Source organism: Leopardus geoffroyi, chromosome B3 (genome assembly GCF_018350155.1).
Source record: "Leopardus geoffroyi isolate Oge1 chromosome B3, O.geoffroyi_Oge1_pat1.0, whole genome shotgun sequence".
NCBI lineage: Eukaryota > Metazoa > Chordata > Mammalia > Carnivora > Felidae > Leopardus > Leopardus geoffroyi.
In genome coordinates this window covers 2490266-3643698 of record NC_059337.1, presented here as the reverse complement: position 1 = coordinate 3643698, position 1153433 = coordinate 2490266, and the positions used below count along the sequence as shown (strand labels likewise).

Sequence of the window (1153433 nt, the reverse complement as noted above, 5' to 3'; positions counted from 1 at the left end):
GAAAATTAAAGGCTGCTCCCGAGATGAGCACAGTCATTTGGATGAAAGAAAACACACAGTTGCATTTAGAGATCAGATCTCAACAAGACGGGGCACCACCTCCCGCCCAGGGAGGACCGGGCCACAGGAGGCAAAACTGGAACTCATGCGAGAATCCTTTGCCCCTATTACAGCACCTCTCGCCGGGGATCTTGACACACATTTCAGGCGCTAATTAGTTCTTGCAGCTATTGCCACGGGTGCATATTACACATGCCCATTTTCCTGATGGGAAAACTGACAAGGACATGGACAGGAGAGACGTTCTTGGAAGGAAACCATCCTACGTCTGCTTAACCGGGTTTGCCCAGGGAGAGCTGTGGCCTTGTCGCTTTGGCCTGGGGGCACTGTTTGCTGCGGAGCTCAGAGGCTCTGCCCTCCTGGGTCTGGTGCCACCATCTGTCCCCGAATTGGGAATAAAAATGGCAAAGGTATTCTGGAAGCTGAATGCTCACGGGAGTGCTGCCTGCGAAAAATAATGCCGTGGCAAAGGGCATGACCTCCGGAGCCAGCTTCCGTGGGTTTTTCTTTTTCTTCTTCTCCTCCTTTTTCTTTTTCCTAGCTTCTGTGGGTTTAAACTCAGGCTCTGGCACCTACCAGCTACGTGATGTTGCTAAGTTTCTCCAGTAAGAAACCAGGCCCAGGTTTCCTCAGCTGGAACACAGCCTTGATGGCAATAATAATTCTTTTCTCACAGGATCCATGAACCTTTACGGAGTTATTTGTGGAGGTTTTGAAACAATACCTGAGCCACAGAAAAAGTTAAGCATTGGGTTGACACGTATGGAGTCACCGGCATCTTGAGCACAAGAGCCCCAGCTCCAAGCCACAGCTCATTCTAATTCAATAACAGAGAAAGGGCTTTATTTAAATATCATTTACAAAACAATTAGATTTCTCATATTTTCATATCTCATTGGTATTCTATTAGTCACTGCCAATTTATTACTGTATTTATAATATTGGTTTGTAGTATGCTTTTTTAAATGTTTTTTGTTCACTCACTTATTCAAATACACTTTAAACTAAAAAAAAATTTTTTAATGTCTATTTACTTTTTGAGAGAGAGAGAGAGAGAGAGAGAGTGAGTGGGCGAGGGGCAGAGAGAGAGGGAGTCACAGAATCCGAAGCAGGCTCCAGGCTCTGAGCCGTCAGCACAGAGCCGGACGTGGGGCTCGAACTCACAGACTGCGAGATCATGACCTGAGCCGAAGTCAGACGCTCAACCGACTGAGCCATCCAGGCTCCCCCAAATATACTTCAAAAGCAATGTGTAATACCTCCCCCCCTTTTATTTTATATTCATAATGATGCATCACAGGACGGTGTTGGGTATCATGTGCCTGAATTGGTAAGCCAAGCTGCAGGTAGGAAATGAAGGGATCAAGGTGCCCGCATTCTAGGTTAGAGAACCACGGCCTGGGGCTGCTGGGGGAAACACTGTGGCAGGAAGTGTGAGCATCACCCCCACTTCCCCCAGCCGCAGCCCCCCAACAATGGCTATAGAGACCGCCAGGCCAGATGTGCCCAGGGAGCGGGGAATGGAGAAACTTCTGTCTTTGAAGCAGGGGAAGGAGGCTCGGGGAAACCTCTGTCACACTGGTGGGGTGGGGGTGCGGTGCACTCCTGGCTCACGCAGGGACCAATGGGAGCCCTGACCCAGCCTGTCACCACGGTGCCTGGGGTGTGTAGGAGCAATGCTGGGGGCAGCTGCGTGTTGGGAGCCGTGGGTGGGGACCGGGGGTGGGACCCACCCCCCCATCTGTTGGCCCCTGATCTGGAGTTTCCATCCCAGCTAGAACATGTGATTGATTCTACATGTGCCCACGGGTCTAAGAGTTGGCCTGCTGAGGGTACGTGTGTTTGGGAGCCCGTGACCACACTGAGGGGAGCATCAGATCTGCACCAGGATGCTGTGAGCTGGCCAGGAAGATACAGGCCCCAAATCTAAAGGGACCATCGATGGGGGGCTGCCCGGAAGGGAGCCCTCCTCTGGGGCCTCCTGAAGGCACCACTGGCCAGCATCAAGGCCATGTAGAGTACAGTATTGCTGGGTGGGAATGATGTCCCCTTTGCTGGGCCAAGGGAGATGATAGCTGTCTTCCACGTCTTCCTCTAGGCCCCAACGCCGGCTTTGTCGTGGAAAGCCGGAATGAGAACGAAGGAGGATGAGAGAGATCACCAGAACAGCCAGCAGACACAACCACCGGCCCCGCAGAAGGAGAGGAACTCTGGGCTGGGTATAATAATAGCCAAACTTACACAATGTTTCCTTTGCGAGCTTGGCACTCTTCTTTGAGAGCTTTAATTGTAGCGACTCGCTTACCCCTGGCAGTACTCCTTCCTGAGAGGCAGGCACCATCATCATCCCCATTTAACAGATGAGGAAACTAGGGGGCACAGAGAGGTGAAGTAACTTGCCCAAGGCGCTCAGCTCGTTAAGTGCAGAGTTGGATTCAACCCTGGCAGCTGGCTCCAGACTCCGTAGTTTTTCACTGAACAACACTGAATCTTAAAAAATAAATAAGACCGTTGGAAGCAATCACAACCAAAAAAAGAGGATGAACCAAAAATAGCCAAGAAGTTATAGAACTGGAATGACATACCATCATGGCTGCTACTCCCCAACAGGAAAGGAGGGTTTGACAGAACATGCCTAATGGCGAGCTTTAGATAAATAAAACAATTCCTTGTTTACTCACCCCCGTGAGTTGAGATTCCCTGATAAACTGCCTTCCCACAGCCTTCTCTGTTCCTTCCTGCAGGCCTGTGAGGCAGGCACTGCCAGTATTCTCACTTTACAGACAGGGAGACCAAGGTTCAGAGGGGTTAAATGAGCTCCCAGGGTCACCCAGCTACAAGGTGGGTGTTTGAAACTAGCTCTTACTGGCTTTAGAACCTGAGCTCTGGGGAGCCTGGGTGGCTCAGTCGGTTGAGTGTCTGCCTGTTAATTTTGGCTCAGGTCACGATCCCACGGTCACGGAATGGAGCCCGGCGTCGGGCCCTGCACTGACCAAGGAGCCTGCCTGGGATTCTCTCTCTCTCTGCCCCTCTCCCTGGCTCGTGTGCTCTCTCTCTCTCTCTCTCTCTCAAATTAAAACCAAACCAAACCAAACCTGGGCTTTGAACGTCTTTGGTGCTGTGGACGATACCAACATGAAGCCAACGTGGATGGTGCCATGTTTCCGGTCTAGTTATGTGAGGGAGAAGGCACAGACAGGTGGTGAGAGTGACACGTGGGGCATCCGGTTGGGCCAAGGGAAAAGAAACTCCAAGTGGCACTTCCCCAAAGGACTTAGAAATGACAGGACTAAGGACACTGCGGGACAGTGCAGTGATGGCTGACATTTTGAGCCCTTTACACTAGATACATATGGCTTCACGGTGACCTGAGGACAGAGGGAGTGTCCACTCCATGCTGTGCATGAAAACCCAAGGCTCAGTGGTGCACCCAAGGTCACACAGGCAGAGGCAGGCCCAGACGGAAGCCAGGCCACTGCAGTTTCCCTGACTTGACCATCCACAGGGACTGGAGGCAGAGGAGACCCTGTTATTCCCACCATGCGGGGCGGGCGGCGCTGGACCTCTCTCTGGCCGAACCTCTCTCTGGAGCTCGTACCTGCATGTGCAATGACCCGCTGGACATCCTCCACCCGGATGCCCCCTGCAGCTGCCTTCCGCCCACCACAACCTGACACGTCAACTCGTCTTCCTCCCAAACGATTCTTTCATTTTCCCATTTTCTCGTTGACCTGGTCAACAAAAGCTCTCCTCCCCAGGCTCTGGAGGAAACAGCGAACATCTCTGTGGCCAGCAATACTTTCCGCCTGGTTGCCTTAGCCACGAACATGGAGACGTTCCTGCACACCCCACCCGCCAACCCTCCACGGCCAATTATTCACAAGTTCTTGTACTGCTCCTACGAGATGTCTCTGCAATCCATCCATACTTCCCCAGCCTCAGTCACCCTCTCCCTCCCCGGGCAATTTCCACCGGGTTACGCTGCACTTTTTTTCTTGTTTTGGTTTCTGGAGCTTTGTCACAGCACTCTTGCCCCCCCCAGGGTTTCACACATCCTGTCGCCTCTGGCAGAACACTCCTCTGACTTCTTCACCTGGCTGATACCTGTGTGTTCGTCTGATTTCGGTTTAAACGTCTCCTTCTCAGGGAGTCTTCCTGGACCCCGTGTATTGGCTGTCCAAGTACCCTGTATATTTCCTATCCTGCCGGCCATCACTCATTAATGTGTTAACTTATTCAGCACATCTTCTCTGCAAAGACCATTGTCCTGCCCACCAGGGGATCCTTAATGATGGAATGAACGTATGAACGAATGGATCAATGAGTGGATGGATGAAGGCCCAGGCTCGTTAAGATCCATGACAAAGTCAGGACAGAGGAAGGATCTCTCGGGGCTCCGGCAGGGAATCTGGGGGGAGGGGCAGAAATGCCCGGTGAGGATGGAGAAGTAAGCAGGAGCTGGAATAGGGTGGTCCTTGTCAAGGGTTTGAACATCATCTTGCAGACAGGAGCGTTCTGTTCACCGGAATAGATGCTCGCTCTGGAGACAGATCTGCCTTCCTCGTAGGCAACACTTCCGCCAAAATTACCATCTGTGGACTCACAGGATGCCTCATCCACCGTTGTAGTATTTCACGCGGCATGGTTTCTGAACAAGAAACTCACTTCATAGCGAATGAAGTATGGTAATGGCTCACGCTCGTGAAATTCACTGGTTTTGTCACGTCCCCCACCATCCTGAGGTGGCTGGGAGACAGTGGAAAGGCCTTTCTAAGACTCCGGTAGAGCATCAGCATGGTGGCAGTACCTTGGAGGCCGTGGGCCAGGTTCTCCAGAAGGCTATATAGCCTCTGAATCAGTGTGCAATATATGGTGATGTTTCTCCCCTGGCCAGGATTCACGGGTCCAGGAAGCAAGGGATGGAAATACGAAAGGCACCATTTACCCAAGCATCACTACTATGGCCCAGACCCTTCGCAAATGAAGGGTTGAGTCTTTCCACCAGATAAAAAACCATGACCGACAGAGGTGCTTGCAAAGGCATATGCAATGGGTAGAGGAAGAAGGTGTTGTATATAACTACCAGCTATGACCATGTAACCAGTGACAGAAATGAGTATTTCTTTCTTATTCTGTTATGAATAGGAGTGTGTATCATGTAACATAAGATGGATATATTGACTGTATAGGATAGTATTTAAGTATTAACAATTTTTCCCAGTCTTATTCAGATATAATTGACACAAAACATTGTGTAGTTAAGTCTTGCTAACTTTACATCACAGTATTTAAGATATAAGATATCAAGAAGAAGAGTAAACATCACTCAAAGAGTTTGTGCCCTCTTCTGGGGAAAGGGTTAGTTCTTTTTTTATGTTTATTTATTTTTGAGAGCAAGCAGGGGAGGGGCAGAGAGAGGGGGGCAGAGGTAGTGGGCTTTATGCTGATAGGAGTGAGCCTGATGTGGGGCTTGAACTCACCAACAGCGAAATAATGACCTGAACCCGACTGAGTCACCCAGGTGCCCCCCAAGGGTTAGTGTGATTTTGGTTGTATGAAGGATAGTTATATTATGATAGGCATAAGTGTGACCTTGTTATTGTCTTTATTCAGAGATTATTTTTTTAATTCTTTTAAGTTTATTTACTTTTGAGAGAGAGAGAGAGAGAGAGAGAGCAAAGGAGGGGCAGAGAGAGGGAGGGAGAGAAGGAGACAGAGAGAGAGAGATTAAGTAGGGTTTAATGAGATGTGTATGCCAAGTTGACAAGGGGTTAATTTCATGTGTCAGTTAGGCTGGGTCATGGTGCCGTAGTATTTTTTCAGACATCATTCTGGATGGCTCTGTGAGGATGTTTCTGGATGAGAATAATGGTTAAATCAGTGGGCTTTGAGTAAAACGTATTTCCCTCTATGATGTGGGTGGACCTCATCCAATCAGTTGAAAGCCTCAACAAAACAAAGACTAGCATCCCCTGAGGAAGAAGTAATTCTGCCAGCAGACGGACTTTTGGACTTGAACTAGAGCAGTGGCTCTTCCTGGAGTCTCCGGCCTGCTGGCCAACCCTGCAGATTTTGGACGTGTTGGCCTCCATAATTGTGTGAGCCAATTCCCTAAAATCTCTCTCTCTCTCTCTCTCTCTCTCTCTATATATATATATATATATATAAACACATACACATCTTCTGTGTCTCTGGAGAACCTTGACTTATACAGTTGTCCCTTCAGACCGTGGGACAAGCTGATCCTCTCCGCCCCTACTCGACTCATCATTCTCAATCCCTCAATCTGTCCACATAAGTCCCAACAAAGTGCCTTTGGGAGCCCCTTGTCCGTGGGGCCAGCTCTAGTGACCGAGTCCCTGCTGCTTCCTGCATGAACAGAAGATGTGTCCTGATGTGTAGCCCAGGTAGGTTCTTCCCTAAGAGATCACTGGACCGTCACTGTCAGTTCTCAGATGGGGAAACCGAGGCCCAGAAGAGGAGACTTACCCAAGGTCACAAGTCAATGACATGCAAAGCTAAGTGAATTACGTGTTAGAAGCAAAACCTCCTGCCAGGTTCTTGCTCTAGGGCAGGTGACATGAATACATCATACTGCTCATCTGTTTTATCTCAGTTTATTTAGTGTTTCCTTCAGAACAGGCCCCCTACACAGAAAAGCACGGAGCTAGACAGGAGCAAGTCCAGTCCTTTGCACTCAAAAGGTGAGATTTTAAAATAGTCAAGGGATGGTTAGTGATCGAAAATACTTCACTGTCTCAGCACAGTAAACACTTAGATTAACAGTGTGATAATGGGTTGTAATTCATAATGTCACAAGGTGGTTAACAAGAACTTGGAAACATAATCCATGACAAGTGCTCTTTAAATGGTTGTAAATCTAAACTGGGTTTCCTTTTGTGTTCTAATTGCAGGGGTGTTCAAAGTTAGTCACACAGCACAGTAAAGATTTAATGCCACTTGGGCTATATCACCAGAAATACATACAAAAAATCAAAAGGTTGTACTGACATTTTAATTGATGATAGTGGAAGTTTCTCTTCAATATTATTTAATAATAATATTGAACAAAGAATATGAAAAGATACGGGTGCCTGGGTGGCTCAGTCGGTTAAGTGTACGATGTCGGCTCAGGTCATGATCTTGTGATTCGTGAGTCCGGGCCCTGTGTGGGGCTCTGTGCTGACAGCTCGGAGCCTGGAGCCTGCTTCGGATTCTGTGTCTCCCTCTCTTTCTACCCCACCCCTGCTTGCACTTGGTCTCTGTCTTTCAAAAAGGAATAAACATTAAGAAAACTTAAAATAAATATTAAAATAAAAATAAATAAATAAAAATAAATAAAAATAAATATTAAAAAATAATAAAAAATTATTTAAGTTTCTCTTAAATATTTTCAGGCACAGCCACCTTACAGTTGAAGTCCAGGTAAGAGCCTCTCTTGAGAGTATCAGGCTCTTGTATTGAATAATTCTGGAGATTTTCTATTTTCCCTAAAATCTAACTGCGGAAATTCTACGTTTACCAGACAGGATATGCTGTGAGAACTGTATTGAATATTTGATCAAGTCAGGGTTAACGAGATAAAACGAAAACTTACCTATGTCAGGTTCCACCTTAGAATAGGACAAAAGCTGTTAAAATCTTCCAGTAGTCCTACCATTTTTATTGCTATTGAAAATGTTTTAAATTTTAGCATTTTTATTATATATCTTTCGATTAAGAGGTATCTTTGTTGAGAATTTTCATGTCTGTGGGGACTGTAGTGATGTACCCTTTTTCATTTCCAATATTGGTTATTTGTGCCTTTTCTCTTTTCTCCTTGATGAATATTGCCGAGGGTTTGTCGGTTTTGTTGTTCTTTGTGTGGACTCAACTTTGGGCTCCACTGGCACTCTCAACTGTCCTTCAGATCCTTATTTTACTAATTTGTGCTCTTATCTGAATTCTTTCCATAATTTAGTTCTCCAGCTTCCCACAATAAATACTCAAATAACTGACCTCCTGCTCTCCTAATAGGTGCATGTAAAGCTATAAATTCCCTTCTGAACCTAGCATTAGTGGCATCCCATGCGCTGTGATGTCAGATGTGACTTATCATTTAATTCAAAATATTTTACAATTGCTATTGCTATTTCTTCTCTGACCTATGGGTCATTTAGAAGTATACTACTTAATTTCCAAACATTTAGGGGATTAAAAAAATTTTTTTAAAAAAAAAAAAATTTTTTTTTTCAACGTTTATTTATTTTTGGGACAGAGAGAGACAGAGCATGAACGGGGGAGGGGCAGAGAGAGAGGGAGACACAGAATCGGAAACAGGCTGCAGGCTCTGAGCCATCAGCCCAGAGCCTGACGCGGGGCTCAAACTCACGGACCACGAGATCGTGACCTGGCTGAAGTCGGACGCTTAACCGACTGTGCCACCCAGGCGCCCCCCCAAAAATTTTTTTTAACATTTATTTTTGAGAGACCGAGAGAGAGCATGAGTGGGGAAGGAACAGAGAGAGAGGGAGACACAGAATCCAAAGCAGGCCCCAGCCTCTGAGCTGTCAGCACAGAGCCCCATGTGGGGCTCAAACTCACAGACTGTGAGATCAGGATGTGAACCGAAGTCGGAAGCTTAACCGATTGAGCCACCCAGGTGCCCCATATTTGGGGGATTTTTTTTAAAAGCTATATTTGTGTTACTGATGTATAGGTACTTTTACTGTGATCTTACAACATATCCTGTATAATTTTAAAACTTTGAAATTTGTTGAGAGTTAATTTTTGACCCAATAGAATATGGTCAGTTTTGGTAAATGTTCCCAGGTATACTTAAAAAAGAGGGTGCCCTCTGCATGTAATAGGTAGTGTGTACATTGTGTTGTGTATAACAAGATCAACTTTGTCCAATTCTTTCCACATCATATCTTCTGTCCGCTCATCATCAGTTACTACCAGAAGCATGTTGATATCCCTTACCACGAGGCAAAGCTGGGCTGGCTTTAGGGCTGGTGAGTGCTGGCTCTTCCTTATTCCTAGAGCTCCAGTCCTCCAGGAGCCCCGGATGAAAGCCTGGATGCTGACCACAGCCTGTCCTCCTTAGTGGGCCCTGAACATTTGTTCCTGGCCAGCCCCGTGAGGCTGCTAAAGGTTCTGCTCAGCTTCCCAGCTGCCCTGCCCCAGCTTTCTGCTCTGCTCACAGCTCCCCGGCGGCTGCCTTCCAGGGGACAGATGCCTCCTGGGGAAAAAGTGTGCTTGCTTCTCTTCTCACCAGGATCCTGCCCCACCTCCACTCCACCCCCCACGCCACCCCCCAGCTCGGCTGCCTGCATAGCTCTTGGGTGACTCCAGAGAGGTTGTATCTTCTTAGTATTTATCTGGCTGATGTCGATGGAAGGTCGGTGGGCAACAAGATATCTGCCATTGCTGGAAGGAGACCTCCTTTTTCTGAGAGTTTTTATCTTTTGGAAACAAATATGAGGATATGAGATTCAAAAGATTAAGAGGAAGCTGACCCCACGTGGGAAACAGTGCCATCTTGACATCGTTCAACTAAGAGCCTAAATCTCGGGTGTGATAACTGATAACTGATTTTTCGCTTTGGGTTCCTCCTCCCCAGTTTTATTCATTACAGAACGAATAGTAACAAAGAAAAGCAATCAATTACCCACAATCTCATGCTCCCAACACGCTGCTATTTTAATTCTTATTTTTGAGTATGTATGCTTATAATCTGTACTTGTGCATAATTTCTACCTACCGTGTCCTAACCTATATATTTTTTCACTCAACATCACTTCATAAAGATACCATAGCAGCTTATGCAATCCTAACTTTAATAGCTATGTACTCAAGCTGAGTTGCTTTGTTTTTTTTTTAATGTTTATTTATTTTTGAGAGACAGACAGAGTGTGAGCAGGGGAGGGGCAGAGAGAGAGGGAGGCATGGAATCCAGGCTCTGAGCTGTCAGCACAGAACCTGATGTGGCGCTTGAACTCACGAACCAATAGATCACGACCTGAGCCGAAGTTGATGCTTAACGGACTCAGCCACCCAGGCGCCCCTCAAATGGCTTTCTTTGAAAATCCACGCTATTTTAAGGGGCGCCTGGGTGGCGCAGTCGGTTGAGCGTCCGACTTCAGCCAGGTCACGATCTCGCGGTCCGTGAGTTCGAGCCCCGCGTCGGGCTCTGGGCTGATGGCTCAGAGCCTGGAGCCTGTTTCCGATTCTGTGTCTCCCTCTCTCGCTGCCCCTCCCCCGTTCATGCTCTGTCTCTCTCTGTCCCCCCCCCCCAAAATAAATAAACGTTGAAAAAAAATTAAAAAAAATAAAATCCATGCTATTTTATTTACCAAGGTGTTTATTTTTTTTTTCTTCGCATAGTTAAATCTGTCAATATGTTTCCCTGGTGATTTCTTTGATTACAGAGAAACCAAACCTAGCTGGCCCCTTGCATTTGCTGAGGATATACTTTAGAGTCCCCCCCCTCCCCCCGACTTTACAAGAAATTCTACGGGTATTGCACTAGTCCCCTCCTAGTATAATAAGGGAGAAACAGGTGTAGGTACACAGAGGAGACAAGGGTGGAGACAGGCTCTTGCCAGGGACAGGCTTGCCCTCCAGGCAGGAGGGCAGGGATGGTGAATATTCTTCGCACACAGCTACTCATGCTAATCCAGTTGTGATGACGATGTAACAGAGGCGTCAAGAAAGTAGCCAGGAAACAGTGGAAGAAGTTAGGGGAAAACAAGGTGAGTGTTTTGCTTTCTTACGGCGCTTCACACCTGGAGGAATCAGGGCAGACTTAGCTGAGAAGGTGAGTGAAGTAGGAATGGTCAGTAGAGAAATAGAGGGGATTCTAGGCAGATAAGGAGCTCATGCCAGGACACGGAAGCCTGTGACTACATCAAGGAGCTTCTGGTAAGTCCAGGAGCGGCGAGCGAGGCACACTTCACACCCAAGGCCAACGCGGGAAAGTGGTGGCCAACGCGGCCACAAGGATAGGCTTGAAGCCTCTCTTACTTCTTTGCCCATCAAAATTCCTCTTCTCCAGGTGCTGACATCAGCAGGGATTGACTGCAATGAGGTTTGACGCTAAGGGCTTTTGAATTGTCATCCAGATTAATCTAATTGGTGGAGAGCATATGGAAAATGTTTTCTTGAGCAGGGCACCTCCTGTACCTACTCCAGACGACCATCCCCTCCTCTCTGGGGGAAACCATTCCTAACCTTTCCTTTGCAGTTTGGACTCAGGAAAAATATTTATTGCTTAAAGTTGGCACCGGGAGCCATGGACATTTTCATCCGTCGGTTAATGAGAATTTCCGAGTGACTCTTTACGAAGAGACCCAGAATTAAATATTAACTCAGATCACTGTTTTCAAGAACTCAACCATACGCCTATCTACACCATTACACTGGATTGGGTGGTCACAGAGAAGTCCTTCGGTTACTCTTGGCAACTCTAAATCAGCATTAGGGTAGTAGAACACAATTTATTTGTTTGTTCTTCAAGGAGAAAAACCGGAAAGAAAAAGACACCACCGTTTTCACCCTACTGACGAACTTTTGTCACGCTTAATTCTCGCTTCTTTCCTGTTGGCATTGCACCACGTGGGTCTCCATTCTCCCTCCCTGTGTCCTGGCAGATGTCACCGGTTGATCTTGAGGACTTTCCAGCTGAGCCACAGTGGGGCCTCAGACGCTTCACAACCTTACTCCCAAACATCACAGTCGTCGGATGCTAGGTGTTTGTGACATGAAACTTACGTGCTACCCTAGCATCGTCTCTGCTCTCTGACACAGGAACCGGTGTACTTAGAACACGAGTCTCCAGCTCTGTGACATGCATGCGTCATAGCCCGGTTCTGGCTACATTCATAATTTTATTTTCCCTCTCATTCTCTGACCACAGAAGAGTCTCCTAACATCCACGTGACAGAAACATCGACGGCAAAACAGCCAGGTTGGGAACTTCTACACCAGCAATGAATCACCCACATAGCAATCTCTTCTAAATCCCAGGAGAATTAATTCTAAACAAGAACACGAAGAAACCAGTCTCTTTCCCAAAATATTCCTAGCGGTGAGATTCCCTGAAAAGACTTTTTTTTTTTTTTTTTTTTTGTGTAAATGATGGTAAAGAGATGGCCCTGAAACAGCCCCAACTTTCTGGCACAGAAGGCTTTTCTTTATACAGCTTCTGTCTGAACTCACACCAGACTATTTACATTACAACAACAGTGCATATGTGTTTATTGTAAAAACAGCCACAAAATATAAAGTAAAATGCAAAAGTCCCCACTCTCCTTTCCAATTCCCTAAGGGTAATTACTGTTCAAAGATCTTTACGGCAGTCTTCTATGCACATATAAATATACCCCTATGTGTACTGAGAACAGTTTTTTTTATTTAAAAAATTTTTTTAAAATATTTTTTTAACATTTATTTATTTTTGATATGGAGACAGAGTGCGAGCGGGGGAAGGGCAGAGAGCGAGGGAGACACAGAATCTGAAGCAGGCTCCAGGCTCCGAGCTATCAGCACAGAGCCTGATACGGGGCTCGAAATGTGAGATCATGACGTGAGCCGAAGTTGGACGCTTAACCAACTGAGCCACCCAGGCACCCTGAACAGTTTTTTTTTTTTTTTCCAACAAGAATGAGAATATATCATATATTATTCTGAAATTTGCTTTATTTCCTCCACATGATCAATATGTGTGTGTATAGAAACATATTTTTCCACGTCAATACTTATATCTTCCCCACTCTTTTAATAGCTGAATAGTTTTCCACATATAGACGTACCACAATTACTGAACTACTCGGTAACGACTGGACTTTCACACTGTTGCATATTGTGCTGTGAGACCAGCTTTATGTACTTGAGTGTAAATACTTTTCTACTTATGTGATCGTTTCTATAGGACAGACAACCAGAAATGACATTTCTGGATCTCAGGATACGTGGCAGATTTTATGAGAATGTGCCCTCCACTTTTACTAACACTAGGTATTATCAGTCTTTTTGATCTCTGCCAAAATAGTAATCTTTAAAGAAAAATCTTTACATTTCCCTGATCACTAGCGAGGTTAAACATTTCTCCACACATTTATTAGCCATCTGTGTTTCTTCTGTTTCTACCCGTTTTACGTGCTTTGCCCATTCTTCTATGAGGTTGTCTTCTTATTGTTTTGAATGTGCTTCACTGTGTTGAGCCCAGGGGTTCTGGGTCGCAGCTGCCTGGTGGAATCCCCTAGGACACTTCTCGATCCAGGTCCCCCTTGAGGAATATTCTTTTTTTCTTAAAAAAATTTTTTTAATGTTTATTTTAGAGACAGACAGAGTGTGAGTGGGGGAGGGGCAGAGACAGAGGGAGACACAGAATCTGAAGCAGGCTCCAGGCTTTGGGCTGTCAGCACAGAGCCTGATGTGGGGCTCAAACTCACAAACCATGAGATCATGACCTGAGCCAAAGTTAGACCTCAACTGACTGAGCCACCCAGGTGCCCCTGGAATATTCTGATTCTAATGGGTTGTGGTGAAGTCCAGGCTTCCCAGGTGAGTCTGAAATGCAGTCAGGGCTGAGAGTCACTGGCCCAAGGTGTGGCCACAGCAGTGGGTGGTTTAGGCATGGAGTTCAAGGTCACAGGAAACAAGAGGTCAAGGCACTGAGAGGCCAGAATGTTGTGTGTGGGGTTGGAAGTCTGCTCTGTTGAGGTACCACAGCACAGTACCACAGACTGGGTGACTTAAACAATTGTGGAGGCCCAGGTCTGAGATTCACACTTCTGGAGGCCAAGGTCCAAATTCACACTCCTGGAGGCCAAGGTCTGAGATTCACACTCCTGGAGGCCGAAGGTCCGAGATTCACACTCCCGGAGGCCGAAGGTCCGAGATTCACACTCCCGGAGGCCGAAGGTCCGAGATTCACACTCCCGGAGGCCGAAGGTCCGAGATTCACACTCCCGGAGGCCGAAGGTCCGAGATTCACACTCCCGGAGGCCGAAGGTCTGAGATTCACACTCCCGGAGGCCGATGGTCCGAGATTCACACTCCCGGAGGCCGAAGGTCCGAGATTCACACTCCTGGAGGCTGATGGTCCGAGATTCACACTCCTGGAGGCTGAAGGTCCGAAATTCACACTCCCGGAGGCCGAAGGTCTGAGATTCACACTCCTGGAGGCCGAAGGTCTGAGATTCACACTCCTGGAGGCCGAAGGTCCGAGATTCACACTCCTGGAGGCCAAGATCCGAGATTCACACTTCTGGAGGCCAAGGTCCGAGATTCACACTCCTGGAGGCCGAAGGTCCGAGATTCACACTCCTGGAGGCCGAAGGTCCGAGATTCACACTCCTGGAGGCTGAAGGTCCGAGATTCACACTCCCGGAGGCCGAAGGTCTGAGATTCACACTCCTGGAGGCTGATGGTCCGAGATTCACACTCCTGGAGGCTGGTGGTCCGAGATTCACACTCCTGGAGGCCAAGGTCCGAGATTCACACTCCTGGAGGCCGAAGGTCTGAGATTCACACTCCTGGAGGCTGATGGTCCGAGATTCACACTCCCGGAGGCCGAAGGTCCGAGATTCACACTCCTGGAGGCCGAAGGTCCGAGATTCACACTCCTGGAGGCCGAAGGTCCGAGATTCACACTCCTGGAGGCCGAAGGTCCGAGATTCACACTCCTGGAGGCTGAAGGTCCGAGATTCACACTCCCGGAGGCTGAAGGTCCGAGATTCACACTCCCGGAGGCCAAAGGTCTGAGATTCACACTCCTGGAGGCTGATGGTCCGAGATTCACACTCCTGGAGGCTGATGGTCCGAGATTCACACTCCTGGAGGCTGATGGTCCGAGATTCACACTCCTGGAGGCCGAAGGTCTGAGATTCACACTCCTGGAGGCCGAAGGTCTGAGATTCACACTCCTGGAGGCTGAAGGTCTGTGATTCACACTCCTGGAGGCAGAAGGTCCAAGATTCACACTCCTGGAGGCTGAAGGTCTGAGATTCACACTCCTGGAGGCCAAGATCCGAGATTCACACTTCCGGAGGCCAAGGTCCGAGATTCACACTCCTGGAGGCCAAGGTCCGAGATTCACACTCCCGGAGGCCGAAGGTCCGAGATTCACACTCCCGGAGGCCGAAGGTCCGAGATTCACACTCCCGGAGGCCGAAGGTCCGAGATTCACACTCCCGGAGGCCGAAGGTCCGAGATTCACACTCCTGGAGGCTGATGGTCCGAGATTCACACTCCTGGAGGCCAAGGTCCGAGATTCACACTCCTGGAGGCTGAAGGTCCGAGATTCACACTCCTGGAGGCCGAGGTCCGAGATTCACACTCCTGGAGGCCGAGGTCCGAGATTCACACTCCTGGAGGCCAAAGGTCCGATATTCACACTCCTGGAGGCCAAGGTCTGGCAGGGCTCGGCATCTGGTGAAGGGTCTCCTTCCTGCTTGCAGACTGCTGCCTTCCTGTTGAGCCCACACAAGGTGGGGAGAGAGCTCTGTTTCTCTTTTCCTTCTTCCAGAAGGCAAATTTCAAGGTGGGGGGGGGCTGCATCTTCACAACCTCATCTAAACCTACTCACCTCCCAAAGGCCCCGCCCCCACATACCGTCACACTGGGCTTCAGCGCGCGCCTTTGGAGAGACACAGACATTCAGTCCATCGCAGGGCATGGCAGTGTCCGTTCGTGCATTACTTACGTTACTTTGAGTTTACTGCCTCTTTTTTGCGAGACTAGGTAAGTTTTCTACGTCAGTGGTCTGGTCTTTGCGTCCTTATTCCCTACATCCCCTCCGTTGCAACGCACTTCTGTTCCCATAGTCACGCTGAGACGAAGTTCAGGTGGCAGCCAGTTTGGAAGGTCTCGTTCTTCAGCGTTTACCCCGACGTTCAGATAAATAAAAATGCTGGTGAGTGGACATTAGTGGGCAAAAATGCTCTTGTACTGTTTATTCTCAGCCACCCTCAGTAGACCTAGACAGTACCTAATTTTGAGGAGAGTTCTGGGGGGCAGAGGGACGTAGGAGTGACCAGGTTTGGACTGGAGGTAGGAACACATGCCTGCAGCCACGTGGAATCCTTACACCTGATACGTGGTTTCAGTTTGATCAAAAACGCCCTCAGGGGCACCTGGGTGGCGGATTCATTCAAGCGTCCAACTTCAGCTCAGGTCAGGGGTCTCACAGTTCGTGAGTTCGAGCCCCGCATAGGGCTCTGCGCTGACAGCTCAGAGCCTGGAGCCTGCTTCAGATTCTGTGTCTCCTTCTCTCTCTGCCCCTCCTCCACTCATGCTCTGTCTCTTTCTCTCTCAATAAACAGTACAAAAAAAAAAAAAAAAGCCCTTGGCTGAAGGCAAGAAGGCCAATAGCAGTGAAAATAAAAGGGAAAGTCAACAGGGAGATGTGAGATGCTTGCTACACAGGAAGTCAGGAGGGTGGTCCCAGACTGGCCCCGTCCCTAACTGCTCCCACTGGTAACAGAAGGGGCTAGTGGGATCTCCAGGGTCTCTTCCAGGCCTACGTGCCTTTGGCCTGGAAAACCACATCCGTCGCAATTCTGCGTCTGGAATCCAGTTGTGCCGTGATACAGGCTATAATGAGATCTGCACGGTACCTTCTCCCCACTTTACAGGGCTTTCTCAGAATGAAATCCTTCAGTCGAGAGGAAAGAATTGGGATGATGTGATCTAATGACATCCGATGACATCTTTCCATCTGTCCGTGGTCCTAGCAGGGGCAATGTTTGACAAGTACCGGCTGCTTGGTATGGGGCCATTTTATCCCATGGTGGTGTTGAAAGTGAAGAGGAGTGGCTTTCAAATATGAATATTAAAATGTTTATAATACGTACGTGTAGGTCTATTTTTAGAAAATTTAAAGGAAAAGAGGGTTTTGTGGCACCAAAATTTTTTCCCGATTTCCTTGCCTGCCTTCCTTCTATGCACAAATACATGAGTGTCTTCTATGTGCCTGCAGGGTGACTAATCCCCCCAGGTTTCCCTGGACAGTCCCCGTGTTAGCACCACATCCCACGAACACCCTCCCTCTCAAACAAATGGGGCAGCTGTTCAGGCACTCTACAAGGCACCGGGCATCTAGCGGTAAAGGGACAAAACCCGAGCAACTATAATTGCTCCTATGTCCCAGCCATTATTTCAAGATAAAATCTGTACGAGGGAGAGAAATCGCTTGCACCAGACCACTTACGTTCCCACGGAGAGCTCCTAAGCTCTCCTTCCAGCGCAAGTCTGCAGATTACCAAAAGGCGGATCTCTTGTATTTGGCCACGGTAGCCTGAAAACACCGAGATTATGAAGGAATAATTAACACAACGTGGAGTCGTCCCTGGGCACCGACACGGCCAGGTCCCATATAAACTCAACATCTATTCAAGACCGTGTTAACGACTCACGGCCAACTCTACTGCGTTCTTTCATCTTTTTCCTCAACGAACAGTTTAATAACGATACCGCTGGCCATGTCTGTACAGAGCGTTAACTTATAAGGAGTTTTATAGATAGATGTGTGATACATACACACAGGTACCGTGCAGCTTGGAGAATTGGGCACAGTGAACACACTGGGGTGACCCTTTGAAAGCAGGTGCACCTACGTCATCTCATTCACCTGTCACAGCCACCCTGCAGGCAGGCAAGACAGATACTATTATTTCTGGTCCACGACCCAGCCACCTGAACTGGTGCAGGGTCTCCCTGCTGGGATTTGACCCCTGGTCTCCCTGATTCTTGCTGTCAACCCATGGTCTCCATTTCCTGTGTTGGATAATATATATGCGGCAGAAAGAAAGGGGGAGAGGAAAGACGGAGAGGCCTTACCAAATCACATTTCTGGGCAATGGGGCCCCAAGGGGAATAACCGCTCATTTGCTTTCGGGAAAGAGAAAATTCAGATATTCAGCACAATCGGACTTAACATTAAGACCTCTTTCCTTAAATCTCACCAGAGTCTATAAACAATAATTTGTCCTCAAATGTTCCCAGGGTGGGACCCACACGGAACGGGCACACACAGAGCCTGTCTTCAGTGGAAGATGACAGTGGACACAAAAAGATTAAGGACGCACGGGGACTCCTTGGGGACGTGGAAACTCGTAGGTGACACATCACCCAAATGGCCGCGTCTCAAGAGCGGCGAGGGCAGCTCCATCAAAGTGGGCTAGTGGGTGAGCTGGGCCTGGGAGGCATTTAGTTTGAGAAGGGGCGGGGCGGGGGGAGTGGTTCAGGAGACAGGCCCTGGGTGGGTGAAGGCCGGGGAAGAGAAAAGCAAAGCACCTGTTAGGAAACAGTGCCTCCGTTGAGCTGGGGGGGCCGGGCTAGAGGAAGACGGTGCTTTGGTTCCTCAGCACATCCCAGCGCTTTGCCGGGACACTTGGGCCGGAGCTGTCCCTGCACACACCTCTGCGGATGCAATTTACCTTCTCCCACGGGGCTAGCTGAGGGAGCCTGTGGATTCATATACCTGGCGGCTGGAGAACGAAGGGCAGACACAGCCTGAGGTCACAGAGTGAGCTGGTAGTAACATCGCAGATTCCTAAAGGGAAGGGCAGTCGGGCTGCAGCTGCAAACCCCCCAGGGCAGGAGGCAGGCGCTAGCTTGGCCTCCAACACGCGCCCCTGAACACGCTGTTTCTGACCGGAGCAGCCAGCGGGCTCGGTACACAGGGGAGTCCTTCCGTGTGGCCTGATCCGACGTGCTTCTCAGTCAAGAATCAAACCCACAAGGGTGTGCCTCCCCGGGGACACCTACAAACGGCCAGTGCCATGGGCAAAAGGCTTCCTTCCCCGGCTTAACGGGTCTTGAAACGGTTGCTAATTCTGGCTGCCTTCCGGAGATCACGGCCCGCCTGGACCGCACCGGAGAGCGTTGGTACAGATGTGGACGGATTTAAGTGGCCACGCACGCAAGGGAGACAACCGTGCCCGGGCCTACTAGTCAATGTGCGTTTTGCTTTAAAAACAGAAACCCATTTAGAACCCGAATTCAGCCCCGTGGCCCATGACCGAAAGTTAACAGGTCTACCTTTGAACAGAATCAGAATCCAGATGCTGATAGCTTGTGTCTGGTGTTCATCACAGACAATGAGCTTCGCGGGAGCGTGGCCTTGGGTACCTGGTTCCCTGCCATTATCTCCAACGCCCAGAATAGGTGCTTAGCTGTGGCATGAACTACTGACTCGTTCTGAGTAGCGGAAATGACCGAGGGGACTCTGGTCCTTTCTTGACCGCCGACGCTGAAGTTTTCGCTTCAGGTTAGAACACATCCCCTGATCCTCCTCGAACATGTTGTGGTCCACAGGCTTCTCCAGGACAAAGCGGGTGTTTTAGGAACAGAAGCACGTCCGCACCCAGACAGACACGCATCCCCTCCGTCTCCCCGACACGGTTCAGAGACGGGCACTCTGTGGGGTGCCCTGCTTGCAGATTTACATCCGGTTCTCAGCTGCCCCGGCGGGGGGGGGGGGGGGTGCTGGTCGGGATTCTGGCAGGCGCTCTCTGCGGTCAGAGCCTGCCCCACAGGGTGACAAGAGCGGAGGCCCTCTGGGCTCCGTCCTGGGGCCTCCGGGACCCAGGTGCTAATTCACAGGCCCAAGATGTAAGTGCTCTGCTCCCCTATTTTACAATAGTCCAAAAAAAAAAAAAATACACTTCGCATAGTATTTTTCTCTCACGTCATCCTGAAATTGGAATCAGCGCACACAGCTCAACTCAGAAGAATTAAACGCACAGTCGGGCCCTGCCTCAAAGTCAGCCTCGTTGCTGAGCCATCGGCCCCCCGCGCAGCCTGCAGACCTTCCCGGGGCTCACGGCCGGCTGCCGGGGAGGGCTGAGGCGGGATGTGGGATCGTGGAGCCTGCTTGGAGCCTCACCATCAAAGTGTGAGCCTCTCCTCTCCCCTCCCCTTCCCTCCCCCCGCCTTCCCCGTTCTCTTTGGGGCTCTCTTAAAGCAGTCATGTCTTCTACGAAAGGCAAGGCCTGTCTGGACACGAAGCAGCCACGGAAGGTCCTCCAGGCAAGGCTTCCCATAGACAATTTGGCCAAATTCATAAATTAAGTTGAAAATTTGATCCTGCTTTTGCTGCCAAGCGGGGCTAATTAATTTCTGTAGAGACTGACGAACAGGAAGCACACTATTCATATTATTTCATCAACAATTAATTCACTAAGCTCGGATTCATTAGTTTCTTGGCATTCGCCATCCTAAACAGTGTTGGAAGGTGTTTGTGGAGGGAGCCCGGCTATTTTAAGCCTCCTGGAGAACACCTGAGGCTTAGCTGCCTCCTTGCAGGTGACTTCACCCTCCCCTGGAGAGGACTCATTAAGGATTGTTTTGCAGCCCCGGGAGGCAGGCCTGGGTGGTGCTTCATTCCTCCCTGGGACGTTCTGGAACTTTGCGGCCTCCCTGGCAGGAGGAAAGTCATGCTCTGGGCCTCATAGTAATCGCTGCCTCACTAATGAGCCTCACAAAGGCCCCAGGGTGCTCCCAAGGACAGGAAGCTGGGGGGAGTGGCACTGTGGCCCAGTCTGCTTCAGGTTGGTCTCCTCAGCCCCTTCGGCCCTCCTCAGGCTCCCAGCGTTCTAGAGCAAAAGGTCCCCCAGTCAGAGCCATCATCAGTCAATCAGTAGGCACCAGATGCAATCATGGCTGCAGCCCGGGAAGACAGAGGAAGAACAACATAAATGCTCTGTAAGAAAGTAAGTGCCACTAGGGTAGGGACCTCATCTGTTTTATACCTGTATGTCCAGCTCCTAGCCCAGGTCCTGATGTATGGTAGGTGCTCAACAAATATGAGGGACAGGAGGAAAGGGAGGGAAGTAGGAAAGGAGGAAGGACAGAAAGAAAGAAGAAAACATAATGATGAAGCCAAAAACTGAGATGACTATGAGCTACCCCCAGGCAGGAGAAATGGGGTGGAGATGACAGCCAAAGCCATGCTGTACAGTTGTATAGGCTGTGCACTGCATATTTCTAAGGGTACCACTCACACCTCTGTAAATCTAGAATTATGCAGTCTGCAACCTGCACAACCGTTCACAGCAGTCTTAGCAACATGGGGATAAAGAGAGCATTTCGGAAGCACCTGGATGGCTCAGTCAGTTAAGTGTCTGACTCTTGATTTCAGCTCAGGTCATGATCTCATGGTTCGTGAGCTTAAGCCCTGTGTTGGGCTCCACACTGACAGCATGGAGCCTGCTTGGGATTCTCTCTCTCTCTCCCTCTCTCTCTGCCCCTTCCTCACTTGCACTCTCTCTCTCTCTCTCTCTCTCAAAATAAATAAGTTACAACGAGAGACAGAGAGAGAGCATGCACATTTCAGGCCGAGGGCACTGCGTGTGCAAAGGCCTGGAAGTAAACAAGAAAAAACAAGAGGGTTGAGCGACTAACAGAAGCTCAGATTAGCTAGAAAAAAAAAGCCTTGAGGGTGGAGATTGGATTTTCTACTTCCCTGGTCTTCCTCACGGTACCTGTCACACAGCGGCAGGTGAGGGATGGTTCCTGAATTTCAGTAAACCTCAGGGTTCCTGCCAGCACAAAGAGATCCTAAAACTCCATACTGAGGTCCAGCCCTGTGATCCTTCCCAGCACCACAAAGGGGATGCTCACTCTACCGGGGACCTCCCACAAGGGAGAAGAGAGGTGTCTCACATCTAGGCATTGTGCTACAGCCCTAGGAGGAGAAAGAGAACTTTCGGGGTTCCCTGCTTTCCCTCTCTCCCTTTGGCACAGTGACTTTTAGGTACCCACGGTCTGGGTTTATGCTGTACTGTCTCAGTGTGTTAGAGCCATAAAGGGCCGTGGAAATGGTCTTGTCCAGTCCCCATTTCACTCTGCAGGAGACGGTAGCCTGGAGGGGGAAAGAAAGTCCCCAGAGCCACCCTGTTAGTTAACAAAGGAATCAGAGCTCCAACCTTGTCCTTTGGAAGTTCCCATATATCACAGCCTCAGCAAACATTCCTCCCCTCCCGCGCCCGCCTCCCCCAAACAGGCATGGCCAGCCTGAGGCGGGTAAGGTGTGGCCATCTGTCCTAATCTGCTCTAAGTCAGGAGGGGCTGTCTTTTCTTGGGTCCTGAGTGACACTGTGAAGGCCCATCCCAGTCACGTGGCCCCCTAGAGCAAGCCTCTTGACCTCAAAAAGCGTATGCGAGACTGGCTGGCCGAGTGGGCCTTGTAGGAGAAAGGAAGGTGACGAGGTGTGGACAGAGTCACAGCCGGCCCCTCCCAACCCCCAGTCCCCAGGAGGCTGCACAGGACAGGCAAACCTGGCTTGGTGACCACGGGCATCCTCATTCAGGCTGGGGAGCAGCCGTAAACAGCCCTGCAGAGACACGCTTCCATTGGCCGGCCACGGGCTTGCACACAGACAGCTGGTCAGGTTGGTTTACCTGCTGGGGCTCCACCCTTGTCAAAGAGGAAGATTCTGGCTCTGCCTCTCGGAAGCAGCCGTCCACCATACCCTTGACCTCCTCTCTGCTCATGGATTTCCTTTTGGGTCTGTGCATAGTAGAGTGTTGTGGCTGCAGCGGGCTTGGGCCCATGGAGCGGGCAAGTCCGAGCCCTTGATGGTGGCTTTGCACAGAAGCCCTGACTTGCTCAGACCCTGCATCGCTGCGGAGAAACCACTCACATTTCGCCCTCCTGTGCTTTTTTTTTTTCCCCTGGGAGGGTTTCTCTCACCCCTGCTTCCCCATTTCCCCCGGGTGGTGCCAGAAACAGCATTTTACTGAGGCTCCGATATTTGAAACATTTTGCAAGAAATATTAAATACCGCCCTCTCTCTCCCATCTCAAGCAGGGAAGAGAGGCTGCGTCGCAAAGCTGAAATACTTAAGAAAGATTTCGGGTTGAACAAGCAAAACACGGCACCCTCAGCTTTACGGGTAACATGGCCCCTCTTCACAACTGGAAAATTATGGAAGAGCCATAAAAATGGGGGGGGGGGGGGGAGGAGTCTGGATTCATGCTCGTAGCTGGGTACAGGGTGCCAAACGAGTATCAAAAAGTCTCAAGGGGTTTCTGTTAGGTTGAGAATAAATGGTACAAAATGAAAAGTTCACCCTGTAACCAACCGAGTCTCCTGATACAGGAGCAAAACTTCGGGGGAAAAGGGGGGCAGGTCCTGGACCTCGTGAAATGTCTTCTAGTTTAAAGGGGTAAAAGGTGGAGGGAGAGGAAGACCCAGGGGGGAGCCCAGGCTCAGAAGCAGCACAAAGCTGGAGGCCTGGGGGATGGGGAGGGGTGTGTGTGGGGGGCGGTGAAAGGTACAGCAAATGTCCCAGCAGCAGCCCCCCCAGAGGCAAATGAGCTGCTGAGCTAGAAGAGGGAGTATAAGGCAGCCTTGCTCCGCCTCAGGCCCCCGGAGACAGGGGGTGCTGTGGAAGCTGCCAGCCCAGGCCCAGGGTTGGGGGGCCACCGAGCAGAGAGGCTCACGGTGATGGCAGGAAGGGAGGGCTGTCTACGCACGGAGCCCAGGGTCCCGGTGGAGAATCTGGTAGCAGAAACATGCAGTTTCAAGAATCCCTCCTCTCTCTCCCTCCATATACTCCGGCGGCTGGGCCCCTGTTCTAAGATCAAACAGCAAACCATGTCAAATGGCAATACTGAGGCCAAGGGGACGGGAGGGAGTATTCTGGAATCACCGAACACCAGGTTTGGTTTATGTTTCGTGGGAAGAGGGGAAACAGGTCTGAAGAAAACTCTGTGCAAGGGTGAGAAATACCCAAAGGAGAGGAGAGTCTACGAAGAATCTATAAAATAAGGAAGGTGATGCTACTCCTGAAATCATTATTATACTATATGTTAATTACTATGGATTTAAATAAAATAAAAAAAAACAAGAAAGTAAAGATGATCGTAACAATAACAATTCTAGCAGCAGCAGCTAACACTTGTTACAAGTTACTAAATGCCAGATACAACATTCTAAGTGTTTTAGTCCTCAAGAAAAACCCTATGGGGGCGCCTGGTTAAGCATCCGACTTCGGCTCAGGTCATGATCTCACGGTTCAGGGCTTCGAGCCCCGCATCAGGCTCTGTGCTGACAGCTCAGAGTCTGAAGCCTGCTTCCGATTCTGTGTCTCTCTCTTTCTGACCCTCCCCCCACCAACTCACACTCTGTTTCTCTCTCTCTCTCAAAAATAAATATCAAAAAAAAAAAAGCCCTATGAGACTTCTTAGTGTCGCTCTCCCCATTTTATGGATGGGCAAATAGAGGCTCAGAGAGGTCAAGGAACTTGTAGGAGGTGGAGGGGAAGGACTCACTTCTGAAAAAATATTCGTGGCAAAAAAAAAAAAAATAATACATCTCACATGGCATCCGCTTTATTCTCTCTATAAAATTCAGGAATGCCTTCAAGACACAAAACCTGAATTAAGATGAAAGAAAACATAGGAAGGAAGTCGGATGACATAACAATAAAACAATGTGAATCTCAAATGTTACAGTGGAATTTGGAGCCTTAGAAGCAGGAAAGAACAGAATTTATCCCGGAGAAAATGAAAATAGAATCCATTTCATCCTCTGCTGACGGCCTGGACAGAAGGAGGGGCGAGGGGGCCAGGCTAAGGTTTAGGATCATTAGAGGCTCGGGCCCACGACTTGATTCTTTCACTGGAAACATTTACACACTTTCATCCGCCTGGAAGGATCTGGAATTGATCCCGCCCAAAGAAAGAGGGTCAAACTAGATGACTCGGGTTGCTTTCCAGCCCTTCTAGCCCGTGAGTTTTTCTACCAAGTCGGGTAAATGGGTCCTATCAAAAGTTAGGTTTGAGGTAGAGTGATGTTTGCGGGGTGGGACTCTTTACTTTTCTTAGATTAAGTAAGAAGTCCGGGACCTTGCTCTTTCGATGGGGGCTCTGCCTGGCCTACTCTGTCTGTGGTTTGGGTGGGCCTCCCTCCCCACCTTCCTCTGGCTCCCAGGGTGGACACAAGCGTCTTCAGTTCTCTCTTTCCCGTGGGCTGCAGTACATGTCTTCTGACCCCCCGCAGGAGACCCCGTCTGAGAACAAAGTCAGCACACCGCGAGAACGGAGCCGGGCTGAGTCAAACACAGCGTTTGGACCCTGCCTGCTCGACGGTCAGCTCACCACTGAGCCCAACTACGCCAGGACTGTCCAGTTAGCACGGGCCAACAAACCCCCTTTCTGCTCGAGCCAGCTTGAGTTGGGTTTTCTAGCACTCGTAGCTCCGAGAGTTCCAACCGGTTCCCCCGGGGGCAGAAGAAATCAATCCTGGAGTCTAAAGGTAACCTTACTTTCCTGAGAGCCTGCAGGGTCCGATGCAGCATTAATCCTGACGTCCGTGCGTGTGACAGCACTCCATCTGAAGATACTTTTTAAGAACGATCCACGGAAGGAAAATCAATGAGCTGGACAGAAATGGCACGCACAGAAACACCACGCCACTCACGTGTGCTTTCAGTATTTCAACGGTCCCCAGGGGCGGCCTTCCTAACCAGGTTACCGACCCTCAGGGCCTCCAAGACCAAAGGAAGTAAGAAGCTGGATGAATTGAAAGTGACACGTCCCCCTTCCCCAGCACCAACCCCACCCGGTCTGCAGAGGGGGCTGGTGGGTTTCCGAGTGGGCAGAAACAATCTCTCTCGAGCTACGCGTGGCCGTGCCCGGAGAGCGCAGAGGGACAGGGGAGACAATGTCTTCTGTTCGTGGACCCAACATTCTCCCACCCTGTCACGGTGCTCCGGCCTCACCACCTCCTTCCGCTCCAGGGTCCTTAAATTTTCCCTGCTTTTTTCTGCTTTTTCCTCCACATCCGTGTCCCTTCACAATGTCGCCTCTACTCTAATCTCAGAGGGTAGCCTAACAACAAAGCACCTGTTGAATAAAGCCACGTAGGAATCCGTGCTTTTTGCCTTCTTTGGGGTTAATAAGGAGGATGAAGGAGAGCGTTTCTTCGTACATTAGTTTTGAACTGAGATTTTTTTTTTCTTTTCCTGCTAAAAAGCTTTTTCTTTACTGAAAGGCTGCTATACTATCAACTGATCTTGATCTTCTGTTTCTTCGGAGGAGGGGAAGGGAGGTAGGCGTGCTCGGAGCCGAGCGGAGGAAGGAAATAGGGACCGGGTGCTGCCTAGAAACAGGGTCTGTGAGTTTATCTTTGTCTGGATGCTTGGGTGGCCTGTTTGGAGGAGGAAACAAGAACCATGTGGATCCTACTTCTGGAAGGGAGTCTGACCTCTGCGGCCGGAAGTCAGGTGGTGGGTTCTGGTCATCGGTTCGAATTCTGAATTGGAATAAAAGAATGTTAATCCATCTGCCCTTCTTACAATCTTCCCATTTGCCACTCTCCCAAGGCCCTGGAGAACTCTGAAGAGAGAAAAATGTGCAGGACAGAAAAACAAGCCCTCTCTCTCTCCTTTAAAAAGTTTTTTTTTTTGGGGCACCTGGGTGGCGCAGTCGGTTAAGCGTCCGACTTCAGCCAGGTCACGATCTCGCGGTCCTTGAGTTCGAGCCCCGCGTCGGGCTCTGGGCTGATGGCTCAGAGCCTGGAGCCTGTTTCCGATTCTGTGTCTCCCTCTCTCTCTGCCCCTCCCCCGTTCATGCTCTGTCTCTCTCTGTCCCAAAAATAAATAAACGTTGAAAAAAAAAAATTTAAAAAAAGTTTTTTTTTTTTTAATGTTTTCATTTATTTTTGAGAGAGAGACAGAGAGAGAAATAGAGCACGAGCTGGCAGAGAGAGAGGGAGACAGAGAATGTGAAGCAGGCTCCAGGCTCTGAGCTGGCAGCACAGAGCCCAACGTGGGGCTCGAACCCACGATCCGTGAGATCATGACTTGAGCCGAAGTCAGACGCCCAACTGACTGAGCCACCCAGGCCCCCATCTCCTTTTATTTTATTTTATTTTATTTTATTTTATTTTATTTATTTATTTATTTTTTTTGAGAGAGGGAGAGGGGCAGAGGAAGAAAGAGAGAGAGAGAGAGAGAGAATCCCAAGCAGGTCCCAGGCTGTCAGCAGAGCCCAAGATGTGGCTGGATCTCACAACCATGAGATCATGACCTGAGCCGAAGTCAACAGCCAGATGCTCGACTGACTGAACCACCCAGGCGCCCCTCTTTCTCCTTTTAAATAAAGTAAATGATGCCTCATCCATTGGGGGAATATTATAGATCCATTGAAATAGTTGATAAAAATGTGAAACACGATCATGCTATAGAATTAAACCCGAAAACAGAAACAGAAGCGGGACCCAATCTTTTAGCTACAGAACAGTGCACGGCAGGGCCTGGCTTACCACCCCTCCTCCTGGGGGCCCTGCCCTCTGCCTCCACCTTCTACACCCACATTTCACTCACACCTTCCCCCCAGGACTACCTCCCTCCCCATCATGCACAGCTGCCCTCGATGCTGCAGGCCTCGCCTTAAACATCTCTCCCGCCGGAAACCGTCTGCTATACCCAGGGCCTGAGGAGGTGCCCGAGGTCAGGTGCCTTCCCCATGTGACTTCAGGCCACCACACTGGACAAGGGTCCCCCTCTCTCTCCATATGTGACTTCAGTCAGGGAGCACAGAATCCTTCACTGGCCTAGCCCCCAGCACCGTGCCTGGCACAGGGTCTCAGGAAGTATTTGTGGAACACAGACCGGAGGGAAACAGCCCAGAATGTCGCCAGTGGCCGCCTCCAAAGCGGGGCAACTCACGCCGGTTTATGTTCCTTCTTTATCCTTGTCTGTATTCTCCAAATTTCCTACGATAAGCATGCATTACATCTGGGATCGAAAACAACAGCCGCTCTTTGATCGTAAAATATCTGGGGAGTACGTGAATAGGGGGCAACATTGAGAGCGTTTTCTGTTTTCACGGGACAGTGGGGTTTAGGTCCCATCTAGGAAAAACACACACACCCGTGAGCGAGAGTAATGGAGCCAGCGGGCTCAGCGAGGACATTCTCCCAGGGAGCTGCATACACTGGCAAGCCCCACCCTGGCAAGAACAGGGGCTTCCTCTCTGTTCCTCCAGCACCCGACTCAGGGTCTGGAACAGAGCAGGCGCTCACACACATTTGCCGAATTCCCTGATACCAGTTTTAGGGACAAAACGAACTCAGGCGATGCAAAGAAACACACTGTGTGTTTCGTGCCGTCGTTCCGGAAGTCTGGGCTACACGACAGGGAAAGTTCCCTCTGCCACAGAAATACCAGCACGACGGGCAGGTGTGTAAATGCAATTACACTCCACTCACCTAGAAGTAAGATTTAGGGAACCTCAATCGTCCAGACGATGACTGAAAACAAAAACAAGCAAAAAAAAAAAAAAAAAAGAAAGAAAGAAAGAAAGAAAGAAAGAAAGAAAGAAGGAAGGAAAGAAAAAGGGTACAAGAAAAGAGGATTAAAAAAAAGAGAAAAAGGAAAGAAAAAATAACAAAAAAAGGTCACAAGGGCATGGTTCATGCCCTGGAAATGCCCAAGAGCTTTGCAGAGCCTCCTTCTGGGACTATGTGTGGGGACCTTGGGCTCCACTGTGAAAGCAGGAGTCCCAAGGGGTCCCAAATCGTCACACCCTGCAGATGTTGCCACAGGGGACACCGCCTTCCGCTGCAGAGGCATGCAAGGACTTCAAATCAGACGGCCGAAGCAGTAAAACTGTGCCGTACAACTAACAGACCAAAACATCACAGGCTCCCGGCTCCCTGTGCCAAGGAGGGAGCTGAGGGTCGGCATGACCGAGTGAGGTCAAGGACGGCAGGGGAGCGAGCCCTGTGTCGTAGGGTGATTCCCAGCAAACATTCTTCTCATAGTTTTTTAATTGGTTCCGGAGGCTGATTACCCTCAGTCGTCTGAAGTTCTGACTTCTGGGCAGAGTCCCTCTGCCCCACGTTGCCGGACAGAAAAAGTACTCCTTAATAGTCATGTTCTCCATCCGTTGTTGCAAAATGGGTTCAGAACAATCCCTCCCCCCCACGACACACACACACACACACACACGCACATACACGCACGTTTTCGATGTCAGCCCATTGGGCAGACTGGGTGCTTTCTGAAGGCAGGGTCCGACACGCCTATTTCCATACAGTGTGCCTGGGGCAGTGCTTTTCCTGGGTGAATGAACAGATGAGTGAACAAATGAACGAACAGTGAAGTCTTAGTCGTCCATGCAGCACGCCCATGTCTCGAGGCCAATTCTTAAAATCCACAATGTAGACACATTGGGTATGACAGGAAGTAATTAACACAAACCCTAAGCACTGAGGGGGAAGGTTGTCAACGCTCATTTCTTTAACCAACGAACAAAGTGGAAACTGCATTTTTCCCTGTAAACGGGGCGGGGGGGGGGGCATGCTGACAAGCAGAAACGCGGAAAAACCCTAACACGGTATGTAAAATCTAGTCGGGAAGAAAGAAACCACACACGGTGGGGATCGTCTGTATTTTCAACGCAAGGTTTACAACCATGCAGTGTTTTGGGGGTTTTTTTCGGGGGGGGGGGGAGGAATTTTAGGCTCTTTATTACATGACCTTTATTTCATTCCTTCAGTCATTGTTCTATCTTTCCAAATAACTTTTCTCAGGTACAAAGACATCCACGGCAACCATCTGCAACACACGTGCACACACACACACACACACACACACACACACACGTAATTTTGCGTTTCTTTTGCTAACTCACCTTTCCCTCCACGTGTAACTGTTAAAACCATTCTCCTCCCTAGGTCCCTTATTTAGCACGTCCTTAAACGTCAAGCTATTATTTCTCTTAATGAGCAAAATTTGGGGATATTATCCCACTCATCTGCTCTTTTCTGAGACTACAAATTATCAGGACGCACCTCATGTCTAGACATCCACAGGTGTCATTTGAATCACTGATTTAAGCTGTTTACACCCCACATGGTTTTATTTATCCTTCAACATCAGGTCTCTGTTTAATTAAAATTTTGCTTTGGTCCTCCCGGCGAATGCCGGCACCTTCTCCATCACGGTGCCCTCCTGAATTCCAGCTTTGCCTCTGTGTGTTCTAGAAGGTTCCCCGAGCTTGCTTCCCCCGAGTGCCCAGAGTCCTGAAAACCACAGGCACTTGCCAAGGATGCCTCCCATTTACAAGCTGTTCTCCAGCTAACGCTGATCTTCCCCAGACGCTAAATCATAATCTTCATGTTTTTCGTATTTCACATTCTAGCCACAATTTCAACATCCCATCCCCGTGACATTAGGGAATGATAAATCAGCAGGCGGGACAGTTCCCCTGCACAGACTGGTACGGGCGGACCGGGCTGTGCCAACGCCCTCGCTCCCGCCAGATGTCGGCGCCCGCGGGGTTAACCCTTTCCCGGAGCTCTGCCTCGGCCAGCCAGCCAGCCAGCCCCCCCGGGAGCTACCCCGGGCGGCTATTTTTAACAACATGCAATAGCTTTTCTCTTTTCTTTTTAAACTTGCCTCTTTTTCTCCCCTTCCCTCCTCTCCTTGCCTTGCTAAACCTCGAGGTACTTTTAAGGCAGATAAAAATGCTCTCAAACCACAGGCAACGTAAACATAGTGTTTTCTTACACGGGTCCGTCTGTATTAACACCTGTCTGCTCCGCTCTCTCCTCTTCACCGAAGGGGAGGAGGGTGGATAAAGCATATTTGAAGGTGGGGAAATGCCTAATGCTAATAGTTGGGTGATGGTGTTGCTTTTTAAGGAGCTTTACTCAAGTATGACTTACCGACCGTGGAATTCATCCATTTTACGGGACAATTCAATGGTGTGGGGGCATATTTATAGAAGCGTACAACCGTAACCATAATCTAACTGTAGAACATTTCTACCACCCCCCCCCCAGCACAAACCCCCCATTTTCAGTACTCGCCACCCCCCTCCCTAACCTCAGGTAACAGCTAATTTACCTTCTATCTCTGTGGGCATTTCGTACAAATGGAGACATACACGAGATGCTCTTTTGTGCCTGGCTTCTTTCATTTAGCCTAATGCTTTTGAAGTTCAGCGCTAATGGCTTTTATTAGTTGGCAAAGCCGTTTGGACCGGCCAAACTGTCCCAGAAGACTACATAATCTAGTGTGTACATGCTAAAGTGTGCTCTCAGAACACACTCTGCATACATGTGTCCCATGCAACAGAGTGAGAAGCTCACTTTTTCTGTGTAGGGTCAAGTTCTAAGGTGCTGCAGGGGAGGACGGCCAGCCAAAGGGCCGTATGCAAATAGAGAGCGTCTCGATTACCAGCTGGTATGGGTTTTGACTTAGAGAAAAATCCAAACCATTCGATTCACCTGTTGCTTAAATGACGGATCAGGGCCCAGGGACTTCTAAGATAAATCTAAGGGCCTTTAAGTTTTCTCCTTTTCATATTCTCTAGTGAGATTCTATGTTAAAGTACTTTGTATACAGCAACGATATGCTCATGGGGAGAGTCTTTTTTTTTTTTTTTAATGTTAGCTAAGATCATATATCTTTGGAGCAGTGAGAAAAGAGAAAGTAAAGACAGAACGAGAAGTCAAAGGCAAGCAGAAGGAAGAGGGAGGGGTGGGAGGGAGGCAGGTCTGGGGGCAAGCAAGAGAGCAACCTTGTCTGTCCCTGCCCCAGCGGCTCTCAGCAGCGAGACTTTGTAGCTTTTTGGCTGCTGTTTCAAACTTTCACCATGGAATGTTCACAGCAGGCGCCCTGACAAGGAGCCCTTCTCCTACCTGGAGCTTATGGCTCCGAGCACTGGCTTCCAGCCACGGCTGCACATGAGAACCCCTTGGAGAGCTTTTAAAGTACACCCAGGCCCAGTCTCACCCTAAATCTGTTCAATCAAAGTCTCTGGAGGTAGGACCTGGGCATAAGTAGTTTTGAAATCTCCCCAGGTACTTCTAACTCAGGGCCAGGGCTGAGAGCCTGTAGGCTACACCGCTTATCAAACTTATATGCATACGTGTCACCTAAGGATCTTATTAAACTGCAGATCCTGATTCAACAGGTCTGGGGTGGCTTTGAGAACACGCTCTCGGGTAATGTTGATGCTGTTGGCCCCCAGAGCACACTCTGAAAGGTGGGGAGCTAGAGAAAATGGTTTTGCAGGTACAGGGCATTCTATCATCTACTTCTGTTGCCGACCAGCAAGCAGGATCAGCATCATCTGAGAACTTGTTAGAAACGCAACTCCTTGGGCCTTACCCCAGATTCATTGAAGCAGAACTCTGGGGGCAGGACCCAGCAGCAAACCTGTTTTCATCAGCTCTCCAGGTGATTCTGATGCACGTTACAGTTTGAGAGCCACTGATCCGCTTGTATTTCCTAAACACGAAATGCCCCTATTCGTGTATCCCTTCTGGCTAGATGACTTTTCTTCCTCCTGATCCTCCCTCCACCAAACTCCTATTCATCCTTCAAAACCCATCTCTTCTGGGATACTGTCTATCTAGTGCCGCACCAGTAAAGTGTTTAACGATCGGCTCTCCAGAACCCGCTTTTGGAGCCTTTGTCAGTTTCAAGCTATCAGTTGAAGATTCAGAAGGCAGAACTGGGATGAGACTTGCTACCAAGACATGGGCTCTGGCCAGCGGCCTCCAGCACACCACTCCCTCGGTCCTATTCATAACCCACTGCAGTAAGTATCTGGCTGGGCCGGCTGACTTCTTGCTGGACGGTGAACTCCTTGAAGGCTGGTTCCATGCTTTTCCTCTGCCTCCCTCCGTCATCCTCAAATGGAGGTGGGGGGGGGGGACTACATATAGAAAGTCCTTCATGAACCTTTCCCGAACCGAACCCAACCTCTGTTGTGACAACAGCATATACCCATCCCCTCCCCCAACGCAACTGAAAATTTCAAAATGCAAATTGCTCATTGGCGGAACGCCTCGGGGGCTTCAAAGCGTCCGACTTCGGCTCAGGTCGTGATCTCACGGTTCGTGGGTTTGAGCCCCGCGTCGGGGTCTGTGCTGACAGAGCAGAGCCGGCTTGGGATTCTCACTCTCACCTCTTACACTCTGCCCCTCCCCTACTTGCCCTTTTTTTTCTCTCTCTCTCTCTCTTAAAATAAACTAAAAAAAACTTAAAAAATTAAAAAATAATTTTAGATTGAGCATAGTAACAGGTACCATCTAGAATTTATTCCAGGATTTGGGCACACGATGTATAATTAACTATGATGGTGGTCACTAGAAGTCTCTTGAATTAGAAGCACTGCTTTGGTGTAAAAGCATGCACAGAAGTGCGGGGCTGTGCATGGTGTCCTCATGTGGTGGAGGGACCTTGGGGCCAGGAGACATATCCCAGGCTCTGCCACTGACCTGGTCTCAGGGCTCCCCGCCCTGCTTCCCATCTGCGAAGGGAGTTGCCTCACCCGATTACTAGCTCTCAAGATCTGTCTCTAGATGTTAAATAAACAATTTAGGACTCAAATGCTTTTTACGTAGAGAAGAAAGTCTGAATTCAGAAATGTTTTCCCCATTAAAAAAAATAATAAAACTTCCTATTTTTTGGGAAGGGTTAAGTACCTAATATGCCCTCAAGCATTAAGGGCTTGGCATCTTGTCTTTCCTCCTGATGAATTGCCTGACACTTCCCTGATCCCACAGATCTTTTCCTTAGAAAATAACATTTGGCTCCAGTCATGGCAGAAGCCTGGGCTTTGCTGATTTAATGCTATAAAGGAATGTGACAGCAGATTTAAATACTTTCCTATCTACAAAAGCATGGGGTCCTGAAATACACATGTTAGCGGAAAACGCTCTGTTGGTTTGTTACGCACAATAGAGTTATCTCCAATCGCCAGTGGTTCATTTGTCACTTGCACGCCTGTCATTCTGGTCACGGCGCAACTTCAGTTCGGGGATCGTTTTCTGTATTGCTAGACCATGTTAAGACTGGACTGTAATTTCCGAGCTCAGATCTCAATGGACTGACTTTACAGCATGAACGACGAGGAAACACGTTTGCTCTTTTTACTATGGCTCTGCATCTCATGAGTGATCACAGCACGGCTTCTGTAGAGAAAGAATTTATCGATACGCTGTGTTGTGTTTGAAGGCGCAAGTAAGCTGTGCCGATAGAAGAGACTGGTTTCCAAAGATTCTCCGAGGAGGCTTCAAGATGTTTGGCAAGTGGGAAGTGGGAGTTTAGGGATAACTATTCCCCCTGCAACTCAAAAATATAAATTAGGATCCTTGCTCTGGAAAACAGAGAAGGAGATGTGCTGATAAGTTTGAGCTCCAATTAAATACTGTCTTTTTCAGCTCACGCTTTGACTGTAGCTACGTCTCCCTCTTGGGAGTTAACACTGTCCCAAGACCCACCGACGTCAAGATCATTTGTCTTATCCCTTCCTCTGGGTTGACAACTCGGGTTTCCTCGTTAGGTAGAGGAGAACAGAAGATGTTTCTGAACTGAAACTACATGGGCTCTGGCCAGTGACTTTCAGAAAAATACCACCGCAATGGGTTTACTCAGTTCCTACTGGGGTCTCCTTAATGCGTCAAACTGAAGGTGTGACAACTGAACTTTCTAGCTCACGCATGAAAACCAGGTCAGGTTTCTGCAGTTCACTGGGATGCCTCTTTCCGCTTCACATTCCAGAGGGCTTTGCTTTCTTTCCTCTCTCACCTTCCATATCCAGACCATCATTAAATCCTGGCCAGCTATTGCTTGTAATGCGTCTAGAATAGACCCTCTCATTTTTTTGTTCCTTCTCAGTGTGAGAGTGCATCATAATCGTCTAGGGAGCTTCGTAAAAATGTACGACTCCGGGACATCCCCCCAAGATTCTGATTCAGGACGTCCAAGCAAGGTCCCGAGAAGTCTGTATTTGTAACAGTGCAGACAGGTGACTTGGGGGGCCAGGGAGGGCGAGTAGTGGCAGCCAGATTCGGAGGGAAGAAGCATGTTCCAGACAGTGAGGCCAGAAGTGAGAGCCCTGGGCGGAAGGGGGGGGGGGCCAGGAAGGAGGGACAGTACGGACAGAGGGCAGGGAGTAGCCTGATGGTGACCTCCCATGCGGGGGCCTCCCAGACCATGTGAAACAGGCCTAAACAGTGATGTGGGGGGGGGGGAGGGGGTGGTTCCTGAGTGGCTCAGTTGGTGAAGCGTCCGACTTCGGCTCAGGTCATGATCTCACGGCTCGTAGGTTCGAGCCCCGCTTCGGGCTCTGTGCCGACAGCTCGGAGCCTGGAGCCCGCTTCGGATTCTGTGTCTCTCTGCCCTTCCACCGCTCGCACACTCTCTCTCAAAAATAAATAAAAAGCGTTAAAAAATTAAAAAAGAAAATAGCGATTGGGGAAGGTGAGCCAGCAGACAGTACAGGAGGAAGAGAGAAAAGTACTGCAAAAACCAGGAAATCAAAGAGAAAGTGGTTAACTATGTGACCGTCACTCTAGCATTTCTCTGTGCCCTAAATCGAGCAGGTATATGAAAAAAAGTTTTCTGAACGGACTGGAGAGGCTTCCAGATCTCAGCAAGGTAAGAACTATGGGGAGGTTGTTGAATGGAGCACGTAGAGGGTCCCTGGGCCCTCCCCCCCGCCGACCCAGGCAAGGGCAGCCTCAGTGGAAGGGGGGTGAGCGGCTCATAGGTGGTCACGGAGGAACGGAGTGGTGGGGTGTGTGGACGGCAAGTGTAGACGCAGAATAAGCCTCTGAACAAGGGGAGGAGAGGGGACGGCAGCCGGGTGCGGAAGCGGAAATGAAGGCTGTTCGATTTTTCCCTGGATGGGTGACCCCGTTCCATCTGGGGTACCTGGGCTTTTGACCCCTGAGCTAACGAGAGACCTTCCCTTACCGGCCTCCCATCTTTGTCCTCACTTGCGGGCTGTTCAAATGCTATCGTCAGGACTTCCTGTGTCGAAGAAACAGTTCCTTAAATGGCCACGACCTCTGCTTTCCGGACCCACGGGATCCCTGAGCTAATGTCGTCTGACCGGGATGCGTGTGTGAGGTGCCTCTTCGGCAGGGCCCGAGGTCATCCCCCGAGGGGGCGGGCTTTTGTCCGCACTCCTCCAGGAGGAAGGTGGCCTGCAATGTCCCTCCTCCAAGAGGTGGTCAGGCTGGGATCCCAGCCAGGCTCTGTCTGACTCAGAGGCCTCGTCACCGCGCCGGGCCTGTCCCGGCTTCGACTGGGTGCACGTTCCACAATGACACCACCGCCGTTCCTCCAGAGTCCCTGACCTTGTTGCATTCCAGACAGTTCTCCGCGATGGAGGTGGGGTTTCTCCCCCTCCGTCTGCCTCACCCCTGCACACACCACACAGGGACCCGGCCGAGGGGCGCTATCTACCGCTCCCCGCGCAGAAGCACACGGCCCGCCCACACCGCACCGCCCCGCCCCTGCCTCACCCCTACCTCACCCCTGCCTCACCAGCGCAGCGTGCCCGGGGCCAGCCTCGTGTGTGGTCCCACGGCGCTCACAAAGCCCCTCCCGTCTTCCAGAGAAATCGCCTCCATGTAGTACCCTTGTCAAGTTGCCTGGAGGAGGGCATCTCGCTGCGCCTGCCTCCTGCCTCGAGCTAGATACTGGCATGTCCATCCAACATCCGAGGCGATTACACCTGCGAGGGGGGAAGTCACTTCCAGGGACACCTACTCAGGGGGGCAGAGCTCGGACTCAATTCTTGCATCTTTTTTTTTTAATGTTTAGTTTTGAGAAAGAGAGAGACAGACAGTGAGAGTGCATGCACGGTGGAGGGGCAGAGAGAGAGGGGGGCAGAGGATCCCAAGTGGATTCTGTGCTGACAGCAGGGAGCCTGATGTGGGGCTCGAACCCACAAGCCGTGAGATCATGACCTGAGCTGAAGTCAGACACTTAACGGACTGAGCCACCCTAACCTTCAAAATATATCTTTTTTTTTTTTTTGAGCAGAAGATATTTTTATTTTTTTAATTAATAATTTATTTATTTTTTAATTTACATCCAAGTTAGTTAGCATATGGTGCAACAATGATTTCAGGAGTAGATTTCTTCGTGCCCCTTACCCATTTAGCCCATCCCCCCTCCCACAACCCCTCCAGTAACCCTCTGCTTGTTCTCCATATTTAAGTCCCTTATATTTTGTCCCCCTCCCTGTTCTTATGTGATTTTTGCTTCCCTTCCCTTATGTTCATCTGTTCTGTGTCTTAAAGTCCTCATATGAGTGAAGTCATATGATTTTTGTCTTTCTCTGACTAATTTCACTTAGCATAATACCCTCCGGTTCATCCACGTAGTTGCAAATGGCAAGGTTTCATTCTTTTCGATTGCGGAGTAATACTCCATTGTATATATATATATACACCACATTTTCTTTATCCATTCATCCATTGATGGACATTTGGGCTCTTTCCAAACTTTGGCTATTGTTGATAGTGCTGCTATAAACATTGGGGTTCATGTGGCCCTTAGAAACAGCACACCCGTATCCCTTGGATAAATACCGAGTAGTGCAACTGCTGGGTTGTAGGGTAGTTCTATTTTTAATATCTTAAGGAATCTCCATACTGTTTTCCAGAGTGGCTGCACCAGTTTGCATTCCCACCAGCAGTGCAAAAGGGATCCTCTTTCTCTGCATCCTCGCCAACATCTGTTGTTGCCTGAGTTGTTAATGTTAGCCATTCTGACAGGGGTAAGGTGGTATTTCATTGAGGTTTTGATTTGTATTTCCCTGATGAGGAGTCATGTTGAGCATTTTTTCATGTGTCTGTTCACCATCTGGATGACTTCTTTGGAGAAGTGTCAATTCCTGTTTTTTGCCCATTTCTTCACTGGATTATTTGGTTTTTTTTGGGTGTTGAGTTTAATAAGTTCTCTGTAGATTTTGGATACTAACCCCTTATCTGATAGGTCGTTTGCAAATATCTTCTCCCATTCTGTCGGTTGCCTTTTAGTTTTGCTGATTGTTTCCTTCGCTGTGCAGCAGCTTTTTATTTTGATGAGGTCCCAGTAGTTCATTTTTGCTTTTGTTTCCCTTGCTTCCGGAGACGTGTTGAGTAAGAAGTTGCTGAGGCCAAGGTCAGAGAAGTTTTTGCCTGCTTTCTCCTCAAGGGTTTTGATGGTTTCCAGTCTTACCTTTAGGTCTTTCATCCATTTTGAGTTTCTTTTTGTGTCTGGTGTAAGAAAGTGGTCCAGGTTCATTCTTCTGCATGTCGCTGTCCAGTTTTCCCAGCACCACTTGCTGAAGAGACTGTCTTGATTCCATTGGATATTCTTTCCTGCTGTGTCAAAGATTAGGTGGCCATATGTCTGTGAGTCCATTTATGGGTTCTCTATTCTGTTCCATTGATCTGAGTGTCTGTTTTTGTGTTAGTACCATACTGTCTTGATGAGGACAGCTTTGTAGTACAGCTTGAAGTCTGGGATTGTGATGTTTCCAGCTATGGTTTTCTTTTTCAAGATTGCTTTGGCTATTCAGGGTCTTTTCTGGTTCCATACAAATTTTAGGATTGTTGTTCGAGCTCTATAAAGAATGCTGGTGTTATTTTTATAGGTATTGTATTGAATATGTAGATTGCTTTGGGCAGTATCGACATTTTAACAATATTTGTTCTTCCTATCCAGGAGTATGGAATATTTTTCCATGTTTTTGTGTCTTCTTCAATTTCTTTCATAAGCTTTCTATAGTTTTCAGTGTATAGATTTTTCACCTCTTTGGTTAGATTTATTCCTAGGTATTTTATGGTTTTTGGTGCAACTGTAAATGGGATTGTTTCCTTGATTTCTCTTTCTTTTGCTTCATTCTTGGTGTATAGGAATGCAACTGATTTCTGTGCATTGATTTTATATCCTGCAACTTTGCTGAATTCATGGATCAGTTCTAGCAGTTTCTTGGTGGAATCTTTTGGGTTTTCCATATAGAGTATCATGTCATTTGCGAAGAGTGAAAGTTTGACCTCCTCCTGGCCGATTTGGATGTCTTTTATTTCTTTGTGTTGTCTGATTGCTGAGGTGAAGACTTCCAATACTATGTTGAATAACAGTGGCTTCAACAGTGGCTTGAATAAGAGTGGCTATCCCTGTCTTGTTCCTGACCTTAGCTTAGGGGGAAAGCTCTGTTTTTTCCCATTGAGGATGATATTAGCGTTGGGTCTTTCATATATGGCTTTTATGATCTTGAGGTACGCCCCTTCTATCCCTACTTTCTTGAAGATTTTTATCAAGAAAGGATGCTGCATTTTGTCAAATGCTTTCTCTGCATCTACTAAGAGGATCATATGGTTCTTATCCTTTCTTTTACTGCTGTGATGAATCATATTGGTTGTTTTGTGGGTATTGAACCAGCCCTGCATCCCAGGTATAAATCCCACTTGGTTGTGGTAATTCTTTTAATGTATTGTTGGATCCTGTTGGTTAATATCTTGTTGAGGATTTTTACATCCATGTTCATCAGGGAAATTGGTCTCTGGTTCTCGTTTCTAGTGGGGTCTCTGTCTGGTTTTGGTATCAAGGTAATGCTGGCTTCACAGAATGAGTTTGGAAGTTTTCCTTCCATTTCTATTTTTTGGAACAGCTTCGAGAGAATAGGTGTTAACCCTTCCTTAAATGTTTGGGTAGCATTCTCCTGGAAAGCCATCTGGCCCTGGACTCTTGTTTTTTGGGAGATTTTTGATTACTAATTCCATTTCTTTACTGGTCATGGGTGAAAACATATTCTAATCGGAGATGTTACCGGTGGCTTTCACTGCCAGATGTGAAGCCACTGATCCAAAGACCAAAGAAGATTAAGCTTGAAGAGAGGACAGAGAAGAACCACTGGGGGTGGGGGGGTGGGGAGCAGAAATGTTCAGGTCAACAACACTCATCTGCTGGGCCACCCTCAGCCTCACTCATTCTGGAATTCAAGCGGAGCTGCACAGTCCACAGCCTCACAAACATTCAGTGAAGGTGTGGCTTAGGGTGCCCACACCCCCTTCTCTGGAGTGGGCGGTGCCAGCGTACTTGGGTCTCAGGACCTGTGGAGCCTCCAGCTGGGAGGTGTGCAGCTGCCCAGGACCACAGCCCGGACTCCAGCAACCTGGTCGGCCAGGGAGCCTCCCTTCGGCCAGAAGAGCAGATGCTGTGCAGAGCATTCAGCACCCTGGCTGCTGGAAGGGTCTGGAAGGGTCTGGAAGGGCCGGAGGGAATCCTCCGTCATCTCCACTCCCCTTGCCAAGATGGGGGCAGAGGAGGGACGAGCCACAGCACACCTGTGCCCAGCTGGGAAGGAATTCCCAAACATTTCTCTCCCATGTGGAACCCCTCTGGATTTTCAAGTGGAAAGCAGAGTAAATTTATGAAAATTTATAGAGCTTTCCTAGTCTTTTGGTCAAGCAGTGAAGGGGTTCCTCAGGAGTCTCCCAGGCAGTGTGTAGTAAGATGCCCCTGGAAACAGGGCCCGAGACACCCTCTTTCTTGAGTTGTTCTGGAGTCATGGATCCTAGCTGGCCATCCAGCCCCGAGGTAGAGATCTAGACCTGAGATTCACGACACAGTACTGTGGGCTTCTGGAGCTCTGGGGACCCTCCTCAAGCATATGTAGTATGTTATACACATTCTTTTCTCTGTAACCATCACCGGAGTCTCAAGGGACCCACAGACGAGGAGGCCAAGTGCTATGTGCCTTGTGTTTTGTTTTTTATTATTTTTTTAACGTTTATTTATTTTTGAGACAGAGAGAGACAGAGCATGAACGGGTGAGGGTCAGAGAGAGAGGGAGACACAGAATCTGAAACAGGCTCCAGGCTCTGAGCTGTCAGCACCGAGCCCAACGCGGGGCTCGAACTCACGGACCACGAGATCATGACCTGAGCCGAAGTCGGCCGCCCAACCAACTGAGCCACCCAGGCACCCATTGCCTTGTGTTTTTGAGACAGTGGTCAGTGGGGCTGTTTACAAATGGGAAAGAGAAGGCTGTCAAAAGACTTGGATTTTATTGCATTAAAAAATTTTTTTTTCTAATGTTTATTTTTTTTATTTATTTAAAAAAAAAATTTTTTTTTTCAACGTTTATTTATTTTTGGGACAGAGAGAGACAGAGCATGAACGGGGGAGGGGCAGAGAGAGAGGGAGACACAGAATCGGAAACAGGCTCCAGGCTCTGAGCCATCAGCCCAGAGCCCGACGCGGGGCTCGAACTCACGGACCGCGAGATCGTGACCTGGCTGAAGTCGGACGCTTAACCGACTGCGCCACCCAGGCGCCCCAACTAATGTTTATTTTTGAGAGAGAGAGAGAGAGAGACAGAGAGCGAGTGGTGGTGGGGGGGAGGGGTGGCAGAGACACATGCACACAGAATCTGAAGCAGGCTCCAGGCTCCCAGCTGTCAGCACAGAGCCTGACGGGGGGTTCAAACCCATGAATCATGAGATCATGACCTGTGCTGAAGTTGGACGCTTAACCAACTGAGCCACCCAGGCGCCCCTATTTTTATTTTGAGGACCCTCCATACTCTTTTCCAGAATGGCTGCACCAGTTTGCATTCCCACCAACAGTGCAGGAGGGCTCCCCTTTCTCCTTCCTCACCAACATCTGTTGTTTCTTCAGGGTGTGCTTTGATAAGCTGATTTTATTTCTGTTCTTCCTGGTACTGGGAGGGGGGGAAGGGGAAGTCAAAAAAATCCCCTGAGAAATCCTGCCTCCTTTATAACCAAGCTTCTTTAAAGAACTGCCTATCCTGGATTCTCTCCATTTGTTCCCTCATTCATCCCTTAAACCTCAGTGATTTGACCTCCTCTCACCTGTGTCCTGAAATCGCCCACTCCAGGTCACCAATCCCACTTTGCACCTAACTGTCCTTAAGATGCTTTCCAAGTCCTGCCCTACCTGCCTTGCTTGTAGTTCTTTCTATGGACTTAAATAATTAATCTGTATCTATTTTTCTCAAAGCATGCACTGTCTACAACACTATCAGCCATCATTCACAAACTCCCTAGAAAAAACAAAGATTCTTAACTAAATTTAACCACAAATTCTGACCCTGCTAAATGAACTTGGTATCAGTATTCATCCATTCCTTAAATAATTGTTGAGGACCTAGTGGGCGCCCGTCACTGTGCTGGGTCCTGATGATGTAGCGCTGGCCCACCCTGTGCCAGCAAAGTAGCATTCTAGAAGCTTTCTAGAAGGAGTGAGTGACGTCTGGGTGCTCTTAGGAGAATTGCTCTGTGGTTGGGATCTCAGCTGCTCCTACTGGAACTACATCATTCATCTGAGCTGGTCTAGGCTCCCTGGAGTGTTTAGTCCTCACAAAGTTAAGACAATCAAAAAGTACTTTTCCATTATACACACACACACACACACACACACACACACACACACACAGACACGAGTCAGCAACAGTTCAATAGTTGGGCTAAAGCGACCAACAAGGCATCAGTTTTCTAAAGTACTCAAGGGACCCCAAAACAGATATAGATATAGATATAGATATAGATATAGATATAGATATAGATATAGATATACATATACATATACACATACATATACATATAGATACACACACACACACAAAGAGAAGTTTGGCCTGAACTACTTAAAGACTCAGAAAATACAGCATAGTTGCACCTCCAACTTGAGAAGTTTCCAATCCGTCAGCAAGAGAAGGCTCAACGTGTTGCCACTGTGGATGTGAATGCAGGGACAGTGGATGACTAATCAGGCAGTAACAGGATGAGAGAGGGGTTTTCCTGTTGTCTTGGAATCACAGTGAAGTCAGCAGCTGAATCTCGAGAGGATCCAAGGTCTTCCAGGGAGAGTGGCCACTATCAGCAAGGCTTGCTGGGAGGTGCAAGGACCAATCCCACTTTTAGAGACTCACTTGCTCTCCCACCCCCAACAGAAAGGGGCAGGAGAAGGTTTCTGGCCTCAAGGAGGTTGTAATGTATGGGCTATTCCTCCCCTTCTCCATGTGGAAGGGGGGAGAATGGAGGTACTCCCCTGAAGCCAAGTGATGGAGACTCTAAGAGAATGACCACTGAAGACCGCAGGGTCTAGGCAAAGGGGGCTGGAGTGAGGGATGGTGGTGGAGCGGGGCTTCAGTTCCTGCTGGCTGCAGGTGGTCTGTGGAGGAGAAGCGCAGGGGCGTGGGGGGTGGGGGCGGAAGTCCCATGGGGAGAGAATCCTGGGAACGTAGGCGCTTCAAGAATTGTCTTTTTGTCTTTTCAGGTCCTATCTACCCACTTTTCCAAGTCCTCAAGACCTCCAGACCCGTTTCCCAGGCTACCAACCCTCCCCAGCTGACTAGAGGCCACACTACATGACCCCTGGGGCATTTCCACTAGACCACAATGCGAGCTGTGCAAATGGCGGCCCTGCCCATTGTGCCCGCTACGATGTACTCGGCTGCAAGTAACAATAAACCACAAATGGCTTCATCCAAAATGGCGTTTGCTGTTCACTTAACAAGAAGTCTGGAGCTAAGCATACCAGCCATACTCTGTCATTCTCAACATGTTGGCTTTTTAGCCATTGCCTGTCTCCTTGGGGTTGCAAACGGGACTGTGGTAGCTCCAGGTATTATATTTTGACATCAGTGGCTCAAGGTGGAAGGAGAGGGGCAGGGAGAGAAAGCTATGTCTTTTGACAGAAAAGGGCTGTGGTCCGGAGTTCCTTTCTGTCTCATTGGCCAAAACAGAAGAGAGAATAGGATTGCTCTAAATGGTTCAGGCCAACCATGGTGCTTGCCCTGAGGTCAAGGACCCACGAGCATCCTTTTATCAGTAGTCAATAGGTTGAGTAAATTGGCTGAACAGGCAATGACCAGACCCCTGTTTCTGCCTTCAGTTGTTTTCTTCATGAAGCCGGAACACAGGCTCATTTCAGGCATTGCCTCCTTCACTCATGAATTCGACGACTGTTCATGGGATAACGTCCACATGGCGGGCTCTGTGCCAGCCAGGTCCTGGAATCATGGGTCAGTCTCTTTAACGACACACTCAGGAGCTCCCTCGGTCTCTCGGCCCTATCTTCTTCTTCTTCACCACCTCCTGACCCATGCCAATTCCGGTCGAGCCTCCTTGGTTCTCACTCCCGGCTGGAGCCTTGCTGACCAGCCCATTGAAATACTAGATGTTCAGCCTCATAACTGGATTCCTGACACATCCCAGCAGCTCTTACACCCACCCCCAAGGCGGCCATTCCAAACGTCCCCCATTGCCCACCAAACCCCACCCTACTCTTCTCATCAGATATTTTCTAGTTCCTTCCTGGGCAAGCTGAGGTCACGAATGTGTTCTTTCATCTTTACTCCCCTCGAGAGGCACACTTAGTTACCGTAAGTTCACTCAGTCTCACCTGGAGCTACCCTTTCTTTTCTGGCCCTTCCTTTAAACCCCAGCTCAAAGGTCACCTCCTTTTTTATGTTTGTTTATTTATTTATTTTGAGAAGAGAGAGAGGAGGAGAGGGGCAGAGAGAGAGAGAGAGAGAGAGAGGGAGAGAGAGGGAGAGAGAGAATCCCGGGCAGGCTCTTCACCGTCAGCAGAACCTGATGCGGGGCTCGATCTCACGAATCATGAGCTCATGACCTGAGCTGAAATGAACAGTGAGATGCTCAACCAACTGAGCCGCCCAGGCGCCCTGGTTACTTCCTTTTCAAAACCTTAATAGGAATAATCCCATCACTAGCATTTACTGCATATGTGACCCTGGGCTGAGCATTTGGCATGATTTACCTCAATTTTATCCTCGCACGAAACTGCGGGGGGGGGGGCATCATGTCCATTAGGGAGACAAGAAACGGAAGCTTAGATTAAGTTATTCCAGGGTGGGGCTGGGATTCAAGCCCGGATCTGCCTGGAACTCGAAAAGTCCTGCTCCTCAGCACTGAGCGGAATCTCCTCGGGCTCACCCAGTCCCTGTCACTTGTGTCCGCCCTGCACATGCACACACATCCTCTCCGCAAACAATCACCCCACTGATGACACCTGTCTCTCTTCTTGTCTGTTTCCCACCCTGGACTGGGAGTGGCCCCGGGGGCGCAGAGATCCTGTCTGATTCACGGTGTCCTCCCCGACACCTGCCATTCCTGTTACGCGGCAGCCACCGGTGGAGCCTCAGTCATGACCGAGGGGCTGAGTGACGCCAGCAGAGACCTGGGCTGAATCAGGACTGGTTCCCAGCAAAAGGGGTGCTCTGCCACGAGGCCCACCTCCCTGCATCATTCACTCAGCAAATATGTGCTGGGTGTCTTCTGCATGCCAGGCACTATTTTAGGTGCTGGAGACAGAAAAGCAGATAAAGATCCCCGCCCCTCAGCAAGCTGACAGCCCAGGGGGGTGTGGGCTCAGGCTTTCTCCAGGCACCGTGCTCAGCTTTCTACTGCCCTGTTTCCCCATTTCCCCTCAACGCTGGGACACTCACAGCGTTTACTGTCAATCTGTCGTGTATCTCCTAAGACTTCTATCTTCTAAGTTCATCACTCAGGCTAAGCGGCTGAAGGACCTTCAATAAAAGCAGGTACCGAAGGGACAAAAGCCGGAGGCTTAAAAGAACCGCCCTGCCCCGGCCGAACTGCCACCCTCCACAGGACTCCTTCTCTAGCCGCTGTCTGTGATCGTGAGTCGTCCACTGAGCTCCCCGGGAGGGCATGGGGTGCAGCTACTGCCTTTCCCTATGACATCAGGTCCCCTTCCACCGTCCCTCTTGAGGATCAGATCACCTCCGTTCTGGAGCGCACCCATTCCCCCCCCCCCCCCCCCCGCGCTGGGGGTGAGAATTTGCCCTTCAGGACTGGGTGAGACGAGGGGCTGCTTGCAAACCCCCCAGACCTGGACCAGAGACGGCCCCGATGGTCATTCCACCAAGACATCCGTCCGTCTGCAGCCCGACCGTCAGGTACGTTCTCGCCACGCGTCTTCAGGAGAGACCGCAGACAAGGAATGCAAGTCCCCACGGGGTAGCTGACCCCCCAAGCTCTTCGCTCTGGGTCACACCATCTGGTGCACCTCCCTGGGGGTGCGGAGAGGGAGGTGCATACGGCAGAGGGCTCCGTCCGTGAGCGCTGAGGCCACCCACCTCTCCATGCCGCTCGTGGCTTGACAGCCAGAGGCAGGGGGCACTGAGCTCAGAGTCTCTGCCTCTCCCAGGAGCCCGTGTTCCCGCCGAGGAGGACGACTCCAGGGCCGGGAGCCGTGGGCTCCACCAGTGATGGCGTGTCTCAGGCCGAGCCACCTCCGCCCGGAGCGTGCAACCCCGCCCTTGGCCCTGGCCCAGGAGTCCCTGCCACGGTCTGCCCGCTTCTCGCCCCGCTTTTCGCGGAAGGGACGTTCCCACGCTGGGCATGTCCTGATTGCTGATTCCAGAGTTACGGGTCCAGGGCAGGGCTGGGGGTGAGCTGAGCCACAGACATGTGCCCAGGGCCGCCCAGGTGTGACCGGACAGGCATCGGTGCTCTTCCTGTTCTATTTTTTTTTATTTTAATTTTTGTAATGTTTATTTTATTTTTGAGGGAGAGAGAAAGAGACAGCACGAGCAGGGGAGGGGCAGAGAGCGAGGGAGACACAGAACCGGAAGCAGGCTCCAGGCTCCGAGCCGCCAGCACAGAGCCCGATGCGGGGCTCGAACCCGCGAACCGCGAGATCATGACCTGAGCCAAAGTTGGACACTTAACTGGCTGAGCCACCCAGGTGCCCCAAGTTCCCCCCTGTTCTAAATAGGGCAGTCCTGAGCCTAATTCTCCTGCCAGGCCACCCTTCTCACCTCCCACCTCCACCCCCTGCCTCCAACACCCCTGTAGCCCCGTCCAGGGGTCCGGAGTGAGCAGGCCCACCGAACCCAGGCTCCAGTGGAAGGAGCTGGTTTTGCAGCCACGTGGCGGGGGGTGGTGGTGGGGGGGTGTCTGGGTTTCCTAAGGCACCGCAAGAGGGCCCAACCTCACAGGAGGGGACGCAGGAAGGGTTTGGATGGGCAGCAGCCTGCATGCCAGATCCAGGCTCCGGAGTCCGCAAGGACATTAAGCCTCCAGGATGCATCCTCCTGGGAACAACCTGCAGGCGGTGGCCTCGGCACGTCCCAGGACAGGCCACTGTGCCTCTCCCAGACTAAGCCCCAGGCAGACGCTCCCCAGCCCCGTCAGCATGAGGTCACCCTGCCGGTAGGAATTTCCTGTCCCCCAAACACTGAGTGGAGACGGTCCCGCCCTCCACCCCATCCGTGGGCTCCCGGACTCACCAAACACCTCGGGCATTCATTGCCAGGCAGCGCTGGATCCTGGCCTCCGGGCCTCATCGAGGCTGGAGACAGGACAGGGTCCACCGTCCACGGCAGAAAGCAGAGCCAAGGGGGCGGGCCTGTTCCGTGGCCGGTGTTCTGTGCACCAGACAAGCCCGCTTTCCTGAGCAGCAGACCCACCGAGCCCCATCGTGATTGCACCCTCCCGGTACTTAGCACAGTGGGTGGTGTGGGATCCCGGGTCTCTGGGGAAACTGACACCTAAGCGACAAGGTACACGATCAGGTGAATCCTAGTCAGATGACGGTGACAGAAACCTTTCCCGGCTGGGACGCGAGCCCAGGCATGCACTTTGCCACACGCTCCGCGAACCCCGCGAACCCGCGAGCCCACCCCAGTGTCCGCTGCGAGGAGGGGGGAGATGGTCTCAGAAGAAGCAGGCCGTGGTGGCTGGGCTGGGCCAGGACTCGGCGTGAGGTTCCCCGAAAGCAGGACCGAAGGCAGAAGTGGAGGGGCTGTTTGCATGCGTGGGTGGAGACGCCGGGGGACAAGGGGGCCCAGCTTTCAAAACGTGACCAGAACAGGAGAGAGAGGCTGCTGTTCACTCTGGAAGGGGCTCGGCGTGTGAGGACACCGGGCGCCCAGGCCTCACGAGGGCCTGCTGTTTGCACTCCCGGGACGCCGAGTCCTTGGATGGGCGGGCGTCCTGTCCAGACAGGTCCCTCCGGTCACAGAATCAGTCACAGGCGCCCTCAAGTGGATTCACAGCGGCAAGAGGAGGGCGGACAGGACGGTGAGCATCTGTCACACCCTCCCCCCCTTCCGGAAATAACCTAGCGGGGCTTCCAGGCAGCCAAGAGTGGCCCGAGATGGGTCACGAGACACTGACACAGAATGACCTCTGATGGTGTGTCCACATTTGTGTCCACGGGCCGGAGACATCAGAGAGAATCGGAATATTTAAGCAGATGGGTTTTAGTCCTTACAGTTCTCATCTGTCCCCCAATAGAATACCACTCGCTACGTGTCTTCGGATTACAACTCCGTATTTGCTCGTGAAGGAAATGTGGACGATACAGAGGAACCAGGAGAGGACGACAAAGGTTACTTGGAAGCGTTTCTCCACTCTTCACTTTCCGTGTTACGTAAACACACCGCGTTGTGATTCACTCTATCCCCTTAAAAGTACACCATGAGTCGCTTCTCGTGTCAACAAACGCTCTTTGACATTCTTTCCTTTTTTTTTTTAATTTTTTTTTTAATGTTTATTTTTGAGACAGAGAGAGACAGAGCATGAACCGGGGAGGAGCAGAGAGAGAGGGAGACACAGAATCGGAAGCAGGCTCCAGGCTCTGGGCCATCAGCACAGAGCCCGACGCGGGGCTCCAACTCACGAGCGGTGAGATCATGACCTGAGCTGAAGTCGGACGCTCAACTGACTGAGCCACCCAGGCGCCCCTCTTTGACATTATTTTCTAATGTCACTTTAGCATGCCTTTCCTATAAGCCTGACAGAAACTGTGTAACCAATTCTTCTATTGGCCACTAAGGCGGCCTACAACCATGAGCCGTACAATTAAAAGCTGTGTTGACCAGCCAGAGAAATCTACACACACACACACACACACACACACACACACACACACACACACACACACACACATCCTCATTCTGAGGATGAATTCCTAGGAAGATACTTGCTGGGCAGGTGGTATGCACATTTTTAAGGCTTTGATACACATTGGCGAGTTGTCTTCCAGAAAGGTTGTTTCAATTTCCATTCCCACCTACAAAGCTGGAGAATGTCTATAGCTCCCCAGCCTCCCCCACAATCCCCTCCGGACCTCCCCCCTGCACCCCGCAAATGGGTATTATCCATCTTTTATAATATTTGTCAACTTGCAAGTAGAAAGTGGTCATTTTTAGCTGTTTACCCATTTCTTTGATTTTTAGTAAGGGCAATCAGAGCATCTTTTGACTATTTTCATTTCTTCCTATGAAATTTGCCTGTTTACATAAATTATTTTATTACTGGATGCTTATTACGTCCCAGACATTGGGCATTCTCTACTTGGTGTGTTCACCTTTTCCTTACCAACCTTTAGGAGCTCTCTTTTTTTTTTTTTAATTTTTGTTTTTCAACGTTTATTTATTTCTGGGACAGAGAGAGACAGAGCCTGAACAGGGGAGGGGCAGAGAGAGAGGGAGACACAGAATCAGAAACAGGCTCCAGGCTCTGAGCCATCAGCCCAGAGCCCGACGCGGGGCTCGAACTCACGGACCGCGAGATCGTGACCTGGCTGAAGTCGGACGCCCAACCGACTGCGCCACCCAGGCGCCCCTAGGAGCTCTTTATAGGATATTAATATTAGGCTTTTGCTTGTCATGCTATAAAGACTTCATTCCTCTTTGTCTTTTTAAAAAATCTTTATTTGTTTTTGAAAGAGAGAAAGAGAGAGACAGAGTGGGAGCAGGGGAGGGGCAGAGAGAGAGGGAGACACAGAATCCGAAGCAGGCTCCAGGCTCCCAGCTGTCAGCCCAGAGCCCGACATGGGGCTCGAACCCACAGACCGTGAGATCATGACCTGAGCCGAAGTTGGACGCTTAACCGACTAAGCCAGCCAGGTGCCCCAATCCTGTTTGTCTTTTAATTTGGATTTTTTGGTCTTATGTAAATCTTAAATGTTAATGTAGTCAAAACTGTCAACTTTGGTGTTACACCAAGAAGAGTTTTCTCCTTATCAACAATATAAAAAACACAATTTTCTATATTCCCTCATTTATAATTTTCTTATTTACTTTTATATTTTTAATTCCTCTTGCATTTATTTTGATGTCCGAATTAAACTGAGGAGCTAATTAACTTTACTTTTTCAAAAGTTTGGCCAATTTTCCCGACTTTATTGATGGAGCACTCTTTTCTTTTCTTTTCTTTTCTTTTCTTTTCTTTTCTTTTCTTTCCAAAGATTTAAGACAGGATTAATATTTTCTTGGTTTTTCATGTTTGTTATATTTGCATTTCTTCCTCAGTAAATGCCTACGCATAGGTCCTTGTCTGTTTTTCTCTGTGCCTTCCTCTCTTGTGGACTCAAATCCAGGACACTCATTTTGAAGACACAGCTCCTTTTTTCCTCACTGATACTGCAAATCCTTTCCCCAGTGTGAACTCAGAGAATTAATTTTCATAAAGCTTTCTGGCTTAGAGAGAGGCTTTACATTTCCTCTGCCCATATTAATCTTCTCATTGATGGCTTCTGACTTGGTTGTTGGGCTTGGGAAAGCCTTCCCCTTGCCAAGATCACATACATTGTCACCTCAAGTTTCTTTGGTTTTCCTCCTCCTTCTTACCTCACTGTCTTCTGCATTCCCCTCTGATTTATTTACAATTTACTTGGATATATTATTATTATTTTTTAATTTTTTTAACGTTTTATTTATTTTTGAGACAGGGAGAGACAGAGCATGAACGGGGAAGGGTCAGAGAGAGGGAGACACAGAATCTGAAGCAGGCTCCAGGCTCTGAGCTGTCAGCACAGAGCCCGACGCGGGGCTCGAACTCACGGACCGCAAGATCATGACCTGAGCCGAAGTCGGCTGCTCAACCGACTGAGCCACCCAGGCGCCCCTATTTGGATATATTAGGCAAAAATCTAACTTTACCTTTTCCCCAAAGAGTTACCCAATGGCCCCCAGTAGTGTTTATAGAGTAATCTTTTCCTTTCTTATTGGAACTGTCACTTTTATCACACACTAAATTCCTACAGGTACCAGGTTCTGTTCCTTGGCGATATTCTGCCTCTGCCCTGCTTTTAACTCTGAGATTTCCACCCTACAAAACCACAGTCCTGGGCCGGTCCAACCTCTGTCTTCCCACACCTCCTCTGGCTGCCGAGAGCTGATGGGAAGTTGCTCGATTCCTCTGGTTGGTGCCGTCCCGCGTCCACCGTGTCCAGCCTCAGCTGGGCCCCAGCTCTGCCTTGCAGTCAGGCCGCCTCCCACTCCCAATCCCGTAACAGCCATTTCAAACCCCCATCTCCTTCCTCCTCCACCCCATCGCCAAGATAACCTTCCCTTCTAGCTCAAGAAACAATATAAGCCCTATTGGATCTTTCTCAACTTCTGTACCCACCAACCTTCCCTCCTTGAGGAAAAACAATCGCCAACGTTTGCCGAGTCCTCACCGTGTTCCAGGCACTGTTTTAGCCACTATACGTGCGGTCCGTCCTCACAACAACTCTGTGGAGCTGGTCCTCTTATCCCCAGATAACAGCAAAAGAAACCGGAAGCCAGGTTACGTAGTTTGTCCAAAGTCACACTGCTAATAATGGCGGAAAAGTGTGACTGGACTCCCGGGCAGTGCCTTGAGAGTTCAAGTTCCTGACCACTCACTCTTGTGTGGTCACACTCAAGACTTGCTTCCTGACCACTCAGTCTTGCTGTGCGTTAGCACGTGGGGAGCGCGGATTACCGCGACTTTAATCTTTGTTCTCTGGTGTGGTAGGAAAATCATTCCCTTTTTCATTTATTCCCCAAATACTGGAGCCCCTCCTATGTGCCAGCCACGGTGCTGGGGATCCAGCAGGAGGCGAAAACAGACACAATCTCCATCCTCCCGAAGCTGATGGTCTGTTGGGGTCAACAGACATTGACCAAAGGATCGCATCGCCACCAAGCACAAAACCACATCCCAAGCAGATGTCCCAAAGGACGGGAACGTGGCTCTGTGGGAGTGGCCAGTCAAGGCTTGAGCAGCAGGGGTGGGGGCGCAGGGGGAGAGCCTTCCTGAGAAAACGGCCAATGAGCTAAGGACCTAAGACCGAAGGTGAGGAGGAATCAACAGGCAGGATCCAGGCGAGGGCAGGGTATGTCCCAGTGTTCCCTCCACGTTTAGCGACATGCCGGGAGAGGCCTCCAGGCAGACGCGGACACGGGACTGTCCGGGACCCCCCACCAGGCTCAGCCCACGGCTGCCCCAAGCCGTGGTCAGGAGTCATGAGTCGGATTTGCAAGGTGTGGGACGAGGAGGTGATCTCCCTGTCCAGTAGTGTCATTAGTGACTGCAGCTGTCGGCCCCGCGACTTGTACCTGTATATGATGCCACATGACCTCAAAATATGATTAATTTTGAGAGAGAGAGAGAGAGAGAGAGAGAGAGCGCACACACAAGTGGGGGAGGGACAGAGACAGAGGGAGACGCAGAACCGGAAGCAGGCTCCAGGCTCCGAGCTGTCAGCACAGAGCCCAACGTGGGGCTCGAACTCATGGACTGCAAGATCATGACCTGAGCTGAAGTTGGATGCTTAACCGACTGAGCCCCCAGGTGCCCCAAAATGCTAAGAACTCTTATCAGAGAGTCATGATGATTCTCTGTGGGGGGAGGAGGGATGTCAGGGTCTAAAGCAAACCTGGCTTTCATCCACGTTTGGGGAAGACCATCCATTCCCTTGTTGTCATGTTTTCTAGTGCAGGAACTTCTTGCCTCTAATCCTGATCCTTACTCTCTTCGTAGGGATGGACCGAGTTACTGGATCAAAAAGAGGCTGACATACGCTGGTTCACATTTGGAGGAACCAATCTTTCAAAAGCCCGTTACTCTCCTTCCCTCCACCTGGGCCAGGTGCCAGGCTGCCATCCTGGGTGAGTATATGTCGATTACTGACCTGAACTTTCCCCACGTGGGCTGTCCCGACGCCTGTCCAGGGGCAACATGGAGGGGCACGTACGTAGCCAGGGCTGGTGAGCCCTTGTGGCCAGGCGTCTCAAGATGCATTTTCCAATCAGCTCGTTAATTACAAAGCTGATGGGTTAAGTCTCCACCCATCTGTTTCACATGTCTTCTATTTATCAATTGGTTCCATACTTGGGAGAGGGGAAAAAAAAAAGGAGTATTATTTATCCATCGCCCTCCCCACCCCAACCCACCTGTAGGACACATATTGAGAGTATTTTCCCCGTTTAAGGCTCTGAGGTCCTAAATCAACTTCTGTAACGAAATGCAGGTGAAGATCTCTTAGAACCCAAGGATCAATGCCCACTCCCTTCCTCCACCCTCTGCTTGGGAGGTGATGGGGGATCTGAGATGGGAAACCCCGAGACAGCAGTTCAAGCCTCCGACGTTATGTCTGAAGCTATTTTCCAGGGCACCCTCAGTTAACCACCACCAGCAACACACAGGCCGTCTCCCCATGATTCACGATGTTGGATCATCTGGGCCTCTTCAGCCCTCTATTAACACAACTACTTGGGAGATGTTTCCTGTGGCCAAGAGGCCAAACCAAAGGCGTCCCAGGGTCCCTCGAGGGAACTGGAGGCGGGGGGAGACCCTTGCCCTCGTCACGGGTCCTGCCTCGCATCTGTCAGTAGGCGACAGAGTTCTCACAGGTCATCTGGTCCCATGGCAGAGGGAGGGGCTGGCGCTAGGGACAGCGGCGGCCGGGGGAAGAGAACAAGGTGTGACCCCTGAACAGAACCTTACGTAAGGGAGTAGGCACTCAGAGGGTGCTGTGGAGAGACAAAGGGCAATTGTCCACCATCAGAGTCACCAGGTGGAGACAGGGTCGTCGGCTAGGGGGTGGGAATGGTACTGAAACCTCGAAAGGGGCTGGTTGACATCATCGTCTCTGGGCCCCCCTTTGCCATTCTGCATTTTGCCAGTGGGAGAGGTGGGGGGTGGGGACTGACGAGAGGTGGAGGGCGGGCGCTGAAGACGACTGACCTGAGTCAGGGCTGCCTGTCTGGGAAAACCCATCGATGTGGAAATGGATGCTTGGTGATCTTTAAAGGCTTTGTGTTTGCACAGCTGGCAAGGGCGGGCCCATAGCAGCAACAGCGGCTGGCATTTTTGAGACCTTAAAAGTATGCTAAGCATCATGCTAAGCCATTACATTCCGGAACGCTTCCCCTGGGGAATAGCAGAGGGAGAAAAGGGGCGAGGCTAAGGTTTGGCTGAAAACGCACTTTTAGGAGGAAGGTCTGGCCTCTGCCTAGGGTGCCAGGGGCAGTCCGTCACTAACTCATGAGAAACATCCTAACAGCCACTGTCTGAGGCTGCATGGCAGCCTGGGGACTGTCTGGCAGGGAGTGTGACTGGAGGACACCAGGTGGTGAGCAGGCGGGTAGAGGCATCCACAGAGGCCTGCCAGCCCTCTGCTCCACCATCCCGGGGTCCCCAGCATCTCCTCTACCCTGTGCCCTCCCACACGGGACAGGGGGCTCGCTGCCACCTCTTGGCCTCAGCTTGGGGCAGCTCTCCCATCTCAGAGGAAGGGCAGCCCCACCCCCACCCGTGTTTGCAAACGCAGACTTGAGAAGTAGCAGGTTCCTGAACCTCTCTGGACACCTCCCCTACCATGAGGCCGGCTGATGACCCCAGGACTCCCCCAGCCCGTGACCTCCTCTTCGCAGGAGAAATGACAGCCCCTCTCTCCTGCCCCTGCTCTGGAGGAAACACGACCTGGTGTTTCTGGAATCCTAACAGGCACACGTAGGTCCAAGCTCAGGTTCAGGAATGGGCTCCTCCTCTCAGCCAGAGAAGAGAAAAGAACCAAGACCTAGAGGGGCAAATATCCCTGTGGACGCTCACGTTTTCCCTCGGCTTTATTTATTTTAAGAATAGTTATCTCGGACCCCCAGAGTTTACGGTGTTTCAGTCGGCTGCAGGGCTCTGACGCGGAGCCTGGTGTGCAAAGCACACACACGAGGGGGGAGGCTGCCTGCAGAGGGGGGAGGTCGTTTTAAGGGTTTTAGGGAAAAGGTAGAGCCTAAGCCTTCTGGAACCTTAATCACCATTTATGGCTGGGATGCTGATGTGCCCGAGAAGCATCAGGGCTGCTGCTGGCAAACAAAACCAAATTTATAAGCAAACAGGGCACCGCCACGGCCGTGTCAAATACTGGGCAAATTAACGTATTGCTAAGTCTTGAATACCGCAGGCCTTAGCCAAGCCTCTCCCTCTTTTTCTCCGTCCCCCAGACTCCATTCAGTCCCTTTACAGTATCTGAGGAGGAAGCACTCCTAAGCCCAGAGAGTCTGGGTTCTCTATTTCAGCTTCTTGAATTTAAAGTATGTAATTTGTTCGCTCAGCAGTAGTCTTTGACGGGGATGTTTATCTTGTCTGAGAAGTGTTTGGAAGTATGAAATATCCTAGTCATACTCAAAAGTCAACTTGGCCTGCTTCTCTTCCAGGAAAGGAACCCCCTCTGTATAAGTTCTGTTCCAGGTTGAAACACAGAAAACCCAACTGAAAGTAGGCCAAACAATAAAGGGTTTTATTGGCTTTTATAACTGGAAGCCCAGAAGTAGCTGGGTGGGCTTCAGGGTCGGTTTGATCCAGCAGCTTAGTGAGGAACTTAAGGATGGTAATTTTTGCTATCTTTATGCTCTTGACTTCACCCTCTCTGAAAGCTTCATTCTAAAGCTGGTCTCCCTCATGATGACAGTTCCTGACTTCACAGGGGCACACCATGCCCTCTAGAAGATCAGAGAGTGACCTTGCCTACAGTGCTCTTGGAAAGGTGAGCATTTTTATTTTTTGGAAGTGCTTCATCTCATGGTCCAGGGAACTAAATTGGGTCACAAGCTCATGGGAGAGTGCTATGGACTGAGTAGTTCAGGCAATCATAATGACAAAGGATGTGTGATTGTCCTGGTTGGCTTAGACCAAAAAGAACTCGCTCTTGGAGCACTCATATCACACGTGCTACACCGTGGGGTGTGGGTAAGGGGTGGACGTTGCGGACATTACCACACGGTCCACCCCATTCTCCCTGGCACTGCTGCCATCTTTGGCAAGGAGTTACTCAGCTTTCCGTCTCATGGGTGGAAAGCATATCACTGCTGGGACAGCTCATGCTGTGGTAGGTCAGCTGCGACATGGTCCCTTCTCGTGCGGAATGTGGCTGCCTCAACCTTCTCGCATCTCTACCTTCTGAACCATCAGAGAACAAAGCCAGCTCCCCATTTTCACTGGCCCTTCTTTCTTCTGAGCAGAGGAGCCGGTGAGATACTGATTTTTCAGGGACTAGGAGGAAAACGAGTTAACTGTCCTTCCTTCCACGCTTTTATCAGGGTTCTGCCTTAAGAAGGCAACTCTTGGGGCTGTGTCTTACACCAGCACCTGTGGCCAAGGAGGCATAGTAATGAGACCCTAAAAAAGGAGGGGGGAGATCTTGAAGATGCTTGCCTTGGGGTGATCTTGTGGGTTCCTTAAGCAGTGGCCCTGCTTCTGGCATGTCTTGTCCATGTCTATGGATGGGATGCAGTTCCTCTCCCAGAGCCAGTTTGGGGAGCACAGAATGTGGTTCATTCAGAGACTACAATTACTCCTGACGGTCACGTTTCACCTGGCCTTGTGGGTGCCACACAGACAGGTCTTTGTAATATTCTCGTCACTACAATTTCAGCAATAAAATAAGTTACTTCCTGCCCTCCCCTATCAACCCACTGGCCTAAAAGCACGTCTTGCCCCAGAGGCTAATACCGAAGACGGCAATGAAGCCACATGAAAATAATGACATGGGTAAACTTCTTTTCCAATCTTTGCTCCCCATTTCTTTTTCATGTCTTATTGCATAAAAGAACCTTTCTATATTAATAACAATGGTAACGACTAGACAGTAGGCTCCCTGAGAGCAGACATCACTTTTATACGGCTTTGTACGCCAGCACCCGTGTGCACACAGACAATGATGAGACCAACTATAAAAAACAGAACTGTGACTTCCATCCTGCAGCAACGCACCCAGGAAACCAATCATTCTATCTGCAGTAATTAGTCTGGGAAGCTGCTAGAAGCCAGACATGCAGGAGGCCAGACTGCTGTCTCTAGCAGCAATCCAGGAAGCTAAGCTCTTTCACAATCAGCCCCGAATGGCCAGACTTCACGAATAACTAAGAGCTTCCTTACATTTTGTCTTTGTTTCCAACTTAGGACCAACCAGAGCCAGCCAGATATGACCCCTAACCGATCACACCGGATGTCCTGCTTCTGGTTAGTTCACCTGCCGCCTCCCCACTCCCAGCAGCCTCCGGTCGGGCCACACCTGAAGCCTTGCCTTTCTCCATGGTAAATCTTGCTCCCTGCCCTGCCTGCCTTCGAGTCTCTGCCCCGATGCAAGTGACGGGGATGCACTCCCGTTCTACAGCGGGTTCAGAATAGATTTTGCTTGTGTTATTTGGATTTGGCTTATTTCTACAGAGTCGGTTCTCAATAATTGTTGAGTGGAGGAAGAAAAGGGTTAAAGATGTTGAGGAAATATATATGGCATACAATTATCCCCAGCTTTACTGAGCTACAACTGCCACCATGTTGCGTAAGTTTAAGGTGATTTGCGACACGCACAGCTACATAATTTTTATTCGCCAAGCACATGTAACAAAGCTGGGAAAAATCCACATTAAAAAAAAAAGAACAAAGGAAGGAAGTAGGGAATCTGTTCTGTTTCTTTGTGTAGAGGGACTACTAGATTTTTGCCATTGGACACAATTTTCTCCGTTAAAAACAATCAGGCTGAGAAAAGAAAAGAATTCAACATCTCACGTGACTGAACCATGAGGTTAAAATGTGGGTTCTGATCCAGTAGGTCTGGGGTGGGGCCTGAGGTCCTGCGTTGTGACAAGGTTCCACAGGGAGCCGGTGCTGCTGGCTTATCCCGCTCTCAACGCAGCCAGAGCTTCGAGGTCTGGGAGGTAACTCCAGGCAGACCGTGCCATTTCTGTCCCCAGCATCTCAAAACCAAGATGGGAGAGCCTACGTCTCAGATAGAGAAACTGTATGTGATGGTCCCCGGTGGAAATCAATTCCTCTACAGGTTACCAAGAACACAGAAAACAATGTATATTTTGATTCCAATAAAAAAAGGAAATGATGTTCCCCGGCAGCCTTCCTGTTCAGAAACAAAAACTCCTCCTCATGCTTTGATTAAAGGTAAGGTGCTTTCTTAATCTGGACTTATTGACTGCACAGCTGGGCAAATCCCGCTTCGGCAAATTATTGCCAAATGTTGCGGAATCTCCCTTGCCATGCTGGTTCGACGGTTTGGTTGGAATTCTGAGCTAGGGGGAGAAGGATATTTGGGAAATTGTTTTGCCTCGCTGAACGTGACAGACCCTGGGACTCGTGTGTGATGATTACCAAAACCAGTACTGACGAGCGCTTTCCCAAATTAGGACTCACTCCCCTGAGCCGACTCTTTACGACATGCGCTGAGCCCGACCCATCCCGATCGCCCCGTTTTGTCATCTGACTTGCAGACGGGTGCCTGATCTCCTTTGATATACCGTACATGACATCCTAACAAACCCTTCTCTCTAATCAAAGGGATCGGACATATGCCACCATCAGGAGCCGGGCGAGGGGAACACAGACCAGATGTGCTCCTACAGGTCTGATGGAATGAGTGGATTTGGAACATACACTTGGCATAGTCTTGAAATTAACCCTAGGATCTAATTTTAAAACAAAACCCCACATTTTTTCACAAGACAGAGACAACACAGCCAGCCAGCAGCTTTCAACAGCAGCAATACAGCAAAAGTCCTGGGATGACTTTTCAGGCATCCGCTTAGAAGTAAAGCATCATCTGTGAAAGTTCTTAGGCCAGACGGTCTCTAACGGGACCATTTTAAAATATCTGACGGGAAAACACTTCCACAAACACCAATAGGCATATGTATCTACGGGTTTTAAACCAGCCTTGCAAATAAAGGTAACTATAATATTCGCTCACACGTATTGATTTTTAAAAATCTTATTGCCGCATGGATGTCTACAATAGGATAAAAGTTAGTCTTTTCTAACAATTCTGTCAGACTGTTTTCTTTCAAAAGGGGAATGAGAGCTCAACAAGGAGGCTGTGCCAACGGATGTGGTCAAGGAGTGCCAGGATGAGAGGAGTCCCTGGGGGGGCTCAGTCGGTTGAGTGTCCGACTTCGGCTCAGATCACGATCTCACGGTTCGTGAGTTCGAGCCCCGTGTCAGGCTCTGTGCTGACAGCTCGGAGCCTGGAGCCTGCTGCGGATTCTGTGTCTCCTTCTCTTGCTGTGTCCCTCCCTGCTTGTACTCTCTCTCTATTTCTCTCTCAAAAATAAATACACACACACACACACACACACACACAAAAGAAGTGCTGGGATGAGAGGCAGGTGGTGAAGTGGTGAACCAGAGGCTGGTTGAATTATCTAGAAGGGCCCTTGAAGCCGGAGATGTCTGAGATTCTACATCTGACATACCCACTCATTTCCTCCACTCCAACTCAAGACTGTCGCACGTGGCCAGGGAAGGGCCGTGCTGGCCCCTCGGTGTCAGACCAACTGAACCGCTTTCCTAGACCTTCTCTCCCTCACCCATCACTGTCACTTCTGGGAGGCAGAGCAAGAAAACAGTCTATATTCTTTGCTTGCACAGATCTGAATCCTAGCTCCCCACTTATCATCCAGCGACCTCGAGAAGGTCGGCTACGGTTGCTCCAAGCTTCTTCAATCGTCTTGTTATTTCCGTACGTATTCAGTGCGTACTGAGTGTTTACTGCATGTCAGGGTTGACTGTGCCGGGTTTGGGGAGTGTGGCAGTGAGGAAGACACCGCCCCCCGCCCCCACGCGGAGGAGATGGAAATAAGGAAGGAAACGGCAATGCAAGGTGTCGGTGACAGCACGGTCGGGGTGACAGGACGCAGGACGACAGCCAGCCTCCTCTTCTCTAAAGAGGCAGCTTCTGGTGGCAACGAAGCGTCAGTGCCAGTCGGACAAAGGATGGGGCGCGGCAGGCGGAGGGCACGTGGGGAGTCCGGGGGACGGCACACTGTCCGTCGTGGGCACAGCCCGGCATCGGGGAGGGGATGCGGAAGGCAGGGAGACGGAGCAGAGAAATGCAGCTGGCAGAACAATCCGGAAGCAGAGCGTAAGCCTCGAGATGAGGACACGGGCTTGAGGCATCTCGTGGGGAGTGACAGGTCTTGGTTCCTCTCCTTCTCCGTCCTGCCTCGTCCACGTCCACAGAAAGTCCCGTTTCTCTGCTTCTACAACACACCCCAGGCCCCGCTCCTCATACCCACGGCCCCCTGGTTCTGGCTGATGCGAGTCCAAACAAGCCCCAGCCCAGTTCCTTCGGCCCGGGTGACAGACCCTGCCGGTCCGAAGCAGTGGCAGGGGGGCGGGGGCCAGGGGGTCCACCCCCAGGGGGCAGGCAGCCTGCTAACACTGAGCTGGGCGCTGCAGGTGAGGAAGCCGGACCCGGTCCCTGTTCTAGTGCACGTTACTGTCCTCTGGAGGAGGGAGGAATTAATAAAAAGTCACATAAGTAACCGTAAAGCTCCAACAGTGACAAGTGCTCTGAGGCACCTGCCAGGTACAGGGAGCATCTGGCCCAGTCAGAGCCTTTGACGGAGGATGTGTCCCTTCTAGACGGTCAGGGAACGCTTCTCCAGGGAGGTGCCCGAGCTGGAAAGGGAAGGGGCGGGCATTCCAGGCAGGGGGACCTGGAGAGGAGGACACGGGAGCCCGGGGCGCCCAGAGCACGGCAGGGGCCGTGTGTGCGAGCCCGGGCTGGAGAGGCGCGTCGGGCTCGGGGGCCCGAAGGGGTTCGTCGTCCTCCAAGGAGCGTGTCACAGTGGCTGACGTGGTGGAGACGGCTCGACTTTTGACAGGCACACTGCTCCTGTGTGGACACCGGGTCCGGGGTCACTGGCGGGCAAAGGGGGTGCGGTGAGGAGGCTGTCGATGGGGTTTAGGGGAAGAATCATGGGGCCCTGGAGCAGAGGTGTGACGGGGGAGCTGAAGAGAGCGGATGGTGTCTTTGGGAGAAACTGAGGTAAGCCCGACAGAACCTGGGGATGGAGAGAAGTGTCCACGGTGAGCCCCGGAGGTGCCTCCCAGACCTGCCATCTGATACGTGGAACCCGGTGCACCGAGCTACGGGGGGGTGGGCTGGGGAGCCCATCCCCAGCTCTCTGGTCAAGTGTTCCGTCCACACGCATGAAGTTCTGTCATTGAAAGGAAGGAGAGAAGGGGTAATAGGGGACAGTCAGCATTTTCCATCGTAGGGAACCCACTAAACACTGGTAGGAAAATACCACACTCCACTCCAGTGTGGTCCTCGAAGACCTTGTGGCCTTTCCCTGAAGAGTGGAAGAATCCGAACCCCGTGTCGGGGCCGAAGGAGGGCCACTGTGCTCCTAGAGGAGATGCCCGGGCTGGGCCTCCCGAGTCCCCTCATACCACGGCTAAATGTCTTCAGCACTTGAGCTGACCGGTGGTGGGTTTCTCTAATGAGGGTGGGAAGGGAAAGACTCCACTGGAGGAGAAAAATGGAGAGGATGCGGGGCGCCTGGGTGGCTCAGTCAGTTGAACGTCCGACTTCAGGTCAGGTCATGATCTCACGGTCTGTGAGTTCGAGCACAGGGCCCTGTGCTGACAGCTGGGAGCCTGGAGCCTGCTTCGGATTCTGTGTCTCCCTCTCTCTCTGCCCCTTCCCTGCTCGTGCTCTCTCTCTGTCTCAAAAATAAATAAAAACGTTAAAAAATAAAAATAAAAATAAAAATAAATGGAGAGGGTGGCATCTCCGATGAAACTTGCTTTGTGTTTTACGGCCGTCGTGTGCTAATGCCCCCGGCAAGCTGCCGCGAGGTGGAGACAGGCCTTGCAGCGGGACAGGCAGTTCATCTAGACCGTGCCGCCTCCTGGGCCTGCACAGGGACAGTATTTTATTTTATTAAAAAAAATTTTTAACGTGGGGGAGGGGCAGAGAGCGAGGGAGACACAGAACCCAAGCAGGCTCCAGGCTCTGAGCTGTCAGCACAGGGCCCGACACGGGGCTCGAACTCACAAACCACGAGATCATGACCTGAGTCGAAGTCAGATGCCCAACCGACCGAGCCACCCAGGCGCCCCTGCAGAGGGACAGTCTTTATGCCACAAGAAACTATTCATTAAGCAACATTCACCGTGAATACCGTTCAATGCCAGCCAAAGACACTAAATTGTGCCTTAATATTCCATGAGGACAGGCGCTCACACTAAGAAATATTTCAGGACCCCCCAAGATAAGAGCAACCTCAGGCAAGTGAACCCTCGTTACATTTAACTGCTGCATCTGGCCTGACATGTGTGCCATCTCATACCCTGTGCCTTAGCTGTTTACGCACGTCTTCATTTCCCGTTCTCGGCAACCTACTTGGACGAATGACATACCTGAGTAAATGGCACATGAGTTGAACGGTTTTCTATTTTTTTTTTTTTTAATTTTTTTTTTCAACGTTTATTTATTTTTGGGACAGAGAGAGACAGAGCATGAACGGGGGAGGGGCAGAGACAGAGGGAGACACAGAATCGGAAACAGGCTCCAGGCTCTGAGCCATCAGCCCAGAGCCCGACGCGGGGCTCGAACTCACGGACCGCGAGATCGTGACCTGGCTGAAGTCGGACGCTTAACCGACTGCGCCACCCAGGCGCCCCTGAGTTGAACAGTTTTCTAGAGAGAGAACCACAGAATGCTCAGAGGTGTGGCCTGGCTGCTAAGACTGTAACGTACACAACGTGCCATGGGGTTTGGGTAGAAGAAACCGAGAGAGGAGCAGTTGACCCTGAGGGAGGGAAGGCCTTTGCTGAGCTCACGTAAGGTCCCAGGCAAAGTAGCTGCTGGGCATATATTCATTTTTCCTCTCTAAGCAGAATTGAGGGGACAAACTGCCACCACATGGAAGCATTTCCACCTTGCAAAATTATTCCAAGGAAAGAAGAAATGGTTGGCCAAGAGCAAAATGCAGTGTAGACTTTCAAACATTGCCAGAACCACAAAACCCGTCTGAAATTAAGAAGTGTCCCAACGATTTGAAAAAGAAAACCCATTCAGAATGGAAGTGAGGGGACAGAGATGGGACAACAGTCTTCCCACTATCCCTAGTCCAGAAGTCCACTTCCTGCAGCCACATCATGAACAACTGTCCAGTGAGCATCTCCATGGGACTAAAATCACAAACAACGAATACAGACTCGTCACGTTCAACTGTTCTGTTTGTAGACAACACCCGAGGCTTTGAAATGGGGTGGGAGACCCAGCCATACTCATGCGAAAGCAACACGCTTTTTCCAGAAGACCACAGTCAATAATGGGAAATGCCTGCTAGCAGGAAGCTTTTAAATTACCGAGACCATTAGATGCAGTGGACATGACTTGAGCACACATACGTCTCTTGGAGTCAAAATATGAATGGATAATGGAATCTATGAAAGAAGGGATCAATGAAGCATTGCAATCTGCAAACAAAGGGAAGTGGACAGATGCCAGAGGAGACAGGTGAATGTTGGGATTACACCTCGCCCAGCTTTTTTTTTTTTTTTTTTAAGTTTACTTATTTATTTTGAGAGGGAGAGATATGGAGAGAGAGCAAGGCAGGGCAGTGAGAGAGAGGCAAAGAGAAAATCCCAAGCAGGCTCCAAGCTGTCAGCACAGAGCCCGATGCGGGGCTTGATCCCATGACTGTGAGATCATGGCTTAAGCCAAAATATGAGTTGGTGGCTTAACCAACTGAGCCACCCAGGCGCCCCATACCCAGATTTTTTACAAAAGCCTTGAACTAGGAGTAAACAGACTGGCTGTAAAGAGTAGCAGTTATGAAATATTTGAAATCTTTTGTAAGATTTCGGTTTTATATACACAGTGGAGTACTACATGGCAATGAGAAAGAACGAAATATGGCCCTTTGTAGCAACATGGATGGAACTGGAGAGTGTGATGCTAAGTGAAATAAGCCATACAGAGAAAGACAGATACCGTATGTTTTCACTCTTATGTGGATCCTGAGAAACTTAACAGAAGACCATGGGGGAGGGGAAGGAAAAAAAAAAGAGGTTAGAGTGGGAGAGAGCCAAAGCATAAGAGACTCTTAAAAACTGAGAACAAACTGAGGGTTGATGGGGGGTGGGGAGGGAGGGGAGGGTGGGTGATGGGTATTGAGGAGGGCACCTTTTGGGATGAGCACTGGGTGTTGTATGGAAACCAATTTGACAATAAATTTCATATATTGAAAAAAAAATAAAAAAACAAAACAAAAAAAAAGATTTTGGCTCAAGACAGTGTTTCTCAACCAGAGGCACTTCTGCCCCAAGGGGACGTCTGGCTCTATGTAGAGGGATTTATGGTTGTCACAACTGGGGGGCGGTGGGCTCCTGGTAGAAGCCAGGGATGCTGCTCAACATTGTACAATGGATGATTGTTCCATTCTCTGCCACCATGAATTATCCAGCCCCAAATGTCAATGATGTCAAGGCTGAGAAACCCTGGCAAAAGAGGAAAAAAAAATGCATGCAAAATTTAAAAAGGGACAATAATCCATGATTCCTTGAAATAGGATGTGTATCTGACAATATGAAGTTGGACCCTACTAAGGATGAGGGAGGAAAGTTGCATTCACGCTGGAAAACTTCAGGACCAAGCAAGAAGCAAAGACTTCAAACCCCGGGCAGTCCCTGCAGTTAAATTACTTGGTTTGTAGTTTATTCCAGTCACACTTTTCACTTTTTGTTGCCACAAAAGTTGCTTTGGAGAATCTTGAGTACACAGTAAAGTAATAGAGACAATATGGTATTAAGAAACTATAAAAGGGGCGCCTGGGTGGCTCAGTCAGTTAAGCATTCGACTTCGGCTCAGGTCACGATCTCGCAGTTCATGGGTTTGAGCCCCGTGTCGGGCTCTGTGCTGACAGCTCGGAGCCTGGAACCTGCTTCGGATTCTGTGTCTCCCTTTCTTTCTCTCTGCCCCTTCCCTGCTCACACTCTGTCTCTCAAAAAAAAAAAAAAAAAAAAAAAAAAACACACATTAAAAAAAATAAAAAGAAAAAGAAGAAACCATAAAGAATGTTGCTTGTCAGTCATGTGGGCCACCTCAAGTCCCTTGGGTCCAGGTTCAAAGGCAGATGGGAAGTTTGGAGGGCCAGCTACTGCACGGTCCAGATCCTAGGATGGGTGGCAGGCGGGGCCACGGTGCTGGAAAGGCTCACTGTTATGGCGCTGGGCTCAGGAGCCCCACCTGGGCATACTCTTCCACCAACAGACATCAGGGGGTCTGCTTTTACTGTGCTACCTAGCTCTTTACCGTGTCTTCTGCAGTACGTGAGAGAAACTCATCCGTGCTCACACATCACACGATAAACCAGGACTGGGAGCTACAGAGGATTTTGTCTCAACACCTATTTCAAGTTTTTAGATGCCCATGAATGAGCTGTCTCATTTTTCCTGGTTTCCTTACTCAAAAGTGACTCATCCTCACTTTCCTGTTAAGCTCAGAAGAAGTACACCACATCTTTCCAAGTTTGGTGTCACAAAGGATTCTGAACTGGGTCTCTCTTGGAGACTTGTATCAACTTTTCTCTTTTTTCTGACTTCTCTTGTTCCATCTCCTTCCTTGGAGCTCATTCAATGACTGTTGATGCAGGGACATAAAGGGCCAGCCTCCTCATCTGAACTTGGAACATCTGGAAAGGGCCATCTGGGCTCTAGGGATCCCCATGGGAAGGACTGAGGCTTTTGTCAAGAGAGCATTATGGTTCATTTTCTTTCTTTGCCCAATCCTGCTTTCCTCCCCTCTCTTCAAGAGGTGTTGATAACCCTAGGAAGGGTCCTGAACTCTCCACTCTGTCTCAGATTCTGTTTCCCAAAATACCCACTGGAGAAGCATGTTCTGGCTCTCAGCATGATTTCCTGTCTCCATCTAGATTTTGCAGATTTGGACAGCTTTGACCCATCAAAGATTACATCTTTTCTCTATTTTTTTTCCCCATGAATTTTGAGATTTGGGAAAAGAATAAAAATACATTAATTCTTGCTGTAGTTCAGAAGAATACAGAATCAAAATAACTAACTCTTAAAACTTAATTTTGATACAATTTCAAACTTGAAAAGTTTGCAAAAATTGGACCAAGAACTGTATCCTTTACCCAGATTTGTCAATTGCTTGTATATTGCCCCATTGTCTTTCTTATCATTCTCTGTGTGTATGTATACATATGGGTGTGTGCCATATCTTTATGTATATTATTACTTGAACCATTTGAAAATAAATAACAGACATTGGCCTCTGTGATAAACTCAGTGTCTGTGCCCCCCCCCCCCAATTCATATGCTGAAGCCTAATCCCCACTTTGATGGCATTAGGTGGTGGGGCCTTTGGGAAGGGATGAGGTGATGAGGGTGGAACCTTCGTGAATGGGGTTAGTGCCCTTAGAAATGAGCTCCAGAGAGTTCCATTGCCCCTTCTGTTGTGTGAGGACACAGTGGAAGGACGGCCATATATGTACTAAGAGGTCCTCCCCAGATACCAACTCTGCTGGTGCCTTTCTTGGACTTTCCAGCATCCAGAACTATGAGAAATAAATTTCTGTTGCTTTTAAGTCGCCCACCGTATAGTTTTCTACTAAGGCAGCCCAAACTGATGAGGACAGCCCCCTTATCCCTGAATACTTGAGTGTGTATTTCCTACGAACTAGGACATTCTCTTACGTAATCACAGTGTAATGATCCTAATTGGGAAGTTAACATGGATGCAGTATCGTCAATCCAGGGTCCATATTCAATGTGTTCAATTGTCCCAATTATATCCATTATAGCTATTTTTTTCTGGTCCAGAATAAATTTTTTTTTTTTTTTGCATTTAGTTGTGAAATTTTAGCCTTTTCAATCTGGAAGGGTTCCTCAGTCTTTGTTTTTGTTTTTGCCTTTTTTGACTTTGATGTTTTTCGAGAATACAGGTCAGTGATTTTATGGAATGCCCCCCCCCCCCCCATTTGAGTCTGTTCAGTGTTTCCTCATGATTAGATTTGGGTTTTTAGTTTTTGGCAGATATGCTGACAGTAGTGACTTGGGTCACTGTCTGTGTGTCATAGGAGGAGGGACAGGATGTCAGTTTGTCCCAGTGCTGGTGACGTGAATTTGCTCAGTCGGTTAAGGTGTCCACTAGGTTTCTTCTCTGCATTTAATATGCGATTTTCTGGGGCGCCTGGGTGGCGCAGTCGGTTAAGCGTCCGACTTCAGCCAGGTCACGATCTCGCGGTCCGTGAGTTCGAGCCCCGCGTCAGGCTCTGGGCTGATGGCTCAGAGCCTGGAGCCTGTTTCCGATTCTGTGTCTCCCTCTCTCTCTGCCCCTCCCCCGTTCATGCTCTGTCTCTCTCTGTCCCAAAAAAAATAAATAAACGTTGAAAAAAAAATTTAATATGCGATTTTCTAATTAATTGTAATTAATATGCAATTTATGGCAGCTCCTTTGACATTATGTAAATATCCTGTTATTCATCAATTCTAGCATCCACTGGTGACTTTAAAGTTATTCCTACATTATTTTTCCCACGTGTAGGGAAGAGCGTCTGTATATATTTACTTACATCAGAGTGGACTAGTGGATTCTGACTTTATGCAGGGGGTTAGAATTCATTCACTGGGATGACATTGTTTCCTCATGATTATTTAATTTGATTCCCAAATGGTTTGAGATTTGGCCAGTGGCAGCCTCTTCAGGTAGGCTCAGGCTCTGTGTGCCGTAGACATGTTCCCACCATTGCTTGAACACATCTATATCTTCTAGTGGGACAAGACTTTTCAGGTTCATATCGTACTTTCCCTTCCCTATCCCTGGAATCAGCCCTTTCTCCAAAAAGCCATTATCCTTTCGGGAAGAGCAGTATTTAGACATTAGATCTGGGCACTGGGTGGGTTCATTGCTACTGGTATCATGGCTTCTAGGCCCTCTCGGCTGTCAGGGCTAGGAAATACACACACATACATATTTCTATTTATATATCAACGTGTAAATTAAAAGCCATATATCATAAACCATTCATACAATACCTCTCCATACCAACATTATTAAGATTTATTGTAGTCTTTCTTTTTCCATATTTTTAACTCCTTTCTTCAACAGTGAGAGATCTGGCTTCCATAATCCTCAAAAAATGGACATATTTGTTCCAGCCTAGAATACACAGAAAGTGGCTTCTGAATTACTAACGTACCCCACTGTGAAAAAGCAAACCCACTAACTAGAATGGAATATGTGTTTAAAGGTCTTTCACTTTGTTAGGTAAAATTTACATACAGTAAAATGCATAGATCTTAAGTACACAGTTCGATGAGATTTGATCAGTGTGTATACCTATGGAACTCTCATTACGATCAAGACATAAGATATTTCCATTGGCCCAGAAAGTTCCCCCATGACCCCTTTTAGTAAATCCTATGCCCCAAAGGCAATTACTGTCCTGAATTTTATCACCACAGATGAACTTTGCCTAGTCTTGAATTTCACAGAAATGTTAAAAAAAAAAAATTGTGATAAATGGGATAAGTGTTTGGCTTCTTTTATGCAACTTTTTTTTTTTTTGAGATTCACCCAGGATTCTCAAATTCATGTATAAATGAACTTATTCATTCGTACACGTTGTGGCATGTTTCAGTTGTTACAAATAAGTTGGGATTGCTAAAAAGGAGCCCGTAGTGTGAATATATTACTCTTTGCTTATCTTTACTCCTCTTGATGGACATTGGTTGTTTTGGGTTATTACGAATAAAGTCGCCATAAACATTCTTCTACAAGTCTCCTTGAAGAAAAATGTTTTCATTTTTCTTAATACCCTGCGTGTCTTACGACAGTTGTGTGCTTAACTTTGTGAGAGGTGGCCACGCCATTTTCTTTCTTTTTTTTTTTTTTAATTTTTTTTTAAATTTTTTTTTTCAACATTTATTTATTTTTGGGACAGAGAGAGACAGAGCATGAACGGGGGAGGGGCAGAGAGAGAGGAAGACACAGAATCGGAAACAGGCTCCAGGCTCTGAGCCATCAGCCCAGAGCCTGACGCGGGGCTCGAACTCACGGACCGCGAGATCGTGACCTGGCTGAAGTCGGACGCCCAACCGACTGCGCCACCCAGGCGCCCCGGCCACGCCATTTTCAAAGTAGTCATTTCTTTGTGTATCCCTACCGGCACTGTGGGAGAGAATTCCAGCAGCTCCACATGCTTGCCAATACTTGGTGTAAATAGTTTGCTTTAATTGTGGCCATTCTGGTGGATATAAGAGGGTGTCTCATTATGGTCTGAACACCCACCTCCCTGATGACAGGTGATGATGAACATCTTTTCCTAGGCTTATTGGTCACTTGTAGATCTTCTTTTGTGAAATACCTGTTCAAGCGTTTTGCCCATTTTAAACAGAGTGCTTTGTCTTTCTATTATAGCTGTGTAGTTCTCCATATTGTCTAAATACAGTTTTGGGGGTCACATATGTGTATTGTGATTATATTCCTTCAGTCTGTGGTTCTCTTTCTCATTTTCTCAATGGTGTCATTTGCTAAGAAGAATATTTTGATTCTCATCTGGTTTATCAAAATCTTTTTTTTAATGTTAGTACCTTTTGTGTCCTTTATAAGAAATCTTTGCTTAGCCTGTTTTTATTCTAGAAGCTTCATACTCTTAGCTTTTTTATGTTTATATCTATAAATCCACCTCAAATTAATTTTTGTGTGTGGTATGCCTAAGAGGTCAAAGTTCGTGTTTTTTTCCTCCTGCCTGATTGTCCAGTCGTTCAACTCCATTTATTGAAGAACTTTCTTTCTCTCCACAGAATTGCCTGGGTGGCTCAGCTGAAAATCAATTGGCTTTATATGTGCAGACCTATTACTGGATTCTATTCTCTTCCATTAACCTATTTAGTCCTATGCAGATACCATATTCTCTTGATTACCAGGGCTTTATAATACATTTTGAAATCAGGTAGTGTCTTTGTTCTTCTTTTTTCAAGATTGCTCTGACCATTCTCCGGCCCTTTGCACTTCCATATATAATTTATAATTAACTCATCATTTTTCAACAAAAATCAGTGTTTCAACAAAAATCGTCCTTTGGGATTTTGACTGGAATTAATTTACAGGTTAATTTTGGGAGGGATTAAAGTCTTGACAGTAAGGTGTCTTCCGATGTTTGGACTTGGAGTGGACTTGATTTAGACGGTGACCCTTTGTATTTCTCTCTCACAAGGTATGTGCGCACGTACGCATGCATTTGTGCATATGGCGGATGGTTCTACTCGATGGGGTTCCTTTAATCTTCTTCTACTGAGCTGAAAACTAATTCCAGCTGCTAGCACCTGTCTGCCTGGCTTGGAAGGAGGGATATTATGTATACAAGCTGATTCTGGGAAGAGTGGGCAGTAGGGGTGATCGGGAGACAGGCACGGCTTCCTCTGAACTTACAGGCATCACAGTTTATGCGTAGCATGTAGCACTGGTGGGAAACAAACGGGTAGAAATGGGGCAAATGCTAATGTGATGGAATGCGCTCGGCGGGGGGAGAGAGAAATTGCATACGTTCTGGCTAAAGTGACCGGTTATTTGAGGAAGTTGATGGAAACAGTAGCCGCCATAGGCAGATACACCCCCTGTAAATATATCTTCCTCAAAGGGACTTGTATCCCATTTGAGGCAAGTCTGTCTTTGGGTCTGAAAGATAAGGAGACTTTGACTTCTCAGAGCTGGGCACCTGTGGGGATATTTCCCTGGAGCAGAGAACACCAATACTATAACATAATATAAAAATAGCTACTATTTATTGGGCACTCATTCTGTGCCAGGCCCAATACTGCCATTCTACATTTCCTTTTCGCAACCCTTTGGGAGGGGTACTATTGGCGGTCTATCTTACAGATGAAGAAACGAAGGATTTGAACGGTAAAGTGCACCCGGACCCCACAGTTAGCAAAACAGAGACCTGGCTCTCAGCCCCGACCTCCTGTCTCTCCGCACAGCTCAGCACTGATCTATATTATCACTTTGAATCTCACAGTCCTGACGCCCCTGGGACCTCCTCATCCTGGGGGAAGCCCCGCTGATGTCTGATTCGCCTTCTTGGCAACTTCTCTTCTCCATAAATCTAGACCAAGGCCGGGGCGAGCTTCTCTGTCAGCTTCTGTCTCCGCCATATGCCTTAATTAGCCAGTGGATGTGGAGCACCACGGCCGTCAGGCCTGGAAATTAGACTTGGGGAATCCCTGGTGGTGTTTGGGCCATTATTACCCAGCCCGGGCTTGCTTCTGGGCTTTTAAGTGCATTAGCGCACCCTGCACTCACTTGCCTGGCTGTTCCAGGCTGGCTCGCCTGTCAAATTACCTCTCATTTGTACGGCTCACCTGATGCTGTTGGAGCACTTTCCTGGCAATGGGAGCTGCTGGTTCATCCTGAGGGATCTGGGGACCGGGCCTAGTTTTACAGACGGGGAAGCCGAGACGGGGCTGTATTGAGTAAGTGTGTTTTTGGTCTCCTTCATATGCTTAATGTTTGCAACTGGAGTGATTTTTTTTTTTTTTTTTTTCATGTGGCTGGATCTAACGTTTCAATCTGGCAGTTTAATGAGCCTCTGAGCAAGGCTATGTTCGGAGTATCAAAGTGAAGCAGAGGGAACTGATTGATTATTGAATATGGGCCCTTGTAGACCACTCAAAAGAATACCTCGGGTTTGGGGGCTGACGGGCATTATCTCAGTTATCTGGATGCATGCGCTGGGGGTCTCAAGTTACCCAGCATACTCTAAATGGAAGCTGTTTCCCGGAGGCCGCCCAGGGGTGGTGGCACAATGAAGACAGCCCTGTGATCTTATGATGTCACCTGAGATGAACACTACCTCTTTACTTGGTAGGAGAAGGGGCCGGAAGAAAGGGAAGGGACAATCTGTCCGTCCGTCTGTCCGTCCATCCATCCATCCTTGTAACCCTACAGTATGCTAGCTTTGGGCACCGGACAGACACCTGTGATGAGGCTGGTTGGTTGGCATCTGAAGACAATGGGCAACCAAGCAGAGTGCCCAGAAATGCTCCAGAAACAACCAGCAATCGGGGCGAGGCCCTCAGTCCCCCAAAACACTAGCAGTGACACTAAACAAGGGACAAAGCAGCGGGCCATCTGGGCTGGATCACATATTGGAGGTGGAGCCAAGGTTGCTGGAAATGCCTCGTCCTGGTGACCCTACTCTACATCCTTATCCAGGGGAGGAGGGGAGCCTGTGGACTTCCCACCTCAAGTCTGCATTCTGGGGTGTAGGAGTCAGGCTGAGCTTTTCAGTAGGGACACTAGGCCACCAGGAAAGGGAGTGCGGACGGCCAACATCGGGGCATGAGATAAGGGCTTGTCAGTAAAACTATCCAGATTGACCAAGTTGGAAAACTGCTGCTCTTGATTGCTATTCTGCTATCAAGAATGTCCCCCCCTTGCTAGCTGCACCCAGGTACCCCCTCTGAAGGCACAAACCTCTACTTCAGTGAAGTTCTCAAAACTGACCTTTGCAAAAATAATGGTGTGCAGCTGCTGTGAAAATGCTTTTATAATTAAAAAAAATGTTAATTATTTTCAGAGAGAGAGCGAGAGAGAGAGTGAGAGTGCGCACAAGTGGAGGGATAGGCAGAGAGAGAGAGGAAGGCACAGAATCCGAAGCAGGCTCCAGGCTCCGAGCTGTCAGCACAGAGTCCGACACGGGGCTCGAACTCGTGAACCGTAGTGAGATCATGACCTGAGCTGAAGTCGGACGCTCAGCCGACTGAACCACCCAGGCGCCTTGCGAATCTGTATTTTAACAAGCCAAGCAGATTCAGGGGCATATGGGGGAATCTATGGAGACATTTCTAGAAACACCACCAAATCCCACTGGCACTCAGCTCTGGCCAGGGCCAGAGGAGGAGGAGAAGCCCTCCATGTGAGGTTTGGCTGCAACTAGTTACAAGTAATACTTTGAAACTGAGAAACTTGTAAGAGCCAATGGTCTGGGAAGACGGCACTTTTGCACCCAATTCTGAATTGCTGGTGGAAAACAGAAGTTGAAGTTTCATGACGTTTCTCTGGCTTTTTCTTCCGGGGAACACGGTTACATCACAGCAACAAGAGAAGGATAATTACAAAGAACTTGTGAATTTTGTTCCACAAACCTAGGACCCTGAGATTGGGTATCATCTGAATGAGACGTGCCCCTGTGTACGTCGAGTCTAAATTTCGCAGGAAAAGCTCTTTTCTCGGAACCCAGAGGCAGCCCCGGCAGGAGGTTTAAATCTGTGAGACTCATTTCTTGCCCCTCACTTCCTGCTCAGAACTATTGTCTGACTTTCCCACAATCTCTAGGACTCTCTGCTCAATTCATCTACAAACTAAATAAAGGAAGCAACCAAGAAATTAACAGCATGTCAACAATGAATTCAACGTGTAACCACTACCAGGAGCATGTAGGCTTTAAAAGAGGGTCCAGGCTCCTCCTCCTTCTTTTTTAAACGTGTATTCATTTTTGAGGAGGGGAAGGGACAGAGAGAGGGAGACACAGAATCTGAAGCAGCCTCCAGGCTCTGAGCTGTCGGCACAGAGCCCGATGTGGAGCTCAAACTCATGAACCGCGAGATCATGACCTGAGCCAAAGTCGGATGCTTAACCAACTGAGCCACCCAGGCGCCCAAGAGGCTCCAGCATCCTTCTAAATTTTCAGAGCCCACTGGTCAGTGTCTGCCTCATCTGTCATCCAGCGGTGACAGCTCAGGGTGACACTTCGGAAGGCAGTGACCATGGCAGGTAGCACCTATGGTTGAGCGCGAGCATTGACGCCTCCTGCACCAAACATTCTACACCGTCCTCCTGGCCTCAAGTGACTGGTCTGTTGATGGAGACCTGACATACATCGGGGGTGAATCAGAGCCCTTTGGTGGGGCCCCAAGCCTGCCAGTGATCATGTTTCCAGCTCCTTCGGGAAGCTGGGCTGAGAGAAGGAAGCCAACAATAGGGAGAATCGTGAAGATAGAAGACGAGACAGAATCTTCCATGATCCTCTGGGCACAGAGCGACTTCAGGGCTGAATGAGTTTGCTAGGGCCACCATGACAAGGTACCACAGGCTGGGGCATCACCAGCAGGAATTTATTTTCTCACAGTCCTGGAAGCTGGAAGTCCAAGATCAAGGTGTAGAGAGGGTTGGTTTCTTCTGGAGCCTTCCCCTTGCTTTGTAGGCAGTCGCCTTCTCCCTGTGGCTTCACGTGCACGTCCTTTTGTGCATGCCTATGTCCAAATTTCCTCTTCCTCTAAGGACACGTGTCATATCAGAGTAGGGCCCAACCTAATCACTTCACTATAACTTAATTACTTCCTTAGAGACTCTACCGCCCGCGACAGTCATGTTCTGAGGTCCCGGGATTTAGCACTTCAATATAAGAATTTTAGGGACACAATTTGGATCGTAACAAGGGTCCAGTGACAAAGCGTAGCACGTTGACTCTTCCCACCTATATGTACACCCCAGCCTCTCTCTGGCACTCCAAGGGGTCAGTGGCCGCTACTAATGGTATTTTTTTTTTCTTAGTATATTTCTACTTGGGTATTGTTAGTATGTAGAATTTTTTGCAAAGTTCGTCAAAGAAGGCCACTGTTTGTGACACAAATTGCAAATATTTTCCCAGTTTGTCATTGGAGCTTTGCTTTGTTCGTTGTTTATTTTTTATTCAATATAATTTGTTGTCAAATCGGTTTCCATACAACACCCAGTGCTCATCCCAACAGGTGCCCTCCTCCATGCCCATCACCCACTCTCCCCTCTCCCCCAACCCCCATCAACCCTCAGTTTGTTCTCAGTATTGAAGAGTCTCTTATGGTTTGCCTCCCTCCCTCTCTGTAACTTTTCCCCCTTCCCTTCCTCCATGGGCTTCTGTGATAAAAAGCTTCTGCACTGCAAAGGAAACAATCAACAAAACGAAAGGCAACCGATGGAATGGGAAAAGATATTTGCAAATGACATATCAGATAAAGGGCTAGTATCCAAAATCTATAAAGAGCTCACCAAACTCCACACCCAAAAAACAAATAATTCCGTGAAGAAATGGGCAGAAGCTTTGCTCATTGTTTAAACCATACAATTAAAGAGAAATTACTGCTTCGGGTTTGAGCGAGAAAGGTAAATAAAAATAAGAAGGCAGAGAATGTTGGAAGATGGTTATAGCTGGGGTCTGGGAGTACCAGACGGAGGAGGTCAGAGATGTGGCTGAAGCAAGTGAGCCTCTTGGGGCCTCAGTTTCCCTTCTTCTGGGATACATGCTTCTCCTTCCACCTTCCTATTCCCAAGCTCACCCTAGGAATAACCTTTGAAAAAAGTAGCTCTAAACTTTCCAGTGTCTGTTTGTTTCTGTCCAGGAATCTGGGGGAGGGGAACCTCAAACGAGTATATAGTTAACAACCTGTCAAATTTCTTTAGTTTTCCATCAAAGCAAGTGTGGCCCAGAACACAGATCCTATCACGTTAGGAGTAGAAGAGGCAGGGTTCGAGGACCCAGACTGGAAAATCATTAGTTGCCCTCCTGCCTGCTGTCTGGGACTGTAAGATCCAAGCAAAACTGGCCAAGATGTGCTGTTCTCTGAAGTAGGCTCAGCTCGGGGAAAACTATTGATTCTGACCACAGCCACCCCTGTTTCAAAAGCTATTTCACGTTCGAAAGAAGTGATGTAGTTGATGAAAGGAGATGAAAATGTCTCTACGTGCCATGCAGTGTCCATGAAATTGTGTGCTTAAAAATAGAGCTTTCGTGACTGCTGCCTCTAAAGTTGTCCCTTGGGAGGGGACTGGACGTTTATCCCCAGAGGCTGCCTCATTTCTAAAACTCCTGCTTATGAGTGACGTCCTTCGAACGATGTCCACACCCTATGAGGGCAAAGCAGAGTTTGGGGAACAATCAGAAGGCCTTCGGGGGACAGGGAGGTCAGCGCTTCTCCTCTGTGGTGGCAGCGGTGGGCTGATGCTCAAGTTAATGCCCCTCACTTGCTGGGGCCCCCCCAGCCCAGGATCTGCAGGTTCCCCTCCAGGACAAAGGAAAGAAAACAGTCAGCACAGCACATCTCCCCTCAGGGTGCTGCCTGAGCCGGGCTCCCTCCTCCACACGTGCCGCACCCCCAGGGCAGCCTGCTTCCTGCTAGGAGGCCACCTCTGTGTCCCCCCACCCAACACCCAGCAACACCCAGACCCTCACTGAAGACAGGGGTGTGTGATTCCAGACGGAGCGTTAACACGAGGCTCTAAAGCTGATGCAGACTGTTCCTAAACTATCGATACTAAAAAAAGTACATTTCTATCAAGCATGCTTGAGGAAAGACTGACTTACTTTTCTATTCTCTCTAGAGAACACAACAGCACAAGATCGGCGTCATCCACCAGCCCAGATCACGGAGGGGACGTTTCCCAGCAGGAGGCAGTTAATCCGGAAGGTCACCAAATACCCACCAAGGAACTTCACCACCTCAGATTTGAATCTGTTCATGACAAAACTATACACCTCTTTTCAAAAATTAATAGGGGCCCCTGGGTGGCTCAGTCGGTTGAGCGTCCGACTTCGGCTCAGGTCACGATCTCGCGGTCCGTGAGTTCGAGCCCCGCGTCGGGCTCTGTGCTGATAGCTTGGAGCCTGTTTCAGATTCTGTGTCTCCCTCTCTCTCTGCCCCTCCCCCGTTCATGCTCTGTCTCTGTCTCAAAAATAAATAAGCGTTAAAAAAAACAATTAAAAAAATTAATAATACACAAACGATTGCTCCTGAAGGTCGGATTTCCAAACAGGATAACATTTTGGAGAGGAGATTAAATGTGTCATGGAACAGTGTGCGAGTTGTTTTATTGTCGACCGGTTTTGACGGCCAGTGAAAATATTTTCTACGGATGATCCATCCCGTCAAGAATTTGTCCACGGAGGGTGGAAGATTTATTTATTTATTTATTCAGCTTTTAATGCCTAAAACGCCAAGGATGAGAAGTATCCCAATGATCTTCTCCTTTAACCAAAAAGGATTTGATTACAAATGCATAGGGGTCTGCATGAATGAATGAATCAGTGAATGAATGAATCCTGGGGGCACACGGAGGTATTTCGTGTCGGGAGTTTTCGAGGTTGGCCGATGAAAACGTTCATGAGTTTCTTGTCTGTCTCTCCCCAAGAGAATGTGAAGATTTGGATCTGTTTTGTTCACGGTTTTATCTGCAGATGGTGCTGACATATAGTAACTACTTAGTACGTCTGTATTAAATGAAAACAAAACAACAAAACACGATCAGCGCATTATTAAGAGGTATTTGAAGTGTATGAGGCCAAAAGGGGCAAGAGAGATATACAGTAGGGTTGTGCTGAGCTATTAATGGATAGCGACAATGACAATGGTGTAATTTTTCTAGATGTTGGCGTTGTGCCAGTTATCACTTCCTTGTCTCTCAGCTCCCACCCAGCGTCCCACGCACCAGAGACCCACGGTAAGTAGTGAAGAATGGCAGCGGCGAGATCTTGGAGGCAAAGAAAACCCCGAATGTGAGCTCAGCATTAGAGGCTGCCTCCCCCCCGCCCCCCTCCGGGAATGTGCCTGTTCCAGAAGAGGCAGTTTGAGGAGAGAAGCCAAGCTCTTGTAGCCTCAAAGGCTAGAGGGTCATTGCTGAAACCTCCTTCCCTCACTCGGTCTGTCACCCAGTCACGTCTCTGTTGCCCGAGGATGCCTCTGGAGTCCATTCACTTCCAGCTCGTCCCCCAGGGCACCATGTCTGAAGAACTGCCTCCCCATCGGTGCCCCTCTGAGCTGTTATCCATGCCACGGCAACCCCACCAATGCAGCCAGTGTGATCAGGCCGCTCATCTGCTCACTGCTTTGAAAAATGTCAATTCCTCTCTATTTCAGGATTCAGACCCGGATCTTTAACAGCACCCACAAGGCCGTGTGCGGTCTTGCCTCACCTATGGCTCCAGCCTCATTTCACGTCACACTTCCTCTGACTTCAGACGTGGCCCAGCACCCTGGCTTTCTTTCAGGCCTGTGTCCTCTCCTCAGCCACAGGGCCTCTGCCCATGCTCTTACTTCTGTCTGGGAGGCTCTTTCCAATCTCTGGCCCTATCCCTGGAGGGCATCCTGAAGAGGAAAAGATGAGTATCCTCTCTTATCTAATCAGCTTTCAGGGATGGAAGAACCATCAGGACAAAGCAAAGGCTCCACCATTGACTGGTACAGGGTTATCTTGAGGGGCCTTAAAAGGGGAATACTCGGAGTGAAAGGGACCAAGTGCCATAATCCGAAAGACAAGACACATTTGAAGTTGGCCTCTCCTTTTCCTGAGAGAGGTCCGGTATTTTCTCTGGAAGCCAATGGTTGTTGCTCTCACAGGGGCTCTTCCCTGCCCAGCTAACTCACCCCAACTGACTCGACTGGACCCTATCAGGCTGTACAGTGTAGAAACGGAGGAACGTTAAGGGAGAAAATGAGGTGACTTAAACACTGGAGGTCCTAGGCCGTGCAGGCCAACAGTTTCCTCTAGTTGCCCTGGGCAACCAGGGGGCCACAGTTGCTGGGGGCAGGGAGGGGAGGCAAAAAAACCTCACAGGAGCGAATGGATCTTCTCCCCAAGCCTGAGAGGTGATCACGTGCGTTCCTGGGAGGGGGGCACGCTAATTGGGGTCCGTGAACGTTGGCATTTCCGGCATGGCCCACGTGCACGTTGAGCATCCTTAACAGAAAGGCAATTAATTGGTCATGTGTCTTACTTGCTCGCGCCTCCCTCAGGGAGACGACAGGAAGTACCCGAAATGGGGAAAAGCCGGGCTTGAGGGATTTCTAGGGGAGCGGGGCGTTGACACAGCGCAGGAAAGAAACGTGCCGTCTCTGAGAAAATTCACAATGGTTTCTAGATGCCAGATTTGCTGTTCCATCTAGAAAGGGGGACGGGGGTCTGCACCGTGTCCCTGAGTCTACTGGGAGCGGCTGCACGTCTGAGCGAGCCCTATGAAACCAGTGCCGGCCCTCCACTCGCTCTTGGTGGGACATCACAGCCTCAGAGGCACGTGAGCCTGTACCCTCCCCACGGTCACAGCGTTGTACCGCCGCAGTCCAAGGGCAAGGGCCACGGGATCAACCACAAGGGTGACTGGCCTGCAGCACTGCAGATTTTAGTAACAGCCTCTTCCAACGGGGTTTCAACGCACATCCAGACTTTCATCTCTTCAAGTTCAGAGTCTAAGCCCAAGTTTTAGTTCACTGTTTTCCACAGATCAAACTCTCTCATTGAAGCACTACCTGCCAAAGAGCCTGCACTGCCGGACTCCCCCAGATCAGGTGACACCAGATCCAAATGCTCCCACATGAACAACACTCTAAGATTTTACTGCATTGAAGGTGACGGACTCCTCAACCCGGTCCCGAGCCTTCTTTTCAGCTTTCTCTTCCTCTGATCTATTTCCTATTTTCTTTTCTTTCCTTTTATTTTTATTATAGTTTTATTCTTTTCAGGCCTACTGTTACAGTTGACCCCTGCATAGCACAGGGGTTAGGGGTACCGAGCCTCCATGTTGTTGAAAACCTGAATATAATTTTTCGCTCCTCAAAACTTCACTAGTAATAGCTTACTGTTGACTGGAAACCCAACTGATAACATAAACAGTTGGTTAACACATATTTTGTGTGTTATACGTCTCATATACCATCATCTTGCAGCAAAGGAGGCTAAAGAAAATGTTATTAAGAAAATCGTAAGGAGGGGCAATGGGACGGCTCAGTCGGTGAAGCATCTGACGCTTGATTTCAGCTTGGTCTTGGCCTCAAGGTCGTGAGTTCAAGCCCCTCATTGGGCTCCATGCTGTGTGTGGAGCCTACTTAAAAAAAGTTGTAAGGAACAGAAAATACACACACAGCACTGTACCGTATTTATTGGGGGGAAAAAAACCCATATGAGTGAACCCATTGTAGTTCAAACCCATGTTGTTCAAGGATCAACTGTACGTTTTCGTGGTGAGAATATGTGAGAAGTACTCTCCTGGTGACTTCAGCTCACCATACAGGCACGCCTTGTTTTAGTGGGCTTTGCTTTTTCGGGCTTCGCAGATACCGCATTCTTTACAAATCGAAGCTCTGTGGCAACCCTGGGTCGAGCAAGTCTATTGGCGCCATTTTTTTTCAGCAGCATTTGCTCATTTTGTGTCTCTGGGTCACATTTTGGTAATTCTCACACTACTTCAAACTTTGTCATTATTATTATATTTGTCATGGTGATCAGTCATCTCTGATGTCATGCAACGTTTTGTGTGTTCTGATTGCTCTGTCCACTAGTTGTCCCCCCTGACCCGCCCCGCTCTCCCCCGTCCTCGAGTCTCCCTGATCCCTGAGACACAACAGTGTCGAAATGGGGCCAGTTGATAACCCAAAGTGGCCTCTACATGTCCAAGGGAAAGGAAGAGTCACCCGTCTTTCACTTTATAGGATTTTCTTTTTTTTTTTTTTTCAACGTTTATTTATTATTTTTTTTTTGGGGGGGGACAGAGAGAGACAGAGCATGAACGGGGGAGGGGCAAAGAGAGAGGGAGACACAGAATCGGAAACAGGCTCCAGGCTCTGAGCCATCAGCCCAGAGCCCGACGCGGGGCTCAAACTCACGGACCGCGAGATCGTGACCTGGCTGAAGTCGGACGCTTAACCGACTGCGCTTAACCGACGCTTAACCGACTGCGCCACCCAGGCGCCCCACCCGTCTTTCACTTTAAATCAAAAGCCGGAAACGATTAAGCTCAGTGAGGAAGGCATACTGAAAGCCGAGATAAGCCAAAAGCTAGGCCTCTTGCCCCAAACAGGCAGGTCGTAAATGCAAAGGAAAAGTTCTTGGAGGACATTAAAAGTGCTACTCCAGTGAACACACACGTGGTAAGGGAAACAGCCTCTTTGCTGATGTGGAGGAAGTCTTAGAGGTCTGGACAGGAGATCAAACCAGCCACAACTTTCCCTTACGCTGAAACCTAATCCAGAGCAAGGCCCTGACTCTCTTCACTTCCGTGAAGGCTGAGACAGGTGGGGAAGCCACAGAAGACAGGTTGGAAGCTAGCAGAGGTTGGTCCATGAGGTTTAAGGGAAGACACCGTCCCCATAATATAAAACTACAAGGCGAAGCAGCGAGTGCTGATGTAGAAGCTGCAGCAAGTTCTCCAGAAGCTCCAGCTGCGATCGTTAATGGAGGCGACTTCACTAAACAACAGGTTGTCGATGTGGATGAAACAGCCTTATCAGAAGAAGACGCCATCTAGGACCTTCAGAGCTGGAGAGAAGTCAATGTCCGGCTTCAAAGCTTCAAAGGACAGGTTGACTCCGTTGGTGGGGGCTAATGCAGCTGCTGGCTTTAAGTCGAAGCCTGTGCTCATGTGCCATTCTGAAAATGAAAACCCTAGGGCCTTTAAGAATTATGCTCAACCTACTCTGCCTGGACTCTGTCAAGGGAACAACAAAGTCTGGATGACAGCACATCTGTTTTTTTTTTTTTAATTTTTTAATGTTTATTTTTGAGGGGGGGGGGCAGAGAGAGAGAGAGGGAGACACAGAATCTGAAGCAGGCTCCAGGCTCTGAGCTGTCAACACAGAGCCCGATGTGGGGCTCCAACTCACAAATGGTGAGATCACGACCAGAGCCGAGGTCAGACGCTCAACTGACTGAGCCACCCCGGCACCCTGAAAGCACATCTGCTTATGATGTGGTTTCCTGAATGTTTTAAGCCCACTGTTGAGGCCTGCTGCTCGGGAAAAAAAAAAAAAAAGATTCCTCTCAAGGTACTACTGTTTATCGGCAATGCATCTGGTCACCCAAGACCCAAGAGTTCTGATGACGATGTTTCGTGGCTGTAACACAACATCCATTCTGTAGCCCATGGATCAAGGAGTAATTTTGAATTTCAAGTCTTGTTATTGGATAAATATATTTCATAAGGCTACAGCTGCCATAGACTGATTCCTCTGCTGGACCTGGACAAGTAAAACGAAAACCTTCTGGAAAGGACTCACCATTCTGGATGCCTTTAAGGACATTTGTGATTCGTCACACGATGAAGGGACACCCATAGTTTCTCTGGGCCACCTCCCCAGGCATATCCTCCGGGAGGTCTGCAAAGCATCTCCTATGTTGCAAAATCAGGTGTGATCCCAGTCCCCAGTTGACATATCCATTCCCAAACCAGGTGCCCTTTTAGAAATTGCTGCACAGGTTATCATTATCCCTTGGGCTGGGGCCACTTTTACCGCTGGTACCAAGGCAGGTACATCTGGACTCAGTCTTATGGAATTCAAACGGGCGGGTCAGCGTACTGCACCATAGTTCCACGATCCTGGACAGCCATGGCCTTTAGGTTGGAAGGAAGGCTGGAGCAGCTGACAACGGAAACCAGTCTTACTGGTCAGCTGCTAGGCTAGCCCCACGTTGGGGTCTCTTCAAATTCCTCTCGTCTATGCCGAAGAAATCCTCGCACCTGCTGGTGATTGGGGGAGCAGAGGGGTGGTCTAATCCTCTCCCAACCAAGAGCACACACACACCTAATTCTAAAGAATGTCCAACGAACTCTTTCTAAAAATGTCATTTAATTCTCACTAAAGCAAGATGTGTACATAATTTTAAAAGTCAAACGATACTCCATGACTTAAAGGAAAGTAAGCAGTTGTCCTGCCCCAGCTTCCGGAACCTCAGTTTCTGTTTCCCATCTCCACTGCTCACTGGAAATGCTTTAAAGTCTTTTAGCCTTCTCTTTCTTTCTCTTTAAACTTTGCTATTTCTATACAACACATTCATATTACTAATTGTGATTTGAAAAAATTTTAAGAAGTCACGTATTCTTACTTTTGAAATTCTGTTATGTTTTCGAGACAACCATACATCCCCTGTCCCCATCTTGCCAATTTACTTATATCACAGGTTTTTTGGGTCAAGTTAATATTTTGTATTGTCATCATTATGGTTATGCAAATGTTCACAGAGACCACGCACCATATTGTGAATTTACTTCCCTTGTTACACCATTTTTATTCATTGCCTTATTTTCTTGCTGACTTAGTTTTACAGCAATTACTTATCACTGATCCATTCCCAAGCACTCTTTTTTTAAATGTTTTTATTTATTTTTGAGAGAGAGAGAGAGCGAGCGAGCACAAGTAGGGGAGGGGCAGAGAGAGAGGGAGACACAGAATCGGAAGCAGGCTCCAGGCTCCGAGCTGTCAGCACAGAGCCCGACGCGGGGCTCGAACTCACGAGCCCTGAGATCATGCCCTGCGCCGAAGTCGGATGCTTAACCGACTGAGCCCCCGGGCAGCCCCATCCCCAAGCATTCTAAAAGAATGACTGCTCTGTGTAGTCAAACATGCCTCCTAACCCATCAGCTGCATGGTTTTCCCTTTGAGCCAGCCCTTCGGGGGGCTGGCATTCGCGGGACTGAGTGGGGTGGCGGTCTCCCTGCACAGTCAGCTGACGTTCACTTCACGCTCAGCCAGCATCTCTCTGGTCCAGCCTCCCCGGAGACGAAGTCTTCTGTCTCCTGCAAAGACAGGCAGGGTCATTCCCGCAGCTGTGTGGGCTGGGCTTGGAATCCGGACGCCCAGCTCCTCTTTATTCAAGCTTCACCCCAGTTCTGCTTTCTGCCTGCGCCACGAACCCTGCTGTTCTCTCTCTGTGAGGGTGCTTGTGCCTCGGTTCCTGAAACTTCCCAGGCTTCTGTACTGGGAATCGGGGTTTTATCAGTTTTGTCTCCTCTGCCAGTAGTCAGAGTCCTGCTTTCACAGCTCGGCCAAGTCAGTGCCATTTATTCACTTCCTCCAAACTCGGTCGACGTCTCTGGTCTGTTGTCTCTTCTCATTCTCTTACTTAGTGTCCTTTGGTAAGACTTTGGGAGGAGGTGGAGATAAATGCCTTGCTCAGCCGAAAGCCTCCTTCCATTAATTCTTAACCTCATGTTCGAGTGATAGAATCAATCTGTTTGGCATCCAAAGGGGTGGTGGGGACAAGTCTACTTGGTTCATCCGCACAGACCATTCAAGAGTAGCAGTTTTTGTTCCTAGCGTTTTAGAGCAACCCTACAGGCAATCATGCCTAATTGTCTGCTCGGGATCTCTTCCACACTTGTTCTCAGTCTGCAAAAATCCAGCTCTGTGCATGAGCGGAAACAGATCCCTTTGGAACTCCTCCTGGCCACCTAGCATCCCCACCCCCCACCCCCCGTCCTTTTATCCCTCATCTCCCTAACGTGGCTGCTCTGGCCATGCATGGCCTTGGTGTACGTGGGGCCTTTGGAGTAAACGTCTCTGGTTTTCCCAGACCCGCTGCTGGAGACAGGGTGGGGGGAGCCTCAGATCCTGCTGGTGGGATGGAAAAAGGCCATTATGGTCATCTGGTCTCCAGGTGGATTATCTCAAAAATGTCAGCTACCTTGTGCTGTTGGCATATCTCCTGTATTTTATTATCCTGAAGCGTGTCTGCCTTTTCCCCAGACTTGGGTTATATTATGAACACTCTTCTCAGTTATCCTCCTTTTGGAAGGCGCAGGCTTTAGAGAGAACAGAGGACAAAAAAAAAAAAAAAAAAAAAAAAAATCCCACAAAAACATTTCTTAAATTTGTACAAATAATTTTGGAAGTACTGATCAGTATTTTGTGAGCCCTAATTCATTTATGTTTACATAGCTTTTTATTTTTGTTTTTTAAATGTTTACTTTTAATTTATTTTTTGAGAGAGAGAGAGCGAGTACACAAGGGGGGAGGGGCAGAGCAGAGAGAGAGGGAGACACAGAATCCTAAGTAGGGTCCAGGCTCTGCACTGACAGCAGCAAGTCTGATTTGGGCCTTGAACTCATGAACCGAGGTCATGACCTGAGCTGAAGTCAGACACTCAACCAACTGAGCCACCCAAGTGCCCCATTTTTTTTTGCTTTAAAAACAAAGTGTAGTGGAGCTTAATATACTTATGACTCTTCCTTCTTTTCATTTTAACCATTGGGCAGGCCTCACCAACTTGGCATAAATCCTCCGTATGCTATAATTTACTTAATTCCCTATGGTGTACCAAGTTCTATAAAACTCGTATTTAAACAGTAAAGTAGAATTAAGGCACTCCCCAAAGATAAATCTGATACTTTGGGTATCTAAGATTTCTGTCAATTTGTTAAATACACCCTAGGAACATGAAAGTAAAGTTGAAGAATCCTTAGAAGGAATGGCTAAGACATAGTCACTGATATGATCGAAAGTAGAGTTAGACAAAAAGAGGAGACCCAGAATATGTCCCAAATGAAGGAACAGGACAGCCACAGCAAGAGGCCTAAGAGAAATGGAGATAAGTAATATGCCTGATAGAGAATTCAAAGTAACGATCATAAGGATACTCACTGGACTTGAGAAAAGAGTGCAGGACATCAGTGAGGTCCTTAACAAAGAGATTAAAAGGAACCTGTCAGAGATGAAGAACACAATAAATGAAATAAAAACTATGCTAGGTGGAATAAATAAGAGACTAGAGGAAGCAGAAGAACAGATTGATGACCCGGAGGACAGAGTAATGGAAATTAATCAAACTGAGTAGGTGAGAGAAAAAAGTTATGCAAAATGAGAATAGACTTAGGGAACTCAGTGACTCCATCGGGTGTAAGAACATTTAAATTATAGGTATCCCAGAAGAAAAGAGAGAAAGTTTATTTGAAGAAATAATAGATGGAAAAATCCCCAAGTCCGGGGAAGGAAAGATATCCAGATTCAGAAGGCACGGCGATCCCCTTACAAAATCAACCCAAGGAGATCCACACCAACACACACAGTAATTAGAATGGCAAAAAGTAGTAATAAAGAGAATTTTAAAAGCAGCAAGAGGAAAGAAAACAGTTATAAATAAGAGAACCCCATAAGGCTATCGATGGATTTTTTAAAGTTTACTTGCTTATTTTGAGAGAGAGAAAACAAGCAGGGGAGGGGCAGAGAGGGAGAGAGAGAATCTCAGGCAGGCTCTGCACTGTCAGCACAGAGCCTGATGCAGGGCTTGATCCCACAAACTGTAAGATCATGACCTGAGCTGAAACCAAGAGTCGGATGCTTAACCAACTGAGCCACCCAGGCTCCCCTATCAAGGGATTTTTCAGCAGACACTTGGCAGACCAGAGGCAGTGGCATTCACAGTGCTGAAAGGAAAAAGACTGCAGCCAAGAATACTCTATGCAGGAAGGCTATCATTTAAGATAGAAAGACAGACAAAAGAGTTTCCCAAACCAAACTTAAGAGTTCATGCCCACTAAACCAGTCCAACAAGAAATGTGAAAGGGGATTCTGAGTGGAAAGAAAAGACCATAAACAGGAGTAAGAAAAGTAGGAAGCATAAAAGCAGTAAAAATCAGTATATCTGTAAAAATCAGTCAAGGGACTCACAAAATAAAAGTTTGTAAAGTTTGACACTTTATACCTCAAATGTGGGGGAAGAGAGGAGTAAAGAATGGGTTCAACCTTAAGCAACCAACAACTTAATATAGACGGCTATATGAGTAAGATGTTGTATACAAACCTAATGGTAACCACAAATCAAAAACCAGTAACAGATATGCAAAACATAAAGAGAAAGGAATCCAAGCCTATCACTAAAGAAAGCCAAATAATCATGAGAGAGCAAGAAAGGAACAGACAAGAACTACAAAAACAACCATAAAACAAGTAACAAAATGGCAATAAATACATACCTATTGATAATTACTTTCAGTGTAAATGGAGTAAACATTCCAATCAAAAGACACAGAGTGATGGAACAGATGAAAAAACAAGACCCATCTATATGCTGCCAACAAAAGACCCCTTTCAGACCTAAAGATACCTGCAGATGGAAAGTGAAGGTTGGGGCGCCTGGGTGGCACAGTCGGTTAAGCATCTGACTTTGGCTCAGGTCATGATCTCATGGCTCGTGGGTTCGAGCCCTGTGTGGAGCTCTGTGCTGACAGCTCAGAGCCTGGAGCCTGCTTCGGATTCTGTGTCTCCCCCTCTTTCTGTCCCTTCCCCACTCAGTCTCTCTCTCTCTCTCTCTCAAAAATAAATAAGAACATTTTTAAAAAAATAAAAAAAAAAAAAAACAAAGTGAAGGAATGGAAAAGCATTTATCATGCAAATGGAAGTAAAAAAGACAGCCGAGGTAGCAATACTTATATTGGATAAAATAGCCTTTAAAACAAAGGCTGTAACAAGAACACAGAAAGACACTATATAATCATTAAGGGGATAATCCAACAAGATGGTAAATATTTATGTCTCCAACTGGAAAGCACACAAATACTTGAAATAGTTAATAATAAACATAAAGAAAGTGATTGATAGTATTACAATAATGGCAGTGGACTTTACCACCTACTTACATTAATGGACAGATCATCCAAACAGAAAATTGACAAGGAAAGAGTAGCTTTGAATGACATACTGGACCAGATGCATTTAACAGATATATTCAGAACATTCCATCCTAAAACATCAGAATGCACATTCTTCTCAAATGCACATGGAGCATTCTCCAAAAAAATCACATATTAGGCCACAAAACAAGTCTCAACAAATTCAAAAAGATCAAAGTCATACCATGCATCTTTTCTGATTACAACACTCTGAAATTAGAAATCACACAAGGAAAAATCTGAGAAGAACACCAATACATGGAGGTTAAATACTATGCTACTAAACAATGAATGGGTCAACCAAGAAATCAAAGAGGAAATCAAAACATACAGGAGACAAATGACATTGAAAACAAAGTGGTCCAAAACCCATTTTGGGATGCAGCAAAAGCTGTTCTAAGAGGGAAGTTTACAGCAACACAGGCCTACCTTAAGAAGCAAGTAAAACCTCAAATAAACAACCTAAACTTACACCTAAAGGAGCTAGAAAAAGAACAAACAAAGCCCCAAATCAGTAGAAGGGAGGAAATAACAAAGATTAGAGCATAAATAAATGAATTAGAAAAAAAAACCCAAAAAACCAATAGAACAGATCAATGAAACCAGGAGCTGGTTCTTTGGAAAGATCAACAAAATGGATAAACCTTTAGCCAGACTCATCAAAAAAAACATCAGAAATGGAAGGGGAAAAATAACAGCCAACACCACAGAAATACAATAAGTAATTCTATGAAAAATTATATGCCAAAAAACTCGATAACCTAGAAGAAATGGATAAGTTCTTAGAAACATACAACCTCCCAAAATTGAATAAGGAAGAAATAGGAAATTTGAACACAGTGATTACCAGCAATGAAATTGAATCAGTCATCAAAAACTCCCAACACACAAAAGTCCAGGACCAGATGGCTTTCCAGGTGAATTCTTCCAAACATTTAAAGAAGAATTAATATTTTTTCTTCTCAAACTATTCCAAAAAAAAAAGAAGAGAAAGGAAAATTTCCAAATTCATTCTGTGAGGCATGCCTTACCCTGATACCAAAACCAGATAAAGACACTACAAAAAAAGGGAATTACAGGCCAATATCTCTGATGAATATAAATGCAAGAATCCTCAATAAAATATTAGCTGACTGAATCCAACAACACATTAAAAAAATCATTCACCATGATCAAGTGGGATTTACTCCTGGGAGGGCAAGAGTGGTTCAATATTTGCAAATCAATCCATGTGATACATTGCATCAGTAAGAGGAAGGGTAAAAACCATATGATCATTTCAATAGATGAAGAAAAAGCATTTGGCAAAGTACAACATCCATTCATGATAAAAACCCTCAACAAAGTAGGTGTAGAGGGAACATAACTCAACATAATAAAGACCATATATGAAAAGCCTATCCTAACATCATACTCAATGGTGAAAAACTGAGAGCTTTCCCCGTAAGGTCAGGAACAAGACAAAGATGTCCACTGTCACCACTTTTACTCAACATAGTACTGAAGTCCTAGCCACAACAATAAGAAACAAAAAAAGGAACAAAAGGCATCCAAATTGATAAGGAAGAAGTAAAACTTTCACTATTTTCAGACGACATGACACTCTGTATGGAGAACCCTGGAGACTCCATCAAACTGATAATGAGTTCAGTAAGGTTGCTGAATACAAAATCATTGTACAGAAATACGTTGCATTTCTATAAACTAATAATGAAGCCATAGAAAGAGAAATTTAGAAAGCAATCCCAATTACAACTGCACCAAAAATAATAAAATATTATTAACCAATAAAATATCGTTAACCAAGAAGGTAAAAGACTTGTACACTGAAAACTATAAAATACTGATGAAAGAAATTGAGACACAAACTAATGGAAAGATATTCCATGCTCACGCACTGGAAGGCCACATATTGTTAAAATGTCCATACTACCCAACACCATCTACAGATTTAAATGGAATACCTATCAAAATACCAACAACATTTTTCACAGAACTAGAACAAATAATCCTAAAATTTGTATGAAACCACGAAGGACCCGGAGTAGCCAAAATAATCTTGAAAAAGAAAAACAAAGCTGGAGGTATTACGATACCAGATTTCAAGATATATTACAAAGCTGTCATAATCAAAACACTATGGTATTGGCAAAAAAAAAAAAAAAAAAAAAAAAATAGATGCACAGATCAACAGAACAGGATAGAAGGCCCAGAAACAAACCCATGATTATACGGTCAATTAGTCTTTGACAAAGCAGGAAAGAATATGCAATGGAAAAAAATACAGACTTTTCAACAAAGGGTGTTGGGCAAAATGGATAGCTACACGCGAAAGAATGAAACTGGATCACTTTCTTACACAATATACAAAAATAAACTCAGAATGGATTAAAGACCTAAATCGGAGACCTGAAACCATAAAAATCCTAGAAGAGAGCACAGGCAGTAATTTCTCTGACATTGGCCACATTTTTCTAGATAGGTCTCCTGAGGCAAGAGAAACAAAGCAAAAGTAAACTATTGGGGCCTCATCAAAATAAAAAGCTTCTGCACAGCAAAGGAAACAGCCAACAAAACTAAAAGGCAACCTACTGAATGGGAGATGATATTTGCAAATGACATACCCAATAAAAGCTTAGCATCCAAAATATATAAAGAATTTATATAACTCAACACCCAAAGAGCAAATAATCCAAATACAAAATGGCAGAAGACATGGACAGACATTTTCCCAAAGAAGACATACAGATTTCCAACAGACACATGAAAAGATGCTCAAGTTGAGTCATCATCCGGAAAATGCAAATCAAACCTACAATAAGGTATCACCTCACACCTGTCAGAATAGCTAAAATCAAAAACACAAAATACAGGGGCGCCTGGGTGGCTCAGTCGGTTGAGTGTCCGGCTTCGGCTCAGGTCACGATCTCACGGTTTGTGAGTTCGAGCCCCATGTCGGGCTCTGTGCTGACCGCTCAGAGCCTGGAGCCTGTTTCAGATTCTGTGTGTCTCTCTCTCTGCTCCTCCCCTGCTCGTGCTCTCTCTCTCTCAAAAATAAACATTAAAAAAAAATTAAAAACACAAAATACAAGTGTTGGCGAGGATGCGGAGAAAAAGAAACCCTCTTGCACTGTTAGCGGGATTACCAACTGGTGTAGCCACTCTGGAAAACAGTATGGAGATTCCTCAAAAAGTTAAAATAGAACCACGTTATGATCCAATGATTTCACTACTGGGTATTTACCTAAAGTACACAAAAGCACTAACTCAAAAGGATATATGCACCCGTATGTTCAGAGCAGCATTATTTCAACAGCCAAGATAGGGAGGCAGCCCAAGTGTCCATCAGTAGATGAACGGATAAAGAAGATGTGGTGTATACATGCAATGGAATATTACTCAGCCATAACAAAGAATGAAATCTTGCCATTTGCAGCAACATGGATGGACCGGGTGAGTATTATGCTAAGGGAAGTCAGTCAGTCAGAGAAAGACAAATACCATGATTTCACTCATATGTGGAATTTAAGGAACACAAATGAACAAAGGGAAAAAAGAGAGAGACAGATGCGTAAACAGACTCTGCACTATAGAGCACACCAGAGGGAAGGGGGTGGGGAGACGGGTGAAATAGGTGAGGGGACGAAGGCGTGCACTTGTTGTGATGAACACTTGGTGATGTATGGAACTATTGAATCACTATACTCAAATTACACTGTATGTTAACTATGCTGTAATTAAAATTAAAAAAATTAACAAAATTTAAATAATAAAATAAAAAAAATAATTAAAAAAATGCAGAGGAAGCAGAAAGCTGTCAAAAGTTACCCCAAATACCTCCCAGAGAGTGGGCAAGGGTTCCATGGACAGTTGTGCAGGTTGTGCCCTGGACAAGGTGTCCAGCTGTGGAAGCAAGCTTACACTCCCCTCCCCGGGTTAGGTAACCATGGGAATGCACAGATGCCGTCGGGGATAGAGGAAGTCCTGAGAGCAGAGGCTACTTCATCATATGTGAACCACAACAGATATACGACTATACATTTTGGGGAAATTAATCATTAGGGAATTGATGCTTTGGCTTTTGGGCTAATTGGGCTTCTGGGGGGCCCTCCAGCAGTTTGGGAACCGGATCGAGTGGTGCCTGGAGCTTCCCTGCTGGATGCTTTATCTCGCTCTTGTGGAGGACCGAAAGGCCAGGCTTGGACCTCCAACTCGCAGGCTGCATAACAAAAGTGCCCCGTTTAGAGAGCTAAGAAGGTTCTAGGTACTCAGAGAAACTCAAGTGTTTCGGTCCATTTAATTAAAGTGTTTTCAAGAGCTGAGCATCCAAACTTTCAAAAGCACTTAAAATTAGGTCCCATAGATGTCTGGAAGACTAGCAAATGCAAGGCAAAAAAAATCAAACTGTCAAGACTATAGAAAAAGTGGCCTCACAGATCTCTGGGGAGGGTCCCGCCAATGTCCCAGAGGGGTGTGAAGGGAGTTCAAGTTATTTGCCCGAATTCAAAAGCCTTGGGAGTGAGTGGGAGTTGGGGGGGAGAGGGCAGGTCTGGGAGATCCTGAATTTGCTGCCTGTGGGGAGGGGCTGACCTTTTGGGAAGTTAGATGCAGAAAGGCAGAGAGGAGATGGGCTCCTTGCCCCCAGGCTCAGGGGGAAAGATGGGGGAAAACGGGGCTTCCCAGGATCGGATCGCATTCAGGTGGAGATGAGGGGGGCTGGAGGGAGCTAACACCACATGGACTCAATTTTCTATATAAAAATCAGGTGAGATCATCCAACGAGTGTCTGTGGGGGGAGGGCAACGCAGAATGGAAAACAGAGAGAAGACGGGCCGTTTTTGAAGTTTTTAGCCTTAAATGTGTTGCATGGGGGTGGCCAGGATTAGGTAATTGGTGATTTGTTTTGTTTTTAAGCAGAAGCATTGGGTCTGCCAAGGAGAGAATTCAGGGCATTTGTTCATCGTCATTGACTTAAGCATTATGATTTCATTTCTGCTTTTAAAATTGCTGCTATATGTAGTCAAAACCTTTCAAAGTTATGAACTCCATGATTTTTTTTTTTTTTTTTTTTTTGCATCTAGAAAGTGCCCATATATTTTAGGAGGACAGCTTAACGTTTTCTCACAGCACACACCGTCTTACGTGCCCTGCACCGAGAATGAGAAATCCGACATCAGCAGCCCCCAGAAGCCTCATGGGTCTTTCCAGCCAGGACTGCTACTCCCAAGGGGAGCCAGCACCCCGATTTCTAACAGCATAGATCAGGTTTGCCTAAACCCAATGAACTCTGAGGTCAATGCCTTCCTGTTCTTCAAAACCACAGGTCAGATCTTGAGTCATTCACTTACTTCTCCAATGTTGGGGGATAACAGAGTTTGGTGGGTTCTCGGCTAGTCAGAGTGGGTGTGGGTGGGCGTGTGTGTAAGGGTAGAAAGACACGCTTCTTCCAGAAGCTTGCTCCAGGCGAGCTCACATCACAGTCCGTGAGAAGGATGGGTGGCAGGTGGGTGCACAGCAGTATGCAAGGTGCAAGTCGCAAGGAAGGGATAGTGCCAGTACTGACACATGCTTACTCAGACTTACTAAGACTTTTTTAAAATTCCAGCTCCGAGATTCATAGGAGAATGAAGCCACAACTCAATACAATGAGATAAGGGTCACATTAGTGCGTAAAATAACCCAGACTCCAAATACACACCATGTGATACCACGTGAATATTCCTGAGTTACCCTGCTCAGGGGAAACACCCCAAGGGGTCTGCGGTAGGGACACCCATCAGCCAGCTCCCTAGACTCTGGCTTTTCTTTCTATCTCTCTCTCTCTCTCTATAAAATTTATTGTCAAATTGGTTTCCATACAACACCCAGTGCTCATCCCAACTCAATGCCCTCCTCAATGCCCATCACTCACTTTCCCCTCCCTCCCACCCCCCACCGACCCTCAGTTTGTTCTCAGTATTTAAGAGTCTCTTATGGTTTGCCTCCTTCCCTCTCTGTAACTTTTTTTCCCCCTTCCCCTTCCCCTTCCCCCTGGTCTTCTGTTGAGTTTCTCAAGATCCACATATGAGTGAAAACATATGGTATCTGTCTTTCTCTGCCTGACTTATTTCACTGAGCATAATACCCTCCAGTTCCATCCATGTTGCTACAAATGGCAGGATTTCACTCTTTCTCATTGCCAAGTAGTATTCCATTGTGTATATAAACCACATCTTCTTTATCCATTCGTCAGTTGATGGACATTTAGGCTCTTCCCATCATTTGGCTATTGTTGAAAGTGCTGCTATAAACATTGGGGTACAAGTGCCTCTATGCATCAGCACTCCTCTATCCCTTGGGTAAATTCCTAGCAGTGCTATTGCTGGGTCACAGGGTAGATCTGTTGTTAATTTTGGGGGGAACCTCCACTCTGTTTTCCAGAGCGGCTGCACCAGTTTGCATTCCCACCAATAGTGCAAGTGGACTCTGGCTTTTCTTAAGACTGTATGGGACTCTTCGTGGAAACCTGCCCACGCATTTCAAATGTCAGCCCCCACAAGACAAATTCTGATTCATCTCTACTGGCCCAGCCCCCAGCATAAGGCCAGGTATACAGCAGGTGCTCAATAAACGTATGTTAAATGAATAAGCCCGAGTGACCTCAGAGCAAGGATATTCAAATACATCCAAGTCCTGATTCTCTCCAAGGCCAAAGCTTGAGAGGTGGATCAATTGCATCTTGTTGGGGGACAGTTCTCTCTCTGAGTGGGTCTCTACTCCCTGAATCGGAGACCACACATATCTCACTTCTCCCCCCCCGCCCCCCCCCCCCCCCCCCGGCACGTGCAGGGGCCGCCTAGGGCGTCTGCCATGGCAGGTGACTGAAGGCCACCAGTTCCAAGCTTCAGGGGTGAGGGCACATTCCACTCTTAGGGTAAAATCTGGCAAAATCAGGCTCAGAATTCTACACCTACAAGGGGATGACAAATAACATTAGCCTCTAAAGTTTACCAACAGCGTCGCGGAGCCACAAAGGAGAAAATGGCACCCCCAAGGTCAAGGGAGAAGACACTGCTGAAACTCAGTTGTTCTCAATCCAGCCAGTTCATCAAACACAGGATCTGTTGGCTGTGCAAGTTCACGATTCACATGACAAATGTGTGTAAAGAACACTGCACCCTGGCCCGACAAGACTGTCATTTATAGCCTTGCAAGTCAAAGTGTGGTCCCTGGCCCTGTAGCGCTGGCATTGCCTGGGAGTTCGTTAGAAATGCAGAATCTTGGGCTACTGCAGACCCAGGGAATCAGCCCGCATGCTAACCAGATTCCCAGGGGACATGCGCGCACCTTGAAGACAGAGGAGCACTGCTTTAGACAGCCAGGGAATCTCGTGTTTGACCATTCGGAGCTTCACGTTCTGCTGTTTCACTCTGAGGTTCCTACTGCCCCCTATAGACCACAATGACAATAGCAAAGGACTAACAAAAATAACAAATCAATCCAGGGATAGATGCTGTATGAACCTTTCTTTTATGATTAGAGGCACATACAGCACAAGTGGCAGATTCTTGAAATGCCAGATGCTGAGTGCATGCTGTATCTGTAAACACAGCCAATCCTACACTTACAGGGAACCACGATCTCTTAACGCAAGAGCAGGAAAAATAGGAATAGAAACCCCAATAGAAATAGGAAGTCGATCTGGGGATTGACTTTTCCCCAGAAAATGGGGGCTCACAGGAAAATAGGTGGACAAAAGTACTTTTTAATAGCCCAGAAAACATTCTTTTCTTTTTTTTTAAGTTTTATTTGTTTAATTAATCTCTATACCCAGCATGGGGCTCGAACTCATGACCCTGAGATTAAGAGTCACACACCCCTCCAACTGAGCCAGCCAGGCACCCACAGATAGTCTTAAGATTGAATATCTGTGGGGGCACCTGGGTGGCTCAGTCGGTTAATCATCTGACCTCGGCTCAGGTCATGATCTCATGGTCCGTGGGTTTGAGCCCCATCGGACTCTGCACTGACAGCTCAGAGCCTGGATCCTGTTTCAGATTCTGTGTCTCCCTCTCTCTCTTCCCCTTCCCTACTCACACTCTTTCTCAAAAATAAATAAACGTTAAAAAAAGATTGAATGTGTCTTCCCTTTGGGTTTTCTTAGAATAAATCAGTGATCTACAATTCTATCACTATTATTGCTGAGTCTTGAGAATTGGTGGCTTAAATGTATTCGTTCAGCACATTTTACAAAAGGAATGTGTTTCCCGCCCCCCCCCCCCCCCCCGGAGTAGAGACAGGTAGGGAACACGAGCGAGCCTGGACTGATGAGGTCTAGGGCCAGGATCCCCCCGGCCGGTGAGGGTGTCCGCACTTCGACCCAGCCCTGAGCAGTGACCAGGAGAGGAATCAAGCCACGAGTGATAATGATCCTGAGGAAAATGTCTCCCGTATTGAACAAAACTTCTGCAACACCTGTGAGAGCATTGTGATCAACCTCATGGTCCCCTTAAAGAGCTAGTCAGGGACAAGGTCACAACCAGATGGGAACTCCCCACCTCCAGCCTTCCTGTGCTCCCCACTCCGCGGGCCGTCCAGGCTCTGGCTGCAGAGCGTGTCCACACTGTTCCATGGAACAGCTCCCGTCACCTCGCCTACGCAGCGACACCTCACCGTGTCCTTGGCTCTCGGGGCCATCCACTTCCCACAACCCTTCCCTGACCACCACCCCAACTTCTTGCTGGTCTACATCCTCAGTTTCCCTCCTCAGAATCATATTTGTTCCTGACGAATAGTTATGTGTATTGAGCAGCTCCGAGAGGCTAGTGTGAAAGCAGTAATCACAGGGTTAACACGACTAATCACAGCTCTTGCCTAACAAGTGCAGCTGCAACTATTTACCCAGACCTTTTGCATTTGCCTTTTCCTTCCCCGACTCGACTCTCCTCCTTTGGGAGGAGGATTTGAGGCTTCCCCCCTCCCCCCGTGTCCTTGTCTGGCCGCCTTTAGAAGAAACACGTTCCTTGCTGCACACTCGCTATCTCAGTGATCGTCTTTTTTTTTTTTTTTTTTTTTTTTTGACACAGAGAGGGAGAGAATCCCAAGCAGGCCCCACACGGTCAGCGCAGAGCCCGGTGCGGGGCTCACAAACCGTGAGATCATGGCCTGAGCCAAAATCAAGAGTTGGACGCTTAACCGACTGAGCCACCCAGGCACCCTGGAACAGTTCTTGAGACTCATACAGTGAGACCCGTAAGAGATTTCTAATTCACGGAAGTCCCGGATGTGATCTGGACTCTCAAGGTAACCAAGCTGTAGCACATGTTTACATTTAATGCCATCCAGATGGGCTGCTGTGACCTGACTGGAGAGGTAGGAGTGTGCTTCCTAAAAGCTCTGAAATACAAGGAACTCGCAGGTATGGAACCACCGGCCACCATGCTCATGGCTCCCGAAGATGGACTCTGCCACTTCTCAGGAGCACCACAAGGTGGCAGGAGTAGTTTACAAAAGCCGCGGCTCCCATTCCCCGGCCCCAGGCGCAAACTGAACAATCCTTTATTAGAAGGGACAAATCAGTCCTCTGGGGTTAAGTGTGAACATGAAAATGGCATCTACGTAATTAACAAAGGCTAACTAGAAGAGCCGCGCGACCCAGAATTCTAACTGAATGTGCACAGAACCCAGAATAACGGAGTGATGTATTGGAGAGAACTGATATGCACTGATTCACTAGGTAATTATATTTGCTTTCATTGTTGAGAAGGTGCCCTTCACCCAGTTTCATTTTTGCAGAAATGAAAACACTTTGGGTTCCCCCCCTCCCCCACTCTACATTTAAAAATGAAAAGATTTCTTTGGCCTTTTCTTGACCGATCAGTTGGCTGTCCATTAGCTTTCTGTAAAACGATAAGTGAAGAAAATCTATACGTTTGTCCCCAGTGGTGATCTGGCAAGTTCAAGGCAAATTGCCATGTTCGACATGTGGGATTCATCATGTCTGCCGTTACCTCATCGATGGGCACATATCTTTCCCAGATGTGCGAAATAAAAGGTCTATGAAGTTACGAGGAGAGCAAAAACAGTATTCATGCTCTCAACATCCTGCTGCAGCCAGGTAGGTGGCGGTGGTGGTATACTGGGGCAAGGATGCTTCTAGGTCTGGTTAATCCCAATACGTGACCTAATGAACAAACTCCGTAGAGTGGCCCCAAGCTGCTCGGTAATCCAGGATGCCTCTCTGGAAGGGCGAACGGGTGAGCGCTTTCTTTAGGGAAAAAGAGACAGAGAGAGAAAGAGAGCAATCTGGAGATCGAGAGAGGTCATGGTTAGCCTAAGATCTGAGGATTAATGTTTATTTTTGAGAGAGAGAGAGAGAGAGACAAAGTGTGAGTGGGGGAGGGGCACAGAGGGGGGGAGACACAGAATCTGAAGCAGGATCCGGGCTCTGAGCTGATAGCACAGAGCCTGACGTGGGACTCGAACCCATGAACTGCGAGATCGTCACCTAAGCCGAAGTCGGATGCTAAACCAACTGAGTCCCCCAGGTGCCCCCTGAGGATTATTTAAAACATCAGGATCTGAAGTCAGCTCTCCAAGTTCTGCCTAGAAGTGCAGTCTGGGGCTTGCATCAGGCCATACGTTTAAAAACATAAAGTTCAAGGCAAATGGAAGATAAAAATCCACACTTCTTTGTTCCCTCCCTCCCCCCCTATTTTTACAAGACTCTCCTCTCAATGACCTTGGATCAGGGAGCAGTATGTTATCAATTTGCACTTAGAACTGTTCCAGTCTAGGGGCGCCTGGGTGGCGCAGTCGGTTAAGCGTCCGACTTCAGCCAGGTCACGATCTCGCGGCCCGTGAGTTCGAGCCCCGCGTCAGGCTCTGGGCTGATGGCTCAGAGCCTGGAGCCTGTTTCCGATTCTGTGTCTCCCTCTCTCTCTGCCCCTCCCCTGTTCATGCTCTGTCTCTCTCTGTCCCAAAAATAAATAAACGTTGAAAAAAAAATTAAAAATTAAAAAAAAAAAATTAAAAAAAAGAACTGTTCCAGTCTTTCATGCACTAATTTTATATCTGGGAATCCATTCTAAGGAACTATCCCTAAATGCAGAGAGAAATACTAATATGGAAAAAGATGTTTAGCGTGGCATTTAAATGAAAAATTTGGGGGAAAAACTTTTAAATTGAGTAGTGACAGAAAATAATAAAATTTAATGATACATCTACACAATCGGTTATTCAGCTGTCATGAAAATGATGTGCGTGAAGACTAGGCAGAATAAAAAGTTGCTCGTGTAATTAAGAGAACAAAGAAGAAAATAAGGTAGTTTGCACAGTTGTGACAGCATGTTTACATTTTGTGTCGGAAATCGACTGTAAAGGAAAAAGGTGCCAAAGTATTGAGAGTACTTATGCTTCAACAGTGATTCCGAAGGTAAATTTGCCTCCCCTTTACCTTCCCGTAGTCTCCAATTTTTCTTTAGGTGTTACCGTATGATGGAATATACATACTTACGGAAGCTTTTACTTTGGATTTAAAATAATTTCACAATGCGTCCATCTCAAAACTCTGTCCAAATGGTCTCCTACGCAGCTTTGCCTCCCTGACTTGGAACCAACACCTTGCAGCCCAGTCTTCAGTGGGTTGGTGTTCTGTTTCCCATGAAGGGAACTGGACCCCAGGCTCTGCTGGAGACTTCTCAGATGGCTGGGGTCGTTGCGGGAGCCAGTCTGAGTTGAAGGAGGAATGAGCAAGACACAGTCCGGGTGCCCTGGCTCATGGTCATCACGTTATGGCTTTGACATAACGTTTAATTATTGATGTTGACCGAGACTGTAAGTTCAAATACTTTATAGAACAATGGTAACCACTGGTTGAGTGAAACTGGGTGTATAGTTTCCAAAAACAAAGGGGAAGAAGGAGTAAAACAGATACTAGTGATAGAAGCAACTATTTGAAGGGGGGGAAAAGAAACCCAGATAACAAGCCATAAACTGACAAAACCGAGACCAAATCTATCCTTTTCATAATAAATGTGAATGCTTGAAATCTTTCTAACAAAAGGCAAATACTTATTTTGGCCCAGAAGCAAAATTAAATTTTATTGTTTATAAGAACACATGCCCAGGGGCACCTGGGTGGCTCAGTCGGTTAAGCGGGCAACTTTGGCTCAGGTCACGATCTCGCGGTTCGTGGGTTCGAGTTCCACGTCAGGCTCTGTGCTGACAGCTCAGGGCCTGGAACTTGCTTCGGATTCTGTGTCTCCCTCTCTCTCTGCCCCTCCCCTGCTCATTCTCTCTCTCTCGCTCTGTCTTCCTCAAAAATAAATAAAAGCATTAAAAAGAGAACACATTCTTGAAACAGGCTGAAAGGTCAAAGGACCCATACTTGAAAGGTGTTAAGAGAGTAGGTCTTAAATGTTCTCACCATTAAAAAAAAAAAAAAAAGATAATTATATGAGGTGATGGAAGTGTTTACTGATGTCATTGTGGTGATCATTTCATAATATATACACATACCAAATAATCACATTGTATGTCTTACGTATACACAATGTCATAGATCAATTATACCTTAATAAAGCTGTTAAAAAAGAGGACAAAAAGAGGACCAGTTAAAACAGATGAAACACATATAAACAAAAAGTAATACAAAAATTGATATATGACAAAGTACAATGGAAGCAAAAAGTCATAAATGGAAAATAGGTTACTTTCTATGGATAAAATTCCAACCCACAAGGAAGACACAACAGGTATACACATGGACAGACTACCATAGCACTGAAAACCATTCAAAGCTCAACTCCCAAACATAAGGCACAACAGACACAATCCTAATCAGAGACTGCAGACAATGGCCCTCGGTCTTCCAGAAGTGAAGAAACCACTAATCAGGACAGATCATTTGAACGGTAAGTCCAGAAGACTTGATTTATGGGCTACATACTGGGATATGTTATCCTGCTTTAGACAATCACTACGCCCCCTCCCCCTCTGCCCCTACCCAGAGCTCTCCTGCTCCCATCCACACAGGATGGTCGTTCACCACAGGACCAGATACAAAGGTTGCAAATACTGGACTCAGAAGCGGGTCTAAGCACGAGAGAGAGAAAGGTCAGTGCATCCCAGCATAGCACTCTGTGCACCAGGGAAGGTACAGGGGGCGTGGGAAGCAAGGACCACAAGAAAAGGAACAGGAGAACACCTGTGCCACAACGTGGGCCATCTATCCAGACTGCCAGAGACAGCCACGGCATCCCTCTTGTCGCTGATGCGTGACGACCACCGAATGCCCCAAGATTCTTCAGTTTGGAGCGATGCTTATCTGTGCCTCAAAGCTCTCCTACTCCCACGCAGGCAACGCCACCAAATAGCCCAAGACGTTTGTTTACGCCTCCCTAAACAGATTGAGGAGCTGTGGCCCTTGGGTCATTGGAAGGTGACATAAAGGCTAAGCCTTGAACTGGCCAGTGTGACTCTAGCTAGTATGAGTTTGAAATCTCCCCCTGAGCTAGGAGCTTCAATGGAAGGTGTGCCCTGTTATGGATAAACAGAAAAACTGAACCACAAAAACAGAATACACATTATTTCAAACCTCTATGGTACGTTTATAACATATAACATTTAACGTAATAGGCTATGTAAAAAAAAAAAACTTTAAGATATGTTATTTGACAACTGTACGAGCCTAGAATATACAATGAATAAAAGAAACCACCTAGAAAAGATTTAAAAAAATTTTTAATATTTATTTTTGAGAGAGATTTAAAAAATTCGAATATTTATGAGAGAGAGAGATTAAAAAAATTCTAATATTTATTTTTGAGAGAGAGGGAGGCACAGCGAGTGGGGAAGGGGCAGAGAGAGAGGGAGACACAGAATCCGAAGCAGGCTCCAGGCTCCGAGCCATCAGCACAGAGCCCGACGCGGGGCTCAAACCCACGAACCGCGGGACCGTGACCTGAGCAGAAGGTGAACACTTAACTGACAGAGCCACCCCGGTGCCCCCACCTAGAAAGGATTAAAAAAAAAAAAAAGTCCTGAACATTTAGACCAAAGAGGACATTAAAGATGCAATCACAAGTCTATTTAGAAAACAATCAGAACTGTACCACATGATGAAAACAAGGTATGAAGCCAAAGCCATACGCAAGGAGAAAATCTGTAGGTTTATATGTGCTGATTATCAAGACAGGAAAGAATAAAAACGAGTAAACCACATGGTCAACTGAAGAGGTGACAGGTCCCCAAAGAAAGGTTAGTGGGCATTTGTGTTATTGTTGGTTTTTAGATCGTTGTTTCGGCTGCCTAGCCCGTGAAGCTGCTTCCTATATTAGGGAGTTCCATCGTGGTGTACGTTTTGGACATCTAGAGCCGGGTATGTATATCGTCGAGACTTAGCCAATCAGATGCTGCCCCCTGGAACTCTGAGTCTCCAGTGAGCGCCTGAAACAAGCAGGGAGGAGCTTAGCCTTCATTCTGGTAGCCACAGCCAGCATTTAGTGGCCGAGCCAGCACCTCCCAACAAACGCCCCCACTGGGCGTGCTGGGGATCTGACCACCCAGATTCCTCATTCCTGCTCATTCCCCGACCCGGTCCCCTAGGCCCCTCTAAATCTCTGGGCCACCTGATATCCTTCTCCAATACATTCCTTTCCAGCTTACACTAATCAGGACCAGTTTCTGTTGTTAATAACCGTAACGTCCTGAGCAAAACAGAAGGAAACAATATATAAAAAAGGAATTAATGAGAGAACAAAAATCCATGGCAATGATGAGTCAACTCAAGAACCATTTTAAGAGACCAATAAAACTGGCAAACCCTCTCATGAGCCTAAGTTACTGAAAAATTAAGATCGCAAATACTTTTACAAAGGAAAACACGTACATGAAAGATTCTGACGTTGAAACATTATGAGAATATGATGTACAACTCTATACCTGATGAAATTAAGAGATAAATTACCAACATTAACTGGAGTAGGAAATGAATATACTATCAGCAGTGGAAGAAATGCCAAAAAAGTTGTTTTAAAAAATCACTCCCTTCCCAAACGGCCAGAGTTGGATTGGGTTAGGGTAAATTCCTTCAAATCTGTGTTATTTAAACCATTCGGGGTCACGGAGAAAAAGGGCAGATGAGCATGCTCCCAGGCAGTCCTGAAGTAGCCCAGGACAAAGGGGACCCTGACTCCAGTCCCTGCCCCCAGCTGCCTTTGCCTCAGTGGGTGGAGCCTACTGTTGAGTGGGGTTCAACCCGCTGCCTAGACAGATCACCTTGCTATATTATTCTGATCCTGCTATGTTACTTGTCTGTGGCCGTAGGCCAGTGAAGCCTACGCACTTACCTAAGTCATACTAAGTAATCCTTGGGATGGCCACCTTTATCTCCCACACTAAGTTCATTTTCTCCCGTATCAGAGAAAGGATGCTTCTGCTCACTCCTGTCCACACCCTCTAAGGGAAAGCGAGGAAACATTACCCACTAATCCTCACTGGCATGATGTCAGGGATAAGGGAGTCCAGAGCTAATGGCAAAGGACTTTTTCTGGAGAAGCGCAGGACGCCCACAGCGAACGCCAGGGCACAGCAGGTGTAAACCAGGAGGGTCCTGGGCACACCATGGCTCTTGGTCATCCCAGGTGGGGCCTGTTGAGGGTTCAGAGAAGAGGAACTCCTTTTTCTTAGGTGGAGCCTGGAGGGGGAAGATGTCTGTTTCATTCAGTGCTAAGCATGGCTAAGAGTGGGTTGCACGTCTTGGGAGCCCCCGGGGGTCCTTTGGAGGCAGGGCTCAGGTCAGATGCCGGCCTGTTGGGGGGCAGCTCAGGCGCAAGAACCTACAGGACGCTCCAGGCCGCAGACTGGGCCTCAGCTGTGCAAAATGACGCTCAGTAACCGACGACACAACTGGTAGAAATCACGGAGGGGGATGGGTCCCGCGTGCACTGCACTCACGAGGGAGGGTACGGAGCGCGCTGTTCACAGCTCCCTGGAGACAGGCGCTCTTCTGCAGTTGACAGTGGGCTTGGCGCTCCGTAGAGGCGAGCACCACATTAGCAAATTACCCAAGTGTTGCCCCCCCTGTTGGCCAGAGTCATGTGGGCGGACTGCACCCAGGGCACCGCGCGGGTTAATAAGAAACAGCCCCGCCGCCCTCCTGCCGCAGGTCCGCCGTCTGGTCGCATTTCTGTCCCCCTAAGCTGACCTGGGAGCGTCCCTACCCAAATTGCGCCTGAGGGAGGCGATGTTGCCCGCGAGCAAAAGCAGGCTTCGCACCAAGTCCCAAAAGCGCGGAGAGGTGAACCCTCTCCCCGCACCCGTGGCCGCGGTACAGCCTCCACCCCGCAAGAGGACCCGCGTGGGCCTGCCCCCCACGCACCCGGGAGCTCCGCACGCCCAGCCCCCCAGCCCCGGGCCCCGCTTCCCGGTGGCTCGGCCCCCGGGTCTCCACGCAACAATGAGGCGTGGGCGGCCCCGGCGGCCTCATTTGCATACCGCCTCGGCTCGGCCAATGGGCTGCGCAGGGGCTTTGGAACGCCGTGTTGCCATCTGCGTGCGCGCGTGTGTGCGAGTGTGACAGCGGCGGTGGCCGTGGCCCTGGCCGTGGGAGGCGGGCCCGGCGGAGCCCAGCCGCGCGGGGACCGGCCCCGGCGCCCGCTCCCTCAGCGCGTCGCGGCCGCGCTGACCGGACGAGCCCGGAGACCGCCCCCACCCCCGGCCCCGGCCCCGGCCGGGCGCAGTCGCGATGTCGGTGGCGGGGCTGAAGAAGCAGTTCCACAAAGCCAGCCAGGTAGGGAGGCACGGGGGAGGGCGGGAGCGGGGGGAACCCGGGGCTGCGGTCCCCCGAGGCTTCGGGGCTTCTGTTGGGGGCGCGGACGTGCAGTGGGGGCCGCCTGCTCCCCCCGCCGCCGCCCCCCGCGGCCCCCCGGCTGTCACTCGGAGGGCTTCCGGGGACCGGGGGCACCAGAGGTGGCGGGCCGAAGGGGCTCGCGCGCGGGAGAGGAGGCGTCCGGAGGCCTGCGCGCTGCGCTCGGCGCCGGCCCCCTCCCCCCCCCCCCGACCCGCGCTGGGCCGGGGCGCCCGGGCGCCGCCGGTCGCCTACCTGGAGGTTGGGAGTTCCCCGGGGTGCGTCCTGCAGCCTCGCGGTGGGTCCGGCGATGCTGGGCCCCGCGCGCTCCTGGAGGTGGACCCCGGCGGACCGCGCCGCGCTCCGGGGCTCCCCATGGCGGTGCCTCGCCAGCGCGCCGTCCTGGCGGCGCCCGCCCGGCTCCTGCCCCCGGAGAGCGGCGGTCTGGCGCGGAGACGCGGGCAGGCGCGTAAACAAACAGCGTGAGACGCACCTCCGCGCGCAGAGCGCGGCAGACAGCGCGGCGGGGGCGTCCGGGAAAGCTTCCCGGAGGAGGAGACGCGTGGTTTGCGAATTAAGCACGAGCAGGAATTGTGGTTGGGGGTGGGTGTGGGAGGGGAGGGGGAAGGGCGCTCTGAGCCGAGGAGACAGGGAAACAAGAAAACAAGCGGTGGGGGTTGGCGGGGAGGCACGAAATTGCTGTGTGTGCGTGCGTGCGTGTGTGTGTTGACAAGCACATTTGAATTCCAAGATTGCGGTCCCCTCCGGCCCCGAGAGAGCTCAGATCGTAGAACCTGTCCCCCACCTGCAGCCCTGGGTCTGTTGCTCTGTCCCTCCGTCCCCTCCAGGCCCCCAGTTTGGCAAGCACCAAGGTAGACACATTTCATTCACGACCCACATTTATGAGGAGATCTCATCCTGCTCCTCCCACAGATTGACAAGCAGCTGAAATTAGAGCGTTCTCTCCTTCTAGCCTCAGTCCCAGGCTGAGGGCACTGCTGTCCCCTCACACCCCTCCCATGAAGAAACTGGGCGATGCGCTAATTCTGGTCGGGGACACTGGGTGAACAGTGGTGCTGTTCAGGGGGATAAGGAGCCCTAGGGGAGGGGTCAGCTGGGTGACTGGGGAGATGGTGTATTCCTCGCTGGCCATGGGCCCTTTGAGGGGTCTGTGTGACGTTGAGATGTCACTGGCCTGGGGGCAAGTGCATGTCCTGATCTGGGGCTCAGGGCATGAAGCCAAGATTGGAACTAGACTTTTGGGGATGTAAGCCCTAAATGAACATCGAAACATGTAAGTACAAGAAAGTCAGTGCAGGATGAGCTAACTATAGACTCTAGGGAGCAGCCACATTTAGGGACAATGTTTAACAGTGGCCACTCAATAAATATTTATTGAATAAAGGAAACTTTTGGGGTGGAGGAGCACAGGAAGGAAAGAGCTGGTGGAAGGCAGGCAGGAGAAGAATGTCATGGAAACCGGCGGGGGGGGGGGGGGCATTTAAAGGCAGGAGCTTTCAACAGGTGCTGCTGTGAGCTAAGAGCTAAAGCAAGCTCTCAGCCTAGGCAGTGGGAAGGCTGGGTGCCCCTGTGGGCAGACCAGGGCCAGAGTAGTCTCTGGCTGTGCCTCTTTTCACTGCCTTCCTTAGCTCTGGCAAGGAACTGGCCTCCTTTTTTGAAGATTTTCATTTATTTGGTATGAACTTCATAGGAGGGCATCTCAGAGATGATGGAGACATAAGCCCTAGGATGATTCAAGTTGGTTTTGGGTTTTTTTTTTTTTTTTAAGTTTATTTATTTATTTTGAAAGAGAGAAAGAGGGAGGGAGGGAGGAGCAGAGAGGGAGAGAGAGCATTCCAAGCAGGCTCTGCACTGTCAGTGCAGAGCCTGATGCAGGGCTCGATCTCACCAACCATGAGATCATGACCTGAGCCGAAATCAAGAGTCGGACGCTTAAACTGACTGAGCCGCTCAGGTGTCCCTCCAGTTGGTTTCTGACCACTAGCCAGAGTGAATGGTTGAAATCTTAGCAAGTAATTGGCATTGGAGAAATGTCATGCTAGCAATGAGGTCGTTTAGTTTAACTCCCTGTAAGCAGTCCATTATTAAAATGAGAGTGGGTCTAATTTAGGCTTTTTTTTTTTTTTTTTGGCATGAGCTGAGATCTTTTGTGCATTTATCTGAAAAGAAAGGCATCACAGATTCTCTGTGTGCTTTATAAAAACCACATTTTGTGGTCAGAGTGCCCAGTAGATACATTTTTAGCTGTTCTAGAAGTCTTTCTAAGAAATCTTGCAATGGGACAGATTTCGTGGAGAAATTACACTGGGTTTAATATAAGACGGAGCACGACATTAAAACATGCCAGACATTCATCTCAGGCAGCGTCGTAACAGCAGGTTTTAATTCATGTAGAACATTCCCAGGGCAGGGGAAAGGAGTCCCAGATGATGTCAGTGGCTTGATAATTCCCAGGGATCCAGGCCTGACTCTGCTGCTGACCAGCTCTGTGACCTTGGGAACGTGACTTAACCCATCTAAACCTCCGTTTTGTCTGTACCTCGGATTAGAGGATTTGGAAGCTATGTCTCTTTTCTAAAATTGATGGTAGTTTTGCTTGCGCAGCTCTGTGACTATTCCAAAACCATGCAATTGCATGCTTCCAATGAGTGACGTGTATGGTATGTGAATTGCATCTCAATAAATACCTCCCAGTTATGAAATTCTTAATTCACATAAAGTATGTCAGAGAAAGATGATAAAGTGGATATTTTACAAGTAAGAGAAGAAGGACCGTGGTGAATGGAGATGATTTTACTCTACAACAGGCAAGGTAAAATAACATATAGCCTCCTGATGAGCTGATCCTTCCTTCTCGGTGCCTCACCTATCTCCGGGGGAGAAAAATTCCCCTTATTTCACAGAGAATTAAGAACTGTAAACCCCAGGGATGATGCATCATTTTGGCAACACATGGAGACCAACAGGGAAGAAGGAGAAATAAATGGCAAGAGTTCAAGTCGAGTTGATCACAAAATGTAGTTAATTGTTTTCTTCAGCACTTGGGACTTAGAACCCAAGTGTCCCTAGTTCAGAATTAAATACATCTTTCCTCTTGGAAGGATTTTTTAATTTGCCCTTCTACTGGTAGGGGTATAGACTGAGTTATTAGAGAAAAATACAAATTGCTTAGAGATGGTCTTATGGTTTCTTATTAAGCATGGTGCCTGATTAATAAAAATGCAACTTAGAGCCCTTGCATTAGTGTTACCGCTGATTGACTTGTATCAATTATGTTTATTTCATGGTAGTTTTCCCGACAGTGGTTATTGTTGGTGCAGGATGCTCAGGCCTCACCTGTACTTCCTCTGGCCCAGACACTGTGCGAATAGCCGTATTCTTTCTCTTTCTGGACTTCAGAAGACTTGTTCCTCATCCAAGGAAAGTCTAGAGAGCAGTTTTTTTTTTTAATGTTTATTTAATTTGGGGGGGAGGGGCAGAGAGAAAGGGAGACACAGAATCTGAAGCAGGCTCCAGACTCTGAGCTGTCAGCACAGAGCCGGATGCGGGGCTTGAACTCCGGATCATGAGATCATGACCTGAGCCCAAGTTGGACGCTTAACCAGCTGAGCCACCCAGATGCCCCCTAGAGAGCAGTTTATCTTTCCTCTTTTGCTGCTTCTCTCCTCAGATTAACCTTAGTAGTGATGACCCTGGATGGTGGTGAATTTACTTCTTCTTGCCCTTGTGTGGTGGTGCCCTTTAACCTTTGTCCTGTGACCCAGCAACAAGAGGGAATGTGTGGATGCAACACAGTGTTTTGGGGGTAACTCCCCCCTTTCTCTTTTAATGCATTAACCAGAAAAATGATGAGCGGTCATAAGGGGCCTAGACAGTTTTCGTTTGACAACTAACTGCCCATATTGGCCATTTGTGGGTAAACCCTTCAGAGAAGGATAGTCTTTGTAAATTATGAGAATCTCCAGGGAGGCAATGAATGTCTCTTGTTTCACTGTCTCGTTAGAGAGAAAGATAAAAATGCACTTTACAAAATCCATAATGATTTATTTTTTTCTCTTAGATGCATCAGAAAATATATTGAGCTAAAACATTCTTGCTCCTTTCCGCATAGACTGCTTGATAAATTCATCTATAAATTTTTGCAGTTTTTTTTTTTTTTTAAGTCAGGGTGCTAGAATAGATGTCCATGCCAAATTGATTTTGATTTTTTTAGACAAGATAATCCAAACATTTCTTACCTCTGGTGACTTTTTTCCCTCTAAAATAAACGTAATTTAGGATATTACTTGGAATTTGGTTTAAAAAGGCACTTGCAAGCAGGGATCTATTTTGGCTGTTTTTTTCAGATTAATTTTTTAGCTTTATAAACAAATTGAATGTAAATTACATTTCTCAAAGTTAAGCGTGTGTGTTTGGTGGCGGGGGGTGGATCTTGTGTATTTGGGGGAACTGTTATTGGCATATTTTATTTTTTATTTTTTTTTTAATGTTTTTATTTATTTTTGAGACAGAGAGAGAGCATGAGCAGGGGAGGGGCAGAGAGAGAGGGAGACACAGAATCTGAAGCAGGCTCCAGGCTCCGAGCTATCAGCACAGAGCCAGCTGTGAGCTTGAACTCACGAACCGTGAGATCATGACCTGAGCCGAAGCTGGGTGCTCAACCGACTGAGCCACCCAGGCGCCCCTTGGCATACTTTACCCAGGAAATAAAACTGCTGGTAAATAAACACTACTCCATTTGGCTAAATAATAGACAAATGTATCCTGGAGATTCTACATCAACAAAACATGGACAGTTGGATTTTGTTTTTCAGTAGAAACCCAGAAAAGTGTTGAGTTGGGGAAAGGGTCTGGGGGAAGCACTGGGGATGGGATTAGGGAGGTTTTATTGCAATTCTAACCATTCTACTTCTGTGAAACTTGCCTTCCCGTGCAATTCCCAGGGTCTTCCCCACGTGTTTTTATCACCGCACCAGCGGCAGTGACCTTCCCGGGCCCGGTGTTGTTCCTTCCGGCTTTCTTTCTAGTCCGTCAGATGGTAGCGCCTTGCCCCCTGGCCCTGGGTAAATCTTTCTCGACCGCTGATGCTCTCTTTGCCTGCTCAGAGCATTTGTCCCTGGCAGAAGCTGTTGTTGCTCCCCGCTGGATGATTTTCGTCTGGCCTCATCTTCCAGTCTCCACTGCTATTCTCAGCCCCCTCTGGACATGCCCGAGGGCCCCAGGGCTCTGGCTGGGGCACCTCTCCTTTTCCTCAGCCTCCACTCTGCCAACGTGTCTTATCCAGCCCCTCGGATGTATAGGCAATCTATATGCCGATCACTCTGTAAATTGCATTCTCGCCCGGATGCTCCTTCTGAATACAGACTCCTGGCAAACTCACACGTCTCACCACCTACATCACCTCCCCCTCCTTGCATATTTAAAAGGCTGTCGAGCTTAAGATATCCACACTTGAACCCTTAATTTTCTCCACCCCAACTTGTTCTGCTGGCGGTCTCTCTCTCAGTAAACCACGCCAGTGCGTGTGTGCTCAGCTGCTCAAGTAGAACAAAAGGCAAACTGAGAGTCCTCTTTGATTATTTTTTCTTTCCCCCCGTGGAAAGGAAGTTCATCAGAAAGTCCTTTCTCTTGGTTCTGTGTTCAGAATATACCCTAGTCCATTCATCTTTCTCGTATCTCTGCTGCCACTCTCCCCTCCTGGTCCTGGCCATGGCCTCCAGCCTTCCCCACTGGAGCCTCCCGCCCAGCTCCCAGACCTTTATTCCTACCGGCTGCAATCCTACCCACCGTGGTCAGGACGCTCTTTTTAAATTGTGTCCCACACCATATCATTCTGCTTCTTGCAAATCTTTAGTCCTTCAGCGGCTTCCAGTTGCATTTAGAATAAAACCCAGACTTCCTCCTCTGGCCTGTGAAGCCACACACATCACTTGGCCTCCCGCTTCCCTCTCCTGCCGACGCTCAGACGCGCTGACCTCTCCGTTCCCTTAATGCGCTGAGGTTCTTCTGATCTTGGTGCTTCTGTGGGGTAGCTGTTTCCTCAACCTGGCATGCCTTTCCTTTTGTCTTTGCAAGGCATCTCCTTGTCACTGAGATCACAGCACAGATTACCGGTCTGCCTCATCAGATGATTCTTCCCTGACCACCTGATTCAAATAGGTAATATACCTTTCCTATCACATCACCTGGGTTTGTTGTTGTTTTTTTTAAAACACGCATTACAAATATTTTAATGTTTTGACAGTTGTATTCAGTATGATTGGTTTTCATTATAATCCCGTTTATTTTTAAACTTCTTATTTTGAGATGGTTACATGTGTATAAGCAGTCATGAGAAATAATGCCCCTGTACTTTACAGGTTTGTTTCCTCCCCAGGTGACATTTTGCAAAACTATAGCACAGATTATAAGCAAGCTACTTACCCTGATACAGTCAGGCTGCAGAACAGATCTGTCACTTTGAAGATGATGGCCAAACCCACTTCCCTCCTCTCACTCCCCTTAATCCCCGGCAACCATTCATTTCTTCTCCTTACTTTAAATTTTGTCATTTTGGAGGTGAAATAAATGGAACCATGTGGTCTGTAACCTTTTGGGATTGGGTTTTATGTCAGCATAATTCTGTAATCTGGATTACATTAATTGACTTTTGAAAACTGAACCAACTCTGCATCCTTGGAATAAAATGCACCTGGTCATTGTGTATATTTCTTTTTCATACGTAGAATAAATTTAGAGGAATACAAGAATTTATTTGCTCATATTTTGTCATGGAATTTTTGGGTCTGTATTCATGAGGGATATTGGTATTTTGGTATTTTTTGGTACTGTGTCTATATATATATATATATATATATATATATTTTTTTTTTTTTTTTTTTTTTTTTTTTTTTTTTTAATTAAGTAGGCCCTATGCCCAAGGTGGGGCTTGAACCCATGACCATGAGATCAAGAGTTGCATGCTGTACTGAGCCAGCCGGGAGCCCCTGTCTGTGTAGTTTTGTATCAGGCACTGGCTTAATAAAGTTACTGAATTGGGAAGTATTCTCTCCTATTCTGTTGTCTAGAGGAGACTGTGTAGAATCGGTGTTAATGTTTTTTTAGACATTTGGTAGAATTTTCTAGTGAAACCATCTGGGATTAGAAATTTCTCGTTTGGGGGTTTTATTAGTTTGTGTTTTTCAAGGAGTTGGTCTGTTTTATTTAGGTTATCAGTTTTATGTGTGGAGAGTCAGTGTTCTCGTATTTTAATGTTTATTTTCGAGAGAGAGAGAGAGAGAGAGAGCATGAGCAGGGGAGGGGCAGAGAGAGAGGGAGACACAGAATCTGAAGCAGGTTCCAGTCTCTGAGGCATCAGCACAGAGCCTGACGCGGGGCCGGAACTCAGGAACCATGAGATCATGACCGGAGCCGAAGTCAGAGGTTTAACCGACCGAGCCACCTGGGTGCCCCTCCCGTATTATAATTTTGATGTCTGAAGGGTCCCTAGTAATACTAACATTGGTAGTATCTTCTCTCTTTTTCTACCAGAAGTTTGTCAGTTTTATTGATCCTTTCAAAGAACCAGGTCTTTGTTTTGTTTTCTCCATTGTTCGGCTGTTCTCCATTTCGTTGATTTTGACTTATTTCCTTCCTCTGCTTGCTTTGGCTTATTTTGTTATTTATTTTATTCTTCTGTGTTCTTGAGGGAAATCGGGTCATTGATTTTGAGATTTTCCCTCTTTTCTAACATGCATCGGTGCTCCATATTTCCCCCTCGGCACGGCGTTAGCTGTGTCTCACTAGCTTTGGCAATTTGTATTTTAACTTTCATGCAACTCAGCGTACTTTAATTTTACTTTTTATTTCTTTTGAGAGAGAGAGATAGAGAGCAGGTGGGGGAGGGCCAGAGAGAGACGGAGAGAGAGAGAATCCCAAGGTGATAGCACAGAGCCTGACACGGGGCTTGAACTCAACGGAACCGTGAGATCATGACCTGAGCTGAAATCAAGAGTTGGATGCTTAGCTGACTGAGCCATCCAGGCGCCCCAGTTCAGTATACTTTTTGATTTCCCTTGAGACCTTCCCTTCAATCCGTTGGTTATTTAGAATCATGCTTTTTAGTTCCTAAGTGCTTGGCATTTTCCTGTTACATTCCTGTTATTGATTCCTAGTTTGATTCCATTGTCATTAGAGAATGCACTCTGGGATTTCAACTTTTAAAAATTTGTTGAGGTTTATTTTCTGGCCCAGGATATGGTCCCCCTTAGTGTATATTCTGTGGGCACTTGAAAATGACATGTATCTGCTCTTGTTGGGTGGAGTATTCTAAATATTGATTAGATCCCCTTGGTCAATAGTGTTGAATTCTTCTATATCCTTATTGATTTTCTTTCAAGTTCTATTAATTGTTGAGAGAAGTCTCCTTGCACAGAAGTGTAGATTTGTCTTTTTCCTCTTTCACTGCCGTCGGTTTTTGCTTTGTATAATTTGCATCTCCACTATTTGATATGTACACATTTAGGGTTGCTGTGCCTGCTGGGTGGATTTACCCTTTTAAATTGATTGTCACTATAAAATGTCCCTCTCTGTCTCTGGTAATATTCTTTGCCCTGAAGTTTCTTTTATCTGATATTAATGTAGCCATTTCTGCTTTCTTTTGATTAAAGTTTGCATGATACAAATTTTTTCCATCCTTTTACTTTCAACCTGCCTATACTGCAATATTTGAAATGTTTCTTGCAGACACCATATAATTAGGCCATGCTTTTTTTTTTTTTTTTTTAAATGTTCATTTATTTTTGAGAGAGAGAGACAGAGCACCAGCAGGGGAGGGGCAGAGAAAGTGGGAGACACAGAATCTGAACCAGGGCCATGCTTTTTAATCCAGTTTTCCAGTCTGTCTTTTAATTGGTGTATTTAGACCATTTACATTTAATGTAATTATTTATATGTTAGGGCTAAAGGATACCATTTAATTGTTTTGTTTTTTTTTGTTTGTTCTGTCTTTTATTTCTTGTCTTTTCCCCCCTGCCTTCCTTTGTGTTACTTGAAGATTTTTAGAATTTCATTCTGATTTATATACAGTTGACCCTTGAATAATGCTGGGGTTAGGGGTATCCTCACAGTTGAAAATCTGCATATATGTTTTGACTCCCCTAAAACTCAATTACCGATAGCTTGCTGTTTACCAGAAGCCTTACCAATAACATAAGTCGATTAACGTATAATTTGTATGTTAAATGTATTATACACTGTAGTTTTACAAATAAAATAAGCTAGAGAAAAAATGTGATGAAGAAAATCATGAAGAAGACAAAATACGTTTATAGTCCTGTATTTGTATTCACTGAAAAAAAAAATGTGTACAGGTAGGGGAGAGAGGTACACAGTGGTAGCAGGGACAGATGTGATCCCAGGATGCTGGTCTTTCACAGCTTAGTGGCCTCAGCTAGGCAGTTGCAGCCCTGGGTGGCCCCTGGGCCGTATGATAGGGCTGGGGGTACAATACAGGAGTCCCATCTGCCTGGAGGTGTACCACTGGCTTGTGGCCACTGGCGGCTACGGGCATGCGTGAATGTGCCAGCCTGGGGAAGGTGACATGGCTGGTGGGAGGGGTCTGCACCTGATGGGGAGGGGCTGAGGTGTTGTGGCTTCCCCGGTACAGCCCTGGAGCCCAAGTGTGTGCAGAACTCTGGTGGCAGGAAGGCCAGGGAACCTTCTGGACCCAATCACCCCCTCAGCACACCAGGGGACCTGTAGCCATGCCCGGTTCTAGATCCATGGGGGAGCTGTTAACGGCCTCCACCAGGTCCCCCTACACTTAGGGCAGCAGGACCGACCTCTGCTCAGTCTCTTTGTTTAGGTCCCATGGAGAGTGGGGTGGACAGTTCTCCGTAAACGTTCTGTGGCTTTTGCCGTCAACCCTTAAAAAAAATCTGCATGTAAGTAGACCCCTAGCCGTTCAAGCCCGTGTTGTTCAAGAGTCAACTTTATAGTGTGTTTGAGTGTATCTCTTTGTATAGCGTTTTCAGTGGCTGCTCCTGGTATCATATTCTATCTACATAATTTATCACAGCCTCCTGGTGTCATCATTTTACCAGTTTTAGTGAAACGTAGACTTAGCTCCCTTTATGTCCCATTAGCCTCCTCCATTTGTAATATAATTGTGTTAAATATTTCCTCTGTGTTGACTATTTCCTGTGTATGTTTGGACGCACATCAGACAGTGTCCTGTGGTTATGATTTAATTGTTGTGATGTAATGAGCATCAGTGATTGCTTTAATCGTCAATTGTAATTTAGAAAACTCAAGAGGAGGAGCCTATTCTAATTACTCATATTTTTGCTTGCTATGTTCTTCCCTCCTCCTTGATGTTCTAGGGTTACTTTTATCATTTCCTTTCTGTTTCGAGAAATTCCTGTAGCCATTCTTTTAGGATAGGTCTGCTGGCAACAAATTCTCTTAGTTTTTATTCATCTGAGGATGTCTTGGTTTCCCCTTCATTCCTGAAGAATATTACTCTGGTTATAGGATTCCTGGTTGACAGCTCCTTTTTGTGTCCAGCACTGAAAATTGTGCCACTTTCTTCTGACCTCTGTGATTTTTGATGAGAAATCTATAATTTGAATTTTTTTTCTTCTGTACATTAGGTGTCATTTCTTTCTCCATGCTTTTAGAATTCTTTCTCTTGTGGTTTTTAGAAGTTTGACCATGTTGTGTCTTAGAGTGGGTTTCTTTTGCTTTATCCTGCTTGGGGTTCGGTGAGCTTCTCGAATCTGTAGGTTTATGTCTTTTGCCAAATTTGGAAGTTTTCAGCCCTTATTTCTTCTAGTATGTGTGTGTTTTGTTTGTTTTGTTTTGTTTTCAGCTCTGCCCTCTTTCCTCTCTCCTTTTGGGATTCTGATGACATGAATGTTAGATCTTTTGTGATAGCCCACCTGCCCCTGAGCCCTATTCTACCTCCTTCCCACCCCCCCACCCCATTTCCTCTCTTTTGTTCAGATTGGGTAATTTCTGTTGTTCTACCTTACAGGTCACTGATCATCTTTCCCCTCACTCTGTGGTTGAGTTGAGGGTTGAATCTTTTTATTTTAGTTATTGTGTTTTTCAGTTCTACAATTTCTGTTTTGTTCTTTATCTGTTTCTTTGCTAAAACTATTTATTTTGAGAGAGACAGAGATGGCGTGAGTGAGGGAGGGGCAGATAGAGAAGGAGAGAGAGAATCTCAAGCAGGCTCCGTGCTGCTGGCACAGAGCCCGACCTGGGGCTTGAACTCACCAAACTGCGAGACCAGGACCTGAGCTGAAATCCAGTCGGGACACTTAACTGACTGAGCCACCCAGGCGCCCCTGCTGGAACTTTCAATTTCTTTGCTGAGGCTTTCTGTTTTTTCTTTAGTTTCAAGCACCGTCTTAATTGCTTATTGGCTCTTTTAATACCTTTCTCACATAATTTTGATTGTTCTGTCATCTTGGTGGTGACATCTATCGATCGTCTTTTCTTACTCTGAAATCTTGTTGGTTCTTGGCACAATGGTGATTTTTTACATTGAAACCTGCGCATTTTAAGCATTATTTTATGCGCCTAGGTCTTATTTAAATTGTCTGTTGCTACTGGCCTTCTTTTCCACTGCTCCAGCAGGGGAAGATGGTGACACTGCCTTGGTACTTCCAAGTGGGGGTGGATACGCTGGTTCCCCACTCAAACCCTTGATGCTCAGTGTGAGGGCTCCTCCTTCCTGTTGAGCAGGAGTTGGAGTTCTGGCTCCCCACGGGGCCTCTCACCGATACCTTCCTGGCTGGGACAGGTAGAAGGGCCTTGTGACTGCTCCCCAAGTGGCCTCAGCTAATGCGGTGAGAGTGGGTGGCCTCATTACCACTGGACGGTGGTGAAAGTCCTAACTCTCTACGGGTCTCCCAGCAGGGAGGGATGGGGCACTTCATTACCCCTTGGGGAAGTCGAGGCTCCCTTCATAGTCCACTGACACCAAAGGTGAGAGCAAAGTGGGAGCTGTTACTCCCTGGTGGAGATGACCGTCCCAGCTCTCTACTTGGTCGTATCTGGCATGACCCCAGAGTTAAGGATGGGGTGAGGGTTTGGTCACCTCATTACAGCCTGGCAAAGGTCGAGGCTTCCCACTCACCCTATACTGGTGTGGATGTTGCCAGGGTCCTGGTTCTTTCTGTGTGTTTGGAGTAGAGCTGGAATAGCACGGTTATTATCTAAACATTTTTTAAATGTTTATTTATTTATTTTTGAGAGAGAGAAAGACAGAGTGGGAGCAGGGGAGGGGCGGAGAGAGAGAGAGGGAGACACAGAATCCGAAGCAGGCTCCAGGCTCCGAGCCGTCAGCACAGAGCCCGATGCGGGGCTCGAACTCACGGACTGTCGGACGCTCAACCGACTGAGCCACCCAGCCTCCCCAAGAATCCAGATTTTGTATAAAATGTCCTACTTTTAAAATCCTGGCAATTTAAAAATTTAAAAAGCCATGCAGGTCAAAAGGAAAATCATGTGTGTTGAATTAATTTGGTCTATTGCCAAACGGTTGGCAACTTTTCCTTAAAGGTCTTAGACCAGCGTATGTTGCTTGAAGGTTTCCTCTACAGGTCGGCTTTTTTCTCGTTTGACTAGGAGATGGGGTGATTCCTGGTTGCCCGTGCCGTTGCCGGGACTTGCTTAGGAGCTAAACGTGGTTTCTGTCAAGGCAGCTCTTGGCTTTTTGTCTGGGGATGTTCCTGGAAAGTTCGTTGGAAGGCGTATCGGATGGAGCTGAACTCAGCATTTGCCCGTGTGCTGTCGTGTCAGGCTCTCCAAAGGAGCTTGGCTGGCATAATGTGGGGACTGTGGAATGATCAGGTGCAAGGGCAGAGAGCTGTCGGGTCGTGGTACAGATTTGACAGTGCTGAGTGGGCAGGGTGGCAGAAGGCAGGCTCTGCAACGAGTGGGCAGCCTCACGCGGCTGTGCAAACGCTGGCAAGACATGAGGAGGAGCTAGTGCCTTGCTTGGAGTGACCTATTTAGGAATATTTTGAGAAGAGGATGCGAGAAAAGGTAGTTTCTAGAATGTTCTAAGGCAGATAAGACCCCTTGTGTGGTGTCCTCGTTGAGCATTAGCGTGTCGTACGTAAAAGTCATGTATCTCAGAACAGTGGTTCATACATGTTTTGTGACCCATAAAATTTGTTTTAAAAAAGTTAACCAGCTGGGGCACCCGGGTGGCTCAGCTGGTTGAGCGTCCGACTTCGGCTCAGGTCATGATCTCACAGCTTGTGAGTTCGAGCCCCACATCCGGGCAATGTGCTGACAGCTCAGAGCCTGGAGCCTGCTTTGCATTCTCTGTCTCCCTCTCTCTTTGCCCTGCTCAACGCTGTCTCTCTCTGTCTCTCAAAAAATAAAATGTTGAAAAAAAAAAGAGTTAACCAACAGCCTTGAACTTTATCCATCCTTGGATCCCAACTATTCAAATTGATAGCTTAGACCAAGTGCTTTTTCCAAGTCTAAAACACACGATCATGTCTCATTAAGGGCTAATTTCTCAACACGATGGAATGACATCTGGGCCATGAGTGATGTTGTACAGTTAGCATAGAAGAAATTTTGGACGGTAAATAGCATATAAAATCCCATAGTTTTGGGCATAAATAGCGAGGGTTTGGGCCCTTGGAAGCTCAAGAGCCAAGAATTCACTTCTTTTATTTCTCTTGCTTTTCAGCAGTGGCATCCTGTCCTGGGGACGGCGGGGGCGGGGGTGGGGGGTGGGGTGGGGGAGACCCAGCTTTGCTTTGCCGGTGTAGTAGTGGGAGTGTGTGCGATTAGGAAAATAAAGGAATTTCTCTTTTCTTGCCTTTTTCCCCCTTGATGGCCATTGTTCAATCAAGTATATTAATTGTGCCTTTCTTTTTTTTTTCTTTTTCTTTTTTTTAACGTTTATTTATTTTTGAGACAGAGAGAGACACAGCATGAACAGGGGAGGGGCAGAGAGAGAGGGAAACACAGAATCGGAAGCAGGCTCCAGGCTCTGAGCCATCAGCCCAGAGCCCGACGCGGGGCTCGAACTCGCGGACGGTGAGATCGTGACCTGGGCTGAAGTCGGACGCTTAACTGACTGAGCCACCCGGGCACCCTATTGTGCCTTTCATTCAACTACATGCTACAGCGTCTGGGGGCTAACCTTCCAGGGCAGAGTCTATGTTGATGTTGGTGGAAAAGCTTGGACGTGCAGAGGCCGGGTGTCGGGGGGGGGGGGGGTCTGCCCTTGAGTAGCGGTTGTGCCAAGATGAAGGAGCTTCTGGCTCCCCCAGCCTGGGAACCCTGTGAGGGGCGTGGGCCAGAAGGCAGCTAGCAGGGAGCCCCCAAAGAGGGTGGGATTTGGGGGCGGAGGGAACGGGTTTCCCCTGTTTGCCGGGAAGTGTGACTTCAGGGGAGAGTAACTTAACTCCCCTGGGGGTTTGAAGCCCTCATCCCTGGAGGGGAATAATGAGACCCTCTCTCAGAGTCTGTTTATTGAGCGATTTTTGTTTGCACGGACTCTAGGTAGGTACTCAACACACATACATAACGTTCACAGCAACCTGTTCGAGTGGTTGCTAGTTTCACCATGTTAACCAATGAGAAAAGATGAACATCCTCTCCAGCGCGCCTGGACCTCCTTCCTCCCTGCGTCCCCACGTCTGCCCCGGGGTCTCGTCCACCTACCAGATGAGTGAGGAGCCCAGAGAGGTGGAGGCGTGTTCTCAGGCCCACAGAGCTGTCTCATCTTTGAGCAGGGGCTTGAACTCAGCACCTATGAAGGCCTCCGCACGTGCTGCTTTTCTCCGTGTAAGGAATACGATCTCTTAAGAGTGGACGAATTAATGCGCAGGCCCGATAAATGCATTCTTCTGTGGGATAGAGAGAAAAGGTTTGCGATATTTTTGTTTGCTGTCATAATTTTTTTGTTTATTAAAAAAAACCTTTTTAATATTTGTGTTTGAGAGAGAGAGACACAGAATGTGAGTGGGTTAGGGGCAGAGAGAGAGGGAGACACAGAATCCAAAGCAGGCTCCAGGCTCTGAGCTGTCAGCACAGAGCCTGACGTGGGGCTTGAGCCCATGAACCATGAGATCATGACCTGAGCCGAAGTCAGATGCTTAACTGACTGAGCCACGCAGGTGCCCCTGCCGTCATAATTTTTAAAGTAACAGGTTAAGGGGCTCCTGGGTGGCTCAGTTGTTTGAGCATCCCACTCTTGATTAGCTCAGGTCATGATCTCACGGTTCATGAGATCGAGCCCCACCTTGGGCTTTGTGCTGATAGTGCTGAGCCTGCTTGGGATTCTCTGTCTCTGTGTCTGTCTCTGTCTCTCTCAAATAACTAAACTAAAATAATGGGTTAAGTGAAAAATTGAATCATTTTTATGCATTTTATTGTCTGTAGCAAGGTTTCCAGGAGCTACGTAAGGAGCGTGTACGGCATATTCAGTGAGCAAGCGATACAACAGGGCGTCCGTGAACCTGCTGCTTTGGCTGATGGTCGTTGTTTCCCACTTACCTGCACATGCCTGGGAGGTGTGGTCTACGTGTGTGTTTTCCTTGCCTCTTTTCTTCTTGTTCCTTGGGTGTTCCTGGCTTCGAAGCTGGCATCCATCAGCCCCCTCCACCCTACCCTGACCACACACACACACACACACACACACGCGCGCGCGCGCGTGCACACACAGTGATTATAGACCCGCAGAAAACGCCATCCGTCTCTTCTCTGTTACTTCCGTCTGGAACATTCCACTCTCATCTTTGTAGCCTGCATAACTGGCTTCCTCATACTCTTCTTTCGTCTCTAGAGCCCTTGCTTGCCTTTACGCTCCCCGAGCCCTGAGGCACGCTGCTCTGCTCCATAATGCCATGTTTATTGTGTTGAAATTATTTTGGTTACTTGTTGGGCCCCCATACTAGATACTGTAAACTGCTCTCACACAGAATTCTTTGGAGGTGCTGGCTGAATGAATAAATGATTATTTATGTTGCATTCTTTTTCCACGAGTTCGAGCTCACAACTTTTCCAGAAATCTGAGGTTTCTATGTTTCCGAGAGCTGGATAACTGAGGTGTTGTACCAAACCAGAACGCCCTTGTATTGTATTAGTTTTGTGTTGAACTCTGGCCACCTACTTTGTTTGGAGTTTTGGCTTTTATACATTAGGAGTCGGGATTTCTAAAAATCTTACCTTCGTATCCAGGAAAAACGATTTGCAGTCGACCAATCTAGCATTGCATGAGTATTATTGTAATGCTCATTGAGACTGGCTTTTCTTTGCAGAGGGGCTGGGTGCTGGGCAAAGTATTTTTAGAGGCAGGATCTCACTTCACCCCTACTGTAACTCTGTCAAAAGGGTACTTTTGTTATCTCCCTTTTACACAGGAAGGAATGAAGGCTGGGCAAGTTTAAATAAAACTTGTTCAAGGTCACGCAGCTGGAAAGTGGTGCTTGCGGGCACTCAAGGTCAGGCCCGTGTGATTCCAAGACAGGACAGTATTTGTCACCATCATATGAGACAAATCCATTGGTGTCCTCCACCCGTTAATATCTGCGTCAATTGCAGCTGTTGTCGTCATCCTTCGTTTGAAATACATGCTGTCTCCTTAGACCCTGTGGGCTCAGTACAGCCCGTCACCTATTTTTTTGGACAGATTGGGAACTAAGAATGATTTTTATATTTTTGTCACGGCCGAAGAAAATAAAAAGCAAAACAGTATTCTGTGACCCACGATAATTACATGCAGTCCGGACTTCAGTGCCCACAAATAAAGTTTTATTGGCACACGGCCACGCTCCTTGCATGCGTGTTGCCTGTGGCCACTTTTGCCCTCTCATGGCAGGGTGGGATAGTTGTGACAAGTGGCAGCCCGCAGCAGAGAGCCTGAATTATTACTGTCTGGCCCTTTGCAGCAAAAGCTTGCCAACCTTGGCTCCGAACCGTTAAGTCTGGGGAATGTGTGTCTGCTGGTATGCATGTTTCTGAACACCTGGCCAGAGCATTAAAAACATTGTGTCCGCATCTGCAGTCGGGCTGTGCATCTGCAATGGGGCTGCGCGTTTTTTTTCTCTGGAGGCTCTCCAAGCACTTAGCGATTCCGATTCATCCCCGCGACCTGGGAAGGGGCTTCGCTCTGGAAATATATACTTACTGTGTAATTCAGGAGACTCCCGGACCCAGAAGTCACCTGTGCTAATGCCTCCCCTGGTGTCACGCACCCCTCCCCAAAGTTTACGGCGCTGGAGAAGAATGACCACAGTATACTGGGACAGGGAAGCAAGGACCTCAACGTGTCTTCTGGTTACAGGCTGTTTGGCGTTTTGTCGTGCGGCTCGTCGCGATTCCTCATACAGGGAGACCATGGTTGCTCCCCTGGCCGGACTCCCTCCACTGCCGTCACTTCCTTCTTGTTTTAATTATTCCGACTTTCTTTTGCTCCTCCTTGGCTTCGTTTTGAAAGAGACCCAATTTGCTTCTCTTGCTCTCTCCTGACTTCTCGGGCTCAAAACTGATTCTCGAGAGTGATGTCATTTCCATGTTTCTCTTTCTCCTCTAGCATGGCTTTGATTAAATATGTGTATTTTAATGGGTGAGCTGTGTTCTAAGGGAGTTGAACGCTGTATCTCCTCGCAGGGACCGTGGCCAGTCTTTGCCTCAGCTAACCTCAGTTGCTTTGTACAATAGCAGTGGAATGTTCTGGCTTCCGTTGCAGCAAGAGTGGATCATGTATGTTCCATAGGCTTTTCAGAAACCTCATGCAGAAATTATGTGAACCAGATGGTACCCTTTTGAGTTGCCAGACATGCATATTTTAAAGAAATATGGTGTATTTATTCTCCTTGGGAGACTTGGGGGGGGGTTCTTTGGAGATGGAAGTCAGCTAAAATTGCCATAATTGAAGAATTTTTGGAGCTTGTCATCAAAACGAGGAGTGTAGTAATATCAGGAGGCCAGCACAGATTGTTAGGAAGCAAATATTATTGGATTTATTTAATTTACTTCTCAGAACGAAAGCCCCGTAGACTTAGGTAAAAAAGGATTAATCCATGATGTTTTTTCTTTGATAAGACTAATGATTTGCTCACTTCGAGCTCTTAGGGGGCTTTTGGGGGGGGCCCTGAGAGTAGGGGGTAGGAGGTGGGTTAGGCTGTCTGGGTCCAGAGGGTAAGCGGGGAGGAAGGGCCAAGGCATTTAACTGCAAGCTAACGGGGCAGGGTGAGGAGAGGTCGCTCTGAGACAAGACTTGGGAGAACTTGCAGGTTATGGAAGGGGCAGAGCTAATGGGAGGCCCGCCGGGGGTTTCCCTGTGAGCTGGCAGGAGAGGCAGATCAACCGGAGCCCCCCCCACCCCCCCACCCCAGCCCTGACTCTGAGCAGGCACCGCAGGGGAGGAAGCTGCATCCCTCTGCACACGGTATGAAGAGCATAGTGGCCCAGCCAGCGAGGGAGAGCACAGCCTCCCTGGCTCTCTGCACCAGCACCTGCTGGGGAAACGTTTCCTGGTGCCTCAGTCTTCTTGCCTGTAAAACGGAGGTGATACTTGGTGGGGCCGATGTGTGTGTGAAGCTTACGTTGTATCTGTTGTCATTCTAACTGGTAGGCTGTGGTGAGGCGCAGTCATTACTTATCTAAAGTGCTTTGCATACAATACACGGTTCAATGGGAGGTGATTTTCTGATAATGATCACTGGGGCGGGGAGTTGTAGAACCTATTGGTGACGAATTTGGGTTCAGAGTCAGGGAGGCCTGCTGGGCGTTCCAGCTCAGCCAGTTAGTAGCTGTCCGACCTTAGACCAGTCACTTCCCTTCCGCAAGCCTCAGTCTCCCTCTCTGTACAATGGGGTGAATAGCAGCTCCAGCCGGGAGGACTTGCTTAGAGGTGACCTAGTGACCTAGTGCACGTGGAGCGATGAGCACAGGGCTCGCACGTGATACACATGCCATGACACCAGCCGTGAGCTTTCTCTGCTGGCCTCTTGCCTGGGACAGAAAACCAAACTCCGCTCCTTCAAGCGAAGTTTGCCCAAGAGTCACCCTCGCAAGCTCCTTATCCCCCGCGAGAACCCTCTTCTGGGTTCTTGGGGAGCGGAAGACCTCCTTGGGTGACGACTCGGGGCTCTCCGCTCCTCCCAAGCCCTCCACGATGCCACATGTTTCATATTGCGTGTATTGAGTCCCGCACTCACCAGTTTATGATTTAAGGGCTAGGTGCATAATTTTGGGGTCCTTCAAAGGTGAGCACATTTGAGATCGACACTGAAGGAGCACTCCCTGTTGCTTCATTTAAATCGTAGGCAGTGTAGCCTGATGGTTAGAGTATTTGGGCGGGCGGGGGGGGGGGGTGTCAGGGTAGTATATCACTAGACTGTGTCTGTGGTTTTTCTTGGTTTGGAGGTCCCAGAGGCAGACCTTGAGACCAACACTTCTGGAGAGGTAGTTTTTTTTTTTTTTTTTTTTGGTTGTTGTTGGTTTTGAGGTAATCCCAGGAAAGCCAGCGGGAGAGTGGGGAGGAGAGACCACGGGGATAAATGGCTTCCAGTAGGAAGCCACCAAGTTAGTTACCTGTGAGGGCGCCTGGGCTCGGTCCTGCTGGGGAGGGGACTCCCAGAGACGGCGTGGAAGCCACCGGAGAGGTACCCAGCCAGAGGGAGGAGGCCGGGGGCGTCGATCCCCGACCTGCCCTGGCCACCATTGGCCGAGAGTTGCACGTGGGAGCATTGCCAGTTTGCCCGCCACGTGGGCTGATGCCGTTCACGTAGCTGGGAGAAAGCCCAAACGAAAGCCAGCCGAAAAGTTGCAGGTGCTTAGGGGCGCCTGGGTGGCTTGGTCAGTTACGGGACCAACTCTTGGTTTCGGCTCAGGTCACGATCTCGCGGTTCCTGAGATCGAGCCCCGCATTGGGCTCTGTGCTGACAGCGTGGGGAGCCTGCTTGGGATTTTCTCTCTCTCCCTCTGTGTCTCTCTGCCCCTCCCCCGCTCGCACTGTCTGTATTTCTCTCTAAGTAAACATTTTTTAAAAAGTTAAAAAATTTCAAGTGCCTGCAGCAAACAGTCTGGGGCATCTAGAAGCGAGTCCCGGGACGGTGGGCAGGGCGTGCATGGCACAGCCCTCTGCCTGGGAGGCGGAATGTGCCTCTCCCAGCATCTGATCTTGGGTATGCTGTTGATTGTGCCTTGGTTTTTTCATCTGTAAAATGGGAGGTAACAACAGTACCTCCTTCCTAGACTTGTGAAGAGAACTAATTGAATGGATATGTTCAAGGCGCTTGGTAGAATGCTTGCCATATAGTAATTGCTAATGAAATATTAGCTTGTATTATCGCGTGATTTTTCTCCAGGTTTCTCTGGGTTGTTTGTCGGTGTAATTAAATTGGCCATGTTCACTGTGATGTAAGATGAAAATCCTCTGAGGGAAAACTAATTTTTAGCTGTTTCCTTGGACATCTAAATAATTTCTCCAATTTTTATTTTAACACTATTACAACACCAATGAAAAAAATGTAAGGTTAAAAAAAAAAACCTCTTTAATCCTATCACCCTTATGCTCCCATTTTTATCTTTCTGTTTCTCTGGAGTTTGTCAATATAAATCCACATATCTACACCATTGTAGCAATTAGGGACCCACTCCGTTTTTATCACTGATCTAATACTGAAATAACAACCATGTATTGGGCATACATTCCAGGCTTTATCTCATAAAGTTATAGCAACTCTATAAAGATGCCACCGCCCCCGTTTGACAGATGGGAAAACTGAGGCACACAGAGCTTATGCAGCTTTTTTCAAAACACACAGTTGGCACTTTGTGGGGCCCCTCATGTTGCGTGAAATAGAACCTACATTAGAAGTGTGTATTTGGGGCACCTGGGTGGCTCAGTTGGTTAAGCGTCTGACCCTTGAATTGACCTCGGGTTACGTCCCACAGTTCATGGGATTGAGCCCCACATTGGGCTCTGTGCTGGCAGCATGGAGCCTGCTTGGGATTCTCTCTCTCTCTCTCTCTCTCTCTCTCTCTCAAATAAATATTAAAATAAAAAAGAAGAGATAGTCACTAGGACATACTGCCTTTCGTGGTGCCTGTTTATTTGCTTGTTCTGTGTGGATTAAGGGAACTAATTCCTACCACAGAGAGTTGAAACACACTGAAATGACCTTTCAACAGCTGACTTTGCCCCTGACCGAGGCGACCTGACACTAGGACATTAGGCGGGCATTGGATTTCCAGTAACTGGTCCGTTTTGCCCCACTCAGGTGGAGCTGTATTTTGACCACCTTTGATATAGTTCATTTGAGAAATGGCTTAATTTGTTGAGTTCCATTCAACCAGGCAAGCATATTTTCTAAGAACAGAAATCTCAGGCTGGAAAAAGGGAACAGTGCAACATTTTTCTTGAATCACACATTTGAAAGAGCACAATAGTGCATTCTGACGGCAGAACTTCATATCCTAGAGCTGTGTGCTGGAAGGTTCTGGGAGACTCAGGGGTTGATCGTTTTTTTTTCTGAAGTAAATAACCTCCTTCGACTCTTGCAGAGAAATCTGTGGTTTGAAATATGCGCAAGGAAAGAAAGCTGTCCTTGCCAAATCTGTCTGGCAGGAGTGGTGCTCTCAGAGTTGCTGTTTTCTACCTGAGACCATCTGTCTGAGAGACAACACTTGCCCTTGGAAAGGCTCTGGGGTCTGGGGTGGGGGAACCCCCCCGGAGGGGTGCTGGGGTCCAGGGTGCGGAGAACCCCTGGAGGGGTGCCAGAGTCCAGGGTGGGGGAGCCCCCGGGAGGGGCGCCGGGGTCGGGGTTGGGGGGAGCCCCTGGAGGGGTCCTGGGGTCTGGAGGGGGGAAGCAGTCGCTTTTCTTATTAAAAGAATAGGACAGGGGAGCCTGGGTGGCTCAGTCGGTTAGACGTCCGACTTCAGCTCAGGTCACGATCTCGCGGTCCATGAGTTCGAGCCCCGCGTCGGGCTCTGTGCTGACAGCTCAGAGCCTGGAGCCTGCTTCCGATTCTGTGTCTCCCTCTCTCTCTGCCCCTCCCCCGCTCATGCTCTGTCTCTCTCTGTCTCAAAAATAAGTAAACGTTAATAAAAAAAAAAAGAATAGGACATTAAAGAGGGGACAGTCATTTCCAATGTATCATCAAACCAAAAAGATGATTCTAATGCATCTTGTCACTTCGTGTTGTTTGAGAGGGCCTCGTTTGGCATATACCCTTGCTAACCTGGGTTCTGTTATTTCCTTCTTTAAATTTCGCCATGATGATCGACGTAAAAACACGTTATAGTGTTTGGATTTGGTATACTGATTTCATAGACGTGCTTTTCTTCTTTTACAAGTTACCTTTATAGTAAATCTTTAAGTGTTTGGTTTTTTTTTAATTTTTTTTTTTTAATGTTTATTTATTTTTGAGAGAGACAGAGAATGAGCAGGGGAGGGGCAGAGAGGAAGAGAGAGACACACAGAATCCGAAGCAGGCTCCGGGCTCCGAGCTGTCAGCACAGAGCCCGACACGGGGCTCGAACCCATGAACTATGAGATCATGTCCTGAGCCGAAGTCGGACGCCCAACCGACTCAGCCACCCAGGCGCCCCAATGTTTGTTTATTTTGAGGCACTCCCATCGTAAATCTTTAAAGTCGGATACTGGGGTGCCTGGGGGGCTCAGTCGGTTAAGCGTCCGACTTGGGCTCAGGTCATGATCTCACAGTCAGTGGGTTCGAGCCCCGCGTCAGGCTCTGCGCTGACAGCTCGGAGCCCGGAGCCTGCTTCGGATTCTGTGTCTCCCTCTCTCTCTCTGCCCCTCCCCTGCTCATGCTCTGTCTCTCTCTCAAAAATGAATAAATGTTAAAAAAAATTTTTTTAAATAAATAAGTAAATAAAAAATAAAGTCGGATACTATCAGTCCTCCAACTTTGTTCTCCTCCTTCAGTATTGTGTTAGCTCTTCGGGGTCCTTTGCCTTTCCAGAGAAAACGCTAGAATCCCTGGGTCGATATACCTCGGCCCCGTCACGTACAATTAACACCATTAACACTTTGCCGTCTTGGCTTCACTGCCTTTTTCTTTCCCGAGCTATTTTAACAAACATCCTAACGTTTCATTCCCAAACGGTCCAGACTGCACGTCTCAGACGTTAGGGCATCTTTTCTGCTTAACTGCGCCGTGATCATACCTAACAGTGCTTCTTGGTATCATCCGACGCCCAGCCTGCATTCAGACCTCCCTTCGTGTCCCCAGACGTCTTTTCTAGCGGGCCTGGACACACGGCAGTCTAATCAAGGACCGCGTATTGTGTCCAGTCGTCGTGCCTCTTAAATCTCTCTCTTTAAAAGAGTCGGGGTGAGATTCACGTGACACGCTTCGCTGGCGTTTACTACCTTCACAGGGTTGTGTTCTCTCTGGTTCCCAAACAGTTCACTCCAGGATTCAGCTGCGTGCCCCCGAATGCCAGTTACCCTCCAAGCCCTTCCTGCCCCTGGTCCCCGGTGACCACTGGTCCGCTTGCTTTCTTTATGGATTTGCCTCTTCTAGATATTTCACATAAGTGGAATTTTCCAATCCGTGACCTTTTGCGTCTGCTTCTATTTGCCGTGATAGTTTTGAAGCTCATGGCACGTTGCATCAGGGCTTGATTCCTCTTTATGCCTGCACAGTATTCCATGGTATGTGTGTACGTTCGTTTATCCGTTTATTTATTGGTGGACATTTGGGTTTTTCCACCTTGGGCCATCGTGAGTAGTGCTGCTGTGGATCCTTCTCTTTATTAGCTTGGGCTGCTGGAACTAGATGCCATGGAGACCGGATGGTTTTTTTTTTTTTTTTTTTTTTTTTTTATAATTTTCGTTTGTTTGAGCGGGAAGGCTGGGAAGCAGGGGTGACAGGATCCGCCTTTTTAATTTTGTTTAATGTTTAGTTTTTTTTTTTAATGTTTATTTATTTTTGAGACAGAGAGAGACAGAGCATGAACGGGGGAGGGGCAGAGAGAGAGGGAGACACAGAATCAGAAGCAAGCCCCAGGCTCTGAGCCATCAGCCCAGAGCCCAACGTGGGGCTCGAACTCACGGACCGCGAGATCGTGACCTGGGCTGAAGTCGGACGTCTAACCGACTGAGCCACCCAGGCGCCCTTAGTGTTTAATTTTGAGAGAGAGAGAGAGAGAGAGAGAGAGTGCATGAATGGGGGAGTGGCAGGAAGAGAGGGAGACACGATCGGAATCAGGCTCCAGGCTCTGAGCCGTCAGCAGAGCCCGACGTGGGGCTCAAACTCACGGACCGCCAGATCATGACCTGAGCTGAAGTCAGATGCTTAGTTGACTGAGTCACCCAGGCACCCCCTGAATGGTTTCAAGAACATTTATTTCTTACAGTTCTAGAGGCTGGGACACCCATGGTGCCAGCAGGTCTGGTTTCTGGTGAGACCCCTTTCCTTCTTGCTGTGTCCCCACATGGTGAAGAGCCCGAGCTCTGGTTTTCCTCTTCCTATAAGGGCACTAATCCCATGAGGAGGGCCCCACTCTCGTGACCTCGGATAAACCCGATTACTTCCCCAAAGTTCCACCTCCAGATACCATCACACTGGGACTGGTGCTTCTGCATACAAATTTGGGGGGAGATGCAAACATTCAGTCTGTAGCATTCAGCTCCCTTGTCCCCTAAAACTCATGCCCCTTTGGTATGCAGAATCCATTCATGCCATCACAACAGCCCCAGAAGGCTTCATTGCATCGTCAACAAGTCTATAAAGTCCAAAGTCTCACGTAAATATCCTCCCAATCAGGTGTGGGTGAGACTCCAGATACGAGTTATCTTGAGGCAGAATTCCTTTCCAGCTGTGAGCCTCTGAAACCAGGTGCATTGTGTGCTTCCAAGTTATGAAGTGACACAGAAGAGAGATGCCCAAAGGACGAGATCGGGAGGAGGGAGGGGGTGATGGGTCCCAAGCATGTCCCAAACCTAGCGAGGCAAATACCATTTTATCTTAAGCCTTAAAAATAAGTCTCTTTGGTTAAGTGCTCTGTCTTTGGAACCCACTTGGGTGCTGATCCCACCTCCAGGACCCCCAGGGTGGCCCCATCTCCCTCCATCCCTCTGTCAGTTAGAGTTGTGCCCCCAAGGCTCCAGGGACTCCCCCAACCATCCCACCCCACGTTGAAACTGAGCACCCAGCCCTCATCACTCTGAATTGCCTTTGGAATCATTCTTGGGTTGGCTTGCAGACCAGTGCATGTTCACAGCTAAATAGCTCTATGGTCCAGTCCCGTAGGATCTAAGAAGCCCCTTCATTTTGACCTTACCCCACTTTGTTTCCAATTGGCAGTGCTCCTGCTGGGTGGCTGACTCGGTTCCTGGTTCACACCCACGCTGATCGCCTAATTAAATGGCTCGTCAGCCACACCGCTAGTGAGCTCTCAGAACGAGCTTTTTCTTTTCTTTTTTCTTTTTTTTTTTAAATTTTTTTTTTTTTTCAACGTTTATTTTTGGGACAGAGAGAGACAGAGCATGAACGGGGGAGGGGCAGAGAGAGAGGGAGACACAGAATCCGAAACAGGCTCCAGGCTCCGAGCCATCAGCCCAGAGCCCGACGCGGGGCCCGAACTCACGGACCGCGAGATCGTGACCTGAGCTGAAGTCGGACACCCAACCGACTGCGCCACCCAGACGCCCCTTTCTTTTCTCTTTTCTGTTCCTTTTCTTTTTCTGCTTCTTTTCTTTTTCTTCTCTTCTCTTTTCTTTTTTCAGTATGGATAGGCTGAGAATTGCCCAAATCTTTAGGTTCTGGTTCCTTTTTGCTTAACAATGCGTTCTTCAATCAATTTCTCTCTCCTCCCATTTTAACCATAAGCAGTCAGGAGAAACCAAGCTGCTCGTTCAATATTTTGCGTAGAAATGTCAGCCAAGAATCTGCTTTCTTCGCTTACGCGGGCTGCCTTCCACAAAACACTGGAACGTAGTTTCAGCCCCATTTCCTACCACTTTCCATCAAGGACCGCCTGTGCCCCCTGCCCACTAACATGTTCCTTCTTTCCGTCTGAGGCCTCCCCAGAGTGGCCTTTACTCTCGCTATTTCTGTCGACATTTTGTTCATGGTTATTTCTGTAGCTGTAAGAAGAAAGAACCATCTTTTCTTTCTCAGCTCTTACCAGAATCGCCCGTACGCCCGTATTTCCAGTGGGCACCTCAGACTCCTTGAGCCTCGACCCGCCCAGTTCCAAACATGCTTGCACGTCTCTAGGTATTTGTTACAGCAACACCCCACTTCTTGGTGCCACTGGCTTAGTCCGCTTGGGCCGCGTAACAAAATACCTGTCGGCCCGATGGCTTAAACGTCCCTGGCTAGAAGCGCAAGATTCAGTTCCTGGTGAAAGCCCTGTACTGTTTATCATCTTGCTGTGTCTTCAGACGGAGGAGAAATAGAGCTCTGGACTCTCTGCATCATATGAGGATACCAGTCCCATCTTGGGGGGGGGTGTCTCACCCTCATGACTTTATCTCAGTGTAATAATTATCTCTCAAAGGCTCCACCTCCAAATACCATCATTTGGGGGTTAGTGCTTTTAGGTGTGAGTTTGGGTGCGGACAGAAACATTCAGGACACAACAGTACTCGAATGTACGACGTGTAAATGTTTGAGTACCTTTTCAGTTCTTTGGGTCTATGCCTACGAGTGGAACCGCTGGGTCATTCTTAAATCTCATGATCCAGAAGAGTTCCCTTCACTTGATTTCTTTCTTTCCTCCTCCCTTCCTTCTTTCCTTCCTTCCCTCCTTCCTTCCTCCCTCCCTCCCTTCCTTCCTTCCTTCCTTCCCTCCCTCCTCCCTTCCTTCTTTCCCTCCTTCCTTCCTTCCTTCCTTCCTTCCTTCCTTCCCTCCCTCCTCCCTTCCTTCTTTCCCTCCTTCCTTCCTTCCTTCCTTCCTTCCTTCCTTCCTTCCTTCCCTCCTTCCTTCTTTCATTCATTCCTTCCCTCCTCCCTTCTTTCTTTCCTTCCCTCCTTCCTTCCTCCCTCCCTTCCTTCCCTCCTCCCTTCCTTCCCTCCTCCTTTCCTCCCTTCCTTCCCTCCTCCCTTCCTTCCCTCCTCCTTTCCTCCCTTCCTTCCCTCCTCCCTTCCTTCTTTCCCCCCTTCCTTCCTTCCCTCCTTCCTTCTTTCATTCATTCCTTCCCTCCTCCCTTCTTTCTTTCCTTTCCTCTTTCCTTCCCTCCTTCCTTCCTCCCTCCCTTCCTTCCTTCCTTCCTTCCCTCCTTCCTTCCTTTCCTCCTTCCTTCCCTCTTCCCTTCCTTCTTTCCTTCCTTCCTTCCCACCTCCCTTCCTTCCTTTCCTCCTCCCTCCCTTCCTTCCTTCCTTCCTTCCCTCCTTCCCTCCTCCCCTCCTCCCTCCCTTCCTTCTTTCCTTCCTTTCTTCCTCTTTCCTTCCTTCCTCTCTCTCTTTCTTTTACTCTCTCCATTCTTTCCTTCTTCTTTCCTTTTTTTTTTTTTTTTTTTTGTTGCTTTTCTTTTTTCCCTGTGACCTCACTTATGGAAATGACCAGGCCAGCTGTCCCACCTTTCACCCTGGTCTAATGGTTTCCTCATGCTGCTTTTCAGCATGTTCCTTGGGCGTCACATTTCCTGCTCTTTGACGACAATGTTTTCATTTTCTCTGCCATCTCTGCTTTCCTCCCTCCATTCTGTTTGACAGACTTGAGCCTTCTATTTTGTCCGGGGCCCGTGTTTGGGGAGTGCGTCCTTGTTTCCTGCCGTGGACCCGGAGCAAATGCTGCAGTAAAGCTTTGTGCAAGGGGGCCTTTGCTCTCAGTCCTCGAGGGGCTATTTTTGTCCTCCTGTGCTTCAGATTCTGGTCACAGGCCTCAGACTTGTGCTTGTATTACTTACCCGTGAATAGGCCCAGTGTCGGCTCGGGAACGTGACACACTGTTGGCTCACAGCGCCTCCCTGTCCTCACGGACAGGCCACAGGCCGGGGTCTCCAATGGGACCGTTCTGGTCTGCGGCACGGCACGGGCAGGTCTTTCCTGGCTGACATGGTTTCTCTCACCGTCTGTGTTCTGACAAGTGATAATATGGATGTGGGCTGTGCGGGACCGGATGGGTCTTTCCTGCCGTGAAGATTTCCACCTGCTTGCAGGCGCTCCTTCCGGTGCGGAGGCCCCACGCCCGCCCAGGAACGCAGCCGGCCTGGTCACCCCCCTCCATGCTGCTCCCTCCACAGGAGCAGTAGATTCAGGATGGACGAGGGGTACGAGTTATTGACGAGACAGGGGCTCAGCCTCTTTGGAAGGTGGTTCCCAGCGGTGTTGGCCTGGGGGGTGTGGCTTGGATCGAATCCCTTGGGACTCCTGTGTAGCGGGCAGCCGGCGAGGTAGGATGCTAACCCAAGTGGCGCTCTTTTTTGTGAATTAGACCTCAAGACCCTTTACTGGCACGAGGGGCGGGGGGCGGGGCGGGGAACACGGTCACGCTGGGCTGAATTTGTTAGAGCGGGTCTTTGCCATGGGCCACAGCACACACAAACCTACATACGGTACCTGCGATGGAGAGGCCGGCCCGTGTGGCCACAGTGCCACATGCTCAGCTGCACACGGCAGCCACTTCGGGTTTGGTGGCTGGTGTGCGTGGTCAGTGACCGGATCCCCGTATTCCTTCCCATGAGTAGAAGACCTGGTTTTGCCACGTGTTCCTTGGATTCTTACCTTTTTGGGACCTGTTGCTACCTGGTTCTCTCCAAACTTTCATTCGTTTTCGCGAGGACATCGGTGAGCATCCTGGCACTGTTGGTCACCTGCTTCCCCTAACCCAGACGGACCGTGGTGACTTCTTGACAGAGGTCCTGGCGAGCTCTGAGGCTGTAATGCCATGTGGCAGGGATGGGGGGGGGGGCCTGACCAACCGGCGTTGTCTGTGCTGAGTCGGGTCGCTGAGTCGGTCGCTGGTCTGTTTCGTGGCTTAGGAAGTGCTTCCTTCCTCCCGAAACCGTTCTCCAGGCACATGTTCCGTCCTGTATGACTCCCGGGAGCTGAGGCTGGCTTCTGAGTGGGTCTCCGGGAATCAGGCTCACTGGTCTACTTTCTCTGATAGTGACGATCCGTACTCACGCGTGAAGAAAATTGAAGCACACAGCAAAGCTGAAAGGAGAAGGCAAAAGACCACCTCAGACTTCCACCATCCAGGGTCCACTGCTGTTACCTGCATTTGTCCGTCTCTGCCGCGTTCCTTGTTTCCAGGATGACTCCTGCTTCCTGGGATGGGCTGAGGCCTTTTCCTAACCGCCCCCTCCCCAAGTCCGTGCCTGCTTTCCTCTCACCCGGGCCTTAGCTGGCGTTTGATGGCCCAGGGGCAACCTCAGGTGTTGCAATTTGCAATTCTCCCGCAGTCACAAACACAAGGCTCCTTTAATGTTGAATGACTCAGTGGCCCTGGGGCACAACAGTGGTAGATGAGATTGCCGTGTGTTCTTGGGTGAGTGCCTTCACCCCTCTGGGGCTCCACCCCTCAAATGGAGAGGCTGTACCAAAATACCCTTTCCAGGCCAACTCAAGCAGGGAGTTAGGCCTGTTTGACAGAGAACAGCCTGTGGGGCACATTTATTCCCGTCGTCCGTGGAATCTGGTGGGAATTGTCTGAAGCCACGAGAGGGAGAGCTAGCTAGCTGGACAGACAGATCGAAGGGAACTGAACCGTGTCTCTGTGACTTGGGCATTTCTTGGCGGGCGGTGGGGATGGGATCACTGGGGACACGCCTGTGTGGTTCACAGTCTGCTGAGATTACCGAGTCTGCTGAGACTGATGGCCTTGTGTGAGAAGCAACCTCCGGGAGAAGGACAAGGTCGGGGCTTCCGGAGGTCTCCCCGCTTGATATCTGGCCTGCCCTTCTCTGTGGGTCTAGGCTGCCTCCTGTCCACTGTGCTGTTATGTAAACACACGCCCGCTGGCGACCTCTGCATGCTTCTTTTGTTGCTGTTATCTTCAGAGGACCTTCCTCAGCGGCCGCTTTGCTCTGCATACGTCCTGGGTGACCCTTTTCCTTTTTTTTTTTTTAATTTTTTAAGTGTATTTATTTAGAGAGAGAAAGAGACAGTGTGAGCAGGGAAGGGGCAGAAAGAGAAAGAGAGAGAGAATCCCAAGCAGGTTCCGCACTGTCAGCGCAGAGCTAGACTAGCAGGGCTCGAACTCATGAAACCGTGGTATCGTGACCTGAGCTGAAACGAAGAGCCGGACGTTTAACCGAATGAACCACCTGGGTGTCCCCTGGGTGACTGTTAACATACTGGTCACTGGTGGACAAAGTCTAGAAGGACCCGGCCAGTCGTCAGGCTGATTCGGTCTCCACATGGGGAGGAAGCCAAGGATGTCTTTCAGGGAGTCTGTTGGGGATAACAGGTTTTTTTGTTTTTGTTTTTCCTGGTAAATGTATTGGGTAGAGAATGTAATTTATAGGTTCTGAAATATCCATAGGCATAGTGAGGAAGGGGACGGTGCTCTGTAGGCAAACAGGAAGCTAGTGGCCACTCCCTCCGCCCAGAAGCAATGTGCTGACTAACCCAGTTCAGCCTAAGGTAGCTGTGTATACGAGTGCCCCTGGGTGTCTCTCTAGGGGGGCTGGCACCCAAATATCTCGGCAAACAGACCGAGCTCTCTTCAAGAGCAGTACCGGCCTCTGGAATTTGTTTGCCTTTAATTACAACTTAGCCAGGAGTTTTCATGTTAAGACGACCATCTTCCCGGGAAGGGCAGTGTCATAATTGTGAAGGACTCTCTTGAATCAGACGGCGAACGAATGGACGACATCCCCACCGGGATAATGTGAGAACAGCTGGGCCTGCCGCCGGGTCACGAATGGATGGACAGAGGTTGCGGGAGGTGTCGGGGAAGATGCATACCCTTCCAGAACCCATCTCGTCGGCCCAGAAGCACTGAAAGGAGAATGGACCCGCGGGCACACCTCACGTTCCCGTGCTCTGCCTCATTCTGCCGCACAGGCGTCGCGTCTTCCAGATCGAAGGTGTGCGGCCACCATGGCGTGAGCAAGGCTGTGGCGCCTCCTCTCACTTCCTGTCTCTGTCAGTGTCTAGTAATTCTTGTAATACTTCATACCTTCCCATCGTTAGTTGTTTTGGTAATCGGTGGTTAGCGATTATGACTTGCCGAAAGCTCAGGTGATGTAGTTCGCATTTTTTTGTTCTTTGTTTTTGTTTCAGCAAGAAGTGCTTTTAATTAAGGTTCGTACGTTGGTTTTTCAGATATAATGCCGTTGGGCACTTAATAAACCACAGGATCGCGTAAACATAACTTTTATCTGCCCCGGGAAACCAAAATTCGCGTTCGACCCGCTGTGTCGCCGTGTTGGCGATATTGCGGTGGTCTGGAACGGTTAACCCGCCCCGTCACCAGGGTGCACCTGTCCCTGCAGGCCTGTGTGGTGAACGGGGGCAGCCCTACATTAGCAGGGAGTGATGACAGAGCGAGAACTTAGTGTGCTGGGGCCCAGGCCCGCTGGAGACCGAGGAGAGCGAGAGGTGGTACCTGCCCTTGAGAGGTCGCCGTGTGGCTGTCAGGAGACGAAACCGGAAGCGGGCAATTACGGTGTGAGGGGAGTGCTGGGAGAAGATGGCAAGGGCCGTGGCGCTTGTCTAGAATGAGCCCCGCTGCACCTGGGAAGGGGCTGTGTTTTGTATAGCAAGGCTTCTCCGTGACGTGACGTCATTGGACGTTCTGTAGAAGATAAGCAACACCCAGAGTGTCTACAATAAAATGAAATAAGGAAGTGTTTGATCTTTGTCCCTGGTTCCTGACACACAGCTCCTAAAACCCTTGGAATTTCCTGAGTGACAAGTGTCTTTTATACGCACTTGGTGAGCGGGGGCTGGGAACCCCCAGATAGCTTGAGGTGGGGCCGGTTGCCAGAAAGACCACAGTATGATGACGTGGTCGGGGCCTTGAGCCCTACCTTTGACTTTGGCGGGGAGGGGGACAGAGGGGCTGGAGATGGAGTCAATCACCCGTGGACCACAATTTAATCAATCATGCCTACCTGATGAAGCCTCCATAAAAACCCTGAAATGGAGATGTTTGGAGAGCTTCTAGGTTGGGGAACACATCGAGGGTGGAGTGGTCTGCCCACAGAGGGCATGGATGCTTCCGCCCCACGCATCTTTTCAATCGGGCTGTTCCTAAAGTGTATCCCTTAGAATAAACTAGTTAGTAATAGTAAAGTGCCTTCCTGAGATCTGTGAGCCATTCTAGAATTATCATACCTGAGGAAGAGACTTTGGGGAACTCCCAACTTATACGTAGCCAGCTCGGGCTGAAGCATGGGTACCCGGTACCTGGGACTGGTGTCTGAAGCGGGGGGCTGAGCCCTCCAACCGTGGAGTCTGATGCTAACTCTAGGCCATTACTGTCAGAACTGGATGGAATTGTAGGACACTAGTTGGTGTTGGAATGTGGAGAAATGATTGGAGGAAAAACCCACACCTTTGGGGTCAGAGTGTTTTGAGTGAAAACAGATCTCTAATGGCTTTAAGACGTGGAGACTGGAACGCTGTTGGTCTGGGGTGACGTTGAAGGCGTTGGCCTCATCGGGGAGGTCAAGCAAAACTGTCCCACCGGAGGTCAGCATGGTTCCTAAGCTCATCAACACTTTAGTAGGTGTTTCTTTTTTTTTTTTTTTTTTTCAACGTTTATTTATTTTTGGGACAGAGAGAGACAGAGCATGAACGGGGGAGGGGCAGAGAGAGAGGGAGACACAGAATCGGAAACAGGCTCCAGGCTCCGAGCCATCAGCCCAGAGCCCGACGCGGGGCTCGAACTCGTGGACCGCGAGATCGTGACCTGGCTGAAGTCGGACGCTTAACCGACTGCGCCACCCAGGCGCCCCAAGTAGGTGTTTCTTGAATGAGTGAACTGGAGGCAGGTGGAAATGACGTTGGATCGTTAACCAAAGTACAGTGAAGATCCTTCCCAAACCTCAGTGGCTGTGGACATTCCGGATCTTTCACTTGTTAGGGTTGCATGAAACACCGCATTGGACCAGATCATTCTCTGAATTTAACGTTTGCGTTCCTTCAAGAGCCTTAGTCTGCTCCTTTAGTGTGTACTCTGTGGCGTTGCAATCAGCCGGGCAGACTTTCCTTGTGAAATACTGTAGATAAGATTGAGAGGCTCGGACTGCCTCTGTGCCTCGGAATTTGTGGAAGCGACGGTGTAAACGGATTCACACGTCCCAGATTCAAAGTGAGAAATGTGTGCGGTGCTTGCACAGCTCTGGGGTGTGAATTGATCTCAAGGGAGCTTGATGTTTGAAAGGTGCTCTCAGGAGCGAGAGAATAAACGACACCTTCAGGTGAGCGCGCCAAGTCACGAGGACACCTGCTCGAAGTCCGCCCGCAAGGCATCTGGATGACCTCGGGCCTGATTTGTTCACTTTGGATTCGCCTGGCTTCCAGCACGGGGAGGTGGTTGGCCTGCTTGCGAATATGTCGAATGAACCAACCCAACCAACCAATGAAACAGGAGGCAAGCTCGTCTCAAGCGAGATGACATTTAATTGTTCGAGGACCTTCCTGGCGCTGTTGGAGGGAGGCAGCATCACCTATAGGTTTCCTCGTCAGAAGTTAGAATCAGGATCTGATCGACCTTGTAATTATTCAGTTTACGGTAAATATGCAAGGGGACGCATGGAAACAACGCCAGTCTGGGGGTGCAATCTGCCAAATGTAGAATGTGGAAATGATAAAGGATAGAGGACACATTTCTTCAGTAAGTGAGCGGCAAAGAGCCAGACGGGGAGGGAGATAGAGGGGAAGTCGACTTGCAGGACTTGGGCTCATGCAGCTGGTGCTGCCCCCACTCTGCACCTGGACGGCCTGGGGGCCTGCTGGCTGGGGACATGGCGACCCTCTGCCTGAGGGCTGTTCTCCAGCCTGGCAGAGCATGCCTGGCAAGCAGAGCAGAGCACCAGAGAATTAATGGCCTGGAGGGTTAATGTCCCTCAGCCTCAGCCCATGATGGACAGGGAGGTAGACAAATACCCCAGTGTCCTTCCCCCCTCCTGGGGTTGGGACACCCTCAGGGGCGCCCCACGCTTACTCCCGGACCTGTCCAGAGGAGCTGTGCTCCATTTGTCCCTGTGGCATACACCCTTTGTCAGCCTCCTTTCCCTCCCTGGCTCATGTCCCTATTCTCCCACCAGTTTTGCTGGTGTCCCCTCCCAAATGGACTGTTTGCAACCTAAGTCATTGCCTCGGGGCCATTTTCCACGGGAACCAAACTAGGACAGAGGCATATCCAGTGCAACTTGCAGACCTTATCTGCACCCCACATTAAACAGACCATCTGTACAAAAGGGGAAATATGAGCACCAACCCGGATGTCAGATGATATTAAGGAATTATGGTTGGATTATTTTAGGTGTGAAAGTTATTTCTGCTGATGTTGAAAAAAGAGTACTTACCTCTTGGAGATACGGACTGAAGGATTTGCAAGTATTGGGATCTGCGCTGGAATAATCCAGTGGTGGAGGGAGGGGTACGGGGGGAGCTGGCGAAATAAAGACCATTTCGAAGAGTTGTTGAAGCTGAGTGATGGCTCCGTGGCGGTTCATCACACTGGTCTGTCTGCTTTGGTGATACGTTCAAAATTTTCCATCATCAAATGTGACGATGGAAGCGTGGGAACACCCTTGTGCCCCCCCCCCCCTCTGTGGCAAGTTTATGCTCTTCCAGTCTTGGCTTTGGTTTGAGTGGGACGGGGGCTCATGAGCTCCCAGCATCTCTGTTCTAGGCCCGTCTCACGCTGGCAATGCTTTTCCCCCACTGCATTTCCGTAGCCACGATAGAGACTGTGGCACCACTCAGACCTGCTTTATTCTGAAATCTTAAATCCCTTCCTACGAGCTTCTGCCCGAAAATCAACCTATTCCTAGGGCGCCTGGGTGGCTTGGTCGGTTGGGTGTCCGACTTTGGCCCAGGTCACGATCTCGTGGTTCATGGGTTCAAGCCTTGCCCTTGGGCTCTGTGCTGACAGCTCGGAGCCTGGAGCCTGCTTCGGATTCTGTGCCTCCCCCCCTCCCCAACCCCTCCCCTGCTCGTACTCTGTCTCTCTCTCAAAAATAAAACAATAAAAAAACTAAAATCAACCCATCTCTCTGGTCCTGTTATGTCTACTTTCCAATCTGCAGGGCCCTTTCCCCCCGTGATGCATGCGGTCTTGACTGTTACATGCCAGAACCGACAGGCTAGGTGGTTGGGTGTGTGTCTGGGGCCTGGGGGGTCAGGCCAGATTGTAGGGCTTCTCCTTTAAAGTGGCGGTCAGTAACTCCAATGGGATGTCCAAGAGGATGTGATGAGTTTGACCTTGGCAGTACTCCAGGAGAGTCATGGGGGAGGGACAGAAAAGGGGGATGTGGCACCACGATTCTAAGAGACAGGATGGAAACCCCAGAGGTGGAGAAAGCTAGGGTTGCAGCCGGGGTATTAGCCAAGTGGCCTGGACTTTTCCAGAATGAAATAGCACAATCAGGAAACTGAAGCAGAAGTCTGATCTTGAGCACATGGGTCAAGTGGCGGGTCTACTGCCCAGGGCTTGCCACAGGTAGTCTGTGCTTTGGGGAGCAAACAGAATGGTAGCACTCAGCGCCTGGACGGGTTGGTGCCAGTGCCCCGTGGGGCTGGTTTCCGATGGGCTTGGTCACTGGAGCAGGTGCGTTGAGGGTGGCCACGGAGAACATACATGGAGGCTGAAGGTCTTTTATGTTTGTCTTATTTACGGAGAGGTCTCAGCTCTGTACGTAAATAGAAAGCAGCTTTATCTTTGTCCATCGCTGGTTTCCGCTGTGCTGAAGTGCATTCTTCTTTGCTTCTGTGGAGGGACCCTGCGGATACCATGGACAGAGCCGTAGCTTTCCTGCAATGCTCAAGTTTTAAGACATTTTTCATTTCTGTAGTTGTGACTTAGCCTGGTTAGAGGCAGGCTCCAGGCTGCTAAGGTGGACGAGGGGCCGTGGTCGGGCTTTCTGGTGCTGGGTGCAGGGGCACAGCTGGGGAGGCCCAGTTCCCAGTGTCTCCCACCTGGGATGGTGTGTGTTCAGGGTCCCTGGCCTTGCCCTGGGTGAGTGGCTTTGCCCTATTTCCTCAATTGCTGACGGCCCCCTCCTCCAGAGTGGTAGCTGTGTCTTCTCCCATTGGTCCCACCAGTGGTATATAATCCCCCCTCTTCTCTGGTTTCATGTCCCATCACTCATCCCTGAAACTACCTGGAGAGCCCCATGGCCCCCCTTCTGCTGCTCCCTGCCTTGTGCCTTCTTGCTGAGTCAAGGGAACTCCTAGAATCTTCTCTCATACCCTCTGAGGACCACAGAGAACAGTACTCCTTCTTTGAAGGCATCTGCTGTCTTTGCGTGCGGTTTTCCTGGAGTGCTCTCCTGGCTGGCTTTGGGGAGCGGAAGGTATTTCCATCAGGTTCCCACGAGAAGGGGAAGAAATAGGACAGTCAGCTAACGCTTGCATAGTGTAATTGATTTAATCATTGTGACAACCATACTGAGTAGGCATTATTACCTCCATTTGATAGACGACACGTCTGAGGACCAGACTGGGTATGTAATGTCCTAGGTCACCCAGCTTATGAGTCGCAGTTCTGGGACTTGAGCCCAGCTTGTCTTGCTTAGCTGTTGCATGTTGCTCTCACCCTGAAGGGCCCTTCTCCCCACAAGGCCGGCCGCCCCCTTCCTCTTGTGTGTCCTCTCCCTAGATTGATTTGTGGAGTGTTTGGGTGGGAGGTGGGGCAGTTGTCGGGGATGGGGCCGGGGCTGGCATTGCTTGGTAAGTACGGTGTGGAGGCTTTGCTTGTGGCTGGAAGCTTGTTGGTAATGCTCCGAATGGGGGATATTGTTAGCCTTTGATCTTCAGCTTTGACCTTAGCTGTGATTCCAGTCAATAGGAAAGTTCCACTCAGCTTGCTGTTTCTGATTTATCTCAGCAGCATGACGGCCCCTGCTCTTTTCCTGGAGCTCTTTCCCCAGAGCTGGGTACCTTATGGCTTCTCTTCCTCTCCTGCCTGCTTAGCTGCCACGCGGGGCAGACCCCTCCATACACCCCTGCAAACCCCTCCCTGCATCCCCTTTCATGGTTCCTGCAACTCTTGAGCCCTGGAGCAGCCTGACATCTGTCTGCCCTCTTGCCAGGGGCTGCTAAACAGTGCCAGAGAGAATCTTGTAACTGTGCTGAGGTTCCAAACGTGTGGCTTCAACTTCAGGATGAGTCACTAATCCTTATTATGCCCCCGAATGGCTCCCTCTTCCGCTCTCCGTGGTGGCTCTTCCTGACCCCCTATAGCCCCGATACCTCTGGTCATCAGTCCTAGCCTCTCCTCCTCATCTTCACCCTCTACTTCACAACGCTTAGTCAACCCTCGCTTGACTTGGTCTCCCTCCAGCCCCTCCCAGCTCACTTCTTTCTTCATGCCAGACTTTTACAAAGTGGGTCTCCACCATTGTTTCCCCTTTCTTACCTTATTGTCACCATCAGCCCAGTGCAGTCTACCTTTCCTTCCATTCTCGCTGGAGAAATGCCTCGGTTACGCCCACCACTGTCTCCCTAAGAGAACCCAGCAGTCATTTGTGTCTTTATCTTGTTTGCTTTATTGTGCACGTTGACGACTTCCTCCTTGAAACACCTTCTGCTGTGGTTCCCACTGCACCACACTGCCGGGTAGACTCTTACTGCTCTGTCCACTACATTTCGTGGGTCCTCTTTCTCCATCCATCTCTTTAACTTCCATGATCACTAGGAGTTGGCTCCTGGCCCTCTGTCCTCTCCCATGGGTGATCCCGCCTACTGTCAAGGTGATGCATGTGACCTCCTTCTGATAATTCCCAAATCTGTATGCCTCCTGACATTTCTCCTGAGCTATAGACAGCCTTCCTAAACATCTCTGCCTGGGAGCCCCACACACATCTCAAACTGTCCAAAATTGTGCTTTTTTATTCTCCCCCCACCCAACCCTTTTCATCATTCCAGTTCTAGAAACCATGCAACTGTTGTTCCCCTTTGGAAGCTTGATTACCCAGGTTTCAATCCTTCCTTCTCCCTTGAGTGGCTGGGTGAGCTCAGGCAAGTAATATAACCTCCTTGTGTCTTGATTTCCTCATCTACAAAATAAGGACAATAAACATTAACCTGCCTCAGAGGATGCATGTAAAGATGAAATTAGGTAATAAAGGCAGACCTCTTGGCAAAGGTCTCAGTGTGTAGTGATGCCATGTTTTGTTATTGTCGCCATGATTCTATTCATCATTCGACATTTGTTGATTGTCCTTATTTACTTGGCACTGTGTGGGGCACCCACTCCACACCCGCATTTCTCCACACTGTCCCCCTCCCCCGCATGCTGTAGATTTTACTCCCTAAGTATTCTAAGATCTGTTAACCCCTCCCTGTACCCATTACTGCCTCGCTGACTGTCACCTACATGGCTTATATACTTTGCTGTGTTTTCTTCTTCTCCAGACCATCTTCCTTCCCTATGCTTCCAGAAGGATCTTCTGAAAACACCAGTTATGCAGTACACCGCTAAAAATCCTCCAGTGGCCTCTCAGGGTAAACCTCTACCCTTCCCATTGCTTCCAGGACTTGCCCACCCTCTAGCTGTGTCTGCTGACCCAGCTCTGGTCATCCAGAACCACTTGTGGTTGGGTTGAGTTACCACTTTGGACCATACCCATGCTCTTCTCTCTACTGATAGAGGCTTCCCTTCATCTCCCTTCATTGTCTGCCTGGTGATTGTCTTCTCTCCTTTCAGGAACTTATGGAAGCGTCACCTACTGTTTTTGTCATTTTTGCCTCTGTTTTCTGCCCCCTCCATCACCCACTGGGGGAGGTTGGCTGCTCCATTGCCAGTGTTCTTACAGCACATACATGTGTATAAATGGACACACCTGGCCTGTTGTGATCCAGGAGCTGTGACTTTCTTGTCCCTTGGTTTTTAATGTCTGAAGGTTCAGAAAGGGAGATTTATGCTGTCTGGTATTTTATCCAGTGTTTGATTCATTAATGTCATCAGTGTAAAAACTGATTGTACGTTAAACTTTTAAAAACAGCTTACACATGTTGTAAATGCATGTGTAAACCTAGTAATATTTGTGTTAAAAAGAAAAGCACTCATTTTATTTGCTCTTTGAATAATGCTCAATGTATAAATTTAACCAATTAAGCCATCCAAACAATTAACACCATTTATATGTTCCATTGGTTAATTTAAACATTTTACAGTATAGCTACAAGTTCAGTGTGTGTAACTTTCATAAGGCTTAAAACTCCGTAAAAGGTAGACACACATACACATATAAAAATGCCTACAAACATTATTACTATTATTGTACCTTACTAATCATTATATCCAATTCAGAAGCATTCACACTAGAGATTTCTTTCTTTTAAAAAAATATTTTATTTATGTTTGAGAGAGAGAGAGACAGAGCACGAGCAGGGGAGGAACAGAGAGAGAGGGAGACGCAGAATCCGAAGCAGGCTCCAGGTCCTGAGCTGTCAGCACAGAGCCCGACGTGGGACTTGAACTCACAAACCATGAGATCATGGCCTGAGCCAAAGTCAGACACCCAACTGACTGAGCCACCCAGGCGCCCCTCCACCAGGGATTTCTTTATCCCAGTTGTGGCCCCCTGCATTTTGAACCCAAATGCAGTCAAGCTCCATGTTACCAGTTGGAGATTGGGGGGATCTGGCCAGAGATTGTGGGGTTTCCTTCTAGAAGGATTATCGAAGCTGGCATCTTTGCAGTGGGCGCCCCTCACTGGTGTCAAGTCAATATCAACAGTCAACAGGGCTTCCCCACCCTGTTCCTGTCAGTGGGATCTTGTCCAATTTTATTTATTTTTTTTTTTAATTTTTTTTTTTTTCAACGTTTATTTATTTTTGGGACAGAGAGAGAGACAGAGCATGAACGGGGGAGGGGCAGAGAGAGAGGGAGACACAGAATCGGAAACAGGCTCCAGGCTCTGAGCCATCAGCCCAAAGCCCGACGCGGGGCTCGAACTCACGGACCGCGAGATCGTGACCTGGCTGAAGTCGGACGCTTAACCGACTGCGCCACCCAGGCGCCCCTCTTGTCCAATTTTATATGTCAATTTTCAGCCAATGGTTACCTTTTCCTTAAATGACACATCTTCTAAATTATCAGGGACTTGCTAGGCTCTTGGATTCTTAATTTCATTTTCTAGAAGTTTTCTCAGATCTCCCCATTCTGTGCCCAGGTCCTGTTGTGTTGTATAGTTGCCGTGTATTTGTTTGCACCTAAAGCCCTGAATACTGATGGGGTTTCATGTATGTTACTCAGGTTGCAGTAACGCTAGTTACAACACTGGCGATCGTTTGCTCAGGTTTATGATCAGTATCATTCTCATTGTTTATTCTGTGGTCATTTTATTGATTCTTAATCACCGAATCTCTGGGCCCAGAGCAGTGTCTAGAGCACCTGCTGGGCTTTCAATCCACATTTGTCTAGGAATGACGTCATTCCTTGAGTCTACTCATTCCTTGAGTAGACTTGGATCTCTGTGAGGAGTGGGATTGTCTTATTGTTTTGCTGGAACCTAGTACGGACTGGGCCGGATCGTGGTAGCTCCTCATTACGTACACACACATGAATGAACGAGGCAGAACTTGCTGAGTGTGATTGCTGACAACATTAAAACAATAGGACAGGGGTGCCTGGGTGGCTCAGTCAGTTAAGCGTCCAACTTGGGCTCAGGTCATGATCTCATGGTTCGTGGGTTTGAGCCCCACGTCGGACTCTGAGCCTGCTTGGGATTCTGTGTCTCCCTCTCTCTCTGCCCGTCCCCTGCTCTCACTCTGTCTCTCTCAAAAATAAACATTAAAAATTTTTTTAAAATAAATAAAACAATCGAACAGAGTTTTATTTTTTTTTGAAACACAGACCTCAAGCATCTCATGAGATTCTCTCCCTTGCTGACTCCTTTTGACCCTCTCCTTCCGAGCACCTGACTGCTGCCTTGGCAGGCCCCTTACAGAGCTCTCAAAGCAGGCTGGTGTTCGCAGATGAAGCCCTGGGCCAGCGTGGCCTTTGGGCCCCACAGGCTGAGCTCTATCAAATGCCAAATCTCCCTCCACGTTTGGTCGTGGGTGAAATGCCACACTGCAGAACACGGGGCCTGCTTCCTGAGTGGCTGCTAATAAGGGCTGGATGGTGAAACCAAAAAGGTTGGGTCCTTGGCTTCCTGTGGCGAGCCTTAACCAATGGGACACGCTCAGAGGGAGCTGCACAAATAAATTTTCCTTTCTTTCTCCCTCCTGTGGGCTACTCTGAGGTACAGCTTGTTCTTACAGCTCTTTCTGGGAAAGTCTCAAGTACCAGGTGGATAATACACCTGCCCAGTGGCCTGCTGCCTCTTCCCGGCTTATCTGGGAGACGCCCAGCACCATCACCTACTGCATTGCAGACTCCCTAGTATCTTCCCTGGTGACTCTCTCCCTTCTTCCTCAATCTCACAGTCCTGCGTTTGTGCCTCTCAAATAAACTTAACCCTTGCCTCAGGCTCTGCTTTCTGGAAGACACAAGCTAAGAGATACACTTTGGTAAAAGTTAATAGTCATGAATTTCAGAGTATTTCCCTTTGCCTTCTCGCTGTCTCTGAAACTTAGCACTCTGGGCGACTGGTTAATGCAGTCAATGACGAGAAAATGTTACCTTTTTTGTTGTTTTCATCTGATTTGTTTTTCGATGTTCTGAAATTGTTATATGCTGATCAGAAACAGGCAGGAGCTCTGCAGTTCTCTGAAAGCCAACAGTTTTTTACTCTGTTGTGGCACAGTTAACAGTTTTATGAAGTTTGTGAAAGTAAATTGAATAATTTGAAATTGATGAATGGATAAAGAAGGTGTGTGTGTGTGTGTGTGTGTGTGTATAAATATAAATATTTGCAATGTGGATGGCGTTAGAATGTATTAGGCTAAGTGGAATAAGTCAGGCGGAGAAAGACAAATGTCAGATTTCACTCATATGTTAAGAAACACAATAGATGAACATAAGGGAAGAGAAGGAAAAATAAGATAAAAACAGAGAGGGAAGCAAACCATAGGAGACTCTTCATGATGGCGAACAAACTGAGGGTTGCCAGAGGGGAGGTGAGGGCGGATGGGATAGACAGATGATGGGCATTGAGGAGGGCACCTGTTGGGATGAGCACTGGGCGTCGTGTGTAAGCGATGAATCACTGGGTTCTACTCCCAAAACCAATACTACATTGTATGTTAACTAACTTGAATTTAAATAAATAAATTTAAGATAAAAAAAGAAATTATTTTCTGAAAAAAAAAAACCCTGTAGTTTTACATTCTATGAAACCTAACAGTGTAAGCAACCCAAGTTATAAAGGATATAGTTCATATCTTGAGAAAAATTCTAACTTCATATTTGTAAAGTGCATCATAAGAGTACTTTTTGACCTAATAATTGTTTTCTCCTCCTGACCTACAAATTAAAAAAAAATTAATTTTGCTAATCTTGATCCCGTTGAATATTCTTGGAACAGTTAGAGGTGGTATTCAGAGTAGGATTATTGGTCACAAGGGGAAGAGACATTCAAAGGTCAGTTTACTCATTTTCTTATTTGAGTGCAAGATCTCAATTACTCATCCTGGACATGTGGGGATCTATTTTGCATTTAAGACTTAGCAGCCTCTTTGTGGACAGTTTGTAGGAGAGGAAGGAAACCCAATGACTCATTAGAAAAATAGGGGTTTTATAAATCATGTTAATTGCAGTATTTCACATGCAGACAACTCCTATAGAGACCAAATTCCTCTCTAATTCCAAATTCCTCTAATGTTAACTCATTCTACAGATGAGAATAGTATAAATTTCTCATCTGTAGAATGAGTTAACATCATCACCAGATGTGGTTACCTTTTTAGACGGAGTCACAACTATGTGTCTAAGTTGTAGCGGAGTCACAACTATGTGTCTAAGTTGTAGCGTCTCTCCTAGAGTCTAATTTACTGTTTCAGGATGACCTTCTCCCGGGTAGGAGACATCCCCTTCACCAGTGTGCAGAAGTGGAAAACAGATCAGAATTGCAGAGCTAAGGTTGTAGAGCCTTTATAGGGCATGTGATGACCCTAGACAGGTCGTGGTGCTGCCTCAGAGGCGGTTCTGGTGCCCGGGGTGAGTGAGGTCTGTAACAGCTGCTGTTATCGGGAATCTAGGTATAAACCGGTAGGGGAGAGGGTGAAGCCATGACCTCTGTGTTCAGCCACACCTGCTTCCTGAATTCAGTTGGGGTTGATTTTTCTTCTCCATACCTCTGTCTCCTGCCCTGCTCAGGACCGGGGCTTAACCCTTTCTGCTTTGTCTCCTGGAGCACAGGGCTCTGCACACTGGAGGTGACCTATATATGAATGAACGTGTGTGAACGATTGGGCCTGAGGTTCTCTTACAGGTTGACTTGCTAATTGTCTTTCTCCTGGTATAACTCGTTCACGTTGCTTGCCTGTTCATACGTTGAAGTCCTAAGCCAATTCGGATGAGCTCCCAATATACATATCAGGGGCTTCTGTGACCGGAGGCTGGCAGGAACCTAACCTCTATTTCCACTAGGAGCAATGGCCCGGTATTCACTAATTAGGGTTGGAGCTGACGTTGTAGAACATAACTACTGAGAATAACGAGAATCCGCTGGGATTGGGCCTCAACGTCAGGGGCTGTGAGGGAGCCAAGGTTGTGTGAGATCCCACTGCTTCGATCAGTGGGCTGCGGTTAAATACACGTACTTAAAAAATGTGACCCTCTCTAACATGTGATGGGGTGCTGAAATTTTCAAACCTGTAGGTGACAACTTCATACCTCTTGATTTTTCTGTGTGCAGCGTTTTGGATCTTTTAGTTTTTAAATTAATCATGTATTTCACACATATCTTGTTCATTGAAGAAAAATTATAAAACACAAGGAGAAAAGAAGAAAAAAGGCATCCGCATCTCATTACCATGCATTTATGTTAATCTTCATATTTGGTGTATATTCCGTATGATTACGTTTACATTTGTTTGTGAAAATATAAAAATAACATATACCAGTTTTAAGCCTGTTTTTTTTTTCTCTCACCTAACACGTTGTGACCATATTTATACCCTGATAAGTACAGATCCACATTGTAATTTTTAGTGGCTGTGTAATAGGGATGTCCTATAATTTATTGAAGCAGTTTCTTATTGTTGGATAGTAACTTTGTTTCCAATGCTTTGCTGATAATCAAAGTTGAGTGTGGTGTCAGGTGATGAATTAGGATGTTGCTATGTGTTGCAACCTCACGAGACCAGAGCCGGAACCCCCCAGCTAGGATGCTTCTGGATTCCTGAGCCTCAGAAACTTTGTGAGGTAATAACCATTTTCAGTGTTAAGTTGCTGAGTTTTGGAGTAATGTTACATAGCGATGGATAACAAATACAACTATTCTGACTTTTTATACTAATGATTGCCTGGCTTATAGTTTTACCAGCTGTGTGTGTGTGTAAACAATACAGTTTAGTGTGGCATACAACTTTTAATTTTTATGCATGGGACATACTATGTGTGTGTGTGTGTGTGTGTGTGTGTGTGTGTGTGTATAGTAATTTAATGTTTATTTAGTTTGAGAGAAAGTATGCAAGAACAGGGGAGGGACAGAGAGGCAGAGAGAGAGGGAGACTGAGAGCGAGAGAGATTCTCAAGCAGACTCCATGCTGTCAGTGCAGAGCCCAATGCAGGGCTTGGTCTCATGAACCGTGAGATCGTGGCCTGAGCCGAAATCAAGAGTTGGTTGTTTGAGCCACCCGGGTGCCCCTCATACTATCTTTTTTAATTGGGTCTTCAGTATTATGCATATATGTTTATCCACGTAGTTTCGTTATTTTTTAAAATTATTTTACCTGCAGCCGAGAAATCCACCGTATTTAGGTAACTTTTCTCCTGTCGATGTTCATTTACGTTGTTTTCCAGGTTGGTGGGCTGTTACTAACAGTGTGGCGGTGAATATTCTGCACACATTTCCCATGGACATTTCACAGGTTTTCGCTGGGCCGAAGGGTGTGGGTACCTTCATCTTTCCTCTAACTTTCCCAGATAATGCCAGATTATTCTAACGCACCCTTCCACCCTTAGGATATGAGAGTTCCCCGCGTTTCGTGTCCTTGGCCACACTTGGTATTGTGAGACTGTCAGATTTTTGCCCATCATGTAGTGATGACTCATTGGGATTGCAGTGCACATTTCCTTGGAAACCAAGAGGTTATAAACTCTATCGTTTATGTGGTGGCCACTTGAATTTTCTTTTTAGTGACCTGCTTGTTCAACTATTTTGTCCGTGTTAAAGTTGGCCGTCTTTTTCTCATATGTGGCAGTTCTTTATAGATACTAGATACTAGTTCCTTCTGTTGTATGTTGTGCATATCTTTTCCTACTCCATAGCTTGCCTTTTCACTCTCTAAAGACAATGATGTCTTTTGATAAAAACACTTTTTTATTTTAATGTAGTAGGATTTTTTGTACTCAATTTTATTAGTCTTTCCCATTATAGTTTCTGATTTTGAAATTATATTTAGAAAGGCCTTTCTGCTCAGATTACAGGATTACACAAATATTTACCTATGTATGGTGGTTTTATTTTTGTAGTTTCATTTAAAAAATGTTTACACCATTAGTTCATCAGGAATCTTTTTGACGCTGGGTTGATGGCAATGTTGTTTGTTTGTGTTTTTTTTTTTTTCCTCCAGGGTCATGAACTTGGTTAGTGAGGTTATAGACTAATTTGACCTCTTGCAATAAATCTTAAATGCTACTTGTATTGTAAAATTGCATCCTGGATGTATTGGCTTTATTTCTGAAGTTTCTGTTTTGTTTGTTGTCACTTTTGCTGACTTAGGCACTCTCTGCTTTTTAAAATTACTGTAGCTCTATGGTACATCTCTAGTAAAACCTGTTCCTATTCCTTGGTGTTGTTCTGCAGCATTCCTGACTTTTTTTTTTTTTTTTTTTACATACTTATTTTCAAGAAGAGTCCTAGGATCCTTTTGTCCATTTTCTCAAAATATTAACATCAGAATTATTGGGGTTGTTATAGATGTATCTGTGGGAAAACGGACTTGTTGGGGATTTTGAATCTTCCTGCTTATGAATGTAGCATGCACCACCATTTACTTTCAAATTCTTTTATGTCCCTCAGTATGAAATCTTGCAGATTTTATTTCAACATGGGTCTGGCAAATTCTTCTTCAGTATTCTTAGTATTTTCTGCTGCTGGCGTGAATAGCCCCTTTTCTTCTGAGTGTTTTCTTTTAAAAAATTTTTTTTTTAATGTTTATTTATTCTTGAGACAGAGAGAGACAGTGCATGAACCGGGGAGGGTCAGAGAGAGAGAGAGAAACACAGAATCCGAAGCAGGCACCAGGCTCTGAGCTGTCAGCACAGAGCCCGACACGGGGCTTGAACTCACGGACCGTGAGATCATGACCTGAGCTGAAGTCGGACGCTTAACCGACTGAGCCACCCAGGCACCCCTCTTCTGAGTGTTTGCTAATGCGTGGCTTTCCAACCCCTTCTCCCACCAAGACCAAGGGGTTCTGAGAACTGGCTGAGACGCTGGGCACCACCCCGGTTCTGCCCTTACCTGTTTGCCATAGTAGGTTTTATTTGTATAAACAATTCTGTTTAAAGCAATGTTTTCCTGACTGGTTATTGGTAATATTTTAAAATCTATTTTTGTGCATATTATTATTATTAATTTAAAGTTTATTTATTTACTTATTTTTAATTTTTTCATGTTTATTTTTTGAGAGAGAGAGCACGAGAAGGGGAGGGCCATAGAGGCACAGAGACACAGAATCCAGAGCAGGCTCCAGGCTCTGAGCTGTCAGCACAGAACCCGACGTGGGTCTTGAACCCACCACCCCTGAGATCATGACCTGAGCCGAAGGTGAATGCTTAACCGACTGAGCCACCCAGGTGCCCCACCTGTATATATATTATTTTTTAACAAATGACCTTTGTTGATTTTATTTTTTTGTGTGTGTGACTCATCTTGGATATCTAGGTATTCATTCATTCATTCATTCATTTGAAGTGTATTTATTGAGTACCCACTGTATACCAGTACTGTTTTAGGTCCTCGGAGTGTATCTGTGAACAAGACAGATGAGTGTATTGTGTGGTAAGTTCAAAAGCGATAAGGACTGTGGACAAAAAGAAAACGGAGGGAAGATGGATAGGAGCGTTAGAGGCAACTGTGGGGCAGTCGTGTTTAAGATAGGGTGGTCAGGGGCGCCTGGGTGGCGCAGTCGGTTAAGCGTCCAACTTCAGCCAGGTCACGATCTCGCGGTCCGGGAGTTCGAGCCCCGCGTCGGGCTCTGGGCTGATGGCTCAGAGCCTGGAGCCTGTTTCCGATTCTGTGTCTCCCTCTCTCTCTGCCCCTCCCCCGTTCATGCTCTGTCTCTCTCTGTCCCAAAAATAAATAAACGTTGAAAAAAAAAATAAAAAAAAAAAATAAGATAGGGTGGTCAGCGTAGGTCCCATTGACAAGGTGAGGTCTGAACAAAGACTTGGAGGGAGGAAGTTGGCTGTGCAGGTATCTGCTGGAAGGGTGCCCTAGGCAGAGGGAACAGCCTGAGTGAAGGCCTTGGGGCGGGCGCGTACCCAAGGAGTTTGACGACCAGGAATGAGAGCCGCTGGAGGAGACCGGGTGACGGGAAGCAGGGTGGTCTGGGAGGATATGGGGGACTCTTCATGTGGGGCTCACTTTAAAGACTCTGATTTCACACCGAGTGGTAAGGGGAGGCTTCTGGAATATTGCAGGAACAAAGTAGATGGACATTTTAAAAAGATCATTCTGGGGTATGTGGGTGGCTCAGTCGTTAAGCATCTGACTTCGGCTCAGGTCGTGATCTCACAGTTCGCAAGTTCAAGTCCTACACCAGGTGAGCATGAGCCCTGCTTCTGGTAAAACACGAGTCCCAGGTGAGCCTCAGTTCTCTCTCTCTCTCTCTCTGCCCCTTGCTCACTTGCGCCCTCTCATCTCTCTCTCTCAAAAAGATCATTCTGTTTGTTCCATGAAAATAGACTTTACTGGGGCAAAGGTAGAAGCCAGGAAGCTGTTAGGAGGCCGCTGTTGCAAAGGCCCAGGATGTTCCTGTGAATCAAGCACTTGGCGAGCCTTTATAGAATGAACACTTTGATTTTTTATACACATGGAGTATTTTAGTGTGCTTTAAAAATGCCCACACATTTGGGGCACCTGGGTGGCTCAGTCGGTTGAGCGGCCGACTTCGGCTGAGGTCGTGATCTCACGGTTTGTGAATTCGAGCCCTGCGTCGGGCTCTGTGATGACAGCTCGGAGCCTGGAGCCTGCTTAGGATTCTGTGTCTCCCTTTCTCTCTGCCCCTCCCCAACTCGTGCTCTGTCTCTCTCTGTCTCAGAAATAAACATTAAATTTTTTTTTTTTTAAAAAGCCCACACAGGGGCGCCTGGGTGGCTCAGTCGGTTAAGTGTCCAACTTCAGCTCAGGTCGTGATCTCGCAGTCCGTGAGTTTGAGCCCCACGTCGGGCTCTCGGCTGATGGCTCAGAGCCTGGAGCCTGCTTCTGATTCTGTGTCTCCCTCTCTCTCTGCCCCTCCCCTGTTCATGCTCTGTCTCTCTCTGTCTCAAAAATAAATAAACTTAAAAAAAAAAAAAAGCTGCTGAGGATTCAACTCAGTTTAAAAAAATAAAAATAAAAAAGCCGACACATTTAAGAAATATACATTTTTCTTTGTAAAGTTTTTATTGATTGATTCTGAGAGAGAAAGAGAGAGGGTGAGCCGGGGAGGGGCAGAGAGAGGGGGAGAGAGAATCCCAAGCAGGCTCTGTGCTGTCAGCACAGAGCCCATCATGGGGCTCAGTCCCATGAACTGTGAGATCATGACCTGAACCGAAATCAAGAACCAGATGCTCAGCTGACTGAGCCTCCCAGGTGCCCCAAGAAATACACATTTTTTTAAGGAAAGAGGTGGAACAGAAGAGTGAGGGTAGCAGGGTTGTCTGTGGAACAGGGCGTCATGCTCGAGCCTTGTCTTGCATGGGGAAAAGTAGGGAAGGGAGCTCGACAGGCGTTGGAGGCCAGGAAGCAGGAGGCGTCCCCTGCATGTGCTGGGATCAGAGCCCAGGGATGTTACTGGGGTGGAGTCCCTCTCCCCAGCCCCTCCCGGGGCATGCCAAGGACTTACTCTGAAGTCCGTGTTTTGCTACCAGATGATCCCTGTATATCAGCTTTAAATTAGTGTTTATTTTCTGCCATCTCACTTGTCTCGAGCAATTCACCCAGAAGCTCCGAACAGCTCGGTAATTTGTTGCTCAAGAGTGGGAGTAATGAAGAACTTTGTTTTTAAGTTAGGACGCCCTATTTCAAATCCAGTTTTGTTCGTGTGATAAAGGTTGGTTTCTGTTAAATCCAACAGGTTGGGTCCATGCTGGTGCCTGTTAAACTTAAGAACCGTACTGACACTTTAAGAAGACGATTTAAACTTTTGGACAAGGAAAGAGGGCCAACTTCTTTAAAGGAAATGCTGTTTTCATAATGCCTCTGAGATTATCAAGAAATATGAATAATTCAGGGGTTTACCCCTAGAATGAGTAGAAACTAGTTTTCACCGTCTTAGAGGAGCTCACCATCACTTTGGGGAGCTCACACTTTCCGCCCTCACCTCCAATTTTATTTCACACCCTTGGAAGATACTCAACCAAGAACAGCCTAGAAACATTTGGGGTGGAGTTTCTTTGCCTTGGTCCTTTTGCTGTGGGCCCACACACACTTTCTCCACCCTTCTGGGGCATGCCCCGTGCTAGGCTCGAAGTGAATGCATATGACGTATGGGTTCGCCAATTGGCCTTATGTTGAAGGAAAGACAGAAAAGAGTGTCATGGAAGGCTTAAGGATTTCTTTTCTTCTTTGGTAGTACAAAGTGCTTTTTGTTGTTAATGCATGTGCAATCAGACAGCTTCATCCACAATGCACAGCAATTCAGTAATATGGCTCTGCCTGGTGCAAAAATACCTCATTTTGTATAGAAATGCAGAATCGCTTCATGTAGATAGAATAGAAAGAATCTTTGCTTTATTCACATATGAATAAAACGTCTTTGTTCATGGGAAAGAAAAGTGCCTCTTATTGTTTAGAAGCTCTGTGAATTGTAAATTAAGCTGATGGCCCGCTATATTATATCTTTCAGGGAAAAAAATAGCTTTTCTTCATACGGGTTTGGGCCCCACTACCTAATATGGTGGCATAGAATGATTTTTGCTTTGCAGTTTGGTTATTACATAAAAAGGCCTTACGTTTGCCTCAGCTATCACCTCTCAGCGAATGGTTTTAGCAGAATTTTATAATTTGAACTCAAAAGTTATTTTTGTTTATATTCTCTGTCCCACGTAGGATTTGAAGGAGCTTGTAAGAAATTTAAAAAGTAAAATGTTAACTAGAATGATGAATCATGATCAGGGAAGCTATAAATACATCATGGTAAAGTCAAGGCTCGTGGGGGTCTGTGGGAGTCGATGTATATGTAAACACATCTGTAAAGAGGTCAACAGAGTTGCTATCATTGATCCTCAGATTTGATGTTGAGCTTCCTATCAGCCAAAGGGAAAAGAGGGAAGCGGTCGGTTAATCCTCTCCCTGGCTCTGCAAAGGACTACTTTCGAAGCATGCCCACCACCCAGCAGGGGTAAGGCGTTCAGGCTTTCCCAGAAGGGAACTGGCCAATCAGAAGAGCAGAGTGCATAAAAGAATGCCTTGGACGCTGGCACCCCAGGGTGCATGCCGGCCTCCCCCTCCATAGGAGGCATCTGCTCCGGAGAGCCCCCCGAAGGACTACAGGTAGAAACAGGGCTGGCACGAGTGCCTGGTACCCAGTCAGACGAACTCTCCAGCTCCACATGTGGATTCCTTCTCTGAAGTGTTCACTGGTCCTCTGCAAAATGAGGAGAGTTAAAGACAAATACGGAAAAAAAATGAGTTTCTGTCGAATCTGAATTTCCTTGATTTCGGAGATCATGATCTACTTATAATTTTAGTATTTAAAGGAAGCAGCAGTTGTTAAAAAAAAAAAAAAGAAGCATTGAAGTAGCCTTTCCTTTTTTTAAATTTTTTTTAATGTTTATTTATTTTTGAGAGAGAGAGAGAGAGAGAGAGAGAGAGAGACAGAATATGAGCAGGGGAGGGGCAGAGAGAGAGGGAGACACAGAATCCGAAGCAGGCTCCAGGCTCCGAGCTGTCAGCACAGAGCCCGACTCAGGGCTCGAACCCACGGACCGCGAGATCATGACCTGAGCCGAAGTCGGACGCTCAACCGACTGAGCTACCCAGGAGCCCCTTAAAATTAAAACAGATTTTTAATGTTTGTTTATTTTTGAGAGAGAGAGAGAACGACAGAGCATGAGTGGAAGAAGGGCAGAGAGAGAGAGGGAGACACAGAATCCGAAGCAGGCTCCAGGCTCCGAGCTGTCGGCACAGAGCCTGACGCGGGGCTCAAACTCTCGAACCATGAGATCATGACCTGAGCTGAAGTCAGACGCTCAACTGACTGAGCCTTTCCTAAGAATGAATAGTTAGAAACACTTTGTTGTATGGAAAAAATAATAGTAAATTATTAATAATTACTGTAATGTCTTATATTTATTCTATAAAATAAATACATATTTATAATATATATTTTATAGTACCTATGTAATACATTTGTAATAATATATTTTTTATTATTCTTACGATTACAGTACTACTGTTGTTATTTACTGCCTTTAAAATCCCAAAGTTTTGTGGGGCGCCTGGGTGGCTCAGTTGGTTGAGCATCTGACTCTTGACTTCGACTCGGGTCATGATCTCACGGTTCGTGAGTTCAAGCGCCAGATCGGGCTCTGTACTAACAGCACGAAGCCTGCTTGGGATTCTCTCTGCCTTCTCTCTGCCCCTCCCCCCAACTCGCTTGCTGATGCTTCTCTCAAAGTAAATACACATTGAAAATGTTTGCGACATTTAAACATTTAAAAAGTTTGCAAACTCCTGTTCTCTTGGGCTGTGAGCATCCCTAACCACCTGCTGTAGTCTCCAGGGTCATGATGAAAGGGCTCCATTTTGCTCTCCCCAGGTGTTCTGCATGTCTGGTCTCCCCCCCCACCCCCAATTCATGATGGCTTCTGAGAAGCCACACCCCCTTACCTTTGCCACCTGTCCTGGGATTTTCTCCTAGCGCCCCCACCTCAGACCTGGCGGGCGTGGGGTAGTGCCTTTGCCTTAGGGTTGCATATGGATAAGCTCATGGGGGTCCCAAAGCAAGAGGGGGCTTTGTCACTTGGGGCGATACTGGACCTAAAAGGGGCCAGGCCCTCGGGTGGACAGTCACTCATCCTGTGGTTCTGTGTGGTGTCGGCAGGACAGACTCCCTGCCGTGGGAGGGTCACGTGGAAAAGCAGTGGTACACGATCTTCAGACCAGGTCCCACGAGGAGGTCTGGGATGTCCCTGATAGGTCCTCCCCAGGGAGGCAAACGCCACCTGTTCCTTAAGGGACGTGACCCGGCCCTGCTGGGGGTTTTGAAAACTCCTCAAGAAATCTTACTACCAGCGTTGGGGCTGTGGGTGAGGTTGCCTTCCTGGAATGAGGGACGTGGACATTAGCTCCGTACCAGAGTAAGACACAGTCTGTGTTTAAGGCAATTAAAAAATAAAAACAACCAAAAAACCCACCTTGGGTAAAATGTGTTTAATCTTTGCTTTCTTAACAATTCTCTGTTTATTTAATATGAATCTAATTTCTTGCCTTCTCTGAGGTCCCCTGACTCTTGGAGTCAGAAGGCTTCTGGGAGGGGCGCCTGGGTGGCTCAGTCGGTAAAGCGTCTGACTTCGGCTCAGGTCACGATCTCGCGGTCCGTGAGTTCGAGCCCCGCGTCGGGCTCTGGGCTGACGGCTCAGAGCCTGGAGCCTGCTTCGGATTCTGTCTCCTTCTCTCTCTGCCCCTCCCCACTTGTGCTCTGTCTCTCAAAAATAAATAAATGTAGGGGCGCCTGGGTGGCTCAGTTGGTTAAGCGGCCGACTTCAGCTCAGGTCACGATCTCGCGGTCCGTGAGTTCGAGCCCCGCGTCGGGCTCTGGGCTGATGGCTCAGAGCCTGGAGCCTGCTTCCGATTCTGTGTCTCCCTCTCTCTCTGCCCCTCCCCCGTTCATGCTCTGTCTCTCTCTGTCTCAAAAATACATAAACGTTAAAAAAAAAAAAAAAAAAAAGAAGGCTTCTGGGAATTTAGGTTCCAAAAAATTTACTTCCAGCAACACACAGAGCGTGAAAGCGTGGTGCTTTTCTTGTCCCCGATGTCAGCAAAGCTGCTTCTGGTTCTGATGGAAGCTGCTTCGGTTCGGTTTTCAAAACCTGCAGATTGGAATTAGGAAGGTCTTCTGTCTCTCCGTTCCCATGAGGGCAGGCAAACTGTGGTCCTGTGCTGGCCATCTTCTCCCTGACCTTGGCTGTCTTCTCCTGACCTTGGCCGTCTCCTCCCTGACCTTCACGTCTCTCTCTCTCTCTCTCTCTCTCTCTCTCTCTCTCTCCCTCTCACACGCACACCCTGCAATCCTCCTGCTCCCCCGCTTCTGTCTGGCTGTCACCCTGCTTCATTTCTCTCCCCACGAGCTCCCTCCAGGCACGGTGCCCACACGGTGTCCTTCTGCATGAACCCTTAGAGAATACTCATTACCTACACGAGGGAGCCACCAGCAGCATCTTTAAAAAGATTGTGTCTGGGGTGCCTGAGTGGCTCAGTCGGTTAAGCGTCCGACTTTGGCTCTGGTCACGATCTCGCGGTTCGTGAGTTGGAGCCCCGCGTCGGGCTCTGGGCTGACAGCTCGGAGCCTGGAGCCCGCTTCCGATTCTGTGTCTCCCTCTGTCTGCTCCTCCGCTCCTTGCACTCTGTCTCTCGCATTGTCTCAAAAATAAATAAACGTTAAAAAAATAAAGAGATAAGAACAAAAAGATTGTGTCTTTCTTCCTTCCAGAGCAATGTGAGAACAATCCTCTTTAGAAAAACTTAGACACCACCAGGCCTTACGACACATCCCATGCCCTTTCTCTCCAGTCAGGTCTCAATGGCCGTGCGATGAGGTAGAGTCCGCAGTCCACAGAAGTTGTGCTTTTCCTGTCGTGTGTCTGTCTCTCTTTGAGGGGCGTGTTTGTGATGTCTTCCTTGGCCCACCTCCTCCCAGTGGTCCCTTGATCCCAGCAGAGTTCAGAGGCATGCAGTTGGAGGGAGCTTGGAGAAGTTGTTTAACTGAGATACGACTAGGTCAAGGTTTTGAATTTTAAATTTTTTTTTTTTCAACGTTTATTTATTTTTGGGACAGAGAGAGACAGAGCATGAACGGGGGAGGGGCAGAGAGAGAGGGAGACACAGAATCGGAAACAGCCTCCAGGCTCCGAGCCATCAGCCCAGAGCCTGACGCGGGGCTCGAACTCACGGACCGCGAGATCGTGACCTGGCTGAAGTCGGACGCCCAACCGACTGCGCCACCCAGGCGCCCCAAGGTTTTGAATTTTAAACTTGTAGGGTGTGAGGCACCTGGGCGGCTCAGTCGGTTAAGCGTCCGGCTGTTGGTTTCCATGATCTCACGGTTTTGTAAGTTCGAGCCCCATGTCAGGCTCTGCGTTGGTAGCACGGAGCCTGCCTGGGATTCTCTCTGTCCCTCTCACTCTGTCCCTCCCCCACTTGTGCTGTCTCTGTCTCTCACAAAATAAATAAACATGAAAAACCTCACAGGGTGTTAATTACTTGGTGATGGGAAGGAGATTTCTTTCTCTGAGAGCGCGATCGTGACTGTGGAATAAAGACCGCCAAGTAATACAACATGGCGTCACAGCTTTCCTGATCTACCCAAGCCCTCCATTGTTGAGCCACATCGGGTGTGTCACCTTCTGTGACACACGCGGCCCCTGCATCCCGTGGTGCGTTGGCTCATGCTTTCCCTTCACTGGGAATTCCCTTCCCCCTCCTCTCAGCCTCCCCAAGTGGCGCTCAGTCTCCAGGGCCTAATGGCCATCCTGCTCCCGCCCAGAGCGCTTCCCTCACCCTCTGCCCTAGACGTGACTTCCTGTCGCTGTGCTCTTTGGGGTTTGCACGTCTGTCTCTTCCAGCGTATGCTGACCTTGTGTTGATTTCTGCCTCCCACTCAACCCAGGGCACGATGAGTCTTTGCCAACTGGAAGTTTTTCCATTTCATCCCCAAAGTGACCAAGAGCAGAAACGGTAAATGAGTAAGGATCAGAAGGGGTGATCGTCATCGTACGTGGATGGTTATGAGACGGACAGGAGGTACGGAGCGCTGTAGGCGTGGTGGAATAGCTCTCATCCCAGAGGGGTTTCAGTTTACTTAGGATTCGCACGTCGAGAAAATAATGTGCAACAACCCATCCCTGAGGGTTGTTTTCCGTCGTTGTTCCTTCTGTGGTGTTCGTAGGCGGCTTTGCTGAGCTCCCGGTGGTGGAGGGAGACGGTGTACTGCAGAGACCAGCTCATGAGAGGTCTGGGGACCCAGGGCGTGGGACGAAATAATGGGAAAAATAACTTTTCTGAGATACAGTGAGGTGTGATGCTCCACTTTCCAGAACGATGGCTCATCTTCTTTGAATGTTGGGACCTGAAGAGACTATTTCCCTTGGAAAACTTTTCCCACCGACATTTCAGCCCAGCAAACTCTTAAAAGCTAAAGTGCACGGGGGTGTGTTTAGGGGCGAAGGGGGCATCACGTCTGCCTATGTGCTCAAAATGGCTTAGGGAAGAGAGAGAGGGAGGGAGACAGAGGGGCTTGGGGACTAAAAGGACATGAAGTGACATTTGGGAATTGGTGAAGGGTATTGGAGAGCTCTGTAGCACGGGGGAGCTCTCTGTAAGAGTCTCGCAGCTTCCCTGTAAGCCAGACGTTTATTTTAAAAAAACTATTTTTAAAAATTGCTTTAGCGAAGCAAAAGAGAGGGGCGCCCGGGTGGCTCTGTCGATTTTGCATCGGACTCTTGATTTGGGCTCGGGTCACGATCTCGCCGAGGTGAGATCGAGCCCCTTGGCGGAGGGCTCCATGCTGGATGCGGAACCTGCTTGGGATTCTCTCTCTCTTCCTCGCCCTCAGCTAAATAAATAAATAAATAAATAAATAAATAAATAAATAAAAAAGCAAAAGAGAATTCTTTGAATTGTTTTCCAGTTAGAAAGAATGTGGCAGTTGTAAAAATGGTGGTTGTTGTTGTTGTTTTTAATCTACGGTAGTGCATTGTAATTAAGAGTTTTTCCAACATCATGAAGCAGTGAACTCAATTCTGACACAGTCTACCTGCAGGCAGCGTCACACCCCACAGGTGAAGGGCTCCGGCCCACGTGACCGTCCCCTCGCTCCTACTTCTGCCACCAACTGCAACTCCAGGCTGTCACCTGTGCTCCTGACTTACCAGCTGTACCTAGGAGGTTCCCACACCCCCTTCTTGGGCTCATCAATCTGCTAGAGCGGCTCACAGAACTCAGAGAAACTTTGTACTCACTAGATCACCAGCTCATTACGAAAGGATGTCACTCTGGAACGGCCAGATGGAAGAGATACTTGGGACAAGGTATATGGGGAGAGGAGAGGAGCTTCCGTGCCCTCTTCGTGAGCCACTGTCCCCAAATCTCCACGTGTTCATCAACCCAGAAGCTCTCCGAACCCTGTTCTTTTGCGTTACTATGGAGGCTTCATTAAGCAGGCTCAACTGATCACATCATTGGCATTTTGGCAACTGATTCTCCCCTCCCCTGGAGGTTGGGATTTGGACTAAAAGTTCCAGCCGTCTGATCACTTGAGCTTTCTGGTGACCAGTCCCGTCCCAAGGCCCCCACCCTAAGTCCTTCATTGGCATAAACTCTGGTGTTGCTCTAGAGGCAGTCCTTATGAATGAATGACCAAAGATGCTCCTATCGCTCAAGAAATTCTGAAGGTTTTCAGAGCTCTCTGCAGGAACCTGGGAGGAAGACCACATACATTTCTGCTACCACAGTAGTTGAATGTCTGTTTGTGCCTCTTGTTGTGTTTGTGCCTCTTGTGACCCTGTCTTAGGTCAGACCTCTGCTACCTGGGTGTGAGCCCGTAAAATGTCCGCGTCCTAATCCCTGGAACCTGTGACTGTTACTGTATATGGCAGGGGAATTTTGCAGACGCGAGTAAATGAAATCAAATTAATTAAATTTAATTAAATCAAATCTTGAGAGATGGGGCGATTATCCCAGATGACCTGGTTGGGGGTCTGATGTAGTCACAGGGTCGTTACAAAACACTGGAAGAACAGAGGAGAAGGTAATGTGAAGATGGAAAGAAGAGGTTGGGGTGATGTGATTCAGGGGCCAGGGGCCAAGGGATGCGGTGGCTTCTAGAAGCTAGAAAAGGCGGGGAGAGGGATCGTCACCTGGAGCCTCCAGAAGGAACAAGAGGTGTGGACACCTTGATTTTCGCTCTGGGAGACACATTCAGACTTCTGACCTTTAGGACTGTAAGGAAATTCATTTGTGCTGGTTTAAGCTGCTAAATTGTGGTAATGTCTTACAGCAGCTGTAGAAAACAAGTATATTGGGTGAGGGCTTTTCTCCATGGGATCATAATTAAGCCAGGAGGACGCCTAAATAGGAGCCTGAGCTTGGATAATCATCGTAAGCATTTCAAATACACTGTTCTCACACTTCACTTACTCCCTGTGCCTTAATTCGGTCCCCACCTTTGTGATCACCTGTATGACAAATGGAACTGGAATGAATTTCAGAGTCAACAGGCAGAGAGCCTGTCATCACCACACGGAAATGATGTGGTTTATTTGGGAGGTGCTTTGCTTGAGAGGGCCTGGCTTTTGGTGGCAAGTTGTGGCCCCTGGGGACGACGTGGGGAAGGGGGAGGTGGCAGAGTGAAAGCTGATTCCCAGGCAGGGTTTCTCAAACCCGTGTGAAGTAGGGACCCGGCTTAGAAGGAATCCCTTGTGTTGAGTTAAATTTAGTTTTATTACGAATATTGTTACTTAAATATGTGTAAACATAAAAGTGAGTGTGAACTTATACTTACGGCTTTAAGGCAACTATGGAGTCCAAAGTTGTTTCGAATTAAATGCAAATAAAACTGCCAACCCAATTTTGCATTTATTTTATTTGCCGAGTCTAAATGGATGCTCTCGACGTGACCTCGCACACGCTTGTGAGGTTCTAGCACGCTCTCGCCGTTCCAGCGGGACCACATTTAATTCTCTACAGAGATACTATGTTGAAGGAGCGTACGCATCACGATAATTCATTGATCCGTCAAGAGCAGTTTTCAAACCCAAATGCAAACATTAAATCGATTCCCATTTGTATACAGATCAAAACAGACTGAGGCGAACTGTCGTATTTGCTGGTGTCCACTTCGCGGGTAAAAGTCAGGAGAGTGGCAATCTTGGGGGGGGGGGAGATGGTTGTACCGCAAAGGGGTGCGTGGGGACCTTCTGGGTTGCTGTTGGTGTTCCATGTCTTGACCTGGGTATTGTTTCTTTAGTAGTTTTTTTCCCCCTTATACTATGTTTTTAGAGTATAAAACACATGCGTGCAGACCTTTGGATTATTATAAATTGAATAGTCAGAAATCAGAAATAGAACATTACAAGCACCCCCCAGAAAATGTACTCTGTACTCCTTCTATTTATAGCCTCCTCATTCCCCCTAAAAGTAGCTCCCGTCCTGCCTTCAGTAGCGGTCACTGACTGCTTTTATTTATAGTTGTACAACCTAAGTGGGGACCCCCAAATACTATGGTTCCTTTTACCTAGTTTTGAACTTAAAGAAAACAGAGTCACGTTGTGGGCCGCAGGACAGCTGGCCGCTCCGAATCTGTGCTGTCTGTCTGTCCACGGTCTCTCAGGCGGTGTCGTACCCTGCGGAGGTGGGGCTGACGGGGCTCTGTGGATGGTGGGGGGAGAGGGGGGGTACCAAAGAGAGAGGGTCAGGAGGGGAGGAGTCGTCTTCTTCATCAGATCTTCAAATGTGTTGGTGTCCACCCAGAGAAAAAGCCACCATTTAAGACAGGCCCGCATTCCTCTTCACCTGTTAAATGTTCCGTATAAAGTTGACTTGAGAATCTGAAAGTTGAGTCATGGGGAGTGTGGGGCCCAGAATTAGCTGCCTGTCCGGCTGGCCTCTTTCTGAGGTTTTAGTTCCTCGTTACCGATACTGGTTCTTCCCTTTCCAGTCTGAAAACCCGTCTCCTTGGCAGAATAGATGGTAACCAAATGTCCAGACTTCTGCGGTGGAAAGTGAGGTTTTGTGAGTAAGACTTGAGATCTGTAACGGGAGTAAACAGACGATCGAGCGAAAGAGATCGTGTATCGTAACTCACGGAGCAGGTGGGCTGCAGGAACCACGCTGAGTATTTCACGTACGAGGGGTTTCTGCTCAAATGGGGGTTGGGGGGCTGAAGGAACCAGCATGGAAGCCGGAATCATCTAGAGGGTAGGAACTCAAGGAAGAGGCTGCTGCCTGCAGGGGTGCGGGGCAGAAGGAAGGGGCGGTACTAAAAGCCCCATGCGGTCAGAGGAGAGGGGAGGAGAGGCTGTCCTGGGCCGTGCCCGCCTGCAGGGATGGTTTGAGCTGGGACACCAGGTGCCCGAACTCCCGGAAGGGTGGAGGCGGGACGCAGAGACAGCACCCTTTTCTTCCCTCTGCCTTTGTTTCCGCTGTTGGAACATAACCAGAAGCCCGAGCGATGCAGATTTTGGGAGTCCCGTCCCAGAGCCACCAAGCAGACGCAGAGGGTGGGGCTGGAGTGGAGACGAGGTCATCGTCCTGCCTCAACACGCGTCGATTGCTGGTTCCAGAGGCTGTGGCCTGGGGGTCGTTTTGGGGTGGTGGCCAGCTCTCTGGTGTGTGCGCGCCAAGTAGTGGCTCCTGGCAGGGGCCGTGTCCGCGCTGAGGCCGGTCTCCCGTGGTCAGCAAGGGGGGCTCGGGGGCAACAGTTGCGTCTGATCATTTCCCAAAGGCAAGTTGGATCGGTTTGAGATTTTTGTGCCTTTTCCAGGTCAGAGCGACAGGTCACGACATCCGAGGTCTTGTTCTGGGCCCTCTCCCAGCCCCCTGGGTCTGTGTGGGTCTGGAGCTGTCTGGGCAAGGGGGCCAGGGAGAACAGATGCCGGGTGGAAGGGGGGATGAGGGGTCTGGGGCATGTCGGCTTGGACATCCAGGAGGCAGCTGGGTGTGTGCATCTGGAACTCAGGAGAGTGATTTGGGGCTGGAGCTGCTAATTTGGGTGCTTGGTGGTAAGTGAACCTTTGAGAGTGTGCAGAAGTTTCCAGGAGTGTGAGAAGAGGTGAGGGGAAAGTTGAAACCCGACCTTGCAGGACCCCCAGCATTTTCTTTTTTAAAAAAAATTTATTTTTAATGTTTGTTTATTTTTGAGACAGAGAGAGACAGAGCATGAACGGGGGAGGGTCAGAGAGAGGGGGAGACACAGAATCCGAAGCAGGCTCCAGGCTCTGAGCTGTCAGCACAGAGCCCGACGCGGGGCTCGAACTCACGAACCATAAGATCATGACCTGAGCCAAAGTCTGACGCTTAACCGACTGAGCCACCCAGGTGCCCCGAAAAACTATTTTTTACAGAGCTTAACTAATTACCTTTTCCCCTCAATCATAAGAGATGTTCAGCATTTTGAGAGAAGCTGATATACCCACATATGAATTTCTATGACAAATAGAAGGGCGATTTTTGCACCCTTAACACCCTTTCATTTTTTTAGCAAAGGATTCTTCGATGACACTTTTAAGCCTCTAAAGTGAATTTAAAATGTGTTTTGAATGATGAAAACCAGGTTTACATGCAATTCAGGGACACATCCTGGAAGTACAGGTGGGAAATGTTGCGCAAGGCTGCGGAAGTTTTCATAGGAAGGAAGAGAATGCAGTATTCATTTCTACCTTTCCTTTTCTCTTATCAGCATCTCAAAATAGACCGACCATACATTTTATTGTTACTGTTTCTTTGCTACTACATCAATGACAGTTCACTTGATTTTAGCCCGGTAGCCTTGGGCTAAGATGACATCGTGAAAACAAATTAGTATTTATTCATTTATGTATATACTTATGTATTTATTTATAGAGCGTTTGCACGCCCAGGAGCGGGGGAGGGGCAGAGAGAGAGGGAGAGAGAAAATCTCAAGCAGGCTCCAGGCTGTCAACGCAGAGCCTGATGTGGGGCTTGATCTCATGAACCGTGAAGTCATGAGCTCAGCCAAAACCAAGGGTCCGACGCTCAACTGACCGAGCCATCCAGGCGCCCCTCCAAACAAATGAGTATTTTAAGGTGCCCGTCCTTGGAGGAGTTTGGAAGGGCAGGGCTCATGGGAGGGTTTGCTGAGAGGTGTGGGGTGGGTGCCCAGGAGAGTGGCAGACCATGTTGGAATAGAGTTGGGAAGGAAGGTCCCGAATGGCACATGGTAGGACCCTAACTGAGGGTGCCCTGTGATGGGTGTGGATCCCAAGGCATTCCAGACAGCGCTGTTTCCTAACCCGAAGTTTGGAGTTAGGAATGAGTTCACATCCTCAGTTTTGGGGAAACTTCTACGAAATCCTGGAGATGTTCTGGCCTTCCTCACTAGGTGCAGACCCAGCCTTAATTTATGCATCTGGGATGGCCTATGTTTTGTTTTTGCCATTATTCTTCTCATCCCTCACTGGCCTCGAATCTCCAAAAACAGCTGACTGTGAAGTCGGAAAAGATTGTCTTCCCGGCTACGAGAGCCACGTGCTGGCAAAAGCAACAGCGGCCCCCAGAGATCACCAAAACCCTCTGGCAGTGAACTGGGAAGGCCAGAGTTGGTGCCCAGCAGTGTTCAATGTAACCAAACAGCAGAGGTCGGAGGGCATGACCAAGGCCATAGAAAGTGATCATACTACACAGATGATGTCTTCTCTGCCTGTTGGGAAGCTATACTTAAGTCTGCCTATTTTTTTTTTTTTTAATGTTTGTTTATTTTTGAGAGAGAGAGAGAGAGAGAGAGAGAATCCCAAGCAGGTGCTGCATTGTCCACCCAGGGCCCAACTCACGGGGCTCAAACTCACGAACCGTTGAGATCGTGAGCTAAGCCAAAGTCCGATGCTTCACTGACTGAGCCACCCACGTGCCCCAAGCCTGGCTTTTCTGAGAGTCTCGGGGAGTGAGGCAGGGGAAGGTGCCAGTGGGTCACATGCACCGGTCGGGAGCTCTGAAGGGCCTCTGTGGCCCCAGAGGCTTTCATTTGCAAGGTGGTAGGTGAATCAGCTTTTTCTCCCCAAAGCTTCAACACATCCAAGTTGCTTACCTACTGTCCGTTTTCTGTAAAAAAAAATCTGGGTTCTGTATTCTTTGTCATTCCGTTACGAAGGATGTTTCTTCCCATGTCCAAAGAGAAATTGTGTAGCTACGTGCCTTTCACTGGTTATTTCTGTTCAGCTGTTTTCTTTTCATAGGAGGAATTTTTCAAAAAGCTTTTTGGGATTATATCCCATATAACTCGTGTATGCAGATAAAATCATAAATTACTAATTCTATGCTTTTTTTTCTTTTTTACTAAAGTTTACTAAAATAGTAGGTTTGCTTTCCTTTAGTGAATAGTCATGATTTTCTCTTATTACCATCTAGCAACTCTGTGATGAGATTTTTTTTTTTTTTTTTTAATAATCTTTTTAACTTCACTGAAGGTCTCCAGGCCAGGAGACCACATGTTTTAGAGATCTTATGGTTATTTCCTTGCTATCATTCAGGGCCCGATTTCCCTGGACTTTAATTAGAGACAAGTGTCACTAATAGAAATTCAAACAATATCGTTTAACGTGCCCTTGAGTGCATTTTGGGGCAGTGGTCTGTGGTCAGGAGTCAGGACAGACCTGTCTGGTATGCACTCTTCTGATGGTGGGGACACCATGACGAATTAGGCAGGCACAGTCTTGTTTCCAGGGATCTCAGAGGCCATTGCGAGAGGCTAGCACGTCATAAACTGCTGCGTGGGGTGATAAGGGGTGATAAGGGCTGCGTGAGCACTTACTGTATTTTGGTTTTGGTTTATTTAAATCCAAGTTAGTTAACATATAGTGTAATAATGGTTTCAGGAGTAGAATTTAGTGAGTTCGTCACTTACATATAATACCCAGTGGGGCGCCTGAGTGGCCCCGTCGGTTAAGCGTCTGACTTCGGTTCAGGTCATGATCTCGCGGTTCGTGAGTTTGAGCCCCGCGTAGGGGTCTCTGCTGACAGCTCGGAGCCTGGAACCTGCTTCGGATTCTGGGTCTCCCTCTCTCTCTGCCTCTCCCCCACTTGCGCTCTGTGTCTTTCTCTCTAAAAAAATAAACATCAAAAAGTTTTTAACACCCGGTACTCCTCCTGACAGTTGCCCTCCTTAATGCCCATCCCCCAGCTAGCTCATCCCCCTACCCACCTCCCCTCCAGCAACCCTCTGTTTGTTCTGTTTGCCTCCCTCTCTGTTTTTATCTTATTTTTCCTTCCCTTCCCCTGCGTTTATCTGTTTTGTTTCTTAAATTCCACATATGAGTGAAGTCATATATTTGTCTTTCTCTGACTTATTTCACTTAGCATAATACACTCTGGTTCCATCCACATTGTTGAAATGGCAAGATCTCATTCTTTTTGATCGCCGAGTAGTATTCCGTTGTGTATATACCACATTTTCTTTATCCGTTTGTCACTTGTTGGACATTTGAGCTTTTTCATAATTTGGCTATTGTTGATAGCGCTGCTATAAACATTGGGGCGCGTGTGCCCCCTTCGAATCAGCATTTTTGTATCCTTTGGATAAATACCTAGTAGTGCAATTGCTGGGTCATAGGGAGCCCTTATTGTATTAAGGGGACCCACAGGAGGGGCCCCCAGCTAGGTCTCAGTGATGCAAGCTGGCTCAGTCCAAGAGCCCTGGGCCCTCAGGACCACCCAAGAGGGTTCTTGGCTTTGCACAGGACAGAAATAAAGTGTGAGCTGAGGGGAAGTGAGGACAGGTTATTGAAGTCATAGAGAGAGTGTAGATATAGACAGGGCATCCGGGAGACTCAGAAAGACCAGAAGAAGGAGTCTCATCTTTGTGTGGGCTCTGGGGTTTTTATTGAGGATGTGGTCCTTCTCAGGCATCCACAAACAAAGGTGTCCTCCGTAAGTCACTTGTGCCCTGGAACCAGGGGTCTTGGTGAGTCGGTGGTCTTGGAAAACCAAGCGTCGTCATGAAGTTCATGATGACTCTGCCGGGTCACTCCTTATGTTACCTGTTGTGCTGGAGGACTGCAAAGAAACTCGGTGACCTTTATGAGGAGGACATCCATATCTGTTCTATGCGGCATGTGTGTGGCAGGGGCATAGTCCTAGCAAGAACAGAGCAGGAAAAGGAGAAACAAAAGCAGGTTTTCATGGGGTCCCTTTAGTTTTCCCTGCCTTATCAGGAGGCAGGCCACACATGGCAGTGACACTTGAGCTGAGCCTTGAAGGTTCGCTGGGTGGGAAAAGGCTTGTGGATAATGGAAGCAGCACGTACAAAGGCAGGAAACAACAGGCTACTTTGGGGCGCCAGGGTGACTCGGTCGGTTGACTGTCTGCCTTTGGCTCAGGTCGTCCTCTTGTGGTTCATGAATTTGAGCCCTGAATCAGGCTCTGCAGCTGGTGGTGTGGAGCATGCTTGGGATTCTCTCTCTCTCTCTCTCTCTCTCTCTCTCTCTCTCCCTCTCTCCCTCTCTCTCCCTCTCTCCCTCTCTCTCTCCCTCTTCCCCTTCTTCGCTTGTGCCCTCTCTCTCGTTCTCTCTCAAACTTAAAAAGAACAGGGTGCTTCTATGTGACTCAGAGTTTAGGAATGGAGGAGTGTGGGGTGCTTATGCGGAGTGGCAGTGAATGAGACTGGAGAGAGGTAGGTGGCGGCCAGATCACGGAGGTCATGGTATGGTGTGTTTAGGAGTATGGGTTTTCTTTTAAAGGCAACAGGGGCCACTGAGTCAGTCTGGGGGGTGACATTACCTGGTTGGTGTTTTGGATATCTCACTGGCAGCCGGTGGAGGGGAAATGGAGGAGCCCGTTTAGGAGGCTGTTAGAATAGTTTGGGGGTGAGGTGATGGTGGCCTGACCGAGGATGCATTCAAGGGGATGGAGAGAAAGAAATGGAATTGGTGGCTGATTAAGCGGCAGGGTGGGGGGGGAGAAAGCGTGGGACAAGTGAGAGGGAAGACAGATTGGTAGCATTTCGGCAGCTGCTCACTTTCATTTCTATGAGACACATGCGTGCACGCACACACACGCACGCTCGTTTTTCTGGGAGTCCCTTAGAGTTTCTGTAAAGTCTATGACAACTTTATCAGATTCCAGACTTTATCAACTGTGTGAATGGTGGTTCCACCAGTTGAGAAAGGGATATGGGCCAAGAAGTCAATTTGAAGAACAGAATGATGAGTCTGTTAATTTTTAAATTGCGTGTTTGAGGTGTCTTTGGAATATCCAGAGAAAATGTCTGGCAGACACTTGGGGTGTGAAAAGAATTGAAGTTTAGGAAAGAAGTTTGGGCTGGAGATATAGATTTCCAAGTCAGCAGCATATATAGGCTGATCTAGATGGGTAAATCCATGGGAATGGGTTGAAATACCTGGGAAGATCCTGTAGGGCAAGAGAGAGAGGGAAGGCCGAGGCTGTAATCATGGTCGAGTAACACAAAATCATGAAAGTACTTAAGGAGTGTCTGGGGAGTAAGGGGAGAACACTTAGGCCACGGAGGCCAAGAAAAGGAAGACTTTCCAACAAAGAACGGTCAGTAGGGTCCGAATGAAGGCAGGCCATGTAAGCGAAGCGCTGAGATTTATTTGGGGGATTTAGAAATGAGAAGATCCCTGAAGAGAACAGTTTAACTGGAGCCAGATTGTAAACTGTACCGATTAGGAACAAGTTTGGCTGCAAGTAACCCCAACCACGTACAGATCTGGGTTTATTTTATTCAGATAACGCCAAGTCCAGAGGCGGGCGGCTGCTGGTGTGTGTTTAGCCGCTTAATGATTCCACGGCTGCAGTTCTTAAAGCCTTTTCCTGGGGCGCCTGGGTGGCGCAGTTGGTTAAGCGTCCGACTTCAGCCAGGTCACGATCTCGCGGTCTGTGAGTTCGAGCCCCGCGTCAGGCTCTGGGCTGATGGCTCAGAGCCTGAAGCCTGTTTCCGATTCTGTGTCTCCCTCTCTCTCTGCCCCTCCCCCGTTCATGCTCTGTGTCTCTCTGTCCCAAAAATAAATAAAAACGTTGAAAAAAAAAAAGCCTTTTCCGTGTAGTCCCTACTGGTTGCTGCAGCCTCGGACACCAGGGCTCACGCTCAAGGCCGGAAGAAGGAAGAGGGAGTGTCACCCCAACAGCTTACCTTTACACCAGAGTTACCCGGAACCTAACCCCCCCCCCCCCCCACAGCCCACGTCCGCTCGGGTCTCATTGGCCCTATCGGGTCACGTGATTAGCTGTGGTCCTGAGGGATGCTGGGAGAGCGGGGGGCCGGGAAGGCACCTGCCGCCTAGCGATCCTCCGCCCGGCCTGGGCGCATTGCCACCTGGAGCGAAGCCTGGGCGCCGCGGGCACCGGCGACGGATGGAACCGAGCGGGCGGCCGGCCTGCGGTGCTGGCCCTGGCGGGCGGGGACGGGACCAGCCCGTAGGAAGACGGGGATGATCCGCGTGAAGGCTCCCGAAGAAGCGGTTCTGAGAAGTAAGAGCTAGACTGGCAGCGTGCAGGGAATGCAGGGAAACGGTGCGCGGATCCGTGGTAGGACGCGAAAGGCGTGAGGACGGTGAACGTTGATTCCGGGGAGCGGGAGACGTTGAAGAGCCACGGTTGGTTTTCACAGCCTGGACCGTCTGCCGTGAGATGGGGGTCGGGGGAGCCTGTGCTTTGCTTCGCCTTTGTCCAGGGGCCTCAGCGGCCTAGGAAGGCGTGCACACAGGTTGCGGGTGTGGCTGTGTATCCCCCTAAAGCTGTCCACCCCCAGCCTCCACGTGTTCCCCTGTGAAGGCCGCTGCTTACGCGTGGCACACGGGGTCAGCCTGGCCGAGAGATGTTGCAGGCCCCTGTGAGCATTGCAGCCCGAAGGGTGCCTGGAGCGGGGCTTCTCCCCTAGCCCGGCCGAGGCCGACCTCTGCCGGTCCATTGCCATCCGGGAGGGTGCGCCCCCATTTTTCTCTCTGAGCCTCCTTCCCCAGAGCTGCTGGCCCCCAGGAGTTGGAACGTGCGGTGGGAGAAGGGGACAGTGGGGCGGGGGAGCTTCTGGGTGTTGTGGACGATGCACATGCCTCTTGTTGGTCCCTGACGGGTGCTCAGAGCAGACTTGCTTCACTCCTGGGCCTCTCTGGTTGGTGTTGGCTTGACCCCTGCCAGGAATGCACTTTTTTAATGCTGGTGACACTGGCCCGCTTTTTCAAGATCCTCACGGGGAGGGTCCCTTAAAAATATTTTTTTTTATGTTTATTTATGTTTGAGAGAGATGGAGTGCGAGTGGGGGAGGCGCAGAGAGAGAGAGACACACACACACACACACACACACACACACACACACACACACACACACAGAATCCGAAGCAGGCTCCAGGCTCTGAGCTGTCAGCACGGAGCCTGACGTGGGGATTGAAGTCATGAACCGGGAAATCATGACCGGAGCTGAAGTCGGACGCTTAACCGACGACTGAGCCACCCAGGTGCCAGGGAGGGTCCCTTTAATACCACCGGCCGCACTTCTGGCCCCAGGGTGTGCTGACCTTTGATCTGCCCTGAGTTTGGGGGTTCGGTTACTTCCCAGAACAGCAGTATCTCTTCTCTCTTCCTCATGTTGGCACAGGACAAGGGACTCTGGACCTTTTCTTCTGTCTCTGGGTTTTTAAAAAATCCATAAATTAGTTGACCTGCTAATGCAACTCGCAGGGGCTCCATGAAGACTAAGAAAAACCGATGGGAAAAGCCACTTGACTTTATAAAAAGAAATTAATTTTTTTTTCCAGGATAAAGAGTTCTAAACATGAGTATCAGAAAGAATCCTTCCCTTAGTCTTTCCTCAGTAACATTAAGTGCCAGAAAATACTATAGCTCGCAACATCTCCAAAGTATTGAGGAGGGAATAGATTGACCTCCAAATATTGTATGTAGCTTGGTGCCTAGAGGGCACTCCAGTGTTTTCTGTTGAATGAATTCCAGAATGCGAAGGTCTCTTCTTTGGGGTGGTTATAAATAAACATGTATAACTTCTTGTTACTTTTGTAAACAGAAATATGTGTGTGTGTGTGTGTGTGTTTAAATTAGGTAAGAGGTGGGAAAAACTATCCCTACTGTTAACAGTGATTATACCTGGGAGTAGGGGGACTTTTGCCCCTTAATTCTTGTACATAAGTCAGATTTCAATTGATAATGTTTTACATTTTGTATTTCTCATTATTTTAATCTTACAAAATGCCATCTACATAAAAGAGCGCTATCATAGGTCAGGGCCTAGTTATGCAATTTTAAAATTCAAAACAAGGGGTTCCTACTTATTAAAAGAAACACAGAGGTGTATCATTTGTGCCAGAACTCTCTTTAGACCGACATTTATTGGTGAGCGTTAGGAATAAAACATTCTCAGCATCAACTTCCTACGTCCTTTTGAAGGTGGTGAAATTTTCCTAGGATGACCCAGGTGGCTTGATAAGAATGAAATACCTTTTTTCCAGCCAGACTGTTTCATGTGGTTCAAAACGTATTATCTCATCTGATCTTTTGTAACTCCCCTCAAGAGCTATTTGATCCTGTCCTCATGAGGTCTTCGCCTACTTAGGTCAATGCAAAGGGTTCGTAACAGAACAAATCAAAAGAAAGGAAAAAAGGAAAAGAGTAACTTCCTCCCGAAGTCCCAGTGGAACTCTGGGCTCCAAAGTGGGCCTGTCTGTGGTCTGGGCCCCACGCACAGGGCCCCAGAAAGAGAGCAGCCTTCTTGATTAATTACATTCCTGAAAGACTCTGCCTTAACCGTGCAGGGTCTTTTACAAAGGAAATCCTGCAAGATCACGTTTTGCTCTGAAAGGGATCAAACACAGGATACAGGCTAGAATCCAACTTTTGGAAAGGTCAGACTCATAGAGCCCTATAGCTAATGATCATTGGATTGGGTACATGTGAGCAAACTTTTAAAGAAACATAATGACATTTATGGGGAAAAAATGTCAATCTCATCCATCAATCCTAATTGAAAATGGCCAAAGAAATATAAAAATGGATGGAAACCGGCATCAGTGCTGGAAATAGAGAAGTCCTCCATTTATATGTCTTCAGCTTGGAGGAAATTCTGCCCAACAGAATGCAGACTTTCTCGTTGGCCAAATCATAGCTGTCTCTTCTGAGAAAAAGCGAGGGTGTGCAGAAAATGAGTAGAAGAGATTCTGGTACACTCTGCTCTTAGTGATAGCCTCCAATTTCTAGGTGTGGAGCTGACAGGGTCAGCCTCTGAACTTACTGGGACCATTTACTCCAGTCAGAACCCCTTTCCCCATGGTGGGTCCACAATGTAGAATCAGCTTCTGTAGGGAGCCCAAAGTCAAGCCTGGCCCGAGGACAGCAGGCCTTCCTGATAGAATGGGTGGGATGCCCAGAAGGGGGGTGGTCCTGGGCACACAGCTAAGAGGGGTCGAGCGAAACTCCTTTCTCCTTCCCATCTCTTGTTGGGTTTTGCTGTAGATTCTGGGACACATTTCCTTGACTCTGTCTTCCCAATAAGCAATTCGTATTTCAGCTTTGTCTGTTCTGTGCTCACCCTTTTTTTTTTTATTTTTTTTTTTACCCCATTTTAATAGCTCCTTTTTTCATTGGAGCCTTTTCTTGTTGTATGTATACAGTAACTTCTCAAATATCTCTGTGGGTGTTAATAAGAAGTTTTAGAAGTTCCCCTCTGCACCTTGATCATCTCTGCTTCCTTTGGGTCATAAACTTTCCTCTTTGACACTTCCCCTCATGCCCCTAGTTTCCTTAAATTTCCATGATTCCTGGCCATTGGTTGATAAGAATGAGGGACGCTGTCCAACACTTAGGTAGTTGGCTTAAGTTTTGTCTATTTGTATATTGGCAGTCAATGGAAGGACTGAGTGTTGGGTGGGTGTGGCAACCAGTGGGCTTCATGCTAGAGTGAGGGCCACAGTTCAGCAGACAAGAAGGCTGGAGAAAAGGGTGTTACCCTGGAAATGGAGTTCTTCTATTCTTGGGCAGTACTGCCTCTCCATGTTTCCCCTGGTATCTGTTGGGATGTTTGGAAGGATCTCTTACATCTCTCAGGTCTTTATACCCACTTTGGGGCCTAACGATTAGAGCAGTCCACTCTCTTTAGGTTGCAGGTTCAGGACAAACACCCTAGCTGCCTGTTTCTCAGTGGTAATATTAATGGTTCATGTTTAAGAAGACTTAACAATGTCAGATGCTTCCCATACATTAACCCTTATGAGATCGTTACTATTATTATTTTATCCGTATCTTGCAGATAAGGAACTGGAGACACGGAGAGCTTCCCTAATTTGCCTGGAGTTACCTCTCTAGTTAGCAGTTTGAGCCAAGATGGTGTAACTTCAGATCCTGCCCTCGCGTATAGAGGTGGGCACAGAGTTGGGGCTGGAGGGGCTCCATTGATCCTTATTGCTTTCTCTACAGTTCTTTTATCGTGTCTCTTGCTGATCTCCCAGGGGCTCACTCTCTTCTTTTCATGTTTACGTTATTTAGAGTTGGAATTTCTCTGTACAGCAGTCCCCTTCCCTGCCCCCATCTGTCGTTTTACTTCCTGTGGTTTCAGTTACCCGTGGTTCGCCCTCCGTAATTTCAGTTACCCGCTGTTTCATTTATCCGTGGTCAGCCATGGTCCTCAAGCTGGTGATCCTCCTCCTGACATATTGTCAGCGGGTCACTAGTAGCCTGATGCTGCGTCAAGTGCCTACGTCATTCACCTCCCTTGATCTCATCATGTAGGCATTGTATCCTCTCACATCATCACAAGAAGGGTGAGTACAGAACAGTGAGATACTTTGAGACAGAGAGAGAAACCACATTCACATAACTTTCATTACAGCTTAGTGTACCTGTTCTGTCTTATTATTAGTTGTTGTTAATCTTTTACTGTGCCTAGCTTATGAATTACGTTTTACTGTAGGTATATACGTATAGGAAAAAGAGTAACATTATATAGGTTTTGGTACTGTCTGTGGTTTCAGGCATCCACTGGGGGTCTTGGAATGTACCCCTGCAGAGAAGGGGAGACCACTGCATGGCCTTTGGGCTTGGGAGCGGGTTTCTATGTTGTAGGTATTGCCCTGTTGCTTCCTAAGCTCTCTGGTCCCATCTGCTGTCTGTCTTCTGGGCATTTGTCACCATTTATGACCTACTGCTGGCACCGTTTTTGTTTCTCAGCCCTGTTATGTATGTGTCAGATGCCTCTCTCTCTCTCTTTCTGTATGTTTACAAGTTCATTTAAAGGTATTTGGTACAGGGGCGCCTGGGTGGCTCAGTCGGTTAAGCGTCCGACTTCGGCTCAGGTCATGATCTCACTGTCTGTGAGTTCGAGCCCTGCGTCAGGCTCTGTGCTGACAGCTCAGAGCCTGGAGCCTGCTTCAGATTCTGTGTCTCTCTCTCTCTCTGCCCCTCCCCTACTCATGCTCTGTCTCTGTCTCTCAAAAAGGAATAAACGTTAAAAAAATAAAAATAAAAAAAAAAAGCATTTGGTACAGTGGAGTGGAAGGCGTATGTATTCAGTCCACTATCTTGATTCCATGTCTGATAGTTCCTTCCTGTATGTATTTTCTCTACCTCCTTCCCCTTGGCGAGATGAATGAATTTCTTTATTATGCTGCCCTAATAATTAAATCTGAAGTAGCAGCATTTAGGGTACAGAGGACACAGTCACCATATAATAGCCCCTGGGGCTTTTTTTGTTCTTTTGAATATAGATTATTAGGTTCTGTATGGTTAAGTCATGATTTGACTGAGCAGAGACTTCCAGATGCAGATAGTCAGATGTGAATGTTATTTCTACTGGTCAGATGCAAAAGCAAGAAACAGGCCAGCATTGTTTGTTAAGCTTCCTTAGAGACAAATAAATCATGGGAAGTGTGACGGGTGCACGCATTGAGAACACCGAATGCAGGGTTCACGGGAGGGTGTGCTTCAACATTTTCTACTGAAATAAAAACACATGCAAGGAAGTGACAGGTCCTGTGGGTGCCACTTGCTCTGTTGTGACAAAGTGAGCACATTCATGTAACCAGTTCTAGACACAGAATATTACTAGCACCCCAGGGAGCTCCCTTTTATCATAACTTAAAGGTAACTGCTACACTCTTATTACCACGAAACAGCCTTTTCTGTGTTTAAATTTTATATGAATGGAATGATACAGGATGTTCCCTTTTAGTTCTGAACGTTTCATAATCAGAATCACACGGCAGGAGAATGTTCCATGAGAGTGTTCCGTGTTCCGTCTGAAATCTGCCTATGTGTCGCACGCAGAAGGAGTGCTTTCTCCTTTTTAATTGCGATACAGTATTGCGTTTCTAGAAGTAGCTGTGATCTATTCACTCTACCATCATTTAGGTGGTTTTGGGTTATTGTGAGTAATACTGCTTGTATCTGAATTTTGGTTACTTATAAGGTATTTCTTTCGGGCCTTTACCTAGGAATGGAATTACTGAGTCATAAGAGTGTGGCTTTTTATATATTCAGTTATAGTAGACTATAGTAGACCGTTTTCCCAAGTCGCGATACCAATGTAAACTCCCTCCAGTGGCGTAGGAGTGTTCCTTCCGGTTGCCCCGTTAACCCTTGGAAAAACTTGTATTATTGTTGTTTTAAAATAATTTTAGTTACTCCAGTAACGATGAAGTGCCATCTTCTTGTGGTTTAACTTGCATTTTCATGGATGATCATGAGACGAAAATGTTTTCGTAGGCCTGTTGCCTGTTTGGATACCGCCCCCTCCCCCTTTGTGAAGTTGCTTCCACAAGACTTTTTTTCTTTTTGCCCATGCTAAAAAACAGGAGTATGCTGCCTTCCTCTTAGGGACCCATAGGAGTTCTTTTTAATATCTGAATGTGATTCTTGGTCAGGTAGATTTATGGAAAATATCTTTTTCTACTCAGTGATTTGATTTTTCACTCTCTCAGTCTTGAACGGAGTCTGATATATCAGGCTTTTCTTTATAGTTAGCGTTTGGGAATTGGTCAAGCTGTCTCCTGTCCCCAGGTAATGTTATCTTACAGAATCTTTCAAGTCTTACCTTTTGCATTTAAGATCAACAAGGAATTGTTTTTGATATATGGTGTGAGGTAGGGGTCTTAAATTATTTTTAAGAATATCATGGGATCCTGAAATGAAAGAGTTTGAGAACTGGTGTTTTAGAGCTATAAGATCTCCTCTTAAGAAATAGCTCTAGAGGGGCACCTGGGTGGCTCAGTTGGGTAAGTGTCTGGCTCTTGATTTTGGCTCAGGTCATGATCTCATAGTTCATGAGTTTGAGCTCCCAGTTGGACTCTGTGCTGACCGTGTGGAGCCTGCTTAAGATTCTCTCTCTCTGTCTCTCTCTCTCTGTCTCTCTCTCTCTGTCTCTCTGCCCCCCCCCCCCCCACTTCATGCACACACATGGATGTTCTCATTCTCAAAAATAAATAAACATTTAAGAAAAAAATAGAAACAGCTTTAGCTACATCCCACAGTCTTAAATACATCTCTGTATTTGGTATTATTCACTTATAAATATTTTCTAACCTTCAAGGTGACTTCATATTTGATTCAGTTAATTTTGACATGTTTCATTTTCAAATAATTTGGGAAATTTTTCAGCTATTGATTTGTGTTAATTTCACTGTGGCCAGAGATCATACTCCGAATGATTTTCGTCTTTGACATTGTTGGAGATGTGCTTCATGGCTCAGCGTATGGTCTCTTTTGGTAAATGTGCCATGTCTACTTTTGAAAACCATCGTTATCGGGGCACCTGGGTGGCTCAATCTGTTGGGCATCTGACTCTTGATTTCAGCTCGGGTCATGGTCTCACTGTTCATGGGTTCGAGCCTTGTGTCAAGCGCCCTCCTCCCCTCTCAAGATAAATAAATAAACTTTAAGAAAAAAAGAAAAGAAAACCACCTTTATTCTGCCCTGTTTGCTGTAGTATTCTCCATATGTAAATTAAATTGTTCAAGTCGAGTCAATCTAACTGGTGTTTTTTTTTTTTGTGTGTTTTATGGGTTGCAGAGAGATGTATAGAAAAATTAAAATATTTGGAATCATTTATTTATAGTTTTAGTTTTGTAAGGTTTTCCTTTATACATTGAAGCTATGTGATTAAATGCATACAGATTTAGGATTCTTATTTCTTAATTTTGGATTGACCTTGTATCATTTAAAATTTTTTTTTAATATTTATTATTTATTTTTGAGAGAAAGAGACAGAGCACAAGTGGGGGAGGGGCAGAGAGAGAGGGAGACACAGAATCCAAAGCAGGCTCCAGGCTCTGAGCTGTCAGCACAGAGCCCGACGCGGGGCTCGAACTCACGGACCACGAGATCATGACCTGAGCTGAAGTTGGACGTTTAACCAAGTGAGCCACCCAGGCACCCCTACTTTTTATCATGTTTTAATGTCCTTCTTTATTCTAGTAATAATGTTTCTTGTCTAAAAGTATATTTTATATGTTAGTATGAGTTTCTCAGTTTTTTTGTTGTAGATGTTAGTGTGTGATATAGTCCATCTCTTTATTTTCTTATTGTGTCATTATGTTTAATGCGCATCTCTTATTGACAGAAAATAGTATAGTTGAGTATTTTATGATCTTGGCTGATGCTTTTTATTTTTTATTTGAAATATTTAGTCCATATACATTTAAAGTAATTACTGACATTTTTGCATTAAATCTATTTTTTTATTTGTCCCGTTTATTCTTGTTTCTTCATTTCTCATTTTTTAAGCTTTCTTTTGAATTAATCATTCTTATCATTCCGTTTTATTCTCTAGTATCTTGCCTGTTATATATTTATGATTATTTAAAAGCAACCCTAGAGATTACAACATGCATTTTTTATGTGGTGGAGTCTTTCTTAAATTAGTGCCTTAAAACATCCAAGCAACAAAAGACCCAGTAACAATTTATCTCTACCTCTTTAGTGGTGGCTTTTGTGTCATTGTTTTCATGTTTTAAAATTTTAGATATGTTTAAAACCTCACAAGATACTTGTTTTAAGTTTTCAGTATTCATATCGATTCATCTTTCTGGTTCTCTTCATTTCTTGCCTTATTTCCTTGTTTCCATCAGGGATATTTTTCTTTTATTTGAAGAACTCCCTTGAGTGCTTCTTTTGGTGTGTGTCTGGGTCTGCCAATGAGAAATTGTCTCACTTTTGTCTGAATATTTTTATTTATTATTATTTTGTTAAGGTTTTTTTAAATGCTTATTTTTGAGAGAGAAAGACAGAGACAGTGTGAGCAGAGAGGGGCAGAGAGAGAGGGAGACACAGAATCCGAAGCAGGCTCCAGGCTTCGAGCTGTCGGCACACAGCCCGATGCGGGGCTCAAACTCACAAACCACAAGATCGTGATCTGAGGCATAGTCGGATGCGCAACTGACTGAGCCACCCAGGCACCCTCTTGTCTGAATGTTTTTAAAATGTTGCCTTCGTTTATGAAGGGTATATTCACCGAGAATGGCATTTTAAGTTGACAGATGATTTCCGTCAACATGAAAAGATGTGATTTCATTGTCTTGTGGCCGCGCTGTGTGACCATTGTCAGCGCACAATCTTTTTGTTGCTTTTTTGGTGCATTTTTTTTTTTTTCTTTAAGTTTTCCTGTCTTTGGTCTTTGGTAAAAGACTTGTTCGGGGTATGTTTTTCTTCATATTTATCCTGCCTGAGAGTCATAGAAGAGCTTTAATTTGGAGCTGGATGTCTTTTGACAACATATATTGAGTAATTCTTGGCCATCTTCTCTTCAAATATTGCCTCTTCTCAATTATTCTGTCCTCTCATTCTAGAAATCAAAAATACACATATGTTAGGTGTTTCCACTGTGTGTTCTATGTTTATAATATTTTTTTTTTGGTGTTTTTAATCGTCTTTCTCTTTATGTTTCAATTTCGATACTTCCCAGTGGTTTATCTTCCAGTGCCCATGTGCTCTCTTTGTCAGCATCTAATTGTTATTAAAGTTTGCTGTGGAACTCTGAATTTCAGTTATTGAATTCTTCAACTACAGTTTTCATTTGTTCTCTTGAAATGTTTTGCAGTGGTATTTTACATTGTCATCTATTTTTAAACTTAGTTTAAGGGGCATCTGGCTGGCTCAGTTGGTAGAGCATGTGATGCTTGGTCTTGGGGTTGTGGGCTCAAGCCCCATGTTGGGCACAGAGGTTACATCAAAAAGACATAAAGAAAATTTAGTTTCAGATTTTGTTGTTGTTGTTGAGTCACCTGGTATACCAGATGGGTTTCTTAAATTATTATTTTAATGCCAGACACCTGTGTGCAAAGACTTGGCAGCAATTTAGGTGATGTCTCCCCCCAGGGAGGATTTAGTTTTATTCTGACAAATAACAAGGGGAAAGGCAGTGCTGAACTCCAGTTTTGTCTCTTGATCACTGTGATTCTGCAGAAATCTCTGCTTAGATGTTTAGCCTTCTAGCAGCCTCCTCGCACTGGTATCTTAGCATCCTGCCTCGCATATGTGCAGCCTAGGAATTGTCAGAAACCTCTAAAGGAAGTTGCATGTAAACTGTCGTGTTCACTTCTTTATGGTCCTGGGATTTTGGCCTCTTAATGTCCTGGTTTCCTTGGTTACAGTGCACTCCAGTTTTCCTCTCCCCAGCCTAGGGAGACTTCTGCAAGTTCTAGGCTGGTGCTTTCTGTTCAGCTGGTATGTTCTGTGTTGTCAGGCAGACATTTTTCCAGAAGGAAAAAGCAGCTGTAAATGTCTGACTCTTCCCAGTGCATTTCTCTTCCTCAGATCCTGACTGCCTTGTTTGCTGTCTGAAACCTTCAGAGATTAAAAAAAGAATTAATTTTGAAATAATTTAGACTCAGAAAAGTTACAAAACCAGTACAGAGAGCTCGCGTATACCCTTTTCTCGTCTTCCCCTGATATTAAACTTACAAATAACAGTTCGTCATTGAGTGACGCCATAGTTTCCAAGCTGATAAAAGCAGAGCATGACTGCTAATTGTTTGAAAGAAAAAATAAAGGGAGCTAGAGGACAGGGTGACAATTTGGTGCAGGGCTTCTCCGAGTAGATTTCTCAGAAATCTTCTCTGAGATTTTTCCTTGTAAGAGACATCTCCCGTGACCAAACGAAGGTGGAGAATGCTACCTCTTCTATGCCCCTCCCCTCCATGGAAATCCATGATGCCATTTTCATTTTAAAGTCTGTGGAGGGGCGCCTGGGTGGCGCAGTCGGTTAAGCGTCCGACTTCAGCCAGGTCACGATCTCGCGGTCCGTGAGTTCGAGCCCCGCGTTGGGCTCTGGGTTGATGGCTCAGAGCCTGGAGCCTGTTTCCGATTCTGTGTCTCCCTCTCTCTCTGCCCCTCCCCCGTTCATGCTCTGTCTCTCTCTGTCCCAAAAATAAATAAACGTTGAAAAAAAAAATTAAAAAAAAAAAAAAAGTCTGTGGAAAATGTTTTGGTGCAGAAATCTGCCAGTTCTGTTTATCCCAGCATTTCCAAACTAACATGACCAAGGAGTTCTTCTTTTGCTGTGCACAGCCAGTGTTTTGTGGCCCACAAACTAGAAAGTCCTGTCCTGGGGAAGTTTCTAATTTATCCTGAGGTATAAATTTGCTTTTTTACATTTTCTCCTAGGTTCTGGCTTTCTCGCTGTTTAATTTCTTGCTTCATTAAAGGGAAGAAGATGGAGAAGCCAAGGTTTCTTTGAAAACAGACACTTGCACAAGAAGGCGGCCAAGGCTGTGTTGACATTTACCACTAAAACCCCAGCGCACCTAGCTGAAAAACCAAATGCAAAAGCTTTGTGCTTCCCCAATACGCTTCTCTTACATCAGTGCTGTTGCGGTCTCTGAAAACGCCTTTTGTTTTCCGATCGTCGATGAAATTGGAGGCTACCCAGAAGTAGAGGGCCAGTGAGGGTTCTCTCTGTTGCACGGAGGCACCGCGAGACAGGCCTCGTTTCCGGCATGATCTTTTTCACTGGGGCAAGACTGCATGGGCCACACTGACTTGGCCACACGACTGTATTTTAAATTTGCAGCTTCTATCTGGCGAGCCCGGGTCAGACGCGACGTTTGCGATGGGGACGCTGAATAGGTGAGGGCCGTTGGTGTTTGAAGTTGAAGAAGGTAGTTGGGAGAGTTTCGGAGTCGAAGTTTGACACTCTTCCCTAGTCTGCCTAGTCTGCCCCTCGTGTGGGCATCCCTTGTGATCCCCACATGGAATCTCCCCGTCCGCCCTCTGGTGGCTCTCCAGAGCCCTTCTCCTGTGGGCCACTGGCATGATCTTCCCGGATGAAAGGCGGACCTGTTTGTACCACTCACCTGCTTGAGCGTCTCCACGGCCCGCGTGTGCGTTCGTGTTCTCCTGGGGTCAGTCTTTCGTATCAGTTACCCTTGTTGATTGCTGTTTCCCAAATGTCTTGTGTCTGAGCTTATGCTGTTCTCTCTGCCAGAAATGCCACTCCTTCTCTGGTCTCCTGGGGTGCACACCATGTATCCTTCTAGGCTCTGTTCTTGGCACCTTCTCGTCCATATGACTTGCCTCCTCTGTCTGAGTTCTAATAGCAAATTCCGCATCGGTGTTAAAGGAGGGTACTTCCCTCGTTGTGTTCTGGCCATCGGCTTCTGCTTCGCAGTGGCCCGTGAGCTCTGGCCTGGAGAGTGATCTTTGTATCTCTACCGCATGGATGTAGTCAGTGGACTTTCAGATATTTGTTGAATTGGATTGAATGGCATCGTGTCAGTTTGAGATGTTAAGCTGAAGTGGTTTTTTTTGTTTTAATGAATTTAAAGTGATATGCTGATTTCTAAGTACTGACTTTGCTGTCTTCCCACACAGGTTTTGATGGATACGATTTTCATTGTTAAATAGTTTTTGAAATTTCTTCTAGGGCTTCCTCTTTTTTTTTTTTTTTTTTAAATGTTTATATTTGAGACAGACACAGAGAGAGAGCATAAGCAGGGGAGGGGCAGAGAGAGAGAGGGAGACACAGAATCCGAAGTGAGTTCCAGGCTCTGAGCTGTCAGCACAAAGCCTGATGTGGGGCTTGAACCCATGAACTGTGAGATCATGACCTGAGCCAAAGTCGGACGCTCAACGTACTGAGCCCCCCAGGCACCCCCGATCTGTCAGTTTTCTGGTAGAGTGGTGGTGAAATCTGTGATTGTGGACTTCACTGTTTTCTCTCAGTTTCTGCATTACTAGGTTTTTGAAGCTCTGCTGTTGGGTGCATCATTATTATAACAGAATTTTGGTGGAATGTCCCTTCTATTATTAGATCAATTCTCTATCCCTACTGATGTTTTGCCTTAAAGTCTTTTTTGTCTGATGCTATTGTTATCAGCTTTTTTAAAAATCAGTATTTCCCTAGTAGGTGTAATTTATCTCCTTATTTCCAGTTTTATTTTAGGTGTCTCTCTTAGAAGCTACATGTAGTTGGATTTAAAAAATCTACTCTGGGGGTGCCCGGGGGTGCCTGGCTGGCTCACTCAGAAAAGCATGTGACCCTTGATCTTGGGGTTGTGAGTTTGAGCACCACATTGGCTGTAGAGATTACTAAAAAAAAAAACAAAAAGAAAATTAAAAAAAAAAATCCACTCTGTCAATTAATCCTTTAACATTTTCAATTTCATCATTTACGTAGATAATAATTACTGATGTGTGTGGACTTATTACTGTCTTATATTGTGGTTTCCATTTGTCATCCCTTTCGTTCTTCTCCCCCCACCCCCGCTTTGCCAACCTTTTTTTTTTTTCTTGTTTTGTTTTATTTTGTTTGCCTGGATTGGAAAAACTCGATTTTCCACCAGCGTGCTAGTGTGCGTGCTGTGTTGTAACACGCCTAGCATACATAACATATACGTGCATTATTGTTTTATACTTTTAGTCGTCACCATTAATTATGTAACCCAGACAATTCTTCTCTATTATTTCAGCAATGTTCAAGTTTGTCCGTTTCCCACCTTCGCCTGAACACGGGAGAAACACTCTAGTGCTCAGAGTATCCACTCAACACCCTCCTTCCCATCTTGTTATTACTTAAGGTTGTAATTTTACCCTTTTATAAACTCATATATTTGTTTTTATATATTTGTTTTAAGTAACAGTTGAGGGAGACCCAAAATTCTGGATTTTTTAGATTTCTAAACACCTTTGAAACTGATCTCTGGTATCTGCTGTTGCTGAAGAGAAATCTGCTGTTAATTTTCTTGTGGTTTTATTCTCCTGTGGGAGTTTTAGAATTTTTTATTCTTGAAATCTCAACATGTGAATTAATACCTTGCTTAGCACTTGAATGTACTTCCAAACTGTGGGCTCATACCTTCCCTCAGTTGTACACAAGAAACCCCTCCCCCTGGGGCGCCTGGGTGGCGCAGTCGGTTAAGCGTCCGACTTCAGCCAGGTCACGATCTCGCGGTCCGTGAGTTCGAGCCCCGCGTCAGGCTCTGGGCTGATGGCTCAGAGCCTGGAGCCTGTTTCCGATTCTGCGTCTCCCTCTCTCTCTGCCCCTCCCCCGTTCATGCTCTGTCTCTCTCTGTCCCAAAAATAAATAAACGTTGAAAAAAAAATTAAAAAAAAAAAAAGAAACCCCTCCCCCAAAAAAAACCCCAAAAACAGAGCTATTAACTCTTAAAATACTAAGTCCCCTATATTCTGTCCTTTTTTCTGGAGTGCCTGTCAGTTATAGCTCATCCTCTAAACTGTTTAACTGATATTTCATATTAAAAAAAAAACCCTCTTTTTTTGCTTTAAATGTTTTTGTTCTTTCAGTATGTTCCTTAGTAATATTTTCTAGTTTACCGGTTCTTTCTCCAACTGTGCCCAGTCTGGAGTTGATTCCAGTTATTAGGATTTTTCATTTTCATTTTTGTGTGTGTTTTATTTCCAAGGTTTCTAAATTTTAATAGCAATTAAAAAAATTTCCCTTTTGTGTAATTATTTGCCTTTTATTCATAGAGGTTATTCCTTCATTTATCATATTGATAATATCCTAAGCATACATATAAAGTTTCTGTCCTATTGTTTCAGAAGGTTATTTTCACCAGAAGTGAATTCATGTTGCAATCTGTGATTTTGTTGGCTTTCTTACTTGGTCTTGCATTTAGTCATGTGCCTTGGAATTTAGATTTCTGGGATTAATTTTTATTGGGGAGGATGTTTTTTCTCTTTAAAAAAATTTTAAAATTGTTTACTTATTTGAAAAAAAATTTTTTTAATGTTTATTTATTTTTGAGACAGAGAGAGACAGAGCATGAGCAGGGGAGGGGCAGAGAGAGAGGGAGACACAGCATGGGAAGCAGGCTCCAGGCTCTGAGCTGTCAGCACAGAGCCCGACGCGGGGCTTGAACTCACAGACTGTTGAGATCGTGACCTGAGCTGAAGTCGGAGGCTTAACTGACTGAGCCACCCAGGCGCCCCACTGTGTACTTATTTTTGAGAGAGAAAGACAGACAGACACACACACCATATGAGCGGGGGAGGGGCAGAGAGAGAGGGAGACAGAATCCGAAGCAGGCTCCAGGCTCTGCACCATCAGCAAAGAACCCAACACAGGGCTCGAACTCACGAACCGCGAGATCAACCTGAGCTGAAGCTGGATGCTTAACTGACTGAGACACCTAGGCACCGCTTCCAAAGGGGTATTTTAAAACAGGGATCTTACACGTGGGCTTCTGCAGAGGGGAGGGTTTCAGTAGCCGTTAGAAATTACAGGCAACTGAATCAGTCGGTTTTTTGCTATGTAACAAACCACCTTAAACCATAGCGACTTACAATGAAAAACCATTGATTCACAATTTTGTGGGTTGGTACTTTGGGCGGGGCTCACTGGGCTGCAGGGCTCACTGAGCCCAGCTGCTTACTCATCTGTTGGTGGTGAGCTGCCGGGTGAGCTCAAGGCCTGGTGCTCTGAGATGAGTCACCTTGGAGGGTCATCTCTGCTCAGAGTGGGCATTCATCCTCCAACATGGTAGCTCAGGCTAATTCATGTGGGGATGGTTACAGTGGACCTCAGAGGGTAAAGTGTCTACACAGATACTTTGTAGCTATAAAGTATTTATAAGACCTGAACTCAGTACTCTCACAGTGTTGCTTGCATTCTGTTCTATTGATCAAAGTTAGTCCCTGGGGAGAAAAATAGACTGGTGTCCTAGTGGGAGGAGCGGCAAGGCATTGTGGCCATTTTTGCAATTTACCATGCAACAAAATGAGTGTTCCCCCCGCGCCCCCCCCCCGGGGTGTGGTTGTATAATTTTCATTAGATTCTCAGAATATCACCTCCAAAATTAAGAACTAATATTTTAAATTATTTCACATCCTATTTTGGCTCAGGTTGTGATCTCACGGTTTGTGAGTTTGAGTTCGAGCCCCGTGTAGGGTTCTGTGCTGACGGCTCGGAGATTCTGTGTCTCCCTCTCTCTCTGCCCCTCCCCTACTCACACTCAGTCTCTCTCTCTTCTCTCTCAAAAACATTAAAACATTAAAAAAATTAAAAAAATTAAAAAATTTCACTATTTTTTAATGTTTATTTTTGAGAAAGAGACAGCGTGTGAGCAGGGGAGGAGGGGTAGAGAGAGGAGACACAGGATCTGAAGCAGGCCCCAGGCTCCCAGCTGTCGGCACAGAGCCCGATGTGGGGCTGGAGCTCACGAGCCGTGAGATCATGACCTGAGCCGAAGTCGGACGCTCAACCGACTGAGCCGCCCAGGCGCCCCAAAATGATTTCACTATTGAACAAAAAGATATTTGGGGGACCTAATTGATGGATACTTCCATGTAAAGACCTTTGTGTATAGCAGTGGGATTACCTGTTGTTCCTGTTGAAGCTTATACCTTGTATGGAGGCCTTAGGACAGTCCTCTCTGGCTTCTAGACAGAGCCTGAAAAACCAGAACTATTGTCTAGTGTATCAGCCAGCTTCTGTCGAGTAACAAAGCATTCCAGTGTTTAGCGTCAGACCACCACCATTTATTCGACTCATGTTTCCACGGGTGAGCGGATTAGGCCGGGGGCTCTCTCATGTGCCTGCAGTCCCTTGTCCCTTGCAGGTCAACCAGGGGCTCTGGTCCTGGAGAGTGACTGGTTGTCCTGATGGGGGTGTTTGGGCCACGTATCTCTCACCACCCAGCAAATCAGCCCAGGCCTGAATTCACTTGGGGGCAGCAGGGTTTCAAGAGAATGACTGAAAGCGTGCAGAGTCTGCTAAGGCCTGGCCTTCCGTCTGTGGTTCAGAACAAGCATCAAGTCCGGCCCGGAATCGCTCGAGGGTAGACAGACTCCAGCTCTGGCCAGGAGGAACTACAGAGATCTAGCGACGAAGAGATAAAGAATCGTGGCCACTCTGGTCATCTCCCCCGTCTCCTCTCAATTCTCTCTCACCTCACATTTAAGCTAGATTCTCTACACCTGGATTCCTCCTAGTGACTAGTAATTCTGTGTTTGCGATAGTTGTGGAAATAGTAGCAGAAAGGCACTTACATTGAAAAGAACCTGCAATTTTTTTTTTTATTAATTGATGCTAACCGCCCCCCCTTGCCACTGGTTTTTATGTTCATATAAGTATTTTATTTTATTTATTTATTTTTTAATGTTTATTTTATTTTTGAGAGAGAGAGAGTGTGAGTGGGGTAGGGCAGAGAGAGAGAGAGAGAGAGAGAGAGAGAGAGAGAGAGAGAGACACAGAATCTGAAGCAGGCTCCAGGCTCTGAGCTGTCAGCCCAGAGCCCGACGTGGGGCTCGAACCCACGGACCGCGAGATCGTGACCTGAGCCGAAGTCGGACGTTTAACCGACGGAGCCACCCAGGCGTCCCACACATAAATACTTTAAACATGTAAACAAATTATGTTGATGCGATTTTCTAAAGAAAACGATGTACTTTCCCCTTCCAGTCCTCTTCGTGTTCTCTGATGCAACCCACTCTGCAGCCAGAGCTGCTTTGCTCAAGGTTTCTCTACACCGTGTTTGATAAGGGATCTTCAGGGACTTCTCAGCCAGACCTCTTAGCTTGGCATTTGAGAATTTGTGTGATCTGGCCTCTCTCCCTTTCAGCTTTTATTTCCCCCCATTCTCCCTCGATCGCTATTCATTATAGTTAAGGCGAAGGACGCGTTTGCCCTGCGCAGTGACTCCTAAGCGTCCAGAGACCTTTTGCGGTCGTCAGTGTGTGGGTGCCTGTGCGCTACTGACATTTAGTGGGTGGAGGCCAGGGATGATGTTCAACATCCCACAGGGCACAGGACAGCCTCCCACAACAAAGGATTATCTAGTCTAAATATCAGAGTGGCAAGGTGGCAAAACCCCATCCTACACGTTGCTGTCTCGGGGGGGTTTTCTAAGATGTCTCATGCTGTAAGCAAGGCTCCTTCGGTGTTGCCTATGGAAATGTCCCTTATCCTTAAATGGGCAGCTCAAATGCCAAGCCTTGTAGGAAACAGGTCCTGGGTGGGTCCTGGGTGTCTCCCCGCCTCCCCTCCACTGCAGGCTCTCAGAATCATGTCTCTGAACCACTGAAATGTCTATTACTTGGTGTGTTGACAATCATTTGTACCCGGCACTATTTTGCTCGTATTTTTCCTCCCTTATATTGTAATCGAGTGTGTGTTTATTAACTCTTCTGCTGTGCTCTGGGTTCCCGGATGATAAGGATCTTATTTATCTGTGTTTCTGCTGGAGCACCTTCCATGTGCTTTACATACAGTAGTTGCATAATTAATACCTGTTGCGCAGGTGAAAAATGTGTATCTTCCCATGTCCTTTGACAGGGTTACTCCTTCCAACGATTTTCTTAAAGGACTTGGTAAAAAAAAAATGCAATGAGCTGAATGGAAGTTTTTTGTTGTTGTTGTTGTTGGTTTTGCTGGTAATAATTTGAGTCAGAAATTGTGGTAACAAATTATCATACAACGCAATTACTTTGTTTATTTCTGCAGCTATTTAGCGAAAAAATAAGTGGCGTTGAAGGAACGAAACTAGATGACGAATTTCTTGACATGGAGAGGGTAAGAGAGCACGCTGTTAATGTCAACTGTATTACAAACTTGATTTTCACTGTGATATGAGATGTACTGATACTGTAAAGGATATTAGAGCGGCAGCCAGGGATGTAAAGACCCACTAAGGTGGCGATGGGATATGGGTAGTTGGTGCCCTCTAGTGGACAAAAGTCGGAATGCTCAAAAGACGGTCAATTTTGGCAAACCATTATTGCAAGGAAAAGACCGTAGTAATTGTGATGATTTTGATGATCTATCCTAGAAAATCAAAATATATTTCTGGGACGAGACCATTCAAATACATAAAGATTGATACACCCATGTGGTATACCAGATTCTGACTCTGTTCCCATGTGTTGTAGTAGCTGTATAACAAATAACATTGATCTGGGTTCTGAGAACTGGCAGCGTGAACTTGGATAAGCTTTTTCCTCTTTTCTGACCAGTGACACAGGTGGATAATGTGTGCCCTGCTTGCCTTACATGGATTTGGGGATAATTATGCCTAAAAATTAATGAAAAATATGAAAGCACCTAGGAAACATGATGAGCTTGTCACAGAAATGATTGTAACAGTCTCCAAAGGACAACTGTAGAGTCTGTGTCCTTTAACCTGTTTCCTGGTCAGCTGTGTGGAATAGCTCGCGTGGAGGTAGAACTGGGACCACTGATAGTTCAGCTTCCTCAGTTTCCTTCCCCTTCGTCTTGGGCCCTTTAACCGTAGCCTTGGTTTAATAATTAGACTCCCCAGATGAGAGAGGGCAGAGAGAAAGCAGAACATCCACCTTCAAGTGTAACATCAAGGATACGGGAGATTGAAGGTTGTAGAGCTATCAGCAGGTACAGGGGAAGAAGTCCAAGCCCAGGCTGTGGCTTGGGAGCTTCCTATCTTCCGGATACCTGGCCCTGGCCAGACTGTCTTCCAGGAAGCTCCTTACTTTCTGGATGAGCACTGCTAAGTTTCTAGAAGTGTTAGCACCTTGAGAGGAAAAAGCACGTTTTGTTTTGCTTTTGAAAAACATAATTTCTAAAAACTAAAAAACATGGAAATAGTTTAACATCGTTGGCCTACCTGAAATGACTTTTAAAAATCCCTTGGTATGTAAAGATATTATAGGTAACTTTATTACTAAGAAAATGATTCAGTTTAAATGTTAAATTTATAAACACATTTTAGCAATTTCAGTTTCAGTTGATGGACTGAGATCTCTCTTGTTTACTTCCTTTCCCTCCTAAAGCCCCAATGAATGACAGAAGAAATATAAAAGTAATATCTATTTATTTCCTTACAGCAGTGAAAAGCAGGGAAATATCTAACATGTGACCAGACGTTTTAAGGACTTTCTGGAAGAGATGAGTTAGATGGTATCAGATCCACCTAAAACATGACATGGAAATGACAAAGGAATGGAGATATTTCTTGACAAATCCTAAGCACACAGAAGTAGAGGACGAATAGTAATGTCAAAGTAAAATTTGATGCAAAAAACACTAAATAGAAAAGGTTATAGAAAAGTTATTAAAAAGATGCAGTCATGCAGTCTATCAGGAAATTGTAATGGTTATGAATCATTATGCACCATATAACATGGCATCTAAATACGTAAGGCAAAAGTTGTCCAAAATACATGGAAAATTGACAAAGTCCAGAGTAGAAGATTTCGCACACCTCTCATAAAATAAGAGAGTAAGTTGACAATAGTAGATTGGCTCATAGATGATTAGTACAAAATATGATTAATAACTTTGTTTATAAATAGATACAGACCTCAAGTTGAGAATCTGTATTCTTTTTAAGTCCATTTAGAACAATTAAAATAGTCAGTCATACGTTAGGCTCCAGAAAAACTAAAAAAATTACAAGGAAGGTATACTTTCCCAATTCTGGATGTTTGGAAATTGAAAAACACGTGATTATTCTTAGTTGAAAGAGGAAATGACAAGTAAAATCAAAGTTCATTTGGTCATGAGAGACCAAATTCTGTATGTTAGAACCTGCGGTATATGGCTACATCTTACGTACATTTAATAGAAAATACATGTTTGAAGGAAATGAATAAATCATTTAAGCCAGGAAGCTAGGAAAATAACAGCAAATGAAATCACTCTAGGTGGAAGGACAGAATTGTAGAGATCAATAAAATAGGAAACAATAACGACAAAACCAGGCACTATTTTGTTTTCAAAAAGCCACCTCTACCAAGTGTGACTAAGGAGCACAAACACATTACATAAGGAGTAAGAAGGAGATAATGACAGCTATGGATTCTTTTTAAAAAAATTTAAAAATAAACCAGCATTGCTAGCAGCCCTCTAGCTGAGGCTGAGGTCCGGGATAGTCCGTGGCAGAGGATTTGGGGCACCAACATTTGAAGGAAATTCCAGATTTAATCAGCCAACAGAGATGCCTTCACACCAGGTAGACATCACAAAAATAATTTTTACCTCTGTACTCCCACCTGTCTGTCACGATGGTTTGCAGAAGCCATCACGTGGCATTTTGTCAGCTTGAACGACCCTCCCCCCATCCCCCGACATTCTCAGTTATTCTGGGAGGGAAGTTTCTATTCATTCATTCATTCACTCATTCATTCATTCATTCATTTTTTAAACCACATGGATTATTTTTCCAGTGTTCGTCTTGATTGCCCATGTTTGTCAAAGTGGTTAGTGGGTGTCCTCTTTATTTTCTCAAGCGTTCGTTTGCAGTTTTGATTGCTGGGCTGTCCTAGAAGCTGTTCCAGGATGGGCACATCAGGCTGTTAGTTTTTGGCCATTTGTTCCTTGGCTTTTTTTTTTTTGCCCCCAAAGAGAGAAGGATCTGAAGTAGAAAGTACCCCTGCCCCAGATCTCTCTGTCACCCTTTACAGATGGCTCCTGGCTTCCTGGTACCTTTTCATGTCTGAAGAGGGTTGGACACATGGAAAGGAACACTTAATTACTGTCGAATTTCTATAACTGTGGAAAGTTATAAATCTAAAACCTAGTTTTTCTTAAGCTTAAGCTGGACTTACGAATCTTATTTGTAAATTTAGTAACTTCAACATAAAAATCATTTTCAGTTAATCTTCGTGTTAGTTTCCATTAAGTCATAGGCTTAACAGGTTAAATCCTTAAACATTTATCTCCAGTTACATAATTAAGCAAATTCCCATAGACATTGCAAATTAGAATCACAAATGCAATGCATGGAACTCGCCCCAACGTCACATCAGATTTAGAAAAGCGTTTTCCAGAGCACTTCAATTTCTCGAGACTGTAATGATACAACCGTTTGGGTGATCCTATTCTCTTAAACATTTCAAAAATCTTCATAAACAATCGAACACACTGAAGAGAGTTCAGAGCTTACAAAACTCGCTACAAGGTCCGGCGCACGTACGCACAGCTGGTGTGTGTGCATCAGTAATACAGGTGTGATTCATTTCTTCATCATTTACGTGCTGTCTTTTTAAACCTTCCTGGGGCCCCGAATTTAGGCTCTCGGCTAATGGGAACAAATCCAATTTCAGGCTGGTTGAGCTCACTTGGTTGGAAGCTTCTGACCCTGACCAGATCACAGATTTTTGAATTACAAAAATGAATTTCTTGTATCATAAATCACTCTACAACTTGCTTTCTTTCCTTGACAGTGTGCTGTGGTCATCTTCCCAGTACATATGGAGCTTCCCTTTTTTTTTTTTTTTTTTTTTAATCTTGTGATTCAAGAGAATTCCTTTATTTGGATGTCTCACAGTTTACCCAGCCAGTCTCTTATCGCTTATAATTCAAGTTGGTTTCAGTTTTTAATAGACATAGAATGGCCTGACATCCTTTTATGTCATTGCAGTTGGCTGGTGTGTTTCCAGATGCTAGGTCCCTGGAGGTCTGCCCATTAATAGGTTCTTGTCCCTTGATCCGTTTTGCACTCCCAGTGTGTGTGAAAGTGCCCATCCCTCCTCCATACCTGTATGACACCTCATATTGGGTCGGATTAATAAAAAAAATTTTTTTTTGTCAATCTGTTGAGTGGAAAGTATCTCCTTTTTGATTTACAGTCTTTTTGGATATTTTGTCAACTGTTTGAACTTGTATTTTTCCCCATTTGTTTTCTTGCCAGTTTATGTTCTTGTCCTTTCCAATTGGGTTGTTTTATTTGCTGCTTTTTTTCTTAAATGGGAGTTTTGAGTATCATGGATGCTAAGCATGGGTCCTTCATACAGTTTCCTTTCTGTTTCATTTTGCCACTTTTGTCAAACTTGGTGTTATTACATCTATTCACTGTTCAGTCTTTAATTTTACAGGGTCAGAATTTTGGGTTTTGTGTTGTGCCTAGAAGATTCTTCCCACCCCTGTATTTCGGAATATTCTTCTGTGTAATTTAGTGCCTTTGTAGACTGTTTTTAGGTCTGTATTTGTGATCCAGTCTGTAGTATGAGGCGTGAACCTAAGTTTAATATTAATTTGCCAAATTGTAACCAAAAAAGAAAAAATTAAAAGGAACATAAGATTGGAATTAATTTTACGTGTTGATTTGGGGGAGGTCTTACATCTTTGCACAGTTAAACTTTCCCGTGTAGGAACATGGCTCTTCAGATAGATGTTGTACATTTTCTCCTTATATTTATTCCTTGTTGTGTATTTATTTATTTATTTATTTTTTTAAATTTTTTTTTCAACGTTTATTTATTTTTGGGACAGAGAGAGACAGAGCATGAACGGGGGAGGGGCAGAGAGAGAGGGAGACACAGAATCGGAAACAGGCTCCAGGCTCTGAGCCATCAGCCCAGAGCCTGACGCGGGGCTCGAACTCACGGAGCGCGAGATCGTGACCTGGCTGAAGTCGGACGCTTAACCGACTGCGCCACCCAGGCGCCCCTTGTTGTGTATTTTTATGTTGCTCTTATGAATGGGATCTCCTTTTCCTTTATATTTTCTTTCAGGCTGTGATGGTATGAAATGAAGCTATTGAAACGTGCCTGTTTAACTTTATTGTATATTCTCACATTCGGTGTTGGGCTAACCAGTAGCCAGTGTCCAGAAATGGTTTTGTGGGGGGAAAGATTCAGTCTCAACATAGAAAACCTTATATTAACATCTGCCCACAGGACACTTGGGTGTCGATTGTGAGTGGTAATGTTAGGGAGAATGATTCTTTCGTTGTTGGTTTACTGCCGTAGTTTCTAATGTGAATTGCTATTAGGGAGTCCTTATAAGCAGAGACACTCAAGTACGCCCAGCAAATAAGGAAAGTTGGGTTGAGACATGCCTGGTGTTGGCTGGAGAGGCCTTCAGGTATGTCCAGTAATCGAGTGGAGCATAGTAACTCGTCTGAGTTTTGTAAATAATACATGACCGCTCATTGTATGTTAAAAAGAAAATGAAATGAATGTTCTCCAACATCATGGGGAGGAAGAGCTGTCCCAAAATCATAGTGACAAAAATAACTGCTTCTCCCCCAAAATGTTGAAATTCATTTGGATTAAAATCTGTTAATGGTATTATACATATTAAATTAACGCATATTACCTCTGTTTTCCTGTGAATTCCTTGTTTGTCATTTACCAACATTTTTATGTTTGTGTGTGTGTGTTGTTGTTGTTTTTTTTTTAAAGAAAATAGATGTTACCAATAAAGCTGTTGCAGAAATTCTTTCGAAAGCCACAGAGTATCTTCAGCCAAATCCAGGTAAAGTTAGAAAATGTCTCGACATAGTCTATTGTTCATTCACTGTCATAGACTAACAACCCATGTTTGCTTGGCATATGGCTGACATAACTTAGAAACAGTGTTTTCTGTGTCCAAATAATGAATTTCAGTTTTTTAAAGTCAAGCCGCCAGCGACCGAAGGTAGTTTCAGGGAGTCCTAGCTGATGAGAAACAGAGCAGATAATCCCGTGGTCTATGGTGACATCATGTGGATAGAGACTTGGTCTTAGCAGCAAGGCGCTGCTCAATAAAGACACATTTTAGGAGATGCCTCAGAGACCCACTGAATGTTTGGTATGTTTTCTTATTCAGGCATCTCCTCTTTTAGAAAAAAAATCTGTCATCCTGCTCTAAAGGTATAATTGAAATTGTAATTTCACTTTGTAGCTCAGATGCTAAAGAAATGAGGCAGGAAAAGCGGCATGAAAAGGTCCCTTGTTGCATCAGCTTCTCGACAGAAGGTTCTTAATTCTGTGGTTGTGAAGCAGCATCCCTTGATGGGTTTTTCCTGGGTTGTAAATGACAGAAACCAACAGGGGGCAGGGCACCCAAGCCTTGAATTCTGCAAATTTCCCAAACTGCCTTCCTTTTTAGGAACGTATTATTTGCAGGGAGTCGCTGTGACTCCCTTGGGCGTTAGGACTCCCCTACAGACCCAACCACCTGAAAATCTAGACAGGAACAATTTCAAAACATAAATTTTATAAAAACTGCGTCCAGGGAGGTTGGCGGGTATAGAATTCTTTGGAACTGTGTAGAGGTTTGTGATTTCAAGGGCTGCACTCCTGCCTCTCTTCCCTGGCCTCCTCAGTGTCTGAGATGAGCTATGTAAGTTCCTTTTCCCGATAAATCAGCACAGATTTAGCGAGGGCTTCCTCTTGGCAGAGGGGCTTTCCCGGTTCCTGGGACCCAGATCCCATCCTCAGAGCTGACGTTGGAATGGGGTAGGAGCGGGGTTGGCCAGCAAGGACAGAGGTCTCTGGCCGTTGCCAGTTTAGCGGATGTCAGCCACATGCCTGCCACCTCCCAGTCCCCACCCTGGCGGTGGGAAGGAAGAGCCACGTTTGCGTGTGGCTATTGGAGCACTGGGACCAGAAAGAAAACTGCTTTGAAGCCGAGGCAGGCCAGATTCAAACAGGCTGGCACCAGAAGTGTCTGAAGCCTTGCTCCTCAAAGTGTGGTCCGCGAACTAGAAGCCTCAGCCTCACCCGAGAGACTGGGAAACGCAGAGCCTTGAGCTCATCCCAAACAGACTGAACCAGACTTGGCGTTTTAACAGGATCCTCGGGTGATTTGTATGCACCTTAAGAGTTTGAGAGGCACTGGCCTAGAACACATGAAAACAAGTGTGATTATTAAAGTAAAAGAAAAAGAAAGCGTACCTCTTTACTTCCTGGAGTTATCACAGACGCCACAAGCTGGTACGTGATTCGCTCTCTAGCCCGGGGAGTAAAAGCCCAGGTTCTTAGCTTGGTATTCAGTTCACAGTCATATTTTCCCATAGATCTCTCCTGATTCATCCTGGTTTTGTTTTGTTTTGTTTTGTTTTGGGGGGGGGGCACAAGTGAGCGAGGGGCAGAGAGAGGAAGAGAGAGAGAAGCGAGGTTCACTTAAAGCAGGCTCGTGCTTCCCTGATGTGGGACTTGGACTCATGAACCGTGAGGTCATGACCTGAGCCGAAGTCAGATGCTTTACGACTGAGCCCCCCCCAGGCGCCCCCCGATTCATCCTGTTTTAATTTCAGCTTAGGTCACACTGGCCTCCTCTTTATCTGTCGGTTCTGTACCATAAACATCCCACCTTGTATACTGTTGACATGATATCTGCACTTTGTAGGCACATCTTGCTATCTGTATTCAGCATATTGTTATGGTCACGCCACGCTTTATTTGCCCGGTGCATCTCGTATATTCTGTCCCGCAGCGACTAGCTCTGTGCTCCTGTAGGGCAGCCGCTGTCCTGGGTCCGTCCGGAGCCCGGAGGAGTTAGCACTGTGTGTCACACAGAGCCGGGATCAGTTAGCACTGATGGCCTGAGTCGGGGAAGAGAAGTTGAGAAGCAGTGGCCGCCCGTCCTTTCCCTCAGGGCAGGGGACCTGACCCAGGTCCTGCACCCAGGAGCATCAACACAGACTCCTGTTCGCTCAGCAGGAGTTCGTCTCCTCCCTTTGGCTCTGCTTCCTCAACAGGAGTGCACCAAAGCCCTTCATCAGGATATTGAATATAATCACTCCGAATAAATTCTCGGGACAGGGAGGGTGACAGGGGCCATTTGGTGGTTTGAAACATCCACCTCAGCGATGCCGTCCTTGGTGTTCCGTTGGTCCCTAGGAAGGATCGCCTCCCCGGTACTGGCATCTGGCTCTGGGCGTGCACGTTGCAGGCCCTGCTCGCGTGTCCCTGTGCCGCGGGGACACTTCTGATGTTCGGAGTCAACGGCGTGTGCGTCGTTTCCATTTTCCCTTGCTTAGCAACCCCCTCTTCCCCCCACCGCCCGGCCACTTGGAAAAAGAATCTGGAAAATCATGTGAGAGGTGAAATAGGTCACACAGTCCCTTTCAGATGCTCCAGGTGTCCCGCGTTTTGCCCGCCGGGGTGACCTCAGCTTTGCCGTCATTTGTTAAATGCGATGTACCTGTCACTCCGCCTTGTCATTTTAAGGAATTACAAATGACAATGTTTTTAAGCATACAGAGCTAAGCTAGGGATGCTGAACACTGTGTCGAAGATCCGAGGACAGGTGAAGACCACCGGGTACCCGCAGACGGAAGGCTTGCTGGGCGACTGTATGCTAAAGTACGGGAGGGAGCTCGGGGAAGGCTCCACCTTCGGTGAGTGTCTGCGGATCGCCTGGAGCGCTTTGTATGAGTGTGTGTGTGAGTGTGTGTGAGTGTGTGTGTGTGAGTGAAGGGGGAGGGAAGGGGGGAGGGAAGGGGAGGGACAAAGAGAGGAGTGGGGAGGCTCCACCTTGGGTGACTGTTCGAAGATTGCCTGGGAGCACTTTGTGTGTTGAGGGGGAGGGGGAGAGGCAAAGGGGGGAGGCTGCACCTTCGGTGACTGTTCACAGATCACCTGGGATCATTTTGCCCCGGGGGAGGGGGCAGGGAAGGGGGAGGGGCAGAGAGAGAAGGAGAGAGAGAAAGGGAAACCCAAGCAGGCTCTGTGTTGACAGCAGAGAGCCCGATGTGGGGCTTGAACCCACGACGCATGAGATCATGATCCAAGCTGAAATCAAGAGTCGGACACTCAACTGACTGAGCCACCCAAGCACCCCACAATACCTTCATGTTAACAAGCTTTATTATTATTATTTTTATATCACCCAAGTAATACACGTTCGTTGCAGAAGGCTTAGAAAATATAAGCTAGTGAAATACAAGAAAGGAAGTGCTGACATCACCCACAATCACGTATCTGGTGATGGACCTTTTGTGTATTCTCATCCCTACTCATGTACACCTTCACAGCCCTTTGTGTATTCGCATCCCTAGTCACGTACACCTTCACAAGGTTTATTCTCATCCATAGTCACGTACACCTTTACAAAATTAAAATGGAGTTATGGTATCTCTACCTTTATACCCTTTTGTAACTTGCTTATTTCTATTGACTGAATCAAGATCCATGTCATAAAATGATTAATCTTCTATGATACTGTTTTTAATGGCTGTATAATAACCCGTGTTTCATGGCAGACTTTGTTCAGTCAACCCCAGTTATTGGATATTTAGATACTTTTTTCTGTACGTAAAAAAATTTTACATAGCGTTTATAAAACCATTTTCATAATCTTTAGGGATATCCAAGATTATGTTCGTGGATCGAAATCCCTGGTAGCGAAATTGTTGGGTTGAGAATATGCGTGCTTTTTTCAGATTTTTGAACCATATTCCCAAAGGGCCCTCCAGAAGGGGTGTGCCAGTTTGATACTCTCGCCAGGAGTATGTGAGAGTATGTTTCCCAGCACAGTTATTGATTGTGGGAATTGCTTTTTTAGCTTACTTCTGAATCACAGGTACTTTGATACATAGCGTATAAAATTGATCTCTTAGTGCTGTGTTAACTTCACCTTTTGGATTACGTGTAAGGTAGATTTCTTTCCTGTTTGTCGTCATTTTTGTGAAATGTATATTTGTATCCTTTGCCTATTTTTTCATTAATATGTTCATTTCCCCCCCTTACTGGTTGACGAGCTCTTTCAACGGTTAGGACATTTGCTCTTGGTCTGCCTTATATGTTAATGAAGTTACGCCCCACGTAGGCATTCGCCTTCTGACCTTGTGGACGGAGGCCACTGAAACGGAGGAGCTTTTGGTTGTCATATAGTGGGACTCCTAACTCTTCCTTTATGGTTTATGGCCCTGTTGCTTTGTTTAGAAAAACTTTTCCACCCCACCCACCCCCACAAATCGTGTCAATGTTTATTCATACTTTTCTTTCGAAACCTGTTTCCTTTTCTTCCCTTTAAATTTCCAAGCTCCTGATTTTAACGGGCAGATACTGTGCAGTAGGGTCCTAATATTGTTTTCTCCCAAGTAAGTAGCTGGTTGTCCTAATACTCCATTGAAAAGTTCAGCCTTTCCCCTCTGGAGAGAAACGTTTTGTTACAGACTAAATTTTTATATTTTAAGTTTGTTTCTGGTCTTTTTTTTTTTTTTCTCCTCTTTTCTTGGTCTGTACCTTGCTTTGCTCCAGTGTCGTGTTTTAAGAATTGTAATTTAAACGTATATTTCAATATGCTTAACTAAAATCTCCCTTGGTTATCTTATTGTAAACAATACACGGAAATGTTTCTGTCAAAGCCAAATTCGACACTCTGTGGCTTGGGCAGTGGTGGCTGAGGGTCAGAAACAGTACCTTCTGTTTCTAACCAGTTGGGCAGGAAAGAGTCCCCGGGCTAGGAAGGGATGTCTCCTCTTTACCTTGGGATGATTTAGAACCTAACAATGGAGAGCGAGTTAAGGAAACTTAGGAGGGATGAAGCTACCAGTGGAGTTCTGACCAGTGGTAATTTAGCGTAACTAAATTTCCACTTCTAGTTTTCTAGTTCATTTCTTAAAAAAAAAAAAAAAAAAAAAAGGGAGGTGAGGCTTCATTGCTCTTGCTGTTTTACAGGTGAATAAACTATGCATGGCTGGACCAGTAGGTGTGACATCTTGAAGGTCAGAATTTGCTAGCAATGCGAATTCTTGGGCTGGCCCCTAAGGTCTTTTTCTAGCCTGGGAGTTGAGAGACCCCAAACTACATTTTCACGAGGTCAATTTGGAAAACTCCAAAACAGGAAAAATAGTTTGCTTTGGTGCCTCATGTCCCAGAGATGCCTCTTGGAGAAACGGCCTCTCGTTCTGCTACCAGGACTCCTGCTGGCACATTACTGTGGGTCAGCTGACACTGAGACGCCAGAGTGCAGGCCAGCAACACCTGCCGGTCACAGCCCCCAGGGCCAAGCACGGCTGGCTTGGGCCTCATCCCAAGAGCAGGCCTGGCCCATCCCGCTGAAAGGCTGCCCCATGTGACACGGCCAGGCTTTCTTTGACATCAGAAAGGGTAAGGAGCCTCGGAACCACCTGAAGGCTCTGGGGACTGACCTCAAGATCTAGGAGCTAGAAGCTGACAAGAGGTTTTGTTCCCTTATTTCTATTGTAATCTTTATTGCCTGACACTTAGCCCTGATGAATGAATCCTTTTTAGAGTTTACAAAGAGCGATTTTGTTCTCCAGCTTCTAAGGAACCCTAGGTGCCAGTTCACAGAACTACAGATTTCCCTGCTCTCCGAAAGTAGAGCATTGCCACCAAGCCTTTTGTAAACCGAAATGGCGTAAAGCAAAGAAGAAATTACCGTTACTTTATGTGGAAAATGTTTTGAGCATGACCAGACCCCCCAAAATAGGCTCTCTTACACTTTTCTGATATCTTAGGATACATCTTACTAATGCGTGCACAGAATAAAATCGAGGCAAAGCGCAGATGCTCACGGACGCAGTTCAAAGCTGCCGGGACGGGGGGCTGATGCCAATGTTCTGTACACAGTTCAGTTCTCACTACTTGGGGTCCAGGCTGCGTCTAGTGGCTCACTGCACAACAGGGGCTGAATGTTTTCTCATTTTCGCCTTTTTTTTTTTCTTTTTTGGTGAACACAGAAATCCTCTTTGGATTTCTTCCAGTTAGCAAAAGCAGGTACTAGTTATTGTAGGTCTCTGGTAAACTGATGGGGTGCGACACAGACCTTCGAAAAGCAGTGTGCCTGTCACCAGTTTGAGAAAGGAGCTTTATCCCCATCTAGTGGCCAAAAGGGTAAATGCTTCGGTCTGTCTGAGCCTCCTACCTTTATTTTGTAGCGCAGACTACAGAACGTAGAGAGGAAAATACAGAAAATAAGACGTTCAGAGAAAAAAATTTTTTTTTTCTCTGAGTCAGGATTCAGCAGTCTCAGGGTGCTTCGCTTGTTTCCATGGCCCTCCACAAACGTTTGGGAAAGAATGAAGTCAATCCCACCGCTAACCTCGAGTACCCTGCTGAAGACCCTTTTTTAATTTGTATTTTCCATTCAAGGTAGTGCATTGATAGAAGTCGGTGAATCCATGAAGCTAATGGCTGAGGTGAAAGACTCTCTTGACATTAACGTAAAGCAAACTTTTATTGATCCGCTTCAGTTACTACAAGACAAAGATTTAAAAGAGATTGGGGTAAGTCTTCCCTTACCTGTTGCTACTTAAAGTGAAGTTTATATTTAAAACCATCAGAGTGTTTCTGTGGGGATTCCATGAGAGCATCATCTTGTGGGTGGTGAAAAAAATAACTCCTATTTACCTGGCTCACTGGGAAAGAGACCCGGGACCTCTTAGCTTTTTATTCTGTATCTTATTTTTTTTTTTTTAATTTTTAGGGTTTTTATATGTTTTTGAGAGAGAGAGGGAGAGGGAGAGAGAGAGAGAGAGAGAGAGAACATGAATGGGGGAAATGCAGAGAGGGACAGAGACACAGAATCTGAAAGAGGCTCCAGGCTCTGAGCTGTCAGCACAGAGCCCGACGTGGGGCTTGAACCCACGAACAGTGAGATCATGACCTGAGCCGAAGTCGGACGCTTAACCGACTGAGCCACCCAGGCACCCCTGTTCTCTATCTTATTAAAGCTGGCTAGAAGCCAGGATAAAGGAGCACATTTCCACAGCCACTTCTCACATAACAAAATGATCCCATAACTTTGTAGTGGATTTTTGATAATGAAAATCACAACTGTGTCAGTCATATCTTTTGATACTTGGCACCAGTAGTGATTATTTTGTGCTGCTTCTCAAGGAAACCACTAAACAGGAATTGACATTTCATGTTTGGAAAACTGTTAGAAGTGGCCTTCCAGAGCGTACATGTGAGCTCTCAGGGACCTATAGGTGATCATGTGCCTCTTTCTTAGCACAAACAGCGTTGAGATTCCTGCCTCACCGGACCTGGCGGGGCAGCCTGTGTTGACTTTACGCTGGCGGGGCAGCCAGCTGCCCCGAGGACTTGCCCCCAGGTATCTTCAAGAGTGATCTGAATGCAAGTCCAAGCCAGCTGGGAAGTCATTTGAACCTTGGCTTGCTTCCTTCCTTCCTTCCTTCCTTCCTTCCTTCCTTCCTTCCTTCCTTTCTTTCTTTTTAATGTTTATTTGGGGGTTGGGGGGATGAGGGGCAGAGAGAGAGGGAGAGACAGAGAATCCCAAGCAGGCTCCGTGCTGTCAGCCCAGAGCCCAACACAGGGCTGGATCTCACGAACCCTGAGATCATGACTTGAACTGAAATCGAGTCAGACGCCTTACCGAGTGAGCCACCCAGGTGCCCCGTCCGCTTTCCTCCCTCTCCTTTCTCCGGGCACGGCACATCTCATGGGGTGGCCCCTGGACCGTCAGCATCAGCATCACATTAGAAAGGCAGATGCTGGGGCCCTGTTCTAGGTTTCCCAAACGGAGAGTCCTGGATGCCTGGAATTCAGGAAGGTTGAATGAAAAACGAAAGCAATCATTCAGGGACTCCCAAGAACATTCTGCTGCCCCCCCTCCAGAATGCCCCCCTCAGCCCCTTACTCGTGGTCTCTGTCCCATCCATGTCAGGGAAAGCAGTGTCCTTCCTGACCTCCGAGGTCTGTCCTCCACTGGACCCCAGAGTCTGTTGCCACATCCATTGTCCTCTCTCCTGAATCTCCATTCTCTCCCTTTCTATCACCTCCTCTCAGTTAACATCTGGACACATCCACACAGCAGCCCTTGACTCCCGGCACCACACCCAGAGCCGGCTTCCTGAGACGCAGACTGTCGGCAGCTGCCCGCAGGGGAGGGGGACTGAAGATCCACTCCAGCCTCTCCTGCCCTTTGGAGCCTGACCTCGGCCCCTTCCTACTGTTACCTTTAGCCCCCCGGGGTGTTTTGCTGTGTTCTGTCCCTCTGTTCCTGGCCTTTCTCCCCCTCCCCTCCCCTCCTGGCTAAGTCATGTCACCTCTTGGATCTCAGACGCTCTTCCCTTTGGGAAGCCCCTGCCCTCCCCTCACAGAATCAGGGGCTCCTGCGCTCCCCACATGATGGCACTAAGCGCCTTGGGGGTAAGGATCCTGCCTCGTCCACTTTTGTGGCCACGATGTCCAGCATGGCATTCGTGCTTCCAAATGACTAAAGAACAGATGACTCTAGAGAAGGAGGGGCGTCCTGGGGACAGGGGGGACCAGAACAGCCTTTGCAAACGCAGAACCTTAAAACCAAATGCCCCCTTTGTTGAAAGACGTAATACGCCATTTCTTCTCGTGCTGTCGTCCTCGAGGAAAACCACAAGTCCGCCCCACAACGTAGGTCTTCCGTTTGACCTGCTTCAGAGCCGGCTGTGGACACAAATGTGGGTCGGACTTGTGTGCAAAATCCACCTGTAGTTAAGTGTTGGCATTCCCCATGCAGCAAAATAGTACTCTAAATGGCTTCCTTGTTACTCAGCTGCCATCTGATACAGAAATGCTATAAAGCTACACTTAAATCCTAGAACGATCGAGAGTTAAGAGTCTGCTACTCAGAAGCCATTCATAGCCTCGACTGTGCTGCTGCGTCTCAGACCTCAGGAGTGGGGAACCTGCCCATTTAACACACGGCTGACTTCTATCTGTAAGGGGTTTTGTGGGTTCAGTTCTTGGCCCGTCAGCAGCCATCACCCCTGTTTTACAGCCACACACGGAGGCACAGAGGGAGTCACAGATCCGCCCAGAGTCACGGAGCACATAGGAAAGATGCTTCTGGCTTTTTATCCCATGTGCTCTCTTCGCCTCTTCCTTATGCAAGTGGAACCAGTGTGTTTCATTCACTAAAATGCTAAGTGATGTTACCTGTATATTTCGCTGGGATGGCCTGTTCTTGTGTGGACGTTTGATGTCAGATACCTGGTTTCCAAGGATTGTAGGCATAATGCCTTGCCCCATACAGCTGTCCTGCCGACAGTATTTCTGACATGGGATCCCTCTGCTGGAATACAAACTGTGATGGGGGAACTTACTACCACACGAGGCAGCCCCTTCCGTGAATGCACACGTCTGATATTTACAGCTGTTACGTTTTGTTAGAGATTCTTTTTTTTTCTTTTTTTCTTTTCTTTTCTTTTTTTTTTTAAAAGAAATTTCACCGTTCCAGAGGTTGTGAGTGTCTGTTTCTCAGTGTGTACAAGTTCACTGGTGGTATTTATTCAACTTGTTCTGTAATTGTTTGGGAACTTTATGGGAGACGCCTAAGTATTCTAGGGGCTACTAGAAATTTGTGCTTTTACAATCTCCTTTTTGGCGAGGACTTGACAGTTGTGCCAAAGGAAACATGCTTGTTTTTGGCAGTTAATTGGCTAGAAATTATCTGGATATTTTATTAGAGAACTGAAGTGAGGGGCCCTATAGACAACTCTGGGAAATGGAACCTGAGTGCTGATACTGTGTCTTTATGTTCATATAGGTATTCTTTCTGCCATCCATTTATCCATGCATCCATTCACCCACCCTTTCCTCCACCCACCTGTCCGCCCATCCATCCGTCCATCCGTCTAACCATTCCCCATGCCCTGAGGACCGTCAGTAAGGGTAGCCTCTAGTGGATGCTGGGGACACACAGACGTGTAAGATGCGGCCCTGCCCCTAGAATTTAGGTCACCCGAAAGCAGTGGCTGTGATCATGGAAATAACAAAAGTTTCTTTGCCCTGTGTTTTGAGTGTACAGTTCTCTGAAAGACTCTTTTGTCTTGTTCAGCACCACCTGAAAAAGCTGGAAGGCCGCCGCCTGGATTATGATTATAAAAAGAAGCGAGTAGGTAAGATACCAGACGAAGAAGTCAGACAAGCGGTAGAAAAATTTGAAGAGTCAAAGGAGTTGGCTGAAAGAAGCATGTTTAATTTTTTAGAAAATGATGTAAGTATTTAAACCAACCAGGAGACTTTAATGTGAATGAAAACATTGACCATATGAGTAGGATCAACATGTTGAGAAGCTCTGGAGCCTTAGTTTACGAGAGCTTCCAGAATTTTCCGTAACCATTATGTCCTGCCTCAGAAATAGCTTCAGACATTTGGCAAGTCCCAACTCAGACCTCAGATCTCAAGAAGGCCTGTTTATCCCAGGACTGTTCCGGAGACATGCTCCAGGTAGCCCCGGGGAGGGGGATGGTTTGGGGACTTGCATAGCGGACCGGCCCTTGTGTTTGGGGCCATAGCATTGTGCCTTTGCAGTGGAACGCGGGGCCCACGTCGTGCGTAACGTGCGCTTTTGCTAAGACTGAGAGAAGCACGCTGTGAGGCAGGTGTGTGAGGAGGAGAGGCTCTCCGGTGCCCTGACTTGTCATCGCGAACATGCAGGATATAAAAGCGTGACCTGCGTTGTTCAGCTGTACCATAGCGGTGCCTGTGGACTCAGGAATGATGAAGGTCTGGACACACATCCCTCAGAGACGCGAATACCCTGTTGTGCTGTAATTGCCACCACCAGCTTTTATTTTGTTTGTTCAAGTGAAGTTGGATTCGGCGTCCCTGAGGGGCATGGCGATCCCCACCGGGGCACCACGAAGGCCGAAGGCCTCCCTTCTTTGCCTCACTGACGAGTCCTTGGGTGTTTGTTGTCACTGCCTTTTTCCACCTGCTTCTGTGTGGCGTCCCTGCCCTGACGCTGGCCTTGCTGATGCCCTGAGCCGTTTTGGCCCAGCCTTAGCTTTGGGCCCCATTTGCTGAACTTTCAGACCCGTGGAGACAAGTCAGAGGATTTATTTATCTGCAAAACCATGTTCTACTTACAGTAGTTTATCAAAAGGTACATCAAGGTCTTGCGCTTTTGAGTCAAGTCGGACAGAACGTACGGAGCATCTTTTTTATTAGCCGTGGTGACGTGGGGGGCGGATTAGTATGTTCAGTATTAGCAAGACATTAGTCGCGGAGATAACAGTTTGAAAATCCCCACGTCCATTAAACCTGCGTGCTGAAAAGCACCCTCAATTACGTTTCTCCTTTTAACATTTTATCAGGGCGCTTACATCTTACAGGAAGTGGGAAGAGGTCTACACAGTTGGCTGTTTTCCTTGTTTGTTTATTTTCCCTTAAAAGTAGAACTTGCCTCTTGAGATTGTCCCCAGGCAGTAGGCGATTTTGGTTTTGTCTCCGATTGCCGCATTTGATTCTTTGACGTGTTGACGTGTTGAGAAAGTGGGTTTGAAGTGCGGCCTGCAGCCCTCAGGACCCTGACTTCCTGCTCTCTCCGGGTCATCAACCCCACGTCCAGCCTTGCCACTTCACCCCTCGTACCTGTGTCTGCTCATCCTGTGGGAGTTAGCGGGTTGTGCTAATAACGTCTCTGTGGTCAGATGAGTTTGGCGGACCACAGCGGAGACAAAATTCGCAGCCTTCTTTGTCACCAGACTTTTCAGAGTCTTTATATGATAATGTGAAAAATTAATCTCTACGAGCTTGCTAAGGCAGGATAATCTGGGAAGTCTCTCAAACTTGTTTGGCCACAGAGCTTGTCCACAGCATCATCGTTATTGCTGTCATTTCAAGGGACGGGTGCCATGTGGCATAAGGTACATTAGGAAATTCCAGGCTCGCTGATAGAAAGCACCCAGCCAGGAGTGGACGACCTGACATCTGGTTCTGGTCTCACTTCTGCTCAGCTGTTTGCCCCTGGAGAGTCGCTTCGACCTACAGGTATCGGGCCCGACGTGAACAAGCACAGGCAAGATACCCTTTGGAAATACGAAGTGGGGAATAGAAGTATAAGAGGCTGTTGTTACATAGGCTACCACCGTCATTGGCTTGCTCAGACTTTCTCAGAAACTCTGAATAAAGCTCTCGCCCCATTGGAAAGGGCATCTGTTTGTGATCAGATTCCTTCAGCTTCTCCGAGGAATCCAGAAAGAGTGGAGGTCTTTGAGACGACAGAGCAAGAGGTCACTTTGATGATAGCGATTCCTATCGAAGTTGGCCTCCCTTGGAAACGTGCCATTTCGGTCGTGAAAGAGGACGGCTTGTCACGTTCCAGAACAGGTGCCTTTCCCTCATTCAGGCATGCCAAGCACGCTGCAGACTCCAGAGATCTGGGGGCAGGGCATTACCTACTCATCCCCAGTATCTCTCCTCGTGCTGTGGCCCTCAGAACGTGCCTCTCGGCCCACCTACCTGGCTGCTGACCAGTCCTGGCAACTGACTTCTGAAGATTCTGAGGAGGACAGTTCACAGCCCTGCTTCCATACTCCCCCCCCCCCCCAAGATAGAGAGCTGCCCTTATTACAGTCTGTAAGCCTTTGAGCCCTTCTTCCTTTGGGTTCAGCCCTAATCCTTTGCCCTTGGCCCACTGGCCAGCCAGTGGCTCAGAGCCCATTCAGGTTTCCACCACCCTGCCCCGCCCCGCCCGGGAACCCCTGTATTCCCAGGGCACAGTAGTACGGGGACGTCTACACTCTGCCTCCATCCCCACGGCTCAGAACCCCCAGCAGCCTCATTGGCTTATAACCGGCCACTGGTTTGCAGCTAAAAAGAGGGTTTTGAGGTAGAGTGCACCCACGGGCGACACCCAGTCGATGCACGGCCTCTCGCCCCTGGGAAGAGAGCGAGGAACCACGGCGCGGGGCGGAGTCAGCCGTGAAGTCCCCAGGCTCAGCCACGCGGGCACGTTCCCCACGGAGTTGGGTTCCTGTAAGTCTCAAGGCAGCGGCTCCCGTGCCCCGTGAACAGGGGACCCTGACCAGGGCTATTTCCATTGCTAGGTTTTGCTTCTTTTGGGCGGAGACTAAAGCAGCTCAGAAGCAGCGGTTTCCTCTTCCTCTTGTAACAAATCACCGCACACGTGTGCCTTCAAACAACACAGATCTACTGTCTTCCAGACGGGAGGCCAGAAGTCCTCCCGTCGCGATACTGGCAGGGCTGAGTTCTGCCTGGAGGGCGTAAGGGAAGCAGCCGGGTCTTTGCCTTTTCCACCCGCCAGAGGCACCTGCTTCTGCTTCAAAGCCCACCGTTTGGCATCTTCACACCTCTTCCCCTCTTCCTCCCGTCACCTTCTGTGACCCTCCTGCCTTCCTCTTCTAGGACCCTGTGATGACACCGGGCCCACCCAGGTAATCCAGCTAATCCCCTAGTTCAAGACCCCAGTTCAAGGCCATTTTCCTCTCCACCACAAGCTCTTCCTGGTTGTGTTCTGGTTCCCCTGGTCGCTCGTGTGGCCTCTTCCTCCCTCACTGTCAGCTTCCTGGGAAGTCTGGTCGAGTTTCCTGCCTCAGGTGCCTCACATGTGCCCCCATCTGGACGGCCAGGGCAGTTTGCTCTGAGACAGGAGTCAGCTGTCTGGCGGTTCTCCCCTGCGTGTGTCGTGCGAACCCTTCCACGGGGTGAGGTCACACCTTACTCGCAAGGTGGCGCCAGCAAAGGGGTGGCACCGGTCTCAGCGGAAGCGGAATGAAACCCCTTTTCTCATCCCAGCGACCTTCCCCGAGTCAACAGATGGAGTGGTGTGGCCCGTGGAAGAGACGCTCTACCTTCTGGACAGGCCCTTGCAGGGCCTGGCTTTATCGCTGCCATGTTCCTGCCTGTCCTGGTGTTTGATTCCAGCTGGGGATGGGAGGCAGAGGCCACCCGCAACACACCTTGCCGCTTCTGGCCTGGAATCCTCCCTGTTCTGGCATAAAGGGGCAGATGGTCCCCTTGTGACACCGCGTGGCTTCACTGTCAGCCCGAGACTTTGCAGCGGAGTCCCAGCTCTGCAGGAGTTGTGTTGAGCAGGTGCCGTGCCGCACTGCGGTCCCTCCCGGGTTCTGAGGGGCCTCGGGGTTCTCTTCCTTCCCGGAGTCAGCCAGAGAATGAATAGTTCCAAAGGCACCTCTAGATCGCCCAACCTCTTCTAGCCAGCCAGACAGGACAGCTGGTAGTCTTTCCGTCTGCACCTCCCTGCTCTCCACCCCCCCCCCCATATGTTTCGAGGAATATTCACTTAGCTCTTTCGCTGTTCCTTTGAAACTGAGAAACGTCAAACGAATTTCAAAGTGGGGATTAAAATAGAAACTAACTTTACTGAAGACGGGGAGGTGTGGCCCAGATTTGACCCAGATCGCAGCTCTCCCACCGTCGGGAGGAGAGTTCCTTCTGCCGCGCGTTCTCCTGTGGTCGAGTTAGACCGAGGCACTGGACTTGTTTAAACGTCAAAGCCAAAGAGGTGAAACTTAAGAGATCCGTAGGATTTTGTAGGGGCCCGGCTGTCTTTGTTTTGTTTTTTGGGTTTGGGGAAATTTGAGGCCTGGCTTGTTGCTTTTCTAGCCACAGGGCGTGGTATGGTCAGTGTAACGCAGCCGGATTTCCTCGTTCAGATGCTGATCACAGTGGGGCACAAGCGGAACGGATGGCTCAAGTGTGCATTTGAACCCATGTTTAAAATGCTGGGCGCGGGTAAGGAAAGTGAACGAATAGGCAGCTGGAGCTTGGTCTGAACAACAGATGGGAGCAGCTGGGGTCTTTGAAGGTGAATGAATCCATGGCTGGTTTTATGGGGTGAGTGTGTAGGGGTGAATGAGCAGGCCAGACTTTGCCCCAGAGCTACTTAGGACATGGAGGCGATACATTAGGCTTTGGGGAATCTTTGGAAGAGGGGGATTGATTTCGGTGTGTGTCCTTCTCTGGAGTTCATGGGACTCGTGCTGGGGTCCTCGTCACGTCAACCCAGAGGTCCTGCCTCTGAGGCTGGCCGACATCAGCCTAAGGAACCCTGCTTTTGCATAGCAGCTGCTCAGACACGTTGGGGAAGCAGGGAAGCTCCCAGGCCCCACAGAAGAAGTCTCTTCCTCGATTCATGCCTCCCCAGGTCTTCTGGGCTTTCTTACGTGACTTCGTTTTTTTGACATCCACTGTATTTTGGTCACTAACTTCATGAATGTCGTGATTCATGAGAGATGCCAGAGGCTGTATGGTTCATTCCTTCTTGCTGTGTGTTTCAGGGCGATGATTTTGTGCTGATGGCAAAAAAAAAAAACAACACAAAAAACACAAAAAACATCTAGGGAGCAGGCAAGCCTTTGCCCTGGTGCACACTCTGTCGCTGATTTCGCTTCTTACGTGAGAACAGTTTCATTTACTTAGTTTCTTGATTTGACTTAGCTAGAAAATGCCCGTAGAGACATTTCACTAAGAAAGCAGTTCATTTACTAAATGTTGGCCTCACTTGTAATTGGAAAAGCTTTATCTCTCTGTTTTCAGATCCATGAACATTAGAGCGCAAAAATCTCCTGGGAGTATCATCTAATTGGAAAAAACAAGCTTTTATCGAGTTAAATCAAATTTTAATCACAAATAAATTTGAACATGGTTTTCCAGAATCTATAGCTTTATACCGTGACCTGGGTGATTTTTACGAGGGGCTCCGAGATAAAAATGAAATGAAATGAAATGGACCAGAGCCGGGGAGGACACAGGGCTTCCCTGCAAAGCTGGCTCTCTGTTGCTGGTTTCCCTTCTCTCTGAACACTACATAGGCTTTGGAATGACTTTCCACTTTCACTGCAGGTAGAACAAGTCAGCCAGTTGGCTGTGTTTATAGAGGCGGCTTTAGACTATCACAAACAGTCCACAGAGATTCTGCAGGAGCTACAGAGCAAGCTACAGATGCGGTGAGAACCTTTGCGTTCGTTACAAGCCCGGGCTGCAGGGTTGGACCCCATCAGAATCAATCCCTCTGTCTGTCCCTTCGTCTGCTCCTTCCCACCACACCATCCTGTTTTGAATTTTCTTTAGCTGGCTCCCATGCTTGGGTGTGGGATAGCACTGAGAGAATACGGGGCTCTGGCCAATGGGACAGAGCCGGGAAGAGCAGTCTGGCAGGCTTTCTCCCTTTTCGTGTTTCTAAAGCCCTTTTCTGTGACCTGTGTTCAGGGCACCCAGACATAGTTGCTCACCCTACAGAACCGTCCTGGCTTCATGGCTGATTTGGGAACTTAAGCTGGGGATGGCGATGGCTTATACCTCCTTGCCAACATCTAGGGATGTGGAGAAGTGTGACACGATACTCAGAAAATATGTAAAAAGATGTGTTTTTACCTCACCAGTACAGATGTGAGGCCAAGTTCATACTACTGACTCTTAGAGGCGTTGAAAGAGTCCAAAATAACCTTCTGAATCAAAGTCATCAAAGAAAGACTGCTCTTTCTCTTAGCCTTTAATGATGCTGTGTTCTATACTTCTCTGAAAGTTAGTAGTACCATACGTCGTGTGCCCAGTGACCCTATTAATTAAAGTAATGGGTTAACAAATCTACCCTTTTTCTTGACCGGGTTTTGTAACAGAATATTGTTTTTGTATGAGATTATGATAATGGGAGAACTGGGAGGGATGTTTGCTTAAATCAGTGCCAGAATTCTAGAGGGAAGACACAAGGTGGGGCTGGTCTCTGAAGCATCCAATTCGGTAGGCGGGGCGTGCGCGCAGCGCTCACGTGAGCGTGTTTGCGTAATCCTCTCTCTGTATGAGCAGAAGGAGAGAAAAGGCAGCCAACGCTGTGGAGTGTCCAGTGTAACCCTGGCACCTGACCGGTGCCTCAGAGACTCTTACGAGAGACACGCTCTTGCAGATACAAAGTTGAAAAACTCCACTGGGCACCTACACCTATCGCTTTGAGCTACTCACGAATCAGTGCGTAAAAACCATCCCCGTCACAACTGCCACCTGTCACCCAAGTCTGTAGGCTCCTCAAGGCAGAGCAACTGTATGTCTGGAGACTCGGGCTTCTCCCTCGCAAGTCTGACCGGTCTCAAAATGCATATTTCAGAATATCGGCCGCATCCAGCGTTCCCAGACGAGAATATAAGCCCCGGCCCATAAAAAGGAGTCCTAGTGAACTCAATGGGGTGTCCACCACCTCGTCCGCGAGGACAACAGGTAAGATGACCATTGTGTGTTGCTGAGTGTGCTCTTCAAGGAGGTGCTGCCCAAAGCTTTTGCTTACTGCTTGTTGCTGTATTTGGCGTGACCCTGTATTTGACCCTGACTTTTTTTCTTTGGCTGTTGGGCGAATCCCCTTTCCCACCCCATTAGTGCCCCTTTGCCTGCTTCCTGGTTTTGGATACTTCAGTCAAGTTTCGAAAACCAGCACCAGGAAGAATTCCATCACTTACTGCCTTCTAATGCGTTAAAACCTTGGCCGTGGAACCTTCGTGCTACATTGTCCTCTGTCTTTACATTTTTAACTCTTTCAAAATATCTCCCTAGTTTTTAGAAAAGTGTGAACATTTGTTGAGCTCCTGCTATAAGCTAGGCACTGTCTTAAGTGCTGCATCATTATTTTTTAATTAGACAAATGACACATATCCATTCTTGGCTGAAAGGATCCAACAGAGAAAAACAACATTCAGGTGGTGTAAGTCATGCTGGAGGTCTTTTGGTCACCCCCTCCATCCCTGTCCCTTCCCTAGATGTAGCTGCTGTTAACAATTTGGTATGAGTACTGTCCTGTTTATGTGCACGTATACGCATACACCCGCAGTATATACGCACAGTTTTAGATTATTTTCTGTTTCTCAAATACAAGATCTTACTAGGTGTATTCTTCTGCATCTTGCTTTTGTAAATGCATCGCTATCTCTTGGAGTAATTTCCGTGTCATGCGCATAGATCTATCTCTGTCCCACAATTTTTTAACGGCTTCATAGTTTTCCGTTATATGTTACCATTTCCCTATTAGTGGACGCTAAGGTTGTTTCCAATTATTTGCTAAAAGCAGTATACTTTCGTCTGCCTCCATGTGCTCATGGCAAGTCTTTCTTGGAAGTGGAATCCTGAGTTACAGAGAATGCAAATTAGAAGTGATAGTAGCTATTGCCAAATTACCTTTCAGAATGGGCACAGTACTTTTGATGTAGTAATGCCTGTTGCCCCACACCCACATCATTCGACTTCCATTTTTGCCAACCATTCATGGGTAAAAAATTGAATTCTATCTTCCTTGTCGTAAATAGGGAAGTTGAACATTTTCTTCCTCTCTGTATTTTAGTCTGCCATTTGTATTTTCTCATGTCTGAATTGTCTGTTCGTGTAATTTATTTGTTTTTTCTTTTAGGTCATTTACTTTGTCTTATTATTCATAAGAATCCCTTACATATGGGGATATTGATAGCCTTTTTTCTGTAGTTTGTTGTTGTGTATGTGTGTGTGTTTTGTTTTTTGTTTTTTGTGTTTTGTGTTCTCATTTTTTAGTTTTATTTAAGTGATCTCTGTGCCCAACCTGGGCCTCAAACTCACGACCCCAAGATCAAGAGTCACATGCTATTCCTACTGGGGCCAGGTGCCCCAGAGTTGTGTTTTTAGAGTTCTTTATATATTGTAAACACAAGTCCTTTGACAAATACGTGGTTTGAAAGTATTTTCTTTCTCTCTGTAGCCTTTTATTCTCTTAATAGGGTTTTTGATAGATCAAAAGTTTTTAATTTTGGTGCAGTCCAATTTCTCATTTCTTCCTTTTAGGATCATGCTTTTTGGTGTGAAGTCTTAAGAATCCTTTGACTAGCCCAAGATCCTAAAGATGTTCTTCTGTGCTTTTTCGCCAAAGTTTCACACTTGCACATTTCAGTCCATGGTCCACTTTGAGTTAATTTTTGTATGACACTGAAGTTGAAGTCTCATTCACCCATGAATTTCAAACTTCTCTGCAGCACATCTGCCCGTGGGAGCTACACGGTCTGGATTTTCTTCCAATGCTATCACTATCCTTTCAGATTTTTTTTTCCAATTAAAAAATAAAAATGATGGGACTAATATGTGTATATAGTCCTAAAAAGAAAATGGTGCTACAAGGCCTTTAATGAAAAGCAGCTGTCTCCCTTTATGCCCTCTCCCCATCTTCATTTCCTGTTCTCGGAGGAAAGCACTTTCAGCTCTTTGTTGGGTATTTAGCTCCATTGTTCTAAATAATATGCTATTAGTTCTTGATTTTTTTGGTTTGGGATAATATCTGTGGTTTCCTGATACGGCAGATGAGCTCTTTGCTCCCTGTCCTCGGCCTCCCATACACTTCCCCGTCCCACTTCCTCCTTCCTCCTTCCAGGTTACTCATAATCACCATTTTCGTTGTAGAACCATCACTTTGATCATGCAGAACTCTTACGGTGGCTCCCCTCTGTGCCTCATTGTTGTGTTCAGTGTGGTGGCCTCTGCTTCTTGAGGGAGACACGGGCGGGCCCGTGACATTTCTGGCTGCTCTTGGGTCACTCACCTGAGTGTGTGAATGCAGGCACACGCAGCACTCAGCGCTGCCTCATGTAATAGTCACCGTGCCATCTGGATTTGAAGCTGGGCTTCCCCTTCTCAAGCTCTGGCCTGTTATAAGTGTGAAGATTGGTGTCAGGAAAGGGGTTGGAGTTGGCCTCTTCTCTCTTTTTCCATCTACCACTTCTGTTCTTAAAGCTCCAGGGAGCATATTTCCAGCTCTCTTACAAGTCTTTTTAAATGTCTCTCCCTCGGGGTACCTGGTAGCTCAGTTGGTTGAGCGTCCCAACTCTTGATTTTGGCTCAGGTCATGATCGTAAGGTCATGGGATTAAGCCCTGCGTTGGGCTCCACACTGAGCATGGAGCCTGCTTGGGATTCTCTCTCTCTCTCTCTCTCTCTCTCTCTCTCTCTCTCTTCCTCTCTTCCTCTCTGTCTCCCTCCCTTCCTCCCCTTCCTTTGCCCCTTTCCCCTGCTCGCACTCTCTCTAAAAAGAAAAAAATCTCTCTCCCATGACTTGTTGTGAAATAAGAAAAACATAAGACATCCCCCTCCTTCAAGCTCTCCAGAAATTTCTCTAAAAACCCTTTCTCATCTCCATCTCCTGAATCTATAGCATAGATGAGTTTGGGGTCAAGAGTTGTGAAAACTGGTTTCCCATCTCTTCTGGTTTGGTTTGTGTGTTTGCAAGTTCTACGTGGCGGTCTCATGGGCATCCATTTTTCTTTTTTAAATAGTTCTGGAGCCTTAGATACGACTTTGATTTTCATATCCTGTTACAACCATTTATAATGTTATAAGCATAAAAATAATATTCACAGCAGTATCACATAGTGTTCTATCGTTACATTTCCATTGTCATTCATATTTCTGTTGTCTTGCTCGCTCTGGCCTCATCATAAGTCTTGAAGTAGGGCGGTGTTAATTCTCTAGCATGACCGTCTCTTTCAAAGGGGTTGGGTTCTTCTAGTAGCCTTTCCATGTGAATTTTAGCATCTGTGTTTTCATTTTTACAAAACAAAGCATGCTCAGATTTTGAATTGGTTGGGGTTGAACCTGTACATCAATTTAGGGGGAATTTACAACTTAACAACATGGCCTTTCCAGTCTTGAACACAGCCTACTTTATTTTCCACTTATTTAAGTTTTCTTAATTTCTCCAGCCATGTTTTACTATTTTCAGCAGATCGGTCTGGTACATTTTTAAATCAATCTCTCAATACTTCAAAATTTTCATATGATTTTAAATAGCATTTTAATAAAATTTCAGGTTTTAATTTCTTATTGCTAGTGTATAGGTATACAGTTGGTTTTTGTGGATTGGTCTCGTTTCCTGCCATGTTGCTAAATTCACGTATTAGTTCCAGCAGCTTTTTTGTAGATCCTGTAGTTTTTCTATAAAGATGATCATGTCATCCACAAATAAAGGCAATTTTACTGGATGTCATGATGGCTTTTATTTGTTTTTCTTGCCTTTTTTGCACTTGCTAGAACCTCTGGTATCATGTTGACTAGGGTAGTTGGAGTGGACATGCTTGCCTTGTTTTTGATATGAGAGGAGTGGCATTCGGCATCTCCTAATTAAGTATGATGTTAGCTGTAGATTTTTCATAGATGTCTTTTTTCAGATTGAATTCACTTCCAGGCATAGTTTGCTGGGAGTTTTTATCAGGAATGAATTTTAGATTTTGTCAAATGCCTTTTTTGGCATCTGTGGAGATGATAATATGTTTTTATTTTAGTTTGTTAGCATGGTGAGTTCGGTTAAATTAATTAAAGCGGTCTTATATTCATGGGATAAACCCTTTGTGAGAAAGTTGTTTTTTTTTTTTAAGTAAACTTAATTTTAGAATAGTTATGGGTTTATAGAAAAGTTGCAGAGACAGTACACAGCATTCCTATGTACCCGTAACTGTTTCCCTTGATGTTTTTCTCCCCTTATTGTTAACATCTTACTAGTTTGGTAATCCAGTGAGACTGTATTGATACATCATTAACTAAAGTCTGTACTTGATTCACATTTCCTTAGTTTTTACCTAATGTCCTTTTTCTGTTCCAAGATCTCCTCCAGGACACTGCATTGTATTTAGTCATCATGTCTGCTTAGACTCTTGACTGTGACAGTTTCTAAGACTGTCTTTGTGTTTAATGAGCTTGGCAGTTTGGGGGAGTAGTGTTCAGATATTCTGTAGAGTGTTCCTCAGTTGAGATTTGTCTCGTTTTTTTTTCAGGATGAGACTGGGGATTTGGATGTGGAGTCAGGGCCACACCACAGAGGCCAGGTGCCATTCTCGGGGTATATTCCATCAACACGAATTATTTATTACTATTGATGTTAATTGTAATTGATGCTGTCGTTGACCCCCTGGCCAACCCAGTGTTTCTCAGCTTTCAGTGTAAAGTTACTCTTTAAAATAAATGTTTCCCTGTGCAGAAGTTTTTTTAACCACAAATTAAATTTCCTTATAGATCTCAGGCTATTGAGGGCATCTGTTTCTTCTGGAGTGAGCTCTGGTAGTTTGTGTCTTTCAAGGTATTTGTCCATTTCATCTAAGTTGCCAGATTTATTGGCATAAAGTTGTTCATATATTCCCGTATTTTCCTTGTAAGCTCTATAGAGTTTGTAGTGATCCCACTGCTCTCGTTTCTGATAGAAAATTTGTATCTTCTCTCTTTTTTTTCTTGATCAACTTGCCTACTGATGCCTCAGTTTTATTGCTGTTCTCAAAGAACCCGTTTTCTGTTGCATTGATTTCTCTCTTGCTTGCTGTTTTCTAGCTCACTGAGTTCCACTTCGGTCTTTGTTATTTCTTCTCTTTTGGATTTCATTTGCTCTTCTTCATGTAATTTCTTGAGGTAGAAGCTCAGGTCACTGCGTCCTTTCTTCCTTCCTAATCTGTGTATTTAGTGCTGGTCTTTCCCTCGAAGTACCACCGTTAGCGGTAACCCGTAGCTCTTGGTATGTTGTCTTCATTTTCGTCCTCTTCGGAGTACTTTCTAGTTTCACGTTTGATATCGTCTTTAACCCATGGTTTACTTCCCTACATTTGGAGGATTCTCCAGATACCTTTCTGTGTTAGATTTCTAATTAATTCCATTTTGGTCGACGACGTAGTCCGTGCGAACTGTACCCTTTAACATTTTTTGAGACTTGCTTTATGGCCCAGAGTAGAATCCATCCTGGTAAATGTTCTTGACTTGAAATGCACGTGGATTCTATTCGTGTTGGGTAGAGTGTTCTACAAATGTCAATTAGGTCACGTTGCCTGATAACGTAGTTCAAGTCTCCTGTGTCCTCATGGATATTTTGTCTATTCTTTTCTATTAATTTTCAGGTGAGGGGTATTGGATGCCCGATCCTGGTTGTGAAGCTGTCTTTTCCTCCTGGCAATTCTAGCAAAATTATGGGAAGATCGGTTATATTCCCCTACTCGCCCTTAGTTCTCATTGACTCTTTATTTTTTTTTTTTCAACGTTTATTTATTTTTGGGACAGAGACAGACAGAGCATGAACGGGGGAGGGGCAGAGAGAGAGGGAGACACAGAATCGGAAACAGGCTCCAGGCTCTGAGCCATCAGCCCAGAGCCCGACGTGGGGCTCGAACTCACGGACCGCGAGATCGTGACCTGGCTGAAGTCGGACGCTTAACCGACTGCGCCACCCAGGCGCCCCTCTTTAAATCTGATTATTCATATTGTTTTTAATGACGGGAAAAAATCGTTAATGCTTTAAATATTCTTCTCTATTGTCTCTTGAGTTTTCCTTTTTAAAATCCTATTAGATGTTGAAACTTCCGGCTCTTCCTCTTTGGCTCATCGTTTCCTTCTTGCTTTCTCTATCCGTGTTGTTTTCACTCTGCCCTCTGGGGAGATTTCACCTTTTATATTTTGTTTCTTTGACTGTTCTGTACCCATTCATTTATTTAGCCCATCTACTGAATTTCTTTTTCCAAGTGAATTAGCTTCCTGCTGGTAACAAATGACCACACGTTGTATGGCTTGAAGTAACACACATTTATTCTCGGTCTTACAGTCTTACAGTTCTGGAGGTCAGAAGTCTTAAATCAAGGTGTCGGTGTTCCTGGCTCTGGGGGAGAATCTATTGTTTCTTCCACCTTCTAGAGGCTGTCTTGTAGCCTTGGCTTGTGGCCCCTTTTTTATGTTCAAAGCTGGCAGTTTATGATCTTCAAAACTGTCTGACTTCTGCTTCCATTGAAGATATATCTCCTTCTCTGACTCTGACCCTCCTGCCTTCCTCTTATAAGGACCCTTACAAGTGATTACGTTGTGATAAAATTGGACTCGCCCTCATAATTCAGAGTTATCTTTCTGTCTCCAGACCTGCAATCACATCCTCAAATTCCCTTCTGCCATGTCAGGAAGAAATCTACAGGTCCTGGGGGGTTAGGATGTAGACATCTTATGGGGTGGGGGTGAAATGGTTATTATTCTGCTTATCACCCCAATATTCTAATTTTTTAATTTTAAGATTGAATTTTACAAGTAATTAGATTCTTCATATCCCTTTGAGAATATGAATTAAGCTTTTAAAAGTCTGCATGTGATGTCTCTGTTAATTCTCATCTCTTTGTATGTTTCTTGGCGTCTGGTATCTATTTTACGAAGCTGTCTCTCATCCGGCACTGGATGTTCGTGCCTCTGTGCAGAGCTTTTTATGTGGGATTTCATGTCGGTTTGCCCATAGTGCTGTGTCTGTGCCTGCTGGGTCTACTGAGTGATGTGCACTGGTTTTGGGTTTCGTGGGTGTTTGCACCCTCAGGGCACTGCCCTGACTTTGTGTTCAGGTCCCTGCGCTCACTACTCCTTCCTGGGGGCAGATGCCTCGGCCCCCAGGTGCTTGGTACAAACCCAGAATGGGGGGGGGGGACTCCCCTGGCCGCTCTTTTCCCAGAAGGCCAGCCGGTCACCCAGCTTCCAGTAGTCACGGACTCTGCTCTTCGGGCGTCTTCGGGGCCCAGTCTGGAGCATCCCTGTTTGGGAACCGTTTTGAGTTTAATTTCTTCCATCCGCCCCTTTCCCACTCTCAAAATATCCCTCGTGTTCTTCGTCATTTTTGGTCTGCCAGTGGTGTTCATTCTTGTCTCCGAACTTCACTTGGAAACTTAAAACATACCTACTTTGTAATTGCTGGCGATTCGGCATTAAAGCCAGGCTGCAGCCTGTACTCAGTCTGCTGTATCAGCGGAGGCCTCTCTCGGGTTGTGCGGTGCCACACGTCCCCCTAGACGCGTCTCTCTGATGCTTGTTGCCTGGCGCGGCTCTAGGTGCTGAGTGGTGCAGGCCTAAAGGACCTTGAGTGACACCGTAAGAAAAGCATCCTTCTCTCACTCCTTGACACCAGTTGGTCTTCTTGTTTTATTTTGTTAAAAAAAAAAAAAGGACCCCAAAGTGCAGCCGGTGCTCAACAAAACGGGGTCTTCTCACTGATGCAGCAGCCCAGGAGAACACTCTTAGATGGGCTGTGTTCGCGTCGTCCGCGGAGCCCCCCCCCCCCCCGGGCTGGGCTGATGGCCTCTCCGCCAGCCTCACCGCGTGGCTTCCGCACCGTCCTGGCCGTTGCCACGCCAGCCACCAGGCAGGGGAGAAGGAACAGGCTAGACCCTGCCTCTCGAGCCAGCGAGGCGGGAGTGACACACACACCTGCGGTCCCGGGAGGAGACCTGGGTCGGACGCCTGCGGGCGGTGGCGGAGCCGGGAGTGCGGTGTCTGGCTGGACAGCCACCCGGTTCCCATGGGAACATGCGGCAGACACTGGTCCCTGAGGGACGCGGGGGGACAGGCGTTGCCAGCACCCCGTCGCGTGGCCGTGGCAGAGGTCCCTTGATCGGACGCTGGTCCTGCTCTCGGGAAGGAGCAGGGGACCTCCCTTGGCCCGGGCTCTGTGGTCCCGAGATCTGCCCTCTCCGGGGTCCTTCGTATCGTCCACACCCGCACTTCACGTCGGAAGCGGACTGAGGAGCCCGCCCCCTTGCAGAGTTGCGCTCCCTGTGCTTAGGGGCCTTGCGGGGGCCCTTCAGGCTTCAAGAGATGCAGACGTGTTCAGGTTCCACCTGCTCTCTTCCTTTCATGCTTGGTGCCTCCGGAAACTCTGCCTCCTGGCTGGTGACCACCCCCGCGGCCCTGTCCTTGACGTAGCTCTTCGGGCCACCTTCTTTCCTCCTCTTCTTGTCGAGCCTTTTTTTTTTTTAATTTAAATTCAAGTTATTGATTGATTGAGCACTGCAGCACCGGTTTCAGGAGCAGAACCCAGTGACTCCTCGCTCCCATCCCACACCCAGTGCTCCTCCCAGCAAGCGCCCTCCTCAGCGCCCATCCCCCATCTAGCCCCTCCCCCCCCCCCTCCAGCAACCCCCAGTCTGGTCTCTGTATTTAAGAGTCTCTTACGGTTTGCCTCCCTCTCTCTTTTTACCTTAGTTTTCCTTCCCTTTCCCTGTGTTTATCTGTTGTGTCTCTTAAGTTCCACATAGGAGTGAGATCATATGATATTTGTTAAATCAAATTTCTCTGACTTCTTTTACTTAGGATAATACACTCCAGTTCCATCCACGTTGTCGCAAACGGCCAGATTTCATTCTTTTGGATTGCCGAGTAATATTTACATTGTATACATTTACCACATCTTTATCCATTCGTTTGTCGATGGACATTTGGGCTCTTTCCATACTTTGGCTATTGTTGAGAGTGCTGCTATAAACATTGGGGTGCATGTGCCCCTTCGAACCAGCACACCTGTATCCCTTGGATAAATACCTAGTAGTGCAGTTGCTGGGTCGGAGGGTAGTTGTATTTTTAATTTTTTGAGGAACCTCCACACTGTTCTCCAGAGCGGCTGCACCAGTTTGCGTTCCCACCAACAGTGGGAGAGGGTTCCCGTTTCTCCACATCCTCTCCAGCCTCTATAGTCTCCTGATTTGTTCATTTTAGCCACTCTGATACCAGTGTGAGGTGGTATCTGAGTGTGGTTTTGATTTGTAGTCCCCTGTTGATGAGTGATGTTGAGCATATTTTCACGTGTCTGTTAGCTCTCTGGGTGTCTTTGGAAAAGCATGCACTTATGTCTTCTGCCCATTTTTTCACTGGATTATTTGTTTTTTGGGTCTTGAGTTTGGTAAGTGCTAGCTAGATTTTGGATACTAACCCTTTATCGCACGTGTCGTTTGCAGATGTCTTCTCCCATTCCGCCGGTTGCCCGTCAGCCTTTCTTAACCTGTGAAGGTTACCTTGAGGCTGTCTGAGTCAACAGGGGACTGGGAGTGGGGAGGCGATACTTTTAACTTAATCCTTGCCGCAGAACTGGGTCCTTCATTTGGTTTAGAGAAGTCTCAGGGTGATTTGGGATAACACCTTGCTCATCAAGCAGTTAGCTTTTCTAACGCACTGCAGTCCAACCTCAGCTCTTTTCTCTCCTCCCTCTTACTTTTGCTTGCAAACCGGGCAGTTCTTGTTGTCTCTCTTACAGCAGTTTGTGGCAGCACCACGGAGCGGCGAACACGCACTAGCGTTCTGTTTTATCCATCTTTCTTCTTTCGAGCTGCTGGCACGTGATATGCTCTCCAACTGGTCATAGGCCAAGGTGTCACCAAACGCTTTGCCACGACTCAGCGAGGTCGTGGCTTCACGCCTGTTATACCCGCGTCTTCCTCATCACCTCCTGCCCGCAGAGTCGGCAGCACAAGTCTCGTGGTGGCAAGACCCCACTTCTGGCACCGTGTTGTGTCAGTTAGGTAGTAGTTGCTGTTGTGTGGACACTCCAGGAAGCAAGTGTTCAAAAAAGGTAGAAATTAACACTGGGAGCCCAGGCCAGAGATTCGCCTTTAGGAAATGAGCCCCACATGGCTCACGTCTCTTCCACTCCCAGTCTGGCAGGAGCGGAGCCTGATGGCCTCACTTGGCTGCAGAGGCTGAGTTGGGGGCTGGGGGGGGGGGGGGTTGCGGGGAGAGTCACATCCTACCTGTATTGATATTCCTGGGGAAGAAGGGAAGAGTGGGTTTCGTGGTTAGCTCGTGGCTCGTACCACACTTGCCGACCACACACTTGCTGTGGAAGAAGACATCTGTTCTGTCTCGCTGACCTCCCTGTAGGTCCCACATGATTCATTTCTGTGAGAGTGTGGTCCCGCGTCCGTGCCCACGCTGCTTGTGGGAAGGCGCATTAAGGTAAGCGAGAGCTGGCAGATGTCTTCCGTCGGGGGCCGAGTGGTAAATACTTTAGGCTTCGTGGGCCGTACGGGCTCTGTTGTAACCACGTGACTTGGTTACGGTGGGAAGCGGCCGTAGACAGCGTGGAAATGAATGGGCAAGGCTGTGTTCCATTAAAACATTATTTGGCCTGCAGGCTATCATCCGTCGACCCCTGGGGTGACCCACTGGGAAATCAATTTAGCAGTATCTATCAAAATTAATAAAAATGTTTATGCATTCTCAGTGGCTTCATGCCCGGACATGTGTCCTAAGGAAATAATTTAAGCAACAGCATATTCCCTGTTCTGTTACACCACTGTCTAGAGAAATAAAAAGTTATAAGTGAAAATAACCTAATGGCCAGCATTCATTTATATATATTTGTCTGTAATAGGGCAACGGTACATCAGAGGGGTTGTTATGCAGCTACTTAGACTTATTACTGTGGACGTTATGTAGATGCATAAACCTGTGTGTGGTGTGAAAATTGAGTGGAAAAGAGACGCAAACTTGTAAGTACCCTGCGATTGCAGTTCTGCAAATGTGTGCAAATGTGTGAAGACCAGGTTAGATGGTAGTAGGATCACGGACAACAGTTTCCTTTCTTTCCAAGATACTCTTCCAGTTGTGTTTTGATAAGAACATTCAAATAAGAACATTTGGATAAACCTCCAGGAAGCTCAGTGCCGGGTGTGAGGAGAGGATCATGGGGACCATTAACGCGACTGCATCTGGCTCACGTGCTTCTCCTCCCCTTGGGCCACGGCAGCCCTGTACCCTCATTCGCTTGGGACAGTCCCAGTAAACTGTCCCCAGACAGTCCCGTCTCCGTTGCTCTAGTTCAGTTTGTAATAACGCCCCACTTTTACTCTCGGAAGTTCTCCCGTTTGGATGACGATACATTGTTGCCCTAGTGTTTGTGGCTTTGCTTCTCTACTTCTGGTCCAGAAACACTAGATTCTGAATACGTATATTATTATAAGCCACTTCACAATTTCTGTTTGGAAAGAAGCGGGATATAAAAAACTAAAAACTTGAAAGTGAGGCCGACCCCAGGCTGCCCGTCACCCCCCTCCCCGCCCCCTGCACCGGATTGTGTCTGAGGGAAGCCCAGTGAGCAGGAGCCAGGGGCCAGCTCCCAGGGTGCCATGCTGTCATTTGCTAGGAGAGAAAACTCAGCTCTCCTTTGGGAGGGGGGTCCTCGCCTACCTGGAGGCTGCTGACTGGACCTCTCAGACTGACAGAGTGAAAAGCACTGTACCCTGTGACAGTGAAGGTGGATTTTAACTGAAGCATCACTTGAGGCCATAAGGACGTAGCATTGGAGTGCCAGAGATAGGCCAGGTATCATTATCTGATGCTTTATATACAGAATTCATTTCACGACCGTACCAATATTGCAAGGAAGTGGTAATAGTAGAAAATAAAAGAGTAACAACTAATAATATAACAACATAGCGGTTACACTTCCTGAGTACTTACTGTGGGTCAGGTAGTGTACGAAATGCTTCATACACATTTCTTAGATTGTTGTCATGCACGTTTTGCAGATGTGTAAGTGGAGGCTCAGAGGGGTTAAGTGGGATCTTTCCCAAGGCCACAGAGCCAGTAAGTAGCAGTGCTGGGCACTTTCCCTCACAGATATTTCACTTTATATCATTAAGAAGGAATCCAGGGCAACGTTTAAAACGTCCAAGAGCATTGGGGATGATTTATTTCCAAGATTCTTGATTGCAGGGACGCTGCAGCCAGCAGGTGGTCGCACAGGGAGTTGGTTGTATGCATCTGACCTGGAAGAAGAAAATGCAGATGGGACAGCGAGTTCCCTGGCTTTCTCGGCCAGACTGTGCCTGTCAGTGCTTTCGTCCCCTCCTTCTTGGCCAGTAGCTAGGCCCCTGGGCAGATTAAGTTGTTAGAAGGGCAGTGGTCGGCCAGAGACCAGACCACAGATGTGCAAGAGATGGTCTCTGGAAGGCTCCGGGTCCGGCCGCCGGATTCTCGGGTGCTGCAGGCTCCGAGTGCCACCGTTGGACGCGTGCCTGTGCCTTCCCGGGCTGCCTCTCCGAAATCGCCCCTGGCAGGAGCCTGGGCCCCGGACTCCAGCATCGGGCTTCGGTGATTTGTGGGTGGAATCTGCGAGTGTAAGGGGGTCCTGTACTGTTTGTTTCTGGGGCACGGTTTCAAAAGAAAATGGCATTTTATAGCCTGTATCAATGGGAAATTACTTTCCATTAGGATTCTGGGTGATTTGCACATAATGTTTATAAAGTGAAGGAAAAATGTCAAGCATTTCACTAACAATTTAAAGCGAAGCTCGCAGGACTCTGCCAGGAACGAATTCCAAGAACATTTTCTCCATCGTTTCTTTCTAAAGGAAAAGAGGGAGATAAAAAGGGTGCAGGTCAATTAGGCACAGTCCACCGCGGGACTGAGATGGAATCTTTGATAACATCATTTCTCGCTGCTGAAGAGAATGAATAGAATGAGCCAGGAAGGGAGAAGGGGGAGGGGGATGGTGGTGGAAGTCACATGTGGAGATGATGAATTGCAGAGCCCCGCTGTCGCCCTGGCTTGGAGTAAGCACCGCCCGGCCGAGCTCGTGAGTGCAGGGTCACGACGCTTCACAGGCACGTGCTGCCCCTGGGTCCCCAAAGACACGAGGGGGCCAAGAAAAGTCTCCAGGCTGAAACGTGTGCCTGGGTTGTTCCCAGAAAACCCTGGGTTTTGCAGAAAATAGTGTAGGAGTTTGTAACCTGTGCTCAAGTATCTTCCTGGCTCATTTTTACCGGGCCCCACGTTGTCACTTAGTGCGTTACAAATTATAGGGGTGCCTGGGTGGCTCCGTCGGTTGAGCGTCTGACTTCGGCTCAGGTCGTGATCTCGCGGTTCCCGAACTCGAGCCCCGTGTCGGGCTCTGTGCTGACAGCTCGGAGCCTGGAGCCTGCTTCGGATTCTGTGTCTCCCTCTCTCTGCCCCTCCCCTGCTCACGTTCTGTGTCTCTCTTTCTCTCTCTCTCAAAAATAAGCAAAACATAAAAAAAAAGACAAGGTATATTTTACGTTTTTTATCAACTCGATTATGTGTGGAGGGTTCCCCCCTCCCACTTGGGTTCTTAAAGAGGGTGCCGCTTTATATACTCACGATTTAGGGTTAATACGCTCCGGCCTGAGATGGGCTGAGATCAGTGAACAAGTGTGGGCTGTGAGCGCATGCCGTAGGCGTTTCAGAGCAAGGCAGAATAAATCTCTCAAAGGGCCTATGTGAAGACAGTCCAACTCCCTTCAGGTATAAAGGAGACTTTTATAAAGTTCTTGACACTTGTCAGAGGGGCTCGGAAATCCTGTCTCGAGTCTGAGTCGTTCCCCCTGTTGGGGCAGAATCTCTGGGATTACGTTAGAAAATAAACATTTCTTCCAAAGTAAAGTGTGAGGCTTGAAACTCGAAGAAGACGAGCACTTTGCAAATAGAAATATGTGCTTTTTTTTTTTTAAACTAAATTTCCAAAGAGGAAATTAAAATGTCACTTAACAGCGACAGTGGTGATTGCTTCGTGGGCAGGTTGGTTTTTACTTTTTCTTCTTTCCCTCCCACAATTTTCTTGCTTGTTGCCCTCCCCACACATCCGTTTCTGTATACTATCAGCGGTGGGTCAGTCAGTGCTATTGACAGGAGAGAAATAAACAAGGAGGTGCAGGACTCCTGTATTGTAGCTCAGATCCATGAGCTGTGTGACTTTGGGTGAGTTTCTTAACATCTCTGGGCTGATTTGACCTTGTTCCTGAGTAAAATGATCAGCTTTAACACCTTCCAAGTTTCTTTCCCAGCTCACTCTGTGGCTGTAATAATTATCTTTTATGAGCACCTAACAGTCTTAAAAACTTGAGAAGTGTACAGAGTGAACATTTTGTATGTTCTGTGTTTAAAAAATATTTCTTTAAGAAGATGAAATTGAACCATGATTCTTATTGTTGATCAGCAGCCATTGATTCGAGAAAGGAGAAAAGCCCTTCTCTTATTTTTCCTCTGAAGGAAGCTTTAGAGGGAAAGGCTCTCTCCCTGCAGGGAATGGTTTCCTGTAATTCTTCGAAAAAGTCTATGAAAAGAGGTTTCCAAAAGCTGTAAGATGTAACTTGTAACTTAGTTGTGGCAAGTTTAATACTACTTGGCTGAGATGGTGATACGATTCTATTATCTCAAATGCTGCATATTTAAAAATGTCGATATTTTGCAAGGTGTTTAAGCTAAATTTTAAAATGTCATTATCTAAATATTAATATAGGTACTTATATATTTTTAAATGTTTATTTATTTTGAGAGAGAGAGCTGGTGAGCAAGCTGGGGAGGGACAGAGAGAGGCAGAGAGAGAGAGAGAGAGAGAGAGAGAGAGAGAGAGAGAGAATCCCAAGCAGCTCAGTGCTGTGAGCACAGAGCCCGACGTGGGGCTTGATCCCATGAACCACGAGATCGTGACCTCATGACCTGAGCCGAAATCAAGAGTCAGACACCCAACTGAGCTACCTGGGCACCCTGGTACTTACATTAAAAAAAAAAAAAGTGTAGAAATGGATTGTGTCCCGTGTGACACATAGGGCACCCGTATAGCACAAATCCAGGGGACAGTACCTCGGAGTCCTGTCTGACGCCCCCTGGAATTATCCAGTGGGTGTGGCCCCAGGTGCAAATTCTAATGCCAGATTATGAGGATGAGAGACGCAGGGAAAGCATAAGAAAACAGTGCCAGGCCGGTGATAAGTGGCTGACACCGGACCTCCAGGACAGGTGCACAAAGAGGGGAGGTGAGTCTAGTCACGGGGACGCCAGTGGGCAGTAGCCACTGCTTGGTGCCCGGGGCTGTGGGCCCAGAATAGCCAGCCTTTCTGATTTTTTCAAGAGAAGCCAGAAATCATATATTTCTGGCAATCTCCTGGTTTTTAAAAAAAAAAGTTTTTTTTTTTTTAACATTTAATTTATTTTTGAGACAGAGAGAGAGAGCATGAACAGGGGAGGGTCAGAGGAAGAGGGAGACATAGAGTCTGAAACAGGCTCCGGACTCTGAGCTGTCAGCACAGAGCCCAACGCGGGGCTCGAACTCACGGACCGTGAGATCGTGACCTGAGCCGAAGTCGGACGCTCAACCGACTGAGCCACCCAGGCGCCCCAATCAATCTCCTGATTTTTAAGTGTTGGCATCTAATCCGCACTATACAAAGCGAGGAGCAGAGCAAAGGAAACACATCTGCAGGCTTGGCCCCGTGCCGGCCGCCAGGAAGCCACCTGTGATTAAGGCCACCGTTTGTTTTCTGCTTTCCCTTCACTCGGAGTGGCGAAGGGGACCCACAGACGCTGGGCCTGATGATCACAGAGGGTCACCTCCCAGGCCTGGTTGTCACAGAGGGCCACCTCCAGGAAGCTTCCATAAGCACAGGGGCCTCAACTTTCGAAATTACATCTCGGGACAATTACAGCTCGGGACCAGCAAGGCTGTGCAGGGTGGAGGGCACACGCCTTACTGGTCACACCGGGGTGTTGCAGTCTTCATCAGCTATGGAGGACTGGTATTAAGGGTAAAAGAAATCACACATGCTCATTTTTATAGACGAGAGTAGAATCATGAAGCTTGAGTTCCACTGACCGGCAATTTCAACAAGTCACATCCCCTGTGGATGAACACAGATGTCTTATTTCTAGAAAGACAGTTCATAGACTTCAGTAGATTTGTCTTAGCTAGCTGGGCATCTGTCACAGAACACCACAGACCAGGGCCTTAACCGACACACTTATTTCCCACAGCACTGGAGGCTTGAGGTCCAGGGTCAAGGTGCCAGCAGATTCCGTGGCCGGTGAGGGTCCGCTTCCTGGTTTGCAGATGGCTGTCTTCTTGTTGTGTCCCGACATGGTGGCTCGGTCCCATTCCTGCGGGTCCACCGTCGTGACCTAATCACCTCCCCAGAGTCCCACCTCCACTTACCACCGCACTGGGGACTAGGCTTCAGCGTATGAATTTGTTGGACATTCAGTCCGTAGCATTAACCACAGATTAAAGTTGAAAGTCAGGGCCCAGAGGTGACCTAATCCAGAGCTAGAAACCAGGGATCTGAAGTCCCTGTCTAATTTATTACCAGCGGACAAAAATAGGATTTTATTTTATTTTATTTTATTTATTTATATTTTTAATGTTTATCTTATCTTTTGAGGGAGAGAGAGAGACAGAGTGTGAGTGGGCGGGGGGCAGAGAGAGAGGGAGACACAGAATCCGAAGCAGGCTCCAGGCTCCGAGCCGTCAGCACAGAGCCTGATGCAGGGCTCGAACCTACGAGCTGTAAGATCATGACCTAAGCCGAAGCCGGACATTCAGTCGACTGAGCCACCCAGGCGCCCCAAAAATAGTGTTTTAGAGATGCTAAACAAAATAGGTTTTGTGGTATTTATCATAATTCTGCTGTGTCTGGGTCAGCTAACGGGAAAGTGTTTAGCTTCCAAGGATTTTTTCTACAAGTGCTTGAGATTTTAGACTGATTAAAAGAAAAAGAAATTGAAACTTGCACCAAATATGCTCATTCTAATTCAAAAGAGGTGGCATCTCCTGGGTTGAGTGTGGTGTCTGGCCCGGAGTGCCTGAGAACGAGTCTGAACTGGAAATAAACTTGAAAGTTTGAAACCGGTTATGCGTCCCAGCCCGTCAAGAGCTGAGCTACCCCATCGTCCGATGGTGGGGGCACAGCCAGATCTCAGGGAGGTCCTGGTGTGCAGCTGAAGCCTCCCAGAGGGGGTAAAGGGTCCCCCATTCCTGCTTGGGTTAACTCCGCCCATTGACAGGAAACTCCCTCTCTGCCCCTTAGCGGCCCCACCGGTAGTGTTGGTGATACGGAAACACCTCTGAGCTTCCAGACTTAAGACCAGGAAGGCGGCAGAACCTGAGCCCGCCCGGCTGCGATGGGTGTCCCCTGCAGTCCTCACTGTCAGATGGGCTCCGGAGCCACAGAAGTGCCCAGACCCTGGCTCTCACCCCATGCCTCTGGGTCTCGGTTTCACCCTCAAAAGGATGGGAATTAGCATCCTGACCGCACAGGTTTATTTGAAGCTTGTGTAAATCGAGGTGCTGGGCATGCGTAGGGCTGCAGAGTAAGAGCCCACGACCCAGTGGCTGTTGGTGTCACCTAATGGTCCTCTGATTTCCTAGCCTACAGCAGACTGGAAGCAGCAGATTAGAGAGGCCAAGGGACAGCTTCGGGAAGGCCCACTCACGGCAGGACAGTGACGGGTCGCGGCCCGACCACAAGGGAGGCAAGAGAAAGACTAAAAAAAAAAGCAGGAACAAAACACTCCAAAGGCACAGAAGTCTGGGGCACTTACTAAAAGACAAAGAACCCTCCTCAGGTCAGTAGCTTCTGGTAGATTGATCGTTCGCCAGTAGGCGCTCATATCGGCAGCAGGTGTGCGAATCACTTCTCTCTCCCTCCCCTTTCCCCTCCAAACTGTAGGAGTTGGGGGGTGGGGTCGTAGCTTGCCTTGCAGTTAGTTGGGGTGCTCTGCGGGGGGGTTCTGGGTAACGGGATCCCCAGAGTCGGGGCCAGCAGAGGAGAGAGCAGTGGGGGCCTCTGAGGGTCTGAAAACCACCCAAGTTTAAATGCGGCCCAAGATGGCGATGTTTTCCTGCCGCGGAGAGAAGGATGCCCCCCGCCCCGCTGACCTCTCGCTCCCCGTCCCCCTCCACCGCCGTCAGCGGCAGGGGCAGAGACACGGTCCTTGAGGACAGGCCGGCAGATCCTGGCACGTGAGCAGGCCCGGCTGCAGAATGCCAGGGACATCTGACGCCACGTCCACTCTAGTGGCTGATCTGCCACCTGCGGTGGATGCCAGTGTTTGTTTTGTTTTCTAACTGAAGCCTGAGCTGCTCACTTAGAAGCAGAGGCTCAGGCAGAGGCAAGCGGGACAGAGACTAAGTACCCAAAGGACGTCCTTTGAGCATGACTGGCAAGGCGAGGTGGGACCTGGGTGGGCCTCGGAGGACCAGGGAGGGGTTTAGGGGAGACCGCTCCCCAGAGGGCATCCCGGGGCCTTGGAGCTCCCCCGAGCGCGCCAGGCCGAGGACACATGGGCTCACCGAGCCCGACGGATGGACCCCGCCCTCCCCGCACCCCAGCTTGGGGTTGGCTCAGAAATTAGGTGGGGATGGACCCACCAGCTAATGACTTTCGGATCGAGGGTGGACTCTGGACCCAGATGGAGGCGCGCCGTGTTGAACCTCTGTATGCCTTGGTTTCTCCATCCATCCCACTGAGGGAAGTAATGGAACCAAAGTGGGCCCACTGGTACCAGCGAGGCACTCGGGATATTGCCCTGGCCCGTGGTAAACACGTGTCACCCCTGTCGCCGACTGGGGCTGAGGACCAGGGAACCACCACTGTAGTAAGATGTGCTGGGCCCTCTGCAGCAGGGACTTGGGGGCACGAAGGGCTGGCTGGGGGAAGGGCACTCCCTGGAATTTTACCGTTGTTAAAATAATAAGGGGGGGGGACCCAATATTGTTAGGAACTAGGCCAAATTATTGCCTAGAGGGAGGGAAACTTATTTTAGGGAGAACAGGAGCTCCCTACCTGTCGTGTGCTGCCGATAGGGTACTTACTGACCAGCCACCTTGAAGCTCTTGTGTTCCAGCCTCCTTTGTTTCTTTTTCTCCTAATGGTGTGGATCAGGACAGGAATAATAAATATTTAACAGGGATACTCCCTTTTCTCTGTTAAAATAATCTTTGTTTCAGGGCTTTAACAAGGAAGACTGTGTTTTTCCCACCTCTGCTCTCGTGTTACGTTAAGCCAGGTCTCAGGAGTAAGAGAAAATAAACACAGGCCACTGGGCCAGGGCGGGGGTGGGGGGAAGGCTGGGCGGTGGGGGGCTGGGGGGTCAGCTGCCTGCTGTGCAGCACACGCGTGCACATCGGCCGGCGACGTACGCGAGAGCAGCTCCCCGCGGGTCCGGGGCCACTGCTGTGTGTGGGACAGCCGGCAGGTGGGCGTGGTCGAGGAGCACCAGTTGCCAGACTCCAGGGGACAGAAAGCACACGTCGTCCCTGAGGATGGGACGCTGGGTACGACCCATCTTTTCTCACGCGAAGGTTTCAGCAAAGGTGCCGGCTTCTGACTGTGGGAAGTTGGGCATTCGGGCACCTTGGGGACGTTTGTGGCTGGTCCCGTTTGGGAGACCCCACTGAGGAAACGTGGTCTGTTCTGCCCGGGCCTTTGGGCTCCAGCCCTGGTCATTCTGACTCCTCTTTTGTGGACAGGGAAAATTCATACATTATCACTTAGGTGGGCAGAAACTTTTATTTCTCTTTAAGTGAACTGAACTTGCCTCCATTGAGACCAGTGGCGGAAACAAGTTAATCTTTTTTCCATTTCTACTGTTGGCCAAAAAAAAAAAAAAAAAAAAAAAAAAAAAAAAAAAAATTAATCTTTTTTCCATCTCTTCTAATGGTGGAAAAAAACATAATCTTGCCATTTCAAGGTAACTCGGTCTCTTTCAATAGAAAGTAGACTATCCACTTATTACTTGGTCAATTTAGGACTTAAATTCACTTTAAGTCCCTGTCAGGGCTGTTGGTTTTCCTCACCGGCCCTCTTCTCCCCACGTCTCGACCCCAAGATGTGGCCCGGATGCCAGGGGAAGGGCACTGGACATCGTGGTGGCCGGCGAGGAGCTTGTCTGGGCCTGACCTGCTCGCACTGTTGAGGTGACTTATCACTACAGGCCCGGGCCTGGCTCTGTGGTCCAAGCCTCCAGCTCTGCCTTGTGGGGTCTCTGCATCCTGTGTGCCCACCCCTAGGCCGCGCCCGGTCCAGCTGCCACCCCAGCACCTCCTTGCTTCCAGGGGGACTTGAGATTTGTTCGCGGGTCACAGGGAGCCAGGGGTGGCTTAATTACACCACCCCACCGTTACCACTGTTTGGCCCCCCACCCCCTGTGGGGCTAGAGCACTTGGGGGGGGGTGCCCGCCTTCTCCCAGAATTCCAGTGGGAAGTGGGGCCCAAGACCACCCCCCCCCCCTGCCCTGGATGGAATCTGGGGAGCATTTCAGCCTTCTTGCCCAGCCTCTTCTCTCTCCGGCCTCTAGAAAGAGCTTGTGTATCCCCTCTGGGTGGCAGGGAACAGCCCTTCCCTCTTCGCGGCTTGTAATAGGATCTCCTTGCTCTGAGTTCTTCACATCCCGGTTCCTTGGACCCCAGGAGTCAGCCTATCTGGCTGTCGGTGTCTCTCTCTCTGCCTCTTAAATCTCAGAAAAGCCTACCTGGCGCCGGCATGAAAGCCGTTGCCCGCTGTTTCATAGCTGAAGTGGCATTATTTTGCAACTTAGAACTTGCCACATCGACTGCACTGTCCACGTGCGGGCTCTCCCCTTTCCATCAAGTTAGGGAGGCCACCGCCCCTTGGATTAAGGGCCCCAGACCGCAGACGCGAGTCAGCATGACAAGTGCGTGGGACGATGCTCCAGAATATCGTCTGCTGCTTGTTGTCAATCAGGACGGCCAGCCCAGCTCTAGCCGGAGGGCGTGGATTTACCTGGTGCCCACACTGCCGGAAGTGTGTTCGGGGGCGGCGCGGAGCTGGCCGGAGAGAGCCAGGTGTTCAGGGAACTGGTGTCCAGGGGTCTCTCCACTCAGTGGTCTCAGCAGAGACGCCCTGTTTGGGGCTCATCTGCTGATGGAGTGTGATAGGAGTGCTGGTCGCTCTCCAGCTCTTAGAAAATCTAAGTGGGCAGCGTGGCAACGGTCCCTTGCCTAGAATAAATGAGGTGAGAAGTGAGTAATGTGTCTTTCCCCTGATGTGTTCGGTGTGTGTGCTGGGAGTGCACACGTCTACACATGTAGCTGGTGGTCGGGGTAAGTGCGTGCCTGCAGTTTAGCATTTATTTTAGTCGTTGCAGGTAGCTTGCAGAGTAAATGGGAGGAAAAAATACATACACTTAGACCCGTGGTCAGGGTGGTAGCTCATAAAATGGCTTGACAACCCTGAGTAGCGTCCTGGATCACGTAGGAGGTGACGTCCGTCGGGTAGGTCACAGGCTGGGGTCTGGAGCCCTGGCGTCTGGCCCTGGCGCTGCCATTAGCCCCGGGGCCAGGCTGTTGTCACCTCTTAGAGGCATCACTGTCTCTCCTTCAAAAAGAGAAGGGTCGGGGCGCCTGGGTGGCGCAGTCGGTTAAGCGTCCGACTTCAGCCAGGTCACGATCTCGCAGTCTGTGAGTTCGAGCCCCGCGTCGGGCTCTGGGCTGATGGCTCAGAGCCTGGAGCCTGTTTCCGATTCTGTGTCTCCCTCTCTCTCTGCCCCTCCCCGTTCGTGCTCTGTCTCTCTCTGTCTCAAAAATAAATAAACGTTGAAAAAAAAAATTAAAAAAAAAAAAAAAAAAGAGAAGGGTCCATGGGAGGACCACCAAAATACCTTTCTAGCGCTGACGTTTCGCGTTCAAGGAGGTGCTTCCCGAGCCTACCGTGTGGTTTGGCAGCTGCCTCCGGCTACCTCTTGATTGCACTGGTAGAGTGCTGGAGATGCTAAAAGGACGGTAATCACCTTCATAGACCACATTAAAGCACGTGTCCGTTAATAAAGTTGACTGTGACGCAACGGCCCAAGTTGCCACAGATTTTCGGTGCCCCAACTCACCAGCCAGGCGTTGTGTTTCCAGAGGAGAATGAAAAGTTCTGCAGGCAAAACACCCCGTTTCCCAGTGCTTTGAAGTAATTGCACGTTATCCTGTTCAAATTCAAGACGATGAGCCGGGCCTCCACGTTGAAATCCTCCCACCGCCATCATTGTGACAAAAGTTGGGGTGGCATGGAGGTCTGGCGTGGAAGGAGCCATCAGAAAGCTAGAAACATCAAGTACATTCTAGAGACCGTAGTGCAGGTGCATCCAGATGCTAAAAGGCTGGTCTACGTGTAAGTCACCACATGGGAAGGAGCTTCCCATCTGGAGAGGGAGAAGAGGATCCCGTTCCCTACCGTGACCACTTTCCCTTTCCCCACCGGCTGAAACGCCATGACACTCCCAAGCTCTGGTTGACGAAAGCAGAGGGAGGGGGGAGGGCCATTAGGCTGATGATTTGCAGCCTCCCTTGGACATTGGAATCCCCTGAGAAATTTTAAGAAGCCCTGGTGTCCAGGCCCCACTGTCAGAGCTTCTGACTTAATCGGCCTGGGGCTCAGAGGGGCTGTGGGCATCCTAACGTGCCGCCGTATCGAGAGCCGCGGTAACAGGAGGGCAGTGGGGTCCTGCTGAAGGAGGGCCGCGCCACCAGCCAGAGAAACGGGCAGCGCACGGTGAATTTGCTGCCTGGGACAGAGGGGCTTCTCATTTGGCCAGACACAGAAGTACCCAAATCTATATTCTCTTTATGTGGACATAAAAGATTCGGTGAGGAAGGAACACAGTCTCTGGCAGAACTTGCCTCGACTCTCAGTTGAGGTTAGAGAAAGGAAACTGTTTGCTGATTATGGAAAAAAGGAAATCAAAACAGAAAGCATAAAACAGGATGGCAGAAGTGAGACGACCTAGGCAGATATTTCAGTCACGTGCAGGGGTTAAGCTCTTGTGAAAGGACACAGACTGTGAATCCGGTGTGGTCTTGTCCTGGGACACTGCCTCCCGCCTTTGCAGACCTCCCTCTGCTCCTGTGACAAAAGGAAGCCGTGAGGAGTCGGCTGTCGATGGTGTGAGTCCTCCCTGGTCTTCTGGATGGCCTGCTCTGTCTCCTGGCGGTGGTCTCTGTCCACGGGGTGGTTACCATGTACACGGGGCGCGTGGTTTTCCCGGGGTGGGGCTCAGCTCCCTTCCGGCTCGTTCTTCACGGGGACAGTCACATCTGCTCTGCGTCCACCAGTGGTCCGTGAGCTTGACCCTCTGGTCAGGCGTCACCTCCCCTGGCCGGGGCAACCTCTCCGCTCCTGCCCACCCCCTTGCCTCAGCTCCTCCACAGGGAATCATGAGACTGGCTGAGGCCACGCGTCCCGTTAGAGGCTGTCGTGCCCTGGAGTGGGGCCACACACCTCCTTTGTGGACACTCTTATGTTACTATCACAAACTATCCAAGAAAGCATTCTGTGTTCAGAAACCCATTAGCCTAGATCATCGGGGGCAAACGTTTTCAAACATTCAAGACTGAATATTTTGGAGAATAGAAAACAAGTTTCTGGCATGTTCTGATACCAAAAGCTGACCAGAATGTAAAATGAGAGTAATTTCGCTTTTGAATAGAGATGCGAAAATCTTAGATAGTTAACAAACCCGGTCTCTCTGTCGGATGGAAGTTTAACACACGTGTAAGTGGTTCTTTCAGGGAACACAGATCATCGCTCATTAGAAAACCTCCTAAAACTAGTCTTAATACTTAAAAAAAATATGATCCAGTTGCAATCAAAATGCAGTTCTTAAAAAGTAATCTCTCTGCCCAGTGTGGGGCCTAAACTCACGACCCTGAGATCGAGAGCCACATGCCGTACCGACTGAGCCAGCCAGGTGCCCCCAAAGTGGGATTTTTATTGGGGGGACAACCCTCAATACATTGATACTTAAGTTTGCCTAGTTGAATGATTTCATGAGAATAGGAGATTTTGAAAGATTAGAAAGTGATGAGGAATTTACCTTATTAGTAATTAACGTTTACTTGAAAGCCACAACATTTAAAATGATGCGTCGTTGCAGGTGCCTAAATCGATCAATGGGAAAAAAATAGAAAATCCTGAAATACATCCAAGTGCACGTGATAATTAAATATATGGTGAAGGTAAAAGTAATATTTGAAGTCAGTAGAGGACGAAAGGATCATTTAATAAATTGTGTTGAGATAACCCTTGAGCATTGTTAAAGGTAAATAACACCTCTATTAGCCAAAATTCAATGGAGTTAAGAGTAAACATTTTCACCTGAAAAAGTTAAATCATTGCTGGGATTAATTTAGTTGAATATGTACATACGAACGTGGAGGAGGAACCTGGGATGCAAAGGTTGATGAACTTGACCTGTATGTATGCCAAAACCAAACAGACCCCCTTCCCTGCCCCACCCCCAGGACACATTCCAGAACAGATTGAAGAAAGCATGATACACTGGGAATAATGCTCACAGCAAAATGACAAAGTATAGTAATTAGTATAGTATAGTATAAAAGGGGGCTCCTAAAACTTTTAAGACCAAAAAACAATAGACAAATAAATTGAAGAAAGGGGGAAAGAGGAAGGAAGGAGGGAGGGCAGGAGGGACCTTAACTATCCAGCAATAGGAGGTTAGTTAAAGAAGTCATGTCATTGGGGCACCTGGGTGGTTGGTTAAGCCAGTTGGTTGAGTGTCCAACTTCAGCTCAGGTCATGATCTCCTGGTTCGTGGGTTTGAGCCCCGCGTCGGGCTCTGTGCTAACAGCTCAGAGCCTAGAACCTGCTTCAGATTCTGTGTCTCCTTCTCTCTCTCCCCCTCCCCCATTCACGCTCTGTCTCTCTGCCTTTCAAAAATGAATAAATGCTAAAAAAATTTTAAAAAAAACTTAAAAAAAAGTCGGGACACCTGGGTGGCTCAGTCGGTTGAGCATCCCAACTTCGGCTCATGTCGTCATCTCATGGTTCGTGGGTTTGAGCCCCGCGTCGGGCTCTGTGCTGACAGCTCAGAGCCTGGAGCCTGCTTGGGATTCTGTGTCTCCCTCTCTCTCTGCCCCTCCCCAGCTCACACTCTGTCTTTCTTTCTCTCAAAAATAAATAAACGTTAAAAAAAATCATGTCATACTGATATAGTTGACAACTGCTCAGCAATTAAAAGTAATCTGGAGAAAAAGTCACAATAATATGTATAGGAATGTTCTTTCATGAACATATTTATGTAAATACATATGCAAATATATTCATAAACACATCTGGAAGCTTCTCCACCAAAACGTTAAATCTCACATTGGTTATTTCTGGGTTAGTGGGTTACAGCTGACTTTCCTCGATTTTGCATATTTTTCTCCCTCCCTCCCTCCCTCCCTCCCTCCCTTCTTTTCTTCTTCCTTTCTTACCATTGCCATGTTTTAGTTTAGAAATTAAAAAATAACTATTTGAAAACCATTATTCCGGGGCGCCTGGGTGGCGCAGTCAGTTAAGCGTCCGACTTCAGCCAGGTCACGATCTCGCGGTCCGTGAGTTCGAGCCCCGCGTCAGGCTCTGGGCTGATGGCTCAGAGCTTGGAGCCTGTTTCCGATTCTGTGTCTCCCTCTCTCTCTGCCCCTCCCCCGTTCATGCTCTATCTCTCTCTGTCCCAAAAATAAATAAACGTTGAAAAAAAAAATTTAAAAAAAAAAAAAAAAAGAAAACCATTATTCCGAGAACTTCCTATAATCAGCCCAGCACGTCAGGCTGGTCTGTGAATAGTCTACCTGTTCTCTCCAGCATCACATCCTGCGTCATTCCATGTCCCGGTCACCAGCTCCGAGAAGATGTCCCGACCACACAGGCCTTTTCTGCTTCTTCCTTCTCTGAGCTTCTGAGCTATAAGTGACTCACCACCTCATCTTTGTCCTTCAAATGTTGCATGTGTATTGTCCGATCTTCACAAAGAAACCATAAGCTCCCAGAGGGCAGGGGTTGGGCCTTGTAGTTCTGTGTCTCCCTCGGGCTCCAGGCAGAACTAAGGAGCTGCTTCAGGAAGGTAGGCCGGGCCTGACTCCTCTGGATGGGGTACCCAGGGGAGAAGCCGTGGGCCCAGGAGGTCTGCGAGGGCGTCATCTAGTGAGGGGCAGCCGGGACAGACCCCAAGAGCGCAGCATCGGTGGGCCGGGCTGAGCCAGCCTTTTGGGGAAGAAGGCAGATGACCTGGTGTTCATGACCCCTCCAGCTCTCCATCTTCCCCCTTCTCCAAAGATCATGTGTCCCATTAACCTGTACTTTTTGTCTCCGTATGACGTGGACAGGTTCTAACGTTCCCATGGACCAGCCCTGCTGTCGTGGTCTCTATGATTTTGAGCCAGAGAACCAAGGAGAACTAGGATTTAAAGAAGGAGACATCATTACATTAACCAATCAGATAGATGAAAACTGGTATGAGGGAATGCTCCATGGGGAATCTGGATTCTTCCCCATTAATTATGTTGAAGTGATCGTGCCTTTACCTCAGTAAATGTGTAACTCAAACTTTGGACCTACTTTCATAACTGAAATGAATTCACACCAGTGTTCTCTCCGTGTGGCGTTCTGTGACATCCTTGCTCTTTGACCCACTTAATGACTTTTGTATGTGTGTTCTCTTTATAATGTATTTTGTATCAATTTAATTTGTATAAATGATTTTCTTGTCTTAGCTACATGAAAATATACTTTCCTTTTTCGCTTAGTGTTCTAAAAGTCTTCGGTTGAATAAATGTCCGTGCTTCTCGTTGCTAAGAATAAACCACACCCATTGCAGTTATGTTAATGAATTGCCTATATTCCTCAGCTGCAACGGAATGCAAAATTTGAAACTTAAGAAATGCTAAATATTTTGTTTCCTGACGTTACTGATGTCATCTGGTCTTTCCTTTCCTCCTGTTTTAGCTGACCTGTGAATAGCCCAATAAATATGACACACCATGTTGGCAAAAGGCCGTGGTTATTCTTAATGTTGAATTGGCTTTCAAGCGTGGCGGTCCAGCTGTAAACTCCCCCTGTGCCCCGTGGCTGACCGGGGGGCGCTGGCGGGGGGGGGGGGGGCGGTGGGCGCAGTGTGGATGCGTGCATGCTTCTTCAGACTAAGTCCGCAGGTCTGAGAGGGGGCTTTCACTGTCCCCGATTCAAACACAGCACACCCTCCTTCCAGTTCAGGGATACGGGACTTTTCCATGCACTGTCAAGTTTATTTATAATAGAACCTAACACAAGCTTCTGCGGCTGCCAAATATCGGGTAGGTTTTTCAAGCAGGTCCCGTTGGAATGCTCTGGAAGGAGCAGAATGGGGAGTTGGGTTGAGTGCCAGTAACAAGATTGCATAGTTTCGGAGAACCAGCCCCTGGCCTCACCCAGGGTATGCACTCGTCACGTACTTTGATCCAGGGGCGGCCACAGCTGTCCTGGGGAAGGGGGCAGGTATCCTTTCTCCTGCAGAGAAGGAGGCTCATTGGATGGCTTGCCCAGGATCAAACAACAGTGGTGTGAGAGGCAGAGTTTGAACTCAGATTATTCACTGAACCCCACGACTCACTGAAGTGCTCACCCAAGCCTTTTGCAGAGGCCAGGTTGGTCTAAGGTGACCAAAAGCAGATTTCTCAGTCTTCTGAGTCCGTGGTACACCAGAAAATTCCCAACATCCAGGATACTTTTCCTCCTTTCTTTTCCTACCAGTCCCTCTCCCCCACACCTTCTCTAAAACAGTTGTATCTATAGTGTCTGTAATAAAATAATGGTAACGGCTTTTATTGAGTGCTTACTACGGGCCAGGTGCTACTCTAAGCATTTAAATGAATGAAGTCACTTAATTTTCCTAACAGTCCGTTTTGCAGATAAAAGAACTGAGATGTGGCAAGGCTAGGTAATCTGTCCATAGTCACACAGTCTTTATGAAATGCCACAGCTGGGCTCCTAACCTAGGGAGTCTCCTTGCCTCTCCTGTGCTCCTCACCCCTGCCCACACCTCCTCTCCGACCGTGCATTTTCCCACATACACTCACAAAGGAGCTTTTTGTACCCCATCAACTTTTCTTTTCCAGCTGCCATATTTGAAATGTATCACACAGAAGGAGAAGTCCAGAGCCATTCTCAATGCCTGTACTGTGCTTTGGCCTCTTGTTTGGGAAATAGGAATTGCAGCTACCTGAGAGCTGTAGACTGGGGGGCTCTTGTGAGGCTCCAGTTAAGGGCTCCCCTCTTCCCCTTCTGAGTTCTACAGAAGCTGGGGCGTTAGTCAAGGGGGAAAGCAGATGAGAACCAGTATGTAATTTGCATTGTAAAGGCCGTGTCAGAAGATGTAGCTGAGGATGAGAGCAAAGCATCTGCTGAGCCCCGAAGGAGTCAGACACACCTGGTCTGGGGGGAGGTGGACTGTCCTTACCTCCTCTTATGGCGACAGAGCCTTTAACACCGAGCTTACTGCAGAGCTGGCAGCAATCAAGAATGCACGTTCCCGGGCGTCCAGGCCGCTCAGTCAGTTCAGCGTCCGACTTCAGCTCAGGTCGTGATCTCGCGGTCCGTGGGTTCAAGCCCCGTGTCGGGCTCTGTGCTGACAGCTCGGAGCCTGGAGGCTGCTTCGGATTCTGTGTCTTCCTCTCTCTCTGCCCCTCCCCTGCTCATGCTCTGTCTCTCTCTCTCTCTCTCTCTCAAAAATAAATAAACATTAAAAAAAAAAAAAAAAAAAAAAAAGAATGCACGTTCCCTGCCTGCAGGCCAGCTTCCAGGGAGATGGGGGGCTATGATACTCGTGCCCAGTTGCTAACCCGAACTCAGTTCACTTCCTCAACTAGCTAGGGCTACTTGGAGAAAATCCCTCCTCATGGAAACTGGGAGAATGGGGAAAAGGTATTGCCCTCTAACTCTGGGGAATGGAGATGGGAGCAGACCTCAAAGAAAACTCAAGTTGAGGTCCAGACACACCTATATGAAAGGGAAAAGGGAGACATGTGGAAGAAATACCCTTTATAACTTCTTTAAAAATGAGTGTATATCCGTGCAATAAGGCAAGGAAAACAAAAAAGTGGCCTAAAGATTGAAAAGTAAGAAACACAACTGTCTTTATTTGCAGAAAACAAGATTGAATATGTAGACAATTATTAAAGAAGCTATAAAAAAATCTAGAATATGTATATATACTAATGTATATACTAGTATATATGCTAATGTTGTATATATATATATATATATATATATATATATATATATATATATACTGTAAATTTGTCAAGATCCTGAGATAGTATACAAAAACCAATTATGTTTCTATATACTGGAAACAATTATTAAATATCAAATTAATCGTATAATAGTGAAAGGCAATGTCATTTGTAATAGCAGCAGAAAGTACAAAATACTTAGAAAATATCTGAGCAAAAGATAAGCAAGACCTTGGCCCTGAGAACTACATAGCTTTGCATATAAAAATCGAAGACCTAATAAATGGAGAGAGATACTCAGTATTGTGAGAATGTTCTCCCCAAAGTGATCTATAAATTGAATGCGATTCTCATCAAAACCCCAACAGGCTTTTTGTTTAAATTAACTAGCTTCTAGATTCTAGATTCTAGAATTATATGGAAATGCAGTTAGCAAAACAGTATGGAATTAGCACAAGTTTGGGGAAGTAAGTCAATGGAACAGAAGAAAACATCTAGAAATAGGCTCTTGTAAATATATGGTCAATGTATTCTCAACAAAGGTGTTGAGATAATGCAGTGGGGAAAGGAAATCTCTTTGCAACAAAGTAAAAGAAACTTTGATCCTTACCTCACACCGTACATTAAAATTAGTTTTAAATGGGTCATAGACCTAACCATAAAAGCTAAGACCTTGAAGCTTTTACAAGAAACACATAGGAAAAGGTCTTCATAACATAACCTTGAGGTAGGCATAATTCCTTAGGACACAAAAAGCACTAGCCCCAAAAGACAAAATTGATAACTTAGACTTCATTAAAATTAGACATTTCTGCTCATCTAAGGACAGCATAAAAAAAATAATAAAAAGACAAACCATAGGTGAAAGGATTCACAGAATGTGTCTGGAAGAAAAAAATCACAATTCATATCTCTCGACTATAGACGTATGCACAGAATATGTGAAGAATTCTCAAAATTCAATAATAAATAACTAAGAAGCCCAAAGATTTGAAGACACACTTCACAAAACAAGCTATACAAATGCCCAATAAACACATGAAAAGATGCTCAAATCATTGGTCGTTATCAGGGACTGGTCCTTGGGTGGTACCAAAGAGGCTTGGAATTATAGCATACTATATAAGATACCTCCCAGCAAATAGGGAGCAAATTTGTAGCAAATAGGTTCTAGTGGTCATTACTGAAAAAGAAACAGTAGTTTAGAGCTGCATACCTACAGGAACATAGGCAAATGGCAGGGACTGTTGTGTCCTAAGGTTTCTAAATGTCTGCCCAAGGTGATATCATCCATAGACGTAAGAGTGGAGCCACTGAAGATATGCTGAGTGATAGAGTCGTCCAGAATGTTGAAGAAACTCCCACTGGAGTCTACATCACTGGCACAACAGCAGAAACTGACTAGACATATATTTTAAATATTAAGAAAAGTAGAGGTTCTGGGTGGCTCAGTTGGTTGAGCATCAGTCAGACTCTTGGTTTTGGCTCAGGTCATGATCTCATGGTTCGTGAGTTCAAGCCCTGTGTTGGGCTCCACGCTGGAGGTGTGGGGCCAGCTTGGGATTCTCAGTCTCTCTCTGCCCCTTCCCCCCACTCTCTGAAAATAAATAAACTTAAAAAAAAAAAGTCTTTGATTAGCAAATTCCCATGAGGAAATGAACATATTGTGCCTGGGTCCTGATGCTGAACACATGAGCTGCTGGTGACTGCTGGTGGATCCGAAAATGTTACCAAGTCACCCTCACAGAAGCTGTGTTGCTCCCCTGAATACATGGTCAGCATCAACGATGACAACCATGGCCAATACCCCTCCTCCCTCTCAAAATGCAGACGCGCAGGCAGCCAGCTCTGCCTCTCCTGGGCTGATTTGTAGGGTCTGAGCTGGGCAGCTACTCCTGACCTTGTCCCTTCTGTGTTTTACCAGCCACATTTCCTGAAAACCCACCATTCCCGTTAAATTTTGAATTTCACTCCGTATATCTATGCTCTAGATCCCTTTCAGTCTAGCACAGATCCCTCACAGTCTAGCACTGCTAACCAGGTGAGTTACGGCCTGCAGCACAAGCATGTGATGGACCCACGATACTCTCTTGCTTCTGGGATTCTGTGGTTGTCTCAAGGAAATCAATCTAGGGAGGATCTAAGGAAAAGGGTTCATCAGACAAAGTGGTTGCCGCTGACCTGCCCTTGTAAAACTCACCTATCTGTAGCATGGGCAGATACAGGTGTTCTGCGCCTTAACTCAAGTACTGAGCCCTAGGTGCCCGCCCATCGATAGCAGAAAGGACTTTTCCTGTAGTATGAGGAATGACAAGAGGCAAATAACCCAGGCTTCTCCTCTCTCTGATATGTTTGGTTAGGCCAACAATGTAATACAGGGGGTTTTGAGAGGTCAGAAGTACACCCAACATTAGGTGAGGTCAAAGCCGGTGCCCAGCCATGGCCACACGCAGTGTTTTCACATCAGCCCGTGTCCCTCACACCATGTCAGGCAACGTGTTCCGACGCAGTTTCAGGTGGGACAGAGAATACAGAATATAGAGATTAAGCCTTGGTGGTGACAGTGGGCAGAATAATGGTCACCAAAAGGTATGTCCTAGTCCTAACCGCCCGGAGCCTGAGAATGTGACTTTAACTTGGAAATAGGGTCTTTTACGTGCAAGAAAGGGTCTTTTAAAGTCCAGGGTTTGGGGCGGGCCTTAAGTCTAATGATTGGTGTCCCTACGAGACAGATGCAGGGAGAAGGTCACGTGAAGATCACGTGGAGACAGAGGCAGAGATGCGGGGGGCACAACGGCAAGCCGAGGAAGACCCGACACCACCAGAAGCTGGAAGGGGCAGGGAAGGATTCTCCCCTAGGGCCATTGGACGCAGCGCAGAATTGCCAACACCTTGGTTTCCGACGCGTGCCCTCCGGGACAGTGAGAGGCCACCTTTGTGTTGTTTTGAGCCACTCACTTGCGGTCATTGGGTATGGCCGCTCCGGGGAGGCTAATGTAGAGGCCTTGCAGTTCATTCAGGTGTAGTATCATTCAAATTCCCGAGAGTCTTCCAGAAGAAACTGTGTGCTGCCCGTGCCAACACTGCAGCAATGGCCTCCTGAAGACAGGAAGGGGCTTTCTCTGACTAAGCCCGAGAGACGGAAAGGAGAAACCCCCCGGGAGTGCTGGGGTTGGGGCTGGTGGCGGATCCTTCTTCTCTACTTCGGCATTTGTGCCACATACAGGCGGCTTTGCTACTTTGCTACGCTGCCCTGTCTGCACCCTCTAGTTCCTAAGTCCTGGGCCCAGAGGGCGACGGAATCAGCCGGTGACTTTGGAAAAGGGGACCGAGGGCCTGGGCAGGGGTCGCTAAGCCCCTCCCTTCCTCTTCTTGGGAGCAGCGCATCAGCGGAGCGTGGACAGATGCCCAGTCACCACAGAGACGCTGTGGTCTTCCCGTGCGTCCCTCTTAATGGCTCAAGCTTTGGGCCGAGAGACGGGGGCTGCTCCCCGGTTCCTTTGAACGCGCGCCCTTGCCATAGCTCTTATTTCTGGCTTTAGGTTGGCTGATGCTTATTATCTTACTGTCCTGTCCTACTTCAGTCTACATGTATTCATTCAGTCTATATGGATGCGCTTATAATTGTCGGCACGAAGCCACAGGAGCCGTAAGAGATGAAATTACATGAGGACGCGAGGCTGCCTTGCTCTTAGCCGTCACGGACTCCGCCTCCTGGATCTCCTGGAGTCTCTCCGACTTAGGAAATGACCTTCTCCGAGGCCCAGTGACTCGTGAGGGGTCAAAGATGGAGGGGGTTGGCGCTGGGAAGATGACCCATCTTGGTCACCTTGAACCGAATATTTCTTTAAAACCATGGTCTCTGGTTTACATAGCCAAGAGGAAGGCAGAAGAGGAGGCTGGCAGGAAGCAGCTAGGAAGGTAGCACACAGGGGAGAGCCCCCCATCACACACACACACACACACACACACACACACACACACACACACAGACTGTCCTTGTCATGTCGCAGGCCAGACACGGTGAAGAATCAGTTGATGTTGAATCTCCCACAAGACACCCATGGAGAAGGCCAGCAGAGAGCATCGCTAGCCTGCCTCCTGGCGCTGGGTTGACACCGATCCGCTTCCAATCGACTGTTGCAAAGAAAACCGGATCATGTGCTTGTGCCTAAGGCTCCCTATCAGCAGGATTTCACGTCCAGAAGTGTGCTACACAATGTGCATCTAGCGTTCTTAAAGCTGTTCTGTCTCTCCCAAAGACCCAGTCGCCACATCAACCTTTCCTCTCATTTTCTCCTGATCTCTCAACCTCTGCCCACTGCCCTCCTTGTCTCTTCTCCTGGATCCTTTCTTCTCTGGGTCGGTCCACATAATTTATTAGTAGAAATCCTTCGGCTTTTTTCCAAGCCCAAGAGCAGTCTCACAGCTAACCGAGCAGGGAAAGAATCACTCCATCCTTGAAGGCAGAGCGGGGAAAGCAATATTGCCGACCTGTATCATTTGCTTTTTTTCTTCTGTACTTGTCAAGAACAGTCTGCTTACCTTCCTGGCAGAGTCAAGGGAAGACATTCATGGCACACGGCTCTCTTCCCGCATCACGAGGGCCATCGTTGGCAGAGTTACGGCTACTCCTGTGTCTCATCAACCCTCTGCGCCTCAGCGGTGGGGATGATTTCCTTCCCCGGTTTCCAGCACTAATGTAGAATTTTTTTATCCTATCCATTTAGTGGCTTCAGTGGGGGAATGCATGGTTTGAGGAAAAAATTTGAGCTCAAATCATCTTCTTGGATCAGAAGTCTCTGCCTGACCTGAAATTTCATGTCAATATCAGTTTTTTATTTTAAATTTTCATTTCCATTTTCTTTATTTATACTCTGCAGAACATGGGACATTGTGTTCTCAATTTTCCCGACTACACACATGAATTTAGGAATATTTGTTTCATGCAGTCTTTTGGTTTCTTTCTTGGTTTTCAAAAACAACAATAAAAATACACTGTTCCAGCCCATATTTAATGAAATAGCATTTAGCAATTTCATGGGGAATGCCGAGTAAGTCCCACTCTTGCTTTGATGGTAAACCAGGGACCCAGGTTAGGGTTGAATGTCATACTTGCCTTGGTGGATTTGGGGGCTTCTGGGTGTCTTTCAGGCTGATGTTTTCAATGGAAAAGCAAGAGAACGGAGTTGAGAGAACATCCTTCAGGCCTGAGCCTCTGAACCATATGAGCGAATGATGAAGATAAAGGCAGAAGTCAAAAGTGGCTCAAGATAATTGCTTCTTGGTTTTGTTGTATGTGTGTGTGTGTGTGTGTGTGTGTGTGTGTGTGAAAAAGACGCAAAACTTGATATTTTCACTGTTTAGGGGAATTATATAACATATTATATGCACATTAGAGAATATTTAAAAACTCCTTTCCCCATAAACAGACATATGGACAGATGGTGGATGGGCAGATAGCTGTTTTCACGCACACTATCAACTTCCATGGCTTCAAGGGTTAACCATATGCTGACAAGTGTCAAGTCTGAGTCTCCGGCCCAGGTTGTCTTGATTCTAGACCACAGGCATTTCTAGCTCAAACTCTTCCAAGTGAAGCCATTGTCTCTGTGCTGCCTCTTCCCACCCAATATGCTCCTTCTCTTATGTTCTCTGTGTTAGTGAATGACAACTGCCGCTACCCAAGGCCAGTGTCAAAAACCGGGGTGCTCGCCTTGACTCATCCCTTCGTGGTACCCTACCTTTGAAGTCATTCGCCAAGCCTTATCAGCTCTAACAGCTCTCAAATACACCTGTTTCCTTCTGTCTCCACGACCACTTGTGCCAGGTTATGCCAACGTGAGCTCTTGCTTGGATCATTGAACATAACAGCCAGAGCCATCACTACTAAGATCCAATCTTCTCGTGCCATTTCTGTGCCAGATGTCATACTAAACAAGCCCCTGTGCTTAGGGTAAGTTCCAAAACCCCATAGCATGGCCTATGTGCCCTTCACAAACTCGCCCCCTGCCTACTCGTCTATTTAACTTGGGCCAATCCCCGATTTTCACTCTGGGCCCCAAATGTATTAGTCTGCATAGGCTGGTGAATGCTGATGTAACAAATAAGTAAAAGGTGTCAGAGGTTCAACAGAAAAAGGTGCTTTCCTGTCCGTGTGAGATCGAGCGTAGGTCGGTTGACTCTCCAAGCCAGCCGTCCTTCGTGGACCAGCCACCCGGGATCTTTTCATTTGTGGTGCTGCCATAACAACACACAGCATCTATGTTCACTGCCCAACTTCTCCTGCGGACAAAGCCACAGCAGCTTTCCACCGCCTCGACCAGGAAGAGATACGCCGCAACTCCAGTCTTATTTCACCGGCCAGAGCGAGTCACGTGGCTCTGCAAGAAGGCTGGGAATCGTAGCCTCCGAGAAGGAGGCATAGGAGAAGGGATTCGGCCAACTGGCAGCCTTCCGTCCGCCACGCCAAACCTTTACAAAGCACGTGGCTGTTGAATTGGAACGTTCATCTTTGGGTCTTTGCACGTTTTCCTTTTTGTCTGGAATTCTTACTTCACACCCAAACCTTCTCATGAATAATTCCTGCCCAGAACTATTTTGGGGAGGAATGCATGGGAATGCCAGGCTAGAACCTCTTTCTCAGGATTATGAAAGCTGGAACAGTACTCTAGAAGCTGGCGTTTAGCTGGCATCCTTGAAGTGAGATGTAAATTCTGTCCTTTTAAATTTGATTTTCAAATCAAATGGAAATGTTTATTTATACAGATTTTCCCCATCTTCCTCTATGATATAAAGAAGTTATGCTGGATCTGATGTGTTATCCAGCCCCTTTCACACCTGATACCACTGAGAACATCCTGGGAAAGAGACAAGAGATGAACAAGGACCCTTAAGCTAAGGATCCTTAGCTCCTTGCCACACGAGTGTCTCTGTTATTGGCTCACGTCATCACCTCAGACAAGGGAGAGTCTCCTGACAGGAGGGAAGTGACAGTGTTACATCACTTACTCAAAGAAGTGCTGTCCCAATGACTTTGTGAAATTCTTTTTTGTTTAATTTTATGGTTCTATTAACACAAATACAACATGCACACAGACTGCCTGTTCATTTTCTTTGCTGCACAGCCTGGCATTGGGACTGGGGACTCTGATGCCCGGCGGGGCTCCTCTTTCCACAATGGCTTTGTGGTTCTTGAAGGGGACGTGAGCAATCTCTGAGGCGCAGTACGATTTGTTGCACATCAGCAGCTCTGCAGACTCCTTGATATTGTGGACCAGGAACTTCTGGAAGCCACCGGGCAGCACGTGCTTTGTATCCTTGTCGCTCCTGTATCCACTGTCGGGCAGCAAGACCGGGCCCTTCCACGCACCCCGTTGTCAATGCCTCGGGGTTCCCACTGGTTGTGCCTAATTTTGATACGGTGTCTGGCTGGTGCTGGATGAACTTCTCTTTAACAATCCTGGGCTTCGTCGGAGGTCTGGGGGTGGCCACGATGCCTAGCAGGAGATGGCTGTCACCTCCGCAGGTAGCACCGAGGAAGAGAGTCCTTTGTCATATTCTATTGCTAGAAGTCACAGGTCCTGTCCACACTCGCAGGGAGGGGATTACACAATGGTGTGCATACCAGGAACAAGGATCATTGGGGGCCCCACTAGAATGTGCCTAGATACTCTACAATGTTCCCATGATTCGTAGTCTGAAGGTGCAGGCATATCACATGTGTGACCATGATGGGAGTGGTCACGTAGGGTTTGTCCTAGAGCATGTGATGCATTGAGTCATTCTTTCCTAGGTCTACACCCCTCACCCCAGCCATTTATAAGGTTTAAAAATGTCTATTTGGAACAGTATGTTGTTTCTCATTGGAGGAGAAGCACAGAAGGAGAGTAGCTTTTTTATTTCATCTTAATTTTTTAAAGTTTATTTATTTTAAGACAGAGAGAGGGAGACAGTCCCAAGCAGGCTCCGTACCGCCAGCACAGAACCTGACATGGGGCTCTATCTCCTAAACTCTGAGATCATGACCTGAGCTGAAATCGAGAGTCGGACGCTTAACCAACTGGACCACCCAGGCCCCCCTGTTTTTATTTTAAACCAGAAGATACTGTGCCTGCACTTAAACTTCAGTTCTCAGCTGAAATATCACCTCTCCTAAGAAATCTCTAACACCCCCATGACTGAATTAATTGTCATCCTACCCAATTCTTTTATAGCTCCCTGTTCTGACACCTCTGGGAACACGTATCCCACCGTATCTCATTTGCTTCTTCGGGGAAGAGGCAATGTCTTGTCACGCCATCATGTTCTCAGGACCTAGCGCATGCCTGACACGAAGTAGGTCGTCGGCTAATATACACTGCATTTCACTGCATTGCACTGAAGTTTTCCTTAGGTTTGAAGCTGACCCATAGTGGATGGCGGGATCTGAAGGAAACTGGTTCTTCACCCTCATCCATAGAACGTTTTGGCCTGAGTCTTGGTGAAGAAGGGAGAAAAATGCCTAATTGGCTATCAACACCATCCCAAAGTTAACTGTGTTTTGCAAAACAATGCTTTTTGTTGTTGCTGTTGAACTTATATGTGAAAAGAGACTTTCAAGTATTTCTCGGAGGCATTTCCAACCCAAATATTGCCAGGCCGGCACAGCAAGGGGCACGTAGGAAGCCGACTAAACAGGCAGGTCTCATCTTGTGGGCCAGGTAAGTGACAGGGGATGTGGCACCAGGAAATAAAGATCTTGAGGACTTGGAAGAAAACTGTTATCACAATGGTAAACAATAGTGCGTACAGAGTTCTTTGCACTCTGTTTTGTTTGTTGTTGTTGTTGTTTTGGGGGCAAATTGATCAATGCTGGAATAAGACGTTGGTCTCCAAGAGTTGCCAGAGGTGATGTTCGAGATGTGAATTTTTCAGAAGGCTGAGAGCAAAGAGGTAAAGGAATATATATTGCTTGGTTTTGTTTTCTTTTTCATAAATTGAACCCTTTTGGGAGTGAATCTCTTTCTAAAACGTTACATGTACTTCTGCACATCCGGAAGTACAGAAGCTAATGAACAAACGCATTTATAAATAATCTGGACTCGTGGACACAGGACAGTGCCACGACATAGTGATTTTCTCGAGCCTTCCGAGGGGGAACAACACGGTCCCTGACTATGGTGCCTTTTTCACTTCTTTTGTGCCTTTTACGGTTTTTCTGTAGTGACTTTGTTTGTATCTCTTTTCTTAGCAGGCTTTCTTTTCCTTTCAAATTTATAGCTCTAAGTTACTCTTGAAAACTAGAACTATGTGCAGAGAAAGAGTCAATAGTCGAGCGAGACCTAAGTGTTTGCTCGCATGCGATATGCTTAAATCTGACGTCAGGTGGATGTTCAGAGGCCTTTTCTTTTCTGGCTGTGGTTAGACCCACAGAGACTGCTACAGCTGAGTTCTAGATGGGGAAGGTGTTGCTCTATTATACAAGCAGAGTATGAAGACAATCCTGGAGGTGACAGTGGAAGGACCTGTTGTCCACAATATAATGGAGAAAGCTGGTGCTCAGAGAGGTGAAGCGATTTGCCTAGAACCCCCCGGTTTGTGGCCGATTCTGGGCCGCAGTAGTGGATTTCCTGATGATAGCTCCATGTTCCCTACTCGGCCTGTGCCTCTAAGGAGAAGGTAAGGGTTGTCAAGGGCCGAGTGAAATGGTTCAAAGGCACTAGCAAATCCATTCTTGCCTGGGAACCTGCGGTTTGCTCCCGTTCCACAGTGGACTCTATCTGCACATACATGTATGTGTGTGGGTGCAGATTATCAGAGTATGAGATGCCCACAAAACCGGGTCAGGTCAGCACCTTCCTAGCCCTGAAGGCCACATGGGAACCGGCCTTAGTTTGGGGCGCGGAGACACCTGGTTTGCCGGCCCTGGGAAGGGCCCCAGCACTGTTCCTTTGTAACACTTTGGGGCACCCTAGCCCTCCTTATCACACCCCTAAAGATTCGAAACTTTCTAGAAAAAGTCTGTCCGACATCACCCACCTGACAGAGAGATCCTGACTGGCTCAGACCTCCAGAACCGCAGCAGTCCTCATTCCTAAGCTCCTGACTTGCAATCATGGATCCGGCTGTTCTAAGAAGTCATGAAATCATGGATCTGGCAGCCCGAGGTGCTCCTTGGGGATCTCTGTGCAGGATGAGAGGAAAAACCAAGAATGAGGCTGTGCCAAGGCACACAGCGCCCCTCACCAAGTGGGACTGCCTCCTGTCCCCCTCCTCCCGAGGGCTTTTTTTTGCTTACGAGGCAGAAAACTTGAACACATTTTGTAAAGCAAGTTTCTCTTCCAAAGAAGGACTCCACCCCGCCCCCCCCGGCCCCAGGCAGAAAACTACAGCCCGTAGGTGAGCATGTTCCCCACGTGGGGCTAAGGAGACCCGAGAAACTGCGTAGAGCAGATGCTGTTGGTGCGGATGCCCCGTCAGACCCTCATCATTGGCAGGTGCGCCCATCCCTCAGTTTAAGAGAATGTGGCTGCCAAGGGCTCACACCTGACGGCTTCTCTGGAGAGCTGTCTGGTTTATGGGAGCTGCCTGGGGAGTTACAGCACCCCCCAACTCTAGGGGAGGCAAAGCCTGACTGCATGTAGATGCCACAGCTCAGTCCTGTTGCCTTAAGACAAGGCACGTCTTCGGGTGCCCGGGTGGCTCAGTCGATTAAGCGTCCGACTTCGGCTCAGGTCATGATCTCGCGGTTCGTGGGTTCGAGCCCCGCGTCGGGCTCTGTGCTGACAGCTCGGAGCCTGGAGCCTGCTTCGGATCCTGTGTCTCCCTCTCTCTCTGCCCCTCCCCCGCTTGTGCTCTGTGTCTCAAAAATAAATACACATTTAAAAAAAAAAAAAAAAGAAGGCAAGGCACGTCTATGGTAGAGCTCCTGCTCTAGGGCCCCTGAAGTTCAGGCAAAGGTGAGACCGTACCTGGGGCACAGGCTTGCTCTCTGCTCTTACCTCTTCCCTGTCCTGCTCTCTACTCCCTTACAGTTTTTTAAATATTTATTTTAATGTTTATGTTTGAGATGGGGGAGGGGCAGAGAGAGAGGGAGACACAGAATCTGAAGCAGGCTTCAGGCTCTGAGCTGACAGCACAGAGCCTGACACGGGGCTTGAACTTGTAAACCGCGAGATCATGACCTGGGCTGAAGTCGGATGCTTAACTACTGAGCCATCCAGGTGCCCCCCATTTTTTTTTCTGTAAAAGCACCCCCTTAGCAGTCTTGCACCCCTAACACACCATGCTCACTTAGCACTCTTGGCCTCTTGTCTCCTGCTGGCTTTGGGTGACAGCATGTCCTTTGCACCTATTGTAGGCAACTGCAATTTCCATAGGATTTGTCCCCAGAGGCTCTTCCCTCCCAGCCTCCAACAGAGTCTTCTTAAGTGTGTTTCCTGAGCCCATCTCACAAGTCCTGTAGGCAGAGAGAGCAATTCTCTCTCAAGATTGATGCCCTGAAGTGACTTCCTCTCTCTCTCTCTCTCTCTCTCTCTCTCTCTCAGGACAGAATACACACATACTCCAACAGCGGCATCACCAGGAGTAACCTCCCAGGTCCTCCCTGCACGCCTTGTATACAAATGCTGCATTGTTGTGCTGGTCTGGTTGGGGTCAGCAGGCCAAGCTGGGAGTAGGGGCAGGAATCCCCAAAACTCTCCCAGGGATCCTGGAAACCAGGAACTCTGGAATATGGATCATCAGGTGAAAACGGAACTTGGTTTCTTAGACCTCTCAGGTTGGTGACATTGCTCTTGGCCTTAGGTGGTGGGGGATGTCTTGGGGGAGGTGGGGTAGTCCAAGGCCTGAACCCCCAGAAATAGATTGGGTGGGCATCTGTGCCCGATGGCCTAATCCAACCAATTGACCTTCTTGGGGGGTTCATTCTCTTCTGTTCTTCCCACTCCCCATTCCTCCCCCACCTCTGTGCCTTGGGCGATGTCTTATTGAAATGTTTTGGCCAGATCTCAGGGGAGGGGAGAGTGGGTGGGCGACCCAGGGCAGGTTTGGGGTCTACACTTGGGCAGAGTGGTGAAGGAGAGTCCTAATGGGGGGTCAGGCAGGGAGTCTGGGGGCAGGACCTGCGAGGTCCAGCCAGCCCTCCCTGAATGGAGTGTACCTTCCATGGCTCTCTGTTATCCTAACGCACAGTGCCTGAGCCACAAACAGGATGGATTGCTTGATCTGTTCCTCCAGATCAAGGAGGAACTTCTCCATCAGGGTGTCGGTGATGTTTTCTCTTCTTTTCGCTCCCGACCAACTGTTTCTTGAGGGGCCGGCCTGATAGGAGATGTAACCCGAGGGAGAGAGGCTCAGCCCTGGCCTCCACACCTGATGCAGGGCACTCCCTGGGGGGTGGCTCAGGAATCAAGAGTGCCTAAGGGAAAATGAGACAGGAGTCCTGCGGAGCCATTAATTCCAGGAGAGGAGCGGCTCAAGTGTTCCCAGCACACCTTCAGCTCCAGAGACCTTCTCCGTGCCTTCCTGAACCGCGGGCACCAGGGGCTCAGCTCACCCCAGCTGCACGGGCATAATATCTCTTTGAATTCTCTATTTCATCTTGAATATTCATGTGATTTTTGCAACAGACTCCACGATACATCAGGGCTGGTTTTAGAATAGAACCATGGGACATTCTAGCTGCTAAGAACATGAGGTTAAACCTGTCCACCGTGGTCTCATTTGTAAAAGGGAACAAAAACCATACCCACCCCACCGGCCACGGGGATGACGGAGCTAACGCAAGTCAAGTGCCTGGTGCTCCATAAATGTTCTGAAATGTTATTCTCCTACTGATAGCTGATAACGAGAAGTGCATACAGTGGGTCCTCATTAGTTGCAGATTCCACGTTTGCGAATTCACCTACCTGCTAAGATTTATTTGGGTCCATAAATCAGTGCCTGCAGCTCCTCTTGTGGTCATGTGGCAAAGGGGTGGAACCCGTGAATCGCCTGATCCATGGGACCGGGCGGCGTCCTGCTCTGCCTTCTTGTTTCCTGGTCTGTTCAGTGCCACTTTCCGCATTTTTGTCTTCTTTGTTGGGGATTTCGCTGTTGAAAACGGCCCCCAAGAGCAATGCTGGAGCGCAGGCTAACTGCTAAGCACAGGCTGTGACACGCCCTGCAGAGAAAAATCCTCGTGTTACATGAGCCTCATTCAGGCAGGTGTTGTACCGCTGGTGGCCGTGGATTCAGTGTCGGTGAATCAATAATACATGTTAAATAAAACGGTTTTAATGAGAACCACATATAAAATAAGGCTGTGCATTGGTTGGTTGATAGGACCAGAAGCTGGCAGGAACCTAACTGTGTTTCAGGGGTTCAGTATTCGTTGTTCCCGTGGCTTTTTAAGAACGGAACTTTGTATGGCAAGTGACGAGAGCTGATGGCACATAGGTGCGTTCTTTGTGGTTCAGCCCCGCCCTCCCTGCCGCTGACTGACTGACTCTTCTCCTGCTTCCTGCCCCTCTGCCCCCTTCACACTGAATGTCCTCTGCTCACTTTTCCACGAGATTCCAGCCCTTTCACATGGGGTGGTCAGGAGAGCCAAAGGAGTCACTCGTCTAAGGAAGGTAAGGAGGGGAAGCAAGGCAGGCAGGGGGTCCACTTCTCTTGGTAAAGCTCTAACACCATCTGCAATGTACCCCCTACAGACAGGCAGGCAGCAGCTTTGGGGATGGACAACAGAGGGACTTTAGAGGGAAGAGGTTACCAGTCCCAAACTTGGCTTCGCAACTCACTGTGTGCAATTTATTAATCTCTGGGGCCTCAGCTTCCCCACTGTGAAATGGGAATAACGATCCTAACCAACGCCATGGGGCCCGTGGTGGAGACCAGCCGCACAGGAGGAGCTGGGCTCAGTGGCCGGCACACACGGGGCACCCAGGGACACGATGCGGGTGACCGTACTTAGGTGGGGGCATCAGGCCGACTTTGCAAGCAATTCCCCAGCTGCTGGCTTTCTACCGCCGAGGTTAGGCCAAAGCCGGGGACAAACGGTTCGTCTTAATCCCACAAGGAAAGTCACCCCAGTCCCCGGTCCTGACACCCCACCCCGACCCCTCGTCCGGGGCCTGGCACCCCATTACTTGGGCAGCGGCGGAGCTCTGTGCCCGAGCCCGGCTCCCACGAGGCGGCGGCCGGTACCTGGCGCGCAGGCGCCCCTACCCGGGCGCTCGCGGACCCCGCAGCCGGACGTCCGTGGGTGGGGTGAGCGAGCTACGGGCCGCGGCACGGGGTCGGTCCCGAGGTCGGGACGTGTGGGCCGCCCGGGCCGGGGAGGCTCGCGGCGGCGGGTGGGGGGCGACGGCGGCCCTCCTCCCGGCTCCGGCCGAGGCGGGGCGCCCCGGGCTTGGCTCGCGAGGCCGCGGCCGCCTCTCCCCAGCGCGCCTGCCGGCGGCGGCGGCGGCGGCGGCGGCGGCGGTGGCGGCGTCGGCAATCCCGGCTCTTGGCACCACGCCTGGCGGCCGGCCCAGGGCGAGGAGTGGCTTCCAGGAAGCGGGCGGAGGAGCGTTCCAGCCGCGTCTCGCCGTCGCCGAGGCCCCGCGCGCTCCGAGCGGCCCGCGCCCGGCCCCCTCACGCGCTGCCCCCGCGCCCCGGCGCCCCCCGGCTCGCGCGCAGGGCTGTGGCCGGCCGGCCGGGCGCGCCGTGCACTTGCCGGGCGGTGCAGGTGGCGGCGCGCGCCCTCCGCCGCTGGGCCCCGGGCCAGCGCCGCGCTGCGCGCCCGGAGGGGGCGGGAGAGGCGGGGCGGCCCCCGTCCCGGCCCCATTTAACTGCGCGGCGGCGGCGGCGGCGGCGGCGCCGCGGGCTGGAGGCCGGCGTCGGGGAACGTCCTGGTCCCGGGCTCCGCACGAGGTGCCGCGGCCCGCCTCTCCGCCGCGCGCGCCGCCCGCGCCGCACGTCCCAGAAGCTTCTACGGCGCCAGGTGGGAGTCGCGAGCTCCGCGCGGGGGTCGAGGGGAGGCTGTCCCCGGGGGGCGGGCAGGGACACCCGGGGCAGTGGCCCCCGGGCAAGGTTGGAGGGGTTACCTCGCGGGTCCCGGGGCGGGGGGCGGGGGGGCGGCCCGGAGACCTCGGGCCGGCGCGCTCCGTGGAGTCCTGGAGGACCCGGACAGGGACGTTCGGGGCTGCCGGCGGGCGGGGATGGGGGCGCTCCTGAGGGCGGGGGCCCCTGTCCGCGAAGGCCGGTGGCGGGGGGGGGGGTCCTCGTGTTGGGGTTTCCCCGGCGGAAAACGGGCTGACAGCAGCCAGTGGCCTTGAGCGTCGGCGGGTCGCGAGCGCCTGGAGCGCGGGGTAGCGGGCTGGGGCGGCGCGGACGGGCGGGCGCGGGAGGAGCCTCCGCCGGGCGGCGGGCTCCGGCGGGGTGTGCGGCGGGGCGGCCGGTGCGAGCCGGCGAGGGGGGCGCGCGGTTCCCCGGGCCCGGCACTGGCCGCCTCCCTTCGGCCCAGAGTCGCCGCCTCAGGTCGGAAACAGCAGCACATTTGCGGATCGCATTAGGCCAGGCCCTTAATGCTTTCTCCAGATGGAGAGAAGCCACCGACCCGCCCCCGGACACCGGCTCCGCCAAGGCGCCCGCGAGGCGAAGTGAGAGGCGAGGCGAGTGTGACCTCGGCTTTTCCAGTCACGGCTCGTACTGATTTCCCTGTAAATCGTCAGGGGGACTCTGCAGGCCCCCCCCCCACCCCCCTCGCTGCCCTCCTGGGCTCAGGGGGCCTCTGCCCGTTTGCCCTCACCTACTTTTGGCAGAGTGTGCCCGCCGGCGCTGAGGCCGTGCGCTCTGAACCTCCCTGAACTCAGCTCTCAGACCTCTCTGGCTGCAGGTCTGGGGCTTGGACTGTGGCATCTTCTGGGAGAAAAGCCTCAAACTGTTCGAGAACAGTCACCATCGTGCTGTGTGACCTTAGGCAGGTCCCTTCCCCTCGCTGGGCTGCCTTAGTTGGCCTCAGATTCATTTTTGCCTGAAGTCGAAGAAGCTGGCAGGTGCCCTAATCCTTGGCTCCATGCTGGCTTCCTGAGTCAGAAGCCAATCGCCACACCCTGCTGTTGACACATGAGCTGGAAAGTGGCTGGTGCAGAGATGTCTCAGCTTCTGGAGGACTGGCCGTGTGGGTTGCACATGGGAGGCAGGTCCAACTGCCCTCCTGACCTTGATGTGGATGCCTCTTAAAGATAGCCCTCCATGGCCTGTACCTTGAAATAGGCACCCCATCCTGAATCTACACAAACCTTTTCGAGACATTGTTGGCGGGGGGGGGGGGGGGGGGGGGTGGTTCAGGGTCCCTCCCTCTGATGGGTCTCTTAAGTCATGGGTGCCGCCACTGGGGACAGAGCTGGTTGGAAACCAACTTTTTGCTCTCTTGTAGGCTCAAGAGAGACTCCCAGGAGACCGGACCCGATGGCTTCGTGGGAGAGCTCCTGGTGGCCGCTGATCTGGATGGTCGTCATGCACTCTGCCCTCCTACAGGTACTGTGCAGGGGAAGAAGGATGGCAGGCTTCCCTCTGCTTGCTCACAAGCACTGTTCTAGATCACCTAAGATGTGGTATGAGCAGTGTTCATCGTATCCCAGAGAGAGTCTCATTTTCTCCCTTACCCCCGCAAATGGCATTCTGGTTGACCTAGCTGTAAGAATGATCCAAATCCCTTGGGTCCTTGCGGAGCCCTGAGCAGGGCTCTGAGACCGCTTGGGTGCCATGTACCAGCAATGACTTGGGGGGCTGTCGTGGACCCTGTCTTTTCAGTCTAGAATGGCTGTCTGCATGTGCCCAGCGGAGGCTGGGCTGCTAAAGGCCAGGGCACAACGAAGGGGCCGAGCCCACTTTCTGACCTTTGCTCAGCCACAACGTAAGTGTTCTGAGTTTACTTGTGTCAACACACATCACACTATTTTGCGGTTCTTTCTTAGGCTCCCGTCTCTCCCACTAGCCTGGGAGGGCCCAGCTCACCCCTTGCGTCCTCATTTGCCCACAGGGCAGACTGAAGTAAAGGTAGCATTGCCGGAGAGACAGGAGGGAGTGGCGGAGACAGTGACAAAGTGGATGGCTCATGCCCCATCTAGTGAGAACAGCCACTGCCCCACTCCAGCGGAGCCAGGTGGAAACACAGGCCCAGAATTGCCGTATCTTCTACTTTTTTTAAGAGGGCTGGATCGTTCAGACTTCCTAGGAAACCTCCCAGGTTTTAAAGCCATGAAAGCCAGACACATATGTTTGCATCCTGGATTTCGCCTAGCAGTTTGGAGCCCATGGTCTAAAGGTGCAGACCGAGTCTTAGTGTGATGTCCCCAGGGCCACTGTTAGCCCAGTACAGCACCTCATGTGGGTTGGAACAAGGCAGTCCCTCTCTTCAGGTGTAACTTCTTGGGCATATGGCTCAGGGGCCTGTGTACCCTCTGGGTCTAGCAAAGGGCCTGGCCCTTTAGGAGGGCTTTAATGTCTTTTCAACGAGGTTGCACACTTGAATAAAGAGACACACTGTGGGACAGATTGATCAGGCTGAGTCTCAGTTCACTTTTAAAAATTTTTTAACGTTTATTTATTTTTGAGACAGAGAGAGACAGAGCATGAACGGGGGAGGGGCAGGGAGAGAGGGAGACACAGAATCCGAAACAGGCTCCAGGCTCTGAGCTGTCAGCACAGAGCCCGACGCAGGGCTCAAACTCACGGACCGCGAGATCATGACCTGGGCTGAAGTCGGACGCTTAACCGACTGAGCCACCCAGGCGCCCCAGCACAAAAATATTTTTAGGGTGATTTTAGGGTTCCTCTAGTCAGTGAGGTGTAGGGTGGTGGCGAATGGCAGAGACTCACTTTTCGGTCCGGTCAGCAGATCTGAAACAGGCTGAGAGAGCTTCGCATATTTCTTCCTGGGCAAATGGGGCTGAGGCTTCAAGGCACAGCGTTTCGTTTTGTCTTCTCGCACCCTATAAAAAATTTAAATGTGCTTTGAGGCAGTCTGCTGACCTTTGGCCAAGGGCAGCGTTTGCCCAGCTTGAATCGCTCAGTGACCTCTTTTGGATTTTTCCATATCTATGCGCCTCTGGCAGTGTTGTTTCCACGTATGGGGCGGTGGGTGCAGGGGGTCGTGGGAGGAGGGTTCAGACTACAGCGCCCTCCACGCAGTCCACCGCTCGAATCCCGGCTGCACTACCTCCGGACCCGTCCACCCAGACTTCTCCGCATCTGTTTCCACATCCGTAGAGAGGGGTGTCTACCTCAGAGAACCATTTGGAGGAGTTAATCCGCTGCAAGTGGAGAGAAGGAGCAGACAAAACAAAAACAGTGTCTGGCGTGTAATAAGTGTGCAATAAACGTGAGCTCTCTGTGGGGGCTGTTGCCTGGGAACACCAGGGTTTAAGGGGTGCCTGCAGTTCCCGCTGTGGTACTGTAGGGGGCACTCAGGAGGCGTCAGCCAGAGAGAGAAGGTTTTGTGCAGGCTGGAAGGAGGTGGGGCCGACCTTCTCAGGGGAGTCTCCCGGCAGGTGTGAGTGGGATTAGCCAGGGCAGTCTCACTATGTGGGAGGTGGGAGAATGTTCTAGTGTAGGGTAGGTCAGTCCTGAGAATCTACTTGTGGGTTGGACACTTGGCTGTCTGCCTAAGGTCAGCCTGGGTTTGATTCAAAGCTGCCCCTCTGGGATATCTTGAGAGTTTGGTTCGTGTTTGGGGGGCCTTGAGTGTTCTTCAATATCTCCCCTTTCTTTGTTTTGTTTTTGTTTTTGTTTTCTTTTTGAGAGAGAGAGATTGAGAGTGAGGGAAGGACTGGGGGAGAGGGAGAGAGAATCTTAAGCAGGGGCGCGACCCGGAGCTCCATCTCACCTGGGTGAGATCAAGACCTGAGCAGAAATCAAGAGTCGGTCACTTAAAGACTCAAGACTGAGCCGCCCGGGCGCCCCTCCCCTTGCCTTGTCAGTGTGGCCGCTAGGTGGCTGGTAGGGAATTAAAAGATGCGAAGCCGAGCCACAAGGAGCAGGGGTGTGCCAACTCGTTTAATAAAAACTAGATTTCCTTTATTAAATCAGCAAAAACTTAACCTCTTATATTCACTGACCGCAAGCAGTTGTGACAGATCGCAGAGCAAACGCATGAGGTCGGCCGCCTTGTGTTTTTCTAACTTGTTCTTGAGTGTTTCTGGAGCAGCTTCCTGTTTCCCTCGCCCTTCTGGGTCAGGGGCCCCGGCCACGTCCTGTCGCCCCAGGTCCTCTCCTTGGGGACGCCGGTCTTCCCTGAGAAGTCAGCTGCCACCGCTCCAGTGCTCCCCTGCAGCCGCCTGCTTTGGGAAGGTCTTACACCCACTCAGGGGGTATAAACACCCTGCCAGTCGCCGGCTCCAGCCACGCTTTGGCTCATCCCCTCCATGTCCATTCCTTAGTGACGTCTTGGGCAGATTTACTTTCATTTTTTTTTCATTTAAAAAAAGTCCAGTCCGATTTCAAATTTGGATTCCCCGCTTTGGTTTAAATGTCACCTCCCTTCTGTCTCGTGTAGGCTCCACACGTGGCTCCAGGCATGTGACGTGATGTCCTGCCGTGGTCTGTCTCGTCTGACCTCAACCAGTGGTGAGGACTGGTGCGGGGATACTTCTGCTGGGTCCAGCCTTCCTGGCACTGGAAACAAGGAGGGGGGACGGGGAGAAGAGCAGACAGCTTTCTGTGTAACTGGACACCTCTCTCTGGTAGTTGCCACTGCCTGTTGGGCTCTCGGCGACTCTCGTGTCCTCGGGTGGCTGGTGTGAGTTCTTCAGTTCTCCCTTTCCTGGAGCAGGAGGCCCAGCATGCCCATTGCTGCTGAGTTCTCCTTGCCTAGCGGGCAGCTTCGTGGGGCGTTGTAAACCCAGCTCCCTAGCAGAACACACAGACTCACCCCATCACCATCTCGTCCACCTGCAACAGACGTCGCATTGTGTGTCAGCCACACTCCAGTTAAAGAGAGACACCCCAGCTCCCTTTGTTGTTGCCCGCTTGATCCGTAGGGAACGCACGCTTCCTTGCCGTGCAGACGGGGGAGGCATCAGATTCTCCACGCCGCCTCCTCTCTCTGGCCTGCCAGCCGCCTTCGGTTCTCCACTTCTTGCTTGGGGAGGCCCAGGGACGTATCAGCAGAGCCAGTCTGAGCGGATGCACATCTGGGGAGTGGAAGGCCAGTCTCGCCTTGCAGGCCCCCCCCCACCCCCGTGCGTTCTCTGTGAATGATCTTTTTCTTCAGTGAATCTCAGTCGGGCTTAGAGAGTAGGGAGGTGATGCAGGACTTGGCCTTGCCCCTCCCTGCGAGCTCTGCGGCAGGTGTGTGCCTAATGTTAGCCCCTCTCTTTAGAATGTGAGGTCCTTACCTCCCCTTTGTCACCACTTTGGCCCTTAAGACCAATGTCTTAAGGTCTTAAGGGCATTGGGAAAGGTCCCATTGAATGTCTTGACTCCAAAATTAGACACTGAGCTCTAGTTAGTGCGAGTCGTGGTGGCAGTTCTGGTCCCAGCGATTTGGGTTTCACTGGTTCTGGTCCGAAGTTTTAAGGGTTGTTCTTTTAGGTGGTTCTGGGCAGTTCTGGTCTCACTGATCCCCTCTGGTGTTATTTCTGGTCTTTGATCCATCCTTCTGGTTCCATCAGTTCTGGAATCGAGAGGACTTGTGGTCTCAGAGACTCTGGATATTTTGGTGGTTCGGGTCTCAACAGCAGTTTTGTCTGGGTGGCCGTCACCTTGGTGGAGGCCTCGGCATCTGTGGTTCTCATCTCGGCGTTGGCTCTGGCCATGGTGGTGGCTCTTCCCTTCTCTCACCACAGACATTACACCATAATAATTAGACCGTTTGGCCTTCACCCCGTCCCTGTTGCATCAGAAGGCAGAATCCAAGCACAGGTGCAGAAATCCCCCTTCTCCTCAGAACCTGTCCCCTGACCCGGGAGAGGAGGGCGGCAGACTCAGCCGAGGTGACAGGTGTGTCGATGTGCTCTTGATTGACCTGGGTCCTGCATGGGCAGTGGTTGTAGAGCCATGCACACCTACGCTCACCCTTCACAGTGGCTTCTTATGGCACCACGGAACCCCCAGTAGAACCATTTTCCATCTCTCTTACTCTCACCTGCCTGGTCCCCCACCTTCAGGACTTCCCGGCCAAGTTCTGGGGCACTTTTCCGGCCACTCCCCATCTAGAGAAGAGGTCTAAGAGAATGACAGTGATGAGTCCATTGAGCTCCTTGCCATAGCTTGACATGCTGTGTCGAGCGGCACTGACCGCTAGCAGGTAAGTTATGTGCATAAAAATTTAAGTTGTAGAAAAATAGTAGAGGTAGATAATGAAAGGAAAATCAAAGTAAAAAATCTGCCTTACCCCTACCACCCAGACAACTATCGATGTTTTCATGTGTGATCTTCCAGGCTTTTTCTATGCACAGATGTCATATAAATACACATGTTACGTTTTGATTAGTGGGATCATGCTAAACACACTGTTAGACATCATTGTTTTCAGTCAGTATATCATGAATATTTCTCCCTGTCGGTACGTATATGTCTGCGTTTCCATTTGGAATGGCGGTGTTCATTGCACTTATGGATATACCGTAATAATTTGTTTACACACGTTGTTTCTTTGTTGGACCTTTGGGTTGTTTCCAAGATGGTTCGGTTACCTGTGTTTGCCATCAGCTACCTGTGATGGACATCTTACGCTCACGTCTTTGCTTACTTATTTGAATATTCCTTAGAGTAATTTTTCCATAGATGAATGTGCTTTGCTACACATTTGGTACACCTTGTGGCGCCTTTTCTCTTCATCCTGTTTTATTCTGGGTGGAGTTCTTCCAGCACTCTGGGTTTTATGTCACACGTGCATTCCCTGAGTGACGTCCCCCTCCACAGTGATTTGGGATGCAGATTCCAAGCTGTGCTGATTGACACTGACAGATCCTGAGCAGAAGGACTTAAGCTTGTCCTGGAGGCAGAGTCCGCCTTCTTACCAAGCTGCCCCCAAGGCTTGCACCTGCAGGATGGAGTCATTGGGTAGATCCCGTGAGAATCCAGTGGAAGAATGAAGGGGAGCCCTCTCCTCATTTGTCATTGTGACGCCTGATGCCTTTCTCTTTGTCTCTGTGTCCTTCCCATCTCTGGCTCTTTTTCCAAGCTGCTCAGTTCCAGAGTTCTGCACATTGTCTCTCCTGTCTTCATACGCTCTTCCCAGGCATCTTCCGTCAGTCACTCCTCTGGTTTTCTCTCCAGAGCCTCCTGCCTGGGGCTTATCACCAGGGGACCCAGATCTCAGAGTGATTCAGGCTTTCAAAAGTTCTCTTCAAGTAAGATTCTGCAGACAATCAAAAGATAAAAAGGTATCTTCTAGTTTACATTAACTTCTAAATGTAAACATTGGAAATAAAACACAAGTTTGGTAAGTCTCTTTTGGCTTTTCTTTTCCTTTCCTTTCCTTTCCTTTAGTTCCTTTTCCTGTCTTGTCTTTTTTCTTTTTCTTTTCTTCCTTTCCTTTCGCTCCTTTTCCTTCCTTTTCTTTTCTGTTTTCTTTTCTTTCCTTTTTTTCCCTTTTTTTCTAAACTCAAACACTTCTCCAAAATGGCAGAGGCGCAACATCTCAGAGAGGCTTCTGACTGTCTCTTCCATGAACTGCACATCAATATCCATGAGCTACTAGTCAGCTCCCTAGGATATTCCCTGGGGCCCTTAAACATGATACTTCCTAAAGGGAAGTCCTCAATGCCCTTCCCCCCCTCCCCCCGCCCCGCCCCGCCCCGCCAACTCTGTCTCAGTGCTTAGATTCTCCATCATTTGGTCATTTGAGCCAGAATCCTGGGATCACCATAGATTTGCTCTTTGCTGCCCTGCTCTGTACCCATTATGCCACCAATTTCCATTTGTTCCATCTCAAAAATGCCTCTTAAATCAGTTTCCACCCCTCTGCTTCCATTGATACCATATGTTTGAAGAGTAGGGTACGTGGTGGCACCAGGTATAAAACAAAGGCAGTTTGTGGTCATACTGGACAGGACCTTGCCGAGCAAGTTGAATAAGTCATTGATAAAGAGGGCTTTCTTTGGCGGGCAGCATGGGGTCCTGTGGGTGTTCAGGAGGTGATGGGAGGCACCATTAAGATTCCCTTGGACCACTGGTGATGCACATGAGCAGAGGGTACTCGTGAGGCAGCTGGCACCGGTCCAGGTTGGTAATGAGTCCTTCAACTCAGTTCACGAGAGTGTGTGGGTGGGAGTTAGCCATGGACAAGAGGGTGAGTATGGAAACATTTTAGAACCTGATGAGATAGATCCTGACAAGTGATCGTGTGGGATAGAGAGGGGCGGGGGAAGAATTGGAGATTTCTTCAGGTTTTGAACAAGTTTTAGGGGCACATGAAAATGAAAACTTACCCTGATCTTGTGAAGTGGTTGGTGATGGCTGAAGGAATAGTTTCAGGGCAAGATGTCGATTGCTGAAGGTGAGGCAGTGAATAAAGGACATGTGTGATGCTCTTTGAGAGGGAAGTACGATCTGAGCAGAGTGAGCATTTCAGTATATATGTACTCCTCAGGGAAGCATCTAGGAGAAAAGAAGGGATTAAAGATACAAGAGGAAAAAACCAATTTTATGTAATTGTTTCATAACAGAAAAGTGGGCAGCGTTCCCCCACTACGTTGCTAATGGATCTAAAAGCACCAAAGCTGACATCTTATGGAAACCACATTGCAAGGTTTATGATTGTGATTGCTCTCAGTTTATTTTTACAAAGATGCTAATTTCCATAAATAGCATGGAAGCATAAAGCAATTTCCTCTCCAAGTATTTTATGCAATTACTTTCTGGAATTTGTCAGCACTGAACAGCTCCAGCCAATGTATGCTATAAATTATTGTGGTCAAATACTCAGAAATGCATTTGTTCTCCAAGCCTTCGCTTATAAATATAATAGCCTTTTATTTTGAAAATACTTTTTAAAAAGGAAGAATACCTATTTTATTAATAAGAACTCATTTATGGTATTAAAGGACTTTAAATTTTCTTCACTCTTTTGAAATTTCCATTGTATTTTTTCCTGATTTAAAAATATAAAACATATTTATTAGACAAAATATGGAGAACACAGGGAAAGACAAAAATGCTAAAAATAACCATTAATTCTACCAATTATTAGGATTTTGTGGTATATATGTATTGCTAATATTCTTCCTGGAATATTAACATGTGTAAGCATCTTTTAAAAAGTGATTACACTGTATTTTGGTTATAACTTTTTAAATATTTAACAGTGTGAGGAATATTTCCATATGTCCTCAAATATTTTTCCTATAGTAGTATTTAATGTCTTCATAATACTGCATCATTTAGATGTCCTATATTTTATTAACTAATTCTTTACTGCTGAACCTTCAGGTTGATCAGTTTTTTTGCTATTACAAGTAATGCTGCTACAAAAACTCAAGCAGAACCATCCTTGCTCACATTTGTGATTATTTTCTTTGAATACATTTCTGGAAAAATGTATTTGTTGAGACATAATTTGGGGGTCAAAAGCTATGTGCAGTTTTAAGACCTTAAATTTATATGATCAAATTGTCTTTCAGAAAGCTTCTATCAATGTGTGTTCTTACTTTGCAAAAGTTAGCAATACCAGACTTAATTAAGGAAATCTTAGTAATGAGAGATTCTCAAAAATACTTTTCGGCTCTCCTTATTACTGGTTTTGTGTAAGGTGTCCTTAAGACGTTAGAAATAGTATAACAGATTTTATCTTCATATTTTTGCCTATATTTTTCTACTGAGAATTTCTTGTTAATTTGTAAGTGTTCTTTATATATAAAGTATATTAACCTCCTGTCTTTCACATGTTGCAAGTAATTTTCCCATTTTGTCATTAATTTTTATCTTTATATTTTGGATACACTGACATTTATAATTTTCAAGTCGTATACGTTGCCTCTGCATCATGCTTGGAAATAACTGAGAGAAAATATATGCACGTCTGTCTTCTTCTAGTCTTTTTTTAAACATTAACATTTTAATTTTGGAATATATTTAATTAATCTGTCAGTGTCTTCCTGTGCTAATACCATATTTTTTAACTATTTTACCATAGCTTTATGGTGTGCTCAGTATCTATTAAGTCAAGACCTGTCTTCATTATTACAGTTTTGACTAATCCAGAGGTCTTTCAAAGGATTTGGTCAAGTTCCAAGCACAAAAATTCTGCTGTTTTAAATGGGATTTGGTGTAATGGGGGAGTAACAAGGATTTTTTCCCCTCAAAACTACACAAAACAGACACACAACAAAAAGAACAAAGTTTATCTTCAGTGTAACAAGGAAATGGAACTGGCCTCTCAACACAAACTGTGAAGCATTTTTTTCTGAGTTCTGTGGATTCTAGACCTGAGTAGAGAGGATCCTGGAGGCTGACATGTGTCTCCTTGGACTGTGAGCAGGACAGAGATTTCCCCAAGGGTGACTGTCACAAATTGTGCCTATCTAATAAACTTTTGGTAAGGACAGTGGCATTGGGAGCCTTGATGGGGCTCAAAAAGAAGTGGGTATTGTCCCCAAAGAGGCCTTACTTGACGTCAAAAATGGCAAGTGACCCAGAGTTGAAGGAGAAAATTCTTGACACACATTTTTTTTTGTCTAGATGTTCAAGGTGACCTTCTGCCCAGGGAGTCTGCTGAAGGGGAAAGGGAAAGGGGATGAGGTAGGGGGAGGGAGCCGCACTTCCCAGAACAAAAGGCTGTGGATTAGGGGCTCTTCCTAGACCTCACAGACCTTCCAGTGGTGACAGTAAAAGGAAGATACTGTTCTTGAGAAAAGGAGAGACCTTAATTAGAGGATGAGCCAGACAGCAAAGCAGAATTGAAGCACTGGATGGCTCATCCCTCACGTCCTCCCCTCCCTCCTCCTGTGCCGCTCTTCAGCAGTGCTGACTCCATGAGGAAACAGGACGACACAGTGGGTTAAGCAGCTGGGGATGTGCCAGATCAACAGGCGTTCTACACAATGGAATATGAACAAACGAATACATGATAATAGAAAACTGATGAAAGAAGATCCAACATACGTATAGTTAATATATCTTAAAAAGAAGAAAAAAATCAACGAGTTAAAACGTTTCTCACTTTTTCCCTGAGGTCTTTGTAAATATCGATTCCAGGCCTTTTGGCATTGGATATTCCTGAAGAGAACTGTGTGGCCAATCTGATTTTTTCCCCTTGTATGTGCCTTGGTTTGTCTGCCATGATAGCTATGTGATTTCTTCTCTGTTCTGAAGTCCTGTATTTTCATCTGGACATTATGTGTATAATTTTTATGTAAATAGTTTTTTTTTTAATCTTTATAAGTGTGTATTGTGTGTGCAGGAAAAGCTTTTTACTGTGATCTTCAAATTTGTAATGTTTTGGGGCACCTGGGTGGTTCATTCAGTTAAGCATCCGACTTTGGCTCAGGTCATGATCTCATGGTTCGTTTGGCGTCGAACCCTGCACTGACAGCTCAGAGCCTGGAGCCTGCTTCGGATTCTTTATCTTTCTCTCTCCCTCTGCTCCTCCTTTGCTCTCTCTCTTTCTCTCTCTCTCTCAAAAACAAATAAACTTAAAAAAAGACAAATTTGTAATGTTTTTATTTTTTATTTTCACCATTCTTTTTCTAAGCTCACTTTTTCCACGATCTTAAATGTTTTCTTTAAACTTTCATATTTCCACTGAGCTTTTTAAAAGAGCGATCAGGTTGTCTATAATTTATCTGTGGCTGTTGTTCTGAGAAATTTATCTAGTGATACGTGTTCATTGACTACATTTTGCTTATGTTTCTATTTAAAAAAAATTGTATTTGTGGACCTTGTGAGGGTTCTGTTCTGATGGGGATTTTTTAGAATGGGGGTCTGCTCCATGTGTCTCTTGTCCCCCCTTGGTGAGACCAGCAGGCTAGCCAGGGGTGTTCCTCTCTTGATGATAACAGACACACGCGGGAATAAGTCCGAGTGCACAACGGTCTTTCTTGTGACTTCTACTGGAGCCATTTTTGCTAACATCCCATTGGCCAAAGCAACTCGCATAGTGGAAGCCATAGTCAGGGAGTGGGGAGGTACCTTGACCTGCTATGAAGCCTGGGCAAGTTATAAAGCTAAGCCCCAATCACTGGGGTGGGCAGGTAAGCTCCTCCCGTAGAGATTATGTGTGTATGAATGTGTGTGTGGTAGTGGGGGGTGAGGGGTAGGAGTGAATTTTTTTTTTAATGTTTATTTTTGAGAGAGACAGAGACAGAGTGCAAACAGGGGAGGGGCAGAGAGAGAAGGAGACACAGAATCCGAAGCAGGTTCCAGGCTGTGAGCTGTCAGCACAGAGCCTGACATGAGGCTCGAACTCCCGAACCGTGAGATCATGACCTGAGCCAAAGTTGGACACTCAACTGACTGAGCCACCCAGATGCTCTGTGAGTATTTTCAGTTAATCTAATCTAATCTGGTAAATCCAGGATTTTCTTTTTTTTTTCAAAGTTTGATTTTAACTCCAGGTAGTTAACATACAGTGTTAAATCAGTTTCAGGCATACAATATAGTGGTTCAATAATTCCATACATCACCCGGTGCTCTTTACGGCAGATATATTCCTTAATCCCCATCACTTATTTCCCCCACCCCCTCACCCACTTCCCCTCTGGTAACCATCAGTATGTTCTCTATAGTTAAGAATCCGTTTTGTGGCTTATCTCTCTCTCTCTTTTTTCCCTTTGCTCATTTGTTTTGTTTCTCAAATTCCACATATGAGTGAAATCATATGGTATTTGTCTTTGACTGACGTATTTTGCTTAGCCTAATACACTCTAGTTCCATCCATGTCATTGCAAATGGCAAGATGTCATTCTTTTTTATGGCTGAATAATATTCATTTGCGTGAGTGAGTGAGTGTGTGTGTGTGTGTGTGTGTGTGTGTGTGTGTGTGACATCTTCTTTATCCATTCATCAACTGATAGACACAAAACCAGGCTTTTCAACGGAGTGTAGATAGCTCTGGAGAGCACGCTTTAATCACCACATTTACACCATCATCATCAACTAATATCGCTGAACTGGGAAATTGTAGCAGTGTCTCACTTTGCGATGTAAAGTCAGCCAGGAAGAAGTATACTTTACATCATGACTCAATGCATGTATGTATATATGTGTTCATATTACTGGAACAAAAGTTTCAAGAAACAAGGCTTATCCTTTCTATGAAGCCTTCACGGTGACATTTGCTTTTTTACCCAGTCCATTCCACTTGATCCTATGGGGAAAAAATGGCTGGTTAAGACCTAACAAATTAAGTTCATGACCCACTAATAGGCTTTGTTTACAGTCTGAGAAAACACCGCCCCGGTCAATAGACCCCATACTCTGTGTCCTTTTGTGTGTATTGATTGTCCTTGTCTGACATTTGGCTGGAGGGAGAGGGTTGATGAGTGAGGCATACTCCTAGCACAACTCCCAGGTCTGGTTACCCCTCACCCAGTGTAGCTCTGGTCTCCCCGGGGTGGTAGGTTCTTCTGCTGAACTGTTGCCAATGGTGTGCATGGAGAAGTGTCATTGCCAGCATGCATGTAATCAGGGCTCTTCAGAATGATCTAGATGCTCATATTCTTTTACTCCTCTGACCTACTAACACAATGAATCATATCAGTGAGCTCCCTAATATCGAATCATCTCTGTGCTCCTGGCATTAACTGAACTTGGCCATGATATATTGTCTTTTTAATATTCAGCTGGATTCGGTTTGCACATATTTTGTTGGAAAGTACGACATCTGTATTCATAAGTAATGTTGGTTAGTATTATATTTTTCAGGTTTTTATATCAAGATTTTTGTTCACTTCATAAAAATGGGTTAGAGCATTTTCCATCATTTTTTTTCTTTTCTTGATCTGTTTAAATAGCACAGGAATAACCTGTTCCTTGAAGATTTGAAAGAACTTGATAGTAAATGGGGCACAGAACCTTTTTTGGGAAAGTATTCTCTGAAGGCTTTTTAAAATTTTTATATGATTATTGGAATATTCAGGTTTTCTTTCTTTTTAAAATTTTTTTTTAATGTTTGTTTTTGAGAGAGAGAGAGAGAGGTAGAGGTAGACCGTGAGTGGGGGAGGGGCAGAGAGAGAGGGAGCCACAGAATCCAAAGCAAGCTCCAGGCTCTTAGCTGTCAGCACAGAGCCCGACGCGGGGCTCGAATTCGTGAACAGTAGTGAGATCATGACCTGAGTCGAAGTCGGACGCTTAACCGACTGAGCCACCCAAGCGCCCCATCAAAAAAAAATTTTTTTTAAAAAGATTTATTAACTTCATCACCCTTAAATCTAGAGAGAAGCAACTGCCTTGGTTTTCAGAGCCTGGAATTCTGAGGGTTGGTGTAGCTCATTTAGGAGTATATTTTAAGCAATGCTATGAAACAGATTAACTATGACTTTATAATTTTATGAAAAAAAGAGGCCCATACATGTTAAAGTCCAAAAATAAAGTGCCAGTCAGTTGGGGGAGGGGTCGGTAAAATTACAAGGGAAACTTGCTGTTACTCAGTGGGATCTGGGAGACAGGACTCCAGATGATTCTGGAAAGGAGAAAGCAGGCAGAATCTTCTGCTGGGGTGAAGGCAGGGCTTATGAAGACATCTTCTGCTTGTCTGGTTCGGCTCATTGGTTTGGATTCATGCCCATTTGCTGGGACTGAGGGTTGGAGGTACGATGGAAAGACGCCAGCCCAAAGGTGAAGGGCATGGCTGTCCTTCTCAAGGAAGGGTTGCCCATCTGTTAACAATAACTTGTGTTCATCCTTCGCTCAGGTTGGGAGGGAAGAGAAGAGGGGAATGTGTGCGATGGGCAGGTTGAAGCGGGTCCAATGCCCTGTGGCTGCTTAAAACAAATTCCTTTCAACGCACTCTTTGCATTTAGAACACAGAGCCTCCTTTTCCCGGAGCGGTGGCCAGTGGAACAATAGCTACTAAGACTCCCTCCTTCATGGTCCTCTGATGAGAGAAGACCTTCCCAGACCCTGGCCAGGCCTTTGCCTCGTGCTTCAGGACGGGCTTTGTGGCCTTGCGTCCTGGCGGAAGCCCGGTGGCTGTGAGCTGACCTCCAGGCCCTCCCTCCCATCCTTGGGAGGCCCCAGCATGTGGCAGGCGTCACCGTTCACGGCTTCGGGGGGCAGAGCGCTTGCGCTGCAGGCTCCGTAAACCCTTTCTGGGATGCATCAGCAGCTTCCATTGTGAGAGCCAGGAGCGCATTTGGTGCGGGGAGTAGGGAAGGGACGCGTGGCGCGGCAGGTGGCTACGGTCTGGCGGGCTCCGTTCAGCCCCGGTGGGAGGCCGCTGTTCACCTGGGTGGTGCCCGCTGTGTACCGGGCTGCTGACTGCCGGTGGCTGGCACGTCCTTGGCAATGTACTTGGCGACCTGGCACTTTAGCAGACAACGGGAAGAGCCCAACGCAGGCTGCAGAACGAGCGAGCCGCGGTTGATTATGTAGTTGATGGATGAAGCCAATAAATAGGCACCCGCACACATAGGGGCACACGGTGACACAGACGGTGTGCCGATGCAGGCTCCCGTCCTTCCTCAGTGGGGCATTGGTGAATCCCTTGGGAGTGACAGGCCACGTGTCTCCGTCCTTGTTGACCTCATTCTGGTTGTTTCCTGTGTCGTCCGCTGATCCGCTTTGGGGCCCACCCCAGGACACAGGTGTTTTGAGCAAGCCTTGGCTCCCAGGGTTCTCCCTTGGCTAGCCCTTGAGTGGTTTCCTGGAGAGAGTTAACGGATTTTTCCAGCCTAGGAATAGCCAAGGAAGCTTGTTCTCCCAAAGGCACGTGGCACATAGGACGTGGGCATCTTTCTGTAACTGCCATGTGGATGTACTCACTGAGCTCAGAGCTCTGTTTTGTGTTCGAAGACCGTGGGGTTAGCACATAATTCTGAGATTCAATTAACAAGTCCATTGACTGACAGTCCCTGATGAGGTCAAGAAAGAAAGAGATCTTCGTGGAAACTAACAGGAGACCAGAGCTGGCAGTAGAAGTTCACGGGGAGGCCTAATCTGTGTTCCGCATTTAGAGTTCAGATATCCTTCCCCGCTTTCTCTTTGATAGAATGGTCGGGATAACGAAGGCGTCGTAGCTTCTCCGGTATGTTAGAATTCTCTCTGTGGGGTTTGCTGTTTGCAAGTATTTTTTCCAGGTCTGTAGCTTGATTTTTTAAAATCCTCTGACGTATGGTCTTTTGTAGACCAAAAGTTGTCAGTTTTGATGAAGTCAAGTTTATCCGTTTTTTTTCTTTGTTTTTTCAATTGTTTTAATGTTTATTTATTTTTTAGAGAGACAGAGACAGAGAACAAGTTGGGGAGGGTAAGAGAGGAAGGGAGACACAGAATCTGAAGCAGGTTCCAGGCTCTGAGCGGTCAGCACAGAGCCCGACGCAAGGCTCGAACTCATGAACTGTGAGATCATGACCTGAGCTGAAGTTAGACGCTTAACCAACTGAGCCACCCAGGTGCCCCTCATTTTGTTTTGTTTTGTATTTTTTTTTTCATTTGTGAATCATGGTGTTTGTTGTCATGGCTAAGAACTCTGCCCAGCCCTAGGTCCTGAAGATTTTCTCCTATGCTTTCTTCTAAAAGTTTCATATTTTGTTATACATTGTGTTTAAATTCGTGATTCATTTTGAATTTTGTATAAGGTGTGAGGTTAAAGGTAAGGTTTACTCTTGCCTGTAGATGTCCAAATGCTCCAGCGTCATTTGTTGAGAAAACTATCCTTCTTCCAATGAATTACTTCTGCTCCTTTGTCTGAAATCCATTGGGAAAATACCTGTGGGGGTTTACTTCCGGACTCTACATTTTGTCCCGTTGATCAATATGTCTATCCCTCCTCCAACGTGACATTGTCTCTGTTACTGTAACTATAAAGTAAGTATTAAAGTCGAGTACAATGCTCCTTTCCTACCTTATTAACTTCTTTATCAAGATTACTTAAGCTATTCTAGTACCTTTGCATTTCCATATAATTTTTGAATAAGCTTGTATATATACAAAAAGTCCTCCTAGAATTTTGATAGGAATGATGTTGAACCTGTTGATAAGTTTGAGGGAGGATAAACATCTTAACTATCTTGAGTCTTCCAATCCATGAACATGGTCTGACTTTTTATTATTTACATCAATTCTGACTTCTTTTATGAGTGTTTTGTAAAATCCTGAACATGTCTTTTAGATTTGTACCTACACGGTTCCTATTTTTATGAATGGTTGTAAATGGTATTGGGGTTTGCATTTCATTATCCACATGTTAATTGCAAATGCATAGGAAACAATTGGTTTTTGGGTATTGCTCTTAGAGCCTACAACCTTTCTAAACTCGTATATTGTTTCTAGGAGGTGTGTGTGTGTGTGTGTGTGCGTGTGTGTGTGTGTGTGCGTGTATTCCTTAGGATTCTGTAAATAGATGATGTGGAGTAAGGTGTAAAATTAAGGCCCGGTATTATGTGCTATGTTGATATCTGGGGAAACTGGGAGGGTCTAGAATGGTCTTACTATAGGTTCTCTTCCCCACTCTGCTCCCACAGATATGGTCCCCTAGACAAGCAACCTTCCTTATCTAGAGGGCCAGGCAAGATTCCTGCTTTTTTTTTTTTAATACTTATTTTTATTTTTGAGAGAGAGATAGAGGATGATTGGCAGAAGGGCAGAGAGAGAGGGAGACGTGGAATCTGAAGCAGGCTCCAGGCTCTGAGCTGTCAGCACAGAGCCCTACGTGGGGCTTGAACTCACAAACCGTGAGATCATGACCTGAGCTGAAGTTGGATGCTTAACCGACTGAGCCACCCAGATGCCCCTATTCCTGCTTAGATCCGAGTAGTGGATTTCAGTTCCTTGCCAGACTACAGAATTAAACAAGCCAATCACATCCCCCATAAGGAACCAAGAGGTCACGTCTTGATAATACCTGCCTGTCTGCCTCTGTCCCTGCTTGTTTATTCTGTTCCCCAGTGACACCTCCATGTGCCACTGCATGGCATGATGTGTCCTCTTCTCCCCGGGCTATGAGTATGTGATTAGTAATCCGTTGTCTGTCTCATTGGTCCAGTGTCAGCTGTCAGGTGTCTGGCCATTCCTATAACCCTGGAGGAGAATCCCTCCCTCTCCAGTTGGGCAAATTGGAAGTGATTAAACAGATAATCACGTCATCTCTTCCTTTCAATCTGTATGCTTCATTGAGGTTCGTTTTATGTCCCAGAATGCGGTCTCTCTTGGTGAACATTCCATTAGACGAAAGAATGTATATTCTGCTGTTGTTGGGTGGAGTGTTCGTTAAATATCAGTTACGTTTGGCTGGTCGACAGTATTGTTTACTTCTTCTCTATCCTTGCTCATTTCCTCGCTAGTTATTCAGTTACTGAGAGGAGGGTGTTGAAATCCCCATTGTGGATTTGTCTGTTTTTCCTTTCAGCTTTATCAGTTTTTGCTTCACGTGTTTTGAAGCTCTGTTGTTTGGCACATAAACATTTAAAATTCCTGTTTGCTTGGTGGACTATTCCTCTGGGTCCCTGGTAATTTTCTTTGCTCTGGAGTTCATCAGATATTAATGTAGTCTCTCCTTTGTAAAAATTGCTCTTAAACATAATACTAGCACAATATAAATTTTCCTTTTACTTTAGTATTCTTTCATTTTCAACTTATCTATATATACCGTTATATCTGAAGGGAGTTTCTTATAGAGAGAATATAGTTGAGTTGTCTGTCTGTCTAGTGCATTCTACCAGTCTTTATCTGGTGTACCTGTGCATTTGGTGTATTTCGATCATTTACATTTAATGTGTTTATTGATATGTTACAATTGTATGTTATGTTAGGACTTTAGCCTGCTGTTATTTTTCTTGTTTCCTCTGTTTCTCTTTCTTTTTTAAAAAATTTTTTTTAACATTTTATTTTTTTAAGAGACAGAGAGGGACAGAACACGAGCAGGCGAGGGTCAGAGAGAGGGGGAGACACAGAATCCAAAGAAGGCTCCAGGCTCTCAGAGCTGTCAGCACAGAGCCCGATGAGGGGCTCACACCCATGAAAGAGAGATCATGATCTGAGCCAAAGTCAGAAGCTTAACTGACTGAGCCACCCAGGTGTCCCTCTCTCTCTCTTTTTAAAAAATATTTAGTTTTGAGACAGAGAGAGACAGAGCATGAGTGGGGGAGGGGCAGAGAGAGAGAGGGAGACACAGGATCCAAGTCACATGGCCACACCTAACTTCCAGGGGGTGGGAATGTGGACTCCTGCCATGGACCCAAGAAGGAAACTGGGTGTCTTTAGTGAACAAAACATCTGTTCCGCCATAGTTCCCCCATTGTTTGCTTGGGTACCTTAGAAATCCATCTTTAAGATTGTTAGGAATGGATCTGGGAAGAGTTACGCAACTACTACCATAGTTACAGCTGACCTCTGATTGGCTGGTGCCTGTGCCTTACTAGTTGTTAAACACTTTAAATACCGTTCTTGATCATACAGTTTCTTTTATCACAGCTTTATTCATCCAGCACCATAAAGGGCTGATTGTGGGAGCTGGGAGCACAGACTCGTTTTGGTGTGGCTTCTTGCTTTCCCAGCTACCTTTGACTTTGAGCCATGGTTAGAGACTTCCAGTTAAGTTGTTCCTGCCTCCCCTGTCTTTGTTATGGTTCCCAGCTGTCATCCCTCCACATCTAGGAGTGATGTCATCCCTCCACATCTAGATTTTGTTTACTTACTCCCATGATGTTCCTAGGCACCACTTCCCTAAGAACGGACGTTTAAAAACCTGCCCTGGGGCGCCTGGGTGGCTCACTTGGTTGAACATCCGACTCTTGATTTTCGCTCAGGTCACGATCTCACAGTTGGTGGGATTGAGCCCCGCTCAGTGCAGAGCCTACGTAAGATTCTCTCTCTCTCCCTCTGCCCTTATCCTGCATGCACCTACGCACACTCTCTCTCTGGAAAAAAAAAAAAAAAAAGATTTTCTCTCTCTCACTCTGCCTCTCTCCGCCACTCGTGTGTGCTTTTTCTTTCTCTGTCTCTCTCTCTAAGAAAATGACAAAAATAATAAAAATAAGGATCTGCCCTTAGTGACTTTTTCTTCATCTGGTCCTGCCTGCACGTGATAAAAAAAAAAAATTTCTTAGAATTTGTATCATATGATTAGCATCATTTCAAGTCTCTTATTCAAAACTATTGGTATTCCAAAGGTCTGTTTTTCTTGGGTCATTTGGGACAGTTTCTGGGTAGGGGAACTTGATCATGTCAGTTTCCTGAATGCTGATGTTTTGACCCTCTGCCTCTTGGGGTGGGCTCAGCACTGTAGCAGTTTTCTCTGCATCGTCTCTGGCATCATGTGGGGTAGACCAGTTGTGTTTAAAAACTCAGGGATAGGAGGGGCGCCTGGATAGCTCAGTCAGTTGAATGTCTGACTCTTGATTTCGGTTCAGGTCATGATCTCAGGGTCACAGGATTGAGCCTGCTTGAGATTCAATCTGTCTTCTTGTGCCCCTCTCCCCCGCTTGGGTGCACGCGCTCTGTCTCTCTCTGTCTCTCTCAAAACAAACAAAACAAAACCCCCTCAGGGATAGGACAAACAGAACACCAAAGATCACGGGACCCCCAAACCAACCTAACAAGGGCTCGGGACAGGCGAGGGTCAGAATGAAGACTAGATCCTCTTCTCTAGTTCACTTGGTGTTTTGTACTAGACAACCTACGGCATCAGTGCCAGTGGCTCGTGGCTGAGTCACTCTACCTGGCGCTCTCGAGGGCACATTTTCCTTTGCGTCTTTTCTGTGCTTCCTCTTCCACCCATCTTACCCCTCTTCCCCCACATATGTCAGGTCTGCCGAAGGAGCCTACCGGTAGAGCTCATCCTTGCTGTTGGCACTAGGTACCGAATAGATTACTATGTGTTGGAAGGAGGAGGCATTTGATGTCTAGTTGGAGAACATTGGTGTGAAAGGGTAGGGAGATTCAGTATTTTGTTTATTGCACCAGGAAGCGTGATAGTGCTGTAGTCTAAATAATACTAATTGGGCTTTCTCTTGGCTTGGCCTGAATCATGCTGTTCTCCTTAAATTTTCCATCAGAGAGCAGATGTCATCCAATGACTTTCCTACAACTGTTTGCTTTCTTAGAAGTCGGCTATGTTTATTTCTGCAGTTACAAAAATGTGTTGTTTATAACTCGTGAAGAAATGTGAATGGATTCTGATTTGCTTCCCATCCGCTTTTCTCACTGGGTCATTACCCGGCCCGTTGTCAGGTGGACCAAACAGGCTCCATGGTGTGGCGGTGGAGGGAGACATCCCAGGTAGGTCTTCAGAGTTGCCTCATTCATCAGAGGTTAAGGAGTAAAAGGAAGTTGACTGGGAAACACTTGGACTTAGGCCACGTAATCAGTTTCAGGTATTGGCTCAAAAAAACTGGTCATCCTTTGAGCCGAGATGAAATCAATGGGAAGAATGGAAGTAAGTAGATAGTTGCTCACACCTTCTATTTGCGGTCATTGAGGAACTGTTGAGTTGTTACTCTGCCTTTGTATGTGGCTCACCATTTCTCCCAAATAGTTGGCTGGTCGTGTGTCCATGCCTCAGCTGAGCTGAACTCCTGTCGTGCACACTTTCTTCTGCTCATTCTCCCCCTTCAGTCCTTTCTCCACATGCCCCTCTGTTCTTAATTCTGGCTATCTTTCAAGATTCAAGACGATCACAGAGTCTTTCCCAACCCTCTCGCTTCCATAAATCTCTCCTTTCTCGTGTCCTACCTTGTCACTGAATTCTTTCTATACGTGTCTTTTCCTCCCATTGGACTTCACATTTGACTTTTCTCGCTCATTCCTTGGGGTCTGTGTCTGCTTTCCTTTTGGGCCTGAAGTCTAGCCAGATCCTTGGACATTGGGAGGACTCATTTAAGGACATGCTGTCTGCTTTGGAGGAAGTTCATGTTGAGTTGGGGAGAGACAAGTAGATGACGTGAGAAGCATAGAATGGGTCCTGATGTAGCTTTCCACCTTCCCGGTGTCTGATGTAGCCATGCCCCTGGGCCCTTGCCAAGTTTGGTAGAGTGTCCCTTGTTCCTCCCAGTCTGGGGCCTTTTCCGCATCTGCCCCATACTTTCAAAACTTGAGCCTCCCAGGTGCCTTGGTGGCTCCGTCGTTTAAGTGTCCAGCTTTGGCTCAGGTCATGATCTCACGGTTTGTGAGTTTGAGCCCTGCATTGGGCTCTGTGTTCATAGTGTGGAGCCTGCTTGGGATTCTTTCTCTCTCTCTCTCTCTCTCTGCCCTTCCTCTGCTCGTTCTTTCTCTCTCTCAAACTTAACAACAAAGCAAAACGAAAAAAATGAAACTGACCCAATCATATGGGGCAACCTTGGCCGTGAGACATCCCAAAGGCCTGGCTTAGCCTTTGACAGCCTGAGACCATTTATTCTAACCTCTTTTGTTTGTATTTTCTCATTCTGCTGTTTGGAAAAACATTTAGAGTTTCTCCCTCATATAATAGTACTTTATGTCCCTGGCTGCATGCTTTATGCTAGTACTCAGATCTTAGGGTTTCCTGGTAGATTGGAAATTCAAAGCGAAGCTTACCTGTTTATGACTTGTCAAGACCAGCATTGATTTATCTTCTGAGAATCCTTGCTTATTTCTTGTAAGTATTCTGTTGTTTTTGAGATTGATGCTTAGTTTGCTAAGATCTTTCTACTGTGTAATAATTAAGAATTAGCGGGGCGCCTGGGTGGCGCAGTCGGTTGAGTGTCCGACTTCAGCCAGGTCACGATCTCGCGGTCCGTCAGTTCGAGCCCCACGTCGGGCTCTGGGCTGATGGCTCAGAGCCTGGAGCCTGTTTCCGATTCTGTGTCTCCCTCTCTCTCTGCCCCTCCCCCGTTCATGCTCTGTGTCTCTCTGTCCCCCAAAAAATAAATAAACGTTGAAAAAAAAATTTAAAAAGAATTAGAAAGGATTAAATAGTAATAATACAGTGCGTACTCACGTACCACCTTTTAGTGTAGGAAATAAGATATTGTCAATACAAAGACTATCTCTTTTTCTTTCCCTTTTGTCCCCACAAGTAATGACTCTTTGAATTAAAAAATTTTTTTTTTTATGTTTTTTAATGTTTATTTATTTTTGAGAGAGAGCTACAGAGTGTGAGCAGGGGAGGGGCAGAGAGAGAGGGAGACACAGAATCCAAAGCAGGCTCCAGGCTCTGAGCTGTCAGCCCAGAGCCCGACACAGGGCTTGAATTCATGACCCGTGAGATCATGACCTGAGCCGAGGTCGGACGCTCAACCGACTGAGCCACCCAGGCTCCCCGACTCTTTTGAATTTTGAGTTTATAATTCCCTTCGTTTTCTTTATACTTTTCCTGAATAAGTAAAGGATGTGGTGTTGTTTTGTACTTTTCAAGCTTAATATAAATGCAAAGAGACCTTGAGTGTTCTGTAGCTTGCTTTTCTTAGCAGTCTGAGCAGTGAGATTCACCGATGTTGTGAAATGTAGCTTTAATTCATTTATTTTTGTTGCTGAACAATTCTGTACGTCTTCTTTTCAGAGATTCATTTCTCTAAGGTCTATGCCTAGGAGTGGAATTTCTGGGTGAAATGATGCATCCGTCTTCAACTTTACCAGCTACTGCCAAATTATATTCTCCAAAGTCATGGCACCTGTTCATGGTCTAGCCAAAACTCCAGGAATACCCACGCCACAGTAGCTCCAGCCTGATGTGGTCAGGCTTTTTCATTTTTGTCAGTTTCTTGGTTGTTAAATGGCACCCTTTTGATGTCGTAATTTGTATTTTCTTGATTACTAGTAAAACGCTCACCTTTTCATATTTACTGGCATTTGGGTTTCCTCTTGAGAGTTGCTTATTCATGCTTTTTGCTCATGAGTTTTCCTGGTGTTTTGGTCTCACTGATTTGTAGATCGTGGCTCTGTATTCTAGACACTAATGCTTTGTCGCTCACATGTCTTTTCTCAGTCAGTGGCCTATATTTTCACCTTTTATGGGGAACAGAGGTGTCCGTGTGAATTTTAATGTAGCTTCTCCCTAGCGTTATACGTATATCCCTGGAGACCAGGGGTTTTGGTCTCTTTTGTGTGGCGATGTATCCCAAGTGCCTGGAGCAGTATATGGTCGGTGGCGGAGTTTCAGAAATATTAATTGAATAAAGGACTGGATAAGCATTTATCCCTCTTGTCATTTATAGTTTGCCTTTTTTCTGGGTCTTTTTAGAGAAATCCCTTCTTGCCTCGACGCTGCACAGATACCCTTGCCACAGATCTATATTTTCTTCTCAGTGCTGAGCCTCGTTAATTTTTTTTTTGCCCAAGGAAAAATTATTTTATATCCTGTACGGCTCTGTGAAGAGGAAATGAATGCGTTTTCCAGCAGGCTTTGCTGCTTATTAGCCATGAGGGTAGACAGCTCTCTTTACCTCGAGAACCTCAGTGTTGACCCCTTATTTGAGAAAGGGGGAATGATGTGAACTTGCCTTGCAGGACTGATGTGAGGTTACCTTAGATAGACTGTGCCAAGCACCTGGTACATGCCTGGGACTCAGTAGGCCTTCAGGAACATGGCTGCCCCTTCCTGCTCTCTCGTTCCTTCACTGAGGACAGCAAGGCCCCCGGAACTTGAGACTGTCTTTCCCGGTGACTTCCCCGTGGACGTGTAGAAACCCCACGATGGGCTCTTTTCGGCCTCTTTTGGCAGCTGGCCCCTTCCCCCCCACCCCCCTGCCCCACTCCTTCCTCCTGGTCTGGCCTCATCTCCTCAGCCTCGGTTTCTGCCCTAAGCCAAGTAGCAGACGTCTCTCTTTTACGACGTGTCATGAACCCCTGAGTAGATGCAGGCAGGCCTTCGAGCCACAACGCCAAGCTTCCCTCTAAAACACTTAAAGACACTTTTCATCAGAACAGAGCTGTTTCAAAAAAAAAAAAATTAATGTTTATTCATTTTTTGAGAGAGAGAGAGACAACTCAGGGTGGGGCAGAGAGAGCGGGAAACACACAATCCGAAGCAGGCTCCAGGCTCTGAGCTGTCAGCCCAGAGCCGGACGCGGGGCTCGAACCCACGAACCGCGAGATCGTGACCTGAGCAGAAGTCGGACGCCTGACCGTCTGAGCCACCCAGGCGCCCCTGGGCATCGCTTCTAACAGCGGGCGTGAGCTAAGCCGAGGAAAATCGGTGTAGCCACGCTGTTTGTGTCGTGTTCACATGCAGCTGCTAGGAATGGAAGGCGTGGAAGATGCTTCGTGTTCTGACGTAGCACGCACCACCACAGGGGGGATGTTTGTGCTGTTTTACGGCTCCTTGCTCAAGAGCCACGTCGAATGTAAGTTGTTCGGTTTCATTTTGGCATCGGCGTGCGGGACTTTTGAGGTGCCATCTTGCAGGTAGGCCTCTCACGCTGGTTTGTGTTTGATGGCCTTTCTCCTCAGAGCCAATAATTGAGGCGCGGGTGGAGACCCCTTAGCGTGGAGCCTGCGACGCCAACAGGGCCTGATTATCCCTTTCTGAAGCCCCTCCAGGGGTCTCATGCTTAGTCATGGCCCCAACACGGCCTCTTGGTGAGTAGGGAGCACCAGAAACAGCCCCCTGTCTTGGGTCAGTGGGCTTCCTTCTCCTCAAAACTTTCGGGGAAGTAAGGACTACTCCAGGATCCTGTCTTGTGTCGTTCAGCAGAGACGTGATGCCAGTCACAGAGGTAACCCTACACTTTCTAGTGGCCACATTAATAAGTGAAAAGAAACAAGATCGGTTTTCACAGTATGTTTCATTTTACCCCAAATACCCAAGTGTTATTTCAACATGTAATCAATACACAACTTCTTAATGTATTGATTTGGGTTTGTTTCTTTTTTTTCCGTCCTGAGTATTTGAAACCAGGTGTTTATTTTCCACTGACAGCCCATGTCAGTTCAGAATACGTGAGTCCCCCTGTTATTCCTGGTCACATTTGCCGCAGTTTCAGGTCCCTGGGCTCCGCTGCGGCCCTGAGGCAGATGATGCTCTTTCTGAAGCGTCGTGAGGTCAGTAGCAGCCTAATGCTACGTCAAGCGCCCGCGTCCCTCGCCTCACCTTGTCTCCTGCTCTCGTAGGCGTTGTGTCTGTCACCTTGGCACAGGAAGGGTTCTTAGCACAGACCAGGAGGATATTTGGAGAGAGAGATCACAGCCACATAACTTTGATTGCAGCGTATCGTTCCAGGTTCTATTTTATTATTGTTCTTTGTTGTCAATCTCGTACTGGGCCTAATTAGTACATTAAACCTGATCATAGGTATGTACGTATAGAAAAAAAAATAGCGTGTACAGGGTTTGGTGTAATCTGTGGTTTCAGGCATCCGTGGCGGTCTCGGAGCAGGTAAGGGGGGGATGACTGTAGTCATGTTTCAGATACTCAGTTGCCGTGTCACCTAGTGGCTAGTGGTGTGTCGGACAGTGGGACTTCTCGGGAAGACGTGGGAATCGGCATTCCGTGCCCTGTGTCTCCTGCATCACTTCGACCGCAACCGGCTAATTTCCCGTGTCCTTTGCTCCTTGCAGGGAGATAACCGGGGTGGGGCCAGATCTTCCATGGGCCGGAGTAGGTAGAAGCCCCATTCCCCTTGCTTTTCCGCACCGATTAGCTACTTAGGACTTAAATGTGTTCCGGAAAGTTAATATTTACACACAAGTAACTTTGGGTGTTGTTTCAGCACTCCCCAGTGTTAGTTTTTAGGTTGGGAGGTAAAGCAGGCATATAATTAGCATATTTTAAAATTGGCAAAATTTGCCCGAAATGCTCTTATGATAATTGCTTTAGAATATAAATTTCCTGAGGGGAGAATTGTGTCTGTGGCTCTTACTGTTGTGTCCTCAGTGCCTCCCGCATGGCCTGGCACAGACCTGCTGCTCACAAATACTGAAGGAATGCATCCGTGAATGTGCTAAGGTGTTTTATCTTCCCCGGTGTCCTATTTGTATTGTAGGTTTAGCTATGTTAGCTTTTTAAAAAAAATTTTTTTTAAATCTTTATGTATTTTTGAGAGAGAGACAGAGTGTGAGCAGGGGAGGAGCGGATAGAGAGGGGGACATAGAATCTGAAACAGGCTCCAGGCCCCGAGCTGTCAGCACAGAGCCCGACGTGGGACTTGAACTCGCGAACCGTGAGATCATGACCTGAGCCGAAGTTGGACGCTCAACCAACTGAGCCACCCTAGCTATGTTAGCTTTTAAACTTGGATTTGTTTTGAGATTGTATTTGGGAGGCAGAATTTTTTGGTGCACATTAAAACATTTTTCTTAATGTTTATTTTTGAGAGACAGAGAGAGAGCACGAGAGGGGGGAGGGAAAGAGAGAGAGGGAGACACAGAATCCGAAGCAGGCTCCAGGCTCTGAGCTGTCAGCACAGAGCCTGATGCGGGGCTTGAATCCATGAACCGTGAGATCGTGACCAGAGCTGAAGCTGGACGCTTAACCAACTGAGCCACCCAGGTCCCCCCAAGTGCACATTTTTAAAGTTAAGATTGCAGTGTGTTCTTTATTTGAATTTAAACATTTGAAAGTTCAGTTTGCTATATTGTGTTTCAGACATGACCCTTGCCAGCAGTGCGTCATATTTTAAAAAGCCTTTGCCGATCTGATAAGCATTTGGAATTTATTTTTTATTGCTGGTGACATTCGTAAGCTTAATAGCTATGTTCATTTCTTCTTTTATGGCTTTCCTATTCATGTTTTTGCCCATTTTTCTATTTAGCTATTTCTCATCTTCTTACTGATTTTTAAAAGTGATTTTAATTAATAGCTAATAACCTTTTCCCTGTTACTTATGTTTGAAATATTTTAATGTTTTATTTTTCACTTAGAAGTTTTTCTGAAAGGAATTTTTTTAAAGTTTTTATTATTTATTTATTTTTTAAACGTTTATTTATTTTTGAGACAGAGAGAGACAGAGCACGAACAGGGGAGGGGCAGAGAGAGAGGGAGACACAGAATCCGAAACAGGCTCCAGGCTCTGAGCGGTCAGCACAGAGCCCGACGTGGGGCTCGAACTCACAGACCGTGAGATCATGACCTGAGCCGAAGTCGGATGCTTAACCGACCAAGCCACCCAGGCGCCCCTAAAGTTTTTATTTAAATCCCAGTTAGTTAACATACAGTGTAATATCAATTTCAGGTGTACAATATAGTGATTCAACACTTCAGTACATCACCGGATACTCATCACAACAAGCACCCTCCCACCTCCCCTCTGGGGACCAGCAGGGTGTTCTCTATAGTGAAGAGTCTGTTTCTTGGTTTACCTCTCTCTTTCTTCCCCCTCTGCGTGTTTTTGTATCTTAAATTCCACCTTTGAGTAAATTCATTGGTAATTATCTTTCTCTGAGTTATTTCACTTAGCATTATACTCTCTAGCTCCATCCGTGCCATGGCAAATGGCAAGATTTCATTCTTTTTTTATGGCTGGGTAATATTCATTGTGTGTGGGGCTGTGTGTGTGTGTGTGTGTGTGTGGCTGCACCAGCTTGCATTCCCATCAGCAGTGTAAGAGGGTTCCTCTTTCTCCACATCCTCACCAACACCTGTTGTTTCCTGTGTTGTGTTGTTAATTTTAGCCATTCTGACAGGTGTGAGATGCTATCTCATTGTAGTTGTAATTTGCATTTCCCTGATGATGAGTGATGTTGCACATCTTTTCATGTGTCTGTTGGCCATCTGTAGGTTTTGTTTGGAAAAGTGTCTATTCATGTCTTCTGCCCATTTGTTAATTGGGTTACTCCTTTTTTTGGTATTCACTTTTAAATTTTACTTAAAATTTTACTTTTGACAATTCAATACATATTTTTATGGTTTCTGCCTTTGGAGTTGTGTTTCTAAAGATTTTTCCCCCACACCAAGATTTTATAGGCATTAAACATATTTCATTCTGTCCAGTAGCTATACCAGAATCATTTAAGGTCATGCAATCCTATGGTGATAGCAGATCGAATTGGTTCATGTGACCCACCCCTCTGAGGCCATTTGAGGCCATCCACCCCTCTGGCAAAGGGGTGATTCTGGGGCTGGTGGGCAGGCTGGTCTGGAAAGAGAGTCCAGGCTGTACCAGCTCCTAATGCAGACTGTGCATTAGGATACCGGCTCAGGGCTTTCTCCCGCTGGGAAGAGAAGGGGGCTCAGGGTCAGAGGCGACATCTCCTTGTGCCCTAGGAGACCTCCGAGTGGCCAGCTGGTTCTCTGGTGCCTTCAGGGACATTGGTTGTGTGTCCTCCTTGCCCTGGCTGGGATGGCAGCCTCTCAGAGTAGACTCGAGCAGCATCACAGATGCAAGAGCACAGAGGCCCCACATTTAGTTCCAAAACCATCCAGGGTCCTTAAGGAGATCCTGCGCCAGCCCCAAATGGCCTTCTTAAACTGAAAATAACTGAGGCTTTCAAAGCGAAAATGCAGTGAGTGAGTTGAAGGAAATGCCAGGGGACGAAACGCTGTGTAACACAGTGGAAAACCACCAAGTGTCAACCGTGAGGGAAATGCTGAGAGCCTTGGAGAGCAGACCCCGACCGAGGATACTTGGTGTCCACACGACAGCCACAGCGGGAGAGAGAGGGAAGGATGGAGAAGAGGCCGCAGTGAGGGGACTCGAGGGGAGAGCTTCCTAGAATGAGGAGAAGGCTGGAGCCTAGAGGGTTACAGTCAGGGTCGATGAGAAAAGACCCAAACGAAGACCTACCCGTATTCTGATAAAACGTCTGACTTCTAAAGATGCCGATGAGAAGCTTTCCAGAGATGCCACAGTATCATATTTAAAATGTCTAGTTTTCAACAAAAATTTGCAACCCAAGCGAACAGGAAAGCATGGCCCACGCACATGAACAGACAGCCATCAAATAGAAATGGTCTTTTTAGGAAGCCACATTCTTTGACAAATGCTTAAATCAGCTTTCGTACGTATGTTCAGAAATTCCAGATGAAAGAAGTAATTTACAATGGGAAGACAGTCGGATGGCTGTTAGACCTTTCTTTCATGATTCTTGATTCTAAAAAAAGGTGTATATGTATGTATATATATATATATATATATATATATATATATATATATATATATGTGGTAAGATATGTTTGTTGTGATGTATTTGATATGATATAACATATATATTTTAGCCATTCTATTTTTCCACATGGAATTGATTTTGGTGCATTGATTGAAGAGGAATCTGAGTTTGCCCTTTTTCCTCCTAATTTACCTATTGTCCTAAAGAATTTCTTGAATGAGCCACGACTTTCACACTGATATAAGAGGCTGTGTGTATTTAGTGTTAAATATAAACATGCATATACTACAGGTCTAACGTGAAACTTATTCTATTATCTATAAGTAAATACAGGTAATATATCTATAAAGCAACTTATGTAACATGAGTTTTTCCAGTTTTATTCAGAGGTGATTGACATACATCACCGTATGGGTTTAAGATGTGCAGCATAATGGTTTGACTTACGTATATTGTGCAATGATTACCACTCTAGGTTCATAACATGATTTTTACTTTATTTTATTTATTTTATTATGTATTTAGCTTTTATTTAATTCTGAGAGAGAGAAAGAGACGGAGAGAAGGGCAAAGAGAGAGGGAGACCCAGAATTCGAAGCAGGCTCCAGGCTCCGAGCTGCCAGCACAGAGCCCGATGCGGGGCTCAAACCCATAACCGTGAGATCATGACCTGAGCCGAAGTCGGGTGCTTCACCAACTGAGCCGCCCAGGGCCCCTAAGAGCCAGTCTTGATTGTTTAGATTTTTTTTTCTAAAATGTTTTTATGTCTCCTGATGTTTCGAACATATTGGCGTAATTTTTTCCTTGAGTTCTGAGACACGTTGTGGCTCAGTCCCCTCTCTGTTCTCATTGCCACCCCTGGTTCTCTAGCAGGTTCTCTGTCTGCTAGTCTCTCGGCCTTCTGTCTGCCCCCCTCCTGTCTCGTCTCCATAGTCATAGCCTCGCTTCCCTGCTCAGCGTCGGTCATGTGCTTCTGAAGCTTGAGCACTGACTTCTGGATCTGTCAGCGGACCCCCTTTGCCAGCCCACGCCTGCCTCTCCAGCTCTCCCTTGCTTCTCGCTCGTTCTGTGCCCGGCCCCTCATCCAGCCTGCCCTCTTGTCTCCAGTCTCCTGTTTTGCCCACACCGTTCGTCATGCCCGCGTTCTTCTAGAAGGCTCTGCTCCCCTCTCCTTCTCTCCATTTCCCCAATTCCTCCTTGTTCTTTACGTGGCAGCGTGGGGGCTCTGGTCTCCTGGATGCCTTCTGTGTGACCTCTGTCCTCGGCCTCATGCGCGTCCCTCTCGCGTGCTCCCGCGGCGTTCTGCTCCTCCTCTCCTGGGAGCCCTCCTTACCGGGCTTCAGGCAGCCTGTCCTGCCCCCACCCGGCCGCGGTGGTGCCCCGGAGGACGTGCCCTGTGCCTCGTGTGGCCTCTGATGGTAGCACGGCACCTGCAGAGAGGAGGTCCGCGGAACGCTCACATTAAACACGCGTTTTGGGGGCTTCGTGACGACAACGCTCGTGCTGTCCTACACCGTGCAGCTCCTTAACGATTTAAAGAGCACGGCCATTTGCGTGATTCCATTAAACACTCACAGCCGTGGGGGAGGTAGGAGGTTTTTACCGCCGCTTTACACGTGGGGAAACGGAGTCTCCCTCCGACAGCGCAAGTGCACCTTACGCAAGCTCTCTCCGTGGTGGGCCGGGGGGAAGACTGGACTGGCGTCTGCAGCATGGGCTCTTTCATCCTGAAGATGTGTCATTCTGGGTTTTTCTTTAAACACCGGGCTTCGTGAGGCTGCATCTGAGGGGCCTTTGAGTCACTGAGGGGGTCACTGTGCTGTTCTCTCCTGGGCCTGCTTTTGCTTTAAGAAAAATGCACTGACTCTTAACCGTGAAAGATGCCAGAGTTTTACTTTGACTGCTGGGGATTTTGTTTCTCTTTTTCTTTTCTTTTCTTTTTTGTTTTTTTGTTTTTTCTTTTTAATATATGAAATTTATTGTCAAATTGGTTTCCATACAACACCCAGTGCTCATCCCAAAAGATGCCCTTTTCAATACCCATCACCCACCCTCCCCTCCCTCCCTCCCCCCATCAACCCTCAGTTTGTTCTCATTTTTTAAGAGTCTCTTATGCTTTGACTCTCTCCCACTCTAACCTCTATTTTTTTTCCTTCCCTTCCCCCATGGGTTCCTGTTAAGTTTCTCAGGATCCACATAAGAATGAACACATATGGTATCTGTCTTTCTCCGTATGGCTTATTTCACTTAGCATCACACTCTCCAGTTCCATCCACGTTGCTACAAAGGGCCATATTTCATTCTTTCTCATTGCCACATAGTACTCCGTTGTGTATATAAACCACAATTTCTTTATCCATTCGTCAGTTGATGGACATTTGGGCTCTTTCCATAATTTGGCTATTGTTGAGAGTGCTGCTATAAACATTGGGGTACAAGTGCCCCTATGCATCAGTACTCCTGTATCCCTTGGGTAAATTCCTAGCAGTGCTACTGCTGGGTCATAGGGTAGGTCTATTTTTAATTTTTTGAGGAACCTCCACACTGTTTTCCAGAGCGGCTGCACCAGTTTGCGTTCCCACCAACAGTGCAAGAGGGTTCCCGTTTCTCCACATCCTCTCCAGCATCTATAGTCTCCTGATTTGTTCATTTTGGCCACTCTGACTGGCATGAGGTGATATCTGAGTGTGGTTTTGATTTGTGTTTCCTTGATGAGGAGCGACGTTGAGCATCTTTTCATGTGCCTGTTGGCCATCTGGATGTCTTCTTTAGAGAAGTGTCTATTCATGTTTTCTGCCCATTTCTTCACTGGATTATTTGTTTTTCGGGTGTGGAGTTTGGTGAGCTCTTTATAGATTCTGGATACTAGCCCTTTGTCTGATATGTCATTTGCAAATATCTTTTCCCATTCCGTTGGTTGCCTTTTAGTTTTGTTGATTGTTTCCTTTGCTGTGCAGAAGTTTTTTTTTATCTTCATGAGGTCCCAATAGTTCATTTTTGCTTTTAATTCCCTTGCCTTTGGGGATGTGTCAAGTAAGAAATGGCTGCGGCTAAGGTCAGAGAGGTCTTTTCCTGTTTTCTCCTCTAGGGTTTTGATGGTTTCCTGTCTCACATTCAGGTCCTTTATCCATTTTGAGTTTATTTTTGTGAATGGTGTGAGAAAGTGGTCTAGTTTCAACCTTCTGCATGTTGCTGTCCAGTTCTCCCAGCACCATTTGTTAAAGAGACTGTCTTTTTTCCATTGGATAGTGTTTCCTGCTTTGTCAAAGATTAGTTGGCCATACGTTTGTGGGTCTAGTTCTGGGGTTTCTATTCTATTCCATTGGTCTCTGTGTCTGTTTTTGTGCCAATACCATGCTGTCTTGATGATGACAGCTTTGTAGTAGAGGCTAAAGTCTGGGATTGTGATGCCTCCCGCTTTGGTCTTCTTCTTCAAAATTACTTTGGCTATTCGGGGCCTTTTGTGGTTCCATATGAATTTTAGGATTGCTTGTTCTAGCTTTGAGAAGAATGCTGGTGCAATTTTTATTGGGGTTGCATTGAATGTGTAGATAGCTTTGGGTAGTATTGACATTTTGACAATATTTATTCTTCCAATCCATGAGTATGGAATGTTTTTCCATTTCTTTATATCTTCTTCCATTTCCTTCATAAGCTTTCTATAGTTTTCAGCATACAGATCTTTTACATCTTTGGTTAGGTTTATTCCTAGGTATTTCATGCTTCTTGGTGTAATTGTGAATGGGATCAGTTTCTTTATTTGTCTTTCTGTTGCTTCATTATTAGTGTATAGGAATGCAACTGATTTCTGTACATTGATCTTGTATTCTGCGGCTATGCTGAATTCATGTATCAGTTCTAGCATACTTTTGGTGGAGTCTATTGGATTTTCCGTGTATAATATCATGTCATCTGCAAAAAGTGAAAGCTTGTCTTCATCTTTGCCAATTTTGATGCCTTTGATTTCCTTTTGTTGTCTGATTGCTGATGCTAGCACTTCCAACACTACGTTAAACAACAGCGGTGAGAGTGGACATCCCTGTCGTGTTCCTGATCTCAGGGAAAAAGCTCTCAGTTTTTGCCAGGAGACTTTTTCTAAATTCATACCAACAATACTCCTTTGATACTATAAAAACGCAGTAACAGTAAAGAAACAAAATCACTACACCTACATCTTCTTGCCTGGTTTTCCTCCCGTCGTGGGGCATTTTGGAGCTCGCTGAGGCTGGTCCCCGTGTTTAACGATGTGGCGAGGAAGCCCTGGGGACGAGAAGGGTGTGTGGAGCACCACACGGTCTCCTGGGAAGGTGGGCGGGAGCCCGGAGCCCGGACTCCCAGCTGCAAATCCGGCTCCCTTTCTAAACTTGACCGTCTGTCACCAGTTGTAACAGGTGTTTGGTGTTTCCAAGTGTGGCTAGTGTATGAACGTGATCCTGCTCGTATCCAGTAGCATGAGTAAAACGAATCCTGTGTTTACTCAGGACTTAAAACTACGTGCCATTTTCGTGTCAAACACATATGGAATGGTATGATGATGTTGTCAGCCCTCAAAAGAAATGTGGCAACTTACACACGTAAACCTGTATCACGACCCACATCTCACTTGGATCAAAGGCTATAGTTTGTATCTCTGTCTCTCGCTTTCTTTTGTAACGAGAGGCAATGCGTTCGTAACGCTTTCTTCTCCTGATTTATGGTTCCAATATGGCTTTGTTACCATTGGGGTTGATGTTAGCATCTTCATTTTATAAAAGTAGCACTTTTTGTTTCCAAGAAGTCCTTGGCATTTGATGTGACCGACCCCCCAGTTTTCACGCAGTTTGTGGAAATTAGGGGGATGCCCTTTTATACACACGGACCAAAGACACCCTGCCTCTGAATCACTCTCTTCCTGTGTCTTGCTTGTTTAAGAATTCCGAAAGACAGGAGCATCCCAACAGCGAACTTGGCCGCTCTGCTGACGTGTTAGCGCTGAACACTTCCTGTCTTGCTAAGCTTAGAAAAACAAACCGGCTTATGATGAATATAAGTGTTTTTCCGAGTATGTGCAAACAGCACATTTCTGTCTTTTCCTTCTCTTGGAAGGCTGCATTTTGGAAGGCTGCATGACTTCAGCCACACAGACGAGCTGTTTCCTGAAAGAAATAAAGCCGTAGGGGTGAGAAAGATCTTGAATAAACACGAATATGTCCCTGGACTGTGTCAGGTTGGGTGGTGTCTCATTGCCAAATCGGGAAGAACTGCTAATGCTTTCTGCTCTTCTCTTTTCTTTCCTTTTCTTTCCTTTTCTTTCCCTTTCTTTCCTTCCTTCCTTCCTTCCTTCCTCCCTCCCTCCCTCCCTCCCTCCCTTCCCTTTCCTTTTCCTTTTCATTCTCCCTCCTTCTTCTCTCTTTCCCTCTTCCTTCTTTCCTTCCTTCCTTCCTTCCTTCCTTCCTTCCTTCCTTCCTTCCTTCTTCCTTTCCTTTCCTTCCCTTTCCTTTCCCTTTTCATTCTCCCTCCTTCTTCTCTCTTTCCCTCTTCCTTCTTTCCTTCCTTCCTTCCTTCCTTCCTTCCTTCCTTCCTTCCTTCCTTCCTTCTTTCCTTTCCTTTCCTTCCCTTTCCTTTCCCTTTTCATTCTCCCTCCTTCTTCTCTCTTTCCCTCTTCCTTCTTTCCTCCCTTCCTTCCTTCCTTCCTTCCTTCTTTCCTTTCCTTTCCTTCCCTTTCCTTTCCCTTTTCATTCTCCCTCCTTCTCTCTCTCCCTCTTCCTTCTTTCCTCCCTCCCTTCCTTCCTTCCTTCCTTCCTTCCTTCCTTCCTTCCTTCCTTCCCTTTCCTTCCCTTTCCTTTCCCTTTTCATTCTCCCTCCTTCTTCTCTCTTTCCCTCTTCCTTCCTCCCTTCCTCCCTTCCTTCCTTCCTTCCTTCCTTCCTTCTTCCTTTCCTTTCCTTTCCTTTCCTTTCCTTTCCTTTCCTTTCCCTTTTCATTCTCCCTCCTTCTCTCTCTCCCTCTTCCTTCCTTCCTTTCCTTTCCTTTCCCTTTTCATTCTCCCTCCTTCTTCTCTCTTTCCCTCTTCCTTCCTTCCTCTCTCCCTTTCTTCCTTCCTTCCTTCTTCCTTTCCTTTCCTTTCCTTTCCTTTCCTTTCCTTTCCCTTTTCATTCTCCCTCCTTCTCTCTCTCCCTCTTCCTTCCTTCCTTCCTTCCTTTCCTTTCCTTTCCTTTCTTTTCCCTTTTCATTCTCCCTCCTTCTTCTCTCTTTCCCTCTTCCTTCCTTCCTCCCTCCCTTTCTTCCTTCCTTCCTTCTTCCTTTCCTTTCCTTTCCTTTCCTTTCCCTTTTCATTCTCCCTCCTTCTCTCTCTCCCTCTTCCTTCCTTCCTTCCTTCCTTCCTTTCTTTCTTTCCTTCCTTCCTTCCTTCCTTCCTTCCTTTTTCTCTTCTCTTCTTTTTTTCATGGCTACTGAGTTAATGCAAATTCATACGTGAGGGATACGCACAGATTTGCTGATACTCAGTCATGGGCTCTGAGAGACACCAGGCCTGCTGAGTATTCCCTCATCTTCTAGGGCTGTTTTCTGCACACTTCTACGCCATGCTCGTGTTATTGGGGCTGCTGCCGGCCGGGCTGTGGCTTGCTGGAGGCAGGAGACCTGGGAACAACCAGGGAGGAGCGCCAGGGCCCGGCCTGGCTGGAGTCAGATGCCTGTGGAGGCAGAGTGGCACTTGGGGCCAGGGAGTCCAGGGTCCCACCGCCGCTGTGGGCAGGAGCAGACGAGTCCCTGCGGATCCCCACCAGGGTCCTGGAGAATGCAGACAGTTTGAAACCTCTAAGGAAAATGGCAGGTTCCAACTTGTCAGTTTAGAAAATTAGAAAATGAAAACAAGTGATTTCTCAAAGGCACCCTGACTGACCTTGGCCTGCCCTGACCACTCTGTTTGAACCTGCGGTTCGTACTTTTCCCCCAAATCTTTTCCCGCGTGACGTGATGGACACCTTACCTGTCTCTTTTGTTCATTTTCTCCTTCCCCTGGTTAAGTCTATAAGTTCCTTGGGAAAAGGGATTCTCGTCTGTTCCCTTGACTGCTGAACTCCCTGTGTCAACAACAGCCCCGTTCCGTAGTAGGTGCTTATTAAACACGTGTGGACCGTGCGTCTGAACCAATGCCCTGGACCCAAGAATTGGTTGGATGCGCCATGCTTGGGGATTACCCCTCTCTGCCACTTTGGTAAAATAAAATACTTGTTTGTACTTTATTCAAAAAGCAAAAATGCCTTCTCTCTGCCAGAGAGATAATCATGTGTGTTAGTGGTGAAGAGGCTGTGGGAAAATGCACCCTCCACTTTCGGATCAAAGTGCAGATCCCAGTGGCCACACTGGACCTGAGGGTGCTGCTTCCTGAATGTCGAGGCCCCGTCACGAAGCAGGGAGGGTCATGGACGTGGCCCCAAAATACCAGTTTGCCATGGTCGTTCCCACATAGCACCCTCACCCCACAGTGGCTGCTCCTGGTCCTTAGAAACTGGGGGTCCCCTCCTCTGCCGACTTCTGGGGTGACTGGACCAGGGGGGTGGGGTGGTGGGAGAGGGACGGCCTGGGTTAGCGAGTTCACAGTCTAGCCAGGTTTGAGATGACCATGCACCTGGTGTTTTGTTTTTTTTTTTTTTTTTTGCTTTAAAAATTTTTTTTTCATATTTTCGTTTATATTTGAGAGACAGAGACAGAGCCGAAGCAGGCTCCAGGCTCCATGCTGACAGCACAGATATGGGGCTCAAACCCACAAACCGTGAGATCATGACCTGAGCTAAAATCAAGAGTCAGACGCTCAACTGACTGAGCCACCCAGGCGCCCCATAACATCACTGATTTTTAATGTCTTATTTATTTTTGCGAGAGAGAGAACGAGAACAAGCGAGGGGGAGCAGAGAGTGAGGGAGACACAGAATCGGAAGCAGGCTCCAGGCTCTGGGCCATCAGCTCAGAGCCCGACGTGGGGCTCGAACCCACGAACCATGAGATCATGACCTGAGCCGGAGTCGGACGCTTAACCGACTGAGCCACCCAGGCGCCCCTAGTGTTTTTCTTTACCAGTAGAGCCCTGTTTGGGGGACACAACGTTCAGTGTTTTTCCCCTGAGGTATTTTAGGGCAGAGTTATTCCCATGCGACCTTTTGCTAATTGAAGCTGATTCCAGTGGGTCAGCTTACTTCAAGGTCTTGAAAAATGAACTCTTAAATAAAATTGTTTTGGGGGTGGGCTCCGGCAGAGGAGGATCTGGATTGTGTTTATTGGCAGGGCGAGGCTTTCCTTCCTCTCCAGGCTGAGAGTCATCGTGGAGCTCTGAAATAGCCCCTTGTGAAGGGCCAGTGTGGTATTCAGGGAGAGCATTTTGGTCTTTCTGTGGTGGAGAGAATATTCTGGCATCAGTCATGCAGGGCCCTGCGGGGGTGGAGGGGGTGACCTGTGTGGCTTTGATTGGGAAAGAAAGTTAACTGTCGGATGTCTTCCGTGCACAGAGCCCAGCTCTGAGCACTCAAGACGGCTGAAAGATGGGGGGAGGGAGTAGGACTCCTTTGCCAGGTTTTCTCCTTTGGGGAGCCAGAGATGAAGGCTGTTCCAGCACGATCTTTTCACCCATGACTCTTGGTTCTGCTTTGTCAGTGCTGTTTAAGATGTGTTCGCCTTTGTGTGTGTGTGTGTGTGTGTGTCTGTGTAGGGGGAGAGGGGAGGGAAGGAGAGAAAGAGAAAATTAGAGAGTGCATATTTAGAGGCAGGATGACTAGTGCTGTGAATGATGTTTATCAGCTCCAAATTCCAGTTTGCTAACAAGAGTCTTAACGTGATAAATTCAGGGAAAGACCTTCTGTGTTTAGCAGCTCATTCTGAATATGCAGGCCCAAAGGCACCCCCCTCCCCACTCACAGCTCCAGGAGGGATCCAGGAGGGTCTGCCGTTCAGATTTCTTTGGCAAACGTGACCCAGAGTGACGCTGAAGTTTGAAACTACATGGCATTTTACCTGAGGTGTACTGAGATATTTATCCAAATGTCCAGTCTTTCAGCACAGCGATATTAAGAGAACATATTAATTAGTTGCTGGTGAGTGGGGAAGACAAATCTTTTTAATTTTTTTTTAAGTTTTATTTATTTATTTTGAGAGAGCATGTGCATGAGCAGGGGGAGGGGCAGAGAAAGAGAGGGAGAGAGAGAATCTCACACCAACTCCACGCTGTGAGCCCAGAGCCCAACGTGGGGCTTGAACTCAAGAACCGTGAGATCATGACCTGAGCTGAAATCAAGAGTCTGCCACTTAACCGACTGAGCCACCCAGGCACCCCGAGAAGACAGATCTTAAGTCCCTAGCATTAATTTGTAAAAACTAACGAAAAAAAAACCCCCGCTAAAACAAATTTTCTTTCAGCCCGCTTTTCCAATCCTGCCAGAGTAAATATTATCATATTTAATCAGGGAGTGTTGGGACACCTAAGAGTTTGAAAAGTCTTGGAATGATGACATCCTCCTTGAAAAAACAAAATGGAAGGCTTTTTGTTTTGTTTTGTTTTTAACCTTCAGGTTCAAGAAACAAAATGCACGTTGTGCTTTTTGGAATGAAACTGTAGTTGGTATGCTGAGTTTAAATAGTATTGGTTAACCTGATTTCCCCCTTCGTGGGCTTTGGAAGGTGCAAACTGTAAGGTCCTGTGCCATCCAGGCCGCTCCAGAGAACACAGTCCTTGCAGACTGTCCCCGAGGTCTGGGGGTTCTGGCTGCCGCACCTGCAGGGCACTCTTCTGGACTCATCGAATGTTACCATTAAAAGGCGTGGCCCCAGCCTCCCATCCAGGTAGTGAGCTCACACCCGCAGATCTTGGTTGCCATGAATAGAGATGGACTTCCTGTGCACTGATGTTCCAGACGGGAGCCTTGCCAGTTTTCTGCTAAGCGCTAGTGTCTTGAGGAACCATCCATCCTGCATTAGTGGCTCAGGGCTTTGCTTTCGAGGGGTTCGCTTCTGTCCCAACCTTACTAAGATCTGGTGGGATCTCGGCTCTCCCGTGTACCATCTTACTTCGTGGGCTGTATCACTGCGGATGTGAAGCATCTGGCAGGGTGTTTCTTGAATTCCTGAGCGGCCAACATGGAGACATCTGAAATGAAGGGACTGTCAGCCCGGAGACAGGCTCTTGGTGGCTTGGTAAGGGGCCCGGCCACCGGCCCTGTTCCTGCTCTGTGTGTGTTGCAGTCAGAAGGATGCACAGAGGGCGTGCTGCTGAGATTTGGGCTGACACAAAGCCACGCGACAGCGACGTGGCTATCGGTCAGTGGAGCTGGGATCCAAAGCCTCGACGGGCCGGAGGGTCTTGAGAATGTGGACGGCGGGGAACGGTGCGGTCTGGCTCTCAGACTGCGGGGTCGTGGCTTCGCAGTGGCACGTGGCTCAGAGGCTTGGTGGCCTTCACTGAGCGTGAGTCTGTAGAGGTTAGCGGCGTGGCGTTCGGAGGGAGGGAGATGGGCGTTCCATGTCACATGTGTGCTCAGAACAAGCTGGGAGAGGTGCTTAAACAGGAGTCACACTGTGTAAAAGTCACTGCTTGACTTTTGAGGCACGTGGGGCCCCATTCTGTGCTGTAGGACGTCCTCTTCTCCTTCTGGCTCTCTCTCCTTCTGGTATGTCAGCCAGACCTTTTGCTCAGTCCTGATAGGCATTCCCCATCCTTATGGAGTACAGACTGAGGCCTGGGACACTGAAATCTAGTCCTTGACTTGCCATCACATATTCACTCCCTCCTGCCAGAGTCAGAGCCTTCAGCTGGAGGGGGAGTTGGGGGGGGGACACAGCTGCATCCCCAGGTCTCAGATTCACAGTCCCTGGAGGGGCCATTTGGATTCCTCCTGACCCCGTCCCTGGTGACTCGGCAGCTGTGGACAGTGGCTGGGGGGATGATGCATTCTGGCCGCTTCTCTCCGGGCCCTGGATCTGTGCCCTGGGAAGATTGCATGCTTCCTGGCCCGGCTTCCCTCCCCCTGCCTTCCCTCTGACTCTCGCTACTTAAGGGCCTGACATCTTGGGTCACCTCGTCCCGCGAGGAGCCACGCACTGTCACCCCCCTGACACGGAGGAAGTCCGCTGCCTTCTGGGCAAGGATGTTGGTGCTGCAGCCACCAGTGAACTCAGCCGGTTCTCCCGAAGGAAGGCCCACTCTTCCACAGACTGGTTTCCCCAGAGGGAGGCAGGGAAGCCAAACAGAGGTGAACTTGCCCTTGGCAGCTGGGAGCTCATGTGCCCCCCTGCACAGACCACCTGCCCTCCCGTGTCTGGGTTTCTTTGGGTGAAATGAGGTGAATGGCACCCATGTTGCAGGGTGCATGTGAGGACACAATGAGACCGTCTACACAAACCCTGTCTGACAGCAATGCTCGGTAGGCTTGATTTCCTTCTTCCCCAGCTTTCTCTCCAGAGGGCCTCTAATGAATGCCTTGTTGGACGGTCGGAGATGCGGGCTGGGATTAAAGCATCTCTAAAGTTCCTCGCATTCTGTCATTCTGGCACTCCGATGCTCACTGTGTGCAGACTCTGGAACCCAGCTCAGCATGTGTGTGTTTGGAGGGGAGGTGCAGGGCGCGGCTGGGGGAGAGGGCGGCCAGAGGGCAGTGCTGGTGGCCAGGGCACCTCATACCTCCACTGGGGAGCAGTGGACCTCTTCTGACCAGTTGGGCGTCTATGAACTTGCTAGATTCTGACAGATCCCTGTTGCCTTGGTAGGGAGGGAGCTGCTCATCATGAAAGGTATTCAAGTAGAGGCTGCAGGGCATCTGGCAGGATTTCTGAGGTAGACAGGCAGGATTAGGTCACTGAGAAGGTCATTTCAAGTGCTGGGCGTTCATAACCCTGGGATGACACAGTACAGCTCTTCAGATGTCAGGCAGCCATGGCCGTGCCCTGTGACCTTGGTGTGGCCTCGTTGCCCTCCCAGGGAAAGGACTTGGGCTGTACCAAAGCTGTAGAATCAACTTCGGAACGATTGGAAATTTCCTCAGGAGTAAGGGACTTGGTAAAAGGAGTCGAGTGCAGAGTCTTTTTTTTTTTTTTTAATTTTTTTGAATGTTTATTTTTTGAGAGAGAGACAGAGCGTGAGTGGGGGAGGGGCAGAGAGAGAGGGAGACACAGAATCCGAAGCGGGCTCCAGGCTCCGAGCTGTCAGCACAGAGCCCGACGCGGGGCTTGAACCCACAAACCGTGAGATCGTGACCTGAGCCAAAGTCGGACGCTTAACCGACTGAGCCCCCCAGGCGCCCCAAGTGTAGTCTTCATTGTCAGTAACAAGGACTGGGATGCGGGTGTGGGTGTGGAGAAGGATCTGCCTGGCCCGGGGACCAGTGACCCTGAGCCCGCTTGGCCCCGGGGACCAGTGACGCTGAGCGTCTACAGGTGGAGCTGGGGCTGCTGAGCAAGCCGACCCTGGCCTGAGGGGCTCAGGTCGTGCGGTCCGCCAGTCTTTCCTTCCCGCTGCCCACACATCTACTGTGGGGACACGGCAGCCATGGTAGAGACCCTTTTCTCAGCCTTAGGGAACTTCCCCCAGAATGCAGCACCAACGTGGTCCTGGCAGGAGAGGCAGAAGCCTGGGCAGGAATAACACGTGGGGCAAACATACCTCGTTTTACCCAACCTGAGCTTAAGGGGACAAAAAGAAAGCTCACGAAAGGAGGTTATGAAAGGTCTGTAGATGTTTTGAACAGTCTAGAAACACAGCGATGAATGCTCTGGCTACGGAGGACTGTCGTGGTGTTACAAAAGGAAGCTCAGAAGATTTCAGGGACGCCCGGCTCAGGATGGCCCCACCTTGCCAGCGAAGGCGGCCGGTGGGGAGGAAATGTGGGCCATGCATTCTTTCAGGTGTGGGACGGTTCCAGAGAGGCCCAGGAAACAGCAGCTCTGAGGCCAGAAAGCCTCCTTGGGAAGCAGGGTGGTAGAAACAGGTGCGTGATCTCAGGCCCCATTAGAAGGGTGTCTAAGCCCAGGGAGGACGGAGGGTCCAAGTCAGGAGTCCGCCAGTGGTTGTCGTGGGGTAGACTTAATTCGCCTTTATGCCAGCCAAGCCTCTCCACGCACAGTGTGGACCCCATTCCTCCTGTCTTCTCGAGGGCTTGGCACCTGCAGTGTCTCATCTCCTCCACAGTCCCTCTTACCACTGGATGATTCCCATAACCCAACAGACGTGCTCTGGTTTCTCCCGTCTTTACCAGTTCTGCCCGTACCTGCGCGTTCCCTCTAGCTGTTGCCCGGTTCTAAGGGTCCCTTCCTGGTCTCTTCTTCCTCTTATCTTATCCACTCCTCAAACCATTTCCGTGGTCCCTGCAACTTCACTGTACGTCCTCTTGTCCACGTCAACAATCACCTCCTTCTTGCCAGACCCAGGGGACCCATCTCTGGTCTCATCTTATTCAGTCTCCCAGGGCCGTTCAAGGTAGTCGGTTGCTCTATTTGATGCTGAACCCATCCATGGTCCAATATTTGTCTTTTTTCCCCCTTTATTCCTCTCTAAATGATTACCAGTTTTAATCTCTTTGGCTGGCTCCTCCTCTACTCACGGCTAGACATTAGAATTGTGGAGGGTCCCAGACAAAGCCCTCTTGTCTCTTTTCTCTTTCAGGAGGTGTGTATGTATGAAAACGTAAACAATGACTTCCAGATCTCTGGCTTCAGGCTGAGACTGCTTTTCTGAGCTCCAGACTTGCATATGACACAGCCAACCCAAGCTCTCCACTTGGATGCCACGAAGGCATCTCAGATGTCACGCGACTCAAACACAGCTGTCACCTCTCTGCCCCTCTCTTCCTGCCGGGGCTGCCTATCTATGGTGTTCCTTTATGGCCTGCTGCTCAGGTCAAAACCCCAGAAATTATCTTTGATTCCTCCCTTCTTCTCACCCACCAGCAACTCTTGGAGGATCTACTTCTGGCCTATTCAGCTCTCCCTTCTCCTCTGGCATCATTTCGTCTGGGGAGTCATCTCTTCTCACCTGGATTAGTGCAGCTGCCTCCCAGCTGGTCTTTATGGCTCCATTGCTGCCTCCTCTAACCCATCCTCCATGAAGCAGTCAACCTTTGAGATACTCCTGGTGGTTCTCTAACCCCTTGCCTGGGCCCACAGTGCTCTGAATGTCCTGCCTCTTCCTTCCATTCTCTCTTGTCTCCCCTTCAGCTGCTCTCTTCCTTGTCCACACGGGATCAGCCTCACTGACTCTCTTTCTGCAAACTCAACTTGATTCTCCTATCACCCTGTTTGCTTCCTTTAGAGCACGTAGAACTTTCTTCCTCTTGTTTATGGATTTGTTTACATAGTAGGTGTCTCTTCGCCTTAGAAGGTAACCTCCATAAAAACAAGGACCTCCTCTTTCTTGTTCCTCAGTGTACCCAGAGCTCTTAGAATGGTTCCAGGCATATAGTAGGTACTCAGTAAATACATGTGGAATGTATAGGTCACTAAATATAAATCACTATAGTAGGGGGCCCCTTGTATTCAGGGAACTGTTTTCAGGTGATGCTCCCAGACACCTCCCAATGACCCCCCCCCTTTTGGTAACTAGATCTGTGTCTTCACACGTAGCTGCTCATGGGTTCTGGGCCTGGCTTCTGCTCTGTGGTGCGCCAGGCACATATGGCAAGTCTCCTTAGGCATTTAAAATTATAATTCTATGAACACTGAAGGCAAAAGAGGCAAATCACAACTACAGCAACTAATTCTCATGGACTGTTCGCTAGGCATTTTAGTAAGCAGGTTACCTGAACTGTCTTAAGATGAAATCCATCATTTTCTTGCAGTTATGCAAGATTTCCCCTGAGCTTTACCTAGATGTGTTTTTCTTTGGTGAGAATAATTGATCTTTGACACATATTCAGACTTCCCAGGAAACATACACAGAAGTAAGAAATTGTATCATTAAATTCATCTCCTATTTCCACATGGACTTTTTTATTCCCATCTCACTGTTTTTTTAATTAAAAAATTTTTTTAACCTTTATTTATTTTTGACAGAGACAGATTATGAGCAGGGGAGGCACAGAGAGAGAGGGAGACACAGAATCTGAAGCAGGCTCCAGGCTCCAAGCTGTCAGCACAGAGCCTGAGGCAGGGCTCAAACTTGTGAACTGTGAGATCGTGACCTGAGTCAAAGTTGGACAGTTAACCGACTGAGCCACCCAGGCACCCCTCACTTTTGTTTTTTAAGCCTGATAAAATTGAAAGATTGGAAAAGCAGGTCAGAAAGCAGAACGTAACCAGCCATAGCTATAATCAAGCTATTTTTTTTTCCTATGCTAATAAATACCGAGGAGTGAAAACGTTAGTACTGGAGAGGTTTTTGCTTTTTCTAGTATTTCATGTTGAGAGCCATAAAAGAGCACTAAGATGTGTGAGAGCCATGTTGTCTCTGTGGGGTCTGTGGTATTAGCTCCTCTTCCTTTTCCTTCCCAGGCCACTTAGAGATAATGTCCAGCAGTGATCAGAACGCTGGCTGGCCGGGTGTGATAGATGCAGTCTGTACCCCTGGCGGGGCCTGGACAGACTTCCCTGCCAGACCTTTAACACCCTGGCTTTGCTGCAGGCTGCAAGTGACCCCATAACTTTGGCAACACAGCCTTCCCCACAGAAGCTGGCATAATAGAGAAAACCTGCCCAGAACACAGCGGTGGTCTGGACACTGAGGTGACAGGCCTGTGTGAAGGGAGGCTTTGCTGCTTAACAGAACTTTTACAGGTGATCTTCCTATTTTCCTCACTTCAGACTAGATTAATCCAGACTCAAGCAAGCCACTCTGAGGGAAAGCAAGGGGGACGTGGGGATGCATGGCTCTGGGAAGATTCCTGACACCCACTTGGTGCTGCAACCCTCGTGTGAATGAAATTTAATAAGAAAATCTTGAAATGTTTGTGAACAGTCTAGGGCTGACCAAAAGAGAGTTATCTGTTTTATGTGCCTTCACAAAGGTATCACATACTGATTTCTCTCTCTCTTTTTTTTAAAGTTTATTTATTTATCTTGAGAGAGAGAGCTTGTGAGTGAACACACAAGAAGGGCGGGGGCGGGGGGATCCCAAGCAGGCTCTGTGCTGTCAGCACAGAGTCCAACGCGAGGCTCGAGTTCACGAACTGCGAGTTCATGGCCTGAGCTGAAACCAAGAGTCAGATGCTTGACCTGGCGCCACCCTGGCGCCCCTGCTTTCTCTTCTTAAAGCGTGGTGTTCGAATGGATGTTTTGCTTTAACCAGAGTTCCTGCTTCAGTTTGAGAATGTGACCATTGGGGGAGCAGAGGTATTTGAGGGGTGCTTTTGTTGCTCACTCTTCCTGTTTGCAGAGAGTGTTTTCCTCAGAGTAACACCTGTGGCCTCTTGGATTCTTAACTCCTGCCCAAGCAGGCGGAGTGAGGTCCCCTGTGGGAGACGTAGTCCTTGATCGGTGTCCTTGGATCGGATGGGGCTGCACACTGGGGGCTCCCCACCTCCTGTGTCTCTTCCATCCATTTTCAATAGTCAAGGCAGTGATCCTGGGAGACACCGTGTAGCCTCCAGCACCTTCTCGCTTGGGCTTCCCCAGGCTGGAGGTGATGACAAGTGATGGCAGCAAGTCCACTGGGTCGTTGTACCCAACCCATAGTGTCTAAGAGATGACGTCCTGCCTCCTGACTCCCCTCAACCCTGACGGCGGGGGCTTATGTCTAATGCTCCAGACGCCAGCGTATGAGCTTTTCCTTGAACGAAACGGAGTCTTCCTGCAAGAGCCATGTTTATTTCATCTTGGATTTTTACATAAACATACAAAGCATTAGGAGAAAGTAAAGTCTCAAAGGGAATATGCCAGAACAATTACACGTGGTTATTATAGGTTGAAGGGATTATGGGGCGATCTTGGTTTTCTTTTGTGTTCCTCCGTATCTTCAAAGGTTTCTTCGATGAATGTGGATTTCTTTTGTAGTAGGGAAAAAAATTTGTTTCTCACTCCTTCACCAAACAAACAAAAACAGGAAGGAAGGAAGGAAGACAGGAAGGGAGGAAGGAAGCAAAAAAAAGAAAGTCCTAGAAACAATGGATTTGTAACAACAGCACTTAATAATCAAGTTAACCGCAGGGCGCCTGAGCGGCTCAGTCAGTTGAGCGTCCGACTTCAGCTCAGGTCATGATCTGTCGGTCTGTGAGTTTGAACCCTGCATTGAGCTCTGTGATCACAGCTCGGAGCCTGGAATCTGCTTTAGATTCTGTGTCTCCCTCTCTCTGCTCCTTCCCTGCTCATACCTCTCTCTCTCTCTCTCCTTCTCTTTCTCTCAAAAGTAAATAAACATTAACAAATTTTTTTTAAATAATCAAGTTAACCACACTGTAGCTGAATCATTGGAGGGTTGTGGGGAGGGGGCAGGTGTCGGGGAATAAATAACCGGTGCGCCAACTTGAGGTGAAGCTGTGTGATATCCTAGCCTACCAGTGCCTCAACACAGACACCTGGTGCGTCTCACCTTGGCCTTTACTAAGAGAGGCCACTTCCCTTTTCTTAGTACAGACTTTAGTGGGTACAATCACGGTTTTTCGGGGGTGCTCACTGGAGCCTCGTTTGTAACCAGGTGACCTTGCCTTTCAGACCGCAGCAGAGAAGTCTCCTGGAGCATATTTCCTTCCTGAGTTTGCACTTTCCCCTCAGGGAAGTTTCCTCGAAGACACGACCGGGGAGCAGTTCCTCACCTACCGCTATGATGACCAGGTAAGAACCTCACAAAAGAGCTTACCTTTGGCTTTGCCATTTGCCGACGGGCAGGAAATGGTTTCTCAAAAATAACTTCAAAGTAATTGTATTTTCCCCCTTGGCACAGCTAACACAATAGGCCTTTGACTCTCTGGAGGGATCCCGAGACTGCTGGCCTGCCCATGCTTGTATACAATTTCCTACACAATGTGTGGCTCTTGCTCTGGTGGGGAGGTTGGCTTGAGTCACTTTTTCTTATTTTCATCAGAAATATACATGACGGCTTCGTTCATTTTACTCCTCACCAGATTTATTATTCAGTTCTGAAGTTGTCCAACGGCACTGTTTTCTGTTTTCTTTCTTTTTGTTTTTCTAAATATAAATTATCGTCAAATTGGTTTCCATACAGCACCCAGTGCTCATCCCAACAAGTGCCCTCCTCAATGCCCATCACCCATTTTCCCTCTCCCCCACCCCCCGTCTACCCTCAGTTTGCTCTTAGTCCTTAAGGGTCTCTTATGGTTTGCCTCTCTCCCTCTCTGTAACTTTTTTTTTTTTTTTTAACCTTCCCCTCCCCTGTGGTCTTCCGTTAAGTTTCTCAAAGAGCACTGTTTTCTGATTAGGCATTAATTTTTTCTCTCTCTTAGCTTTTACTTCCTTTCTTTTGACTGTGCCGACATTGTTTTTTTTTTTTTTCCTTCCCAAGCCCATTTTCCAGAAGGGAACAGGGTAGGGGTGGCTGTGTGTGTGTGTGTGTGTGTGTGTGTGTGTCAAGGACTTCCCGACGGCTCACCGCGGAATAAGGCTGTGCCTGGCGGAGGCGTGCAAGCTGGGCACTGGGCGCCGTGATTCTCTTCCACTCGCGGCTCACGTTGTCCCCTTAACGGCGTTAAGGGTCATACACGTCTTTGAGGTCACTCACACCTTGTCTGCAGCAGCGTGGGTCAACTCTGCCAGATGCAGAGGGTTCTAGATGGTAGGGCCTGAATTCACCGGGCGGTCTGGGAGGGTTTTGGAGGATTTGGCGGATCTTGGTACCCACAGGGCCGGGTGCAGATGCAGAATGGGGCTACGCTGTGTTAACAGGGCACACGATGGGGTGGAAGAAAACGGGCCTATGACCGAGGTGTCCTCCTCCGTGTGGTCAAAGCTGGCAAGTTCGGGCTTGACTGCAGCAGCTGGTTCGCAGGTGGAAGGTGCTCCTCAGGAGCAGAGGCTCTGGCAGCGTGGGCAGATGTGAGACGTGACAGCAGGGAGTGGTCTGGCTGTGGGCAGGCCGTTCCGATCCTCTAAGCTGCTGCTGAGTGGCCTGTGCTCAGGGCATTTGGCCGTGGGGCTGGGGTTGGGGTGAGCTGCACGGGGACCCACCTGTGGGCAGGGAGCTACCCGGGGGCTCAGGGGCAGGAGTGAGATAAAGACTAATTGTTTTTTGGGGCGCCTGGGTGGCGCAGTCGGTTGAGCGTCCGACTTCAGCCAGGTCACGATCTCGTGGTCCGTGGGTTTGACCCCCACGTCGGGCTCTGGGCTGATGGCTCAGAGCCTGGAGCCTGTTTCCGATTCTGTGTCTCCCTCTCTCTCTGCCCCTCCCCCGTTCATGCTCTGTCTCTCTCTGTCCCAAAAATAAATAAACGTTGAAAAAAAAAAATTAAAAAAAAAAAAAGGACTAATTGTTTTTTTAAGTCTGTTTGTTTTGAGAGAGAGAGAGCAGGGGAGGGGCAGAGAGAGAGAGGGAGAGAGAGAGAATCCCAAGCAGGCTTCGCACTGTCAGTGCAGAGCACGATGTGGGGCTCGAACCCTCAAACCATGAGATCATGACCTGACCTGAAACCAAGAGTTGGGTGTTTAACCGACTGAGCCACCTGGCTGCACCGAGACCAATTTTTAATAAAAAATTTCGACATACAATCAGGATTTTCAAGTGTCTTGAAAAATGAGTGTGTGAATAGTTACTGTGGGCAGCAGGGCTGGGCAAGGGATGATCCCGTGTTCACATAATGGGGCCCAGTTAACACTTCGGATGGGCTTTGGGGCCTGGTTGCTACGTTCTCATTAAGTTGCTTTCTGCCCTTCTCCCCGGTGGATTTTTACAGGGCCTGTAATTTATGGCTCCTTGTAATCGAGAAATCAATGATTCAACAGGTTTTCATAGGAAAATTTCAGGGAACTAATTGAGAAGGCATTACGTGATAAAAGAGGGCATCTGGAAAACCATGAGCTATGTACTTTTTAATTAAAGAGTGGTTAATGTGCGCTCCAGGTTCTACAGACATTATCCTTAATATAATAACAGTGTACAAGCTGGAGGAAAGTAAGTTCCCTCAGCCTTTTCAAAAGGCCTAAAGAAGACTCTTTAAAAAATGTTTTTTAATGTTTATTTTTGAGAGAGACAGAGTGTGAGCAGGGGAGGGGCAGAGAGAGAGGGAGACACAGAATCGGAAGCAGGCTCCAGGCTCTGAGCTGTCAGCATAGAGCCCAATGCAGGGCTCGAACCCACGAACCGTGAGATCATGACCTGAGCTGAAGTCGGACGCTCAACTCACTGAGCCACCAGGCACCCCAGGCCTAAAGAAGATCTTAAAAGTGTGTGGCATACTGTGGAAATGTTGTCCTAAAACATGGTGTTCCAAAAAGCCCCAGTGAATAGCATATGAAAACATTCTGTATTCTCCCCACCATGTGTTTCCCTTAAGGGAAAGGAATAAGGTCACACTAGAACCAGTCGATAACAGCACCTGCTTTCTGCTAACAAAGACCAAGCAAACAGGCTGCACAGGCCTTTGCACCAAACTCGGTGTATTTCCCGAATGAACTTCCAGAATGTTCTCAGCTAGAGACGATCCATCACCCCATGCCTTGGTTCCCTTTCCTCTTAACGCTGAGCGTGCTGGCTGCATTGTACTAGGGGGAGCCTCTCGGGCAGAGGGACGAGAGAATGAGTCCAACCTCGCCCAGTGAGAGAACTCCCCTGGGTCTGCACCATGCAGTGAAACATGAACACCAATTAAGAGCATTGCTTTGGTTTTGAATCCCTGTTCTGACGTGTGACCGCTTGACTTCCCTTGTGACTCTGGACCCGTTACTTCACTTCACACGTCACACTTCCTGTGTGAAATGCAGACGTGGATGGTCTCTACCCTGTGGAAGTGCATTAAGGCTGAATGGAGGTAATTCATACAGGTGTCTCTGCACAGGGCCTGCTGCATGTAAGCTCTGAATGTAGATACTGTTATTACTGATACGCTTCGCAGAGGCCCCATTCGGAGAATCTCAGATATGCTTATGCTGCAGGAGAGGAAGAGGCATGTTCTCCATTGACATCGGGGGACCTTGAGCCATACTTAAATTAACTTATTCAGGCATGGCACGATATAGGCAAGTGCACGCATATCTGAAGGGGAGAACTTGACAAATTTTTAAATGTCTTTATACCTGTGTTGTCGCACCCAGATCAAGAAATGGAGCGTTTGCAACACCTTAGTTTCCTCCCACTGAAGAAATAACGCCGTTCTGGCTTCTGTCACGATTATACTTTTGCTTTTTATTTGTAATTTTACATGAATGGAGTCGTATAGCACATACCCATACGTGTCTGGCCTCCCTCATACAGCATCATGTCGGAGAGATTTGACAAGTTGGCGGGTCCGACATAATTTAGGCTTTGATGTCCCTGTAAGTTGTATTCTTTGGAACAAGTTGTCCGTACTGGGACACCACAGTGAATTCGGTGGCATGAGGCATTGTTCCTGGCTCAGAATTTCCCCAGCTGTCCCTAAAAGGTTTTCAGGGCTGTCCCTCCCTCACCGAGCCCACATCCGGAGGGTGGTGGGGGGCAGTTGTCTGGTGTACCTGTCACCTACCTTCCGCCCCCCGCCCCCCATCACCTGCTGGCATTGCCTGGCTAGGAACAGGTGCGGGTGGGTGCGAGTGGCCGTCCAGGCTGGTGTCTGTGCTGTCACACTTGCAGATTTGTGCAGACGCCCCTTTCTGCTGGGGCAGCGGCCTGAAGCCAGAGTGACACAGAGAGCTTCTGTCCTTGAGGCTGCAGCCTGCCTCTGGAAGTGATAGCATCGGGACTGGGTTCCCGAGGATTGTCCTACCCACAGAGCGCTCGTTTGATAAAATGGGAAGCAGGCAGGTGGTAGATAGATATTTGCCGTCTTCAACCGTCCTCGTAGGGCTTTTTCGAGTATTTCATCCTGGCCTGCTTTGCATGAAGACCTTTAAGGTCACCCTTCCAATGGCTCCTAGAGGAGGTGTCTGGAAAACGAATAACCCTGAGGCCAGTAAAGCACAGCTGTGATGTAGGCTGCGTTTAATGAGTCACATAAAAGGCGCACTATGGATTATGCAGGGGCCGAGGCGGCTTCTGGTGCAGGAAATTAGTGCCGAAGCCAACTGGGTAACCGTGTGGTTCGGGGCAAACCGGCTGGTAGTCAGGCAGCCCCCGTCTTGCTTCTGCTACGAATTAGCTCGTAGTTTAACAACGTTTTTCAGCATCTTTGCCGTCAGATTTCAGCGTCAGATTCTCCATTTGTATTGAAAAACAAGGTGACCGTGTTGCATGATCCGGATCACTTTGAAATTGTTGGGTTTTTTGTTTGTTTATTTTGTTTTGTTTTGTTTTGTTTTTAAACTACAGCTAGAATAGTCCACACTGCAGAGTGCTAATTGGATCATTCCGATTCTCAAGGTGGACCTGCCAGCAGCACAGTAAACTGTCACTTAGAGAATCATAGAATTTTACATCTGCCGCGGACCTTGGCTCAACGCCTCGTTTTACGAGTCGAGGAAACAGAGGCTCTGGATGTATAAGTGACCAACTCAAGGACACCCAGACACGTGTTTGCAAAAACTAAGACTACTGCACTCCGATTTCAGGCTGCCCCTCTGAGATATAGCTGCCTGCTCCTTTCAAGAGAATCACCCAGAAAATGATCTCCTTTCCTCGTAATCCTGCTTCTGCTGTTAAACCTTAGTAGACTGTACTAGACCCAAGGGAATGAGTTAATATCGCTGAGTTGCGTCCTTAGCTCATTCTTAACTTAGCACCTTCAGGACTTAAGAATTAGCTATGCCGATGGCATTTATACACACGATTATTATCACACTAGGAACGGCATTTTTCCTTCAAAGTCCGGACGGAACATGGTAGCTGATGTTAAAATGGCGCGGACTTCCCGTTTGGTGAGCATATCCTTGCAGTGGAAGCATCCTGACATTTGGTTGCATCAGTCATACAAGGTGGTTAACCCGTGTTCGGTGAAGGGCTTGTGGTCCAGAAGGGATAAATTCTCTGGGGTAAATTCTTCTGTCATTGCTCATGGTGGTTTTGGAGTTTATCCCAGGGAGGACCTGTTCACGGGCAAACGGCCGAAGGCCGGTCGGTTCTAGGAAGCGGAGTCTTGAATTGTGCAGTTTGTTCTTTCTCTGTGGCTGTTGTGGCGGTCAGTCACGTCACCCATGTCTCCTTCTGGGAAGGAGGAAGGCAGCCCTCACCATCCTCGCCTGTAGCGCACTGAAACTTTAAACTTGGGGCCTCCAAAGTTTATTATGGGGACAGATTTAAAAGTCTGTTCCAGGCTAGTCTTTCTTGGTGGGAAGTCATTTCTTTTCTTTTTTTTTTTTTTTTTAAAGTTAGCGAAACTTGGGGCACCTGGAATACTCAGTCCTCTAAGCGTCCGGCTTTGGCTCGGGTCATGATCTCACAGTTCGTGGGTTCGAGTCCTGCGTCAGGCTCTGTGCTGACAGCTCAGAGCCTGGAGCCTGCTTCGGACTCTCTGTCTCCCTCTCTCTCTCTGCTCCTCCCCGACTTGCACTTTGTCTCTCTCAAAATAAGTGGACGTCAAAAAAAAAAAAAAAAATGGAGACTCTACATTGACAAGAAAAAGTTAGCGAAACTCTTGGTCTTGCACAAAGTAGTCTTTTATTTTTGTGGGTTTTTGTTGTTGTTGTCGTTGTTGTGTGTGTGTGCGTTTAGCGTTTGTTAGGTGTAGGGAAATACGGAAGGTGTGTCTTCCCAGACCTTGTGGGTTTGCTGGAATACGCTTCCTCTTACTGGCAACCATCGTGGGATAAAAGGAGGTTACACACACTTAGGAATCAGCACCCATGTTCGTTTTCCCGTGGTGCGTGCATGGTCTTCGCCTGCTTACATGCTGGTGTAACGTGTGCCTTGCCACCTTTCGAGGACGAGACACACAGAGGCAGAACAAAGCTTTAATAACTCAGACTCCAGGCAGGCAGGACAAGGCTGTGTGTTGAGTTAGTGGTGGGTTCTGACTTCTCCCAAATTAACCTAGGGTGAATTCCGATGTAAGCGGGTAGCCATGCAGAACACGCCTTGATTTCGTGTTGCAGAGGTCCTTGTACACCTGTTTGTACCCATCATGCCTTCTCCTCTGTGACCTTCTCAATTAGGTTCAGTTACTACCTTCAGTTAGGTAAGGAGCCCCTAATTTGGCGTGTGTTTTGTCTCTTCACTGCCCACGTTTAAGTGGATTCAAGATTTTTTTTTTTAAGTTAAAAACTCTGTTTCCTACACTCTGATCTATCACTTCCCTCAGTGACCAGTTGATTTTCAAATTCTTACTGTCTCTTGCTACTTTTCCCTATGCTCTTTAGCTCTTACAATCTGACTTCGCACACCTCCCTTGCCCTGCCCCAGCCTTGCCTTCGACGGGTGTCCTTTTTAAGAATTTGAGTTACGCTCCCGAAATCAAACCCAGACTCTCACGTGACTCATTCCGTGTCTGTAAAATTGTGTACTTGTAAAATCCTAAGGCGTTATGATGCTATGGATGGGGTCACAGTTGACTCTTTCCTTTCCTGGATGCCATTGACCGCCTGCTGGTGTGATTTCTGAGTTCAAAATGCCTCTCCAACTTGTGTTTTCTCTACTGTTTCCATTGCCGGGGAGGCGGAGGGCTGGGTCTGTGGCCCTGACAGGCATTTGGAATTATAGCAAGTCAGAGTGGGAAGGACACGTAGGGATTCTGTTTTTTCAGGTGAGGAGCCCCAGCCCCAGAGAGGAACAGGGTCTTACCCAAGATCACACAGCCAAGGCGGTAGCAAAGCCAAGTGCCTGTTCTTTGCCCTTAAGCTCAGTTAAGACATTTTTACATCTAATCTGTGGGAAGGAAAAGTATGAGAGAAATGTTTGAATGAATTTTTAATGCTAGTAGTAATAATAATACATTAATAACGAAGTCTTTGTGGAGTCTCATTTCCAAACTTCTTTTAAAAGTCTTTTTTCTTAAACCCTTACGACAAACCCAATTTTCCTTCTCCTTAATGTAACTATTGACTTATGCATTTTTTTTTCCTAAGGAGAAGAAATCTGTTTGCTGTGAGTACGTCTTTCTCGAAGGAACTTCTTCTGAACTTTCCACGAATATCTTGGCGATGAGCTTCCTGGTGGTTCAGCTGTTGGCAGGCCTCAAGAAATATCACTTGACATTTCCAAGTTATTTATGTAATAGTTTGTAACTTGGGAAGTGTATACCAACTTCTGAAATTTCTGGTGGAGGAAGATAGACACAGGCCTCGCACGTATAGGGTATTGTCAGCTCCTTCCCCGGTCAAAATGAACGCTCGCGTATTCTCCAGATAGGAGAGTTTCCGTGTTGTTTCTGGCCTGTGTGGATAATGTTTTTAAGCAGCACACCATCTGAGCTTGAATAGCTCATTCCTTTGTTAGTGAGTAATCTTGGTCAAATGCAGTTATGCTCCTTAAATATTCCAAAGATTTAGCGATCTAATGAGAAAGCGAGCTCATGGTCTGTGAGGAGAAGACAAGAATGTGTTAATTGGAATAACTTGTACTCTGTTCCCAGTCGAGGCACAGAGCAAATACATGAATGTTGTGCATGCGGCGGGACATGCTGTTCTGACCGGCTCTGGCACACGTGAGCGCTGAATTTCATTATCATTGAGCTTTTTGCAAATCAGCTGTTTCTCAAGCATGAAAGAATGGGGTCTGTTATTGGAGACTCGGGCTCTGGCTTTTGAACTATGCAGACACTTTCCTCTTCTAACGCTGTCTTCCTAGACTCATGGGGGGGGTGGGTACTGTGTATTATTATTAATTTTTGTCACTTTCACCAGGTAGGTTACATGGTGGGTATGGGTGGCGTAAAGGTCAAGACAGCCCCAAATGCAGCTTCCCCTACAAGTCACGAGTGCTGAGAGACGGGTCCCGTCCTGACAATGCCCTTGCTGTCTGTGCTCAGACATCCCTTCTCCCTGAGAGCAGGCTGGTCCCTGCTCAGAGATGCTCTGTCTTCAAGCACCGTGAGACTGGGTCACTTCAGGCAACTCCACTGCGTCACCCTCTCCGCTTGGATGAAAGTAAGTGCGCTCACCTCTCAACCTCTCATCTCTGCCGCCGAACACGTGTTCCTCTGCAGGGGATGCCAGGGCTGGTATTCTGCTGTGGCAAAGGCAGAGGTCTCGTTCGTGTCTGCCATCTTGGAAAAGTGCGGGACTTGGGACAAGGAGCTGTAATGGTAGTCTTCCTGTGAGGATGAAGTGGGGGCTGGGGGGAGCCTTCTCGTTTCTTTCTTTGGTCAAGGAGAAAAACCAGAGATGGAGAGAGCCACAAAAAAGAGGTGAGTTTATGTGCAGGCCAGGGGGGAGAGAGAGAGAGAGAGAGAGAGAGTGAGCGAGCCATGTCCGGCAAGAAAAGACATAGGGCTGGATGTGGAGGCAATAATGGAATTTATTCCCTATCATGAGGGATTTTAAGCATTATGTTTGGATTGGCTTATTTGGAGTTTGGAAATGTTTCCTTTTGTTGGGCCAATTCTGGCCTACATCGGAGCAGTGCAGGCATGGCTTGCAAAGAGGCTCCTGACGGACTAAGGCTCTGCGAGGCTCGGGTCATTCTGTGGACACACCGTATTTTCTTGGATCTGGATTGGGGGCGAGCCGAGGAATTCTTGAGGGCTCTTCTGGGTGGTGGGAAAATGGCTGTGCCAGGCGGATGCCTGGGGCCAGGTAGAGAAGTTTCTTGAAAGTGTCTGTTGTGTTGCTCTGTATATTGAGTTACTGTTTATAACGCTCTTCGTATGAGTTATGTAAGCTTCTGTAGGGCGGCCAACTGTCCCGGTTTTCTTGGGACCGAGATGGCCCAGGCAGACTGGACGCGTGGTCCTCCGCCTTCACAGCCTGGACTTGACTGTCCCCTCTTGGGGTGCGGTTACCAAGTGGGATCTGTGGTCCCGAGGTGGGTGCTGCTGGCTGCTGTACTTGGTAGGACATTCCAAGGGCAAGTGGGGGACAAGCATGTGGCTGTTAGGGATGCCCCACGTGGATGTCCTCTGGGCACTGCCTCCCAGTGAATTTCCGGGCCTGGTTTTACCTACGAAGCTTCCCCGTGTCCTTTCTCGTGGCTCTTCTCCAATGGCAGACATTGCGCCAAGTGTCCCAGTTCTTGGACCATCGCCCTCTGCCTCTTATGCCCCGTGTCTCTCCCCTGTCATTCATGCGAGCCCTTGTTTATGTTCTAGTTCAGTCATTATGTCGTCAGGGGAGCCCCTGATGCCGTCCTTGCCTTCCCTTCCCACCCAGGTGAGAGTTGGTGTGCTTGCTTGCTGGCTTCCTTCCTTTAGCATCTTAGGAATTATTTTCTTACAGCATTTCCTGCCTCCTGAGCGGACTGTGACCTTCCTGGGTGGTGGCGGGGGTGGTAGGGGGGCGGGGGCTGAGGAGAGGAGAAGGCGGCTGTGGTCCGAGAGGGCACTTGGGCAGTTTGAACTTCTGGTGCTCGTCTGGGTGGCTCGTTCATCCAAACAGCAAACCCTGTTGGGGATGCTGCATCACAAACGGTTCCAAGAAACCCAGTCCAGGATCTGAGGTTTGGAGCACTTTCTGCTGAGCCTCACGTCCCCGGGGTCAGCAATGATAGTCCTGGACAGTGACTGATGGCCTTTAATATTGCCTCTTCCCAGAAGTGATTCCAGTCTCTTCGTCATTCTGCACACGCGCAATTGTTTTGGACAGGTTTCCACTTCTGAAAGTTAATAACGTGTGGCTGCTTACACGAATACATTCGAGTTGTGTAGAAATTAACGAACATCACATAACGTACGCCTCCCTTCCCAGGGCTGGGTCTAGCTAATGAAGTACTTTCTCCATCAGTCTTCCCTCATCCCCTTGGAGGTTCTCCCATCGATTACTCATCCTCAGCCCCCAGCACGGCGATAATTTCCTCCCTTGACTCTCCCTCTAGGCTCTGAGCCCCTTAGGGGCAGGGGCTTCTGCATCTTTTCGCCATTATACTCTCAGATCTGACTCACAGCCTGGCACAGAGTAAATGCATGGTGGACATTTATTTCTTGAAGGTTCTATCCCTTGTCAGAAACCTTCAGTGGGCCCCATTTGTGCCCTCCTCAGAGTTCAACCCCTGAACAACATTGATGTCCTTACGTAGCTTGGCCTGGGCTACCTGGCTTCTCTTGTCCCTCATTTCTTTTTTTTTTTTTTTTTTTTCAACTTTATTTATTTCAAGAGAGAGAGAGAGAGAGAAAGAGAATCTCAAGCAGGCTCCATGTGGTCAGCACAGAGCCTGATGCAGGGCTCGATCCCATGTGAGATCGTGACCTGAGTGGAAATCAAGAGTCAGATGCTTAACTGACTGAGCCACCCAGGCGCTCCTCCCCCATTTCTCTCATGTGCCCAGTGCTGTAACCAAACCGGACCTGCCTTCTTGAATCTTTGCCTACGCCGGGCCCTTGGCATGCCAAGCTCATCAGTGAATATCTGTGACTCCTGCAATGCCCACCATAGGTACTGTCTCCTCCATCCGTCTCCAGGGAGGTCGTCAGTGTATAGTCTTTTTTTTTTTCCTGCTCTTTGGTGAACAGCAGCTCATTCTTGCTTGGGACCCCAAGGCTTCATTTGGGTTTGTAATTATTTACATGGACATCTTCTTTCTTCTTCTGGATTGAGAGCGATTCTGGAGCAGGCCTGTGTGACTTCTCTGTGTCTCCTGTGGACACAGAGTGAATAGAAGGTCTATTTCCAGGGGTGACGAGACTTGACAAAATTCTGATTATACCTTTGTTTCTGAGTTTTCTTTAAGGAATAAGAGAAATTCTTCAAACATGTTCATTATCCTTTGTCATAACAGAGTCTATCCGGATTTCTTTCTTGTGTGTATGTGTGTTCCATCCTGTTCTGCCTGAAACTGAGGAAATAATTTCTTTCCTCCAAACACTGTTAGTCCAGAGGCTTGGTTGGAGAGTCACATCATTCTCTTTTTGGACACTGGCTGTTCTGCCTCTAATTCTCCGCTCTTTCCACATGGCAGGTCACCAAGGACAGTTCTCCTAGTCCACTTAGATGATGCCTTCTCTTGATCCCTTCCCTCTGGCATTTAATGCTGACAAGCTTTTAATTCTGCCAAGTCCAAAATGGTTGAGCAGAGTTTCCTTTCTGATCAGGACAAGGCAAGGTTTTGGACTCAAAATTTTTCCTGTATATTAGGTTTACACTACATTAAAATATACACGTATCGAATAGAGCAGTGATGTGTTAAATGTATGCATTAAATGCAACCATGCTCCATTTAAAAACCTAATCCCAAACACACTGTGCCCACAAAAGATAAATGATGCTTTGCACTGTGGCCTTTGTGTTTGGCGTCCGTGCTGGCAGCTGCAGGAAGTCTAAGGAGAGTTATTCATTCAGGGACTCATTCAGACGTTCCCTCAGCAAATGTCGAGGGACTCTCTACAGCGTGCCAGACACTGTGCTGGGTGTGGGATGAATAATAATGTGAGAAAGGATTGTCTCCAGGGTACCTCATGCAATTCCAGTTGAAGACTAGAGAAGTGGGGGCTTTTTCTTTTTTTGGAGAAGATTATAAGATATAGATAAGATTCTAGTTGCCCTTCAGTAAGTGACCTCCATGTACAGGCATATTGCGTGTGCGTTATAGTTACAGCTACTTTGCAAAACAATCGTCTGTGTTTGCTTCAGGAGCACATCTACTAAATTACCAATACAGAGAGTATTAGCATGGCCCCTGTAAGGTGAGATGAAATTTGTGGAGAGTTGAAAACAAAACAAAACAAACCCAAGAGCTAATATATGGGAAGAGAGAGAATAAGGTATAGAGGAGAAGGATGGGAGCTAAACTTCTTCCTATTCATCTGTCTTAGACATTTTACTCTGGAATCTGCAGAAGTTTTTACAAAATTGTAAAATGACATTAGATTTAAAAAGTATAATCTCTACAAATCGAAAATAAAGAAACAAAGCTAAAGAAAAATCTGTGCTTTCAGTTGGTGGCATTAACCGCACAGAGAGAAGAATTATTCCAAGACTTTAACACATATAAGTTTGACTCTATGTGAGTATATCCAAGGACAAAGAGAACTAAAAACAATAAAACTTTTGACAGTAATCTTATTGTGGGTGGCAGCATTTGAAATGCTACCTGAGACCGCTGTGTGGGTATTGTGGGATAAAGCAAATGAACAATGCAAAAGTGATCATCCAATATATTTCTGGTATTCTTGAGAGCCCAGCTTCTTGGTGTGGGAGAAATGAGAGATGGGTGTAAAAGAGAAATGAAAACCTGGTAGTCCTAAAGTTGAACTGTAAGTATCTGTAAGAACCCCTGAGGAATTTGATCTTAAACAAAAGTAACAAAATAGGATGTGTTTTCTTGCTCCATTCACTGAAAAGTCTTAGAAACAATGACCAAATGACCAGCTTACCTGCAACGGCACCCCTAGTGCCCAGATTATGGTCTCTAAATATCATTTCCCACTTAGCAGGACCTGGGACTCATGGGACAATGGCTCGGGGATGGAAATCTGCAAAATGAGATTGGAAACATTATGTAATTAACTCTGGTAATCAGGATTCCTAGAACTTCATCACAAGGACTCAGGAGCCAACTTAGCATAGGCTCTTACGAGCATAAAATGGGACAGTCTGGGCATCAATAAGAATAAAAACGACATAGCGGCGCCTGGGTGGCTCAGTCAGTTGAGCGTCCGACTTCGGCTCAGGTCATGATCTCACAGCTCGTGAGTTCGAGCCCCGTGTCGGGCTCTGTGCTGACAGCTCAGAGCCTGGAGCCTGCTTCTGCTTCTGTGTCTCCCTCTCTCTCTGCCCCTAACCCACTCACATTCTGTCTCTGTCTCTGTCAAAAATAAATAAACATTAAAAAAAAAAGAATGAAAACAACAAAGGATTTAAATATATGAACTGTGTTTAATTCCCTAAATTAATAACGATAGCAAAATGCATTAATCAGTGTTGGTGGGTGCAGTCGTACCACTGAGTGACCAGTGGTAAACGAGGAAAATATATCTTTACAGAAGTATTCCATCTATTAAAGAAGGGATGATAGAATGAGATGATCATTTTGCAACCACCAAGGCACTGATGGTTCTAAGCGCAGTATATCAATACCTGCTAATGAGATCACAAAAAGAGACACCTAAACATTGTGTGTCTCTTGATGAAAAACACAATACCATCTATGAAGTACTCTTGCCCTCTGTGGTTCCTACCCCCCCACCTCCGCCGCATGTGAACATCATGGCTCCAGATCTAACATCCAGTTACAAGGAATCCAGCGTTCAGAGAAATGTGTTAAACCAAGCCATGGTTCTGCAACCACCAATATCCAGGCAGTGGGAAACCTTACAGGACAAACAGCCCAGTTTCTTCAACAAATATATTTTAAAGGGAAAAAAAAAACACAACAAAAAAAGAAAAGAGTAGATGGGGAACTGAAATGATCAAGTGAAACTTCAAAGATACATCAAGCATTTGCAATATATGGACCCTGGTTGGATCCTGACTTTAACTAACTAACTAACTAACTAACTAACAGGAGTTACAATACCATTGATGATATAAGAAGATTGGAAAATTAATATTTTATTGTCAATTGCGAATTTTTAAGCTGCGAAAACAGTATCATGATCGTGTTAAAGAAGAGTATCTTTTATAGATGCCTATGAAAATATTCACTGATGCAATGACACGATGTTTTGTATTTGCTACAAAATAATGGGGGAAGGTGGGTAGTGGGTGAGTCAAGATTGGCTTTGGGTTGTCGATGGGGGGGCCGAGTGAGTGGCCCTTGGGGTTCCTTATACCATTCTGTCTTTACACTTGAAAATGTCCAGAGTAAAAAGTAAAACAAAAATGAGCAATTACAGAACAAACAACAAGAAAATAAACCCTGTGTTTATTTCTGAAATCCAACGTTCCTATGAGGTGGTGTCATTGCATTATCAGTAAGGAGCCTGCAGGTCTGGAGGAGGCAATGACCTCACCAAACCCAGGTCTTGGTCAAGGGAAAACATCTTTACTTCTCACTGCCCCAGATCACATACCTAAAATTAAACAATGCAATTTAAACTATATCAGATTCTCAAGAAAATCAATCAATTTAGCGGCAAAACATTTTATAATTAGTTGCCTCTTCTGTAGGTGTTTCTTAAATGTGTGGCCCCTGACCTCTGTCACACTGAAATATGAGAGAAAATAGTTCTCTGTTTTGTCCAACATTGCAAGTATCGTAAAGTAAAGTTTAATTTTATTCGTATTCCATTGGGCCTGGTAAAAGCATCCCATGATGGTTCACACATTCTGACACGAGCACATGTTTGAGAAGCATTGATTTAGGGGTTGGTGACAAAAGGTATTGGATTGTCAGCATTTACAAAGGTTAGAATGTGTCAGTGAGCCTTACACTCTGAATAGCTATGTTAAGCACTAAAATATTTTAATGACAGAAAATATGCCCTGCTATTGGCAGTGAAACTGTGTTACCATTAGCATATTTTACAAGTTGAGTCTATTTTGTGTTCTGACTTGAAGCAGCTTAATTTCCTGCCCCATTACAGGATAGTGCTCTTGTAACATCAAGTAAGTGTCCCAAATTCAGCCCATTTTAACACATGGATTTATAATGCCATGAACTTAGTGTAAACCTTTAGCTAAAACGTTTTAAAAGCATATTTTTTCCTCAGTGTTCAGTCTTACAATATTCTACTCATAGTTTTTAAGTTAAAAAAAAAAAGACCTCATTAAACTTGCCAGATTTTATCGTAGAATATTAGAATAAGAGCCTGCAAAATAAATGCAAAAAACATTTGTTCTTTCCCAGGTTCAGATGAGTATAGAAAAATATTTCTGTACAGCTTAGTTAGCGATTTTTATATTTTTATTTTTTAATCTTATAATTTAAGTAAAAAAAATTTTTTTAATGTTTTTATTTTTGAGAGAGAGAGACAGAGACAGAGACAGAGTGCAAGCTGGGGAGGTGCATAGAAAGAGGGAGACACAGAATCCGAAGCAGGCTCCAGGCTCCGAGCTGTCAGCACAGAGCCTGACACGGCGCTCGAACCCACAAATTACGGGATCGTGACCTGAGCTGAAGTTGGACGTTTAACCAACTGAGCCACCCAGGCTCCCCATAATGTTGTAATTTATTTATATGCAGCATATTTATTCTTTAATTTAGCAAAGTGGACTGGACCTGGGATTGGAGCTATTTAGCATCGCTGTAGGAGGTTGCCTTGAAGTTCAGTTTTGCCTGCCATGCGTGATCTTGTGGCTAGGCTCTACAGCTGATAGGGCCAACTGTTCCCACATGCCACAGGAAATCTTACTTTAAACAACCAGAGTTCATCTGATCAGCAATATCATTAAACACCCGGCAGGCCTTATCATTCGTGAGCATTTTGTGGTGTTGGACCCAACGGCCATGTTGTCTTATCCATATGTGCACACTGGTGATTCAGACTCACACATTCCTTAGTAAAGGATTTGGGTGAATAAGGTTCCTTGCCCCAGGGGTCTTTGAGAGATCTCCCTTCCCAACTCCTAATTCAGCCACTCGGTTATCACCCAGATCCAGATAGATCAGCCTCTCGAAGAAATCCAAGCAAGGAATATCCCCGAACCTACAAAACATTCTGCAGTTTGCAAGAAGGGGACCTCCACTTCTCTAAACGCTCCTAGATGTTGGCTTCCTGCAAAATAGGTGTACAGCCAGAAACCTAAGAAACATGGGACACCGACTTGTCTTTTTACAAGAGGTTGCCCCCGTGAAACTAGCTTAGACTCTCAGGAGGCAGGGTGGCCTGAGGTGACAAAGGCTGGAGAGGGAGAGGCATGATTTTGGGTGAAATCAAGATGCAGGAGAAACGGAGCGTTCTGGAGTCAGCAAGACATCAAAGCTGTGGAGACAAGTGTCAGTAGTCCAGTCACACAAGAAAAGGACAGGGAAATAAAATTGATGACAAGAAGACTGTAACTATGTTGTAGAGATAGCAGAGAGCCAACCGATGGACTCAAGAAAGAGATGCGACGGAAGAGACGAAAAAATGAAGTAAAATCTTAAGACATCTTTGATTTACTAAGAGCTCGCGAGAAAAAGAATCCCCAGAACTCACTCACTGTGTTGATCGTGAGATGTATTGCATTGTGATTTCAAAAATCGAAGAAAAAAGAAAAAAACAACTTTGAAAAGTGGCATTTTAGAATTTAGGAAACACAGAAATAGAAAAAAAATCAGATAAGGAAATTGACAGAGGCCACATTCTCTGAGCCTAATGTGAATAGACATTAGGGGAGATATTTTGAGATACAAACTGTAAACGTTTAGAAATCTTAAGATATTCTCCTAAAGCAATTATCGACCAAGGAGAAAATAAAAACTACAGTGATACACTGTGTAGGAAATAACAAAAATGAGAATATCTCAAAAGTTATAATGTCACTAGAATCTCTGGTGGAGAAGTGAATATTTTACCTCAAATACTTTCAGTAAATGTGAGCACTTAACATATTCAACAAGTGGTATTGGAACAATTGGTTAACTATTTAGAGGAAGTTAATTTAAACCTTTACCACATGCCAAAATAAATTCCAGATGGATTGAAGAGTTAAATAAAAATTAAACCATAAAAATATAAAAAGGCCATAAAAGTAGATGTTTCTCAAATTTCTAAAAATTACAATAAGAAACTCACAATGAAGGGAAAACGAAATGTATTGATGGATTGGTCTACTTAGAAGGCTTAAAATGGGTATTTGTCGAAAAACATTCAAATGAAAAATTGAGGGAAAATGACGTGTCATGGAAGTGATGTGAAACTGCTCACTGTACAAAATAAAGTTTTTTCAGGTAGGCAAGAAAAATGGAAGGTGGTAGATGAATATTTTAAAGGAAAAGAATCCATTCTTCTGTTTGGAAAGCGGGTGGTTAGCAATCCCAAGGAGAGATCCAACTTATAAGCGAGACGATGTAAATTCAAGCAATGACCAAAGAGCATTTTTACCCGTAACATTAAAGAAAAGAAAAAGTATGAAAACCCCGTGGTGGAGTTTGCGGGGGCAGAGATTAGGTGTCTCGTGCTACTGAAATAAATACAGGGCTTTCGATAAGCAGCTTTGCAACATATCAAGACCCTCAAAACTATCTTTACTTTCGGATCCAGCAAATTGCCTTTCCTGGGACTTTTCTCAGGGGAATGTTCTAAGTGAAACAAAACGTTTTATGCAAAACTACATGAATAGCGTCGTTATTTATAACATGTGAAACTCAGGAACAGTCCAAATCTTTGTAAAGAAATGGCTGAGTAAATTATGGGATCTCTAAGATGGAATATTACAAATTTTTATTATATTTACACTTTTGAAATAACATGGGGAATGTTAATATTACATCCATAACTTAAAAGATCAGGTCATAAAATCTTACAAGTCTCCAATTTTATTCATAACATGAACAGAAAGAAAACATCAAGAGACACCTCAAAATGTTAACAGTGGTTGTCTTTGGATGGTGGAATTATGAATGTTTTAAATTTCCTTTTCAGTGGATTTCTCAGGTTTTCTGCAAGTGAGGATATAATACTTTGATCTGGAGAACATGATAAATACTCTTTCTAAGTGGTGATGAAGACGCACTCCGGAGGAGTGACTATCCCCTGTGCAGGCTGGGGGCAATTTCCACAAACAGGAAGGATGGGGGAGTTGACCTCCAGGACGAAATACTTATTTAATAGTGTCTACCTTTTTCTGTGTCTGGTGGGGAGTCCCCTTCTAGTTTTTCTTTGAGGAACTTCACTAAGAGATGATGACAGAGCTTAACTTCCCATTTTTCTTTTATAGAGAAAACTCTGTTGTCTTGTGGAACCCCCCCCCCCCCCGCCCTTTTTTTAAAATTCTTTTTTCAGAACAGGTAAGTCTACAGGATTCGTGCTTGGACAATGCATGTACTCAGGTGTTCATTTTCACCTGCACAAACCCACATGCGCCCATGCCCCTCCTTCTAACGTTTGGATGAAACCTTTTAGTAAGGTCAATATGAATATTCATCTATCGATACAAAACTGGTCAAGAGTTGGTTTGAAATCATAACTTGCTTTACTCCTTAAAGTTGCTCAGATCAAATCATTTAATGGAATATTTTTGTGAGTAAAAAAGGTATTGGGGCACCTGGGTGGCTGAGTCGGTTAAGCGCCCAACTTCAGCTCAGGTCATGATCTCACGGTTTCAGTTCAAGCCCCACGTGGGGCTCTGTGCTGACGGCTCAGAGCCTGGAGCCTGCTTCGGATTCTGTGTCTCCCACTCTCTCTCTGTCCCTCCCCCGCTTGTGCTCTGCCTCTCTCTCTCAAAAATAAATAAGCATTAAAAAAATTAAAAAAAAAATTCACTGGGAATAAATACTGTACCCCTGTGGATCTCCATTTGAAAAAGACCACCCAAGACTGTGGTTTGGCTTTAATCTCTGAGGGACAGAATTGTCACAGAGCAGGGCACCTAGTGGCGTGGTTGGTACCTGACCTACAGGTCCTCACCTTTTTCTGTAAGAGATGCAAGTTAAAAATCTAATGTTTAAAAATGGCGTGGAACTTTGTAGAGGGTGCTGGGTTGCTTATGAGTGCTGACTGCCTGGAGGAGGGCTTGCTGACGAGGCCAAGAGCCCTGGCCACCCACGATGTGCCCAAACGATGGATTTTTCTAGGCGGGAACTCTATGCCTAAAGCCTGCAGGGTTGAATCTGAAATGACATCCAGAGCCTGCAGTGGTAAATCTCTTGAGAAGGATGGGCTGGAGAATCTTCTGTGGAGCAGGGCCCAGGTCACTCTGTGTGGCAAGGACAAAGGAAGGGGAAAAAGGCCGTCGGAAGCTGGCATGGAGACTGGGGTAAAAGAAACCATAGCACAGTTTCACAGCAAAGGAACAACCAACCTCAGGGACTCGGAAGCTTAGCAGTTGGGAACATTTAACAACACAACAAACTTACCCATTGCTTTTATAATAGTGAGTGTTCCCAAGGATCACCAGGTTCCTCAGGTGATCCTGAGCACCAAGAAGGTGTTAAATTATTGTCATCCCTGTCTAAAGGCTGTCACATGTCCTTTCCATTTAAAAAGAGCTAAACTGGGGCGCCTGGGTGGCGCAGTCGGTTGAGCGTCCGACTTCAGCCAGGTCACGATCTCGCGGTCCGGGAGTTCGAGCCCCGCGTCGGGCTCTGGGCTGATGGCTCAGAGCCTGGAGCCTGTTTCCGATTCTGTGTCTCCCTCTCTCTCTGCCCCTCCCCCGTTCATGCTCTGTCTCTCTGTCCCCCAAAAAATAAATAAACGTTGAAAAAAAAATTTAAAAAGAGCTAAACTAAAAATGATATTTGGGAGAGCCACTGTCTATTACCTGGAAAATAACTCATTTTCCAACTGGTGTCAGATAAATTAGTTATCACTGTATTTTATCTAACAGATGCTTCCTCTGTCAGATCAAAACATACATGAGTCAAACTGGGATTCAAAAGAACAGGTTGGGGGCGCCTGGGTGGTTCCGTCGGTTAAGCGTCCGACTTCAGCTCAGGTCATGATCTCATGGCTCATGAGTTCGAGCCCCGTGTTGGGCTCTGTGCCGACAGCTCAGAGCCTGGAGCCTGCTTCGGATTCTGTGTCTCCCTTTTTTTCTGCCTCTCCCTTGCTCACACTCTGTCTCTCTTTGTCTCTCTCTCTCTCTCTCAAAAATAAACGTTGGAAAAAAAAAACAGGTTGGGATTGATGTTATTCCTTAGAGATGGATTTTCCCAGAAAATTCTGTTCTGTTTCAATAATAATGGGCAACAATAAGAAAGGGCCATTGCTTCTACATTTATTAACGAGTTTGGGTCGCGAGAAATCTTCTCGGACTATATTAGAAGTTGTGTAAACAAAGTTCAGCTCTGTTTTACCCAGCTGATTATATTCCATAAAACCATCATTTGTATTCCACTGACATTTCATGGAATTTGTGGACTTTTCCTCACTTGTACCAGATTATCTTCCCACTTCTCACGTATGGTTGGATTTTCATCAGAACATCACACATGCCTATTTCTCTCTGTTCGTGGGAAAAGGGTATGTTTCTTTAGAAACTGACAGCTTCAGAGACAGTGTTGCTCTGAATGTGATTCCCGTCAGGTGGCAGTGAGCGCAGGTAATGGATATTGTCATAAATGACATTTAGTTCATTGGAACCCGCCAAAATGCACTGGAGAAATGATGGCCCCTGGAAAGAGCACAATACCGCATTGTATTGGGAAGCACACTCTTCAGGAATTCCTGCGCTGGCATTTATTACAACCCACCACATCATTTCCATTTTCTGCGTTTCATTAAATTGACCGTCTGGGTGTAATCACAAGAGTGAAATGGGAAATGTAATGTAAAATGTCTCCTTACACCCTCCTGAACAGAAGTGAACGGCGTCTTTCATTCAATCAAGCAAGGTGAGCGCCTCCTATGCCCCGGCTCGCAGGGGAAAAAACGAGTTAACAAGACAGGTTCTGTGTCTTAACTGGTCCTCAGCCCAGTAGGGAACCTGAGTGGACACAACCAGTGCTAATGTGATGCTGTGACAGAGGTGTTGATAGAGAGTATCACGGGGGCGAGGGGTGGAGGCAGGGATGTCTACGAACTAGGCACCCACGTGGGTGAGCAGAGACTGTGAGTCACGGCCTCTAAGTGCAATTACAGTTCTGGGGCTGGTGCGAAGTTCATTGTCTTTCGGCATTTTTGTGGGCTGCGCGCATTATACGGGTGGAATTTAATGTCGTTTTAACTCACCAGAGAAAGTTTGTGGGTCTAGAGGTTTGGAAGTTAATTCGCTCGGCAATGTGCTCCATTTTCGTGCAAACCTTTCAAACGATTGCGCCGTGCTCGCTAAGCTTTGTCTGATGGAAGCTGTCTTGCTGTTTGGAGGAAACGGCGTTGATTAAATTTACAGGGGGATGACTTTATTTAAAAATCCCCTCTAGTTTGTTGACAGCACTCATGCTTCATAAAACAGGGTGCACGGTCCTGAATTTCATATGAGTAAAAATTTATTAATTTTGGCGTCTATTTTGAATGCTTTAGATCATTTACTTGGCTTAGCGCCCAGCAAAAGCAGGAGAGTGACTCCGACATCAACCGCAAAACAGCCCAGGGACTCCTTCCCGCTGGATAGACATCTGGAATGGTACATGAGGAGTAGACATCTCAGGCGGACGCTTAATTAAAGGCTGGTATTCAGACCGGAGGAAAGTGTGGTGAGCCTCCTAGCATAAAGGGAATAATGAGTCTCTGCAACAAAAATTATTTTTTTTTTTTTGGTATTTTATACTAATGCTCTACAGCTTGAACCAGTTTCACCGTAAAATACAAACTATGAACTCATAACGACATCAAGTCCAGATAGTAATTTTTACGGCAACAATTTACGAGGCATCTGTGTGGGTTCCTTAAAGGGGAAAAAGTCTTTGACGTGTATTTTGCAGTTTGTGTGCAAAAACTGAAAAATCCCCTCTTGGGTGTGGGAGCTCTTTGGGATCTGAGTGAATACGGCAATTGTAAGGATTTTATGGAGTCATCTATTAGGCTAATCTGGATATCAGAATAACTGGTGGAGATTATTCCATAGATAATGACACAAGAATAATAATTTAAAACAATGACATCTTGTTAATTTCTAAAAAAAAAAAAAAAAAATTCATCCTCAAGCTGTCACTAAGCTGGTATGGGCGTAACTGGGGCAGAGCTGGGAAAGTCAGGGACGGGAGTCCTAGCTCCCTGTTCCCGGAGCTGTTCATACAGGGGTCCCACGACCCCATAGCTGAAGCTGTTCAGCATCACAGCACCTGCGCACCTGTCTTGTGATAAGCTGTCTCTGCTGACTTACACCTGCCCACTCAGGTACGGTGTAACCACTTGGGGAGGGCGGATGCTCAGGAAATAGTCCCATGGTTTCTAGATATGGGCACCAGGCATAAAGGAATTAGAACATCTCTCCTCTAAACCGTGCAGGCACAAGTCATTGTTGGAGCTAAGAAGAAGCGGGTCTCCTTTTCAGACTCCACGGGGCATCAGGCTCAGCCCTCCCCTAAACAATTCCCATCTCACCTTGGGAATGACGCATCTTTTTTTCTGGCTCCTTCTCTGCTAGCGGGGTGGGCGAGAGGTGTCATGCTCCATACTGCATCTCTGGTAGGAGGTCATCCATCCAGTGGGGCCTCTACTCCCACTATGGGTTTTCTGTTCGGATTATGCTGTGTTCCGAGCTCTGCTGGTAGTTATACAAGTCAGTCCATGTTTACGACAGTGAAACTCTATCCAGTAGCCTTGTTATGCAAATGTTTCAGAGTAAGAGTTTTTGTTGTTAAAAAGTTACGTCTGATTTTAAACAAGGCAGCCTATAAAGAGCTTGAAAATCTGATTAATACAGGGCACCTGGGTGGCTCAGCCGGTTAAGCGTCCAACTTTGGCTCAGGTCATGATCTCGCAGCTTGTGAGTTCAAGCTCACAACTTGTGAACTTGTCGGGCTCTGTGCTGACGGCTCAGAGCCTGGAGCCTGTTTCAGATTCTGTGTCTCCCTCTCTCTGCCTCTCCCCTGCTCGCGCTCCGTCTGTCAGTAAATAAATAAAATAAATGTTAAAAATTAAAAAAAACACACCAAAAACCTTTCTTTAGGAAAAAAAAAACTCTGATAAATAAACCAGAACTGGCTGCAAAGACAAGGTGAGAGGCACACGATTGAGCCAGGAATAAGTTACATGAAAGATGCACCCCACAGCATCCCACATTCCTGCTATAGGATGGGAGAAGGTTCCATTCTGAGCTTCCTAGCAGACGACATGGAGAGAGAAACCCAATCAATTACATAATTGACAGAGTCCATAAGATAATAAACCAACAGTGTTTCTCAGGAGCAAAACCAACCGTTGTTTATTTTAAGATGGCAAAAGCTACTGATTTTATAAGCAAGTAGCCTCTAGTCCACAAAGATCAGGATACTTGGCTTTGAAAAAAAAAATTCCCGTGATAGGCTTCCTTAACCTTGCTTACCAGATTCATAGCTTCAATAATTATGTTTTAGAAGCTTCTTCCATTAATAATCTTACAAGTGTTGATAAGAACTTTTTTTGGGGAGATTTTTAATAAACTAAAACGTGTTTTTATTTATTTTTGGCATCTCAACAACCTAAAGGTAGGTTGGTTGGTTTCACTACTAAGCGGTATTTATGACACCAGCCGCTTCTACATTTACTTCATAAATTAAATTGGGTTTGGGTTTGCCGTGACCTGCTGGTGACAAGAAGAGAAGCTTCACCTTAATGTACCTCTACACACTATAGAAAATTGAGGGAGTCTTTGCCTAGAAAGTTTTTACAAGAAAGTTAAGGAGCGACACTTTTTAAAAATTTTAGTTAACCTACAGTGCACTGTTGGTTTCAGAAGTAGAATTCATCGGTTAAATGCACCATCCCGTACTCATCACAAGTGCCCTCCTGAGTACCCATCACCCATCTAGACCATGTCCCACCCACATCCCTCCATCAACCCTCAGTTGTTTTCTCTGTCATTAAGAGTCTTTTGTGGTTTGCTTGCCTTTCTTCTCTACCGCCCCCCCTTCCCATATGTTCATCTTAAATTCCACATGTGAGTGAAATCATATTATTTGTCTTTCTCTGACTGACTTATTTCACTTAGCATAATACATTTTGGGTCCATCCATGTCATTGCAAATGGCGAGATTTCATTCTTCTTGATGGCTGAGTAATATTCCGTTATATATATATATTCCATTATATGTATATATACACACACATTATATATATATACACATTATATATATATACACATTACATATATATACATTATGTGTATGTGTATATATATACACACACACGCACGCATACGCACACAGACCACATCTTCTTTATCATTCATCAGTTAGTGGACATTTGGGCTCTCTCCATAGTTTGGCCATTGTTGATACTGGTGCTGTGAACACTGGGGTGCAGGGACCCCTTCGAATCTGTATTTTTATATCCTTTGGGTAAATACCTAATAGTGTGATTGCTGGATCATAGGGTAGTTCTATTTTTAGGTTTCTGAGGAACCTTCACACTGTTTTCCACGGTGGCTGTACCAGTTTGCCTTCCCACCAGCAGTGCAAGAGGGTTCCCCTTTGTCCACATCCTCACCAACACCCGTTTCTTGCCTTGTTAATTTTAGCCATGCTGACAGGTGTGAGGTGGTAGCTCATTGTGGTTTTGATTTGTATTTCCCTAATGATGAGTGATGTTGAGGATATTTTCATGTATCTGTTAGCCATCTGGGTGTCTTCTTTGGAAATGTGTCTGTTCATGTCTTCTGTCCATTTCTTAACTGGGTTGTTTGTTTTTTGGGTGTTGAATTTGTTACGTTCTTTGTAGATTTGGGATGCTAACCCTTTATCATCAGATATGTCATTTGCAAATGTCTTCTCCCATTCCATAGGGTGCCTTTTTGTTTTGTTGATTGTTTCCTTTGCTGTGCAGAAAATTTTTATCTTGATGAGGTCCCAATAGTCCATGTTTGCTTTTGTTTCCCTTACCTTCAGCGATGTGTCTAGAAGGACCTTGCTTTGGCCAAAGTCACAGAACTTACTGCCTGTGTTCTCTAGGATTTTGATGGTTTCCTGTCTCACATTTAGGTCTTTCATCCATTTTGAATTTATTTTTGTGTATGGTGTAAGAAAGTGGTCCAGGGTCATTCTTCTGCATATGGCCACGTTAATAACAGAACGGATAACAACCATATGATCCTGTCAGTAGATGCAGAAAAGGCATCTGACAAAATACAGCATCCATTCTTGATTAAAAACCCTCAACAAAGTACGGATGATTGGAACATACCTCACCCTCATAAAGTCCATAGATGAAAGACCCACAGCTGATACCATCCTCAATGAGGAAAAACTGAGAACCTGTATGGTCAGGAATAAGACAAGAATGCCCACTCTCACTTTTACTATTTAATACAGTACCGGAAGTCTTAGCCTCAGCAACCAGACAACAAAAAGAAATAAACGGCATACAAATCAGCAAGGAAGAAGTCAAACTTTCACTATTTGCAGATGACATGATACTCTATGTAGAAGACCCAAAAGACTCCACCAAACAATTGCTAGAACTAATACATGAATTCAGCAAAGTCGCAGGATATAAAATCAACATGCAGAAATCTGTTGCATTACTATACACTAATGATGAAGTAGCAGAAAAAGAAATCAAGGAATTGATCTCATTTACAATTGTACCAAAAACAATAAGATACCCAGGAATAGGGGCACCTGGGTGGCTCAGTTGGTTGAGTGGCCGCCTTTGGCTCAGGTCATGATCTCACAGTTTGTGAGTTCAAGACCCACATGAGGCTCACTGCTTTCAGTACAGAGCTCACTTTGGATCCTCTGTCCTTTACCCCTCCCCCACTTTCACTCTTTCTCGAATATAAATAAACCTTAAAAAAAGATACCTAGGAATAAACCTAACTAAAAGAGGTAAAATATCTGTATTCTGAAAACTATAGAAGACTTATAAAAGGTATTGAAGAAGACACAAAGAAATGGAAAAACACTCCATGCTCATGGATAGGAGGAGCAAACATTGTTAAAATGTCTATTCTACCCAAAGCAATCTACACATTTAATGCAATCCCTATCAAAATACCACCAGCATTCTTTGCAGAGCTAGATCAAACCATCCTAAAATGTGTATGGAACCACAAAGACCCTGGATAGCCAAAGCAATCCTGACAAAGAAAAACAAAACTAGAGGCATCATGATTCCAGATTTCAAGCTATATTACAAAGCTGGACTCATTAAGACAGTATGGTACTGGCACAAAAACATACCCATAGATCAATGGGGATAGAATAGAAAATCCAGAAATGGATCCACAACTATATGGTCAATTCATCTTCAACAAAGCAGGAAAGACTACCCAAAGGAAAAAAGACAGTCTTTCGACAAGTGTTGCTGGGCAAACAAGACATGACACTTTGGATCAAGATGGTGGCCAATAATTTTGCATCTACTTTATTGCATATTGCAAATCTTTTGAAATGCCCTCAAAGATGTGTGAAGAACAAGAACTCAATGGCAACCCCAGAAAAGAAGAAAAAGTTGTGCCAACAAACTAGAAATTCTGGGGAATTACTAACATTAGAAGTAGGAGTTCTTATAAACCATAGGAAACTGTAGCCTGCAAAAATACTCAAGAGAAATTCTGTGGTGGAAGGCATTCTGTGGAAGTCCTAAGGCTAGAATTAGCAGATGAAAAGGGGGTGGAAGGAGAGTGTGATGTGGCTCTGTTTCAGCTGAGAAGTATACGGCAATAGTATTTTTTCTTACATAGCAGTAAGTGGAACACTGGGGCCGTAGAATCAGGCTCATGGTCCAGGAAGCCAGCGACCACTAGGAGAGAGGGGATGGGGAGCCCAAATCTAGAAGATACATTATCATTGTACTCCACAGACCACACATCCTGTCCTAGGTATAATTAATACAAAGTTGAAAAATTAGATACAATGGATAATTTTAATATAAAACCCAAATTTCTAAAATAAGTAATAGAAAACATAAACTATAGAAGAAGTTGAAAAAGTGACCAGCTGTCTCTTACTTAGAAAGACACCAGGCCAAGATATTTTTCCATATAAATTCTAACAGCCATTCAAGGAAGCATGTAGTTCCTATTATTATAAACTGTCTAGAGCATAGAAAGAGCTAGAAAGCTTTCTAAAAGGCTAGTACGTTATGGATACCAAAACAGCAAAGATAATCCAGAGAAGGAAAATTATACCCTAGTCTCATGAACCAAATGCTAAAATCCTAAATAAAGTATTAATTAGTGGAATCTAGAGGCTTTTTTTTTTTCTTTTTAGGTCAATATATCACAACCAAGTGTGATTTTTCCCCCTAGGGATGAAGGAATAGTTTAAAGTTCAGTCATTTTAGATGAAAAATTCAATCATTAACAGATTATAGAATTGTCTCCATATGTTGTAAATATTCAACATAGAATACTAATAATGACTTTTTTTTTTTTAGCATAGTAGGACTATAAGGAACATGTCTTAGTATTATCAACCAGCATAATACCTGGTGTTAAAACATCCTATTGAAATGAGGAAGTGGATGATAGAATCATATAATAACATTAAGTATTAATTTGGAATCCCTGCCAAAGCACTAAGAAAAGGCAAGGCAAGGGATGCCTGGGTGGCTTAGTTGGTTAAGTGCGCCCAACTCTAGCTCTAACGAACTTACGGTTCGTTAGTTCAAGCCGCACATCAGACTCTCTGCTGTCAGCACAGAGCCTGCCTTAGATCCTCTGCCCCCAATCTCTCTGCCCCTCCCCGCTCTGTCTGTCAAAAAATAAAACAAACATTTGAAAAGAGGCAATAAGTAAAGACTTCAAAGAAAGAGACAGAACTATAATTATTCAAGGAAATTATGATCAATATAAAAATTTAAGAAAACTCCAAAACTATTGGGAATGAAAGGTGAAATCAGGAGGGGGATATAAATTGAAATAAACTCAGCACATTTAATCTAACAGGTTTATACTGGACTGTATGTTTTCCAAATACAAAATATGTTTTCCTTTAAAAAAAAAAAGCAAATTATGGAAAGTTCCAAAAAATTACCATGTATCAATTACTTCATAGGGAAAAGTCAGTACGTTTTCCATATTAGAGACATATACCTCATTTCTTATCACAATGCAGTTAAAATTAGGCATGTGCAACAAAAGTAGAAATTAAATAGATGTAGCCATTTGTAAATTGATGTAAGCCTGTCTCTTAAGCCAGCAATTATTGGATCAAAGAGGAAATAAGATCTGCGATTATAAGTTATTTGGAAAATAATGAAAATGAAAAAAAAAGCCTCACATTAGAACATACATTAGGAATAACAAAGTAAAATAACAGATAAAAATAATAAAATAATCCGTGGCCACTATGATTTTTCGTAGCTTGTAACCATGTATGTTTTTCCTGTCTGGAAGCTTATGAGATTAGTTCTCAATCTCTTTATTGCCAAAATTTTGCCTGGATGTGCTATTGTGAGGGTGTCTTTTCATTGATGTTGCCTGAAATGAACCTCTTCAGTCTCTGGGTGGAGATCTGACTTCAGCTCGGAAAACATTCTTCCTATCACCATCAGCAGCACTGGTTATTTGTTATGACACTGTTCTTTGATGGCCACAAGTATTATTTCCTGTCTTGTTTTAATTTGCTGATCCTTTCCATTAGCATTCTGAAAGAAGCCTTAATATTTGCCTGTTCCTTTTGTGATTCAGATTGATGTATTTTATTTTCTGCTTGTTAGCACGTAGGTTCACCTTTAATTCTCCTGGCCTATTACGACTGTCCTTATATGTTACCTTCATCTACATCCGCTCCCTTTAAGAGTTCGTTACCTAATCATTCCCTTTTTATTTCTTCTGCCATTGTGTCTATTTGCCTTGAATTAATTAACTAAATTCAGGTTAGTTAACATATAGTGTAGTAGTGGTTTCAGGAATAGAATTTAGTGATTCATCACTGACATATAACAGCTGGTGCTCATCCCAACAAGGATGCCCTCCTTAATGCCCATCACCCACCTAGCCCATTCCCTCGTCTCCCTCCCTCTGTCAACTCTTAGTTTGTTCTCTATATTTAAGAGTCTCTTATGGTTTGTCTCTCTCTTCGTTTTCATCTTATTTTATTTTTCCTTCCCTTCCCCTATGTTCATCTGTTTTTTTCCCCTAAATTCCACATATAAGTGAAATCATGATATTTGTCTTTTCCTGACTGATTTATTTCACTTAGCATGATACATTGTATTGCCATCCATGTCATTGCAAATGGCAAGATTTCATTCTTTTTGATTACCAAGTACTCTTCCATTGTGTGTGTGTGTGTGTGTGTGTATCACATCTTGATCCACTGATCAGTCGATGGACATTTGAGCTCTCTCCATAAACTGGCTGTTGTTGAAAATAGAGCTACCCTATGACTTAGCAGTTGCACTACTAGGTATTTATCCAGAGGATACAAAAATGCTGATTTGAAGGGGCATGTGCACCCCAATGTTTAGAGAAGCATTTGCCTTGAATTTAAATGAGAAAAAAGGAATCTGACATTACTTCTTTTGACTTTAACAGATGTTTTTAAAAATATGCTTTCCCTTGCCTTTTGAGTGGTATACTCTTTTGGTTTCCCTGCACAAGCATCTGTGTTTGTAATGGGTTTGACATTTATGAAATTTAATTTCTCTGCCTGCCATTGGGGGAGGGTGGGGAAACTAATAAAAGGTAGATGTGAGTTACTAGAGTCTAACATTGTGCCTTAAAATACAATAGATAGCTTATAACGGTTGTATGAGGAGATTGAGTGAGAATATTAAAAGTACTGAATTTTAATCTAGTGTCATAATTGATGTTTATAACAATAATAGATCTAACAAGAAATGTTTCTTCAATGCAAATAATACCTAAAGAGGCAAACTTTCTTTATGTGGAAAGTTCATTTATGTAGCACGGTTAGTTCTAATCATTCTAGAAAAGCAGAGCATTGCTATATAAGAAAGATTAAACCACATCCATGACTTAATATTTGCCAAGAACACCAAAGATATTTTTGTTCAAATTTCCGTAGTTCAGATTCCATGATTTTCTCCATTTTTGCCTTGTGTAAAGGAGAATCCTTTCCCCTTCCACTGGATATGAGAGGAAGAACTCCCCCACACTTCTCTCTCGGCTGCTCAAGCAAAGGTGATCTCTGAGCATTCACTTTGAATCAGTGGTCTGTCTGCAAGACTTCAGTGCTTGAGATTTCCCACATACGCCTTTCTTTTTTTTTTTTTTTTTTTTCAACGTTTATTTATTTTTGGGACAGAGAGAGACAGAGCATGAATGGGGGAGGGGCAGAGAGAGAGGGAGACACAGAATCGGAAACAGGCTCCAGGCTCCGAGCCATCAGCCCAGAGCCCGACGCGGGGCTCAAACTCACGGACCGCGAGATCATGACCTGGCTGAAGTCGGACGCTTAACCGACTGCGCCACCCAGGCGCCCCCACATACGCCTTTCTACAGAAGCCATTTGTAATGTCAAAAGGGTGTGTTTGTTTATTATATAAAGTTATTGGCATTAATAAATGAAATGGAAATACATAGAGCGGGAGTTGGTTTATGCCACTGGGCAGTACGTGCTATGGACAAATGTAATTTTTATGGTAGCCTACTGTCATGGAAGGAGGGCAAGCTTTGGAGTTGGACAAACCTGGATGTGCCAGGTGCTTTACCAAATGACTTTGATATAATATCTTTTTCAGTCTCTACGATAACCCTATATCATTTGAGTATTTTTAGCTGCAAGAACATAATGCTATACCAATAGTTACTTAAGTAAGGCTGGTACGATAGGTCAGTGACACCATCAGAGATCCAGTCTGCCTTTCTGTTTTCCGTACTCAGTGTGTTGTCTTTTCCCCTTGTCACTGCAAGATGGCTATCGCAGCAGCAGGCACCACACTGAGGTCCTGGGAGGAAAGGAGGGAAGAGGAACGGAACCACTTACGTCCCATTAATCAAAAAAGCGATCTTTGCTCAGCACACCCAGGACACATGTCTTCCTACGTATTGTTGCCTGGAACGGGGTCATGTAGCCACCCAGCAAGGGACGCTGGAAAGTGGGAACGAGATTGTCGTGTTGGGTTATGATTCGCCACCTGGGATTCTGTTAGCAAAAAAAGAAGGAAAGTGTGGATGTTAAGGGTCAACTAGTCGTGTCTGACACAAATCCTCTATTTGCTGTACACACGGCAAAGTCCAGATTCCGATAGGATAGATGGGCGAAAATCACCAGCCTTTGGGTGATGGTAGATCAACCGGGGTCTATTTTACTGTTTAACCCGTGCTTCTGACTCTCATGCGGTAAGCCAGGGCCATTTTACGCAGGACATCAGGGAATGTGCGTGATGTTCACAATATCGGTCACGCGAGGAAGCTAGCCTTGGGTGAACACAGTAACATTTCAGCTTTGAAGTAGTTTTTCATTTTGTTCAACGTGAAGCAAAATAGGAAGTTTCCTTCCCTGTCATTCTGATGGAATGATTAATTTCCGGTAATGTAAGGCAAAGATTTTTGTCATAGATTTTCCGGGGGCAAGGGGGGGTGGTGGGGGCGGTGGGGAGTGGATCCAAGGACTCTGGTACTGCTTGAGAATTTCTCTCTGTTTGGACACCAAGCAAATGGCCAAAGCTAACAGAAGGGACAGGTCAGATTGGGTTTCAAAGGACGCTGCCCAGACAGCGTGGTCTAGGCGTAATTCGGAAACTGCATTATATAAGGAAGTGTCGGGTGGCCCTCTTGCTGCGAGTGCCCGGAGTGCCCCTCAGCTGAGAGCCGGTTCTGACGGTGCCCGAGGTTTCCTGCTTCCTTGGCCCCCTCCCCTTGCATCCTGTTCCCGTTTGACTTTCCTCTCTGTTCATCTTTCACTTCCTCTTTCCTCACTTGGAGAAAGTATAGAAACCACATTTCATGACTTGGCCCCTCAAGGCGGTGGTGGTGTCCCCGCTTTGGACCGTGTCTGCCCTGGCAGAGAAGGAGAAGTGGTTTCGGTACATTTTTCCATCCCTCCCCCCCCCCCCCCCCCCCCCGAGCTATCCTGTCCCGGCCAGATCTGTCCAAACGTGGGAGACGTGGGCCGGATGCCACGCCTCTGGCCAGCTGGGAGCGCTGGTGGCAGTGCACCTTGCTGGAAGCCGGCGTCAGCTTTGGAGTCTTGCCCAGAGGCTGGGGCTTCACGTTCCTTTTCAGGCTGGGCTCGCGTGTCGCAGCATTCGGGCCTTGGCTCTCACTGCCCGTAGCGGGTCGTTGGTGAGTTTTGGTCTACTGCGTTAAGAGTTACCGTGATCCATGGGGCGCCTGGGTGGCGCAGTCGGTTGAGCGTCCGACTTCAGCCAGGTCACGATCTCGCGGTCCGTGAGTTCGAGCCCCGCGTCGGGCTCTGGGCTGATGGCTCAGAGCCTGGAGCCTGTTTCCGATTCTGTGTCTCCCTCTCTCTCTGCCCCTCCCCCGTTCATGCTCTGTCTCTCTCTGTCCCAAAAATAAATAAACGTTGAAAAAAAAAAAAAAAAAAAAAAAAAAAAGAGTTACCGTGATCCAGTTTTGTTTCAACAAAGACAGACCCTTGTCTCCCGAACACCTATTGTCTTCCGTGAGAAGAAAACAAGAGGAACGGCTTGGCTTGGCTGTTCAAGGGTGGAGAGGCGGCTCCTCCTTCAGAGTGTGGATCATTCTAGGTGGACGAGGGCAGCTCGTGGTGGCCGAGGCAGACTCACTGGCACCAGAGAGGCAGGCTCTCAGCAGGTGTCGACTCAGTGTCCTCCAGAGTCGTTCAGGCCTGGGGGAAAGGCCTCGTTCGACCTTCCTTCCGTGGCGTTCCCCTTAAACATTTCTCCTGCTTCCCTTTCTCTCCTCCCCTGCTCTGCTATGGCCCAGAATACAGATACAAAAGCACTCTCTTCAGCGCCTGCTATAAAGAACCAGGGGGCGTTGCCTGGGGGGCTCAGTCAGTTGAGCGGCTGAGTTTGGCTCAGGTCATGAGCTCACGGTTCGTGGGTTCGAGCCCCACATCGGGCTCTGTGCTGACAGTCAGAGCCTGGAACCTGCTTCGGATTCTGTGTCTCCCCCTCTCTCTGCCTCTCCCTGCTCTCTCTCTCTCTCTCTCAAAAATAAATAAACATTAAAATAAAATAAAAAACAGAACCAGTGAGGATAGCAGTACTCTGCTCTCAGGCAACTGTAGTCGGGGGAGAACGGCCCTGGAGTTGAAATGGATTGTCCATTCAGGATTTGTTAACATCATCGTTATCGCCACCAATGTTACCACGCATCGGTCCGTCACAGTGTACGTGGCGTGGGGCTCGTTCTTGTGGATACAAGCAGGTGTAAAGCACAGTGGATGCTTTTGACACCACGGACCTATGAGGTCCTCAGCGGTACGGGGCAGTGCCTACGAATGGGACGTTAAGTGACAGGGTCTGTATGTGCTACAGGACTTGCGAACAGCGGGGGCCCAGGGTGTAGACGTTGAAAGAGAATGGAGGCTGGCATTTTACAGCAGGGAGTGTTGCCTGCCGGGTTGTCCAGGGAGCAGGCTCTGAGGAGAGCCCAGCGTGCGAGATGTTTTCTTGGGAGTGACGCCCACGGAGGAAGGAATGGGAGGGAGGGGGGGAGGAGAAGGAGGACAGGCAGGGGGAGAGGTGGAGCTGTAACACAGCCCACCCCCCAAGGAGCTCTGCAGCAAGGGAAGCCTTTAGAGTTGCTGCAAATTGCACTGAGATGGCCAGGCCCTCGGACCTGCCCTCGGATTAGTCACCAGCTGCAGACTGCCCCTGGGCATGACCCTAGAGAGACCCCTTTCTTCCGCATCTCTTCCAGAAAGGCCGATGGCTGTTTGATAACACACTCCTGCAGCCGAGGCAGTGAGCTTCATCGCTGGGGATCCTGGGCCCCCACTCACGCGTCCCCATAGGCAGAGGGCACAAGCGAATGCAGGCATGGCCTGTGTGATGATTGCTGAATGGTGCTGGCTGTCCCTGCAGTAGGAACAGAGCAGGAAGTCATGCTGATGTGTCAGCAGGAGGCAGCAGGTGGAGGTCTCTCCTGCCTGGGCCAGAGACTTCAAGTTAATCCTGTAGATGTTAGGAATATACTGAATAGTTTGAGCAGCGGGTGAGTGTGACAGATGGGAAACTGTTTTCAAGAGGATACATCCGGCATAGACATGTAGGATAGATACTTGTGGCAGAAGGTGAAAGGCAGAAAGGCTGTAGATTAGCCGTTCTTGAAGGTGGGCATCGCGGTTGGTGAAGAGTCCTGCGTTGCAGGCGGAAATCGGCAGTCCTCATGCGAGCCTGCTGGCACCCAGTTCACTGTGTAGCTTGTCTCTGGGCCTCTGTTTTACCACCTGTAAAAGTGATAAGCCTGGGAGTTCCTTGGCAGCTCTGGCCACTTGTGGTTCTATGTTAAAGTTACCTATGAATTTGTGTGCCTTAATTGTGTTTTTGAGAAAGATGCCACCAGCTAGTTTAGTGCAAAGCCAGACTTCTGGAAGCTTTGGTTTGGATACTGAATGTTATTTGATTCCTTCACACTCATGGCCTTCCAAATACCATGATTTATTTTTCTTTAAATGTGTATTTATTTGTTTTGAGGGGGAGGGGGCAGAGAGAAGGAGAGAGAGAGAGAGAGAGAGAGAAAGAGACAGAGAGAGAGAGAGAGAAAGAGAGAATATCCCATGCAGGCTCCACGCTATCAGCTCAGAGCCCAATATGGGCTCCAACTCACAACCCATGAGATCATGACCTGAGCTGAAATCAAGAGTTGGATGCTTAACCAACTGAGCCATCCAAATGCCTCTCAACTCCCTCTGTTTCTGCACACATTTTCGAAGCCAGTGGATTACGGACTCAAGCTGAATCTGAATCCTGTATCTGCTGTTACAAGCCTGAGAGTTTTGTGTCTTAATTATAACATATCCGGTAACTTAGCCCAACTCTACAGAAGACAGAATTAGCTTTCCTGGTCGTACAGAGATGTACGTAATGTCTTCACCTAAGCTTCTGCTTAAATAGCAATGAAAAAAAGAATTACACTGGCAATTAAAAAAATGAGCCAGTTTGAGCCCACACTCGTTGAGGATTTAGGTAAGATCTGTTTCTTTCTCTCCCTTGTGCGTTCTGTGGCATAGTTTGGTGTCATGACCAGAATCAAAAGGTCATTTAGAGAATGACAAAAATAAGACAATAAACAAAGATAAACTCACTGATCAGGACTCTGGCCCCGTTTGCCTTCAAAATGGTCCATAGAGAAAATTTTCTATATTGGAGACATTTCAATTTCTTGGTTCGTTATCTCAAAACATGAATTTTTATCCCTACACATATATTATTGAAAGTGTTAACTCTGCATGTGTTTGCCCATTAGATAAATTACTAATTCATGCATTCCTTTAGTAAATATTTTTATTAAGAGCCTCTCGTATATCAGGTAGCATGTCAATGCTGGAGATATCCTGGTGGATAAAACTCGATCAAATACCGGATTTTATGGAGCTTACAATCCAGTTGATGAGACAGACATTAACCAGATAATCACACGGTTTTCTTCTTTTTTTAAAAATTTTTTAATGTTTATTTTTATTTTTGAAAGTGAAAGAGACAGAGCGTGAGTGTGGGAGGGGTAGAGAGAGAGGGAGACACAGAATCGGAAGCAGGCTCCAGGCTCTGAGCTGTCAGCAAGAGCCCAACGCGGGGCTCGAACTCACGAGCTGTGAGATCATGACCTGAGCCGAAGTCAGCCTCCCAGCCGACTGAGCCACCCAGGCGCCCCCACATGATTTTCTGTATATAGTAAACTCCTCCCTTATCTATAGGGGATACATTCTAAGACTCAGTGGACACCTGAAACCAAGGATGGCGATTTATACCAAGCCCTGTCCATACTATGTTTTCTTCCTATACATATATACCTGTGATGAAGTCTAATTTATAAATTAGGCACAGTAGGAAATTAATAATAACCAATAATAGAACAATTATAACAATATACTGTAATAAAAGGTATGTGAATGCGTTCTCCCTCTCAAACTACCTTATTCTGTACTCACCCTTCTGATGCGGATGTGAAGTGGTCCAATGCCCACGTGAGGAGAGGAAGGGAGGTGAGTGACGTTGACACGGTGACGTAGCGTTAGGCTACTGCTGACCTTCCGACGCTGCATCAGAAGGAGCATCACCTCCTTCCAGGCCACGGTTGAGCGGGGTCACTGAAACCTTGGGAAGCAAAGCTACAGAGAAGGCGGGGAGACTAGTCGCAGGCTGAGGTCCGGTAGGATTCCTCCGAGGACACGAAATGGAGCTGAGCGCTGGGGATGAAAGCTTGGTGGACTCAGGTGATCAGTCGAGGTGGGACTGAAGCTTAGAGTCACTGATGAATGTTTATGTCAAGGTCATTAAGGTTTCCGGCATTCTGTAATTATCATGGGAAAAAGAAAAGAAACTCACTATGCTGATTTAACCAAGTGTTGGAAGTCATCCAGTAGTTTAGAAGCAGAGTCAGGTTTACAGTGGACTTGAAGTCATCTCCAGTGACAGGGAGACAGCCATGGTTCTGCTTGGAGCCTCATTGGCTGGTGCGGGTGAATGGTATTTGGAAGCTCCGGGTCCAGGCAGAATCAAGCACCGATGGGGCCACGCCAAACGTGAACCTGTGGGCATTTGTGATTTCTCCCAAGTAGATTTTTCCCCGACATGCTCAGGTCCTTTCTCAGGAGGTGAGGAGCCCTGCCAGGAAAATCAGTGGTATGAACAGAAAAGTACACATGGAATTCTCATTCTTGGAGGCGGCATCCTTAGTAAATGCAGAGGAGAAATTGTAGAGGCGATACTGTCTCTTTGGCGTTAATTTCAGTCTTGAGTCACACAACCTGCCCCTCATTCATCGCCCAACTCTAGGTGTGAGGAATGTGCCTCTGGGGTCCAGATGGGAAGTGAGAATCGATCCGCCGAATGAGCGCCTGTCCTACAACATTTTGGGGCAAACACCAGCTCAGAACAGATCACTCCTTGTACAATGGATGAAAACCAACAACAGTGACGTGAGAAATGTGAAAAGAAATATTTACGTATTGTGACCTAAAACTGTATCCTAAAAGAGGTAAAAGAAGGTAATTTATTGCAGGAAATAAATATGGCTTCAATTAGTTTGCTTTGGCAATAGATGAAATGGAAGAAAACATCAAGTATATGAAAATAACAAAATGAGATGAAAAAGGCTTAAAAGTTCAGACAGGTATGCAAACAAATGATGACATAGCAGGATTTTGATGGCGCGAAAAAGGACAAAATTAGCAGAATCCATGACAGAACACACAGAAATTAAAATGCTCATTTTTGTTTATGCCTACTCTCATTTCTGTTATTTTTTTTTTTTTTGCTTTATTCCTTTATCATGTTCATATTTTGGGGGTACAGCCCAATTTTTGGTCCATTTCTTTATTTTTGGTACTTTTCTCTCCAGACCATAGTTTGCTTGAATTCATGGTCTCTGATGATTTTGAAAGTCTTAAGTTCTGTAATTAAAAATCCCCACTGGATATTTTTAAGTTAATCACACACATGATTAAGTAAAATAAATGATTGGCTTAATAGTGTAAGGTTGTATCATGCATGCGTGTGTGTGTGTGTGTGTGTGTGTGTACATACTGACCTATACGCGTTGTTTTCCAAGAAAATTTTTGGCTTTGCTTTCAGATTTGTGACCATATTTCCAACAGTCATTTATACCATTGATGTCTAGCAGAACTTTCTGTAACTATGGAAGTTTTCTGCATTTGCACTAACGCGGTAGCCACACGTGTGCACAGCAAGCACTTGTAATGTGGCTGGTGTATTTCAGGTCCTATTTTGAGGTAGATAAAAATCTCACTCACATGATACAGAGCTCTACAAGTGACCATAGTCCTTTGATTACTCTATGTGCAACCGACTCAAATTTATACAAGTATCTCCTCCCTTCCCCACAAATTACAGAGACTCTTTGCTCAGATATTCACTGCGAGGGTTTCATAAACACCTCTTCATCCACCAAGATTCGGCCGGAGTGGCACCTTCTCAGGAAATGCTCCTGACTTCCCACGCTGAGGGTATTTGTCCTTTGAGCACTCAGTCCCTGCTTGAAATCATGTGCTTTCCTTTATCTTGTTACTAGATCAGTCTTCTTTAGGGCAATGACTACATTAGGCTTGGTGAAGTTTAAGTTTGCTAAACCTGTGGAAACTCTGGCTAACTCTCCGGAAGACTCAATGGACCTGAACGTCAACCATTTAGCAGTGACCTAAACAAGGCCATTGTCATTTAACCAGGGAGACTCTCCTACCATTTTGAGTCAAGGATTTGTGGTTTTGCCATGAACTCGTCCAGTCTTGGGATGTGCAGAATGTTCCGGTTTCTCTCTTTACCCGCAGTGACATGCCACGCAGGGGTGGCCCAGAGCTTGCAGACTGCCAGCCAATCCCAGAAGGAGAGGCATGAGATAAAAACAACATGCTGGCTTCTTTCATTACTTACTTTTGTAGCTGTCAAATAATATTTCTTGTGGGAGTTTGTTTAAAGCCTGTGCCCTTAAAATGTGGTCTGGGTAATATTCTCGATGAGTTGTTGGCACAAAACCTCTGTTTTTCTATGTGAAATGGCTAACCATGGATGGAAGTAAATCACTGAGAAAAGTCAAAAAAGAATTTTTTAAAAACTTGGTATCATTAAACTTGAAAATCTATGCTGCTTTTTTCCTGGGAAAGAAAAGTCCACTGCGGATTGTCAAATATGAATGCTTTGAATATGGTTTGAGGTATGTTGAAATTAAGAGCTTCTTAAGGCTATTTTGTGGTTCTTAATGTAGGGCAAGAAAGCATATAAAGTAACCAGCACAAACCTACATTAAATAGGAAGAAGCATTATACAGACGCAGGGTATGATTTTGTTCCATGGCGGTGAGAGTAGGTAAAACCCTTTGCGTTGTCTCCAGACAGTGTGAAACGTTGACCCGGGGGTGGGGGGGGGGGGGACAAAACTGCCCAGTTTGAGAAGCATTGTTCTAGAACATTTGTTGCAATGTGTGGGGCTGGAAGTTAATAATCTGGAGCATCTGACTGCTGGCCTTTGTCCAGCAGCCTTGAGATGCCCTGAGGCAGTTTCCATAAATACCGCTTCCAGGAATGCCAGCCCCCAACACCGGCTTCTTGGCAAGCGTTCACCGGGGAGACCCTGAATTGCCTTGGGTTTCGAAGCCACAGCAGGGTGACTTCTTTGGATGCAGGTTGGACTTGCTCATTTATCAGAATAATTGACATGTAAAAAAAAAATGTTATGACTGCTCTTTAAAAAAAGTCCAGCAGTACAGAAAACTGCAAAGAAAGCTACAAATCACCCCTATCCCACTTTCTAGAAATAACTAGCGTTTGCATTTGGCAAATAGCGTTTCTGGACATTTTCAACATATTACACAAGGAAGACTTTGCATGGGATCAAGAAATTGACATAAATCTATGAAAATGCTATCCCAGGATGTATGCCATTTTAAGTTAGAAATATTTAATTTCTGTGAATTTAGTAGATGATAAGGAAATTAAGGACTTGATAACCTCGGGATAAATGCTTCACAGGAGAATAAATCATTTCCTCAGGGATGTCCCTAAGAATGAGATTATGAAAAACACAAGGAATTTGTGGCGAAATTTCAGACGATATTTACTTGACTTCCTTACGACTTTCCTCCATTCACCACCACCACCCCCCCAGTTTTTGTTATATTTTTACTCATTTAATAGGTTCCGTCCTACAACCTTCATGGCTCCTGATGCTGACTCATGGTTCCATATTGATGTGGATTCAAGACTCACTGTCGTTCCTTTTGTACAACTTGTACAAATCCCGTTCTTGACAATTTTGAATCCTCTCCTGGTTGACTAGACTTCTTCATCAACTTTTTAAAGAAGGGCTCCGTTTTCTGAATTTTTTGCTTTCATCATTTGAAAATGGTAGTGTTGCTTTTCTTCTTTCTATTTCATTCGGTTTTCCATTTCATGTGGTAAAACACACGTGACATAAAAGTCACCGTCTTAACCATTTGTAGGCGTGGTGTGCGCTGGTGTTAAGTACGTTCACCCTGTTGTACAAACACCCCCACCGTCCGTCTCCAGAGCTTTCTTCATCTCACGAAACTAAAAGTCTATACGCGTTAGACAACGATTCCCCATTCCTTCCTCCCCCCAGACCCTGCCAACCACTATTCTACTTTTTGTCGCAGTGAATTGTCTATTCTAGGTACTTCGTAAGTGGAATCATACGCTGTTTTTGTCCTTTTTTTTTTTTTTTTTTTTTTCTGGTCTGGCGTCTTTCACTAAATATCATGATCTTCATGGTTTATCCATGTGGTAGCATGTGCCAGAACTTCATTCATCTTTCAGGCTGAACAATATCGCATTGTTTGGATATATCACGCTTTATTTATCCGGTCATCTCTCCCTGGACATTTGGGTTGTTTCTGTCTTCTGGCTATTTTGAATAAATGCCGCAGTGGACATGGGAGTACAAATATCTATTTGAGTCCCTACTTTCAGTTCTTTTGGATATATACCCAGAAATAGAACTGCTGGATGACACAGGAATTGCATTTCATTTTTTGAGAAACCACCAGGCTGTTTTCCACAGGAGCTGCACCATTTTATGTTCCCACCAGCAAAGTACAAGGCTTCTCATTTTTCCACATCCTCTTCAAAACTTTTTGTTTTGTTTTGTTTTGTTTTCTGGTTTTGTAAAAAAAAAAATGAACAGTCATCCTGTGGGTCTGAGGGTGGTATCTCATTTTGGTTTTCCTTCACGATTCCCTAATGATTAGTGATGTTGAACATCTTTTCATGTGCTTACTGGCCATCTGTATGTCTTCTCTGGAAAAGTGTCTATTCATGTCCTTTACCCAGTTTTTAATTGGGTGTTTATTTTTTGGTTGTTGAGTTGTTCTCAATATATTCTGGATATCAGTCCCTTATATGATATATAACTTGTAAATATTTCCTCCCTTTCTATGGATTATCTTTTTACTGTTAATTGTGTCTATGGATGCATAACAATTTTAAATTTTGATAAAGTGCCATTCTTCTTTTTTTTTTTTTAACGTTTATTTATTTTTGAGACAGAGAGAGACAGAGCATGAACAGGGGAGGAGCAGAGAGAGAGGGAGACACAGAATCCGAAACAGGCTCCAGGCTCCGAGCTGTCAGCACAGAGCCCGACGTGGGGCTCGAACTCACGGACCGTGAGATCATGACCTGAGCCGAAGTCAGACGATTAACCGACCAAGCCACCCAGGCGCCCCAATAAAGTGCCATTATTCTTGAATAGGTCTTGACTGAGTACAATATATTCTTGGATGGTACTATTTTTATTTATTTATTTATTTATTTATTTTTTAGAATTTTGTACACATTACTTCTGTGTCTTCTGCCATTAAATGTTGCTGTGGACGGGCACCAGCTGGGTGGCTCAGTCAGTTAAGCATCTGACTTCAGCTCAGATCATGATCTCACAGTCCGTGAGTTGGGCTCTGTGCTAACAGCTCGGAGCCTGGAGCCTGCTTCGGATTCTGTGTCTCCCTCTCTCTCTGCCCCTTCCCCGCTTGCACTTTGTTGCTCGCTCTCCTTCAAAAATAAATAAACATTAAAAATTGTTTTTTAAATGTTGCCGTGGAGAAAGCAGACTTTTCCCCTTGCAAGTGACTTGCTTTTGCTGCATGAATATCTCACAATTTCTCCCTATCTACATTCTCCAAGGAGTGCTCCCCACCCCCTTTTCCAATTAGAAAAAAAAATCTAAAGAAAAAGAAAAATGCAGAGACTAGTATAACAGACTCACGTACCCACCATCCAGAATTAATTAATACTAATGCTTGTCATAGTTGGGTCACAGTAATTTTTTTAATCAGTAGTTTACATGTATGCAGTTTAAGAAATTTATTGGGTTGGGTCCTGAGAGGCAGAGCTGAGATGATGAGGATTCGTGTCCAAGTAACTTATGGGGGATGTATTTCCAATGGAGCCCAAGAGGAAGTGGGAAAAACGAGACAGGGGAGGGAAAAGGGAAGGAGCACAGCAGAGGTAGGATTTCAGGTGGAGTCCCAGCCTCTGCCTCGTCTTGCAGGGAGCTCTGGAGACCAGTCTGCCGAGTTGGTCTTATCTCAAGGCGAGGGAGCTGGGCCTGCCTCTAAATTTTGAAATATACTAGTATACAGATAACATCCCCCACCCTCTTGTTTTAGTACACAGCCTACAAGACACTCATTTTAGACCCAAGAGCACCTGCAGATTGAAAGTGAAGAGACGGAGAATTATCTATCATGCTGATGGACATCAAAAGAAAGCCAGCATAGCCATACTTATATCAGACAAACTAGATTTTGAAACAAAGACTGTAACAAGAGACGAACAGGGGCATTGTATCATAATTAAGGGGGATAGCCATCAAGAAGAGCTAACAATTATAAATATTTATGCCCCCAACTTGAAAGCACCCAAATATAAATCAGTTAATAACAATCATAAGCAAACTTATTGATAATACCGTAATTGTAGGAGACTTTAATACTCCACTTACAGAAATGAACAGATCATCTAAGCAGAAAATCAACAAGGAAACAGTGGCTCTGAATGACACATTGGACAAGATGGACTTAACAGATATGTTCAGAACATTTCATCCTAAAGCAGCAGAATACACATTCTTCTCGAGTGCGCATGGAATGTTCTCCAGAATAGATTTGGAGTCACACATCAGCCCTCAACAGGTGCAAAACGATTGAGATCATACCATGCATATTTTCAGATCACAATGCTATGAAACTTGAAATCAACCACAGGAAAAAATTTGGAAAGCCCCCAAATACATGGAGGTTAAAGAAAATCCTACTAAAGAATGAATGGGTTAACCCAGAAATTAAAGAAGAAGTTAAGAAATAAACGGAAGCAAATGAGAATGAAAACACGCAGTCCAAGACCTTTGGGATGCAGCAAAGGCAGCCCTAAGAGGAAAAAATCATTGCAATTCAGGCCTATCTTAAGAAGCAAGAAAGGTCCCAAATACACAACATAACCTTACACCTAAAGGAGCTAGAAAAGGAGAAGTGCCTTTAGACTCTGTAGTGATGCTCCAAATTTCATTCTTGGACTTGATGTTTAGTGATTTTTCTCTCTTTTTTCTTCAATAGTCTTGCCAAGGAATTTTATCAATTTTATCAGTCTTTGTAACAAACAGTTTTCAGATTTGTTGGTCCTCTTTCTTCTATTTTTGTTTTCTGTTTTGTAATTGCTGTTCTCATCTTTATTATTTTCCTTCTACTTTCCATGAGTTTTATTTGCTGCTATTTTCCTAATGTCTTGAAATAATTTGAGATTGTCGATTTGTTCAACTTCCTCCTTTTCAAATATCTATATTTAAAACTAAAATTTCCTATGTTGTCTTCTAGGAGTTTTACGGTTTCAGGTCTCACATTGAGGTTTTTAATCCATTTTGAGTTTATTTTTGTGTTTTGTGTAAGAAAGTGGTTCAGTTTCATTCTTTCACACATTGCTGTCCAGTTTTCACAACACAATTTGTCAAAGACACTGCCTTTTTCCCATTAGATAGTCTTTCCTCCTTTGTCAGAGATTAATTGACCATATAGTTGTGGGTTTATTCCTGGGTTCTTTCTTCTTTTCCATTAATCTGTGTCTGTTTTTGTGCTGGTACCATACTGTTCCGATTACTGTAGCTTTGTAATGTATCTTGAAATCTGGGATTGTGATACCTCCAGATTTATTTTTCTTTCTTAACATTGTTTTGGCTACTGAGGGTCTTTTGTGGCTCCATACAGATTTTAGTATTATCTGTTCTAGTTCTGTGAAAAATGTTGTTAGATATGGTGTATACAAACACACATACACACAATGGAATATTACTCAACTGTAAAGATAATTAAATCTTATCATTTGCAAAAACATGGATAGAGCCAGAGGGTATAATGCTAAGTGAAATAAGTCAGAGAAAGAAAAATACCATATAATATCACTCGTATATGGAATTTAAGAAACAAAACAAATAGACAAAGGAAAAAAAGAGACAAGCCAAGAAACAGACTCTTAATTATGGAGAACGAACAGATGGTTACCAGAGGGGAGGTGGGTGGAGGAGTGGCTGAAATAGGCCCTGAGAAATGTGTAGAATTGTTGAAATTCCATAACATTTGGAATTTCTGACACAATTGTGTCAGTAGTTGAATTGTGTCAGTATCCTATACTGTTACTGATTTGTCATCTGTTCAGTAAATTAATAAGAGAGTTGTGTTAAAATCTCCTACCATGATTGTGGATTTTTCTTTTCTTTAAAAAAAATTTTTTTTTTGAATTTATTTATTGTTGAGAGACAGAGAGACACAGCATGAGCAGGGGAGGGACAGAGAGAGAGGGAGACACAGAGTCCGAAGCAGGCTCCAGGCTGAGGGGGGGTTCGAACCCGCGAACCGTGAGATCATGACCTGATCCGAAGTCAGATGCTTAACTGACTGAGCCACCCAGGCGCCCCATGGATTTTTCTATTTTGCTTTATAGTTCTGCCAGTTTTTGATTTGTGTATTTTGAAGTTATGCTATTAGGTACTTTTAGAATTTTTTTCCATCCCAGAGAATTCAAACTTCAAACATCATAAAGCATCCCTGTTTGTCTCTTCCTCTTAAAGTTTGATTCTGTCAGGGCACCTGGGTGGCTCAGTTGGTTCGACATCTGACTTCGGCTCAGGTCATGATCTTGTGGTCCTTGAGCTCAAGCCCTGCGTCGGGCTCTGTGCTGACAGCTCAGAGCCTGGAGCCTGCTTTGGATTCTCTGTTTCCCTCCCCCCCCCCCCCCCCTCTCTCTCTCTGCCCCTCCCCCACTCATGCTCTGTCTCTCTTTAAAAAATAAACATTAAAAAAATAAAAATTAAAAAAAATTAAAGTTGACTCTGCTTTGTGTAATTAGACTAAATTTATTTTGTTTAGTAGTCTTGTTGGGTCTCCTTTCTCAATCTTCTTTTCAATCTTTGTGGTCATTATGTTTAAAGAATGTGTCTTTTAAAAAAGAATATAAGAGGGGCACTTGGGTGGCTCAGTTGGTTAAGCTTCTGACTTCAGCTCAGGTCATGATCTTGTGGTTTTTGAGTTTGAGCCCCGCATCGGGCTCTGTGCTGACAGCTCAGAGCCTGGATCCTGCTTCAGATTCTGTGTCTCCCTCTCTCTCTGCCCCTCCCCTGTTCGTGCTCTGTCTCTCTCAAAAATATTTAAGCATTAAAAAAAATTAAGAAAGAATATAATTGAATTTTAAATTTCACCCTGATAATCTTTATCTTTTAATTGGTACATTTTATTTGATTTGTATTTAAAGCAATTGTTGATATATTTGCATTTAAATCTTACATTTTGCTCTGAGCTTTTTTAATGTATTCATCTTAGCTATGTTCTTCTCTCCGTTTTGCTTTCTTTTGGATTGAATCACTATGTGCCCTTAATGTATGTTTTCCCATCTATTAATTTGGAAGTTATCATTCTTTTCTGTTCTTTTAGTGGTAATGCTAGAGATTAAAACATGTATCCTTGAGTTACCAAAATCAATTGTTAATTTGCCCTTTTATCGCCTTTCTAGATGATATTGACTTTCAGTATATTGACTGTTACCTACCGCGCTTGTGACGCATTCGCCATTGTTATCACGTAGCCTGATTACATATAAATATTTTAAGCCCCATAAGCCATTATAATTGCTGTTTTATGTAGTTTCTCTCCATTTAGGTTTACTTACATGTTTGCCGTTCCGATTTTGATTCTTCATTTCTTTCTGCATTTCCGGGCTTCCTTTAACCCTAAAATCACCTTTTACTATTTCCTTTAAGACTGGTCTGATACTGATGATTCTGTTTTTGTCTGAAATGTCTTTGTTTCATTCACAGAGAATATTTTTTCCTTTCTGGTTGCCATCAGTGGGATGTTGATCCACATTACCTAGCGCACCGTGACTGTCCATCAGTCTTTTATAGTTGGCAGCATTAAGTGTTCCTTGTTGGTCAGTCTTACCGGATGTTGTGCTGGACATGCCTCATGATGGTATCTTACTAAATCTTTCTCCACGTAAAGTACATTTGTATTTAGGAATTTATTTTTAACAAAAAATAAAATGAAAACAAACCAAAACAAGGCCGTCATAGTATTTGGGCATTTTTATTTATGTATCTTAATATAGTTGGAAAGGAACTGGTTATGGTTCTTTTCTAACTTGTCCAGTAGCCAATGAAAGCAATGAAAATTGCACTTATGGTGAGAAACATTACCTACATGTTCGCATCCACAATCTAGGATTTTGCAGGGGTTGTGATGGAGAGGTGGCCCTGGGGGATTCCTGGGCTTCCTGGGGACCATGGTGTCCCATGTGTTGGTGCCAGCATAGTATCTTCCAAAATATTTGTCTACACTCTGGGAATTTTTATTTGGGCTCTTAAAATACGCTAATATTTTGGGGGCATCTGGGTGGCTCAGTCGGTTAAGCATCTGAATTCAGCTCAGGTCATGATCTCACGGCTTGTGAGTTCGAGCCCCGTGTTGGGCTCTGTGCTGACAGTTCGGAGCCTGGAGCCTGCTTCGGATTCTGTCTCCCTATCTCTCTGCTCCTCCCCTGTTCACTCTCTCTCTCCCTCAAAAATTAATAAACATTAAAAAAAGTATAAAAAATACACTAATATTTTATATATAACTACCCCAGAGACAAATCCCTTAGGTGCAAGGGGAGTTAGAGTTTAGACAACGAGCATCACGGAATAACTTCTCACATTCTGCTTCTGTGCACCTTGCTGAACTCACTGTCCAGCGAAGATGAAAAAGTTCCCTGTGTTTTTATTTTAAAGTTATTTGTATCTGTGCTTTTTACTTGTGTTTCTTACTTGTTTCTTACTTTCTTATGTGGTGTTGTTCTGCAGCAAGATTGTAAAGAATCTGACATCAGTTATAAATACACATGCCTATTGATTACCTCCAAACCGACAGTCACTCGTCACCAACAAGCTCCCAATTTGGCCTCCAGGAGCCAGGAAGATAGTGTGAATCCTCATAGGGGCTGGATGAGGTCTGTGTGAATTGGAAGTCATGGGCCCTTTGGAAATCATGTGGCCATATCGTGGCTATTGTAAATACTGTTGCAATAAATACGGATGAATGGGTAAAGATGATATGGCATATATATTACAGTGGAATATTTTGTTAAGTTTACTTGGAGAGATGGTGAGCATGAGGAAGGGAGGGTCAGAGAGAGTGGGAGAGAGAAGGAATCAGAAGCAGGCCCCATGCTGTCAGCATGGAGCCTGACGTGAGACTTGATCTCACAAACTGTGAGATCATGACCTGAGCTGAAATCAAGAGTAGGACCCTTAACTGACTGAGCCACTCAGGCACCCATGTATTACCGTGGCATATTACTCAGCTATAAAAAAGAATGAAATCGTGCCATTTGCAATGACGTGGAGGGAGCTAGTGAAATGAGTCAGAGAAAGACAGATACGTATGATTTCACTCATACGTGGAATTTAAGAAACAAAGGAGCAAAGGAAAAAGAGAGCTGAGGACATACTAAGAAACAGACTCTTAACTACAGAGAACACACTGCTGGTCACCAGAGGGGAGGTGGGTGGGGAGATGGGTGAAATAGGTGATGGGGATTAAGGAGCCACTTGTAATGAGCAGAGGGTGGTGTATGGAAGGGTCGAATCATTATATTGTACACCTGAAACTATTATTACACTGTATGTTGATTATACTTGGAAAAAAAAAACTCACGCAGCCATGCTTAGTTCACATCATTGCCGTGCTGGGATGTGGGTCCTATATTGATTTCTTCTTTTCTTTTTCTGAGAAGTCGGAAGTATAGGTTTTTATGTAAAATCTCCATATTTTCAAACATTAGCCAACGAGTACTTTTTTTTTGATAAGATACTCAATTACAGTTAAATAAATCACATCGCTTCTCGGCCTTTTGGCTAAGATCAAGTGTAGAGTTAAATAAATCAGATACGCAGTCAGATTCCTCCTGGGACCACCGGTTCACTCCTTTATCTTAGCCATCATCCAGGCACTGCTTATGTTTTATGCACGAGGGCACTGAGAGTCTCACCTCAAGGGTGGGGTTGGAAGGTGGTTGTGAGGCCTGGAGACATGTGAGATTCACATGTACCACAAGCCACTTAGTACAGAAGCCCAAGTCGCCCTGGCACCCCTTTCTCCCTGCGGCTGGGCAGCTGACGCGTCCTATTGATTCAAGCTCCCGAAAGCTTCATGTCTAAGAAAGTCGACCTTCAAAGTTCTCATCCCAAGAAAAATACATTTTGTCTCCTCTTCCCACGGTCCTCCCCCACATCCCTACCAGAGCAATTTTGCCAAAGCAACCGTTTGCCGAAGTCTCTTCTCTGTTGAAAATCATTCCAGTGAGTCGGGCACCTGGGCGGCTCGGTCGGTTAAGCATTCGACTCTTGGTTTCGGCTCAGCTCATGATCTCACGGTTTGTGAGTTCGAGCCCCTGCATCGGGCTCTGTGCTGACAGGGTGGAGCCTGCTTGGGATTCTCTCTCTCCTTCTCTCTCTCTCTGTCTCTGCCCCTCCCTTGCTTGCATTCTTTCTCTCAAGATAAATAAAATAAATTTTAAAAAGTGTTCCAGTGAGTCAGTAAATTACTGTGCTGGAAAGCCTCCCTCTGCCCTCCGTGCCTTCTCTCTGCTGCTGGCCACCATGTGCCAACCCACCCAGGAGGCAGGCCTGTGGGGACCGCATCCATGGTCTCCCTTGCCCTCTGGCTCCTGGCCAGATCTGACCGCCAGTTGGGTGAGGACTACAGGGGATTAGCAAGAGGGAGGAGAGCCGTGTATCTGTTTCCTCAGCTCCCACCTTGTGGGGTTGATGTGGGATGTAATTCTTTTTTTTTTTTTTAAATTTTTTAATGTTTATTTATTTTAGAGAAGAGAGAGGGGGAGACACAGAAGCCGAAGCGGGCTCCAGGCTCTGAGCTGTCAGCACAGAGCCCGACGCGGGGCTCAAACCCATGAACCATGAGATCGTGACCTGAGCCGAAGTCAAACGCTTAACCGACTGAGCCACCCAGGCGCCCCTTGTGGGCTGTAATTCTTAACCAAGGCCTTAGCTCCTCTCAGGCAGCCTTTAGGCCCAGCGTCCGCCCGCCCTCGCCCCATCTTTCACGCAAGGCCCAGGCAGATGACAAGAATGGCATCATTCACAGAGCCGGCTCGGTACCGGCCCCCGGGGCGGAGGGGGGTGCTGCAATAGCTCTGGGGTTTCCCGGTGCCCCGTCCACACCTTAGTAAGCAGTGGGTTTTTAGGATGCTCCTCGAGTGAGCCCCATCTGAAAGTGGCCTCAGTGTTCCCGCTGGGACCTGGTCCTCCCACCTAACACAGGGGACTACGCTGCTCTACTCGGGGCTGCCTCACTCTCGCGGGTCTGGACGTGCTCAGCGGGGGCTCCTTCGTCTGCACTTGGAGAAGCCTTGGAAGTCTTCCTAACATTTGTGGGAGACAGGAGGTCCAACCACCTTCCAAATTAGGAGTTTGGGGCGAGGGTGTGGACGAGGAGGTGGACCCCACAGAACCCGGCTGACTCGGGGGAGGGGCTAGATGAGGTGAGGAGTCCCAGGACGGGGGAGGGGGGTGCACGGCCTCCCAGGTGCTGGGGCTGGCGGGAACCATCCAGGGAGCAAGGTGCTTCCTCAGAAGCTCTCCTGGACCGCACTGACCCCAGGCTCAGGGAAGACGGCCCGTCTGGCTCTCCGCTCGCTGGTCTCCTGCAGAGAGGGCTGCCGGACGAGGAGGGTCTTTGTACCGCTTCGGAGTTGGCCACAGGACGCAGATGTGCTTGTGTCTGGGGAACAATGAGAGTTCTGGTGTGCTTGGCTCTGGAATGTGGTGTGAGCCCGAGGCGTGGAAAGGGGGCTGGAGAGGTAGAGTGGGTCGCAGAGAGCCAGGAGATAGAGGACGTGTGTCTCGAGGGATCGGTGAAGGGTTTGAAGAAGGTGGTGAAATAATCAGGGCCACATTGTTGGAAACGGTCAACCGAGCCCCAGAGGTCGTGGACTATCGGGGTCGTGAGTTGTGGATATTCAGGAGTCTCCCCCCTCCAATCGTGGTTTCGGTCACTGGAGATCAACCACAGCATCACCCTGAGGGAGACGATCCTCCTTCTGACCCGACGCCAGAAGGCCAATAGCGCCCCAAACTGCATCACACGCCCACATCTTTCACCTCCCTTCCTCTCCTCAGGTAGGCATTCTGTCATCTCACATCATCACAAGAAGAAAAGGGGAGCGAGAACAAGAAGATACTTTGAGAGAGGCTGCATTCACATAACTTGTATTACCGTGTATTGTTATAATCATTCTATTTCGTTACGAGTTATTGTTATTCATTTCTTGCTGTGCTTAACTTATAAATTGAATTTCATCATAGGTATGTATGTAGAGGGAAAATATCGTACATCGAGGGTTCAGTACTGTCTGTGGTTTGAGGCATCTACCTGGGGTCTTAAAACGTATCCCCCATGGATAAGGGGGGACTACTGGATACATTTTTCAGTAGAGGGTCCAAAGGGCTGAAAAGGGAGAGGGGAGATACAGGGTCATGGAGCGTTTCTCAATAGTGCCTCACACACTACTTTAGATATGTCCATGTTTAATATATTCTGGTTGAATTGAATTGTTGAGTCTGTGTGACAGCTAGAGTGGCATTTTTATGTCATTTACCTAATTTATGTATTTTAAAGATTTTTGTTGTTAAAGACCTTAAGGTCACATTAACCTGAAAGAATGTATTTACTGTTAACAAAATCTGGGTCATTTGAGATCTCCTTAAATAACCTTTGTGGTCACATTGGAATGAACATTTATTTGATGTCTGGGAAGTAATATCCCAGTGGAACTTACTTTATTTTGGGTTGTTTTTAATATGGAGCTGTTAATATAGCATTTCCAATAAGTGACCTTATATGTGAAATCTGTGTTTAATTACTAACATTTTTGCAAGACTGGTTAGAACTGTACTGTTCATTATAACTCTCAGATTTAAGGACTTGTCAGGAAAATATTTTATGATTTGATTTATGCATGGAGATCCAAGAAAGGCAAGGAGTCCTCGAGTCTTTATGAGATTGTGAACACACTTATTCCTGCAATACTCTTGGCTTTTACCAGTCCTATTATATAATGAGTAAACAATATCTCTTTTGAATTTTTCATCCAAAAATATTCCCCAGCTATAGCTTCACGTAGGAAAACATGATTTCCTAAGAGATCTCTAAGACTGATAGTTTTAACCAAACAGCACAAGGCACAGTTTACTTCTCTGGATGCGTTTCTATAGGTTTCCTTTTAGTGGTTCCCCCTCCACCTTAAAAAAAAAAGAACTTTTATTGGGTGTTTTATTGCATAAACTGTACATGTTCACTGTATAAAATGGGGAAATATAGATGAGCAGAAGGAAAAAAATCGGCAAGCATTGTAATTCTATCACAGTTCCAAAATAGAGATGAAATTAAGACCACACTTGCAATCGTGTTGCAAGACAGAGGTGGAAGGGGTGCTTGGAACAGCAGAATTGGTGCATCCTTGGAAAGCGCGTGTCCCTAACGGGGTAGCATTGCTTCTGTGTCAGTCTCCTCGCTCTGGGCTCCTGTGTCTGTCGCCGTTGAAGCCCGACGGCTGATTCTGCATCACCGTGTCCCTCCAGGGTCTGTCACCTGCTGCCTGGCTGCCCTGTGACCCGTCCAGGCTGGTCCTCTGGGGACACCATGTCTTGAGCATCAGAAGCCTTCTGTCTCTGTGTGTGGGAAATTAACACGTGTCTGGGTCATGAGCATCAGTTAAGAATGTGTGTCGCTCGTGAAATAACCTAGATACGATCAAATACGAGAAACAGAAGCACAGTTCTGCTCAAAACACAGAGGAGAAAAGAGAGTCTGCACTGAAATAGCAGGGGAGCTCTGTGGTCAGGTGGGGCCACAGCAGCAGGTCCGCCGCAGGGGAGTGCCGTGGTCAGGAGGGCCACCGCAGCAGGTGCTCTCACTGCGAGTGATGGCAGGGCGGCTGCTGGATTCATTGGGTTCCTGGTCACAAACGCGGTGGGGCATCCGTGAAGAACACGCAGGCTTGCCAGGGTCAAACAGAAGGGGGTTCCCCCTGGGCTCCCCCCCCCCGACACCCGACATGTGGTTCTCCAGGCCACAGTTGCTCACCTGTCAGAGGGGGCTGGTAGTACCCCCCTGGAGGGTTTGCGAGAAGGTTACGAGGACTGCAGGGAAAGCGCAGACAAGCAGTACTTTCTGGGGGTAGAAAACCTATAGATAGGGTTCAGGCAATGGCTTGTAGCGTACTCGCAACATGGGCTTTAGATAATTAGGCAAGACAGCGTATGGAGATGTGGGGGGAGAGGCTGCCTCTTCGGGGTGACCGTCAGGCCCAACATGGATCTGCTCTCCAGCAGTCAGATTTTACCGTCACTGCGTCTCAGAGCTGGGGCTGACAAATGCCCCTTCTCTCGGGAGGCTCACCACCACACTCAGCCCAGGGACATGGGCCCCACCTGATCTAGGTCCCCTGACGGCAGGTTTCTTCCCTCCCCTCCCCTTCTTCCGCCTCCTAATATTTGATCATGGCGATTGGTATTATTTCGTATTTTCACTGTAACATTAAACTGTGTTCACAGATTCCAAGGCTGATTAGTTTGGCCGCTCAGTTGGCATTATGGTCTGCTTACTGTTTAAAAAAAAAAAAAAGCAGAAATATGCATCAGTGGAATTCTGTAAGATTAGGAAGCTATGGCCAGCACATTTATCGGGGACTTGGGCGGAACATGGAAGCTGCGAAGCTGAGCGAAATGGCTCAGAGACGGGTGACAGGATCAGGATTCCAGCAGATCTCAACAGGCCGGTGTTCTGGGCCAAAAGCAACAAGAGGAAATTCAGCAGTGATTAATGTTAAGGCTTGCAGGAGTAAAAACGGGGGAGAGCTGGCCCTGCTGTGGCTGCTTTGAAAAAGATGTGCTTTTGCAGGATAACAGCTTACGCGTATCAGGACATTCACTTATTACGTTTATCGAGATGATGTGTGGTTCGTTATATATGTGTTATTTTATTTAAATCTTGCTGGGGTGAAGGTTATCATCTCCGTTTTACAGATGAGTTTTACAAGGGTTAAGAAACGGGTCCAAGGTTGCACAGCTTTTAACCATTATGTGATACGGCCTCTTTCATGAGATCCAAGAAGCAGCGTGACTGAAGAAGGAAGGAAGGAGGGAGGGAAGGAAGGAAGAAGTAGGAAGAAAGGCAGGAAGGAATGAAGGGAGGGAAGGAAGGAAAAAGAAGGAAAGAGGAGGAAAGGAAGGAGGAAGGGAGGGAGGGAAGCAATGAAGGAAGAGGGGAGGGAAGGAAGGAAGGAAGGAAGGAAGGAACTCAGATTTTACTGGAAGAAAGCTGGAGAGTGGGGCAGTGCTTGGTCTGTGTTATTTTCAGATACAGTGCTATATTCTGGACTCTGCATTTTAAGACTGAAAATGTACAAACGTAAGTGTGTGCGGAGAAAATATCGACGGAAGAGCTGGGGCGGTTGAAGGCACGAGATGGCTTGAGAACACTTGGGGAGGGCTGTTGTGTGGAGGTGGGTGGGGGCCCGCTGTCCCCTGCTCTGGGAGGCCATGGGGTCCAGGAAAGAGGTTCGGTGTTGCTGTGAGGACGAACACACGGACGTAAATGTCCAGGAAGGACCCAGGTGGCCTTTGTCCTGCCACAACAGGGCTTTTTTCCGAACGTTTGTGCTGTCTTCATGCTCCCAGCATCAGTGGGGAGCGGCGGGATCCAGGTAGAAATAGGGATGCTCTTGCTGCTGTCTGGGTCAGAACGAGTACGTGAACAGGGAAGACTGGCTAGCCGGCTGGGCGCTGGGGTTTCAGAGCAAAATCCCAACTTCATCTTCACGGTCAAGGACAGGAGAAAAACTCAAGGACCCCTCTTGACATGTGATTTTCTGTTTTCTTAGGGGGAAAATCTCTTACCCAACCAGAGAAACCAAATGCCTGCATTTATAACATGTCTATTTTAGTTATTCTAGAATCCAGATTTTTTTTTTCTTGTAAGTAAAGGTGGAGAAGTTATGGAAACAAACCGGACTCTAACTATAAACCGAACAGATGGGACGGTGGGAATAAAAACAAATTAAAACAATATTGCAAAGAACTCTCAACTTTCATTTAAAAATATATATGATGATGTTTTTCAACTTTTCACATTCAACCTATCGGTAGATCGAGTGACAAAATGAAAAATCAATTTCAGCTGTGTGTATTTTAAACGCTTGCCTAAATGGTTTGGACTCACCAACCTAAACGTCCAGATGAATGCATTAAACTGACTGTGTTTTTTATGAATTAAAACTTTATTTTATGTTATGTTACAGACAGGACACAGCTCCATTTGGTGACGTTTAGTGTAGAAAATTGAACTGAACAGTGATCTAATTAGAACAGTAAATAGTATGGGTTTAATTAGCCCTTATTCGTGATGACAGATTTGATCAGTTGCCAGATATATATCCTTTCCTTTCACTTGACTGTTCCTGAAATATTGCCTCTAGTAGGGCTTCTTGCTGTGCTATAAATAGGTAGCTTGGCAGAAAGCCATGAAATCCACTGACTGGTGAGTCTTGGGTGGAAGTTATTGGGAACCCCTCCCCCCACCTTGCTTCATTATTTCATTTCAGTTTTGAAAGTCCTTTCTACAGATCCCCCTCTTAATTTAAAAAAATTTTTTTTCTGGCTGGATGAGGTCATGTGGCCTAAGGGCTTGAGGAAGCCTGGGCAGTGTCTCGTTCAGCTGTACGCTGTGGTTTATTAGCATTAGGGCTGCCTTCATAAGTGTTCATTGACTGTGACTTAGGGCTTCCCTGTTAAATTCCCCCTGACTTGAACTTTTCTGCCTGTCAGCAGGATGTGTTCTTTGTTCGTTTGACTGCCTGCATTTAATTCAAGTTTGAAAGTGTTTGCTTTAAAAAAAATTTTTTTTTTGTTTTTTTGTTTGCAAAATGCAGAGAAATAAAAACAAAAGAGGATAAAATCCTCCAGAGTCCTTGATCCCGGAAGTAGCCACGGCGAACATTTCTTTCTCAATGCAGGTACCTGGTTACCTGTATGAAGAGTGACAGAGACTTACACTGTGCTCTGAGGATTATCTTTTACCCCCTCCATTAAAAAAAAAATTTTTTTTTAAAAAGGTATTTCAAAAAAAAATTGCAAGTTCAGATACTGCTAGTATCCGTTATAACACTACGTGGCTTCATCAGATGTAAGGTTTTGTCATATTGGCTTCAGATCTTTTATGAGGGTGTAGGGGATAGAAGACATTCAGTCGGCATCCCTTCTGTGTCTTCCGTGAACAGCATTGGCTCCTAGCCCCACATGCTCCATTCTCAGAGGCAGGTGACGTCTTTCTTGCAGCCCGTATACTTGTACTTTATGCATTTTGTGGGCATGCTCACATACGTGCACCTTTATCTGAAGGTGAAGAGATAGGAAAGGCCTTGTGTGTTCGCATTTTAGGGTGATTAAACCTTCCTGCCTTTTCCTTCGTGGTTTCTACTTTTGTTGACCTATCTAGGATGGTCTTGCCTACGTCAAGTCTATACGACTGTTAATCTATAATATTTCTAGTATTTTATAGTCTGAGTGTTTTTAATAAAAATTTCTCATATATCTGGAAGTCATTTTTGGGTATTTTGTGAATGAGTCATCTATGGTTTTTGTTTTGTTTTTAAATACCTTCACGTTGACGTGTGGTCCCATCCTGTGTCCTTATACTTGAGTCTGCTTCTGGACTCCCTCACCCACCCCCCCAACCCTTTTTTTAATTTAATAGATTTCAAATGCTTATTACTATGCCAGTTCTCTACTCTTAATTGAGGCAATTTCCCTCCAATTTCCCTTCTTTTACAGTTTTTGTCTTGGCTCGTATAGACATTTATTCCACTAGATGAACTTTGGAATCATTTTGGTGGGTTCCAAGAAAGTTCTCTTGGGAATTTTGATTGGAGTTGTTATACATTTATAGATTAATTTGGAGAGAATTAACATTTCACAGTACCAAGTTTATCCATTTAGGACTATGATACATTTCTCCGCTTGATCTGTGGAGCCTACCGTAGGCCCTTTAGTAAAGTTTTGTAACTTTATGTAAGCATCGCACATCATTTCTTTTCACAGCTACATTTACGTATGTCTATATATTTTTAACTTATAACTCTCCTCTTTTCTCCAGAGTATCCCAATATAAATCAATGATGGCAATTCCAGAAGACTAATTAAACCAAAATGTATTCATAATGGGCCCTTCTCTGTTTTCTTGGATCCCCAAGGCTTTGTTTGCTTTGTTTTCTTGGGATGGAGCCCCTTTCAGGAGAGAGAGTCCACGAGTCCTTGTGCAGAATCATGTCCTTGGAGCTGGTGCCCGTCTGCCTGATGGATAGGCAAGTCAATTTCAGTGGTGAGAAAGTGTTAGGTGCAAGGTGTGACCCTGCTATGTAGGTTATAGAACATGATTTAACCTATTTAAATTTTGGAATGATAAAATTTCAGACTTAAAACTGAGCTTAGAGGGGCACCTGGGTAGCTCAGTTGGTGGAGCATCCGACCCTTGATAACAGCTCAGGTCGTGATCCCACGGTCATGGGATTGAGCCCTGCATCAGGCTCTGTACTGAGTGTGGAGGCTGCTTGAGATTCTCTCTCTCTCCCTCTCTCTGCCCCTGCCCTGTTCATGCGTGCATGTGCGTGCACACTTTCTCTCTCTCTCTCTAAAAATAAACATTAAAAAAAATAAAACTGAGCTTAGAAGCTGCCTGGACCAAACCTTCATAAGGTGGAAAAATACTCACATGCCCCTAGTTTTCGTATAAAACTATCGTGTGTGTGTGTGTGTGTTAATGTAGTCATCAAGGCAAAGCATCTTTAGGCAACTTTGGTCTCTGTGAACAGCTTAGAATAAGACTCTGGGAAAACTGGGGAAGCTTTGGGATATTTCTAGCATATTTGTCTACAGTGTATCGTGTTTTCTTTTTCACGTTCTAGACCTCAAGAAATGCTCAGGCCGAGGAAGACAAAGACACCAACTGGGATGCTTGGGGGAGCTGGAGTGACTGCTCCCGGACTTGTGGGGGAGGGGCATCATACTCTCTGCGGAGGTGTCTGACGGGGAGGTAAGTGGGGGCTGGTTGTGGGATGTCAGGGTCTTTGAAGGGTGGGGCTGGTGAGACAGCTCGGCTTCCGGCCTCGGAAGGCACTATGATGGTGATGTGACATCTGCTGTGTGTAAATATTAGTTATCCTCAAGTTACCATATTTAAATAGTAATGGTCCCATTTTCATGAGTGTGGCCATAGTCCATCCATGTGAGACTCCCAGCTCAAGGGAGCCTGGGGCACTAGGCACTTTAAGCTTTGCAGGAGGGAAGGCCTGGCGTGTTAAGTTACTGGCCCCACATTGTCAAGACTAGGGATAATGGCTTGAGTATTTTGGGTGCCACCCTTGGGTTATTTCACTTTTAATTCATTTCTTGTTCACTTTCTCTGAGCATCCCATCCATTAAAAAGGTAAAGCGAGTTCTGTTTTCACACAGTAGGTATGCTTATATTAAATAACGTGTTAAAATATAAGATGGGCTTCTTAAAAAAAACACATTAAGTTTGTAAGAAGCCCATAGTCATCACTGCGTCTGAGACAATTTGAGGTAACCCTTCATAGGGCAGTTTAAGTGCCAGCCAAGAATTCACCTCGGCTCTCAGAGAAGACAGAGCCCCAGGTTGATGGAACCTGATGTCCTGGTCCTAGACCAAAGGAAGGCTCCAGGATTATGGCAGCCATTGTCAGATTTGGGATATTGTCAGGCAGAAGGGTAACTTGACGTTCCCTGAATAGTGTCAAGGTATAGATCAGAAATGCAGGGAGAGCATACTGTGTCTGGCTCAAGCAGGGTTTCGTTGATGTTGCTGTTTTATGGGATTTTAAAGAGTGACCACATACGTCCTGCAGTTTTCTTGAGACAGTGCACAGCGGGGCAACTGGGAGATTGTGATGTGGCCTTGGAGAAGGAGGATGCTTAGTCCACGGTCGGACAGCAGGGGAAGGCTATTGGAGGCACTGTCGGTGTCACTGCCCCCAGGCTGAGTTCCCGCTCAGAGCATTGACCCTCAGTGCGTGGTTGCAGAACTGAAATCTAGGGATTAGTCTTGCACAGACAGATTGGCATACCTACACCCCCTGTGCTGTTGACGTGGGGAGGAAACCAAGGCTCTGTTACTCTGAGTGCGTCGTGCGCTGTGCAGGGATGGTAGGGTATGTGCTGTTTTGGCGCGTATTGATGCCGGTGAGGTCTGCAGTAGGAGGGCCGTAGGCCTGTGGGCAGGGGTCGGGGAGGGACTTCTCATGTGTGGGATAAGATTTTTCCCACTGCCGTTCAGTCACCTGGGGGAGAAGTTTCCAGCCTAGAGTCTGATGTGTGGAAGGTAGGACTTTGGCTCCACTCTGTGGCCTCCAAATCTGGGGGTCTGAATAATTTGCATTCAGTGGTGGGGTTTGGATGGGAAAGGAGTGGGGGTTATTTGTGTTTGTCCTTTTTTAAAAAAATTTTTTTTAACGTTTATTTATTTTTGAGAGAGAGAGAGCAGGGGAAGGGCAGAGAGAGAGAGGGAGACACAGAATCCGAAGCAGGTTCCAGGCTCTGAGCTGTCAGCGCAGAGCCCGACGCGGGGCTCGAACTCATGAGCCATGAGATCATGACTTGAGCCGAAGTCAGACACTTAACCGACTGAGCCACCCAGGTGCCCCTGCCCTTTTTTTTTTTTTTTAAAGTGTGTACTTTTATTTGTTAAAAACAATTGGAGGAATATATTAACGACCATGAATGACCACTTTAATTCTATTGTCATACAACCAAAATGCTCACATATTCATTGATTATTTTATTAATTAAAAAATAACCTTGACTTGGGAATATAATTTTGGTAATTGATCTATCTCCGTGTGTGTGGATTTGCATCTTCTCTCTCCTAACTGGGGCCAGCTGATCATTGAACGTGTCAGATAAGGAAGGGAGGTGGCCGAGTTTCTTCTGTCTTTTCTGCACCTTCCAGGAAGGGAAATTTGGGATGAGGACAGCAACAGGAGAGGAGAGGTCTGCCTTGACTGTAGCGAGCGGGCCTCGGCGCTCTCTGCTTCGGCAGGTGTTTGAAGCTGGCTGCTTCTGTTGTGAACACTTGGATGGATTTCTCTGAGACGCCGTGTCCCCTTTGCCCCCAGTCCCTTGGCCTGTCTTGGTAGCAGTTCCCTCCAGATGTGTGTTCACAACCCCGTCTTGCTAATACTGCTCCTTCTTCGGCTCTTGGACAGCTGGGCACCCTCCACACTTCTTCCTGTTGATGTCTATCCTCACCCCTTGGCAGCCATCTTGGTAGGTTCCTGAGACAGCGCCATGATGCCTGTGTCGCATGTGGCCCGCATCTGGCTCACCTGAAACCGTCTTGCCAACTTCGCTAAATGAACTCTCGAAGCTCAGTGAGCCAGTGCGGCAACAGCTTCTCTCCGTACACAGGTGCTGCGGCCAGTCTCTCTGCCCTTAAATTTCTCAGGTATGGATTAGCCACCAACCAACGGCCGGAGGTACAGATTGAACTCTGTAAGTGCTGTCCCTAACATTTCTCCCCCTTGATTTGGGGTTAGATTGAAGGCCTCATCCCTTCTCTTTCTTGGTGGGGCAGAGTGAAAGGTAGGATCATTACACAGATTTCTCAATGCTTCAGAAATCTTTCCACTCTATAATCCGCCACTGATCTTTCTGTCTCCAAGCACCAGACTCTTTTAAAAATTTATCTGTCTGCGTATCTATTTAAATTCCAGTTGGCTAACATATAGTTGTATTAGTTTAGAGGTACAGTATAGGGACTCAGCAATTCTGTATATTACTTAGTGCTCATCACGGTAAGTGTGTTCTTAATCGCCTTGACTTATTTCCCCCAACCCCCATCCACCTCTGGTGGTCACCTCTATAGTTAAGAGTCTGGGTTTTGGTTTGTTTCTTAAATGGTATTTGTCTTTCTCTGACTGACTTATTTCACTTAACATCATACCGTCTAGATCCATCCCTGCTGTTACAAATGGGAAAAATCTCATTCTTTTCGATGGATGAGTACTATTCCAGTGTGTGTGTGTGTGTGTGTGTGTGTGTGTGTGTGTGTGTATGCGTGTGTGTACCAAATCTTCGTTATCTGTTCATCCCTCAATGGACACTTGGGCTGCTTCCATCATTTGGCTATTGTAAATACTGCAGTAAACATAGGGGTGCATATGTACCTTTTCAAATTAGTATTAGTATTTTCATTTCTTTGGGTAAATACCCAGCATGGAATTACCAGATACTATGGTAGTTCTATTTTACATTTTTTACAATTTTTTGAGGAGCCTCCACACTGTTTTCCACAGCAGCTGCACCAGTTTGCATTCCCACCAACAGTGCACAAGTGTTCCTTTTTCTCCACATTCTTGCCAACACTTGTTGTTTCCTGTGTTGTTGATTTTAGACATTCTGAAAGGTGTGAGGTGGTATCTATTGTGGTTTTGATTTGCATTTCCCTGATGATGAGCGATGTTGAACGCCTTTCCACGTGTCCGTTGGCCATCTGGATGTCTTCTATGAAGAAATGTCTGTTCGTGTCTTCTGCCCATTTTTAACTGGATTATTTGGGTTTTATTGGTGTTGTGTTGTGTAAGTTTTTATATGTTTTGGATGTTCACCCTTTAATTGATGTGTCATTTGCAAATATCTTCTGCCCAGACCCTTTTTATATCTTGACGTACGCAAGGAGTTTAACGATTGTGAAGGACACTAACACAAAGTCTGCCCTCATGGTTCTTATAGGGGAGGGATATGGAACAAAATATTCAAAGGGTGGGAGCAGCATGTGTAAAAATGCTGGAGCAGGAAATGAAAAGAGGCTTTTATGCTTGGAGAACAATAGAGAAAAGAGAAAACAGAACGGGCCAGTATTGAAGAAGGAGGTAGATCTGTAGGCCAGGATTCAGAGTCTGGTTCTCAGACTTTTGAATTTCAGACACTTGTAAAATTTCACAAGAAACATATTTGGAATTGATATAGGTTGTCAATTTTTTATTTCATTAAATAAGGACAAAAACAACAACGAGCAAACAGAACGCAGCTATGGTCTACCATCACAGCCTTTTCAAAAAAGAATTACAATCAGGGTCTTTTCATGTTAGCATCTAAAAGCAGGGCATACTCTTAGATTTAAAAAACCTGCCTTTAAGTTGAATTCACTTAGCTTTCTGAAAATCCACTGTTTATTTGTCTCACTTCACTTTGGACTAATATAAACTATCGCAGGTATTAACAGCTCAGCGATGGGCAATAGGGAAGCAGAAATTGAGAAGTAAACATAGTCATGGACTCAGAACTTGAGATTCTAAGATCCCTCAAGGAAGCAATATGCAGAAAAGTGACTTTATCTGAGCCATATTTTTCATCCAGTCATTCACTGATTCTTAAGCAATGAGAGGTAGAAAAGCCAAGCAGAAGGCAGTTACAAAGAGGCTGAGACGGTAAGCAGATTTATTGACAGTCTCATGGTCCTGGGACATAAAAATTGGGGTTCAAAGCCCTGGTAGACACCTCAGTGATAAGCTGGTATCCCTGAAGAACTGTACCCTAAAAGTAAGGGGAAAAACCAGTTCTAATTAGACTAGATGTTGCTAAGACTAAAACTTAGTCTTGAATGGCTCAACCCCAATTTGAGTGACAAAATTTGTCACTATTCCACCTGCCTGCAAGAAGCTTTAAAAAAGACCCTAAAATACCCTGGAGATTATACGGATTTTCTTAGATCATGCCCATAATGTAATAAAATTACCAGTCTTACCATGAGACAGGATCAAGATGAAAAAGAGAATAGAAACAGGTACCAGAGCTGTTGGATCTATGTGTTGAAAAACACGACAAAACAAAAACCCTGTAATAAATGTGTTTGGTACGAATAGATGACAAAATACAGGCTCTTACCAGAGAACTGGGATCCATGAAATAGCATCAAATGGAAATTTGAGAACAGAAGCATATGATAACTAAAATTGTGAACTTAACCGCAGATTAGAAATAACAGAAGAGAGTATAAAACTATGCTGGCTAAATTATAGAGGGGGGAAAACACAGACAATAGAATAAAGGATATATGGTATAAGGTGAAAAAGTCCAAAGTATGTGTAATTGGAGTCCCAAAGGAAAAGAAATGGGCGTAGAGTACAAATACGATTTGAAGAGACAGTAGCCGAGAATTTCCCAGAACTTCTGAAAAAAGTTACTGCTCTGTAGGGATCAAGCCACAAATTGATGCAGCCTTGAAAACCCCAAATAGAATAAATACACATAAACCCATTATAGTAGAAGAAAGTCTTAAAATAAGTCAGAGAGAAAACACACATTATCTTCAAAGGAGCAAAAATCAGGGTGACTGTAAATTGTCATCAGAAGATAATGAAATGACCTGCTTAACATCTTGAAAGAAAATAACTATTAGGGTAGAATTCCCCATGGAGGAAAAGAGCCTTCAAGTGTGAAGGTGAAATAAGGTATTTTCAGGCAAACAAAAACTTTAGAATTCTTTGCTACTTGAACTGTGCTAAAGGGAGTTCTTCAGGTAGAAGGAAGGTGACCCTATCTGGAGAGTGGAAACTCAGGAGGAAATGGACAATTGAGAACAGAAATATAAATGAATACAAACCATTTAAAGTAATAATAGTATGTTTTGTAGGGTTTAAGTATATGTAGAACAAAAAAAAAAAAAAAAAAAAAAAAAACCCAGGGAAACCATAACATGAAATTTGGGAAGGGGGTAAATGGAGTTAAAGTATTCTGATGTTTTTGAATTGCCTAGAAAGTCTTAAAAGTGACTAACATTTGACATTTCAAAGTCAGGGTGCATCTTGTAAGTTTTAAGGTTACCATTAAAAGCCTAATAAAAAATTCTATAACTACCAACCAGCTATCATAGAAATAGAATAATGGTAAAATGTTTGGTTGATTCCAAATAACTCAAGAAAGAAAACTCATGGAGAGAAGATGGAATATGGAGACAGTGTGACAAATAGAAAACAAACAGCAAGGTGGTAGATGTGAACCCCTGAATATATCAGGGTTTATATTAGATGTAAATGGACTAAGTCCAGTTAAAAGATAAAGGCTGTTAGAGGTAAAACACCAATATCATACACTGTTTACTAGAGACAAACGTGAAGTGTAAGGACACCCAATGGCTGTAAATAAAAGCACAGGAAGAAGCCATAATGTGACAGTAATTAAAAGAAAATTGGTAAAGCTGTACGGTATCAGACAAAGTAGAAACTAAGGAGAAGAAGCATTATCAGAAATAAATCTTTTGGAATAGCTCAAGCCATCTTTGTAGGGAAGTGTATAGCCCAGAATATACATATCAGGGTTGGCTGAAAACAATCAATGGTCTAAGCTTCCATTTAAACAATAAGAACAAATCTGGGGCGCCTGGGTGGCTCAGTCGGTTAAGCGTCTGACTTCTGCTCAGGTCATGATCTCGTGGTTCGTGAGTTCGAGCCCCGTGTCAGGCTCTGTGCTGACGGCTCGGAGCCTGGAGCCTGCTTCGGATTCTGTGTCTCCCTCTCTCTCTCTCTCTCTCTCTGCCCTTCCCCTGCTCGCTCTCTCTCTCTCAAAAACAAACATTAAAAAAATTTAAACAAGCAAATTTTAAAAAATAAGGATATATGTATATGCGTGTGTGTGTGGTTTATTTCTGAGTCCCTCTACTCCAGATAACAGGGATCTGGATTTTTGGTCAGAATTTGATCAAGTCCCTAGTTAATTCAGTTCTGGATCTCCATGGGAAAAATGCCCTTCTGTCTGGGTAAGAATCACTGTTCTAGATGTACTACTGCATCTTTGGGTCAGTATCTCCATACTGAAGGATCAACAGGAAGCGTGGTTGGACGGCATTCATGGGAAGGAATATTGCCTTTCTGCTCAATGAATTTCTTTTCTATGATTTTTGTGGCTTGCTTTTATTTGGAGATAGTATTTGTGGTACCTATACTTTATGTAACCTTTCCAGAGTACCCTAGCCCATGTAGGCACTGAGATATCACAGGGACCTCTATCTAGTGGGATCTTAGGTGTCTTTTGCTAGTTACCCCCATCCTGTTATTTGCAAGGGATTCTGGCTACATCGTCCATTTTAATTTAGTGGGTAAAGGTAGGTTCTCACTTAGCCTCACTTTTATGTACAGTGAATGGTATATTTGTGCACCCCCTTTAAATTGTTAATTTTTTTTAATGTTTATTTATTTTTGAGAGAGAGAGAGAGAGAGAGCATGAGTGGTGGAGGGAGCAGAGATAGAGGGAGACACAGAAGCTAAAGCAGGCTCTAGGCTCTGAGCTGTCAGCACAGAGCCCAACGTGGGGCTCGAACTCATGAACCATGAGACCATCATCTGAGTTGAAGTCGGATGCTTAACCGACTGAGCCACCCAGGCACCCCCACCCCCTTTAATTCAGACTTGCTTACATTATATCTTGAAGTTCCTGGTTTGTGTACAGCCTCTGTGAATTTCCACGTATAATATAGAGATGTCCACTTATTAATGTACTAAGGTGGTCATTTCACTAGGCATTTGCAAGGAAAGGAATTCAATATATGTGCTCAGATTACTATTTCTATTTAAAATCTTTCTCTCTTTTTCTTATGTTTTTGTCTGAAATTTAACCTCTGGTAATTTGGAAATTATATATATATTATATATATATATTATATATATTATATATATATATATTATATATATATTATATATATATTTTGCTGCCGATGAAATTGAAGATGTTTGAAAGCCATATTTTAATAATTACTTTATGGCTACCAGTGCCAATGCCAACAATAAAACAGGTTTTTTTCTGATTTCTCCCTGTACAGACGATGAATATTTTATGCTTTTCCTCTTCACTTCCACCTCTTGGGTTTTGTTGTTATTATTTGAGATTTTACATTTCAGTGTATTGGCACCAGTATTTTGCTTTATATCTTTTCTTTTATAATCATATTTCAGACCTTTGTTGAAACTTAATTGTGTGTGCATGCGTACATTATTTCAGTGCTCATTATCCGTCTTTGTAGTTTCTTCATTTTGAATCATCACTTTGTTGGCAGGAATGTGTTTTGAGCAGTGCTTCTGGAATTTTAATGTGCATATGAATCACCTAGGGATCTTGTTAAAATATAAACTTTGACTCAGTAGGTCTGGAGTGGGGCCCAAGAGCTTTCATTTCTAACAAATTCCCAGGCGATGTCAATGCTGCTTGTCCATAGACCACACTTCAGGCAACAGGGCTTTATAGCCTTTTTAATTTCGGGACAAAGCTGTGGGTCTTATACTTTACGAGTCCTTATGTATCTGAAAATGTCTTTTTCCTGCTTTCACACATAAACAGTGAATGGCTTATTTGGGTATAAAATACCCAAGACACAAATTTCCCTTCTCAAGGCCCAGAGTTCTTTTTCCATAATGTTTGGTGTCCGTGTTGCTGCTCATAGACCCCTCAGGCCAGCTTGGTTGTTGTTTTTGTTGTTGTTGGTCTTTGTAGATAACCTATTTGTTCTGTTTGGCAGCCTAGAAAAGACTTAGGGTTTTTTTTTTTTTTTTTCCTTCATAAAGTCAAGAATTTTATAAGATTGTGTCTAGCTCTCACTCTTTTGAAATTCATTTCTCCTTGGCACATAATAGCTACTTGTGCAGATTTTCATCCTTATTTATTGGAGGAAAATTTTTCTTCTATTATATCATTCACTGTTGGTTCTTGCCCCTTTGTCCTGGCCTTCATGACCATCAGTTGTTTCTGTCTGTGTTCCACTTTTATTGCGTTCTCACCAATCACTTTCATTGCTTTTTTCTTTAAAAAAATTTTTTTAATGTTTATTTTTGAGAGAGAGAGAGAGAAAAAGACAGAGACAGAGACAGAGACAGAGAGACAGAGCATGAGCAGGGGAAGGGCAGAGAGAGGGGGAGACACAGACTCCGAAGCAGGCTCCAGGCTCTGAGCTGTCAGCACAGAGCCCGACGTGGGGCTCAAACTCATGAACCTTGAGACCGTGACCTGAGCCAAAGTTGGTCGCTTAACTAAGCCACGCAGGTGCCCCACTTTTTTCTTTTTCTGTATATTTCAGAGCGATTTTTCAAGATCCTTGCCACTTGAATTTGTGTGTGCGTGAGCGTGTGTGTGTGTGTGTGTGTGTGAGAGAGAGAGAGAGAGAGAGACAGAGACAGAGACAGAGACAGGGAGACACAGAGAGAGAGAGAGAGAGAGAGAGAGAGAGAGATCTGTTGACTTCTAATGAAGTTTTAAAATGCTCCTGTGGCATATTTCTTACCTTACATTCTTTCCTTCACATTAAACCTGGTCCTTTTGTGTATCAATTGCCTTAATCACTTGCATCGCATCAGGCAGACTTTTGTCTTTTTTTTAAGTATGATATCTGGCTAGTTCATACTTAGTGTTCAGGGTCATCCTCATTTAGGAAGTCTATCTTGATGCCTTGCTGTAGCTTTGATGTCTGTCTTTTGTGCCTTTTAAATTGTTGGCAAAAAGGATTCCTTTTAGGGAAGGGTCAAACACTTCCCCACTCCAATGCCTAATGTAGTATCTGACATAATATTGGGACCCAAACAGTGCTAACTGAATGGGTGGGTGAACGTGAGCTCACTATCAACTTTTTTTGTTTGTTTGTTTTTTGTTTTTTTTGGTCAATGCTCCTTCTTTCTGACTAAAGCATCCTTTTCTCCTTTTCCTGGTTGACACATAGCTGACCTTGAAAACGCCTTTGAATCCTCGTTTCTCCCATTAAGCATTTGTTGGCAAACCCTACCTTTTCCTGGGTTACGTGCACCTCTTCTGTGCTTCCTTGGGATCTTGTGAGTGTTTTTACGAGAGTGTTTCTTCCACCGTGTTGTTTTATTTTTCTGTTCTCCACAGTCGAGACTAAACTGAAGTGGTGTGGATTGTGACTTTCAGCCCTTTACTTTATGTTCCGTGTTACTGCTGACATACATTGGAAATTTAGTAAACTTTAATTTACAAATAAATAACTGAATTAATAAATCCCAGGGCTGATTTAGAAAAAAGCCTGTTTGACTCTAGTGCAGGTCTGTGGGATGGGAAGCGTGGTTCATTTGGTGAAGAATATTGACAGCTGTGTTGGGGAATGTGGACTTTTTACAGTGAGATTTGTAAAAAAGCTTTTACATGTTTATTTATTTTTTCAGAGATGTACAGGAATATAGTTTAAACAGCCAAATAGCTCATCTAGGCGTGAGGCGAAAAACAACAATCTCCTGATCCCCTTCCTGCCGTTGTTTGATTCCCCAGGGGCGGCTGATTATTTTTATATTTATTCTCAATTCCTAACGCTTCTTTTGCAACTTCTTGATTGTTCAGTTGTGGGCATTATCTCTTAGATTCTTATTTCAGAAGATGCGGAATTTAGCAATCTTTCACATTTCTTGTTCCCGGACTGTGCATGTACGTACGTTCGCATGCACACACACACGTGCAAATACTCTCTTTTAGTTCCTCGTCTCAGTGTCATGTGCAGCTTTGGCTAGACCACTGTTCAGGGTTTAAATTATTACAACTTATGGGGGCACCTGGGTGGCTCAGTCGGTTGAGCGTCTGACTTCGGCTCAGGTCATGATCTCACAGTTCATGGGTTCAAGCTCTGCAACAGGCTCAGAACTGACAGCTCACAGCCTGGAGCCTGCTTCGGATTCTGTGTGTGTGTGTGTGTGTGTGTGTGTGTGTCTCTCTCTCTCTCTGTCTCTGCCCCTCCCCTGCTCACACTCTCTCTGTCTCTCAAAGAAAAAAAAAACCAAAAAAACGCTAAATAAAATAAATTATTAGAATTATGATCTTTCTACTATTCACAGCTGAGTGATGTAAAATAGTATGACTATTTTTCCTTTCCAGAATGTATTTTTCTTTTCTCTAGAATCCAAAATTGGCTCATTTGTTTTCTTAGTTTTGTACATTGTTATCACTAATTAAAAAAAATAGTTATTCGGATTTTCACTCATTTTTCTAATTTTCATTCTCCTTCATCTTCTTTCTCTTGGATTTCCCTCCTGGAGAGTTCCTAACAGCTTTTTAAGCTGAGCTAGTTGCTCTATAGCTAGGAGCTCAGGGTGTCCTGCGTTTCATCGTACTGTCATCCCGGGAACGCCATCTACCTCTCTCCTGGGTTAGATCTCCTGTTCCCCAATCACTTCTCTCTCTTTTTCTCTCTCTTTTTTCCCCCTTAACTTCCTCCTTCTTTTTAATTAGTACACTTTTCAGGAGCTCCCTGGATATTTGAAAATGTCTTTATTTTACTCTCAAAGTTGAAGGATGATTTTCCAGAAATAGGATTATATAAAAATTATTTTCCCTTAGAAACTCAAAGACATTGCTTCACCGTCTTCCAATATACAGTGGTGATATTGTGACATCCGAAGGCATTCTGATTTCCTGTTCTTTTTTCCTCCTCTCTGGATGTGTAGAGAAGCGTTTGTCTCCTAGTTCTCTGAAATGTTATCATGCTGTATCTTGATGTGGGTCTGTTTTGGTCCGTTGTATGTACTCACCATGGATTCTTTCACTATGAAAATTTATTCCTTTCAGTCTTGAATTATTTCTTTGATGATTTCTCCTCTTCATTTTTTTCTGTTCTCTTTTGTTGAAACTCCTATTATTCAGATATTAGATTTTTTATTTTCTTCTCTTTGTTCATTTGCCCTATTTTCTGGGAAATTTACCTAAACTTACTTTCCAGCTTGACAAGCATTCTAAATGTATATGTATATGTGTGTGTGTGTGTATATATATATATATATATATATATATACACACACACACACACACACATACATACATATGTATATATATATTCTAGAATATTCTACATATTATATATAGAATATATGTTCTATATTTTATATATATACATATATATATGTATACACACACACACATATTCTCTCTCTGTTTTCTTTTTCTGAGATACTTTTTGTTCCTTGAGTTAAAAAGAATATAGCATTCTGTCCCTGATTTCCAGATGCAATATATTTTCTTTTATTTCTGAGTATATAAATAGACTTTTTGAGAACAAAGTTTTCTTCTCACATAGCCTTAGTTCCTTCCAAATCACGGTTTTCTATTTCATGTATGTCATTGTGGTTCATGTTAGAGACTTTTGTAAGATTTCCGGTGATCCTTATTTGTTCATATTTAAGAAAAATAATTCTGAGCTTGATTGTAGGGGGTGTGGCTAATCTATCTTATTACCTAATGATGCTCTAGGTGTTTTATTTTGGGCTGGTCTGTCTTGTCAGATAAGGATCTTTTTAAAAAATGTTTATTATTTTGAGAGAGAGAGAGAGAGAGAGAGAGAGAGAGAGAGAGACAATGAATCCCAAGCTGTTAGCACAGAGCCTGATATGGGGCTTGATCTCATGAATAATGAGATCGTGACCTGAGCCAAAACCAAGGGTTGGACCCTTAACTGACTGAGCCACCCAGATGCCCCCAGACAGGGATCTCTTGATTCCAATAGTCTGGAAACCAGTAGAGCTGAAAACTATGGTCTTAGCACTAAATAGATGAATTTTTAAAGTTAATCCTTGTTTTCAGTATGGTTACCTTTGCCCTTAATTGAACCCAGTTATCTCTCAGTCTGGAAAACTTTTTGTTTTACTGCCTTTAGATAATAACATGCAGCATTTTGCCAAAGTAAGGAAGGAGAGCTGGGAGTCTAACTGCTCCTTGGGCAGACTTTCAACGAGTTTTACTGTTTTTGGCCCCAACTTTATCCCACTTCCAGAAATATCTGATGTGCCTTTTCTGGAGCCTTTTGTGAATTCTGCAGAGCAAATTGAATTGCTTTTAAAAATTCCCCACTGCTGTCTTTGGATTTTCTTTCTTCAGTCTGTGAAATCCAAACATATCCTTAAAATGAAGGAATATGTATCTCCATAACTATTATGGAAATTGAATTCATAATGTAAAAACTATGTACCCCCAAACAGTCTCCAGGCCAAGATTGTTTCACTGATGAATTCTACCAAGTGTTTAAGAGGAATTTACACCAATTCCACACATTTTTTTCCAGAAAACAGAAGAGGAGAGAATACCTCCCAATTCATTTTATGAATATAGTATCACTCTGATATCAAAACCAGGTAAAGACGATACAAAAAAATAAAGCTACAGACCAATATTCCACATAAATATAGGTGTAAAAATTATTAACAAAATACTATCAAATAATATTTAGAAATGTATAAAAAGAATTATACACTATGACCAAGTGGGGTTAATTTCAGGGATGTAAGGCTGGTTCAGTATTTGAAAGTCAGTCATTGTAACCAACTTAGTTATCAAGCTAATGAAGAAACATTCAAGGTGCCTAGGTGGTTCAGTCGGTTAAGCATCTGACTTTGGCTCAGGTCATGATCTCATGGTTCGTGGGTTTGAGCCCCATGTCAGGCTCTGTGCTGACAGCTCAGAGTCTGGAGGCTGCTTCAGATTCTGTTTCCCTCACTCTCTCTACCCCTCCCCTGCTCTCTCTCTCTTTCTCTCTCAAAAATAAATGAACGTTAAAATTTTTTTTTAAAAAGAAGAAAAACTTCATAGAATCATATCAGTTGATGCAGAAAAAGTATTTGATAAAAGTCGACACCAGTTCATGATAAGGAACTCTCAGAAAAATAGGAATGGAGGGAGCTTCCTCAACTTGATAAAAAAGTATCTAAAAATTATACTTAATACTGTATATTATGATTGATGGTAAAAGACTCTCTAAGATCACGAATAAGGCAAGAGAGTCTATTTTCACCACTCTGGTTCAACCCAGTACAATAAGGGAAGAAAATAAAAGACGTATCAGTCCAAAAGAAGAAAATGAAACTGTTCTTATTTGTCTATGTAGAAAATCTCAAGGAATCTACAAAATTTAGTTCCTAGAACTAAAAAAGTGAGTTTGTCAAGGTCAGAGGATGCCTTGAGTACTAGGAATCTACAAAATTTAGTTCCTAGAACTAAAAAAGTGAGTTTGTCAAGGTCAGAGGATGCCAAATAAACATACAAAAATCTATTTTATTTTTCTTGTTAGTTATGAGTACATAAAAAGTGAAATTAAAAATATAATACTATTTACAATCACTCAAAAAAAAAGTTAAATGCTTAGTTGTAAATCTAACAGAATATGTACAGGACTTGTATGCTGAGCACTGCAGAGTTCTGAGGAAAGAAATCAAAGATCTATACTAATGGAGAGGTTATGTTCATGGGTTGGGAGATTCAACGTAGGAAAGATGTCACTTCTCCCCAGATTGATTTACAGGTTTAATCTAATTTCTCTCAAAATTCTAGGAGCATTTTTTTGTAGATTATTCTAAAATAATTATTCCAAAACAACATTATTCTAAAATTTATATGGGAAGGCATAGGCCCTGGAATAGCTAAAACAATTTTGGAGAAAAGAAAAAAACAGAGTAGGAGGATTCAGTCCACCTGATGTAAAGTCTTATTATATAGCTACTAATTATAGCTGTGATATTGTCAGAGGGATAAACATATAGATCAGTGAGAGAAAATATTTGCAAACCACCTATCTGACAAAGGACTAGTAATTTAACTTAAGAAATCTTAAAAATCAATGATTAAAAAAACACACAATCCTATTATAAAATGAGCAAAGACATAAACAGATGTTTCACCAAAGAGGATGCATGTATAGCAAATAAGGACATGAAAAGATGCTTACCATCACTGTCTATTAGGGAAATGCAAATTAAAACCGCAATGAGATATCATTACATACGTAGCTTGGCTAAGAAAAATAGTGACATCTTTAGATGCTGACAAGGATACAGAGAAACCATATCACTGATACATTGGTGATGGGAAAATAAAATGGTATGGTCACTGTGAAAAACAGTTTCTTTAAAAAGTAAACATACAACCCATCAGGAGTACTCCTGGGCATTTTTAGCAGAGAAGTGAATACTGTGTTCACACAAAAACTTGTACATGAATATTTATAGCAGCTTTACTCATCCAAAAAGAGGAAATAACTCAGATGCCCTTTAGTGAGTGAATAGTTAGAGCGGGGTGCTTTCATACCGTGGAATACTATGCAGCAATAAAAACAAATGAGCCAGTGATACATGCGACAAACAGAATGAATTAACACAGAAATTGCTGAGGTAAAAAAGCCATTCTCCAAATGTTGCAAACTATGTAGTATTCTTAAAATAACAACAATAACAACAACAAATAGAAACGGAGAACAGATTAGTAGTTGCCAGGTATTAAGGAGGAGGTAAACATGAGAAGAAAGAAAGTACTACAGTTATGAAAGACAACTTGAAGGATCCTTGTGGTAAAACAAATGTTCTATATTTTGACTGTATAAATGTCGGTATCCTGATTATGTTACTGTTCTATACTTTTGCAAGATGTTAACATTGAGGGAAATAAGGTCAACTGTACGTGGGATCTCTTTTCATTATTTCTTACAAATGCATGTGATTTACACTTATTTTTAAATAAAAGATTTAATTTAGTTAGAAAAAAAAAAACTCCTAGAAATGCCAGGTAAAATAGAATATAAATCTTTTTAAAAAATAATAAAACCGAATGAAGAGTTATTCCATGTTCATGGATAGAAAGACTTAATAATGTGAAGATGTCAGTTCCTCCCAACCTGGTCTATAGATTCAGTGCAATCCCAATCAGAATCCCAGCAAGTTATTTTGTAAGATATTGACAAACTGATTTTAAAATGTATGTGGAGAGGCAGACCCAGAATAGCCAACAAAATGTTGAAGGAGAAGGACAGTGTTGGAGGATTGACACTATCTGATGTCTAGATTTAGTATAAAGCTGCCATAATCAAGACAATATGGTATTGGTGAAAGAATAAACAAATAGATCAGTGAGGGGCGCCTGGGTGGCGCAGTCGGTTAAGCGTCCGACTTCAGCCAGGTCACGATCTCGCGGTCCGTGAGTTCGAGCCCCGCGTCAGGCTCTGGGCTGACGGCTCAGAGCCTGGAGCCTGTTTCCGATTCTGTGTCTCCCTCTCTCTCTGCCCCTCCCCCGTTCATGCTCTGCCTCTCTCTGCCCCAAAAATGAATAAACGTTGAAAAAAAAAATTAAAAAAAAAAAAAAACAAATAGATCAGTGGAACAGGATAGAGAGCCCAGAAATAGATCCACATAAATATAGTTAAGTGACCTTTGACAAAGGAGCAAAGGCAGTACAATGGAGCAAAGATAGTCTCTTCAAAATATGGTGTGAAACAACTGGACATTTTCGTACAAAAAAACCAGAATTTAGATACATATTTGCATCATTCATAAAAGTTAACTCAAAATGGATCATCATAGATACAACACAGAACTATATTCTAGAAGATAGCATAGGAGAATATAAGGATGACCATCAGTATGGCAATGACAATGACTTTTTAGATACGCTACCATAGGCACTTCATTGAAATTAAAACATTCTGCTCTGCAAAAGACAATGCCAAGAGAATGAGAAGGGAAACCTCAGACTGGGAGAAAATATTTGCAAAAGACACATCTGATAAAGAAATATACAAAGATCTGTAAAAAGATTTTCTTCAACGATAAGAAAATGGACAACCTAATTGAAAAATGGGCCAACTTCCTTAACAGGCACTGCACCAAAGAAGATATACAGATGGCAAATAAACATATGGAAAAATACCACCCATCGTATGTCATCAGAGAAATGCAAATTAAGCAACAGTGAGTCACCACTACATATCTGTTAGGTGGCTAAGATCTGAAACACTGACAACACCACACGCTGGCGAGGATGTGGGACAGCAGGAACAACACAGTGGCTGGTGGGAAGGCACAATGGTGCAGCCACCTTTGAAGGTGGTTTAGCAGTTTCTTGCAAAACTAGACATACTTTTACCACCCTAGCCAGCGGTTGCACTCCTTGGTATTTACCAGAAGAGTTGAAAGCTGATAGCTACTCAGAAACCTGCACATGGATGTCTGTAGCAGCTTTATTCATAATTACCAAAACGTGGAAGCAACCAAAATGCTCTTCAAGAGAGGAGTGGATAAACAAACTGTGGTCCATCCAGACAATGGAATGTTATTTATTGCTAAAAAGAAATGGGCTGTTAAGCCATGGAAAGACACGTAGGAACCTTAAATGCATACTCCTAAGTGCAAGCAGCCAATCTGGAAGGCTTCATACTGTGGTTCTAACTGTATGACATTGTGGAAAAGGCAAAACTATGGAGACTGTGGTTGTCAGGTGTTGGGGGTGGGGAAGGGATGAATTGGCAAGGCACGGAGGATTTTTATGGCAGTGAAAATGTTCTCTGTGATGCCATAATGACGGATACATGTCGCTATACTTATGTTCAAACCTAAACCTACTGGATAAACCTCAAGAATTAACCATAACCTAACCTATGGACTTCGGGTGATTATAATGTGTCAGTGTAGATTCATCAGTTGTAAAGAAGGTACCACTCTGGTTGGGGATGATAATCGGGAAGCTATGCTTATGTAGGGGCAGAGAGATGAGTATGGGAGCTCTCTGAACCTTCCTCTCAATTTGCTGTGAACCTAAAACTGCTTTACAAAATAAAGCCTTCTCACCAACAGTGCTCGAAGTTTCCTTTTTCTCCACATCCTTGCCAACACTTGTTACTACTTGTATTTTGATGTTAGCCATCCTGACAGGTATAGAGTGCTATCTCATTGTGGTTTTAATTTGCATTCCCCTCATGATTAGTCGTGTTGAGCATCTGTTCAATGTGTCAGCCATCTGTGTGTCTTCTCTGGAAAAATGTCTATTCAGGTCCTCTGCCAATTTTTAATTGGATTATTTCTTTTTTTGGTGTTGAGTTGTGTAAGCTCTTTATATATTTTTGGAGTAAGCCTCTTCTTGGGTATATCGTTTGCAAATATGTTCTCTTATTAAATAGATACCCTTTTTGTTTTTAGTTGATGGTTTCCTTTGCAAAAGCTTTTTATTTTTTTGCGGTCCCAGGAGTTTAGTTTTGCTTTTGTTTCTCTTTCCAGAGGAGACATATCTAGAAAAATATTTCTATGGCTGATGTAGAATGTTAACTGTGCAGTTACTGTAGAAAACAGTGTGATGTTCCTCAAAAAAATTAAAAATAGAATTACCATATGATCCAGTAATTCCATACTGGGTGATTTACCCAAAGAAAATGAAAACACTAAAAATACTCCTCTGTTTGTTTCAGCATTACTTATAATAGCTAAGATATGGAAGCCACCCAAGTGTCCATCTATAGATGAATGGCTAAAAAAGATGTGGTACATATAAAAATAGAATAGTACTCAACCATAAAAAAGAATGAAATCTTGCCATTTTCAACAACATGGATGGAGCAGGAGGGTATAATGCTAAGTGAAATATGTCCATCAGAGAAAGACAAATAGCATAATATTTCATTCATGTGTGGAATTTAAGAAACATAACAGACAGAGGAAAAAGACAAAAACAAAACAAAACGAAACAGACTCTTAAGTACAGAGAACAAATTGGTGGTTTCCAGAAGTGAGGAGAGTGGGGAATGGGTAAAATAGATAATGTGCTCCTCCTGGTAAGCATTGAGTAATGTATAGAATTGTTGAATTGCTCTATTGTATACCCAAAACTAATATAATATTGTATGTCAATCATACTTGGATTTAAAAAAAAAAACATAACATTAAAAGTTTTAATGAAAAAGTGAAGGTGAACCTACAAGAAATAAAGGAAATCAACAGAACCCCAAAAAAAAAACATAGAGGTAACTGAATGCCAGACCAGTCAGTGCATACCTGATTCTATGCCTACGTGGAAAATGGAGAGGGGGTCTGTTGGTCTCCAGAACTCAGGCTGTTGAGTTTTAATTCCTTCATTTTCACAAGAGATCAGGTCTTGAGTGTATATGAGGCACAGTGTAGGAACTCCAACCATAATATAAAGGCAGGACTTTTGAAGTCCATATGTTTACTAAAAAGATGGACTAGGACCCCCAACCCTGCAAAAAAAAGGGGGAGCCATATACCAGCATAGAGAATTTTAGATTCTTGGTTTTAACACTGAATTTAAAAAAGTTTCCACTTTGGAACAATAGACCTGTTCTTCCAAGAGTTTGAGGTACATGTATATTGATTTACATATATCGGGTATATTGAATTAATGAATATATCCCATATTATTGTGGAAGCTTTGAGGTGAGAAATTAATGGGAAAAGTGGTCTTGTAACCCTTGATAGTATGAAGCTACTAGCAGTAGTAAAAGATATGGAGGGACAGACCACCAAGGCAGACCATATGGGATTCCTATTCCTATCAGTAGATCCCTTATTTAAGATTAGCTTGCAATCCTAAAATACATAATACAAAAGGAAACATTTGCCATGAGTAAGCACCATCAAGCACAGCATTGATGATGTAAGAGAAAAATTACAGTTGTCTAAATCCATGCAACTTTTTTAATAATTGAGAAGAAAAATTTAGCAAAGTAGAAATAGAGGTGTGCTCTTTTGGTCTATGGTAGATATCCTCCTTCCGAATAAAATGTTACTGTACTTTCTGATATTAGGTATAAAATAAGGATGCTTGGCTGTCATTGTTTATATTTGTTATTGTATCTGGGGTCCTAGTCAGTGTAATAAGGCAAGAAAAAGAAATACAAAGTATTGGAAATACTTATTAGTATAAGAATTAGAAAGGAAGAAATAAAGTTCTCATGATTCAGAGACTACCTGATTGTCTAAGAGAACATCTAAGAATATCTCCACATTAAAAAAATAGGACTAATAAAGGTCCCATTACTGGAAACAAGATTAATGTACACATAACAACTGTATTCTTGTACACTAGCAAGAACCAAGAAAGCAAAATTTCAAAAAGATGCCATTTATACTACTAACGAAATATAAGGTACCTTGTAAAATATTCAGTAGATGTACAAGACCTTTTTGAAAAAGTTAAAATCTCATCTAAATAAATGGTGAGATGTAATATGTTCATAAATAGAAAGTCACATCATAAAAATGCCAACTTTCCCCCTAAAATTAATCTTTAAATTAAGTGTAATACCAATTCTAAGAATCAAATGGAGGGGCGCCTGGGTGGCTCAGTCAGTTGGGCGTCTGACTTCGGCCCAGGTCATGATCTCGTGGTTCATGGGTTCAAGCTCCGCATCGGGCTCTGTGCTGACAACTCGGAGCCTGGAGCCTGCTTCGGATTCTGTGTCTACCTCTCTCTCTGACTCTCTTCTGTTTGTGCTCTGTTTCTCAAAAATGAATAAATGTTTAAAAAATTAAAAAAAAAGAATCAAATGGAAATGCAAAGGTAATGAAAACAGTTTTTCAAACAACAGAATGAGCAACTTGCCCCGATACTAAAATTTAAAATATTTAACTACAGTAGTAGCCGAGGCACAAATAATAGCAAAATGTAATGAAATATAGCAAAATGGAGATGCAAGAAACAAAAACATGCATATATGGAAGTTTGCTATATATTAGAGGTGGTATTAAAAATTTGTGGAGAAAGGGTAGATATTCAATATATGGGGATCACCTATGATTATTGATATACAAAGGGAAAATATTAGAAAATGTCAATGCACATAAAAAATACATTCTAGGTTTGTTAGACTCTACGTATGAAAAGCAAAGCTTGAAAATATTTAGAAGAAAATACCAGAGAATGTCTTTATGATCTCTGGGTAGTGAATTATTCCTTAATTAAGATACAAAGAGTTTAAGTTACAAAGGAAAATATTGATAAATTCAAGCACACTACACAAGCACCTCTGTATCATAAAAATGTACTATAAGCCAAAAGAAAAGCCTAGAGTAGGAGGCTCTTGACAGTGAATATAGCCAATAAGGGACTAGTGTCTGAAATATTTAAATAACTTCTACTTAACAGTAAACCGAAACCAAAGCTGTAGAAAAATGAAGAAAGGATGTGAATGGGAAATTCTGCATCGTCAAAAACAAATGACAAAATTAACCTCATTACCAAAAAGATGCAAAAGAATACAAAGTGAGATATTTTATGTTCTTCGTATTGGGAAAAACTTTATAAGTTTTTAAATGCCAAATATTGGGGTGCCTACGTGGCTTTAATTGATTAAGCATCTGATTCTTGAGTTTGGCTCAGGTCATGATCTCATGGTTTGTGAGTTCAAGCCCTGCATTGGACTCTGTGCTGACAGTGTGGAGCCTGCTTGGGATTCTGTCTCCCTCTCTTCTTGTCCCTCCCCTGCTTGTTCTCTCTCTCTCTCTGTCTCTCTCTCTCTCTCTCTCTCAGAATAAATTAAGATAAAATAAAATAAAATGCCGAATATTGACCTAGATATGTAAAAGCTAGAACCTTTTTGTACTACAAACTGGGGTGAAAATTAGTATTCTCACTTTAAAGAGCAATTTGTCAATATCTAGTAGCAGTGAAGCTGTAAATGCCCACAACAGGGCGGTCCCACGCAGGTATATATCCCAGAGAAATACGTGCAGATATGCCTAAGGTGGTTGTGTGAGATTGCTTATTGCAGAATCTTCAAAAACTTTAGGAAAATTGATCAATAGAAAATAAAAAGAGTTGATAAATTAATGGTGGTGTATTTATACATTGGGTTACTATGGAGCCATAAAAACAAATAAATTAGAGTTGCATCTATCCACGTGGATATTTTCAAAAACATAGTGTCTATACAAATTTTAAAAATCAAGCTGTGGAAGATTATGCACACTGTGATACCATTTAATTAGTTGTCTCTGCAGAGGGAGGCAGGGAAATAGGATTGAGGAGGATTGGCAGAGAGCATCCCCCGTATTTGTAATGATAGATTTCTCAAAAATAAATCCAAAGAGAGACGCCTGGGTGGCTCAGTCAGCTGAGTGTCTGACTCTTGATCTCAGCTCAGGTCTTGATCTCAGGGTTGTAAATTCAAGTCCCTCGTTGGGCTCCACACTGGGCATGAAGCCTACTTTAAACTAAGATAGATAGGTAGGTAGGTAGGTAGGTAGGGATAGATAGATAGATAGATAGATAGATAGATAGATAGATGATAGATGCCTACTATAGATAGATTAGATAGATAAGATGGATGGATGATAGATAGATACCTACTATAGATAGATTAGATAGATAAATAAGTGATAAATAAATCTGAAGAACACTTTAAGAAATGATGAAGCTTGCTGGTGTATGTATGAGTTTGTATCATTCTTTTATTGTGGACTTAAAACATTTCATAATAAAATACTTGTAAGAACACAAAACAATTCAACCCTAAATATTGCTACTATGTTTTGAGCGCCCATCTCCAAAGTAGTACTTACTTATTTTTTTTCATTTTTTTAAGGATTTTAATTTTTTTTTTTTTTAGTTTATTTATGCACAAATCTTAACCTGTATTCTGAAACTTGCTCTTAGGCCTGAGAATCTCCACATTTGTTTATTCCCTGAGCTCATCTAATTTGAAAAAAATAGGTCAGGCTAGAAAAGATCCTAATCAAATATTAAAAAAATTAAATGGGGGGGGGCGCCTGGGTGACTCAGTTGGTTAAGCACCCAACTCTTGATTTTGGTTCAGGTCATGATCTCAGAGTTTGTGGGTTCAAGCCCCATGTCAGGCTCTGTGCTGATGGCACAGAGCCCGCTTCTCTCTCTGTCTGCCCCTCCCTCTATCTCTCTTAAAACAACAACAACAGGGGCGCCTGGGTGGCGCAGTGGGTTAAGCGTCCGACTTCAGCCAGGTCACGATCTCGCGGTCCGTGAGTTCGAGCCCCGCGTCGGGCTCTGGGCTGATGGCTCAGAGCCTGGAGCCTGTTTCCGATTCTGTGTCTCCCTCTCTCTCTGCCCCTCCCCCGTTCATGCTCTGTCTCTCTCTGTCCCAAAAATAAATAAACGTTAAAACAACAACAACAACAACAACAAACAAACTTTAGAAAAACATAAAAAAAAATTAAATGAGAGAATTAAATATAAGATAAATGCATGGCAATATATGTCCTGTTCCAGCTTGGTTCCTGGTATGGGGCCAGGCCGATGGCACACCCACTCGCTCCGTGTCTTCCATAAGAACTGGGGACAGCAACGTTATTTCTCTGCATAAACATTAAATTTGCGGCGGATTTGTTACTAGTTCACTCATCCCTGCTCCCTGTCTTTCAGGCAGCATCAAACTAATCACTCGTGACCCACTCACATATTAAGAACTTTTACTGTCGTTTTGGAAGTACTCCGAGGTGATTGAGAAGGAAACCTCCTTCCCTTGGAAAGCTTATCAGGTCTCTATATCGTAGAACAGCCTTAGAGAGTTGTTAAGTCTTCATGAATATTGAGCTCTGTGGTCAGTTTTTCTTGGAAAAGGAATATGGAGGTGGTTACATACAAAATCAAACAAAAAGCCATCCCAAAGCTTTTGAAAGCATTTCAGTGCCCTCTGTTGTTATTGGGGCACTTATTGAAATTCATGATTTAGGGAAGGGGATGAATGTGGCTCTTTTGCTCATTTAATTTTTGTGGATAATTTTTTTTCAGACTTTGATTATATTTAAATACACAGTCATTTCTTTTGCACTGCAAAGTGTGCCCCAGCCAGAATGTCTGTCTTGCAGAAATTTGTAACTTGATATTCTAGTCAACTGCCAGCCATGGGGAACACAGATTTAAGTTAACTACTATTTAAAAAATTAATATATTTTTATTCTTCAGACACATGCTTCTCAGTCTTTAAGACACTAGTGTTTGAGTCAATATATCATCAAATGAATGTAATAAATTATCCTGCTATAAACTCCGGGGAAATTTTAGTAATGTTTTTAATGTATCCTCATGTGGAATCAACATATGTTTTTTATATATTCATAAATTTATGGCTTCAAAAATCTCCAATTTCAGGGTGTTATGAATGTTGTAATGGATAGAAAATACATAATTGTGAAATGATGTTCTTGAATTTTCATATACTCCTGATAACCATTAGCTCTTGCATATAATAATTAGAATGAAATTAAAAACTTGGAAGCAATATTTCTGTAGCTCAGTTGCTGCAGGCCAAAGGAATTATTTCCAGAATAAGCTGGCAGGTTCCTGCTTGGGGAATTAGGACTCCAGTGTCCTTAACTTTAAAATAACTTGCATTTCATTTTATGCCTGTTTCATAAAGTGGTGATTCATTTTCATGCTAAATTGTAACCAAAGCCACATCAATAGAGACCAGTCAGCAAGTTTACTGTGTGCTAGGTAGAACATTAAAAATGTTGGCCAGATGGTTGGGTTAAAAAAAAAAAAAAAAAAAAAAATATATATATATATATATATATATATATACACATATATATACACACACACACACATATATATATACACGTATATATATATATACACATATATATATATACACACACATATATATATACATATATATATATATACGTGTATATATATATAAAACTACTGGGTTAAAAAAATATATCTATATCTATCTATATCTATATCTATCTATATCTATATATATATAGATATAGATATAGATAGATATAGATAGATATAGATAGATATATAACTACTGATGTGTCAGGGGATATATATATATAAAACTACTGGGTTAAAAAAATATATCTATATCTATCTATATCTATATCTATCTCTATCTATATCGATATAGATAGATATAGATAGATATATAACTACTGATGTGTCAGGGGATATATATATATAAAACTACTGGGTTAAAAAAATATATCTATATCTATCTATATCTATATCTATATCTATATCTGTATAGATAGATATAGATAGATATATAACTACTGATGTGTCAGGGGAATTGAGAGGTAGTGTCCCTGCATCTTTATATCCGCATCCTGGTACATAGTACTTCCTGGTAAGCAGTTGCTGGAGAAGGATGAATCCGGAATGGTCCTTTATATTTTGAGAATGCATGCGGTAAAGTGCTCTTTCCACGCCATTTTGCTGCTGTTGTGGTGGGATTTGTAGTGGAGATACACTGATGTTTCACAGGTCGGTTTTCAGGCTCACCAGTTGGGGTACAAGTTCATGCCTCCTGGATGCTAGGCTTCTAATCGGGACCGTGGGGTGTGGACCGTGACTACTTGGGCCACACAGCAGACCTGAGACACAATCATCAGCTCTTTTCACCTCCTAGGCTCTTTCCGTTTAGTTGTAAACTTCTTCTAAAAGTAATTTTGTTTTTCATTTAGATGGCTGAAGTCAGGCAGTTGGGAAAAATGCATCTGGGACAATTTTTTTGAAGTCCCAAAACGCTTTTAGAGAAAACTCCACGCTTCCTAAGTTTTGACATTTTTTGTATCTCAGTATTTAGATCAATTCAGATACTCTCTTAAAATGTATCTTTGCCATTTTCCTGCTCTCTGGAAATGAGATTTAAAAGCTTTTTAGGGTTCCAAGTCAGCATGGTTCAAAAGTTTTGGTTATCACTTCCCTAATCTATTAGCTGCTTTCCTCATTCGGGGCCTTTCCAAAATAAACAGAGTACTTTAAATTACCCTTTCACTTTTTCTGTCATTTATTTTCTTCTTTTTTTCCACACATAAAAAGCCCAATGAAATAAGTTATGTAAGTACATGACCTTGTCCACTGGCATAGCTGTCGTCTCCCAGGAGAATGGTGTCACTTCCCCTTGACCAAGAGAGAGCCTTCTCCACCCTAATACTGTTTTCCCGCCAGCCTCCCAGTGTGGTGCTTCTTGAATATTGAAAGTTTGATGTAGCCTCACTGAAGGTTTAATAAATTTCAGAGCCATAGACCTATGACAAGACACACAAAAAAAAGGATATAGGAAGTGTTACAAAATACCAAGACCGGATCAGCCTTTTACAGTAACATCTGGGAAGGTGTTCTCATCCCAAAGTCATGAGAATTACATTAAAAAGGGGCAACTAATCGGATACCTTGTCTGCCTTCAAGTTCAGAAATTTAACTATCATGTAGGTAATGCTTTCGGAGGCAGCTACGATGCTTTTATTTTTTCACCCCCAGACTTCCTCCCATATGCCTTCTCACTTCCATTAGGGGTACATTCTGCAAATGCAACAGAAAGGAACATGAATATGATATGAGACATAAGTGGGGAAGGGGCAGTTTGAGAAGGATGGCAAAGGAAGGAGAAGTGAAAAGCGGGATCAAAAACCAGGAGACATAATAAAATACAAAATAATCACTACGTGAAAAGCAAATGAGTCAGGGGGAGGGTGGATTTGTAAAACCTCATAAAATTGTACACCGCCCCCCCCCCAAAGTGAATTTCACTGTATGTAAATTTAAAAACTACAGGGGGAAAAGGAGGCAGCATAAATAACCATGAAAGGTAATGTTTGTACTACAATATGGATATACTTAATGCTGAGTTGTAGACCTAAAAATGGTTAAGACGTAAATTTGTGTTATGTGGATTTTACCACAGTTAAGAAAATTTTAAATTAAAAAGTGTAATGTCTGCATAATGGACTTTTATGTAGTTATTAAAAGAATTTCTTCAAAGAATTAGTAGTAAAGTGGGAGGAATGTTTGCTATCTTAGATCAAAACTAATACAAAGTTGAATTAGTAGTATGCTTTCACATCTGTCAGTAAATCATGCAGAAATACTGGATGATTGGATGCCAAAATATGGAGAGTGTAAATCTTGGTGATGGGATTTGGAAAGATCGATTATCCTCCTTTATACTTCTTGGCATGTTATTAGTGTTCACGTACTCTTTTCGTAATCAATAGAAATAGAATCGTCGGCGTGTGCCATGAATTGTATATTGCTGAAACAGATTGTGAATCATTTCATACAGGCTCTTATTTAAGCCATACCAGCAAAAAATCAGATCCACTTGGTAAAGATTTCTCTTCTTCTGGGGCTAAATATTTTAAAACAATTGAAATAGTATCAGTTGACTTTTAACACAAGGTGATGAGTGAAGCCTGTGGTTAGCTTTCTTTGCTGCAAATCTGCCATTGAACTGACCAGGAATACCAAAGGTAAAAACACGTAATTGAAAAATTGGGAGAGGTGCCATTAGTGGATCGGATAACTTTAAGGAGTTAATATAAACTATAGACCAGCGAGCGCTGACTGGGGAAAGTTCCGGCCACAGGGAACTTCAAACATCCAAGGAAAAATCTGCTCAGAGAGTGAGTGGCAAAGTTCTAGAACCAGTGGCTGGAGGGGAGGATACGGTACGCGGTGATCCTTTCTAGAGGATTCTCAAACCTGTACGTGACTTCAGACCCTACGGTACTGGTTTCCCGAGAAAGCCCCCTGGACCCTATTTCGTCGTATCCATTTAGTAAGGCCAGTAGTCGAAATAAGAAGCGGACGCATCGCCTCAAGCAGATTTCTTGCCGAGATCACCGTGTTGATTAGAGAAGGAGGTCACGGAATGCGCAGCTGACTGAGGTTGCTTCAGTGAGTGAGGGGCGTGGTGCCCAAATGCTTCTACCCGTAGTTCAAGTATGCACACACGTTCATTTCAGTGGTCATATGGATCCCAGAGTAAAAACTGCACATAAGTAATATCATGACATTAATTCAGCTCAAGAACTCACTCTCTTTAAAGTGACACTTTCATGAGACTTTTTTGCCCTCCTGATTTCTGAAAGTTATTTCTTAGAATTTAAACTTTGAATCTCTGAGGTGACATGAACAATAAAAGTTTTATCGGTATCACCTTGTATTTATTGTTCTTCCTTCCTTCCTTCCTCCCTCCCCTCCCTCCCTCCCTCTCTTCCTTCCTTCTCCATCCTTCTTTTCTTTTCTTTTCTTTTCTTTTCTTTTCTTTTCTTTTCTTTTCTTTTTTCTTTTCTTTTCTTTTCTTTTCTTTCCTTTTCTTTCCTTTCCTTTCCTTTCCTTTCCTTTCCTTTCCTTTCCTTTCCTTTCCTTTCCTTCCCTTCCCTTCCCTTCCCTTCCCTTCCCTTCCCTTCCCTTTCCTTTTCTTTCCTTTTCTCTCTTTTTCTCCCTTCCCTTCCCTTCCCTTCCCTTCCCTTCCCTTCCCTTCCCTACCCTTCCCTTCCCTTCCCTTTTTTCTTTTGTGCTGCTTGCCACTTCTATGAAATCATTTCTTTGTCCCCTTTTTTCCTCTAGGAATTGTGAAGGGCAGAATATTCGATACAAGACGTGCAGCAACCATGTAAGTTCTATAACAAAAATATATAATCCAATAAAATAAGTTCATGTTTTAAGTTAGAACATTATAATATGTACTATAAAGCTAATGGCTTCTTGGTACCCTTTGTGGAAAATTTAAGTATTTTTTAATTGACAACAGATTTTTGTATATCTCGTGCTTTCCATTTCTACTACCTTTTGAGGCCATTTCAAATGCATAAACTTATTTGGCAAGTATTTAATAATTTCTGAATTCATCGAAACAATACCTAATACCTGTAAAACACCTTCAAAGTTCAAAATGCTCTTAGGTATGGTATGTCACTGGGCCTTCACACTGTCTCTGAGATGTAGACAGATGAGGTGTGGTTATTTCTTTTTTGCAAATGAGGGGCCTGGGGCTGAGAGAAGTAAAATTATTTTCCAAGGGTCTCAAAGGAAGAGCACAGACTTGACCTGGTCTCTGCTTCCTTTCCCTGCTCCAAACCACCTATCCGCCCACTGCAAAATGTGTTAAGAGCGCTCTATAGGTGATGCAAGAAAATCCCACATAGGGATGGGTTTAGAAACCTCACTCTTATTCTACAACGCTGAGCACTTAAAAACAAAATGCAAACATTTTGCTTGACAGATCTGAAAATGCAAAATAGATATCAGAAGGAACCAATCCTATTTCCACTTAAAACATTTCCCTTGTTAGCGATATATACCCAAATCAAAATGAAGGGAAATAAAAGGAAACTATGAGAACCTGGAAATCTAAGTGAGATTTAGATTTTCTGTAAGTCCATTTTCCTCCGTTGGTTGTGATTAATTTATTTAAAAAATTTTACTCACTGGAGCTTTGTCCCTGTCTCTCCCTTCTCTGTCCTGGGCCAGTGTGAGACAGAAGTCTTGTCTGAGTGCTTGTCTTCCGCAGACCAAAACTTTTCCTGGGGGAGCAGCCCTGGGCACACAGTGTGAGCGAGACCTTCTGACTGCGGGGCTCAGCCATGTTTGCGGTTTTTATCAGTGACCAAGCAGAAGTGTTTTTCTTTCTCTTACAGCTGGTTTCAAATTTAAGTGGGAAACATGGGCACTTATTTATTGGGCAAACTCCAATATCACTCAGGCCTTGGGCGGCCAGATTGGTGTCCATCATATCCTCGGAGAAATTTTGGGTGACAAAGCAAATAGATGTCACATGTCCTACGACCAGATAGAGGTCCAAGGAATCGGAACACACACGTGTGCATGATGCTTAATTCAATGAGCTGAGGTCCAGGTTGGGGCACCAAAGGCAGAGAGATTGACCTCGGCACAAAGGTGGGCACGTGGATGCCAACCCAGTCTGGCATTGTCTCCTATACAAGCACGTGAATTCATTAACAACCTAAGGGTTTTCTCTAAGAGGCAGTTAGGTCTACTGCCTTTTGCCTGGGTGCCTATTTTTTTAAATTGTTTTTTATATTTAGGGTTTTTTTTCGAGAGAGAGAGAGAGAGAGAGAGAGAATCTTAAGTAGGCTCTACACTAAGTGCAGAGGCCGATGTGGGGCTCAATCCTGCAACCCTGGGATCATGACATGATCTGAAATCAAGTGTTGGGCGCTCAACCAACTGAGCCATCTAGGCGCCCCTAGGAGAATTCATTTTAAACGCCCAGATCAAGATGTGGCAGTTTGAGATTTCATTCTTGGGTCTCTGTGTGCATGCGTGTCTGTGTGTGCTCTGTGCCCTCGCGAATTCCAAGAAGGCATCTTCTTCAACACAAGTATTACGAGGGTCTGGGAGTGTCGGTCATACAATGTGGGCACACAACGTAATCTACTACAGCCTACCACATCTCAGGTACAAGGGCTAGGACTTTGGTGCACTTGAGTGAAGATCCCATGCCCCTGAGGCTCCATGGGACTTGGGGGGGGGGTCCCTGTGGTCTCTAACTGAGGGCCCCTCTGGGTGGATCCTGCAGGAACCTTTACCACCTTCTAGGCTGGGGAGAAATACACGTGTAGAAGGTGGTGACCAGCAGAGAGGAGAGCAGTGTGAATGTTGCTCCTTGTAGTTCTCAGCGTTGGAGTCCTTACAGAGATTTCATAAGAATGTGGTGTTGATCTCCATGCCTGCCATTGCAAGCTCAGAGTTTTTCCACCGAATTCCTTTTAGGCAAGGAAGGGGGGTTGTGGCAGGTCCTTCACGGCCGTGGGGTGCAGTCGTGCGTGCTCAAGTCCTCCTGCAGACCAGAGAGGGTCCGTGCAGCCCCAGCTGCTGGGGATCTCTAAGGAGTCTGTTCCTTCGCAGGAGAGATATACAGTACGTTCCTGGGAATATACATAGAAACGTCACAAGGAGGTCAAGTGCCATAAGTGAAGTAACCCCATGAACTCGGGGCACAAAGATAGTCCCATCTTTTCTGGAGTTGCTTCCTGCTTTATTATTCTTTTATGTTTATTTATTTATTTTGAGAGAGACGGTGAGAGCACCAGTAGGGAAGAGGCAGAGAGAGGGAGAGACGGAATCCCGAGCAGGCTCCGTGCTGTCAGCGCAGAGCCCAGTGTGGGGCGCGATCCCATGAACTGTGAGATCGTGACCTGAGCCGAAACCAAGAGTTGGATGCTTGACTGCCTGAACCACTCAGCTGCCCTGCCTCCTGCTTTGTTAATTGGGGTTTAGAATCTCCCTTTTGAAATCGCCACCTCTGTGTTGCGCAGGGGGGTGCAGAGGGCAGGAGGGGGACCAGTCTATGACCCACCTCCAGGAGAGAGGGAACCGGGCTCCCACCAGTGCACCCCAGCTTCTCGCTGTCATTCAGTGTCCCGGCTGAAGGCCGGCCATGCCGGCACCGCAGCCAGTGGCTTCCCGTGTCCCTGGAGATGGGGCCCGTCACCCGCTTTTCTGAAGGAAGCTGCCTTTTGTGATTCCATGATGAAGCCCTCTTAGGAGGGAGATTTGCCTTGTGGTTCAGAGATGTCCACACCTGTAGCTCTGGGTCCTGAGACCCTATCCCATCGGGCCGCGGGACCTCCCATTCCCACCGGAGGGACCTCACCATCTCAGTGATCAGGGAAGCCGCCTCCATGGAGGATCAGAGGTCACTGCCAGTGAGCCCCAGGGACCTACTGTTCCATCCCATCCCGGAGATGGCTCGTACTTCTGTTCCTCCTTGTCTGAAGCCTCAAGCTCTCAGCCTCAGAACCACAGAGTTTGTCATCTATGTGTACAGGCTTTCTAACTGTTAGCAAAAATCACTAATAATGATGATGATAACAATAATAATAATAGATCACACTTATTAAGTACTTCCTAAGTACAGGCATTCCTCTAAGTGCCTGACCACGAACAAACCCATGATAGTCCTCATAGCATCTCTACAAAGTAGGTATTATTTTTATACCCACTCATACACAGGAGGGGATTTAGGTAACCTGCCCAAGGTCACAGAGCTGAATTAAACCCCAGGCAGTCCCCCCCCCCCCGCCCCCAGGCTCTGGAGTGCCAGCATTAAGCACTCTGCTACACCAGCCTGCCTCTTGGAAAGGAGCCTGAAAGGTCTTCAGCTTTGTTAGGGGATGGGATAACACTACGGACGGTGGTTTAAGACATGGCTGCTTTTCCCGACCCACAAACACATGACTGACTGGCAGGGGCGGTTGCCAGAACGTTCCCCTTTCAGACACCGTTATAGAAGCTGCAGGAGAGACCTCCTGAAGATTCACAGTCGGCCAGGGACAGAGATCAGGGAACAGCAGAGAAAGGACGAGGAGAAGCAGCTGAGGGAAGTCATGGAAATGAAGCCCTCCGTGGCATGGGCTTTCCACTTCAGTGGCCCAGGGGGTCCCCGGCACAGGGGAGGATCTGGCTTGATGCGGACGGACCCCGACAGCCGCGTTCCTGACTTGTGCCCACTTGAGTAGAAGATATCTGAGCACGACAGGCTCCAGGCACTCGAAGATCGAATATCCTTTCATTGTGAAGTGTGGATGCATTCGGCACACACATCAGAGGCCCTAGAAGGAGAGATCCCACTCCCTGTGTACAGGAAAAGGAGGCATGGCCAGGAAATGAGGACCACGCTGCCCTCCCTGAAAAATCAGGCTGTGGTTCTGCGGCTCTCCCTGGCTTCGTTCTGTCAGGGAACATGGTGCTTTGGGCTGAGGGTCTGTAGGAGTAGGGGAGCATCCCCTAATCCCAGCTACCTGCTGTCTTCATAGATAACCCCCCAGTCGTGCTCAGCAAAGACCCTCACAGCCAGGGCCAGGCCCCTGGGGCCTCGGGAGAGAGTTTTCCTTATCAGGCGTATCCCAGAGCCAGTGGAGACTTTCCAAAGGAAGTCATATGTGTCAGCAAGGAGTTCTAATACTTGAATTTGACTACTCGTTTTTTATACCAGGGTGTATGGTACCAAAGGCAATGCTGGAAGAGGGCAAAGGGAAAATACCTTTAAAAATGAGTCTATCATAATTGGGTGAGTGTGGTTTTGCAAGCATGAGCGCATTTTTCTGTGAGCACAGATGGGGAGAAATGGTTAACTCTGCACCGTGGGGTCCCTGGTGGCTTTCTAGACGAGGCAACATTTGATGTGACCCTCGAGAGACTCTTCATACCATGGGTCCTATGGATGGCTAATTCCTGGCGGTTTCCCCTGAGAGGTGTTCTTTGCTTTCTATTGTCGCGGCTCCTACCCCCGTCCATCGGCCATCACACCGGCCCTCCTAAAATGCCGTGTTTTCTGTGCCAGTCCCCTCCGTGAATCCTTATTGCTTTTAATTCCCCTCACTTGCTTTCAGGGACCTCCGGAAACTGGTTAGACTTTTCCATATTGAGCTCGTCACTTCTACCCTCACTGGACAAGTCCGTTCCCTGTCCCTCATAGCCACTAAATGTATTTCTGCTGTTTCTCTGTCGCTTTTGTAGTTTCCCGCGTGTTGTCCCATTCACATCATGCCATCCCTTAAATCTCATCTGAAATATCATTTTTCCATGATGCGTCATTTGCTAACTGTGGCTTTTTATAATGGTCACTCGCAGTAATTTATTTCCGGGCTGGAAATTTTGGCCTCAGTTATATAACAGGATCCCCAAATTTACCTCCTAGTACAGCTAGTAAGGCTTGGATATGAAGACAAAATAAAATTTTAAAATTTGCTTACAACAGAAATCGCATTTCCCCTAAGTCCCTACTCACTGGTTATCTGGGAAGAATTACCTAAATATATAATCCAAATTAAATCTTGGTTCAATCCTATTATATAAATCATCCCCTAGGTAATGGTCTATCTCTTTTGCATAAAAATGCTGTGTGTCTTAGGTAATCTCCCTGTCTTGGCATTTCTCCCTCAGTTGTCCATGAGAATGGTTTATGTATTTTCACAGCTTTAGGAGGGAGAAGAAATCTCTGTCTTTAGGATGGTCCTTGAATGGGTGCTAGTTGTTACCCGTTTTGTCCTCCTTCTTCTCCTTCTTCCTCTTCTCCTCCTAATCTCTGTCCTCCTCCTCCTCCTTCTCCTTTTCTGTGCTTTTCAGTCTGGCTGCCTACTCCTGTTTTGTTTTTTTGTTTTTTTGTTTTTTTTCAACGTTTATTTATTTTTGGGACAGAGAGAGACAGAGCATGAACAGGGGAGGGGCAGAGAGAGAGGGAGACACAGAATCGGAAACAAGGCTCCAGGCTCTGAGCGGTCAGCACAGAGCCCGATGCGGGGCTCGAACTCACGGACCGCGAGATCATGACCTGGCTGAAGTCGGACGCTTAACCGACTGCGCCACCCAGGCGCCCCAGCCCTACTCCTGTTTGAGTCAAGTCTTCCCAGTGTAGGATCTCTTCTTTACTTATTCCACTCAGTCAAGTTTTCATTTAACACTTGGACAACAATTTTATTGCTTTCATTGCAAAGCTGTACTTATGAATCTATAAATGCAAACAATGCACCAGTGTATTTCATGCATGTGGATGCTACATCTCCAAGATTACAAGCTCTCTAAATGACAATGGTGGGTTATTGTTTTATGTTGTCCGTGTCATGTAACATATGCAAGACCCATAAAGTATACTTAATAAACGTGTTGTCTTAACTGATAGGGAGAAATGCTTCTTAGGGAAATCCCTAAGAATGTTTAGCATTCAAGCTTCCTAAAGGTCAGCTAAACTACTGAAGACACAAGAATCCCTACATTGTCTTGCACCAGGGCAGGGAACCCAGCTGAAGCCGACCAGACAGGCTTACTGTGGACACTGGACGAATGCCAAGTAAAAGGAAGCATTTAATGTAAATCATCAATGTCTCCCAAGATTACCAGAAAGTGGTATCATATAGTGGAATGCTTGTTACGTTGGGAATCAGTCCTGGCCGTGTCATGTTCTGGCTGTGTGTCTTTGGACTAGTGACCGAAGACTTCTTAGATCACAGTTATCTCCATTTCTAAAATGAAGGAAATGATAATTCTGACCCACCTCCGTCAAAGGGTGGTGGTAAAGAAAGGATGTCGGTGATGATCCCTGATAAACTAGAGAGCGCGATGCGGATACGAGGGTGTCTTTCTTCATCGGGATCATCATCTGCCAGGAACGGAGGCCACTCTAATTAGCTCAAGAAAAATGGGATTCGCTGGACGGATGTGCAGATATTTACTGGAATTTGGGCACCAGCACACCTTGAGGGCCTGGCCCCAGGAGTCAGACAGTGAGAAACCCAGGTTATGTACTCCTGGGGAAATACCTGGTTTGTCAGCCTTCCTTCTTTCGTGTCTGGTGCATCCTTCTTTGCTGTGGGAACTGGCTGGCTTCACTTCAGCAGGCATCTCATGAAAGAGATGGCCAGCCCCGCCCCACAGCCATGGGAGTCCTCAGCTCTGGCTCTTCTGTTGCCGTCCCAAATTCCTGGCCTGGACCAGGTGTTTGCCTTCGATAATCAGCTGTGGCCAAGGAGGCTGGGTCCCTTGTCCGACCCTGGTCACTCTTTCAGCAAGGACTAACTGTAGGCTGGCATCTTAGGCTGTCTGTTAATTAAGCCTTGTTAATTTTGGGAAACTTCATTGGTTTATGGTGTCGAAGGCAGTCAGGAGTCAGACAGCAAGAAATTTCAGTCCCTAAAGCCTGCTTGCCACAACAGTGAGCCTAATGCAAGGGAAATCATTTTCACTCTGCTGTCTTACACCCTTTGGCATGGGTTTCAAAGAGTCAGATACAAAGAAGACTGGCCATGGTTAGGGAGAAGGGAGGCTATATAATTTTATCAACTGATTATCTTCCCTGGGGCCAGCTAGAAAACACATTTCAAGAGAGAAAGGTCAACCGCGTCCAGTCTTCAGTTTGACTCTTCCCCCCGTGTGACCTGTGTTAAGGTTTGATCTTGCTGAAACAAGAAAAATGTGGATACTCTACATTCCAGGATTTTGGAATGATTCACAGCAAACTAATACAACCAAGCCCGGGGGAAGTTTATTTATTATATTTTATTTATTCCCTACCTACTTCCAAAAAGGATTTGAAGCAGATTATGAAGGCCAAAAGCATAAACACCGTAAGACATAAAAGTCAAGTAGTGGGGCGCCTGGGTGGCGCAGTCGGTTAAGCGTCCGACTTCAGCCAGGTCATGATCTTGCGGTCCGTGAGTTCGAGCCCCGCATCAGGCTCTGGGCTGATGGCTCAGGGCCTGGAGCCTGTTTCCGATTCTGTGTCTCCCTCTTTCTCTGCCCCTCCCCCGTTCATGCTCTGTCTCTCTCTGTCCCAAAAATAAATAAACATTGAAAAAAAAAATTAAAAAAAAAAAAGTCAAGTAGTAAAAAGGGGAGAAATGTAAGAAGTCCTATTTTAAGATCCTGCCTGATAATTTATTAATAGCTGTTTGTAGAAAAAATAAAGTTAGGTTTCTACCTTATACCATCCATCAAAGGAAATTCCAGACGTAACAAAGAGTTAACTATCATTGCTAAACTAGAAAGGAACTAGAAACATGCATTTCAGTATTTATCTGTTCTTAGGCGGGGGGTGGGAAGCATTTCTGAACTCATGAATGAGGGAAGAAGATGTAGAGGGAAATATTAGTAGAACTGACTACATGAAACATAGAGTTTCTTGACTTCTAAAGCACCAAAACCAAAATCAAATGGGAAAAATATTTCCAGTGTAAGATGATGGAGTTGATAACCTCATTAGGAAAGTTGATAGTTTTATCTGTTAAAAATAATAAAAAGGCAAACATTCCACTAGATAAATGAAGGCGAGAAAACAAGAAATGTTTGAAGAATGAATACAAAAGGCAAATAAACATGAAAGCTATCAGACCTAAATAATGAGAGGAAATGCAAATTCAAGCAATGAAATGCTATTGAACACGGACGATTGGAAAATGTTTAGAAAATGATAATATCCAAGCTGAGAAGAGAGACAGAGAAAAAGGGACTTTATGGATCCTGGTGATAATAAGGAGGGAAATTCCTGGAGGGCAATTTGGCCATATTTTGAAAAGCTCATGAAACACACCCTTTTTCTCAGAAATTTTATTTCCAGAAGTTTGTTTCTGGGGAATCATCAAGGATTTGTGTAAAGATTTAGGTACAAGAAACTTTGTTATTTATGTTTTTTTTTTCCATAAAAACTATTTGTCAAAAGTTTTTATAAGGGCCATTGATTACTTTTGTAACAAGAAAAAATATATATAAAGTAATGCCTTTCTGTGTCTGTTCTTTTTTAATTGGGAAATTAGTATAGGATTTATTAATTCCCATCAATTGGGAAGTTTATGCTCAGCTTTGAAGATTAAAGTAACATTTTGTCAGCCAGCATCTGGCTTTGGAAATAGCAGATGGGAGGGATTAGTAATTAAGTAAAAAGATTTCTGAGTCATCAAGCCTTGCCCAGACACTTTTTACTATTATTATGAGAGCTCCCTGGAGCATTTACTTAGAATTTCCTTGCTGTTGTTGTAGACAGAAATTGAAAAGGCTGTGTTTATCTTTCCATCGTAGATCCAGTTGAAGGCAGGCACCAGGTTCTAGAGAAGAGCAGTGACTGCCCACCCCCTGCCCCCTTCCCCCCAAAAGGGAAGAAAGGCACATGAATTAAACGACAATCACAACAAGCAGAAACAAAGAAAAACACAAATTCTCACAAAACACAAGGCTTTGGGGGCCAGTTAAAGTAAGGGCCAAGTAATCCTTCATGCTGAAATGGTTCTTGAGGGCACGGATGATAATTAATGTTCCCTATAAAGACCTTGAGTCACCTGGAAGAATTAAAAGCATTACGCGTCCCTTGTTTCAAGAAGAAGATGACCGTGTAACGCGTTTAAAAACTTATACCCGAGGTGGTTAAAACAGAGCAAAATTTGGCATTTAAATATGATGGGCTTTAATTATTTGGGGGAAAAAATACCTGGGTGGAAGAGTGATCAGAATAAATATTGTCTCCATTATCACGGAGCTCCTAGTAGAACTCCACGGCTATAGATTTGGTCTCGAATTCGAAAGGACAACGGAAGAAATGATGGGACTCCAAGGTGAGAGGCACATGGTGGGATCTGGGCTCGTGAGACTTCCTGGAAACTTGTTCAGCCCCCTGTTGGCTTATCTCCCTGAGTGATGTGCACGTGGCCTTTCTTCTCTGCTTCCAGGACTGCCCTCCTGATGCAGAAGACTTCAGAGCCCAGCAGTGCTCCGCCTACAATGACGTCCAGTATCAGGGGCGTTATTATGAATGGCTTCCACGATACAATGATCCTGCTGCCCCCTGCGCGCTCAAGTGTCATGCACGGGGACAGAACTTGGTAGTGGAGCTGGCACCCAAGGTACTGGATGGAACTCGCTGCAACACGGACTCTCTGGATATGTGTATCAGCGGTATTTGCCAGGTAAGCCACACCTGCTGCCAGGGGGGGCCACGCCCACTCTCAAGACAGAGACTCGTTTCTTTACTTTTGTTCATGCAGGTGGAATAGCGTCTTTGATAATTTTCACGCAAAAAATATTTTAGAGAGGATTACTTGCCTTTAAATTACGTGGTACTTACTGAAAAGAGTGTAGACCTTGTCCACGTAGAATCAAAAGATTGCAATATATGACATCTTACAACCTCTCTAGGTCAGTGGTTTCTCCAACTAGAAAATGCATCAGAATCACCCTGAAGAACTTGTTAAAACACAGGGTGCTGGGCCCCTGCCCAGAGTTTCTGAGCCAGTAGTTCTGGGCTGGAGCCTGATAATTTGCATTTCTAATAAGTTCACAGGGAGATGCTGATGATGCTGGTCCAGGGATCCCATGTTGAGAACCTTTACCTTGGAAGGGTAACCTCGGTAGGTTCTTAGAGCCTTTTAACTCATTGTTTTCTTAAAGTTAATTTATTGTCAGGGCACCTGGATGGCTCAGTCGGTTGAGCGTCCAACTTCAGCTCAGGTCATGATCTCACGGTCTGTGAGTTCGAGCCCCACGTCAGGCTCTGTGCTGACAGCTCAGAGCCTAGAGCCTGCTTCCCATTTTGTGTCTCCCTCTCTCTCAGCCCCTCCCCTGCTCATGCTCTCTCTCTCTCTCTCTCTCTCTCTCTCTCTCTCTCTCTCTGTCAAAAATAAATAAACATTAAAAAAATTTTTTTAAGTTAATTTATTGTCTTGGGTCTTTGGGAGCGTGATTTATCTCCTGCAAATTTAGCATGAATGCATTCCAGCAGGTTTTTCAGAGTAGAGTTTGCAAAGCTGTGATGCATGGAACTGACACCTATCCCCTCCTCAGCTTACAGGCTGTTCCCTTAATCTCTGGAAAAATATTTTAAAATAATGCATGTGTAGTATTCCATCTACCCTATTATGTTTGTAACAAAAACAGTATTAGTAACAGCAAATGAGCAGCCTAACCACCCACCAAGTGTAGACACTACCAGCCCTCTCAGACATCACAGAGACGAACCATGATCTTGCTATTCAAAGTAGCTTCTCTTTCCTCCATCTGCTTATCTAGAAATTGGCCTCCACAAAATTTGGAGTCATCCTTGATTCTCCTCTTCCAACACACGCATCTCATCCATTGTCATTCTGCCTTCAGTGTCTTTTTTTGAATCCCCCATCCCTGCCTGCATGACTTCTTTCTTAGTCTAAGCCTCTGTCACCTCTGACCTCAGCTATCACCGGCCTTCTCTCCTGATCTCCCAGCTTCTACCGCAGTCCCCCTCAGGTCCATTATCCACACAGCAGCCCAAGTGATTGCTTTGAAAGGTAAGACAGAGTTTATTTTAAGAACTTGTCACTCACCGATTGAAATCCCTCAATGACTTATCATTGCATTGACGTTGAAATCCATGATCCTGGCTTGCCTTTTTGTTAGGGAGTACATTTATTTTCATGAGAAATGTTGGCCTGTGGTTTTCTTGTAACATCTTTGTCTGGTTTTGGCATTCATGGTAATGCTATCCACATAGAATGAGTTAAAAAATACTCTCTCTTCTATTTTCTGGAAGAGATTGCAGAGATTTGGTATAATTTCTTTCTTAAATTCTTGGTGGAATTCACCAATAAACCCATCTGTGTCTGGTGCTTTTTGCTTTAGAAGGCTATTAATTATCGATTAAATGTCTTTAATAGATAGAGACTCATTCAGATTGTCTTTTTCTCCTTGTGTGAGTTTTGGCTGATTGTGTCTTTCAAGGAATTGGTCCGTGTTATCTAGGTTAACAAACTTGTAGGCAAAGAATTGTTTATAATATTTCTTTATTATCTTTTAATTTTTTTCAAGTTTATTTTTTTATTCTGAGAGAGAAACAGAGAGAGAGCAAGTGGGGGAGGGGCAGAGAAAGGGGAAGACAGAATCCCAAGCAGGCTCTGTACTGTCAGTGCAAAGCCCGATGCGGGACTCGAACTCACAAACTGTGAGATCATGACCTGAGCTGAAATCAAGACTGGGATGCTTAACTGACTGCGCCACCCAAGCACCCCTCTTTATTATCTTTTCAATATCCATGAGATCTGTAGTGATGTCGCCTCTTACATTTCTTCCAAGAGTAATTTGTATCTTCTCTTTTTTCTTAGCCTCGTTAAGAGATTTATGAATTTATTGGTCTTTTTAAAAACCAACTTTTGGTTTCATTGATTTTCTTTATTGATTTCCTGTTTTCAGTTTCACTGATTTCTGCCCCTAGTCTTTGTTATTTCTCTTCTTATGATTATTTTGGATTTAATTTGTTCTTCATCTAATTGCCTAAGGTGGAAGCTTAGATGACTGATTATAAATTTTTCTTTTTTTCTTATATATGCATGAAATGCTATAAATTTCCCTGTAAGCACTGCTTTTACTGCATCCCACATATTTTGGTAAATATTATTAATTTCATTTTCCTCAAAATATCTTAAAATTTCTCTTGATGTCTCCTTTGACTCATCTTGTTTACAAGTAAGTTGTTTAATATCCAAGTATTTTAGAATTTTCCAGCTGTATTTCTGATAATTGATTTCTAGTTTAATTCCAATGTGGTCTGAGAGTAGATGGTGTATGATTCCATTTTTTTTTTTTTTTAAGATTTGTTAAGGTGTGTTTTACGTTCCAGAATGTGGTCTGTCTTGGTGAATGTTCCATGTGAAACATGGAAGAAAGTGTATCTTGTAGTTCTTAGGAATAGTCAAGAGATGGGGCGCCTGGGTGGCTTAGTCGGTTGAGCGGCCGACTTTGGCTCAGGTCATGATCTCACGATCCGTGAGTTCGAGCCCCGTGTCGGGCTCTGTGCTGACAGCTCAGAGCCTGGAGCCTATTTCAGATTCTGTGTCTCCCTCTCTCTGACCCTCCCCCGTTCATGCTCTGTCTCTCTCTGTCTCAAAAATAAATAAAGGTTAAAAAAAATTTTTTTTAAATAAAAAAAAATAGTCAAGAGATATCAATTATATCCAGTTCTTTTGATGATGCTGTTGAGTTCAGCTGTGTTTTTACTGATTTCTGATTTCTGATTTCTGATTACTGATACTGATTTCTGATTACTGATTACTGATTTACTGATTTTTACTGATTTCTGCTGGATCTGTGCATTTCGAATAGAGGGGTGTTGAATTCTCCTTACTCTGATAGTGGATTCATCTATTTTTCCTTGCCATTCTATCAGTTTTGCCCCATTTTTTTTTTTTTTTTGACATTTCTCTTGTTAGGCATGTACACATTAAGGATTGTTAATGTCTTATTGGAGTATTGATCCCTTTATCATTACATGAATGCCCCTCTTAAACCTGATAACTTCCCTTGCTCTGAAGTCTGCTCTGTCTGAAATTAATATTCTTTTTCCTGTTTTATTTTGTTTAATGTTAGAATGCCCTATCATTTGCCGTCCTTTTACTTTTAATTTATTTATGTCTTCAAAAGAGGGTTCTTGTAGACATTGGATAATTGGATCTTGTTTTTTTGATCCACTCTGACAGTCTTTGCTTTTAATTGGTACATTTAGATCCGTGATGTTTAAAGTGATTATTAATATGGTTGGATTAATATATACCATGTTTGTTCCTGTTTTCTGTTTGTTACTCCTGTTCTGTATATCTATTTTTCCTCCACTGTTTTTCTTCATTTTACAGTTTTTGTTTTAAATTTTATTTTAGAGAGAGTGTGTGTGTGAGTGGGGGAGACAGGCAGAGGGAGACAGAGAGAGAATCTGACGTGGGGCTCAGTCTCACGACTGTGAGATCATGACCTGAGCCGAAATCAAGAGTCAGACGCTCATCTGACTGAAACACCCAGGAGCCCCATGCGTTTTGCAGTTTTAAATGAGCATTTTATGATTGAATTTTCTTTCCTTATGTGATACATCAGTTATCATTCTTTTTTTAGTAGTTACCCTATAGATTGTAGTATACATTTACAACTAATCCAAATTTACTTTCGAATAACGCTCGACTTCTTCACTATAACCAAAAAATTCTGATTCCTCCCTGCATCCCTTTTATCACTGCTGTCATTCATTTCACTAATGCATAAACACACACACACACACACACACACACACACACACACACACACGTATATACAAGCATACACAATTGAGCGCATTGTTGCTGTTACCATTTTGATAAACCATCATCTTTTAGACCTATTAACAATGAGAAAAACTAATGTTTTTATTTTACTTGCCTTTATGCATTCTCTGATGCACTTCCTATTCTTTATATAGATCCAGTATTCTGACCTATATCATTTTCATACTCTGAAGAACTAGGTCTGCCAGCAAAACAAAGTCCCTCAGTTTTTGTTTGCCCGAGGAAGTCTTTATTTCTCTTTCACTTTTAAAGGATAATTTCCTAGGGTACAGAATTCCAGGTGGGTGTTTTTATTCTCTCAGCACTTGAAGTCTGTCCCTGCACTGTCTTCATGCTTGCATGTTTTCTAAGGGTAAGTCAGATGTAGTTCTTATCTTTGCTCCTCTGTAGGTAAGGTGTTTTATTCCCTCTGGCTTCTTTCGAGACTTTATCTTTGATTTTTTTTTTTTTTTTTTTTTTTTTTTTTTTTTGCAATTTGAATACAATATGCCTATGTGTAGTCTTCTTTTGGCAGTTGTCTTTCTGGGTGTGCTTTGAGCCTCCCAGAACTGTGATTTTGTGTCTGACATTACTTTGGGGGAAATTCTCAGTCATTATTGCTTGAAATACTTCTTCTATTCCTTTCTCTCTGCTCCTTCTGGTATTCCCACTATGCTCATGCCACACCTTTTGTAGTTGTCCCACAGTCCTTGGATGCTCTGGTTTTTATTTTTTCAGTCTTTTTTCTTTTTGCTTTTTTATTTGGGAAGCTTCTGCTGACCTCTCCTCTAGCTCAGAGACTCCACTCTTCTCCCTTTTGTGCTGCTTTTCCAATTCTGCCAAAGGGGCAGAAAGCTCCTACACATGCTGTCCCTACCTCCTTCTACCTTTGTTCCTGGCTGCTCTTATTATCTTCATGGTGTCAGCTTAATATCACTTCCTTAAGAGGTCTGCAGGGATTACTCTACCTAAATTAGTCCTCCTTTTCTATTTTGATACCTTTTAATTGCACTGATACTGTTCCATAAGTACACATTTATTTGTGTGATCATTTGATCATGACATTCTTCCACACCAGAATGTAAGTCCTTTGAGGACAGGAATCACACGTATCGTGCTTTCTGCCATGCCCCACAAGGCCTGCGCTGTCTGGCCCCTGCCTACCCTGCTGAATGAATGAGTCTTATCCACGTGCAAATTCAGAGGTTATTCATATATCTTGGTCTCTCTCCTTTATTTCTCTCTCAATTTTCAATCCTGCATTTCTAGCTCAGTTTGAAGTCCATTCTTGGAGATTCTACAGATTCCTTCAATTCAGATGCCCCCTCCTCTGCTCCACATGAACTAGTATTGTTCTTCCCAGATCTACTAGTTATTCTAACTGCTATGCCTACTCGTTTCTGTTTATGGCTCCACAATTCTCAACCTTGCCTTCCCGAATTCATATTTGAGTTAATGTATTTGCTCACATGTGCTCTCTATCCTGCTACTTCTATTAGGTATCTCACGTTTTACTGTTTTTTCCCCCCTTCCCCTTTTTACCCCTCCAGTTCACTTTTGGGCTCTTTCTCTAAATGCTAAGAGAAGCTAATCCCTCATCAGCAGAATTATGCTTTTTCATTTTCCAAGTTTTTGACAATGAGTATGTGTTGCTTTCATAATTAAAAAGAATTGTTATTAAAAGTAATTTAGCTTGAGCTGAAGAATACTCTGGACAAGGGAACGTTTTGACATTGAGGTCTTGAAAAGTTGAGCAGTACTTATGTAAACCGAGGTGAGAAAGGGAATCACAAGCAGAGTGAATAGCACTGGAGAGATATAATAATAGGAGGCATATTTAAGGACCAGCGACTCATTCTGTAGAGTTGAGGTGGAAAATACCTGTGCAACAATGCTAAAAGTTGAGGTTATGGGCATCGGTGGAAACCAGTCACGAACCTTCTGAAAGTTACAATAGGAGTCAATGAAGAATCTTACAAGGAGTAGCTCAGTTGGGATTGTCTTTAGAAAGGTCACTCAGGTGGCCGCATGGCAGATTATTTGGAGAGGGCACGGTCTGGCCAAACAACAGGAGGTCAAGTGTGGGATGACCGGAGCTTAGGGTAATCAAGAGGGAGGCTGAATGGAGAAGATACGGCGAATTGTAAAGACTAATGAAGGAATCTTTTCGGACTGGGTGTGTTACTGGATGTGGGGAATGAGAGGGAAGCTTAGCAAGATGTCTGGATTTGTGACAGGATGATGAAGTAGATGATGAGGCCATTCCTCAAGACAGAAAATATTGGGTGATATATGAATTTAGAGCTTAGGAGAGAATTCCAAATGAGAAACATAGATCTGGGAGTCTGTGGGTCACAGGGTTAAAGCTCATGTATGTCCTTGGAGTCTGAATAAGAGAAGCAGGTTTCCAATGACGGAGTCCTGGCCGCCTCATTTTAGGAGGAAGCCTTGGAAGGAGTACACTTGATGGGGCAGAATTTCTTTGTAAGTTTTGGGTGGTTGAGTGTTTAAGAAGAAAAGTTAGCAGCGTCCAATACCTCAGAGATACCAAGAGAGATAAGGACAGAGAGATGCTTGTTCATTTGGACCAGACAGATACATACTGGTGATCTCAGCTTGGGGGAAGGGGGGTCTCAGTGACACGGTTGGAGGCGACGCTGGTGGCAGAATGTACTCATTTACTGTGGCCGCTTACCATAGCTGAGCTTTGGTCTTTTCAGTATGAAAGAGGAGGTATTATTCTCGATGTAGGTCCCATTTTAAACTCGTTCCTTCACAAACACATTCCAGGAGCCCAGCCGAGAAACTGTCAGGCAGGAGGCCTGCAGTCAGCACAGGCTGCCTCTCCCTGCCTCCCGCCTCGGGCTCACTGACCAAGGCCCCCTCTTCGTGTTCATTGTCTCAGATGCATAGTTTGCTCCAGTGATTTCCAAGGCTTGTAGGGGCTTGCAGGAGAAATGTGATTTTCGACACTGAATTAGTTCATCTTCAAAGCGTGCTTCCCATCACGTTTTTGTGATGCTGATGGGGAAGCTGATTCCTCAGGATACCCTGGTTGCCGAAAGCTGAGTGCTCTTTCGGCAAAGCTATTTGGAAGAAAAGGATTTGTATGCAGTCTCTTCAGAAGTGACTGAGACACTCTCAGGAGAATTCAGATCTTTCCCTCAACGGGATAAAGTTGACCTGCATTCCCTTTCTTGGACCATGTGGCCGTGGCCTTCAGTGATAGCTAGGACCAGAGAGAAGAAACTGTGTGTGTGATTCGTGCCGCTAGCCTGAGGATAAGCAGACTGAGCCCTGATGTTTCCTTGGCACGGACTACAAATGACCTGTGCGAGTGTGTTTACAGCGGGCTCATTTAAATGAGCACATCACTGTGCTCCTGGGAGGAACCCGTTGGGAATCTGAGCGCCACGGACAGCGGGAGACAACTACGCTCCCTGAGTGAAATTACCTTCCGTTTTGCAGGTCTGAATTTTCCGGGAAACGGGACCTGGTTCCAACCAGTCTGACTTACCGTTCATGTTTATTGAATTCCCTGACAGCTGGGTGGATGAAGAAACCACCTGTAGTTACAGTGAAACTAATAGCCACGAACATTCACTGGGTTCTTGATAGGCATCGTCTAAAGCACCTGGCTGTGTCAGCTCGTCACACGTATGAGGCGGGTAGTCATTAGCCCCACTTGGTTCGCGAGGAAACTGGGTGTAAGGGGGCTAAGGAACTTCCCCCAGGTTGCATAGCTAGAAGTGGGGATAGCTAGACTTGGACCCATGCACCGAATTCCAGAATCTATTTCCTTAACCGTCGCACTATACTGGTGGTATTTGTATTTTTTGTATTGTCCAAAGTATGGCTGAAGTTTGTAACTGGAAATAAGATGTGGTCTGGTAAAGGATGGCCGGCACAACAGGGGCTTATGTGCAGACAGCAGTCACGTGTAGACAGTCTCAAGTATCTCCACACCTGTCCCAGACAGAAAGTAATCGGGTGGAGTCATGCTGAGCACGAGGGCTGTTGAGACCTGGAGAATTGCTCCTTGTGAAGGGGCCAGCTACGTATAAACACACCAGAGTCTGTTTGTCAACAGGAGCCAGAAATCTGGATTAAAAAAAATTTTTTTTGAATGTTTTTATTTATTTTTGAGAGAGAACAAGACAGGGACAGAGAGAGAGGGAGACACAGAATCGGAAGCAGGCTCCAGGTTCTGAGCTGTCAGCACAGAGCCCTACGTGGGCCTCGAACTCACGAACCGTGAGATCGTCAGACGCTTAACCAACTGAACCACCCACACACCCCTAGAAGTCTGGATTTTAGTGTGAAATGTCCAATTTGAAATAACACCTTGCTGTTAATGACCTTCCTGTGTCCATTAATGGTTAAATTGTGAAGACCTTCCTCTTTACAACACTGGCTAGGCTTTCCTGCAGTAACAGCCACCGAAGCTGAGTGTCTTACAACAATGGAAGATGACTTCTTGTTAATGCGCCTTGTCTGACACAGGGTCCACGGGGGTCTCTGCTCTTGGAACGTCCCAGTGATCAGACTGAGGGGGGCTCTATTAGAACACAGGTGTTACATAGTAACTATAGTAGTAAGAAGGGGAGCATGTGACTCATTCACTGACCCTTAAAGCTTCTCACAGAAGTGACACCAGCACTTAGACTCCTATTTGATTGGCCCAAGACAGTCAAGACCACACTCACCTTCTAAGGGGGTGGGAAGTACCGTCTTCCATGGGCTGAAGGAGAAGTCCCATAGTTTAGAATATCTCTAATGACTACCGTAGCTCCATGCACTCTGGTTTTCTAGGCAGGAATCTAGAAGTTTTTCTAAGGTAGAATCCAGTTGTTCGGGATCTCAAACAGAAGTTGACTCAAAAAATTGGCCCTTGAAAGAGTAAATTAGACTCACCTAAAAAGATTCAGATGTGGCTTCGTACGGAGGAATGCCGCTTAATTCCAATACTATCTTGTTTTAGTTGGTTAGGAAGTCGTGTGCAGAAACTGTGAAATAATCCTTAGCTGAAGTGATGATTTATGTAGGAGAATTTCTCCGCGGAAGCGCTGCTCATCTACTTTAAATATTTGTTTAAAGCAGATATCTTGTGTAATTTGTCTCATTAACTGCACTGTAGGGTATGAATCTTGTCTTGTTAAATTATTCCCCGTGGTGCCTGGCTCTACAAAAGTTGGTTATTTAATAGACGTTAATTTATTAATATGTTTTCTCTAGTGGTTTTTTTTTTAAATCATTACGGTTAGAGGTCTTGACCTCAGGAGATGTCACCGAGGTTGAAAACACCTCAGGCAGTTTTTCAAAAGTTGCTTATTATTGGTTTGGATGAGATCTGAGAGCCCAAATTTAGTAGTCCCTTACTTTCTTCTTTTTTTTTCTTAAAATAATTTTGTTTTTAAAATTTTTGAGAGAGACAGTGAGCAGAGGAGGGGCAGAGAGAGAGCGAGATCCAGAATCCAAAGCAGACTCCAGGCTCTGAGCTGTCAGCACAGAGGCCTACGCGGGGCTCGAACTCACAAACCACGAGATCATGACCTGAACCGAAGTCGGACGCTTAACGGGCTGAGCCACCCAGGCGCCCCAGTAGTCTCTTACTTTCAGGGGCAGTTCTGACTTATACCCCATGAATCATAAGGCAACCAGACTTTCTTTTCAGCTATTTTTTTTTTTCTGTGATGTTTTCACATGCTTTTTATTTGGCTGTAAGTTTTGGATGAACTGTCACTTGAAAGAAAATTCTAAAACGAATGTAAGTGCTCAGGGAGGTACTTGCTTGCCTAAGATCTTACAAGGCGCTAAACACTCTTCAAAACAAGCCCATCCTAGCTCCTAAACCCACACCCTTTCTGGATGACCAGATAGAGAGTGGTGGTCATTCTCATGAAATGCAGGGTGCTCAGGGACATGGATTGTGAGGACAGAGCTTGGCTCGGAGACGTGTTTCTATAACTTCATGGTAGAATTATTCCCCTTGGAGAACGTTGCATGAACACAAGTTACTCATTGATTGAATCCCAACCACGCAAGTGCGTTTCCAAAATCAATCACCCTTAATTCGTTCCACATGTACTTGTAAATATTCATATAATTGCCTGTGTGACTCAGTTCTTTGTGGTCCGTCTGCCGGTGTAAAGATGGGGAAGGTGTGGCATGGTGTGAAGATTCTGGGATCAGTCGACCTGGTTTTCAGGCTCTTCCTGATGATGCTCTTTACCAGCTGTGTGATACTGAAAGGCCAGTTGACCTCAGTAACATTCAGATGCCTTATTTGGAACATAGGGGTAGAAGACATCACCCGAGTCATCAGGTTGCTGTCAAGATTTAGTGAAATAATACGTGTACGGTGCTTGGCATGATGCCGGACATGTGGCAGGCATTCGATAAAAATCAAATATTCTCATCAGTTTTTCATTATTAGCCTGCGAAAATCATCTAATCAGGATGAGAGGATCTCAAAAGTCTTTGGAGTTAGCTACTCCTCAGATAATTTAATCCCCGCACCAGTTTTCCCATCCTGCCTAGCTCCCGGTTGAATACCTGTTCTTGGAGAACCCTGGCTTCTCAAACTTTCCGATATTGAACTAAACTTAGGCTTAAACCTGTAGCTTTCACCATTTGGAAACACAAAGAACAGATGTAAACCCTTGCCTCATGACAGCCCTTTGTGAATTTAAAAATATCTTTAATCATGGGCTTTTCCTTAAACTTCCTTGGAACTTTTCCTACCTCTCCCTGAAACTTTTATTTGATCTTTCTCCTTCCCTTCAGCACCGAAACTTTGGAAGGAATCACCCATAGATGTGGTTTTAACTCCCTCCAGTTTTATTTTGTCTTCAACACCTTGGATACAGTGTCTGATTCAGCAGCTCCCCATGCTGGCGGCCGGGGGGGTGGGGGGCGACACGCCCAGGAGTCAAAACGAAATGAAAGCCAGAGAAATGATAGAAGGACCCTTTTTTATTGAGCCTTTTGAAATGTTCTAATCCCTGTACTGAGAGTTTGTACATACATTTTCTCATTGTATCCTTACCAGACCCTATGTGAAGTATGTATTATTATCATCTGTATATTACTACTCATTTATTTTTTATTTTTATTTTTTTATTCTTGAGAGAGAGAGAGGGAGGGGCAGAGAGAGAGAGTGAGGGAGAGAGAGCAATTCCCAAGCAGGCTCCACACTCAGCACAGAGCCTGATGTGGGGCTTGATCCCATGACCCTGGGGATCATGACCTGAGCCGAAATCAAAAGTCAGACGTTCAAATGACTGAGCCACCCAGACGTCCCTCTTATCTCTATATTACTCTTGAGGAAAATGGGTCTCTTGAGAGTTTGAATTGTTGGTCATCCCGCATCTTGAAAGCATTGGTGGGGCTGGGCAGGGAGCTGTCTGCCTCCAGAGCCCCTGCATAAACACCAGGTATAGAAATACAAATAAAGTTGAGTGAGTGTAAGGAGGGTAGAGATAAAATCTCTCACTAGGTAATATCAGTGGGCACATACTATGTAGAAGATGTATTTGTAAAATAAAAAGAAACGTGGCATAGCCCTTCGCCTCATATACAGAAGCTCACAATCGGGTAAAGCCCCACACATGCATGCACACACAAATTGCCCACAAAAATAATAAGTCACAATTATGAGTAAGGACTAAAAGGTAGCAATATAGGCATATGCAGTGAGACATCTCTCCCATTCCTTCCTTTCTTGCATTTAAAAATGGTTTATAGGGGCGCCTGGGTGGCTCAGTCGGTTAAGCCTCTGACTTCGGCTCAGGTCACGATCTCAAGGTTTGTTGAGTTCAAGCCCAGTGTTGGGCTCTGTGCTGACAGCTCACAGCCTGGGGCCCGCTTCGGATTCTGTCTCCCCTGCTCTCTCTGCCTCTCCCATGCTCACTCTCTCTCTCTCTCTCTCTCTCAAAAATAAAGAAACATTAAAATAAATAAATAAAAATGGTTTATAAAGATACGTACGTAGGTATAACGGCAGAGGAAGGATCCAAGGTGTGGGTATAAGTAACGATAAACAGAAGGAGATGTAAAGATATACAATAGAGCGATGGGTAGGTATTGATGTTGAGATAGTGTGGAAATGGAGATAAGAACAAAGAAAAAAGTGTTCAAAGCAAAACGGTGGCCCAGAAGGATATAGCGGACTTCAGGATGGCAGTCGTTTTGGGGAGAAAAGGAGAGAAAAGGACCAGAGTAGGGTCAGAGGAGAGAGGGGAGGGGTGGGGAGCCGGGTACCCAGCGAAAACAGTATCTCTAGCGTTCCATTCAGTTTATATACGTATAAGTCTATGACTCAAATTAAAAATATACATTTTAAAAAATGAGTAACAATGTGCAGGGAGGGGCCGCGTCGGTTCTCCCCTTTCCATTAGATGGGGGGCGCATAAGGACCCCCCCCCCCAGCCCCCCAAGCGACATCCTGCAAGGCTTTCCGGTTTGCATAGTTTGCAAACTCTGTCCTCGTGGAAGAGAGCCCCCTCCTGAATCCAGGAAGGCTCCCACCGGGAGGATGCTTCTGGAAGTGTCTAGAGCTGCAGCCCCGCGTTCTCACGCTCCCGTCGCCCGCTTCTGTCCGCAGGCGGTGGGCTGCGACCGGCACCTGGGGAGCGGCGCCCGCGAGGACAGCTGCGGCGTGTGCGCCGGCAATGGCTCCACCTGCAGGCTCGTGCGGGGACAGTCCAAGGCGCACGTTTCTCCGGAGAAAAGTAGGTCTGACCCCCGCGCCGCTGCACCGCCCCTTGCTGGACACCTTTTCCTATCGCTGAGCTGCTTCGGCGGAGCGCGCTTCCGACCCCTGCTCCGCAAGTCCCATTTCTTCCGGAAGGTGTCTGTCACATTCCCGGTTCGGTGAACTTCTCTGAGACCCCCGTTTCTTTGAATCTTTACCGAGACAGGTTTTTTTTTTTGTTTTGTTTTGTTTTTGTTTTTTTAAAGATTTGCCATTGTTTTAAGGTAAAGCATGAAGTAGTAATTTTTTTATTTGCCTCCCATGCTTGCTAACCCATGCTTGCTAACAAGGTAGAGAACACCGCCTTGTATTTCTTACCCCACCTTTCCAGACCCTCTCCTCTTTCAATGAACCACAAAAGTCACCTGTGCGTTTTTCCGGTTGGATGTTGGTCTTTGCCGCCAGCGTTTGTTACGTCGCGAGTATGAACCGCTTGCCTGTTAACTTTCAATTTTTTGGTGATACCTATTTTATTTTATTTTTATATTAAATATAATTTATTGTCACCTTGGTTTCCGTACAACACCCAGTGCTCATCCCAACAGGTGCCCTCCTCCGTGCCCATCACGCACTTCCGTGACACCTATTTTAAATATTGGCTTCGGTTTCTCGTTTGGCTTTCAATATTGTTTGTGTTTTTAGGATCGATAGTTTCTAAGTTTTACGTCCTCAGAAATTTTCATCTTTTTTTTTTTTTTTTATCTCAGTGATGTCTGCCTTTTGTAATCCCACGATTTGGGGGTCAGTAAGCATTTTGGGTAAAGGGCCAGGTAGGGTTTTAGGGCTCGGCAGGGCGTATATGTTCTGTCTCAACTATTTAGCACTGCTGTTGCAGCACCCCCCCACCCCCACCCCCAGACAATGCTGAAGCACAGAGCATGGCTGTGTTCCGATAAAGCTTTATGTGCAGGGGTATCCGTTCAAGCTAGACTTGCTGTAGAAGTCAGCCATGGAAACTGGGCGTAGCGAGAAGTACCCCAAGGCCCAAAGACGACCATGGCAGCAAGCGACAGTGATGGGAGAGGGCCCGAGGCCGAGTGGCCTGCCACCTGTTACTGACTGCAGGAGGTGGGGAAGCCGGCACCTTGAAGGAGGCGCGGCTGGTGACCCACGGGCCAGTCTGTTACATCCCTGCCGCCTTAGCGCGCATCCCGGCGGAGAAGAGGTTCCGCCAGACAAGCTGGTGCCGAAGCAAGTGAAAGCTTTGAGGGTGGAGGCCACTCTTCTGATGCCAGAGAAACGCTAAAGCCGGACTGCTCGGCCGGTGTGCATCCAGGGACCTCAGCCCTGAACGTACTAGCAAGGACCCTTCCCAGAATACCACGCGCAAGAATTGCTGGTCGCCCTGGACAGCCCCCATCGTGGGTGCCGTTATCCTAGGTTTCCCGCATCTTATTACAGGTCAGAAAGCAGACCCTCTGGAGGGGACCTTGTTGAAGTCTGGAGGGGTAACCCACCCACCCCCCTCAGCTGTGACTGTTTGGGAGGCTGCAGCGATGTCCTGCTCTCAGATTCTGCTGGGTGTGTTCTTCCTGCTTTGGCACCCACGTGGTGGGACAGCCATCCAGCCCAGGCCTGGGGCCACGCCCTCCACCTCCCAGAGCCTTCCTCCCAGAGCACCTGCTCACTGTTTTGTGTCCTCCCCAGCGTTTCCTAGCTTCTAGTTTCCATGAGCACCTTTATGTTGCAAAACCTTCTTTTTTTAAATTTGAGAGAGAGAGAGAGAGCGTGCACACACAAGTGGTGGAGGGGCAGAGAGAGAGGGAGAGAGAAAATCCCAAGCAGGCTCCGTGCTGTCAGCACAGAGCCCAACACAGGGCTGGATCTCATGAACCCTGAGATCACGTCCTGAACTGAAATCAAGAGTCACATGCTCAAGCGATTGAACCACTCAGATGCCCCTCAAAATCTTCTTTTATAATTACAGTCCTTATGTCCTAGTGACATTATCCTTTGGTAAAAAGGCTTGCTTTTCAATACTTTGAATGCACATTAGACATTCATAACAAAGCAGCACACTTTGGTTTTAAAGCTTTTCTTTTTCCATTTTTAAGTAAATCTGTATCTATATAACAGATAATATAGATAATAGATATAGATATTTATTTCTGACTTGTTATACATTCAGGAGATACTAGACTTGTTATACATTCAGGAGATTAAGTGTCATCTGTCTGGTATTTAAGCAATGTCTAAACATCGAAAAGAAACATGTAAGCATATATCCAAATATATAGAAAAAAATGAAAATGAAATCAAAATGGCTTATAAAAAATTAGTTAATTTTTTTTTTCAACGTTTATTTATTTTTGGGACAGAGAGAGACAGAGCATGAACGGGGGAGGGGCAGGGAGAGAGGGAGACACAGAATCGGAAACAGGCTCCAGGCTCTGAGCCATCAGCCCAGAGCCCGACGCGGGGCTCGAACTCACGGACCGCGAGATAGTGACCTGGCTGAAGTCGGACGCTCAACCGACTGCGCCACCCAGGCGCCCCATAAAAAATTAGTTAAACTCAAAACAGGGTAGTAATGGAGGGGAAAAATACAAGGCATGCAGAAATTTTATTTATTTTTATTTTTACTTTAAGTTTACTTATTTATTTTGAGAGAGAGAAAGAGAGAGAGAGAATCCCAAGCGGGCTCTCTACTGGCAGCATGGAGCCTGACGTGGGGCTCGAACTCATGAACCCAAAGTCAAGAGTTGGACAACTGAATTGCATCCTGGGGAGCACCTGAGGTCAAGGCGTTTAGCCAGCAAAGAACTTTAAAGGAACCTGAATGAGAGAAGATAGAAAAATAGGTAAACGCAGGACTTCGCAAAAGCAGTATCATGGACGCCAAAGGACTATTTCCGAAAAGGAGGTGACGGTCAACCATGTTAACCGCTGCTGTGATACCAACCGGAATAGGAGTCCAACATGGGCTCTTTGGCAATTCAAAGACCACCTGTGACCTTAGCAAGAGTGGTCTCAATGAATTTCAACAGAAGCCAAAGCCTGACTGCAGTGGGTTGAGGAGTGAACAGAAGTGACCAGAGATTATATAGACAGAGGATTTACCCGGGACAAAAGGAGGGTGCACACCTGTGCCATGTCAGGAGCTGGATAACTATACAGGCAGGGAACATGCACAGGAATTAGCAGTATTCTAGAATATTGCCTTTTTTTTTTTTTTTTTTTTTTTTTTGGTACTGTTCATTAAGAGGTGAGAGTCCGCTCTGGAAGAGTGAGGGCTCTGAGACTTGAGAGTGTTCCCATCAAAGAAAGGAGGGGAAGGAACTTATCAAAGACAGTAAAAAGCTAGAGTGATCTCTGTGAGGGCTCCCTGAGATGGGGAACCATGAATTCGTAGAGGTTCCCACCGGTGAACGTCATGAAGGAGCTGGCTTTGAGCGGTGGTGCACCAGTGAAGAAGGCTTTCTCCTACATATCGTGGAAAACCCAACTTACAAATACAGGATGGTCTGCAGTAGACAGCCAAGGTTGGAGAAGCCGTTCTACTGTGTCTTTAAGGAACCAGACTCGTCTCTGTCTCCTTCATCGTCATCATCTCCATCATCATCCTTAGAGTGTGGCTTTCGTCTCTGTCAGTGCAAAGTCACTGCTCGACGTTCACACCCATCCACACCCAGACAATAAAGAAGGTAGTGCAGAAACCATTCCTTGAATGCAGTACCCTTTGTTCCAGAAGGGAAGTCCTCCCCGGGGAGGGCTGCCTCATCACCCAGAACTGTGGCCTGCACACACACTGGCTTCTACAGAGCTGGGAAACCACAGATACAACTTTCCACCCATTCTGTCATTACTGATATTGACACAGTGCTTTCGAATGCCCGGAATTGTCCTCAAGCATGGCGTACCACTTAGTTCCACTACCCCCCTTACGTGATAGTTTTGATATCGTCAAACCCACCTCACCGATGAAGAGACTAAGATGTTAAGGACCATCTCTCATAACTAACTATGAAAGACACTGTGGGGAAGTGGCTAAGAAGTTGGGTTCTGGGGGCCAGACAGCCTGGGTTTAAATCCTGGGTTGGTTGCTTACTACTGTGTATTTTGGTTTTCTCATTTTAAACTGGAAACAGCAATAATACTGCCTTTGTAGAGGTGCTGTCAGGATTAAGTAAATCAATCGTGCTGAGCATTCCAAATAGTGTCTGGCACCTAGAGAGTGCCCAGTGAATGCTGGCAGTGTTTTTATTAGAAATATGACTCATTTGGGTACCAAAAGATGTCACACCTCTCACGTACATTAAATGTAAATGTGAATATTTATAAACAGATGTCCAAATCAGCAGTCAGTCGGTCTGGGTGTTGTTGTTTTTTTTTTTTTAATTAATTTTTTTTTTTTTTTACATTTACTTATTTTTGAGAAACAGAGTGAGACAAAGTGTGAGCGGGGGAGGGGCAGAGAGAGAAGGAGACACAGAATCTGAAGCGGGCTCCAGGCTCTGAGCAAGCGGTCAGCACAGAGCCCGATGCGGGGCTCGAACCCACGAACTGTGAGATCATGACCTGAGCCAAAGTCGGACACTCAACCGACTGAGCCACCCAGGCGCCCCATGGGTGTTGTTTTTAAGAAAGCTGCTGATGGGGATGGAGAGGGACCTTGTCAGAAGTGTCAAGGAAGACTGAATTGTGGGAGACAGTAGCACTGGAGAGGAAAGATTCAGATCAGGGGGAGACCGTGAGGAGCCAGGCTGGACCGGGAGGAGTGAATCCAGGACGGCTTTTGGACTGGAAGTGGGGAAATAATAGCTCGGGTGTTGGGGGAGTACCTAGCGTTAAGCACTGGCTTTAAAGAGCCTGGAAGTCTCAGCAGAAAGAGACGCCATCTTGTCAGGGTCCAAGAGTGATTAGAAATCGCGGTAATTCTTTTTTTTTTTTTTTTTAATTTTTTTTTTTCAACGTTTATTTATTTTTGGGACAGAGAGAGACAGAGCATGAACGGGGGAGGGGCAGAGAGAGAGGGAGACACAGAATCGGAAACAGGCTCCAGGCTCTGAGCCATCAGCCCAGAGCCCGACGCGGGGCTCGAACTCACGGACCGCGAGATCGTGACCTGGCTGAAGTCGGACGCCCAACCGACTGCGCCACCCAGGCGCCCCGAAATCGCGGTAATTCTAATTGAACCAGGGTAGACGCTGAGTGAAATCGGGTCAAGAAACCAGTCTTTTGGAGACATGAGCCGAGGAGGCTCTGAAATGCGAAGGGATGGGATGGGGTACCGTTTCTCACTCTTGGTAAGGTAGAACAGATTCTCTCTGTCTCTCTCTCTCTCTCTCTCACACACACATTGATTTCGGTTTGTGGATTAGGGATCCCCATGAGACTGTGTTGGAAATTGTGTATTTTTTTCTCCAGGAAAATGCACTTGTAACCCCAACCCCCAAATTTGCCATTCTGGTTTGTTTTTGGGGGGGTGTCTCAGACCCCTGTGCCAGTTCAGGACATTCCGGGTCAAAAGCCCCTAAAAATCTAACCGTTTTGATTAGTTTCTGTAAAGAAAGGGCAACCGGCACGTAGGGACAGATTGTCCAGCACGGCGGGTGAGGTGATGTGCTAAAGGCAGGGGCAGCCGGGATGTCACCCAGCTCTGTCTGTTTGTGCCTGGGCTGCGGGGAAAGTGAGCAGATTCCTGCCTGCGTGAAAACATGCTGCTTCTCGTCCTTGACTTTCATTACAGCCCCTTCAAGTCTGTTACTGCTCTGAAACTGGCCAGCTGAAGCCGTTCTTGGCCGGGATTTTCTGTGGGCCATATGGAAGCACTTCCCTATAATCATGCTTTGTGTGAAAGAAATGTGGGGAGTGAAGCCATGTCTCTCCCCAAGTGTGCATCTCCGGGCCTGCAGAGTCCACGAAGTTCCTCCGTCCTCCCCTTGCCAAGCAATCATTCCTGTCTTCCTTGGGAGCCCCACCGAGCGGTGGGGGGAACACGGCCGTGAGACGCCATTGGCACAGCCTCACTCTGGACAGAGTGCTCAAGGTTGCTCGCACACTGTCATTTCCACCAGGCAGCGAGGCAGATTCAAGGTCTAAGCGCCCAGAGCCAAGACTTTCGCTATGAGAAAAATCCGAAATCAGTCCAGGTCCAACACATACATTTCCTGTTCCGCGGGGCAAGGGGAGACGCTCAACTAACGATGGCACAGAGAGCTTTGGAGGTTGGAACAGGGAGGCAGAGGCCACTGGGTGTTGAAAGAGAGGAAACTCCGTACACAGAGAAGAAAGCACGTCTATTTGGAGTCTTGGTTTGGACTCGGGGGGCTCCGTTGTGTTTCCAGATTTGTCCATGATTTGGGTCTTGTCCACATAAAGGCACACGTGGCCTAAAGGGGAGTAAATAAGCTTAGCTTGTCCCATCTGGGCTCTTTGTACGTTTTTACCTGGTGCATCTAAGCCTCTTGACACAGGGATGTCCGAGGCCGACCTGGAACACCAGCATTTCGCTGAACTTTTGATGTCAGGGCAATAACCGCACCCTCTTGCCAAACATCCCGTGCTTGATCCCGTTAAGCACATCCTATCTCCTGATGGAAATAGAATCCTGGACCTGGCTTCTTATTACGAGGACATTTTCCTTTTGACTGTCGCTTCCTAAAATAACCTATAAACTGAACTCAGTCCGTAACAGGGAAGACCGCATCAGCTGTGACGTGGTAAACAGACCTTCTGCTCACATCGTCTCTTTCTGCCTCCCCATTCATCTTTCCAGGGCAAGATGCTGACCGATAATGTTCCTGTACCAGAGCTGTGTGTGGTTGAAGGAATATTTCAATCTAGCCCCTGACCGTTGTCATGGGATATTGCCCCCCATTTATTTATTTTGAGAGAGGCGGGGAGGGGCAGAGAAAGAGGGAGAACGAGAATCCCAAGCAGGCTCTTGCACGGTCAATGGGGCTCGATCTCATGAACCATGAGACCGAGACCTGAGCTGAAATCAAGAGTCAGACGCTTAACCGACTGAGCCCCCCAGGCGCCCCCTCCCCATTTAATTCAACGAGAGACGGCATGGAGTGGTAAATGGATCCTGAGACTGAACACCTGGGGCCCGAACTTCCCGCTGCTCCTGGCTCTGTCACGCATGTGTTTGTGTGTGTTCTGTGTCCTCTGCATGAGGAGAAGCAAGGGCAAAATGATACGCAGCCTCCGTTGAGAAGTGCTGTCGATTCTGCTTTTCACGGAGCGCCCAGACTGACCGTGAATCCCCAGCCTAAAACCTCCCCATGGGTTGCCTTCCCACTTAGGCCAAAACGCATACCTTTCCATGACCTTCAGAGTCTTGCACGGCCGCCTCTGTGTCATGTCACGTGTGCCCTTTGGCCCCTCATGCACGAGGCTCCAGTCTTACTGTCTGGAAGATTCTAGAGTGCCGAGTGCCCTTCCTGTCACGGGCTTTTGCACTGGCCAGTCCCTGGGCCTAGCATACACTTCCCCTGGCTCTTAACATGGTTTCCTCTTTCTCCACCTTGAGCTCAAGGGTCAGCTCCTCAAGGAGCTTTCTCTGACCAGTCTACCAGTCTGCCAAGCTCTTCTCTTTCCTTTTGACTTCCTGTTTGGCCTTTATGAAGCATGTCCTAGGAGCTCAATACATGTTGAGCTAACAAACACAGGCACTTTGCTAGAGACGATTCGGCTTTCCGTTATGGTTTCAGTGGGACTCAATAATTGTGCAACAGAACTGGCCTGGAAGCCAGAGACTGGGTAATAACCTCAGCTTGGTTGCTCTCTCTCTGTGATCTTAGGCAGAACCACAGGGCCCTTGGCTTTTTCATCTGTATACTGAGAGCCTTAGCACAGAAGATTTCCAAGACCTCTTCTAGCTCTGGGAGTCTATTAAGTATATCTGTAATTTATTTCTTGTTTTAAGAAAAAGCAGATCTTGGGTTGGAATGGAGATCGTAGAAATAGACCCGGGATCTTATATAAAGACGTGTTCCAAAGCTTTAACGAAAAGGTTCAACAGAGGTGGCTTACATTTATTCTTAAAGGGCCCAGGAAGTTTTCTATACGCAAGAGAAGAGAGTTGGTTTGAAGTCTCCTCGAACCTCCCGTGAAACACTGCTTCGGAACCTTTTACGTGCTACCATCACGACCTGCGTGGGAGGGATTTTGTGTACGTGCTGACCCCCTCACTGGCGTGTGAGCTCATCAAGGGCCTTTCACACCTGGCCCAGTACCTGGCACCCGATGTGTTCGCTATAAGGGTGTATTGACTTGCCTGGAACAGGATGGCATAACCCACTTAGACCAGCTGCCCACGTGAATGGAAAGCGGAAGCAGCCTATCGGTGGCCAAGCCCTGTCACACCTGGCGTCACCCAGGAGAACTGACATCCACTAACCATGGAGTGCTCTGGGATCATTAAGAATAATAATAATTATCGGGACGGTAATAATAATAGGGGCCTCCATGGGCTGTGCACTTATTTGTGGGTGCTGTGCTGAGTACTTTTATGTATGATACGGTTTATTCCTCACCATAACCCTACAGAGTAGGTACTGTTTACAGCCTCCCCTTTGACAAACATGGACAGTGACCCAGGGGCTCAGTGAAACGCAATGCCTTGTTCAAAGTCTCACCCCAGCAAGTCAGTGCCCCAGCAGGTCTGACTTCAGAGTTCATGTGCTCCCCAGCCTCCTGAGAGGTCTTCCCAGGTGAGCAAGAAATGTGCCCTGAGGTCTAGAGGGACGGGGTCGGAACACAGGTGGCACAAAAATGGAAGCAGAAGGGGAGCAAAGGCTGCCTCAGCCAACCTGCCCGTCGTCCCCCCATCAGCGCCCGCCCCGTGGCTCCTACCGCTGCATGCACATCAGGACCCTCTGGGGAACTTGGTCCGTGTTCTAGCCCTCAGGCCCTCCCCTAGAGTTTTGGGGGATAAATCTGGACAGTTCCATGTCACCAGACTCTCCAGGTAGTGACTCTCATCTGTGCCTCTGCTTTTCAGCCTCTGACGTCCCTGCAGTGCAGGAAAGATCATTTTCCCTCCACCCTTCCAGGTTCTTGGTTCACAGCCCCTAGTAATAAGAAGACAGAGGAACGGGAGAAAAATTTAATTTCGTGCGTACATATGGGAGCCCCACAGAGACAGGAGACTCAAAGAGGTGGCCAAAGCGGGAAGCTTTTCTGCCTTTTAAACAAAGGAATGATAGATTCGTGGAGATTGACAAGACAAGGGGATTGGGCTGTGGTAGTAAATGGTGAAGTAGTTACAAGGTTTACCCACGAAGCCTCCTCAGTCCTCAGTTCCCTGTCTCTGGAGAGAAAGCTGCTTCTAACCCCCTGGTCCAGGGAGGAGACCTTTCTCACAGGAGATTTATCTTGTGCATTCAAGAGGACAGAGGAGGGGCAGAGCGTCCCTCCTGCACCTGCTACTTCGCAAGTGCCTTTAAATCAAAGTAATCAGTATGCCGGGGCGCCTGGGTGGTTCAGTCAGTTGAGCGTCCGACTTCGGCTCAGGTCATGATCTCATAGCTCGTGAGTTCGAGCCCCGTGTCGGGCTCTGTGCTGACAGCTCGGAGCCTGGAGCCTGCTTCGGAGTCTGTGTCTCCCTCTCTCTCTACCCTTCACCCGCTCACACTCTGTCTCTCCCTCTCAAAAATAAATCAGCATTAAAAAATTTTTTTAAATAATCAGTCTGCCAAAGTGGCGTATTTGGGGTGACATATCCTGCATCCCGACATCCCGCCAGAGTCAGTAGGCAAATGACCATTTAACCCCCACCAGGCTCTTGATTTCTTAGATGCAGTATAAAGGGCAGAGGAGAAAGTTATGCCAGGTTGCCGGGCAGCATCTGGACAGAAGGTCGTTGCCTGCTGCTTGTGCGTAACGTAGCCCCCGCCCCCACCGCGGCGTGCCGTTCAGAGTGAGTCCTGGAAGTGAGCACGGGAGGGGACACTCGCCGGCACCCTGCCTGTCACCACGCTCTTTTGAGGGAAAGGCGTCTGAGGCCAGGAAACAAGCGCATCTCCAGGTGGGGAGCAGACGGTTGTGCAAAGGCACAGGGGCTGACGGCCGAGGATGCTCAGGTGCAGGTGCAGGGATACTAGACTCCCATGATGGAGCACGGAGTCAGCTCACGGCAGGACCAGGGATGTCCCAGCAGGGCAGGCGTGGGTACGAGAGGCCGTTTATCAGCTCGCAGCTGGTTGTTCTTGCCAAATCAAGTCTCCAGCGTGTCCCTTTTCTACATTTATTTATTAATGTATTTATTTAAGTTGATTTGTTTTTGAGAAAGAGACAGAGCATGAGCTGGGGAGGGGCAGGGAGAGAGGGAGACACAGAATCGGAAGCAGGCTCCAGGCTCCGAGCCGTCAGCACAGAGCCCGACGCGGGGCTCGAACCCACGTACCGCGAGATCGTGACCTGAGCCGAAGTCGGATGCCCAACCGATTGAGCCACCCAGGCCCCTCAAGAAACTTCCATTTTATTATTTTATTTATTTTTATTTATTTTTTAAAACGTTTATTTTTTTGATAGAGACAGAGCGTGAGCAGGAGAGGGGCAGAGAAAGAGGGAGACACAGAATCCAAAGCAGGCTCCAGGCTCTGAGTTATCAGCACAGAGCCCGACGCGGGGCTCGAACTCACGGACCGCGAGATCGTGACCTGAGCCGAAGTCGGATGCCCAACCGACTGAGCCACCCAGGCGCCCTTCCTCTCTACTTTTAAAAAGTGGTTGTTGATTTCTGAGTTTGGCTTTCCCCTGTCTTTGCTCCTGGCATGTCTCATTCGTCCCACCTCGAGCTACAAAAGGCGGCCTGAGTGGTCGTCCAGCTGCAGGACCGGTGTCTCCACACGCTGACTTTCTGCCTCCTACAACCCTCTACTGCACACACAGAGCGGCAGGTGAACTTGAATCAAACCCGACTCCCTGACTTTGGAAAGTTATCGTCCCCTGCTCTGCACAGCATCACACGACTACCCCCTTCTAGTGTAAAAGACACCAAGCAGCGATCAGTACGTGAGAGCATTCACAAGCACCATCGTTTCTCAGTTTACAGAATGCTTTCATGGCCACTGTCTCATTCGAAAGGAAAATAGGTATTCTTTCCAATTTTTCCATAAGGTTGTTGTTATAATTTGCATTAGCATTTATTGGGATGCCTTTCTTCCTTTTTAAAAACACTCCTTCGTTCCTTGGGAATGGAGACTGGGGGCAGGATGTGTGTGTCAGTTTTAGCCTAAAGAAATCGCTCTAGAGGGGCACCTGGGTGGCCCAGTTGGGTAAGTGTCTGGCTTTTGATTTTGGCTCAGGTCATGATCTCACAGTTCATGAGTTCGAGCCCCACGTCGGACTCTGCACTGACAGCGTAGAGCCTGCTTGGGATTCTCTGTCTCCCCCACTCTCTCTGCCCCACCCCTCAAAATAAATAAATAAACATTAAAAAAAAAAAAGGACAGAAGGAGACATAAATGTGCAAGGTCCATAAAAGTAACATCTAAAATACCTGACAGAAAGTTTTGTCCAGCAGAAAAGCCGACCCACCAAATTAAGAAAATAAACAAAACAAAACAAAACAAAAAAACGGGGAGTGGGAGTGAGGTTGTCAAAGTGAACATAAAACTTCTTCTCTTTTCCCATATTACCGTGGAATGGATAGTTTAGGTTGGTGCAGTTCTAGTTGGACTTCGCTGTGAAATAAACAATCTGCTATAAATTACAGTCCTTCTGGGCTGACCCTGATGTTTATTGATTAGTTAATATCGTGTGGACAGTTTATTTCCCGTACATCTTGCTACTTAGTGGAACTGCGATCTGTAGCAGGAAATGAGACATACAAAAAATATGATGGAACAGCTGGGGTTGAGCACTTATGTGTGGGAGGGAAATCCGTGGAAGCAAATTTAATGGATCCTTAGGTCAGCCCCGAGATTGCAAAACAAGTGAGACCCATGAAACAGAAAGTCTGTGCTGCACAGGCTTCTGATGAGTGAGTTTGGGTTTACAAAGTTACAATTTGGTCTCACAGTAGAAGGGTTAAGAGTAGCTTTTGGTTCTGACCTCAACCCTAGTGCCTTGGAAATCTGTGATCTTGGCAAAGTCATTTCAACCTGAAAAAAAAAAAATTCAGTTCTCTGAACTGTAGAAAAGTTAATAAAAATTTTATTGTAACTGTATTAGAATAAAGGAGGTAATTTATCTCAAGTTACCCGGCATCCTGCCTGGGGACGTAGCAAGTGCTCAGCGAAGTTTGAATAACTTACCCTCACCCAGCCCTTCTGGTGGTTAGGTTCTCTTCTAAGCCCTTGCGCGTAACTTACCTCATTGAACCTCCTCAAAACTCCCTTGAAACAAGTATGCTTATTATCCTTATTTTACACATGCCGCTGAGGCTCAGAGAAGGCAAGAAACTTGCCCCAGGTCACACAGCAGTCCCAAGTGGCAGCACTGGTATTCCAACCCAGGTCATGTGGCTCCAGCACCTGTGACCCTGACCGCCATCCATATGGCCTTTCCCGATAGTTTGTAAACATAATGCAGGTGACGTTTAATGTGTGACAAGAAGCAGCCCTGGGAAATGGCCCAGTGAGTAGCAGTGTGAAGGGTCTTCTACTCCAAATTTAAGAGACACGTATCCTGATTTCACTCATATGTGGAATTTGAGGCACATGACAGATGAACATAGGGGAAAGGAAGCAAAAATAAGATAAAGACAGAGAGGGAGGCAAACCATAAGAGACTCTCAAAGAGAACAAACTGAGGGTTGCTGGAGGGGAGGTGGGTGGGGGGATGGGCTAAATGGGGGATGGGCGTTGAGGAGGGCACCTGTTGGGACGAGCCCTGGGTGTTACAGGTAGGAGATGAATCACTCTGTTCTACTCCTGGAGCCGAGACGACACTCTATGTTAACTAACTTGAATTTATAACTTTTTTTTTTTTTCAACGTTTATTTATTTTTGGGACAGAGAGAGACAGAGCATGAATGGGGGAGGGGCAGAGAGAGAGGGAGACACAGAATCGGAAACAGGCTCCAGGCTCTGAGCCATCAGCCCAGAGCCCGACGCGGGGCTCGAACTCACGGACCGCGAGATCGTGACCTGGCTGAAGTCGGACGCTTAACCGACTGCGCCACCCAGGCGCCCCTTGAATTTAAATGTTAAACACGTTTTGGAATAGTTCAAACCCTGAAAATACTCAGCCAGAACCGGTAAAATGTCACCACCACCGCCGTCCCCACCACCGCCAAATCTGAGTGCTCCCCGACGTGGACCTATTGCCATCATATTGTAGGATGGGACAGAGAAGGAGTCTTCCCTCCATACACTACGTTCTCAACCATTGGATCCTACGCCCATTAGAAAGTATATGTCCAAGCGGCCCCCGAGTCAGATCTGATTGGTGGTCTCTTTTGCAAACTTGTGATAAGACACGTTAAATGGTCTGTATGTAGCGTGCCCGGAAACACGAGGATCAGCCTGCCCCCACTGCAGGATCTCCAGCTCTGGGTGGCTCCAGACTGAAGGGGAATTGACCAGGAGGACTGTGATAGACCAGACAGACAAAGCATGATTGCCGTATTTATATCAGAGCGAGTAGAATTTCAGGCAAAAAAGAAAATAACAAAGGTGAGTACTTTAGATCCATCGGTAACCAAAAATCAGTTTTCAAAATTGCAAACAAATTGCAATCAAATTGCAAAATTGCAAACAAATTGCAAACAAATGCCGTTCCGTCAAAATATATAAAGAAGAAAAAAACCCTTTAAGTGTGTAAGAAGAAATTGGAAGAAGTAACTACTATGAGAAACTTTGACACACAATGTAATTATTGTTACATGAAAGGGTATTTCTGGACATTGCATTTGGAGGGAATATACTGTCTTTTCAAGCAGTTATGGGCCATTTAGAAAAACTGATTGTATGCTAGACTCCAGAGAAGATTGTGAAGAACATCTCCGTAGAACAGAAACCACCCGAAGAGACCTCGCCCTGCAGCTGTGTGCAATCATGCCTTGCTGCCTCCTGTTCTAGAAGCGCAAGGGTCTTTCTTTCCAGGGCTAATTAGTCTCTCCATCTGTGTTCTGGATCCCAGCCCCTCTGCTTCCTCAGAGATCTCACGCCGCCCATGATCTCCTCTCTCTCCTCCATCCCTCCCTCTCTTCCTTTCCCATCAGGGTTAAAAGAGACCCCAGATTTCTCCCACTTTAAATGCAAGTATAATTTTTTATCCAATTAACACAAAGTGTTATATTTCAGGTGTACAATATAGCGATTCAACAATTCTGTAGACTTCTCAGTGCTTATCACGACAGGTGCACTCCTGGCCCCCATACCCTAGTTCACCCACCCACCCCCGCCTCCCTCCCCTCCGGTGGCCATCAGCGTGTTCTCTGTATTTTCAAATCTGGGTTATTTGTTTGTTTTGGTCTCTTTTTCTTTTCTTTGTTCGTTTGTTTTTCTTGAATTCTTGAATTCTTACATATGAATGAGATCATATGGTATTTGTCTTTCTCTGTCTGACTTGTTTTCATTTAGCGTGGCACTCTCCAGCTCCGTCCACATGGTTGCAAATGGCAACATTTCATTCGTTTTTATGGCTGAGTAATATTCCATTGTATATATATCGCCTCTTCTCTATCTCTCCATCAATCAATGGACACTTGGGCTGTTTCCATATCTTGGCTATTGTAAACAGTGCCGCAGTAAACATAGGGGTGCGTATATCTTTTCACATTAGTGTTTTCATTTCCTTTGGGTAAATGCCCAGGAGTGGAATTAGTGAATTATATGGTAATTCTATTTTTTTTTCTCCAACTTTTTTTTTTATTTATTTTTGGGACAGAGAGAGACAGAGCATGAACGGGGGAGGGGCAGAGAGAGAGGGAGACACAGAATCGGAAACAGGCTCCAGGCTCTGAGCCATCAGCCCAGAGCCTGACGCGGGGCTCGAACTCACAGACCGCAAGATCGTGACCTGGCTGAAGTCGGACGCTTAACCGACTGCGCCACCCAGGCACCCCGGTAATTCTATTTTTAATGTTTGAGGAACCTCCACGCTGTTTTCCACAGTGCCTGCACCGGTTTGCATTCCCACCAACAGTTCACGAGGGTTCCTCCTTCTCCATACCCTTCCCGGTACTTGAGATTTCTTGTTTTTGATTTTCGCTGTTCTGACAGGCGCACAATCATCTCTCACGGTGGGTTTAATGTGCATTTCCCTGAGGATGAGTGATGTCAAGCAAGTATAATTTTAACGATTGTGTGTGCACCACATATAAAAATATAGATATTTTAAATTCTCCACTCTTTCGCCGCTACCCTAATCTTTCACCTACCTTTACTGACAGCTTTTGGCAAAAGTTCTTATACTTCTGCTCTGCTCTTTTATGGTCGCTTCACTTCTCAAACCACAGCCTCCTGCGCCTGCTACTAATTGAAACTGCTTTTACAAAGCCCATTGACATTTTTTTTTCCTAGTGCTATGGACGTACTGTTGTACTGTTGGTACCTCCCTCCTCAAAGTCCTCTATCTTACTAGACTTCTCGCTGCATTTCTGGTCAAAGGTAGAGCTCTGCCATTTCTGCAGGAAAGGTGAAGCCATGCTGACAAGTTTGTGACCGTGGCACAGGCCTCCCTTACTGTCATCAGGACCGGCGTCTCCCCTCTCTCCGCCCCATTATTAGCGCTACGCACAGCAGGGCTCACAAGCGTGCAGAATCGGCACCCCTGGGAGGCAGCGAGATGGGCACATTCTTGGGTTCCACCCTTTGCTTCTGGGCCAGGATTTCAATGGCTGGGGCAGGAATCTGTGCTTTAACAAGCCCTCCAGGTGCTTCTGGGAGGTACAACCCTATAAAAGTATCACCGAGACTTCCTCAGATGTATCGTGCTGTCCTGGAGAGTTACAGAAATGATAGGAGATTGGCCCTTGGGAGAAGGTGTTTAACACTGGAAGTACAGGTTTCTTTTCCCGTAATTCTAGGGACGTTAAATCCTTGACAGTGGATTATAGGTTGTCCCCCATCCCTAGCTGTCCCCTGTCCCGGCTGCCCTACAATGTCCGCTTCTCTCCAAGGTTAGTACTGTGAACAACTGGGGATTCGTTGCCTTCTACGCAGCAGAACATTTGTTCCCAGGTTTGAGCTCTTCTGGCTAAAATCACATGCCACGGGTTCTGGTCTGAAAGGTTTCACTTGAGTGTGTAACAGTCAGTGGGTGGTGGTTAGAGCACACACGCACACACACAACGAATATCTGTAGTGCCAGCCCCTAAAGAATGGAATTGCTTTGGAGTTTGTGAGGTCATAGAGGGTGACTTACCTTCCAGAGTATATCCTTCTGTCCCTTTTCATATTTTAGAAAAAAATATTCCTTAATGTTTTAACTACTTAATTAAATGATACCGTAATATTAATTAATGTTACCATGAGTTATTAATATATGTTATACATAGTCAACAATTTCCCAGCACCCCAAGAAGGATACACAATAATATGATAACATATCGGTGTTGTGACTGATTCATGACATGCTTACTTCCTTTGCCTGGATGCTGTAAATTTTGTACAGTAAACAAATAGCACATTGTATATGCAATAAAAGTTCGTTCTGAAAATGCATGTAAATTAGAAGGCTTTCCCCGAGCTGACAGAAACCTATTCGGGCACATCACTTGGGCTGAGCACTCTTGCAAAATCTTTACGAGCTTAGGCTGTTGTGTATTATGAGTCGTGTTTGTCCTGTGTGAATAACATAACACAGACCTTCATACACGTATGCATTTGAGAGCCATACAGAACCGATCATTAAATATAATTTTTTTACAACTGAATTTTATCACTGAGGTTTTTCCTATTAGTTCTCAAAAGTCTGCTTTATCTTTTTAAAGTGATGGCCTAGGAAGATGTACCATGATCTATTTAACCAGACTCGTATTAATGAACATTTAGGTTTTTTTCTTGGTTTTGCTATGCTTGTTCACTTTGTACAAGTGTATCTTTGATTATATGTTTTTATTTTTCAAAGACACTGCTAGTTTTTCCTCCCATAGGATTTACAATCATCCTCACAAACAGATTAAAATTTATGAGAGCATTTCACTTTTACTAATGGGATAAGTGAAATGTATCTTGTTTTCAGTTTGCATTTCTGTGATTACCAGTGAGTTGGGCATCTTTTCATAATCTTCTGGTCATTTTAATTCTTGGGGCACCTGGGGTGGCTCAGTCGGTTAAGCGTCTGACTTCAGCTCAGGTCACGATCTCATTGGTTCGTGAGTTCGAGCCCAGCGTCGGGCTCTGTGCTGACAGCTCAGAGTCTGGAGCCTGCTTCAGATTCTGTGTCTCCCTTTTTCTGCCCCTCCCCTGCTAACACTCTGTCTTTCTCTCAAAAATGAATAAACATTAAAAAAAATTTTTTTTTTTAAAGAATCGAAAGATACGGGGCACCTCCATGGTTCAGTCAGTTGAGTGTCCCGAGTCTAGGTGCTTTCTCAGGTCATGATCTCAGGGTTGTCATTCAAGCCCCACGTTGTGTATTATTGTCTTATTATTAATAGGCATTTTCTCCTATTTCTCCTTATGTTCCTATAGATTTTGCTTCATATATTTCAGTACCATTAATCTAAAGCATATATGAAGGTCATGATAGCTGAATTATTCCCTAGATTATTATGAAGTGCTCTTCCTTTAAATATTTAATGTGTTTTTCCCTTGAGTTAAACTTTGTCTGACAATCATATCATGACTTCTGTTTTATTTTTTTACATATCTTCCAGGGTATTAAGTTTAAATCTTAGACCTTTATTCTTCTAAATTAAGACTCTCTTTTAAAAAAAAATTAACGTTTATTCATTTTTGAGAGACAGAGAGACAGAGCGTGAGTGGGGTAGGGCAAAGAGAGAGGAAGACACAGAACCCTAAGCAGGCTCCAGGCTCTAAGCTGTCAGCACAGAGCCTGGTATGGGGCTCAAACTCAGAACGGCGAGATCACAACCTGAGCTGAAGTCAGGTGCTTAACCGACTGAGCCACCCAGGCGCCCCTAAATTAGGACTCTTTAAAAACGTAATCACAAAGCCATTATTATATCTAAAAATTAACACTAACTAATCCCTTAATATCATCAAATATCCAGTCTGTGTTCACTTTTTTCAGATCATCTCATAAATATTATAGTTTACTTGTTCAGTTTAAATATGATTTCCTTTAGTTCTTTGAGCATATTTAAAATAGCTTGTTTAAGGTTTTTGTCTAAAATTCCAACTTTGGACTTATTTAGATACAGTTCCTCTTGGTTGCTTTTATTTTTCCTGTGTGTGAGCCATACTTTCTTATTTTTTTTTTGAGGTCTTGTAACTTTTTGTTGAAAATTAGACATCTTCAATATAATGTTGCATATCTGGAAATCAAATTCTCCCCGCCCCACCCCACCCCTAGTGTGTCACTCTTGGTGGCTACTGTTTGTTTAGTGATTTTCTCGGACCCAATTTTGTGAGGTCTGTATCCTTTGTCCCATGTAGCTACTGAAGACTGTGCTCAGTTGGTTTAGTGGTCAACTAGTGATTGGATAGAGACTTAAAATGTCTGAAATCAACAAGTCTTTGCTGAAGGGCTCTATGTATGTGTGGAGGCACAGTTCAACACTCAGCCAGACATCTGACAACTCTGTTATAACTTACACTTCCTTCTTGTTGCAGAGCCTCAAGGTCAGCCAGGGGTGAGAACGTAGGGCCTTTTCAGGTCTTTTCTGAGTATACTCACGGCCCTGACGTGCACACAGCCCAGCCTGTACGTGTGGCCTTCTAGATTCCCAGGAATACGATGGAGCTTTCCAAAGCTCCCTGTGGACATCTCTATTTCTCCAGATTTCCCCTTTAAGCTTTTTGGATAGCTTATGGTTTTCTTCAACTGTTATCTACCACCTTGGGCAGCCCCAGTGTTAACAAATTGCCTCTGATTGTTTTGGACAAGCGCCCCTCAGGAAAAGGCTGTTTGTACTGGGCAGGCCCCTAGGTACGTAAAATAAAGACAGCTTTGTGAGTGAGGCCCTCCAGGGAACCACTGTGCAAGTCAAGCAATGACAGTTGAGAATTGGGGCTTTGAAGGAGCTCCAACCATATTCCGCCCCTGCAGCATCTTCCGGCATCTTCTGGGCTGCTGATTTTCACAGCGATAATGCTGTTGGTCTTTAAGGTTACAACAGAGGCTGAGAATGGGGAATATGGGAACAGGCTATTGAAAATGCCACAAAATTTGTGGTTCTTATCAGGGGATTTTCTTTAATCAATTTTTCTCAGATTTGAGCTCAGGCTTTGCTCTACAAGCCTTAAGTTACTTTCCAGAATTTTGAAACGGTGAATTCTGACAGTTTTTTCCTAATATTTTCATGAAAGAGTGGCTTTCCGAGTCCTTACTCCATCATTTTTGCTTACTTATTCAAGTTAGTCTTTATATAAGGTCTGTATGTTGCATTTGGATGTTATGTCTCTTCGTTATTTTTTAATTAGAAGTATGTTCTTCTCTCTTTTTATTCTTAATTATGTTTAATTCATTTTTCATTATAAGCACACCCTTCTATTTTTTTCCCTTGAGATTTATTTGTTAAGGAAACTGTTTGTTTGTCTAACAAGTTTTCCCATAATCTATATTTTTCTCATTACATTTCCATGATGTGGTATATTATGTTCCTTTGCACTATACATTTCGTGTGAATAGGTAGTTAGATGTAAAGGCTTGATCATATTCCGATGTATTTGCTTGTTCTGGTAAGAATAGTTTAACGCTGGTGTTATGCATTTCCTATCACATCATATTAGGAGACACATGACATATGGTTTTCTGTCTTATTGTGATGCTATAGCCATCAGTGATAATTAATGTATAAATGATAATATTATGTAAGTGCTTCATTTATCAGCTTGGATACTTCTATAAAGAAAAACTTCACCTTATAAACTATTTGGTTTCCCTGAAGTGTAATTCGTGTGGAAAGGCATGGTAAATGCATTATTCTTTTGTCTTTATTTTGCATTTTTCAAAATAATGAGTTGGCTTGTAGCATCCTCAAAATGTGACCAGTGATTTTTTTCCAGTGTTAGTATGAGCTTAAGGATTTAAACATATTTCATGTGATCTGCTCCATTGCAGTTATTATTCTTATTAATGTTCAAATTGTCACATTTTTGCCCAGTTGGATACCCTTATGTTGACTCCCTTTCATGTAATTCCAGTTCGGTTCACATGACTCATGGCTTTGAGAGCTCCCATACTTTTGTTATTCCATAGTGTTCTAGGATTATCTGGTTCATTTTCTGACCCAGACCTGGACGGAACCATTTCTTTAAAGACGTGCTGGTTCTTTTTAGTGGGAAATGGTATTTGGAGACACCATATGGATGCATGGGTGTTCATTGCTACTGAGTTGGTTAATATTTTTTGGATTTTCAGGAGACAGACTAGGAATAAATACTAGGGTGTGTGTATATATATGTAATATTGTATATTAATATATTAACATTTTAATAAGTATATATATTAGCTATAAAATACCATTATAGTATATAATTAAATATTAATTAAAATGCAGGAAAACAGTTTATTTAATATCAATACTTTCTGAATTTTGGGGGAGTTATAGTGTTTTTCCCCAGTTTTATTGAAAAGTAAATGGCAAACATCACTGTATAGGTTTGAACCATACAACATGACTTACATATTTTGTGAAATGATTACCATAGAGGTTTAGCTAACATTCATCTTCTCATATGGATACAATAAAAAGAAAAGAAAGAAGAAAAGGAAAAAGGAAAAAAAATTCTCCTTGTGATGGGAAAATTTCTCCTATATGTTCTATATCACGGTTAGCTATCATCATCATGCTGTACATTACATCCCTAGTCTTAAATTTCTTGGAAATGGAAGCTTGTACCTTTTGATCACTTTCTTCCAATTCCCCCTCCCCTCTCCCTCTGTCTCTGGTAATCACAAGTCGGATCTCTTTGTCTATCGATTTGTTTTTAGACTCTGCATTTGAGTGGAATCATACAGTATTTGTTTTTCTCCATCTGACTTATTTCACTTAGCATTATGCCTTCAGGGTCCACCCATATTCTTGCAGATGGTCAGATTTCTGCATTTTTTATGGCTGAATAATATTCCAGTGTATGTATATGTGTGTGTGTGTACACATACATTTATATAGACATAGACATAGGCATAGATTGACTTACATCTGTTCATCTATTGATTTCCATGTCTTGACTTTTGTAAATAATGCTGCAGTGCTCATGCAGGTGCAGATATCTTTCTGGGTTAGTGTTTTCATTTCCTTTGGATATATTCCCAGAAGTGGAGTTGCTAGATCATATAATTGTTCTGGTTTTAGTTTTTTGAGGATCCTTCATACTGTTTTCCATGGTAGGTGTTACAATTTATAATCCCACCAACAGTGCAGAAGGGTTTCCTTTTATCCACATCTGTGCCAGCATTTGTTATCTCTTGTCTTTTTGATTCTGGCCATTCTGACAGGCATGAGGCGATGGCTCATTGTAGTTTTAATTTGTATTTTTCTGATGGCCAGGAGTGTTGAGAATCTTTTCAAGTACCTATTGGTCTTTCATATATCTTCTTTGGAGATACGACTATTCATGTCTTTTGCCCATTTTAAAACTGGGTTTTTGTTTGTTTGTTTTGCTATTGAGTTGTATGAATTCATTATAAATTTTGGATATTAACCCCTTATCAGATATATGGTTTGCAAGTATATTTCCCATTCCATAGGTTGTCTTTTCACTTTGATGATGGTTTCTTTTGCTATGCAAAACCTTTTTAGTTTGATGTAGTCCCATTTGTTTATATTTTATTTTATTGCTTGTGCAATAAAAATGTTGACAAGACCCATGTCAAAGAGCTGTTCCTATGTTTTTTTCCAGAGTTTCCTGGTTTCCCATTTAAATCTCTTACATTTAAATCTCTAATTCATTTCAGGTTAATTAAAAAAAAATAATGTTTATTTTTGAGAGAGAGACAGAGATCAAGCAGGGGAGGGACAGAGAGAAAGGTGGGGAGACACAGAATCTGAAGCAGGCCCCAGGCTCCGAGCTGTCAGCACAGAGCCCAAGGTGGGGCTCGAACTCACAATCTGTGAGATCATGACTTGAACTGAAGTTGGATGCTTAACCAACTGAGCCACCCAGGTGCCCCATTTCAGGTTAATTTTTGTTAATGGTGTAAGATATCGGCCCAGTTTCATTCTTTTATGTGTAAAAATCCAATTATTCCAACGCGTTTATTGAAGAGACCATCTTTGCTCCATTGAGTATCCCGGGCTCCATTGTCAAGTATTAGTTGACTGTATGTGCTTGGGTTTATTTCTGGGCTCTTAATACTTTTTGTTGGTCTGTTTGTGTTGTTGTTATTGTATACCACACTGTTTTAATAAGTGTAGCCTTTTAAGTCTAGCTTTGAAATCCAAAAGTTTGATGCCTCCTGCTATGTTCTTCCTTCTCAGGATTTCTTTGGCTATTTACGGTCTTTTGTGGTTCCATGTAAGTTTTAGGACTATTTTTTCTACTTGTGTAAAAAATGCTGTTGGAATCTTAAAGGGATTGTATCAAATCTATATATGGCCTTTGGTAGTATTGACATCTTAACAATACTAATTCTTCCAGCCCATGAACTTAAGATGCCTTTAGATGTATATGTATCTTCAGTTTCTTTCATCATGGTCTCGCAGTTTTCAGAGTAGAGATCTTTCACCTCCTTAGTTAAATTGATTCCTAAGTATTGTTTTTGATGCTATGGTAAATGAGATCAATTTCTTTACTTTTTTTTCAGATTTACTTTTAGTGTATAGAAGTGCTATTGATTTTTGTATGCTAATTTTGTATATTGCAACTCTACTGAATTTGTTATTAGATCAACATGTTTTTGGTCATGTCTTTGGATTTTCGAGATAGTTGACACTTGAACAGCAATGGGTTTGAACTGCATGGGTCCACTTATATGTGCATTTTTGTTTGGATAAATACAGTCCAGTCCTGTAAATGTATTTCCTCTTGCTATGATTTTCTTAATATTTTCTTTTCTTGAGCTTACTTTATTGTAAGAATGTAGTGTATAATACATGTATCATGAAAAATATGCATTCATCAACTGTTTATGTTTTTGGTAAGGCTTCTGGTCAAGAGTAGGCTATTAGCAGTTCAGTTTTTGAGGAAGTTATAGGCAGATTTTTGATGGCGTGAGTGATTGGTGTCCCTAATCTCTGCATTGTTCAAGGGTCTTTATATAAAATCATGTCACTTGCAAATAGAGACAGTTTTACTTCTTCTTTTCCAATTGTGATACCTGTTATCTCTTTCTTGCCTTGCTACTCCAGCTAGCACTTCCAGTGCTGTGTTGAATACAAGTGGTGAGAATGGGAATGTCTGTGTTGTTCCTGATCTTAGAGGAAAATTGAATGTGATGCTAGCTGTGGGCTTGTCATATATTGCCTTTAATATGTTGAGATATGTTCCTTCTATCCCTAATTTGTTAAGAGTTTTTATCATGAGTGGATCTTGAATTTGTTAGATGTGTTTTCTCTGTTTCTATTGAGATGATCATATGATTCTTTTCGTTTATTCTGTTAATGTGATGTATCACATTGTATATCGAACCGTCCTTGCATCCTAGGAAGATAAATCCCACGTGATTTTGGTGAACGATCATTTTAACGTGCTGCTGAATGTGGTATGCTAGTATTTTGTTGACAATTTTTTCATCTATATTCTTCAGGGATATTGACCTGTAATGGATTTTTCTTCTTGAATTTTTACTTAGACAATTTACAAATAATGGCATTAAAATTTTTTCTTTCCAATATATATTTTTATATGTTATTTGTTTTCTAATTACATTGAGTAAGAAAGTGATCCCCAGAAGAGCATGGAAAAAAATGGTGACGATAATCCTCATTTTGTTCCTGACTACATGGAAATAATTCTAATGTTTCACCACTAAGTCTGCTCATGCTTCTGATTCTTTATTAAATTAAGGATGCTTCCTTCTATTCCTGGCTTTAGTAAGAATCTTATAATGTATGCTGAATTTCATCAGATACCTTCTTATATTCATTTAATGATCATAACATTTAACTTTTTTGATCTCTTAATATAACCAATTATATTAACAGGTTTTTATCATGTTAAATCAATGGTTTTTAGCATATACTCTGTTTAGTCATGGTACATAATTCTTGTGATACAATCTGTAATTAATTTGCTTTGTTTTAGTTTTTATTTTTATATCTATGATCATAAATAAGATTTGGTTCATCTGTTTATTTTTGTGCTGTGTTTGGTTTGGGTATCTGAGTTATTTTACTTATATATTACTGAGAATCTTTCCATCTTCTTTTTTTTTTTAATTTTTTAACGCTTATTTATTATTGAGAGACAGAGAGACAGAGCATGAACAAGGGAGGGACAGTGAGAGGGGGAGACACAGAATCTAAAGCAGGCCCCAGGCTCTGAGCTGTCAGCATAGAGCCCGGTGCAGGACTCGAACCCACAAACCGCGAGATCATGACCTAAGCTGAAGTCAGATGCCCAACAGACTCCACCCAGGTGCCCCTCAGTCTTCTTTTTATGTGCAATGTACCTATTTACTTAAGGTTTTCCAAAACTCATCCAGTAAAACTTTTTGGCCCTGGTCCTTTTTCTCCTTTCCAGTTTCTATCTTCTTTTGTAAAAAATGTTACTAGCTTTATAATATTGTATTTGAAAAGTAACTCATCAGTACATTGCCATTATACAAAAGTCAAAAAATATAGAACTATGGTCTTCTTCAGTAATTTCTGGAACTTTGATCCCTTTCCCTAGAGTTAACCACTGTCAACAGTTTGGTGAAAACTCTTCCATGAATTTAAAGGATTAAATAATTAAAATTGCACTCTGTTGTTTACTGATATGCAATTGCATAGTGCTATGCATTCTCATATTATTATGTTTATACCATGTTATTCCATGTATCCATATACAACACAATGTATTATAATATATACATGTATATATTGCTATAAGTTACATATACACGGGGGCGCCCCTGGGTGGCTCAGTTGGTTGTGTGTCTGACTTTGGCTCAGGTCATTATCTCACAGTTTGTGGGTTTGAGCCCCACATCGGGCTCTGTGCTGACAGCTCAGAGCCTGGAACTGTTTCAGATTCTGCGTCTCCCTCTCTCTCTCTCTGCCCTTCCCCTGCTCATGCTCTGTCTCTCTCAAAAATAAATAAACATTAAAAAATTTTTTAAAAATTACATATACATGAGAATGCAATACTTATACACATGTACTTTATAATGAGTTTATGTCTTACACATTTTTAATGTGGTAAATTATGCATAACCTACAATTGATCATGTTAATCATTTTTAAAATTTTTTTTAATGTTTACTTATTTTTGACACAGAAAGAGACAGAGCGTGAGTGGGGGAAGGGCAGAGAGAGAGGGAGACACAGAAGCAGAAGCAGGCTCCACACTCTGAGCCATCAGCACAGAGCCTGATACAGGGCTTGAACCCACAAGCTGTGAGATCATGACCTGAGCAGAAGTTGGATGCTTAACCAACTGAGTCACCCAGGCTCCCCAGTCATGTTAATCATTTTTAAGTGTATCATTCAGTGGCATTAAATACGTTCACGTTGGTGTGTAACCATTATTACCACCATCTGTCTCCAGCCTTTTTTATCTTGCAAAACTGAAAGTCTGTACCCACTAAACAAACAAGAACTCTCCATTGTCTCCTACCCCAACTCCTGGTACCCACCGTTCTCCTTTCTGTCTCTGTGAACTTGACTACTCATACGAATGGAATTATACAATATTTATCCTTTTGTGACTGGCTTATTTCACGTAGCTTAACATCTTTGTGGTTCATCCGTGTTACACAGCATGTGTCAGAACTGCCCCCCTTTAAGGACGAATACTATTCCATTATATGTATTTACCACGTGGTGTCTTTCCACTCATCTGTGGATGGACACTTGGGTTGCTTCCGCCTTTGACTATTATAAATAATTTTGTAAACGCGGGTGTGCAAGTCTCTGTCTGAATCCCTGCTTTCAGTTCTTTGGGGTTTGAACCCAGACGTGGAATTGCTGAATCATATGGTAGTTCTGTATATAATATTTTGAGGAACTGTTCTTTCTGGTGGTAGAACCATTTTATATTCCCACAAATGGTTCATGGGTATTCTGATTTCTCCTCATCCTAAGGATTATTTTCTGGTTTTATTTTATGTTTTTTTCTTATAATGGCCATCCTAATAGGTATGAAGTGGGATCTCATTGTGGTTTTGCTTTGCATTTCCCTAAAGAGTAGTGATGTTGAGCATGTTTTTATGCACTTAATGACCATGTGTATATTCTCTTTGGAGAAATGTCTGTTCCAGTCCTTTGCTCGTTTTTACATTGGGTTGGTTGTTCATTGTTGAGTTGTACAAGTTCTTCGTATATTCTGGATATTAACCCCTTATCTGATATGTGATTTGTAAATATTTTCTCCCGTTCCGTTTTTATTCTTGTTCATAGTATCCTCTGATGCACAAAAGTTTAATTGTGATATAGTCCAATTTATTTGTTTTTATTTGTTGCCTGTGCTTTTGGTGTCTTATCCAAGAAATCATTGCCCACATATATTGTTTTTTAACTTCCCTTTTTCAGTCATCAGTATGTATGTTGGCTTTAATTCCACATCAAGTCCTATAGCTTCTTATCTTTACTTTTATCAGGTGTAGAGTATTCCTGAGTATGTGTGTATCACTGTTTGTTTCACCTCTCCCCTTAATAGTGGACATTTATTTATTTATTTATTTTTTAACTTTTATTTATTTTTGAGACAGAGAGAGACAGAGCATGAACTGGGGAGGAGCAGAGAGAGAGGGAGACACAGAATCTGAAACAGGCTCCAGGCTCTGAGCTGTCAGCACAGAGCCCGACGCGGGGCTCGAACTCACGGACCATGAGATCATGACCTGAGCCGAAGTCGGACGCCCAACAGACCAAGCCACCCAGGCGCCCCAATAGTGGACATTTAAATAGTGTTCATTGTTTTGTTTTGTTTTGCACCTATGTATATTAGGAACAAACAAACAAAATCTGGAAAGAATATTTATCCAAGTGTTAGAGGTGATAATCTCTGGGCAGCAGGATTAGAAATGGTTTTATCTCCTTACTTGTTTGCATTTTTTTCAATTTTCCGTAATAAACAGGTATTTTTATGTAATGAAAACTTACAGACAAGTCAGCAAACATAGTAACATCCTTTGATCCAACCATTTTGTCCCAGAATTTATCAAAAAAAAAAAAAAAATGTGTTCTCTGGAAGTTACACAAAAACAGTCTGTGCTCCAAGTAATTCATATCAATGATAACAGGCTGATATCATGGAGTAACAGACTTAATGTTCAAAGGGGGGACTGCTGGGGTAAAATTTTATACATGAGCCCAGATTATCATGTAGCCGTGAAAATTAATTTCAGAATGCGTAACAGCATGGAAGAAAAGAACATCTCTAAAGACTAGGATTTCCACAAGGTGATTACCTAGGCAAGGGATCTTCAGACTTTTTTCTGTGAAGGGCTAGATAGTAGAGAGATTAGGCCTGTGAGCCTTGCTCTCTTGCTTACAACCACCCAATCCTGCCTTTGTGGGTAAAGGACATAAGTGAATGAGTGTGGCCAGGCTTAGCCCGAGGGCCCTAGTGTGTGGACCACCGCCCATCAGAGCACTTGAATGAGGCCTGGAGATGGAGGCTGAACAGGTGGTAGCATTGATTTTAAACTTTAATTTAGTCTTTTAAAAATGCATTTAAGGGGCACCTGGGGGGCTCAGTTTGTTCAGCATCCAACTTCGGCTCAGGTCATGATCTCGTGGTTCTTGGGTCTGGGCCCTGTTTTGGGCTTTGTGCTGACGACTCAGAGCCTGAAGCCTGTTTTGGATTCTGTGTCTCCCCCTCTCTCTCTGCCCCTCCCCTGCTTGTGCTCTTTCTCTTTCTCCCTCAAAAATAAATAAACATTAAAAAAAAGTTTTAGGGACGCCCGGGTAGCTCAGTCGGTTAAGTGTCCGACTTCAGATCAGGTCATGGTCTCATAGTTCGTGAGTTCAAGCCCTGCCTTGGGCTCCGCACTGATGGTGCAGAGCCTGCTTGGGATTCTCTCTCTCTGTCTCTCTCTCTCTCTCTCTCTCTCTCTCTCACTGCTCCTTCCCAACTCACTCTTTCTCTCTCTCTCTCTCTCTCTCTCTCTCAAAATAAATAAATAAATAATAACTTAAAATTTTTTTAATGCATTTAGATAAAATTATGAGTAGTATTAATATGCCTTCCACACAGTAAGTGCTTTCCAGAGATTGCTTGATAATAAGACAAAAATGTGGTTAAAGAACCCTTTGCAAATACCCCCAGTTTTCACTGACTTGCTTATGTTGTTAGGCCTTTCACGCACAAGGTTTACTGTATTTGTCTTGTGTTCTTTCCCAGGGGAAGAAAATGTGATTGCTGTTCCTTTAGGCAGTCGAAGTGTAAGAATTACACTGAAAGGACCGGCCCATCTTTGTAAGTACAATTTAATCTTGACATGTTTTTATTTCCTGATAGTTTATGTAGCCAAAACAAAAATCTTCCATTGTGTTCTCAGGTAGGTAGGCAAACGTCTCAAGGATTTTGCCAACCACTCTGAAATCGTCTCCATCACTAGGGAATGATCAATACCCTGAATTTTTCTGTTCTCCTCCCCCAGGGCACGGAAATATACCAGTCGGAATTAATCCCCTTGTGGGAGAAGAAATGGAGTTACAACGAGGATAAACTATTTTTACATGGAGATTAGAATGGGGTTCAAGAGTTTTCTAGAAATTTCAACAGTTTGGGACAAAAAGAATTTTTTTAAACCCAGAACCATATCAGTGATTATGGCTGGAAAGTATAAGCTTTGTTGCTAGAACATCACAACATCGGGTCCAGGGGCTGCGAGAGTAAACACTGGTTTCCCAGAATACTGAGTTTGAAATGATAGAAGATTGCCGCTATATTGTTTCTTTGGCCAGAGTCAGATGGCATCTCCTCTGCCTTTGTCTTCTGTTCTCTTAGGACCTAAAAGAACAGGAAATACCAAAGTTTGCTTCTTTTCCAAGGTCTCCTTGTGGCCAGAGGCAGGACTTCCTCAGTCTTATTCTCAGGAGAATGGGTTTGTGCCAAGACTGGCTCCCTGGCCTTGAGGAAGCTTACTGAGTTCAGCAATCTCTTTCCTTAAAAGTACAAACCAGTATTTATAACTATTTTAAAGGTACACAAATCAAGGTCCACTGCCTCCAAGTGCTACACAGTTTTTGCCATTTTTCTTCTGAGCCGCTGTCCTAGATTTTTTATTATAAAATTTTCTCTGGGCCACAAGCATCTTACATCTTTGGTAGCTTTTAAATGTGTGTGTGTGTGTGTGTGTGTGTGTGTGTGTGTATTTTGAATTCATTCAAACCAGAAATGTTCTCTGAGAAAAGGTGATGTCAAAATGTTTAAGTAAACATGTTTAAGGGGCGCCTGGGTGGCGCAGTCGGTTGAGCGTCCGACTTCAGCCAGGTCACGATCTCGCGGTCCGTGAGTTCGAGCCCCGCGTCGGGCTCTGGGCTGATGGCTCAGAGCCTGGAGCCTGTTTCCGATTCTGTGTCTCCCTCTCTCTCTGCCCCTCCCCCGTTCATGCTCTGTCTCTCTCTGTCCCCCAAAAAATAAATAAACGTTGAAAAAAAAATTAAAAAAAAAAAAAAGTAAACATGTTTAAGATCACCAGTAATATAGATTAAAATCTTGAAAAGAAAAAAACCCAAGAAATTCTGCAGTACATTATGATCTAAATCAGAGAAGCAAGAGAATGTCTTTGGGGCAGTAAGGGTGAATAATTGTTTGAAAGGTTTTTTTTTTTTTTTTTTTTTTTTTTTACCCTTAACTTCATTTTATGAATTATGACCAGAAGAGTGTGACCAATATTTTTTAACTAAAATACCAAAATGTTTACAGTCATATAATGGTTACTTTATTCAAGGCTTTCTCTGCAAGGAAGCATCACAACATTCTCTCAGCTTCTTTTGAAAATGGCTTACAGCCTAGAGCTCTTGATGAGAGTAAATCTTCATCCTTACAAATGTGAACTTGGTTTTTTGAAAACAGGTAAAAATCGTTCAGATCCAAGTTTTGTGGAACATTTGAGGGATCCCATTGTGACATACAATTCTGGATTCAAAACTACAAAGTGCTGAGTGTTAATAGTAGCATTATTCATAATAACCATAAAGTGAAACCAGCCCAAATGTCCATCACCTGATGGATGGATAAATACAATGTGGCGTATGTAGAACATTACTTTGCTGTAGCAGACAACGAAGGACCGACCTGTGCTACAATGTGGATGGCCGTTGAAAACATGTGAAAGAAGCCAGATGCTAAGGGCCACATATTACATGATTCCATTTATGTCTAATGTCCAGAATAAGCAAATCTATGGGGACAGAAAGGAGACTGATGGTTGCCTGGGGCTTGGGGGAGTCAGATTCGTGGGGAGATGGGGGCATGACTGCTCGTGGGTATAGGATTTCCTTTGGGATGACAAAAAATGTTCTAAACTTAGAGCATGGTGATGTTTTCACAACTCTGTGAATGTACTGAAATCATTAAACTACAGTTTAAATGGGCAGATTTTATGGCATGTGAATTTTATGGCATATCAAAAAGATGTTTAAAAAATCTTCAGCAACTGGGCCCAATTTTCTCATGATGCTCAAGGCAGTTCCCCAAAATTCAGCTGCGAAAAGCAAAAATGGGTTTGTAAGTTCCAAAACCAGAATAGGTAGACGGTAAACAGAATAAGTAAAAATGAATACTTTGAGGGAAAATATTCATTTACATGCAAATATGTTCTGGCATACTAAATATAACTTTATACTCAAAACTGGCACTGTTCCAAGAACAGGGCTCAAAAATGTTCCCATTTCTCCCAAGGTGACAGAGCTGTTGTTTGGAACATTTCTCCTTCTGAACAGTCTTGCAATTGACTCTGGAAGGGTTTCTGAAAGTTCTCGTTCTCTGCTGATGATTACAACTGGCTTCGTTTACAAAGGATTTAGTTAGCATTTCTGAACATCTAAATATAGAAGTGGTTTTATTTTCTTGATTTATACAACTGTTTTCTTAATTTTTTATTTGAAACAAAGATACATTCCTGAAATAAAGCTTACTTTGCTGAAATAAATCATTCTTTGAAGATCTGCATTAACTACAACCTTCCAAAAGGCTACATCATTAAGAACTGAGAACACTCAGTAATGTTAATGTCAGTCTCTTTGCTGTGGAATGGAATTTAATTACAGAATGTCTGTCTTACCTGCCTGGAGGTGTTCAGATCCTAAATTTCCAGTCCTGTCCAAAGCCTGGCCCCAACATAGTCCCCCATTTCCCTAAAACATCAAAAATGGAAGCAATAAAAGGATTCCTGGGAAGGAGATTTTATTATAGCAAAGCTTTGGCATTAAATGTGTTTGACTAGCAGTAAATGTGAGAAGGCATGGTGCCATAAACTGAAAACCTGCATTATTGGTAAAAAGAATCATTTTTGACCATGTGTAGACATGTACAGTTGACCTTGAACAATGTGGGGGTTAAGGGCACCAACCCCTGCACAGTGGAGAATCTGCGTAAAACTTTTGACTTTTGACCGGATTGAACCACCAACAGCCTATTGTTGAGCAGAAGACTTACCGGCAACTTAAATAGTCAGTTAACACATATTTTATATATTATCTGTTTTATATACAGTATTCTTACAATAAGGTCAGCCAGAGAGAAGAAAATGTGATTAAGAAAGTCTTAAGGAAGAGAAAACACACAGACAGTACTGGGACTGTTTCTTGAAAATAGATCCCTGTATCAGTGGACCTGGGCGGTTCAAACCCGTGTTGTTAAAGGGTCGACTCTAAAAATACAAGCGTAGGGGCGCCTGGGTGGCTCAGTCGGTTAAGCGTCCGACTTCGGCTCAGGTCACGATCTCACGGTCTGTGAGTTCGAGCCCCGCGTCGGGCTCTGGGCTGATGGCTCAGAGCCTGGAGCCTGCTTCCGATTCTGTGTCTCCCTCTCTCTCTGCCCCTCCCCCGTTCATGCTCTGTCTCTCTCTGTCCCAAAAATAAATAAACGTTGAAAAAAATAAAAAAATAAAAATAAAAAATTAAAATCGGGGGGCGCCTGGGTGGCGCAGTCGGTTAAGCGTCCGACTTCAGCTCAGGTCACGATCTCGCAGTCCATGAGTTCGAGCCCCGCGTCGGGCTCTGGGCTGATGGCTCAGAGCCTGGAGCCTGCTTCCGATTCTGTGTCTCCCTCTCTCTCTGCCCCTCCCCCGTTCATGCTCTGTCTCTCTCTGTCTCAAAAATAAATAAAAAACATTAAAAAAAAAATTAAAAATACAAGCGTAGATGCATAGTGACCAAAGGAAATGACTAGTGAGTCTGGTCGCATGTACTCTAAACGCAGCACTACTCGAAACCTAAGTTTGATGTATTTCTGACTGCCATAGCTGTGTGAACGCTCAGTATGTTTACCTAACAGGACTTTAGTGGCCTGGGAATTTAAGGAGACCTTTTGAGGATGGTTAGCAGAAGGCTAACCTCTTTTGAAAGAGAGATGCCTGGACTGGTGCGTCTCCGTGCACACCCTTCCGCTGGAAGCAGCTAGAAGCTTCCATCATGTTTGTAGATATCTCTCTGATAAACAACTGGAATGAATCAGAATATTTATTTATGTATTTATTATTTTTTAGATGTTTATTTATTTTGAGAGAGAGACAGTGTGAACAGGGGAAGGGCAGAGAGAGAGAAAGAGAGAGAGAGAGACAGAATTGGAGGCAGGCGCCAGGCTCCGAGCTGTCAGCACAGAGCCTGACATGGGGCTGGAACTCACGAACCAGGAGATCATGACCTGAGTCAAAGTCAGATGCTTCACCAGCTGAGCCACCCAGGTGCCCTGGATCAGAATATTTAAAGGCACCATCATAGACTTGAGCTGTGAAGATTTGGGGAATTTGAAAGCATCTTGACTTCTGATTCTACTTTCATCTGTTGGAGACCGCACATCATCTTTGTCTTCACTCTTCTCTGCAACCCCCCACCGTTTTAAGCCTGAGGAGGAGAAAGAAGTCAGCGGTGGACAGCAGGGCTGAAGGCACATACCCTCTGCCTTTAGTGGCGGGTATGTTTAGGGGCTTCCTGGTCTCCACCCAGGACAAGCCCTCTTGCTGCAGAAACCACGGAGGGGTCCGGAAAAGCTCTATCAGCTGAAGGGCCGTGTGCGTTTCTTAGAAGCCACGAATCGTACATCATCACAACATAGGGCTGCAGGCAAATACAGCAGAAAGCTCAAAATTAATAAACACTTGAAAATGGATTTACAAGTCAACACATCATCTGAATTGTTGCTTTCCACCAGTCTCCGCCTCGCCTGTGGATTCATCACAGTGGCTCTGTTAGTCCATATCATCTGAATCACTTGTATCCATGATCTCCACTTTCATGAAATCCCTTCCCCTGTCTTTAGTCGCCCACTTTTGACTCCTACACAGTAGCGATCAGAGAACCTGCCTTCCACGTCCTACCTATGCAGCCAGCATTTGCAACCTAGAGAGCTGGAAACCTTCTGAAAAAAAAAAAACCAAAAAGCCATAAAGACAGTTTTTTCACGAGCATATATGTGTCAGTGGAGGGAAAGAGTGGTTTGGATAATTCACCTGCCCTTGAAAAAAGGGCAAAAAGAGTGGGTTTGCTCCCTGAAGTTCTCATGCCCTTGCCACTAACAGTCCTGGACACTGTCCAAGTAATGGAATAGATTTGATAGCAAAAAAACCCAAAACACCAGGACCAGACTAACAGAAACGCTGGCCTTTGGTTTTCAAGGCTGGATGTCCGACAGGCCTTCCCCTTCCTCCCAGATTCCGGCATCTCTGCTGTGACTCCGCATTCCGTTGACACTTAGGAGGCTGTGATCCTAGCAGAGGCTAACGCAGTGCTGAAGCAACCCCAGCACAGCCGTGGAAGCCGCTGAACACTATCTGCATTTAACCTCAACTCATTTCAGGCTGAACCTCTGTCTAGAAGCTCGGTGTCTTTCAAGCCCTCTGTGTGGATGGATTTTGTCCAGTCTCGCCGTGTGTTTTGATGTTGCCAGAATGCTCACTGTTGCTCCTCCTTTACTGCAGAGGGATAATCCATGCAGTGTGGGGCCTTCTTACTATCTCTAGTGTCCCATCTTTGTTTTTCTGACAGCTCACTTTGTAACAGTTTTATATCTTCATTGGAACCAGGAAATGAATTTAATCTCACGCTTTCCAAAAATCCACTGTGGTCGTAGCGATCAGGGCCAACGTGGTTGGGGTTTTGTGTGCCTGAGAGTAGCCGGCAGTATTCTTCGACCGCTAATGACTCCTGTAGATCAAGGAGCTCTGAATTTTCCCAGAAAAGTTCCCAGCCTGCCTGTCAGGCATAATCAGGGATGTCTCCTAATGCGTGTTATGCAGTCTGTCCAGGGCTCTTGGATTCCCACAGATGCTCCAGAGAGCAGAGAGAAATCAAAGGAAAACAGCCAAACACAGCCGCGTGCAGATCGCAGCCCCCAATGCCAGACGGTTTTGTTGTGTTTTCTCAGCTTTCCTGGGGCTCGGGTTCTGTCGTGTCCTTGGTTCAAGGTGGTCGAAGGGCCATTGAATATGCATGAATCAAGTATAGGTTTCAGAGCAGAAGATCTGTGATATTGTCTGTTCTGACTCCACATTTTAGAAACAAGACAGTGAAAACCCAAGGCAGAGACGGAAAGAGAGCTGGGGTCAGAAATGCATGTGCCCCGGGCCCTGGCCACACCTTTTTAAAAAATTTTTAGCGTTTATTCATTTTTGAGAGACAGAGAGAGACAGAGCATGAGCAGGGAAGGGACAGAGAGAGGGAGACACAGAATCTGAAACAGGCTCCAGGCTCTGAGCTGTCAGCACAGAGCCCGACGCGGGGCTCAAACTCATGGACCGCGAGATCATGACCTGAGCTGAAGTCGATGCTCAACCGACCGAGCCACCCAGGCGCCCCTGAATTTTTTTTTTTTTTTTTAACCTTAGACCAGAAAGAAATATCCTTTACAAAAAGTAGAAATGCTGTTTTGGTTCAACTGTTGACATTTTTCTGTAGGAGGTCTAAAAGCCCTTCTGTTCGTATAAAAGCAAATGTGAATGAAGAGATAACATGCGGGGGAGAGATCTTTGTGGTGATGAAATAGTGCTGTGTCTCCATCCCGGTGATGTGTGATAAAATGGCATAGGAATGCACATGTTTTACCAATGTCGATTTCCTGGTGTTCATACTGCAATGTAGTTATTATATAAGATGTAACTGAACCCTTGGGCAAAACGGTGCATAGGACCTCTCTAGTATTTTTGCAACTTCCTGTGAATCTATATTTCAATATGAAAACTTTACTTGAAAAAAGAAAAAAGCAAGTTCAAAATTCACGGTGGTTTTGTCCAAATAAAAGACTGGGCTTAAGATCTTCTCAAGGGGCGCCTGGGTGGCGCAGTCGGTTAAGCGTCCGACTTCAGCCAGGTCACGATCTCACCATCCGTGAGTTCGAGCCCTGCGTCGGGCTCTGGGCTCATGGCTCAGAGCCTGGAGCCTGTTTCCGATTCTGTGTCTCCCTCTCTCTCTGCCCCTCCCCCGTTCATGCTCTGTCTCTCTCTGTTCCAAAAATGAATAAACGTTGAAAAAAAAATTAAAAAAAAAAAAAAAAAGATCTTCTCAATGGATGATCAAATGAATAACATATCTTTACTTTGAATAATAGCGACATCATGAAAAAGTATGAAGAAAGAGATGTTTTCTCTTTCCCCTTATTGCGGGAATGGCTCCAAATTGTTGCGTAGACCCAATTGGACCTCACACCTTTGTGGACGACTAAAAAGCTTGCATATGTATCCCACCAATCTGAGTCCATGTAAGCTAAGTGGCTGTGTTGATATTGTGTTGCTATCACTGTGGTAGGGTCCCCTCCCTAAGGAAAAAACAAAAACTCAAGGCAGCCTGGCTATACGTGTATGTGACAACATCCCTCACGACCTTGTAACATGAGACCGCTTAATCAGACTGCATGTTTGTGTGTTACCATCTATGGGAGACAAAGAAAGAGAAAATGTATAAGAACCTCTGCCTCGTGGCGTTCGGGGCTCAGTTCTTCAGGTATGAACTCAACTGAGCTGTGCTGGCACAAATAAAGTTAATTCCTGGAAAGAAAAGCCTCGCTGTCACGACTCTCGGTGCGAGAATCCTGCTACTTCCTATGCTGGTATACGTGTAGTGAAATAATTTTTGAAATAGAACGAATGCTTTCAAGATAGTTCTCTCATTTCACTTCTGTTTTTAAATTTTAGTTATCGAATCAAAAACACTTCAAGGAAGCAAAAGAGAACACAGCTTTAAGAGCCCTGGAGTTTTTGTTGTAGAAAACACCACAGTTGAATTTCAGAGGGGCTCGGAGAGGCAGACCTTTAAGATCCCAGGACCTTTGATGGCTGATTTCATTTTCAAGGTACGATGCGCCTTTTCTCAAATGTCCTGCATCTGAAGCTCCTCACATCTTGAATTTTTGAAACACTGCGTTTGTTTACCAGGAAGTCATCAGTGATTGTTTCTACACTGAGCGCGTATCACGAGTCTTTCCATCTTGGCAGTGGCTTCCTAAAAATTGTTCATCTCCCTCTAGTTTCTGCTCCTCAACCCCACCAGTTAAGAACAAACCTCACTTTTTTTAGGGGAGGGATTGTTTTTGCATTTATAGACTCTGGTTGTGTTCAGTTTCAAACCTCTAGGCGGAGTTTCATGAAAATGGTCAACGGTTCAATGCTGCATGTCCTAATGTGTTGTGTGTGCTGTCTCCTTGCAGAGAAAATGGGGGCTCATCCCTTTCCTTCCTGGTTTATTTCCTCAGTTGTATCTCATCACATGCGCTCATTGGGCATGTCATAGGGGTCCTTCTAAGAACTCTTCTTGTTTCTAACCCTGAGCCTCTGTCCCCTCTCTGGGCGAATCAGGGTGCATCTTTCCTCAGAGGATATGAAATAGAGTGGCCAATATATTTCCAAGGTAACACAGTGTGAAAATTCTTCTGATGAAACTGAAAATACCGAAGACATGAAGAAAAGAAAGGGCATTTCCGTGGGTGGTTTTGTCCCAACCCTTTTCAGAAACTCATTCCAAACGAAAATGGAGAAAAGCAAGTAACGGCCCGGAAGGGCTTTACCCGTGCACTCAATGCCTTCGAAAGACCTGTCCGTGTACCACATAATTATCTGTCACAGAATGTTCCTGGTTGCACACCGGTGTCCTGTGCTCCAGATTCAGCCTGCAGTGTGACCAGCCAGGCATTGAGCTGCACAGTGTTGTTTCTTTGAGACTGAGTTGTACATGGTCGACATTTAAAAATCGAGGAATTTAACATAAAACTATCAGCTATTTTTATGCTTCTCTTTAAAATGGGAAGATGGAACTCCTAGTTCACATTTGGTCCTAGCAAGAACTGGCTGCAGCAGGTTACCAGGGGCTTCCCCATCAGGGCACACTCTGTCCGCGCCGTGGTCCCCACTGCTCCCTGTTGTGTTCCTGACTTTGAAGGCATGAGCGTCGGTTTACAGACATGTAGGTCGCCTTTCACAGACACTCCTTGCTGTTCACAGATGTGTAAGTGACTTCTGTGTCAGACCCTTAAAGCATTAAGCCAGTGTTAGTTTTGGACAATCGCATTTTTAAAAGGCTTTTGGGAAGTATGATTGTCATGTTCCTTTCCTTCTATTCTTTCTCTCGGGCGCACTGTTATGCCAAAGTTCTGTGCTGCTTTTGCCCCTGAGGGTTTTCCCATTTGATTCTCAAGTAGTTAAAGTACACCCTTGCATGCACGCGCACACACGCACACACACACTCACACACACACGCACACATCTGCACACACGTGCATGCACACACATGCATGCACACATCCACACACATGCATTCACACACGCACCCCCATGCACTCACATCTGCACACACATCTGCACACGCATGCACACATGCACGCGCACATCCACACACACACATCCACACACACATGCATTCACACATGCACACATGCACGCACATAGGCACCTTTTCTTTTTTTAATCCTGTTTTCATTCCTTCTTAGACAACGTGTGTTCTTCTCAGGTCATCTTGGAGATCTCTGCATGGGAGGTCCTTGTAAAATGATGAAATGGAAGGAATAGCCACAAAGGTCACCCTTTCAAGATATTGTTTGGTTGCAGCATCAACATGGAAAATATACTTTTTATTGTCACCATGCATAAAAAAACCACATACACATAAACCATATATTTCTACAGGTTGGTGTGTGTACATTTTTTTTTTTTAAGATTTGAGAGGATGTGGGGCACCTGGGTGGCTCAGTTGGTTAAGCGTCAAACTCTTGATTTTGGCTCAGGTCATGATCTCATGGTTCATGAGATCAAGCCCCACGTCAGGCTGTGTGCTGACAATGCAGAGTCAGCTTGGGATTCTCTCTGCCCCTCTCTCTCTGCCTTTCCTCCCCCCTCTCAAAATAAATAAACATTAAAAAAAAGATTTGAGAGGATACTGAAAACATAAAAAAACTGAAAACATAAACGATGGCTATTTTATTTTATTTTTTATATTACCGTTTTTGTCATTTATTTCTTTTTTTAAATATGAAATTTATTGTCAAATTGGTGTCCTGAGAAACGATGGTTATTTTATTTATTTTTTTTCAATATATGAAGTTTATTGTCAAATTGGTTTCCATACAACACCAGTGCTCATCCCAAAAGGTGCCCTCCTCAATACCCATCACCTACCCTCCCCTCCCTCCCACCCCCCATCAACCCTCAGTTTGTCTTTTTTTTTAATTTTTTTTTTACATTTATTTATTTTTGAGAGACAGAGTGAGACAAAGTGAGAGTGGGGGAGGGGCAGAGAGAGAGGGAGACACAGGATCAGAAGCAGGCTCCAGGCTCTGAGCTGTCAGCACAGAGCCGGATACGGGGCTCAAACCCACAGACCGTGAGATCATGACCTGAGCCGAAGTTGGACGCTCAACCGACTGAGCCACCCAGGCGCCCCTTACCTCTTTTTTTTTTCCTTCCCCTCCTCCATGGGTTTCTGTTAAGTTTCTCAGGATCCACATAAGAGTGAAACCATATGGTATCTGTCTTTCTCCGTATGGCTTATTTCACTTAGTATCACACTCTCCAGTATCCATTCATCTGTTGATGGACATTTAGGCTCTTTCCATAATTTGGCTATTGTTGAGAGTGCTGCTATAAACATTGGGGTACAAGTGCCCCTATGCATCAGTACTCCTGTATCCCTTGGGTAAATTCCTAGAAGTGCTATTGCTGGGTCATAGGGTAGGTCTATTTTTAATTTTTTGAGGAACCTCCACACTGTTTTCCAGAGTGGCTGCACCAATTTGCATTCCCACCAACAGTGCAAGAGGGTTCCCATTTCTCCACATCCTCTCCAGCATCTATAGTCTCCTGATTTGTTCATTTTGGCCACTCTGACTGGTGTGAGGTGATATCTGAGTGTGGTTTTGATTTGTATTTCCCTGATGAGGAGCGACATTGAGCATCTTTTCATGTGCCTGTTGGCCATCTGGATGTCTTCTTTAGAGAAGTGTCTATTCATGTTTTCTGCCCATTTCTTCACTGGATTATTTGTTACTCGGGTGTGGAGTTTGGTGAGCTCTTTATAGATTTTGGATACAAGCCCTTTGTCTGATATGTCATTTACAAATATCTTTTCCCATTCCGTTGGTTGCCTTTTAGTTTTGTTGGTTGTTTCCTTTGCTATGCAGAAGCTTTTTATCTTTATAAGGTCCCAGTAGTTCATTTTTGCTTTTAATTCCCTTGCCTTTGGGGATGTGTCAAGTAAGAAATTGCTACGACTAAGGTCAGAGAGGTCTTTTCCTGCTTTCTCCTCTAGGGTTTTGATGGTTTCCTGTCTCACATTCAGGTCCTTATCCATTTTGAGTTTATTTTTGTGAATGGTGTGAGAAAGTGTTCTAGTTTCAACCTTCTACATGTTGCTGTCCAGTTCTCCCAGCACCATTTGTTAAAGAGACTGTCTTTTTTCCATTGGATAGTCTTTCCTGCTTTGTCAAAGATTAGTGGCCATACGTTTGTGGGTCTAGTTCTGGGGTTTCTATTCTATTCCATTGGTCTATGTGTCTTTTTTTTTTTTTGTGCCAATACCATGCTGTCTTGATGATGACAGCTTTGTAGTAGAGGCTAAAGTCTGGGATTGTGATGCTTTGGTCTTCTTCTTCAAAATTCCTTTGGCTATTCGGGGCCTTTTGTGGTTCCATATGAATTTTAGGATTGCTTGTTCTAGCTTCGAGAAGAATGCTGGTGCAATTTTTATTGGGGTTGCATTGAATGTGTAGATAGCTTTGGGTAGTATTGACATTTTGACAATATTTATTCTTCCAATCCATGAGTATGGAATGTTTTTCCATTTCTTTATATCTTCTTCCATTTCCTTCATAAGCTTTCTATAGTTTTCAGCATACAGATCTTTTACATCTTTGGTTAGGTTTATTCCTAGGTATTTCATGCTTCTTGGTGTAATTGTGAATGGGATCAGTTTCTTTATTTGTCTTTCTGTTGCTTCATTATTAGTGTATAAGAATGCCACTGATTTCTGTACATTGATTTTGTATCCTGCGACTTTGCTGAATTCATGTATCAGTTCTAGCATACTTTTGGTGGAGTCTATTGGATTTTCCATGTATAATATCATGTCATCTGCAAAAAGTGAGAGCTTAACTTCATCTTTGCCAATTTTGATGCCTTTGATTTCCTTCTGTTGTCTGCTGATGCTAGAACTTCTAACACTATGTTAAACAACAGCGGTGAGAGTGGACATCCCTGTCGTGTTCCTGGTCTCAGGGAAAAAGCTCTCAGTTTTTCCCCATTGAGGATGATGTTAGCTGTGGGCTTTTCATAAATGGCTTTTATGATCTTTAAGTATGTTCCTTCTATCCCGACTTTCTCGAGGGTTTTTATTAAGAAAGTTTGCTGAATTTTGTCAAAGGCCTTTTCTGCATCAATTGACAGGATCATATGGTTCTTATCTTTTCTTTTATTAATGTGATGTATCACATTGATTGATTTGCGAATGCTGAACCAGCCCTGCACCCGAAACGATGGTTATTTTAGAAGGGATAGGTGCTTTGGGGGGAGTGATCTTAGCTTTATTTACAGTATTCTGATACTTGAAACAATTCTTTTTAATACAACTTTTTAAAAATGTTTTTATTTTTATTTTTGAGACAGAGAGAGAGAGAGAAAACATGAGCAGGGGAGGGGCAGAGAGAGAGGGAGACACAGAATCCGAAGCAGGCTCCAGGCCCTAAGCTGTCAGCACAGAGCCTGACGCGGGGCTCGAACCCACAGACTGCGAGATAATGACCTGAGCCGAAGTCGGATGCTCAACTGACTGAGCCACCCAGGCGCCCCTAAAACAATTCTTAACAAGAAGAACACAGTCATATATCACCTGCATAATTAAAAATTCTTTTACACCTTCTGGCCCAAATTCTGTGTTCACCCCCTAATAGAATATATTTCAGTGACATGTTGCCCCAGTCTGAATTAGTACTATTTTCTGTTTTCCTCTCTGGGTTCTGGTTTTCTCAGATTTAATAAACAATTCTGGGCTTTAACTTCAACTCCTGGAAAGCTTTTGATCTCTCTTGATGGAAAGCCTTTTAAATATATATATATATATATCCATCAAAGAAGGTGTTGCATACAACTGTCTGAGTCACACATAACCGGAGCCTGGTTTTCGTGCCTGCGGCCATTTTCTTTCATAAATGTGGTGTGCGCTTGGTGGGAGAGAATTTGGCAAAATCAGACACCGTGATGAGGCAGTATGACTCTGGTGTTGTTTTTTTCCCTGACTTATAAGCTTGTCCAAATAATGTGGGTTTCTAGGAAATATACTTTTCCATCGGTTACTTTTTCTATTCTCTTTTTCCCCCTTTTTTCTTTCTTCTTCTTCTTTTTTTTTTTCTGGGAACACTGTACTTTTACCCAGCCTGGGTTGTCGCTAACGGGGGGAGCTCCGGTTCCGCTCACATCTTCGCGGCTCATCATGCCATCGGGTGTGGCTGCAGTTGGGGAAGTTGAAAGTGCGCATGAGGTCGCCAACGATGGGCGGCAATTGCTGTATCTCTTCCCATTCCCATCAACCGAGAGCAGCTGGTCTAAAAATGGAACATCTGACTTCAACCCAGGCTGTGGAGAGGAGACCGGCTCTGCCCGCTCAGTGCCAACAGAGCACAGTCATGGGTGCGCCCGGGGATACTGAGGCACACTCTTTCATACAGGCACAGATTAGACCTTACTTCATGGACTTGTAATAAACAGACTGTTAGAAACCATTATATTCTAACATCACGAGTAACGTCTGAAGGCCTCGGTGGGATGTCAGATTCTTCTGTGGCTCTTGTTCAGATTATAAAGCCTAGCAATCCACTGCACCAGTGAGACAAAAAAAAAAAAAAAAAAAAGTCTTTCTCCTTTTTCAGAAGCTATATTTTCATGATTGGACCATTCTTGAAAATGACACTTTTTTTTCCTTCCCAGTGGATTTATGTATTTTTGTTTTCCCGAATGACCTTTTTCTCATGGATGACCTTCATCACAGTGCTACTGGGTCACGGTATTTTCTGTTAGCGCCCCTCAAGTGTTCGTATTTCACTTTTCGAATGTGTGTATGCTGCCACCAGGTAGCAGTAGAGAGTCCTGATCGGGTACTTCATGTCTAGGCCGTGTTGATTGGAGGGTACTGTAGGCACTATCTGTTCCGGGAGAACTTTCTGAACAGTTGCCTCTGTGAGTAGATGTTTGTGAATATCAATTTCAGGAGTATGCCCATGAGAACAAAACGAAATGGTTTTCGTAAAGACCTCTCTTTGCATGGTTCACCACTTTGTGCTGGTGGCTTCCCTCTCTTTTGCAACATATCCATCTTAAGGGAGGGGAAAAGAAGCTCTTCTTCCTTGTGGTCTGCAACCTTCCTCTTTATTCCAGATATCTGTCATCTTTCTCCCACTCAGATATTTTGTGTGTCTGCGGGAAAAGGTTTTCTGATATCTCTTCCCACTCATTTTCAGCCAGGCAAGCCTCTGCCGTCAGTTTCCCCCAACCTCAGCTCTAGATACGTGTTATGTTCTCTCTTTACACCGTCTCTCCTTTCTTTATGGGCAGTTATGAAAGCACCTCTGCGTGATCCAAGGACGCAAAGATTTGAAACGGTCTGTCCTCCTTTATTGCAAAGAGCAGGTGTCTGCAATGTGGTGCAGACAGTGACTGAATTTGCATATTCACAGGTATTTCAGAACACAGCAAGACACAGTTGTGAGGGTCGGTTCCTGTGCTAGGTTCCCGAGGCTCTTGTGAAAGCACCTTTGTAAACTCGGTGGCTTGAAGGACAACAGATAGTCGTTGACTCCCAGTTCTGAAGGCTACACATCCAAGATCAGGGTGTGGGCAGGATTGATTCCTTCTGAGGGCTGAGGGAGAGTCTGTTTCATGCCCCTCCCCCAGCTGCTTGTGTCCTCGAGCATTCTCCCTTGGCCTTCTCTGTCTGGGCATGTCTGCCTCTGCACCCACACATTTCCCCTTTCTCTGAGGACAGCAGCCATTTTGGATTGGACCCACCCTAACGACCTCACATTCACTTTACTAGATCTGCAAAGACCCTACTTATTTCTAAATAAGATGGTATTCTGAGGTACCATGGGTTAAAACTTACACACATCTTTTTGTGGGGGAACCCAATTCAGCCCATACTAGTGCCCAACAGAAAAGAAAATTTACCTATTTTCATCATGTCCATCGATCAGGATTCCCTCTCGACCTGAGCATTTGCCGTTAACCACAGAGGCAGAGACTTGAAATCTCACCTGATGTTTGCCGTCATGTGATCTGTTGAGAGAAATTTCTTGGTGAAAGCAGTTCAAATACTGTTCCAGTAGTTACCAGAATTCACAGCTAAATTATATGCGTAAACTGGATACACACATTTATTTAAGAAGGGAAGGAAGGAAGGAAGGAAGGAAGAAAGAAAGAAAAGAAAGAAAAAGAAAGAAAGAAAAGAAAGGAAAAGAAAGAAAAGAAAGAAAGAAAGAAAGAAAAGAAAAGAAAGAAAAAGAAAAGAAAGGAAAAGAAAGAAGAGAAAGAAAGAAAGAAAGAAAGAAAGAAAAGAAAGAAAGAAAAAGAAAGAAGAGAAAGAAAAGAAAGGAAAAGAAAGAAGAGAAAGAAAGAAAGAGAAGAAGGAAAGCAAGCAAGCAGAGTTTTGTATAAATAGCTAGTCTGTAAATTTTCGAAATTAATTTGAAGTGGCCAAGTAAGGTGGTTGAATCTGAGTTTATTTTTCTTACCATTGTTAGAAAATCATTTTCTTTTTATTTTTTTTTTTTTCAACGTTTATTTATTTTTGGGACAGAGAGAGACAGAGCATGAACGGGGGAGGGGCAGAGAGAGAGGGAGACACAGAATCGGAAACAGGCTCCAGGCTCTGAGCCATCAGCCCAGAGCCCGACGCGGGGCTCGAACTCACGGACCGTGAGATCGTGACCTGGCTGAAGTCGGACGCTTAACCGACTGCGCCACCCAGGCGCCCCGTAGAAAATCATTTTCTTAATGAAACGCAAGTAATATACTTCTGCACATGTTAATAGGCACTTCCTCATTGCTGTTCTGTGTGCTTGACCGTGTGCCTCGTCAGCAGAGCAATCGGCCCTGGGGGTTCGAAAGTGGCGGTTGGTGATTCGGGTTTGTTAGCAGGAATGCAGAGAACGAGCATTGATGTTCAACTTTCTATTATTAAGGTAGGATCTGGCAGGGATGTGCAAAGAGACAGGCTGGAGGAGGTGAGACCAGGAGACATATCATGACGGCGGTCACTGTCCAGAGCAGGGAAGCATCTTAACTGGGTTTCAAAGCAAAGGCAGAAAAGGAGCTTATGCTCCACTGTTCATCTAGAAGCCCCAGAGGAGGAGGCCCCGTAAGGTATTTACTTCTGTCAGCAACAACCTGGGGAGGGGGGGGTCCCGTTGGAACAGAATTGGCATGAGTGTGAGTTGAGCTCCCTGGAGGCTCCCTCGGCCCCCACGTGGCATGGAAGGGACCTGGGACATTCCCTGTACCCTTGACTGGGCAACCTTGGAGGGGCTGACACAGTGGGGGCAAAATGACCCTGCGGCCGAGGGGTAAAGGTAGAGCTTCCGTGCCTCTTACTTTGTTCAGGAAAGACCCAGTTTGTGCCTGTGGCTGTGGCTTAATTCTCAGTGGCCCTTCCTTTCACTCTCAGAATCGTCCTGGCTCAGGCAGTAAAGCGTATGGTGTCCTAGGTAAGGGGCTCGAGGCCAGGCCAAGGACTGGGCGGGAGTGGCAGCCACACCACTGACAAGAAGGGCGTGGACCAGGCAGGTCACCAGAGGAGTCCACCGTCCCGTGGCCAGGAAACAACACAGCCGAGGCCACTGGTTCTGCAGCTCCCTGCGGTCCTCCCAGTGGCCAGAGGACCTGGCGACAGGATGAGGACCTTCACACACGGATCCAAGCTGTCCCTCCTTTCCCGACTCGGGCGTCCCAAGTGGAAAAGCGCCGTGGAGGCGGTCGGTCTGAAGGACAGGACAGCCGAGAGACGGGCCATTTCCCCGCCTGACATGACAGGGCGTGGCCTAAAGAGACGCAATGTTAGGTGTCAACTTCTAAACAAATGAACCGGCTTGTAATTGCCCTGCGTTCAGACTGGAAAGCTAACGTGCGGAGAAGGCCTTGTCCAGGAGGGTTTTTTATTTCTTGTGAACCTACTCAGCAGGGAAAACTTTTCTCAAGAGCTCTGCAACAGACCTTTCATCCGTCTCGTTGACAAGACTTGGGTCATGTGCTCGCTCTCAGCCTTTCCCCGGGCGTTAGTCCTTCTGGGTTCTTCAAGAAGCGGATGCCCTCTTGAAACCAATATTGCACTGTATGTTAAATAACTAAAATTTTTTTATTAAAAATTTATCTTAATGTTTATTTATTAGTTTTTTATTTAAAAACATTTTTTTAACATTTATTTATTTTTGAGAGAGAGAGAAACAGAGCATGAATGGGGGAGGGTCAGAGAGAAGGAGACACAGAATCTGAAACAGGCTCCAGGCCCCGAGCTGTCAGCACAGAGCCCGATGCGGGGCTCGAACTCCAGGACCGCGAGATCATGACCTGAGCCGAAGTCAGCCGCTCAACCGACTGAGCCACCCAGGCGCCCCAATGTCTATTTATTTTTGAGAGCGCGAGAGATTGAGCAGGGGAGGAACAGAGAGAGAGAGGGAGACACAGAATCTGAAGCAGGCTCCAGGCTCCAAGCTGCCAGCCCAGCTCTAACAGGCTCCAGCTGTCAGCTGGGCTCGAACTCAGGAACCGTGAGGTCATGACCTGAGCCAAAGTCAGATACTTCATGGACTGAGCCACCCAAGTGCCCCACTAACTAAAATTTAAATTAAAAAAAGAAAAGAAATGGCTTCAAAACAAATGAGTAAAAAAATAAATAAAAATTAAAAAAAAAATGTACCAATATTGATTCATCAATAGTAACAAATGGACCACACCAATGCAAGATGTTAATGATAAGGAAACCGGTGTGTGTTGGGTTTATTAGAAGTGCTGTACCTTCTGCTAAGTTTTTCAGTAAATGTAAAATTGCTCAAAGAAGAAGGAGAAGGAGAAGGAAGAAGAAGAAGAAGCCAAGACAGGACTAGATGTGCAAGACGTTTATGAGCGGGATACCCACGAGGAAGAGGCAAGATGGCACCAAGAGAGGCCAGGAGAGCTGTCCGGCGGTAGTGAAGATCTGACTTCAGAAGCAGAGGGGAGAGGGAAGGAGAGAAAGTCGGGTGGGAGCATCTTGAACTGAAGGGTGGTTCTGGGGGATTCTGCAAGGCTGCAGGGGAGGCCCTGAGCCAGAGTCCTCTATCACGTGGTGCAGTGTCTCCCAGGAAATGGCCTGCTTCAGACCGTGGGGTGGGAGCAGCCCACGGGGACCTTGACCTGCCACAGGCGCTGCCGAGCCGTTACAGTCTGCAGTTGTGCGAGTGAGAGGCGCATTCTCATGGGTCCCACACCTGCTAAGGCAGCTGTGACCGCCATGGTCACATGGGACAGTCAGGCGCTAAGACACATGGGGGAGGAATGAACACCGGAACAGGCGTGAGCCTTTGGCGGATGGGAAGAGGAAGTGGATATTGGTCAGCAATTAAATGCATCTGCTCCAGTAAGGGCGTCATCTCTTTATGGAGAACATCTGGGTTTAATGCCTTTTCTGTCTTTTTCTTCCTCTTTTTTTTCTTTTTCTTTTGGTGATAATGGTTGAGACTCAGAAAACTATTTTAGTCCCTCTTAGGCATATTGATTTATTTGGGGTTCTGTTTTTGAGCCAAGTTTGAAATTTATATTTTGCTAGAGAAATATCCAGTTCGTCTAAGTCTTCCAACTCTTCAAAGGTAATCACGGTGCGTTCCCTTATCATTAAAAAACATCTCCATTGTACCTGTAACTATGTCTCTTTCATTCCTAAACTTGTTCACTGGTTCCTTGTCTAATTTTCATTTCATTCAAATCATCCAAAGATTTGTCTCTGAGACAGCCAAGAACCAGATTTTAGTTTTCCTGATTAACTCAGGGTGTTAAAAATATTCAATTTATGTAAACTTTTAATTTTCTTTCTTTTATCTTTACATTAATTTATTTTGGTATTGTATTTTTAGCTTCTGGAGCTCAATTCTTAATTCATTTTATTTTCAAACTTCTTTTTTCTCTATTACATGTATTTAGGGCATTCAGTTTTCCCGTTCAGAAGCTCGTAATTTTGTTGTAGTGCAAGCTATAGATTTTTAACTTCATGATTGGACCATTTGTATTTTGGTTAGGAAATCTTTGCTTCGTTCAGGATCAAGGGTTATGAAACTATTCTTCTGTGTTTTTTTCTGGAAGCCTTATTGTTTTACTTGTCATATTAAGAGCTGTAATCCGGGGCGCCTGGGTGGCGCAGTCGGTTAAACGTCCGACTTCAGCCAGGTCACGATCTCGCGGTCCGTGAGTTCGAGCCCCGTGTCAGGCTCTGGGCTGATGGCTCAGAGCCTGGAGCCTGTTTCCGATTCTGTGTCTCCCTCTCTCTCTGCCCCTCCCCCGTTCATGCTCTGTCTCTCTCTGTCCCAAAAATAAATAAACGTTGAAAAAAAAATTAAAAAAAAAAAAAGAGCTGTAATCCACCTAAAATTGATTTTTGCACATGTTGTGAACTATAGCCATTATCTTTTACCACATCTATCCACTGACCCAGAACCATTAGGTGAAAAGATGGTCCTTTCTCCATTTGTCTTAAATTCAAAACTATATGTGTGTGGGGGTCTGTTTCTGGAGTCTGTTGTGTTTCATTGATGTGTGAGTACCATTGTGACTTAATTACTGTAGCTTTGAAACAAGTCTTGATATTTGCTAGTGTGTGTTCTCCCACTTTGTTCTTTTAATTTTTTTTTTTAATGTTCATTCACTTTTTTGAGAGAGAGAGACAGAGCGTGAGCAGGGGAGAGGAAGAGAGAGAGGGAGACAGAGAAACCAAAGCAGGCTCCAGGCTCTGAGCTGTTAGCACAGAGCCTGACGTGGGGCTCGAGCTCACGAGCTGTGAGATCATGACCTGAGCTGAAGTCGGACGCTTAACTGACTGAGTCACCCAGGTGCCCCTCCCACTTTGTTCTTAAAGATGATCTTTTGATCTTCTTGATTCCTTGCACTTCCATAACAATTTTTAAGTACGCCTGTCAAATTTTATAAGATTCTTTTGGATTTCAATTAGAATTGCATTGAATCTATGTGTCAATTTGGAGAAAACAGAAAACTTTCCCATCCCAATTTTTCCAATCCATAAATATGGTATCCCCATCCATTTATTTAATTTAAAATTTTTTCTCTCAATAACATTCATAATTTTCAGTGTGTAAGTCATATATTCTAAGTTATTCCCAGTTGTTTGCTATTTTGGTGTTATTATAAATGAATTTTTAAATTTTTCTATTTATTTGTACTAAAGTTATGGAAATCTAACTGATTTTTGTATATTGGCACTGTATTCTTGCTATATTAACACTTATTAGTTCTAATAGTTTATAGATTCTTTTGGATTAGGTATACGCAATTCTGATACCTGTAATGATGATAATTTTGTTTCTTCTTTTCCAACCTGTGTATATTTTATTTATTTTTCTTGCTATATTGTACCACTTAGGACATTTGGTATGATACTGAGTAGATTTAGCGACAGCAACTATTTTGTCGTGCTTCTCATTCAGAGGCAAAGGGCTCTGTAATTCTTCATCATGTTTGATGTTTGCCCTGAGGTTTTGATAATTTATCTGATGAAAGAAATCTTTTTCTAATTTGCTTCCATTGTCAATACAAGTGTGGAATTTTTTCAAATGCATTTTCTACATCTTTTGAAGTGATCATATATTTTTTCCTTTAAGATAGTGAACTGTTGATGTTTAAATGTTAAACCCATCTTACCTTCCTGTAATAAACTTCACTTGATTATTATCATTAGTATAATTTATTAGTAGCATTTACTTATATTTATTGTTTTATTATTAATAAAAAGGATTGTCCTTTTATGTATCACTGGGTATAATTTTAAATTATTGTATTTATGATTTTTTTGGTGGGTTTGTTCTGGAAGAGGTTTTCTTTCTAATACTGTATTCGTGTCAGGTCTTGGGTATTAATTTATACCAGCTTTACAAAACAAGTTTAGAAATATTTCCTCAGTTTTCATTCTTTGCAACGGTTTGTTTAAAATTGGTGTCATTTCTTCTTTAAATATTTGGAGATATTAAGCAGTAAATTTTTAGAAGTATGCATTCAGTGTCTTTAAAATATACACAACTATTCATACTTTTAGTTTCCTTTTGTGTCAGTTTTATTTCAAGGACTTTGTCTACGGGTGCACCGTATTTTATTGCACTTTGTAGATTTTCTTTTTTCTTTTTTTTTCTTTCCTTTTCTTTTCTTCTTCTTCTTCTTTTTTTTTTTTTTTTTTACAAATTGCCACAAAGATTTATGACATTCCTGAGTTGAACAAGTGTAGAGGTGCAATTTTTCCAACATTTGCTCATTTTGTGTTTCTGTGTCACATTTTGGTACTTCTCACGGTATTTCAAACTTTTTTATTATTACTATATTTGAGATGGTGATTTATGATCAGCGATTACAAGCCGCTGAAAGCTCAGATGGTTGTTAGCATTTTTTAGCAACAAAGTATTTTTAAACTAAGGTACACACATTGTTTTCTTAGATCTAATGCTACAGCACACTTAATAGACTACAGTGTAGTGTAAACATAACTGGGAAACCAAAAACTTCATTTGACTCGCTTTACTGTGATATTTGCTCTGCTGGTCTGGAAGAGAACCCACAATATCTCCGAAGTTCAACTAACTTTTTAAAGGTTATTGGCAGAGATCTTTTCATATTATCTTCTTACTGTTTCTTCATTGTCTCCAGGATCTGTAGTGAGTCATTTTTCTCATTCCTGAGACCGATTATTTGTCCCTACTTTCTTTTTAACTTGATCCGTCACTTTGGAGGGCTATCACTTTAATTAGACTTTTCACAGAAACACCTTTTCATTTACGTTATTTACATTTTTGTGTAGTTTCCTTTCCATATCATTAATATCCAGTCTCATCTTTGTTATCTCCATCCTTCTTCTGTCTCTGGATTTAATAAGCTGTTACCTTTTTATCTTTTCTAGTTGGATGTCAGGTCATTGATTTTCATCCTTTTTTCCCCTGGCTATGAATTTCACTCCAATCATTCCTTATATTTTATTATGCAAATGGTGATATGAAATCTTTTCCATCATCATTCAAATTGTATTGTAGTTTTCATAGTGATATATTCCTTGACTTAAAGAATATTTAGAAGTATACTCTCCAAGTATGTAGGAATTTTGCAGTAATCTCATTCTTATTTTATTTTAGAGACCATGAGCATGGACAAGGGAGAGGGCAAAGGGAGAGAGAGAAAGACAGAGAGAGAATCTTAAGAAGGCTCCATGCTCAGTGAAAAGCCTGACGTAGGGCTCAATCTCATGACCCTGAGATTATGACCTGAGCCGAAGTCAAGAGTTGGACTGAGCCACCAAGGCACCCCACTCATTATTACTTTACCGCTTCATTCTATAGTCAAAGAACATATTCTATATTATGTCAACTTTTTTGAAATCTGTTACAACTTAATTTGTGGCTCAGAACATAGCAAATATTAGAAGATATGATGTGTGGTCTCCTGTCGTTGGGCACAGTGTCCATACGTCAATGTGGTCATGTTTATTAATGGTTTTATTAAAAATTGTAACCTTACTGGTTTTCGTCTGCTCATTCTGTTAGTTACCACAAGAGATATGGTAAAACTACCACTGTGACTGTTACCTTTATCTATTTTTTTTTCTATTCTTGTTAATTTCAAATTATTTATCTTTGAGGCTAGGTTGTTAGGTACATTCACATTTAGAGTCGTTACCTCTTCTAGTGACTTGACCACCTTACCATCATGAAACTATTTTCTATTAGTGCGTTGTCTTCTGGCTTCCACTTACTCTTAAGAAGCCAGCTGTCAGTCTTATTTTTGTGCCTTAGAAGGTAATGTGTCTTTCTCCCTGTCTGCTTTTCAGTGTTTGCTCTTTGGTTTTCATCAATTTTTTAAGATTGTTTACGTATTTATGTATGTATTTATTTATTTAGCAAGCACACACACACAAGCTGGGGAGGGGCAGAGAGAAAGGGAGAGAGAGAATCCTAAGCAGATTCCATGCTGTCAGCACAGAGCCTAATGTGGGGCTCGATCCTGTGAACCATGAGATCATGACCTGAGCTGAAATCAAGAGTCGGACGCTCAACTGACTGAGCCTCCCGGGTGCCCCTGGTTTCCATCAGTCTGACTGTGATGTAAGTAGCGACTTTCTTCTGCTTGAGGTTTGTAGAGCTTCACAGCCATGGCTTGATATCTACCATCGGGTTTGGAAGATTCTCATTGATTACCTCTGCAGATATAGTTTCTATGCCATTCTCTGTGTTCACTTTCTCTGGGACTATACTTACACCTTCACCTGTCGTGTCTACTTTCCGCTTCCTTCTTACGTGTCTGTTTGCTGATTCTCTCTTTAATTGTATGCAATCCAGGGGTCAGCAGATCCTGACCAGCAAGCAGAGTGGAGTTTCACTGGAACACAGCCACAGCCATTTGTTTGCAGGTTGTCTGTGGCTGCCTTTTCCCTGTGCCAGCCAAGTCAAATCACTGTAATGGGGACTATATGGCCTGAAAACTATGTCTGCCTTCTGATTCTTTACGAAAATATTTGCCGAGCCCCAGTCTAATCCATTGTCAAGTCTGTCCATTGCGATACTGATTTAAGTTACTGTGCCTCGTTCTTCTAGAATTGCCATTTTATTTTTGTGGCCTCTCTGTTTCTAGTGAAATTCTCTGTCTTGTCACTTAACTTCTTAAGCATTTTCACCATCCTATCTTAGTCCAGACTTTCTAAAAAACAAGAGCCCAAGGAGGGAGCCGTGTGCTAACGCTGAGGTTTTAAGACCCTGGCACCGTATGGGGTATTGTGAAACACGACCTGAAGCCAAAGCTAGAATTTCAGGGGTTGGTAGCCGTATAACTAGGTGTTTAAGTTTCTATCTGGTGATGCCACTATTTGGATATTCTATAATTCCATTTATAGCGTATTCCACCTTTTCTGTTGGTTGTTAAATCTTATTTTTTGTGTGTGCCTGGTTATTTTTAAGTTTTTCTGTATAAAATGGGTGAAAGATTATAGATACGATCTGAGACTGGATTAATTTCTGCTTCTGGAAGACAGGTTAGCAGCCAGGTACCTTCAGCCAACAAGCGATTGAAATAATTGGAACCTGGCGTTCATTCCCTTTGAAAAGTGGCCTACTTCCAGTTCCTACTTCTTGCTAGGATAGAGCTCTCTGGGGCTCCCAGTTGGGCACGTGGGGCATTTACTGGTACCCCCCTCGGCTTGGTGGGCCTCGAGCTCCAATGTTTGTTCTCAGACTCACGAGTCTGATGACAGCTCTGCTCAGCTTCTCAGCCACTCAGTCACCACTTGCACGATGGAAAATGCCGGGAGCAGAAATGTGGTGCCAGAGGTGGTGCCAATGTCACGCTCGCCTCTCTGGGCTTCCTTTGTGTCTGGGATCTTGTCCCTGCAAACGCTCACTGGCGTGGTCGTTCTCTGATGCCTTCAGATACCTCAGAAATACATTTTAGGCGGAGCTCTCACTCTCTCTGGCAGGATTCATCAGAGACCAGCCATTCTTCCACAGCCAGAGCACAACCCTTTCGAAGTGTTTCGTGCCACTGTGACGCTGTGCATCCTGCCCTCCCTCCCCCCACCTCTCCTCCCCCCACCTCTCCTCACCCCCACCTCTCCTCACCCCTACCTCTCCTCCCCCCCCGCCTCTCCTCCTCCCTTGCCTCTCCTCCCCCCCACCTCTCCTCCCCCCTACCTCTCCTCCCCCCCACCTCTCCTCCCCCCCACCTCTCCTCCTCCCCCACCTCTCCTCCCCGACAGCATCTCATGCTAGAGTGTTTTACCGTTTTATGATCAAAAACATCCAAATATTATCTTTTAGTCAACTCTTACTTATGTTTATGAATCAGCTTTACTGACTGATTTCATCATTACTGCTTCTTGCATCTACTCCCTCCTGCTTTTATATTCGCTCTTGTTCAATACCTTTTCATAGTTTTTTCCTTTTTTTTTGTCCAGTGAGGGTCTCAAGTGGTACCGTTTCAGTCGTTCTGTGTCTGAAGATATCTCTGTTTCCCTGGTTCTGATAGATAATTTGATCATCGCTTGCTCATAGATTGACCATTGATCTCTGATTGTTGATTGATAGTTTAGTTACAAAATTCTAGACAAAAAGTTATCATTGCTCGGCACTTTGAAGGTGTGATTTTGCTTTCTTGCATCCGGTATTGCCTATGAGAAATCGGATGCCAGTGTGATTCTCACTGTTTCATAGGTAATCATTTTTTTTTTCCTTTCTGACAACTTTTAAGTTTTTTCTTTATCCCGGTTGTTGTACTTTTTAAAAATGCCTGCCCAGAACATTTTTAAACTGAGTACACCTGTCTTTCTCAAGGTCTACGAAATTCTCAGCAATTATATCATCCAATATTGGCTTTTCATTATGTCCTCTATTGGGTCCCCGCTTGAAGTCCCCATGGGCTTTGGCATTTCTGGACGGATCCTGCGTGAACTCTATTTCTTTTTCTCCTCTCCTTGCATTCTGGGAGTTTCCCTTGGTTCACTCATTTGTTCAGTCAGGAGGGCAGAAAAGAAAAAAGGAGGAGAACGTGCTCATTGAGTGTCATCCCTCAGCAGTATCTTCCCTCTTCTGTCCGCTGGCTCACGCACGGTGGTACCCCTTCTCTTTAGTTAGATGCTGGAACGCTCGAGTATGAACACCACATATTTGTGTACGTTTGCGTTTCTCCAGTTGTGCTTTCCAGAAGACCTTTTTGGAGGGATTTGCGTAAAGATGAAAGTGTAAGAATTATTGCAACTGTAAGAACTCCAGGCATGTGGCATGGTGCAAACAAACCCAGACTGTCTCAGCCCCTCCTCTCATGGAAATTAAACTCAGATGTATCAGGTAGAAAAAAAAACAAGTTACGCAAACAAACAAAAAAAGGCCACCTACACGTCTGAGAACTCCCTTCCAGGCATGGAGTTGCCTGGAAAAATGACTCTGGGGAGCCTGGTTGAAGGTGTTCTGAGCCCCCCTCTATGGCAACCCCGAATGAAGTGTTATCACATGTTAGAATTTTTGGAAACTTCATGTGCCGGAGTTGGTTGTGAAAGATCTGAAGATCTGAGATTGCATACCTCAGTGAAGTACGTTGATCTCCTTCGGAAAGCCGTGGGAAGTGTTAGACCATTGCATGTAGATGCGTCACCATGGTTCTCTGTGTCCAGACCAGGTACACGGTGGCCAAGGACAGTGTGGCCCAATTCTTCTTCTATCAGCCGATCAGTCATCAGTGGAGACAAACCGACTTCTTCCCCTGCACTGTGACATGTGGAGGAGGTGAGGCACAGACTTCATTCCTGAATGTTCCGAGCTCAGAGTTAGAAATGACGTACCTGTGTGTTTTTTTGAAGCTGACTGTAACGTTGGTGTGGTGACGGGTGATGAGTGATCACGCGGCATCCTGCCCAGCAGCCTGGACTGCAGTGGTGTGAACGGATGTGTGTTTGCCTTTATTCTTGGAGACAGGTGCAACAGTCTAGACAGACTTCTAGCAAAAAGCTGGAGACCTGTTTATGTGTGTCCTTGCATTTCTTGTCTTAAGTGTCTGCAAAGCATGCATTATTTTTAATTTTCCACGGAAAACCTGAAAAACAGCCCAAGTAGCTTGGTGAATGGGTCACGTTGGTTCTAACATTTAAATTTCCACCCCGTCCTCCCTCAAGGTAGGTGCCTTAGTGTAAATTACCAAAAGGAGAAAGGTAGCCGCTGAGTGGTAAGGGGAAACTCCTGCCTGCTGCTTGCTTAGTTCAAGGATTTCACAGACAGTGAAGGAAGGTTCTGGGCTCCACACACGTGCTACACGTATTTACAGGCTCAGGTGGCGGGAAACCGGCTGTTTAACATGGAGAAAGCGTCTGCCTGGAGGAAAGGAGGCCGCCAGAGCCTCCGTTGTAAGTCTCTTTTAATAAACTGAACTTTATTTTTTTTTTTTTTTTGGGACAGAGAGAGACAGAGCATGAACAGGGGAGGGGCAGAGAGAGAGGGAGACACAGAATCGGAAACAGGCTCCAGGCTCTGAGCCATCAGCCCAGAGCCCGACGCGGGGCTCGAACTCACGGACCGCGAGATCGTGACCTGGCTGAAGTCGGACGCTTAACCGACTGCGCCACCCAGGCGCCCCAATAAACTGAACTTTAAAATTGAAGAATAAATGGCTCTGAGCTCGTGCCAACACATGAACCGTGGTTCCTTGAATTGCTAGAGGGCCTTATGTGGATAACTTCCCCTAAAAGCACCAGGCAGCAGTGTTGGGCATTTCCATGTATCAAGCCACGTGGTGGGGTGTTCATCTTCACCTTTATTCTTGCAAACAACCTTAAGAAAGGTCTCTTTGCGTGGCTGTATTATGTGTGAGCAAACAGAAACATATTAGATGTAAAGGATGTACCCCCGTTTGCTCAGCTGGTGAACAGCTCCCTCTGAGCCCCCCAGCTGAGTGTCCCCAGTCACTTCTGCCTTTCCTCCTTTAAACTCCAGGCTTCAGGTATCAGGGACGCCTTCGGGTTCCCAGGAATCTGTATCTCAGGACTCTCTCCTCTGGGATTTAGGCTCCCTGTGAAAGCAGCAGGCAGGTGCTTTTGTGGGGAGCAGTTAGCCCAGACCCCAGAAGGAGCTTGTGTTGCCGAGAAGGAAAGAGAAACGGTCTAGGGGTTGAATGGGGCTCTGGAAACCAGCTAGAAAGTTAGTCTTCCCAGTTACTTCTTCCTAGACTTGGCTTGGGCAATAGACCACTAGATTATGATTCTACAGCAGTGGTTCTCAAAGTGGGGTCCCCGGGCCAACAGCATCAGCATCACGTGGGAACTTGGTGGAAATGCAGATTCTTGGGCCCCACCCTGGACCTACTGAATGAGAAACTCTGGGAATGGGGCCCATTAATCCTTTTCAACAGTCCCCCCCCAGGAAATTAGGGTACACATTCAAGTTTAAGAATCTTTGGATATCAGCTGTAGCCATATTAATCACTGCTTTTGCCATATCTGTGTTACCCCTGCACTATTCTTTACTTAAGGTTTTTTCTTTAAATGGATGTTTTAAGAAATTTAAATGGAGGCATCTGGGTGGCTCAGCTGGTTAAGTGCCCAACTTCAGCTCACGTCGTGTTCTAATGGTTTGTGGGTTCGAGCCCCGCGTTGGGCTTTGCACTGACAGTGTGGAGCCTGCTTGGGCTCTCTCTCTTTCCTCTCTCTCTGCCCCTCCCCCTCTTGCTCTTTCCCAAAATAAACAAAAAATAAATAAACTTAAAAAATGTTTAAATAAACATATTCACAAAAACAATTTAATTTTACCTCGAGGAGGCAAACTGATCCCCTGCCATAAATAGAACACGATCACAAAAATAAATACGACTTAAACACAATGCTGGAGATCATCTTTAAGTCCCTACCAGCGCTAACATTCTCTCGGTTTTTCTCGATTCCACCGAAAGTGAAAATGTATTTTGCTGAACATTACAAGCATTGTTCCGAGGCAGAAACTCCTTCAGAGCCTTGAGTCACCGACCTTGCGTCAGTGACCGCCAAGGAAACTCTTAAAACACATTGATCTCGTTGAAAGCTGATTGAGGGAAAACGGTGTTGGGAGTTGGGGCCGTGATCTGCATAAATTCAGTGAGTCTCTCCAAACCCGGGCCTCAGACTCATTTTGGCCAAACTCGTTCTCCAAAAATGGCATGACGACATTTCCGTCAAGAGGCAGTGTGGCCACAGAGCTGAAGTTCAGGGACTTGGACTCACTTCTTGGCTTTGCCACTGCTTAGCTCTGTGCCATCTCTGAAGCTCAGTCTGCTCATCCATAAAACAGGATGATCCCCCTTGCAGCACTGTCGGGGAACAAAATGAGAGGACACAGGTCAAGGAGCCTAATATAGTGTCTGGCAGTTAATGGGTACTCAGGAAATACCTGTTATGTCCGATTCTAAAGAAATCTGAATTTTGTTAAAAATTCAGCATAATCTACAGGGTTGTGCCCCACCCCCCCGCCCTCCTAGCATTCTCCGGTGGTGAGTTATGAGATACATACATGACTCAATGCTCTCAGGGTGAGTGGGACATACCCACAGATTCTCTGCCTGCATGTTTTATATCCAGAAGCAGAATCCCACCACCTTTGAGTCAAGTGGACCATGGTTCCAGAGATGACCATCTCCCACGGACCCCCAAATAAAAGCAAAGAGCGGGCAGCGGTGGGGGGGGGGGTTATTCTTACTCAGCAAGTAGACAAAGATCTCTTTCTTTTTAATGTCTCCCCTCTCCCACCTAATCACTCAGAGAGACATTCCCATTCAGGCACATAAGAAAAAAGAGGAGCTTTTTCACTCTGGGAGAGACATTGGGAATGGGACTCGGCTTAGTCAGTTGGTTAAATTCTTGGGAGGGAAACAGATGTGCCTCATACTCAGGTGTGGAAGGAAAGACAGCCCTGCTGGAGCCATAAAATGGGCGCACCTGGCAGGGAAACTGTCCGCCAGAGACGGCAGTGGCTGTCAGAACAGAAGGGAAACTTTAGGCTGCTCTTGGGGTTCCCTCTACGGCCTGCCATTTTCTGCACACAGGCAGAATTTCAATACATTGGTTCATAACATAGGAAGGCAACCTGCCTTATTTCCTTCGCTTTCAGTTATCTCTGTACCTCTCTCAAATTAAATTAATTGTCTCTCCTTAAATTGTATGCTTTTTGTCTCCTAGAAGTATGTTTCCATTTAGAACAGAGGTGTTCCTTTGCTTCGAGGAGGTGTAGTCTCATTCTGTACTTGTTTTGGAGGAAATAAACACACCCACACAAAACCCACAAGGAAAGCATTACCAGAGTTTAATTGCATTACTAATCAAGTCGCCATGATTTGTGTAAAAGCCATTTCTGAGTTGTTGGGTCATCAGGCAGGTCAGTTCTCTGCTCCCTAAGGTACTGGGATGCTGGGCTTTTCTGGCTTGCCTGTAATCATCTACGCGGGACTCTGGAGATCAGTCTGGAGAAAGTTACTGGATTGATTGCCCCTGCCATCTGATATTGTAGACTTTCTGGCAGATACTGGCACCCGAGTAGCATTTTATTGACTCCATTTGGATTTTCGTTCTTGCGGTTTCAACCTTGCTTTTCATAACGCATACCAGTCTGTCCTTCCCCACGCCGTGTACGTCCAAGCCATGGCTTGCGGAATGCTGTCTAGTGGTTTATAAAATCAGATTCCTCTCGGCAATCAGGCCCTTAAATGTATTTTTAGACCTTTAGACCAACTGGCTGAGGCTGAGAGCTTAGCTTTGAGCCTTTTTTTTTTTTTTTTTTTCCTGAAGAGCTCATTCTGCTTTTGAAAAATTGCCTTTTTTTTTTTCCTTTTAAACTTAGCATGACACTTATGTAGTGACAGGAAGCCTGGGATCAGATCTTTCAGGAAGTAGAAGCATCATTTTGTGAGTTGTTTTTTAAATCTACGGCACTCATCCATTTGGAACGCTCACTTTCCTCAGAGACTGTGCAGTTTGAAATTCACAGAATCGAGAGTGAGTTTTCATCCCTTCTGCTCTGAAGGATTTTGAGGCAGGGGGCGGTGTTTGTTCCTCCCAGTATGGACAGTGCTTACTTCCCCAGTTAGAGAAGTTCGTTGGCATCCGAGGTGCCCCAAGTCCCCCGGACAGCAAACAAGTAAAACGCAGTGTCCCCAAGCAACAGGATATTGTGTGGTGGAAGGAGGCACCGACCGGGGCATGTGGGTGGTTCTTAACAGTGTCGTGCTGAGTGAGAAAAGTAGACAATAGAACAAGATTTAAAGTACCTATCTAGTTACAACAGGTACACACAAGCAACGTTGCATAAGGCACATGCGGATTTGAGAACATGTAAACAAGAAATAGGGGTCTCTGGGGGAGTCAGGATGGGAATAGTAAAAACAGAATATGGGGAAACAGGGGGCCCATGGCGCAGGGCTGTGGGGACATTCGGGAGACCGGCCAGCAAGTGACCTTCCGCCCCGAGGTCTAAGCATTCCGTAAAGGAGTCCCTTGCCACTTTCTCATTAAAAGTGCTAAGACGGGGCACCTGGGTGGTGCAGTTGGTTAAGCATCTGACTCTTGATCTCAGCTCAGGTCATGATCTCACAGTTTGTGAGTTCGAGTCCCACATCAGGCTCTGCACTGATGTTGCAGAGACTGCTTGGGATTATGTCTCTTCTTCTCTCTGACCCTCCCCCTGCTTGTGCGTGCTCGCTCTCTCTCTCTCTCTCTCTCTCTCTCTCTCGGCCACACATCTTCATCATCTTAGAAGAACCTGAAGATCATTAGAGCACACAAACCAACCCATTTCCCGGACTGAGCCACCCAATGCTTCTGCCTCAGTTGGACCGTGTAAGGACCCGGGCACTGCTGTGTGCTAGAAGCTCCCAGCGGTTCCCCTGCATAGTCAGGGATGAGAACCACGGAGTTAAGTTTCTTCTGGGGGAGGAAGAGTCTGTGCCAAGGGATCACTGCCGCGGGAAAACGACACAGTGCGATATTCACAGGTGCCTTTTCTTTTTCCCGTTAGGCTATCAGCTCAACTCGGCCGAATGTGTGGATATTCGCTTGAAGAGGGTAGTTCCTGACCATTACTGCCATTACTACCCCGAAAATGTGAAACCCAAGCCCAAACTAAAGGAGTGCAGCATGGATCCTTGCCCTTCGAGGTCTGCGTCATTGCCCTTAGTATTTACTCTAAAAAGAAATCAGCCAACCGCCACCAAGACCAGTCCATCTTTGCAGAGTGCCATTTGCACTGTGCGACCTTGAACACACGCAGGTGGCAGCTACCCGCGTTGGTAGCCCCCCTCAGCGGGGACGAGGCTCGCCAGCGCACACAGCCCTGCACTCTCCTGTCTGGCTGTTGCGTGCGTGTGCCCTGATGTTCACCCCTCTGTAAGGACCCTCAGTGAGCATCTACACACACAACAGGGAAGCTCTCTCCATCCAAGTACGATGTCTTGTCCATCTGCCAGTCATAAAAATCTTGAACTCACCGTTTTCACTTTTAAACTGGGTCACCCGTTACCCCGTGCTGACTTTCGAAGCGTTTGCATTAAGTTCAGTATAAATAATGCATTGCTCAAGCAAGTAAGAAGTTTCAATGCCAAGGCAGAAAAGCGATGCATAAACTATCCCGTTGCATAATTTAGTACCTGCTGACTTGGACTGCCTGGGGAAGTTTCCTGGCTTTCCTACAGTATCTTAAAATAACAGCCACAATATCAAGTCCTAGAATCCCCCAGACAGCTGCCAGCTGGCTGAGGCAGAAGTGTGCAAATGGAAAAGGAAGCATTCTCAGTGGATTTCATTTCCTGTCACTGAACTACCCATTTCCTGGAATCCCAGGTGAACATAATTATGAATAGAGACCTTTTCAAAGGACAGCTTCTATGAAATAAAAGGTCTTTCTAAAGAGTCTACTAAGATGATAGCATGTTAATATCATCAACATACCAAAATAACCTTCTTAGATGATGAAAAGTAGGTTTATCTGAATGAAGAGACACTCTTCCCTTTGATTAATTCCTACCACTGGTTTCTGTATTTCCGTGTAACTGGAGATGGTGTGTGCCCCGGATGTTCCCGAAAACCAAAAAAGATGGTGGGAAGTTTTGGGGAAGGGTTCACAGCACTTGTCATGTTTTGTCTTCAGTCTGAAAGGGCTCTGTCTTTTGGGATGTCAAATCTGTATGGGTTAAATTAATATGTCGATTGATTTAGAAATGACACTGTCACCATGATTTCATTTGTAGCGACGGATTTAAAGAGATCATGCCCTACGACCACTTCCAACCTCTCCCTCGGTGAGTTACGTGTTTCCGTTTTCCACTCTGTAATTTGCTCTAAGTAGTTTGCAAGGAACTGTAGTATCTGTAGCAACAGTCCAAAATATAAGAGGGACAGATACTAGATCGTTTACGAGGAGCTACGGGAAAACAGACTTCAACTCCATAAGGAAGATGTGTCAAAGAATCGGATGGAATACACTGCCTCAAACGGCCACGTCTCCGGTCACTGGGGATGTCCGACCATTAGAGAGGGAGCTCAGGCCTTGCAGTTGGTCAGAAATTTGAGTCCCCCTTTTATACCCGGATGACTAGTTTCCGACTTTGAGTTTCTCCGGTTCTCTAGTAATATTGTCCTTTAGTGTTGATGGTCTAGAGACAGCTCAAGGAACGCTTCTGGAAGTACTTTTCGCTGTCGCGTTTGCAAGCTTGAAACAGACAAGCCAATGACAAATAAATAATGTGTTTTTATTTGTTCGCTTTTGAGCTGGGAACATAACCCTTGGACTGCGTGCTCGGTGTCCTGCGGGGGCGGGATTCAGAGGCGGAGCTTCGTGTGTGTGGAGGAGTCCATGCACGGAGAGATACTACAGGTAGAGGAGTGGAAGTGCATGTACGCGCCCAAACCCAAGGTCATGCAGACCTGCAACCTGTTCGACTGCCCCAAGTGGATTGCCATGGAGTGGTCTCAGGTAAGATTCCAGACCGGACACTTTGCTTTTCATTTTTATCTTATTTTATTTTCTTAATTTATTGAGATACAGTTTTTTTTTTTTTTTTTTTTTTTTTTTTCTAAGCAGTCTCCCTGCCCGGCGCAGAGCCCAATGCAGGGCTTGAACTCACGACCCTGAGATCAAGACCTGAGCCGAAATCAAGGGTCTGACTCGTAACCGACTAAGCCATCCAGGCACCCTAAGGACAGGACACTTTCATTGTAACCTCAGATTTGAACGAACATTGACTAGGGGCTATCGATCCTTTTGTCACATACCCCCTAAAAATTGCTCTCAAAATTAAATGCCCCGTCACCTCTATTTAGGTTGACATCTAAAAGTCTTGATTGTAAGTTTAAGTAAAAAGTATCAAAGAGTGTCATTTCTAACATGTGAATGCTGACATTTTAAAATAAAAGTGTTACAGCATTTAAAGAAAAAAATGTGTTCAGCAGAATGTAAATGCCATGATGATTTCTATCTTTGCCATCTTTCCCTTAAAAAGCACACAAAGAGGTCCTTCTTGAACAGTTTGTGGATAGTTTGCATTTTTCCCCCTTGAGCTCACATTCTGAATCCACTCTCCCACAGAAATTTATCCCAGCATACTGTACCTTTATGCCGTAGTCTTTTGATTACACTATTCTTTTTCCCGAGAATATATGTATAGCAATTGAAATCGTTATATTTTCTTTGAAATTAATTTATTTCAATTTCCTGTGGCCATAGGCTCTAAGTATTAGGAATGTTCCCCCTCCCCTGGATTGTTATTATCACAACAATATAAATATATTTCAAATTTTGGTAAACACTTATTACACATAAAAAGTAAATTTTTTAAATATAAAATTTATTGTCAAATTAGTTTCCATACCACACCCAGTGCTGATCCCAACAGGTGCCTTCCTCAATGTCCGTCACCCACCCTCCCCTCCCTCCCACCCTCCATCAACCCTCAGTTTGTTCTCAGTCTTTAAGAGTCTCTTATGGTTTGGCTCCCTCCCTCTCTAACTTTTTTTTTTTTCCTTCCCCTCCCCCATGGTCTTCTGTTAAGTTTCTCAAGATCCACATAAGAGTGAAAACATAAGGTATCTGTCCTTTTCTGTGTGACTTATTTCACTTAGCATAACACTCTCCAGTTCCATCCATGTTGCTACAAAAGGCCATATTTCATTCTTTCTTGTTGCCACGTAGTATTCCATTATGTATATAAACCACATCTTCTTTATCCATTTGTCAGTTGATGGACATTTAGGCTCTTTCCATCATTTGGCTATTGTTGAGAGTGCTGCTAGAAACATTGGGGTACGAGTGCCCCTTACGCATCAGCAGTCCTGTATCCCTTGGGTAAATTCCTAGCAGTGCTATTGCTGGGTCATAGGGTAGATCTATGTTTAATTTTTTGAGGAACCTCCACAATGTTTTCCAGAGCGGCTGCACCAATTTGCATTCCCACCAACAGTGCAAGAGGGTTCCCGTTTCTCCACATCCTCTCCAGCATCTATAGTCTCCTGATTTGTTCATTTTAGCCACTTTGATTGGCGTGAGGTGGTATCTGAGTGTGGTTTTGATTTGTGTTTCCCTGATGAGGAGCGACGTTGAGCATCTTTTCATGTGCCTGTTGGCCATCTGGATGTCTTCTTTAGAGAAGTGTCTATTTATGTCTTCTGCCCATTTCTTTACTGGATTATTTGTTTTTCGGGTGTGGAGTTTGGTGAGCTCTTTATAGATTTTGGATACTAGCCCTTTGTCTGATATGTCATTTGCAAACATCTTTTCCCATTCTGTCGGTTGCCTTTTAGTTTTGTTGATTGTTTCCTTGGCAGTGCAGAAGCTTTTTATCTTCATGAGGTCCCAATAGTTCATTTTTGCTTTTAATTCCCTTGCCTCTGGGGATGTGTCAAGTAAGAAATGGCTGCGGCTAAGGTCAGAGAGGTCTTTTCCTGTTTTCTCCTCTAGGGTTTTGATGGTTTCCTTTCTCTTTCAGTTGGAATCAATCCAGAAAATGAGGGTGGGTGGCTTAAAAAAGTGTCCATTCCCAGAATGGGTTCAGACCTGGGTTCCGCAATAATTTTATTCTTAGTTTTTACTGCTGGTTTCTTGTTCTGTTTTGTTTTGCACGTGCACACCAGGAAAACTTGTTCACATAAGTAAACAGAACTGAGGTGGATTTTCTTACAGCAAGGCCATTCCGTTCTTGAACTCCTGACGTATGTGCCAAAAGTCACGCTGTGGTCTATCATCAGAAATCAACATTTTTATGTCTACAACCTGCAGAGCCCATTTTCAGCTCTTAGAAGAGTCCCATCCGTATGTTTTGTGTTGGCTTCAGAGCTTTTATACCACGACCCCACATCCTCATCAATATCGTGACTTTATCGTCACTCATGGTATCAAAAGGCGGATTGCTAACCGAACCATCTCATTTACCTTTCTCAGCTCTTAATACTTTTCATTTGTTTGCAAACATCAAATACATTCTCAGCAACGAGAATTCGTTATCATTAAGGATATATTCCTCCTCCAAAGAGGAGTTCTGGAAATTGTAAATACCGACAGCATTATTAGGGTAAGTGTCCAGCTTCCCGGGGGGGAAGGGGGTGCTATGTGAGAGGAGACAATACTCCTTTGGATTGACCAGTCCTGGTGTGGTTATACCTTATCATCCATCGTACTGTTTTCTTTCTCTTTGGGCAGAGTTCTTGTTTCTTTCTTGGCCCATACGCAACAGCCTCTGACAGTCACATATATTTCAAGTTGATAAATCTTGGGGTAGGGGAATCGATTTCCCAGAAATAGGGTCTAATCTCAAACCTCACTCAGTTCATTAGAATATTTGTTCAGTGGCAAGAGGAAATCAGATAGGTTTCCTGATAGCCTTTTTTTTTTAACTCCCTATTTTTAAAAACTCCAGTAGAGTTAACATAGTGTTATATTAGTTTCAGTCGTACAGTATCGTGGTTCAGTGGTTCCACATCACGACAAAGTGCACTCTTACTCCCTTTTCCTTATTTCATCCATCCCCTCCCCCCACCGCCCCTCTGGTAACCGTCTGTTTGGTCTCTGCCGATACCTTCCCTTTTTGGAGAAGTGAGTATGTTAAAAAAGGCCTTCCTGTCCTGTGAAACTTGCCTGTGACCGTGTAGGAAACATCTACAGACTTAAGAAAGAGTCCTTGAGCTCGATGAGTCAGTGGCAAAGTCATGGTTTTGGCAACAAGAGGCTCCAGGATGGATCCGCTATGCCCCTTGGGAACTGTGTGACCTTGAGCAAGGTCCTTTGGTGGTGGGCTATTTGCTCATCTGTCAAATGGGAATGAGGCTACTGACCTGAAGGTGCGTTGGGACATGAGTAAGATAACCCCCGCGGGTCGCACCTGTTCATAGTGGATGTCCTAGGACTTTCAGCCCCTCCCTCGGATGGATCCCAGAATTGGGGAGGCCTGACGTGTGTACAGTTTGGACTTTGAAGAAGAAAGGATGCAAAATACAAATATCAGGCACCTCAGTGAATTTTTACTTAGAATAAGCGAAGCAATTGCAAAATTTTAAAAAACTGACAATGACCCCCAACGTGAACTCTGAACTTTAGTTAAAACAATACATCAGCATTGGTTCATCCGTTGTAATAATTGTACCGCACTCACACAAGATGTCAGTCATAAGGGAGACTATGGGGGTGAGTGGGGGCAAAGCAGAACTCTGGACTGTCTGCTCAGTTTTTCTCTAAACATAAAATGGTCCTAAAAAATAAACTCTATTAATTAAAAAAACCACATACTTATACACATATGTACTCCCCAACATATGTACATAAATTGAAATGATATCCGAGACTTTCATGACAGGAAAATACTCCATTTGTCAGTAAGAGAACCTTCCAAATCATAAATAAATAATTCAAGGAAAAAAAATACAACACAAACCATGAAAATTCAGACAAAATAGCAAACTGTTTATTTAGCAAAGTTTTTTTAATATATTTATTTTTGAGAGAGTGAGACAGCATGAGCCAGGTCAGGGGGGTGGGGTGTAGGTACAGAGAGAGGGAGACACAGAATCTGAAGCAGGCTCCAGGCTCCAAGCTGTCAGCACAGAGCCCGATGCGGGGCTCAAACCCACGAGCCGTGAGACCCTGACCTGAGCCAAAGTCGGAGACTTAACCGACTGAGCCACCCAGGTGCCTTGCAGAATGTTTTTATTAATTTTAACTGCTTGATATTTCTACAGTATTTTTCCTGAGCTTTGTGGCTGAATACTCTATGATGGCCTCTTCGTGTGATGGCAGTTTTGCAAGATCGATTTCTATAGACAGAATGGGAAGAAAATCCTTTAGTGTGACTGATCGGAATTTGATTTTTTAATTAATAGTTTAAAAAAGTTTCTTTTTCCCATGTTCTCAAGTTGTTTTGGATAATGTCATTACAAATTTAATCAAATTTGAGAAAACCTATATCAAGTCTCTTTCATATCGAACAGAAAATTTTCGGGTCATTTCGGTTTTTCTTGTGCTGTGGCCTCATCTGAAGTACTTCTCAGGTTGAGAACTGGACGGAGACCTTGCAAAGGGAGAGGCCCTGAAACATAAGAATCAGGGAAAACCAGCTTCTATCCCCTTCTTTACCTACTGTTTGTCTAATGGTCTTTTGTGTTTAATACTCACGTAGATCAGGGGCTCTCCTTGGCTTGAGTCATTAATGCCTTTGTGGATCTCCTCGTGGACAAGAATTTCACTGGCTTCTCATTTCTTCTTTGAAGTGCACGGTGACCTGTGGCCGAGGGTTACGTTACCGCGTCGTTCTGTGTATCAACCACCGCGGGCAGCACGTTGGTGGCTGCAACCCACAGCTGAAGTTACACATCAAAGAAGAATGTATCATCCCCATCCCGTGCTACAAACCGAAAGGTAAGTTTGTGGTGCATGTTAAAGTTAAATCAAGAGGTGTTTTCCAGCTCTCATTCGAATATCGCAGGATTTACATTTCAACTTAACCGTCTTAGGAAAACCGTCTTCCCGACAGATGGCAGTTAGACTGTCCGCCAGGTAAAGAAGCTGGACCCACTTGATAAATTGATCTGGGGGGGGGGGGGAAGCTGAGTGCTTATCGACTCAGTACGTTTAGAGTGGCTCCTATCTGTCTGGGCTTACACCAACATTTCTCACTGGACACGGAATAATCTGATGGAATCCCTGCTTTGAAGAAAAAGAAGGAGGATGAGGAGAAAGAGAAAGGGGAAAAGAAAAGGAGAAGGATAAAGAGAAAGAGGAGGAGGAAATTTCCCCCAGGGTTCTCATTCTTTTTTCCCCCGCAGTATTTTGTACGTACCTTCCCCTGGAGTGTATGTCTCTTGAGGGAGGGACAACATCATCTTTATCACGTGTCCTGGTGCCTACCTACCGTGGAGTAGATGAAGACTTTCGGCTCCCAATGCAGATCTCTGGATGCTTTTTGAATTTCTTCTATTATTCCTATTTGTTCCCCAGGAATGAGCAGAAATGGGTAGCATCCTCGGGCAGGAAGTCTTGGCATCATCTCTCGGATACACATTCCTTTCCATACATGGTTATTTCCATGTACTTGAGTGAGGTATTACCAACGCTTATGACAAGTATGTCCTTTCTGGAAATGGAAAAAGGATTATCCTCACTGGTTGGTCCCAAGAAGTCTTCCTTAGTCCTTTAGAAAGGATGGTACAATTCTCCTTCATTATTTCTGAGTTCATTATCCATACACAGAGCCTTATAGTCAACCGTTTCACAAAGATTTATTTACTCTGTCCGCCCTTCAGAAAAGCCACGTGGTTGCCCCACGAGGTGCGAGTAATGGCTGTCTAACGTCCTCGGTGAAGTCTTTCCTCCTGACTTGTGCGCTTGATAGTTCTTTCACAGCCACCGCCTCAGGGTCTGTGATTTCCCTGAAGCAGCCCAAAATTTCCTTTCTCATTTCATAACCTAGTGTGTTCCTTTCTTCATGTCTTATGAGGCTTAAAAGCACAGAAAGGAGCGCGCATCTTGCTCCCGCGTGATGGGTGTAATCGGCAATCAGCTCCCGCGACAGCTACACCAATAAAAGTTTGAGTAAAACCTCCTCCCAGTTTTCTAAACATGTACGTTATTTGATTTTCTCCATTGATCTCTTTGTTCTTGGGCAAGGGGGATTTGTGGCAAAAGAGAGCAAGCTGATATGGTTGAAGTAAGAGCTTTGATATGTAAACAACAGAGATTGGTATTGGTTTATAGAAGGCACTTTTTTTATATGAAAGGCATTTTTATGCTCACTTGGAGAACATCTTCAACTGTGCTATGGGATCATCTGGTTGCACTGGGATAATGTGTTAATGAAAACAATACACGACAGAAATGTTTGGTTCACTCCAGAAGCCGCTTCAGGTCCTGTGATAAAAGACTCCACTTTGCATTTGAAAAGCGTGACTGCTTTATTGATGGAATCTTTCGCAAATAACGGTCATGTATCCAGCTGCTTTAAGCTTGTTGTTTGTGTTCCCTTTTTCTTAGAAAAAAGCCCAGTGGAAGCTAAATTACCGTGGCTGAAACAAGCCCAGGAACTAGAAGAGCCCAGAAGAGCAACCGAAGAACCATCGTGAGTCCAGGGCCTTTTATGGGTGTAATCAGGGCATAGCCAGTTAACATGATCTATGTAATTTTTGTACTTATTGGAATACAATGATACATTTCAAATCCAAATGACCTGAATTTTCAGACTCTAGAGAGCTCGAGCTGGCTGGAAGTCTTCTTTATTTCACAATTCAGCAGTTCTACTTTGGCATTATCTGTGAGAAGCCCATAAAAGAACAGTGTGTGTTAACTCAAAGCAGACCCAGTGGTCTGTTACAATTAAGAGATCGGGGGTAATTCCTAGATCTAGATTAACACGTATGATTTGACCAAGGACCATGACAATCTTGTACAGATCAATCAATCATTCCATGGTTAAGTCATGGCCAACCTCTATAAAACCAATTTACTTGAAATGTATCAGGGTGGCCCACGTGATTATTAGGAGAAATCCTGGAGCCGCTGTGGGAAGGAGCAGTGGAAAGAATATGGCACTCTGCATCTTGGAGCCTAGAACCGCCACTTTGAACCGTGTGACCGTAGACAAGTCTTTAATTTTTCTGCGTCTCATTCTCCTTACCTATGAAAGGAGCAGGCTGAACTCGATCTCTCCAGGGTCCATTCCTACTTAAAAATCTAATGACTTCTATCCACATGTGATTTGGCAAGTCCGGGGTGGAATGGTGTCAGTGGAAATGGAGAATTAGGAGTAAACCAGAGACACCTTCCAGAAGCTGAGGGTACGGACCTAAAGGGAGCAAGGAAGCAAAGGCACCCTGAGATTTTTCGTCCAGGAGTCTAGAAGAGCAGCAGGACCAATGACAGACTCAAGTAATTGGACAGGACAGCTGAGTCCCTGTCACATACGTGAAGTGTGCGGCGCTGACAGCCTGTTTACCAAGGGGGCAATCCCTAGAGTGTTCTAGGAAAAGGGATCTCAATATGGCTGGTCTCCGGCTCAGAGCAGGTGCTTCTTCCTCAGCACCTTCAGCAACAGACAGAGCTCCCTGCATCGAGAGACGGCTCATCCTTCTGTTGAACCTCAGGAGTTATAGGCAAGATTTTTTTGCCCCTGTTGAGCTACATATGCCTCCTTCGAATTTCGGATTTCTGAAACAGGAAAACAACCCACAAAAACCCACATCTATGCCCCATCCCACGTGACGGGTTTTCACAAATTTGAACAAAGCTGGATCACAAGAGTGCAGCCTTTCCCGGGCTCATCACTCCTAGCGTTTTCCAGTGGTTTTCGTGTGTTGTTTTGAGACCCCTTACCAACCTCATTGCTGTTTGCAGAACACGCTCATTTATCAATGTCCTTTCCAACTGGGGACCAGCCCAGTGAGCCCCTGAGGAATGTGGATTGCTTCTCTACGAGAAGGCACCATGCCTCTAGCAATGCGGGCCAGGAGAACTGGCACATCCCACGTAGGACGTGCGCAGAAAGAACTTTTCCACGTGGACTACTGTCGGGCCTGGAAGTGAACCCAGTGGTTTCTTCCGAATGACCCCAGAGTAACTAACCAAAGAGAGAGGGGTTCTGGGCTCGTGACTGAAGCTTGGTGATCTAGAGGAAGAGGGGGGGTGGGTCACAAGAAGTGGGTAATGCAGGAGAAGGAGTAATGAGAAGAGGAAGGAGGGGACACAAGGAAGGACCACAGTTGTAAAGACCAAGGCAGTATAGGGTTTAAGGAGAGTTGCAGATCTCATAGAAAGCCAAGGAGAAGCTATGTGGACTGAGGAAATACTATTTAGATGGACAGGAGTCTTTTCCAGTTAACGTTAGGGTAGGATCACTGAAAGGGTAGAGAAGTAATCATTGCAGAGATTTAAGAAACGAATTCCCAGTCAGAAGGAAGTGGGTAGTTGATGACTGAAGAACGAGTAAAGATTGGTAGTCAAGTTGATGGAAAGAAGCGGTTGTATGTATGTTTGATTTGTAATTGTTTTTATTTGAAGCTAGGATGACCTTAAATATATTAACAAGGTAATAAAGATCGTACGCAAGTCAGTTAACATGTCTGCACCTCCCAACTGTACAAGAAGGATATTGGGCTCAGCGTTACTGGAACCTTCTCCCCGCTCCAATCTCCTGTGATTCTGTAAGCGAAGGAAAGAGAGAGATTTGAGACACTCAAAAGGGAGTGTGGTTGTCATGCCAGGAAGGCTATAGAGTTGTCAGACTGGGGTGACACATCCTACCAGGTTCTTCTGTCCCCAGAACACAACGAGATCATGATGGCTACTCCTGTGTGTCCTCTCTTGGCTAATGGGATTGCTGTCCAGTTCCCCAAACCGCAAGCTTGGAGTCATTCTTGCCTGTCTCTCATTCTTCCCTTATATGTCGTTAACCACCGGCTGTGCCAGTCATATCCACCAAAATCTGTCTCCATTCCAGCTCCTTCCCTCCCTTCCCTACTACCATCCTTTCCAGGTCCTGAACTCACCCTTCCAACAGCCTCCTGATTCGCTTCCCCCTCAGTCCCTTCGAACCTACCCATTCCACAGCTCTTGGACTAGACCAGCCAAGGCACAAATCTGATTCTTCCCTTCCGATGTTGCGAATACCCCAGAGGTTCCCCATCACCCTAATATTTACACTCGTTCACAAGGCCAACCAGACGTAGCAGGGGCCATCACCCTTCCTGGCTCCCGGCCTCATCCCTAACCACTTTCTTGCTTTGCCTTGAGTGGGACGTTCCAGCCACATGGAGCTGCTGGTCGTGCCTGGCCTTCGTGAAGCTGCCACTCACGTCCACACTCCCCTCGTACTAATTTTCTTATTCGAGTGTAGGTGACGCGCTTTCATCAGAACCACTTGTGGTGCTATGTAATTGCAGATTTCTGGGCCCCGAGTGGCAGACGCTGGGGGGTGGGGCTTAGTCACTAGAACGTTTTCGGCTCTGCCAGATACCTTTTGGTGTGTGTGTGGTAAAACCTGCCTGACAAAATAGGTGAAAGGGATGAAGAGGTGCAAACTTCCAGCTATAAAATAAACAAGCCACGGGGATGAACAGGGAACAGAGTCCATCGTCGTTCGTAACTTTGCGTGGTGACCGACAGTGCCGATGCCCATCGTGGGCATCGTTTCGTAACATGTAAAAATATCAGCCCGCTCTGATGCACTCCGGAAGCAGCTAGAATGTCGTATGTCGGCTGCACTTCAATCTTAAAGATTACCTCTTTCACCATTTCTAAGAGTACGGTTTAGCGGCCTTAAACTACACTGATGCCGTTGTGTGACCAGCCCCACCACCCACCTCCAGAACCGCTTCATCTCCCCCAACATACACTCTGTACCCGTTAAGTGCTAACTCCCCATATCCCCCTACCGGCCCCCCCCCCAGCCCCCAGCACCTCGATTCGACTTTCCGTCTCTCTGAATCTGCCACCAGCATTTTTAGCAAGCACCCCAAGTGACTGGGGAGGGAGCATCCAAGTTTGGGAACCACTAGATCAGAGAGTCCGAAGGGTCCCTTTCAAGGTCTGAAAATCCCATCCATTTTCTCCTTTTCTAAATTTTTTATTTTTATTTATTTATGTTTAATGTTTATGATTATTTATTTATTTATTTATTTATTTATTTATTTTTGAGAGAGAGAGAGAGAGAGCGCGCAAACAGGGGAGGGGCAGAGAGAGAGGGAGACACAGAATGAGAAACAGGCTCAAGGCTCTGAGATGTCAGCACAGAGCCCGACGCGGGGCTCGAACCCACAAGCTGTGAGATCATGACCTGAGCAGAAATCAAGAGTCAGACACGCAGCCACCTGAGTCACCCAGGAACCTCCCCTCCCTCCCTGCCCCACCCCGGTCTACCGCTGTTCATTTTATTGGAAGGGGCAATACCATGTAAGCTCCAGGAGGTCCGGGCCTCGTATTCATTCCAAGCCTGCTTCTCCATCAGTCCGCCTGCCTTTGCTGGTGGTTCCCTCCTCCCCTGACTCCCTGAGCAGAGCTCATGTACCCTTTCCTGCAGAAAGACCCCACTCGTGTCTCTCCAGCGTGGAAGAATGAGCCTGCACGCACCTGTTCCCGGCCTCCTCCCCACTTCCTCTCTCTCTCTGTCCCTCCCTCCCTCCCTGTCTCCCTCCCTCCCTCCCTCTGTGGTCGCCATGCAATTTTCCTTTATAATTCACGCTGCTGGCAGGTTCTGGCGTGTTCCTGGCTGTCTAGTGCGAAGTTTATAGTTTCCTCCCTCCCACCACTTCTGACTCCGTCCATTCCCTCCATTTCCAAACAGGACCGCAGCATACCTCAGCTTCCAGTTCATCCCTTTATAACCACTGTCCTTTGTGGTTTGGGGATGCTCCCTTGTTGACAACGGAGGGGAAGGCGAACGCAGCTATAGTTCAGATCCCTCGAGCAAAGCCTGCCAAACCCGCCTGGAGAAGATAAATATTTCTGCCTCTGTGGTTTCCCGTGGCCTGGGCTCTGAATTTACACAGGGAGTGGATGTTCTAAAGCTTTATTTATTTTTTTTTAATTAGGAAAATAAAAATTACAGCTTATAAAGCTAAGCCAGGGGAACTACAGTTTTGACCTTCTTAGCTTTCCGCTGGGGAACGTGGTGACAGTCGATACGGTTATCCTTGTTTTCAACAGGCCTTCCCGGGAGGCCTGCGACTTTCTCTGGGGTTCGCGATGCTTCCGCAGCTGGGTCGCCCCATTCTCCCATTTTTCATAGATGAAAACCAAGGAAACAGGGCAGGTTTGGAGCGCTTTGGGTGTTTTCCTCACTGCTATGTTCGCTTCTCCATTTGTGGAAGCTACCATCCAAGTATGTCTTCTTTGAGACACCTGGTTTTCCCGTAAGAGCAATAACGGCTGATATTGAGGACATCGTTTGTGCCAGGTGCCTATGTGGTGGGTTAGCTCACTTAATTCCGACAATGTCCCCACGAAGAGGTGTATTATTACCCTCACTTTAGCGGTGAAGAAAGCAAGGCACAGAAGAGGTTAGGGAATTGCCCAGCCCTTCAGGGCTGTTAAGTGGTAGACGGTGATTCTCTGGCCTGTGATTTTAGGAAGCGCTTTAGTTTCACCTTACGTGACCTGAATTGAAGCTGCGCGCATCCGTAGGTTGGTCCGAGGACCTGCCTTCAGGACCTACGCGAACTTGAGATGGTCTTGAGATGCACACGGGCATCAGAAGAGCCGCACGTCAAGTACGTGCGATTGTGTGCAGGCCGGCTGGCCACGCCTGGATGCTGACGTCCGGAGTGTGGGGAGGCGCCGGTGGGGGAGAGAGGTTGGTAATGGCAGCAAGGATACAGTGGGAAGCATAAGCAGGTCTTGGAAAACTTCTCGGTTCACTAAGGAACTGGGACTTCGTTTGGAGAAAGGAGGAGGTTTTCACAAGTGAGGCCATCATGATTACATCCTATTTTATTTATTTATTTTTAAATTTTATTTAAATCCAGATTGGTTAACATATAGTGTAATAATGGTTTCAGGAATAGGATTTAGTGATTCATCGCTTACATACAACACCCAGTGCGCGTCCCAACAAGTGCCCTCCTCGAGGCCCATCATCTGTCAAGCCCATCCCCCCCACCCAACACCCCTCGAGCAACCTTCAGTTTGTTTTCTGGATTTAAGAGTCACTTATGGTTTGCCTTCCTCTCTGTTTTTATCTTAGTTTTCCTTTCCTTCTGTGTTCATCGGTGGTGTTTCTTAAATTCCACGTGTGAGTGAAATCATATGGTATCTGTCTTTCTCTCACTGACTTATTTCGCTTAGCATACACACCGTATCTTCCTTATCCGTTCACCATCATGATTACGTTTTAGAAAGATCTTTCTGGCTGTCTGCAACTTGTTTCTAATCATTCACTATGATAAAAAAGGAACTGTGGAAAATGTCAAATTACACATCTCTGTGTAGACTGGACACATTTGTTGGGGTGGAATTTCTGGGCCAGAAGGCACATCGAAGGCATTGAATTTCTTTGGTCAAATTGCATTTCCAAAATTCAGTACTGATTTGCCATCCAAAGCAGTCCTGAAGCCCACCCTCTTTCCCACAACTCCATCAAAATGAGGAAGTTACCTTTTTTCCAAAAAAAAAAATGCTATTTTCTAGTACAGTTGACTCTTGAACAACATGGGTTTGAACTATGTGGGTCGACTTACATGTGGATTTTTGCAGTGTGGCACTGTAAATGTATTTTTTTCCTTATGATTTTCTTTCCTTTTCTTTTTTTTTAGAGAGAGAGAACACATGAGCATGCACACACATGCATGAGCAGGGAAGGGACACAGGGAGATGGAGAGAGAATCCCAAAGCAGCACAGAGCCCAGTGTGGGGCTTGATCCCAGACCATGAAATCATGACCTGAGCTGAAATTAAGAAACGGATGCTTAACTGACTAAGGCACTCAGGCACCCCGCCTTATGATTTTTTAATAGCATTTCTTTCCTCTAGCTTACTTTATTATGAGAAGACCGTATATAATACATATGACATATAAAATATGTGTAGTTGACCATTTACGTTATGGGTAAGGGTCCATTGGTTAAGTGTTTGGGGAGTGAGAAGTTGTATGTTGATTTTTGACTGTAGGCAGGGGGATGAGGAGAGGGTCAGTGTCCCTAACCCCCGAGTTGTTCAAGGGTCAGCTGTATTTTCTTTTTAATTTTTTTTAACGTTTATTTATTCTTGAGATAGAGACAGAGCATGAGTGGGGGAGGGGCAGAGAGAGAGAGGGAGAGAGAGAGAGGGAGAGGGAGACACAGAATCCGAAGCAGGCTCCAGGCTCCGAGCCATCAGCACAGAGCCTGACGCGCAGGCTCCAACCAATGGACCGTGAGATCATGACCTGAGTCGAAGTCGAACGCTCAACCGACTAAGCCCCCCAGGCGCCCCAAGGGTCAGCTGTATTTTTAAAAAAAATTTTTTTTAATGTTTATTTATTTTTGAGAGACAGAGACAGAGAGAGGCAGAGCATGAGCGGGCGAAGGGCAGAGGGAGAGGGAGACACTGAGTCTGAAGCAGGACCCAGGCTCTGAGCTGTCAGCACAGAGCCCAATGTGGGGCTCGAACTCACGAACCGTGAGATCATGACCTGAGCCAAAATCGGACGCTTAACCGACTGAGCCACCCAGGCGCCCCAAGGTCAGCTGTATTTTTAACGTTTTCGTGGTTTACCTTTAACTTTGACCCATGGAGAATTTACTCTGACGTGTGGTGTGTGGTGTTGGTCTAACTTAATTCTCCCTTGAATAATTAACAAGCTGCCCCGCACCATCTAGTGAATAATCTAGTGCTCATGTTGAGGTCACAATGCCTTCGTTGTGTAAATGGACCACTCCATTGTCAGTGCCAGAGTACGGGAATTACTGCAACTTTTTAGAACTTTTTTCTATCAGGCTCTGCGAGGGCTGTCTCATTGTTATTCCTTTTAAACGGCTCATGACGGTCCTCAACTAACCTCCCATAAAACCTTAGAGTTGTCTTGTCTGTTTCCAGCCTCCTTCCCCCTAAATCGGATCAGAACTGCGTTCATTTGCTAAATCAATTAACGGGGGACGCACATCTTTAGTGTTGAGTCTTCCCATTCAGAGGCATGTGCTGTTCTGTCCAGTGAATCAGATCTCTGGGGTCAGAACCCCTTCAGTATTTTGTAGTTTTAATCATACCAGCCCTGTGCTTTTTTTATAGAGTTTTTATTCACAAGCTCCGGCGTTAAGCCTCAGTCTTTTTCATCTGTAAAATCAGGAAAATAACAGTACTTGTTCATAAGGTTGTTGTGAAAGTTACATTAAATGATAAATGGAATATTCTTTGCACGGTGCCTGGCAATGAACGCCAGCAGCAAATGTTGGTTGAATTTTGAGAAACCTGGTAGTTTTAGGATAGATGGATAGGGACTTTGTTTTTTATTATTATTATTTGAGAGAGAGAGAGAGAGAGAGCGCGCACACAAGTGGGGGGGGCAGAAGAGGGAAAGAGAGAACTTTAAGCACGCTTCACGCTCGATGTGGAGCCCAACTCAGGGCTTCATCTCAAAACCCTGGGATTATGACGTGAGCTGAAATTAGGAGTCAGGTGCTTAATTGACTGAGCCCCCCAGATGCCCCATACATAGGCACTGTTTCATTGAACTCGTATTTTTTTTCTAAAAATTTTCAATGAACTATACTGTTTTCCATAGTTATATCATCATTAAAGAACCACCTCATCTTCTTTCCTAAAATTTGTACCTTTTACCTTTCCTTATCTCATTTTGTTATTCCTTATACTTTTTACATTTCTGAAGAGATTGCGTTTGTATCCCGTATAGATTTTGAAATTAGAGTCTTTGTATTTTAATAGGAGAGTTTAATTCAGTTAAATTTATTATGATTGCTGATAGTTCTGGCCTCCATTTTTTTCTTTTTTTCTCTTAAGGTTTATTTATTTTTGAGAGAGAGAGAGAGAGCATAAGCAGGGGAGGGGCAGAGAGAGACACACAGAATCCAAAGCAGGCTCCAGGCTCCAAGCTGTCAGCCCAGAGCCCGACGCGGGGCTTGAACCCACGAACCGCGAGATCGTGACCCGGCCGAAGTCGGACGCCCAACCGACGGCGCCACCCAGGCGCCCCAACCAGTTGATTTTTTTTAAGTTCGTTTATTTATTTTTTTTTTAATTTTTTTTTTAACATTTATTTATTTTTGAGACAGAGAGAGACAGAGCATGAACAGGGGAGGGGCGGAGAGAGAGGAAGACACAGAATCCGAAACAGGCTCCAGGCTCTGAGCTGTCAGCACAAAGCCCAATGCAGGGCTCGAACTCCCGGACCGCGAGATCGTGACCCGGCCGAAGTCGGACGCCCAACCGACTGCGCCACCCAGGCGCCCCTCAAAGCTCCTGGTTTCTAAAAAGAAGTTTTTAGCCAGGTAGTTTTCCTTTTCTATGGCCGCAGGAGCAATTTACCACACACCTAGTGGCTTAACAAACATTTGCTCTCTCAGTTCTGTAAGTCAGGAGCCCAGTAGATTGAAGTGGTTCCTCTGCGCTGGGTCCCACGAAGCCAAAATCGAGGTGTCTCTCAGCCTGAGCACCTGTCTGGGGCCCTGGGGGAGAATGTGCTTCCAGTCCTATTCAGGTAGTTGGCAGAATTCAGTTCCATGCAGTTGTAGAATCGACACTCCCATCTCCTTGCTGGCTGTCGGCCAGTTGTTCTCAATTTCAAGGGGTCACCTGCACTCCTTGGCTCCTGGCCCCTTCCGTCTCCCGGCCAGCAGCAGCTGGGGTACCTCTCGTGCTCTGAATCTCTCGTGCTCTTTTCCTGCATCTCTCTGACTTCAGCCAAAGAAATTTCTGTTTTTAAGGACCTGTGATTAGATTATCCTGCTAGGATAATCTCCTTATCTCCAGGCCCATAACCTTAACCATATCTGCAGAATTCCTTTTGCCATGCAATATAACATATTCATAAATTCTAGAGACGAGGGTGTGGGCATCTTTGGGGTGGCCATTATTCTGCCTAAAACACGTAAGTTTTTTTTTTTTTTAATTTTTGTAACGTTTATTTATTTTTGAGACAGAGAGAGACAGAGCATGAATGGGGGAGGGTCAGAGAGAGAAGGAGACAGAGAGAGAAGCAGGCTCCAGGCTCTGAGCTGTCAGCGCAGAGCCTGACACGGGGCTTAAACCCAGGAACCACAAGATCATGACCTGAGCCGAAGTCGGATGCTCAACCGACCGAGCCACCCAGGTGCCCCTAAAACTCTAAGTTTTTATGTTCATCATTTTTTATCACTTTTTCCTGGGAGATAGTATGCCTTTCCAAGCTGTATTGTAGGCACTTTTTTTTTTTTAACATGTTGTATTTCTGAACACTTTGTCTGTTTGTCTTGTGGTAGAACCTCTACTTGAAGAGTCCAAGCATCTTCAATGTCGGATTATTTCAGTTTTCTCTCGTTTTGTCTCTAAAAACTGCCAGGGTGCCTGGGTGACTCAGTCAGTTGAAGGTCCAGCTTCAGCTCAGGTCATGATCTCACAGTTTGTGGGTTCGAGCCTCACGTCACGCTCTGTGCTGACAGCTCAGAGCCTGGAGCTACTTTGCATTCTCTCTCTCTCTCTCTCTCTCTCTCTCTCTCTCTCAAAAAAATTAAATAAATAAACTTAAAAATAAAAACTGCCATTAAAAAAAAAAAATCCGTTTTGAAGAGGCAGAATTTACATACAGTAAGCGGTGTCTATTTAAAGTGATGAGTTTTAACAGGTGTAAACAGCCACCCAGCCCCAGCCTCAGGCAGGATACAGAACACTCCCATCACCCCCAGAAGGTCTCCTTTGCAGACTGTTCCTCCCTCCCCCTGCTCCCAGTGCTTCAAAAGCTCCCCTCAGGGCCCCTGCGGGGCTCAGTCGCTTAAGCCTCTGACTCTGCATTCTGGCTCAGGTCCTAATCTCACATTTGGTGAGTTCTAGCTCCGCGTGTACTGACAGCACAGAGCTTGCTTGGAATTCTCTCTCTCTCTCTCTCTCTCTCTCTCTCTCTCTCTCTGTCTCTCTGTCTCTCCCCTCACCCTGTCCCCTCCCTGCTCATGTGTTCGCTCGCTCTCTGTCTCTCAAATAAAAAAAAATCTTTGTTTCAGTAAGTACTGAATGAGCGCTGGTGGCTCATGAGGCACCTGGGTGGCTCAGTCCGTTGAGCATCCAACTCGTGAGTTCAGCTCAGGTCATGATCTCATGGTTCATCAGATCGAGCCCCATGTCGGGCTCTGCACTGACAGTGTGGAGCCGGCTTGGGATTTTCTCTCTCCCTTCCTCTGCCCCTCCCCTGCTTGTGCACGTACTCTCATGCTGTCTCTCTCGAGATAAATAAATAAACATTTAAAAAATAAATAAGTAAACAATACTAATGATACATAAAAAATTGAAAAAAATCCACAAAGACCATCATGCTACTTTATACATAAAGTTTCTGTTGCCATAGCTTCCCTCCCCCCCTCCCTTTCAAACCACTCGTGGCTAATTTGGACAGTTCTCACATCTGGTTTTTAAGAGGACCCCTAAAAGGGTCTCTGAAAGCCAACTTGAAAGGTCCAGGACACCTTAGGAAAACACTGGATGTGACCATCACTTGCCACGTTGGGAACTGAGGTGAGCCTTTCCTCCAGCCCCATCTTCTAATGGGGCTCTGAATCACAACAGACACAGGGGTTCCCTGTGAATGAAAAGAATCTGCATCTCCATTTTCAGTTTTTATCACTAAGGAGAGAGGAGGGGAAAAGAAGGTGACCATAAACGTACAGTGTGCACAGGGGTGCCTGGGTGGCTCAGTTGGTTAAGCGTCCGACTTCAGCTCAGGTCATGATCTCGCGGTCTGTGGGTTCAAGACCCCGCGTAGGCTCTGTGCTGACAGCTGGGAGCCTGGAGCCTGCTTCAGATTCTGTGTGTGTCTCTCTCTCTGCCCCTCCCCCGCTCGTGCTCTGTCTCTCTGTATCTCAAAAATGAATAAATGTTAAAAAATTTTTAAAAAAGTACAGTATGCACATGGTTAGAAAATGCAAGCCTTTTAAAGCTAGAAACAGAAAGTGGAAGCTCCCACTCCACACTCTGGCACGTGCGATCGATCACTTCCAGAAAAGAGACATTGTACATTGTGCGTAAATCATGTACAGGTATGTGTGCTATAAATGTTATAATTAAATAACATATAAATAACATATATATACATATACATATGCATGCCTTTCTGTGTGTATTTAGACAAAAGATCCCAGTATATGAGCCATCCCACACTTACTTCATTTAACTCTCTCCAAGAGGAGACTATTCCTTCTGAATTAATAACAGACACACCTCCTTCTTTTAATTGACCTCATATTATTACGTTGTATGTATATTACATTGTATCGGTGCCTCGTCTTAAATTTAACCAGGCTTTTTCTTTCCAGTTCTACCGGGGAAAACAGCAAGGAGAGAAAAGAGCATGTTCAAATATTATGCCAATACTCCTCTCTGCTGGGAGGTTGGGCAAGCCCTCTCCTGGCCTAGGGTAGGGGAGGGAGTTCTCCACCAAAAGTTTTCAATGCAGTAAATAGAATCTGGAGGGTTTACTGTTTGCAGGGCTCTTTACGGGGCTCATGTATCCCAATGGTGTTTCCTCCTGCTGATTGGATTGTGGACAACGGTGATGAAGTCTTGTCCAGGGAGAGAAGGTTGGAGGACTCTGAGAGACCCTTACTACCCGTTCTGAGATTTTGAACATGAACCCTTGGAACTATATCTTAGCCGTTTTCTAAAGTGACTTAGTACGTTATCCTGTGAACAGAGATCTGCGTTCACTTAAACTCAGGAAATGATGCACGCCATATTCCCCTCTTAGGCATTTATAGTATGCATTCATGTATCGTGGTCTTTGGAAAAGTTTTGCAGTAATTAAACCTGTGGAGCACTATTGCACCCGTGGTTTCCCCAGCTTACATTCGCTGGGCTCTTCCTTGCCTGTCACTTGTGAATATCTCACAATGCAAGTGTTGCTTCGGGATGACTTAACTAAGTATGTCCCTGCTGAGTCTCTGCTTTTCAATTCAGTGCAGGAATCAGTAAACGTCTTCTGCAAAGGCCCAGATAGTAAAGATTTTAGGCTTTGTGGGCCAAATAGTCTCTGTGGCAAATCCTCAGCTCTGCCATATAGCATAAAAGCAGTCATGAACAAGAAGTGAGCAAGTGACCATGGCCATATTCCAATAAAACTATAATTATGGATACTTTAATTCAATTTTGTGTCATTCAGAAAATATTACCCTTCTTTTCCACCCCCAACCATTTAAAACTATAAAAGTCATTCTGTAGTCTGTAGAGAAACAGGTGGTCTGGGCTTGACCTGTAGGCTATAGGTTGACAACCTCTGATTTAGTGGATAATAATTCAGAATCAGAAATAAATACTTTTTATTCAGCCATATTGTATCTAAGATATTTTCAAGAAGATGAAATTCAGTGTAGTATAGCTGAGGATAGAATATGAAAGCTTCATCTACCCTGCAGAAAACATTTATTATCTTAAATATTGAGAGTTTAATAAAGTCCTACCTGTTAAAGGATAAGCCTGATAAAGATTCATTGAATAAATATTGATAAAAATTCTCCGTATTATAAAAGAACTCAGATTAGAAATTATCACTACATAATGGTTTATTTATGACCAAATTTTTGAAGAGCCTAATTTTAATGATGTTACACAAAGGTGATAGCACAGCATTTGAGCTTTAAAATGGATGCAAACTTTTGGGGCACCTGGGTGGTTCAGTCAGTTAAGTGTCTGACTCTTGATTTCGGCTCAGGTCATGATGTCATGATTTGTGAGTTTGAGCCCTGCATCGGGCTCTGCGTTGTCAGACTTGGGACTCTCTCTCTCTCTCTCTGCCCCACCCTGCTCTCTAAATAAATAACTAAATAAACAAACAAGTAAATAAAATGGGTGCAAACGTTCGCTAGATCTCCAGTGAAAAATCCTTTCTGTTGCTAATAAGATTGGACAATTTGTTCATGACCTAGTTGAGCACCAGGAAAAATAAACGGCATTTCCAATGTCCCGAATTCCCTCTGAGCGAAGTTATCTCTTCCCTTCAGGGAAGGCCTGTCGCTCCTGCGGGGCCGGTGTATAACGGGGACTCCTGGGTCTTCTGTAGGTTCATCCCAGAGCCCTGGTCGGCCTGCAGCACCACGTGCGGGCCGGGCGTCCAGGTCCGGGAGGTGAAGTGCCGGGTGCTCCTGACGTTCACGCAGACGGAGACCGAGCTGCCTGAGGAAGAGTGCGAGGGCCCCCAGCTGCCCACCGAGCGGCCCTGCCTCCTCAACCCCTGCAACGAGAGCCCTGCCTCCCGCCAGCCCGACGCCTCTCCCCAGGAGGACAGCACGATGACCTACCACTGGGAGTACGCTGGCTTCACCCCTTGCACGGCCACATGCTTGGGAGGTATTGGATTCTCTCCGGGGGGTGGGGGGGTGGGGGGGGGACAGCGGCGTCTTATGTTGCTAATGGTTTGAGAAACCACTGACTTGGCTAAGCCAGACATGCAACTTAGAAAAACCTAAAGGAGGTAAAGTCATTCGAATAACTGAAAACTATGCCTTCTCTGTCTTTATTTTCCATTGTGATTATTCCAGGAAGATCAAGGATAGTGTGGCAGTATATCCTGACCCCCTCCCCGCCCAAAAAATGTTATGCTCCTTTGGCCTCAGCAAATGTATAAATGAGGTGGGGAAAGAGGCCACTGATTAATATGGAATAAGTAGGAGAATGCAGAACTGGTAAGTCGAGGCAGTCTTGCCCGTGAGTCAGTGTTACAAACTGAGGTGGCCTGGGATTGCCATTTCTGATGGGACTCTGTCAGGTGTCACCCTCATACCTGCACATTGGGCTGGAGAGCAGGGAAGGGCACACTGGTCACTCTGGTTTATGTGTGTGCACGTATGTGTGTGTAATTTGCATAGCCAGTGGGCCTGTTAGGATTAGAAAGTGCTAATATGGCCAGGTGGCCTCAATAGGGTGCAAGTTGGCACCAAGATTATCAAGCCCTCCAGGATCCAAAAGAGAGTTGATGAGCAGAGAGCAGGAGTTCAGATAGTCATTCTCCAGGGCTCTCTTTTTTGGAAGGAAAAGATAGAAATAGTTGGAAAGCTAGCTCTTCTGCTGACCTGAAGGAGACTCATCTGATCAGGACTCCAGGACCCCTGACACCCTGACCCTGGATTCCAGCACTTGTGGCAAACCCTGGTGGCTAAATGTGCTCTGACTTCAGGGGCGCCTGGGGGACTCGGTCAGTTAAGCATCCGACTCTTGATTTCAGCTCAGGTGGTGATTTCACGGTTTGTGAGTTCGAGCCCCATGTCGGGTTCTGCACTGACAGTGCAGAGCCTGCTTGCGTTTCTCTCTCTCTCTCTCTCTCTCTCTCTCTCTCTCTCTCTCTTTCTGCCCCTCCTGCATGAGTTCTTTCTTCTCTCTCTCTTTCCCTCTTCAAGATAAATAGATAAACTTTAAAAAAAGTGCTCTGACTTCAGTCCCAGCCAATGGTGAGAAGAATACAGGAGCTACTGCCTTAGAAGGTGGTTAGTTCAAGTGCATGCCCCAGCCCTCCTGGTGCTCCTGAGCCCATTACTTGGAGCTCCCTATCAGGTATTAGAGCTCGTGATCCTGTCACTGTACCTGAGCCCCTCCCTCTTTGTCCTCCGGGCCCTTAAGTGAATTCCCAGTCCTTCCCATCCAGTCTCCAAGACTTGGTGGTATTTGTCTTTGTCCTGTCCTAATTCAGCCTCTAAACCCACCTATCCTGACACAGACACCTGTTCTCTGACATTGCCAGCCTGCAGTAGACCCAGAGGAAGTGGCATATGTTTTAGCCCCAGCCTTCAGCTAAGCTACTACCTTTCACATGCAGTTATGCACGTAGGATTTAGAACAGGACACTTGGCTGCTCCCAGATTCTCTCTGCTCTCTTACTTGCTTCTCCCTGGTTTTTAGAAGCCCACCCAACGGACTAGGAGTTCAGATTTTCTTACTCATCTGGACCTCAACTGGCTGCTGTGTCTCTTGCCTCCAGGGCACATAGTCTCAGCCCCAAGTCCACTGCACACCTATGCTGCTGCTCAGAACTTAACTCTTGCTCTGAGTTCAGCACCCTGGACACCACCCTTGTTATAGCTTGGAAACCTTCCCATGAACATGCCCTTGGAGAGAATAGGAACTAGTACTTTCTTGATGAGTCTTGAGGACCCCTCCAGAGGTAGTTGCCGAGATGCAAAAATGGTCCCCCATTCAACTGCCGTTATAGATGGCTGGAACTTCCTATGACATTCCTGGAAAGCATCAGCTATCTCTACCGCTTCTGAACCAGCACGTTCCTGCAGTATCACCAGGGGCCTGGAGCTGTGTCTTTTATTATGAGAATAGAAACAAATCCTGCTGTTGCTTGCACAGCCTCAAATCTCTTAATCTCAAAACTCTTGAACGTTGCCTTTGGTAGAATTACTATTTCATCTAGTACTCTGCTATCCTTGAGTTTAGTTTTTTTCCCTGACTGGGAAGGCCCCTTGATTTGGGGAAGCATGGCATGTTGGGTCCTCGGAACTAAGAGAGCAGTTGGAGTTGCCCAAGGAAAGATGACCAGGCGAATTCTGATTCAGTTGGCGGAGTCTGTTGGACCTCATCTTTGATAGATAGATTGATTGATTGATTGATTTTGAGGGGGGCGGGGAAGGGAGAGACGGAGAGAGAGAGAATCTCAAGCGGGCTCCATGTTATCAGCACAGAGCCCGACGCAAGGCTCAATCTCACGAGCCGTGAGATCATGACCTGAGCCGAAATCAAGAGTCAAACGCTTAATTGACTGAGCGAGCCATCCAGGCGGCACTAGACCTCATCTTTGAAGCTTGGTACCAAGATGTTAGAATCTGCTATTGTGCTGTCTACTGAGGTAGCTCTAGGAGGCACCTCCAGGATGGCTGAGCCTATGGGAATGACTTTCTTTTTTTATTTGCTAATAGTTTTATTGAGATGTTAATTCACATCCCATACAATTTATGAATTTGAAGTCTTTATTCAATTTGGTGGGTTTTAGTATATTCACAAGATTGTGCAAACATCTTCATAATCAGCGTCACAGCACTTTACCCCCACAGAACCCTGTACCCTTAAGCAGGTCACTCCCCATTTTTCCTCAAACCCCCATTTTCCCTGCCAGTGGCAGCCCCTGGAAACCATTGATCTACTTTCTGTCTGTTCTGGACATTTTGTATAAGATGAATCACATAATATGGGGTCCTTCGTGACTTTTACTTAGTATAATGTTTCCAGTTGAGGTCTATCCATGTTGTAGCATGAATCAGAACTTCATTCCTTTTTATGACTAATACTCTTCCATTGTAGGGATAAACCACATTTTGCTTATCTATTCATCAGTTAGAAATTTGGATTCTTTGCATGTCTTGGGTGTTATGAATAATCCTACTATGGTCATTCAGGTACATGTTTTTATATGGACATACTTTTTCATGTTTCTTGGGTATGTACCTTGGAGGAGTAGAATGACCTTTGAATCCACTTAAAACATATAAATTTGGGACACCTGGGTGGCTCAGTCAGTTGGGCATCCTACTCTTGGTTCTGGCTCAGGTTGTGATCTCATGGTCGTGGGATCGAGCCCCATGTCAGTCTCTATGCCAAGTGTGGAGCCCGCTTGGGATTTTCTCACCCCCCACTTCTTTCTCTGCTCCTCCCCTGTTCATATGCATGCATGCATGCTCTCTCTCTCTCTCAAAATAAATAAATAAACAAACTTAAAAAAATACAAGTTTTGCGAAACCTGGCTAATTGAGTTTATCCTTATTGGCCCTGTGGACCTTTGGGCTGACTGTGAGAAGACAGAGCACCTTGAACATGTCAGAAGTGCAGCTCACTGTGCAGATAGTTGATGCGGAGTGCCCGTTTATTGTCTGGCATCCTCTTGTGAACTTGGAACACATTTTACAAGTTTTAACAGAGATCAACTTGGAAATCTTTCAATACTCGGTTAAACAGCAATTTTGCCTTGTGAGAGTGCACTGTATTGTGTAATCCTAGAATAATACCATTTAAGTGAACCTTGGGTACCCACTAACCCAAATTTTACAGTTAGGGAAACCGAGGCTCAGAGGCCATCATGCAGTCCCAAGCAGAAAACAGTTCTCATCTTTTAGAGAGAGCTGGCCATATAATGGGTGCATATAATAAGCCTTTTAACTTGGCAAAAAGTAATATTTTTAATTTTGGGGGTTCAAGCTTAAATTTTGCTTTTAAATAAGTAAATTCTGTGAAACGTAAAGGGTAATGCTTGAAACCAGGATCCTCAATAAAGACAGGGAAGCTCATGCCTGCTCTGTGCTAGACTTCATGGCTCTGGGTTCTGGGCTCAAAATCGGGATATAAAATGAGTAGCACACAGTCCTTCCTTGACTTGATGGTGCACAGCTTTTGGTTATTTTGCCTTTATCGTCTTGACCGTACTAGCTACATACAGTGACACTTGCCTCTCGGTGATCCATTTTAATGTGGTTTTGGAGGCTCAGCCTCTACAAGTCCACTTCTGTGTGATTAAGAATGTCGGTTTTGGGGCGCCTGGGTGGCGCAGTCGGTTAAGCGTCCGACTTCACCCAGGTCACGATCTCGCGGTCCGTGAGTTCGAGCCCCGCGTCGGGCTCTGGGCTGATGGCTCAGAGCCTGGAGCCTGTTTCCGATTCTGTGTCTCCCTCTCTCTCTGCCCCTCCCCCGTTCATGCTCTGTCTCTCTCTGTCCCAAAAATAAATAAACGTTGAAAAAAAAAAAAAAAAAAGAATGTCGGTTTTAACCCTCCCCCTGCACGCGAGGAGAGTGGGTCTGCCTTAACTAAAGACCACAGGAAGATAGCATTTCCACAGGCACACAGCCGTTTCTCCAGCTTCCTATTTCTGGTAGAAGAAATAATACACGCAAATGACAGATTCCTGCAAAGATCGTATCCTGATCCTCTGTGTACTTGTATTTTCCAACTAATCTTCATATCATACGAGAAATAAAAATACATCTGTTTGTTGTAATTGCTGGTACTTAGGAATCTTTCCTAAGTCGGCTTTCATTTTGGGAGTGGCAACAGAGAATTCTTTTTTAGTTCCTGGAAACATGAAGAATTCACACATTGGATTTCCAGCTTCCACAGCGTATATACGTAGGCGTGCAGCATAGTATGTGTGCACGTGCGTGCGTATATACGTAGACCTCCCGGAAGATGTGCCTGCCTTTGTAACACCCCCTGGTAAGGTTCTGTAATTTCGTACATCATCAACATTCCTCACCAGAATTTTTCTTTGTATTTTATGTTATTTGTTGCATTTAGGCCCTTTCATTTTTACTTTTGTATTTTTAAAACAATTGTTTAATGTTTATTTTTGAGAGAGAGAGACAGATACAGAGACAGAGTGTGAGCAGGGGAGGGGCAGAGAAAGAGGGAGACACAGAATCCGAAGCAGGCTCCAGGCTCCGGGCTGTCAGCACAGAGCCCGACGCGGGGCTCAAACTCACAAACCGCAAGATCGTGACCTGAGCCGAAGTTGGATGCTTAACCCACTGAGCCACCCAGGCGCCCTTACCTTTGTATTTTCTAACAGCACAGGCTAGTAGCAGATTCATTGACTTTGAAGCCTGACCCCACTTTGAACCCTAGCCCTGCCACTCTCTTTGGGCTGTTATAGAAGTTTGTAGAGGCTCATTTTTGTAAAATGAGAAGAGCCATACCTCCTTCATGAGGATTAATGAGGGGGTTAAGTGTCCTCATGTAACAAGATGATGTTGGAGAACTTCTTAATCACAGTGCCTGGCACACGGTATAGAATAAGTATTCGTGGGATGATTAATTTATAATATAATAACAACAGGGTGTTCTTTTTATAATGCCGCCATTTTTTCTCTTTAAAAAATCTGATTAAATTGCCGAACCCCCTTTTATTTCTTTTTTTTTTTAAGTTTATTTATTTTGAAATAGAGAACACAAGCAGGGGAGGGGCAGAGAGAGAGAATCCCAAGCAGGCTCCACACTGTCAGCACAGAGCCTGACGTGGGGCTCAAACTCACAGACTGGGAGATCGTGACCTGAGCCGAAACCAAGAGTCAGATGCTTAACCAGCTGAGCCCCCCAGGTGTGCCAAATTGCTGAGCTCCTTAATGCATCTGCCAGTTTTAAGTTCATTCTTACCAATTCTCTTAAGTAAAATAACCATCTCTAATTCATGATGATTTTATTTTTCCCTTTCAAATAGTTATTTATCTTATTTGAGCTTTTTAAATCTTATTTCATTGTCTAGAATTTCAAGAACAATAATAAATAATGTGGGCAGCACCAGCCCTGCCACCTCACCTTTGTCCTGACAGTTAGCAGGCACCTCCCCGTTGTTTCATTTAAAAACATTCTTGTGGCACCCGGGTGGCTCAGTCGGTTGAGCGTCCAACTTCGGCTCAGGTCACGATCTCACGGTTTGTGGGTTCAAGCCCCGCTTCAGGCTCTGTGCTGACAGCTCAGAGCCTGGAGGCTGCTTTGGATTCTGTCTCCTTCTCTCTCTGCCCCTCCCCACTTGTGCTCTGTCTCTCAAAAATAAATAAATGTAGGGCGCCTGGGTGGCTCAGTTGGTTAAGCGGCCGATTTCAGCTTAGGTCACGATCTCGCGGTCCGTGAGTTCGAGCCCCGCGTCGGGCTCTGGGCTGATGGCTCAGAGCCTGCAGCCTGCTTCCGATTCTGTGTCTCCCTCTCTCTCTGCCCCTCCCCCGTTCATGCTCTGTCTCTGTCTCAAAAATAAATAAAACGTTAAAAAAAGTTTTTTTTTTAATAATAAATAAATAGATAAATGTAAAAAAATTAAAAAAAAAATTCTACAGATATCTATTGCATGTTACTTTGTGGTAGGCACCAGGCTGGGTGACAGTGACTCTAAGTAGTTCCTGCTTTTGGAACTCAAGTCTAGTGGGGAAAATGCACTGATCACATAATCACCCACATGTGTAAACCACAGCTGGTTATAGCAAAATAAATGCATGGTGCTAGGAAAACATATAATAGGAGGAACTTGACCTAATTAGGGAAGTAAGGGAAACCCTCCCTAAAAACAATTACACTTGAACTTAAATATGAAAGATGGGGAATTGCTGAAGCAAAAGAGGCATTGGAGGAGGTAGCCCGGAAAGAGTTCCCAGCAGAAAAAAAAAAAAAAAGGCAGGTACAAAGTCCCTGGATGGCAGGAGGGTTCATGGTCCATCCCCAGAGTGAAGAAGGCAGGTGCAGCTGGAGTACTGAGAAAGAGCGAGGTGATGCTAGAGATGAAGGCAGGGGCCAGACAATGAATGCCTTATGGGCAAAGCTGATTTGGCTCTTTATCCCAAGATCAGCGGGAGACCATTCAAAGAATTAAAGTGGGAGATGCATGATCCAATTTTTCTGTATCTCAGAAAGGTGAGTCGAGCTGTATCGTAAAGAAACAGGTTTGGGAGGGATAAGAGCAGATGTGAGGGAGGCCGTCTACAAAGCTGTCACCTCGTCCAGGCAGGGACTTGTTCTTGAGCAGTAATGACAGCAGAGGTGGAGGGCAGTGGATAACTCTGAGAAATATGTAGAAGGTGAAAGTCTGTTGGTGGAGGCGTGAGTGCAGGGGAGGTGTCAAAGCTGAGTCCCAGGGCTCTCTTCCGAGATGACGCGTGCTCGGTGGAGGTCCAGCTGGGCACGAGGACATCATGAGTTCCATTTGTGGACACAACGACTTAACGTGCCTGTGGACTTGCGAACGGAGATGCTAAGTAGGCTTGGTGAGTGTGTGAATCTGAAGCAAAGCACAAAGATCCAGACTGCAAGTATACATTGGTGAGTCATCCGTGTGCGGAGAGGATCGAAGCCAGGGTAGTGGCTCAATCTCCAGGAAGAGAATGGGTGGCCATTGGTGACTCGGAGTCAATTCAGTGGGGTGTTGGACACAGAAGTCGGATTTGCAAGAATGGAGGAAAGGGTGGCAGGTGACAAAATGGAGGTGAATAGATTTTTTTGTGGCAAAATTTATGATAAAGAATGCAGAGAGAGGGAAAAGGCTAGAAGGCGTCATGGATTGACGGAGAGCTGGGTGCGTGTTATTTCTTCATGACTGAGTGGCTTGGGTACATTCACAAGGCAGCAACAAAGCTCTCGGATAAAAGCGAAGGGAGAGGTAATCAAATTTCCTGGGAAGGTGGAAGGGAGTGAAATCCAGCAAACTCCTAATTGAGATTGACAAGGAAAAGGCCAGGATGCTTGTGAGATGGTGGGTCTGTATGCCCGAGGGCAGGAAGTTCCTGGTTGTTTCGTGTTTTGTGTGTGTGTGTGTGTGTGTGTGTGTGTGTGTGAATGATTTGGTGAGTGAAGGGATAGATGGTTGAGGTCACAGTGTAATGTTCTTTCGTTGTCCTGCCGACTACAGGGTGCTAGTATTTGATTTAGGGTTTCGCATAGACCTATGCAAACCGTAAATGAAATACATAGAAATGCTATTGATGGACGGAAGTATTGTCCACATAGCATGGAGGAGTCCAAGCATGCGTTCCCATGAAAGGGAATGTGGGACTGAAAGCTGAATTGGCCCACCATGGGCTCACACTGGAGTACTCCCTGTGGACATGTGTTCCCGCCACGAAATGTTAGCGGTTCCTATTTCGTTCTCTTCAGGTCCCTTCAAGTCATGACAGGCCCCTAGCCGCACTTTCTCCTTGACATATTCGGTCACTTCCTCTCAGGCTCCAGTGACATCCAGTGATCCCCTTCCTGCGGCCACATGGTTTCAGCAGTCCTTAATCTTTACCGGCGGTCTCCTCAAGTCGTTGCTAAAAGGAACCCACCTATTTGCAGTGCGTAAAACTCGGCATTTTAACCCCACGGATGATACTGTTCTCCACAGTTCTCCCAGCCCAGAACGTACTCTGCTTCCTCTCCTTCTCGTTCCCTGGGACTTTAGAGTGGCATCCACTCGCTCACAGTGGCCAGTCAGCTGAGAGAGCAAAGAAAACACGTATTAACTCTTCTTTTCAATATGGCGCTGGGCTTGTGTGTGGAATACAACACACACTCCTGGTTGCCTCACAAGGCAACACCACATGAAGGAGGTGTGTTCATTTATTTTCTTTTATAGATCCCGACATCAGGGTTACAGTCCTTTTGTAATGTGAGTTGGAGTCTTTTGTACCTTTCAACCATCTTCAGTAGTTTATGTCATGGATGTTATCCATCTAAGAAGCTTGAAAGCACTGGTTCCTGCAAGTATCTGAATCTCATTCTTATTTTTCCCTCCCGGGGGCGGGATTGAGGGGAGAGGCATCACGGCTGGATCTTTAACGTCATTTCCAGTACACCCCCTGCTTATTGTCATATTCAAGATTTTAATTTTTAAGTAAATTCCTCAATTTAGGTTTTCTTGGGGGGAAAAAGTCATCCATTTCATGACAATATTGAAATTATCATTGGGTGGATCATCCGGGGGCACCTGGGTGTTTCACTTGGTTAAATGTCCGACTCTTGATTTCAGCTCAGGTCATGATCTCATGGTTCATGGGATTGAGCCCCACGTTGGGCTCTGTGTTGGCTGCACGGAGCCTGCTTGGCATTCTTCCTCCCCTTCTCTCTCTCTCCCCACCCCCTCTAAGTAAATAAATACAAACAAACATACATTAAAAAACAAAAAAGAGTTGTTCATCTGGTCTCAGGTTGCTTTAAGCCTCTCTCCTCTCTTTTTTCTGGTCAAAGATTGTGTGTAATCCATTCTGTCTTTCTGACCTAGCCGTTATGTAGGGACTGACTTTTGGAAAATTCTGATGGTTGGATTTGAGCGGTCAGTTGGCTCCTATTCATTTATCGCTGGACTCTGTTGCAGTCAGAGAATGTTACCTGCTTCTGGCTTTTGGAACTCACTGCAGTTTGCCTTATAATCTGATGTAGGACCAGTTTTTGTTAATGTTCCATTGGTGCTTCAAAAGAGCATATTCCATCTATTTCTAGGGCCCAGAGATACTTGGTTATTAAATTAACATACTTTTCTTACTCATTTTTTCATATTTATTTTACAACTTGATGTATCAAATACTGGATAGTAATTGAAAGGTTCTGACTAGATTTCTTCATTGTTCTTGGTATTTCTTAGACAGAGAGAGAGAGAGAGGGAGAAAGAAAGAGGGATAGAGAGAGAGAGAGTGAATAGATTTCTTCATTGTTCTTGGTATTTCTTAGAAAGAGGGAGAGGAAGAGAGAGAGAGAGAGAAAGAGGGAGGGAGGGAGGGAGAGAGAGAGAGAGAGAATGACTAGATTTCTTCATTGTTCTTGGTATTTCTTAGAGGGAGAGAGAGAGAGAATGAATAGATTTCTTCATTGTTCTTGGTATTTCTTAGAAAGAGGGAGAGGAAGAGAGAGAGAGAGAAAGAGGGAGGGAGAGAGAGAGAGAATGACTAGATTTCTTCATTGTTCTTGGTATTTCTTAGAGGGAAAGAGAGAGAGAAAGAGGGAGAGAGAGAGAGTGACTAGATTTCTTCATTTTTCTTGGTATTTCTTAGAGAAAGAAAGAAAGAGGGATAGAGAGAGAGTGACTAGATTTCTTCATTGTTCTTGGTATTTCTTAGAAAGAGGGAGAGGGGGAGAGAGAGAGAAAAAGAGGGATAGAGAGAGAGAGAGAGAATGACTAGATTTCTTCATTGTTCTTGGTATTTCTTAGAGAGGGGTGGGGAGAGAGAGAGAAACAGGGAGAGAGAGAGAGAATTATGTTATTTGGCATGTTGAATCAGTCAAGACTTGTGAACAAGGAGCCCAACTCACTCTAACCTTCAACAGAAGGAAATGTGTCAGTTCATTTATTGGCTCCATTTCTCTTTTTAGAGTCCCTTTCCCCCCCTCATCATTAATTCATTTCTTGACGAAGGCTTTGAATATTATTTCTGCTCCAAAAAGACCCTCTCGTCATGACACTATAGAAGGTCAAGTGTGAATTGAAGGGTGTTGCTTCATGCTTCCAAAAGGATTTGTTAGGAAAATTACACCATGATTTCAACACTTAGTTTTATAGCTTCTAAACACATCGCAATTGTCACCCAAATTTTGCCAAGTAAAAGGTGAAGCAAACTTACATTTTTTTATGTGTACTTTTGAAGGTAAAGGTTTTATCAAGCCTCTTGAAGTGAAAAGCCTTTAGGTCGAGTATGCGGGATAGGAGATACTCTTGTGGCTGCCCTTGGAAAATACATTTTTGTAGCCGTGTCCCCTTTGTATCTCAAGCTAGCCAGTATTTATTAAAAAGTAGTTCATGGGAGATCCTTGGAGGTTTAAGACTGCATCCTGCCATGGCCGGAAACATAAGATTACAGCTATAGAAAGGAGAAAACATAGCAGAAAACACTGCACATCACACATGTATATTTTATGTATTCTTTTGGCCTATTCTGCATGCTGTAAAATATTGTAAAACGGATGAATTGAGACATGGCATTTGGAAGGAGAACCACAGTCTTCAAACATAATGGAACACACATTCTTGCATGAAACTGAATACATTTGCATATTTCAAATAGTATAGTCCGTTGCTGTTGCAATTTTCATTTGATTTTTTTTCATCAAAACTTTGATTTATATTTCGTTCTCAGTTCTGATTTTTCAGTGATTCTTTTTGTGTCAACAGACAAAGAATAGTGGTTGGGATGCAGGCTTTGGGGTCGGACAGAGCTGGCTGGCCTCAAAGGAAAAACATGCCTGTGGGGACTCCTATTTGCACAGTCTCTGCCTTGACCGGTTGACTGTATTGTATTTTGGAATCCCTGGAGTACAGAGAAAGAGCACTCACGTAGGAGATAGGAAATCTAACTTTTTTTAATGTTTATTTATTTTTGAGAGAGAGACAGAGTGCAAGCAGGGGAGGGGCAGAGAGAGAGGGAGACACAGAATCCGAAGCAGGCTCCAGGCTCCAAGCAGTCAGCACAGAGCCTGACGTGGGGCTCAAACCCATGGACCATGAGATCGTGACCTGAGCTGAAGTCAGACGCTTAACCGAATGAGCCACCCAGGCGCCCCTAAGATTTTTTTTAATGTTTATTTTGAGAGAGAGAGAGAGAGAGCGAGAGAGCATGAGTGGGGGGGTGGGTGAGAGGCAGAGAGAGAGGGAGACACAGAATCCAAAGCAGGCTCCAGGCTCCGAGCTGTCAGCACAGAGCCCGACGCGGGGCTCGAACTCACGAACTGTGAGATCATGGCCTGAGCCGAGGTCGGACGCTCAACTGACGGAGCCCCCCACGCACCCCTCTAATTTTTAGTTTTGAGTCTACCATTTTTTTGCTGCCTTAATTTCTCTCTACGCTTCAGTTTTCCTCATTATTAAATTAATGAGATGGAGATAATGATACCATTCTTTGGACCTCGCAAGATTCCCGTGGGCCCAGACGGTGCCCGCGAAAGCACTTCGTACACGCCAGAGCGCTTTCCCGATGGGAGGTATTGCTGTTGTTTCTGTCGGCAATGGCAATATCACGAAGTATAGTAATAGCGAACAGGAGTTCAGACCATAATGAACGCTGGAGTAAGGATTGTACATCAAAGTTAGCACGTATGCGGTGACATAGAAAAAATGTCACTCTTTCACGGCTGACGTGAAAATCCCTCTCCGGGAACTACTAGTGTGTGGTTTGGAGAACACTTGGGTGGTTCGGTTGAGGGGACTTGGATTGGGAACACAGGTAAGTCTGCAGGTAGACGGGGAGTCGGGATGTCCTTTCATGTTTCAAGGTGAGTATATTTGGGCGGAGAGGGTAGTGGTGCTGAGTTGAAAAGGTGACTGAGAGAATATCAAAGACTGGAAGCCTTTGAAAGATGCCCAGTCTGCACGCGTACCCTGAAATGCAGCCCACAGCCAAGCGATATACTCAAAAGGCAATGACTAAAGAAGTCCCAAGACCCTGTTTCCCCCCCCCAGTGAGTTATTCTAAGTCACTTGCATTTGTTTTCCTCTTCCCAACCTCCAGGCCATCAAGAAGCGATAGCCGTGTGCTTACACACCCAGACCCAGCAGACGGTCAGTGACACCTTGTGTGATATGGTCCACCGCCCTCCTCCGATGAGCCAGGCTTGCAACCCGGAACCCTGCCCACCCAGGTACGTGCTGCCCTGCGCTCCTGGGACACTGCGCCGAAGGGAACACCCTCTCCTGCAGAGACCCCCACGTGTGCACGGAGGCTTGTAGGTGCACCCGAGGTAGGTCACCTAGCCTACGTTCTGTATTTGTTGAATGACTGAGTGATCTCCTACTCGTTACCTAGAATTCACCCCATGTTGGTTATTATCCTTCCCGCTGACTTTCCTTAGATCGTAGGTTGTGGGGTGTGATCTTGTAAGCCCCAAAGAATAGGTGAGGTTGTCTTATTTTTGGTTTCCTTGGTCTGAAAGGTTGACCCTGAAAGTTAACCATCTTCCTTGCTTAAGTTCGTAGAAGATCCTGGGGAGGTTTCTTGGAAGGGAGGGTAGATTTTCCTCATGTCGTACTCTCCCCGGGTGTTGCTGGCTGCAGAGGATTTTGACTCAGCAGCATTAGTTTCTCACACAAGAACTTCCAGGATCCAACCCCCAGTTTTTTCCTTCTTCTCTCCCAACCCTTTGTTGTCTTGGTCATACTTCCGTGATAAGAATCAGTTGCCCAAAATATCTATATTTTAGACAATAAAATAGGGATAAGAGTGATATCTTATTCCCAGGCAGCTCCCCTCCCTCTTTGCCAGATTCTCTGAACCACCTCTTGGTACGTGTCGCCCATCTAATGAGGCACCTTTAGCCCCCAAAGTCAAGTTTTCTATGTCTAGGACCCTAAGTGACTGAAGAAGGTCATTGTGTTCCTCCGGCCATACTGGCTGGCGTAAGGACAGGTGTATTTTATGTCTATTCAGGAAATAAGTCTGATTCTGGAATTCTCTTGACCCTTCTCATATTGATCCCATGAAATGTGTTGGCTGTGATGTAAAAACTCCTGCCTTGATGGTCTGAGGGTGATGGGGTAGGGACGGAATAAGCCAGTGCTCCCTAGGAATCCAGCCCTCCCCATCCTACGGGTGGGCCCTTTCCTTCTGAATCTGCGTCTCCAACCTGCACGCTCTCAGAAGGAGGGCCTGCCCCTGTGTGCGCTTCATCTTCGGTGAGGACACCCCTGCGAAGAGCCAGGCACAGTGTTTCGTACCCATTACCGTATTTCTGACTTCCGTTGTAGGCCGAGGAGATGCCAGGGACTTCCTGACTTGTGTTCCAGCCATCTTGCTGTGCTCTGCTGTGCTCCGCTGGGAAGCAGTTAGGACCTAGGCCCAGAAACAGCACAGGGAAATCTGCTTCCCTGCTCTCCCCCACCCCTGCCCACCCTGGGCTTCCCGCGTTGTAGGACCATCCAAGATTGCAGAAGAGACGTACAGGAGGGGTTTGGGGAAGGTCTCTCTAACTCCTGCTCAGGGTGCCCGCTTTGCAAAGTGTGTCCAGAGCTTTCCAAGAGCATCGAGCACGTCAAGTGGATGTGCTGTTCTGAGCACGCATCCACTTCTATGGCACTTACGCTATTTGTATAAACCCTCAACATCCAAATCACCTGTCCAGGGTTCTCAGCCGTTGGAACCAGTGACTCAGACAGTCTTGGAAAAGCCAGGGTTTCTGTTTTCCTTCCCTGACACATCCCTCCCCTGAGGCTCTGTAGGTGGAAGCGGACGGCTGTCTGTCTGACCTGGAGTAAGGGACAAGGGGAAACAGTGAGGGGAAGAAGCGTACTTTACTCTCCCGACATGTTTTCCCCTGAGGTTGGAATCAGACGTGAGCTCCCCTTTCTCTGCACCAGCCGTCTTTCTGGAAAGAGGACTATAAACAAAGTGATTTGGAATTTATACCAGGTTTAAATGGTGAGTGCAGTTTGGCGAATTACACGGCTTCACAGCCATAAACAGAGAAGGGTAAAAAGAAGAAAATATTACCCCCCAGATTTGGAGTGTGCTTTATTTCTGGTTTCAAGTCTCATTCCGTATCGACATAAGGTTGTGTCTTTTTCAACGCTCATTCCACATCAACATAAGGTTAGTCTTCACCCAGTTGTGTCTTTTCTTTCTAGGCCCAGTCATTGGCAGGTGAGGCCATGGGGACAAGTGGACAGTGGACAATTAAGCAGAAAATGGAAACAGGAGGGGTTTGCACAGCACAGAGTCGGGGGCGGGGCTGAGGCCACTGTTGTTAAAACCGGTTGTAAAAACAACCCGGTTCCCGATCTTGCTCTGAAAGTGAAGACAGCCCTGGTGGGTTCTCGTACAAGTTTTTTAGGGGGAAAAAATGAAAATACAGAACAATCCATTCTGTCTTCATTCTACAAATGAGTCTGCCCACCTGCAGTCGCCACCTACATTTGGTTCAGTGTTAGGTAAAAAGTCGATTCCTTACGTATTAGTGTGATTTTTAAAGACTAAATCCAAATCAAACATTTCCCTCTATTTATTCTATTTATCCTAAAATTTGAGGTCCTTCTTAAAGTGGCTTCACGTTAAGTGGCCTTTTCTGGTTTCATTTCTCCTCTGGTGACACAGACATGATTCATGCTGATTTATCTCTTAACGTCTCATAAACTCGTCCTGTCCATTCCTCACTGCCCCTGCCCTCATTCAGCTGTGTTTTGCGTGATCTGTTTCAGTAGTTTCTGCATAAACTCCTGCCTCTCGTGTTTCCTGCTCTGGTCCACGGGCCCATGTATGACCTTGAAAGATCTTTCTAAGTCGCGGTGACCGTGTCAAGCCCCCAGGTGAAACCCTTCAGCACCTTTCCTCACCTGGGGATTAAAAGTCCGCACTCTTTACTTTGGCATATGGAGGAGTCTCCTGGGACTACCTCAGACTAGGGGGCTTAATCAGCAGGAACGTATTGTCTCAGTCCTGGAGGCTGGGGAGTCTGAGATCAAGTGCGGGCAGGGTCGACTCCTGCTGAGGCTGGGAGGGAGAACCCGGTCCAGGTCTCTCTCCTGGCTCTTGGCAGCCGCCGGCGTTCCTTGGCTCGCAGATGCTATTCTCCCTGTGTTTCCGTGTTGTCTTCCTCCTGTTTGTCTCTTTGTCCAAATGTCCCCTTTTTATTGGGACAGCCCTCATATTGGATCGGGGCCCATTCTAATGACGTCATCTAAGTTGATCATTGGCAAAGACCCTCTTTCCAAATAAGGTCCCATTTACAGGTACTAGGACTCAAAGCTTTGACAACGTTTAGGGGGAAGCAATCCAATCCGCTACAGCCTATAAAGTCCTTTGTGACCCTGGTTTTAGGTTTGAACCCTGTCTCCCGTCACTACCACCCTCATTGCGGGCGTGTGCACACACACGCACATGCACACACATGCAGAGGAACTTCCTCAGCAGCCATGGTGAATTTTCACCATGACCCACGCTCCTGTTTGTTCATGCCTTCAGACCTTTGCACATGCCAGGCCCACTGTCTGGAGCCCTTTTCTACCATGAAACAAGTTTATTCTCTCCCGGGGGAAGTGATCGCTTCTCACTGGTATAATGAAGTCCAATAGAATGAGAGGTGGGGCCCTCAGCTGAGACCCTTGTTAGAGGGGAGCTCTTAGGAGTGGAGAGAGGACCGGGGGTGGGTCAGGGGCGGCACCCCCGCTCGACCCCCTCCGGCAGTTTCAGAAGGTGCCTAGTCCTCTGGGCTGAGCTTCTCCATCTGAGTAATGATGGCAGATGCTGCACATTGTGACCCCCAAGGTCCTCTCAGTGCCAGCCTTTCACTGTAGAGGGCGCTTTCAGGTTGCATTTTTCACTCACATCTTCAGAACTATGCCTAGACCCTTGGGTCTACTCATGAGTAGTTGGAAATGCTCAGGGCTCATTTTAGTTCTAAGAACAACAGCCTTCCCTTGACCTGCCCAGGAGGTCACGGCAGGGTTGAGCTCAGTCTGCGGTACTGCTCTTTCTTTGCTCGCCGAGCCAGAGCAGGATTTAGGAACAAGTCCGGACCTTGTTTCTTAAGGCTGCTGAGGGACGCACGCTGGTGTGCCCTGTGTGCAGAGAGCCTCTGTCCCCTCTTTGCTGTGCCTCAGCAGCAATGATTGCACCTTATCTTCTCCAGCCACGTCTTGCCCACAGAGCTCCCAAGCTAGGAATAATAGAGCACACGATATGTTTTGGCCTCTTTGCAAAATTAAGAGTCTGTTTTTATGTGAAGGGAAACACTCTTCCTCGCTTCAAAATTGCAAATTTAATAAACTTTTCGAGCGTTGAGAGTTATGTTGGAAAAAGCCCAGCAGAGACAAAGGGTCGGTGCCAAAGTAAAGGTAAGTTTACAAAAATGTTTTAGGTTCTAGAAACCAGTGGTGTAGGAATAACAGGAACAGGGTGTTGCGTAATATTTTCCACACAAATATTTACTGACTCCAAGGGCAATAGCAGTAAAATATCACCCCAGGGTGGAACTTACCACTGAGATTGGGTTGGACAGTCAGTGGATCTTTATTTACCCAAAGGCAAATGCATTTGATGTATTTGCCTAGACTCTCCAAGGTGGGGTGTTGTATGTTTATTTGCTCTTATGGGGTTACTCCCCCTGGTCTGTGCTATAACTGCTGAGTGTCTGCTATTTATGGAGTTTGCTTTTTCCAGGAGCGAGCCAGCAGCTTGCAGAAACAGGCAAGGTTACATAATGGTCCCACTCATCTGAGGAAGGCTTTCTTCTCTGACAGCAGTCAGCACTGCTAGGGAGGGAGGTCAGAAAGCAAGAGGCAAGAGGGATGTGTTCCTCCGCCTACTTGTTACCCAGTTCTTGAGCTTGAAAAAATTCTGTATTTAGCCCATTGTCTGTTAAGAAGAAACCACTACCCATTTCTTGAATAACAGTGGTTTCATTTCCAGTCCCTTGTGCCTCTGGTGGATTCTTCTAGCTCCATACTTTCTTGAAAGATGAATATCCGAAGTCACTCCAAATAAGTTATACATCTAAGCCGAATTATTTTTAAACTTTTTTTTTTGACGTTTATTTATTTTTGGGACAGAGAAAGACAGAGCATGAACGGGGGAGGGGCAGAGAGAGAGGGAGACACAGAATCGGAAACAGGCTCCAGGCTCCGAGCCATCAGCCCAGAGCCCGACGCGGGGCTCGAACTCACGGACCGCGAGATCGTGACCTGGCTGAAGTCGGACGCTTAACCGACTGTGCCACCCAGGCGCCCCTCTAAGCTGAATTATAGTGAGACAATGTCCTTTTAGTTACTTACCGATGTGGCTCAATTATCATCAAAATGTGATGTATATATCTACTGTTGGTGATTGCCCTCACCTCGAAAGCTACTGGAAATTTATATCTAAAATCACATTCTAATTACTAGGTTTCCAACGGAGATGGTGTTTTAATTTTACATTCTGTTCCAAATACAGATTGATGATCGATGCTGTATAAGAACAGGGAAATTAAAACAATATACCCGGGGGAAAGTCATGAAAAGAACTATCTGGGCCAGGAAAGGGACGGAAGTGTGAAGTGATGAGTGGAAACAGACCTGTGGTTCTTGAGGGCTTGAGGCCCCAAAGCCGTTGGGGTACGTGAGAATTCAGTGCCTATGGAGAGGAGGGACTGAATACCTTCCTTTTGATTGATTAAGAAGGAACCACCTCCACTGTTTCTTTGCAGGAAAAAGGTGCTGCCGAGCACAGCCTGAAGCCATTGTGTGAAGGCTGTGTGCTTGGGGAGACAGGGGACAGACACAATGATACAAGCCCAGATTACATGTTAGCTCGGTGGTTGGACCCCCAGCGCCCTTGCTGTGCTTTTGTGCCATGTTGTCCACGCAAGACTTGGTTCCAGACTGGAGATCCTGGAGGGCTAGATGGAGACAAGCAAAACTGTAGACAGAGAAGGGTTAAGGGTCAGAGAAAAGGATAAAGGGAGATGAGGAAAGAGAAACCTTCCTCCACGTTGAGCCTGCAAAATGAAATTCCAAAGCACATGAAGAAATCTAATGCTAATGAAGATAGTCACTGGCATCAGCAGCTGAAAGGCGAATTCACTCCAGAAGAAATCAAAATACCAGAACAACCCAAAAAAGACTTTAAATATTACTAAGATCTTTGGTGATATAAATTGGTAAATAACATCCATGTGAAGAACTGGAAATTACAAAATAGACATAGGCAGAAATGTGGTAAGAATAGGTGAATCTTAAAAAGAACCAATTAGAGGCATGCCTGGCTGGCTTAGTTGGTTAAGCGGCCAACCTTGGCGAGGGTCATGATCTCTCAGTATGTAAGTTCCAGCCCCACATTGGGCTCTGTGTTGACAGCTCAGAGCCTGGAGCCTGCTTCAGATTCCATGTCTCCCTTTCTCTCTGCCCCTCCCCCACTTGTGCTCACTCTCTCTCTCTCAAAAATAAATAAACATTAAAGAAGAACCAATGAGATAACCTAGAATTAATTCTTTTTTATTTATTTTGAGATATAGAGCGTGAGCAGCAGAGAGGCAGAGAGAGAGGGAGAGAGAATCCCAAGCAGACTCCATACTGTCAGCGCAGAGCCCCACATGGGGCTCAATCTCACAGTATGTCCACTTCATTATAAGCAGCTCAAGTCATATGCTTATCTGTTGGATCATGGTCAGATGTTCCACCATAGTGAGGCTTTTAGTATCTAAAAGGGCCCGGGACTAGGCAGGATCTGTTTCTTAAAAGGAACTTTGCGACATTATAAAAAGGTAAATTTTAAGTTATATAAAGTATATCTCAATAAAGCTGTTCTTCAAAAAGGGAGAATGAAACATTTAATACTTTACTATGGTTGCATTTTCATTTTTGTTTTCTCTGGAGTTTATAATTGCCTTCATTTTTTTTTTTTTTTTTTTTTGTTTTGTTTTCTTAGTTCCTATGATCCTATCATTAATTTATTCTCAAAATATCTACCAGGGTTTAACTATCCTTGCAGTGCATTCAAATACATCATGTATTCTGTTACATCATTTTCTTGGGGATATCCCTCTCAGAGCACTTCCGCTTCCTGCTCCAAATTGGACTGGTTGCTCCTTCCTAAACAGCTTTTGTGTCCTTTCACTCTCATATTGAGGGTTCCTTGCATCTCTTTTACATTGGATTCTTTGTTTTCCACCCTTCATGTTCCATGCTTTCCTCTTTCTTAGGCTGTTCACTATTTTTTGTTGGAGCACATAAATCCAGGAGCTTCCCAAGAAAGCTAGGGATTAAGTTTTTGCTCTTGAATATCTGGAAATGTTCTATTACACCTTAATCTTTTGCCTGGGTGTAGATTTCAAAGTTGCATATCATTTTCTCTCAAAAAAAAATTTTTTTTGAGACACAGAGAGAGCAAGAGAGCACATGTGTGTGAGCAATTAGGGGAGGGGTAGAGAGAGAGAGAGAGAGAGAGAGAGAGAGAGAGAGAAGATCAAGCATTCTCCATGCCCAATACTGAGCCTGACTCGAGGCTGGATGCCAGGACTCTGAGATCATGACCTGAGCTGAAATCCAGAGTCGGACACTTAGCTGACTGAGCCCAGGTGTCCTCCAAACAATTTCTTGAAGCATTGCTCCATTCACTGAGTTCTAACATCCAGTGCTGCTTTGAGAACTGCTTTGCCACGTAGATCCCTCATCATCCGTGCAGACCTGTTTTATTACCTCTGGAAGACAGTGGAACAATGTCATATGCTTTGGCGTAGCTCATTGTTATCTTTTGTGCTGGGAAATTGGGAGGGGCTTTAAAATCCCAATACTTCTTTCCATTTTGGGAAATTTTCTCGAGTTATTCTTTTCTTCTGCTTTTTAAATGAACCTCCCATTGTATAATGTTGGACTTTCTGAACTGACCCAACTTTGCATTTCTTCTATTCCTACTTTTTGAGAGTTATCTTTACTTCTATTTCTCAATTGATTGGTTACATTTTTATTTAGTTATTTTTAATTTACACAGGTCTTTTTGGTTCTCTTTAGGTTCCTAGTACCTTTTTAAACAACATCCTGTTTTCATTTCGTGAATACAGTATCTTTTGTTTCTTGAGAATATGAATTATGAAGTTTTTATTTTATATTAGTTTTGTTTTCTTTTGTACCTTGCATTCTTTCTGTTTTCTCTTGTATGCCTGTTTTGGTTTCTTTTTTCTTAGATGTTTTAATTAAATATTTTATGTTCCTTGACTATTCATTTAAGTATGATGTATTAAAAAAAGGCAGATTGGAAGCCCTGTGTATATGGACAGAATTTCTTGAGTGGTAGGCTTCACTCTAGAGTGATCTAGATGGGCTGCTTCATAGGGAGACCTTCTGAATTTGATTTTTGCTCTCAAGCTAGTTAATGTTTCTTTTTTTTCTTTTTTTATTGAATATCTTTTCATTTATTTATTTTTTAAATTTACATCCAAGTTAGTTAGCATATAGTGCAACAATGATTTCAGGAGTAGACTCCTTAGTGCCCCTTCCCCATTTAGCCCATCCCCCCTCTCACAACCCCTCCAGTAACCATCTGTTTGTTCTCCATATTTAAGAGTCTCTTATGTTTTATCCCACTCCCTGTTTTTATATTACTTTTGCTTCCCTTCCCTTATGTTCCTCTGTTTTGTATCTTAAAGTCCTCATATGAGTGAAGTCATAGGATTTTTGTCTTTCTCTGACTAATTTCACTTAGCATAATACCCACTGGTTCCATCCACGTAGTTGCAAATGATAGGATTTCGTTCTTTTTGATTGCCGAGGAATACTCCATTGTGTGTGTGTGTGCGTGTGTGTGTGTGTGTGTGTATAGTGCTGCTATAAACGTTGGGGTGCACGTGTCCCTTCAAAACAGCACACCTGTATCGCATGGATAAATACCTAGTAATGCAATTGCTGGGTCATAGGGTAGTTTAATTTTTTGAAGAATCTCCATACGGTTTCCCAGAATGGATACACCAGTTTGCATTCCCACCAGTGGTGCAAAAGAGATCCACTTTCTCCACATCCTCACCAACCTCTGTTGTTGCCAGAGTTGTTAATGTTAGCCATTCTGACAGGTATGAGGTGGTGTCTCATTATGATTTTGATTTGTGTTTTCATGATGATGAGTGATGTTGAGTATTTTTTCATGTGTTGGTTGGCCATCTGGATGTCTTCTTTGGAGAAGTGTCTATTCATGTCTCTTGCCCATTTTTTCACTGGATTAATTGTTTTTTGGGTGTTAAGTTCTTTATAGACTTTGGATACTAAAGCTTTATCTGATATGTCATTTGCAAGTATCTTCTCCCATTCTGTCAGTTGCCTTTTAGTTTTGCTCATTGCTTCCTTCACTGTGCAGAAGCTTTTTATTTTGATGAGGTCCCAATAGTTCATTTTTGCTTTTGTTTCCCTTGCCTCCAGAGACATGTTGAGTAAGAAGTTGCTGCGGCCAAGGTCAAAGAGGTTTTTACCTGCTTTCTCCTGATGGCTTCCTGTCTTACATTTAGGTCTTTCATCCATTTTGAGTTTGTTTTTGTGTAGCTGGTTAATGTTTCTAGTGAGGATTTCTCCAACCTTTTGTCTGCATGGGAAAAGGATACAAGTCTGACTGGAAGTATTTTCTCTGAGCCAAGACAGAAGAACTCTAATGGTCTCACCTGGCAATACGTAGATCCTCACTTATTCCTCATTCTTAGTACAGTCCCCCACTTTTTGCTCTTTGCCAAGTCCTTAAGTAAGTCCCTCGACCTTCTGTTGGGTGTGGAGAATAAATCGCCTTCGTGCCTCAGACATGCAAAAGGATTTCAGGTTTATATAGACTTTAAGTGAATCACTTTCAGTGAATTTTAGCTTCAGCTATGCCCCAGTTTTAGACATATGTTGTGTCTGATCTTCTCATGGCTTCTTGCTTTTGGACTTTCCCACAAATACCGGCTTAGTTTTCAGAGTTCTCCAGGCTGCTAAGTTAAACATCACTTTCCATCTTCTCTCCGGCTTACAAAATGTTTCAAATGCATCTCTGATAGTCTCTTTGTCTTTGTGGTTATATGCCTTTGTTTGACACCACTTTTATCCCTTTGCTCTCTTTTTAGTGGGTATTTTTGGGAGTGTGGGTGGAAGGAAACAGAAGGAAGCATATGCAATCAGTCTGCTATTTCCTGGATCATTATTAGCCCCTAAGAATAAAAAAAAAAAAACCCAACATAGTTACATTAAAGTTTTTTAAGACACTATAAAGATAAAGTGAGTATTATATTAAAACCAAATGTGGGAAATAGTACATGCTATACAAGTAGTGCTATTGTTATTTCTATTTCTTTAGGGGAGAATTCTGTCATCTGTTGAGTGTGTCTGCTCGCTTTCATGTCATTAATTTTTTTTCTCCTTGGACCTTTTGGTTTGCAAGCTCATATTGAATGGGAGTTACGTGTTCTTCTCTAGAGTTTTTGGCTTACCTGAATAAATACCTCTCCCCAAGAGCCTCAGATCAGAACCAGGTCTCATATTGCTTCCTTTAGGTTCTGATCCCAGGTGAGATTTTGCAGAACCCTTCCCAGATTATATGACAGTTTGGCGCAATAACCAGGCTCCAGTTATCTCCATTCTTTTATGTTATCCCAGACAGCTGATCAATTTCAGCCACACACACAGGCTACTTTTCTTCAGCCTTCAGTTATGGGTCAGGGAGTCTTGGCCACTGTGTTTCTAGAAACGAGCCTAGCTTCAGTCACCCCCCTCACTGTGGTGCCAGGTGTTTACTTTCCCCGTAGAAATTGGACTCCCAGCTGTTATGGCAAGTTTTCAATCCTGGCATCCACTAAACCTGGATAACCTTAGTCCACTTCAGCACTGTTTCCATTTGATTTATGGTCTACTGAGATGTTTATTTTGTATGGGAAATTAGCTTGAGCCTTATGTCTTTCATTAACTGTTACTGCCTTTTGTTTTTTAAAGAGAGAAGGATGCAGATATCTTGCTCTATTCTCCTCCGCTGCCCCCACCACTACCATTTGCTTTTTTGGATGCACTTATTCAGATTAAGAAAGTTCTCAATCATGAATATTGGTGCAATTATCAACTGTTTTTCACCCTCTATTGAAACGATCACATGATTTCTCTCCTATGTTTTGTTAATGTCAAAAACACTGATTGATTTGCCAAGATGGAAGCCACTTTGCCTTCCAGGAATAATCCCAACTTGGTCATGATGTGATATTTATTTATCATTTCATTGGTAATATTTTGTTTAGGATTTATACATCTGTGTTTATGAGTGACATTGACCTAAATGAGTCAGGAAGTTTTCCCTCTACTTCTAATTCTGGAGAATTTATATAAGGTTGGAATATTTATGCATTAAATGTTTAGTAGAATTTCTCCAAGGAAGCTGACACTTGAGCTTATTTGTTAAGTATTTTAAATTACAAATTTAACCTAATAGATATAGAACTATTCATATTTCTCTCCATTTATGTGTTGGTTCGGTAAGTCGGTTTCTGTAGGAATATTTTCAGTCTATGTAAATTTTTTAATTTATTGACATATAGTGTTTTCCATTACACACTTATTCTCTTTATTTTTATTTTTTTAATGTTTATTTATTTTTGAGAGAGGGAGAGAGAAAGAGACAGACAGACAGACAGAGAGACAGAGGATCCAAAGCAGGCTCTGCACTGTCAGTGCCGAGCCTGATATGGGGCTCAACCTTATGAATCATGAGATCGTGACCTGAGCTGAAGTCAGACACTTAACTGATTGAGCCACCCACGTGCCCTGTACTCTTTATTTTTAATGCCTTTGAGATCCCCTCTTAAATTACTTTTGTTGGTAATTATGGATTATCTTTTTGTTCTTCCTAAATCACCATAAGTTTATCAATTTTATTAGTCTTTTGAAGGGGTAACTTTTGTTTTCTGGTCCATTCATATCTGTTCTCATGTATTTTGTATCTCTCTTCTACTTTTTTTGGGAGGGGGGTTTAATTTACCATTCTTTTTTTTAACTTTTTTTTTTTAATTTTTAAAAATTTTTTTTTTCAACGTTTATTTATTTTTGGGACAGAGAGAGACACAGCATGAACGGGGGAGGGGCAGAGAGAGAGGGAGACACAGAATCGGAAACAGGCTCCAGGCTCTGAGCCATCAGCCCAGAGCCCGACGCGGGGCTCGAACTCACGGACCGCGAGATCGTGACCTGGCTGAAGTCGGACGCTTAACCGACTGCGCCACCCAGGCGCCCCTTTTTTAACTTCTTTGAAATGAATACTTAGGTTATGATTTTAAGCCTTTCTTTTTAATATATTCATTTAAGGCTATTGATTTTCTTCTAATCATGGCTTTAGCTGCATTCTACAGGTTTTAGCACTTTGTATTTTTATTAGCAAGCATCTAAAACATACTGTCTAATTTCCATTATGATTTCTTCTTTGATCCATGAGTAATTTAGATGATTATTTCTAAGTATTGGGATTGTCTCATATGGTTCCACTGTGGTCAAAAAAACATGCTATATTAATCAGCCCAAGCTGTGATAACAAAATGTCATAGATTGGATAGATTAAGCAAAAAATTATTTTCTCACAGTTCTGGAGGTTGGAAAGTCTAAGATCAAGGTGCTGGAAAGGGCACAGTTCTGATGAGAGCTCTCTTCCTGGCTTGAAGACACCTGCCTTTTTTCTGTGTCCTCCTGTTGGAGAGAGAGAAAGAGAGAGAGAGAGAGAGAGAGAGAGAACTCTGGCTTCTCTTCTGATAAGGCCACTGATCCCATCATGAGGCCCCCACCTCATGACCTCATCTAACTCTGATTACCTCCTAAAGTCCCAGTCTCAACTACCATCACATTAAAATTGAGGGCTTCAAATAATTTGGGGGAGGGATACAACCATTCAGTCCACAGTATGTACTGTTAGTATTGTAATCCTTTGATTAACTTCTCTTTTACTTGGGATTTATACTTCTCTTTTATTTAGGATTTAGAATACATCATTACATGTAAAACTCTTTATGTATATTTGCAGATTTTGTGCTCAAGCTTTTTCCTAGCTTTGTGATGCATGAGAATATTTTAATCTTTTTTACTTTGGAACTTTTAAAATAACATGGGAATTCTCCTGTTTCTTGAAAATTTGTAGAAACTCAACCACAAAGTTAACAGGATCTAGTCCCAATCTTGAATAAAACTTTTTGTAATTTCCCCAAAAGTTATCTACGTCATCAAGCCTTCGAAATGGGTCACTAAATTTTCTATATTCTTATTTAAAGTTTGCCTTCTTGATATACCAGGGGCTTAGAGAAGTATTTTATAGCTTTTAAAATTTTTTATTACTTATGCTTCTATTTTCCTTATATCTAACAGCTGTACTTTATATGTATATTTCTACTTTTTATTCAGTCTTCATACTTTTATGAGTATTATATCTTCATTGTGAACTTTGCCTTCATAAATGAAAGTTTTCATCTTTTTGTCCCATTGCATTTGTCTCGCATACTTTTCATTTTGTATTTTTCCTCTTATTTGCACAAGTAAAACATATTTATTATAGAAAATTAGAAATCAGAAAAACTGAAAGTCACTAAACACTATTTTTTTTCGAAGAACTAACTTATTTTTTCTAACAATGAATGTTTATTTTAAGAAAAATCAGGGGAAATACTGGCAAGAATAAAGAAAATAAAAATCCTATCATTTAGACCTCATCACTGTTAACATTTTGATGTGTAATTATCCAGGCTTTTTTTCTGCATGCATTTATAAATGCATAAAACAATATGATTATACAGTATTTTTGACCTGCTTTCTAATAAACATGTATCATGAATTTATTTCAATGTCCATAACTATACTTTGTTTTTAAATGGCTGCTAGCATTGTGCCGCATGAATATACAGTTACTTAGTTTACCCTTTATTGTTAAACATTTAGATCGTCTCATTCCATTTTATAAAATTTAATTAAGTTGGCTTTTTGTTTTTTGTTTTTTTGCTATTACCCACCACTTAGGAGCAAATATCCTTTTATGTCAATTGTAAGCATTTTAAAATTGTTTCCTTATGATATGTCTCCACTGGTTAAAAATTTGCGTTCGCTGATCATTAAATATCCCCAAATTAAGATAACTATAACGTCCAATCGTTCACCCATCAGGTGGGCAGGGATGCTGTCCGGTGTGGGTGACAGAAACCACGCTCTCTCACATGCTTCTAGCAGGAGCGTGAATTGAGATTCAAGAGAATCTTCCTTGAATGCAGTTTGGAAATATGTATCAAAAGCAGCTGCCCTGGGTTTTCATTTGTACAGATGTTTCATGAGAAAACCTGATTTTTCCAAGATCTTATTGGAAAGGAATCCCATTATACGTACGTGTTGTAAATCCAATCCTAACAGAGAAGAATTTTCTTAGGGATATTCCAAATAATGAATCCAGGTGCCCTGAAAATTTCCTGAAGTGTGCTTTTAAGCATTTAAAATTTCTTCTGACACCCATATAAATCCTGCTTGCCTTGGGGCTCTATTCAAAACAAAACCAAGATTTTATTATTGATATATGGTGGCATGTTAAGAACGGGGAGAAATCTGCTCCTTTTGTCCTCTGGGCTTTCCCAAGTGGGTAAAAAATCTTTAAACACTTTTCCCGCGTTTCTTGCCTGTGCATATTATATGTCTGTATTTTAACCGCCATCTGTCGGTGGGGATGCTGTGGTCTCGGGTCTGCGCGTGGAGGGTGAAATCTGGGCGCCCAGAGAAGAACTTGAAATCGTTGATGCTCGGACCGTTGCACGTGGTCTCACCGGCCACTTCAACTCCCCCGTCCCTTGTGTTTTGGTCCAGGTGGCACACCGGCTCTTGGGGGCCCTGCTCGGCCACCTGTGGCGTCGGAATCCAGACCCGGGAGGTGCACTGCCTCTACCCGGGGGAGTCCCCGGCCCCCCCCGAGGAGTGCAGGGATGAGAAGCCCCACGCTTTACAAGCCTGCAGTCAGTTTGATTGCCCTCCTAGCTGGCACATCGAGGAATGGCAGCAGGTACAGCAGACCGGGGACCCCACGGTCCGCCACGCCCGTGGCCGTTCAAGCCCCGACCCACCTCCTTCCGTCTCCTCAGTGTTCCAGGACCTGCGGCGGGGGGACTCAGAACCGAAGAGTCGCCTGCCGGCAGCTGTTAACGGACGGCGGCTTCTTGAATCTCTCCGATGAGTTGTGCCAAGGACCCAAGGCGTCTTCTCACAAGTCCTGTGCCCGAACAGACTGTCCTCCACATTTAACGGTGGGAGACTGGTCGAAGGTAAGGGCTGTCCCCAACCTTACTTCCTTTTCGCCCCCTTTTTTGTTTCAGCCTCTAACTATTTCCCCCACAAGATTCTGCGGCATGCGTTTGGGGGTGTGTATCCTGGGGCCTCCAGTGGGGGTAGAGAGGCCTTCTGACATCAGACTCCATCTCAACAAATAAGAAAGGGCAGTCCCTGACCCGGCTGAGCTTCCCTGAGTCCTCAATCCCGTGCCGGGCTCAAAGCCTGTTACAGTCCTCTGGTCGTACCATCCCACGACGATGCAGGAAGCAGACGTCACCTCCATTTCTGTGGACGAGGACACAGAGGCGCATTTGGATTGAGTGACTTTCCCAAGGGTAGAGCTAGGATCCGAGGCCACATTTGTGTGATCCAAGGTTCGTACGAGGGCGTACGTCTTTCATGCAAGAGCGAGGGGTTTTGCTCCAGACGCACCCACGATGGATTCCCAGCTCTGTTGCCTGGAAACTGGGCGTCCTTGTTCAGCGCGCTTAAGCTGTCTGAGCCCCATTTCCCGTTATTTAAATGCAGTGGTTGCCGTGAGCTTAACGTGAGCTATTAGGACAGAAGCACCCGGCAGAGTGGACCCTTCTCATCTTCCCGAGGGAGAGTGCACATTCTTCTGGCATAGGGTGGGTTCGCAGTACCTCTGCCTGCTTGTTCTCCGGCTTTGTATGTTCCTTGTTTTAGCGGTCTAGCTCAATTAAGTGCCAGTATTCAAAAACTATCATAATTGACAAGCTACCACTCATTGTCCTCATCTGGGCCACTGACAGTCGTCAATAGATGTTTCCCTGAACCCTCAGAAAATGCTCAAGAAACAAACCCATCTCTCCAGGGTCTGCGGGAGGAGCCCCGGGATCCAGCCACCGTGCTCACTCTGTCCAACTCCCAAGGAGCCAGAGCCAACGAGTGGCCAATGCTCTCCTCCATGAATTGCTAGGTTGTAGGTCAGAAAGACGAGGGGCAGGAAAATCGTTTCCTCCTACAGTCGGGGTCTGGATGGACAGTTGTGGCTGCTAGAGGCGAGGCATCTTTCCGAGGCTAGCGACGGGGAAGGACAGGTAGGAATCTGCCCTGGGGATCTTCATCTCTAAAAACTGGCTTGCTTTGTTTCCCCTCCTCTGTCCCCAAGAAACAGTGGAAGTATTCCTTTGAGACTGGGTCAGGCGGGGGGAAGTGGGCTAAGGTGTTAGACAGGAGGGTATCTAGGGAGGCTGGTGGGCAGACAGTATTGATGGCAGTCACCCAGCTGAGCCCCAGGTGTGAAGACCTGCTGCTCCCCCTTGGAGGAGGTCAAAGGCCCAGTTACCATCTCCACGAGGTTAGGGATAGAGCTGCAGGGGGCAGAAGGGCCGGGCACTTGTGGAGAGAGCTCTCAGCACTGTGTGATGCTTCATCTCCTGGCTACACTAAGGGTGCCCAGATCCAACCACGCGGGCATCTATTGACAAGCTGGGAGCTCCTGAGAAATGAAGAATCTTGAGCCCCCCCCCCCCCACCCCCGGCCCCCAGGCCAGCCCTCAGGATCCGAATCTGCATCTCAACAAGCTCTCCAGGTGTTGTAAAGCACATCAGAGTTTGAGAAGTGTTTCCCTACCTGCCCCTCATCCTTATCAGGGTTGCACAGCCCTTGAGTTTGTGTCCAAAGTGGGAATGGCTCTGGGTAATGGTCTCTCTGGGCAAGTGCTGTCCTAACCTGAGGGGAAAAGGCAGGAAGGGAAGGGCAGGAAGTGAGCAGAGGTCATGGAGAAAACAGGCACCTTGTTTTGGATGCAGCCAGGGAGGACCTAGAACCCCTCCCATGCTCTAAAATATGCCTTTCTGCTTCTTTCTTTTCTCCTTTTCCCTAAGAACAGACAGCCCTTCTCAGTTCCATCTTGTGTTCTAGAACAAACTCTTCTCATTGGCCTCTTAGAGTGGAGACTGGGGGTGTGTCCCTCTCCTGTCCATTCTTGATGTGAGCAGTGAATTTGCTGCTCCCAGTTCTGCATCACTGAAGTAACACCATTATTATGTTCAGTCGTGCTTGCCTGTTCGGTCCTTGCTCTTGTCCTCGCTCTCAAATCGTGGATCCAGGCCCGAGCTTCCCTCTTCTGTGAAGTCTTCCACCCCTGAAATCGCACAGCACTTCCCAGCTTGAACTCACAATGACCCGAAGTTTTATGGCATTTCCCTGGGGAGCTACTTCCTGAGCGTGCATATGTTTTCCCGTCTGGCCTACAGTGAGTGTCCTTGTGGCCAGTGACCATGAGACCCGTGAGGTCCTGGGGCCCAGCAAGCTCTGAACAGGTAAATACCCTTCCCCAAGAGTCTTTGCAAAGTCAGGGGGAAACGTGGAGTGCTGTCGAAGTGATGACCTTTCGAAAAGCTCAAGCCTGCTAATGAAGACAAGCAAATCTTTCATCGGGAGGCTTGTTGCTGGGAGGAAAGGGAGACAGGACAGAAGGCTACCCACGCGAGCTGGCTGGGACCTGAGGCTCGTCAGTTTCCTAGGCAACCCCTGGGCAGGGCAAGGGCAAAGGCACAGGCAAGACCTCGTCCCGCTCCCAGCCAAAGCTGCATCTCTAGAAGTCTTCCCTGCGAGAGCGAGGGGGGGTGTGCTCACATGCCCAGGAAGGCAGAGCCGGCCTCGGGCTCTGAAACCAAAAGCCAGCATCCAGACTCGGGCCCAGTCAGGCGCACGTGTTGGGTTTCCTGCGGGGTTCAGCTTGTCTCCCGTTAGTAGACATTCCCTCTCATCTCAGACTTGCTTTCTTTTGGCAGAGAGTGATGCCAAAATCGCCACCCTCCCCAAAGGTTTCTGCCAGACCAGTCCTTGTGCCACAGGCTGGCTCACTCGGGGGCAGCCATCCATCTTGTGGTTCTGGATAAGGCCTTTCTGCGTTGAAACTGGCCACTAACCCTGGACACAGAAAGGCTCAGGAGCCATGCCAGGATTTCCATCTCTCACCGAGCCAGACCTCTCGGCCTGCAGCCGGAACAGCCCTCTCTCCTGACACTAGCTCTATTCATGGCTGCTGGGGCTTTGTTCGTTCGTTGGCTCGTTGGTTTTTAGATCTGAACTACGCGTTAGGCAGAAAGAAACCTTCGACTCTTACACTGCATTCCGAGTTGTAAGAAGGGAGCATTGACTCCTGCGTGGGGCAGTCTTCCCAAACAGCGGATTTCTGTGATCCGCGGACCCCTTGCTGAAATCCGTTCCTTGACTCAAATCCAGAAACCGTTCCTCATTGTGTACCCTCTATATTTTGATGGAGCATTTGACCATTTTGTCTACCTTCATCATTCTCCTTCATGATGTTTCTTGGTGTTTTTTTTCATTTTTCCTTTTTACCTAACTACATCTTGTCTACTGGTTTGTCTTCCTCCAAGTCTCCAAAAAGCTCAACATTTGATCAGATATTTGATGCATATCACTGCATTTTTCCTCCAGAGCTGATTCTGTGTCCTGACCTCGTCTCTGACTTCTATAAATAATTCCCTATCTCCAGGAACAGTCTCTAACCCTCTATTCAGTATGGTGTCTGCAGGTGTCCTAATAGGATGTGCCTTCATCCTGGGAAAGCGAAGAGACAACCACTTAATTCCCAACCACCTCCCCACCTTGCTTCTGTCTCTTGTTAGTATATCACCATCTTTCCAACACTTGTGATCGTCTCTGACTTCTTCAGCTCCTGTGTTCAGCCACCAACGTCTGCTAGCTCTTTAATTCTTGAAATACAGCCATATGCCAAGTATAAAGGAGATCTCTTTAATGAGAACTTTCACAAAGAACAGCTCAAGATATGTCCTGGACACCTGGGTTTATAAATACGGCATTCTAATTTTTAATAGACTCATTAACTGTGGCTCATGAGAGCAGTGGTGTGTTGGGGCCCATCCATTCCAGCTTGTGAGAACCAGCTGTCACCTCTTAACTCGTGCTCGGTTGATAGCCTGAAATCAGCCATGGTGGAAGCATTCACGCACAGAAGTCGGCACATGTTATAGTCAGCGCTGTCTCCCCAAGAACCTGTGAAGCATTTAGCAGCACACAACTGTATGAGAGGGTTACACACACACACACACACACACACACACTTCTCATTAATGAGACACTTTCAGCTTATTGATAGTTACTTAGGATGGTAGTGATCTCAAGAAGTTCCAATATCTGGGGGCATCTGGGTGGCTCAGTTAAGCATCTGACTTCAGCTCAGGTCATGATCTCACTGTTCGTGGGTTCGAGCCCCGTGTCGGGCTCTGTGCTGACAGCTCGGAGCCTGGAGCCTGCTTCGGATTCTGTGTCTCCCTCTCTCTCTGCCCCTCCCCTGCTCGCATGCTCTCTTGGTCTCTCTCTCTCTCTTTCAAAAATAAATAAACATTAAAAAAATTAAAAAAGAAATAAAAGAAGTTCCAATGTCTGGACGCTTTCAAAAAGTTTAAGAACCTTTTGGGCTTCTCTAAGGTGTGCTTTATTTTTATCTTCATAATTGGTGTTGGTAAAGCTAGTTAATATCTTATCTCTAGATGGAAATCCATTCTATCAGTCATATCCTTCAGGATTAGTTTGATCTTGATCCAAGGTGATTAATCTAAATACATTAGGTATTCCTTCTATGAATAGAAGAATATTCCAGCTTACAAGGTTTATTCTAAAATCTTCCTTTTCCTCTTTTTATTATGTAGTATTCATTATGTGTTTCTTAATATTAATAATTTTGTACATCTCCACTCTTCTACTTGAATAGTAATGTCTTTTTAGACTTAATATGGTAGTTTGTTCTTACATTTTGACCCACTTGAAATATACTCAGTGCATTCAAGTCCATACACTTCTCTCTGTTCTATTTATGTTAAATAATACACACACACACACACACACACACACACACACACTCCTGAATATGCCTTATTTTCTTGACTAGGTTGTAGATGCCAGAGGGGAAGGACCATCTCTGCATATATGTGTTCCACTTGGTGCTTGGAAAACGCTTGTTGACTAAAATAAAGAGATTTATAAAAGCTTCTTCTAAATTGAACATGCCTGATCAGTTCACCAGCAGACATTGACCACACACTGCTGTATCCATTACCCTGGGCACTGGGGACCTGGGACAGCCAAGAACGTGGTCTTCATGAGCTCACAGTTGAATGAGGCAGATCCAAAAAATTGTGACTGACAAGCCAGTAAAGGGCTCTCATCTACAGAACTGTGTGAAGAATCGAGGGGAAACATCTAGGTCTGCGTGGGTCCTGGGAAAGTGTTGCAGAAGATGCAGGTGTAAAACTGGGTCTTAGAGGCTGAGTGCAGGCCGGGTGGAAATGAGACAAAGGGGGTCCAGGCAGTGACAAGAGTGCACACAAAGGCACAGGTTATGAGCTTGGCGGTCTTACGTGGCTTGAGACTAGGTTGCAGCAAAGAAATGGAAGAAGGTGAGACAGGTGGAGAGGAGAGGTTGCCACCAGACCGGGGAGGACCTCGGTGTGTGTGGTTGTCCCTGCGGTCATTGAGGGCATGGAGAAGGGTTCTGAATAGGGGAGTGAAAAGCAAGGCTTTCAGGCATGTGGTTCCGGCAGCAGTGTGAACAGCTCATTGTGGGGAGAAGGAACCAGAGCCTAGGACACCTTGTTAGATGGGTTGGAATAAAACCAATGAGAATAAGGAAGCAGTCAGGCAGAGAACAACAGTAGATAGTGTTGGGAGATGTTTCTTTAGCAGATAGAGTGGGCAGATTTGGTGACTGAACTGGTAAGATTTGAGTGGAAAAGAGGGGTGTGGTCAAGGGATAAGAGATGGCATTAAGTTTAAAGTTAATTGGGGAAGGAAAAACACATTTGGGAGATGACCCGAAAGGGAGACAGAATGAGTTTATTTTGAAACGTGTGTAGTTTGAGGGTCTGTCAAGGCACCAGTAAAGCTTTGCAGCTCAAGAGAGATCTGCAGGATGGTTATAATTGGGGGAGGCATCCACATTTAAGGGGTAGTTGAAGCCATGCACAAATGAATACTGTGACACGTCAGCATATATTGTCCGTGGCAATTCCTCTGAAAATAGTTAGAAAATAGTGAAGAAAAACCACAATGGCAGCACAGCTGTTGAATATCCCCAGATCCCTCGTGGCGAGGGGAACGAAGAGGTACAAACCTCCAGGCACAAAGAAAAGAAGTCACAGTGGTGAGAAGCACAGCACAGGGAATGGCATCAACAATGTCGTAATGACTTCGTCTGGTGACAGAGGTGACTCCACGTACCGTGGTGAGCATTTCTTAATGCATGGAGAGTTGTCAAATTGCTAAGTTGGACACCTGAAATGAATACAATACTGTGTGTCAACTATACTTCAATTTAGGGGCGCCTGGGGGGCTCAGTCGGTTGATCGTCCGACTTCGGCTCAGGTCATGATCTCGCGTTCTGTGAGTTCGAGCCCCGCGTCGGGCTCTGTGCTGATGCCTCAGAGCCTGGAGCCTGCTTTGGATTCTGTGTCTCCCTCTCTCTCTGCCCCTCCCTTGCTCATGCTCTGTCTCTCTCTGTCTCAAAAATAAATTTTAAAAAACATTAAAAAAAAAACTATACTTCAATTTAAAAAACAACGCAGAAAACAGAGCAATGAGAACTGATAAAGGAAAGAAAAAAAAACACAGATAGTCACGTTAACACAAGTGCTATACGTGGGTGAGGCCAAACCATACCCAATAGTGGAGACTGTGCAGGAGCTGTAAGTTTAACAGCTAGACCGACATGGAGATGATAAGAGGCACAGAAGCCAACCATACGTGACCCCTCGGGGTCTGAGACCAGTAAGTGATGGGAGAGGACTCCAGGGCCAGGCTGTGGCTGAGTGCAGGGGACATCACGCACACCTACGCGGGCCTTAAGAGGGCTGGAGAGCGCAAGGGGAACACACATCCTTAAAAGTGTGAAGAAATACCCAGCAAACCTGCCGCGATTGTAATCCAAGCTGAGACAGGACACGAAGCGGAAGTGATGCATCGATGCCTGGACCCCTGGGCGTGGAAGAGTCCAGAAGATAGGAATCTCAGAACTGTGGCCACACTGTTGACTACTTCTCCTTAACACCAGAAGAGGGAATAGTAAGGACCCTGAAACACTCCCACCCCGTTACACTCTCCTGAAAGTACGGAAAAAACAGATCTCATGTAAATAGGGGTGTCAGCACACCCCATACAAAGATGCTGTAAAAGTGTCAGTAACATAGCAACATCATGGAAATGCGGCCTTGATGCAGACGAAAATATAACTTACTATTTTGAAGCGAGCTAAGAGAAATTAAGAAATACACAGGAACAGATCGGAAATAGAAAAGCCCGGAAATGAGCTGAATAAATAACCGGGGTGTGAAGGAAAAGAGCTAACGTGGTCCAGGAGAGAACCAGAAAACTTAAGGGGAGGGTTCCAGAAATGGAGAGTAAACTAGGAAGAAGTGTAGGAAGAGAAGTGATAGAAAGGAGGGAATTGAAAATAATCAAAGAGAAATAGGAAGAATCCGAGCAAAAAATATTAGATAGAAGGGAGGGGAAAAATCCAACGTGTAAGTATTTGCTAGAGTTCCAAGAAAATAAAACCAAAACAACAGAACAAAACTATAAAGAAAATCACCATGTAACACAAATCTCAGTATTGAAAGGGCACACCACGCCCCTGGGAGAAGTGACCTAGTACCGCCAACGTCAAGACATCTTCTGCTAAAAGTGCCTGAGTTTAAAGATGAAGAAAAATGTTATTTGTATATCCAGGCAAAAAGGCCAAGTCACTTCCTAGGGAAAGAAAGTCGGGTTAACATCAAGACTTCTCACCAATGCCACTTCACAGGGGAAAACATTGGAACAACATGTTTAAGAAACGAAGAGAAGGGAAATGTGAGGCGAGGATTCTCTATCCTCCCAAGGTGACCTCCAAGTGTAAAGGTCACAGGTACTTACAAAGTTGTAAGAACTCAGGGTGTGTTGTTCCCATGAGCTCTTCCAAAGGAATCTACCAGATTTCTGTGGCATAAATAGTAGAAGCTTTGGCATATGGTGGCTGCTCTGTGAACTGTAATTTATTGCATTGATTCTGTCACTTTCTCTGAGTTGGGAACATTCTCTAATGGCACCCTAACTTTGAACTTAGCAGACACGAGGTCACATCAGACCTCCATCCCGAAGAGGGGTTTGCAAAGGATGCTCCCATTCATGATGGGGAGGGGGAAATAATCCTGTATTTATCATTAGAAATGGCTTATGAGTGGAGACTGGTAGTGATGTTACTCACTGTTACGTGAACCAAAATTTAAAAGTTGACGTTAATTTGTTATTATATGGGAGACTCCTAGATGATGATGTGACTTGGTTAAAAAAAAAAAAAAACAAATCATAACGTGGCAAAGGGCAGTGTTATTTATTCAAAAGCATACGAAAAGCTTTTCTCTGTACTGAAAATATTAATAGTTTAGGGCTTTCTGTTAAAGAGGACACTCAAGGATTTTAATTTTTTTTTTAACGTTTATTTATTTTTGAGACAGAGAGAGACAGAGCATAAACAGGGGAGGGGCAGAGAGAGAGGGAGACACAGAATCTGAAACAGGCTCCAGGCTCTGAGCTGTCAGCACAGAGCCCGACACAGGGCTCGAACTCACGGACCATGAGATCATGACCTGAGCCGAAGTCGGACGCTTAACCGACCAAGCCACCCAGGCGCCCCATCAAGGATTTTAAAAGAAAATCGCATTCCCTTCCTTTGAAACTCAACATAAAGCCCACAAAGAGAATGGAAGAGAGGGAACACTCTGTCTTCAGTGAACAATGAAGTGGCCACGATCCCAAACTGTAAATCATGGAACGCACCTGCCAAAGACCGTAAAATCTGGCCCCAAACGAGAAGGGAGCCTGGCAGAAATCCCTCAGGCGCCGAGTGCAGTGTAGATCCCCCCGGGAGGACGCGGGACAGCCCTCCAAGGCCCATTCAACGGTCCTTTGACTACAGAGAACAGACGAGGGCTAGACCCGGAGCTGCCCTTGTGTCCCCGCGGAACCATGGGCCAGGTGACGCCGAAGGACACGCGGCATTGCAGGCCTCCCAACCCAGGAGGGCGGCCAGAGATGAGGTGGCGTGTGGTGGCCGTGTTATCACACAGGGAGCCAGTCGTCGAAGAGGCAGTTCTCAGAGTCCTGCCAGCCACTCGAACGCCAAGAGCTGAACAGGCATGTGGGCAGCAGAAATGAAATCGTGGTGCCAGAGCGTCATACACAAGTGAGGTAAACTGCTCATCCTCTGCCCGTGTTGTTCCCAAACAGCTGTACTCATGACTCCAGCCTAAAACCTAGGCATCCCCATCGGGGGATGGGGGGCGAGGAATTGAAGGCGAAGGAGGAAATCAGGTCTCCGGGAAGGGAACAGAAAGCAGCGGTCACGTGAACGGTGGTGACATCTTTGGGATGTTCCAACAAGTAGAGTTCCAACAAGTAGAGTCTGTGTTCCCAAGAAAATTACAGTCATGGCATCCGGGGCAGAAGGTGGCTTTAAAGTTAGGTTTGAGCTCAAAAGGAGATGGTAGGTCAACAAAAGGAGAAGGAAAGATACCTGGAACATTCATGGGGGGAGAAACAACAGAAAAGAAAAATTAAGGAGAGCAGAAATACAAGGTTACGTTACAAGCAACAACAAAATTAAAGTGAAAACCGAGATACCGTGTGTAGGCTGGAAGGACTCGCGTACAGGGATAGGAGAAAGAGTACAGATGTGAAGTTGGTTTTCAGAGGCAGTGATGGATGTGGGAGACAGAGAGGAGATCACACCCAAGCCCATTGGAATTTCTGAAAAGAACAGAACAAATGGAACAGAAAATGAAAGAGAATGGGGCACCTGGGTGGCTCAGTCGGTGAAGCGTCGGACTCTTGATTTTGGCTCAGGTCATGATCTCATGGTTCGTGGGTTTGAGTCCCACGTCAGGCTCTGCACTGACAGTGGGGGGCCTGCTTGGGGTTCTCTCTCCCTCTCTGCCCCTCCCTGTATCACACGTGCTCTCTCTCAAAAATAAACATCAAAAAAAAAAAAAAAAAAAAGACGAACAGTCAGCAATGACATTTCAGAACAGAATGTATGTATCAGAAACCCTGACGTTACCTGGACAGCATCATGAATGCTACCTGGAGGTTTGGAAGGAAGAGGTGGCAGGAATGAACGGGTTTATTTCCTCATCTTTCCTAGCCAGTAGATACTCTCCTAAGTCCAAACGTGTCATTAAAAACAATCATCTAAATATCTTGTTGGTTTCTACAATTTTTGTTTTTTTAATTTTCTTTCTGAACATTAGAGGGTTCTTTTTGGGAATTCATTGCCAGGGTGAAAAAAAAAAAAGGTCAGATATTCACCTTTTTTTTTTTTAAGAAATTAATTTTATAAAAAAAAAATGTTTTTAGGTTTACTTATTTTGAGAGAGTGTGCAAGAGGGGGAGGGGCAGAGAAAGTGGAAGAGAAAGAATCCCAAGCAGGCTCCACACTGTCAGCACAGAACCCGACTGGGGGCTCGATCCCATGAACCATGAAATCATGACCTGAGCTGAAATCAAGAGTCAGATGCTTACCTGACTGAGCCACCCAGGCGTCCCTCAACATCTCTTTTAATTCTACTTTAGTTCCTGTTTTTTCTAATACACCTAATGAAACTGCATTACATTTTTAAATTAAAATTGCATGTACACACAATGATTATCAAATATCAATGTTATACACACATGGATGACCAAATATTAATGTGACTTTATGTGAAGCAGTTTGAGCGGTTTTTAAAAAAACAAAACAAAACAAAACAAAAAACTTTCCTTTTGTGTTTATTTCTTGAAGTCTTGGTTGTGGGTATGTATCTTTTTTTTTTTTTAAAGCACAATTATCTTACTTTATAAATAAATAGCTAAAAAATAAGTCAGATATCAATCACAATGCCAAAAAATCCTCATGACGGGAGATTACTGGAAATTAATTGCCGTCTCAGGAGGAAGGAAGGAAGAAGAGGAGGAAACTTCCCATATTATAAAAGATAAGTCAAAAAAAAAAATAGTGGGGATGAAAAGTATGGCGTAGGGAATGCAGTCAGTGATACCATGAGAACATTGTGTGGTGACGGCAGGGGACAGCACTTGCCGTGGTGAGGACTGAGTACCGGATCGACTCGTCCAATCGCTCTGTTGTACCCCTGAAGCTCATGTAACATTGTGTGCCTCGTATACCTGAGTTAAATAAAAGAGAAATAAACAAGAGGAGGCGTTGGCGCCCAGGAACCGGCAGCCGCACGTACAGCCCCTCTTGTTGTCCCAGTGGAGACGTGGCTGTTGGCTGCGTCGTCGGCTGACGCTCCATGTGACCGGTGCACACTTCTCCTTGCAGTGTTCCGTCAGCTGTGGCGTTGGAACCCAGCGAAGAAAGCAGGTGTGTCAGAGGCTGACCGCCAAGGGCCGGCGCGTCCCCCTCAGCGAGGTGATGTGCAGAGATCTCCCAGGGCCCCCTCTCGTAAGATCTTGCCAGATGCCCGCCTGCAGTAGTAAGTATGGAAAGGCCACGCTCCGCTGGGTATGCCCGTGCTGTTCCTCTCGTCCCGATGGCTTCCTTTCCCGTAAAGCAGCACATTTCTGATCTGTGGGTAAAGCAGACCAAGCAGAACTCAGAATTGCTCTAAGCAGTAGCCGGTGCAATGTTGAGTAGGAGATACAGTTGTAAGGCAAGCCGGCCTTAATATGTCCACCCACCTTGACAGATGGCCTCTGTTCTGTGGCCTCGCTTGGATTTATACTTCCTTCTTCCTTCACTTGACTGCGGTTTCTTCCACTTGTGATTAATTCATGAGTGTTCCTTGTAGAAGTGAAGCCAAACTAGTCTCCGGTTTCCTTCGCCAAGGATGCGTTCAGATCCATTCTAGTGAGAGTGGAACAGCTAAGTAGGTTTAGGTATTCAAGCATCTCTTCTTGTGTACACAGTGAAACCTTGGACCGCGGTGAGTAACTTGTTGTCCGAGGGTTCCGCAAGACGAGCAAACATTTCTAATGTTAACTTGATAAACGAGCGATGTCTTACAATACGAGTAGGACGTGATGCCGAATGTCACGTGATTTATACCTGAGCCAATGGCTCTTGAGTTTCGCTTTGATTATACAAGTGCTTTTGACGACAGGCATGTTTCTGGAATGAATTATGCTCGCAAACCAAGGTTTTACTGTAATCTGAAACCAGCAAGGAAAACCTGAAACACTGCTTCAATTCTAAATGATAAGCTCAGCTTCAAGACTTAATAAGGTAGCTTCATTATATCCAAAAGCTAATGTGCATATGTCACATTCCTCTGTATTTTCAGTGCAGATGAGAGAATGTTTACACATGCCTCTGTGGGTTCCAGGTAGGACGATGGGTGGTAACAAGTGAGTTGGGGGCTGGCCCTACAGCAAATGAAAATAACCACCCCAGGAGAGGTGGAGTTCGGAGCTAGGGGGAAAGCCATACCAGGACTGTGCAGCTTCTGGGTCTGTTTCTTGCTTTGTTTTTCACTGTGATCAATGACTCACCTGTTAAGTAATATTAATTACCTCAGGTACCCTCCTGAGCTTATGGTACGAAAAAAAAAATCAGAAATTAACTATTATGTTCATGCTGCTTAAGGGGAAAAAAAACCCTTAGATATAAAATCCAAATTTACCCACAACTTTCTGGGAGAAACTCATAAAACAAAGTTTAAAAAAAACAGTTACAACTTAAAAAAAAGAAGTGGAGGCTTTTTTTGGCTATTAATTGAGCATTTATTGGTTGGAACTCCTCACATGCACTAAGCCATTCAGCCCCCAGCAATTTATGAGACACATATTATTCCCATTTAGAAATGAGGAACCCAAGACTTAGAGAACGTATGAGGCTTGACCAAAGACCCATAGCTGCCGGTTGGACGCCTTGGCCTGTTTGACCACAGGTCTGTGTGATTCCTGAGTCCACACTCTTAGCTGCCTCTTTATGCTGATTGATAGACAATGTTAACTTTTTTCCTTGGGAATTCCTTGAGAACAGATTTTCAAACTCTTGAGACTCCAAGTTCCATCGTGTCCTGGAATTTAAGAATGCCTATGGCCTAGGGCACAGGGTCGTCCTTCAAAGTGCTTATCGACTTGGTTTTTAGTAATTGTGGACAGTTGCATATGGCGGTGCGCTTAGACCGCAAGCTGCCTTCGAGGAGAGTGAACTTCAAGGCGTCCAGGCGCTTCCTCGAAGATCATCACAGCATGTGGCGCGCCACGTGGTGCAGGTGAACTTAGAAACTATCACGGCGTGCAGCGCAGAGCAGGGTAAAATTACAAGTTTTAGAGCGAAAAAAGCAAGCAAAAGGACGGTGATACTTCTCTTTCCCCACCCCGTTCCCTGGCTTGCCAGACGCATGGGGCATGGAAAGCAGAGAAGGGAGGAGAACGCCTGTTCCCAGCCTCACCCCAGCGGGGCCTCCGCTTCCTCTGTGGCCTGGCTCCTGCCATCACCTGTGCTCAGTGGCCTTTGCTTGCTGAAATCTGGCTTCTCCCTTTGCACCGTGATGGGACATCCTCTTCTTCCTGGAGCCAGGAGGTGCGCTCAGGGGCTCACGGGTCCTCCGGACCCCTGCGGTCTGGCGCCTTCCCTGCTTCCCCCCCGCCCGCCACCCTGCGCTCAGTGCCAACTCTGCCCTCGACGTAGCTTCCAGGGCATCACGTGCAGCGGTTAAAGCCTCACTGCAGTATTCTTGCCCGCTCTGCACCCCCCCCCCTCGATCACCTACTCACTTCAACCCCGGCTTTACTTTTCAGGTGATATTTGTTTGGCTTTGGGTTCCCCGGTCTGAGCTACTAGGATTTGCTGAAGGAAATAGCATCACATTCTTCGTGCTCATGCTGATTTACCTGGGCATCGAGTGTTTTTGTTTTCCCCCATGTTTCCTAAGGATTCCTTAGACATTCACCATAGAAGCTATTGTTAACTACCGCGTTTCCCATTTCTCTGTTAACTACTCCCAACTCCTAATTTCCCACTTCTCTGTTGATGGACTCGTCTTTTATTCCACTGGGAATAGCAAGGCCTATCTGCCATAATGTCCTCTGACTTTCCGCCCCCCTTCACCTCATTTCTGCCCCATCTGCCCCCCAAGATTGGAAATGTGTGGTCTTCTTTGTGGGCCCGACCCCTGCGTGATTGGAAGGGGCCTGAAGACGAGAAAGACCGAGTCCACCTGTGCTGTGATCTTTATTCCCTTTCAAGCCCCCACCTCTCGCTAAGCATCCTGACTGGTGCCTCCAGTTTAAGTAAAACCCATTCTCTTTGTTTATTTTTTTTTAACTATTATTTTTTTTTTTAATTTTTAACGTTTATTTATTATTGAGAGACAGAGAGACACAGAGCGTGAGCAGGGGAGGGGCAGAGAGAGAGGGAGACACAAAATCCTTAGCAGACTCCAGGCTCCGAGCTGTCAGCACAGAACCCGCCTCGGGGCTCGAACTCATGAACTGTGAGATCATGACCTGAGCCGAAGTCGGTCGCTCGACCGACTGAGCCACCCAGGCACCCCATTAACTATTATTTTTGAGACAGAGAGAGAGACAGACAGACAGCGTCAGCTGGGGAGGGGCAGAGAGAAAGGGAGAGAGAGAAACCCAAGCAGGATCTGTGCTGTCGGAGCAGAGCCTGATGCGGGATTGAGGCCACGGAGTGTGATCACGACCTGAGTCATGATCAAGAGTCCAATGCTCAACCACCTGAGCCCCCCAGGCATCCCCAACCCATCCTCTTTGGATGAATGAGTTTTGTTGATCTTCATTTTGACCATGTTCATGGGCCGTTGGGTGGAGGGCGGGTGGGAGAGATGTCTTGAGCACCACACGGTCTGGTTATACCCCTGCCTGGGTCCCCCCTACATTCCCTGCCTCCCCCCACTCCAGACTTTGATCGTTTCTCGAATTCTTTCTCCCGCCATATCTAGCAACTGACATTCTTCTTATTCCTGAAAGACCAACACAAACCCTGCCTTCCCCCACAATCTTTCTCAGTGGAACCTTCTCTGGAAGGGAATACAACCCCCCGAGTTACAATCCCAGCCGTTGCCTGGCCCTGTGACATCAGGCAAGTTACCGAATCTCTGCCAGGCTCTATGTTCTCATCTGCAAAATGGGAATAGTAATTGCATCTACCTTGTACGATTGCTCTGAGACATAATACCTATAAAGTGCTTAGAAGCAATGCCAGACGCCGACTGAAGGCTCAAAATATTAGTTATTTTTAATGCCATCCCTTTAATTCCTGTCACAGCTTTGAAGATAGGACACGTTGTAACAGAGCAACTTGTGTCTTCTGTCCCAGGAGGGTGCAGGGTGCTTGTGTGGGGCAGGTACACAGTAGCCCTTGACTTCTCCATCGAGGCCCCCCCAAAGTGCTTATCATGACTTCTACCCGCAGAGATGCTTTTCAAATATCTCGGACTTGGATTCTCTTCATATTGCCGTTCGTAGTCTTGTCTTCTAATTAGGGATCTGAAGGGGGGGAAAACATAACAGAAATGTAGTATTTGATTTTAGACTTCTTAAATTTTATTTCAACATTCTTTATTTTTGAGACAGAGAGAAAGCACGAGCTGGGGAGGGGCAGAAAGAGAGCGAGACCGGAACCGAAGCAGGCTCCGGCTGTCAGTGCAGAGCCCGACGCGGGGCTCGAACCCACGAACCGCGAGATCACGCCCTGAACAGAAGTCGGATGCCGGAGCCGACTGAGCCACCCAGGCGCCCTGATTTTAGACTTTTTCTTTTTTTAATTATGGCTCCAGGTTTCTGGGGTTCCTGAGTTTTGGTGAAACAGATTCGTATTTGTTGTCAAAGTACTGAGATCAGGATGGTTGGGGCAGGGGGAGACAGCCAGGCAGACAGCGTATATACCCCATCCCTTCCCAGGACTGTCTCAAACACACTCATTTCTCTGCAGCTCAGGGTCTCTCCCTGAGACCCTCTCTCCCCCTCCCAAGGCTCTGCCTTGTTAGCTCTCCCGCCTCCCACACACACCTTGGACTCTAGCATAAAACACACGATGACAGCGTTTCCTTATTCTTTATGCAGCCATTCGCCAAGTGCTGCTGTGTCTCAGATGTTATGATACAAAGCGGAAGACACATTCTCTTGTGATTGAGAGCTCACGGTCCAGTGGGAGAGAAATCTGCGTAGAGAAATGAGACCAGGAAAGTGCCGTGATAGAATGCGGAAGGCCAATGCCAACCGGGGGGGGGTGGGGGAGGTCAGGAAAGGTTTCACAGAGGAGGCTCCCTTGGGCAGAGTTCTGAAAGATGGGCATCCATTCTCCAGACCCACACTGGAGAGGACACAGGAGAATCTGGGAGAAGAGAGCAGTGTGGACTTGTATGTCCGGGGAAACCGTAAGAAATACCGTGAGATTAGAACATAGGTTCAAGGCTATGACAAAAGAGAAAGCTTGAGAACGTAGCTGTAGAGGGTGTTGGGACTCTGTGCTGAGAAGTTTAGATTTTATCCAAGAAGGAGATGAGGCGGTCAGGTTTTATTTTGGTTCATTTACTCCAACAGCTATGTGGATACATTGGATAAATACGAGGGTGCAGGCTGGGAGTCTGGGGGTGGGACTCTGGCAGTTTCTAGGTGAGAGAGTGCCAGGGCGGAGCCCCACGATGCCGCAGACATCCCGCCTTAGTACCTGGGGCTGGGGGCCACGGCCCAAGGGCAGGGGAGTGCTTGTACGCATTTATTGGCCAGCTCTGCGGCAGAGGGTGGTGAGGAGGGAGGGTAGCAACCCTTTGTTACCTTTGCTGATTTCTGCCCAGCGAGGACTACCATCGTGGTTGGCTTCCGGCTGCTGATGTGATATGGTTGAATGCAGAGTTGGGGACAGGTAGCAACAAGCTCGCTGACCTGAGAGCCCGTGAGAGGTAGGGCCAGCCCGCCGCCGGGCAGGGAGGCATCACACTGACTTTCCGGTTTCTGACTTGGGGCAACTGGGGGAGAGTGATGCCATTCACTCCGGACGCACAAGAAGAGGAGGATACTGGAATGGGATGGGAGGCAGACATAATGAGTTTAGATTCTCATGTTTTAAACTTGAGGGCGGCTTAGTCGGTGAAGCGTCCGACCTTGGCTCAAGTCATGAACTCGCAGTCTGTGGGTTTGAGCCCCGTGTTGGTCTCTGTGCTGACAGCTTGGGGCCTGGAGCCTGCGTGGGATTCTGTGTCTCCCTTTCTCTCTGCCCCTCCCCTGCTCATGCTCTGTCTGTCTCTGTCTCTCAAAAATAAATGAACGTTAAAAGAAAAATTTTTAACTTGAGGTACCAGGAAGAGATTTCTGGGAAGCAGTGAATAGAGGTCCAGGCTCGACAGATAAACTAAACCTGATAAACTAGAACTGACAAACTAGGGCTGATACACTAGGCCTCCATAAACTAGACTGATAGACCTGATAGACTAGATGTGATCAACTAGACCAGATAAACGAGACCTGATGGATAGAGTGCGCAAACCAGAGCAGCTAGACGAGACAGCCCCAGGTTGCTCATTGCATCCGCAGGGTCACCCAAGGCAAAGCTTAGAGAAGGAAGAGAAAGCCACTCTCTGCACAGCAGGTGAGGCTCGTACCTGATCAGGCTGGGCCAGACTTGTAGTTCAGGGGTGTGTCCAGATGCAGGAGGACGCAGCCGCCCAAGGCCAGACCAGTTCTTGCCCAGACGCCGCGTCCGATGATGTCAGGCTCCAGGCACTTCTCCAGAGGAACTCACGGGAGTCCCAACAGGAGAGTAGGTCCAGGCTGTGGAACCCGTCAGCCTGGCAGGGCCCGAACCCCGGGTCGCTCCCCAGGCACACCTGCTCCTAATATGCTCTGTACCCAGCGCGAGCCCTTGCCACAGCAGGGTTAGGATGGGACCGGCTGGGGCCACACCACCTACCTTCCAGCAGATGGGCAGGCAGCCAGAGGGAGCAGTCGGCCCTCACGTGGCTCACCCGCCACTTGGGTGGTTTCCTCACCAAGGCTGAATGCCGCCTACCACCTGCAGGCTCCCCAGGCTGTCTTAGAAGGAGTCAGGGCCCCATCTAGTTTAAGCCTCGGGCTCAGCTGAGGGACATCTGGCCACCAGTGGACCTAAAGGTGCTTAGAACCCCCGTCCATGCTTGCTTCTAGAGCATCGGGGTACTGTGTGGGTTTATACCAGCCTCAGATCATCCCTTCAGACCACCATTCAGCTACACAGACGTGCTTCCTTTCCACGTGGCCTTCTGCGTCCCAGGAAGCGCAGGAACGTCCAAGCTATGACCTCATCCTTAGCAGCACGGCTACCCCCCAAATAGTCAGTCTCCTCACACGCCTCCGGTGCCTGAATTTAAAAACCTGACTCTAGGGGTGCCTGGGTGGCTCAGTCGGTTGAATGTCCAACTCTTGATCTAGCTCAGGCCTTAATCTCAGGGTTGGGAGCTCAAGCCCCACATTGGGCTCCTTGCTGGGCGTGGAGCCTACTTAAAAAAACGAAACAAGACAAAAACCCTGACTTTGACCCGGTTTGTATTGTGACTTTGAAGCCATCCATGTGCACATCCATCTTTTCCACTGTCCACCTCCAAGGGACCAGGGACCAGGCAGGGTGTTCAAATAGGCCTTTAAAATACTTGTAAGAGCTCTGTATAGGTAGATACATAGATATATATGCAGACATGCACACATATACACACCCGGCCTTGTGACAACAATAGGCCACTTTTATGTATTTATAAAATATGACCAGATAAGTAAAACTAGAAGCATCTAAGGAATAAGAAAGGAAGACAAGGCTAATACATGATTATGGCTTGAACTGGACTCTCCTGTTAATGCACGAGCACAGATTTGTCTCTAAACTTGTCGCCATAACAGCGATCTTGAAAAAGCAGGCTGGTCCACGATACTGTTCTGCATTCAGTGGACAGGACACGAACTAATCCCTCAGAGTTAAGTGTGATGATTCCTGAGGCTGAGGCCAGAGAGAAATCCTCCTACAGTCTTCTTCCAGAAGGCTCCGCATGTTGTAAAGACTTTGGCAGGGTTCGCACAGAAAACATGGCTGCTGCCTCTTATCTCTCCTTCCCTCTTGACCAGCAACATCCCGTCACATTGTCTTTCAATAAAAGAAGTGGGGTCAGGAACACCTTTCTCTGCTGCCTTGGTTTCACCCAGTGGCAGGCGTGGGGGCAGTGGTTCTCAAACTTTGCTGCACATTTCAGGCACCTGGAGAGCTTAAAAAAATTCGTAGGGCCCAGGCTGTTCCCCATAGGTCAGAAGTTCTGGGGATGGGTCCCAGGGCATCGAGATTAAAAAAAATAATAATAATGGATGTTTCTAGCAGGCCGCAAAGTTTGAGAGCTCTGCAGGCAGGAGCCACCTGACCTCCCCATAATCTAACTATGACGGAGGGGACACTCTGAGAGTAGTGTGACAGCGGGACCCCACTCCAGCGCTACAGCCGCCGTCGCTTCTGGTTGGTGGCACCCTTGCTGTGCACATTGTTGAGTTTTGGACAGCATCTCTGCCTGTCATAATGGATGAGCTGTAAATCTACCAGTGAATCCATACTTTTTTTTTTTTTTTTTTTTTTTGCCTGGTTTTGATCGCGGTTGAACAACAGTACGTTCAAAATTCTGTGCTACCACCTGAAAGAACACCTGTGTGCCTCAAGTGGCTGGGGTGAACTTGACACCCTCTGTGGAGATTGTATCCGGTGGGGAAGGCGGGGTGCATGGCAGGTCGTCCAGTTCCACTTAGACCCAAGCTGACGATCATCCACGGGCAGAGCCCTGGACAAGTCCTGACCTGCTGATTCCATCTCTGTGGGGTTCGCATGCATGCTCATTATGCCTGTCCCTCACCAAGGACATCCTCTGCCACAGAAATTGTGGGTTCACCCCTGTTGTTTTCCTGATCGCACTGGTCCCACCGCAGCCCAGCCAGCAGCTAGACCCTAACGGGGCTCATGAGCCACCCAGGAGGACTCCAAGAGTTATTCTGGAAAACCAGGGTCAGGCCTGAGAGGGCCATCTAAGTGGAGACCTACTCTGACTTTTCTCCTAGTGTTTCCTTGCCAGTGCCTCAGCCAGGAGGACCCCTAACCGGGATCCTTCAAGGTGATGAGGCCCCCGATCCCATGTCCTGAATCCAGCAATACGACCTGAGTCCAGTCTCTTCTCTCACTCCCTGGTGCTCCCAATCCTCTGTGTGCCTGTGGACCTAAGTACATCATCAAAGAGGCCCCAGGCTTCCCCCCACGTCACCCCTCCCTCACTTCCGAGCCACCCCGGGACACATCGAGGCCTTCCTGCGGGCTCTTCTTCCAAAGGAGAGACCTAAGGTGCCTTCTCTTTGGCCCGTGGCCATTAACCGGAGGCCACATCCAGGAGCAAGCTAGAGCCAGCCCTATGTCTCATCCCCTCTGGCACTGCCCTGCTGCTTTCTGGCCACACCTCCCATTGTCAGGTGTCAGGGCCACAGTGGTCGTATGTGAGAGTGTATTGTGTGCCCACTACTGTGCACGCATGTGGTGTGAATGCCCAACCAGACTTTCACACGCCTCTGATGAAGGCACTGGCACTAGTCACGTTTTCTGAATTGTTCTTAATGTTTATTTTTGAGAGAGGCAGAGCATGAGCAGGGGAGGGGCAGAGAGAGAGAGAGGGAGACAAAATCTGAAGCAGGCTCCAGGCTCTCTGAGCTGTCAGCACAGAGCCCAACGCAGGGCTTGAACTCAAGAACCTCGAGATCATGACCTGAGCTGAAGTCAGACGCTTAACCGGCTGAGCCCCCCAGGCCCCCTGCCCACGTTTTCTAGGCGAGAAAATTGAGGATCAGAGAGATCCAATGACTTGTCCGAGTGGCAGAGCTAAGATCCAAACTCAGTGCCCATTCTCTCTTTTCTTCTTAGACCACGTGCTTCTTCGGGCCCTGCTAGTTTAACGGACCCGCTTGACTTGTCTGCCATTGGCCAGCCTCATAGTCACCTTAAGATCTTTCGGATGCTTTCTCTCACTTCTCCACTCTCCCTTTCTCTCCCATAGCTGACGTGTCTCTGGCCAAGCCATATATTAACTCCCCAAAGGCTCATACCTACCGGGTGGTGATGGCCCAAAATATCAGACATCCCCTTATCAATGGAAACATTTAACATCACAGCTCCCCAAACCAGGGCTTTGCAAAATAATTTACGTGTTTTCATGCCCTTCATCCAAACTTGTGTTCCTTGCTGCTCCAGCATTCCATGTTTGTGCATACTGTTATTTGTGTTCTACTTGTCAGATGTTTTAAAAGAGGAAAGAAAATACAACCGTTGACTCGTATCAGCCTTGGAAGATTGCTGTCAGAAAGCTTTTATTATTGAGATGTTTGTTCGTATTTTCTTTTCTTTCTTTTTTTTTTTTTCCCCTGCAGAAATGAAACCAGAGGTGGAGACAAAACCTGGTGAGCAGGGGCCCCAGATCCTCGGTGTCCAGAGAGTCTATATTCAGACGAGGGAGGAGAAGCGCATTAACCTGACCGTTGGGAGCAGAGCCTACTTGCTGCCCAACACGTCTGTGATTATTAAATGCCCAGTACGACGATTCCAGAAATCTCTGATCCAGTGGGAGAAGGATGGCCGTTGTCTGCAGAACTCCAAGCGGCTCGGCATCACCAAGTCAGGCTCACTAAAAATCCACAGCCTCGCGGCCCCCGACATCGGCATGTACCGGTGCATCGCGGGTCCTGCCCGAGAAACCATTGTTCTGAAGGTCATCGGTGCCGACAACAGGCTGGTGGCGCCCCCGGCCCTCGGAGGGCATGTGAGGGACCAGCCTGGGACGGACCACAACGACGCCAATAGCGTGGGCGCCACCTGGCAGAAAATGAGGCAATTGTGGGGTCACACAAATGAGCCTTATCCGGACAATGGCCAAGCTGATAACCAGCCTTTCCTGAGAGCGCTGTTGGGCCACTGTGGCACTTCTGCGGGGAACCGCCACTCCTGGGAGTTTAAGGATAAGCAGCTTGAAGCGGCCGTTAAGCAGGGAGCATACAGCATGGAGACTGCCCAGTTTGACGAACTGATAAGGAACATGAGTCAGCTCATGGAAACCGAGGAGGTCAGTGGTGACCTTGCGTCCCAGGTGATCTATCAGCTGGTGGCCGAGCTCGCTAAGGCACAGCCAGGGCATCCGCCATGGAGGGGCGTCCAGGAAGGGGTGCCTCCCGCAGCTCAGCTAAGGGGGACAACAGGAAGTGTGCCCCAAGGCTCGAATGCAGGAAACTCAGGCAAGCTGACATTCCAGCCAAAGGGACCTGTCCTCCTGAGGCAAAGGCAGCCCACCTCGGTTTCATTTAATAAAACGGTAAACTCGAGGATTGGAAATACAGTATACATTACAAAAAGGACGGAGGTCATCAACATCCTGTGTGAGCCCGTCACCCCCACTCAGGCCACATATACATGGACCAAGGATGGGGCGTTGTTAAAACCCTCAGAAAAGTAAGTAAAAGAATACAGCGTTCCGTTTGTCATACCTTCTTAATGGGCATCCCAGTTTTCTTGAAAAGGTTTTCAAATTCCTTCTCCTGAGAATGTGTGTCCAACAGGATTCTTTAGGAAAGAAACTTAAAAAAAAAAAAAAAAAAAAAACGTGTTAGGATGTGTTTTTCACATACAGGCTGGAATTTTAAAAATTAAGCCATACTATCCCGATCATTGTCACGTAGGAATGATACAAGACTGGGTAGAGTCAGACTGAAGTTAAGCACGTATAGACTCTCTTTGCAGAGCACTGAATGTTTAAAAATAAAATCAATATGGGGCGCCTGGTGGCACTGTGGCAACTCTTGATTTTGGCTCAGGTGATGATATCAAGTTTTCATGAGTTTGAGCCCTGCGTTGGGCTCTGTGCTCATGGCGTGGAGTCTGCTTGGGATTCTCTCTCTCCGTCCCTCCCCCACTCATGTGCTCGCGCTCTCTCTCTTTCTCAAAATAAATAAACTATAAAAAGGAAATAAAATCGATAGAAGGCCTCAAAAAAGTAATCACCCTTGTAGGAACCCCGCACTATGTAGGCACTGCAAAGCAGAACTCAACGGGGCCTTTCTCTACCTAGGAGACAGGGCACCTCATTGGAGTTCACAAGAGTTGGCAGGGCAGGGGTTAACGGTTGTCTGATGAGGTCACTGAGCAACAGAATCCCAAGACTAACTCTTGGCCGGTGGAACCAGGGACCTGATCTCCTCAACACTGTCACCGCTTCCAGCATCTGTGTATCACACAAAGAATCGCCTTAATAGAAGGATTGAGAATCTGAAGTAGTTTTCTGTGTCATAAAATTCGTTGCCATCGCTGCAAACAATAAGGATCAAAAGTTTCTGAGATGTTCAGAACCCAATATTAAGTCATATATTTTGTATTATGACCCCGCACGTCAGCACAGACACATTACGTTTCCTTCATTTCACGTAAAAGAGCAGGGAACGGCAGATATTAATACATTTCTGTATCCTTCACTGTCTCTAAGTCTTGCTGTTTGTACACAGGACGGGGGACATTTTTGCTTTCCCTTTATTTGCATTCAGAGAGCCCAAGCTGCCTCTGGGGATTGTTGAAACAAAACAGCAGATGTTAAATTGTTTTGCAGACCCAGAAGGTACTTTAAAAATGCAGACTTTATTTTTATCGTGTCTTTTAGTGTGTTGAGCCTAAAATGTGAAACATCAGAAACAATCTAGGTAAAACTCAAGTTTTTATAATAAATTACTAGGCTGTCTCTTAGAATGAAAAGGTAGGGTAAATCTAACTTCTTCATTTTCCCCCCCTGGAACCGTGGACACAAGAGCGTTAAGGAAGTTTTCGAAGTGGAATAAACTTTGCAGATCAACTAACTAGCTTAGCAGTTCACAAATCTTTTGGCCCTCGGACCCTTTTGAACCTAAAGAACTTTAAAAACTTCTCTGAGAAGCCCAGAGAGTTTCTGTTAATGTGAGTTACAGCTATCGATATTTACCATATTAGAAATTAAAACAAAGAAACATTTAAAGTGTCTGTTTATTAATCCATTTAGAAATAACCTGAAGGGGGCACCTGGGTGGGTCAGTCGGTTGAGCGTCCAACTCTGGCTCAGGTCATGATCTCATGGTTCATGAGTTTGAGCCCCACATCGGGCTCTGTGTTGTCAGCTCAGAGCCTGCTTCGGACCCTCTGTCCCCCTCTCTCTCTGCCCCGCCCCCACTCATGCTCTCTCTCAAAAATAAGTAAACATTAAAAAATAAAATAAAAATCAGAGGAAAAAAATAAAACAAATAACAGTAAGGAGCCCATTATGTGTTCACATAAACAACAATTTTACACAAATACAAGCAGTATTTTAAAAAAATTACCGATAACAATGGCATTGTTTTATATCTTTGCAAATCTCTAATGTCTGGTTTAATAAAACACAGCTGGAGTCTCCTAAATGCTTCCCCATTAAATCTGTTGTGATATGTTTTAATTAAAGTTTATAGAGAAAATTTGGCCTCATAAAGACATATTAGTTGGAAAAAGAAGGAAATTCTTATAGCCTTTTCAAATCATTGTGGCTATTCTTTAACACTACACTAAAACTGGACAAGGGGTAGTTTCTTAAATGTCAGTTGCCTGAGGAATCTAAAACCATATTAATGACATTTTGTTACTGTGTTACAATGGAATAATGGCTTATCTTGCACTTAAAAAATGTTTTTACATTAATTTTTTTGAGAGACAGAGTGAAAGTGCGAGTGGGGGAGGGGCAGAGAGCGAAGGAGACAGAATCCAAAGCAGGTTCCAGGCTCTGAGGCATCAGCACAGAGCCTGACATGGGGCTCGAACTCACACACTGTGAGATCATGACCTGAGCCGAAGTTGGACGCTCAACCAACTGAGGCACCCAGGCACCCCTTATCTTGCACTTTTAATGGATCTTTTACCTACACATGATTTTATATAATATCACACATTAGTCATTCGGAAAATATTGGCTCACCAGTTTATAGGGGTCTTTCAGATGTTGACGCATTTCCTTGTACAATGTAAAAAGTATACATTTTCTGCAGTATCACTACTCATCCCATCAGAGAAGTCTTTGAGTTTTGGGAAAATGTCAAGTTCACAGTGGAGGATACTAATTTTCCAAAATTTTAATTTTCACCTGAAAGTTCGAATTTGATCATTGCCAACAAATACTGTCAGTTGTTTTCCTTGAATTGGCCAGCTCAATTTAGTTAAATTGTTAAAAATAGCTGCCACATACTCAAGTCTGAATAATCAGTTTGTCTGAGAGCCGTTCTTTAAGTAAAAATGGGGTTCCATGAAAAAAGTGGCTAGTTTAGCTAGGAATTGAAACACACAGAAATGTTTGTGTGTACTTCCCGTTTTGTATACAGAATGTTAAAAATAGACATACTTGAGGGGTGAAATTTTGTAAAATTAGTAAGTCTCCCTGCTTCCATTCAGGACATTCTTTTTTTTTTTTAATTTTTTTTTTAGTGTTTGTTTATTTTTGAGAGAGGGAGAGAGACAAAGCATGAGCGGGTGAGGGGCAGCGAAAGAGGGAGACACAGAATCCGAAGCACACTGCAGGCTCCTAGCTGACAGCACAGAACCCAGCGCGGAGCTCGAATTCATGAACTGTTAAGATCATGACCTGACCCGAAATTGGAGGCTTAACCGACTGAGCCACCCAGGCGCCCCTCCATTCAGACATTCTTAAGGGAAACTGTCATTTTTTGTGTGTGTGTTAAGTGTGTGTTGGTCAAGAGCTCAGGGACGAATGGCATACCCTGGTGCCAGGATCGTATCCACCACTGTGTTTACTAAGCAGTGAAAATGTCAACACAGCAAAAAAAAAAAAAAAAAAAAAAAGGTTCATTTTACACATTGCAAGGAAGCAGCGGCTGAGAGAGTTAAGGGATCGATTCACCTATGGCCACACATGTCCTTCAGGGATGCGGTAGAGCGTGGCCAGTTCAAGTAAATGTTTGTTGAGTTGATTTTAAGTAGTGTGACTTGATCACATGGAATCACCACGAGCTTCTGAGACTGAGACTCCCGGAGGTCATCGGAAGAAAGGTTTTGACACGGCACTTCCAGCTCCAATGTATTTCTGCATACTTTATGGATCAGCTGTTTGATATGGAAGCAATTCCATGTGGCTATTAAAAGTTTTTAAGTTTTTTTTTTAAATTTTTTTAATGTTTATTTATTTTTGAGACAGAGAGAGACAGCATGAATGGGGGAGGGGCAGAGAGAGAGGGAGACACAGAATCGGAAGCAGGCTTCAGGCTCTGAGCCATCAGCCCAGAGCCTGACGCGGGGCTCGAACTCACGGACTGCGAGATCGTGACCTGAGCTGAAGTCGGACGCTCAACCGACTGAGCCACCCAGGCGCCCCAAAAGTTTTTAAGTTTTTAACAGAATAAACTAGTAAGGTCCATTCTTACTTCCATGTTCTTCCTCAAACTTACCCGATTAATTTGCTCAACTTGCATTTAATTCCCTTTATGTAACAAAGGCTCTCACCTTCGGATATATTTTTCGGAATCTCGCTTTTCAGTTGAAGGAACTCAGAAATGGAATTATACTTTTGAGAGCTGCTCTCCAATGAGAGGAAAGAAAGCGTGTAGGCATTTGGATGCACAGTGTGTGCCATTGTGCTGTTGTATCGTGACCGTTGATACATTCGGTCATCGGAGGCTTCTGAGAACTTGCTGTACAACTGTCACTGTGTCAAGCTCTGAAGATGCACAGCTGTGAATAAGATTTGGTCCCTGCTCTTGAAAAGATCACAATCTGGCAGAAAGAAATAGATATTTCATCAAATAAATATATGAACCAGAGCAGAAGGAGCCCAGAGGGGGAGAAGCTAACTCTAGGAGTATTGGGGAAAGCTTTACAAGGAAAATTATATTTGATCCAGGATTCAGTGGGTAAGTTGGAGTTTGCCAGAAGGAGGGGGTGGGGAAAGGGTACCCTGAATACGGTGAACAACGTATGCAAAAGCTCGGGGTGATGAAAGATCATGGAATGTTCTGGAAACTGTTAGAGGTTCATTATGGCTGGAGCATAGGGTAAGCACCATGAAATGAGAGGAAATGGAGAAGTGGCCCAGCTCAGCTCATGAAGAAACACAGCATTTAGCGGTCAGAACAGCCCGTATTGCTAAGATCTGGAAAGTGGGAGGGTGCAGGGAAAAAACAGCTCATGGACTACCGATCCAGGTGATCTAGAAGCAGCTTCAAGTCATTAAGAAAAAATTAATATAAGGCAGAACAGGCACCATTCTCCATTCCCTGAATAATCCCCTTATCTGTCAGGATACACCTGACGCATTTGGGTCCGCGTGGTATTACCTGCAGGTGTTTATGGGTACCAGTAATTGGGAAACCATATGGCGCTCACGCAGTGTAGACCTGATTCTTTTTTTTTTTTTTCCAACGTTTCTTTATTTTTGGGACACAGAGAGACAGAGCATGAACGGGGGAGGGGCAGAGAGAGAGGGAGACACAGAATCGGAAACAGGCTCCAGGCTCTGAGCCATCAGCCCAGAGCCCGACGCGGGGCTCGAACTCACGGACCGTGAGATCGTGACCTGGCTGAAGTCGGACGCTTAACCGACTGCGCCACCCAGGCGCCCCAGTGTAGACCTGATTCTTAACAGCATGCTCAAAGTCCAGGATAACGCGGCCTTAGCATTGCCGCTTCCCCTGACTTCTTCCTACGGCGGTAGTGAGGTAGCAATTAGAGCCAAGCAGCGTTAACCAACAGCCTGCTCCCTTCCGGGGTGCAAATCCAAGCCGAAAAATCCACACCTGCGGTTCCACGAGGAAGGATTTGGGCCCAAAATGAGGGTTTAACATCCTGCCAACTGAGGCTTGCTAGTTCGTCTTTCTGAAAACGTGGTGGGTCAAGCATTGTGTCCATCCTCCAAAGTCCACACTCACGCAGAGTGAGACAGGAAGACGGGCTGTCCAAGCACCATCCGGCTGCCACGCCGCTGAGTTCCATCAAGCCCACAAGGAAGCCTTTTCCACCCTCCAGTCTCACGGGGGGATCCTTGCCAGCCCAAAGTCTGATGTCATAGTCTTTCCCTGCGACGTGCCAGGGTCCTGGGGCCGTGAGGTACATTAAATGAAGGCACCCCTTCCTAACTGTTCTGCAGGATCATCTTGGATGGAATGGGGAAAATGCAGATACGGAACCCGACAAAGAAAGAACAAGGGATGTATGGATGCTCCGTAGCTAATCGTCTGGGTTCCGACGTGGAGAGGTCTTCTGTGTTATATGCAGGTAATGCCCGTTGTTCAAACCCGAGCTTGGGGTTTTCTTTCTGTTTTTAACATAAAACCATAGAGCAGCAGTTCCCAAAGGTCAGCAGGAGCACCTGAGGGCAGGTGGTTTGTCAGAACACAGAGTTCTAGGACCCCACCCCCATTCCTGGAGGTTCTGACGCCGTAGGTCTTGGATGGGGTCCAAGAGCTTATATTTTTAACACGGTCCCAAGTTATACGGATGCTGCCCGCTTGTGGACCAAGTCTTGAAAACGGCTCCTTTCGAGCTCACCTTCCGAGAACTGGGAATGAATGAGAATTTAATTAGCAGTGTGGATAGTAGGGCCTTGTCATTTTTTTTAATGCCACCAGCCAGTGAAAGAGAACAATTATCCTTTGAAGATGACCGTGGACCTCCAAAGGCATAGCTCCCAAACCTTAGAAACGGTTTCAGGAAGTCGTAACCATAAATTAGTGTCTTGTCTTCGCGGGAGGCAGACAGTATCGTTTTAGTATGAAAATGTGCTCAGTTGTAAAGGAACACTCTTAGGTGGTAAGTCGTAAGCAGGGCTTCCTTGCGGCGAGCTCCTGTTCTGGGATTAAAAATGGAACGAGACCCGTCCTCCAGCCCTCTGCCCTATGGGCTCTGGTATCTGTGGCTCACAGGGACTGAGCGGAGGAGAGGAGCAGTAGCAGGCGTTAGAATCCAGCATGCAGACCGCTAGGCATTGAGCGCAGTAGCGGGTGCGCCATAGCTCCACACTGAGAAGGGCGGACCTCTTGATTTTAAAAGCTCCTTGAAGCAGAAGGCCTGACTTCCTCCGCTGGCTGCATTCCCAAGGCAGGGCCTTCAGACCTCGATTCTCTGCCCCACCCTCCTGGGTTGTTCTCTCCTGTGAGCATCAGCTTCTTCCCAGAAAGCGTCTGTCCCCAGGTTCTGGAATTCCTGGGAGGAATGACAGTCCCCCTTGTGGCTGACAAGTCTCCCCTTAAGCCCGTCCCAGGACGAACCAGGTTCCTGAGAGAGCATGTCCCCTGGCTCCTGAACATGTGGTGACCAAACAGTCCACTAAAATGCCATTCTTTTTAAAAAAATTTTTTTTTCAACGTTTATTTATTTTTGGGACAGAGAGAGACAGAGCATGAACGGGGGAGGGGCAGAGAGAGAGGGAGACACAGAGTCGGAAACAGGCTCCAGGCTCTGAGCCATCAGCCCAGAGCCCGACACGGGGCTCGAACTCCCGGACCGCGAGATCGTGACCTGGCTGAAGTCGGACGCTTAACCGACTGCGCCACCCAGGCGCCCCTAAAATGCCATTCTTGAGGGCACCAGGCACAGGTGACAAAACAGGTGAAGCAGACACACCCTCGCCTCCAGCAGCTCGCACGCTAATGGCGGAGTAGAGAAGGCACTCGTGGCGGTCGTTCTCCAGGAGAGGGACGCTCTGTCAACACCCCCTCTGGGCTGTTGTCTTCCCTGACCCTCGCAGGCTCCTGAGAGGCGCCTGGGCAACCGGCACCTTCTTCCATCTCAACAGCCAGCACCCTGTCCTCTTGTTCCGCTCAGACGCAAAGTGTATCTCCTGAGTGAGTTAAGGAATGAAGCTGTTAAAAGTCCATGCTTCTCAAAATTCAGGGAAATAAAAGCCCTTGAGCAGGTTCTTGGTTCTTGGCGACCTTGTCTTTGCTTATTTTTCCATGCAAGTTTTATGCAAGTTTTTTTCTCCCAAGTTTTCCTTCCAGAGAAGGAGTCACCTGGTCGCAAGCGCTGGTGTGTTTGACCAGCTGTGCTTCACCCTGCGCGTCGGAGACGTGTCCCTGCCCTGCCGCGCCTTCCTGGCTTCTTAGGAACTTCTGAGTTCCTTGTCTTTCAATTTGTTGAAGAGGCATTTATCCTCAATTTTGCTTATAAAACCAGAATAGCCTCCTAGCATATATATGGTTGTGGCAGTGCACCCGTGGGTACCTCTTTGAGTGCCTTCATCCATCCATCCATCCCTCTGCCTGTCCATCTGTGCATTAAGCACCCCCAGGCTGTGTGTGTGTGTGTGTGTGTGTGTGTGTGTGTGTGTGTGTGTGCAAGTCCTAATGGGACACCATGAGGGATACAGAGAGAGCTGGATTCTGCCCCTGATCTCAAAGAGTTCAACCCAGTTTACCCAACGCCGCGCGCTTTCCCAGAGCAGAGCCTGAACCTAACACCGTTTCCCGCTCCCTTTGAATTAAGAGGCGCCTGCCATCTTGGCTATTGCGAGAAATACCAGCAGACGGGAGCACAGCCATCTGTCCGTTGTGGTTGGAGGCACCGTAGAGGCACCCCTGCAAGCAAACGTGACAATCCGCTGTCCTGCGAAAGGCAAGTGTGGGCATTTCCGTTGGGGGCTGGGGGGTGCCCATGGCCAGCCCAGTGTTGCCGGGAGGTGCCAACTGGCAATTTGGCATCTTCGACCTCAGCCTGAGCGGCTCAGAGGTCTGCTTTTCCAGGGCACCGACGGGAGATCTCTCAAGGGCGAGACCATCCAGGAGCCCGGTGTGTAAAACGGAATGCCCGTTAACCGGTGTCCAGGGAGGACTGTGCCTCCCTGGCACACTGACATGTTCCCACTGGCAAGACCGGAACACGGGACCTACACGGGAGGCCAGCTTCTAGTCGTGGGGCTGCTGGGTGAGCGTAGCGTCAGTGAGGGGACTTGTTGGAAATTGTCAGATGTATCCTCCAGCTAGGCAAGGCCAGGCCTGGGGGTGGGAATGTCAAGGTCCCCTGGCCGACGCTCTCTGTTATGGACTGTCCTAACGCGAGCGTGAACCAGTCTAATGCCTCGGTGGCTCCTTGCACTTTGTTTGAGCTGGCAGATGAGCCCTCTTTCTAACCGACTGACTCATTCGTTCCTTAATAGAAATAACACTTTCGGTCTGACCTTGCCTTGATGTCTTTTAATTCTTGCTCTTTAAATCACAGATTTTTAAGTCTTAACCTGGGCCCACGCATCCCCAAACTGAGACGAGCATTCTGTACGACACCCGTGTCCATCTGAGGGGGTCAGTGTGAATAACTTTGATCAGTTTCTCAGGGAGACCTGTGAACCCTTTACAATTAAGATCTGTCTTAAGATGACTTAGCATAAGCTTGGGCATCGAGTCACTGCCAGGACGACCGTATTTCCCTCGTTTCCAGATTCTTCCAGGTTCTTTCCAGGTTCTTGTCAGGTACAGCCACTCGGGATGAGTCTTACTAGGCCGCGGCCCCGATAGGCAGGGTGACCCAGGGAGTCCTTGCGCTGTTCTGGGTAACACAGTGACCGTGCATGGAGGGAAGGGAGCCTAAGACACACGCGTCCACCTCCCTCCCTCTCTGTAATGGTCCCTTCCTTGCCATGTTTCCAGACCTGCATATTTGGCTCCACAAGCAGTGGAAATTTGCTAACCCCCAAGGTATTATTTTTCACCCCTTGGAAGTCCCTGCGGTGTTTGGCCTTACACAGACTTGAAAACTCCCTCCAGCCTCCCAACTGACTCCACCCACAAATATGTGAGTGTTCTGGCAAAGCGCGGCCACCGGTTACAGAATGGGCCGGCGCTCTCTGGCCTCGGCAAGGAGAAAAGCAGAACGGAACTTTGCAGTTGCCAAGCCGCAAACGGCTCGAGTTTCTACAGCCCTACACCTGCAGAAGCTTCTGCAAAATAGATCTGACTTCTATTAAGAGAAACCTCAACGTTTAACATTATTCCTAAATGTCTTACTTCCATAATAGTTTAAAGTCAGGCATCCGGGGGGATGAGCCGTTAAAAGTCGTCGTGGTGTATTATTTGCTGTCGTAAGTCAGGGGCTGGGTCCAGTGTCAAGTGTTTTTGCGAAGACCATTTACTCCGGGGGGGTTTTATTCTCTGGGCCAGGCACCATCGGCACGTGGGCCATCTCTGACCTGCCCCCGACCCCGCAGCCCCTCTGCCCCTCCCTGCCGCACCCGCTGGGGCAAGGGTGAGGCTCCGTGCTGGGAGCACCCCTCCACCTCCCCGCTCCCTGCTTCCCCCTTCTGGGAGCTGCCCCATTTGGTCTTTTTTACCTGGCAGCCTTCCCCTGTGGACTGGACCCCAGGGACTCCTCAGGAGTCCTTTCCTTCACCAAATAAAACCGCCTCTTTGTGAGCTATGTGCCATTGCAAATAAACCTGAAGGGAGTTTACCGTGTTTTCTTAAGGGCAGAAGCCATACTAACTGAGCCTTTTATGGAGAGCCGTCTTTTTAAAGACCGATGGGGGAGTTGGTGAAGGGTCAGGAAACTTGGGCTTTCCAGGCAGTTCCGTCACTAGTTTGTATGGGACCTTCCTACCCTCGTCTCCACGATAGGAAATATACCATGTTAGCGGAAGGAGGGACTTTGGGCTGCATCGCGTCTAGCCCCTCATTTTACAGATGAGGGCAGTAGCGTATTTACAGACTTGAACCTGCTTCACAAAATTACCTTTTCCTATTGCAAACTGAGACTGCTTCCGTGAACCGGTGGCAGGTATAAATTTTCCTTTTGTTTTTCAGTTGCCCTTAAAATATTTTCCGCTAATTATAATGAGCTCACCTATTCGTACCTTTCAGACAGATTGATAGTCTTTTGTTAAATCCAAGTATGTTTTATTTAATTCATGTATATAGACATCAGAAGTCATGGTCTCTGCTCTTTCTTAGGTGATGTTTCTAATAACTGTATGAAATACTAGAACCTCAAATCTGGACGTTTAAAAGTTAGGCTTTTTTTAAAAAAATGTTTACTTCATTTTGAGAGGGAGAGACAGAGCACGAGCAGGGGAAGGGCAGAGAGAGAGGGAGACACAGAATGCAAAGCAGGCTCCAGGCTCCGAGCTGTCAGCACAGAGCCCGACACGAGGCTCGAACTCACGAACCGTGAGATTGTGACCTGAGCAGAGGTCGGACACTCAACCGACTGAGCCACCCAGGCGCCCCTAGAAGTTAACTGCTGAAACCCGGAAATCTGGATGTTTAAAAGTTAGATGTTTTAAGTTGCAAGAGTTATTCGTCTTGCTCTTAAAAATTTTTTTTTCTTCTAAAACATGGAGCAAGAATTGAAAGTGTGTCCTCTCTGCCACCTTCTGGTAAGAAAGGAAAAGCTCATCTGAGAAAAATGACCCATAAATCGTAGTAGCTGGGTAGCTTTTTCTTCTAGTCTCCATGCTTAATGACAACGTCCTTTATCTTCTGATTTCCTGTGCGTTCTGTGTTGCTTGTTTTTCTCTCTCATCAAGCGCATCAGAAGGTGCAGCTAAGCCGAGTGTCTGCTCTCACGTCTTCTTGTGTGTCAGGTTCCTCGTGACACCCCACACTGGAAGTTTTTTCTTTTTTTTTTTTTTAATTTTTTTTAATGTTTGTTTATTTTTTTGAGAGAGACAGAGACAGAATGCATATGGGTTAGGGGCAGAGAGAGAGGGAGACACAGAATCCGAAGCAGGCTCCAGGCTCTGAGCCGTCAGCACAGAGCCCAACGCGGGGCTCGAACCCACGAACCATGAGATCACGACCTGAGCCGAAGTCGGACGCTCAACAGACTGAGCCACCCAGGCGCTCCCCCCACACCGGAAATTCTACTTATGAGGGTGGCCCTCTTATCAAGGCAGAGACACAGTTAATAGAATGTATGATGCAGCTTTGTTTGTAATAATAAAGAGCAAAGGGGAGAAGGAGAGATTAAAAGTGAGAGGGGAAAAAAATGTGAAAGAAACAACCTAAATCCCTCTCAGCAGGGGAAAGAGTCCGTGAAAATATATTCATCTCCTTGAATACTATACAGTAGTAAAATGAATAAATTAGAGCCACTGGTGTCAACATTGATAAATCTTTAAAACGTAATCTTTCAAGGGGCGCCTGGGTGGCTCAGTCGGTTGAGCGTCTGACTTTGGCTCAGGTCAGGATCTTGTGGTTTGTGAGTTTGAGCCCCGCGTGGGGTCTGTGCTGACAGCTCGGAGTCTGGAGCCTGCTTTGGGTTCTGTGTCTCCCTCTCTCTCTGCCCCTCCCCTGCTCATGCTCTCTTTCTCTCATTCTTGAAAATAAATAAACATTTAAAAAATTTAAATTATAAAGCATAATTTTTCTTTTTTTTTTTTTAATTTTTTTTTTCAACGTTTATTTATTTTTGGGACAGAGAGAGACAGAGCATGAACGGGGGAGGGGCAGAGAGAGAGGGAGACACAGAGTCGGAAACAGGCTCCAGGCTCCGAGCCATCAGCCCAGAACCTGACGCGGGGCTCGAACTCCCGGACCGCGAGATCGTGACCTGGCTGAAGTCGGACGCTTAACCGACTGCGCCACCCAGGCGCCCCTAAAGCATAATTTTTCAAGAAGAGTACTAAAAAGACTCGAGGGGGGAGAGCATCATCTTTTCCACAAACAGGCTAGTTCTACTGGACATCTGCTTGTGAAAAAACGTAGTGGAAATCCTACCTCAGGTCATATACAAAACGTAACTCACAGTGAATTGAAAACCTAAATTTAAAAGCTAGCACTATGAAACCCTCAGCATAAAAACAGGCACAATTCTTTGTCACCTTGGGTTAGGTGGTAATTTCTCGGGACGCAAGTACCAACCGGAACGAGTAGATAAATGGGTTTCTTCAAACTGAAAAACTTTCAAGCTGCAAAGGACATTCTCAGGAAAGCGTCAGGACATCCCACGGAATGAGTGAAAATGTCCGCAAGTCATGTATTTGGTAAGAGAGTGTCCAAAATATAAAAGGGACTCTTGTACCTCAGCAATAAAAAAGACAACCCCATGTAAAATGGACAAATGATCCGAATGGACATCTCTCCAAAAATGTGCAGATGACCAATAAGCACATAAAAAGATGCTCGTTGTCATTAGTCACCATGAAGATGTAAGTCAAAACCACAACGAGATGCCACAGTCCACGCTGTGACGGCTGTAATCAGAAAGACAGATGCCCAAAGTGTGGAGAATGTGGAGCGGTCAGATCCCTGTTGCCCCGCGGGTGGGAATTTAAAATCACGCAGCTGCTTTGGAAGATGGTCTGGAAGTTCCCCCAAAAGTTAAACCCAGAAATTCCAACCCTAGGGGTATGTACACCCAAGACCAGTGAAAACACACATCCCCACGAAAACTCATGCATGGGCGTTGACAGCAACAGGTAGGAGTAACTTCGATGTCCGTCAGCTAACGAATGGATCAACAACATGGAGTATATCCATCCGATGGAATTTTCTTTGGCCGTAGAGAGGGATGAAGGACTGATACGTGCTGAAACACGGATGGATCTGGAGAAATTACGGTAAGTGAAAGAAGCCAGACACAGAGATCACATATTGTGTAATTACATTTCCATGAAATGTCTAGAACAGGCAAATCCTTAGAGACAGATAAGAGGCTGCCAATGACTTTCCAGAGACTGGAAAATGGGGAGTGATGACTAACAGGCACGCGTTTCTTTGGGGGGATGAGAATGTTCCGGAATGATAGGTTAGTGATGGTTGCACAGCTTTATGAGGATGCTGAAGAAATCACTGAATTGAACACGTGGAAGGGTGAATTTTATAGTCTATAAACCGTATCGCATCAAAACCGTCATCATAATACCCACACTATGATAGAACTACGAAGTTTTAAACCCTACAGCACAATCACGCTATTTATCAGCATATGAGTATATGGCAAAAATGCACAGATAGTCATGGGAAGGACATACTCTAGTGTCAGGATTTTTGGTACTCCTGGGAGAAAGGAAGGAAAAAGTTTGGGGAAGGAAATTTAGCCCGGCTCTAGGGCCTTATTGCTTAACCAAGAACTAAAGCAAATACTAAAGCTCGTCCAATGGGAACATGCACTCATTTTGCATACTAGACCTGTGGTTATCTGTTCTACTGGTATTTTGGATTCCCCTCCCAGCCCTGCCTCTGCCGTGCTGTGAGACATCCAGGCCTGTCACCTACTCACCCTGGCCCGTGGTTTTCAGTTATAGAATAAGGGATTAGGGCGTATGACCAGCGAGACCCCTTCCAGCCCTAAAATCCTATCCTGGACCCCTGGTCTTTTGCAGGAATCTGGGACGAGTGGGAGGAAAAATAGGAAGAATGCTTGCACTAAGATGCCTACCCAGGTAGGGCTTAGCGCGAGTGCCAACAAGTGTCCTCACCCAGTTTTTGGAAGACGGAGGAGGGAACCCAGTAAGGAAATCTCTCTCTGAATAGCCAAAGGGGAGATGGCGGGGAGCATGGGTGACATGGGCGAAGGGGATGAAGACGTGCGCACTTCAGTTCATGGGGATGAGAAGTGCATTCAATAATACTGTGATGTGTTTATTGTCCTGAGCATTTCCTAACGTGCATAATTGTTGAACCACCAGGATGTACACCTGAAACCAACTTAATGTTATATATCAACTATATTTCAATTACAGTGTTTTTTTTAATGAGAATAAAAGAGGTAGATACGATGTCCCTGTCAAGGACCTCCTTGGGCTGGAGAGCACCAGCCCAAGGAAAACACATGTACCTCTATCATGACTCAGAAGCTATGGTTGTGATGAAAAGGAAGGAACCGAATAACGTAAGAATCTGTGTCCTGGTGAAACCAGAATTTGATCGTTTGAAAAACGTCTTTCATTTACTTACAAGCTGATGTTTAGGGCAAAACAAGTTAAGTGGAGGACAGTTAGTACAGAGGGTGATTTGAAGCAACTTGGATGGAAACCAGTCAGGCCTTGGTCTCCAGAGCTAAATATGGAGGGACCTTGGAAGTCTGTGAATCCAGCCCTTACGTTTTGAAACAAGGCCCAGAGAGGAGAGACCCGATCAAAGTAATGAATCCAGTCCACGGAACGGTCTCGGTGAGAACCCTAGCACTGCTTCTGAGGCTGCCGCTGCTTCTGCCCTGAACCCGTCCCCTGGTTTGTGTTTTCTGGCCTCATTATAAAAAGTGACACATGCTGGGGCACCTGGGTGGCTCAGTCGGTTAAGCATCTGACTTCAGCTCAGGTCATGATCTTGCGGTTCCCGGGTTTAAGCGCCGCGTCGGGCTCTGTGGTGACAGCTCAGAGCCTGGAGCCTGCTTTGGATTCTGTGCCTCCCTCTCTCTGCCCCACCCCTGCTCTCTCGCTCTCTCTCTCTCTCTCTCTCTCTCTCTCAAAAATAGATAAATGTTACCAAAATCAAAAATAAAAGTAACACATTCTAGAATAATTAGAAAGCATAACCAAGTATTAAGAAGCAAAGAAACTCCTGTAATCTCATCACAAAGACACAACCATCGTTTTCCACTTTGTTACGTTCCCATAACCCTTTCTCATTAAGTCAAAGAATGTTCTCATGACACTGAAAGAAAATCCCAAGTATCATTTAATTGCTGCACCACTGAATGTAGCACGATTAAGCCAGTCCCTTATTTAGGGAAACTTAAGCAGCTCATCTGCTTTATGGTTACGTGCAGTGATGTGAACAACATTTTTGTACGTATAACTTTTTGTGTCGTTGAGATGAGTTTTTTATTTATCTTTTATTTTTTTTAACATTTATTTATTTGTTTTGAGAGAGAGAGAGACAGAGACAGAGACAGAGCTTGAGCAGGGGAGAGGCAGAAGGAGGGAGAGGGAGAATCCCAAGCAGGCTCTGCACTATCAGCACGGAGCCTAACGCGGGGCTCGAATCCACACACCGTAAGATCATGACCTGAGCTGAAACCAAGAGTCAGACGCTCAACCCACTGAGCCACCCAGGTGCCCCAAGATTATTTTTTTTAAACAGATGAACAGGATTGGAATTACTAGGTCGCAGGGCATTCAACATTTTTATAACATCATAAAGCATGACAATTTCTGTAACTCAGAATGCACGTCACACATTGCCTTCTAGAAAGTGAAACCTGCCGGTGATGCGGGTTTAAGCCCTACATCCTTATCACCGTTAGACAGGAGAGGGTAGGGAAGAACATAGGCAGAAGTTACAGAATTAACCCCTCACAGTGTTAGGTACAAACAGGTGGTGGGACCCTCCAGTGTGACAGGGGCGGGGGAAGGGGGTGCCGGTGGGGTGCTTGGTGCTCTGTAACATGAGTAGGGGGGAAGGATAGCTTCTCGCGTCTAAGCGATCGTGGCCAATTTCAGAAGAAACCTATTACATGCATGGGAAGTGTTTTCTTAATCGTGGGATTTTTTTTAGGGTTAAAATGCTATGGAGTATCCCTAAAGTTTCATCGAGTCTAACAGAATTCCTAGCCTTCTTTACCAGACTTCATAGTTTCCTTTACGGGGGAGGATGTTGGGAAAATTTTTGTGGTGCAGCCAGATTATGTGGTTAAATTCCTATATGTAGTCTCATCCCCCTGATAATTATTTTCCCCCGTCAGCCACCGGCTTATATTATATAGTGTGGAATTAAGTGGTAATGATGTAACATCTTTAAATCACAAATCCCTTTGATCCTCTCCAGAAAGAGAACCATCGCTCCAGAAAAAGACATTTACTGACCCAGTTTTGCATATAATTTTCACAGTTCTTAAAAAGACAACCTGCGGATCGTCTGCTTGCTCCTGTTTTAGGAACTGAACATTTTCTTGCTTCTTGTGGTTTTCGAAATGTACTCCCTCTTCTGTATTATGTTGACCTCTTTTTCAAACCATGTACAACTCTTGAAATAGCTAAAGTTATTTGTAAGTGTATTTAAAACCATTTGTCCCACTCAGAAGGGCTAGCCATCCCTTGCTTTTTCCACTTCTGCCTGTGATTCAGAAGTGTTCCCAACACCCTCCTCTCTTCATGCCATATTCAATCAAACAATCAGTCATAGGTGGCGGGAAATTCCATGCATTCTTCCATCCATTCAGCAAGCATTGACTAGGCGTCTACTAAGCCCGATCTAGTTCGTTAACGTACAGACATGAATAATACCCGGTGTCTGCAGCTTTATAGACAAGGAAACTATGATACAAGAAATGCCAACAGCTAAGCGTTTATAAGTGCATCAGACACCTACAGGAGAGAATAGTTAAAGCTTCTAAAGGATCAGAGGTTTTTACAGAACAGATGGCATCACAACCGAGCCATTTGGAACAAAAAGGAAGGCTGTTTGAATCAGGAGAAACAGCCTATGTGCAAAAGCATGGGAACACGAAAGCTTCTGGCTTATTTGCAAAACCACAGGCAGAGGCATGGGACTTAAGACAGCGGGTGTGCAGGAGAGTGGGAAGGGGAAACTCTGGAAATGTAAGTGGGGACCCGATTGTGAAGGACGTTTAATATCAGGCTAAAACCCTTGCACTTCATTTCACTGGCAGTGGGGAGACAAAGTTTGAAGCAGGGCAGTGGCATGAGCCAACCTGTGTTTTAGAAAGAGCATTCGGCTTCCAGATGAAAAGCTAGAGGGGAAAGAAACCGCATAAAGCCATAAATTGAAATCAGTGGAATTGTATTAGGGTCATTGATTGGATTGTTGGACCAGTGACTGAAGATATTAAATTAAGATTCCATGGTTCTGGTTTATCCAAGAGGGAGAGCAGGCGTATCTGGCATCTAGCAATGGATGTGTCATTAATTGAAGATCTGGGACATAGGTGTCCCCAGGCCAGCCCTGGAGTGTTGGCACATAGCAGTTGAGTCGAACACAGAGAGACGCTACAACGCAAAGAGCTAAGGAGTGTGTGCTGACAGACAGCCCCTCATAAGGAGCATATTGAAAATCCATCAAAACTCATCATCAAAAATAAGAATAACTTGGGGCGCCTGGATAGCTCAGTGGGTTCAGCATCCGACTCTTGATTTCAGCTCAGGTCATGATCTCATGGTTCATGAGTTTGAGCCCCACATGGGCTCCCTGACAGTGCAGAGCCTGCTTGGGATTCTCTCTCTCCCTCTCTCTCTGTCTCTCTGCCCCTCCCCTGCTTGTGCTGTCTCTTGCAAAATGAAGTAAAAAATTTTTTCAATTAAAAAAAAAAAGAATACCTTGATGTGTTAAAGTGTTAAAGTCTGAACAGCTTATAAAGTGGATATTATTCTATTTGTTTTGCTAACGAGTCAATAGCCTCAGCATAGCCGCTTGCCCTGATCTATATACCTAACCAGGGGATGAGCTAGGATTTAATCCCAAGTCTGTGTGACTCCAAGGGAACTGGATGGAGAAGAATCTGGACTTGAGACAAAAGAATTATCCCAGAGTGCTAACCAGAGAGAGGGAGGTCAAAAAAAAAAAAGGCCTGAGGGAGGAATTAGGGAGTGCCACACCTTAGGGACAAGGGTTAGAGGCTCAGGCATAGGCGACAAGCAGGGCCTGAGGTCACCTGGGGAACTGCCCCACAGTGTGAGAGCGAGGGTCCAGGGAGGGTACGCTGAGAGGCTGGCTCTTGCTGGCGGGATGCCGGCCGGCATTGGGTCAGCACCCAGTTGAGAGAGGCCCCCACCCAGACACCCCACCATTACTACAGCAACTGGAAAGGGATGTGGCAAATTGTGGGCTGTGTGGTAATGACTCTCCAGTCCCTCATCTAACCCTTGGTAGACCTGCCCCAGATCTCTTTGTGTTCATATTTGGGTTATTGATTAGTGGATTGAAAAGACTCATTTATAAAACCATTTTCTATTCTTTGAAGATCTGCTGAATCTCTATTCTGAATCCTTCTTGAGCGATGATTTTCTTCTCATCTTTCATCCACATCAGTTTCCCATGTGGAGCAAACATGAGTCTACACAATCCAGAAGGAGTGAGAAATGCTAGAAGAAGGTAGCTGAATATGCACAATGAAAAACAGAAAGGGCTATTCGAGAACCGATCAAATTTCATACTTACTGCTGAAAGCCTCGTGCTTGGGCGTATGTATGTCTGCAAATACTGAGTCATGCCATGTCTTGAAGCCGCCAGACCACAGCTCTTGTGGTCTGGTTCTGTTATCAACAACACCGTTCTCACCATCAAGTGTCTACACCCCGCTTCTGTCTTCTGGCCCTCCAATATGTTCCTGTGCCCTGAAAACGTCACCGACATCCAACCCCACGTTAACCTTCCCTTCTTCGCACGGCAAAAACAGACTGAGCCATAAGGCCTTTTATCGCATAATTTCTCCTCCTGTGCCCATCCTTTCCCTGTCTGCAAAAAATTTTCTGTGCCCCATCTGTAGACCAGTGGATCGGCCAGCTGTCAATTTCATGGAGCCTGGTCAGGGACCCCACTCTTACCTTTCTATCCTGCCTACCCTCTCCCCCAATATACAGTTAACTAAAGGACCTCCATGTTTTAGAGTTTTATAAATTGGACTTTCTTCATCAAAAAAATTTTTTTTTAATTGGTTCTGCTAGCAGCGTGTGAGAGCCACTGGTTGGAAGGCTAGAGGAGGGCCTATGACCCATGGCAAATTTCTGCTCCCAAAATAATACACAGCTTCTCCACAATAGTATCTTATTTCAGATTTGAAATAGCTTTCACCCCATGGTTTTTTCAGTACCGTATTTCTGATACGAAGACTCATGAAGCCCATCTAAATTTTAATGTTAATAAAATTTGCAATTTGTAAAACACATGGAACTGGTGAAAGCCATCCAACGACCCATCCATCCGCTCGCATTCCTTCGTCCCAACTGTGCCTTCCTAGAGTACAGCCCACATGACCCGCACCGGGTGGGAACTGAAGGAGAGAAAATCGTGTTGGAATTCAACCCCTAGAAATAAAAAAGCATGAGGGCTTCTTGGTATCTTCTGCAAAAGACATTTAGGACTTGGTGATGAAGGAAAAATAGTCATTGTGGGGAAAACACCATGGCACCTGAACAGAATTTCAGCATCTCTGCTAACATCCCAGCACAGGTACCCCTCTGTTTTCGCTTATCTTTTCATTTATGTCATTTATCTTTTCATTTATTCCCCCTGGTTATATACTTGATAACGCAGCAGTTATATATTCATTTTCATGACACATAATATACTAAAATCATTTTATTATCAGGGATAGTGTCAGTTCAGGTCTAGAATCACCTCCCTCCCCACCCGCCCTACCCCAGAGAGTATGATTTAATGTGTCTGTAGTATGGCCTGAGAATGGGTTTGTTTTTTCAAGTTCCCAAGGCAATTCTTTGTTTTTTAAATTTTTTTAAATGTTTGTTTATTTTTGAGAGAGAGAGAGAGACAGAGCATGGGGGGGGGGTGGGGAGCAGAGAGAGAGAGAGGGGGGGAGATACAGAATCCAAAGCAGCCTCCAGGCTCTGAGCTGTCAGCACAGAGCCTGACGCGGGGCTTGAACTCCTGAGCTGTGAGATCATGACCTGAGGGGAAGTCGGATGCTTAACTAACTGAGCCACACAGGCGCCCCTAACTTCCCAAGGTGATTCTAATGTGCGTCCAAGGTTAAGAACCAATGTGTTAGCCAGTAAATGGGGCCAAAGAGTCTCCTGGGACTTCTCTCGACTGTTACTGCAAAATGAGAAATATCCTTTGGAAACAGTGGGTAACAAGGAGTGAAGCAGAAGCTGGGCTACATGGCAGGGCCTTGCGTCCATGCTCTGGGCTCATTCCGAAGGTGGATTCAGATGTGTCAACAGCTGAGACCTCAGTGTTCAAAGGACCACAGAGGAGGAATCAGCTTCAGCATCAAGGAGAGTCAGAGAAGAGAGGGCCTATGATGGATCTGTAAGAATGAGCAGAAATTTTCCAAGCGGTAAAGAAGAGTACCCAATAGAGATAACAATCCCCAGTGGAGAGAGGAGCCCACAGAAAATCTTAGCATTACACCCAGTGAGGCATGTTTGGAGAACAGTGAGGCCCCCAGGGCTGGGGGACTAGCTCTTGTTAGCAGTTGGGACCCATGAATTGAGAGGGCTTTCGTGCCTTTATCCTCCAAGAAGAGGACATACTGTGGAGCTGGGAAAAATGAATGTTACTCCCCACCAGTCCTAGGGAGAAAGGAGCCACTTTATAGAGAAAGTGGGGGCAGCCCAGAAAAACAAGAGAAGAGCCAGAGCCTTGAGGGAGGTGGACAGGGAGCCTTGAGGAATCAGCCCAGCCTTGAGATGTCCCCCGAGGAGCTCCCCTTATGGTTTGAATTTGGTGGTGATAGCAGCAGGACCAGCTTCATGGTCATGGCGCGTGGCTTCCAAATGAGCAGTACTTTCAATGTACCCTTTAGGGACCTTGTCCTAGCTATTTGTTCATCCACATCCGGATGTTACATGGATAGACGTTGAAACTTGCTGTTCATCGGGAAGGGCCTCTGGAATGTCCGAGGTTCGTCCCCATCTGAGCTGTAGTTCTGGACTTCTCTGTATCGACGTGGGTAACTTACACCACTCGTGTATCTTTGGTGTGCATCCTGCACTTGATTTGCACCAATGCTGAGTCTTTTTCTTCAAGGAGCCACTGGAGGGTTTCGATCTTGAGATACTATGTGGAATAACTCTCACGGGCCCATAAACGAGACCCTGGAGGACAGCCTCCAGTGGTGGACTGTAGCACTCATGGGATATGACTGGTAAACTTAAAGAGATCTGTCCAGTCCCAAGCAAAGCAGGGCTCCTAAGAGGCCCGGGATGTTGATACCTTCCCTCCATGTTAGAAGGAACATATTTTAAAAGCCTCTGGGGAAAGACGCTTGAATATGGAAATGGGGACAGATGCCGTGACCCACATTGTTTCTAATTCCTCGGATCAAGTTGCTTGGGGACCTGGTGTTGTCAATCTGTTGACATCATTTTGCTGGAGAAGAGAAAAGTGCTTCGGCAGCTACTCAGAGTTTTGTGATGGGTAAAAGCCATAGCCTCTCATTTGTCGGAAGTTCTGGGTATGGCATCAGTGATGGCTCGTCCTTTATATCCAAAAAGCATAGATTACATATTGCCAAAAAGAACAGAAGAGTGTGCAGTTAACTCAAAATGGGAGCATTTCTTACCATATTTACTACATTGTGAACACTGGCCCCACATTCAGGAAGAGTATATATACTGTTTGTGCTGGTCGTGTTGAGGTGTTTGTCTCTGACATGGGGACGGTGAGCTCTTTCCTGTTTCCTCTGTTAGTAATGTCTCCCCTTGTGGTTTGTCTATGCTGTGTTCAATTTGCCTCTTATCCTATGAATTGACAATACAACTTCTTCATAGCCCCCCAGAGGTCACTAACGGTAGTTGAAATTTCCCGTCATCACGTGTGAAAAAAATCCAGAACATTGTGTAAGTGTTGAGTAGCTTGGGGAAATCAAGAAATGAACAAAACCCTACAGGTATAATATCTGTGATACATTGATATAAAAATTTAGCATTTTAGAGCTGTCCGAACAGGCCAAGGATTTTGTAGTGTGGAATGTTCCGTGGGCCTTTCAAGGACGAGGGATATTTGTTTTTAAACAGTGACTATTTTTAAAGACACCCAGAGGTTCAGACTTGCTGCAAACATGTGTTTTACAAACCCTCCGGAGCTGAACTTTTTTTTTTTTACCACCACGTTTGCCTTCCAAAAACGATTCCAGCATTGTGGAAACAGAACACGAAGTATCTCAGGGCTGCGTGTCTTAGGGGAATAGCCTGTCTTTGAGGTTAGATAAATAAGTTTAAACTATTTCTGACATTCTGTCGCTGTTTCAACAGAGCACACATTTGTTATTTTGAAAGACCGTCAAGAGCAGTGGTCAGAAGCACCTCGTCTGAGTTTCCTCCTGCCTCTTCCGTTCTTTGAACATGTTCACACGGGTAACGACGCTTCTAGGTGCTGAGTTGCAGGGGGTCGTTTTCTTTTTTATCCACTCTGGAGACCTACGTGTCTCCTTTTGCATCTCAAAACCGGCCGGGTTCTGCTTTGCAATCTGAAACTGCTGGCTCGGGGAGAATATCCCTGTGTGTGCAAACCCAGTATCATACCCTTGCTGTTCTGAGGTTGCTCGTGGAGTTGTCTCTGACTCCTGTCAGTTCCAGAGGCTGGAAATTCGGGAGCCTTCTGGAACTGACTTCTGGCAGTAATGGGGGCTTACACTGGGCTGGACCCTCTGCCTCTGGCTTCTTCTTGTACTCACCTGCTATGTGCACTCACTCTCTCTCGCTCTCTCTCTCTCTCTCGCCCTCCCATCAACCAGGATACAAAAGTCAGTTCCTTGACTGCTTTCTACTCATAGCAAGACCTCCATTGTTACCCAGCACTTGACAACCTTTCAAAGCAAGGCTGAGGCTTGAGAGATCATGGCAAAGGCATCCTATCCCCTTGCCCCTCTGCTCCCTGTTCTCTCTCATCCCCCCCTCTGCTTTCCCCAACCCCTAGGATTGCCGTAGGGACTCTAAGTTCTTCTCTCCCTGTTATGTGGCCCTTGCCTACAGATGCACGCATCGAAATCTTGCAAGATGTCCTGAAGGAAGAGTATCCACCTTCTTTAGAAGACAGCTGGAGGGGCGCCGGGGTGGTTCAGTCGGTTAAGCGCCCGACTTCGGATCAGGTCATGATCTCACAGTTTGTGAGTTGGAGCTCCACGTCAGGCTCTGTGATGACAGCTTGGAGCCTGAGTCTGCTTCTAACTCTGTCTCCTTCTCTCTCTGCCCCTCCTCCGCTTAAGCTCTCTCTCTCTCTCTCTCAAAAGTAAATAAACATTAAAAAAAAAAAAGACAGCTGGAATTATATACAGAAGAAAACAATGTCTCCAGCCTGTAGTCGGTTCTATTGAATTTATTTATTTATTTTTAAGTTTATTTATTTATTTATTTATTTGGAGAGAGATGGAGTGCAAGCCAGGGAGGGGCAGAGAGAGGGAGAGAGAGAATCACAAGCAGGCTCTGCACTGTCAGCACGGAGCCCGAAGCAGGGTTCGAGCTCACCCAGTGTGGGGCTCAAACTCACGAACCGTGAGATCATGACCTGAACTGAAGTCAGACGCTTAACCGACTGAGCCCAACAGACGCCCCTCTTTTTTCCCTCTGTTCATTTGTGTCTTAAATTCCACATATGAGTGAAATCATATGGTATTTGTCTTTCTCTGAGTGGCATTTCACTTAGCATAATATACTCTATATCTGTCCACATCATTGCAAATGGCAAGATTTCATTCTTCTTGATCACCAAGTAATATCCCAGTGTGTGTGTGTGTGTGTGTGTGTGTGTGTGTGTGTGTGTGTGACCTTCTTTATCCATTCATCGATTGATGGACACTTGGACAGCTTCTGTAATTTGGCTATTGTAGATAATGCTTCTGTAAACATCGGGATGCCTGTATCCCTTTGGAATTAGTGTTTTCCCATTGTTTGGGTAAATACCCTCTACTGGAATTATTGGATCGTAGGGTATTTCTATCTTTAATTTTTTTTAGGTTTATGTATCTACTTAGAGAGAGACAGAGCACACAAGTGAGGCAGGCTCAAAGCCTTTGGGATAAAAGCCAAATCTTCACTATGACCTGCAGTGCTGTGGTCTGAGTCCCCTCCCCACCTGCCACTTCTCTGCCCTTGTCTCCTCCATGTACCTTCCTCGGTCACACCTCTGTAGCCACAGTGTTCTTTCCTGCTCCTCCAAAGTAGGAGTGTACCCTGAACTCCAGGCTGATAAAGTCTATGGGGCTGCTTCTTAGAATAGCATTCTCAAAAGCAGAAAATAAAATACATTGTATTCCAAAGAAAGCCAGTTCTAACCAAAATCTCAAATAAATAGTATATCAGAAGTGGCATATGATGATATAAGTGCTTTTTCCTGATGCGCTCAATTCCAAATCTAGCATTGGATCCAATAATTGCCATGATTTCAAAGTAGTGATGGCATACGAGATATTTTGAGAGCTCTGTAACAACCGTAACGTGACACGAAAGTGTTTACCTGTGGTTTCCGTTAGCTGCGTAGTTGGAGATCCTGCCACCTTGTTTTGTTGGCTATGTTCATAGTTGCTGGAAATTCTAAATGTCAGCTAGAGTTAGTGAAAAGGCCATGGAACCTTGACTTCCATCTATGCACCCAGGTGGGGTTAAGGGACTCCATGTGAGGAATGCTGCTTTAGGGCTGAGGCACGTGCTGTTCCTTCTGCCTGAAGTTAGACCTCTACATGGCTCGTCTAGCCTGGCTGAAGGCCTTCAGTAAACCTCTTTCACGTAGAACTTTACAACACTGTTGTTTACACGTTTCTTACCATGGAGGCGTGACAAATAAGCCAATGCATCTGAAACTCTTCAGGGTCTCTCCCCATGAGAGGTTTTATAACTTGAGAAAAACTCCATTTATTTAGACTAATTGTAGGAGACATGTCACAATTAATGGAGATTCTTGAATTGTTATGTTTTCAAACTCACATCTCTTTCAAAAATGTGTGGTCACTTAAGAATTACTCAATAGGGGGGGCGCCTGGGTGGCGCAGTCGGTTAAGCGTCCGACTTCAGCCAGGTCACGATCTCACGGTCCGTGAGTTCGAGCCCCGCGTCAGGCTCTGGGCTGATGGCTCAGAGCCTGGAGCCTGTTTCCGATTCTGTGTCTCCCTCTCTCTCTGCCCCTCCCCCGTTCATGCTCTGTGTCTCTCTGTCCCAAAAATAAATAAAAACATTGAGAAAAAAAAAATTAAAAAAAAAAAAAGAATTACTCAATAGGGGATCTTAAAGGACTCTCCTTTAATTAGTAAAATAATTAAGTTCACGTGTATGGAAGCTGGTGAAATGTTTGAAGGGGTTTTTGATATGGTTTGCCCTTTTTTAATCAAAATATTTAAGAAGATTATTTGCTTCCTGGCAAGTACAGACCTTCCCTAAATTACCAGGGATTCCAAAATAATTGTGTCTGAAGGTGTGAGGACTTACCACAGAGTCTGCATTTTACTATCTTCTCTGTTTGGAAGAGAACATTGCCATGAATAACCAAAGTCACGCAGTTGTATCTTTGAGATACAATGATTTTCTTCCAGAAGATCTACTCCCTGTTCATGTATGCGTTCAGCAAATATTTATATGTCTGCTCTCTGCCAGACACTGTCCCCACAGCTTACTGGAGAGGCCTGAGATTAATGTGGTAGTGATTCTCTATGAGAGTGCTGGCCATAGAAAGCACATAAGAAAAATGAGTTGAGGGGCGCCTGGGTGGCTCACTCGGTTGAGCGTCCGACTTCGGCTCAGGTCATGATCTCATGGCTCGTGGATTTGAGCCCCTTGTCGGGCTCAGTGCTGACAGCTCAGAGCCTGGAGCCTGCTTCGGGTTCTGTGTCTCCCTCTCTCTCTCTGCCTCTCCCCTGCTCACGATCTGTCTCTCTCTCAAAAATAAAGATTAAAAAAAATTTAATAAAAAAAGAAAAATTAGGGGCGCCTGGGTGGCGCAGTCGGTTAAGCGTCTGACTTCAGCCAGGTCACGATCTCGCGGTCCGTGAGTTCGAGCCCCGCGTCAGGCTCTGGGCTGATGGCTCAGAGCCTGGAGCCTGTTTCTGATTCTGTGTCTCCCTCTCTCTCTGACCCTCCCCCGTTCATGCTCTGTCTCTCTCTGTCCCAAAAATAAGTAAACGTTAAAAAAAAAAAAGAAAAATTAGTTGAATAAATATATAAAAGGAAAGGTGAGTTGATGAATGAATGAATTGATCCCACACGTATCTCAGAGCCGAGGGGATAGTTTAGCATAGTCTCTTGCCATTACTCTTGTCCAGTTTTGAGCAGTATGGTCTAAGACCTTCAGGAAAACACAAATTTACTCCTGTGGTCTTGAGGCAGAAAAGTTGCCCGCCCTGCCTAATGTTACCATTTGAAATAAGAATAAAGTGTGTAAAAGACATCAGTCATCGACAGCACTGAGGCTGAATGTCCATTTGGGCCTGGATGAGGCCACGAGGAATTTCTGCCCAGTAGAGATCTGGGTCAGCCTCTGAGCTGACGCTGAGCGCAAATACGATGTTGGACAAGCATCAGGAAGCACACAAAGAGCGTCGGTTGTATCAAAAAAGTAAATGTTAGGGACGCCTGGGTGGCTCAGTCAGTTAAGCGTCCGACTTCAGCTCAGGTCAAGATCTCATGGTTTGTGAGTTCGATCCCCGCGTCGGGCTCTGTGATGACAGCTTGGAGCCTAGAGCCTACTTTGGATTCTGTGTCTCTGGCTCTCTCTGCCTGTCCCCTGCTCACACTCTGTCTCTCTCTGTCTCAAAGACAAATAAACATTAAAAATTTTTAAGTATAAGTGTTATGTCTCCCCTTGCCCCCCCCCGCAAATTCTAGAAAAGCAAGATGAAATCAAAGAGAAATTTTAAAAAATAAAACTGTTAATTTGTTAGTTTATTTAACTGAAAGTTGCTGAGAGAGTAGATCTTAGATGTGCTTACCTCAAAAAAGAAATGGTAACTCTGTGACATGATGCAGGTGTTGGGTAATGAACGGGATGGTGGTAGTCATTTTGCAATCTACAGGTGCATCAAACCAATGTGTTGCACACCTTAAACATACACAATGTTCTGTGTCAATCATATCTCAGTAAAGCTGGGGGTAAAGCCACTAAAAGAGAGGCAGAAATAACAATCATGCTGGAAAGAATGTTAAAAGCCAATCAAAAATAAAGCCAACATTAGAAGCAGAAAATAAAATGCTCCAAATAAAATGAGGAAAATTCTGAGGCAAGCTCAGAATTTCTTGCAAAATGCAGAGAAAAAGAACAGAGAGCTAAAAACAATGATACCTAGGGCAATGGGCATGGAAAAGAAAGACTAATAATCACATGATTGGTGTTCCTGAGCAAGAGAAGGAAAAGGAGTAGACACAGAATTTAAGACTTAAAGATAGACAGACAGCTGGACGGATAGATAGATGGATAGGTAGATAGATGGGTAGATGGGTGGATGGATGGATGGTTGGATGGAGAGAGGTAGATATATGATTGATAGATACATAGATGATAGATAAATAGATAATTGACAGATTCATAGGTGATAGATGTATAGATAATTGATAGATTCATAGATGATAGATAGATAGATAGATAGATAGATAGATAGATAGATAGATTATTGATAGATTCAGAGATGATAGACAGATGATAGGTAGATGATAAATAGATGATGGATAGATGAGAGAGAGAGAGAGAGAGGGATAGAGAGAGAAAAGGAGGAGAAGGAAGGAAGGGAGGGGAGAAAAAAAAGTTTTACTGAATGGAAGCAGTGACTATAGTTTGTAGATTAAATGCTCAGAGTGTTCCAGGCAGAACTGACGAGCAAGTAATACTATCTCTTGATCGTATCCTGGCAAAGTTTTTGAAAATTTTAGATCACAGAATCCTGCAGGAATCCAAAAAGAAAAAAAGAAATAACGACAACAGATTACCTAAAAGGGAATAAAAAAATAGGCCTGCCTCGGACTTCTTCAAACTATGAAAGCCCCACATGACAAGGGTCGGCATGAGCGGTGTGGAGGAAATCGCATTACGGCACTCCAGTTCTGTAGCCAGCTGAGCTGTTTCTTAGTGAGGAGAAGAGAAGACGTTCCTACACACTCCAGGATTCATAATCTGTCCTACCCACTGACCTTCCTACCTTTGTGGGAAAAATACTCCCAAAAGCCTGCCCTGTCAAGCAAGACATGAAGCTTAATTATGATCATGGAGACATTGCAATATTAAGGGAGTCATAATAAACATTGAAACAACTTAAATATAGAATTTAAGAATTTATTTTAGTGACTTAAAAATAGATTGCAAATCTATGGGGCGCCTGGGTGGCTCAGTCAGTTAAGCGTCCGACTTCAGCTCTGGTCATGATCTCGTAGTTCGTGAGTTTGAGCCCCACGCCAGGCTCTGTGCTGACAGCTCAGAGCCTGGAGCTTGCTTCGGATTCTGTCTCTGTCCCTCTCTGCCCCTCCCCCATATTGATGTTCTGTGTCCCTCTCTCTCAAATATAAATAAACATTAAAAATTTTTTAAAAATAGATGGCAAATCTCAAAAAAAATTTAAAGAAGATATATGATGAAAAATAAAAATGTAAAATGATCAGAATTTCAATCCTATATTCTATCAGAAGAAAGAAAGGATGAAGAGGAAGGAAAACTTCACATTTTCTCATCCTAGAAGGAAAATTGGAGATCTAAGAGATATGGTTTGAGTTTTTTCAACTTTTTAAAATTTGAAGGTAGGTGAGGCATTCAGCAGACATCATATGATGAAAAGTCTTGCTCTCATCTCTGTTCCTGCCCCCTTTGCACCTGTGCCAGGGTATCAACTTTGTTAGATTCTTCTGTCTCTTTGCAAAGATTCTCTATGCAAGCACGAAGACTTACTTTTTCCTCTTTTTTATGTAAAAGCCTATTCAACACAGCATTCTACACCTTGCAGTTTTCAGTTGAGAACATTTCTTTTTTTAAAAAGTGTTATTGAAATATGATTGAGATACAAAAAATTGTGTATGCCTAATATACACAATTTGATGAGTTTGGATACATGCATACACCCATTAACCATCATCCCAGTCAAGGTAATCCACATATCCGTCACCTCCAAAACTTAACTTGTATACTCCTTTTTTGTGATCAGTTGGCCCTATTTGCATGGGTCTAATGCTGGGCTCTTTATTCTGTCACATTGGTCTATGTGCCTGTTAGTTTTTTTTTTTTTTTTATTTTAATGTTTATTTATTTTTGAGAGAGAGAGAGGGTAAGTGAGGGAGGGACAGAAAAAGAGAGAGACAGAATCTGAAGCAGGCTCTTTGCTGCCATGCAAAGCCCAATGTGGGGCTCAAATCCACGTACTGTGAGATCGTGACCTGAGCCAAAGTCAGATGCTCAACTGTCTGAGCCACCTCAGGCACCCCTATGTCCCTGTTTTTAATGCCAGTACCATTCTGTCTTGATTGCTATAGCTTTGTAATATATTTTGAAATCAGGAAGTGTGATACCTTTAGCTTTGTTCTTTTTCTCTTAATATTGATTTGGCCCTTTGGTGCCTTCATTGGTTCCATATGAATTTTAGGATTGTTTTCTCTATTCCTGTAAAAAACAAAATGCCATTGGAATTTTGATGGGTATAGCATCGAACCTGTAGATTGCTTTGTGTAGTATGGACATTTTAAATATTAAGTCTTCCTGTCCATGAAAATGGGATGCCTTTCCATTTATTTGTATCTTCTTTACTTATTTGCATGGATGCTTTGTACTTATCTCTGTGTACATCTTCTGCCTTCTATGTTAAGTTTATTTCTAAGTTTGTATTCTTTCTGATGCTATTATAAATGAGATTACTTTCTTCATTTCCTTTTTAGATATTTCATTGTTAGTGTACAGATGCAACAGATTTTTGTATGTTAATTTTGTACCCTTCAACCTTACTGATTTTGTTTATTTGGGGTGTGTGTGTGTGTGTGTGTGTGTGTGTGTGTGGTCTTTAGGATTTTTTACATAAAAGATTATGTCATCTGAAAGCAGAAATAATTTTACTTTCTTCTGACCCAATGCCTTTAATTTCTTCTTCTTGCCTAAGTACTCTGAGTAGGACTCCCAGAACCATTTTGAATATAGGTTTCAAGAGTGGGCTTATTTGTTTTTCTTTCTGATCTTAGAGGAAAAGCTTTCACTTTTTCATCATTGAATATGATAAGGGTGATAAGCTATGAGCTTATCATATATGGATTTTATTACATTGAAGTAAGTTCCTGCAATATCTAATTTGTTGAGGTTTTTTTACCATGAAAAGAGGGTTAGATTTTGCTGAATACTTTTTCTGCATTTATTGAGATGATAATGTGTTTTTTATCCTTCATTCTGTTCATACAATCTGTATCACATTAATTAATTTGCATGTATCCCAGGGATAAACCCCGCTTGGTGATGTTATAAGATCCTTTTAATGTGTGACTGAATTCAGTTTGCTGGTATTTTTTTGAAGATTTTTTCATCTGTTTTCATCAGGAATGTTGGCCTGTAGTTTTCTTTTCTTGTAGTGTTTTTGTCTGCCTTTGGTATCAGGACAATGTTGGCCTCATAAAATGAGTTTAGAAGTGTTTCTTCCTAGGGGCACCTGGGTGACTCAATTGGTTGAGTGTCCACCTTCGGCTCAGGTCGTGATCTCACAGTTTGTGAGTTTGAGCCCTGCATTGGGTTCTCTGCTATCAGCGCAGAGCCTACTTCAGATCCTTTGTCCCCCTATCTTTCTACCCCACTAAAAAATAAAAAATAAACATTAAAAAAGAAGTGTTTCTTCCTCTTAAATGTTTCAGAAGAATTTGGAAGGATTGTATTAAATCTTCTTTAACGGTTTGGTATAATTCATCAGTGAAGCCATCTGGTCTTGGACTTTTGTTTGTTGGGAGGCCTCAGATTACTGATTCAATTTCCTTATACATTATTCACACCTGTTGAAGTTGTCTGTTTCTTCATGATTCAGTCTTGGTAGTTTGTATGTTTCTATGAATGTATCATTTCCTCTAGGTTTGGTGTATAATTATTCAAATTATGAATAACTTGTGATCCTTTTGGTTTCTATGTCATCAGTTTTCATGTCTCCTTTTTCATTTTTTATCTTATTTGAACCCTTTTATTATTTTTAGTAAGGATGGATAAGGGTTTGTCAGCTTACTTTCTTTTTTCAAAAACAACTCTTATTTTTGTTAATATTTTCTATTGCTTTTCTATTCCTTATTTTGCCTACTTGTGCTCCAATGCCTGTGTTTTTTATCTTCCTTCTGCTAATGTGGGGCTTAGTTTGTTGTTCTTTTTCTAGGTCCTTGAAGGATAAAGTTAGGTTGTTTGAGATATTTCTTCTTTTTAAAAATTTTTTAATGTTTATTTATTATTGAGAGAGAGAGAGCACATGCAAACAGGGGAGGGGTAGAAAGAGAGGGAGACAGAATCCAAAGCAGGCTCCAGGCTCTGAGCTGTCAGCACAGAGTCCAACATGGGGCTTGAACTCAAAAACAGCGAGATCACAACCTGAGCTTAAGTCAGATGCTTAACCGACTGAGCCACCCAGGTGCCCCAGATCTTTCTTCTTTTGTAATGCAGGCATTTATTGCTATAAACTTCCTTCCTACTACTGCTTTTCTTGCATCCCACAGATTTTGTTAGTCCTATGTTTATTTTCTTTCATATTAGGTATTTTCTAATTTCCCTTTTGATTTCTTCTTTGACAATGGTTGCTCAAGAGCATCTGGGTTAATTTCCACATGTTTGAATTTTCCAATTTTCCTTCTGGTACCAATTCCTAGTTTTTTTCCAGCGTGGTTAGAAAAGATACTTGGTGTGGTTTCAATCTTCTTAAATTTGTTAAGACTTGTATTCTGGCCTAACATGTGATCTGTCTTGAAGAATGTTTCATGTACACTTGAGAAGAATGTATATTCTGCTATTGTTGGGTGAAATATTCTGTGTCTTTCTGATAGGTCCATTTGGTTAATAGTGTAGTTTAAGTCTACTGTTTCCTTGTTAATTTTCTGTCTGGAAATCCTATCCATTGTCGAAAGTGGGATATTGAAGTCCTCTACTATTACTGTATTGCTATCTATTTCTCTTTACAGATCTGTCAATGTTTGCCTTGTATATTTAGGTGCTCTGATATTGGATGCATAAATATTTATAGTTATTATAGCTTCCTGATGAATTGACCCCGTTATCAATATATACTGACCTTTGTATCTTATAGCAGTTTTTGACTTAATGTTGTCTAATATAAGTACAGACACCCTGCTCTCATTTGGTTACCATTTACATGGAATATCTTTTTCCATTCCTTCACTTTTAGTCAATGTGTATCTGTAATTCTAAAGAGAGTCTCTTTCAGGCAACATATGGTTAGAGCTTCTCTTTAAATCAATTCAGCCACTGTGCTTTTGGTTGAAGAGTTTAATCCATTTACATTTAAAGTAATTATTGATAGGTAAGGACTTAGAATTGCCATTTTGTTAATTGTTTTTCTGTCTTATTTGTGGTTCTTTTGTCTCTCTTTTCCTCTATGTCCAACTTCCTTTATGATTTGCTGATTTATTAATACTGGCATGCTTTGCTTTCATTTTTCTTTTCTTTTTCTTTTGTGTATCTATTAATGGTATATTTGGTATGTGATTACTGTGAGGGGTTACATAAAACATCTAATAGTTATAATTGATTATTTTAAGGTGATAACAATATAACTTCAATCTAATACAAAAAACTCTACACTTTTACCTCTCTATCTTCCTACTTTATGTTACTGATGTCACACTTTACATGTTTTTACATTGAGTATTCTTTTTAAAAAAAAATTTTTTTAACGTTTATTTATTTTCGAGACAGAGAGAGACAGAGCATGAACGGGGGAGGGTCAGAGAGAGGGGGACACAGAATCTGAAACAGGCTCCAGGCTCCGAGCTGTCAGCACAGAGCCCGACGCGGGGCTCGAACCCATGGACCGCGAGATCATGACCTGAGCCAAAGTTGGCCGCTTAACCGACTGAGCCACTCAGGTGCCCCTACATTGAGTATTCTTAACAAATTTTCATATTCGAAGTCTTACTTCTTTTTGTCTTTTATTTCTTTTGCTTTTAATAATCTATTTATTTAAATTATCCCAGAGTATCACAAAATAAGTACATCTTTATTATATTCTTATGTTCACCTAATACATTCAACAGCATATAAAAATAATTATTCACCATGATCAAGTGGGATTCATTCCTGGGCTGCAGGGCTGGTTCAATATTCACAAATCAATCAGTGTGAGACATCACATTAATAAAAGAAAAGATAAGAACCATATGATCCTGTCTATTAATACAGAAAAAGCATTTGACAAAATTCAGCATCCTTTCTTAATAAAAACCCTCAAGAAAGTCGGGATAGAAGGAACATACTTAAACATCATAAAAGCCATTTATTAAAAGCCCACAGCTAATATCATCCTCAATGGGGAAAAACTGAGAGCTTTCCCCCTGAGATCAGGAACACGACAGGGATGTCCACTCTCACTGCTGTTGTTTAACATAGTGTTGGAAGTGCTAGCATCAGCAATCAGACAACAAAAGGAAATCAAAGTCATCAAAATTGGCAAAGATGAAGTCAAGCTTTCACTTTTTGCAGATGACATGATATTATACATGGAAAACCCGATAGACTCCACCAAAAGTCTGCTAGAACTGGTACATGAATTCAGCAAAGTCGCAGGATACAAAATCAATGTACAGAAATCAGTGGCATTCTTATACACTAATAATGAAGCAACAGAAAGACAAATTAAGAAACTGATCCCATTCGCAATTGCACCAAGAAGCATAAAATACCTAGGAATGAACCTAACCAAAGATGTAAAAGATCTGTATGCTGAAAACTATAGAAAGCTTATGAAGGAAATGGAAGAAGATACAAAGAAATGGAAAATCATTCTGTGCTCATGGATTGGAAGAATAAATATTGTCAAAATGTCAATACTACCCAAAGCTATCTACACATTCAATGCAATCCCAATAAAAATTGCACCAGCATTCTTCTCGAAGCTAGAACAAGCAATCCTAAAATTCATATGGAACCACAAAAGGCCCCGAATAGCCAAAGTAATATTGAAGAAGAAGACCAAAGCAGGAGGCATCACAATCCCAGACTTTAGCCTCTACTACAAAGCTGTCATCATCAAGACAGCATGGTATTGGCACAAAAACAGACACAGAGGCCAATGGAATAGAACAGAGACTCCAGAATTGGACCCACAAAAGTATGGCCAGCTAATCTTTGACAAAGCAGGAAAGAATGTCCAATGGAAAAAAGACAGTCTCTTTAACAAATGGTGCTGGGAGAACTGGACAGAAACATGCAGAAGAATGAAACTAGACCACTTTCTTACACCATTCTTTTTGTCTTTTAACTTTTATATTGGAGTTAAGAGTGATTTATACAGACCCATTACAGTATTAGAGTGTTCTATATTTGTGTATATATTTAGCTTTTCTGGTGAGTTTATACTTTCATATGCTTTTGTGTTTTTGTTTTGTGTCCTTTCATTTCAACTTGCAGAACTCTCCAGCATTTTTTATGAGGCAGGTCTGATGATGAACTCACTCGACTTTCATTTGTCTGGAAAAATCTTTATTTTTCTTTCATTTCTAAAGGACATTTTTTGCTGGGTATATTATTGGTTGACTGTTTTTTGTTCTTTCAGTAATTTTGCACATATCAATATTTCATTACACTGATGTACTACAAGTTAGTTAATGGGTCCCTGTTGGGTATGTGACTTGTTTCCAATCTTTTGCTTTTATATAACTGCATAAATACAGCATTTTTTATGCGGGTATGTTGATAGCATTAATTCCCAGAAAGGGGGATTATGAGATTCAAGGATCAATGTGATTGTAATGTTGAAAGATCTGGTCAAATTAATGCCAACTAGTTGGTTTTTTTTTTTTAAGTAAATTGTAACATTATTGGAACTTTAAACACAGCGTTTAGTTTCCACTCTACAAGACAAAAGGGAACAAAGAAAGGATAAGCAAAAGTCAAAGGCCCATAAAATCAGAAGGTCTAGAACAATGACAATGTAAACCTAAACATATGTGTAATCACAATAAGTTGCTAACAGGGTTAATGCTGCAAAGGCTCTTAGATTAGGTTTCCAAATAAAACCTAATGATATACAACTACACGAGACATTGCTGGAATAGAATTATACAGCAAGTTGTAAAAATTGGACAAAAGTATATTAGGTAGAAGAAAACAAAATAACCAAGAGTCATAATAGTAAAATCAGACAAGATAGGATTTAAGACTCTAAAAAAGGATAAAAAGACATCCATTTAAAAAAAAAAAAGTAAAATCCACAGTAAAGTGGAGGCAACATGAACTGTCATGTGCTGGATAAGATAGAATACATAACAACAAAAATGGGGAAAACATAAAAAATGTGGTAAACATAGTAGACGGGAACGCTTTTTCTGGATGTGAGCTCTCAAGGAGAAGCAGGTTAATAAGGACACATAGTAAAAGAAGATAATAAAATTTCATTCTTGTAAATATTTGAACTTTATACCCTAAAAAGAAATAGCATACTTTCTTTTCAGGTATGCATAGAACATTTGCCAAAAAAAAAAAAAAAAAAAAAAAACAACGAAATGATTGTGTGTTAGGCCATAAATGTGCCTTAGAGATTTCAAGAAACAGTTGTACAGATTACCTTTTCTTTTTTTTTTTTAATTTTTTTAAATGTTTATTTATTTTTGACAGAGAGAGAGAGAGAGAGAGCGCGTGCGCACGCGCGCGCGCGCACACACACACACACACACACACACACACACACACACATATGAGCAGGGGAGGGGCAGAGAGAGAGGGAGACACAGAATCCGAAGCAGGCTCCAGGCTCTGAGCCGTCAGCACAGAGCCTGACACGGGGCTCGATCCCACGAACCGTGAGATCATGAGCTGAAGTTGGGCGCTTAACCGACTGAGCCACCCAGGCGCCCCTCCCTAAAGATTTCATATTTTTTTTCTAAAGGAGGAGCATTTTGTTGGCTGCGTGCAGCAAACAACTTAAAGATTCACATTAGTATTTTTGTTTTCCGGAGACTCCTCTGTGTTAACCCACCTCTGGGAATGTCTCTCTCTGCCTCTACCTCCAGCTCCACCAACCCCTCTCCTCCCACCACCCCACTCACCGTCACATTTCTTTCCTTTCCTGATACAGAGCAATCCCGCCCTCTTTGGCTCCCATTGACTCGCATCCATAAACCAGTCAGGTACACAGTAGCCCAAAGCCCTTTGCTTTAACAGGACCCCCTCCCTGCCGTGGAGGAGCTCCAGACCTAGAAATAAATAGCCATCTCTCCAGACCTAGAAATAAATAGCCATCTCTCGTATTTTATGTAATTCAGCCTGTTCGCTGCCGTGCGGTCAGAATGCTAAACGGTATCTGTCCTGTGGTTCTGTGGCCCTATTCTTAAAGGAATTTGCTTTTTGTCATATTTGTTTTTATTCCAAAGGTGTCCCTCAGCCTAATATAACTTGGTTGAAGAGAGGAGGACCTCTGAGTGACAATATTTCCTTGCTTTTCAATGGATCCCTGTTGTTGCAGAACGTTTCCCTTGAAAATGAAGGAACCTATGTCTGCACAGCCACCAATGCTCTAGGAAAAGCTACGGCAGCATCTACACTCCACCTGCTGGGTAAGTGTCGGGTGCTTCTGGTTCAAGTGCTTCCTGTCATACGTACAGAGCAGGACCCGGTTTCTTCCGTCCTGGAGTCGCGGAGTAAACAGGATGGGTGTTAAGTGGTTGTAACCCTGGCTTGCCTCCGCCCGCTCACACGCTGCGCACTGCATCTGGCACTTGGTCTTACCAGTTCTTCTCTTAGAAGGCTGTCACTTTCCTGCTGCTACTTCTCTGCCCAAGAGCCTACCGTGGCACACAGTTTTCTGCCCAGAATCCAGACCCTTCGTGTTCTGCCTGTGTATTTGCTCATCTGCTGACCCGACCCCCCTTCCAGGCCAGCGGCGAGCTCTGTTCTAGTTGGTGTGGTTTCCTGCGCCATGATCTGATAGAACCCCCCACCCACACGTGGTTTCCCCGGAAGTACAGCTTCCAGGAGCGCTGCTCTCCCAGGAAGAGGTGTCCGTCACTGCCTTTGTCACTGGATAGATGCAGGGCCAACTTCTGTCACTTACACAGGGATTCCTGTCTCCTGTGTGACTCTGATTTCACTTGACCTCTATTGCCTGGTCTTACTGTTTGGTATCTGATTAAGTCCTAACATACGTTGCTCTGCAACTGTTTCCTCTTTTATTTACGTTTCCTCAATTAAATTGCAGGTCCTTTCATGATAGAGACCATGTCTGATATCTTATCTTTGCAGCCCTGAGGATATAATATAGTCTGGGGGCGCACAGTATGTTCTCAGTAAATACGGATCACTTGAGTCTTAAGACACCTTACCATTGGGTCCATGTTGTAATTGGGAGATGCTCATCACAACGCGCCCCTCGACACAGGATGACAATCGGGGATGATATCTGGAGTTCATTCCCTTCCCCTGCGTTCATCTCTTTTGTTTCTCAAATTCCACATGGGGGTTGAATCGTGGTATTTGTCTTTCTCTGACCGACTTATTTCGCTCAGCATAATACACGTTGTTGCAAATGGCCAAGATTTCATTCTTTTTGATCCCCGAGTAAGGGAAGGAAAAATAAGATACAGACAGAGGGGGAGGCAAACCATAAGAGACCTTTAAAGACAGAGAACAAACGGAGGGCTGCTAAAGAGGAGGTGGGTGGGGGATGGGCTAGATGGGGGATGGGCATTGAGGAGGGCACTTGTTGGGAGGAGCACTGGGTGTTGGATGGAAGCGAGGAGTCACTGGGTTCTTCTCCCGAAACAAATACGACACTGTATGTCATCTAATTTGAGTTTAAATAAATAAATTAAAAATATATATTTGGAGTTCAACGAATTCTTGTCACCAAAATGGGCTTTAAATTGTTGAGATCCGGGGCGCCTGGGTAGCTCCATTGGTTTAGCACTGACTCGAGCTCAGGTCATGGTCTCACGGTTCGTGGGTCTGAGCTCCGTGCCGGGCTCTGTGCTGACAGCTCAGAGCCTGGAGCCTGCTTCAGATTCTGCGTCTCCCTCTCTCTCTCTCTTCCCCTCCCCTGCTCACACTCTGTCCCTCAAAAATAAATAAACATTTAGGGGAGCCTGGGTGGCTCAGTTGGTGAAGCGTCCGACTTCGGCTCAGGTCATGATCTCGCGGTCCGTGAGTTCCAGCCCCGCGTCGGGCTCCGTGCCAACAGCTCAGGGCCTGGAGCCTGCTTCGGATTCTGTGTCTCCCTCTCTCTCTGACCCTCCCCTGTTCATGCTCTGTCTCTCTCTGTCTCAAAAATAAATACATACATACATACATACATAAAATTAAAAAATAAAATAAATAAAAATAAAAAAATTTAAACTGTTGAGGTTTTAGGACTCAATAAATAATACTCCTCTCTCCTGCCAGGGTTTGGAACCAAGTGAGAGTTGCTCACAGAAGTCAGTCAGATGGACTTTAGGGATCATTCGATAATCCTGTCTGTAGCTCCAGCACCTACCACAGGTGTAGTAAGTGCTAAATACGTGTTTCACAAATGAATGGAATTGAGTCATTGGTGGACGTGGTATGAGATTACCATCGGTTCCACTGCTGAACCAAGAGGATGATGGGAAAGAACCTTCTCCATGGTTTTTCTTGTTGGCAGTTCGAGGAGTCCAGGGTCATAATAGGTGGGAGGTGCCCATGTGGGGATTGGAACCACTGTCGGGCACGAAGCACTTGGATGTTCACTCACTCCTCTGACACAGTAACACAGGGTTGGGGCAGTCATTTTTATTTATTTTTCTTTCTTTTTTTGGGGGGGGGGTGCGGCGGTCATTTTTAATCCTGGTACATACATGAGGAGACCCAAGAAACTCACAGAAAGTTTTCCTAAAGCCCAAATATATATCCTTCTCTTTTATTTTATTTTTTTTTAGATTTCCTAATATTTATTTATTTTTGAGAGGCATAGAATTCAAGCAGGGGAGGGGCAGATGGAGACAGAGAACCTGCTTCCATGTTCTGAACTGTCATCACAGAGCCGGACGTGGGTCTCAAACTCATGGACCGTGAGATCATGGCCTTAGCTGAAGTCGGACGCTTAACTGACTGAGCCACCCAGGCGCCCCTATAGCCTTCTCTTTGAGCATTCTTCATACTACCCCTCTTGGACTGGCTGTGCTGATCAGGAAGGCACTGGTGTACCTCCCTGTGGCCCTTCCCAAAGACCTCTGTGGTCTTCTAGGATCTCGGAATGGAAGATTCTCAACCGATGGGCTTGACCAAGCCTGTCTGATTGCTGAATGCCTTCCCCATGCTCTGAGAAGCGCCAGCCTTATCCCTCACTTCTGCTCCTCTCCACTCCTGAATCTGCATGGCTGCCTCAGCTCCGCCCTGCACACCTCTTCCCTTAGGGGTTCCTCCTGCCGAGCAGCTCATGACTTGGCTGAGGAATCAAGAACATCTTACATTGCCAATACATGGCGTCCCTCTGCCACCCTGCCCTCATGCTCGAGTTTCACTGCCTTTCGGAAAGGCCATCTCCCCATGTGAAGTCCCCTATAAAACGTCACCCATTCTCCTGCTGCTGAGGTGTCCCTCAAGAGGAGGGGTCTTGCTGTTCTTAGATGCTTCTTCCAGTCCCTTTCGGCATTAGGGGGATTCCATTTTTTCCATCGTCTTAGGCTATAAACCCTGAAAACATGCAGACACCACGTTTTAGCACAGCTGTTCTAACTGAACACCGATAGCACCCCACACACCCCCACAGAACCCCCAGATCTGTGTGGGCCTGAGCATCCGGGATAGAACATTTCATCGGCAGGAGCTGACTTCCTAGCGGCTGTCTTCTTTAAGAACACCCAAGCTGGAATAAGAGGTAGATAATGTTTAACTGGTAAACAAGTGCTCCTTCTTTCTCTCTTTCAGAACAAAGACGGTTGGACAGTAAACGTGGATTTCCCAAGGACCAGAAAAAGCATAGGCTCCAGGCATCTGACACAGAAACCAGCAGGAGTGACCCAACAGGAGAAGCCCTACCTTCAGGTCGGAGATTTTGACTTCTTAAGGATTTGCCATTCGAGAGGCATGTGCGAGGAAAAGGATTTAGCTACAGGATGCTCCATATCTTGCCCTTCTCGATAAGTAAAATTATTCCTAGGCACTTGGCCGGCTTGTCCCTTGCCCTCAGGCTTCTGTAGCTCAACTCGTTCCTTCCATATCGAAACAGTTTTGAAAAAGAAATCGCTCCCGGGGAAGCCCGCGGGGCTCATGTCCCAAATGTGCATCGTTATTTGTGATAAAACAGGTGTTGGTTTTCCAGTTTCTAAATGATGGCCAACTTGGTAAAATATTCACAGAGGGGAGATTTGCTAGGAATTCTGGAAATGATTCCTTCGTTCTTCTCTTTTTATAAATTCTTCCCTAGACTTACTAACTTTGTTAGGCATCGGTGTTCGGTCAGGAGAACCTGATCTCAGTATTCCAAGCTTGCAAAACTCTTCAGGAGGCCAAGAGAGAGAGGTAGGGTTAAGAAAGTCAGAAATTCCGAAAGCACAGAAGACCAGTACTGATGATCTCAGAGTCTTGTAGCTCAAAAATGGGTAAATCACAGAAGGACACAGAGAAGCTCCTGTTATACCTCATGCTTTCGTTTCTACAGGAACAGTACTGGCTGTGTCATTTCACCCTTTTAAATCTTGAACGAGTGCCTCTCCTTTGCAGAAAGTATCCCAAAGAATAACTGTGTACATAGGGATGCTAAGAATGTAGTTCCCAGGCTCCCACCTTCTCGGATGCAGGAAGGGCCTGGAAGAAGAGAATAGTGCTGGGCCACCCATCAAACAGGCCAGCTCATGTTATTCATGTTATTTATGACATCATTCTCCAGGAGTATTTATATATTCTTCTCGTCTTTCAGGAATACTATTACCATTAGGAAATGCACTATTATCCATTTATGCAACATTTGTCTTAGTCTGTTTGAGCTGCTATAACAAAAACCACAGACCGGGTGGCTCATAAGCAACAGACATCTATTTCTTACAGTTCTGGAGGCTGGGAAGTCCAAGATCAAGGCACCCGCAGATCTGATGTCTGGTGAGGACTTCCTGGTTCACAGCCATCTTTTCACTGTGTCCTCCCATGGCAGGAGGAATGAAGAAGCTCCCTGGGGTCTTTTTTATAAGGACTCTAGTCCCAATCATGGGGGCTCCTCCCTCATGACCCCGTCCCCTCCCGTGGCCCCCCCCTCCTATGACCATCACATTGGATGTTAGGGTTTGTCATCTGAGTTTGGGGGAGACACACACATTCAGTCTACAGCAGCATTCTGCAAGTGTGTGCCCAGCGCTGGGGGAAAGAGAGGACTCTTCCCCCGGGAAGCTCTTGCCAGGCTGGGGAAAAGAGAGGACCTAGCCCCTGGGAAGCCCACAGTTTGAAGAGGGAGGCAGTCATGTGAACAGGAGTTCTGAAGCGGTGTGACAAGTGCTCTAATAGAAGGATGGCCAGGTCCACTGGCAGCACTGAGGAAGGGGCCCTAACTCTCTCTGGAGGAAACAACCAAGTCCTCACGCAGGCCTCAGGGCTTGTCCTGGGAAGAGGAAGGACAGCATTCCAGGCAGAGACACGGGAGGTGCAAAGGCAGATGGGGTTCCATGCAGAAGGGCACATGAGCCTAAGGAACTCCCTCGAATCAATTACTTTAAAAATTGGATATCATGAGTCTGAAACCACCGGGACAGTTGAAGCCTTTGGAATATTTCAACATTGGCTTCACCAATGGCGCCTATCTCGTTTGACCACCTGCTACACACACATACCTACACGCACATACACAAATACACTTCCACGTATTTTCACCAACTGGAATATGCCAGCCCTTCGGTGGATCCCTACTTCAGCGTTTCAAAGAGACTCATTAATTTAACGAAGACTGGTTGAGCACCTAATACATAACGTGCCCTGTCCTGGGGGTGAACAGGACAGAAGAGCTCCCCATGGAGTTGGCGCTCTAGTCAGGGAGGCGGACGACGAACAAGGAAACACACACATAAGATATTTCTCTGTGGTGACAAGTGTCCATCGGTAGATGAATGGATAAAGAAGATTTGGTGTATATATACACAATGGAGTATTAGCCATAAAAAAACACAAAATCTCGCCACTTGTAACAACATGGATGGAGCTAGAGGGTATAACGCTAAGGGAAATAAGTCAGAGAAAGACAAAACCACATGATCTCACTCGCATATAGAATTTAAGCAACACATAAACAAAGGAAAAAAGAGATTAAAAAAACACTCTTAAATACAGAAAACTAACTGATGGTGGCCAGAGGGGGGTGAGTGAGGGGATGGGTGAAATAGGTGATGAAGATTGAGTACATTTATCTTGATGAGCACTGAATAATGTACAGAACTGTTGAATCACTAGATTGTACACCTGAAACTACTGTAACACTGTGTTAATTATACTTCAATTAAAAAAAATTCTAGAGCTTATTCCTAAAACACACGAAGCTATTGAGAAGTCTTACATGAGAGTGAATGTGATCTTTTCAAATGTTCTTGTATCCAAAATTGTTAACCGTAAACCAAAAAACAATGATCAATTGGAACCTCATCAAGATTATTAAAATCTGGTCATCAAGGACACCATTAAGAATATGGATAAGTCATAGATTGGGGAGAAAGATTGGCAGCATGTATGTCTGATGAGGAATTCCTATCTAGAATATATAAAGAACTCCTACAAGATAATCATGAACCCTCCCATCCCCCAAGAGAGACAATGGGCAAAACACTTGCACAGACGGTTCACAAAAGAAGATATACAGTGGCATGGAAACACAGGGACATGACAATTAAAACCACTACTGGAAGAGTGAAAACAAAAACAACGACAGTGCCAGATTTTGGCAAGGATGTGAAGCTGCCGAAACTCTTATACATTGGTGGTTAGCACGTAATCTGGTACAGCCCCTCTGGAAAACCGTCTTGGTGGTTTTTGATAAAGCTAACCACACACCTACCTTTGACCCAGCAATTCCGCTCACAGATATTTATGCAAGAAACGTGAAGACATGGTCACAAAAAAATGTGCCCAAGAATGCTCATAGCAGCCTTCCCTTCATAATGACCATCACAAGGAGAATGGATAAACAAAGCATGGTATATTCAGACACTGGAATATTATTTAGCAATAAAAGAGAAGGGACTACTGATATGCACATCAATGCGAGTGAATCTCAGAAATGTTACGCTAAGCAAAAGAAGCCAAATGCAAAAGACTGCATGCATGAAGTCCCAGAACAGGGACACTAGTAATGAATACTGATGGAGATGATTTAGTAATTGCCTGGTGGGGGAGGGGAATTGATGAAAATAATTCAGATTAAAATAATTGATTAAAATAACCTAATTAATCATTAACACTGATTAAATTAAGAGGAAACTTTTTGGGTGATGAAGTGTGTTATGCCTTGTTTTGGATCACAGTTACAAATGTACATACAATTGGGAAAACTCATAAAACAGCACACCTGATTTCCGAACATTTTATTGTATGTGAATTACACCTCAATGCAAAAAAAAAAAAAAAAAAAAAAAAAAACCCCACAAAAACAAGAACCCACGTTTTTAAAGAAATGCACGTGTCCTGCCTTGAAGTGCCAAGGTGTGTTTGTGAAGTATGACATAGTAGAAAGAGTTAGATGTGGGGTCAGACACACGTGGAGGTCCTTCCTTCTGGTTGTTCCTTCTGGAGGAAGGACCTTGTGCAAAGTCACTTGGCTTTTTTCCCCACTTTGGCAAAGAAAACCGATCTAATTCACAAGATGGCCACAAGGATAAGTGAAAAATTGATGGCCAAGTATCTAATTCCATACTCGTCACCTGGGAGGTTCTCCATAAACCCAGCTATTTTTAAAAAACTGTTTTAAATAACTGTAATCCTGGAGGCCCAACTAAAAATATGTCCTGTTCTGTTTTGCCAATGATGCCATATGCAACTTAAGACAAAAATTCAAAAATCAGCAGGAAAATCTGGAAAACAATAAGTTACAGAAATCGCTCTGCTCTGTGAGGGAGTCTGTGGACACAGCTGGTAGCCATCAATTACTTGTGATTGTGACAGGAAAATCTGGCACCTTCTGTGGTCGCACACACATCTTTCATCATTGTATTGTACCTCATCTTTTTACCGAGCGTCCAAAGGGAAGGGAAAGGCCGTTTGGAACGAGGACTGAAATTAATAAGCCACAATTCCTGGAGGTGGTCAGCCTCAACTTTGCTAAAGGGAACTCCCATTTTTACCTTTCCAGATGTCTCCGTGACAAATTATTTATGCAGTTCCAGGAGTAAGCTGAGGTTTAGGTTAAGAATTAATGGAAAAGTCAGAATGGAACGAAGTTCATTTTTAACCTTACTGCTTAATCCAAGGTCCCGCTAAATGGCCTTTCATTTCTCGGCCTGATCCGCTTTTGAGACACAGAGCTGGTGAGAGCAACCCCTGGAGACCTCCTCCCTCCTGTCCTCTTGGCTCTGCTTGGAGAATGCCGAAGAGGCAGCCCGCTGCCCAGAACACCTCCTCCCTCTCTCTGGGATGCTTCTGGCAGGTCCAGCTGGTCTCCAAGAGCCTCTCTTCCAGCCTGTGGCCCAAGGGGCCCTCGCCGGCCACCGCTCCCACCAGTTATTACAATAAGTCAGTGGAGGGAAAATGGAATGCGCTGTGTGATGGGTTTACTCTCTCTGTGCTCCTCAAAGAACCAGACCGGCAGCCCCTGGTGGTCTTCGGCCGCATCCCCTGCAGCCTCATCATCATATCTCATTCCGGGCTGTCGTGACATGTCATTTCCTTTCTGCAGAGCCTTTTTGGGAGCTCGGTAACTGGACGCATTGTTCTGCCAGCTGCGGGCACTTGGGAGCCCGAGTTCGGAGACCCCGGTGTGTGACGGCCAGCGGGCAGGAAGTGAGTGAGGCCCTTTGCCATCACCTCCAGAAGCCGCTGGCTGGGTTTCAGCCCTGTAACATCCGGGACTGCCCCTCGAGGTAGGTGTCATTGCTCTTACCAGTACCAGCTTTTTGCTTGTGTTCGAAGGCTCGCTAATTTGGGTTTACCGCCGCAATCGCGGAGATGCGTTTAGCTGGTACTCGGTACCAGGCATTCTGCTAAGTGCTTCATGTGGCTCAGTTTGCAGGCACCTCGTTAGTTTCCTGTTTTGTAGGTGGGAAGGTTGCCCCAAGGCCACACAGCTGCAAAGGCCAGAGTTCAAACGGAGAAGGTAATCCGTGTTCAGAGCCTTTGCCCTTGATCGCTGCTCAGGTCTGCTCCCTTGCACCCACAGTGCTACCTCGTCCTTAGTGGAGCTGGTTCTGTGGGTCGAGCCCCGGAGATCGCGTGGAGGTCCTGTTCAGAGTGTCCATCCCTAGATTCCACCCTGGCGGTGAAGACCACTAATGACCTTTCTATGTCATGGATGACAGAAATCAGTAATTTTTGAACGGCCAAAATCCAACTCCTGATCTCCACCGAGCCCGTCCCCCCACTAGGCTTCTGGATTCAGTGACTGTGTCCCAGGCCCCCCGCTTTCTCCCACCTGCATCTGTTCTTGTCCATTTCCACGGTTCGTGCGGGAGCTCACGCCATCAATGCCCCTCACGTGGACTGCTCCAGGAGCCTCCTGATTCTTGCCCCCCCCGCCCCAGAGGGCTCTTCCCACTGTAAGCAGAATCGTCTTTAAAACACAAATTCACCGTGATGCTCCTTTGTTTAAAACCCTTCAAACACTTCTCGTCATTCTTACGGCAAATGCCGAAATCCCTAGTGCTGGATCATGTCTGTTTTATGCATTTTTTCACCTTGTGTCTAAAATAGTGCTTTACGTGGGGCACCTGGGGGCTCAGCCGGTTAAGCCTCTGACTTCAGCTCAGGTCACGATCTTGTGGTTCGTGGGTTTAAGCCCCACGTCGGGCTCTGTGCTGACAGCTGGGAGCCTGGAGCCTGCTTGGGATCCTGTGTCTCCCTCCCTCTCTCTGCCCCGTCCCCGCTCGCAGTCTGTCTGCCTCTGTCTCTGTCTCTCTCTCAAAAGTAAACAGACATTAACAATCTCTTAAAATAGTGTCTAACACACACACTTGCTGCCCGACTGATGGCGTGAGGCCAAGAACAGAAGCCCCTCCATGCTTGGGTCTCGGGCTGCCACTCTGTGTCACTGCTGGTCTCATCCGGCCTGGTTATCTGATCTCCACTCCACGCCATTTTCTTGGCTCTCAGATCGCCATTCTCCTGACTCAGAGTCTTTGCACATGCCACTCCCGCTACCTAGAACGCTGTTCCCTCTCTTTCCGTTCGCCTATTTTCAGGGAGACCGTCCCTGACCTTCCCTTCCTAGCACAGCCAGGGCCCCGTGCTGCTTGGGTCTCCTGCTTCTTTATCATCTGTCTTTATCGCTCTTCCCACAGTCCGTCTCGTTGTCCCACTAGACTGCCTGCCCTACAGTAAACCCACAGCTGTTTGCGGGATATTTTATCCCAGCACTTAGCACAACGTCCGCCCCATTATGCACCCTCCACAAGTATGTGTGAAGTGAATGAATGATTTCATGGAATCACATAGTCCCTAGCAGAGAACTGAGCAAATAGCACCAAAGTCTCCAGGGAAAAAAAATAATAATAATAACAGTAGCATTTATTGAGCACAACTATGCGACAGTTACTATTACCAACCTCATTTTACTGAGGAGAAAATGGAGGCGGTGCAAACATTAGAGAGTCTGTTGCCCTTGTGCGAATGCCCACGCCGGATCCGCTGACCTGGGCCTTGGAGGAGGTGGGGGGGCAGGTCACACTGGGAGGACGTTCTCAGAGGGCCATGGCTGTCGGAGGCCCCCTGGCCGACGTGTCTCCCGGTGCCCGTCATTGGAAGGTCTCTTGGCTGAGTCATCGCTCCCTCAGGAAACAGCCATCTGATGCCGCAGGAAGGCGCAGGGGCTGGGTTGTGTCACCTCTTGATTCTTACAACGTGAAAAGAAATTTATCAGCAGCCTCATTTATTAACTGTTCTCAAGTTTTTGCGCATCCCTAGAGTACACAGTCATACGCTTTCACACCTACAAGAGACAGACAGAAGTCACCCCACTCTGGGGCCCTTCACGTCGAGAGTCCTTTGTCTTTCTGTGCCGTAGATGCCTCTGGGTTGCCTGGAGAAGCCTGTGGCTCCCTTCTCAGAGCAAGGGGTTTTGTTTGTTTGTTTGTTTGTTTGTTTGTTTGTTTTAAGATTTTTGAACATCTGTTTATTTTTGAGAGACAGAGCATGAGTGGGGGAAGGGTAGAGAGGAAAGAGACACAGAATCCGAAGCGGGTTCCAGGCTCCATGCTGTCAGCACAGAGCCCGATGCAGGGCTTGAACTCACGAACCGTGAGATGGTAACCTGAGTCCAAGTCGGATGTTTAACCGACTGAGCCACCCACGCGCCCCGAGCAAGGGTTTTAAATCTGTAAAATAGAATATATTTGATCACAAAGGAAACCAATTATGCTGAAATACAGTACTAAAATATTTAAAAATTATGATCCAATAATAGATTTGCTTCTCCATTAATACACTAAATGGTAAGATCTGGTGGTACATTAGTTTTGCAGCGGTGAGGAATATACATGGTATTTTGAGATGCCTGCTACAATTGTAATGTCATGTAAAAATATCTGTGTTTCCATCGGTAACAAAATCACACAGGTATTGGTAAAACTACTGTATTTTGCAGCTGAAATTCTTGTAACTGAAGGAGGACTCAAATTATATCTCAGTGACAGTGAAGATCTAATTCTTTGCCCATCCAGGCCCATGGTCCCTTGGGGAGCCACAGGGCTCAGGTTAGGAACCCGTGCTCTGCGGTAAACCAGCCAAACTTGAACATATTTAGTGACACAGCACTCCATCTCAGACACGTCCCGTTCCAAGTGTCCTGTGTCATTAAAGTGTGAACTTTAGGGTCAGATAAACCTAGAATCCAATCCCAGCTCCGTTGGCATGTAGTTATCTGTGACCACGACCAAGTTATTTACCCCTTTGGACGTTGGTTTCTTCCCTCCAAGAATAGGGATAACATGTAAATCTCTCAGAGCAAACAGCACATCGGTGCTTTGAAAATATTTTCTTCCCTTTGGTTTCAATGAATTGAAACCCACTTTTTTTTTTTTTTTTAATTTCCACCTCATTTTGCCCTAGCTCTATTCTCTGGAGCCATGCAAGTGCTCTTATATACTTGGAGACGGCCCTACCCCACCCCTGTGTTCCTCGTTGCCACCTGCTAATTGCGGTTGCTCCCCTGAATAAAAGAAAAGCTGGGAATAGAGCTGGGAGTTCTCTGTGGTGCTGTCCATCCCCCCAGAGAAGTGTATGGCCCCCAAACGGTCGCAGTGTTAGCATTGGTTTTTTTTTTCTTTTTGAGACATTCCCTGTGGTGTCTGACATCCCTGTCCTTCCTAAGCTGCCGTAGTTTTTGTTCCCAGGTGGCTCACAGGTGCCTGGTCGGAGTGCTCTGTGTCTTGTGGGGAAGGATTCCGCAGTCGCCAAGTGACGTGCGTGCACACCAGAGCCAACGGAGCCACGCAGGTGATGTCTCCGAGGGCCTGCGCTCCCAAAGACAGGCCTCTGGGAGGAAGGCCATGCTCCAGTCACCCGTGCGGCCAGTGGGTCGTTGGACCGGGGGGCCAGGTAAAGCTGGACGAATCTAGTGTTTTCAGAGTACCGGAATCATCACTTTCCTTCTATTGCATTATTTTCGATTTGGGGGGGCGGGTGGTCTGATTGATCTCTAAAACGAATGTAGGTGCCTGACCTCCAAGATTAGAGCTGGAGTGTCTGTGTCTTCTGATACAAAGGCAAATCACAGTCGGGTTCTTTGAATGCAGCCGTGCAGGAATAAGCTCCCAGGCTGACGAGCAGCCTCCAAGAAAAGGAGCAGAGGGACATTAGTAATAAGGGCACAAAAGTCTCATAACCCTCCCCCAATACCACCTGGAACAACAGTATAAATAAAAAAATATTCGGGAAAACAATTCTAAAGGAATGTGTAGGAACCTTATTAGCCTGCTACGGCTGCTGAAACAGAATACCACGCGCTGGGTGCCTTCAAGAGCAGAAGTTTATCTTCTCACAATTCTGGATGCTGGAAATCCAAGATCGAGTTCTGTCAGAGTTGGTTTCGGTGAGACCTCTCTTTCCGGCTTAGACAGTCACCTTCTCACTGTGTCCTCATGTGACCTCTTCTCTGGAGAGAGAGAGACAGAGAGAGAGAGAGAAAGAGATTTCTGGGGCCTCTTCCTCTTCTTATAAAGACAATATTCCCAAGAGATTAAGGCCCCACCCTTACGTCTCCATTAAACCGTTAATACCTCCCTATAGCACCTGGCACATTGGGGGTTAGAGCTTCAACATATACATTTTGAGGGGACACAGTTTGGTCCATAACATTCCGCCTTCTGGTCCCCGCCCCCAAATCCATGTCCTTGTCGTGCGCAAAGTACACCCATCCCATCCCAATGTCCCTAGAAGTCTTAACCCATTCTGTCCTCAGTTCAAGTCCAGAGTCTCACTAAATGCCACATACGCCAGGCATGGGTGAGAAGTGAGTCGTCCTGAGAGAGAATCCCTCTCCTGCTATGAAGCTGTGAAAGCAGACAAGTTATGGCCTCTGAACTACGGGGGTGGGACAAGCAGAAAAAGAAAGGAAGGAAGGAAGGAAGGAAGGAAGAGGAAAGGAAGGAAGGAAGGAAAGGAAGGAAGGAAGGAAGGAAGGAAGGGAAGAAAGGAAAGAAAGAAAGAAAGAAAGAAAGAAAGAAAGAAAGAAAGAAAGAGAAAGAAGGAAAGGAAGAAAGAAAGGAAAGGAAGGAAGGAAGGAAGGAAGGAAGGAAGGAAGAAAGGAAAGAAAGAAAGAAAGAAAGAAAGAAAGAAAGAAAGAAAGAAAGAAAGAAGAAAGGAAGGAAGGAAGGAAGGAAGGAAGGAAGGAAGGAAGGAAAGGAAAGAAAGAAAAGAAAGAAAGAAAGAAAGAAAGAAAGAAAGAAAGAAAGAAAGAAAGAAAGAAAGAAAGAAAGAAAGAAAGAAAGAAAGAAAAGGAAGGAAGGAAGGAAGGAAGGAAAAGGAAAGGAAGGAAGGAAAGAAAGAAAGAAAGAAAGAGAAAGGAAGAAAAGAAAGGAAGGAAGGAAGAAAGGAAAGAAAGAAAGAAAGAAAGAGAGAGAAAGAAAGAAAGGAAGAAGGAAAGGAAGAAAGAAAGAAAGGAAGGAAGGAAGGAAGGGAAGAAAGAAAGAAAAGAAGGAAAGAAAGAAAGAAAGAAAGAAAGAAAGAAAGAAAGAAAGAAAGAAAGAAAGAAAGAAAGAAAGAAAAAAAAGAAGGAAGGAAGGAAGGAAGGAAGGAAGGAAGAAAGAAACTGGAAAAAGAAAGGGGTGATGGATCCCAGTCAAGACCGAAATCTATCAGGGTCAATTCCATCAGATCGTAACGCTTGAGGATAATCTTCTTTGGCTGGATGCTCACCCTCCAGACCCACCAGGACAATGGCATTGCCCCCGTGGCCCTAGACAGCAGCCTCCCCCATGTGACTCTTTGGAGTGGTCCTGCCTGTGACGCACTAGGCAGGGGCAGGCGGGCCCACAGGAATTGAGAGGGGGGCCCCACCCTGTGAAAGTGAGGAGCAAACAGCCTTGACCCTGTGTGCAGTGGGACCGACAGACGTGGTGAGCTCTGAATCCAGGTCATTCTTCCCTCTTCCTGAAGGATGAAACATGTTGGCAGCTGAATGGCTTTATCCCATCCTGTAGAATCTGTAGTTTCTAAAGCTTTCCTTAACCGGGTCCCAACTATGTTCCTTTGGTCCAAACTGGCAATGTCTCTGGTGGTGCCATCTTGTCTCTAGCCCTGGCTTCCACTGAGATGGCTGAGTAACTCCATGGCCAATCTCCTTATAAAGCGATAGCCCAGCCACACCCTTCGTGTTCTCTCCAGAACGTATTTTCTCATCCTTCGACATATGGATAGACTGACACTTTCCGGAATCCTCCAGTTGTGGTTCCTTTTTGCCTAATGGTTCCTTCAGTTTCTGTCTGTCCGCTGATGTTCCGATATCAGCAGTAAGAGGAAGCCAGGCTGCACGTTCTGCACTTTGCTTAGGAATCTCCCCAGTGAAATATCCGGTTTCATCACCCACAAAGTCTAGCATCCACAAAACACTAGAACACGATTCGCCCACGGTTTTGCCACTTTAGAGTGATGTTCGCCTTTCCTCTGGTTCCTAGAGGCGTGGTCCTTACTTCCCCCTAAAACCTCGCCAGAATCCCCCTTAATGTTTGTACGGTACAGCTTTGGTCTGCGAGCACAATTCATTCTGGAAACACACTTGTAATCCAAAGCACTTGTATCTCAAAGCGAATTTCCCCATAAGAAATAATGGAAACTCGGATGTTTTGTTCTACAACCCAAAAATATTCCTATAAAAATGATTACGGTACCGTAATATAATACAAAATGATAAGAAAATACAAAATATAAAGAAAAACAAACAAATTAACCTGCACTTACCTTTGAAAACCTGCGTGGCTGGTGTGAGAGAGACAAGCGAGAGGAGGGTGATTGTGTAGGACGACTTTCACGATCACTGACAGAATCACTGCTGTTGGCTCAATGGAATCTTTTTCTTTTCGTGCAACTTTAACAAGGAGCCCATCCAATGACCTAGAATGAAGCAAACCATTCCTAAGCTTGCTCTTGTCCAGAAAAGCAAAGGACTGTCCCGAGGTGCTTTGAAGTGACAAAAAATACACCAGTGCCAGTTGTGGGCACCTTCCAATGTTCTGAAAAATCGCTGATCTCTGCCAAACACCGCAGCCTGAGACCGAGCATCTGAACGTGGGAGACGATCACCCACAATCCTGCAGCGAGAGAGAGCGAGAGAGGGAGGGAGACAGAAGGAGAGAGAGAAGAACCACTGGGCTCAGTTGTGATCATGTGATATCCTGCGTCACGTCCTACTCCTCTTGCAAGCCATCGCTCGTTTATCAAACTAAAATTTATTAGAAATGTTTGCTCGTCTTGCGGAACACCCGCAGAACAAGTTACTCGCAATCCAAGGTTTCACTGTACTAATAACAACATCCCCTTCAAGGCAACCAAGTTTTTTCTAGCCCGCACCTCAAAACTCTTCCAGCCTCAACCCATCACCCAATCCCTGAGCCGCTTCCACACTTTTAAATATTTGTTACAGTAGCACCCCACATTTCAGTACCAGAATCTGTATATCTGCATTAGCCAGGGTCCTCCAGAGAAACAAACCAAGAGAGGGTGTGTGTGTGTGTGTGTGTGTGTGTGTGTGTGTGTGTCAAGAGATTTATTATAAGGAATTAACTCATGCAGTTATGGAGGGTGACAAGTCCCAAGAGCTGCAGACAGCTGCTATTGTCATTCTAGCCCAAAGGCCAGCAGGCTAGAGACCCAGGAAGAGCCAGTGCTTCGGTTCAAGTCCAGAAGCAGGAAAAAGCCGATATCCCAGTTCAAAGACAGTCTGAGTCAGGACGAGTTCTTTCTTACTTGGGGGGAGGGCCAGTCTTTGTGTTCCCTCCAGCCCTTCAACTGATTGGGTGAGACCCACCCACGTTAGAGGGAACAGTGTGCTTTCCCCTGACTACCGATTTCAATGTTCATCTCATCTAAAAACACCCTCAACAGAAGCACCCAGAATCGTGCTTGGCCAAACATCCGGGCATACCGTGGCCCAGCCAAGCTGACACATAAAATTAACCAATAAAGAAAATTATCCCATGAAGATGAATAGAAGACACGGTTGAAAACATTGTTGAAAAGTAGGCCAAATAAAGGAACCCTCTATACTGTGAAGGTGTCTGCTTCCTTAAATGGGCCAACACATGTGATATAATTCCAGCTAAGACTACAGACGAATGCTTTTGGGGAAATTAAGATAATTTTGACATTCACATGGGAGAACAAATGAGCACAGGAAATTTTGGGGAAAATCGACTCACTAGAGGTGTGGAGAGACCTTCTGAATGTGGTGTTTCAGCTGCCGCGAAGCGGTTGTAAGTGAGACAGTGGAGCGTCAGTGCGGGACGGTAGCCCCGAGTCGCGCAGTGTAATGAGTACGACACACACAGACCCACGTTAAGCGGGCTCAATGTTCAAAGGTAATTAATCACAGGGGAAGAATTGCTTAAAAAGCTAGTGTTAAACTACCAAAGGTTTTTTTTTTTTTAAAAGAAAATTAAAGAAGATCTAAATAAATGGAAAGGCATCCCATATTTATGGATCAGGATACTTAATGTGAAGCTGAGAACACTTTCCACATTGATCGACGGATTCAACACAATCCCCGTAAAATCTCCCAGCTGGCTTCTCTGCAGATACTGACGAGCCGATCCCTAAAATTCATATGGAAATAGAAAGGACCCGGAATCGCCAAAACCATCTTGAGAAAAGAACAAGGTCGGAGGGCTCAGACTTCTTGGTTTCAAAACTTAGCACAGAGCTGTAGTCATCCAGGCAGTGTGGGTAGACAGGGGATAGACCTAGAGATTGCTAGAATAGACTTTCGCTTAAGGTCGAGAGATAAATTTCTGTATCAGCGTCGGTTGGCTTCCTACAAAGGGGACAAGACCATTCAGTGGAGAAAGAATAACCTCTCTGGCAAAGGGTTCCAGACAACTGGATATCCGCACGCACAGAAGAATGAAGTTGGACCCCTAGCTTATACCGTATGCAAGAGATTAACTCCAAGTGTATCGGAGACCTAAATTCAAGAGCTGAAACTACAGAGCTCTTGGAAGAAATGTAGACATGAATCTTCATGCTTTGGGTTAGCAAGTGGATTTTTAGGTACGATACCGAAAACGATGACAATGTAGTTGGGCTACATGAAAATTAAACACCTTTGTGCTACAAAGGGCATGACTGAGAAGGTGAACAGGAATAGAATCGGCATGAGGGCAAGGCCTTGTCAAGGATAAAACAAAGTATAAGGAAAAAGTAATATGCATTATGACATGAAAATTTAAGAATTGCACGTCAAAAAACTTACTTTTTTCTATAACTGAACTCACCTTAACACAGAAGCCTCTGCTTTTGCACAGGGCAGGAAAACCCAAACTTGACAGTCGCCTATGCTTTTAAGCACAGTCCTATCAGGACCTAAGCCCTGTCGATTACAGATTGGCCCTGTTCTTTTCCCTTCTCCCCAGAGATGGTCTAGGTTTCTGGGTGGGGGAGGGGGAAAGTGGAGGTGGGAGGTCCTCGGGTGTCTTCTTGGCCCTGAAGGAGGGCTGCCTGGTCCTCAGAACTGCACCCCCACCCTGGGTGTCCCCTGGGGACAGCTGGTTCCCTGTAGCCGACCTTCCCCCGGCAGTGCCCCTCCGTACATGACCTTGGTACCACAGCATGCCTGAGCTCACAAGGTCGTCCGTGCTGCACTCTGCTTTCGTTACAGTGCCCTGCGCGTTGCCTGGGTCGCACAGCGAGGATGCCACAGCATCGCACAGCTTGTCAAGGCCACAACAGCTCTGACTCGGGCTGTGACGACAGAAGCAGGTACTGGCCCTGCCCTCGGGCGACGCGAAACCTCTCCCGCCTCGGTCAGTGGCTGTGGCCGCCTGGGAATGGAATGATGTCTCCTGTCTACTCCCTTCTCATAATTGACGATTCCTATACTGCCATTCTGGGCAGTATGCATTATACTGAAATATCAGTTATCACGTACTGTTACAGTTACAAGTCATTTGAACGTTAAACAGGTAGAGCGATACCCCAAAGAGGGGAACAAAATAGAGTAGCAGTGAGAATAGATATTTTTCCTTCCGTACACAAAGTTGGTAAAGCCTAATAACACTGGAGTTCACAGATTAAATCTTCCTCGTGTTTTCAGTGAACTACTTACTGTATTCCTCTGCTTAGAAACTATTTTGATAGTTTTGTTTTGTTGAACTATTTTGGCACAGTGGTTTAGCAGAGAATGACAGAGGCGTTTGCCTTGTTAAGGGGCTTAAACCAGAAAGGACTCTGCTTCCCTCTTAGTAGAAGTCTAAGCTGGTGGATGGCTTGGGGTAGAAGGTGTTGTTCCATGAGGTCACGCAGAGACCCAGATTCCTCTCCCCCCACCCCCCCATCGTCCCAGAGAGGCGAGTCCCAGCCAGCCCAGAGTGGGGGAGAGAGCTGAAAGCACGTGAATGAGAGACTTTGGACTTCTCCCACTCTCGCGTTGTGTGATCGGGGTTACCTGGCCTCCTCCTGTGCGGGAGGGAGCGTTACCGCCTGTGTACAATTACAGTTGGGAGGTTTTGAGTAGTTGCTCTAATGTAAAGTACCTAAGAAGCCTGGATCATCGAAGATGCTCCATATATGGCTCCTTTTCCCTCCTTCCGCCCTGAGTGTTGCTGGAAAAACTGAGATGACCTTGAAAGCTGGCTCACTTCCCATCTTGAGCCTTCAGTAAGGTTTGGCGACATAGTATCAGCTGTGGTTCCTATTCCCCGCAACACAACTCAGGCCAGAACTATTTTCCTCAAATGGAAAATGTTTGGAACAGCTGCCCTCCTTCTCAACAGGCAACCTAGTTCTGTCTTTTGCTGAGAAGACAGAGACCACACACAGATTGATATCAATTATCCCAGATGTTTTACTTTGCATTCTCAAAGGAACACTTACAACACAGACACTTACCTGCGTGGACTGAGCTTTCTGGATGTATTTTCCTGACACTTGTTTTTTTCTCCTTATCGATACTTCTTCCCCACCTTAGTACGTAAGATTCACTTTGTTCTTTCTCGTTGTTGTGTTTCACATTACCTCATTCCATTGCTGATGGACATTTGATTGTCTGGGGTTTTTTTTGTTTGTGTGTATGTTTGTTTTTGCTATTACAAATACTGCCGTAGGCATTTTAGAACTGCAGTAGGCATATATCTTTCTGCACGAAGGGTTGTATTCTTAGAGGATAGTTTTTGGTATGGAATGGGATTGACAGGGCTGTTCATTCTGATACTAAGTTACCATCAAAATTGCCTATTCTGGGAGTATATGAGAGTTTCCCCCTTTTCATGAACATTATAATAGGTTTTCAGTCTTTGTGAAAATTTTTGTCGATCTGATGGGTGAAAAATCACATCTTACTGTAATTCGTACTTTTCTGATTACTTTTTATGTGCCTTTTGGCACTTTGTATTTTTTTCGTAAACCCGTCCGCTTTTCTCCATCCCTCCCACGATTACCGGCAGCCAGGCCGTCCAACTGGTCGCCCTCCACCTACTGCTCCTTTCCAGCCCAGCCTCCACACTGCAGCCTGAGCAGTCCTTTCCAGAACCACGTCTGATCGCACCTCCACGACGCCCCACCGCCCTGTGGGATTCAAGTCCCGCTAGAGGCTTCCCTTGCTCTGAGTAGGAAGGGTGGCCAAAGTGTGCAGCGTGGCCTAGAGAACACTGCACAGGCAACTCTTCCCTGCCCTCACCGCCTCATCCCAGACCTCACACACCCCCAAGGTTGGTGCTGCAGCCACACTGTCTTTCCTCCAGGACGCGTGCTAGATTCGCCACGCGCTCTCCAACCAACGGCAGCGAAAATAAGATGCCAAGACATACGAGAGAGGATCCAAGGCATGGAGGGGTCTCTCAGGAGGCTCGGTTGTGTGACAAAGTGGGGTTTAGGAAAAGAGTTGTGGAGATGAACCGAAATGGTGGAAACATTTAGAAGAAAGAATAGAAGAAAAATTCCTGGAGCTGGGGGGAGGCGAGGGGACGTCAAGTTGCCTTTCACTTTCTCCGTCATCTCTGCTTCCTCCAGGCTTGGCCGCCCTGCTGTTACGTCCCGGTGCTTTCCTCTCGCGCTGTTAGCTTTCCAAAGTTGAGACATTGAGGAGGACTCGTAAAAACAGGGTTGCTTTGCGATTTTTAGCACCATTTCTACCCTCCTGTTTTCTACAGGGAAGCACAGGTGTGTGTAGCACCCATGCCCAGACTGTGTCCCCTCGCTCAGATGTCCCCACGTCCCCATCCCCAGTCCTGTCCCCGGCTGGGAGGAGGTGGGATCTCTGTGCTGGACCAACCTTAGGTTCTTTCTCTGGGTCCTCAATCAATGCCCAGCCTCCAGAACTTCTGCTTCTGTGTTGGTCCCTAGCTCCCCATGTCCTCCCATCTGTCATGGGCTCTGTGGCTCCTCCTGCCCGCTCCTTCCACTCCCCACCCCGGGACCTGCCTTCCATCAGAGCAGAGATTGGCCCCGTCAGTTTGGGTCCTTCGGGCCCCTGAAACAACAAAAGTCAGCTCGGAATGATTTATGCAGAAAAGGTGGGAGATTTCTCATTAAGACAGGACCGCCCAGCACTTGGGTGCAACAGTTTGGTCTCCTTTTAAAACACATGTTTTTGTGCCTATTCAGTGAGTATTTGTTCTACCTTTTCTCAGTAGTAAAAGCTCATCTCTGCGTGGTATGGCTGAGCAGTGCTGGGTCTATGCCCAGTTGTCTGAAACAATTACGATTCATAACCACTGGGGAAAATAAAAGCCCTGTAATTAATAGGATAGCCTCCTCCTCTTCCCATGTAAAATCTTGAGTTTGAGGGGATGGTGTTGTTTAAGTAAAAACATTTTGATGGAGTCTCCCCCTCCTGGCTAATCAAAGTACTGCTTCCAACTACATGTAACATTCTCTCCCCTGGAGATGATCAGATTATCACAATTTTCTCCATCTTCCTCCATGTCCAGTGGTGTTTCTACTCTCCTTATGGATCATGCGCCCTGGTAAGGAGCCTTTTTAAAACATTTTTTTAAATGCTTATTTACTTTTGAGAGAGATAGACAGAGCGCGAGCAGGGGAGGGGCAGAGAGAGACACAGAATCCGAAGCAGGCTCCAGGCTCCGAGCCGTCAGCACAGAGCCCGACGTGGGGCTCGAACTCCCAAACTGTGAGACCATGAGCTGAGCTGAAGTCGGGTGCTTAACAGACTGAGCCACCCAGGCACCCCTGGTAAGGAGCCTTTTATGGGAATATACAGACGTGTCTCAAGAATCCAAAGGGAGAGAACGCCGTCAGACCACAGGAAGGACCGTGACCAAGAAATGAGAAGTTCCTGCGGGTTTTCCCCCTTTGTCTCTGCCGCTTGCTGTGTTTCTGCTTCATTCTTTGTCTCTTCTGAATTTTTTTTTTTCCTATTTCTCTGGCCTGTGTGGCACAACATGGCCACCATTGCTCCAGCCTTCATGTTTATAGGTCTTATTCCAGAAACTTCCAGGCTCACGGAGGAAAGACAGTTCTTGAACCGGCTCAGCCAAGCTAGGGCTGTCTTCCAGTCACCTGTGGGGTGGGAGACATTCCCGTGTAGCGCAAAGATACCTCCCAGGAGCCCTGGCTCGGGGAGCAAGCGTGGGCCCCCTAGGGTGGCTCTGCCCTCTGGGTAAATGTCCTCAAAAACCAGAGGGTACCAACCTTCTGTTCTGTCCTAAAGGGTAAGGAGCCACAGACGGATCCCCCTCCCCAGATGGTCTTTGCTAACTCTGAGCACGAGGCCTGGTGTGGCCATATTGTAAATGGAAGAGTGAGCGCCGTCTCGTAGCAGACAAGGTTGCTCGCACAGATTCGCACTCATGCCCGGACGTACCTCCAGGGCTCAGATAAACAAAACTCAGCTTGCCAGCAAAGTGGAGGAAGCATACAGACCGTGAGCCGTGCCCGCTTCCTTGCCTAGACTGACCCGCTCTGGCTTTCTCAGGACAGTGTGTCTTTTGGGGGTGGGGGGTGGGGGTGTCTTAACTTGGTGTTAGAAGCGAGCGGACACACGTGTGTGCTCACCTCTCGCTGTCACGACGGGGCCACCACCTTGCTCATCAGCCAGCCATGCCCAACACAAGTCGGCTTCCTGGCCAGCAGGGTCCGGATCGGCGAACCTCGAGGACACGGAAAATAACGGCACGGGAAAAGGCTTGATCTCAGCACGAAGTGACACCCTGCTTCTCCCATTTTCCATTTTTTGTTTTTTTCCTTTTTCTTTTTTTTTTCCCTCCCCTCTTTCAGACCCACCTTGAAGGGGAACTGCTCGTCCGGGGCGTGTGACGCGTGCTGGCGCCCCGGCCCCTGGAGGCCCTGCACGGCGGCCTGCGGCAGGGGCTTCCAGTCCCGGAGGGTCGACTGCGTCCACACCAGGAGCTGCTGGCCCGTGGCTGAGAGACACTGCGTGCAGAAAAAGAAACCGGCTTCCTGGCGGCACTGTGTGGGGCCTTCCTGCCATAGTACGTACCCCTGTCGGGCCTGCCAGCGCCCCAGCCTTGTCCCGGCCAGACCCGGGGGTGCCTCCCTCGCCAGTGGCTGGTGGCACGGCCCACGGGCCATCCGGGGTGCAGGTGGCATCTTGGGGCACTGGGAGATTAGCCCCTTGGATGCGGGTACAGCTCGGTGTCCTTTCGGGAAGAGCCGTCGAACCGGCTGGATGTCCGCGGCCTTGGCTCCCACTGCCTCCTCCCACCTCTGTCAGCCTCACCGCACCCCCTCCTGCCTGTGGCTCTCATCTGCTGGGACAGCGATTCTTAAAGATTTGACCTGTTTGTACGATTATGTGTTCACGTAGGCATATATTTTTATGTCATTCGTATATTATAGTTATTATATTATTTTTGCAAAATGTAATCATAAATATACGTAGCCAGGGAGCAGGCTCCTAGCTTGTATCGGTTTGCCAAGGGGTCCACACCCCTGCCGTTCCAAGCACTGAGAGGAAAGACGGAGGCCAGGAGGACGGCGAGGCCCCGGAGAGCGGCGTGAGGCCATGCGGCCGGCTAAGCTGGGAGCCCACTGTGCTTTTGAGCCTAGAGCAGAGTCGTGGCTCTAACCCCAGCCTCGTGGGGGCTTTCTCCGCTTTTTAAAATTTGGGTCCAGCTGACACACAGCGCTGCATTAGTTTCCGGCGCAAGACGTAACGATGGGACATTTTTGTTTAAAATTTATTCTCAAGTTAGTTAACATAGAGTGTCGTCTCGGCTCCAGGAGTAGAACAGAGTGATTCGTCTCCTACCTGTAACACCCAGTGTTCGTCCCAACAGGTGCCCTCCTCAACGCCCATCCCCCGTTTAGCCCATCCCCCCTCCCACCTCCCCTCCAGCGGCCCCCGCTTTGTTCTCTGTCTTTAAGAGTCTTATGGTTTGCCTCCCTCTCTGTCTTTATCTTATTTTTCTCAAAAGATTTTTTTAATGTGTATTTATTTTTGAGAGAGAGAGAGAGAGAGACAGAGAGAGAGAGTGTAAGCGGGACAGGTGTGGAGAGAGAGGGGGAGAGAGAGAATCCCAGGCAGACTCCATGCTGTCAGCACAGAACCCTATGTGGGGCTCGCACTCACAAACCGCGAGACCATGACCTGAGCTGAAGTCGGATGCCCAACCGACTGAGCCACCCAGGCGCCCCTCAGAGGATTTTTTTAAAAACTACATCTCAGGGCTCCTGGGTGACTCAGTTGGTTAAGCATCCGACTTCAGCTCAGGTCATGATCTCCTATGGGTTCGAACCCTGTGTCGGGCTCTGTGCTGACAGCTCGGAGCCTGGACCCTGCTTCGGATTCTGTGCGTGTGTGTCTCCCTCTCTCTCTGCCCCTCCCCTGCTCGTGCTCTCTCTCTGTCTCTCAAAAATGAATAAACGCTACAAAACCATTAAGGGGTGCCTGGGTGGCTCAGTCCCTCTCTCTCTGCCTCTCCCCTACTCGTGCTGTCTCTCTCTCTCTCAAAAATCAAATAAAAACATAAAAAGAAACCACAGCATTTAAACTGCGTCGCCCACGAGCTCTGCGTTCCACGGATATCTGGTTTTTTCTTCCCTGCAGGATCCTGCATGGACACCACACACTACTGTATGTTTGTAAAGCATCTCAACTTGTGTTCGCTCGATGTCTACAAACAAAGGTGCTGCTGGACGTGTCTGGAAGGGTAAACCTGTGGAAGGGTCGTAGCGCTGCTGTGAAGAAGAGACCAGAAGTGTAGAAGCTCTTTCCCCCACGTAGCTGGTTCAGAAACATGTTATTTCTTTAAAAAAACACAAAAAAACACTCTAGATTCTGCATGCAAACAGGTCGATGCAAACTCACCGCTGGTGGCGTTTTGTGCTGTCGTTTTCCCCACGGCCGGTCTTTAATTCCAGCTCTTTGAAGCGATGCATCCGGGACCAACGAGCGTACCGTGGCAGGCGTGCCATGGCGCGTGGGACCTCCCCGTGTCCTCCTCATCAGGAAATCGACCAGGTCCCCAGGGTGTGGTCGCATGCTTCCTCCCGTGACGTGTAGGCTAATAGCATACGGCGTCCCGAAGTCTTGAGGGACACACGGCAACCGATGACTTCCTCTTCTCCCAAGCTTTAGGGTTTCAACAGGTTTATAAAGCGTTTACACTCTGGAAGCCCTGGCCAGTCGCCATTAAGATGGCGTGATTGGTGCTAGTGGCATTTTGATGGGTCCCGAAGCCCAGGCTGTGAACGAGAGGCAGTCGCACCGACTGATCCGAGGATCCTGGGGGCGGGGAGCTGCGTCTTGCCCTTACGCTTAGAGAACCGGTGGAAGAAACCACAGAGGAAACCTTGCTGCCAACTTCACGGCCATGGAGCTCTATCTGTGACCAAATGAGGCATCTCGGAAATCAAAGGAGAGGGGGAATTCACCTTTTCTACTGATTTTGAAGTGCGGTCAAAGCTTTCTTTTAAGAGCTGTGAATGAGACTTCTTCTGAGCACTATTCTCTTGCACACAAACAGAAATTCAAAGCCTTATGAGACCTAATTTATGCACACGATAGTATTCCTGAGGGTTCTTATTTCGGGAAGATTGTAAGAAAGTAATCTAAATATGAAACACGGTGGTTGGAAAGACTTGTTTATAGTAAAGCGTTGTTTTCCTTCAGACTGATTTGTCGGTAAATCCAAAGTGAATTTGGGTGAGGCCAGAAGTTACAGTTGGGGCTAGAGGTCAGAGTTAGGATTTGGTGAGTAAGTGTAGGGTTCGTGTTAGTTTTAGGATCTGGTTAGCTGAGAATGGAAATTACGGTAGGGTGAAGGCTGGAGTTGGCTTTGGGGGTTGAGGTTAGGGTCGGGACCAGGACGGGTTGTGTTGGGTTGCGTTCGAACTGGGGCCAGTGCTGGTGTTGGTGACAGTGTCAGGCTGGAGGGTAAGCCTAGAGTAAGTGTTTCTGCGGAAGTAGTCTGGGGCTAGCATGGAAGTTCGAGAGCCGATTTGGTTATGGCGCCCCTTCCCTTATATCCTGCCGATTACTGCTTTAGATGGCACACGAGCCCAAGTCAGTGGCCGTCCGTGCTTACGTGGCCACCCAGCCACCCGCACCTGTGTGCTGCCCCCAGCGCGCCGGCCACGACATCCCCCGAAGCAGGCGGCTCTGGACCTGATCACAAAGACGTGAGCAGCGCGTTTGGTCTTTGGACGTGTCTGTGGACGAGCTCGCTGAGTCTCTCGACCGCATTCTGAGCACCAGCCGTCGTGTTCTGACTTTAGCCTCACGGACACTGGTGATAAACACTACTGTACGTGGAGGGTTTGGTGGCCGGGATGGATGGGGATGGGGAAGGGCACACACACCAGCCCGTGGGTTGTTAATCATCAATCACCCTTGATTGTTGAAGGATTTTAAATTAAAAGAAAGATCATTTGTAAAATACTCTTTGTATATATTTATTATATGACTTAAAGGTGCAATATTTTATTTTGTACAGTATGTAATAAAGACATGGGACATATATTTTTCTTATTAACAAAATTTCTTATTAAATTGCTTCACCTTTGTATTTAAAGTCGCTAATTTTCTTGTACTTTTGTTACCATTCAAACGATGTTCCTGTGTACTGTATTTTACTACTGTTTCTATAACATAAGAGTTAATGTTTCTTTCATGACCCTTAAGTGATTCAGAAATAAATTTGATTATTCAGTGGCATCCTTAGACATGTGAGTGGCTTGTTTGTATTGTTTTTTGATTTTGTCGCCTGGGTCAGCCTTCTTGTGGGTCTGGGAGCGGACCTGATGGGTTCACAGTCCTGGATCGTCTTGTGAAGTGGGGGTTAGAGGATTCAGGGCGGATCACATAGAAATTCAACTCTCACTCCCTCTCCCAGTCGTTTATACCCTGCGCATTATAGTGAAAACAATGTCAAGGGCAGAAAGGGTGGAAAGAAGTCCCAAATGGACAGCCTGAGACAGGTTTAGAAGTGGGTGGGGGTAGGAAAACAAGAGGGACTAATCATCTTTGATTCGGGATCATTAAGAGGGTTATAGGGACTGACCGACCGTGTCTGCACCTAAAGACTTTTTGGCCGCAGTTGGTGAGGAATCAAAGTCCCTCGTTTAACACTAGGATTCACTCTTAGCGTTGCCCGAGCAGTTCTTACAAACCACAAGGCCTTTCTTTCTTGTCTCTGGGTCTGTGGGCTCATTTTCCACAACAAGGATCTGCAGGGAGACGCGTGGAGATGGGACGGGGTGAGGCTGGAAATTTCCCACTGCCTCTTCTCTCTGGATTGTCCTCCTTTCTTCATTGGATTTGTCCAAGTTTGGCCTAGTGAGAACTCCTTCTAGAATGTGGCAGGCTGTTAAATATTACAGGTTTCCGGTGCTGTTACAATGGGGTGTGTGTGTGTGTCCCTGCACAGCACATATTTCAAGGAGACCTTAAGGCGATGGCAGGTCAGGTGAGTCCAGCTTTCCACCAGCACATTTGGAACTCTCTCTTGCACAGACTCTGGAGATCACTCTGTACCTGCGTTCATGCTGTTCCCGCTGTCCCGCTTTTCCTGACCTGGCAAGTTCCCGCTCACCATTCCAGATTCAGCTCAGCTGTCCTCTCCTTAAAGAAGCTTTCCCCGAATTCCCGGGCTAAGTGGCCCATGTGTACTCTCTTCCAATGTCTTATTCACGCCTATTATATTGGGTGTTAGACCACGGGGAGACACCATTATTCAGCTCTGTGTCCTCAGCCCAAGTCACATTGCCACGGGAAACCCCAGGGTAAGTTTACTATGGGGAGCCTTTGTCCAGGGAAGAGACCACCCCCATTAGATTACAGAGGGATTTGCATGTCCAGCATCAGAAAATGGGCCAGGATGAGAGTGCTATCATATTTTCTAATTTTTCATTTTGAGTATATAATCGTGTTTTTTATTACAAAGGTAAGAATATCTAGTTATGTACAGGTTAACCTAGGTAAGAGTTCATTACAAAGGCCTCTTTTCCAGAGAAAATTTTGTGCAGAAATGACTTCATGAAAATGCATTTTATTGATGCTTTATTAATGTTGCATAAATACAGAATTCTACATGTCATAATTTTCACTAATCAATACAAACGTACATACACACGAGCTACTTTCAAATAAACATTTTAACCAAACATTGGTGGACCTATTCTCAAGCACATAGTTTGAAAGAATTCTAAAGCTACAAAAGACTACACTTCATGATAAATCATACTCTCCCCTAATGCAATCATCCAGCAAGGAAAAAATAAAAACAGGAGTTTAATTCGTTAGGAAATTTTCAGCATTTATAAATGCAGTATGTTCTTTCTGCTTCACTCACTGACATCATTCTTTCCCTCCCTTCTTAGCGCTTAGCTCACGCTGGAGAAGAAGGACATAATTATGCCCCAGACCGAGCCTGCTGCTTCTTCTGAACCATGACTCCAGGCATGGCAATTAGGTACGTCATGACCCGGGGTTACCTTGAAGATTCTTCAGAGCCATCGGTCATTCCTAAAACTACTCGAACACACAGTGTTTTCCTTCCTACAAATACTGTCTTTCAAACCACGTGACTCTCCTAGTCCAAGCTCTCTATGCTCTGTAGCGGGTTCTCAGGTGCTTGATTGAGGACAAGACTCAGAAAGCTTACTCCTCATAAGCTCAAAGCAAATTTGGTCATTTTCCAATCCTTGCCTCCGGCCAGAAAGTGAGTGTTGAGGAGGTAATGACCCTCGTTTGGAAAAGGAGAAAACAGGTTCAAAAGAGAGACTGAGGCACTTCGTAACAATCTCTGACACTTGTTTGGCACTTTGACTTTTGGGTTTCGATGAACCATCTGCCCTGATGCTCGAAACGATGTTTGTGAGCTGAGCAGACCAAATGTCCTTTTACACATGGGGACACTGGGGCTCAGAGACACACATCACTGGCCAAGGGTGACGCAAATAGAAACTGTTGTCACTGGAACCTGAACTCAGAGCCTTGATTCCCCGCACGCAGAGCCGTTGTTGGTCACACGGCGGCTCCTCTTACGAACTTGAACATGGTGAGGAGCGGTGCAGTCACCCCTGGCACCTCTAACCACGGTGCAAGGTGTCCACACCCTGAAGTCTGAGATGAAGACTGTCGTCCCGGATGAGGAATCCACCAGTCATGGTCAGAGGTGTGCTGGACAGTCCCAGTGCACTTGACACATGATAACCAGGTTGTGAGTGACCATGTAATTGTCGTAATTAAAAGCATAAGTATAAAGGGTAATCAATCAGAGACAAGCGACCAAACGGTAGGTTGGGGATCAAAATAGTTCAGGTGGGAATGCCCGTTATTCAATTTTCAGAATAGCAGAGTAGAGAACAATCTTGGTGAGAGATCAATACAGAATAGATTTTAAGGTCCTCACTTCCCATAAGTAATTTTCCAATTTTCTTGTTTAAAATTTTAAAATGATTTCTTTTACCTCTCCCCTCAATTATTTTCACTACCAAAAAATTGGCTTTGCCTTTAGAAAACCAATATCATCCTCTAATCAGGATGATTAGGAGGCCTCCACCGTGGGTGTGATCTTGCGGAAGAAGTGATGACCTCGAGAATTTGTATTTTCAAAGACATAACCCGGAGGAGAGGGAAAGCTAGCGGGGCAGACTTCCCGCTTCTTTGGTGTGTACTCTAGACAGTACATGGTTGTGTCATCGAATGGAGCAGAACTCTTCACGGGAGCGTGCACGGGTTTGCAGCTCTGTGTTGGATTCAGCTCATGTGGCACGTAGTGAGACCTGAAAGTGGTCCAACCATCAAATTTTCCAGATGGGTTGGGAATCTGCTGCTGCTTCTTAATAAGTCCTTGACGACAGCTTTCCCAGGCTGGAAAATCTTCCTTTGTGGTGCTTTTTCCTTGAAAAGGAAAGTTGTTATTTCTTTTCTGAGAAACTGGCCTGATGGGAACAACACGTTTGGTCTGATAGGGAACGTAGTCAAGATGACTTGTGCTGTTTAACTGCATGGTGCCTGTGGGAGGGACATACTCTGGTGTTTTCTTGACTGCAGGAGGTGGGATTTCCCATGGTTGAAAGCTTTCGTGGAATTCGGTGCTTCCTTCAAAATGAGCATTTTGGGTCACTCTGGTGTATGGAGGTCTGCAGAGTTTTGCAGATTCGCCAACAAGGCCCTGAAAGTCATACCGGTGAGTTGTGAGATCCTCAAAGGGTTGGGTGGTTGGCTTGTAAACCTCTTTTGGCCTTGAGAACTTGAATTCTAGCTGATAAGGTACATAGTCAAGGCGGTGATTTGTGTCACCATTAAAAGGGACAGTAGAACGTTTGATCACAGGGCTGGGTTTAAAGCTTTGCCGAGGCTGTATCTCCTGAGGAACATAATCATCCTGAAATGTAGTTGAATTTCCAAATTTCATGGCGGGGGGATGATAAGTTTGCTCTGGTTTATAAAGGTCCGTTTTCTGAATGTCCCAAGCTTTGTAATCATCTTGAAAATAAAAAAGAGAGCATTTTAAAATACCGAAGAAAACAACCATCTTCTAAAAATCATGGCTTGCTTACTTCTCTCATTGCCAAACATCTTTTCATTTCCTTCATAAATCTGGACAATAATCGAGTATGAAGTTGCTCACGTTCCCCTGGTTTGTTTCTTCTTCATGTTCACCTGTCTCTTCTATCATCCCACTTTAGTACATATAACTTTCTACTTCTAGACTTACCTGAATACGCAACAAGGGAATGGAACATCTGAGCTGGATTGTTGATAGTTTTTGAAAGCCTGTGTTTTGGATAAAGGCAGAGTTTAGGAGATTATGGTTGTGTTTTCCAGGAACTGCTTGGGGTTTTCACTATAACTCAAGAAATGCTAAAGGAAACCATAAAATCTAGGGATTAACATGAAATCAAAGGCCCTGATGTGTGGGCAAAAGTGACGTGGGTATTATTCCTTGGTTTCAGAGGGACTCCTCAAAGGAGAGAGAATTGCAATTCCATTATACTTTAGGAACAGGACTCTCTGAGCAAAGATACAGAATAACTTGTACTATCCCAGAAAGTTCATTGGCTTCAACTTTAACTTCTCAGAAAATGGACTTCACGTCATTCCCCAAAGATAGGGGGCCATCTAGAGGCCAGAGGCCTGAAATGAGTGCTTTCAAACATGTCAGAAATTGTATGTAGAATTTACAAGTGAACCTCAGAGCTAAGTCTGAGATTTAGCGTTAAATACCTAAATTCTGCTTCTTGCAGCCTACCTAGACCATGGATGGGAAACTGAAGTACTCACATTTCAACTGAGGGTTATTTAGTGTTTCTATTTCTAGATGAGAAAGGTAGTAAGATAAGAAATACTGTGGAAAATGGGGCGCCTGGGTGGCTCAGTCGGTTGAACGTCCGACTTCGGCTCAGGCCACGATCTCACAGCTCATGAGTTCAAGCCCCGCGTTGGGCTCTGTGCTGACAGCTCAGAGCCTGGAGCCTGCTTTGGAGTCTGTGTCTTCCTCTCTCTGCCCCTCCCCTGCTCATGCTCATGCTCATGCTCTGTCTCTCTCTCTCAAAAATAAACATTAAAAAAAAAGAAATACTGTGGAATTGACTTTACCCAAAAAACATGTACACTGAAGACTAATTTATAAAAGACAGAAGTCACACAAGATAACATATAAGAGTCTAGGCTACAGTCCATGCAGTGTCTATTGGAAAGGCCAAAACTCAAATGCTTTTTATGGGGATACCTCCTTTGGAGAGAAGAATTCCTCATTCACAAACAGTTCTGCCACAGTGGCCAACTTTGGGACCAAACGATCACTTCCATCTCATCAAGTACTGGTGTTTGGATGAGAGTGGATGCCTGGCCTGAGAGCAGATCATCTGTAGGCTAGTAGGGATATACAAAACAGCCTGGCAAGAAGAGACGAGCTGGGTAAGCAATTCTTGTCCTTGTGAACCCAAACTTGAAAACATGGAGCCAGATAAAAGCGAGAGATGAATCTACAAGGATGCCATGTAGCGGATAGAATTGGAGAGCTATGGTAAGCCGAAGACTTCAAAATCCACCTGTAGGGCAACAGAATTGATAAGTAGACAGAGGAGCCCAGGTAGTAGAGTGGCAGTCAGAGCAGATACATGCAGAGAAGTGAAGAGGCTGTAATAGAACCCATGGGGCTCTGGCAGAGAGGCGGGGAGGGAGGGAGTAGCTCCGCCCTCAAGCTTCCTCTGTACCCAGTGGCTTTCCACTACCAGGTCACGGGAAACTCTCTTTTTCTTGAGGCACCATGAACGAATCTCTGTTGTTTGCAATGTCAAGTATAAAATTATAACACTTTTTCACAAACTAGAAGGAAATCGTAGGATGCTATTGAAGGTCTGTAGTCCGGCCTTGCTGCCAAAATGACCGAGAAAAAGATGTTAATTTCAAAAAAAAAAAAGAAACTAGGGGCGCCTGGGTGGCGCAGTCGGTTAAGCGTCCGACTTCAGCCAGGTCACGATCTCGCGGTCCGTGAGTTCGAGCCCCGCGTCGGGCTCTGGGCTGATGGCTCAGAGCCTGGAGCCTGTTTCCGATTCTGTGTCTCCCTCTCTCTCTGCCCCTCCCCCGTTCATGCTCTGTCTCTCTCTGTCCCAAAAAAAAAAAATAAATAAATAAATAAAGGTTGAAAAAAAAATTAAAAAAAAAAAAAAAAAGAAACTAAATAGAAGAGGGTAGTTCTCCCTTGCCAAACGAGCTTCAGTTTTCAAAAGGGAAGCAAGAATTTGGAGACCGAAACACAAGGCTTCATAGCACACATTACCATGGATATCGGTTGCAGATAACTGCAGAAAATTGATTTTCCTTTTATACATACGCCTATGTTCATACGCATGGAATATTGATTGTTCATTCTGGAGTATTTATTGATAATGTTCAAGCAACACCTTTAAAACGTAATATTTATTAATATAATCTATTTTTTCGTGTCTTATGACACTGATAGAAAGGACAAATGTAGTGCCATGCATATCTAACAGTGCAGTCTGGTCCTTTGGCAACTGCGGTATTGCCCTGGTTAGATAAGGGAAGTTCTGTTTCCTTTGCTCATTCTTTTGATTTCTAGCCACTTGCTCTCTTCTGATCAGCCTTACGTCCATGTGTTTGCTCACCATCGATGTTTGAATGTAGAGCTCCATCCCCATCCTTATATAATGAGCTGTTCTAGGTTCCTCTTTGAGGACAAAAGTCCTGAGTTGCACATGCTAGTTCTTTTCCTTGGTACTTTGGAACCTGTTCCCTGTGGCATCTTATGGCACCAAGGACTTGGAAACAACTTTTACAAAGCCAGGGAGCTCCATCCTGAGCATTTCTTTCTCAATCTGTATATCATCAAAGAAGTCCCATGGTTTTAATACTACCTGGAAGCTGATGATTTCCAGAAGTGAATCTCCATTCCAGACTTCCTTTCAAACACCAAACCCACATATATATCTTTCTACTAGATATCCCTATTTCAAGAGGTAAACTGAAACTTAGTATGCTCAAACTGAAAAATCAATCTTGAAGTGTTAATTGAAATTTTATTTCATTTACATTTAATGTAATGAATGGTCTAATTGAGTTTAAGTTGACTATATTGTTTGCTTTTGATTTGTTCCCACATGTCCTTTGTTCCCTTACCCCTTATTTTCTGCCTTGTTTTAGATAAAAGGTATTTTTATTATTCCATTTTATCTATTAGCACTTTAATTATAACTTCACATATTTTTAAAATTTTTTTAATGTTTATTTATTTTTTGAGAGAGAGAGAGAGAGAGAGAGAGAGAGACAGAGTGTGAGTGGGGAGGGGCAGAGAGACAGAGGGAAACACACAATCCAAAGCAGGCTCCAGGCTCTGAGCTGTCAGCACAGAGCCCGACGTGGGGCTCAGACTTACGAGCAGTGAGATGATGACCTGGGCCAAAGTCAGACCCTTAACCGATTGAGTCACCCAGGTGTCCCAAACTTCACATATTTTTAGAATGAAAATGCATTTTTTTCCTATTAGGGGATCTTTTGGACCTACTTGAACTTAAATTGATATTTTTACCCCTTCTAGAACAGTGGAAGAAACTTTCAACAGTTTAATGCCATTTACACCCTCATGCTGTATTTTGTGCTATATTTTACTTCCATATTTATATAAAAATACATAATATAATTATTATTGTGACTTTGAGAGGTCGGTATTCTCTTATATTTACCCACATAGTTAACCTTTCTGTGTGTTTCATATCTTCGTGCATTTCATGCTGCCCTCTAGAATCATTTGCCTTCCACCCGAAGACATTCCTTTACTACTTTTTGTAGTATGGGTCTGTTACTAACAGATTCTTTGAGTTTTTTGTTGTTGTTGTTGTTTTCCAAAAACATTTTTATTTTGCCATATTTTTTGAAAGATATTTTCATTAGATGTGAAAATCTGGGATTCATTGGGTTTAAAGTTCTTGGTTCTTTTTTTCCTTTCAACACTTTAAAGATGTCATCCCATTATCTTCTGGATTCCATAGCTTCAGATGAAAAGTTAGGTATGTTTCTGATTTTTCTTTTTGTGAATAATGTGTGGTTTTGCTACTTTTGAGAATTCATCTTCACTTCATTTTCAGAAGTTTGATGATAATTGCCTAGCTGTGGTATTCTTTGTATTTATCTATTTGGGGATTTGTTGAGCTTCTTGAATCTGTGGCTTGGTTCTTTCATCAGTTTTGGAAATTTCTTGACCATCTCTCCAAATATATTCTGGTTCTTCTTAGGTCTCATATTTTACCAAGTGCTAGATGTCACATATAAGAAAGCCATAGACATTGAAATCAATGTTATTTTCAACAGGAGAAAGCTTGCTTTTTTCAGTGTTAGGCCGATTGCCTTGATCCAATCAGGAACTGAGCTAGGTTGGTGCTCAGAGGCACTTTTAGTTAGACATGGTCTTCCTTTAGATACAAGTGTGTCAAGGACAAGAACTGTGGTGTGTTTGTGGTAGAGCCCTCATTCTGTGGGACTTTGTTTCCTAAGCACCTATTCCCAAGTACAACTGTGGGTTACTTCTGTGGGATTCTTTCTGCCCTAGTCTCCTAGCCCACCATGCCCCCGAAACACCCTGCAAACACTCCACAAGGAAAACCAGCCATACATCTGGAGGACTTATAGATTCCAGCTTGTCATACCAAGCCCACATATCAGGCGCTCCACTGGATTCCCTTCTCCCAGTAGAGTCTTTCTGCTTATGCCAAGCCCAGTCTTCAGCCTTGGCCTGGATTTGACAAATGGTCCAAGGGATGTAAACAGCTATCTTAGTTCACCTAGGAAGGCATCCACCATCTCTGGAATTTTAGTTCTTTCCTTCCACAGCTGTCCAATGCCATTTAAAAAAGTTTTTTTCCAGTTAAAAAATTTATACATGGGGGGCCTGGGTGGCTCAGTTGTTTAAGAGTCTGACTTCAGCTCAGGTATGATCTTATGACTTGTGAGTTCAAGCCCCATGTTGGGCTCTGTGCTGACAGCTCAGAGCTTGGAGTCTGCTTCAGATTCTGTCTCCGTCTCTCTCTGCCCCTCCGTTGCTTGCACTCTGTCTCTCTCTCTCTCAAAAATAAACATTAAAAATAATAGTAACAGGGGCACCTGGGTGGCTCAGTCGGTTAAGTGTCCAACTTCGGCTCAGGTCATGATCTCAAGATTTGTGGGTTCAAGCCCTGCGTCGGGCTCTGTGCTGACAGCTCAGAGCCTGGAGCCTGCTTTGGATTCTGTGTCTCCCTCGCTCTCTGCCCCTCCCCTGCTCGCACTCTGTCTCTGTCTCTCTCAAGAATAAACAAACATTTATAAATAAATGAATGAATGAATGAATGAATGAATGAATAAATAAATAAATAAATAAATAAATAAATAAATAAATAAATAGTTTATACATATCTTTAGCTGTTGCAGTGGAAATGATGCGGTCTGCCATTTACTATAGGCTACCTGGAAACAGAACTCACCCACTTTTAGTAGCTATGATAAAAATGTTAAGCACCTCAGTCTGTGATCAAGGCTTCACAATATGATCTCCATCTACATTTCTAGAATTAGACCCCAATCTCGCATTTCCTCCTCTGATGTTTACCCAACAACCATTGTATTTTTCTGGCTTTATGCGTTTTTGCTCATTTCACCCTAGTTTTTGTGATGTCCTTCCCTTTCCTGTAGACCAGTACTTACTAGTCTCTGATACATTCCTGGGCTGGCCTGAAGTGTGATGTTGCTCAGTCTAAATTTTTGAAGCATGAGTTGTTCCATCAATTTTCTAGTGAATTATCCTCCTCCCTAGTAATAACACATACATTTTTTTTAAGTTTATTTATTTTGAGGGGGTGGGGAGAGAGAGAGAGAATCCCAAGCAGGCTTCGTGCTGTCAACACAGAGCCCAACACGGGGCTTAAAGTCACGAACCATGAGATCATGACCTGAGACAAGTTCAAGAGTCAGACACTCAGCCAAATGAGCTGCCCCAATAATATGCCCACATATTATTTATTTCTACTAAAGCTATTTAATTTTTTATGCTACTATTGCTTTTTTTCCTCAACCATAAAGTTTCTACTTGTCAACAACTATGTTTGATTCGGATCTCTGTATTCCCTACAGTGGCTAGCACAGAGCAGAGAAATCCTGAAAACATTTATCAAATCAAACACTGGCCCATTTTCATCATCTATGTTTTAATATGAATGACCTTCTAAAGTGAGGCTTCTGGGGGCAGATGCATTTCTGAGAGTAGCCTGTCTCATAGAACTACATCTCCAGAACTAGATGGTACCCTTCTCGCCACCACCCTACGGGCTTTTTTCTTCCTTTCTCTTTATCGTATCCCACTTCTGTCTTTCCTCTGTTGTCTGATTCTCGATGAATAGCGAGAGGGTCTCTTATTGTGATTTCTTGTCAGCTCCACGCCTGTCCTTAAACAGGTGTCTATAAAATCCTGCGATACAATCATCACACAGAATGATGAGTTCTGCCTCGGCCCTTAATATTTATGGTCTCATGCTCCCAAGCCTGGAAATACAAAAATAACCTCTCCTCACTAGGAAAGATCAGAAGTGAGAAACCAGAGGGACGCCAGGAATCCTCAACATTGGCTTATGGGGGTGAAAGTATGGAAATCTACAGGAAACCCAGGTAATGAGAAGCTAGACCCAGTGTGTGTGTGTGTGTGTGTGTGTGTGTGTTATGTGTGTTATGTGTAATAGTCACAACCTCAGGGAATATCAATATTAGTGATATTTTTCCATCGATCTTGTAGGAAAAAGAAAAGAAAATCTCACCATGGTTGTTAAAAGACCCAGTCGTTTTCATCAAGTACCTTCTACATCACCTTGTTATGCAGCACACGACCTCCACTGCATACCGGTAAATTCAGATCTGCGATCGCTAGATGCTACATTGCATTATAACAATATACTTATTCACCATACACATTGTCTTAACACTTCGTTTTAATGTTTGGGTAGCATCTTATGTGATCGCAGCTTAAAAGACAGAAAGCACGTTGCCCCCGACCTCCCTACACGTAGATCCTAGAGTACTGATAACAGGCACTTACCTACGCATCGAACTGGTGAGGGGGATATTTGAAGCACACATAGACCTTCAGCTATTGCCCATTTAAACTATAAACCGTTGCTTTCATTGTGGGTGACGTCACTGTTACAAAGGGGTTTTATCTGAGGACATACCATTCAGCTATATCACCTAACTAATGAAAAAGATATCAGCTTAAAAACGCAATTACGTTATCAAGAAAAAATATGGAAAGAATGTGTACTAACAAGATAGGCTTTAAAAAGAAAGGCCCCGTTCCCCAAAAGCAATAGAGTATTTTAAAATCAACTTGGTTTTTGGAAAGAAACTAGCCATACACTGTCCAGCCTCTTACTCTTCTAAGTCAGCGGCCCACAGAGAGAAGGTGTCATCACACTTTGTCCCCGCTAGAAGCCTTAGAGGACTAAGTTCCCTAAGCAGTGCACCACCATTGTCCCCGGATGGATAAGCCGATTTTGTTCTGAGTTCAGTATCAGGAAGCATCTGTGCCCAGATCTAAGCCTTATTCTTCACCCTAGCCCTTGTCACTCGAAAGGGACTATTTGGTTCTGCATCTGGTCTTTTGCTTTCAGTGGGCTCAGAACTTAAGTGGTGAAGGGCGTCGCTCTTTACTTGACCTTCTCAAAGACTCCAGTCCGCTCGGTAGAGTTTCAGCTCATTCTGGAATTGCAGGAAAGGAACGGTGCCGAGTAACCGTGGCACAATGCGACAAGGATGATATAATGCTTGTTCACTGGCAGCCTTTGCTTTTACGCTTGACCCTTGAACAACACAGGGGTTAGGGGCACTGACCCCCCTGCACAGTCAAAACTCTGCACATAACTTTGACTCCCAGAACAACTAATGGCCTACTGTTGGCCGGAAACCAGTAGGTAACCACAGTTAACAATAGTTAAGGTTCCTATACATCCACAGTCAATGTATATTTTGTATGTTACATGCATTCTGTGTTGTGCTCTTACAACGAAGTATAAGCCGGAGAAAAAATGTGATTCAAAGAATCATAAGGAAGGGATAATACCTTTGCAGGGCTGGGCTGGACTGTATTTCTGGAGAAGAATCCACACATACGGGGACCTGGCTCAACTGTATGTGTTTTTAGACAGAGAACGTGAATCAAGTGGCTACATTTGGAAAGAAACCCAGGTCTTTTAACTCTCAATGAGGCAAATGGCCTTTCTTCACTATACAGTGCTGCTTTGACCAAAGCCAAAAAAGGTTCTCCTGAGTCGTGGGAGCTAAGTTTGGCCACACACCAAATTATGATTTGACGTTGGATAGAAGTGAGTTTAGGTTTTTTGGCTCCTTCATTTTTTTTTTTTTTTTAATTTTTTTTTTTCAACGTTTATTTATTTCTGGGACAGAGAGAGACAGAGCATGAACGGGGGAGGGGCAGAGAGAGAGGGAGACACAGAATCGGAAACAGGCTCCAGGCTCTGAGCCATCAGCCCAGAGCCTGACGCGGGGCTCGAACTCACGGACCGCGAGATCGTGACCTGGCTGAAGTCGGACGCCTAACCGACTGCACCACCCAGGCGCCCCTGGCTCCTTCATTTTTGAAATGCCAAGTTACCTTTATAGGTTGGGACAGTGTCCAACTTTCCTTGTTTAGCTTGTTGTCTCTCCAAAGGCCGGACGATGGCCACAGGCTGCACTTTGTAAGAATTGAAATCCCGTTTGTACGTAGTGCCAAGATCAATCTCCCCCTGTTTTGGTTTATATTCTTCTGGTACCTGGCGAGGCTGTTTGACTATTTCGTAAGGACGATAATCCGATCTGAAACGAATAAATTTGAAACATAGCCTCACAGTTTCTTAATTAGAAATAATCATTATCTCAACGCAGTGTTGAAATTTTCAAGGTTTTTTTTTTCATTTGAAAAGTCTAAGAAGATATTAAAATGGTGGCAGTTGATAAACTACTTGAGAGAAAGAATTCCTTTATGTCCTATCCAGTGACTAAATATGTTAAGAAAAAATATGTCAAAAATCCTGGTTTTCAAAACATCATTACAATGGATCTTCAGTTGATTGGATCTTACATAAATAAAATCTTTAAGTAACAGAATTTTTTTCTAACCTAGAAGGAAATTTTCGGATTTCATGAATCTAAAATCTATCCCCTGGGTCCACTTTGTCCAAATCCTTATTCGTCCTACTTGAAGACTAAGCTATTTGGGCATGCTTTCTTCTAGATCATAAGATCTTCCTGCTTACTATTGAATCATCAGTTACGTGGATAATTAACACCTGAACTCTGGACTTCAGCCTTAAACCGCATTCATAGTATGGATGTGATTCTGCCTCATCTCTGGACCTCCCAGAAGCCCTTGCCACAGATGGGAGCTGTGTGGCGATGCGGCCACCCTGGGCATCACGTAACCTCATGGGGCAGAAGGAGAGCTGCAGACACTTGGGTTGGCTGGTGGGGTGCGGAAGGGAGGTGACAGACCCAGCGTGATCAGACTCCCTGGGTCCGAATCCCGGCTCTATCGTTCACGAGATGCGTGACCTTGGACGACTCGGTTAACCCGCCTGTGCCCCAGTTTCCTGACATATAAAATGGGCCGATCTTGCCATGTACCTCACAGGGTTATTTCAGAACTGGCACACATACAGGCGTGCACGCACACATATTTACGAGAGCTTGGTGCCCAGTGAGGGCAATACGTTAGCCACTACTATTTATTATTACTACAAGTCTTCAAAATTGCTTTCTTCTCTTCTGGACTCCCCTGTGTCACTCATTTTAGTTGTTTAAACCATCGTGTACTAATCACTACTTTCTGTGTGTGTCCATAAGCAACACTGAACACTTGCTCCCTATTTAGCGAAAGGCATCCCGGCGACTTGAGCTGCACAGTCGGAAAGCCAGGACTCACCGTCAGGCCTCAGCTCTCCTGTCAGCGCGGCCTCCGAATCTCTTGCAAACCCCACCATTTCCTCCTCCGTGGCGCTACCAGAACGGCCCAAGCTTTCCTAATCCCTGTTCAAACCTATTAGCTTCTCTCCAGTCTGGTCTCATGTTGCACCCAAAGGAATCCTCTCACTTGTAAATTTGATCAGGTCATTCCCACCGGTATCTCCCTCACCCCCTCCAAATGCAAACAGGTGGGTGGACAAGAGAAGAAACTTTCAGCGGCTTCGTGTGGCTCCAAGGACACGGCAAAAACCGCCGGGGGCCTCCTCCGCTAGCCTCAGCACCTGCTTCCTCCTGCAGGGGGAGGCGGCCTTCTCCGGGAATTGCCTTCTCTCCCCTCCCCTGCCCTCCCCTGCCCGCCATCTTTGCCTGGAATGCACTTCCTTACCTACTTAATTCAGTCAGTTGCTTCACACCTGTCGGGATTTAGCTCCCTCTTCTCTTCTCCCTGATAAAGTCAAACCTTTTATTCTGGCTCTCAAGTCACCTTGTGCCTGTCCTTCACGCACGTGATCACTGCTGCGATTTTGTACTTCTTCCCAGTGATGTGTGGCTACCTTCGCTGGACTGCAGAGTCTGTGAGCACAGAGATCATGGCCGGAACCCCATGCTCACCGCTGTGTGCCAGGGGCTTAGCGTGGGGCCCGACACCTAACAAATGCTTAGTAAATATTATTTAGTGGAGAAGTGGGAGAAATCACATACCTCTTACTCTCAAGACATCTGAGTTGTTCTTTGCTCTTCCCAAATGCCAGCTAGAGGGGAACGGGCTAAAATGCGATCAGGCAGTGGAGGAATCAGGGAGATGACAGAGAGAAAGCGTAGAAGTCTTAGTTCCTCTAGGTAGACTCGCTAAGTGTTAGAAAGTATACCTCCAAACCCAAAGCAGCGGTCTATGGAGACGTGGTAGTGGGTAAATGGGCTCTCGGCCATCGGATTGGCCCCATACGACGTGTCCACTATCATACTTTGGGGCGGGCTTCCTAGCTACCCTGGCAGACATCCAGCTGTCCTGCAGCTGTGACGTTGTATAAAGCATCGAAAATCTTAGAGACAAGTCTAGACATCTGCTCGTTACAGTCCCGTCCTATGTTACAAAGTACAGAATGACCCTTTATTGTTCGTACCGGCCCATCAGCTGCTGCTGCTTAGTGGACAGTCAACATGAGGGAGCTGAGGAAGGGTTCTGAACCCCTCGCCTGCGGCCCTCGGAAGTGCTGCTATTCCCAGTCAAGATACCAAGAAAAGATCCAATGTTTTACTAAGTGTACAGACGGTGATTTAAAAAACGGAAATTATAGTTGCCTGGACATATTTGGAACTTTTGGGAGCTGGGACATGTTCTTTTTCTTTCTTTTGTCTTTCTGGTTGGTTGGTTGTTGTGTTTTGTTTCGTTTTTACCATTAAGGGATGCTTGATCAAGTCAACTGACAAAACCAGAATTATGAAACCATTGCCTTTTTAAAGGAAGGTATGGCACGGGGCGCCTGGGTGGCTCAGTCAGCGAAGCGTCTGACTCTTGGTTTCGGCTCAGGTCATAACCTCACGGTTCCCGAGTTCGAGCTCTGTGTCAGGCGCTCCCCCCACTGACGGGGGTGGAGCCTGCTTGGGATTCTCCCTCCCTCCCTCCCTCCCTCTCTCTCTCTCCCTGCCCTTCCCCCCACTCCTGCCCTCTCTCCCTCAAAATAAATAAAAACTGAAAGACATGGCATGTCATTCTTTCCCAATTTTAACATTTAGAACTAGTTAAATGCGAAACCTTTATTCAACAAATATGCATATTGTGACATTTATTTCAGATCTCCGTTATGAATCTTTAAGGCATCAAGGAAGAATGTTAAGGTGAAGAAAAAAATGAGCAACATTCCCATTTGCTCTCTCTCAATTGTTCTATTGCTTCACCTCATTTTCAATAGTTATAGCTTGTTTATTTACCCGAGTTTTTGTTTCTTGACTGCTATCCTCACAAGGCTGTAAGCAACACAGGGGCCAGGTCCCTCACGGCCCACGTCACACTCAGGGACGCTGTAGTACCTGACCCACTGCACTGAATCTGTGGCAACAGACTGAGCAGCAGTGCTGGTTAAAGATGCAGATTCCTGGGACCTGTGGTTTCAGGTGGAACGCTGGAATCTGCCATTTTAACCCTTCTGGATGATTCTAAAGCACACCGTATCTGAGGACTATGGAAGATCTTCAAATCTGTGGACGAGCCACACGTCTACAGAAGTCGAGTGCAATCGCCAAAGCAGTGCTACCTCAAGGGCGGCCCGAAATGTTAGAGGGACGAGTACTGGCCTGAGAGTTCGAAGGTTTCCACCTTGGCTTATGCAAGGAGAATGGGCTCTAAAATGAGAAGAAAACGGGTAACACTGCAGATTAAAGTGGTTACGGAGCATTTTTAAAACCCCAAGTTATAGAAATCTGACGTGTGTGTTTCCTGACACCAGAAACTTCTATTTATTGATTTTTATACTTAACACCTAGGTGTGCACATTAACAGAATAAAGACAAGAATTAACTCACTGACAAAGGTACAAAACAAATTTAAAAAAAAAAGAATATGGTGTGCACATTAACAGAATAAAGACAAGAATTAACTCACTGACAAAGGTACAAAACAAATTTAAAAAAAAAAGCTAAGTCTGGGGCGTCTCGGTGACTCAGTCGGTTGAGCGTCCGATTCTGGATTTCGGCTCAGGCCAGAATCTCACAGTTTGTGGGATCGAGCCCCGCATGGGGCTCTGTGCTGACAGCATGGAGCCTGCTTGGGATTCTCTCTCTCTCTCTCTCTCTCTCTCTCTCTCTCTCTCTCCCTCCCTCCCTCCCTCCCCCACTCCTGCACTTTCTCTCTGTGAAAAATAAATTAACTTAAAAAAACAAAAACAAAAACAAAACCAACTAAGTCCCAATGGAAAGTTCAGGGTCAGGAAGACTTCTTTTTGTCTATCCAACACTGAATAAACATGGAGTGTCTACTCGGTGCCAGCAGGCCTCCCACTAGGTTCCTGGAAATAGAACGTGAAGATGAGAATAGACAGTTCCTGCCTGTGTGGGCCTCTGAAATGGAGTTAATGATAAATAACTAAGATGATTTGGGGCCTTACATAGGGGACTTTTACCCAGCCTGCAAACTGGGTACAGTGTCAGAGTGATAACTAGGTTGAGACGTACAGGCTAAGTGGGCATTAACTGGGGTAAAAGGGAGGGAAATTTCCAGGCAAGTGAAATAATATACTGGAAGGCTCTGTGGCAAGGGAGACCTGAGATTTTCAAGAAATGAAAAATGTCTTGTGGGATGTGACATTAAAAGAGCACGGTGTGGGGCGCCTGGGTGGCGCAGTCGGTTAAGCGTCCGACTTCAGCCAGGTCACGATCTCGCGGTCCGTGAGTTCGAGCCCCGCGTCAGGCTCTGGGCTGATGGCTCAGAGCCTGGAGCCTGTTTCCGATTCTGTGTCTCCCTCTCTCTCTGCCCCTCCCCCGTTCGTGCTCTGTCTCTCTCTGTCCCAAAAATAAATAAACGTTGAAAAAAAAAATTAAAATAAATAAATAAAGAAATAAATAAAGAAATAAATAAAAGAGCACGGTGAAAATAAATTAGAGAAGCGAGTACAGACCAAACCATAAAGGGATTTTGGTGGCTATTAAATAAAATGGGAAAGCATAAGTATTTTAAGCAAGGAGGTGATAGAATTAGAACTGCATTTTATGTAAAAAAAAATTTTTATGTTTATTTTTGAGAGAGAGAGAGAGAGTGACAGAGTGTGAGTGGGGGAGGGGCAGAGAGGGAGACATAGGATCCGAAGCAGGTTCCAGGCTCCGAGCTGTCAGCACAGAGCCCGTCGCGGGGCTCGAACCCACGGACTGGGGGATCACGACCTGAGCCGAAGTTGGACGCTCAACTGACTGAGCCCCCCCGGGCCCCTAGAGCTGGATTTTAAAAAGGTCATGTCTGCAGGGTAAAGTATAGGAAACAGATCAGAGATGTAAACACTAGAAGAGATACAGAAAATACAGGAAGCTACTGCATTCCTCTAGTTGGGAGACAGTGGAAAGCAGCAGATGTTAGAAGAGATTTTAAGTGGTTAAAACAATAAAACTTTTTGTTGCCCTTGTTTCTTCTCACTGTTTGCTATTCTAACCTAACGCTCGTTTTTCTGTGTTTCTCAAGTTGCGACTCAACTGGTTCCTCGCTCTTGGGTTGGTTCGACTTCAATCAACTTAATAGTTCAATTTAAAGAATAAAACAACTTTATTAAGCCCAGAAGAGTTGGAGAAAAGTAAAGCAAATAGTTTCTGAATATTTACTTAAATGTCGTTATCCCCTCCATTTTACCACGGCATGCTCGAAATTCTTGCTTGGGCTTCAGACTCTGAGGTGGAGGAACATTGCCATATGTAGGATATTTTTCCAAATATTCAGTTGTGGGGCAGGACGTGCCAGAATTTTCATAAATCCTTGTGGTTCCGTGTGGACAATGATGCCTCCTGTGCAAACATAAATAAACTGAAAGATTATTTTGGCTTTCAAAAATATTTTATATAACTGCATCTTAATCAGAGAACTTCGATAAACACACAATCTCTAAATTTAAAATAAGCTTTACTAATACACACGAACACACAAAAAACCTGTTTATTCTGCAATGGTGTTTACAAAAATAATGAATAAATTATGGTATATCCTTCATGGTGGAAAAAATTATGGTATTTCCTCTGACAATGATTTAGAGTGTCTTTTTTATTTTACTTTGTTAATGTTTACTTATTTTCGAGAGACAGAGCACGAGCAGGAGAGGGGCAGAGAGAGAGAGGGAGACGCTATATCTGAAGCAGGCTCTGGGCTCGGAGCTGTCAGTGGAGAGCTGGACGCGGGGCTTGAACTCACCAACGGTGAGATCATGACCTGAAGTGAAGTCAGACGCTTAACTGACCGAGCCACCCAGGTGCCCCTGGAGTGTCTTCTTATACTAAGAAGCTGAGAAGCTAACATTTCCCAGGCTCTTGGCAGGCAGGCCCCATGGACAATTTAGCTTTCAACTGTTGGGTGTGCTCAGCTGATGCTCTCAGAGAGCACTACCCAGGGAGAGAGGCTTGCAGGGTTGTGATAGAGGCACAGAGAGGCTGGAGGAGGCAGGCGTCAGGCAGCCTTCTGGTTTGCAAGGTGGCTTCCTGTCTGGCAGCTTCAGCAGGAAAGGGTGGTTCGGCAGGAAGGAGTGGTTCTGAAGCCTGCCGCTCTGTTGCTGTTTCCTGGGTATTGGCAGGGGCAGTGGCTCCCTTGGCAGCCCAGTTCTGAGGTGAGAGTTTTTGGGAATTTTTCCCGAAAAGCTTATTTTGAAAACTGTTTCTTCCGTTCTTCCAACAACTCTGTGAGCTGCATATACTTCCTTAATAAATTCTCTTATGCCTCGACTAGGCAAGAGTAGATTATGTTGTCCATGACTAATAACCCTGACCAATATATCATATAAGCTAATAGCAGGTAGTTGTTAAAGAGAATAGGGTTGATCTTAAGGCGTGGCCGTTGCCAGACACGGAGACTGTAAACAGTGAAAAAGTGGGTTGCGGAACAGTATGTATAATACACTCTATTTCTCTTTCCTTCTAACGAATGCAAAAACAAGTCTTAAAGAACATTTATTATTTCTAGGACTAGGACGATGAGGGATTTTCACTACATTCTAGATTTTTTGCCTTGCATGTTCATACAATGCCTCATGTATATTCATTTCATAATCAGAAAAAAAAAAAGATAAAGTTCTTAACAAAACAAACACAAAAATCCAAGCAAACAAAAAGGAAAAATCAGCTCCTCGGGTCTCATATCATTTGGGGCTCCGGGCTATGTGTGAGGACTACTAATCCAAGCCCAGGTAAGGTTGAAGAAAACGCATACACTCTGTAGATGAGTCAGAACGGGCGAGGATATCTAGACTCAGTGAACCCCCGGGGAAGAACATAAGAGAGATCAGCTGTTTTGCATGGAGGTCGCTGGACAGCAGGAAGGATTGCAGTGTGCGGAAGGGTGGAGAGGTGGTGTCATGGGCTATTCAAAATTCAAAGTCAGAGGAGTGGAGAGATTCGAGATTACTGGCTGACAGTGGAGGCTTCGGGAAAGTCCTAAAGTGATTTAGGACCACAGATGGTCTCTTGGAACAATCAGGGACGGGGAACACAGGTCATGCATAGAGGTTCTGATACAGGTGCACTGAGTTACAAGAATCAAGTCCAAGCTCTGGAGTTTCTCATTATTCTTAGTTTTATTTCTCATGCAAGGCATACATTCACATTGTAACAAAACAAGCTGAAAAGCTGAAAAAGGAAACCGGAAAAGCCCGTTCGCCCAACGTTTCCAGTCTCTAGAAACTACTTTCTGACGATCATCTCTGCTTTTTAGTTTTTCTGGAGGCTACATCTGCGTTTTCATTTTTTCTTTTCTTTCTTTTTTTTTTTTTTAATGAGCTTTTAACATCTTGATTTATCCGCTTAGATTTACTAACTTTCAAATCCCAACACAGAAAGATTTAATTTATACCGCTCCACTCACTTCCTGTTGCATGGTCACTCACGGATTCCGTGGAATCCGCATGCCCATAATGTTTCTTTAGCAAACAGTGATCGAATCCCTGGGGCCAACAGTGACTCCGCGGAAGAAGACTGTGTTTACAGGGGATGGGAGGTTGTCACGCAGGGACCCACAGACCAATTCTGGGTTTCAGGGTGGAGACTGCTCCCATCTCGGTCGGTCAGATCCCCAAGGGGCACTGCTTGGAGGGGAATGGGGCTACAGTCAGGCTTGGATGGAAAGCTGGAGATGGAAGAAAGCGTGGCGCGGGCTGAGAGTTCATGGACTTGCAGATCGTCCTATTCCTATTCCTTCCTTCCCCCTAAGATGTTGGGGGCATGCACTCTCCCAGCGGGATCTGATCGCACCCCTTAGCAGGCTCTGGACCCGCCGCTCCCGCGCAAGCGTCCTCCGCCCAGCCGGCCGGCGTTCAGTGTGCACCTGGCCAGGGAGACTAAGAGCAGAACTGTTTCACCCGGGAGCCGGCGGGTGCGGACCCGGGGAGTGCGGTCGCCGCTTCCACGTCCCATCATCTCCGGGGGGCGGCCACCACGGGGCTCCGGCCACCCGCGCCCCGCCCGCCGCCACGCTGCGCGTTCCTTACCCGCAGGTGCAGATCTGACACAGACACCAGCTCCTCATGCTCGCGGCTGGCCGCTGCCGCCCCGCCGGCCGCTCCTCACCTGCAGCTAAGGCCCAGCCGCGGCGCCCGCGGTCGTCAGGGCAACCGCGGGGCCAGGGAGACCGACGCGGAGCCGGCTTCCGGCGCGCGCGGGTCAGAGGTCGTGCGCCCGGGAGCCCCGCCCCTAGCGTGCGCGCGCGTCCGGGACGGCAGGGCAGTCGTCGCCGGAGACGCGCGTGGTGTGGCGGGGCCGGTGGCCGAGCGGGGCTGAGCCGGGCGGCCGCAGCTGGTGAGTGCGGGCCTGCGTTGGCTGCCGGCGTCCTCCTCGGCCGGCGGGGGCCCCGGGGGCTCGGGAGGCCGGGGCTAGCGTGGCTGGGAGCGGCCGCCTCCCGCAGCCTTGGGCGCTCCCCCCCCTCCGCCCACGCCGGGGCCGCCGCCTCCCCGAGCCTGCGGACCCGCGATCCTGGAGACCAGGAACGCGGGGCCCCAGGGAGGGGAAGGGAAAGTGGACGGGGTGGGGGGTGGGGGCTTTTTCTTTTGAGAGCAAGGAGAGACTCCAGTGCACCTGTGGGGCCAGCGAGCGTGCGACCCGAAACTTTGTTCGGGCTGGGTAGGCGGTCACACAGCCGGTGCTTTGGTGTCGGGTGAAAGCGAGCGGCGGTGCTGGGACGAGGGGCTCGGAGAAGGACCGAGGAGCGGAAGGGACAGGTGTCCGCGTCTCCTCTCCCTCCCGCAGGCGCGCATTCCCCGCGTAGGGTCTGCCTCTGGGCAGTTCACTGCTGTCACCGCCCCGACGAGCTGCGTGACTCCTCGCGGCGGTCCCGGAAGGGTGAGCCACCTCCGTCCCACAGGCGTGCTGTGGCCTTCGCTCAGAGGCTCGGAGTGGACTTGGATCTGGCCGGGCGAATCCCTTCAACAGGCGTTCACCGGGCGCCTGGGTTAAGGGACCTGGGAACTCTTGTCAGTTCCCAACATTACGGGGTGGGGGGGGGGGGGAGGGGGGGGATGTGAGGCTTTGGTGTTTAGCCCATGTGCCATTTGTAACACATCCCTAATTTTTAGTCCCAGGAAAGAAAGGACCATGGTGCTCAATAGTCTGGATAAGATGATCCAGCTGCAGAAAAACACAGCTAACATCAGGAATATCTGCATTCTGGCTCATGTCGACCATGGTAAGACTCCTTTCGGAACGGCTTATTTTCAGTCATTAGGGGCGTGTGTCTGCACATGTGTCAGAGCGGGGAGGGGACGCTGTGGGCTGTTGAGCCTGACGCTTGCGGAGAAGCAAAAAAGTATTCCTTTGGAAGGTTGATGTCCACGGTGCTGGCCATAAAAGCGTTCGAAATGAACACGGCGAACTAGTGATTAGCATTCTTTGGTGCGGTGTATTTCATTGTGTGTGTGTGTGTGTGTGTTTTTTTTTTTTTTTTAACGTTTATTTATTTTTGAGACAGAGAGAGACAGAGCATGAACGGGGGAGGTCAGAGAGAGGGAGACACAGAATCGGAAGCAGGCTCCAGGCTCTGAGCTGTCAGCACAGAGCCTGACGCGGGGCTCGAACTCACAGACCGCGAGATCATGACCTCAGCCGAAGTCGGTCGCCCAACCGATTGAGCTACCCAGGCACCCCTCATTGTGTGCTTTTTTTAAACAAGACCTTGAGGTTTTGTTGTTGTTGTTGTTGAAATAGGTGTTTTTTGTTTTTTGGGTTTTTTTTCTTGAAATGGCTTTGTAATCTAAAAAAGTCTAGTCTGGACACAGTGTCTCAGAGCCTGTGTGATGTGATTCTGCTTGACTCGTCGGGTGTTTCTTGAACGTCTGCTAGATTCGGGGGGTTTTGCTGCCTGTGTGGGAAGGGCAGAAACCTGTGACTGGGGCAGCAGTGGAGGCCTGGAGGAGATCTGGGGGTCGAGGCAGCACAAGGTCAGGGGCAGAGGGTGGACTCCGCAGGTCGGGACAGCTGGAGGGCTGGGAGGGCAGCGATGGGTTAAGAGGTTTCCCAGCGTAGTTGGTGTTAAAGGTGACCCTCGCGGGGGGGACTCAAGATGGCAGATGGGGACGCACGTTCCAAGTGGGGACGGCGTCAGTAGGCGAGAGGGGAACGCGTGTGACCGAAGCGCAGGACGCGGGCAGCGCAGAGGTGGCTAGGGGATGATGGTGCGCTGCTGACAGATCCTGTCCTTGCACCACCGCGTTGCTTCCTGCCAAGCGTGCTCTCCCTTTCGCACCCCTTCCTCCTGCAGTAGCCGCAGCCGGCTCAGAGGAGTGGGTGTGGTGGTGAGGGGGTGAGAGGGGAGCGTGACGAGGCCGCCTGGGCCGTGGCTCACAGAGCGCTTCGTGCCGCCTAGGACTGGGATCCGGGTGAGCGCCACCCCGCCCTGGAGTGAGACAGCCCGGGGTCGGAAGTCCCTTTGAAGTCACCTCGCCCTTGGGAGCGTCAGCACGCAGCGTCTAGACCTGGAAGACTGTGCCTGCCTTACGGGGCGGAGGGCGTCACGTGGGACGCTGGCGAGGAACCCTTGGCAGGTGCGCGCCCTGTCGTGAGTCTGGTGGTTAACGTTTGCCGTTGGGTAGCAGGGAGCCACCCGGAGAGCAGAATAAAGCAGGGGTGTTGTAATCAACACCGTGGGAAGATAGGTCCGGCGGGAGCGTTCAGTGTGGATGGAAGGCAGAGAGGTCCGTTAGGTGGCCGTCACTGTGGGCGGAACAGCCGCAGCGGAGTAGCCCGGGAGCCGAAAGGGCTGGTGGGGTCGCTTCGTGGGTGACGCCCGCCTACGGGTTTGTGTAGTTATGCTGCCCCCATTGCGAGGACCTGAGCTTTGACCGAAGTGTGGGTGTGTGTCCACGTCTGTGTATTTGCTTCGTGAATTAAAGCACGTGGCAGGTCAGTGGTGTGTGGTCCCAGGGATACAGCCAAAGTGCTGAAACACGGTGCTTTCTCAGCACCTGACGTCCTCGGGGAAATCTGCCTGCCAGACCTAGAGGGGTTCCCGCTGGACGGCGGGGGAGTGACGCCCCAGGCCTGTGCGGACACACAGTATTTACGCGCCACACGGAGAACGCGGCACGTGTGTTTGTCGGTGCTCCTGCTGACTGCTTTCTGGTTTGTACGGGTACCCATTCCGTGGCTTTGCTAAAATTCTTAGAGTGTACCAGGGACTTGGTTGTCCTAAAGAAAAGACCCTCCGTTTGTCACTTCAGCCCAGCATTCTTTAAACAGTTATCTGCTTGTAGCACTTCAGACTGTGTAGTCTTTGTAAAATCTCGCGTGAAACTCAGTGTGTGCTCGAGTCCAGACTTCACCCCGGAGGAGACCCTGGGGTGTGCGTCCAGATCTGGGTGGCCTCGGTCGTAGCTGCGCCGTGGCCGATGTCGTCCGCAGGCTTGCCCTCCGCGGGCGGTGAGGATGAGCTTCCTGGATTGCTTTGCTCATAAGTGTTTCCCGAAGACAGTTTAACTGGCAAGTGCCAGCTCGGGCCATCCTTGGGGACATGTGGCAGGTTATATTGTTGTCTCTTGGTGACGTCGTATGCCGTGTACCGTCCAGAGACGGACGTGAGTCTTCTGCCATCGTGTTGTTCTGGCCACCGAGAGCTTCAATGTGTGGCATGGCCGTTAGGGCTGTCATACGATGAATGTAGCGATACTTGATCGAGTTCTCGTAGGACAGAGTTTAGGAGCCACGTGGACGCTGCGCGTCACACATTCTCTCTTGTCGCTGGCATGGTAGCTCGTCTCGTCACTGAAAAGTCTGCATTTTACTCTGTCGGTTATGCTTCAGTTAAAAAAAAGTTGCTCGATGACTTTTCGGGGGAGGGTGATGAGATCCACGGGTTGGAGCTACAGATTGCCAGCCCTCTGGAGCGTTAGGGTCTGTGTCCTTCCAGGTGACACTCCGTGCAGACAAACTCTCTGAAATGCTTATTATGTCTTAACTTCACTCAGTACAGGTAACTGGGAAATCTTGGCTTAAGCAGTTCTTAAGGTCAGAAATTAATTCTGTAGATAGGATACATCACCCTTCCTCTTTAGGAAAAGAAATAGATTTGAATTACTATTGTTATTTTAACAGGAAAAACTACTCTGGCCGACTGTCTTATATCTAGCAATGGGATCATCTCCAGCCGCTTGGCAGGCAAGGTAAGCAGTTGCATTCGATGAAGTCTTGTTGCCTTTCAGTAGGTAGCAGCTGTCCGAGGTGTGATGTATTCGTAGACATCCAGGAAGAGTGCAAAGCCCAGTTTATGTGTCTGAGAAGCTGCTCGTCTGTTTAGCAAGATGATATAGATGTTGAGAAAGGTATTTTATGTTGCTGTATAGTAATATGTCATAAATGCAGAAATGAGTTTTTGTAACAAGTCTGGTGACGGCTGGCCCAGCTGTGGTAGCTCTCACAGAGCGTGAGGTCCTGTGGAGGACGAGTGTGTGGTTTGGGGAGATGCCAGCAGGTGGGGGAGCACAGTGGACAAAGGGGATCGGGGCTGATTTGGGTGCTGTCCTCGATTCGAGGGGAGCATTTGCCTGGAGGCCCCGGGAGAGGAAAAGTCCTGGTGGAGAGAATGCCGGATTCCGGAAGAACTTGAAGGCAACTGGAGTCTGAGGGTCATGATGAAAATAGTGTCTTAGGAAATGAAATTAAAGAGATCTTTGTTTCTAGCTGCGAGTGTAAGTTACTCGCAGTAGAAAAATAGAGCAGTTCCTTCCCCCCAATGAGTTGAGGATATGATCAGTGGAGTTGATCACAGAGCTGGCATTTCCAATCTGTAGGGAAGAGACGAGCCTCTCCACGCATTGTCCTCGGACAGTTGGTTATCTGCGTGGAAAATAAATAAAATTGGACTTCTCCTTAACACCGCACACAGAAATCAGCATGTAATTGAAACAGTCGTATGTGAGAAGCAAAATTATAAAACTTGGGAAAAGAATATAGTAGAGTACTTCTGTGACCTCAAGAGAAGGTTTCGTCAGTGAGACGAAGAGGTACGTCCCGTTATGTAGGTTTGATCAACTCAAGTACGTTGCAACTAAGAACATCTGTTCATCAGGAAATGCCATAAAAAGAGTGAGAAGACAAGCCTGGTAAGTGGGAGAAAATAGTAATAACACATCATTGACAGAGGTCTAATATTCAAGGACTGTAAAGAACTTCTATCCGGAACAGAACAAATCTGTAATATAACCATTAAAAAGATGGACAAAAATCTTGAACAGGAAACTCCCAGAAGAGGAGTGCCACATGGCCAGTGTGGCAAACTAGGATACTCAGCCCCACTGACAGTCGGAGAGATGTAAATTAAAAAAATAATCATTTATCATCGTTTATCAGTATTTGTTTATCATTGATCATGGAAAAAGGAGTGAAGGCTCCTGATGCTTCTAGAGATCTTCGGTTTCAGTGTTTGCCCAGACTTCGTCAGACAGCCTAGGGGCAGGGAGAGAACGACCAGCCCCCGCGTGCTACATGCCGGGGAGGGCGTGCGGAACGTGCTGTCTCTCGGGACGTCCGCTCTCTTCCCTTGGCAGCTCACCTTCCTCACCCCCTCCCCACGTTAACAAACTACGAAGGGCTTTTAGTTTAAAAATGATGTGTTTAAAGCAAAAGTCCAGCTCAGACCGTCTTAGTGTCAACATTTCACTGGGAAGTAAGGATGCGTATGTTGCATTTTACAGTTAAGGTACATGGACAGCAGAGAAGACGAACAGGTTCGAGGGATCACTATGAAGTCGAGTGCCATTTCCCTACATTATGCCAAAGGTAAGTCAATCTGCGTTTTAAAGAAAAATAGTTTGTCTCTTCAGTGTCCTCCTTTCTGTTTCCGGATTAAGTGTACGCTTCCGTTTCCATGCTTTGTACTCCGTGAATTTCCTTCTGGCCTCTGATGATCTGATGCCAGAGTCAGGCTGTCCAGACTCGGACGCGGATGGGGACCTCTGACCGGCCTGAGGGTCAAGAGCTGGCAGTTGACACCTGCCCACGTCCCCCCAGGTGATCGTACGGATTTCTCCACCAGGAGGGTCGCAAGGCCTTAGCCTTCCATTCCTGGCTGGATCCTTCTTCTGTCCTGTGGCCTCAGTACTGGCTTTAGAATCTTACTCACTTGGGTTGCCATGTTCGTTACAGTTTGCTCTCCCCTAAATCGGGATGTCGTTTTGACAGTAACACTTGCAGAACTGATGTGACAGGAGTAGTCATACAAGTATATGACATATATGTGAATACTCACCAAAAAGCCTGGGTTAGTAAAAATAATGCCGACAACCTTCGTGTCTGCCTTTGGAAAATGGCCAAGTAAACTGATACATCCGTGCTGTGAAACGCACGCAGATGTTCAAACCACTGTTTGATCTGTATGTTATCATGTAGAAAAAATGTGTTGACAAAAGCAAGTTGCAGAGTAAATATGTGTAAGATGGGAGTGTGTTTTGGGAATAAAATACCAAGTGTGCAGATAAAGATGTCTGGAAGGCAACGTACCGAAGCCTTAACGCCAGTATCCGCGTTACGTGAAACTTAGTTTTCAAAACATTTACTTTTGTACCATTTGGAAATTTTACACAAAATGTGTATTTTTTTAATTAGAAGAAAATAATAATAAAGTTCTGTTTCATTTCCCTAATGGATCTGTGGTTCGTCTTCCGCAGTGTTCTATGTCTGACACTGACTCCCAGGAATATTCTGGGAGGTGTGACTGTATTGCCTTTGACGCCAGTCTTTAAAATATTTTTGTGTTAAACCAGCCTTGAAGCTCTTGGGTATTCTTGGTGAATTCCACGTGTTTAATATTTAAAGTAATGCCTTCTGTTTTTAAAACTACCTCTCACGTTTTAAAAGGTATGTCCTCATTCTGTGAGCCAGCCAATGGGGCAGCGCTCCGTTTATTTGCCACCTCCCCTTATTTTTATAGACCTCACGAGCTTTGCAGCCTGCCTTTTTCCACACTCAGACCGTTAGTCTCTCTTTGTTGGATGATTCCTCTAGGGTCAGCTTCTGGATTCTGTCTCCAGGTCCTCCCCCCCCTTTTGCAAGCATCACGGTGTACTTTCTATTGATACCACTCGCCCGTTCCAGTGCACTGGTCTCTCTGGTTTAGCGCGGGAGGAGACCGGCTCTAGGGCCCTGGAGGTTGAATGGTCTGCCCTCCGTTTTGTTCAGCTCTGACCTTGGGCACCTCACTCCCAGACTGTTTTAGATGTGCTCCCTTGACCACACAGAACCGAGGCTTAAGCCCGCATGTGCTGCGGAGGGTCGGCTTATTGAAAGAATGTGTGTGCTATGACTTTGGAGAAATGTTCCTGAAAACTGAAAACCAGGAGTGTTCATTGGAGTGACGGCTCATAGAAATTGAAGGCAGATGTTGAGTCTGGATCCCAGACGGCCCCAGGTACCGTTGGGACAAGTTAAGGATCTTCCCTCTGCAGCCCCACCGTTAGGTACCCTTGGGTTTTGTTCTCCGTCTTTGTCTCTGTTACCCTGTGAGTCTTTTCTCTGTCACAGCTTTTCCCTCCTCTCAGTGTCCCCGTCTGCAGAAACTCCCCTCGGCCTGAACTCTGTTTTTTCATCCTGTTTCCGTTGCTTACTGCTGCTTTCTCTTGTGTTTCCGATCGCACGTTCTCAGGAGCAAGATGTGGCCGGGCTTATCTGTTCTGCCAGGCCCGGGCAGAGGTGGCTCCTGTGGATGGGCCACCCGTGGGTCGGACGGCCGCCTCCTAGTCTGACTAGTGCCGATGGGAGTGCGGAGTCATAAGGTGTCAGCTGTGTCTCTCTGGGAGCGTGACTGCCTGGCGGGGGCTCTGGCGTAGACATTTGTCACACCTGACGGCTGGTGTGCAGTGTCCTCTCCACACGTACAAAGAGTGGGGCACGTGCCCTCAGACACCAGATACGCTCCTATCTGTGTCTCAGTCCTGATTCTCTGCAAGAGGGTGTTCCTGCCGCGAACGTGGGGCCATCTGAGGGGGACCTCCTCCCGGAGGAGGGAAACCTGATGGTGAAGAAACTCCACGGGTGGTTTTTGTTTCCTGTGTCTGCCCCTTCCTGCCCCCTCCAAATAACCTCTTAATTAACATTTAGCACAGAGATTCTTTTCTAAGTGCTTTCTGGTTCTGACACTTGATCTAACCGGCTTTCCAAAATTTTTTCAAATCCTTATTTGGATCGAAAGAGTATTTTTCTAGTTTAAAGTAAGTAAATAGGCTTACAAAACCCAGGCATGTATTAGAAATGCTGTTGAAAACCCAAGCATGTTCTAGAAGGCATCACCTTCTATATCGTCCTCCCGGGACCCAATTCTTGCTTGAGAAGAAGACGGAGCCTCCTGTCTGTACCTTTGTCACCAAAGTTTGCTTCAAGGGTCGGGACCATGTTGTTAACCCTGGTTATTTTCCTGTTTTGTACCTCTCTTTGTGTCCTTCCCACAGGGATATCGTACATTTACCCGGTCAAGAGTTAGGACATACTCCTGGCAACGTACTTTCTATAAAAAAAAATTCTAAGGGGATGTAATTCCTTTGAATCGTTTAGCCTAGAGTTCAGATCAAGATGGGAGACATGTCTTTAAGTGGGTCAGATAATTTGAAATTCATGGACTGTTCTTTGAAGAGTCTCAAGGCATTTTTGCTTTCATTTCTGTTCTGTAGCCATTCTTTATACCGGTACATAACTATTGCTGTTCTAGAACTTCTGAAATGAAGTGTTCATTCTAATTCATCTTTTTAAAAATTCTAAATAAATTGGGGTGCCTGGGTGGCTCAGTTGGTTAAGCCTCCGACCATTGATGTGTGCTCAGGTCATGATCTCATAGTTCGTGGGATCGAGCCCCGAGTGGGGCTTTGTGCTGACGGTGCAGAGCCTGCTTGGGATTCTCTCTCTCTCCCTCTGTCTCTGCCCCTCCTCCATGCTCTCTCTTGCTCGCTCTCTCAGAATGATAAACTTTAAAAAGAAAATTCTAAATAAATTTACACGTTGCACATTTGTGTGTATTATAGAAAATTCTATACATTATGAAACACCCGAATGAAATAAAAATCACTCCAGTTTTACCATGTTACGTTTTCAAATTTTACATCTAATCCAGCCGTAATCGTGTGTGTGTGCATGTGTGCATATATGCACATGCAGGCTGTGAGGTCTCTAACTAAATTTCCCCCCCAAATAATGAACTACTTACTACAGTACCAATCAGACGTGATTATCACCGTATTACTGGTTCTTGATGTGGTGTTGGTGCGGACATCTCTACGTGAGCAAGGCCATCCGGGTAGGCCCATTAAGGGCCGGAGAGTGAATTGTACCCACCCGTGAATTACCCCGTAACCTCCAGGCGGGGACGGATGCCATTCAGCCGCAGCAACTGATGCTCTGTGGGAATCTTTTTCAAGAAAAGGAGGCATTGAGATTTTGGTAAAATCTTCCAATTTTTAAACTACTGGCAACTTAAAATTTTTTTAAACACCATGTAGAACAAATTGTAGTGGACTTTAATTCTTAGGCTTTCTGTTTGTAATGTGAGACATACGCTAGCTAACAACTGGTTCGGTGGGACTTTCCGGATCCAGCCAGGAGGCAGCCACGTGTGGCTCGGAGGCCAAGAATAGGCAGGGCGTTGTGCGGGCTCACCTGCTCTTAATCTCCAGAGACCAGGCCAGGGGAGGGGACTCGTGCCACCCACATTCACATGAGGCCAGCATGCACCAGAAGGTTCTTCTCACTAAGACGCAGTAGCTTCCCTTTCCTTCCGGAAAGGTGAACAATAACCCACAGTCCCGATGGTTGTCCTAGTTGTGGGACTGAGGCTGGGAGGGACGGGCTCCGTTGTCCCTTGTTTGACTGCAGGTCAAACATTTTCCTCTTAAGATAACGCTTTTCTTTGTGAAGCATTCCGTTGGTGGCAGGCGTAAGAAAATGGGATCCTGGGCCGGGAGCCTCAGATACGGGATTTTGTGTGATCGTCACAGTGGCTCTGGAGACGCGTACTACCCTCATTTTACATACGTACCGAGTGGAGTTTGTGGAGTTTCAGGAACTTTCCCGGGGAGAGAGTGGCTAGCATGGGGCAGTGGTCCTGGGAACCACATGCTTACACCCCAGCTCACTCAGCTGGGCCCGGGTCTGGAGGAGGCGGGTCAGTGCAGACCGTGGCCAGCGGCTCCCGAGGCCGGCGGCTCCCGTCCACAAGGGATCGCAGGGGCTACGTACAGATGTCTGGGGCCAGCGTCAACCACGTGCCCACTGCGCTCGGTCACTGCCCTCGATGGAAGCCTCTCCAGCGTCTCTTCCCCACGTTTCTGTGGCTTTACCGCCCTCCGTCAGCCTCCCTCCGCTCCTCTCCTTCCCGAAACTTACACTCTGCAGACGTTCCAAGGGAAACCGGCATCCCTGCCTCCTTGCCGTCTTGTCGTTGCCATTCTCTCCGCCGCCTCCAGGCTGTTTTCCCAGGACACTGCTCTGCCCGTCCTTCTTTCTGGTGAACGCTGCTCCTTCCTCCCGCATCTGTCTCTGGGGTGAGACGTGGGGTTGCCATTCTCTTCGTTCCCTGGTCCTAGTTCAAAGCTTAATTCTTCCAGCCTTGTTTTAACACCCCATCTCTTTTGAGACTCATCCCGTCTAACTGCTCTCGTCTTTCTTGTCCTCGTCGGCTCCTGATGACGGTGCCTGCTTGTTAGTGACTTTGGGGCCTGGCTCATAGTTTCCCTTTTTACCCAAATCTGCCAGGGTCATCCTCACCGTGCCCGACAGTGGTGTCTCCGGCAGCGTGGGCTCCTGTTTCTCCACCCGCTCGCTGTCGGGGCTCCTTTCTAGATTGTAGCCTTACCTGGAACTGCCCATGGTGACGTTTCAGGATCGAAGGCTCCCTTGCCCCCAGTCCTGATTCTCTCCCGCTCTCACCTGTGTGGTCAAGCACCCATTCTCTGACTTGATGTTCATGAGTGCCCTTCATTCACTCCCGGCCTCTGACAGCCCGGATTTGTCATTCTGCCGGCAGTCTCTCCAAGGTCCTCGGTGTCTTTGCTCCCTCGGCCTTCAGTCTTATTTCTCCTGGCAAAACTCTGATCCTTGACCCAGCCAGCTCTACACCTTTTCCTCCCATCCCGGCTGGGGTCCCGGCCGGTCCGCGGGGCTGTGGCACTTCCCTCTCTCCTCTGCCGGGTCTCGTGCGTTCTCTCCAGCGGGCCATTTGAACCTCCTTCTGGACCCCTGCCCACCTCCCTTCCCCTCCCTCAACCTCAGCTGGCATCCTTACCTGCTGGGTCCCACAAATGGAAAAGATTTCAGCTGCTTGCCAGCTGAAATTTGCCACACCTCAAAACGTAATGGTAGTAGTTTGGTTTTTTTTTTTTAATGTTTATTTATTTTTGAGAGAGAGAGAGAGAGACAGACAGACAGACACAGAATCCGAAGCAGGCTCCAGGCTCCGAGCTATCAGCACGGAACCTGACGCAGGGCTTGAACCCACAGACCATGAGATCATGACCTGAGCCAAAGTTGGACGCTCAACCGACTGAGCCACCCAGGTACCCCAAAATGTAATGGTATTAGTATCTTTGCTGACTCTTCTCCTGTTACCACGAAAGGGCCGTGCTCTGGAATTGTGTCCTATGGAGTGTGTTCTCTCCTGTAACTTCATCCTCTCTGCTTCTAAGGATGCTCAAGGCTGCCTCATCTTTAGAAAGATGACGTTCATACACCCTTCTAGCCCCATGTCCCCTGTGCTGTCCTGGTCAAAGGTGTGCTGCTGTCACTCAGCTTCTTGACCCTGGGACCCGCACCTTATTCATGGCACATACGACCAGTAAAATTGAGTAAGAGGCCATGGTCCCTGACCTTCCCTCCAGGGTGAAGTAAACAGATTCCAAGCAAGTTGCCAAGTTTGGAACCCTTACGTAGGTTCCGAGAAACGAACGTCGACCTTTTCCTTATGCAAGGCTTCTTTATCCTGGTTCCTACTCATACATCCTTTTGAGCGAAAATGCCAGTGATGGACGAATCAAGACGGCGTGGACGTGTCGTTACTAGATTTACTCCCCACGCAGCAGGGTTTCAAAGGCGGAGAAGCTCTCCGTGATGTCAGTTCAGGATGTGGCCACGGGCTGAGCTTCGGTGTCGGTGGGCACACACGGAGCCCAGGGCCGGTGAGGTAAAGCGTAGCCGGGGGAGGCCCACGTGTGGTCTGACCTGTTTCGTGCTGGGAGGAGTCTGGAGAGGACTTCGGGATGGGCCGTGCGGCAAGAAGCCTCATTTGTTGGCCATTCAGGGTTGCATGTGGATCACTGTTTCCTCCCTCCTCCCTAAACCACCTCACGTTTGACGTTTTTGTTGGCAGCGTCAACCACCCATGACCTCTTCCTGTAACAGCCTTCTCATGAGCACACGCTCAGTTCTCCTGCTGGGACCTGTTCCCTGTGTCAGCAGATGGGAGAGAAAATGCATCGCGTGGTTCCGTGAAATAAGCCATCTCGGTTGATCTTACATGATTTTATACATTAATTTAAGATATAAAAAGGGGCGACTGTGGGATCTCCTGTGGAAGCCTGTGGCTGCCATATAGTTGGGGTAAATTCATGGCCGTGAGTGTTCCGTGTTCTAGGCGATGGCCTCAGAAACACGGTCTCATGGCCCCGGTTCTGCCTGTATTCCCGACACTTCTGTTGTGGGAAGTGGCATTCTCCCGGTGTGCTGGGGCATAAAGATGCCTGTGTGATGCGCACATCATCGTCCACGAGAGGAGTGTGTCTCTTCCTTCGTTTGAAGCACGTTTTCTCTCCTCAGCTTTCCGTGTGTGTGTTGGCGAACATCTCCAGTGTTTTGGGGATTGAATGTGACCTTACGGGAAGTTTCCCTCTTCGCAGGGGTCTTTGGCAGGTGCTTGTGACAGATGTGCATCTTCAAATGAAACGATGATCCGTGGTGCTTTAAAACTGGAGGACTCATGGGCAAGGGAGACATTATTTTCCCATAACTCCCTAATGGCAGAAATTTTGTGGAAGGTGCCTCCCATGATTAACTTCAGGTCTTCCAACTTTTTCTTTTCCCCAGTTGCCTGGAACATGAAAAAAAAAAAAAAAAAAAAGGATTGGTGCTCTGCTGATTAGACCAGTGCCTGAAATGAAGGAGCATATTTTGGAAGGCCTGGGATGGATGGTTTAATGCTTTAGCAGGAGTCGGTCCTGTGCACAGCTTCAGGAGTGAGGGACAAATCAGAAAGATCATTTAGGAGGTGCCTGGGTGGCTCAGTCGGGCATCTGACTTCAGCTCAGGTCATGATACCACATTCCATGAGTTCGAGCCCCGCGTCGGGCTCTGTGCTGACAGCTCGGAGCCTGGGGCCTGCTTCGGATTCCGTGTCTCCCTCTCTCTGCCCCTTTTCTGCTTAGGGAAACAAGTCAGGGAGGCACAGCGTAGCTGAAGACAGCAGACCAGTTGTGCTTACTGGCTTTCTGCCCCCTCTGAGGGACATTGGATTTCTTTTCCCTACTTTTGACATTGAGTTTGAAGGTATTGGGAAAGAGTTAAGATGAAAATAGTTGTTGCGAGTCAGAGACTGGCCCTGTGCTGAGCTCGGCACTCGTCAGCCATGTGACTGAGAAGGGCGCTGGTCTTCCCCCATCAGACACACTGGGGAGGTCGGACAGGCTTCTGTGTTACAGGGCTTCTCGAGCCTTTGCTAGGGTGTGTGTGCGTGGTGAGCCTCTTCCTCACCCTTCCACCCCACCACTGCATTTCCCAAAGGGTTTTTTTGATCACGCACTCTTTTCCCCACGTATGCAAGTGAAAACCCTTGGTGTATCCCTAGCTTTCTGTTGCTTTCTAGATCTGGACTTGCTGTCCCTGAGTGAGTTTCAGGGGGTCTGGATTTAGATGCCTCATTAGAGGAGTATAGACAGACAGATGGCTAGATAGATAGGTATGTTTGTTTTTTCTGGGTGTTATCTCAAAGTTCTGTAACCCCAGTAAAAGGCAAGAGCCCGAGGAAGGAAGCCCGAGGTTTCTCTGGGAGTGCATTTTTAAATTCTGTAAAGAACCTGACAGCAGACGCGGTCTCTGCAAGTTCTGGATCCGGTCCGGGTATTCCCGGGCTTCAAGGTGCCTACAGTTGTCCCACACTGGAGTCTAGAGTTCATCCAAATGAACGAGCCAGGGTTCCCCAGCTGCACAACATAAAGGAGTCAAGACCTCCGTGTCAGACAGACCTGGGCGTGTTTCTGGCCAGCTACTCAGTGACCTTGGGTACCTCTCCTCCCTTTGGGGGCGTGCTTATCTAGGAAATGAAGGGTTAGGCTAGGACAATGCAGAGAGATTCTAGGCGTCTCACGGCTTCTGTTTCACGTGACGGGAGCTGATAGGACCCTGGACTCCCTTGCCGCTGCTCATTTTCCTCTGGCTTATTCTATAGAGGGCATGGGCTTATCCCAGAGGGTGCTGTGAGTCCTGACAGTAAGGCCCCACTGAGGCCCGGGGGCCACTGCCCCAGGGCCCGGGGTCTTTGACAGGTTTGGTCTTCTTTGGAGCTGTCCAGGTCCTCTGTCTGCTTGGAGCCCTCCCCCGTGGGGGCAGCGGAGCCAGAGATCCGTCTAAAGCAATTTGCACGAGAAGACCGGGAACACGTTGCGGGTGGGGATGTGTAAGAAGCAGCCTGTTGCTAATTGATGGTGGTCTCTCCCACTGAGCCCCAGTGCACCTTGGAATCCTTAACCCGGCGCTCAGAAGTCCCCGGCCGGTGGAGCCGGGGCAGGAGAGATGAACTTGGTGCCGTCCTGAGTGGGGTGGTTAAGGTATGTGTTTGGAGTCTGCCAGGTTTAACTGCCACACGACCATTTTAAACTCTTTGATCTCAGGCGGTTTACCTTGGATTGCATTCTGCCTAGAAGTCCTTGAGAAGGACGCTTAGCTCTTCTGTGCCCGAGTTTCCCGCTCTGTGAAATCGGGCTCGTGGCAGCGACAACCTCAAAGGGCGGTGGGCTGGTAAACACAGGACAGTGTGTGTAGAATGCTTGGGGCGGAGCCAGGCCCTGAGAGTCCAAGGACATGGGCCCTGGCTGTGCCCCTTGTGGTGGTGGTCACTCTTAGCCCCGTCCCCTGGGGCGCAAGGCACGTCATCAGGGTGTTCCAGCTGGATGGGGGGGAAACGGGTCTAAATGGCCTTTCAGGTGTAAGTCCGGCCCTTGGGTTCCGGAGTAGTTCTGGAGCCTGTGGTTTCTCTAATTGTGATCTGGCGTGACATGTCTGTGCCCTGGGGTGACTCATCGTCCTGGCCTGTCTGGCACTGACTTCGGGGTGTTAATGGGATGTGGGACTGACTTGGGGTTTGATAGAACAGGGACTTTCAGGGCTTGGGACAAATCGCATGGTCATCACCCTCCTAAAAGCTGAATGGTCTTCTTCCTCGTGAGGCCTCAAGGGGGTGATCCGCGTGTGCACGCGGCACGTAGCGCACCGCTCGACGCGTAGTGACTCCCCGGATTTGCGTGTCTAAGTCTCAGATTCACACCCTGCTCTCTGCGAGCCTGTAGGGAGGCAGTGGCCACGTGCTTTGTGTCTTTTTGAGTCGGCATTTCCTGTTTGGGCCCCTCTTGACCAGCTTTTACCCCAGGCATTGTTTTCTGCCAGTCTCCACTTCCAACCTGTGGAGCCAGTGTGGTAATGTTCACCTCACGGGGCCCTGCTGAGGGTTCGGTAACGTGGGATTGCGCGTCCTGAGGCACGTCTAGCACAGTGCCTGGCTCACAGAAGCCCTTAGTAAGTGGCCCCTTCTAGAAGAACGAAGTCCGGCAACGTGAGGGAGAGATGCCCGTCGTGGGAGGTCCGTCGGTGGGAACCCCCACGGCGGGGCGACGTTGGTGGGTCGACCTGTTTGGCTTCTTTAGCTCTATCGTGTCTCCCGGCCCCTTTCTCATTGTGAATGCCTGGGAGGGAGCGCTGTGTGGCCGCACGACGGAAAATGTGCGTTTTCTGGCTCTGTTGTAGGTGGTGAGGACTACCTGATTAACCTCATAGACTCTCCAGGACACGTGGACTTCTCCTCCGAGGTGTCCACGGCCGTGCGCGTGTGTGACGGCTGCATCATCGTGGTCGATGCTGTGGAAGGAGTCTGCCCACAGGTAGTAGGTCCTGATGTGGGGATCTGTCACTGGGTGAGGAGGGCGGGGACGGGGGGAGGGACTCCGCACGGACGGCTCTGTGCCATTCTGGACATTCTGCTGACGGAAAGTTGGCTGTACGTTTCATTCGAGAACGTTCTGTGATGGAGTCAGTCACCCGCATCTTGAAGGAATCATAGCGACGATGACCGTCCCTTTCAGTACTTGGCAGTGTCTACGATGCCCTCTCAGAGAGGATCCGGCCAAGTCTGGGGGTGTTGAACTTGAGGAGGATTCTCATGAGAGGTCGTTGATGGCAAGAGGCCAATCCAGTTGTCCCCCGCGTGAGATTCTCTTCTGTGGGCTTCTTGGGCTGTGGTTCCACCCCCGCCACCTCCCCCCCCCGCCCCCCTCCCTCTCCCCCCGCCTCAGTGGGAAAGGAGGGGGTGTGTGGTGGGACACCTGGCCTTTACGGTAGCTCTCTAGGCTCGGTTCTTACAAGGCCTTGTTTGGAGGCCTTACGTTTTATCTTATAAAATGCCGTCACCTTTGTATCCTACTTCTTAACATACCCTCGTACGTTTTACTATTAAAAAAATTTTGGGGCGCCTGGGTGGCTCAGTCGGTTGAGCGTCCGACTTCGGCTGAGGTCACGATCTCGTGGTCTGTGAGTTCGAGCCCCTCGTTGGGCCCTGTGCTGACGGCTCAGAGCCTGGAGCCTGCTTTGGATTCTGTGTCTCCCTCTCTCTCTGCCCCTCCCCTGCTCATGCTCTGTCTCTGTCTGTCACAAAAATAAATAAAACATTAAAAAAAAATTAAAAAAAAATTTTTTTTAAGTTTATTATTTTTGAGACAGTGTGCAAGCAGGGGAGGGGCGGAGAGAGGGAGACACAGAATCCAAGGAGGCTCCAGGCTCTGAGCTGTCAGCACAGAGCCCGACACGGGGCTCGAACTCACAGACCGTGAGATCGTGACCTGAGCCCAAGTCAGACGCTTAACCGACTGAGCCATCCAGGCGCCCCAATATTTTTAAAAAAGGATAATAAAAGGTTTAAATTACTCAGATGGAGGGAATTTGATAATTGCCAGAAGTTGTGCCGTAATTGTCCTGTTGCTTCCCCTCCGAGCCCTGAGGGCTCAGGTCCCCCGCCTTGCGAGACAGCCTTCATCTCTGTCCTGAAAGGATAGTGGTGTTGATGCACCTGACTTCGGAATGGCAGAGCAGCGGTTCGCTCTGAGAGGGGATTGTGGGCAGGGAGGTGTGCGTGGGCCTTCTGGGGAAAGGCTCTGTTTTGGGGGGCCTGTGTGTTGGCAACATGAGCATTTGTTTTCTAGTTGTTCAGAAAAGTGTGTGTGTGTGTGTGTGTGTGTGTGTGTGTGTATAATTCCACCAAACCCTGCTATTTTCTGCACAACTTACCCTTCTTAAATAACTTGTCAGTTCCGCAAAGGCAAAGACTGTTTCTTGTCTGTAGCTCTTTCCTTCTGTGTCACAGACACCAGAGTCCGTGCTACGTGCTAAGTGAGCGCACCTGTGTGAATGGTGTTGTCTGAGTTGTGATAAAGGAGTATGCAGATGAGGTGATTGTTAATCAGGGTCTTTTAAGGTGCTTTAATTATTTCGAATCGTGAGTTTCACATGTTCTTTTCTGTTTTCACCAGACACAAGCTGTTCTGCGACAAGCCTGGCTTGAGAACATCCGTCCGGTTTTAGTGATTAATAAGATAGATCGCCTGATAGTGGAGCTGAAATTCACCCCCCAGGAGGCCTATTCTCACCTCAAGAATATTCTAGAACAGGTATTTCATCCTTCCCTTCCATACTTTAAAACTCGGGGCTCGAAGAAGAGTTGTAAGGAAGTTGGCAAGTTGAGAGTAACGCGTTGCCACAGAACTTCACTTTTATGCAGCGTTTCCACCTGAAATCCCCATGTGTTGGAGTCCTCGTGCTGCAACAGGGGACACGGGACACGCCTGCCCTCGGGAGCCCCTCCGTCTCCTGGAGGCATCCTCGGGTACAAAGCGTGGATGATAGGATTAGTGCTGTCCTTTAAAATCTTGTAGTTTGGTTCCAAACTGAAGCAGTATTAGGAGGCTTTTCTTTTTTTTTGTTTGTTTTTTTAGCATCTATTTTTCAATAACATTTTACCCAGTCATTCATTTATTTCCCCAGCCGACATTTACATAGCTGCGTGTTGAACAGTGAATTCTGGGATGTCCTTTGTGTGATAGGGGTGCGAATGTGACTACAGGTCAGAATCCCTATTTTCGAAGATCTCACAGCGGTGGGGAGATTTTAAGGAGAACTTTGGAGACCATGCGAAGCCCCAGGCGTGGTTTTGAGGGCCACCACACCCAGACTGGGTCAGGAGCGGGGAGAGTTAGGCAGAGTGGCAGCAGAAGCTTCAAGATGGAAAAAGGTGGGGATATGGCCGGGGCGTTTAGGAAAGAGGGGATGAGATGTGCAAGGTTGTAAACACCAGAAAGAGCACGATATGCTGCAGATGGCTGGTCCTACCTGGACAACGAGGTCACGTGCGGCAGAGGCAGGAGGTGGGAGTCGGAAGGAATCTGGGGCTTAGATTATGGCGACCCTCGTGTGCCAGGCGTGACGCTTTGAACTTTTTTCAAGACGGTGGGGCACCCCTGAGGAGGCCAACTGAGAATATTTCTTGGCCGGAGGGAGGAGACGATCAGAGTAGAGGGGCGCAGAAGAGTGGCTCAGTGGATCCGGTGCCCCGTAGAGGCGGACCGGCGTGGCCCCGGGCCAGTGGCGTTTGCAGCCCTGAACGGGCTGGCAGGTTGGAATTGGGGTAGCTTGCAGGATTTCTGAATAAAATGTTCCATTTTCTCTCTGCGGTAGGAAATGAGGTGGTGACTTGGGAGGGAAAGAGTCGAGGACTGGTGGCCGGGAAGGGGGCCTGGCGAGAGTGGAGAAAAGTCCAGGTGTGAGAACTGGCGGGGGAGCGGGGGCTCAGCCTCTGAACTAGCCTGTGAACCCACTAGGGACCGTGAGTCCCTAGTGACGCCAGGCCCGGCGCTAGAGACAGGCCGCAGACACCGCCCCTCGTGTCGGCGTGACATTCCCAGTCACAGAGGTGACCTTTCCGAAGCTTCCGGTTTACTCTCGCTGGGTTCGGAAGGAGAGGGCTGCAAGTTAGTCACTGTTGTGCGCCTCGCCTCCGCCCGTGGGTGCTTCCTGGGAGTCCAGCATGACTGGTGATCCTCGACCGCGCGTCTCCTACGCCTCCGAGTGACGTTCCGCCTTTCACCGTCTCTCCTAGATTAACGCGCTCACGGGAGCTCTTTTTACTTCGAAAGTCCTGGAAGAGAGAGCAGAGAGAGAGACTGAGTCCCAAGTGAATCCGGGTTCTGAGCGAGGAGAGCAAGTGTATGACTGGAGCGCTGGGTTGGAGGACACAGACGATTCTCACCTCTACTTCTCTCCGGATCAGGGCAGTGTGGTGTTTGCAAGTGCGGTAGACGGCTGGGGCTTCGGGTAAGTGTCCGAGCCTCCCGAGCTCCCCTAGGGGACTGTGTGTAAGGCTGGTCTTCTCCGTGGAGCTTCTTACTTGGCCACGATCACCGACGCATATATAGTTGGAAGAAAGGCTAGAGCCCTCCTGTACCCAGGACCCGGTACCCGCCGCCCCGCCCCCGCCCAGCGCTAATGTTGACGTCGATGCAGTGCGTCACAGCAAAGACCCCCTCACGTACCCACACCCGCTTCCTCGCACCCCCGGCCCCACCTTCACCCTCGCAGTCGCCAGATGTCTTCCATCTTTATAAGGTGTCGTTTCAAGGATGTCATAGAACCAGAATCAAACACTCTGCCCCCTTCTCTGGATTGGCTTTGTCACTCGGTGTAATTCTCCAGAGACTTAACTAGGTCGTTGCACGTGTCGGCAGTCGGTTCCTTTTTATTGCTTAGTGGCGTTCCCCGCTGTGGACCTACCACGGTTTAACTGTTCACACATTGGAGGACACCCGGCTCTTTTCCAGTTTGGGGCCGTTCTGCGGGAAGCTGCCACAAGCGTGCCCGGACGCCCGGGTAGGTGTTTCGGGGACACGAGTTCTCATTTCCCTGGGGTGAACGCGCGGGAGTGCTTTTGCTAGGTCGTGTGGCAGCCGTGTGTTGTGTGCTTAGCGTCGAGCTGTTTTCCCGAGGGGGTGAACCATTTCACGTCCCGGCCGGCAGCGTCTGAGTGACTGGTCTGGATTCTCCACGTGTCACCACCGTTTGGCGTGGTCACTTTTTTTTTTTTTTTTTTTTTTTTTTTTAAGCCATCCTGACAGGTGTGTATTGGAACGTGACCGCGGTCTTCATCGTGTTTTCCTGACCGCTGGTCTGGTGGCACATCGTTCCGTGTGCCGATGTGTCGCCGATTTGTCACCCGGGTATCCGTGGGAGAGATGTCTCTTCGTGGCCTTTGCTCGTTTTCTTCTCTGTTTTCTTTCTTTTTTAATTGCGGTATAAATGACATACAACGTCAATATTAGTTGAATGCGTCTCTATTTGTGTATACTGTGAAATGGTCACCACGATAAGTGTAGTTAACTCTACATAGTTACAGAACAGGATTGTTGTCTTGCGATCGGACTTTTAAGGTTTACTCTCTTAGGAGCTTTAAAATCTGCAGTGCAGGGGCGCCTGGGTGGCTCAGTGGGTTAAGCATCTGACTTTGGCTCAGGTGATGATCTCACGGTTCGTGATTTAAAGCCCCACATTGGGCTCTGTGCTGACAGCAAGGAGCCTTCTTGGGATTCTCTCTCTCTCTCTCTCTCTCTCTCTCTCTCTCTCTCTCTCTCCCTCCCTCCCTCCCCCTCTCCCTCTCTCTCCCCCTCTCCCTCCCCCTCTCCCTCTCCCTCTCCCTCTCCCTCTCTCCCTCCCTCCCTTCCTCTCTCCCCCTCTCCCCCCACTTCTTGCTTGCTCTTTCTCTCTCTCTCAAAATAAATTAACATTAAAAGTCAAGTCTGAGAACTCTGCATGGCCCCTAGATCCTGAAGATTTTCTCTCAGTTTTTTCTAAAAGTTTTATGGTTTTACTTTCTGCATTTAAGTCTGTGATCCATTCCGAGTTAATTTTCTGTGTAAGATGTGAGACTAGGGTCCAAGTTCTTTGTTTCTGGCTATGGATGTCTGAGTACTCCAGCACCCTTATGCCTCCTCCATTGAATTGTTTTTGTACCTTTGTCAAAATCAGTTGGACATACTTGTGTGGCTGTTTCTGAGTGTTCCGTTTCATTGATGTATGTGTCTATCTTTCCACCAGTAGCACCTAATCTCGATTACTGTAAGTACCTAGTTAAGTCTCGAAATTGGGTAGATTGTGTCTGCTCACATTCCGCTTTTTGGAAGTGGTTTCTGCTGTTTGAGGATCTGTGCCTTTCCATATGCATTTTATAATAATCTTTGCCTGTATCTGCAAAAAACTTTTGTTAGGATTTATATTGAAAATGCACGGGGAGGGCGCCTGGGTGGCGCAGTCGGTTAAGCGTCCGACTTCAGCCAGGTCACGATCTCGCGGTCCGTGAGTTTGAGCCCCGCGTCGGGCTCTGGGCTGATGGCTCAGAGCCTGGAGCCTGTTTCCGATTCCGTGTCTCCCTCTCTCTCTGCCCCTCCCCCGTTCATGCTCTGTCTCTCTCTGTCCCAAAAATAAATAAACGTTGAAAAAAAAAAAAAGAAAATGCACGGGGAAACCTCTATATCAATTTGAGGAGAAGTGACATCTTTACGACGTTGTCTCTTCTAATGCAGGAACACTCATTTTGTTTTTAGATTTTCTTTGATTTCTTTCGTTAGCATTTTGTACTTTTCATCGTATGAGGCTTGTACATGTTGTATTGGTTCTGCACCTAAGTTTTCATTGTTTTTGAGCGATTATAAATGGTATTATGTTTTTAATTTTGGTGTTCACCTATTCATCCCTACTTTTTGGAAATACAGTTAATTGATTTTTGTATGCTAATCTTGTATACCGTGACCTTGCTAAACTCACATACTGGAGTTTTCCCTAGGTTCCTTGGGACTTTCTACAAGACAGTCACCTCGTCTGCAAACAGGGACTGCTTTATTTCCTCCTTCACCGTGCTGCTTTCTTCTTTCCTTGCCTTACTGCGTTGGCAAGAGCTTCCAGGACTGTTGGAAGAGTGGGGAGACTAGACATCCTTGCCTTGTTCTGATCTTAGCGGGAACGTTCTCAGTCTTTCACCATTTCGTAGGTTATTTTTAAATGTTCTTTTAGAAAAATGTTGTTTTTAAAAAAGGGGGGTGCGCCTGGGTGGCTCCGTCAGTTAAGCGTCCGGCTTCGGCTCCCATCTTGATCTCACGGTTCATGGGTTCAAGACCCCCCGTCGGGCTCTGTGCTGACAGCTCAGAGCCTGGAGCCTGTTTCAGATTCTGCGTCTCCCTCTCTCTCTGCTCCTCCCCTGCTCATGCTCTGTCTCTGTCTCTCTCAAAAATAAATAAATGCTGATTTTTTTTTTTTTTTTTAATCTCATGTCTTTGCCTCTTCCTCTAAAGAGGAAAATTCTAGGGGTGCCTGGGTGGCTCAGTCGGTAAGTATCCGACTTTGGCTCAGTTCATGGTCTCACGGTTTGTGAGTTCAAGCCCCCTGTAGGGCTCTGTGCTGACAGCTTGGAGCCTGGAGCCCGCTTTGGATTCTGTGTCTCCCTCTCTGCCCCTCCCCTGCTCGTTCTCTCTCTGTCTCTCAAAAATAAATAAAAGTCAGAAAAAAAATTTAAACGTTCTTTATCAAGTTGAGGAAGTTCCCCTGTATTCCTTTTTTCTCAGTCATCTTTAAGGATGTGTGTCAAATTTTGTCAAATGCTTTGTAGCAATTAATATAATCCTATGGTTTTTCCTCTTTAACTTGTTAATATAGTGGATTACATTGATTTTTGAATATTGAACCAGTTCTGCATCTCTTTGTGGGTTTTAAGTACAAATGATTTTTTTGGAACTCTATTCTTTGAATATATTTTTAATTCCAAAGGTACAAAAATGTGTACATGGGAGATCATGAAAAGTCTCCCACCCTGTCCCTTAGGATTTCGTTTCATTTCCCCACAAGAAATTAGCGCCCTGACAGTTTCTGGTATATCCTCTGGAGGTTATTTATGAGCAGATACATTCAGTGTAACGCGTATTGTCTGCACTAGCAGGAGTTTGTGTGGAAAGAAGCCAACTCTGTTGAGAATGTGCACATGCTCGATGTTGACCGAGTAATTTTGCTTAAATTATTTCATTGAATTCTTAGGATGATCCTTTTCAATAGACGTTACGGTTTATTACCTATGACTAAAAGACATCCAGCAATCGTTTGACCTCACTCAGCCACTAAGTGGAAGAACCGATTGATACCGAAGTTTATGCTTTCTTCCTTGCGTGGGCTCTCGGTCCTTCTGGAGGCCCCTTCTGGATAGGTACACACGGGAGCCATGGCATAGTGACGTCAGTTTTAGATTGTGGGAGGCAATAGATAATGTTTCTTAACCGCAGCCATTACTGACTCGTGGAATCCAAAAATCCAAACATTAAAGAGTTACTACTTGGAGAGACATGTCTGCGCTTGAGTCAACAGCTGTGGGACCGCACTGAGGTTCACTGTAGTCGTGGGCTCCGTCTTGCACGTACTGCAGGATGACAGAAGCAGACGCAGTGCTCCAGGTGAGAACAGAGCCCATCGCCAAAGTGTCGGTTTGGAAATGGGAGGGAAGAAATGGACCAGAGCGCACGGCTTGGGAAGAGCCCAGCCAACGTGGGCTGTTCTGTCCTCCTTTTCATAGGAGCTTGCCCTCCACTCCCTTTTGACAGAACAGATTTTGCCGTGACAGTGAAATCAGGTCTAATACCATGATTTTTCCTGGTTGGTTTGCCAGCGGTTGTAGATACCACAGTCCGCTCGGTGCCTGTAAAGGTCATAAGAAAACTCAGAGAGTGGATACGACAGAGCCGCTGAGAATGTGTACTTTTCACACACGGTTGAGGACCTGGTAGCATCGTCACTTTGGGCCTCAGCTTCCTCTTCTGAAACAAGAATATTGGGCTCAGATGATTTCTGAAAACTTTTTGAGCTAAAAAGTACAGTGAGTGATTGGGTCACATAACCAGTCAGACCTGTTAGTTTCTGATTCCTAAGCGTTTTGCTAGTGAGCCACAGGGTGGGGGGCTCGTCCTTTCCTTGGAGCGATTTCCATAAATAGCGTTAATGTTTTATGCAAATTTTAGTCTGAATCTCAGAAACTGGCTGCAGCCTACTGTGGAAGGAGAAGGGGTGGAGAGAGGCTCCTGCGGATGGGGGGGGGTGGCTGCTGTGTCCCTCACGACCTTGGACATTTTCACGTGCTCTCCGTCAGTGAGCGGGTCGCCCCGTGTTAGGCTGGGTCACCTGCAGACGTCTGTCCGTGCCCGCCGTCGGCAAGCGGGTGTGTCGATGTATAGGAAGCTGGTGGTGGAATGAAGGCGCTCGAGGTGCTTTCCTGTGGACGTTCCTGCCACGTGCCAGCGACTGGGGAAGGCGGGCCACCTGGTGTGTCACTGGAGGTGGGGACTGAGCACCTTTCAGAATGGGGAGGTCAACTCTGCAGACTGTCAGGGGCGGGCCAGGATCAAGTGTGACTAGAAGCCGAGCCTGGGCGAGCGGCCTCAGCCTGTCCCGAGACAGACGTGGATCCGGAAGAACACTTTGTGGGGACACAGAGACACTGTGGCCGGCATGGGCCGGAATCCGGCTCCGGTTTGAGACAAGTAGAACTGAGGCCCCAACCCTGGAAAACAGGGACAGGAGAGAAGGGCCAGTAAGACGTCCTCCCTAAAGCGGTTTTGTCTGTCCTTGGACACCGGTGTTTTCAGATCCTGCAGCTGAGATCAACCCGCGGGGCGGCTTGACGCAGAAGGGCGTGTGACCCGGTAGTTAGCTCACCGTTGGCCGTGCTGCCGTGCGGGGGGACGGGCGGGAGATGGGGAGGTCCTTTCAGGCCCCCAGGTCTCTCCCGGAGCTTCGTCTGGAGGTGCTCGGTGGAGGAAGTGAATTAAAATAGAGTCCAAGAATGGAGAAATTGTCATCGTTTTAAAATGACGACTATCTAATGACACGTGAATAAAAGCACAAAGCACTAATGGGAGAAGTGGTGATGTTAAGCAGATCTGATGGTAACTATGGGATGAAAAAGAATGGGAAGGATGAGAACCAGCATTTCGAAGGATTTCTGTGCCTGTGTGTGTAAAGGAACGTGGCCTAGGAAAGGAGTTGAGGAGGACCGGAGTCTCCCTGTGCTGTACTTGATGATTCTGGTAGAGGTCTGAGGGTGTGGAAGCTTTAAGTTTACCACTTCTCAAGTGAAAAGCAGGACACGTCTCTGACACAGGGTTGGACAAGATAAAGAAGATACAGAAGTCTGGGTACCACAAATCAACGTTTTAAAAGAATCCCAGAAGCACGAACAGAAATCACACTAGAGATCCCCCTGGTCACAACAGTTAGGACACTAAATGCATGAAATCCCCCACCGAGGAGAGCTTTTGAAAAGAAGGAAATTCAGGGGTGCTTGGGTGGCTGAGTCACTAAAGAGGCCAAGTCTTGATTTAGGCTCCGGTCGTGATGTTACAGCCCCGAGATCGAGCCTCACATCAAACTCCACACTGAGCATGGAGCCTGCTTGAATCTCCCTCCCCCCCTCTCCCTCCCTCCCTCTCTCCCTCCCTCCCTCTCTCTCCCCCACTCTTCCCTCTCTGTCCCTCCCCTCTTCCCTCTCTGTCCCTTCCCTCTCCCTGTCTCTCCCTCCCCTCCCCTCTCCCTCTCTCTCCCTCCCCTCTCCCCCTCTCTCCCTCCCCTCTCCCCTCTCCCTGTCTCTCCCTCCCCTCCCTCTCTCTCCCTCCCCTCTCCCCTCTCCCTGTCTCTCCCTCCCCTCCCTCTCTCTCCCTCCCCTCTCCCCTCTCTCCCTCTCCTTTCTCCCCTCTCCCCTGTCTCCCCTCTCCCCCCTCTTTCTCTCTCTCCACCCCCACTCAAAAAATAATAAAAAGTAAGCAAAGGAGATTCTATTAAAAAAAAATCCAAAGGTTTGCTACACAAAATAGATAAATAGCATAGGTGACAGAGGATAAATACCAAAGTTTTGGTTCAATATGTCAATCAAATGTGAGCAGAAAGAAAGTTCAGCAGTTTTGATGAACAACGCAGAATTTATAACAAATGTATCGTGGCATAAGGATCCTTTTTATGTGGAGAATGGACAGTTTTCAGTAGTGAAGAGGTTCATTCTCTGTCAGTGATCACAACAACAGAGTGCATGAGACACAAACAGAAGTGAAGTAGAAATGTGTATGGCTTCGGGAAGATTTTATATCACAGACTGTTAACAGGTCCAGAGAAACATAAACCATGTGAATCGCATAATAACTAAAGTCAGAATTTAAGTGTCTGTGAAGAATATACAAAAATCGTTCCTGTATCAGGCAAGAGGAAAAAAAAAAAAAACAACGCAGTTTTGAAAATACTGAAAGTTCACCGTGTTAGTCACAGTGATTACCTTCAGTTTCAACCATGTAAGAAGAGACCCAGGTTGCCAGTATGGTGATCACAGGGTGCGCTGTATCCATTGAGGCCCTGACAGGCATCACCATCACCGTAAAGGTTAGGGCTCTCGGGTGGAGTCGGGTTGGAGGCTGTGCTGGGACCTCAGCGGTCTCCCTCCTGGGGGTTCCGGAACGGGCTGCACGTCTGCCTGGAGGTTTGCACCGTACCCGGCAGGGTCAGGTGTTGATGAGCAGAAAGCCACGGGGAGGTAGGGTCTGCCGACCTGTGTCTGGAAGGGGGGTTCTGTGCCTTGCTCTAAGCGTGCTTAACCACAGGAAGCCGGGGAGGGGGTCCCTGGAGCGGGCAGCAGGACAGAGTCTGTTTCTGTTCGGAGGCTTGGGAACTGTGTGCATTCGGCCCCTGGCCTCATATGTGGAGTAGCCCCTGCTACTGCGAGAGAGACCACTGCTGCTCCTTCCAGCCTTCCACGGCGGGAATGCTGTCGGTCTGTGCCGTGAGGCACGAATTTATGGAGAGGAGGGTTCCCTCCTTCAAAAACAAAAAAAATTGTGATAGTGTGGCAATGATAATATGGAGCGTGTATCTAGAACGTAGGCAGTTTATAGATATAATAAATGTAAGTGACAATAGAAACCAAAGTTTTGGAAAATTTTTTAAAAACTTCAGCTGAACAGATAGCTGTTGGATCAAACGGGAAACGAAGTTTCTAATCGCCAATTGCTTTGAGGTCGTGGCCTGTCGAGGCCAACTCCGGAGCATCAGCGGCCTGTAACCATAGAGCTTGAAGTTTAATTCCCGGTTGGGTATTTTCTCTCCCTTCGCCCCCAGGGAGGGGGGACACTGGGTGTTTATCTTCAGATTCTGTAGCACGTGCTTTTGCTTCTAAGCTGCAGCCTGACCCTTGTCACACTGCCGGCTCCGACCATAATTAGTAACTTCCTCCCCTCTGTCCACCTCCTGCTCGTCCCAGGCCTCCGCTATCGCCGGAGAGTGTCAGCTAACAGGACAAGGTTGCGGTTAACCCCTGGTTCTGGCACGACCGCGGCTGCTGACGGGTGCGTAAAGATTTGTCCGGAGTGTGTTGCCTTTGGACTCCTTGTGCGGCGAGAGAACGGCAGGCATCTTCCAAGATGCTGGTACTTTGAGAGTTGGACTCACAGCTCACGCTCAGTAGGCTGTTCCGTGCAGAGAAGAGATTTTTTCCCCTAGGTCTTCCATCCGGATTGCACCGACATTATATACAGTGCCCTTAATTGTCTGGTTATTGCTCTCACGTGGCCGGGGAGCGAAGCTGGTGCCAACTGGTTTCGCCGCGGGCCCAGGAGAGTTGAGTACTTGTGCATGTTTTTAACCCAGGATGCCAAAAAGCCTTTTCTGGCTGGCTCTGGCTCCCTTTGTGAGCAACAGGCAACCCAGAGCAGGGAGGGGCTGAGACAGAGCTTAACCCTGGCGTAGCTGCAGGGGGCAGCCGGGGCCCTGTCTCCTCGGCCCCTGTGCCTCTTGCCTGCTTTCACACATGCGGACGTAAGACGGGGAGCGGCTGCACGCCTTCTGATTCCTGCGAACGCAGAGCGAGTGCCCGGGGGCGTGGGCAGCTGCGTCGGGTGGTACCTGCGTGGTATCTCGGTGCCGCCGCCTTTCCCGTAAAACGCGGGGGTGCCGGTACCAGCTTGTCGGACGGTGGAAACGACTGCGTCCGCGGTGCGTTTAGAGTCCACTGAGCCTGCCTCGGAAACGCTCCAGTGTCAGCTGCGCTCGGACTTGATTATTGTTATCAGTGACAAGAACACTTGATTTCCTTCCAGGATCGAGCACTTTGCCAGAATCTACAGTCAGAAAATTGGCATCAGAAAAGAAGTCCTTATGAAAACCCTGTGGGGAGATTATTATATAAACATGAAGGCCAAGAAGATTATGAAGGTTGATCAGGTGATGTGGCACGTGTCCCTCGCGTTCTCGCCCTGTTCAGATTTGTGCGGTAACACCTTTACTGTCCTTGGTTCATGTGGGTCGGTCCACGAGGGGCTTTTTCCTGTACACATTTGGTTAAAGCTCATGTGTCTCATTTCCAAGTGTTGTTCTTTAAATACTGGGTGTTTAAAGAGACGCGCTCTCGGAGCCTGCTGTACCCCGAGGCTCTGCCGAGGCCTCTCTCCCGCCGAGCGCTGGTCACCGTGTGTGCTGACGGGGAGAGGTGGCTACTGCCCAGCCCTTCCTTCTGTAGGCAGAGGGGATGCCGAGTCACGGAGCCTCGAAGGATACTTCCTTACGGCCGGGTTGTTGTTTTAATGTAAAATTCAAGATTTTATAAATTCATTCTCACGGAAGAGCACGTATATTCCTTTTAGAAAATGCTTGTGAATATAAAGCCACAAGAAAAAGAAAAAAACAGAAGTCAACACTGCTAATGCTGTGGTTTTAATTTTGTGCGTTCTCATAGGATAGAGACTTACGTCCCTCAGTTGATTCTGTTATTTACATAACGGAGCTGGTGGTTTGCTTCCCATCATACTGTGAACATCTCCCCTTGCCATTAAAAGCTTTTCATAAACAGTATATTTTAAAAAGGAGCCGGCGTGGCGAGGTGGGTCGAGAGTCCGAGTCTGTGGCTGAGTCTCGGCTCTGTGGCCTCTGTCTCTGTTCTTTCCTCTGTGAAACGGGGACAGTAGTTCTTCCCTCCTCGAGCAAGGGGGCGTCCGTTTATGTTCCGTCTCCTGTGTGTGTGAGGGCATCCTCCTCCTGGTGCTCTTGCCATTATTTTGCATAGACTTTGTTTGGTAAGAGAAACGGTAGGGCTTTTTGTTTTTCTGTTACCCTCTTCCTTGAAGTTTAGCATTTTCCATGTTTAAGAACATTGTTCGGATGAAGTTCGTGGAAGGACCTGCACACGCAGAGTGAATTTTCAGCTCCCGGTGTGGGCATCGTGTGCCCCCTGATGGCAGTGGGGGGGGGCGGCGGTCCCAGCGACTTGACCCCCAGCCGGTCTCGTCGTTTGTCGAGTCTCTGGTTCCCAGAGGAAGAGAACAGTGGTTGTTACTGACTGCAGATTATTGGCTGTTTAGTGCATATTTATAACTGCTTTCTGCCACTTTACTGCTAGGTAAACATCTTCTAGTAGAAACGAGACATGTTAATACAACACGTCGAGAATGAATATGTAGGCTGCCTGTTGAATATTGGGAAACTTAAGTACGTGTGTTCGTTTTTTCAGGCGAAAGGAAAGAAACCTTTATTTGTACAGTTGATCCTGGAGAATATATGGAGTTTGTATGATGCGGTCTTGAAAAGGTAAGGCTGCTGTAGTGCTGGGTCTTTGGGCGCTGTGATTTGCCTCCCTTCCAGCGTGATGGGTGTCTCTCCACAGAGGTGGGCTGGACGGAGCAAGGGAACGGACCCTTCACAGATGGGCTGGTCCCGGGGTCCGAGGTGGAAGGACATGTGGTGCAGGTAAAGGTGGTGGGAGGGACTGAGGAGCAGTCTGTGCTTCTGGAGGGCTGAGACGAGGATATGGACGAGATGGGTGGAGGGAAACACTGGACCTTTGTTTGTATAAACCCAGTTTGAGATGAAATCGTATTTGTAGTGGAAAGGGCGTTTGACATCTAGGATCATTCACAGGGAACTTGGGAACCGACTTGCCTGATACAAGTAGAAAGAAGGTTTGCTTTAGTACATTTCCATTCAGAGTTATCTGGAGTTGGAACTGTGACTTCCAGCACTCGTACATAAAACTGCCTCTCCGATCACCATAGCTCGCTAGGGGGATTGGGCTGGTGCTCCAAGGGGCTCTGAAGAAGGGGTCATTAGAAGGAACGGAGTAGAGATTGAGCCGTCCTCCGCTGTGGCTGGAGCCCCTTCCGGGTGTGTCTAGTCTCTTGTAGGAGGAGTACGTTGGGAGGAAGCGTGTCTAGTTCTTTTTTTTATTTAAAAAAAAATTTTTTTTTAATGTTTATTTTTGAGAGAGACAGAGCATGAGCCGGGGAGGAGCAGAGAGAGAGGGAGACACAGAATCCAAAACAGGCTCCAGGCTCCGAGCTGTCCGCACAGAGCCCGATGCGGGGCTCGAACTCACAAATTGTGAGATCATGACCTGAGCCGAAGTCGGACGCTCAACCGACTGAGCCACCCAGGCGCCCCGGAAGTGTGTCTCGTTCTTGTGGAAGGAGTGTGTCTGGAGGAAGTGTGTCAGAATGTGGCATTCCTTTTCCTCTGTGCTCCTGGGTGTCTCTCTGTGACCTCCCTGTTTGTATGTTTCCTACAGGGACAAAGAAAAAATTGATAGGATCGTGACTTCTTTAGGATTGAAGATTGGAGCCCGGGAGGCACGACATTCTGATCCTAAAGTTCAGATCAATGCCATTTGCAGCCAGTGGCTGCCCATTTCCCATGCTGTGCTTGGTATCCTTTGTCCTGATGGTTTTTAATGAAGTGATAGTTTTGACAAAACAGGAAAAACATGTGACTGGCAAACAGGAAATCCTTTGGAAGTAACACATTTCAATCCAGAGTAAGTCTTCTGTGGGGCGCCTGGGTGGCTCAGTCGGTTGAGCGTCCGACTTCGGCTCAGGTCGTGATCTCGCAGTTTGTGAGTTTGAGCCGCGCGTCGGGCTCTCTGCTGACAGCTCAGAGCCTGGAGCCTGCTTTGGATTGTGTGTGTGTGTGTGTGTGTGTGTGTGTGTGTGTGTGTGTCTCTCTCTCTCTCTGCCCCTTCCACACTCAGGCTTGCGCTCTCTCTCTCTCTCTCTCTCTCTCTCTCTCTGCCCCTCCTCCACTCACGCTCTCTCTCTCCTTTGGAAATAAATAAACATTAAAAAAAATCAAAGTAAGTCTTCTGTGGTTATTTCGTATTCCACCACGAAACTGTATTTAATGCTTTTAAAAATGAATATTCTGATGCTAATTTTTATTCTTACTAATACCAATTCAAATGAACGTTCTTTCAGGAAGATGTGTCTTTTTGTTTAGTAGACTGTGACAACAAAAAATTTTATTTTACTGACATTTATGTGTAACTAGATAGTGTAGATGAGTGTTTCATTTTAGTGCTATATTTTCTTAGCATATTGGTATTCCTGGTTATATTACTGATTCGAGGAAGACTTGATTTGAGATACATTTGAGTAATTAAAACAATTTTTTTACATTCATTTATTTTTGAGAGAGAGAGAGAGACAGAGCATGAGTGGGGGAGGGGCAGAGAGAGAGGGAGACACAGAATCCAAAGAGGCTCCAGGCTCCGAGCTGTCAGCACAGAGCCTGACGCGGGGTTTGAACCCATGAACCGTGAGATCACGACCTGAGCCGAAGTCAGAGGCTTAAACTGACTGAGCCACCCAGGTGTCCCAACTAAAGTAATTTTATAGGTGAACTGTCTTCTTTTCATTGATCTGCGTGTCCCAAGCAGCCCCTGGTGGGCTGTGGTACAGTGTCCCGGGCGTGGGCCAGCAGTGGCACCTCAGCCCGGAGCTGGGATGGACCCACACCTGCAGTGACACTGGCTCAGGGAGGGGACTTTCTCGTGTCATAGCCGGTGGCTGATGTTGTTTCATAAAAGTTTGTAGAGACTGAAACCACGTGAAAAAATTTTAGGACAAGCTACTGAGCTCTCCTCACTTGTTCCGTGGGCTGTCAGTGTATTAGGATGTCTGTCTTCAGAGTCCTTTCTGGGACGGGGCGCCTGGTGGCTCAGCCGGTTAAGCGCCCAACTTCGGCTCAGGTCACGATCTCGCAGTTCGTGGGTTCGAGCCCCGCATCGGGCCCTGTGCTGACAGCTCAGAGCCTGGAACCTGCTTTGGATTCTGTGTCTCCCAATCTCTCTCTGCCCCCCCCCCCCCCCCACTGGTGCTCTCTATCTCTCTTTCTCTCAAAAATATACATTAAAAAAAAATTAAAAAAAACAAAAGAATCCTCCCCGGGCTTGAGAGAGTCCACGAACTCCCTGAACTGGTGTCTGTATTTTGAGACGTGACGCGCGATGTTTGACAGCTCGGGCGTTTTGTGTGTGGCTGTCCACCGCTACCTCAGGAGTCGGCGTGTGCTGTGAGTCTGTGCCTGGGTGGAGGGCACTTGTACACGACTGTGAGTCCTTAACCTCCAACTTCAGCGATGGTGTGTCAGAAACTTCCTAGCCCCCTGGACATTACGGCCGAGCGGGTGGAGAAGCTGATGTGCACGGGATCACAGACGTTTGACTCTCTTCCCCCAGAAACCCAGGCCCTGAAAGCAGGTGAGCCGACGGTGGACGCGGCAGGGGCTTGGTTGAGCGTCCCAAGCCCAGGCTGCTCTAGACCAGTTAGCCCGGTGGCCGATTCCACGGGCAGTTCCACAAAAGGCCCTGTTGCCAGTTTTCTTTTCGTGCCGAAGTCGGAGTTTTGCCACGGCCGTTTGGTCCTCTCTGGGCTGGGAGAGCGGAGGCTCTGAGACGCCTCCCTTCTGCCCCGGTCTCGTCTCCTGATCTCCTGGTGACCCTGTCTCCCGGTCCCTGGACGAGCAACGGTGTGTCCTTGAGCTGCTCTGCGGCCACCATGGCTGGGTCCCCGGGGGCCGTGGAAGGGGTTCCAGGGCCGGGCCTCTCTTTGGTCCCCACAAGAGGGGACCCGCCCGTCCCAGGCTCCGTCAGGCTCCATGACAGGCAGCTGCAAGGACTCGTGGCCTCCACTTTCCCTCCGATTAGCTGTGCAGCCTCCAGCCCAGAACCACTCCGCTGCTGTTCTCGGGGCCCCTCTTGAGTGTCCTCGTTAAATCCTCTGACCGGATCTGTCACGAGTGTCTGACGGCGTAGATCACTCCTCCCCCCAGGAGACACCGTCTTCTCGTGACTTCGGGCTTCCCCCGGCTTGTGCTTTTCTCCCTGTCTCCCTGGCCGCCCATCCTTCACGTCTCTCCCGGCTCCTCGCCCTGACTTTTCCGGGGTGGGACGCCCCAAGCAAGGCTCAGACTTCAGACCCCATCCGTTCCCTCCCTGCATCCGGTGCCCTGGCGACCTCCTCCACCTCAGGGCTGTCCGCGACAGCACACTCACCGTTGCCACCCACCTGTGTGGCTGCAGTGCGCGTCTGCCCGCCCCCCCCCCCCCCCTCCGCTCCCATCGCGGCACCCATCGCGGCACCCCACCGCCCCCCCCCCTCTTGCCTGCCCCAGGCGCTCCCCCCCCCACACCTCCCACGCGGGGCTTCCTCCCGCCGCCCGAAGCCTGCCTCCCCGAGTTCCGCCCCACGAGGTCCCTTCATTCGCCCGCCCACTCCCACACGTGGCCGTCAGCCGGGCTCTGTGTGATTCCGCACCCTGCGTGGCCTTGCTCTGCAGTCCGTCCAGAGCGGGGCATTCGGCATTTCTGTGTCTGCCTCCCTGGGCCGCCCGGTGATCTCTCACCTGCTTGAGAGGACAGCTTTTCGCCCGGGGTCCCTGCTTCTGCCTTGGGTTCCCTTCGGTGTTGTCCCGGTGCGGCCTGGGCGATCCTGGTGCGGCGGGGGGCCAGACCCGCCACCCTGCTCCTCCCAGCTGTGCCCTGGTGCCCTAGGCGACACGCCTGGTGTGTGTTCACTTCTGACTTCCTGTGGCTTTGTTCTTGCTTGAAGTTTACTGTCGGCTTCTTTCACTGACGTGCACATTATTTTGGTGTGGGGTGATTTTCTTTCTTTCTTTTTTTTTTTTTTTTAATTAATCAGGGCACCCGGGTGACTCAGTTAAGTATCCCGGATGTTACTTGATCATGGCTCAGGTCATGATCTCACGGTTTGTGGGTTTGACCCCACATTGGGTTCTGTGCTGACAGTGTGGAGCCTACTTGGTGTTCTCTCTCTCTGTCTCTGTCTCTCTCCCTCTCCCCCTCCCTCCCTCCCGCTTGTGCACCCCCTCCCCCACTCATGCACCCGCTCTCAAAATAAATATAAGCATTAAAAAAATTAGTGGTTTTATGCCTCTAAGAGGTAAAGAAAGGTGTCAATACGTTGATAGGAAATTGTGTTAGGTTGTATAGATTTAGGGAAAATTAACATCGTTATACTACTGAGTATTTCTAAGGGTTTTGTTACTGCCATGATAAGATAGTCCCTTCCGTTTTCTAACTTGTGTAAGCTGTGTGTATTTTATTAATGAGCTGCCTTGTTGACTTTTGACACGTGGGAACATTCCTCAGTGTTCCCCCTTGCTCACTGGGTCTAGGGAAGAATTTGTGAGGCTTATGGTGTGGGGCGGGTGGGGGGGTGCTTTGCTGGCTTCAGCTCCGTGTAGGGTTGACGGGAAAAAGAGTGACATTTTCGCTCCCTGTTTGTGTAGCTTTCCTGAAATGTGGGAGTGAAGACACTGCTCCCGTTATCATCTTTGTTTCCAAAATGTTTGCTGTTGATGCCAAGGCTTTGCCGCAGAACAAGCCCAGGTAAGGATGGGGGTGGCGGGGCGGGGGGGGGTGGTCACGTTCCCAGGGTGGCACAGAGGGGGTGTGGGCGGAGCACGCCCCTGCTTTTCCTCCCCGGCCCCGGACTGCTGGTGAGCCTCCCCTGTGGAAACATACGGTGTGCACCCTGCGAGGTGAAATCAGCTCCGGGACAGTTGGTGTGCATTGATGTGAAGTCTGAAGGGGAATATAGTAACAGTCGTAGCCACGGGTAATTTTCAGGGAGCATCCGGCAAGTTCTCCAAGCCTGGCTGGCGACCTCAGTGGAGATTTAGAAGCGCGTGAGCATCTCTGCTGATCTGCGTGGAGGTGGGGCGTGGGCGCCTCCGGAGATGGATGATTTCGCGCGGTCCCCGAGCCTTGGAGAATCTGTTCTGCAGCATCCGGGTTTTTCATGTGCATTCCCCTCCTTCCCGGCCCCGCTCCCTCCCCCTGTAGTTCAGATCCTGGTCCGTTCTTGGGGGGATTACTGGCGCCTCCCGGCCGGCTCCCCTGCCCCGGGCTCCATCGTGTGACGTCGGGGTCCGGAACGAAAACTTGACGTGGGTGCCTGGAGCCCCTCTTCTGTAGTACCCGCATCTCCTCTGGCCATTCTTTGTGGGCATTTTTCCAGTAACCCGAGAGAAGGACCATAAACGTGACGTCTTAAGAACGTCCAGTACAGCGGGGAGCATCTTAAGTCTGGTTCTTGTGTGTTATAAATAACGACGCTCCCCTCACTGACTGCACCCACCGAGCTCTCACAGTACTCGCGCCCCACCGCTGACGGGCCGTGCGGACCTGACAGCAGTTCTCCAGTGGGACAAGGTAGTGTTTGTCTTGTACCTGCAAGAGAAGCCAGGCGCCTCAAGAAGACTGAGTTCCACGCTCAAGGTCACAGAGCTGGAAGGAGGCCACAACAGTGTGAGTCCAGGTGTGTCCGCTTTAAAGGCGACAGCCTTTCACTCCCTGGGTGGAGTCTGGCCTGACTCATCCACTGTGGCTTTTCTTTCTTTTCTTTTCAAGCACTTACATTTAAAAAAAAAATTTGTTTTCATGTTTAATTATATGTGAGAGAGAGAGAAAGCATGCGAGCAGGGGAGGGGCAGAGAGGGAGAAACAGAGACAGAATCCGAAGCAGGCTCCGGGCTCCAAGCTGTCAGCACAGAGCCCTACATGGGGCTTAAGCACACGAACCAAGAGATCATGACCTGAGCCGAAGTCGGACCCTTAACCGACTGAGCCACTCAGGTGCCCCTCAAGCACTTACATTTGAGTGTGTTCTTCGTTTAACTTTGAAAATGCTGTTGTAGTCAAATATTGAGCCAAAAGCAGCGGCGAGTAGTGAGCTGTGACTCTCCCCCCTCCGTGTGCTGTCTGCACGGCACCCCGGCAGTGAGTGCTGTCCCCTGGCCCCGTGGGAGGTCAGGCAGGGGCCGCCCCAGGATGGTGCCCCTCAGCCTCGCTTCGGGATTTGCGTCACAGGCCACCGGCTCTGCCTGGTGCGTGTCTGCAGCCTCGTCTGCTTCCTTCCAGCAAAGAGTTTGTCAGGAGAGAAAAAGCCATTCTGAGGACAGTTGACCTTAAATTCAGTGATCAGGTGACCCTTTTCCCGTGGACTACGGTAAATTGGCATGACTTCATTTGTCACGCATGTGATGTGTCTGTGCTTGACGGCGGCCCGGGTGAGAGGCCGGGACGGTGGTCCAGTTGTCACGAGCAGACGCTGGCTTTGAGAGCCGCACAGCGTGTCAGCCAGCTGCGCATCCCCACACGAGAAGGCGTCCTCGCGGAGCAGAAACTGCATGGTCCTTGCGGTCTAAAACCATGGTAACGTCTCCTGGCTCCAGTCTTGGTTCTTGGTCCCCTTCGCCACGGAATGTTACCCTCCGGCTGTCCTCATAACCTTTGCAGTGAGAACTTCTAGAATCTTCTCTCCAGCCGTCTTCCTTCCGTTGCCGCTTTCACATCCGTCTCGCGCGGATCCATGCCCCACGGCCCCGGCACTGCACCACGCGCCCCGCATGTACTGAGCCGCTCCGGGCTCCCTCTTCTGAGTTCTTGCCTGCGTTCCAGGTCCTCCGCGCCTTCTGTCCAGCTGGCCCCACGTTTGTTCTTTGGCAGAGCTGGCTCTCTCATACCGTCACGTCACTCTTCTGAGATACCTGGGAGCGGATGCGTGTTTTTACCTCTCCTTCCTGCCAGCGCCCTTCCTCCTCCCCCGGAAAGATGTCCCTGGGAGACCGAAGCCCCCAGCTCCACCTTCCTTAGTTGCTGTTCTCCTTTGTCCTGCAAGTCTCTCTCTGTAACGGAGAGCACTTTGCTCTGCCGAAGTTTGAGAAACCTGTGTAAGCTTCTGTCCGTCATCTCATTCTTACCAGGGTGGTGCTTCAGGGCCAGTTTCTTATAATTCTTCCCAGTGGCGTTGGGTTTGACCTCCAAAACATCATAGTAAGTGGTTTCTTCCACCATTTTGTGCAGCCGGTGAGCAGGCCCAGGCCAGAGTGGGGAGCGGGAAGGAGCGCGTTGCTGGGCACAGTCCTCGGCTTCTCACTGAGTGTTCTGGAAAGTTCCGCCTAGTGTGGCTTTTCACCCTTCACTCCTAAATCTAAGCCGGCGGCCATCCAGCTTCCCTGCCCTTTTCCCTTTTAGATTCTGGGCCTTTGTTTTTGCTGTTCCCATCCGTAGTCTATCACAAGTTCTTACTAACACGTACGTGGTCTACATGTTTGCTCAGGAACACTTGACTGGGAATTTTTTATGCCGTTCTTCTCCCCCTGAATGTCTGCATCTGTTGCGTTTGCCTCTTTCTTGAGAAGCAGCTCTTTCTGTAACAAGATGCTGTCTTCAAACAGAAGTCACTCTTTTCTTTAAAAAAAAAAAAATGTTTACTCATTTTTTGAGAGAGACAGAGTATGAGCGCAGGTGGGGCAGAGAGAGAGGGAGACACAGAATCTGAAACAGGTTCTAGGCTCTGAACTGTCAGCACAGAGCCCGATGTGGGGCTTGAACTGTGAGATCATGACCTGAGCCGAAGTCGGATGCTTAACCGACTGAGCCACCCAGGTGCCCCCAGAAGCCACTCTTCTGGGTTTGTCGCTTCACATCCTCTCAGCTGCCTCTCTCCCAGCTGCAGCGGCCTTCCAGCCTGTTCTCGGACACCCCAGCCCCCTCTTGACCAGGGTCACAGAGGCCAGAGCAGGAGCATTCTGCTTGGAATCTGGAGGGTGGATGGATTTGTGTTCCTGCCTCTTCCCCTCCCCGCCCCCCCACCAGTTCACCTGCCCAACCTTCGGGTCAACATGCTCACCTCCGCTCTCTTCCATCTCATGTTAGTAACTGTTGTCCCTTCAGGAAGAGTCAGCCACAGTTAGTCAACTACAGCCTGAATAACTCATCGCCCACGGCTGTTCCTTGGCTGGCAGAACTCAGCTTTCTTGCGGATAAATTCCTCTTTGTTCTCAACAAACGCTGGATACGCAGTGGGTGCTGGGTGTAGTCCTTGCTGATTTCTGTCTGGCCGTCTGCTGTTTCCCTGCACGCCGGTCCCGGCCCACGGCAGTGCCGGGCACGGAGCAGGTGTTCCCTGGACGGGCGGATACGTGGGCAGATGGGAGCAAGCATCCATACGTTTGGCGCTAACTTGATAAATATAAATGCTGATGCTCCCCGACCGTGTCGTGAATTGAGGTAGAATGAGGATGTAACTTACGTGAATGGGTGTTTCTTTTGACCTAAAGCCAGCATCATCTGCTTAATGTGATGATGATTTTATCCTCTTTAATTCCTTCTGAAGGGGAGACATCCTGGGGATAACGAGCACAGGGTTTGGAGTCCGAGCTGGATTTGAATTTCGGCTCCTCCCTCTATTTTCTGTGTGACTTTGGGTCAGGTTAAATTTCCTGAGCCTCTGCCGTATCAGCTGTGAACTCGAGATGATGGTGTCTGTTTCATTTAGTTGTTGCAATAAATATGTACTATCGTACATGTAGGGGGATTAAGACGACGTCGAGATTCTGGTGATAAGCCCATTGAAACAGACTGTGTCTCTTCACCTGCAAACAGGTGTCTCATATTTTCTTCCTCCCTGTTCTAACGATAATGTTATATTTTGCATTTCTTTTTTAACTCAGATACTCTTGTAAGAGGTTTTAGCAAAAGTCTAGAAACACAGTAAGTCATCCTGGGGCTGACTGAAGAAACAGCTGGAGGGTTTGGCTTGCAGCGGAGCAGGGGGAGAGGGGCCCGAGTGCAGGCCACTGAAAGGAAAGGGGGAGCGGATTTGTTGGCTGTCGCTCCGGAGCACAGGACTGCAGCCGCGGCTAGAAGTTGTAAGGAAGGAGAGTCCATCCTGCACTTGAACAGGCTTGTCACACGTGGAGCTCCCGGGAAAGAGAGGCTGGTCTCTTGCGGGGGAAGCAAGCCTCCAGCACCAGTTCTGGCTGCCTCGTGACCCCCGATCACGCCGCTCTCGGCCACTCATGTTTTTGTGACCTGTGACACAGCCGCACAGGGACATGGGTCTGACTGCAAGGGGACAGCTCCTAGAACCAGACTCATCCATTTTGAGGGGGAGGTGCAAAGGGAGGTAGGACTAGTGCCCAGTCCTGGTGGGAGACCTTGTCTAGCAGGTGGGAATCTTTCTACACAGCACTGGACAGTCAGTGATGTAAGCGGTCCCCTCCCGGACTGGCCCGCAGCGGGGATGTAGGCGGTCCCCTTCCAGGCTGGCTCACATGAAGTAAGAAGGAGGAAGAGGTTTTAGGCCCCTGGTATAGGAGCTCCGAGAGTATGTGGCCATGTGGAATGCACGTGAACGGTGCACTTTCAGAACGGATATCTGAACGGGTTCCAGAGCTTAGGGGAGCGGAGGGGAGAGTGGCATGGCAGCGTGGGGATGAGACCACCTGTCAGGTGTCAGGTCAGCAGTCAGGGAGAAAAGCAGAAATCATGGGGAGGAACGGCAGGAGGGAGGCGCAGAGGGACAGGACCACACAGAGTGGGCAGCTTCCAGAGCTGGAGTGTCCAGTTAGGACCAGAGCACCGGCCGGAGTGTCTGGACGCTCAGTCCCAGAGTCCGGGGCTAAGACACTGTAGTCCCACCGGCCTCAGGGAGGCGGTTGGTCTTGCCTTGTGCCGGGGCTGAGGGTGCAGGCGGGTCTGCACAGGCCCACACGCAGGCGAGGAGTCTCGTTCTGGGAATCCGTGCACCTGCTTGGCTTCTGCCTTCCAAACTGAAGCTCCCCGACAGTGCCCATTTTTATTCAACTTAGCGCTCCCTTTTCTAAGACCCTCTCTGTGGCCTGATAGACATGAGGGTAACTCTTTAGGAAAACAGCTCGTCCCCCTTCCCCCAGACAAGACTAACCCCCAACAGACAGATAGCCACACACCGCCTTTTCTGTGCTGGTACTTGGGTCTAACGCAACGGCTGATAATCACAATTTGACCTTTTAGTCCAGCTGAATTTCCAGCATTCAGCCTGACCTTAAACCCTTCTTCTGGGACCCAGGTTCTTTGTGAACATATATTCTTTTTTTATATATATTAAATATAATTTATTGTCAAATTGGTTTCCATACAGCACCCAGTGCTCATCCCAACAAGTGCCCTCCTCCCTGCCCATCACCCACTTTCCCCTCTCCCCCACCCCCTGTCTACTCTTAGTATGTTCTCAGTCCTTGGGGGTCTCTTAGGGTTTGCTTCCCTCCCTCTCTGTAACTTTTTTTCCCCCCCTCCCCTCCCCCCTGGTCTTCTGTTGAGTTTCTCAAAATCTACATATGAATGAAAACATGTGGTATCAGTCTTTCTCTGCCTGACTTACTTCACTCAGCAGAATACCCTCCAGTTCCATCCACGTTGCTACAAATGGCAGGATTTCATTCTTTCTCATTGCCAAGTAGTATTCCGTTGTATATGTAAACTGCATCTTTATCCATTCGTCAGTTGATGGACATTTAGGCTCTTTCCATAATTTGGCTATTGTTGAAAGTGCTGCTCTAAACATTGGGGTACAAGTGCCCTTGTGCATCAGCACTCCTGTATCCCTTGGGTAAATTCCTAGCAGTGCTATTGCTGGGTCATAGGGTAGGTCTATTTTAAAAGTTTTGAGGAACCTCCACACTCGTGAACATATATTCTTAGGCATTTGTGGGGAAAACCTCAATTTTTTTTTTTTTTAATTTTTTTTTTTTCAACGTTTATTTATTTTTGGGACAGAGAGAGACAGAGCATGAATGGGGGAGGGGCAGAGAGAGAGGGAGACACAGAATCGGAAACAGGCTCCAGGCTCTGAGCCATCAGCCCAGAGCCCGACGCGGGGCTCGAACTCCCGGACCGCGAGATCGTGACCTGGCTGAAGTCGGACGCTTAACCGACTGCGCCACCCAGGCGCCCCGAAAACCTCAATTTTTTAAAAAAATATTTATTTTTGAGAGAGAGAGTGCATGAGTCGGGGAGGGGCAGAGAGAGAGAGGGAGACAGAGAATTCAAAGCAGGCACTGCACCAATAGCATAGAACCCGATGTGGGGCTTGAACTCATGAACTGCGAGATCATGACCTGAGCCAAAGTCAGAAGCTCAACCGACTGAGCCACCTAGGTGCCCCCACACCTCCATTTTTTACCAAGGCCTTATGCTTGCTTCTCAGCAGGGGTGTTCTGAGCCCTGGTATCTGACTCGTTTCCGGCCTGTCCTCGTTGTTTGCCTCATAGAAGAAGGTGGGCATCAGGGTCAGGCTCCGTGCCGTGGCGTGTGGCCGTGTGTGGGGCCGTGGACTCTTGCGTGTCTGTTCGTAAGCTCAGAGTAGCTCACGCGGCATTGTAGAGAAGGAGAAGACATCGCTACTGCGGGGGGAGAGCTTGCAGAGTCCATGCCTGGAAGGGGCTTGGGACCCGTCACCGTCTTATCCAGCCCCGCTGACCGTTGCCCTTTCCCTGCGCGAGCGGACCCAGAGGTGCTGATGTTGCCAGGTGTTAACCTGTCTGTGACCTCCTGTAGACCTCTCACGCAAGAAGAAATCGCACAGCGGCGTGAGCGTGCAAGACAGAGGCATGCAGAGAAGCTCGCAGCGACGCAGGGGCCGGCGTCTGTGGAGCCCCCGGAAGACGGCGGTGCCCCGGAAACAAGTCCAAAGGGAGAAGAGACAAAAGGTACAGCTGTCCGTAAATAGGTTTGGTGCGAAATAGTTGTTTTAATTTAGGACGCTCATCCCCTGACTCTGGAGCTTGGCTTTAACTGTAGCTTTAATCAGTGTTCTGTCATTCTTGGTGCTTCTTTCCTGAAACTGGGCCGGATCTCTTGTATTCACCGTCTGCTCTGTGTTTTTAGGCATCTCCTGGACTGGGGGAAGCACTCGTGGCACTCATTGTCCTCTCGTTTCTGGCAGGTGATGAGCACCAGGTGGAGGGTAAGACCCTTAAACCTCAGCCCGAAGAAGGAAGCAACCACGAGTCTTTCGTTGCTTTTGCTCGAGTGTTCAGTGGTGTGGCTCGAAGAGGAAAGAAAATGTTTGTCTTGGGACCCAAATACAGCCCCGTTGAGTTTTTGCGGAGGGTAAGAATTAGAAATAAAATGTCACTGTAAATGTTTTTTGTTTTAAGTTTATTTATTTTGAGAGAGAGAGTGTGTGAGCAGGAGGGGCAGAGAGAGAGGGAGTGTGAGGAGCCCCATGCGAGGCTCGAACTCCCGAACCGTGAGATCGTGACCTGAGATGAAATCAAGACTCAGGCACTTAACCGACTGAGCCACCCTCCCGCCCTCAGGACGTTAGTATATTGTTTCACGGTTCTTAAATGTTTCCGTATCGGTGGAGATTACCTGATTGGTAGGTTTATTTTGTCTCTAGAAAGGCACGTTCAGATGAATCCATATGTCTCCTCTTAATACTGCTTTGGTAACATTTGGTAAATCTGTCTCAGTGGCATTTGGAAAACTGAACCAGTGTGTGAACTCAGTTTTCAGGCCTTGTTTAACTGTGAGGCTTTCCAAGGCCAGAGGAAAGGGCTGGTTACGAACAGCTGTCATGCGGGGGCCACGGCAGCGGCAGGACTTCATGAAATACGGAGATCCAAAAGCGAGGGGGCTCAGGCCCAGGGGAGGGGCAGTGAGCAGGTGACAGGCCGCGGTCACGGTCACGGCACGGCAGGTGGAGCCCAGAAATTGACCAGGAAGGTCTGTAAGCAGGTGAACAGCCAGCATCCAGTTACGGACACCTGAGCCGAAGGGCAGAAAACCCCACAGGCTTGAGCGACCTCAGGTCACTTTTGGACGTAAGCAGAGCGTATACATCGTCGTGAAATCGTGAAGGTCGCAGGATGATGAGGGTGCCAGAGGTGCAGGCGGTGAGTCAGGATCAGCAAGAAGCCGCGAGAGCTTGTAAGAGCCGCTGCCTCACGAGCAGAAGAGCGCACGGTCCTCTCCTTGCGGGAGAGCAGGGAAGCTGCGGACTCGGCCGCGGCAGAGACAGAGCGGCAGGGGGAGGGTCTGCCGTCAACTTGCCTTGCCTAGAGTGCTCTATTCGTCAGTTTTAGCTGTTTAATCCTTGGCGAAGACTCTGCTGAGCGGCCCTCGGCGGGCTGTGGCATGTCGTGCTTTGGCGAGAGGGAGCGCGGCAGCGGGCGCGGGGACGGGGGGCTCGTGTGTTCACAAACCCGTTTACGCTCGTTGACACGCTGCTTTAGACGTAGTTGATGGTTTGTTACTCACCAGTAAGGCTCGAGTGGTGGCCCGTCTTCTTCCTTCTTTGTTCTCTGTACCGTCAAGGTGAGGAGGAAACTGTTGTTACTTGGCGTGGCAGGGAGTTAGTGGGCTTTACGAAGTCCACGGGCCCTCCGGTTTATCTTCTCTGTGGAGCACAGCTCTGCTCTCGAGGGGCTGGCGGCTGAAATCCACTCGTCCTGTGCCACCACCCGAGGGCCAGTGACGGAACGAGTTGACCGCACGGAGGACTCCAAACTCCGGTAGCCGGAGCCCCGGCAGGTCTCCTTCCCACCTGCTTTTCTAAACTGTCACGGGTATCGCACACCCAGAGATAGACCTCACGTGGACTTGGGGTCCTGTCCGCCAGGTAGCCTGCCTGTTACAGACTACCGGTCTCCGTGTTTCTGTGGAGCGGGAGTCCACGCCGGAGTGTAGACCAGACTGTGTTCTCCGGAGGCTCAACCGGGAAGGGGTCGGCCCCGGGGTGGCTCGGGTTGCTGGCCGAGTCGCATCCCGGTCCCCGGAGGGCTGAGGGCTCCACGTTCTTTCTGGCCTAGAAGCCGCCTGTGGTTTCCCGTCATTTGGCCTTTCCCGGCTTGGCGGTGCCCCTTCCGGCTGGCGAGGAGAGTCTAGGCTGAATTTATCAGCAAGACAGTCTCGTGTGATGTTACGCAAGCATGAGAGTGATGTCCCGCCGCCTTTGCCGAACGCTGTGGGTGAGGAGCGAGCCACCGGCCCCGGTCACGCCCAGGGGAGGGGGTTGCGTGAAGGCGTGAACACCAGGCGGCAGGATGACGGGGAGACCACCATCAGTCTGTCTGCTACTCTTTTGCCTTTTTTTGTGTGTGTGTGGTTTTACGACCTGTATATGCACTGAGAAAAATCTCTTCTTTTTGAACCTTGTATAGATGGAATCTTACTGTCGGTATTCTTCTGCAGCTCAGTTTTTTTTACCTAACGTCGTGAGGTTGATCTAAGTCGACACCTGTTCCTGTACTTCGTTCATTGTTCGTTGCCGCATAGTATTCCGTTGTGTAGACAAACGTTTTATGTTTCCATTTTCCAGTTACTGTGTATTTGGGCTGCATTCATTTTTGGCTCATCTAAACGATGCTACCTGGAATATTTTTGCACAGATTTCCTTAGGCACATTTGCGAGAAGTTCTCGGTAGTACACTCTTAGAGGGATCCTCTGGGTAACAGGATCTGTACATCTCCAGCTACCTGGTTAATTCCAGATCATCCTCCAGAGGAGCGTCCCGTGTGTCACCAGCTCCATTTCCACACCGTCCCCAAAATGTGCTGTGGTCAGGGTCTTAATTTTTGCCAGTCAGATGTAGATGACCTGGTCCGTTCAAGTGGTTTTAATTCACATTTTCTTCATTACCCTTTTAATATGTTTATTGGTCATTCGTGCCTTTTCCTGTGGAGATATCTTTGGGTCATTTGCATATTTTTCACTCGTGCTGGATATATTTTTATTTTTTAAAAAAAATTTTTTTTTCAACGTTTATTTATTTTTGGGACAGAGAGAGACAGAGCATGAATGGGGGAGGGGCAGAGAGAGAGGGAGACACAGAATCGGAAACAGGCTCCAGGCTCTGAGCCATCAGCCCAGAGCCCGACGCGGGGCTCGAACTCCCGGACCGCGAGATCGTGACCTGGCTGAAGTTGGACGCTTAACCGACTGCGCCACCCAGGCGCCCCGTGCTGGATATATTTTTAATACTGGTTTTTAGATGTTCTTTGTAGAAGCTGAATGCTAATTTCTTGTCAGTTCTAAGTTTTGCAGATTTCTTCTCCAGCTCGGGACTTGTCACACGTTCTGTTAGTGCGTTTTAATGTAAAGAACTTCTTAGTTTTAACGTGGTGGAATTTACCAGTCTTTTCCATTATGAGTTTTGGTTTTTGTGTCTTGTTTAAGAAAATTAAAATTATGACCACACGGAAGCCCAGATTTTTGCCTGTGTTTCCTTCTAAGGTTTAATGTTTTGCCTTTCGCGTTTAAATGTTTGGTTCAGTATTTATATATTCTATGAGGAAGGGATCCAGTTTTGTTTTGTCCCCGTACAAACACCAGTTGTCCTAACACGATTCATGAATGTCCATCTCGACCCACCACTCTGCCATCTGTCCCTAGTCGCGTCTCGTTTGCGCCTTGGTCTCTTTCTGGACGAACAGACTTCATTTTTTCTATTTGTGTGTCACCGTGTCTGTTGAGTGCTGACTCCACTTCTAAATGTTTTGATATATCAAAGGCTGTGCCCTCTGCCGTGTCTGTCTTTGTGAGTGCCTTGCTTATTGCTAACTCTTTACTCTTCCATATAAAGTTGATGGTCGGCTTGACAGGTTCCATGAAAAGCTCCTTTGAGAGACCGATTGCTTTAAATCAGTACATGTGTTTGGTACGAGTCAACAGTTTGTAATATAGAATCTATCTGTGAATCTATCAGGCGTACCTACCTGTTTATTTAGGTTATTTTAAATGCTTTTCGTTAAAGTTTTACAATTTTATCCATGAAGATACTTAATCACTTTGTTAGACTTCTTCCCAGCTATCTCATGTTTTGTTGCCGTTCTAAAAGTTACTGTTTAAAAAAATGTATTTTTTCTCTTGCTGACGTAGGGACAGCTAACTTTCGTATAATGATCTTATGTCTAGCCACCTTCCTCACAGTGTCTTACTAATTATCATTTATCTGTAGCTGGTTCTAACTGGATGATTATATTATCTATAGATAATTTTTTTGTCTCCCAATTTAATCCTTTTTAAAATTTCTTTCCAATTTGTCTTCAGAGCTATCCTGCAGACCTGTCATTGAATCAGAACATGTACATTTAAACATAGCATGCGCCCAAAAGGCCCACATTTTCATGGGGTTTCCAAGTTCACCCTAACGCAATAGCTTCTCCCTCCTCTGAGTGTCTGTGAATTTACTTGCCTTTAGTGCTTTTTTGTCACTCACTCTGTTTGTGATGTTAGTTATCTTTGTATATGCTGTAACTTAACATTTTTTCTCTTCATAGACAGCAGTAGCACGGTGCCTTGGGCCTGTGGGTACCAAAGGTTAGCTGGTTGATTCAAAGGCCTTTAGGGTACTTGCATTTATATGGAGGTCGCTGAATGATACTGTCTTGAATACTGAATAATTCTTGACGAAACTTAAGATCAAATATGATATGAGGTGAGCGCATAAATCTGTTACCCCTGCAGCATATCCCTGCGGTAACTTGCTCTGTCTTCTCATCAGTGTCCCCAGTATTCACGGCCTTCCAGATTAACAGCATAGCATGTAATAGCCATGTTTGGCCATTTTCGTGGCGTTTTATCACTGGCTGCTGTCCCGCTTGGTCATTTCCTTGTGTAACTCAGTACCAGCACCTACTCTTGCTGAGTGCTTGCAGGGCATTATGATGAGATTAAAACAATTAAAACAATTTTTTTAATGTTTATTTTATTTTTGAGAGACAGAGAGAGACAGAGCACGAGCCAGGGAGGGGCAGAGAGAGAGGGAGACACAGAACCCGCAGCAGGCCCCGGGCTCTGAGCCGTCCGCACAGAGCCCGACGCGGGGCTCGAACTCACACCGCGAGACCGTGACCTGAGCCGAAGTCGGACGCTCAACCGACTGAGCCACCCAGGTGCCCTTAGATTAAAACAATTTTAAGTGACAAAAAGTGTGGAAGTAATAGCACCGTGGTACCAGGACTGGTGTGTGGCACGGTTCCCGTAAATACTGGCCAGGGGCTGTGGGGATTTTTGTTTTTTGGCTAATATGGTGGTACTAGGTCACAGAATTTATATTACTTAGTCGTAAAACTGATGACTGTGTCCCATTCTTGACAGTTTTTAAATACTTGAGAAATTTAGATTTTTTGCATAAAGCGTGGCATACTTTCTATCTCTTCAGATTTCCGGGCTTCAGGTTGACGTGACGTGACCGCACCATCTCCCCTGTGGATCAACGTAACCTTATCGACACGAACTACGTTTCTATTTGACGTCTCCTAACTTCTCTCCAATCGTTTCTCTTTGGCCAGGTGCCGTCAGGCTTCTCCACCCCACTGGACGACCTCCCCCCGGTCCCCCACATGGCGTGCTGCACTCTGGAAAACCTGTATCTCCTGATGGGGAGGGAGCTGGAAGGCCTAGTGGAGGTGCCTCCAGGAAACGTGCTAGGTAAGGTGGCGCTGCGGGCCCGTTGCGAGCCTCGTCTACACTCCATTCTGAGAGGTCGCCCTGCCCTACCTGCCGCACAGACTTGTGAAATTTTGAAGGAAATGGCTTTGATCTCTTTTTCACTTTGGTTATTTTTTTCTGGCGTCCTGAGCCTTTAAGTTTGTGCGTTTGAGCAGTTAGCATGTGGATCCGTAACTTGCTGTGGGTTCTGGAAGTTCTGTTTTTAAAAGTACTGCCTAAGTAATTGGTGAATGCCCTGTGTTTTTTTTTGTTTTTTTGTTTTTTTTGTTTTTTTGTTTTTTTGTTTTTTTTTTAACGTTTATTTATTTTTGAGACAGAGAGAGAGCGAGCATGAACGGGGGAGGGACAGAGAGAGAGGGAGACACAGAATCGGAAACAGGCTCCAGGCTCTGAGCCATCAGCCCAGAGCCCGACGCGGGGCTCGAACTCACGGACCGCGAGATCGTGACCTGAGCTGAAGTCGGATGCCTAACTGACTGAGCCACCCAGGCGCCCCGTGAATGCCCTGTTTTAAGCTGGGGCTCCGTTTGGTTGGGAGCAAGAAGGGGGATTCCTGCTCACTTAAAAGTCAGTCTGGATGAGTAAGACACTTCTGGTTCTCAGTTATTGGAAACTATTCTGATGTAAAGTTCTATTTAACTCATTTCCTCTGTTCCAGTATTTTTTATCCATTAAATGTTGCTTTACTAATAGTAGTTATCAGGGCAGCTGGGTGGCTCAGTCGGTTAAGCATCTGACTCTTGATTATGGCTTGGGTCACGACCTCACGGTTTGTGAGATCAAGCCCCGTGTCAGGCTCTATGCTGACAGCACGGAGCCTGCTTGGGATTCTCTTTCTGCCCTTCCCCCACTCATGCGCACTCTCTCTCTCCCTCTCACACATACATACACACACAAAATAACCTTTAAAAAAAAGAGAGAGAAAGAGGGGTTCCTGGGGGGCTCAGTCAGTTAAGCGTCTGACTCTTGATCTCGGCTCAAGTCATGATCTCCTGGTTCATGAGATTGAGCCCCACGTCGGGCTCTGCACTGACAGCACAGAGCCTGCTTTGGATTCTCTCTCTCCCTCTCTGTCTCTGCCCTTCCCATGCACACGTGCACACGTGCTCACTCTCTGTCAAAAATAAATTAACAACAACAACAAAAAAACTAATAGCGTTTATCAGTTTATACCCATAAATACTGTTTGTCAACCCTGCAGTGTTTCTTACATACTTGGCTTCAGCTTCTGTGGGCAGAATTCACGTTCTGAGGTCCTTAGTGAACCCTGAAGTCTCGGATTGAGGGATTTTCCTCGGAGCATCACAGGACCTGAGTGTGCTGTGAAATGCTCTACGTCCTGTACTGCTGTTTTCTGAGCCCGTAGGGTGCTTGTCGGCCATAAAGCTGTGTACTGGGTGATTGCTCGGCTGGGAATTCTCTTTATGTTTTAGAGAAATGGTCTAGACTGCGGGTCCACAACAGCTAATGATTGATCTGGATTTTGTGAACTTGAGACCAAGAAACTTGCCTGAGCATTTTGCCACTCCTTCACAGAGACCCATTCTTCTCTTTACGTTTGAATTCTTTTCTTGTGGAGGGGCATGAAATTAGTGGAATTCCTAGCTTCTCATCAAGTGTTCCCCATTCTCTTCCAACCCTTTGGAAAATGCCAGCGGACCTTGACGGTTGGTATGTTTGTGAGCTGCCGTAGCCAGCAAAGTACCGTATCAGGAAGGACATGGGAAGAAGAATGAATAATACTCTTTGTTTATAAGCCTTCCTTGGGATGGTCGTGTTGCTCAAATTCAGCCCATTTTGTTTCTTCATTGAAAGGTAAGGCGGAAGATCTTGGACCTAACGCTCAAGGGAAAGAGAAGGTATTTGTAGAGCGAATGGTATTTGCCGTGTCTCCTCCCGTTAAGGCCCAGCATTTGTAGTCTTTGCCTGGTTGAGGTTGGGAACTTGACAGGCAGTAGTTGTCTCTTCTGGATTTCCATCTGCCGTCCGGGACTGAGGTTCTGCAGCTGATAAGGAGGGACACCATCCATCTCTCTCTCATCTGCTTCTCCGGGCAGCCCTCCCCTGCCATCTGCGGCAGGAGACCTACTGTGAGCTAGAGCTTTCTTCCTCTTGGAGAAGAGACATGTGCCTCCTTCTCTTCTCCTGATATTTCAGAATAATTGCGAGGTGATGGTGAAGGTGCGTAAACATTTGTTCACCAGATTTAGCGATCTGGAAATAACACAGACGGACGCACCACTTTGGGTCAAAACGCGTGGAGGAGGAAGCCGGATTAATTTTGCCGAAGAGCGAAGCTTGTGTGTAGCTGCAGGTAACCGAAACCCAAACGCATGCTTGTGACGAATTTCACTCACCAGGAAGCCTGAGCACAGACAGTCCGGGGCCGGAGTGATGGCTCTCCTGTGTCCTCAGCGAGCCAGATTCCTTCTGTCGGCCTGTTTGCAATCCTAGATTGTGCCCCCAGGGAACCAAGGTGGCTCTAGCATCCCCAGGAATCGCAGCCACGTTCCCGGCAGGAAGGGGGCACTGGGGCCCAAGGCCTTCTCACAGCACTGTTGTCATGTGGGAAGAGATGCCCGCTTAGTGACTTCTCTGTAGTCTCATTTTTTGTGGCTTTTGTCACACGGCCGCCCCTAGCCGCAGTAGGAGCAAGGCGCTGAGTGTCTTGCTCTGACAGCCTCCGCAGTTAAGACAAGGAGTTTGGCCTCTGAGTGGCTTTTGACTAGCGGGTCCACACGGCCGCCCGCTTTCCTCCCACGCTTGTCTAGCACTGCCTGCGTCCCCCTGTCAGGATTCTGTTTCTTTGCATTCAGGAGGGCCGTGCACCAGAAAGAAGGGTTATGAATGTGGCATTGAAGGCGCTGGAATCCAGCCAGCCACTCTGACTTGCCTTTTGAATGGAAACTAAAATAATCGTTCTCCTTTTATTAATCCAAATCTGACCGAGCCCCGTGCAGGACTAGAAAACACGAGTATACAAAAATTCTGGTCATGGTTTTGCTGCTTATTAGCCTTAGTTATATGGCCGCAGGCCAGTTGTATGACCTTTCTGGACTTGAGTTTCCCCAAATGATTTAGACCAGAGCAGTGATTGCTAACGTTTCGTGTGGTAAAAATAGACTAGCCACTTTAAATTTGTTTTAAGAAGACTATTTGTGGGTTCCCAGGACTTTTATTATATTTCTCGCATACTGTTACACTTACCATACATTCTAAACGTTAAGGACAGAATATTAAATAGCATTGTGTGGCGTACTTTCTTTGGTCTAGCTATAAAATATACACAGAATTACATTTTGTTTGTAAAATACGCACAACGTTGAAGTTTAAACTGGCCAATTATTATGGTAGGTTGACATTTCCGTAAGGATGGGATGAGGTAAAAATTCTTAGTACGCACGTATGTCATGAAAATCTAGAGTGGGTTATATCAGTTTTCCACTGATGAAAAAAAAAGTCCAAACCACATTCTCTCTCAGGGCCCGGCTTTAACTTTTCAGGCTTGCGTTTCTTAGAGAAGAACCTTCAGGTCATTAGGAATTAGGGTATCTCCCTCCCTGGTGCTCCTTTGGAAGAATACTGGTTACTTGGTTGGGTCGATGACCCATGTAAATGGCCCCATCGGGACCTCTTGAGCCTGGTTACCAGCCTTGGAGTCAGAGTGACCCTTGTAGGCAAAAGCCACTTGCTGATTGGTTACAAAACTGGAGCAGCAGTTTCATCAGCCACGTGTTTAATAAGGAACTTTCCAAAGCTGGGAGCAGGTTCAGGGAGGAACAGAGGAGCAGGCCCAGGGCTGCGGCGGGTTGAGTGGGGAGAAGCCCTCGGCCAGGAACGGATAGGACAGCCCAGGGGAATGGGAGCTGGGCCGCCAGCCCCGAGGCTGCCGGGCCGGTTCTGCTGAGCACGCAGCGGGGGGTCGGCACCGGTGGGTTTGCTGTGTTTATTGGTTGTGTTTTTCTTTCATTTTTTTTTTTTTTAATGTTTATTCATCTTTGAGAGACAGAGAGAGAGCATGAACAGAGAAGGGGTAGAAAGAGGGAGACGCAGAATCCGACGCAGGCTCCAGGCTTCGAGCTGTCAGCCCAGAGCCCGACGCGGGGCTTGAACCCACAGACCACGAGATCATGACCTGAGCCGAAGTCGGACGCTCAACTGACTGAGCCACCCATGCGCCCCTGATTTTTATTTTTTTAATGTTGATTTATTGTTGAGAGAGAGCACATGCAGGGGAGGGGCAGAGAGAGAGGGAGACACGGAATCCGAAGCAGGCTCCAGGCTCCGAGCTGTCAGCACAGAGCCCGACGCGGGGCTTGAACCCACAGACCGCGAGATCATGGCCTGAGCTGAAGTCGGATGCTCAACCGGCTGAGCCACCCGGGCGCCCCTGTTGGTTGGCTGTTTAACTTAAAACGGGTTTGTCTTCTTGGGAGATTTCAAGTTAAAAAAAAAATAAGATGGGTGGCTGAATTTGGTGGAAGTAACGTACACATTCCGGTTACCTGTTGCTCCATCATGAAGCGGCCAAAGCCTGAGAGCTTAAGACAAAGTCGGCCGTTATTTTTTCACAGATCTGCAGTTTGGGCGTGGCTTAGCGGACAGCTTGTCTGTCTTTGCCAAGGTGTCCATGGGGCTGCCCCTGGCCTGGGCGCGAGCGTCCCTCACTGGCCGGGGGGCTGGTGCGGGCTGCCTGGGACCTTGGCTGGAGCGTGGGACTGGGCCTGGACGCGTAGCCTCCCCCAGGGCTCCTGGCCTCCTCACAGCGTGGTGCTGGGCTCTGCAGAAGGTGTATCAGCGTTGGTGACCTAGCCTCACTGGCCTTGACCCCTCTCCACCCTGGAAGCGAGTCACCACGACTGGCCCATCTTCAGAGAGAGGAGACTGACTGGCAGACATGTCACAGAATTTGTGAACATGTTTTAAAGTGACTGTACCACGAACCGCACATAACTCCTTGCTGTCTTTCATATTTTAGCAGGCCCGTGACAGGGCGCATATCGCAAATTAAGATGTGGCGATGTTTATAGCGATCGGGGCAGGCCTATAAATTGCGTCTATTTTGCTCTTGTTAACTTAGAGAAAAGGTTGTAATTCCTACTTAATAAGACAGTAACAGAGAATGATATGCCTTATGTCCATATGCTTTTCATCAGAAATGATACTGAGTAGGATTTATCAAATGCAGATGAAAACTTTTGTTGGAGAAGGAAATGAAAACTCATATGGCATTTTTGCACAATTCAGGGTATATAGTCCAAGTCCAAAGGAAAGTTCCTTTATTGGCACTTGAAAAATGCAGATTTCACCTTTGAACTCGGCTGTAACTCACTTGGAGAACTTGCATTGACTGATAAGTGTGGAATAGATTTTGTGGTCTGGAAGTAGTTGATTTAGAGTCTCAAATGATTTAATTCCAACCTGATGTCTAAAAAACTCAGATAGATGGGACCGCAGAGACCTCCCCATGTTTAACACACAATGGCCTTTTGTTCAGTCCCCTACCAAGAAAGTCTCTGAAAATAAATGTTTGCTACAGGCTCCTATTAAAATGTGGGGGGAAATTGAATTAGGATTCCAAATCTTTAGCCTTTTCTTCTACACTTTCAGATCTCTTCCATATGGCTAAATCTTTAAAATTTCAAGGCCATATTCTAAGAGGAAATGTGATAGTCCTCCTGTCACAACAGGGGGGAAAGAATATTAATTAGCTTTTTTTCTGAACTGACTTTAGTTCTTCATGGTTCGTCGCTGGGTGATAGGAAGTCAGTGAAAAGTGAAAGCTGAACGAAGGGTGTGTGTGTCTGTCCGTCTGCCTCTGGGTCTGTCCGTCTTTAGTCAAGTGGAGCATTTGAGGAGCCAGATCCTTCCAAGGGCACTACACGCAGATTTGATTTTGTTATTTCGAAGGAAATCTCAACAGTCTGTGACTCTCAAGTCTTTGTGGTATTTTTTGTAATACATTTAATTCACTTACTAGTGAATTTCTTTTAAATACACCTTATTATCAACATTGCTTCACTTGGAAAGAATCTGTTTTAATCAGTAAATAACCAGAGCCTTACTTAGTATTAAAAGTTTCAGCTGGTTTTCATAATTTTCCTTTTACAGATGATAGCGATTTTATTGTTTCCTTATCATGTGTCTTGTTTCTTATTTTTATATCTGCCTGTAAAAATATGATAGGTAATAATGACCGCTGCTGTACTCTGATATTCTGTCTGGTTCTTCCCTAACTTTAATGAAAGCACCCATTTTAGTCTCAGGTTTTGCTGGTACCCATTGATTCATGTCTCTTATTTACCATGCCACCAAGTATGCTTTTTTTTTTTCCAACCGAGAATAGATAACTAAATTTTATGGGTGTGTTCTCAGCAGCTTTTCTAGTCGCTGTAATTGATGTCGTGGATCATATTTAATTATTTCCTGATTATTCTTCATTGTGCTTGCATTCCTGGGGGAGAAAAAAAAAGAAAAGCAGCCCCTGATCATTGCACGTTCTTGTCACACACCGTTCTGTTCGGCTAACTAGCACTTCGTCCAGATTTTTCTTGGATGGTAAGTAAGTTTGGCTCTTATTTTCTTGGTGTTTCCAAAACAGGAAACTTCATCTCTTACCCCCTCTAGAGCTGCTCCGTGTGATGGCAGTCAGTAGCCTTATGTGCTTTTTAAAATTTAAATAGGTTGGGATCAAGTAACATTAAAGGTTCCCTCCATCAGATGCACTAGAAACCACGCGTCCCTCCTGGCCTACCGAACTGGATGTTGCTGTTCTAGGGAAGTGTCTGTAGAAGGTGAGAATTATCTTTCCTTTGAAGGTTTGGAAGTAGTTCACATGTAAAATCATCTGGACTAGGTACCTAAAATGTTTGATTCTTTGAGTCTGGTCTGTTGTCTTTCTCCTGACCCGTTCTGTGTGTGCGTTCTTTATTTCTTTATTATGTAAGTTTGTCTTTGTATTTTGATGTTTGAGCTCATATGTGAATTCTTTTTTTTTTTTTTTTTTTTTTTAAATTTTTTTTTTTTCAACGTTTATTTATTTTTGGGACAGAGAGAGACAGAGCATGAATGGGGGAGGGGCAGAGAGAGAGGGAGACACAGAATCGGAAACAGGCTCCAGGCTCTGAGCCATCAGCCCAGAGCCTGACGCGGGGCTCGAACTCACGGACCGCGAGATCGTGACCTGGCTGAAGTCGGACGCTTAACCGACTGCGCCACCCAGGCGCCCCGTGAATTCTAAGGGTTACGTTTTAAGTTCTCTGTAGGGGTCGTTTTCAGTATCTTGTAGGCCAAAATATACTAGGTCCGTTTGAAATATGCAGATAATGAATGAGAGTTCTCTGCTAGGAGAGGGATAACCACCAGGCTCTTTATATCCACATATGAACGTTTGTTTCTTAAAATTGTGGTAACAAACATAATGTAACATTTATCATCTTAACCACTTTTAAGTGTGCAGTTGAATAGTGTATTTTTGATGTAAAATTAATCACGCTTTCTGTTTAAAACCTGTACGTATTTCTTTCAGAGATGATCTTCTCTCATATTCATAGCTTTTGGTGTCAGTATGTTTGCTGTAACTCCCAGGACAGGGATACACGGGGGTGCAGTAGTGGTGTCTCATTCCTGACGGTGTAGGAGTCCTCATGTACATTATACTGTGTTTCCACGGGATTTCATCTGCACAGTCTTTATAAATGATACAGTGACTGCCATCACTGGTTCTGTTTACTAGAGTAACTTTTTAAATGTGGGGGCGCCCAGATGGCTGCTCTGTTTGGTGGCTGCCTTCAGCTCGGTCATGACCTCACGGTTAGTGAGTTTGAGCCCCGCATCAGGCTCCCTGCTATCAGTGCAGAGCCTATTTTGGATCCTGTCCATCACCACCCCCCCCCCCGCCCCTCTGCGCACTCACGCTCTCTCTCTCTCAAAAATAATCATTAAAAGATTTTTTTTAATGTACATAGATGTTGACATTTATCAAATAGTCTTTTCTACACCTTTCAGGTGATGTTTTCTCTTTCTTGAGCCACTTACGCCATGAATCCCAGTAGTAACACATTTCTTTCTATCAAAAGAGTCACGTATTCCTGGAATAAGCTATTTGTTGAATGCATTTCAATACGTTAATAAACCAATGAATTCAATTTGTCGCTGGTTTTTTTCTGTGTAACGTGTTTATGTTTGTAAGTTGGGCTGACCCGTATTTTTTTTTTAACTTTTTTATTTTAATCTTTACTTTTGAGAGACAGAGAGAGAGAGAGAGAGAGAGACAGAGGGTGAACAGGGGAGGGGCAGAGCGAGAGGGAGACACAGAATCTGAAGCCTGCTCGAGGCTCCGAGCGGTCAGCACAGAGCCTGACGCGGGGCTCAAGCTCACGAACCGTGAGATATGACCTGAGCTGAAGTCGGATGCTCAACCGACTGAGCCACCCAGGCACCCCTGGCTGATCTGTATTTATATATATGTATATATATATATATATATTTTTTTTTTTTTAATATATGTATATTTTAAATTTATGGAGTTTACATAAGAGCATCATACCAGCTGCATGAGGCAAATAACAAATGAGGGATAGTTTTCACTGTGTTTTATTTTATGGAATAGTGTAAATGGCATAAGGATTTTCTGATCCTCAAACAGTTTTGACAGTAACACCCGTGAAACCACCTACACCTGGTTGGTCATCAGCGTGCAGATTTGATAATTTTATCAGTTGTTATTCTCCCTTTCAGGTTCTTTTTACCGTTCCTTGTGCTGACTTTTGTACTTCATGCTCTCATATTATTTCAGATTGATTATTTAGTTCATTTGCATGGATACTGGCATTAATATTGATTATAATGACGACATCCCGAGTTAGCATCTGTTAGTGCTTACCACGTGCCAGAACCTCCTGTGTCTTCAGGGCTGAGTATCTGATTTCCTCAGGGCCAAGGGCAGTAGATACATTTTATGGTGGGGAAAACTGAAGTTCACAAAGGTCACGTAATAATATACATAGAAAGCTGGGATTTTTGTCTGCCTCCGTATCTGTAGTTATCTAACCTTCTTTGTTTCTATATTGATTTTTGTTTCCCTTTTCTTTGATCAGTCTTATTGGGTTGTTTGTTATATTGTATTTTTACTTCTATTCTTAATTCCTCATCTATTATAGGTTTATTTTTATTTTTTAAGTTTATTTATTTATTGTTGAGAGAGAGACAGAGAGCGAGCAGGGAAGGGACAGAGAGAGGGGGAGAGAGAATCCCAAGCAGGCTCTGCACTGTGAGCACAGAACTTAACGTGGGGCTCAAACTCACAAACCGGGAGATCGTGACCTGAGTCGAAACCAATAGTCGGACACTTAACCAACCGCCTGAGCCACCCAGGTGCATCTGGTTTTTTTTTTTTCCTCAAATGTTTTTATTTATTTTTGAGAGAGAGAGCGGGGGAGGGGCAGATAGAGAGGGAGACAGGGGATCTGAAGCGGGCTCTGCGCTGACAGCAGAGAGCCCGGAGTGGGGCTCAAACTTAGCAACCGTGAAATCATGACCTGAGCCGAAGTTGGACGCTTAACCCGCTGAACCACCCAGGCGCCCCTGTTACAGTTTTTAATATGTTAATGTAGCACCTTTATGAAGCCTTACCTCCTATTTATCACTAATTGTCTCGTTTTATTACTATTTTTGAGAAGATTTGGTTCATGTTTTTCCTCCTCTTCAAATGAATGTGTTCATGGCCTGAATCTTAGTATAACCTTGGCTAGATTTCTTCAGTTTTATACGTTGTTCTCTTTATCCCTGCATTTGTCTGTGTGCCTCCCGGCCGGTGGCCATAGCTGCACTTTACAAATGGAACCAGCTGTGGGTCCCTTCTGCTCCGAAAGCTCCGGGCTGTGCGGTGGCAGGAATCCCCTTGTCTGTGACCTCAGGTGAATTGTTGGCATATGGTTTAGCAAAATGCTTGTTCCCGGGGTTAAGAGGTGTCCGCTGATCCTTTTTTCATGAACCGAAGCCATTGGCTGTAACTATGTAACTTCTTTTGAATACATAGGTTATCACAGGTTTATAACCTAAGGATTGTCTGTCAATAAGGTCATTGCCTTTCTAGACATTATTTGAGAGCAAAGGATTATTTGATGGAAATTTTCTTCCCCACCATCTCGAAATAGTACATTCTTCTTTTACTCTTCGGTGGCACCTACAAGGCGGAGAGCAGATCTGACCTCTTTTCTTGGTATTTTTCACGCGTGACGGAATGGGGAAATGACGTGACTTTTGTAAATGGTTTAACGAAGTTTGGGAAGATGTCCTTGTTGATTGGTGTAATAGTCTTCTCATTGACAAGGTGAGATTTGATTTTTTCCCAGCGGACAGACAGTGGGCCAGTTGCCAGAAAGCTCAAAAAACACGCTCTCGTGCCCCTCGGTTGACTGCGTGACTCCAAGATGCGGTGAGCCCGCTTGCAGGCCAGTGTGTGTATCAGAGAAGCTTTCACATCGGCTCCAAATGAGGAGACGTGGACAGGCGCGTACTGTTTAGGAGAGCAAAGACAAACAAGCAAACAAAACCAAAATGGCAACAACGTAAATGTCCGTGGACGGAAGAGTGAGGAAGTAAAATGTGGTACAGTCACGAGGAAAAAAATACCATCCCAAGTGACAGTGAATGACACTGGGCACCGGCTGGAGTCAGTCTCACGGATACGGTGGATTTGAAAAGCAAGTTGCCGAGCATTTATATGGAGGTTAAAAACCTGTAAATAGCGACAGATACATGCATAATAAATGATACACGGAAAGGTAAACCGCAAATTCAAGGCAGTAGCTCCCTGGAGAGAGGGTTTGGTTGAGGAAGGGGACGCACAAAGACGGGAAATGTCTGTTCTTCCCGTGACTCGTAGGCTTGTGTTGCCTGTTCTGATTTGCCTTCTGAGTTTTTCACGCCTTGAGTGTCATCTGCTTTACTTTTTTAAGTTAGGAAGGAAGGCAGTGTTAATATCTTTACTTGACATCATTGGTGCCGCCTCGGAGAATTTGTCCCCGCGGGTTGAGCTGAGAGGTGGCCTGGAGTTAGGATGCTTCGGGTTACGCTGCAGCCGAGCGGCGTTTAGTTTGTAGTCTTAGGCGAGGTGCTTACCCGCTCTGATCCTGCGTCCTACCTTGCAGATGACGATAATGGAAGGCTGTGGGGTGGCGACCCTTCTTTTGTTTCTAAAAATAGCAAACGGCGAAATGTTAAGCAAGGAGTTTATTACTGTTGATTTCCATGGGAAATGTCGTGAGTTGGCTGCCAGAAGCCACACATGTAAAGACCATAAATCATAAGTGAAGCCCTTAAATATGAAGATTAAAGAACACTTTTCCAATTGAACGTGGCATCTGTTTGAACGCACTTCCTTCTGTCTAAGGAAAGATGTCCAGGTAGGCCGTCATAAGCATTTTTATTTAAAAAAAATTTTTTTTTTCAACGTTTATTTATTTTTGGGACAGAGAGAGACAGAGCATGAACGGGGGAGGGGCAGAGAGAGAGGGAGACACAGAATCGGAAACAGGCTCCAGGCTCTGAGCCATCAGCCCAGAGCCCGACGCGGGGCTCGAACTCACGGACCGCGAGATCGTGACCTGGCTGAAGTCGGACGCTTAACCGACTGCGCCACCCAGGCGCCCCCATCATAAGCATTTTGATGCTTCCCTCGTTCTGGGGAAGCCCACCTGAAGAATGTTCCAGCGGTCCGTGTAGAAATCAGAGGCTCTGGCTGTTTCTGAAACTGTTTCTTGGCTCCCACTCTTCTTCCTAGGTATTCAGTTACAAAGAATCAAAACTTCTGTCAACTTCTTCAGGAGAAAACACAGGCTAGCACAGATGACAGGAAGCAAGACGAAGGCACTGTCCTTGCGACTCCTGAATTGTCCACATTGCCTTCGGACCCCCGCTCCAAACTTGGCATCAGCGCCGGACTCCAGAAGTAGGCTTCTGGGAGAAGGAGGAGTGGCTGACGGGCAGAAGGCTGTGGCTTGCACCTTGAGGGAGGTGGAGACTTTTCTACCGAGAGGCAAGTGCGCAAGCTTGAACACGGGGTGCGGAAGGAACAGATTCTTCCGTGAGCGACCAGGCCACGTGCCCGGACAGCCAGGCCTTGAGCTGTTGAGGGTGGATTCAGAGTTAGGGTGTGAATTTTTTTTTTTTTTTTTTTTTTTTTTTTTTTTGCAGGACGTTATTAACTATAAACATGGGCATATATTCTTCTAAAGTACTATTCTGAAAAAACAGTGATTCACAACACAGATATAAAGCACACCACAGGATTGCAGTATACTCTGTTTCCTGAAAAGGAAGTGTATTAGGTTTTTAAGCTGTTAATTGCAAGGGAAATCCTTAGTCAGATGTCTGTAATTAGCAGCAGGAGCTGCGAGTACACGGTTTCTGCCTGGAATAAAATAGACTGTGGCCTTCTTCCAGTTTTGTAGCTGGGGAGGAGAGTCACCGCACCTTCAGCAGGGAGCGAAGTCCCTCCGTCCTGTGTAGGTGGGCACTCAGCTCATTCCATCCTGACACTTCACACAAGCTGATGTGGGGAGGGAGTCCCTTAAGGGGAAGACATCCCTTTAGAATAGTGGACACATTTTCTTTTCAGTGTAAATATTCTGGAATTTCGTAGCTGAGAGCGAAATCCTTTTCTTGGTCCGAACATTCCTCATTAAAGGGTATTGGGATAGTAGCATTTCGTTTCAATGTGATAGGGTTTTTCAGGACCCTGGAGCCACGTTGTCACTTGGCAGTCCTTTGTCCCTCCTGCAGCGCGCTGAGTCGAGCTGCATTTTGCTCCCCTCGGTGTGACCAGGCGTTCTGGGAGGCTCACAGGTGCATCCTAGGCTGGAAAGCACAGGATGTTAGAGAAACAGCGACGTTCGGAGCGTCCGCTCTTTTTTCTGCCTCGGTCCAGTCGAGAGGAGAGCACCGTTCTGTGCTTTGTGAGGCCGCTGTTGGCCCCGGGAGCCATTTGAAGCCCCTTTCCTGTCTCCCGAGCTGAGGGTGCCCCCCCCCCCACTCCAGCCCCAGGCAGGCAGAACCTAGGAGCTCGTTGTCCAGAGAGCTGCTCTGTCCCCAGTTTGCGCGCCGTTCTCAGAGCTGTGGCCGATGGAGACCCAAGGCCCACTGGTACTTTCCTGTTCTCTTCCCTGTTTAGTCCTCCTGGTCTCCTCCAGATACTTTGTTCTCTTTCTTACTCTGCTCTTATGTTATATAAACCCCATGTGCTCATTTAAGTTCTTCTAGGCACGGACTGGCTTACCCGTAAACTCCTCAGCCTTACTTTTGTTCCCAGAGGCAAGGCTCTGGGGCCAACACTCTTATCGTTCAGTTTCCTCCGATGCTGTGATCTGTTATCGGGCTCTGTTTGCGGTTCTGATATATTGTCAGTCTGTAGTGTTTGGTTTTCATGGTTTCAGTAGTTTGTTTTTTAATCTCATTTTATCACTATTTATTCCAATGGGTTTTTGGCTATCCTTGGACATTTATTTATTCTTCCTTGTGAACTTCAGATCATTTTATTACATTGCAGTACATTAAGTATTTATAGTATGATGTTTTATTTACAGAGGTAAATCACGATCACCTTTCTTTTACTGTAAATAAAGCTCAGTAATATAGAAGACCTAGGCAGTGTGATGTCCGTAAACATGCATCCGTACATACACGTGCTCCTGTGAAAGGAAATAATGTTGTGTGAATCTGTAAGTACTTTTGGGGAGAATTGGCATCTGTATCCTGTGGAGCCATTTCTCATGAAGGGGAGCTCAGGAGGGGGGCGTGACTCACACCCAGCACGACATTGTACCAGCCTCCTAACTTGATTACCACATCACGTAAACAATGAAAATTGTACCGGTGCTGATCTCTTCGGGGAAGAAGCCCTTTCCATTTTTATACAGGGTCTGAGCTGTGGGCCCCAGGCCTGCCTGTGTGCCCCTGAGCGAGCCGGCAGCTGCCAGAATGACTTCTTCTGCCACAGGGTCTTACCGGAAACAGGTTCCTGGATATTGGGGAGGTCCAGGGTCTCTTATTTTTAACTTCTGGAGAGAGCAGATTCTCTCTTGGTGGCATAAATCAATTCTGGCAGGCCTGGGTGACCTGTAATCTAGTTCTGGTTTTGAAAGTTTGGATTTGGATTGGACCAAGCATTTGGATGAGATCTTTCTCTGAGCTGACATAGATTTTCCGTACTTTTTCCCTTTCTTCAGACATTTGAGATTTGAGGGTGGGGGGATTTGGGGAAAGGAGGAGGGGACATCAGTGTCTCTGATAAGCCTCTCTCAGGATCCAAAGTCTCTTAAAAGAAAAATGAGATCTAATTTTTTTTTAGCAGGTAGTGAACTGTTGTTTGCTTTAAAAAGACAAACTTTTGTTTGCTTAGTTTTATAGACGAATTACTATCTTACATTCATGTATTTTGTGTGTATTATGTATTTGGCTCTGTGCTAGGTTGGGTTTTTCATGCTGGGTGCTTAAATTTAGTCTTCCCAATTATTTACAGATCTTTCACAGATTTGATCCCAAACCAGCCAGTAAGGCAACCTGTCTGTTGCGTGAGAAACAACCCTGGTTGGCCGATGGAGACCTCCGGCCAGTCGGCCACTTTGGTGGAAGTCAGGTTGTGTCCGTATGAAGTCAGGTTGTGTCGGGTGATGTCTTACGGCCTTTCCTTCTCTCTTGGTTGGCTTTCCAAGAACCCTCCTACACCTGCCTGGGTTCTCCGACGTCTCTTAGTGGCTCTGCTGTTCTCAGCAGCCTCCTTGCCCTCCTCTCTCTCTGCATTGCTCTAGGTGACATTCAGAAAGCCAGGGGTCCAGAGGCCATTTGGCAGTCAGGATAGGAATTTCCCCCCCTAGAGACACTTCTCACCACCAGGAGCTTTAGAAGAGCCGTCGTCACCCTGGTTGGATGCATGGGGACCAGGCTGCACGTGGCTGTGCCCAGGAGAGGTCCAGGATGGCTCTCTAGGACTTGAGCCATCTCAGAAGCTCTGGCACTTTCTCTGATCCTTATTCACACCAGCCTTCATTTCTGGGCAGGGGCTGCGTGGGGCACGTCTGCTCTCAGAAGCCATCCGTCCCCCTGGGATGGTGGACGTGGTTCCAGCTCTTAGCCGGGGCTGCAGCCACTCCGAGATGAGCACAAGGGGGCGGCCTTTTCCATCGGTTCTCCGCGTATCAGAGGAGAGAGGAACAAAGGCAGGCGACTGTGAACGCCTGCAGGAGCCCTGCCCTGCCCGAGCCGCCCGCGTGTGAAACTTGGAACCGTGAACCGTGTGTACGAAGAGTGCTGAGCTGTCTGGTGAGGGGACTGAAGCTCGTTAACCCAGCCGGGGTTCTGGCATGGCTGCTGTGAACCACACCCTCTTGCCCAGCCCAGGGCCCTGCACGTGGCACGAGGGCACTTTGGATAACTGCAGGTTTACAGGTGTCTGTCACCAAAGCAGGAAACTCAGTCGTGGTTTCCGCTTGGTGTTTGAGCCTGAAGAACAATTTTATAGCTGCCATTTAAATTTATTTTGGTCCTTCCTCCTTCTCTCCCTTCCCTCCTGCCCTCCTTCCCTCCTCCCTTCCTCCCCTCCTCCCCTCCTTCCCTCCTCCCCTCCTTCCCTCCTTCCCTCCTCCCCTCCTCCTGGCCCTCCCACCTCTGTTCCAGGCACTAAAGCCATCGTTTCAGCTGTATGTTTTTTCCCTTCGGTTTTCTCTTCATCTTAGAAACTGAGTTGTGACTCCTTGCATTGTTTCTACTTGGAAAAAGCATTACTATGAAAATATATGCTGGTTCGTAGGCAATGAAGCAGAATATAAAACCTCACTAATATCCTGATCTCCCATGCACTCAGAAGCACATGGTCACCGGTTTTGTTTTATGTTCCCCAGATGACTGTTTGTTGATTTACAGCAGTTCGGTCACACTTCAAAGGATGCGGGTCTGTTGGTTCAAGCGCAGATTTGAAGCAATTGCTGTTCCTTCACTGTCGTGTGGGAATCCGTCTTCCCATTTGAGTCTGGAAAGGCTGCAGGAAATCAGATATGCTTTGAAAATCAAAGGCAAAGCCCCGTCCCCTTGGGGGCGGGAATGCACTAGGGGCATGTTTTCCTTCAGGTTTCTACAGAAGCAGCAATTAGTAGATATATTGTGTAATAATTGTTTTTCTTCAAAGCCACAAGCCTTCAATTTTTCCAGAATGACCATTGTCATTTCATTTTCTCAGCAGTCCACATTTGCATATCTTTTGTTGACTGAGGAGGGAAGCCACATTTGTAAGTGCTGTTGAAGGACACATCAGGCCACCTGACCAGCACTGGGTGCATGCTGGGTGTTAAGTGAGTCACCTCCGTGTAGGTTTGTTCCCAGCAGCCTCACCGGACGCTTGAGGGGCACATTTGCCATCTTTGTTTGCCCCTGGGAAGTCGGAGACCGGGGAGGTTTCAGTCACCAAAGAGGACTGTCCTGGCCGCCCCTTTTGAGCTGGATTTCGTTTCCTGCACGGTTAGTTGTGTGGCTGAGATTATGTTCAGTACTTCTGCCCCTGGCCCTCCTTGCTTCGTCCGATCTTCTGATCTTTGAAATGCTGTTATGCTGTGATTTGGGACCTCGGGCCTGCAGAGTCCTTGAATTTCATCCTTCCCATAGTGCAGTCCTTGCTTCCTGTAAAAAGGGAACCTAAGACTCGGAGAGACACCGTCTTCTCTCAACTTGGTTGATGGGCGTGGAAGGTGGAACCCAGTCCTTGATAAGGGAGAAAACCGCGGGAAGGACCGGAGGAGGAATCACTGGGCTGCTCCCCAAAGGGAGAAGACGGAAGCAGACCACGGAGAAATTGTCAGTTTTCCCTGGTTTAGAAAGAGGCACGGGGCACCGGGGTGGCTCAGTCGGTTAAGCGTCCGACTTCAGCTCAGGTCATGATCTCACAGTCCGTGAGTTCGAGCCCCGTGTCAGGCTCTGTGCTGACAGCTCAGAGCCTGGAGCCCGCTTCGGATTCTGTCTCCCTCTCTCTCCGCCCCTGCCCTGCTCATGCTCTGTCTCTCTCTGTCTCAAAAATAAATAAAAACATTAAAAAAAAGAAAAGAAAGAGGTGCTGTGTACAGAGGTGAGGTAGTGAGACTCCCGTCCCCGAGGAGATGTCTCTTCCAGTGGCCCATGTACTTCTTCACTGCTGATACCACACCCCAGCGGCCTTGACTTGTCCTGTGTGTGGACCTCACAGAGCCTGCGCCCTCCACTGCGCCACGCCCCCCCCCCCTCCACCCCCAGCCCTGGTGCCGTGGCTCTCACCACTCTTGAATACATCAGGGTTTTTAAGAGTTTATTTTTATTGAGATGTAAGTATAACACTGTCCGAAGTTCATGTGTGCGTTGTGTTCATCTGCATCATTTGGATCCCACGGTACGATTCCCCTGTGGCGTTAGCTTCTGCCCGTATCACGTCACATGATCGTTTCTTTTCTGCGGCGGAACACGTCAGATCTGGTCTCAGGACTTCTTTACCTGCTGGTTGCAAGTCTGTCCCTGAAAACAACATCTCCCCTACTTCCCCCGCCCCCCAGCCTCTGCTGGGCACCATTTTACTCTCTGTTTCCGAGTGAGGCTTTCTCAGATTGCGCATGTAAGAGAGATCATACGGTATTTGTCTTTCCCTGTCTGGCTTGCCTCACTTAGCTTGGTGCCCTCAAGGTCCACCATCCACATCACGGTGAATGGCAGGGTTTCCGTCCTTCTTGGAGCGGAATCACATTCCATTATTATTCCGTTACAGTATGACACACGCCACGACTTCTTTGTCCATCCCCCCGTTGATGGACACGTAGGGTGATTCCTACCTTAGCTGCTGTGAATAAGGGGGTGCAGATATCCTGTTCTCGTTTCTTCTGGATCCATACCCAGAAGTGGGGTTGGCGAATCGCGTGGTAGCTGTGTTCGTGTGTTTTGAGACTCTCCGTACTGTCCTATGGCGGCCGCCCGTTCGCATCACCACCAGCAGCGTCTGCGTCGGATTTTCCTACGTGTGTGTTTCGGCCCGTGCCGTCTCTTCTCCCCTGGGTTCTCTTCTCCTTTGCTGCTGGTGAACTCAGACGCACATGCCAGCCCACAAGCCACTTCTCTGAAGCGTTCTCCCGCCGCTCCTGTGCACACATCTGGCTCCTTCCTTTGAATTCCTGGGTCTCTTTTAATACGTTGGTCGTAGAGCAGTAATTGCATGCCATGGTTCATGTTTTCAGTTGGTGTCTCTGAGCTCCTGGGGCAAGGATCCCCCCGTCCTGGGGCCTGCTCCCCGTGGGGGTGCGTGACCCGGCCGGTGCGGTTGACCGGACAGCCGCAGACTGGCCCTCCGCGTGCCCTTCTGAGCGCAGGGACGGGATGGAATTTTGAGCCAGAGGACGAGAGTCTGTGGAAAGCCTGGGAGATGTCATTATAGTTATTCATTAGTTCGCTGGCGTTTCCCTCCAGACCACGAATGGGAAGACCGAGGTCCTCCACGTCAGAAAGGGCGGGTGGGGCCCTGCTGACTAGGTGCTCGGGTTCCAGCCCGTGACCCCTGGCCACACCCTCTGCTCCGCTTCCCTTGTCGCTTCTCGGGTTCAGTGTGTTCACCAGAAGGTGGTTTGTCCCGAGAGTTGACGTCGCAGGACGTGCGGTCAGGTAGGCTGGGTGTGGCACACGTGCGACGGTGTCTCTCCTGCACGGAAATACTCCTCTGCCCAGATGTGAGATGCCTTGAGGCTGTTCGCGGCCTGAAGTCTCATAGCTGTGAGACTACAAGTCATGTAACGGAGGTCGGACCCACATCTTTCTCAATAGTCTCACTTTTTGAGTAATTTTTTTGGATTTGTTTGTGCCATAGAAGTCTAACGTATTCATAGTTACTTATAGTAAACTTGGAAAACAGTTCCCCTCACGAGGTTAGACAAGTTTACAACTAGAACCAGGTGTGTTAACCTGCTTTGTGTTAAAATACCAAACTGTCTTTGAAAACAAAAGCCCAGTGTTTCCAAAACTCAAGTTATGACCAAATTTGAATGTATTAAAAAAATTTTTGTTTAATGTTTATTTTTGAAAGAGAGTGTGAGGGGGAGGGGCAGGGAGAGGCTCCAGGCTCCGAGCTGTCAGCACAGAGCCCGACACGGGGCTCGAACCCACAAACCGTGAGATATGACCCAAGCCAGAGTCAGACATTTAACCTACTGAGCCACCCAGCCGCTGTCCCCCCCCCCCGCCTTTTTAAAATCTTTTTTAATGTTTTACATTTATTTTTAAATGTAACAAGTTTGTAGTTATGTTCTTTGCAAACAGCACAGAGTATTTTTGTGTGTGTGAATCCTTGCTTGTTTGCCATTTTCTTCAGTATGCCCGCTGACCTTCAGACCCTGAAAACAGGACCGTGTAGGGAGGGGTATGGGCGGGAGGGGTGAGCCCCGGAGCCCATGACTGCATCTCCGTTCCGTGGGAAAGTGGGCCGTTTATCTTCATACCAAGGGAGACCCCCCAGCCTGGCCTGTGTGGGTTGTTTGCTTTATGCCTGTTGTCTTAGAGACGTTGTTGTGGCCCCTTTCCCTCCTGAAAATCCTACTTTGGATGATGGATTGTGTGGTCCACTCCAGTTGTGATCAAAATATTTGTGCTTGATTATTTTATTTTATGCTTTGATCTTAATGGGTTTTTTTTCCTGCATTTTTTTATACTGTACTTTTGCGTACTCTTGGATTCCTTAATGTTTTAGAAGGCATGTCCTATTTTTAATTGTATGAATTGTTGTCTTTGATTTTTCAAATCATTGTTTCAAGTTAAGAGTCAACACTGAAATGCTCTCCTCTGTAAACCACCGATTTAAGGCTGAGACTGTAAATTCCTTCAGGATGGTACCTGACTCCTCTTTGTGATTGACGGGGCCTAGGAATGTGCTTTGAACTAGGTAAGAGCTCACCCAGTGTGTCTGGAATGAATCTTGGAAAGCGGTTTGGGCATGTGGAGTGAAGGGTGAAGTCCCGTGGGTCTGAGAGCGGAGGGACGTCCCGCCGATGGAGGAGCCAGGTTGAGCTGGGGCTGAGGAGTCCGCGAGCCCCAAGGCACCACTGACCGGACCCGGTTTCGGAAGAGATGCCTTTTATCTTGTTCTGTTCGCCGGGGCCTCCCAGGAAGTTCCCCGTGAACTCTTTTTCAGTTGGACTTGTTTCTCAGAGGTTCCACTGGTGCTAAATAGAAAGACGAAGGAGTTTTCCCTTGCCCAAGCAGAGAGCAGCAGCTCGATGTGGCCAGTGGGACTGTCCGTGAGGACACAGACCGCCGTGAGGACGAGGAGTGTGGGGGGATGGTCACTGCAGAGCCTCGCAAGGAGACCACGGAAGAGGCCAGAGATTTCTCTGCACATATTCCGCCGATTGAGCCATGGGTACTTGTTAGGAAAAGCCTCGGCTTCCTAATTTGAAAGCAAGGTGTATGTAGTAACCCTTACTCAGGTTTGAGCCAGAGGAGGGAAGGATGCCCTTTCTCAGGACTTAATTTGTAAAATATGGCTTGTACGTAAATGGGCATTTTGTAACACCAGAAAAAGATGAGTCCTTTTAAAGGCTTTGCCAAATTTTACTCTAGCCAAGTGCCTTCAAGTTTAGGCAGGATATAGACAAACCTAACTGTTTTTACCTGTAATACTATAGACTGTCACGAATAAAAACCTTTGACAATGAGAAAGGACAGTAATCTTTGACTTTGTGTGGAGTGTAACGGTCGCTTATCTGCAAAGCTACAAGGGGATATAACTGAGTGTAAAAAGGGATGGGTGTGGATAAATTGGGTACAAACGTTCTGTAAGTCCCAAGTTATTAGGTAGCTGTTTACAGCATGATTGATGCTCAGCAGATGTAAATATCATTGAATATTGTTTTCCTCCAGCAAGTGTGTGTATTTGCTCATTGAGTTCACTGTTTCATTTTCAGGATCCAGTGGTCACAAACCACTGTGCGTTTTCATTTTTTTTCAATGTGTTTTCATTTTTTTTCAGTGTGTGTGTGTGTGTGTGTGTGTGTGTGTGTGTGTATGCGCACACACAACGCAGGTGTGCTTAAGATTTGAGTCGTTTTCTATACCTGCCTATTCTTTGTTGGCAGATGTCACTGGTAGGCTTTCGTTTTGATTTCACTCGTTTGGATTTCAGAGGTAGCACGTGCTGATAGTTAATATCTGGACAAATACTGAGATGTCACAAAAGTAACAGTCTCGTCTCTGCCACCAATTCTTTGTTGTTACCACCAGTAACACATTGGTGTGTGTTCTTCCGTGGGTGTTCCCCATACAGTAATACACTCCCTCTCCCTCCCTCTCTCTCTCTCTCTCTCTCTCTCTCTCTCTGTCTCTTTCCTCTGTTCTCCGGAACTGGTACTCAATATATCATTATTCCGGTGCAGTTCAGCAGACCCGCCTTGCACCCTCGCTCCCCGGCTCCCCGGGTTGGGAGGGATGTTGCGCGACAGGTGACAGGTGTGTATAACCTATCCTGTGCATGTATCACGTTCTTCTGACACGGTTTCAGGTTCATTACTGCCATCAATTTCTTTATCGATTCACACGAGGACTTTGCACCTTACCGAGCGGTGGAACCCACACGCGAGATGTTTGCTAGAACGCCCCGTCAGGCCTAGAGCAGTAAGGTCTGACCACGAGGGCTGCTGGGCATCATTTATGAATAATTCTAGCTTCTGTAATTCAGAAAGGACAAACTGGTACATCCACTTGTGTTTTAATTATTTTAGTAGGTTCCGGACGTTTCCACACCTGGTCTTAGTGCATTTGTTACTTGCAGACCCGGTGTGCCTGGCCTTCTCTGCCCCAGCAGTTGTTTAAAAATAAATAAATAAATAAATAAATAAATCCCATTAGCTGTGTCTTTAGCAGTTCTTTACTTCCGTATTTGTGGCTGGCTCTTGGCCGCGTATTCCTGAGTGGATGAGCGTAACTCTATAAATGTCATTCAACCATAGAAACGTGTGTGTTCGAGTCTGAGATTTCTCATGGTTGGTATTCCGTGTCCACTTTCCTGGTGATGATTTTATCACCAACCAATTAGCTACAGCCAGAGATTGCCACTTTGCCACAAATACAGAGCTCTTTGTCAGAAAGACCACCCACAGCTCCTGAAGACCGACTTTCACACTGGATCACACAGTTTGCAAAAAGTTTTCCAAGGGAGTGAGCATGATGGGTTCGAGTGCAAGCCTGGGGCGCTTGACCAAAACCCCTGTTTGTGCCCGGTCACATATGGGCGGGGTGTGATCGTATGAAGGTGCCTGGCCTGAGGTGCCCCCGGTGCGATGCCGAGCCAGACCTGGAGTAGAGTCTCACTGCTGTGTGTCCACGTCCAAGGTTGAAGGGCAGCGTCCAACTGAATGATTTCAGTTTGGGATTTCACGTCCAAATCCATTTCTAATATGATCGCCTTATGTTTTTATAGCATTATACGCTTTTCAGAATGCTTTTATCTGTCGTATTTGATCTGTCCAGTCTGCTCTTAGCTTCTATATTTCAAAGGCCAGTAATGGTTCGGTTGGAAGTAATACCTATTAGCAGGGTGACTTGGAAAACTTTGAAATCATTTCCAGGTGCGTTCCACAGGCTGCGTTTGAACGATGAAACCGTAAACTTGCTTTCCTGTAAAAGAAAACTTTGCTGCTTTAAGTGATCTTTGAAATTAGCAGCCTCCCAGGTTTCCGTCGTCTTGTTGTTTTCCTCCGTCTTTATAAGGAGTGGATCCAGTTGACGTGGAGAATGAGTAGCTTGTGCGGGGAAGCTGAGGATGTGACCGAGGGGAAACACGGGGCCAAGAAAACTGTCCATTTTCCCTAAATACCTACGGTGCTGGAAATGCATTGTAAATAATTTTCATTATAGAAAATCCCTCTCACTTCTGGTTTTTGTTTTTTTGATCACCGTAGGGATACAGACTAGGATGGAGAAAACCCAAGGAGAATCAGAAAATAAAACAATAGCTGGGCAGTATGTTTATCGGGGACTTTGTTCAGATTTTACCTGTGACCCAACGTCCCTTTTTATTTTTATTTATTTATTTATTTATTTATTTATTTATTTATTTATTTTAATGTTTATTTATTTTTGAGACAGAGACAGAGCATGAACAGGGGAGGGTCAGAGAGAGAGGGAGACACAGAATCCGAAACAGGCTCCGGGCTCCAAGCTGTCGGCACAGAGCCCGACGCGGGGCTCGAGCTCACGGACCGTGAGATCGTGACCTGAGCCGAAGTTGGCCGCTTAACCGACTGAGCCGCCCAGGCGCCCCACCAACGTCCCTTTTTAAAGCGTTCCACAGACTTTAAAGGTAGGGTGTGTGCCCGCACACACACCCCTGATGTTACTCAGGACGCGAACGAGTATCATTCGGCACAACAGTAGGACGCCTGTGCTCGCCAGCCCTGGCCGTACCTACAGACGATTGCCTCACCAAGCTGGCACAGTGAGTCTCAGGCCTTCCCTCTTCTCCTGAGGACTCAGGAGTCCCACGGAAACCGAGTCCTCTGGCGCAGACGATCCCCCTCCGGAGCGGACACGGAAGAGTCTGTGGACCTGTGGAGAGACGGAACGTTCCACAGAAGAGACCGGTTTGACCAGCGAAAGCGATGGGACCATCTGAAAGGGACTCCCTGTAAGAAACCGGGGAGAACCTAGGAAAACAAACGATCGTCCCGAGGTGAGACTAGCAGGGTGAGGCGCTGGCGTAAACCAGAGCAGATACTCAAGAAAAACAAATGAACTGAGGACAGAAAAATAACTGATAGGGCTGTGGGGTTTTCAAACAGAGCAGTGGAGGGGCCGCTCCAAGACCGAGGAGGCCTGAGTCAGCGCACGAGGAGAAGGCCCTGCAGAAATGCCGAGTGAAGAGCTGGGACGTGGGGAACAGACGCCGCGGACTCGATGCACGGCCATGTGTACCAACGTGCGTTCGCTGTCACACCAGAAAGAAATCCTGGAAGAAGAGTTTCCGGGGACAGAGCACGGAAGGGAGAGACACGGTGGAGGCTGGGGCAGGAGCGCACGAGAAGAGACCCCAGGGAAATCTCGAGAATTTCAAGAATAAAAAAATACATAGGGGCCCCTGGGTGGCTCAGTCGGTTGAGCGTCCGACTTCAGCTCAGGTCATGATCTCGCAGTCTGTGGATTTGAGCCCCGCATCGGGCTCTGTGCTGACAGCTTGGAGCCTGGAGCCTGCTTCCGATTCTGTGTCTCCCTCTCTCCCTGCCCCTCCCCTGCTCATGCTCTGTCTCTGTCTCAAAAATAAATAAAAACATTTTAAAAAATTAAAAAAAAAAATGTATATATATATATATATATACATTTTTTTTTTTTTCCAGAACATCCACATAGTTTAAAGCAGGGATACCCACGAGAAAAAGAAAAAATTAGGTCAGCATCAGGCTTCTCTTCTGGTCCCCAGAATTCAGAGTGGGGGAAACCGTGATTTGTGAATTCTCTGTCCTCCCGGGTCCATCTCAGTCCCTTGTTAGAACATGAGCTTAATTCAGTAGGTGTATATCCTCCCTTTCTGTGTGTGAATTAAATGTAAAAACTGGATTCTAGACTTCAGGCAAAATCCCAAGTCTGCAGAATAGAAACCGCAGAGGCTATTATATCATAAAATAAACTAAAAACAAAAGTCAGTAATAAAATCTTAATTCAAAATTATTTTCGCCAGTTAGACATTAAAATACCACCTCTTAAGTCACTTTTAGAGCAAAGTGGAGATTAAGTTTGCATCTACAGGGTGTAGTCATCCCTTGATTTGAAGCACTTGAATTTCATGGTAACCAAACGGTGTTAGTGGAAGTTCCGCCCATTTCACAGTAATTTTTTTCACCACTAGAAGTAGAAAGTGAAACTGGAACTTTGTATATCCCGGCCTTGGCTCCCCTGCTCCCTGGCAGGTGCTCCCCCGCAGGAAACTACTGCAGAGAGAGCCGTGTTCGGTACCCCCGCCAGCTTCCTTTCTAAGGTGGCGTGTAACAGAGAGCATCTGTGAGATGGCGCTAAAAATAGATCAAAAACAGCTTACGCAAGAAAGTTCAACAAAATATCTGAGGGGTGCGGTGATCAGGAAGCTCAGGGTTCAGGGGAACGGTGAACAGTTCGGCTCCAGAAAGTAGCTGACGGCCCTGCAGGCCGAGGTCCCAGTGGGGAGGAGCTGAGCCGAGGACCTGTGTGAGCCCCCGAATTACTGGGACCGGTCCCACAGCGCCGCAGGGGAGAGCAGCGTGAGCCCCCGCCGTCAGAGAGGACGCGATGAGCCCCCGCCGTCAGAGAGGGCGCGATGGGCCCCCGCCGTCAGAGAGGGCACGATGAGCCCCCGCCGTCAGAGAGGGCGCGATGGGCCCCCGCCGTCAGAGAGGGCGCGATGGGCCCCCGCCGTCAGAGAGGACGCAAGCCCCGGGAATGCTGTTCCTGCAGGAACAGGAGCAGAGCCACGTCGTGTCAACAGCCCCCTCCAGCAAGTTGCAGTGGCAGCTCGGGTCTGGAAGAGCTGTCCTGGACCCTGCAGGGCAGGGAAGAGGGCGCTGCGGGGCTCACAAGAGCCAGGTGTTCAATTCCCGGGAATTTTGCTAACCAGTTATTAAACTCAGCCGTGATTATAAAGTAAATTATATAATTTGTAAGTCAGGTAAATTCTCAAAACTAAAGGTAATAAATATTCGAAAAAGGATCCAGAAATAAGCTTCTGGTGCTTCTGGCAGTCGCAAAAAAACAGTGAAGCCGGAACATCTAACGTTCAGAAATGGTTCCGTTCAGCCCGATCCAGTGTTCGACTGCTCAAGCAGCCATTTCCGTTTATTTTTTATGTAAAGAGAGTATATTCTATGCTGGGCCTTACCAGAGAGGCAGACGACGCGGCAAGTACTTTGGAATATTTTTGTGTTATGTTAATGGCCTTTCCCCCTAGTGCCCGGTGCCTGGCATTTTATGGATATTATTTATTTATTTTTTTAATTTATTTTTTTAATGTTTATTTATTTTTGAGACAGAGAGAGACAAAGCATGAACGGGAGAGGGTCAGAGAGAGGGAGACACAGAATCCGAAACAGGCTCCAGGCTCTGAGCTGTCAGCACAGAGCCCGACGCGGGGCTCGAACTCACGGACCACGAGATCATGACCTGGGCCGAAGTCGGCCACTTAACCGACTGAGCCACCCAGGCGCCTCAAATTATGGGTATTATTTAAAGGTAAAAAGGAGAGTACCTACTTGGATTTTGAAATCGACATAAGTAAGATTCTACATATCAAACCCTACAGATGTGGTGCTGAAACTCTGAGTATAAAAAACTACCTTCTGCTTTTATTTATAAGAAAAAAATATCAGTAACTGATTCCACTGAAGAAAGGAGAGAAAGAACCAGTACCAGTATATACATAAATAGGAAAATGGGAAGATATCAATACATGAGAGCTGATAAATAGCACATAAGTTTGAAAAGATCAGTGTGAGGATGCATTTCTCATTGAGGAGAGGGGGAACATGCGTTAGGAATGGGTGGGAATAGAGTGATACACTTACAGAGACCTAGATTGTGAGAGAATACTGTATCCTTTTCTAGGCTGAGAGTAGTAGGACACTTAGAGCCCTGTACGTGTCAATACCAAATGGTCCGGAGTTTTCATTTAAATTTGCATTTATTTTCTTATTAATGACACGGAGCACTCCGTATCTGTTGGCCCCTTGTGTTACCTTTTTTGAATTGTTTCTTTGTGTCTTTGGCTACATTTTTAAATTGGGCTGTATTCATTTTCTCATTTCTTTTTATACGTGGAGGCTACTAATCTTTGTTCTGATACACACTTTCCATAGTTTTTTTGTACTTTTTGGTTTGCCTTTTAACTTTCATTTTGCCATGGAGGAATTGTTAAAACGTATAGGCAAAGGTGAGATTTTTTTCTTTTCTTTTTTTTCTCCTCAATTTCTCTTAGGAATTTAGAAGTTGAAATTTGTTTGCTGGTGTTATTTAGCTTTCTGTACTTTATTGTTTCTTTCCTTTTAAGAAGACACACACTGTAACAAATTAATAAGGCAGTGGCGGTCTCCCCCGCTCTCTGGTGAACATCCCCATTGGCTAGCGTTTGGCGTGGGGTTTGTAGGAGCAAGAATGAGTTCCTGTCTCACTCCCTCATCCACCTGCTTTTTACCTTGGCCCGCCGTGTGAGGTGGTGTAATTTTAACTTGGAGCCTTTATTTTTGAAACTAGTGGCCTGACGTCCTGACCGGGTGGAGGGAGGGAGGCCAGAGACAGGCACTGGACACTCCCGGGGGGGTCACACGTCCTCTGTGCGGCCGGCCGCACGTGTCCCGGGAGTCCCTGTGCGGGCCGCCCCGAGGTGTCGTCCTGCCAGGACCTGAAGACAGGTGTCTTGTCCTTCCCTGAGGCACCTGCTTGTGTCAGCACAGTCCGGGGAGTCGGGTCTCCTGACTTTGTAGCCGCTTGGCGGACTTCTCATCCACCTGACTCTGCCTTGTTCTTGTCCCAGGGCCTCACGTGAAAAAACTGCATTTCCCTGTTTTCATGATACATGTATTTTGGCGGTGGATCGTTTCACCTCGTTTCATCCAAAAATCCCTTTATCTTTCAACCCCCGAGGAATTTGGGAGTCTGGAATTTTCATCCTCTCCCTTACAATCCACCTAGCTTCCATTTTCTTCCAGAAGGTGGCGGGGGGGTGGGGGGTGGCAGGGGGATTCCCCGAACAACAGGAGGGGCACACGGGGCTGGAGGAGGTGCTGGGGGGGGGTGTGCACCACCCCACGTCAGTTGCTGTCCGCCCCACGTGGGAACACAGGTGTGGTTTGTGGCCGGGGGGCCTGCCGGCGGGTCTGGCTGGGCCCCGATTTGAGGTGCGGTGCCTCCGACGGGAGGAGGTTGCCGGCACTCAGGAAGTCTACCTGCCCGGGGGTGGGTGCGAGCTCAGCGCTTCCCACGCCAGCCTCATCATCGCAGGAGCTCGTCTGGCCCGGTGTTTGATAACTTGGTTGAAACTAACGCCCCTCCGTCACTCTGTGAGGTTCCCGGGAGTGTTGCAGTCCTGGCTGGAACTTTCCGGAGCCCTGCTCCTGTGGGTCCCGGGACCTGGGGTGGCCGCGCACAGCCCCGTCTGCGTGTCTCCGCCGTAGACCTTCCGCGTGGCCGTGCAGCAGCTGGCCTTTGCAGGGCAGGCGTTTATAACGACCCTTTGCTAACGGTGTCGAAGGCGAAGTCTCAAGATTAAAAAGGATTATTAAGCACTGGTGATAATGACAGTGGGGACCCTGAGTCCCTGTTCTTGGCCTCCGTTCTGGCCTCGTTCACGTGTCCCGTCACCTGTGGAGCCCTGCAGCGCCACAGCCCCACGGAAAGTAGGCGGGACCCGGGGCGGGACCGCAGGGCCGCTTCCCCCCGAAAGGTGAGCCCCTCGTTAATAATGTGTCCCCCAGGGCTCCTGATGTGACCTGACGTTCTCTCTCTGGGCAGGTGTCCCGGCGCTGTGCACTTTTTAGGGAACCCTGTGCTCGGTTTTGTTTCAGCCTTGGCTTCAGTCACTGCCTCAAAAGTGGGGCCAGCTGCCAGCTGACCCTGGCCACAAACAGAGAACAAGGGGCCTATTGTAAACCAGCGATCATACTCGCAAGGCTAGAGATGCAGTGCCTCCGAGCCACAGAGTACGTTTTCCTGGACCGTCCTTGGAGCTTTGTTATTACTGCGTTTCTTCCAGCTCCTTCTATCAGATTTAGGGAGGGCGGGTGCGGCTTCGCCACACCCGTTCCCCTCAGCTGGCCTCCGGGGCCGTCCGTGGGGCGGGGGAGCGGGGACCGGACCCGGGGACAGTGACCGCTAACAGCGAGGGGCCCCCGGGGGGGGTGGGATGACCCCGCAGCGTAAGGAGATCAGCTGACTGAAGGAGCCATGAGAGCGGCTTCCGAAGAAAGCAACCTCATGGCCACCTCGACTCTTACCGCCACCCCCGCTGCCTGGACAGGTGGGCGGACCCCTGGGCGTGGGCAGCGCCTGCAGTTAGGAAGGAAACCAAGCTTGTGTTAAGGACAAAATCATTACAAAATGTGATTATCAGCCTTTCTTTCTCCCCACATTTGAGAAATCGATGCTCCTGGCTCCTTAGTATTCAGCCCGAGGGCGTGTGCGGTAGAATGCCCGGGACAGGTCCTCAGCTCAGCCCTTATCCCCACAGACCCGGGCCTCCCATGGGCCATCACCGCCAGCCCTCTTTCCTGCTGTGGGACCCCTCCCTCCAGCGGACCTCATCATTGCCTCCGTGTCCAGTGCCTTTGGAAAGATGCCCTCGGGGCGCCTGGGCGGCTCAGTCGGTTGAGCGTCCGACTTTGGCTCAGGTCATGATCTCACGGGTCGTGATCTCACGGTTCGTGGGTTCGAGCCCCGCGTCGGGCTCTGTGCTGTCAGCACGGAGCCTGCTTGGGATTCTCCCTCCCTCCCTCCCTCTCTCTCCCTCTCTCTGTCTCTCTTTCTCAAAATGAGTAAATAAACGTAAAGAAAAATGCCCCGTGCCGGAGGGGCTCGGCCCGGACATACAGGGGAACCCGGCCTCCCTCCTGCTTGCTTGTCTGCAAGCTCACTTCACCCCACGTTCTGGCTCCTTGTCCTTTGTCCCCGTAAAATGTGACTTCCCGGCGGCTGGCCGTCCCCTCCTCCCTCTGGACGCACTCAGTTTGTCTCACCTTTCTTAATGGAATGATGCGTCACCTGCGGGTGGCCATCGTGGGGACCCGTGGCTTGGTGAGCTGGCACCGTGCTTCGCCGGAGAAAACCTGAGGGGGAGGGAGCAGCTTCCTCAGACTCCGGCTCACAGCGGCCCCGTGGCGTCACCAGCCGGACACCTCTCTCACGCAGCTAACTGCCGAGGCCTGTACCCGGAGGAGGGAGCTGGAAGTTTCTAGGGGTTTCCGTGGACACGGAAGTGTTGGGGGAGACGTGGTAGCGAAAGGCCTGTGTTCTTCCAGCAAGTGAGAGCGGAGGCAGTGGTGTCCCTCGGAAGAAGGTGACAGAATCCAGCACAGGCCAGCCAGCAGGGGCCTGACGGGAGGCGACGTACGAACGCCCCCCGTAGATGTTCGCGATGAAGGAGTGAGTCCCCACACACGCTCACACAGCTAGAGGCCCCTCGTCAGGGAGGTGGGCTGCTGTGACCCGTCATCTCAGATGACAGAGGCTTTAAAAACTGTCTTCCTGGGGCGCCTGGGTGGCTCGGTCGGTTAAGCGTCCGACTTCAGCTCAGGTCATGATCTCACAGTTCGTGGGTTCGAGCCCCACATCAGGCCCTGTGCTGACAGCTGAGAGCCTGGAACCTGCTTTGGATTCTGTGCCTCCCCCTCTCTCTGCCCCTCCCCTATTCATGATGTGTCTTTCTCTCTCTCTCTCTCAAAAATAAATAAACATAAAAAATTTTTTTTAAATAATAAAAATTGTTTTCCTGGACTTGTGTGCAAAATGCAGAAGTACAAATTAAGTCAGGTCTTACTAGTCACCTGGTCACTTTATCACAGTCCGTTAAATCCGGGACCGAATCCTGTAGTGAGTCTCTGTAGAGTGGGCTGTTTGTGAATGGAACGGAAACCTGCTGATGGAATTGTAAGACCCTGGGTGTCGAGAGCTGCCTCAACTTTGGATATCATTTTGTGCATTCCGTATTCTTTGGGAAGGGCCGACTTTAGGAATCTTGTTGTTTTTATGTTTACTCTTTTGAGAGAGAGAGTGGGGGTGGAAAGGGGGGAGGGAGGGAGAGAGAGAGAGAGAGAGAGAGAGATCTTAAGCAGGCTACACATGCCGTGCAGAGCCCGACATGGGGCTCGATCTCATGATCCTGGGATCATGACTTGAGCCAAAATGAAGAGTCGGACGTTCAACCGACGGAGCCCCCCAGGCACCCCTCGTTGATGTCCTCGACAGTCTGGTGTGCCCGTGTACCGTGTGTATCTTCTTCGTGCATACACCCGCGTGTTGCAGGCGAATCTCCCCGAGTCTCGTGATTCATGCTGTTCTACTCTAGTCCGTTGTTTTATCAGCATATATGCTTGGATGTTTTATTAGTGCTGTATCCTAGAATCTGTTCTCACCTTCCAATTTACTATATTCTTTTCACGGCTCAATAAACTTTATGAACGGACCTCAAGTTTTTTAAACCATTCCCTTTCTGATGGGTAATGAATCATGGCTTTTCCTGTTTCAGAGAATGCTGTACTGACCATCACTGCATTTATGTTGTGGTGGCTAGGTTTGTTGTTGTTGTTGTTTGTTTGTTTGTTTTGCCAGTTTAATCAGTTACCTCTTCATTTTAATCAACATTTAACGCAAATGCTCATTCGTTTATTTAGCAGATATCTGCTGAGGGCCTGCTGGGTGCCAGGCGTGGCCCTTCTGGTGTGTGTCCGGGTGGAGAGGCAGTGAGGCTATAGTTGGGGGGGTGGGGGGGAGATGGGAGCCGGGAATAGCGGTCCCAGCACAACCAAGTGGTGTTCGATGTGCCTGAGCTGGTGGTGTTGCCTGTGGAGGGTGTGAGCTGTTGGGGGAGACGGGGCTGGTGTTCTCTCCCGGTTTCTGTCCCTGATCAGGCTTCAGTTGTCAAGGCCCTTCTCCCCTCCAAGGTTTCAGCTGATGTTCGTGTTAAAGCAGCTTCATGTGTATGAAGCTGTTTGCAGATAGGGCCTTTGTCCAGCCCTCTGCTCCCTAAGGACGGTCCTGGGTGTAGACACCGGCGTCTCTGGGCGTGACCACTTCACCCCCTCCGCCCCGCGTACCGCGTTCCCGACCCTGTGTGCTCCCGGTCGTGCGGGAGAGTGGGTGGCCCCCTGCCTCGTCCTCTCCACCATCTCCCTCCTTTCTTCTCCTGCTCTACCAGAGTGGTCATTTTTACTCTTCCTTCGGTGAGGGAAGCTACAGGAGCAAGGTTTTCAGTGATTCTGGAAAGGAGCAGAGATGTTATGACTGTTTATTGTCCTTGGAAAAATAGAGCTCATCTATCCGAATACATTGCAGAACGAGGGCACAGAGGGAAAAGCCATGGCCTGGGTCGGCAACCTTGGGCTGTCCCCAGGACTGTACCTTGGGATCGGCCTTTCTCCACTGTACCCCTCAGATTCCTCGTCTGTAAAACGGATGGGCTCTGACAACTTGCTGGAGTTGACAGTTTATGTTAAGTCAAGGGCATTGCTGCTTTATAAGCAAGCTATGGAAGTTTGCAGAACTTTAAGGAAGGCCCTGATATCTAAAGCGGTGACGGTTTTGCCGACGAGACGCCTTTACCGCCCCAAACTGGTGATATTGGATCTGGAAACCTGGCTGTTCCCGGATCCCCTTGCTGCCCTCCTTTCTGCCACCTGAGCTGAATATCGTGAGCCCTTTTCTTCGTGTAGGATGGTAACTCGGGTAGTGAACTGCCAGGGTCAGCCTCAGCACGGACCGCGTTGTCTTCTGGGGTTCGGATGTGTTCGGATGTGGGTCATTTCGGGGTGGCTGGCAGAACGGGCCCTTGAGGATGACTGAGGTGCTTCCTGGAAGGAAACCCTCCTGAGGAATAGGAAAGTACACACAACAGAGAATCTAGGAACGAAGCCTTAGTCTCTGGAGGGAGGAGCAATGTGATGCTGGCCCTTGATTTGCCTTTTGGCCCAGGCCCGTTGCTCCCGTGACCACAACCTTTGGAACGCAAGGGTACACCCTGCAAGAGTTGACCTCTGTGAGACGTTCGGTCGCGGGTGGCGTCTCGAAGCACCTAACAGAGCAGAGCGCCCAGGGAGCCCCGCAGTCTTGGCACCGTCACAGCGCCAGTGCCTGAGTGTCTGTGGCAAGTGGGAGCTCTCGGGCCCTTGAGGAACAGCCCCAGAGAGGCAGGCGGACAGGTCCCAAAGGAGGCCCTGTCGCAACTGGTGGACAGGGAGCCGGCGGGAACTGGTTATGGCTAATCTGGCCTCCCTGGTAGGCCTGGCTGGGAAGCCCTGAGAGAATGGTTTGCACGGGTCCGTCCTCTGACGGCTCCTTCGTAGACGCTGCATCAGCACTTCTGCTCTTGGAGTTCTTTGGCTTGCGACGGGTTTCACTAGGGACAGGGCCTGGTGGTACGTGCGGAAGGGTACTTGTGGCCGTCTGAGGAGACGCACCAAGCGCTCCGGTGGAGTAAAGGTTTTCCTGACATCCCTTTTTAGGGGTTTCCTGTTTGGGGCCAGTTAGAAGCGACAGTCTCACCTCCCAGCATATTTCTGGGGTCTTTGTGAAGAGGCTCCCATACCCAAGGCCACTGTGGACCGTATTATGGAAATAATCGACTCGAATCGACTGTCACGTTATTTTGCCGACCTACTTTTCACAGCACTCTTTCTCTTTTCCTTAGAACTGGCGTGCACTCCCCATGATGTAAGTGGGATCATTTTACTCTAATGGTGGTTAGATTTCAGCACTGCTAGTTGGTAAGGGCCGAAGCAGGCGCTCAGAAATTCTTTGTGTGATGTGTTGGATGTTTTCTGTAGATAAAGGCAGCGGTGGAGAATTATGTGATGTTTGCTAGAATTGTTTTGTTTCCCTGAAAAATGAAGGAGACCAAAAACCAAAGAATAGTTTTCGAAACCATTCTGAGCATCTTCCAGTGGGAATTCAAAAGGACCCACCTCTGAGCAAAGCGCAGAGTGGCAGGAACCAAAGGACAGACAGATGCCCGCAGCCGGGAGGGGACGGGCTGCACTGTTTGGGGTCAGGGAGCGATTTGTCACAGACAGACAGTGTTCAGAAGAGTCCACGTAAGATTGCTGCTGTGGAAGACACATTTCATCAGTCACCGGACCCCGTGGCGGGAAGACACAAGGAGACCAGCCACGTGTTCTTTCCTTTGCTGCCAATTCCGCCTTGAAGGCTCGGAAACGGTTTACCTTTATTACCTGCAGGTCACCGCGCCTCTGAAAGACTCGGGAGCACTTGAGGTGGCCACGTAGCCGTGTAATTTGTGTCGGGTAACGTTTTTAAGTACATCTCGTTCAGCCTTAAACCACAGGTTGGCAGATTTTCCCACACTGAGCACGTGCCAGTGTCCCTAGCCTCTGGATTTGGAAACACAGCATAACTGGCATCCCTCCGTTTCTTGCCCCCCTCTGCTCCCCCCTCCCCCAAGGGTGGCCCCCACCCTGGCTTCTGATGTCACGGATCTGCTATACCTGCCCTCAAGCTTGATATGAGCCGAATCACGGAGAGTGTACTCGTGGGTCAGGCTTCTCTCGTTCAGCGTCCCGGCCGCGAGACTCCCCCGCGTCACTGCGTGGTCGTGACCTGTTCATTCTCTTCGCCGTCCCGTGTGTCCACCACCGCTTCTCCGCTCTTCCGGTGGGGGACGCGGAGTTTGTTGCCAGTGTTTGGCTATTATGAATGTTGTTGCCTTGAGGATTCCCGTGCATGTCTTGTCCTGCGTATTTGAACGCAGGAAACGTGTGCTGGAAGAGGAGCTGCTGTGTCGTAGGGTAGGCATGTGTACAGCCTTAGTGAGCGGACCGACTCGTGCCTCCCCAGGAGTTTGCTAAAAACTCCGGCTGCTCCGTATCTTTGCCAACGTTTATTTTTGTTTTTCTTTTATTTGAGCCTTTCTGGTGTGTATGGAGTAGTATCTTGTATTGGTTTCCCTGATGACCCGCGAAATTCAGCTCCTTTTCATTTATTTATTGACTGTTGATTTTTGCCCATCTATGAAGTGCCCGTTAAGTGTTTACCCACTCTTTCTAAAATTCTCTGACTTCTTTTACATTGATTTGTAGGCATACTTTATATATTCTGCATTCAAGTCCCTGGTTGGATGTATTTACTGGAGATATTGTCTCTGACTCAGAGAGTTACCTTCTGCCCTCTAACGGTGTCTTTTGATGAACCGCAGCGCTTAATTTTAATATAGTGTAGTATTTATTAATTTTTCATGACCAGTGCTTTTTCTGTCCCATGAAAGAAATCTGCTTGCTCCAGAGTCATGAAGACCGTGGCATTCTTCTGTAAGCTTTTTAGTTTTATTTACGATATTTAGATTTGTGATCCTCTTGAAATTGGCCTTTGTGAGATGGTGTGGGTGGGACTCAGATTTTCTGTGGAAACGGTGGCAACTCCACTCTACTGGACCCTCCGCGCATGTGCTGCCCCCTGTGCTGTAAGTCCGATTATACGGCTTACGTTCATTGGATCCTGTTGATGGCAGCTCTTTAAAAACAAAAACAAAAACGAAAAATCCTCAGAAGTTCTTGTAGCTTGTGTCTAACAACTTTTCATGGTAAAAATTATGTTTTTTATTTAAAAATGGCCACACGTAATTTCAAGCCTAATACCATTACAGTTTTCATTTTTACTTATCTTTCTCTTGATTTAATATCTTGATTTGCATATCATCTTTTCTTTGTAGAATTTTATATTCTGCTTTATCTGTGTCTAAGTAAGTAGGTCTTCAGAGGTTCGGTTTGTAGCAGCCGTGTGGTATCTTATCGACAGGGACAGTGTGTTAGCCTGCTGCCTGGAGTTTAGGGCACTCTTACTTAGAGCGATGACAGCTGTCCCCGCAGACGTCTTACTGAGCTGTCATTGCACAAGGGGGCCGCAAATGAGAATCAACGGACCGTCTTGGGCCCCATCCTTACTTTCACTTCTAAAGCTGAGTCTCCACTACTCCAGCCTCTGTTCCAGATACCTTGGTCCTTTTTAAGGGGTCGATACAGTACTAACCTATTGCTTTCATTTATTATAAAACTAAAACCCGTAACTACTACAACGTAAGCCTCGCTGATATTTAAAGTGATAGATTCTTACCTCATTCATCCGTGATCAGTCCCTAGTAACAACTCCTTTGAGAGCTGTAGGAGCTGGCCAGGGTACTGGCTTGGATTAAAATGACCTGCGTTTGCTTCAAATCTAGTTAACATTCTGATACTGTTTCTTTCTCCTCTTCCGAATTACATTTCATCCGTAGGCTCTGGTATGAAGCGAGTTGTATCTATGCGCTGGTAACTGTGCCGCATCAGGATGCTACTACGGACCAGTAGTCTCAAACAGCTCAAGCTCCAAGGCTCAGGGTTTGGAATAAACTACCAGCAGTCATGTGGCCGACCTTTCCAAATGCTCCCAGGGCGCTCACGGTAACAAAGTGCGAGAAACTTGAACGTGGGGTCTCGGGCTTCGTTTCCTTCTCCTCCATGGTGCTCAGCACCGACCTCTAAACCTAAGCAGTCAGTAGATCTTTGATGACCTCGATCTAAGAAGCGCAGGAATTATATGGAACGTTCCTTCAGCAACTGTTTTGAGCTCTACTCTTAAATAAACCCCAGTATATTAGGTTGTAAGGTTCCATAGGCCCGTCCAGATTCTGTAATTGCTGCATTGACTTTGAAGAAAATACTAACCATTAATAGGCCATCATTACATACGGTAGAGGACACAGGGGTCCTGTCAGGCGACGTGGGCCCACATCTCGTGCCAGGATGGCCTGTGAGGGGATCTTCCGTGGAACTGAGAGTGAACAGGGCCTTCAGTCTAAGGCTGGCAGGGCCCTCACTCTCAGAACCTCGGTCAACCTCAAGAAACATTCCAGCTCCCTATCAGATAGGGATCCAAGAGTCCCTCTGCGGACACGAGGCACCAGAGAAATCCAAGCGTGGCAGTCCAGAGGTGAGGGCACAGTTCCAGCTTCCAGGGCCTAAATGGACCAATGCAGGTATAATACACATGCAGGATAATGCCAGCGTTCATGCTGTGTGGTCATTCCAGCAGTGCAAGCGTCCAAGGCACGGAAGGAACCGAAAGGCTCGAAAATGCTCCAGTTTGGCTATACTGACGGCATAATCAAGTCAGCCCCTTGCAGTCACCGTGAACGTGAGCCTGCAGATGTGGCTCCGTGCAGACGGATGGCACCGATGGCTCAGGGGCCGTGAGCGGCTGTCACAGTAAAGTGGCGAGCAGCTCATTTGCAGAGCAGGCTTCCTGGAAATTCAGTGTATGTGAAATTGTGAAGAAAGTACTAAATCATTAAAACGGAGTTAGGTTTCAGCTCGGATCCTTGTAAATAGTCTCGTCCAGCAGAGTACGCAGAAGCTGCATGACCCGGGGAAACTCTACGCGGGAGACTTTTCTACACGTTGCAAGTCCCTGGTCCCTGGCCCTGCCTGCCGAATGCCAGCGGCAGGCCCCAGCTAGACACGCCCCCTCTGGTGACCGGATTGCCTAGATTTGTAGCACTGCTTGTGGGACGCTGTCAGTACATCCGTGCCCATGGTCAACACCGTTCGGGACACGTGACTGGAAATCACACCGGCGGGTTGCACTGGCTGAGCGTGCACAGTTGTTCTCCTGCGTGCTCGTGACAATCGTGCCATCTCCAGGGCAGGACATCTTTGCCAGTCCGTAGCTTTTTCAGACAAACACCAATTCTGTTGGTGCGAAAAACTATCTCATTGTTTTGATTTCCGTTTACATGGTTAATTTTTTAGGTTAAGGTTCTTTTTTATATGTTTTCTGACTACTTACGGCTTCCTTTCCTTTCAATGTCTTTTCTTAGAACTGCCTATGTTTTTTACTTGTGTTGCTCAGTGGGTTGCCTGTTTTTCTCATTGATCTGTACCAGCTCTTTATATGTGATGCTTGCTAATCCTTTGTCTGCTTTAAACATTGAAAACATCTGTTTTGTAACTTTTTTTTTTCCAGGTAGGCTTCATGCCCAGCAACAGGGCTCGAACTCACAATCCTGTGATCAACAGTCAAGTGCTTACCTGACTGAGCCACTCAGGTGGCCCCTGTCGCTTTTAATCTTGTGGCATATTTGTGATACGGTTTCTATCATATAGTAGGAAGAAGTTACCGGCCTTTAGTGTAGCATCCTGTGACTTGTGCTTTCAACTTGTATGTTTCACGTTTAGGGCTTTGATCCATGTGAAATTTATTTTTCTACGTGGCGTGTGGCAGACGGACATGTATTATTCTTCCACTTCATCAGCTGGTTGTTGCAGTGGCGTTCGCCCAGTAGTGCCTCCCTTCCCCCACGGTTGTCCCTTGCTCACGTCCGGGTTCCCACATAGGCGTTTCTGGGCTCTCCATTCATTGTCACTGGTGTGGAATCAGACACCCAGCATGGCTTTGCTGTCTGCACACTTGTTACTTTCTCAAGGAAGGAGGTAGGAACCGACCCTCGTGAATTTGTCTTCAAACCCACCCACAGTGCATGGCTCGGGGCGCCCTGCTCTGGTTTCACGGCACATTCAGGTTGTCCTTCCCTTTCCTTCTCTGATCACTTCAGCCAGAATCTGCCGTGCACTCGCGATGAAGGTGCCATTTCACACAGAAATGACTCCTCTTCCTCTTCCTGCTCTTAATTGGAAATATTTCGAGTTGAAAAGTAAGAGAAATCCGGTCATAACTTCCTGGTTGTAGAAAGCCATATCTCTTTCCTTTCTTTTTTTTGTTTTTAACCTTAAGACAAATTTCCAGCATTGTTTTAAACTGTACAAGGCATTTTATGCTTCTTCTGTGGCGACCTTTGTTTCCCCATTTAATTAAATCATTTGAGTGGGAATGCATATCTTGGAGCATCACATAAAACTGTGTATACTGTGTAAATTTAGGTCAGTGGGACAGGATACAAAGCTCATGCATGGATCTAATTACAAATACGAATTTATGCTTTAAAGGAAGTTATTACAGCCTTCTTTACAATTGACTAGTTAATAGTGTGTATATAAAATTAAATAACAATTCATATCATACACCAGGAAAAACCCTAAACTGATTAACAACTTCTACTAAAAGAGCAGTACAGCCGTGCCCGTGGTAACCACGGCTGCCCACGCTTGCATTGGCCGCGTGCTGACTCTGTGCCTGGGACTCGGACACTCTGCTTCTCAGGCTCACATGTCCCCGTACCCACACGTGCTGCGTGTGTGCGATGTGCGTGTGGAAACTAAGACTTGGGAGAACTTAGGTGGCTGGAATAAGGCTTGAGCCAGAGGTAAACTTCCGTGCCTCCGATTCGGGATCCCACGTAACAGGACCGCGTGCTGACCGGACGGAAGAACCAGTGGCAGGTGCAGGGTCCCAGAGAAGTGGAAATAACGGGGGGACACGTCTCTGCAGTCGTGCTTGCCCCGCCAGGGCCGCTGCGGGTCGTGACCGGTCCCTCACCGGCCTCCGCTGGTGCCCTTCTCCCACCCCCATGCCAGCCTCTGTGTCTTCCGGGAACAGACCTCGTGTTCACTAGGTATGACGTTTATCGCAGCGTATGGTCACACGGGTCCTCCTGTGTCCCCCTCCGCAGTCTCAGCTCTGAGGACAGCACTGTGCTCGTGTTGACTCGTTCATTGAAGGCACTTGATGAAGTGTCTGTGGGTGCCCCCGCCCTCAAACTGGAATCAGTGAAGAACCAACAGAAGGTTGAAGAAATATTTGTCCGTCCTTTGAAAGCACAGCTTTGTAAGCTTTCAAGCCTAGACACCAAACAGGAAAGGCTCAGAAAAGGTACTAGAGAGGAAAAGTAGACGCAGAATAAAAGGAGCAGGACTGTGAATTAAAGTGTGTAGGACATAAAGAACGAACACGGCAATGGGAACAGTGAGCCCGAGAGAAGGGCTCACAAGTGCTCTGAACAGTAATCACAGCGTCGTCGTCCATGGCCGAGATGGGGATCCTCGCCTCGCCTCCCCCCGCTTCCCCCTCGTCCCCTCCTCCTGGCTCCGAAGTGGCCGCCAGGGCTCGCGGCTCTGCCTCAGTTCTCACCCTTGCGCGGCCGTCCCCGGAAAGTCCACGGCACGGCGACCACGTCCCCTGATGCTCTGTCTCTGTTACGTCCAGCCTCACGCACGTTTGGCCCCCGCTGTGCCGTTACCCCGTGCGGCGGGTGGTCCAAAGCCCCTGGGCCCCCAAGCTCTGCGGCCCTCTGTGCTGGGTCCCCCGCCATCCCTTTCTCATCTATTTCTGCTCCACTAGAAAACGTTATTTTATTATTTTTAAATTAATTTATTAAGTGCTACCTCCTTTCCCCCGGGCTGGCCTCTGGAGACCCTTTGGTTTACTTGCTTTGAGGTGGGACCTGGGGCAGCACCGAGTGCCCGGGTCGGTTTCCAGGCCCGAGATGGAATCTCTTCCACTATTTCGATCCTAGACCTCCCGGCCGTGGGAGTTCCCTGAGCCCGCGGGAGTGGGGGCGATCTGGCTCCCTGAGGACTCTTTCTTGGGGCATAAATCGAGACTGCACAGTGTCACCTTTACCTGGTGCAGGACACTGCAGGACAGGTTCCTCCCTGTTCCCTAATACAGACAAAGACAGCAAGCCTACACATCTCAAAAAATACGTATTACTTTGTCTCCTTACTGTAGTCTCTCCCGAGAAAGGGCCCCAGGTCTTAGTACAACCTGCCTGAGAACTAGTATTAACTGATGATGAGCTCCATCTGTCCCTCTGAGAAGGAAACCGTTCCGACCCGGTGGTGTCACTGCTGGAAAGCTCTTCCCCAGGGCCTCCTCTGACACCGGGAAGCTAAGGGGCGTTGATCTGACGGACTTGTTGAGCACACCGGAGAAACTCGGCCGGTCCCCCGGAAAGCTTCGCCAGGCAATATTGGTCTACTTTGGAGCTGTTTATTAGCCAAACAAGCCTGGAAAAGGCCTAGATTATATTTTATATTTATGTTTTACACTCATGTACCTACCTGCCTACCTGCGTCCGTGACAAGTTACGAAGTGCGTGGATCCCCTGGGATACCGTCCGTAGTTGAGTCCCAGGGGGGCAGAATCTGAGTTTGCGGTAAGATACAGACTAAGAACCGAAAACTGTAGGTCGAGGATATGGGCTGCTTTGGTAATCCAGAGGCAGAGGACCTAGATTTGAAGGTGGTCTTCCAAAACCAGTGGTTCTCTAGATTTGCACCACCCTCGGAACCCGTCCTTTAAAAGCAAATGTTTTTGTCCAGGTGATCCTTGAACAACCCACGTGTGAACCGCGTGGCTCCGCCTATACGTGGATTTTTTTCAGTCAGTGAAGTCCAGTACTGTCCATATATTTTCTCTTCCTCATGATTTTCTTAGTAGCGTTTTATTTCTCTAGCTTGCTGTACTGTACGAATGCAGTATGGAATACGTGTGACACACAGAATCCGTGTAAATCAGCTATGTTATCGGGAAGGCTTCCACTTAACAGCAGGAGTTAACAGTTAGGAGTTAAGCTTTGGGGGAATCAAAGTGAATTTTCAGCTGCACGGGGTCCGTGCCCCTGAACCCCGTGTTCAAGCATCAGCGGCTCTTGTCTGAATCCTCACGTCCCTTCTGAGGTCGTGTTCACTGCTCACACAGGCCTGAGGCTCCGTGGGCGTACGTGGTGTGTAGCTGGCATCCACTGTGAGGATTCAAAGGGATCTGTTAACTCAGGTGTGTTAAACAGATTGAGAGGAACCAGTTGATGGTTCTTGAGAAGCGATATTAAAGTTGGCTTGGAACGTTGGCAGTTAGGGACCATACTCCAGCTAGAGCATTAACATTTTGCCACGTTGTTATTGTTCTCTTGTATTCAGATACTAATTTTTACACCAGCGTAGAAAGCGCACTTTCAGAATCCAGATGTCCCTGAAGGTAGTGATGCTGTCCTCCGTCCAGACAGCAACGGGCCGTCCGCAGGAAGCAGTGTTAGAATTAAGTGACAGTTTCACTGTCTTCCTGCTGCCAGTGTGAGCTCATCGTGGAGTCATTCAGCCTGTGCACTGGGAGCTGGTCAGAATAGAAGAACGTCGTCCACAGGGGGCCGGTCCATCTCCCAGGCCCCACGGAGTATTTCCGGTGTCAGATCGTAAAAGAGGACACGTAAACGATGCTCCTCAATATTGTTTCTGGAATACTGTTTAAAGGGAAGCCTTAGAGAGAGCCTGGAAAAAAGCTGGGGCTCGACAGCATTTGTAACATGCTGATTTTCTGAATAAGAAGAATTTGAAGGGAGTGGCACGCAGCCTGGCACGGGCCTGGGACGCGGTGCAGGAGGGCCGCGTGTCCCCCGCCCCGCAGCCAGCGGCCACACGCTCGCGCATCTGAGTGCACTTGTACAGAGAGGAATTAGGACCAGAGAGGACTTGGATCATTGATGTTCAGCCACACAGCAGTTACCGGTGTTTGCACAGAACTGAGCTAGAATTTTGGGTGTTTAGTACATTGCTTTTACCCCATATTCCTGTTTTCTCAGCCTATTTTCTCTCTTTTGCTTACATCACGTGCCCTTTTTTGATAAACATTGAAAAAAAAAAAAAAAGCTTGTACTCTCTCCAGTCCTTCAACCAAATCAATGCCATGCTAATTTCTGATTTTGTTTTTCTGAACTGTCACTTCTGTCCCAGAAATTCTGAGAGGATTCTCTTGAGTGAACATGTCCCTTACCGATCCCCACACACACAGACACACCCACCCATCCACCTCCCCCACCCCCCGCCAGGCTATAAAATGCTTTAGCAAATGTGCTTTCTGTGAAGGAGCTGTTCCCCCATGATTGTCATTGTGACTAAGGCAACCAGAGTAGAAGTTAGCAGATAAAAAGTTACGGACATTATAGCAATAAGTTATGTGTGCCTGTGGAAGGGGCGGGGGGCGGGGAGGGAGAAATCTAGCCAAGTGAAAACAGTGACAGTCTTACGATGGCATGACTCTGGGTACGCTTGTCTTTTTTCACAATTATACTTGATATCATTTTAAAACAGAAAAGCTTTTAAAAATTGTGTTTTGCGTGAGTATCCAGTCATGTGCTTACTAATTATCTGATAGTATTTCAGGAAATTCTCAAAGTGATTTTTTTTTTAAATCATTTCTTTGTGATTCACCCAAGTAACCTTAATGGTCCCTTTCCTGGATTTCGAGATTATATATGTGTTTTTTAATATTTATTTACTTTTGAGAGAAGAGACAGAGCAAGAGCACGAGCGACAAAGGAGCAGAGAGAGAGGGAGACACAGAATCCGAAGCAGGCTCCAGGCTCCCAGCTGTCAGCACAGAGCCCGACGCGGGGCTCGAACCCACAAACCGCGAGATCATGACCTGAGCCGAAGTTGGATGCTTAACCAACTGAGCCACCCAGGAGCCCCTTAAAATTAAAACAAATTTTTAGTGTTTGTTTATTTTCGAGAAAAAGACAGAGTGAGTGGGGTAGGAGCAGAGAGAGAGGGAGACACAGAATCCGAAGCAGGCTCCAGGCCCCCAGCTGTCAGCACAGAGCCCGGCGCGGGGCTTGAACCCACACACCGCGAGATCATAACCTGAGCCGAAGCCAGACGCTCAACCGACTGAGCCACCCAGGCGCCCCAAGATTATATTTTAAAACAAGTAATAATGGTGCCATGTTTAGGTGGTGGATTTTTGACTGTCTTTAGAGCATTGCTTTTTCTATTAATTCTTGTTTTTAAGTGTTTGTTTATTTTTGAGAGAGAGAGAGAGAGAGAGGGAGGGAGAGTATGAGCAGGGGAGGGGCAGAGAGAGGGGAAGACACAGAATCCGAATCAGGCTCCAGGCTCCGAGCTGTCAGCACAGAGCCCGATGCAGGGCTCAAACCCACGAACCATGAGATCATGACCTGAGCCGAAGTTGGATGCTTAACCAACTGAGCCACCCAGGAGCCCCTTAAAATTAAAACAAATTTTTAGTGTTTATTTATTTTCGAGAAAGAGACAGAGTGAGTGGGGTAGGAGCAGAGAGAGAGGGAGACACAGAATCTGAATCAGGCTCCAGGCTCCGAGCTGTCAGCACAGAGCCCGGGGCGGGGCTTGAACTCATAAACTGTGAGATCGTGACCTGAGCTGAAGTCAGATGCTTAATTGACTGAACCACCCAGACGCCCCTATAGAAATTGTATAATTATAATCCTATTCACAGATCTGGACATACCTAAGTAGCAAGAGTAGATTTGGTAATTTGAATAGCAAAATGTCCAGCAGAAGTTCACTGTTCACAGTGTGCTGACCACGTGCAGCACAGGAAGGAGCGGGATCTGCCTTTTCGGTGAAGGCACGTGCTGTGCGTGCAGGAAGGACACGTGCACTGGTCAGAGGTCAAAAGCAGGATGGGTGAGGTTTGAGAGGGAATATTTACTTGAGGGGGGGGAGTCTCCCAACCCCTGGCCCCATGGGAGATGATGTTATTTCTAGTAGACTTGGTGGGGACTCGGCCAGACCCACATCTGTGGGTCTTACCAGTGGGGGAGGGCAGCAAAGCTGTGGCCGGTGTAGACCTTTCTCTGTGCTGGGCCAAGACGCACAGTAATGAGAAATGGACACCTTGACTGAATAAATGCACGGGATGCATGGGGACTAGACACAGTACCTTGGAAACGTCGGTCTGGAGAGGGTCCCCTGCACACGAAAGGTCTAGAAATCATGTCATGAGCTGAACAGTTAGAGGAGCTAGTGATGTTTAGCGTGAGTCAGAAAAGGCTTCAGAGGGTCTGACAAATGCCGCCAAAGTCCCAGGGGTGCCTGGTGAGAGTGGAAGCAGGTCTCGTGTGCACCCTGGGCACTGTCCTAACGCATCTGGAGGTTGGAGATCGGGGGCAGATGGGTTGGAGCTCTCCCTTGAGGCAGGGAGGGAGTGGGTGAGTTCTGGATGCTTGCAGCAGGGCGGGGGGCGTCGCCCAGGCTTCCCCACCATGGGCCCACACTACGAGACCTCTCAGCTGCCTCTAGGTTGTGTCCCGGAAGCTTCTGTGTCAGTTCGCCTCCACCAGGCTGAGCGTCCGGTCGTGCGGTGTCCCGTCCCCCGGTGCCTACCTGATGTCCGTGTGTCGGCCCAAGGAGCAGTGCCGTTTCCCGTCCTCAGTGGTTTCTGAACCCAGCATAAAGTGCTGATCAGGGGTCCCTGCCCCCGTCTCCTGTGCCACCTTCCCCTAGCGACAGCCTCCCCTCCCGTGCCCTCCTCAATCTTTAACCCCAAAGCATGGAAACGGCCCTTGTGCGTGTCACTCAATTCATTCCAAAGTGTTGTCTGCTCTTCCTCTGGACGTGAGGCTCCATGCGCCCCCTTTAGCCCTCCTGTGGGGCGTTCTCCCCCATCTGCTCGAAGACAGATACCCCCCTGGGCAGTCTTATGCAGCCACCCCTGGGAGCCTGCAGTGGGACGGGGACAGGAGAAGGGGCAGGTGGGGGGAACCGATGTCCTCTTCTAAAACTGGGGTCCTGTGAAGGGTGGTTTGGGTCAGGAGCACCACAGCAAGCTCAAACTTGAAGTCTCTAAACGCCCTTGACCTCTGTGTAAGTATTTGGGAAAAGAGAGGATGCCAGTAGAGACCCCTCTTCGTCAAATCAACGTATTTTGAAAACCAGGAGTTATGAGAAATAATTAGTATTTTCAGACACACGTATCTGGACATGATCGCTTCTGGGGTCAGAGTAGGTATGTGTTAGCCCAGTTTGCAGTGACCGCACGAGCTGCGCATCTGGAAAACAGGAACCAGCAGAACGCCCGTATTCCTCACGGCAACCAGATAGCATCCAGAGGCGCAAAACCTCCGTGAGGCTCTGCCTCGTTCCCTGCGACATTTCTGAGTGTTTCCCTCTGTGACCTACGTTCTGGGTCGGTGCTCTTATTTTTCTAACATAAATTCAGAATTTATCATCCTTCGTTGACCGCGTGCATCTTTTCCTCCCTGCAGGCATAGGAGGCCTTCAGGACTTCGTGCTGAAGTCGGCAACACTGTGTAGCTCGCCGTCCTGCCCACCATTCGTTCCGCTCAGCTTCGAAGCCACGCCTATCGTGAGGGTCGCCGTGGAGCCCAAGCACCCAAGTAAGAGGACCTCGTTTTTAAAAGCGTGTGACGTCCTTCCCGCTTTCGAAATGCGTGTATTTCACGCTTGATTCCTCAAGATTTGTGTCAACAGTGCTGTGGATTTTCATTCCGGGTGTGTAACAGAAGAGAGCTTCCCAGGCCGGAGGCCCTCGCAGACCAGCTGCTTTTCCAAGGGGGTCGAACCTCCGTCCTGGGAACACGGTGTATTTAGGCTCCTTTGCCTTCCGGGGAAACCGTGTCCTTTGCGGCAGAGATGAGGTCATCTCCTTCCCCCCATGACTCTGGCACAGGCTCGGCAGAGCTCATGTTTTATGTGATTGGTTAGGATCTTAGACTCTTACCCCAAACTTCTTAATTCCAAATCCATCATACTCTCTTGGCTCTAGGTTCGCTAGATTATCTGGACACCAGGCGTGTCCTGTCTCTTTGGAAAGCACTTCCTGCCCCACCCAGTATGCCAGACCTTGTCTTTACTAGTGTTTAGTCTTTGGTTTGTGCCGTTTGCCTGACCAGGCCTCAGTAACTCTTGTATTTTGCTTCCTGTGACATCGCTAAGCCCGCATTCCCTGTGACTTTGGTGTTCCCAGGGCGTAGTGGTCGTCGGGGGAGAATCTCCAGAGTGCGCTCTAATGGAAGCGGAGGGCAGGTGTCGTAAAATGGTGGTTCTCTGCGACATCTGTGGCGCCCTCGTTGCCCTTGCCCGTCTACACCCCATCTCGCCCCAGAGCCGGGGCCTCCCGCAAGCTTGTCTCTGCCTCAAGTTCTAAGAGACATCCTTAGCATCGAGGGTCCCTGGGAGCCTAGAGCAGACTCGGAGGACGGCATCTCTGACCTGTGGGCTCAGTCCCGGTAAGCAGCCATCTTGGTTGGGCCCCAGAGACAGCCCTCTTCCCGGCCGTCACCGTAGACCGCCAGTGCTGGCTCGCTGCGCGGACTGGCCCTGTTCTTGATGAGGCCTGCTTCCTCTCCAGGGTCTCGTCCAGGCCCTGGCCCCTCACGGTTGGCTCTTCTCTTGTGCCGGCGTGGCTCCGGCCGTCGCGGGCTGCCTCCAGCCCTGAGAAGTACGCACAGTACGAGAAAGTTCCGTTTTACTGCAGTTGTGACACTTGAGTCTGGCAACTGCGGTTTCTTCTTCGGCATTTCTAGTATTTCTGGCTTCTTCTCTGTTCCATTTAGACCTAAATTTTTAAACCCGAGATCAAGGAAATAATTGCTAATCGAAACCATAATGTTTTTGTAGAAATTTCTCATTTTTGGAGTGTGCCTGTCGGCCGCGTGCTGCCCTGGGCTGGAATCCCCGCTGGGGAGCGGCCGGGCCGGAGGGGCCCAGCCGGCTTCCTTCCCGTCCCGCGGCCGACTGTCCGGTCTCCTGCCCGTCGGCGAGGCCGTGCGGTGACGGGAGACGCGGGAGGGCCGCGCCGAGGCCCGTTTTCCTCGCGTGCTCCGTCGCGAGTTCCTCAGCCGTGTGGGAAACAAACCAGCGTGGGCGCCTGGGCGGCTTAGTCGGTTAAGCAGCGACTTCGGCTCAGGTCATGGCTCAGGTCATGATCTCGCGGTTCACGGGTTCGAGCCCCTCGTCGGGCTCTGTGCTGGCAGCTCGGAGCCTGCGTCGGATTCTGTGTCTCCCTCTCTTTCTGCCCTTCCCCCCGCTGGCCCTCTGTGTGTCTCTCTCTCTCAAATATAAGTAAACGTTGAAAAAAAATTAAAGAGAAACAAACTGACACGGTTAGAAGGGACGACGGTTTTCTTCATAATTTTAGGAGGTGGGCTCTTTTCCCACCCGAGTGTGCAGCTTGTGCCGGACTCACGTGCCCGCGCCTGGCCAGGTGGCCACAGCGCCAGCACCCGGTGTCGGAGTTGCCCCCTCGTTCCGTCCGCCACCTCCGTGTGCGCGGGGGATGTCTGGGGTGCTTCTCGGAACCGTGTCCTCGTTCCCGCCAGCCCCCGTGAGCCCGGGGGGCGGTTTCTGTGAGGCCCTCCCCCCCGCGGGTCCCGTGCCAGCGGACTGCGGCCAGAGCGCCCTCCTGTGGCCGGATTTCCTGGCCCCGCCCCCGTGAGCGCACCCTGTACCCCGTGCCCTCTTCACCCCCTCGCGCCGCGGCCCCGGCCGGCTCGCCTGCAGCACCCCCCTTGCTCACCTTGCCGTGTGAACCCACGCCTTTCCACTTGGCTCTCATTTCCGAGACCGGGGTCACAGTACCACGGTGGCCGCCCCTCTGTTCTGTGTCCCCGGGACAGAGAAGCCGAGGTGTCCCAAAGCCAGGATTGCTTCCCTCATCATAGATCCTTGCCACACACTAAGGATTTCACGTTGATTGGTTTATTTAATCCCCTCAGTAGCCTTATGCAGTTTTTTATCCTCATCTTCTCAGAGGTAAACTGAGGCTTAGAGAAGATAATGCTTGCCCAAGGCCTGCAGTTAGCGGTCGGTGTCCCGCAGCGTACCGCCAGTCCAGGACACCGAGCGCCTCCTGTGGCCCGGCCTGGGGAGTCACACAGCACTGGGCTTGCTCTGCTGTCCACACGCCCCACCCCCACCCCGGCCAGACCACCAGGAGGGCGCTGCCCCAGGGGGTGTACATGCCAGGAGGGAGGTCGTCCGGCCCTCCCTCGTGGAGGTGGCTGCCGTGGTAACACTTCATTGTGTTTGCAAGTTTTCTCCTAACGGTCGGCGGTGCAGCCGTCCAAGGTGTGCATGTAGTGGCCCTTGACCAGTGGCTCTTCCCCTGGGAAGGGCACCTGACAGACCGTGTGGCCCAAATGGGACAGGTACGTCGTGGGCCGCCTTTGCTCGGTCACCGTGTCCACGTAAAACCCCCGTTTAGCAGTTGATACACAAAGGTTTTGTTGAAACCCAGATAGTGAATATTTCTCATGATCTCGCTTTTTTTAGATTAATTAAAAGATGTTGACTTTTTTTCATCTTTAATAGATCATTTGGAAGATTTTTAAACAGGAAAATCAGCGTCCAGATTTTAAGAGGTTTAATAGATGCCGTTTCTGGCGACAAAATGACTATCATCGTAAATAAACATTTTCAAACATCTGATTTCAAAATGTCTCCATATTCCAAATTTCGTTTGGAAAAACTTTCTTCTTTGCTCGTTGTTCAGCTCTCGCCTTTACCATGGAGAGACAGATTTTAACGGTGTGTGCCTTTTTTGTTATTTTTAAGGAATTTGTAATTGAGCCAACGGGGAGCTGGCAAAAAGCTTTTTCCTTTATTATTTTTATTGTTCTCTTTGTGCCATATGTTATTCGTGTTATCAGTGGTCTTTTTGCAGGAATCTTTTCAAACCAGGTGAAGTTAGTTAACACGGATAATCTCTGTAAACCTGCTTAATTAGGCAGAGGAGAACCACAGGATGCCGGAAAGGAACAGAAAAGACGGCCTGTCAACCCACGCTCAGTGGGGTCCCACTCTGTCTTCCCTCCGAGTCCACGCACCCACGTGTGGCGCGTCACTGCCTGACGCGTGCGGGTGCTGACACCCTCCTGCAGGCTTCAAACCAGGGACTTTGACACAAGCTCTTGGCTTCTCTACCCACCTCCTCCTCTTTAAAACAAGAACAGTACTCATCCCGGCCACACAGTTAATGAACTCATACCTGTGAAGTACTTGTTGGCACGTGGTTAGCTAATATGAAGTGTTATCACTAGAAAAGTCTTATTTCAAAACTAAGTAGACGTGGAAAAGTAAACCGATACGGAATAGACATACTAAACACCACTGATGGTAGAAAGTTCCCGTGGGTTTGTTGGTCTGGCCTGTTGAAAACCGGGCATGGAGGGGTTGCCGAGCCCCTCCTTCAAACGGAGAAGCGAAGCAGTGACGGGAGACTTCTCTGCCTCAAATGACAGTTGCCGCTGACGACACGGGATGGGGTGGAAAGGCGGTTAGACCAAGACGGGCGTCAGCATCCCGTCCGTGCCCGCGGCTCCGGTGGGCGGTCAGGACACGCTGTCAGGGGCAGAGGCACGGGCAGGAAGGGGGTGTAGAAGGCGCCCGCGGCTCGCTGGGCACAGAGGGCAGCTCTGTTCTAAAACCCAGGGTCCTGTCGAGCGTGTCTCCGTAATCGTCTCTTGACTTGAACACCACGTGAGGTGTTTCATTGTTGGTGATTGTAACTCTTCTCTGGGGAAGAGTTCTGTTGCATATGTAGGTGTATAATACGTGCGTTTGTAATAGCACGTAGGTGGATGCACACGCACAGTGGTGGGCGTTTGTGTTTGCCGAGGATTTGGATCGCTCAGCTTTGCGGGTCCTGACGGTAACAGGTGTCTTGTGGGAGCTGTTTGCCTCATTATCTGCAAGAAAAGTAAACGGGTACTTTTCCCTTCAGTAGCCACGGGCATCGCCTTGCGATTCGATGAGTCCTTAGTCCGTATTGAATCAGTGTTTTGTTCTGTTCACCTAGGTGAGATGCCTCAGCTTGTCCGGGGAATGAAGCTGCTAAACCAGGCTGATCCCTGTGTCCAGATCTTAATTCAGGAAACGGGGGAGCACGTTTTGGTCACAGCGGGAGAAGTCCACCTTCAGCGGTGCCTGGACGACTTGAGAGAAAGGTGAGGCGGTGACGGTCGTGGAGCGGTCGCGGCCCCCAACTCAGTGGGGGGAGGGGGGGGGCCGGTGTGCCCCGAACCAGTTGAACGCAGACAAAAATGAAGTGCCCTCAATTCAAACATGAACTGCTCTGGTGTCGCTGGACCGTAGATTTCATTTTTAATAACTGACAGCCTCCACTTCTGCACTTGAATAATTTTACATTTTTAAGCTCGAGTCATAAAGTATCTTCACACGTAGGTCTTTTCCTTTACGCGTGTACACACGCAGCACGTCACAGCAGCCAAAACCTAGTCCTGCGCTGTGAGCTTCGGCTGGGACGGGCCAGACTTCTGTCCTCGTTGATGGAGCGTCCGCGGGGGACGCCGGCAGGGCATCCCGCCGTGTCTCCACGCTGGTGATGGTGCCGTCATAAAACACGCGTCCCAGGTCACTTTCTGTAAATGCTCCGTAGCTAATGTGTGTTTGGCGGAGCAGTCAGGAAGATACAGCGGGGGGAGAGGCACCGTTGGCTCCCCGCGCACAGGTGACCTCCGGGGCGCCGGGGCTCCACCCCGGCCTGCTCTGTGTGCCGCGGCCCGTGTCCGCTGCTACCTGCTTGGGCGGCTCTGGTGCTTGGTCGACGTGAACTCCTGGAGGTGGTGTTCCCGCCCCGAGAGTGACTGCCAGCCTCTGCGCTCAGCACGGTTTGTCTCGTTTAATCCTTATGACGGTACGGCGCCGGGCCGCGGTACTCATTGCATCACCACAGTACTCCCGCCCCCCCCGCCGCAGTACTCATTCCCTTACCACAGTACTCCTGCCCCCACCGCAGTACTCCCGCCCCCACCGCAGTCCCTCTGCTACTGCCGATGATAGAATAGGGCGACAACAGGTATCCCCGGGGACCTTGCGGAAGCTCCTGATGGAAAGGGGGCGCGTTCTCAGCTTCGTCTCTCAGTTTAAAATGGTGTTGTGGCTTTTTCCTCCCTTAAGTGTTATTGTAGCCATAATTAGCACAAAACTGGAAGGCACGCCTTTCCTCCCTTCAGTGTTTGTTACCATTTTCTTATAATTTCTGAAGAACATAACGTTGGCTAGAGAATAATGCTAATTGGATAAATTTTAAGGTATGTTTTAAAATAACAATTCTCAAGAAGGCTTTTTCAACGTTTATTTATTTTTGGGACAGAGAGAGACAGAGCATGAACGGGGGAGGGGCAGAGAGAGAGGGAGACACAGAATCGGAAACAGGCTCCAGGCTCTGAGCCATCAGCCCAGAGCCCGACGCGGGGCTCGAACTCATGGACCGCGAGATCGTGACCTGGCTGAAGTCGGACGCTTAACCGACTGCGCCACCCAGGCGCCCCTCAAGAAGGCTTTTTAAAAAACCATTGAAATGTCATGTTAGTTTTTGGGGTCTTTGAACTGAGTTATTTTCTCTTTTGTAATACTCTGCTACCAATTAAAATCCGTGTTAAATAACCGTATGGGGCGCCTGGGCGGCTCAGTCGGTTGAGCGTCCGACTTTGGCTCAGGTCATGATCTCCCCGGTCCGTGGGTTCAAGCCCCACGTCTGGCTCAGTGCTGACAGCTCAGAGCCTGGAGCCTGCTTCGGATTCTGTGTCTCCCTCTCTCTGCTTCTCTCTCTCTCTCTCAAATACAAATAAACATTAAAAAAAATGTTTTTAAATAACATTACATTTCTCAGGCCATTAACTCTTCTTTTAAAAAGTGTCTTTTGGCACTTAGAGTTATATTTCAAATGTTTTCCCGTAAACCTAAAATTGATTCTAATTAATGATTACTTTTTTGTTTCTTTTTGAGTCTTTTTATTTTTACCTCCTGGTTTTCATTATGTGTACTTTTTAATCTCAGGAGGAAAACCTAGTTTATAATAAAAGAATTAGTTTCTTAGAAATATGCCCTTAACATAGCATTAAAATATTTTAATAAATCAGTTTATTTTGGCAGCTACTCTGCGTAAACCTTTTCAGAAAATATCCTCATCCAAATACCTGACAACAATTTACACTTACATTGAATGAGACTAACAAAACCCAAAACATATCTGCTTTTCAAAATATATATACTGCTTTGATACAATACTTTCTAAACTCTGAAGTGTTTATCTGCTTTTCCTAAAAATTCCAGTTTCTGAAAGTGATGACACCTTCCCCTCCCTTTGTGTGTGGCCCTGGTGTGACAGATAAATCCCGTCGAGCTCCGGCTTCTTGTCGTCTGTCACTCCTCAGAGCGGAAACCTGGGCCCAAGTGGAAGGAGTCTTCTCTTGCACTTGTGTGCTTAGTTAGCAGAGGAGTTGCTAGACCAGGGGTAGGAGAGGATGACAGACAGATGGATGCATCGGGACCCAGGCAGGCAGCATTTCATGTCACGTGTGACATGGGGACCCCGAGGGAGCTGCCTCAGCAGGTGTTGACAGAGGCCATTGCCTCCTCATGTCTCCCCAACAGCATGTCGGAGTTCAGGGCACCTCAGGGAATTGGGGGCTAGGTCCCTCATCCTGGGCTAAGAAGCATAAGAACATTATGAGCAGTTTTATACCAATAATTTTGTTTGTTTGTTCACCTATTTATTTTGAGAGAGGGGATGTGAGCAGGGGAGAGGCAGAAAGGGAGAGAGAGAATCCCAGGCAGGCTCTGTGCTGACAGATGCAGGGCTCGATCTCACGAACCGTGAGATGATGACCCGAGCCGAAACCAAGAGTCGGACGCTCGACCGACTGAGCCACCCAGGTGGCCCCCACTAAATTTTAAAGGAAATGGGCAAATTCCTGGAAAAATCTGACCCATAAAAAAGTAGAAAGCCTGATAGTCATAACTATCAAAAGAATTCAGAGTTGGAATAACATTAAAAGTATCAATCAATGTGTATTTATTTACCAGATTAACAGAAGAAAAATCATCTCAGTGGACAAAGGAAAAACATTTAATACAATTCAGCATTCACACATGCTCAGAGCTCTCAGCAAACCAGGAATAGAAGGAATGTGCTTAAAACTGATGAAAAATATCCTCAGAGTAACTAGAGCACACGTGTACTTACTGTCTTTGGGGGTCAGAGCTGAAACAAGGGTACCCCCTGTAACAAGGGTTGTTTCAGATTGTACTGTCGGTCTTGGGCAGCGTTGTGAAGAACAAAACATAAAGGATACGGGACTCGGAAAGGGACAGCTGCCACTACTACCGTTTGCACACGCCACGACGGAGCGCCAGTCATCCGGAAGACGCTGGGAAGTGTTAGGATTAGTAAGTGAACCCAGCAAGGTTGCTCTAGTCAGGATTAATATGCAGAATTGATTGCATTTCTATATACTGTTAATAAACAGAAAAAGAAAATTATCTTAAGGTTACCATTTACAGTAACAAAAATATCAAATGCCTAGGAGTAAAATGTACTCAAATTCCAGGCTGTCTGCAAAAACTGTAACACACAAAAGAAGGTGTCTACTATCTTTATGGCTTAAAAAAGTTGTATTATGATGATGTCAGCTTTTCCCAAACTGATCACACATTCAGAGCAGCCCCAGTCACAACCCTGTTCATTGCATGTGTTTGCAGAACTTGACGCGTCGATTCTAAAATTTGTGTGGAAATGCGAAGGGCCAGTAAGGACCAAAACGCTTTACGCAAGTAGGACAAGGTGGAAGTTCTCACTGCTCTGGAAATCGAAACTTATTTGAAAACTACAGAAGTTGACTTTGTGCCGTTGACACAAGGATAGACGGACGGACGGGAGGACTAGGGCAGTGAGCGTGGAAGGGGCAGGGCGGGACAGTGGGGGCACCCGCCTCTCCGCAGACGGTGCTGGCAGCTTGGACCTCTGTCTGGGAAAACCTCTGCCTCATCCTGAACTCAGAAACCTATTCCGGGTCTGTTGTGGGCTGAAGTGTAAAAGGCAAAGTCATAAAGTACCTGGAAGGTAACACCGAGTATCTTCGAGACCTCGGGATAGGGAAAAGCTTCTTAAATAAGACGTTAAAAACACAAATGACAGAGTAAAGTTTGATGGTCAGAAGACACGATGAAGTGTAAGAAGGCAAACCCTAGGGTTAGAGAACACGTTTGTAATATGCACGGTAAACACGGGACTTAAAGCCCCAGTATATAAAGAATTCCTTCCGGTAGATGAGAGAGGCAGCAACCCCTAGACGGTGGAACAAAGGCTTGAACAGGTGCTTCACATCCCCAAAGTCTAAAGACCAAGAAACATATGGAAAGATATTCAGCTCCCTATTAATTACTGGGAGGAAGTTAAAACCAAAGTGGGATACGTCTGCATACCCACCAGAGGGGTTGAAATTTGCAGGTGGCCGTATCAGATGGTGCCAGAGATGGGCAGTAGGAATCCCCCTCCGTAACTGGGGACACTGGGAGTTGGTATGACTTCGGAATACACTTTGGTATTACCTTCGGAGGGAGGAGGTGGGTGCTTGTTATGGCTTCTGGTCTGAGCCTGGCAAGTGTGCATTATGAACGTTCGTGGCAACAAACATTTAAAAAAAATTTTTTTTTTACATTTATTTATTTTTGATAGAGACAGAGCACAAGCGGGGGGAGGGTCAGAGAGAGAAGGAGACACAGAATCCGAAGCAGGCTCCAGGCTCCGAGCAGTCAGCACAGAGCCCGATGCAGGGCTCGAACTCACAGACCGCGAGATCATGACCTGAGCCGAAGTCGGCCACTCAACCGACTGAGCCACTCAGGCGCCCCAACAAACGTTTTAATAGTCCCCAAACTGGAGACAACTCCCAACAGTGCAGTGGACAAATAAATCATGATACCTTCTTACCGTGAAATTCTGTATAGTAACCTCAGTGAACAAGCTATTCGAACATGGATGGATATGTCACAGCATAATACTGAGCCAGAGAACCCAACTGGAAAAAAAAAAGATTTGATCCTGTCTATATATACATATACAGTATTAAAAGCGCGCCAGACTAAACTATAGCGGGTAGGGGTTACATGTGGGTTACACGTTCAGGCGGTAAGAATTTTAAAGAAGGGACTAGAGTAAAACCCAGGATAGTGGTTCTATTCTTGGGGTTGGGGGAAGGCATGAGGGTCCTTGGGCTCCTAACGTTCTGTCTCTCGACTTGAGTGGTAGTTTCCGTGGGTGTTTACTTTGTGGTCACTGACAGATCTGTACATTATTGTTTTGTCACCTGTTCCATAGGACTATAAAATTTTACAATTGTACCTACATTAGGAGTATACATAAAACTCTAGTGTCTTTTAGCTCTCATAGGACAGAACCTGCCTTCTAATACATGAGCTCCCTTTTCAACTTGGACACACATCTTCAGAAATACATTACGTGCAGGAGCGGGAGACAGGGGACACCCTGTCGTGTCCAGGCCAGAGAAACTGTCACGGTTCTTAGCAACCAGATCTCAGGAGCTCAGAGATGGCAACATCTCCAGGTGGTGGTGATCAGAGACGGCAGGAAGTTGCGGGCGGTCAGAGCCTACTGTGTTCCCGTGGAGGCAGGGGCCGGCTCCGCGTTGCCCGGATTTGGAGGGCCTTTGGCTCCGAGGTGTTCTGCAGGTGGGACAGGAAGTGCACCCCCCTTTTGTGGCGCGGAGTGGTTCTCAGCAATCTCAGAGGTGATTACTGCAAGGGGTTTCTTGGGACCCCCGGAAACCGAAGGCCTGATGAGACTCCCAGCCCTTCCTACGTTACAGTACGAGGAAAAAAATGTGTTTGCTGTCAGAGTTGCGGTAGCTGTCGCAGTTCAGTTCTAAGAATAAGACCATATTTTCTCTAAATAATGATAATGTTAAAAATATCGTCCTGTGTCTGAGATTTCTACATGCTTTCATTTTTTTTTTTTTAAGTGAGGAATGGGTATTTAATTTAATTGAATGCGAATTTAGCATTTTTACAGATGGTTCCTTAGATTGGTTACTCTATTTGACGTTTTCAATATGCTGTATTATTTTAACAGATCTCCTAATACAAATAAATTTTTATGCCCTATGATAAAAGCTACTTCGTGTTATGGTGAAGTATTCCTTTAACATGCTGTTTACTTTGTCACTACAGCATTAACTGGGGAGAGCATGGGTTCTGGGGTCAGACCTAGCTTCGCCACCGACTAGCTCTGTGACTTCGGGAGAGTGACTTCGTCTTTCTTACCTGGTTTTCTCCTCTAGACAAGGAGGATACTAATATACCTACTAAAGATAAACTACCTGTAAAACAGCACACTGTGTCATATGGAATAAGTGATTAGTGAAAAGAAACAGCGCACATACATCCTTTTTCCCCCCTTGTTATTTCAGATCTTATATCTGAATTCTTAGGTGAGCCTGAACTGCGGGTTTGTGTATGCTGTCTTTGTCGGGTTCGAAGAGGAAAATATATTTTATTTCATTTCTTTAATACGTGAAAATGTGTAGAGCACATCCTGGTTTACATAGGAAGCACCAAATACGTGTTGATGCGACTTTAGCTATCGTTTTTATGAGTAGGCACGGCATCTTGAATAAAGTGGTACTTTTTTCTATTAAGTTTTGTGTTTTAATTCCAGCGTAGTTAGCACACAACGTTACGCTCGTTTCAGGTGTACCATATAGCGATTCAGCTATCACATTTGTTACTCAGTGCGCTCATCATGACAGGTGCACTCTTAATCCCCATCACACATTTCACAAAGATATTTCAGTACGATGTCAGGATGACATCCATCCCGTATCTTCCGTAACGATAAGAGCATTGAAATGAGCTAATCCTTGACAGTGAACATGCTCACTGGCAAAACCAAAACCTTTCTCGGGAATAATTTTTTTCACATTGTTATTTTCCTCCACACATTCTGGTCCATTCAGGTTTCCTATTCTAAAATCAATTAGATTTGGTTGTACCTATTTTGGTAACATACTGTTTTTAGAAAACCATCCATCTATTGAGTTTTAAAATTTAATCAAAAAGAATAAAATCAAATAAACCAGATACCTGCCCCAGATCCCCAGAATGTTCTACAGAAACCAGAAACAAATCTAGAATCAAATGCGACCATTTCAGAAACTCTTAGTATTTAGTTGCCTTACTGCGTAACATTTCCCAGAGAAAAGCATTGGTCCGTGATCCCAAGATTTCGTATGACATGTATGTGTGAACAGACACACATACTTGCACATGCATTTATGCACACATCCATCCACACTGCCAGTGGCAGGTAGAGACCAGCCCAGAGCCTTAGTGTTACCTGGGAATGAAGTAGACACAAAATAAAGAAAGATTGGGTGGTTTCATAGTTTTCCGAATCAATCCACGCCAATTTCCAGAATCTGCCCACTGTGAACTTATAACTCATTTGGAAGAAAATGCGGCATGAAACTAAACTTGATAGCATGTGGAAAAAGGGCTTTCTGAACTTGGTACTGGACGGGGGTGCAAGACTCTGTGGCCAATACAGTCGTCCCTGGCCACACGTGGCCATTTAAAATTAAAGCTAAGTGAAATTAAAACTTCAGTTCCTCAGTCACACAGCCACGTATCGAATGCTCCGTAGCTACGTGTGGCTATTTAAATGTAATTTAAATAAAAAGAAAACTTCATTTCCCCGGTTATAGTAGCCACATTTCAGCTGTCCAGTCATCACAGTGCAGATACGGAACATTTCCATCGCTGCAGAAAGTTCTTGTTCAAAGTGTCTCTCTAGACAAACTCCTGGGTCACGCCAGCCTGGCTGTGAGCATTTATCAAAGCCAGATCCATTGTCAGGATTTGACGAGGTGTCCTTAAGTTCTGTGATTCCTTGTTTAGAGTTGTACTCATCGAGCTTTTTTCTTCTCCCGGTTTTTAAATTGGCAAATCATATTGTAAAGAATTCATATGTCAAATCTTATGAAACTATTTATTTTCCGCTCAAAACCATATTATCTAAATAGATGGTTGATTTGTTTTGAGAGCGAACAAAGCGGTGAAATTCTAATGTATGCAAAGAACTCCCTGAAGGTCTGTTCCCGTTGGAGGTGGTCCTTACAATCCGAAATGAAAGTGGTGTTTGAATTTTGATAGAATGTAAAGGACCGATCTTTCCTAGTAAAATAATTTTCATGTTTCTGTGCTTCTTCAGAATGCTCATTGTGTCACAGTTCTGCGTGGAAGTTTTGATGCCATTTTTATTGTAACCTTGTTATTTCTCTTGAATTTGTAGGTTTGCGAAGATTCAGATCAGCGTGTCTGAACCGATTATTCCATTCAGGGAAACAATTACAAAACCGCCAAAAGTCGACATGGTCAATGAAGAGATAGGCAAACAACAAAAAGTTGCAGTTATCCACCAAACAAAAGAAGATCAGAGCAAAATCCCGGAAGGAATCCAAGTTGACTCCGATGGGCTCATCACCCTAACGACCCCCAACAAGCTCGCCGTGCTCAGTGTTCGAGCCATGCCCCTTCCAGAAGAAGTCACACGGGTCCTGGAAGAAAATAGTGATCTGATTCGTTCTATGGAGCAGTTGACATCCTCTTTGAGTGAGGGCAGAAATACTCAGACGATCCACCAGAAGACCCAAGAGAAAATTTGTGAATTCAAAGGAAAACTAGAGCAGCACCTGACAGGGAGAAAATGGAGGAACGTTGTTGACCAAATCTGGTCATTTGGGCCAAGAAAATGCGGGCCCAACATACTCGTAAATAGAAGCGAAGACTTTCAGAACTCAGTATGGACAGGCTCAGGCGTCAAAGCCTCCAAAGAGGCCAGTAGATACCGAGATTTGGGCAACAGCATCGTGAGTGGTTTCCAGCTAGCCACCCTCTCTGGCCCCATGTGTGAGGAGCCTCTCATGGGCGTCTGTTTCATTCTGGAAAAATGGGACCTAAGTAAATTTGAAGAACAAGGGGCAAGTGACAAACATAATCAAGAGCGAAGGGACACGGTACAGGAGGCACGGGCGGAAGGTGAAGCCTGTCCCGGCAGAGGTGAAAACGGGGGGCCGCAAGATGGCGGCTCTGAGCCCTCGGAGCAGAAGACATCCCAGAGAGGAGAGTCTTCGCTCACTGACTGCTACGGACCCTTCTCCGGACAGCTCATTGCCACCATGAAAGAAGCTTGTCGCTATGCCCTGCAGGTGAAGCCTCAGCGTCTGATGGCAGCCATGTACACGTGTGACATCATGGCCACCGGTGACGTTCTTGGTAAGGAAAAGAGGGTGAGGACCGAGAGGTCTCTGTGGTCAGAAAACTCAAACTCACTTAATTTTTGTTTTTGCAGAAGCTGCATCGTCATCTGGGTCACTAAAGCACTAAGGGCTCTGAAAGCCTTAAATAGTGAAATGGCAGTGGGGGAGGAAACGTGATTACCAAAGATCTTTTCGTTTGCAGCAGACAGGCTCCTTCCTGTCCCGACGGTCTCAGGCGTAAGGTTGGACGTGCAGCGGTGTTCCCGAGTGAGTGGCCCTGTCGGTCCAGGTAGGCAGAGTCTCTCTGGAAACCATCAGAGAGTGAGGTGACATTCGTGCACACCTGAGGCAAAAGGCCATCTGGAAGTGCCGGGTCCTTTCGGGAGAAGAGCATCGGGGGCTTTGTTCACCACTGACCATTCCGTCAGATCCTCCTCCCGATTTTTCTGTCTCTGGAACGTCTCTGGGATCCCTGGAGACACACGGCCCTGGCATTTAGTAGCTGCTTTGACTTTTGACTATTACTTCACGGAGACTTCGTTCACCTGTAAAAAGGAAGATAACCGACCAGAGGCTGTGAAGATTAACCCGAGAACACAAGTCTGTGCTTTAGAGGGGTGCCTGGCCTGCGGCAGCTCTCCCGTGAGAGAGGTGGTCCTAGAACCGTCTTCAGGGGCCAGGACGGCGCTGGGGAGCTTGTAGGTTCCCTCTGAGGCCCTTCGAGTCTGTGTCTGCTTAGTTTACATTCTTTTTAGTAAGGTTCTTCTGCTGATCAGCTCCTAAAAACAGGCATCTAACTCATTAGGGTATTTTTTCTCTAAAGAAATTTGGGCTTGCATCCACAGTAGGGTTCCTACGAGACGGGCCAAGCATCCAAAGCAGCGTTTCAGGACGCAGCGGGGTCGAACAGTTGCAGGGGGTCGGCTCCGCAGGACCACCCGCCTGGAGCCCGTGTGTGCTGCGCACGCATGCACGGTGTCTGCAGGGTGACAGGGAGCACGTGATGTGTCTCAGCCCCGTTTGGGCCAGCGTATCATTACGAGCTCATGGGATCCGTGCATTGGTGGAGGAACAGCAGTTGAGACCGTTCCCGGACGTTATTCTTCGTTTTCACCAAGAGCTTTCTTGATTTGCGGAGGCAGAGGCGGAGGCGGAGTTGGAATCGGGGAACCGTGCAGGAGACCTGGCTGCTCTGGTTACCCCGGCCCTGCCATGAACCACTGCCTGTCCCCTGAGGAAGCATCGTCTTCCCTCTGAGGTCGCCTGCTGGTCTGCAGCCACGTGCACTGCCACGCGCCCCCCGCGCGAGCACTTCATGCGCCCGAGGAGCACGTGAGTTTTCTGCTCTAGGTCCCTGAGAAAACTCTCCGGAGCCTTCAGCTGATTTTTCACGGTGGGATTTTTGGTGCCCTTTCACGGTTCCCGGGGCTGTCCTTCGGGGCACCCCTCACTTGCTCTGCACCCGCCAGAGAACAGCCATTCATGCCAACCGGCGTGGGCGCCACACGGCCCCCGGCGTGGTAGCGATCTTTCAGTGGGATTTAGCCACCGCCCCCTGTCATGAACCCCTGGGAAGCCAGCGTGAGCCTCGTTCCCATTTCAAGATAAGTCACGTCTTCCACCCGTTCCCCAGGAAGCAGGATCCAAAGTTTGGCGATTGACCAGACCGTAGAGATGACGGAGTCCCGCGAACGCGTGTGTTTCCGTGAGCACCGCACGCCTCTGGACAGTGCAGTTTTCCTCGGGCTTCTCACACACCCAGCAGTACAGGGAGGATTCTGGGCAGTGCCAGCACCACAGCCGTAACACACTGATTGTGTTTTCACGTGTCTGCTCTCGTGAGAACTGAAACTCAGTAAGGGGTGAACTGAGTGGGTGGGTGGAGTGAGGCTCCTTCGTGTCTGTAGGTTCCCCCGACGGTCACCTTGCCAACCGTATAGAAGCAAGCTGAGGTTGGTGAGGTTTTGTGTCAGAAAGTCCATGCGTCTCCAGACGCGAGTAACTCCTACTCGCAGGAATATGTACAAACCTCTGTGATGTTTTCTTAAAACACTGCGGGGAATTGGCATGTGGCTTCCTAGTCTGCAGTTTATAGAATCAGTGTGTTTATCCCCCCAGAAGTTCATTTGTTCCTTACCTTTCGCCTGTACTTCAGCACACCTCCCGTCATCGATAATTTCTCAAAAAAGACAAGTTCTTCAGGGCTGTGAGATGTGACCCTGGCCCCGGAGACGGAACCCATTCAAGAAGGCCAGCTGCCTGCTCGTCAGATTCCCGGGGGTCCTGGGCCCCGGTGCGCTCTCTGCTGTGATTGTTCGCCCGGCCCGTTTGTCCCCTGTTCTCCCCAGCGAAGAGAATGCAGGAGACGTGGATACCAGGACGCCCTGCTTTCCGGCGCTTCTCTGTTGACGCCACACTCATTTCTCCACGCTGTGGGCACGTCTCAGCCTTATTTCGAAACTAACACAGCAGACCACGCTTGGTGTCGTTCGTTGGCCCTTTTATTTGGCGGGCTCAGCTGGCTCTGGTTTTAACAGCCCTCCTTCGTCCGTCGTGCACGCCTTCCTACAATAGGCCAGGAGGGCGCAGCAACCTGCCCGCCTTGACCCGACACATTTATTTTGGAGCCACTGTTGTATTTTGGGGTGGGGAGGATCTCTCCTCCTTTTTCTGTCATTGGGATCATTCATGGTTGGTATTTCTCTCTCATTACTCCTGCAAGGAATTTTATCTTAGGACTTGTTATCCCAAAACTTGTTTTCCTTCTCCTCCTTCATGCATTTGAAATGATCCACCTGGAAGTGTAGGGTCCATGCACATCTGTGCCTATCCCTCCGCCTTCCGGACTCCTGGGGTGATAATAGGAATGCACAGTTCCTCCCCAGGTTGCCGTCTCTCCTACATTATCTGTTTGGAGTGGCATCTGTCCGTTGCTTTCTGACCAGGCAGATTTTCCCACCTAACACCTGAAGCCAGAATCCGTGTTGGCATTCATCGAAATTCCAGGCAGACCGTCACGTCTTCCCTGTCGAGCCCATGCTCTGTGCCCGCTTTCCCGTTTCCATTAGGAGTTCACAGAACCCTGCACGTGACCAGGCAGCCCCAGGCCTGTCTTCCTCCTGGCCCTGTCCACCTGGCCGTCAGACTGCGTCCCGGCACTTGGTAGGAGGAGACGTACCTTGATCATCCGCAGGGTTACTTGCCCCCCTTCTCTCTCAGGAGCAGAGTTAGTCTTTGGCCGCCTCCAGGTCACTGTCCGCTGTGCTGTAGGTCCTTCTGGCCCCTCCGAGGCGGCGCCCTTTGCGTGGACTGCTTAGTCCCGGGCTCTCTGTCCCAGGCGCTCTGGCTGGTGTGATACATTTATCCCCAACCAGCTGGCTGCCACCTTACAGAGACCCCGTGTTTCGATTCGGTCTGGAGTCATTTCCTCCAGAGTCAGTTGGAGGCCCTGCTGCTCAGAGTTGAGGGTCTTCTCTTAAGCCCATTTTGGGTTGCTTCAAGGGGTCCTTTGGTAACGATAGCCACTTTCTTGTACCCAAGGTCAGTATAGCCTCCTGCTCGCTTTCTGCGCTTTTCTTTTTCTTTCTAAATCACCGCCTTCATCTGGAACAAGAAACAAGGAGACCTTGGTGACCCTAAGGCCTTTGCTTCCTGCCCAGATACTCAGACATCTCCCAGACTTTGTTGACGGATGCTTTAATTCTCTAAGAATTAGCACAACTTGAAAGACAAGTTCAGGTCTTTCTTATTAAGCAAAATGAATGTTCTTAGTCTCTCTTAAAAACTGAGTTCTTTCTACACAAGGTGTTAAAGCAAGACATCGTCTACAGGTGGTCAGAGTAGGGCGTCCTGTGGAAGGACAGAGGCCTGTCCTATATCCCTTCATCGGGGGAAATGGGCCTCTTCACTTACAAACTCTACTTTCCCAAAGGCCCGGTTCTGTTCTCATTTTTCACCCATGAAAAGTGCTCTTCACTTAGCGGACGTTAGAATTGGTTTGTGTTTTTGTCACGTTCATATTTCTTCTTCTGACCTGTTAGCTTCTTTCATTCTTGGCTCCTCACTGTTTTTATCTGGCGGCGACATCACACGTTCCTGCTGGTGTTGGAGTTTCCGCCTTCTGTTTTCACCTGTAGGGTACACGCTCATGTTGCGAGAACATACGTGCCTTGAGGTGTCAGGGACAGTCTTAGTAAGTGCCACTGTTTGCTTTTAAAAGCCTCCTCTGTTCCAGACTTGGGGTCCCTTTTCCATTTCATCAGCCTTTCCTAATTCACTTCAACAAAACATACTGACGTGTGTACGTGCCTACACCATGTCAAAGCACGATCCCTGCTCGGAGAGAGGCGTTAGGTGACAAAGCCTCATTATATGAAACAGCACGGCTGAATTTAGTGAATAAATGTGGTCTTCCAGCGAAATTTTATGAGAAATTGGGATTAGCAGAATTCGAAACAGGGTAGACTTTTCTAAAGTGATAGTTCTTTGAAATGGGCTTTGATGGGTGGAATAATTTTGAGTTGAGCAGCTGAGTGTGAAATTGGCCTTCTTTGTACCACGGCACTGCAGACTGCCACGGAGCTTGGAGGGAACCCGCTCCGACTCGGTTTTATGGGCACTCCTGTTCCGCATTACCATGCCAACGCTGGCTGGTTGGGTGGTTGAAGCCAACGGTAGTAACACTTTGAGTTAACCCACACGGACCTGTGTCTTGTTACATTTGGATCCTCACCCGGTCACCCTGATGCTGCCAAAGTATTTATTAGCCTTCCGGCCCCCTGTCAACTTTGGATCTGGTCATGATGCCTTCCGGACCCTTACGTTGCTGGTGACCGTCGTGAGGACACGCAGCCGCAGTCAGAACACGGACGCCCGCCTCGGGACATCTTGCCAGGGTGGGCATAACTTGTTGACGTGCGTTTCCTGTAAACTCGTGGCTGGATTCATCTGCACAAGAGCGGCCGGCCCGCCTCCCCCACTCTGTCCACAGTACACTGTAGCCCACGTTTGGTCAAAGCCCATCTGTATCCTGTCAACCACACGTGCCTGATTTAGCAGTCTGGTCGCTCTGTAACAAAAGGAAGAGAGGTTAGCGTGACCTGGTTTATAAGAAGTGCCCACCAATTTCTTTGTGTGTTTTAATTGAAGTTACACCGCAAGGGCCACCAACGATAACAGAAACCACAACATAAAAGAAGAATCTTCCTCCTTGAAAATCAACCTGTCATTTTCCAGTCTTTTACAGTCTTTGTCTGTAATAGTATGTTTCGCATAGCTGTAACCTTATGGTGGAAGCAGTTGAATGTTTTGCTTTTTGCATTTATTACTTCTTTTAAAAGCAGGCTTCCATTTGGCCACTTAGTATGCACAATTTTCATTTTAATCTATGCATAATATCCTATCAACTTGTTATGCTATAATTTACTTCCCATCATCCCCAGATTGGAAATCCGCATTGTTTCCTGTTTGTTTACCGTAAGAGAAAACATTGCTGTGAACAGCTGCTCCCTTTCCTCAATTTTGGAAAAACGAAACAAAACATACCTTTAATTGCCGAGCTCCCAGCTCTAAGGATCGTAGAGTCTCCAGACCAACCTTGCTGCCCATCAGAGAAGAAAATATACAGACGGGAACATGGAGTGCCACGAAAGAGATTAGGTTCAATGGAGCCCACATGGCGAAGAGACCGTTTTGATCTTAGGGTACCACAGGAGACTCGGACCAGGTGGTTCCAGATGGGCTCTAACTCCGTGGAGTTGGCCGAGATGCCTTCTAGGTTGGAGAACTGTGCCCACAGCGTGTGCCGTGGCAGCGAGTGCCCTGCCCCGGCTTAGGGCAGAGGGTCCGCCCCGCATGCCATGGAGTCTGCGGTCCCCGTGGAGGGTCCGCCCCGTGTGCCGTGGGGTCTCCGGTCTCAGTGGAGGGTCTGCAGCTGTGGGATCTGCGGGCCCCAGAGCTTGAAGTGAGGGGTTGCTGCCGGGTCACGAAGGGCCTTGAATTTGGGTCCAGACATTTATCTGTTTATCTGGCAGTCCAAGTCCCGCCCTGATCCAAACTTCGCATCGATTAGACTTTTTGTTGCCATCTTTTCCCCAGTGGATGCTTGTGTCTTGGTGCCTTCGCGCAGCAGGTGCACCGTGACTTTTTGTCGAGTGCGAGGACAGGTGACTGACCCAATAGTGGAGCAGGTGCCCCGGTGGAGGGGAGGCCATGTGCTCAGAGGCCGCAGGGTCACGGGTCCTCCTGGATGTGGCTACCATAATTTCCCCGCTGGAACAGTGGCCAGTTTGGAGGGTCTCTGAATGCATCCAAGCATCGGACACAGCTGTTGTGAAAGCCAAGTGCGTTTGGAAGGGTCTCTTTTTAGCGGATTTCCTTTGCTCGGTGATCCATCCCTAGGCCTCAGTTTGGGGATTTCGTTTTAGTGGAATTAAAACCGAATGGCCGAGAATTACACGATGAATGACGTTCGGTCTCCATTGCAGTACCTGGTCGGAGGCCCCTGGCCTGACCCACACAGGAAGGGAGGGGCTGCAGGCCTCCATGGTGGGGGCTTACACCTGGAGGAGACGGGCCGTCTTTCCTGCGCTCTTCTCCTCGGCCAGCCAGGCAGCCGAGACTCCTTTTTCCAAGTGGCAGGTGAGCGGAGGCCTCAGGGGACGTGCCTGCCGGCCCCACAGGTTCCTCACAACCGTGTGTGGTTTTCAGTTGTCTGTTCTTAGCAGAGTTGGACCCCCTCATGGCTAAAAGGATTCTAGGAGCACCGGAGGGACCCTTCCAGAAGCCGGCCACTGTAGTGGGGAGACCTCTCCCTCCCGAGTGGGAGGCGGCATCGGGCCTGACTGCGAAAATGTAGTTAGCCAAGAGAATGTGCGGGCATTCTTGTGATCTGGGTAGACCTTGTCATCAGACGGGAAAGATGCCACACACGGTTTCCAGGGGAAAAGAAATACTTATGCCACTTACGTGTTAACCAGTTTTTAAAAACGTGACCAGACATCTCTGCGTGTTGTTTTCATTTCTAATATAAAAATGTTACTGTGTCTGTTCCTTGCTTACTGGGCCCAAATAGCTTCATGCTTTCCTCATCAAATCAATAATGTCTCATAATTACGAGTATTTCAGTGTGTACAAAGCCCAGGCACGCTCGTCTCCTTGGGTTTCACACCCGGAGACTGACCGTCATGGGGGATGTTGAATCAAAAGGTCCTTTTCAAAGCCGCCCGCTTCTCAGGCTGTGTGAGGGGTCTGCCCTTCGGGCAGTGCGGTTTGGGGTGGTTTCGCCTTTCGTCTCCGATTTTTTTTTTGTCGCGTTACTTTTAAACACTTAAGAAAAAAGTTTTCATGCTTGTGTAAACCAGAATCCTCGGGAGCACCGTTTCTCACGGGTGGACTGTTACAGGGAGCGTGAGCGGTCGCGTGTCTGTGTGGCTCGGGACGTGTCACCGGTCAGTGAATTTAAGAGCCGTGTTGGTTTCGCAGGTCGGGTCTACGCGGTCTTGTCCAAGAGAGAAGGTCGAGTGCTTCAAGAAGAAATGAAAGAAGGGACGGACATGTTCATCATCAAGGCGGTGCTGCCCGTCGCCGAGAGCTTTGGCTTTGCTGACGAGATCAGGAAGAGGACGAGCGGCCTGGCCAGCCCGCAGCTGGTGTTCAGCCACTGGGAGGTAACAGCCCAGCCCCGTCCCGCCTCCTCGGGCGCTGGCGTGCTCCCTGCAGATGACCCCGAGGGTGGCAGCCACCGCTGGGCCTCCGTGGGGCCTCCGCTCAGTCCCTTGCCTGGGAGAAGGCACGGGGCTGTTCTCCTCCAGATGGAAGGGTCCTGAGGTTACGTGGGGCCTGTGACGCACACATACACACACTCACTCTTCACTTTTGTTTGATGCAAAAGTTAAGACGCAGAACGTTCGATCCTGTGTTTCCCTCTGAAGATAGCGGTTAGAATTTTAAGGGAAAAATCACAGACGTGTTGAAAGTGAAGCTCTCAGGAACTTTTCTTCCAGGGGGGAAATACTTCGGGCGTTTAGAGGGGAACGGTCGTGTTGGCAAGGAGCAGCTCTAAGCTCCTGTGCGTTCTGTGGCCGTCAGTCCCCACCACGGACTCTGCGGGTTTCCGCGACTTGCGTGCGCTGTGGGGTGAAAGGGTCCATCACAGCCCCTCACTGTCGGTGTCGGTAAAGGTGGGCAAAGAGCAAACCTTACCCACACTTAAAACTGCAAACGTGGGTCCGCAATTGCTGGGGGAGAGGAAAAGATGGTGAAGACATCGTTTTTTCACTTTTGGGGTTGGGCGGGGAGGGTACTAACACAGAGTAGGGAGGTCAGACCAGCCTCCCTGAGCAGGTCCTGGAAGGAGAGCTAGCCGGGCACTGAGGAGGCGGGCGCCGCGGGACAGGCGGGCGAAGGAGAGCGGAAAAGTCTGGTCACCTTCCAGACCCGTCTCGGGTCAGGAGGAGGGTTTTTAAGCTACGGGATGTGAGAAGAAGGGCTGTTGTAGGAAACGAGCGTTGGTTGTCACTTTGCAGGGAACAGAAAGCACGGCCCATGGCTCCCTCTCCCGGGAGGCCCGTGCCTAGTGGGACCAGCGCTGGCTGTGCTGCCACAGGTTCGGGTTGCAGAGACCCCCTCTGCCGCATGCTTGGGCAAGCCGGGGGGGCCCCCGAGTGCGTCCCGCCCCTGGGATGGCGTGCTGACCGTGCAGCCTGGTGCCCGACCGCGGGAGGCTCCCGGTGGTGTGGACGCGCTCGGGGCTCTCTCCTCTAGCCCTGCCGAATCACGACTGTTTACATCCGGGGCCAGGTCGTCCCTTTTCTCACTCTCTGTAGCCAGACGGGCCCCTTTCTCCAGAGCAGGATTTAAAGAAACCGTTGAAGTGCGGGTAATAAAGGGGAATGTGGTAAGTGAGGGAGAACTTCCTTTTTAAAGTGAATTTTGTAGTCAAGGAAATCAGCACTTCAGAAAGCCGGACTTTGACGGCAAATCTAGTTTTAATTGGGCGGTTCCTGTCACCTAAACGGACACCAGGGAAGTGGCTGTCCAGAACTGGCAGTTGTGTCTACTTTTCTAAAAAAAAAAAACGCACATCCGTAATGCTCAAAAGAACCACAGTTAATGTTCTGGTGTAGTCTCTTTTTCTTTTTTTTTTTTTTAATCAGTACAGTCTTCATCTTAACAGGGATTTACTATGAAATTTTCTTCATTTTGTCTCTTTGTCTAGAAACTAAATGAAGTTTTGGTGGTTTTATCGGTTTATATCAAAATAGGTATCATTCCGTGTTTCACTATGTAGAAAACAGGAGATCCAAAACATTTATTTTTTTTTTTAATTTTTTTTTTAAACGTTTATATATTTTTGAGACAGAGACAGAGCATGAACGGGGGAAGGTCAGAGAGAGGGAGACACAGAATCTGAAACGGGCTCCAGGCTCTGAGCGGTCAGCACAGAGCCCGACGCGGGGCTCGAACTCACGGACCGTGAGATCATGACCTGAGCCGAAGTTGGACATTTAACCGACTGAGCCACCCAGGCGCCCCCCAAAACATTTATTTGTTAATTTCTGAACTTAAGTGGGTAGTAATTTCCCACTTACCCAAACTTGGACCTTTTCAGCTTTGGTTTTTGGCACTCGATTATTACAGAGGAATAAACACCAGTGAGGGATACAAAGAACGGATTTGTCCAAGCAGCTTCTGAAGAACTATGTCTGTAGTGAGTCTATTAGGGATGATCTTACTGGAACGGTCTCCAGAGTCTTCCCCCATGTGTTTTAGGGACCAGGCGTGATTACAGGGCAGTGCAGCTGACATTTAGAACCGAAGGGGGGTTTATCCCACTTAGAGCAGTGACCTCGAGAGGGCAAAGCACTGTCTTCATCGGTGCTGCCGTTCCGAGAACCTCCCCAGAACTTGGAGCTCACCCGTCCGAACATCTTGCCGATGACAAGGTGTCCGTCTCAGGAAGGTGGCCTTGATCCCACCAGTGACAAGGCCGGGTTCTGGCATGTTTGACGGGAACAGAGAGAGTGCAAGTTCGTGATCCCGGGGGGTCCCGTGTGCGGACAGATCCAAAGCAGGGATTCAGAGCTGTTGTAGGGGCATCATGATTGGAGGAACTGGGTTTCTGAATTCACATATCCTGTTTGCTAAAAATAAGTGATCATTTCACAGTCAGCCTTATCCCTGAAAGTAGTTTTATAAAGCACATTTTTAAAACTCTACAAAGTTTTCATTGTTTCCTAATTGGCAAGTAAGCAGGTAAGACTGTTCTGTGAAAACCTTCTCAGAGTAGATTGTCTTCTTGTGGGGCGGGGGCCTGGGCGGAGGGGACTCCCTGGTGGGGGGGGGGGTGCGGGGGCTCGCTTGCAGGGGCTCACTGGTGGGGCGGTGGAGGCTCACTGGTGGGGGTGGCAGGGGCGGTGGGGGCTCATGCTGGGCTGGCGGAAGGCGGGGGCGGGGGCCCAGGCTGCTCCAACTCCTTTGTCGGCGCGTGGCTTCTGCTGAGGGTCCAGAGTGGCTGCTCTCCCTCGCACCACACGTCCGCATCCCAGGCGGGAAGAGCAGGGAGTGGGAGAATGGGAAGAGGAGGGCGCGTGCCCTCCCTGCAGGGACGTGAATGTCCCAGTGCCCACAGCCAGTCGCGCGGCCACACGTCACAGCACCCACCTAACCAGGAGGCTGGGAAATGGAGCCTGACTAATCAGGAGTCAGCAGATGAACGGTGAACGGAGTTTCCCGGAACACGGTCGTACCCACTGTCAGACGTGTTTTCTGAAGGTCCTGGCCAGAGACGGTGTGGCCTGCACTCTGGCTCTTTACAGAAAGAGTGTGCCTCCCCTCATCCCGAGCCTGAAATACCTGTTAGCAAAGGAGACAGGAGAAGAGATGCTTAGCAACAGCAGGTTCTTACCAAACAGGCAAGTTTTGTTACTGTGAAAACCACGATGACTTTTCCATCTGCTTTTTCTCTCACTCACAAAAGAAAGGCCAGAAATCTTACGTACTTAATAGTAGTTGTTTTGTTTCGTTTTGTTTTGTTTTTAAATACTAGTTTCTGTCTTAGTTGGTTATTAAAAGTCAGTCTCTTGGTAAATTTAGAGACGAGCGCAGTCGAGAAGAGCCCGCTCCAGTTTTGCACCTCCGTCTGCCGGCCCCCTGCCACCTGTCCTAGTCCCCACTCCCGACAGCTTCAAATCTGTGAAAGTCTTGAAAACGACGTTATAATTAAATGTCATTGATGTGATCGTTTTTGGCTGTCTTCGTTCTCCCCCCAGTTGGGTTTAGAAATAACACAGTTGTTGAGCTCTGGCTTCTCGCTCCAAGCCACTTTCTTCCATTTGTGTTCTATCACACCATATAATTTACAATCAAGAGCTTTTGAGAGAAAGTGCTTCAAAAAATAGAGAAAATAAAATTACAGGCATTTTCCATGAGGAAACCTTTGAAGTCAGCAATCTCATAATTTCTGTGTTTTACCCCTTCTGTGAAAAGGGAAGAAGAGGGGCTAATAACAGGCACAGAGAGAAAAATATTCCCACCCAGTGGAGTTCTACACGCATGTCAGCACAACCTCAAGCCTGGCTGCTCGATGCCGAGACTACGCGGGGGGCGGGCTGGAGTTCACCCGGGGTGAGGAGGCCGCGGCTCGGAGCACAGTAGCGCTGAAGAAGTTTATTCCGGACGCGGTGTCTCCCACCCGCCAGCCACGGTCCTAGCGAGAGCTAGGCACAGACCTGAGACGGGGCTCCCCACGCGCTTCCCTTCTGGGCTGTTGTCCCCTTTCCTCCTCCTCTTCCTCTCTTTGTTTTTGTTTTTAATGCCCAGGACAGCAGCTGGCACTTGGGAGCCTTCCTTCCCGTGAGCTAGAAAATGCCGTCCCCTCCAGGCTGTGGGGTTGCAAAAGAACATTCTCGCTGTGGGCAGATGAATTCTGGGTGAACCAGTTAGAAAATAGCACCTTTTCTTCCAAACTGATGCGAGCTCTGCCCTGTGGCCTCGAGGGTGCCGTTCCTTAGCGCACGGCCCGGTGTGGGCACCCGAGCCCCCCGGCGAGGGGCGGTCTGGAGCGGGACTCCAGAGGACCCCAGGACGGAGGTGAGTGCAGAAGGTAGGCTTCGAGTCTACCCTGGAGTCTGTGCGGAGGGCCACACAGAATGGGACCTTTCGAAACTCCTGGTCTTAACGGTTTTGAAACAAGGACCGGTCTGAGTCTGGTGTCTCTCAACTAGCATAGTTCACGTACTGCTCTTTATAAAACGCGTCCCTTTAGGGGCGCCTGGGGGGCCCAGTCGGTTAAGCGTCCGACTTGGGCTCAGGTTGTGATCTCACGGTTCGTGGGTTCGAGCCCCGCGTCGGGCTCTGTGCTGACAGCTCGGAGCCTGGATCCTGCTTCCGATCCTGTGTCTCCCTCTCTCTCTGCCCCTCCCCCACTAACACTCTGTCTCTCTGTCTCTCTCTCTCTTTCTCAAAAACAAACATTTATAAAAACGCGTCAGTTTGTAAACAGCATTAACAGTTTCTTCACCGCTACTCCCCAGACCCGCTGAGAACATGTAGCTTCTTTATATGCTGTGACGGGCTTATGTGATGTGAGGGGAGGACGCCAGTAACCAGCTTAAAACTAGTCTCCCGCAGCGTAGACGGTCTGTGGACGACTGCCCGGGGGACGTTCCGCTTCCCGGCTGTCTCCCCAAGGAGAGGGCTTCTGTGGCCGCGTGGTGCGAGGGAGAAGGGGGTCTTCACCAGGAAGCGCCACCGGGGCCGGCGTGGGGCACCGGCTCCTCACCAGACACTTTTTTCCATGTTTGGTAGAAGTCGCCCTCGTGCGCGAGGTGGAGCCTCATCGTGGTTTTGATGTGCGTCTCCCTCGTGACTAATGACCGACGTCTCTTCGTGGCCTGCTGGCCATTCGCACATCTTCTTTGGAGAAAGATCCCTTCGAGTCCTCCGCCCGTCTTTCCATTGGGCTGCTCGTCTTTTCTGCTGGGTTGTAGGAGTTCTTTATCCTGGACGTCGAGTCTGTTAATTTACGGGGTCTTCTCAGCGGTTCGCTATTTAACCTGCCTGCCGAGGTTCTTTCTTTTTCATCCTTCTGTCTGAATTTATTTCTAGGATTTCTAGCTCTTACTTTTTTACTGCTGCCTCATGTTTTATGGATGCAGTGCCCCACACGCCCCTCATTTCTTGGAGAATTTTTTTTTTTTTTTTTTTTTTTTAAATTTTTTTTTTCAACGTTTATTTATTTTTGGGACAGAGAGAGAGCATGAACGGGGGAGGGGCAGAGAGAGAGGGAGACACAGAATCGGAAACAGGCTCCAGGCTCTGAGCCATCAGCCCAGAGCCCGACGCGGGGCTCGAACTCACGGACCGCGAGATCATGACCTGGCTGAAGTCGGTATTGGAGAATTTTTAAGTGAACTCTGTAACTGTCGGTCACTCCGTCACCTCTCTTACTTGGTTACGAATGCTCCCTCTGTTGAGTCTGGTTACTGTTGATTGGGGTGGGGGTTCCTGTCGTGCCCTGTGCGAAGCCGTCTTCAGTCGGGTCTTCTCCCCCGCGTCACCCTGGGGCATCTCCGAGTCACCTGTCCCTCCCGAGCGCCACAGCTCCGCAGCTGCTCAGCTCGGCGCCTTCACCAGGGCGGATGGCGCAGGACCGCGGACACGGGCCCAGTACGATCCGTCCCGCCCTCTGTCCCCCAGTGGTAGCCAGGGCCCAGGGCACACGTGGTTCTTCCAGCTCCAGAGAGAGGGCCTGGGCTGTGTGGCTGGGGCCTGTCCTGAGCGGGCAGCGGACCTGGCCTGGCACCCTGTGGGACGCGGACAGGGGTTTTACCCCCATTTGCTCCTGTGGGCTCCCCTCCCTCCCCCTCCCGGTTCACAGACCAGACCCTTCCATTTCTGGTGCTGAAGAGCATCTACTTCCTTTTCCGCCATTTCTAGGTTTTAAATTGAAAAGCGTTAGGATTTGAGGCCACTTAGTAAATACCACCCCTTTCTTTCCCGAATTGAGAAATGAGAGAAAACGACAAACCGGATAAGGTGTGTGAAGGCCAGACTCTCACCTTCGTTACCCGTCAGGCTGACCTTGGAGAGTGTGGTCTTGACCGTGGAGGGTACGGAGCCCCTGCCGCCACGTTCCAGAATGAGACCAGCCAGGCCGTGGGGCTCCTGCCGCAGGGCCGGGTCAGGGCGGCTTCCGTAAGTGACGCGGAGGGACGGGGCGGACTGTGCACTTCTAGTGGAGAGGGGAAGAAGACCCTTGTCCCCCGGTCCTCTCTCTTCTCACACTTACCTGTCACATCCTGGGGGAACCCTTGGCGAGGAGGGAGAGACAGGCCACGAGTGTGTGGCTCGTGGAACCTTCTCTGCCTGCAGGAAACTGTCCGCCCCCTCTGTCCTGGACCTCAGGGAAGTCTGTGTCCAGTGTCGCCGTCGCTGTGGGCCTCGTGACCCGGCAGCTGCTCATCCCAGAGGGGCTGGGCACCCCCACGTCACTACTTACAGACCAGCCCCGCCCCCCGCCGCCCCCTCCCCGGGGCCCAGGCTCCGCCCTCTCCCTCCCGTCAGGAGGAGGCTCCCCTGGACGTGTCCCCCTCACCGTGAGGGCGCCAGCAGGCGGGGGCCCAGACCAAAGAGGGAGGGCAGTGCTGACTGCCGCTCGTCCCGACAGAACATGGCCAAGCGGCCCGGCTCACCGGTCACACCACGGAGTTTGGGAGCAAAAGCTCGGGTGACCAGAAGTGGGCTTACGGGCGTTGGTCTTTGCTGGGGACGGAGGCAAAGCGGATGAAAAGACCCCGCTGGTACCCAGATGCATCCGAGCGAGAGGGGGAGCTTTTCCGTCACGTTATTCAAAGTTAAGAGTCGCCCTTGCTCCTCGGGGTGACGTCGTGCACCTTACGGGTTTGTTGAAGCTGCTTCCCTCTGTTCACGCGTCCTGTGACCCCCCACGGCTGTTCCTTGCCCTTCCCAGCAACTGGCTGTGCGTGGCTTAACTTTGGTTCTTCGGCCTCACGCCAGGAGTCCGGCAAGGCCGTTTGAAATCCAAGTATGCTTGCCTGACCTGGCACGTTCTGTCCCCTTCCCTCGCCAGGTCATCCCCAGCGACCCCTTCTGGGTACCAACCACCGAGGAGGAGTACTTACACTTCGGGGAGAAGGCGGATTCTGAGAACCAGGCCCGGAAGTACATGGACGCCGTGCGTAAGCGGAAGGGTCTTTACGTGGAGGAGAAGGTGGTGGCGCACGCGGAGAAGCAGAGAACCCTCAGCAAAAACAAGTAGCCCCGCCCCCGCCAGGGCCTCGTCTTTCGAACGGAGGCGTCACCCCCGGCCAGATGCCGGGAAGTCCTCTCTGAGCTCACTGTCAATAAAGTTGATGCTTAGAAGTGTTCTAAAGAGGTGCGAGAGAACGTGTTTCCCAGGCGGTTTTGTTGGCCCGTTCTGGTGCGAGGCGAGAAGTTCCCGGCGTCCCGCGCCCGGGGGAGCTCGCCCCGGCGTGGTCCTAACTGATTCCCAAGTCAGGCCGCGTCCTCGAGAGGCCACTTGCAGTCCGACCCGGTCGTAGCTGACCCTCGCCCTGCTGGTCTGTGCGGCCACGCCGTCCCGTCCGATTGGCGCTGGCCTCAAACCTGCTCTGGCACTCCCTCGTAAATCACATCGCTCGTGTTCAGATAGGTGTTGGTGAGAGTTAGGCCGTGGGCCTGTTCTTTAGGAGAATAACTTCTGTAACTTCCTCGGCGGTTTCCTGTCAATCTTCAGGGACGTTAGCTGACGTGACGAGATTATTTCCTTTATTGCCAACACTCTTAAACCTCCTCGGTTGCGCCCTTCGGGGAGATCTCCTGGAAGGAGCCAATGCGATTCGGCCAAAAATAGAGTTTGTAATTTTTGAGGCTGCACTAATAATTTTTATAGCCACTTAAAGGAAGCATTCTCTTTCAAAACACGTACGACGATCAGATCAGACTTTGTTTTTGAGAGGCTTTCAATGGGCTTTCTTCCCATACACTAGGTCAATAAACGAGGTCCTCATGCTAGTTATGGAAATATTATCTCTGTTCGTTCGAGCCACGGTCTAGCTGGTCGACTCTAACTGACCCCGACTTTGGCGAGAGTGTGGCTACATAAGTCACCGTCAGTTTAAGCTTACCAGGTACAGATACTTGAGTTAACTCAGGAGAGTTATTCCGGGCATCGGTTTATCTTGAAAACTTTGATAGGGAGGAAAAGCTGGCGCGTCGATTGGCAGCCTTCGTATACAGCACCCTTCCGAGCGCCTACACGTGCCGTAAGAAGTACTCTGGGACTCTGCTCCTTCCCGGCACTCGCTCATTTCGCAAGGAGGCGCAGCCCCAGACTTGGAGCTCTCTCCGCCGTCCCGTGGGGCCCCCCAGACGCGCCGGCACGGGGGAGGTGACACGGCACTGTCCCCACGTTGAGGGAGACGGTCACGAGTGGTCAAGTGACCCCGGAGAAGCCGGCCGGGGGGTGCGGCCAGCCCTCCGTGTGAGTCGTCTACCCCACGTGCGCGCCGTGGTGCCCCCCCCCCGCCCCAGGAACCACGTCCCTGTGCGACAGGTGTGGGTACTGAGACCGTGTCTTTGCTTGCTCGTGCCCCGGGGCCGTGCCCAAAGCCCAGCCTCACTGGCAGCGGGAGTGTTCCTGTTCTCACGCAGGCGGGGTGTCTGTAGTCAGTTACCGGCAGGCCTCGGGCAGCGGAGGGCCACCAACCCAGGACCCTCACTCCTGGAGGACTTGGCATTGATGTCTGGGGACAGCCGTCCTGCTCTGGGGACGGGCACCGGACAACATGGCTGTAATGCCTTTTCCCCATGACCCTGGAGCACGGGCGGGCCAGGGGCTGGGGCGGGGAGAGGGGCAGAGGGACGAGCTGCTTGGGTCAGTGTCCATAGACGTGAGGGGAGCTACCCAAGTCCTGTTGTGATCCCTAGGACACACACACACACACACGCACACGCACACGCACACGCACACACACACGTGTATACAACAGTACGTGCAAGTGTGTGCGTGCCAGGTAGTAGCTAAGTTCACAGCCCGGGGTCCCGTTTCTCATCCAGTTAACATGTCTTAGTAAGCCCTGTTCCAGGCGCATCACAGAAAGTTCCCAAGGATTATTGCCTGATCTGTGTTAGGACCGTCGACAGGAGCTGGGTCCTCACCAAGGCAGAGGGAAGGACTTGGGGCATCTTTATATCTGTATTTATATTCTGTGTCTCCAGCCCAGTAGGCAAAGCTACTAACAGTGATGGTGTCCAAGTTTCAGAAATATATAATGGCTCCGTTTCTGGCTGGTAAGTTTAGAAAATAATTGATTTCAGAAATTAGGCCAGCCTGTGCACCTGGCACGGAGAGTAGGGCCCTGGGTAGGGAATACCCCTTCTCTCCTGTCTGACAACGACCAAAGAAGGCTTGGGGCCTTAGGCAGCTTGTCACAGAGCAGGAGCCCTCCAGGTGAGTATGTTATTAAATCTGCAAATTAGAAGCTGTTCATTGCGAAACAGTCAAACCCTTTCTTTTCTTTTTTTTTTTTAATTTTTTTAATGTTTATTTATTATCAAGAGACAGAGAGAGACAGAGCATGAGCATGGGAGGGAAAGAGAAAGAGAGAGGCATAGAATCCAAAGCAGGCTCCAGGCTCTGAGCTGTCAGCACAGAGCCCAGTGCAGGGCTCGAACTCACGAACTGCGAGATCATGGCCTGAGCCGAAGTCAGACGCTTAACCGACTGAGCCACCCAGGCGTCCCTCGAACCCTTTCTTTTTAAGGCAGAGAGCATTTTAAACTTTCTAGGATAGAAAAGAAATTGATAAAAGTAATAATAAAAGCCAAGAATTTAGAGCAGATTCTAAAAACAAGATTATGAATGTCGACCAAAACACAGGAACCAGACCGCAGAGGTGCTAACACTTTCCTTTGATCCTGCCGGTGGTCACAGAGCCTGCAGCACAGAGAGCGTCTGGGAATGAGAAGAGGGAAGAGACCACCCTGCGGTGTATCTGCCCTCTGGTTATGGGCAGAGCCCCGTGCAGCAGGCTCTAGAGAGAGGCAGAGTGGTTCCGACCAGACAAGACGAGCAGGAAGGGAGTGAGGGGGCCGAACGAGTAAGGGTTCCCAGAAGGGCTGGAGTGAAGGGTCCAGGCCTTTCCCAACTTGGGCAGTCGTGGCCCAGGGCTGGAAGGCCAGAGGCTTGAGTAGCGGGATGGGGTTTCTTCCATTGCACATCCCCTTCCTCTGGGCCCGGGTTGGTAAGGACATTCCAGAGGGCCAGGCAACTCTCTCTAACCCACACCTCGGTCCCTCCCCCGGCAGGGCTAGAGCGTTCGGTTTGGGGGTTACTTCATCACCCTCTTTGTTGATTTTGCACGTCCCTCCCTGGTCTTGGGTCTGGCTGAGAGTATCTTCTACCTTATAGTAGATAGAGAAACCCTTAAGACTTCAAAAAAATAATAATAACAAAACAAAAAATAGAGGTACAGAGGGGGGAAAGATCCTTTTCTCGGTGATTAGTTGTAGAAAATTTATAGGCTGAGTTTCTGAGGTAATAAAATCCTAACGATCACTTTTTTTAATCACTAAGCCTTTCCACGTGCGTACGCCGTTATTTTAGGCTCGGGAAAGTAAGGGTCATCGGACAGAACACTGATGGACGGAGGAAGGAGGCATTTGCCTGTGAGACCCAGTAGGAGCCAAGGAAGGGAGGGGCAAGCTGTAGGATCTGGGGCACCGATAAATGGGCCGTTAAGGAAAGAAGGCCGGATCACACCGGACAGCCTTGTTTGAACATCAGATTTAGATGTTTCTTTTTTTATTTGTCCAAACTCAGAAAAAGTGACCTTATGAGAAGTCTAGTTTTGAATGTTTACTTCTCTTCTTTTTTTTTTTAAGTACATCTGGAAAATTCAGAGCTTGTGCACTCCTGTTCTGCTATCAGATGAGATCATTGGAAATACACACTTTTCGTCTCATATGCTCCCTTTTCCAAAGACATTTTCTCTCACTAACACATCTTCACTTTTAGGGGCGCCCGGGTGTCCAACTCTTGGTTTCCGCTTGGGTCGTGATTTCCCCGCTTTGTGGGTTCGGGCCCCGGGTCGGGATTCTCTTTCTCCCTCTCTCTCCGCCCCATCCCCTGCTTGCTCTCTCTCTGTCTCTCTCGAGGGCAAATAAACTTGGAAAAAATTGTTTAGGAAACTTCCCTTTTGAGAATGTCACTTGGAGGTGAAGTCATTTGGCCGCTTCACGGCGGCCTCGGGGTGTTTTTAAAATTGCCCCCCACCAAGTAAGCCGCATTTGTTAGCTCCCAGATGCGTAGCATTGAGCGTTTGGAAAGGGTTGGATCCCGATGGAAAAAGCGGTGCTTACCGGTCACGTGGTTCTCAGAAGGAGGCAGAAGCCCCCGAGGTCTGAGGCCACCCGCAGCCTCCTCCCTCGGAGAGCTGCTTCCCTTCCCCGGACAGGGCTGGCGTTTCTCAGGTGATGTGCACGGAGCCTTCCTCGCGGACCTGGCGTCTGCCCTGTCCGAAGGGAGACCTGCGCCCACGGCCTGGTGGCCCGGGTCACACCACGGCTTCCCCCTCGGGACCGCTGGCTCGGGGGGGCGTGTCTCACCCGGGCCCGGGGTCAGATCCACGCTCTGCGGGGCGTGACCTCCTCGTCCTCTTCACCACCGCCCCCCAGGCCCCTGCCGGCTGCCACTATGTTCCCTGAGCCGCGCTCCCACCAGAGCCGTCGAGCTGGATTTCGTTTCTTTCTTCTCTCTCCCTCTTGGTGTTGTCAGAGGGGCCTCGGCGCAGTGGGCCTTTACGTCCCGGGCTTTGTGGCATCTTGAGCAAGTCAGCCCCTTGGCAACCCGCCTCCCACACAAACAGGTGCCCCCGGGCGTCCCCAGGCTTGGGGATGGATTCAAGCGGCCGTCACTAGCGCACTCGAGATTATTGCCTCCTTCTGTGACTCAACCAACCGTGTCTGCTGCCTTCCTTTCACGGTATGTTTCCCTCCCAGAAGGTTGTTCAGAATCCCCTACAGATGGGGGCGGTGGGGGGTCGGGGATGGCCAGCCCCTGGCAGCTGCAGGCCGGCCCGGACAAGCAGCTTTGAGTAGTGGTCTCTCCCCAGCTTGGCCGTGCGTGCTAGAATGTACGGTGGTCATACGTGCACCCTGGGCATCTTTCTAGAAACCTCTCCCACGGAAGCATCACACAAGCGCGCAGAGGTATCCGCACGGGGCCATGTGGAACGGCCCCCACCGGGAAGGCTCCGAACGTCCATCCGGAAAGAGCTGCCGGCTCCGCGGCTGGTTGAGGGCTGGAAGCTCCTGAAGGGTACGAAATCCCAAGAGGCTATACTCTGCCTGAATCCGTTTTTACCACGTATTTAAAACGTACGTGTACGTCGTTATCACGCGCTCCGTAAAAACCCGGAGACCTGGCTACGGACCTGTGAAATTTCTTATCGCCGGGGGCGTAATTAACAGAGCGGTTTCCTTTCTACATTGTTTTTCTGTAAAGTTTTTCCTTTGCAAATCCAGCGTGTAGTACTTTGATGATCAGAAAAAGGTGATTCCCTGGGATGGAAAAGCTAACAAAGGGGTCCCGCACCGCCGCCTGGTTGCCGAGGGCCCGAGGGGCTCTGCGTCCGCAGTGAGGCGGGTGGTGGTGGGTGGGGACGTGCTTGGTGCCGTGCTGAGAGCCTCGAGGGCCAAGTCGAATGCACCAGACAGGCCAGCACGATGCCGGCCTTGACTTCGGGAGGGCCGGTGGATGCCCCGTCGCCCCACAGACAGGGCAGCCCCCGTGTCTGCACCCCCCACGCCCCCCATACAGCGTCTTCGGAGGGGAAGGGCGCGGGATGCTCCTGTCCCAGGAGTGGGCATGTTCTGAACCACGTGGCTACACCCACAGGTCAGAGATCCAGGCACACTGATGATGGGTCTCAGGAACTTGAATAGGGAATGGGGATCATGAGCCAGCTGGGAGAGGAAGAGGAGGGGAAAGAGAAGACCCCCGAGTGGCACCTGGGGGGCTCAGCTGAGAGTGTTTGAGAGAGAGAGAGAGAGAGAGAGAGAGAGAGAGAGAGAATCCCAAGCAGGCTCCGTAACCGGATGAGCCACCCACCCAGGTGCCCCAAGCATCTGACTCTCGATTTCAGCTCAGGTCATGATCTCAGAGTTTGTGGGATCGAGCCCCACATTGGGCTCTGCACTGACAGTGTGGAGCCTGCTTGGGATTCTCTCTCTGCCTCCCTCTCCCCCGTCTCATGCTCTCTCTCGTTCTCTCAAAATACATACATAAACATTTAAAAGAAAAAAAGACAGAGGTGCCCGTGAGAGGCCTTGGAGGTGGCGGGGTGGTGAGTCACCAGAAGCCCTGTGCTCGGCTCCTGGGGCTGGGACCTCGGGCCGCTCAGACCCTAACCACACGTCCCCTCCGCCTCCCTGCGCGGTCCTGAGGCCTGGTCCCCTGGGGACCTCGGGACAGCCGCCCAGCTGATAACCTGCCTGGCTTCCCCGGCGAAGCCCTCCTCCGTAGGGCAACCCGAGGGGGGTCTGCTCCCCCCTAAAATGGGTGCACAGAGTCCCTTCTGGCCGGAGCGCATTCTCCGCAAGAAACCCAGTGTGGAAGTTCCAGTGTAAAAACAATGCAAGTGCAGCCGCCCCGTTGGGAGCAGGGGGGAGGGGAGCCTCAGACCCAGCCCCAGGTGCAGGTGGCAGCGCCCTGAGGCCCCATGGGAATTCCCGGGGGTCTACAGAGCGCATCTGAACACCCACAGCTGTGGGTCCCGCTCCCGAGACGTGCCCGGCGTCCCTCTTTGCACGCCCACCCCTTCGCTGGGGCCCCAGAATCGCACATCCGTGCACCGTGGCCACGTCCACTGCCACCGGTTGTAGGGCACGGCGCCCAGGTCAGGGGCCGCCGGCTGGTCACCAAGCTCTCAACATCTGCAAGCCCTGGGGGAATTTGGGCGATCGGGTGCACATGTCCCAGGGGTCGGTGGTTCTCAGAGAATTCGCCGCAGACCAGCAGCACCAACCTGACCCGAGAGCCGGTCGGAAATGCCAATTCTCAGGCCCACCCGACACCTACTGAATCAGAAGGAAGGGGTGGTGACCCCCTTCATCTTCCCGGCAGTCCTCGCTTCATACGCCAGGGGGCCTGAGAACCGCCATCCCAGGCAGTGGCGGGAGAACAGCTCTGAGTTCACCTGCTCTGGAGATTTGTCTCCGTGGGAGGAGGCAAAGCAAAGCCCCCGCCCGGAACACACCTTGGTCTCAGCACACGGGGCTCCAGAGGACACGGCTTCCTTTCATACGTTGGGCGCCCCACCTCGGACATGCTCTCAGGGAACTTCAGGGACAAAATCGGGGGCCCCTTTCCAAGGGGCAAAAGTCACTGCAGCAGACAGATTGCCCTGCATCTGTTTCTCCACACTGGTTTGGCTGGCCAAGCTCCTCTTGAACATAAATGGTACCTTTTCTGAGTCTTACAGGCTCTGGAAACACACACACACACACACAACACACACACGCTGATTACTAATTCTTTCATCGACTGGAGCGACCCCCGATCACCTTCCCTCTGGGTTTTTACATTATTTATGTGCAAGAAATACAGGTCACAGGGCACAGACGCCCTCACACAGTTCTTGGCTCTGCACAGGGTCACTTAGCATCACAGGGATTCCTTCTGAGATGGGTGCTGGTCTCATACATCATATGCTTACGCTGCCCATGACCATTCAGCATTTTTCTAACAACACCAGTCGTCATGATAATACTCTTTGGGAGCCCCCACCGTGTGCCAGGCTCCACCCCAGCAAGTTGTGTGATTACCCCTGGTAAACATCACCGTGATTCCCCGATAGCCCCTTCTGATAGATGAGAAAACCGAGCAGACTGGTTAGAGACCTTCTGCTCAAACATCACACAGCTGTTGGCAGACGGTCCATTAAATTGGGGATCAGAGGGATGTTTCCTCCGTTCTGCTCTTCCGTCAAGGAAGGCGCTGTGAGCTTCTCAGGTGCCCGATGCTAACTGTTGTCAACCGGATTCTGCTCTCCTAGCGTCTCAAGTCACGGATGCGATGGGGAGCGGGGGCGGGGGGTGGGGGCAGGTGTGGCACGAGTGGTCCAGGGCGGGGGGCCTCAGCTCCGCACAGCCTGGCCTCGGACACCCCCTTTCCCTGCGTCATGACTCGGGGGCCACCACGTCTCGCCAAAGAGGAAACCAGTCCCAACCTGCCCGTAACTTCCAACTTCTCACTGTCAACTGAAAAGTACACTCCTGCTTTGAGTCGAGGACAGGCCAGCATTATTGACTGTTTCACCACTGCTTTCCCTCTGTTTATCTCCAGCTGTGCGGTTGCACTTTTCAAACTGGAGTGAGAAATAGTAACTCCTGCGCAAACCCTGGGTCTCCCGTTCGGCCGCCTCGAATCTTGCACGTACCTGTGGTGGAGGCAGCTAGATCAAGGGGCTGAGGAGGTGAAGACCGGATTGAGTGGGACCAAAAATTACACTACCACCCGTGGCACGAACAGGTTGACTCGGAGAGCCCCGGCTGCCCTAGCTCTCGGCCAGAGAACTCGTTATAATAATAGCAGAGGCCGTGCGCTGAGCCCTTAGGTGCTGGGCGCCGTGCCCAGCAATTTACAATTAATCCTCCAGAAGCGTTAATAATTTACTCTGTGCCAGGCATTCGCAGGCCTCCTGACACTTGTCTAAGGCCCCTACTCATCTTACAGATGAGGAAACGAGATGCGGGGAGATGAAGCCAGCCGCCCAAGGCCCCGCAGCCAGCAGGGGGCGGCGCTGAGATTTGAACCCGGGCACCAGACGGCAAGCTCGCAAACGCCAGGCGAGCCCGCCGCCTGATGGAACAAAGTACGTACTGGTTATATTTCCCATTTACAGACGCCGCCCGAAGCATCGGTGGAGCATGGGGCTAATCCCTGAGTGGCTGTGCTCACCCGGCACCGCACGGGCGTCTGCGTGCGGTTTCCCTGGCGGGGTCAGGAGGGCCGGAAAATGCACAGAAGCACAGCCAGCCAGGCGCCTTCCGCCAGACCAGGAAGACCAGGCTGCGGAGAAACAGGACACTTTGTCCTCCTTCATCAGAAACACATTGCTTCCAGGAAACCCACCCAATCTGGTTTCGGCAGAAGGATGCGCTATACCCGCCCTGGGATCTGCCCCGGGTGGCCCCGGCTGTTCCAGGGGCGGCCCCGGTGGCCACGGAGGGACCGGTGCCCGTTTCCACCGTGAGAGGCCAGCCGGGTGTGTGCTGAAGGGGACTGAGCTCCAAGGAGTCCGCCTCTAAAGGACTCCAGGCTGTGGGCTGTGGGCAGAGAGGGAGAGGGTCCACTGAGAGTGAAGGATCGGGAGGGAGATCCCTTCAACAAAGAAACATTTTCTGAGCTCCAGCCCTGGGCCGGTGCCTGGCAGCAAAACAGAACGTCCCCGGTCGGGGAGGAAGACGGTGCAGCCATCGAGGGGTAAGTGCCTTTGAGGAAAAGACTTCAGGCCCAAGGCCCTGACCTACTGGGGGTCAGAAAAGCCTCTGCTGAGGCTGGGGCCCTTGGGCATGTCCAGGCCGGGACGGGTGAGCCCTCTGCTCTGCAGGCCACCAGGGGCCTCTCCCTGCTCCCCCAGCAGAGTGACCCGAGCTGCTTGCACTTGACCTCCTCAGAGTTTCCCCTGGTCCCTCCAGCCTCGTCCTTTCATTGCCTCCCCTCCTCCTCCTTCTTCTTCCTCTTCTTCTTAAGTTTATTTTGAGAGAGAGAGAGAGAGAGAGAATCCCGAGCAGGCTCCGCTCTGTCAGCACAGAACCTGACGCAGGGCTCGAACTCACGAGCCCTGAGATCATGACCTGAGCCCAAATCAAAAGAGGGAGGCTTCACCAACTGAACCCCCCAGGGGCCCCACCACGCCTTCTTCTTACAGGTGGGCTGTCCGCCCCCCGCTCCCCCTGGTCCCTTAGTCACCACCTTGGGGGGGGGGTGAGCAGGAAGGAGGAGGGGGAGATCCCACTGGGCCCCTCGAGGGCGCCTGCGGGCACCGGGCACCACACCCGCGCTGCCGGGAGGAAACGGCCCCGTCAGGCGTCTCCGCGACGGTGTCCCTTCCCGCAGCCCGTGAGGCCAGGGTCTGGCGCAGCCTCCCCGGCACGATGGCGGGACACTGCGGGACACGGGAGGGACCTGGCCGCTGGGCGTCTCTCTCTGCACCCGCGAGCAGGCACTCTCGCAGGCACCACTGAAACGCCTGGTTTGAGGTTCTCCCCAAGCTTGAAACTCTTAGCGGGTGTACATGGTTCTGGAACTTTCCCGACTTTTCAAACCAGTGTCTTGTGGGAGGACCTAGCACAGGACTCCACGGAGGATGATGGGGCCCAGTGTGTGGAGACGCTGCTGTCCTCTGGCAGGTGGCGGCTGGGGATCAGGGGGCAGGCCCCACAACAGTGAAGTGTGCGGACCCCAGTGGGTCCTGTGATCCACGGTCCTATTTGTCCCAAGACAAGACAACGTGAAGACCACAACATTCCCATCGAGATAAACAGACAAAGTCACGCGTGTGCCCCAGGCGCTCCCCCTGAGCACTTGGGTGACGCGTGCCTCTTGCATTGTGGCCAAGAGTCCAGGACGCCTTTCGCCGCCCAAGTGGACGGCTTTTCCAGGGCCGCCTCGGGGCTGCCTCCTGAGACCCGCCGGGGACAGCGCCCAGCGTCCTGAGCGGTGGCAGAATTTCCCGGCAGGCTTGGCAATGTTGAGAGAAGGCAAATACTTTCCCTGTGGCTCATCGTCTGCTCCTCCGAAGCACGTGGCGTCGCCCCCTCGTGGGGCTGCCTCGGGCTTCTGGAACGTAGGGGGAGCCCGCGCCCGCAGGGCTATTCGTTCCTGGACGCACGCGCCGTCCAGGGCGAGGCAGCTGTGGACAGGACCGAGGGTGCCCGGCGTGAACGGGAGGTGGCCGGCGCTCCCCACGCTCCCCACGCTCCCCGCAGCTAAACACGTGGTCTGAATGAGGACGCTCGAGATGGTTTTCAAACCACGCCGCTCCGTGCGCAGACTCCGACTGGATCCTGGATCCAGGAGACCAAGCGCAGGACACGTGCTGGAGACTCCGGGGGAAGCCTGGGCGCAGCCGGCGTATCGGGATGAAGAAGTCGGCGCTCATCTTGTGTGCTGTGGTGACAGGGTTTTGGCTTCAGCAGGGCCGTGGCCTTGTTTCCCAGACGTGCAAATCGCAGTGTCTGACTCGAGATCGGCGTGGCCAACTGTGGTTTATCCTCTCCTTAGTGTATTGTCCTGCTCTTCCTCATCTGCTGAACATTTGCATAATGAAAAGTAAAGAACCAGACCAAGGTCCCGTGAAAAAGGAAAAGAAAATGCTCCCGCGGCGTTGAGGTCAAGGAAAAGCAAGCGTGATGTGAGGAGAGGTCCAGGTCCTTCAGTGAGGGCAGCGCCCGCTCCCCCGACCTTCGGGGCTGGACGTGGCTTCCTTCCTGCCTCGGACTCTTCTCCTGAACGTGGAGACCCTGTTGCCGCAGAGACAAACTCCGGCGGGTCCTTCCTCCACCCTCTCGTTGGGCAGTTGGTTCGTTCATCCAGTCATTCAAGTACGCTGGTTTGCTGCTGTCTGTGCTGGGTGCTGGGCGTGCAGTGACGGTGGAAACAGTCCCTTCCTCTCTGGAGCTCCTAATCTGTGGGGGAGGCAGGTGTCAGTCCGAAAGCTGCCAGGATGAGTGTAAAATGACAAGCAAACCAAATGACAAGTGCTGTAAACGAGAGTATGGAAGAGGGGCGGGTGGCCGAGCCAGGAAGACCCAACAAACCGAGTTTGAAGGGAAGAGAGGGGATGTGCAAAGGCCCTGTGGCTCGGCTGGAGGCAACATGGCCGCCGTGAGGGAGGACGGGGGTACCCGAGAATCGGAGAGGACGGTAGCGGCACAGGTGGGGATGCTTGGTCCGCGGCTACTTCGGCTTCTGTCTCCCAGGTTTGGCAATTAACTTCAAGTTTGTCTTCTGTTTTGGTCGCTGACTTGCCCCTACCCCAACTCTCCGTGGTTCTGCGCGGCTTCTGAGCGTCAGACACACCCTCCACCTGGCCCCTACTAAGATGTGTGCTCTGTGGCCTCTGTGGTGGGGTCCCCTCGCCCCTTACCAGGCCAGGTTGCCGGGTCTCAACCCGAGGTTCTCATCCGCTGGCACTGTGGTCGTCTGTAGGCTGGGGGAGAGCCGGGCAGCCCCACCTCGGGCCTCGTCTCTACCTTACCCCACCGCCCTGCGTTTTCACTCGGCCTGACTGTTCCATGTAAATGTGACAGGTTCCCCGCGAGGGACACTGTCCCCAGAGCTGCAGCCCCAAAGGCAGAGCGCGCCAGCCTCAGCCCATTTCAACACCGACCCTGCCACACCCTGGGGTTGGGCTGGAGGCGGGAAGCCATGGCTTCTCCTCTGTCTCCCTTCCTTCCCGGGCCTATCAAGTGTCCTCTTCCTGTCTGGAAGTTTCCTGGCACAGCATCTCCTCGTCCCTGCCCGGGTCCCACACCCCATGACTACTAGGGGTATCTTCCCCACATTCCAGAACACATTCTGTGGACCTCAATCCACCAGATATTTCCACAAATAAGAGAGTATTGGTTTGGGGCGCCTGGGGGGCTCAGTCGGTTGAGCGTCCGACTTCGGCTCAGGTCATGATCTCGCGGTTTGTGGGTTCGAGCCCCGCGTCGGGCTCTGTGCTGACAGCTCGGAGCCTGGAGCCTGCTTCGGATTGTGTGTCTCTCCATCTCTCGGCCCCTCCCCTGCTCATGCTCTATGTCTCTCTGTCTCTCAATAATAAATAAATGTTAAAAAAAAAAAAAAAAAAAAGAGAGAGAGTATTGGTTTAAGGTCCCCAAATCACATCCTCTTAATAGCAGCACATTCAATGAGTGGCACCGGTTAAGATCAGGCCCCCTCTGGAAGGTTCCTTCTGGACTCCATAGAGCTACTTCCTTTTTGACCGAAGAGCCATCCTGGGCTCATCCTCACCTAGATATCTGCCTCTGGAGTCTTCAGTCTGGTGGCACCAGCTCCTGACTTGTGACAGAGCCCGGAAGGGTCTCGCAGAGCCTCTGTGTGCCCCTTGGGTGTTCCTGCTCGGGCGGGCATGCATGCCGACCCATCCCAGGCCGGGCCCTGGATCCCGGCTCTCTGTCCCCCTCTGGTGGTGCCCTGCCATATTGCCCTGCCTGCCCTGACTTGGCCCTTGCTGGCGGGGCACCAGCGGCCAGCCCCAGCCATTTGGCCCCATGGGAGAGGCGTGAGAGCGGTTAAGACCCCATCAAGGTGGCCCTCGTCGTATGAAACGGTGTTTCCCCCGCTAACTTGTTGCCAGGATAAAAATCAGGGAAGGGTAAAAGCCAAATACTCACGGAGTCCCTGGCACCCGCCAGGCCTTTAGTGAACATGCTGTTGTGGGGATTAAATGAGATAAAATATACCAAGGGCTTAGCACAGCTCCGGGCACATAGTAAGGGCCCGGTAAACAGTAGAAGGTAGTGTTAGAATAAAGACCACTTCTCTCTCTCTCTCTCGAGCTTCAGTTGTGTTTTTGTTTTTTTGTTTTGTTTTGTTTTGTTTTTCTGGTCATATTTGCAAGAATCGCATAGATTTGAACCCATAACCACTCCTTTTTCTTAAGTTATTTATTTATTTTGAGAGAGACAGGGTGCACACACAAGCAGGGGAGAGGCAGAGAGAGAGGAGAGAGAATCCCAAGCAGGTTCTACGCAGTCAACACGGAGCCCAACGTGGGGCTCAGTCTCATGAAGTGTGAGATCATGACCTGAGCTGAAATCAAAGGGTTGGAGGCTTCACCGACTGAGCCACCCAGGTTCCCTGAATCCAAAATCACTTCTAATGTAAATATGTTTTGCAATCAACTTTCTCCCTTTACATTTAGTTTGGTTAGATTTCGCTTCTAAAAGATTAACATCTCTGCTGTTAATTCTGTTCGTGTTTTCTTTGATTACTTGAAACCTGAGAAAATTCAGGGCACCTGGGTGGCTCAGTCAGTTGAGCATCCCACTCTGGATTTTGGCTCAGGTCATGATCCCAGGGTCCTGGAATCCAGCCCCGGTTCGGGCTCCAGGCTGAGCACGGAGTCTGCTTAAGATTCTCTCTCTCCCTCTCCCCTGTTTGCACTCTCTCTCTCTCTCTCTTTCTCTGAAATTAAAATTAAATAAAGCCTGAGAAAATTCTCATTCCTCCACATGTCTGGTACATCACTCTTTTTTTAAATAAGTTTATTTGTTTTGAGAGAGAGAGAGAGAAAGAGCTGGGGAGGGACAGAGAGAGAGGGGACAGAGAATCTGAAGCAGGCTCCGAGCTGTCAGCACAGAGCCTGATGCTGGGCTCAAACTCACGAACTGTGAGATCATGACCTGAGCTGAAGTCAGATGCTTAACCGACCGAGCCACCCAAGCACCCCCATCCCTCTTTTATACTCCTTGTCGTGATAAAGCGATATATAAGTGAGCAGTCAGTGAGTGGAGCTGGGAAATACATGAGCTGGTTTCCCCAGACATATCATGGGGGCCTCCCCTGCCAAGGAGGTGACAGAGATTGATAATGGAGAGGAGGCCCTGGGGCAGGTTTCCAGCTCAGCACTAGAGACATTTGGGGGCCAGATGATTCTTTGTTGTGGTGGGGGGGGAGCCTCTATCCTATTCACGGTAGGATGAAGATACTCACCATCCTGGCCTCTGCCCACTAGATGCCAGTAGATCCCTGAGTTGCGCCAAGCAAAAATGTCTCCAGACATTGTCAAATGTTCCCTGGGCGGCAAAATCACCCTGGATGGGACCCAGCCAGGCTGACCGTTGCCCTGAGGCCTCAGTCTTAATGTGGCAGTGCCTCAGGGCACCCAGGTTATCACAAATACAAAATCAGCTGGATGCAGCCGTTGACAGAGCAGAAGGCCTGCTGTGGGCACAGGTGAGTGATGGGGCCGCGGTCCGACTGAGGGAGGATTTCATCGAACATTGCTTGTTAGAAAGTAAATATTGATCTTTTGGGGCAAACTGCTTTCAGGAATTTTTCCTGGTGGTCAGTTTGTTCAGGTGATGCCGATCCTGAGGACGGCTGCCTCGGGAGGTCTAGAAACACAGAGTGAACCAGGCAGAGGCAGGCCTGGCTGGGGTGGGATGTGGTCTCTGAAGACAGGCTCCCCCCTCCGCCCCTGCCCGCCGCCTGCTTGCTCTCCCCTCCCACTACATGTGGTTTCAGCCATGTCCTGTTGTCCAACACTCTCCACTCTACCTCCAACGGTGACCATTAAACAGACTCGTCCTTTGGAGAATGAGCTCCCTGCCTCCGCTCCCTCCAGCTTAGGCCATGCTCTCCGGATGCCCAGGGCCTCGGGACCATAGCCCATTCTCACGGCTGCTGGTCCCACGCTGGACCTCGGAAGAAAGGTGGAAAGTCACAGTTCAGTGTTGGAGATTCTTGAACTGGTCCCAGCCCCAGGGTTCCTGACTCGGTGAGTCTGGGGTGGGGTCAGGGGATTTGCGTTCCTAACGACTCCCCAGACACTCCACTTTCTTTGATAACCACTACCTGAGAAACGCGAAGAACACGACGAAACTGGGGGCAGCCGGGTGATGCGCCAAGCTAGGCGGAAGATCTGGCCCAGGGGGCCCAGTCCGTCTCTGGCCTGAGGGCGCTGCAGGGCCCCAGGGGCAGCCTCTGGCGTCAGGATTCCCATGTGCCGGCGCAGGGGTGCAAGCACCTGCCTTCCAGGCCGGGAGAGCCCAGGGCCCGCGTCCTGACCTGCAGGACGCGGGACTTCAGTGCCACATCTGGGAAAATCCCGGACATACCACCCCGCAGGCGGCTGCCAAGGGGTGGGGCTCCACGATGCCCTGCCCATTTGGTGGGCGTGTCGATCCCACAACCCCGCCCCTCCCTGCCCATCCAATCACAGCTCTGGAGCCTTGGGCCAGCCTCTCAGGGAGGGGCCGGAAGAGGAGGGTGCAGCGACACAGCAGCCAATGGGAAGCCAAGAGGTAGGGATGCTCGGTCAAACTCCTCCAATCACCTGCGGCGTAAGCTCGGGGTTTCACCCCCGATTGCAAAGCCGCGAACCTGGGCATCCTCTTCTGTCCCACCCGGACGTGGATGCAGGGCGGGGCTGTTGGGTGTCAGAGTGATTAGTACTGGACCCTGGGGTCGGAGAGCTCAGCGTCCGGGTCCTGAGGCGGCCGCTTGCGAGCTGGATGGGCTTGGGGCACGTGACCTCTCTGGTAGGTAAAAGGCGGTCGTACCCCAGGTCCGCGGCGTGGCGTCGGGGGCACGCGGAGCCGCAAGCGCAGGCCCAGCGCGCTGTCGGCGCTCTTCCCTCCCCCCGCGCTCACCGAGGGCCACCTCCGCCTGTGTAGGCGACGCGGAGCGTGCTGTGCCCCCAGATTCCCAGGTTGAAACCTACTTCCCGGTGGGCTGGTTCCGAGGCGGCGCCCAGGGAGGACATGGGGTCACATGGGTGGAGCCTGCGGGACTGGGGTTAGTGCCCTTCTGATAGAGACCCCAGAGAGCCCGGGGAGGGGGGCAGGGTCCCACGTGGGGGCACAGCCAGAGGGGCGGCGAGCGGGACTCAGCAGACACCTTATCCCGGACCTCCCGGCTTCCAGAACCCGGAGGTGCCAGCTGTCACTCGCGGAACCCCGAGGTGTAGACTGTCACCTGAGCCCCCTGCCTGTGGTGTTCTGTCCCAGCAGCCGCGGTGGACTTAACACAACCTCCCCCCGGCCATTGCACCTCCAGCCCAATCCCACAAAACCCCGGGTCACTCCTGAAGAGACGGTGGCCCCGATGGCCCCGGGGACTGATGTGGGACTGCCTTCCAGGAGCTCGGACATGGAGGTCACCAGGACGTCCTTTCGTAGACTTCCTGGAGGTGGTTTGTGATGAGGGTCCTGAACCAGAAACAGATATTGGGGAACGAGGGGTCAAGTTTCGAAAGGTGTCCCCAGATCTTCCCTGGGGTCCTTGGAAGGTGGTCGAGGAGAACCTGCCACCTCCCCTCCCAGCTCCCTCTCCCCATTACCTCTGCTCTTTCCAGCTCTCACGTCCCCAGGCTACGCAGGAGCCCGGTGTTTGTCTCTGTCCCTCAGGTCAGCGCCCACCGGAGAAGGCTGTCTCTGAATCCAGCTCTGGATGGGCCTTTGGGTCCCTCGCCCCTCCCCCTCCTTCAGGTCTCTCCCTTTTCTCTCTGCCCCTTTTCCACCTCGGTTCGGCTCCCTCAGTTTCCCCTCTTCAAGATCCGGTCGGGTTTTGTTAGGAGAGGAGCTGGGGAACCACAAGACGGGGGACGCGGGGTGGCCCACAGCCGGAGGGGACGCTGGGCCAGAGATGGGAACTGTGTCATTAGGCTGTAGGGTTAAGACGTTTTTCCTTTCTATGCTTTCTGACCAACTTTTTTTTTTTTTTTTTTTTATGATTTGTCATTGTTGAGATGGGACAGAAGTCACATCCAGACTATGTCACATGTCGGTGGTGTTGAGAGGCAAGCCAACCCAGCAAGAGGGGATCCCTCGTTCCCTCTTCCCAAATTTCTTCTCCTTTGCTCTTCACCATGCCCTGCAGTCTCTGTTCCACTGTCCTGTCCGTGCATCCCGAGAATGAAAGGAATGACCAGTAAAACCCCGGCTGGCGGGGAGCAGGGCGATAGTGTTTCCGTGCGTGTTGTCGGGCAGGGAGGGTGACGGTAGCTCCCAGATCCTGGGCAGGAAATACCACGAGGTTTTGTCCCTTCCGGGCACTGGGCGCATCCTGCGGCCCACAGGGGTGACGAGGGACACGGACCCAGCGGAGCACTGCCCAGGCACAAATGCCTTTCTTAGGAAGTAAGTGTCCTTCGTGCCAGGCCGGCTCGAAATGGGACATCAGTGGTGTCCTGGGAATCTAAGGATTGAAGCTGGACTCTGTTACCGTTGCAGCCCCACAGCGGACGAGATGTTCACTGACCTCACGGCCACGGCTGACACGCAGAGGCTGTGTGAGAGCTTCTGGACGCACGGAGTGGCGGGCAGAATGGGAGACCAGGTGAGCAGGGCCCCGTACTTGTTGGTGAGGAAGGACACCAAAGGCAGGGGTACGTTTTGAGGAGGACGTTGTTGCTGATGCCCCTGTAAGGCGGGCAGAGGGGGACGTGGGGCCGCTGGCGGCTCCTGGGGGTTCATCTGAGAAACTGGGGCGGCCTGGGCTGGTGTCCAGCCGTGGTCTGGGCAGAAGGCTCGTCTCTTGACTCTTCAGCGTGTCTGTGACCAGAAGAGAGCTTCTCTGTTGCCTCTCTTCTACATCAAAATACAGGATTGTGGCTAGGTAATTACAAACTTGGGGTTTCTTTCCCCTGCTGGACCGCAGGACCAAATTACTCCCATTCCTAGTGTGGGCCGCTGCTGGGCCATTTTCCCGAGTTCTGAAATGTTACATATTTGTCCTTGCGATGGTACCGTTGGTGGTGGCGAATGTGCAGTTATCCAGGAAGGTCTCGCATTGTTTTCTTCCATCGCGAGGCGGGAAGGAACTCAGCCCCTCCTACCAAGAGCTGCGCAGTTGGTCTGACAAGTAATTAGGCCACAGAGGTGAGTAAGACGCCTGCCTTCCAGGGGCCACAGACAGATTGGAGCGCCCCCGGGGGCACTTGGCTGGGCGGGAGCACCTGGAAAGCAGGTCAGATTACGAGAGGTAGAGGGTTGGGAGCCCTTCCCGACACCCCTGAGCATTCCTTCTTTGGGCACCTGCTGTCTCGTGTTTTGGTCCCTGTGGGTGTACAGATGTCTGAAGAGTGAGCTTTCAGAGATGAGCAATGATGCCTCATTCCATGTGATAGAATTACAGGCTGTCCAAGGTGGAGGGGCCCTTTGAGAGCAAGCTGACCCCCAACCAGAAGTCCCAGGTACCCAGCTTGCTTGGTGCCACAGCCGGGTGGTGAGAGAACCAAACGTACCAGCTTGCCAGCTCGTGCCTCTTTCCCACCATCTGCTGTGTCCGTGAGGAGTCGGGGGAGCAGGGGAGGGATGTCCACCCGTATTGTGTGCCGGGCACGGGGCCCAGCGTCGTCCAAGTTCATCGTTCGCTCGCTGCTTCGGGCGTACTTCTTGGCCCAGGTTTAAGCTCCAGGCCAGTGGCCTGCAAGTATACATCTAGGGACCTTAGGTGGCTGTCAAATGTCACCCAGGGACTGACGTCTGCGCACCGTGGAAGAGGGAACCCGTGGGAGCACGGTCAGACGCCTCCCCTTCGGGTCCTCTTCTTCCGTCCGTCCTGGAGGCTCGGGCCCAAACGTGGTCCCCAGGAGCCCGGGCCACAGTAACAAAACAGCCACGGAGACCAGCACCTCCCGAGCGCCAAGGGCCGGGCGCCGGGCACAGCGTCCCCGTCTGTCCTCACCTCAACCCTGTTATCATCTCCTCGTTTCCAGAGGGGAAGATCAAGGGCCCACCCAAAGTCGCCCGGCGGAGACAGGCTGAACACCACGTCGGCCCGACCCCAACGCCGGCGGTCCGCACCACTGACCCGTGCTCTCAGCAGACCGTGCCTTTTCACCGCAACACAGAACACCACAAATTAATTACCCACAGAGCAATTATAGACGTGTTCAAACAAATTGCAAATATGAGTACAAGTGCACTCTATTTACAAAGCCCTGGAAATGCTGTTTGGGAGTTTAGAAAAACACACACTAAGGGGGGGGGGGGGGGAAACAAGGAAGAACTCAAAACCGAATTTACAAATCGTTTGTACAATAATAACGAGAACTATGTATAATAACAAAAGATGAAAACTCAGCAGAAGAACTAGCAAAGGATGTAATTAGGAAGCTAAAGAAAAGAAGTTGCATACATGGCCCAAAATAAATGGAGAAAAGTTCAAATTTTTTGACTAAAGAAACAGAAACCGAAGCAAGAAAGGATTTTGGAAAATGACAAAACCCGGTGTGGGGGATGCTGTAGGGAGACAGACGGTGAGGAAGACACTTTCCTGTGCTGTGATGGGGAGTGTAAATGCTTTTGAGGACAAGGACCCTTCAGTGGCAATTTTAGCCTTAAAAATATGTATAACCCTTGACTGTCAATTCCGCTTCTAGGGATTTACCCTCAGGAAATAATCTTTAACGTATATAAAGAATTTTCTATTAAAATGTTCACCACATTGCTAATGTCAGCAAAAATTTGGCAAAACGTTGAAATTTGGCAAAACGATAGGAATTGTAATAAGTAAATATACTGTGCATATAACGGAAAACCAAGTTATCTATTAAAATGGTGCCATGTAAGAATATTCAAGGCATTCCAAACACCTGTAATAGGTTGTTCAGTGAAAACACAGTTTAAAAACAGCAATGCGGTGTAACCCCAATTCTAAAGCACTCCTGACCTTCCCCAGGTGATGAATAGTAACATCACCGAGGGGGGATAAGCCCATTCCGTGTGCATCAGGAAAGGGTGTACTGGGAACACGCATCCCCCCTGGGGCATGTGTACCCCAGAATGCATAACCTGAATCATTAACATGATCATGATGGGTAACCCCCCCCCCCCCCACCGACCCTGCCAGCTGCGGGACACCTATGAAATCACTGACCGCTGGCCTGGCTGCTGAGTCAGGAAAACAAGTTACTGTGGAGAACAGTTTTAGGGCAATGGATGTCGTCTGAATATGGACTGTGGGCTAGATATCGAGAGATTGGTGTCGATGTTGGCACTATGGTTACATAAGAGAACTACCTTATTCTTGGGAAACAGACCCTGAAACATTCAGGGGGTAAGGGGCCTCCCACTTAATCTCAAACGGTCCAGAAAATAAATATCTGTCTATGTTAGGGTAGTATGTTGTTAGAATCGTCATTTTAATATTCGCAACCACACGGAATATATTTAACATAACAGCAACAATATCTGTGGGTCTGTCTCCATTCATAGGGAGACAGAGAAGAGGGAGAGTAGGTCCGGGTGAGGCGCCTGGGGAGCCCCTCGTACCGTCGTTGGGACGTCTCTGCAAGTTTGAAGCGACGGCAGGACTAACGGTGACAAGAGGCACGTTAGCAACGGCAACGTTATTCACACAATCAGCAATAATACTTTTTCCTTGGTGGTGGGATCGCGCTCGGCGTTTATTTCCGTCTCTCTGCAGACACGTGTTTTCGAACATTGTCCGCAGCAAGCGTGTAAAACTGCCTTTAGCTGGTTCACCGAGCAGTCTCAACTCTGGGGGCGTCGCTGGAACTGCCTTAGAAAGAAAACCCCCCAGTCGCAGCCGCGTGCGTTCCTTTTAGGTCCTTGATGGCATCTCATAAACATCTGTAAGCTCCACAGTCTCTGTAATTTTTAAAGGACTCTGGCACAGGTTACACCGTCTGTCCCCTGTCCCCCTGAGAGCTCATCCTCTTGCCCCAACGCTGGTCTGGCCTCAGCCTGAGGGAGGAGGGGACATCTCCCTCCGCTGCCCCGGTCACCCTCCACTCTGGTCTCCGGGGTCGGGACCCTTCTGGCCGCTTCTCCCAAGGGTCCCTTGTGGGAGCTCTTCGGGAGGCCTTGAAGGGGCTTCCTACCATGGCTGCTGTCCGCAGCCCGTCACTGCTCTGGGTCCCTCAGCCAGCGGGCAGTTCATCCCAGTACCTACCGGAAGGCCCACGGGGTCAAAGTGTCCCCAGCTGACCCGGCACGCCCACCCCCACCCCCACCCCAAGCTGGATCCTCCTCTGGCCTTTCCCACCTCGCTGCAGGCCTCCACCCTCCACCCAAGTGATCCCTCCGTCCTCACTCGCTTCCTCACCCATGCAGCATACCCACCACGTCTTGTCTGCTCTGTTCCTGAGTATTTCCCCAAACCACTCAGTTTTCCCGCCTTATTTTCAGGTTACGCTTCGGTCACACCCCCTTAGTCCTGGTGCCCACAACCTGCGGTGATCTCTGAGCCCCAGCTCTTTAGACGTACCCTCATCTCTTCCTCTCTGTTCCTCCCAGCCCCCTGGCCCTCTGTCCGTGGCCTGCTTGCCTCCTCTGAAGCTTCTGGTCCCGTGAGCGCACGGCTGGGATGGAGAAGGTCCTCAGGGGCACGGGTCGTGCAGATGGGGTTCCGAGTCCATGGGCAGTCCTGGATGAAGATGGGAAACCGTCCCTACCCGCCCCAGTTGGAGGGAAGGGATTTAGGGTGGGTGTGCGGACCGGCTGCTCCCGGGCACGGGGGTCACTGAGCTGCTCCCTCGGTGTCCACAGCCCTGTCTGGATTTGCCCAGGCTCCTCGGTACCTCGTCCCAAAGACAGTCGCATGTGGGGATTTGTGAGAGTCGGTCGGAGATGCTTTTGGAACTTCTGAGATTCAGCTCCTGCACGTGGTTACTGGTCAGCAGAGGCAGACAGAGCTTAGTGGGGTCTGCATTTCATGCTTGAGGGGTCCCTCAAGAAAACACAAATTTTCACATCCACGGTGCAGAGCCGTGGGGGACCCCGCAAGCCTAGTTGCTTTAGCTTCCGGGTCAGTTGGCCTTTCTGGTCCGAGGCTACAGCTGAGGACAGTGACAGCAGGGCCACGGGACCCCCGTGGTCAGGGCGGTGCTGAGGTCGCGACAGGCCACAGTTGCGCCAGGACCTCCGACTCGGGTCAGGCAGGCTCGGGGCGCGGTCTAGGCTTTGTGTGTGTCATTAGCTGCGTGGCCGTGGAAGATTGTTTCAACTCGGCACCTCGGGTTCCTCGTCTGAAACTAAGTGGGGTCACTGTTCTAAAAGGTTCCCATTTCCCCTTCCAGAAACGCATTCTTACAGCTGAATTCAAATGACTCCAGCCCGTTTTGTGCCAGTGAGGAAAGAACCAAGTGCTTGTAGTGATGATGACCTGGGGGGCCCTGGGTGGCTCAGATGAGCATCCGATTTTGGCTCAGGTCATGATCTCACAGTTTGTGGGTTCGAGCCCCGCATCAGGCTCTGTGCTGACAGGAGCCTGCTTTGGATTCTGTGTTTCCTCACTCTCTCTCTCTCTCTCTCTCTCTGCCCCTCTCCTGCTCGCGCGCTCTCTCTCTCTCCTTCAAATATAAACATTAAAAAAACTTTTTTAATTTTTAAAAAAAAAATTTTTTTTTTCCAACGTTTATTTATTTTTGGGACAGAGAGAGACAGAGCATGAACGGGGGAGGTGCAGAGAGAGAGGGAGACACAGAATCGGAAACAGGCTCCAGGCTCTGAGCCATCAGCCCAGAGCCCGACGTGGGGATCGAACTCACAAACCGTGAGATCATGACCTGAGCTGAAGTTGGAGGCTTGACCGACTGAGCCACCCAGGCGCCCCTGGAATTTTGATCGAGATGCATCAGGTCTATAGGTGACATCGGGTAGGATGGACATTCTAACAATATTAACTCTTCCAGTCCGTGTAGACTGGCTATCTTTCCATTTGTGTCTTTGTCAGTTTTTTTCATCACTGTCTTATGGAGGTCAGTGTAGAGATCTCTAACTTTTGTTTTTAAAGTTTATTTATTTTGATAGAGACAGAGACAGCGCAATGAGGGGGGGGCAGAGAGAGGAGGGGGGGGGGAGAGAGAATCCCAAGCAGGCTCCACCCTATCAGCGCAGAGCCCGACTCAGAGCCTGAACCCATGAAACCGTGAGATCATGACCTGGGCCAAAACGAAGAGTCTGACGCTCAGCCGACTGAGGCACCCAGGGGCCCCGAGATCTCTCACTTTTTGGTTAAATTTGTTCCTAAGGATGTTATCGTTTTTGGTGCTATCGTAAATGGCATTGGTTTCTTTATTTCTTTCTCGGGTAGTTCACTGTTGGTGTGTAGAAACACAGCTGATTGTTGTGTGTGGATGTCGTGCCCTCGCAGCTTCGCCGCATTTATCCGTCCTGACGGTTACTGGGTAGAGTCTTCAGGATTTTCCTCACGTAAGATCACGTCATCGGCAAACAGATGATTTTCCTTCTTCCTCTCTGATCTCCGGTGCGTCCTTTCTCTACCCACTTTGTTGAGAGTTTTTATCCTGAAAGGACGTTCAGTCTTGCCAAATGCTGTCTCTGCTTCAACTGAGATGATTGTGTGATCTTTATCTCTCATTCTGTTAACACGGTGCCCTATACCACTCACAAAAATTAACTCGAAATGGATTAAGGGGTTAAAGGTAGGACTCGAAAGGGTAAAACTCCTAGAAGAAGACATAGGAAGAAAGCTCCTTGACCCTGGTCTTGGCCAGGATGGTTTGGAAAGGGCACAGAAAGCACGTGACACGAAAGCAAAACCAAGTAAGTGCTGCTTCGTGAGACTAGAAAGTTTCTACACAGCAAAGGAAACCATCAACGAAACGAAAGGGCAGCCTACCAAACGGGACACAGTGTGTGCAAACCGTCTATCTGATCAGAGGTTGATTTCCAGAATATATGAGGAGCTCCTACAGCTCCGTCGCGGAAGGATAAAAATCGGACTTCAAAATGGGCAAAGGATCTGAACAGACCTTTTCCCAAAGAAAGTATGCAGATGATCACCAAAAGCCTGAAAAGGTGCTCGACAACACCAGTCAGAGAAATGCAAATCAAAGCCACAGTGGGGTGTCACCCTGTACCTCTTAGGAAGGTAGAATCCAAACAAGAGACAGCAAGTGCCGGTGAGGACGGAGGACGCGAGGACGCGGAGAAAGGGGAGCCTCCTGGCTGTGGGTGGGAATGCGAACCGGGGCAGCCGCCCTGGAGCACAGGATGCAGGTGCCTCAAGCAATTAAAAACAGAACTGCCCTTATGATCCAGCAGTCACACTTCTGGGTATTTACTTGAAGAAAATGAAATCACTAATTGCAGAGAATATGTGCACCCCCGTGTCCGTTGCAGCTCCGTTTACAGTAGCTGAGATGCGGAGACAAGACAGGGAAGGACCCCAAATGGCACCCAGGAGCGGATGGGCGAAGAAACGCGAGGTATGTTACCTCTTCTTGTTGTCTCGTCAAGGAGGAGATCCTGCCTTTTGTCGACGTGGATGGACTTCGAGGGCGTTGAGTTTCCGGGAATAAGGCAGAGAAAGACAAATCCCGTAGGATTGAATGCGTGTGTGGAAGCTAGAGGTGCTGAACTCCCCGAAGCAGAGAGTGGACTCATCATTGGTCCCTGCTGGGGGCGGGGGGCAGATAAGAAGACGTGGGTCAAAGGGTACCGGCTTCCAGTGTCAGATGAGTCAGTTCCGGGGAGCGAACGCACAGCACGGTGACGGGGACGAACACTACTGTGTTGTGCGCTCGGAAGTGGCTAAGAGAGTAGGTTTGAAATGTTCTCACCACCACAACAGAATGGAGATCATTTGAGGTGAGGGATGTGCTAACTACCCCTTTTGTGGCAAAGATTTTATAATACGCGTGTATTATCGAGTCCTCATATCGCACACCTTCAACTCGCACGGCATTATGTGTCAGTTATATCTCAGTAGAGCTGGGGAAAGACAGACGTGGGGTCGGGGGCCGAGAGGAAAGACAGAGAAGAGGAACACCAGGAGAGTCCCCTTTTCCATCCTGGGTTCATATGTGACCCACAAAGTCGAGTGTTGATGTAAGCAGAATGGGTTTTGACCCCCTCTCTGTGTGCTTCTTTCTTTCTGGGGCCCCTGCCCTCGGTCCCAGAGGCTTAACATTAACCCCCCATGACCGCCTGGGCCTCCCTGACCACACACGGTGGCCCTTGTCCCTGTCCCATCCCACACGCGCCCTCCCCGGCCCTCAGTCCATGTGATGGCAGCTGAGGGCTTGCAGCATAGAAAGCCGGTTGAACTAGGGGTTTCATTCTCGGGCACCTTATCCCCGGGAAGTAAGTAGCGCTTCTGTGACCCATCTACATGGGTTCCTACTTGTGGGAATATCGGACAGAGTAAGGAAACGAACGTGAAACTGGGCTGAGTGGACGAAGATCATTTCTGGAAAGGAGGGTCCGCTGCCCCCCTAGAGGTGGACTTGTGTTCATGGCGCCTCCCCTCTGTCCTTCGGATACTCTCGTTCTCTGAATATTCCAGGTCTCTCCCCAGATGGAGGGGGGCAGCAGGGTCTGGGTGGGGAGGAGGGGGGCAGAGGCTGTTCACAGGTGCGGTTCGTCTGCAGGCTGGATGCCCCCTCATGAGATGCGGGTCTCGGGGACGGAGGCAGGAGGGCCGGGGGAGGGTGAACGGGCCGGAGAGCCCAGAGCCTTGCTGCCTGGAGGTGACTTCGAAAGCTCTACTGACTTAGAGCCATGGCGTGAGCTGTTAGAAGTTGCTTTTAAGGGGGCGCCTGGGTGGCTCAGTCGGTTGAGCGTCCAACTCCTGATTTCGGCTCAGGTCATGGTCCCAGGGTCATGAGTTCAAGCCCCATGTTGGGCTCTGTGCTGACCGTTGAGCCTGCTTGGGATTCTCTCTCTGCCCCTCTGCCCCTCCCCTGCTTGCTCGCTCTCTCTCTCTCTCTCTCTCTCTCTCTAAAAAAAAAGAAACTTTTAAGAAGGATCCACTTGCTGGGGATCAGGTCTGACTGCCCAGCTCAGGGAAGGGAGAGTCAAAGCTCTGAGGGTGGTTGTCCCAGGAAAGCAGACGTGGCCAGGGAACACCGGTGCCTTCCGGGGAGACACTGGTGTTTGGAGGGTGGGGAAGAACATCAGGATCCTCGTAATACTGGCAATGGTCTGAGGACTAAGGCTGTCCTCGGCAGGGACGGGCGCAGGCCGACAGGGCGGGGGGCGGGGGAACCACGTAGCCAACAGCTCAAGGGACCCTACGGCGCACTCTGCTTGTCACTCACACGTTCCGTCGTGGGTCTGTGTTCATACGGGCCCACCCGTGTGTGAATGTTTCCTTCGGGTAATTTCTGAAAAGCGGGGTTAGAGTATCAAAGGGTATGTGCGTTACTGACCTTAGCAAGACCCTGGAAGCATGCTGGAATGGGAAAGCCCATTTGATGAGAGTGGGGAGAAGCAGGCATTCCCTGTCGCCGGTGGGATTGGAAGATGTCCCCTTTCCGGAAAGGAACGTAGCAGTCCGGCAGGCTTTGACATTTAGCGCGACCCGCGTGCCTGTCCGCTGTTTCCGTTTGGAGTCCGTCCCAAGGAAGTAAAGATGGGCAAAGATGTTTTTGCTAGGCTCTGGGCAGCACTGTATGCGGTGGTGGGAGATGAGCGAAACCCCCCTGCAAGTTGTGGTGTCAGGGGACTGGTGGAGTAACACAGGACACGTCCGGGCACTAGAGTGCCCTTCCTTCAACGTCATGCTGTTCAAGTGTGTTTACGGACGTCGATGGTCTCCACACAGCGCGTGCGAGTCGAGGCTCCTGGGGCTGAGATGTGCCCACCGCCCTCAGCTCTGGGCCCCCATTTCCTTTCTGAGTCAAGGTCAGTGGTGGGGCTCCACGGGGTCCCTGCGGCCCCTCCCCGGGCCGGATCGGCCTCCACGAGGGCCGATTGATGGCTGGGTGGGGTACCCGTCTGCTGGGCTCCCTTTCCCTGGGTTTTGGGGAAATAGGGACACTTTCCCCTAGCCGTTCCCAGCACTAACACGCAGTGTCCACTGTTCCATCCATGTGGACATCTGGGTCCTGGGGGAGGAGAGACCCGAGGCTCCGGGCTCAGAGCGGTGTGCGGGAAGGGATGCGGGGGCTCCTGGCAGCGTGGGCACTGGCTTCCACGGGCACTTCTGCGCCCCCACCCCCTCGCCGGGACTGATGGACACTCAGCAGTCAGAATTTTATCCCTATGTTCTTATCTCCTCTATACTTTTTCTAACCTCAGGATTGGGGTCGTCTCTAACCCTTCCCCCCCCCCTTTTTTTTTTTGCTTCTGAGAACGTCTCGATGTTTTCCCTTGAAATCTAAGGAAATTGGTGGTGCCCAGTGCCCACACTCCACGGCGTTGGAGGAATTCTAGGACCCGTGGAGCTTCAGGGGCGTGTGGGGGCGTGAGACCGGGACGTCCAGCAGGACCGGGCCTGTGGGCTGTGGCTTCAGTGCCCGCACGTCCCTCCCACTGAGGGATCGAGGGCTGGGCTGGGCGGTGACCAGACACGCCTCGGTTGGCCGGGACTCGCTGATCCGCGTGCGGAACGTCTTTCCCAGCAGCACCCGGTAGTAGACGGGACGGCAAGGTGCAATTCCTCTTGCTCTAGGACAACTAATTGGGAAGACAGGTGGCATAATGTGTTTGATAATTTGAATTAAAGTAATAGCAATAATACTAACAGCCATGACCGTTTGTTGAGAAACATAACATACCGTATGTTACCTGTTAGACACCCTATATTACGCGTTCTGTGCTACATACACGTTAACATCGTTACACCTTACATGTTACTTATTATTTAGAATATATCGTAGCCAGAGACTAGCAATTGTATCCCTCCTGCCTGAGCTTTCCTCATTGCTAACTCAAATCCAAATGTGAGTGGTTGGGTTTTGGGGGGCGGTGACGGTGGCCAGTAAACCCTAGCCGTCAATTTCTGATGATCCGTTAGGGTTTTGTGTTTTCAGGATGGGGAAGGCAAGGAAGTGGCCTGAACCCTGGGCCTGGGAAGAGTAATGAGGTGGAGTTATTGGGCTGGTGGGGACTCTCTGGGTCGGGGGCTGGGAGGGGCACTGTGCGTGCAGGTGATGGTCTGGACAGGGGCTGTAAGTGGCCTTGCTGAGACCCGCCTGGAGCAGGGGACAGGCTGCCGGTGCTCACCAGCAGCCAACGTGGGAGCCCAGGGCCCCTCCTTGCTTGGGAGTTGGAAGTTGGGGTACTTCTTAAAGGGTTATTGTAGGGTTCGCTTTGACTGTCGGTTCGGTTTCCCTGAGGGCCAGGTGAGATATGTGATGACAGGATTAGGGTCCAGGAGAGACCTCAGTGGGCCGGACTGCTGACAGCCGTGTGGCTCCCAGAACCAGGTCCCGGCCAGGCGTCCCGTGCAGCCATGAGAGGGAGCCGGAGAGTGTCCCACTGGAGAGGAGGCGGGGCCTGAGCGTCAGGGCGACCCAGATGCTGGCCCATGGGGCGTGTCCGGGGCTGGCGAGACCACAGCTGGATTTGTCCTTGGCTCCGAGCGCCCCAGATGCCCCCTTTCTCAGCCCCCCGGGGACCCTCTCCCCTAAGCCCTGCCCTCTTTCCTTCCCTCCCCACCCAGGTGGCCCTGAACCTCCTCAGCCTCCTTGTCCTGCCTCCAGCCCCTGGAGCCCAGCCGGGAGGCTCCACGACCCCCTCCTCCCCAGAGCCCCCCTGCCGGCCATCACCCCACCGCCAGATGAGTCTCCCTCTGCGGGAGCATCAGTGGATGTGCGGCCCTGCGTCTCCCACCCCCGCCAGCTCTCCGTGAAAGCCTGGCCTGTGCGGCCGTTCTGAGCCAGGCAGGGAGGCGCTGGCGGGGCGGAGACCGCACGTAGGGCTGTGGCTGCCTCCCCAGCGTGCCACTCCCGGCCCACCAGCACGCACACGCTCCGCGGACCCGCGCGCTGATTTCCAGGCCCGAGCACCCGCCGGGAAGGAGACAAACAGCTGTTTTCCGAGGGTGCTCATGAGCGGCTGCTGTGCTCGTGGTCACCCAGGAGACACGACCGTTCGCAGCAGGGCCCACGCACCCCCGGATGGAGGGCACGGCGTGGCCCCGTGGGCTGGCGAGCTCTTCGGGGCTGGCTGTCCCGTGGGAGGAACCAGGTGTGCTGAGGGCCTGGGCCGCGCAGCCCCTGTGTCGAGAACTCGAGTGTCCGCGAGCTCCGGGCACCTGCCTTCCCCGGGGGGGGGGGGGGGGGGGCCCTGGGCGCGCTTCCTCGGACCCGGTGCACCTGGTCCCCGCTGGTCACAGGGACCGGGTCACCTCTGCGAGCCTCTCCTGGCCCCTGGCATCCCCTAGGACACGCAGGCTCCCACGCCTGTTCCACGCAGACCCTCCAGGGAGGACACGCGGAAGTCTCCACGCTCCCCAGACGCCCGAGACCCCGAGGGGGCCTCCCTCCCCACAGCCAGCTGCCCACGCCGACCGAAGCTCCGTCTCTCGCTCTGTGCCCCGCAGGTGCTCCCATATCCCCACCCGAGTGATCCCCAGGCACACACGTAGCCTGGTTTGTCTGCCAGTGGCGTGGCCCAGGACGTCCCGGGCCATCACGTATTAGCAGAGCTTCTTCGGGGAGTTGTGGGCCACCCGGCGGTTCCTGCAGGGGGCCGCATGCGGACAACTTACGGCCTCCCCTGTGACGTTCCCGTTGGCCAGCCTGCCAGGAGGGCTGTCCCCGGCCCTTCGGCCCTTCGGCCCACGCAGCCCTCAGCCTCAGCCACTTTGCTGATTCGCTTCCCTCTCTCTCCCAGTCTCCCCTTCTCAACTCCGCTCCTGCGTATCTGCAGCCGTAGAAGTGGCTGGAGAACAGAGTCTTTACAGGACTGGCTGCCTCTTCCTCAGAAGGCTACTGTGGTTATAAATAGCAAAGAAATTGTCTTCCTTTACAGAGTCAAGTTTAACGAGCCAGGAATTCCCCATCTCGCAGGTTGACGTTGTACACGAGGGGCACCGACACGGTGTGCACTTGGGTCGCTGCGTGGGCTCCTTTCCTGGACTCCCCCCGGGAGTTTGCTCACTTCCCCACAAGCCTCGGAGTGTGAGGGTACCTCATTGCCCCCAGCGGGGTCCCCCCCACCTTGTGTGCTGACCATGCCCTCCCTCAGGCCAACCCTTCATGGAGGCACTAAGGATTCTCTCTTCTTTGTTTTTGTTTTTTTTTTAATGTTTATTTATTTTTAAGAGAGAGAGAGAGAGAGAGAGAGAGATCGTGAGCTGGGGAGGGGCAGAGAGAGAGGGAGACACAGAATCGGAAGCAGGTTCCAGGCTCCGAGCTGTCAGCACAGAGCCCGACGCGAGGCTCCAACTCATGAACCTTGAGACCACGACCTGAGCCGAAGTCAGACACTTAACTGACTGAGCCCCCAGGCGCCCCAAGAATGCTCTTTTGTCCTCCTCCTCCACCTTCCTTGTTAAACTAATGGACTGTATTTTTTTTTTAACGGAATGGTTTTATATTTACAGAAGTGAGTGAACAGAACGGAGAGCTCCCGGGCACTGCCCTGCTGTCCCACAGACTGCCCCTTGTGATCATCACCGGCTTACCTCACCATCGCGGTACATTTGTTAGAATTTGTGGAACAATTCTGGCACGTTCTTGTTGACTAAAGTCCAAGTTTACAGGCAGGATTTCCCCTAGCGTCTCTTCTCTGCTCCAGAACCCCACCCAGGACACCACATTACAGTCCTTAGTCCTCGGGTCTCCTCAGGCTCCTCCTGGTGGTGACAGTTCCCCGGACTCTCCTTGTTTTTGGTGAGCTCGGTGGGTCTGCTCTTTGGCAGCCTATGCCCCTCTGTCGGAATCTACCGGACGCATTATGCACCGTCAGACCAGGGCTCTGGGCTCTGCGAGGAAGGTCACGGGCACCGTCGCACTGTCTTCAGATGCCATCGGCGTTAGTGGCACACGGGCTGCCGACCCTGGCCGGGCCACCTGGCCGAGGAGAGCTGTCAGGCTGCCCTGGGAGGTCGCTCCTTCCTGCCCCTCCGCCCGCCGTGGTGTTTGAGGGGGGAGCACGCAGCCGCCATCAGGGGCCTGGGGCCGAGGGTCCTGTCCACCTGCCTGAGGGCAGGGAAGGCACACGAAGCGTTTGCAGTCCTTCCGCGTGGGACAGTTGTCTCTTCTCTCATGTATTGCTTTATCCCATCACTTACTTATAGCAGGATGGACTCAGCGGTATTTATTTTACGCCCGGCGTCTAATCCGATACCGCTTCACTGACTTTGTTGCTCAGGTTGTTGGCGCTCCGGCTACGGGGGCTCTCTCAGTCGGTCTCCCGGCCCTTTGACGATCCCGCGTCCGCGCCCTGTGTGTTTCCTCACTTTCCTCGTGGGGCGAGCTGCTCCCTTCGCTTTTTTTCATCCCTGGCCCTGTTCTCAGCTGTTTTCACAGCGAAACGTGCCTCAGCTGCCCGGGGCCCAGAGCAGGTCCAGCCCTCTCCCGTGGCCGCCTGGTGGCTCTGAACAGGAGTCATTCACTCCTCCTCGTCACTGCACAGGGACTTGGACAGGTGGAGTCGGCAGAGGACCGGAGTCCGAGCCTTCCCCTGCGGGGTGCGGCCGCTTCCTTGCAAGTGGGGGGGGAGGGGGGGTGCCTCCTTAGCCCCCACCTGGAGCAGCCCCCCCGCACTACACTGCCCCCCGAGGGAACGCGGCCGTGGCCCCTCGGCCCGTCCCCGCCAGGACACCGCCGGCCTCCGGCTCGGCTTGGGCTGTCGGCAGTGCCCCTCCCCACCAGGTAACAGAAACACGCCCTTGGGGGTAACTCCCCAGCAGCCAGCCGTGGCCCCACTCCCCCCCCCCCCCATGGAAAATTGTCCGCTGCGGCCAGGGGGAGGTGTGACCCGTGTCGAGTCGAGGTTACTCACCACAGGATGGCTTTTGGCAGGGGGGGTTTCAGTGACATTCAGCAATGGGAAAAGACACAAGCCTCCACTGCTCTATTTTTATGAGAGGGCGTGCATATTTATATATCGGCCTCATATTTAAATGTTCCAGTTTGGGCTATGGTTTTTTGAAAAAGTACTATTTTTTTTTCCTTTTTATAGAAACAGAGTTCACTTTGAATTGTGGCAGGTTTTTTTTGTTTGTTTTTCAAAGAGAAGTCTGCGTTTGAACTGCACGACTGACGGAGTCTGGTCCGTCACAACCACACGAACGGGATTTCAAGAAATCCTACGAGACCCCACCAGAAAGGGAATGGAGGGGTTGTCTGCTGTGTTGCTCACGGCTAAACGTCATTGTCACTGGGGCCTGTGGTCCCAACCACAAACATGTGACCGAGGACACGGACGGGGAGGCTGAGCTGAGTCAGATCTTCCGCTCGCCTTAGCGCTGGCTCTGCAGAGGGCAGCGTGGGCCCCACTCCCGGGCCTGACTCCACGGGGTCTGACTCCCGGGGCCGGGGAGTGTGGGCCGTGCGTCGCTGAGCCCACCAGGAGGGTGGGCGTTAAACGCTTCCGCGGCCCCAGTTGGGGGCCAGACCCTCGCTCGCATTGAGCTCGGGAGGGAGGGTGAACTCGGGTCTTTGGATGCTGGGGCGAAGAGAACCACCCTGCGGAAGTCCACGTTCCGCGGACCGGCTCCCCGACGTCCGGGCCCCACGTCCCGCGCTCACACTCGCCATGGGATGGGCCCGCGGTCGCCTTACCAAGTGCCCACGGTTGCAGCGTGGCTCCGCGTGCCGGGCACCGTGTCAAGTACGCCGCGGGTTTGTGTGACCCCACTGGAGCCTCGTCCCCGCGTCCCCACGAGCAGGTGACATCGCGCTCCTCCGTCCACAGACCACCGAGCAGGGGCTCGGGGAGGTCGGTGAGCCGTGGGGCTGGGGCCAGAGCCTTCACCTGCCCCCCTGTAACCACGGGTCCCGGCGCAGGAACCAGAAGACCTAGAGCGCGGTTCCGTGTCTGCCCCTAACTGCCGGCTCGGCGGGAGCAAAGCCACTGGCCACGTGTGACCCCCCCCCCATGCCCTGCGGGTCACGGGGAGCCGACTGCCCCTGCCCCATGCCCATCAGGCTGCTCTGAAAACACACGTGTGTGCACGTGACGTGTCCCCGCTGCCAGCGGTGATGGGCCTCCGTCAAAATGTCCCCTCTGGAGGCACGTCGTGCTCTCCAGGGGACACTCCCACATACCGTCCCCGGGGCAGGCCTGCGGGTGCAGCAGGAGAGGCGGCACCTGCCGTGGGCGCCGCCGGACCCTCGTGCCCCGGAGCTGGTCAGGGGAGGCTCCGTGGCTCATCCTCCGGACCTCACCCGCGGTCAGACTCTGAAGTTGCCCTCCTCCCAGCAGGACGAGACTGGGATGAGCCCACCCAGTCCTGGAAGCAGGCTGTCCTCCTGTCCCACCCTCCCCGGCGGGAGTTCGTATCTCCGGCAGCCTGTGTCCCCGCCACGGGGCCAGTGCCCGCTGTGCCCTCGCCAAGCCACCCTCCACCCGGCCGCGTAGACCCCTGCCCGTCCCCGTCTGTGGCCCACCCTCTTGCAGGGCAGCCCCGTCACCCTGGCTGCCGCCTTCCCCAGCCTCACCTCGCACCTGCCCCCGCCAGCCTCGCTCAGGGGCTCGGGGGGGCACAGGGGGCCCCCGCCAGCCTCGCTCCCTGCTCCGCCTACCCTGACCTTCCCCTGGAGCTCTGCTCCGGCGACGCTCTTCCAGAAAAACCTCTGTTCCCATCACCCCTACTAGGGGCTTCTCCTGGAGCTCCCCCTCCGCCCCCCTTGGACTTTGTACTTCTCCCCTCCATGAGGGCAAGGACTTGAATGGACAGGTCCTCGTGCCTGGTTAGCGCCGGCAGAAGGGATGTTCTCGGCTGGGTGGGTGACCGCGGGGCCGGGCACGCGGTGGCTGGGCCTCTGGTTGGACCCTGCTCGTGCTCCCCGAGGCCGTGTGAGGTGCTCCACCCTCTCTCGGGGCCACCCGCGCCCTGACCCTCCCACCCGTCACCGAGCCTGCAGGCTGGCCCTACACAGCAGCGCGAGCACAGGCAGGGCCCGCGAGCAGCAGAGGTGAAAGGTGCGAGTGGATGCCCGCTGGCCCCGTGGGTCAGGCTCGGGGAGGAGTCTGAGCGGCTCTCCTCCTTTCCTGGCGGACTCGGGGTAAATCGCCATCGCTGGCCGGCATACAGATAGAAGAAACCAGCTGAAAATTCACCCGCTCCCCTGAGGCAGAAAACCATCGGACTTTACCACATTCACTTGAGCGAAGAAAACGTCAGATTTGCTCAGAACAGGATAGAAAAGTGCGTCCCCTCCCGTGTGTGCAGTTGCAGCCACGTAACGCGTGATCTCCTGTCTCGGGGCAGATTCCTCCCTTAACACAGGTGCCGCGGAGGAAGAGCCACGGCCGTGGTACCCGCAGCCTGGATTCTACTGGGACAGGCCTGAGGGCGACGGGCGCGGACAGACGGGACAAGGCCTCCTGCGCCTCCTGCCCGAGACACTCCGTGGGCATTTGCTGTGAGCGGTAACCTCTCTCGTGTCTTGCCACGGACCTGTGAGGAATATAAATGCTGGTGGATGGGAGCAGGGCCCAAGCGGACTTCGTGGACAGAAATGTAATTCTTATGGAATGCAAACCAACAAACAAACTCAGCAAAATTCTCCGCAGTCTAGAATCTTCTGGGAAAGTGTTGCCCTAAATTACGGAGTCTGTTCATCGAGATGAAAGTCTGTGTCTCAGGACATAATTATTATTTTAACCATTTTGGAAGGAAATGATTCTCCCTGAAGGCTGAGCTCCTTGAAGGCAGAGTTGTGTCTGACTCCCCACATCAGCCGTGGGGCCCGGCTGTCAGGATTGTCTTGCTGACACTTCTTTCTTGTTTTCTTCCTTTCTCCCAGAACCTCCGCGCTGTTGGGGGCTTTCCTGGGACCCTTCCTTTCCCCCTTCTCCTTGCACATTGAAACAGTCAGTGAGATATGAGCAAGATTAGGTAAACCTTCCATGAGAGCTGTTTCAAAGAGGTCAATTCAGATGGGAAGTATGCCTCCCTGCCCCCAACACTTCCCTTTCCTCCTCCCTGCTGACTGGAATTTAGATGTGATGACTGGAATTGCAGCAGCCATCTTGTGATCACGAGGTGACTTTGAGGCTGGAAGCCACGTGCTAAGAATGGTGAACAAGAAAGATAGAAGGTTACCGATGAGATCAAGAGCCACCCCAGTGTTGGACTCCCTACCTCCGGGTTTCCTGTTATGTTGAAGAAACTGCCCCCCCCCCGCCCCCCCGCGCCCTGTCAGGCTTGGTTCAACCGCTTTTGTTTGGGGTCCCTGCACCTAGTGGCCAAAGCAATGGCTAACTAATGTGCTCGCAAAGAGCCTGATGTAGAGGAGGGACTTGGTAAAAGACCGGATGGACCCATGGTATGGGCTTGTAATGAGCCCTCAAGACCTTGAGGGATGCAAGGCTATTTGTCTTGGAACGTGATGGCCCAGATTTCGCACTGACTCCTCGTTCACGATCCTTCCCGTCGGGACTTTCCAGCATGTTGGGTGCCACTTTCCAGCCTGTGCTGTTGGCACATTCTTCCGCCCGCTTCTAGTTTGTTCCTTCTGATCTGCTATGAGTTTAGAAACCCTCCCTCTGATTGTGTTAGAGCTGCGTGTTGAGTAGGAGCACAGGGGCTGAGTGAGGTGGACCGAGAGGCTTGCCTTTGAACATGGGTGAGGAAAATGCTCCTGTGGGTGAACTGTGTTTCGTTTGGGCTGCTCAGAAGCCTTTGTAGTCACTTCCCCCTTTGGCCACATTTCAGGCCCGCCAGTTTGCTGCAGAGGTGGCTCTAGAAGGGTGTGAATTCTGAGAGCTGCAGCCCAAGCTTCTGAGAGCCCGTGGCGGGGGGGGGGGGGGGGGGGGCGGCGGAGGGGGTGTCAACGTCGTGAACAAATAAATACTCAGTGAGGCCTCGAGCTCCCGTCAGCCGGGCTGACTTTGGAACTAGATCGAAGTTCTAACGAGATAGGTGACTTAAGTCACTGGTGGTTTTCAGGCCTTTCTTCTTTGTGTGCTTTGAAGGGTCCTGCTGAATTATTCGCTAAAAACAGTTCCAGGGCAGAGACGGATCTAGAAAGAGGCCATGACACGGACAGGAGGTGTTGACACAGGAGAGTTAAGGGTGAATGAAGCAGAGACACGAAGACTAACGTGGACATTTCCTAATTGGTCCCAAGGGTGCTTCCACTGACCCCTCCCATTTAGCCCCGAGGGCTCCAGTAAGGAGACCCGTGCAGACAGGGCCCTCCTACACAGGCGGGGCCGAAGGAGTCCCAGGCCCACGCTAAGGAGGCCCGTGTGCTTGCGGGAGGAAGCCGGAGATGCGGTGTTGTCGGGAGATGCCTGGGCACTTCTTACGGGGTGGAGACAGGAAGTGACCGGTGCCGGGCGGGTCACGAGGCGTGTGCTTGGCATAGCGCGAGCGCCCGTGTCCTTTGCACGTTTCAGTAATGCTGGGGTTCTAGACGCCGATGCCGATAGGGGTCCATGTGTGGCGTCAGAAGGGGGAAGCAGGGCCCCAAGAATGATACGGGCCAGAGACACAGGGAGACTCCTGCTCAGCACGTGGGATGTGTGCGTGTGCATGCACACGTGTGTGCACATGGACGGGTGTGTGTGCATGTGCGTACATGTGAGTGTGTGTGTGTGTGTGCTAGAACACAGTCGGTGACATGGACCCAGGCCCGGAAAGGGATCAGACGCGGTTCCTAAGTAGGACGATCAGATCTCTCAGGGTGGGGATCTTGGGGCCTAAACCTTCAGACTTTGGCCCACGCGCCACTCACTGCAGGCCAGCAGCGGGAGGTACCAGAGCGTGGCCTCACCTGCTGTGGCTCCTGCCTGCACACGTGTCCCTTTGGTTGGGGGCCCTGTGGAGAAGGAGTGGAGCAGATATTTAATTAGATTTTACTTCATCTAATTATAGGCCAATGTCTTCTTGGTAATCGTTTCATTCAAAAATTAAGACAAATTAAAAAAAAATTTTTAATGTTTATTTATTTTTGAGAGAGAGAGAGAGCGTGCGCACAAGTGGGGGAGGGGCAGAGAGAGAAGGAGACACAGAATCCGAAGCAGGCTCCAGGCTCCAAGCTGTCAGCACAGAGCCCGACGCGGGGCTCGAACCCACGAACCATGAGATCATGACCTGAGCCGAAGTCGGACGCTCAACCGACTGAGCCACCCAGGAGCCCCTTAAAATTAAAACAGATTTTTAATGTTTGTTTATTTTTGAGAGAGAGAGAGAGAGAGACAGAGCACGAGTGGAAGAAGGGCAGAGAGAGAGGGGGAGACACAGAATCCGAAGCAGGCTCCAGGCTCCGAGCTGTCAGCACACAGCCTGACGCGGGGCTCGAACTCACAAGCTGAACTGCGAGATCATGACCTTGGCCGACACTCAACCGACCGAGCCACCCAGGCGCCCCATCATTCAAAAATGTTTAAGTTACAGAGGTTTTCATGTGTGATGCAAACCTTTTAAGCAATCCAGAAGCTAGTGCAGTAAACAGTGAAAATCTCCTGTTTCTCCTCTACTCCCCTTCCCGGTGCAGAGTGAACCCTTATGTGGAGTCAGACCTACACTTCCAGACCTTTCCCTGGGCACACACACACACACACACACACACACACACGGACGCAGTGAGATGATCCTGTATGTATCCTAACCTACAACCAAAGAAACCTCAGTCTATCGTGGTTATCTTTCCGCGTTGATACATGTATATTAATTCATTCCTTTCTTATCCGCTCTGTCCTGGTCCATTGTGTGGATCGTTGGTAATTTGTCGAGTCACCCCTTATCAGAAGGCATTAGATGGTCTCCGGTGTTCTGCTGTTAGAGACAAGTTAACGAGGACATGAGCAGTGAGGTGAGCGACCGGCACTTTGTAGGACACGGTCCTGGAGGAGGGTCACCGGATCAGAGGGTGTCCCGGCCACGGCCGGTCGACAGGCACCGTCGCAGTTCCCTCCCCACAGCGTCTGTGCCCTGGTTCCAGCGAGCAAGCGTAATGAGTAGCAAGCCCGCGCGCGAGCCCCACGCTGAACGTCCGTCCCCTCTCCTTCCCCACGCCCCTCGTTGGCCGACAGTCTGACCTTTGCCGTCACCACCAGCAGCAGCCAGCCCCGCGCGTCGACACGTCTGGGGAGTGCAGGCTCCGTGCCCGGGGTTCCGCACGCTCCGTGTCCCAAGGGAGTCTGCCCCACGTGGCCTGCCCCTCGTGTTCCTCCGGACGCCATCCTTGACGTGCCCGCAGACCCCGCTGCCCCCCACCCCTGTTTCCACCGCGGCACCCACCACACCCGAAGCCGTTCGTTGGGGTCTTTACCTGTTTTTCCCAGGAAGTCGGGGACAGAGTGCCGGTCCCCCGAGTGTGGCGCACGCTGTCGAACGATCCGTTGATGACTTCCGGGTACTTCTCGGTTCACATTGGTGTTTTCCGGGCGCCCCCAGCCCACCCTGAGGCTGGTGGGTGTTCGGGCCAGGCCGGTTGATCCGCTCGGTCGTCCTCAGGAACGTGAGCCAGAACGGGCAGCCCAGCGGCACGCGGGGGCGAAGAGGTGGCCGTGGGGGCTGGGCAGGGGTCAGCTAGTGTTGTGGGCGCAGACGAGAGTCGAAACCGTGTGGGTTCTTTGGGGTGCGAGGAGAAGAGTTCACAGGGAGCGACCTGACAGGAAAGGTCAGACGTCAGGGGGCTCCTGGCATAGTCAGGGGGACTTCCCGGAGGAAGGGGACTCAGGCGTCAGGCAGGTGCAGGTTTGAGTCCCAGCTCTGCCACTTATAAGCTGCGCGCCCCTGAGCCTGATATTTAATAAGCAGTGCCCCCCCCCCCCACCCCACGCTCCCGGTATGGCGCCCTGGGCGCTGAGAAAAGAGTGGGAGGGTGGAGTGTGTCTTTTCTCTGCTCGGCACCCTTCAGACAATTAGCCGTGTAAACAGAATTGCTTATCTACTCTCTCCTCTAGAAGGGACCCTAAAAGACTGGCAGAGACGCATCGGTACTCCTGAAACTCCTCCTCCAGACCCAACACGCCCGGCGCCCGTCTCCTGGTCCTCCGACCCCGTCTCCCGGTGGTCCCCGGAGGGCAGCCCCGGGGTCCAGTGTTGTGCGGGTGCAGCTGACGAGCCCAGGCACAGAGGGCCCTGTCAGCCACTCCTACTCGCCCCTCGTCGTTAGTGAGCATTGACAGTCTTGCTTTTAATATTCTGGTCGTGCTGGTTGCCTTATAGTGAGCTCGTAGAGGTCAGAAACTCTCACGTACTCACTCTGACAACGTTTTTGCTCCTAGAGAAGTCCTTTGCTGCCACGTTCCATCTTTTGGGTGAGATCCTCCTGGTCGTCGTCTCAGCTTGGTGGTGTATCTTGGGTCCTCGTTCCTCTGTCCAGAGACGCCTCCTCGAAGGTGGTGGCTGCAGCCGAGACGATGGCTCCTCACCGTCTTTGCCCCCTTCCTCAGGACGGGAAACCCCCCCAGGTCACCCCCAGCGTGCCCCCCCCCACGCCTACTGTCTGCTCTTCCCGATGCCTCAGCAGAGTGAGGTGCTCTCAGGAGGCGGCCGTTCCTCTTGTCCAGCCTGAGACTGTGGCCCTTCTCGGCTTCCGCGGTATCTGCTCTCGAGCGGAGTTGCAAGATCTTTCTCCACGTGAAATCTTCCGCTCGCAGAAGCTGCCGTTCGGAAGGCCGTGGGCCGCCCGGAATGTTTACTGAGAGTCCGTCGTTTGCCCCAAGGGTGGCCCGAGCACACACACCACCGCGGCTTGTCGTTTCCAAAGTGGAAGCGGGGGAGCCGGGCAGCGTCAGAGCACAGCCCTCCCCGGCTCAGGGGGTGGAGGCGGAGAGATCTCTCGGTCTCTCTGACTGCGGAGCGGAGCTCAGCCTCAAGCCCCAGGGACAGAAACGCAGCGCACTCGCAAAGGTCTGAGCAAACGCGGTCCAACAAAGAGCGTTCCGGAATCGGCAGGAAACGCGTTTGCTCCAGGAGCACCCATCCTCCGGGCAGGCGTTCGTGGTTCTCACACGCTGCTCGCTGACCGTTCGCTTTTGGCCCCTTCCCAGCCCTGCGTAAATAAAGACGATTTATCGCGTGAGATGCAGGACTTTCCCTTCATAAATCGCAAGAACGGAGTAACGGGAACGACGAGAGGCCGATTGTCTGGGAGAGGCATGGAGTCACCTAACAGCACGGCTGCAAGCCGCAAAGGGAGGAGTCGGCATCAGAACTGTCTGAGGGCGCTCTCTGGGGTGATGGAAATGTCCTGTGATGTATGCTGTCCGGTGTGGTGGCCGTCGAGCACCTGAGAGGCGGCCAGCGCGACACAGGCCCTGAGTTTTTGACTGCGTGGACTGTTGGTGAATCTTAAGTGGCCGCACGTGGCCAGACGGCGTGGCTCTGAGCCACGGAGCTGCAGTGTCGCTCCCTCAGCTGTTACTCAGGGGAAGTTCTCTGAGCAGCCTCCACCTGCCCCATGGGAGCTGACCGCGTGCGGCCCTGCTGTGCAGAGAGGTTGAAGTGTCTGGGGGCCGAAGGACGAGGAAGGAGACGGGCTGGTGAGTGTGGAAAGTACCAGAACACCGGTGCGCACACAGCAGGACCCTGAGGGTGTCTGAGGGGCGCTAGGAGGGCTGCCCAGAAGCGTGATGTGTAACCTCGCGTTTGGGAAGTGCTCCTGGAGTCCTGGGCCTGGTGCTCGCGGTCCGAAGGGACCCGGAAGCTGCGGCTGTAGCCCGCCCCCCTTTGACCCACTTTGTGACTTTTCATCAACGTCTGCAAACCATACAAACACTTTTCTCTCTTTTGGTGTCGTCCACAAGCCCATTAACCCAATACCGACAGGAGATGCGCTTGTCCCGCCAATGAGCCCCCACGCGCCCGGTGTCTCCTGGTCAGCACGAAGGCCCAGGGGGCAAAGTGGTGTCACTGGGAACGCAGATGGGGTCTCCAAAGCAGGGTGTGAGCAGGTGGGCTTCAACAGAGAACAGATGCAGGGCGGCACACAGCGTCGGTTCCCTCCACACGGCGCGTCCAGGGCAGGCGCATCCGCGGAGGTTTCAGGGGTTGGGAGTGGGGGCTGGGGGAGAGCAAGAGGCAGAAAGGAAGGTCCGAATGGGGTAGAAGGAACCGTGTAGGCAGGTTTTCTGCACTGATTATTCCTCTGACTGTCCTCACCTCTAGAACAGGGACCCTACACGTGCCTACTTCGGGGGGTCGCAGGGAGGAATAAACGAGAAAATGCAGAGAGTTTTATCACAGTGCCTGGCATACAGTAAGGGCTCGATGCAGGGTGGTTTTATTATTATTCTCGCAGGTGCTGAGGGAAATGCAGCGTAAAACAGTGCTGGCGGATCGCTCCACGCCTGCCGAATAGACACCTGGGACCCCTGCTGCCCAGCACACGCGCAGATCGTAACCCAGTGTGCTTTGCGGGAAGAGCAGCGTGGCAGTGCAGAAGGGCCGGAGCCAGCAAACACGGTGACGAGCTCCGAGCCAGGACTCCCGAGGACGCCCAGGGTTCCAAGTGAGATGGGGCCTCACCCGCCAGGGGCTTCCGTAGTTTAGAGTCAGAAGCAGGCTTACCAACCGTCAGATGAGACATGTTCCGCCCTCCCTCCTGACAGACTTGCGCGGCACTTAGAAGGCCAGGCTCGGGTGTGAAGTTCTCAGACTCTGGCCCCCAGGCCCATCCTGTCCCGGCTCCTGGGTCACCTGGCATCGGGAGCGACCTCGTGTGGCTGCGTGTGGGCAGCCCGGCTCCCACGTGCGAACTCGGTCCGCTGACCCAGGGCGCCTCGGCCACCCCTCACGTCCACGTCTGTGCCTACTGCCGGTGAGAATGGACCTCAGAAGGAGAGATCCAGAACGCACATCTGGAGATGAGCTGGGGGCCGCTGGGGCAGGGGCTCCTGGGAGGGTCCCAGGTCCCTGGAAGAAGGGCTGTGGACTTGAGGTGGGCAGGCTCCTTTGGGGACTCGTCATCACGTGGGGAGGGACGTGGCCAGAAGGGGCCGGGGGAACGGTCTTGCCTGATCTGAGTGTGGCTTTGCTTTGATCATTTCCTTAGAACGTCTCCGAGGAAGATAAAGGGGGAGAGTTCGGCAGGATTGAAGAACCCAGGGCACTGCCGTATATCTGACTTTGGGGAAAACACACAAACAAAAACAACCCAGTGCCCGAAAGGAGGACGTGTTAAGACGGCAGACATGGGGAAGCTATTCAGGGAGATCGTCCACTACGAGTGCCACTGGGGAGTACCCACACGGCAACATGGGGTGATGTATGTGCAGGTGTAAGACAGCTGTGGGAACATCTGTGTACCCCAGGGGAGGCCTGGGAGCCGGTCTGCAGACGTGACGACAGCTGCCCACAGGAGGGTCTACGAGATTTCTTCCCCGGGCTGTCTGCTGTGGCTGGGGAGAGGCAGGGACTTCGGGGTCTGGCAGGTGGGGCCCCGTGGGCAGGAGCCAGCTGGTTGCGGGGGTCAAGGGGCTGGTTGTGGCATCTTGCGCCTGGTTGCTCGGTCCTGCTCCTGGTTGCGGGGTCCGGCGGCTGGTTGCGGGGTCCGGCGACTGGTTGCGGGGGTCCGGCGGCTGGTTGCGGGGTCTGGCGACTGGTTGCGGGGGTCCGGCGGCTGGTTGCGGGGTCCGGCGGCTGGTTGCGGGGGCCCGGCGGCTGGTTGCGGGTGTCCTGCGCCTGGTTGCGGGGGTCCGGCGGCTGGTTGCGGGGTCCTGCGGCTGGTTGCGGGGTCCGGCGGCTGGATGCGGGGTCCGGCAGGCTGGAGCGGCTGGTTGCGTCACTGGTTTTGCGCACTCTGCTCGCGGCTGCTGGGATGCACAGACAAGCGTCTGTTGGCAGCCACTCGGGAGCCGGGGAAGCACTTCAGGCCTTCGGCCCGCTCGGCGCAGGGGGGGGCGTCCTGAGTCCTCCGGGGACCCCGTTCGGCCCCGCGCCTCCCCCGGATGCCGGCCCGCGCCACCAGCCGTGCCTTCGAGCCTGCCGTGGAGGCTCACGCTGCTCTCTGCTGCACTTACTGAGCGCTTACCGTGCGCCGGTCCGAATGTGCCCGTGTCAGAGCCCCGGCAGCCGTGGTGACAGCGAGCCTGGGCACCGCAGGCCGGCGGGGAGCAGCGGCCCCACGTCGCACACCTGGGAGGGAGAAGCGGGACTTGGAACTGCAGGTTCCAGCTGTGCGCATTCACCCGGAAACCAAAAGGCAGATGCCCCAGCGCCCCTTCGTCTGGAGGCTGGAGGCGGTCGGGGCTCACCCCCCGCGCCGCGTCTCCGCGGACCTCAGACGGGTCAGGCGGTTAAACGCGAAACCCACCGGGCGCCTGGGCGGCTCAGTCGGTTGAGCGTCTGACTTCAGCTCGGGTCACGATCTCAAGTTTGTGGGCTCAAGCCCCGCGTCTGGCTCTGTGCTGACAGCTTTGCACCCTCTCTCTCCCTGTCTCTCTGCCCCTCTCAAAATAAACATTAAATGCGAAACCTACCAAGCAAACCATGGAACAAGTAGAAGGAAAAGCAAAGGCCTGCCCACTCTTGGGCAGGGCCTCTTCCTGGGACCCCGTCTTCTGCACACCTTCCCCTGTCAGTGTCCCGGGACACCAAGGCTGCTGGCCTGCCTCCTACATCTCCGGCCAGCCTCCCAGGCCAGCTCCCTGTGCCCGGCCTCTGCATGATGGAGCCCTGGGGCCTCAGTTTCTCACTTCTTCTGTTTCGCACATTCTTCCTATGTGGTCCTCGGGGCTCTGGCCTTTGTCATTATTACTGCTGCCAACGCCTCCCCCCAATGCCTGTGACTCCAGCCCTGACCGCCAGCCTGCAGACACTGAAATATTCTCCATGGAGAGACAGGAGGAGTGACAGAAGAAAGGAGAGTAAGGTGTGTGTGTGTGAGTCTGTGTGCCTCTGCAGCTCCTGTGTTTGAAAATAACTCAAAGTTGGGGCGCCTGGGTCCCCAGTTGGTTGAACTTCTGACTTCGGCTCAGGTCGTGATCTCATGGTTCATGGGTTCGAGCCCCGCGTCAGGCTCTGTGCTGACAGCTCAGAGCCTGGAGCCTGCTTCAGATTCTGGGTCTCCTTCTCTCTCTGCCCCTCCCCTGCTCTCTCTCTCTCTCTCTCTCTCTCTCTCTCTCTCAAAAATAAACAAACATCGGGGCGCCTGGGTGGCACAGTCGGTTAAGCGTCCGACTTCGGCCAGGTCACGATCTCGCGGTCCGTGAGTTCGAGCCCCGCGTCGGGCTCTGGGCTGATGGCTCAGAGCCTGGAGCCTGTTTCCGATTCTGTGTCTCCCTCTCTCTCTGCCCCTCCCCCGTTCATGCTCTGTCTCTCTCTGTCCCGAAAATAAATAAACGTTGAAAAAAAAAATTAAAAAAAAAAAAATAAACAAACAAACATTAAAAAAGTTTAAAAATTAAAAAGGAAAAAGAAAATTCTCAGAGGAGAAAATGTGATTAGTAATCAAACACAGGAAGACATTCAGTCTCAGCCAGAATCAAAGCAGCAGGTAACAAGATGAGGAGATACAGAGTCACCTACAAGGTGGGCAGAGACCCCGGAGGGCAAGGGAGGCCCTGGGGGAGGCCAAGTGCAGCCGGCGGCTTCCCAGCTGGAAGCCGTGTAGCCTTTGGCCCAGAAATACACCTGTGACACGCTCAACAGACATCCTACTGTCCACCCAAAAGCAGGTTTTCTAGAAATCACCCAATTTACAAGCAGGCTAAATTAATCCCTGATAAATTTGTTAGAATTTGGAATTTCCCTGATGACGATAACAGCCACTCAGGCACTTGCTATGTGGCTCCTCCTGCAGATTGGGGCCCCGTCCCTGGGAAATCCTGGTGAGGTCGGGCTGCGGTGGTGCCCAGGAATCTGTATTTCAGAAAGACGCTTCAGGCAATTCCTATCTTGAGGCAATTTTGGAAAATACAGAGGAAATAAAATGATGTCATTAAAACTGACGTTTACCCAGGGGCGCCTGGGTGGCTCAGTCGGTTAAGCGTCTGACTTTGGCTCAGGTCATGATCTCATGGTTCGTGAGTTCGAGCCCCTGTGTGCTGACAGCTCAGAGCCCGGAGCCTGCCTCAGAATCTGTGTCTCCCTCTATCTCTGCCCCTCCCCTGCTTATGCTCTGTCTCTCTCTGTTTCTCTCTCAAAGGTAAATAAACATTAAAGAAAAATTGAAATAAACCAAAGAGGATGTAATTAGACTGAGAAATACTTGTGACGTAAGCACAAAGAATGACAAGTGTGCGAAGTATTTGTTGGATGAGTACGCATCGAACACCTACTATGTGCTAGGAGGGGAGGAGACAGAACGAAACCAAGACCGTCCATCTTCGTGGAGCTTTGAGTCTGACGGGGAGATGAACAGTGAAAGTAAGGAAAAAAGAAGCTGAGAGGTTCTGCTCTCATCTAACTGTGGTGCGATCTAGCCGTCACACGCGTGTCTCCCTGGCTCGGCCGGGAGCTCCCGGAGAGCCGCTCAGCTCCTCTCTGTGTCTCCATCGCCTGGCCAGTGCTTACTGCTCTGAGGTTTTGGAGGAAAGAGTGTGTCCCATGGAGCGGGCAGAAGGGTTAGAACAACCGGGCAGGAGCAGAATGTCCAGAGCAATTGCCGAATTCTGCAGTGGGGGGCAGAGGAGAGTTCTCTTACGGGGCCCTCCGGGCACCTGCAGACCAAGGTGGGCAGGCCCAGCGGGTGGACAGCAGCCCTAGTCTGGAGAGACCACGCGGGGCCCCAGAAGCCGGTGTCCTGCGTGAGAGGTACAGCACCTGCCCGCATCCAGGACCGGTACAGATCTAGGACCAGCCCAGACGCCCGCAGGGGTAGAGGGCCGCGAGCGGTGGCCTCCCGTTCAGGAAGTGCCTCAAATTTAGACTTGGGGTTGTCTCTCAACGAGGTTATAAATACGGACACGGAGAAACACCAGTGGGATTGGAGGAAAAAAAGCTTAATGTTTTCGTGCCTGTGTGTCATGACCAGACTATGTTGCTTCCCACGTATTGTGACACTTTTGTAAATAAATCCTGTCGTTGTCTGGGAGTTACCGTGATCCAGTCGCACTGTCGTTGATTGATGCAAAACGTTGAATGTAGATGTTCTTTTCTTGTATCAAAAAACATACTGGAGGGGCGCCTGGGTGGCGCAGTCGGTTAAGCGTCCGACTTCAGCCAGGTCACGATCTCGCGGTCTGTGAGTTCGAGCCCCGCGTCAGGCTCTGGGCTGATGGCTCAGAGCCTGGAGCCTGTTTCCGATTCTGTGTCTCCCTCTCTCTCTGCCCCTCCCCCGTTCGTGCTCTGTCTCTCTCTGTCCCAAAAATAAATAAACGTTGAAAAAAAAAAAATTAAAAAAAAAACAAAACAAAACATACTGGAGTCCTCAAACATGAGTCCGGTTTAAGTCTCTCTTGATTCTGATTGCACGTTTCAGGGCAAGAAGGCTGCCCGGGGCCCTCAAAACTCTGAAGAAGAGGGGCTCATGCTTATTTCCTTCGGGTCAGCTTTGTGTAGGTCGTCTCTGGTGTTAATTTGGCCCTTGTCGACTTCCCAAATTATTAAGGGTGCTATTAAGAAGAGAAGTTGCTGAGTGGGGAGAACCTTGGGGTCACGCCCCCAGCGTCCCCCCAGGGAGCGTGCCTGAGGGGTCAGATTACAGGATGTCGCAGAGCTGGGATGTAGGGGCAGTGCCAGCCCTTGAGTGATCTCAGCCTTCCGACCGTTTCCTCACCCCGGCCCTTCCCACTGGAGATTCCGGAAGGGAGGTTTATGGGCCTGGGGTGGGTGGTCGAGGTCCTGAGACCTGCTGGTCCTGCCGGGGGAGGGCGGTGGCGACTGGCTGGACACTCTCGGTGCCTCCCCCCGCCCCACCACACACACATGTGCAACAGGGAAGATGCCCTGGTCGTCTGTAGCAGCCTGGGCAGCCGGGCGTTCCGCTTTGCAGAGAGTCGCCCCGTCCCCACACCGGCCCGTCTCCCTGTCGACGTGTTTCCAAGTGCTCTTTCCGTTTGTTGGGTCCCCGGGGCCTTCACGTTACGTCCAGTTTCCTTCCAGACTCTCGTTCCCACCAGGAACGTACTTCTGCAATCCTGAAGCACGAGTCGAACGAGCGGCAGACGCCCGTATTCTCAGAGCAGAGCCCCAAGTGGAGACCGTTGTTCACCGTAGTGCTTCCAGAAACTAGGAAGAACTTCGGGAGGGTCTCGTGGGGGCACGCTGTGCCCGGCCGGGGGCGGTCCTGTGAATAGGAACTTCAGTGCAAATGCGTCTCCAGCTGCTGGGATGGCCGAATCCCCGCTGGCGGTGAGACACCCACCTTTCCCGGACATGCTGAGTCCCCGCAGCCCGGTGGCCCCGTGCCTCAGCAAACAGCCACCGGGCCTACAGCACTCTATCCAGTGCTATAGACACTCTAGTCAGACCAAAATACCGACACTCCGTGGAAGCCAGTGCACGGGTTGGCCCTGCAAACTTAGTTCTAGTCGCCTGTGTGTTAACTTCGTTCGGGACCTGCCCATCGGCCTGGCCCTGCGCTAGCCCTCCCACAGCCGCGGTCCCCCTCGAAGGGAGAGGGTCTCTAGGACCAAGGAACACAACGCCTGGGCCCTGCGCGCCCTCTCCTGCATTTTAGGCCACGTTCTGGGTGCCCGTGATGCAGGAAGTCTCTGTCCGAGTGCCCGAGGCCTGTCGTGAGGACTTGCCCAGGCTCTTCTCCTGAGTCCGTCCTCCTGAGGGCAGAGCCTGAGTGGTGAAGAAGGGACAGCATCGGAATGGGGGGGGGGGGGGCAGCGGAGCTCGGACGCGGGGGGGGGGGGGGGGGGGCCGAGATGCTCACCGCTTGTGTGAGGCGTCTCTCCGGGCGGGATGGAGCCGGACAGGAAGGGAAGGGAGGTGGGTCCGCGCTGGCGGCTGGCCCTCCCGCACCCTCAGGGAGAATTCCAAGCTGCGGGGGATCCTGCCCTCGGACCTGGCCTTCTAGGTCGAAAACAAAGATCGCGAAGATCGCGTATGTCACAGCGAAGCATGGAAGCACGGGATACGCCGTCTTTAACAGTTTGTGAGCTCGATTGGGACCTTGTGAACGTTTGGACGCGTGGTACGTGGATCCCCACTTGCACGCTTGCTCTGGGCTGCGAAGCTCGGGCTCGGTCCCCGAGGCCTGGAGCTCCTGCCAGCCACCAAGCCCTGGGCCTCACGCGCTCTCCTGGCTTTCCAGCCCTTGCATCCTGTGAGTGTTGGCTGACGGGGCCGAAACCGACCAAGAACGATGAAAGTAGTTTCTTGCCACTGGGTTGTAGGTTCCATCCCTCTGGCTGCAGAAGGGACAAACTGGCTTAAGCCAAGAAACTGGCTTAGCAGAAGAAAGACTCTCGGGGTCCACTTGCTTCACATGTGTTCGGATTGAGCTGCTCAAACCGCGGCGTCCGTCCTCGCCCATCCTGTTTCTCAGCTCTGCTTTTCGTCTGTGCTGCCTTCATTTTGGGGCAACCACGACGGCCACGGGCGGCTCCAGCGGAAAGAGAAAACCCCTTTCCTGACAGGCCCACCGCAAGTCCTGGCTGAGCCTCTCCTTGGCCCCGTGTGGGTCACATGCTCACCCCCTGAACCCGAGCCACAGGGACCCAGTGTCCAGCCAGGGGGGCGGAGTGGAGTGCCGCAGCCTGAGCTGAGCCGTGCGGACGGTGTGGGGCGAGGGGGGCTTCCAGAAGGCGAAGGGGATTCTGAAGCTGGAAAGAGGAGCCGTCGATGATGCCGGGCAGGCGAAAACAGGAGATTCGTCCGGCGATGCCTGCCACTTGGGCCGGGAGGACGGAGGGGGGCAGGGACGTGTGCCTGTTTATGAAGGACAGAGCCGGGCAGGGAAGCGACACGGGGGGTGCGTGGCCGCGGGGCAGGGGGTCAGGCGGGCCCTGCCCGCCACTTTGCTACGGCTGACGGGCGGGACTCGAGCTGGACAAAGCAGATGGTCGCTACAAGAAACTTTGCGACTCAGAGACTCTGGGAGCCCCCGTTAGGTATTTGGGCTGGGGAACCAGGCAGACATAAGCAGAGGAAGGTGGTTTGTGAGAGAAAGCGGCAGAGATGTGCAGCGAATGCCGGGGACCAGCAGCCCCAGGGAGACCAAGAGAGCCGAGCGGTCCCTCTCTCCTCCTGCCACCCGGCGGTCCAGCCCCCCGCGGACAAGCCTGCACTTCCTGTGCTTGGCCAAGATTCAGGGTCCTTCCGGCAGGTTCCCCTGTGGGGGAGGGGCTGTGAGGGTGTGGGTGTGTTTTAAAGCTGGATCAAGTCCTTTGCTGCTCCACACACACCACACACACACACACAGCAAACAGAACAAACACACAAAGGCAGGGAAAGGAGCAAGCCTTCCCTCCTAACTCCACGGAAGAACACAGTCAGGCGTTGCCCAAGAACGTGTTGGTTTCTATCCTCGTTTTCCACAGACCTCAGGAGGAAGGGGCACCAGCAAGGCCTGGCCGTGTTCAAGGTCTGGGACAAGAGGCGGGGAAGGGGGGGACGCACCGGGCAGAGCATCAGGTGGGGGGTTTGGGGACCCTCAGGCCACCGCTGTGGGAGCTGCGCCCTCCCCTGCACGATCTGCGCGCTCCCAAGGTTTCTGGCAAACCCACGGTCCTACGCTGAAATCAGATTTCCAGCTCTGAAATCTGAAATTCGATTTCCTACCCTCTGCTGGTAAGTCCTCTTAGAAGCCCTTTGTGAAGCGAAGCACGACCCCTTCCTTGGCATTTGTATAAGATTTTTTTAAGTTGTTTGTTTTTTTTTTTTAATTTATTTTGAGACAGAGGGAGGGGCAGAGAGAGGGGTAGCAAGAATCCCAAGCAGGCTCCACGCTCTCAGCGCACAGCCCCGTGCAGGCGTCGATCCCACGAACCCCGAGATCACGACCTGGGCCGAGACCAAGAGTCGGGCGCTCCACCGACTGAGCCCCCCGGGCGCCCCAAGATACTATTTTTTAAACCAGAAAAAAACGGAGACGTTATTTTTCCTAAAGAGGCAAAGTTAACAGGCCAGGTCCTCTGGAGGCGTCAGACGTCTGCTCCGCGCCATTTTCCGTGTCCTTGCCGTCGGAGCCACGTTGAGGCCACGTTAAGGAGCCCGTGGTTCGTGTCACTTAGCAGATCTGTTCCCTGGAAGACCGGGAGCCGGCACTTACTTTTTGAAGGTAAAGTGTGTCTTAAAAGCTCCAGGGGGCTGTGCTATTTAAAGGCACAAGGGGTGAGTGGAGCTCTAACGAGGGGCCCCGCTCGGGGCTTTGGCACAAGCAGCTCCCTCTGGGGGCCTTCCCCGGGAGCTCCAGGGGAACAAAGACCCTCTGATGGAGAGGTTCTTAACCAGTGTCACCTGGGGAGCTGTGGGCCCTGCCCCCCCACCCCTGCTCCAAAAGCAGCATGGGAGAGGTGAGGGGGTGGCCCTGAAGCTGAAAAAGCTCCTGGTGATTCTGCTGCAGCTTCCGGCTCAGAGCGCCCCCCCCCCCGCCCCCCACTCCCCGACATGGGGTCTTATTTCAAAGCTTGGGGTTTTACATTCAGCAAAATCCACCCCTTTCAAAGCGGGCCACCCTGGGGGAGTCGCACACCACAGCAGGACGCTTCCCCGCCCCGCCCCTTGGTGAGCAGGGGAGCTGGGACTTTGCAGGGGTGGGGGGGCCTTCTCCTGGTGCTGACAGGTTATAGGAGGGAAGGCGGAAGGGGGTGCTGCGTGGGGTCCCATGACCTGACACCCAGCTAAGCGGCCTTTGAGTTAATTTGTCAGGCCAGGTAACCAAGCTCTCACCGAGGGAGCGTTTCTTCACTGAAAAGGGAAGAAGAGACACTTGAAAAACAGTACTCCCGGCATCATCTACACCGAGCGTCATTCATTTTACAGTCAGGAAACGCGTCTGGGTATTTTGGGCTACGAGGAGGGAGGGGTGGGCCGGGCTGGGCGTGGGGGTTCAGCTTGCCCTGTTCTGGCCTCAGCGGCCGGCCTGCCCCTGCCAGCGCGCCAGTGGCGGGAGGTGCCGTGTCTGTGCGCGGTTGTTCGCGGCCATCGCACCTGCAAATCGCTCGCGTCCTTGCCTCCCTGCCATCTGCCAGCCTCACCCCCTCCTGGCCCAGCGCTCCGCGGGCTCCGAGGCCGGTGCAGTGAAGTCTTAGTCTCCCGGTCGCCCGTGCTCTGCACGTGCAGTTTCCTCTGCGCGGAAGATGGACAGGAGCCTCTCCTTCCCTCCCTTTCCTGCAGCCCCGGACTCCCTCCAGTCAGCGGATCAGTCACCCTCCCATTCTTAGTCCAGTGCCTCGTCTGAAGACCGCTCTGGCCCCACTTGGAAGACAGCCTCCACCTCGGGGGATCCCTGGGGGCCCTCGCCTGCCATCATAGCAATCCAGGGGATCGCGTCAGAATTGCCTGTTTCCGCGTCTTTGCGCCCTCAGGGTGCTGGTGGGGGCCTACTGAGTTCTTCCGCGCGCCGGGCACCGTGCCAGTGCTGGACAGACGTTCTCAGCCTTCGCCGGTACCCCCGTTGTACAGCTCGAGGAACTGAGGCTCAGGGCTCGGTAACCGGCTCTCGTCTCGTAAAGAGACCCCAGGGTCATCCTGCCTCCCGGTCTGAGCCCACAGCGGCAGAGTAAGCCAGAGTGGGGCAGAGATGAGCTTCTGCGTTTGTACCTTCAACGGCCAGCCTAGGGGACGGGCTCCGGGGCGACTTGCTAAAAGAAGGAATCGGGCTGCGGGCGCACGTCATGCCCCGAGGCCTTAGTTACCTGCCGGCTCCCTTCCTAGGACACCTGGGACGCGGGCCTACGCAGGACTTGGAAGGTTTTCACCAAGGTAACGGAAACCTGAAAGGTTAAGGCAAACCGAGGTGGGCTGCCTAGAGCACTGTCAGCTGTGTGTGTGTGTGTGTGTGTTTGAAAACTGACTCCAAAAGCTGAGGATTTGAAAATAAGTAGGACTCTGTCTCTCTGAGCTTTGCTTCTTTTGGATTCCTTCCTCTTTTTGAACTTAAAAGGTGCAGGGGGCGCCCGGGTGGCTCAGTCGGGTAAGCGTCCGACTTGGGCTCAGGTCATGATCTCGCGGTCCATGGGTTCGAGCCCTGCATCAGGCTCTGGGCTGACAGCTCCGAGCCTGGAGCTGCTTCGGATTCTGTGTCTCCCTCTCTCTCTGCCCCTCCCTGCTTGTGCTCTGTCTCTCAAAAATGAAGAAACGTTAAAAAAAAAAAAAAAATTTTTTTTTTAAAACGGTGCTGACCCTGTCTGACAACATTGGAATAGGACAGCTGATGTGACGAGAGTGTCATCTGCGTGGGTCCCCGCGGTGGGGTCTGTGGGACAGGAACCCTGTTCTCAGCAGGTGCACGATGACGGGTTTAGGGCAGGAGGGCCACGGCCAGCTCGCGGGCTCTCGAGGTGTCAGAAACTAAGCGTGTGTGACGTGTATACACATAACACCCCGGGGGGAGGGCGGGAGGGGAGACGGTGGTGAGGCCGAGCGGGTACGTGTTACCCACAGACGAGTCTGGGTAAAGAATATACGTGCGTTCCTTGTACTATTCTTGTGTTTGCACTTGCCTGGAAGTCTGAAAGTTAAAACAAAAAAAGGACAGTTGCTGACCTTGGAACACAGGGACGCCCCAGGGAAGAGGGAGCCGTGCATGTCTTGTGTCTGAAGTGCACAGCGCAGGGGCCGGGATCCCGCCGGCTGAGCTGCTGCGTGGCCGGCTTCCCTTCCCGGGTCGTGCGTCTCGAGTCCGCTCAGCGCTCAGCGGGCCCAGCTCCGCGGGAGGCGGCCTCGGTGCGAGCGAGGGCCACCCGCTCGCGCGCGGCGCTCGAGTCGCTTCCTCTGCTGTCCCCACGTGCACGCTGCACGGACGGCCGTGGCCCCGTGATCCACGTTCTCCGCGGGTGGCGACGGACGCGGACAGGAAGTGGTTTCTGAGGACACAGGAAGGGTGCAGCCGGGAGCCTCCGGGGAAGCCTGCGGCTTAGCGGGGCTGGGGGTCGGGGGGGGGCGGGGGGCGCAGGGAGGTGGAGAGAGCCACAAAGAACACGGACGCGGGGCTGAGGGCGTGGGAGACCCCGACTCGCAGACTCGCGGCCGGAAGGCGACAGGAGGTCGGCGCGGGAGGCGTAGCTGGAGAGGTGGCTTCTGGGTGGGGCCTCGTGGGAGGAGAAAAATGATGCAGAGAAAACAATTTTTAAGAGGCGGGTGTCGGGGCGCAGTTCCGGAGAGCGGCGCTGGCGGAAAACAGCAGGCGCTGTGGTGGGGACAGCCGGGCACTGTCCTGGGCACCGTGTCCGCCCATTTAGAGCAACGGCCTTTCCCTCCCTCGTTCTAGAAACGAGTAAACGGAGCCTATGCGGGAGGCTGCGCACATTAGTGTGGCAGGCAAACCCACCGGCTTGAAAAGTGCTTTGTGACGATAGCTGTAGATGACAATGGGATAGGAGGAGGGGGAGACGGAGGGGGAGGGGGAGACGGAGGGGGAGGGGGAGAGGGAGGAGGAAGAAGAGAGGGAAGAGAGGGAGGAGGAGAGGGAGGAGGGAGAGGAGAGGGAAGAGGGAGGAGGAGGAGAGGAAGGACAGAAGAGAGGGAGGAGGAGGAGAAGGAGGAGGAGGAGAGGGAGGAGGGAGAGGAGAGGGAGGAAGGAGAGGTGAGGGAGGAGGGAGAGGAGAGGGAAGAGAGGGAGGAGAGGAAGGAGGAGGAGAGGGGGGAGGGAGAGGAGAGGGAAGAGAGGGAGGAGAGGAAGGAGGAGGAGAGGGGGGAGGGAGAGGAGAGGGAAGAGAGGGAGGAGGAGGAGAGGGAGGACAGAGAAGAGAGGGAAGAGAGGGAGGAGGAGGAGAGGGAGGAGGAGGAGAGGGAGGAGGGAGAGGTGAGGGAAGAGAGGGAGGAGGAGGAGAGGGAGGAGGGAGAGGAGAGGGAGGAGGAGGAGAGGGAGGAGGAAGAAGAGAGGGAGGAGAGGGAGGAGGGAGAGGAGAGGGAAGAGGGAGGAGGAGGAGAGGGAGGAGGAGGAGAGGGAGGAGGGAGAGGAGAGGGAGGAAGGAGAGGTGAGGGAGGAGGGAGAGGAGAGGGAGGAGGGAGAGGAGAAGGAACAGGGAAGGGAAGAGGAGGAGGGAGAGGTGAGGGAGGAGGGAGAGGAGAGGGAAGAGAGGGAGGAGGAGGAGAGGGAGGACAGAGAAGAGAGGGAAGAGAGGGAGGAGGAGGAGAGGGAGGAGGAGGAGAGGGAGGAGGGAGAGGTGAGGGAGGAGGGAGAGGTGAGGGAGGAGGTAGAGGAGAGGGAAGAGAGGGAGGAGGAGGAGAGGGAGGAGGGAGAGGAGAGGGAGGAGGGAGAGGAGAGGGAAGTGAGGGAGGAGGAGGAGAGGGAGGACAGAGAAGAGAGGGAAGAGAGGGAGGAGGAGGAGAGGAGGAGGGAGAGGAGAGGGAAGAGAGGAGGAGGAGAGGGAGGAGGGAGAGGAGAGGGAAGAGAGGGAGGAGAGGGAGGAGGAGGACAGGGAGGAGGAGGAGGAGGAGAGATCGTGGCAGTCGTGGCTGTGGCGCTGGTGGTCCCGGTGGAGGTGATGGGTTGAGTCCTGGAACACTCCCGAAGCGGCACGGGTAGCTGGGTTTCTCTCCCACTCTGCCTTGGCCTTGACCAAGCCGGTCATGTCCTTAGTACTCAGTCCCTGCTCAGGCTCATAGGAGAAAAGGTGCTTTGGAGACGAGATCGTCTCCCTTCCTCAGACACGTCCTCATTCTTTTCTGAGCTCTGATTCTGGTGATGTTTCCCCAAATTCTGCCAACCCCCCCCCCCCCACCACCTGCAGAAAGAAAAAAAAAAAACCCACAAACTTGTACTTGTCTTGTGGTTTGTAGGCAATTTAGAGGAAAATCATCCCAGGGCAGGATGGAGAGGAGGGAACCAGACACAGCACTCCTTGGGGGTCAGCTCATTCGCGGTACCCAGGCCGGTCCCTAGTGCCCCCGAGAGACCAAGAGAAGCAGAAGACACTCTAGCCAGGGGCAAGAACCCCATCCCAGGGTGAGCCCGTTCCCGCGGGTGCTTTCCTGGCACACCTGCACCAGACCTGAGAAAGGAAAGTGCAGGAAGGGGTGTGTGTGTGTGTGTGTAGAACCAGTGTTAAAAATAACATTTCCTCTGCAGGAGATAAAAATTAAAAAAAAATTTTTTTTAATGTTTATTTTTGAGAGAGAGAGAGAGAGAGAGCATGAACGGGGGAGGGGCAGAGAGAGAGAGGGAGACACAGAATTGGAAACAGGCTCCAGGCTCCGAACTGTCAGCACAGAGCCCGATGCGGGGCTGGAACTCAAGAACCTAGAGATCATGACCTGAGCTGAAGTCGGAGGCTTAACCACATGAGCCACCCAGACGCCCAGACATTAAAAAAAAAAAAAAAGAAAGAAAGAAAAGCTGGAATGTTCAGTCTGGGGTGAGGGAGGAGGAGAGGGGAAGATACTCTGCTTTCACCTCTTGGGGAATATTTGTCTAATTGACCCTTAAGTATGGTAAGGATAGAGTGGTTCCTTTCCCAAGGAAAATCTCACAGGGACTTATTTATTCCTCACCGGAAACCATGAAAACCGTGAGTGAAAAGCTCCGAGATCCACAGGCGATCAGAAATCCACGCTGCTGGTGTTCACGGCACAAGTGGACCTTCCTTCGAGGATTCTGTCCCCCGGGGCAAAGCCACTTAGAGATGACCTGTGTCTGGGTCTTCTGAGCCTCAGTCCACGGGGAGGACGTGAACAGTCCCACAAAAGGAAGGAGCTGCAGCCTACCCCCCTCCTGCTTTCCACTTGTTTTGAAGTGACCGCTGCCCGCGCCACACCTCAAGGACTCGCCCGCTAGGAACCATCTAGAGTAGGGGACTTCAAAGAACAGCGGCGAAACTCCAGGCGTTACCCATCCCCCCGCTTCCATTTTGAGGTGCAGGGACATCAGGAGGGAACACGAAGGGCTTGGAGACCCCTCGTCCAGCCAACCTTCTGCGTTTCCATAAGAACCTGGCAGGGGGGTCTCTAGTAAACCTCCCCCCGCCCCACCCCAGTTGGACGGTTGGCTTTGTAACGCCACGGGCATGTTCGCCTCGGAAAGTTTTGGTAACATTTTACTGCCGCCATAAAGTAGCAGAGTTGATTTAATGAGCTTCTTTGCTCGTAGGAAGCGTCCCCGATTCTGGTTAGCCGTATGACATGCATCCATTTTGAAGGTTTGTGAAAACATGTAAGGCCCCTGGCCTTAAGAGAAAACCAGATTTACATTCCTCCCTGTCTCAGCAGGAAACCTTAAATCAAAGGCAACCCGCAAATCAACACATGCTTATCTGTCAGTGTACTTGTCCCAGTTTGTAATTAGACGTGTATTTGTGTGGATCGATGCTGGTCTCCTCATTACCCTGCAGACTGCCTGGGAGCATCTGGCCCGGTTACCCTTGAACCCCTGGGCCCAGGCAGTGCCTGGCACAGGGGCGTCTGAGTGTCCGGAAGGAAAGGAGGGAAGGAAGAGAGGAAGGCAGGCAGGGGAGAGAAGGGGAGGAAGCCAGGAGAGAGGCAGCGAGGGAGCCGGTCACGGATGGAAGGATTCCTTACAGCCATCCTGTCCGGCACACGAGGCTCACTTGTTTTTCCCCCCAGATATAAAATGGAAAGAATAAAGTACTATTTTCAGTTGCTACTGTATAACTCAAATAGTTATATGTATATATTTTAAGTAGCCTTATTATATATATATATACATATATATATATATATTTTTTTTTTTTTTAAGTGGTTTTAGGTGTCGGACAAGACAGGCCCCGTGCTTTCGAGGGTCCCCATTCTTGCTGCCTGCCCTCTGGCCGTGTCTCTCCCCACGATAGGTCACATAAGGACCTCCATGCCCAGAAGGCCCCACCCCCTTCTCAGGGTCTGGGGGCCTCTCCCCGGACAGTTCCTTCCATCTTCCACCAGAAATGTGCCCAAGGTGTGTCAAAGGGTGTGGCTGTTGGCAGGGACAGAGCGTGGACGGAGCTGGGGCTCCACGCGTGCTCGAGACCCCCTTGTGGTGCGGGACGGGAGGCACGGATCATGGCCAAGGCCAGCTCTCCCTGTGTGGCCAAGGACTGGGGCAGAACCGCACAGAGGCTGGGGGCTCTGAATTCTAACCTGGCCTTCCAGATCATTAAGAAGGTCTATTTGTGTAGGTAGGAGGTTACAACATATTATGTACAGCAGGTGATACCTTGACTCATAACTTTTAAATATGTAGCGATACGGTATGAGAGCAAATGTCCACGTGTGTGTGGTTTTAAAATTTTGCTGGTATCACATCATGATTAAGTGGGAGAAATGTTTTTTTTAATGTTTATTTTTGAGGCGGGGAGGGGAAGGGCAGAGAGAGAGGGAGACCCAGAATCCGAAGCAGGCTCCGGGCTCTGAGCTGTCAGCACAGAGCCCGACGCGGGGCTCGAACTCACAGACCTCAAGATCATGACCTGAACTAAAGTCAGATGGTTAACTGACTGAGCCGGGTGCCCCGGAAGAAATATTTTTTAAGTTCTTTGCCCATTTTTCCATTGGGTTATTGCGTATTTGTTTTTGTTTTTAATATTTGGTTTTGTATGATTTCCTTATATAGTTTGGATATTAATCTCTCATCAGGCATGTGGTTTGCAAACATCTTCTCTCATGCCGCCTTCTCGTTCTGTTGGTGGTCCCCTTTGCGGTGCAGAAGCCTTTAGTTTGATGTAGTCCCGCTTGTTTGTTTATGCTTTTGTTGACTCTGCTTTCGGTGTCCTATCCGTGCCTTCGTTGCCAAGACCAGATGAAAAAAAAAAAAGGGGGCTAATGACTCGAATAGACATTTCTCCAAAGACGATACACAGATGGCCAGCAGACACGTGAAAAGATGTTCGACGTGACTCATCGTCAGGGAGATGCAAATGAAAACCACCAGGAGATACCCACTCATGCCCGTGAGGACGGCTCTTCTAAAACAAACAAAGCAAAACAGAAGAAAGTTCTGGCAATTCTATGGCGAGAAAATGTGGAATACACGTAAATTAGAGCATCGGTCGGGCTTAAGAAAGGAAGGAAATCCGTTTGTGACGACGTGGCTGCACTGAGTGAAATGAGTCCGTCACAGAGGAAGGAATACTGCGTGGTTCCCCCTGGAGGACTCCGCCAGGGTGAGACTCAGAAGCAGAGAGCGAAACGGAGGTCACCGGGGTCCGGGAGGAGGAGAAAATGGGGAGACGTTCAACTGGTACAAGTTCCAGTTATGCAAGATGAACCCGTTCTAGATTTCTGCCGTGCCCCACGGCACCTGTGGGGAACACGGTGTCGTGCGCTCAGAAACTTCAGGGGCTGGATCTCATGCTGTTCTTACCACAGACAAAAGGGACAGCAGGAAACTTCTGGGGGCGACGGATACATCCATCGTCAGGACCGCGGGGACAGTGTCACAGGTGCGTGGACACGTGCAAAGCCGTCAAATCGTACACGGCACACGTGTCCGGGTTTCTGTATCTCCATTATTTGTCAACAAAAAGGGGTTTTTAAAAAAGCAAGAGAGCTCGCGCTTGGACGGCTGGGTGTGCCTGCCGCTGGCCAGCTCGGGCTCAGTTTCCTCTGGGCGAAAGTATAAATAAGTCAGTCCCCATTTCACTGGGTTACTGAGATTACTGAATGACAGAACCGGCATCATCCTAGTATGTCGTAAGTGCTCAAAAAATATCACAACTTATTCTGCCTTATTTTACTTCGTGCATGAAAACATCTTCTCAGCTCGTCAGTTATGTACTTTGAGGCCACAGATGAAGTCCTCTGCGTAGCAAGAATTGCGGGTCCCCCCTTTGCAAGTTGCTCGCACCACGGTCTGTCCTCCGTGGCTGTTGTCGTGATGTGACACAAACGCCTGTCGGTCGGCTCGTCAACGTGCTGTTCCCTTGCAGATGCCCCACCCTGGGTCACCCCGCTGTGTTCCCCGTCCCCCAGCCCGGTGCCCGTGGGACAGACACGCCAGTATCCGCCGCAGCCTCATACCGTCTCGCACCGGCTTCTGGACGTCCTCTCCTCGGAACGGATGACACACTCTTGTCCATCCGCGGTCGTAAGAGGGGCTAACGTCTGGTGTCGTGACAGCCGCTCCTAGCCCCCCTTGGTTCTTCTGTGATCTTTCAGATGAACTTCTGAAAGATTCCGTGCCCCCCACCTCCCAAAACGGTTGTCTTTTGACTACTGTATAAACTTCTAATTATAGGGGCGCCTGGGTGGCTCAGTCGGTTGAGCGTCTGACTTAGGCTCAGCTCATGACCTCGCGGTTTATGAGTTCGAGCTCCGCGTCGGGCTCTGTGCTGACAGCTGGGAGCCTGTAGCCTCCTTTGGATTCTGTGTCTCCCCCTCTCTCTGCCCCTCCCAGACTCATGCTCTATCTCTCTCTGTCAAAAATAAATAAACACTTAAAAAATTTTTTTTTAAAAATTAATTCTAATGATAAATTAATCCTTAAAGAATTAGCCTAATTAGAACATCTTCCCATCCGTCGTTTGCCTCCAGTCCTCATTCACTCACATAACATCTGCACTGTAGAGTTTACCACATCTGAGCACCAACCGTGATGTTATTCACCTAACAGTTTTGCTTAGATTGACTTCCTTTCAAAACACACATACCAACTTCAGCTTCTCCTTGCCTTGATATCACTGAATTCCAAGGTTTCATATACTAAATATGATTTTGTAATGCAATTAAGATGAACGTATAATAGTTAAAACAGACCCATCTGTGCGCCCCCCAAGGTCACCACTGGCCCGTCTCACACTGGCCAGTCCCGCCCCGGAGACCATGGCCAGGGCCTCGGCAAGGTCAAGTTCTCCCTGAGAACCCCTCCCCATCTCTTTGCAGCGGGCCGAGCAGCCTCCTTGTCTCTCTTCCTACTGACCTGTTGGTATTTGTTTTATTTGGTTGTTATATACTTTTTGTATGCTTTGTCGTGTTTGGTTTTACGCTTTCCACTTAACGATGCTTCTTAACCTTTTCCTGCTGGAGACCCCATCTTCTTTCTTTTCTTCGGAGTCGTGGAATTTACATCACGACCTCTGTGTTACTTCTTCTGTTAGGTTGGTGCTCACGCCTCCCAAAAGGCATTCTCGCATTCGTATTTCTTTGCTTGCTAGAGTCCGTGAATCTCCGTATCCTCGTGTACACGTTTTACTACAATGACAGCTGTGGAATTTAAATAAAGCTGTAGATTTGTTTTATCAGCATAACAAAAACGATTCTATTATTAGCTAAACTTTTAATAGCTCTGTTGACATAATTTTTATCTTTTGAACCGAAATGCGTAGGGAAGAAATCATTTTAGCACGAAGTTAAGCTGGCTAGTCATTCAGTTAGTTGTGAGACGGTCACAGCTGCATTTCAATTGATTGGCATCTCGACTTTTCACGGTGATGCTGAAAAGGCAAAAATTCTTCAGGTTAGAAAGGTATTTCTTTCTTTTTTTTTTTTTTTAATTTTTTTTTTTTCATCGTTTATTTATTTTTGGGACAGAGAATGAACGGGGGAGGGGCAGAGAGAGAGGGAGACACAGAATCGGAAACAGGCTCCAGGCTCCGAGCCATCAGCCCAGAGCCCGACGCGGGGCTCGAACTCACGGACCGCGAGATCGTGACCTGGCTGAAGTCGGACGCTTAACCGACTGCGCCACCCAGGCGCCCCATTTTTTTTTTTTTTTTTTTAAGTAATGAGAACAGAGAAGGTGTGGTCATACAAAATGTTGAAAAAGATTAGAGCTTTAAATCCTTTTTTCCTCTGTGTTCTGTCACTTTAGAAGAGGAAGAACATGGAACCCTCGTCCCTCAAGTGCGTCGCCATCCCACTGGCGAGAAAGGGTAGCCCGCCTTTGTTGCCTCAGTAAGGACTAACATTCCTATGTTATAGATGAGAAAACCAAAGCTAAGAGACTAGCTGACCAGTCGGAGGTCAACAAACTGAGGAAAACTCAAAACGTCACCCCTGATCCGGTGCACCTGTCTATGCAGCCAGCGCATGCAGCCGTTGTAGACGTCCCTGATTAAGCGGTCCTCGCGTTTCTGGGAGGCGGCCCGCCCCATCTGCAGGCAGCTCCCGGCTCAAGGCGGCTCCTGTCCTCTGCTGGTATCCGCCTTCCAGAAGCATCTACCCTTGTCTCCCCCACCCCCCACTGCACTTTCACAGAAGAAGCCTCCCGTTGAGAAAAGTTCCTAAATATCGGAGAACTATCAGTCCCTCCACGTTCATGGCTTTCCCACTTTTGATCTTTCAAACTCCATTTACTGAGCACTCAGGATCGTGACCCGCTTCAACTTTTATTTAATTTGGTGTTATTGTTTTCTAATCTGTCATCCTCAAGTCTGACGAATAAATACTTTTAGCCCCGAGACTTTCCTCTGTTGCCAGAGGCCTGGCATTTGGTTGGTTGGTTGGTTGGAGTTTGGGGTCTGGGGTCGCTGGGTTCCAATCCTAGTTCCCAGAATGGGACCTTTCTGGAACAGAAACGGCCATCGCAGCTTATCAGTACACCGTGAGAATTGACACTGTCCGGGTGTTCAGCATGGTGACTGACTCGTGCCATATGTCAGCACATGGTGTTTGCTTTATTTTGTTTTACTTCCATGGCACGGAAGTCCTGCTAGGAGCTTCGTGCGGGGCTGGGACCACGGAGCTGTGGCTGCCTCACCACCTCCCCCACACAGGGTCTGGCAGCTCCCGGAGCCTTCACCTCGGGGCCCCGTTTAGTTCAGGGAAAGGGGGCTGGGAGCGAGGGGGCTGAGACCGCCTTCCTGCAGATGCCTCGCAGGACGGCCCCCACCTGGACTTGGGAGGCAGCTGTCCTGTTCCTCCTAGGTTTGACAACAGCAAATGTGACTGAGCCTACCCCACGCCGGCCCAGGACACGCAGAGGGGTGAGCTAGGGGCAGCCTCGATTTCCTTGAGTTACTTGAGAAAGAACGAGCACTTCGTGTGGGAAGTGAGGGCTCCGGGTCCCCAGTCCAGACCCACACTGTCAACGAGCCTGTGAGTCTGGGCCAGCCGCTTCCCGTTCCTTCGCTCCCTGCCACATAAAAGTTTGGGACCACACACTTGCTGGCATCCTGAGGTTCTAACCACCTGCTAGAATTCACCAGTTCATAGAAAGGGGTTCCACCTGAGAGTCTGGGGTCAAGTGCAGGATTCCACGGGCCCATTTCATCCCTGCTCAGGAAGAAGAAAGGGCACCTCCTTCCCGAAGGTCGGCGGGCCTCCGGGCTCCCGGAGTTCCTGTGTATCTTCAAGGTTTTAAAATTACCACCTCTGGTTCCTATTCCTCTCTGACATTGCAGAATGGTTATTACTGATGATTAACCAAATGAACGTTTAAATTTTAGAAGTCAAGCCACTTTTAAAGGCCCATTTTATACAATTTATGACATTTTCTCCCTCTCTACCCTCATAATTCCGAAAGCTTTTATAAGTATAAATGTGTGCTAGGATTCGCTTTAGGTTTTTCCCTTCTATTTACAGCAGGTACGGGTGCTTTTGGTTTTATTAAGCCTTTTAGCGCTGTTTAACTTTTAAACTAAGCATGTATTGCTTTTAAAAACTAATCCAATAAAGACGTTCAGAACTTGAGACATGAAAATAAAACGTGATCCCGCTGTTTAAAGAACCATCATGAAAATGCCGACGTATTGCTTCCCGGCCTGTTCGTCTGCCTCTCCTGATGCTTCCTGCGGGTTTAGTAACATACGTGCCTCTTACCTCTTTCTGTTCGTCCAACCCAAGGACAGCATTTCCCATATTATCAAAACATTCTTCAAAAACGTTGTGTCCATGTTACATACATGTTAACGACAGGACGGCAAAAACCAAAATGCTCTCAGGCGCCCTCACCCACGTGGGCGGTACAGTCCCGTGAGGGACGCAAGGCTCGAAGTGTTTCCCACCTCCAGCTGAGGATCCACAGCTCAGAGGTGGGACAGAACTTGGGTGGTTCCGCTCACAGGCTCGGGTACCATTTATCAGCTGTGTGACCTGGAGCCCAACAGCGAATCTGAGATTTATTGAGTCCAAAGGTCACGTCACTGTAGGGGTCCTCCTTAAGGAAAAGAATAAAGACCTCACTCTTGAAAACTTTACTAAAACGTGATCCTGTGAATAAATTGCTTTCACCCCTCCCATGGCCATGCAAAGGCCCCATGCACACGAAGAGCCCAGAAGCTCAGGCTTCACTTGCTTCAAGATAAATAAATCTGCCTCCGCCTGGGCAAGAGACTTAACCTACCTTCATCTGCAAAATGGGGACAACAGAAGTGACTTTACCTTTTCTTAATTTGGGACAACTGAAATTCTCGATTACATTACCAGACCACACTCTGCACTCTGCAAGCTCCTTTCTTTTGCTAATAATAATAATAAAACAAAACAAAGCAAAACAAAACCATGGCCACCTCGGGGAAGTTCTTGGGGAAAGCGTCCTGTATCGGGAAAAGTAATTAAGCTCTGGGGTCCTAAAGGAGCCTGGGAAAGTCTAGCCAAAAACTAGGGAGGTGGGTCTATTTAAAAACAGAACTGGACTTTGCAAGTTTTATCATGTCTTGGCTTATTAAATCCACTAATTGAGAATTAAATTTTCCAGATTGTTACTTTTGTAACAGCACTCGAGTGTCAGAAAATCCCCTGACCCGTCAGCACTGGATACAGGCAGAGAAGATACGAAGTGACTGTGGGTTAAGCACCACCCCACCCCAAACTAAGTACGTTTGCTTAGTGCTTTGTAATTTACAGCGAGTTACCTTTCACCGTCATTATCCATCGGCTCAAACAACCCCCTGAGGCAGGTGGGACGCTGGATACTAGCCTCTTCTCAGAGACCACCAGCATGCTGAAGCTGAGCTCGGCTGGGGGGTCGGGTCTGTCAAACATCACCCTCCTAGACTCTCAGGAGGCCCTTCGATTTTGTGGGCGTCTTCAGAAAACCACCCGATCTTTGCATAGGTGTTCCTGAAGCACTCTGGTCTACGGAGGGCGGCCCGGGCTGCATGGAATGCCAGTGGGCACCTGACCACAGGCAGCTCTCCATGAATTCGTCGGGTCAGAGTTTGAGCTTATCCTCCAAGTGGGCTCAGATGTGTGATTTCATTGAACACCTGCAGTTACGGCCGGGTACAGATCTGCTGGGGGAGAAGGACACCTGTCAGTTCCACAAAGTGTCACACACACCGTCCTGGGAATGACCCAAGGACCCCAGGGACTCTCAACAACATGGGTTTCTGATTTAACCCACCTGAAATCTTAACACTGCAGGTAGGAGGGCAGGATGTGTGCAGGCCTGTCCCCCAGCAGGAGCAACCCTGGGTGGGGGAGCCCCCATTTACCTGTGTGCGGGCCTCACTAGCAGTGGACGCTGAGGAACAACTTTACTTTCATGGTGTTGTTTGAAAAAGGAAACCCCACTTGGCCCAATCGGGAGGTTATTAAATTCCTGGAAACGGAGCTGAGAGGGCAGCAAAAAAGCCTGTGGTGTTGGCAACATGTAAACGCCGAGGCCCTGGGAGTCCTTTCCCTGTCTGCCCTGGCCTTTACAGGCCCCGAGCAAGGCCATTCCCGGCCAGGACCCTCTCCACGGAGAACCTCCTTCCTCCGGGCACCCCCTCCTCATCCACAGATGAGTGGGACGGGAGCCCACAAACCAGGTTGAAAAAGACAAGAATTCACTAGAGTACTAGGCGGTGGCTCTCCAGAGGACTTGCCACCGCCTCTGCCCCATCTCTCTCCCTCTCTCTGTCTCACGCACACCCCAGACTCAGGGAAGCTGACACAAACATCCTGAGGAAATAACCACTCTGAGCGCCTTCTAAGCCTCATTTCCCCGAGGAAATAATCAGCACCTCTTCTCCAAGACAGCTCCAGGTGAGCAACAAAGGAACACCTTCCCGTGCTCAAAAGTAAAGGCGTTTGCGGCACTGCCCACTGATCCCGAGCGCGCTCGCATCTACTGTCACAGTCAATCCTCCGAACCCACGAGGTGGCCGGGGCAGGTACGACCTGCCCCCTCCTTTTACGCATGGCACACCGGGGCCCGGGCGCTCGCGCTCCTCCCGGGCTCACGCAGGGAGAGAACACCCGGGAGCCTCCGCCTGTGCGCCCCGAGCTCGCCCCGCGGCACCGGCAGGCCCCCCGCGTGGGCCCGTCCGCGGTGGCGGCCACATGGCCGCATTGTCCCGCGCGCGCGTCCCGCCGAGCCGCGCGGACGCCGGCGCTCTCCGCCAACCGCAGCCCCCGGCCGCCCTGCCGAACCGCAGCCCCCGGCCGGCCGGGCGCGGGGACGCGGCGAGCCCGGGGGCGCCGGGAACAACGAAGAGGGGCGCGCGCGGGGCCCGAGGGGGCGTCGGCGCCCGTGGCTGCGCAGGGGGCGGACCGGGCGGCGGCCGGCGGGCAGGCGGTGAGCCCCGGCCCGGCCCCCAAAGCCTTCTTTCTTCCCTCGCGCTCGGAGGCGGCCGCGGGAGCTCCGGAAGGGGGCGCAGCTCGCCGTCCCCCTCCGGCCGGTCCGGGCGCGCCCTCCCTCCGCCGCCAACTCCACCCCGGGAAGCGCACAAAGAACGGCGGGGCGGCGGGCGCACACCTCCCGTCGGGGCGGGGCCGCGGGAGGGGCCGGCGCACGCTCCGCCGCGCCCGCCTTAAAGGGCCCGCCCGCTCCTCGCGCGCACCGCGCATGCCCGGCCGCGGGGCGGGGAGGGACCCGAGAGCGGCGCGCGCACGCCCGCGCCGCCCGCCGGAGCCATGGCCGGCGTCCCCGCGGTGGCGGCGCGGCGCTCGTGCACGCGTCAGCGCCCGCGGGGGCTCGGCCGGCGCGCGGGGCGTGTGCAGGCCCCCCGCCCCGCGCCTTCCGGAGGTCGCCGGCCGCAGGGCGGGCCAGGCCCGCGCTGCGGCGGGGTTCCGGCTCTCCGATCCGCAGTTTCGGGGCCACTTGGACGGAGTGCTGCCCGGGGGGACCGAACTGCGGGCGCGCGCGCGAGGAGCGATGCGGGCGGGCCTATGCCTTTGTGTCTCCTGCGCTCCCGCGCAGGTGGGCAACCCGCGCCAGGAGCCACTTTGCCAGTGCGCACCGGGACCCCGAGTCCCGCTTTCCGTGTCCGAGGACTCGGACCGCCCTTTGGGGCGGACAATAGACCCTTCTCCCAGTGGCACCGTGGGCTCTAGGGGTGGCTTATTTGGGGACGCTAACGGGACTTTCGCAGGACCGCTCGCTCAGAGCCGGGCCGCTGGCAGCAGAGTTGGGCGCGTTTTCCTTTCTCAATCGCGCGAGGGAGGAGATCTGGGGACAGACTGTCCTCGGCCGATAGGTACGCGCGAGTGTCCCGAGCCTGCCGGTCCCGCATTAGACAACAAAGAGAGGCGTTAGCGGCGGCGGGGGAGGGGCGCGGCCGGGAGGAGGACGGGGCGGGCTGCGGCGAGCGCGGGGGCGGGGGGCGCTCGCTCTCCGCTCGCCCTGACCGCGGCCTCCGCCCGCCCCCGGCCCGGCGCGCGCCAATCGCCTCCCCCAGCGATAGTGTCAGTAGCATTGTAGTGTCAGCTCCCGCCGGTGACGTTGCGCCTCCCTCGTCCCCCTCCGGAGCCGTCTGGCTGCAGAGGCTCAGTCAAGAGGCGGGGAGGAGAGGAGGAAAAAGCGCTGAGTGAGGGCGGGCGGGCGGGCGGGAGGGAGGGAGTGGAGGAGCCGGGGAGGGGCTCCTTAAAGAAACGCTGCTGTCGCTCGCCTGCTCGCTCCTCGCTCGGCATTGTGGCCAGCCAGCCGGGCACTCGGGGGGTACGCGCGGCCGCCGCTCGAGCTTTGCCCCCACCCCACCCGCCGGCAGATCTGGGGTGGGGACCCAGGCGGGGGCTCCTGCAGCCACTGCCCGGCGCGGACCGCACCAAGCGCCCCACTCCTCCCGGCGCCGAGAAAGGAGCAACGGAGCCCTCTGCAGCCGGCCGGCCTCCCCGCCCCTGACCACTCGCTTCCCGGCTGCCTTTGTGGCCGCAGCTTCTCGCCGCCGAGCCGAGGGCCGGCGGGGGCGCGGCGCGCACGGCCGAGCGATGCCCAGCTCCCTGTTTGCAGAGCTGGAGCGCAACGGCAGCGGCGGCGGAGGGGGAGGCGGCGGCGGCGGTGGCGGCGGCGGCGGCGGCGGCGGCGGCGGCGGGGGAGAGACCCTGGATGACCAAAGAGCCCTGCAGCTCGCGCTCGATCAGCTCTCCCTGCTGGGGCTGGACAGTGACGAGGGCGCCTCTCTGTACGACAGTGAGCCGCGCAAGAAGAGCGTGAACATGACCGAGTGCGTGCCGGTGCCCAGTTCCGAGCACGTCGCCGAGATCGTGGGGCGGCAAGGTGGGTCCGGCAGGGATGGGGAGCTGGGGTGGGGGTGGGGGAGAGGGTCTCGGGCCACCGCCCCGCGGGGAGGGCGCGGGAGGGCTCGGGATCCGCGGCGCCCGCGAGCCTTGACGAGAGAGGAAGAGCCGCGCGAGGGGCCGGCGCCCCAGACAAAGAAAGTGCAGGCAGGCTGTCTCCCGGAGCCGCGCCGCTGCCACGGCGGGATGCACTTCATCCTGCTAAAATCACTGCCTTCTCCCCTAGCGCCCCCCACCCAACCCACCCCGGGAAATAGAATTTAAATATAAGATGCTTGGGGGAGGGGGCCTTTGATGGGTCCTTTGGGAGGGGGAGGAGGAGGAGTGAGCATCGGATGGGAGGAGGATTCTGGATTTCTGCAAAGCGGAATGGAGCCCAGAGGAGGAACAATGGGTCCCGGGACTGCCCCCCCCCTCCCATCAGTCCCCCAGCTCCGGTGGGGGGGGGGGGGCGGATCGCGGCTCCGGCCCTCTTCCCCGGACCCCTTCGCCTCGTCTTCAGGGCGGACGGCGCGCCCCGCTGGATCCTAGCGGCATCTCCCCAGCTGACTTTTTCTGGGATTCTCGGGTTTGCTCGGGACGACTGCAGTCACCGGGGGAGGGCTGGGCAGCCAATGGGCTGTTCCTCGAGCGCCTCGCGGGTGGAACCCGCTTCCCAGCCGGTGGCGTGGCCCGGGGTCAGTGAGGGAGCCGCCCCCTTTCCGCCCAAAGCGTGTCCTGCTGTCCCGCAGCCCTGGGCGCGGGCGGTCCCAGGTCTCCGCGGTTACCCCGGGATAATGGGCGTGTCTGTCTCTCTCTCCCACTCCCTCCCCTGCACCCCGGCTCCCAGGTTGTAAAATCAAAGCGCTGCGGGCGAAGACCAATACTTACATCAAGACCCCGGTTCGCGGGGAGGAGCCTGTCTTTGTTGTGACGGGCAGGAAGGAGGATGTGGCCATGGCTCGGAGGGAGATCATCTCTGCCGCGGAGCACTTCTCCATGATCCGCGCCTCGCGGAATAAGAACACGGCGCTCAACGGCGCAGTGCCCGGGCCGCCCAACCTGCCTGGACAGACCACCATCCAGGTGCGGGTGCCCTATCGCGTGGTGGGGCTCGTGGTGGGGCCCAAGGGCGCCACGATCAAGCGCATCCAGCAGCAGACGCACACGTACATCGTGACGCCCAGCCGAGACAAGGAGCCCGTGTTCGAGGTGACCGGCATGCCTGAGAACGTGGACCGAGCTCGCGAGGAGATCGAGGCGCACATCGCCCTGCGCACGGGCGGTATCATTGAGCTCACGGATGAGAACGACTTCCACGCCAACGGCACGGATGTGGGCTTTGATCTGCATCACGGGTCCGGCGGGTCCGGCCCGGGCAGCCTCTGGAGCAAGCCCACCCCCAGCATCACGCCCACCCCCGGCCGCAAGCCCTTCTCTAGCTACCGCAACGACAGCTCCAGCTCGCTCGGCAGCGCCTCCACAGACTCTTACTTCGGCGGGGGGACCGGCGGCAGCACAGCCGCCACCCCGCGCCTAGCGGACTACAGCCCCCCCAGCCCCGCGCTCAGCTTCGCCCACAACGGGAACAACAACAACGGCAATGGATACACCTACGCGGCGGGGGAAGCTTCCGTGCCTTCCCCCGACGGCTGTCCCGAGCTACCGCCCACCTTCGACCCGGCCCCCGCCCCCCCGCCTGGGGCGCCCCTGCTCTGGGCTCAGTTCGAGCGGTCCCCGGGGGGCGGACCTGCGGCGCCCGTGTCCTCTTCCTGCTCTTCCTCCGCGTCTTCTTCCGCTTCGTCCTCCTCGGTGGTCTTTCCCGGGGGCGGCGCCAGCGCGCCCTCCAATGCCAACCTGGGGCTGCTGGTGCACCGCCGGCTGCACCCGGGCACCAGCTGCCCGCGCCTGTCCCCGCCCTTGCACATGGCGCCGGGGACGGGCGAGCACCACCTGGCGCGCCGGGTGCGCAGCGACCCGGGCGGAGGGGGCCTGACCTACGCCGCCTATGCCAACGGGCTGGGGGCGCAGCTGCCGGGCCTGCCGCCGTCGGACACCTCCGGCTCGTCGTCGTCGTCCAGCTCCTCCTCCAGCTCCTCCTCCTCGTCGTCGGGGCTGCGGCGGAAGGGCAGCCGCGACTGCTCCGTGTGCTTCGAGAGCGAGGTGATCGCCGCGCTCGTGCCCTGCGGCCACAACCTCTTCTGCATGGAGTGCGCCAACCGCATCTGCGAGAAGAGCGAGCCCGAGTGCCCGGTCTGCCACACCGCGGTCACTCAGGCCATCCGCATCTTCTCCTGAAGGCGGCGCGCGCCTGCGCGCACCCCGCGGGGAGAGGGGGGGAGAAGGGGGACCCCCCCTCCCCTCCCCTCCCCTCCCCTCCCCTCCGGCCTCACTCCCCGCCCCCCCCCCCACCCTGTCCGCGCCCACCCGCCGCCTTGGTGCCCCACCTTCTCCTCCCCGCCCTGTTCTCGCTCTGAGGTCCAGAGGCGCTTGGAAAGCTGTAGTATCCGCTCATTTTTAAAATGTAATTTTTAAACAAAGGAACTTGCCAGGATATCTGCATCAAGAGTACTGTAGCCTGGGAAGCCTCTGATCTGAACCACCTGAAATGCATGCTCTATAAATAATAGGAACGGCGACATTCTAGTCATGATAGTTTTTACACTGTACTTAATAGGAAGCTTCCAGAAGAAGAAAACCCCACAAGTTTTCCATTTTTCTTAAAGTAGGAGAAAAAAAAAAAAGAACAATAATTATTATGATTAAGATGGTAATAATAGTGCTTATGGGATGTGTGGACTGTTTTACGTGTGTTCCCCTCTGTGGCTGGGTTCCTCCGATGCTTATTCTAGAACACAGTGGATCCTTTTTGAATGTTGTGGAAGGGCCAGGAGTTCCTGTGAATCCAGGATACTGCAGCTTTATAAAAGTTAAACAAACTGTAACATATCTCTTATATATTAAAAACGTTTAAAAGTTTTAAAGAGAAATTGCATTAATACAGATTGAAGTATTTTATTCTTTTTTGACTTGAAAAATTATATTTCATATTGCAAAGATGTTTACAAGTATTTTAATTTAAGTTCAGTGAACTTTTTTGTAGCTGGGTTAAATCTTTTTATTTTAGTATGGCCTTATGGCAAAGAACACTGTATTATTTTAATAACCACACAATTGTGACGAAATTACAAAACCATAAAATGTGTAATGTTTTGAACAGTATTCTGTTGGGATGGAGATTTTATAGGTTCAGACAAATCTTCTAGATTTGCTTCACCCAGCATATTTTCTATTCAGTGATATAAAGCATATTTTATTCTATATTATTACAAAAAAAAAAAAAAAACGGAAACGTATAAACACGTCAAAAGGAACTGTGGATGCTTTCTAACATTTGTATAAATAGAATTCCGTGCAAGCTACGAAAATTCTGTTGGGCCACTATAGTTTTAGTATTCCTATTTTAATACATTTGTTTACCACTTGTTTATGTATATGTAGGTGACGTTACTTGAGCTTAAATGTACTTTACTGAGCAAAGTTTAAAAAGCAAAGTATATTTTATTTTATGATAAAGGGCCTTTAACCTCATGGTCAAATACTAATATTATATTTGCTGAGACAAGATTTGAAATTGTATCAAGAGTTTTATTTTTCTGACATTTAAAGTTCTACATAATAAAGGTAAGACTTAAGTAATGGTGCTACTTTGTTTTTTAAGTATTTCTATATAAATAAAATATTGAAGAAAATCTATCTTGTGTGGCGGCTTGGTGTTGTTTTGTTTTTGTTTTTGTTCGCTTGTCTGTTTCTAAGCCCCTTGGAGCCCACCTGTGTAAATCACTTTTAAGTGGCTGCTGAAAATGTATTCATTCCAGGCATATGATGTCAGTATTTTGTCAATAGAATGGGCTTTCAAAACACGCCAGAGTTGTGACGAGCTGAACGTATAGACTGTGGGTAACTTTATTATTTTTTTTTTTTTGTAATTGCACGCTTCTACTGAATCAGGGCTCACTTCCCCATTAGACATAGCAGGCACGGTGCCTAGGGCCCACGACACTTTTCAGGGGCCCAGCAAAAAATGTTTGATTGCTTTCAAAATCAGAAGAGAGAAAACCCAAAAGCGATGAAATTCTTCAAAGGAAACGTTTGAATTTTCAGGTCCACGAGAACCTATTAAATTTTCCTGAAACACGAAGGAAATAAAATGTTAAAAGTATTTAAAGTTACATCAAAGATACACTTTAATGTTGATATTATTATGCAGGAAGGAGCCCAGGACACAAGAGTGCTTGGAGCCTGGCAAAGCTATAATCCCGCCCTGCCTGGCCCCTTCCGGGTACAGGGAGCCTAAGGGCCGTGTTTGCTGTTGGAAGTTTCCATGGAGGGTCGCTTCTTGGGGGCAGCTGCGCAATGACGGTTTCTGCTTGCAGAGGACCCCGCTGAATGACGGTTTCTGCTTGCAGAGGACCCCGCTGGATTTGAGGACTGGTCTTAAGAGGCTTCTGCTGGAAAGGCAAACTAATTGGTGTTGACAGGCTGAGGGGGTTAACTGTTTGTTGTTGTTTGAGAGAAGTTTTTTTGTTTGTTTTTAGCAGACTTATACCTGCTGCCTGGCTGTGGGGCTTTGTCAAATGATGGGGCCACCGTGTTTCACTTGACCTGAGCTCTGTCTTCTAGAGAGTATTCAGACATGACCAGACCATGCCCCTGAATTCCCAGCAAACTTTCCAGCGGATCCGCTGCCCCCGGAGAACCGTGTCTGCCCAGACTGTGGCAGGCTTCTCTTTTCATCTGTGCGGATGGGTAACATTCAGCAGGTGAGTCCAGACCGTGGGCTACAATATATATTCAGTGGGGGTTCCTCTTTTCCCTTTGTATTCATTTCTATCTGTCCAGAAATTTAGCAACGGCCTTGTCCATCGTCGCTCCTGATTTGTTTGGTTCAAATGCTGCCGTGTAAAGGCAGGAGGCTGGAATTTGGGGCGGGAAGGGAAAAAGGAGTGGCCCGGCTTGGGAAATTTCTGGCATCATCTCCAGCCTCTGGAACGTTCCCAGATGGTGTTTACCCCCTGGCCGAGGCCTGGCGAGAAGCAGTGTTCCCACCTTTCCTGTTAACTGTTCAGAAATGCCTAGAACAGAACCAAGGTTCCCTTTACACTTACCTCTTCGGCAAGTAACTGCTTTTCTGCTCTAGCAGAGTGATTACAGAGAGGACAAGGAAAAAACAAAAGCCTTGACGGAATTTCTCATGGGCTCTTCCTCACACGTGGAGATTTTCTTGGGGTCCATATGCTGCTTTGGAAAATAAAAAAAGATCAGGTCTTGAGGCTGCTGACATACGCTTTGAGTGGCCCACATACCTTTGTGGGGAGAGGTTGCCTTGGTCGACATGGAGTTTTGGGATGTATTATTAATAAATGTTGGTTTCTCGGGAGAAAGAGCTTTCTCTCTTTTAACCCATTGGCTTCCCCTGCGGGGCAGGCCCTGGTCACCAGCACAGGGCGTGGAAAAGGCTAGTGGGATCAGATTGGCATTAGCTTTTGATCCGAGGCAAGCCTTCTGTCCCATTCCCCAGATCCCCCAGATGATGACCCTGAAGGTGGCCACAGGCTGCGCAGGTGACCGTCCTCCAGCTGGAGAGGCGAGAGAGGCCATATTGGTGCCCCCTCTGAAATCTCTCTGGTCTCTGAAATTCCAGCTGGCAGACAGCTTTCCCACGCTATTTCTTTATCTACTGCTCAGCAGGGGTGGGTTTTGCACCCCTCCCCCCATTTAGGCGGTCTCTGGGGACATTTTTGGGTGTGACAATTGGGGCTAGTGCTCCTGGCATCTAGTGGGCAGTGGTCAGGGATGCCGTGAAGGGTCCCACGAGGCACAGCAAGGAATCATGCAGCTCAGGGTTTCAGAAACCCTGGTAGAGACAAAGCAAATGTATCTTTCCTACTGTTTAGTCACCGCCTTGAAATTGGCGATACTGTCCTGGTGTTTGAATGCATCTGGGATTCTCCGCTAGCCAGGGTCGCTCTTGGGGTGTCAGGAATGTGGTGGGGGAGCACTGGGCGTCAACGCGAAGGAACTCGTTTTACCTGCCAGAGTGGTAGATTGCACCCAATTAATAATAATAACGCTCACACGGGATGTTCAAAAGCCCTGTTACCTCCATTCTCTCCTGTGGATCTTACCACAGCGCGGAGGAGGCGCCATTGACATTTTGCAGTGCCTATTTGCGGTAAAATGCAAATACTCGAAATGCAGTCTGCACAAACACAATCCTGGGTTTTCTCACCCGGGCTCATGCTCTTCCTGCCTCGTCAGGCTGAAGTCATTTTATGGAGAATTCTGGGAACGGATCTGTTGTCAGCAGCCTTTCCCCTTTCCCTGCAGCTCGGGTCCCGAGTCGCCTCTCGGGAAAAGCTTCTTTATCTTCGGTGAATTTCAGACACGAGGTAAGCCAGACCTCGTATCTCGAAAGCCTTATCTTTCCAAGAAATATGAGCAAGTTTGCCCCCTCTCAACGGGGTTCTGAGCCCGCTGGGCCACACAGCGCTGGACGTAGTCGTCTGTAAAGCTTTCGGGGGACAAGGTAACTCGGGAAGAGGTGGATGGCTGGGGTCACTGTCACCTTCAGAAGGTCATCTCCTCGCCCGCTAGGGAGCAAGGGCCCTTCGGGTGCTGAATGTTGCCTACCTTTGCCTGCCTCCCTCCCCTGATCCGGTCACAACCTGCCCTTGCCCCCTTACTAAGGGCTCGTCCCCCACTGTTAAGGCCCTCCTGCTTTCCCGAAGGGAGGAAGTGGAAGGGGGGGTAGTTAAGCACCCCTTACAGGATTGTGACAGTCTATTGAGCCCTCACTCTGAACTCCGCTCGGCGCTCACCCAGCCCAGTGGGATGTATGTGAGTAAACCCATTTCAGAGATAAGGAGACTGAGTTGTCGAGCAGTTCAATGACCTACCTAGGGCCAATAAGCCCCGGACTAGGATTCCACCCTGGATCCATCTGAGTCCAAAGCTCCTATCTATACCGCTACAAAAAAATGGCTTTTCCAGGACAGCCCTCATGCATCACATAATAGTCAAGCATGGGAATGATGGTTTTCTTTTCTTTCTTTCTTTCTTTCTTTCTTTCTTTCTTTCTTTCTTTCTTTTTTAATGTTTATTCATTTTTGAGAAAGAGAGAAACAGAGTGCGAGCAGGCGAGGGGCAGAGAGAGAGAGGGAGACACAGAATCGGAACCAGGCTCCAGGTTCTGATCTGTCCGCCCTAAGTCCGACGTGGGGCTCGAACTCACGAGCCGCGGGATCATGACCTGAGCCGAAGTCGGACGCTCAACCGACTGAGCCACCCAGGTGCCCCCAGGTGGCATTTTTATGGAGTTTTTTGTTTGTTTTAGACAGGATATTCTACGCTCATTTTATCCTCATCAAAGACATATTTTTCAGTGTTCCTGTGATGAACGTATTACAGAATTGGCTTCATGTCCACTGTTGGGCTGGTCACAAAACAGCCAGGAAATAACAAGGCTTCGGGCAACATGGCACAGAAATGTCCCTGTGCTCACGAGGGGCTGATCGTGTTCTTGGTTCTCCTCGGCAAGTCTGTGTCTGGCCTGGTGTCATGGCAGCAGCTGGGCCCTGTCCCCACTTCTCAAATCAATAAAAGCACTGATCATCAAGAAAGAACCATCATTCCCACGGGGCGCTGGGGGGCTCCGTCGGTCAACCTCCGACTTCGGCTCAGGTCATGATCTCGCGGTTCGTGAGTTCGAGCCCCGCGTCGGGCTCTGCGCCGGCAGCTCGGGGCCTGGAGCCTGCTTGGGATTCTGGGTCCCCCTCTCTCTCTGCCCCTCCCCTGCTCGCCCTCTGTTTCTCTCTCCCTCTCAAAAATAAACATTAAAAAAAAGTTTAACAAAAAACGTCCCCTGAACTAACTTAGTGACAGAAAGTTGCCAGAACCCTGACTGAAGAGTAAAACGTAAGCAGTTGTTTGCCTCCAGAACGTGAAGCTCTTCGTTTGCTCCCTCCCATTGGCTCCCTTTCCTAGGGCATTTGTTAGGCCTGTGGGGTCTGGGCATGGCCTGCAAATGCTGTGAGGGGTACTGCCCACCCCGTGAGCCCGTGGGGCCCCTTCCATCAGGAATACCTGTCTTCACAGGAGGGTGGGCGGGACAAATGGCAGGCCTGTGACTCAGTTTGCTCGTCCGTGGAAAGAGAGATGGCTCTCCCTTCCTTCCGGAAGTGTCAGATGTGCTCAGGCCTCCTTTTGGGCTTAAGGACACCGTGTACCCCCCTCCACGGCAGCACTCGCCGTGCTTTTCACGGTTGTTTCCTTGTCTTTTCTGGCCCCGAGTCTGAGAACGTCTTGTCCTTTCAACTCTGAGCCCCCAACGCCTAATACAGAGCCCAGGAGGGGACTCAGCACACACATTTAGAAAGTCAGTGAAAAAGTCTCTTTTCCTCGCAATAACCTGCATGCCCATCGCGGGGGGAGCTGTTTATTAAGTTCCATAACCTGCACACAGTGGGATTCTACGCGTCATAGCAAACAGAGGTCCCGCTGGCGTCTGTACAGGCGAAACGCAGAAGGCCGGCTTTGCGCACCAGCCAAGGGCTGGATGCGTAGAACAGTTTCAGAGGCTGATACGATGGGCGGCCCTGGAGCGGGTTCATCCCGCCTCCTGGTGGTCAGGCCCAGGGAGGCCCCTCCCCTTGAGGGGGGCTTGCACGTGGTGACTCGCTTCCAATGAACAGGACGCGCACACGGGACGAGATGTCGCTTCTGAAGTGAGGTCATAAAAAGGCTGTGGCTTCTGTGTCCGTCCGACCAGCTGTGTGAGAGGCCCCGGGGGCCAGAGACGGGGCAGGGGGGTCTCTGGCTGCGAGGAACTGAGGGGCTCAGCCCAGTGGCCCGTAAGGATTGCGACCTGCCGACAAGGAGAATGAGCGGACACGCCCTAGGCTGGATCTTCGGATGAGACCGCAGCCCCGGCCGGCGTGTCGACTGCGACCTTGCGGAGACCTGGGCGGAGATGCCCAGCTGCCGAGTGTCTAAGTGTCGGGGCGACTTGTCAGGCAGAAATAAAGATGATACAGACGTGCAATTAACTGTTGAAGACTGGTCGCCCCTGGAGAATGATGGAGAAAGTTACTAGCTGGGTCACCGGGGAAAATTGCTGAGCTTTCTCTGTGCCTCAGTTTTATCACCTACGAAATGGGGACGATAATGGGGATATCAGTATTATCCTGATTTTACAGCCCAAGAAACGGAGCTTAAGTGCCTTGCCCGGCAGGGAGTCACTGGTGAAGGGGGGACTAGAGATGTCTGGAAACCAAGATCCTTCTCACTGCACCCGGTGCGGACACGCGGAAAACACCTGCTTCTACGGAACAGCCAGAAATGACTCCAGTGCGTCATGAGGACATTTAATATATTGCTTACTGAAACTATCTAACCCTCCCACCTATGGATTTAGAGTCCAGTAAAACCCATCTCTCATTAAGACCACGGTGGCCGTGGCTTAACATTCCTTCAGTAATAACTCAGGAGGCACTTCAACAACACTGCACTGCGAGAAAGCTATGCCCCTGAGGACCTCTCGGGACTCTGATAGGTGGGGTTACTTCTCACAGCCACACAGGCGGTACCGGGTACCCCCCGGGTGGGCTCACTCATTCACCCACGTTTCCTGCTTTGTAAATTGCTTTGTCCCCTGAGATGCCCCCAGGAGAGGAACCTGGAAACGTTGCATGAGATAAGACTTCCTGGGTCTACCCTCGGAAATCAACACCTGCGGGGGAGCCTGGGAACCTGCAGTTTAACAAACTCCCTACATCCCTCAGTAGAGGGTGGTTGGTTCAAGATGTCCATGCATACCTTAGGCAACTCCGCAGGATCCTGTGAAAAAGAAGGCAGCCCTCCTAGTTTGTACGGATGTTAAACCAGGATGTATGATTAAGGGAAAAACTTCAGAGGTACTATCGCACCTACAGTATGAATAAAAAAAACCCACGTATGAATGAATGTATAGAGCTGGATTCACGGAGTCAAAGGTCCCGGGATTCTGCGGCGAAGCCTCGCGTGGGCCACCGGGCTGGGTGAGCTCCAGGGCCCCTTCCGGAGACGGCTCCAGCTGAACTGGGCAGGGGAAGGTAACTCTGCAAAAGCGGCTGAGACGTGGATCGCGGAGGGCCCGGAAGGCTGGCTTGAGAGCTCCGGGGTGCGTGTTGCAGGCATCCCGGGGACGCAGATTCCATGTTGCGTTTTGGTAGCCGGGAGCCGCCTGGCCTGGGCCGGTGCCAGGACGGGCTGGGGGCCCTGATCCTGGAGGCAGATGGCTCAGGGTAAGAGCAGGCAGAGCATCTGGGATAATGAGAGGAGAGGAGGAGAGGGTTGAAAGGACCCCGCCAAGGTGTTAGACCGTCATGTGACACCTCTGACGTGGGACGTTTTGGAGCCACTACAATGGCAGCGTCGCATGATTCCACCTCATAGAATTGCAAGTGTGGTGGCAGAGGGGATTCCTGGGGAGGGAGGACGGGCAGGGTGATGTGGGGACTTGACATCTCCATGGCTCGGTCACCGTCATTTAAAAATAGAGGAGCAAAGCTGTTTGAGGGGTGACTGGATGACGGGTCATAGGGTTTGGGAGCAAAGGCCTTTGCTTTCTGTTTCATGAACACATCTTGTGTTTTTGCAGATTTGTGCCTTTGCCTGGACCATTCGTTCCCTCTGCCTAGGAAATGCGTTATTTTAAACTTTTTTTAAAAAATGGTTATTTATTTTTGAGAGAGAGAGCGAGCAGGGGAGGGACAGAGAGAGAGAGAGAGAGAGAGAGAGAGACAGAATCTTAAACAGGATGCAGGCTCTGAGCTGTCAGCACAGAGCCCCATGTGGGACTTGAACGCACGAACCGCGAGATCATGGCCTGACCTGAAGTCGGCTGCTTAACCAACTGGGCCACCCAGGTGCTCCACGAAATGCATTATGGGAAAAAACAAAGATCCCAGTGGAAGTCTGGTGAGGCAGAGGAAAGGAAGGTCTACCCGAGTAGGTTTATGAAGTCAGTGCGCAGGGAGAGAGGTTCTCAAGGATTTCAAAGGTGGAGAGAGGCATTCTCGTTGGACGTGGCTGGGAATGGGCCTTGGAACAGAGCAGCTCCCTAAGGAACACGCTGTTTTGGGAACATGACCGCGCTGGTCATAGCCAGGACTGGAAAGAGAGATCAGGGGCCCAGGACTGAGGCGGGGAGGGTCCCAGGCCAGGGAGACCGCAGCTGGGTCGGGAGGGCAGGGGAAAGAGACGAAGGGCTTCAGGGCTTAGCAGAATCTCGTGCAAGAAGGAGCATCAACGTAGTCTGGTTCCAACGGTACCTCCGCGGATGCTGACGTCGTCTCCTCCACCCACCATGTCTTTGATGAGTTCTGGGGCCGAGGAAGGGCATCCCTCTTGTGCCTTTGGGCAGGTCCACGTGGGACAACAGCCAAAACGTCACCCGGCAGCTTTCGCTTTACGGATCGAGTCAGATTTCTCTCCTGCCTGACATCCTGCCCATCAGAGGTGAAGATACTGACCACGACAGCCCACATCTTCTCACTTCCATGGTACCCCCTGGAGGGCTCCGGCTTTTCGGGAAGTGTTGTGCATTGGGCACGCTCACCCTTAGCTCCAGTGACTCAGAGCAGGGGCACCCGCTCTCCATCCATTCACTTTCTCGCCGGCCCGGTTGCACCACTGGCCCGTTTCCAAGTCAGTGCCGTCGCAGACCTCGACTCTTGCTGGGGCACGTGGCCAGGTTTGGGGAGGACTGGACACCCCCCCCCCCACCTTGGAGAGGCTCTGTCCTGGGGTCTGGCCATGGGCCAGCTGGCGAGGTGGTCAGGAGGGCCCACGTCCGGGGTCCGAACACCAAAGGCCCTGTTGGGGATGAGTAGGGCAGAGGCTGGAAACCACAAAGAGACTGCAAGTCCAAAAGAGGCTGATGAATGCATTTTTTGGAAACCACTCTACTGAGGTCTGATGGACATAAAATGCAGTACATATTTAATGTACGGATTTATAGACATTTTTATATACACATTTAATGTGTTTCCTTCAATGAGTTTGGGGATAAGTATATGCCTGTGAAAGTGTCACCACCATTAAGACCATAAACATACCCATCACCTCCCAAAGTTTCCTCCTGCCTCTATTATTATTATTATTATTGGTGAGAACATGATAGAAAATCTAACCTCTTACAGAATTTGAAGTATACAATATAGTAGTGTTAGCTATAGACAGCGTGCTGTATAGCAGATCTCCAGAACTTACTTACCTTGAATAACTGAATTTCTCTACCACTTGACCATCCCCTACCCATCTCTCCTTCCCCCTACTTCCTTTTTTTTAAATGCTTTCTTATTTATTTATTTATTTATTTATTTTTCAGAGGAAGAGAGAGGAGAGAGAGATCCCCTTACTTCTTTTTTTAAAAACGTTTACTTATTTATTTGTTTGTTTGCTGGTTAATTTATTTTTTAGGGAAAGAGAGAGGAGAGAGAGAGAGAGAGAGAGAATGAGCAGGGGAGGGACGGAGAGAGAGAGAGAGGGAGATACAGAATCCCAAGTAGGCTCTGCACTATCAGCACAGAGCCCAAGGTGGGGCTCGAACTCATGAACCACAAGATCAGGACTTGAGCCAAAGTCGGACACTTCACTGAGCCACCCAGGTGACCCCCTCCCGTCCCCCTAATTCCTATTCTACTCTCTGCTTCTAGAAGTCTGACTGTTTCAGATTGCACATATAAGTGAGACCGTGCGGCATTTGTCCATCTGTGTCCGGCTTACTTCACTCAGCACGATGTCCCCCAGGCCCATCCATTTCGTTGCCAATGACAGGATTTCCTTCTTTTATGAGGCTGAATGATATTCCATTGCATACACCTGCACTACATTTTCTTTATCCTTCCACGCGAGGATGGACACTCAGGTCGTTTCCACGTCTTGATTGTGGTGAACGATGCTGCAGGGAGCACGGGGGTGTGGGTGTTGGACACTTCTCGAATTTTCTCACGGAGTCTCCTTCACTTCGTACAGAGACCACCTCAGGTGGGTGTGCAGATTTCCCTCCGCCGTCCTGGCCTCCTCCCTCTTCCTTCTCTGCCACGATCCTCTTGACATTCCCTACAGAGTCGCCCTCCCACAAGGGTTTCCACCCCATCCTAGAGGAGGGATGCGAAGTCCTCCCAGTTCTTGTTCTTTTCTCCATGACTAACTTTTACTTACTTATTCGCTCCTTTTATTTTAATTCCAGTTAGGTCACAGACAGCGATTCGACACATCGTGGGTCACCTGGTGCCAATCACAACGGGTGCCCTCCTTAGTCCCCGCCCCCTATTTCACCCATCCCCCCCACCCCCTTTCCCTCTGGTAGCCAGAAATGTGTTCTCTAGTCAAGAGTCTGTTTCTTGGTTTGTGTCTCTCTCTGTTTTTTTTTTTTTTTCCCCTTTGCTCATTTGTTTCTTAAATTCCACATATGAGTGAAATCGTATGGTATTTGTCTTTCTCTGACTGGTTTATTTCACTTAGCATGGTACTCTGTAGCTCCGTCTATGTCATTGCAAATGGCAAGATTTCATTCTTTTTGATGGCTTTGTAATATTCCATTAGAGATCTACATCTATATCTATATCTATATCTATGGATATAGATGATATCTATAGATATCCATATCTATATCCATAGATATAGATGATATAGATATAGATACAGATATAGATATACCACATCATCAGTCAGTGGACCCTAGGGCTGCTTCCATAGTTTGACTATTATAGATGGTGATGCTATGAACGTTAGGGTGCATGTATCCCTTCGAATTAGTGTTTTTGTATACTTTGGGTAAATACCCAGTAGTGCGATTACTGGATCATAGGGTAGTTCTATTTTTAACTTTTTGAGGACTCTCCACACTGCTTTCCAGAGCGGCTGCCCCAGTTTGCATTCCCAGCAGCAGTGCAAGAGGGTTCCCCTTTCTCCACGTCCCCACTGACATCTGTTGTTTCCCGTGTCGTTGATTTTAGCCATGCTGACATGGGTGAGGTTGTATAGTTCATCGTGGTTTTGATTTGTATTTCCCCGATGACGAGCGACGTTGAGCATCGTTTCGTGTGTCTGTTGGCCATCTGGATGTCTTCTGTGGAGAAGTGTCTCTTCCTGTCTTCTGCCCATTTTTAAATGAGATTGTTTGTGTTTGGGGTGTTGAGTTTTGTAAGTTCTTTATGTATTTTGGATTCCAGTCCTTTGTCGGATATATCATTGGCAAATATCTTCTCCCATTCGGTAGGTCATCTTTTAGATCTGTTGGTTGTTTCCTCCACAGTGCAGAAGCCTGAAGTCCTTGCAGCTCTAACACCCCCTACTGGTGGGAGGCACACTTGTGCGGCACTCTAGGAGAGCGTGTCTGCAGAGAGCAGCGTGGACAAGACAGCCAAACCTTCTAACACTGTCTCAGTGCATAATGTCTAGGTGTTATTTTACTAACATGTCCCCCTGTTTAACAAAACGACTGTGTGAAAATATGCACAGCACCAAACTTACCATTTTAACCATTTTTTAGTGTACGAGGCAGTGGCGTTAAGTACATTCACAGTGTTGTGCGATCACCCCCACCATCATCGCCATCATCGCCAGAACTTTGTCACCTGCCCACATGGAAACTCCGTATTACTTCCCTCCCCCGCTCCTGGTGACCACTCTCCTACTTTCTGTCTCTATGAACCGGGCTATTCGAAGTCATGTCCCTCTTTTTTTTTTTTTTTTAATACATTTTTGTCCATCACAGAATTTTTTCCCACCAGGGGAGGGTAGATAGGAAAAAAAGCCAGTCCAGGAAAAAGAAGCTTTTGTGCCTGTGCCCAGTAATATTCTGACCGATAATCAAACCTTCTGAGGCTCACCTCCCGGGCTCTCGCGGGAGCTCGAGGAAAAACCCCAGGGAATGGCTGAGTGCGTTGTGGGTGAACTTCAAATAAGGAAAGAGCTGCTCTTCAAGAGGAAGACGGGGACGTGGTTTGTACACAAGTTGGAACGATGTGCTTTAGGTTCATCTTGATTATGTACATTATAAAGCCCCTTTCCAAGGGGCAAATTATGCATTTGGAAGCAAAGCTAAGACAGCCAGACAATCTTATAAACAGGTGAGTGTCCAGAATGAGACTCAAAGTGCTTGCATTTTTCATTCAAAGTTGCGTGCGCGTGTGTGTGTAGCTTGAAAATGTTTCCTAGCTTTCTTCTGAGTGTGGCGTTTACATAATTGTTCCAACCAATGAGTATGCAGTTAGATTATCTGAAAATCTCCATTGTCGATTTATACGTATACTGATCCTGATGAGTGACAGGCAAACATTCTGTTTGTGTGCTTTCTGAGGGTTCACTTGCTTTAATTTTTTTTTTTTTGAAATTAAGTTTAGAAATTCCACATTTCAGGTTAAACATTTGCCACCTATTCTAAAATCACTACAGAGAATCAGAGTGTGTTTTTTCTTTTAATTTTTAATGGTTATTTATTGATGAAAGAGAGAGAGAGAGACAGAGCACAAGCAGGGGAGGGGCAGAGAGGGAGACACAGAATGGGAAGCGGGTACCAGGCTCCCAGCTGTCAGCACAGAGCCTGACGCGGGGCTCCAGCTCACGGACCGTGAGATCACGACTTGAGCCAAAGTCGGACGCTTAACTGACTGAGCCACGCAGGTGCCCCAGAGTGCTTTTTTTTTTTTTAATACAAATCTTGTGTTTCTGAGCATTGATTTACGCAGTCGAAGGCTGAAGATTTTTAAGAAGCGTGTAAGTGTAGCTTCTAAAAATTGGCCTGAAAGTTTTCCGACGACAGCTAAGCTGTGGAAGCCGGGGGAAAAATAATACTGACACTTTAGAAGAGAATTCGAAGATGAGAAGGAAGATTAAATGCCAAAGCGTAGGAGACGCAAATAATCAGCAAACAATAATTACAAGGAAGAGCAAACCTAGGTAGCCCTGAAATACAAGACGTTTGGAACGAGAGGCAGACACGTTGAACGCATTCCCCAAGCGTTGCACGATGGATAGGCTTGGTCTAGACCCTGAAGTATGTCAGGGTGAGGACCACTCACAAGGTAACCTGTAAGTGGGTTTATCCACCAAAGCACAGTAAGCCATGCTGTGCATCTATTGGGAGCACATTTGACCCCCAGACTCAGGAAATGTGATAACCGAGAACAAAAAAGCATTGCTAACTGCATCTAAATGACGGCAAAGAATAAATAAACACATGACTATTTTATTAGTAACTATTAGGACTTGCTAAACAGCCTATGTTATACTGGATCTGGCTGGGGTTAATTAAATATCAAAGACCGACAGTTGTTACCAGGAAGCTTTTAAGATCCATGCATTATGAGTAGCAGTATTTTAGATCTTCTCTTGTAGGAGCTTGTACATCAGTGTGTTATTGTCATAAAAGTTTAATTTCAAGAGCTCAGTCTTCATTAATACACAGCTAGGATGGCGTGCCAGTCGGATTCCAAACCCCGCTCCAAAGCCAAGATCAAAATGAATGAAAACCTCCAATCCATATTTCCCTTTTAGGGAGAAAAACCACCTTAAATTTCCCTCAAAAATTTATGAGAAGTTGGGGAGGCATGGGGATTCGGATTTACTGCCACAATACCTTGCCCTCTGCTTGGTAAGGCCGGGCCCTGCCAGCTAGCTCACTACAAGAGTGGGTAGGCCAGGAGTGCGAGTTCTCGGTAGAACTCGGCCACATATTGAATTTGGAAACCAGAACGAAGTCCCTTCCAGGGCAACCCAATGAATCCTTCCTTAATGGTTGGAATTGCATCCAAACCAACCTCCAAAGGTAATCAGTCAAACTTAGGAGCTTCTTGAAATAGAGAAGTCTGCAGGGTTTTGGTGCACGGGATGGGAAGGATGAAGAAACACATCCCCCTGGGCCGCTCATCAAATCAGGTTCTGATAGCTTCACGGCCACTGGCAGTCACGGCCACGGGCAGTCCGCTCAACCACAGGCAGGTTGAGCCGTTAAGAACGGGATGCCCCCAGGGGCCTGCGTGGCTCAGTCGGTTAAGCATCCCACCCTTCGTTTAGACTCAGATCAGGATCTCATGGTTTCGTGAGTTCGAGCCACGCACTGGGCTGCATGCCAGCAACATGGAAACTGCTTAGGATTCTCTCTCTCTCCCTATCTCTCCTCCCCTCCCAACTCTCGCTCTTAAATAAGTAAATAAACTAAAAAAAGAAAAAAAAAAAAAAGGGATGCCCCCATGTGAGAGGAAGGAAGCAAGCCCCTGCCTCCTGCTAAGGCCTCTGAGAATCTCCCTGGTTGTCCCGGGGTTCTCGATGGCTCTTTAAGTTTGAATACAATGTAGTGGCTACGTGTGCAGCTCACTGAACAGCCACCCGGACCAGGGAGGGTCTTCCAAACGCTGGATCATATCAGATGACTGTGGAGGTCACCTGTGGGGTGATGCGGGGGAGGGGCAGAGCCGGAGGCTGTCGGGCCGCGTCCTCGGGGACACGTCCAGTTTCAAATAACACAAAACCCTCCTGTATCCCTTTGCCCGGGTGGACAAAGGACCCCAGGCCGAGGGCCTTACATAACAGGAACGTGCCGTCTCCCGATTCTGGAGGCGAGAAGTCAGGTCCGGTTCCTCCTGACGGCTGGGAGGGAGGACCCGCTCCTGGCCTCTGTCCTCGCAGATGGACGGCTGTCTTCTCCCGCGGTTCTTGCCATCGTCTTCCCTCTCCGTGTGTCTCTGCACTCAAATTTCCCCCTTTTATAAGGACACCAGTCATACTGGACTAGGGCCCACCCTGATGACCTCATTTTAACTTGGCCTCTGTAAAGACCCTGTCTCGGAACAAGGTCACATTCTGAGATACTGGGAGTTAGGACCACAATACATGCTGCTTCAGGGGACGGAGTTCAGCCTCTAAGACTCCCATAGCGGCTGAAGCAGAGTTCGGATTTACGTATGGATGGCCCCGGAGTAGGCAGGTCCGGGCTGGTCTGGGGGCTCAGAGACCTAACCAGGGGCTACAGCTATTTCCGCCAAGTTATGTGGTTGGTGCCTCAGGGTCCCGAGCTGGCTTCTCAACCCCCCAGGCTGCTTTTCTGTAATCCTTGCGTGAAGAGAGGGGTGAGGCCCAGGGGAAGGGCCGAGGGGACCACGAAGAGGCACTTTCCTACTGAGCCTTTGCCTTTTCACTCAGGGACCACCTCTCACTGGCCAGACCCGTCCGCGTGGTGGGGAAACCAAACTTTATTAGCTGTGCTTGGTGTCATCTTGAACAAAAGATAAAAGACGAAGGGGGGGGGGGGGTAAATGTTGCAAAAACAGCAGAACTATTTCAACAGCTGAGCCCGGGGGGCGCCTGGGTGGCTCAGTAGGTTACACGTCCGACTCTTGATCGATCTCAGGTCGAGATCTACAGTCGTGAGATCAAGCCCCGTGTTGGGCTCCATGCTGAGCGTGGATCCTAGTTGGGACCCTCTCTCTGGCCCTCTCCCGCTCAGGGTCCCTCTCTTTCTCTCTCTCTCTGCCCCCCCCAAATAAATAAATAAACATTAAAAAAAATAGATCTGTCTGAGCTGAGTAAGGACTGGTCTGTGACAGAAAATGGGACCCTGAAGCCCAGAGAGAGGATGAGTAGCCGACCCTTTGAGGACAGAAGGGTTCAAAATAGTCCCCTTGCCACTGCGTCCTGTTGGTCTCCTCAAGGAAGAGTGTCCATCCCTACGCTTAGTGCTGAGCTCTGTTGACGCGGGTTGGACATTCAGAGGTGGCCACGACGAGACCGGCCATGGTCAGTGGGAGTCCAGGCAGATGGGTCCACGAACATCCTCCGCCACTCCATTCCATTACCCACTGTGCCGGTTTTGAGGTGGCCGATGATGAAGGCTGGCTAGAGCCAACTGGCTCAGTCGTTTTGTCTAGCTGGTTGCTGGCCACCTCTTCCACGGCGGACGCTCTCTGGTGGGCACTCCTGGGCAATAAAAAATCACCACGTATTTCGCCCATTTCCATGTTCATCTACTACGCGCCTCCCTGCCAAGACTTCTCGGGCTCCAACCTTCCAACCCTCCTCCTTTTGGGCCCTGTGGTGGCAAGACGGACCGCTGGACCCTGCTCGGGAGTTTGGATGTTTTCCTCTTGGCCAATGTCCCCTCTACCTTGCCTTTCAGGACCACCCCTGCATGTGGCTCTCATGTGGCAGCTGTCCATTTTCAGCTTGTGTCCCCACACCAAGCTGACCCAGCAGTGAACCAAGCTTAGACCTTTTCTCCCCCTTCAGTTGGTCATATGGGTCCCCTATGAGCTGAGAAAATTGTGGTGGGGGGCTTGGGCACCTGGGCTCCCCACTCATGCACCTGTCTCGCGCCCCTTGGTCCTGTCAGACGCAGTCTTGGGTCGGTCATTTTCGACTACCATTGAACTACTGCTGAGCGCATCTGATTTTATGACTTGGAGAACCCAGCTCGTAACGGACAGCTATGGACACACGTTCACCTGATGTTCCATAATCAAGCACTCTTTCTCGACTAGGGTCCAATTCTACATCGTGAGCTTTTCTCGAAAGTCCAGTACCCCTGAGACCTGCTTATGATTTTTCCAATGGGCCTTTGCAATGAACCCCACGCTGCGCCTTCTGCTACCCCAGACACGTCCAACATCATACGGTCTGCCAGACTGGCCCGCGTGGCAGGACTGCCCAAAGCTCTTTTCTGCTCTGAGTTGCACTTGACGCGGTGACCTTCTGTGTCAACCAGTATGTGGACCAGAGCAGTGTCCCTAGATGTGGCACCCCAAAAGGTCTACCTTCCTTCTTTAGGTGGCTAATATAAGATGTAGCAATCTGTCTTTTACTTTGGAGGTAAAATCCCAGTATTTCCTTGGCATCTTGACTCCGTAAAATTTATCAAAAGAGCAGGTACCTGAATCTTTATAGGATTTGTCTCCCACCCTGGGATTGCAAGTATCTTACTAAGGCTCCAGAGTACTCACCCGTTTTGTTCATCCTTTTTGATCTGTTTTGATCATCCGTTTGTCTGATCAGCATGGTGTCATCAATGTAATGGACCAGGGTGGTGTTCCATGGGACGCCCAGGTTCTTCAGATCTCTTAAGACTACGGCAATAGAGAGCAGGAGAGTTAACATGGCCCTGAGGCAAACTGTAAATTAATACTGTTGTCTGATCCTTGGGAATGCAAGCTGTTTTGGATGTTTGTTTCTGGTTGGAATAGAAAATAATGAATTTGCCAAATCAATGACAGCATACCTTGGACCCAAAGCTTTATTAATTTGTTATAGCAATAATGCCTCAATCTGCAGGGCAGATGCAACCAAGGTTAGTACTTCATTGAGCTTGTGGGAGTCTATAGTTGTTCCCTAGGATCTATCTAGGTTTTGGAAGGTCCGTGCTGGTGAATTAAACCGAGATATGATAAGGTCTCCAACCCCGTTGCCCTGAGATCTCTGGAATTGTCCCTGGATCCAATACTGTTTTTGATGAACTGCTAAGGGAACAATTTCAGAGGGTTCTACTTGACCCTCTTCACCATGACAGCACTTCCTCTACAGGCTAGGGACTCAGGGTTGGGGGATGCCAGGCAGAAAGGTGGTTCCTTGAAGATGTTCATATCTTAATCCCCAGAATTTAGGATGATGTTACCTTACAAGGCAAAAGGGACTTTGCAGATGTGACTGAGTTCAGACCCCTGAGGAGGGGAGATTACCCTAGACTCTCTGGGTGGACCCAATATAATCATAAGGGTCTTTATGAGGAAAGTAGGAGGCAGGAGAGTTAGAGAAGGAGGGGCGGTGACCGAGGGGAGGCTGGAGGGATGCACCTTCTGGCTTTGAGGATGAGGAAGGAGTCGTAGGCCAAGGAATGTGGGTGGTTTCCGGGAGCTAAAAAGGGCAAGGAAATGGATTCTTTTCCAGAGACTTCAGAAGCAACACAGCACTGCCGACATCTTGATTTTGGCCCAGCGAGACCTATTTTGGACAGCTGACCTCCAGAACATAATGCGTTTTTGTCATTTTAAGCTATTTTTCTGGTGGCAATTTGTTACAGCAGCAATAGGAGACTAATACAGGTGACTCACACTGACAAGTACATCGGTCCCAACTGTGATCTCCGGGACTGGGAAAATGACCACCGCATGTGTCCACTGTTCAGCAGACCAGCTTTAAGGTGGACTTCAGCCAGAGTTCCACTGGTTACGTGGTCCCTGTGAGCCCATGCCGTAACAGTGAGGTCCTGATGAAGCTTCCGGCGTCCAAGTATCAGTGACAACTCAAATCCTGTGTCCACCACCACTTGCAAGGTGTGGGCATTCCCCTTCGGCCAGTGAACGGTGACTGGAGTCTTGCTCATGGGTCTTTGGGGGAGGACTGAAGGGATCATTACAACACAGACTAGCCGTGGTGTGCAAGGTCCCTTCTCCAGTCCTCGGGTTCTGGGTCTGAAAGTCGGTTCCGGTCTCGGAACTGGAAGAAGGATCATGACTTTTTTATTTGGGTGATCTCTGGCGACCTCTTACTCTATCGTTCTTGCCTTCTGTTGATTGTAGATGTCTGGCAGGCCCATCATTGGCTGCTGATCTGTTCTGCTCCTCAGGGCGCGATGCCCTGTGAGCCAGCTCCACAGCTCCCTGTGGGTCAAGGCCCCTTTGGCCTTGCGAGTTGATGTATCTGTGGCATCCCGGGAGGCACTACCACCTGGCCTCTGTTCTTTTGGGACTCCATCATACAAATCTCCTTTAACGAGACCCGCTCTGTGGGCGCCTCACCTGTGGTCAGCTCGGGCCATGGAGAAAAGCCACCAGCGATCGTTTCCTGTTGGTGCCTCTGCCGTCAACTTATTCCTGGTGAGCTCGGTGAATCGTGGGCCCACCGGGCCTTCCGATGGAACCCACTCCTCGGGTGGGCCTTTCTCCTTGTATACTATGTCTCCTCCAGCACGCCCACCGCCCTGAGCATTCTGTCTCCCTTCCTCTACTGTTCACCAAAGCAACTCAGGCATATCCCCGTCGTTCAGCATGCTAAGCATGGGCCATCTCATTCTGTGGGCTTCTAAAAGCCACCGTAACATCTAGAAAGCGCCCCCCACTGAGACATTTTCTTAGATTACCACCCGCGAAATCGTTACCAGTTAGGCAGCCACCTTGAGCTAGTCCTGCGTCCACACGTCCCTGGAGATGGGGTCCTCCATGCCAGCCTGGGCGTGCATCATCCAGCCCCAAGACCCCATCTTCTTGTCTGCCTCCTTGGGTCACTCCCGGTAGTCACTGTGTTAGTTTGGACCCTCTAAGAAGCGGATAGTAAGACGGAATTAGACGGGTGAGATATTTACTGAGGGAAAGTCCTGTGAAGGATGAAGGAGAGAGGGAGCAGGCTCAGTAGGCAGCCTGGAGACCCCAGTGCTGACTTGACACCTGCAGAGGTGGGGGAAGAAGGAAGGAGACTGCTGGAGAGTGGTGTAGCAAAGATTTCCTATCAGAGGGGTCTCGCGTCGGGCGGGAATAACAAGGCTGTAGCACCTCCGTGACACTGGCCCGGGACAGCGCGGGCCTCGGCAGGCATGTTGCAATAGATCCCCAGAATGTGGTAGCTGGAGGCGATCAGCTACCTTTACTGCTCGTGCCAAGTGGCCTCTGGAAGGGACATGCGCGTGCCCGTCTCCCAGGACCGCACATCAGTAAGCGTTTGGACAGAGACTGTCCCAGGGAGGGCCCTGGGCAGGGGCTGGGCCCCCAGGACGAGGGGGCAGAGCCGCATGGACTAGAAGTGGGTTAGTGAGGAGGTTTTCTGCAAGGGCCTTTTCAGGTCTCTTACGAGCGTGTGGTCAGGCAACAGCAGGCTGCGTAGCTTCTAACCGTTAGTCGATACCTGTGATGCTGATGCGAGAATAAGTAAACGAGTGCAGCGATGAATTTCACCGTGAGTCTAAGACAGAACGAGCACAGGCCTGTTCCTCAGTGGTCCGTGCACGGGGACCAGCTCTATGCCAAAAAAGGCCCAGACGGGCCCACCGTGTGACACGACTCTCCCCCAATTTATGCTGGTTAAGTACTTTCGCACCTGTATTCTCATTATAGACTTTTACTGTGGAAAAAGGGTGGGGGGAGGAGAAAAATCGGGACTAAGGAGTGTGGCATGGGCAGGCGCGATCAGAGACAAGCTCTTAAAGAGCTGGTTGCTGGCTGGCTGGCTGCAAAGCGGCAGAGAGGGGAGAGAAGCGGGAAGGGCTGGGCGCCCGGGGAGAAGGAAGCCATAGGATCGACTGAACTGCCTGGGGTCTGTCGCAGGAACCTCTTCTCGGGGGTTTACTGTGACGGGGATTCTGTGGCCCAAAGGAGCCTCCTCAGATGGTGATGTGCCACGAAGAATCAGAAACCAGAGGGAAGAGGGTTTTATGGGCCCCTAGCGTCTCCCATTCCAGGAGGGAGAGAGAACCCCGTGGTGGCTGGTGCCTGGGGAGGCGGAGACCGAGTGTCTTGGAGAAAAAGCCTGGGGTGAACCAGCGGGGCAAAGGAGCTGAGAGTCAGGGCGTGTTTGGGGGTGGGCAAGATGGCGGCATGGGAGCCCCATAGGAAGAAGTTCTTAGGGGTTGAGGGATCTGACCTCAACGTGAGCACCCAAGAAACCCAGCAGTTCATGGGGATGGGGGGGCAAAGGGGTGGGGCTCCTCAGACACAACCCAGAGGGGCCCTGCTGCTGGGGGCCAGGGTCCTAACCCTGCTGCAGGGAGGACGCGCTTGGGCCCAACAATGCGCTTTTGCGGCCCTCGCGCCCTGCTCCCCCTGTCTCCGCCTTTCTGGCTTGCCCATCGGTCCCGCACTCGGGGATCAAGAAACTTGCAAGGAAGAGATTCATAGCTTCTCTTATTTAAAGTTTTGCTCTGCAGAAGGCAAGAGTGTGGAATTGCTCGTGCCACACGCACGTCTTCCGGGCCCCTCGCCCCGCTCCCCTGTGCTGCCCTCTCTCTTCCTCCACCCCCTCCTCTGCCTTTCTGTCCACCGGCTGGTCACAGCTCCTCTTTCGCCATTGTCTTTCCCTTCCGGCTTATTTCCTTTCCCCTTCCTTCCCCTCCCGATGGATCCCCCCACTTCCTGCGGCCACCCACCCTCCTGACACACCCGCACTCGCGTACAAGGCCATCACGCTCACACACGCACACTTTCCTGACCTCTTCATCCCTTTGGGCTGCCTGGGCCCTGCGTTTGGCTGAGGAATTGGCTTCTGACTTCCAAGTTTTCAGACGTCGATTATCTGACTTCGCTCTAGAGGTTAATCTGGATTCAAGGATTTCGAGTGGAGAGGCAAAGGTGTAGAGAAAGGCAATTTGATTACTTTCAAGTCTGTATAGATAACCAGCTGCGTCGTCAAGGGGAGAGGAGAACACCTCTCTATCGGGAAATCTTGTAAAAGCCTTCACGGAGAGATAAGGTTCATTTTCGTTCCTTAAATACATTTGCTGATGTAAAATGCCTTACCTTTAAAGAGGTCAATATTTCCTCTACTTGAAGCACATAGTACTAAAGAAAATCACATGTTCCTCCGTGGAGATATAACTGTATTATGGAGGTTTGGTAAAGACGTTTTTTTCTAAGCTGCTCGGGACTTCCTCACCCAGCAGTCCACAAACGTTTGAAAAACGAAATGCCCCCAGCAAGTTCCATAATACAACTGGAGAGACTAAAAAAAACAAAAAACAAAAAACACAAATTGAATTGACAGGTGCCCTCCCAATACAAAACACACAACACATGCCACCGTGTGTAGAAATGAGTTCTCTTTTTCTTTAAGGTGAATGCAAATTTTTTCCTTAGGTATTACTATTCTGAGTCTGTCTGAAATTACACACTTGACTGGATAATCAACCCCAAGCACTTGAGACTGAGAACTTGAAATCAGGAAGGGTAAGGGGAGAGGTTGATAGGGTCTCGCAGACTGCTAGGCTGGAGACAACCTTATGGATCCCTTGACATCGAAGTCCTTAGGGCGAGGACACTCAAACTGGCCACTACTGACATCTCGGGACAGGCCGTCTTTGTTGAGGAGGCCGCCTGGGCGCTGTGGGATGTTTAGTGGCATTCCCACCCACGACAAGCCAGTAGCATCCCCCCACCCTATGCGACAACCGAGACTGTCTCCAGACATCGCCAAATGTTCCTTGGTGGCGTGTGCGTGCGTGTGTGTGTGCGTGCACGCACGCGCGTGTGTGTAAAAATTGCTCCTGGATGAGAATTCCTTAGGTTACAGACAAGGCAGGGATCCAGAAACCTCACGATTTCCATCAGTGGGAGGGGAAAGATACGCTTGGCCGGACCCTTCAAACAAAGAATCCCACCAGGTCCAGGGAAGGCCAGTGGGGGGCTGGGGAGGGGGTCCCCCTCCAGGTCAAGGGAGAAAAGGGAGAAAGCCACTGAATGGGAAACCAAGACCGTGTTTTTTCCTTACGCAGACTCCCTCTCCCCTTCCAAGTCTTTGAGCTGGCCTCGCAGAGAAGGATTTGTTCTCCACTGGGCAAAATTAACACAAGACCCCAGGCGGTTCCAATGGGAGCCTTGAAGATGAGACAGAAGCTGAAATGGCAGAGCTTGTCCCTGAGGTGGCGGAGGAGGAGGAAAGGCCCCGGGCAGTGACCCCGGCTGGCTTCTGTGGCTTGGCCTGCTGCCACGAGGGAAGAGAAGGCAAAGAAAGAAACATGTCCGGTCCCGCAAAAGCAGTTGGGTTGGACAGACGGCAGCTGCGCAGGCTGGACAAACAGCTGGACAGGAGGCAGGGAACAGGGGGCGTGCAAGGAAGGGGAGGAAACCCTGCCCCCAAGACGAGACTAAGGGCCCTCAACCTTGGGAGAGACATCGGCGAAGCGGGACCTTTCGTCGTCCTCTCTTCTGAGGCTTCTCATTGGAGGCATTTGGACCCGCTGCCCATCCCCCACCCCCGGTTGCCCAGCAGGACTGGCCCCAGTGGCAGGTGCTCTGCCGGAGGCTCAGAATAGCTGACCTTAGAGCGACACCCGTGCCCGGGAGAAGAGAGGTGGGAGAGGGGCCTGATCCGGAAAACAGGGCCCCGCACCTGCCGTGAACCTCGCTATGACGTGGGAGAGGAGACGTTTCCGAGGCTGATGGGACAGCTTCCAGGCACGATGGCAGAGTGTCCGTCCTCGGGTGTGGCACCGACCTTTGACCCAGGTCTCTGCAGGGTGGGGAACCAGAACTGCCACCAGGCTGTGTAGACACTTTCAGGGCGGGAGATACGAGTTCACCTCCCCTTCCTTCCTGGCAACCGCTCAGCAGGGAGCAGAACATGCCTCCTGAGATCCGTGCCAAGGGTTGAGGAGGGCCCGTGATTCGTGAAGAAACTTGAACGAGCAGAATCCAAGGCCATTTGGTTTGAAGGGGGTTGATTTGTCATCTCCTCCACCCATACCTCCGGGAGAGAAAATCCACTAAAATGTCGATCTCTGACGCGTGCCCAGCGCAGTTTCCACAAAGGGATTATGCTGGAACGGACCGAGACACTCCCGGTAGGGAAGTCCCCTGGGATGAGGTCTGGGACGAGAGACCATGAGTCATCTCGGCCCCACGGTCCAGCAAGGGAGCTGGCGGAGCGAAGGCATCAGCATATGTTTCTAGACGGGGCTGGTGAATGAGCTGATTAACTGCAGGGTGAGTGGCTCTTTGCACATGGGAGCCCTGCGGGGTTCTCTTGCTGGCTTCTGGGCGCTGCAGGTGCCAGATACGGGGCAGCAGGGACCGGGCAGGAGGCTGACTGCAGGGATCCTGCGACGAGGCCAAGGTGAGCCCCAGAGGGAAGGAGCTTAAAGAGCAGATCCAGAGACACATGAATGGGCTCGGCCTGTCACCCAAAAAGCCCAGGGACAGCAGGCAAAGGAGGAGCCTCCTCATATCACATCCTCCTCAGTCCCTGGGCTGCCCCGCAGGGAACCCCAAGGAGCTTCGGGGACCGAAGGGTCTGGGTCTAGGCACCAAGGGGATCATATTTGCGGCCGCCCTTTTCATTTGGGGTGACTTGATCAGTTCCGAGGTGTGGTGTCTGGAACGAAACCCACGGTGCCCGAAGAAATGGGAGAGAGGGGTTGGTTGGGCCCCGGGGCAAGGGGACCACGTGGAGCTTAAAGGAAGGGGTCGGGACGCGCATCCCCTTCGGCGGGCTGCAGCCCAGCAGGTGGTAACGGACGCCCAGGTCACGGCTGTCAGGTGCACCGGGGAGCCCCGTGGCTCTCCTTGTCGGCGACCCTGGCCTTGGGAACGCAGTCTCAGGTGGCCTGGGGAAACCACCGCGGGAGGCACCGGTTTCTGAGGAGCCCGGGAGGAGTGAGCAGAAGGAGACCGCCGAGCGGTCGTCTGCCTGCTGGCGACTTTGAACCCATTGTCGTGCTGAAGGTCAAGCAGGAGAGCCCGAGGCCCAGAAGTATGGCGGGGGGGGGGGCGGGTGGGGAGCCTGGCGCTTCCGGGGCGGGCAGAGGGTGCCCTGGAAACTGAGGCTGTTCAGCCAGAGTGCCTTCCTCTCGGCGGACAGCTGGCCTCCGTCAAGGCGACGGCCTCTGTGACTCACACACACCACATGTTCGTCACCACTACTATGTTCGTACAAGGTGCAGCAATAGAAGCATTACATATACACAACTTATATATATACTTATAATATTATACTTATAATATATAATATATAATATAATATATATATGTGTGTGTGTATATATATATATCATACAGTTGTTATAATAATCTCTTTGTTATTCTGCAGAGATGGGGGAGTTGATTTGCTCCAACACCCAGGGGGATGTCACCTAATACAAGACGAAAGGGAAGATGTACGTTTTCACCCTATTCACCTCTGACTCTCTGCTCCTCTGAGAACCGCCCCCCCCTCTTCCATTCACGAACGGACCCCAGCTCTCCCCCGTAACCCTCACGGGGTTTGGAAGGTCGTCGGCCAGGGCCTCGGGAGATCTGGCTGCGGCCCCGGTCCTGGCCCGTGTCCCAGGCGATGTGACTTTCAGTTAATTTTCAACCCAGTTTACTCATTCTTTTCCCACCGGGGTATTAATAGATGACCCGCTTGTTTCACTAGGTAAGCGGCGAAACCAAAGGAGAGAAGATGTGTCAGGTCGTTTTCGGACTCTGAGAGCGCCGAGCGATTCTTCTGCCTTTGTCGTTGTTTGGCACGAGGACTTTCTAGATGCAGCAACACCACTCTATGTTGGGCCATGAAGAAAATGGCCTAATCTCCTTCAGGGTTATTTTTCCCATCCATGACAGAAGGATAGATAACCTCTCTCACACACGCTAGTGGTTACGGATTCAGCGAAGTAACATGCGCCGGGTGCCCGGCAGAGGGCGTGGCCCATAGTAGCTGCTCAGTTAAATGCCAGTTTTGGAATGATCGGTCTTGTTCTGTTCTGTGCAGGACGTTTATTGGCACCTGCTACGTGGATGATGATGTATAGGACACTGTCCCTGTGTCAAGGGATACTTGGAAGCAGAAACAGGGAGCTGAGTGTCCAGGCCCCTCCCCACATACCCCTTCCTCCGTCTTTCCCTGTGCTCCGACCCGGACTGGGGAGTGACTTTTGCTGCAGCCTCCCCTCGGCCAGCTTCGTCCGCGGATGCCCCTCTCCACGTGTGTACTTCTCCCCTCGCTTCTATTTCCCTTTCTCTTTCCCCAAGCTGCCACCCTGAGCGCACTACCTTCCCCTTTGCTCCCACCCTGCCTTGATACAGACTCCGTCATCCTGGATTTGTCCCCTTCTTTCCTTCCGGTCCGTGCTCCCTCCTGCCGCCCCAGAAAGCTGCTTCCTGCTCTCTACCTGCTGTTTTGGACGATGGGACCAGCCTCCGGCTTCTCCCGTGCTGCGCCCGTCTGTCTGCCTTGATGGAGGAGATCCTTCCGAAACCCAGCGGGTGAATGCATCACTTTTCACACATCCACGGAGCGGTGGCCTTGCGGTTCATCGAGAGGGGAAACAGCTTTTTTATGACTAATTTTGTAAGAGCCCTAACAAAAATATTATCTCTAGTGCTTAAATATAAATCCTGGGGTGGCTGGGTGGCTCAGTCGGTTAACCATCTGACTTCAGCTCAGGTCATGATCTCACGGTTCGTGGGTTCGAGCCCCACATCAGGCTCTGTGCTGACGGCTCAGGCCTGGAGCCTGCTTTGGATTCTGTGGCTCCTTCTCTCTCTGCCCCTCCCCTGCTCACGGTCTGTCTGTCTCTGTCTCTCAAAAATGAATAAACGTTAAAAAATTTTAAAAACAAATCCTGCTGTATGATGCTATCCCTTACCAACTACGTACGTGATTTTTGCTCGGCTGTGATTTACTTAGAAAAATCTTAGAATCATCAAGAGAAGTAAAATCCCATTTTGATCATCCCGTAGGCAATTATTTCCAAATGCCGTTACACATACCAGATCAAGGCATCAACTAGCCAGCATTTACGCAAAGAGGAAGGTGAACAGTACAGAGGCCTTGTCCCCAACAGCTCAGTCTGTTTTATAAATCTGGCTCCGATCAAATTTAATTACCAGAGCCTCTCAATGCCACACTTGAGTCTGCGTAGAGAAAATAACGAAGTTTTATCCCGTTTATTTTGTAATTCAGGGAGGACGGATCGTAACGCGATTCTCCGTTCCTTACTCTGCCGTAAAGCAGCAATTAACTTCCAATTTTCCTTCTTTCTCTTTTTAATCTCTCAGCGCATTCTAATTCTGGGTGAAACGGCAGTTTTATCACATGTCTATAAAAATATGCATCTACATATTCTCCATATTACCAGACCTCCATTCTATTCTGATCGAAAATCCAAAAGGGTGCACAAATGAGGGGAAGTCTGCCTCGGAGAAGAGGGCATCCGCAGGCCACGCTCTGGGGGGGCTTGTGCCCGGGCCAGTCCAGAGGGGTCCAGACTGAAGGGGGGCACTGACGTCTCGCCTGCAGCTGCCCTTCAGAGAAGCGGGGGGCGCTGAAGGACACAAGCTAACAACCTGGTTTGGAAAGCAGGACGGGTGGTGGGACAGAGTGGGGTGTCGCTCCCGGACCCCCTTTTCCTACTGGACTGCCAACAGCGGAGCAACCGAGTGACCTATGGCTTCACCCAACTCACAAGGAGCTGCAGCCAGGGGGGAGGCAGGAGACAGCTATCTGGAAGAGAGGCTGGGGCTGACCGTGGCTTGTGTCCTTTGGGCTAGATGGTGGGCTCCATGAGAGCGCGGACGGCGTCTCTGTCCTCACCGCGTCCTCTGCCTCTCTGTCGTACATGCGCCATAGACACCCATGGACGGGACGTGAGACCGCCCGATTACAGCCAGCCTGTTGCCCTCTGCACTGCGGGTTTCCAGGTCTGGGGCATTAGTGGCCCAGGGGACAGGCCTTCCTCGCTCTGCTGGGTGGGACCTACTGTTTTGTGACTCTGATTTCCTCCGACCAATCAGCTGCTTGAACGCCTGAAGGCACTGGTCCATCGAAAGAACGGGGGTGTTCAGGGCGCCTGGCGGGTTGAGCCGGTGGAGTGAGTGATTATTGATCTCGGGGTTGTGGGTTCGGGCCTCAGGCTGGGTGAAGAGATCGCTTAAAAACAAAATCTTAAAAAAAAAAAAAAACAGGAGTTCTATTGTCATAGGTCACCTGGGATCACGGATGAGCATCTTGTTGAAATTTTATTTCATTTTAAGTCACCTGCTTTTCTTTCTTTGGACTGTAGGAGTCTTGGAGTCACTGCTTCATTCTAATGATCTGACGCCTCTCAGAGACGTGTCTGGGTGTGGGTCATTTCTCCAGCATCCAGCACTTTCTGGGGTCTTTTCATATTTAAAAAATTTTTTTTTCAATGTTTATTTATTTTTGAGAGAGACAGAGATAGAGTGTGAGTGGGTTAGGGGCAGAGAGAGGGAGACACAGAATCGGAAGCAGCCTCCAGGCTCTGAGCTGCCAACACAGAGCCCGACACGGGGCTCGAACCCACGAACTGCAAGGTCATGACCTGAGCCGAAGTCGGACACTTCACTGACTGAGCCATCCAGGCGCCCCATGTGGGGCCTTTTACTTCGAAGGCCAGCGTTTCCCTTAAGCTGGGGAAATTTTCTCTCATTTTTGAATAGGATTCTCCCCGTGCTAATACATCTTTCTGGAGCTTACCTTTCGATCGTCTCTGACCTTCTAGATTTGGTGCGTACATCCAGGAGAGTTTCTTACTTGTCTCTTCCCACCCTCCCATCTCAAAAACTTAAAAAAACACATTTTGGCGGTCAGATATTTTATACTCTGAATCGTGCTCTCATTTGTCCACTGTCGTTCTCTGTCAATTCCATTTCGAGGAGGAGGCAGGGGCTGAAACAGGTGCACTTGTCCGTAAGGAAGGAAAAGGCCGAGACCCCGGGGGTGGCTGCGTGGTTCCACCCGAAGGCAAGGCCATCCCGGAGCTCGCGGGGGTCAGGTGAAGGACGGCGGGGGTCGGGTGAAGGACAGTTTCAGCTGCCGAATCTCCTTCAAGGAGGGGCTCAGATCGAGACTTTGTCTCAGAACTTAGAGCTCAAACAGAAAGAAAGTATCGGAGGTGGTCGCTCCACAGGCAGCCGGGCTGAGAAAGCTGGTCGCCAGAAGAGACGTGAGCAAGAAGGAAGTAGGCCGAACGGGACAGCCTCGCGGAGGCAGAGACATGAGGTAGCCGGTTCTTGAGGACGACTCTCACAGACCCCTCCACGTGCAGAGGAAACAATAGACGCTGGGCTTCGTAGCAGTCTCCATTCATTGGCACCGAAGACATTTCAATACACCGTCTTCCTCATCAACCCAGACGGCACCGACAGTGGGGGGCTCAGGAGAAGGGGCACAGGGAAAAGACAGAACAGCTGACCTCCGAGACCAGGACGGGTCTGGAGAAGGGAGGGGAGCCGGGACCTCACCTGCGGGTCAACGTCAAAGGAGGGTAAGTGTAGACATGCTGTGAGTTTGGAGAGGGGCGGGATTCCAATGGGCAATGGGAGGCTGGCTGGACGAAGGCTCCGGAAAGGCAGTCTTGTCTCTGGTGGGGGGAAGGTGGTGGTGGAGGGACTGGGACCAGGGCGAGGGATCAGAGCCGACAGAGGGCATGGGGGAATTTGAAGGGATGTAAGCAATGGGTAAAATACCCTTAACCAGGTGTTTCCATGTTGCCCTTTCTTCCAAGAAATCCACACATGGAATTATTTGCAGCCACGGAGAAGAGAAGACCCGCAAAATAGTGGAGAGTCTCTTATTCAGAAACAAACAACACTCAAGGCAATCAGGGTCTGAGGCAACAGGTTCTGCTTTCGAGATCTTATGGATTATCTTCTCGAGCTATAGCCAATGCTCTGGGAAGGGGACAAAGAGACTATGTTCTAGATGTGGGAATGTTCCAGAACACGAATTGACAGGAAACTACCTCGGGTGTTTCTCTCTGAGAAGACATTACAGTGATTTGAGGGGTTAATGGGAAAAGAATGTGAGCCAGTTTGGGTGAGAGAGAAGAGAGGCTTGGAGATTAGCTGAAGAAGGATGCAGGGCGTATAAGCTTCCTATCGCTGCTGTAACAAATTGCAGAAACTCAGTGGCAGAAAACAACCAAAAAATTATTATCTTACCGTTGTGGAGGTTAGAAGTTGGAAAACAGGTCTTATGGGCAAAAGTCAAGATGTTGGCAGGACTCCACTCCTTTTGAAGACTATGGAGAGTGTTTTCCTTGCCTCTAACCTTGTAGAGATTGTATTCTTTGACTCATGCTTCCCTTCCACCAGTGGCATCACTTTGACCTATGTTTCTGCCATCATATCCCCTTCCCTTGTTCTGACCCTCCTGCCTTCCTCTTATAAGGACCCTTGTGATTACCTTGGGTCCACCCAGATAATCCAGAATCATCTCCCCATCTCAAGATACTTAACTTAATCACATCTGCAAACATCTCTTTTGCCATGTAAAGGATCATATGCACATGTTCCCAGGATTAGAATGTGGATGTGCTCAAGGCAGACGGGGTGTTATTCTATCTACCACACAGGGTCAAGGTAGGAATTTTGAAAAAAAAGTGGGAGAGACAAGCAGGCTTATTTACTAAAGGGAAAGTGCCAGAAGAGAGAGGGAGAGAGTTCAGATCCAGGGCAGGGAGGTAAAGAAGGATGAAAAATGTTTCCAAGGAGGTGGAGGGGGTGATGTCAAAGGCACGGGTGTGGGCAATACTCGTGAACAGGAAGAACGAAATGGAGTAACGATGAGCGATGGGTACGGAAATAATGTGATTGGTGGTTGGGTGGAAGGAGGCAATTTTCTTGATGGAATTGGAGATGAGGTTCTCAGAGGGGGCGGGGCAGGGTTAAGGATGAAGGTTGAGGCTGGAGAACTCATGAGTAGTATGTAGGGGGATCAAGCACTCCGAGAGCCTCACAGAGGAACATGAGATGGTGATTCCCAATTGTCTCCACCTCGATTCACGGTCATCCATTGTCTGTACTGCAGAGGAACCCAGAGGTTGGGACCCCAAACTGAATCCAGTCTGCTGTGGATTAGGAGTCTGATGGGTCAGAGCATAGGAAACTCTGCCTGTTCCTTGCTCCTGGAGAAGCTGGATGGGAATATCTCTCCTTGCTGACTCAGTCTTTCTAGACCTGGGAACCAGCATAGGAATGCTGGGTGTAGGAGGGGGTACCTCCCTGGATGGGGGCATCTTTGCTGGGAAGCACGTGGTAAACACAGAAATGGCACGTGCTTGAACTCTCTTCATGGCTCTCATAGGGCTCTCTGACTGCCTCTGAGATTTGAACTTGGAAGATGGGGACCCAGCAGCGGTTCAAGCGGGAAAGCCATGAAACCAGAAGACCCAAGACAGAAGACTACTCGGGCGTCAGGAATTTGGGGGCTGAGTCGGCTTACAGGGCAGAGAGGGCATCTCAGGTCACTGCTGTAGCATAAAGTCAGAGGCTCTGGGTGGCCTCGGGGTACCAGGGTCAGTGACCTCCTTCTTCTGCCTGAGAGTTAAGGTGACTCAGGAAAGCGCCACAGCTACACCCACGAAGGGATAGATAGGGGTTCTAGAATTGAACGTTTGTCCACCTGATGGCATTTTCTGTTTTGTTTTGTTTGTGGGGGGAGAGGCGGATGAGAGTTATAGACTCTCCTGTGGCAGGAGAGAGGAGGAAGGAAAGGGAAGGCCTCCAGAAGAGTCCGTGCCGGCTCCGGTATACAAAAGAGTCTGGAATTGTGAGGGTGGACAAGGGTTGTCTTGGGAACTCCGGTGGGGGCATCGGGCCAAATCCTATAATGTATATTTTTTCCTGTAAGGCTGGACCATTCATTAATGCGCTCTACTTTTCAATCGTGGAATAAGGAGTAGGATACAAGAGTGTCTATTTTCCAGCAGGGGCGGTTCCAGAAAGAACTTTGGTAGGAGCACATCTGTTACAATCATTCTTGCTATATGACATCTACCATACGGCCTCGCCCATATGCTTACGGCATCGCTGAAGATTTATTAAGTGTGGCACAATTATTTTTGGTAATTGAGTGTTTCAGGAACCGTACGTTGTCATTTTAAAGGGGCCAAAAGTTTGACATGCTGAAGCATCTGTCTTTCAAGACATCTGGAGTTGGGACAGCGGGCGGGGGAGAACAGGCACTTACGATTGGACGTTAAGAGAATAATCCCAGTGTTACAAACAAAACAAAACAAAACTTCAACGAGGTATTCTCTGTTCGGTTTTCCTCGACCCCCTCCCCACCTCGCTCCCCACCTTCGGACGCTTGCTCACCACCAGAGATCTCCCCTCTTTGCTGTCAACTGTAAACAGACACGGCTCCCAGATTATCTCTGGCCAGATTCTTTTAACAACCTACGAGGGACCAACGGATGAAGGCGTGGTGGACAGCCAGGGGCATTCAGAGCCGGAAGAGTTGCATTCATGTTCCAGATCTTTTTCTCCTGCTCTGGGGACTTGGATAATCTATAACCTAAGACACGTTTTCTTCCTCTGTGCACCGCAGGTCATAATTACACTTTCTTCCGGAAGCAGTGCCCGTGATAGCCCTTAGCGAACGGTACAGGGCTGTGTGCATGCCTCTGATGGGTTTCCCAGGGATGTCTCTAAAACTGCTTGAGCCGTGCACATTCGCAGTCTCTGCAAATATTCTCTTGGGTTGAAACGTCTCTTTTTTTTTTTTTTTTAATTTTTTTTCAACGTTTATTTATTTTTGGGACAGAGAGAGACAGAGCATGAACGGGGGAGGGGCAGAGAGAGAGGGAGACACAGAGTCGGAAACAGGCTCCAGGCTCTGAGCCATCAGCCCAGAGCCCGACACGGGGCTCGAACTCACGGACCGCGAGATCGTGACCTGGCTGAAGTCGGACGCTTAACCGACTGCGCCACCCAGGCGCCCCTGAAACGTCTCTTTCAAGCTACAAGGAGGGCGTCCCAAATCCTGAGCCTCTAAGCTTCAGTACAATGATCTTCATTAAGGGAGTGACTCTTGTTGTGCACGTATAAGTACATAAAAACCTTTCAAATGCTAAATTAGCAGGAAACTAAAACTCTTCAGAAGCCCAAAGACAATACGTGGGAAGTAAGAGCGATCAGGGCAAGGGCGCCTGGGTGGCTCAGTTGGCTGAGCATCGGACTTCAGCTCAGGTCATGATCTCGCACTCTGTGGTTCGAGCCCCGCGTCGGGCTCTGTGCTGACAGTTTGGAGCCTGGAACCTGCTTGGGATTCTGTGTCTCCCTCTTTCTGTGCCCCTCCCCTGTTCACACTCTGTCTCTCTCTCTCTCCCTCAAAATAAACATTAAAAAAAAAAATGGAGTGATCGGGGCAAAACACACATTAACCGTTTAACTAAAATGACACCTGGTTTAAATAAAGACAAGATGAAACCAAAATACAGGTCACAAACTGAGTTAGTCCGGATGGGATTAACCAGAGTTAAAATACACCTCGATCTCTCAAGAGGCAGGATACTGATTAACGTAAGATTTTACTAAGTTACAGGCAACTCTCTACAACTTGTAGAGAAACCACGGCCAGGTAGGAATTGAGCACAGAGCTTTCAAAGTAGTAAAGACAAGACAAAAGAAAAAAAGAAACTCGAGTATTCTACCACGTGCCAAGAAAGGAATCATAATAACAAATAAACAAAAACAGTGAGGAAACAGGAAAAGTAAAAAGCACACAAAATCAAAAGGTAGAAATAAGTCTTCATCTATCATTAGTTTTATTATATGCGAAAGACATATATGTGAGAGATCAATACATCATGATAAAATAGGTCAAGTCACAAGCAAGATGTCACAATTCTGATCTCGCTCGCCCGTAACGACGTAACCTTAAAACATGTAAAACAAAACTTGACAGAATTGCGTGGAGAGGTAAACAGACTCTCCATCACAGTGGGAGGTTTTAGCGTACTTCTCCAGGTTTTTGTTTTATTTTTTTTTCACGTTTTATCTAGTTTTGAGAGAGAAAGATAGAGCATGAGGTGGGGGGGGGGGTGCTGGCAGAGAGCGAGGGAGACACAGAATCCGAAGCAGGCTTCAAGTTCTGAGCTGTCAGCACAGAGCCCAACGCGGGGCTCGAACCCACAAAGCGAGAGATCGCGACCTGAGCCGAAGTCGGACGCTCAACTGACTGAGCCGCCCAGGTGCCCCTGCACTTCTCCAGATTTAAATTTCAGGGGGGAGGGGCGCCTGGGTGGCGCAGTCGGTTGGGCGTCCGACTTCAGCCAGGTCACGATCTCGCGGTCCGTGAGTTCGAGCCCCGTGTCAGGCTCTGGGCTGATGGCTCAGAGCCTGGAGCCTGTTTCCGATTCTGTGTCTCCCTCTCTCTCTGCCCCTCCCCCATTCATGCTTTGTCTCTCTCTGTCCCAAAAATAAATAAACGTTGAAAAAAAAATTTTTTTTTAAATTCAGGGGGGATGTGGAAGAGTCAAACAACACGACTGGTCTAACTTGTGTGTGTAAGACCCTGTACCCAACACCTGCACAATACATAGCTTCCTCCAACACAAACGAGGTATTTATGAGACCTGACCCCACTCCGGAGCAGAGTGGTCAGTGCAGCTTCGCGCAGTGACGGAGGTCTGATGTTGAGACCACGGTGCAACTCAAATATGGGGACTGCGACAAAGAAACCGAATTTGAAATTTCATTCAATTTTAATTAATTTATATTTAAATAGCCCTTGTGGCTAGTGGTTACTGTATTGGACAGTGTAATACTGGGTCATAAATCTTAGCACATTTTTAAGGATTGGTACCATAAGATCATATTCCCTGACAATAACAAAAAGTTAGTGCCACAATCAGTATTGAAAGATAACTAAAAAATCTTATCCATTTGGAAATTAGAACCACTTCTAAATAGGGGTGCCTGGGTGGCTCAATCGGTTAAGCGTCCCACTTTGGCTCAGATTGGGACCTCACGGTTAGTGAGTTCGAGCTCCGCGTGGGGGTCTATACTGACAGCTCAGAGCCTGGAGCCTGCTTCGGATTCTGTGTCTCCCTCTCTCTGTCCCTTCCCTTCTCACACTCGGTCTCTCTCTCTCTCTCTCTCTCTCTCTCAAAAATAAATAAACATTTAAAAAATTAAAAAAACCCCACTTCTAAATAATTCAGAGGTCAAAGAGGACATCATAATGGAAAACCGAATGTATTTGGGGTTGGACAGTAACAAAAATATGGAAGATGTGAACTTGTGTCACAGCTAAATTTGGTAGAGGGAAACGTAATGTCTTGAATACTTATACAAGAAAAGAAGGCCCAAGTCATGACTCAAGTAATTCTAAGTAGATTAACAAAATATAAACAAAATAACCCCCAAACCCAAAGGAAATATTAAAGGTAAGATAAACATTATTTCAATAGAAGAGGAAGGGACAATCCAGAGGATAAACAGAGCTTGTTGTTTGAAAAGATTAATAATATTGATAAACCATTGGCAATATTTATCAAGAAAATAAAGCTCAGATAAACGATACTAGCAAGAAAAAGGCGACCTAGCTGCATGAATGGCAGAGATTAATGTGATGAGGTACTGTGACAAATAACTTTATGCCCTATTTTTTAAAACTTAGGAATAAATGGACAAATTCCTAGAAAAACATAACTTATCAAAGTTGACTCAAGAAAAGTGGAAGGCATTGATTGTTCTGTAACCATTAAAGAAAGGAATCTGTGCTTAAAAGGTTTCCCCAAAAGAAATACTGAAGTCTAGAGTCTTTATAGGCGGGTTCTAACAAACAATGAAAGGATATACAGTTTTAGACTCACACAAAATATTCCACAAAATGGAGAAAAAAAGGAATTTCCTCCCACTGACTTAATAAGGCGAGTATAACCTTGGTAGCGAAACAAGACAAGGAGAGTAAGAAAAGAGAAAACTTCTGGCCGGTTTCGGTCATGAACCGACGAACAGAAAATTAGCAAGCTGGGTCCAGCAACGTGTAGAAGTGACGATACGTCGTGACCAGTGTGTCGCCGTATCTCAGGAACGTAAGAATAGTTTAACACTAGAAAATCTGTTTGTGCCACTGCTATCCTCATTGATTAAGCAGAAAAGCACATGCTCGTGTCAACAGATGCAGGAAAAACGTGCAAAGAATCACTCATTTATGGTAAACGTTTAACAAATTAGGAATGAAAGGAAACTTCTTTCAGCCTGTTAAAGATTATCCACAAAATACCTACTGCAAAGGTGAGTAAGATAAAATTCCTACCCTCAAATGGCTCACGATCCGGGTTGGAGGGGCACAGACACAGTGACAACTATGAACCATGTAATTATTTTTTGAGTCCTCATAACAGACAGGAAAGTAAGAGTCACATCAATGAAATCAGCCTGTACGTTTTAATTTCTTTTGATGTAATCATATTGGTCAAACATTCCCTTTTCTGTGACTTGACGGTGTAATCCTCCTCTGCTCACGGTACCATTTTATCGTCTCGTAATTATATCCTGTAGGAAAAATTTTAAGTGTTTTGCTAAAATCAAACCATATCATGGGTATGCCACTCAGCTGGCCTAGATGATATTTGGACTCCAATTTAAAAAACATTCTGGGGACATTTCGACAAGGCTTTAAAACCGTAAGATTTTTTTTTTTTTTTTTATCATTACGTATCATGCGTACATATGACTTAGCTGCAGCCATGGTTTTAACCATCCCTGTGCTTCAAGGAGACTGGAGGCTTATGAACAGTACAGACACGCAGTGAAGGTCAAGAATGGGTTGGGGGGATGTGTAGGATTAAATAGGGTAAGATGTCTGACTTTACTGAGCAATAAACAGCTTGGCAGCTGAATGTTCTTTTGTCTAAAGGTCAATTGATAAGTACAAAACTCTGATTTCCGGAGCCTCATTGCATTCTGGGGTACAACATCCCCAGAAAACTGGGTGAGGCTTAGGGATGAGGGGACGGTCTCTTGAATACGCTACTTGATAATAACATGCTTCAAGTTTTGGGGATGACTTTTAAAAATTATATGTTTATATTCAATCATTTTATTGTAATTTCAAAAATATCAGTCCCCAGTTGATTTAGTGGGGGGGGGGGTGGAGAGAAAGGTCTTTCACCCCAGATAGTTTGAGAGACCCGGAAACGGACTCTATTAAAATCAAGAAATGCTACTCAGAAAAAGGCACTGTAAAGACTAAAAGACAAACTACACAGTGGAAGAAAATGTTGGCGACGCATGTAACTGACAAAGACCTAGTATCTAAAACGTATAAAGAACTCATTCAAATCAATTAGGAAAATGGGCACAATCTTGATGAGGCACTTCATATAAAAAGAAAGCCTAATGTCCAATAAACATATTAAAAGGCCTCCACCTCATTAGTCATCAGAGAAAGGAAAATTAAAACCACAATGAAAACCACATACACAGTCAACAGATCGGCAGAGACTTGAAAGCTTCACGAGCCTAAATGTTGGTGGTGGGGAGGCTGTGCATTACAAGAACTCTCAAGTATTTATTGCTCCTGAGAGTGTAAATTAGTTAAAACTACTCTGGAAAACTTCTTGGCAGCATCCCTAACAATCTCCTGACAACAATACGTGCCATACGACCCGGCAGTTCCTAGGGACCCAACAGACACGCGTTGCGTTATGTGAAAGCACGTGTACAGATCGTGAAAAGAACCCAGATGTCCATCAGCAGGAGATGGGACACCTGAATTGCGGGATAGTCACACAACGGAATACTCTCTGGTAGTGGTTCTCAAAACACGGACCACGCATCGGCCGCAGAACCACCTGGGTACTTGTTAGCATTGCAAAATTCTTGGGTCTCGCTTCAGAGCTAGCCGACCAGAAACTCTGGGGGTGGGGCTGAGTGCTTGTTTTAACAAGCTTTTCTGATGACTCGGATACACGTTAAAGATGGAGAACCACTGGTCTACAGCAAGAAAAATGAATAGCTTACAACGTGGGGCAGCAACCTGAATGAGTTGCACAAACATGAACTGTTTTCCTAGGTTTTTCATGGTTACCCTCAGGGATCAGCAGGCCATTTCAGTGGGTTGACTCTTCTATAAATTCAGAATGGTCCCTGTGCCCGTGATAGTTCTCATCCAGACAGTTGGCCCCAACTTGGGGCCAAAGTCTCATGATGGAGAGGGGTAGGTATAGACATAGAGGTCACTGAAGGGGTCTGGAGCTGAAGAAGGGTGCCCTTTGGGCCCAAGGCAACGTTCCACCGCTGACATGAGGTTCATGGTCAAGCCGGGAGCTGAGGTTGCCAGAAACTTTGCTGGAGTTCTGTGCTAGGACCTCCCGGGCCTGGCTGTGGTTGGAGAAAACAATTCTGCCGATGAACATCGCCAAGGGTCTGAATGGAGGAGGTATCTGGAGACCAGATATCCCTAGACTAAGAGAGTGGAGGAGGCAGAGGCTCTGGGGAATGTTCTTGGCTCACCCCTGGCTCCGCATCTCTGGCCCTTGGTCATTACTATCGCTGCTGCCCAGACAACTTGGAGCCACACCTGTTGGAGAGGTTCCCCAACTCTGGTTGCCATTTCCTGCTGTGGACGGTGTGTTCGGATGCTGCCTCTTTGGGGGCCACGTGAATTCCTGAGATTCTTGCACCCTTCACTCCTACCCTGTTTTCTCCAGATGGTCCTTAAAGTTTAACAATTCCTTTTAAGGATCACGAGGCAGATGTAAAAGTCAAATGTTCCAAGGTGTCAAGACAATCTCATCAGAGCATTATGTACTTGCGTGGCTCTTGGCCAAAGGGGAGCTCATGACAAACATATGGTTCTTTGAACTTACCCATCCCCACGGGTGGTGATACACTCTATACACGACTGACTCCCAAATTGATGCCCCTTGCCTGGTCCTCGTGTCTAAACTCCAGATGATGCCAACTGTTCATGTGACATTTTCCCTTTAACCTAAGCAGACTCTCTCTCCATCTACTTTTCACTGTCTCCGCTTGGCAAAGCCACTCCTGCCCCAGCTTGTCACTCACTCAAGACCCAGGGCCCGGTACCTCCCTGGCTCCTCAACTTCCCTCATCGGCCACATCCAATCTACTGGCACGTTCTTTGGGTTCTGCCTTTGAAATATGTAGTTTATCCAACAGTGACTTGTATTCTCTCTACTTCTTCTGCCCAAGAACAGACCACAGCCACCCCTCTCCTACATTTCTGCGCACGTGTTTTCACGGGTCTCTTTTGTCTATTCTTGTCCCCTTCAACCCACTCTGCGAATAGCATCCAGCATGATTTTTTAAAATATGTAACCCGGACAACTTAAATCCTTTAGTTAAATCCACGCTATCGTTTCCCATTGCACTTGAATAAGATCCATATTTCTTGACATACCTAGGACGTGATCTAGTCCCCGCTACGTCTTCAACCTCATCTCTGGCTCCTTTTCTCCCAGTTAGTGGTGCCTTAGCCATGTTGGCCCTCTCGTTCTTCCTCCTGCTGGATGCAATCATTCCTAACTCAGGGCTGTTACCTTCACCTTTGCTTCCTTCTGGAATGTTCCCCCCACTTCCCAGGTGGTCACATAGTTCTTGCCTCATCATTTGTGCCTCTGCTCGTAGACATCTTTGGCTGTTTTATCTGTAATATAACTGCTTGTCTCAGTCCTCTTATTACATGTTATTTTCCTCATAGCATTTACTATCCAAAATTTAATCATTATATTATTGAGTGCTTAGTTGAAAGATGATAGGGCTGGCAAGAATATAAAGCAAGGGAAGAAACACATGGAACAAAGCAATTGGCTTCAACCGAATATGCCCAAGCACCAACTGTGAGCCAGGCACGATAGCAGGCGACAGAGTTAGAAATACGAATTAGATGGGACCTGACCCTCATGAATCTCAGGGTTTAGGGTGACCAGAGGCATGTTCAAGAAAGCTTGGGAGCACAATGAGTCATGGGTGTTGGGAGTATGTATGGAGGACAATACAGAGCATTTCAATGTTTGACACGTAATTAGGTTTGGGGAGGAGGGACATGGGAATCGACTCGGGTTCTGAGCCTGGAAAGCTCAGTGAGAGTAGTAAAACCAGCAGTTTATGATCAGAGTGGAAAAGGTTGTCTCCAACAATCCCTGATACCTTCGGGAGCCCCCTGGCTGGAATCCACGGTGGTCAAAAGCCAACTGTGGTTGTGCTGAGGATGTAGCTGATGTTAAGGAAGCAGCGGCAGGGGGAGGTAGTCAGTCAGAGGGTTTGTGGTTAGGATGGCTCTGAAAAGAGAGAGAAGCAGACTGGCTCCTAGGAGGCCTAGATCTCTGGGCGGTCCTTTTTGGATCCAAGCCCTCTTGGGCTCTTTTCTGCGGTGACCTCCCAGGACATAGAAATCTGTCTCTTTCTCCAGAGTCCCAAAGCTGGAGCTCCCAGTTGACTCACTAGAATACATTATCACCTATAGTCTTGAGTTTTGGCCACACTACTTTTCAAGCTATTGTTTGTTTTATTTCACTGAATGCTTACGCTTTCTATCTATGAGTTCCTGGAAGCCAATGAGTTTTGTACATGCAGGCTTCCGATCTTGGGAAAAGGCTGGACTCACTTGGTACGGGGCGTGCACACACATCTTGGCTCCATCCAAAGCCTGGAAAGTTGGTTTCTGAGGCCGTTGTCTACAGCTGCCTCATTGTGTGGATGCTGTGGGCATAAGATGCACGTTCTAACTCCTAGTCCTCAGCCTCACCTTTCGTGCGGAGTTTCTAGCAAAAATAGGCCAATTGGAGTGGTGACTGCTGTACGTAATTCAGGCTCACATTATGGCTCTTTCTGCAAATAGGGTTTTGCCCTAAACCCATCGGCCATCACTGGGGATGATCTGAGTCAAAAGTTCATTTCCGTGATGTGTAACTGGGAAACTTTCCATCTTAAGCAAGATGGTGTTTGTAGTGTCTCAGAAATATTTGACAATAATATGTTCTTCAGTTAAGCAGAAAATCTAAGAGAGACGCTCAGCAAACACTTTTATTCCATCCATGTTGGCCAATTATGACCTGGTTTCCTAGAGAAGAACTATGTTTACTGTCTGCTAAAGAGGGTGCACGACTCAGCTTTTGAAATATTAACCTACTAAACAAAGTGTTAAAACTGCTTTGCATTCTCAAGTTCTCATTTTCACTCCGATCCCTGAAGCCTGCATGTTAGCTTAACCCCAGATTATTCTGGATTTTTGCTGCCAGGGATGTGTAACATTTGGTTTCTTTTCTTCACTTACCCACCTGTCATGAGTGGTTGATGGTCTGGAGGAGAGGTCAGCCAGCTTCAATGAAGAGATAACGCTGTTCACGGGGCACGCTGTATAATCTTCCTGAGCACATATACACATTCTAGAGAACAAATTACTGAACAAAGGCACCGTTGGAAAAGTAGCTTGAAAACACGAGGTCGGTTGATTTGTATTTACACAAGGGATATAAAACACAGGGAGCAGTGACTACCTACTTAGTTATTTTCAGAAGCGTTGCCACCGTGCTTTGCTGGAGGGTGACCGCCCCTTTCCAGAGGGATGATTGGCCCGAAGACATCGGGTAGACGAAGGAGGAAGCAGCAACGTGAGGTGCTGTCTCATAGTGTCGTTCCCTGACATTCTCCCCACCCATCAGTAGATGTTGAAGAAGTCCTTGGAAAAGGGCTTTTGTAGTCCACTAAGGGTGGGCAATGCTGTGTACTTTGTCTCCCGTCCGGAAATTCACAGGGTAAGTAAGAGAGCATTATCAGGACTCCGGGAAAATCTTCAACCAAGAAAACCGACTTTGTTTCAGGGGACCTTAGAAAGCATTTTGGGGGGAAGGGCCCATATCGATGTCATATGATCGAGGTCTGAGTTCATTAAATCAGAGTTCAGGTGCTGTGGGTTTTCCCCACGATTCAGGGGCTCTGAGGTACAGGGCCCCCGTCGCCGGACAGGGGAGGCTGACACCGAGTTTCAGATGGGTGTTAGGAATTATTCTTTTTTAAGTTTGTTTATTTATTTTTGGGGGGTGGGGGGAGGGCAGAGAGAAAGGGAGACGCAGAATCCCAAGCAGGCTCTGCACTGTCGGCACAGAGCCCGACACGGGGCTCAGACCCATGAGATCATGACCTGAGTCAAAATCAAGAGTCGGATGCTTAACCGACTGAGCCACCCAGGTGCTCAGATGGGTGTCTGTCAGTCAGAACTGAGTGGAGGGACCAGAGACCCACAGTCAGGGCCAGAGGATGGGGGCGGGGGGACAAGTGGCCCTCACACATGTCCCTCTGGTGTCTAATCACCTCTCCAGGAGGACAGTTCATCAGACACCAGGCTTACTTTATGCTTCCCATCCCTGCTTGCCTGGCAGTGAGAAAAACAGAAAAAGAGAGAATGACGTTGTGATAAAGATTGCCACGTGACATGCCACGACTGTTTATTCTTCTATATGGAGTGTGCCAGCATGAGATACAAAGACGCTGAGTTTGTACGCCAGGCGAAGATGTTTTGATTAAAATCAAATCATGGTTAAATTAGCAATCCCGCCTCCGAGAACACATTTCAAGGGAACAAACCTAAACAGGAAGAAAAACGTGCAATGAGATGCTCCTCTATTAGCAAAAATACCAGATACCTAAAGTTTCAATGATAGGGGAATAATTAAATCATCATGGTATACCGATCTGATGGAATGCTATTTAGCTATTAAAATAATAATTATAGAAATTTTACGGGGCGCCTGGGTGGCTCGGTCAGTTAAGCGTCTGACTTCGGCTCAGGTCATGATCTCACAGTTCGTGGGTTCGAGGCCCGCGTCGGGCTCTGTGCTGACAGCTCAGAGCCTGGAGCCTCCTCCGGATTCTGTGTCTCCCTCTCTCTCTGCCCCTCCTCTGCTCACGCTCTGTCTCTCTCTGTCTCAAAAATAAATAAAAAACATTAAAAAAAATAATTATAGAAATTTTATAATAACGTGGAAATACTCTATTAAGGGATATGAATTTACACGTAAAATATAATTCAGGCTATCTAACACAAGCAGGAAATCTGTGCAGAGAAGTAAACATTAAAGCAACCATATCAACATGAAGACGGTTGTTACTTGGGTGTTGGGCGAAAGACAGCTTTTTTCTACTTTTGCGTATTTTAAAAAATTCTCTAAAATGAAACTGAATTACCTTTAAAATGAGACATGCCTAACAAACTTCAAACCCATAGAGTTTAAGCTATCACTCAGAGGATTTGGCTAAATCGGGTACCCCAAATCCAATTTACTTGTTTGGAGAGATTACGTATAAAATATTCTATATATTTTCATCGTCTGGATTTAGACGCAAGTGTGATTTTAAGGCACATGTACATTTTATTTTATTTTTTTTATTAAAAAAATGTTTTTTTCAACGTTTATTTATTTTTGGGACAGAGAGAGACAGAGCGTGAACGGGGGAGGGGCAGCGAGAGAGGGAGACACAGAATCGGAAACAGGCTCCAGGCTCTGAGCCATCAGCCCAGAGCCCGACGCGGGGCTCGAACTCACGGACCGCGAGATCGTGACCTGGCTGAAGTCGGACGCTTAACCAGCTGCGCCACCCAGGCGCCCCAAGGCACATGTACATTTAATAGCAGATTAAGATATTCCCAGAGCTACTTTTGCAGCTTCATCAAGGATCTTACGTACCTAAGGCGCGTACTTACCTACCGTATTGACCGCAGCTAACCGCGTGAACAATCCATTTTGGCAATAGTCATGGGTCTCAGGGCAGAAATTTTACGGTGACGAGTAGGCCCGCCTCCTGGAAGCTACCACTTGGGCCTTTGCATTTAACATTAGAAATACTGAATCCCTTGAAAACCTCTCCCTTCCTTGCCCTCCTCAGAACCCAACCAAACCGAAGCAAGGCTCACGACGCAGGCGACGCTCTTGAAGTTGGCGATCCCAAAGCTTCAGTTCTGGAGTGCGGCCTCCAGGATGAAACGTCATCAGGGAAAAATAATTCAAAACGAATCTGATTCTTCACTCCGCCATGCATTAAAGGGATCAGAGTTGTGACCCCCGCTTTTGTCTTCACCTTCGGTCCCCTGTTCTCTTAGGCTCCATGCTCTGGATTCCCTTCTCGGGTCTCTGAAAGTTCTCTGGTGCCGTCAGGTCTGTTGCTCCTCTGCCTCTCCTTCCGAATCTGATCAGACGGACACGGGAACGCACACACGTGAGCACCCATGCATCCACAGCCCTCCGTGGAAAGCAGGGAAGGGGACGAAGTTCAAGGGACAAAGCAGACGGTAGCTGGTGTGGAGGGCGGACAGCTGTCTTCCTAGGGTCCACGCTGGCGTTGTCCGTGTGAACCCCCTTTCCACCCGCATGCACCCAGCCGGCCGCAGGTCCTGCTGAGCATGTACATCTTTGGGCCACCTGCCTGCTCGTCCACTTACCCTGGCCCCATTCTCACTCCCTCCCGCCTGCGAGGTTTCTACGGGCCCCTGACATGATTCCTACTCTTCTGGTTTAGCCTTCATTTACTGGACATTCTCCCAATTGATCTTCTTGGAGTCCGTGGCACTCCTGTGCCCCCAAGTCATCCGCACTTGGGTCTCAGGGTAAAGCCCAGCACCTCACGATGACATTCAACTTCTTCCGGGACCTGGTCTGACCCATGTTTCACCCTTCGACTCTCTTCAGACAACTTCCTGAGTATGTCTTTCTTCTCTGTTTCCCACCTGAGCTCCAACCGACACCCACCCTGTGTCTCCACCTGGGCACGCCAGTCCCCACCTGCTTTAAAGTCTTTCTTATTCTTCAAGCTCAGTTCACAATATTACTTTGTCCATGAAGCCCCCCGGTCCTTCCAGCCAGAGGGACCTTTGTCTTTCCTGTAACCTGATAGCCCTGTTGCCTTCAGCTTTACCTTAAAAAAAAAAAAGTTTACCTATTTATTTTGAGACAGAGCACACATGAGCAGGAGAGGGGCAGAGAGAGAGGAGGAGGGAATCCCAAGCAGGCTCTGAACTGGCAGCACAGAGCCCGACCCAAGGCTCGAACTCATGAACTGTGAGATCAGGACCCGAGTGGAATTCAAGGGTCGGATGCTTAACCGACTGAGCCACCCAGGTGCCCCCTCCGTTTTACTTCTTTTTATCTTGGTTTAGTTATTTGCACCTTTATTTCATCGCCTCGGAGAAAGGATATTTTGTTCGTCTTGCTATCCCCAGAGAGCTCAGAACACTGTCCTGCACCCAGCGGGCACTCGCTTCTTCATTTTTGCAAAATTAAATCTAAAGAGCTGAGAAGCCTTTCTGTTTACGAGAAATACTTATACTCTGGATATTTGCCCTCAATGATAATCTCGCCCGTTTTGGTCAGCAAAAGGGTACATTTCAATGCAAGCTTCTTAATTTAAAAGCGAGTGTTTTGAGAGCAAAAAGAGTAAAGCTCGGGTAACATGGTACGATAAAGCATTGCATGTTCAGTGAGTCCAGTTTTTACATTCTGTTCTCATTTATCTGCTCTCTAAGAGGGGATGACGAGAGAGTGAGACCAGTTTCTCTGCATCTAAATGCCTGACAAATGATCAATTTAGAATTAGGCTACAGCTCTCTGGAATCCGTCCATGTGGTTAAGTCTCTCAGGGAACCTCTAAAATTCAGACATTTACTATGGCCCATGGACTGTTGTTTATTATTATACAAATATTGAAGCAATCGCTGTGTGTGTGTGTGTATATAGATATGTCTCTAATTACGCGGTAATTATACATCCTAGTGGAAAAGCATCCTTCTTATTCTTCATCTTTAGTACATCTTGCAGTAGAACTATTTGCGATATAACTTAACGAAATGAAAATAGAGTTTAATTTTTAAAGTCCGTTCAACAAAAACTGAACATTATTTTTATCCATTGTGGTGTTGGGAAAACTTTAATTGGTAACAGATTCGCAGGTGCATCCTGCATGTCTGGCCTATATTGGTCTTGAGTATGTTTTTAGTATGTGATCCGGGGCCGTGGTACCAGACTTCAGAGAACAATACATAATTCATCACCATCGTCATTCTCACAGAGCAGTATTTATGAAGCTTTTCCTTGGGCTTGGGGCCATCTTGGCTGTTTCAGAATTTTGGTGAGCAGATTGAGTGATAATTTTAGGCTTCTAAAATCAGTCTGTGTCCCCTCCGTCACATGATGCCATAAGCAGCTGGTGTTGCCTTGGCAACTTTACAGAATAAAAGTGCTGCTTTTGGTAAAACTTCGAGTCACGTGACCTAGCTCTGTCGCTGGGGAAGACGACACAAAATTATTACTTACTTCTCCACCAAAACAAACCCAGATTCGCAGAGGGGAAAAACAAATCCAGAACTCAAAGTCCCGTGTGAATTAATTACCCGCCTTGCCGACATCTGAAAGCCAAGTTTCCTTGACTTTGTAATTTCAGCATGCTCTGCCCCTTGTGATCCTTTGAGGCTCGTCTGTTCCTTTCCCCAGTCCTCCCTGTGCCGCAGGAAGGTGATCTGTTTCTCGGGAATTAGCATGGCCAAGAGAACAGTGACAGACCACGTCGATCCAGAGGGTCTGGCACCTAACCTTTAGTGTGGTCTTGCGCCATCGCACCAGAGTCCCTTGCTGTGTTGAGTTCAAGCACTGCTATCACTTTGCTGTAGGATTTGGAGACAGCAGCTTCATCTCCTGGGTAGGTCCCTCCTTTTGGGGCCTACTGCCAAAAACTCATGGCATCACTCGGTGAACAGACAAATCAGTCATCCACGAAATACAAACAGCCAACAGTAATCATTTAGATGTCCGCTTTGCATAGCTCTTTAAAGTGATATAAGGACTTTATGTTTCATTTTTTAGAAGTCCCAGCTTTTAAGAGAATCTGGGAAAGTAGAAAATATATAAAGAAACAGAGTAAAAATTACATAATTCTGGCATTCAGGGGACATCCCTGTTAACATTTTAGAAATTTTCCTCCCTTCCATTTTAAAAGATGTTTCCTCATAAACAAATTATAACATATATTTCAATACAAACACACACACACACACACACACACAACGTTATTGTTCCTCATTCACATAGAAACCATTCCCCCATGGTGCCCGTGCACGGATATACCTATTTATTTCCCCAGTCATCAAATGTGAATAATCTAAGGTGGCTTAAACTTACCTTTTAATGACTCCTGTTTTTTTATTTCATCATTTCCATGTTGTTTGGCTTTTCTAATATTGTGCTATTCCATGTGATATGGCAAAAAAAAAAAAATTTGCGCTTAATATAGAGCATCAAATGTGAGAATACGATATCAAAATTTGTGTAAAAAGTCTTCAGCCTGTATACATATTGAAAATTTACTTTCCCAGAAAAGTTGTATCCTTCGCTCCTTCATCAGTAATGGATCAAAATGCCAGTTTTTGCAACATATCCTTCACAGCACTGAATCACGTCAGATTTTTTTAAAAAAAAGTAATTAACACCTAGTGTCTGAATCTTGGTTTTGAAGTCAGTTCTCCAACTAAAGGAACCAAGGATTGGAGAAGTGACTGATTTTAGGTCTGGCACAGGAAATACAGAAGATGAGCCCAGAGCATCGTGAAGTGACAGAGAGTAAGGAAGTCCTCGGAAAAGAAAGTGATGGAGAACGCCCAAGGGTGGCGGGAACCATTGAAGAGCTCCCGATGGCCAACGTTGGAACGATCTGAACAACTAAATGCATGAGAGTAGAATTTAGATTATAAGCCCAAGTATAAAATAAATATCCACAAGTCCATACTGATATAAATAACGATTGAATAAATAAATAAATGGAGGAGAGTAGACAGATCTCCCACGCAGAAGAATTCCAAACAAATCATGTGGAAACTCTGCCCTCGGGAGGTGGAGCCTGACTCCCCACTCCCACACTTGAATGTGACCGCTGGAGTGACTTCTTTCCAAAGAGTCCAGCCTGGACACAGGAAAAAGGAGTAACCTGACGGTGGGGGAAACTGACAACCATACCTTGGCCAGGTGACCCCGGTTAGCGTGGGAAGTCCTGCTGACAGGATGTCACAACTTGGAGTGATGCGGAGTCACGGGCACTTCTCGTCTGCGCTCTCCGTCAACGAGGATCCCCAGTCTACTTGTGAGAGTAACAGATCGAGGGGTATTCTACCAAATAGCTGACTAGCCTTCCCCCAAACCGTCAAAGTCATCAAAAGCAAGGAAGATCTGAGAAACTGTTAACAGCCAACAGGAGCCCAAGGAAATACACCAATTACATGTAATGTGGTAATTGTCATTCTCTTGCCTGATCCCTTTTCTTTGGAGAGTTAACAAATTCAGACTCTTGGATGGTATTTTACTTTATTTTATTATTTCCTTTCATTTTATTTTATTATTTTATTAAAAATTTTTAATGTTCATTTATTTATTTTGGAGAGAGAGAGAGAGATAGCGAGCGAGCAGGGGAGGGGCAGAGAGAGGGAGACAGAATCCCAAGCAGGCTCCATGCCATCAGCACAGAGCCCAGTGCAGGGCTTGAACCCACGAACCATGAGACCATGACCTAAGCCGAAACTAAGAGTTGGACGCTCAACTGACTGAGCCGCCCAGGCGCCCCTATTATTATTATCTTAAAACACATCTCCTGGGATTACAATGATGTTGGATGCTTTTTTCAAGGGCTGAAAATTCAGGTAATAAATTTGTCCCCCTCCCCAAAGCAATGGCAAAGCCATGCATCACACTGACATTTTTAATTAAGTTGAACTTATTTTGGTGTAAGACTTCAGGTACGGTAATGACTGAATTTTCACCCAAGATTATTTATTATACAATTTATTCTTTCTTCACTGATTTGAAACACTATTATTTCTCATGTCGTCAATTTCTGCGCATGTTTGGGTCCGTTCCGGAGAACTTCTTCCTGTCCCGTACCTCAAGTTAATTTTCTCCATTCTGTCTGTCACCTTGGCTGGACAAGCCGTCACTGTTTTCTTCCTGTGTCATTTCAGTAACCCGACTATCCCCTGTGCCCGCACCGCTTTTCCCCCACCATCTGGTTTTTGCAAGCAACTAGCCTGATGCTTCAAGAACGTGTATCTCATCATGCTATCTCGTATTGCAAATCCGTCCTTTTCATCCATATAAAATATAATCCTTACCAAATTACCTTACTGCGCTAACATTACCCCTTATCAAAATAAAATGCAAACCCCTTCCCATGGCCTGATGTCTCTTGGTGACTTAACCTCCGTGGTCAGCTCTCCACCCCTCACCTCTGGCCGGCTGTCACGCAAACTCCCCTGAACCCCCTGAACCAATGCTTTCCCTGTTTCAGGGCTTTTGTGCACACTGTTCCCCTTAGGGGGACCCTCTCAGGAGGCTTTCCCCACAACTGGCTTCTCCTTCTAAATCTCACCTGTAACTTTATCTCCTTCTAGTTCCTTGACGATCTTTCCTGGCAGGATGGTCCCTGTGTGGTCAGCACCCCTCCTTTTATCCCGTGGATTTCCTCGGCAGGGCTCCTGCAATACAGCCCCACCCTCGGTGTCAAAATATGTCACCCCACGTACCCACGTTAGCACGAAGGTTATTTTGAGCTGAAGGCGACTGAGAAGAAGCAGACACAAGAAAAGCTCTGTGTCCCCTCCTTGCCTCAAAGCAGGGTGTGAATTTGCAAAGGGGTCTCCCTTCCTGTAGCGGGAAGAGCAGAGCTCCCCAGGACTCCAGACGCTTATCAGCCCAGAGCGTGGAGAGGAGTCCACATAACAAACCTCACTCACGCAACCCTCACCTTCCATTAGTGTCCCCCATATGTTTACCTTCCCACAGCGTGCCGCCTCTAAAAGCCTAGACCCCTTTCCCTGGCCTTGGCCCTTCTCTGCAAATGTATTGTTCTTTGTTAAAATGACACGTAAGCCCCAAGTTGTAACCACCCCTCGGAGTTGCTCCGCACGGAGTGGGCCCGCGTGTCTGCACGATGTGCGTGTTGTGTTTTTTTCTCTCGTCCGTTTGTCTGTTTTCAGTCTAAGCTGCAGAGCCACAGCCCGCGGAACTAAGACAGGTGGAGGAAAAAGAGATCAGTGTTTTCTGGCCTCCGCTCTCTCTTTCCTGCTTGCCCCAGATTTGCTGGATGCCCCCCTCCCTGCCCATGAGGGCAGGGACCTTGTGTCCTGTTCACCACCGTATCCAAGCCCTTGGCACATCACCTACACTACATGCTTCGGATCACATAAATACGAAATGAATTGGCCAACGGGCACGTCTTAGTACTAGTAACATATTTTAGATTGTTGTACCTTTTTTTTCCCCCTAATGGTTTTAATACATTTCTTCCTCCAGAAGAATGTGTGGATTTTTTTGTTGTCAAGGTAAAAATTCTGATATTTAGTTGTATTTCTAGGTTAATTTGGTGATAACCAACATATTTATAATATCAAGCCCTCCCATGCAGATACATCTGTCCATTTTTGAGATGTTCTTTTTAAGTCATCCAATAAAACGTATAGCTTTCTTTCTACAGGATGCCTTAGGTTTTTTTTTTTTTCTAAGTGTTTTATATTTTTAACTTCAAAAATCAGAATCTTTTGTTTTCGTACATTTTATAATTATTATAAATTATACTTCATAAGTGAATTTATAAGTACTTCTTACTGGTATATAGGAAACTATTGGACCTTTTTTGTAATTAGCCTCTCTATTAAACTCTAGCGTGTTGTAGGAATTTTTCCGTTTATTTTCCTTTATTTTCCAGGCATACGAATCTACCAGCTTAAGACAATAAATACAATTTTTCTTTTTCTAGATTTAATTTCTCCTTTCATTTTTTATCATGGCATAATATGCGTAACATAAAATTTGCCATTTAAACCACGCTTAAGTGTATAATTCAGTGACGTTAAGTACATTCACGGGATCATGCAACCACCACTGCTCTACGTTTCCAGAACTTTCTTGTCTGCCCAAACAGAAATGCTATGCCCACTAAACAGTAAGTCCCCATTTCTCCTTCCCACCAACAGCTGGTCACCTCTATATTCTCTCGTGTCCCCGTGCCTTTGCCCTCTCTGGGTACGTCACACAGGCGGAATCACAATTATTGGCCATTTGTGTCCGGTTTGCTTTATTTTGCATGATGTTGTCAAGGTTCACCCGTGTCGTAGCGTGTATGAGAATCTCATCCCTTTCTATGGCTGTGTCTGTACAGACGACGTCTTGCTTAGCTCTTCATCGGTTGATACACCCTTGGGTTGTTCGTACCTTTTGGATTTTGTGAGCAATTGGTATATGGTATATTGTGATTCTCGTGTATGTGTCTAGAGGTGGAACTGCTGGGTCATATAACAAGTATATTTACTTTTTATATGCTTTTCTTGGCTTGAATAGGCAAAATCTCTTTGGGGGGATGATGCACGTACTTGCCTTGGCCTTCACTTTTCCAGAGTTTTGCCATAAATTGTGATATTTTTTCTTGCATTACTGTGGCCATTTAAAAATGTTAATAAACCTTGTTCCTTTCCTTAATTTACTAGCAATATGTATACATGTACAGATATATATGTATATATTAATGTTTATTTTTGAAAGAGAGACAGAGTGTGAGCTGGGGAGGGGCAGAGAGAGAGAGGGGGACACAGGATCCGAAGCAGGCTCCAGGCTCTGAGCTGTCCGCACAGAGCCAGACGTGGGGCTCAAACTCACAAACTGCAAGATCATGACCTGAGCTGAAGTCGGATGCCTAACCGACTGAGACAGCCAGGTGCCCCTCAAATTTCCCCTTTAAAATTTTTTTAACGTTTATTTATTTTTGAGAGACAGAGACAGAGCATGAGTGGGAGAGGGGCAGAGAAAGAGGGAAACACAGAATTGGAAGCAGGCTCCAGGCTCTGAGCTGTCAGCACAGAGCCCGACGTGGGCCTCGAACTCACTGATCATGAGATCATGACCTGAGCCAAAGTCGGACGCCCAACCGCCTGAGCCACCCAGGAGCCCCTCAAATTTCCCCTTTTAAAAATTAATTTTTAATCTCATGGAAGCTTTATATACAAATATGGCCCATATAACTTCTTCTGTCTGAAATTTATTGAACTTATTTTTCTGCCAATTATATGATCAATTTTATGCTTCATGCATTTTAGGTAAGATATAGTCTAAGTATCAAATTCTCTTGTTCTTTTACATATTAATTTAAAAATTTAATATTAATTTAAAAATTAAATTTAATACTAATTTAAAAATTAATTTTAAAACTGTATTCCTATTTCTACATTCTTATTCAGTTTCTACCTTCCTGACCTGTCATGGCCTGACAATTATTTTCCTATCATTTTTATTGATATTCATTTTTCCTTTTACATTATACCTTCTATACATACACGGGTGCGAGGTTATTCAACACATAAAAATTCCTTGTGGTTACTTTTCTTTTCTTTCTTTCTCATTATGGTTACTTTTTCATTGTATATTATGTTTTTCATAAGGAAAAAGAACCATCTTTGTGGTCTATAATGTCTTTTTAAAAATTTCCTTGAACTTTATTTTGTAAAGTAAACCGATTGGCTTTCTTTTTGCTTGATATTTTTACTTTTTTCTACCATGTTTTAGGAATGCCTTTTATAAACAGCACTTTCAATTTCCCATTATGGAATCACTCCCATTTCAGAAGAGAGTTTGGCTTAGTTTCAAACATCATCATAATTGATAATATCTGGCCCTCCCTTTTTTTGTGTGCTGTTTTAAAGTTTTCTTTTCCTTCCTTATAAATGGCTTTCTTATTTTTATGTGTCATATCATTTGAAAAAAATATTTATTGTTCTATGGATATCTATATTTATATCTATAATTTGGGTTTCTGTTACTAATTAAGATTAAATTTTTTAAAACTTTCCAGGCACCTGAGTGCCTCAGTTGGTTAAGCATCTGATTCTGGGTTTCGGCTCAGGTCGTGAGCCCGTGGCTTCGTGGGTTCAAGCCCTGCATCGGGCTCTGTGCTGGCAGCTCGGATCCCGCTTGATATTCTCTCTTTCTCCTCTCTCTCCGCCCCATCCCCACTTGCACTGTCTTGCTCAAATAAATAAACTTAAAAAACAACAACAACAAGACCTTTCCACTTACATTTCACCAATTATCAAATTCAAGAAGGAAGTAATCTCTGGTCTCGGAAATAGAAATTTAACAACTTTATCTCTGCTTTTTTTATCTGAAGTTCTAGATCTTGATCGATATTATTACTTTTTTTACCTTTTATATCCTATGTCCTCTGCAAAAAAAATCTTCTTTATTTGCCTTCCATTTTATCATCAGATTTATGACAAGTGCTCAGTCTTATCTCCGTTGAAGTGGCTTTAGGTTTCACCACCATTTCATCCAGGGCACGGTTTTCCCATTCCTTCCCTCTTAATGCTGCTCCTCTCTTAGGAAGTTGGAAAATGCTTTTCAGATTGCCTTCAGGGGTGGTGTATTTTGGGGTCCTTAAACATCTCATATGGCTTTCTGTTACCCTGAAATCCGACCAATACAATTCTTGGGTCACATTGTTTTCCCCTTAAATCTCTGTAGCTATTAATCCATTGTCTTTTGGCAGCTGAAGTGGCCGAGACGATTGAAGCCAGTTTGACTTTGTTTCTTTTTTTAGGCACCCTTTTCTCTCTCTGTATGCACACTGGCCTGGTTTTCTTCACTTCTGACATTGGAGCTGTATCCGCAGGGTGGGGGTTCTTTCGCTTGACTTTTGTCTGAGATGTGGTGTCATATACTCGACGACAAGTCGTTGCATTTGGTGCCCACACAAGAAGACTTGTCTGCCTTTCTCAGTCAGGTCAAGTGCGTCCCTGTGACTTATCTCACTTAAGGACTCATGTCCTTTCCAGGTAGAAGTTGTGAGACCAACTCATGGTTTGCCAGGCCCCCCTTTCCCTCTGTCACGATGACCGGAAGTTTCCCAACCAGCCTCTGTGTCATCATAAACCTACGGTGTGATTTTGGAGGCTTCTGTTCCCACAGCACGACCCAAATGATTCTGGGTCACAGAAAGTGAACCTTCAGTCAGGCACACACACACATCTTCCTCATCTAAGGCAGTTCCCAAACTTACTGGTCTCAGATTTAACAATTTTTGAGGACCATCTCCTGCAAATTTTTGTTTGTGTGGGATAGATTTACCAATGATTTGCCATATTACAAATGAAAAAATGTAGAATTAGACATATTTTTCTTAACTAATCTAAAATACAGTTATTAATTCATTAAATCTTAGCATAAACAGCACATTTTTTTTTAATTTTTTTTTTCAACATTTATTTATTTTTGGGACAGAGAGAGACAAAGCATGAACGGGGGAGGGGCAGAGAGAGAGGGAGACACAGAATCGGAAACAGGCTCCAGGCTCTGAGCCAACAGCCCATAGCCTGACACGGGGCTCGAACTCACGGACCGCGAGATCGTGACCTGGCTGAAGTCGGACGCTTAACCGACTGCGCCACCCAGGCGCCCCTACAGCACATTTTTTTATGAAGACTATATTTTCCAGAACAAAATACAATTCAATGAGTGGCATGGCTTTATATTTTTGCAAGTCTCTTTACAAGGGGCTAACCCAAAAATAGGCAAGTTCTCAGACCTGCTTCTTCATCCACTTTGCTGCATTATGTTTTTTCTTATTAAAAAAAATTTTTTTTTTAACGTCTATTTATTTTTGAGAGACAGAGAGAGTCGGAGCACAAGTAGGGGAGGGATAGAATCCGAAGCAGGCTCCAGGCTCCGAGCTGTCAGCACAGAGCCCGATGCGGGGCTCAAACCCACAAACCGTGAGATCATGACCTGAGCTGAAGCCAGACGCCTAACCGACCGAGCCCCCCAGGTGCCCTTGCATTATGATATTTTGATTAAAGTAGATGAAGAAAATCCAGCAACACAGGGTTATGTATTAAATATCACAGGGGTGGCTAGGTGGCTCCGTCGGTTAAGCGCCTACTTGATTTTGGCTCAGGTCACGATCTCACGGTTTGTGAGTCTGAGCCCTGTGTCGGGCTCTGCTCTGACATCTCAGAGCCTGCTTGGGATTCTCTCTCTCCCTCTCTCTCTGCCCCTCCCCTGCTTGCACTCTGTCTCTCTCTCAGAAAAATAAATAATAAATAAATAAGCATTAAAAATATTTTTAAAAATCATGTCAGTTCACTCGTCAGCCACTATCTCATCAGAAAAGCCGCGATGTGTTGGAAAACTGTCAGACTCATGGTGGCAAATCTTAAAAATTATAAGATTTTTAAATCTTAAAACATTTGAATTTCCTTTGAAAAGTCCAAATTTTACCGTTAACAACAGATGCTGTCGGTTGTCCTTGAAGTGACATGTTAGCTTTGCTCATTTTTGAGAAAAAGCCTGCCACGTGTCTGCCCCTGAGTCACTGTAGGGTATCAGTCACTCATTCGGTAAAAATGCTATTTCATGAAAAGAAGCGGCTATTTCATGAAAAGAATTGCCAGCAATTCTCTTGGAACAATCATTGTACTTCTCTGGGTGGAAAAGGGCTTCCTGCTTATCTATGAGGGTATACCAAATTATTCCCAAAGTTTGCAACTTAACACAAACACAGACATTTATCATCTCGCACGGTTGCCGTGGGTCAGGGACCCGGGACAAGCTGCGCTCAGTGATTCTGGCTCAGGGTCTCTCAGGAAGTCACATTCGAGATGTTGGCTGGGGCTGCATCATCTGAAGGCCTGACTGGGGCTGGAAGATCCACCTCCAAGATGGCGCACTCACATGCCTGGCGCGTTCGTGCTGGTTATTGGCAGTAGACTTCAATTCCTTTCCATGAGGACCTCTCCAGAGGGCTTCTCGAGTGGCTTCATAACATGACAGCTGCCTCCCCAGAGGGAGCCATCTAGGACACAAGAAGGAAGGCATGATATCTTCATGACTTAGCCTCAGAAGTTATACTCCGTTATTTCTTCAATATTCTTTTGGTTACATAGGTTGCCCCTATTCAATGTGGGAGACTACACGAGAGTGGGACTATGAGAGGTGCAAACCACTGGGACGTCTTGGGGGCCCAGTGCCATAGTGTAAGGCTCCGAATATGAAAAGGCCAAGATTTCATAATGTCACTACTTGTGCTGTTACAGCAAGGACATTGTTCAACAAAACTGGCTGTTTAAGTTTATTTTTCATTTTCTTTTAAAGTTTATGTATTTTGAGAGAGAGAGGGAGAGTGGGTGGGGGAGGACCAGAGAGAGCGGGAGAGGAAGAATCCCAAGCAGGCTCCATGCTGTCAGCACAGAGCCCAACGCGGGGCTTGAAGTCATGAACCGTGATATCAGGACTTGAGGCGAAATCAAGAGTTGGACACTTAACCAACAGAGCCACCCTGGCACCCCCAAAACCGGCATTTTTAAAACCCAACTACATGGGGGTAGAGAATACGATGGCTAGTAATACAGTTTTGTGCCAAGGCTTTGACTTGAGCTTAGGGGCTAGAATCTTACCCACTCTTGATTTTGTGCTGCAAGTAACAACTCTGTGGAAATGGGCATATAACATCACTGTATTGTTATGAAAATAGTTTCGAGTTTGTGGGTTCTCCGAAAGTATCCTGGGACCCCCGAAGGTTTGCAGACCACATTTCGAGAATGACCGACCAACGAGAACCTGTCCTTTACTATATTTTAGGTAATTATGCTCTTATTTAGGGGGGCACGTGATTCAGGAATCTCAATCACGTATACATTGGAGCGTTGTTCCGTTATCTTCGACGCATCATTTTATCTTTTATCCTGTTAGTCTCTTCATCCCTTTCTTTTACATCTGTGAATAATTCTCTAGTTTTTTTTCCACTTTACGGATTCAATTTTCTGCACCATCCACTTTTGGGGTTTATTCTCTCCACTGAGGATTTTTATTCTTATGTTTTTTTTCCCCCTTTATTTCACCTCTTCCCCCCTTTCTTTGCTTGTTTCAACTCTCTGTTGAGACACAGTGATCTCTATGTTCTGATATGCTGAACTAGTAGAGGATAGGAAACACAACAGCCACGTGTGGACTTCTCTGGTTTTCCCGTGGAAGGACCCCTCGTGGGGACTCCTCCACACCAGACTGGGCGGTGGTGGTGTTCATGTTCTAGTGGCCACCACAAAAACGCTCCCCGAGCACTGCCTAATTGTGGGTTTGGTATAGACCCTGTCTCTTTGAGTCAGACAATGGGAGAAGTAAGACATCACCGCTGTGGTGATATGGGCCACCTGATTAGATGCATGAGAAGAATCCTGGGCTTCCTGTGCGGCGAGATGGTATTTTTCTCAGTTCACCCCCCTCTGCCTCGTGGTCGTCGGAGACCTCTCTCACGCTCCAGCCTGGGCGTGTTTGTTAGACCTTGGTTTTGGGCGTCGAGGAATCGTACGTGTTTCTTTATCGAGGTTATAGTGTGGAGGAGAGCTACTATAAACAGGTGTAAAAGTTCATTTTTGAAAATGTTTTGCTCCTCAAAGAACTTGAAAGATTATTGAGATCATTTGGAATTACAAAAGCAATGTAACAGTTACAACATATTTTAAAATGGATGATTCAGAGGCTGCAGCAGTCAAAAGCCCACCACCTGGTCTGTTCCGGCTCTCCAGAACATTTCATTTCTTTTGTTTTCTTTGATATCAGGTTTTAAAACTTCATTGTAAATGTAACTTAAGGATACAACCCCTGCCCCACATTGTCATTTTAGGCTCTGTGCTGGGCACTTTAAAGTTTTAAGTCCCTTGAACACTTTATAATAAAAAGGTCCACGGAACGCTGGCAGAAGATGCATTCAAATATTAATTGCAGATCTTTCTGAGCAAAAGGATTAAATTTAATTTTCTATGTTATGTGTTTGGTTGTTTCCAGAAATCTCACAAAGTTAGCGAGCTACTTGTTTTATTTTTAATGACCCAAGGAATACAGAAAGCCATGTTGGCTGCAAAAAAAAAAAAAAAATTCAAACAATAGAGAAGAAATCAATTGCCAAAATATCAATTATTTTTCCAATCTCTTTGTCCTTGGCAACCATTATCAATTGGGTATGAACCCTTTCGATCCTTTTCTGGTACAGTCATGCTCTTTATTTTTCATGTTTATTTATTTTTAGAGAAAGAGAGCAGGGGGAGGGACGGAGAGAGAGGGAGAGAGAGAGAATCCCAAGCAGGCTCCACGTTGTCAGGGCAGAGCCCAACACGGGGCTTGAACTTGCAAACTCTGAGATCATGACCTGAGCCAAAATCAAGAGTCAGACGCTCAACCCACTGAGCCACCCAGGTGTACTCTTCATTCACATTCTTAAATGAATAAATGTGTGTTTTGAATAAACTAAATCTCACTGTACACATGTTTCTGCAGCTTGATTCTTTCCTTTGTTGATATGTCTCGGAAAGCTTTCCATGTGAGTATATGTAGATCTAGATCATTCTTTTTAAATTTGTACTGTACTTCCTAATATGGATACAACATAATTTGGCTGATTATCTCCGTATAGATTTGTTTCTGTTTTTGTACAAACAATGGTGCAAACAGACATCTTCATATATGAATTATTTTGCATGGACACAAATATTTTTCTAAGACAAGTAACTAGACTAGGAACAATGGGTCAAAAGACATACGTGTTTCAACAGACGTAAATTGTACAGTCTTGGATTTGGGTGTCAAGAATGCACCTCTAAGCTCTCGTTTCAGCCCTTGGCAGAAAACCTAATGCCCCCAAGTGTGATAGCATGCATAATGAAAGTGACGGAGGAATACAGAGCCCTTTCTGCAATGGTTATGTCGTCTACACCTGCTGACGGATGGAGGCAGCAGCTTTGGATGGATTTGCTGTTTTCTTTCAACCCTGGTGCCCCAGAACTCTGCTAAGGCCCTGACCCATAATTGCCCCCCGATAAAGGAGGGGTGGTGACGGTCTTCTTGGACACACACACACATGGAGTTTAGAAGTACTTCCTTTCCTTTCCTTTCCTTTCCTTCCCTTCCCTTCCCTTCCCTTTTCTTTTTCCTTTCCTTTCCTTTCCTTTTTCCTTTCCTTTCCTTTCCTTTTCTTTTTTCTTTTCTTTCCTTTTCTTTCCTTTTCTTTCTTTCTTTCTTTCTTTCTTTCTTTCTTTCTCTTTCTCTTCCTCTTCCTTCTTCTTTTTCTTCCACATTTCTTCCAGGTAGATCAAAACTCTGGAGGGCAGGAAGGCCGGACAGATTGACAGAGAACCAGAGGGCTCTGGTTTCATAGTTACAGTTTTTGTCCACGTAACATGTGATAGAAAACATGGAACAGATCATCATGACTTTTGATGTTCGATATCACGGGCTTACACATTAAAATCAATGCTTGGTATAGAGTGTTGCCTATTCTTTTCCTTCTGGTTTTAAATGAGTCATAGAGCGGTTGATAAATGTCATTGTAGTTTCTAGTAATGAAGATTGACACCCTTATTTTTACAAAGACCTGCCTCGTCTATAAGGTCCTCCACTCCGAACTGACACAGATACAGCCCAGAGGATCTTCACCCCTTTGTTCTTTTCGCTCTTTCTGTTCTTTCCAGGTGTCCTTGAGTCGAATCAAATGAAGTCAGCGGATCTTTGCGGGTTTATATTGGGTTACCTCTTCACCTTGAATTCTCCCCTGTCCATCTTTTGGTGGATAGCATTTTGTCGATCTCTCTTGTTCGCTGGTGATTACACTCTTCCCTATGGTAAGTTATTAAATTCTTATTATTTTAACAGATACAGTGTCTGCACATAGTACAAACAACAAAAAGCATAAAAGTGTAGAATGAAAAGTTGAATGCCTTCCCGTCTCTGTCAGTATCTGTATGTATGTGTGTATGTATCTATCTATTATCTATCTATCTATCTATCTATCTATCATCTCTCCATCCATCCATCCATCCATTCACCTATCTATCTATCTACCTAGCTATCATCTCTCTATATATCTGTTTTTTACACATGGCACATACTATCCTTCACTTTACTTTTTCCTTTATTATATATATATACATATATATATACATATATATACATTTTACATATATTCTGAAAATTATGTAGAAATGGCTTCTTCTTCTTTTTTAAATAGCAGCTTTGTTGAGAAATAACTCACTTACCATAAAGTTCACCCTTTTCACGTGTTACCCCACTGGCTTCATGTCTATCCACCAAGTTGTGTGACTACCAACACGCTGGAATTCCAGAACATTTTCATCACCCCAAAAAGAGTCCCTATTTCCTCCAGCCGTGGCTCCCTATTCCTTCCCCCTCTCGGGCCCCAGCAGTGACGAATACCCTCTCTGTCTCTTTGGATTTGCCTCTTCTGGGTATTTCATAGAAAGGAAATCCCACCCAATGTGGGTTTTTGCATCGAGTTCCCGTCACTTACCCTAATGTTTTCAGGGTTTACCCATGTTGTTGTGCCTATCAGTCCTTCATTTCTTTTTATGTCTGGACAATAGTCCACTGTATGGACTCGGCACATTTTGTCAGTTCCTCAGGTGATTGGAATTTGAGTAATCTCCACTTTGTTGGCTGTTAGGAATAATGCCACCATTAACCTTTCTGTACAAGTTTCAGCAGGACATATGATTTTGTTTCTCTTGGATATATACCTAGGGATAGAACTACTAGGTCAAATGATAACTCTATATTTAACTTTTTGAGGAACTGCCAACCTCTTTTTCAAAGTGGCAGCACCATTTTACATTCCCATCAGCAATGTCGGAGGGTTTCGATTTCTCCACATCCTTGCCAACAGTTGTTATTGTCAATCTTTTCGATTCAAGCCATCCCAGTGGGCATGAAGTGGCATCTCATTGTGGCTTTGATTTGCATTTCCCCAATGACTAATGGCACAGAGCATCTTTTCGTGTGTCATCTGTAGATCTTCTTTGAAGAAACGTCTATTCAAATGTTAAATCATCTGCCTATTTAAAAATGCGGTTGTCTTTTTATTGTTCAGTTGTAAGAGTGCCTTACACGTTTTTGATACAAGTCCCTGAACGGATATTTACAAACATTTGCAAATACTTTCTCCCAATCTGTGGATTACTTTTGCACTTTCTTGATGTTGTGTTGTGAAGCACAATTTTTTTTTTCACTTAGATGAAGTCAAATTTATCTATTTTTCTTTTGTGTCTTGTGTTTTTGGTGTCATATCTAAGAACCATTGCCTAACCCAAGGTCACAAAGGTTTAGTCCTATGCTTTTTTTTCTCAGAGTGTTTATTGTTTTCACTCTTAGATTTAGGTCTGACCCATTTTCAGTTTTTGTTGTACATGGTGTGAGGTAGGGGTCCAACTTAATTTATTTGCATGTAGATATACAGTTGGTCACAGCACCATTTGTTGAAAAGATTATTCTTTCCCCATTGAATTGTTTTGACACCCCTTCTAAAAATCACTTGATCATAAAACTGATCAGTGGTGGGTGATTTCTGGACTGCTGATTTTATTTCACTGATATTTATTTCTATCTTTAGGGCAGTATCACACTGTTGATTATAATAAGTTTTGAAATCAGGAACTGTGAGTCCTTGAATTTTGTTCTTTTTCTTTTTCTTTCTTTCTTTCTTTCTTTCTTTCTTTCTTTCTTTCTTTTCAAGATTGGCTTGGCTATTCTGGGTCCCTTACATTTCCATATCAATTTTTTTAGGGTCAGCTTGTCAATTTTTGCAAAAAGGGCAGCTGGAATTGTGAAGGTGCTTTGTTCTTTTTAATCATTTTGCAGATGCTCCCTTGTTTGGCTCTTTTTCTTTGCATAAGTATATTTTACCAAATCTTTACTAAAATCGCAGACAGAAGACTTTGACTTGTTTTGTCATAATATTATATGTTAATTTCTGTTTTTAATGCTGTTTGAAAAACTGTTTTCCCATATAACCTCTGTGGGTAAATTACCTATAGTTATTATTTTTGTTCTATGTTTGTATTTTTTCCTCAGAATTTGGAAGTTTTATACTTGTGTTCTCTAGTTGTTACTTTCCAATGCTAATCTCCAATTTTCAATTTTTATGAGCAATATTGAAATCAGTGTATTTCTTCTTATTTTTTCCATCCTCTTCCCCATCTAGTTTTATTGGATTATGGTATTTTATTTTTATAGCTTTATATAGACTTATGACTCTAGTAGCATTATTTCTTGACTTTCCAGCTTATAACTGATGAGGAAATTAGTATATTCTGTAACCTCCTTTCTTTTGTCCTTCTCCAGATCTCATGGCTTTCTTGTCTTTTATATTGTCAGGGCTTGTACCATTTACATATGTTTATGGAGCCATAATCTCTATATTTTCTTTAGTTGTAGTCGAACTTTGAAATGGATTAAATGTCCAACACCTGCTATTTCAATGTGGTTCCTCCATTTGTCACTTGACTCTTCTAGTAGTTTCCTCAGGGAGGCCTCATGGGAAATACACTCATCTATAGCTTTTATGTGTGAATGACAGTTTGGCTGGGTTTCACCTTCTTGCCCCACATTTCATTCCTTGACCGCTTTGTAGGCATTATTTTATTATGGTTCCTCATAGGTTGAGTATCGCTGTAGGGAAATCTGAGGACACCTGATTTGTCCTCTGTCCCTAATAGGTGACTCAGTCTTTTTATCAGGCTGGCAAGATGGTGATTTGTCTATAAAATCAACTGATTTTACTAGAATTGTGTGTTGATGTTCATTTTGTGTCACTTGACTCCTGCCTGCCTTTATCCAGGCTAGGAAATAATACATCTTTCCAATAGTAGTTGATTCAAGGCTTCTTCTGTTTATATCTTTAAATATACTTTTCATGTGGTTCCTTATTTACGTCTTCCGCTTCTGTGGCAATTTTAACCATATCCTATGTGCTTTGTCAGTTTTTCAGTTAAAATTAAAATATTGTTTCAACTTTTTGATTGTTTTCATTTTTCAGAATGAATGTTTTCCTCGCTGGTGTTCTTTCCATGCATCACTGAGTTTCCAGCAGTTTCTACCGCTTCCACTATAATCTTCAGTTGGATAATGGTTTCCTTTTCTGTTTTACTTCTTTCCTGAGTTCTACCGATTACCGTCTTATTTTCTTACACGATTTTTTGTGTGGCTTTTCTAGTTCTTTGTTCCTGCTTTGTGATCTTGTTTGATAGTTCTGATTATTCCAAGTTTTGAAAATTCATGACAATATGTTGGGCCACAATTTTCACCTGCTTACGGCACCATTTTTTTTCAAGTGAGCATTTTTTTGGGTCATTTATCTTCCTACTTTCTTTACTCATTTTTTGGTGGCATCTTTGCATAAATTTAAAAAAAAATTCCTGCTCAGTTTTGAATATGATGAGTTTTTTCCTGAACCAGCTATTTTCAGAAAATTTTAGTGGGGGAGGATCCAGGACGGTTTCAGGCTGGCAGGGACTGTCCCTAGTTCCTCATTTCTCGGGCTTGTACATGTGAATGAGTTCTTTTAGGATTCAAAGTTTTACCTGGTCAACTGAGCTTGGCAGAAATAGGCTGCTTCTAATGCAGATTATTTTTCCTTCACTCTTCTTCAACAATGAACGGCTTCCTGCAAATACGTTGCGCGCGTGTGTGTGTGTTGTGTGTGCACGTGTGTATGTGTAATTACCATTTTATTCTTGCCTCCTTAGCTTCGCTTCTGCCCTAAATCCAGAGAGGTGCCTAGGACTGGGCCTCGCACTGGACTCTTCCTTTTAGCCAAGAGCATCTAGGTCATGCCATTTATTTTGGAGGATTCTGTTTTGATGGCTCTTTTCTGAGATCTGCAGTTTTTGATTTCCTCCTGTAACTCTGGACTTTGACTTGACGTTTATGTTTTCTTTGCTGTCCTGAGTGATTTCAAAGAGATCGAAGGGGCAGAACTATCCTTATCCTGCCATTTAAAAACTGAATGTTCACAGTACTCATTTACGTCAATATCTTCTCCCTCCTATTAACTGCTGAAGGGCAGGGGCCATGTTTAGTGCATTCCTAATCTTCTGCTTTGTACATAGCAACCATACTGATGTTTGTTTTATAATGATATAAATATAGAATCCATATGGAGTTAAGTCAGTCACATGTGTATTACTTGACTCCCCCAGTGTTACTTGGGAGGATCACCAATCATCTTAAGACAAGTAAACCTCTGCTGTTCCTTACCTGTATTGGGTTATGTTGAGCTACTCACGGAGAAAGAGCTTTGTTGCAAATCAGCTCTTGAAGTTTGGAACTCATACACAAAGCTTTCTGTCTCCCAGGATCGGCGTGTATTTTTATTTCTCAAGTGGCAGGTACTAGGACGTCCTGTTGAACCTTGGGGTTAGCCGGCTCGGGAGACGACCTATCTCACAACTGACTCATACTCACAAGCCACTCAAGTACATTTCAAGGGTGCCACGGACTCCATATTGTGCAGTTGACCACCCCCAACATTCTGTCTTCAATTTGTTGAAAATCTGTCCCGTCTGGTAGGATACAAAAGGCACAGACAGATGGAAAATTTATTTCAGGTATATAGATGAATACTGGAAACAAGACGCCAGTACAGTTGGAAAGCAATGAAATAAAGAGTTGTTGGGAGCATCTGCTGGGCAGAGAGGGCCTCCCTGGGGACCGAGCTCAAATGAGAGCATGCATTTCATCACTCGGTTTTTAGCCAGGTAGTTCCAGAATATATGGTGCTCAGTAAATGTTTATTGAAGTAATGACCGAGTGCCATCAAGTAGATCGAGTTGTCTGGGGTGACTTTTTCAGTGACCAGACTTACAAGGTGCTCATGTACAACTCAGAAGGCACATTTTCACGTCGGAAAATTCAGGCACAGGAAAAAAATTTCAGCTCACGCTTCTGTGAAATTATGAGGATGAACTTAGAGCACTTAGACTATTTCAGCTGAAGGGACTTTGGAGGACTTACATCTTGACCAAGTGTAGAGCCGGGAAACTGAGTGCAGAGAAGGGAAGGGACTTGCCCGGCTTATGCTTAGAAACCCGCTTCCCAGCCTGCAAACCTGCCTGAGCCTTAACCAAAATGTGGCGACCACTGGCATCTCTTTTTCTCCCCCTTGGATAAAATCCCTTGTTTACTTCCTGCATGTAAACACTTAAATATGTTTGAAACACGATCCTTTTTGAGTTAACCCTTATATAAAAGAGGATTGCGTTTATTTAAATCTCCAACGTTTCTTCTTCTCAGCCATATTCACCCACCCCCTGACAAAGGAACACTGTATCTACCATTCATAAGCATTGCTTCCCTCCTACATTTAAAATACCAAATCTAAAATAAACCTAAAAGTCTTGGTTGAGAGTTTATGGAACTCACACATCTGAAGTTCAGCATCACTGTGAAACTTACAGGTTCTTCCCTCACCGGCTGGAAATTCACTTGGACCGCCATACTCCAGGTCTGCCTCTCTTACCTGGGGCATTTGGGCATTTAGCATTTATAACTTCATCTTTATTCACATTGGCCAAGCTTTTCAGCGCCCTGCCATCGCGGTCATTAACAGCAAGGTGGATGTGTTTATTTACACTTGGACAGGAAACGTCCTGAAGTTTCCTGGTGGTCTGGGTCTCACTCCAACACCTCCACTATACTTACCTTAATTAGACTTCACAGATCTGAAGCTTTCTTTTCTTCCCTTTCAGGGGTATTTCTGGAAAGCGCACCAATAGAATTAAGTCATTATAAAAAGAAGACGAAACTCAATTTGTTGTGCTTATAGGTTACTGACTTTTTTTTTCCCCAAGGAAAATGTGTTTTGATGATACGCTGCAGCCCTGAACTACAGTGCAGAAAATGACTTTACTCGGCCGCATTCATGGTAAGGAGAAATTAATAATTCCAATAATGAAATAAACATGACTTCTTCAATGTTCGTTTAAAGTCTACAGAGCAGCAAATAAATGACCACGGTGAATGAAAGGAGTAGAACACTTAAATTGTTATTTTATTTACATATTTAAATGTTTTTCACGTTCACTTATTTATTTTGAGAGACAGGGAGGGAGAGAGAGAGAGAGAGGGGGAGGGGGAAAGAGAGCGAGAGCAGGGGAGGGACAGAGAGTGAGAGAGAACCAGGCAGGCTCTGCGCTGTCAGCACAGAGCCCAGTGCGGGGCTCAGTCTCACGAACCCTGAGATTATGACCTGAGCCGAGGTCAAGAGTCAGACGTTTAACAGACTGAGTCACCCAGGCGCCCCTTAAAGTGTTATTTCAAACTGCAGTGAAACACTAGTACCTGGGCTGGAAACAACGCTCAATGAAAATTAAAGGTCACTCTTAGTTCTTATGTGAATTTTCTAATTTTAAGCCTCTCTTTTGCATCCCGCATGAGGTCCTTCTCCATGTGAAGCCCTCAAATACTATAACTGAGGTAACCTGAGAGTCATTAATAAGCCAGGAAGGGTCCTGGAAGATGAAGGCAGCACCATGTATCTCTGGTTCATTTTTTTAAATAGCAGTTGGAGAAACTAAAAAAGCAAGGAGATTTCTCCAGGGTCACATGGCTAATGTGTGACAGAGCTGTGACTGGAAACACGTTTCCAGACGTCGGGTTCACGCCCTCTGCACCGTCGCCCGCTGTGATCAGAACTCTGCTTTCCTCTCCAGTTTTATTCGTTGCTCTCATGAATCTGGCAGCTGGCCTCTTTTTAGGTTTATAGGAATCACTTGACTTCTGGTACCGAACACCCACGCAGCACGCTGAAGACATGGCGGGGTGTGCAAAGCAGAAGAAAAAAAGATCATATTTTATTTTATTTTTTATAGGAAAAAAAGATCGTATTGTAGATAAACGTGAAGCACAAAAAGCAGGAGCAAGTATGTTGGGCTTCTGATTATCCTTTTCATTTAGCCATCCATCTGTCCATCCATCCATGTATCTGTCCATCTGTCCATTCATCTGTCCTTCCATCTGACCATCCGTCCATCATCCATCTGTCTGTCCATGTGTCCATTGTCTGTCCATATGTCCATTCATCTGACTATCCATCCATCTATCCATCCATCCATCACCTATCTATCCATCCACCCACCCATCCATCCATCCATCCATCCACCTATCTGTCCATCCATCGATCCATCTATCTATCCATCCATCCATCCATCCATCCACCCAACAGACATCAATGAGTGTCAGTTATTTGTCAGGATTTGTGCTGGTCAAAGGAGGAAGCAACAGTGAACAAAACAGGTATGACTGGTGTCTTCAAGGAACTTGCTGACCGGCGAGAGATACAGACATCAGTCAAAGTGTGAATCAGATGCCCGAGTGAGATCAGTGCCAGGAAGAGAACCCACGGGTCCGGGGCAGGGAGTTTTCTCCAAAACAATGCATTTGGTAAGAGGTCTGCAGAATGGGTTGATGTTAACGAGGTAGGGCGCGGGGGGTAAAGAACATTCTAGGCAGAGAGAAGAGCCTGGGGAAAGGAGGAAGAAGCAGGATGCATATGAGGAACTGACAAAACAACAGGACTGCAGCCATCAGAACAAGAAGGGAAGGCCCGTGGGTGGTACCTCGCCACATACCTGAGGGCTGCGGTGTGGGCTCCCAGGAGTGTGATGGGCGCTCAGTAGGAATCCGGTCTTTATTCTCAGTGCAGTGGGAAGACAGGAAAGGTCTAGGTGATGGGAGTTTGAAAGTGTCCTTTTGGCAGCAGCGTGGGGGATGTGTCGGAAATGAGCGGGACGTGATAGAGGAGGACGGACAGGCCGTGGCGGGCACGTCAGCGAGAAGTAATGGCAGGTGGAAAGAGGGAGGTGGCCACGGAGACAGAGAGTGGAGAAAACGGACATCTATTTAGAAGCAGAAATGTCCAGAGCTGGATGGTGAACTGGTCAGGGCGTTATCGGGGGGGTGGTGGTGGTGGTGACATTTCCCTGGTTTCTGGTGTCACAATTATGTACACAGCGGCTTCGACACTTATTAACAGTGAAATAATCTAACTTGTTGGTTCTTCAGTTTCTTTATTTGTAAAATACAGCTAATCGTGTACCGACCTTTAGAATTCTTGCGTCAAGTGAGAGATTTACCTACGTCATTTTTAATATGGACAGATGGCATGGAAAACAGAGAGTGTATGTTTGCTCTCATCCTTTTCCCTCTTATTTTATAAATGTTTATTTATTTATTTTGAGACAGAGAGGAGGGAGAGGGCGTGAGTGGGGGAGGGGCAGAGAGAGAGGGAGACACAGAATCCCAAGCAGGCTCCAGGCTCAGCACCGAGCCCAACGTGGGGCTCGATCCTGCCACCCTGAGACCATGACCTGAGCTGAAATCAAGAGTTGGACACTTAATTGACTGAGCCACCCCGGCACCCTGTCATTCTTAATTATTTTTGATGTTTACTGAGAGCAGGAACATTTGAAGGGGAGATAACATGTCCAGCTGGGGACATACTGAATCTGAACGATCCTTGAGATATGCGAGTCGGGATTCAAAGTGTTACAATCAGAAAGGCTCTTCTGAGCTCTGAGGAGAGCGCCGACATTTGGATGGGAGCAGGGCCTTGTGCACTGATCCAGTCCCCCGGGGAGGGCCACAGGATAGTAAGTGGGGAGCCCAGTAGTGAGTCCTGGAGGAAAAAAAAAGTGTAGAGTCTTGGAAGCCTGCCCAGAGGGAGGGAAGGTGCAGCCAGGGCACCAGGACAGGTACTGAGGGCAGCGGGGCATCATGGGAGCCAAGGGGTGGACACAAGGAGCATCACCAGTCCTGAAGGCCCCTGGGGTCCTCTTAGATGAGGACCCCGCTATCAGTGGGGTTTGTGGACATCAGTGTTGGAACGACGGGCCCACAGACCAGTGAGGGAAGCACAGAGGAGGAAATGTTGTGAAGGAGAAGACAGATGGCTCCTCCGACCCCTCCCCGAGCGATGGTCCTTGGTCCCTGGCTCGGTCCCTCCCAATGACTTCAAATAACCATGCACTCTTACAAGTGACATTCTCTTATTGTCTGATGAGTAGTCATATTTTCCGGTCTAGGAGTATAAGACACTTGAAATGACAATAACCAAAGGGGCCAACTGGGTCTGGACCCACGTGGGTTTGCGGGGAGCCCGCTGCTTCCTGACAAGCGTAGGGGAATCTCGCCCCTTCTGACCTTTTAGTCTGCGCGATCCGCCTTCCGAGCCATTCCTGAGGTGGGTCGTGGAGGCCCCAACGACAAGAAGGAACATTTGTCTTATGGGCGCCTGGCACAAACACATCGCTTAACTAACATTTGCCTGGATCTTGTGTTCTTAGAACTATGGGATCCGGGATGGGGGTCCCACCGAAGCCAGTGTGTTTTGTATCTATAACCTCGGTATACCTGGGGCTCCCTGTGTTCCTATCTTTGTGTCAACTAAAAGAATTAAAAGTCCCTTGGAATAACAGCATGGAAAACACTGCCAGTTTTCAATTAGTCTCTTGAAAAATGTCCGAGGGCAGGACGGGAGGCGGGAGCGGGGAATGCTGCTAATGACAGCAACGCTTCTTCAAATCCCTCCCACCTGAGGGATGGGTCTCCCTCCTGAGGGGCCCCCACAGAGCCTGCAACCGCTCCCATGAACCGCTCCCTGGACGGTGCCCCATTCGGCACAGACACGCTGCTCATGAGCCCGCCCCCCTGGCTGCCAGGACCCCCCTTATCATATCCATTGGAACTGCTTTCCTCTCAATAATCAGCACTTCTCGCCTCACTCCCTAAGTTCTGATAAATGGAAGGTTTATCTTTGGCTTTTTTCGCAGGACACTCGGCCAGGCTGGCTACCGTCCCCCGAAGTGCCTCCAGCCGCGGACGAGGACTGGGGAGGCCCTGCTCCGTGTCCCAGGTGGCCTGGCTCTTTGCCCCTTTCTGTCTCTGGTGGGAGGTTCTAGAGGCACATCCGGGCAGAGGTCATTCATGGAAGCACTTTTTTTTTTCTCTCTCTGTCTCTCCCTGACTAATTAGGGACCTAAATTCCCCAGTCCCCCTCTGCTTTCCAGGAAAGGCTTGACTCAAACCATACCTGATTATTTGACCAAAATTATTATGCAGCAAGCACCATTCCAAGCACTTTACAAATACTAACGTATTCAATTCGTATTAACAGGCCTGCAAGGTAGGTATGGGTAGGACCCACATTTTGCGGGAGGGTGAAACTGAGGCACAGAGAGGCTAAGTGGTCAGCCTGAGATCACTCAGCCGGTAAACGAGCGAGCCAGCTTCCAGACCTCTCTTTCCATGTGTATTCTGTTGGTCACCACCTGTCACTGCCTGTCAGAGGAAAGCTTTCTCGACCCTCAGATGAGGCGTGAATGAGAGGCATGAGGGAGGCTCATATGGCAGGTGCAATCATAGGACCTGTGTCCCGGGACGAAGTGAGGATCATCCGTACAAACACTTTGCACACTCCTGGGCATATTCTCATTGCTCCATGGCCATTGTTATTATTACTGATTTAGAAACCTGGGGTCCGGGGCGTCTGGGTGGCTCCGTGGGTTAAACGTCCGACTTTGGCTCAGGCCACGATCTTGCAGTCTGCGAGTTTGAGTCACGCGTCGGGCTCCGTGCTGACAGCTCGGAGCCTGGAGCCTGCTTCGGATTCTGTGTCTCCCTCTCTCTGCCCCTCCCCTGCTTGGGCTCTGTCTCTCTCTCTCTCCCTCTCTCAAAAATAAATAAACATTTATTAAAAAAAAAAAAAAAGGAAAAAACAAACCTGGGGCCCACAGGGGCAAAGTGACTCATTCAAGGTCATGGGAATAGTTGGTGACCACCTGGGATAAAGCACTGTTTCCCCGGAGAGCCTGTCTCACAGTCACTCCCTCCATCACTTCCCTCAGGATGTTTAAGTAAAGTCCTTCAGCAAAATGCCACCAGATCTCTGAGCCTGCCTGTCCGGTCGCAGGAATGAATTGCAGCGGGCCCCGTGATTGTCGCGGTCACTGACGGCAACACGCGGTCTGGTTCCCGTGCACACAGCCTGCGAGGCGCGGGCACGCCCGCCTTCTTATTTAATATGTAAAGAATTTTCTGGGACTTAATGCCGCCAGAATGTCAGAAGAGTTAATGGCAGATGTGGTTGTGGAAAACGTTCTGTATTTTTAGACAACCTTTAATTAAAACACTTTGTATGTCTCAGGGACCAAATCATATGCTGCCACTTGAAGGCTGTCAGAAGGGGAAAAAGTATACAAAGCTTCTAAAAGCAGCTTTGCTTATTTTTATCTGTGATGGAGTGAGGGAGCCTTTGCAGGGACAAAGCTATCTCTTGCCGCAAAATTACATGAATGTAATACACAGGGCCCGTAGGCGAACCTTCGAACCTCGGACACATTGTGCTTCATTCGCTACAGTCCTCGGGGTCAGGCTGAGGGCAGTGAACTCCACTTTGGGCCCTCAAACGCTCCTGACCCCGCGGGACCGTCCCAATAAGCGGATGCAATCGCTTATTGGCCTTGAGCACCCAGACGCCAGGTGATTTGCAAGCCAGAGCTCGTGCACAAGGCACATTTGCAGGAGTCGCCAGCGGTCATGAACACAGACGTGCGGCCCAAGGAGTGGGCGTCTGGAGGCGGCGAAACGTTTGGAAGCAAGCGCCTTAGAATGTGAAGCTAGTGTCTTCGGGGCCAAGCGATGAGCGCTGCAAACTTTGCCGCTGTGGCTCCACTCCTGGACCCTTCCGCTCGGGGGTGGCTTGGATGCACGGGAGTTCTTGGATAAGCCTGCTTCCCGAGGTGGCCGTCTGATTCCCAGGCCCCCTCCCTTGGGGCGTGGGCTGGACGCGGGGCTCCTCCCCAAGGGGATTAAGAGGAAAGGGCGTGCGACGTTTCCGGTCACTGGGGTCCGGGGCCACTTTGCACGCAGCGAAAGGCAGCCAGCGTGGGTCCCCAGCGCCCGGCCTGCCTTCACTTTGACGCGGCCTGTCGCCCCGAGCCCTGTACCTTCCTCATCATCTCCCGGCCAGCACAGCCACGTCCCCGGCCTCACCCACACTCCAGCAAATGAAACTGCAGCCTGGGGCGGTGGCGGGGGTGGGGTCAGAAACCTGAGGGCCTTCCTTTCCCACAGACTTCGGCAATAGTAACTTTTTTGGTAGACTGGCAGGTTTGAAATGTGTTTTAGGGAGTTTCACAGTGTAGCCCGGGGGTGGGGTGGGGGGGCATCAGGCCTCCTTTTCCTGTGATGTCTGTAGGGTAGGCAGGGTGTGAGCTCAGTGCGTGGAGGGAGCTCTGAGAATCGTCGTCCTCCCGATCGGTGGCTTTTCTGGGCAGTTTGTCCCTGCCTTAATGGCACCAAGTGGCCATTCTCCACCCTGGACTACAAAATGAGCAGCCTTCCCCCGGGGGAGGGGGAGGGGTGGCCAGGACCGTCCTGAAGATGTTTAAGCCAGAATCCTAAAGTATCTGGTGTCCTCCTCCCCGGTGTTTAGGGAGAAGGGAGGGGGAGATGAGACACAGACTTTGAAAAACAGAGCCAGCTGAACTGAACTGGGTGCCGGCTCTGAAGCCAACTGAGTTTATCGCCGATTTCTTCCTCGAGGTGAATGGCAGGATAACAGGCGGCGACTGGCTTGGAGCCATCACTCCTGGCGTTTTATAGATGCAGGTAGAGTTAAAAAAAAATGAACAGATTGATCTGCAGTGAAGGAGGGGTGTCAGAAGTAGGAATCTGAAATACCATGGTAGAGACATAACGAGAAAGATACAGTGAGAGGATCAAAGGTGTTTTTTTTTTCTTTCCGATTTATAAATTTAGTTTATTGGATTTGGCCTCAAAAACGGGTTTCTCTTTTTCAGTTTTCAGCTCAGTTCTCAAGGCAGAGTGGAGTTCATTTCGTGGGCTAATTCAGGGAGCATCGTAGGACGCGCCGGGCAAGCCACACGAAGACGATTCTGGAATTCATGAAGCGGGAAGAGAACCAAGTCTCCAGGGGAGCGTCGCACGTCTGGTGGGGCAGGTGCCAGGAGAGGGTGAGGCTGTGACAGTCCGGAGCACGGAGGGCATTCCCGGTATGTGTGCGTGAGGGCTGGGGCTGGAGTTTCCCCAAGGCGGAGGGGCCGAATATCGCTTCATGTGGGAGTCGGTACTGTAATTCAAGACATGGTCATGGGACCTTTGTCCTCATGCCAGCCTAGAACTCAGGGAGCCGCAGTCTACACGGAGCGCGGGCGCCTGGCCCTGCCCTCAAGGTTACGACGACGGGGTGTGTCTGCGGAGGGAATGACAGCTGCTTAAGGACTGGCTTTCTAGGTTGAGGAGGGTGGCTGGACGTTGCTTCTTTTTCCTCTAAACCAGCGGGTCCCCAGAGAGAACACAGACTCACAGAGTGGGGCTGCGAACGTAGGACGAGCTTAATGCCACCCCCGTCTTCCCCGGCCCTGGTGGGGAAGAAAGAGGGGGCTCCCGGTGCTGTTCCCCAGCCCAGGGGACCCCCAGGAAACGAGCTCTTTCTCATCGAGTCAGGGAACGGGGAATGCTCTTGTCACTGGATCTTGGTGGGTGTCAGACAAGTAGCAGTCACCGGACGAGCCACCGAGCCTCCGCTTCTACAGAATAAGTGGGTGCTGTCCTTGCTGTGTTGAGAAGGGCCAGGGGCTGTGGTGCTGGGTCGTCCAGCCACGGGCGAGCACCTGTTCTTTGTGGATACCTAACTGAACCCAATTTACGGTTTACGTATTTCTATTGCAAATAAAGCTTTGAGGACTAAATTTGAAGTAATACATCAGAATCATCCAGCTTTATACTGAAGATCTACAGATACCAGTGACTAAGGTGAGCTGACGAGAAAGAAAGGCTTCTTATAGGTGGCCCTCCCCTGGGGGGGGGGCACAAGGGCCCGGGCGGGGGGCACCCTCCGAGGATGTGTTACCAAGACCCAAGGCGATCTTGTGGAAGGAAGAGCCGGAGGAGAAAGACAGAGGTGTGGGGAGCGGGGTGAGGCGGACGGCGGGCCTTTGGCAATTTGGCTGAAGTTTGGGCTGTGCTGAGAAAGTGGTAAGAAAGACAGGGACCCGGGAAAGCTACTGGGCGGCTGCAGAGCATTTGAGACCCCGGCAAAGGGGTCTGGATGTCATTCCCGAGGCCTTTGGGGACGGGCGTGGAATGAGGGTAGTTCTAGAACAGCAAGCAGGGCAGGGAAGCTGGAGGCAGCCGGCCACGGGCGTCCCACCCGTGCGCGACGTAAGAATGACGAGTCGCCAAGGCGGGGGCTGTTCGTTTAGGGGAAAAGTGAGTCAAAGGGAGACTCCGGAGTCCCTGGCCTGGGCGACCAGAAGTTGGGTGTGTGTCATGCATGGAAACAAGGAAAATGCAAGAAAAGCAGATTTGGGGGCAGAGGAGGGTTCCGCTTGGCATGCGGGGAGTCTGAGACACGGGCGAGGCATCGGGGTGACGGTGCTTGGCAGGTCAGGCGCAGGTCAGGACCAGGGAGAGGAAGGCCTGGGAATGTGAATTCAGGAGGCATCTGTGTAAAGCGATAGATGGAGGTCAGTGACTGGCTGGCCTGGCGACCACCTGAGCCAAGGAGCGTCATCGGCGATCTGAGGCGCCCTGCCAGGCCCTGTGCGCTGACTCAGCTCTGAGACAGACCCGATTATCCTCGTTGGGAGGCCCGGGGCTGCGCTGGCCCTGAAGATCAGGTCTGTACCCTCATGTTCCACATCCAGCCTTCTACAAACTAGAAATCATTTTATTTTTAAAAAATGTTTACGGGGCACCTGGGTGGCGCAGTCGGTTGAGCGTCCGACTTCAGCCAGGTCACGATCTCGTGGTCCGGGAGTTCGAGCCCCGCGTCAGGCGCTGGGCTGATGGCTCAGAGCCTGGAGCCTGTTTCCAATTCTGTGTCTCCCTCTCTCTCTGCCCCTCCCCCGTTCATGCTCTGTCTCTCTCTGTCCCAAAAATAAATAAACGTTGAAAAAAAAAAAGTTTAAAAAAAAAAATGTTTACTTATTTATTTTGAGAGAGAGAGCACGAGTGAGAGAGGGGCCGAGGAGAGAGAGAGAGAGAGACAGAGAATCCCAAGCAGGCTCCACACTGTCAACGCAGCTCCCGACACGGGGCTCGATCCCACCAACCGTGAGGTCATGATCGGAGCCGAAATCAAGAGTCGAACACTTAACCGGCTGAGCCGCCCGCACGCCCCTAGAAATAATTTTAAAACCAAATATAGGAAGGACAAAGGAAAACCAAAATAGAGGGCATGTGGCTAGCGGCATTCATTAAATCACCCGAATCTCGATTTTCTCTTATGAAAATGGTAACAAATGGGATGCCGTGAATGAGCCATGTAATAGGTAGCCATGCTCAGCAAATGTCTGTATTCTCTCTCCTTTTTCACCTTTTCTGCTAGCGGCGGGGGAGGGGGGGCGGTCAGGGTCCAGGTATTTATCCCTTATTCCAAGGGCACCCGCCCTTCGGGCCCTTTGTGGGTTAATGGGAGGTGATAGGTATGAAGAAACAGAATTCTGTGTTATTGGGGTGGTAGGCAGAATAATGAGCCCCCCCCCCCCCCCCCCAGAGAGGCCGGTGTCCTAATCCCCAGGGTCTGTGACTGTGATGAGGTAAGTGGCAAAGGGGGGTTAAGGTTGCAGGCGGAAGTAAGCTGACCTTCGTGGAATCCGACGACCTTACGACAGGGAGATTATCCTGCGTCATCCGGGTGGGCCCAAAGCAGTCACGGGAGTCCACGGAAAGGAAGTGCAAGGAGAGACCCAAAGGGATGGCCATGCGAGGAGGACGCAGCCCGGCATTGCTGGAACAAGGAGGGAGCGTAAGGAACATGGGGGCCCCTAGAAGCTGGGAAAGGGAAACGAACCGATTCTCCCCTGGAGCCTGCAGGAGGGGCACGGCCTCGCCAACAAGTTCACGTGAGCCTGGCGAGACCCCGTTTGGACTTCTGACCTGCAGAAAGGAACGCGTTTGCAGGGGAACACCTCTGCGTTGCTATAAATGCAGCATCGAAGGTAATTTGCTATAGCAGTGCTAGGAAACTCTAACACACGGCATGCTGGAAGGGACCATGCGAACGGAGCTGCCCGGAGCGGCCGACGCGTCCCGTGCGGATGCGCAGGAAGGGATAAACACGCTGGGCGAGGCCGTGCTTACCTGGTCTGCCCTCCCCGGCTGTGCCTGTCAGTGCGGTGGTGTTCTGATGGTTCCTAGGATCTTCCTGACCACTGACCCCTGAAGGCAGAGCGCGGGTGAAGCCCTCCCCCAGAATAACTGCGCACAGCACCTGCAGGGGTAAGCTAGGTGTGCCTGCCCCAGAATAACTGCGCACAGCACCTGCAGGGGTAAGCTACGTGTGCCGGTCCTCGCGGAGTCTCCTTTCCCCACGGGTGGGTCTGGAGCTCAGAGCTTTCTTAGGGACTGGCCGGCAGGTGCCGCGGCCTCACCCAGAGCCCTCTGTTTCTCATCTCTCGGAAGCATCTTTGTTCCGCTTCAGTCTCTCACCCCTTCCACACGCTCCCCCCCTCTTCCCGTGGGCCACCCACCCTGTTTCTGAACGGTGCGCCCTGGTCCCTCGGCTTCTAGACTCGGCTTTCGGGCTTTTTGCCTGCAGAAGTTCCAACTTTATCTCACGTACAAAGTCTTTACTAGCTATATATATATATGTATATTTTATACATACATGTTTTATAAACGTAGCTCTTCAGTTTCTGATATGCTACTTCTAGTTCTGTGCACGCCTGAAATTTTGAGGACGTGGGGATGCTTTTCTCTCTCTGCAAAATACTGGCCCCGAGTGGCCCGGGAGAGGCCCCTCCCCCTGACCTGTGTACTCCTCTGCCAGAGGCAGCAGCAGGGACCAAGGGACTCGCGAGCTTAAGACCTGCCTAAACCCTCGTCCGGGCCCGGGACCAACCTCCCGAGTTGTCCGCATGAGCCGTCCGAGCTGGCTCCGTCCACTGGGCTTCCGCCGTGTGGCTGATAGCTCGGTAACCAGGACGTGCATCCTACAAAAGGACCTGCTTCGGCTTCTGCAGAACATTGACTTCTAAGGCCTCTTCCGGTTCGAAATGCCTCATTTCTTGGACAGCCATCCTGCCCCCTGCCTTCTAACGGAGAGGATGATGCTGGACCGTAACGCCAAGGTGAGGAAGGGGCTTTAGACCTTCCGAGGCCTTGGACGCAGCACCTGCCTCCTTGGGGGTCAAGCTCGCTCCTGAGAATTGTTTCGACTCTCCCGTTGTGAAAAGTCAGTGCTTCCCCATCGCCAGATCCCCAGCAATGAAATTTTCCCCAACAAAACCATAACACCTCCTGCTCCCCCAAAGCCCAAATGGTTTTATTTAAAAAAAAAAAAGACATAAAGAGCAGAAGGAAGTGAAGAAATTTAATCAGATGTCAGAGGAATGAAGACTTTTCATTATATACGGTTTTAATAACAAACATGATATGTTAGAATATCAGTTTTAAAGGTGTCGAGCCAAAAGCCCTGAAGAGTTTTCCATTTGCTTGCCTGTCTTTAAAAAAAAAAAAAAATAAGTTATTGTGTTTGTATCAGTATTACATGGTTTTGGTTTAAATTGATGTTCATTCTAAAGATGCTGCATTTTGGGGTGCCCGGGTGGCTCAGTCAGTTAAGCGCCCGACTTCAGCTCAGGTCACGATCTCACGGTCTGTGGGTTCGAGCCCCGCATCGGGCTCTGTGCTGACGGCTCGGAGCCTGGAGCCTGCTTCGGACTCTGTGTCTCCCTCTCTCTCTGCTCTCTCCTGCTCACACTCTCGCCCTCTCTCAAAAATAAATAAGCGTTAAAAAAAGTGAAGATGCTGTATCCTTCCTCCAGCCCTTTCACTCGTGGCCCTTTATCCACGTGCTTCTTGGATGTACAGGTGCCTGCCCGCTGGCGTTGGTGATGCGAATCCGGGCTGCAATTCTGCGTCGCGGCTAAGGTCCGTTTATTGCCCCTCAGGAATAGAGTCCCTTCCCTTCCTTTCCTGTTCAGCATGAAAGCCACCCTCCCTGTGCTGCTGGGCTGGGGACAGGGGTCGGGGACATTTCTGGCTCTCTTATCCCACGGTGGTAGCTTCTCATCATCGAGGCGCCACGTGGGGTGGGCAGGGGCTCCGGCAGACTCCTCATGGTGGGCGACCCTTCGCATTCATTTCTGCCCCTTGGCCTCTGGCCCAGAAGGCGGTGAAATAAATAGTCCAGCTTCCCCGCGAGAGCAGGTGGCCAGTGAGACTGGCTCACCTCACTGGATCCTTGTCCTCTTCTCAGTTTGGGCCTGTTACTCATCGGGTGAATCCTGGGGAAGCGTTTGGAGGGGCGCTGGGGCATTATTCGAAGCAGAAAGAAGGAAGGGTATTCCACGTAATAATGGCTGTTGTGGGTGGAACTGCGTCTCCCCAAATGTGTCACAGCCCTACCCCACGGTACCTGTGAACGTGAGCCGGTTTGGAAAGAGGGTCTTTGCAGATCATCAGGCGAAAAGGGTAAGGTAAGGTCGTCGGGGTGGGTCCTGATCCGATATGGCCACACCCTCGTAATAAGGGGCAACGTGGGCACAGAGGGGCACATGGGTAGAGGAGGAGCATGTGACACAAGCTCACTACCCACAAGCCGAGGGACGGCTGGGAGGGAGGAACAGAACAGCTTCCGCCGTGCCGTCCCTGCGGACCCCTTGGTCTTGGACTTCTGGTCTCCAGAAAGGAGAAAGATGGTCAGTGTCATGTGTTTGAGCCACCCAGTTGGTCGCGCTCTGCTCTGGCAGCCCCAGGACACTTGTACGATCTTGAGATTGAGATGCAAAGGGTCAGTAGAAATATTCTAAGCAAATAAGGAGGAAAAACACCTGGTCAAGGGAGGCCTCTCGGGCCAAGCTTGGGAGGTGGGAGTGCGTCCAAAGCAGGACAGCCCAAGGAGCTTTGAGATGGGACTGATAGGAGCTAGGAAGGGGAGACTGAAGACCAGGGCCCTTATGTGGAGGCTAAGTTTTGGCCCTGCAGGAGGAAAGGACGAGGGCCTGAACTCAGGCAGGGGTGGTGGGGTGAGCGGGTGCAAATATAATCTAGAGAAGAATAGGAAGGTGGTTACCAGGTATCTGGCTTGGGATTTTGCAGGAAGCGTGGCACCATTCAGAAAAAAAAGGGGGGGAACAAGCTTTAGGGGAACAGGGCTGATGCTGCGTTCTGTGTGCACATGTTGAATTCCAGGTGCCTTTGGACATTGGAAAGAAATAGTCACAGTTAGAGGTCTGGAATTCAGGGACAGATCTGGGTTGGAAATAGAGTCATCGCTCGAAGGGGGTAATTAAAGTCAGGAATGTGCCTCTGTCAACCGAAGAAAGTAGGGTGGAAACAGACGAGAGCCGAGGATGTAACCTAGGGAAAGAACAAAACTTAGGTGATGGATAGAGGAAAGGGAGCCAGGCGAAGGACCCCAAGGAGGGGCCAGCAGGGAGGAAGAAGGAGGCCGGGAGAGAACCCTGGATGGAAACGTAGGAGAAAGAGCTGGCCGACGGGAGCAAATGCGACAGAAAAGCCCAACAAGCACAAGACCCAAAGTACGATCGGGTTGGGCAACTCGGAGGCTGCTGGTGGCTGGAAGGAGGACGTCTTCAGAATGGAGTGTAGGACACGACCAGGTCTGGGGTGGTTGGGGGACAGCGTGGGAAAGGAGAACACGGAGCCTTCTTATGGAGACTGCCCATCAAGGAACTTGGCCACGAAGGAAGAGAAGGAAGTCAGATGGTCGCTGGAAGGGGCACAGGAGGAAGCCCACCCATAGAAGGAGAAGGTGAGGTCAGTGCCCAGGGAGAGGCAGAATCCCAAAGTGTGGAGAAAGTGGAGTTGCCACGTTCCAACTGGTCCACCTCACGGGTGTGAGTGCAAACGTTTCCTCTACCAGCCCTGTATCATCAGCCTTATTTGCTCACACAAGGTTAGATCTCTGTCATAGGAAGTTTGTAGACAGGGTCAGTGAAAGGCACCTTGGTGAGTGGGTTTTGTGGAATGAGGGCTGACCCTGCAAAACAAAGATTTTCAAATTTGAGGCTGAACTTTGAAAAAGTCGTCTTCCCACGAATTATTCAAATACCGAACTGTCTGTTTCAGAATTTGATAGCATTAAACCTTGCAGAGAGGGGGCTATTTTGTCTTAACCTTCCGCCGGCCCCTGCGTTTTAGTTTCCAATAGAAGAGGGAACCAAGCCTGTGCCGAAGGCCTGAAATGTGCTATGTGCCATACTAAGTGCATTCACATGGGTTGTGTCATCTGATTGTCAAACTATGTTTGCAATAGAGATAGCTTCATCCCATTTTTTTTTTCACATGAGGAAGTGCTAATGACTTGAGGGAGCTTGGATTCAAACTCAGCTCAGTCTCCATCCATTCCCCACCACCACCCCCTCAACCTTGTTCAGCGGCTTGGAAGCCAAGATCCATGCAAGGTGTCTAAGAAAGGACACATCAGCAATGCAAAAATATTTCTTGTGCATGAAGCGCAATCTGTTGCAGAATAACCTGACTTCCTTTGAAATAGAGGAGGTTCCTGGCAATTTTTGTGTTTGAGGAGCAAACTGTGTGGCTCTCATTGCAAATCCTGCAGAAATTCAGATGTAGGAGAGATCTCCGTGGGCTACTCTAGTCAAAATGACTTCCTGAGAAAAATGAAGCTGGAACTTGGCTTTGGAGGAGGACAGAGAGTTTGGGAAGGTAATAGGCCACTTTCTATCAAAGAACAGTATATGCAAATTCAAAGATGGGGGTTAGTAAAAGGTTTCTACAAGATGCTTAGGACACTGACTGGACATCAGTGAAGGTTAAACCATGACGTGGGTTTGGTCTGTTAAGGCAATCAAGCTTAGCTAGACCCCAATATGGTAGACAAGTGGGTGCTCATGCAAAATTTGAGCAGGGGGTACTTTCATTCCTTCCTTCCCTCCATCCAACCATTCATCCACCCACCCACCCATCCATCCATCCATTCATCCACCCATCCATCCACTCACCCATTCATCTGTCCAACCCATAAGCACTCAAATGAGGATTGCTTATGAGCCTGTCTATTTGGAAGGTAGAGATAAAAACACACATGGCTGAAGTTCTCAGAAGAACATGAGCAAGGCAACTGGAAGGGCAAGATTCTACAGAGAAAGGAAACAATTTCCTATTCGTCTGTTGAACTTCACCATTCACCCTTTATGGTCTATCTCCTCCCGCAGCTGATTCGTCAATAAGAATTACTTTTGAAGACGTCCCATGTCCTTAGCTGGGCTATGAACTCAGAGAAGGCAGAAAATGGATCTTGTTCATCTCGTAAATGCGAACAATTTGCAAATCCCTATGCCCGATAACTAAACTTTGAAGATCTGTTATGCGTCAAGAATGATGCCACTTGCCAGGGGCACATAGTTTTTTATGGAACGGAATTGATATAAAGAGAGGGAGCTCGATGTCTTGAAGGTCCATTCCTACTGTAGCATGCATAGCTTTATGGGTCACTGTTGGGCAAGGGAGAGAGAAGCCTTCTAGGCTTGGAGCTGGCACTGAGGAGGCCCAGCAGCCCTGGGGAGCTAGATGATACTCGGAAGGGTGTGTTGACTGTTCGGGGTGGGCGTGGGCAGCAGCAGCAAGACTAAAATGGGGAGAGGAGCCCCCGGGCCACACTGGGAGGCACCAACACCCAGGTCTGTTGGGTGCACGCACCGTTTCGCCTTCTTACCGCGCTGCAGTCCCTTCCTCTGTGGATGTGTCATGCGCACGGCCCTTTGCATGCAGGGAACCCGCTGGGGTGGGTTGCATCAGTCCCGGCAAGGCTGCGATCCCTTGATTTCTTGCAATGCTCTCTTGGTTTCGAAAGCACCAGCGAACGGTATTCCCTAAGATGCTTAGTCTCTGAATTTATTCTTAGCTCGCACACCAATAAATTCTTGCTTAATGACTGAAAAATAGCAGGAACAACTCTGCAGAGATAGAGGAAGTAAGACCGGACAGAAGAGCATCTCTCTGGGGCATCTTTCTCATGGTGCAATGCCTTACCTCCGTTATTTTATTCATTTTAGGTTAGCTATTGAAATAGTAATGGAAAGAACCAGATTTCCCAGTCACTAGCCGTCTGTCGCAGTCGTAAATTCTGAAATCAACATCATGGGATTGAAATCTGCTGGGATGGATCTAACCTGTCACAATTCAGAAACACTTCAAGAAATTAATGTGACCCAGAATATTACGTTTTGTATTTGCATGAGCCAAAGTGATTTTATTTTATTTTATTTTATCTTATTATCTTATTATATTATTTTATTTTATTATTTTATTTTATTTTGTTATTTTATTTTATTTTATTATTTTATCTTATTATTTTATTTTATTATTTTATCTTATTATTTTATTATTTTATTTTATTTTATTATTTTATCTTATTATTTTATCTTATTATTTTATTTTATTGTTTTATTTTATTATTTTATTTTATTATTTTACTTTATTATTTTACTTTATTTTATTATTTTACTTTATTATTTTATTTTATTATTTTACTTTACTTTATTATTTTATTTGGAAAAACAGGCATGTTGAATGGGAGCGTGCATGTCTCTCTACTTGAGTGCCAGACCAGTTTCATGTATTATTCTTACATGTTGCTAATCCTGTAGATATTTCACATCAGCAGATTACATAAATGCACCTCTGCTGAATGACTATATTAACTCAGGTTTCATTATAAAGCCCCTTTATCTGACAATTGCACCTGTCACAGAGTGTCCTCAATTTGCTTAATTGAAAATATTTTTCTGAGGTCATTTGTTTTTCTTTCTAGGGTTAAAGGTTCTGCACAATTTTCCTTTTTACTCACATCTGCAGAGGTTCTCAGAATGCCTGAGAATGAACACTACATGCTCTGTTTTAGAGTCTTAGGTGATTTTCCCCATGGGGCGTATACATTTACTTCTTACGGTCTTGTAATTCACTTGAAAATGTACATTTACTCACACTAATAAAATTTTCTTCCAGCTATATATTTTCCTGCATTACATCATCTCATTAAGCACTAGAATCCCTCAAGCCTGGATTTCCCCCAAAGATTGTGAGAAATTTGTGACTGGCTCCATGAAATGAGCTCTTATTCTGTGATGGTCTAAAAATAGTTGTACCAAACTGCAAAAACATATTGCAAGTGACTCAGACTAATGCTTTTCTTCTGTGTTCAGGAGCTATTAGGTGATGGGATGGGAAGAAACCCGAGATCATCTGGGCAAGACTTTTAGTTTGCAGATAAGAAAACAGAGTTTCTGAGACGTAAAGTGATTTGCTCATGGTCCTTGAGCCCTGGAATACTCGTCTCTGGATTCCCTACTGTGAAGAGAAAATGTCCAATTTGCATGCTTGGAAAATAGGAGAGTGGGACATCTGGAATCCTACAGACTTGGATTAAAATCTCAACTTGAGGGGCACATGGGTGGCTCAGTCAGTTGAGCGCCTGCTTCTTGATTTCGGCTCAGGTCCTGATCTCACGGTCTGTGGATTTGAGCCCCACGTCTGGCTCTGTGCTGATAGCTTAGAGCCTGGAGTCTGCTTCAGGTTCTGTGTCTCCCCCTGTCTCTGGCCCTCGCCTGCTCATGCTCTCTCTCTCAAAAACAAACCTTGAAAAAAATTTTTAAGAATCTAAAATCTTAACTTGATTATTTAGGATCTTTGTTGGCCTTGGGAAATCTCAGTATGTCTCAGTTTACTCATTTCTAAAATGGGTGTAATAGTAGCAGACTCCTCATTGTCATTGCCATGACAAGTAAGTGACGTATATCCATGCAAAGAGACCGACACAATGTCTGGCAGGTAGTAACTGTCCAACAACTGATAGGTAAAATTCCTATTATTTTTATGAGTATAGAATAAAGATTGACTATTTATACTGATAGAATGAAGTGATATGAAAAAAGTGATTGATTTCCATAAATAATCGCTTGAGGAAGAGAATACTGGGTGTGTGGGGGAGACTGAACAACTTCTTGCTGTCATCCTGCTGTTCTGAATTGACGGTAGACGCTCGGAAGTTGAGTCCCGTCCAAAATATCTGCTCCTGCAATTAGGGGAAGGTGCCACTAGGTGGCAGTGGTTTCTCAGTCATGGTTCTGTGATTTTGGTCACCAAATGGATGATTACAGGAGAGATTTTTTTTTTAAGTTTATTAATTTATTTTGGGTGGGGGGGGGGGTCGGAAGAGCAGAGAGGGGGAGATAGAATCCCAAGCAGGCTCTGCACTGCCAGCCTAGAGCCCATAGCATGGCTCGAACTCATGAACTGTGAAATCACGACCTGAGCCGAAATCTGAACCAAAATCAAGAGTCGGTCGCCCAACCAACTGAGCCACCCAGGTGTCTCAAGGAGAGATCATTTGAACATTTTCCTATCTGTATCCATTTTGAAGTAGACCTCCGGATCACCACCACATATCAAAATAGTGTAATCGACAGGACATTGAAGTCAAATATACTCAGGTTTGAAATCATGGACATCATTTGACCACTTCCTGGATCAATTTGGGCAAGCCCTTGTGTAACCAGTACCCAGATCAAGAAATAGAACATTACCAGCATCCCAGGTGCCTTCTTTGTGACTTCATCAAGATATTTTACCCCTTGGGGCGCCTGGGTGTCTCAGTCGGTTGAGCGTCCGACTTTGGCTCAGGTCATGATCTCACAGCTCGTGAGTTCAAGCCCCGAGTCGGGCTCTGTGCTGACAGCTCAGAGCCTGGAGCCTGCTTCTGCTTCTTTGTGTCCCTCTCTCTGCCCCTAACCCACTTGCATGCTGTCTCTGTCTCTCTCAAAAATAAATAAACATTAAAAAAAATTAAAAAAAGATATTTTACCCCTCAAGGTAAACACCATTCTGACATCTCTCATCATACATTAGTTCTGCCTGTGTTTGAACTTATTATAAATGGAATCCTATAGTATACTTTCTTGTGTTCCTGTTCAAGACTGTTATCTGGGGTGGACTGTTTTCTCTGTTTTAAAATTGATATATAAGTGTTCTTTATATATGCTGGGTAAAAACCCTCTTCTCCCACTCATTGGCTTGACTGTCACTCTTTTAACAGTGTCTTTTGATAAATAGAAATTCTTAATCAAGTTCAATTAGTCATTCTTTCTCTTTGTTTTTTGTTTTTGTTTTTGTTTTTGTTTTTGTTTTTTTTTTTTTGGTGGGAGGAGTGGGGTGTGTTTTTAAAGAAAGATTAGCCTACCACAAAGTCCTGCAGACCGTATGTTCTTCCATGTTACTGTCTAGAAGCTTTACTGTTTTACCTGTTACATTTGGGTCACTGATCCCTGTGGAATTGATATTTGTGTAGGGTTAAGAATTCAGATATTGTTATTTTTCTGGATATTGTATTGATTGACCCAGCACCATTTATTGGAAAAAAAAAAAAAAAAAAAGACAACCATCCTTTCTTCAATGTGCTCCAAGATTGTCTTTGTCATAACTCATGTGAACTTGTATATGTATTTCTGAACTCTCAATTCAGTTCCATTAGTTGTTTTTTGTTTGTTTGTTTTGTTTTTGTTTTTGTGTGTTTGTTTGTTTTGCTTCGTGTCAGCACAACAGTCTTAATTATTGGAGCTTTATAATAAGTGATCCTGTCTGCAAGCGTAAATCACTTAAACTTGTTTTTGAATGTTGGTGACCCTTTCATAGGTTCATGCCAATTTTAAAATCAGCTCATCAGCTTCTATATGAAGATCTGCAAGATGAACGGACATCCTTATAATAGCGAGTCTTCACGTCAGTGGATGCGGTGGATGCCTTCAGTTAGTTAGGTCTTCCTGAAATTCCTCTCAGTAACATTTTATTGTTTTCTGTACAAAGGGCTTTCACTTCTTATCTGTACATTATTTGGATGTTACATCATGTGTGCATAGTGATAATTATTTCCAAATGTTCCTCAATACTTTGAACTTCCGTTCAGTTTGTCCTGCTTTATTCACTTGTGTTAGTTAACTAGGATCTCCAGTATAATGTTGGATATAGTGGTGGTGGTGGCATCTCTGTCACTCTCAAACTTAGGCACGTGCATTTCCGTATTTCACCACTAATTAGGTTTACTGTAGGGGCACCTGCGTGGCATAGTCTGTTGAACATTCGACTTTGGTTCAGGTCGTGATCTCATGGTTTGTGAGTTCGAGCCCCGCATCACGCTCTCTACTGTCAGCACAGAGCCCACTTTGGCTCCTTTGTCCCCACCCCCTCTCCCTCTGCCCCTCCCCTGCTCACACACTCTCTCTCTCTCAAATATAAAAAAACATTAAAAAAATTATGTTTACCGTGTATTTATTTTGGAGGTTCCTCTTACCATGTTCAAGAAGTTCCCTTTTATTCCCAATTTGTTAAAGTTTTTTTTTTTTTAATAGTGAATGGGTGATTCGTTTCCCAACTGTGTTTTTTGCATTTATTGGAGAAAAAGGGTTTCCTCCATATTTATGTTAATCTAATGGTTAAGTTTTAAATGTTAAACCAAGTTGCATTTGTGAAATAAATCCGACTTGGTTGACCCTGATTAATTTTCTAACATATTACCGGATTTGATTTCCTACTATTTTGTTTTTGATTTTCTTGATTTATGTTCATGAGGGGGATTGGGCTAGACTTTTCTTTTTGTATATACTTTTTAAGGTTTTGGAATCGAAGATTTGCTGGATTGAGAATAAAAGAGATGGAAAGTATTCTCGCTTTTTCTTATTCTCTGGAAAAGTTTGTGTAAAATAGAAGTTCTTTTAAAAATATTTGGAAGAATTCACTGTTGCAGCTGAGACTGGAGCTTTCTTTGTGGGAGGGTTTTAAATTATGGATTCAACTTCTTCCATAGATACGGGAATGTTCTAATTTTCCATTTCTTCTTAGCGCCAGCTTCGATAAGTTGTATTTTTTCCAAGAATCTAAAGCTTTTCATTGATATCCATGGTTTTCCACAAGTATCATCCTTTATATCATCAAGGCCAATTGGCGATGTAACAGTTAAAAAAAAAAAAAAACATACGCCACAACTATCTTCATGATTTTTCTCCAAGTTGTTGCCCGCCCTCTGCTGAATCTCCAGGTTTTTATGTTGTCCCTTCTCAATTTGAGTTAACTCATGACGTCACATTTTCTTGAACTGAATCATGTCACTAAAGTTAATCAGATTCTATTCAATGTCTGCAGGGAGTTTGCAACGTTCAACACCGCAGCTGTAGTCCCACACATGTGTTGGCTGGTCGTGTTGGCCTTACTACGCTCTGAAGATTTGACAACTTTTTACCACCTCCAGTTGTGTTACTTGGGCGCGTAGTATGACTAATGAACAGACTCAGTCGAAGCAAAGACAGTATGAATAGTTGCAACCAAATTTGGGCATGTACTTCGAAACTACGGCATGTCTGAAAATGATTTCATGATGTCATCAACCCCAAGTTCAGGGCTGTTTAAAAGTTAAAAAATATAACCTGTTGGGATGAGCACTGGGTGTTGTATGGAAACCAATTTGACAATAAGTTTCTTGTTTAATTAAAAAAAAGTTAAAAAATGTATACAACAGAAGAAATATAACAGTTTTTTAAAGCATTTTTTTTTTCAACGTTTATTTATTTTTGGGACAGAGAGAGACAGAGCATGAACGGGGGAGGGGCAGAGAGAGAGGGAGACACAGAATCGGAAACAGGCTCCAGGCTCTGAGCCATCAGCCCAGAGCCCGATGCGGGGCTCGAACCCACGGACTGCGTGATCGTGACCTGGCTGAAGTCGGACGCTTCACCGACTGCGCCACCCAGGCGCCCCTATAACAGTTTTTTAAAACATACTTGTGCTTATCAGTCTTCTTAATTTTCTCTCAGCAGAGCTTCGTTTTCTCTTATATTTAAAGGAGCTTTTATCCATTAGAAGAATGGAAAAATATAGGCCTCTGATTTTATGTTTTCCCAAGTGGTTGTCATAGAGTCTATCACAAAATGCTGAACTACGGATGCCACCGTTCCACGTGTATAAGATATTTGTCTCCTTAAATTTGTTTTCCACTTGTTATTTTAATGGGGGTCTAGTTGCCCAAGGTATATGGAAAAGGAAAGAGCTGTTCGTTCACATTTCCATACCGCCAGGAAGTTTCCGAATGGTCATTTCTTCTGACTGAGAGTTCCCATCACGATCTTACTCACCCCGTATGCCCCCGGAGCCTAGAATTGAGTCTAACTCATGCTGCCACTGAAACTTTCTCTCATGTTCCCTATGGTTAATTGGAAACTCCTGTGGGGCAGGCGAGTAGGAATTGTTAGCATCCACAACCACACAAGCTAGAAAATGGTCAAGTGAGGCCATGACTAGAACCAAGCCTCCTGACCACGTATCTCCAGCCATCTCCCACGAAGCCATCCTTGGTGGCCACGTCACTAGTCTGGGTTGGTCATTTCTTGTTCCTTTCTTCTCACAACACCTGTGCAATAAAGCCTATGCTCTGTGGACAATTAATTCGGCGAACTTTTAGCAGGTAACTGAGGGCATGGAAAGAGGGGTGATTTGTATAGTTGGGCCAAGTTCAGTGATTTCCCAGAAGGCCAAGTTTCCTGTGCCATCCTTCATAAAACATTTGGAGTGCAGTTGGTGAGTCAGGCCCTGTGATCAGCGCTGGGGACACAGAGAGCGATTACACACGCAGTACCCGTAGTCCTATAGGAAGTTTTTACTTATCAGATCACTTACCTCATTTTCTGTGATTCGACCCAATTTCCCACCAGCGATGCTCTGGAGGGAACGGTCAAAAATAGCACAGTGCTGGGGCGCCTGGGTGGCTCAGTCGGTTAGGCGTCCGACTTCGGCTCGGGTCATGATCTCGCGGTTCGTGAGTTCGAGCCCCGCATCAGGCTCTGTGCTGATGGCTCAGAGCCTGGAGCCTGTTTCCGATTCTGTGTCTCCCTCTCTCTCTGACCCTCCCCCGTTCATGCTCTGTCTCTGTCTCAAAAATAAATAAACGTTGACAAAAAATTAAAAAAAAAATAGCACAGTGCTCTTGCTTTCAGAGTGACTATGGTCTCGACCGATCATGCCGTTTGTGCCCCAAAATAAAAGCCCACCGTGATTTCGTTGGTCACGAGGCCATCCGCTGAGTGGGGCGGATGATCCATAACCTGGTGTTGACTTCCAAAGCTGGCTTCTCTGAGCCATTTGGGCATTTGCTTCCTTTAAGGCCAATGACTTGGGAAACTGATGGAGTGGAACAGCTGAGGTCATGTCTGAGGTAAGAGACCTCGGGGTGAACATGACCCCCGATCCCTGACTTAGTTGGGATTCTTTGTTTGGAGATAACGGAAAAACCAACGCAAACTGGCTTCAACGACAACAACCCATGGTTCTTGGTTCGCCAGCAAAAGATTTCAAAGGTAGGGTGATTTGAGGATGGGATTAATTCAGTCCCTTAAGTTTCTCAAGGGCCCGGCCCCTTTTCTTGTTTCTGTCCAGCTTTTTGTAGTGTCACGTTTGGCTTTGGGGTGACTTCTTCACGTTTAGCAACGTTGCGCTCACTGTCCCAGGCTTGATATCGGTGACCGTAATGCTGAGGAGAAAAGCATCTCTTTCCGGGAATTTTTCTGCAAACTCCTCTCACATCTCACTGGGTCTGCTAAGTTTAGGCCAGTGGCTGGCTGAGGCTGGAGAAAGCCAGATGCTGGTTAATTTAGGCCACTTCCCTGAATTAACCCCGTGGCACATGGTATGACTCTGGATTAGACTAATCAGGATCCGCCCAGGGCACTGAGGATGGGGTCAGCTTTCCTGAGAGTACAAGGGCTTTGTAAAGATGCCAAGACCTGCCAGAATTGGGTACTGTTAGGGTGCAGCAGAGGTGAGTGGATCCTGGGTAGCTGATCATCAAAAGCCTCTGGCAATGATGTGCACCAAACAGATTAGAGTCCAGTGGGGAGATAAAATAAATGACCCGTAATCATTGCTGTGAGGAACACTCCAGAAATTAGTAGACCACCTTTTACATGTTTAAAAAATGTTTATTTATTTTTGAGAGAGAAAGATCGTGAGCGGGGGAAGGGCAGAGAGAGAGGGAGACCCAGAATCCGAAGCGGGCTCCAGGCTCCGAGCCGTCGGCCCAGAGCCCGACGCGGGGCTCGAACTCATGGACCGCGAGATCGTGACCTGAGCCGAAGTCGGACGCTTCACCGACTGCGCCACCCAGGCGCCGCGACATCGCAGAAATTAGTAAACTCTCCGATTTTAAATTCTGTTGCGTTTCTGTTTCTGTTTGCAATGGACACGTGTCCATCCCTTGGTCGTGTCGCCACCTCGTGTCTTGTACCCACGTGCACGTGTCCACATTCCGTGTGTAAACACACAGGTGTGCACATACATACGCACCCGTCCTCTGCGTCTTGTTCCTACCAAAGGGACACATTTCACTCCCAGCACTAGCAATCGTGCTGAGTGACTTCAGGGAAGATGGCAGGCTGGGGCCGTGGCCTGACGTACTTGAGTTACCATGTGGGTTTGTGGGTTTTGACAGTTTGAAACTGGACACTCTTCACTTACCCTCCCCCACCTGCCCTCTGACATAATGGTCGAAATACAGAAGGGGATTCAGATTTCCACCAAAGTTGGAAACCAGAAATATCATCTAATGGCTTACTGGGAGCCAGGAGAAAACGTCTGCCTCGCAGCACTCAGAGGAAGCCCCAAGGAACAGAGTAAGGCCACGTAGGGGAAAAGAGGTCATGGGAAATTCTCGGTCCATCGTGGCCCCTCTCTCTCTGCAGCTCCCTACTGGGTTACTATCCTAATGTGCGAACGGGGAAATGTGAATTCGGCGCAGAGTGGAGACAGAAGGCCCTGTTCTCCGTTCGGTGTCTTTGACGAGGAAAGAAGGATGTGTCACTTCAGACGAGAAGCTGGCCAGGCGGCCCCTTCCTTAGGCTGGGTAAATTGCAGATCACGGGAGAGTTTGGCCGGGCGTGGGCAGTGATGTGAAGTTCCACATCGGGCAGAGAGGTGGGGAGTGGGGGGACCAAAGCAAAAACCACCCGCGCTTTTTACCAACAAGTATCAAGCCCGAGATCTCGCCCTGATCAAAGGGTTGAACGAGGAAGAGAGAGAACACGGGACTTGAGAGGCCGAGGAACAGGGCACTTCGGAAAAAAATTTATTATGGGAAAGAGCAGAAACCTTGTAGGAAATATCTGACTTGAGCTCCATAAACTTCAGGAAGCCAAGGATGAGACAAGAGCACAATAAGCTTTCATGAAAAGGGAGATCGTTGTGATAAGGAAAGCTTTTAAGAACACCAGCATTTAATTACTTTTTAAAACGTGGTTGATAACAGATCTGGATGCAAAAACCAACAACGAAAAAATGCAGAGAAGAGTACATTCCTTTTCAATTTATGTGGTTCCCAGGGCTGAGCCCACATCCTGCACCCCTCCCGCCTCTGGACAGATGTGAAATTTGTTTTTTGTTTTTTTAAATGTCTATTTAGCCTTTCTTAGCGAGAAAGAAAATTATAAATTAAGTTCTTTCTTCACTGTTTTGGCTCTTCAAAGAGACCTACCATCCATGAAGGCCAAATGTGCTATTAAGACTGCTCCAAATGTTAATAGATCTTCTTTGAAAATTGTTGGCCTGTGTTGCTGATTAAACGTGGGGCTCAAGCTTGGTGAAGTTACAGGTGTGCACAGGGGTTGGGGTCACAGCTTGAGGACGTTTAGAAGGACCCTCACGAACGGCATAAATGCTTTTTGCATTAAAAATGAAATCGCTGAATCCAAACCGACAGTGGAAATACTAAAGAACCAAGCTGACACGGCAGGAAATTTAATGGGAAATGCAGAGCTGTGTTTTTCGAACTGAACGTGTTATAGGCCCACGGGAGCGTCCCAGAGGCTGGCGTAAAGGGGTGAACGGGTTCGAGGGATCGGGGCCCCGGGCCCCGGAGGCTCACGCCAACCAGAGCAGCGAATTTGGATCATCTTTCTCCTTTAAAATACTTCTGTATAATGTGGGCCCTCGAGGTTCCGTCTGAAGTTGTTTTCCATGGCTAGAACCATTTGGAAAGGGATGAATCAAATCGAGGAAAGCTCTCAGAATCTGGAAAAGAGGCACAAAGAAATACAGATGGCAGCAGAGGGGAGCCGTGGGTGAGTAAGGGGACACCCGCGGGTGGAACCTACGGGAGGACCCAGCCCGAGGAAGGGAAAACGGCGATGAGGAACACGAGGAAGAAGACGTCTGAGGCTGAGTAAGCAGGTGTCAGGAACAATTAAAAAGAAGAAAGAGGCAGAAAGATCAGCACATCACCCGTTGTGGTGGCTTCCCATATCCCTACAGTCACCTAGGTAGGGAGTAAGGACACAAACAGAAGTTCATTTTATGTGTATTCAGGCTTGTAGACTTCTCCCAATTAGCGTTTTGAAAGAAAAATATGTTGGCCTCCGAATTTTGTGTTAGCAAAAGTTTTCACAGATGAAGGGCCCCCACGAGACCTTACGTGTTCTCTTTTTGGGGGGCAGGGGAGGGAGACTGGAAGGTGCCATGAGGCGAAGTGAGTCTATGGTCTCTTTGAGGAATATCGCTACACAAAGCAGTTATGTTGGCCAAGAAATGAATCAAAACGAGTAAAAGTGGGGTTGTGTCTGTACGAAAGCAGGGGCTTGGAGAATGAAGTTAGTTGGGTGGGGTCGTGTTCGCTTTACATACGCTTTGCAAATTCCGTGCATGAAGACAGAACAAATACAAAATAAAAACTGTAACTTAACTGTAACGTGTTTCCGAAAATCCCAAATATAATTTAACAAAACCGGGAAGAAGGGAGGCGAGACTGACGAAGAACGAAAGCGTGAACTAGATGTGAGATCTCACACAGGAGTCGGACAGAGAGATTTTATTTTTGGTTTCGATCATTAGAGAAATATATTTTCCAGATGATATTATAAGACTCCAGGGTAATCACTAGTGTTTTAAAAATGTTTTAAAATTAAAAAAAGTTTTAAAAATGACCGATTTTCATTTCCCCACAGAAGACCAAATAAATGAAACAGGATGTGAAACTATAAGAAAACACACACACACACACAAAACAATTAAAATTCTCTCAGACCCCAAAAGCATGACATAAATAAAATCAAACATATTATCCATGATGGTACACAGAAGTACCTTGAGATATTCAAGCAGAAGATTAATCTTCACTTGGGATGAAAAAAAATTAGCCAACAAAATCTTATTATATGTTATTCGTAAAAGACTATCTAAGAAAGGAAAGAAGTAAAAAAAAAGAAAACGGCAAGATTAAAACAAAAATCTTGAGCTAACAGGTAGATAAAAAAGCAGAAATCTTGAATAAAAGACTCCTGTATTCGTACGATATAATTACTAATTAAAAGGGGGCGCCTGGGTGGCTCAGTCGGTTAAGCGTCCGACTTCAGCTCAGGTCATGATCTCGCGGTTAGTGAGTTCGAGTTTCTTCTGTTTCTTTCGGACGTGTAGGAGACTGCTAAAGTCTCTCTCCTCTTCTAGGCTTTCTGCTTTTTCTTCTTGGGTAACTTCTAGAAAGATACCTTGCCATGTGGGTCAATTACATGTTGCTCATTACAAGTGTATTCTGATCCTAATGTCCAGAGGACGCCCTGTTCGTTCTGTCAGAATAAAATGATTCCCATCAATTTTAATGCTTTTATACTTTTAATTGTTTTTTATTTTTTTAAAAATGTTTATTTATATTTTGAGAGAGAGAGAGAGAGAGAAAGCACGAGCAGGGGAGGGGCAGAGACAGGGGGAGACACAGAATCGGAAGCAGGATCCAGGCTCTGAGCTGTCAGCACAGAGCCCGACGCGGGGCTCAAACCCACGAACCGTGAGATCATGACCGGAGTTGAGTCGGCCTCTAAACCCACTGAGCCCCGCAGGCGCCCTTCTCTATGTATTTTACATATGAATCCTGTATCATTTAGTTCATTTGACTAAATTAAATGGGTCACTTAATTTATGGCATTTTTTTGGTAGCTTTGTTGTGTTTTTGATTAAAGGAAGTTCTTAGCTTAAAAATATTTTGTTCAAGGAAATTTCAGTCGCAAAAATAGAAGTCCTTAATTTTGATGTAGCTGAATGGTAAATATTTTACGTCTCCCTTTGTGAGTTTTATGTTTGAAGAAACCCTTCTTTATCCCCAAGTCACAAAGATATTTGTGTATGTTGTCTTCTAAAAGTTTTATAATTTTCCTCCTGTAATCACCCGGAATTGTTTTTAGTGCACTCAGAGTTGATTTTTTTTAGTCTACTTGGAGTTGAGTTTCCCATAGGTGTGGATCTATCTCTAGACTCTCTAGTATTTTCTATTTACTTCCTTGACTATTCTGACTGGCTCCCTACTGTTTTCATTACTCGGGTTAATGATATGTGTTGATACAAGGCCTGTTGGCTTGGGTTTCTTCTTCAGTAGTGTTCTGCCTCTTCTTTGATCTTTAACTTTTCCACATAAGGTTTTTATTTTTAATTTTTGAAACATTTATTCATTTTTGAGAGACACAGTGTGAGTGGGAGAGGGGCAGAGAGGGAGAGGGAGACACAGAATCCGAAGCTGGCTCCAGGCTCCAAGCTGTCAGCACAGAGCTCGACACAATGCAGGGCTCAAACCCACCGACTGCATGATCATGACCCGAGCCAAAGTCAGACGCCCTACCAACTGAGCCACCCAGGCACCCTTCCATATGAGTTTTGAAATCAGCTCTCAACATATATATATATATATATATATATATATATATGCTCTCAAGATATATATATTATATATATATATATATATATATATATATATATATATGTATATATATGCCTGGATTTTGGTTGTGGATTGCATTGACTCTATAGATAATTTGGGGGAGAACTGATATTTAAAACACTGCCTTCCTATCCAAGAATATGGTGTATTTCTCCAATGATTAAGCTTTAGAAAAAGATCTTCCATTAAAGCCCTCAAACTTACCCCATCAAGGGCATGCTCATTTTTTGCTAGAATTGTTCCTATGTTCTTATATTGTTAGCTGCTATTGTAAGGGACCTCTTTTTGCTTTTAACCTTACTATATCTTTAGTGTTAGATGTCTCCCACGAAGAGCCAGATAGTTGGGTGTTTTTAATCAGTAATCTTTGTCCCTCTCCTTATATTCCTGGTTGTCTTGAATGGTGTATTGGTCACCTTCCTTGCAATGTCATCGGTGGCGTTCCCTGAGGCTTAGCATAGATGTTCACTCCGCCAGAGGCGTTCATTCACCTGTAAAGCACGGAGGGCGTCAGAGCGGTTAATCTCTTAATCACCGATCATTTTGTTCACCGTGAGTGATGCTTTTAGTTTCGAAGTCAATTTTGTCATTCTCCTTTTGGTTAACGTTTTCTTCTTTTATCTTTTTTTCGTCTTTTTTTCCCCCCAAACTTTCAGTGTCCTCATGTTTAAGACCTACATCTCCTGAGCAACATGCAGCTGATTTTTTTTTTTTATCTTTCCTTCCTGAATTTAGTCCATTTATACTGTTTGTGATTATTGACATGTGTGTATTCAATTGTCTCAGTCCCTTTATTATATATTTACTGTGTGTATGTCTCTGTTTTTTTCCCCATTCCTTCCTTCCCTTCTACTAGTTAGGAAGTTATAACCTCTTTGTCCCTTAGCCAAGAGGTGATCCATTCATAACACAAGTCAGAACACATCATTCCTGTGCTCAAACCTGTCAATGGCTTCCCTTTCTCTCAGAAAAAGCTAAAGTTCTTTTGAAAGCTTACAAGGCCTCTATAATCTGGCCTCTCACTCTTCTCTGACCACTGTCTTTCTTGCCCTGTTTGTCCCAGATACCCTGGCTTCCTTGATTTTTTTTTTTTTTTTTGAACACCCATGACATACTCCCTTGTGCAGGACCTTTGCACCTGCTGTCCCCTCTATCCGAGCCTTCTTCTCTCAGGCATCCTTGTGGCTCACTGCTTATATTATCAGATCTCTCATTTTCCACCTTACCATTGAGGTCTTTCCTGATCACTCTACATAGGACAACAACCCCACACACTCCCAATGCTCCTCCTAGGCATTTGTCACCCTCTTTCTTTCTTTCCTTTTCTTTCTCTTTCTCTTCCTTTCTTCTTTCTCTCTCTCTTTCTTTCTTTCTTTCTTTCTTTCTTTCTTTCCTTCTTTCTTTCTTTCTCTTTCTCTTCCTTTCTTCTTTCTTTCTCTACGTGTGTCTTACCCAATAGAATGCAAGATCTGTGAGTGCAGGCTTTTTGCTCATGTGGTTCACCGCTGTATTTCCAGTGTCTGCAGCCTTGTTTTGCAAGGGGTAGGAGTTTAGTATTTGTAGAATGAATGGCTTAATCCCATTTGGAAAGTGTGCAGTCATTCAGATTTTGTCTCTCTCCCCTTGCTTGTCCCCTAAATGATTTGGGCCTTCAGTGAGGGCGTTACAAACATCTGTGTGAGTACAGAACCTTGTGCTGACTCTTGTGTCCTGACTGCTCCCCGTTGGGTGTCTGGCCCCGTCCTCCACCTGGATCACTGCACAGTGTCCACTCAGAAGTGCTGGGCCTGTGGAACTCTGAAAATTTGCGTGAGCACCCAATGCTGAAGACCGGTCTGGGCCATTTTCCTTTGATCCTGATGCCCGTCTTCTGTAGTCTCTGTTCTGGATCTCTCTGGAACCTTCTCTGAGGCACGTGGAACTTGCAGATCGCCATCACGGTTGGGAGATTAGAGGCCTTGATGGCTGCCTTGCTTAGGACTGTCTCCCATTCTGTGCACGTCAGGTCTAAACGTGGGGCTGTCTGTCTGGCTGGCTAAACGTGGGGCATTTCCTAGCTCTGCAGCCTTCCCCAGGCTATGTTCCCAGAAGAGGACCCCCAGGCCCTGGGAGCTTGAATTCCTCCAACCCCATCTGAAGACTTTGTCCCTCTACCTCCAGGTTTCATCCTTGGGGAAGTTGGTGAGTTCTTCGGCATCCTTGATTCGCCCTTTGGCCCATCCCTCTGCTTCCCACATTCCACAGGCAGAAGGGGTAGAATTCCCCCCTTGGAGATTTCTCCCACTTCATATCCGAGTTCCGTGGTTTATGGTAAAGCGCTATGGGCTGCAAGTTGGCTGGGCTTGCCTCTGCTAAGTCAATAAGTGTTTGGAGTTAAGGCTCTTTATCTCTCCTGCTTCATGTATTTAAAGCCTGGCTTTTGAAACCATTGTCTTGCTGTAGGATCAAAAACTGTTTTAGCCTTTTTCTTTTCTCTTGGCCTTCCTTCTTGTGACAGGGTCCGTAAATACAAATTGACACAAACATGCACGAGCAGAAAATGGATGGAGGACCTAAGAACTTCTGGTGTAAACTCAATTATGTGCAATATAAGTATCTGATACCTACCTGCGCAGACTGATGCTTTAAATCAATGAAAGAGGTTTAAATGACACGATGACCTCAACACAATTATCGTGGGCCTTGACATGTGTCAAGGTGTGCTCGGTAGGTATGGCTGTTATCTCAATGTTTCTGAAGCCTCCCCAAGTGATGTCCTCATTTGGAAGGTGAGATCTTGCCTTCACCCCTCATGAGACACTTAACTGCACATTGGTTGGCGTCCCTTGTGAACTCTTGGCTGGTGTTACCTCTAACCTGAATTTAACTCCAAGTTCCTTGAGAGCGGATGCCATGACTCACGTCTTCTTGTCTGCTGGTGCATAGTAGGTCCATTCATCCCACATTGTTTGTCTATCCTGAGCCAGGATCAGGCTGCGTGCTGGGAACGAGAAGTGAAATACTCATCAGCTCCTGCCAGATGGAGACAAGTAAGTGTACCCAAGAGTTATGGCTGCTATGATCCAATGCCAAGGCGGCCAGGAAACACTCCAAGGAAAAGTGGCTGTAAAAGTGTGTTTCAAAAGACAGGTAGTGTTTGCCAGGTGGACCAAGCACGGCAAGACTTCCCAGGAGGGGGAGCTGTGTGGACAGGACACCGAGGCACGAAATAAAAAAAGCCAAACTCAGGGAACCGCAAGCAGTTCAGTGCGCTGAGCGTGTGGCTGAAGCCTTGAAAGATGGCAAGAGTGTTCAGGAAGCTGACAGGGGCTAGCTCAGGGACCCAGGCAGGGGAGAGGCATGGTCAGGTTTGCTTTTCGGAAAGACTCCCTGAGCTTGGAGGTGGATGATGGGTTGGAAGGATCCGAGACGGGAGAAGGGAGACCACTTAAAAGACTATGAAACAAAGATGAGCAAAAGGGAAAACAGAAGAATGTACAATCCATGGTGCGTGATTGATTCCCTGGGAAATGCTTGTTTTGACGGAATGATGGCCGCAATAATAATAATAATAATAGAGCACCTATATGGGTTGGGGATTCTGATCATCTTTACATACGACAGTTTAACAGTTAATCCTTCCAACTATTCCCTTAGATCAGGACTCTTACGATCTTCATCTTACTGAGGGCACAGAGAAGACAAATAAATTCCTCATCAGCACCCAGCTAGCGGCAGAGCTGGGATGCAAACCAAGGCAACCCGCTTCCAAGAGCCAGTTCTGGCTCCTTAACAACATATTCCACAGAGAATGAACCTTGGTAAAATGGAGGCGGGGGTGGGGGGGGGGGGGTTGGGGAATGACTTTCAGGTGTTAATACTTCTCAGTAATGAAATCCAGCATAAGACGAAACGTAGAAGGAGAAAATGACATTGTGGGAGGGTATCGAATTAGGTTCATAAGCTCTGTGAGTTTGGCCAACACCATTTTATTTTATCGGGGTGAAATAACGTAACAGAAATTGTATCTTCTTGCTCATTTTTAAATGCGCAGTTCAGTGGAATTAAGTACATTCAGATTGTTTTGCAACCAAAATGGAACTCGACACCCATTAAACACAAGCTCCCCACTCCTTCTCCCCCCCACCCCCCGCCCAGTCCTTGGAAATCACCATCCTACTTCCTGTCTGTATGCATTTGATGGTTCTATGTACTTCAGATATGTGGAATCATACGGTAGTTGGTTTTCTTGTGACTGGCTTACTCACTTAGCGTAATGTCCTCAAGGTTCATCCACGGTGTAGCATATGGCAGCATTTCCTTCCTTTTTTAAGGTTGAAAATATTCCATTGTACGTACGTACCATATTTTGTTTACCCATTCGTCTGTTGGTGGAAACTGGATCGCGTCCACCATTTGGCTATTGTGAAGAATGCTGCTAGGAACGTGGGTGTGCAAAAAACTCTTCGAGACCCTGCTTTCAATTCTTTTGGGTGTATATGCAGAGTTGCTGCTTCGTATGGTAATTCTATTTTTAACTTTTTGAGGTTTCTGTTTTCCCCTGTGATTTCTTCTCTGACCCATTTGTTGTTTAAGAGCGTGGTGTTTAATTTCCACAAATGTGTGAGTTTTCCAGTTGTCCTTCTGTTATTGATTTCCAGCTTCGTCTTATTGTGGTTGGAGAAAATGGTTGTATAGTGTTTATCTTTTTACTCGTATGGAGACTTATTTTGCGGCTTAACATAAGCTCTATGCCGGAGAATGTCCTGTGTGCACTTGAGAGGAATGTGTGTGTCACTCGTGGGCAGAGTGCTGTGCACACGTCCGTCAGATCTTGTTGGTTTACAGTGTTGTGTAAGTCCTCTGTTTCCTTACTTATCGTCTGGCTGGCTGTTCTGTTCGTTATTGTGAGTGGGGATTGAAATCGCCAACGGTTACTGTAAAACTATTTTTCCCTTCAAATCTGTCCATTTTCTTCTTCAAATATTTTGGTGGTCTGTTACTAGGGGCATAAATAACTGTTATATTGTCTCAATGTATTGAAACTTTTATTAATATATAATGGCTTTCATAGTTTCTTGTTACCTTTTTTGTGATTTAAAGTCTATTACGTCTGATATTAGTATAGCTATTTCTGCTTTCTTTAGGTTACTATTTGCATGGAATATTTTCTCCCCATCCTTTCAGTTTCAACCTCTTTGTGTCTTTGGACCTAAAATGAGTCTCTTAGAGACAACATACTGTTGGATCATTTTTTCTTTCTCTTTTTTTTTTTATTATTCATTCTTTCAGTCTCAGCCTTTTGATTGGAGACTTTAACCCATTACATTTAAAGTAATTACCGATAAGAAGAGACTTTTGTCATTTTGCTATTTGTTTTCTATATGCCTTATCACTTTTTTTAAAACAACAATACTAGTTTTCATAATGGCCCACGTATTTACCTCTACTAAAATCTTTATCTCTTTGTACAGCTTCAAGTTACTGTCTAGTATCCTTTCATTTCACCCTGCTGAACTTCCTTTCTTGCAGAGCAGACCTAGTGGTAACAAACTCTTTCAGCTTTTGGGAGTTATCTAGAAATGTCTTAATTTCTCCCTCACTTTTTTCAATGTTTGTTTATTTGTGAGACAGAGAGAGCAGGCGAGGGGCAGAGAGAGAGGGAGACACAGAATCCGAAGCAGGTTCCAAGCTCTGAGCTGTCAGCACAGAGCTCGACGCGGGGCTCGAACTCATGAACCGCGAGATCACAACCTGAGCCGAAGTCGGATGCTCAAACAGCTGAGCCACCCAGGCTCTCCAACTCCTTTACTTTGGAAGGAAAGTTTTGCCAGATATAAGATTCTTGGTTGACAGTTTTTTTTTTTTTCTATTAGCACTTTGAAAACATTGGCCCACTGCCTTTTACCTCAAAAATTTCTGATTAGGAAATCTGCACATAATCTTGATTGTATATTCATATATTTAATGAAACTTAGAAGGTTTTTGGCTATTTTCAAATAATCTCTCTGCCCATTTTTCTCTCATTTCCTTCTGGGACTCCTGCAATGCATATGTTGGCCCATTTGAAGGCATCCCACAGGACTCCTAGGTTCTGTTTACTTTTCTCCAATCCTGTTTCCTTCTGGTCCTCAGACTCAATAATTTCAATTGTTCTGTTTTAAGTTCACTGGTTCTTTCTTCTTCCTGCTCAGCTCTGCCTTTGAATCCCTGTAGTGAATTTTTCTTCAAAAAATTTTTTTTGACATTTACTTATTTTTGAGAGACAGAGAGAGATAGGGCACAAGCAGGGGAGGAACAGAGAGAGAGAGGGAGACACAGAATCTGAAGCAGGCTCCAGGCTCTGGGCTGTCTGCACAGAGCCCGACGCAGGGCTCGAACTCATGGACTGAGAGATCATGACCTGTGCTGAAGTCAGCTGCTGAACCAACTGAGCCACCCAGGTACCCCCCCACAGTGAATTTTTCATTTCAGTTCTTGTACTTTTCCGTGCTAGACTTTCTAGACATTCTCTTTTCATTTCTTTGTAGATTTTCGATCTCTATCAATATTTCCATTTTGTCCATACATCATTTTCTTGGTTTTCCCCACATTTTCCTGTAGCTCTTTAAGACGTTGTTTTAAATCTTTGCTTGTTGAATCATCTGGTGTTTCTCTGAAATGGTTTCTTATGGTTTATTTTTTTTTTTCTTTTAATGTGTTTTTTTGTATGCCTTTTGTTGTTGTTGTTGAAAACTTGGCATTTGAATCTAATAATGTGGTAACTCTGGGAGTCCAATAGATACTTCCTCTGCCTCAGAGTTTTCTTTTCTTTTCTTTTCTTTTTGTTTCTTTTCTTTTCTTTTTGTTTCTTTTCTTTTCTTTTCCTTTCATTTCATTTCTTTTCTTTTTGTTTCGTTTCGTTTTGTTTTATTTCATTTCTTTTCTTTTCCTTTCTTTTCTCTTCTTTTCTTTTTTTCTTTTTTTGGTCTTTTTTGTTTGTTTTTTGATTGTTGTGGGTTCTGCGGTAAGGATCCGCCTATGTGTAAACCTCAGGTCTTCCTGGGTCTTTCTAGCCTAACCATTTCCCTGGCCATGTGAGGTGATATAATTCCCTCTGTATATGCAGTTGCTTTTGAACGACCTGCTCTTTGATGCCTAGTTCCTTAAAGGACAATGGGGGAGAAAGGACGGTAGCCTTTTAAATCTTCTGGAAGTCACTTTGGCTGGAGGGGAAGGGGCTTGCACAATGATTAGGGTGGGGGGAGTATAAAAATGGCCACCCGCTTCTGTGTCTGCACCTCCATGACCAGAAGCAGCATTCAGCGATCAGAACATAGACACCTGATTTTTGGAGGACTGGTCCTTTTGTCCACCCAAGTGCTCCAGAAACAGGTGCACAGCCGTGTGCCCTGGGGTGGGGGGGGGGGGGATGGGTAAGTGCTGAGGAACCGAGAGCTGAAACTGGCAGAAATCACCCACATATTACCGTCCAAACCTTCTTCTAGGAGTTGCAAGACATCAGTAAATTCCAGAGTTCCAAAATCATTCAGACGGATTCTGCCAGTGCAGTTGGCTAGGTGAGGAGACAGATTCCCAGTGCTTCCTTCTCTGCTGTCTTCTTAGTCTCCAGGAAACCTGCACTTTTGTCCGTCACTCTTGAACATCACGTGGTGGAAAATGACGAAGGCACTAGAAGAGGCTTAGGCTGTAACAGAGGCAGGCTCGTGCAGACTAGAAGATGATGTTCGAAGGGTTATTATTATTTTTCAGCTCATCCTGTCGACGCGTTGGTGTTTCGCGCTGACTTACTTGCAGTTTTGCGTAATTGCTTTGTGATGTTGGGAAAATTTTGACTTGTTGCCATAAGAGCAGACTGAGATGAAACACATGCGTGATCTCAATGAATACTGCAAAAGTCCTCTTTTTTTCCTAACTCATATTCTTTCCAACAGAATATATATATATATATATATATATATATATATATATATATAACAGGTTTCTGAATGCATATTTTCCTCCGTCTTCTTCACAGTCATCGTGTTCAAAACCTAATTCTGAATTCTTAAAAAAATGCAGTGAGCCAATTACCTCAGATTACTTATTTTTTTTTTTAAAGGAGTTGCTTCCTCCCTTGGAAGGGAGAGTTAGCCAAACCTCTGTGCATGGTTCTGCTTTCCACCATGGGAGGTGCTATACGGGTTATTTGGTTCCTGGGCAGTTCCTGCTGGGGTGTTTGTACTTTGAGCTCAGCCAACTCGGCTCATGAGTGGTAGAGAGAAGGTTTTGAGACTCAAGGCACCTTTAAAAGCTTCATACCTTGCAAAATCTAATTACTATTTAGAGTGAATGGTGGTGTTAAATATAGTTGTTCCTCTATAAAAGGTCTAGAAGCATCCCTTAACTGGAATTGAATGCAGGCTCCAAAAAATGCATCTTGATTAGAGGGGGGACAGAAAAGCAAATGAGACTAGTTTTTTGTTGTTGTTTTAGTCTGTTGATATAAGTTTATATCTGTATGCATAGCTGCACAGGTAGATCCACACACATCTCTAGACGTATTGTTTATGTAAGTCGGAGAAGGGATGTTTCTAATGATGATGCAATTGGCTGCCTTCTTGCCATTGCTAATCAGAGAGAAGATAGTAACACAGCCTCAGCCGTTGTATGTCGCTCTGCTGTGGATGTTTGGGTCTCTAAACCCAAATGGGAACGCGACTCGGGCTCCGTGGAGTTGGAAGGGAGCTTCTAGCGACGAAGGTCCCGTGCTCCCTTCTGCGAAGGATGTTGCACTGAGCCACGTATATGCACTACCTCCCGGGGCAATCCTCTCCCCTCCCCGCCTCTCTTTGCAGGTTGGATGCTGTCTCCAAGAAAGATAGCTGCAGTTGGAGTGTGTGTTGCTGGATGGATGGCTTTTCTCGGGATGAATGTCTTCCCAGTGATGTCATCTAATCTTAGACTGCTGCAGATGGAAATGAGGCACGAGACTCACACTCAGGAAGCAGATGTCACAGAATCTGCTTACTCACACTCTGAAACAAAGCTCAGAGCACCACGGAGAGGGATTTCGCGGGGACAAGGAAGGTTCAGAAAGGTGCAAAAGGCACAAAGCCCCACCCGGAGGGAGTGTGGAGCCAGCAGAACCGACCTGGGGCAGCCTTCGCCAGTCCAAGGAACGCTGGGAGCACCTGGGAAAGTGTCAGTACATTCCTGTTCAAATCCCACAGCGACACAGATTCAGTTAGCCTGTCAATACCAAATATTGTTTGAGCATTCATATTGCTAGGTGTAGGTAAAAAAAAAAGAGAGAGAGAGAATTGGCTGTGGAAAGGAAGAATTGTATTTAATTTCAATGACTTTGTTAAGTTTAAATATGAAAAAGACCAACGTGGAGACTGCGCTGGGTGATTCTGATGCCCAGGAGCATCTTTACAATTTTTCTGGAAAATATTTTTGTTAAGAAATGGCGTCCTCGCTCACTTTGATGTGAGAAACCACCCATAGTTTGTCACTAGTTTTCAAAGTGTGTGTCAGTGGGTTTTTTTTCCCCTATCCTATCCCTCCTGGGGCTCTTTCTCCTTCTCCCTTTTCCTGTCCCCACAGAATCATGACCCCCCCCCCCCCCGAGGCACAGGTGGCCTCGACTCTGTGTTTCCTCCCAAACGTTACTATTCTTCAAAACACTGTAAGTGTTAAAGAAAATCAAAAAGAAAAGTAATCATCTACCATGCTTAGTTTCCCATTTTTCTTTCTCTGGAAGGCATGTTTAAAAAAATTTTTTTTAACGTTTTATTTATTTTTGGGAAAGAGAGAGACAGAGCATGAGCAGGGGAGGGGCGGAGAGAGGGGGAGACACAGAATCCGAAGCAGGTTCCAGGCTCTGAGCCGTCAGCACGGAGCCCGACCCTTGGTCCGTGTAGCCTGTCCTGACCACGGACTCCCCCAGGTCCTGAGACTCTCCAGAGACTCAGAGTGACGCGAAGTGTCTCCACGTGGGGAACAGTGGTGTGCCATTCCTGGTGTGAGCAGCTCCCCTTCTCGGTCCACTCCCCTCCCCCCCAGACCCCCACACCCTCACATCTCCATCCTGCTGCCCTATTTCCCTGCTGCCCTGTTAACAGGTCCCCTGGAAGTCAGATGACTGGCCACGAGGCCTCAAACGTAACCGAACCCAACTCATCCAGAACTGAGCCGTTGGCTTTATTCCAAGCTTCCTCTACTGTTGTTTCCCGTCTCGCTGCAGGACCCACCCCCTCTCCAGTTACATAAGCTCAAAACCTACCAGTAATTCTTGTCTCCCTCACCTCTGAGTTCATGACAATCCTGGCCATGAGCTGTGACCTTCACTCCCACACTGTCTCTCCAATGAACCCACTTCTCTCCATTTCCATCATTAGCCTGGTCATCACCCTGCGCCTGGACCACTGTGGTATAAGCCTTTGTAATTGGTCTGCAGTTCAACTCCCATCCACTCTCCAGCCTGCAGCAGAAAGATCTTTCTGAACATAAACCCCAGGTACGTCACCATCTTGACCATAACCCTTTGGTGGCCATCCAGTTCTCCTGGAGTAAGCTCGAAACTCCACACCGTGGCCTTTGAGGTCCTGCATGGGGTGCCTCAGCTCTTGTCTTGTGCCGTGCCCCCCATTCTCTTGTTGCATTTTCCCCTTCTTCCGGTATGTAAAGTAAATTATAACTTTGTTAGCTGAGTCGTTTTTGTATGTCGGTTTAGTTTTTCCTGTGGCTAAATTAGTCTTACATGTTATGGCTTATGGATCTCTTTGCCATCTGGAGAAGGCGTTCTCCAACTTCAGATAACACAAGTATTCTTGTACGTTTTCTTTCCTAGCTTTGATTTTCGCCCTTGATTTATGACTCCACCATCTTTGGTTTTATGTATGGTGTGAGGTAAGGTTGAATTCGTGTGTTTTCCCATTTGGAATCGATGATTTCACCTGCCATCTCTAACCCCTTCACTCTCCGGGAAGGGTCGTAAACTACGTTCCTATATCGTCGCATCTCTGGAGCCACCATTTTGTTCTGCTAATCTCCTTGGTTTTTGCTGCTGACACAAAAAGAAAAGACACCCGTGACTAGAACTTCACAACGTGTTTCAAATTCTGATAGAATGACCTCTGCCAAATGGTTCTTACTTTCAAGACTGTCATCATTATTTGTGTGTATTTTTTCTTCACTATGGATTTTAGGTTTCTATGGACTTTCATAGAATTGTCAAATAACCCCAATTCCATGATAAGTCTTGGTGGTGACTTTTATTGGGATTGAATTGAACTCATGGATTAATTTAGGAGATACATCACCATCTTATTATTGCTGATTCTTCCCACGTAAGAACAATGAAGTATTCTTTTATTTCTTCAAAGTATTGTGGTTTTCGTCAGAGTCTTGGTGTGGTTCTCAGTCAGTGTTAATTCCTAAGTACTTAGATTTTTGTTGCTTTGGGGGAGGCAATCTCTATTATGTCCTCTATTTGATTATTGCCTGCATATGGGACAGCTAGGGAATTGTGTTATTTCTTTATCGTGCGTCTGACGTATTATCGAACACTCTTTCTAATGTAATGGCTAAGTGGCTGGCAGTGGAGTACACAGTCCTGTCATATGAAAACAATGACTTTTTTTCCTCTTCTTTTCCAATACTCGTGTCTTTTAATATCTTATTTCTTGTTTTGTTTTATTGTGCTGGAGGTTGGAGAGAGCAGTAACTAATAGTGTGTGCAAAAAAGAAAGTATGTGGGCTAGTTTGATGGATGAAAAGCTGACCTGGGGGGGATGAACAGGGGAAGGGAGGAAAACAAAGGACTGGCACAGCTTGGAAGCTCATCCCCTGGCTTCCCTTGCAGGAAAGGGAGAAGAGGACCGTGGTACTCCCGTTCTGGGAAAATGAACAGGAAGAGCGTGATGCCCGAATGCAAAGGGAGGAGAACTTCATTCAGATGTTGGGAGAGGAAAGAATGAGTTCGATTCTAGACGGGTGGAGTTGATGGCCCATGGGACCTTCGAGTGGAGAGTCCATGAGGCATCTGGGTATTTAGGGATCAGCATGGATCCTTATTTCAGATGAACAGCTGCTCCCACTGAAACCATCTGGGTTTGCCCCCCCTGGCCTCAGGTCTGGGCTGGCTTCGGACGGGGCGTCAGAACAGGTGGGGCGCGGGAGCTGTGCAGGGAACGTCTTGGCCATCAGGAGGGGGTCACGCAGGCTCACTTGGAGCTGGGGATTTTCGGCGAGTGAGGGCAGGTGTGCACGCGAGCCCGACCCCAGCCGCGTCAGCCCCTGGGATAATCTCAGGATTTAGGTTCTGGATAGGAGCTGGTCAGTGAGCTGGTGATGCACATGCATTTGTATTTCTTATTTCCAAACATCCACGATGTTATTAAACTGCATTTGTAAAAAAAGCTGGGTGATTTTTTTCAAGTCTAGGAAGGGTTGGTGAGTGCCGATGGTGGGGCAGGAGAAGGAGTGTTTAAGTCCCCTGTGTGTCTGGAGATGAGGCCGAACTTGAATTTTGATGGGAACCGGTCTCGTCCCCTCTGCCACCAGGTAGTGATTTATCTGCACTGTGTTTGGACCTCGGGCCGTCATTATCTCTGATGTGGCTGTTGCAGATCAAAGAGGGAGGCGGTGGACAGCCGTGTCACCACCCCACTGTCACCTGCACGGGGACCTTCGCGCCGACTTCCAGGGTGCTGGGCTGGGGTTCTGCACATCATTACCCAGATTAATGAGGACAGATGGGTTTTTGGATAATCAGCCTTGCTGTGCTGCAGGTCGGATTGGGTCGCCAGGTGGACTATTTCAGTAATGAATTCTTACAAATATAGCAACCAATTCTGACTTAGAAAAAAAAGGAGCGCCGGGGTGCCAGTGGGTAATAGCGAGGCCCTGCGTTATTTTACATGAGGTTTGCCAGAGGGCTGGCAGGCAGTTCAAGACCCGCAGGCTACGGTTTCCGTCCCCTTACGAACAGGTAACAAGGGACGACGTGGGGCCTCGCCCTGCCCTGTTCTCACCCCCTCCTCTTCTTTAGTCTTTCTCCGCGTCCCAGGCTGCCCGGTGGTTACAGCACAGCCACCCCAGGTACCTCCGCGGGCTCCTTGAGCAAAACGGACGGTACCCAAGCGTGGGGCAATTGAGAGGAGGGGCTGGATGCAGGACCGGGCTGGGGAGAGATGGGCATGGCAGAGGGCGGCGAGGGCTGGGGGGGCGGGACACCTGCCAGCTCCAGGGGCGTGGCCAGAGCGCCAGCCGGCAGATGCACCCGTCCATGCTCCGGCATCTGAGGACCCACCAACCGTAGGCGGGTTTTGTTTGTTTGTTTGTTCGCCTTATTTTGTTTTGTATTGTTAAGAAATGAGGCCAGGGATATCAAGAGAAGCTACCATATTTGCCAAAGGAGGTGTTCAACCTTCCCTATGCTTCTCCTGGTTGCCAGGAAAGTCACCCCTTCCCAGCTGTTTCCTTTTTCTATGAATTTGCCTCATTCAAAATAAAAGGAGGCATCTCCCCGCCCAAACCCCATCTCCTCCTGCATTTATCAAGTTTACGATGGACTTGTTGTTGTTTTTTTCTTTCTACCCAGCAATCCGTACGTGCCAGCCTGTGAAGAAAAGTGGAATGCAGCCACTGTCGTTTTTTTTTAAAAGCTTGTGGGTGTGAATATTCATAAGAGTATTATTGATAATGGCTCCAGATGGAAATAATTCAAATGTGTAGCAACCGGAGTATCAGTCAGCACTAAAAAGGAATGTGCTACAGATACCCGCTCGGAGGGGGTGAGTCTCGAAAACACGCTCAGCGAGAACAGCCGGACACAAAAGGCCTCCTACTGAAGGATTCCGTGTATATGAAACCTTCATACCAGCCACATCCACAGAGACGGAGATAGATCAGTGGGGCCGCAGGCAGGGAGCATGCAGGGCGACTGCTGGGGTGCGGGGTTTTCGTTTGGGCGCCGGGATGAAGGCATTCTAAAATTGCAGTCTGGCCTGAACAATCCCGCGAGAACAGTGTGCTTTAAATGGGTGAACCGTATGACACGCGAATTATATCTCAATAAAACTCCTATACGTGCGTATGGTGACACGTTGGTATGTGTATAACGGTTTTTCCTAATAAGATATATAAGAAATTGTAAACAGGGGTGACCTGTGGCCAAAAGGAGTAGGAGGGGAACACTCAAACTTCCCGTTTTATATCTGTCCATAATGTGAAAGTGTTGTTGTAAATAATTTTTCACACGTTTGTTTATTTTTGAGAGAGACAGAGTGTGAGCGAGGGAGGGGCAGAGAGAGAGGGAGACACAGGATCCGAAGCAGGCTCCAGGCTCTGAGCTGTCAGCACAGAGCCCGACGCGGGGCTCGAACCCATGAACGGTGAGATCATGACCTGAGCCAAAGTTGGACCCTTAACTGACTGAGACACCCAGGCACCCCTTAAAGTGTTTTCTTTTTAATTTGAGAGAGAGAGAGAGAAGCAGGGGAGAGGGGCAGAGGGGGAGAATCCCAAGCAGGCTCCACACTCAATGTGGAGCCTGACACAGGACTCGATCCCACGACCCTGAGATCAATGACCTGAGCTGAAATCAAGAGTCTGAAGTCGCAACTGACTGAGCCATCCAGGCGCCCCTCCCCCCAACAGTGTTAGTGTTTAAGCCACTCACTATATTACTTTTATTTATAAATAAAAACTCACAAATATCTACACTGCTTCTCTTGGCATGTTGCATAATAAATTTTAGGACTCAACTTTTCCTAAGTGTTAGTTTGTTTTCCTCCATTAGATCGTAACATGCATAAGGACAGGACTGTGCATTCATCTTGTAGAATGTCCTCAAGGTCAAAAGTGGTAGAGAGTGGGCACGTGGTAAATGCGTGCTGCCTTTCAAAATATGTTCCCTTGACCCAGAGATTTTTTTGAATGAAAGAAGAGATTACCCACAGGAAAAGATTGGGATTTTTATCATTTCCCAGAACTGATATTTACTGAGTATATACTATGGCCATGCATGGTGCAAAAGCGTGCTATATCATCTGATATAACATCATATCCAACATATAGTAAACGTAGTAAGCGCTCATCGGTGTGGCCTATAACGAACAAGAATCTGGAAATTAATGGGCCCGGGGTTGGCTCAGCAGCTTAAAGATCCCCTCAAGAACCTGAGTCCTTTTTGTCTTTCCATTCTGCTGTCTTCAGTGAGTCCGTATTGGATGGCCTCATGGTCGTAAAGTGGCTGCCGCAGCTCCAGCATTATGTCTCCACAGAACAGCATTCCAAGCAGGAAAGAAGAGGAAAACGGGACACGGAAACAGACCTCTCCTTTGAGAAGTTCTCATCATTGATTAAGGATGAACATCTTTCCTAGGAGGCCCCACCGGACTTTCTCTTTATAGAATTGTGTCTTGTGTCCTTCCCCAGACCAAAGCAGTTTCTGGCAAAAAGGGATGTGACTGACTTTGACCAATTATGATCCCTATTGTGGGGTGGGGCACAAAACTGATGTCCTGTTGCGGGGGTCCAGAGGGAGGACCACCGGTCTCCGCCACAAATGAGGTAAGGTAGGGTACTGTTACTGTCCCCGTTTTACAGGGGGATAAAACTCTAGCAAGAGGGTAATTTCTCCATGGTCACACACACACACACACACACACACACACATCTCTCCAAGCAGCCAGGATTCCAACAGCTGACTTTTGAGCTCTTCTGGGTGGAGCCCAGAAATCTATGTTTCAGAGCTGACACCTGCTAAAGTTTGAGAACCACGGACCTGTTCCAACCCCTTCGCTTTAGAGCCTGATCCAGTTTCTCCAGTTAATAAGGGGCAGACGCGGAATTGTAGGTGGGCCTGAATGCTGAGACCAACATTGGGATTCTAGATTCTCCCCAAGCCTGCACGTGGGCAGAGACGTCGCATTTTTTCACAGCCTCAGATGCGCACATCTCACTGACAACGGCGCTAATAAGCAGCCGGCATCACGCGGAGGCATTGTGCTACGCCCTCACGGGGGCTCATCAGGTCCTCGAGCGACCCGGTGACATGGGCGTTCTGACCTCCGTTTTGCAGATGAGGGAACTGAGCCACAGAGGAGCGAGGCAGACCCTCATCGTCCTCCAGCCGGAAAGCGGGAGGACCGAGGTTCAGATGCATCTCCTCCAGACACAGGTGTGCGTGTGGCCAAGCAGGTGAGCAGATGGAATCCGAATCTGAGCCTCGGCCTCCCCGTCCCCGCCCCGCCCATGCAGGAGAGAAGCCACCGCCGGGGGCGGGGGGGGGGGGGGGCCCTGTCCTCAGCCAGGCTTCCAGCTGAGGGCAACAGGCAGGGAGTCTGGCCGTCGTGGAGGTTTCCGGAAGCTGTGCGGGCTGTGTGGGCTGCAGCTGTGAGCAGGGCGCTGGCCCAGGCTCCCTCCTCCCGCCCTGGGCTGCAGTGGCTTTTTCCGGCCACCTCGGGAAGCCTCCTGTCTCTCTCCCGCTTTGCCAAAGCTCCGCAGGCCGTGAGGAAGTTGGCTTTGGCTTGGTGGCCTGGGGGACTGCATCGGGGAGGAGAGAGGAGGAGCCCCCAGCTGCCAGCATCTGGCCAGCTGCTGTCCCTCAGCTGGAATGCCAGCCCGAGCGTCCCTGGGGGCTGGTCCTTGGAGTGTCACGGTGCCAGGCTGTGCCGGAGGGAAATCGCTACGACGGCCTGCGCCTGCGGGGGCCCCCCCACCTGGTGCCAGCAGTTACTGATCAGAGCGGGTTGTCACAGGATGATGGGCGGTCACAGCCGGAGGGGACTGGAGAGGCCACAGGGCCCAGTGGCTTTCACACTCTTTAACACGGCAGAGCCTTTGCTTCAAACGAACTCGTAGGCAATGAAAAACCAATACAGAGAGCTGGAGGGTGGAGGCCGCTCAGAGCCCGGGGAGCTCCGTCCACGGGGCCCTGTGGCAGCTGGACCAGCACCCATTTCCACACAGATAGAAACTGAGGACAGACGGTGCATGGGATCCCAACCTGCGGGGCAGGGCCACGGCCCTGAGCACAGGATCTCGGACTCCCAGAGATCAGACACGGGACCACACGGGTGTGGTCCAGACACGGGAGCCCCTCGGGGACGGGACACGGCTGTGCCGGCCATGGGGCTGCTAGTCTGTCCCGAGATGCCGTGGGGAAGCCTTGTCCGGTCACAGTGGAGAATCTGTGACATTTAGGGGAGAGGGGGGCCTCCTCCCAAAGGCTGGAGAGGTTTGAGCCAAGAACCCGGGGGTCACCCCAGGTCACGGAGCCAGGAGGCCTGAGGTCAGCTGGGGTCAGCGTTCTGTATAAAGAAACTTCGGGAATGGAGTGAGGGCTTCTTACAGACATGCCCTTGGCAGAGGTCAAACGTGAACCTTTCAAAGACTGGCTGAAGAGTCTTGGGGGAAGACTGATGGAGAGGCAGCCCCAGGGACGGCCTGGTGCCCTCGGCCCATGAGGAAGTTGTCAGAGGAACCGAGGGGTTGTTCCTGGGGGGGGGGGTGTGGTGCTTAGGTGGTGCCAGGCCAGGAGAGGGGAGCGAGCCAGAGCCGTGGGGACCACGGTCCTCCAGAAACGCTCCCCAGCTGCTCCCCAGAGGAGACCAGACCTGTACTTGGGTCTAGACTTCACCCAACACCACGAGTCTTCAGGTTTTCTCCAGACTCACCGGTGCCTGGCCCCCAGCTGCCTTTCCGGGCTTTCCATGGGCCTCGGACGGACACACCACGGACCAGGGCTCGGCCGCACGGGACACGCCACGCCCGGCCCTGTTTATCGGATTCTTCCAGTTGTCAAAGCACACGGTGCCATGGACTTTATGCAGCTGCAGGTTTGGGGGTTCGTTTCAGACCGAAGACTTCCTCCCGCCCCCCACCCCACTGAGCTCAGCTCACCGAGCCCAGCCTGCCTGCTCGGCTTTCGCCAGGCGTCCGATCCAGCCTGCCGTGTGGCTGGGCTCTCGGCAAACCCTGTGTCAGTCGGTCCTACCGCGATGGACCTTCACGTAGCCATTTAAACTACCCCAGCGCGTGCTTTCCTTACAGACTTTGTGGGACACCTGTTTCTACATTTCCTGGGTTGCTTCTTATGAATTAGAAGAGGGTTGGTACCCCCCCACCCCCACCCCCGGCACGGGCTCTGGAGTCAGGCAGCCTTCAGCTTTGGAGAAAATAATGCCCGCTGGTGACTTTGGGCGAGAGAACTTAACCTCTCTGAGCCTCATTTCCATCATTTGTAAATGCCGCCGCGATAGAGGTCATGCATATAAAATGCTTTGCACGGCGCCTCGCACACAGCAAGCACGCGGAGGGCATGGGTGTCAGCGGAAGCCTCGCCGTGAACGGAGCTTGGAAAAGCAGGGTTAAGGGCTCGCGCTGGGCAGGGGGTGAAGGGAGAAATAAAAAGTTGGGCAACTTTCGAACACGAAATTGCTACCTTTGTCTAAGAAGAAATGAGACATACAGCTGTAAACTTATGTAAAACCCCATCGCCTGGCACCTCGGGGGCGAGTCTAGTGGGGACGGTGGCCCCCTGAAAACCACTCCATCTCGCCACAGCTCCTGGCGGGGGGGCAGGGGCACCTCAGCCAGCAGGGCGGCCTCTTGAGGATGCCCCCTGGCCCATCACGGGGGTCCCGAGACGTTCCCCGAGCACCCTGGCTCCGACCCAGCCGCACGCTCGCCCTGAGCTGAGCCACGTCTTGGGTTTCTTCTCGCTCACGTGTGTCACCTGCTCTGGAGCCCACGGCCGCTGGCTGGAGGGTCTCAGGGGTGAGGGGAGGGTGTGAGGCTGGGGGTCCTTGCAGAAGGCCGTGGGCAAGGCTTCCAGAACGAGGAGGGCCGGCGTGGGATGGTCACATCACCCGCTAGTGGTTACCTGAGGCTGCCTCTTCTGAGGGTGAAGCAAGAAAGAATTTGCATAAAGTAGTTGTGTGCATTGTGTGCATGAGTGTGCACATGCATGTGTATTTGTGTGTGCATTGTGTGCACGTGTGGGCATGTGTGAGAAAAGGACAGAACGATCACTGAACCTAATGGGGCCTCACCAGCGTTATTCTCCTTGAAAGCCCTAAATCTTAGAAACGCCGCCCTTCCGCGGGAGCCCCCCACTCGCCCAAACTTGACTCTGCCTCGCCTGCAAAGTCCTCCCTGGAGCTGCCTCAAGGTCCTGGCCGTGACAGGCTAAGATTAATGACACTGGTAATGATAAGCCATCGGTGAGTTCTTATTGTAAGTAGGCAGCATGCACCCGTGCTTGACCTCTGCAACAGCCCTGAAAAGCAGGCAGTGATTTGAACCTGACAGGTTTGGAAACAGAGGCGCTGGGAGCTGAGGTGGCTCGCCCAAGATCACCCTGGGACTTTGGGTGGTGCTGCAAACCCGCCTGTCCCGGGCCCCCGCGGCCGCGGACCTCCCCAGCACCAGCACGGACGTCCTCTGTCCTGCGCCCACGTCCTTCGGAAGACGGTCCACACTCCACTCTGGCGCAGTGATGCAATACGTGGGGACCGCGTTCCCAGCTCCCATCTGACCTTCCGGCAGCCCGTCCCTCTCCCCGCTCTTTCTTTGTCCCTTTCTCTCGCTGGGTCGCTCCTTAATTTTGATCTTCTGGCGTTGACCCCTGCTTCTCGAATGGGGCTTTTCCAAGGCCTCGGGCTCGCTCGGTTGTGTTTGACACGGGTTGAGCTCACGCTATTGAAGAAAGCCCCAACTGTGACGATGGGCAAGCGTGCCACTTCCCTTTTGCTGCCCGGGTCACGCGTTTTATTTTATTTTCCTAATAAGCCTCTGCCTCTTGTCCACATGTGTTCTCCTAGGAAGAATGCCAGCTACGCTTTGCCGAAACCAAGCAAAATCATGCGGTAATGATCTGCTAATTTCCTCCAAACCATTATTTATTTATTTGCCTACTTTTCTCTTTATGATGGTGAAGAGACTGAGGGGAGGGGGCAGAAGAGGGAGAGTTTAATTCTCCCAGAGACAATCGCGTTCTCCCAGAGAGACCCTACAAATTCCCACAGCACGTCGTGTCTAACTTTTCATCCCTCCCCTATTTCGAAACTAGATCCCTCTTTCAGGACGTTGGTACCCAGCTTGGGGTCAGAGCAGGGACCGGCCCGTTCTAGGAGGAGCCTGCGGAGGCAGGGGGGCTTGGGGCCGCCTTCCCCGCCAGGCAGGGGCAGGCACAGTGCCTAGGACACACAAGAGGCCCTCGGAAATGTCCTAATTTCATTTGAAGTTAGAATAAAGGCAACGAACATACTCGAAGCTAGATTATATTTGCCTTTATGTCAACGCAGTTGTAAAATATAATTTAAAAAAATGTTTAATGTTTATTTACTTTTGAGAGAGCGGGGCGAGGAGGGGCAGAGAGAGAGAGACACGGAATCCGAAGGAGCCTCCAGGCTCTGAGTCATCAGCCCAGAGCCCGACGCGGGGCTGGAACCCACGAACCGTGAGATCGTGACCTGAGCCGAAGTCGGACGCTCAACCGACTGAGCCACCCAGGCGCCCATATAATGTGGTTTTGAATCTCGTTTTCTGGCGACGGGGGCCATGGGAGTCATCATTCGGCCCCACGTTCTCTGGTCGCCAGAGATGGCAGGCTCACTCTCTTCTCCCTGCCTCCTCCCCCCTCTCTCACCCTCTCCTTGCTCAATTCTCGGCGGCCTTCTCGGGATCTGTGTTTCACCCCCAAACAGCAGGTGCCGACCCTCCCGAGGAGACAGACTGCTGATGAGACAGCAGCGCTGACCCGCACAGGGTCTGGGGTGATGCTACTTGTGTGGCCCTGGACCCTCCCCCGCCCTGACCCTGGATCACCTTGCGGTCACCCCACTGCTGACACACACACACACACACACACACACACACACACACTGTGTCAACCACGCAGGAGCTGCCCAAGTGAAGGGACGACCCCCACCTCAGCACCCCAGGGGCCCCTGGAAGTCTGGGCACGTGTAGGGCCTCCTGTCGCCGCCCCGGCCCAACACGGCCCACCCGGCCCGCATCTCTTCACGTCGGGGGAGACGGGGGTCCCCGGAAGGCTGACTGACGTCTTGCCCAAAGCCCCCGGGCTTGTTAGTGGCTGAGGCCTCGTGAGCCTCGGGCACCCTTCTGACCTTCCTGTTCCTGGACCACACGCCAAGGACCTTTCCTTTTGTTTGGCCGTAAGGACCCTTCGATGCCCCTTTAGGAAACACAGGTTAACAGGGAGAGGAATGTGGGGGCACAGGAAACGCCAGAAGTCCGAACCCACACTCCTGGAAACTCCTCTCCACCACAGGACACTGTGAAACAGGCCTCACTTACGGGCTACACGCCAGGAGCCACGCCCCAGTCCTTCCATACGCTTTGCTTCCTCCGTAGGGAGAGGTGAGCCCTCCTCTGTCCCCTCCAGGTCCCCCAGCCTGACAGGAGTCTGCCCTTCAGTCCTCGGGAAGCCCATCCTCAATACTAACTGATGAACAGAAGGGCCGATGGTGCCTTTAAAGTCCTGCAAGAATGTTTTCAGTCATAATTCGCAGGACTTGGGCTCCGCTCCCAGCAGAGCCAGCAGGCGGCCTAGCCGAGGCAGGAAGGGGGGAGGGCGGTGTGGAGGGACGGCAGCCTCTTTCCAAACCTTTGTCCTGCAGATACGACTCCGCTACAAACACTGCAGGACCTAAACCACAGGACAGAAGCCATGCAAAGGCACCGCGGCCTTACGCACCGTGCCTTTGCACGTCTGTATGTGTGTGTGTTTGCCGTACCCTCACCTCGTAAACGTTGCCTTTATAGAAGTGGGGACACATTTACACACTTTTGCGTCACCTGCTTTGCAACTTTCCCACCCTTTATTCGAAACTGTTTCTTGGGGCGCCTGGGTGGCTCGGTCGGTGAAGCGACCAACTTCAGCCCAGGTCATGATCTCACCGTCTGTGAGTTCGAGCCCCGCGCCGGGCTCTGTGCCGACAGCTCAGAGCCTGGAGCCTGCTTCGGATTCTGTGTCTCCCTCTCTCTGCCCCTCCCCTAGTCCCCTGTCTCTCTGAAAAATAAATAGACGTTAGTTTTTTTTAACGTAACATTTTCCTATTGTGAAAGCTTCTCTATCAGCGTTCTAATCCTCGCATGGTGGTCCTTGCACCGGATACGCTGTAGTGAACGGAACAGCCTCACATTGTAAATTGTTAGTTTCTTCCCAGCAGCTTTGCTTCCCTGGAGGTGCGGAGTAGTTTGCAAAAGGAGAATCCGGAGTTTCACCTTGGTAGGAGAACATGAAGGGAGGAGGGTTCTTTGTGTCTCTTCTCCACCCCCCCCCCCTTCTTTGCGCTCCCTTCTTTTTAAAAGGAAGCCAAAGCCTGAGCTGCTTTGTGGCAAGGGCGTGAAGGCACTTTTGTTTGGATAAGTTTCAGTTGATTGAGAGGATTATGCAAATTGGCTTTGTCTGGGGAGGAGTTTGGGGTTATGAATGGTGGGGGGGGGTGGCGGCAGGGTATGTGTGTGCGCGCGCGGGCTGGGCACCGGGAATGCCTGCGGAGGGCGGGCGGTGGGCAGGGATCGCCAGCCAGGCATGGGAGGAGGCAGGGGGCATGGCCAGAGGAGGCCTGGCGGGCTGGGGAAAAGAAACCTTCCATATCCATCAGATTCCTGATTCCTTTGACTGGAGACCCTGGGAGGAGAGGGGTCTCCCCAGACAGACAAGACTCCTTTCCTGACACAGTTGGGGGGCGATGCTGCTACATCTATTTTGATCGAAACGTTCTAAAGTCATACGGTTATTTCTTGCACATCCAAATCCGCACAGTAAGGAATTTACTCTGTGACTAAAGTTTCAGTGCCCGTCTTTGCACCGATCTGCAATCATCCTCGAGAGACTCAAACCTAAAAGTGGAAGAACTGGGTTAAAAAGGATATGCATTTTTTAAAAAGATGTTTTTATTTTATTTTTTATTTATTTATTTATTTTTTGATTATTATTATTTTTTTTAACGTTTATTTATTTTTGGGACAGAGAGAGACAGAGCATGAACGGGGGAGGGGCAGAGAGAGAGGGAGACACAGAATCGGAAACAGGCTCCAGGCTCTGAGCCATCAGCCCAGAGCCTGACGCGGGGCTCGAACTCACGGACCGCGAGATCATGACCTGGCTGAAGTCAGACGCTTAACCGACTGCGCCACCCAGGCGCCCCTTATTTTATTTTTGAGACAGAGAGAGAGAGAGAGAGAGACAGGGCACGAGCAGGAAAGGGGCAGAGAGAGAGGGAGACACAGAATCCGAAGTAGGCTCCAGGCTCCGAGCCGTCAGCACAGAGCCCGACATGGGGCTCGAACTCATAAGCAGTGAGATTTCCACACAGCATCTTCTGGGCCCTGTCAGTGATCGAATCCCAAAGCCTTTGGCCGTGAAGCAAGCTTCCTCAGTGGCTCTATTTTCCAGAAGGAACTCCCTGAAGCCCTTTCCCGACTGGGGTCCCGTGAGGCAATAAAGCCATACAGAAAATGATGCCAGGGATGATTCCCACTCTCCCAAGGTTGGTACCTAGCTACAACTGTTCTAGATTCCTGGGGAAGAAGTTAATTTGGTGCTTACAAGGGATGTCTTGGAGCTTCACGGCTTAATTCTGCCCTGAGTGGGGCGGGGGGGGGGGGGGGAGTCCAGTTGGGAGAAGCTGCTGGAATCTTGCCCACCATGGCTCCTAGTTGCACCTTCTGAAAGACTCTTCCTTGAAGGTCCCGGAGGCTGGCGTGGAGACGATCACCTTCTTTGGGATCTTCTCCTGCCCTTTGTCCTAGAAGCACACGTTTTATGGTGAACAGTCAAAAGTCTTTTCTTTTTTTTTTTAATTTTTTTCATTTTTGACCCTGGGATCATGACCCGAGCTGAAATCAAGAGTCGGACACTCAACCGACTGAGCCACCCAGGAGCCACGCTTTTTCTTTCTAACTGAGTTTCTTTAGCAATTTATAATTCCCTTTAAAACTTGGAAGACTTCTGGGGCGCCTGGGTGGCTCAGTCGGTTAAGTGTCCGACTTCAACTCAGGTCACGATCTCACGGTCCGTGAGTTCGAGCCCCGCGTCGGGCTCTGGGCTGACGGCTCGGAGCCTGGAGCCTGCTTCCGATTCTGTGTCTCCCTCTCTCTCTCTGCCCCTCCCCCGTTCATGCTCTGTCTCTCTCTGTCTCAAAAATAAATAAACGCTAAAAAAAAAATAAAAAACAAAAAACTTGGAAGACTTCCGATTTCTTTTCTTTTCATTGAATGCTGTGTGTCAGCAACTCTCTCTCTCTCCCCTCAATTTCCATCCTGGTTTCCTTGCTCCCCTCATGCAATGATTCCGGCAGCCACGGTGGAAAGCCACGCTTGAGGAGGACACGCCCTCAAGGCAGCAGTGCCTGGGGCCCCTCGGGTCCCCTGAGCCATCTCACTGGGTTTTTGCCACTCAGAGCGTCTTGTGCCACTCGGGGTCTAGGAGGATTTGGCTTTTGCAAATACCTTCCCTCCGTCCCTCCCTCCCTCCCTCTCTTCTCTCTCTCTCTCTCTTCCAGCTGATAGAAACTGGCTTTCAGGCCATTTGAACTGAAACAGACAGGGTGTTCTAGCCCTCACCTTTAGCGTGTGACCTGGACAAGCCATCTCTTCTCCCACAGCCTCAGTTTCCCCGTTTGTCAAGCGAGAGTTGCCAGCAGGCGTTCCGTAGTATTCCCCACCAACCCTCCAACAGGGAAGGACGCTATGATTCTAGAAATAGGATCTCTTGTCTTTCTCTTTTCCTCTCCTCTCGATCCTAGAAGGACGCCTAGCATTCTGAGAACGAATTAGGAACGGTGAAAGCGATGAAGGCTGGATTCTGCCATGGCTGCAGCCTCCTGCTGCCTGCGGTATACACGGGAGGGGGGCTGGACACATACCACACTCCGATCTGTAAGAACAGCTGTAAATCCTCGCCCCGGATTCTGAGCCGAGCGTGGCTAGGAAAGTCAGAGCAGCTCCCGGCCCGCACAAGCTGTTGTGTATCAGTTTGTAAAGAAAGTTGCGTCTCGTGTTTATTTTACACCTTCAGTGGCAGGTAATCCCGTGTGTAAAAATGAGATGTGTTAGGGGCGCCTGGGGGGCTCAGTCAGTTGAGCGTCCGACTTCGGCTCAGGTCACGATCTCGCGGTTTGTGAGTTCGAGCCCCGCCTCGGGCTCTGCGCTGACGGCTCGGAGCCTGGAGCCCGTTTCAGATTCTGTGTCTCCCTCTCTCTCTGCCCCTCCCCCCCTCATGCTCTGTCTCTCTCTATCTCAGAAATAAATAAACATAAAAAAAAAAAAGAGAGATGTGTTACCCACCCAGAAATTTGCTCCATTGCTTGAAGAGTGAGTGATTGTGTACCTGTCTTACCTCTAGTACCAAAGGGTCAACCCCCTGAGAGCAGAGAGTATAATTTCCACCCTCCCCAGGACCTGCGATGGGGGGACAGCCTGGGGACGTCACTGTTAAGGACGAAGCCTGGTTGGGTCGGCCTGTGGTTTTCCCTGGCTTCTCTTCATTCAGTCTGCACGTCCTTGACTCTCTCCAACTCTTTCCCAACGACACACCTCGTGGGAGATGTCTAATGTGGGAACAACCTAGGGGTCTGAAGATCACAAGTATGATGGCCCAGGCATGGAACTGAGGAGAGCATGCTTAAGAGGCCATGATATTGCGACCTCCCTGTGACACCCAGACAAGAGTAGCATCACGGTACGTGAGTCTGAGTGGAAGGAACGATGACTTTCTGTACGAGTTGAGAAGATGATGAAAAGGTGCCGGCTGGGAAGATGCCAGAAAGTTGGGCCATTTATAGATAAATACTAGCTCTCGCCTTCTTTAGTGCTGGCAGGTCAATCAAGGATCCTCATGTAGGCCTCCGCTACTGTTGAGTACCTTATGAAGGCATCTTCACAGACAAAACAGGGTCAGCTAGGTCGAAGTTTGGGTCTTGGCTGCGCCTTTGCTGACGAGTGTGAACCTGGACAAGTCACGTTGTCTTTCTGAATCTCTGCTTCCTCACCTGCAAAGTGGAGATAGGAGGACTGTTGTAGGAAGTAAAATGTACTTAAAGGACTTAGCTTAGGGGCGCCTGGGTGGTTCGGTCGGTCGGTTGAGCGTCTGACTTCAGTTCAGGTCATGATCTTGCAGTTTGTGAGTTCGAGCCATGCGTCGGGCTCTGTGCCGACAGCTCGGAGCCTGGAGTCTGCTTCGGGTTCTGTCTCCCTCTCTCTCTGCCCCTTTCCTGCTCGTGCCCTCTGTCTCTCTCTCAAAAATAAAAAAACATTAAAAAATGAAGTAGTTAGCTCAATATCTGGAACAACGGAAGGTCAGGTATTAAGGTTCCTCTTAAGAACCTGAGAAAACATGAATGTCCAGGGTTTTTAGACAGTAAGAAATCCCTATGGGAGTACAACGCTTTCCAGCTTACAATATGCTCTCACTTTCATGGGCTCTGCTGATCCCCATGAAAACCTTATAATTAGGGCTGGCGTGAATTTAAGGAGTTTGGGTGGCTTACCTGGCATTATTCACCAAGTAGGAATGCGTCAGGAACCAGAACCAGAACCAGATTTTCTGACGACTTCCCTGTCCTCATCAGTCCCTGGAAGTCATGATGTCCAGATTGTACGTGTAATTTAATTTCAGCCTGTTTTTCAGCCTCAGATTTGAAAAATGTTCTACTTCTCGAGATGATGACAGAAGCCCGTAAAAGCCAGCTGGCCAAATTATAAAATTACATTTGTGTTTCATCACTAATAGTTATCAAATTTTTTTGGTTATTTATTCTATAGGAGCTGTGCATATAATTTATTCCATCTGGTGGACCACCAGATGCTTCCGTAGTGAGAATTTTGAGAATTTGTCCATGTTCCCCCCTACATGCCTTCGATCAGAGGTAGAGAAACTCCATACTTCGTTCAATCTCATTTGGTTATAGACCAGTTTTCAAAACCAATGTTCTACCTCTCATGCTCCGGTTCAATTATCCTCAGGAAACATAATCATATCTGCATCTGAAAGAAACTTCCCTGGCCTGAGAAGGGACAAGCATCCAAATTGATGGTATTGGAGGGATACGGAAGGTCATCTATCTTAGTTGTCTGTTCTACGCTTGGTGGCCCGGGGGCCCAGAGAGGGGATGACCGTTCCAGAACTCCTGACTCCCATTTCTGTGTTATTTCCACCACAACAAGCTCTTGACTCCTCCGAGGTCTTCAGCCAGAGATGGAAACTTGGGAGAGATGCTTAAGAGTTGGGGGCAGATTGGAAAGACAGTAGACAGGAAGGTTGAGAAGGCTGTTCCCAGCTGAAAGGTTGACCCCAGGAGCCAGGGAAGAAGTTCTGAGGGTTATTTGGAATAATGGCTCGCCAAAGTCCTGGGCACCAGCAAAGGAATGTGGAAGGGAAGTTACCATGTTTTTCTTCCTTTTAATGGTTCATGGAGAGCTTAAGAAAACAAAACCAAAATGTTCCTTTTTCATCCATCTCAGGACGTCAGGTTCTCTGGTGCAAGGATGTTGGGTTCCTGGTCCAGCTCAGCATATGGCACATCTCAACAACTCAGGAATGCTTGTGGCCTGAATATAGTCTCTTCGCAAGCAGGACTCACCATGGCCTCTGAGGTTCCTCCAAAGGGAATGACAGTCACATTAATGTGATTAGATAAGTTGAAACGCTTCACAGCCACATGCATTTGTTTGGCTGACTCATAGCCTAAGGCTTCTATGTTAATTGTTTGTATCCCCTGGAATAAAAGCCCCAGCCAAGATGGTTCAAAACATTTCTGGGGGTGCCTGGGTGGCTCAGTCGGTTGAGCGTCCGACTTGGGCTCAGGTCATGATCTCACAGTTCGTGAGTTCAAGCCCCAGGTCAGGCTCTGTGCTGACGGCTCAGAGCCTGGAGCCTGCTTCGGATTCTGTGTCTCCCTCTCTCTGTCCCTCCCCTGCTCACGCTCTGTCTCTCTCTGTCTCTCAAAAAATAAATAAACGTTGAAATATTTACAAAAAAAGGTCACAGAGTCTCCAGAAGGAAAATGCAAGGGTCACAGGCCTGTGGTTCCCAGTCTCCTTCCCCTGGAGGCTGTGTGTGGACCACTCTGTGTCACATTGGCTGAGAAATGGTGGCTTGAAGGCTGAACTGTTTAGTAAAGGAAGGGAGATGCGGACGTGCATTTCAGTCCGTAGAGATCAGTGGTCATGATGAAACCCACATAAAAGAATCGCAGTCTGTAGAAATATTATCAAAAGCTTCCGGGCACAAATTACATACACCCTAGGCAATAATCTAGTAGAGACTTTTAAATTGAATCCTGTCGGGGCGCTGGGTGGTGCAGTCGGTTAAGCGTCCGACTTCAGCCAGGTCACGATCTCGCGGTCTGTGAGTTCGAGCCCCGCGTCGGGCTCTGGGCTGATGGCTCAGAGCCTGGAGCCTGTTTCCGATTCTGTGTCTCCCTCTCTCTCTGCCCCTCCCCCGTTCATGCTCTGTGTCTCTCTGTCCCAAAAAAAATAAAATAAACATTGAAAAAAAAAATTCAAAAAAAAAAATAAATTGAATCCTGTCATTGTTACAAGAGCACAGTTCCTGTGCACAGAATCAGATATGGTGGGATATTCCCAATTAATGCGGGGACGAAAGAATATAGCCTGGGGGCATGGAATTGAAGTAACGTGCCAGATAAGTAACATTTCATACCAATAATTGATATAAGAACTAAAACATTGGGGCGCCTGGGTGGCGCAGTCGGTTAAGCGTCCGACTTCAGCCAGGTCACGATCTCGCGGTCCGTGAGTTCGAGCCCCGCGTCGGGCTCTGGGCTGATGGCTCAGAGCCTGGAGCCTGTTTCCGATTCTGTGTCTCCCTCTCTCTCTGCCCCTCCCCCGTTCATGCTCTGTCTCTCTCTGTCCCAAAAATAAATAAACGTTGAAAAAAAAAAAAAGAACTAAAACATTAAATACATAGTTTAAAGCATCAAGGTGACATGCGATCATTTTCAGGAGTTTCGTTAAAACTGGTTTTAACTTTGACTCTGTCTTTCAAAGTTTTCACTTTATCTTTTTTTTTTTTTTAACGTTTATTTATTTTTGAGACAGAGCATGAATGGGGGAGGGTCAGAGAGAGAGGGAGACACAGGATCCGAAACAGGCTCCAGGCTCTGAGCTGTTTCAGACGCGGGGCTCCAACTCACGGACCGCGAGATCGTGACCTGAGCCGAAGTCGGCCGCTTAACCGACTGAGCCACCCAGGCGCCCCTAAAGTTTTCGCCTTAAATGGTAATAACGAAACGCTACGATGCGTCGGACCAAAGGCTGAACCGTGGTCGGGGACTCATATACCGTAGCAATGGCCAAGTCGTAAGGAGTTAACACGGAAGTGTAACCCATTTCAGATTTTCTTCTTCCGCTGCTATGGCATAAAATGCTCGCCGGAACCGTTTTCCGCTACTGTGTTCGTTGCCAGAGAAGTGCTTCGGCCCACGCGTTTCAGCCACACGCCATCGACTCCTTCTGTGACGCCTACCACGTCTTCACGGGTAGACTCTGGAACTCTCTGGTCTGTTCATCCGGATCGGAGGTGTGAGCCACGTTTTGTTTGTTGTGTGTTCAGTGGAACAAGTGCTTCTGTTGTCCGGTCGGAAATCTTACCTAGCAGCAGTGGTTCCGGGTGGGCCTGCGGGGTGGGCAGGGAGACCGTGGGGGTGGGCCTACACGTGGGTCTGTGCCTTTGCTCTTGGACTCGTGAGCTCCGGGTCTCCGGCAGGAGAGCTCGCTCTCTGAGTTCCCACCTTCCTCCTTCCTCTACCGCGGGGCGGTCTTACGGAGATCCCTTGGCGGCTTTGACGCTCACTTTCCCCACCTGTAAAAGGGGTCAGTGTTCGTGCTCTGCTCCCTGAGCTGTCGCAGGGGCAGAAGACACGGCACCCGGAAAACTCACAGTGCCCACCCACTTTCCTCCGTCCCCAAGGGGTGGGCCCGGCTCCCTCTTCTCTTCGTCTCTAAGCTCACTGACTAGTAACCGCAGTGGGGTTTCCCCTTTCCCAGGACTGGCCCACTCGCCGGAGACTTCTGCTGGGGTGCTGGACACCTGTGGGCTTGAGCGGCCCCCTCTTTGGCCATCTCTGTTCCAGTCTTTCCCAGCCATCTTGGGGCTGCAAGAGCGGGAGTCTTGGGGAACAGGTGGGGAGTGGGGCCGCACAAGGCTGAGGAGGCGCCCTCTCCTGGGCATTTGAACCCTGAAGGAGGACCCTTGGAGCCTCTTCATTCACAGGAGTGTCCCTTCGGCTACATTCCCGTCAAGGCTTCCGGCTCTGCAGTGCTTCTCTGACTTGCACTTGAAGTGACGTAGCCAGAATCAGGCCTCCAGCTCCTCTGCTCGTAGCATTACCGTCCAGGGGAGACAAGCGTCTGACCGGCTGGCCTTCCCCCCCCTGGCTGGACGACCAGAGGGAGGCGGGAAGGCCCCTGGCCCCTCAAATCCAGCAGCGGCCATTTTCCCTTCCAGAAGTCTCTCTCCGCCTACCCGTCTTTCTAGTTTTCTTTTACTTTCTGCAGAGAAACGCTTGCCCGTTTCCCTCCTTTAGGAACCTCTCCCTCTGCAGCACCTCTCTGCCCTCCCTCTCGGATTACAAGCACCGTGTCTTGGAAGTACATATCTCTTGGTTTCTGCTCAGGTCATGATCTCACTGTCGCCGAGTTCGAGCCCCGTACCGAGCTCCGTGCTGACAGTGCGGGGCCTGCTAGGGGTCCTCTCTCTCCCTCTCTCTCTGTCCCCCCGCCACGTGCTCTCTTAAGGTAAATAAATAAAACTTAAAAAAAAAAAGAAATGCATATTTCTTGAAATAAAACTTTTGAAGGCACATTAACACAGAACCTAACGAAGCTAGGTTCTCCGTGAAACATCTTCACTGTGTTCTTTATTATTGTCAGACATTTTTTTTTTTTTTCTCGAATGAGCAGCCTTCTTGCTCTGAGCCCCAGCTCCTCTGCTCCTGGAATGGAGCGTTACGCCATGAAACCTCAGCCTGGAACCATGGGCCTCCTTCTGTTCTGAGAAGCCTTCGGCTGTATTCTCACTGGCCGCCCAGCCTCCATGCTTTGGTCCACCAGGGGTTACGAAGATCACCTTTTTGTTTGTTTGTTTTGTTTGAGTGACGTGCCATTGTGTGCGTCTCGCGCAGTGGGAAGTTTCTGGCCCCTGCCTCCGCCATCCCTCCCTCTCCAGCCACGTTGGCTTGTGACCTCATTCCCCGCGAAAGGATTCCGTCGAAGGCACGTTCGTTTGTTTGAGTGCGTGTGATCGAAGTCACTTTGGAAAAAGGAGGTTCGTTACGGCGTCCACTCTCATGGAAAACACACAGCATATTATGGCAATTTCAAAAAACCTTTTTATGTTTCCCCTGAAATATTAACCCGTTACAGTTTGCTTAAAATCGGTAATTCAAATACCGGTGTGCAAGTGAAAGAATTCCAATCTTCACGGTCTTTTCCTACAGAGACCATGTATCGATACTCATCCATCACCACTCAGTCTCGAGGGGGTAATTTGTTTGCATACTATTATCCCCATAAAGGATTAGGGGCCACCTGTGCGCACTCACAGCAAGCACCAGAGGAAGGGGCCAAAGATGCGTGAAACAAGGTCACTCTGGTGCGCCGAGTAGAGCAGTCAGCCATAAACACGTTTTGCTAGAGGTTTCTAGAAGACTCTAGATTGTTCCGAACCAATCACAAACCCCGTTTTCCCTCTGCTTCCTCTGCTCAGGATGCTATGGAGCCGAAACGTTTCCCCAGTGGCCCGTGTGCCAGGAAGGGCTACGTGTCCCGCTCCGGCCAGGGAGACGTCTTCGGCTGGGACTTCCCATTTCCTTGCTGATGTGTGTTCATAACCAGTGGAAGCATTTTGATCATGCTTTAAAGTCTCTGTCAGAGACTCCTGACATCTCTCCCGTGTCAGTGTCGGCATCTATCGATTGTCTGCTTGTTTGTGTTTTTGTCAATTCACGTTGAGACATTCCCGGGTGATGGTGTGACGAATGACCTGTGATTAAATCCTGGGCATTTTTGCCTAACGATGTAAGGCATTGGATTGTATTTAATTCTACTTCAGTGGTTTTTTTCTTGACACTACTGTAGCAGGGGAGGGGGCCTCTTTGTTACAGTCAGGTGAATGTTGGGGCTCAGGTCCCCCCCACCTGTGATGACACCCCCATGGTTGTAGAGGGCTCCTTTTTACTGCTGCCTGAAGATGTCCATTCTGGGTCCTCTGACGCTGTGGGGTGGGAACGCATGACCAGCCAGCAGTGAGGAAGGTTGTGTCTTTTCACTTGGCCTTCTCTGACACCATCTGGGGTGTGTGCGTGTGCGAGTGTGTGTGTGTGTGTTGGGGTGCCTTGTGACAACCTTGGGGGGGTGTCACAGATTTTTCTACGGTATTTGGCTGGAGTAGACGGGTTACTGTCTCAAAGATTTCCGTTCTTCTAAGCTGCTGCTTTCCCGATGCTTTGTCAAGAGAGAAAAGGCTTTCTTATCTGTGCCTTTTGGAGTCTCCTGGTTGCCAACCTCTTTGGTTCCAAATCTAGAATACATACGGCTAACAGAAAACCCAGGGCACTTACCACTGTTTTCTTGATCTTTGATCTTTGACCATTGATCTTTGACTCTTGAGGTCTCTAGCTGGTCTGTCCTCTTGTGTCCGTGTTTCAGGGTCCTCTTATATTTGTTTTAGATATAACGGCTGGGGTTTTTCGTTGTACTTAGCAGGAGACAGAGGGAGAAGTGCATCTACGTCCTGGAAGCAAAAGTCCACAGATTATATTCTGAGGCCACAAGGTGGGCTTCTCTCTCAAGGGGAGAGTTCAGGTGGGAGGAACCTTGGCTTTTGCCCTCTGCGCTTCCGTGAAACTGACGCCCATGTTGGAGAGGGTCACAGCCGTCCTGTGACCCTGAGTGTGAAAGGCAGGTGGTCACAGGTGGGACAGCTGGAACACACAGGGGTCTGAGTGGCCATCTCCCGGGTAGCTTGCCAATTCTTGTTCCAAGAAAAAAGCAAATCCCTGTGTGCTTCTCATCGATCACAACCTAACTTAATTCCATCAGATACAAAGCTCATTTGTTACAGGAGTTGGTGAACCAGTAAGTAGTAATTATCCTGGGGACTTGTACGGTCTCTCTACTCTTCTCCCCTTACCACAAGTACCTGTAATTTGTCCCTGGGCTTACCACCGTAGGAATACGTTTGAGTTTTGCCAAAATATGCACCCTTTGGCACATTTCCCTTCCTTACTTTGTTTCAGTCCATAGGATAAGTCATTATAGATGATGTGAAAATAAAAATAATACTTTCTATTACTTTCAAAAAGAGAGTGTGGGCAAAATGGGTGAAGGGGGTCAGAAGGTGCAAACCTTGCAGTTATTGACTAAACAAGTCAAGAGGATGTAATGTAATGTCATGTCGCATGGTGACTACAGTTAATGCTGTATTGCATGTTTGTTAACAGAGTAGATCTTAAAAGTTCTCATCACGGGGAAAAATTGTGACCATGTATGGTGATGGGTGTTAATTAGATCACTGGGATGATCATTTTGCAACATATACAAATATTGAATCATTATATTATACAGCCGAAACTAATATAATACTATATGTCAATTATACCTCAATTTAGAATTACTTAAAGATAGGATATATTTAAAAAAAAATGAGCAGGGGGGCCTGGGGGGCTCAGTCAGTTGAGCATCTGGCTCTTGATTTTGGCTCAGGTCATGATCCCAGGGCTGTGAGATTGAGCCCCACGTTGGGCCCCAAGATGAGTGTGGAGCCTGCTTAAGATTCTCTCCCTCTCCCTCTCCCTCTGCCCCTCCCCCATCTAACAAAATAAAAATAAAAAATAGATTAAAAAATAAAAGAAATGGACAAGTGTTGGGCCACCTGGGTAGCTCAATCAGTTGAGCAGCCGACTCTTGATTTCGTCTCAGGTCATGATCTTGCAGTTGTGGGATCGAGCTAAGCATGGAACTTGCTTGGGATTCTCTTTCTCCTTCTCTCTGCCGCTCCCCCACTCACTCATGTGTGTGTGTGTGTGTGTGTGTGTGTGTGTATGTGTGTGTGTGCGTGCGCTCTCTAAATAAATAAACTTTAAAGTATGGGGAAGTGTAAAAAATGTCACTTTGGATTCAATATTCAATATTATGAGTAAAAATACTTTTATAAAAAGCTTTATATATAAATATTATGTATATAGAAACATAATATAAATTAATATAAATGTAATATAAATAACATGTATTTATATAAACATAATATATTTATATTATTTATTTAATGTAAAACATTTGTATTTTAATATATTTATATTATTTATTTAATATAAACATATTATAATATAAATATATTATGTTTCTATAAATATATAGATATTTATCTATCTATCTATATATTTACATCTATATCTAGATTTATATCTATATAAGCATATAGATATAAATATATTTCTATAAATATAATTTCTAGGTTATAAAATACACACATGTATGTGTGTCTCTATCTATATCTATAACTATCTCTATCTCTATCTCTATCATTTCTCTCTCTCTCTCTCTCATATATATATATATATATATATATATATATAGTTAAAAAGAAATAATAGATCTCAAATGAAGTCACTTGTGCAAAACCTCACATCACCAAACCAAGACTTACTACCTAACTGCAGTTTCCACCCTCCCCAGGAATGTAATCTTAACCAGTCTGGAATTTCCTGGTCAGCACCTGCGAGGTAATCCACCCGATAGACCCTTTTGTCTCCCAAAGGAAGATGACCTTGTCCAAAAGAATCCCTCTTTTCTTTGTTTATGACTTCCGCGTCCCACCCTCTCTCTGTCTTCAAAAACCTCCCATTTTCTTCCGGCTCATCCTTTCTCCCAGCTACATGGCACGCCACACAATTCACCAATTGCTGAATAAAGCCAGTCGGATCTTCAGATGTACTCAGCTCTGTTTTTGTGACTTCAATATACATATTTTATTATATATATATATTTTATATCATTTTATTATCATATATATATATCATCTCATTGTCTCCTCGCCGCAGCCCTATGAGGTGGTCACTGATACTTTGCCCACTTCATAGGTGAGAAAACTCTGATCCCCACAAGGAGAGCAATTTGCCCCACGTCTGACAGCTCACGGGTGAGGCAGGTGCTGTCTCACACTCCGGTCCTGACCACGAGGTGCACCGTTTCTGAGTATCACCCTTTGCAATATTTGAGGAGAGGTGTTCTGACAGACAAGGGAGAATCTGAAGTGTAAAAATACAGCCACAGCCTCGAAAAGATGCTTGATAAATCAGTACTGAGCTGTAATCGAGAGCGGGGTTGGCAAACTTTTTCTGTGAAGGGCCAGGCAGTGAGTGCCTTAGGCTCTGCGGGCCATACGGTCTCTGTTGTGTATTTGTCTGTTTTTATTTATTCATGTTTTTAACCAACCGTTGAAGAAAGGTAAAAATCGTCTTTAGCTCACAGGCCACGTGGATGGATTTGGCTGGGGGTCTGTCGGCTAGGCCACTGAGTGATCACAGACAACACAGCCTGTCCATCCTGGCTTCGCGCAGTAAGAGTTTCCCCGGGTGGGATGGCCCGTGGGACTTCGCTCCATTGGAAAACAGTCCTTCCCGTCTCTTCTCTGCATGGAGGAGGTCAGGGGTCTAATGTGGGGCGCATGAATAGGTGTTGAGCAGGCCCCTGAGCGTGGGGCTTTGGCCAACTCACTCCACTTTTGCACCGACCACCTGTTGGCGAAACACAATCTCGTCGTATATTACCCTAACACGTGGACTAATGATTTCCGGCCTTTCTTCACGAGGGCACGTAGCTCCCCCACCAGACAGGCCCCTTAGGTCGTTACTAGATGTGAGAACTGGGCAATCTCTAGGAACGCTTTCCCATCTGGCGGTGGAGGAAGGAGGCATGGCGTGGGGTTCGCTTGTGCGGTGGCCAGAGTTCTGCACTTACTGACTGGGTAACTGGTGGTCCCTTGGATTCTCTTGTCTGCAGTCAGCTCACCTGCAAAAATGCGAATGTGGAGCTGGGTCATCTCTAGGCTCTCCCCCACAGCGACACTAGCCTGATGCTGGTGGCCACAGGGAAAATGGCGTCCTGTACAACCTCCGAGTTGTTCAGAAGTCATTAACTGGGCATGGCACTCTATCTCCTCAGGACTAGGGACTCCACAAAGTGGCTGGATGTCTTCATTTATAACTTTGTTTTTGTTTTGTTTACTTTAGGACAAAAACATAGAAAACAGTAGTTCTGTGCTCTTGGGATCACGTTTGGAAATGCAGCTTGGAGAATTAAGAAAATATTCAGACAACTCCATTTCAATTTTCTTTCCATTTTTTCTGGATAATTCTTGCTAGCCGCAGTTACCATTATTTTCCGTGTCCGTTGCGATGGAGAGGGGAATGTGAACTTTATGCCCAAATATGAATCTTTCATTAAACGAAGTCAAATTTGGGGTATTTCTTCCCATTTCTGATGGCCAATAAGAGACGTTATCAGCATCACTGGGAAATGTAAGGGGAACCTTTTTGGGAAATAATTGAGCAACATTATTGAATATTAAGTCTTAAAAATGTTCCTACCTTTTGACCCTGTAAGTCCCCATCTATTAATCTATTTTAAGGACGTAGTAGTTAATGCTGACAAATTTACGCACAGATATACACATTATAGCATCAGTTACGTAGATGTTGGGAAAATCTTTAACAGAGAGGAAATGGCTAAAGCATTAGGATACTTCTCCTCAGCGAACATTATGGTACAAAGATGTGCAAAGCCACCGATATGCTTTTAATGCGACAAGTGACGATGAGCTGATGACAAAAACTGAGTGCACCTGTTTGGGTACAAAAGGAAACGTCCTACCGCTTGGTATGAATTCGGTGATATGCTACGTGCTTTCTAGTTATTTCATTAAATACAGCCACCCGGAAGGGGGTACCGTTATACCCATTTTCCAGTTGAAGAAACTGAAGCTTAGAAACGCTGAGTAACTTGTTAAGTTCACAGAGACAGGAAGAGGCAGAATGTGGATCTGAACTCTGGTTGCTCTCGGATTCCAAAGCTTTGGTTATGTGACCTCTTACGAGCTACTTTCAAATGTCATGAAAATTAACGACCGCCACATCGAAGGGGCTGTGCGTGAGCTCCTCCAGCTGTGCTGAAATGCCCCTGACTTTCAAGGCTGGTTGAACGGCTCAGGGATTGTGGGGTGCTCATGGCGCAATCCCAGGGCCCCCGGTCCGCTCGATGGGGAGAGAGCTTCCCCCGGCCCTTCTGCAAAGACCAACGGCGTCCCGCCCCCAGGAAGACATGGGGTGGCTGACTCCGTGACCACAGTGGGAGCACACTGCTAGTCTTTGGACAGCTCTTGGCCTTGAAGGGTCACGGGGGAAGGGAGCAGTTCCAGCTTTAACACTTACACCAGAGCGCCTTGCCGTGCCCCTTTGTTCCTTTCTTCTTTTCCTTCACATGTGCATGTGGATGTAATAAAAGTGTGCCGGGTCGCTTGGCTCTCGGAGAAGAGGAAAAGCGTGAAAAGGAAACCGTTACCGCCTGCCTCTCCGACGCGCATTAGCTGAGTAAAACACACAGTCAATAAAACACAACAAAACAATAAAACTAAGCCCTTCGGTGCTCTCTTATGGGGTGTTACGCAACCCAGAAACCTCTGGCCATAAAACGGAGAATGAGGCAAACTTTACACTTTCGAGAACAAAGACGCTCAGGCACCAGGTTGCAAACGGCTCGCCCAGCCCGAGCCCTGTTCTCTGGGCACCTGGAAGCAGTTAGCTTTGAAAGCCTCGCAGACTCTGGCTGCTTCAAGTTCACAGGCCCTCCGTGAGCCCTTGTTAGGAGCACGGATTGGAATGTGCTTTTCATTAGGGAAGCCATTGATCCTACCAACAAAGATACGTTTCTTTTCGATGATAAGTTTATTAGCCCTGGGCAGAGAGATGGCTTGCCAGCCTTCCTCTTTGGGGATGCTGCTGGGGGGGACTCAGAGCGTGGGACCATAGGTGCCAATGCCTCCAGGCTCTGGTTGAAGAGAGCGGTGGTCTCTTTTGGCCGGTGGAAGATTGCGGACCAAATCTCCACACTTCCCAGGTCTGGTTAAGACCAAAAGAAAACTGGAGGCTTCTATGGTCGGTAACTTGCTGGGACTTGCTGAAAAGTAGGCCAGTGCAATTTGTCTATTTTGGGTTTCAGAAACATTTGTTCTCCCCGCAAGAGGTATTTTAAATACCTTCAGGACTGCGATTGCAGCCGCAAACGATTCATTAATTTTTTTTTTTTTTTTTTTTTTTTTTTTTTTGGTGCCTAATTTTAAAGCATGTGTTGAAGATGACGCTGACGACGGATAGTAGGCTGGGCTCGGAGCCTGGGTGGCACCCATCAGCAGAGTTCAGACGCGCCCCTGTTGGTGCGGGGGCTGTGGGGTACGCCTGCCAGGAGCTGATGTGTGTGAGGCCCTGAGGGGCCCCCCGGCGCAGAACGCACCCTCAAAGGAGGAGAATCAGACTTAAAGAAAGAGAACAGTCTTGGCCAAGCAACAAAACCTGAGTCATCGGCAAGGAAGGGCCATTCTGAGTCAAGGCTGCTGCATTTTAACTTAGACCTGTCCCCCAGCCTCTACTGGATTCACTCAACGGGGTGCTGGGTAGCACGTGGGGCACAGAGCTGGTTCAGGCCAAACCCCACAAGACACCAGAGTGCAGCACATTCCGGGGGAGAGAGCATGCATCTTCTTGGGCGCCTGTGTATCTGAATACGCTCAGCAGATAGCACATGGTGACATATGGGATGTTCTGTAAATACATGTGATAAACGTCCAGGGTCCCCCCCAAATCAATTGGGCGTGTTTGGGTGTGTGGATATATGTCTGATGTTTGTGGGGGTGGGGTGGGTAGACGCCCATGGCTACTATCCCCCATCAGTGGGGGAGGCTGAGAAGAGGGAAGAACTTTTTTTTTTTTCTCTAACATGAGTCTCATTTAGAATTGTAGGCACTTGGAAAAGAGACATGTGGGTATTTCACAAAGGGGTGAAAATAACGTAAGCGTGGATAGATAAAATAGGCTGTGGTAGTTGTCGAGCCTGTTTATCCCATGGCTTGGCACGCAGGCACCTGATGTAGCCACAGTCCCCAAATGGTGTGAAAGGAATAGCTTCTCCACGTTCCTGTGCCGCAGGAGCGTGTGCAGAATGTCTCCGTCACGTAAGAAGGACCAAAGTATTTGTGCTATTTCATCATACAGAGGGATGTTGGTCACCTACAGACTTCCATTTCACACACACGCGAGTCGTGAATTACGCCCCCCACATGGTGCCTGATCAGGTAGGGGAGTTGTCACTTTGGAGTAATTTCTCCTGATGTTTTCCCTGGTCTACTCTGAAAGGAGACACTGTTGGTCTACTCGTACAGGTCGGTGAAGTGTTTCTGGAGGTCCTTTCCCCGTAGGGCTTGCAGAGACAGTCTGTTACTACATCAACAAACTGTTTGGTAGAAATGGTCCCGTCGCACACGCAGGCGAGGGCGGTGCAGCCTGCCAGCCAGTTTATTTATTCTCAAGATTCTGAACTCCTGAGTCCCAGTCTGCATGGTATGTCTTGTAAGCCTCCCCTGGTTCAGTTCTAAGTGCATTGTTTCACATGGGAAAATCTTAGTTTTACCTCTAAACATTTTCCATCCACCCATCCATCCATCATCCATCCATCCACCCATCCGTCATCCATCATCCATCCATCCATCCATTATCCAGTATCCGTCTATAATTCATCCATCCATCCATCCACCCATCCATATGTGTTTTCTACCTTCCTTCAATAACTGATGAGCTACCATGAACTGGTAGTTTAGGATTATATTCCTGTCTTTACTACTCACCCCCCACCCCAGCATTATTGAGATAGAATTGACATATAACATTAAGCTTGAGGTATACAGTGTGATGATTTGACACACATATTTTGTAAAATGGTGACCACAATAAGGCTAGTAACACTTCCATCACCTACCTTAATTACCCCCTTTTTTTTTTTAAATGATAAGAACATTTAAGATCTACTCTCTTAGCAACTTTTGAGGATATGAATACAGGGTTGGTGATGACAGTCGCCATGCTGTACTCTACTCTTTTTTTCCTACCCAAAATGAGAATCCAAGTTTGTGAAATACAACTGATGATGTCGTCTGAGTGAGCTTTATGAAGCAAAATGAAGTGATCACGCAAATTCTGCCTTCTTGAACTTGGAGAGTGAGTTACACATGTTCTATCTCCCCCTGTCCCTCCTGGCTTCCCACACTGAGGCATTATGGACAAAGCTCTGAATGGTAGAAGGACTGTCTATCGTCATACCCCATGGTAGTTTACAGGAACAAACGTTGAAAAATATAACTCCAAAATAAGTGTAGGAGATGTCTTTGTATCTACTGAGAGCAGGTGGTGAGAATCAAAGCTCGGGATATATTAATGGAGGCCTCTGGAGCTGCAAGGTAGTCATCTGTGTGACATCTAGTGGGTACTCCACATGTGCTAGAAGCCTGGGGGCCACAGCTCAGTAGGAGAGTATGAGCCCTTCTGAACCCTTGACCCATATTGTTTCTCTTAGTCCTCATGAGTCAACATGCTATTATCATTCCACTTTTCAGAGAGAACCCAAAGCTTAGAGAGGTTAAGCAATTTGACCAAAATTACACAGGAAATTGGAGAGTGGAGGTTCAATCCCATGCTTGTAGATATTAAAATGGCCAAACCCTCAGAGAACTATGAAGCTTTAGATGCCAAAAGGTCCTTTTCAACCTGTGGAAAACTCCTGTCTGTGTAAGCCTGGTCTTGTACAAAAGCGGTTCCAAAGGGGAGACTGTTGATCTAGGGTTGATGTGGCCGGGCACAGCCCAGCCTGGGTCCACGGCCCGTGGAACGGGGTCAGTCCTCGTCCAGGCGTGTGTGGTAGACTTTTGGCTTCCTTAGACTCGAGCAAAGTGGCCCCATCCTGTTAGGATAATGGAGGTTTTGCCTACTAAGTGGAGCCCGTGCTCTGTGCGTCCTCGGGAATTCAGCATCCCTGGCATGAATTGTGAACTTGGCAGCTGCCTCTATTTAGACATCAATCAGCTTTCATCTTTTGGACCGGGTCTGCTCCCTTTCTACAGATCTCTCGGCAAGCTACAGATCTTCTTTGTATCACTCAGCAGGCGGACATTTATTTAATTCTGTATTATTCTTTGTTTAATAGCTGCCTTCTCTGCTGAATTTCTTGAAGGCAAAGATCACATTTTTTTACTCTATTTATTTATTTATTTTTCATTTGCATCCAAGTCACTTAGCAACTAGTGCAATAACGATTTCAGGACTAGAATGCAGGGATGCATCCCCTACGTATGACACCCAGTGCGCATCCCAACAAGCGTCCTCCTCCATGCCCTTTGCCCGTTTAGCCCAGCCCTCCACCCAGAACCCCTCCAGCAGTCCTCAGTTTGTTCTCATGTTTTGTCCCCCTCCCTGTTTTCATATTACTTTTGCTTCCCTTCCCTTATGTTCATCTGTTTTGTATCTTAAATTCCACACATGAGCGAAGTCATATGATCCTTGTCTTTCTCTGACTGGCTGATTTTGCTTAGCACGATACCCTCCAGTTCCATCCACGTAGTTGCAAATGGCAAGATTTCATTCTTTTTGATTGCCGGGTAATACTCCATGGTGTATATATACCACCTCTTCTTTATCCGTTCATCCGTCAATGGACCTTTGGGCTCTTTCCATATTTCGGCTATTGTCGATAGTGCTGCTATCAACACGGGGGTGCATGTGTCCCCTCGAAACAGCACACCTGTATCCCGTGGATGAATGCCTAATAGTGCAATTGCTGGGTCATAGGGTAGTTCTACTTTTAATTTTTTGCCAAACCTCCATGTTGTTTTCCAAAGTGGCTGCACCGGTTTGCTTTCCCACCAACAACGCAAGAGGGTTCCCCTTTCTCCGCATCCTCGCCAACGTCTGTTGTTGCCTGGGTTGTTAATTTTAGCCATTCTGACTGGTGTGAGGTGGTGTCTCATTGTGGCTTTGATTTGTATTTCCCTGATGATGAGTGAAGTTGAGCATCTTTTCATGGGTCAGTTGGCCATCTGGATGGCTTCTTTGGAAAAGTGTCTACTCATGTCTTTTGCCCATTTCTTTACTGGATTATTTTTTCTTTGGGTACTGAGTTTGAGAAGTTCTTTATAGATTTGGGATACTAACCCTTTATCTGCTATGTCATTTGCAAATATCTTCTCCCATTCTGTCGGTTGCCTTTGCTTTTGCTGTTTGTTTCCTTTGCCGTGCAGAAGCTTTTTATGTTGATGAGGTCCCAATAGTTCATTTTTGCTTTTGTTTCCCTTGCCTCCGGAGACATGTGGAGTAAGACGTTGCTGTGGCATAGATCAAAGAGGTTTTTGCCTGCTTTCTCCTCTAAGATTTAATGGCTTCCTGTTTTATGTTTAGGTCTTTCATCCATTTTGAGTTTATTTTTGTGTGTGGCGTAAGAAAGGTTCATTCTTCTGCGTGTCACTGTCCAGTTTTCCCAACACCATTTGCTGAAGAGGCTGTCTATTCCATCGGATATTCTTTCCTGCTTTGTCAAAGATGAGTTGGCCATATGTTTGCGGGCCCATTTCTGGGTTGTCTATTCTAAAGGTTTTTTTTTTTTTTTTTTTTTTTTTTTTAACGTTTATTTATTTTTTGAGACAGAGAGAGACAGAGCGTGAACAGGGGAGGGGCAGATAGAGAGGGAGACACGGAATCCAAAACAGGCTCCAGGCTCTGAGCTGTCAGCACATGAGCCTGACGCGGGGCTCGAACTCACAGACCGTGAGATCATGACCTGAGCCGAAGTCGGACGCTCAACCGACCGAGCCACCCAGGCGCCCCTGGGTTGTCTATTCTGTTCCACTGATCGAAGTGTCTGTTTTTGTGCCAGTACCATACTGTCTTGATGATTACAAGATAATACATCTTGAAGTCACATTTTTTATATTACTGGCTAATCAGGGTGGTAGGCACAGATACCAGTGAATAAAAGCCAACATGGTCCTCAACTCTGATGGAATTTACAGGATAGTGGAAAACATAAATATTAATCAAATAATCACACTAGGAATATAAAATTTTAGCTGTGACAAGGGAGCTGCAGGGGTTTCTTCTAGGTCTATGGTGAACGAGATACTCTGAAAGCCTCTATCGTCACATTATAGTTAGATGGCCAGGAGTTACAGCAAACATAACTTTAAAGATTGCTAAGCCAGAAATAAAACGAAGGAACGCTGCCAAGGGCGATGCAAATTTGGAAAGCTGTGTTGCTCAAAAAAAATTTTCTATTTAGTTCATTGATCAAATCTTGTTGTGGTAAATTTCTTTGATTTTTCTCCACTTGTTTGAAAGGTATACTCTTAAAAATGATGTTGGGGGTTCTGATCCATTTCTGCTTTATATGTTTTGAGGCTTTTTTACTTGGTGCATGTAAATTGTAAAATCCTTCTGGTGGGCTGGCTCTTTTCTCATTATGAAATGCTCCCTCTTTATTTCTAATCATGCTTTCTGCTGTAAAGTCTACTTGGTCTGATATTTTTTTTTTAATTTTTTTTTTAACGTTTATTTATTTTTGAGACAGAGAGAGACAGAGCATGAACGGGGGAGGGTCAGAGAGAGAGGGAGACACAGAATCGGAAGCAGGCTCCAGGCTCCGAGCCGTCAGCCTAGAGCGCGACGTGGGGCTCGAACTCACGGACCGTGAGATCGTGACCTGAGCCGAAGTCGGCCTCTTAACCGACTGAGCCACCCAGGCGCCCCTACTTGGTCTGATATTAATATAGCTATGAGAGCATCTCGTGGGTTAGTATTTGCATGACATATCTTTTTATATCTTTTACTTTTAACCTTCTGTATCTGTATTTTAAAGCCTCTTATAAGCAGCACATAAGTGGGTTTAAAAAAAAAAACTAGTCTGGAAATATTTGTCTTTTAAAAAAATAGATTTTATTTTTTAGAGCAGTTTTAGGTTCACAGCAAAGTTGAGCGGGTACCCCCTGCTCCTGCCCGCCACAGCCTTCCCCCTGATCAACATCCGCCACCACAGGGCACGTTTGTTACAAATGATGAACATACATGGACACGTCATTATCGCCCAAGTTCATGGCTTACACTAGGGTTCACTCGCAGTGTTGTGCATTCTGTGGCTTTGGACAAATGTATAATGACATGCGTCCACTATTACAGTATCACAGGGAGCAGTTTTCCCTAAAAACCCTCTGTGCTCCCCTGCTCATTCTCCACTCCCCTCAACCCCCCCGCCAACCACTGATTCCTGTAAAGCCGGCGGGGGTGGGGCGGGAAGCCAACAATAAAAATACATAGCCAGATGAGAAAATAATAGTAAAAATTAAAAAAAAAAAATGATCAAGCCACAGAAAGACACGCATGAACCTTAAACGGACATTATTCAGCGAAAGAAGCCAGTCTGAAAAGGCACCACGTGTATGTTTCCAATTACGTAACATCTAGAAAAGGCAAAAAGAAAGCAGTAATAAAGGTCAGTACACAAGACAGCTGCAAAAATCAGGAAACTTACATTACAGGAAATAGCCATTCCTACGATCTAATCATCAGACTCCGTATGGTTCCATCAATTATCCCAATTAGGTCCCTTATAAGAAAACGTTCCAGTCCAGAATTATCCTTATGTTTCGTAACGTTTGCCACAGCTCTTTAGATTTCTGTGGAGCGGTTCCTCCGTCTCTCTCGACAAATTTGCATTCACCTCAAGTTTCCTCATTAGACTCAGGTTGTGCATTTTTGATAAGGTTGTGCTAATAGCGACGCTGTGCTCATTTCAACGCATCCTATCAGGCAGTACCCCATTTGAACCTGTCCGTTTACGGATTACGTTTACTTGAGTCGCTTAATGAAGGCGGCGTCTGCTGCAACTTTAGACCAGACGGAAAAGTTAGTCTTTTCCTCTCTGTGATGCCTAAGTGTCTTGAGGGGTGGTCCTCGGCAGCCATGTTTCATTCCTTCGCAAACTCAGTTCATCCAGTGACTCATTTACATCCGTGTGGGCTCACGGTTTCCTATTTTATTCAAAACTTTTATTTTCTTCATTACTCTCCTTGCTTATGTTGACGGCGAAATGCTGTCCTTTGGGGGCAGTGGGAGCCCCTGCAAGCGGACTTCTGTGTCCCTTTGACGTGTCCCCATTATTCTGTGAGCACTTCCTTATCGTCCAGCATTAAGGACACGCTGCGGGCTCCTGGTATGTTTCCTGCCTCCGTCATGAAATCTGTCGTTTCTCCAAGGAGCCTTTGCTATTGGGGTTTCTGCTAGGGGATAGATAGATACAGATATATATCTGTGTATCTATATCTATCTGTACAGATAGATAGATATCTACAGATGCAGATCTCCATAAACGTTTCCATTTATACTTACTTCTCTGCCTATCTACGTACACTGAAAAGCACGAGTTCACACCGGTACCTTCAATCCCAACCCCACACGGCATGACAGGATTTATTCTAGTTTCGTTCTTTTTCCGTCTTATTTACTTGCTTCTTTATTTATGCAAAGTACACTCGACACCCAGTGTTGCCCATCACAGGTTCTCTCCTTTCGTACTTACGGATTCCTTTCCTGCTGTGAGCAACGGGGCTCCCATCACCCTCGACGACCGGCTCTGCGTGCAACTGACCATCGCCATCATCACCCCTTCCCTGCCGGGCTCTTCCCTTTGCTTCTGGCCCTCGTGTGCTGGCCTCTCCACGCTGGGAGCTCCTTGCCCTGCTTGTGTTCCGCTGTGGACGTTCTCCTTGCGCCTTCGATGGGGTCGTGTCTTGTTTTGAAGGCTGATGTTGAGAAGGGGGTTTACGTTCCGTTTGCTCTCGTTTGTGTTGTTCGCACTCTCCTGTGCGGTGAATGGTCTTGGCGTCCGTGGCCCCGGGTCCCCGGCCCCCGGCCTCCGGGCTCCTGGTGCAATGCCGTCTCACTCTGGCTCCGAGGCTCCGGCTCAGTTGTGTCACCACGGACACCACAGCCCCAGACACACAGCCCGAGGTGTCTGCCCCCATTCATTGTGCCCAGACCCCCGCAGCCCCACCACTTCCCATGAAACGAAGGCTTTTGGAGAAAAGCCGCTTGCCATTTTTTCCAGTCTCCTGTGCAGTGCGGTGGGAAGCCCTTACCTTCACACAATCCCTTGACTCTCTCTTCTCTCATTAAAAAAAAAAATTATTTTAGAGAGTTGGGGGGGGGGGCTGGGGGCAAGAGAACTTTTTTTTTTTAATTTAAATGTTTATTTGTTTTGGGGAGAGAGAGAGGCGGGGAGAGGATCCCAAGCAGGCTCTGAGCTGTCAGCACAGAGCCCGATGCGGGGCTCAAGCCCAGGAGCCATGAGGTCGTGACCTGAGCCAAAATCAAGAGTGGGATACCCAACTGACTGAGCCACCCAGGCGCCCCTGTTAGATCATTCCTTATGGAAACTTCTTATTCCTGTCACCCCTGCCGTGGGCTGAGCTCCCAGACACCTCCCTCTTCCTTTGGATTCCGAACTGAGCAGTTCCTGTGACCCAGTTCATGACTTTGGGGTTCTGTTTGCAGAGTTGTGTTTCCCTTTGACCTGCGTGGCGTCATCTGGCTCAACTATTTCTCCGCTTTATCTCCACGAGGTGTTTGGAGTAGAGCAAGCATGTTGAGGTACTTCTCCAGCACTAGTCACTGTTAGCCTGGCCCTGAGTCCTTATGTTGGTTTCTATTCATATTTGACCTTCCATTGATTTAAAAAATGTATCCCTACTCCACCCTTAAAGAATAATCATTTCTGGGAAACGAGCCAACCATTTGGACGGTGACAGCGGTCCGCGTCATGGGATTACCATGGAGGTTCAAGTCGCCAGAGGGAGGCTAGCTTTTAAATTCTCTCCGTGGCAAGCCTGCAGGGCAGAGCGAAATGTGCAGATGGGGCTTACGGGGCCTCAGCTGTGGGAAGAAAAAAATGAGTATCGAAATTGGACCTGTGTCTCCCGTCGTCTTGGAGGAGATGTTGGGAACCATGGCTTGTCTGAGAAAGTGGTGATAATCAGACCTAACCTTGTTCTGGCCTTCTTCATCTTCCCTTTCATTCCTCTTCGCTTCCAAATTTATTGTGTTTTGAAACCCGTGGGCTGGGGGATTGCTTTTCAGAAATATGCATTCCTCCCATGGCCGTCCCGTCTCCATGTATGAAATGTGCTTCCCTGCCCTTTCATGTTGGGTGTGGCCGTCACTTTCCCGGGCCAGTGGGCATTGCTGTGCCAAAATCTTAAAATGTACTTCTGCAGTTGGGCTTGCTTCTTGGTATGTCTCGTTCCCTATGAAGAGAACATGCCTGGGCTAGCCCACTGGTGCAGGGGGATGGGGACATGTGGAGAAGAACAACACCAGCCCAACACCCAAGCAGAGCCCAGTCCATGTGAGTAATCCCCAGCTGATCTGCACCTGTGTGAAGGGCCTCCCCAAACCCGGGAGAGCCACCCAGCCCAGACCAGCTGACATCAGTTGACTTTTGGTCGGTCTGTGTGTGTGTGTGTGTGTGTGTGTGTGTGTGAGTTACATAAATGCGTGCTTTTCTATGCTGCTGAGCTTTTTTGTTGTTTCCTACACAAAAAATAACTGAAATGTTTAAGGCAGATGAAGGGTAGCACATAAGCCACCCCACAATATGCCGCTTTGGCAGAAGGATTCTTTTGAGCTGAAGGTAACTGAGAAGAAGCAGACACAAGAAAAGCTCCCTGTCCTTTTCCTGTTTTCCTCGAAGCAAAGCTGTCGCTCTTCCCCTCTCACTCAGGGAAGATAAAAGCTCATCACTGGAGACAACTTCAGACCTTGTCAACCTGGAGATGGGATCCATGTAACAAATTTCACCCAGCAGCCTTTATCTCCATACTCGGAAGCCTAAAACTGCTTTCCTTTGTCCTATTGTTGCTCCACACATTTAAAGTTCTTGGTTGAAGATGTTATGCAAGCCAGAGTTCTAAGCTGCTGCTTTGAGTTACTTCTTTGTCTTTGGGTGTCTCCCATGTGCACGTGAGGCATACATGTCAATAGACTTCTGTTTCCTTTTCTCTTGTTAATATTTTATTATGGGGATCGCAGCCAAGAATTCAGATGGGTAGGGAGGAAGTTATTTTTCCTTTCCTACACAAATGACACGCTTTCCATTACCCGCCAGAACATGGCATCCCATTTTGGGTCCCCAGTCTTTCCCTTGTCTTTTTTTTTTTTTTTAATTTTTTTTTTCAACGTTTATTTATTTTTGGGACAGAGAGAGGCAGAGCATGAACGGGGGAGGGGCAGAGAGAGAGGGAGACACAGAATCGGAAACAGGCTCCAGGCTCTGAGCCATCAGCCCATAGCGTGACGCGGGGCTCGAACTCACGGACCGCGAGATCGTGACCTGGCTGAAGTCGGACGCTCAACCGACTGCGCCACCCAGGCGCCCCTCCCTTGTCTTATCTTAGTTCTCAGCAGCACGACTTTCTCTCAATATCTTTTTCTGTTTTCTATTCAGGACCCCTGCCTTGCAGCTCTGTGTCTAATTAGAACTGGGGTCTTGCCTTGTCTCCTTCAATTTTCCTCCTCTGGATTAAGGCTATGCCCAACCCTAAGCCCATTGGCTGAAACCTTGTCTGTTAATATTAGATTCTGCATTAACTTGAACACCTTTTGGGATATCTTGCTTTTGGGCTCCACCCATCTGTCATCATCGAATTTTTCTTCCTGTGCCACTACATGCCAAACCTTTTCTAAACAGCTTCCTGAACCTTTATTTTATTGGCTTTTTGCTTGCCATGCTTTTAAACACTGTGAGTTTTTTTTTTTTTTTTAAACTAAGTGTCACAGTAATGCTTGGAACGTGTAGAAAACAATCAGAATCGTGCATGGGATTACTGCTGTTAATATCGTGATGTATTTTATCCCAGTGCCACGGTGGGTCTAGACCTTGGCTGTGCCTCTGCTTTTCTTCTCTGTTCTGTTGTGAGTACTTGGCCAAGATGCATCCCATCATGAGTCGTATCTCCAGGATGACATAATGTGGATTTACGGCAGTGGATTGGGTGAGGTGGGTGGGCAGGAGCTCTAGAGGGAAAAGAAGAGCCATCACTTCTCAGAGATGAGGCAGAGAAGCAAGAGGAATGAGACTGAGTTATGTGGCCGTCCAGACCTGTACCAGTAACGCGGCACACCTCTTTGCTGGGGTTTGTGTGAGTGGATTCTCGTCCATCGGTCTCTCAATGGTCTTCTCAATCCGGGAGCCAGGATGTGTGGTCTTGGACCAACCCACACCTTGCTGTTCTTGGGCCCCCTTTGCATCTGGATGCTGTCCACTCCCCTCCGTTCACATGGTGTTCCTACAGCAGGAGACATTGCCAGCCTCCTTGGATATCAATTACCCCTGCCTCCCTGACAGCGCCCTCCGGTGCCCTGCCTGGACTTGGCTTTTCCTGGTTGGCTTATTCACTACATCTTACAGACCATCTCTTGTCTGTGAATTGCTCCTGTTTGAGGCTGTATAAAAAACACTGAGTCGGTTCTTCTAACGGTGGCCATCAGGGGTCACCTTCTTTCCAAGTCCTGTGGGCATCTCCTGTACCTCTCTGCATGTTGTCTACACAACCACCAAATCTGATTTATGCATTCACTTCCTTTCAGGGCTGTCTAACAGCCACTGGCCGGGTATTCGACTTGGCCAACACCGGGACGGGATGTGTGGCTACACGCAGGTAGTGATAAATGCCGTCCTCTCAATGGAAAATGTGAATTGGTGATGGGTCACCCAATGCTTCTTGCTTACTTTAAATTGAAACATTCTACTGAACTCACCCTAACTGCAGAATTCTTATAAATAAACAACCCTTCTTGGATTTTATGACTGCGGGCTCACCGCCAAGTGCAAACATCCCTAGTCTGCGGCATGAAGATCCAGTGAAATAGAACAGGAAAGGTAGCCGAGAGAGAGGGATAGGGAGAAGAGGGAGGGAGCGATGTGGTAGAGGTCCTGTCTTGAAAGGCCTGTGGTTGATTTTGCAAAGTGCTGGACATCCAGAGGCGGGGTGGGGAGCGGGGGGCGGGGGGGGGGCTCTGTTAAGCAGCTTGCCAAACGTGGCAGAAGCTGTTGTGAGAGGGAGGTCCCTGCCCGGCACAGCTGGTGTTGGATGCTGTCACTCACCCCTCTCTCGCTGCCACTTTTGAAGAATAGTGACTTTATTTCTATTTTGAATATCAATGTGTGAAGTCAACTGTCCTCCAATCTATTACCCACTGCTGGGACAGTTCCAGGGTTTTGGATTAAATACCCCAGCGCAAATCTCTTTAAACCTTTCCTAAATAAGAAATTATGCGAGGCTCTCTCCTGAAAGATTCCGGCTCCCAGGGAATTAAAACCTTCAGCTCTGTTTGCTCTGTGGAGAGCAAAGTGGCTGGGGGAAGCCTTCTCCTAATTGGCTGATGTCCTTCCGTCCCGCTGAGAAGCTGCAGGCATGGCCTTCCACCGTTTCTGCAGCTCTCTGTGGCTGCTGGCTTCCACACTGGGCTCAGGGGTTATTTATTTATTTTTCTGTTTGCATTATTCATCTGGAGGGCTGCACCAAAATTATCACAAAATGAAAGCTTCACTCCAAGCAAAGTCAAATAGAATTATCGGACCCTTTGCTGCATTGCCTTCTGACAATTGTCCCTTGCCTGGCAGCGTTAAGTGTGTTTTTATTTGTTGGATTTCCCCTCTCTTTTTGATTTGTTATGCATTTTCTCTCCCAGACCCGGTAAAGGTGAAATCATCTATGTCGGTGTCGTTACGGTTTGGGCTCGATATTAGAGATCGGATTTGCTCAGGCCTATGTCAAAGCACGAAATCACTGCAGAATGACTAGGAGACATTTAGGGAAACATCACCGCGTGCGTGACACCTCACTGTGTCTCCAGGTGAGGGTAAATACGTGTTTAAAACTCTGGTAAGAACTCTCCCAGCTTCCCGCAGTCATTGCTTACAGTTTTCAAAGAGACTTGCCTTTTTACAGACCCCTGCAGAGACAGAAATTTCTGGCTTCTATCCCCAGCCCGTGGAGATGTTTTGACCCAGGGGATTGAAATGGCCAGAGTGTCATTTTTGAAATACATCTTTGCCGACACGGGAGGGAGGGCTGCGGGATGAGGCAGTGAGCCAAGGAGCTGTGTGAGAATAGGGGTTCGGAAGGGGGTCTGGGTCCGGGGGCCACGTCTCTGAGGGGAAACGGCCTGGGCTTCCAGGTAGGGGAGGGAGCGTGAGGGGTCACGGGTCAAGGTCAGTCCTGGTTTCCCTGCCCTAAAGGAAATAGAGAATGGGGAGGCAGGTGCATCAGACATCATCGCGGTGGAACAGACAACACACACGCTGACCGTAGAGAGCAGACAAGACAGGGAGGCTGTTTGGATGGTGTAGACAGAGACCCGGAGACCAAGAGCTGCCCTGGGGCTACATGAGCGGAGAAGTTACTGGAATCCAGGGAAGGTCTGCCTGAGGGCTTCCTGGCAGGGGCTGTGACCCTCTGTAGGGCTGTGACTCTCCATAGGGGGACACAGACAGCCCAGGCGGCCACAGCAGGAGGCCCCTCAGGAAACAATACCTTTCCCTCTCTGCTCTCTGGGGCTTTCTGCCAGGGCCTGCACTGGCCAAGCCCGGCTAGAAGCCAGAGGCTTGGGGCACAGGGCAGGGGGCCGGGGGAAGAGTCGCAGGGGGGTCTGGGTGGGCAGGCGGGGACTTCGTTGAGGTCTGCTTGGACCAGGACGGCCTCGCGGTGCCTGTCCCTGGGCTGGTCGAAGGCTCTGAGGGAGAGCCTGAGTCGGATTCACAGCTGGGAAGACATCAGCCAAAGCACCCAAGGAGAACTTTGCACGGGGCCTGGCACAGGGGGGACGCTCAGGAGACGGTCACTGCTGCCGGGAGTGTGACCGATGGACACTGCCCAGAGAGGGGACGTCCGGGGTCAGAGCAGCCAGTGTGACACCTGCAGGGGGTGGAGGAGAGGAAGGGGGCAGAGAGGGGAGGCAGGGGAGTAGTGAGGGGAGGACAGGGGTAAGGTTGAGGGAAGGCGTTGTTCCCCGGGGCGTGACCCAGTGTATTTATGAGGACACTGAGGGCGTCAGTAGAGAGTCAGCCAAAGATACAGGCAAGAGGGAGCAGGGTGCTGGTGGAGTGAGGGCTGAAAGGAGGAGGAAGGGGGAGGAGGGGGAGGGGAGAGGGGAGGAGGAATAGTAGGGGAAGAAGAGGAGGGAAGGAGGGGGAGAAAGGGAGGGGGAGGAGAGAGGGAGGAGGAGAAAGGGGGAGGAGAGGAAGGGGAGGGAGGAGAGGAGGAGGGGAGAAGGAAGGAGAGGAAGAGGGGGAGAGGGAGGGAGGAGAAGGGAGGAGAGGAGGAGGAGGGGAAGAAGGAGAGGAGGAGGGGGAGGGGGGAAGGGAAGGAGGAAAGGAGGAGGAGGGAGGGAGGAGAGCGAGGGGAGGAAGGAGAGGAGGAGGGGGAGGAGGAGACAGGGGGCCAGGGCACAGGGGAGGCTCACTGTTTTGTGACCCAAATGAAGATGGGAGTAGGTGTTGCCCCAAAGGGGGAGGGGGAAGCAATTCAGGAGTTCTTATTGGACAGTCCCTTTTCCTGTCTAACACAGGGGGAGAGGGGGGGATGGGAAGACGCGCCCTATTATTGTGCCCATTTTCCAGTGGGGACACTGAGGGGGCTAAGGGATTTACGGAATACCGGCAGAGGGGTGAGAGGAAACTCACGGTTCTGCTGGAGCAGAGAAGACGAGGAAGCGGTCCCTCTGCCAGCCGCCCCCCCTGCCCCCCAGCAGGTGCCACGTCCCCACTGTGCCCGGGGAGGCACCCAGATCATTCCAGAAGCGCGCTCTAGGCAGTCCCCGGCTGGCGGGGACTGGTGCCCTGAATTCCGGCCTGCCCCCCCGGGAGGAGGAGGTCCCCGAGGGACTGCGGGCAGTAGGTGGCTTCGGGGTGCGTGGGGCAGGCGTGGAGGGGGAGGGCGTTCGTCGTGCGCACCTCACCTTCCTCCTCTCTGGCTCGACCTGTCCCGTCCCTTCTCCTTCCCTCCTTGGATCACCGAGCGTGGTTCTCCTGTCGCCTCTCACGGGGCCGTCGAGGGCTCACTCAGACCCCTCAGTCGTCTTCAACTCCAAACACTTACCAAGACTCTTCCCTCGGGTGGGCGGTGGTGGGGGGGAGGCTGCTGTCTTCCTAAGGGAAACGCTGGAGCCCGACGTTACTTTGACACCCTCCCCGCCCCCACTTAAGGACACCTGTTTCTTCCTGTTCATTGGGCGCGTGAGGATTGGACAGGCGACCTCTCGGGTCCTGGCCTTGCGTCTGGGACCTGGACTCCCCCGTGTTGAACTGACAAGTCAGGCCCCCCCGGGCACGTTGGCAAAGGGTCTAGGCCAAGGCCAGACTTCTCGCAGCGGGGGTCTGTCTCCTTTCTGGGACCTGCGTGTTGTGTGCACCCCCTGACGACAGCTGCTCAGTCTCCAGAATTCGCTCCAGCGTGGCAAAGGGGGGCACGGGCTTGCACGTGACCTGCGCATCTTCAAGCCGAGTTTACCCCTCTCGCTTCTGCCGTCGATTTTCATTCTTCCCTGTGCGCCAACCTTCTCAACGGGGAGCCCGAGAGGCCCGCGGACGGCACATCAAGCTTTTTGTAACCCACGCCGGGCCACGGCTTGGGACGTGCTCCCTCAGTGTGTTCCAATGATGGCAGGCGAGACGATTCCAGGCTGTACGTGGATGTGTGCTCTTTATTTTCATATTTACTTTCCATTTCAGAGAAAGGATACCAGTTTGCATGCATGGCAAGAGGATGGTAAAGTTTCTTTTTCTTTATTTTTTTAATGTTTATTTATTTTTGAGAGAGAGAGAGACAGAGCGTGAGTGGGGAGGGGCAGAGAGAGAGGGAGACACAGAATCCGAAGCGGGCTCCAGGCTCCAAGCGGTCAGCACAGAGCCCGACGCGGGGCTCGAACTCACGAACCGCGAGATCACGACCTGAGCTGAAGTCAGATGCTTAACCAACTGGGCCACACTGACTTTCCTGGTCAGGGGTTTTCCTCAGTGGTTCCCCAAGGAGAACAGCTGTGGAAAGAATAAAAGCTCAGAGTTGGACGCAGAAGGAGCAGTCCCCTTCCCCGCACCAAATACGGACGTGACCTGGACAAGCCGTGTAGCTTCTCCGGAGGTCAGCTCCCTCTCTGAAGAGTCAAGCTGACTGAGGGTCCGTGATCCCTGAGGCTCCCTGTCCCGCCTCCATCCGACTTGACATCCTTCCAGGCGCAACTGCTGTTCTGGGTCTGGGCAGACACAACCTGGAGGGGCGACACGCTGGCTCCCATTTCCCTGCTCGAGGTGACGTGCGCGGGGAAGTCTTCCCAAGGAGGTGCCTTGCAGACTCTGGGGCTAGGTTGGGGCTATCGAAGACGACGAGATCGTTGGGGAGTAGAGAGCCACGGTATTTATTGTTTTTGATGTCATTGGAGTCCCCTTTGGTGCCGGAGATCTCGAACTGTCCTCCGAATTCCACTTTCCCTTTTCCCATAGTAACAGGTGCATGGCTGGCATGTGGCTGCCTCGGCGACGGCCACACTCCCCCAGAGCCCCTCACGCCCAGGGGAGGCCTCTTTGCTCTGGTCGTCTCCCAAGGCATGTGAGCCGAGGTGCCGTCGCACTTCTGGAAGGAGGGGCTAGGACAGCCGGAGCCTTGGGCCAGCTGGATCCTGGACGGGTCTACGCACCTTGGGCCAGGTGGGTGTGTAAAACACGCCTGCGAGGCGTGGCCGGTGGAGCAGGGGCGTCGGAAGTGCTCACCTGCGGCCAAGAGGGAAAGAGAACATAACTTTACTGTTCCCTATACCCACGGATTTGGGGGGGGGGGTCACCTTACTCCAGCAGCTTGCTCCCTCATACCTAATACCCTCTCTCAACGCCATGCAAATGTTGTGCTTTTCAGCTAGGCGCACCTCTTCCGTGTCGTAGTTTTTAAATGTAAAAATACTTTCAAGAGCTGCTTGAGATTCCCAGCGAAATCAAACAGAAAGTGCAGAGATCTCCCACATCCACCCCTCCCCTGCCCCTCCAGAGGGGCGCTTCTGTTACAACTGACAAATCTCCGTTGGCACATCGTTACCACCCAAAGTCCGCACCTTACGCCGAAGGGGGCTCACTCTTGCTGTTGAACGTTCTCGGAGTTTGGACAGGTCCACAGCGAAGCGTGTCCAGGACTGTAGTGTCATACGGAATAGTTTCCCTGCTGAAGTCTGCTGTGCTCTGTTCATGCCTCTCTCTCTCTCTCTCTCTCTGCCCCTTATCACCGGAGATTTGTCTTTCCCGGAATGTCACGCAGGTGGAATCGTGCAGTGTGTACGTAGCCTTTTCAGACTGGCCCCTTCCAGTTATAACATGCATTTAAGTTTCTTTCTGCGGCTCGAGACCCATTTCTTTTTTTTTTTTGGTGCTGAATAACATTCCGTGGTCTGGATGGCCGCAGCGTATTTTATTTAGCGGCTCACCTACTGAAGGCCATCTTGCCGGCCCCCAAGTTTGGGCGATTATGAAAAAAGCTGCCAGAAGCACCCGTGTGCAGGTTTTTGTGTGAACCCACGTTTTCAGCTCCTTTGGGTCAAGACCCAGGAGCGTGACTGTCGATCATCTGGCAAGGGAATGTTCAGTTTTGTAAAAAAACAACAAACAAAAAAAAACAACCCACCAAACCGCTTTCCAACATGGCCACACCGTTTTGCATTCCCACCAGCAGAGGAGCGAGACTCCCTGCTGCTCCCTGTCCTCACTGGCACGGGGCGTGGCACCCTTCTCTTCGCACCTAGCCATTTCCACCTCAGTCTCTACCTCTTATCACAACCTCTTGCTGCAAGGTTATTGAAGGCAGAGTCCGTGAATCGCGAATCGTCCGCATTCTCATGGTCAGGAACACGCAGAGGTTGTCTGTAAACAGTGAAATGAGAGTAGGAACATGCATGTTGTCGGAAGGAATCGGCTAGCCCGTCATTCAGCCTGCGTGGGGCCTGGGGGTGCGAACCCCAGAGGCTGAGTCGGGAGCGTTGCGTTTCTAGTTGAAGGTCCCGGCTCTGCCGATTTCGTGCAGGGCAATGCCTGCTGGCAACTTAGCCTTCCTACATTTAAAATGAAGACATCATGTTAACAGGTATCCCAGGTCCTGTCAGCCTCCGGCTCTCTGTGGTTTGAGGCTCCCGCTGCCTGGAGCCCTCTACCTTCTCCCGGCCACTTAGCTGTGAGGGTAGGAGTGACTCTCCCTTCTGGGTTCGGCCTAGAGATCCCGGCCTCCACAGAACCTTCCTGCCTTTCCTCACTTCCCCTGGAAGATTGATGCCTCTTCTGAGGTCCCGTCTGAACTGCTTCCATTATCTCCCCTGTCCCTGTCTGGCCCAAAGTAGCAGCTTACTAAATATTTTTATCATGAATAATCAATGAGTGAATGAAGGAATAAATGGGTCAAGAATTTCCTTTTTTCTCTACTTAATAAAAACATTCTTCCCACACTACGTATTTATTTTCTTAGTCTCTTGGACTTGAGCTGTATTTTCTTTATACTATTGTGGGGTAATTTGCATAGGCGCGGATAAAAACACAATATATGCAAAGCCGGGGTAAGTTTCTATTTTTCGGGCTGCATCTGTGTCTCCAACATCTAGAGGGCAAGTTTAGCCTTACCGCCGAGTTATCACAACACGCCATGTGCCTCTAGGCAGTTGACGAGGAAGATAATACAAACTAATAATCATTAAAATTATCCAAAGACTATTTAGACTTATTCCTGAGTCTATGCTTCAGAGATTCGCTTAAAAGGCAGGAAATGAGAACTCAGCTGATATCTCAAATCCTTTCCTAAGAGAATTAACTCCCTAGACTCTCCATCAAGCCACTAGACTCAGGCTTCTGTGTGCATGCAGATTTCGCTGCTGTGTAGACAGGTCGAGTTACCGAGATGGAAACGGTAGACAGGAGACACGTTTGAGCCCAAATCCACGTAACTGGGACGGTGTCTCCTTGGGAAACGTTTGTCGTCTGCTTTAAAAACTGGGGATGTGTGCCTAGTTGCATTGGCGAAGGTCACGTCCAAGAAGTAAACGCTAGGTTGTCTTTAGAAGCCGTTAGTGTCAAGCTGGGTAGGTGTAGGTTGACCCTTCCCAAGGGGTTACAGCTGAGAGATGCACCCAGTATTGTGCCCTTGACAAAATACTTGACGGGAAGAGAGAAGAACCTGATTTCAACACCGCGCTTGTCTTCTTGGAAAGTACGGTCGCATGGACTTACGGCCCTGTTAGCATCTACTCGCCCTTTCCTTTCTCTTTCCCGTTTTTGATGGGGCCAGAGGCAAGGTGTGCTCTAAAGGTAATGAGGATGGCAAAGAGACATCTCGAAAAGGTTTTCAAGTCAAAAGGAGGCTGATGAAGGAGCCCGATAAAGGTCTACGCGGGTGATGTCAACTGCGGGCTCTTTGCCTTCTTCCCGGGGGCATCGGGTAAATGTCCGAAGGCACCTCATCGTGCTACTGGCATCTGCTGGGTGCGGGACAGGAATGGGGCGAAGCAGCCCACAGGGCTCGGGGCAGACCCCACAACAAAGAATTATCTGGCCCCCGATAGCAGTAATGCTCCTCTGCTGAGAAGTCTGGTCTGCTGTGGCAGAAAAACAAAACCAAAGCCTCCAGCGTCTCCTTGGCACATCTGTTCTGGAGCACAGACTTGCCGGTGGGTGGGTTCAGGCAGTCCGCAGGTGGAGTGAGACCTCAGCAAAGAGGCAGCCAGGAGGAAGTAACCCAGCTGTGGTCTGGGGCTGATGGCCCTGCCGTGACGCTGGTCCCCGTGTTGGTGATCAACTCTGTAGTGTGCAACGTCCTGAGGACTGGTTAGTACCGGAAGGAAGGCTTACTTTCTGTTGGAAAGGTTGGATTCAGTGGGTACCACACGGAAGAATGTTGTAGGAAGAATCGTGACTTTGGAATCTGCTACGATTGGATTTGCATCCCACGTTCCCGCCAGCTGTGTGACCTAGAGTCTGCCCCCCTCCCAGTCCCCCATCCCCCAAATAAACATCGTCTATTTCATCTCTAAGACTTTCCCCCCACCCCACATTTCAGAATTTCTGATATTGGGATGTCTCTTAAAATTGAAGGCATCTCGTACCTTAATGGGAAGTGATTTTTTTTTTTTTACACCTTAAACTGAGATAGAAAATAATGATACTTACTTCCAGCTGTAGTGTCTTATATTCTATGAAGTGTGGCTGTGCTAACGCTCAGCCGTGGGCAGCCCCCAATCAGAAGCTTAGCCAACCCAGGCTTCCCACCCCAGAGGAGGCAGAGTGGAGACCGCCTCTGCTCACGTCCCTTTAGAAAAATTACTTCATTTCTGGGGCGCCTGGGGGGCTCAGTCGGTTGAGTGTCCGACTCTTGATTTCAGCCCAGGTCCTGATCTCAAGGTTCTTGGGGTCGCGCCCTGCACTGGGTGTCAGTGTGGAATAATAAAATAAATAAATAAACATTTAAATGAATACGTAATTTAAAAACGAATTACCTCGTCCCTCCCATTCATCCTGGGGAAGGAAATGGCGCCCCATTTGGGTGTCCTACTCAATTCTCCATACATTCTGGCCCCAGTCCTCTGAAGTGCGGGTGTACACGGGTGCTCGCATGTCTCTACAGCAGGACAACTTGGCACGCCACCTCCAAGGAGACAGCCAGGCTCCCGGACGCCATTGCCCTCAGTCGAGCCTGGCTCAGGGCACGGGCTGTGCGGAAGCTGTCCGGGCAAAAGGCTTTCCGCCCCTATCTGGTTTGCAGCCGGGCAGGACGGCCTCGGCCAACAAACGCGGCCACGGCCAGCGCTGTGCACACGCCCCCCCAACAGGTGTTGCCCCCGGAAGACTGTTCTCTAGTTTAGCGCCCGAGACGGTCAAGGACGGAGTGAATGCTGGTTGCTGGGAGTTGAAAATTAATACGGAAATGATTAAATGGTGTGTTTTCCTCGAAATTTTGATTCCATTTCTGGACAGACAGAGCCATAGAAGTTAATAATAGCTATGCTCTACTGTTAAAAGAGAGCTGTTGACAATGATCGTGAACGGGACACGGGAGGACCTGCCCTCTTCTGCCGTGTGGTTCTTCTCCGGTGACCACGGTTCACCCGGTGGTGGCTCTCGCACTGGGCGGCCCACGCCTGCACAGCCAGAAATAGCTCCTCTTGAGATGAATCGCTGACTAATTTTGTCTCTGTCCCCAGCAGGGCACGGGAATGGCATGTCTAAGGCTGGCGGGATCTGATCAGCGCTGGAGACAAGGCTCACCCCTGCAGGAGAAGGAACCCAGCGTGGTGGGGCTGGATGGGACAGAGGAGGGAGTCGGTCTCGCCTGAAGCCCGACTCTGTCAGCCCCCGGGCGACCTCGGGTGGTTTCTTTAACGACCCCAAGTTTCCGCAACTGTACCCCGGGGGGACACCCACCTTTCTCCCCACCGCCAGCCTCGTGAGAATCGGATAAGAGAAGTTGAATAAAAGTATTTAATACAGATAAAAGTATCTAAGAAAACCCAGACATGACCTCTCCTCCATGTGGCATGCTAGAAATTCTACTTGTCATTGGTTCTTGCTTATAAAGATCTAGATTTTTTTCCCCACGTGGCCCTTCCGTCTCTTTTGGTCCACATCACACGTTAAGTCCGCCTTCCACAAAGCAACAAAAGTGTGACCGAATTGTCCAGACCGGTGTTGGGAGAGTTCGGCAGGTCTCGCGGCGTGGGTGTGGCGTTTGTGACTTTTTCCAGAGCTCCCGTGTGTTTGCAGCCCGCTCTCAGCGGACACTCCTATCTACAAACAAATACCCTTGACCTCAGAAGAACTCTAAGAGGGCCGTTGCATTTTCTCTGCTGGGAGCCTCATGTGTGGAGGGCTTGGTGCGACCGGGGGAAAAATCAGGGCTTAGGGTTCACGGGCCGTTATTCATTAGGCAGCCTGGATCGGAGCTCGGGAGGAAGGGGTGGGGTAGGAGAGGGGGATGGAAGACAGAGGGCTGGCTGGGGGCTCAAGCTGGGGACTGACAACAGAATTGCCCCGTGGCCCTTCCAAATGAGATAGCCCCATGCTATTTCCAAATAGGAGGAGAATCTAATGAGAAAGTGATTTTTTTTTTTTTCCCCTGCCTGCCTATAATGTCATTTCCTTAAAAATAATTTCAGGAGGTCAGCTTTCTGGATTTATAGCCTTGATAGCATTATTAAAGTCTGAGGATGATAGTTGTCACCCTGGAGGACGTCACTATGTGTCCCTAGGCCTCAGGTTCCCCACCTATAAAATGTCAGACTCAGGCAGGCGTGTGTTCAGTGTCGCCCCGGTTCCAAAAATTGGGTAATCTTGCTGCTTCTTTAGCTTTTCTCTCTACCCTTTCTGTTAGCAGCGGACTCATTCTCACGGGACAACCAGGCTCTATTTGTCTTTGCTGTTTTTCACAGCATCGCCACCATAGAAATCTCACCCCCAGTGAAGGCTCTCAGTTTTAATTTTCCTTCTTCTCTTGGGATACTGGTTTCTGTTATTCTCCAATGGAAATGGTTTTTACGCGCTCGTTTATTCACTCAACAAACATGCGAGCGTCTACTGCGTGCAAGGCACTGGGCTCCTTGCTGTGAAGGTTACAGATACACCAGAGAGGGCTCTGTCTTAAGGATCCTACCCCCCCAGTAGTGGAGGGAAGACAGGTGTGTTCACACAGAGCACGAAAGGGCAAGGTAGAGGTGTTCAGGAAAGGCGAGGATGATGGGATGCACGAGTCCAGAAGGAGAGGGAGCGCAGGGTCACATTGGAGGATGTGACGAGTACGTATCACCTTTCTACTGCCTTCCGCCGGTGTCTCCAAAGCGTGTTTGTTAGATCTTTCATCCTGTGGGATAGTCCTCGAGAAAAGGGTCCCGTTGTCAAACATGGTTGACCGAGGTTGTGTTCTATTACCTCCCGGGGAGATTCATCATGATTATTAGAGTAAAAAGTATCAGTACTATTAATATTAATTAATTGATTAATTACACAAATCATTACGAACTGTCAGTTAAGCAATAATACTCATAAATGTTCATTATTAATGATTACATAATAACTAATAATATATAACTGATAATTGATTAGTAGTTATGTAATAATAAATATAATAATTGATTCTTAGTTATATAATGATTGATTGATTAATAATATTTTTTTTCAGTTGCAAATCTTTGTTTATTTATTTACTTATATTTTTATATTAAATATAATTTATTGTCAAATTGGTTTCCATACAGCACCCAGTGCTCATCCCAACAAGGGCCCTCTCCCTGCCCATCACCCACTTTCCCCTCTCCCCCACCCCCTGTCTACCCTTAGTATGTTCTCAGTCCTTAGGGGTCTCTTAGGGTTTGCCTCCCTCCCTCTCTGTGACTTTGTTTCCCCCCTTCCCCTCCCCCCTTGTCTTCTGTTAAGTTTCTCAGAATCCACATATGAGTGAAAGCATATGATATCTGTTCTTCTCTGCCTGACTTATTTCACTCAGCACAATACCCGCCAGGTTGCTGCAAATGGCAGGATTTCATTCTTTCTCATCACCACGTAGTATTCCATTGTGTATATAAACCACATCTTCTTTATCCATTCGTCGGTTGATGGACATGTAGGCTCTTTCCATCATTTGGCTACTGTTGAGAGTGCTGCTAGAAACATTGGGGTACGAGTGCCCCTGTGCATCAGCACTCCTGTATCCCTTGGGTAAATTCCTAGCAGTGCTATTGCTGGGTCATAGGGTAGATCTAGTTTTAATTTGGGGGGGAACCTCCATGCTGTTTTCCAGAGCGGCTGCACAGTTTGCATTCCCACCAGCAGTGCAAGATTAATAGTATTATTCAGAGCAAAGGCCCTGAAAAGACTTACAATAAAGGGGCCTGCTAAGCTGTAAGCCCCACCCACATCTCCTTGTCACATGTTGGCGAAATATTTATTAATGTCTTCTAGAAACAAGGACTACGAGAAATGCTACGGGGGTGGATAAAGCCTGAGCCTCAGGGTCACTAAGCCTGGGTGTCTCTCCCAGCCTTCTTAAGGCTCCTCCCTGGAGATTCCGCTTCCCATCCGTCTCCCCCTTGACGGGAATGTTCGTCCTATTGAACTCCAAGCAAGTATGGTAACGAGTCCTTACTCACCAGCAGTATGCTCTTAGGCGACTTTCCTCACTTTTTTTGTGCCTCAGTTTGGTCCTCAGTAAAGCAGGCAAAATAACAGTGGCTTCGTTGCAGGGCTGTAACCAGGCGCGAGAGAATAAATATTTGCAAAGCCCTTAGAACAACGTCTGGCAATAGTAGATGCTCCCCAAATACTCGTTAAATGAAATAAACAGGGGGTCCTGCATCCAGTGGTGAAGCAAACCTCTCACCTGGACTTTGGGTCCGACCATGTCTTCTACGTACATTTCTGCATCTGGGGCCCCACAGGGACACTCACTGTGCTGCTCCAGATGGGTGCATCTGGCACGGAGTCTCTTTCGAAACTGCCTATTTACAGCCTCCATCAGCACAGCGTTGGTGCAGGGAGGACGTCAGAGAAGGGACACGCTTGGAGCTCGTGTAGACCAATTTTCCCGATTTACAGAACCCAGAAAGGGGAGGAATTTCCCCCAGGTTCGATCGCTCACGTCTGCAGAGCCAAGGAAGTAAGAGAAGGGGCCTCCGACTGGAGTCATTTCCAACACACGGCTCTTGGTCCTTTGACAAGAGTGTGACACGGGTCTGCCTCGGGACTCTGGCAGGATCTGAGGTCGAAGCCTCCCAGGCGGGCTCTCCGGAGCCCCTGTCCACAAAGGTGAACAGGACCCCAAGCCAGGCCAGTCAGGAGCCCCACCTGATTAAGCCTGACCCCCCTGACTAAGCCCGTTCATGGCGCCCGTTCGTGGGCCTGAGGGACCTCGGCGGTAAGCACGGTCGAGGGAATGATCTGGCGAGGCTGGTCCAGAGCTCCAACATTTGTTCAGACAAGGCACCTCACACACACTAATTTAGTTACAACCCCGGGAGGAAAGGGAGGAGGGAGAGGAACGGGCAGGCTAAGTGGGGGAGGGAACTTTGCCCGTCCTTCTCTTCAATGAGCTCCTTCTCTGAGCACGTGGGATGAGAAATGCGACTCGTCTGCCCTCTCTGCCCATCTAATCTCTGGGGGCTGGGACTTTGAGCGTCTCAGCTCTCTGGGTGTGATTCTGGTGTTTGAAGATGTGTACTTTTTGGACAACGCGGACCAAAATACCAGCTAACGGTTACAACCGGGTCCCCGCTGGGGAGACTCCAGCCTGTTCCAACCCTAAGAAAACAAGTTGCACGTGTTAGATCTGTCCAGCCGAGACGGGCCGGGCGAACGTTGACGCTATGTGGCTTTTGCCTTTAATGATGACTCTGAAATCGAGTGAGCTGGGATCCCCCTATGCTGGCGGGGATTCTGGAGTTTGACAGCCTTGGAAGCTGGTTACGGAGCAGATGGGCACCCATTTCAGGGAAGGTCCTGGCATTCCGTCTGAGAATAAGGCCCCAGCCGGCTTATCTGTCCCTCCGGCCTCCTGGGTCCTTCGTCTCCCTTCGGGGAGAGCATGTGGTCCCTGGACCCCTTTCTCATAGCTGCCGAGCTGTGTGCATGGATGACCCCAAAACCTGTGGCTCGGACTCCTACACTCTTTTGGAAGACATCCACCATCGTGCTCCTGGTCACAACGGGTAACACCTGTCAATACCCACTGCTGGTTTGACGGGCATTTCTCCCTCAACCCTGTGGGCCGGGCTGGGCGGGTGGGATCGGCTCATTCATCTTGGGAAGCAGCCGGAGCTTCGCTGAGCAAAGGGCAGGGAGGTCTGAGCTCGGAGCCTGACCCTCTGACCCCACATCCTGGAACCCTCCCCAGACCCTCACTGCTCCTGGGGGGAAATTCTCTCCCGGGGCTGTCAGGTAGTGGCGGAAAGCCCACGCCCGGGCTGACCTCCAGAAGGCAGCTCTCCTGCAGAAGTTACAGTAAAGACGAGTCAGGCCCAGAGACACACACAGCTCCGAGGACTCACAAGGAAGGCGGACAGCTGGCCGTCAGCGGAGACTGGAAGCCACGCCTCCTCTCGCCCTCCTTCTGGCACCACTCGCTGGCGGGATTTGGCTAAGTCACCTCCCATCTCTGGACCTCAGTTTCTTCCAGGCCCCAGGGTCCACGACTCGAGGGACCCGTTTGTGAAAGAGCCCGCATGGAAGGCGGCCCTTCGTCTCTGTCCTTGGCTCTTTTCCACTCTTGTGTCTCACTTCTGAGAATAAACACCCATCCACATTCCTGGGACATATTCGATTTTCTCATTTCTTCGCCTCTTTCCCTGACTCTCTTTCCCTCTTTTCTGTCCGTAGGGCCCTTCGGTCCGATCGCAGTTATCTACTCCTGAAAATAATTACCAAGTTTATATAACCTCCTAGTAAGCAACTCCTAAGTTATGTGGGGAGTCTGCTGTAGCCCTCTTCTGGAAATTACAGGGTGCTGTGGAATCATACTGAAAACACTGCATTAGCTGAGAAAACGGATGGCCACGAAAACGAATTGGAGTGGCTAATGCAGAAGTGTATGTTTAAATGTGAGGCCTCGGAGCAAAGAGCCCTGCTCAGTGTTAAGGGCAAAGTGAACCACTCTTTGTAGGGAGGCCCCTCGCCCCCATCCCCCCGGAGCTGCCTCTTGGGTCCTATTTGGGCCTGAGGCCGAAGGGACGCTTTTCTGACCAGCCAATGCCTGATAATGAGACTCTGAGATTTTCACTCCCCTAGAAAAGCCAAGAGGAAAGCCCAGTTTGTTCTAAACTCCCTCCGGTCCTCCCTTTCTTCGAAGCCGTGTCAAAAAACCCGGATCCCTCCTCCCGGTCTGGTCTGGCCGCATGAAAACTAACAGCACAGAGAAGGGCTGACCTCACAGCCTGCCTGTCACGCTTCCAAATATCTCAGGAAAACTGGAGGAAAGGACCCTGAAGTCTGTAGTGTGGCGTTTTCTGTGAACTGCCCGGAAGACGCACTCCTGCTCCTGGCGATGCTCACGAGGGTGAGCGCGGTGTTGACCTTGCCCTTTGCGGGCTCTCGCCTCGGCAGGGGTCAGCCTTCCTGCAGATGCCCAAATGGAGCAAAGGGCCGAGGGCCCGCAGACGGCCTCCTCTGCTCGGAGAGCAGTGAGTCCCCGCAAGCAGTGAGCCAGCCTGGAGGAAAGAAGTTCGCTGCCCCAGACGTGCTGTGACTTACCTGCGCTCGCAGAGTCCTGGGGAGATGGCCCGCCGGCTGCAGAACTTCAAGTTGAGACCCTGACACTGAAAATTGAAACTTGAGCTAAGAAGCAAGGAAATGGAGAAAAAGGAAAAAAAAAAAGAAGGAAAAGGATAACAGAAAAAAAAAAAGATCAAAATGTGTTTCGTGTCTTAGGGGCTTTAATGACGAGTCTAGGAATGCTTATTCTTAGAGACTGGTAAGGAATCCTTTGAGAAGGGAAAAGATATTGGACAGATGGCACTCTCCAAGGAGAGTTGGAGAGTGGAAAAAACAGGGCTTCCGGAACTGTGATGTGGAATCCCCAGATCTCCTGTCTCATGAGGGCTTTCTCTGCGAAATACCGGTGAGGAGGTGGCTTAATGGATCGGCACTCTTTGCCTTTCGTCTTTGCTGCAAGATGGGAGTCGGTGTAGGGAGTGGATTAGGGGGGTCACTCAGAGCCCTTGGTCTTGTCTCTGCCCTCGCGACTTGCACGGAACAGCCTTTCACGGGATGCAGGTACTTAGATCCGAATGTACACGACGTACCCAAGAGGATGTCATCGTCGTGAATGCCTCCCGTAAATGAACCATTTTCAGCCTGGAAGGGATCATTTTATTCGATCACTTCAGATGAGGAGACCGACCGGCCCAGAGGGGAAAAGTGATTTTTCCCAAGTCATGTAGCTAAATAGACTTAGAACGGGGGGCTAGTTCTCCTAACATCACCCGTGACCTTACTTGGAAATCTCTGACTCTTTTCTCATGGAGGTTTTCTTTTTCAGAGGAGCCGAGGTATTTTACAAAAGTGGACTCCGTGCCTTGGGCTTATGAGCCTTTGTGCCCACCTAAACCTTACACGAATCCTGAACATGTCTTTAAGGGGCTACCGCGTGACCGATTCAGAAATCGAACTCCCCGATCTCCTACTGTTGCACGTTGAAAATTTTCCACCCTTCCCCATTACAATAACTCTTGTGACAATCCTTTTAGTGCATTTCCAGGATGACGCCTTTTGCATAATTAACTCAGAAGCCAAAGTATCAATTGAATCCTAAGACTTTGGGTACGTATTAACAAATTTATGTCTGCAAAACTCAGCCCAGATTATACTTTCCTCTTTAGGGGAAGATGACACGATGGCTGTGCAGGTGAGTAGAGTCACACGAAGTGAAGCAGTCCTGCTGGAAAGACATCAAGGTCATGGTTTGGCCTTAGCCCCAAACGCCCTGAAATCCACGGTGAGTTCCCACCGCGCCCCTAAATGAGTATACTGCAGGCTAAGATAGTATGTGTATTATAGCCAAATTAAAAAAAAAAATCTGTCCTTACCAACTGCTGATATAAAGGACGTAGACTCTTCTGGACTGCTGGGGGAAGCGTAAAACCCCGGAAAGCCACACAGCCGTTTCAGAAGACAGGCTTCAACTCTAGAGCGTCAGCATTGCTAACGTATATTGGGGATTAACGATATTGTTGAAAGTTTCACCAGCTGTGTAACGATAGAGCTCACCATTCCCTCTTTGCTGTGTGTGTGTGTGTGTGTGTGTGTGTGTGCGCCCTGCATGGGGACACTTGGATTTTGTTCTTGCTTTCATTTGGCTTTTGAGTTTGATCTAGTGTATTCATTGTGCTGTTATTTCCTTCTTTTCAGTAACGAAGGCACTTAAGGCTATTGGCGTTGTGATTGCAATCTTAGCCGTGCTCACTGGCTTTGATATGCCCTGTGTCTCTACATCACTGCTGATTTTTTTTTTCCTTTTTCCCTAAACAACATGTAATTGCAGTGTAGGTTTCTCTCAGGAATGATTTTTAAATTTCCAAGGGGTTGCTTTCCAAACATTAATTGCTAATTTTGCTGCACTATGGGGAGAGAACGAATGCTGTAGAGTTTTTTACTTTGGGGAATTTATTGTAGTTTTCATTGTGCCCAAGAAGGTAATTTTTTTTTTTTTTTTTTTTTGGTGACCGTTCCACATTGATTTGAAAGGGATGAATAGGGCACAAGTTATAAAGTTTATTATTCTCTGTGTATAATACTTTAAGTTTTACTGTTTAATTTCTTTATTTCTTGTGTTTTTATTCTCCGTTAAAAAGAAGTCTAGTTAGGGGTGCCTGGTTGAGCGTCTGACTTCGGCTCAGGTCATGATCTCACGGTTCGTGGGTTCGAGCCCCGCGTCGGGCTCTGTGCTGACGGCTCGGAGCCCGGGGCCTGCTTCTGATTCTGTGTCGCCTTCTCTCTCTCTGCCCCTCCCCCGCTTCTCTCTCTCTCTCTCTCTCTCTCTCTGTCAAAAATAAATAAACATTAAAAAACAGAAGTATATTTAGATTTCCCTTTGTGATTTTAGCTTTGCCAACTTCTCTCCATACTTTTGAGTTTTTAAGTTCCATATGCTTTAGGCTGTGATACTTGGTATAAAGTTTCAAGATAATTGTATATTAATTGTGCAAGATATCTTTCTTCAGCACAAAATAACCTGCTTTATCCGGTTAAAAGTTTTTGCCGGGAATTGTAATTTGTGCGCTGTTGTGACTCCCTTGTCTTTTGCTTGCTCTCTTGGCATTATCTCATGCCCTCCATTCTTTTAGGAAGATATGTATTTTACATCTATTTGTGTGTTTATTTGAAATTCAATTTAAATGAATAGTCAACAGACGCACAGGGCAAAACACTCAAGAGGCACAAAATTATACAACGAAAACACTTTCTGTCCCCCTGGATCCTCCAATATCTCCTCTAGAGATAGTCCTCCCTACTAGTTTATTTTATATTTGAGTATATAGTTGGAGACGGTCTCTCATATTTTCATATCGTGCCTTCTTTATAAACACTGCCCAGTCCTCCCCTGGGAGGCCGTATTGTGACTTAGTCATCGATCACCAGTCTGATGGACATGGAAGTTTTTTTTTTTCCTTAAAAAAAAATTTTTTTTTAATGTTTATTTATTTTTGAGGAAAAAAGAGAAAGCTGGAACGTGAGCAGGGGAGGAGCACTGCCAAGCTGGGTAACGCTGACACGGTAGGACGTAGACGTCTCCGGGGGACCCTGGTTCTGCCTGCCAGACTTCATATTCAACACTCTCTGTTTCTGAAAGTGCTGTGGGAGGTCGGCTTATGTTAGAAACGTTTTCACCCCCAAAGCCCTTCAAAATCTGGTCCGTAAGAACGGTTAGATGCATTTACCTGGAAGATTGTCTTTTGGGCGAATGGTGGTGTTGAAAATAAGGCAGCAAAGTGCCCTGACCCTGAAATTAAAAATCTCAGCTGTGCTCCCCGCCGCTCTGCTGGGATGGGGGGGCCCGTGTCTGGCGGGGGGTGTGGGGAGGAGGTCGCGGCTTCCTGGTGGCCTTGGGCGAGCTACCTCATCTTCCTGTGCCTCGGTAGGTCACTTCTGCGTAAAGTCAAGGGTTGACGCAGGCAAAACGAGCCCACTCTACGTGCTGGGATTCTGTAACTTGATGTGCAGCCTCCTTTCCTTCCCAAACCCCCTTTGACTGCAAAGGCCAAACTATTAGCCTTCGGCAAAATAATCAACTGTTGAAATTATCTAACAGCTATACTCCATCAGAGCAGAAGAAGTTTCATCGAAGCTTTCAGTTTTTATTTTAAAACTGTATTTATTTATTTTTGAGAGAGAGAGAGAGAGAGAGAGAGAGAGCACACAAGGGGCAGAGAGAGAGGGAAAGAGAAAATCCCAAACAGGTGAGGAGCCAGGTGTGGGCCTCGAGCCCACGAAACGTGAGATCATGACCTGAGCCAAAATCAAGAGTCAGATGTTTGACTGACTGACCCACCCAGGTGCCCCCATATTTATTATTCTAAATTAGTCTACACTAACCGAAAAGTTTGTTTCTATTAAGAATCTCAAGGGGCGCCTGGGTGGCGCAGTCGGTTGAGCGTCCGACTTCAGCCAGGTCACGATCTCGCGGTCCGTGAGTTTGAGCCCCGCGTCGGGCTCTGGGCTGATGGCTCAGAGCCTGGAGCCTGTTTCCGATTCTGTGTCTCCCTCTCACTCTGCCCCTCCCCCGTTCATGCTCTGTCTCTCTCTGTCCCAAAAATAAATAAACGTTGGAAAAAAAAAAAAAAGAATCTCAATGATCTGATGGTCACATACCAATTGGAAGGTATACAGTTTTTGGTGTATAAAGAAACATGTCTTTTTTTTTTAATGCTTATTTATTTACTTTAGGGAGAGAGAAAGAGAGCATGCGAGCAGGTGGAGGTGAGCAGAGAGAGAGGGAGACAGAACCCCAAGCAGGCTCCGTGCTGTCAGTGCAGAGTTCGATAAGGGGCTTGAATTCACGAACCGTGAGATCCTGACCTGGGCCGAAATCGAGGGTCGGACGCTTAACCGACTGAGCCACCCAGGTGCCCCTCATCAAAGCTTTTTAAAAAAATTGCTCAACCCCGTCCCAATTCATTGCAAAGTGCAACTGTAGGAGCACAAAAGGGTCATATCGCCAAGAGGGCCCCTGCTCCCCCATTACACACAGGGGGCACCAGCTCGGGCTGCCTCTGTTTTCTTCCTTGCCGATGGAATCTGGTTTCACCTCTAAGTTGACTTTGTAAGCCATTCTCTCAGGTCACACAGCGCTGCCTTCTTCAGGTTTAAACCTGGACACTTTTTCATGACTACTCTTATGCTACGGAATACTGATTTATAACTGGCAGGTTGTAACAATTACCGGAATCGAAAATGCAATGAGCCACGCCTGTTATTTGGCCGAATTAAAGACCATTTGAAAGACTCCGTGTGGACCGGGTTTCTCACTTGGCGCAAACTGTTGTTATGATACATGGATGTGTTCACTGCATCTTCTGCTTCCCTCTGACTGTAGCAATTTACTGACTTGCTGGGGTTTGGTAGGGTGACGAGTGTGCAGGCAGAAGGCGGGGTCCCTTGCCCACGATCGTAGGAGAACATCCACATTTGCCGCGTTTCACGTTCTGGAAATGGCTGGATCAAACTCATTTCAAAATAATTGAACATGAATTCGCAAGACATAACCTACCTAATTAAAAAGAAAGAAAAAAAAGCCCGCCGCAGAAGGCAATTTGCACGCGAGGCATGACGATTGTGTACTTTGGATTCTTATCTTTTCATCGGGGTAGGGGTGTAGGGGAGAGAATATCCGGTCTGCCTCCCGTGCTACTAAATATGCAGAAAAAAAATCGTGGAGAGGGAGGGCCTGAACCAATCTTTGCACAGCCGTGCTGTTGTCTCGGTCGGGGTCTTTTCCTTCTGTTTGGCTGATCTTCTGCAGGGTTCACACTGCCTGTGTCCTCTCCTGCAGTGGTCTCAGACTTTGGTGCGCACAGAGCCCCCAGGAGAGCTGTTACAACCCAGACGCCTCGGTTAATCACGAGAGGAGGTCATAGACAGGAAGTCTGGACCCAGGCCCTAGAATTCCCACCTTTAACAGGTTCCCCAGAAATGCTTTTGCGGATGGTCTGTGGACACCACAGCGCTGAGTAAATATTTAATGAATAAATTCAGGAATAAGGTATCGACCTCGCGGTCTTTGCAATTTCTATAGCCTTCTCTGCTGTTCGTTCTTTGGAGGTACTTTCTTTTTGGGCTGTTGTTCTCTTGAAAGAGGCAGGAACTTCCTGGTTGGAAGTGAATTTGAAGGAGCCAGGAGACATTCTCCAAAAGTGGAACAGGAAGCCCAGTGTATTTTGATATTTTCTGAGCCTCTGGAAGCCATGAACTCGGTGCTGCATGACTGTAGGGGAACCGTGATGAGGAAGAGTCCCTGTCCGACAGACTCACTGTGTTGGAGAGCTTAGACTAGGCCACACGTGTGACACGCAAGTCTACCTCTCTCCAGGGGTCAGCAAACCCTCAGCCAGAGGCTGCTGTCATTCTCCTGGGAACTTTCCACTTCCTCACTCTTATTATCTCTGGGAAGCTTGGACTTTGTCCTTCAAAGTTACCCAGCGTCCTGGCGAGGGTCCAGAAGACAAAACGTCTGCGTTCTGTTCCGGGTTTGCTGCGAGCTACCCCTATGACCTCTGGCTAGCCCATTCCCCCTTTTTGGGCCTTGGTTTTCTTATTTGTGTCGTGACGCCCCTCCGGTTCTAATAGCCATGATCGCGACTCACAATCAAGACTCTACGGGTAGCCAAGGGTTCTGGGCCGGGTGGGCTGTGATTGCAAACAAACCAAAAATGAGTAAAGCGAAGCAAAACAGGAAGCAAGTGGCCAGGAGCAGGGCAGGCAGAGGGGAGGACTGGTCAACTTGTGGAACCACCCCCCCACCCCTCCCCTACTTACTGTGGCAAAGAGGGCCTGGATGATGGTCTGGATGCTGGTCAGCTGCTGTGGCCTGGTCGGAAGGCTTATTGTTTCCTGAGTAGCTTGACTCAACTCAAATGATTAACTGTCTTCCCCTATGCTCGTATCATATGGGGAGATCCTTTGAAATATGAAAACGATCCCATTATTCATCAAACTTTCACCCGCTAGTTTTAGCATACGTTGATGGCTTTTGATGGAACCCACTATCATGTAAGATTTGCCAAAGGATGCTTTTCTAGAATATAACTCTTAAGAGTTTAGTCTTTTGGATGAACTTAGAACAATTTTATTAAATATTTGCTAAGAAAAACACAAAACACAAAACACAAAAAACCCTTATTGGGTGTATGAGTCAGCTTAGGCCACCATAACAGAATACCACGGACTGGCTGGCTTAAACACGGGTATTTATTTTCTCATTGTTGTGGGAGCTGGGAGTCCAAGATCAAGTCCAAAATGGTTGGTTTGGTGAGGACCCTCTTTCTGGCTTGCAGACAGGGGAGAGAGAGAGAGAGAAAGAGAGAATGAGAGAGAGAGAGAGAAAGACAGAATGAGAGAGAGAGAGAGAGAGAAGGAGAGAGAATCTCTCTTCCTTGTTAAGGCTTCAACATAATGAATTTTTGGAGGAAACAATTTAGAGCATAGCATTGGGGTTATAACTGGAATTTTATCACCTGTATCAACTGATCTAGGGAAATTAATATCTTTGCAATATGGAAACTTCACATCCAGGGGTCTGGGATATGTTTTAATTTTTCCAGTGTTACTGTGTTATTAAATAAAAATCTGAGGCTTTCTTCACTTGTGCACAGCATACGTATTGTTCTGTTTATTTCTAAGCATTTATATTTTTTCTTGCTTTTCCAAGGGGAATCTATGTTTCACTGTGTTTTCTAACTAAAATTTTCTGGAGTAGAAAAAGCTTTGTTGGAGGTATTATTTATTTCATATTTGCCTACGTGTTTCCAGTTGGTTATCCTGAATTTCTTAGAAAATTATTATTTCTTTAAATTTTCAAATAATGATAATTTGGTCAGCTCTCTTCCAGTATTTATATGTGTTTTTTTTTCATTTTTTTCCTCATGTTATGTAGTAATTAGAGCTTTCGAATCGATATTGAATAGCTGTGATGATCGAGACAATTTAGATGTGGTCCCAGGGCTGATGATAAATTCTGAATCTCACTATCGGTGAGTATAACAGGGAGGAATCACAGCACTCGTGGAGAGACAGACCTGGGAGCCAAACTACCTGTGTTCCAGTCCCAGCACAGTTACCGATTAGCTGGGTGAACTCGGGCAAGTCACTTAACCTCTCTGTTCTTGGTTCCACCACCTGTAAGTTGGGGATGATAATGGTAGGCTGTTCATGGAACTGTCAGAAAATCAAATGCATTTGTATATGTACTTGAATAGAGACTGGCAGGTCATAGATTCTATCTAAGCACTTGCCACTATGCGTAAATAAGATGTCTGCTAGCTTGAAATAGTTTTAAAAAATCATTTTAACACAATATCACATTTTTCCTAGTTGACTAAGAGCTTTTTCAGGAGTGGATGCTTGATGTTATCAAATGTCCTTTTTTTCCCTCCCTTTGATGTGATGATAAACTGAGGAAATAGATTTCTTAATATTGAACTATTTTTGAATGTGATGGGATCATTCTACTTTGACATGGTGTGCAAGTCTGCTCAAAAAATCATTTTATGGGGCGCCTGGGTGGCTCAGTGGTTTGCACGTCTGACTCTTGATTTCGGCTCAGGTCATGATCTCCTAGTTCGTGGGTTTGAGCCCTGTGTCAGGGTCTGTGCTGACAGTGTGGAGCCTCCTTGAGATTCTCTCTCTCTCTCTCTCTCTCTGCCCCTTCTCTGCTCCCTCTCTCTTTACCTCTCAAAATAAACAAATGAACATTAAAAAATACTTTACAAATTTTACACTTGTATGCTTAAGTGAGATTGACCTAGCTTCCATGTGTGTGTGATGTAGTGGGTAAAGTTATTTGGCTTTTTGGTTTTTTGAAACAAAATTATATCTGCATCGCAGAACAAAAATTATGTTTTTGTATTGCCCACCGAAATTTTCTCTCAAATTTCCTTTTACCCTTGCCCTTCTGGGACTCCGTCCATTCATGGCTACGGCTTTAAAAGCCTGCAGCCTCAGGAAAGGGATAATACAGTAAAAGATAGAAAATGAAAGCGGCCCTGTTAGGCTGGAGGGTCCAAGCAAGAGTTTTGAAAGCATACGTAAAGAGCTAAGCTTCCAAAATAAATAGACTCAGAACTGGGGGTGGGGGAGGAGGGGGAGAAAATGGTAAAGTTAGTTTCAGTAAGTGTTGAGAAGAAAACATGTCCTTTGTCTTCCGCCCCGGGACCCCAGGCAGGCAGGGAGGGGAGACTGAGAACCCAGGTAATGAGGGGTGCCGGCCGGAGAGACACCCCAGCTCTAGTCGCCAGGGAGGGCGCATAACAGTAGGAGCCCAGCCCAGGTGCTGGTGGTACATAAGGTGCTTCTCGCAATTAGAAAAAGGGTCATTTCAGAGTGGGGACCATGACTTCTTTTTTTTTTTTTTTTTTTTTCAACGTTTATTTATTTTTGGGACAGAGAGAGACAGAGCATGAACGGGGGAGGGGCAGAGAGAGAGGGAGACACAGAATCGGAAACAGGCTCCAGGCTCTGAGCCATCAGCCCAGAGCCCGACGCGGGGCTCGAACTCACGGACCGCGAGATCGTGACCTGGCCGAAGTCGGACGCTTAACCGACTGCGCCACCCAGGCGCCCCAGGGACCATGACTTCTTTAATACCAACGCTATTTTTAAAAGTATTTTTAAATTCCCAAGTGTTTGGATTTCTTGGGATACACCTTTGTTCTCAACTTCTTTGTACAAAAGCGTATTTCAAAAATTGCCACCAAAAACTGCCATGTGTAATTATTGTTTTTTGCAGTCGTTGAGTCTGTGCTCTGACACGAAATCGATTTTTGTGAATACGCTAGAAATATTTGCGAAGAATGTGTAATCTGTGTGGGAATGCCAAAGTTTAAACATTTGCGGCTATTGGAGAAGCTCATTGGTTTTATTACCGGAATGTTCTCTATCATCACCTAAGTCTGATCAAATTGACCTTCAAATATGAGAGATTTGGATTAAACTCCTGCACCGTGGTCGTCATTCTGTAAGCTTATTCCTCTATTTCTAGTAGGTTGGCTTTATCTATTTTCATGATAATTAGAGCATTAAATGTTTTCATTGTTATACATTCATTGTGGTTTCCATCGATCATTATGAAATGTTCTTTGTTTAGGATTTTTCTTAGTTTGATCGAATATTGCTTTCCTTTTTTTTTTTTTTTTAATTTTTTTTTTTCAACGTTTATTTATTTTTGGGACAGAGAGAGACAGAGCATGAACGGGGGAAGGGCAGAGAGAGAGGGAGACACAGAATCGGAAACAGGCTCCAGGCTCTGAGCCATCAGCCCAGAACCTGACGCGGGGCTCGAACTCATGGACCGCGAGATCGTGACCTGGCTGAAGTCGGACACTTAACCGACTGCGCCACCCAGGCGCCCCATTGCTTTCCTTTTTAAATTTTCCCTGGTATCTATTCACTAATCCTTTTATTTTTATCCAATGTATGTTATTTTAGATAAGATTGTCTTTTCCAAACAGCAGTGTTGAACTTTATTATTTGACTCAATATTAGAGACGTTGACTTTAAAAAAAAATTTTTTTTTTTACATTTATTTTTGAGAGAGAGAGAGAAAGAGAGCGCACACAAGCAGGGGAGGGGCAGAGAGAGAAGGAGACACAGAATCCGAAGCAGGCTCCAGGCTCTGAGCTGTCAGCACGCAGCCGAATGCGGGGCTTGAACTCACAAACCACGAGGTCATGACCTGCGCCCAAGTTGGACACTCCACCGACTGAGCCACCCAGGCACCCCGAGACGTTGACTTTTTAATTGCACTCAGTGTGTTCCTCTTTACTTTGGTCATAGACGTGCTTGATTTTAATTATTTTGCATTTTTTATTTTTGTTTCCTTCATTTCTTTATTATGCTTTTCCCTACCTCTTGCACTGGCATTTTGTTCAAATTTTATTAATCTTTTTTCTTTCTAGATTTCAGAAAATATACAATCGTTTTTACTCTACTCTAGTTGCTTTAAGGTAAAAATATATTGAACTGATAACTTTCTATCAAAAACAAGAAAAACAAGAATCTCTCCACTGGGGAGAAATTTATCATTCCTTCGCTTCATCTTTGCCCTTTATGTAACTACTTTATTTTGATAATATGTTTTGTGTGTGCGTATGTGAGAGAGAATACCTAGGACTTTAGACTAATTAGTAAGTTAAATAATAAAGTAAATTAAATAATATAAATCAAATCAATATTGATATTTAAATGATGAACCCTTTTTCTGAAGATGTTTTTTGACATTTGCGCTAAATTTGATGGTCACGTTAACAGTTATTTAGATGTCACCACAAGTGTTCCTAACACCGTTGGCGGTGAATGATATTGTCTCCATTTTGGTATTCTTTATTTTGGTACTTTTTTTTGCCAGTTGGGCTACTTACTCAAGAATTAGTTTTTCTTCAAGAAGTTACATGGATGTTACTTGCATATTTTAGGTTTCTTCCCTTATTTCACATTTTATAACATCAAAAGAACATTTGGGCCAATATTTTGCTATAACAAGTTTAGAAAAGTAGGCAGTTAAATGCTTGTTTTCAAATCAACTTTGTTGAACTTGAAGCATGTCTATATCTCTTGGGTTCTGGGGCCTCTGTGTTTTTTTTTTTAAGTTTATTTTGAGAGACAGAGCAGAGGAGGGGGAGAGAGAGAGGGAGAGACAGAATCTCAGTAGGCTCTGACAGAGCCTGATGTGGGGCTTGAGCTCACGGGCCATGAGATCATGACTTGAGCTGAAACCAAGAGTCAGACACTTAACCAATGGAGCCACCCAGACGCTCCTGGAGCCTCTGTTTTTAACACGCCAATCTGAGGTATGGAATTCTGATGTAGTTAATAGACTAAATAGCAAAGATGATGTTTTTTAAAAATTTTATATTTTATTTTATATTTTAGAGAGAGAGAGAGAGAGAGAGAGCAAGTGGAAGCAGGGGAGGGGGCAGAGAGACAGAGATAGAATCCGAAGCAGGCTCTAGGGTCCAAACTGTCAGCACAGAGCCTGATGTGGGGCTTGAACTTACAAGCAGTGAGATCAGTACCTGAGCCGAAGACAGACGCTTAACTAACTGCGCCACCCAGGCGCCCCGTCAAAGGTGATATTTTTAAATACTAGGAAGTATCTACAGTTTTATGGCACTATGTCAGGTCCCAAACACATAATGCTTTGCTGTTCCCTGAGTAAGTAATGGTGATAAACATCCATGCACAGTACCCTTCACGACTATTGGACAACTCCTAACCTTGAATTACTCATTAATTGGTGTCCCTATTTAAGTCCCGTGCACATGTGACAAGGGAATGGGACTGATATTAATTGGGCACTTGATTCTTCAGGTACTGTGCTTAGTCCTTCAAATACCTTGTCCTAGTTTGTTCTAATCAGACTTCTAAGAGCTAGGTTGCATCACTACAATCTTCCATTTGGGAAAACCTGAGAGTGGGTTCCTGTTGTGTGGTGTAATCCCAAACTGGTTAAGTGGCATTCATGCCAAGTTTGCCAGAACCTGGTACTTGTCTGTGCACCGTGCTGTACTACCTTAGAAACGATACGTGGCTGACCCGGTACAGCGCACATGTCCTGTGCAAGGGCGAGGATGTTTGAGTTTTTCTGGTGATTGAACCCATTGTGATAGGATGTCAGCTTTCTTTTATTGTTGCTTCCCTTCCAGGCTATTTTCAAATCTAACTAATCGATCTTCACCAAAGGGTCGCTTCCAATGATCAACTGATTGAGAAGTCACAGACTTTACCAACAAAACCCTGGGAGGCAAAAGTTTCTTTTTCTAGACTCTACCTTTTGCTTCAGCCATAGCGTCACCTACAGAATCAATTAATCAACAAACAGAATTAAAATAATACTAACCTTTTTAAACATAATGTTTATAGAATCTCACGTATGCCGAAGAGCTTTTGACGATGGTCTCGCCGTTCTATTTATGCAGAACACTACACTTTGCGAAGCTCATCCATTTTCGTGTTCCTCAGTGAAAGTAACCTTTGCTGAGAACCTACCAGGTGCTGGGTATGGTGATAAGTCTTGGGGAATCAAAGGTCAAGAAGATAAAGCCACAGTTCTTGAAAACTCATTGTCTAGTAGCAAGGTGTTATACAAAGAGATGTATCATCATATAATGTAGGAATTGCTATAGCGAAGATGTAAATAAAGTGAGTGGTGACTATAAGTCAATGACAGAGAGCAGTGAGGTGAGGTAGATAGACTTTTGAGTTTAACATGCCACGATCGAAAAATTCTATCCACAGCTGAATTTGTGAGTACAGACAAAAGAAAGATGTCAGATTTGCGAGCTCTTAAAAAAATATACTGCCCCCATATTCTTCCTCAAAATCTTTACTTAAGGACATGTACCAGGCAATTGTGAAATAAATCAAAACAAAGAACTCAAGCATGGAGAAGTCATGGCATAAAGGGAACAGAATATGATGCTACAGTAAGTATACTGAAAGAAAACTGAAATATAAGCACTTGTCAAGTTTTGAAACTTTTTTCTACATTGACACATGGGGAAAAATCAGTGAAAAATATGGCCTAGGAAACTATAATCAAGCACAAAAATAAAAAAATATAGACAGCAGAAAGAAGGCCACCTATATCCGCTCTAAAGCAAAATGTAATTGGATTGGATACATTAAAGACAAGATAAATCAATAAAGAGTGCAGTTCAATTATATGCTGTTTCTGAGAGACACATCTAAACCAAAGTACTTCGAATCGAAAAATAAAAAAGTGAGGAACTCATCTTACATTAAAAAAATGAATCAATGTCTGTGAGGTAAACGTAGCATTCCACCGCTATATGAAAAGTGTGGTATGACCATCGCTAAGTAGAGTTGACTTCAGAAATGCAAGGACGGTTCAATTGTAGGAAATACAGCCATAAAATTAACGTGTTAGTAGACTAGAGGAGAAAAACTATGATCATTATAATACCCTGAAGCGCCACTGATAAAATAAGGTAACAATTCAAACACAAATATTTTGCATTGACTAGAAGTTGAAAGGTCTCATGCTTAACACGGAAACACAAGGAGAGACTTCCATAAAAGTGAGGAAAAGTAAGGGGCGAAAGCATAGATTGGAGAGCTGTACAGACACAGGCCTACGTCTCAATTCCAGCACTTTCTACCCGGGTGGATCTCCATTCCTTCAAGTCTCGTGTTCTCGTTCCGTCTGGAAAATGATTGTAAAATAACAATACTCATGATGGTGAGATATTGCCTATCCCAACAGGAGCTTCTTGTGTGAGAAATGGAGCGAGTGTCTTATAGCCAATCAGTCTCTACAACAACCCTGCGGTGTGGATGTCCTGGTGTCCCCATTGTGCTGATGGAGAAACTGAGGATAGGAGGCCAACTACCTTCTCCTACTACCTCTTAATGTTATGTTGAAGGATTGATAAAATAAGGTATGTGTTTTAGCCAGTCCCGGCTGCTACAACAAAAACACCATAGACTGGGGCTCCTGGGTGGCTCAGTCGGTTAAGCGTAACACTTCGGCTCAGGTCATGATCTCGCGGTTCGTGGGTTCAAGCCCTGCATTGGGCTCTGTGCTGACAGCTCGGAGCCTGGAGCCTGTTTCAGATTCAGTGTCTCCCTCCCTGTCTACACTTCCCCTGCTCGTACTCTGTATTTCTTTTTTCAAAAATAAACATTAAAAAAAAATAAAAAAACAAAACACCTTGGATTGAGTGGCTCACACAAAAAACATTTATTCCTCTCAGTTCTGGAGGTTGGAAAGTCCAAGTCAAGGTGCCAGCACACCAGGTGTCTGGTAAGAGTCCATTTCCCAGTTCACAGCCGGCCTTCTTCTCACTGGCTCCTCACAGGTGGAAGGGTGAGGGAGCTCCCTGCGGGTCTCTCTTATTAGACCACTAATCCTCGTTAACTCGGGCCCTACCCTCATGGCCTAGTCAATCACCTCCCACAAGTCCCACCTCCCAATTCTATCACATGGGAGTTAGGATTTCAACATAGGATTTTTGGAGAACGCAAACGTTCAGTCCAGAACAGCATGCAAACTGCTTTGCAGAGTGTAGCGCATACTAATCATGGTAACACTTCTTAAATGCCAGCGAAAAATACCACTATCGACACCGTTTTTCTTTTCTTTTTTTTTTTTTAACGTTTATTTATTTTTGAGACAGAGAGAGACACAGCACGAATGGGGAGGGGCAGAGAGAGAGGGAGACACAGAATCGGAAACAGGCTCCAGGCTCTGAGCCATCAGCCCAGAGCCCGACGCGGGGCTCGAACTCGCGGACCGCGAGATCGTGACCTGAGCTGAAGTCGGACGCTTAACCGACTGAGCCACCCAGGTGCCCCATGACACCGTTTTTCAATATTACTATGGATATATTTGCTGGGGAAGTACAAATGGAAGAAGGGACAGATATTGAAGATGGAGAGGCAAAATTATTATTTGTAGATGATGCTTTCTATCTCTGGGAAGACCCAAGTAAATAACTTGAAAAAGTATCCAAAATAAAAGAGTTAGTAAGAGGGCTGATTTTAAAATAAAAATGCTGTTGATACCTTTCCTGTCTACTGGAAATAACTAGTTTAAATATATACAGGAGAAATTCTCATTTGAAATGGCAAGAGTAAAAAAAAATACACTGAAGAGTAAATTAAATAAGAAATAAGTTGCATTTATTTAAAGAAAAGTACGAACCTTTAATGAAGGACATAAAAGAATTCTTCTTTAATTGGAGGGAATATTTGCTAAGCACTCGGGAAGGCTATACACTGTAAATATGCCCATAATCCCCAGATAAATCTATAAATTTGTGTTACCCACGGAAATCTCAAAGGCAAATTCTGGGAATATGGTTGCATGATTACAAAGTTCATCTGACAAAATAAACCGGTAAGAAGACAAAAAATGTTGTGAAAAGGGGTTAATGATGGAGAGCTTTCTCTACAAGTATGAACATGTATTTTATTTTATGTTTTAAAGGTTATTTATTTTGAGAGAGAGCGAAAAAGGGAGAAGGGGAGGGCAAGAGAATAAGGGAGAGAGAGAATCCCCAGCAGGCTCTGGGCTGTCAATGGCAAAGCTCAATGAAGAGCTTGAACTCACGGATTGTGAGATCTTGACTTGAGCCGAAATCAGGAGTTAGGCCCTCAACGGACTGAGCCACCCTGGTGCCTTGAACATGTATTTTAAAGTGATGGTAATTTGGGAGGTGGGTGAAGTAGGTGATGGGGATTGAGGAGTGAGCTTGTTGTGATGAGCACTGGGTGATGTATGTGGGTGATAATCACCAGGTTCTTCACCTGAAATGATTCCACTCTATGTTAACTAACTGGAATTTAAATAAAAACTTGGAAAGGAAAACAAACGACAATAATTTGACAATGCGGTTCTTTCAAAAGAGTGTGTGAACAAAGAGATGAGGAAGAGTTTAAAAAATCCAGAAATCGATTCCATTGGTCTATGTGTCTGTTTTTGTGCCAATGCCATGCTGTCCTAATGATGACAGCTTTGTAGTAGAGGCTAAAGTCTGGGATTTTGATGCTTTGGTCTTCTTCTTCAAAATTACTTTGGCTATTCGGGGTCTTTGGTGGTTCCATACCAATTTTAGGATTGCTTGTTCTAGCTTCGAGAAGAATGCTGGTGCAATTTTGATTGGGATTGCATTATGTGTAGATTGCTTTGGGTAGTGTTGACATTTTAACAATATTTATTCTTCCAATCTATGAGCACGGAATGTTTTTCCATTTCTTTATATCTTCTTCAATTTCCTTCATAAGCTTTCTATAGTTTTCAGCATACAGATCTTTTACATCTTTGGTTAGGTTTATTCCTAGGTATTTCATGCTTCTTGGTGCAATTGTGAATGGGATCAGTTTCTTTATTTGTCTTTCTGTTGCTTCATTATTAGTGTATAAGAATGCAACTGATTTCTGTACATTGATTTTGTATCCTGTGACTTTGCTGAATTCATGTATCAATTCTAGAAGACTTTTGGTGGAGTCTATTGGGTTTTCCATGTATAATATCATGTCATCTGCAAAAAGTGAAAGCTTGACATCATCTTTGCCAATTAAGCAGCTAAAATGAACAAATCAGGAGACTATAGATGCTGACGAGGATGTGGAGAAATGGGAACCCTCTTGCACTGTTGGTGGGAATGCAAACTGGTGCAGCCACTCTGGAAAACAGTGTGGAGGTTCCCCCCCAAATTAAAAATAGACCTACCCTATGACCCAGCAATAGGACTGCTAGGAATTTACCCGAGGGATACAGGAGTACTGATGCATAGGGGCACTTGTACCCCAATGTTCATAGCAGCACTCTCAACAATAGCCAAATTATGGAAAGAGCCTAAATGTCCATCAACTGATGAATGGATAAAGAAATTGTGGTTTATATACACAATGGAATACTACGTGGCAATGAGAAAGAATGAAATATGGCCTTTTGTAGCAACGTGGATGGAACTGGAGAGTGTGATGCTAAGTGAAATAAGCCATACAGAGAAAGACAGATACCATATGTGTTCATTCTTATGTGGATCCTGAGAAACTTAACAGAAACCCATGGGGGAGGGGAAGGAAAAACAAAAAAGGGTAGAGAGGGAGGGAGCCAAACCATAAGAGACTCTTAAAAACTGAGAACAATCTGAGGATCGGCGGGGGGGTGGGAGGGAGGGTGGGTGGGTGATGGGCATCGAGGAGGGCACCTGTTGGGGTGAGCACTGGGAGTTGTATGAAAACTAATTTGACAATAAATTTCATCTTAAAAAAATTATTATCAGTCGCCTGTAAAGTAGGAGATTTAATACAAAATAAGTTAAAAATCTGTGCCAGCTATATTGTAACAAAAGAAATAAAGTTAAAGTAGAACATTAAAAAAATATATAAATAAATAAAATTTAAAAATCCAGAAATCGATCCAAATATATCTGAAAGACTTTACTGTATGATACAGGTGATAACTTCAAATCTTGGTGGAAAACGGGACCATCGGGTAAAGAGTACAAAAACAGAAGACTCACCAAATGGAAATAAGTGGAAGTAAATTGTGTTAGCATTCTCCGGAGAAACAGTACAGCTGTCAGCATGGTGATTTTGTAGTGTACAGAGGTTTGGGATGTTTAAATAAACGTTTTTTCTTTTTATGTTTTATTTATTTTTGAGAGTAAGAGAGACAGAGCGTGAGTGGGGGTGGGGCAGAGAGAGAGAGGGAGACACAGAATCTGAAACAGGCTCCAGGCTCCGAGCCGTCAGCACAGAGCCCGACGTGGGGCTCGAACTCACAAACCGTGAGATCACGACCTGAGGCCAAGTCGGACGCTCAACCGACTGAGCCACCCAGGTGCCCCTATAAAAGTTTTATATAGTCAGTTTCTCAGGTATCTTTTGGCCCATAGCAAAAACCACCCTAAATAACGGCATGAAATAAACACCATTTAATGGAGCCCATGGATTCTGGGTGCTCAGGATTTGCACGGCTCTGTGTCAACAGTGGAGGCACCTGCTACCTTCTCCGTGGCTGCGACACAACCGTTGAAGCTCACACATCCCAGCGAGCCGGGAAACCAGCCCGCTTCATCTTGGCGATGCTTTCACGGGAGGGGAGGGGTGCTCAGTTATGGAACCAGGGACAGGTGCACGTCCGTGGTCACAGCGTGGAAGGCAGCCAGGCAGAGACCTCGGGGTCTGAATACGTGGGTCAGGGGGCTCCCTGTGACACCCCTCTGCCACCAGACGGTTCTGCCGGCTTTTGGAGGTGAAGAACAGAGCTGGGGAAGGTGCAGCAACGATTGGGAAGACGGTCAGGACGGCTGTTGGCCTCACCAAGCAGGTCTCCGCCACCAAGAGTGGTGACGTGAACCGGATGGGAGCTGGTTCTTCACGGTCAGACGCTCAGGCCCTCGGCTGCCCCTTAGGTGACACGCAGAGGACACAGAGTCTCTGTAGGAAAGCAGCTTCCCCCAGAGGATGCATTTCCATAGACTCCTCTGCCTGCTTAGACTCCTTCTGGGTGAAGTCTGGGGTGGGGGGGGGGTGAGTTTGGGGGACACACTCCACGGAAAGCCTGATCTGCTCGATGCCACTCGTGATGGACACTGGCTGGTTCCCAGAACGCGGTGGCGGCGGCTGACTCTTTCCGGACCGCTCTGCGTTGGTCTGGCTGTCCAGACGCGAGGTTGACGAGCTGCCCTGTGGCCACTCGGGACAGGCCGAGTTCCTTCTCACGCCGACGGGGCAGATGAGACAAACCTTCAGATGACTCTAGCGGGGCCCGTTCCTCCTGCGTCACCGGGAACTGGAAGCTGGGCTCTCACTACGCACAGGTGCCCGCTCTTCCTACAGGCAAGGCGGTTTTGGTCTGGCTTACCGCTGAGCTCCGCCAGCAGGAGACAGCACAGCCCCCCAAGAGCATCTGTGCAACCCCCCCTGTCCGTGTCTTCGGTGCTCCTGTCACCGAAGCCCGTTCACCTTCTGAGCTGCGGAGTTTGGGACAAGAACAACACAAAACTGAATAACGAGTGCGCTGCCTGGGCACTGGGCAGCACACTGCTCCCTGATCCGTCACTCGGAGGACACAGATCAAGGAACGGAGAAGTCGTCGCCTCTTAGCCTCGCTCCCTTCCACGGAGGCTCCCTCCTGCGCCCAATCAAGACAGGCAGGCAGGCGCCAGATGGAAATCTAACTGGGGCCAAGTGGCGACGTCCTGACACCGTATCTATCTTCTGACCTGTTCCAGAAGTTTCTTTAACAACCGTGAATCCTCCCACGGGGTCATTAGGACAGCCTGAGAAGAGCCCATGTGTCCTACACCTTACAGGGACACAGGGACCTGGACTTCCTTGATCTGGTCGCCTCGGGTTGGTGACCTGACGGCTTTGTGCCTCTGTTTCCTAATCCAGAAAATGGGTTGCAGATGGCATTTTCCAGAGCCCTCCTTTCCCCCGAGGTCCTGCAGCTGCTGGGGGAGGCTGAGGGCATGAGCTCCACTGAATGTCCCCCCATCCCATTTCCTTGACCCCCCCATCTCCCTTACCCCTGCTCACTTCATCAGATCAGCCCGATTTTTCCCAGTTTTACATATTGAAATGCCGCCATGATCTGACCTCCATCCACAGCCTTCCCCACCCTTTGGGATCTAGTTTTGAAATGGGGTTGGGTCCCTTCACTTTGCCACCCAGTGGAAACCCAAACTTTCCTCCCTATTTCTGTTCAGTCCAAGAGAGGCTGATGTTACTGTCAGCTGTGATACAAAAAAGCCCCCTGGGCTTCTACAACAACAATTTCCCATCTACGAGACATCCCTGAGCTTAATAGACTTTTCTGGAGGATTGTTGCAGGGAGGGGGTGCGTCCTGCCACGCAAAATCTTCTGCCATCTTGCGGCTCCCTGCCCCTGACCCCGGTCCCTTCCAAGGGACTTCCAAGTTCTCTCCCTTCTGTTGTGTAGAACGGTCTTGTCTGCCTCCCAAGCTTGGAGCCAGGCCTTGGAGAGTCTCACCCTCTACTCCGGGCATCAACGAAAGCTTCCCAAGAACCACCGCTCCCTCCCTGAGGAAGACCCTGCCGTCATTATTGAGGTTGTCACATTTTCACTTTTTTCTTACATTTAATTTGTCGAAACGGTTTCGTGGCTAAGCAGAGTTTGAAAACCACTGCACGTCACTGTGTTTGGACTGAGCCTACTATGAACTTAGATACTACATCATCAGTACTCCTGCCAGATAAATCGGTGCTTTCATCCAATTAAAGTATTTGCCAGCACTGATATTTTTTAAAATGTAAAATATTTCAACCATGCAAAACTATGAGCTGGTGTTTTTTGAACTGCAGGTAACATTTTTTTTCGAGAGAGAGAGAACAAACAGAATGAAAGAGAGTGGAAAATAGAAGAGCGTTATCAACTTAATAAATATAAACATTTCTTCATAAACATTTGGTTCCAGATCTCTGCGTGTGCATGTACGTGTGTGTATGTGGGTGTGGGTGTGTCACAATGGAAGATAATCTTTTTCTCACTGCGGGTCACGGTCACAAAGTTTGAGCATCACCGGATAGACAGGGCTGTGACGAACACCAGACTACTCCCGGCTCAGTTCCGTGTCACTCGGTTCTAGGACGCACACTGTGTCACTGTAGGGTTTTTTTTGCTGCCGGTCTGTTTGTTAAATCAAAACATTGCAGTTGGAATTGGAGCTGAGCCCTCCCCTCCCCCCGACGTTCCCCTCCTTGATTCCGTTCCTTTCCTTCTGCCCCGTGGACACTTCATAATGGAGCCGATCTTGTCCATGCGTGTTTTTATGCTCTTACTACATATTAAACATATGGAATTGTTTCGTGCATTTTATGCCAGTACTCATAGTAAGCGGTTTTTAAAAAATATATCATTCTGAATCTTTTTCTTTTCTCTCAACACGGTAATTTGCAGATATCCCATGCTGATACGTGTGGTTCCAGTTCAGTTACGTTCATGGTTGTATAAATAGACTGAAGGTTATTTGCTGATTTTATGCTTAAGGGACATTTCATTTACTATTATGAAAAATATTGCAGTGAACATTCTTGTGTATCTACTTGTCCACATGTGACAAAAAACGGTGATGAAACGATTTTATAAGCCAGAGAAGGTGATTTGAGTATAAAGCCAAGCCATAGTCATATAGACAGTGTCAACATCTCCAAATCAATAAAGTTGGGTCCTTTCCTCATACCTTAAAAAAAAATCAATTATAGGGTGAATTAGAGACCTAACTGTGTAAAAAAGAGCTAAAAATAAATGCAGAAAAATATTTTTGATATTGGAGTGGAAAGGATTTCTTAAATAAGCTAAAGGAAAGTAAAAACAATAAAGGAAAAGATTGAAACTTTCTACCATACTAACACTTCATATTTCTCTTTATTAGAAGGTACTAGGGGGCGCCCGGGGGGCTCAGTCAGTTGAGCATCTGACTTCGGCTCAGGTCATGATCTCACGTTCATGAGCTTGAGTCCCGCATCGGGCTCTGTGCTGACCCGCTCAGAGCCTGGAGGCTGCTTCGGATTCCGTGTCTCCCTCTCTCTCTCTGTCCCTCCCCAGTTTGTGCTGTCTTTCTCTCTCAAAAATTAAATTAATTAAAAAAAATAAGGTAGTAATATAAAAGTTAAAATACAATCCACCACTTTGGAGAAGGTATTTGTAATGTACAGAAGCTAATCTACAAAGAATGGTAATATTTTTTTAAAAAAACCATGACACCCAAAAAAACGTCCTTGTCTGCCTAGCCAAAAGGCCCACGTTTAAGGATCGTTTTCTTGCTTATCTCTTATTTCCTGGATGACTAAGTCTGCTTTTACACATTGGCTGATGTCGCTGTCTTTTTGCAAAAAGGTCTGGCCCTGCCTACATTTCCCTCCCGAAATTTAGCTAATCTTTCAGGCCGAGATTAACCATGGCTCTTGCAGAGTTACATACGTGACTTTGAAGACTTGCCTTCAAAGCAGTTTATTTAATTTTTTTCTTTTGAAATATACCAGTCAGCTTTTTAATGAACTCACGCTTGTGTCAAAGGTTGAACGTACAGTTGGAGAACAATATGACCCTATAGCTTGTCATGGGCTAAATTGTATCCTCCAAACACTCGTATCTACTCTGAACCTCTGAATGGGATCTTACGTACAAACAGGGTCTCTACAGATATTATTAGTTAAAGATTGAGATGAGGTCATACTGGGTGACAGTGGGCTCTGAATCTCAGGACTCGTGTCCTTACAGGAAGACAAGGCACATGGCACACAGAGCGGGCAGTGTGAAGGTGGAGGGAGGGTGGAGAGTGATGTAGCTGCATTAGCTAAAGATACTGGTGATTTCCAGGAGCCAGCAGAAGCTAGGAGGGATCAAGGGTGGGTTCTTCCTTAGAGACACTGAAGAGAACATGGTCCGCGGATACTTTGATATTGGAATTTTAGACCCCAGAACAGGAGGGAACAAATTTCCATTGTGCTGATCCATTCAATTTGTGGTAATTTGTAATTACACAAGGAAGATGTTGCAAACTAATACAATGCCAGCATGTAAGTTTATATACTGGTCTGGCCAATACGCTGCAAAGTTGCTGCCATAGAGTGACCTGAAGTACATTTTTATTTCGTGTATTACCTTGACCTGTGCCAATATGCCTTGACTGAAACCAAGCCAGCCGTGTTGGCTATGGTGATCGTGCCAGGGACCGGTGTGTAGCCAAAGGCAACAGGTAAGCACGAGGAGGGTCAACCTTTGAGGTGACTGGACACCAGCTTTGTCCAATAGAGGCACGCTGTATGAGAGAACAGCAGTCTGATGCAATCTGACCTTATATCTTCGGAAAGCCTAGATATAAACGAAGCCCAAAAAGGTTGGTCAGTTAAACTTTGGTCCTTATCCTAATAGTGCTGCTTTGCCTTGTCAGGTCTTTGTGATATCGGAGTATGTCTCAAGCCCAGACACACCGGAGCAGAGAATGTCTGTGCAGCGACAAGGTGGCTCCCCGTGTGAGTCCACAGCTTCACGGGCCCACATCATAATACTTCATCATTGGTTCCGGTTCAAGATGGCAGCGTAGGAAGATTCTGAGTCACCTCCTCCATGGAACACCAAGTTGCACCTATTGGTAGAACATTTCCTCCTGAAGAAGAACTGAGGGGGGACTGACAGCTACTGGACAACCAAAGACAGAGAGAATGGCAAGAGAACAGTAAAAAAGGCAGAGACGCGAAGGGAACTCCCACCTTTGACCCTGCCAATGAAAGTGAGGATGTTACTGAGGGGCTAGGGAGAGGTCCCTCTGTCCTTGGACACAGAAAAAACCTACGGCTAGCATATAGAAGAGACACTAGAACTTTGCCAAGCAGTAGAGGAGGCACGGAATGCTCTCCAAGTTAGAGAGACTGGAGACGGAAAGGGTTTACGTTCTCATCTCACCTCGGAAACCTGGGCTGGAGCAGGGTCCGGACACCATGATGTGTCGGTCTAGTCACCTCAGTGACCTCATGACTCCAGCGGGCCCAGGGTCCTGAAGCCCACATCCACCCTGGTTGCACTGGGGCACAGAAAAAATGTTGTGGTTTGAAAGGGCCAAGGAACTTCTGGAACATTCTCTTCCCCTCCACCTTGAAAGCCCAGACCCAAGCAGGGTCTGGCTCATGGTGATCTTGCGACCTCAGTGAGCCTAGGGTTCACAAGCCCAGACCTGCCGCCCTGTGGTGCTGGCACACAGACATTAAGCTGAGGTTTTGTTTTTTTGATGTTTACTGATTTATCATGTTTTACTTACTTTAAAAGATTTGCCCTTGCTTTTATTTTATTTTTTTAGTTTTAATCTTTTGTTTCTTGTTCTCTCTCTTTTCCGTTTCTTCTTCTCATCCTTCTTTCCTTCTCTTTTTCCTTCCTTATTCTCTTTTTCCTTTTCTCTTCTTTTTTCTTTTATTATCATTTTCTTTAATTATTTCTGTAAAAAGCTGTGGTTTAAAAGAGAAACTGGCATATACAACCACAGGACCGGTCAGCCAGCAACAGTCACCAAGCACAGAGAGTCTACATGGGGGACACCGTATACAAGACCACTCTTTCAGCTTTGGGAGAAGTAGCCATGTCACCGAATCCACAGAAACAAACACAGAAGTCAAGCAAAATGGGGAGGTAGAGGAATATGGTCCACAAGAGAGAAGAAACAACATCAGAAACAGGACTAAATGACACAGAGAAAAGCAAAATGCCTGATAAAGAATTGAAAATAGTGATCGTCAAGGTGTTCAGTTGGCGGGAGAAAGACTGGAAGAACTTGGTGAGACCTTCAATAAAGAGACAGAAAATATTAAAAACAATCAATCAGAGCTGCAGAACACAATAACTGAAATATAAAACACCCCAGAGGGAATCAACGGTGGATTAGAAGAGGCAGAAGAATGTATTAGTGATCTGGAAGATGGCATAATGGAAAGCACACAAGCTGAACAGCAAAAGGAGAAAAGAATTTTTTTTAAAAGTGAAGGACGGATTAAGAAATCTCTTGGACAACACCAAGCGGACAAACATTAGCATTACAGGGGTCCCAGAAGAAGAGAAAGAAAGGTGTAGAAAACTTACTTGAAGAAATAATAACTGAAAACTTCCCTAACCAAGGGAGGGAAATAGACATCTAAGTCCAAGAAGCACAGAGAGTTCCAAACAAGAGGAACCCAAGGAGGTCCACATCATGGCACATAATAATTAAAATGTCAAGGGTTAAAGATAACGAGAGAATCCTAAAAGCAGCAAAGGAAAACAAAAGTTACATACAAGGGAAAACTGATAAGGCTATCAGCTGGCTGATTTTTCAGCAGAAACCTTGCAGGCCAGAGGGAATGACATGATATGTTCAAAGAGATGAAAGGAAAAAAACAAAAAGCAAAAAACCTACAACCAAGAATACTTTACCAGGCAACGTTATCATTTAAATTTGAGGGAGAGATAGTTTCCCAAACAAAAGATAAAGGAGTCTATCACCCCTAAACCAACCGTATAAGAAATGTTAAAATCCTAAAAGTGCGCACAGGCAGTAATTTCTCTGACATCAGCCATAGCAACATTTCTCTAGATACGTCTCCTCTGGCAAGGGAAACAAAAGCAAAAATAAACTATTGGGACAAGATCAAAATAAAAAATTCCTGCATCCACAGAACAAAAAGACAACCTACTGAATGGAAGAAGATATTTGCAAATGACAAATCCAATAAGGGGTCAATATCCAAAATATATAAAGAACTCACACAGGCCAAAACAGAAAAAACAAATAGTCCAATTAAAATGTGCAAAGGACCCGAATAGACACTTCTCCAAAGAAGACATCCAGATGGCCAACAGACACATGAAAAGATGCTCAACATCACTCATCATCAGGGACATGCAAATCAAAACCACACTGAGATATCACCTCACACCTGTCAGAATGATAAAACAAAATCCACAAGAACCAACAAGTGTTGTCAGGATGTGGAGAGACAGGAACCCTTGTGCGCTGTTGGTGGGAATGCGAACTGATGCAGCCACTGTGGAAAACAGCGTGGAGGTTCCTCAAAGCGTTAAAAATAGAACTACCATATGATCCAGCTATCGCGCTACTGGGTATTTACCCAAAGAATACAAAAACACTGATATGAAGGGATACACACACCCCTATGTTTAAAGCAGCATTATTTACAATAGCCGAGACATAGAAGCAATCCAAGGGTCCATCGATCGATGAGTGGATAAAGACAAAGTGGCATGCGTGAAATATTACTCAGCCACGAAAAAGAACGAGTTCTTGCCCTGTGTGACAGCACGGACAGCTGTAGGGGGCATTACACCTAGTGAAATCAGTCCGATTGACAAAGACAGATACCATATGATTCCACTCATAAATGGAATCTAAAAAAAGAAAGAATTGGGGCACCTGGGTGGCTCAGTCGGTGGGGCGTCCGACTTCGGTTCAGGTCATGATCTCGCGGTCCATGAGTTTGAGCCCCGTGTCGGTCTCTGTGCTGACAGCTCAGAGCCTGGAGCCTGTTTCAGATTCTGTGTCTCCCTCTCTCTCTGACCTTCCTCCCTTCATGCTCTGTCTCTCTCTGTTTCAAAAATGAATAAACTTTAAAAAAATTAAAAAAAAAAAAAAAAAGAATAAACAAAAACCACAATCAGAGCCATAAATACAGAGAACAAACTGACGACTCCCAGAGGACAGGGTGGTGGGAAGGTTGGGCAAAATGGGCGAAGGGGCGAGGAAGACACAGACCTCCAGTTACGGGATGGATAAGTCACAGGAGTAAAAAGCGAGCATCAGGAATACAGTCACTGTAATAACGATGTTAACGGGACAGATAGAGCTATACCTGCGGCGAACACGCCATCATGTGTGAACTTGTCAAATCACCAAGCTGTATACCTGCAACTAATATAACATTGCGTGTCCACTGTACTCAAATAAAATAATAATAATACTCTATCATTGGTAGACACGTTTTCTCAACTGTCTTTCAGTTTCCAAGAAATATCAAAAATGACTTTAGAGCAGTATCTGAACAGTTTATCGTTAAAGGCCGCGTTACGGTACATTTGCCTCCTCTGAACAGCATCGTATGGTTCTCTGAGGCAATGTTAGCCTCTCCCTCCAGTTTCTCTGCCGCAGGACAAAGCATATTGTATAGATCATTTGTGTTCACATGTCTGTCGCCCCAAAAGACTGTGAGTCCCTGCAGGGCACCGTAAGACACCCCTCTGTCTCTGGGCTCTGTGCTCTGTGTATGTATAGCACGCCGACTCTGTTGGATTGGAAATAGCAACTATCTTGCTCCCCCCGTAATGAATGGGAAGCTTGAGGAAAGAGACTTTGTTTGGTTTGTTTTTCATACACATCGTACACATCGTAGGTGATCATTTTACTCATGTGTGGCATTTAAGAAACAAGGTAAATGAACAAAAGAAAAGAAAAAAAGAGAGACAAACCCCAAAAGGACTCTTATAGGGGATGCACTGATGGTCATCAGAGGGGAGGATGGTGGGGGGTGGGGGAAATAGATGAAGGGGAAGGGATCACGAGTACACTTCGCATGATGAGCACTGAGAAATGTGCAGAGTTGGGAATCACTATACTGCACACCTGAAACTCAGATAACATTGTGTGTTGACAACACTGGATTAAAAAGAAAAAAGTTCTAGCAGAGCTGAGCGGCAATATGAGACTTCGCCGATAGGTGTCGCTGTGCTTTCAAAAGTCACCATTAGGGTAAGTACCGAGTTCCCACATTTAATCTTCCCCTAAACTGCATCCTGTAGGCGAGGAAACAGAAGCCCAGAGAAGTCATGTTGCCTGATCATGCTCCCTCAGCCACCAGTTTGGGAAGCAGTATTCAAAGTGAGGTTTATCTCCTTCCCGAGTGGGCTAAGTCAGCAGGCTGTTCTCTGGCCTGAAAATTCTTTATTTCCAGACATCAAGTGACTAGAGCACGTGTAAATCACCAGCATAATCTACTAAATCAGTTATCTAGATTTAAAAAAAATTTAATGTTTTGCTTGTTTTTGAGAGAGCACAAGAGAGAGAGGGAGACCCAGAATCCGAAGCAGGCTCCAGGCTCCGAGCTGTCGGCACAGAGCCCGAGGTGGGGCTCGAACCCACGGACCGCGAGGCGATGACCTGAGCCAAAGTCGGATGCTTAACCAACGGAGCCACCCAGGTGCCTCGTTAGTTTTAGATTCGTTTCTTAGTTTTGCCAGGTAAGGGATTGGTTCACAAGTAGGGTCATTTTGCCCCCAGGTTATATGTCACGATATCTGGAAAATGTTTTTGGCTGTCATTCCTGGAGAGTGGGGTGTCATTTGGCATCCAGCCGGTAGAGGCCAGGGAGCCTGCTAAACACCGTACATCGCCCAGGACAGCCCGCACGGCAAAGAATTATCCAGGCCAGATGGTCAGTAGTCCTGAGGCTGAGAAACCCTGCTTTGCAAGGATAGCTTTAATGCGTTGGTAACCTGTATTTTCCTTTTCCAATTCAGAGGATGGGTATAACGGTCTCTGTGTTACCGACGAAGACAGAGCACAGAGGTGGTGATGTGTTGACGACAGAACCGAGTCTGGGACGGAGTCTCATTGGAAGGCTGACACCTTCTTCTCCGCTTTGCCACCTCGGGTCTCAGAGTGCGGCTTTTCTGGGACACGGATCTTTGTTAATGAGTTCCAAATCCAAATTACAGGATTTCGGGAGGAGAGTGGGTGGTCAGTGATTCAGGGAAGAGCGGTCCGTGGCGAGGACACCTCATTTTTTTCCGGATATGAGCAGAAGCTCTACGCTTACTAAACCGCAGCGTTAAGGCCGAGAGAGGCTGCAGGGACCATTCAGCCCCCGCACAACAGGACGAGCTGGGGCTCCAACAAGTGGAGCCATGGGCTCAGAGTTACCCAGTGATGGGTCCTGGTGGAGCGAGGTCTCCCGCCGTTAGCTCGGGGCTCTCTATCCTGTGCTGTCGTTCTAAACTGATGGCCGAGAGCGATTTTGCCGTTTCAGGCAAATCTCAGGTTCTCCTTCTGTGAGCCAGGGAAGGGAGAATAATCGGGCTCAAAATTGCCAGGCTTTAGGTGTCGAGGATTTTAGGCCCTCCGTCGGGGTGGGATGGTGTCTGGCCCTGCGACCCACTTAAAAATGGAAGCCAGTGTTTCCGCAGATATCTGGAGGCTTCCTCTCGGCATTATAAGCCGACAGACTGGGGAGGTCCTGATCCCAGCAGAGTGATGCACGGGGGCCTTAATGGAGGTGAACTCCACTGCAGCTGAAGTGTGAGTACAGCTTGTGATCCCAGCGACATCCCGTCTTACGGGGAAGCTGAGAGGCAGCAGATCCCACGAGGGCTCTGGATTTGGCCGAGATTCATGATCCAAATGGAAGCACCAGCAGGGCGGACAGATGAGAGCCCAGCTGCCCGTGGGAAGCATGTCGTGGAGACAGACGCCGCAGGGCGACAGGCACAGTCTCCTTCAAAATCGGGCAGCGTGGCCAGCGGTCAATTCTCAAAAACCCAGTTAGGCCCAAGTCCACCCGTCGGATAACTGACGCAACCGATGTAGCACGTGCATCAACCGTAGGCGTGCCCTTTAAGAGCTCTCACGTGACTGGTTTTTTTTTTTTTTAAAGAGGTAGTGTTTTCTTTTTTTTTTTTTTTTTATTATTTTTATTTTTGGGACAGAGAGAGACAGAGCATGAACGGGGGAGGGGCAGAGAGAGAGGGAGACACAGAATCGGAAACAGGCTCCAGGCTCTGAGCCATCAGCCCAGAGCCCGACGCGGGGCTCGAACTCACGGACCGCGAGATCGTGACCTGGCTGAAGTCGGACGCTTAACCGACTGCGCCACCCAGGCGCCCCTCTCACGTGACTGTTTTAATGGCTCTGGCAGAAATGTCCCTTTGGGGGTAATGGTTCCATAATAAGATTTTCGCATTCTGAACTGATCTAAAGTCGCTCCCCTGTCCCTCCCACCCTGAGAAACTAGCAAACGAATTCTCAAGTTCTAAAAGTCTGGCCAAAGAGAAGTCACTAGAAGTGAACATTTCCCATATAAATGTTTCTGTCACTCAGACTTCTGTATTGTCAATGCGATAGGATTTTCTTTGTTACTCCTGATTGCTCTCCGGTAGGTTTCACTGCAGTTTTCTTTTTCTTTTTAAAGTGTTTTAATGTTTTATTTATTTTTGAGACAGAGACACAGAGAGAGAGAGAGAGAGAGAGAGGACAAGTGGGAGAGGGGCAGAGAGAGGGAGACCCAGAATCGGAAGCAGGCTCCAGGCTCCGAGCTGTCAGCACAGAGCCCGACGCGGGGCTCGAACCCATGAACCGTGAGATCATGACCTGAGCTGAAGTCGGATGCTCAGCTGACTGAGCCATTCGGGCACCCCTGAATGCATTTTTCTATTTCTCTAAAGCTTCACAGTATAAGTGTCATTTTGCCAATCCCTCAAGTCAGCCTTGTATGTATTCCTAGCAGTTAAATTTTTAAGGATGAGCTAAATGAAAAAAAAAAGTGTTAAAGAAATCAGAATGAACTGCAAACATGTTGCTAAATATTTGCATTTTCATTTCTAACAAGGAAAAGACTTGGATGTGTTGACTTGTTAATAGTTTGCAGGAAAATTAGACAATACTCACATCGGGGTGGGGAAAGAATGCAAATTCTTAGGGAAAAGACTGTCACAGGCTGCGTGTTTGCACCTCAAATTCCGCATCTGTTCACAAGTGTGACAAGAGAAAGAAGGATTAAAAAACATCCTAAAAACGCTGAAAGATTTGTACAAACAACAAGAAGGAGACATTAACCAGGATTTCAGATCGCCTCTAAGAGTATCGGCTGGAAAGTTCTCACACAAAATGCTGCAGGTGGGGTTTCTGCTCGTGAACTATTGACTGGTTAGAAAATTGTATTTCGTTATCGGGAATAAAGAATGAGCACTCTCACAGCTGTTCTTGGTCACTGTTGACGTGGTCAAGAGCATCGCTGAGAAACCGGGGAATGTGGTCAGCGTACCCCAGGCGACGAGTGAGTGATGTGCACGCGGGCACAGTACCTCCTGGCGGGCTGGTTCCAAGCTCAGTGCGTGCAGGGACCCTGCAGTTGTGGGGACAGACAGAAGCTGTGTGTCCAGGGGCCTCCGATTACTCTGCATCGAGGGAGAGTGATGTCATCTGCTGTGAGACAAGGCAGCCAGCTGGCCTGGGGTTCCTGGGGTCGGGAAAGATCCAGAAGGATGGCTGTGAGGCATGAGTCCAGCAGCCCCCCGGGGATCTGTGGTGACGCGGTTCAGGGGGTACCAGCATCCAGTGCAGATCTGTGAGCGCCCAACTGTGCCAGCCCTGTCCCCCGGGCCACTTGGTCACCTCCTTGCCCTCGCTGTCCAGAAGGCATCCCGGGCTCGTGGCAGTTGTGTGTAGGGTCGCGTCCCCCATCGCCCCTGCCTCCCTGCTGAACGTGATTGCTTTTCACTGGGCTGACCGTGTCCGGTAGTGCCTGTCCATCTGTCCTCGCTGGATCACTCGCTGTGCAAATCGGGCCCGGTGTTCCTCGCTCACCGCTGCCCTCCCGGTGCCCAGAGCAGTGCCGGGCACTGAGAGCGTGAGCGAGAAATGCGTAGGGAGTGAATGAGCGGGTGGATGAGCCAGGGACGTAGAAGGACCTCCGCGGTAAAGCCCTGGTGTCTCTGTCACCTGCTCCTGTTGTCCTCTGGGTCCTGTCCTCCCGCCAACCCCTCTTCCCTGGAAGAACTCTCTTTCTAACCTGCCTTGTAGTTTTAACAATGTGCCGCTCCCCCTGCTTTGCCCACGCTGCGGACCCCTGCTCACCACTTGGCTCATCCCTGGAGACTTCTCCGCGTCCCCAGGAGCAGCTGACCGTGCAGCTGCCTCATTACTTGGGAGGTCTCTCCACAGCGCTTGTGTGGATCGCCCCGGAGCGTAAGCGTCCGTGCATACAGCTCCGTCCGCACCAGGCTATGTGCTGTCTGCCATCGGGGTTGTTCCCTGATCACCTTGATGTCCCCAGCACCCGTCACCGGGCCCAGTACAGCCTCGCTGACTGTGGCTCTATGACTGGAGACTGGTTGCGTTTGTGAGTCGAGACCCCGAGACGCAGCTACGCAGGACACGACCCACCCGTATCGGGCCAGGCCCAGGCACGACAGATGGCTCAGGGGACGGAAGCTCGTGGTCCCTGGGGCGCCCGGAGAACATGGAGTCCTTGACCCTGGTTGCTTATCCTCCCCAGAGAGAGCGAGGGAGGGCGCGGGGGGTGGCAGTGCCCTGAACCCCATGCTGCACAGTCCCCGATTCTCCGCCAGGTGAGGGCAGGAAAGCGAACCGGACCGAAGACGGACAACAAGCATGTCAGACTCGCCCCCCTTCGTACGACCTGTCCATTGAGGGAACCGGCCGTGAAACTGCCCGGTTAACCCTCCGATGGACGGCAGCAGAGGGAGACTAAAGGCAAATGAGAAAAAGAAAAGGTTTCTGTCACAGCTTCAGTAACTTAGTAAATGACTATATTTCTAAATACAGAACTGGAAAAACATCATCCCATGTGCTCCCTCGGCTTTTGTCGCTTCTCGTTTTGAAAATTCAGATTCTGTGACTTTCTGGATCGACAGCCTCTGTAATTCTCTTCTTGGACACCATCATCCGAAAGCAGATGCAGCTCGGGGAAATGCATGGAAATAATTACAGAAAAATGTCTCCAAGAGGCACTGGCCAAACAATAAATGACAAGATGCCTTTGGGTATGAATCTAGAAAGGGCACATGTGAATTATAAATGACACCACTGTTTCTTCTCTCTTGCTCTCTTTTTTTTCCAAATACAGTTTGGGCTGCTTGACGCTTTGGGAGTTTAGGTGGCCATCTCTGTAATTTTCATCAGATTGAACACACTTTGAAATAGAACCAACATTGTTAGCACAGCTTGGGAGCCGCTCTCTATTTTTTCCCACTCGAATACCAGCCTCACCAGAGAGAGTTTCCATTTTAGATATGTTCACTCCCTGAGCAAAAATCCCATGGAAAATGATTCTTGGGAGGACATGCAAATGTGCCAGTGACCTACATACGGAGCCTATAAGCCCATCGGATCGCTTCTGCCACTTGAAACTTGGGGGAAAATGGAAAAATGGAATCACATTTTGTACGGCGTGCTCCAAAAAGCACTAAGCTTTTTCCAGGGCTGGTTTCTAAAAGATTGTTCTTTGTCTTTGTGACTTTGCCAAACAACACATTTAGACTGGATGTGGTTATCTGTAGACTAATGAAGGTGTGACGTTATTGTTTCTGGCGTTTTAGTTTAGCACCAGGAGCCGCTCACGACCCATGGCGTTGGGAGCTTTCAAATCACTGAGGTGGTGGGATTTCATAGCTGGTGTAGACGACGCGTGTGCACAATTTTCCCTGGCTACTTTCCGTAGGCTGGGCAGACGGCTCAGTCCCCCTGAATGTTTCCAGAGCTTCTTCCGGATTGATAAAGCTGATTCGTCTGTGGGAATTGGGGGATGTGGCATTTGCTGTCAGGAGGTCTGTGTTGGGTTGAGACACAGCGGAGTGGGGCTCATTTATCTCTGGCGACGTTGGGGGCTTGCCGTTTTTGGCTGGTTTGCCCCTGTGCGCTTGGACACCGCCCCACCAAAAGATAGGACAATTGGATACGGCCCCTGGACTGCATTTCTTGGGAAATACAGCGTGAGTGGGTTTGATGTTTGCCACGAGAGCCAAGGAGACCCAAAAGATGTGGACGAGCCCAAGGCGCATGGAGGCCGACAGAAAGTCCCAACAGTGGAAGTTTTGTGCCATGAAGGGAACCGAGGCTTTGAGGAGTAATTGGAGATACGTTTCGGGAACCGGAAGAGCAAAGGATGAACAAGGAGTGATTACAGGACTCAGGACACCTTTAGGCTCAAATGCTAAAAACTACTTCCAACTGGGTTGGAAATTTAAAAAAAAAATTAAAAAACATTCGGCTGGTCGTGGTGGGTCAACTGGGAAACCTATGGGGGGTATAGGGCAGATGAACGAAAACAAAGACAGGGGACACAGAGTAATTTTCTACCCTCCGTGTGTCTGCTTTGAGCGGGCCCTCACTTTCACCTATCTTTCTCCATGGGGCCGAGAAAATGCCCCTCGACAGCCTTGCGTCTACAATCCTGAGAATTCTAGATCCGCAGGTCAAGAGAACAAAAGTCGCCAGTTGTCTCCCATTTGCGAAGGTCTTGGATTGGCCCTTTCTGGGCCACGTTGTCAAGGGGGTAGAGTGCGTGATACGTCTACTCTTGGTCACACGCCACCCCTGCGGGCCGGGGAGGACAGGCTGGAGCGCTTGGCCAGCAGCTCCGCCGGGATTCTTGGAAGGTAGGGAGGAAATTCCCCACGTGGAAAGTGTTCCGTGATCAGCGTCTGGGAACGGGAGCCCGCCGGACAAATAGTAAAGCTGTCATTCCAAACCACCCATTTTGTCCCTTCCTTTCTCACCGGTTGCCTTGTGGCCGAGGCCGCTGATCCACTCCACCATGGCGGCAGGGGGCGGGGAATTGTAGAGGCGGATGCGGAAGTCATGGCGGCCACGTCACCGAAGAGGAAGCAGACCCAGCACGTGACGTTTCTGAGGCTATTAAGTCGGTAAGTCGCAGAGCTAGAACTAGAACCCCCAAGAATTCGGAAGCAGTAGGTAATAGACGAGGCTGTCGGAGGCTGTCCTAGTGAGGCCTCCCAGCACGGTGTTCATGGCGGCCAGGTCTGGTTCCTCTTCCTCCATGTCTCTTATAGGTTGGGAGTGGCAGGAATTGTGGGAGGATCGTGGCCCTGGTTGGTCTGAACTGCCTCTAGTCCGACCAGAAGCAATGCCTGGATGAAGGTACATGGGGGCCCCCAGAGGAGAGTGTTGGCTCGGTGAACTCCCCGGCACCGAGAGCTCACGCAAAGGACACCAGACCCCGGGCTGGAAAGACCCCGTCTGTGGGAGCTGGGCCAGCGTCTCACTGGCTCAGGGACTGGGAAGGGCCACGCGTCCACACTGAAGACAGACGGGATCAGATGATGAGGTGCCGAGAGTCCAGCAGCATCGAGACAGGGCCAGCGGGAAAAGGGGAAGGACACGGGGTCACAGAGTCTCGCTTATCCGGCCTGCGCTTTTCTTGGAAGCAGCGCCACGCAGAAGCTGGCACCCTGGGTCCTTCCCGCTTGGATCCCAAGCGACTTGCTCGTGGGCCCCTGAGGAAGACGGTGACCAGGATCTTCACGCCTCGAGGGCCAGGCTAGAGCGGCTACGCTGGCTTCCCAGGCCCCACAGAAACCCCCCCTTTCCCAAGGCTGTGTTCCAAAGACCGAAACTGCCAGTTAATAGATTCAGCTATTTCAAACTCCCGTGACTGCTGTGGGCACGGACCCTGTTCTCCCATTTCCTCTTGGAAGCTTTGTACTTCTGGAACCTAACTTCTCTGCCTCCTTCCCACATTGTTTTCCGGCAACCACGTTTCATTGTCCTTAATTAACCCGGAGGCACGACTGCTGAGTCCACAGATTAGAGAAGCCGTCGTTTCTGAAATGAAATTTCACTCTTCTCCCCCTTCTAGGAAAGGTTGGGGCAGCCGAGAACATATAGGTCATGTTTCCAATTATAAAACGCCAGTGATGCCGTTTTTTTTCCTCCCGCACTCCCAAAAATAGAAACGGGGAAGGCCGACTGAGCCCACTGTGTGAAGTCAGCTGTCCCCAGCGTGGCCACTGCCCCCGCCAGTTGCTCACCACCCACTGGTGGGGCTCGCGCGACAGGGGGCGATGGGGCCGGGCCGAGGATGTTCCCCAGCTGCGTCGCTAGGTGGCGCTATCAATAAGGAAGGCCCAAAGGCGCTCCTGGCCGGCTCACCTGCCGAAAGCGAAGAATTAAGCGCTTCACGCGCACTGCGACCGTTGGGGTCTTAGCCGGGGACACAGGGCGCGATTCGGCACGTTGTTCCAAACCGTTGCATTCCTGCAGAGTCAATGCTGGGGGGCGGGAAGGTGACGGTGGGTGTTCTATCCTGGGGAGACGGGGGGACAGAGCAATGTTTTATTTGTAGGAGTTTGAGGAGCTCAACACGGTATGGCTTTGGCTTCTATGGGAACAGAGGAGGGTGTAGGGTTAAGAGCGAAGAAGGCTGTGGGGTAAGAACAGAGGAGGGTGTGGGGCTGGGAACGGTGGTGGGGAGGGGGATATAAGGTCGGGAAGGGAGAGAGGGGCTTGACGGAGAGGGGGAGGGGATTTCTTGCTAAGGAGTGTAGCAAGAGAGACCCAGAGATGATGGAAGCCTCGGCTGAGGGACAGGATCTGTAGGTTACGGGGCTGATGTGACAGTCACAGGGGAGAGCCCGGCAGGGGCCCCGCTGACACCCTGACACGGGGGATAGAACGTGGCCTGTGGGAGGCGTCTGGCAGGACCCTCTCGTGGATGGGGGCCCCGCGAGCTGCCCGCTCCCTAACAACACCTGCGGGGGTCCCCGGACCCCGAGATTCACCTACCGCCCAAGATCGACGTTCGACCTCACTGAAAGAGTGGCCGCAAGTTTCTGCTAGAGAGGACGGGTCCGTGGGTTGTGGGCCAGGGGAATGGCGGGAAGTCCTGTCCATCGTGCTTACCTCCGCTGCCTGCCCGGCTCTCACTGCAGCCCGTGCAGCCCGTGTTCCCCCCTGGCTCTGCAGCGTCTTTCAGCCACCGAGGAACAGGGACGAGGGGCTCACCCTCCCGGGAGCAGCCCCCAGCTCCTGTGTGACCGCCTCCCCAGGTCCCCTCCCAAAGAGGGGTAACGCCGAGGCCTGTGTGGTTTCCCAATTCTCCCGCAGGGTTAGGCTTTAGACGCCCTCTGTGGTCAGTGGCCTCCCTGCATAACCCTCTGTCGCTTCCTTCCCTTCCTTGGCTCCCTTCCCGACCCCCCCCCCCCCCCCACCGGTGTCGGCCGGGATCCTCCCTCGCTCTGCTTGCGTGCTAACCTTTTTTTTTTTTTGTCTCAGGAGAGCCCAAAGTGACATATCGTTGCACGAGCCCCTGTTCTGCCTTCTGGAGAATGCAGCCCACTAGCTAAGCCGGGGCAGCCGATTTTGCCAGAAGCAGCATCATCGGCACCATCTGGTAACTCACCAGAAATGCAGATCCTCGGGCCAACAGCAGACCAAGCGGTCAGAAACTCTGAGGACGGTGTTGGCAATCCACGGTTCAACAGATCCTCCCGGGGCTCTGATTCGGGCTCAGCTGGTCTGACAATGACCTCTCTAGAGAATCCCGGCGTTCAGGGTCTTTGAATGCTCCTTGTCTCTTTGGCCGTCCTCCTCTGGAGGTGTCTTGGCTCCCCGACATCACTGAGGACGGGTCCCAGGTCCCAGGTCGGATCAACCCACCGGTCGACAAGTCCAGCGGCAAACGCCGCCTGGTCCTCGGCCGGCGATCGAACTCTCAGCTAAGTGTTCCAGCCCTTGCGGAATTCATGCCCCTGATCTGTGCGCAGCTCCTGGAGGCAGCCCCCCGACAGGGAGGATGCTGTGGCAGTGGGGCTCCCCTGTGCACAGAGCATCCGTGTGGCTTCTGTGAGACGTCGTTAGGAGGAGCTGGGTGGAGGTGGTGGGGCCGTGGAGGAGGGCGCCACCTGGTTTCTCGGGTGCCTACCAATGGCTCACCCCGCCTCTGGCTCTGGAGCGGGTGCTGACGCGCCACAGGCTGTGAAGAGGAGCTGTGAACACCCCCCAGGCCTTCGCAAGATCACGCCGCAATCTCCGGGAGTCCGTGCCAACTTGTATCGATTTGGGTACCTTGGTCCGATTCTTTGCTCGCTTTTTCTGTTGAGTGACCTTGGTGCTTTCCTCAACAGACGTGAGGTCCTTCGAGATGCCACCTCCCTGATGTATGATGGCTTCTGGTGCCTCCAGTATGAATGACCTACCCGTTCGGTCCTGCCTCCCTTCCACTCCCTCCTCCCTTATATCCTAGGTATTTAGGCAACATCCACTCTCCAGGACGTGAGCCAATGCCATTAGCGCTGTGGAACTGATCTTGAGGCCTATGACAGATGGTACTGGGCTTGGCAGGCCGCATATTTTTTTTTTTTTTTTTTTTTTTTTCAGGAAACAGTCAGGGTCCCGTGTGCTCTTCAGTCCTGAGGCAGGGGAGGGGAAGAGAGTGAGGTGGGTAGCCAAATGGCTTTCTCATTCTGGAGGGAGTCTTGACACCGTGCTCTCTCCGCCAGATTCTTACTTTCAGCCCAGCTGCTCCTGCCCACTCTTTGTCCCTCTCCTCCTGCAGCCCAAGGACCGTGCAGAGCCAGCTAGATAGGGTGGGACACCGGGTGTGAGGGACGAGGTGGAGACCAAGAATGAGAGGTGACAAGCAAACCATGGGTGTCCTCAATTACTTAAACGATGGGACGTTGCCCGTGTCCAGGGGCCAAGGTTCTGCCGCAGCAGAGGCGGGAGGCACCGTCACCGCCTGGCTCCGTCTGGAAAGTGCCGGAAGACCAGTGCCAAGGAACCCGGGTACGGGAAACCGATGGCTCTGCCATCTCCCCCACTAATGAGTCCCTGGATGGTTGGCGGGAAGGACTCGTACCTGTACTCGGCAACCACCAAGCTTCACCTCCATGCCTGTGGTTCCACTGAGCCCACGTACCTCCTGAGACCCTCGTGTGCCGCGTCCTCAGAGGCCTCCATTCGCTCGCCTTCGGGAACTGTCCTTCATCAGCACCTGCTCTTGAAACATGAGCTCTAGCACAGAGCTGGATTCTGATGCCGATGGGGCAGGAGATATGGTCCCATAGCTCTAGGGGCCATGTCACAATATCGGCTCCGGTCTGTTAGTTTAAGCTCACGTGAGTTTCCTTAGTTTTAGCCTTCTCAATTGCAAGGGAAAATTGTGGTCAGAATAGAAAGAAGATGTGAGAGATAGAGATAGAGATAGAGATCTCTATCTGTATCTATCTATATCTATCTATCTATCTGATGGAATATTACTCAGTCATCAAAAACAATGAAATCTTGCCACGTGCAACAATGTGGATGGAACTAGAACGTATTACACTAAGTGAACGAAGTCAGTCAGAGAAAGACAAACACCATCTGATTTCACTTATGTGTGGGATTTAAGAAACAAAACCGATGAACATAAGGGAAGGGGAAAGAGAGAGGGAAGCAGACTACAAGAAACTCGTAGCGATAGAGAAGGAGAGGGTTCAAGGAGAGAGGTGGGTGGGGATGGGCGTTGAGGCGGGCACCTGTTGGGAGGCACACCGGGCGCTGTGTGTAAGTGGTGAACCGCTGAATTCTCCTCCTGAAGCCAATATTACACGATACGTTAAGTAGAATTCAAATACACGCTTGAAAAAAACGTAACTCTGCCACGTCCCCTTGGAAGTCGTTCTGACTGAGGCACGGGTGACCCCTCCCCCCTTGCTTTCACTGCTTTGTTTACTTCCAATTGCAAATGGGTTTTTCCACGTCTGAACTTCCCCTTGCCACTAGACCCTGGGAATCAGGCTGTACCCCCAGTGCCCAGGACAGTGCTTGGCAGGTAGGAAAACCTCTTTTTTGTACGCATAGGATTCTTTCTGGGCGCTCTAGTTTATTCCACAAATGTAGGTGCCATTTTTAATGGAAGTCCTGTTCTGTTCGGGTTATTATAGCTTTGTAGTATACCTTGAAATCTACGATTGCGATATCTCCAGTTTTGTTCTTTTTTCTGAAGATTGTCTGGCTATTGGGGGTCTTTTGTGGTTCCATACCAACTTTAGGATTGTTTCTTCTACTTCTGTAAAAACTGCCACTGGGATTTTGATAGGTGTTGCATGAAATCCGTCAATCGTTTTGGGTAGTGCGAACACTTTAACAATAATTAATTCTCCTAGCACGCGAGCGTGGCATCTCTCTCCATCGACACGTGTTTTCTTTCATTCCTGTCACCCGTGTCTTACAGTTTTCAGCACAGAGGACTTTCGCCTCCTTGGTTAAATTTATTCCTAAGTAGCCCATCCTCTTTTTGATGCAACTGTAAATGATGCTGTTTCTATAATTTCTATGTCTGACAACTTGTCTTTAATGTGTAGAAATGCAAGTGATGTTTATACTGATTGTGTGCCCTGTAACGTTACTTGATCTGTTTATTAGTTCTAACCGTTGTGTTCCTCTGCTTTTAATGCCTAGGAAGACACGTTCTTACCCCTTTCCAGCTATGTGAGCTTCATTGACTACTCACTCCTGCTTTGACCTTTCGGGTTTTACACACTCTTTCGGGTGATTGTTCTCCAGGACAATCAACCTTCCCGTCTTCACTCACCATAGATTCCACAGATATCTACTATAAGGATGGGACCTTGTTTGGGGTGCCTGGGTGGCTCAGTTGGTTGACTTCGGCTCAGGTCATGATCTCGCGGTTCGTGAGTTCAAGCCCCGCGTCGGGCTCTGTGCTGACGGCTCAGAGCCTGGAGCCTGCTTCGGATTCTGTGTCTCCCCCTCTCTCTGCCCCTTCCCTATTTGTGCTCTGTCTCTCTCTCTCTCTCTCTCAAAAAAAAATAAATAAATGTAAAAAAAAAATGTAAAAAGAAAGGATCTTGTTTGACTTACTTGTGCCTTGATGGCCGCCAAGCTTTGCCCCACAATGGGGCCTCCAGTCCCTCCTCACCCACCCTTAGTCTGGGTCTCAGGCTCCTTCTGGCCGCACAAAACCCTGCCAGTGTGTTCTGTGGCCAAAGCATTGCATCGGGATAGTTGCCTGCTTGTCAAGGATACGTGGGAGTGTGGCAGAAAAGCCTCCAAGACCCCTTTGAGTCCCAAATCCTAGGATTCTGTCGTTCATGCCTTATGTTTCAGTTAAATGCAAGTTCCCCACGCCAAAATAGAAATTGACCTGTGGCTTTTAACACCAGGGCCTCTGTGACTCTTTCTATAACGATGCAATAGATTTGCAGCCAAAATGATGCCCTTGCTTTGTTAATAAAGCAGCCGGTTGGAGTTCAAAAAGAGGAAATCTCAGTCGTATTATTAGACCTGGACAAGTATCCTTTCTGACAATCTGCACTGTCCCATCAAGGCCTCTGTCGTTTCTTAGGGTTTTTTGAGGGGGGTTTGTTTGTTTTAAACTAACGTCTTCCCCTCGCGTCACCTCTGAGTAAATCAGTCAAAACATTGAAGGGCTGGGGAGGCTGGGTGGGGGGTCCTGAAAATGATAATAAGGAAAGTGGCCTAAAATTATTTTTATAAATAAGAAATCAGTAATTATTAGAACGCAGACATTTATGCTAAATGGATGGCAAAGTACTGGAATATGTTATAAAGTGTCTGCTTTAATATCTATATCCTGGTGGTTGCTAGGTTACACGGGTACTTTTAATAACAGTAAAGGGAGCTCGAAATACTCGTGGATTCTTTCCCCATTGAAATTATTACTGGCAAGAAAAGGGACATATTGCTGGCTAGGGCAGTGGGATATTATAAGCTCTCTGTTGCTCATTAAAATGCATATGAGTTGTTCATATTATTACTGGTTCGGTTTAGAGTTTTCCTTCAAAACAGTGAAACCTTGGGATAACGTTACTTGCATTGAGGGATCTGGGTGGTGGATGCCTCTGTATCCCGGAAACGTAACTCTATCCAATTCCATTCAATAGTACTCCATTCCATTTGATCCAAAAGACCTTTACTGAACACCTAGTACGTGCTGAGCACTGTGTTTGGACAGTCGGGGGTGTGCAGGTGAATGAAAGCGTGTACGTTTCCTTTTCGTTCCTTGTGTATCAACTGCAGAGCCAGGATTTGCCCGTGGCCCTTAGTGGAGGGGAAGCCCGCTCTGGGAAAGTTGCATGAAGCAGTTAATTTAAACAAAATGCCGCGATGGCTCTAATTGGGCCTGGATAGATCTCCTGGGAGCACAAACTGATTAATTTTAACTCGGAAAATAGGAAAAGGAAAAAGCTCTAAACACTTCAAAGCAGTGGTGATATTTGAGCTGGGATTTGAGAGAAAACAAGGGATTTGGAGACGGGAAAGGCCGGAGGAGCTTTTGCTGCAAAGAGGAGGGTCAGCTTCGTGGGAAATGTGGACACTCGTTCTGGGGATCGCGAACACCACCGAGCCCACGCTCAGGGCTGGACGGTCACCGAAGCGCTGTGCCTGAGTCAACTCAATGCGCATAACAACCGTCCGAGGTAGACCCTGTGACCGGTCCGTTTTAGGAATGTGGGAATACTGACCAGAGACGGTCAGTAACTGCATAAGGTGGCACAGCCACTATAGGTCAGGAAGCTGGGCTTCTGACACAGGCAAACTGAATTTGGAGCCTGAACCCTCATCCATATTCTACTCCTCCCCGGTGTGCGTAGCCCCAGGGGGCCAACACCTCGGCGAGATGGGGGTCAGTGGGGGGGCAGAGGGTGCTGGGTGGGTTAGACGACGTCCCGTAGGGTAGGTTAGATTGTGCTGGGCTTTCAAGGACATGTTTAAAGTGTTTGTACCTTTTCCTTAATATGATGGGCAGCTGATGAAGACTTCCAACAGGGATAGGTCCAGATTTTAGGAAGATAATTCCACTGGGCGTACGGGGACCGGATGGGCCTGGACGTTACAACTGGACATTAAAGCAAATTCGTTAAGAGACTATTGCAAAGGTCCGGATGAGAAAATTAGCCGAATAAATACATTTCCAGCACCTAAGACACGATCCGTAGAAACTCAGGTCCTTCCCAAATTTTATTTTATTTTATTTTATTTTATTAATTTAACTTTATTTTATTTTATTTTATTAAAAATGTTTATTTATTTTGAGACACACAGAGAGAGAGAGCTCTGATATAAGTGGACGAGGGGCAGAGAGAGAGGGGGAGAGAGAGAGAATCCTAAGCAGGTTCCGCACCATCAGCGCAGAGCCCGATGTGGGGCTCAAACTCACGAACTATGAGATCATGACCTGAGCTGAGACCGAAAGGTAGACGGCTAACCGACTGAGCCTGCCAGGCACCCCCACCCCACCCCACCCCGAAATAAAATACTAACCACTGATGTTTCATGAGCATGAGCCTTGCTAATCCCATGGTTTAGCTCTGGCCACCATCCAAAACCTGAGCCTTCCCACTTCCTCCCTTGACTCTTCCCTGCAGAACCTTCCAGTCCTATCTGCTGCACCCTCTGGCACTCCCGTCCCTGTGAGGACGTTTTCTACTAAAATTACAGCTTCCTCAGCAGATGTTCTCTCCCTCTTCGCCCTCAGCGGCGACCGGAGCCACCCTAAGAATATTACTTGCTCAGCCGCAGTGCCCCATTTGGAGCATCTGTTCTTCTGTCCACGCCCTGAGTAGCAGACCCGTGTCCACCCTCCCTTCCGGCTCAGTGACACCCATACCAGCCCCGTCTCCACTCTAGGGTCCCCACCCTCCGGCCTTCTAACCTGTCACCTCTCCCTGCCTCCTGTCATCGTCTCTGTGGCCCGCCATCGCGTGCGTGTCTCTGTTACAGGGAAACCACAAACCAGGGGCGGCCGGTGCCTCCGGGTGACCCTAGAGGGACCACCCAGCACATACAGCCGGTGTCTCATCCCGTTCACCTGCTTGCACGTGTGGTTCACACCCTGTCTTCATTTTCTTATTTTCCACTTTCCCACTTATTTCGGGGTCTCCCGAAATGCGTCCTCTGCTCCCACCACAAGCCGGAGCAATCACGACCGAGGCCATCGTCGTCATCATTGCTGTTAAAGCCACCGGCAACTCCCAACCCTCTTGGAGGCACGTGGCACATATAGGGGTTGCCCCCTAACTTAACAGTTCTGTCTTTCTTTGGGCGTGACACCACCAAGGGGTGGTGGAGAGAGGGGGACTCTGGTGTAACTTTTCCACTAAAGTTCAGAGGGAAGCGTGTGTGCGTAACTGCCATGCTTGCTTGCGGGACACAGAACTGCTGCGATTTATTCTAAAACTTTCCCTCCTGCCTGTGAAGTCTACCTGCCACCCTACAAGCTTCTTAGGAGGAGAAATTGAGATCCAATTTCCCTCTGTCCTTGCTTCCTCCCCTCCTTCCTTCTTTCCCTCCTTCCTTCCTCCCTTCCTTCCTTCCTTCCTCCCTTCCTTCCTTCCTTCCTTCCTTCCTTCCTCCTTTCTATCCCTTCCTTCCTCCTTTCCTTCCTTCCTTCCTTCCTTCCTTCCTTCCTTCCTTCCTCCTTTCTATCCCTTCCTTCCTCCTTTCCTTCCTTCCTTCCTTCCTTCCTTCCTTCCTTCCTTCCTCCTTTCCATCCCTTCCTTCCTCCTTTCCTTCCTTCCTTCCTTCCTTCCTTCCTTCCTTCCTTCCTCCTTTCCATCCCTTCCTTCCTCCTTTCCTTCCTTCCTTCCTTCCTCCCTCCCTTCCTTCCTTCCTTCCTTCCTTTCTTCCTTCCCTCCTTCCTTCCTTCCTCCTTTCTATCCCTTCCTTCCTCCTTTCCTTCCTTCCTTCCTTCCTTCCTCCCTTCCTTCCTTCCTTCCTTCCTCCTTTCCATCCCTTCCTTCCTCCCTTCCTTCCTTCCTTCCTCCCTTCCTTCCTTCCTTCCTTCCCTCCTTTCTTCCTTTCCTCCTTCCTTCCCTCCTTTCTTCCTTTTCTCCTTCCTTCCTTCCCTCCTCCCCTCCTCCCCTCCCTCCCTTCTTCCCTCCTATTCTTCCTTTCATTTCTTCATTTCATTGTTTCTTTCCTTTTAGGAATTGTTCAAATATTTATCTTTCCCTCGTTTAGCCCTCACCTTGAATGAAATCCATGAGCTTTGTTTGTGTTGGCATTGGGGGTCGAGGCTGCTTGCTTCGGGGTAATTAACCGTTGATCTTAGAGTCACACGCAGTGTCTGAGTGTTGGACACAACCAGAATATTCCTCAACCCATGAGCAAAAAGCCTTGGTTCTTTGCAAGGGAGCCGAGCCTGTCGTGGGGGTGGAGGGAGTCCCGGTGACTGGTTAGGTGGCCTCTCTGGACCCAAGCCGTGGCTCTGCAGCCCACACACTTCGTGGATTTCTTCCGACCTTTACACTGCCTCAGTTTCCAAGGTGGGCCTGGGGGGCATTCTTGTACCAAAATCCGTCCTCGTCTCTCAAATCCTTTCTGTTACATCCAAATTCCCATTTCTCACGATAACTTCTCCGCAGCAACCTTCCACTGTCATCAGTCTGAGGTTTCTGCCTGCCAGACGGTGACTCGCCAAACGGGGCGCCTCCCCTCAGGCCACCAGACTGCCCGCAGGCGGAACCCCCCTCGGTCAGCGAGAGCACCCGTCGTCTGTGACCAGCCTTGCCCAGCTAGCCTGCTCAGACGTCGGCGAGTGCAGACCAAACCCCATCGTGCCGAGTGAGCTCAGGTGAATAGTTTTTCACATCACGCTTACTGGTTTTTTGGGTTCATCGGCAGGAGACTCTAAAGAAGGAAGAATGGGAAACAGATAATAGTACAAAAAGTGAATAGAGCCATTTTCAACCCCACCTTCTGAACATAACGGCCGTGGCACCTGGTGGCTTGTCACCGAGTCTGTTTTCTGTGCCTGCGTGGCGAGCCCCATGTCCAGCAGCATGGCAAACCCCAAAGATCCTTGTAGACCAAATGTTGTGACTGGATGCTTTTTTTCCAAAGTTTACATTTCTAGAAGTGGAGCTGGGGGACCAAACGGTACAATTTTCTCAAGTCTTGATATGCGTTGCCCAAAAGCCAGCGTGGAAATGACCATTTCCCACATCTTTCCCAGCACTGAGTAATACAGTTTTGTTTGTTTTTTAAATATTTACTTATTTTGGGGGCGCCTGGGCGGCTCAGTCAGGGAAGCGTCCAACGTCGGCTGGGTCGTGATCTCACGGTTCACAAGTTCGAGCCCAACGTCGGGCTCTGTGCTGTGTCGGGCTCAGATTCTGTGTCTCCCTCTCTCTCTCTGCCCCTCCCCTGCTCACGCTCTCTCTCTCTCTGTCTCAAAAAATGAATAAACACTAAAAATTTTTTTTTAATATTTACTGATTTTTTGAGAGAGAGAGAGAGAGAGAGAGAGAGACAAAGCATGAGCAGGGGAGGGGCAGAGAGAGAGGGAGCCACAGAATCCGAAGCAGGCTCCAGGCTCCGAGCCATCAGCACAGAGCCCAGTGCAGGGCTTGAACCCGTGAACCACGAGATCATGACCTGAGCCGAAGCTGGACGCTTAACCGACGGAGCCTCCCCAGTAATACGGTTTATTAATAAATTCTAATTTGATGGCTTAAAATGGTTTATTGTTATTTCACTTTGCATGTATTTGCATACTGGCAAAATGAGACCCTTAAAGATACTTTGGGCTATTTTGTTTTATGACTTCAGGAGTTGTCAATGTGTGTCCCTTGCCAATCTTTTAACCATAGCTTAGTTCCCCATTCCTGTGTGTCACTTAGCCCCTCCTCAAATGTCACCCCTTAGGAAAGCCCTTCGCTGACTCCTCCACTCAACCTTGTGCCTCCCATGAACCCACTTGACTGGCTTTCCTGACACTCATCAGCTATCTCTCCACAGGGCAGGGCCCCATATGCTCTGTCCCCCCTGAGTGTCCAGTGCGCCCCAAAGTGTCCACCATAGTGGGCCTTCAACACAGTCAGTCATATGAGGGAGTGAGACTGTGCATCTGCCTGTGTGCACTGTCCTCAACTGTCCCCATTCTTTCCGTGCTCTTCTGGCAAAGAGAAGGTCGTTTTCCCCACTCTCTTTGGCGTGAACAGCAACCTTCAGCCTCCTAGACTCATGACCTCTAGAAGGCACCGTTACAACTTCTCAGTGGTATTTATGTGTAACTGTTTCACTTCTAAAATTTTTTTAATGTTTCTTTATTTTTGAGAGAGAGAGAGAGAGAGAGAGAGAGAGAGAGACAGAGCATGGGTGGGGGAGGGGCAGAGAGAGAGGGAGACACAGCATCCGAAGCAGGTTCCGGGCTCTGAGCCGTCAGCACAGAGCCCGACGAGGGGCTCGAACCCACGAACTGTGAGATCATGACCTGAGCCGAAGTCGGATGCTGAACCGACTGAGCCAGCCGGCGCCCCAACCATGTAAATCATTTTAAGCATTTGGTACAGTCATGCTGTGGTGCAGACATCACTGCCACCTGGTCCCAGTACTCGTCACCCCAGAGGGAACCCCGGCCCGTATGCAGTCACCCCACCCCGTGCCCCTGCTCTCTGCCCCCCGCACCCACAGACCTACTAGACTGTTTTCATTGCCCCTTGACTTTGGGTACAAAGAGAAAAAAAAATGTCATGAAATCACCTCCATCCAGTTTCTCCGCGTCTGTCGTCAACTGCTCAGCCTTCCAACTTTTTGAATGATTCCTGACAAGCCCGGAATATGAATTCGGGGGATTTCTCAGGATTTCAGCAGGAGGCGTAGCCCGAGGCTGCAGACTGGCCCAGGATAGCCGGGCCCTGCTCTCTCTCTCTCCTAAAATCCCATTTTTTCTGTCGGACACCTTGCCACTCTTCCCCACAGGGCATGAGCCAGAGGAGCAGTGAGGGGGTCCCCGATGGATTCCCGAAAAGCCAGGGCCGCCTTTGAAGGAACTCTCAGAGCCAGGCCCCTTGGGGTCATGTTCACCTGAGGGTCTACTGAGGTCCGCCCTGGTCTAGATCCGGGGGACCTGCCTAGTGCTGGGGGATATGTTCCATCCCAACCCCTGGAACTGACGAATATCAACTCACATGGCCAAAGGTGGGATTAAATGAAAGATGTTGAGAGGAGTGCTTATCCTGGATTATCTGGGGGGGGGGGGGGGGAGGGGGCCCGGAAGATAATCCCAAGGGTCCTTATGCAGCGCCCTGCCTCGCGAGACAGCCAGAGGACTGCAGGGACAGACACACAGGAGAAGACGAGACGGCAAGAGGGGGGAGGATGTGCCCATGAGCCAGGGGACGCCAGGGGCCACCAGAAGCTGGACGGTGGACAGATTCTGCCCTAGAGCCTACAGAGGGAGAGAGGCTAACACCCGGATCTCACACTCCCCCCCCCCCCCCCCCCCCCCCGCCCCAGGATTGTGAGACAATAATACACTTTGGTTGTTGCAAGCCAGCCTGTCCGGGTAATCTGCGAAGAAGCTCTACAGAGGGTGACGGAGGCGGGTTACCACGGCCTTTCCAGCAGCCACAGAGCAGGTCCCATGGCCACTTTTGTTGATGGCCACCACTGCTGAAACAAATGGCCCCAAGTGTAGTGGCTGACAGCAATGCCAACTTTTCTTAACAGTTCTGGAGGTCAGGCTCGGCATGAGCCGTACGGGGCTAAAATCAAAGAGTCAGCAGGGCCAGGTACCTTCTGGAGGCTGCCTGTCTCCAGAGGCATGGCCACGCATCACTCCCACCCTGTGCTCTGTCGTCACATCTCTCTCGGCCTCTGACTCTCCTGCGTCCCTCTTATAGGGACTCTTGTGTTTCCATCATGTGCCCACGCAGATAATCCTTATTAAGATCCCTGATTTACCTTCCGTGTAAGGTAACTTATTCACGGGTCCTGAGGATCAGGGTGTGGGCACCTTTGGGGCACCGTCACTTGGCCTTGCTCTGAGATCCTGGGGGACAACACTTGAGCTGCCCTTTTGCTGATACAAACATTCCTAGCTCCTAGGTATTAGGGTTCCGTTGCAGAAAGCAGAACGTACCCGAGCTGGTTTAAGCAGAAGGAGGTAAACCTCAAGGCAGCACACGGCTTGCCAGATACTGGAAGGACTTCGGGAACAGACTGGAGACTGACCGTCCAGAGCGGGCTCCTAGGGCCTCACCGTGGCACAGAGGTCCTTCCTGCTCATTGAAAGCCACCGCGAGCCGTCCTTCCCCAGGACCCCGTGGTCACCATCCACGAGAGCAGGGTGGACGCCTCCCTGGTCCTCCTGCCCGCTCACCCCTCTGTGTCACTCCTCCTTGACCTGGTCTTCAGGTCAGCTCTTGCCCTAGTGTCTATCTAGGTGGGGCGTACATGTGGAACCCTGGCCACGAGGGGAGACGGGGACTCCTTCCAGCTTCCCAGCCCCTGGGGTCCGGGAAGACACATGGAAGGCAGTTGGAGCCAGCTTAGTAAGACATCTGCCACCGGGTCCCCCAAGACTCCGCAGTGTTGGATATTCAGGGTCCCTTCTTATCTCCCAGTCAATGCAATAGCTGTCAGCCTTCTGGAACTTTCTGGGCTTTAGAACCATTGCCCATGGACTTTGGAAATGTCTGGAAAGCTGGGCTCAGGCTGCCAACTTGCCCAGAAAGAAGACCAACCCCCCCCCCAGGCTCAGACACCTCTCCCTCCCCAACCCGCTCCCCCCACTGCCCATTGTTTCATGGCTTTGTTGTTACATGTGTGCATTTAAGACGCCAAGTTCCTGAAAGCAAGAATCATACACTCTCATTTTGATTCCTTTCTTCCCTCCGCTGCCCTTTATGAACTGGACATAAATTCTAACCGAGCTGGAGGGTCACCGTCCCCCAGAAAAAGCCCTGCCGGGTCTGTCCCTTATTCTCCCTTCCAGCTCTGCATCCTTCGGGGCTCCGCACAGACTCTCTGTTCTCTTGGAAACAGTCCCTTCACTCTGGCCAAGAGCTGTATTTCCACAGCCCGTGAACATTCTCTGTGGCTGTTGACAGCGTGTGATGCTTTCACTTTCCTACCTGCGATGACTCCCACCCCAGCTCTCCCTGCTGCGGGTCCTGTGGGGCAGGGACGGCTCCCGTCCGTCTTTGCGATGCTCCGGAGACAAGCACAGGGCCAGTTCAGAAACTCCCGTGTTTCCTGAGTCAGTCCCTTTCTCCGTTTAGAAATTAGGGGAGGGATATGATAACAGATCAAGTGACAAGAATGTCTGGAGAGCCTACCATGAATGAAAAAAAGATGTCTACCAGGAGGCCAGAGATGGCTTATGAAAGGTGACAACTTGGCCATGTTAGGTACTTTTTCTGCTTATGCAATGTTGGCATGCCTCCTGAGCCATATGCCCGGAAGGCTTGCACGGATGGAATGGTGGCCAGGACGCGTCTGGCCTGGGGACGAGTCTGCCTTCCAGGCGTCTCTCTCCAGATGGGGCACAGCGGCTAACTAATGTCTCTGTTCCTTTCTTTCTTTCTTTTTTTAAATATAATTTATTGTCAAGGTAGCTAGCATACAGGGCATAGAGTGTGCTCTTGGCTTCAGGAGTGGATACCCGTGATTCATCACTGACATACAACACCCAGGGTTCATCCCGACAAGTGCCCTCCTCAATGCCCATCACCCACTTTCCCTGCCTCCCCACCATCAACCCTCAGTTTGTTCTCTGTGTTTAAGAGTCTCTTTGGGTTTGCCTCCCTCTACAACCCAGCAATAGCACTGCTAGGAATTTACCCAAGGGATCCAGGAGTGCTGATGCATAGGGCACGTGCACCCCAATGTTTCTAGCAGCACTTTCAACAATAGCCAAATGATGGAAAGAGCCTAAATGTCCATCAACTGACGAATGGATAAAGATGTGGTTTACATATACAATGGAATACTACTTGGCAATGAGAAAGAATGAAATCCTGCCATTTGCAGCAACGTGGATGGAACTGGGGGGTATTAGGCTGAGTGAAATAAGTCAGGCAGAGAAAGACAGATATCATATGTTCTCATTCATATGTGGAATTTGAGAAACTTAACAGAAGACCATGGGGAAAGGGAAGGGGAAAAAGAGTCCCTTTCTTACTCCAGTTGGGAAATTAGGGTTCAGATAATTAACTTCTGGTGCTTCTTAGACCCGACAGACGAGGGGTCGTGTGAGCAGACTGAGTTTGCTTTTCCTGGTCTAGCATGTTCAGAAAACCTCTATTGCTGGCCAACTTGGCAGGTGCTCTGGAACAGAAGCGCTGGCTGCTAAGTGACAAATAGAACCTTCTATGGGTATGGTGTTGCCAACTGGCTCTCTTCCTGGAAGGTCCTCCTAGGGAGCACGTCTGTCCTCTGGGGCGAGATCTGGGGAGGGCTCCGGTGGCGAGAATTCCCCTAGGGCAGAACGGAAAGGATCGAGACTGTTCTGTATGTGACATTTCCTATTCCTCTTGTCACCTTTCCTGGAGTCCTCTAGGGTTAGAGGCTACAACGGATGTATCCAGTCCAGTGGGTCATGGGAAGTGGTTACATTGGGAAGGATGCCCCATGTCATTCACATGACCCACTCTGAGCATGCTAGGGGAGACCTGAGCCAGCTGTCCATGCTTTCTTTGTTGTCACCATTGCTGGTACCCAGCGTGACCCACAGGTGACTGCTACCTCCCACCGTGGGGTCATTAGGACTCTAAACAGGTGAGTCACCCTTGTCCACCTTGAATAGTCAAAGGGACTGACTGGTGTACTGGAAACAGTCCTGGCCTCCGTGCAAGGCAGAATAATGGTCCCCAAAGTTGTCCACACCCTAATCCCTGGAACCTGTGAATTTGTTACCTTATACTGGATGGAGCATTTTGCATGCCTGGGAGAGCCCAGGTCACAAAGGAAGTAGGAGGGGTTGAGAGGTGACCACAGAAGCAGGGGCCAGAGTGACGTGCATCATGGTGCAGGCAACGGACTCAGCCTCTAGAAGCTGGAAAAGGCAAGAAAGCAGATTGTCCATTTGATCTTCTAAAAGGAATGCAGTCCTGATAACACTTTGATTTTGGGCCAGCGAGAGCCATGTGAGAATTCTGACATCCAGAACTACAAGGTGATAAATTGTGTTGACTTAAGCCACCGAGTTTGTGGTAATTTGTTACAGCAGCGATAGGAAACTAATACGGCCATGTTGGGAGCTCGCTGCCCTCTGCCAGCAGGGCAGCTGAGGGTCGCCCGCCTCAGGCTGGCAGCCATCCTGTTTTTATCTACTCTTGAGGGCTGAAGAACAAGGGAGTGATGGTGACACGATGGGCTCTCCTGTTGCCACCTTATGTCCTGAAGGAGGAGGCGCTGGGCTTTGAAAACCCCAGGACACAGGGAAGACATCCATTTGTGGCAACACCCTGCCCCCCAATATGGCGGAGAGATTCTACCCCAAGTCAGTGTCCCCCCTGCCGTGTGCCCTGCCACGAGCCGCCCAGACTCTTCCTTTGTTCTCTGCTCCCACCTGCCCCCTGGGAACGTCTCTTGGTTACAGTGCTTTCCTCAGCTGCGTCCGCCCCGCTCCCGTCCGTGGAACTTCAGCTTCGGGTGACTCTGATGCAGATCTGGTTCCACACCTGCCACGGTGGCTCCTGAAGGACAGGGGAAGAGCTTGCTGTGGTGTGCCCTCCAGGGCCACACTTGGACCATCACTCTGATGCACGGTGGCTTTGCGACCCTCCCTCTTGCCACTCACGTTCACGTCCACATCTTTGCGTAATCTCATGTCACGTTCCAGGGTCAACTTCTCTTCGCTCTCGTACCAGTCCCTGAACACCGTCATTCTTGCTGTCTTGTGGGGCAATTCTATGGGCATTCTGCATGATAATCCCTGCAGCCCGTGTCTTCTGAGGCTAGCTCTCTTATATCCTGTTCCTCCAGCCCTAGTAGAGTCCAGAAAACTGCCCACCTCCCCCGTCTCCTTTACAGCTATGCCACCATCCGATTTCCCCTGCCACTTTCTATGCCTGCCCCAGGATTAGCTATGGACTGGATATATCAGGCCAGCCCAGTCCAAAGCAAAACCACATCACTCATTTTAACAGAGAAAGTCTTATACGAAGAATTGCTCATTAGTTACTAAAGAACCAAAAAGGCCAGAATAGAATACACAGGCCATTTAAATTTTTTTTCATGTTTATTTATTTTGAGAGAGAGAGCAAGCATGTAAGCACACGACTGGGGAAGGGGCAGAGGAGAGGGAGAGAGAATCCCAACAGGGTCCACGCTGTTAGCACACAGCCGGATGCAGGGCTCTCTTCCACACCCCCGGATCATGACCGGAGCCCAAACCAAGAGTCAGACGCTCACCCAGGAGCCCCCAAGATACGAAGATCTTAAGAAGTGGCAACTAGCATCCTTCAGGCTTGGGGGACCAAGGAAAGAAGTGGACATTGTCTCTGAGTTAAAGCAGATTTCTGTGAAGGGGGCACTGCTCGACTGAGGCCAGAGTCTCTGAACTTGGAGGAGGGTCTGGGATGCTGGGGCCCAGACTTCGGGGGAGGGGACCCTGGCCAGTTGGTGCTGGCATCACTGAGTCTGCTTCTGCAAGCAAGGGCTGGACAAATCGCCCAGTGGGTTCAGTTGCTTCTCCCAGAACACGCCGTGGCCACCGGGGAGGAACCGGAATGACTACATACTTTCTCCGAGGATTGTCGGATTTAGCAAATAAAAATGCGGAACGCCCAGTTACACTTCAATCGCAGACCAACGACGGATACTTTTTTGGTATATCTCATGCAAGACTGGGCACATGCTTATACTAAACACATACCTGTTATTGAGCTGAAATTCTCGCCGGGTGCCCCGTATCTTACTGGTCAACCGTCCTCGTTCCTGCAGCACTCCCCCAGCCTCCCTCCTGCACCCCTACTGCCAGACCACGGCAGTAGGCAGCCGTGAGCAGAGCAGGAAACACGGTCCTCAGAGGGCTGCTGCAGCATCCTGAGGACAATCACAGAGCTTCACGACTGGCGCGGCGAGGTATTGTCACCTCAGCTCCTGCCTCCTGCAAAGTCTCTTGGACACTTATTTGACCGCTTGTAGCCATAGGCCAACTGTTGCTTGTGTGGACAGTTAACACTGGGAAAGTCTAAAGACGGCAGAAATCGGAAGCTACAAATGACACACACAGACCCTCTCTCGGGGCCTTCTCTCAGACCCGCCTTCTTCCTGTGCCTCGGAACACGTGCCAGGCCCTCGCTCTCCCGTGACTTTGCTGCCTCGGCTCTTTCTGCCTTGGCCTTGAGGAGCCATGAGCAGAACGGGATGATGGAAAGCGTAGGATGATCTGGGAGCCCAGACACATGTGCGGAAGTGCCCGCGCCCTTGGTGAAATGGCACCAACATCTCCGCTTTTATTTTCTTTTCTGTCCTGGAAAAAAACAAACAAACAAACAAACATATATATATATACGACTTTTTCTTGTTCTCTGTCACAGAATGAGTAACATTCTGTAAACAAACATGAACAGACAGGCACCTTAACTTACGCGGCTGATTTCACAGCTCTTGGCGGGTCTCTGGCTTTTCCAACAGCTACACGAGGTCCCCCGGGATGCTGTTGGAGGAAAGTCAAGACGTGCTGGGTCACTTGCCTCGGTGGCTCCATTAATCCCCTTCCCCTCCAGGGTCCCTCCTTCAGTATCTTTGTGCTCAAGGGTCTGCTCACCTGACATCCATCCACCCGATTTGACCATCTCACGTTTCATTTCAACGCCAGCCCCATCCCTACTCTTCCGAAAGGAAAACACACTCTCGCCCAAACAGATAAGCTTGTTTTATTGAGAAGTGCATACTTAGGGGATTACAGTCATCCCTTCATAACAGCTGAATGTGAGTAAGCCCTCGAATGGCCAGATAATTCTCCCAGAGATCTTATCGATGTACTTTTCGTTTTCCAAAATGGAAGCAGCTTCTCTGTTTCTGGTTTTATGTGCGTCCTGTAGAAAGTTCAAGAAAAAAAAAAAATATACAGATTAAATTACAGCTATGGCAACAGATCACCCCAGCGAAAGTCACAATTTAAAGTTGGGAATACAGGGGAGCCTGGGTGGCGCAGTCGGTTAAGCGACCGACTTCACCCAGGTCACGATCTCGCGGTCCGTGAGTTCGAGCCCCGCATCGGGCTCTGGGCTGATGGCTCAGAGCCTGGAGCCTGTTTCTGATTCTGTGTCTCCCTCTCTCTCTGCCCCTCCCCCGTTCATGCTCTGTCTCTCTCTGTCCCAAAAATAAATAAACGTTGAAAAAAAAAATTAAAAAAAAAAATAAAGTTGGGAATACATAAAAAAGAGGTTAGAGTGGGAGAGAGCCAAAGCATAAGAGACTGTTAAAAACTGAGAACAAACTGAGGGTTGATGGGGGGTGGGAGGGAGGGGAGGGTGGGTGATGGGTATTGAGGAGGGCACCTTTTGGGATGAGCACTGGGTGTTGTATGGAAACCAATTTGACAATAAATTTCATATATTGAAAAAAAAAAGATTTAAAAGAAAATAAAGTTGGGAATACCGTTTTCCAGATATTTCACCAAGCACATTTACATAGCACCCCGCACATTCCTTCTGTTGTGATTTTATTTAAAAAAAAATAGCGTATTACTCATGTTAGCTAAGTTTTACTGCAGCAATAAATTAACTCTGGATTCTCAGTGGCTTAATAAAACAAAGATTTATTCCTCATGCTTTTCCAAAGCAGATTGGCAGGGGCTCTGCTCTGCTCAGCCATTCTCGGAGCCAAGCTACTGGAGACTCTTGTCTTGTGACCACACTGTCTGGACCGCGGGGCCTTCTCGGTTGCTGCAGGAGGGGGTAAAGGGACTGGACAGTCAGGCATTGGCGTTTTCCTGCCTCGGCCCAGAAATGAAACAAGTCACTCCTGTACGTGTTTTGTTGGCCAGAACTAGTCCTATGATTCCACTTAACTTCAATGAAACTGAAAAGTATGACTTTCCACACGCCCAGAAGAGGAGGAAGGCCACATACTGGTGAATGCTGGCGATGTCCCCCGCTCATGGGTTCGTACTATACGTATTAATTCATAATCGACTGTTTTCAGCCAACGGTTTGTCACGGGCATCTTTCCACGGGTCCTTGTCATTGTTAGTGACTGCACAGTATGTTATGGTGAGATTACATCAGCTCTTATTGCCATGACCCCTTATTAATGGTTGACTGTTAGGTTGGTTTTAATTTTTTCCTAGTAAAAACAATGTTGGAAGGAGCATTCTTCTACAGTTTGTGTGCATTTGCTGGGTTCTGTTGCCAGGCTGAACTCTCCAAAACGAAAGTTCCTGGTCAAGAAATATGCACATTTGAAAATGATTTGCTACATCTTGACCAAGAGTTTTTCAGAAAAGATGAATCCATTAAGTCCTGAGAATAATGATCAAAGTGCTGATGTCCCCAGATTGTTTCCAGGGCTAGAGAGTAAAATTCCCTGCTAATACAATCAACCAAAATGGTATTTGATTTGAAATATGCTATTTCTTTGCTGCGAATGAGAACAACATTGTTTTCATGCATTTGTTAGGGCTTCGCGTACCTTCTTTGGTGAATTACCCCATTACCCTCTTAATCCTGTGAGTCTCTTTTTGCTTATTAATTATTGGGAGCTCTTTACGTATTCATTAGCTTATCAACCTTTGAGAAAATACATTACAAATACTTTCTCAACATTTTATTTTTGTCTTGTAACTTTTTATGGGATTTAAAACTTATAAACACTTATTACACAATCTTTCCTTCCATCCCCCCGATTTGAAATGCTTCTCATCTGTACACTGGAGGTTTGCATATATTCTGGACCAAGTGTGTGTTTTCTGTTGCCAGCCTCACGCTGTTGCTTTCTATTATAATGTGGTTTAAAATCGACCAGGGAACATTCCTCTTTCTTACTCTTCCTTTTCAAAAACGTCTTGACTATTCTAGTGCATTTACTCTTTCAGATCAATGGTTCTTAAAATTTCTGGTATCAAGACTCCTTTGCATTTTCGAACCTTCTTGAAGACTTCAAGGAAGTCTTGCTTTATGTGTGTTCTACCTACTGATATTAGAAATTAATACCGAGAACTATTTGAAATATTTTGTTACCAAATCATTGAAAAATAAACGCCATGTAACTATTACATGTTAACACGAATGATACATTTTCTATAAAAAAGGGCTCCATTTTCCAAAATGAATTATTGAAAAGGAGAGAGGTATTGTTTTACATTTTTGCAAGCCTCAATCGGTCTCTCTCTCTCTCTCTCTCTCTCTCTCTCTCTTTGGTGGTATAGCCCTGGTTACACAGTGGGGTCAGGGGGAAAGGGTACAGGACTCATGTGATCCACTTGGGTACCTTCTGGTGCTACCTTGACCAGTTGTGACTGTGGACAAATACGGGCAGCCACCCCGTCTGAGAAGTGTGATTACCGAGGGCTCAGACTTCTCAGGAGCAGGGGGTTGGGTCACCGCACTAGACAAGTCATGGAGACCAACGGAGGTGATATCTGAGGGCAGAGTCTCCCAAGAAGTGAGAGAACAAGTGTTAGGGCCTCGATCCCACGACCCTGGGATCACGACCTGAGCCGAAATCAAGAGTCGGATGCTCAACTGAGCCACCCAGGCACCCCTAGAATTTGTGTGTTTGTTTGTTTTTTTAAATCACATTCTAAAAGTTAATTCTGCTGTAAATTTGGATGGAATGGACTTAACTGGGCAGAGAATTAATTACTGACTGAGGCTTTATATCTTAAATTTCTTTTATGTCCTTTAGCAAATTCTTATAATGTTTTCTATGACATGTTCTCACGTTTTGTTAAGTGTATTACCAGGTATTTTATATTTTTGTTATGTCTCAAGACTCTTCTCTCACTTTTTCAAATAAATTCTCTTTAGGTGAGCTTATCCATTGCCACAGCCTCAATTAAAAATATATATATATATTTATATATATGTATATGTATATTTATATTTATGTATATATAAAAATATATATATTTATATATATGTATATGTATATTTATATTTATGTATATATAAAAATATATATATATATATATCCATATATATATATATTTGGATGATTCCAAAACCTGTGTCTCTCTATGCCTGATCATTTCCTGAGCTTCTCACACATATATCCGACCCTCTGTTTAATTTTTTTCTCATAATAAAGAATTCTAATATTACAGGAAAGAGCACATTCATCTCAGGTAAAGCAGAAGACTGACTCTGGCAAAACCCATTGGTTTTCATGAGAACGTGATTTCCACTAAGTGGTCCCCAACACGTTCTGCACCACCTACAGGATAAAGCCAAGCTCTTTGCTGTGACCCTTGAGACCCCTTCACCTACCAGCCCCTCCCCGGCTCCTCTCCTGGACAGCCAGAGCCCAAGACATGTCAAACTTCCAGACCACGCCAGCCCGTCCTCCTTGTTTTTTCTCCTCAGCTCAAATGCTGTCCAATCTTCAAATCTTTCTCAGCAACCCCCAAGTTCCAGGCAGAGTTGGTTGTCATTGTTTCTGAGGTACAGGGTCCCTTGGTACGCACCTGTCAGAACAAGTGTCTCACTGCGTTGCACTCAGTTTATGTGTCTGTCCATTTTTCTAGACTGCAAGCTCTTTGGGGCCATGCTCACTCTTGCGATTCTCTCACTAACCCTGGTATCTGGCACACAGTGGACCCCAACTGTTGAATTGATCACTGAGTGAATGAATGAATGAATCAATCAATCAATGAAACAGCATTTGCATGCTGAACTTTCCAACTGAACCTATAGAGTGATGGCAAATATCACACACATGAATGGGAAAAAAATGGCCTCAGGCATCCAGGTTTCACTGAACATCTCATGCAGTTTGACTTGGACTGATTACAACTTTGGAGAACGCAGAGCCAAGGTGAGCTTTAGAAAACCACGGGCCGTAACTAAGGCAGCGGATGACCTCTTCTGGGTGGGTGGGTGGCAGGTGAGCGTCCCTGTCCTCAGCCTGCTGTGCCCCAAAAAGTGCCATCACAGCAGCCCGGGGACGGCGTTAGCCTTTCCAAACTTTCAACAAGGCAGCTCCCAGCGATCAGATTTTAACAGGCGATGAATCTCTGGATGGTGTTTGTGCCACACTGAGCGTGTTGCGGTAAGGAGCTCTATAGGATCCTATAGGATCAGACCGGCTGCTTGTGTTATGTTCCGATTGGAAACCCAGTCACAGGGAGGCCTTAACGTGGCTCCCCATCCTGGGAAAGACCTTCCCTTTCCCCAGGGCCGGGCTCACCATGATCCTGTCCAGCTGCCTCTGCCGGGAACGTATGGCCCAGGATTTCCCCCTTCGCCTCCTGCCCTTTGACTCCTTCTGTGCTCTGGTGCTGACCCGCAATCTTTCCTGGAGTTGTGTCATATCAAGGTCAACCTCAGCTCTCCCTTGGTCAGAAGCTCCGGGCTTTTCTGTGTCTGAACTCTGGCAGCGAAGCACCACCCAGTGGGGGTGACGTTTTCAGGGGCTGGGAGGTGGCTTCAGTGGGGAAGCCCCATGGAGCCCACAGAAAAGTAAACACGCAGAGCAGGGGGAGGAGAGGTAGACAACAGGGGCCGTGTGGGAGCAGAAGGTGCATCCAGTAAGGAGGCCAGGGACATGTGGAGTCTGGACGTTCCGGGACTGTGTTCAGAGACGGAATTTGGAAAGGTACACATTTTAGAATGCATGCTCAGGGGTTGAGCTTAGGAACCCAACAAATAAAAATTAAATCGAGGGGCACCTGGGTGGCTCACTCAGTTGGGCGTCCGACTTCGGCTCTGGTCACGATCTCACGGCTCATGGGTTCGAGCCCCACGTCGGGCTCTGTGCTGACAGCTCAGAGCCTGGAGCCTGCTTCGGATTCTGGGTCTCCCTCTCTCTCTGTGTTCTTCCCCTGCTCACACTCTGTCTCTCAAAAATAAATAAAGATGGAAAAAAAACCTTAAAAAAAATCAAATCGAATCTGGACAAGACACGTGGGATAACCTTAGGTAGGAAACAGGCCACAGAATCGCTGGGATTTTAGGGCCCAAATTCCCGAGGCACACCTCTTTGCTCTCTCCCTCTGTCCCTTCCTTCTTTCCTTGTTTGCACAGCGACTGAGGCCCGCCGCGTGCCACACGCTGGTCTGTGCAAGACGGGCCATGCGGCTCAGCACCAGTCCTGCCACCCAGGCCTGCCAAAGTGCCTGCATTTTATGTCTGTGAAGCTCCCAGACTCTCTGAGGTTGGACATTTTTTTCAGTGCCTTGGGAAAGGAAACACTTAAGGCTTGCCAACTTCTTCACCGGGTATCTGTGCAGAGCCTGAAGGTCACTGCTGTTATAGGCAATATGGCGACCGTGGAGATGTCCCGCTTGATACTCTGTTAGTGCTTTATGACTGCTATAGCAAATTAACACAAACTTGGCAGCTTAAAGCCACACAAACTTATTATCTTACGGTTCTGAGTATCAGAAGACTAAAAAAGGTATACAGGACTGGGTTCTTTCTGGAGGCTGTGGAAATGGAGAGAATCTATTTCCTTGTTTTTCCCAGTTTCTAGAAGCCACCTGCTTTCTTTGGCTCATGGCCCCTTCTTTCATTCCAAAGGCAGCAGCATCATAGCATCCGAATCTCTCTCTCACTCTCTCTCTCTCTGACCTCTGCTTGCATCATCACATCCTCTCCGGCTCTGACCGTCCTGCCTCCCTCTCATAAGGACCCTTGTGATTACCCAGGACCCACTTGGATAATCCGAGATAATGTCCCCATCTCGAGATCCTTAACTTAGATTTGCAAGGTCTCTTTCAGCATGGAGGAAAGCATATTCCCTGGGGATTAGGACGTGTACAGCTGTGAGGGCAGACGGGAGAGCATCATTCCCCCCTCCAAGACAGGACCTGGCTGGGCGGAGACTTTGTTGGACCTGTATCACTGGCTCAGACTTTCCTGGCCCAGCCCCACTTCTCTCATAGGGTGACTGTCCTGTGAAGGTGTCACTCCACCTCCCCATTAATGTCTGCTTTCTGGAAGACTGGTAACGTCACAGCTCACGCAGCGTGGATGGCTCTGATGTATGAATAAGCCAACGGAAGCCCACATAGCACGCTCACATTGAAGTTTATCCTTTAATATTGGGTCATTGACGTTGGATGGGGCTGATGTGGTTCCTCTGCGTTCCTTCGCAGATGAATCCTGGGGCGTGTCCAAAGTCTCTCAGCAGAGGAGGAAAGAATGGGGTAGGGCAACCTTCACACCATCTTTGGGGTGCAAAAAAAGGATACCATAAGAACAGAAGATCTCCACCCTTGCCTTAGTCATTATTTTTCATCTGTAAAACTACTCAGAGGCAGGAGCCCTTACGCAGACTGTGGTTCGCAAACTATGTGTACATCCATTACTCCCTAGTTCCCCTACTCAGCCCCGTACTCTCATCCCCACTTGACTGACAAGGAAAGTGACAAGTGCACGAGTCCCAGAATTAGCGAGGGTGGAGGCAGGGGCGGGGGGCAGGCAGGCATGCCCTCGCTCGGGTCTCCGAGAGCCTGGAGAGCAGTGAGGAGAGGTCTGATCACGTACATTTCATGGAGGAGAAGCATGAGGCTCAGAGATGCTGAGGGAGCTGTCCCGGGTGCCACGGCTGAGATGCCACGCCAAGGCTAGTGTCCCTGCTGATATATGGTGCTGTCACTTAGACAGCGATGCTGCTAATTATGCACTAATAGCTAGTAATTAATTAGGGAGAATCAGAGCGGGGGCCTGAGAGTTTGAAGAAAAATGGGAATCAGTAAAGAGTAGACCCAGTGCCTTCACTGACTTCGTTTCATGTTTATTTCCCATTCATGTGCCACTCAGCGTGTCTCATATATTTTTAATGAGAACATTCTATTAATGCCAACGGGATTGATTTTTGAGGGAGCATTAGCAGCATAAGACATGGTTGCCGTGTGTCATTGACTAAGACCAATTATCCAACCACATCTCCTCTGACCTTGACACTGGCCAACAAAAAAGAAACAGGACCCTAGCGTGTTTGAGGAACCCATGTCCCAGAATGGAATGTTCCTTCCGAATGGCCTCGCGTGAAGAGTGGGCCACAGAGCCAGCCCGTGTCTGGATGGAGCAAGGAGTCGGAGGGGCTGCTTGGCCCCACACACTCCTCCCCTCTCCCCTCTGGGCTCAGCATCCTGCAAGGCTCACAGGACACTCACAGAGCCTCTGAACGGACTGCAGCTCCGGTGATCTTTGTTCCTCAGTCTCCTTACCTGTATACTGGGTGTAATTCTCATACTTAATTCGTACGCTTCCAGTGACGATTGAGTGAGTTAGTAAATGGGAAATGCTTAGAGCACGCCCTGGCATGTAATACGAGCTATTGAAGAGCTGGCTAATAGTATTGTGATTGCTGCTGCTGTTTGTGTCACAACTAGAAGAAGGAAAACATTATCAGGTCTCCATATAGAAGGAAAACATTATCAGATCCAGCAGAAGCATCGTACAGATTCCACACGTGGTGCCTGAGGTGTGTGAGGAAGGCGTCTACTCAGATAATCTTCCATGACGGGAGCTTATGATGAAGTGTAGAACATCTTCACCAGAATTCTTTGGACCGCCCTCTGTTTGTCCAGAAGCATCAGCGATAACCTCCATCGTGAAGGGTGCCACCCAGTGGGTGCTGGTCTGTTGCCAACCGTCCTCTGTGTTTGCTGGTTCTTTTTCCTCTGGGGCATTTGCACCTGTGTGGCATTGAGCAAAGCTGAGTTGTTGTGGGTGATAAACGCCCGTGGAACTTGAGGTTCCACGGACAAGAGAAAGATGGCAGTAAGGAGGTGTCACACAGGGGGGTCAGGGGGGTGGCGAGGTGACGGAAGGAACAAAAGAGCAACGATAAAACATACAGGTAGTGGTGAGCCCAAGGAAGGCTTTGGACAGAATGCTTTCATGTCTAACGTGGGATTCGGAGTGGTTTGAAGCAGAATTTGGGACATAAACCCCCTCCTCTGTCCTTTCCGTGAAGCCACTGATACTAAAATTCATTTAGGGAAAACGCTTGCTTTTAATAGTAATCAAAGAGATGCAGGTGAAAGTAATGATCAATAATATGATCCCATGAAGGACGTAAAAGCAATGGCACGGTCGTGACGAAATAATGACTCCGACACTGCTTGTCCCAAGGTCACGGGGGCACCCCTTCGGGTAATCAGCCATCTATATCAAAGTCATATACACACATACGTCCTTGAACTCGATTCTATTTCTGGGGTTTCGTCCCAAGGAAATCATTTAGACGAAAAAAAATTCTGAATTCTGGAAGATCTTGAATGTTAATTGCAGAATTAACTTTAATAGGGAAAAAAGAAAAAGACTAGATCTTAGGAAAACAGTTAAGTCAGGAATTTTATAACCGCTCTATGGAAGCTTAGGTGGTCATTAAAATGGTAATTTTTAAAGCAAAGTGGAAAATGCTCATGATAGGACATTAACTACGGAAAAGGCGGACACATCGTTGTATTTATACCTTAATAAGCATGCAAGCTATGTTTGTGCATAACAAGGATTAGACGGGAATACAGGCAAATGAAGCTAGTTGATGTGTGGAGGGGTGGCATTGTGTGCCTGGGGGTCACGTTTTTCAGATCCTTTATTCTGGTTCAAGTTTACAGAGCCTGTGTCCCCCGTCTCCAGCAAGGGGCTGGTGTAGCACACAGGGCTCGGGCTCTGGTGGGGCTCGAGAGCCAGGGTGAGGGCTGAGATCAGGCAAACATTCCTGGGACTGGATTAAGACGTTCCTTGGCCTCTGTAGCTGGGCCAGCGTGGTTGCAAGGTAGGGGGGATGGTCAACTCTGCACCATCAGCTTTGAGAATCCAGACAAGGTGAAATACATATGACAATACTCTCAGAGGCAAAGACATGGTTGGGGCCTTTTAGAGGACACCCATCTAATGGGAAGGGCCTGAGCAGGACACAAATCAGGGAGGACTCCATGGTGCTCAGGTCTGAGTTTCCCCAGGTGGGGAAGGGTGGGGGGTGACCCCCTGCCTGGTGGAATTATGGAGGTAAAAGTCGGGTTCCCCTGGCTTCTCTCTGCGTTGTGTCTTTCCCAGGTGAATGGATCCTAGAGTTACCCATGGCGTTGCCACAAGCCCGGAGTCCCTCTACGTTAGCTCCAGGTTACCGGGGAGACGGCCAGAGGTTCAAGTGGATGGTGCACTCTCCATGCAAAGGGCGGGACAGCTGACATAAAACAAGGTGGGCTTTTCTGGGACAGACACCTGGGGTCAAAGGCCACTAGGCTGAGGACTTCTAATTCCGAGGAAGAATGTCTGGGGAAGGGAGCAAAAGGGTACTCCAGAAGCAACGGGATGCCAGTGTGGTTATCTCCTCAGAGTCCTATTCAAATGTCCGGTGAGCGGTAGCTGCCATACCTCCCAAAGAGCTTCACTCTTTCCTCTCCGTTTCTTCTTCTTTTTTTAATGCTTATTTATTTTTGAGACAGAGCGGGCATGAGTGGAGGAGGGGCAGGGAGAGAGGGGCACAGAGGATCCAAAGCGGGCTCTGCGCTGACAGCAGAGAGCCCGATGTGGGGCTCGAACTCACGGACCGCTGGATCACGACCTGGGCCGAAGTCGGACGCTCAACTGAGCGCCACCCAGGCGCCCCTTTCCTCCCCTCTTCTTTCACCTCTTGGGAGGACAAAGGTTGCCCTTTAGGCCACTGGTGGTCAATCAGGGGTGATTTGACCCCTAAGGGATATTTGGAAACGTCTGGAAGCATTTTTGTGTCACAACTGAAAGGGGTGCTGCGGGCATCTGGGTTAGGCGGTTGCTGAACATCTTACAATGCCCAGGACAGGACCCCACGGCAGCCCAGAATGTCGGTAGTGCCCAGAATGAGAAGCTCTACTCTACACCCATCCTACTTACTGGGGTGCCCACCACTGGCCACCAGTGGCCAAGCTGATGCCGATGATGGTGGTGGTGGTGGTTGTGGTGAGGCTGGTGTCATCCCAGACTTTTAACGCACATGTAGTTTGCATACATTTAATTCATCAGATCCTTCCAACCCAACAAGGTGGGCAGAGGTTATCATTCCTATTCTGGAGGTGAGACCGTGTAGGTGGACAGAGGGCGATACTTTGTCCGAGGTCGCACGGAGAGCGTCAGCATCAAGCAGAACTGATTTCGAAGCCTTGGTGTCTCGTGCCTTTTAATTGTATCCTTTTTCCACTGCGCTGGTTGGATTCTGTGAATATAAAAAGAAGGAAAGCCTCACCACCGCTCTGAAAGCCTGAATTTGTCCCAGGCTTTACACATTAGTGCTGGAGCCAGGATTCCTCATTCCCAGACTATTATAAACAAACACACCTACAAGACACACAGAGACTTTTAGGGACTGGCGGGGTGGGTGGTCCTCCTATGACTGACACCATGGTGAAGCTGGGGATTTGGCCGCTTATCTACGTCTCCCGTGTTATCTTAGGTCAGTTAGAAAGCTACATGCCAAGAGCGACACCCGCTAACTTCTCTTTTTCTTGTAGCAGATGCTCCATAGTAACTATTGGTAACTACAAGTTTTATCAACTTTTTCCCCCAGAGCTAAGTATGAATTAAGTGTAAGCTTGCTTGGTATTTTCTTTATCCCCGCCCGCCTCCCCCCCACTCCCCACCGTCCTAAAAAAGACTCGACTGAGTCCTGGGCATTTGCATGGAATTGATATCCACAAGTTTTCACGATGCCTCACACCCCCGGTTGTGTTTTTCCTGAAAAACACCAAGCAGGATGCCCCCAGCCCTCCTTGTGCAGGTGCATCGCCCTCCCTTCCTTTAAGAGTGTCACCGACAAAGGTTGGAAACCCAACTGCTTAATAACTGGCTGGAATATAAAGTTGGCATTATAAAATTGGCAGGGCTGGAATCATCAAGAATGGCTTCCAAATAGCTGGCCCAGATGGCCAAGTTAAACCATCCAGCGTTTTAGAGCCAGAGCATAGAGGAGTCTGAGCAGGACACGGTGGTGGGAATAGGCGAAGGCTGGCTCAGTGATTCTGGGGGAGCCGTGGTGCTCGGGGTGTGGAATACTCCTCTGAGGATTGTCTTACAGTGTCTTTTTAAGAAATTGATACAGGGGAGCTTGGGTGGCTCAGTCGGTTGAATGTCCGACTGTTGGTTTCAACGCAGGGCGTGATCCTGGGGTCATGAGATAGAGCCCCATGTTGGGCTCTGTGCTGACCGTGTGGAGCCTGCTTAGGATTCTCTCTCTCTCTCTCTCTCTCTCTCTCCCCCTCTCCCTCTCCCTCTCTCACCCTCTCCCTTCCCCTCTCCTGCACACACGCATGGGCACATGCACTCTCTCTCTCAGTCTCAAAAATTTTAAAAATTGATCTATAACTGACATATGACATTAAGTGAGCTTAAGATATACAAAATAATGGTGCAATGCGATTGCCACTGTAATTAGGCTCCACATTCTTGCCAACACGTGTTATCTTTTGTCTTCTTGACGATAAGCATTGTACCAGGTGTGAGGTGACGTCTCATGGTGGTTTTGATTTGCATTTCCCTGATGTTCGTGATAATGATCATCTTTCGGTGAGGCCGTTGGCCATTTGTACATCTTCTTCGGAGAAATGTCTGTTCAGTCCCTTTGTCCATTTTGCTTAACGGAATTGTTTGTGTTTTTGTTACTAAGTTGTATGAATTCTTTATATATTTTGGATATGCACTCTTTTTGAAAGATTTTTAAAAAATGTTTATTGTTTTTGAGAGAGAGAAAGAGACAGAGCACAAACGGAGGAGGGGCAGAGAGAGAGAGGGACACACAGAATCCAAAAGAAGCTCCAGGCTCTGAGCTGTCAGCACAGAGCCCGATGCAGGGCTTGAACTCCCAGATTGCAAGATCATGACCTGAGCTAAGTCGAGTGCTCAACCGACTGAGCCACCCAGACACCCCTAATGTTTATTTATTTATTTTTGAGAGAGAGAGAGAGAGAGAGAGCACAGGAGGGGCAGAGAGAGAGGGAGACACAGAATGTGAAGCAGGCTCCAGGCTCAGAGCCGTCAGCACAGAGCCCGATGTGGGGCTCAAACGCATGACCCATGAAATCAGGACCAGGGCTGAAGTTGGACGCTTAACAGACTAAGCCACCCAGTCGCCCCTGGATATTTACCCTTTAAGCACAAGTGACAAAAGCAAAAATCAGCAAGCGAAACTCCATCAAACATAAAGAAACAATCAACAAAATGAAAAGGCAGCATACAGAAGGAGAGAAAATATTTGCAAACCATACATCTGTGTTGTAGTGTCTTGAATCAGGGTTTGGTTATTCTGTAACAGCTATTTTAATAGGATCATTCTTCACCCTGAAGACATTAAAATGCTACTTTTTTTTTTTTTTTTAATCTCCACTAGCATGTACTAGGATCTCAGGAGCTAGAGGTGGGGCTGGGATGGGGCAAAGGGTAGGTTACCATATATGTCAGGAACACCTAGTGGAGAAAAGGCTGCCGGGGGCCCTCCTCTTGACATTTTCCCTCTTCTTGGCTTTGCTCTGTCAGCAGCACTCAACCCACCTGCGCTAGAACCTTCTGCACCTCGCATCTCAAAATGTTGCCCCGCTTCTGCCCATAGCAGGATTGACTCTCCTGATTCTGGGTCTACTGAGGAAAGACCCAAGAAGGTAGACCCTAATTAGCTGCATGAGAAGGCCACCCAGCCTCTAGGTCATCAGCTGTGGCCAAGGCGGTGGGTGCGATGATAGGTTGTCCCTTCCAGAGTAAAAATAACAACACAGCACTTCCTCTGGGGCTGATAATGTTCCAGACGTTACTCGTATGAGCTTTTACTCATGACACCGGGACATCATCCGTGACCGAGGTATTCTTCTGATCATCCTTATCCTAGGGATGCACAACAAAGGCACAGAAAGGTTGAGTGACATGTCCAAGGTCACATAGCGAGTAAGGTGCAAAGTCGGAATTAGCATCCAGGCAATTGACCAAAAATGACCCAAAGCTGTGCTTTGAACCACTAGTCTGTAGCTGGTCTTACCGCATGCTGGAGGGGCGAGGGACAGAGCCTGCCCCGAAGGGGGTAGATATCATGAGAAGAAAGGAAACGTAGGTGGGCAGCCTGGAACTTTACATCTCTCAGAGTGACTGGGCATCACACGAGGGTGGCACCTGCTTTGTGTGGTCATGAGATGATCATGGTCAAAGATGACGTGAGAAAACGCACAGGACAGGCAGGCAGAGTACCTGGCGGCCAGGACAACCTTGTAAGTATAGTGGTTGTGGCTTCTGCATCATCCATACTGGTCCTAATGTCCTTCTCTCTTGGTGTTTGAATAGCCCCTTTGAAAACCCCGAGCATCCGTGCTAAGAAGAAGCAGAGAGGCAGCTGTGTCCAGGCTCAGGTAGGGGAAGCCGTGTCTGGAGGTGGCGGCCTGAATGCGGGAGCAGAGCACCCCCCCACCGAGGAGGAGATCACATGCCGGAGGAACATTCGAGCTTTTCGGCAAGGCCACAGCCCCCCCACGTGGAGACTGACTTCTGAACACGCCAACCTTGGGGACCCCGCGTTTTGTCTTTTGAGGAAGCTGAGACCCCTTAGAAGGTCATCAGGGGGCTTTGCGTGGCCCCACAGCTTGGCTGGGTGCCGGCCCCAGACTGAAGCAGGTCCCAGGGTAGTGGGACGTGATGGATGTGCTTAAATGGGAGAGAGTGAAAGCCTGGGGGCAGGACACACCTCCCTTCGGAGGAGAAGGGAAGTTGGAACCAGCCTGGAGTCGGCAGACCTTCCAGAAGGGGCAGACTGCTGCCCAGACTCCCACAGCCACCCCCCTGCAGCGGCCCTCAGCCCTGCCCAGCACCACCGTCGTCTCTGAGCACACTTCGCCCCACAAGGAGGCTCTGGCCGCTGCATGCCAGAGGGATGAAAGGTAGTTTCGATGCCAGTTGAGGAAAGGAAGTGGGGAGAGGAGTCGAATATTCCTGCCAGAATTCTCCATAAGATCAAATTTCTGCTTTTCTTTTCTTCTTTTCTTTTCTTTTCTTTTTTTCTTTTCTTTTCTTTTTCCTTTCCTTTCTTTTCTTTTCCTTTCCTTTCTTTTCTTTCTTTTCTTTTTTCTTTTCTTTTCTTTTCTTTTTTCTCTTCTCTTCTCTTCTCTTCTCTTCTCTTCTCCTTTCCTCTCCTCTCCTCTCCTCTCCTCTCCTCTCCTCTCCTCTCTCCTCTTCCTTCCCTTCCCTTCCCTTCCCTTCCCTCTCTTTTCCTCTCCCCTCCCCTCCCCTCCCCTCCCTTCCCCTCTCCTCTCCCCTTCTTTCCTTTTCTTTTTTACTTAATAGAGTTGGGCTTGCTCCACGGAAACAAGTCATGAAATGGCCACACTCGCTGCTGTTGAAAAGCAGGGGCTGTGCTTCAACTTTGACGGGAGGTTAACAGAACTTATTCCCGTCGATGGTTCCTCTCCGTAGATCAAAACACAAAAACACAAGCCGCAGCCTCTTCTGACATTTGCCTGTTTCGAGCATGGTGCTTTGCCTAGACTCAGATCTCCATTCCCTCAGGCGACTTCAGGTGGGAGCTCAAAAGATATTAGGGAGAACTCTCTCTTTTTATTTCTAAATGTCTCTTGAGTGATTGGAAAAGAGTGCTCCCTTGGTTCACATGTTCAGAACCGCCAGCTGGAGGCTCGTGGTTACTGGGGAGGAAACTGGGGAGCTGTGGGTCGATCATCCACCCCTTGATTTCGTTAAACTCCGCCTCCCTTCTCTCATCGCAAGCTTAAGGGTGCTGGCCTCCACTGCCAGGTGTGGGTAAGAAACAGTGAGGTCCTACCCACTGGAAAACAATGCTTTGATTTGTGATAGGCTCTTCTTGATCTGACTGGGGGGCTTATAAACATCGATGAAGCAGCTACCGCGTGCCAGGGCAAGTGGAGATGAATCTGATTCAGTCCCGGCCCTCCGGGAATCCACGTTCCCGGAGACAAACAGCTAGCTGGTTAATGACAGTGCTGCTTTATAAACGCCTCACACTCGTGGGACGTACGCAGCAGGGAGCACTAATTCTGACCTGGAGCTCAGAGGAGCTGTCTTGAAGGATGAGTACGAGTTCCAAGATCAAAGGGATGGAGAAGTGGCTTGTGAGGGACAGAGAGAGCAGAAGGTGAGGGACCATTGGGGGAACACGCAGCGGCTTCGGGTGGTGGAGTGAGGAGAGTGGTGGAGGGCGTAGACAGGATGGCCAGGCAGCCGATGAGTTCACAGCATTAGGAAGGGGGAGCCGGAGATGGGTCCTGGCAGTCTTGAAAGTCATGCCAAAGAGTTAGGCTCCATTTCATAAGAACAGAGACCCATCAAGGCGTTTGGGAAGCACGTGACCATCTGTCAGCAGGAAGACTTCTCAGAATCTACGGTCCAGATGATGAGTCCGGAGACCTTCAAACTGGCGGCTGAACTGAGACTAGAGACGACGGGTCAGATGCTACAAATATTTTGAAGACCTTTTGGGAGAAAAGCAAGATTAAAATAAAAATCTGAGTTTCACAATTAGGTTCACCGCTTCCTGGCTGATTGATATTGGCCAAGACACTCTCTATGATTCGATGTTCGTGACCTCTAAACTATGGAGAGTAATCATAATCTCCCCTCCATAGACTGAGGATTGTATGGAGGCCATGAGAAAGCACCCCAGACACTATCACCTTAGCCAAGGGCCTCAGCTGCTGGGCTCTGATGTCATTGCTGGTTGGTGCCCAGCCTTGCCTTGCTTGGGCTCTCCCCGGGGGCCACAGGTGAGCCTGTTCATGGGCAACGGCAGCCCCGGACAGCCGACCGTGACTTGTAGACTCTCTAATGGCCTTGCTGAGTCTCCCTTGGACTGGCTGGTGCCTAGGACATTTCCAGGCATCCTGCTACCTCTCCCTTCCAGGTGGATCAGGCTCGCACGGTGGTCCCCAGCCTTCCCCGCTTTCCCTCATAGGTGGCTTAATGTAATCCACGCATCTTTAATATTTTATCCCATTCTGGCATCTGTCTCTCAGAGGACGCGGACCGATAGAGTGATCGGTAAATTCTAAAAGTCTATGCAGAGCAGCCCAGATACCCACAGACGGACGAGTGCACGGCTCCGATGTCGTGTGTCTACAAAACGGAATTATTGTTCATTCGTAAAAAAGACATGACGTACTGATACATGCTACAATGTGGATTGACCTGAAGGAACGAGAAGTCTTACGCTAAGTGGCAGACGTCAGCCACGCGTTACCCCATCACATTGACACGAGACATTCAGAACAGGCAAACTCATAGAAACACAAAGAAGGCGAGTGGTTTCCAGGGGCCGGCAAGGTTGGGAGGAAGGTGGAGGGACCCCATAATGAGTGTGCAGTTTATTTGGGGGACTGGAGGTTTATTGAAGTTCATCTTGGCTCTGGAAGCAGGGGTGGTGATGGGGCCACATGGTAAGTGTCCCCAATACCACTGATTTGTGTCCTTTAAGACGGTTCAAGTGGCGCCTTTCATGTTATGCGTATGCTTTCACAATTAAAAAGCCCTCCGTGTGGGGATTAGGGACATCATTATTACAAAAGTTGTTCTTCTCCATTGGCTTTCCCCATCTCCCAGCCTCTGGATCCTTTCTGTGCTGGCTTCCTCTCCCCACCATCCGCTGGAACTCTTTCGCTAAGTTTCCCAACCCCCTGGTTACTCCCACACCGGTCTGACAGAAGTGGTCTTGTCTGCTGCCTCCGACAATCCCTCCTCCCTTCTCTCCGGGGTGTCCGAGGGGCACCCTTTCACTCGGTCCCTACTCCCTGTAAACCTCGTTGGTCTCCATCCGTTCTCAAGAAATGGTGACAGCTCCCAAAAGCACGACTCACCCTCACGTGTTCACTCCAGTCCCAGCCTCCTTCCCAGAGCAGAGCCCACTCAGAATCTTCGGGGTTCCTGCCCATCCATCCCAGTGAGTGTCACCCCCCTACACGCACTGGGTTTCGCTTGTGACTCGTCCCTCTCTCTCTCTCAGTGCCCAAATGGACTCCGCCCAAGTCCTGTCAAGGCGATCATTTTCATGCCGATTCAAGTCCCCGCCCTACAACCCGTCTAACCTGGACCACACAGCAGCCTCTTGCTGGTGTTTCTTTAGTCCTTCCTTTCCTCCTCTTTCCAAAGCATCCTCTTTGTCGCTGTTCACGTGATATTCTTAAATGGAACTGTGACCGCATTGCTGCCCAGCGTAGAGCCCTTCAGGGTCTCCATGCGCCTCTTTCGTAACGTGACTGTGGGGTCACTGGGCTGGTCCTCCCCCTCCCGCATGGCTCTCCTTGCAGACGGCCCTGCTCTTCCTTGCAAAGGGTGGAGAGACCCCGGGTCCCCACGCTGGAGAGTGGAAGGAGCCAAGGGAGGCAGCCTCCCATCCCCTGGCAAACATTCTTGGAGGCACCCCCCCGGGGCCTGCTGAAAGGAAAACGTCCCTCCTTCTTACCTGCTGGAGAGGGGAATAGGCCGATGGGCCTGCCCCCTGGAGCAGCGAGTGGGGCCAAGAATGGTGGCCTGGATCCTGGCAGGGTGGCCGGCCCACTCGCCCTCCCCTCAGCCCCCACCCACCTGACCTAGCTCATTGGCTGCGGTAACAGAACATCACAGACTGGCTGCGGTAGAGATGGCCTCACGCCGGGAGCTGGAAGCCGGTGGTCCAGGTGGGGACACGGCTGCTTTCTTCTGGGGGCCGCGAGAAAGACTGTGCTGAGCCCCTCCTGCCTCCTGCACTTCGGGGCCATATTTTGGCAGTGTTGCCCCGTGGTCGTGCTGGCGTTCCTTAGCTAGTGGGCACATCGCCCCGATCTCTGCTTCTGTTGTCACATGTCCTTCCCCCTGGTGCCCGTCCCCATCCAAATTTCCACATTCCGGTCACACTGCCTCAAGAGTCCAACCAGCTCCAGGATGAGCTCATCTTAACTAACTGCTTCTGTAATGACCTTGTTTCCAAATAAGGACACGAGTCAGCCCGTCTCACCGCACAGAGACAGGCAGGCCAAAGTCTCCCCTGACTGGTGCCTGCAAAGAGGTGGCAACATCTTTAAAACTGGGCCCAGGACGTCCCCCGCGCCTGCCCATCCAAAGCGACTCGAGCCCAAGACGAGAAATGAGAAAGAGACCACGTCTGACCACATCCCAATCCCCTATCCCGCCTTCATTGCCTTTCACCCCTTCAAATCTCGTTCGCGTCCCCGACCCCAATCGCCAACGGGAACCCTTGCTTTTATTCAACTTACTGTGGGCCTCGTTACGGGGCTGATGTATATTCTCGTCGGACGCTGAGAAACTGACCTCAGAGCCCTTTTTATGGACGTTGATGTTTCATTATTCGAGTCTGGTTCACAAGAGTAGCTTAGAAGAGACTGCGGGGACCGGCGGTTTAGTGGAGGGTTAAGAAAGCAAATGAAAGGACACCCGGGCGGCTCAGCCAGTTAGGCGTCCCACCCTTGATTGCGGCTCCAGTCGAGATCTTAGGGTTTCCTGAGTTCAAGCCCCTGCACCGGCCTTTGCGCTCACAGGGCATAGGGCCCGCTTGGGATGCTCTCTCCCTCTCTCTGCCCTTCCCCTGCTCCCGCTTTCTCTCTCTCTCTCAAAATAAATACATAAACTTAATTCTAAAAATTTAAAAAAGAGCAAACCGCATTTGGAGCAGCCGCACTGAAAGTCAGTCGACTGAAGACACAGAACAAATTCTCCTTTCCGGCCTGCCTGCCTCTCTTTTTCCCCCATCTTCAGGGTGTGCAGGAGACTTCCGCTGTCCCCATCTGCCACACGGGCCTTCTTCTCACCCCTCTTTGTTGAGGGGCTGTGCTCTGCGCTTGGGACACGTCGCAGCATCCCCGCTCTCTTCCCAAGAGATGCCAGTCGTGTCCAGATGCTGCCCGATGTTCCCCGATGGGCAAAATCACCCCCGGTTGAGAACCACTGTCTTAAACTTACAAAAGGCACGCGGTAACTCTGAGATGCTGTGCGGTGTGTGGGAATATTTCCTTTATCACTTTTGGCGGCTGAGCGGTTCGTTCTCCTCCCTCGCTGATAGGTGGGGAAATAGGGCGGGTGGTCCAACGCCCTGCCTCGGGTCACGCCGCACATCTGTCACCAATGACGCTGTGATCACCCCAAGCTTCTCGTCTAAATGGTGTCAATGGCTCTGTCCTAAAGCAGAGGGTGTTGTCCCCACGGCACCACCAGAGGTTGTCTCTGCAGGTCCCCCCTGCTCACTGCTGGCCTGGCGGGAGCCTGGGTCCCCCACTGGCTGTTCGTCCAGCCGCTGCCAGCACGGACCTCGCATCCTTGCCTACGCAGCCCCGGTAGGACTCTGGGGCGAGCTCCCGTGCTCGGCAAGGAGACGTGCACGTCCCTCCCGGTGAGTGTTTACATCAGCTCACGTTCTCCCTGCAGGGCCCCGCACAGCTACCGAGGACTGGGCCCCCGTGTGCAAATGCCGGGAAACGCAGCGTGAGAATGAGATGCCCCTCCCCCCACGCCTGCCGTGGCCACCAGCGCTGATCTCATTCCGCCTGCCGATCGAGGGAGCCTTCGTTAATCTCATTAAATGAAGCCCGTGCCCGCCCCCCCCCCCCCCCGCCACCTCCATCAGGGAACGGTTTTAATGGCCCAACAAAGGGTTCAGCCCCGTGCACCGTGGACTTGAGATAATGTCCCGTGTGGGGTTAACCGAACTCTCCTGCCGGCGGTGCTGAAGCCATCTGCCCATTTATTGACAGCCTTGTCAGCAAAAATCTGGAGTCTGAGGCTTGGCGGGCGGCCAGTCCGCCTTCCACTGTCTCTCCAGTGTCTCGGTAACAGATGCTGTGCCTCATGCCTGGGGCTGCTGTTGGCAAATCACTGCTGCTTATGTTATTTATCAGGGGGTGGAGGGAGGGCAGGAAGGGATACGTGTTTTCCAGGAAGGACTTGGCGTTTCTTTCCAGGTTCTCTTTTTACAGATGAAAAAAAAAAAAAAAAATCATTTGACACTGACTTTTGGAAAGGTGAAATATTTGGCTTATGGTTCAACACCAAAAAGAAAGAGAGAAAGAAGAAAGAGAGAAAGGAGAAAGAAAGAAAGAAAGAAAGAAAGAAAGAAAGAAAGAAAGAAAGAAGGAAAGAAAGGAAGGAAGGAAGGAAGGAAGAAAGAAAGAAAGAAAGAAAGAAAGAAAGAAAGAAAGAAATGAAGGAAGGAAGGAAGGAAGGAAGGAAGAAAGAAAGAAAGGAAGAAAGAAAGAAACGAACTTATTCCAAATCCTGGAACGCTTCAAGGTGCCAAATTACAAGTTGTCCACGTTACGTGGGCTTGAGCACAAGCCACACATTCCATTCCCCTTAGAAGGTGCTTTTTAGTTATACGGTTACAAAAAAACCAACTGACTTAGGAGGATTTTTCACCAATAATAGCTGGATCATCATGATTCTTATCCCCCATCAATGGAAATCGATCAGGGTGCTCTTGCCGAATGAATCGAGAGTCAAGTATGACTCAGGGAAGAGGCGATTGGTACGTCCTCGTTAGAAGACGTTTTCCTGGTGGTACCTTTCCCTTTAAAGGAGGAAACGAGGGGACTGGACTAGGAAATGATTGATTGCAGGGGCTCCCGGGTAGCGCAGTCGGTGAAGCATCTGACTCTCGATCTCGGCTCAGGCCACGGTCTCGCGGTTCGTGGGTTCGAGGCCCACATCGGGCTCAGTGTTGATGGCGCGGAAGCTGCTCGGGACCCCGTCTCTCCTTCTCTCTGACCCTCGCCTGCTTGTGCTCTCTCGCTCTCTCTCTCTCCAAATAAAGAAATAAACTTAAAAAATTAAAAAAAAAAAAGAAGAAGAAATGATTGATTGCAGCTTCTCTGTGGAGCTTTGCACACACATCCCGAGCAGGCATTCCCAGCCAGACGCCCCTCTTTGGAGAGTCTTATACAAGCAGTTGTCAGAGGAATTTTTCCCTTTTCATGCGAGACCCTCGACTGCTGGTTCACGTGGGCTCTGTTTGCTCCCTCAGCCATAACAAGGGGAGTCTTGGATCAGGAGAGAAAAATAGCACACCGGCACCCAGGAAAGAGAACCACTGCCCTGGGGAGGTGGGGGGTGGGGGACGGGTGGCCTGGTGGGACCCCTCCGCAGCTCCCTGAGCCGCATGGAAGGTGTTTCTCTGTCGGTTAGTCCTCGCTGCTGTGCACATTGAAAAGGCCAAGCTCCTGACTATAGGAATCGGAGAACTTGGCAGTGTATGGGCCCAGGAGAGGACCCCTCTTCCAGCACAGGGGACTGAGCGTATCCGAGGCCAGCGGGACTCGGGTGGCCCTTGGGAGGCCCCAGAAGCCTCACACACTCCTGGATACCTGTAGGCATGCGGCAGGAGCGTGCAAACCGCTGTCTCGTGTCTGGTGCCCCCTCTGCGTCTCTGGCGCAAATTTCAGTGCCTTCCGACGAGCTGGCCTCCGGCATAAGTAAGGTGACAAGAGCCTGATGCGAATGAGCGCCGAGTGCATAGGGCCGTAAGCCCCAATCCGGCTGGAGAACGCACGATTTACGTTTTCGGCTCTAGCTCCAAGGCCATAGTAACACTAATCACGTTTGGCGTTCCTAGTGGCTTTACAGTTGAAACGTCGGTTCCAAATGCGTCTTCTGGGCCACCGGAAGGCTGCCTTCCTTGCCGGTGTCCGGGCCGGACTGTGCAGTCAGGTCAGGGCAGTGGCGTGGTTATCTGCCGGCGGGAACGCACGGGGGCGCAGTGGGATGAGACCCGGCGCTGGGCCAGCACGGGTGACCCGGGGAGGGGTGGGTCCCGGGAGCCGCCAGCCTTCCGAGTCTGAGATGGCTTGCGTCACAGCTGGGGACACCCGTTTGCGTGACAGATGAGACCTGCGCTCTGGGCCGGAAGGGCTCCAAGACGCGTTGTGCTTCGTGTGCAACCAAAGGGGGGCCTCTAGGGCTCGGCTGAGGGCAAGGCCACGGGGACTGCCCGAGGGCCGACATTGACCGTGAGGGCACTGGCGGCACTGGGGGCGACATAGAGCAGAGCCGCGACCAGGCCTGGGTCGTGCAGGGTTCATGAGGCCCAGGGGTGCCAAGTGCGTGATTTCTGCCCTAAACGTATGCAAATAAAACTACCGACAAACCCCTTTTGGGGCTGGTGGGGGTCATGGAGCTGTGCCTGGGGGCTGTGCTCCGGGGACTCCTTCTCAAGGGTTCCGGGCTCCTCTGGGGGTCGCGTTTTGGTTTGTGCTCTTGGGGGCTAGCTGAGGTCTTTCGGGACAGCAACCACCAGAGGGAAGCTAAATTGTGAATAATTTAGGCCCAGCCTTGCAGGGTTTACTGTCTGAGCTAAGTGTACCCGTTTTCTATGCTGTGCAGCAAATTGCCATAAACTTCGAGGCTTAAAACAAGGCACATCTGTTGTTATACGGCCTGTGGATCCGCAGCTTGGCACAGGTCAGCCGAGTCCTCAGCTCAGGGTCTCAGCGGAACTGGGACAGGGCTGCAGGCTCATTCGAGGCTCAGGGCCCTCTTGGAAGCTCCCGCGGGTCGTTGGCAAAATTGATTTCTTTGTGGTTGTAGAGTTGAGGGCCTCAGCTCCTTTGAGAAAGTTCTCTGCCGTGTGGCCCTGTCTGCAACACGGTAGTGTTTCTTCAAGGCCAATAAGAGGATCTCTCTTGCTTTGAATCTCCGATTTCATTTAGGACTCACCTGATTAGGTCAGGCCCACCCATGGTAGTCTCCCTCTTAATGAACTCACAATCAACTAATTAGAGACCTTAATTACATGTGAGAAATTCCTTTGCCTTTGCCCCTTGTATAGCATAGCCTAACCGCCCCCCCCCCCCCCCACCAAAAAAAAGTGCAATCCATCATGGTAATAGTCCCACCCACACTCAGGGGAGAGGATGTCATGTACACCAGGGGGCGGGAATCTGGGGGATCGTGTCAGAATTCTGCCTACCGCAGTCGGAAAAACTCTTCTTCTCTCTGACTTTCAATCATCCGTTAACTTAAACTTACGCTAGATGATTTTTTTACGTCAGCTTTTTAGATCTAAAACGTGAACGTGATCTCGAAGGGCAGACTGGACACTGAAGCTGCTATATTTTCCACTGGCAGGGCCGCAGAGACAAATTGGCGTTCCCACGTTAATTCTGAAACAAACAATCCTGTTTCACTCAACCATCGATGTTTTGCTCAGTTCTTGGGCAGAGGGAATTTAAGGCCCGCCGAAGGTGCACAAATACCCAGGCAGTAGAGGCATCCTCCTGGTCTGTATGGATCCAGATCATTAAGACTCGGTTTTTTGTCACAAACAGAGATTCAGCTAGATCATAAACCTGATTGCTTCCGGGTCAGGGTCGGTTTAACGACCGTGAACGCCTCTCGTGAGAACGTTGGATCGCATCCTGAAACCCGAGGCCGCCTTCCCGTGTGTCTCAGGCTGTCTTCCTCCTGGAGGAAGGAGCAGAGGCTGCGGACCCGGGAGGCTCGCCCGTCCCGGCCCTGCGTCTTGCGGTCCGCGCTCTCCCCACCCTGTCCATCTCCCTGGTTGCTCAGAAGGAGACTCGCAAGAGTGTGTCTCCTGTCTGAAGAGGGAGGAGCACAGCGCCGTCGACATCCTCAGGAAGATGTTCTCCCAGGCCACGGGCTCAACAATCCACCTGTCAGCGGCCCGATTTCTGTACGAAAAGCTCGGGACTCATTTCTGAAGAGCCAAGCAAGTCTGGGACTTCTGCTGTCTGCTGTCCCACAACAGAAGCGGGGGCAGCCTTGCCGAAAGTCTTCTTTCGGTCGAAGAGTACCGACGTTTCAATCCTTCTGCTTCTTCTTCCATGTTTATTTGTTTTTGAGAGAGACAGAGACAGAGCGTGAACAGGGGAGGGGCAGAGAGAGAGAGAGGGAGACACAGAATCTGAAGCAGGCTCCGGGCTCTGAGCTGTCAGCACAGAGCCCGACGCGGGGCTTGAACTCACCGACCGTGAGACCATGACCCGAGCGGAAGTCGGAAGCCCAACCGACTGAGCCACCCAGACACCTGTCAATTCTTCTATTTCTAAAAGAAAGGGCTCAAGATTCAGGAAAGCCCATCACCCTAAAATCTGCAGGCTGCTGTGAAGAACTTCCGTGGTAGAAAGAAACACTTGGGAATCTTCTAGATGGTTTGCTAACTGCATATGGCAAAACACCCTTTTGGGAATTAAAAAAAACAAAACCGAAAACAGACAATTGGTTGTTCTTTCCCTCTGCTGTATTTGTCTCTGCCTCCTCCTGAATTCGTTGGGAATGACGTGCAGTTTCTGTAAGACAGCTACTGGATGGGCTCTTTCACGTGAATCAGGAAAACGCTGCAGATGAAAACAAACAATCCTGGAAACACGAAAACAGAAACATCAACAACACAGACAATAACAAGACCCTGTCTTTCCTCCCAAACTCTCCTCCCATCTTCTGTCCTGACGGGGCCTTAGACCCAGCCCAGTGACTGGGGCTGACAGCGAATCTTTGCCAACGTGCTTTCGACATCGATGAAGTCAGAGGATATGAATTAGTGGCCTGAGTCTTCTCCAGGCGCAAGTTAATTAACAGTGTCGTTGCATTCTCTATAATTATAAGCTTCGCCTGAGTCTCCACATTTTAAGTATATAAAGATAAACTTACTCAGTCTGATGCACTATCACGTAATGGAGAGGAGCTCTCTTCTGATGGACGGAGCGCCGGACAAGTCAGCGACATTGTGCTCTGTGCGGTCAGATGCCGCGTGCGGTATGACCAGGCTCCTGCCTGAACGAGTCCTGACCTCATTTTCAATATCTGTAAATAAAATAAAATAAAATAAAATAAAAAGGGACTTGTGGGGCGCCTGGGGTGGCTCAGTCGGTTAAGCGTCTGACTTCGGCTCAGGTCATGATCTCACGGTTCGTGGGTTCGAGCCCCGCATCGGGCTCTGTGCTGACAGCTCGGAGCCTGGAGCCTGCTTTGGGCCCTGTGTCTCCCCCTCTCTCTGCCTCTCCCCTGCTTGCACTCTGTTTCTCTATCTCAAAAATAAATGCACATTTATTTTTTTAACCTTTTTTTAATGTTTATTTACTTTTGAGAGAGAGAGACACACACAGAGCACTAGCAGGGGAGGGGCAGAGAGAGAGGGAGACCCAGAATTCAAAGCAGGCTCCAGGCTCCGAGCTGTCAGCACAGAGCCCAACTCGGGGCTCGAACCCACGAACTATGAGATCATGACTTGAGCAGATCCAGAGTTGGAAGCTTAACTGACCGAGCCTCCCAGGCACCCCTAGATTTCCTTTTCTAAATGCTTCATCCAGGGGCACCTGGGTGGCTCAGTCAGTGAAGCGTCTGACCTTGGCTCAGTTTATGATCTCACGGTTCATGAGATCAAGCCCTGCGTGGGGTTCTGTGCTGATGGCTCGGAGCCTGGACCCCGCTTCGGATTCTGTGTCTCTCTCTCTCTCTCTCTGCCCCTCCCTGGCTTGTGCTCTCTCTCTCTCTCTCAAAAATAAATAAACATTAAAAAATATTTTAATGCTTCTTCCAGCTCTGATGTCTCACAAGTCTATATATTGTCATCTCGTCCACAAGGGCTTTTCTACAGATTTGGAGACCAGAGCCAGAGCTTGGAGGCAGCTCAGGGCTGGTCACATGCACAGTGTGCAGTGAAGTCTGACCCGAGTGGGTGAGCCCGCAGCCCGGCCACCAGGTGCCATGGCTCAGTCCTGGCACGGACACCCGGCCCCTTGTTCCCTCCCAGACGGGCAGTCAGTCTTGCCAACAGACCTTTGCCGGCTACACGGCAGGCTGTGCACTTTTCTGACCATTATTCTCTCTTCAAAGGTTAACCTTTCTGCGTCCTATTTAATCAGGGTCCTAAAAGATGAGCTGCAATCATATCTAGCAAATAAATCGAGGCCAAAGTTTTACAGGTAATGCCAGGTAAGACGTTCACTTCCCCGGATTTACAGTGTTTTAGTCCAAAGAAATGAATAATGGCGGTGTCCCAGACACCATGGGAAGCCTGTTTTTATTTCTGTACCAATTTAAAGCACTGGTCCTGGTGGGTCACCTCCGCGCCCCCCATTCCATCCTCCTCCTACCCCAGACCCTGTGAGGCCATTCATCTCCAGGACGTGCTCCACAGACAGCTGGTTCCACAAGTTACTGCCTAAAAATACTCCCGCTCCGTGGCCAATAATTTCCTCTCAAATGACCCCCGTTTCCTCATCAGAGACAAGAGTAGATTGGATTAGATGAGTGTTTTTCTTCCTTCCCTACTTCCTTCCCTATCTCACTTTAGCGTATTCTTTTTTTAAGCATGTTCTTATATTATTATAATTATAAGACATTTTGAATATATAAATATGCACAAAGAATTATTTAACGATCTTTTACATCCACCAGTCAGATCGAACAGATGTTAATTTATTTCTTCATATTTGCTCTGGGTCTTTTCATGTAAGTCACGAACCAGTTCTGAAAATGTTAAAAAGTATGAGAAAATGACCCTTTTAAAACCAAGGAATTATGGTAAGTTAAGGAGGAAAGCAAATATTATGTTAATAAATAATTATGAAAATTAGAACACTGCGTATGAAAATCAGTGGAAGTGTGTCGAATCTATAATCGGCAAAAAATAATAATAATTTTAAATGCTTTCATCATTTACCAAGCAAAGACAATGCACTCTAGAAAAGAAAAGAATAATCAAAGAGCCACGAGGAGAGACAACAAAGGAATTAATACAGATAAAACCAGAAATGAACACATCAGGAACAGGATAATACACGTCCTAAGAAGAGATTATATAAAATGAATGAACTGACCCAGAGTATTAAAACATGTGGGCATCTGCCCAGGTATGAAGCAAACCAAACTGTGACACCAATTCCTACCAAAGATAACAACCAGAAGGCTGGTGGGAAGGTGGTGAGCATGGCGGTCTTCCAAAGCAAACAACCCAAAGACACCTGTTGCAAAGCAAATTCATAATGTTTAGATATAGTCAATATAGCCCTATCGGATTCAAGAATGTGTGAAAAGAATACCACGACCAAGAAGGGATCCATCCATAAATGGAAGCCGAATAGTGAGGGAATATATCACTAAATGTGTAATAATAGATGATGTAAGAAAAACAATTGTCTCGGGGTGCCTGGGGGGGGGCTCGGTCAATGGGGCATCTGGCTCTTGATTTCAGCTCAGGTCACGATCCCAGGGTCCTGGGATCAAGCCCTGTGTCGGGCTCTGCACTGAGCATGGGGCCCGCTTAAGATTCTCTCTCCCTCTGCTCCTACCCCACTTGCACTCATGGTCTCTCTCTCTCTCTCAAATAAAAATAAATTAAAAAAAAAAAGAAAAGAAAAGAAAAACAATCGTCTCAACATATTCCCAAAATGTACTGAACATCACATGGATGAACTAGGGTGACAGCATGCTAAGTGAAATGAGCCGATCAAAAAGGACAAATATCGCATGATTCCACTTAAATGGGGTCCCAAGAGCGTCAAATTCAGAAACAGGAGGCAGAAGGGTGGTTGCAGGGTTGAGGAGAGGAGGGAATGTCTGCTGTTCAATGGGGACAGAGTTTCAGTTTTGCAAGATGGGAAGGGTTCTGGAGAAGGGCTCCGCAAATGTGTGGGTGTGCTCGACATGACTGAACCGTCCATTTCAAAATAGTTAAGACGATAAACTTTTATATTTTGTGTATTTTACTACAATTACACAAACGGAAGCATAAGTCAGAATGTCCGTCTTTCTGCAAAATTACAAAAAGGATCTAACGTCAAGTTCTGACCCCAATCTACATACACTTAATTTGCTTGTCCTAAAAATCCTTTAAAAAATGTTATTAAAGTAGTGGTTCATTTTACGTCTGACGGGAATCAGAAACATCAGAAATCAGAAAAAAATCAGAGATCAGAAACAAATGCTGATACTTATTTAATAGAATTGTTCAATTTGCAAATGATAGCAGAGTTCTTTTTTTGTCTGATATTTTTAATAACAGCACCTAATTGTTAGTTTTTGTTAAAGAATGTGATATCTGTTATTTCTGCTTCTTACGCATGTGGTTTCTTTTGTGATCAAAATGAAATCTTTAAGCACCCCCTAGATGTGCGTTAGAATGTGTGCTGTCGGTTTTAAAAACGTAGATTTTCATCTGTGTTTTCTTAATCCTACTGTAGCAATTGCAGAGCTTAAATTCTTCCTACCTCTCTTTTTTGTTTGTTTCCTTGTTTGTTTCTGTGCACTTGCTGTCATAAACCGAGATTGGTGCATTTAAGTAATTCACTATAATTACATTTTTTCTTCTTCTCCTAACAGTTTTTCAATTTTCAAACCAATTACTGTTGTCAAAATGCTCAACACTCTTGTTTCTTCAGTGTGCATGATCATGTGTTCACCAACAGGAAGGGACTCTCTCTGTAGGTTGGCAGAGATGGGACCAGGAGTCCAGCATCTCTGGGGACACTGAGTAGCGCTGGGAGTGCCGTGATCTGGGAAGCCACCAGTCATTGGAACCGGGCCTCTGGCTTCCCTAGGGTCCAGGGACACTTAGTTTAGCAGGCAGTAGCACTGGTAAGAAGACTCAATATGACCACACCATACACCTGGCATGGAGGTGACGGTCAGCGGACATCACAGAAATGGGAAGCTTGGAGACAAAGGTCCTCCCTCAGCCAGAGCCCATCTGCATGTCTGGGGAGGCAGCATCAGACGTGCTGACAAAAGGCCAGTGAAGCTTGGGGTCACTCCATAAGCATCTTCTACATGATTTCTGAACAGAGTGGTCAGGGATACATCCTTCCTTTTCCTCATTCAAGAGAAACAAACAGTTAAAACACAGGGTTTTGATGTGAAAAGAATCTATACCATCCAGTTCAAGATGGTGATCGAACTCATCTTTAATTCCTTGCTCTCTTGTTTTCCCCAATATCATCAAACTATAAGGGAGAAAAAAAAAAGTCTACATAAATGTTGGAAAATAGGAAGGAGTGTCGCGGCAACTGTAGAGACAGACTGAGGATCTCCTCGAAGGGTACATCCTCCCCTCTAAGAAATTCCAGTCAGACTATGGTTCAATGGACGTGAATTGGACAATGTCCCATCAGAACTACCAAAAAAAAAATCTCTTCAAAATGAAGAGAGGCAAGGGCTTGAAGCGCTAACCACGGAGAAGTCAACTGAGTCCGGGTCAATGCCATGAGTGTCCCTAGGGAGTGGACTGGTTTGGGCAAACAGAGCTGTTGAGCATGACGCTCCATTCTGGAATCCGAGCAGTGAGGATGGTGTGCCAAACGAAGGGAGGGCAAGGTCACGGTGAAGAAGGGGCTATGCTATCACTCATTTCAGCCTTTCACTCTGAACACATGGAGAACTGCCCCAGCAGTGAGGTCTCTGCTATGCAGTCCTAATAGGTCCCATACGAGCTCCTCTGCTGACACGTTGCCTTCTTCAGATAAGACTGGCTCCCTAAGGTGTTGTGTTTCTATTTTTGAGGGCATTTGTGATTTGGGGCACAGATTTATTCTTCCTTGACCCCAGATATCCTCGCCATGTTTATTCATTTGTTTTCTTCAGTTTCAATCTCCTGATCTTCGTTGAGAGCCAAGTGGCTTTTTATTTCTATGGAAAGAAATGATCTTTTCTACTCGTGGAAACATTAGTCACCACGCGTCCTCATTTAAAAACTTTCTTTTCTTGAGAAGGTGCCAATACCAAGGGTGCACACTCACTCGTTTCTCCAGGGATCACTATCAGGATTGTTTTCTGGAGCCATTGTTTCTTTAAATTGAATCTTGATACTTAGCAGCCTGTGATTTTAAGTAAAATTAAGGCCTAATGGATGGCTTACGGTATCATTCTGCATTTCCAGAGATTCCATTTACAATAGTATCAATTGCACGGAGATGAATGGGTTTCACCCTTCCATGGAAACTGGGAAACGCAGAGCCGAGTTGACTTTTAGATACATATTAATAGCGATTGCTGAAACGCAAAGGTCAAGACACAATGCTCAACTACTTGTCTTTACTAAAATACTTAAATTACGGAGCACTTGAAAATCTACTTTCGTTTTTTTTAAGTGAGCACATTAATCTTCTAAGCAATGAAAGAAGCAGTCATGAATGGAGGGAGTGAGAATAATTTAGATCTGATGCCATCGTTCCTTTGGAACCAGATTAAGGAGTAGAGCAGTCAGGGGGTTGATAGGGCCCTTTTCTAGGAAAGGGTACCAAGAGCCCAGCGTGGCCCCAGTTACTGATGGGTTTATGTTCACGTCTGTAATCATCTCCCCTTGAGTGCAGGAGGGGGGGGGCTGTGATTTGCCTGAGACCAATAGACTACCGCTTGGTACGAAACTGTCAGCAGCCTCAAGGATGTGCAAGAGTCCTGTGGCCAATGGCCAGCAAGCAAACAGGGGCCTCAGTCCTACAGCCAGGAGATGAATTCTGCCAACAACCTGAGGGATCTTCGAAGCGGCCCTTTCCCCAGTCCAGCCTCTGGAGGGACCCCGGTCCCGGCTGACACTTGGCTTTACCACCTGGAGAAGAGTTCAACGACACCGTGCCTGGATTCCTAACCGACAGAAAACTGTGACAGCACAAATGCACGGTGCTCTAAGCCTCTGAGTTTGCAGTGATTTGCCAGGCGGTCATGGAGAAAGAATACAACCACGAACATGCGACACAGGTGGGGACAGTTGTATGTGCCCGGAGTCCATGCAAATGAGAGCAGCCAAGTGTGGTGGGAAGAAAGAATGTCATGAGTGACTTAGGTTAAGAAGCAAGTTAATTTATTGTCTTATAAGGTGGATTGGCCTGAAGTCAGAAGTAAATTACTCAGAACCATCAAGAGCTTGTTTGTTGCCTGCCGCCCACAGATTTCTCTACCCTTGTCCTGCAGTGCTCAGACCCTACACAAACGGACGGAAGACAAAATTGAAAGTACCCTATTCCTGCAAGGTGACAAAATGCTATCCCCAGGCACCCACATGGTTTGGTCTGGCTAAATCCATTTTTAAGGTTGCAAGATGCACTCACAGACACTCCTGAATTTGGCAACCAAAGACTCAAGAGAGTTTACCTGGGTCACACTAAGATCCCATCTCCCAAAGGGCTGGGGTGCGTCGGGGGAAAGCTTGATTCTCTGAAGGAGGGCTTCGGTGGGTTTTCTGAGATCCTGTCTCTGGGAGCCTCCTGTCTCACGCTATTTCTGAAACAGGGGGCTTTCCCCAAGCACTAACTGAGGCGTCTGAGAAGGAGCTACATGGGGGTTTCATTGCCTCCAGAACCCAGAAGAGGTTTAATTGTAAGGTGCTGAAGCTGTCTGGTCTTCCTGGAGGCACAGAGTCTCTTTCCCCAAGTAGCCCCGACTCATGCGCTCCCAGCGACCACCTCCTCTGAGCCTGTCTGCAACATTTCTTCCTCACTGACCTGAAACTCTTTTTATATTCACTCGTATTGTTTTATTTCACATTGCAATAGTTCCCATATTTTGGGCAACATAATTCAATCCATACAGATGTAAGTGTAAAAGCTCCCGTTCATATCCTACAGTCTCAGTGAATCCCACTGCTGTATCCAGAGATGACCATTATTAAAGTGTGTGTGTGTGTGTGTGTGTGTGTGTGTGTGTGTATACACGCTCAAGGAGAGGTTTTATGTATAAAATGGGGACCATTGTTTATACACACTGTTCCGTCACCTCTTCATCGCTCAATGAAACGTCGTCGATGTCCCAATGCCAACTCATATGACTCCGCCTCATTATATTTCGTATCTGTAGAGTATTCCGCTCTAAGAATACATCAGTATTTGTATTCCAATTTCTTTATTTTTGGACATTCAGCTTTTTTGTTTGCTTGTTCCCCCCCAATCCAGAAACGGGGGAATCTTTATACATCTTTATACACATATGCAAATATTTTCGAGGCTAGTTTCCTTAGTCGAGCTGTTGGATCACTAGGACACGTGTGTTTTACCTTTCGAGAGACAGCCGCTCAGTTCTCTTCACGAAGACGGGACCAACATACACTCACTCATTAGAGTATGAAGGTACCCATTCCCCACACGCTTGTCTCTACTGGATGTCACCAATGTTTTAAATTTTTGCCAGCATGGGTGAAAAACGAAATCAGCAACTTGGCCTTTCCTTTTTAAGTTTCCCAGAGGGACGATGGACTTTCTGTCCCTCTCCTCTCCTGCTCCAAAGAGAACAGGTCTGATATAACTCTCATGTGTAAATTTACGTTTAAATTTTATTACTAGACTTCCTCATTTCGAATCATTCTTGTATTCTGGGGTGATACACTTTGCAGTATTTTTAATTTGCTGCTGGATTTGGTTCGATAGCATTTTATTTAGAATATTTCCCGTTGTAAATGAAGCCTTTACAACCTTCCTTTTTTAGTTATTCTTGTCTGGTTTGTTATAAAGGTTTTGCTAGACTAGTAAAACTAAATTGGGAGAGTTTTCCATTCTTTTCTGTGCTGTGGGACCTTATCTGCATAGCAATTGTTTTATATCCTAGAAAGTTTTGTTGAACTTGATGGTCAAACTTTCTGATCCATGTGGCTTTAAGATCGAGAATTTAAAATGGAGACAAAGACTGTATCCCACAATTATGGATAAAAACAGTTAGAAATATTTGAGCCCCACCCACTACCATGTACAATCTATCAACAAGACTACATATAGTATCTTTCTAGTTTGTATCAGTGGAAGGAATTAGAGAAGAAACTATAAAATCCACCACAAGGGGAAAAAACAGAAAGGCTCGAAGAGAAGTAGCTGGCCACGACACTCGTTGGATGGCGTTGACCTCTTTGAATCATGAAGATAACACAGAAGCTCTGCTCCACTGGGTTGTCATGCGACTCGACTTCTCGGCTTGATTTAGAGTTTTTAAGCATGCCTGACTTTGTCATGAACAACGTCTCTTCCCAGAGGGCTCACAGACCAAGGGATCATTTTACTTTGCAAATATGCAAAGAGTTTTTAGCACGGGGTCTGGTTCATGGTAGGCATTCAATAAAAGTTGGTTTCCTTCTCCCAGACCCATTAAAAACCTCTGCTTCGTTTAAATGTATACGCTTCTGTTCTCTTAGAAGGAAAGGTAGCAGGTAGGGGTGTTATTTAGCTTAGTAGCTGGAAATGAATGCCAGCTGTGTGAACTTCAGATGCAATCAGAATTCCAGGGTCTCAACAAAATCTGGATGTGAAAAAATAAAATAAAATAAAGTGATTTTGTGAAGGCGCAGCAAATCCAGTTGGCCAAACCTCATCATTGGAAAACGTTTGGGTTTTCAATCAGCTTCCGTATATATCAGAGACTCCTTTGCATATGATTTGGCAATTTCCAGTCCCAAGATGTGTGGAGGTAGACGAGCATGACTAACCCCGGGCTTTCAAAAGTAATTAATGGGTCCACCTTCCACTGGTAGAAATTCCCGCTTTGGCGCCTAGATCAGAACAATTCTTACTATAGCGCACATTAAAAAAAAACCATTCTTTCTTACTTTCATAGATCATTCCGTACATTCTTCCCGTGTTTTGGCCCAAATCACTGGCTCTAATATAAGGCATGCCTTGTACTTCATTTTAATTCAGTAACCCGGAGAGCCGTGGCTTGAAGGATGGCTGGGCTAAAATCAGCACGTACAGAGTGGGGCTCCAACATGCCAAACATCTGTTGGATGTGAACATATTTCAGATGGCTTTAATGCAGCTGAATGTTTGATATCACACGGAAACAGACACTCTGTGATCAGAATCCCTATGTAACAGCTACAGATAGCTGTAGACAAACATGTCTCTGAGCTCTCCCTTGGAAATGATACATATATGGCCGACCTCTCTAGTTGTCTACCCTATTTCCACTCTCCCTTTTCTCCTTACTAGTAGGAGGCCAATTTTGTGATACATCCAGCTAAGACACTAATTTTTCCAATTTATGGTGAAGCTAGGGATGGCTGTATGATAGAATTCTGGATAATAAGATATACGCAGAAGTTAGCTAAGCATTTCTGGTAAATGTTTTAGTCTTCTTCTTTTTCTTTTCATTTTTTTCTCTTCCCTCCATTGCATTTTACTTTCCTGCTTGGAACGCAGTATTGAGGCCGGAGTTGGAGGAACCCTCTTTTGACCATGAGGCAACACACATTAAAATAAAAGCAGGTCCAAGGGGCTCCTGGGTGGCTCAGTTAGTTAAGTATCCGACTCTTTCAAAAAAATTTTTTTTGATTTTATTTATTTTTGATAGAGAGAGACAGAGCACACGTGGGGGAGGAGCAGAGAGAGAAGGAGACACAGAATCCGAAGCAGGCTCCAGGCTCTGAGCTGTCAGCACAGAGCCCGACGCAGGGCTCGAACCCACAGACCGTGAGATCATGACCTGAGCCGAAGTCGGACGCTCAACCGACTGAGCCACCCAGGCGCCCCTAAGCATCTGACTTTTGATCTTGACTCAGGTTACCATCTCACAATTTTGAGATCAAGCCTCACATCAGGCTCTGCACTGACCTCAAGGAGCCTGCTTGGGATTCTCTCTCTCCCTCTCCCTCGGCCCCTCCCCTGCTCATTCTCTCTCTCTCTCTCTCTCTCTCTCTCTCTCTCTCTGTCTATCAAAATAAATAAATAAACAGAGAAAAGCACGTCTTAAAGATGGTGGGAGTGGACAGAGAGATGGCTCCTATGACATTGCCAAATAGGACCACTTATCATGTGAGAAAACTAAACCCTATAACTAGAGTTATACTTAATATTATTTACAGTTGAACACAATCCAGATTGGAATCACATAGACGTTGTTTTTTCTTTTTCTAAGTTTTAATGATTATTTCCTCATTTTACCTCTTTCTTATGGAAGAGTTGGATTCATATGAAGAGTGTACGTACATAAGAAACCTCAGACACTCATATTTCCCTCACACTGAGTTTATAATTTCTTTCAGAGGTAGCGATCTCCATCCATGTAAGCATGATTATTTGGACAAAAGGACACAGGTTTTTATAACCAGTGGAGAGGCAGGATCGAGGTGATGCCCAGGTCTTTTGCTGTAGACTTCTGTAAAAAGTTATACTGTGTGCGCACACACACACACACACACGCGCGCGCCTTTTGCAGGGACTAGGAGTTCCCAGAGACATGGGACCATCACCTCTTATGGTTCAACAGCTTTCTTCTCCTAGAAGGGGATCCCATAGGTTCAGGAATGTCCAGAATTACTGATGGTATATTTGGTGTATTTTCAGAATCGACAATACGGCCAACCATCCAGTACAGCAGGATGCTAGTAGAATTTGTGTGTGGTTCGTGCACAGATGAGAAGCTCATGTAGTCTGGCTCTCATCGTGCCATACATCATACCGTACCGTCATACATCAAGTTCACGTAATCATGCCACCCCCTTGACTTTCCTGAGGCTTCAGCTTCCTGCTGCCTCTTTGTGAGGGGAGAATGTCCTGCTCAGGGACAGGGTGATTATCAGGGTCCTCACTCCTATTCTTTCTTTACTTGCCGTTGTACTTGAGCCCTTTATGGTCTGTCAATACCTCTAGTGATACTGAGTGTGTGGGGACGAGGAGGAAAGGACGTAATCCACAGAGTCAGACTTGCCACTCGGTCCTGGAGTTGAGTAAGAAATTGCAGGAAGCATTGCCACTAGATAGCTCTGATTCATGGTCCTCCCCACCCTCCCATCTCACCCATTTCCATGGAAAATTAAAAATTGTTTACAGAAACAAATTAAAGGGACAGGAGGAATGTTGACAACATTCGTCATCTATGTGTCTTAACCATGTGGCTTTAATAGAACTACTGTGACAAAAACTTCCAAATAGTTTACCATAGAAAAAAACCTGCACCAACTAAAAACAGTATTGTTTTGATTAGCTGTGTTAAAATATTTAGAGAAAGTAAAAGATGTTTGGAACCCATAGAATTTCTGGACGGCCGGTGCAGAAGGTCACGTTGTGGAAGGACACAGCCATGTGTCTCCATCAGGGGCGAACCTCCTGGAGGATGAGAAATGAGGCATGGGGGCCAAGGGTCACTGGGATCAAGCCTGCAAAGTCATTTGCAAGGAGGACTGGGGAAAGACGATACAGGAGAGTTCTAGAAGAGAGAAAGTTGTCCCAGATATAAAATGATTGAGAATAGCCCCAGTGAGAGCCATCAAGACGGGCAAAAGCCTACAGGTTGGCAGGTGGGGTGGGTAGGGGCCGGACCAGTGACACCCTCGCTCAGCCAACTGACTGCTCTGCCTGCAAGAAGGGGTAGCTGGCTGTGCAAGTCCAGTGCTCAGGGAGGCAGAAAAAGGGCTCAACGAACAGATTTTTGTGGCTCGATAAGTGAGACAGACCTGGCTGGAGACACAAACTGAACCAGCATGTGAGGCCAAGTAGAAGGAAAGGAATAGGGTAAGATGAACCCGGGAGTTGGCAGCCTTCTGTGAAGTCCACAGAGGGCCGTGAGCCTCTATCACAGCTACTCAGCTTGGCCGTTGTGCCACAAGACAGCCAATAAGAAAGGTTGGATTAGAACCCAGCCTCGCCCGTTTGTCGAATATTGTCTGGGGCCCCCCAATCTAAATTTCACAGTTTTCACATGTCACGAGATAATTTTCTGTCCTGCCCTCACCCGCTTTCCCCGACCATTGAAAAGTTGTAAAAGCTATTCTTAGCTTGTGGGATGTGCAAAACCAGGCAGTGGGCGGGGGCCAAGTTTTGCCAATTCCCGTGTTAAACAAATAAAAGCCCAAGGGTGGGGACCGGGGGGGGGGGAAGAATGAAGGGAGCAGGAGATGGTGAAAAGGGGTAGAAGTAAATGTATGAGGTAAGAACATCAGATTTAATTTTTTTTTAATGTTTATTTAGTTTTGAGAGAGAGACAGAGCGTGAGCAGGGGAGGGGCAGAGAGAGAGGGAGACACGGGATCCGAAGCAGGCTCCAGGCTCCGAGCCATCAGCACAGAGCCCGATGCGGGGCTCGAACTCACAAACCACGAGATCAGCCTGAGCCAAAGTCGGATGCTCAACCGACAGAGCCACCCACGTGCCCCCCGATTTATTTCTATTTTAAAAGAAGGAGCTATTAAGCAAAAATAAAGGCATTTGTTGTTGCATTTCCTTCCTCTCTTGGGTTTTTGACATCTGGGAGCAGGTTATGTCGTTCCCCGTACCTACTGCTGGCTTCTGGGGCTCCTGTTTAGTAGCCCTGCTCCTTAGAATTTTTTTTTAAGTTTTAGAATATTATCTCTGAAACCCACACCTCCATTAGGTGACAGATCTATGAGGAGCGTGATTTTATTTGGAATATTTGTTCTTTCTTTCTTTCTTCCCTTTTTTTTTTTTTTTTTTTTTTTTTTTTTGGAGCCACAGACTGTTAAATTGAGGGCTTCCCCACAGAATCTGCCACAGCCAACCTTCCAGGAGCATCTTTTACGACGTCCCTCCATGGGAATTTGTACTTAGTTGGAATAGGCACAGAGATCATTTAATTTGATTGAAAATGATTCCAACTGCCGAGTAACTAATTTGGAAGCTTTTTGAAGCCGGACAGCCCATCAGGCCACCTCTGTTCCCTTTCCCTGCGTTCCCTCTGGACAACACTTGGGGCATAAGACAGGCTCACAGAGCGTTTGCTGATTGAGCGAATGAACCGGCGAACGAGTGGTTGCCATGGTCATGTCAGTCAGTGGGAGATCAATAGACATTGTGGAACAGAAGATGTTCACCGCAGCTGTGCTACAGGTGTCGATGCTTCTAGAATTATGGGAAAGTCGCTGGAGAGTGTATTTCCTGGTTAGTGGGCTCTGATTTCTTTCCTTCAAATCAGGGGCTCTGAATTCTGTCAATTTGGATGGGGTATCATTTGCCTATGACTACACAGCTGTGGTTATTGTTGGAGCCAGTTCTTGGCCATGATTTGCTTTGTGAAGTGTTTGCTCTGAAATGCGGCTGGACAGGAACCAGAATCCAAGACATTTCAGTGGTTATGGGACATGCTGGAGGATGTTCTGGAGATCGAGGGCCATTTGGGGATGTGGTAAAAGGTCATTAAGAATGAAGAGCTATGATAACCGAGGAAATATGGTGCCTTATTCATTTTTAACCCAAGATTAGACGAAGAGAAAAGCATGGGAGAACCGCCCTTTGGCCCGACTTGGTGAAGCAACAGTAACCGTAACTCCCTTCTTCTGGTCTCTTGGTTTGTATTGTTGTGTAAACAGCTTCACTGGTATGGGACCAATGGGAATCTTCCTTCTGGTTCTTGCCTTCAAACAAAACGAAACTAAACTAAACAACTAAGAAGCAAAGGTAGTGTGCAATCATAGACGAATGGGGGCACAATTTAGGGCAACAGGATTAAATGTGGGCACATAAAAGTCAAGTATTTCAGGTGGAAAGGGCAATGGCGAAGGAGCCAAGGTCACACTGTCCGAGGAAATGGCCATGCGTCCCCATCTGGATGACGCATGTCTGGGTGACACAACGTTTACCTCGTGATCCTGGCCTAAGCATAGTGCCCCTCCCCTTCGTGGGGGAGCCCGGGATCCAGATTCTGGGTCAGGTGGGACAAGTTTCCGCGTGGGGCTTCCACGGCCTCAGCCTTCCCCGGCTTCAACGTGTCGGGGTCCAGGCAGGCCAACACTCTTCTCTCTTCAGTCATCACGGGGACAAATAATAATTGCACATATGGTCCCTGAAATCTGTTTCCCTTTCAAAGTGCTCACTGTCTGGCTGGAACAATGTTGGGATTTTGCAGACTGGCATTCGGGCAACTGCTTGCTCATGCTCAAGTGTCAGAGCATTGAAGATCAGCCCATAATCCTTCCTTGGCCCACGACTTCCAGAGTTATTACAAACAGTAATTGCAGGACAGGATTGCAGGCTGGTCACGTGGCCGCAACATTTTCTTGACGAGCTCGTACAGAACGTCAGGAGGAACATTGAGTTTGCATTTTTATGGCCAGCGTAAAGAATGCTTCGTAAATATCTTAAAACTGAAAAAAAGAAAGAAAAAAAAAGCCCCACTAACCCCAACTGAAAACACACACACACACTGCACATCAACTCTAAGAAAGCTTGTTTCTGCTAGTCACAAACATCAGGTATCTGGTGATCAAGCAATTTCCTGGCAAGAAATACTGTCAGACAAGTCTGGAAGGGTTTTACAAATGTTGACTAGCTCGTGAACCGCAGCCCATACCAAGCTTTTACAGAATGTTAGGTGCAGAGCAATTTCACATGCTCTCTGGGACTGCTTTGTTCTGCAATAAAACCTGGGAACAAAACAGCCGTAGAGTAATTTGAGTCTAAATAGAAAATGGAACCATATGTGGGACACGTTGCTGGAAAGAAACTGAACATTTGATAAATGTTAATAATGATTCAAAGGATATTTAGCTTCTCTCTTGGTTGACCTCGAATACGGTGAGATGACCCAAGTGCTGGGCACACAACCAAATACAACAGAATGGCTGTGGCAAGAGACTGGATTTGGGAGATCTAGTAATTAGGGAGTGTCTTCGGTAAGTTGTAGCTGTCCCGCACTGACTAATGCGGGGTGGACAGTTGTAAATCTACCACATTTACTAATACAGAGCGGACGACCAGACCGGGGAGAGATTTTCATGTATCCGCCTTTGGAATCCATAAGGTATTACCTAAGCTACCGACTTGCAATAACTTATCGCTGCATTTCCTGGAATCACTGAATCAGAACCAAGAGGTCCCGAGAGGTCACCTAGTCTCGATTCCCTCCAGGGAAGAGCTCCTCTTTGAAAAGCAGCAGCGTTTTCGGCTCTCGGCGTTTGATTAAGTGTTTCCAGGGGCAGGAGGCTCATCACTAACAGAGTTCTTGTGTTGGATACTCCTCCTTGTAATAACTTTTTTTTTTTTGAGCCTCTCTATAATTTCTACCATCTGCCTGGTTCACCTTCTGAAGCCTCACAAAACAAGTCAAATCCCTAATCCCCATGCCAGCCCCGTAGATCCTTAAAGGCGGCTCTCAGGCCAGTTCTGGGTCTTCCAATTGGTAAAAGGGAAACCCTGAGCCAGATGGCTAAGGGAAGTCCAAGCACCCGTAATCACAGTGGCTGTGACCTACAACCTTACAGCCCTTGGGTAAACCTCCAGGGCAACATCCTCTCCCTGATCCTTTTCTTTCCTCTTCATGGGGAATGTCCAAATTTCCTCTTCTTACAGGGACACTGGTCACATTGAATGAGAGCCCCCCTTAATGACCTCATTTTGACTTAATTGCCTTTCCAGCACTGTATCTCCAAATAGAGTGGTGTTCTGAGGTTCTGGGGGTTAGGGCTTCGACCTCTGAGTTTGGGTGGGGGGACACGATCCAGCCCACACCAGCCGCCATCATCCCCCATCTGGGTGGCTCGCAACTGTGTCTAAACTGGAGTCACGATGTCCTCAATCCCGTTTCCGACGAGTAGCAAGAGTGACGCTCCTAAACCGGGAAGAGTGTCCTGTCATTCCCCAACTTAGTCCTTCAACAGCTGTCAGTGCAATTAGCATCCCAACTCCTATAAGACATACGGGCCACCGATGACCCGGTGCCTTCCTATCGTGACCAATTCCGCGGGATATCTCCTTGTCCGCGGTGTTTCGGCTGCCTTAATCTTTGAATAGTGAAACCCCTTCTGTCCTCTGGGCATTTTCCTCTGCCCGGAACATTTGCTGCCCTCTCCCCCCTCCAGAACCTTCTACTTCTTAGCTCTTAGCTTAAGTATCTCTTACTAGAGACTTTCTGGCTCCACCTCGCTGGAGAAAAGTGCCCCTTTGCTCTAGCTCACAACCTTTAGAATAACTTGCAGTTAGTTTGAATTAACTGTTTTGTTTTTTTTCTACTCGAGGGCAGAATCTGAGACTCACTGATTATTGTATTTCTTCTACCTAAAACAATACCAGGCGTAGAGTAGGCACTCAAATAACATTGAATACATTGGTAGGGTCTCTAACACGATGTGAAACACCGATACTACCACCAGCCCCATCTTGTTCCTGACTCCAAGAGGCATACTTTTAATTTCCCAGCATTTATTCATATATTAAACGCACTATTTATCTCAGGTTTCTGATCGAGATCTCTAACAGACACTCTGGCTCCCTAACTAACATACGTATTTATTTTCAACAGAAGGAGGATTTTGTTTGGGGACCCACACAGCTCCACGTGGCCATATCTTCTCGGTCACCGGCGATTGGTCTGAGCACGAGCCTGTGATGACATTCTGGCTAAGGAGACCAAAAGGGCTCCTGGAAGGGCTTCTAGAAAAGGTTCCCGTTGTACACGCAGCCAGAAAAGATAGTGCTTCTTCTAGGGAAAATTGCTATTTTTACAGAGTAATGGTATAACTGGAGAATGCCAGCAGTGTGAGGATGTCAGAGCGGAACTAGGGAGAGAAACTGTATTCTGGATGATTCTGAGCTACCTACTAACTACCCTGGGGGCGTCTTACCTCAAGACTTCTTATGGTTTAGGCCGTTGGTCTGGGGATTGCTGATATGTATAACCAAGACTATATTCTGCAATACTGCTTAGTTTCTTGCATGTCTAGTTTACTAAGATGATTTTTTTTTAATCAGTGCTTTCTTTTTTTGTCGCATCAGGAACAACCTCAGATAGTTTTCTTTGTCCTCTTTTGAGGCAGAGGTGGGACTTTTCTAATCTGTTAATATGGTAAATATCTTCAGTATATTCCCTAAGGTTGAAACACCTGTGCCTTCCGGGGATACACGGAGCTTGGTTGTGAAGGAGTATTCACTTTGCTATTGGACTGGACTCAGTGAATCATTACGTATTTTTTTGTGGTGTGTGCATCTGGTTTCAAAAGTGATGATTCTGGATGATTTCAAAAGTGATTATTTGCTTCTGTCGTTGTCCGTTTTGCATAGTTGGTTATGCCGATTTCCCATGATGAATTGGGAAGGTTTTCAATTTCCCTATGCTCTGGAGCTGTTTCTTAAAAATGGAATTTTCTTTTTCCTAAAGACTCAGTAAATTTTTTTTTCTGTAAAACAATCTGAGTAGACCTTTGAGTACCTTTTCAGAAGTAGATATTCTAGTAGCTTTGCAATTTTTTTGTATGCCTTTGAGTCTATTTAAGTTTTTCCCTCTTCCTGAGTTGATTTTGGTAATTAATCTGTTCCTAGGAATTAATTCACTTTACCTATATTTTCAGATGTATTTCATAAGAGTGAACATAATATTCTCATATAGTATTTAGATAACCCTTGTACCTGTGGACATACAATTTTCTCTATTCTTCAGGTTGCATTTAAAAAATGATATTTACCAGAATTGGTCCATTTAACCTCTTTTAAAAACTGATTTTTATTGATCACGTCTATTGGGATTTTTGTTTGTTTGTATCACATTGATATCCAAGTATATCTATCTCAATTCTTTCTTTCTTTCTTTCTTTCTTTCTTTCTTTCTTTCTTTCTTTCCTTCTTTCTTTTGTTTTCTTTCTTTCTTTCTTTCCTTCTTTCTTTTGTTTTCTTTCTTTCTTTCTTTCTTTCTTTCTTTCTTTTTCTTCCTTCCTTCCTTCCTTCCTTCCTTCCTTCCTTCCTTCTTCCCTACCTTTCCTCCCCTCCCAACTCCGAATGGTGTTATGTCTCAGGGTTTCGTCTGCAGACCTCTTTCCTTTATCTTCCTGAACTCTTTAGGCGATCTCATCCAAAGAGTCCAAATGAACAACGGTTCTGGGTATGGGAACCGGATGTAACGTGCTTAGAACCTCACCCAACTCTGTCGCTTAGTAGCCTTGAAGCATGGGAAACTTAAGTTTCTTTGTGCCTCAAATTTCTGAGATATTGAAATATTTTTATTGCGTTAATTGTTTATTTAACTTATTTGTCTGCCTCCGAGAGCCACTGTGAACGTGGATTTGAGTTAGTACATTAAAAAAATAAACCCATGGAACAATGGAATACAGTTAAGTGCTCTATAAATATTAGCTATTATTATCAGTATTCAGCTCTGTGTTTTCCCATCATGAATAAGCTGACCGGCTTCCCCTGTGCCCCACCCCCCTCCAGTGAGTGGCACGACCGCTCACTCAGGCGGAAACAACCTGACTTTTACTTCTCTCGTCCACTGAAGTCTCTCCAGCACCTTGGAAGTCTCTGGGAGCATGGCAGGTGCTCAGTAAATACGAGCATGTAACAACCTGCGAACGTGATTTTGTCTACAACCCACTAATCTAGTGCGATTATTCCCCAAAAGTGTAATGCTTCAGTTTTATTAGTAGAGTCATAGACACAGGAGATGGTAAAGGAAAGGTAACCAATAACGGAACAGGAAACACGGCAGACATTCCGATTCAAAAGGTAAAAGTAACAGAATCAATACTTTTCTGATCAAACCCACAAATATAAGTAAAAGAAAAAATACACTTATGCAAAATGTGTAACAAACATAAAGGAAGACGGAAGGAGTGCAGCTGAATAGCTCACCAATTGCAGTAAGTTGGAGCAGACTGAATTCTTTAATGAAAATAAATATAGACTGTGATTTTTTATTTTATTTATTTTTTATTTATTTTGAGCAAGAGAGAGATCAGGGGAGGGGCAGAGAGAGAGGGAGAGAGGATCCCAAGCAGGCTCTGCCCTGTCAGCACAGAGTCTGACTCGGGGCTCGAACTCAGGAACCACGAGATTATGACCTGAGCCGAAATCAAGAGTCAGGTGCTCAACCGACTGAGCCACCCAGGTGTCCCTGAAGTTACTAGTCTTAATCCCCCTTCCCAAAGAAAGCCGGTACACAGTATAGCACCAAATAATATAGCAGATAAAAAAGTGAAAACTTAGGGCGCCTGGGTGGCGTAGTCGGTGAAGCGTCCGACTTCAGCCAGGTCGCGATCTCGCGGTCCGTGAGTTCGAGCCCCGCGTCGGGCTCTGGGCTGATGGCTCAGAGCCTGGAGCCTGTTTCCGATTCTGTGTCTCCCTCTCTCTCTGCCCCTCCCCCGTTCATGCTCTGTCTCTCTCTGTCCCAAAAATAAATAAACGTTGAAAAAAAAAAAAAAGTGAAAACTCTTTCAAATGCAAAGAAAGCTTCATCAAAATATAATTAGAGTCAAACATTTTGACATCTCACAGGTTTGGATGGATCTGTTAGACAAAAAGAAGTAACAATATCAGGCCACCTGGGTGGTTCAGTCGGTTGAGCGTCTGACTTCAGCTCAGGTCATGATCTCACGGTTTGTGGGTTCAAGCCCCCCGTTGGGCTCTGTGCTGACGGCTCAGAGCCTGGAGCCTGCTTCAGATTCTATGTCTCCCTCTCTCTCTGCCCCTCCCCTGCTCATTCTCTGTCTCTCTCTGTCTCAAAAATAAACATTAAAAAAAATATATATATATATGATTCAACTATTGCAAGACAAACATAACTCCCTCAAACAAAAAACTGTATGTGTCTTTGTGTATATAAATAGAATTATGTGTATATACAGAAATGTATATATTCAAACGAATAGGTAAGCTTTAGGTATTATTATAGTAAAGTAAGTATATATAGGATGAAATATACGTTCGAATTGGTATCCAGGCATATGTAAACATATGATTAAATATACACTTGTGTATGTGCACAGAGAACTAAGTGTATGTATGGCTATATGTAGAGATATAGGATGATGTTAATTTATAAAGGAGTGATAATACATGACCAGGTTACGGGTATCATTGGGTGGATATATACATGTGTGTGTGGATTAAGATTGGGACAGAATGCAAATTGGGGAAGAGCTGCGGTTAGGGCTGTGATTTTGGTTGTAGGTGGGAAAAGAGTTAAAGCTGTGTGCCTGTGTGAGGTTGGGGACCAGGGCATGGGCAGGATTAAGGGCATGAACCTGGATCCAAGTTTGGATCTGGGCGGGATTATGATCTATTTTCTACACAATTACATGATTTTATACATGTGTCTTCAATGGATTATGAATATAGATTTTCTGACTGTATAGGATTATTAATTGAATTTTTTATCTGTACCAGAATAGGATTTTGATTCCACATCTGTTTAAGATCATGCTTAAGTATTTATGTAACTGTGTAAACCTATATGTGTGCAGGGATGTATATATTTACATATATGTATAAGTAAATACATATATAAAGATATATGTGTCTCTTGCATCATCAAATTATGAAGATTCATCTCTATTTTTAATATCTAGTAGTTTATAAATATATCTGTCTAGAAATTCCTAGGTGGACTTGGGTAAATATACACCTATCTGTACAGGAATATATAGACATATACACATGAGTCTACTCCTGTAACGGGTTATGTAAATATATCTGTATCTTCATAAGGGATTAGGCAAATGTATCGTTTACGACATGGGATTACGTGCAATGGTCATTTTGTTAAGATTATGCAAATATATCCATTTTGTTAACATGATGTTCCAAATCTGTCTTTCTCTGAGTCTGTTTCAGATTACATAATGGATTATGTATCTATGCCAAATTATGTAGCTTGACCTATAGAACAGCAATACATTTAGTGTTCTGTAAATGTGCGGGTATCTGTTTAGTATTACAAAAATGATGCTCTATCGGTACCTTTATCTGTTTAGAGTACATAACGAAATATATCTGGACAAGATTATGTGTGTCAATTCCTATCTATAACTCGGTAGTTTAGCATATAGTGTCGCAGTAAGTGTCAGTACATACTACCTCAGTATGGGATTAGTTAATGTATTAGCTTCGGTCCCTTAACGGGATCATGAAAGTATCTGGGTCCCTTAACGGGATCATGAAAGTATCTGGATCACTATTGATAAAGGATTATGTAAATAGAGCTCTCGCGTGTTTATACAAACCTATCTATCTATCTACATCTCATAGATATCTGATATATCTATAAGATTAAATGTAAATACATATATTTGACACCATATGGGATTATATACATGTGTCTGGATATAAGCCATGTTCAAAATTATGTAAATGTATCTGGGGGATTGTGTAAATTAATTTATGTATATATTTGTATTTGTGTATATATATATGGTATCTGTCATTTCTAAGAATGTGCAACCATCAGTATCTGCATACCCCCCCCCAAGTGTCATATGTCAATTTCTGTTTCTATTTCTAACTCTTTAAGGGTAAGGTATAGGTTTCTGCAATCAATGTTTATGAAAATAAATCTATATTTTTATTTACAAAGTATTTTTTAAGTATGTCTTCCTAGAAGTATATAAAAGGGTTTTAATCTAAATCTCTATAAAACTAGGTAACTGTTTCTTGAGCGATTTTACATTAAATAATTTTATTTTATTTATTTTTTCACTGAAGTATAATTAACATACAATATCATATTAATTTCAGGTGGACGGCACATTGATTTAACCGTTCTATGCACTACTCAGCAGTCAACATGAAAAATGGAGTCACCACCTGTCAGCAAACAGCATCACAAAATTATCGACTATATTCCCTATGCTGTACTTTTCATCTCTGTGATTTATTTATTTTGTAACTGGGAGTTTGTATCTCTTCATCCTCTACTTTGAACAATTTTACATCGTTAAGGTCAAGATGAGGACACACACTAATACACATCAATGTAAATATATCTGTATCTATATCTGAACACAAAACTTTATATTTAGGACATCACTTAAATCTTCGTTATTGTCAACATGTGACAAATACAAAACTATATAAGTATATAAGTAACAGACATATATTGTGAAATGTAGTAATTACAGGGATATCTGTGAAATCACAGCACGGAATACGAAATTAGATATTACTAGAACCACGTGCACCTGCTATATCCCTTCTTGCCTGTGCCTCTCCTCCAGAGCTGACCACAATTGTAACAGTTTCTTTGCTTTTTAGAGCAGTGTCCCGCGTATATACACATCCCCAAGCGATATATTGTTTATTTTTTTTGTTACCTATCTTTGTGGTTTTCTGTGGTTTGTTTTATTTTTTCACCAAAAATTATACTCTAAAATGTCCCCGTGTGGTTATCCACACCTGTAATTGATTCAATTCACTGCTATATAGTTTATCATATAAGTCAATGACAATCTAACGTGCTGACTGCAGATACACACGTCAGCATCACCCGAGAGCTTGTTAGAAACACAGACTCTCAGTCCCCATCCCAGAGCCAGCTTCCAGTTAAAACAAGATTCCCAGGGGACGTCGGCTGGTTTGTTTGTTTGTTTGTTTATTATTTATTTCTTTGTTTGTTTCGTATCATTTATAGGATTCTCTGTTCTGGTTAGGCATTCAAGTATTGTACTTGGCAAATATAGTTTTCCGCTTTGTTACATATTTTGGACTCTATGATGACATCTTAATATTAGTGCAATTGAACTTATGAACTATTTTGAAGGTTAATGCTTTGGTTTCTTGTTTAAATCGATCTCGTAGGGGCGCCTGTGGCTCAGTCGATTGAGTGTCCGACTCGATTCAGGCTCAGGTCACGATTCCAGGGTCCTGGAATCAAGCCCCATGTCAGGTTCTGCACGGAGCACGGAGCCTGCTTGAGATTCTTTCTCTCTCTCTCTCTCTCTCTCTCCCTCTCTTTCTCTCTTTGCCCCTTCCCCCCACTCACACGCTCTCTCAAATAAAATTAAACAAAATAGATCTTCTGTTTCCTAAGATCATAAGAATATTCACTTATGTCTTCTTTTTTTTTTAATTTTTAAAAAATGTTTATTCATTTTTGAGAGACAGAGCGCGAGCAGAGGAGGGGCTGAGGGAGAGGGAGACACAGAATCCGAAACAGGCTTCAGGCTCCGAGCTGTCAGCACAGAGCCTGACGCGGGGCTGGAACTCACGAACCGTGAGGTCATGACCTGAGCCAAAGTTGGCACTTAACTGACTGAGCCACCCAGGTGCCCCTCACTTATGTCTTCTTTTAAGAGTGTTGTACATTAAAAAAAATTTTTTTTAAATGTTTATTTATTTTTGAGACAGAGAGAGACAGGACATGAGCGGAGGAGGGGAAGAGAGAGAGGGGGAAACACAGAATCAGAAGCAGGCTCCAGGCCCTGAGCTGTCAGCACAGAGCCCGACACGGGGCTCGAACTCACGGCCCGACCTGAGCAGAAGCCGGATGCTCAACCGACTGAGCCACCCAGGCGCCCCCAGAGTGTCGTACATTTTAGACTTAAATCCAATGGGAATTGCTTTTTGTGCTGCATGAGATAAGATTGGAATTCACTTGTTTCAGAACCATGGATTGACTATTTTCTCATCTCCTTGGCTATCTGCAGTGTACCTCAGATATGTTTGCATGGCTTTGTTTCTGATTTTACTATTATGTTCAGTGGTCAATTTCTCTGTATTTGTGTCCACATCACCTGAGTGTAGCTTTATTTTTATCCAAAATGGCAATTTCCCGCACCCCACATTATTATTAGTCTCTTTATTCAGGGACTATTCCTGAGACTGAATACTTTTTAAAATCATCTTGACAAGCTCCTGAAAGAATGCTGTTGACATTCAGATAGTAATCGTGTCAAATCCACAGACTAATTTGGGGAGAATCAACATTTTTTTTTTTTTTTGATATTGGCACTTTGGGTCCCGGGATGCAATCAGAACATGGTCATCGTTAATGTCTTCCAGTAGAATTTAGTAACTACTTTCATACAAGTCTTGCACAGCTCTTGTAAAATTTATTCCTCGGGGATATATATGCACACGTTGCTATTACAAATGACATTCAACGATTGCATTCTTAAAACTGTTGTGATCTAGGGGCGCCTGGGTGGCGCAGTCAGTTAAGCGTCCGACTTCAGCCAGGTCACGATATCGCGGTCCGCGAGTTCGAGCCCCACGTCGGGCTCTGGGCTGATGGCTCAGAGCCTGGAGCCTGCTTCCGATTCTGTGTCTCCCTCTCTCTCTGCCCCTCCCCCGTTCATGCTGTGTCTCTCTCTGTCTCAAAAATAAATAAAACGTTAAAAAAAATTAAAAAAAAAAACTGTTGTGATCTATAGAATCTGCAGTGAAGTTTTGAATATTGATCTCATTTTGCATATTGACCTTAGAAACGTTCTTTTATCAGTTCTCACAGTTTATCGCCAATTATTTGAGATTTTACAGGTAGACGGTCATAATTTCTAAATAATGACAGTTTTGCTTCTCACTTCCCAAATCTTTCCTTACACCTGAATTTAAAAACTATCTATCGAGGCACCCAGGTGGCTCAGTCAGTTGAGCGTCTGACTCGGGCTCAGGTCATGATCTCGCAGTTTGTGAGTTCGAGCCCCGTGTCGGGCTCTGTGCTGACAGCTCAGAGCCTGGAGCCTGCTTGGGATTCTGTGTCTCCCTCTCTCTCTGCCCCTCCCCCACTCATGCTCTCTCTCTCTCTCTCTCTCTCTCTCTCTCTCTCTCTGTCAAAAATAAATAAATATTAAAAAAAAGATTAAAAAATACTATCTGTGTGTGTGAATATGCATATGGGATGTACAGTATTTGTGGGTATATTTCTTTGTCGTAACTAGGACACACGGTAAACCTTTGAAAAGATAATGGGCATCATCATCTTGTTCCTATTTGAAGGAGATTACTAACATCGTATTTACTTATTTTTTAAAATTTATTTATTTACTTTTGAGAGAGACAGACAGCACGAGTCGGGATGGGCACCAACTCAGCCATCTGGGCGCCCCTCCCCCCGTTTTGAAAGGAGATACCTAACATTTTAGCAGAAATCCTTTAACAGGTGTCAAATATCCTTTCTGTTCTAGCGTACTAAGGATTCTTTAGATCACGCTTGGATGTTGACTTTGGCAAATGTTTTCGGTCTCCATCAAGGTAATCATATTTTTCCCCTTATGTAATCTGATTCTCTGATTAATGACACTTAATTTATTTTTTATTTCTTATGAAAATGTCCAAATATGTATGAGAGCAGTATGGCATAAATGAGCCCCCATGCATCAGTCATCAATTTTATCATATAGGTCAATAACAATTTATTGGTTCTATAAACAAAGGGCCTCTTCTAACCACTATTCATATTTTGTCTCAATTGTTTCAAATGTTCCTTCACTTACACCTATTATCTGATTATGTTTAGACAGAAGTCATGCCGTTTCACCCAGAAATATCTCAGAATACCCTTGAAGGACATTTTTGTTCTGCCTTGTTCCTCTTTTTATTCTATAAAAATATTTCTTTCTTCTCTTTACGTCGCTGTCTTGTGGAAACCATGTCAGGGATTTGGCTGATGTCTCTTCTGTATCATCAGCTAGTTTGTTTCTCCTTCGTATGTCCTGTAAATGGACAGTTAAGATAGAAGGTTCTAGATTCAGGTTGAATTTTGCCAAGAATACTTGCACCTCCTGTCTTGTCCTGTTGCCTCGCCCGAGGTCCAGCTAAGGATGATCCATGGGGCTCAGATGGTTTCAGCCTCATGTTTCTGGGACGAACTTCCTATCAACTTTCACCTAGTAGTTTTAGCGTCTATTGATGATGGTTGCTAAGATATATTAAGATATATCACGAATATATCATTCATTAGGAGTTGCGTGATGGTAATTTTCTAATTGGGTCATTTCTTCTGCATTTACATGTATAGATTTTTTTCCAGCGTGAAATGACTTAAATTCCTGGAACAACCCCAACTCTTTCATTGTATCTTTTAATGTGTTGTTGAACTCCGTTTACTGGCATTGTGTTTAGAATCTTTGTGTTTTCCTTGTTGTATAAACTTGACACGATATTTCTTTCTAATGATATTCTTTTTTGCAGGGTATCAGCATTACGCTGCCTTCATAGATGGAACTGGAAGGATTCTCTCCATCAGTTCTATAGAATAGTTGGTAGGCAACTGGAATAATCTTTCTTAAAAATGTTGGGACTTGTTTGGACAGCGTATGGCTCTGTTATTCTCTCAGTGGTAAGTTAGCTATCAGTTCTGTCTCTGCAGTGCATTAGGAATGATCAGTCTTTCCATTTCCTTTTGGTTTCAGGTTTTGTAAGTTAATTAAAAAAAAATCTTTTTTATCCAAGTTTCAAACTTACTTGTGTGAGTTTCTTTTACCTTTTGAATGTAACTTTTTAAAAATTCCTAATAGTGTTTATTTGTGTTTTCTTTCTCTCTGTTTTCTTGGTCATAGTTACCAGAATTATGTCCATTTCATTAGATTTTTCAATAAACCAACTTAAATGTTTTTTTAATGGTTATTTACTTGAGAGAGAGAGAGAGAGGGACAGAGCGAGAATGGAGGAGGGGCAGAGAGAGAGGGAGACACAGAATCCGAAGCGGGCTCCAGGCTCTGAGCCGTCAGCACAGAGCCCGACGCGGGGCTCAACTATGAACTGCGAGGTCATGACCTGGGCCAAAGTCAGACGCCTGGCTGAGCCACCCAGGTGCCCGTTAATGAACCAACTTTTGACTTTGATGATCCTTTATATTTTATTTACTTTCTTTCCATTTATTCAGTTGTTTTCCCCCCTAATTTCATGATTTCATGCTTTGTTAATTTTCGCCCTTTCTTCTTTTTAAAAATTAACATTTTAGGTCATACATTTGCCTGAAAACACAGCTGTTACTCTATTCCACATATTTGATAGGTAGTATTCTGTCATTCAGTTCTTGGCATTTTCAAGTTTTCATTTTTATTTCTTCTTTGACCCAAGAGTACTTAGGGTGTATCTTAAATTTCCTAGTAGATTTATTTCTTTATTTGATACTGACTTCTACAATGCATTATATCCGAGGGTGTGATCTGTATGACACAAGTTTTTGGTATTTTGTGGGAACGTGTTTTACAACCCAACCTGTGGTCAACTTTTGCGAATGTCCTCAGTGCCTGACAAAAATGTATCGTTTCTCTTTCTTTCATATCTTCTCTACGTGTATATTTCTACTGACTCTATGAGTAACTGAGAGGTGTGTTTAAATATATCACTAAAATGAAGAGTTCGCCAAATTCTCCCAGTAGTTTTGTTAATCTTTGCCTTCTGTTTCTAAGGCCACATTATGAGGTTCGTACATGTTAAGGACTGTTGTGTCTTCTTGCGAATTAAAACTTTTATCACCATTTAGATAACCTTCTCTATCCCCAGTAATGCCTTTTGTCTTAAAAGTCTATTTCGTCTTGTCAACATCCGTTTTACATGCAACTGACACAACTTTTGGTTTATTATTGTCTGCTTTACCATTTTTAATCCTTTTACTTTCGATGTTTCTCTATTTTTTAGGTGTATTATTTATAAGCAGCTTATGGCGGAATTTTATTTAATTTAATGGAATCTGACAGTCTTTGCCTTTAAATTTCAGGTGAGCCGAATCTATTACATTTATCATTGTTATTGATATATTGATACATTTGTACATTTTCTACCACCTTGTTCTTTCTATATCTCGTATTTTTATTTTATTATGTTTCCCCTTTTTCTTGACTTTGTTTTTAATGTGGTTGAGACTTTATTTCTAATTCTTCTTCCTGGAATAGATATTACATATTTTACTTCTATTTTTAATAGTTATCCTTAAGAATGTATGATGAGTAATTAATAAGGTCTAAAGTTAATTTATTTAAAAAATTCACAATCTGAGGATATTACAACACTTTAATTATGATCATTCCTGTATCCATCAGCCTAGGGTGTCATTCTGTGATAACAAGAAATTTCAAAGTCTCTGTTTTATAATTTCCAAAGTTGACTTCTTTCTCAAATGACGTATCTGTCATGATGTGTCTGGGGACCGTCCTATGTCTTGTTTACACACTTCTACTCAGACTGATGGAACAATGTCTACCGGGGATCCTGGGTTTGTCTGATTGTGTCATCCTCATACTGTTAATGCATTTTTTTCACAAAAAGGAATGCTGTATACATGATGCTGAGTCTTTCTTTTTTCTTTTTTAATGTTTATTTATTTTTGAGAGAAAGAGAGAGAGAGAGAGAAAGAGAGAGAGAGAGAGAGAGAGAGAACATAGGGGAGAGGAAAAGAGAGAGGGAGACACAGAATCCGAAGCAAGCTCTAGGCTCTGAGCTGTCAGCACAGAGCCCGATGAGGGGCTCAAACTCATGAACTATGAGATCCTGACCCGAGCTGAAGTCGGACTTAACCGACTGAGCCACCGAGGCGCCCCGATGTTGAGTCTTTCCCCAAGTTACTACATGTGCTCATTGCCACTGGATGAGGCTAAATATTAGTTGGTCTTTATTGTTCAAAACTCTGGAGATGAGGAACGGTTGTATCTTCATTTTTCAATCCAGGAATCTCTAGACATCAGTCCCTTTAATCTCTTTAAACGCGCAATCTTTGTGTGAGTTCATCAAATACAGCCAATAACAACCAGGGCTTGCTGCTAGCATTCTGTTTCCCAATCTCTTTGCCTCAAGTCATCAGCTCATTTGGCATATTATCTCCTTCCCAAGTTATCATAGAAACAAATTGACCAGATGTTTCACCACTGTGTGATGCGGGTTACTATCTCTTCAGCCTCGATATATCACTCGCCACTCTCTGGCCCTGAAGCCAAAGCCGTATATCTTATGTTCAGTCGTACTGGTAGCAATCTGTTTCTGCTGCCAGTATCTAAGTCACCTTAGGCTAAGATACGCTGTCGTGTGAAATTGGACAATCGTATGTGCTGCTTACGGGTTTGCAAATTAGCACAGGATAGAGACTATAGAAATAAGAGGAGGACATTAAGACTCTATAAAAAGTTAAGTTTCTATATCATTCTAAAAAGCAATTCTGCTAGTCGGAATCTGTCCTGTAAGAAATATTTGAACGTACGTACAAAGATGCACAAACAAGTATGTTTATTTTAGCATTGTTTACAAGAGTGAAAAACCGGAAACCGCTTACATGACTATCCATAGGGGAATGTTAAATAGATTACAATGCAGTTGTACTATGGAATACTTCGACAGCCATTAATTAGAACGAGGTTTCCCTATAAGTTGTACCATAGCATCATCTCTAAAACAAGTGTTCAGTGGAAATACGTAAAGGAGCGGAAATATATAAACCTGTAATGTAACTCCATTTATATTAAAATAAATATAATTAAAACAAGAACAAACCAAAACATTCTGTGTTTGTAGATGCGCATATAAGATGGAATATAATCTGGAACCGTACACACCAAAATGTTACCGCAAAAAGGTTTACCTCTGAAGAGAAACATGAGAAGGGAAGGGGGAGGGTGATGAGAGGGGATTTTAGCATTTTATCTTAGATATGGCTCCATTGTTTAAATTTTTATGAAGATAGATTATTGTAGGGGCTCCTGGGTGGCTCAGTCGGTTAAGCGTCCGACTTCGGCTCAGGTCATGATCTCATGGTCTGTGGGTTCAAGCCCCGCATCGGGCTCTGTGCTGACAGCTCAGAGCCTGCTTCAAATTCTGTGTCTCCCTCTCTCTCTGCTTCTCCCCCGCTCCCACTCTGTCTCTCTTTCAAAAGTAAATAAACATTAAAAAAAATTTTAATAGATTATTGTATTATTTTTGTAAGTTAATTATTGGATAAATAACATAATTTTAACTAAAGGGCATGGCAGACATTTAAAGGCAATGAGGTGAGGAAGAATGATGGATGATGGGAACAGTATTCATGATCATTGTCACCAAATACTGAAGTGTTTCTCAAGGTGAGAAAGTTCTACATTTATTTTGGGTGCTCCCCAGAGAGCAGAAGGCTGGCAAATTTAAACGCCAGCTCATCTCCCAAAGCTGTCTACACCTGGGGCAGACTACTTGTGGGATATAATGGAAGTCCTGGCCTCAGGGATTTTGAGGAGTAAATCCAAGCCCTAACGAGCTTAGACTAAAAGACATTTAAGCTAGATGGGTTTTCATCTAGAAGTTTCTTGGGCAGCCCTAATTTCAATTTTGATTGCCCCTAGAAACCATCCAGGCATCCCAAAATGGGTCGTTTTTGAGTTGAGCGTTGGCTCCCCCAGGGGATCATGGGAACACATAGGTCCTGACTACAGGCGCACTCCGCATGAGTAAATCTACTCTTGGCACCAAATTCCCCAAGAGCTCCTTTAACAGGAAAACCTCAGTTGCACCCCCAACATGCCACCTTCTGCAAGAGTAGAGTTACCCCTCTGCCTCTCCAACCGAGTTTCAGCCCAGGTGCTTACTGTTCTGGTTCCCAGGAAAATCATGAGAAACCACCAAGTATTCAGTTTAAAATGCTTTCAGGCCTTCTTTCTAGAAGCAAGCACACAAGATCTGTCCTACCTCCACCCACATTCTGTTGGCCAACGTAATATCTCACGGAGATGTTTCCTAATGGCATGCGCTTGACCAAGAAGATAAGACAACTGTCAGAATTTTCAAGTCAAAGAAGACCTTAAAAAGTGTGGATCGTTGCCTCCTCGTTTTCCCAACTGGTGTGCCACGCACAGGGGACCCAGAGCGTTTCTCGGCCGTGCTGGACACTCGCATCTCACGTGTCCCCTTCTCGCAGAAGTCAGATGCTTCGGAAATGAGTGTCAGGGGTGGACCAGAGGAGTGCAGATTCATGGGCCGTGGCTCATGAGTCAAAACATCCGCTTGCATCCTGTTTACTGAGATGTGGGGAAAACGGGCAGGGACGTCCATACGGCGTGCTTACCTGGATGTCACAGCATGGGACCCAGCTCACGTGCTACCAGATGTGTCTCTTTTGAGGGTGGCGATGAACAGATGTCGATGTCGATGCAGCTGCAGATCCATTTTCTCATAAGAGTCTCACCTGGAGAGAACCACCCTTTCTTTGTGTGTTTAAGGATCTCTGCACACTTTAAAAGTGCGTCCAAACACCCTCGTCCTGTTCATTAGCGCCCGTCCAGGGTAACGTTCAGTTCAGCCATGCAGCCTCCCCGCACTTGACTTTATTTTTGTAGAGACAGCTCACTCCTCCCTGCGTCAGCCATAATCCTTCTCAGATGTTGGGGTGAAGTCTGTCCAAGAGAGCTGATCATCTATCATAATAGATTTAAACACTTGTCTTCCATTATCCCATTTAGAGAGACAAGTTTATGTTTTTATAAATATCTAGTGTCTCACTTGCCACAGAGGATCAAGTTCCCTTTATTATACTGCAGAGAGAATTAAAATTATTGAAAGACACCACATTAAGTTTGGTAATAGCACCTGACTCTAGAAACTACCTTGATGAATGGTCTTCACTCTTGTTTTGGAAACGGAGACCTAATTTCTCCCCTGCACAGTAAGAAAGATCTGTGGTTTTAAAAACATATGCCTATTTGCTTCGATAATAGATATAAATTTACCCAAATGTATGCAACACAATAATGATAAATTCAAAGAACCAATAGTTTTAAGATCCTAAAAATAAAGTTATCCCACCAGGAAATGACACAGGAACGTATCTGTCTGATCGCCGTGCCCTCTTTGAACTGCATTGGGTTTTTTCAAATGGCATAAATTTCCACTTCAGTTTAGAAGAAGCTTGGCTTTACAGGAGTTGGTTTTTTTTTTTTTTTTAATGTAAAGCAGGTTGTGATTTTTTTAAATCAATATTTCATTTATGATTCATGTTTTGCAAAAGTGGGTAATGTAGTGCCTTAATGGATGGAAAAGGATCGTGGCACGGAGGTCAGAAAGCAATTACTGCCATTAATAATACACGTTCTGTGAGGTAATTGACAGACAGAGGGGAGGGGCATCTTCAGAATATTCCTGCAGGGGTTTGGTGCATGGGATGTATACAAAAATAGCAGCTGACTTTAAGAACGAACAGCGTATGTCAGAGAAGCACACGCTTTCATGTGAACGTTATCTCTGCCTTCAGCAGATAGTTTTTCTACGCATACAGTAGTCGGTTAATTACAGAACTGCAAATGATTAGAACAATCAGGAAAAATAAAATGCACTGGAAGTCTTAATCGCAGGAGGCTCCAGGTGTGACACGCCTTGGCTAGATGACTCATCATCTGTATTTTCCTAGTTTCCTGCTCACAATTCAGGCACTTGATTATTTACCTTTTTGACAAGGCTCCAGAGCCCAACTTTGAGAAACGTCTCCTGAACAGACAGGATGAGTTCCGAGAGGTTCGTTCCTAAATGTGCACGGCACCTCCACACAGGCCAGCGTTCCGTCCTTGGGTCAACCCTGAAAGGAGGCGCGGTAGCTGGGGTCGTGCTCATGTCACAGATAAGGCAACCGAGGCACGGCATGGTGCTGCGATTGCCACAAGACCTCAGAACTCCGTGGTTGGCTTGGGCCATAGGGTTTTCTGACTCCAAACCCTTTTTCTCTCTCTCTATTCTTGGATGTAGCAACATGGGTTGGGGGTGCAGAGTGAGAGAGAAAGAGGTCCTGTCACCAGTATGGTGCCTTTTACCTTAAAGCTGCATTTATTTTAATGATTTTTTTTTTCAGGGACGTGTGCTCGAGCCACCTAAGCCTGGTCTCAATGTCCAGGGACGTGCGGGCGTTGAAACTGGCCACGACCGAGGTGTTCACACTGTGGGGACTGGCAAAGGCTACACATCAGGGCTTTTGTCTACAGACCGTAGCTGTCAAACATTTACCTGCAAAGCACTATTTTAAATGTATTTTTCATCTTCAGACCCGTTATCGCTGTGCCCTTGAACGTCTACATCTTTCCTAAAATGGAGGCTGAAAGTTAAGTTGCTGTTTTGAGTTAGTCTAGCTCTTAACTGAGCTACGTGACCCAGAGAAGCACGTTCTTTTCCGATCTGCTCTACTGAAAGCAATGATTCCCAAACACCTCCTCGGGCTTCTCCCCCAAGCATGAAAAATATTTACGTATACAACACACACCCCACGCACATGTGTGTACGTATATGTATGTAAATATATATATATATATATATATATGCATGTACTGTATATTATTATGTATATACACATTGAGGTTGTGCGTGTATACAATTGTATATGTAGCTATGTGTTTATATATGTTTGTAAATTACACGCGTTACTTTACTAATAGATGTCAAATTATATGTCAATTATACGTCAAAGAAATTTTTACAGGATGATGGAAAGATTTATTTTTAAATCTGTACATTATTTTTAACTCTTAAAATTATTTTGCACTTACACAACTTAACCTCACTCCGTATCTTTGGCTAAAGCTGAGTGGATCAGGTTCAATGCCACTCACCAATTATACACAGTACTTGGTTGAATGTGGTCAGAACATTTCCCTCTTCCCTCATGGGAATCAGGTGCTTTTGCAAACTCTTCACACGAGTGTGTGGTGTTTGCATAGTTTTAACAGATGGGTTCAAAACCCATTGAAGCTATTTAGAGTTTAAACAGTAAATTCCACTTCTGTGTTTTTAGAGCTTGTGGATTTGGATGTTGTTATCGGTAACACTCTTAGACCATATTTAGGAACAAAACTACATAACGGTGGGAATTATTCCAAACGTCATACGCGTATCAGAGTGCACTCTCCATTATGAGGGTTTCTTCCGAAAAGCAGTTACCTTCTCGATCACTGTCAAAACCATTTCCACTTTGAAGGAGCAGACTGCACATCTGTAATACCTACTGAAAGAGGTTCTGAGAGTCATTTGTCATCACAGAAAGTGTTAGAAAATTCGCAATATCCATCTTCTTAAAAGTAAAAATTTGCAAGCATCTTTAATTTTGAAAACTTTCCGAGTATATTCCAAGCAGGGCAATCAAAGAACCTCTCTGAGGTTACAGAATATATGGGGTAAACACAGACATACATCTATAAGCCTTTGCATATACACATAATTATATCCATAAACATTTTCTTATAGAACATCCTCTGATCACAACGTACGTATATACAAAATAATACGTATGCAATATTGGCGCGTATGATACTTTATATGGACACATATGTTATGCGTATTTCTATATACACACATACTTATGAAATCATCTGTGTGTTCACTAAACACGACTCTAAACATACTTACAATCTTACCATGATCAGAATTATATACGTAACTGCATCATACACAAAATTTTGAACATGATTTTATACCTCTAAGTATTCATAACACTCGACATTTCCCTATAGATACACGTAATCCTTTACATGATGTTCTACTTACGCACACGCGTTTACATCACTCCGTGTAAAATCCCGTCCTACAAATAACCTTCTACTGACTGTGTGTGTACATGTGTGCACAGGCACCACTTGAGATTATGATCCCCGAGCTCGTTTGGCAGGGACACATGTAAAGTGCACGTAGGAAGCCGGCCGGCCAGCACAGCCCCTCCCCACGGTGGACCTCCTGTCTCACGCTCAGGGTTCTTCACGTACAGGACGGGTTAGCATGTGGCCAGCTGCGAATGCCAGGATCTGTGCTTAAACAGTAGTCTGGCTTAGCCTTTTAATTCCCCTAAATTAAAAAGTAAGTCGAGGGAGACACAGAATCGGAAGCAGGCTCCAGGCTCCGAGCTGTCAGCACAGAGCCCGAAGAGGGGCTGGAACTCATGGACCGCGAGATCATGACCTGAGCCAAAGTCGGACGCTTAACCGACTGAGCCACCCAGGCGTCCCCACTCCTGACGTTTTAAATAAGAGCTCGATACTTTCAGCTCAAAGAACCCACCGTCAAGGGGGAAAATGGGCATGATCAGGCAGTTTGAATCACGGTGGACAGGGATGGCCAAATGACAGAACCTGGAAGGTTACTGAAACTGCAGTAGCTATCCTTACTGACGGCCCCTTACTATGTTCAGATTTTCACAAAAGGCCCGCCAGGCCGGTGTCATCTTCCAGATGTCACTGGCGAGGGAAGTGAGGCACGGGGTAAGTTAAATGATTTATCTACGGACCACACACCCATCAAGTACCAGTTCCCATCGAGGTCGCCGGCAAGCCTTATTACAAACCATGCAATGTTGCAAATGGCTTTTGTCTACCACGGGAATTGAATGGATTATTAAATGATGCTGGGTTTTCGCCTTAGAATATAACATACTCATGAAAAAGATGTTTCCAACAAACGTCAAACACTCAGGTTATCGCGTTCGGCGAGATAAAACAGAATAAAACGTACAGGGGGATGCATCGCAATGTCTACCTCCGTATTTGCATCTCTAGATCTAATCTATGACCTGGAAACATACTATGGTGATAACCGAGCGATTTCTTTGTCTTAGTTTTGATCGCCTCTATAGTAAATATATAATCTGAGAAAACAAGATACATTTTAGTTAATAAAACAAGATTGTGGGCTGAGAGTCAGCAAGGTCAAGGTTGCAGCACTGACCCATGGATTCAAAGTGACTGACATTCCTCTCTTCCTCTGGCACCTGGGGGTCACCGCCCTTCCTTAGGGACTCGGTCTTCTGGTACAGAGTAAGGGTCTCGAATACACGCTGGTTTGTCCTCTGTGTTCCTTTGGCAGGATGCTTAGTAGGGCACTGAGTTTCTCAGGGCCCTCTCGTGACCCACAGATGTCCCCTTACAGAGTGGGAAACACCCAAAGACCCATTACTCCACAATCCACTTAAAACAACAAACTAAGGGGGTAAGAATCAAAATGCCCAAACCCAGAAACTGAACTCGTGGACTGTCTTTTCACTCAGGTGTAAATAAAATAAGGCCGTGGGCCAGATTGCCTAGAGCAGCTTGTAGTTCTTCATCTTTGGGGGGTCCTGAATATGCTGAAGAATCATTCAGAAATTATCCCTTTCCCATACATGCCCAACTTTGCCAATGATGTCTGAGGATTCACATGTGCCCTGGGGGGCCCCGGGCTGCAAAGCGGGAAGAGGCGGGATGAGAGGTGAGGGGTTGCAGGGAGAGTGATGTGCCCCCTTACTCGGAGGAAGAAGGGGACTACCCAGTGACCAAGGATCACGCCTGCCACGGTCATCAAGGTGTCAATCCCTCCAGCCTCGACACGTCCTGTGCCATAGACTCGGGGCTCATTCTTCCTGGGACAGGCGTGACGCACATCGAACCACCCCTGCTCTGCACCCCACTTCGAACAAAACCCACAGATCATTCTGGAAGCGGCGTTGCTCTCTGAAAGTCAAATGCACGCAAGTATTCCTAGGAGCCCCACACAGATACACACGGGTCATCCAATCTGAGTTCCAAAGACGTAAAAGCCCTGACCTAAACCCGGGTCTCGTCTCTCAGTGGGATCTTCAGGCACAAACACCCGCGTCCCCTGCCCCCACCGTCATCGTCACACACGCTTCCGGCACGGGCTCCGGGTGGAAGGTTACGGAAGCTGTCTCCGCGCACGCTCACGGCCCCTGTAGCAGAGCGGTTCAGGGCGGGGCCTGGCAGGTTCCTCCCGGGAAGGGCCAGCGAGTAAACACTGCGGGCTGTGTGGACCATGCACAGCCTCTAGCACGGGTTACTCTTTGTTTTTGTTTGTTTGCCCAAGCCCTTGAAAATTCACAAAACACTCTCTGCACGCAGACTGTGCAAAAGCAGCCCTGTGGCTAAGAGGGAAAACTCGGAAGTTCTACCGGTGTGGGTTCAAACTCTGACTGGCAGGCCCAGCTTTGTTATCTTGGAATGCTTGCTCCAAGACCCTGGGTCCCAGGACAGTGGGGGTGCGGGTCACCAGAGCACTTTCCCTGAGCTGTGGTGGGGAGTCAGGACCTAGTGCAAAGGAAACACTCCAGAGAGCAATGGTCCCGGCGCCCCAACCGCGGCCCCAGCTCTAACCAACAGGTTCGCCGGGGAGGGTCGGGTGGCGATGCTTTTCCCCAAGTTACCCAGGGTCCCTCATTTCCCCGGGAGGCCACTGCCAAGGTCATCCAGCTGGGATTTTCCTGCGGCACAATTTGCACGAGGAAGGGTAAAGACTGAGCGCTCAGAACTATTAAAATAGTTCCTATATGCAAAGTGGGATAAAAATAGCTTTTACCTTACAGGGTTGGTTTGCCAAAGAATATGGTTTGTTCGTTAGAATGTTTAGCTCCGCGTTGCTAGCAGAAAACACCTGATTACAAGGACTAATTTACAGGGGAGTTTGTCGCAGAAACTTTCTCACCCCTGATGTTACACATTCTACGCGTGTTCGGTTGACATGTGTTTCTCCCATTTCCACCTTAGGGTCTACGCCCCCAAGCCAAGACTCCGCTGTATGTTAACCAACTTGAAAATAAATTAATGAAAGAAAAAAGTAAATGATTTTAAAAGTACACTCCAAGGGCTCCTGGGTGGCTCGGTCGGTTAAGCGTCCGACTTGGGCTCAGGTCATGATCTCGTGGTTCACGGGTTCAAGCCCTGCGTCGGGCTCTGTGCTGATGGCTCGGAGCCTGGAGCCTGCTTCGGATTCTGTGTCTCCCCTCCTCTCTGCCCCTCCCCTGCTCACGCTCTGTCTCTGTCTCTCTCAAAGATAAATAAAAAACATTAAAAATAAAAATAAAAGTACACCCCAGCCTCACTAGGGAAAACTGAAAAAACCCACAGGGAAGAAAACATGCAGTCCCGCCGCATGAGGGGGGCACAGTCAGCACGTCACCACACACCCTTCCGGACGTTTTTCTACACGCACAGGGGTTGTTCACGAAGCACCGATGCTTCAGCGAGTCTTGTTTTGCGGGTGGAACGTACTCTGGCATCCCTGAGCAGGTGTAGAAGGAACAGAAATGTGTGAAGTCAGAATTCAGGGGAACACGCGTGGACCACTGACACCTTGTGGAGAAACGGGAAACGAGACGTTGCCATTTGTTGATGGGGCTCCAAGGGTGTGAGGCAGAGAAAGGCACAGAGTGGCCCAGGGACCCCCGCTGCACACGGGCCCCTCTGCTCACCTCCTGGTGCCCCCCCCTTTTTTTTTTCAACGTTTATTTATTTTTGGGACAGAGAGAGACAGAGCATGAACGGGGGAGGGGCAGAGAGAGAGGGAGACACAGAATCGGAAACAGGCTCCAGGCTCTGAGCCATCAGCCCAGAGCCCGACGCGGGGCTCGAACTCACGGACTGCGAGATCGTGACCTGGCTGAAGTCGGACGCTTAACCGACTGCGCCACCCAGACGCCCCAATGTGCCCCTTTTACAGTAAGGAAGTCACAGTGAGAAGAGGCAGGTACCGATGAACAGCGTGTCCCAGGACGGGTGTTGGGCAGACAACAGAAGTAGAGGGAAAGCGTCGGAATCGTACAAACAACCCTTCGTACAAATCTGGAAAACCCAGATCCTGCGCCTGTGGGAACTTGGGCCAATTCTGATTTTATATTTCCTGGGAAAATTGTCTATCTCAACTACGCCTTCACATTTGTCATGGAGTTTTTCATAGGATCCCGTGACACTTTTCAAACACTTACTTTGCCCGGGTGTCGATTTGTTCGTTTGGCTTTTAATGTGAGTTGTGCCTCGACTTTCCTGATCCTATTTGCCGAAGGTTTATCTGTCTTCTTAGTCATTTCGAAGAACAAGCTTCGGGTTTTTGCCGATCAAATCATTTCTGGGAGAAGGAAATCTTTTCCGTTATTTCCAGCTTTTATCTTCCTATTTTTTTCTGAGTTTCTTTGGGTTTTATTTTCTTGCACTGCATCTCCTTGCCCGGTAATGAGATTTTGGATTGCTTCTCCGCCTTGCCCGCGCATTGCCCGGAGGTAACAAAGCACACAGGGTTAACGCCAGAAATAATAACGATGGATGGGAGAGGGGCCCAGCCCCAGGTAGCCCAGGGGAGGCTTCTCAGAGAAAGAAGGAGGAGGACGTCAGAGGGACCGGGGAACATCTTGTCCTGGAAGGAGCCACTGAGGGCAGGACTGGCCCTGAGATCCCAGGTTTGAGCAGAGGTGTTCACAAGCGAGCTAGATCGTCGTAGCCCACGGTTAGACCACGAAGAGGGGAACATTTGTGGCTTCTGTGCTAGGACTTCCCTGCCCCCGTGCTCTCCAGGGGAGTCTTAGTATCGATTATTTTAATTCTTCTGTCCACTGGTAATGCTTCTGTATTACGAGTGGAATTGCATTTCCAAGAGCTCCAGACATCAGACCGAGAGATCAAGTTAGTAATTCTGAGCACCAAGAGATTTATCCTCAGTCAGTCCAACCAGCCTGGTTTCCCTGGTTTAGTCCCAGTTAATCTGCTTTTAAAATGCTCATTTCTGGGGTGCCGGGGGGGCTCAGTCGGTAGAGCACCTGACTTTGGCTCAGGTCGTGATCTCACGGTTTGTGAGTTCGAGCCCCGCGTCGGGCTCTGTGCTGACAGCTCAGAGCCTGGAGCTGCTTCGGATTCTGTGTCTCCCTCTCTCTCTGCCCCTCCCCTGCTCACGCTCTGTCTCTCTCTCTCTCAAAAATAAAATAAAACATTAAAAATTAAAAATAAATAAATAAAATGCCCCTTTCCACTCTCTCTCCAAGAAGCACCGTGAGCCTTTCTCCATGTTCTTAGTTTAAGAATTTGAGGCTCTGTCCCCCTGAGAAAGGCACTCGAGAGAGCACAAATGCAAGATCTCAAAGGCAATTTACCTTTTCAAATAGGAAAGGAAACATTGGCATCGAAACAGGCAAATGGCCCCACTCCCCGCTAAGGGAATCGCCCCCCTGACTTCGGGCTCCTCGTTCCCAGTGGACCGTGCCTCTGTTGTCACCGTGCGGCACCGGGCCGTTCCCCTCGGGTCCCCCGCACGACCCCCGGAAGAGTCTTCGTCAGCTCTGCTCCCTCCTTCTGCCATAGCCTTTTTGCTCAGTGGCCTGCTTTTCGCATCAGCGTGTTTTTATAGCACACAGTGGTTTCCTCAGTTACACAACAGACCCAGCGCCAATAAACCCTCTTCTAGGTAACGTAAAGCATATTTGAGCGCAAGAATGATTACATTTTCATAAGCTAAAAATAAGCCCTTGTTTTTAATTTTCCATGAGCACGCGGCCCCTCGGCCCCAGAAGCCACCTCCTACCTGGCGAGCCCTTTTTGCTAAAGTCATCATCAGCACGCGGCCGGGAAGGTGGAATTCAGATTTTCATTATGAAACACACGCGGAAAAGCCCATATGCAAATCTGTCTTTAATCCCACCATATCCCTGCCTGTTCAGAGTGCTTTAAAGAGCGAGACTATCTCAAATATACTTCGACCTGGAAGCAAATCCCACCAGAGCCAATCTACGTGGAAAGAATATCTTTATTTTGTGGAATGCAGACAATAGGTAGCATTACCGTCTCCTCGTGGCCGCATTATGGAGTCGGTAATATTATACCCGCGAAAGGATGCCAACCATGTCTCCGTTTTGCCCAGATGCCGCAAGCTGACTGTGCAGCATCGGTTTTGCTAATCGGAGGAAGTTTCTTTTCTTCCGTGTGCTTTTGACTGTGAAGATGTCCTGTCCCAGCCACAAACTGCTGATCAACTCTAGAGGGGCGTTTGTAAGCCATCAACAGCTACGTTTGACTTACTGTTGTCAGACACAACATTTTTCCTCTCAAGATGAGAATTTGGGGGTCTTCCTTATGTCTGTCAAGGGCTGGGATATAGCTGTGGGGTAGAACCCCACCTAAGAAGGCCTCTCTTTCGAATGATATGATTGCAAACGCTTAGAAAAGATGTCTTTAAAAAATGACCCAAGAGGACCAGTGGGTTAAGAGTGAGGGCGCTCAAGGGGCACCTGGGTGGCTCAGTCGGCTGAGTGTCCAAGTTGGTCATGATCGCACGGTTCGTAGGTTCGAGCCCCGTGTCGGGCTCTGTGCTGACAGCTCGGAGCCTGGAGCCTGCTTCGGATTCTGTGTCTCCCTCTCCCTCTGCCCCTCCCCAGCTTGTACTCAGTCTCTCTCTCTTTCTCAAAAATGAGTAAACATTACAAAAAATCATAAAACAAAGTGACAGCACTTGAGCCAGACAAACCTGGCTGAAAACCATTAGTCAAGAAATGCAAGCTCTTACTGTCACCGTCCGCAAACGTCCCCTGTGCGTTCTGCTAATCCCAAAGATCTGACCATCTACACCATCACTTAACAGGTCATTGGCTCAGACAAAGACTCCAGCCCCAGTCTCTAATAGAGGCAAAAGGAGCCACATCACGAAGCACATTCGGTATGCCTGGTGTTGTTGCCAGAACCTTAAAATGTGGCAGCTAATGGAATCCTTTGAACCTTCTTCGAGGGTAGGTGTTACCTTAACTTTTCATTTGAGTGATGTGGAGTGTCTTGCTTAAGGTAGTATTTATATCTGTGTATGAGAAAGGTCGTTGGAGCTGAGTGACCATGGAATTACAGATCCTTGGTCCTCGAAGTACGGTTCACGACCATCAGAGAAATCACTGGCCCACCGACGAGAGCTAGTTTCTAATTCTTCCTGTCTGTAAATACCGCAGGGAACGTTTTTAGCTCAACGCATTTCCTTCTATGTCAGTTTATTTCAAATGATGGAAAATTGGATGTGTTCTTTGGAATAATTAGTACTTTGGTAGCCCAGGACACTATACTCTCACCCTAATTCTACCATAACTCTGCCCAGACCACACTCTTCATCCAGACCGGTCTACGTTCTGACCCATCCAGGGCTGCTGCCTCTCCGGTGGGTGTGCAGCCGGGCTGCGTGCGAAGGCGTGACTACTAACAACAGGTAGACTGGGTGCACACCTGCAAATTATTGGCAGCAAGAGCCCGGGTTCTCAGTCCTGAATGATTTTTTTTAATGTTTATTTATTTTTGAGACAGAGACAGAGCATGAATGGGGGAGGGTCACAGAGAGAGAGGGAGACCCAGAATCCGAAACAGGCTCCAGGCTCTGAGCGGTCAGCACAGAGCCCGACACGGGGCTCGAACTCACGGACCGTGAGATCATGACCTGAGCCGAAGTCGGACGCTTAACCGACTGAGCCACCCAGGTGCCCCCTCAGTCCTGAATGAAATAAGGGTGTGGTTCTTTCACATTCACTGCTAGTTGTAGTGTCTGTTGTCCGGTCTGTTAAAACTTCCCCGATTCGTCAGTAAGAAAGGTCTCACGTAAACACACACACACACACACACACACACGCACACACACACTTGTATTTTTGGAAACTTGCAATAAAAATTCCACGGAGGGTTTTTTTTTCCCCTTGCCATTTTAATTATTGCCATTTTACCTAAGTTTCATTAGAGTCTCCAGAAAAACAATTTTGTTTTAATTTTCCCCAAACAGGGGTTGTATGAAAAACATGCTTTCAGTTACCAGCCATCCCTTAAGTTTTGTCCCTACTTCTTTATCCTTCACAAGTCTTTAAAAAAATAATATAAGAAGGGGCACCTGGGTGGCTCAGTCGGTTAAGCGGCCAACTTCAGCTCAGGTCACGATCTCGCAGTCCGTGAGTTCGAGCCCCGCGTCGGGCTCTGGGCTGACGGCTCAGAGCCTGGAACCTGTTTCAGATTCTGTGTCTCCCTCTCTCTCTGCCCCTCCCCCGTTCATGCTCTGTCTCTCTCTGTCTCAAAAATAAATAAACGTTTAAAAAAAGTAAAAAAAAATAATATAAGAAATGCATGTTTATTGCAGGAAACAAAAAGGTAAGCATTGATAATGGGATAAAACACCACAACACTATTAACAGTTTAGAAATAAACTGGGTGGCTCAGTTGGCTGAGTGTCCAACTTTGGCTCAGGTTATGATCTCACAGTTTGTGAGTTCGAACCCCACATCGGGCTCACTGCTGTCAGCATGGAGCCTGCTTCGGATCCTCTGTCCTCTCTCTCTTCCCCTCCCCCGCTCAAACTATCTCAAAAATAAGAATAAACATTTTTTTTAAAAAAAGAAAGCAGCAGTTAAAATCATACCGTGTAAATATCAAATGTATTTAACATAATTTTTTATCATTGATCAATATATATTTTGGATATATATTGACCCGCAAAGATATTTTCACAACAGTTCTATGTCTACCCATAAAACAGATTTTTACAAGTTTATCACACACCTGATACTTGTAAATACTTGGTGAACTAGTGTAAAAATGAATAAAATTAGGATGATCCTGTAGATTCCAGATTGTAACCCAGTATTTTTACTTAAAAGTATCTTTGGCATCTATCCATGTCAATAATTTTTACCCACAACATTTTTATAATGACCGAATAGAATCTATACTATACGAACGGAACCCTTTGGGAAATAAAAATAGCAGCACAATTAAACCGAAACATATGCCAAAGCTAAAGTCATTGAAAAATTTAGAGCATTTACCATAGTCGTTATAAAATGAAAAAGGAGTTGGAATAATTGAAATTGGTACTTAGTACAAAAAGTCAGAGAATGCATAATTAAATAAACACATGGGGAAGAAGCAAGGAATTAATAGCAACATAGATTTTAATGAACTGGAAAATTGATTTCGAGTGTATCCGTTCGAGAGCTGTCTCTTAGGGGAAAAATACAAGAACAAATCCATCCTGCCCTGAAATGAATAGAAGAATTAGAAGAATACAACCATTCTGAATTCTCAGTTCTAATAAAAATTTAGGAAGGAAACACAAGCGTACAGCATCACTAAATAGCCATTACCTGTAGATGCCAATGGCATTCTGAAACAGTAAGAGACAACCACATGAACATAAATCCGAATGAATTGGATGGTTTGCAAAGGACGCGATCTTCAAGGAGATGACCGTGTCCTAAAGTTGATTGATAAGGAAGAACAGGAGTTCAGACCAATAACCTCGAAAATTTGAAAAGTTCGTCATAGATGCAATTCTTTACTAAAAAGAAAACCTGAGACTCCGAGAGCTTCACAAGCGCAGTATTTCAAATGCCCGCAAAACAAACGATTTCTCTGCTCTCTGAACTCCCGCAGAGAGCAGCGAAGCAGATGACCATGATCGCGTTGCGCAGTTGACTTTGCCGTTGTAGAGAGATTTGAAAAAGAACCCTCCAGAAAACCACAGATCAGGTTAACTTATGAGTGTAAACATATGAACCACAGGTAAAAATGTTATTTGAACCCACTGATAATGCGTGCTGTGTGGTCTATGTTGTGATGACAACGGAGGAAAAGAATATTGACTATACTTCACTGGGAGATTTTCGTTCTCCTTCACTAAGGTTTGGTCAAAAACAATGTCAAAGGCAGATTTTGGTTCCTATAGTGATGGAACAGCTTTTCTGGACAACAGTCCTTCTGACAGATAACAGTGATAAACTCTGGACAAAATCTCTTCTAGAAAACAGTTATTTGTAGACACTGGATAATGACAAAAAGTGGCCAGGAACTTACATGGCCAGAACTCTTGAAATAATTGAATGCCCCTCAGTGGCTTAAGGGCATCATTAGATGGATCTCTCAACTATTTAGAGGTAAAGCGTCAAAATGTTTCCCTTAACGAATTAGTCAGAAAAGAAGAAGCTAATGATGATGCACTATTTAACTATCACCATGACTAACTGCTGACTCATGATTCGAGAAAGGATAATACGTAGATACATATGCATACAGATATGCTAGGAAATACAGGTAGTCAGAAAAAAGGACAAAGCCAATAGGGCAAAATGTAAACTTTTGGTGAATAATTAATATAAAAGGTGTGCAAGAATTCTTTGCACTATTTTTTGCAAGTTCTTGGAAGTCTAAAATTACATCGAAACGCAACACAAAGTTATAAAACACTCCACGTTCAGGAATTACAGCAATTAATAATAGGATCCTCAGGTCCATACAAACTCTTAAGCCATCACTAGACGCATCTCATCTCTGAACCGGTAAACTCTGGAAAACAGAAATGTTGAAATAAAGTTAAATATGTAACTTGCCAAATGATCCAGAAATAGATATTTTCCCAAGAGGAATGAAAACATATGTTCACAGAAAGACTTGTACAGAAATATGCCTACCAACTATATTCCTAGGAGTGGAAAAACAAAAACCAAAACAAACACTGAAAACAACCCAAATGTCTACCCGCAGAAGAATGGATAAACACACAGTCCGCTCGTAAAATGGAATACTACTCGCTAATAAAGAAGAATGAACCACTGACCTGTAGAGCAGTGTGCTTGAATCTCAAAATCTGTGTTTTGCAGAGAAGCTGAGCACAAAAGAGGACCTACTGTATGATCCCAGGAAAGGCACGGAGAACCTTCTGGGCGGAGGGACAAGCTCTATGTCTGGATTTGAGGGGTGGTCGCATGGATACACACAGCTCATGGAATTCTATAACTAAGGTCTCTGCAGCTCGACAGAAATTTTTCCTCCGTTTTCATACATACTCTGGAAATCTAGCACATTCCATATTCAGGGAATCCAGCAAGTAAGGAGGTGGGCATCCTCCAGTCAGGACATAGTCTTAAGATATTACTGGAGTGTCTAGTGTCTGAATTTTTGGACTTCTGTCAGGACTTCAAAGCAATTCTCATTTCGAAGAGTGAGGGTGGTCCCCAGAGCATTAACAGGAAAGAAAAAGGCACAAGAATAGTAATTGGGCATGATTCCTGGAAAACAAACAGAGAATCAATTGGAAAACTGCTAACAGTGACAATTTACAAAACCAGCTACAAAATGAAGTTTTGAAAAAAAAGCAATATCTTTCCTATTGAGCATAAGCTATTAAAACATTAGGGGAAAATAGTAACACCAAAAATACAAAAAATCTGACAGTAAATTTAAAGGAAACACATAGCATATATATATTTTAAAAGCCCTCCTAACCTATACTCAGAGGCGCAAAAAAATAATGGAGAAACATGTAACGTTTCTGGATGAAAAAACTCATTGCAAAAACATCAATTCCCTCTACACTAACATAAGAAATATCCTCCCTGATCTGCACTCCTGGTGGTTTTTCTTTGACCTTGACACAGTTATTATCTATAATAAAAAAGCTTCGAGGCTGTCACTAGAATATACAGGCCAATACAAGAAAATAGAAATCCCAGAAACAGAAACAATTCTAACTATGTATTTAGATTTAGAATATAATGATTCTGATATTCCAAAAATTGGCGAAAGGATAGAAATTATCCAGTCTATGTTGCTGAAACAGCAGGACAGCTATTCGTGAAGAAAATAGGGGCACTTGTACCCCAATGTTTATAGCAGCACTTTCAACAATAGCCAAATTATGGAAAGAGCTTAAATGTCCATCAACTGACAAATGGATAAAGAAGATGTGGTTTATATACACAATGGAATACTACTTGGCAATGAGAAAGAATGAAATTTGGCCATTTGCAGCAACATGGATGGAACTGGAGAGTGTGATGCTAAGTGAAATAAGCCAGGCAGAGAAAGACAGATACCATATGTTTTCACTCATATGTGGATCCTGAGAAACTTAACAGAAGACCATGGGGGAGGGAAGGGAAAAAAAAAGTTAGAGGGAGGGAGGCAAACTATAAGAGACTCTTAAAGACTGAGAATAAACTGAGGGTTGATGGGGGGTGTGGGAGAGGGGAAAATGGGTGATGGGCATGGCGGAGGGCACCTGCTGGGATGAGCACTGGGTGTTGTATGGAAACCAATCTGACAATAAATTTCATGTTAAAAAAAAAAAACTAACTAAAAAAAAGAAAATACTAATTTGAGACTCCTTCACGCTACTCTACCGCAAAGTAAATTTCAGATCGCTAAAAATAAATGATAAAACTATGAAAACTTCAAAACAGTAGGTGAATATTTGTGTACTTGTAGTTTAGGAAAACTACAATATCAAAAACAGAAATTGTGTTTTCTGCCATAACCCCCCAATTGATAGATGTAAATAGACAAAAATTATATTTTCGTGGACCTAAAACTACAATTAAATAAAAGATAAATAGATATGGGGAGTTTTTGCAACATATGTAATCAGAGAAAAGTATGTTAATGGTCTTAATATATAAAGAGCTTTTGCAAATCAATGAAAATATATATATACATTGAGAACATGGTTTCTCAACCTCAGCACTATTGACACTTTGGGCCAGATAATTCTTTTTTTTCTCGGGCCCCCCACTGTTGCCCTGGGACCCCACAGTCCTCTCCAAGGAGAGCGGCTACAAGCCACCGTCCCCGGCAGGTACGGCCCCAAGGCTCCGTGGAGGGGACCCACATCCATGCCACTTGGGCCATCATGCCCCATAGTTTCAGCCTTTCTGGTGAGACGCTCTCTAGGCTTTCTTCCCCCTCCTCTTCTCCAGAGTCCAGAGACACATGGGCCGGAAGGTGAGGTCAGTGACAAGGTCCTGTTTCTCACAGTCGCCTCTCCCCTGTGCACCGGCTCGGGCACGTCACGTCCGACTTCCTCTTCCTCGGGATGTGTCCCTCCCGGAGGGTCCTCAGGAGACCCTGCCCACTTAGCTCCCCTGACAAGCTAAGTAATGTGTGGACTTGCCTGGATTTTTCCCAGACGGAAAACTGACAGGGGAGAGATAGACGGAAAAGTTCACAGGAGGGCTCCTTGTCGAAATGGCTCATTCCAGGGCTGGGCTGGGAGAGGCCGCGAGGAGCCTGAAGCATCTTGCTGGCCTGAAGGTGAAGGTGTTGGGAACAGGAGCCAGTTTGAAGGGGGTCCCACTGGCCGAGCCTGACATGGTAAAAGTACCCCCAAATCAAGAGTGATATATATAATCCACAGGCTACGACAACACTCAACAGTTTATACTGATATATATCAGGAAATAATACGTAGATTACAAAATTAAATAAATGTATGAAAAAGGAAAGCTCTCGCTCCCTCTCTCTCTCTCTATTACAGTGGATTTGCAACTAATAAATATAGAAGGGATGATGGATGGTATCTGACAGATGAGACCACGAATGGGTTTTTTTTCTTGCAGTTTATCAGTATTTTGTTTTTGTTTTTTTTTTAAGGCAGGCTTCACTACCAGCGTGGAACCCAGAGATGGGCTTGAACTCACCACCCTGAGGTCCAGACCTGAGCTGAGATGAAGGGACCTGAGATCACGACCCTGAGATCAAGGCCAGACGCTCAACCGACTGCGCCACCCAGGCGCCCCATTTTTTTTTTTTACAATGAATAATTGCATAATAAAAATGCGAAAAGTCTCTGGTAAACCTCTCAGGAAGATACGCTCTTTTTCTATGCCTTGTGGGTGACGTTTGTCTCCTACTGGTACATTGGTGAATTTTTGGAAGGCCGCACTTTATATATATGTTTCCTGTTTACCTGTTTGAGAACGAGGGCAGACTTCCCCCCCCCTCCCCCCCCCCCCCCCAGCAGGGCTACTCTGCACAAAGAGGGTGACGGGGAGGTCCTGTCTGCGTGCTCGGGTGTGGGCTGGCGACAGCCCACAGGACACCGCTTTCTGGTGCGCCCACGGGTGAGTCCCAGCTGGCCGTGTTCCTCAAAACGGTCTGGGTGGCTCCCCTTTCGGTTTATCCGATGACTCTCAGAACTCTCTCTAACCTTCGGGACAGAGCCCAGTGCTACAAGCAGCCTGGCCAGTCTGGCCAGACAGCACGGCGGGGGAGGAGGTTCAAGTCCAGAGCAGGCGGGTGGGAAACATCACCTCTCCAAGTGTCCTCCGCGGGATTCCTTAAACCTGCGGGGCGTGAGGTCACCTTCCTCGTCTGCTTTCCTAGTTTTCTGCTCCAAGGACATGGCTTGGCCGAGCCGGCTTCCTGCCACCTGGGGGTACGAGAAAGTCCAATATCTGTAGGAAACCCCCCTCCCAGGATTGAGAAGCGTGGCCGGTGGACATGCGCTGTCTCCCACCGTCTTTGTTTCGTGGGGGGCCGCTGGTTCTAGAAGAAGCCACCAACAAATGCTGTCCTTCCCACTGACCATGGGGCTGTCCCCCACGTGCCCCTGGAACCACCCTCCCGTGGAACCCCGCCTCCTCCTGGTCCGGAGCAGCTGGTAGAGGACTGTCCCCCGTCCTTCCCCGCTGCATGGCTCTTTGGGGAAGAAGGGCCCTGAGTGAGCGCCCAGCAAATTCCTTCGGAAGAGCGCCCCCTGGGGGTCACCTGGGGGCTCAGTCGGTTAAGCCTCGGACTCTTGATCTCGGCTCAGGTTGTGATCGCGCGCTTTGTGGGTTCAAGCCCCCCATCGGGCTCTGTGCTGACAGCCCGCTTGGGATTCTCTCTCTCTCCTCTCTCTGCCCCTCCCCTGCTCACGCTCTCTGTCTCTCTCTCTCTCAAAATAAATAAGCTTAAAAAAATTTTAAAAAGAGAACAATGCCACCAGCACCCTAGAGGGTAACAGCCCCTCCAGGTCAAGTCATGCAGGGGGCACCCCTCTGGGTTCTCAACTCGCTCCAGCCTTCCTCTCCATTTCAAGCGTCCTCTGATCATTTCCACGGGGGCCTTTTCTGGAAGGATGGGGTCGCAAGGGGGGTGAACACAGAGAGGAGCTCGCCTTCAGGGGACCGCGGAGAGGCTAGTCCTTAGGGAGAGGAAGTGACCCTGAGGGCAAGAGATCTGGGCGTCGGGAGCTCCCAGGAGAAGGGTGACGCAGGCCATACTCCACCTTCTGCCACCGACACCACCCTCTTGTACTGCCTGCAACATTACGGGGACAAACAAAAATCCGAAAGTAGATGAAGAGGCTGAAGATGTCAAAAGGTTGCAGGTACCAAGAAGAAACCTCATTTCTTTCTTTCTTTCTTTTTTTTTTTAAGTTTATTTATTTATTTATTATTATTATTTTTTTAATGTTTATTTATTTTTGAGACAGAGAGAGACAGAGCATGAACGGGGGAGGGGCAGAGAGAGAGGGAGACACAGAATCGGAAGCAGGCTCCAGGCTCTGAGCCATCAGCCCAGAGCCCGACGCGGGGCTCGAACTCACGAACCGTGAGATCGTGACCTGAGCCGAAGTCGGACGCTCAACCGGCTGAGCCACCCAGGCGCCCCAAGTTTATTTATTTTTGAGAGAGGGACAGAGACAGAGCACGAGCCGGGGAGGGGCAGAGAGGGAGGTGGGGAGACACAGAATCCGAGCCAGGCTCCAGGCCGTCAACGCAGAGCCCGAGGCGGGGCTTGAACCTGCTAACTGTGAGATCATGACCTGAGCCGAAGTCAGACGCTTAACCGACTGGGCCACCCAGGCGCCCCAAGAAACCTCCCTTCTAAAGTCAAACGGGTCCACCGATCCTGCAGCCCGAGAGCGCAGTCCGTCTCACGTTACAGAAAACCGCAATCACTTGTTTCCGGTCCTGTATTCGTGCTAGACTCCCACCCGCCTCTGGGTCAACTGCGGCTGCCACCCTGTGGCCACGGGGACGTGCTTGAGTCGCCGGGGGAGGTGGCGGAGAAGGCACCGCCATCCAGGCAGGCCAAAGGACAGACCAAAGAGGAGAGAGAGAAAGACCACGTCCAGACGGAGGGCCACCGAGTGGTGCGGGCTGGTTACCAGCAGGTGCTTTTTGATGGAGCTGTGACAGATGATTCTGGAGAGGCAGGCGGAGGCCAGAACGTGACGGATCTGCGGGTTCGCCCTGCCCAGGATAGGAAGTAACGGAAGGGTTTGGAGGAGAAGAACAAAGAGAGGCCCCCCTGGGGGTGGCAGGGGGGTGCTGGACCTGCCCGAGGTTCCCGAGCAAAGATAGCAGAACCCAAAGTGAAACTCCGCTCACTGCACCTCACGCGCTCGTCTTCCTCCCGTGCCTTGAACTGTGCGTAAGCATGTGTGTGCGTGGGTGTGCACGGGTGTGTGAGCGTGTGTGCGTGCCGGCAAGGGCGTGCGCGGGCGCGTGGGTGCCCATGTGCGTGTTGAGAGAGAAGGGGCAAGGCCGGCCAAGGTGGGACACAGGCTGTGCTCCTTAATTAATGCAACGAGCATTTGCCGCTGGGTCGAGCCAATTTAGAGGTGATACGAAAGGGGCAAAAGTGCTCAAAAGTCTGGGAAAGAGAATCCGTCTCTGGTGTGTTGGTTTTGATTATTCCTCAGCTACATAAACATCCAAAGAGATGACCTCATGTATTCCACAGGCATGACCAAAGATTATGGCACAGATGTTCTGAAATAAACACTGTTAGTGCGACCACAGAGCTTCGCAGCCCTGTAACGGCCCCAAGAAGAGCATTGTCCTTTTTCTTCCTTTTTTTTTTTTTTTAATGTTTTATGTAAACCACAAGTTAAAGCTACATCAGAAGGAAAACAGAAACCTTTCTTCATTTGCTCTGTTCTTGGTCTCGTGGTTTATAGACGGAGGGTCTCTGCACGCCCGCCCCTACTCCGGAAGGTGGAGGGAGCATTTCTCCTGTTGACGGAATGCTGCTGAGAATTGAATTTTCTGCCATATTCGTTACTCTTTCCTAGATGTTCCACGGTTCTGCTTTTTACAGTCAGGTTTCCATTGGTTATGCTAAAAGGAGCATCTATGTCCCCACAGCCTATAAGCTGTATATTTTTGACTCTGAGATTTTTCCTGGACTTCACCGAGGATGAAGATTATGTCCTGTTTTTCCAAAACCTCCCACGGCGCCTAGTTCATGCCATGGCACTCAGTAGGTGCTTTATTCTCAGCCACGTCTCTTGCCGAACAAGATGCCCAAGGTGCTGGCCGCAGAAATGAGTGGACAGGACAGAATTTGCCAAGGCAGACAAGACCCCAGTCTGGACTTGTGTCGTACTGTCATTCAGGTTGGTGAGCACTCAGCATAAAATTTAAAATTGTTTTAAATGTTCGTTTATTTTTGGGAGAGAGAGTATGTGCGCAGGGAAGGCGCAGAGAGAGAGGGAGACACAGAATCGGAAGCAGGCTCCAGGCTCCGAGCTGTCAGCACAGAGCCCGACGCGGGCCTCGAACCCACAAACTGTGAGATCATGACTTGAGCTGAAGTCAGACGCTTAACCAACTGAGCCACCCTGGAGCCCCTAATTTATTTTAGTTTTTAAGTCATCTCTTCACCCAACGTGGGGCTTGAACTCACGACCCCGAGATCAAGAGTTTCACGTTCCACCGACTGAGCCAGCCAGGCGCCCCAAATTTAAATTATATATATAAACAGCAACAAGAAATGTTTTATCTGAGAACAAATTCATACCTCCAGCAGCTAAGAATGCAGTTTGTACCATAACCTACTGGGATAAGCTGAGATCTGCATGGTCTTCTCATAGTGGAGACCTTAGTTACGTAAACAACTTTATTCACCCAAGGAAAATGTTCTCCACAGTATTTAATATAATTCACATAATTTGTAGGGAGCTAGAGTTACAAAATGTTTTCTTAGTTTAGACTATTATACTATGCAATGGTGGGATTTTGGACGATTATATTTTTCCCAGAACTGGCTCCAGGGAAAATAGTTTTATTACCTGATTTTAGACTAAGGTATTTCTGCAGAACATTTTAATATAGCTGTTTTTCAATAGGTGCATAAAATTGTATTCATTTATATAGTAATAAAGAGCACACAAAGACCGTAAAAATAGAAGTGCAGATTCTAAATAGTTTACCGTTAAAATAAAGCAGATGTAACTTCACGTCTATGAGCACGGGCATCACAGAGTAGACTTCAGCTTGTGGGCAGAGCAGTAACATATCCCGACATAGAAACAATAGCTTCGTGCACGTATAAATTTTATCTTAATACTGTCCACGTTCACGGGCAAGTCCGTTTGTTTATTTATTGTACAAACATATATGTGACAACCAAAATGATCCGGACGTGTGGCTCAGAGATAAAGTGCAGTCCTTACCTTTGAGTAAGTCACGTGGGAACAGAGGAGGAGAAAGGAACATTTATACAGTACCTGCAATTTAAGTCTCCTCCTCAGAAAGGCACGATCCACACTGTTCCAAAGGCGAAGCAGGTGTAGCTCAGAGATGTTAAATCACTTGTGCAAAGAAACATTTACCAGGCAATGCATCTAGATAAAAATCCATCACTGAAAACATAACTCGTCAGAAGTTGGAATGCAAAGAAAAAAAAAAGGCTACATGCATTAATGAGAAAGAAACGAGACACTTCCTAAAAAGTACATGCTTCCCTCCATTCTCTCCCTTTCCTTCCCCAACGACCTCGCTTCCATCCTGGGTTTTAGGACAGGATGTTTTTCTAGGTGAACTCTTTTTCCCACTTAAGAAACAGAGATTCCATTTCCAGGAACGGTAGCATGGTTTCTATTGGATAAAACCTCTACAGGGAACAGCTGTAACCTTTGAACAGAATTAAAAAAAATTTTTTTTTAACGTTTATGTATTATTGAGAGACAGAGAGACACAGAGCGTGAGCAGGGGAGGGGCAGATAGAGGGGGAGACCCAGAATCTGAAGCAGGCGCCAGGCTCCCAGCTGTCAGCACAGAGCCCGACGCGGGGCTCGAACCCACGAACTGCGAGATCATGACCTGAGCCGGAGTCGGTCGCTTAACCAACTGAGCCACCCAGGTGCCCCTGGACAGAATTTTTTTAAAACAACTTCTCGAAGGTACAGGGAGAAGCTGTGGGAGAGTGGCTGCTTGGAGTTGTGGGTGTTTTCCATTTTTACTGCTCTTTGCCTCTGGGCAGACTTTGTCAGAATCATGTGAGGCTGTTAAGACTTGGATAGAAACTCAGAGTCTTAGAATAGAAAACCTCATTTTACTGGCTGGAATGGAAGAACTAGGGTGTGAGCGCCACAGATCAGAGTTGTCCTAACAAAGAAAGAACTGGAAAAGAGGAGTCACAATTTTTTTTTTTTTTTTTTTTTTGTATAAACCTTTAAACTACACAAAAGAGATATTTTAACTGCCTCTCACCAGGAAAGAAAGAGTTTGGAATTTGTGTCCAGACAAAATAAATGCCTGCCAAAACAAAGCATGATAAAATAAAATAAAATAAAATAAAATAAAATAAAATAAGATAAGATAAATAAAATAGAACAAAGAACAATTAAAAGCTCTTTACAAGAGTATAACAGAATATGCAGTCTTAAAATACATCATCGTAATGTTCAGTAAACTATACAAAATTACTAGACACGCAGAGAAAAGGGAAAATGTGACCCATATGGGCAAGAAAGGGCCATCACCAGAGACTAAACCTGAGATGAGCCAGATGTTGGATATCAGACAAAAATTTCAAAGTAGCTATTGTAAGTCTTCTCAAGGACGTAAAGGGAAAAATGCTTAGAATGAATCCACAAATAGGAAGTCACTGCAAATAACGAGAAACTGTCAAAATAGGGTAAAGAGAATCCAGAACTTGTCACATTCAAAAATAAAACTTCTCAGCCTTTCCAAAACCTAGGATGGGCATGAGGTAGTTTGGGGAGGAAAGGGCGAGAATGGGGAGAATAATGCCATTTTTGGAAAAATGCCTCAGTTTCTTCATCATTCGTAAGTATAGGTTTTCGGAGTTCGGTGTCTGATGATTTATATGTTGTCAGTCATGGATTTTTATCTGTCTTCTCCACCTGATCCTGTTTTTTCTAACAAAAGACTCTCAAAGTAGGGAATGATGTGTGTAGCTATAAGACCCTTTGCCGTAAAAATTTTTTTTTTAATTTTTTTAATGTTTATTTTTGACAGAGAGACAGAGACGGAGCAGGGGACGGGCAGAGAGAGAGGGAGACACAGAATCCAAAGCAGGCTCCAGGCTCCCAGCTGTCAGCACAGAGCCCGACACGGGGCTGGAACCCACAAACCACGAGATCGTGACCTGAGCTGAAGTCAGGCACTTAACTGCCTGAGCCACCCAGGCGCCCTATGCTGTAGTGAATTTAAGGTAAATTCTTCATTGGCCATTTTATCTAGACAAAAGGGCTTCCGAGAGCCTCCTGGGCTACCACCTGGTTAAGCCTACTGCCAATAGCGCCATAAGCATTGATCACTTGGACTAAACGCGACAGAGATGCTCACAAGGGCAGAAAGCAGACCACGAAAGCTACTCAGCCACAAAAATAGGCCTTTTCATGGAAAAAGAAGGAGGAACCAGAAGGAGGAACCAAATATTTCTGGAAAAGAGCAAAAAGGCCCAGGGAAATACCTCCCAGGGAAGATGACTGAGTCTAACAGAGAAACTGGACCACGAACCCAGCTGGATCTCCGAAATGCGAAGCATCCGTGATTGCACGAGCCCCCCTGTTTTTCCCCGTTCGAATAGCACGTGTCCCCTGCACTTTTCCCGTCCCTGCCTCGTCCCTGAGTACTGAGGTTTTGGGTGAGCAGAGAACGTACATGTTTCGCTCGGTCTTTTATATTAAGATGAGTTCCATCACGGAACCTTAGCTCCACCTGATTGAATGAGATGCCACCGGCCTGGATTTCAGGTCTCAGCCTGATGCCTTACTAGGATTAGACTTTCCAGGTCCTAGGAGGTGAGTATAATTTGTACGTGGGGGCAACATGAGTCATTAGGGAAGAATGCAGCCAACTGATACTTGGGAGGTCTCAAGTGCCCCTCACTTCATGGTATTCACTCTTTGGTAGGCCCACATGGACAGTAGGCCTGGCCAATAGGACATTAGCACGCCTGCCGCCAGCAGGAACATGGAAGAAATATGCTTGCACGTTGGGATCTCCTCTTGGGATACTTTCCATTGGAACCCAACCACCATGCTGTGAGGAAGCACAAGCTGGTCAGGTGGGGAAGCTGCTGGAGGAGAGGAAGAAATCCCACGTCATCCCCAGATGAGGTGCCAAGACTTGTGCCAAGACATCCTTGCAGATGCAACACGGAATGGATATGAACGATAACTTCCACCTCTACCCACACTGAAGAATTATGAGCCCGCAAAGTATCGTCGCTATTTTAAGCCATTTGTGTCAGAGTAGCTTTTAGGCAGCTATACATAAAAAAAATCCTAATGAGATATTTGTGAGTTGAATTGAACAGTACTTTAAAAAGGACTAACCCATCACGGGTAAGGCAGAGTCATCCGGCAGTAGACCAGTTACCGAATAAGTAAGCAACAACAACGAATAACTCTAGATATAATGAATAACACGAACAGTGTAAATTAGAAAAAAAAAAATTTAATCTCAATAGGTAATTAGTTTTTAGAAGAAATTCAATTCTTAATTAAAAAAAATATTAGGATAACAGACACTCCCGATTCACAGATTTTCTTTGCCGGGACAGTAACGAACCCCTCAGTTGCCGTGTTAGGTCCTCAAAGCTCATAGCTACAATTTATCCAGGAAACCACACTCTGCAGAACAGGAATTGCATTATCTTGGCCTCAGGTGGCCTACAGCCAATGACTGCCTGACAGAAGACTACAAAAGATAGACCCCCTTGCCTTGGGGGCGGGCTGACCCTGTGGAACATTCCATGCTCAGATTAAAGCTAGACTCCAGTTGGCACGGCATCTCTGTTGAGCCACACGTGCTGCCTTACTCTACTTCCCTCCCCCAATTTTCTTGAGATCACTTTCTCAGCAGATTGCCTGAACCCAAGTCCCTAGCTCCAGCAGTATTTCCAGCCTCGGAGTGCCATGAAGGAAATAGTAATTATGTCTTTGGAACTGAGCAGTCAACGTTGAACACCATTGATGTTCTAAGAGAACAAATGGCAAGTATGGCATAACCAACCACCAACTCAAAGCAAAGTGTGGAGAGCCTCTTTGGGCCTCTTCAGCGGCACGCAAAGCCATCTCTTCTCCTACAGCTGAGGCGAAGGTGGGGACCAAACTGAGAAAAGGAGATGTTGTTGTAAGAGGAGAGAAACTTCAGAGAACATTGCCTAACAGAATGAAGCCTCAGTTGGCACAGGTCCCTCCGAAGACAACGCTTACCTTCCTCGGGATCTTTGGCCTCCAGACCAACACTTAACTTAGGGTCGTTTCCAGCAAAAGTCCACTGAGATAGTAATGGCAGGCCTGACGCGTAAACTCAGACCACATAACTCCAGGACCCGTGTTCTTACCATTTTACTGTTCTGCCTCAAACGGTCTTCTTGCAAAGCATCAATAATCACTTAGAACTACGTGTTTCCATATTGTAGCCTCTAGCCAGATGTGGCTATTTAGATTTACATCAATTAAAATAAAATAAAATGCAAAAATTCAGGGCCTCAAAGACTCTAACTCCGTCCCAAGTGTTCAGTGGCCACCTAGGGCTGGTGGCAGTCATATTGGTCAATGCAAATAGAGAGCATCTCCGTTATCACAGAAAGTTCTACCAGAGAGCACTGAGTTAGAACATATAATGGTCAAAAATAAAATCACGCTCAAGTATATTCGCAATGATGTGTAACATACTTGCCAAAAAACTTAAAAGGAAACTCAACTACGAGGTCTATAGGAAGGAAAACAGTCAAAGCTTTATTATGTGATGTAACAGAAGAATAACCAAGAAGTCTCTACTGCACTCAGTTCCTTTATGCATTTAACATTATTGTAAGTAACATCAGAATAGGATTTTATTTTTCATCATACTGGGACAACTTGATTCTAAAATTACTCTGGAGAAAATATTGAAAGTGAATAAAGAATGAATATTTTCATTTCTGAATATCTGTCCGCTCTAGGAGTTTCTTGGAGCTGCTGACCACAGACGTTGTGTCTTTTTTTTTTTATTTTATTTTTTTAACGTTTATTTATTTTTGAGACAGAGAGAGACAGAGCATGAACGGGGGAGGGTCAGAGAGAGAGAGGGAGACACAGAATCTGAAACAGGCTCCAAGCTGTCAGCACAGAGCCCAACGTGGGGCCCAAACCCATGAACCGTGAGATCATGACCTGAGCCCAAGTCGGACGCTTAACTGACTGAGCCACCCAGGCGCCCCTGTCTTTAAACAAAGGAAATGTATTCCTTCGCCGTTCTGGAGACTAAAAGTCTGAAATCCAGGAGGGCTGTGCTGTCTGCAGGGAAGGCCGCTCAGAATCGGCCTCTGGCCTTCTTCGGCTCTCCCTTCACTTGAGGACAGAGAAAAGTGCCCTTTATTTCCCAGGTTGCTTCTGTTTTCTTAGGATTGAAAAAGAGAATTCTAAATCCCCATGATGCATAAGATCTCTTGCATATAAAGTACCTATGTATACATATGCATGTATGTATAAAATATATAATATATATGATTTTTCCAATCAGGAAAATTTTCTTTTTGTCTGACCTATTTTCCTTGCTCTATTTTGTCATATCGGAGCTCAGAGCCAGTGTTGTAAAGGATCCTTACAGAGATTTGGTTCTATTCTAATGACCTGTGGTCAATTTCCAGCAGGTTAAAAACTTTCTTGTGTAACAGACATTTAGAGAACCAGTAAGCTTCCTCCAAAACACTTTAAAAATATTCACACAAAAAGATGGTTTGTGTATATATTTGTACCTTACTTTACTTGGATGATATCTATTTCATGCTGGGTCTCCTTAATATTTGTGCCTTGTCATATTTGTTAAGAGCTGTATTTATGTGTAGTAAAGAACAGTGGGTGTGGTAGCATGTGCCCCCTGCAAAGCCATGGCTGAGTCATGGCAAGACCTCCTGGCTTTCTACTAGAAACTTCTCTCCCACTCTTATCACACTCCCTGTTCTCCATACCCTGCCCACACTTCCCTCCCGTACCTCATTCATAAGAAACTTTAAATCATAACAAGTCATGGACCTGAAACAGATCTGAGATCACCGTTGTATTTTCATTGTTTCATGGAAATAAATACAAATAATCAATGGTTTCAATTATGTTACTAACACGTAAAAAATGACAATAGTAAGAGCGCTTACAGTTCTGTGAAAGTCAAAGTTGCCTTAGTAGAGTCTCAATAACCTAGAATACTGAGTTTATCCACACATATGCACACAACCAAGAGATCCTTTAAATACAGTAAAACCTTGGTTTGCGAGCATCATTCCAGAAACGTGCTTGTGATCCAAAGCAGTTGTATATCGAGGCAAGTTTCCCCATAAGAAACAGTGGAAACTCAGATGATTCACCCCACAATCCAAAAATACTCAAATAAATGATTACAATACTGTACTATAATACAAAATAATAAAGAAAATATAAGATATAAATAAAAATAAACAAATTAACCAGCACTTACCTTCGAAAACCTTTGTGGCTGGTGTGAAGGAGACAAGAGAGAGAGGAGGGTCACTGTGGAGGATGACTTTCACCGTCACCAATGGATGTTGACTATAGTACAGTATTACTAAACTCTTGTCATAGACTATATCGAATATAACTGGCAATAAGGCAGCAGAGGAAAGGGTCTCTATCAGCAGGCAGCCTGACCTGGAATGAGCAAAGCGTTCCTAAGCTCACTCTTGGATGCGAAAGCAAAGGACTGTCCACAGGTGCTTTGAAATGACAAAAAATACACGAGTGCCAGTTGCGGGCACCTTCCAACGTGCTGAAAAATCACAGATTTCTGCCAAACACCACGGCCTGAGACCGAGCATCCGAGCACGGGATACGGTCACCCACAATCCCACAGTGAGAGAGAAAGAGAGAGAAGAACCATTCGCTCAGTTGTGATCATGTGACATTCGGCCTCACGTCCTACTCGTATTGCAAGACATCGCTCATTTATCAAGTTAAAATGTATTAGAAATGTTTGCTCGTCTTGCGGAACACTCACAGAACAAGTTACTCACAATCCAAGGTTTTACTGTATATTTTGGGGAATCACGGATTTAACAGTAGACTCCCTTCTGGCACATTTCCGGGGAGTGGAGTTCTACTCAGTGATAAGAGGCTAAGTTCTAAGTATATTTAATACGCTTCTTTGAATTTGGTTTGGAGAGCCCTCCTGTCACAACCAACCATGACGGTAGAGAAATAAAACACATGCAGTGATTCCCAAAGACTTGAAATCTTCTGGGTTTGGTTTCTCGGGCTTCCACGACCCCTCTTCATTGTCCCTGAGTCACCCGAACCACGGTGTGTGCAGTGGCGACATGGGAACCAGAACCATGCCACGAGAAGAATTCCAGCAACAACACCCATCCCTGAACCTGTATCCTCATTTCCCGTTCTGTCCCAGGATGCATTGCAGGTGACTTTAAACAGCAGGTGCGTAATCACTTTGTATGGATCAATATTCTTGATAAGTGCTTCTGCTACTTATAAAGTTTGGATTTTATTTTTTTTAATTTTTTTTTTCAGCGTTTATTTATTTTTGGGACAGAGAGAGACAGAGCATGAAAGGGGGAGGGGCAGAGAGAGAGGGAGACACAGAATCGGAAACAGGCTCCAGGCTCTGAGCCATCAGCCCAGAGCCTGACGCGGGGCTCGAACTCACGGACCGCGAGATCATGACCTGGCTGAAGTCAGACGCTTAACCGACTGCGCCACCCAGGCGCCCTAAAGTTTGGATTTTAAGCATGATGACACATGAACCCTGCAAAGATGTCATGTGCTCGTTTTAGAAAGGCATCTCTATGACTCCCATTCCAAACATGACCATTAGCGTCCCCGGGCACTGGTGTCCCTTGGCATATACAATTGGAAAGACAAAGAAGAAAGGAAACTCCCCACTCTCGTGGTCACTGCCTCACTATTCACAGTGGCCAAGATACAGAAACAGCTTAAGTGTTTGTCATCAGAGGCGTGGAAAAAGAAAATGGGGCATCTCTACACAATGGGATATCATTCAGCCTCAAAAAAAAGAAGGAAATCCTGATATTTATGACAACGTGGGTGAACCTGGAGGACGTTATTTTTTTTTAATGTTTGTTCATTTTGAGAGAGTGGGGGAGGGGCAGAGAGAGAAGGAGAGAGGGAATCTGAGTCTCACGAACTCGTGAGATCACGACCTGAACCAAAATCAAGAGTAGGATGCTTAACCAGCTGAGCCATTCAGGGTCCCCTAGACAAAATTAAAAAAAAAAAAAATTTTTTTTTTTAATATCCATCTATTTTTGAGAGAGAGAAACAGAGACAGATAGACAGAGCACGAGTGGGGGAGGGCCAGAGAGAGAGAGAGGGCAACACACAATCCTCAGCAGGTTTCAGGCTCTGAGCTGTCAGCACACAGCCCGACGCGGGGCTCGAACTCACAAACCGTGAGATCACGACCTGAGCCGAAGTCAGATGCTTAACCGACTGAGCCACCCAGGCGCCCAGCAAAATTTTTAGAGTCGGTTCATGCCCCGTGCAAGGCTTGAACTCACAGCCCTGAGATCAAGAGCTGAGATCAAGAGTCGGATGCCCACCCGCTGAGACCCTCAGGCCCCCAAGAGAGTGGATCTTGTGTTCTCATCAGGCACAGTCCTAAGGAAGGTGACTGTGTGACCCAATGGATGTGCACCTCAGATACACGTAATTCTTATCATCAATCGTATTTCAGTAAAGCTGGGGGAGGGTAGAGAGGGCTTGGGGTACCCAAAAGAAGGAAAAAAGAAAGGAAGAAAGGGGAGCTCTTTCACGGAACAGTGGTGGAAAGAGGAAAGCCTGCAAGAGTAATCTCACTATCAAAAAGAGTGAGTCGTTTACCGGGTGGTTCATCGGGACTATTTTGAGCCAGGAAAGCACTGCATGGACGTCAACGGACACTTTGAAATCAGTCCCCTGGCCATAAGGATCAGGTGAGGACAGTCACACGGGGGAAGAGTGGTGATTTTCTTGGTACACCTGTGGTCATTCAGGAAGACGAGCGATAGAATGAAAACATTTTTTACAACTCGGGGAGGCTTTAAACATGTCTCATATAATTCCCTCATTGTAATCTAAAGTGCACTTCGGCCCAGAAGGGGTTTATTTGTTTGTTTATTTTTGGCAAAATGACTTAGAGCCTATGAATGCCTTTTTGTCTTTAAAATGTATATTTTTGGGGGCGCCTGGGTGGCTCAGTCGGTTAAGCGTCCGACTTTGGCTCAGGTCACGCTCTCACGGTCCGTGGGTTCGGGCCCCGCGCCGGGCTCTGTCCTGACAGCTCGGAGCCTGGAGCCTGCTTCCGATTCTGTGTTGCCCTCTCTCTCTCTGCCCCTCCCGCACTCGTGCTCTGTCTCTCTGTCTCTGTTTCTCTCTCTCAAAAATAAATGGGTATCCAAAAAATTTTATTTATTTATTTTTTAAAATAAATATTTTATAATTTTATAAAATAAATATTTTTAAAATAAATATTTTATAATTTTATAAAATAAATATTTTAAAATAAATATTTTATAATTTTATAAAATAAATATTTTTAAAATAAATATTTTATAATTTTATAAAATAAAAATTATTTATTTATTTATTTTTAAATTAAAAAAATTTTTTCTCTCTCTGACCCTCTCCCACTCGTGCTCTGTGTCTCTCTCTCCCAAAAGTAAATAAACACTAAAAAAACACCTTTAAAAATAGATATATACTTCTGACAAAATATCTGCAAACAGAGTTCATTACAGAATCATGAAGCAGACGTTAGGAAATGAACATTCGAAGCAAAAACTCCGCTTCATTTGGGAGAAAGGGGCAACGGCTTGCAAAAGACTTGCCATCTTTTCTGGTTCCCAGATATAAAGACCAAAGAAACATGGTTGTGAAGTCTCAGTTCTCACCTCCTTTTGACCTGGGCTTTTTCTTCCCCCCACTGGCAAAGAAGTCACACCAGTTGTGCAAAAAAAAAAAACCCCACAAAAAACCCTGCCATTATTATCTGTGACTTTTTAAAACTTCAGACATGCCTTTTCACATCCAGAGGGACTTAATGGAGCCTAACCACCAATTAATGGCTTTAAAACCAGCGGGGATCGTGTTCTGCCCCATCACCTAAGATGAATTATTGATAGACGCTTTCAGCCCTGTGTCCTGTCGGATATTTCAAAGTCAACGTCAGCCTCTGCATTTTCTCATTCATTCATTACCGAGGTCAAGATTTGTGTGGCGGTGCTCTCCCAGAAGCAAAAAAAGGGAAGAGGAGGAAGGAGAAAAATCCAGCTCCCCGCCAAGGATGGCGGATTGTCCTCTGTTTCGACCAGATCTCCGTAAGATGCTCGCGGCCTCCAGGCGTGTTAGTGGGATCAGCGCCATGGTTCCCTCAAAGCAGGTGGAAACCCGCACATCTTGAAGGGAAGGACACTAAGTGAACTTATAATTACAACAACAGCTTTCCACGGAGGCTCCCGTTTGCTTACATTGGAGTCTTGGAACAAAATCCTGCGAGGTGAGCGGGGCAGGTATTATCGCTTCCGACACCGAGAAGGGAAAAACCTGAAACCCTGACTGTGGTTCTCCCTTCTCCTGCTTCTCCTCCGCCTGTCTTTATTAAATGTGTGTAACAGTCGTGCAATTGTTGTAAGTCTGCTTGACGATAGGCGACTCAAAAAAGGGGACTTTTAATGACCCAGATTTAATGTCACTCTGCTTCCTCTGAATCAGCCACTTCTTAGCAAAATAATTAGCACATGATTACAGTTCCTTTTAAATGTTTTAAACTGACTGGTGGCTTCATGATAAGAACACGATAAAATATAATGGGTACATGTGTGACAGATAACAGCGCTTAGTAAACTTCCAAATAAAAGGGACATGGGGTCACGAAAATATTTTATACACACAGTTAAAAACTTTGAAACATCTCTCACGAAAGCAATCTCCTGAAAAGAAACACAAATTAATCACTGCTAACTACCCGTATGTGTATATGCCCCCTGCATATGTGTTATTATAGTGTTTCATTTTGCTGTTTAAAATTAATTGCGCCCATAATATAGTTTCTGAAATGCCACATACTCTTCATAATTACAATTTTAATGAGTAAATATTATTCCATTTAGGTCATTTCCCAACATCAATTACTCATTTCCTTATTATCGGCCACTAAGGTTCTCGCCAGTTTTTCTCCGTGACAAGTAATGCAAAAGAGACTCTTTTCACACGCATGAAACAGTCGTTTATTCGAAGTATTTCCCTTAACACCTACCGGGAGTCATGTGGCAGGATCAAAGACTCGTCTACTTTCCTGGGTTTGCCTGTGTTTTCTGCAAGGGTCCTTCCCCGTCCAGGGCCGTAACACCAGCAGAGTGTGTGAGGCCACACCACCTCAGTAGAACTAACATCACTCGTCGTCATGCTTATCTTTTGAAACAACACATACCACACCGTGTGTAGGATTCTTAATCGGCATCAAAAACGAAGACGTATCATCTAACCGTTTATAGAACATGAAGACGCAGTTTAGGGAGGCAAAATAGGAAGTCCAGAAACAGACAAAAGATAGAACAGACTTTATTTCATATGGAGGAACCTCAAGGGGAAAAATTTGCTCATTCAGTAGGGAAGACAATGGGAGTTATTTTATAAATTCAGAATAATAAGTAGTTTAAAGGTACGATTTTGAACAGAGAAGCCGTAAGGTAAATCTAAGTACCTACAGATACAAAATCTCTGCCCGGTAAAAAACCACTAGAGGCAAAATGAAAAGGTAGGTAAAAGTGGGAGGGAAATTTATTGCAAATGATGTTACACACACAAGCTCCCCACTGATTTCCCCAATGCATGACTAGCTCATTCAAATTCACAACTAATGAACCAAAATCTCAATTAAAAGATGGACAATGGATATAAAGAAACTGTCTGCCAACAATAAATAGAATTGAAAAGGGATATAAGAAAACTCTCTGTCCTATCTTTAAATTTTTTTTCTGTACCTCTAGAACTGTTCTAAAAAATAAAGTTTATTTTTGAAAAGTTACTTAAGAAGGGCCAAACCTGGAGCCAGTGTAAGCTGGCCTCCATATTAGAATCTTTACGGCCAGTGTCCTGGTCAAATATGACGTATGGATTTATCCCTATAGATACATCAAAATCCATATCTATATTTGTAGCCCTTTGGCTCTGTTTCTCTGAAGAGCCCTGATTAATGTAGATTAAGTCCCAACGGAGATGTCCATTATCACCAATTCTATTTGACATTGAATTTGAGGGACTAGTTAGTACCGAAAAAGAAAAAGAAGAAGAAAATTAAATAGGGATAAGAATTGGAAAGAAAGCTATGAAACTGTGGTTCTCAACCAGAGCAGAGCTCTGCGACCAGGTATTGTGGGCTTGGATCCCAGCTTCCTCATCCGCCAGCTGTGTGGCTCTGGGAAAGTTACTTAACCAGCCTGGGCCACATTTCTTCACGTGTGAAAGGAAACAATAACTCAGTGCTTGAGAGGGTTATTGAAATGATTCCACAAGGTCATACATGCAAAGCATGGTCTAAGTTTGTGATAAATGTCTTGGGTTTTTTTAATGTTTACTTTTATAAATTTATTTTTCAGAGAGAGAGAGAACATGCCAGCAGGGGAGGGGCAGAGAGAGGGAGACAGAGGAACCAAAGCGGGTTCTCTGCTGTCAGCACAGAGCCCGATGCGGGGCTCGAACTCACGAACCAACAGATCATGACCTGAGCCGAAGTCGGACAGTTAACCGACTGAGCCACCCCGGTGCCCCTCAAGAAATATTTTTTATTATCCAGTATTATAGCTTTAAATATTGACCCTCTATTTTTGTTGTTGCTTAAATACAGATCCTCTGGTTCCTCTGTTAATTTGATTTCATCTCCTTCTCGTTTTACTTTCCGAGACTACAATTTTTGGCCCAAGCACGGCACTCCTCTCGTTTCCTGTGTAGTCGGAAATTGTTAACATAGCTTTTCAGGGACTGATAGGCTCCCAGGGGCGGTCACTTGCTCTGCTATACATTTCTTAACTGACCTTTTTAACGTTTTCAGAGAGTCTCTCATTTTTCTAGAGAGAAAAGGAAAGCCTCACATAGTTGAAGACTCCAACAACAAAAAATTCGCAGAAATGTTCCTCTTGGCTTACGATCAACCTACTGAGTGTAGATAGTTTATTGACTCAAACAAGGTCTGGTAAATAACATTTGACTCTTCTCTTTATCTGACTTTGAAAAAATAACTCACGAACCGTACTTTCAAGAAGTAGCAACAATTCTTTTTTTTTAATTTTATTTTTTATTTTTTAAAATTTATATCCAAATTAGTTAGCATCTAGTGCAACGATGATTTCAGGAGTAGATTCCTTAGTGCCCCTTCCCCATTTCGCCCATCCCCCTGCCTGCAACCCCTCCCGTAACCCTCTGTTCTCCATATTTATGAGTCTCTTCTGTTTTGTCCCCCTCCCTGTTTTTATATTATTTTTGTATCCCTTCCCTTATGTTCATCTGTTCTGTCTTAAAGTCCTCATATGAGTGAAGTCATACGATATTTGTCTTTCTCTGACTAATTTCGCTTAGGACAATACCCTCCAGTTCCATCCACGTAGTTGCAAATGGCAAGATTTCATTGTTTTTGATCGCCGAGTAATACTCCATTGTATGTATGTGTATATATATATATATATATATATATATATATACCACATCTTCTTTATCCGTTCATCCCTCGATGGACATTTGGGCTCTTTCCACCCTTTGGCTATTGTGGATAGCGCTCTTGTAAACACTGGGGGGCATGTGTCCCTTCGAAAGAGCACACCTGTATCCCTTGGATGAATGCCGAGTAGTGCGATTGCTGGGTCGTAGGGTAGTTCCATTTTTAGTTTTTTGAGGAACCTCCGTACTGTTTTCCAGACAACAATTCTTATAGTAGGAAAATAGGAAAGACTTCATCGGGGAGTAAGTACACTGTGGACTGTCGGGCAAGTCCCGTGGCAGCAGATCCCGCGGGATTGCTGAGCAATCCATCACGTAGAACCACCACGTAGACCCCGGGCTGCCCACAGACCCTCTATCCTCAGACTGTTGAGGGTTGTTTATATCTAAGAGGGCCACGCAGGCAGCATGTGGCTTCACGTCTCTGACTGAGTGACAGGGTCCGCCAGCCGGGAGTCAGGATTTTCAACGAGTGTCTCACTGGGTAAGTGCCCCCCTACCTCAGGGATAGCGGAGCCCAGGGTCTGGCATCTGGACCCCAGATAGCTCAGAGACAACCCTTTATCAAAGGACCCACCAGCAAAGTCCAGGGGGCTGTGTGATAGACACTTAAATCAATATTATTTATTCTTCAAATTCGTTAGAGGGTTTTGTGTGTCTGAGTGAGTGTTTGTTTCTGTTGTGTTTTCTCCCCCCAGACTCAGCACTAGAGACTTCTTTTTACGCCCGTGAAACAGCCAGAGAGAGTAGAACTTGGGCCACACCTAGCCTGGAACAAAAGGTCGTCCTCCCAGCGGGCTGGTGGTTAGAAGGGTCCCTGAGAGCCAAGCCGGGGGTCAGAGTGGGGGGCGCCTCACAGGACACAGGACAAGCACAGAGCAGAGGGCCGCTCTCGCTGGCGGTGCTGGCTCTCGGAGGGGCCTGCCCTGGGGCCGAGCTTGCTAGCGGGAGGGAGCAGAAAGCCACCATCCGTGGTCTAGATGTTGAGGAGCCCGTGGCAGACACAGGAGAGAGCCCCGTGTGCCAAATCGGAGAGCTCAGCGGGGGCTGCTTTGAGTCAGGAGCACTGAGTCGGGGGACCGAGGCCAGAGAAACAGGCGATGTCCCCGTGCACAGTGACCCCCAGGAGGGGGACCGGGTGCGTGGACACCACACAGGAGCTTGAACCGACCAGACGAAGAGAGCGGTTGCTGTCCAGAGAAATAGTCCCGAGCCCCCAACAGATGCGTTAATGTTCTCTTGAGAGAAAACAGCAGCTGTTGCGTCGGTGAAAAAGATCGCTTAGAAGACGCAGTGGTTGAGATAAAGGACAGAAGGGACAGAGTCAGAGACCAAGCTACCAAAGTACGTGTTTAAGCCAAATATAGTCCCCGGAATGCAAGGGAAAGGGACAGGGGCATAGAAGAAGTCCTGTAGAGGGCACATTCAGAAGTCTCAAGATCCACCAGATACGATTTCCTGAAACAAACCCGGGAGGCCTGCAGGGGGAAAAAATATTCAAAGAGATAACGACAGACAGAATTTAATCTCCAGGAAAGCTTCTGATGATTCTCAGTTCTCTGCCTTTCGATTAATCAGCCCGAGGACCCAAAGCGGAAAACTGATTTGCAAGGAGCCCAAAGCCTCCCCGTCTCGGGTTACTGACCTGTGGGCGCTGACGCTCGGCAGCAGAAGGATGTTCCGGGAAGCACCTGCTCACCTGCGGGGCCGGCACGGAGCAGGGGAAGGAGGGCAGAGACCGCGGGCAGAATGCTAAATCGCCATCTGCTCGGGCATCTATTCACCAAGCAAATGCTTCTTTAGTACCCACGGTGCGCCAGGCTCTGCGTTTGGCAGGGCAAACAGTGGGAAGTTGGGTCAATTCTTTGCTCTCGCGGGGTTCACTTTCTAGCAGGACAGACCAGCAGTGAACAAAGGGATGTGATGTCATTTCAAGCAGTGAAGCCCGCCTTGCGGAGAAACCAAGAGGAGTCAGGGGCTGGGGGCGCGAACTGGGCGGCTCTGTGAGTCTCGGCGTCCGGAAAACCTCCCCAGGAGAAACTTGAGCACAGGCCTGAGGCATGTGAACGGTTGTGCCGGTAAAGATCTGGAGGGGGGAGAGGGGGTGGTTGGAGCAAAAAAGGACAGTAATGCCGCGTGGCGATGGGGTGAGAGCCCCCTTCACGTGTCTGAGGAACGGTTAGGGGCTCCCGGCCTCAGTTTCTTCATCTGTAAAGATGTGGATGATACGGGCACCTAACTCATAAGGCTTCCTGAGGATTAAAAATTAAAAGGCGTGATCCATGCAAAGCCAATGGCCCAGGGCCTGGCACGTAAACGTTTTCTAATAAACATGGACAAGTATCTTCGTGATCTCTGGGAGCCTTGCCTTGAACAGTTTGTAAATTAGCTCTGAGCCACAAAATACTCCTTTATGCTTAATTTCTCCAAGGCTGCCTTGTTAAGAATATGCAAATCATCCCATTAATAGGCTCTCCTCCCTCCAGGGAGCTGGTCTTCAAACGGTTCCTTGCTTTTGACTGACAGCTGCACCTGCCCCTCTGGGCTCGAGGGTTCGGGCTCCCTGGGGTGTGGCCTCGGCAGCCACCTGATGTGGGGCGAGCCTGGCCGGCTCTCCCCCCGACGTCGGCGCTGCTCGCACAAGCTCCTTTCCTTTCTGGAGACTCCGGTCTGGGCAGTACGAGACCCAGACCCCGGTCCCCACTCTTCATCTCTCCGGACTTCCTTGGATTTCTGTGATTGCCAAGTAAACCACCAAGGTGGGTGGCGGCCTCGATGAACGGCTGGAAAACGACAAGAGCACCGAAGTGCTTTGTAGCGAAGTGTCGATCCCGCCGGGGCAACTGCGTGGGGACGTCTCCGTGCCCATAGGCACAGAGCGCGTTGGTTCCTGAGACGGGCCGCTCGGCACCATGGCACTGACTTTCCAGACTCATTGGCCCCCCCAGACCACACCACTTACAAGGCACCCCGTTCTGCGCTGTGCCCTGTCGGGGTGGAAGGGGGAGCTTTTCCCTCCTACCTTCGTGTTTCCAGGAGGGAACGTGGCCTCCCAGAATGGAGAGCTTTAAGATAACATCTACCATTTTCTTTTTACCACGTTCGTGCCCTTCCAGTGGTGACAGCAGAAAGCGTGTGTGTGTGTGTGTGTGTGTGTGTGTGTGTGTGTGCGGTGTGACGGTTCTTCAGGCCTCTTTCCTATCTCAGCCTGTCTGCAGGACACAGCCATTCCCATGACGGTCACTGACCCAGCAGCGGTGGCCAGGAGGCAGGAAGCCAGGAGCTGTGGGGGGGTGTCCTCAGGCTCCATCACCTGGCAAATGCAGGAACCAGCACCCAGCCCTGATGTCACCCAGTCCTGGCTGTCCCTCCACTGCCAAAGAGCCTTGAAATAACCGTACGGAACGCACAAAAGTACCTGGTGGGGGATGTCACCACCTCCAGGGTACGGAAGAGAAAACCATGGCTCCGAGCTGTGACCTAACGTGTTCATGGTCCCCGAGTTAGTGGGACGAATGCCCTGATCTTGTCTGGCCCCAAAGCTTACACCCTACATCCTTCCAAAGCTCGGGTTCCTGGCCTCTCGGAGGGGAGCCGTGGGGCCCAGGAGACCTTGGTTATGGGGCACTTTTGTCCTACCACCTGCAAGTCATTTCTTGTCCTTGGGGTCTAATGTCAAATCTGGGGTTTGTCACTTCCTAGCTCCACACTTTCCCAGCTGGGAGGCCGGAGGCAAATTGTCTGAGCCTCAGTTTGCTGAGCATGAAACGGGAACGACTGAAGGTCCCAGGCTGTTCTGTGAAGGTCACGGGCGCTGATCCACGTGAGCACGTGACAGGGGGCTCAGTAAGCAGTTCCCAGTAAACCCCGGCTGTCGCGAGGGGCGGGGGGACACAGCCGCAGGAACAGTGGCGTTTGCCCTGGGTGCCCTCCGGGTGCCCTGTCGTGGCTAAGACAGAACAGTGTCCCCAGGGAAAGATCCTTCCGGAACGGCAGTCCTCCAGTTCTATGGCTCATCCAGCCTGAAAGGCAGCATTTCTTCTGCAATTAAATTTAGGGCACGGCTTCCATTCTGTTTCTCATTTCAGGGTTTGATGCTCCAGAACCCTGCAGAGCCGCTCACCCGCGGCTCGCGGTGCCGAGCAGGGGTCACAGCCCGTTTTGGGGCGCTCTTTTCAAGGGGACCAACACCCTCCATCAGGCAGGAGGGCTCTCGAGCTCCCTGGACACACATCCAAGCTCGGAGGCCTGGCCGCCTCTGCCTTGTCCTTCGTCCCCAGGGCAGCCTGCAACGTCCCCGGCCGGTGGCTTCCTGAGCACAGACCCAGGGACTCGCCAGACTTGGTGCTGAGGGGAGGCCCCCCACCCCGGCAGGCATCGAGTCTGCAGGGCGACCCTGTCCGAGTTGATGGCCTGATGCTCTCGGTCTGAGTCGGTGTCCGTGACAGCCAGTAATGACAGGTCCTGCCAGCCTCCGAAGGGAGCTCCAGAGATTCGAGGGGAGGAGACACTCACCTCTCCGAGGGCAGCCGAGGGCAGACACACGGTGCGTCACGCCCGGGGCCCTGGAACCGGCAGGTCACTGGAGAGAGAGGACTGTCCCCCCGGGGCCCCGATGCCTGGCTGGTCATAAGAGGAAGTCAGACATGCGTGCATTCTGACCTAATAGAACCACGTGGCCCCCACTTGTGTCTCATCACAGAAAACACCAGAATCAAAGCTAAGAGAGGAAGGAACAGAAACTGAGCGAACGTTGAGGCCCCCCCTCCCCCTCCCCATCTCACAGGGGGGGAAACAGAGGCTCCGTGCTGCTCAGTCCCATACCCTCAGCGATACAGCAGCCGTCTGCAGTGCCGACCCCGAGGCCCCACTCTCCAAACCCACCCAGTGTCCTTCCAGCAGAGGGAAGAACGCCCATCAGGACTCAATTCCCACGGAGGGGGCTGACCCCGCGGAGGGTTCCCCCAGCATCGCATGTCCAAACACCTAACTTCTTCTTTCAGTCCTTGAGATGTTAGTTTGGGGATTGCACGGACATATTGCAAAGGGGGCCTGCATTTGTGTGTCTGCTTCCTGGAAACAGAAGCCTCAGCAAAACAGAATCAAAATGACAGAACCGTGAAACGCCTGTCACCGAACCATAAAACTTTGGGGCAGCCGGTTGTGCCAAAGGCAGCGAGGCTGGGCCCCCGGAAACCTGAGCTCCTGGCCGGGCCTGCGTAGACTCCGGCCAGTTCTTACCCTTCTCCTGTCCAGCCACACCTGTCGCTCAGGCGTGGTCCGTGCATGACCCGGTGTGCCTGAGCCCAAGGGAACGTGGGAAAGCGTGTGCAGGCGTGTGCATGCGTGTGCATGTGTGTGTGTGTCAGGGGTCCCTGGGAATCCCGTGGCGAGTGCCATCTTTCCATAGCAAGCTGAGAGCTGGGATTCGATTCTTTCGCTTCTGCGGGCACTGGAAACCGGCATTTCGAACTAGGCGGCAGCCCTTCAGGAATGATCTGTGTCAAATGGATGAGACCAAAGACGGGCGTCAGGAAAAGGTGTTTCGAAGGTTGGTGTGGGGCCGCCGTAAAGGTTTGAGCGAGGACAGTGGTGTCCAGACCCTGAAGAGAGACCAGGAGACTGCAGCTAAGGAGCAGTTTGCCTGCGGGCGAGGGGAGAGGAGAGGGCCAGTGATTGCGCTGGTGCTGGGGTCCCGGGAGGCGGGACGCACCTGAAGCTCAGGACCAGGGAGCCCCAGAGCGTCCCTTCGGAGCTCGATGGGTGCATTCCAGGATTTATCCGCGTCTTCCTTTCCCTCCAGACTATGACTTTTTTCTTCTATTTTAGAGAGAGAGAGAGATGGAAAGAGAGCAAACGAGCAGGGGAGACGGGGAGAAGGACCTAGAGAGGGGCAGAGAGAATCCCAAGCAGGCTGCACGCTGAGCATGGAGCCCATCACGGGCTTAAGCCCAAGACCCTGGGATTGTGACCTGAGCTGAAATCACGAGTCCAGGCTTCACAACTGAGCCACCCAGGTGCCCCCAGACTATGAGCTTTTTGAGGTAGGCACGGAGCCATCTTGTTTTTGTCTCACCCAAACCAAAGTGCCACGTAGTCGGTGTTCGAACAAGAAAGTGTCAGATGGATGAGTCATGAAGAGCTCGGGTCTCCATATTGTATTTGAAATAGAGGCAGCGTGTCTCCACAGGGAGGGGTCCGGCAGGCAGGCGGGGACTCGGCAATCATCAGCGGAGAGATCAGCGTGCGCGTAAAATCGACATTATATCAGGACTTGATTTCCTGTACGCAGATTTCCTGAGAAGACACACCATGTGGGGAGACAAGGGAGTGAAGGCTATAACCTGCAGCATGAAAGAGGCAAAACGGATGCACCGGGAGGAAAAACAGAGCAAGCGTGCAACTAAGTGGAAAGAAAATCAGGAGCAGTTGCCTGTCGTTGCTTGAAGGAGAGCGCGCGGGGGGGTGTACCCCCGGCGAGGGGTGCTTAGCAACTTGTCCGGGGCACCGGGGCGGCTCCAATTCTTGATTTCAGCTCAGGTCATGACCCCGGCGTCGTGGGACTGAGCCCCGCCTCGGGCTCCGCAACGACAGCACGGAGCCTGCTTGCGATTCTTTCTGCCCCTCAGCCCTTGGTGCGCGCACGCTCTCTCTCGCTCTCTCGCTCTCTCTCGTCTCAAATAAAAAGAAAAAACTTGAGATTTATGAGTTTATCAACTTTTAAAATAAATGTTTGGCATTGCCATTGGTTTCTCTTATGAGTCTTCAACATTGTGTTCTGGACTCCTAAAAAATGTCATTATTCTCTGCTTTCAGAGCTGAAAGGCTTTTTAAATGGGTCGATTGTCTCATCACCCTTGGTCTTCTCTAGAAGGAAACTTAAGTTGGCCAAGTGCTCTCGCCATAAGGAGCACGTGAAAGGGAAATACAGAACCGATGAAAAAGGGTGAGGCAGAAAGCCATCGAGGCGCCTTTGCAGCAAAGCCCCCCATGTGCCTTCTCCGCACTTACCAAAGTTTTAAGGGCGCGCTTACAACTTTTCCGCTCACCTTTTGGTAACTGCAGCATTGTCCTATGGCCCACTGGGAGTTTTGCTTAACAGCAGATTAGAATTTGTTTCTCTTTTGCTCAATCAATTCTCCAGTAGATGTTTGCCGCTGGTGAAAAATTTAAAAATCACTCACAAGAGTTTTCCACTATGACGGTATTGCAAGATAATGGCGCTCTGATCGTTCTTTAAATCCTACATGTGGAACAAACTCGACAAGAATGGTTTCTTTCTTTGATTTACAATTTCATGACCATGTTTTCAATTCATTCAATTAATTTTAATTAACAAATGCTTCAATTAGTTCCTCGTAAGTTGTTCTGAATGCGTAAGTCAATTGTTTTTCATCTTTCCGTATCTGAGTGCTAACACAGAAACCAGTTGGAGATGCTCGTTAAATTGTCATTATTCCAAGAAGACCACTTCATTTCTTGGTTTTTGAAAAGTAAGTCTCCTTCATGCAAAAATGTAATGGCAATTGCCCTATTTTCAGCGCTTCAAAATAACATTTATATATTCTTAAGGAGATTGATCGGTTCCATTTTTACGTGATCTACGTGTAATGCAAAAAACATCGCCTTCTTCCACTCTCTGAGGTCATCATGACTCTTGAGGGTTTCGATACATTTCAGCAATCTGAAAGCCTGAGATTAGCAATGTCTGTCATGTCCAAAACTGATCTGAAATAACTCAAAGCACGCAAACTTTGATCAGGTTGGATGACGATGAATATTAAAGTTTCTCCTTCAAAACATGTTAGAAAGGTTTATTTTGTTCAATGCATATTTTGTTTGATTCTCTATTGCTATTATTGCATTGTAGTTTTGAAAACAAAATGAAAGCACGTTTCATCAAACAGAATGGAATGAGGTATGGCTTATCATATCCGATCATAATGAAAGAATCATTACTGAATCATATCGAGTCAAGTAATTCATCAAAATGAAGTTGCTGTTGACCTTTGCGTATGCTCTGTTGACCCCACGGACTATGCTTTTATTTCCTATTACTTTTATCTTCCTTCCGCTTTTTCATTTTGTTTGAGACTATTCTCCTAATCTTCCTGATCTCGTCCGTTGGCTGTTTTCATTATCCACATTTTCTTGGCTATCGTAATTCTTTTCCTTACCATTGTAACTTTGACCATCAGTTTTAGAATTTTGCTTTTTATTGAGAGATAATAAGAGGTAAATTGTTTTCGGACATTTTGAAGCATCTTCGAGTTTTTCGTATTTTTACATTATTGACTTCCAGTAAGGTACTTTCTCTCATTATATTTGAATTTTGGTATAATCAGTCATTAAATGCACCAAAATTAATCTAAGATTAAAGATACACAAGAATGATCCCCGTGCACTTTAAAATCGCTGCTATGCTGTAGTGAGATATACAAATGTGTGATCAAATTAATACCACATGCGCCGACTCTGGATGAATATGTGTAGGCATTTTGTCCCAGGGACGTATATGTTCCTTGCTGAACAGGGGGGTCATTTGGAGTGCAGCTCCATGGAATCACTGGGCTTTGTCTGGGTAAGAAATGTCAGATACCTTAAAATGAGTTCTCTTAAGACGGGAGGTATAAAATGTGACTTCCCACCAAGATTCCTCACTGTTTGTAGTATGTTCCATGTTTATGCCCTACAAATGGAAACTCTGATAAATTTTGCTTCAAGTGGTATCCATCCAAAAAGAAAATAATATACGTGGGATGTTAACATTGTTGAAATTACCAGGTCAAAATTCTATCATGAGAATGGAATCGGCTACCTAGAGAGTTAATGATTGGAACCTTTTTCTAAGGGTAACTTTGGTTCTGTACAGTTGACATCTTATTTCTCGCAGAGCCCGCATACTTTTAGCTCTGGACACCAAAAGACGCTTTCACAGCACAATACATCCGTTGGCCCCACCCCTTTGTGTTAGGATGCTGAGTGAATGAGCACAGTAGTAGAAGGAAAACTCCTGGAAGCCCTTCTACACCAGCAATGGCTAAATATTTTCCCACTATTTTCCACTGAGTTTCAACCTTCTGTATACCTATGTTTTAGATAACTCATAAAAATGGTAGGGTGTTTTTTGTCTCTTTTTATGTGATACATCTAGACTAAAGCTATCACCTTACTAAATGCACACTATTTGTCCCTCCTATGTATACTCCGTTTATGCTTTTTCATTGCCCTCTCTTCAATGGAATTGTTTTTGTTTTTTAAATATTTTTTCTCTAGTGGTGTAGACACCATAATCTCTTTTACTGTCAATAATGCACTTTGTGGTTACTCTAGAAATTATAATATCATGTTTTGACTTTTTTCCAACTTATCATAAACTGTAATTTTTCTATTTTCCTCCCTAATAATATAAGCACCCTAGAACCTTAAAATATTTTAGCTCCATTTTTCCTAGTCCCACCTACACACTGGTATGTTTTCCCATTATTTTACATAGTTTAACCCTTGAAAGACACCATTATTCTTGCTCTGTGTAGTAAAAGATTATTTGGATTTCATTTTAGTTGTTATTTTCGTTGATCTTCATTCTTTTTTGTGTCTCCAACATTTCTGCCAACTGGGAGCATGTTCCTTGTATCCTAATTATACCCCTTAGACTTTCTCACAATGTTGATATGTTGGTGGAAAGTTGTTTCTCTTTTCTCTTTTTTCAAGATTGATTTATTTTGCTCTCGTTCTTTTCTTTAAAATTTTTTAATGTTTATTTATTTTTGAAAGAGAGACAGAGAGAAACAGAGCGTGAGCAGGGGGGTGGGGCAGAGGGAGAGAGGGAGACACAGAATCGGAAGCGGGCTCCAGGCTCTGAGCTGTCAGCACGGAGCCCGGCGCGGGGCTCGAACCCACGAACCGTGAGATCATGCCCTGAGCTGAAGTTGGACGCTTACCCGACTGAGCCACCTGGGCACCCCTATTTTGCTCTCATTCTTGAGGGAAGTATTCACTGGGTATCTATAGGACTACCGTTACTTTTCTTCTGCCGATTAAACTTCTCTTTCCATCATTTCTGGCTTCCGTTACTGTCATTGAGAAGTGAGCTGTCTCATTTTTGAAACTGCAGGTAGTCTGTCTTTACGGGCTTTTGTCTTTTTGGTGCCTGGGTTTCGATTTATTTTTGTTTCTCCTACTGCAGATTTGTTGGGTTTCTTGAACCTATGAACTACTGTGTTTCAGTACTTCTGAAAACCGTTATTCGTTAAATAATGCTTCTTACCCATTCTCTCTCTTCCTTCTGTGAGTCCAGTTTAACACATTGGGAGAGTTCCCAGTGTCTTACGCAACTTCCTCTATGGTCTTTTTCATTATGGGACTTTCCGTGCTTTCTTCTGGGTAGTTTCTTTGCCCTCTCTTCCAGTTCTAATTCTCTTTTCAGCAGTGTCTAATCTGCCCTTAAACCCACGTGAGAAATTTTAGTTATTGTACTTTTCAGTTCTAGAATTTGCTCTTTGTTGTTTTCAAAATTTGCTATGTCAATGGCCAGTTTCCTATTCTTTACAGAAATCTGCAGATATGACTTTTCTCAGTTACATTGTAAGACATACCTGATTGGTCTAGTATCTGGAGTCCACATAGGTCTATCCTACCGTTGTTTTACTCTGTAGGTGTCATTCATGTTATATGATCTTCCTGTGTTCCTGGTTGCCTTTGATTCTATGCTGGATATTGCATGTGCAAAACTACGTTAGAAAGTAGTTTTCCGCGGCCTAGAGTGAGGTGATCTTCACCTGGAGAGGATTCCGTTGGCTTTACCAGGTGTTTGTAGGGCACTCAGAGCGTGGGAAATTTGCCATAATGTTAGGTGAAAACAGCAAGATCCCATAGCTATCCCTACATTTGACATTTTTTTAATCAGGAAAAACACTGGCTAAATATTTATCTCCATTAAATTTCTTAGAAAATGGAGATCAAGGAAAAGTTCAAACACTCACAGTTTTGTTATGAATAACAGCCATTAAACATTGAAGTAGATATCTTATTAAATGTTGTATTTAACTGATAACAAAGGGAATTAAGAGTTGGCTTACACTGATGCCACTAGACAGGTGTATAAGCATATAAGGCGCCTGGATCTGTCCCTCGTGCATTATTATTGTCCTCATGATGCAAAACTACCTCTGATCTAAAGATGGGTGAGAAATGTACCAATGTGTATATAGCGTTGGGTTTCTTTTGATCTACAAAGTTCTCTATTTTCCTGTCTGGAACCCATGTCTGTGCACACCCAGGATATTTTGAGACATTACCTAGACTTTCTTTTCTTCCCCGTATGCTTTTTAATACTATTTCCTTTTGCTCACTAGTCAGGGGGCTGTGATAAACTTGCTGTGTGAAGTAAGCTGACTGGAAAGATAGAGCGGAGGCCCCAGGACAACAGACATCAGTGAGGTCACCGAGTGGATTTGTCAAACTCAAGCCAAGGTTTTCAATTGCAGAATACAAGTCTTTTGTTTGGCTATTTGGTTTTGAGAGAGAAAGGAGGTCTTTTGAGACTAAATAGACTAAGAGCTCTGAAGGAGGAAGGTATAAAGTGTCTATAAAAAAACACAGTCGTTTGGAAAGAGAATGCATGCTGTTATGAGATCTAGTTCTTGTCCAAAAGGAAATAAAAATTCAACCCTGTGGCAGGAGGGGAAAAGCTTCTGCCCAGATGGGTCTGGCAAGGAGCTCCAGAGGGCTGTAGGGAGCACCGAAGAACAGTGGCATTTGTGTCTTTCTTTGAGGGTGACATCTGTGAACTTCTCACAGAGGCCCTGAATTCCTCATAAAAACAGGGGTGTGGAGTAGAAATGACTGGGAAAGGTGGTCAGGGCGGTGGGGCAGAGGCACCTCCAGGGTCCTACACACACAGGACTGAATCATAGCACCCACTGAGGTGGGGCTCAAGGTGAGGGGCACTGTGGGTGTCACTGGCTGTTAAAAGCCATGGCAGAACGGTGCACATCAAAAGGGAATGCTATAGACAAAAAGATGAATGGAACAGAATAGGGACCCCAGAAATAGACCCACATAAATACAGTGAACGGATCTTTGACAAAGAAGCAAAGGCACTACAATGGAGAAAAGCTAGTCTATTCAACACAGGCTGCTGGCACAACTGGACCGCCACGTGCAAAAAATGAATCCAAATGCAGACCTTACATCCTTTCCAAAAACTGATGCAAAAATGGACCCTGGAGACAGAATGTAAAATGCAGAACGAGGGAAGTTCTAGAAGGTAACATGGGAGGAAATCCAAATGATCGCGGGTTAGCTATGACTTCTTAGATACAACACCAAAGGCATGATCCGTGAAGGAAAGAATTGATCAGCCAGACTTCATTAGCTCTGCGAAAGACGCCGTCAAGAGAAGGAGAAGACAAGCCACAGGCTAGGAGAGAGTATTTGCAAAAGATGCGTCTGATAAAGGACCGTTACCCGCGCTAGGCAACGAACCCTTAAAACCCAACAGAACAGAACAAACAACCCCATTAAAAAATGGATGAAAGGCTTGAACAGATGTCTCACCAGAGAAGGCATGCAGATGACAAATCAGTATGTTGAAAAAAAAAAAAAAAAAGGAGTCCACGTCACATGTCATCAGGGAAATGCAAATGAAAACAAGAATGAGATATGACCCTATTAGAGTCCCCAAACTCTAGAAACCTGACGACGCCACACACAGCTGGGGGTGTGGAGAAGCAGAGGCTCTCCTTCCCTGGTGGGAATGCCTCACGGTGTGGCCGCCTTAGCGGTAAGCTTGGCAGTTTCTTACAAAACTGAGCATCCTCCTACCATAAGATCCAGCAGTCGCTTGCCTTGGTGTTTGCCCAAATGAGTTGAAAACTTAGGTCCGTGCAGAAACCTGCACGAGGATGCTTTTAGCAGCTTTCCTCATCATTACCCAAAAGTGGAGGCAACCAAGGTGGTCTTCCGTAGGGGAACGGGTTAACCAGCAGTGGCGCATCCTGACAGTGGAATAGTATTCAGCGCTGAAGACACGTGGGCCATCTAGCCGTGAAAAGACGTGGAGGAAGCTTAAATACGTGGTACAAAGCGAAAGAAGTCCATCTGAAAAGGCAACATGCTGTACGATTCCGAATACATAGCACTCTGGAACGGCAAAATTTTGGAGATGGTAAAGAGATCGGTGGTCGCCACCAGCTGGGTGGAGAGGAGGGGTGGGTAGGTAGGGCAGAGAGGGTTTTTTTTGCAGTGAAACCATTCCGTGTGATACAATAATGATGGATCCGTGTCGTCACACATTTGCCCGAACCCATAAAAGGTACAATACCAAGAGCGACCCCTCACGTAAATACTGACTTGGGGTGATAATGATGTGTCAGTCCCTCCGTTCTAACAGATGTCCCACTCTGATGGGGCGTGTTCAAAGCAGGCAAGGCAGTGTGTGGGAGGGGGGACAGGAGATACACGGGAACTCTATTGGCTTTCCACTCAACTTTGCCGTGAACCTAAAAACGCTCCTAAAAAACCCAAATCCCATTAAAAAAAAATAGTGGATGGTTATGGGTCACCAGAGACTATCTAAGATAAGAAACACTTCATTTGAGGACAACCTGAAGGGAAGACTGTGGATCCAAAGGCCCCCTTTACTCTGATGTCAAAATCCTTTCTCCTTCCTCACCCTCAACCCCAGAAACTTAGATCATCTCCACGGAGAAAGGAAGAAGAGAGAGGAGCTGAATTCTGCGATCTCCCAAATGAGTGGATGGTTGTCCAGCGGACGGATTCTCAAGCTGAAGGTGCCTGAGTTTTACCCTGAGTTGGAAAAATCAACTTCTGCGACGTCAGCAAATTTGAACAACTTGAGGACCAAAATAACTGGTTAGAGTTCAATTATAGAGAGAAACAGAGAACATCACACACCCGGGTTTTGGCACTCGGCGCATTCAAATCCCCTCCACGTACCTTACGAAGTTAGATGTGCAAGTCTGATCTTAAAAGAGAATTCCTGAGCAAAACGCACTCGGCTTACAGACAGCACCAGCCAAGGGGCATCTGACGGGTGAGACACAGCATTCCTCAGGGCTGGCATCTTCCCCACGCCCCGGGGTGAATTCACCCCTTACCCATTGAACCTGCCATTCTAGTGCACACAGGGACACAGACCTCCCCAGGGAGGCTTCCTAGAGTCAGACACCCAACACGGCCAGGCATCTCGCGGCCAGCCAGGCCAGAGGTGGAAAAACTCAGGCAGGAGCTGGAGACTGTCAGACTCACTGCTCAGAGAGACCAGAGGCAGGCTGCCCATGGCCGGTGGGAGAGCAGTGAACCGAAGCCGGTTTCTTTCTGCCTTTGCCCGGAGACAGGATGGTGATAAACCAGGGGCCACAGTCTTCCTCCCTTCCTGTTTGTGTTCAACCCAGAGGCTCACGCTTCGGGTGTTTGGACAATGAAACGGTCTTTGGATTAGATCTGTCTGAACCAGGGCAGGAAGGTGGGCTTAAGTCTTTAAAAAGCAGGAACCCAGGGGCATCTGGGTGGCTCAGTCAGTTAAGCGTCTCACTTCAGCTCAGGTCATGATCTCACGGTTCGTGGGTTCGAGCCCCACATCAGGCTCGGTGCTGATGGCTCAGAGCCTGGAGCCTGCTTCGGATTCTGTGTCTCCCTCTCTCTCTGCCCCTCCCCTGCTCATGCACACACACTCTCTCTCTCTCTCTCAAAAATAAATAGACATTAAAAAAAATTTTTTTTAAAAAGCAGGAGCCTGAATTGTTGTTTCTAACTGAAAATTTAAATACATAAGGAAACTCACTTCAATATTTGCAGACTGGAAGAAGGAAGGAGGAATTGGGGAAACTCACACAGGTTGGCAAAAAAAGAAAGACCCAGGAAAGAACTCATGGTGGGGGGGGGGGGTGGGCATTCACCCTCCCTGAATTTTCCCTGTCAAATGACAACCCATCCAAACTAGCTACATGCTGGGCCAGCATCATGGAGCTACAAGAGGTGAGGTCGCGTTGAATGCAAGACTAGGTCTCACTCCTGGCTAACGAAACTCCTTTTTCTAGAATCTTACTGTAGGGTACATGCCCTCTTAGTGCAGGAAAGGTTAGCAGTGGACAAAAGAATCTCACTGGGGCACCTGGGTGGCTCAGTCGGTTCAGAAGGAGTCTGACTCTTGATTTCAGCTCAGGTCATGATCTCAAGGTTTGTAGGCTCGAGCTTCGCCTCGGGATCTGTGCAGAGTGTGGGGCCTGCTTGGGATTCTCTCTCTTCTGTCTCTCTGCCTCTCTCTCTCTCCCTTTCTCTCTCTCTCTCTCTCAAAAGAAATAAACTTAACCCAAAAAAATCTCGTGCTAAGGCACAACCCGTGGGGTGGCTGGAATTGGACTTGGCAGGCTGATCTTCAAATGGGGGTGACGTACCAAAGGGGTATAATAACATGGAAGGTTAGGCAAATGTTAGTAGTGAGGAAAGCTACAAACCTATAGTAGATGGTTGAGTACAATTTAAGAGAGATTTAAAAAGAGAGAGATGCCGTGGAGACTCAGATCCCATGCAGCTCATCAGATCAAAGGTTCTGGTGAAATTTTCCCTAAAAATAAACATCAGATAAGCACGAACCGGGTGGGCATCTGGGTGACTCCATGAGTTGAGCGTCTGACTCTTGACCTCAGCTCAGGTCATGATCTCGGGGTCGTATGTTTGAGCCCTGCATTGGCATGGAGCCTACTTAAAAACTCTTAAAAATGTTGGGCGCCCGGGTGGCTCCGTCGGTTAAGCGTCCGACTTCGGCTCAGGTCGTGATCTCCCAGTCCGTGAGTTCGAGCCCCGCGTCAGGCTCTGTGCCGACCGCTCAGAGCCTGGAGCCTGTTTCAGATTCTGTGTCTCCCTCTCTCTCTCTGCCCTTCCCCTGGTCACGCTCTGTCTCTCTCTCTGTCTCAAAAATAAAGAAACGTTAAAAAAAAAATTTTTTTTTAATTAAAAAAAAAACTCTTAAAAATGTTTTAACTTCAAAAAAAAAAAAAGAACGAGCAGGGGTGTAAGATGTGGTAGTGATGCAGGTCTGTGTCAGAACCAGCGGTGAGTCCGTTACCACTTGACAGAAGGAGATCAGGTAAGGGAAGGGAGGGATGAAGGGGGATGTCTGGGTGGATATTAGGGACGGGGCTCAAAGCGACAGGAGAAAGACAGTTGGCTACAATTAGAAGGGACTCGCAAAGAAAGCAGAACGCAAGGTTGGTGAACACGCGGAGGTCCAGTCCGCACAGACTTGAATGATGACAGAGATTCCAGAGAGAACTATTAACCACAATAATTTTAATCAAAGGCGAGCGAAAAGGACTGTTGAAACAAGATGCCCAATAAGGCACACGTGACGAAAGGGAGCGGGGTGGTGGGGCTCTGGTGGAGGAGGGGGGAGGGCTGAGGACCCGGAGGCAGCATCTGTGGGTTTGTAGCTCGTGCCTGCTGACCCCCAGGCACAGCCCTTCCGGGGAGAGCCCTGCCCAACGCAGAGAGGCACGGATACGTTGTCCCACCGCAGACCCGTCTCCATCTGGGGCAACGTGGGAGACCTCGGAGCATGGCCTGAGCCACACCAGGATTAGCAGTAAAATGTACAAAGGCAGCCGGGCGAAAAACCCCGTGTAGGTACCGGTGCTTATGTGGTCTTTGGGGTCATACGGATCACACACGGGGCTGGTACCTCCGTGAGTTATGAGAGCCGTCTAGAACACCGCCGGAGCTTCTGAACCGCGGGTACCTGCCCTCACTGTGTGTGTGCCCTGAGGGGCGACTGTTTCTCCCTCAGTCCTGGAAGCGGCCAAGAGCCAAAGCATGAGAATTGCACTCGGGCACAAGAAACACCGAGAGGGCTTTTCCTCTGTGGAAAAAGGGCCCATGACAAATGCTGACCCGGGAAGCATTGCCTCAGGGAGCATCGCTCCCGTCCGTTTGGACTTTACCATGCTCTCCAACATGACATCCAGCCGACGCCGCAGGTGTCTCAGAGGGCCATGGCGATGACCAGCTCGTCGTTGAACTCCAGCCGACCTTTGCACAGCGAGCCTCCCAGCCAGTGTTCAGATTAGATTATGCTCTGGAGGGAAGCGTCAGCAGTGTCTCGTTACCTAACAAAAGTCAAGGGAACTGATGAGGGGACTCATCATCCAGGTTCCTTGTCCACCGGCCTCTGGTGGATCGACCAATGGGAGGCACCATCAAGAGACAGGGGTGGGGGTGGGGGGCTGGAGGAGAGAGGGACCAGCGTGTTTCTCGCCCACTTGCTTCCTACTGAGACATGGAGGCCTTGTCCCTCAGCAGCCGAGGCCCCCCGCTGGGGCCCATCCTCCTCAGGTTGAGCTCTCCCGGGCTTTGAGAACATGGCCCCACCCCTAGCCCAGTGCCATACTTTTCTGGAACTGGGCAGCCATGATGGGGCTAGGGGTGGGGGGGATGGCTCCCTGCTGGTTCTGTCCCACTCTCTGTTCTCACGAGAGCCCTCTGGCGCTGTGGAAGCTTTGACCCAAACGCGTCCCAGCCCCTGTGACAGAAAATATATCACAAGAGCCTGGCAGCCTGCAATGGAGAGGCTATTGTTGCCAGTGAGCTCGGCTACCAACCTGTGTTCCTTCTTGTTGCCCAGAGCGGACCCTCTGCCACTCTCTGTGAAAGAAAGAGAGAGACGAGAGCTTCTGGAGACTGTTGATTGGTTTTGAATGCTCTATGACTTCTCTTGACCTCTTTTTCTCCCGGGGACCGATAAGACCCGTATCAAAAAGAAAATATTCAAAGAAACCTGTTTAATCTGTTTTTAATCTTATTTTTCAAGAGTTATAAGAACTTTTGAAGGAAAAACAATTCCTCGCTAATTAGATTTCGACCAAACCTTACGGTAAAAGCCCCTGCGTAATTTTCAAGGGACCGCTTAATGGCAATTTCACAGGGCAGAGCAGAGATTATGAACATGTGCCTGACACATCAATTCGGATGTTTGCGGAAAAATTATTTTATTATGGACTTTAGAGACTTTGTACCTTCATCCCACGCCCTCAATGCTTTTCTACATTTTCTTCCAATCATTGTTAATAATGCACATTTACTTTTGGCAGGTTATAGGCTACCTCTGTGGACATATGAATTTCCATTCTGCTTTTTTTGTGTGTGGAATCTTATTTTTTACAGACAGTTTCTGGTATCATCTACTCGTGATCTTTCGTAGCTCCACAATATTCTGTCAAGTACTGTTGTTTGCTAGCTAATGCCTGTTCGTGGTTATTCAAGTTGTTTCCAATCAACAGGCTGTGATAGTTAATTTTATGCATCATCACAGGATGCCCAGATACTCAGTGAAACATTATTCTGGGTGAGAGAATCTTTGGGTGAAATTAGCGTTTTAATGAGTGGGCTTTGAGTGAAGTAGGCGGCCCTCCACAATGTGGGTGAGCCTCATCTTATCAGTTGAAGATGTAACCAGAACAAAGGACTGACCCTTCCCCAAGAGAGATTTTTTTTCCCCAGGCGAGGCCTTCGGACTTGAACTGGAACATCCATTTCTCCTACCTGCAGACACAAATAGAAAGATCAGATCGGCTCTTCCTGGACCACTAGCCTGCTGACCGCCGGCCATTGTCTCGCCTGCCTCTCCAGCTTCACAGCCCACCCTGCAGATACAGGGACCTTCCAGCCAATTCCTTCTAATAATCTCCATCTGTACGTACACATTCTATTAGTTCTATTTCTCCAGAAAACTCTAATGCCCAAGTGATCCCTAGACATAGATTCTTGAGGGAACCAATAGAATTATATTTGCTGCGCTTGTGAATTTGCAAACTTTCTCGGCCAGGAACACCATGGGGTGACACTTAGGGTGACTGTTCTCTTGCACATGAAGAAGTGTCCCTTTGTGGCTTATATTAAATCCATCAGAACTGAATTCAGGCGTTTTATATGATAACATAACGTTATGTGATGACCCAGTGCTTTCTATTTCCTTGAGCATCCTGCTTCAACTTTGCTTATTCGGATAATAAATTATTAAAATGTAATTGCAGTTTGAAAGTAAGAAGAAATGAAAAACAATGCTGTTCTGAGACTGGGTGTATTAAAAAAGGAGGAAAGAGTTAGTTCTTCAGGAACTTGGAGACATCCAGTGATCAGGGTGAGGGTGGGGTTTTGGTGGGACAAGAGGTAGACAGCATCGGTTAACAACTTAAAGAAGTAAGGAATTGAGAGAGAAAACGAGCAAAGAAGTGAGAGCAAACGCCTTGCAATTCGGCTTTGAACAAGACAAAGGCACTCACTATACGTCACTCTGATAGTGAGGAGGAAGCCAACACCTGGCTGGTAAAGGAGAAGGCGTGGAGACAGGATGGTTAAAAAAGCTGAGGAGTTTTAACCAGGAAAAACTCTGGGCTGACGTGACCCTTGCCTTCAGATATCCGAGGACTCGCCATATGGCCAATGGCTAGAATTCACAGAGAAACAGATTTTGGCTCAATATAAGGGACATTTTCCAATAACTAAAGCTGTCACACAATGGAATGGATAATCTGGGGAACACTGAGACCCCTACACACTGGAAGTGTTCAGGCTGGCTACCATCTGTCAGAGATTCTAACCAGACGACTCACTTTGAAAAATAACGCTTCGTAATAACGATTCGAAGGAATATGGCCACAGAGGACTATTTGAAACATAAAGCGTTAAGAAGGAAAGAAGCGACCCTAACCCCGCCGTCTATAGTTGACTTCGGTAAACAGTTTGATGTGTTTCCATTTGGTACTTTTTTCTATATGATAAAGATCGACATTAAGTGCGTTGTAAAAGCATATATATCTTATACACCATATGGTTTTCACAAGATACATATGTATTACCCATACAACTGTGTGCCTTATTTTCTGTAACTCCTATGAGACTTTTCTGTGCTATTAAATAGTCTTCAGAGACATTACTTAATGTTGTGCGTAACTTACTTCTTTGGATGGAAGTGTCCTTCTAATGGTCTTCATACAAATAATCTCTCACCGCGGAACATCTTCTCCCCTACACACACACTTGTGTGTGTGTGTGTGTGTATGTGTGCACGCGCACATTTTATTGGTGGGGGGGAGGATCTCAGAAATATTGAATCAGAAAACATGGACGTTTCTGAGTCTCTTGACTCAGGCTTCCAGAAGCCTGAAGACAGGCTCTCTCTCTCACCCAGAAGACAGGCTTCCAGAAAATATATGTCAATGTACAATGACAAAAGTTTATGGGGACTCTGTTTTTATGACAGTCCTACCAGCAAAAAATCATATCATGTTTTAACGTATTGCCAACTTGATAGCCAAAATTTCACTTTATTTTTTCATAGAATGAATTTCTGTTATTAGCAGACTGCATGATCTGTAGCTTTTTCTTATTTATCTGTATTTCCTCTTTAGCTTCTTAACTCTTAAATTGAAGGGTCACATTTTTTTCTATTGATTTATAAAATGTTTTTATATATCTTTGTCCTAATGTGTTAGTAGTTAAATATCTTAATACTTGATCATGTTATGACAAATATTTCTGTGTGTAGCACTACAATTTAAGTTTGTTTGAATTTTTTGATAGCCAGATAAATGATCTATTTATTTTGTTTTGTTTTGTTTTATTTTATTTTATTTTATTTTATTTTATTTTATTTTAGAGAGAAAAAGCGAGGGGCTCAACCCCATGACCACGAGATCATGACCTTGGCTGAAATCAGGACTCAGATGTTTAACCACCTGAGCCACCCAGATGCCCCTGTATTATTTTAACATTTGTAAAGCAACACTCTTGCTTTGTCAAAGATTAGGAGAAGTGAGGCCAAGTATCTCAATGTAATTGTTCTGCTTCCTCCTATGTCTCACAATGCTAATTTCAGATATCATCATTTCATTGATATACCACTCGAGTCTCACTGAAACTAGAATATACTTTTTCGGTATCCTTACAGTAACTCTATTTCATAGGAACAATTTTCAGGATTACTCACACCAGCCACCCACACCTCCCTTCTCTTAGCCACTGAACATTTTCATATATTGTGTGTGATTTTTCCCTGTTGGGTAATTCTTAGATTTTAATAATACGTAAGAGAATGTGAACTCTGCCAGGGCAAAGATCACAAACCGTCTCATTCATAATTATGCTCCTTGCTCCTGAAATATCACTTAAGGCACAGTCAGGTTTGATAATGGGGTTGCCATTATGAAGCACCTTCACTGAAAATTTATATATCCCACAATTACATTTATTTCTACATTTTCTACACTAAACTACCTTTTCCAACATTGTAAAATGTGTCAGTCTGAGGACAAATGAATATTCCTTGCACCATAAATAAGTTCTCAAAACACCGGGAGTTAAATATTTTATCTTTTCTCCCATTATTTGTAATGGTATCTTTATATCAAATCTGCTTCAATGGCCTGTGTGTTTGTTCTTGACCCACTGTTCTTTTTTTTATAACTATTATTTCTTATATATAATTTATTGTCATGTTAGCTAACATATAGTGTGTACCCTGTGCTCTTGGCTTTGGGAGTAGATTCCCGTGATTCATCGCTTACACACGACATCCAGTGCTCATCCCCACAAGTGCCCTCCTCAATGCCCATCTCCCATCTTCCCTGCTCCCCAACCCCCCACCCCCCATGAACCCTCAGTTTGTTCTCTGTATTTAAGAGTCTCTTACGGTTTGCCTCCCTCTCTATTTGTAACTATTTTTTCTTTCCCCTCCCCCATGGTCTTCTGTTAAGTTTCTTGAATTCCATATGTGAGTGAAAACATATGATATCTCTTTCTCTGACTGACTTATTTCACTTAGCATAATACCCTCCAATTCCACCCATGTTATCGCACATAGGAAGATTTCATTCTTTTTCATTGCTCAGTAGTATTCCATTGTATATACGTACCACATCTTCTTTATCCATTCATCAGTTGGTGGACATTTGGGCCCTTTCCATACTTGGCTATTGTTGAAAGTGCTGCTATAAACATTGGGGTGCATGTGCCCCTACGAATCAGCACTCCTGTATCCTTTGGATAGATTCCTAGTAGTGCAATTGCTGAGTCATAGGGTAATTCTATTTTTAATTTTTTAAGGAACCTCCACACTGTTTTCCAGAACAGCTGCACCAGTCTGCATTCCCACCAACAGTGCAAGAGGGTTCCCCTTTCTCCACATCCTTGCCAACATCTGCTGTTTCCTGAGTTGTTAATTGTAGTCATTCTGACAGGTATGAGGTGATATCTCTTGTGGCCTTGATTTGCATCTCCCTGATGATGAGCGACGTTGAGCACCTTTTCATGTTTCTGTTGGCCATCTGGATGTCTTCTTGGGAGAAGTGTCTATTCATGTCTTCTGCCCATTTATTCACTGGATTATTTGTTTTTTGGGTGTTGAATTTGGTAAGTCCTTTATAGATTTTGGATACTAACTCTTTGTCCGACATGTCATTTGCAAGTATCTTCTCCCTTTCCATTGGTTGCCTTTTAGTTTTGTTGATTGTTTCCTTTGCTGTGCAGAATATATCTTGATGAGGTCCCAATAGTTCATTTTTGCTTTTATTTCCCTTGCCTTCAGAGATGTGTCAAGTAAGAAGTTGCTGCAGCCGAGGTCAAAGAGGTTGTTGCCTGTTTTCTCCTTTAGGATTTTGATGGATTCCTGTCTTGCATTTAGGTCTTTCATCCATTTTGAGATTATTTTGTGTGTGGTGTAAGAAAGTGGTCCAGGTTCATTTTTCTGCATGTTGCTGTCCAGTTCTCCCAGCACCATTTGCTGAAGAGACTGTCTTTTTTCCATTGGATATTCTTTCCTGTTTTGTTGAAGATTAGTAGGCCTTAAGCGTCCTTTTAATTGTTAGAACTTTATAGCATCTTTTCATTTTGGATTGGCAAGTAACCCCTCGTTATATGTTTGATTCAGAAAGTTTATTGACAGCTGACTTGACCTTTCTTCCACATTTGTTTGTCCACACGATGTTAGGTTTTTTGTTTTTTTGTCAAGACAAGTTGTGTGATTTTTGGTTGATATTCTCTTATAGATTTATTTCTTGACAGATCACTGAATGTCCATAAAGTAATCACGACCGAATCGTGTGGGAAGAATTACATCCAGAATATTCATCTTGCAAGGATGAGGGAAACTGAGAAACATTCTCAAATATACAAAAATTCAGAGGCACCTGGGTGGTTCAGTCAATTAAGCGTCCAACTTCGGCTCAGGTCATGATCTCACGGTTCATGAGTTCGAGCCCCGCGTCGGGTTCTGTGCTGACAGCTCAGAGCCTGGAGCCTGCTTCGGATTCTGTGTTTCCCTGTCTCCCTGCTCCTCCCCTGCTTGTACTCTATCTCTCAAAAATAAATAAGCATTTAAAAAATTAAAAAAAAAAAGAATTTAAAACTTTAGGTTCTATGAGCCAAGACAGAGGGGTGGGAGAGAGGCGCATAGGAAAACAGGAGCGTGAACAATCACCATTCTTAAATAAGAGAAACACAAAATCCAGACAAGTCAGCTGAGAGTGTTTTCAAAAGTTTTAAATCGTTAGTAAATATAATTTTGAAAACACTGCCAGAGAAAAGAGTTTTGTTGGAAGAAGATGGAAACACCTAGAAACAACACCTAGAAAAAAACCAACGTGGAACCGGATAATAAAAGTCAGTATTCAAATAGATGCTGTGCTCAAACACCATATATGTTAGTTATGAAACGACTTGACATGGGTTAGGGCTTCCTGTCGAAAGACAACTAACTTCTCGTAGAGATGGTGGAAAAACTATCTCGTCTAACTGGGTATGCACTTCATAAGAAAGACACCTAAAACAAAGACGCAGGGGGAAGTAAAATGCGAGGATAAGTGAGGGTTCTAAACAAGTAAACGTAAAAGGAATAGACTTGCAACCACAGCAATGTGGAATTAAAACAAAGACTATTATATAAGGCAAAGATGGCCATTTTATATTGATGTAGGTTAGTCTACTCCATAAAAGGAAGAAGAAGGTGGATGGATTGATCAGTTATGGAAATCCCCAGGGGAGACCCAGGGGTTGTGAAGGCCAGAACAGAAGGGCGTCTAGAGACGCGGAACAGGCATGAGAGGCAGAGGGCTGTCTGTACTGGAAGAGAATTTGGGGGATCTTTACTCTCTCAGACATACCCCTGAAGAAGCCACTGCCCCCAGGAGACAGAAACACAGCAGGGCAAGCCCAGAACCCCACAAAACCAGGTGATTGCCACCGAGGGAGAGAGATCAGAGAGCATTTCAGTCTGGGAAAGGGCAGAGAGGGGAAGGTGTATGACAAGGAGGGGGGTTCTAGAATGACACAGCATGGTCACACTCACAGTCTCCTCTCTGAGCCCATCACCCAAACTTTCCTGCCTGAGGGTTTTGCCCCTGGGCACACGTGACCTGCCAAGATAGCTGCTATCTTTAGGAAAATAGGAACTCAGGGAGAAAAATGTCAAGATATCTGAGCCAATCTGCATATAAGAAAGACTATAATCTGTCGAGATTTTATGGAGAGGAGAAAAGCAGGAATGTAAAATAAATGTAGAAATTGGTCTTAACCAACTGGGGAGATTTTGGGTAGCGTGAAATGGAAAACACGCAATTGTAAGCAAGAATCGATTACCAATACTGGATATGAAACACAGAAGAATTGGGATAAAGAACGCAATGGATGAACCGAATAGCAAAATAGGTACAGCTGAGGAATGAATTAGTAGGCAGAGCAGGTTAAGACACTGTCTCAAAGGCATTGGCAAAGGGTAGAGCAACAGAAAATAGCAAGAGAAAAGTTGACAGAAGGAGGACACTGTAGAAATGTCAACATCTGCATAATAGAATTACAAAGAGGAGGGGAAATGTAAGCCAAAGAGAGAATACTTGAGAAATATTTGCAAGAATGTCTCAAAATCAGAAAAAATAAAAATGGGGAAAATAAAACCCCTTTCATTGAAAAATCTAATGGGAGGGGAGAATAGTTACAGGTTTAAAAATATTTAAGAGCTCTATCAGCCAATGCAATGTTTTAATTTTGTTTGTATCCTATTTTGAACAAAACAATTGTAAAAAAATAAAAGATATCTTTGAAACAATCAGAAAAATTTAACACAGATTAGATATTAAATGATGTTAAGGAATCAATGGAGTGTTTTTAGGTGTAATATTACTATTGCAGGTATGTTAAAAAAATGAGTTTTTTTTTTTCAATTTGAAGATATTGAATCTGTGGGATGCCTGACCGGCTCAGTTGGTAGAGCAGACATCTCCTGATCTCAGGGTCATGGGTTCAAGCCCCACGTTGGGTGTGGAGCCTATTTAAAAATTTAAAAATATATTTTGGGGTGCCTGGGTGGCTCAGCTGGTTAAGCATCCAACTTCAGCTCAGGTCATGATCTCACAGCTCTTGGGTTCCAGCCCCGTGTCAGACTCTGTGCTGACAGCTCGAAGCCTGGATGGAATCTGCTTCAGATTCTGTGTCTCCCTCTCTCTCTA

The 1153433-nt window shown here is 47.4% G+C and overlaps 6 protein-coding genes and 8 long non-coding RNA genes across 26 annotated transcripts in view; 6 read left to right on the top strand and 8 right to left on the bottom strand.

Moving 5' to 3' along the window:
- LOC123582421 overlaps positions 1–2547 on the bottom strand; it is a 16721-nt gene extending 14174 nt beyond the window's left edge. The window contains exons 1-2 of the long non-coding RNA XR_006704370.1: positions 2366–2547; positions 1–784 (exon numbers count right to left, since the gene is read on the bottom strand). The exon at positions 1–784 is cut by the window's left edge and continues 505 nt beyond it. This is a non-coding gene — a long non-coding RNA (uncharacterized LOC123582421). The remainder of the gene's footprint in view (positions 785–2365) is intronic.
- A 49902-nt stretch (positions 2548–52449) lies between these two features.
- LOC123582422 lies at positions 52450–58839 on the top strand. 2 transcript variants are annotated; one of them, XR_006704372.1, is made up of 4 exons: positions 52450–52749; positions 55566–55625; positions 57041–58036; positions 58430–58839. It is a non-coding gene; the product is annotated as an uncharacterized LOC123582422 (long non-coding RNA). The 2 variants fall into 2 exon arrangements; XR_006704371.1 differs by having other exon boundaries at positions 52466–52749; positions 57041–58839.
- Positions 58840–102825: 43986 nt separating this feature from the next.
- On the bottom strand, positions 102826–103832 carry LOC123582424. Its single transcript, XR_006704374.1, has 2 exons — positions 103252–103832; positions 102826–102991 (listed from the first exon to the last, which is right to left on the bottom strand). It is a non-coding gene; the product is annotated as an uncharacterized LOC123582424 (long non-coding RNA).
- Positions 103825–240983, top strand: SH3GL3 (SH3 domain containing GRB2 like 3, endophilin A3). 8 transcript variants are annotated; one of them, XM_045448586.1, is made up of 9 exons: positions 103825–104086; positions 189356–189424; positions 195013–195085; positions 197793–197936; positions 201658–201791; positions 205346–205504; positions 211120–211223; positions 212378–212487; positions 238937–239602. In XM_045448586.1, exons 1-9 carry the CDS (start codon positions 104042–104044, stop codon positions 239140–239142), a joined length of 1044 nt encoding a protein of 347 aa, XP_045304542.1. In that variant the 5' UTR covers positions 103825–104041; the 3' UTR covers positions 239143–239602. The 8 variants fall into 8 exon arrangements, with proteins under 8 accessions (XP_045304542.1, XP_045304543.1, XP_045304545.1 ...); XM_045448587.1 differs by lacking the exon at positions 238937–239602 and adding an exon at positions 240704–240904 and having other exon boundaries at positions 103848–104086; XM_045448589.1 differs by lacking the exon at positions 238937–239602 and adding an exon at positions 240946–240983 and having other exon boundaries at positions 103852–104086.
- LOC123582423 lies at positions 239428–241220 on the bottom strand. Its single transcript, XR_006704373.1, has 2 exons — positions 241045–241220; positions 239428–239935 (listed from the first exon to the last, which is right to left on the bottom strand). It is a non-coding gene; the product is annotated as an uncharacterized LOC123582423 (long non-coding RNA).
- A 9434-nt stretch (positions 241221–250654) lies between these two features.
- LOC123582416 lies at positions 250655–256214 on the bottom strand. 2 transcript variants are annotated; one of them, XR_006704368.1, is made up of 4 exons: positions 255989–256214; positions 254710–254963; positions 251840–251984; positions 250655–251468 (listed from the first exon to the last, which is right to left on the bottom strand). It is a non-coding gene; the product is annotated as an uncharacterized LOC123582416 (long non-coding RNA). The 2 variants fall into 2 exon arrangements; XR_006704369.1 differs by having other exon boundaries at positions 250655–250739.
- Positions 256215–256474: 260 nt separating this feature from the next.
- ADAMTSL3 (ADAMTS like 3) lies at positions 256475–609010 on the top strand. Its single transcript, XM_045448581.1, has 30 exons — positions 256475–256766; positions 258204–258304; positions 304464–304583; positions 361666–361793; positions 389855–389900; positions 399463–399699; positions 412430–412556; positions 441043–441117; positions 448997–449154; positions 467724–467835; positions 473077–473215; positions 474305–474355; positions 474825–475029; positions 479808–479955; positions 481567–481651; positions 495251–495537; positions 508126–508255; positions 522894–523086; positions 523166–523345; positions 534719–534872; positions 544780–545851; positions 551538–551665; positions 553874–554002; positions 582465–582647; positions 585973–586089; positions 590909–591092; positions 594555–594759; positions 600530–600630; positions 605104–605318; positions 606896–609010. Exons 2-30 carry the CDS (start codon positions 258236–258238, stop codon positions 607000–607002), a joined length of 5085 nt encoding a protein of 1694 aa, XP_045304537.1. The 5' UTR covers positions 256475–256766; positions 258204–258235; the 3' UTR covers positions 607003–609010.
- A 1321-nt stretch (positions 609011–610331) lies between these two features.
- Positions 610332–630123, bottom strand: SAXO2 (stabilizer of axonemal microtubules 2). 2 transcript variants are annotated; one of them, XM_045448579.1, is made up of 4 exons: positions 629962–630123; positions 627101–627280; positions 621447–621649; positions 610332–612781 (listed from the first exon to the last, which is right to left on the bottom strand). In XM_045448579.1, exons 1-4 carry the CDS (start codon positions 629997–629999, stop codon positions 611838–611840), a joined length of 1365 nt encoding a protein of 454 aa, XP_045304535.1. In that variant the 5' UTR covers positions 630000–630123; the 3' UTR covers positions 610332–611837. The 2 variants fall into 2 exon arrangements, with proteins under 2 accessions (XP_045304535.1, XP_045304536.1); XM_045448580.1 differs by lacking the exons at positions 627101–627280; positions 629962–630123 and adding an exon at positions 613014–613072 and having other exon boundaries at positions 621447–621547.
- Positions 630124–630149: 26 nt separating this feature from the next.
- EFL1 (elongation factor like GTPase 1) lies at positions 630150–752757 on the top strand. 2 transcript variants are annotated; one of them, XM_045448577.1, is made up of 20 exons: positions 630150–630268; positions 631042–631151; positions 634052–634119; positions 635650–635734; positions 645941–646074; positions 647716–647853; positions 649338–649552; positions 658396–658519; positions 659802–659878; positions 660852–660988; positions 662694–662816; positions 664868–664967; positions 671964–672115; positions 672352–672518; positions 677706–677844; positions 723539–723670; positions 728092–728239; positions 736405–737387; positions 744854–745038; positions 752463–752757. In XM_045448577.1, the coding sequence occupies exons 2-20, from the start codon at positions 631061–631063 to the stop codon at positions 752649–752651; spliced, it is 3387 nt and encodes a 1128-aa protein (XP_045304533.1). In that variant the 5' UTR covers positions 630150–630268; positions 631042–631060; the 3' UTR covers positions 752652–752757. The 2 variants fall into 2 exon arrangements, with proteins under 2 accessions (XP_045304533.1, XP_045304534.1); XM_045448578.1 differs by lacking the exons at positions 634052–634119; positions 635650–635734 and having other exon boundaries at positions 630153–630268.
- A 59684-nt stretch (positions 752758–812441) lies between these two features.
- LOC123582288 (collagen alpha-2(I) chain-like) lies at positions 812442–819689 on the bottom strand. Its single transcript, XM_045448504.1, has 4 exons — positions 819668–819689; positions 817198–819064; positions 816707–817084; positions 812442–813346 (listed from the first exon to the last, which is right to left on the bottom strand). The coding sequence occupies exons 1-2, from the start codon at positions 819687–819689 to the stop codon at positions 817569–817571; spliced, it is 1518 nt and encodes a 505-aa protein (XP_045304460.1). The 3' UTR covers positions 812442–813346; positions 816707–817084; positions 817198–817568.
- On the top strand, positions 819613–824030 carry MEX3B (mex-3 RNA binding family member B). The gene is made up of 2 exons (XM_045448576.1): positions 819613–820275; positions 821125–824030. The coding sequence occupies exons 1-2, from the start codon at positions 819987–819989 to the stop codon at positions 822570–822572; spliced, it is 1737 nt and encodes a 578-aa protein (XP_045304532.1). The 5' UTR covers positions 819613–819986; the 3' UTR covers positions 822573–824030.
- Positions 824031–838864: 14834 nt separating this feature from the next.
- Positions 838865–850875, bottom strand: LOC123581950. The gene is made up of 5 exons (XR_006704100.1): positions 850584–850875; positions 849160–849292; positions 842482–842624; positions 840317–840439; positions 838865–839297 (listed from the first exon to the last, which is right to left on the bottom strand). It is a non-coding gene; the product is annotated as an uncharacterized LOC123581950 (long non-coding RNA).
- Positions 850876–1018007: 167132 nt separating this feature from the next.
- On the bottom strand, positions 1018008–1020469 carry LOC123582410. Its single transcript, XR_006704366.1, has 2 exons — positions 1019477–1020469; positions 1018008–1018381 (listed from the first exon to the last, which is right to left on the bottom strand). It is a non-coding gene; the product is annotated as an uncharacterized LOC123582410 (long non-coding RNA).
- A 17209-nt stretch (positions 1020470–1037678) lies between these two features.
- Positions 1037679–1056945, top strand: LOC123582409. Of its 2 annotated transcripts, XR_006704365.1 has the most exons (4): positions 1037680–1037944; positions 1040525–1040814; positions 1046013–1046157; positions 1056345–1056945. It is a non-coding gene; the product is annotated as an uncharacterized LOC123582409 (long non-coding RNA). The 2 variants fall into 2 exon arrangements; XR_006704364.1 differs by lacking the exon at positions 1056345–1056945 and having other exon boundaries at positions 1037679–1037944; positions 1046013–1046361.
- The last annotated feature ends 96488 nt before the right edge of the window (positions 1056946–1153433 follow it).

Coding starts and splice junctions, on each gene's coding strand:
- MEX3B (XM_045448576.1), top strand. CDS start 819,987: ATGCCCAGCTCCCTGTTTGCAGAGCTGGAGCGCAACGGCAGCGGCGGC. Junction 820,276..821,124: donor CGAGATCGTGGGGCGGCAAG/GTGGGTCCGGCA, acceptor CCCGGCTCCCAG/GTTGTAAAATCAAAGCGCTG.
- SH3GL3 (XM_045448586.1), top strand. CDS start 104,042: ATGTCGGTGGCGGGGCTGAAGAAGCAGTTCCACAAAGCCAGCCAG. Junction 201,792..205,345: donor AAGATTTAAAAGAGATTGGG/GTAAGTCTTCCC, acceptor TGTCTTGTTCAG/CACCACCTGAAAAAGCTGGA. Junction 212,488..238,936: donor CTCGTCCGCGAGGACAACAG/GTAAGATGACCA, acceptor TGACGTGGACAG/GTTCTAACGTTCCCATGGAC.
- SAXO2 (XM_045448579.1), bottom strand. CDS start 629,999: ATGAGGAGCTGGTGTCTGTGTCAGATCTGCACCTGCGG. Junction 621,650..627,100: donor GAGGGGATAACGACATTTAA/GTAAATATTCAG, acceptor TATTCGTTTCAG/ATCGGATTATCGTCCTTACG. Junction 612,782..621,446: donor CACTGTCCCAACCTATAAAG/GTAACTTGGCAT, acceptor TTTATTTTCAAG/ATGATTACAAAGCTTGGGAC.
- EFL1 (XM_045448577.1), top strand. CDS start 631,061: ATGGTGCTCAATAGTCTGGATAAGATGATCCAGCTGCAGAAAAACACA. Junction 634,120..635,649: donor CCAGCCGCTTGGCAGGCAAG/GTAAGCAGTTGC, acceptor TGCATTTTACAG/TTAAGGTACATGGACAGCAG. Junction 659,879..660,851: donor TATGATGCGGTCTTGAAAAG/GTAAGGCTGCTG, acceptor TGTTTCCTACAG/GGACAAAGAAAAAATTGATA.
- ADAMTSL3 (XM_045448581.1), top strand. CDS start 258,236: ATGGCTTCGTGGGAGAGCTCCTGGTGGCCGCTGATCTGGATGGTCGTC. Junction 534,873..544,779: donor CCAGATGCCCGCCTGCAGTA/GTAAGTATGGAA, acceptor TTTCCCCTGCAG/AAATGAAACCAGAGGTGGAG. Junction 582,648..585,972: donor ATCTACACTCCACCTGCTGG/GTAAGTGTCGGG, acceptor TCTCTCTTTCAG/AACAAAGACGGTTGGACAGT.
- LOC123582288 (XM_045448504.1), bottom strand. CDS start 819,689: ATGCCGAGCGAGGAGCGAGCAG. Junction 819,065..819,667: donor GCCGAGCGAGGAGCGAGCAG/GCGAGCGACAGC, acceptor TCCGCCCCAAAG/GGCGGTCCGAGTCCTCGGAC.